Below are 1,083,449 nucleotides of genomic sequence, written 5' to 3' on the forward strand. Positions count from 1 at the left end.
TTATTTAATAATAATAATTATTATTATTTAGTACAGAACTTAGTATTATTCACTGGATATTTTTCCTATTGGATATGCAAATTGAATCTTTTGAGGATTCTGAAGTAGTTTTTGGTAACAATAACTTCACATTTCATGGAAAGCCCAACTACATCTGAAGAACCCCAGAGGCTTTATTCTTTATTCTAAAGCAGCGATTTTCAACCTTTTTCATCTCATGGCACATGTAAACTGATTACTAAAATTCTGTAGCACACCCAAAAATATACTGTTTACCAATCTCTCTCTCTCTCTCTCTCTCTCTCTCTCTCTCTCACACACACACAAAAATAACAGGTATAATTTTGATTCATTCACACCAACATCTACTGTTGTCTTGGTGGTTATCAATTTTTTATTTAACAGTCTAAGGGAAAAGAGGTCAGTGCCTTTGACTAAATAGTCAGATTTTGCATGTTTTAAAAATTCTTGTGGCACACTGATTGAAAATTGTTGTTCTAATGTATCAGGGTCATCTTAACTTTTCAGACTTTTATTTTTATAGCTATGAATATCAGAGAAAATTCATTATCTCGACTCTCCTTTTAAAGGAGGTGTATCAGGACATCAGTGGTTAGAGTAAAAAGCATTAAATTAACCTCAAATTGTTATGCATCTGACTAGACTCTAAGAGCTGGGAAGGCCTTGATTTTCCAAAGAATAGAACTTTGACTTTTGAGTTTTAAGGAGTCCCAAACTAATACCCTTTGACCTGAATGGCAGTAAAGAAATACACAACTCTTATGTTGCCCACACGAAGAGCTGACCCTCACAATTCCCCATTAAATCTTGATTATAAGCAAAGAGAATCTCTGAACATCTCCATAGAAGGAAGAGATTCGTTACTCCTATGCTCTCAAACCCATTATAGGCCTGAAATTTTGAGCCAGAACTATCCTCTATGGGTATACTATAGATTAAATTGTTCCTCCTTATGCCCTCTCCTTTCACACACATACGCCAAGTCCATATCTTGAAGCCCTAACCACCAATGTGATGGTATTTGAAGATGTGCTACAATCTCTGTAAAGCAGGCCAAACATTTGGAAAGGTAATACGGAGAGTAAGAAGCTAGGATCCAAAGCAGAAGCCCATGAGGACAGGTTGAAACCCATGTCAGCTTTGTCTTCTCTGACCCTAGTGGTGTGTGTATCCTGCATTGGTGGGCCTTTTGTCATGGGACTCAACACATATCTCAGGTCTAGGAGTTGGAGGGGCCAAGGGTTTCCCAGGAAGTTGCGGCAGCTGCAGCCCTGTCACTGACTAACTCCAAGGAAGTAAGTCAGCACATCAGTGACAATGTGTGTTAGCTACAAAGTGACAGTTGCTTCACTTTCCCTTTCAAAATCTCATGCCAAAGTCTGTCTTGTGGCCCATGTTAACCAGAAACATACAGGAAAAGGAATTCAGAGAAAGATATTTCACCCTAGGAAAGTCGACACAATATAAAGCCACCACAGTTCTTCCTTCATCAACTTTCAACCTATGCACATCTCCTTAAATGATGTTTAATCTCCAGGTTAAGACAATATTAACTTCATGCTTCCACTCAACACGATCCATCTATTCTACATACAACCCAAAGCATAACATCCCTTTGCCCAGAAGAGGATAAAATGTTCCCCTCCTTTTCTTAAATATTGGGGTGATGTTTTTCTTTTGCACTCCAGAAACATTTCTCCTGACCCCTATTGTATACTGGCTGTACCATTTCCCCTTAATGCTCAGGATCAATCACTCCAATGAGTTAAAGTAACAATCTTCTTTGCCTGTTGATTCAGTGGTATGAAGAGCTCCAAGTGGCCAGGTGGCAGACTCAGTTTCTAGGAGGAATCATTTTTGTGTCTTCTAGTAGAAGGATTATTCCCTCTGGAGCCAAGACTTTTAGACCGTCAGAGCCCCAGGCTGTTGGGTTAGGAAGGAAACATTATTCTAGTGGATCTCTGCAGTTGTGTGAGGAGTCCCTTTCAATTCCACCCCTCGATTCCCCCTCTCACAAATCCTGCATTCTGGAGGACATCTCTCCAGCCTTGCAAGATGTTGGCACCATAACTGAGTTTTTAAAAGGCCATTCCACTATTCTTGGGAGCTAATTGTTTCAGGATGATGGAGAACACAAGAAGACCGGGGAATTCTATGAGCCTGGGCCCTTTTCCACATTTCATTTACTGTGATATGCATTACTAGGTCAGAAGTGATACAGTGCAGTACCATGAAAGTGGAAAGTTATTCTGTAAAACCACAAAGAAGTATTCCAGGCAGGAAAGAAAAATCTATATTCAGAGTAACTGTCTCCTCCAGGAAAAACACTACACCCATTCACAGAAGAAGCAGTATAATTTAATCAAACTGCCACAGGTAGCTGACTGATCCTCTGGGGAATGCTGCCATACTGGAGGCTCAGTGCTGGTCTCTGCTGTTGGCAGACCGGGCACTCAGCAGTGGCTGTAGCCAGACTGACTTTGGTGAGTGGAAGTCTGTGTTGGTGAGTCTATGCATAACCTCCATCCCTGCTACCTTGGACTCTTTTACCATGACCCCATTGGACAATGTCAGGAGTGCTTGAATGATTGAATCTGACCATCAGGGGGAAATTGGTGTTTCTAGAAAAGCAATCTTTGTCATTAAAACCCATTAGAAAGAGGGGTTAAATGAAGGGGGGAAAAAAAAAGAAAGAAAGAGAAGAAACAAATTGGAAATCCCCAAATAAACACCATAGATTAGGAATATCAGAAATATTACATGGGGGAGAGCAATGGGGGAAACATGGGGCAACTGTAATTGAAAAACCAAAAAATAAAAGAGAGAAAAGAAATATTACAGCATAATATTTTGGGAGTAGTGAAGAATAAAAGCAAATTAGTGAATATATAAAAGGTTTAAGTGCTTAGTCTTATCTCTCAATCTTGTCTTTTCCTTTTTAAAAATTATTGTCACACCACAAAGAACATAAACTAGATGTGAGGCATGAGGGGGCATGGTTAAAATCAAGGAGTCCTCAGGGGGTTCTTGAGGGAACATGTGTGAGGGGACTGTGAACTAAGTAAATCGTTCTTGCTTTCTAAATCTGTACTTTCTGCCTCCCAATAGTCCCGTTTCCACTTCAAATCCTGTGTTACTGTTGCAATTTTCTTCTCTCCAGCGGATGGAAAATGCACTCTGGATTTTTATATTCCTTAGCAGAGCTATTTATTTTAGCTCACAGATGATATTAGTATTGGTATAGAAAAAAACGAAGATGTGGAAGCCAGCATTTGGTGGCCAATGTTTCATTATATTCAGGTCAATGTTACCTAGTAGATTACCGTGTATTTGTTATTGTGTCACTTGGGTGAGTTTGCCTCATTAATATTTTTGTGTCTGTCGCTGACTACATTTACACAATGGAGTATTATGCAGCTGTAAAAGAAGGAAATCTTACTTTTTGCGACAGCATGGGTGAACCTGAAGGTTATTATGCTAAGTGAAATAAGCCAGTCAGAGAAAGACAACTACCATATGATCTCACTTATATGTGAAATCTAATGAACAAAATAAATTGACAAACAAAATAGAAACAGAGGTATGTATATGTGAAACAAACTGACAGCTGTCAGAGGGGAGGGGCATGGGGAGAACTAGATGAAAGAAGGTGAAGGGATATGCCAAAGAACATACATGTATAACTCATAGACACAGACAACAGTGTGGTGATGGCCTGAGGTAAGGCGGGGGGCGGGGTAGGGGCACGCAAAGAGGGAAAACAGGAACATGTGTAATAATGTCAACAATAAAAATTTAAAAAAATGAAATAAAAAGATAAACTCAAAGTGCCAAGTTAACAAAATGGCATTATCCATCTTGAAATAATGTCCCAGAACAGAGAAAACTTTGACACAGAACAGAGAAAACTGAGAAAATACAGACCTAAAATACCTACTTTTAGACAGGTAGGAAAAGAAGTTTCAGCACTTAGGATTATATGTAGTACAATTTTACATAATCATATATAATGTAGGAATCAATTTTTATAAAAAGTTCCTCATGCTTTACAGCCTTGTTTCACAAAAAGTCATCTGATACCCGCAGCATCAGCATCACCTGGAAGCTTACTGGAAACTACAAGAAACAGTGAACCTCAGTCCTCACCTCAGATCTACTGAAAGCAGAAGGTTCATATGCTATGAAAGCATGAAAAACACTGTACCAACAAACAACCATAGTAATTGTACTATTATGGTCTCCTAGAACCCTGTTTGGTTTTAGATGTGACACAATAAATTTTAATTTTTTAAAGCCTCACAGGAGGATATTTTATTTTATTTTTAAAATATTTTATTTATTTATTTTCAGAGAGAGGGGAAGGGAGGAAAAAAGAGGGGGAGAGAAACATTGATGTGCAAAAGGAACATTGGTTGCATCTTGCATGTCCCCAACTGGGGACCTGGCCTACAACCCAGGCATGTGCAATGACTGAGAATTGAACTGGCAACTTTTTAGTCTGCAGGTGGGCACTCAATCCACTGAGCCATACCATGACCAATTTGGGTTAATTTCAGTTTAGTTTTATGTTTGAAAATAAATTTGTGGCCTTGGCTGGTGTAACTCAGTGGATTGAGTGCCAGCCTGCGAACCAAAGGGTTGCTGATTTGATTCCCAGTCAAGGCACATCCTGGGTTGCAGGTCAGGTCCCCATTTGGGGGCGTGTGAAAGGCAACCACACATTGATGTTTCTTTCTCTCTCTTTCTTCCTCCCTTCCCCTCTCTGTAAAAATAAATAAATAAAATAAAAAATAAAATAAAATAAATCTATGTATATTACCTATGTAATTTTCCTATCAAATTTGTTGAACTTGAATTTAATCATGAGGTAAATTACACAAATTTGAACCGAGAGACATTCTCCAAAATGTCCAATTGGCTTGGACTCTTCAAAAATGTCATTGTGATGAGAGAAAAAAATAGATAGGGAAATATTCCAGATGAAAGGAAATTAAATAAAAGTGACATCTAAATACTATGCAGTATCCTTGGCAGGATTCTCAATTTTTAAAAAGGGCTATAAAAGTCACTATTGACACCATTTAGGATATTTGGATATGAATTATATACTAGATAATATTATAAATTGATGTTAAATGTTCTTAATATATAATTGATTTGTAGGAGAATGTCTTTTTTAAGAGAAAGACAAAGTGAAATATTTAAAGCAAGTTGCCTTGATGTCAGCAACTAAATCTTGAATTGCTCAAATGGATTAGCCAAAGCCCAAAAGCATGTGTGTAGTACATAGATAGGAAAGTAAATGGCTAAAATACATATGAACAACTGGTTAATCCAGGTAAAGATACATGGAATTTGTACTGCTATGTGAAACTTTCCTTAAGGTTTAAAATTTTTCAAAATAAAAATTTGGGAATAATACATAGAAAAAATTAAAATACAATAAAAGCGATATATCAAAATATAAGTGATTATTAATGCGAGAGAAATTGACAGTGAAACCTAAGTGATAATGTTAAGTGGCTTTAAGAGAATACATAATGAAAGACATTCCTCAAAGAGAGGATTGGAAACATTGGTGGGCAGTTAGTAAGAAAGGTTTCCTGTGCTTTAAAAAAAAGAAAGGAGAAAATCATTATAATCACCACATGATAGAATAAAGGAGGAAATCATGTAATCATTAAAATATATATAAACACCCCTTGATAAAATTCATTGTTCTTTCATAAATACTCATAGCAAAGCAACAATTGAAGGGATTCCTCTCCTCGGCAGCCGTCCGTCTCGAGAGACGATGGTGTAGCTTCTTAAGAGTCTATCTGCACCACCGAGAATGGCTGTGCAGTCCGACTCGGGAGTGACACGGTATCTGTCTCCTCCCGTGTTGAATCGACATCTTGCGATGACGCTGGAGTGTCCTCTCCAGTGAAGCTGAAGCTACAGAGCCTGGGCAGGGTGATATGGAGGGTCTGCTGTTGCCCATGCAGCAGACCCCCCCTCTCTTCGCAGCTGAAGGATCCAAGGGAAAGACGGAGTCAATACAGCTTGGCTTCAGGTGCGCCGCAGGAGTTGCCGGTGTTGACTACAACGTCAAACCGCCTTAGGGACTCCGGCTCCGGATTTTCTGTCGGGGTTTACTCCCTTAGCCTTTCCCCTGAAGAGGTATGCCGCAAGGCAGCGGAGGTTTTTTGGAGTCAGAGTTTTCCTTCTCTGATGTGCCCTGACTGGAAGATCGAACCAGCGACACCCAGCTCGCAGGCCGACGCTCAATCCACTGAGCCAAACCAGCAGGCAATTGAAGGGATTATCCTTAATCTTATTAGATAGACACACACACACACACACACACACAATCTATAGCAAATATCATGCTTAGTGTTAAAATGTTTATGTTTTTCTTTTGAGACTGGAAACAAGACAAGGATTTTCACTATCACCAATTTTAGAGATAATTGTATTTAAATTCCTGGCCATTGAAGTAAAGCAAAAAGAAAAAATAAATATATAGAGATGACAAAAGCTTGAAAAGAATTGTCATTATTCTCAGATGATTTGATTATTTAGGTACAAATCCAAAGGAATTGATGGGATTTTTTTGTAATTTGCAAATGTTTAGTTTTTTGAATTCAAAATCAATTTTCAAAAATCAACTAAATTTCTAAACATCAAAAATAGTTAAAAATGAATTTTTAAAAAAAGATTCTATTTATAGTGGCACCAAAATATATCAAATATCTCTGAAAAAAACTAACAAAATCTAGATCCATCAAGGCATAGATTTCTATTTCAAACAATCAGGAGAAGGTCTTGAATTTTCATTCCTTCTATTTCATCTTGACATCTTACCTTGGAAAGAGCCCTTTTTCCCCCTTGCTCTACTGAGGAATACCCCTCTACCTCTGATTCACAAAGATCTGCTGGCCTACACTGCCGCCAAAGAGGTCTTCCCATGTATCAGGTGCGTGCCAAGCCTGGTTAGAAAGATCTTGGTAGGAAAACCTACTGCTCTTCACTCATTAAGTCTATTTGTGGTTGTTTCTCCAGTCCCTAAGTGTATAATTTGGATGGACACACTTGGCAGTTGGAGTAACCCCCACATGGAATTCTTGCTTGTGAGTAAGAGCTATCACCATGGAGAAGGCCACGTGGAAGCTTCTGAAACTGCTCTTCCACACACCTGCCTTATCTCTCTCTCCAGTCAAGATGATATATCAAAGACAATACGTATCACATTGTGGGCATTGATGGTGAACATTAGTGCCACTCTTAAAAAACCTAAAGGATGCAGGGGTGGCATTTCTATCATCTCTCCTCTTAATTAGCTGACTTGGCTGCTACAGAAACCAGATGACACCTGGGAACTTACGATACACTTGCAGGCTCAACCAGGAAGTAACCCCAATTGCAGCTGAAAAACTAGATGTGGTGGTGTTGCTAGAGCAAATTAATAAGGCTTCATGTACATGATATGTAGTCATTAATTTGGGGAATATGCTTCTCTTTAACCTAATCAGAAAAGAAAATCAGAAATGGTTTGTATTCTTATGGAGCAGACAACAATGTTCTTTATACTTTTGCTCCAGAGCTATGTTGACTCTCATGCCCTCTGTCATAATTTGGTCTGAAAAGATCTAGATCATCTGGGCATTTGAAAAATATCAGTTATCCATTACATAGATGACGTCATCCTGATCCTGTATGAAGAGAGGTGTCTACAATACTGGAGGCCTCTGTAAGGCATGTTTGCTCAGAAGGTTGGGAAGTAAACACTATCAAGAATCAGGGACTTATCATTTCAGGAAAGTAGATGATGGCCACATTACAGGTGCACTCAATGGCAGCCTTGAAATATAGTGACAAAGGAAAATCTCCCTAAGGTAGAATCTGAGTGGTGCAGCTGGTCATCCATTTTGTGTGGAAGGAGCAGTGAGGTTAGCATATATAAGAAATCAGGAGCACTGGTGAATAGCCTGGTTAGCTGGTCAAGAGCCTGAAAGAAGTATTGGAAGTTTTGTAACAAAGGATATATTGGGTAGAAGAACATTAATGGATATATGGAATAAATACCACATGTTAAGATTTTCTTTTTATCATATGTTAATGCCTACCACAGAAGAAGTGCTGAACAACCACGTAAACAAAATGACCTGGCTGGTTGACATTAGCCAACCTTTGACATTGGCCATCCCACAATAGGCATAATGGGCACATGAGTATAATGGCCACAGTAGCTGAGATGGAGGCAGTGTGTTGGTTATAGCATGGCCTTCCACTTACCAAAGAAATCTAGCTATTGTCCCCTTTGCACACCTACTCTGCCTGCAACAGAGACCAACAGTGAGTCCCTGATATAACACCATTCTTTGAGATCAGCTGGCTGCTTGGTGACAAGTTGACTACATTGGACCCTATCCATTCTGGAAGGGTCAGTGGTTTGCTTGCACAGGAATATGCATCTATTTGGGAGATGGGTTTGCCTTTACTTTTCCTACTAGCACAGAATGAGCCAGCACTACAATCTAGACCCACCAGCATGACACTTCACAAAACATATCTTCCAAAGGGGGAACACACTTCATAGTAAAGATGTGTAGGGTGGCCCATGGCCATGAATTGACTAGTTGTATTACAATCACACCCTCCAGAAGCTACCACTCTGATAGGGCACTGGGATACCATCCTGAATGAAGGCACAGCTGGAGCGCCAGCTCAGAAGTAGCATTGTGTTGGCCAAAAAGTTAATTTGTGTTTTTCTCTAAGATGGCTCTAGTAACACTTAGTTGTCTTTAACTTCGTTCAAAACAATTTTGTGAGATTGTATTGTGACAGTTGTCATATCAGTGTGTGGTTTAAAACAACTTATCAAAATTAGTGGATTTTGTGTAGCCATTTTAATATTGAAGATGGAAGAACATAAGCATGATTTTTGGCATATTACACTTTATTATTTCAAGAAAGGTGAAAATGCAACTGAAATGCAAAAGAAGATTTGTGCTGTGTATGGAGAAGGTGCTGTGACTGAACGTGTCAAAGTGGTTTGCAAAGTTTCGTGTCGGAGATTTCTCGCTGGCTGATACTCCATGGTTAGGTAGACCAGTTGAAGTTAATAGCAATCAAATTGAGAATTAATTGAGAACAAGCAATGTTCTACCATGTGGCAGATAACTGACATACTCAAAATATCCAAATCAATAAAGTTATTGGTAAAAATGAAAAAAAAAAAGTGTCTTATTTTAAGGAAAAATCCATACGGACTCTTCGGCCAACTCAATGCTCTGAAATGATGGGGTGGCATCCTTCAAATGTAGTACCTGCACCCACCATGGATCTCTGTAAGGCACTGTGTCCCCTCAGTAGGACCTTGGATCCCAGGGGTGAAAGCAGGAATGGCCCTATTTACAATCAATGACTCAGTGGAGAACTGTGTTCTTCCCATCCCTACAACTTTGGGCTCTGCAAGGTTGGAGGCCCTGGTTCCCAAATGGCTACACTTTTGCTAAGAGACAGAGCAAAAGTCCTGTTAAACTACAAGCTACCCCTGACACTTACCATATTGCACTCCTTGAGTCTAGGGAGCACTGGGTGGAGTCACTATGTTGGCAGTAGGGCTGCTGTTGCACAGTGGGGGAGGCAGTAATATATGTGGGACTCAGGTGACATGTTTTGGTGTCTCTTGGCACTCCTTGCTTAATTGTTACTGTGAAAGGCCAAGGGCTGCAGTCCTGGCCTGAGGAGGGCATGGTTTCCAGGGACTCACACTCCTTAGGAATGAGGGTTGAGTTGCACCACTTCTAGGAGGCCCAGAAGTAATAGCTGAGGGGAAGTGGAATTTTGATGGTGGAGGAGGGAGAAGAGAAGTACCAGTTGTAGTCCTGAGATTATTTGTAGTGACAGGAGTTATGGTTTGCTCCACTAATGTCACTCTTCTAAGTATCCCCTCAGGAAGAGAGACACATTGAGGAACCATTGAGGAGCTGCTCTCCCAAATGGGTGGGAAAGTGGATCTGTGTCACATCACCAGTGGGTTTAGCAGCCATGGGAGTGTGCTGCTCAGCTCTCCTTCAAGAGGAAAGCTGTGGTGAGGAGTGCTGCCCACTGACGGCCCCAGCTACAGTGTCTTCAATATCCACTACAGCCCTGGCTGGTGTGGCTCAGGGGATTGCATGCTGGCATAGAAGCCAAAGTGTTGCATGTTCAATTCCTCGTCAGTGCACATGCCTGGGTTGCGGGCCAGGTCCCCAGTTGGGGGTATGTAAGAGACAACCACACATTGATGTTTCTCTCCCTCTCTTTCTCCCCCTCTCCCCCTCTAAAAATAAATAAATAAATATAATCTTTATTTAAAAAAAAAAAAAAAAGATCCACTGCAGAGTTAAAGCTGGGTATACTGTCTCTGAGAGCCCCAGCCAGTGGAGAAGTCAGCAGAGATGGCAGGGCCTGGTCGTGCCTGCCCGGCACCGCTCCCGTTATGTGCTGTCTGTGCACTGGAGCTCCGCGTGCCCGCACAGACCGTCTCTGAGCTGCACCTCCACCTGAGGATCTTCTTACTCACTCCTCATTTCTAGCTCTTCTCCTGAAAGTCTCCCCCTGACTACTCCTATTTCCTTGTTCTGTTATCTTTTACAGTAGTTAGCTTTATCATTCTCTTGTACCTCTAACCATCTTTGTCTTAGATCCACCTGGGGACTCAAGAGAGTTCCCGAGGACCCCCCGTGACGCAGCTTCTCTTTTGAGGCCACACACATGAGGCAGCTAACCATGGCATCCCAAGCAGGTGCATTCAGAAAGGAGTCACTTATTTCTGCCTCTCAATTTCTTATTATAAAAACTTAATTTTTAGATAATGAAGAAGAGTGGAGTGTATTGGAGAATGAAGTCTTTGCTTTCTATTATTTTATATTTGGAAAACAAACACAGGTATGGGTTTCGTCCTTCCTCCCTTGAGCACCTATACCAGCTCTAGGAAGGGAGACAACATGCATTGCTAACAGGAGTTACCTTGTCATCAGCTGTTTACTAGAAGCAAACCACAGAGACCCGTACTCCCTTTCCTCTGCCAGCTTTGGGAACTAACGTCAGCATTACCCAGCCAGCATCCAGAATCAGTTATACTTTTAGGAGTAAAAAGTATTAATAATATTGCATTTTTGTAGTACTTTTATCTATGATGAACTCTGAAGGGAGGCTTTTTACAATTAACTTTCTTCCCAACATCCTCAGTTGTCATGAAATCGCCATAACAAGATTATTATCTCTATGCAACAAAAAACACAAAATTTAACAACTACTAGGAAGGCAATAAAATTCAAATTTCTTCCAGTTCGGTCCATTGCCTTCCAAGTTGATGTTTTGTGGCACCAGCGTGTAATGGAGAATCTCTTGAGGTTCCAGGTTTCCTCATGTCTGGTTACAAGTGTGGGGTGTGTGTGTGGGTGTGCATGACAAACTTGATAGTTCGGAAAGAAAGATGTTTGGTTCAAAGTTAATTTCTTACCTGACAGGTAAGGAACTTGCCAAGGTGACACAATCTGAGTAGACAAAGCTCAGTCTCCTAAATGTGGACACAGTGTTTTGGCTCCTGCTGCTCTTCCAGCTACCTGTTTAGAGTGTTTCTGGGTGTATTCCGTGTTCCCTGACCCCAGGATCATGATTAACTTAGTCCTAGCTCCCTGCCAGAGGTCTGGATTATTCATTCACTTTTAACATTTGCTGTATGTGACTTTTCCCCAAATGACTGACTTTACCACCCCAAATCTTAATATTCTCTACAAAAGAAGGATAAACACTTTGCTAGTAAAACATGTTTGGTTTACATTATCTTTTATTTTTTTATAGTCCATAAATGTATACAAAAGGAATCATTACAGAATTCATATTTTAAGGCACTAAGTTTCCTAACTTAAAGAACCTGTTGTACTTTACTCTCTTATTTCAAACATTGAAACATGAGAAGTAAAACTTCCCACATAATATTCAACTTAAAGCTTACATTTAGTAGAATAAATTAAGTACATTCAGAAAGTTCAAGTAAGGAATTAACAGGCTAAAGGCTGAACTAATAATCTTGACATGGTTTGATCATCACTTGGTTTATTCTTACAGTCATTTACCTTTTTTATTGACGAATCTATATGGAATGCAAATTCTATCTTTAGAGAGTGCAGAGAACTGTTAAGAAGACACTTCCATCCATTCATAACTTAGGGTATTTATCTTGCTTTAAAACACTAATCTCTCATGTCTTGAGTCTCTTACTGAGCAGTGAATGTTTATCCGTGCACAATCCATTTCTCTTTTGCCTGGGATTTTCTTTCTGGTCCGGGGCAACCTCACTGAGCAATTCCAAGGGTGCTTCCTTAGGCACCTGCAAGACAGGCACACAAACTCCACTGGACACTTCACCTAACCTGCTGAGCCTCCCAAAAACAGGTACACTGGTAGACAGACAAACACAGCACACAGGAGAATCCAACCCAACACTGCACAACCCCACACAACACTGGTTGTTCCTCCCTGATGCTGGTAAGTATCTTCCATAGACATTTGAATCTGGCACTCTGAGCCAACATTTCAGAAACGTGTGTTAACTTTGCTAACTCCAGAGTAGGATTTCTCACGGTGAGCCCATTTTATGGAAGCTCCTTTTCAATGCTTGCTCAGTTCTTAGACCTCCGATTCTGTCCTAGACAGAGAAGCTATTCTCAAAGAGCAGATAATCATTGGTTTCTAGAATCTGTTTGCCCTGTTCAGCAAATCATTTGCTCTCACTCAGTGCCTCATGTTTTTCAATGAGGAGAAGGACTCTGCTGACCACACTGAATGTGCAGGCAGTCTCAAGGCACCGATTGTGCCTTTATGCGGCAAAGTCATAAACAAATTATGCAACAAAGCCTCTCAAGTTTTTTGCCTTACTGTGTCCTGACCCGGGGAGCTCTCTCTCATACCCTGGGTAGCTCAGGGAGAGAATGGAAAGGCCCTCTGCTGGAAGTACATCAAATGCAGAAAGTAGGCCACTGGGTGCCAGATGGTTCCCAGGCTCCGGAGGCCATTTGAAGTTTTGACTTTAGTTCACTTCAGGATCAGACTCTGGCATTTTGGAGCCACACTGCTAATGCTTCTGTTGATTTTAAAGAATGGTGTGTGAGAATCTGAGGCAGTGTCAGGTGGTCTTCAGAGCAAACAAGAAGGCCTTTAGGATACATGTAATCATCTCTATAGTTTTGAAGGCCCTCTTTATGGGCCAGAGGGATTTTGGTTGTTATGGGAATGGTCCTATCAGAACAGTTCTTTGGCTTTATTCCTTTCAAGTGGGCTGGCACACACCTTGAAATTTAAGGATGCACCCAAAGTTGCAACAATAAGACAACCCTAGCAAAGGTGGGTTTTATTCTAAAGGTCATTGTACAATTTTTAAAAATTTGTATTCCTTTTTCATAAATTCCTCAAGTTTTCAACTTTTCTCCTAAAAATACAGTAGCTAGCTCTTACCTTTGTTCTGCAGGGTGTATTCTCAGAGATCACCACACTCTCAGTTTTGGCTCCGATGGCTTCTTCTAAAACTGTATTGAGGAGGGCACAATGGAGAAGATAGAACATAAAAATCTCAAAAAAACAAACAAACCAAAAACAAAAACCCTTTTGGCATCTGTAGAAATACCCTTAAGAATAGAGAGGTAAATGTTTGTTTTTTGTTTTTTTAAAGTGTCACTGTGCAAATTGCTGCTTTTAAGCTTTTAGTGCAGCATTTCATCACTATCACGTACAAGTGGCACTGGGCCTATGTCAGCTGTGCCGCCCTCACTTCATTCACAGGAAATGCTTTGGCCCGTCATTGGTAGCGATTAAGCTGCAAGGTGGCTTTTAAGTAATAGTGATGGACCTGCCCCAGCCTCTACTCTTCCCACAGCCTGGCCCTGCAAGGGGCCAGAGGACCATCAGGTGAGTGAGAAATGCTTGCAGGCTTGGGTGTCAGCATCGTCTTTGTCCAAAGGCAGTGACTTAGGACACATAACTTGGGCTGACTCTCAAGTTCCCAAACATTAATTATCTATTTCATATGCTATGTTTATTCTTGGCTTCTCAGCCCCGTCTTAACCCTAAAAGAGTGAGAAGGGAGAAGAGAAGTTAAATCTTAAAAATATAACTAAAGCAATAACAAAAATTCTAACATTTGACAGCATTTTATGTTTTCAACATGGTTTTATATTGCTAGTTTACTTTCTAATATCAATTTATGTTCATGACAGAAAAATAAATTAATCTAATTTTATAATACAAGTAAACATAAACAAAAGGTAAGTTCCTATGATAGGCTATAATTTTGAATGACAAATAGAAGTCCTCAAAAATTAAATTGTAATAGGTAAAATACACAAAATTGAATGACTCAGCGTATAACAAATAATCGTTAGCCTGTAGACTCCAATAATATTTCACATATTTTCACAGTACAATGTTGAAATACTATACACAGCAGAATTTGTAGTGCATGGTACAATGTCAGCATGCAATTTTTTAAAAAGTGAAAAAAAATGATAAAAATAGAACAGTGTGCTATTTCAGTAAAGCTTAGGCCTGGAGCTGTGTGAGTACAAACAGAAAATTTTAATTTAATTAAGAGTCCATAATGTAGTTATTACTTTCTAGCTATCTTTTCCTAGTTCTAAATAAAAAGTTAACATTCATTTCTGCCCTCCTTCATGTCTGTCATGAATAACAAGGCACAGTCATGTATGGTCAGGCTGCGGTTTGTGGTAGAGAACAGAAAGTCTGCGGGGCAAGGAGGCATCTTAAAAATCTGTGAACAGACCTGTTAGAATCCCATCAAGCTGGTCCACCAACAACTTTGCATCTTCTTCAGTGAAACACATAGGCGGTTTTATTTTAAGTACATTTCTGTGAGGTCCATCGGCACTGAGAAGCACTCGCTTTTCTTTCATCCTAATGAGGATGCAGGAAATACATGTGAGTCCATGCAAATAACAAGTAAGTTTCTTTAAGAATAATGTGAACATAGAACAGTTTCATTATCCACATGCTAGAAGCCCACATTTAAAAAATGCACATGTGTTAAACTTTCCTTATTTGGAGAGATGGTAGGAAGTAAAAGAAACTTTCATGAGGGTGGGCACCCTAGAACCTAGGCACCAAACAGGGTGGAAGTGTATTTACTTGTAGATAACGTGCTGAGCTTCAGCTGTGGCGGGGGTCCTTCTCTGATGGTCCTTCACTAAATCAATTCCGATAAAAAGGCCAATACCCCTGAGGGAAGAGAAAAAAGAAAACTTGACACACTTGACTGAATGCTGCATCACCACAAAAAATTAACACGGTCCCTAAACTTTAGTTGAATATGAGGCTGAATGTGATTCTCTTTAAGGGTAATTGTAATTGATTTGCACTAATCCAAGATACCAATCCACTGTTTATAGCTCTTTCTAGTTTTTGAAACAAATTGTTTTTGTCATCCAGTTTTTTTCTCCTTTCGCTTAATTGAAAAAACAAAAGGCTTAAAAACAACCTCTTCAGACTATGATGATAATGATATATGATGATAAATGTTATATATATATATATATATATATATATATATGTATAATATCAAATTTTTCTGGATATCAAATTTTAAATAATTTTTAATAAACAATTTACTTCAAGTTCCCTCTTTTCATCTTTTTGGTGCTGAAATTACCTCAGTTTCATCTTTAAAAATTTTTTAGAAGATATACACCCAAAAGTTAACAGTAGTGATGATATCTGGGTTCTAGATTAAGAATAAGTTCTGTTTTTTATGTTTTCAGTGTTTTCTAGATTTAGTTTTATGTACTTTATTTTAAATTTATCAGGTAAAATATAAATTACTTTAATTTGGAAGAATGAACAACTACATAATGGTGTCATGATAAACACACCTGATATCTCCTATCAAAGGGTGCTTAGCTTTCTGTTTATTCAGTAACTCAATAAGATAACTCCCCACTCTTGTGGCATTTCCTTGAAGGTCTTCATTTTCAATCACATCCAGGACAGCCAAACCAACAGCAGAAGATACTGGATTTCCACCATACTTCAGAAAAAAAAGATAGATGAGAAAAAATAATAATTAAATTAGTAGCATTGCTTCACCTATGAGAAATTTGTGTCATAATTTCAATAAAATTTTCTCTCGTGACATTAATTTCATAGATTTAGAATACAGCATGATTCTATTCATTAAGATTGAAAGAAAATTAAATCTAAATTATATTCTCCATGCTGCATAAGTAGTATGAAAGACTATCAGGAAATTTATTGGTTCATCCAAACAAAAAATAGACAATGTGTTGGGAATTAAAGATTTCAGAGTGTGGTTCAGTGAGGGGGATATGGGTTTCTTCCAATAATTTATGTCCTTAGATTTGAATCTTACTTGTAGCAATCACAAATAACAAATACTATTATACATACTGTACAAACTATAATATTTTTTCCCAGCTTAAAGCTTATTACTTTGGTGGGGGGATGGGTAAAACCAAAGAAATAAAATTTCCCAAAGCTAAAAATTTAGTATCTCCTATGTCAGCCATATGATATTTATAGTAGTGAATCATCTAAACAGAGATGTTTTAGAAATTTAAATATGATACAAAACAAAGAAATAATATCATCTGTTACTGAAATATTATAACCTCTAGAGTTTATCAGGGGAGACATCTATAAGTAGAATAATTAATAAGAACATTTGAGAAAGGGGAAAGACACAAAAGGAAAAATACAAGAAAAACTGTGTCAGATAGAATGAAGGATGGTTAGATTAAAGTTTGGCTAAGGTTCTGTGGTGTTTAGCTGGCAATATTGAGCTTTAATCTTTACTATATTAGCAAGAAGTATAAGAGCAAGCATTCTTTTCCCTTCTTAGCATTAGAGTCAGAGACCAAGATATACCGTATTGAAGTACTCCATTCCTGAGCTGCTGAAGGCTTCTGCAATTTCTTTGGTTGTTACCACGCATGCTACTGGGTGGCCATTGCCCATTGGTTTTCCCATGGTGACGATGTCTGGAACAAAGCCTTCGCCATGCATTTGGAAGCTCCAGAAATGTTTCCCAACTCGTCCAAAGCCAACCTGAACTTCATCAGCTATAAACACACCTCCTGCTCCGTGTACATATCTGAAAAACAAGAGGATAGTCTAATGCCTTCAGGTCGCTGAGCATCCCCATACCCACCCACCAAGATTTTTGAGAACTTAAGAAAAAATGTTGCTAACCTGAAGCCTAGAATCTTGTTAAAAATATTTCAGTGTTCAAAACCCCCAATGACATCTATGTTGTCATTGACTTTGAAATATAACCACATAATTTCCAGATTAGATCTATTCTGTATTTACTGGGAAGAGAAAGAAGTGAACAAGAAGCAGTGTTTAGCAGGGTTAATCTTCAAATCTTTAGTAATTGGTAAAGCTTAGGCACTGGCCAATCAGAAAGAATGCCAGGCCAGGGGCTGGGGCAGAGTCCTGCAGGCCCCCCTGCTAGACCATGTGTGAGCTCTTCATTTGCTGGGTCTTGGGAAGGTGGAGGAATTCTGGGAGTTCTGGGGTGTCAGGCACTCTGAATTGGCTATTTACCAGCTATTTTGGAAGTACTTCCATATTTTAACAACCAGTATGGCCCTACAGAATTGTCACAGTGGCCTCAGTTTGATCAAGGGTGCCCACATCAAGTACATACTCTGCCACTTTCTGGAAGTAGCCTGCTGGAGGAATTATTTGTCCGCCACAACTCTGCATGGACTCAGCAATAAAGGCAGCAATCTAGACAAGAGAAGATGAAGTCAAAGTCCATTAGGTCCCCCTCATACTACCTAAAGAAGAGGACTTTTAAAGAGCAGGTTTCTTTAAAAATGGCTGGGAATGGACCCACAGCACTTGGCAAATAGGCCATTTAATTAAAAAGAAAAAATGTCTGTGATGAAAAAGCAAGTGATCTGAAGCATCAGTTTCTGCAATTCTAGGGTACCAATTAAAATATCATGAGAAACAGAGGAAAGGGTGCTTTCCATTTCTTTACAATTAATTTAAATGCAATGTTTTCATTGGGACCAATTGAATGAAACTGATGTTTTGATCAGTCTTTATATGAAGATCTGAGAAATCACCCAGGTTCTAAATACATTACTGTGGTGCTCATTTCTCAGCTTGGGGAACTAGGACTGCCCAAGCTTGGAGTTTGCACTAATGAAATGGGAGGGTTATTTGAGACCACACACAAGTTATGTTCTGTATTTCTGATTCTTGTCCTGAACCAGGCTTAACTCAACAGAATTAGGCAATTCACACTAGGAACTACAGAGGAAGTATTCTTGAGGATAAGAAAGAAGTAGGAGATAGGTAACACTGAACTATGAAGAGATATTGAGATATGAAGTCAAAAGAACCAAGGTTCTAGTCCAGCCTACCTCCTAGTAACTGTATTACCTTAGCCTAAGTCTCTCATTTTAAAATATTTTATTTATTAGCTGTAAAATGAAATTGTTGGACTCAAAATAAATATTCTCTACAATTCTATGACTTTCTAAGCACATCTAATATTTCAAAGTATCCAATTCCATATTTGCTCATGGCTTTCAGAGTTGTTAACATGACAACATCAATTTAATAACTATTGAATGCTAAAGTGCTCAAAAGATTATTAAAATTCCTTTTGCAGCAAAAAGACCATATGATCTTGGTAATGTAAAATGTTTTTCCTGGAAGCAATGCTCACTGTTCAGTAAAGAGATAAAGGCTACATTTGAATAGGAAAAGTATATTAAGCTTAGGTCCACCTGCATAGGTATAACATAGGAAGATATGAAAATAGAATGGGTTGAAAAGAAAAAGAAGGAACAGTTAAGAAGTGAAAATGACTCTCCAGTCATCAAGACAAAATACCTAAATGGGAAAAGGCAAAGCCCTCATTTTCATTTCAGTTAAGATTTTTTTTTTCCATGTCGATGCCTAAACATGTTGAAGGCAAAGCATGTATAAAATCACATTAAAACATCACATTAGTAACCCTCAGATGGGCTGGGAATTAAACATTAAGCTGAAGACAGAAGGGTGAAGACTCCGAAAATAAAGTCTTTTTCCTACTCTGCAGGATTTTGGTTCTGTCGCAGAGGTCCAGGGCCACATCGGAAGAAACTTTTTCTGACATGACTTACCCAAGTTCTGCGGCTTCAGGAAAGCTGAACCAGTTCAAGGGACATGCCAAGGCTCCTTTGTGGGTCCTGGAGTCTGCACTGCTTCTGATGCTTCTGGGCCATCCTGCCTCTCCCCTTCCTGGCATCAGGCACTAGCCCCTGTGCTGCTCTGCAGTAGAATAATCCGTCCCTGCCCTATCCTATCACCTTCCTTAATTCTCTCTCCTCTATCCCTTTGGACCAGAGTCTGCATCCACTAGGAAGGTCAGAGTCAGGCAACCAGTTCTGGAATGGGCACAGTGATTGCCCTTCCAGGGTAAATAAAAATAGATAGTCTTAGAGGCATGACTATAATAACAGACTTTTTGAAATATAAACCAAGTGGAAATGTAACCAGAAAAGAAAGGGAAATGAGATCTAGTCCTTTACCACCTTTTTAATATATCACAATGATTTAAATCCACTTTATACAAGATGTTAAATGTTTTCAAAACTTTAAATACAAACCTTCCTTCCACTCTTATGAGATTCTTCAATAATTTTCTTCACTTCATCTGCATAAGCGCCAGCTGGGTCTGCATGGTCTTCTCTATATTTTCCTCTGTAAGTATCTGGAGTTGGTGCCTTAAATATATCAAATAATAGAGTTTCTTATGATTTGCCTCTTGGAAAAATAATCCTTTAAAATTTGGCATTTTCCCACAAAAGTATATTAGAAAGGTGACCATGTGGATTGAAGTGACTCTAGGTTCTTTCATGGTTTTTACATAACATTTCTAAATTCTGTGAGTAACTGAAATCTTTTCATTGGCGTGGGAGCTTGGATTAGGTCCTAGATCCTTGTAAGTCAAGATTGCATCCCTATATTCACACAGGGACCAAATTCAAATCAATAAGTATAATTATATTATCTGAAAATGTCAATGAATGGAAACTGTATTAACTATTCTAGATTGAAAATAAACTAATATTTACCAATTTTATAGCAAATTATAACCATTCAGAGAACTCAAGTGTCTTAGCACTGATCCCAGATCTTAAAATTTAAAAGAAGGTATTGACAATTCTCTTAAGAAAGTCTACTGATCCTCACTTAAACCAAATAAATCAGTTTTACGGTTTCAACAAGTTAATTGGTTTATTTTATTTGTTTATTTTACTTAATAAATCTATATAATAATTTAGCATAGAGCAACTTAAAGATAATCATACACACTTAATTTAACTCTGAATTTCAAGCTGATATCATTGATGGAAAAAATAATTAAAGACCAAGGGGCAAGAAAAATAAACAGCTGTGAAGAACAGATATCACTATCACTACACTAATTTGTTCGTTGTGTTATTCATCAATGGATTTTAAACCATATCCTGTCATTAACTAGCTTTTTGACTTTAGCAAGTCACATACTGCTCTAGAACTTAGTTTCTTTTTCATGGTTTCATTTCAATTAAAGGATTGGACTGGATTATCACTAGGCATTCTTCCAGTACTAACATTCTGATTCTTGGATCCTGAAATACTTACCACGTGCACAAATTCTTTCTTGACAGCTGTGCCCTGCCCAAATTTATATGGACTGATCTCAATTAAAGATGATAGGTGGCCATGGTAAGCACTGAAAAGAAAAGAAAAAAAAACAGTAAAAAAATTGCTTAAAGAAGGATGTTTTTGTAGCATACAAAAAATAGTGTTGCATATCATCCAAAGAGAAGCTCAATATCAGTGCCAGATTTAACAGTATGGGATCTAATTATCCATGGCAGGACTGGCCATTTAATTTGTCCAGTTCTGTATTCATGTAATAATAATAATAATAATAAAAGGAAAGCCAAATACATGTATCCTCATAAAAGTTTTATTTTCCACCAGAAAGAACTTAAATTCTTTAAATTAAATTATATCTGCTATGTTACCTAAATGTAAAAAGTATTATTTTCTATAGCCTCATGAAAAGTGCATTTGATAGTAACATTCTAGTGAATTTTAAAAATAACTTTCTATCATATAATGGGCTGTGTTTCTGTTTGGAATGGTTTCCAAAGGATATTCAGTTGCATATATCAGGCAAATATAACTATATAAAGCAAAGAACGAGCACTCTTGTTTAAGTCATAGATTAAACCATGCTATAGAACCATAGTAATACAATTAGTATGGCACTGGAGTAAGGACAAAGAGATGGTTAGGACAGAAGGTGGGCTCAGAGATATATCCACACATAAATGGTAACACGGGGGCTCCACAGGTGCATTCAATATGAGGAGTAATTATATAGGTAGTAGAAGAAAATAAAGAATATCTTTGAAATCTGTGGCTGGGAAAGAGATACTAACAAAACGTAGAAAACACAAACAATAAGATAAAATTTTATCTATTTGATTTGACAAAATTAAAGATTTGTGTTGAAGAATACCAATGACAAAGTTAAAAGACATATGATAGGAAATACATATTTGAGATGTTTCACATTTAAAGAGATTAATTCCCCAAATGGTAGTTTTTGATTCTGTCTGTATATTAGGACCTCTTGGGAAATTTAAAAATATATACTATTTCCTAGAATGCACCTCTAGTGAATCTCTTTCATGGGCCTGGCATGGAACCTGGCATTGGTATTAAAAAAAATTCCCCAGGTAATTCTAAAACACAATCAAGGTTGAAATCCTCTGATCTAGACTATATAAGCAACTGCAAACCAACAAGAAAAGGGTGGAATCCAAGTTTTAAAAGTGGGCAAAGAATATGAGCAGTAATTTTTATAAGAGAAATCACAAATGTATAATAAGTGTATGAGGAGATACTCAAACTCATAATTAGAAAATTGCAAATTAAAACGATATTGGTATCATTTTATACCTATTAGACTGACAAAAATTAGAAAAGATTAGAAAACAAGATACTGTTAGGTTTTGGTGAGGACTTGGAAAAATGGGAAATTTCATGCACTGTGTGGTGAGCATTGTAACCGTTTTGGAGGTGGATCTGGCCGTAGTTAGTCAAATTAACAATGTTTATAGTGCCCCTATGGCCTAGCAATCCTGTTTCTGGGTGCTTATCTCTAAGAAGTTCTCAGAAAGGTCTGTAAGGATACATGTGCAAGGATGCTCATTGCAGCGCTGTTTGTGGTGGCTGGGGGTAAAGGGCAGTCACAGTACCCACCACAGGGGCGGGGAGGGATGACATGCAATAGTTCTAGCTGTGTTGTTCCCTATGGCAGTCACTCCCCACGTTGTAGCTATTGAGAGCTTGAAATGCAGCAAGTCTGAACTGACATGTGCTCGAAGTGTAAGACACACATTGGACTTTAAGGACAATACAAAGAGAGAGAGAGAGAAAGCTCAATATCTCTTATAATGATTACATGTTGAAATGATATTTTGGATATAATGTATACTAGAAAATTATAAATTTCCTATTTGGCTCAAATTATATTTCGATCAGACAGCACTGAATTAGAAGAATAGATGTGCCCCCATCAACATAAAATCTTGAAACTGTACTGAGGGAAAAAAGTGAGAAACAGAAAGAGATCTATAGCAATACTTAAAAAATTAAAACATGCATATAAAATAATATACATTTTACAAAAATACTAAAATAAAAGACATACAGCAGATACATTAGAATAATTGTCTATATGTGGGAAGAATGAGAATAAAAGAGAACTGAAAAATCAACTGTGGTAGCCACCCCCCACCCCCAAGATGGCCACGTCCTAAACCTTGAATTTAAGAACATGTTACATGGCAAAGGGGACTTTGTAGCTATGACTGAATTAAGGATTGTGGGATGCAGAGATAATACTGGAGGGTCCGATGTAATCACAGGTCTCTAAATTGTTATCTTTTAAATTAAGTACAGTGCATAGTCACAATAGTTAAGTGATTGCTTGGATTTTTAAGACGCCAATTGTATTTTTATTTGGAAAAAGATGGAGTTACACATTGTAATGGCTAAATAAATAGTTAATGTGCGAAAAGTAAGCCCTGATTCATGCAAAGCACATGAGGCCATAACCACAGCACCCAATAGCGCTTCCCATGTTTGCAGGTACTTGCAAGGAATTAAGTATCCTGCAGGCCTAACCTGGCCTTGATACCCTAATACCAGTAAAAATCACTGTGCCATATATCCACCCTGCTCTACATGTGCTTATGGTATTACTATGGATAGAGTTAAGACGATTTTGTCTCTGAAGGAGCTTCTTGCTTAGAAATGTTGTGTTTAAGACTTACTGGTCAAGAGTGATCACATCTTGGTGGCCCCTGAACTGCCGAGCCAGGCGTAAGGCTAAGTCATTGGCTTCAGATCTATAAGATAATATATAGTGAACAATGTAACATAACTTATTTTAAAATATTTCAAAATTTTAATTACAGCAGTCCCCTCTTATCTGAGGGGCATACGTTCCAAGACTCCCAATGGATATGTGAAACTGTGGATAGTTCCAAACCCTATATATACCATTTTGTCCTATACATTCATACCTATGATAGTTTAATTTATAAATTAGGCACAGTAAGAGATTAACAATAATTAATAATCAAATTGAACAATTATAAACAATATACTGTAATGAAAGTTATGTGAATGTGATCTCTTTCTCTCAAATTATCTTATTGTACTGTACGCACCTTTACACTCCAAGGAAGCGATTTTTCAGTTTCTCTTCGGCACAGCTGAACTGTCAGCACCACTACCCTCTGTGCTTTGGGGCAATCATTCAGTAAAATCTGTTACCTGAACACAAGCACTGTGACACCCTGGGTGATCAGACAGTCGATCTGATCACTGAGAGGACTTCTAAGTGACTAATGGGTGGGGAGTGTGTACCGCGTGGATACGCAGGACAAAGGGGGTTCACATCCCAGATGGGTCAGAGCCAGGTGGTGCGAGATTTCATCACGCTATCAGAATGACCCACAATTTAAAACTTATAAACTGTTTATTTCTGGAATTTTCTGATTGCAATTGGCCATGGGTAACTAAAACTGCAGAAAGAGAAATCTAGAAAAAGGGGTGGGGAGCCCTGTACTCAGAAATGTATTAAGAAGTTGAACTCCTCTCCTTCACCTCCAATCTTGCCCACCCAGCAATCTCACTTCATCCTTCTAATACAAGATCCCCAGATGCCTGCAATAAAGAATGCAACGCACAGAAGAAACAATGCAAATGAAGGATATGCTGCTCATTTCAAACTTTAGTGGAGTTCAGCCACATCAGCAGGTTATTAACTTTGAGGACACTAAGAAGCCTGCCTTAAGCCTGACCTCCCTGGGAGGAATGAAAGCATGAGGAACTGTTAACTTGGCTACTAAACTCTGTTGTACTGACCCACTATTTAATTCACTTCTTATCTATAAAATGAAGATCATAGAGTCTAACTCTACTACTTGGATACAGGGGAAGACAATAATCATTTGTGGAATGTTTTCTATCTGCTAGACATCATGCTTAATGTTTTTGCTTGTATTTATTCTCATAACTATTCTCCTTTTTATGAATGAGGGAACAGCCTCGAAGAGGGTAAGTGACCAGAATAAGTTCTCATAGCTAATAAGAAGTAGAATCAGGTTTCAAACTGAAGCCTGTTTTAACTTCAATGTTATTCTTTGTACTATCCCAGGTTTTATCATCTCCAGTCTTTGGGGACAGCCTTCTTTGAGGACAGTGTTCTTTGGGGTTAACCATTCTCTGAGAGTATAGGATTCTTTAGCAGTGAAAATCAAATATTATAATATTTTATTTATTGAAAGCAAGAATGCTTTATAACAAATTATCTTAATTCTTTACAAAAATAAAGGTCTTCAGGTTAAAAATTTGTTTTCAAAATATCTCATTGATAAAAGTGAATTACAGAATCATATAATCAAACATTTAGAGAATTTCTAATAGCTAATTTTTAAACATATATACGTATATATCATTTAAAATATGATTTTATGCTGAATATGTAGGTTTCCTCCCAATATAACATTGTACTGTGAGCTTCTCACATGTTATTACGCATGCATATTCTTTTCTTTTTTTCCATACAGTAAAAATTTATTCCACAATAAAAAGAGATGAAGTGCTTATACATACCACAACATGGATACACCTTGGAAACATTACATGAAGTAAAAGAAGCCAGTCACACAAGACTGCTATTGTATGGTCCCAATTACATGAAATGTCCATAATAGGCAAAACCACAGACACAGAAAGTTGATTAGTGGTTGCCAGGAGTTGGAGAGATGGGGGAAGGGGAAATGACTTCTAATGTAGGTACAAGATTTCTTTTTGAGGTGATGAAAATGTTCTAAAGTTGACCCTGGTAATTGTTGCACATATGCTAAAAACCATTGAGTGGTATACTTTAAATAGATGACTTGTATGGCATGTAAATTACATCTCCATAAAGCTATTCTTAAAAAAAAAAAGCTTCACTTAGATCATTTTTAAAAAACAGCTGCGATCCATTCAGGCCAGCTCAATCAATGGAGGTTTCGCATACATAGCAATATGAAAAGAAATGTGGCACTTGAAGGGACAGAACCTCAGGATGATCTGGCCTCATGGAGGCTGGGCCTGGATCCTATGCTGCTCTTGAGGCCTCAGCAGCGGTAATTTGAATACTCACTCTTAGCCTCTCTTTTCATTCTTTCAGATTCAACTTCCAGTGCCTGCTGAGGCATGTATTTTCAAAACATACTTTTAAAAAATCTTCACCTGAGGACTTTTTTTTTTTTTTTCATTGCTTTTAGAGAGGGGTGGGGAGAGATAGACAGAGAGAAAGAAACGTTGATGTGAGAGAGAAACATCAGTTGGCTGCCTTCTCCTATACTCCCTTACTGGGGATCAAATCTGTAACCTACTTGGGTATGTGCCCCAACTGGGAATTGAACCCATGAACTTTCCATCTACAGAACAACATTCCAACCAGCTGAGCCACACCAGCCAGGGCTCAAAAAATACCTTTTAATGTCTGCACAATATTCCATAGAATGGATATATAATAATTTGAATTTATAAAATTTAAAAGTTGGAATGTTACCTATTTAATTTATTCCTCCTTTTTTAGTGTTTGTGTGATGGGAATATGTTCAAATCAATCAAAAATCTTACAGCAGTTATAGCTTGTTTAGTAGAGTTCTTTTTGTTTGCTAAATTTCCTCATTCATGTTTTGAAAAAACTATCTAAGCTATTGGATACTTTAGCTACTTACTCTACCACCAGAAGAGGTGAGCGTCTTTTGACTAGTTAGGTTTTCTCATGTGAACACAAGACTTGAATACCCTTTCAGGATACTTACGGGATGCCTTCCCCATCTTTGACCAAGGAAACCACGGTAATAAACAGTTGAATGGCTGTGCTCAAAAACCTTGGAACATGCTTTCTGGTTGTCCCATCTACAACAGGCTCATGGACTAAAAAGCACAGGAACCAGACTGGTCAGGTCCCCAGTGTATGGTCACTTAGTAAGTGGCAAGAATGTCAGGAAACCTTTTTAGACATCTGTGCTCCACCACAAATCAAAACGAAAAGGTATGTGTGAGAGAGTAAACAAAGAAGTTGTTGGGAATGGGAGAGTGGGAAACATAGACACATACCCTGAGTTTGTAAAGTAACAAACAGAGAGTTTTTCCGGCAGGGTTGCGGAAAGGCGCTTGGCGTACTCCACAATGTTGTCGTGGAGGAATCGAGAATTTGTATTTAGCAGCTCCATCTGCTTCAGGGCAGCTTTGACCACTTCTGGGTGACAGTGTCCCACTGAAATTTAGGAGACAAAAGCCAAGGAAATAAGTTAAGATACTAAATGCCTGGCAAGTGAGGGGGATTCTGAAGCAAGAAAACTAAAGTTGATCTTCTTTCTGTCCCATATTTTGCTGCAACTTTTCTCTGCTAAGACTACTGGTCCTGTTCAGCAAAGAAATTGCAGCCTCTGCAATTCCTGAGGCAAATATTAATGGTGCCAAGTCTGCCTTACTCATAAAGGTATCCCACAAGGCACAACGAGACAGGACAATTACCATGGGCGACGTTGTTGATGCAGTCCAAGTACTGTTCGCCTTTTTCATCAAAGAGGTACTGCCGCTGGGCTCGCACTATTTTAAGGGGATCCGCAGCGAAGAAGACTTTGCATGAGGGCCTAGAAATGAAAGGGGACACTCTGGTCTACTAGGACTGCTTGGTGTGTTTCCTTCTCAGCGAAGGTCACTGTAAGTGGAAAATTACAATTACATAAAGGAAAGGGAAAACACAACCTGGGTGACACATTAAAAAAAAAAATCATGTCAGCCTGGAAACTCTTATCTTAATCCCCCATTTGTGACACTCCTCACATTTCTTATTCCTGTTATATTAAATTCGCCATGATTTGACAACACTATGTAGAAGCACATGGATAAGCTCTGACAAATCTAATTACATGAACCAGTAACTAATTTTCTTTTGGGAAATTTCATCCTACCAGGAAAAACCAAACTTTTTCTTTAGAGGCTTACTATGTGTCAGAAACTGACAGCTATTACGAATATTATCTTACTTAATTCTCCCAACAATTATATGAAATAGGGATTATTATCATTCTTATTTTTATAGGTAAGCGAACTGGGGCACAGAAAAAATTAAGGAACTTGTTCAGGTTGTATAGCTGGTAAGTAAGAAATCCAGAATTTGAAAGTAGACTGTCTTATGTCATAGCCCAAAACAGTGTTTGCTTGGTTTCCCTCTTTCTCCTTCTGATTTATAAGGAATTAAATAGCACTAAAGGCTAAATACAAACAACTTAGTGTTAAATAGTATGAATAAGATTTTATGGGAGATCATTTTCATGTCTTTGCATGGTCCTCTGTATCCAATGGATTTTCCATTCTTAAATAGTAAAGTTCAATTATTCTTCTAACCCTTTAATCCACTCTTTTGAGCATAATAAAGTCACCTGTATTTTTCGTTACTTGAATGAATGTCTGCAGTATAAATATTAGCAACATAGAAACAAGATCTGATTTCTGATCTTGGCTCTATTGACACTTAGAAACTAAAAGTGAATATATTCTTTTTATTTTGGTCATTTTGTATACACACACAAAAATTGCCACGTGCATTAGAGGTAGTTTAGAGGGCTAATTAGATACTTATATATTAAATTGATATGTAACTGTTTAGAAAGTATTTTGATTATTATGAATAGGTTATCTGAAATTTAAAACTGCCTAAGATTTAAGCATCATCAGCTAAAATGAAACCAATATTTATGTGAATTTCTTATTGGTTCAAACTCAGCTGTTAGTTTGTACCTAAAAGTTAAAATCCAAAGAGACCTTTGTTATGAATGTGGGCTGAAAACTGCAGACTTCACCTTGCCTTGTTACAAAGTATTTTCCACCTTGCCCCTCAGACTTCAGGTAGAATTCTTCCAGTTAGTCCATGGCTACATTCCTCCTTTCACAGAATTTGTTCTGCTCACGTCAGAAATCATTAGGTTTTCACTGGAACCTAACTATATAGGAGTGAAAACTAACAGAAGGGAGTGGTGATTATTAACAGGGAAAGGGGCGACCGGGTAATGAGGAATCTATTTTGACCCAACAGCGGGGCTGAGAAAGCTCTAGCCAGCCTCCTAAACCTTCTTACGGTTTCTTACACCTCCCGGGGCTGCTTTCAGGAGCCTCAGTACGACAAACTGCGCAGCATTTCTCCGAAGGGGATCCTGATTCTTTCTTTCTCGCGCCCCCCAGGCCTCTCTAATGTCGCCCGCTGCAGCGCTTGCTAGTGACATATAAATACTGCAGACGCTTGATTTTACAAGGGCAAGGGGTCTGGAATGGCTGCAATCATCCTTCATTCTTACTTAAAACAAACAAACAAACCCAGATCACATTTATTAATTTCACTTGCTCATTCCTGTGAAGCAGAATTGTTATTCCTACTTCCTCAGAAGAGGAAATTAATTTGACAGAGGTCACACAGGTAACATGACACCCCACTAGGATTAGAGGCCAAGTCTGACTATGTTCAGTCCCTACGCTCACCAGTGTATTACCAAGTCATTTCCAGCACGGGCAAAACAAATGTAGGCTGGAGAGAACGCTGCGTTTTTAAACTTAAGTGAGGGGCACAGCTTGGGGGACACCAGTGCGGGTAAGTACCATCTTAACCCTTAGGATGGTGGTTTCAAAGTTTTTCTACTGGCTGGTTAATCCTTTACCTCTGAACTAAACATGCAATACGAAAAAGTTCACTTTAAACAAAAGACCTAATAATTTGTTTTTATAACCATCACCAAAAATATTCGAGTTCATAGTTTTGAAAACCTTTCAAGTTGGTGGGAGTGGCGGAGAGGTACCCTTCCTTCTCCCAGCACCCATCCCTGGAATAGTGTTTTCTGCGGCTTTCAACCCTCACGGGTCAACTCCCCTAACTGGCCCGCAGCCCCACTCCTCCCGGGACTAGAACCCAAACGGCGCTGGAGGGGCCTGGGAGGCGACCCTGCAAGAAGGGGCGCATGTGCGCAGGTGTGGTGGGACGCTCCGTGGGAGGGCGTGTTGGGGGCTGCCGGCGGCTAGCTGTGCAGGTGCGGCGGGCAGCGGCTCGCGCTCCACTGGCAGCCGCCTCAATGGAATCTTGGGGCGCCGTTCCTGGCTCACCCGCTTGCGGTCGGGCTTCAGCTCTCAGCCCACTGCACTCATTAGTTCCCTTCGGGGCTGGGGAGCCCTTACCCGATGTGCTTCCTCCTCAACGCCAGAGTGTCCTGCTTGCAGTACAGCTCGCACATGGTGGCGGGGCGACCGGGCGCCCCGAGGGGTTCGCGTCTCTGGTGCGCGCGCCTCCTCACGAGCCCGCGGACTGCCTCAGTGGCAAGCTTTTACTCCCTTTATCCCGCGTTGGGTCCCCTTGCCCTTTGCCTCAGAGGTAAACCGTGGCATCAACTAGCTAGGGCCATCTCCCTTTTAAGTCTTGCCCAGCCTTTAACCCTTCCCCAAGCCCCACCCTCCTCCAGCTTGTGCGGGCTTGGCAAGTCACTGAACTAGCCACTCATTCGCCACCCACCCGCGTCTAACTGGCTCCTGTTCCTGCCCTGCTGATGTTCACTTCCCCTCCCCGTCCCTGTTACTTCTGACTCGCCTTTTATTTTCCTAACTTTGTCTTCACCTTTCTTTTTCCTCTGCCAGGGAATTCCTACATTTTCACTTTCTTGTTCTCTCTCTCTCTCTCTCTCTCTCTCTCTCTCTCTCTCTCTCTCTCTCTGTGATTATTTTTTTGTAAACATGCAAAGATAGGCGCTCTCTGGAGATACCAGGACTGAACAGTTGTCTCCTTTCTCACACTGAGTATTCCATTACCATAACTCAAGAAAAGTAGTCCCATGACTTAAGGATAAATGATGACTGAGCTGGTATTTCTTGGAAGTGATAATGTATAGTGTTTCAAACTTCATTATACAATAACTGCACTTCTACGTTCTCTAGTACTATACAGATTACAAATCACTTACGTGCTTTATCTGGGTCAGCTGGAGAAACAACCCTGAGAGATGAGCATGAGAGCAGTCATCCCATTTTAGTTCCCTATTCCATGATTACCGTCTACATGGTGGTGAAGCTGGAATTCATTCCTAGGTTTCCTCACTTCCTTTAGGATGATCTCTGCACACTGATCAAGTTTAAAGTTCAATGTGTGGACAGAAGGAATCCTAATTAACAATAACATTAAAACATAAATTATTTTTAGAACTAGAGATAATCTGATTTAACCTTCTGTTCCGTAGATAAGAACAGTGAGGCAAAGGTATAGTCTTATTCAAGGTCACACAACTACTTAGTTATAGAATTTAGGTCATTTCCTTCTTTCTGTGTTTTGAAAGGCCACAGCAAAAGCCTAATTTACCTGTAACAACAGACTTGATAAATGTTTGTAAATGACCATCTTATTTATTTATGTATATTTTTCAATTACAGTTTACATTCATTGTTTGTGTTAGTTTCATGTGTACAGCATAGTGGTTCAACAATCATATACTTTACAAAGTGCACCCCCCCGGCTATTTCCAGTACCCATCTGACACCATACATAGTTATCACAGTATTATTGACTACACTCTCTATGCTGTACTTTACATCCCCATGACTATTTTGTACCTACCATTTTGTACTTCTTAATCCTTTTACCTTTTTCAACCATTCCCTGCAGCCCCTCTCCCATCTGGCAACCACCAGTTTATTCTCTGTGTATTAATCTGTTTCAATTTTGTTTGTTTATTTTGTTCTTCAGGGTCCCCATATAAATGAAATCATATGGTATTTGTCTTTCTCTGACTGACTTATTTCACTTAGCATAAGACCCTCTAGGTCTATCCATGCTGTTGCAAATGGTAAGATTTCCTTTTTTATGGCCAAATAATATTCCATGGTATATATATACATCACAATTTTTTTTATTTACTCAAATGAATTTTCTCTTGAATAAAGTTGTTAATTTACATTAAAAGACTGCAGGGGTAGTAGAATTGCATTGTCTGAGACAGTTTGAGAAATAGAGTCCTCTGAGGAGCAGCATGTTAAACATCGTGTTATAAATGAAAGGTGGAGGGTACTTAAGAAATTGCATGAAATTCCAATCATGTAATCTTGGTCTAGTTTCATGCCCAAAAGATGTTGCCAAATGTACATCTACTTTCAAACCACCTAGACCTCATGAAGTCATAGATAGTCATGCTCCCTCCATAAACCTCCAGTCGTCCTTAGTTATTCCTAATGCTTTATAATACGTTTTTTATATAATGCTGAACTACGAGTCTTGGGTTCTAGATCTGGTTCTTCAGAAACTATCTGGGCTTCTTGACCTCTGGAGGCCAAATTTCTTTGTATTTAAAACACACACACAGACACAAACATAAAGAATCTCTCTCTGATGCAAAGCATCACCAGTAGGATATAAAAGGGATTGTGGAATGTGCCAGGATTATTTTGATCTCAATGCTCTTTTTTTCTTGGTCCTTCTATTTTATTTTATTTTTTTACCTGACGTCTCAGCAGAGCTGACTACTCCTTTCTCCTTGAAACATTTTGTCTTGATTTCTTTTTTTTTTTTAAATGATTTAATGTGTTTTATTGATTAAATTATTACATTTGTGCCAATTTCCCTTCCCTCTGCTCCCCTCCACCCGGTGGCCCCCCTCCCTCCAGTTGTCCCCCCCTTTTAGATTATGTCCATTAGTTGTGCATACAGTTCCTCCCAACCTCTCTCCGTCTATTCCATTCCCTCCTACCTTGATCCCCAATTCCTATATCATCTCCCTCCCTTTCCCCATTCCCCCTCCCTGTTGACCTCCCCCCAATATGCTTCCCGTACCCACAGTTCCTCTTTCCCTCTCGTTGCCTATTTAGTTTGCCTTTGTTTCATCTCCCTAGCTTCTGTTTTTTTTTTTTTAAACCAGTCCCTTTAACATCTCATATAACAGTGGTTTGGATCTAATGAACTCTTTCAGTTTTATTTTGTCCTGGAAACACTTTCTCTGTCCTTCTATTCTGAATGACAATTTCGCTGGATAGAGTATTCGTGGTTGTAGGTTTTGGATTTTCATTACTTTGAATATTTCTTGCCAGTCTCTTCTTGCCTGTAGGGTTTCCCTTGAGAAGTCAGCTGATAGTCTAATTGGGACCCCTTTGTACATAATTCTTTTCTTCTCTCTTGCTGCTTTTAAGATTCTCTCTTTATCTTTAATTTTTGACATTTTGATTATAATGTGTCTTGGAGTGGTTCTCCCTGGGTCCAGTCTCTTGGGAACTCTCCTTGCTTCCTGGACCTGCAGGTCTATTCCCTTTCCCAAGTCTGGGAAGTTCTCCTTTATTATATTTTCACTCAATTTTTCAAGTTCTAGTTCATCTTCCTCATTCTCTGGCAAACCAATGATTCTTATGTTGGGCCTTTTATAGCTGTCCCAGAGGTTTCTGATCCTTTCGTTGTTGCTTCCCATTTCCTCTCTCTGCATTGGTTGACTGCTTGTTCCTTCTCCATATTCCAGTTTGTTGAAATGAACTCTGGATTTTATTTCCTTTCCTTCTATCTCGTATGCGGTTTTGTTCCTTTCGTTATGAAAGTTTTTCGCTTCTTTCATATCTTTTTCCTGCTCTTTTGTGAATTCTGTAAGCCACCTGATAACAATGGCCCAGAACTGAGCCTCTGACAGGTTTCTTATCTGTTCATCTGTCAGGTTCTCTATCTGCTGCCTGGTGAGTTGTGTTACCGGTATTTCTAAAGTTGCCTGCCTCATTTTGACAGATGCTTTTTGTTTTCTTGGGTTGGCTGTGGGGGCAGTGCCTGTGTACGCGTCACAAATTAGCGACCAGCGCCTGCTTGTCCGCGACCTATTTCGCAGCCCTGTGGTGCTTTCTTTGGGGGCGAGGGTCCAAGATGGATTCACACAGTTATTCAGCTAGGAGACCGGGATCCATCCTCCCGCCCCCCTGGGCCTCACTGTTCAAGGCGATGCGGCGGCCGCTCTCCCCAGCGCCGGGGTCGCGCACCGCCAGGGGCTTGGCCACCGGGACTCCTCGCCGGGGTCGCGCACCGCCAGGGGCTTGGCCACCGGGACTCCTCGCCGGGGTCGCGCACCGCCAGGGGCTTGGCCACTGGGACTCCTCGCCGCCCGCCGCTCCGGGTGCGACCGCAAACAGCACTGCCCACTTTAACTCTTACCTGCCCAAATGGCACTGTTGGTTTATAACTTAATATGTTGGACTTCCGTGTAGTTTTATTTTCTGGAATTTCTAGTTATCCTTTGTTTTGAAGTAGTTGTATTCCTCTATAGTTGTAGAGGGAGACCTAGCGTGTCCGTCTCTTGTCTTGATTTCTTGACGGCACCACTCTCATCCTGATTTTCCTCTTCTCTCACTCAATACTTAAATGTTGGTATCTCTGAAGATAGGGGTCTGGACCCTTTCATTTCTCTGCACTTTCCCAAGGTGATTCACAATGATTTTCTTGGATTCAGATCCCATCAAGGTGCCAAATTTCCACCTCCACCCAGATTTTTCTTCTCTGTCCTGGATTCTCCCATCCACTTCCTTTCTTGGCATCTCCACTTAGACACTTCATAAACATGTCAGACTGATTGAGTCCAAAATGAGAGCTTTGATCACCACCCCCAAAACTGTTGCCTCCAACAAGCCCTCCATCATCAGATATTTATTCACTCATTTAAAGCATATTGAATGCTCACTGAATGTTTCAATTAGTAGAGAAAAACAAGTGAACTAGGCTGAATAGACCTGCCTTCAGGGGTTCACACTGCAAATCTGCACTGTCAAGTAAATAATCACTAGCCATGAGTGATTCTTAAGGACTTGAAATGTGGCTAGTCTGAATTGAAATATGCTGTCAGAGTAAAATACACACCATATTTTGAAGACTTAGTATAGAAAAATGTTTTTAAAATCTTTTATTCATTTTATATTCATAATTTGTCAAAATAATTTTAATCCTCACCCAAAAATATGTTTTTATTGATTTTTGAGAGTTTTTAGAGAGAGAGAGGAGGAGAAGGAGACATTGATGTGAGAGAGAAACATCCATTGGTTGCCTTCTGTACACTCCCCAACTGGGGATTTAACCCACAACCTTTTGGTGTACGGGATGACACTCTAACCAACTGAGGCACACAGCCAGGGCCAAAATAATATTTCAGACATATTGGATTAAGTAAAATATATTATTAAAATTAATTTTACCTCTTTTTTAATGTGGCTACTAGCAAATTAAAAATTTATATATGTGATTTGCATTAGTTTTCTATTGGACAGCATTATTGTGGATGGACAGAATAAATAACTAAACAAACAAATAAATAAGGTAATGGCTTAAGTTGCTTTAATTGTGATAGGTGCCTTGAAGAAAATAAACTAAGGGAAATGATCCTGTCAGAAACCTAAGAGTCCTGGATAATTCCTATCTTTTCCTCAACTCCCTCCCCATGTCAGAGTGTTTATAAGCCCAGTGTACTCCACTTCAAAACACATCATAACTATATCCACTGCTACCCCATCTGCTATCACCCCATGTAAGTCTCCTGCCTCTCACCTGAGACTTATGCATGCTATAACTCATTACCTTGCTTCCCCTTTCTACCCTATGCAGCCTGATCAAGTCCTTTCTATCCATAAAACCCATTAGTGACCTCCAACTTTCTTCCCCAGGTCGTTTGGGCCTCTCCCCACCAACCCAGTCTGCACACACCACACTGCCCTCCTTGTTCTGAGTCACATCAAGGACTTTGCATTTGCTTCAGTTCCAATTTAAATGTCCCAGCCAGCCTCAGAGAGGTCATTCTTGACTACTCTGTCCCAATAGTTCTCAAAAACAAAAAACAAACAAACAAAAAAATCACCTAATTTCTACCCTGTTCCTCTGTCTTAATTCCCTCTTTGTTTGGTCTTTATCTGTCTTGTTCATCGATGTGCCCAGCACTTGGCATATGGTAGACTGATAAATATTTGTTGGCTGATTTACTGACTAACTGAAAGGGTAAACACATTTTAAGACTGAATACCTTGCTTTTTAATTTGCTAAATAAAATATATTTTATTTATTTTTAATAATGACTATTTTATTTATGGTTTATTGTATTTTTTCCATTACCACTTAGTCCTCTTATACTCCCCTCTCCCCCAATACGTTGTTTTGAAGCTAAAAGTTCTTATGAACCATATAACCCTTGAAACTGTTCTTCTTACTTGTGTGATGACTGCCAACTTACATTTTAATCATTTCTTTTGGAGAAAGATACTTGACTCATTCTGTTCCATGGGAAAGCAAGTTAATGTTGCATAAAAGATCATTTCCCCATTGGTTAACTTATTTCACAGTGTAGAACATACAATTTTAACTAAGTACCAAAGACTGCCTTTAAATAAAAAACAGACACACCATAGCATCAAAATAAAGATAGATAAAAATCAACAGGTCACCCTATAAAATTCTTTGTCAACAGCATAATCTAAGGCATTTTTTCATACATTTTCTCATGAAGCTCTCTATCCTATGACTATTTGGTAGGCATGGGCACTGGAGCTCCTTTTCTCCCCAGAAGCTGATGTTTGCTCAGTTTTGCTTCTGACAGTATTGATTGGCTCACCCTGCTGAGTTTGTTCAGGTCTGAAGTTCACAGATTTCTCAATTATTTGGGTTTGGCCAAACAAACCTTACTTGTGCATGACTGAAATGAAATGGCACACCCCTTATGAGCTTGGGACAATAAGTGTTCCACTCAGTAGTCCAATGAGAAGAGTCTGAATGGCAGTTTTAAATTTTCTTGTCAGTGATAAACATGCAAAAGTGAGTGAACTGTATGTCCCAACAATGGAGATTCTCTAGCTTATTTCTGTGGGATTCAGAACGAGCCACTCAAGATGAGCGTCTGTGGTATGCAGATAGTGTTGAGCTGAAGGCAACTTTAGTCATAGGCTCAGGAGCAACTTCTGTCCCCGACCTTTAATTGACTAGAAGAATTTGAATTAGAGGCCTTTCCCATAAGAGATTATCAGCAATAACATTTTGCCCCCACCTATATAGCAGGGAAAACTCTTATTTACTAAAGGTCTGCTCTTCTTTTTATCCTGGGGTGACCTTGGAAGTCCCCAAATGCACCTAAACTCTTCCCTATTGCAAGAGGTCTTAGGGTAGGACAAAAGTAGGTTTACAGTTGTGAATATATGAAACACAGAGTTTATTGTTGTATTATTACTTATTGTATTATTTTCCATACTCACAACTGTAAACCTCCTTTTGCTCCACACCCCCCCCCCGCCATTGCCCATGTTCCCTTTCTATCTCTGAACCTCTCTTGCATGTGGGTCTTCAATTCTTTTGTGTATGCTGGATTCCCATACATGTGTACGTATTTAACTCTGTCTCACGCCTATTTGATTATTAGACCAGCGAGAAGAACTTTGAGGACAGAGGAAGATTTCTTGCTCCCTACATTATACAATGCTCAAGACAGAATGGGCTAATTTGACTAGTTGCTATTTCCTGTTACTCTGACCCATCCTGCTCTACGCTACCTCTCACAGGGACTTGCCTTTTCTGAAAACCATGCACCATCTGGGACAAATGCTGGGTGTGATGCTCTGCTGACATGACACATGATAGCCAAAGAGGATCCCTCTTGTCCCTGACAGACCTGCCATGAGAGTGAAGATCACATGTCTTAACTTCCCCCAAACGTTTTCACTGATGTCAATGTGTGCGTATAACCCTTCACCCAGCTCCCAGTCCACTGCAGGAGGAGCCTGACAGGTCCTCCCATCCCTGGGAATCCAAAACCACTTTAAATGAGCCATTTGACTACATATGATATGTGGGCATGTGCGCCTTCTGTATACCAGTGAATGGCAGGCACATTAGGATCATATATACCTATTCCTCTCCTCCTGCTACCCTGTATTTCGCTCCCCAACTAAGGCCATGGGAGTCTTCCAGACTTGTGTTTGTGTGTGGTGGGGGATAGGAGTGGGGGGCTTCTTGGGGGAGAGGGAGTGGTTGTGGAATAAAGTTGTATTTTAAATACCCTAGGCTCATCCCAGTTCTTACTGGTAACTGTAGTCTTATTGAACACCACATAAAAACTCAAGAAGCCCACTACTGATGCTTGCCCTTTGTGATGCACAGATAGACAGGGATCTAGAATATGACTTCGGTTTCTTTCTAGTGAGGTTTTTTTCTTTTTTCTATTGTTGAAGGGGTCCTAAAAATTATTTTGAGCCACGGGCATTTGAGAATTCACAGATACAAAACTAGTCTTCCTCCCACCCCCAAACCTCCTATATTTGCCTAAAAACAGAGCCTACCAGAAGAACTCAACTGTCATAAATCCTCACACTCAGGGAAGATCAACTCTAATCACTGGGATAATCACCAGAACACTTACAAAACTATCATATCTGCCATCTATTCTCCTAAAGGCTCGTTTATCTTTCCTAAAAGTAGTTTTTTTTCCCCCTCATACATGCTCTTCCTCCCTTCATTTCCTCTAGGAAGATGTGTTAAAAACCAAAATCCAACAGAGTGAAATTGAATACCTAATTGGCTTCATTAAGCAATTCATGAATCAGGCAGCATTCCATCCAGCAACTAGAATGGTGCTCTCAGGAGTTTCAAAATGGAGGTTTTTATAGGGAGAGGTGTGGGGCAGGGGGGCTAGTCGGCAGCCGTCCGTCTTGAGAGACGATGGTGTAGCTTCTTAAGAGTCTATCTGCACCGCCGAGAATGGCTGTGCAGTCCGACTCGGGAGTGACACGGTATCTGTCTCCTCCCGTGTTAAATTGACATCTTGCGATGACGCTGGAGTGTCCTCTCCAGTGAAGCTGAAGCTACAGAGCCTGGGCAGGGTGATATGGAGGGTCTGCTGTTGCCCATGCAGCAGACCCCCCCTCTCTTCGCAGCTGAAGGGTCCAAGGGAAAGACGGAGTCAATACAGCTTGGCTTCAGGTGCGCCGCAGGAGTTGCCGGTGTTGACTACAACGTCAAACCGCCTTAGGGACTCCGGCTCCGGATTTTCTGTCGGGGTTTACTCCCTTAGCCTTTCCCCTGAAGAGGTATGCCACAAGGCAGCGGAGGTTTTTTGGAGTCAGAGTTTTCCTTCTCTGATGTGCCCTGACTGGAAGATCGAACCAGCGACACTTAGCTCGCAGGCCGATGCTCAATCCACTGAGCCAAACCAGCCAGGTGGGGGGGGGGGGGGGCTAGTAAGAATAAAAGAAAGGATTATTTTTAGACTAAGATATCTTGGTTGAGGGAAAGAGAACTATAATGGTTTAATCATGAAAATTGCCTCTTCTTTTTAGTTGGGGAGGGAAATGGAGAGGGCCCACATGACAGATTACTTAATTGATGTTTGACCAGAAAATTCCAGACTGGTTGATTAAGACTACATATTTGAAGAAGCTGAAATTGCAATTAGATAAGGTATTCAGTCCAGGTTTGGAAACACGTGCTTTGTTTTAGCACAAGTAACAACATTTTGATCCTGTTGTTTTCTCTTTAACAAATGGTAAAAAGCTACACATTCTATCTGATCCTTCGAGTAACGTTTTTCTGAATGAATAATTTTTGTCCTTTTTCCTGTTAATCTGTCTTTTGTCAAGTTTAATTTGCATGCCCACAAATTCCGAACCTAAGAGAGTAGAGGGAATGTTTTTCCTCACAGACAATGTCAGCTTTCTAGAAGAAAGATCAACAAACTAAGACCCATGCCAGCCCATCACTGTTTTTTATATAGCTCACCAGCTAAAATCATGAGAATGATTTTTACATTTTTAAATGGTTAAAAAAGTCAGAGAGCCTTGCATTTAGTTTCGGAGAAGATGGAGGCCTAGGCAAACATGCTGAGTCTCCCTCCACAACTAAGAAAGAATACAACTACCTCAAAACTATAGACAACCAGAAGTTCCAGAGAATCGAGCTGCATGAAATTCCAACAAACAAGATATAAAGAAGAAATACTCATCCAGACAGGTAGGAGGGGTGGAGAGGATGTGGTGTGGCGGCAGCAGCAGCAGCAGGCTAGTGGAAAGTGCAGTCACAGATTTAAAAAAGTGGGAGGGACACCTGGGGAGTGCTCCCAGCACCAGACCAGACTGCATAGCTCACAGTTCCAGTGCTGGGGAAAATAAAGCCTCATTGCTTCTAACTGTGAAAACCAGTGGGGGTTGGGGTGGTGGAAGAAACTGCCGGTCTTTCAGTAGGGTCCACTTGTTTAAAGGGCCCCCATGGTCCTGGAACATCCAAAGACCCACTCACTCTGGGAACGATGGCCAGAGCAACAGCTAAAGAGGCGCCAGTCCCATATGGAAGTGGGAGAAGTGTCTGGAATAGGGGCGACTGCTGAGCAAGCAGCATTGTTCCCTCTCAGACCCCTCCCTCCCACACAGCACGACAACTGGTGAAATGGGTTGCCCTATACTGACTAATACCTAAGGCTTCACTCCTTACAATATAACAAGTGCCGCAGCTCTACCTTTGACACAGAGGCAAACAAACACAGGAACCTGTCAAGATGAGGAGATAGAGAAGTATGACCCAAAAAAGGGAATGGATCAAGGTCCCAGGGGGAGAACTAAGCAAAGAGGAGATAGCCAAACTAACAGATGAGGAGATAGCCAACCTAACAGATGCAGAGTTCAAAACACTGGTGATAAAGACGCTCACAGGTTTGACAGATATGCTTGAGTATGGCAGATGCATAAGGGAAGAAATGAATGCTATGCTAAATGAAACGAAGAAAAATTCACATGATACTAATGGTGAAGGGAAGGAAACTGGGGCTCAAATAAATGATTTGGAACATAAGTAAGAAAAAAGCAGTCAATCAGTATAGAATGAGGAAATAAGAATTGAAAAAAAATGAGGAGAGGTTTAGGAACCTGAGGGACAACTTTAAACATACCGACATCCGAATCATAGGGGTGCTAGAAGGAGAAGAGAAAGAGCAAGAAATTGAAAGCTTATATGAAAACATAATGAAGGAAAACTTCCCAAATTTAGTGATGGAAATAGACATACAAGTCCAGGAAGCACAGAGAATCCCAAACAAGCTAGACCCAAGGAGGACCACATCAAGACACATCATGATTAAAATGTCAAAGGTGAAAGATAAAGAGAGAATCTTAAAAGCCGCAAGATAAAAGCAGAGTGTTACTTATAAAGGGGTGCCTATAAGACTTTCAGCTGATTTCTCAAAAGAAACTTTGCAGGCAAGAAGGGACTGGCAAGAAGTATTCAATGTGATGAAAAGCAAGAACCTACAATCAAGATTACTCCATTTAGCAAAGCTATCATTTAGAATGGAAGAGCAGATAAAGTGCTTCTCAGACAAGGTAAAGCTAAACCCTTATTATATGAAATGTCCAAGGACTCATTTAAGAAAAAGAAGATCAAAATTATGAACATTAAAATGACAACAAACTCACAACTATCAACAACTGAATCTAAAAAATAAAAACAAAATCCAACTAAGCAAACCAGAATAGAAACAGAATCATAGGTATGGGGATCATTTGGAGGGGAAAGGGGGAGAAATGGGGAAATGGTGCAGGGATTAAGAAGCATAATTGGTTGGTACAAAATAGAAAGGGGGAAGTTAAGAATAATATAGGAAAGGGTGAAGCCAAAAAACTATATGCACAACCCATGGACATGAACTAAGAGGGGTGGGATTATTGGAGGGAGGGGTGGTACCAGGCAGGGGGGAGCAAAGGGGAAAAAATTGGGACACTGTAACAACATAATCAATAAGATATACTTAAAAATCAAAGGAAGAATAATATTTCATAACATAAAAATTACACAAAATTCAGATTTCAGTGTCTAAGAGCTACCTCATACAATGTTCCTGAAGCTATCATTCAGCATTTGAAATGCAAATACCTGGTCTTCTTCAATAACTCTTGTCTAGGCCATCTTTTAAAATACACATTTTTGGAAAATAATTCTTATCAAAAGTAAGAAAACCTTAGCTATATCTGAACAAATCAATTTAATTTATTTCAGCTATTTCTTTCTAAAGTAGTATGTTCTGATAAAAAGTTATTGAATGTCTAGGTATTTTGAAATAACATGAAACACCGAAACATAGATTGCTAGACCTGCTTTTGGCTTTTTTATTATATAGAAGCTGTGGAATGGATTTGGAGCCATAGATAAATGTCTTGTGCTTTATTAGAGGTTGTTTCTTGAAAGTGAGAGTGTGTTTGACAATAGAGGAAACTATGTCTCTAAAGGTCACGAAATGTGTTTATAAAAGTTAATCTAGGGAACGCTGGTTGCTTAGTTTTTATCATTGGAAATTGAGGTTTCTAAAAGTTAAAAGTTCAAATTAAGTTTGAAAAAGTTTATATGGTTTTAGTAATAGAAAGCATGAAGCATGGAAATGAAATTTTGAAGGACAGGGATTGAAAGTGGGTTATTTTAAAGATGGTTACAGTATTCCCTCACTTATAGCGGGTATTACGTTTTTGCCTCCCCCCACCCAAATAGGTGAAAATTCGCAAAGTAGGAACCTTACATTTATTTTAGTATTTATATATATTTTAAGGCTTTATAAACTCTTCCCACACACTTATAAACTGTTCCCAGTCCCTTATTAATCTTTCCCACGCCCTTATTAACCTTTTCCACACTTTTATAAACACTACTTATGTTCTTAAACATATTCTGCAATCTTAAACCTATGTAACTTTAACAACATACGTATACAGTACTGCAAAATCCCGCGATATAGCAAAAAATCCGCGATAAATAATTAAATATAATATTTTTTAAAATCCCTTGATACAGTGAGGCTGAGATAAGTGAACCGCGATATAGAGAGGGACTACTGTATTTCTAAAGGGATAAGAAAGTTTGTGAAAGTTGCAGAAGTATATGTGAAGATTGTGAAAGTTTTAAACTTGTGAAAAAAGAAACCGCAAGCTTCAGTACCCTTTCCTCTACCTAACTTCTCTCTGGTGACATTCTTTGATGACTCTGGTGGCACCTGGATTAGCTTTCATTATACTTTCTCTTGCCCTCATCAGTATGGGGAAACCTACCTGTCAGCTGTGGAATAAATCCTTCATCAAAATGCATTTTGTCAATGGCTTAGGTAGAAAGTAAGGCTGCTCTCTGGACATGGAGTCACCCTACATGACTTTCCCCAGGTGACGCGTGGGACATGGGGTCCAGTGAGTCACGAACTGATATCCCTGATGTCTGAAGGGACCCATTCCTTCCCCTTTGTGCTCCGCTCTTTGGTAAGACCACCCTCAGGGCACAGGGTAAACACATCCATGGGCAGGTGTGGACTTGAGTCCCCTGTCTGAGTAGGGTAAATCCATTCCCAGAGCATCTGGCTGGTTATCTCATCACTGGTAAGGTCACCCTCAGGTACAGGGTAAATACACCTATCTCTTTGTATTTCTCTGCTGTTGTGGACTGTAACTCTAGTCCTCCATTTGGAGCATTTATTTTCTGTTACCAAGTTTATGACCTTTAAAGGGACAAAGCAGCCCCGCCCAGGCTCTTCCCTGCTGCTAGATCTATCCTTGGAGTCGAGACTGTATTTCCTCCACTTATTAACAGTCCTTAAAGCTTTTATTAAGAGTCTCAACAGGTCTTTTTGCCTGGTATTTAGGACCTTCCAACCCCCTTTTCAGTCTTCTTAAAAGTTGTCAAAAGCAAATGAGAAAAATTTTGTGCTTTCTCTACAAAAATTATGTGTATGGTCTTTATGTGTTCAGTCTTCATGTGTGTGGTCTTTACATGGTATGTGTTTGTGTGTTACATGTGGTGCGTTTTCTGCCTCTGGATAGCATAACTAAGGTGTAACATTTTATTGGCCTAAAATTTTATTTAAATTTTATAAATTAAGCAGGATCCCATGTTCTGGACAAAATATTTGATATTAAAACCGGTTGTAATTTGATTAATGTCTTTAGGGTTATTACAAAAAAAATGTGTTGTTTTACAAAAAGTTTATGATATGATCTTTTGGTTAAGTATATATGACAACCTCCCTAAAGTTTAAATTTTAAAAACTGAGAAATGACTTTGAGTTATTCCAATGGGCCCCTGTAATACCTCAAGGATTTGTTCTCTCCTTACAAAAGAGAAGTTTTTGAACTAATTAGGCCTATTTAATATGTTCAAAATTACATGGGAGGCTTTGCCAAATAAAACAATAATAGCCATTTTATTTGTATAGATATATTTTTATCAAAATAGACTTTCTAGAAATTCTAACCTGCCCCAGGGAGGAACTTGCGAAGATTCAGAATCAAGTTCAAGCTGGAATCTCTCATGGGTAACAGGTGTCCTGTCAATGACACTGGACAAGCCAAGGATGTTGGTTCCCTGTGGGGACATCAAGTAGTGGTACTCTGAGTATTTTTAATCACACTCTGAGACTTTATGAATTATTTCCAGTGCTCAATGCACACTTCAGATAAATCCTGTATAGTATTTAAAACCCTTACATACTGTTAGGTCTTTATATATATATTAAGATTGTGTGCTAAATTTAAAAATCTGAGCTTTATAGCATTCTTTTTTGTCATTTCATAGTAATTACACTTATCAAGAAATTATCTTGAAATATATTTTACAAAGAAGTGAAGTTCTTTATCAATTACATTTTAATTGAATCTACAACCATGTCATTTTAAATTTGGTCATTTATAAATAGCCACTGTTTTACTCTAATGAATTTGCAAATGTATCTTTGGATAGGTTCATGAAAAGGACTCTGACTTACTCTATATTACAGGTATCTAAGTAGGTAATATGTTTAAAGTAAATGAAGATTTATAGAACCCTAAGGGATAACTGGATTCATGGAAATACTGGCAAATAATCAAGACAAACCAAATTGGTTATATAGAGCTAAATGAACTAAAGATAATTGTTATTCTTATGACATTGTTCAAAATATTGCTAATTTTAACTCTTTGTTTTCCAGATATAAGAAAGCTTGTTTTTTCACTAGAACAATTTGTAAGTTATACCCTCATAAACAATATTAAAGCATTTATACTTTTCTCCCTACCTAACTTGTCCAGAACTCAGCAACTTTTAATAAGTAAGTATTTTTTTCAGGGCAATATGTTTGCATAAACCCAATAAGAATCTCTCCTGTTTATAAAAGCACCAATTTTCAAATATGGTTTTATTAACCAAGTCTTTGTCTGGAAAGTCATGATCGAAAGAGTCATACCTGGACTCTGGATGTTATCAGAAAGCCTTAAGGAATTAAGATAGACTTTTGAAGCCAATAAAAGCCACTTGGAGAAATGGCCTGGGACCTTGCTTTGTCATGTGGTTCATGGTGATCTTTCCAGGTAAAGAATGAAGGCTGTTTTCCTGAAAGATGGCAAGGAAGGAACCTAAAGACATTTTGAGGACCTCAGGAACTTTAGGAATGGATTCCTAAACTAACCAAACTAATAGGTATTTCAGGCAAATTAGATGGCAACTGTGTGACTTGGTTTCTTTGCCCTGAGAGACTGACTAAAGCTCAATCTGAAGGTTCCTTGTAAAATTCCAGCAAAGCACATTTGATAGTCTATATGACAAATTACTGTTCTTGCTATGTTCATGCAAAAAATCAGGCCAAATTGAAACTGGACTTTTATACAGTCTCTTTAATAAAATGAAGGTGATTTTAGGATGGGGGTAAATTGTGTTTCAATAGAAATCACAATGTGCAGTTGTCACCCACAAATTGATTGAATCCTAGTTTTTCTAGTTTCCTTCCAAGCTAATATTTCATTTTTTTCTTTCATTTTCTGACTTGGCATGACTGAGAACTACTGATGCAACGTCAGCCATACAGAATTTACCTACTACTCCGCCTCTCCCTTTCTGGGATTTTAAAACCAATATCAGGTCCTGGTGTTCCTGGCTAATTCCCTTCCTAGGACTTATAGCAGCCTTTCATTTATTCTTGTTTTTAGGTCGCGTCTACTCAAATATCTCATATCCTTCATTCAATGGAGCATCCAGGCTCTAGAAGATTCCCTCCACAAATGGCATCCTGCCACAGCTCTCACTTTTTTGGCTGCCCAATTCAACCATCCTCTCCTTAATGACCCATACCTGGGCCCATGGGCAGGTATAGCTCTACACTCCTAACCTTCCTGAAGTAGTTACAGAAGAAGAGATCTTTTTCTCTACTCCCCAAAACCAAAACCGGGCCAGGTCATTAAGAATAAATTCATTTTAAAACCAGAGGGGCCAAGATGAAGGCCTAGACTGACAAGCTTCATCTCCCTCCACAACTAAGAAGGAATACAACCACCGCAAAGCCAGAAATAACCAGAAGTTCCAGAAAATAAGTGGAAGTCCAACGTAGGAAATTATAAAGAAGTGGTGCTTGTCCAGACAGGTAGGAGGGGCGAAGTCAGGGGGGAGAGTTCAAGCTGTGCTGTCCATGGCAGCAGCAGCGATGGAGGCAGGACAGTGGTAAGCACAGACATCAGTATTTAGGGGGAGGCGAGAAGCTCCTGGGGATCACCCCTGGCTGCAGACCAGACCCATCAGCTTGCGATTCCAAAGCTGGGGAACGAGACCTCCATTGCCTTGGACTGTGAGACCTGGATGGTGTGGGGACAGAGGAAGAGGCTCCCAGTCTCTCAGTGGAGATTGAACGGCAGGACTCCATCTTGGACCCCCCACCCCCACAGAAAATGCCACAGCATGAGGAGACTGGCCGCCCAGTTGTGACGAGTGCACAGGGCTCCACCCCCTATAGTGTAAGAGGTATAACAGCCCTGCCCAGGAAGCAAAGGTAAACACAAAATGGTCAGGATTGCACAGATCACGATAGAGATCTCAGTGATGCAGCTGACTAGACAGCAAATATCTAATCTAATGGCTCAGTAGATAGGAAATCTTTCTGAGGCTCAGTTCATAGCTTTGGTTATAAAAATGCTTACAGACCTAACAGCAGATCTTAAACAAGATGGGGAAGGAATATAGGCTAGTCCTGCTGAAATGAACAAAAACACATACAAAACTAGTGGTGAGGGCAAGAAAACTAGGGATCATATCAACAAATCGGAACATAGGGAAGGAACAAACAGTTAACCACTGCAGAAAGAGGAGATGAGAAGTGAGGAAAATGAGGAGAGGTTCAGAAACTCACCAGACGGCTATAATCAGGCCAACATCCAAATGAGAGGGCTGCCAGAAGGTGAAGAAGAAGAACTAGAAATTTAAAAATTATGTGAAAAGATAATGAAGCAGAACTTCTCTAACTTGGGGAAGGAAATAGACTTACAGGTCCAGGAAGCACAGAGAGTTCCAAAAAAAACTGGACCCAAGGAGAACCATGCCAGGACATATTAGAATCAAAATGTCAAAAATTAAGGATAAAGAGAGAATCTTAAAAGCAGCAAGAGAAAAGAAGAGAATTATATACAAAGGGATCCCAGTTAGACTATCAACTGATTTCTCAAAGGAAACTCTGCAGGCAATAAATATTCAAAGGAATGAAAAGCAAAAACCTACAACCACAATTACTCTATCCAGTGAAGCTGTCATTCAGAATAGAAGGGCAGAGAAAGTGCTTCCAGGACAAAGTAAAACTGAAGGAGTTCATCAGATCCAAACCACTGTTACATGAGATGTTAAAGGGACTTGTTTAGGAGAAGGAGGATCAAAACTATGAACATTAAAATGAAAACTGTATCACAACAACCAACAACAGAAGCTAGGGAATCGAAACAAAGGCAGACTAAGTAGGCAATGAGAGTGGGAAAAGAATTATAGGTATGGGGAACATTTTGGGGGGACGTCAGTGGGGAGGGGGAAAGGGGAAAAGGGGGAAAGGGAGGGAGATGGTACAGGAACTAAGAAGCATAGTAGGAGGGAGTGGAGTAGACAGGAAGATGTTGAGAAGAACTATATGCACAACCAATGGGCATGGACTAAGTGGGGGGACAATTGGAGGGGGGGTCATTGGGTGGAGGGAAATAAAGGGAAAAGAAATTGGGACAACTAACAGCATAATCAATAAAGCATATTAAAAAAAAACAACAAAAAAACCAGAGGGGGGAATGAAAGGATAAAGTCAGTGTCATTTGCTATCACAGCACCATTTGCCTAGCAGGCCTATGACCTTGTTCAACATGACTGCCATTTTACTCTTCTGAGCTTATGTCCCCAATGGCAAGCAAGAACAGAACTAACTGCTCTCTACAGCCATGGGCAGAAGATAACATTGCAACAAACTGCAGCCTCGTGTTACAATGCCCCAACATCCCAGGGGCCACAGAAGAGCAACCACCTCCCCACCCTTTTAAAATCAAATTATAATCCAATAAAAGCTCAAATCCCCCACCCCTCAATGCTGGTATATCTTTCCACACCATGCCCCTCTCCTTTCTTGGAGAGTGAATAAAACTTTATTCTCTGTACTTTCTTCTCTTTGTGAATTCTTTCATAGCCTGCATCACCGGCCACCCTAATAGTTGTGGCCCACAAAGCTGAAAATATTTACTATCTGACCCTTTATAGAAAAAGTTTGTCCACCTCTGCTCTTCATTTTTGTTTACCTGTTTTGTCTGACCCCACAAGAATATAAGCTTCCCAAGGGCAGAGACCGTACAACCTTGTTTTCCATGGCCCAACACTTTAATCATAGCACCTTACAGGTAACACTTGCTCACTGTGAAGGAGTGGAAAGTAACAGAGAGCATTTACTGAACACTTCCTTTATGGCAGGTGCATGTATTAGGTCTTTTAACCCTGCTGGGTGGATATAATTTCTTATGGGCTGAATTGTGTCCCCCTAAATTTATGTGTTGAAATCCCAACCTCTGATACCTCAGAATGTGATTGTATTTGGGAATAGGGCTTTTAAAAAAGTAAAATAAGGTTGTTAGAGTGGACCATAATCCAAATGACTAATGTCCTTTTAAAAAGGGGAGGTTAGACATGGGTATGCACAGAGGAAAGACCATGTGAAGACACAGTGAGAAGACAGCCATCTGAAGAAGCCAACTGTTGCCAACACCTTGATCTCAGACTTCTAGCTTCTGGAATTATGAACAAATAGATTCCTGGGGTTCAAGCCATCCAATCTGTGGTACTTTGTTATGGAAGCCCTAGCAAACAAATATACCATTATTATTTCCTATTTCAAATGAGAAAACTGAAGGACAAAAAGATTAAATAGCTTCTCCAGTTAATAAGTAAAAGAGGCTGGAATTGAGCAGTGGGAGTTTGAGCCTCAGACCTGCTCTTTTAACTACCTGCCTCTCTGGATAAAATGATAGAGAGGATAACTGGATAGATAGACTACAAAAGGCTTTCTTCCTACTCCAACTGGATAATATTAAAAGAATTTTCCAAGGAGAGAATCCATTTCTGGAGATGCTGGCAGAGGATGAGGGCAAGTAACAAAGCCTCCAGATGAACAACTGACGGGCGGGAGAGGTGTCCCTGACTTTGCAGGTATTTCATAAAATGCAGAAGTCTGCTGGTGCTGCATTCCATTGCTCTCCATTCCAGCTGCTCTTGACAGTTTTCTCAGTCTTGGTGTGCCTGCTTCTTTTCTCCCTGACAGCTATACATCTATTAACATTCCAAAAAACTATTATTTCAAAGAACACACTTTTAAGAAAACACCAATTTAGATCACTTGAATGTTGGAAATGTTACAGCTGAACTTCTAAGTAGGAAAAGCATTATGTGAACTAGGTTAACGCCTGGATCCTTTGCTGGTTGGGGCCATGAGAAGCACAATCTCTAGGAGTACCATTTATTTTACAAGGGGAACAAAGGGATATTTCCCAGTGCACTCTGCAGGGTAGCACAGGACAAACTTGCCAATGAGAAGGATCACCGGCAAAGTGGTTTTAAAGACAGATTCCCAGACCCACCAAAATGGAATCTCTAGAGTGGGAGCCTGGGAACCTGTATTTTTAACAAACTTCATAGATCTCTATCATCAGCAAGTTTGAAAAACATTGTAATAGGGGGCTAGAGACACAGCACCATTTAAACATATCTACTATTCCTCTTTGAGACTGAACTATGCCAACAGCCTCTTAATTACGGCTCCAGGCTTTCTCTTGGGCCCTCTCTGGTGTCATCCTCAGAACAGCCATAGTGACACATTTACTGTGAAGCTGGATCATCCATTCTCCTGTGAACACTTCTTAATGGTTTCCCAGTCTTCTTAGGAATACAGTCCAGGATCCTGAACATGACCTGCAAGCTCTGAGTTCTCCAGCCCCACCTCTCGCTTTCTCCCCCTTTTGCTTGCTTATTCAGGCACATGGGCCCTCTGTAGGGCCTTATCCAGGACCACAGTGTGAAGCTCTCTGGTGCCCACCTTACACCCACCTCTCCCATTTTACTCCATTCAGTGATGCTTTCTCATGGTGGTCTCCCCACTTGCCTTGGGAAAACAACTCTCGCTAACATATCTTCATTTAGGATTTTTATAATATCCCATACTGTCCCTTAGTAGCATTTGTCAAATTGCAATTAATTAATAAATTCACTGTTATTATGTGTTTAAGGCCTAGTTTTCCTCCCTAGAAATTAAGTTCCATGGACCAAAAACTGGGTCTGTCCTTTTCCCACTCTATCCTTAGTGGTTGGTCCAGAGGCTGGCACATGATGGCTACTCAGTAAATATTTTAAAAATAAATATTGCAGCCCAAGTGTCCATAAGTAGATGAGTGGATAAAACAACTATGGAAAATTTACAGAATGGAATATCACTTGACTGTAAAAAGAAGAGTTTTACCCTTTGCAACAGTATGGATGGACCTGGAGAGCATTATGCTAAGTGAAATAGACCAGTCAGAGAAAGACAAATACCTCATGATTTCACTCATTTGTTGAATCTGATGAACAAACTGAGTTAATAAGCAAAATAGAGACAGACTCATAGCAAGAGAGCAGGATAACAGCTAAGCAGGGGGAGGGTAGAGAGTGGAGGGACTGAGCAAAAAGGCAAAAGGACTCATGGACGTGGACAATTGTGGGGTGATTGTAGGTTTAAGGGACTAAATGTTAATGGAAAAAATACAATAAAATCATTACAAAATAAAAATTAAGGGAAAAAGATTAAAAGAAGTAAAACTAAAAAACAAATGTTGGAAAAATAAAATAAAAATAAATTAAAAACTAAAAAGTAAATATCAAATGGAATAGCCAGTGTAGCTATCACAGCTACAGAGTTCCCCCCTCCTCATGTGGTTGGCATATGCTAGGTGCTTTGACTTAACATCTCTTCAATCTTTGTATCAGCAAGGTAGACATTGTTATCTCCACTTTCAGATTAGGAAATTGAGACTCAGAAGGTCGAATGATTTGTTCAAGGCCACACAGGTGCATTGGGGTAGAGTTGGGACAAGATCTAAAGTTCATGTCTCTTCTATTCTGCCCAGCACCTGGGCTACCTGCCATAGTTCTTACCCTCTTTTCAAATCTCCTTTCTTAGGAATTTTGTGTTTATTCTATTCTTCACACTGCCAAGCTTATCTCTGCTGACATAGGGTTAAAACAGCTCCTTGAAGGTTTGGCTGAGACTGAACCTCAGCTGCTTTTCCTAGAGAAAGTTTGAGGTTTCGCAGTCAAATAAACAAACAAACAAAAAAAGCCATCGATGCAGCAGTATTCAGCTGATATGTTAGCTCCCTTTTATGTGAAAAAGCCCAGAAATGTCCATCTCTTTAGGGGACTGAGTACAGAACTAATAGTGAGACTGCAAGAATAAACATGGAACACGGGAGTGCCAACGCCTCTAGGCAGTTCTCCAGGAAGCAGGCTTCCTGGGAACGGTCAGGCCTCAGGAGCCACATGGCTGCCTGGTGCTTGGCTAATGAGAGTTCTTTCTTTCTGGCTTGACCCTGAAGCTTCAGGATACAGAGGCAGGCCAGTAGCAGTCAAAGTTATATAATATGTATGATCAGCTTTTTAAAAAATGGAAGTAAAGCAATGTTTAATTTGACATTATGTTTGATATTATGAATGCTTAAAAAACTAACTATACTGAGTTTTTCATGACATTCTGGTTTAGTGGCCTTGAAATTTCTTCCAGCCCATCGTTTTCTGATAAACAGCTCTATGGCAGGTTCTGTGGCATGGGTGACTGCTACTCTAAAGCCAGCCAAGCCCCCTCTCAGAAGGAGTGCTACCTTGGAAAGCAAAACAACTTGAGAAGAGTTCTGAGTCTGAAAATGTAGACCTCAGAGCAGAGTCCTTGATAGAAAGGTTCATGATACTGAACTGCTCTGCCTGGAAAAAGGGAAGGAATTCTTGTTCTGGAGCTGAAGGGTTCAAGGAGAGGACAGGAAGAAGAGAGAGATGAGCATCAGAAGGAGTGAATGGGGCTAGTGTGAAAGAAAAGGTCGAGGAGGACTGGTCTGTCTGGGACATATCTGTGTTTATCTGAGACTGCTGTGGAAATCAGGGGAACAGGGCAGGATTGCATGACCGAGTCCACAGAGCAGAGTGGGGACTAGGATTCAGCAGAGGCAGGAGCCTGTGGTGGAGATAGCCCAAAGAAAATAGCTCCTTAACCACTCCTGGGACTTATTCTGCAGTCTACACAGGCATTTGTAGACACTGCTTCCCAGGTGCTGAGGGGCAGGAGAGCCCCAGCTGACATGAAGGATGGTCTGGAGAGTTAGCCTCCCTGTCTCTTGTCTTCAACTTTAGCATTTCTTTTTTTTATTATTATTATTCATTCATTTTATCTCTTTCTTAATTTATTTTTCCATTCTTTTAAAAAAATATATGTTTCAACTAAAACTCACATGCAATATTATATTAGTTTCAGGTGTACAACATACTGATTAGACATTTATTACATTACAAAGTGATCATCCCGGTAAGTCTAGCACCCATCTGACACTGTACATAGTTATTACACTATTATTGACTATATTCCCTGTGGCATCTCTTTCCTTTTAGGAAAATTGTGGTGGAAGAAATAGGGCTCTGGAGACTAATTGACCTGAAATTAAAACTGGGCTCTTTTCAACTGCTTAACCCATTTGCGCCACAATTTTCTTAGTCATACAAAGGAACTCGCAGGCCAGGAGTATGGGGAGGTTTAAGTTAAGAGGCATGTCATGCATGGGTTAGAGTTCAGGTCCTGGAAGTCAGACTGTTTGATTCAAGTCCTGGCCCCACTGTTTGCTGGCTGTATGATTTTGGGGTGTTATTCAACTTCCTCTTATGGAAAATAGAGCAAATAGTAGGTTGTTGGGAGGATCAAATGAGATAATAAGGTAAAGCACCTGTTGTAGCAAGTGTTTCATTAGTGTTAGCATTATTGTTGTTGTTAATATATATTAAATGTATATTCACATGTCTGGTCTTGGTAGCACTTTAATAACTTTTGCTGCTGAATTTTATAGAAATAAAGATCTGAGAATTCCCATGCTACCAATACCACTTTCTCCCAGAGAAATTAACTAAAAGAAAATCAATTGATCACATACATTACTTATAAAGGTTCATAGAAGCTTTAAACATCTTTCTCCTCACCTTTTCCTTTGTAAGGATGTCTGGCTAAAGGAATTTAAAATGTTACAGATACATAAGTATATTTTATTTGGGAAAAAAAGATGCTTTCAGTTCTAGGAAATTTACCCTATGTTTTTCTTTGAACTTCAACAACCTGTTTGTAATTTGAATAGCAAGTGTTCATGCTGTCCCTCTGGAGAGCACACACTGCTTTTTAATGTTTCTCAATATTCTCACATTTGAATTTATTTTTCTACTGTTGCTTTAAGAATTCAAATTCAGATTTTTGAATGTCATACTAAATAAAGAGGTTCTTAAAAGCAGATTCAGAATAGGAAGCAGCTTTCCAGCCCCTGCCTCTGTGGAGCAGAGCTCTTTAGTGCTGCAGCTGAGAGACACCCACGTGTGATGGAGTGTAGCCTCGTAATGGCACAGGGGCTGGGTTCAGGGCCTGGACTAGCTTATGACTGTGCCCTTGGTCAAACCATGCAATTTTTCTCTCTGGTTTCCTCTGGTAAAATAGGGTAACTGACCCTGGGGGGAGGGGGAGGGAAGGTAAATAAATTATCTATATAGTCCTAACACATGGTAAATGCTTGGTGAATGCTCGGTTAACTTGCTAGGTTACTTTGGTGAGTTAATAAACCAGACTTTCCCATCCCCCATTCAGAAAGTAATGAATTCTAGTAGTGTGGGAATTCCAGGAAGCGTTCACTGTTGGTGGTTGGTGGTATTCTGAGCCCTGAAAAGACACAAATAAGTACTCACTCCTAATCTAGAATTAAATTTCTTCTGAATCTACTGATAACATACTTATGGCTCCTTACTACCTGGCAGCTCTCTGGCTCTAGTGAGAGACCTTGTGAGACATCTGAAACCCCTCCTGCCCAGAGCTGGGCTCTAGTCCTGTTGGGAAAAACTTTCAGAGCTGAGAGACCAGAGGAAGAGGCTGACGATATCATTACCTAAAGAGTTTATTAAGGGAAGTTATATAGTCGGCATGTCCCTGACAGCCTCAAGATATCCTCCTCTTCACATGGCAGGCGCTAAAGGGTTACATAGAAGAAGGCAGAATGGATAGGCATACTGACCCAGATGAGGGCAAATGTCTCTCACGCCTGCTCAGGGCAAAGTAATGCCCTGTTGTGGGACCTGCACAAACCAGCAGGCTGTGGTGCATAGGGAAGATGTTGATTGGCCAGTGTCTGAGAGGATTTAGGGGAAGCCATCTCTGTCCTGCCCCGGATCTAACTGGCATGTCCTGCAATGCTCAGGCAGTGGTCACATTACAGAATCACCTTTGCTCTACAAGTCCCCATCCTCATTTTCTATGGGGCTCACAGCCAGATATTTCACTGTCCCAAGTCTGTTTTTATAGAGTTAGATGACATTGTAAACGTGAAAGAATTTTTAAATTAAGGAATGTTAGAAAAATACAGTAGTTTATGTTCTGTTGATAATAATGGTAATAGTAATAGCCTGCTTTTTTGTCCTTCAGTCATGATGCAGGTGATCTTAGGTATCACATTCTTTTTTTTCCCCTTACAATGACAGTAACATCTGAGCAGGTTCTATATAAAAAAACAATTGTAAGATACATAGTAGTCAAATTTTGATCATTATTAGGCATAGTAAATGATTTAAGGAGGAAGACAGATTGGGGGGGCAGTTATGTGGAGTTAAACTATCCATATGCGTTAAATTTGGACAACTTAAGAGAGTGTAAAAAGAGCTTATTTTAGGGCAATATATTATAGATCTTTGATTTAAAACTCAGAAATAAATGAAAATACACTTTATTTCTAAAAGTCTGCTCTTTTTGGAATCCTCTATTTACTTTTTCATTCGTGCCTCGGTGAACACACGGAGTCGTTAGCGGAGGTTGAGGGAGAAGTGCACCTGCTGTCCTCAGTCTCACAGCACTCTTTCCCTGAGCGTCCTGAGGGTCCTGAAGGTCGGGTCAGACTGTCAGCTGCCCCGTATGCCGGAACCCCCCTGTCCCACTCCTCTCACCTGGAGGTTTGCCACCGTTCAGAGCCACTCCCGCTGTCAGGAACCAGCCACAGCGCTCCAGTCCACTCCCCGACGTGTCCCTGCTCTGCCTGAACAGGGTCATCAGTAATATGTTTCTAGCTCTTTCTCGTATACATAAAACATATCAGTTATAAAAGGCTTATATGCAGAAACAAACTCATTTGCAAGTGTACCGGAACTTGTGCTAAACTCCAGTCTGAGAGTCCTCGCTTGCTGAGAAGAGCTTGATTCAGGGCTTTAAAAACCACGACAGTGATATAAGAGCACTTTTCTTTTCTTTTCTTTTAAGTATATTGTATTGATTATATTGTCACAGTAGTTCCAATTTTTCCCCCTTTGCTCCCCTCTGCCCAGTACCCCTGTTCCCTCCAGCAATCCCACCCCCCTTAGTTCATGCCCATGGGTCGTGCATATAAGTTCTTTGGCTTCACCCTTTCCTATATTCTTCTTAACCTCCCCCCGTCTATTTTGTACTAACTGATTATGCTTTTTAGTCCCTGCACCATTTGCCCATTTCTCCCCCTCCTCTCTCCCAGCTGATAATCCTCCAGATGATCCCCAGACCTATGATTCTCTTCCTATCTGGTTTGCTTAGTTGGATTTTGTTTTTATTTTTTAGATTCAGTTGTTGATAGTTTTGAGTTTGCTGCCATTTTAATGTTCATAGTTTTGATCTTCTTTTTCTTAAGTAAGTCCCTTTGGCATTTCATATAATAATGGCTTGGTGATGATGAACTCCTTTAGCTTCACCTTGTCTGGGAAGCACTTCATCTGCCCTTCCATTCCAAATGATAACTTTGCTGGATAGAGTAATCTTGGTTGTAGGTTGCTTTTCATTACATTGAATACTCCTTGGCAGTCCTTCCCTGCCTTCAAAGTGTCCTCTGAGAAATCAGCTGATAGTCCTACAGGCATCCCCCTATAAGCAACTCTGCCTCTCTCTTGCTGCCCCCAGGACTCTGTCTTTATCTTTCACCTTTGGCATCACAATCATGATGTGTCCTGGTGTGGCCCCTTCTAGGTCCAGCTCGCCTAGGACCCTCAGTGCTTCCTGGACCTGTATTTTCATCTCCTTAGGAAAATTTGGTAAGTTTTCCTCATTTTTTTCAATTCTCGCTTCCTCATCATGCACTGGTTGACTGTCTTTTTCTTCCTTATGTTCCAAATCATTGATTTGAACCCCGGTTTCCTTCCCTTCACCATTGGTTTTCTGTGGGTTTTCCTTCATTTTACTTAGCATAGCCTTCACTTCTTCTCTTATGTGCTTGCCATACTCAAGCATATCTGTCAAGCCTGTGACCATCTTTATCACCAGTGTTTTGAATTCTGCCTCTGTTAGGTTGGCTATCTCCTCATCTGTTAGGTTGGCTATCTCCTCGTCACTTAGTTCTCCCACTGGAACCTTGATCTGTTCCCCCTTTTGGGCCATACTTCTCTGTCTCCTCATTATGACAGGCTCCTGTGTTTGTCTTCCTCCACATCCCAGGTAGAGCTGTCTCTCCAGTCATGTTGTAAGGGGCAGAGCCTTAGGGATTAGTCAGTACAGGGCGACCTGTTTCACCACGTTGTGGTGCTGTATGTGGGAGAGGGGTCAGAGAGGGAACAATGCCGCCTGCCCAGCACTCGCCCCTTTACCAGGCATCTCTCCCACTTCTGCACTGGACTGGCACCCCTCTAGTTGCTGCCCTGGCCATTGTTCTCAGAGTGGGTGGGTCTGAGGATGTTCTAGGACCATGGGGGACCTTTAAACAAGCAGACTCTGTGGAGACCAGCTGTTTCTGCCTCCACCCCAATCCCCACTGGTCTGCACAGTCATAAGCAATGAGGCTTGATTTCCCCCGGTGCTGAGCCCATGAGCTGTGAAGTCTGGTGAGGAGCTGGGAACACTCCCCAGGTGTCCCTCCTGACTTTTTTAAACGTGTGACTGTGCTTTCTGCCTGCCTGCCACTGCTGCTGCTGCTGCCACCACCACACCATGTCCCCTCCGCCCTGGGTCCGCTCCTCCTACCTGTCTGGATGAGTATTTCTTCTTTATATCTTTGTTTGCTGGACTTCCATGCAGTTTGATTTCCTGGAACTTCTGGTTGTTTCTAGTTTTGAGGTAGTTGTATTCCTTCTTAGTTGTGGAGGGAGATGCAGCATGTCTGTCTATGCCTCCGTCTTGGCTGGAAGTCTCTGAAAGCACTTTTCTTCTCTTTCAGATTCGTGAGTTGGAGAACTGTTTCAGGATTTCTTCTTGGTGGTCCCCCCCCCCAACTCTTTCTTTGTGCTACCATTAAAGAAGTTATTTTATGCTCCCCAGGCATTCTAATGAGTTGATTTTGTTTATACAGATTGAAATACCTGAGGGCAGGAGCCTCTTTTTGTTATCTTCAGCTGGGGCTTTGTGTATGTTGTGCCCTAGAGTGTTTTTGACTTGAATAAAATAAAGGGGTGGGAAAATATTGAGAAAGAGAAAAATAATAAGCAAATTTCACATTTTGAATGTAATCAAATAATTTTATATTAATTGAATTTTTAGAACTTGTTATCAATTCAATAAAGGGGACTTTATAAAATGTAATATTGCTGTTTTTTAAAAAAGCACTTACATAATTTATTTGATTTTTAAAAATCAGAAATTCATGAGCACTCATTCAAATTCTTACTGTCAGTTTTCAAATAGGTGAGCCTCCTTGGGGCAAATATTTTGTTTGAAATATAGCTATGTTAATTAGCACTCAGATTACTGGATCTTATCAAACAGACATGTTTCCTTGGATTTACTGGAAAAACCTGCTAGCTGTACATATCTGGTTTTGTTCTCTCCTTTATGCTATTTGGATTTGGAACTTGTAGAAATACTTGGTTTGCTTATTTGTTGGCCTTTTGATACTGTTTTTTAAGACAAGAGGACATTACTTGAGAGATAAGATGTATGTGCAAAGGAAATACATTTCACATAAGTGAATTAGACTTGGGGCCACTAACATAACCAGAAGCACTTGCAGCTGTATTTCTTTATCCTATGTGAGCATTTAAGGAACTGGGCCCAAGGGCATTTAAGGACACATGACTTTTCTGGGCATTCAGGGTCTGCCCTCTATTGGTGAGATGTGCTATAAAAATCCTTTCTCCTTCAGAATTCTGCATTAGATTGAAATAAATATTATTGATTAGGCATAGTGTTCGGCATGAACAAGATAGAAAAATCCTTACATACTCAAAATCAGGTTATAATTTTTTGTTTGTTTAGGCCTTGTAGTTAATGAAGGAATACAGATTGGTGAAAAGGTAAAGAAAAATAGACACAGCTCAGGTTGGGTAGCTCAGTTGGTTAGAATGTGGTCCTGATATGCCAAAAAGTAACCAATGAATGCATGAATAACTGAAACTTAATGGGTTTTACCCATTGACATTTTCATAACTTAAAAACTATTTTAGGTGCATACCACTCAAAATTGCGAGTTAGACAGCTCTCTGTCCCAGTTTGACTTGTAGACTTCAGTGCAGTTTGAAGTATAAGTAAATTCCTGTCTTATCTACATAAAAATCTGTTTTTAATATGCACCCTCAAGGAATACCAAAACAAAAGTTTCTTTATTACAAAGCCTTCTCTTTTTAAAAGGTATCCAACAGAAACAAACAACATGTTAATGCCAAACCCTTTATTGCTGGAGTATCAGCATCGCTCCCAGAAAGTTACTCAAGTGTCACTGCAGGTTTCTGGGTACCATGGACAGCAAAGCTCCCAGGGTGGTTGATACCTGTCATACTTATATTCTACTCACTTTTTTCTTTTCTGCTCACCTATTATAGATTGAATTATGTCCCCCCATGCACCCCCACAAAGAGGTTGCAGTCCAAATCCCCAGTACCTTGTGGAAATGTGATTTTATTTTTGAAAACAGGGTCTTTGTAGATGATCAAGTTAAGACAAGGTCATTAAGGTGGACTCTAATCTAACATGACTGAGTTTTTATAAAAAGGGGAAAGATCACATGAAGACACAAGGAGAATGGCATCTACCAGCCAAGGAGCACCTGAGGAACTAGGAACCCCTTGAAACTGTCAAGATGCCCATATTTTGTTTATATGTTTACCTTATTGTTCCCTCTGTGCACCCCAACATAGATTTGTATCTTTTACCTCCCATTTCCTTACTTCTCTATGAGTCAGATTTTGGTTTTCTGAAAGCCTGAATGTTGCATTTCTTAGTGTCTTGGAATACACTGCAAATAATTCCTTCTTATATTTCATTGACACTATGCTACTTTCCTCCAGGAGAGGTCTGCTTGCTTAAATTTTATATGTGAAGGTGCCCTCCACACTTCAAAAGACAAGTTCAATATGAATTCAAAATATAATTATTCTTAGGAGATGCTATATAGAAAAGTGCTCTGAATCATGAAGTATGATTAAATGGAAGCTGTTATTATAATTACCAAGCTCATGTGATACACTGCAATTACATGTGTACTTGGTCCTCAGTCCCCCTTCACTGTGAAAGGCTGATTATTTGAGGAGATTTTTGGGTTATCTCACCATCAAATGTTCTAATTCAGAATATTTTATGAATTAAGTTTATTCTGGTTATCAGTTTTTCCTTAGGCATCCTTTTTCTTATCTGATTCACATCTGTCATTAGTGATTTTATTGTAAATGGTTTGATAGTCTCAGAGTGTACTGAATATAACAAAAGCAGCATCTCAATCATGTAATGAGACTTGCTCTTCATTTTTTCTATCTTAATTTTATCCTTGTAAATTTTGAAATATGGATTAGCCGCTTTAACACAACATAGGGTTGGTTCTTGTTGTGTTTTCTGCTGTCCTGAGACCCAGAAGCACAGAAATATATATTTAATGTAATTAATAATTTGTATGTAAATGCATATTTATATAAATATTTATGTGTATATTTACATATATGCATGCACTTGAAGTGTGGGTTCAGAGACGCATTTGAAGTTTCTGTCAGTGTAACCACTATACCTGGCTTCTCCCTGCTCTTAGATTTACTCAGGCAAAGAAATAGATTCTATTATATGATAAGAGAGATGCATTGGACTTTGGCTGGCTTTTGGAAATGGGAAGCTCAACAAGAGATAGTGACCCAATTTACCACAGGATTTGATATGTGTGATAGAGGGGACAAAAAACATTTTTAGCAAGTATCATGGTTCTTAATTTGGGTTCTCATCTTAGAGAGAAGGGGGAAGTTCACCATCCAGTTTCCATATGGGCTAGTTTCAGGTGCTGGCAACAGACATTTGAGAGACTTGGGTGGATCTGCAGCTTCCTCTCATGAATTCAGCCATGTTTCCTTTTAGCATTCTTGAGTTGTTGAGTGAGAAGTGGAGTTGGTTTGGCCTCCTTTGTGCCAAACTGTACCTTAACTCAAATTCTTGCTCTGCTGCTTTCTGGTTGTGTGAGCTTGGGGGAATTACTTAATCTTTCTGAGTTTCAGTTTTCTAATGTGTAAAATGACAAAAATCAAGTATGTAAATCACAGGTGGTTGTACAAATTCAAAGAGATAATATGTGTGATGGCTTAGCATAATGGTATGTGGTAAGCACTCATTAAATGACATGCATTACTAGTACCCTTTTACCTGTACAGGTCACAAATTCCTTTATGTCTCATTTTTACAGAGCTTGGCAGCTGACCTCTGAGGTTGTTGAGCTGAACTGATTGAATCGTTTGGTCACAGTGCCCATGGTATGTAGAGCCGAAGAACCCACTAGGATTGGATATGTTGGTGGATCACTTAAATTCATGCCACTGGCCTCACAGCACCTCAAACAAGAGCATTATCTTGCTTCATTGAAAAGCTATCACTAGTATTAGAAAAAAGCTCAAGCATGTGTGAGTGAGAGGCATCACCTCTGTAGAGGACTTTTCACTGTGCTTTGGCGTAAGTTTGATTTAGACCAAATTCAAATATCTTTAAGAGAACACAACCATACACTTAACTGCTAGGGAGTTATATGATAGAAGAGTTTGTAGTTATCTGTGATATTTTTATAAATTAACCTTTATTGAATGTCAGTAAAAGTCTGAACTATTGAACTTAACCAGAAAAAGACTAGTTTACAAAAAGCCCATTACCCTAATCTAGGTGTTAAGAATTCGTCTTTGTTAATATTATAATACGCCATGTTGTGCCTGGCTTGGAATACAAAAGTTCAAGGTTATATAAGTGTTCTGGCATGTGGAGATGCTTGAGAAAGATATTTGGAGTTCTATCTCATCAAGCAGTTTGACTAGACTGTGCAAACAACAGGGTAAAAATGTAGCAAAATGCCTGTTTCAATGCTTCTCAATTCCGCTGTGTTTAGATGGCCTTCCCTCTCATCATTCATTTCTGAGAGTCCCACATCTCTCCCTGTCAATAGTTAACTATCTTTACATGAGGACAATTTTAAGTGTCTTGGAAGATGGTGACATTCAGTATTTTTAACTCAAGTTATTAGAAGGAAACTACCTGCAGAATTATTTACAGTAGCCAACACATGGAAACACCATAAGTGCCTGTCAACAGAAGAATGGGTAAAGAAAATGTGATACACACACACACAAACAGACTCACAGTGGAATATTATTCAGCTACGAGAAAGAAGGAAACCCTGGCAGTTATGGAAATGTGAATGAGGTAACTGAAGCAGGCCAGACACAGAAAGACAAATACTATATGTCTTACTTACATGTGGGCACTAAAAAAGTCAAACTCATAAAAGCAGAGAGTAATATAGTGGTTTCAAGGGGTAGGGAGTAGGGAAGATGAGGAACTGTTGGTCAAGGGTACAAAGTTTCAGTTATGTAAGATGAATAAGTTTTGAAGTCTAATATACAGCATGGTAACTATAGTTAATATTATATTGTATGCATAAAATTTGCTAAGAGAGTAGGTCACACGGATGGGAATTGTGTAAGGTGCTGAAAATGATAATTAGCTTGATTGTGGTAATTATTTTTAATGTATACATATCAATGTATACTTTAAATATATATAGTTCTTGTATGTCAGTTTTACCTCAGTAAAGCTGGAGTGGGAGAAAAGAAGAAAGCAACTTATTCTTATTACCTTTTCTATCAGAACTGGTGCTTATGCCTAAATACAGTGTGAGATTAAAATAATCACTGAATTTAAAAAAAAAAAAAGAGAAGCATTTAGCTTTAAAGAACAAATGTCTTAGTTTCTTAATATAGAATGGAAATTTATCACTGTAAAGTTTACACTAAGATGATAGTTATGCAGGGCTTTTGTTCTGAAAAGAATAGTAGCTAGTGGTTTATTAAGTACTGACTCTGGGCCAGGCTCTGACCTAAGCCTATGTATGTATTCACTCACTGAATATAGGCATTAACTTACCACCGTGAGGTAGGTACTTATATCATTCCCATTTCACAGATTAGGAAATTGAGGCCCACTGAGGTTAGATATGAGGGAGTGCCCCCCAAAATCGGAGTTTACTTATCAAAAATTGTGTATTTGTTCTTACATGTTTAAACTTCAGTCACCTTCAATGTACTCTCCATTTGATGCAATACACCTATTGAGACTTCTTTTTTTTTCACTGCTCACAAGTTTTTGAACTCATTGATTCTGATGCCTTTTAGTGTTTCTGCCATTTTTTTGTTTCATCTCTTTCACATCAGCAAAACCCCTTTGAGGACTTTTTTCATCTGGGGAAACAGAAAAAAATTCTCTCAGAGCAAGATAGTGTGAAGAGGGAGAGTGGGGCACAGGGGTCATACCAGTTTTGGTCAAAAACTGCTGAACAGTCAGTGCGGTGTGGGCAGGTGCACTTGTATATCATGCATCATGAAATGGGAAAACGTGTTGAAAGTCTTCAAAAAAATTCACTGAAGCTAAAGACAGCTCCTCACAACACCCATCAACTGGTAACCTGATACAGATGGGTTCCTAGAACACTCACCTAATGGGGGAAGCCTGTATTACAAGGAGCCCACCCTCCAGAAGATAATTTCCTTTTCTGGGGGTGTCCCCCCTTGTATCTTGACTTTGTAAGTGGTCAAACAGAGATTCTAATTCAGGCCATTTAGCTCCAGCAGCCAAGTTCTTAAATACTAAATTACTTGTGTTTTGAACGACAAGAAAAATTTGCAAACATCAACTGAGGACATTCTAGAAATAATTTATTCCTAATATGACAAAAGAAGAAAAGAGCTTAACTCAGAGGAAGGTAATGAGACTTTAGACTAGATTTTTTTTCCCTGCCCAAAAATATCCTATGGAAAATGCATGTCAAATAGGCTTTTGGAACACTGGTTTTTGGGGTTTTCATGATCTATTTCTTGGTGACAGCACGATGTTCTAAGGGTGAGGAGGTTCTGGTTCTATATTCTGCTATTAAGAGCCATGTCATCTTGGCTATGCAACTCCTCCTTAATCTTTTTCCCAAATGAAAATATTAATACACTGTTATTCAACTTATATCATCATTGGGAGAATCAAATATAATTGATATGGAAATGGCTTACAAATACAAAATGCTATGGAAATATAAAGTTGCATTATTGTTGTTTATTGTCACTAGTCACACATGGAATCACATCCTCTCAGAATTGGGGGAAAAGGCAGCGATATCAAGTACCTGTCCAGAGGCAGAATAGTGGAGCTGTAAAGTGGTAGAGCTTCCAAAGCTGTGGCGATTGTCCTGCATTAAAATCCTCGCTTGGTCACTTATTTACTGAATGAACAGTGATCCAACTTTTCTGAGTCTCAGTTGTTTTATTTGTGAAAGAGGGAGAATAATATTTACTTTTCACTGGTATGAAGATTCAGTGAAATATTATGTAATAGTTGTATCCTGTTACATGCCCTCTCATGAAATCCTAAATAACTAAAAAAAATCCAAGAACATCTTTCCAGCTGAAATCAATAAAAACAACAAAAACCACACACCATAATATTTTGAAGATAAACAGAAGTCAAAAATATTTAAGTGTTAACATACCAAGATTTTCCAGTATTCTTACTAGTACAGCATATGAAAAGTATAATCTGGCCCTGGCTGGTGTGGCTCAGTGGATTGAGTGCCGGCCTGCGAACCAAAGAGTCACTGGTTTGATTCCTAGTCAGGGCATGTGCCTGGCTTATGGGCCAGGTCCCCAGTTGGGGGCGCACAAGATGCAACCACACATCAATTTGTCTCTCCCTCTCTTTCTCCCTCCCTTCCCTGTCTCTAAAAAAATAAACAAATAAAATATTTAAAAAGATATTCTTAAAAAAATGATATGAATAGTATTATTACTTTATCAAAAATATCCATGTTAGATTAACTAAATTTTTATATGCCACTACTACAAAATGATAATTTTATCTTCATTTGGTTTGTCTATATACACAAGTTATCTGTGAATAATAGAAGCGTGGGAGGAAGAATAATAACACCCAAAGATGTCCATCTCCAACCCCAGGAACCAGTGAATATATTATGCTACATGCCAAAAAGGAATAAAGATTGCAGAAAAATTGAGTTTCCTAATCAGCTGACCTTCAAATGCAAAGATCATCCAAGATTATCCTAGTGGTCCAGTGTAATCACAAGGATCCTTACAAGAGGAAGAGAGAGGCAGAAGAGGAAGAACCTGAGAGACAGTGGCATCAGAAGGGCTTGGCCTGATGTTGCTGGCTTTGGTGATGGAGGAAGGAGCCAGAGATGCAGGCAGCTGCTAGAAGCTGGAAATGGCAAGGACACAGATTCTCCCTTAAGGCTTCCGGAGAGTAATGCTTCCCTGCTAACCCCTGAATTTAGCCTTTTGGGGTCTTTTGAACTGTGAAAATATATGATAATAAATTTGTGTTGTTTCAAGACATTAAATTTTGGTAATTTGTTACAGCACCATAGAAAGATAATCCAGGCAGTTTTGTTTCTTTCTTTGCAACCCTTTTGCCTTATTTTTTCATTTCTAATTTCATTGACACAGACTTGTAATACAATACAGGGTAGGACAAAAGTACACTAACTGTTGTTTATATGGAAAATAATACAATAATTAATAAATAATAACATAAGAATAAACTCTGTTTTTCACATACTCAAACTATAAACTCACTTTTGCCCCATCCTGTATTTAACAGGAACAGTGATATTAAATATTCTTTTCTTGTTCTTGACTTTAAAGGGACCATTTCTAACTTTTTGCTGTTAAAAAAGATGTTTGTAGACTGTGGGGATGGTTTCACTGGTGTATGCTTATCTCCAAACTCAAGTTGCACACATTAAATACAGCTTTTTGTAAGTCAATTATACCTCAATAAAGTGGGTTACAAAGAAGAAAAATGTTTGCTATAGGTATTTTTAAAACCATTTACTTATTTTTTAACCTTTTACATTTTTAATTGTTTTTTCCATTACTATTTATACCCCTTATACCCTCTTTCACATCCACCCACCCACCATGCTGTAGATTTTTAACATATTCATAGCTATATCAGATTAAGGAAAAATTTTCCATTTCAGTTTTTATCAGGAATACTTAAATTTTATCAAATGCTGTATCTTAATTTCCCTTTTCTTATACTATATATTTAGTGTTTTTGTATCAAAAAATGTGATATAATTAGGCTTTCCCCCCTTTCTTATATATTTTTTAAATTTAAATTTAAATTTTAGAGAGGGGAAGGGAGAAAAAGAGGGAGAGAAACATTGACCGGTAGCCTTCCACATGTGCCCTAACTGGGGACCCAGCCAACCCAGGCATGTGCCCTGATTGGGAATCAAACTGGTGACATTTCACTTTTCAGGATGATGTCAAACCAACTGAGTCACACCAGCCAGGACCCTTTCTTATATTTTTGAGAAGGTGATGAGTTAGGGAGGAAAATACTCTTTCAAAATGAATGAATCCTTTAGCCTTAAGAATAGACAAGATCCCTTTACTGCTGTGGCATTCTCAGAGCAGCACCAAAATTGCTAGATGAATTTAAGAAGAGAATTGAGGGCCAGTTATGGACAGTAAGTTTAAAACAGTAAGTAGTATAAAATATGTGGCTAAAATCATTTCAGGATAAATTATCTTGTCAAATAGCTTAACTCAATTTTTTCATTATCACTTGCTTTTATTTGTTTTGATTTTCTGAAGACAGAACAGTCTAGGAAGCTCTGCAGTTATTCAAAATCTAAATGGCAAAGATATTTGATACTTTGTCCATCCACCAAACATTTTAGCCATAGGTGAAGTGAACAAATATTTTTCTACTGTCTTACCATCTCAGTATTCCTAGCTTCTCAGTGACTTGATAAACTGACTCAATAAAAATATGACTCACCTATTTCCTTGTTCTCATATTCCAGCCACCCCTTTAATTTTCAAGTCAACTCATAATTTTTGTAAGAAAAGTTTGTTTCTAGTTGGCTGCCTATCATGCACTGTGCTGAAAACATTTCCCAAATGGGACTTTATTACTCTTGGATCTTGTCATTGCGTTTGAATGATGGATTTGGGTCAGTACTAAAATCAGGCTCCAATTCAAGCTAAGACGTGAATATTTAAGATGGAGATATGAGGGGGATGTAGGGTAGTAATGGAGATGAAAAAGGGGAGTGGAAACAAGTGCCAAAAAGTGAGGTGTTACTAGTGAAGACAGCTTTGGATAGTCACTCCTTGGAACAACTCCTATAATAGGAATGTCAGCTGAGCAACAAACACACTGACTGCTGCATGCCTGAGCATGGGAACTAAAGGAAAGAGTAAGAGGGAGGCAGTGGTCAAATGCATCTACTGCAGCTGGTAAGAAAGAGAAAGATGAGGACTGAAAAGTTTTGCACTTTCAGTCAGGACTTGCAAATAATTGGTGACTTAAGTGGAGGCATTCAGACATTCATTATTCAATGCATTAAGTGATTACATTCTAATTGAATAATAATAACTGATTTGATGTGGGAGAAATAAATGCTAATGGAGTGTAAGGAAGTTTAATTTATCCAGATGGAGAATTCTGGAAGAATTGTGAGTTTGGAGGGGAAGCTCAGTTTGGAGGGGAAGCTCAGTCTGGAGGCATTATTATCTGATAAACAGAGAGTACAGGCACAAATATTTTTTAAAGAAAATCATCATGGCAGACTTCTGACCAAGGTGGAGGCATAAGTGGACACACTTCACCTCCTTGTGCAACCATAAGAAGGATCACAATTATACTCAAAACAAAAAACAACTCAGAACTGCCAGAAAGTCAAACTGTATGGAAGTCTTATTTAAAGAAGAAACATTTACTTAGACAGGTAGGAGGGGTCGAGATGGGGGGCCAGGGTGGAGAGGACACAGTATGACAGTGGCAAGGTGGTGGTGGCGAGGCAGCAGAGATGGCTGGTGGAATGAGCAGTTCCATATTCACATGTGGCAGATAAAAGCCAGAAGGGACACCTGGGGAGCCAGTGATCCCAGCCCCAGGCCAGACCACACAGCCCAGGTTTGCAGCACTGGGAAAACAAAGCCTCATAGCTTCTGGCTGTGAAAACCAGTGGGGTTGGGGTGGTAGAAGGAACTGCCCATTTCTCAGGAGAGTCCGTTCAGAGGGCCCCCATGGTCCTAGTATGCACGCAAATCCACCTACTCTGTAAACCACTACCAGGGCAATAGCTAGAGTGGCGCCAGTCATACTGAAAGTGGGTGAAGTGACTGGAAATGGGGTGACTACCAAGCAAGTGGCATTGTTCCCTCTCTGACCTCTTCCCCACACATACAGTGCCACAAACCAGTGAAACAGGTTGTTCCACACTGATAAATACTAAGACACCATCACTTACAAAGTAACAAGTGCATCCAGAGAGGGAGTCAAAGCAGCTCTACCTAATATACAGAAGCAAACACAGGGAAGTTGCCAAACTGCAGCAAAGAAATATGGCCCAAATGAAAGAACCAAAGAAAACCCCAGAGAAAGAACTAAATGAAATGGAGACAGCCAACCTATCAGATGAAGAGTTCAAAACACTGGTGATCAGGATGCTCAGAGAACTCATTGTGTATGGCCACAAAATAAAGGAAGAAATGAAGGATTCACAAGGTGACATAAAGAAAAATATACAGGGAACCGACAGTCATGCAAAGGAAGCTGGGATTCAAATAAATTATTTGGAACTAAAGAAAGAAATAAACATTCAACCAGAACGGAAGGAAGAAAGAAGAATGCAAAAAAAACAAGGAGAGAATAAGAAGTCTCTGGGATATCGTTTAAAATGCCAACATCTGAATCATAGGGATGCAAGAAGTAGAAGAGGAAGAGCAAGAAATTGAAAACTTGGGAGGGATATGATTGTGGGAGAGGGGGTGGGTTGGGTGGGGGAGAGAAATTAGGGGAAAAGGGGACAACTGTAATTGAAAAACCAAAATTAAAAAAAAAAAAAGAAATTGAAAACTTATTTGAAAAAACAATGAAAGAAAAATTCCCTAATTTTATGGAGGAAATAGACATATAACACCAGGAGGCAGAGAGTCCTAAACAAGCTGGACCCAAAGAGGACCACACCAAGACACATCATAATTAAAATGCCAAAGGTTAAAGATAAAGAGAATCTTAAAAACAGCAAGGGAAAAGAAGCGTTATCTACAAAGGAGTTCCCATAAGACTGTCAGCTGATTTCTCAAAAGAAACTCTGCAGGCAGAAGGGATTGGCAAGAAGTATTCAAAGTGATGAAAAGCAAGGTGCTTCCCAGAAAAGGTAAAGCTAAAGAAGTTCATGATCACCAAACCATTATTATATGAAATGTTAAAGAGACTTATTTAAGAAAAAGAAGATCAAAACTAAGAACAGTAAAATGACAACAAACTCACAACATCAACAACTGAATCTAAAGAACAAAAACAGATTAAGCAAACAGCCAGATCAGGAACAGAATCAGACATGGAGATTATATAGAGGTTATCAGCTGGAAGGGAGGAGGGGAAAAGTGGGGGAAAGGATAAGGGATTAACTATAACTGGTAGGTACAAAATATACAGGGGATGTTAAGAATAGTAAAGGAAATGGAGAAGCCAAATAGCTTAAATGCATGATTCATGGACATGAACTAAGTGGGGGTATTGCTGGAGGGAAGGGGGGGGTACTAGGTGGAGGAGGGGTAAAGAGAAAAAATTGGAACTGTAATAGCATAATCAATAAAATATACTTAATTAAAAATAAAACAGGGAAAGTGAGAGAAACCATCACAGCCAAGAGGAGCTTAAGAAATTGTGTGGGATCCTGGGACAAAAAGAGGACATTAGGGAAAAGCCAAGGAAATTTGAATAGAGTATAAATTTTAGTTAATAATGTGTCAATATTGGTTCATTAATTGTAAAAAAAAAAAGGACCATATTAATGTAAGATGTTAATAGTAGGAGGAATTGGGTATGGTTTTTTATAAGGCAACTCTCAGTACTTTGCTCAGAATTTTTCTGTAAATCTAACTATTCTAAACATAAAGCTCTTTAAAGTTAAAAAAAAAAAAAGAAAATCATCATGGCTAGGTATGTGCTCTATGGTGAATGGTGGTGTTGCAATACTGTAGGAAAGTAGAATAAAATTATTTATGGGTTATGTTTAAATCAGAGGAAACAGGCCAAGGTGTTCATGAACATCAATAAAGCTTTATAACAATACAATTCATTACCATTGTTTGGATTAATATTGTAATAATTACACACTTTTTACATTATGAAAATAAGTCATAAATAGTGTAAAAATAATTCTGAAGATCAACTTCTCACAAACTAAGAACCCTGTAAACAAGTTATAAAAGCAAATAAAGACAAATTAGAAACTGAAGACAATGCAAATATCTTCAAACCGCAAATTGAAAACCACAAGCATCGTTTGATTCAGCAATGTCAGCTGGAGAAATTAAAATGAAATTGAAATAAGAAATCAAACGGAGAATTCAATCTCTCAATTATTTACACTACTGAGAAAAACAGGTTTGAGCCATATTTACAGTGATAAGATACACACATTCTTAAAATAATCAATCACATGAGGCTGGCCCACAAAACATTAAGAAAAATATGCAGTGTAATGCTTGCCAAAATATTTTTTTGTGTGTGTTTTCCTCTTATTTTGTACTTATGTAATTTTTGGCAATATAAAAATAGCTGCACATAGAGATGAACTTCAAGATGTAAAAAATACAAATAAAAATATAATATTTTCTAAAGGAAAATCAGATACATACATCCTTTAAAAATGTTATTAAGTTGCATGAAACATTTACAACAGTATAAAGAATATTCACATAAATGCCAATAAGTTGTAATACATTCTTTTGTGAATCCAATTTACTAGTATTTCTGAGATATGTGAGAATATGAACTGCATTTTAAGAGATGATGGCACTTTATTAAGTTTTCAATAAATCATAACAGGTTAGGTTTAAAAAGTCTTCCTATTTCCAAAAGGACAGTTCTGTCAATAAGCAGCACAGGGAATCTTATCCATTTAAACACATTTTAAAAAATCAGACATGACATTAAAATGTTTCAGTATTGGATTAATGAACACAAAATCCACTAAAAAATTAAATTTAAAGGGTATTTCTGCTATGGTATATAGTAAACCTAGCCAATATGAAGATATTTCAACAAAAGTGGAAAAAGTAGGGACTGAAGGTCAGCAAATCATAACTGGTCATCCATGTTAATTCCACTAGGAATGAATAATTTTAACAGCCAGAATCAAACACATGATATTGTTCTTAATTGTTATTTATGAGAATATAAGAATATGTTCTATGGTCTTGACTTTCTAGAGATATCAGGAATTTTTTTCTTTTTTGGTAGAAGTTGAAAAAGTTCATTTTTTTGTAATATAATTATTAATATAACTTGATTATCAAGAAATAGAGAAAATATCAGTATTGGCATATTTTTATAATTACTCATTAGAATATATTAAAACACCACCAACTACTAAAAGCATAACTGACTTCTGAGCAAGATATTAAATAGGGGGGAAAAAAGATGAAAAGTGATGTTAACATTTTAGGCTACAATAGTAAGATTCAAAAAAATAAATCTTGCAAAATTAAGTATATTTCCTAAGTGATAATAATGTAGGATACCAACAATTTTCCATAGATGCTGATATGTTGATCTGACCATTGTCCAATATAGCAAAGGACATGTAGAATGAACTACTGGATGTGTAAGTTCTTACTGTCCCTTTAGAGCACCATGCATAAGGTGTAAATTCAAGAAGACTTTTTTGGAGATAGAAATTCAAGGTATTCTCATGTTTTCAATAAAATCAAATAGAAAAGAAAAATTCTCAAAGACTGCTTTTCATAGTGAAAATAAAAACTACAAGAAAACGTCGGCTTATTTGTATATCAGGTATACTATCAATGTATGCAGACTTGTCTAACTCTGGTTTTGTCACGCAATCTAATTCTGTAAGCTAAAAGGTGAGAATGAAAGCTGATAAAGGGCATATAGTATGTGAAAAGAACATGTAATAAGAGGATCCATGATCTATGTAAGGACACATCACCTACAGGTTCACTGTTTTGTTTTATGTTAACAAAGACTAGTTATTGACTGAACCATAAATACAGCAAATTCATGAACTTTAAAAATAAAATCACACACTAACAGTTTAGGAATGCTATTAAACAGAGAAAGAAATTACCCATAGTAAAGTTTCATTGTCCATAAAGAAAAATGAAAGAAACAGATCAGTACCAACACAAATGAAAAACAATTTTAAAGCTAAAACACATACCAATTTGGTATGTTTAAAGGTGTTTATCAGCAATAGAACATGACCTTGACTTACTTCCAATGTGTCTTTCATGTATATTTTCCTCAACCCTCTATCCAGTTTTATAAATTAAAAGAAAGAAACTTTAAAAAATATGTATCTGCCAACACATATATCAGCAGACATAATTTATTAGTTCACTTGGCAATTACTTAGGGATTTCCTATATTGATGACAAAATGGATGGTTGTAAATATTTTAGTAATCAAAAGTTTATGATTATCCATAGTGGTTATGAACTAGTAATTCCACTGAACAAAGAGGAGTACTATGATCCCTTTGTTTTTTCCCAAGGAAATAAGTGTAATGGAAGTTAATAATTTTATTCCTTTAATCATGGAATAAAAGTCAATGTTATCAAGTCAGAGCAGAAACCCAATATACAGAACAATATTCTTAAAGGGCTGTATTAAAAAACAATTTGTGCATAAAATGATTATCTTTTGAGGTATTATTCTCTTTAGAAGCTGTGCAAGTTTAAAATAGTGATCCAGCTTAATACCTGTTTCTACTAGAGGAGTAGAAGGAAAGATACATAGGATGAAATATAACCACCAGATTTTTCTCAAGACACTACTGTTTGTTTTCCTGAAGAGATTATAGTCTGATCTGCTTTAGTTCATTTTTCCAATCCATTTAAGACAAATTGTTTCAGACATTGAACAACAATACCTTATCCTAACCCTGTTTCACAAGAGATGGTTAGAAAAATGCCCTCTGTTGTTTTAAAAATGCCAAATTGGCTTCAGAGTGTGGAATGTTACTAGAAATGTGATCAAATAGCTTGATTTTAATAGTCTGAACATCTTTCCAATCTTGAAAACTCAATGTAAATAAAAAGAAGGCATTTTGTATAATTGAGCATTTGGTTATAAAACATGAAAGAACTCTTAAGGACCTTAGGATTCTTGTCTTATAATCATATCTTAACTATTGTCAGCAAAAGCCAATGATGAACTTATTTCCCCTCTGGCGGTGAAAACCTATGTATGAAACTAGAAATTTTCCCACAAAATGGCATCAAGTCAGGAGAAAAATTATATTGTCCCATGAGCTAAAAGTGACTACTCCTCATTGATGATGTTTCCTCTAAGGGAACTCTTCCATGTAGAACAAGCCATTTCAAAACATGCTACCAACACTTTACTGTGCAAAGAAATGCTCTGTCTAATCCAGTTAGGTAACTTCTGAGCAAGAAGATGAAAAAATACTCTCTTTTTGGCAATTATATGGCAACTATATTTCACAGCTTTCTGAGATCTCAGATTTGGTCTGTGCATAAGACAAACATTTAGAAATGTAAAAAGAAAAAAGATAAAGAGATCTAAATAGAACTACAAAAAGTAGAAAATAATACTATCAAATGTGATCAAATCTTGACTGGATCTTTACTGATAATCACTATGTATGTTATATTCATCATATGAAAAAAAAAGTCAAGAAGTACTGAAAAAATTGTTTAACTTTGATATTTACAATGACTGAAGTGAAAGTGGAGCATCTTATACATCCTCTTCAATTATTCAGAACAAGAAAGAAAGAAATTAATAAAAGGTCATCTTGACTGTTGGTTCCAAGTTATTAGGATTTGAAGACATTTTGTTAAAAAATTGTTCAAACAAATATGACAAAAACACTTCAGCTTAGTATTCCTTGGATTAAAAAAGAAAAGAATTTAAAAGCATTGGAAAAATTTTCAGTTTCTAGAACTTTGTAGAAAATGTTTGAAATGGGTTCCATCTTGGAGAGAAGAAAAGTTTTCACATCAGCTTCAATAGAGGTTGTGGAGGGAGGCACCTTCAGGACGTGTGAATTTCTCAGCAACCTGAGCTTCGGTGGGATGTACACACCCTTCATCCTCAGAAACAGAGGCTGCCATTCCAAGAATCTTCTACCTGAAAGAGGCGCTGTAAGTCTCTCTCATTTTCCAAAAGCACCCATACTAGCACCTGTTGAAATTCAGTTTATTAAAAAGAAGGTCTTCTGTTCTGGGTGCCTGCATTCGTAAACCTCTTTCCTACTTGGTTACACGAGAGACAGCGCAGGATGCTGAACCGGTCCTCTTTGCTGGTCTTCACTGCCAAGGGCAGCCCAAGGAAAATCGGCAGCACAACCAGCTCACCCCCTTGATATTTCAACCAAGGTGGCCACGTGAGCCCACAATACTGGAAGCTGTAGATTTGCAGTTGGGACTGCAACTCCCTCAAAATACAAGACCACTTGTATGTGTGCTCTCCACCACCTTATCTCTTTTTGGCAATAAGCCAAGGTGTAACCCCCTTGAGATGACAAAAGAAATAAAAGCTCAGATGTGATCAAAAGATTCATCAGGAGGCATGCTAGCATCTCAAGTTGCACAACAAGCAGGTTTGGCACAGTCATGCTTTTTTAGTCAGTTTCAATGGGTCGTGTGAACTCAACGCTGATAGTGAAGGTGAGTAGGGATGTGACAATAAACTCTAAAATCAGTCAGTATAGTATACTTTCATAGTTTTGAGTCCATATTTGGTCACAATTTTATGTAAACTATTTCATGGCACCTTTGTCCATGCAACGAATAAGCCCAAAGTAAGAAAATAGCAAGAACAATCATCCTCTATCACTGACATGTCCATATAAATACGTATCTTTACATAAGATAAAGAGATACTGATCTATATATTTTTGCATGCTTCTCACTAGTTTCACATGTTGCCCGGTTTTAGATGTAAGTGAAGAAAAGATGGGCATGTGTACTACTGCAAACAGGAAGAAGCAGCTATACGTAAACATATCTCAGACTTGTAAAATCTGCAATTCAGTTTTCAACTATAAATATAAAGAGTGGACCGTTATATACACAACTTCATGCTTGGGAGGTTAGATTCATCACTGCAGAAAAACAAACAACAAAAGAGACAAATATACAAGAATTAGTGGTCTAGGATAAAAATTCCAAATTAACGTTTATTTTAAGAAAACTGGTAGAACCCTGAATAGAGGGTTATTTTTTTAAATCAATGAGTCAATGAATGTGTGTCCTACACACTACTTTTCTAAAACTCCAGTGTGCAAAAATTTCCAATCTAGATTCAACCCACATTTCCCTTTTGCTGTGGAGAAGTTTCTGGTGAGTGTTTGTTTCTCAGTAACTATTCTGGGAAAGCAGAAAATTAGGATTTTTAGCATATACGTGCCATAAGTAAAATATATGTCCTATTTATAACTTCCATAATCTTCCCCAAGCATTAAAACACTCTGTAGAAAGGCTGAGGATTCTGACAACAGTGGCATGATATACTTCATAGACACCTGAATATAATACTTGACTGCTTGTATCCTTTTTCCTTTTGCTAGTCCTGCCTTGCTGTGGCTGATGTGCAAGGTAAACCTGCCTGCTATGAGGTCTTTAAGCTGTATTACAGGTTCCACTGGGATCTAAGCTACCATAAATCTCTGGTTCCTCATTTTGAACGGCCATGCTCATTAAGGCTTTCCTAAAACTAAAGTTAAATCAGAGAGAACTGAGGGGCAATCATCTTTAAGGTATAAACTTATAGAGTAGATCTTGGAGATGTTGATTTTTACTCAAAAATGAAAAGCAATGAGAAAAGTAAAATGTCCAATTCATTTACTAACAAGCATTTGTTTTCTCTCTCCAACACATTAGCTGTGTGCTTAAGAGGCTGGGAACTTCGTAATCTTCAGAGAGGAAGTTCACTCCAAGTTTATGCATGTTGTGTCCATGCTTGAGAAAGTGTCTACAGGAAGTATTCCTTTCTCCAAACTCTCACTTAGCTCAAACTTCAAACAGACGCATTTTTTGAGTACCAGTGTTTTGCAAATAATCTATAGAATTCAAAAAATTTCCTTCCAGCCCCTAGATTTTAAAACTTAGTTTAAAAAAATCTGTCACCTTGTTTTAGGTAGGTTCTGCTAAAAACCTGTCAGCTCTACCTGGAAAAATAAGGTTTAGTGAAACATTAAAAAATACAAAGGCTATAGGTATTTTTCCTATAAAATAGTTTTAAGCTCCAGATGAGGATGGATGACAATTTTAGTAGCCCATAAGTATTTTCTTAACCATAACTTCTGCCATTTACTCACTGTGTGAATTACACTGTAAACTGGTACATCATTATTTTTCAAAATTTAGAAAACTGAACTGTATCTAAAAAGAAAAGTAATCTGAACAAAGATCAAGTCATTTTGCATGAAAAAAATTATTATTAAGACTAGCCTGATCAAGGGGACGTGTTTGTTAATCACAATGATTGACGCAGCCACCACAATCTGGATCTTCTGTCAAACATTTACCACTATGCTCCAGAGGCCAATAAACAATAATGTTCAACACACAACACAGGATGAACTAAAAGGAATCTACTGACCTTCTTTTTAAAGCATTAAAAAAATAATTTGATTTAACTAACAGTGTTTCTGAGATAGCTAAGTTGACCACATAAGAGATTTTAGAACATGTTATTTTTCTAGTTGATTTTTTCCTCTTTTGGGGGAAGAGGGTTTTGGGAGAGGTTGATCACAACAATTTGACGTGTGTGTGTTGGGAGTGTGGTTAATATTGAAGTTTTATCACTGAGTTATTATTCTTTATATAAGAAGATGCTAGATTTAAGAAATCCTTGATCTTAAGTATACTTTGGTATCTAGTCTGTGGAAAAATGAGTACTTACCAGGGAAATTTCTGATTTTCTGATGCTACTCATATTACTACTAGGTTTGGCCTTTTCATAAACAAAAAGATTGAGGTCTTTGCTTGTTGCTATTATTGTGCCTTTACAAAAAGGAAATGATTTAGAAGTGGATGAAAATGATGTGAACCCAAGTTTTGAGTGGTATTAGAGGACTGATAAAGTCAGCCTTTCTTACATCTTCCTCTGTGTAAGATGTGCCAGTGGCTGTATTAAAAAACCATTATAGTATTAGATTACAGGTCAAAGGTTAAAGAGTAAGTGGTAATTGCAGCTTAGGCTGGTATTAAAAATTCTGAGAACAGGGTTTCTTAGGTGAAGAAGAATCTGATGATAGGCCCATCTTCCTGAGACCCACTTGACCTCAGATGTGATTGAGATAATGATCTGACAGGCTGAAAGTGGAGTTTGGGAAGCTACTAAATAAATGACACTGCTGAGAAAGAAGGAAGATGTCTCCTTCCCTGGTCAAGTCAGGTGAGAGTGGTTAAGCAAGAGAGTAAGTTATATAAGATCTCCCCAATGTAGTTGATGAGCTAAGACAAAACCAGGAGAGTCAAGTTACTCTTCATCTTTTTGCAGTCATACATAGTTTTGTATAATTTTGCTGATGAAACATGTCTGTGAAAAATTACTGAATAAACCACAAGGTCTGAGAGAATAAATTTCAAAATTATCAAAGGAGCACGTATCTTCCCTCTAGCTCATTTTTACATCAGTGGAATTTCTTTATCCTTCGGTAGCATATATGCACAGTTCTTTATAGGTTTACACCATTATTGTGTGAAGGTTTGGTATCTCCTTAGCAAAGCACAAAACATAACTCTTCCCTGCTTCAAATTCTGCCATTGCTTTCCATCATCTGCTTCTAGTTGTGCTATTTACTAGCTCTGTGCCTTGGAAGTTCCTTAATCTCTCTGAATTTCAGCTTCCTCATTGGAATCATTGAGGATAAACCCTATGGAGTTATTGTGAGGATTAAATAAAATGATACCCCTTATATGAAAGGGCTGATCACAGAGAAAGTTCTCTGTTAAGTTCCCTTCCCTACACAGTGGCCATGGGTAGCTGTATGACGAGGCTAGAATAAACTAATAAATCAAAGTATTATTGAAGAAAAAAGATCATGCTTACATTTTCTGCTTTCTCAGCTTTGTGACTAATATTGACAAGGTTCTACCATGTATTTGCATGTTTGCTTAAGTAATTGAGTATAAACAGAAAAAAATAACAATTAAGAATAGGTTTAGACAGGAGGACAAGGAGTTCACTGACAGACAAGCAAACCATTAAGAACATGCACTGCCTGCCCCCTTCCATCCAAAGAAAAGATTAGATAGGAAAGGTTCCAAATTACAATGTTTACTAAGAACTGTTTTCACTCCTCAGTTTAGGAAGAAATCAGTAGTAAATATAATAATCAAAATATATTCTGGAGATGGAAGCTTTTGCCTTTTAATATCCAAAATACTTTCAGCAATGTCAAATTCAAAAGCTCTGCTCTAAATGGAAAAGGCTAGGCCAGGAGAAGAGAAAGGTAGAGTGCTTCTTTTAGAAATAATTCCCTAAAGCCTACCTTTTGCCAACAGCCAGGCATGGGTAATCCATCTGGCCCCTGTTTTAAAGAGAAGAATAAGAATTCCTCAGGGTCCACAAAAGTGATCATACTTCTTAATTCACATGCTCAGAGACTTTTAAGAATGAATTTCTATTCACTACGTAGCTTTAGTCATAGGAATCTTTTTCTGATTATAACAACTCCCAATAGAATACCACATGAGTAAAATGAAGAAAATTCAAATGTTTTTCTTGAGAGTACACATTTTGAAAACCATAAAGAACAGAAAAAATATGCCTAATTTTGAAGAAATAATTTACAAAAGCACAGTGGTCTACTCAGTTCTATCTTTAGATCACAAATCTGTACTATTTCTCTTAATTTTAGTAAAACACATTTCACAATTATTTTTATTAAATAAACTGAAATAACTTCACTTCCTCGTCACTATGGTCTATGGTTGGATGCATAATAATGATAAATAATCAATGATGAACCATTTCTATCTGAAGTTTATAGCTCTTCACATGTTATTTTTCACTTTTCTATATTGAAAGCAGATATAGTCGAATATATTTAATCAATTTAATTAAAACATAGGCAGCCTATCTATATCTTTACAGTAAAATGGTATCCATACCATTCAATTTTTCTATTAAAATTCTTCAAAGGCCAGTCAACAAATTCTGAATAAACTAGGGATTCCTAAATGCCATAAAATTTATTTTTATTTAAAGTGTAAACACTCTTCAGATACAAATGATACAAATAAGCAGGGAGAGCTGGTATATGATGAGGCATGCTTGTACTTTCTCCCAACAAAATAATTGTAAAATATTATTTATTATCATTACCAAGCAAACAAAAGAGTGAACACTTCATATTGATATTTTCTAATTGTAATTATGAACTGAATAAATTTTTTTTATAAATACAATCTCTTAAAGAACTTGAGAAACATAAAAGTTATCTTTATAAAATCATGCTTAGCATTAAAAAATAATATAAGAACATGCAGATCAAGTATAACCATCAACGCAACCATAAAATGTTTTCTGTTATAACTCAGAATATATGAATATACTTTTTAAAAATATAAAAAAATACTTTGAAATAGCTTTATAAGATATTTGGGAAAAATTCGGTAATGCCAGATTGGTACAAGGAGAAGGATCACCCAGTAGAATTTTAGATTTTAGTATAGGGAGGATTTTGAGTTCATGCTAATGGAGATAAAGGAGTTCTGTCTATTTTAGGAAAGTGAGTTTCAAAAGGAGAGACCATTAAATTGAAAAGGTTATGTGACAAAGAAGAGGGTTTGGGCTGTAGACTATGATCATCTCTAGAAGTTCAAAGAAGCTTGGTTTACTTCCCAACAGTATCTTAACAGTATCCTCTATAAATGGCCAATTCTTGACCACAGAAGCTCAGCTCTGTAGGCTTGGTCTTATTTACAACCTGACAGAAATTTAGTGGAAGAGCGAAAATGCCTTTACTTTCTTTAGAGGAAAAGAAAAAAAGTTCAATTTAGGGGTAACACTCAAAGTTATGGTCTAGCTGTGCTTTTACATAGAAGCTTTTCATGTAATTTAATGTAATCTTTAAGTATTTATTGAATAAGTTAATATCTCCCACAAGGCAGACATGGCAGTCATGCTGGTTGTGAAAACAATGTTAGGAGATTAATTTGCAGTCACTGAGAGAAATGCATGCTTGCTCTCTTCACTCTGCAGAGTCGCTGAAGGAGCTATTCATGCACATGCATGTAGTGTGTTTATCATGTAAAGCTTGGTCCAGAAGCACCACTTTACACCAATAGAGATGAATATGTAATAAACAAAGGAACTGCATGCAGGGAGGTAGGAAAGAGAAATACTGTACCAATTGGCAAGGGGCATCGAGCCCATCCAGGCCAGGCTGGCCTGGCTCCCCTTTTTCCCCCTTAATGCCACGGAATCCCTGTTTGTAAAGATTAACTCATAACGTTACTAACAAGAAATCATTTACGCACAAATTCTGCTAAAGAAATAAACACAATAAGAAAAGGCTGGGAGAGGAGCAACTCTGAAGTGGAAAGTAACATACAGTGAGGTTGGACGAGGCTTCACGAACAACAAGGGTTTGCCTGGGAACCGTGCCTATCCTGAGAGGTACAGAATCATGTTGGTTCCTCTTCAGATCCTGCATTCACATTGGATCAATACTTGCATGTTAAGAAATCAGGCAGAGCTGGTGGTCAGAGACAAGGTGTGAACATTCCAGAATAACCTGGCTTGGATCCTTCTGGTACTTTGAAATCGATGTTAAATGACCCCAATTGGAACCCCTCTTGTTAAGGGTCCCTTCAGCGTACTCTTCTCCCAGCTTATTCTTTCACATGTGACATCTGGAGACAGAGTCCTATGAGTCAGACATACCAACGGGCAAGGTGCATCTAATCCAGGAGCACCCTGTTCTCCTTTCTCCCCTTTTGGCCCCTTTTTGCCTTTCTTTCCCTTTTCCCCCTGTGGATACAAGGGTTTAAATAAAAGACAGGTTTTATTGGAGAGGGAAATATGGTGATTCAAACATGATTTAGCCAATAAAAATCTGGAAGGACATTTACCACTGGTTTAGGTAAGGCATGATATAAAAATAACAGTGAGAATGGATTCTGGGCAACAACATGTGGCATTTTATTTAAGGTACCCATTAAGATGATAGAAGGAGACCTAAAAGGCCAACCCATCAGAAAGCAGTATGAGTGGTGACAGAGAGCCCAGCATAGTTGTCCTTTGGAATGAGGTGTTTCTGCCATGGATCTGGGGAGGGAGGTGCGTGTGTGTGTGTGTGTGTGTGTGTGTGTGTGTGTTGAATGAGGTGTTTCTGCCAGTGGCAGATGAAGTTCAGAGAAATAACGAATACTTTGACCAATTTTCAATACCTGTCAACTTCTCCCCGTCTCTCCTAATTTTGTAATGGATGAAAGCTACATTGAGCCAGAGGAAAAGAACATTAACAGCTTCCACCCACCATTTTTTATAGCTCTCATTAAAACATATTCAGTGTATTTAAATATGCTTTTATTTCTTTTAATGTTCTTTTTCAGGAAACTAATGAGCAAATATTTTCCTTATTAAGTCAGGTAAATAAATTTTAAAAGTGCTAATACTTCTCAGCAATACCAACTGGAGAAACAGACATCTTCTTTAATTCACTGTTATTAATCTCATGCCAGGTGTTCACAATGGTAAATGGGTTTCCAGTTTACTTACAAATGCAGGAAAAAAAAATTCTGTTTAGGAGGGAAAAAGCAGTTTGGACTCAGTTGAGCTAACACTAAAAATGAGGTAGGCGGGATAATTACATAGTGGGAATGTAGCCATGGAAATTAGTATTTAGGAATCAAGGTAAAGGTTGTGGAAATCTGCATGGATCAGAGGGATGGAGGAATTTAGGAAAGGAGGCAAAAGGAGGAGAAGGAAGGAATGCACCTCGGCTGTTTTACATTAACATAAATATCTGCATATTTATAGACAAGAAGTTGGTGAGTACAGAATACAAAATACAATACATATTAAATTAGCATATTCATTTTGCAATCAGGATGGCAGTTACGATAAAACTGAATAATTTCAGAGGCAAAACAACATGAATATTCAAAGTGAAAAGACATAGATGTAACAGAAATATATGAGATATGCATTCAAATTAATATATTCATTCTGACTGCATGAGCAAAAGCTCCTCCTTTATCTCCTCTGTGCCAAAAAGACTGCATTAGAAGGCTCAGACTCAGAAACACTTGGGTTTCTTTCATACTGGGGAAAGGGAAATTTTCTGTGGCTTAGTTGATCATGATTAAAGACAAAGACCTGCGAAGCCAGGGTGACATGAATGCAGGTGACAGGAGGTAAGCTGGGAGGAGCATTCAGGAGTAAATTGCTCACTCCTGCAAGATGAATAAACATTCTTCCTCAGCAAAAAACTTCAGGGCCATGGCATAAAATTGATTTAAACTTGTTTGTATGAGCTCTTTCCTCTCAGGAGGCAGTGGACTCTTCTTCACACAGGTGTGACTGATACTAGGTGTGTTAGGTGTTATTTAGAATTCACTTCATTGTTTGGTAAATCAACTCATATTAGTAATTCAACAGAAAAGTGTTGTCATATGAATGTTGACTGAACAGGTCATGGGAATAATTTTTCAGTAATATGTTGGTAAACTTCAAGCTTTATGGAAAATAGATAGTATTATACAAAGAATAATATATCAGTGTTATTATTAATCAACATAGTTTTGTAACAATTAGGGATTCCCTATGTAACACAAAACCACCTGTCCTTGTGGCTATGAGCACATAAAGGCTCCTACTAATATTTATCTCCCATGTCAAAGAATGATATACATACATAAAGTGTTAACATTTAGAATGTAATTTTCCTAAATATAAAACTTCTACACATGGAATCTGAAATACAGAAATATTTTGTAAGGGTGATTAACATTACTCCAAGGGTTAAGTTTGTAGCTTAATGTTTTCATAAGTTATAATACTGGTAATTTCTTCTTTGCTTAAAAGAGCATTACAATGAGTATCCTCCTTATGGTAACATACTTTTGAGTAAGGTTTTAGGCTCATACAATCCATTAGGTAAATGTAAAATCTATAATCTTTTAAGCACATATGCCTAGACCTAAAATACACAATTTACCTCAAAACATTTAGATTTTATAGTTAGAATTTATTATTCAGAATAAAAGAAGTATTTTTGCCTCGGTTTCCTTGTCTGTGTAATGGTTGGTGCACAAAATAGCACCAACCTCAGGGGGTTGTTAACAGGATTAAAAGATTTATCCATGTAATGTTAAGTACTCGGTAAGTGTAATGATATTGATAATGATGAAGGTGGTGGTGGTGCTTTTACATAATGGCTCACATGAGCTCTCTTACCAGTGGGAAGGTAAGTAATGTTTAAGGCTATGGGATAGATGGCAGTCTTCAGATGGTTCTTTCTTTGACACCGCTTCTTCAGCCTTGATTTCAACAGCTATGAACTTCACTCTTAATGATAATTTCTTTAACAATGAAGTTTTGAAAACTTCACTGTTGAAGAAAGCAGTGTGTTGTTAAGTAGATCAGGACATGAATTAATCTGAGAAATATAATTGTTTTAAATTTGAACTGTGAAAGTATAATTGCAGCCACTTTATGATTTTCACTATTCTATTGAGGTGCTCAATTTTTGTCTGCTTCTTTCGCTGTGTCCAGTGTAAAAAAATTACTCTTTAAAAATCGAAGCAAAGGGAAGACGAAAGAAAAAGTGATTTTGAAAACCCATAATCCAACTTTGACTTTCAGACATGAAACAAATTTGGCCTGATTTTGGCTCCTATGGACCCTGTAGCTGATGGTCCTGAGATAGAACCTAAACAGGACCTCATAAAACACACCGATATCTTCCTTTAAAAATATCTGCAGCATCTAACAGCAGCAAGTCCTAGTTCCTGCCTAATAGACTCACTGGGGCTTATTAGTCACGCTGCTTCTATTTTCTAATAAAAAAATCCAGATACAGAACATACCTTCTGTCTGCACTGGGAACGTTGTGTAGGTATTGTAACTGAGGTACGGGCTTTATCGTGTTAGACGAGCTCTGCCAGAAAACCACTACAGACTTGTGCTATTTCAGTTTACATTAATGAGCAATAAATGGTTTTCTTTCATTTTCAAGAATCCCTGAACATTACATCTTTCAACACATTGGTGTCAAATAGATGAGAAATTTTAGCTCAGCTATCTGGGGATTGAATGTTTTTCTTCTATACTAGACAGTGCTCTTATGTCTAGTGGTATAGCCTTCTTCATTCTCTGTGAAGGCCTGATTCCTTAGATCAAGCATCAGTGTGTTTTTGGAGCGCAGGATGGAGAGAGATTAAATGTAGGAAAGAACCACACAGGTTGAACAGCAAAGCAGACAGCATGAAAAAGATCAAGCAGGCACGTGCTGGGATGGAGAGGTCACCTTTTCTCCCTTTTCTCCTAGATCACCCTTCTCGCCTCGTGGACCAGGGAAGCCCTACAGGATAAAAAGCAAACCAAGGAGATCTACTGATGTAACTGTGGCAAAATCGAATTCAAAAAAATAAATTAAAAAGTTCACATTTCTGAATGTAGATATAAGGAAAAATGGCAAGCCCAACAGTCTCAAAACTGAGGTAAAATAGCACTTAGAAATAGTAGTTTACTAACATGTCAATTATCTATATACTACAGGGTTTTTGCCTTTTCTCCTTGGAAATGTTTGGTGGAGAGAATATCAGGATTCTAGTTTGAACCCTGGCAAGTTCACTGCTTTGTGTGGCTTTGTGCAATTCACTTACCTCAGCATTTTAGTGCCTTGCCCATTAATGGGGGCCAATGATATCTACACGGAACTGTTGGTGTGAGCATTAAATGTGATGATATAAAGTACCAGAATTACATCTGCACCTACCAGGTGCTCAATAAACAATAAGTACTATTGTTTTTGTTGTCGTTATTACTCACACAATACAGGACAAGCAGTGTTCATTTCAAGAGGCATTTACTTTTGAAAGTCTCTATATTTATAGAATTATAAGATATACAGGGACTTCATGCTAACGGAAAAAAATTGCATTAGAGCTTTGAGAATAGATATAATACACCATTATCTAAGGGTGGTGTGTGAAAGATACTTTAATTTTATGCATATCTCAAAATAAGTGGTTCAACTGCAAATGTTGAGAGTGTCCCTAATTTGGGAAGGAATTTGAAGTGGCAGTATCAACGGTCAGTTATGAATTTTCTACCAGATAATTATTTTTTTTCTTTTATGTTTATTTTATGCAAACACTTGTAGTGCATTTTATGTTGCTGTCTATATGCACAGCAACAGATGTTGTATGCATAACTATGTGCACAGAAACAATAAGTGTTCTTGCTGCTAATGATGATGGAGACCATCAGCATCTATTACAATAGGAAGATGTTCATTGCACATATTACTTACATCAAGACCAGGCTCTCCATCTTTCCCCTGCCAAAGAACCACAGTAGCTCCATTAGTGTTCTTAGGTTTCATGAATAGGTTATTGTTTTATTTAAGGCTGCCTAGACATGCAATACTAGTATTATATTAGAGCTACTTCAAAAATGTGAAAAAAGATTCTATTGATTAGTAATATATATTTCTTTCATGAAATCAAATGAAGTGACTGTCATGAGGCATGAAAAGTTTTTCTTATATATTGGGTTAAATAGTTTGTTATTTTGCTTAAGTTGAATTCTTGGTATCTAAGTTATCAATCCAGGAGTAAGATGAAAGGAAAAATAGTTTAGTTGATTTAAAAACACACCAGCACTAATAAAGTATGCAAATCAATGCTACTTTAATTTTATAACTTAATAGTTAGCTTGTAAATGAGTAAAAAATGTGGAAACTTTATTGTTAAATACAGTTTGAATTCGGCTAGATGTGCACCTTGTCTACAAATATTGAGGGAGTGAAGGCCACATTTTAAACACTGTTGTTAAGTAAGCTTTGCAAGTGAATGATCCCCAAATACAGGAGTCATAAGACTGTTGTGCAAGGACAATAAATGTACTCCCATGGTTCAGATTACCGGGGCAATGACCCTAACATGTCATACAATGGATCCACCCAAAGTTACTGAGAGGGTGCTTTAATTTTTTCAGCTGAAATCTATTTCAAAATCAGTCTTCACTTGAAATCTATTTTAAGATCAGCCTCTTTTAGCATTGAAGTGATCACGGTTTATTTTGTCAGTTCATAAAAACTGAAAGTACAATGTATATGGAAGGTACACAGGATTTAAACACCGTAATAGAGCATATGCTTCTATTGTGGTCCTTCCCTACCCCATGGAATCATCCATAAGTGTCCTGAAGATAATGTTCTGAGCAGGCCTGAGGCCTCAATTTGAAGTCTGTGTAATTGAGAATTTTTAGAAGACAGAACACTATCCACATTTGATGTTTCAAAGATCCACTATCATCACAGTAACTTAAAGGGATCAGAGGCATCAAAGTCATCATACACATCAATGTGAGAAATTACTTTTATTAGCGAGAGTAGTTTCAGTGAGTAAGCTATGAGCACAGATCAAGCCTGCAGGAAGTTGTTTTAAATAAAGTTTCTACAACCACTTTTGGTATAGCGACCTTCCAAAGAAAGTGCCAATTAGGGGTGACCTGTCAGATGGTATAGAGACAGTGTCATCAGACAGTGCGACTCCTGCCTTCAGGTTAAAACTGTTCATCTCATGACAAGCTCTGATCCTCTCACTCTGGTGAAGTGTGAGGGCATGTGTCTGCATGTGAGTGGGAGAATACGATATGAATATGACCTATCTCTGGGAGACGTGGTGACATGGGGGTTGCAGAGCATCAGTGGATTGCTCATTGCTCCTGTAACATAATTAGTTGGCCCTGCAAGGGAAGGGTTAACCGTGCCAGTGACAGGTGATCTGTGCAGTGAAGGGGGAGGTGCACAAAGACAGAGAACTCACAGGCAGACCGTAGGGTCCTCTGGGTCCGGGCTCCCCCACAGCTCCCTTTTCACCCTGAAAGGAAAGGCAGAAAGTTCAAATCATACCCAAACACCAATATTCACACAAGTGCCCTAAAGGTCTGTGTATAAAGCCTTTATTTGGAGTATCATGATATCAAAGTTCCAAAGATTCAGGGTCTTTCAGCATTGCTGCCGATGATATAGTAAAAGTCATCTACATTAGACTATTTTACTAAATCACCTTTGAAAGAGGGGCTGGTTGTACAAGAGAACCGGCATATCCAGGATGCTGTACTTGGGCTATTTTGGTACTAGTGTGACACATTTAGTTGTTACTAATTACTTTCAGTTACTATTTTTTCAAAACTGTAAGAATGAAATATCTTATATTTTCTGTCAAACGTTTTTTCCTCAGCAAGGCCTTCCTTGACTACCCAGGCCTCACGGAGCTCACACCTTATGGAGCTTATACCACACGCTCCAGAAGACACCCAGGTTACAACCTGTGTATTCGTCACGGAGCCTGTCACTGGAATATTCACATAGGGTGCTGGGGCCTCTGGCTTGTGCCCTGCTGCACCCCCAAGGCCTGCAATAGTGTCTGCAATATCAGTAAATATCTGTTAATTAATAAATCCAGTCACATTAATACAGCCATGTATCTGTTTTGTTTCCTTTCTGAAAGAGGGTTTAAAAACTTTTATGTCTTCCACTAAATGCCTGATAGCCTTTATTGCTCTCTCTCCACATACCTGTTTAAATAGAAAAGCATGCCTTGGCTTAAAAGATGATCTTGAATGCTTATAAAGAATAAGTATAATTGGAGGTGTCCCATGAATATGAAATATAATTGTGATGACAGAGAAAGAGGTGTTCTGTATTTCAAGTTGAGTCCCCCTCTACCACCATCTCCAAAATTAACGTGTTTGTCAGGATTTAGCATGAAAACTTCAGGAGTCACAATGATGTTTACATGAGTGGCCAAACAGAAATATTACCTTCTTCTATCACACCCCTGAAGAAATTTAAAGGTTAGCAAACATTTTTCATGGATAAAATGCCAAGTTCAGCTGATAACTGTGAATGCAGATCCAAGTATTTTGTTGTGTTTCTCTATATTCCAGATTCCCATTGGAGCAAATTTCAAGTCCCTGTTAACATTTCTCTTTAATCTAAATTTAGGGATTGGTGGCTTAATTAGCACTGTCACCTAGAAACACATAAAGAATAGGGAGATTACTGAAAATAAGTATGATAAATGCTTTTGAACTTCTACTCATTATTGCTTTATGTTTATTACTGAAAGAATAGCAATTGCATTCAGGAAAGTGTCTGAGCTTTGAAAACAACAGATTTAAATTTGAATTTCAATTCTGCCACTAACTGGCTGTGTGGCCTTAGGGAACTTTCTTAACTTTCCTGTGCCTGAATTTCATTGGCTATAAAATAAGGATACATATTCTACAAAACTTATTCTGAAGACAAATGTGATTGTAAAATATGAAATTTCTTGTTGCCAAATAATATGTCCCATAAATAGTAGCTATCATTATTATTATACAATTAGAGGTCTTATTTTTAATTAAAAGGGGCTTGGCAACTCAAAGAGCACTTAATTCAAAATACATTTATTTCATTTTGATCTGGCAGTGTTATTTATGATTTTTAAAATGGAGATGGTGGTTGTGTGCTTGTGTGGGTGTGCGTAGTGGGAGGTGGGATGTGAAAGGAGGGTTCACATAACCTGGAGTAGATTTAATTTAAAAAACTCAACAGAGTAGAGTAGATTTAATTTGAAAAATCTCCGCAGATGATTTTTATATACCTATTCCCTCCTTTGACCGAGCACTGCGGCTTCATTTTGTTCTAAAAATGAATATACCATGGCTTATTTGAATTAAGCCATCACTAAAACATTTGTCTGTGGAAGTTCTCTTATAATTACTTTAAGCTAAGAACGACCATTCCATTCCTGTCACCAGTGACTGCTTCAGAAGTGGGTGCGAGGCATGGGGGACGTGAGCTGGGAAGCTAGGTAAAGGGGTCCTCACTGGCGGCACAGGGGGAGAAGTAGGTCTCTGTGTTCTCCGTGCTGCCTTCCTGGAGGGGAGGTCTAGAACCACCGCGACCAACTGGCCAGCGGTCAGAAGACAAAGGCAGTATATGGGAAGGGCACAGAATCAAAGCTGTGAGTCCCTCCTTTGAACATTTTGCTATATAGAACAGTAACTGTCTTTACTGTTTGAGGCACTTTGAGTCGGGGCTGTCACTTAGAGCTAAGAGCATCGTAATGGTTCCAGCTTGAAAACGTTGAGGAGTGAAATATTGACATGGGGATTGGAATGTGCAACTTCTTTTCCTGGATTAAATAATTCCAAACGTCCTTTTGAACCTCTCAAATTTAACATCCTCTACAGAGTTCCTAAGCAATTATAAGGCCAGATGAAGAAAACTGAAGGCAGCAACCATCAGGTGCCCGAAGAGCTGAACACTAATGTTGTCAGGCCTGTGTCTGATCAGTTCTGAATAAAATTGCCTGTCAAATGCTTGGCTTCCTTTGAGCTGATCTAATTTTATTCAGGCTCTTTCATTTGCATGTCTACACTACGGAATTATTCTAGAATGGCCCCCTTTCCTGATTCCTCCCGCTTTAAAATTTGAAGCTTTTCGAGAGAGTCCAGATGGCACCTCAATCAATTAACACCGAGAATCACACTCCAGTTCAGCACTTCGGGTGAGGGGCACTTAGAGAGTGCTGATACGTGATCCAGTTCAGATAGTTAGCATGCTGAGTAAATACAAGTGTAACACTTTACACTGCACACCATCTGACTTAAACTATGCCTTCAAAAATTCTTAGAGATTTCATTTGCTCTCCTGGTTAATTCTGCCCCAGGGCGGTGACCTGATACTCTTGTGACACTGGGGAGCTATCGGAAGTAGCAGCTGATTTACCAAATGGTAAACCCTCTTGAGCCCCTGGGTCATTCTGCCAAAAGATTACTTGAGATTTGCTGCTCCATGTTTAGTACATGTACTGAATTTCTTGATACAATGCTTGAGTGGTTCAGCAGTGAAGACGCTTCGCTTTTAAATATTTTTAATGACCTTGATCTTCGTAAGTCATTGGTTTGATCTTAGAAATAAGATCAAATAAAGATCAGATTATTTATTCCTTTAAGACTCACCTCTTTCAAGAAGCATTCTTGGACAAAGCAGCCTTCCTTATTGCTGTATGTACAGCCTGTACCTATTTGTATTCACTTTGGCCTCATTATCTGATTATTTGTTGCAGATTTTTTCCCCTCTGCAATTAGGTTGTAAACTCTTTTAGATCAGGGAAAACAGCTGCTTCCTTTACAGTACTGAATAAATATATTTAGTATTCTTAGTCAAAGATTATAGGATGAGGAATTAATTATAATGGTATTCAATTCACTGGAGCAAAAGAGACTTGACATAAAAGGGAGGGAAGAGTTTCTATTTCACATTAGAAGTACACTCTGTATTGTACATTGTAACATGTGATAAATATTTACTGAACGAGTGAATTCAATTTATAGAACATGGAATTGGAGTGTACGCCAAAGAAATCACTAGGTGGGCTTTCTATTTTAAAGTCAATTATCCCAGAATGATGAAACTCCATCTAGCTTTGAAAGACCACAAACTTGCACAATGAATTATGCCAACATTTTGAAGGCCTCACTATTAGGATAGTTTCCTTACATCCCATCCTGGATGCTGGGGAAACTGACGACACAATTCCCCTCAGACACAAACACTTCTACGTCTTCCAAAGTGAGGAAAAGAAAAAGTGGGAGGAAAATGGAGAAAGAGGGAGAGAGGTTCCAGACAGATGACCAGCTGCTGGTACAGCAGCACATTTTTTTGTGTCAGATATTTATCTTCTGCTCTTTTTTTTTTTTTTTTTCCTCAAGGATATGGAAACATGGCCTAGAAATAGAGAGGTTAGTGAAAGGTTTTTCTTTTATAATGCACTGAAATTATTTCCGTATGGTTGAAGAGAGACAGGCTATTCTTTCTTTCTCTCTTTTGTAAACAGGAGCATGTGTAATTGTGTGGAGGAGAATACTTTGGTTTTGTCATTTTCTTTAAAAAAAATTATGACTTACTCTCAATGAATATGGTAGCTTTATATAAAAGATTATCGACCAGAATATGTAGTTCTGGAAATTTTAGCCTCATTGACTTCTATTTACTGGATTAAGGCCAAATAAAAATATCTTCCTTATGGATTCAGAAGGAATGGTCTGAGCTATTTATTTAGCTATGTAAATGTATGCATTGTTTTCTATTAAGGCAGCCATATTCCACATTAATACTCTGTTGTTCTCTTCTCTCAGTGTGATGACTCTAAAAGAATTTAAGATGATATCTATTTTCATTTAATATTAGATGGCCCTTTGTTTCTTCTGGGAAATGAACAGTTCAGTTCAAGTTCTATTGTCTTTAGGTCACAGCTTAGTAACCTCAGGAGCAACTTACTCTTTCTCCTTTGGGACCTGCAGGGCCATGGGGTCCCATAGGGCCATCTGTACCCTAAAAGAAAGATTAAAAATAAAATAATATGAGACATACCCCAAGGGCTATAAGAAAAGCAGTTGTAATATGTCCTGGACCTTTCCTGGCTGAATGATGTCTGAGAATGTCGGTAAGACAACCCATCTCCATGCAAAGTGCTTTGTACTTGATTCTTTCAGGCCAGTAGTTTTCAAGAAACTCATGCAAAAGAAATGAAATGTATAACTGCATATTTCAATGAAAGGCACACACAGAAAGCTGTGTATCATTTAATTATATATTTTCTCCCTGACTAAATGGAACCTCTTCACTTTGCCCCCATAATCTTAACAGTAATGGTTTTTCCTCCACATCACTGCTTGTTCACATTCATTTTCCACCCACTGCCGCCCGCTTTCCTTGGCCATGGATGATCTGAAGCCTTGCATTCAGCTGTTTAAGAGGTTTGAACAGTTACACAAGTGGGAAAATATTAAATAAATGAGAACAGCATTCAAACCAAACTTTCTTCAGCTTGTTGGGAGCAGCCGGGAACTTAGAGGGAAGGAATTATTCTCACAGATTCTGTTGTGGTGGCTGAAGTCACTAGGCTTACAAAGCACAAACCAGGCAGCTGACGATTTAACGGCATACTTGCCTCTGGCCTCCTACTTTAGGATTAGGATTTCTGAGGCAGATGAGACAGCATCTGAATGAATATAGGAACCCTGGGGTCCAGGAAAAACAAAGGCTGCCTGAAGAAGGTTTTTAGAATCCAAGAGCTGAAATTTCTTTCTGATTCTTTAAAATGTAGCAAGCACTTCAATATATTTGTTCATTTTCTGGAAGACTATGTGTAGATTTGCAAAGAATTTATTTTAAAATTTGCAAATGAAACTATTCAGTACAAGTTTTTACAGTGTTTTTATTTCTGTCCAGTTCTTGTTTATTCTATCAGAGCCTTGTGATATGAAATAATTCAGGGTTTTACATTAGTAATTCTAATGTAGGTGAATTCTCGTCATCTTAAACGGGTCTTTTACTGCCTGAACTCAAAGTTCATCTTCAGAAGACTTGTAAATACTGAGTTTCTGTGGCTGAAATTTAAGAGCTGGAGCTGTTAAGAGCCAAAGAAAAGAGACAAAATGACAGAAGACAGACAAGTCATCTGGATCAACAAAGATTTGAAAGTTAGTTCCAATGAAGAGGTTACATTTCTAATATAAACATAAACATAAAAGGAAAAGCAAGTTAAAAAAATTCACATTATTTAAATCCCTTCAGAGGGCCTCTCTCATGGAATTACAGGAAATATCCATTGATTATGGGAAAATCTGTTGGATCTAAGACAATGATGCCAATCAGACTGGTCATTCCTCTCACCTAGCAAGCAATCCAAACCTGAGCCCCGCTTCAAAAACACATTCTGTAGGCGAGGCTGTGCGTCAGGTAGGGCTGCAGCCCATGCCCTGTTCACCTCTCCTTTTTCTGCCACTATCTGTGTCCACCTTCTCGTTTCGCCCCAGTCCTACGCACCCTCATCTTCCAATGAGAGCACATGAGTGGAGGGTGTGTCCTGAAGCCCAGGACTCATAGCCACAAACGCGCTGCAGCAAGACGAGGCACTGACTCACCCGGGCTCCTGGCTTTCCGTCTAAGCCAGATGCTCCCTGTGTGATTTGGTTGGTGGCAGGGTTGGTGGGTGTGACACGAATGACAAGAACAGAGATTAGTATGAGATACCAATGAACAAGTGTAAAACTTCAAACAACATAATACCCAGTCACAGGGTTCTGGGATGAATATCACATTGCTACAAATTGTTAGTTAAAAAAAACAACAAAAAAACAGGACAATAAACAACCACCCCTCCCCCCCAAGACGATGGTATTTTAATGACATTTCCATTTGATAAATCCTTATTTGGAAATCAAGTTTATAAGGTTTATAGAGTGGACTTTAAAGCAGGTACCAGTAAGTCACAGGCTGCTAACATCCATATGAAATTCATTTTCTAAAGACTTTGCTATTCGCAATATTTTTCTTTAAGTTCTGAAGGAAAAATAACGGCCAGTCTCCTAAGAAAAGGCTCATTATAATAATCAATCAAGATTAGCATTTCAGAGGAGAAGAAAAGAGCTCTAGTTTTGCTCATTAAAATGGCATTGATGAATAACAAATGCAGAATTTGAACCTGCCAAATGACTCTGGATTTTACATGAACAATAGTCAATGTTTTCTGGTTTGTTCTTAACTGTGTTCACATTATTCACCACTAGATGGACTTCTAGGAACAAGAAAGAGCAGAAATATTTCTTGAGTCCACACAAAAAATAAACATACCAAACAAAATTGTTCCTCAATTCACTTCAAATAATCATGGCATCAAAGTCTGAAGGGAAAATGCTTTAAAAACTAATGTTCTCAGGTAATGCATGCTCTTCTTCACCCTGGACTCTAGACTATGCACAGTGCATGATTAAAAGATGACATTTTCAGTGCTTATTTCAATAATAACCACAATTACTTCTTTGATATGACCTTTGTAGCTCAAAATTTAAATATCTACTTATAGTTCTTTACACATATTGATTAGGTCAAGCAGTATTTAGGAATGACAATGCACTTGCCCTTTAAATGCTCTCTTGGCAGGGTTGCAGAACTATTCTCATTTTGTGCTTCAGATGTAATTAATAATATAATATGAAAGGGAAAAATCTATTCCAGCTGCACACCCCACCAACGATGCTGTACCATATATATTTTCAGTAATTTTAGATTTTATAATTCCTTCTTTATAATTCTGAGTCAGGCTATAACTACAAAACACATCTTTAGATAGCAATGATTAAAATGTTTGAAAACGGGGTTGTTCTTTGTTTAATGCTAGCACATGTAAAGATTTCTGCTAACTGTTGTATAAAAAGTAACACTAACCCTAAATCTGAAGTTAGGGCAAACTTAAAAAAAATCAGATTAAGGTTTTAAATGAAATAGAAATCCAAACTCTCTTTGCCTTTTGATTATTATTTTTTTCTCTAGAGTCACCATTATTATAATATTTAAAAATCAGTAGGGGGATGGTAAAACTTCTGTACTGATAATATATTTACCTGGAATGTGAATTAATGACTTACGTATGTTACAGAGGTTTGATGCCTGGTGTCCATTAATCTAATTGGTGTGGTTTAACCTGTACTCTAATACAAGGCTTATATCACTCATTTCATAAATTAATATATATTGAACATCTACTACATGGCTGATTTATGTAAAGCACTGGTTGGTTATAAAGTAGAATGCTTTAGTATCTAAGATACAGTACCCTAATAAAATAAGTGGCCATCAATTTTTATGTGTAAAATAGGTATAAAAACTATTTCCTATAAGCAATTTTGTCATATTTTCATAATGTAACCTATAATGTTCTTTACTGACTTTTATCAGCATTCACTGAATAGACATCATAGTAAAAGCTTGAATCTGAAACCTCATAGTTGATAACCATTTAAAAAAAAAAATCTCTTTTCAGTTGTTGTGGGAAGAATATGGGCATTTCTTCTGTCCTGTCCGCTATTGCCACAATAATCTCATGAGAGAGCATTTCCAAAACAAACAACATACAACATTTAGACCACAATGTGACTGATCCATGTAAGGAGCCACTGCACTGACCTCATGCCGTCAACAAGGGCCAATTGCATACCTGCCACTAACAAAGGACTACAGTTTGGGTATTGAAGGAGAAAAAGAATGGAAGAATAATTTAAAGCTGCACTAAATTATACAAATGTTTGGGAGAAATTATGAGATTATCAGCACAATACATTTTTAAAGAGGAAAGTGATGTGAGAAGAATTGGCACCTTTCAAAGAGGAAGGTTGGCATGTATGTAACTGAAAGACAGAACACTTATGGCATTGGGTGCAATGGGGTCTTCCTTGGACAGAGAGCAGACATTGGAAGACACACTGGCTGAGCTCTGCACCAACACAACATGTTCTCCAATTACAGAAATCTCAACTATGAGATCGTTGCTGAGTAAACCAGAGTTGGTAACTTAAGGTACAAAGGAAAGTCTGAGATTTGCGCTGAAATGGAAAATTTTCTTTACTTACTGGAAGACCAAGGGGTCCTCTGTCACCCTTTTGACCTGGTTCACCCTTCAATCCTTTAACACCATTTAACCCTGGTTCACCCTAAATGCAAAAGCAAATGCCAATTTTGGTTGCTATCATGGGCGTTTCAACTATGAGAGAAGAGAGCCAGTCTCTGAAATGGCTGCAGGTTCCAGTTTTAGGAAACAGCTGAGTCAGGATAGATTTGTCTTGTATCAGTTCAACATTAATTTTTAGAACAGTGAATAGTTAACAAACTGAAATTGACAAATAATATTCTGGAAAATCAAACTGCCTAGAAAGTGTGTTCTCTCCAATCAATATATATATATATATACATATAACTGAGTTTCTGAATTTTTCAAGGAAATTGGTGTTATGCTACATTGTCCTGACCAAGCAAATCAAAGACGATCGGAGTGGAGGATGCTGAAGGAGATTCAGCAGTAAAAAACCGACTCTACTGCAATGGAAAACTGGAATATGCAGGACAGTGTTATATACAGACATTTTAAGCCTTTAAGCATTTTGCCCAGGGGAATGAGCTAAAAATATAGCAGCTGATGTTTGAAGTAATGCCATTAAATGAGTCCTCATTCACTGACATTGCCAAGTCAGGTCCCTACATGGATTAATCAATAGAGTAGACAGCAAATAGCCAATCCCAGAAGAGAATATGAAGATCACAGAACTTACATGCAGTAATCTTGTCTGCCCAATGTTAGAATAAAGAAGGTTTGAATTTAGCTTTGGGTGACAGAACGAAAGCCAAGGGAAGTGATAAATTTTGTTGACTCCTTAAAAAAAATTTAAGAATACAGTACACCTATTTTCTATCAGCAGCAGCTGATAGAAATAGAGTTCTGACTGGTTCGCATGTTAACTTTTAAGTACAGACATTAAATTCATCAAGAAAATGTTGAAAGACTTGAAAGAAAGATGATTTCAGTCTCAAAGCCCTATAGAGTCTTGCTGAGTGGGGTGGGAGAGGGGAGAGATTGTGTCTACATGGCAGGAAGGTGGTATTTCCCCTACGTGTCTGATGATAAAATCAGTGTGGTGCTTGTTAAACACGAAGAGTCTAGGGCTCCACCTAGACTTTTGTAGCACAGGAAACATGTATTTTTAATAAGCCTTCCAGGTGATTCTTCTGATCAGGAAATTCTGGGAAATAGCTCATTCTTAGAACCATGTTACATATTTGAACTTTCAGAGGGGTCACAAAGTAATGAACACATGTGGGCACCACCTAGTGAAATTTTGGTATTCTAAAATTGGATAATCACAGTGCTGCCACTATAGGAAATCCAAATGTGCTATGGTTGGTGAAGTTTGATCCTGGGAATGTCACAGAGCTAGAGTTAATGTGAGGTTAAAACTAAGGCTCAATAGTCAACTTCAGTTAACTGATCTAAACTTGAGATACACGGCTTTTGTGTGTGTGTGGTCTTTCAGCAAGTAGTCTTGAGATGATGGATAGGCAGGAAAGAAAGCCTTGGGAGGCTGTGGAATTCTTTGGCAAGGAATGACTCATTGATAGCAATGGTCATTAATTGAGAAGGTGAATTTATAAACAAACTAATTCAGTGGCAAAAAGACCAAATTTCAATGCTGGACCTAAATTCCAATCCCAGATCTGTCATTTAGTTAGCAGTGTAATTTAGGGTAAATAGCCTAAATTTCCTGGGCCTATAGTTCATCATCTATACAATCAAAGAACTAGCACAGGTAATCTACGAGGTCTTTAAAACTTTATAAAAATTCTCTGAAGTCTGTAATTTAAGTACAATTAAAGTTAAATGTAGGCAAAAAAATCATTGCATTTTGGACATCAAGAGAATCTTGGGCATTTATTAATTTAATGGTAATGGGATATCTAAATCACTCATGAATTAAAAACACAGTCTTGATGGCTTTAGCCTGAGTTATTATGATTGGGTTGGTCTTTAGGGGTGCCTTACCATCCAAGGAGAAGCCAAGAGTGGGAAAAGAGGTTCAGAGAGGTTAGACAACTAATACTAAGATCACAAAGCTGATAGATGGGCTCTTTTGACCCCAAACTAGAACCCATGATTCTGAGACACTGTTACTCACTGGCCTTACCAGAAGGTAGGGTATTTTACAAAGAATAAAGAGGCATGAACTCTTGCCATACTTGGGTGTGTCACCTGCCTGACCTCTAAAAGGAAGCTCAGATTTCTAAAGTAAGACCAATATCTCTGCCACCCCTAAAGCTGGGTGAGCCAGAGGGAGTGTCCCAAGGAGAGGGTGGACTGTCTTTCTGATTCCTAATGCCAATATTGCATTGATGTATTCTTTCATCCCTCACCATTTAAATGTATCAAGTCACTACTGAGGAGCTTTCAAGAGTACTTGAACCTTCTGTCAAACAGCCTTGAGGACTAGCTGTATTTTTCTGTTCAGAACAAAGCATCAAATCACAAGATAACAAAACAACTGACATCTCTTGGGTACTCATCAACAATTGCACCAGATATTTTGCTATTAAATCATCACAACCCTGTGTGGTAAGTTACCTAGTTGAGTAACTGAAGGATCAGACAGTGTAAATAATCTGTCCAAGGTAGTGCACGGTGACAGGGGCAAAGCTGAGATTAGAATGTAGGTCCTCACCACAAATGTTCCCTGGGAGGAGACTGTCCTTCAGGGCTCACTTTAATCCTTCACGATGTCCTCTTGGTTTACATGAAGGCAGAGAACAGGTGGACACCATCTTCAAAATACAAGCTGCACTAACGCTGAAAAGGAGAGGCTATTTTCCATTGTTCTCTTGTTAAAATAGAGTATATGTTTGCGTCTCAGTGTATGTGATGCAGTCTCCTCAGTATAGCATACCCGATACACCTCGCTCCATTCTAGGCCAGTGACCTCCCAGTGAGTACAGAATTCAGACGCCGGATAGTCAAAGCCTTTAGATGCAGTACTGCCACTATATGACAAGCAAGAAGTATCAATAACATCTAAATGTACAACTAAAGAATAAGAAAGCACCCAGACTAGTCTGAGAATCTCATTAGATTTACTTCTAAATGGTTGATTTTGAGTATATTATGATTAGTGATTTAAGAAACTTACACAATGACAAGGAAAAAAGGCAAAATGAAGAATAATTCATCTCCAGGTGATATCACTTAAATTTGTTCTAAGTCATTCTGTGTTGTGAGAGTTAAACATCTGGATACTTAAAGGCTTAAAGATTATCAACATTCTTGACAAGTAAATAAGACAGGACAGACATGCTTCCGTCATGCTTCTCCATGATTAACAAGGAAACAGAAATCAAATAATCAAGGGATTTGTTAGATTACCTTTGGTCCAGGAAGTCCATGGGGTCCCTGAAAATGAAAAACACAGCTTTTAATTAAGAATTGATTCACTGTTTTCCAGCAGCAGTGATTATATAAAGTAACAAAAAAGATATAAAACAAGAATCTTTTTGTTTGTGTTATAGCTAGAAGCAGGCCAGTAGATGTTAATACCTAGTGGAAGTTCCTTCCAGTTTCTGGATTGCTCTGTCATAGGAAGTTTATTAACAGCAACTTTTTTCTACTAAGTACCCGTGAGAGGGAGGGAGGAATCTGAACGGGTTATATGAAAGAAAAAAATAAAAGACAAAAAAGGTTGTATTTAATTCACACTACTACTTCTCAAACCCCATTGAAAGAAATCTAGGTGGAAAATGTGAGATACCTTATGAATATATATAGAACAGTAGTGGTAAGCATTATTATTTAGAACATATTTATTTTTATAAAGATGCTTTCTTCCAGGTCCTTGCAGCAAATTTTCACCAACGGAACAGTCATAACACATGTATTTTGTGGAAAATCTAAATATAGAGACCAATTAGCTAACCTAAATTAATTAAAAGAATTGCTTTAAACGTTTCAAGTAATTTAAATAAACTTTTGGAGAGAAGAGTATTTAAATACTCATCAGTGAAATCACACAATAGTAAGAAAATTTTTTAACAAGCAAATTCATAGAAATTTGTTACATATGTCTACATTGGACCAATATTTTCTCTTTAGATACGTTGTGGATAAACATTTTCAGAAAATGTATGCTATTTATTAACTATTCTTATTTCAGTAATGATTTAAAGTTATTTTAAACTAATTAATTTTATAATACAAACAGGATACAGTGTTTTTAAATTTAATCTTTTAACTTAAAGGAGAGTATAAAAACCCCAAAGCTATGCCATCTGCTTAATTCTTAATATACTGTTTAGCTGTTAAGAAAATAAGGTTAATTATAATTGTTTTGTGTGTGAAATAGAAATAACAGTAAGAAATAGAGGGTTAGGTCTGGGGCTACACTCTGGGGCTCGGATCATTCCAATGATGCTCTTTCTTAGAGCACAGTAGGAGGAAAGTGAGACCCACTGTTTATTAAATCCATAGGATTGAAGGCATGGTTTATTGAGGCACCTCAGACATGAATGTGACCTTAGTGGCTGCTGGACTTGCTTTCATCCTGCCCCAGTCAAAAGCATTGGCAGCACTCTGCCTTCTTGTCCTCACACAGTGGTCATTAGATAGACATTTGGAGATAACTGTGGTTTAGTGGCTGCCTTCCTCACTGGACTTGAGTTCTACGAGGACAGGGGCATTGTCTATGTTGGTAACTGAGGGATATTTGCAGTAAATACTGTATCTATCAAGTACCATAAAAGTGCAATAAAATAGATCCAACAATATATGTCATCTGTGGAAGTGAGCTTCAATTTTTATCATATTATTTTATAAATATTCTTATTGAACATTTCATTAAAGGATCTTAATCTTCAAAGTTGGTTAGACGCTTCATTAATGGCTACAATTATTAATTTTGTTTTGCTACTAATGGCCTCGAGCAGTATTTAAAATGATTTTCTAATTCATGTTTTAGTGTTGAAGTAAAGCTTGAGGAATCTATCTGTTTGTCTTCAACTTTCCTATCACAAAAACTACTCTATCTCTTTCCAATGTGTTTGGGGGAGTGAAAGACAACACTGTAAAGTCAGTATATCTCAAAGCACCTCGTATTTTCCAGCCATTCCAAAGGGAGCAGTACGAAATACAAGCCAGTTGCTTGGAGGAATGTGCTCCTGTTTTCTCTAGTAGCATGCTCATAAATAAATGATTACATTTTGGAGAGAAGGGAGACTTACCATGGGGCCTGGCGGGCCATGGGGACCTGGTGGGCCTGGTGGGCCTATGATCTGTATGTCCGAAAAATAAACAGGGATTTGGTTACTTCATTTAGATAAGGCAGTTTGGCTTGAATCTTTTGCTAGGTGTCTGTTAAGGCCATTAATAGTTGCAGAGAAAGAAGGATACTGGGAAGAAATGATGTGTTTGATTCTCTAGGTATAGAAATTCCTTTATGAGAACAACAACCAAAAAAAAGACCCCTAAAAAAATACAGTTGTTTTACAAAAGCCAGAATAAATCAAAAAGTACACTAAAAGAAAAGGAAGCAACTGATTACCAAGAAATGCTATAATGCCACAACCACTACTAAATCCTCCAATATTTCACTAAGCAACAGCAGCGTTCTGGAAGGGAAAAAAAAAAAGGAAAAAAAAGAATGCATGTTCTATATTCACAAAGCATTACGCACAAACGTTGTGGGAAAATCATTGATTTTCCCCCCAGGATGAAGCAGTCCTCTGAAAAATTGCTTCTAACTGAGACCTCTGAAACATTTTGTCTCTTACTGTATACAAGGCCGACAGATATTTATTTTACAGTTTGACAAACCGAGAGGTTCATGGTCTTTCCACTGTTGATAAGCCATCTGGCATAGGGTGAACTGGATGAATAAGAGGCCCGTTTCTGAGTTTTTCAGGAGCCATGGAAGTTCTGCCACCACGGACTTACAGAAGGGCCCTGAGGACCTGGCAATCCAGAGTCTCCTTTTTCTCCTTTCATTCCATTGGCGCCCTATAAATAATCATTAGGAGAGTTGAGCTGGTCAAGTTATTTCTAAAGTGTAAGGAACAGCTGAATTTTCTCCCCAAATCCATCATCATCTTGAAATTTTTATATTATACACATGATATGTAGAAAAAGGATTTATCCCCTTGCATCTAGCCTCAAACAGCAAGCTTTCCCAAACCCCTAGACTGTGGGTGATTTGTAAAATAAAATATAAAGTAAATGCAATATAAACTAAGTTAGGCTTGATTGGTTAAACTTACACATTGCTGAATATATCATATTATAAATGTTATATTTTTTATGGTGGTGCTCACCTTAAAAGGCCAAGGTCAGTCTTTTAACTATGTTGTCATTGGCATTTACTTATAGATATTTTGCTTTAAAAAAATTGTGGGCAGTGAGGTTTTCTGCATTTTCCCCTACATTTGCCTACAATTTCCCCTCCCATTTCTAAGTAAAAATTATAGGAATAACCATAAAACATCATCTCATAGTATCATACACATAAAGAGAACAATTTCCAGAGTAATTCGTTTTTTAATTGTTTTTAATTTTTTGGTTTGTTTATTTTTAAAGTATAGTTTCTTTAAAAATGATCAGTTATCACTATCTTATGCATACTAAAGTAAAGTGATGAACTTCATTTAATTTACTATCTTTTAGTGAAAATAATTCAGGAAACATGAAAGTTTGTTTTATAATTCATTTGTTTAGATGCTTTAAAATTTGTTGAAGAGCTCCAGTTGTAGTAACTATCCAATAATACCCAAATATTTAACAATAATAATATTATATGAACTATTAGATGAGACTGTAGTTAATAATATAATTCTTTTCTGATTATGTATCTGAATAGGAACACATAAACATACCGGTAATCCAGGAAGTCCGATCCCTCCTTTTTCACCTGGCATACCCAGGTCCCCCATCTCGCCTTTTGAGCCTTTGAGTCCCTACAAATGATATGGTTTGCATGTAAGAATCATACTGACCCTTAATAGTTACATCCTAGAGAAAACAGAATTCCAGATCAATTTAGTCAATAGGTGGGTCCTATGTGAAGATGATTCTGAGTTCCATTTTTATGTAGAGGCATTTCTAGTAGCAATCTTCTACATTCAATCAACACTGTTTCCCTGTGTAATTGAAGGGAATAAATTCTATCATTTAGGCCACATAAGTATGAAAAACATGACCTTAGGTATTGACATCATATCTCCTGATATCATATTTTTACTTGGAAGCTAATTCTATATCACCAGTTCTGCAAACAGTTTAATGTATTTAACTCTCAACAGCACAATACACATTTGAACAAAAACTAGTGTTATAACAACAAAGGTCCAAAGAAATGTCTCGCATATCCCACCAGATGCCCTGTAGTCTCTTTAAATGCAGGCAGAAGTTCCAACCACCATCAGTTTTCAATGATCCAATGTATAGACAGGCAAATGATTCACTGCACACTAATGCTCAATCCATGTTTAGAATTACTTCAACTTATCCACAGTGTTCTTATTTTGTTATCATGAAATCTCTATGAGATGATCCAGGATGTTATTTTTATTCTCCTTTTATTACAAGGAAACAGATAAATGGATATTTTGAATGCTAACAACTCTGAATTAGTGATACTAATACTGAAATTAATTTATGCTGTTAAGCATTTTCATTGAAAGAAAATGCATAATTTCCTCTTTCCTCAAAACTGCATTCCTCAATGCAATATGACCAGGTGGCATATTCTTCAGTAGTGATAATCATAGTTATTATAATAAGGGGCTCTGAGGTTATACAACCTGATATCTTTTCTATACTAAAAGCTACCTGTGGACAGAAATGTCATGTCTTCTCTTATTACTTATACCTATTTTATAGCACCTACTTCGGAATCATCCATTAGGTGAGTGGGTAGGTACCTGAATCACTAAATAAATCTGGTTACTCAGACCCTGGTTGGTTTTGGGATTCTAGTGATATCAACAGAATAGCTAATCCACTAAATGTATTAGTAGAGGAAAACCTTGCAAAGCCTATGGGAAAAAAATCCAGCTATTGTTACATGTAGAGACCACATTGTTATGCATGTGAAGTTATTTATAATAACCAATAGTGGTAAAGAAATTATACAGCCAGATTTTAAAATTCTACTGTGATCTCTGATTGATATGACAAATCATCTAAAGTCTCTTTTTAACTACCACATTTATTTAATGTGACATCATATAACTTCAACATATAATTATGCTATTAAAATAACTCTTCTTTTAATTTCCCTATTTAATACTATCACCTGAGGAGTATATTTCACTAACTGTCTCAAAAACACCCTTGATTTCTTATGATCAACTTGATTTTAGCCATTTCCTGGGTAAATTATGGAAGCCCAGAGAACATCAGATAGCTTGAATCTAACCCTGTGATTTGAGTCTGAAATTTGAATCCTCTCCACAATCTCCTGGCCAGATTCTTTTTAGCTTATGGGCCAAATCCAGCCCAGGGCTTGTTTTTGTACAGGCTGAAGGTTTTAAAAAATTTTAAGGGGTGTTAAAAAAAAAAAATACACAGTAGAACTGTATGAGGCCTGCAAAACCTAAAACATTTACTATCTCGTCCTTTATAGAAAAACTTGGCCAACCTCTGTGTTAGAGGAATCCCTTAGAGAAACTGCCACACTGCAAAGCTACAACTGCCCTGTTTGTTTCTATCTTTTCTAATGATCTAGAAAATTAACTGTAATTTTTACTTGGGAAAAGAAAACACATATATCTAATTTTATGGAAACTATATCACTGATACTCATCTTGAATCATTTATATTCACTGACAAAAAGTAGGCTATTTTCCCTAAATAGGTAATAATTTTACAAGTCTATTAAAAATTCACAGAGTTATCACTGGTAGATTGATGAAAAGTATTAAGACAAAACTAAAGCATCATAGCTTGTATGTTTCTGAAGAGGAAACTGTCTAATTTAAAACCAGTTGCTCTAGAGTTAATATAGTCTCCAGAACAGATGGTTTTAGAAGAAAAAAAAAAGAGAGAGAGAGAGAGAGGGAATCATGTATCAACACACATGCCTTTCTTGGCTTCAAACATATAATAGAAGTAGTGATCAATAACAATGCTTTAAATGACAGTATGCATCTTTGAAACTGACCTGCTCTCCATCAACTCCTGGGATTCCTGGAGATCCTGGCTCTCCCTGTTAAGATAAAAATTGATGGCTTCCTTCGATTTATTATTGGTAGCATACTAAATTATATAAAAATGTTGTTAGTTGGTAATAGTACAATTTGGTTTTCAGCAAATGTATCATAACCCAAGAATACACTATTATATCATACCACATATCTAAACTAAGTGAAAGAGCATTTTCTTGAGTATCATGTATAACAACACTTACATGTAGCTATAATCTAGTGTTTTTATTTTTTCCTCAGGTGAGATGCAGGCTAAAAAGACTGGTGAAAAGAAACTGATAAAAGAACATTTGATGGCTGACCATATACTCTAGCAACAACCTGTATGCCTCAGTTAATTTTTTTCTCCTTAAAAAATCTGTATGATTTCTCTAATTTTCCAGTTTGAGAAAAAAGCAAAAATATGAGTTATCTTAAGAAAGAATAAAATGCAAAGTCTGTTAAGTTCACAATATTTTAACCGGCACTGTTTGAAGCATAGACAGAAATTTATAATGATTCTGAATGTGTTACTTTCAGATAAGCCTCTCTGAAGGCTATAATAAATCAAATAATATCTTAATCCACATAAAATTACTTTTGGATCAATTCAATTTCCTATACTATGCTAGGAATGCACTAAATTTCCTGTTTATATTGTGATTTATTAAAACTCTTGACAAACCCAAAATATATAGATTTATTTTTTGTTAACTGAAGATGTTCCCTTAAAAACAAATTTAAACAATGTGCTACAGATTTTTTTCAAACAACAAATGTTGGTCACCTTTCATCTGGAAAGGTACTGAACAAATTCTTTGAAAGGCAAGATATTATGTCAATGAATCATATATTTGGATTCTATTATAAATATCCCTTGTTTCCACATTGTGGAAACTTTGTAAAAACAGCTCTTTTGAGGGTCGAGTGGCCTGCCTCACAGATGGAAATCCAAGGGAGCTGCCTTGCGGCTGTTTCTAGAAAGGCTTGTTTGGTGATGTTATAAACCACAACACTGAAATGGCTGGAGCTCTCCCCACTTCCCAGGTAAAAACTTTAACAGCTATTGGCCTCAGCATGAAACACTGAGCTTTCCAATGTTTTAGAAGGCATGACAAACAAATGAAAAAAAGAAAGAAAGAAAGAAAGAAAGAAAGAAAGAAAGAAAGAAAGAAAGAAAGAAAGAAAGAAAGAAAGAAAGAAAGGAAGGAAGGAAGGAAGGAAGGAAGGAAGGAAGGAAGGAAGGAAGGAAGGAAGGAAGGAAGGAAGGAAGAAAGAAAGAAAGAAAGAAAGAAAGAAAGAAAGGAAGGAAGGAAGGAAGGAAGGAAGGAAGGAAGGAAGGAAGGAAGGAAGGAAGAAAGAAAGAAAGAAAGAAAGAAAGAAAGAAAGAAAGAAAGGGCTTTTCTTTTCCAGATTTCCTGCTTTTTGTGGTAGCAGCAAAGTTTATTTTGCCACAAACAAGCCTGCTGAGGTTGGATGCAACTGGCTAAGCCCTAGTCTCATTCAGTCTGAATGCCTGTCAGTACTCTGGGTCCAATAATGATTGCTTCACTAAACTTTTACCTTCAAAATGTGACCTACGAGTGTTTCAAAGAAAAACATAATTTGTGTTATTCATTTATCCCCCATCCATCAAATGTAGTTTGTAAAGAGTGATTTGATGTGTAAGAATTGCCACAATTCTTATTTGATTAGGGACGGAGCAATGCTGATCGAAAATGTTCCCATCCAGTCTGAGGTTGTGAGTCCTGAGTGAGAATGGGGTTTATACTGGACTCAGGCTGTATTTGCGGAGTCTAGGTTACAGGCCCATCTCACCCCAATTATCCCAACCTTCTCAAGGAGAGATCACGGAACACATAAGGGACTCCATCAACTGACCCAAGATCTCAATGACAAGATCTTTGTGAGGTGTGAGGGGTGGGGCAGAGTGGCAGCATATTGGGAAGAATGGCTGGGTGAGAGGCAAGAGAGTATGACTAATCGCCTCCCCCCACCCCACTTGTCTAGATTTTCATTTGGCCAATTTCCCCATCTCTCAGTTTCAGCTCAAAGTCATCCATGATTCCCAAGGCTGAGACAACCTTCTTTATTCGCATCTTAATCAGAGCACTTACCCTTATTTATGAATAGTTGTTCCTTGTCTATCTCCCTTACTATACTGTAGTATCATTACTAGATTTTAGTACTTGTCACAGAATAGAGGCTCAAAAATTACTTATTGACTAATTGAATTAATAAATAAACAGAAGTTGGATTATAAAACAAAGGGGATGCAGGTTTTAATAACATAGGCTTCTTGGTTAGGTGGCCCTTTTTGTCCCTGAGGGTCAGGGAAAGGCTAGCTTTCGGCTTCTGTAGGCATTTATGCTGCATAGAAGAGTAAAGTCCTACGAGTTGTGTAGCTTTGTAGGGAAGGAGGTGCATATTTAGCTCGGGGGACAATTTTTTTTCTGGAGACTCAGTCAAGTGAGGAGATGAAACAAGGAACTCAGACCTCATTGACTCTACACAGAGCAAAAAAGAATCTGCAGATTTCCTTCTAGGATGTCTAGTCCAGCTCACCATGATATTCAAGAATAAGAATCCAGGCCAACTTGTTCACTAGGAACAAAGACTATGTGTGACCAAAACGTGGTGGAGAAACAGAAAATTAAAAATCCCAAACCTTACACTGTTATATAGGAAATCTGTTTGAAATGAAGGGCTATGTTCAAATAGCCAACGACCTCAGAAATATTTTACTTTATATTTCCTTTTATAACAGAAAAATAACTGTTTCTATGTGCTAGCTCTCTGTTCTTAAGTATCTTGAAAGTGATGTGAACACAAAAGCTGATGTGTGTGTGTTTGTGTGTGTGTATGTATATGATGGACTTAGTAAATAAACTGCCTTAAGAAGCATAAACAAAAGATGGATTTCTAAACTACCTGAATTGCCTACAATAATCCAATGATGAAAGCCATATTTCAATGGATATAGCTTAGTTCTGAAAAGCCAGAGTAACTGGTCACATGTTAACTGATGAAATAACTAAGCTTTCGTTTAGGGGGAGAAAGCTAACAACAGCAACAAATTTTAGATATAATCAATTTTAGGTTTCTATTGTGCATAGTTGGTATGTTTCATTAGATAAGATTTAAATGACAGACTGTCTGAATATATATAATAACAGGATGTGTTATAAAAATGACTCGAAAATGATTCCTTAAAATTGTCATTGTGAGTACAACATACTAAAGCTTCCCTTATTCTTTTTATTATAAAATAATTGGAAGGAAGATCTTTTTTAGTGTCTGCATAAATTTTCCTGCAATCCTCCTCTATTTAAATATTTTCCTTCCTTCACGTACCACATTTAGTGTTTCTTTATATTTATAATTTCTGTAAAACTTGTTTTTCCCTTGTTTAATATTCTCTGTTTTTCTTCATGTCAGCCCCCTAAATTTAATACCATTCCTATTTCTCTACCTTCTTTCCTGTTTCCTTTTATTCCTGATCCCTCTTGCTTCAGCCCAAACCTCAATTTCTATTCTTACCTCCTTAAGCAATACTGCTGATCTCAGCTTCTCCAGCATTTTGTAAAATTGGTTTTCAAAGATACAAATATTTAATATAGAATTCTCTGTACCATATGTGGTAAATAGAAACTAGTAAAATAAAAAATAACCTTTAGCCCTTGTAGTCCTTGAGGTCCGGGTGGTCCAGGAGGACCCTAAATCCAAAAAAGACAAAGTTTTAAAAAGTAGCCAAGTCTGTCTTAAATTTTATGCATTAAATAATAAGTATACTACACACATTCCTAATTTCTATCATAATCAAATATCCCCCAATATTGATTTGTAATGAGGAAAAATTTTACCAGTTATAGAATTATTAAAACTACCCAAACTACATATATATGCATAAGCATCAACAAACACTTAGGCCAAAATAATAATGAAGTTGCTTTTGAGTTAACCTATTAAGACAATGTAAAATTGCTGCCATGGCTCCTATTCAGCTTCTTGGGTTGAATTAGCTTATTAATATTATCTGTGTTTCTAGACACATTTCTCCCCTCCCCACTAAAAGCTTTGATTTCCTGAACACTAAAGAAAAAAACTACATAATTAAGATAAAGCCAAAGACTTTTAAGAAAAACTTTAAAAAAAAAAAAACTTTTTTACTAAGCAGATAAAGTGATTCCACTGGGGCAAATGTGTCAAAGGTTATTAATATAAGAAAAACATAAATCTCAGATAAAAACAATGCTATATTAGTACCATTATGAGCAGCATGCAACAACATCAAATACAAAGCCCCAACACACAGAAATCATGCAATAGGAGTTACCGTGACAGTTAAAGTGGTGATCCTCTGTTGAGAAAATGTATTGATAAAGACAAAGTTACCTATTTTGTGTGCCAAAGTACAGTAATACATTCTGAGATAATCAACTTTTTGAATATGTTTTGGCAAGACTGATATCTCATAAGGAATTGGCAAGAATCTAAGAGTGTATTATCCTCTTCCAATGAATACAATATATTGTAAAAATTCTTTAAAAAATTACTTTTAGAATTTTATTTTTAACAAAACATATGGCTTAAAGAAGAAAATGTCAAAATTTTAATTCACCCAATTTTTAAAAATTATGTATAAAATATTGTATACTAGAGGTTTGTCAGTGTAACTGTGACCTGAGAAACTCCATCATTCCTAAGAGCTCTATTCTAGAGTACTTTGATTAGAGCAAACAAAACTATCTCATTGTGTAAGTGATATTTTTTCCTCTTTTAATCTGTAGTTTATGGTGTGCATGTGCATGCCACATCTAAAGATAGAAACTGACAAGGAATTTATCTAGTTTCTTAATGTAAAGTGCTACAGTGCTGTAACAAAACATATTCTCTGAAAATATGAATCTCCCAAATTCTTGATCCATGAATCAATTCTGTATTAATATTTTCTAGTTTGTCCTGTGCTGAATGTTCTAAAGAACCTATAACCAACTTATGCAATCATAGAGGGGAAAACATTTTCTGTTAGGGACTCCAGGCCCAATAGAGAAGCATTATCCAATTACATGTAAACTTGTGAATACTGGTTTAACACAATCCCTTTGTTTTTCACTACTCCATTCAATTTCTGATTTAGGCTGTTGTTGCTGATTTTTTTTTTTTATTGTTGTGAAAAATAATCTTAACGTTATCTATCATACTTCAAACACTTGAGTTTCTAGTGACATGGTGTCATTATTTCTTAGAAAATGATATTTTTATGCATGCATATAAATTTTGTACTCTATGACAAAAACTCAGTTATGGTCATTACAGCTTTAGAGAAAACATAAGAGAAAATCAACCAGTACTTCTAAGAGAAAGGCAATATTACCACAAATGGGGCAAGTTTACTAAAAAGATATCAAGGCCCAGACTTTTATAACATTATATCTGTGTAAATTAAGATACCATTTACTCTATTCTTATGGGATCCACCTAAAGCAAGAGTCAAATTTATGGTTATGAGAAAGCTACTTCTTCACTGCTATAGGTAGGAGAGTAATTTTTAAAAAGTTGTTAGAAAATTCGAGTAGAAATAATTTCTTTAGCATTGCCTTCCAATTACATATTGCAATTTTAACTACAAAGCAGAATCATATGACCTTAGAGAGGGAAGGGAGTTTAAAATTTGAGCTCTCAGAGGTTTTCCAACATGTGCCATATACAATTTATTCTTCACCTAAACACAAAACTAGTTTGTCTTTTTTTTTTAAGGATAATAGTATGTTTTATAATGAGGCACATAATGAAAAGCATTATTAATGGTAACCAAACTATCTAATAGATAGAATCTAAATGTTCTTGTTAAATAACCATATTTGTGAGACCCAAAAGTTATACAGGGCAGGTTCCTTCCAGTTAATAGAAGAATAAGTGACAGTAAACTAAGCTAATGTCTCCAAACTGAGTTTTTACTGTCATCCTGAAGCACCAGTGTGCAGACACATGGAGACATCTGAAAGATGTTTGCTCACATTGGACTTCTTGTGTCTGGTTATTTATTTATTTATTTATTTTTAATTTTTTTCTTTTTCTTTTATTGATTCTAGAGAGAGGGGAAGGGAGGGAGGAAGAGAGGGAGAGAAACATCGAAGTGAGAGAGAAACATTATTCGGTTGCCTCTTGCATGTACCCCAACTGGGGACTGAACCTGTAACCCAGGCTGTGACCTTTTGGTCTACAGAATGACACGCAACCAAATAAGCCACGCCTGCTAGGGCTCTGGTTCTTCTGAGTTAAAGCTATATAAACTTAGCAGGATTCTCTCTTGAAGTTCAGTAGTGATTTGAAGACCAGAATGTTGGTGGTGATGGAGAAAGACATGCCATTCTCTAGTGAGGCTGATGTGGAATGGGAGGCTGGTGTGACTCTAAACCAGTTGACAGCTGGCAGGCTGCTTTGTAATTTATTGCCTGAGATACTTATGTGAATTGCCTTGGAATTAAAGGTTATTCTGTTTCATTTCTAACAAAGATGCAAACTTTAAGTCACCCATGATTTACATTACAGAACAGGTTTTGTTTGAATGGTGTTGACGAATTTTAAAAGCTTGAGTAGGAAATGGAATGATTTTATTGCTAATTGTAGAAATGTAATCACCTTAAATAAAAGTAAAAATAAATGGCTTATGGCAAGTGTTCATGTAAATAATAACTTTCAATCAAAACAACAGTAAAATTTTATATTTGTAATATATTTCTATAACTATAATATACTCTTATTTATCTAATTATCTTAGACTTTTTTTTTTTTTGCAGATTCCTTTTTAGATGATGTAATAGTGAAAAGAAATTGGCAAAGCTGTGAAAATCCATCACTGGTTAGAGAATTAGAATAAATGTCTGCTACTTCCTCTCAATCTAATGGCTATTTATTTAATTTTATTTTATTAGGGACTCTTAATCCACTACAGTACATAATTAGGAGAGCAAATAAATAATTTTGAAATGAAAAAAATAAAACCCTATAAACTATTTTACAAGCACAACATAGCGTTGTCCTAACAAGCCCATAAGAATAATAAATCTTTACAGGTTGAGATATAAACACGAACTAGTTGATTATGATAAATTTTGACTTGTGTACAGTCATACAGAACTCAAGGTGAGATGAAGAAACTGAGCACAAATATCCTTTCATATCAGGATGCAGGTGTCAGGATTTTGCTAAAGTAGAGTGCATTTAGACACCCCAGCAAAAAGTGACCAGGAGCTCCTGAAAATAATCCTAAGCTTAATGCTAGATTTTATAGACTTTTAGAAAAGAATTTATTCCCACAAATCCTCATTTCACAGATGTGCTCAATGAAGTATAGATACATTGATTTCCCCTAAATGACTTAGCTAGTTAGTAATACAGAGGAGATCAAAAGAGAGATTTTGGTTTTAGGCTAAGTGGTTCCCTTTCTTAACTAACCAGTGTCTGTTAATGATACCATAAGTCTTTGAATTTCTTCAGATAGAAATTGCTCCATGCCAGGCCCTGGTCATGCATGGAATGCTTTGAAAGTACTCTTTCACAACTTTTTATAAAATTGCCAATAATACTGGAGCATTTCTTGGAAGGTAAGAGAATGGATACCTCTTAAAGATGGTAGTAAGAATTATGGTGCCTTTGGAGGCAGTTTAAGGGAAATTTATAGCACTGCTAATAAGTTAAGTTTAAAAAGTGTCCTTACATTTTATATGAACTTTGAAAACATAGTAGGTACACCTAAACTTCTTGTTCTGTTTCTCTCTTTCTTTACACATGCCAGTGACAGAACAAAAAGTAGGCTGAGCTGAACATAGATTCTGTAAAAATTATTTAATGCTTTACTAGTTAAAAATGGTAGTTGTAGCAAAAGACACACAGAAATGTATGCATATACAACGAGAGAATGTTAGTGAAGTCATGAGGATAGAAAAAAACCCCAAACAATAGCAAATATTTAAAACAACTGACTTGTTTTTCAAGCAAAAAAAAAAGGATTATAAACATGAACTAAGTATACTCACTCATTCAACCAATAAGTTTATTTAATATTTATGCCCAGACCTGTGTCAGGCACTTTGGGGGATACAGAGTAAGCATAAGACATGTTTCCTGCCACCAAGTAACTTCAATCAGGTAAGCAGCAACACTAAAATACTTTATATTATTTAAGAATAATTAAATGTTAAACTATTGGGCACTGACTGTTAATGTTTACAAGGATTAGGAGGAGGAATTTATCAGGGTGGTGACAGTGGACAGTGGGAAAGCATTTAGACAGATATAACAAAAGGAAAGAAGAATGGGATAAACCAGGTGAAAAGAGGGGATTTTTATGTATGTGATCAATATGATTGATTCAGGGAAAAATATTTTGCAGAGAAATAGACAATTCTGTACAGGAAAGGCAGGATTATGGAGCCTTAAAAGTCCAATGGAGAAGTTTGAGCTTCATAGAGTAGTTAAGGAGGTCCATTTAGGTTCCTGAGCACACTGAAGCCATCAAAATAGTGGAAATAAGGAAAGTTAGCCTTGGGTTGCTAACAGTATGAATTGGAAGAGCAAGGAGTCATTATAGCAGAGGAATTGGTTGAGGGCTTGTTGCAGTGCTAGACTTGAAATAAACAGAATTTGGACCCAGTTGGGAATGGATAGAATGGGGCAACCTCATCAGATAATTTGATAAAGGAAACCGTAGCATCTAGTGAGATATAATGGTTGAAGAAGTAAGAATAGTTTAAAAATAACTTTAAAGTCTCTATCTCAAGAAACTCAAAGACGTGTGGTACCATAAGCAGGAACTGGTTAGTTAAGAAAGGGAATCACTTGGTAGGCAGCAAAGGTAACCAGTTTAATTTTGTGTCTTGGTGGAAGTTAATAAGGCAATGGTATAACTATAGGGGAAATTTTTCTAGACAGCTGGAAGTACGTGCCAGGTCTGATCTGGCGATGAAAGATTTGGAAGCAGCCATACTGCAGAACATGGAGTGATTGTACCAAGAAATGGCCAGAGACGAAGATACCAAAAATTAAGGAGTGGACAGAGAAACTGGAAATACAAAAATAGAGTGGATCCATCGAAAAAGAAAACTGGGATAACTGAGAGTAGAGATCAGAAAAACCAGAAAGAAAAGCTTCAAAAGGAAGACGGTTTAGTATGAATGTCACAGAAAAGTCAAGAGTGGTAAGTACAATGTGCTTGACCTAGAGGTTATTAGTGACCTTTACAGGAGAAGCTCCAACAGAACAATGATACAGGCTAGAATGCAGAGTCTAGACATAAAAAGGATGACTAGGATGCAAAGTGATGGAGACAGGTCATGCAGTCTGTAGTTTTTACTTAATGGAAGAAATGGAATTGAATGGTAGCAGTAATAAGAATCAGCCATAGCAGACTTACTATGTACCAGGCATTTAGCCATTTATTGCTCACAACAACCCGATAAGGTAGATACTATGACTGTCCTTGTTTTAGAGAAAACTGAGTCAGAGAAGTAAATTAACTTGCCCTAGGTCATGCATGTAGTAAGCAAAAGAGTGAGATTTGAACCTAGGCACCTTCATCTCCAGTACAACAGGGCTCTTCCTTGCTATGGTAGGCTTGCTTTTCAGGCAAGGAGGCAAAGGTTGGCGAAACTAACACAAGGTTTAAACCAGGTAAGACTTAAGCCTACCTGAAGGTAGAAGGGGATGGAAAGATTGGAAAATGTGAGAAAATAAAGAGGCTAAACTGGGGCAGAAAGAAGGGTGCACGTTGATATTTACACACATCATGTGGTGTGCGTCAGTGCTACCGTCTGGGTCAGGGCAGGGGGTGGTCACTTGCCTGCAAGGCTTCGTGGAGGTTGCCATTATAATCTATGATCTCGGTGGCTCCTTGATCTCCTTTTTGACCAGGTGGACCCTATAAAAAAACAAGCAAGAAAAATCCAGGGGGTTAGGCTGCAATTTAGAGGGGACTATGGCAAAAGCAGAAGTAGCAGCTTGCAGCTCTCTTTGGCCACCAATCCCCCACTAAGGCACAACATGCACTTTAGAATACATAAATCACATTTGCATTTTGTCTTTATTTCAAAGGAGGCCAACCATTTCTAACTTCCTTGTCTGTAGTATGTGAAAGATATAAAATCTGAATAAAAAAGAGATATGATTCAATCTCTGAAATTGTTTTCTGAAAATTATAAAATGTAGGCTGATCTGATTTGACTGGCAAACATTTATTGGCTTTATCCATATTTATTAAAGCAACCTCTAACCTTTCTAGTCATCTACAACTCAAAGGTTGCTTTCTCATTCTTTAAGAAGATAGAACACTGTTCTTAGAAAAAGCCTGGTTTTCCCAACAGGAATAGAATTTTATTAAAATAAAACCAAATAGGGACCACAAAGGAGAATACATATATTTTTTAAAACTTCTTTCCTGCTCCTTATCTCTGCCACTGAATTTCCATTATTCATATCCAAATTTATTGTCTGTGTTTAAAGAAGGCTTTGAAAATACAGGTTATTGCTTTCTGTATAATTGGATTCATTGAAAAATGCAAAATTATACTAGCTGGGTGACTATGAGCTTGCTAGCATTCATTTAGCAGAGGAAAAGTAGATCCAGAGGGTTCTTTAGATCTTCTCCTCTTGAGCTTATTTCATGGTTAGAGTCTACACACTCATTGCTACCAGTGATTGAAATAAAAAATAATAGGAAAGGGGAGTAATCAGGAATAATGACAGTAGTCTATCTCCAGTGCTATTATTGGGTGTTATTAGTTCAAGTGCCTTGTGAAAAGACGCACAGACACATACTTCAAATCTGGGCTTGTAGTGGGGAAGGGGAAGGGCAAAAACTTAGATGAGAGACATACTCACCCTAGGTCCCAGGGTTCCAGAGTCTCCTTTGTCGCCACGGTCACCCTTTCATCAGTGAAAAGACAAAATCCTAATTAGTAGTCAGGCCAACAGTCTAGAAATATCTCAGATCTAAGGATGTATTTAGTACGATGTAGTGGCACCCTTAATACAAACTTCTGAAGTTGAAAATCACAACTAGGAAAACAATAACTACCAACAAGGCAAATGCTTCTTTAAGATAAGAGAGAATCTTGGAACAACAATATATATGTTAGCTCTCTTGCTAGGAATCTTCAAAAGCAAAGCAAATGGTTTCCATGACACCCACAGGACACTTTTACCTCTCAGACTGAACCACATTCTTGCCTTTATATGAAAAGATTTGGGGAGAGGGGAAAAAAGCCAACCACTTTGTCTTTCCTTTGAGAAGTAATGTGCAAAATAATCAAGACAGGGAAGGAATGGAGAGCTTATTTTAGGGAGAATCAGAAGGGAAATGTCACCAGGTAGGCCTTCCCCTGCTTATGGGGATTTAAGGGAAAGTTTTCCTGTAGGTACAGGGTTTTCCATACTCAGAAGGTGCTGCAGTGGACAGCAGCTAGCTGGGACTGGGGGGCAGGGCTGAAGGTCAGGGAAAGGGCAAAACCAGCTCTTCTTCAGTTAAAGATTTTATTTATTTATTTTTAGAGAGAGGGGCAGGGGAGGAACAAAGAGAGGGCAAGAAACATCAGTTGGTTGCCTCTCACACGCCCCCAACCTGGGACCCAACTGGCAATGCAGGCATGTGCCCTTACTGGGAATCAAACCAGAGACTTTTTGGTTTGCAGGCCAGCACTCAATCCATTGAACCACACCAGCCAGGGCTCGCCCTTTTTTTAAATGCAAAATGAAAATGTCTGAGGTTCCATTTATGTTGTTATTACCCCACCTGGGGAGACACCAGGAAGAGTCCAAGTCTCAAATAGCACACACATCACCCTAAGAACACTCAACATACTCAGAAGCCTAAGTAGAAATGTTGGAGAAGAGATTTGAACCTTTGTAGATTTGAAGGTTCTTTAAAACAGCCTTAAATTTATTCAGACCTTTCTCTAAATGGAATTAAAAGAATTTTGATATGCCTTTCCATATATTACTATAAACTGGGTCAGGACCAATGAAAAGCAGCAGGAAAAGCAGGAAAGGGGATTATAGTTTTCATCTATCCACACTGACCCATAATAACTAAATTTACTATGGATGGAGGAAATTCCTGCTGTTTTCTTCATTTTTGCACAATTTTTTCATGTTATTTATTAGCTAACAGCATCTTAACATGATTCTTCTAAGGGTGAATAGATAATTGCAAACATTATAAAGAACATGGTTAAGGAAAGAATTTCAATTGGTGGTGAAATTTTAATGCAATAAAGCAAGTCAACTAACTTAAAAAGCAAAGTATAATTTGAACATTTTTCACAAAGATAGCCAGGAAATAAAAAATAAAATTATGCCATACATAAGTTAAATTAAGTACAGAACTTAATTTTGCCAAAACTAGTCTCATGAAACAGAAAATACAACTTTCCTTAAAGAATGATCTGAAGCATAGGAACACGCAAAACAAACAGGATGGAACAAACCAATTGTTTTGCGATATCGTCATAGGGATGAAATTATTGCAATCCCAGTGTATGGAAGAGTTTAATTGAAAACATGATTCTCTGTGGAAGAGGGAAAAAGCACAGCTCTTGAAGGCCTCATGTTACATTAACATGATTGCCTTGTTACTGACCTTTGACCCCTTTGGGCCTCTAGCTCCTGATTCACCTTGTCTTCCCTATTATATGAGAATATGTAGAAGAAAAAGAAAAAAAGACAGAGAGATAAGAACAGAAAAAAGAAATGATCAGTGACTCATAAACATGGAAACACTTTATTTTAACTACCATAATATATGGCTTAATGTAATGTTGGCTATTAAAACACTGAAAACAAGTATCATCACAGTATCATTGGTTTTTCCCGGTCTCCCCTCAGCCTTCACTCCACTGTATGACAATTGCCCTCCCACCAGCGATGGGAAGAGCTATGTGATTAATTCTCATTAGTCCCAATAGTGTCTGCATAAATTTCCTTTTCATCGTTTCCTGTGTCTCTAGGTTGGGTTATTAAAATAAAGTGTTACCACATTAGTTTGCAGAAAGTTTAGAGAAATAGAGATTGAACAGTCAAGTAAATCCTCAGTGCTAATATTTTCAAGGTGTTACTATCATGTTACCATCGAAACTAACACAACACATAACATGTTCTCAGTAAGTTTTAACACCCAGTGAGTGATAATGTGTCAACAACAGTACCTCCCCCTTTACATTTAGATGTTTTCTCAAATTTGCTCATTGAAAACAAGAGAGAAAACTGGGAAAGTTGAATTACAAAATTCCTTTTGTAAAGAACCAATTGGTGTGGCTTTCAATAAATTATTTTTACATTTCAATAAATTATTAATGTCTGTTGAGAAATTTTTAGATTTTAGTTTTACGTTCTAAAGCAAGGGGCACATTTCCAAACTGAAGAATGTCATTTTCCAACGTAAGAATAACTGACCTTCGGTCCTGGGGTTCCAGGCTCCCCTCGCTCGCCTCTTCCAGGAGGCCCTGCTTCCCCGCGTTCACCCTGTCACAAATTGCAAAACCAGTAAATGGCAACCTCCCTCTCCAGCCCCCCACCCTCAGCTGGTCCCTGTAGATGAATAAGTAAGTTGAACAAAATTAAAGAAAGCAGAGAGTTGCCACTTATTTATCATGTACCCAGCCCTGAATTAATCTCAGCATGAATGATCTCATTTAATAAAATGATGGTTCAATCAATTGTATTATCATTTCCGTTTGATAGCTAAGGAAGTGAATTGATAAATGCCTGTCAGATACCTACACTAGCACATGCAAGACCTTTCAAAGGACTTGATAAGGGCCACCATAATAACTCAAAACAGAAATAGACATAGTTTTCATTCTGCAGCCACTGTCTAGGTACTACTGGGATGAAGCACGGCCAAGTGGCAAGGCTTTGTAATGGTTATAATTTTACAATGGCCAGGCTTCTTGTAATTCCACATCCTTGTCTTAACCCCGGCTCTGTTATTTATCAGTTCTGTGTTTTGGGGCAAGTCAGTTAAGTTCCAAAAGCCTCAGTTTCCTCTCTAAAATATAAAAAATTTTAGTACTGATCTTATAAATGTAAAGTGCTCAGCATGGTACAAGACACATAGGTATTACAGCTTTTACTCTGTTCACAGCTCTGGGAAGTGTGAACATGGTCATTACCCCCAGGAGCTAGTGATCCGGTTAGACAGACAAGATCTACCTAACAAAGTAGTTAAGAATGAAGGAGTCACTTAAGGCCACAGATGAGAGAAGAGGAAGCCCCATGGGGTTTTCAATGTTACACACTGGCTCCCTGAAGGTGAGACTTGAGCCATGTCCTGAAGAATGAGTAGGTTGTATTTTATAATTATTGCTGCTTATGATTGTGTTATTAATGAGTACAGGAACTGCACAAAAACACTTAACATGCATTACCCTATTTAATTCTTGGGGCAGATGAGAAAGGTGTTAGTATTTATTCATAGTCTATAGATGAGGCAAGCCCTGGCTGGTTTGGCTCAGTGGATTGAGCGTCGGCCTGCGAGCTAAGTGTCGCTGGTTCGATCTTCCAGTCAGGGCACATCAGAGAAGGAAAACTCTGACTCCAAAAAACCTCCGCTGCCTTGCAGCATACCTCTTCAGGGGAAAGGCTAAGGGAGTGAACCCCGACAGAAAATCCGGAGCCGGAGTCCCTAAGGCGGTTTGACGTTGTAGTCAACACCGGCAACTCCTGCGGCGCACCTGAAGCCAAGCTGTATTGACTCCGTCTTTCCCTTGGACCCTTCAGCTGCGAAGAGAGGGGGGGTCTGCTGCATGGGCAACAGCAGACCCTCCATATCACCCTGCCCAGGCTCTGTAGCTTCAGCTTCACTGGAGAGGACACTCCAGCGTCATCGCAAGATGTCGATTCAACACGGGAGGAGACAGATACCGTGTCACTCCCGAGTCGGACTGCACAACCATTCTCGGCGGTGCAGATAGACTCTTAAGAAGCTACACCATCGTCTCTCGAGACGGACGGCTGCCGACGATAGATGAGGCAACTGAAGCTCAGAGAGATTAAGTAATTTTCTCAAAGTCACAAAGCTTTTAAAAGGAAAAGGTGTAATTTAAAACTGCCTATGCTCCATCTTCAACTTCTGTATAAATGTTTTTGTATGTAATCCTTTGAACATCCCTAGTCATTTTCTTAGAGTAAATTTGTAGTTGGGGAATTGCTGTGTCAAAGAGTATGAACATTTTTAGAAATTTGCCAAATCACCCCCTGGGAAGACAGTGCTGTTTTATACTCTGTGAACAGAGAGTAGACTGTCTAGCTTCCTGCGTGATGGGTAGAATTTTAATAATCAAACAGGTTTTGAATTCAGTCTGGTGTTAGCATGTTTATGAATAAGAGAGGCATCCACCTCACTGAAGGAACTGATTTATCTTGGAAAGAAAAAGAAAATAGGATTGGATATGTGATGGGTGGTAGGGCTTTAAATCCTGAGATCTTAATTTGTGTCATTCCCATTCTGGGAAGCCTTTCTGGTTTTGCAGGGGAGGGGGGATGGAGCAGGGCAAGGATGAAAGGACACTCAGCAGGTTTCTCAGCATGAACCAAGGAGAGTGGGCAATGGAGAAGGTGGGAGAAAGGCAAGGGGCTTGACTGAATGCAGGAGATGGAGAAGATGCTCCAGAGGGCCCTTCCACGGATTAGAGACTGAAGCGCTTCTACTGATATGTGAAATTTTTACTTTAAGAAAGTACTGACTGTAATAGAAAGATAATAAATAAAAAGAAAGTACCGTATTTGGCATTTCTCTTAATATTTCATAGAAGAATTCTAAAATAGTAACTATAAGCTTATCTGAGGAAAAGACAAAAACCTTAGAAAACCATTTATCTATAATATACCACAGGGGGTAGAGTCAATATATCTTTTATTTAGAATCACTTTTAAAAAACCACAATGCCCTTAATTAGTTGCTTTTCATTTTATGGATTACATTATTTCTCTCTTCCCACCCTCCCTCACACATACAGAAATGTAAGCTTCAGGAGAACAGAGGTTGTTTTTACTGCATTTACTCTTCATTCTCAAAACTAGAAAAATGTCTGGCAAAAAATTGTTGAATTAATGAATAAACAGTATTACTCAAAGTATTCTAAATTATTGGGAATAATACTCCATCTCTTTAGACTGCTGCATGTCTCTCTCAGGACTGGGGTAGATACTAAGGATATAGCAATGCATAAATAGATTTTTAAATGGCATTATCCATCTTCCGTCATTATGATTTCTCTTCACTGTGCTGAGGGGTAAACATGCAGGGTTAATTTATTTTTAGTCTGAATTGGGTGGTACAAATCTAGACCACCTACACAACTGGAAAAAATCCAGTGTTTGGCTGCAAGAGATTTTTAAATAATCATGACTTTTCCGTTTTGATACCAAATTCATGAAAGACAAGCAATTTAGCTGAAAAACAGACTTCACAATATTGTTAATAAAATGGATTTCCTATCTACATCCCTTCTTGTGGAAATATAAAACAGGTACCTTACATTCTTTACTTTTATTGGGAGTTCAGAGTAGTATCTGTTATAAAAGTTTCTGGTCTGTAAAATCAGGCTGGGTTCTTCATAAATAGTAATTAATGTTGACTTCATGGCTCTACATCTAGATTTTTTTTTTTTGAAACCATGGAATAGCTTAAAATCAATGAACTAAAAAAGAGATATGTGGGAATAAACTCCACTCTCTACTGTCTGAAAACATTTAGAGATTAGTTGGTCTGCGCCTGGTTCTCTGAAGCACTGACCAGCTTTTGCTATACACGAGACCACCTTCCTTCTCGGAGGCTGCAAGCCCAGTAAGTACGATGGTTCTTATATGGACACAGAATGCTCATTATTCTCTTGCTCTCTCTTTATTCCAGAAAGTGTGTTTCTTGTGTGAATCTGTTCAGGCTAAAACACGCATTTCTCATATTTTGTTAATAAGCCTGACAGCTCATTATGTGAAAAAGAAATTGCTTGGGAAAAAAAACAACTTTGCATAAATTCAACCGAGTTTCAGTCCCCCTTGGGCCACACATAGTTTCCATTTTGTAGGATTAGAGTTATTTTCTCCTGACCAGAGGGAATGAGGACCCCTCTGTCGGAACAGACCATGAACACATTTCTCCAGCTCCTGGAAATCATCCTGGTTTATTTCTGGGGAATGCAATACACATTGAGGCAAAGATGGCTATGGTTTAAAATTTTTTTAAAAATGTAGTTTGATCTAATTTTGCCCCTCCTTTGATTCATGAGTCTGTCATGAGGAAAGTTCCATGCTCAGAGCTGTACCTTTTTATGTCTTACTGGGTAGATAAAAAGAGAACTAAAGGCCTGACTGTATCCGTAGCAACATAATTTTTTATTTGCAGGCATATAGACTGTGCTTTTAGGGCCCTCTCTAGGGTTGCCAAATGGAAGATCATGAGATGGTTTTCATTACAGAATGTTTCTGCAAACGTTTTTCAGGATGGATCCTTTTGGGATGAGGCACTTAGGATTCTATATGACATCAGTACTCCTTGAAACCTGGGGAGTGATGTGGGAATAATAATAACGTTGATTTACAAGTATGTCCTAAAATCAGTGATATGGGGCAGGAGTTAATGAGTTCTATCTCTCCTCCTCAGAATCCCCCCCTTTCCATATGGCCAGGAAGCTAACAGAACCACATCAATTTAGGAGCAATTCGGGGGACAACTGGAACACCTAATATATTCCACCTTTCTATTGTCTGGCCTAAGGCTAAAATTAACTTCCTGTTACTCTATTTAATATGGTATCCCCATTAGAAGTGTTAGAATGTGTGATAGGCTGCTTTAGTTCTCTATTAGGCTAAAATATATGGTCACCTAAATAACAAAGTTACCCCACATTTCTTTCAACCTAATGGACTAAAAACACATGACAGAAAAATTCAGAAAGAAAGGAAGGAAAAAAAGACTCTACTCACCTTTGTTCCTGGTAACCCTGGTAAGCCTGGCTCTCCCTGAGGACCAATGAAACCTGGTTCACCCTTTAAAAAGATGGGCATGTGAGATCATTTTCACTTGACAGCAAGTAAATTAAGTTAAACTGATTTCTTTCTCCTGGGATTTTACACCTTTGGTTGTATACAGCTTTCTTGCTGAGATCCAGCTACTGACAATAAAATTAAACAGAATAGGTTTTGATCACCAGAATACTTTGAGCAAAGCTTTGTAGAAGCTTTAGAAGGTGAAGTGGCAAACCAAACAGATAAATGTCTTTTATAATTTCCTTTCTCATCCGGTGTCCAGTGCTTCTTGCCATTTACCAAATCCAATTAACTATGTTTGGGTGACTATGATAGATAGTGTCTAAGGTAGGCATAAATGATCCCACCTCCTGGTATCATGTCTTTGTGTAATACCCTCTGCTTGAGTGCAGACTGGATTTAATGACTCATCTAATAAACAGAATTTGGCAGCAGAAATGGGATATCACTTCTGAGACTAAGTTATTAAAAGACTGTGGCTTCCATCTTGGGGGCCTTTCTTGTTCTCATCCACTTGGATCACTTGCTTTGGGGAAAGCAAGCTGCCATACTGCGAGCAGCCCTATGAAGAGGTGCACATGGTGAGGTTTGAGGTCGGCCAGCAACCACATGCGTGAGCTTGGGCCTGGATGCTCCACTCACGTGAGACCAGAGCCCTGCCTGACAGCTTGACTGCATCCTCATAGGAAGCACTGATCCGGAGGCACCCAGCTGAGCTGTGCGCAAACCCCTGTTTCACCAAAACTGTGAGATAATTGCTTTTTAGGTCACTCTGGTTTAAGGGGGTAATAATGATATGCAGCAATAGATACCTGAACAGTGAATGTGGCTAGGGAAGAGATTCAGGAATGTTCAGGATGAAAGAAAAAATACCTCTCTTTGACATACCTGCATAACCTCTTCTCTACTACCTGAAGGAAACCCAATTGTGGTATAATGAAAAATATATTTGGTCTTGTTCCTGGCTCCTTGCACAGAGCTCCTAAAACCCTCTGAATTTCCTGAGTGACAAGAGTGATAGGAACATCTTTTGTTATTCTTAACAAGCCCCTTCCAAACCTACCTGAGTTTTTAAGGTGACTTCAAGATGGGGGCTGTGACAAGAAGGTGGAAACTTTCAGCCCTTTCCCTTCTCTCACCATCTCCAGAGAGGGAAGAAAGGCTAGAGACTGAGTTTCAACCCCAGTGGCCAATAATTTAATCAATCATGCCTACAAATGGAACCTCCATAAAAACCCCATAAAAAACAAAGGGGACTGGAGAACTTCCAGGCTGGTGAACACATCCCTGTGCTGGTGGGATGATTCACCCCTAACTCCGTGGGGACAGAGGCTCCTGATATCATCCTATGTAGCTCTTTATTTGGCTGTTCATTTTTATCTTTTATAAAAAACTGCAGTATTAAGTATGGCCTTTCCTTGAGTTCTCTGCGTAGTTTTAGCAAATTATCAAACTTGAGTTGGGATATAAGTGGTGGTTATGAGTAACCTCAAATTTGTAGTTAAGTCAAATAGAAGTGCAGGTCACTGGAGGACCCCGTCCCTGTGATTCCCGTCTGAAAGCAGGGTGGTCTTGTGGGGCTGAGCCCTCGAACCTGCAGAGTCTGATGCTAACTCTGAGCAGGTAAGTGTCATGACAGGATTGAATTGTAAGGCACACAGTTGGTATCAGAGAAGCAGAGTTGACTAATCAGTGTTGGAAAAGATGCCACATATTTGGTGTTAGGAAACCCTGAGACAGTGTTCATATTTTTCTTGAATATCCATAAGTTTTTTAAAATGTGAGCTCAAATATAAGAGAGTCTAATTTCCTAATATCTATAAGGAAGTTTTAAAGCAAAAAAAAATAAATGTTCTCATATTTCCTTTCCTTCTTTCCTTCCTTCCTTCCCTTCTTCATTCCTTTCTTCCTTTCTTTCTTGTCTCCATTGGATTATTTCTAGAATAGTTGCTAATGTTGATACATTTGATTTTTGATAAGGTAGTGATATTTCAACATTTGTTTTTTGATACTTGGAGTTGAGTTTTTAGAAAACACTATATAAAATCTTGGATATTGAGTGAACAACAGACTGATATCACCACTACAAAATGCATCATAGAGATACAGAACTCAAACGGATTTATCTCTGGCTCTGATACTCATAGTACTTGTTTAAGAAAGAAACAAGGTGGAGATGAACTTACTCTTAGGTTTATTTTTTGTAAAATTTCTGTAACTCTATTCTACCTGTCCCCATACCTTTACACATATTGGAAAGGAGAATCTGAAAAAATAATTTTAGGTGGATACCCTAATGGTCTAAAATGAAAACAGCTATATTAAGAGAAATCATGATGACTATTCTATTTCTTGTAAAAGAGTTTAACTTGTTACTTTAAACTAAAAAAAAAAAAAAAAAAAAAATCAGAAGGAATATATTTATTTATAAGTATGTATTTCTCCCAATAAGAATATATAAATATTCCCTCTCCACCCTCAAGAAAAAATCTTGTAATAAGTCAATGTGTGGAAATATAATGCAAGTTAATAGGTTGAAAGTTTACATGTAGAGAAGACTCTTTCATAGCTTCAAGTAGAAACAAAATGATCTCATTCTTTAGCAAAGCAAATACAAGCACCATTAGAGCATACTGAAAAAAGAGAAGAAAAAAAGCAAATGTTGCAAAAATATTTCTTATTCATGTTAGTGCTTAGTTTATAAAAAGATGAAGCATGCAGTTTCATAGCTCACAAATAAATAAATAAGGTTTTGTGATCTCAGTGGTCAGAGAGAAGTGTTTTTCCTTCCTTTTTAAAAAACAGAATGCACATTAAATTCTCCTGAGTAAATGTATAAAAAGTTCCTTTAAACACAGTGGTCAGAGGAAAAAATGTAAGAAAGCATCTACCATATCCACACACTTATTTATTTTAATTTATTCAAGGGCAGAATAGCATACTTAACTTTAGGATCACAGACTTATGTTTATTTAATTCCAGAAGTTTCATTGACTTTAGAGACATTAGCACCACCCTCTCTATGGGGAGGAAATACTCATTGGTCTCTTCTTTGTCTCAGGCTTAAAGACTATTATTGAAGTAAAGAAGGTATAAGTATGTCTACTCATGGGCCTGATTGAGCTGGTTAGATTGTTTCTTACCTTCCTAAGCTTATAGCTTATTAGTGTACAGAGTAGGAAAAGTTCATTGATATGGTTTCAAATTCCACATGTCACTTGACCTTTAAAAAAACTACCACGTGTAGAGTTTGGGGTAGTATCAAAAAAGAATACTCATAATTTTATGAAAAGGCTTAATAAAATAATCTTCCCTTGTCCAATTATATATCTGTATAACATTGGTTTTCCTTGATATACTTTAACCATAACAACAAATTGCGACAGATAGAATGCAGAAGCAGATTTGAGAATCTGGCTGTTTTCTATGAAGCCAGACATTACAGAGATTTGTATAGAATAAAAAATAACAATATCACTTTTCTTTCTTTTTTTTAAGATTCAGTTATCGTTTATAAAATGTTATTTAATTAACACATAATCAGTTTTTTAAATTCCCGAGTTTTAATTTCCAATACAAAAATATAAAGACAAAACTTTCATAAACAAAAAACTCTTTCAATCCTAATTTGTAAGTGTGTAAAGGGGTTTTGAGACAAAAATGTTTGAGAGCTGTTGGTACAAAGTTACAGAATTGAGTTAAAGCCTGACTTTGCAAGCTGGAATCTTGACCTGCCAAATAACGAAAGATCCTGGCATCGTTAGGGGTGGCTGAGTTAAGACTTATTATAAGATAATACAAGAAAAGCATTTAGAACTAACTCTAGAATAAAGTAAGTGAACAAAAAATGTTTGTTATTATTGTTGCCTTTATCTATTGGCTCAAAATTTTAGCTATCATTACTAGTAGTAATAGTAATAGAAGTGTTCTACTCACTATCTCTTCAACTTCTTTCAAGAAGTAACTCTAAATTTTCCCATGTGAACCTATCATTTCATGACACGATATGAACATTTAGGATTGCAAAACCAAAAGTGTGTAAGGTAAAGTAACAGGTTTACATAAATGAGTTCTCATACTGTAGGGAAGAGAAAGAATAAAATGGTTATACCTATTGGATTTCTCTATATAAAATGTAATCCTGCAAAAAAAAAAAAAAAAAAAGAAACCTTGCTTCTTTGACAAGGATTGATGTAGAGTTTAAAGGTTCTAGAATCTCCTAAAATGTCTAGTAGAAAAGCTATGACAACTTACAGTTCTATAAATAATATGATAAAAAAGACCAAAAAGCAAGTGATTATTCTGCTGTAGTCACAATTCCAGTGAACCAGGACAGAGGAAGGAGACTGGCCAGGGGAAAGAAGGGGAAAGCAGCTGAGTTATGATCCAAACACAAAACACTTCAATGACATCATCTTTGGAGTAAAGTAGACTATACAAAAATGACGTTACGTCATTTTTTTTTCAGAGCAATAAACAGGAGAAGTAACTATTTATATTGGACTATAAAATGATTCTCAGACCTTTTTTAAAAACATATCTAATCTCATTTAGTCAATGGGAAATAGGAGATTGCTAAACTGAATATTATTCACATGTATTTGTCTAAGTAGACAGGCGGAAGTGAAACGCACTAGAGGAAACTGGCACTATAATGAAATTAGGCCCCTACATTACTTTTAATGAAGAAATAACTAAATCTAGAGGCCTTTTTTATTTTTCTTTTTTCCAGGCAATTACCTGAATTAGAAATCCAAGTTATAATTCCAAGGAGTCATTATAGGAATAACATGGGAGACTTAGGCAGAAACCCTTTGATGAGGCAGATGCTGGCCATGATGATTAGGGAAATGTGGCTTTACACAGGTAAACAGGAAGTAAAATAGCTTTACAATTAAAGTGGAAACAATTAAATATGACATTTTCTGAAAAATATTAATCTTTTCAGTTTATGATATGTTAGAGTTTTCTTAATGACAATAAAAAATGTCTAAGAAAAGTGAGAGAAAGGCAAAGGCTTTAAACATTGGTTTGTCATGAACACCAGGGTGTCCATGAAGAGCCTAAGTTAAGGAGAGTACTAATTATTTTATAGTTGCTTTAATCTGATTTTCTCTCAAGTTTCACATATATTTTTCCCCCTCAGTTCATATATTCTAATTTTTCATCCATCTCTCTATTCATTCACCCTCTCAAGTAGGTAGCATTTTAGGTTTTTACTTTTGTTATTGTTGAGAACAAAGTCAATTGGGATTTTATTCATACTGATGCTGCTGACGTTGTGTGCAAGGGAATTAAAAGAGTGAAGGCAACAAACTGACAAATCTTAAAATTTAACTGCTTGCAAAGTACCTAATCAGGGGGAGAGAAAAGTAATAAGAAGGAAGAGAGGAAGAGAAGAAGAAGAATGAAGGAAAGGAGGGAGGAGGCAGAAGTAAGATGGAGGAAGGCAAAGAGGTGAGAAGGAAAGGAGAAGAACAAGCATCTCAAAAGTTTTATTCCCCCACCATGGCTATAACAAATTGAATCCAGGTTTAATCTGCCCCCCACCCCCACTGGTTCTAAAAATGTCCAACTAGGTCTTCCCTTGGTGTTAAACAAAATAAGTAAAAAATATATTTAACTTTTAAAATAAATACAAGGCTATGATTTAACCAAAGCCTGGAGGTAAAATGTATACAGCACTATTGATCAAAACCCTTAATGCAATCCAAAATGTTAATCACTAAAACAGAATTAATAGCTGGCACCATATTTTGCTACCCAAGCCACATGCTCACCAGTGATTAAATGGTTGTCAGAGTAATAGAAACCTCAGCTCTTTTAGTGGTATTATAATATGGCATTAATGCAACATCAATTCCAAAATGAAGAAAAATTTGGTCTTATCCTGGATATTGCATCTGATTTCTTTCTCAGTTGTTTCATGAGTTTTGTCTTTTGTTTATCCTTAATATTAATTAATTAGCTCACCACCGAAGTTAATAACCCAGACATCAAAACCAAGACTGTAATACATTTCCCTGTGTTGAGCTGATAGGAAAGATGTGGTTTTGGCAACTAAACTGGGGTTCAGGCTGGCAGCAGAAATGCAACGAATTCAGAAGGAAGCACAGGATAAGCCTAGTAGTAAACTGCTGGAAGTGGCAGCAGCAGCAAGCAGACCCATCTGAAAAATCTCACATATGTTGCTAATTTGATGAAAGCTTTAAACATGGCACATAAAAGATGCAGAACTAAGCTATAGCTGAAATCAAAGGTGGATCTTCACCTGACTAATTTTGGCGGGCCTAATCATTTCACATTGATTTTTCTAACTATAACCATTTTGGCAGCCCCAACTTTAATCTTATAGTATGAAGCTCAATGAAAATAAGTCACAGTAACTAATATGTACTATATTTGAATAACTATCCTGTTTTCTCACCAAACAAAAAGTCCCCTTATTGATTAGTGTCAGTATTAGAGCTGTCTCTCTCTCTCTCCTTTATTTCATAAGTTAGCAATATTCACTCTATAAAATAAAATGAAGCTACCACCAAAATAAGATTTTGACTGAAGTCACTTTTGCTCAAGTCATTTGTTATTACTTTTTAAAAATTTAAACAGCTTATTGAGATAGCTTAAATTCTGTGTATTCTGGCCAGTAAAAAAAAAAAAAAAAACTGCAAAACAAAATAAAACCCCCAGAACAATGCAAACAATTACCATCTTTATAAATCAAGATGGCAACAAAACCCGGCCTTCTATATTACAAAAAGGCCAGTGAAGGCCATGAAATGCCTTAAGAATTTTACTTTAAGAACTCTAACAATGACCATCAAAGATCTCACTGAGTCTTAGAATTCCATAATAAAATCTGGACCAGGTTCTCTTCAAATCTATATTTATTAATAACAAGAAAGTATTTCAGATAATCTTACTTTATCTTTTAAATGGCTTTTTGGGACAGTTCAACTAACACTCTTTTGTCAAAACTTACGTAAAGTATGTCCTTCATACAGATGAGAAGAGTCAACAAATATGGAGATGGGATTATTAGTCAAGGTAAAAAAAGGAAGAGACAGCTTCACTCATACAGAAATGGCTCACCAGGTGTTTCCCTATAAACTTCCGGAACTTAACATCTGTTAAATAGAAGGTTGGCCAGAAAGTCCTAACTGATTAGCTCTTGCCCACAGAAAAATCTCTGGTTTTTCATTCATTACCATGTTTTATTTTTATAAGTCATTATCAATTAAAGAAGTAAAAGATATTTTTTAACCTGTCTTAAAATAATCCTTTCATACACCAGCTTAAACTAAATCATGTTTTCCATGATATTTATTACCCCCAAACAGATCCAATTTTAATTGTTCCCCCCAAAACAGTACAACAGGGCCCCAAAAATATGTGCTGATTTGCCTGGGTGCAAAAAGAATCACCAATAATTTTGATTAATGTGTCTTGACACTGAATGCATTAGCCATACAATATTCTTCTTGCTTAAAGGCTAATTAGAATTCAAGTCAGCATGATACTTACTTTTGAGGATTACAGCAAGAACATTTGTTGTAATAAGAACCTCCAGGCAGCCAGTTTTGGTAATGATTGATTTGTAAAATTATTGAGGGGAAAAAAATGAGAAAGTAGAATCTATCCCCAAAACACTTATTTTTCCTTAAGGATAAAATTTGAGTATAACTTAAAACATCTTGGTGGCTATGATAAAAATGAACTGCCATAGCAGGTTTATTTAAAACCCAGAAAACATATCTTTCTGATATTTTTTTCTTAACAGGATTACATCATGAAAGTACATTTGGTGTATTTACTGGAGGTTTTACTCTGGTTTTAAAAATCTCTGATTTCTGGTTGTATGAGTTTCCTAATTGGACTTTTAAATTATTCAACTGCCCATACACAGTTTGTGCAAGCAGGAAATAATTATAAAAAACAATAACACAATGTTATCCTTTTAACCAGCATTTCTTCTTCTTCTTTTTTTTTTTTTAAATTTTAGGAATTCATTTCATTTCCTATGCTACTTCCAAAAACTTTCCTCTGCTATTTTTAAGATGTGATTTGATGTTTCTGAGGATGGAAGCTCACCTCCAGTGGATTTAGAATAGAAATTCCGTTACATTACTGAACACTACACTTAATCCTAAAAATGCCAAAGTAAATGTTCCCACAACCTGTAAAAGTTAGTCTTTATATGATTTAGTGTCAGAGATGATTTCATATAATGTGGTATAAAGAGTTTGTTACTGTCTCATAATTTTCCAACCCTCAAGTTCTTTATCTAAAGGTAAATTTTTATTAATGGGGAAGCCAGAGCAAAAATATCAAGCTTTGAGGGAAAAATACTATAAAACTTTCTTTGCCATCTAAATAATTTGATATAGTTTTTACTGAGGTATGTATATCTACTGTATTAATTTTACTGTATTATATAACTTTTTCCAATGTATTTTCTCAAAATGAGATAAGCTGCTGGTCTATGTTGAAAGGAGAAAAGCAAGCACTGAAAATCAAAATTTGTAAAAAACATCTTGGGCTAGGCAACATCATGACTGAAATCTAAAGAACCTCTTCATTAAATTGTCAAGTTTTCCTTTTGTTTTTCATGTGAACAGCATTGGGAAGAACTTAGTGTCATGTCTTATGCTCAGAACATTGGGTCCCCTCATCCTTTGTTCCTGGGATGTACTTGGGTGACCAGAAAAGGGGAATAGTGTGACGCCATGTTTCAAGAGAACGTAGGTTATGTTATTGCTTTCAGAGATAACATTCACCCATCACTGAAAAGGAGTTTTCAGAATTTACATCTATTAACCTGGCTTTATGTTCTTTAGGTTAAAATTACTAATGTGAGGAAAGACTATATAGAACAGGTGTATAACCAATGTTTCTAATACTCTGAGCTGCTCTCAGAGAAAGGAATAACAATAGCTAAAATTTATACAGTGTTTAATACGTGGCAATATTTTAGGAGCTCCACATATATTCATTCACTAATCTTCTCAACAACCCTGTGAGTTCTGTACAATGATGACTTTCATTTTATAAGAAAATGTGATGGTACAGATTCATGAACTGGGGAGGAGCAGGATCAGGACCTGCACACCAGTGACGTGGATCTGCAGTCAGGGCCCTAGTTCCCTGCTCTGCACTCCTTAATTACCAGGGTCATGTAATTATATTAACAGGGCTAAGTAATGTATTTACAGTTTTCAAAGTAACTGTGGAGAGAAAATTTTTTTAAACAGGAACTTTGAATCTTACTCTCTTACGTGATATCAGAAAAGCTAGTTACAGTCCTGGTTGCTGTGGCTCAGTAGACTGAGCGTTGGCCTGTGAACCAAGTGTTGCTGGTTCGATTCCCAGTCAGGGCACATGACTAGGTTGCATGCCAGGTCCCCAGTTAGGGGTGCGAGTCAGAGGCAACCATACAGTGATGTTTCTCTCCCTCTCTCCTTTCCCCTCTCTGTAAAAAATAAATAAATAGATAGATAAATAAAATTGATAAAAATTTAAAAATTAATAAAAATAAAAATAAATTAAAAAAAGAAAAGCTAGTTACAAGTTTTGCCCTTGAAAAATACATTTGCATTTCTGAGCTCAAATCTTATTCCAGAAGATCAATGTCTGCATGGTACATTGTGCATAATTTAATTTTCCCAGTTGAACATCTTGACACTATATGAACCATGAATGCATGAAATAGGAATTCCAAATGTCTTCCACATGGTGAGAGGACTTTCCAATATTTGTGCAGGAAGCTCAAGAGTAATTTGAAATTAAGTTATGCTTGTACTTAGTGACTTTTATTATGTATGCCTAAGGTATTAGCACTTTTCCCTGAGTGAAACTCTGAGGTGATAGATAGATGAATCTGCTGTCTGTTTTTAGGCACTTTGCTCATTTCCTGCGAGCTGTGTGGAAGGCATTTGGATGCTCATTAAGTTTCCAACCATTCCCCGAGTACAACAGGTGGCAAATCAAAGCTTTCCTGGTATGTCACGGCTGGTTTCCTCAACGTCTTGGAAATAACGGATGGCATTTGCATGCTCTCTGTAGTACCAGCAGATAACAAGGAGGTGAGTAGCAACAGAAGCATTTCCAAAGCATAAACAAACACACAAGTTTACGGAGGTAATGACTAATGTTCTTGCTACCACACTTTCTATATGCATACATGGTGCTTTCATCTTTGAAATATTGTTACTCTTTCAAACTAGGAAATCATGATTAAATGTCCTGTGGTTAGCTACCTAATAAAAGCAGGTATATTAAAGGAATAAAAACATCCCAACTTAATGAAGCTATATCATAAAATTACAAACTTTCAACTCTACATTTATAAATATTCAGTGAGCACTAATGACTATGATGTGTTCTTAAATCATTTCTTTTACAAAATTACTTATGTATATTGAGAACCTGCTACATTATAAGGAAAGCATATCACTCATATCCTGAACTAGAGAAGAAAAAGCTTATTTGTCCAAAAATAGAATCTGTGATTTAAATAAAATATTAGTTACTCAACAGTACTTGGTAATTAAACAGAAAAGCTTTCTGTCATTATAATCTTATCACTATAATCAATATCAACATTAGAAAAACAAAGAAAAATATCAGTTATATGATCACGACAACATTTGTCTGGCAACTGCCTATGACCCTAGGAATTAGGAATGAAAGCATTTGTTGGAGGTGGCAAATCACCAACATCTTTCCCAATTTGAAAAAGTTTGAAACATTCAGCTTAGTCCACAGATGAAAAGAGAAATGACCTGGGATAGTTTTCATGTGTTGGAGGACATAAAATAACTAAAAGGTAATCATAATAAACAGTAACAATTGAAATTATTTATTTGTTAGTTTTAGAAAGAAAAACACTCAATACCATCACCCTATATAGTCTTCCTCAACAAGAAAGTGCCTCGTGCTCAGGAGAAGGGACAAGCGTATTTTAATGCAGCACTGCAGCTCCTGCCGTGGACCTGGGTTGGCAGCCCAGCCCTCTATCCTACAGGCAAGTGCTACTGGAAGCCCTGCCTGCATCCTGCCCAAATGCCCCTCCTTTTAAATGCCTTCCTCTATGTCTGATGCTACAAGGTTCTTTATAATTAATGCTGAATATGGCTTTTAAAAATATTTTGAAATTTATGATCTTCCAATCATTTTTTTTTAATCTTCTTTTTAAAAAATATGTGGGAATTAATAAGGACCTGCCATACATTAACTCTATAATATGAAATCACATATTAAGTTATTTTTGCTAATTAACAAATAATAAGGAAATAACTTTGGCTTTTTAGTGAACTATTGTCATATATTGGACTTTTTCACTGAAGAAGCCAAGGACTAATCATATAGTAAAAACATATCTCTGAACTTCTACCAACTAATCCGAAACCATCAAACAAAAAGCAGGACCAAAATTTCTGAGTGCCACCTAGGAGACATAGCTTTCATGTCTGTTGATTCTATTAGTTATATAAACTATACTCATAAAATATTATATATGATACCATATGATGTCTGGGAACCCAATAATTTGACATATTTATTCTAAAATTATATCATTCTATGTAACACACTTCAAATACAACCTTCACAAAACATTATACACAACCTTGATGCTGAAACTTGGAATATTAATTTTTGAATGGTCTAATGCATACTGGAGATTGATTCAAAACTCTGTAAGGTGAGAACAATGTAAGGAAAAGTCTACTTGCCTGGTATTACCCTATGAAACAGTTCTGGAATTTAAAAAAGAACTATAAAATAAGAATCTGATTTTAAAGAAGTAACTACAGCTAAAGCAGAACTTCTAAGCCTTTTCATTTGCCATGTGAAAAATTTTAATCAATTAAAAAATATTTCTTAACATTTTTAGATGGCTTAAAAGTATGTAAAACAATGTTTGAAACTAAGCTTTAAGCGATTATTTCAAAAGATACATAAAAAGTTTTTGGGACTAGTATATGGTTCAAAATAGTTTAGTAAAGTGATTTACGCTTTTCAGTGAGAATTACTGACAGGAAGTGGAAGCACAAACATTTTAGAGGGATTATTATAATGGGTGAATCAAAAACAGCTGCCCAAGTGTTAGATTTATGAGGATGTGAAGACTAATTCTGGTAAAAATCTGATAAGATATTAAGAATAACACTAAATGTTAAGGTAGACATTTTAGACTTAAAGAATTCCTATGACTTCAAATGAAGTGGCTTTTACATTTACTTTATTAAGGGGCATTTTAAGTTACATAACAGAATATACAGTCCAGATAGCAATAGAAAACTTTAAAAAATATCTGTGCTTAATTTTTAATTCAAAAATTTAATTGGTTGAGATGGCTGGTGAGTATTTAATAAACAGCACTATATTTTGAGTTTTCATTTTTCCCCCTTATCTTCCTGCAGTTTTGGTGACTCTCACAATTACAGTTCTATGAAGCCAAGACTGTCAGTGCAGTATTTACCTTTATCCCCGGAAGTCCAGGAAGCCCAGGAAGCCCTGGTTCACCCTACACAGGAAAATCACACAACATTATAGAACAATATTCACTCAGTCACAGTCTCTGGAGAAAAGTGTGGCAAATGTTCCTAGATGAATACTTGCCATCTATAAAGACACTGTCTCATTTCAAGAAGTTTGGTGAGATTATACAGCTCAGTCAACTCTTGATTCAGAAATTGGCTGACCATTTGGCATATTTTTCAGGATTTTCCCTTTTCCTGCCAGTTCACTGCTCATTGGCAACTCTACCAGAAGGCAAGAAGAAGTGAAAGGAGAATGAACCCCCCATATTTTATTACTTCCTGCTAAATGATTTGTTGGGGAGGCTAAAGCTCTTTGATGAAATGAGGATTATGTGTGCATCTCAATAATGCCTCCTCGTCCAGTGCTCTCTTCCCTTAGATAATCAAGAGTTGGCTGTGGGAACAGATGGTTACATCCAAACAATATACATTAAAAGTCGTGCTCACTGAAAAGTATAGTAAGATTTCTTTTCCATTCCTGAATGATGAGAAGATAAATGCGTGGTTAATATTATACTTAACTCCAGCCCATATTTCTGACAATTGTTGAGTCTGAGTAACCCTGCCTGGCAATTTAGGGCTAATGGTACCCTGCAGCTGTTCCTGAGTACAGGTTTGAGATTAAGTGGTCCATTCTGGGTGAGCACACTGGAGTCGTGATAAACCTTCTCATTTTCACAGAATGGTCTACATTATTTTAAGTACAAAGTATGGTGACAAGAGGTTACATTGCTTAGAAAATCTCCTGAATTCCACTAAAGAAGTATAATGAAATCGCTGGAGAAAATGAAAGTCCAACCTGTATTGGACTGAGGTGACTATTTGTTGAAGTAACATTGGAAGGTAAAAGGGTTACCCATCTTCATGATGGTCACTCAGTGGATAACTACACTGAAAGAGACAGGAGCATCAAACTAACCATGGGAGTGGTAGAGGGAGGCACTTCTTTTCATCGAAATGCTTTGACAACCTTCATGTCAAAGAAAATCAACTAAGGACAAACAGACGTTTCATTTTTTAATATTACTACTTCCAAATTATGAAGAGTCAGAGCTTGCTCTAGTATTAATTATCACTAAATGACTTCATATACTGTTCATTAAGCTATATGGTTAGACATAGAAAGGACAATGACTTTCCTGATAGTTTAGGTTAAAGGTGCTTCAGGAATGCAAAAGAAAAGCTATTCTGTCTGAAACTATAAATGAAAGTTTGCATTGTGAACAATAACACTAAGATGAGATTAAACCTGAGAAGAAAGAATGATCACTAAGAATTTGGTATTTCTTTTAAATAGTACTTGTCCAGGTAAATTAAACTTCATACAGACACAACATTATACATTTGATTTTCTCTTTTCTTCTCCCTTTTCCCTTCAATCAATACATTTAGGGAGATTTAGTAAAAAGGGCTTATATTTATATGTTACTGAAATTCTCTTTTACTTTTAAAAAGGTATAGGGCTCTGGAAAATATTAAATTGTAGTAGATATACAACCATAAAAAAAGTAAAAGTGTAGTTGTCAAATCTATGGTTTTGTATTGCTTTTAAAAAGTCCCCTAAAACTCAGAACATCCTAATTGAAACATAGGTTGTAATACTTCCCCAGCAGGAGTTCTCTCCACACCCTCCCATCCTACCAAAGTGAAAAGATCGGATGACTAATTTGAAGAAAGATATACGCATGCATATACAGACACACAGCCATGTTTTCTAACAATGAGAAAGATGTATAAAATATTATGGAATACTTCGTAATGTGAATACTTATAGAGACTTTGATCATTTATAATAGCTGTTCCCTACACTATACTACATGTAGGTATATATTATGTACGAATAGAGGTTATAAATGTATTTATTAATGAACAAATATTTCAGAAATTTATATTTTACAGTCTTATATTTTTATAAATTTGACATTTTCAAATTTATGTTTACTTAAAAGTTGATATAATAAAAGATTATAAAATATTTCATGTTACCTTTGTGGGACATCTATCTCCTAACATTTTTAGGAAGCTGTTTCTTCCCATATATAATTTCTATCTTTATATCATGAAGGCTTATCTTTCGATTAATAATAATTCAGTTAATTCCTCTTTCCTTGCCTAGTCCTTGGTTCAGGTGCTTCTCTGAGTTAAGTTTTTGGTCATACACAGCCCACGGTCAGATCTGGGTCATAATTAAGAATTAGTTTGTTATTCCATTTGAAGAATACTTGTTCAAGTAGATTAAACATCACGCAGATATATGATACTTTTGCTTTCCTTTCCTTTCATTCTTAACCCTCCATGATAAGAGACCTTTGTCTGCTGTCAAAGCCAGAGCTCTGCTTCCCTGTGATAATTCACTGTCCTTCTAGATAGAGTTCAGCTGTGAGGGTCCCTTCCAACAGGGACCAAATATTTTTACCCTTTAATATTAAAAGAATATCCTAAAATTTAAAATATTATTAAAAGATGTGGAGAAGTTAGAATGGGAAGAATTATGTGGTGAAAAACAATACCTTTAATCTACACACTTTACAAACATATATACACTCTAACTCATGTATTAATTATACACTCTACTGTTGAGTCTGTAAAAGAAAAAAAACTATAATGAAATCATTTCTACATTATGAATGGTACTCTAAAGAACAAGCTCTCACACTCCAAAATACCAGGCAGTGGAAATGAATCAATAAGGTTTTCATCCTCTCCTTTTCTGGGAATGTCCCTAATCTAAGAGTTTAAGTGCCAATGAACCCACAACACAGTTTTGCAGTGGCAAGAAAAGTGTTGTGAAAGATCTCTTGAACTGATTTTGTAGTCACTTTTGTTTGTCATTTTCTAATCTAAGTAAGCAAGCAGGCATAGAAATACTCTACTTTTAAGTCAGTGGTAAGTATTGCCAAATCCAGATATTAGACAAAGAAAGTCATAAGTATTGCGGACAAAGAAAGTCATAAGTATTGTGGACAAGATTACATCAAAAAGTAATCTGACCTAAATATTAATGAACAAGATGCTGCTCATTTCAGGGCATGGGTTTATTCAGACTGGTTGTAAGTTTTTCTCACTATAATTTAAAACAGGTATTTAATGAAATATGAAAGAAATCCAATGTTTCCATGTGTAAAACTATAAACTTCCAGAAATGAATCTAAAGTATATTTCTAAATAATCATGACAAGGCAATGTTTTATTAAGCAATTGAAAATCAGTTTGTATCCTCCATTCTAAAAACAGTGGAAACATGTGAGATTATAGCAGATTTTTTTTTTAAGACATGACATTCTTGAAGACATTTCTTTTAGCATATCACAGAACTGAAAAACAGCTTAAATTTAGCCTTTAATTTTTACTAAGAGACCTGAAATTAGATCATCTGAGAAGATTAGATGCTTTTTTCAAACCAAAGCATGTCGTGAATCTCTGTTAGGATGATATCACTTGTTTCAGGTTTTCAAGTAAAGAATTGGTAAGAAATCTTAGGAATTAAACAGCAAAATTTTTAGAGTTCTGCTGGGCTCTTTGGAAAAGTCTCAACTTTGCCTGAAACTGGTCCTGATGAATTGTTACTCTTAGATTCTTAGTTTCAAGAGGAAAATCTATTTTTAGAGAAATATTTAAAGAATGTGAAAGACCTCAAAAATTACTTTAATCCCAAGTGTTTAAAACAAAGCAGTGATCCTTCCAATGACTTCAAGAATGTGGGAACAATATTTTATCATGTTTCATGGTTCCAAACTACTTCAAGGGAATTGATTCTTTCTCTTCACACTGAGGTAAATTCTGTTTCTATTCATGTCCCCGCCCGCCCCCATCCCTCCAAAAAACACATCAGCTACTGCTGAACAAAGGCAGATTCATGATCTTCAGAGATTTAACCTAATGTGGAATTCACATTTACTTGTTAGCTACAATTACATCTGTTATCTCAAATCCTACCACACTGGGCATTGATATCCAGATGCTCCAGCGATAAACTGCTAACAGTTGTTTCCTGTCTCAAACTCAAATGAGAATACGAATCTAAACATATGCACTGTATGTCCCCTAATTTATCACAGAAGTGAAAGACAAATGATAAAAATTAATTTATATATATATATAAATTATCTATATCTATATATATATATATCTATAGATCAGTTAAAGTGGCTTGGCTAGTATCTGTAATTAAATTTCAGTTTATGAATAAACTTTTTTGTGTAACTAAACATTCACCACACAGATAGATACTATGCAAATAAAAATTATCAGTAGGAAAGTATGTGAAATGAAAGGAAAAGGAATATAACTTTAAAAGAACTGCCTATCCTTCCTTACTGAGACCATTTAGTAAATATTCATTTCTTCTCTTGAAAGATAGAAGCATGCAGAGTACCTTTAAACATGCAAGGTAAGTTGTTGCATTCCCATCCAACCGATCTTTGTTAGTCTCAAGCAGCTCAATATATGCAGACTTTAGTTCATTAAGCGTCCTTTTACATGTAGTGTTTTCACTTTGGTTATGGTCAGCATTGTCCCTTTTAAAATGCAAAACTATCAACAACACTCAGCATGCAAAGTGCGAAAACGACATCATTTTGCAGTAATTGTTTTCATATTACACAGGTGAACATGAGACAGACAAAGATCACACAAAATAAAGTTGTTACCTTTTGCCCTGGACGACCAGATTCTCCAGGTTCTCCCTGGTCAAAGAAAGCCAAGGATGAAAAGGACAGTCTTACAGGAATTTTCCCAAACCTTTAGGCCCCTGGACACTCACAGAGGTGGCCCAGGCCTGTGCTCACATATATTTTATTTATGTTTCTGTTACCCTATGTCTCACTAGACACGGCAATTTTTTTTTACTGTGAATATACCTAAACCTCACATAATCCATATTTCCATAAAAACCAATAAGAAAGGGAAGAGAAGGCAAGACCTCTTACTTAAGCCTTTATCAGATTTCCAGCAGACACTTCCTATTGTGTTTGGAAGCTGATTATTGCAAGAGAATAAGAAGAGTCATAGCCATCAAAGTTGGTACAAGGGAAGAGAAAGCAGAGGCTTATTAAAATCAAAACTGTATTTCCTAGGGTACAAACTCTTGCAAGGTTGAAGTTACCTTAATTCCAGCAGCAGATGATCCAGGGTCCCCCTAAAATGAAAGCCAGGAGAGATTATTCCACAAATTATGGAAATAGGAAACACACAAACACACAGAAAGCCATTATCGACAGGGGCACTCAAGAGGGACCCCCATGACTAATGGCTTGGCTAGGCTCTGTAAGACTGTGGATCAATCTGTCAGCTGTTAAGACGTGAACAATTTCCAAGATAAATAATGTACTTTCTAAAAAACATGGGTTTACTTTGAATGCAAAATACATAGGGACTATTATAGTCTTTGAAATAAATATGAATATATAAATATGGACCTTTCCCTTCATATACTGCTAAAATTGTATTCTAAAGCAATACATTATAATTTGGGAGTCTGGAATTGTGGTTTTTCTCTATTTCTGGAGTTTATTAATGTCAGTGGCTATCATTGAGTGGGAGTTCCCTGACCCTTTCACTCTTCAGAAAGTCAGGGTTCAACAGAAGAAGTCAAGGGTTAATGATGCTGAGCTGGAAAAAGCCACGCAGCAGGTCAGCTTGTCTTCCTCATGAAGCACTGTCACGGCCACGACCAGCACATTTTTTTGAGCTTTACACTTATTTCATTGTAACACAGTCACCGGAAAGTTACAGGATGATGAATGACTTGTGGGTGACGGGGATACATGTAAGCTCTGAGAGAAAATCTTGAGATAGAATCTGGTTTTCTAAAAGGCACTGTCTTCCATCCATATTTCAGAGGCTGACTACATTTCGAGAGCAAATATGTTACAAATGAGAAGATAGGAATGAATAAAGAAGTGTGGGATAGTTGAGAAGGCTGCTTTTTCTGAAATCAGGCCAGCAAAGGGCCAGCATTTTCAAGCTCCTCCCAGCTCTCCATCCCACGAACATAAAGGGAGAACACTTAGTTTTTTGAGACCATCAAGAAAATAGAAATAGCCATAAGGAGGAAGGTACCTTCTACTGGGATCTCTGCTGTCCTTTCTGTGCAAGTGCTGAAGGAGCTCCTGGGTCTGTTTTCTTGTTCTAGATTTAGGAAGCTGCTTATCCATCTCATTTAGAGAGAGATAAGGCCTCAGGCCTCCATATATGGAGTGCTTGTTCCCCTCCCTTGATTCTTTTCTCCTATCCCCTCTTCTTATAACTGGCACCTTCTCTTACTTTGGATCTTGGCTGAAGTTGCTTTGCCTCAAATAACCCTTCAACAACCAACCTAGACACATGCCCCCCTACACACACACACATTGCACTGTGCAGCATAGCTTACTTTGTAATTATGTGTTCATTTATGTTTTCTGCCTACTCTTTGTGTGTCCCTCCATGAAACAATCAGACTCAGTGTCTGTTTTGACTTAGTGCCCGGCCCATAGTATATGCTTGATACATATGTAGAAAGAACAAATCTCAAAAAGAATGTTTTAAGCAGGTCAGAAGTCAAGAATCAAAATTAAAAAAAGAAAAACTTTAGGAAGAAAAAAATCTTAAGAAGGAGAAGGAAATAATAAATTAGCTTATTGAAGAAACTGATGTATATGTGAGTCTCTTTGACATCTGTAATTATTATTATCCAAGGAAAAATTAAAATATGATGAATCATAAAGAAAAGGACTCCAAATATTGTATAATGCCACTTATTTCTTTTCCCAGTCATTCACAATTAATTGAGTTCCTCATGGAAAGTGAAATAAACGTGGCTAACAAAATAATACTTATATCTATGTCTACTAAATCAGGTCTGAAAGCCATCGACACAAATGAATCAGATTTGCAAGATTTTGCACAAGACCATTGTATTCATAAAAGCAATTTTGACTTGGATAAGTCCCTTCTTTCATCTCATTTATACCTCACAAAACTCCCAGGAGATAGGGCAGATATTACTATTTTCATCTAATAGATGAAGAAATTGAAGCAACTAGAGGCTAAGTGAATTTTGGACTGCCTAAATTCTTTTGCCATAAGAAAATAATTATTGGTTTATTTCATTTTTACAAAAGGACATAAAGGTTGTAAAGTAAGTTGCTTATATTAACTGTAGCTTAAAAATGTTTTTTCATTGTTTTAACAGAAAGTGGTTAGATAATCCACTAATGAGAATAAAGACTAGATTTAGTTCTCATAGAAAGTGGATGGAAAAACAAGTTTCCTGAAAGGCTGATTTATTTGTGCAAATTGGAACAGTTTCATTTGACAGACAACTATGAATGATGCTTTAATTCTCTTTAAAAAGAAATTAGAACTGTGACATCTCAAAGTATTCTTATAACTTTTAATGGGAAAGGCAACTGCTGGAAGATATTTGTAAGTTAAACATTTTAAAGGATAATGCTGCAAGTAGGGGAAATAAAAGTCAGTGTTTATAATCCTCATTCCGCAAACAGTGAAAATGAATACAGAATTGAAGTAGGAAAAAAATCACAGTGTCTGACGTACACTCTAGGTTTCATAAATCAGTTGGTTTGGAAATAAGTTTTCATGGGGTAAATCATAAATGGGAAAAATACTTTGAGAAGATACTTGAGGTAAAAGAATTTGATTTTACTATTTATCATTGAAACACAGAGAGCTCTGTTTTCAGTTGTAATTGTTTTTTTTTTAATGTATTTTATTGATTATATTGTTACAATAGTTCCAATTTTCTCCCCTTTACTCCCCTCCACCCAGCATCTCCCTCCACCAGCAATCCCCCCCACCCCCCGTAATTGTTCTTAAACACAAAACTTGGTCTATAATTATATGATGAGGTCTATCCAGAAAACGTCCAGCCGCTGTTAAAGGTTTGTGCAACATCGATGTAACCTGGCAGCCAAAGAGAGTGGACTGGAATGCATATGTGTGAACAATGATGACCTCACTGTATTAGTCAGTGGGGATGGTAGACACTGTATAGTGAGCATGTGTACTGTGCGGCCATTGCATTCAAAATGATTGAGCGAGTAGACCAATGAATCTGTATCAAATTTTATGTTAAGCTTGAACATTCTTCTGCAGAAACTATTTGGATGATTCAGAAGGTAACAGCTATAGGCAACTGGTGATTGGCAGCTTCATTGTGACAGCATACCTGCTCATGCATCACATCTCATGCAGTTCTTTTGTGAAACATCAAATCACCCAGGTGACTCAATACTCCTAAACCCAACATTTGGCACCCTGTGACTTCTGGCCTTTCCCAAAACTAAGATCACCTTTGAAAGGGAAGATATTTCAGACTGTCAATGTGATTCAGGAAAATACAATGGGGCAGCTAGCTGATGGCGATTGGGAGAACCGTGTGAGGTCTCAAGGTGCCTACCTTGCGGGGGACTGAGGCATCATTGTCCTATGTACAATATTTCTTGTTTCTTGTATCTTCTTCAGTAAAGATCTCTATTTTTCATAGTACATGGCTGGATACCTTCTGGACAAGCCTCATATGTGTGTGTTAATAAAGTCTATGTGGATATATAATGTGAATATGGCCATATTTCTATCATTCATTAATATATTCAGTAAGTATTTATTGAGCACCAGTCATGTGCCAGCCATATTCTGGATGCAGGGATACTAGGGGCTGGAAGACAATAGTAAACGACATGGCTACAACCCCCGGCCCTGTCCTGTGCATATGATAATCATTTCCTTATATATGTATACAAAAATATCACTTATTGAAAGCATGAAAGATAGTTTCTTTTTCATTAAAAAAACCTGGGATAGGAAGAGATTCTCATGTTTGGTAAATTCTGTGTCACTCTGTATACACAGAACACATAAGAAAATGCATGGTATAGGAAAAAGTTATACTGTTCAGTGGAAATAAGAAACAGTTGAAAGTAAAAAGAAAAAAATTAAAGATTGTTTATTCAATAAATATTTGTTATCTTCTAGGAACTTGGATTGCTGCTAGAAATAGAACAATCTGGTATCATATCATTTTGTGTGTGTTTTTTTTTTTCAGTGAGTTGGATGTCCAATTAAACAAAGAATTATAATGAAGTGTGATACAGGTTATGAAAGGGATCATGAGGAGGGCTTTGGGAGTACATAGTAGGTAATGTAATCAATTCAGAGGAGACTGAAAGGCTGTTCCAGGGAAATGACATAAATTCAGGTTTCAGTTCACTGAAGAATAGGATTAGAAGGTGGAGGTGGGCAGAGCAAGACTGTTCTAAGCTAAAGGAATACTATGTGCTGAGTTACAGAGGACCCTGCCTTGATTGGGGTGAAAGCGCCCACTGAGATAGCCCTTCATGTGTGAGTTTAAGAAAAGAAGACAATTTGTTTGGTGGTTCCAAATATAGGCGTGGCTTCTGCAAAGGCTCAGAGGATGTAAATCAGAGATGTTCTGTAGCCATAAACAAAGAAGGCAGTGTATTTATAGGAATGAAGATGGGGAGGGGGGCAGAGACAAGTAATACCAAGAAAGTGTAGGTGAAGCTTCTGAATCAACAGAGAAAATTGTAAACAAAAAAGCGGCATGTCCAAGGCATTGAGCATGCTGCACAAACATCTATTTTCAAGTAGGGGGAAACAGATAAGAAATCCATTTCTACCTTTGTTGGTAGGATCAGCACTCCAAAGAGCAGAACATAACCCTTCCACTGTCACTCCACACATGACTGAAACCAGTTTCCGGAAGGCCATTCTGAAGCCTAGAGAGCACCGTTCTCATCGGCCGTGGAGAAACCCAGCCCAGTGGATTTTACAGTTGCACAGCGTTTCCAGATGACCAGTCTGGAAAGGCTTAGATTGCTTTACCATTCAAAGGCACCGAGTTGGATCAAAAGGGAAAAAAGTCCTATTAAATTGACTTAGTCAATGATGTAAGTTTTATTGCATCAATGGCAGGAAAGAAGCATTTTTTGATTTTACATCTCAAACTTGGTAAATGATGAATTAGTTTCACATACTAAACCCAAAGGCCATGAGAAGAGTGTTTCCAACATGCTGGAAACAAATTATGTGGCAGAAGCAGGAAGTGTTTAAAAAAACACATCAAAAATTATATTCCAATTACAGCATTCTCAGGGATGAATGCTACAGGTCAGATTACATATTATATGTTACAGATTCCTATTTACAATTCCCTGTTTAGGCACATTGAAAGTTTATAGAAATGATTTCTGTTTTAACTGAAGCATTTCTTGTACTTAATTTCAGTTGACTAATAAAACTTTTTGATAAAAAAATGAAAACAACAAATCTAGTTGATTTCAATTTCCATGTGGTAAGAAAGCTAACATTTATTGAGAGTTTACTATGTGTGAGTCAGTACGATAAATGATTTGCATTAATATGAACAATAAGAACAGTATTCCTTTGAGATAAACTTGGTCTTGTAAAAGAAAAAAGTTGCTTTACTATTGGAAAATTACATTTTAAAAATGTGTGATTAAAGAAACTATTATTAGCCTACATCCCAAAAATGAAGCTTTAAAAATACATTTTCTGAAGCATAAAATTCTCTACATAAGTTCACACAGACATAGTTCAGACTTGGTTTATAAATATTTTTTTACTTGAAGGAACTGTTCTCAGTTTAGAACAGTTCCTTTCTTTAAGCAGAGGCTGGCAGCCACGGCCCAGGGGCCAACTCAGCTATCCATTGTTTCTGTGTTGCCCATGAGCTAAGAATGGCTTTTATATTTCACATGGTTAAAAAAACCCAACAATAATATTTCATGACACATGAAAATTACACAAAATTAAATCTCAGCACCCCAAATAAAGCCTTATAGCTCACAACCAAACTCACTTGTGTATGTATTGTCTCTGGGTGCTGTCACACTATGGCGACAGAGCCGAGTAGTTGGGACAGAGACCATATGGCCCACAAAGCATATATATATATATATATATATATATATATATATATATATATATATATATTTTTTTTTTTACCCTTTACAAGAAAAGTTTGTTAACTTCTGCTTCTAAGCAAAACATGAAAAGTTAAATACAACATCCAGGTTTATATATCTGGGGTTTGAAATTTCAACTTCGAGAATAATCGAGGTATATTTTTTTCATTAGTATTAAACTTATTCATGCCATATTTGATTGTAGTGTGATACTTAATTTTGAGAGGTAAACAGAGTGGGTCTACAGCAGTGGTTTTCAACTAGGGGTAATTTTTCTCTCGGAACATGTGGCACTATCTCGAGATGGGTTTGGTTATCACAACTCAAGGGTGCCATTGGCATGTAGTAGGCAGAGGCCAGGAGGATGCTAACCATCCAACAGTCCCAGCAATAATGATCTGGTCCTATGTGTCAGTAGTGCTGAGGTTGGGAAACCTGGTCTACAGGAAACTGACAGTCCACCCTAATTGCCCGACTGCTCCTTGAATACAAACACAGTTGCTACTTGGCAACATTAATTCATTCCTACCACTATGCCACATTTATATTAATATTTATAAGAACGAGAAAGATAAAATTTCTCTTTATTTTATGTGTATCTTTTTATGACTAACCATTATCCATCTGTACTGTAATAACTTTCAAAGTGGAATATCCTTATTCTGAACTATAAGTCTAAATGAATAATTCAGTTTCTTTCATTGCTCAATTAGTTAGGCTGACTTAAATTAAAATATGACTGACTATTCTATTCTGTTTCTTAAAAGATCTTTTTCTTCATTCTTAACAGATAGCACAAGTGAAATAAAATATCCTTCTTATGTCAGAGACGTCTGTAAGCATGAACCTAAGCAATAGCTCTCATGACAGATCTTGGGCAAAAAGAGAGGAGACAGGAAGAACAAAGGCTGGCAAAATATTCAGATTTAGTAGATTTCAAGTTGAGGCAAATCTTCAAGACTGTATTAGAGATTCTAATCAAGTGACATTTATTTTTAAACTTTTAAATCTCACCCCAATCCTCTGACGTGTTCTCTCCTAACATTGGGACAAACAGAATCACTTTAAAAATTCTATTTTTATATCTCTGCATATAAAGGGAGTGTCATATATACATGAATAAGTGTTTTTATTCCTTGAAAGGCATGTTACTGGAAGCTTCCCTACACATTTTCTAAAAATTTTACCATGCCATTTTATGTTTAAAATAGTTAAATTTGTAGCTAGAAGCTTGTGGAATAATCACCTTTTATAAATTAAATATTTAAATGCTTTTCCAACTTGCAGAATCATCTCTTTTCTAGTCAGACAAAGCTACTACCATTCACTTACTTCTCTCAAAAGCTCCCATTTTCATATCTACAAAACACTGTCTCTTGCTCACACACATATGCTTCCATATTTCGTAACACTGTACCTTTTCGCCTGTTTCACCTTTGGCACCACTCTCTCCAGCATCTCCCTAACAGAGGAGAAAAGAGATATGCGTAAAATATATTGGTGACATTATGCAAAGAGTATTTTCCATTATTTTAAGTTTTCTTTCGTAAGTTCTGAATATCAAAATCTGTTGCAAGTATTCTACAGAGCTAATGTTCTTTTACTTGACCAGCTGCTGGATATCATCTGTCCAAATACATTTTATTACAATGAACATGGCTGAACAGGTTTAAACTACTCTATGGTATTAATGGAAAGCAGCAATTTCTCTGATACCTAATAGCTTTTCCTGGCACTTAAAGCCTCCTCACCCCTACCTCTTTTCTCCTCTGCTCCGAGCTCCACTGTAACAAAGACTTTCTCCTGACCATGCCCTCAATATGCCACATTCTGTACCACCTCTGTGTCCCTTCCTGCCACCTGGACCCCTGACTTCTCCCTTCCCTTTGATGTGTATAAATCCTACTGGTGTCCTCAGGCCCATCCCAAATCTCCAGGATCTCAAAGTGCATGACCCAGCCCTGCATGTTTTGCATTTGTGCAATAAATGTCTTATATTTTATTAAAAAACTGCTTTTTAAAAATCATACATTAGGGAGTTTATGTTTCCTTGGTAATTTTTGAGATTTCTTATGCCTATTCCCTTAATAGCATCTCCTTTCTCCCACAAAGCAATGCATTAGAAAAGAAGTCATTTGTTTATTGCTCATGCTTTTCTTCCTTAAATTCTGAATTCTTTAAAGTCTCATAGCATGTTATGGTGGAAACATCATTGATTTGGAGCCAGAGAGTCCAAGCCCAGCTCCAGCACCTACTGGGCAAATGAAATTTTCTTTGCATCCTATTTTTCATGTGTAACGTAAAGGCCAGAATACTTTATGGGGTCATAAGAACTAAACAATATGCTGAGTGTAAAGCAGCTCGAACAGTACCTGACACATAAGCTGTTAATGATAGCTGTTAGCAACAAAAGTGCATTACCGTTCTTCTCTTCCCTGAGCTGCAATGCCCTTCGGTCTTGCTTCCTAAATGCTCACTTTTCTCTCACTTAACAATTTCCTTAAGATGAGAGAGAAACTATTAGTAACTGTTTCCCAGAGAGAAGGAGAAGGATGAGGGAGGAAGACATTCTCTTTTTTTCTATTTTCTTTTCTTGTTTCATAAGCATGAAGCTAACCCGCTCAGGCCTTTGTCTGGTGATGGACTCCCCACAGCAGCCCCGGGAGCCTGCGCTGCTTTACAGAGGAGCCCTAACGCTGCTGGCTCTGCCCTCTGCCCTCCTAGCGTCTACGCAAAGGACTCATCTGGTGACTAATTAATTTCAAGTTAATTACCATGAACTGATAGGATGCCAAGTAAAAGTACTGATAATCTGTTACGGGGGACCTTTGATGGGTAGCTGGCAGCACACTTCTTTTTGTAATTGCTTGGAAATTCATTTATTAAAAAGCGAAGTACCAACTTTCTCGTGTCCCACCTTATGCCAATTGTCTACCTGATATCATAGTGGTTCAGGAACAATATTTTTCTGTGGAGAGCTAGCATGATGTTATTAATCAACAACTATTCTATTGGTGAATTAAAAAAATAATAAAGCTTTAAAAAAACCAAGGAAATGAACTTTCTTGTTAGGAAAACTGGCTCAAAGTGGGGTCATGAAACAAAGGATTTGACTGCCCCTCTGGTTGTTCTCCTTCCATTTAAATAAATGTCTTTTTGCTTTTTGTTCTACAATGTCCAAAAATTACAGTCACATTCAATAAGTTTGCTAGATCTTTAGATGTACTTCTCTTGGGATTAGAGGTGATAACATCGACTTGTCAGAAAGATTGGATCCCTTATGAAGAGCATTATATAGTATCTTGGAAGTTTCCTATGCAGACAGCACATCTCTTAAACAATATTAAATAGCATGAGAATCAGAAAAATTAGCACTAACGTATGCACTGGAAGTCTAAAAATAATCAGGACATGTCCAAAGGTAGTAAGGAAGGATGGCTAAGAGAAATTTAACATATGGCTCTCTTCTCTTTTCGTTTCGCTTTTTGGTTTTTATGGGAATTCTTTGTGGGCAACTCTCAGTATATTCACTGCAGTAAACATCTGTATCCCTTTAACTTAGTGACCTAAGAAGCAGTCGAGAGACATGGATGCTTAGAAAAGTACTGGAGTGGCATTAGCAAGTAGGGAGAGCAGAAATTCTGCAGGCCAGGGATTTCTGAAAGCCATTTTAAATCCAGACACGGAATGTTTAAATTTGCTCCTTTTCTCTCCATTTCTTTAAACTTTTAAAAAACTTCTATCTATACATAAGAATCACACTATTTTCTCCTTCCACTACTTAAATTTAGAAAAAAAACAGTGGTCATTATATCTATATATCCATATGTAAATCTATCTATCTGTCCATACTTTATATATACAGTTCTGGGGTGGGGGATAAAAGATAAATGTAGGCAGAATAATTCTCACCTTTTCTCCGTGTTCTCCAGGCTCTCCCTGGGCAAAAGAACCAAGATTGGGTGACATATTAAATTATAAAAATCCTAATGGACCAATACCAAGCAAAATCAGATATTAAACATAGTAGATAAATCATGTGACTCTTTTTTGGAGGGGCAATATATAGTTGCTATATAAAACAAATGGTAAGATGAGTTTGAGTGTCCTGAAGAATTGGGGATGGATATCAATATCAAATATAATCATAATTCTTTGCTTTTAGGGGACTAAAGAAAGATATTTGAAATTATCATCCTTAAACTGGCTTTTGGGGCTCTAAGGAGAACAGCATGGTAGCAATTTAATGTCTCTGGCAGTTTCTTAGTCTAGGACTTTGTGCTCTGCCCCAACTCAGAATCAGTAAGGTGGGCGAGCACATCCTTCCATGAAGTCTTTATTCAAAACAGTCCTTGGTGCATGGGCTATTTCAGGGGTTCAGAGTCCCCATGTAGTTCCCCAATCTGTCTTCCCGTAACATGACCATAAACACAGTCCTGAACTTGGACCCCTTCACAAGGTCATGAACTCTCTTTAACCTTCTGGTAACCAGCAGGTTCCAAATCAGGTGTATTTTGGGGGGAATTGGTGCCTTCAGCAAAAAACACTAGAATGGCAGAATCAAAGTGAGTTTAGAAAACTGTCTTTACTCAAAATGATTACCCAGTCAGTATGAGGACTGAAATGAAAAATTGTGCTCTGAAGTGAATCTCACTTTCACTTTATCCAGGAACTAACAAAGGATAGAGTGGGAGAATTCTAAAGTAAATTATCCACATTATGATAATATTCCCTTTATAAAAAGCATGGGTAAGTGTTGCCATGAGATCAACTGCTTAAAAAATGGTTTAAGGTGATTATTGCATGTTTAAAAATTATAACCCACTCTAGAAATCAGCTTGAAGGCAAGACTCTTTTTATTCATTGGAAGTCAGCCTGACCCTTTGGCTTTCTAAATTTCTGGCTACCTTTTGGTGCTCAACATCCATCCAGAGGGTCGGTAGGCAACAAAAGAATAGGACTGAGAACATGCATTAAGCATTAACTCCTATCATTTGGATTTTTAGCACAGAACAGGAGAGGAAAAAGACAGGAGAATGACTGTAGTATCTGAAGGAATATTTTCTTTCCTCTCCTACAGGACAAAGGACAGGTCTACAAATTTTAGGTCCGTCCTAGGTGCCTGTCAATAGCAATGTGATCTGTACAATCAGCTGACAGGCATCTGTGGGTCTGGATAAATGCCAGCACAGCTGACAGGATTAGACGTTAGTTTTGTACTTCAAGGGATGTTCACTCATCAAAGGATTTGGGATATGTCTGCCTGTTTGGTTTAAACTAAACTGTCACCAATCTTTTTATATTTAACAGATTCATTTGTTCTTCAAGAAACAAAGAAAACTTGCAATCCAAAAAAACAAAATCAAACACACAAAACACAACAAACAGTCCTCATTATATTTTTTCTCTGTTGAGTAATTGACTACATCCATTTAAAAATTTTAAACATGCCATATCTTTATTCTGCTCTTTATTTGATTAACTGGTTATGTTGTATAAGTGCTAGAGGTAGCCAAATCTTGAGGAAAAACCATAGTGGCACTATGAACATCATCTTTACTAGGCTGTGTAAATATTATGCAAATTTTAGATAATATGGACATGGCCTACATTTTAATATGCTCATATTAAGTGGCAAGTGACAACAGTCATATCTGAAATAGGGGCTTTCTCATGTTAAGCATCTCATGTAAGTTTTAGACCATCATATCATGCAGTTGTAATGCTAACAAGAAACACAAACATAATTTATTCATTAGTCACAAAGTTCTGTACTGAAGCATATTATGCTATTGATAAAAATTGTACCCAGGTAATGTAAATGGGATATTTAAAAATTACAATAGCTATAATTTCATGAAAACTCATATCTCAAATAACTCTGCTTGGTTTTATTTGTACTAACCTTTGGACCTGGCATTCCATTCTGCCCCACTGCTCCAGGTACTCCAGGCTCCCCCTTAAAATAAAAAATAGATACAGCTAAATAAAATAGACAAAATCAGTACATTATGTAGATCATTAGAAGATACGGCCATCAGTAAGTCTCTAAAAGTAGATGAAAAGTAAGTGTCTACCAGTGTAAATACAAGTTAGCTTATTTGGTTCAAAATTCCACATGCTAGGCACCAAAGATAAAGCAGAGCTAATTTCCTTTGTCCTGTCTTTTCTCCATTGAGAAAGCTGAAGCAAATTATCAACATGAAATGAACATCTATCATGGTACTGAGCACACTGTAGGCAACAAATAAATATTTGTGGCATGAGTACAAGACATCTGAAAATATAAGACTCTTAGAAGTTCTTAGAGAACTTCTAAGTGATTCATTGACAGGAAAATGTCGGCAGCCGTCCGTCTCGAGAGACGATGGTGTAGCTTCTTAAGAGTCTATCTGCACCGCCGAGAATGGCTGTGCAGTCCGACTCGGGAGTGACACAGTATCTGTCTCCTCCCGTGTTGAATCGACATCTTGCGATGACGCTGGAGTGTCTTCTCCAGTGAAGCTGAAGCTACAGAGCCTGGGCAGGGTGATATGGAGGGTCTGCTGTTGCCCATGCAGCAGACCCCCCCTCTCTTCGCAGCTGAAGGGTCCAAGGGAAAGACGGAGTCAATACAGCTTGGCTTCAGGTGCGCCGCAGGAGTTGCCGGTGTTGACTACAACGTCAAACCGCCTTAGGGACTCCGGCTCCGGATTTTCTGTCGGGGTTTACTCCCTTAGCCTTTCCCCTGAAGAGGTATGCCGCAAGGCAGCGGAGGTTTTTTGGAATCAGAGTTTTCCTTCTCTGGACAGGAAAATATAGACTAAAGTATTATATTATTAAAATTAATCAAATAAGCATTTCAAATCTAAATCTTGAAGAACATGCACATCTACTTAATTCATTTAGACACATTTGACACAAAAGTAAAAATGGCTTTGCTTTCTCTTTCCAATTTCACTATAAAAATAATTACAATAAAACATTTAGACTTACGGCTCTTGTCACATTGAGTGACATGTATTTGGGAAAAATATCATGGCCATTATGTTAGAAAGTGTTCCATTTCAAAAAGATGATGATGCATACCAGTCTTTCTAGACTTTGAACCAGCAATTGTTTTCCAAGGAGGAGAAGTACCTTGAAGGGCCCAGAAGCAAAGGAGAGATACTCTGGCTCTCAATGCTTCCATATGGCTCCACCCTACAGCAACTAGAATTTCATTTTCATTTAAAAAGGTCCTCAAAGGCTTTTACGATGTGCCCCAGTATTGGACTTGCTTCTTCCACTGAAGGTAGTAAACTTGCTTCTTATTTGATTTAAAAAACCATATTTTATTATTAGATTAGTTTTAGGTTCACAGCAAATTTAGTTGATTTTTAAGCATTTTTTGTAAGTCACTTGGAAGTCAGGAATCATGCCATTTTAATAATTGTGCTCTCAGCAAAAATATACACAACCATCTATTTGTATAAAAATATGTGCATTAATAATAATAACATTTTAAGTGCCAGGGACTTTACATTCATTAACTCAATTATCACAAATTTCTATGAGGTATGTACTCTCTTTAGCTCTATTTAACAGATCAAGAAATTAAGGCATAGAAAGGTTAAAGAATTTTTCAGATTTATACAACTCTAGCCAAGATTTGAACTCATGATCTGGTGTAATAGGTTGTGCTCTTAACAATATAATGCATTTCTGAATGAATGAATGTATTAATATCTACAAACTGGGACAGAGTAGATGATGAGTATTTCTATCCTTATTAGCAATTGATTTATACTTCTCATTTATAAATGCTCTTTCAGAATGTACAGAAACTTGAATTAAATATTATGTATAAAGATGGTTTATGTACACCTATCAGGTAAATAAAGCAGTGTGAAACTCGTGGTGTCTTTCTACAATAGAAGGGTAAAAAATGTTTTACTATTATGGTGGGTTACTATAACTGTGAAAGTCTTAACTTCTTAGAAGAAATTCTGCTTCCTATATTGTTACACTATAATTTTAACTCTTGCCCTTTGTTTGGTAAAATGGTAAAATTGTTATCTTAGCAAAATGATGGCCATTATAGGAAATTTTTGAAAGGGTAAGAACTTGGAAATAAAATCCACCCTTAAAGAGGACCATCCTTTTACTGTGCAACCAGAAAAAGAGCTACCCAGTCTGCTTTCTTCTAAGATCCTAGAACAGGATGCACTAATGTCATAACTCATGGTAGAATGCAAACAGAGATGCTGTCAGGGAGTAATACAAACTCTGTTTAGATTTTCAAAAAATAACCACTGTAGCCAGAATAACAATAATCAAAATCTGGAACCAGACAAAATACATGCTGAGATTCTGAAGCAAGGAAGGGAAACACTGCTCCAGTATCTGCATAAAATCTCCCTTAATATATGAACATTGATGGACTAAAATTTGATCCCCTTTTTCTTTGATTTTATACATTGTTAAAACAATCTTTTAGCATAAAATGAAATAAAAAATTACGTCCATAACTATATCACTCTATAATTGTTTTCATTTTGTCCTGTTTCCTTCTAGTTTTTTTAATGTATGCTGACATATTTTCAAGCAATTGTAAACTGATTACATAGTTTGACATTCTGTTTTTCTGAATTATTTTATACCACACATTTGTTTTCACAGAGTATTCATGATTGTCTTATGAATAGTTTAATTATCATCTATCAAAGTTAGGTTTGGTTATTTGTTTAATCTGTTCCAAACTGCTGAACACTTAGTTCATTTCCAATAAACACTTCTGAAATATTTCTTAGTTGCTTTCCAAAAGGGGTCTGTATTTTATCTGCTTTTATAGGCACCAACTCATCAGCACTAAAGTATACAATCTTAATAATTTTTGTGGCTGTTTTAATAAGCATGAAAGAGAGTTTACTGTTGCTCAGTTTTACATTGATCACTTATAAGGTTAAATATTTTCATGTGTTTATAATTTAAATATGTATCTCATAAAATATTAAAGCTAAAAAGTGAATAAACTGTTTCCTGAATGAATCAAGGGATGATGGAGTCAAGAAGAAAAAATGACTCATAGAATTTTACCTTTCTAATAAATTATATCATGAAAATATATTTAAACTTACAGTAGAAGGTTATGGAGCATTCTGTTAATATCCAAGCTTAGTTCCCACATTGTGAGAAAGAAATATTAAAGATAAAGTGCTGGCACTTCTAGTCAAGATAGCGGCACAGGTAGACCCACTTCACCTCCTTGTATAAACATAGAAAGAATTACAACCAGATCTCAAAACCAAATAACAATCAGAACCATCAGAAAACTGAGCTATATGGAAGTCCAACAACCAAGTATTTAAAGAAGCTGGATTCATCCAGATGGGTAGGAGGGGCAGAGTTGTGGAGATGGGGCAGAGAGGCAGTGTAGCTTGGACAGGTGGTAACAGTGGTGGCAGTGGAATGGACAGTCCCACATTCATGTGTCATGGATAAAAATTGGGAAGGATACCCTGGGAGTGAGCGATTCCAGCCCCAGGCCAGACTGTACAGCTCTGGGTTCCAGCACTGGGATGATAAATGCCCATTACCTCTGGCTGTAAAAACCAGTAAGGGGTTGGCAGATGGAAGAAACTGCCAGATTTTCACCACTTAAAGGGCTTTCATGATCTTAGAACATATGCAAAGACCAGAACAGAAAATGTAAGGGCACCAATTGCATTTGGGAAGTGGGTGAAATGAGTGGGAATAGGGCAAGTACTGGGCAAATTGCCAGAATACAGGCAGCAGCATTGTCCCCTCTCTGAGTCCACCAAACAGAGCCACAAAGTGTTGAAGTAGGTGGCCCTGCTCTCACAATTACCTAAGGCTGCACCCCACACAATTTACAGGTGTCTTGCTACACAGGCCATTCTACTAAGACAGGGAGTGAAAGTAGTTCCACCTAATACTCAGAAACAAACACAGGGAGACTGTCATACAGGAGGCAAAAAAATATGGTCCAAATGAAAGAACAGAATAAACCCCAGAGAAAGAACTAAACAAAATGGAGATAGCCAACCTACAAGATGCAGAGTTCAAAACAATGGGGATTAGGATGCTCAGAGAACTCATTGTGTATGGCCACAAAATAAGGGAAGAAATGAAGGATTCACTAAGTGAAATAAAGAAAAATATACAGGGAACCAACAGTTATGGGAAGAAAGTTGTGATTCAAATCAATTATTTGGAACTATAGGTAGAAATAAACATTCAACCAGAACAGAAAGAAGAGACAAGAATGTAACAACAACAACAACAATACACATACAAAAAAACAAACAAACAAGGAGAGGCTTACAAATCTCCAAGACAACTTCAAACATGTGAACATCTGAATCACAGGGGTGCCAGAAGGAGGAGAGGAAGGCAAGAAATTGAAAACTTATTGGAAAAAATAATGAAAGAAAACTTCTCTAATTTAGCAAAGGGAATAGACATACCAATCTAGGAGGAACAGAGAGTCCAAAACAAGTTGGACCCAAAGAAGGCCACCTCAAGACATATCCTAATTAAAATGCCAAAGGTTAAAGATAAAGAGAGAATCTTAAAAGCAGCAAGAGAAAAGCAGGGAGTTACCGACAAAGGAGTTCCCAGAAGACTATCAGCTGATTTCGCAAAAGAAACTTTGCAGACAAGAAGGGATTTGGCAAGAAGTATTCAAAGTGATGAAAAGCAAAGACCTACAACCAAGATTACTCCATCCAGCAAAGCTTTCATTTAGAATGGAAGGGCGGAAAAAGTGCTTCCAAGACAAGGTAAAGCTAATGGAATTCATCATTCCCAAGCCATTATTACATGAAATGTTAAAGTGACTTATTAAAGAAAAAGAAGAACATCAAAACCATGAACATTAAAATGACAACAAACTTACTATCAACAACTGAATCTAAAAAACAAAAACAAAAATAAACTAAGCAAACAACCAGAACAGGAACAGAATCAGAGGTATGAAGATCATTTGGAGGGTTATCTGCTGTGAAGGGGAAGGGGGAGAATGGGAGAAGTGGTGTAGGGATTAAGAAGCATAATTGGTAGGAACAAAATAGACAGAGAGATGTAAGAATAGTATAGGAAAGGAAGAAGCCAGGAACATACATGCATGATCCATAGAAATGGACTAAGGGGGTGATTACTGAAGAAAAGGAGGGTGCCAGGCAGAGAGGAGCAAAGGGGAAAAATTGGGACAACTGTAACCTCATGATCAATAAAATACACTTAAAAAAAAATAAAGCTAAAATGCCATATAACTCTGAGTATCAAGGTAAAGCGATGGGATCCTGGAAGGCATTAATTTATTCAACTAACACTGAATTTAGAGAAAATTTATTATATGTCCTTCTCTGGACTATTCTATGGGATATAAAGATGAAATAGACATGAAAGATGTCTGTGCCTAAAAAGCTTATTTTTGAGGGAGAAAAAAAGATATATATGAAAATAACTTGAAGGCATCTAATTGAAGTTATAGAAATATTTTTTTAAGCAAAGTTTTCTTATACTTCATGACTTAAAGAGGCATAGTAAATAGAAATCATTGGTAAGTCTTAGTAAGGAATGAACCATATGTCATATATTCACATTTTCTGATATATAAGGACAAAATATAATCCTGAGGTCACTACAAATAAAGTTATAATAACATTATATTGCTACACAATGTAGTAAAAATGTACATATGCAGGAAAATATATCAGAAAAGAACAGACAAAAAAAAGGGGGGGCAGGACTAGGCTTTGTGTGTGTAGTGAGCTAGTCTCATTTGTTGAGGAATCTATCCTTCTATTTCTGAATGCATTTCACATTCACGAGTTCTGAAGAATAATCCAAAGTCAGAAAAAAAAAACAGTGGTTAACATCTTAACTACAGGTAGATTGCTGGGGTTTTCCCTACTATACCTTAAATTCAAAGGCTATTCTCAGTGTATTATTACCAAGTGACAATTTGCATATTCTAGCTAAAAATAAGTTGGGCTGACTTTCAAGAAGGATGACTTGCTCTTTTCCTTTCCTTTCTTTTCCTTTCCTCTCTTCTCCTCTCCTTCCCTTTCTTCCTTCTTTCCTTTAAGAAAAAAAAATCAAACACTCTTTAGAACTCTAATGTAAAGTATCACTCAGGGCTTTTACAATTATTTCAGGTGCTGCTATTCAGGAGCAACTTGAAAAAATTCTTAAAGATAGAAAGGAATGCAGTTTTCTTATGAAATTGAGTGCTTAAGGGAGTAGGTTATTTAGCAGTAACACGGCTCACCAACACTCAATCACAATTGCTTTTCCTTCTGCCAATGAAAATGAGTCAGAATTAAAAATTTTTAGTATAACAATTTTACATTCACTTGTCAAAAACAGCAGTGTGGTATTGAACATAACATGGCTTCAGCCTTAAGATGGTTCTCCCACAGACAGCTATGGCAGAGAGTAGCTGTCCCTCTAAGGCTTCAGGGCCTCGGGGACTTTGGCAGCAATTGGATAAATAACACTTGGTAGAGGAGGATTCTTTGAAAATGAGGCATCCAATAGGGATTTCAGATATAACTCTTTGGGGAAGAGTTAGGAAAATGGGGTTTCTTCTCTCCCTCTGATTGTCATTCCAGTTTTTCATTCTGGTCTAATGGCAAATGAGCATGAACATGAACTTGGGTGAAGGTGGGAGGTACGAAATAACCAACATTTTTTATCTTCAACTTTATAGAAATGTAGCTTTTTACCACAAAATAATACAAAACACAAATTCTCACCCCAACCTTCAAGTGTAATCAATGCTCTGGAAGAATCCTTGGTCTTTTTGCACTCCTGCCCACACCTCTGAACTCCCAGGGATACACACACCCAGCTTAGGAAGTTTGACTTAAGGGAGATTTTTGTGGACACGAATAACATACAGTTCAGCTCAACTACCTGTTTAATAAGTGTGTGCGGGTTGGCCTGCTGAACTATTTATCCTTGGAAACAGTGTCTTATATATGTTATTTATACATATTTTAAATCTAAAACACAGCTCACATGTTCATTGGAGGTATACAAATGTCCCCTTATTAAAGGGGTGGCCCCAGAACCTTCACTGCTGCTGCCACTCCCTGTGCCTATTGCTGTACTTTATTTTTTCTAGTGCATCAGGTACCACATAAGGCATATATTTTTTGTTTTCTTGTTTTCCTCACTATGACTGCCAGATTTGGGAAATAAAAATACAAAACACCCAGTTAAATTTGAATTTCAGATGCACAACAAATAGTTTTTTAGTTACGTACAATATATACCAAACATTAAAGGGGACATAGTCATATTAAAAACTATGGGTTGTTTATCTGAAGTTCAAATTTAATTGGGTAGTCTATATTTTATTTGGCGATTCTTTCCCATCTCCATCCCCTCACCACCACTAGAAAAGAAACCTTGTCAATTTTGTTCACTTTCTTTCCGTAGTGCCTAGCAACTATTCCCGACACATAATAATTGTTCAGGACATATATGTTGGAGGGAAGAGTAAATATAGGAGATGCAAATGCAGTGAACCCACATGGGGATATGACATGTTTATAACCCTTTCAATATTGGGAAACTGGAAAAGACATATAACCATGGTGGCAAGAGATGGCTCTTCGTCTCAGCTATAGGAGGACCCAGGAGAAGGATGGTAGAGATGTTAACCCCACAGTGACACCTCTAGTCATGCAGGTCCATCTGAAATATTAGGGTTGACAACAGAGGAAGAACATGGGGTAAGCAGCAATGGTGGATGTGTGGAGAGGAGACCCATTAAGGACAGGTTGCTAGGAATGAGCTTCCCAGCAAAGCCCCCAAGCCCCTCAGGATGCTGGCAAGGGAAGCGTGGCTTCCCAGAGGGACTAAAAGCTCCCACAATTCTGCCGGTGGGTGCAAAGACTGGGCCATTAAAAATATGTCCATTAATTTGATTATCTCCCACCTTTCATCTGCTCCTTCTCCCTCACCCTGTGTGCCTCAGGTGAAGGGTGAGTAGTAGCCAGGGCAATGTTGGTTATATAAATTATCATGTTAGCTAAAGTTCCCAAAAGGCCCTTTTTGAATTTACCCATGTCATCATTTACCTCATGAACTCATGCTAACATCTGCTTTTCCCTAAGCAGAAGCACTCGCAAAATAGTGAAATATTTTAGTTGAACGAAGCCAGCCATTCCTAACAGATGAAGAAACACATTCAGGAAGGGGAAGTAACTTCTCCAGAGGCAAATAGATGCAAAGAGAAAAATGTGAGTTTAGAACCTATGTCTTCTGATTCCCATTTCGTGTTTCTTCTATTTGAGCAACTTGTGTCAGAAAGAAAAAACAAAAACAAACAAACAAACAAAAAAACTCACTCACTTTTATGTTTCTCTTCCCTTTAATTTTAGCATAAAATAGGAAAGTGGCTTCAGGAAGCTTCCAGTCTAGTCTCATGTTTTCCACTTCTGGTCCTTGGACAAAGAGTAAATTTCTCGAGCTTTTGTGGGGTTAACCTTTCTTCTATGCAGTGTGTGGGGATAAGTTAAGTGTTTCCTTTCTCCCAGCTCTACAGGATTAAGATTTAGTTTTATTATTATTATTATTATTTGTTGTTGTTGGGCTAAAGATGTCACTGGTGGCTTCTTATTTTTCAGACATCTGATGAAACTTGGCTCAATTCCCAGTTTCACAGGTTGTGAAAGTCCAAGTCCTGCTCTCCAGGCCCCTCAGCTCGAGGTCCTGCATTTGTATGCGTCCCCTCTGCTTCACCCATACCAATTTAATGCATCCATGAGTCAGTTGCCTTGAGAACCCTGCTCTCCCCTGGCCTTTTGTGAGCTCAGGACTGAGTGCCTGGTGTTCTCAGGAAGGTGTCGCATCTCAGAGCGTGCAGTCCTTCATCTTGCTGGCTTCTCCCTTCTCCCCCTCCCACCTCAACTTCTTCCCTCCTTCTGTTCTTCCTAGACTACTGGGAATTCAGCGTCACACTCTCCTATGTGGAGCAATTCAGTAGTTTTGCAAAAGCTTCTACTTGCATACCTGATCCCTAATTCTTTTCCTGTTTCTTTGCTGGAGGCAGAGGCGGCTTTGTAACATGGTGAAAGAAAAACCAGCGCACCCATAGCCTGGGTGGTTGGGTTTAGTTATGTGTCGGAGTTCTGCCATCCCTTTAGAGGACTTGGTTTTGTTTCTCTAATCAGCCAACTCCAGCCCCAAAATTAGAATCTCTTTGTCTGTATTGGTAATAAGAATACTAATGAGTATAAAAGTAGACAGGTCTATCAGCAGGAATTTAATAAAATATTTTCTTTCAGATAATATACTGAAATGGGTCTACTCAAGCCTTCACTACGCTTTTTAAAAAATGTACAAATTCTAAAAATGTAAAATAAGAACACATGATAATTATATCAATAATATTACAATATGGACTATTTCAAAAAGAAGTCTGCTGGTTAGCTCTTTTTATTTTAGTTTTCTGTACTATTATTGTAGGCAGATACGTACAAAATATAATTTGAACAAAGAAATTCAAACACAAAGAGATAATAAGGATTTAGGGGTCACAGAAAGTAGCTAAGTTGAGTTTATTATGGTGAACTTTACACAGATGAGAGGAATTACATGCCTTGAGCACATCCTTAAAATTCAAATGTCTGGGGATAGGAGCACATGGATGATGCCCATCCCACCCCACAATGCTAACATCCTCCCTCTGCTTCCCAGCCCCAGCTCTCTCCTTCCCCAGGAAGATCCCTCAGGGTTGTGCGTGAACACCGCAGCCTAAGAGCTCTGCTGGCAGATTCCCACTGATCGCTGCTCCAAGGCCACCCATAGCTGGGCTGTGTGCTCCACCCTTGGGAATATGGACCTGGGGACAAGGCCAATACAGGCAGTGGAAGCAGACTCAGGACAGTTGAAGGAGTAATTCTTGTGTCTCAGGTACCTGGAATATGATCTAGAAATGGGGAGACTGGGCTGTGAGTAGGATGTTTCCTTGGCCTTACGGACTCCTCACTCATGGAGAGGAGGTTCCTGCTCCACAAGAGGCCAGACAGGGAGCACCACATGCCAGGGTCTGAGGGAACCACTATCCAGTACCTCCTTTTAAAATAACTTAAGAAAGGTACAAAAGTGGGCAAAAAGCAGCCAGAGAGGATGATGCCACAGAGGGCACTCTTTTCTGCATACAAAAAAAAACATTGTTCTCTGTGTGTACTCTCGTGGGGAAAAAAAAAAGGTGAAGAACACAGACATGTTTTAGAAAGACAAAATGTCAAAATGGATGAAGGTGGGTATGTGAAGTGGGAGAGTTTGCTATACCTGGGCTAAAACACACACAACATAGCACTTCAGCTCCCTGTGTTCTCTTCCAAATCAGACTGTGTTTGTTGCAACTTTCCACGGACTGCGGCTGCTAGAAAAGAAATTGCAATGGCAGTAGCTAATCACTATCTGACCTTCCACTAGCGAGAGAGGTGAGAAAGAGGCCATGGCCTATTTGTAACCAATTACAAAGGGACTCAAAAGTTTTGTTGGCTGGGGAAATTTTGTTGGCTGTTTGGGGAAAAGAGACTCATCACTCTCCGGAGAGAGATGGGAAAGAATGAAGCCTGTGGAGCGAATGACAGCCACCCAACAACCACGAGAGACGGCACTGGGATGGAGGCAGCAATGTGGAGACAGGGTGAGGAGATAAAAGCAGCAGTGTTTTTTGTGATGAGGTTTACTTGCCGGAGCAAAGTAAAGCTGAAGCCTTCTGCATCGGTGCTGAACTTTCAAGTCATTCTATGACTTGCAATATAATGCGCCCTTGATAATATGTCCATTTTTAAGTTTAAAAACCCAGGTCATTTCTTCTCTCCTGGAGTACAACTCTTAATAATAAAACTATGCATATTTTAGATAATAAATTATTCTTCTCTCCTGAGAAGAAAGTGTGTCTAATTATTAATTGAAATGTTAAATGTTATTTCCAACGGGAAAAATCTAAAAATCAGTGAAGAGAAGTAGAAAGAGATAACAGTTCTTATTAACATTTACTTACACACCCAGGAGGTTTCTGAGGTCATAGAGTTATTAATGTCTCCAATTTACAGAGAAAAACTAGCTTGTTTTTATGTAATAATATGTTTGAAAAAACAGTTATATTTATTACTGCCTTCATTTTTTCTGAATAAACTTTGTGGTAAATGTTATTCTTCTTATTTGACAAACAGAGAAACTAAGGCTCAGAGAATGTAAGTACCTTGCCCGAGGTCATAAAAACACTGACGAGCAGAGCTGAGATATTCTGAATTTAAAATCCTCACTCTTAAGTTTGGGGGCAGACCTCCTGGCCTTGAAGCTGAGTTCTATCACAAACACCTGGGTCACTGTGGGTGAAGTGTTTGTTCTTCCTGTGCCTCCATTTCCACAATGTAAAATAGAGATAATACTATACTCACGTCATGGGACTACTGTGAGGAGTGAGCTAATATGCATACAAGATTTAGGACAGTGCTTGAATAAATGTTAGTAATTATTATATACAGCACTCTTTTATCCTCTGTACTGGGCAGAGAAGACAGAGAAAAGAACCCTGGAAGAAATTCAGTTCTTCATAAATTAACCCCACTGATACTGTTTCACAATTGGATAATGGTTACTGTCCCCTTTGCAAGGTGGCCTGGTATCAAATGGATGGAACTGGGTAGATGTTAACCTGTTAAGAGTATCATAAGTTATTTCATTGCAGCCTGATTTTTAATACACATTACACAGTCAAGAGTATGATTTAGAGGTCAGATTTAATGATACAAAGACAGACTTTGTAGCTTATATTGACTTAATATTTTAGTGATCAAAAACTTGGCTAGAAGATAGTCTATGATGAAAATAAAAATCCTATAGTGGTTGCTGATTTGATGTTTCAGAAACAGAATTCTAAGACCAAGGTTGTCTGTGATTTAATTTGGAAGTACTGCAGCATAGTGATAATTTCTCTTCCCCTGGCCAAATGCTGTCAGTGGAAAGCACTAGGATGGAGAAAGTGAATCACTCTCTACCTGCTGTCCATTTTTTAAGTTTCCCCTAAAATCACCTCTTCGGGGAAGCATTCCTTGACCCTTTGCTCCAGGCCAGGCCGCCCTGGGCTTCTCCATCACAGGACTTGCCAGCACTGTAATTTAACAGACTTTAGTATGAATGCTCATTTAAGGTCCATATCCCCAATTAGGCTGGAAATTCCACAGGGGCAGAGACAGCTTTAATATCAGTGCTCAGATGGTGCCTGTGCATAGTAATTAGGGCTGAACAGATGATTAAAGACATCAATAAGTGAATCAATGGACACATTTAAGGGAACTTAAAAAAGTTTGAAAATTATGTATGCAATTTAATCAGATCTACTAAATTGGTACTTTTGGGATCCCTTCTTTAATATACAGTGTTTTTTCAATTAAAATGGAAAAAATAAGTGGACTCGATAATGTCATAATACATTCAGAAACATTTTCTTTGCTGTTTCTTTGTTTTGTGACAATCTATGCACAGCTTCCCTTCCCTTCATACCCCTCACCCCACCTAGCCCATGCCCGCAACTTTTTATTCTCCCCTCTCCCAATAATTTCATTTACCGGAATGACAACTGGTATTAAATTTTATAATAATATGCCTAAATAAAGTCAGAGGAAAAGGTTGTTTCTTTTTAAATCTCACTCTCATTGTTTTATTTCAAGCCAACATGAAATTATGTCTTTCAGCTAACTTTTTATTATTATTTAAAGGAACTAAGTTAATTACATAAAGAATAAGTAAAATTGAGTAAAAAGTCTCTTTAAGACTAAACTTGTATTATAAAAATGCTTCAGAATGTATGAATCACACTCAGGGATGAAGTGATTTAACAATATGAAATATCCTGTAATAGATAAAAAGTGTTTCCTTAAGAAGAGAGAATTCATTCTGTTGTTATGCATAGTTATGAGAGAAAAAAAGCCATGTATTCTTAGACTTCTAATGTACACAACTGCCAACTTTAAAAGATAGAAAAATGAATAAAAATAATTTAATTCTCAACTTTAACCTGTAAAAGAACTAAGTTGCTGTAAGATGCTTTCCCTGAACTATTTAATTAATCTGGAATCAGAAATCAATTACTTCGTCTAACTCTGAATATCTTTACTTAAAGTCTAAAATTGAAAAGTTCTAAGTAGTTTGGGTAGTAGATCACTGGGTAAATTCTGTTACAGGCAAGTTTTAAGCTAACCGGAAAACAAACCGAACTATAACATATTCAAATCCTGCAGGAATTTAATTTAGATTGTTTAATAATAGAGTCCAGGTAGCCAAAGAAAAGAGTGTATTTAGTGGTTACAGTAAGTAATTCAAGAATAAAATACATTGAGTTCATTGCATAGCCCACTGTACAGACTTGAATAAACAACTTGACCTTTGGAAGTCTGGGAGCTTCAATTTATCTGCTCTCTAAATATACTTACAATACAAATGCCATTAGAAGTACGCTGTGAAGGTGAATGTCAGTGAAGAACTAACTGTGAGACCCATGGATAAGAGATGAAAAGAAACTCTAAATACCACAAACTGATTAAAATTTAATGTGACTTAAAAATCTCATTGCTATTGGGGATTAGGTGACACATGAATAGCAATTTTTAATTTATATTTTATTTTGAAGTCTTAAAAATAATAAATTCTAGGAAACACTTGAAAAATACATGAAACAATATCACCTGATATTTCTCTTTGCTTTGGAAACAATCCCTATAATTCTGGGAGCTTAGAAAAATTCTAGCTTGATTGGACAAAAATAAATTGTTTTTAATTTTGAAAATATTTAATATTATGTTCATAGTAACACAGAAACAATGATGTGAACTAACAGATTCAGAAATTAGATTTGCACAGTACCCTATTTCCTTCTCTGGACCTTCTCTTCTATGACATTTGCACAGTCCTGGGCACTGATTGCTATTCAAACAAATTGGCATTATGATGATTTATTCTTACAAATTTCAATTAATGTGAAAATGTGGAAAGAGTAGAGAAATATAGGGCTCTAATTACAACTATTAAGGATTGAAATTTTAAAAGTTCTGACATACCAATTTTTTTGTCAAAGGATGCTTCAGTTTTTAAAAGGCCTACCACAAAATTATTTTTAAAAGCCCATATACTTCTCCAGTATATCTGTGCATGTGCGTGTGCATGTGTGTGTGAAAGAGACAGAGACAGAGAAAGACAGAGAGAGAGACAGACAGAGAGAGAGAGAGAGAAGGAATCATGGGGTATAAATAAAACATTAATTATACCTATGCCAACAAGATCTATTCATAAGATTTACAAAAAATTTTGTGTCCAATATAACAGAGAAGAGGACAACACTTCATATTTTTAAGGAAGATGGCATTAAATCTGCTCTGCTTCAGTTTTTTGTTAGAAACAAATCCAAATTATGGAAACAACTTTCAGAATTGGAAACAGAGATGCTAGAAGCAGTTGAATTGGACATGAGACATAGATGACCTTTTGTAGATACACAGTATCACTTAGGGCCTTAGAGATAAATTAGTACAGCCCCCACCTCTCATTTTACAAATGAAGCCACTTGACCCAGAGAGGAAAAGGGCCTTTCAAAGGTTGCACATGAAGTGACAGACCACAGAGTACCCTGACTCCAGGACAGCGCTCCTACATTACCCCATGCTGGTGCCTGAGCTTTCAGATAATATGAGACATGTCTTTCTCTTTCCCATATGAATAGTACTTACACCCCAACTACCTGCTATTGGGCATATGTGTACAGTGGGGGAGGGAGGAAGCCAGGGGACAGAGAAACATTTTATATTTATATTAGATATTATATGTATTTTATATATTATATTTATGTGTAATATTGAATATTCATTTTCTCCCTATCATGAAGTCAACTGGCTTCTGCTCTCTACTTGAGAGTAAGGCTAGGGCTCATTTGCTGAAACTATTGAAGTGTGATACTACTATTATAGATGATAACATTTATTGAGTACCTGTGATAGTATGTTCACTTTAGAGATGTCATCTAGTTAATACTGCAAGGTCTGTATTTGTACTGACATTCAAGCCTTAGAGACATTCCGTAACTTGCCCCATGGAGGACAAGGACTTGCAGCACTGTCTCTCTCTGCCTGCAGAGTTCACACCCTTCCCTCGCCCCACACAGCCTCCCGTTGCTCACAGAGGCTGCTTAGGAACCATCTGCAGATTGTGATACCAGAAAGAGCTAGAGTGGGATTGACTGCCATGTTACTGCTTGCGTAAGTCCTTTTTCCTAGCACAATCTGAAGAATGCAGAAGACCATTACAAATATAAGAAATGCTCCGATTAGCAATCAGGATGACCAAAATTTAAAGGAAAGTCGTAAAAAAAAAAAAAAGTAAAGTAAAAAACATGTCACCACCAAGTTGATTAGTCAAAGCCAATCACTGATTTTCTTAATCTGAATGAATGGAAAATGTTCTAGTAGAAAACAAACAAAATATTTTCTTAAAGTAGTCTACTTTTCTTGCTATTTTTATAGGAGGAAAATTATTTTACTTTCTAGTTATTATCTGCCATATTTTTGATGGCTTAGAAATCATATCCTTCCTTAACCATTGTCTGAAAACTATTTTCTAACCATTAAAAGTATATAGTCAGAAAAAGTAAAATTCTAATATGGAAAAAAAGGTTTTCTCAAGACAATTTAAGAATATAGAGGTGCATTTTAAAAAAATTATGTCATTGTAAGCTGTCTTCTCAGAGAAGCAAATTCTAGAGATCCAAGACATATTTCACATGCTTTGAGTGTAGAACAATTACTCTTTTTCCAACGTTGTTTTTACTATCTAAGTGATCCACTGTTTCAGTGAAGGGGACTTATTTTTTGCACTTTATTTTCGTAAAGAGGACATATCAAATATTACAAATGGTAGATAATGGCTAGGGTTAACAGAAACCCCATACCCAAAGTTTTAACTTCTAGAGTAGGAAAAACACTTTAAATTGCATTTTACTGATACCTTCATATATGTGTGAAATCATTTAGCTTCCCTAGGTTTTACAGAAAACACTTTAAAATGCCACAAAGATGTATAACAAGACATAAAACTGCAAATATTAACTACTTCCTTGAAATATAATTTAAAATTGGTGAGTAGGATAAGAAAATGTCACATTCCTTTCTCTTGCTAAGGAAATTGCATATTTCCTTTGCAAAAATAAAGAATATGCAGTCTTCATAAGTATATTTGTGACAGTTTTAAAGTTGTTTTGTTTCAGGTTAAGGGTTTCTATAAATTTTCATGATTGTCTCAAAGTTGAAAAAAGAAACGAAACAAAGAAGAAGGAAAACGCTAACCTTTAACATTGCTTTTCACCAATGTTAAAAACAATGTTTATGCCATATCCACATTTCGTCCCTTTTAAGTATCCTGAGTTATAATTTTCAAATCCATCTTCAAATGAACACACTTCTGAAGTTTTGGTTATGATCTGCAGTGTTCTAAATGGAAAGTTAATCTTTCCTTACCAGGATTTGTGAAACAAATGGTGACACATTTTCCTAAACGGAAAACAGAGCTGTGGTATGGACCGTTCACTACTGATGAGTGGGCAGTGTTTGGTTGGTGGACTACAGGATACCACGAGCCTTGGTTGAGAACATTAATTTCACTTGGGAACTCCGTAATTCTGGAAACAGAGAGCCTCTTTTCAAACACAGATCAATTAAATTTCCAGAATTTCACTAAAATGAAATGAAGGAAAAGTTTAATAGTTACATTACTGTCATAAGAGCTTTATGTCTGTTTACTCATTTAATTCCCACACTGACCCTACTGTGTATATATTACTATTGTTTTTGTTTGTTTGTTTGTTTGTTTGCACAGATGAGAAAACTGAGGCCAGGGAATTCAAAGACTTGGCCGAAATTCACACTGTCTCTAAGTGGTAGACTCATGCTCTGAGCCACTCAGTGGATTTTAAATTGTGATTGTTCATATATTATTAGAGAAGAAAAGATGGATTAGAGAAGGTCACAAGGAGATTTATTCTGTCTGTAAGAGTTGGGTTCCTTGTGATTTCAGAGTTTAATCCAGAGTACATGGATTTAAAATCTTCTGGGAAGACAAGCTGATGGATCGCAGGATTTCACAGAGCCAGTCCAAAACCTCTGAGGGAGACAGGGAAGTCCCTAGCTCAGCTCCCTGGCTCCCAGTACACTGGCTCAGCTAGTGGCTTTAGTAGCTGCTGCTATGGCTTCCCTGGTCTCTGTAGAGGTTCAAGATTGAAGAGCCAGTCGGACTGCTGGGGGTCACAGAATGCCAGACCGAGCTGTGGGATAAAGCTAGATGTTTTCCAACTAGTTAGTGTGCTGCAGGGATAAAAGTATACATGTGCACAGATATGTCTATGTAGAGCTTTGTGTGTATGTTTTTACTTTATTTCTGCCCCTCAATATTAACAGTACAATAAATGTGTACTACCAGAGCTTGACAAGTCTATTGAACTCCCAATTTTGCTTAACAGTAAAAAGCGCTTGTTTCTGGATTCAGATTTCAATAGATTTCTATTGTAAGAATAACTTGTTAATGAAAAATAATACATATTGATTTTGCAATGACAAGAATAACTAGAGTGCATTTTATTTATCACAATTTATGTTAAACATAGTATTGTCCCTATTCCACATATATTTACAAAAAAGATAATTGTATCTCATATAAATTATCAAAATAAAATAAAAAATTTTCTAAGAGTTTCTATTTAATACATCTTTAAAAATTAAACTAATGCAACCATTGGCGCCATAATTTTCCTATATTTCAAAAGTATTTATAGAGTTTCTATAAGCACATAAGCTTATTACTAAAATTACAGACTACAATAATATTGTGATTTTAGTCATCTCCAAATGATGAAAAATACTATACTCACCTTTTGCCCATTCATCCCTGGAATTCCATGTGCTCCAACAGAACCCTAAGGAGACACATGATTAGATTAAATTGATATCACAATCACAAAATAATTCTATTCTAAATTTATATTGTATTAGTTATGTCCACCATAACTTGACCCTGCTAAAACATATCTGGGAGGCTATGCTTTTCAATTCTTGTTCAAACATATGAAAATGTTCGCAGAAACTATGGAGTTAAATTTAACCATTTTGCTAAACATCCACTTAACTGTAGTAAGATTTTAAAGAAAGTCCCAGCATAAAACTGAGATCTATGGCTATCACAAGGCCATACGGCTCTAAATTTGGGTGCTCTTAGGAAACAAATAAGCTTAGTTCTACCTGGAAAAAGTTGAACAGTAGCAGTACTCTTGAGTTTCATGATTTTAAGTACCATAAAACAAAATATAATTAAAATAACCACTACTTGTTCCACAATTAGTCAAATAAGTGACCCATGTTGTAAACTCATTTGTTATTATCAGCGGCCTTTTGCCCCAGACTTTCAGGGAGTACATTTAAGCCACACAAGTGTGAATATGTCTTGCAAAGTAGACTAAAAAAGATGTTACAAATGTTAAGCACTAACTGGGAACAACACAACTTCTGTACGTATAATATTAAGTGTGTGTGCATGTGCACATGTGCTCAAACATGTGTGCACATGCACACCAGGGTGAATATCGATGGCTGGACGTAGGTGGAATGAACTGAGAATAAGCAAGCTGTCACCTGAGGAAAAGCTATGGCATTGAGCTAGATATAGTAACATTAGCAAATGTTTTCAAATAGTGATGTCATTTCCTTTCATACACTTCCCATTTAGGCTCTGGAGAAACCATTTTTAAAGAAAATGTGCTTATTCTTTACCTACCACTAGAAAACAGCTTTTTCTTAGTAGATACAGGATATTGAATTTCTTAATGGTGGAAAAAGGTAAAAAATAGTAATTATAAATCTACAACTGCCCTAAAAATAGGTCAATTAAAAATATGGTCATTATATGCAAAACAAATTGAGATGGCAAGTTCCTTAGTGCTTTTAGTGGTTATATTGAGTGGGTCATTAACGTACTTCCTGAAGCCTGAGGCAGTAATTTTATCCTGCTTGCATGTGGATTAGGGTAGCTTTACAATTTCACACCATGCTTAATAGAGACATTATTGTGAAGGACAAAGTGTTCCTCCTATACACAAGTCCTCTCACAACTCCCTGGCTTTTACTTGGCTGGCAGGATTATGTTTCAACAGATGCCACATGCCCAATGCTTAGGGATAAAAAGTCTCTATCTTTGATGGATTCCAAAGATAAAGATAATCACTTTTCCACCTGTTGTAATACAATTGTTTTCTTTAGCTTTTCTACAGGTTAAATATCCCCTTTTCCCCCTTGTGGGGTGGGAAGTGTAATGGATAATGGGGACTTACTAATACTTTGTTGGAAAAGGGCTATCTACTTGCTATTGATATAGTTATTACTGCAGTATTGATGTAATTTTAGAAATTCTAGACCCTCTCCATCAGAATATAATGGTCAATTCTGATGACTATGTATAACGTTGAAATGATAATCAGAAAGTCATTTTTCAGCTTACCTCAGCGAAGGAAGACTCTAGTGGGCCACTCAAATACAGTCACCAAGCAACAAGTGCATCCTTTATTCTGGTCAGTTCTATGGTCACTTGACAATAAGATATTTCAGGAAGGCCATGCATTTAATTTGCAATGTTGTATGACCCTTCACATTCTAAGTTTTGTCATATTTTATAAATATTTGAATTAAAAATTCAATAACCTACAAATTTGGCAGACAGCCTAAAAAGAGTTTGCTCTGGATTTATTGGATTTTCTATAATAGAATTGATTAGAAATTTAATGGCTTTCATGATATGATTGTATTTTTATAAAGCAGACTGCATAAACCAGATCACTTCAACATGGCTTACAATAGCTAATCACATTCACATCTCATGCTTAGTCATTAGGCAATGGAAGCATAATTATTGATACTTCCACATCATTGTTTATACTCTACCTTTTGTCCTGGAGGCCCCATAGGACCCTAAAAAGAAAAATCAATTTAATTAGCACATTACAAGGATTTAAACATAGATGACCAATTAAAACTGTGCTATTCTATAAGGTTCTCCTTGCTGTGTTGAAATATGCTCATGTTTTGTACATCAAGGAAAACTAAATTTTTCAGTTGGAAGAACAAATGAGATCGTCTTTCTTATTCTTGGTTGAAGAACATTAAGAATATGCAATAAGAGGCCCTGGTTGCTGTGGCTCAGTGGATTGAGTGTCGGCCTGCGAGCCAAGTGTCGCTGGTTCGATTCCCAGTCAGGGCACATGACTAGGTTGCACATCAGGTCCCCAGTTGGGGGCGCAAGTGAGAGGCAACCACACAGTGATGTTTCTCTGCCTGTCTTTCTCCTTTCCCCCTCTCTCTACAAATAAATAAACAAACAAATAAATAAATTATTAAAAAATAAAATAAAATAAAAATAAAACAAAAACCTAGACTGTAAGTGTGGTCCAAAATTACACTAAAATTTATCAGTGAAAATGGGTTAAAAAAAAAAAAAAAGAATATGCAATAAGGGACTTCCGGCCAAGATGGAGGCTTAGACAGACATGCTCGGTCTCCCTTTACAACTAGAAAGGAATACAACTACCTCAAAACAAAAGATAACCAGAAATTCCAGAAAATAAAACTACATGGAAGCCCAATGTATGAAGTTATAAACAAGCGGTGCTTGTCCGGACAGGTAGGAGGGGTGAAATCGGAACCGGAACGGAAAGGTCGGGTGGCGCTGTTTGTAGTAGCAGTGGGGATAGCGGCAGGGGGAGCAACCCCAGCTGCAATCGAGTCCCGGCAGCTCGTGACCCCAATGCTAGGGAAGGCAGTCCCTCATTGCCTCGGACGGAGAGGCCCAGAGGGTGGGGGGACGGATCCTGGTCTCCCAGTGGAGAATAATGGCAGGAATCCATCTTGGACCCCCACCCCCAAAGAAAGTGCCACAGCACATCGAAAAAGGTTGAGGACCGCCGCCGGTCGCCAGGTAGTGACGAGTACATGGGTCTCTGCCCCCCACAGCCTGCCCAGGAAGCAAAGCAAAACACAAATATGTCAAACTGAAGCAGACAATTGAAGTTCTGGTGACGCAGCTCACCAGGTAGCAGATGAGGAACCTGACAGATGAACAAATAGGGAACCTTTCAGAGGCTCAGTTCAGAGCTATAGTTATAAGGTAGCTTACAGAATTAACAAAAGATTTTGAACAGGACAGGGAAGGAAAGAAAGCCACTCATACTGAAATGAACAAAAACACATATGAGACAAGTGGTGAAGAAATAAAATCCAGAGATCAAATCAACAAACCGGAACACAGGGAAGGAACAAACAGTCAACCAGTGCAGAAAGAGGAAACAAAAAGGAAAGTGAGGAGAGGCTCAGAAACCTCTGGGACAGCTATAAGAGACCAAACATTCGGATTATAGGATTGCCAGAGGGCGAAGAAGAAGAACTAGAAATTGAAAAATTATGTGAAAAAATAATGAAGCAGAACTTCCCTAACTTGGGGAAGGAAATAGACTTACAGGTCCAGGAAGCACAGAGAGTTCCAGAAAAACTGGACCCAGGGAGAACCACTCCAAGACACATTATAATCAAATTGTCAAAATTTAAAGATAAAGAGAGAATCTTAAAAGCAGCAAGAGAGAAGAAAAGGATCATGTACTAAGGGGTCCCAATTAGACTATCAGCTGATTTCTCAAAGGAGACCCTGCAGGCAAGAAGGAACTGGCAAGAAATATTCAAAGTAATGAAAATCAAAAACCTACAGCCACAAATACTCTATCCAGTGAAATTGTCATTCAGAATAGAAGAGCAGAGAAAGTGCTTCCAGGACAAAGTAAAGCTGAAAGAGTTCATTAGATCCAAACCACTATTATATGAGATGTTAAAGGGGCTGGTTTAGAAGAAGGAGGATCAAAACTATGAACATTAAAATGAAAACTGCATCACAAGAACCAACAACAGAAGCTAGGGAATCAAAACAAAGGCAAACTAAATAGGCAACGAGAGTGGAAAAAGAACTATAGGTATGGGGAACATACTGGGGGGAGGTCAGCAGGGAAGGGGAAGTGGGGAGAGGGAGGGAGATGGTACAGGAAGTAAGAAGCATAGTAGGAGGGAATGGAGTAGACAGGAAGAGGTTGAGAAGAACTATATGCACAACCAATGGACATGGACTAAAAAGGGGGGGCAACTGGAGGGACGGGGGCCACCGGGTTGAGGGAGCAGAGGAAAGGGAAATTGGGACAACTGTAACAGCAAAATCAATAAAACATAAAAAGAAAATGCAATAAGATTCTGATTTCTTTCCTTTAAAAAAGAATCTTTGTTATCCCAGCACCTCTGTTTCTTCAAATACCTTCAAATTCACCACATCAGCCTCATTTGGAAAGCTCAAGATGTTGTGGCTAGAAGCCTTTAAAGTGCAATGCATGAGTCCTTTTTCTTTTTCTTTTCTCAACCCCTCCACCACCTCCCATCCCCTGGACATGGACAACAGCGTGGTGCTTTCTGGGAGGAGCGGGGGTAAAAGGAGACTAAATGGTAATAGAAAAAAATAAAATAAATATTAAATAAAGAAAAAATGCAATGCAGTTTTCCAGTAACTGGACATATGACTTCTGCATCTTCAAAATCTCAGTAAGCAGATTTGCAAAGAAAATAATTGAACAGCATTACAAATAAACATGTTATTCTATTCTTCCTCTTATGAAATGTGGCCAACTGACCTGCACAAACACTTGCTTACAAAGTAGGAGATGACAAGGTCACTTGTGGTACCTAGTGTGTATCATAAAAAAACAAGAGATGCTGTCAGCTGTTGCATAAGCTATGATACTAGGGAGGGAAGTGGGGGAGAGTAGAAGAAATATAATGTTTAGGAAGATGAATGGAAATATTTACATACTAAATAGAAATGTGGCTGTTCTGAGATTTAGCGTTTTTCAATCACAAAGTCAGGGCTGGGGGTTCTGGTGGCTTTACTCAGAATAATGGAAAAGAGCATGAAGAGATACAGCCATAATTTGACCATTCATATCTATTTTAATATTAAAATACTAAGCATTTTTTCTTCCAATATTTTCAAAAATACTTTGTTTTACTATATATTAACAGTTAAAGATACTCTATCATTTCACTTAATATTACACTTATCTAATGAATGGCTAGCTTACTTTCAATGTGTTACATTCAGTTAATCAGCATCTTATATTCATACTCCGCAATATGAAATTAGGCACTAGAGTAGTCATTAGAGGAAGAACTAGTCATACATAATTTTTTAAAATTAAAAGTAGACAACGTTTAGGAACATTGAAAGAATCTGTTCTCATACATTGTTTTGTAATCCTCACAGGAAGACTAACAATTTCCTCATATAATCAGCTTTAGATTATTGAAAGCACATGTACAATATCACCTTTATATATTCCTTTTAGATTTATTTAACCAACCAACTTCTTAATGAGTTTGCTGTCTGATATATCTGCGTGGTCAGACATCCTCCCCACCCAACTCACTTCTTCTATTGAAACTTCTCCCTGTTTAAGATTTTACAGAGAAATTAGAGGCTATCAGGGGTAAATTCCCTCAACATCATGTCTCAACGATTCTAACCCACTGGACCTGCTTCCTCCATCAGAGGAAAACAAGACCCTCCTCCTCTAAGGGGTGAATGCATCGGGTATGTGCTGCATCCTTGCCTTGCTGCCCTTGGGGACTTGAAAAAATCAATTATCCCTGCATCCATATAAGAGCCTCTTGCTTTCCACTAGTTCCTTCCCCTTAGCACATAAACATGTTTAATCATTTCCTCACAAGGGTAAATTGTTTGGGAAATGAATGTTAATGCTGAGTAAAGTCAGAATTTGAAAGTTGTAGTTACAGATCTGAGAGTGAAGGAAAGATTTGGGTTTTATCACTGTCCATGATTCCATTTTCCCAAGTGTCTCCAGAGTATTTTACTTCTTAAAATGTTGATGTTAGAAAGCAAACCATATAACAAAAAGCACATTAATTCAATGTTTAGACTGAGAATGTATATGTTCAATTCAAAAGGGTTTGTTTCTCATTATAAACCTAACTTTGCCACTTGAAAAAATATTGTCCACCAAAATTGAATATTTCATTACACTGATGTATAACCCTGAAGGGAATACTTCATATAAAAATAAGAGCAATTTTTAAATCAAGTGTTTTAACTAGAGACCAATATATCTGGTATTTTCTAATTTGGTCTCTGTTGTATGATCACATTAAATCAGATTTAGAAAGATTGCTTATAACTCTGAAATCCATAAAATTATATTAATTGTATGGTTTAGCACAATATTTAATGAAAGTCAAAGGATTGCTATAAAGAAAGTAAATATGTTGTTCTTCACTGTTAGGAAATTACTTCTGTTTTTGTTAAACTAAAAATATAAGCAGTTTTTAAGTATGACATTAATTTTGAATTGTGAGTACATGTCTTGTGGATTATTCATAACTATGTTGCCAAGGACATATTCTCAGATACCAAAAATGTGCATATTCTCCTTTCATCTCACTGGCAGGAAAAATGGTAGCAAGCCAAGGCCAGTCTCATCCGTTACTAGGAGGAGACTGAGTATGAAGCAGAGTTGAATGTAAGACACCATTTGTTTAAGTATAAGCACAAACACACACACACACACACCCCAAAAGTTATTTTACTGATGAAGACTTTGTTTTTATGTATGTGTTTTGAGTATCCTTAAATTAATAATTCTATTATATATCTGTGATATTGTGGTCATGAAATTTAAGTTTATAAATGAAGGCTTCACTGCTCAAAAAATCGATTCTGAAGTTAAGAGTACATTGCAACCAGTTAATTAAGATGTCTACATTTGATTAGTTTTGTGATTGCTAGTACAAACATAAACATAAAATAATGGGCAAATGCCATAAAACCTTTCACTAACATCTAATCTTTCTTCCTATTTATATTTTCAGCCTGCTTCAAAAGTCATTATGAATAATGACTTCGATGAAAATGTCCTAAATTCATTATTTACTAGTTAAACTAATGCTTATTATTCCTAAAATTAAAGCCATTTTTTCTAGTGTTCTAAGATTTCTAAAATAACTAGATTATTGTTATCTCCATGACTTAATAAGTTTGGATCCAATAGTTTTCCAAGCCAAAGAGTCAACCTTTTTAGTTCATTTTTATTAATCAATGAACTCTTTCTTTCTTAGGTATTTTCATGGTGGGCACCTTTATAGTTGTACATATATACCTCATATCCAACCAATTCAAATGAGAATAATCTGGCCTCTTTTATTTTTCAAAATAATTTCTTTGTATATGTCTCAAGATTAAAAACTGTGTAACATTTAGAGTCTCAACATATTAAACTATATTTCTTTAAGTTTAACTCCAGAAGTATTAAAATATAATTTGAACCTTGAAATATGCTCATTTATATACAGGTTCTGGGTGTTGTAAAATGTATAAACTTTTTTTTTTCATTTAAAGATATTGCATAATGGACATAACCTTATTCAAAAGATAAAAACAAATGAGCAATTGAAAAATTCACTTGTCTGCAGATGAACTTTTACACAAAGGTTTTCATGGTCTTTCAGAAAAGACCCGAAGAGATTTGCAAAGTCAAAACTTATAAACAAGTAATACATTTACACAGTACACTTGATTTTCTTTCCTATTTATCCCCAGCCCTGCTGGATTCTATTTCTAAAGATTATATAAAATATTAAGTAGACTATGGCGAGCAAGTGAGTTAAAGAAATATGTTAGTTCCCATTTAGTGATTGCCTTTACCAAAAGTGTGTTACCCAGGCCTGAAGGAGATCCTTTTACTCTTTGTGTTCCAAACCTACCAGGTACTTACTCAAGAATATACCTTTGGGGCATTGCTATGCTCTTGTTCAAACCTTCTTCCTCACCTACCTAATGGGACATCCACCCAAGGGCCAATCTGTTTTTAGTCTTCTTCAATTCTTTCTGCACAGGTATGCCTGAGTGAGCTTTCTCAAAGGCTAATAGATTCATACCTTTCCTCTGCTGAAAAAATCCTTCAGTGCCTTCCATAGCTTTTGAGACAAGTCCAAGCTTTTGTAACAGTTGAGTTCACCACGTAAGCTATGCTCTCACACCTCTACACCTCTGACTGCTGGTTTCTATAAGGGGCTTTTCATGTCTCTGGTCCTTTCTCTTCCACCCATTCCATAGTTCAGAGCTCAGTGAAGGCCTCAGTGTTAAAGTGACTCCTGGATGGAACTCTGAAAGAGGTCAAGCAGAAAGCCAAGCACATAGAAAGTGAAGAATCTTCCAGGCAAGGGCACAGCAAGAACAAAGGCCAAGGGGTTGGGGGTGGGGGACACCTGCTAAGTGTGTTCAAAGAACAGCAAGGAAGCTACAGATGTGTGTAGAGCATGCGACGTGGATAGGGGAAGGAGATCATGTCTGTACGGCCTTGCAGGTGCTTATAAGCACAATGGCATTTCCTTTGAATGTCATAAAACTTATAAAAATGAGTAAGTGAATAAAGTAAATCAACTTTTTTTACTTATACCTTAGACAATAGTGTCTCAAGATAGGAATGACGAGACTTCTCACCCTTGTATTCACCAGAGTCATTCTAACATTATGGGCCTGTTCTAATAGATCACTTCTACAGGCAAGAGTGAGCAGAGGAATTTAGTTCATGGCCTCTGTATTTAAACAGCAAAGGAAAAATCATCCTAGTTACATGATTTTATCAACATGTGGATGGGGATGTAAGTCTAAAGTCTCTAATGCACTTCAGAAAGCCATCATGCAAACAGTAAGTAGAATTATCAACCCAAGTTCATCTTCAAAGCAGGCAGTTAAGAAATGAATGTTTCTATAACCATTATGCATTTGCTTTACTTTCCAGTTCATAAAAATGAAAAAAAAAAGTTTTTTTTAATTAAAAAAGCCTTTTGCTTGATAGATCATGGAATGGGAAAAATAAATGATTTTTTTTCTGACCAAAGCTAAGTTAGCACAAGTTTGATTGAGGTATTAATTACTTAAACAGGATGCAGAGTTTCTAAATGATGTGCTTTAGGATGTCTCCCGGGAGGTGTTTGAAGGCAAGTTCAGGTTGTTTGCTATTAGGAAATAATGTTCTGTGTGAGCAGGGGCGGACACAGTTCCTGTTCTGTCCCTCATGGCTAACAGTAAAATTTGAAGTCTGAAAGCTGCTGGTCATTTCTAGATACAAGAATATACAACCAGCTTCTGTAATAAAAAACACAGAGAACAAAAAAGAGGCGTATTCATCTGTGAAGGGGAGGATAAAAGACCCAAACTTTAAGCATTAAAAAAAATTTTTTTTTGAGTTAAGAATTTTTTCATAATTTAATAAAATGAAGAAAATTCTTTTAAAAGTCTGGTTCCATGAGGAAGAGTGATAACACATATAACCTAACTTACGGAATCCTAAAATATTAGTATCGGACTTTCTCAAGGGCTTGGTGCAACAGACTTTAATTATAACTTTTTGCAAGATATCAACCAGGTCAAATGCAGCACAAGATCAGAAAATCTATAAACTTAGTTTATAAAGAATAGAAGGACATTAGAAATAAATAATGGAAATTTGTCTTAAGAAGGATTCACTTAAGATATACTTATATAAAATTCCATGTTCTACTTGAATGATTGATGAGGGAAGGTCAAGAAACATAAACTCTAGCCCCTTTTATATGTATGTCTGGAGTATAATTCAAGCGATGTTTTACAAGATTCAGATTTCATAGCTTAAGTGTGTGGAAGTGCCAAACTAGAAACTACTGGGAAATGTTTAGAATATGAGAGTGTGCTGAAATGTTTTCAGTGTGAAAGGCAATGATTTAGTTGACTGGGTATGAAGAAACTTCACATAAACAATGAAGAGCAGGACAGTGCTGAGCTGGGAGAGCCTCCTCTCTCTCATTTTGAGTCTTTCATGAACTGTCTTCCGTCACACTTAATCGTTTGTATTTTCCCAAGCAGTCTCCTATTAGTCTTCACATGAAGTTCTTAATCATTCTAGGTTCAGCAGTTGTAACTCACTTCCTTTGTGAGCCTTCTCCAATGCACCCAGACAGAGCTTGTTTTTGTGTAACTGCCTTCCTTTGTGAGCCTTCTCCAACACCACCAGAGTTTGTTTTTGTCCAGTGTTTCTCTAGTGCATTTTTACTGGCTGTATTTTAATATATTTACATATTTATAAAATGTACTTGACTAGGCAGCAAATTCTTCAGGCCATATATTTTACATTCTCAGCACCTAGGTCAGTGCCTAGCAAGTAAATAATTATTGACCAAACTGAAAGTGAATTAATAAACATAAAAATTACTAAATTTCATTTACCAGATTTCCTCCACTATTTTACTGCTCAAACTACCATGCTTATATCACTGGAAAGAGTTCCAGTTTTGAGGTACTCGTTTCTGTTTAAGCATCTGGGAGTTTTGTTTGGATAATATCACCCTATAATTTCTATTACTTGAAGAATTTCCTCTAAAACAGGTCTCATGTACATCCTATCAGGAAAATGGCATGTCATTATATTAATTCACAAATATCGGATGAAAAATGTTTCAAATGGAGTAATTATTTTTTGAAATAAATGATTTCTGACTTCTCTATCTCATGTGCTGACTTCTGGGGGAAAATATTAAACCAGGATAACTCATTTGTTGGTGTTTCTCAAAATCATGAAGCTGTGACCTCCGTAAGGGAGGTCTCTTAAAGCTCAGGAAATTAAAGAAGTAATACATTTTTCTCAACACTTGACAAAACCAGGGCCCAAGACTAAATACTGAGCATTAGCTACCACCAACAGATTAAAGACAGATCTGGGTATTTTAAAATCTACGTCCTGATTGGGCCCCAAAACAGAGACTGTGTCACCTCTCACCACATATTCTGGCCTGAAAATAACTTACTCCATTTTTTCTAAATATCCAATAAATTGTTTCTTGTTGCTTAACCCAAAATGGAAATGACCCGGAAAGAGAGAAAAATTAACAGGCTTCCTCTGCCCTCGATGATTAAGCATACTTCCCTAGTGTATCATAAAGGACACAAATTTATGGTTCACAAAGGCCTATCACCCTCACTGCTCTCAATAAAAAAATGTTTCTATTTGATTATGAAGAAGTGATTTCCTATTTTAAGTCAACAATGCTGAGAAACACCAGGTACAAAAATTTAAATATCCCATGATCAGCAGAAGGACTGAAATTTAAGAGTATGATATATACCCGGGTCTGTTTTCTATCTAGACCAGCACCGTACAGCAAACTTTCTGGAATGATGGAAATGGTCTATCTTGCTCTATCCACTTGGTAACCACTAACCACCTGTGACTACTGGACACTTGAAATGTAGCTAGTGCAATTTTTAGGGACTGGGTCTTAAATTTTATTTAATTTGAATTAATTTAAGTGTAAACAGCCACATGAGGCTAGTGGCTACCACACTGGAAAGTGCAGATCTAGCCGATCTGGACTGTAAAACATGCAAGACTACAACCAGGTGGACTGGATTCTAGCCTCGTTCTGCCACTGACTACTTTGTGACCTTGGTCAAGTTATTTATTCACTCTGATGTTGTTTCTTTATCTGTAAAGTGATAAACTAGATCATTCCTAAGATTTCTTCTATGTCTTTTGTGTCCTACTTTAAAAATAGCCACATAGTGTGACTAGAAGTTGATTCAAATGTCACTGTCCTCATGAGAATCAGTCTTTTCATTAAACAATGCACATTCATGAACACACATGTACTGCAAATATTCTATAATACATGAATGAATATAAGAAGACGCAGGAGAAATAGCAGTTTTGTAGTAATTCTGTTGGATTTATCCTGTCTAATCCTTCTCTTGACATGCAGTGGCACTCATTGGAAGAAAAATATAAATTTGATTTATTAATTCATTGATTTGTATCATTCAGTCATTCAGTTTACTGAATACCTGAAGTACCAAGCACAATTATTATAAGACGTGATAAATGCTGTGGCGGAGAAGAGAAGACAGCTTCTAACTTAGCTTGGGGGATTGTGACTATGTGTGAGTAAGTGAGTGTGTTTGAAGTTTTCTCAAAGGAGGTAACTAAAGCAGAAGTCTATTTTTTTTACTCCATTCAGACATACAGACTCTGTACTTCCCTTAGCCCTGGGCAAGAGGATTCTTGCTTTGGGGCCCATGCTTTATAGAGAGCTCTTTTCTGGCTCACTCCTCCTCATGTGGTGGCTCACCTCCAGACCTCAGACTGTGCTTTGGGTGCTAAGCACCCTGGAGCTCTCTACCCCAATGATTGGAGTTCACTTCAAAGACTGTGAGTTGCCTCCTTCTCAGGTCTGTTCTTCTGGAGGTGAACCATATCCCTGGTGCACGCACACAGGAAGAAGGGACAAAGCGGTGGGTATTTTGAGGTGTGTGGCTGGCGTTTGATCCTGTGTGCACCCCAGAATGTGTACATGTGAGAGCTCAAGTCTCATCAAGTTCAGGGATGGAGGGAGGTGTGGGAGAGAAAGGCAGCAGGCCAGGGCCAGGAGCTGGGGCTGGGTTCCAGCTCTCCTCATTCAGAAATTCATCACATTCTGGCTTGGCTCTCCAAGGAGGGCGATGGTTCTGCATTTGAACTTTCCAAGTCATTATGAGATTATATCATGAAGGTTAGAGGATATAGAACATACTTATTTAACAATTTATTGGTTTGATTTTTGCCAGTTTGATATTTAGACATATTGTATAAGGGTTTCTATGTATATGTTTGCCCTAAAATTTGTACATTTGCCCTTAATCTACAGATGTAAGACACAGGCCTTAAATGGACCCAACTTTATTTTGAAGTTTCTTCTCAATCTAATGATAAGATATGAGAATTTGGTAAAGGAGATTAATTATAATTTCATTAATATACTCATACAAGTGTGACATTGGATTGAATTCTAAAATTAAAATAAATAACTGGAGAAGTTGATTATAGGTTTGAAGAAGACAATTTTTAAGGCTTTCTTCCATTAAAACAATATATGACTGTTGTTCACTGTATTTCAGAATTCTGTGGGTATGCATATATAACATGAATAAATGACTACATAATGTGTGTCTGTGCATTAAAAATGAAAACATAGTAGGATGACAGGGCTTTAGAGCTTGAAGTGGATTCAGATATCATTTAGTCTCCCCACTTTTATAGATAAGGACACTAAGGCCTAAGTATCTTAATTTGCACATGAGAATAGAACTTTTAGACCTTTAACAGAAACAGTGCGAGATAGTTAAATATAGAGCTGATTCACAGTCTAGAGTTGTTAAGAAACACAAAATAAGCATGAGAAGAATACAGTTAGCTCTTCAGCCTTTTAGACTATCTTTTCATACTTAGGTTTCTTGCTGAATTCTTAAACCACTACTAAAAATGTTCCCCCCAAAGTTGACATTTTGTTTCTAGACATCCAAACCAGCTTTAAAGCCAAGTCAAATATTCCCATCTAGTACCACGCTATAGTGACCTTTTGACACCTTTACAGAAGTCCAGGCACACAGGAATCCACACAGAGTGAGTTCCCGTAAGCTGGACAACCGGATGGGGTAGTGGGATGGAACCAGAAGGAGAAGGCATTACTTATCTACCTTTTCTTAGTCCATTTGGAAAAGCAAGCATTACAGGTTTTGAATGAAGGCACCAAGGAGGTGGGAAGTAGTCTGCTGGTGTGGCGTTTACATGTACTTCATGGACGATCAGATTCAGTGAGGAAAATAAAGCATTAGAACAGCTGCTAAGTCATCCCAGTAGACAGTGTGCAAAAGTGAAGCAAAGATTTCACTGTGAACATCTAGTCTAATTACTAAACATGCTGGGATGATTTTGGTCACTTTTGTGATTTGTGATTTGAAGGTCTGGGGTTTTGCTTGCTTTGCCAGATTAATAGGGAGGGAAGCCTGCATCTGTCTCCGGCATCTGCCATCCTGCTGATCAGGATAGCTGGCAGAGAAAATACAGTTAAGTACAATGATGAGTCTTATCAGACCTGTGGGACCGCAATGCATTATAACCAAATATATTTAGAGCAAATCTTTCATATATTGGCTATTTCAACTTTATTTTAAATGAAGCAGAAGCAATTATTTATGGTTATGTTATTACCTAAAAAGCGGTACATATATTCATTTGACCAAAATTATTAAATGTGTTTGCAGGCAAAATTAAAACAAACTGAAAATATCTGTAACCGCTCTGACACAGTCCAAATTTCACTTTAAGGAAGAATAATAGCAACATTTTTCTGGGTTTGAATTCTCAGACACCATCAGGGCCCAATGAATGACATTTCAGGTACTCCTATAACTCAGGAAGAGATGACTAGACATGCTACAGAGTTTGCATATATTTGGGGTGAGGGAGAGGAATGAAGAAAGAGTTTCAATGTAGAGAAAGTAATTTGGTCTATGCAACTTTGGCTATCAACACCTTGGGTTGAAAGATAATTTCCAGGAAAATGAGACTAGTTGGTGCATGTGTGTGTGTGTGTGTGAGAGAGAGAGACACCATCTACTTTTTATGCTTTTGAGATTCCACTACATTTGTCATCAAAAAAACAAAAAACAGTGAAAATATCAAAAGGAAGATACCTTGAAAAAATACTATTTTAACAAGCATTTAAACATCTAAAGACCTGAAAAATAAAGATCACTCATGCTAGGGTTCAGAACTTTATCACTTCCGATTGTTGTCAGTCCTTGCCTTGACGTTGGGTTTAGTCTTACAAGCTAGAGCAGTTCCCTCTTCTTTAGATGGAGTCCAGTTTATTTTAGCTCAAGAGCCTGTCTTTTAAAATCTTATCCTGAACTTCTTGGAAAACCTGAAGGTAGGGTTTACAGAATAGATGCACAGCAGGATTAAATAAATGTGGAACTGCCTGAGCAGCAGGTCTTCTTTATTGTATCAGAGAAGCTGTTAATCTTCAGATGATTATTTTTATAATATAAAATATATATCCTGGATTAGAAAAAAAAACTCCCCACCTGACACACTCAGACACCTTTGAAAGAGCTAATTTTAGATTGTTTCTAGCTTTTTCATTTCATCATCAGGGACATTTAAATTTTTAAAGATTCTCCAATACTTCTCAAGACTCTCATTTAAGCAAACACTCCTACACAACACAAATCAAGAAATGGAATGGCTTTGGTGAAAAAGATGAGAGCAGTGGTATATATTATCCTTCCTTCTTTTAGCTAATGGCTGAACAGGGGAGTGCCACAAAAAGTTGATAATGCAAGATAATGATACACAGGAGAAAGGCCAAAAGCATAATGGCAACACACAGGGCCAAAAGGAATAACTTGCACTATCATCACAGTACCTGTAATTTCACAGATGGCTGTAGCCACACTGTTCTTAGCCCTTACATTTCTTTGAGTGGTCTTTCTGTATGTCAACTTGTATCACTGAATTTTTTTTTTTAGCTGCCAGTAATTCTCATTTATGGAACTCTGTAGTTCAGAAAGCGTTTTCATATTATTATTTTACTTGCTTCTCACCATAACCCAGTGAGAGGTAAAATGGGACTCAGTCCACATGTAATAGGTCAGTAAAAAGGATTATAGACTATAGTCATACACTTCTAAGTAGTTTTGAGGCCAGAAATCTGGTGCAATGTACTTTTCTGCCTTCCAGACTTTGAGTCAAAATACACACAAACACACACACATGCACATACTATTTCAAAGAAAAGAAAAACTTTCTAAGGAAATTTTTCTCCTCATGAAAACTGCTATTATATTTCTAGTATCTCTCTTCTCTCTTTGAGATTGGTTAATATATACAGGTGCTATTTAACTTAACAAACAAAGATAGCACTTTTAAGAAATGATTGATTTTTTAAATCATAGAAATATTTCACCTTAAGCAAATTTAAGACAGAAAAATTCAGTTTCCTAGGAAGAAGAATTAGGAGATTATATTGCTTTACAAAAAGACTCTGAACAGGATTGCTTTACATAGCAAAATTCCTCAGCACATTTAAGATATGTTGGTTTATGAAAATATGATTCATACAGAGCTTTACAGGAATGCATCTGTTATATAAATCCATGCTCACCTGTAATTTACTCTAGAGGAAACAACTGAGTGATAATAATAATAACATATTCATATACTTCTTCATTATACATTTTAAAGTGCTTTCCCCTAATTTATTGCATTTGTCTTTGGCAACCTGAAAAGAGAGGCACAGAGGGTATTATTATTCTTTCCTTACAGATGAGAAATTGAGAGGTTAAGTGACTTGCCCAAGGTCAGACAGACCATTCATTCATTCACTGCTATTTGAGTGATGTAGTTTTAACAGGGTACTCAAGGAAGTATGGTTCTTCCTCCTATTTTTCTTAACCAGCTGTGAAGGCTATTAAAACAGAAGTGGATGATCTCACAAATATAATGTTGAATGAAAGAAGCCAGACACAAAAGTGTACATACTGTACGATTCTATTAATGTAAAATTCAAATGCAGGCAAAATTAATCTGTGGAGACAGAATAGTGGTAAACTTGGGGAAGAGGGAGTAGTGACTAGAAGGTAAAGGGGGGTTTCTTGGATATGATAACATTCTCTTTCTTGAGCTGTGAAAACTCACTGAGAGCTAGACTTAAGATATGTCTACTTTTCCTTATATATAATATAGATATTTTCTTTTTTAAAAAAGTTTACATCTTGAAAAACAGTACAATACACTTCAGAAGATCATTACATTACACACATCTTTTGAACATTCGTGATTTAATTACGTTTCTTAGCTGCAACTTTAATAATGAGAATATAAACTAAATCTGAAGAGTTTAAAGACAGCAGAAAAAGTTTATAGAACAAATACCCAGGATTATCTTCATCTCAAAAATTACTAAAAGAAATGGGAAATTGGAGCACACTAACATGATAAGTCAAGGCCAGATACAAGATTTATATTTAATGACATTAAGCTAGGAATTACAGGGAAAAGGGATTAAATTGTTATTCACATTGTATGTTCTTGAGAGAATATATGGATTTAAGGAAGATAAGACTGTACTTTTTAAAAATATCCATTTTTATTTCAGAACTTTGTATATTAGTATACTGCACTGGACATTGGAGTAGAAAGTCAATGGTAATGATAGAAACCTCAGTAGGATATGCATACATGGAAACAAGGGCTTGTGAGAGTCCCAAGGAGTCTTCAGTGCAAGAATGTCTGGGAGAATTTTTGACCATTATCCAGGATAGAAATCACAGGTGCATTCAGTTGCCTAAAGCAATTTCAAATTTTATATTGTAGTTTTCCAAGAATCCCTCACCTCCTGTGACCTTATATCCCTGAACCCTAATGCTGCTCTTGTATGCAAAGTTACCACTGATTATAAATGTTTTGTTTAATTTTTATACATGGTCTTTTCTTGTTGTTTCATTCTGTTCTCTTTAAAAGGAATCCAATATAGTACCCCCTGTCATATTATCTGTGTCAAATATCTATATTGGTCATTATAGGTCAGGAACAGAGAATTTCCAGGCGAAGGGTCAGATTCAGCCCCAAGGTGCTTTCACTTCCCCAGGATGTTTCAAAGTCAGCTACGCTACAGCTATGACTACAATTTGGCGAGTTTTCCCCAGGAGGGCTATTGAAGGCATCCTGTGCAGGGATAAGACTTTGACCTTTAACCCAATTATACATTTGTTTTCATTATTGACCAACTGTCCCATTTTTGTGCCTCAGTTTCAGCAGGACTTAGCTAATTATTTTTTACAAATAAATTTTATACCTTGAACAGGTACCTGCATGCTGCATGTCACACATTCTGTAGAATGGACACGATCATGCTTATTGTGATCACTGCATCCAGGTCAATGCAGTGAGACATAGCCGTCCTGTGGCACTTGGGTTCTTAGATTGTCACCCGGTATTCCCCAATAGTGTTTATGGCATCCAATAGGTCAGAAAGAAGGCTCCAGTGACAGGGAAGAGAGACAGGGAGAAGCGGGTTGAAGGGCTTCTACTCTTCAGGGCTCAGCAAGCTGCCCCAACTCCTCTCGCTGGCAAAGGATAAATGGTCATGAGGAACTGACAGGCACATCTGCAGGTGAATCCACGTGAAATTATTTCATGATCTTTTTTGCTGACAGAGATCAAGAAGGCACAACTGTTTTACTCTGGGTGAAGCCCTTCAACAAAATACTCCTTTAATTACTGAGGAAGGTTTACTATACTAATTCACAACCAAGCCTTTCAAAACATTTTATTTATACTGTTAGGTGTATCCTTGAATTTAATTTCCCTTATAGCAGAGCTGCTTAAAGCAAATTCTCTCCTTTGCCCTTCCTAAGTCACTGCTCCCACATTGAACCTCCTTCTCTTTTTTCCCTGTCAATCCCATAGATGGATTGTGACCTTTGCCATGTGATAGGCCATGTTACTTTTAAACTTTTACTAATCTTCACTCTTTTTGTTATAGGTCACATGACAGGTGCATTTGTTACTTGTAATCTTGACAGGTTTTAAGTAACTTAGACTTCCATTATTTTTTATATAAATTTTATGACAATTTATAGAATTTAAAGTAAAGGATAAACTGAGATACTTGCCATTGAGCCTTGTTTTCCTGGATTCCCTGGTTCACCCTTAAAAAAAAGTGATAATTTTATTAATGGTATAAACATTAAAAAACAATTTCAATATATGTTTTTTCTTTTTCACAATACTCATTCAGGGGTATGAATATTAAATATACTTTTCAGGCTAAATAGAGAAATGCAAACATAATATAATAAAAAAAGCCAATATTCTTTCTTCAAATGCATTTTTTAAAAAAATTGTATGATTTAACAAAATGAGCCTAGATTATAGTAGAGATTTAAGATTATACCAAGAATATATTCTAAATAAAATGAGTATTATGTCATTAAATGGTCCTAGAAAAATATTTAATTGTAATTACAGTCATTCTCATTTATTATTGTCTTGTTTATGATGACATAAGATGATGACATGGTCCTCTTTATGAGCATTCAAACTTCCATATATATGCCAGAGAGAGAGACAATTGCTTTTAGTACAGAAATTAAATAAAAAAGAAGAGACTGATTTTGAATTTTAATTATCCTGGATTAATGATGCTTTACTAAAATTGACAGTGTATATTAAAATAAAATTTTCTGCCATATTATACCACTATCATAACTTTCTAATACTCAGATTCATACAGAATTCTTTATCATGTTTTATTATATTATTATAATGACAGTCAATGGTTACAGATATTTCTTTTCTGTAAAACATGATTTTAATGCATATGTATATATATATATATACACACACATATGCATATATATATATATATAGAGAGAGAGAGAGATGTTGTTGGACTTTAAAAATAAGCACTTCTCAGTTTATTTTTATAAAATCTATTTTTCAGTGGTTATGATAGTATGTAAAAATTAACTCTGAGACTTTAAATCCAGTTCAAATAATATCTGTGGAATTAAAAAAATGCTCTTACCTTTGTATAAAAAGCTCCATTTCTTACTTAGATGAAAAACTACATTCACTTCAAGGATGACCTAATGTTTTTGGATGGTTTACAATTTGGCATACCTTAACTTTATCTTGTTCTTTGAAAGTAATTTATACTTTAAATTTTCTGTAGAGTATACAATACTCAATGATCTGACTAATTCTGCACCATTAGCATGGTTTTTACAACTCTTCTTATTTGAGAGACACTGTATCTTTGTTGGAAACCAGCAAACAATTGGAGAGCTTTAAATATCCCTAACGCTGCAGCTTCTTCTATCTTCTGAGATATCCACCCAAGAAAAGGGGACACATTAGACAATTTTAGGCTGAAACCACTATCTTTGATGATTCAGTCCTAAATCATATGTGGTAAATTAATTCCTCATTTCATATGATAAATTAACAACAGCTTTCAGAAAGGGAAATGGGGCTTATAGAAGGTTGTCTAAGAAAAGTTTTAAAGCACCTTCTAGTCTTACAAACAGAATCATTCTTTGAGAAAATACATACCAGATGACTATAAAAATAAAATATACCAAAACAATGACTATGGCTGATTTCTATTTTTTTTTTTGGTGGTCTTTATTTTCAAGAATTTCTACATTATGGATAAGTATTCTCAATATTACTCTCATACTATGAAAACACTAATGAAAATAATTTAAGTTATAGCAATACATTAAATAAATAATTTAATTCATCAATAAACATGAATTCTAAATCCTAACTTCAGAATATAAGTGTAATTATTTTTACCTTTTCCATATATTTATTTAAATTGCTGGGTTGCCTCTACCAAATCAGACCCCTTATTTAGTGTCCTGTACTGTTATATATTGACACTTGACACTAAGTATTGAAATCGCTTATATTTTTATTTTTAAATTAAATTTATTGGGGTAACAGAGATCGCTTTTAAGTCATTTCTATTAATAAGCTTCATTTGCAAATGACAAATGATATTCAAACCTGGCCCACTGATGTTTTAACCATTAATTTTACTGTTTTATCAGCAATTCTTTTCGGTCAAATTATTTACAGGGGATAAATACTAGAAAGATTTAACTTCTTTACTTTCCATAAATTGTATGAGACTTGATTGTATCCGCTACTGATCTATCAGAAAATGTGGTTAATCCTCCACCTAGCTGTTCAGGCTGGCCTCGCACTTACACTAGAGGCACTGATGGACTGGATGGCGTCAGGACACAAGTGTCAGGCTTCTCCAGTCAGACTCCTGGAGGCTCACCTCGGATCCAGCTTCACTGCTGCGCCAGGCCTCTGGGCTTTGCATGGCATCCCCGGGGACTCAGTGGTAAAGCAGGATCCTGCTGGCAGGGCCCTCGCTGCTTGGGGACATCCCTAGCAACCTTCTTCCCTTAACCCACTCCACTCGCTTGGACCCCCTAATCGCACCCCATCCGGGGACCCCACTCCATCCCCATTCTCACCCCTTAAAACAAACAAACAAACAAACAAAACCTGTGAAAACAACTGATCTGAAAAACAACTCACGGGTTCTCCTGGCATTCCACGGGGGCCATCCTTTCCTGTGTCCCCAGGAGGCCCTCTTGGGCCTGGAGGGCCTGGTGGGCCCGGGGGCCCAGCTTGTCCTTGGTCACCCTACAGTAGAGAGGGGGACAGACCAACCATGACTACAGAGATAAAGACCCAGGTATTCTTTTCAACACTTTAAATCTGTATAATCTAATTCACATTTACACTATGAAAAAACCAGAGCAACCAGAAACATGAAGCCTGCAGTCAATTTCCCTGCCAGCAGGGATCAAATAAATATTCATGCTGGGTGAGCTGAGTGCAGCAATTAAAATCACAGCAGCCCAGGAACCAGCCCTCCTCTCAGCTCTTGGAAGCCCTCTGTCTGTTTTCACTATACTCTGAGCTGGTATAAAATCTTTGCGTAACTATTCGCAACAGTATTGCATCATTTGCATCCACCTTGTTTAATCAAATGACTGCATTTTAAGTTGGACAATGTGTTTTCCTTATCTTAATTTATAAAATTAAGCATACAAGGCTGTTGTCATGCTATATAATAATTTATACATTACCCAAGCTAGAGACATTAGAAACTGGGATATAACTTAAACTGTCTTTCTTTTTCTTAATTAAGAAAACATTAAACAGGCTCTCTATACCTGTTGTTTTGACACTTTCACATTTATTTCATACAAATTCAGCTCACTGAACATAATTTTGTTTTAAGATATTTTCAAATAAATATCCTCCCACTCCACCCCCACCCATGAGAGATAAGTGGCAAAGCAGCAGTATACAGAGTAATAACTGAATGCAAAGAAGAAATCAGACTTGAGCAAGAATAAGCACTACCTTAATCAGGCGGCGTTTAATGAGCTGCTGATCAGCAGAGAGAAACCCATGATTGATTTTAGGAAACACCATCTGATCAGTCAGGTGAGGTCAAAGGTTGAAGTTCAGAGATGAGAGAGTTGAAGAATAGACATCAGAAGGCCCCAAGAAAGAAATAAAGATATACACATTAGACTTATAATGGCCATTAAATAAAACAGAACTGGCACTTGTGTCTGATATCAGACCCTCTCGCTTTTCGTGAAAGAAATGTAACCCTGAAACAGGGTGGTGAGACCAGATTTTTAGTTAGAAATGAATGTTTTTTTGTTTTTTTGTTTTTTTATCCTGTCATTTTGCCTGGCTGTTGGGCCTTTCTCGTGTAGAATACTAAAGAAGCAGGTAAGCTTGAGTTACCTGCATTCGCACTCTGAGCAGAAGGTCCACAGACAAAGTGCCAGTTCAATTTCCGTCAGATCTGTCAACCAGCATAATGTGGCATGAACACGACTGCCATTTTATTGATGCCGAAGTCCAGAGTATACTTAGAATTATTTTGTAGACCGAAAAATATCACAGAGCTTTGCAATGCATGCACATTCAACCGCTGAGGCACGGCGCCGTCCTAGGTGGTTGTGCCTGCCTCTCTTCCCTGTCCTTGCTTAACTCCAATATCCTCCTCTCTTCAATGCTCAAGATTCTCCTTCTTTGTATCTGTTTGACCTCATAGATGTAGGTGAGGTCCCAGGAACCCAAGGACCTGATGTCTTATGCCAGGGAGCACAGAAGGACTCGGCAGGCCAATTAGTGGTTCTTGCTCACTCTTACGCTGGTTGCAGGCTCTGACGGAGGGCATGGGTGCCAACCACAAACCTTGATGGTGAGGATCTGATTACTGTGCAGGGCAGCAACTGTGGGGAAGCCTGGCAGACCCTACGGACAGGGCACAGCACCAAAACACGACACAAAACGTCACACAGACATTTCACTGGTGGACAAACAAAACAAGCATGTACCTAATAGCACCCTGTCCCATCTCTAAGTCTTGCCTTGTTTGACATACCGTAAACAATATCAGACCCACGGGGCACCCCAGTGAACCATTCCTTAAAGGGAATGGCCAGAATAAGAACTCCTTGTAATTGCTCCGTGCAGCAGGTATAATAGATTTGTGTATACACTCTTTACATGTCTGAAATCTTATGTACAAAATGGAGGTAACTATAGACACTGTTACGGAAACAACACTTGAATTTCCCTCTACTGATATTCTGTTTACTCTACCACTCAGGACATACAATATGTGTATTAATTCTTTTTTGGACAACTGTGAACAGAATTTTGCAGTCCAATCAGCAGTATTCCTCAGAATGGATGTAGTATGCCTTACAGAATAGTCTTACCACCCACATATCAAAATTTCTCTCTCCAATCATCTGGTGATTCTCAGGTCTCTCCTGTTTCAGGAATTCCTGCAGAGGTGGTGGATTGAAATCTGTCTCTAATAATATGTGTACTTCATGTCAGGGGGCGTTATGGTCGCACTCTGTAATGATTACTTCTGTCACATAACTTTTGTAAAAGAACTTGACAGTTCACACAACCCCTTGAAGCAGAAAAGTGGTTTCAAATTCCTTAAACAAGGAGCACCATGGAGAGATGGTTTAGAGCCTCGTACTTCACTAACTGTACTACCTTGTCCTGGCAGGCGTTATCGATTGGGTAGGTCTGCAGGGGAAATTTTGCCTTTGTTCTACTTTTTTTTTCTTCCAACAACACGCAATATTGGAGCCTTTTCCATTTTTTCACACAGAACATGTTCACCACACAAATAACATGAATGACAGCCACAGCAATACATGCTGCCTTCCCACATTCTCTTCCCCTCACTGTCTTCCTCCTCTTCCCACCCAAATCTATTTTGAGAATATTTTCAGGAAAGGCCGGAAAATGTTTAGTTTTTAAATTTTACTTGTTTGGGTACACTTTCTCCTTACCAGATATATTTTTTCTCTTTAACAAAACCAATGAAATGATGTTTGTAGTATGGGACTTTCTCTTCAGACCTAATGCTTTTGATTCTCATTGTTTAGACCTGGGGCTCCTCAGGAAGCCAAGCAGAAGAAATCACATCTCTTTGGTCAAATCCTTTCCGATAAGGCCGCTAAGTGGCTGCATAGCTTCAAGGCTGACCTGTTATCTGCTTTTTCTTCTCCCTAAGTAAAAGGCCTTTAAGCATAGACTCTACACAAATTCAGAAACGCTACAAGTTGGAAAACAGATGTGTACAATTTGCTTTTGTTTTACTATGGAATATGAGTTTAAAATGTTATTAAATGGTAATGTGCCAGCATCCTCCCATCTGTGACTCATTACCCCTATATTACACAGTCAGAATTTTATATATAAACCTCATATTTATGTAACAAAGAACAAAAACAGATACAAACAAGAAGTCTATAAGGAATCAGAATCCTGATTAGTGGCAATAAATCATAATGTCACTTTAAACTGGATTATCTAACAAAAATTAGAAACCTTTTAACAGCACACATGGTAGGGCTTAGAAATGTTTTGAAATTTGAATGTATAAATAAGTTACTTCTTGTACTTATATCTGAGCATGACCATCTTGCTGTTTGATCATATATTCTAAATGCTCAAAAAAAAAAAAAAAGAATTAAGTTTCAGATTTAAAGAGGAAGTGGACAGGCAATTCTCACCTCAGACAGATCCTTCTCCTCAAACAGGAAACCTCTGTGTGAGGAAGCTGATTTTATGTCCCTCTATCATCTTAACTGTGCACATGCTACCAATTAGGTGCTTAGAGATACATTTTAACAATTTCACTAGAACTAAGCAAAATGACTTCAAGAATTTGCATGTACTGAATAGCAAAGTAGAAAGGGCACATGGGGAGGAATTCTCTTAAGCTCTAAGAAAAAAAACCCCGTGGTCTGGGCTGCAATGTCCTAGGACCTTGTGCTTCACAAAGGGTGGGAATGCTTGAAGGTACATGCCAGTGTCCTGGGAGTGTATAAAAGCATAAATAAATATGGTGCATCTTCCTTAAGAGTCAACTTTAATTAATGGTAAATAATTTAATCTTTAATATTTATTGTACTGAATTTATTGGGGTAACATTGGTCAAAAAAATTATGAAAGGGACCCCCAAAACCCAGAATTTACTTATAAAAATGTGTGTTTATTCTTACATGTTTAAACTTTAGCACCTTCAAAGTACTCTTCATTTGATGCAATATACCTACCAAGACTTTTTTTCCACTGCTTAAAACAGTTTTTGAACTCATCCATTTTGATGCCTTTTAGTGCTCCTGCCATTTTTTGTTTCACCTAGTCCACATCAGCAAAATGTTTCCCTTTGAGGACTTTTTTCATCCAGGGAACCAAAAAGAAAAGTTGCTTGGAGTGAGATCAGGTGAACAGAAAGGGTAGGGAACGAGGGCCATTACGTTTCTGGTCAAAAACTGCTTAACACTTAGCATGGTGTGGGCAGCTACTCTTGTAAATCACCCATCATGAAATTGGCAAATGCGTTGAAAAGGTCTTCAAGAAAATTTCACTGAAGCTGAAGGCAGCCACTCACACCACCACCTAGAACACTGATAGAGACAGGTTCTAGAACACTCACCTAGAGGGGGAAGCCTGTACTACAAGGGGCCCGCCTTCCAGAAGATAATTCTGAATTTTTTGGGTTCCCCCTTGTATATAGATTCCCCCTTGTATATAGGTTCCAGATACAATTCTACAACACATTATCTATATATTGTATTGTGTGTTCACTACCCCAAGTCAAATCTCCTTTCATCACCATTTATTTTCCCTTTACCCTCTTCTACCTCCTCCCACCTCCCTTTCCCTCTGGTAGTCACCATACTGTTGTCTGTGTCTATCAGTTTATTAATTTTTTTTTCAATCCCTTCACCTTTTCACTCAGTTCCCCAAACCCTCTCCCCTCTGAGAGCTGTCAGTCAGTTTTCTGTATCCTTGAGTCTGTTTCTATTTTGCTTGTTAGTTTATTAGATTCAACAAATCAGTGAAATGATTTGGTAGTTGTCTTTCTCTGACAGGTTTATTTCACTTAGCATAATACTCTCCAGGTCCATCCATACTGATGCAAAAGGTAAGATTTCCTGCTTTTTTGTGGCTAAGTAGTATTCCATTGTATAAATGTACCAGTGCTTTTTTATCCACTCATCTATTGGTGGAACTTGAGCTGCTTCCAAATAAATCTTGGATATTGCAAATAATGCTGCAATGAATGTAGGCATGCCTATATTATTTCAAATAAATGTTTTAGGTTCCTTTGGATATATTCCCAGAAGTGGAATTGTTGGATCATAAGGTAGTTCCATTTTTAATTTTTTGGACTAACTACATACTGTTTTCCAGAGTGGCTGCACCAGTCTGCATTCCCACTATCAGTGCACGAGGGTTCTCTTTTCTCCACATCCTCACCAGCACTTGTTTGTTGATTTATTGATGATGGCCATTCTGACAGGTGTAAGGTAATCTTTCATTGTGGTTTTTAATTTGCATTTATCTGATGATTACTGAGATTGAGCATTTTTTCATACGTCTATGGGCCATCTGTATGTCTTCTTTGGAGAAGTTTCTATTCAGGTCCTTTGCTCATTTTTTAATTGGATTGTTTTTTTTTTTTTGGTGTTGGATTATACAAGGTCTTTATAAATTTTAGATATTAACCCCTTATCAGATGTAGAATTTTAAAAAAAGTTTGTAAGCAAACATTGACCTAATTTGGAGTAGAATGCAAAATTTGCACACATTTAAAAAATTTTGCTATTTGACAATGATAGGGAATATCTTCTCATTGGGGGTTATCTCCAGATTCACACCACAAAGACATGGAACTGACTCTACTTCCTGCAAGCGTACCGGTGCTGAATGATTATCTATAGGTCATGGCTTTGAGTGGCTATAACTGCTAGGCTTCCCTAGCCATTCACACAGCAGGTGTACTTTTTCATTAGCTATGCCATTTTTCAGAGTATCATTAGTCATAGATCTTTCTAAATAAATGAAATGGACATATTTTACTTGGCTTTACATCTTGGAAAACTTGCCTGGTACACAGATGGTTCAAGTGGGTGTGGGGAAAAAATGTGTCTCCAGAAAAACATGGAGAATGAGTCCAGGAATAAGCCAAAATACTGAAATAATTTCTGCAAATTTCATTTCCAAATATTTTGAGTTCTCCAGAAATTGGATATATAAGAGTATAAAACTATCTTATAGAGAACCTATTTTCCCTCTGAGAGCATAGAGACTTGGACTACATTATGCATCTTCTTGACGTGCTGTGAAGTAAGCAACCATCTGAGGACCAGTATTTTGACATCATTATAGAAGGAGTTCTCATTCCCTTTATTACTTTCTAGGTGGAGAGATGGCATGCCTACCCCAAAGGGATGTTGGACAAATAAATAGTTCATAAGAAATGCTTCTAACTACTTAGAAGCTGTAAATTCAAGATGCTCTACCCTTTTTTATCATGTACTCAATAATGATGAGTGTTATATAATTACACTACAGTGAGAAAACATTGTGATTTGTCAAAAGTATTCAGTAAGACAAAGACAGAGCCAGAAATTCCATCCAGTACTTGTAATTCCAGACTTCGTCATCATGTTATTTATGTGTTTATAATTTCTTTCTACTTTATTTATAGTTTAAACATAAGAAAGCTTGACTAACATTGCATAATACTTAAGGTGTATTTATTAAGTGCCTTCTGTGCAGCATTCACTATAACAGACCCTGGGGATTGAATGGTGAGCAAGACCCCAAGCTACAGGGTTTAAAATCTGGTGGGGAAATGGGGAAAAATAAGCAGGCAGTAATCATACAAATCACAAGTGTTTTGATGGAGAAGTAGAGGAGCTACAAAGGAAATAACACATGCACCTAATGCCAGGTTTGAGGAGCTATGGAAGACTTCCCAGCCAGGCGAGTGAGGGGATGGTGGCTAGCACAGAAAGAGGAAAGTGGAACACAGAGAGACTGCCTAGGAAAATATTACAATCATCTAGTTGAGGGACAGTGGTGTCCTAGAACCAAGGGAGAAACATATTGATGGGTTTGAGTGATATTAAAGAGGTAGAATTTGCAGGATTTGTAGCTTGGCTGAGAACATAAGTAAGATAGAGCAGAAAGTGGTTCTTGATTTATAACTTAAGGAATAGAGGATGTTATAGGGAACATTAGAAGAGACTGGATTTTCTCGGCAGGTAGGTGGTTACAGATGATGGATCCAGATAGGGACCTGCTGAATTTGAGGTGTGTATGGACAGCCAAGGAACAAAGTTTGGATATGCACATAAAATAGGAGACAAGTGGGAATCACAAGTCATATGGCTGTGCCAAGTCACATAGGAAGGCTGTAGACAGAACAGACTTAGGAAAGGACACTTGGAAAGACTTCAGTTTAAGGGATGAGCAGAGAAAGCGGCAACTACGAAAAGGATTAATAAAAGTGGTTGTAGAAGCAGGAGGAATGCTAACTTCCTGCTATACAGGCAAACGACTCAAAATGATAGGCACACATACTTGACTTCATTGTCCATTGCATCTTCAATTGCACTGTCCAAATGCACATAAATGACCCACAGTAAGAACAAGCTAACAATGACAAATGTCACTGACAGTGGTGCTTACTGCTAAGCACAGGGAGTATATATACCTGAGGTTGTAGAGGCATGGACGGAAAACAATTATTTTCATTGTAAAGGTCATTAAGGGCTCCAATACAAATCATATTGGAAGAAAAACATGTGTTATGTTGAGAAAAAAGAATCCCTATGTTTTTCCATAATGTAAACAGTATCATGATTCTGTTTGCCCAAAATATATCATGCATTACAACACAACCATTACAGTGGGTATGTGTGCAGCATAAATAAAGATAAATATTCCTAGAAGTTGATAAAATAATTTTTAGCTAAGAGAAACCAGATGGGGCAATATTATAATAGAATGCAAAAATATTTAGGTAAAAGAATAACTTTAACAGCAGGAAATGTTAGGAGGCTAAGTAAGGAAAGAAATTAAGAGGAAGAAATTTGCTGTTAAATCATTTGACATTGTAGTGGATGGTATAACCTGTCTGAATAGAAAAATCAACTATATGAGGCTCAAAATAGCTAACTGAATCCTTTGAAAAATTATAATGTGAGTATTTGGGCCTATGAAAATCAGAATTTATAACTGACTGGGAAAGATTGCCTTGTAGAAGTACTAATAATGAAAAGAACTACAGTATCTTCCTGTAGATCAGTGGTTCTCAACCTGTGGGTTGCGATCCCTTTGGGGGTTGAACGACCCTTTCACAGGGGTTGCCTAAGACCATCAGAATACACATATATAATTACATACTGTTTTTGTGATTAATCACTATGCTTTAGTTATGGTTGGGGGTCACTACAACATGAAGAACTGTATTAAAGGGTCGTGGCATTAGGAAGGTTGAGAACCACTGCTGTAGATGAATACAATACTGGCTCAGAAAGTTAATCTTTCATTTGTATAGACATTCTAAGTTCCATTCTACTGTGTTCTATTATAAATATTAACCCCAGTCACTCCAGGAATTACCTTTTTCTATGTAAATGACAAGTGTGAATTTATACATTTTTTAGAAGAGAACAATGCAATCTCTACATTGACAAATGTCATTAAATACTATAACTACTTAAATGCTACATAAAGACAATTGCAAAGGATCTGTGAATAAGCAGAAAGATGGCAGATAAACTTCAGTACTGGCAAGTGTAAAATGTAAGAAAAACTGCCTAAACCACACAAACTTAGAACGGCTCTAGCTGTTACATACAATCTAATAAGGGATCCCAGGGCAGTCAGCACAGTGCTTTCTAAGGACATAAGGCTAAGAAAGGCCAACAGAAAATGAGAAGGAGTTAAGATTCCTGAAGAAGCATGGTCCTGAGGGAACCAGAGCAGTGTAGATGCAGAATACGGGAAAAAAAATATAAAGCAGTCTGAGAGATTATGCAAAAATAAAATTGTATTGATTTTATTTATACAAACTTTGCTATCATTGGGTCATAGCTGTTCTCTCTGTTAGAACACCAAGAGAAAAGTCCTGTCTGAGGATTTCTTAGTAATAATAAAGATAGTAAAGAAAGAGGACAATGTTAATAATAGTGAGCAACATTCACAGGACACATACTATATGCCAGGTATTAATCTAAGAGTTTTACAAACATTAACTTTTTAAATTGTCACAATAACCATCTGACAGATGAAGAATTTGAGGCATGAAGAAGTTGAGGATTTTGGCCACCTAACCGTAAACAGGAAAGCGAAGGTTCACACCCTGGCCATCTTCTCCCAAGTCTACCCTCTTAGCCAACCCCTGGCTGGTTTGGCTCAGTGGATTGAGCGTCGGCCTGCGAGCTAAGTGTCGCTGGTTCGATCTTCCAGTCAGGGCACATCAGAGAAGGAAAACTCTGACTCCAAAAAACCTCCGCTGCCTTGCGGCATACCTCTTCAGGGGAAAGGCTAAGGGAGTAAACCCCGACAGAAAATCCGGAGCCGGAGTCCCTAAGGCGGTTTGACGTTGCAGTCAACACCGGCAACTCCTGCGGCGCACCTGAAGCCAAGCTGTATCGACTCCGTCTTTCCCTTGGACCCTTCAGCTGCGAAGAGAGGGGGCGTCTGCTGCATGGGCAACAGCAGACCCTCCATATCACCCTGCCCAGGCTCTGTAGCTTCAGCTTCACTGGAGAGGACACTCCAGCGTCATCGCAAGATGTCGATTCAACACGGGAGGAGACAGATACCGTGTCACTCCCGAGTCGGACTGCACAGCCATTCTCGGCGGTGCAGATAGACTCTTAAGAAGCTACATCATCGTCTCTCGAGACGGACGGCTGCCGACCCTCTTAGCCATATACTTTTCATAAATCCAGTCTCTGAATTTCATTTCCATTTATTCATTCATTTATTCAAGAAGAATCTAACAGGATCCTACCACAAACAAGACAATACTTGGACAATGTGACTGAGATCTCTTTTGATATATTTATCGATGCTTTTTTCTCTTATATTTTTCCAGTTTCTTTGCCCTCCATCAACCTTTTAGTTGGCCAGCTGGTATTGCCTTAGGAGAGATAGGAAAAGGCAGGGTAGGAAACAAAACTTATCTGCCAACATTTCTCGAAATCAAGAATATCTAGGAAGAGACTCCATCAAACTGGAAGAGAAGGAGGAGATCTGTGGTCTCCAGGAGCAGAGGGGGTCTTAGCCCAGCTTCCCAGAAGCACTTCCAGGAAGGCAGCAATACTGCAAAAAACAAAGTGCTATGTGTGTGTCCAGATGCACAGGAACACAGGAAAGCTTGCAAAAGATTCCACTGTCTGAAAGGTGGCAGAGACATAGCAGCAAGTTTCCTATGCCCCAAGTTGTGGCAATGATACACTACTCAAAGAGCCATGCAGGTCCTTCTCCGCAGTAAACTGTGTGATTGACAACTGAAGACCAGCTGCCTCTCTGTTTCCACCCCCAGATCTTTTGATACTATAACTCCCAGAAGTGTGGAACAGGCCCAACGGTGGAGGGAACTGTAGAGATCCCCAAAAGACTGATGTTTATTTTATATTTCTGTCAGCCCAGAAGAATGGAGACTCAGATTCAGAAATCAAATTTTTATAGAAAATTAAGTCTTACTGCTTTCTGACCTGTGTTTTGGATTGAGACTCACAATCCAAAAGTAAATATGACTATTAACAGAACAAAAGCTATGAGAATGCACAGAAAGGAAACCTAATCCAGGAGAGACTTTCCTAAGGAAGTTTTATTTAAGTTGAGACCTACAGAACGAAGTAGCCCCATGGATCCTCAGGCCTGGCCACTCCCAAAGGGGAGTGATGCCTTTGCTTCTTCATAGTAACATCAGGAAGAATTCTGGAACCAAAGATAAAATCTAGTTTCCTTTTGCAAAGTAATATTAAATCTATACTTGGAACACAGAGATTATCGTCTTCTTGGTACTGCGTTGAGATCTCCATCCAGTTCTCCATTTGGGGACATTTAGGATAAGGGCAATAGCAAAGACTACAGGGTGTGTGTTCCTTGTGGGTGATCAGATTGATGAGATTAAGAGAGACATTAACTAAAACATTCATTCCTTCATATAACAATGTCTTGAAAATACGGGCTTACACCCATTTCAGTGAAAAAAAGCTGTATGGGTTTAAGTCTAGCTGGGTAAGGAAGTTATTAGCACATGACTATTAATTCAAATGGAAAATATACTAAATTAGTGCTGTAATTAGAGAGCAGGCAGTATTCTATGTAAGCACATTCTGACCAGGGAATGCGTAAGGCTCCTACAAAGGTGAGATTCAAGACAGGAGAAGAAGGATGAATAGTTTGATAGTATCGAACATGACTTGCAGTCTTGGGGCAAGATACTTCAGTCTGAAGTGCAGTGAGAAAAGATGTGGAAGGTACCCTTTGGAGCTGCTGGTTAGTTGAGTTTGGTTGGGGTGAAACACATACTTTTTACAGAAGAACCTGGAAAAGTTAATAGGATATAACTTTTGAAAAGTCTTTAAAGAAGCTTAAAGAGGGAAGTAGTCGGAAGCCAAGATTTTTACACAATGAAGGTGCCATGCCATAAGTGGGTGTGAGGAAGACAACCCTAGCAAAATGATGAAGAACAGATTAAAAATAAAGATAGAGCCCTTGATTTCTTTTCTGTAATTCCAAAATCTAAAGTCCCCCAAAATAAAATGTTTTCACAAGTTTAAACTAAAGGTTTTCCAAGTTCATGGCAAACATTTGCTGGCAAAGACTGATTGGAACGGATGTGGGGCCATTTATGCTCACTAAGAACCCTTCTCAGTGTGATCACGCACGCATCTCACTGCAGACACTGAGGGTTTGAGCCCCAGGTTCTCAGAGGGGGCAAGACAATAAGCAGTGTACGAACAGCATTAACTTTCTAGTACCTAAAAACTTTAAATTCTGAAACACATTTGACTCTAAGGTTTTCAAGAAAGGACTGTGAGCTTGTTTCAAAGCTGACATCAAAGATCCTTTAACAGAACTAAAGATTATAGGAAGACTAGTAAGTTCTTAAGTTAAGGCATTTAATTCATTTTCAAATAATAAAACTTGTTAGTATAGGTTAGGCTAGCAAATGCCCTGTGTAGATGGCAATCTGAATTTACATTATAATTTATATCAGTTCATAGTAATGAAAAAAAAATCTACTTTTATAATTTCAATTTAATTTTTAATCAGAACTATCCTCATGAATTGTTATCTAGTACATGTCTTTTAATTAACTGCTTTAATGAATAAATAAGCTCATTATAATTAGCATATATTTTGCAAGTAAATGCAAAAACAGAACTGTGAAAATGTTCTTTTAGAAATTAAAAAAAGAACCACCTCCGGAAGGCTTGTTTAGAAGACCAATTTGATTACCAAACATTGCATAATAATTTCCTTAAAAAATAAAGAATGCAAAAGCAAACTTTAATTCTACCCCATCTAAATTTTATGTAATTTGCATTTGAAATACCAATGATGAATTATGGGGCCCAAACTAATAATCTTTTAATTCACAAGGACTCTTCCTTCTGAGATGGTACAGTATCATGGCAGTATGCGATACAATAATAATTTGCATCTACTGTTCCATTAAACCGAGGTTGCCAGGTCAAAGGCTTGCCTCAACTTGAATATACCCTATCCATTTCCTGAAAGGAAACAAGTCTACCTCTGGGAGAGGAGACACAGCAGGATTAGGAAAGAACAGTGCCAAGAAAACAAGGGATTTGCTAGCTGACAGGGCATTTTATATTGAAGGGAAAATAGGCATCTGTCCAGTAGCCTGTGAGAAAAATTCAACTTTTTTGCATCCTTCATTCTGGGAGAGAAAGCAAAAGTGTCCCGTTGTTCCCAGAAACTCTATTTAGAGTCTGGCTTCATGGGTATTTGCTAAGGTTCCTTTGTATGATATTAGATTGGGTTGACTCTAAAATTCCTTGGGCATGCTCCTGGATGGCAGCCTCTTTTCTTCTTCCAACAGAAGGGGTAGATGGCTGGAAGCCAATCTGTAAAGGAGCTGGTGAGAGTCCCACAGGGCTCCACTGGAACGGGTGCACAGTTCTTGTATTTCCTATGCCACCTCCAAAGTTCACCTTCCTCCATAAATCAACGCCAGCCCACAGCAAATATCTGATAGCCCTCTGAAATAGTGGAACTCTTCAAAAATGACCTTAGCAACACAGATAAAATGGAGTAGTTGGAAGAGTTCACTGGACAGTGTTACTTAGAGTAGAACTGCTCTAGGTACCTTCCTTCACTACTGAACCAGTTACATTCTCTAACACTGTACCCTTATTTGGTCTACACCCTAAATTTTTCTCAGGGTCAATGCTATTACACAAAACTAAAATAGTCTGTGGCTTGAAAACATCCCTGAAATTTGCATGTGTCCATACAGGACTAAAATTTTCATTGCAATTTAGGATAGTTTGAATGCTCTATAATTATCTTTATATTTGATGTCACTTGTGCATATGGGGTAAATTTAAAGGACCAGACAGATGGGCAATATATGGAAGCAATCTAGGTGTCCATCAATAGAGAAATGATTAAAGATGTGTTATGTATATACAATGGAATATTACTCAGCAATAAAAAGAATGAAATATTTCCATTTGTGACAACATAGATGGACCTAGAGGTATTATTCTAAGTGAAATAAGTCAGACAGAGAAAGACAAATGCTGTATGACTTTAATTATATGTGGAATCTAAAAAACAAAAACAAATGAACAAACAATATAAAACAGAAACAAGCTCACAGAAGGAACAAACTGATGGTTGCCAGAGTCTGAGAGAGTGGAAGGATGGGTGAAAGAGGTGAAGGGGAATAAAAGATGCAGACTTCCAGCTATAAAATAAAAATAAGTCAGGAGGACAGAATGTATAGCACAGGGTCAATGATATTGTAATAACTTTGCATGGTGACAGATAGTTAATAGACCTATCGTGGTGATGACATTGTAAGGTACATAAATATAGGATCACTATTTTGTACACCTGAAACTAATATAACATTGTGTGCCAACTATACTTTATTTAAAAAACATAATAAGTGAGGAAGTTTAAGACATAAATGCATGGAGAGATATGGCTGAACAGGAGCCACTCCAAGTCTAAGAGAAACAACAAGGACACAACTGATTGGGCCACAGGGGCAGCTGGCCCAGAGCTGCGACAGCTTCATGTGCTTTAAGAGAACCCAGCACTATGAGTTTCTTTTTAATACATGTTTCCAATTTTAAATGCTTGCTCCCAATTCAAATTTACTTTAAAACATTTCATAGTCCAAACAAAAATACACTTGCTGGGAGGATTTGGCCCACAGACCACCAGTACCATCTCTGATCCAGCACTTTTGAACATTGAATTAGAAACAAGGTGAGTGTAGAAGGGCCCTGCTTTATAACAGAAATAATTAGCCATTGAAAGAACTTTGTTGCTTCATTAGCTTTTGAAGAAAGGGTTACAAGTTCTCATTGCATCAATCACATGATGTAATTCAGAACCTTGGTTCTTAAATCATAAAAATGTCAAAATATGATTGTTATACAGGACCTCTAGGAGGAAGAACAGAACAGAGTGTAATTCCTCTTAGAAAAGGAAGTACTACATCCTATTGTGGTGGATTTGTTTGGGAGGAGCCCCATGATTTCAGCTACTAATGAAAAAGGCTGTTGTACTCTGTGAGAGAGTTATGGTTTATTTAGGAATCACAGAACAGAATTTCCCAACTTCTGTGAAATTAAGTCTAAACTTAATAATTACATGGATATTATAAATTATAATATGTTTATAATACTGGGTTCTAATTTTGTGGCTATGGTTGATGGTGACATTATTTAATGAAATGCAGTACATCTTTAATATTAAGATGTAACATGTTTATTATCTTTAATTTTTTAAAGTGATACTTATTTGCACATATAATTTACCTGTAATAACTACATTGATAATATTCAAATTTGTTTACCTCAAATTTCCTTTTACATCTCCCAGTTTCAAGTAATTAGATAATAATAAGCCAGTCAAAAATGTGAAGAGTAAAAATTAACTGGTCTGTGAAAGTTACTGAAAATAAGAGCTCAAATTAAGCCATAGCTGCAATTTCTGGAAAAGTCAATTTTTTATTTAAGTGTACATAATATTCTACTTATCAAAGGAAGTTGCTACATGTATCAGAAGCAATATTTTTCCCTATGATTATAAGAACTAATTTAAAATGTAACATGGTCTTTTAATATAGTAAACATTAAGTAAAATGCTTGCCTTATTTACTAGTAAAGAAAAAAAATAGTAATTACTTTTTGCATTTGAACACATGAAATGATGTAGATGAGGTCTGTCCAGAAGGTATCCAGCCATGTAATATGAAAAATAAAGACATTTATTGAAGAAGATAAAAGATACAAAGAACATTATACATAGGACAGTGATGCCTCAGTTCTCCTTAGGACCTCACACAGTTCTCCCAATCACCAGCAGATGCCCCTTCTTATTTTCCTGAATCTCATCAATGGTCTGAAATCTCTTCCCTTTCAAAGGCGATTTTAGTTTGGGGAAAAGCCAGAAGTTGCAGGGTGCCAAATCTGGACTCTTTGGGGGCTGAGTCACCTGGGTGATTTGTTGTTTTGCCAAAAGCTCTGCACAAGACATGATGCATGAGCTGACACATTGTCGTGACGAATCTGTCAATCACCATTGCCCATAGCTGCAGCTTTCTGAATTGTCTGAATAGTTTTCATGGAGGAATGTTCAAGCTTAATGCAAAATTTGATGTACATTTGTTGCTCTACTCACTCAGTCATTTTTGAATGTGATGGCCACACAGTACACATGCTCACTCAACGGTGTCTACCAGCCCCACTGACTTGTACAGCGAAGTTGTTATTGTTCACGCAAGTGCATTCCAGTCCACTCTCCTTGTCTGACGGTTTACATCAATGTCATGTAAACCATTCTTGTTATATTAACAATAGCTGGACCTTTTCTGGACAGACCTTGTACATACTATGTATGAAGACCAAGAGAAAAATATTTCTCTGATGTCTTAAAAGATCTAAAAGTAATAGCCCAGTTTCAAAAACAGGAACATACTTCATAGTTCTTATTTTCGTTTTCTCTAGTGGGTCTTCAATTTCATCACCCATAAGGAACAAAGCTTATGTTTTAAAAACCAGGTGGCATCTGGTGTACTCAGATAAGTAACCATTTTTACTACCTCATCAGCTACAACTTTTATGATTCCCATATGAGGCTAAAAAGTTATAAGATGTATACCTGTCATATCATCATTGAAATTGTATTACTGACACACAAGGCAATCTTTCTCATGGTGAGATATGGATATGAGCAATTATAAACACAAAAGTGAGGAACAATAATTGGTTATTTTTCAGCACCGGGATGAAGCTTCATAACATTACATACAGTTGAAAAGAAGCTTCACAAACATGGATAGTACAATTGTCTATGTTTCTTGACTTGTGAAATGTTTAGGGGAAATTATTAAACGTTAGGAAAATGGCATGGAACAAATGTAACTAAAAACATTATTTTTAAAGGAACTACCAGAGTCCACTTTTGTATAAGTCATATGTCATCCAATTTGTGAATTTTCAGACCCTCCCTTAATTTCTCTTCCACTCTTCTATTCTTTGTAGAATTTCCTTTGTTACAACTGTCATAATTAGATGTAAGGAAGGAAAAGAAAAAGGAAGTGAAAGTCAAACTAAGGCTTAATATGCCAGAGTGGCATGGGATAGTAAGATCTGTATCAGGAGCACTAAGGCCCCACTGGGTTTCGGGGATGATGCTAAGGGAAAAAGAGCATTTTCAGTTAGAAGAAGAATCAAAGAACAGGCCTTTTTTTTCCCCTTAGGTCAACTGAGAGTAAAATATTAATTGATAGAAGAAATCAATAGCAGCCAGTTCCTATTTAGCTTCTAGTTCTATCAAACAGAAAAATATGAATATTTGAATTAGATATTCATGCAAATATTGGTAGTATAAAAGGCCAAGAAAAAGAAACTATAAGTAAAAATTTGGGGAATCTAAACTAGCCTTAAGAAATGACTTTCAAAATACTGAACATGTGCAAAAAAATTAGCAAATCATTCAGATAATTTTTCAGAAAATATAGAAAGTAAAAGAACTAATAGAAAAAAACATAAGGAAGATGATAAATTCTGCAAATATAGACAGATTGGTAAAATTTTATTGATGAAAGTCAAGATGAGAATTAATAATTTAAGATTATTGGAGAACATCTGAAAAAAAGTGCTTTCAAATTCAATTTTTATTTCCTTTTAAAAAGGGTTATTAGAGGTAGATGGATCTATATAACTGAATTACAGCGAGAGGTATGTTAATGTTTCTTATATTCTCCTTAGATACCAAATGAAAGGACATAGACTGAAAACCAATAAAAACAATGGATTTATAACCAGTTGAACAATTTACCTAGGTAATACCACTTAACTGGTGACATAGTTCATGTTTTCAATCTTACTCCGCTCAACATTTGTATCCATCAATTAGTCTCCCCAATCTTTGGGTCTAGGAATGACTTCTCTCTATACCTGTGCATCTGTTTCTGTATCTATAGCTCAGATATGCAGATGTCAGATTTGTTGGATGGCAGAATTAGGCTCCAGAGAGGATCTCAACAGTATAGAGTACACTAATTATATGGGAATAAAAGTAAAAAACAGTGTTGGGGTCCAATAAACAAGCTGTATAAACACACAATTGGGGAGCTAAGGGTTAGTAACCTTGAAAAAAAAAGACTTTAGAATTTAAGTTGATAATAAACTCATACACCAATATATGATATGACTACCAAGGTTGTTTAAAGGTAATCTGATTTCAGGCTATGTTAACATAAACAGAACCATAAGCAGGTAGGTGATATTTCACTTGGGCAAGGCTGTACATGAATTAATGTGTTTGATTTCTAGGTATTACCCTTTAAGGAGGACATAGACATACAAGTATATGTGCAGAGAACAACCAGAAGAATAAGAAGACACAATGCTGTCACTTGAGGATTGGATAAAAGAGCTGGGGTTGGAGCAGAGAAGATGAGAGGAGATATGAGAGCAACTTTAAATAAGCTCAGAACTGCATGTAGAGCCTCACCACCATCATGACTGGTATATTCAGGCTCAGGCTGGGCCAGTTCTGGCTGAGGCTGAGGCATGTAGTGGATGAGGGCTTGGACTAGAAGGGCTCTGGGGTTCATTCTGATCTTGAGCTTCATTCAGTGTTTCCATAAAATTGCTTAAGGGTTGTCATGTAAAAGAGGAATTAGTTCTGAAGTCAGGACTAAAACTAAACACATAGGAATTGATTCAAAAGAAGGAACAATAAACATTTGTTGAATGAATGATGAAATGCTTTACAATATACAGAACTCTCTATAATCAGAATAGTCTGCTTTGTAAGAGAGTGATTTCCTTGCCACCAGAGGTGTCTGAATACAAATCAGGAACCATGAGCTCAGGCTGCTATATGTAACGTTTTTAGGCAATTGGCTGGCTGTGAAGTGGGTTTATTTTGCAGTTATGAGAGCAAATTAGAATTTCACAGCAGAAGTGAATTTGTCTTGCCCATATTATCTTCCCCTCACCGTCCTTTTAAAATAGGACAATGAAGATTATCTGGAAACCTTTTTTGTCATTGCCATAAAGGTTAATAATTCTAATAAAAAAGGCAATTTTTAATTCCTGTATTATCAAAGAGTTTAAAACACTGTAATACAAGTTTTAAATGCATACATCTCTATTCCATAAAAGGGAATACAATCTACATTGTAGAATCCTTTTTTTTGTGCCATCTTTTTTTAATCCTTTGGACCTCATCCTCAAATTCTGTATTTGTTGTACTCAGGCAAATTGGGTTTCAATTTATTTTTATCAAGGAGGAACACAGAAAAAAAAAGGATCAAATAATACTAACCCAAATTAGTTCTTTTTCTTAAGATCTGTAAGCAACTTCCAATATTCCACAAGAAGTAAAAAGATAAGATTTTATCTGAAATTGTCAGTATTAAAATGTTAGCAACTAATTTGTGAAAGCCAAATAAAATTTATCTACTGTCAGAGTCTGGTCCACTGGCTACCTACCACTTTGCAGCCTCTAATCGGGCTCATGGGAATTAATTCAAAACACAAAGGGAAGATTGCATAAAATAGTGTACGTATTTCAAAAATAAGAAAAAATAAAGACAACAGATTTCCTTACCTTGCTTCAACCAAGGCTGCTATGCCCCCCACTAAAAAGAAATCCCATGTAAGTTGTGACAGTTTCTCAGACTACAACCCTGCTGGCACAAGCCATTTCATTTGACACATTCTTAAAAACCTGAGTTATTATAACAGTTACTATATAAAATTGTGGGTAGATATCATGATTCAAATTTTGCATTCTTCTCTGACACATTTTATTACAACTACATGGCTCCAAAGTAGAAGTAATACCACAGACCAGTATAGAGTTACAGCTTTAACATTCAACATTATACTGGTGACATAGCAAGCTTTCTCTATTTCAATTTTGTTTGACTTTTCTGCCTGAAAGTGTAAAATGAAGGGTGAAGTTGTAAAGCTCTACATTAATTTTATGAACAGATCCAAAATGTCTAATAGATCTCCAGATATTCTCTCCTTCCTGTAACTCCTCAAAATTCATTTCCGTTTACACTATTACTGAATAATTGTGCATGACTACTAAACAAAGGGTTGTAAGACTGAAAAGTAATTTTGTACTGAGCAAAAAAGACAAAAAATAGAATGGCTTCATAATGCTATGTTCTAGAATATCCTGAACACAGAAGATTCTTTAGGAACTTTAGTTTGTCAAAGCAGAAATAATATATATTATTTTATGCCAGAAAATAAAAGTGGTGTGTGTAGAGGGTGAAGTTCCTAATTTAAACATAGTAGTTACCTATTTGGCAGAGAAATAATAACATATTAATAAAAGGTAAAATATTCCTTACTATTGTTTTCACTATCAAAATTATATTCATTGTTATATAGCTTATAAAGTCTTTAAACAACAGAGACATAATATCAAAGAAAATTAAAAAAATAGAAATGGTTAAATTGCAGCTAGCAGCTTTTGCCATATGATGGATATCAACCATTCTAATGAAGACAAAATAATTTTCAATTTTCAAAACATCTGATAAAACTATGCTAATGATACACAACCTTTCCAAAGTTTGCCTTCTCAAAAAACTGTTCCGTAGGGTAAAAATAAATTGAGAGTAAAGAAGAATCAAGACTGAAAAACAATGTGCTGCTATAACGTATGTTAATGCAAGCAATCCAAGTTTATGTTCCTAAAAGGAAATTCTGGTGCTGGCATTGCAGGAACTTCTGATTTCCTTGAATGCTAAGAAATAAAAAGAAACAAGATGGCTAAGAAATAGTAACTGAATTCTGAACTAAGTCTTAAACTTTTCTCTGATATTCCAGTCAAGGCAAGTATTTGTCCCTTAAGTGTCCCTTAAGGATTATTACAAAAAAAGCTCAGCCGATGGGCTCTACTGAAAGTCAGAGCCAATGTTTGATATGATAATCAAGAACTGTCACCAAGATTATGTCCATCTAACTTTGCAAACGAACATAAAAATGGTGTTCTTCACAGGCTAAGTGTGAAAGAGTAAAAATTAGGCATTAAATTATTAAAAGTTAATTTATATTCTCTTTAAGCAATTCTGAAAAGCCACACTGAGTAGAAAAATGCTTAAAAAAAAAAACAAAACAAAACAGTTAAGGACGATATATCAGTTTAATCCCAAAAAACTTTCCAGGTTGCTTTAAATATCTTCTCTTAACAGGAATTAGAGTATAAATAAAAGTAGGTTAGCATTTGTATGTGTTTAGATCTTGTGTATGTGAATAATAATTTATAATCATGGAGACCTCTGTTTCATAAAGGTAGTATAGGTAGGTAACTGCAATTTTTTATAAATATCCATATACACACAAACACAAATATCAACACACACACACACAATATCTCTATAATAGAATAATTCCTGTTAATAAGAATTGATATATGTACAGGCACCTACATACAGAATAATATACAGTATAATAATTTAAATGATTGGTTGTAGAAAAGGCAAGTGTTTGATAATTATTAATAGGAGAAACAACTTATAAACCTTGAAAAAAATAAGACAGTATATGCAATTGAGCACTGGGCATGTTTTGGCAGATTTTCTGGTGTGTCCTGGGTTTGGGCATAGCTCCCCCAGTCACATCCTTCATCCCCTACTTCCTACTTCACCAGCGGAAGGATTTCCCTTCTCCAGTCCCAGGAACCTCACACAGTAATGACCTCCTCTAAGTTATAGTGGAGTCAAGACTTGGTGAGATATTTCAAGGTTTGGCCAAAATTTTAATAGTTTAGATAAATAAATTAACACGGCTCCTAAAAATAAGCCTAATGAAGGCCCAAGGAGTGAGGATATTTTTAAAAAAACAATTAAGTGTTTTCTTAGTTAAAACTTTGATGATGTCTCCTTTACCTTTTCCCTCACCTGCCAATAAACTCGGAATGTTCAGGTTGACATGTTCTTTTGTAGACAGGGAAAAGGAGACAGTGATTACCACCTGTTTTCCCTTGAACATCCTACAGTTATGTCTAGTTCCTGCTATTTCCCAACACATCACGCTGGCTTCAAGCCAGAACAGCACTGACACTCTGCCCCACAAATTCCTCTCTCCTTTTGCTTACCCACCATCACTCTTCTGTTTAATACTAATGAATTCCTTCAATCCTGTAATTAACTAAAGTTCCTATCCTGGAAAGAATGTCCATTGTTATTAGTTCCTTGATATTCTGAATGTCACATTGGGGGTTTTCACATCATCTTTTCCATCACTAAGGCTCCTTTAGCAACAGATTCGAGATAGACTCACAAACCAATAGCATGATAAGAATGCTCAGAAGTTTTTCTTGGCATGTGGAACTATGAAAACAATAGTCTTACATCATTGCTATTATTATTATTACTATAACTATTACTTGTGTGTGGGTTCAATGATTCAAAAGTTTATTTGTGCTAATAAAAATCAATTGGGGTAAGTAAGGGTTTCTCTTAACATCAACAGTTTTCAAACAAAACTTAACTGACTTTTAAGAGATGAGAATCAAAGCCTCCTGACTCTCTCCAAAGTCGCTATAGAATTGCATTTGAAGTAAGATCTCACCACTAACATCCTTTCCCTACAAAACCAGTCCTGTTTGCCACTTGTGATTTACAGGCTGTGTCTGCTATGGGGAGCTGCTGGACACATTAGTGCAGGTATGCTTATGAAAGGACACTGCTGTCTGGCACTGAATGACTTTCCAGAGACCCATCTCATTCAGAACTCCAGGAACTATTCTTCCTAAACATGATCTGTCAATGTATAAGCCATTATTTTACCCATTCTAAAGGGAAGAACCAAAAATATAGTCTTGCATTCTAATCCCTTCTACAAATCCTGATGCACCATTAAAAATGTGCTGTTTCATACTTCCTTGATTTCTATTTGGTTAATTCACTTCGTAAACATTTTTTGTTGCAATGATAATTCTGCTTTTGGGAGCGATGGAAAAAGAATGATGGTATGTTGGATTCTGTTAGTGTAAATTACTTATAAATTGCTGTATTTCCTATTTACAATATGCTCATTATTCATAGAAATTATCAGCTATAGTATGTTCATATTTTGTCCTTTTCACATACAGATTTTGATATATTTATCTGAAAGCTTACTTTCTCTTCCTGATATAATATTGAAAGTCATCTACCCCAAATCTATATTTCCCTCCACATTTTATTGTATGCTTCATTTGTAAGCATTAATGCAAACAAAAGCTCCATATTATATGGGTTAACAAGTGTAAGACTTGTGTTTTTTTTTTAATGTTTTTTATTGATTATATTGTTACAACAGTTCCAATTTTCTCCCCCTTGCTCCCCTCCACCCAGCACCCCCCTCCCCCAGCAATCCCCCCCAAGTCCATACCCCTGGTTCGTAAAAATTAACTATCCCCCCCCTCTCAAATATTAGGACCCTTTGTAATCTTGTAAAGGACAATGGGCGAAGGTCTCATGCTCCTCTAGCTGCTTCAAGCTGGACATGGTCAAGACTTGTGTTTTAATTCAAGAAAGAATTAACTGGATTAAATGTGAGACAAAAAGAATAAAATCTTTTGTATAGTTTTGTGTTTAAGAGGTCATTAATGTATCAAAGGATTCTTTAAATTATTTAGAAGACATTTTACAGAGAGCACTACTTGTAAAAATTCAAACAAAAGAAATGTAAATGAATATTAAATATATATGCATTCATTCTCTTTCATCTAAAATCTTTCTTGCCACTCAGTTTCAAGAAAATTGCAAAATGGTGCACATGAGCCTGACAAGACTGTAAGGTGTAAGTCCAGATGTAGAAATCACGTAAAACAGCAAAAAGGAGAATGTTACAATTGATAGAAGTAAAAGAGTGGACAAGCGAAATCTGTTTTTTACTTTATAAAATTGAATAAATAGTTACTTTATTATAAAGATCACTGCAGTAAAAACCCCGAAAGAAAATTCAATGGCTGTTTTAGCTGGTTGGTATCATTCTCTCGAATTCCTTTTGAGAGCATGTGTTTAGGACTGGGATTTGGTTTTACTTTAATGCATCTGCAGTCATTAACAGACTTCTCAGCTGAGGGCTTGAATTTCAGGCTTTCCACTATTTTGTTGTGGAAAATGCTTATAAGTTGTTGTTTTAAGAAAAATGTTCACTTCTATTTCCAAATATTTCATATAAAAGTTTACCACGTTGGATTAGTATAAGTTTACTTACATAATCCTTTACATCAAACAAAATGTACAAGATTTAAAATTGTGTAAAACAGGTAGAATTATTATTCCTCAACTTTCCAAAATTCTCCTTTTGTTTTTCTCACTTGATGAACTCAGGTATACAACAACTGAGAGATAATTTACAACACTGAATTCCAAGGGAAATACTGTCTACATGTCAACAATTGTTTGCAAAGATAACATTTTTTAAATTGACCCACATTAGGACAAATTTATAAATGTTTCTGGGCTCAATTCAATATACCAGATCTTAAGAGGTTTGAAGTATGACAAGAGAACACTCAAAAGAGAACTCTGATTATAAAATATAACAAGAACGTTTGCAAATTTTAACAAGCTTGCTGTTTCCATGCCAACTTCTGAATCTGGAAAGCATTAAAATAATTTTCTCACAATTTATTTCTTTTTATTGTGTTATATCAATTCCCTTTTCACAGGCAATACATTCAGTACCAAATGAGTACGTTATTCATTAGGGCTTGAGAAAGGCAAGGGTTAAGTAAATAAGAACATCAAATTAATATCCAGACCTAAATGCTTTAGCAGAGCCAAAGAATCTGTTTAATCATTCAAGTCAACAAAGGTTAAGATAATAAAATAAACTTCTGAATTCTTTCCTTTTTGGAACTTAATCTGTCTTGCTGAAGATGTTTTTAAGATGCTATCAGTTTTGTGTAGTCCCAGCTGTTATGAAAATTTACTTGAACACACTGGGAAGAGAAAAGAATGTTATGAATATAGTTAAGCCGAGCTCCTGGGTGGCTTATTGAAACTGTGAGACCCCAGGACTCATTTAAAACCAGCTGTTGGATGATGATGTTGAGACCAATAACCACGAAGTCTTTTCTTTATCAGGGCTCTGTGTTATTTGGCAAGGTGATGGAAGCCAACTGATCAGAAGATTAATACATGATCAAAAGATAACTTCACAATGTTTGTTCATTTTATTGCCTAAGTTTGATTAATAAATTTGCCACAATTTCAGAACATAATACCATAACTTAAAAAGACAGTATCGACCCTTAAAATAGCTTTGCTTATTGTTAAGCCTATGTTTTTTGTTACTAAAATATAGAAAAGAAATATCAGCTATTAGTATCAAAGCCCTGGGTACCATTGTGTCTCCCAGGGCTGTGGTTCGTGATGAGGGCAGAGGACTTATGAACTGAGCAAGCAACAAGTCCTCTTTAATAATGAAGAGAGATAGCGCTAGTAGTAGTGGGTGCAGACAATGGGAAAGTCCTTGAAAGTCTTGAGTCTTTTACACTTGATATTCAGGTTCTGTTACTGAACAAGAGATATAATTCAATCTTTCAAAAAGAAATGCTCAGCTAAAAGCAGAATCAACAAAATACATTGCAAAACATGTAAACATAACATGACAAACAGCAGAAAATAGATGTCATTCATCTGGTTATCTTAAAGAAAAAAATTACTAATAGCAAATACAACAGGATCTGGATTGATACAATTTTCAAAATGGTGCCATTGGGTTCAGAAGAACAATTGTATTATAACAAGGTAACTGGGTATTCTGACCTCTCTCAGCGTTGTCCTTTCTCCCTAGACAGGTTCTCAAGAATTACTTTGTAGCATCTGTTCATTCATTTTGTTGTTTGTTTTTGTTTTGGAGGACAGTGCATGGTAAAGACTGAGATCATCATGATTAAACAACAGAAAGAAAAAAAAAAAGATGTATCTATTTGCATTTGTGTTCCCCAGCTTTTCAATCAAGTTAAAAAGATTCGAGCAGCCTATGGAGGTAGCTTAGCACTATGGAAAGAGAGCAAATCTTGAAATCTGGGTTTACATTCCAGCATTATCTTGGTAGATGTGTGTGAAAGAGTGCAGAAAAGTCTCTTAACTTGTTTGAACTGCATCCTTATGAGAAAAAAAGAAAGGTACGCTCATATCTGTGCTGCTAACTCAGTTACTTTTGAAGGTAAACGAGAAACTGCGTAAGAAATATAATCTGTGCCACTGACTGGCACTGTTATCTTGAAACAAAATATTCAGACTGTGTAAATCTTGGTTTCCTCATCTAGTAAATAGAAATAATAAAATTAAGTATTTTATAGGGCTATTGAAATAAGATAAGTCTTCATAGAGTGCTTGGCATATTTTAAGAAGAACTCAGTAAAGTTATTTATCATTATTACAGTTATTTCAGGCACAGATATTTCTGTATTGTTTCACATTGACTATCTCACTCATAGGAAAGTAGGCTGATCCATGGGGACAGCACAAACTAGAGACTGAAAGAGCTGAGCTTGAACCCCACTTCTACCACGTACGAGTTATGTGAACTTGGGCGAGTCACTTCATCCCAGATCTCTCCTGTGAAATATGGGGACAACAGTCAGCGATGACCTGTTGAGAACTTTATTATAGATTTTTTTATATGTTATTTTATTTAATCCTTATCATAACTACATAAACAGACAATGACGGAGTTAGAACTTGAGTCCTGTCCAGCCTAACCCCAGCCCATGTGGATATAATTGTTTCACTGTACACTGTACTGTATTCACTTTTCCTGTTTTTCTTCCATGATAACCTACCTTGCTGAAGTGAATAAGCCTTAGAGATGATGTGGACAACTTACCTAGAAAGGTGTTCAGCAAGTTGTAAGACTCTACACAATTAGCAGTTACAATTAATATGTGAGGCATTATTTCCTAGTCCAACGTTCATTCAGTCTAGGAATGCTCCTGCAACTCCCTTATAGCAGGTCTCCAATCTCTGCTTGAATACAAAGTCAAGTCATAGCCTCAAAGCTCTGTAATATAAAACTATGAGGAGAAAATTTTAAAAACTGAGCATGGGCATGGTGACTGACAGCACAGAAAAAGCACCGGACTGACCATATAGTCTAAAGCCACAAATGCTGAGGGACAACGTTTAACTGCAAAATGAGCTAAAGATTAATGGCAAATCCACAATGACGTCTCACCAAGAAGCAATGAGGGAAGTGCAATTCTAATGTCAGGATGCATTCGTATGTAGAAATCTAACATTCGGTGCCTTGTAGAATAAAACCAAATGATATCTGTGGTTGTTATTCATATATACCCTGGCTGGTTTGGCTCAGTGGATTGAGCGTCGGCCTGCGAGCTAAGTGTCGCTGGTTCGATCTTCCAGTCAGGGCACATCAGAGAAGGAAAACTCTGACTCCAAAAAACCTCCGCTGCCTTGCGGCATACCTCTTCAGGGGAAAGGCTAAGGGAGTAAACCCCGACAGAAAATCCGGAGCCGGAGTCCCTAAGGCGGTTTGACGTTGTAGTCAACACCGGCAACTCCTGCGGCGCACCTGAAGCCAAGCTGTATTGACTCCGTCTTTCCCTTGGACCCTTCAGCTGCGAAGAGAGGGGGCGTCTGCTGCATGGGCAACAGCAGACCCTCCATATCACCCTGCCCAGGCTCTGTAGCTTCAGCTTCACTGGAGAGGACACTCCAGCGTCATCGAAAGATGTCAATTCAACACAGGAGGAGACAGATACCGTGTCACTCCCGAGTCGGACTGCACAGCCATTCTCGGCGGTGCAGATAGACTCTTAAGAAGCTACACCATCGTCTCTCGAGACGGACGGCTGCCGACGATATTCATATATAGAACAGTAAGCTCAAAATTGGTTCAGTGACTACTGACAGAAAGCTTATGTCAAAAAAGGTTAGCCCACTGATTTCACATTAAATCACATGCCATCAACAAGATTAAAGATCGTCAACCACCTACCATTTACGTTTTAACTTCTTACAATATTGCACTTTCACTACTTAACAAAATGCACTCCCTTAATATCCCCATGACTCCAGAATGCCAAATCCAAAAGCTTTTTATAGATCTCATCCCCGTGGTTTTCCTTTAACTAAGATCATCCTCTCTACCCGCTTTTTATGTAGTTCTTCCTTAAGTGCTCCAACATGTCAGGGTCCTAGTTTCTCATTGAATGCTCACTTTCTTTAGCTGACACCCTTCCTTGTCCTACCACCTAAATGTGAATATTTCTAAAGTGGTTCTTGCTTCACTCTTTACCCGCCATTTTTTACTCCTACAGCTTCAATGCTCCCTGAGTGACAGTTCAGCTATGTAACCTTTACGTTCAGTTATGATACTGCCTTAGGTTTCTAATCTCCTGTTTCTAATGATTGCCTACATTAGTCAAGTAAAATAATCTAGAAAGTTTACAAATTCAACATAACCAAAATTCAAATTATGTATCCTCTTGACTTTCTTCTGACCAAGTTTATCAAGCTGAGCCAGAAACTTCAGACCTATATTTATCTTTTTTTTCAATTTCAGCCCTTACATTCAATTAGCTCCAAGACTTGTATTGAATTTTCACCTCAGTATCCTGCAGTTTTAAGCCCTGACTTCTCTTCTGTTAAAAAATAAACAAACAAACAAACAAACAAACCCTTAAAATGGCCACAATTCCACCCAGGGTGACAGACCTTGAATATAAACACCTATCAAATCCATCTTCTACCTTCTGCTCGAAGACTTCTCTCTTACCAATTTCTCCTCTCCTGGTGTCATGTCTGATTTCCCCTCTGTCTGTCCACATTTTTGTTTGGCACTTATGACAAATTCTATTATCATAACTTTCCTTTTCAACCCATTCTCCTTGACTCACTTCCAGCTTTGACCTTATTGTATGACATGGTCTGGCCAATGAGACATGAGCAGAAGTGTACTATAAAATTCATGGGGAAAAAAATGTTTTCTTGATATAGGCTCTTTTCCCTTTATCTTCCCTGCTGAGATAGATATAGATGTGATGGCTGGACTTAAAGTGGCCTTCTTTCAGTCATGACTGAGAGGCCAAGAGATTCGGAGACTTCCATAGTATTGATACAGAGAGATCTGATTAAGACCACTAGGGAGAAGTAGAAGGGGCCATAGGAGGAGTTTACCAAGGCAATGAAAACAATCTAGGACAGGATTGGCTGAGAAGCTGAATGCCTCCAGAGCCAATGGAGATAAAAAGAGGGCTGCCTCTCTGGCTCATGAGCTCTTCTGGCTCCTAAGCTAGCTCTCTCTCAGGCTCTTCTTTGAGGATGCCTGGATGATGGTGCTGCAGCTGCCTGCATTTCCCAATGGATGGTATTTTGAATGGGAAGGCACTCCAGGCAGAACCTAAGGTTGGGATGGCCTGCAGAGGGTGGCAGGTTTATTCTTTGGGTGTTCTAGAGGGTACAGGTTCTGAGGCAGAAGCCTGCCATTCTTCCATAATGTGTAGCTTTTCTGTATTACATTGTTTTAGTTTGTAAACTAACCCTGGGAAAAGATAGGAGAACCCAGGCATTACAGTTTAGCCTTAATTGATAGACTTAAGTAACTAAAGCTGTAACTTGGGAGACTTAAGTGACTGCTTTTGAATAAAGACTCCTTTCCTCTGGAATTTTGCCTGGAGAGTGGCAGCAGGCAGTGGGACCCCAACTTGCTGTTTGGTAACAGTATTATATAAATAACACCATCAACTGCTTTCTCTGAATCTCTCACTATGTGAGGAAAAAAAACTCATCCTAACTTCCATAGAAAACATGGATCTTTCTCCAATATTTTGGTGACTCCTTTGGGATTTTTTCTTTGGTAACAACTGAGCTCCTTCCCCACTGCTGAGCTTCTCATTCTGACACTGTACTTTCTGCTCAGTATTGCCCCTTATCTTCAATGACACCTGATGTTCCAAACTGAGCCAGCTCATCCTCTCTGCTCATCTTGCCACTGAGGGCTGAACATTATCCTTATAGCTCAGAGTCTTATGACCTTGTCCTGATGATTGACATGGTTTCCTGGTCTACTTGCTCTCCCTGCTTTCAGTCCCTTTCTGTTCCTTTTTGTACTGGACACTACCACCATGTGGACAAAAATGGGGTTCTGTAATAAATCTGCTAAGTCCAGTGACCAAAAGTAATCTCACAGGGTGATCCGATCATAAATTCCTAACTGGGAAAATCATGGCAGAGAGTCACACCTCCAGCCTATGAAAGGCTTGTCTTTGCTTTAAGTAAGCACTGTCCATTGTTCTTGTGCATCCAAGTGAACAAACCTTTTAAATGCCAGAGTAATTCTAATTTTTAGACCCCTTGGAGTGTAACCACACTCAAGGGAACACATAAATCTTGTTAACTGTTCTATAATACAATCATACAGATTTCCCTGTCTTTGCTTTCTCCAACCTTCATGTAATTATTCCAATGTTCCCTCCTTAATTCCAAATGAATGTATAAAAGGAGCCCTAAAGCTGTCATTCTGCAGAGTATTTGAGAATTTGATTCTGGTCCTGTTGTCAGTTTGGCTCAAATAAACTCATAAAAATTCTCTACAGGTTTGGACATTTCTTACACTGACAACCAAAAAGATTTTCATAAAGAACATTTGATAATAACACCAAATAGTCTAGTGGTAACATATATCAAATGATGTAATAAAAAATCTTCAATGGCTCCCTATTGCCTACCACACTAGACATACAAAATGCTCCTTAATATAACTTCAATAATATATATATATATAACTTCAATAAAAATTTCAGCATTATATGATACAATTTTTAATATTTAACCTATCTTCTTCGCAAATGGAATATTATTGTTTCTTAAATTAATCCTGTTGTTTCCTACTTGAATAATATTGTTTCTATTATTTCTTCTGGGAATGTGTAATGTCTTGCTCTTAATCTTATCTTCTAAAGATCATCCATTATGAGGTCCTAGCTCAAATGATAACTCTTCCATAGTCTCCAGTTATTATTTAAAATGGAATAATGTTCACTTTTCTAGCATCTCTTGGTACAGCTATTTAAAGCAAATAACATATAACCACATAGTTTTCTTATTCAGGCACCTATGAGATTATCATATCTTGGGAGTAGTAATAATGTAATAATATTTCATTCTAACATTCAACAAATATTTATCAAGCCCTTACTGTCCTAGGTGATAGTGATACGAACAAGTCAGACCAGGTACTTGGAGTTTATATTTCCAGGAGGGACATGTTTTACAGATAACAAGCAAATAAATAAATAAGCAAATATGATAATCTCAGATTTAGATTGGATAGTTAGGAAAGTCCTCCCTGAGGAGGCATTTAAGATGAAATCTCAATGATAAGAAGAACTCAATCACAAGAAGACCAGAAGAGAGCAAACAGAAAATCATCATCAAGTTAGGAGTGAGTGTGGTGTGTTTGAAGAACACAAGGAAGACAGTGTGGCTGGAGCATAGTGTGTAGAAGGGAGGACTAGTATAGGATGAGGTTATAGAAGTAGGCAAAGACTAAACCTTGAAAGTCTGTGGAGGCTAACCCAAGTGGTTTAGATTTCATTCTAATGTTTAAAACATGGAACAATATGATCTAATTTACAATGTAACATGATATCTTTGGCTGCTGTGTAGAAAATGGATTATACAAGCTTAAGAGTAGAAGCAAGATTAATTGGAATCTTGCTTACCATAGTAGTCAAGAAAATGAGATGACAGGTTGAACTTAGTGGTAGCAGAAGAGAGAGAAAAGTTGACACATTTATGGTATCTATAGTATTAAGCATGGTATCTTGAACACAGTAGATGCTTAATACACAAGCTAAATATACATCCAAGAATTTCAAGATATTATACTTCCACTTTATTAATTCTTTATTAATTTCTATATTATCTTTTTCCTGCTTTTATTCACATGTTATACCTTAATATATTCTTGTTTGACACTTGGGAAGCCAAAGAGAAAATAAAAGAACTTCATATTCAAGGAAACAGTATAGATCCCATAACAAAATGTCAACTAACAAAGAAATGAAATGAAGGAGGGTCCCATTGTTAAGTTAATTATGGAAAGAAATAAATTACTTGAAACAAATGGCAAAAAGTAGAATTCAGATCTTTGATAGGGTAGAAATGGTCCGGGTGTTCACATACAAAGATTTACATTTTATTTTTTTGTTTTTAATTTAATCTTTATTGTATTTTTTTCCCAAGGTATTTACATTTTAGAAAAAGAGACTGTCAATATCAGCTGGAATAGTGTACCTATAGAAGATGTGGGTGAAATTAGTTTTCATTAAATTGAAGACCTTTCCAGTTCTAACTTACTTTTATTTATCTGGAAATATAACACATTCATTTTATTATCTTGATATAATAAATTTCCTAATAAGAGCTAATACTATCTTACTAGGAAGGACTGTTTATAAAATCTAAGAGCACTGCATGTGATCTCACTTGTCTCTAAATTAAGAGTCTGAAACAAGACAGGCAATTCAGTAGGTTCTCATTCTCTTCCTTGTATACTTATAGAACATTTAGAGTTTTGCCCATGAAGATTTATCCTGCATTGTTAATTCAATCTAAATTCCTTTAGTACAACACAAAATTCAGGGGAAAATGGGATCATTTTTTGCCACTTTGCACCTGAAATGCTGAATGGTCCCTGAATTGTGTGTAACTTGGCCTCAATCAGTGTGAAAACTGGCTGAAATCTATATGAAAGGCAGTCTGGGTTCGTCAAAGTAGTTCGTGAACTTTGGCCAAACTTCCAAGAAACCTGGTCCAAGTCTTCGTTTGTACTGCAACATGAAACCAGGTGAATTTCACATGGTTTCAGGTTTCATCTTGAAAATTTGGCCTAGCTTTATAATCAATCATCACTTTTTAGAACGATGAAAGCCAATGCACCTTTTTGAAAATGAGGACTGCATGCATACTGATGACAGCTACACTGTGACCCACCCCTTCACTTCCTTTGCCAAAAGAAGATTTCTCAGAATGGAAACAGTCTCCCTCTTACCTGGAAAGGGCAAGTTGAGTGATTTTGATATTGTGTGTAGAAAGAAATGGTATTCAATACATGGAGACATGCCATGTGAAATAATCACCACATACAGAACAAGCAGCTATATGCTAATCATTTAAGGTTATGAGAATTTTAGTCCATTCACATCCATGACATATATCATGATGTCTAATTTCCTTGACCATAAAGTGAGCTTTTACCTTGAAGCCAGTCATCAGCTAGAATAACTGCCATGAGAAACGAAATGCTCCAAGGCATATTCATTTCTCTATGAAAAATAGCAAGGAAAGTAAATCATAGCATAACTTTCATCTAGTTCAATATGCATCAGGAGATAAGACTACAAACTTTGCAAATTTGCATTAACTGCATCTTGTGCAATAAAACCTCTTCTGTAGTATACATGAATTCAATAATTAAGTACAGTGACAAAAACTCTAACACAATTGTGTTTTCAACCTGCAAGATTTAAATGTGCTTTTTCACTGTAAAAAAAATGACTCTCTTCAACCAAATACTCACTTTTGTGCTTAGTGACATGAGAAAATTGAGAGGTATGTCTGTATGGAGCCACTACATCATTGGAACAGTATGTCTGAACATTTGGGTAATAAGGCACAGATGTGGAGCAGAGGACTTGGCACTACCAAGGTAACAACAATGCACTCACCATAGTGTTTAATGGTTAAAAGAGCCACATTTGAGAAGAATAAAAGAATGCCCCTCCTCCCTGAATGCTAAATTATATTACACCTTTTGTCTGCTTAAAAATTTATTAAAAATAAGAAATTCAAATAAGCATTATTCAAACATGGTGAAGAATAAAAATATAAAAAGCATTAATATTTTCATCTATAATATATCATATTTATGCAATAGCACATAAAGTATAACTGCAGAAAAAAAGCCAAATTCAATAGGAATTCACATGGTCTTTATGTTGCAAAACACTGCATGCAATGATAAAGGACCCAGCAGCCACTGGAAAGGTGGTGGTGTTGACTTTTACTAGCAATTCTGGCCCTTAATCAGTAGGGGTAACTACTGTAGAGTGTTTTGTTTATAGTTATCAAGTACAGATAATACAACAGTATATACACATTAGTTATTATTAAGGCTATTTCACCTATCAGTGGTACAGTATTTTTGCCAGCCATTACTAAGCTCTGTTATACAAAGGCACTTATGAAGCCAGGGCTACTTTCATTCAGTAAGTTTGGAGCTGAAAACTAATTTTCTGTTCAGGACTGGAAGAGTACAACTTACCCGAGGTCCCTGATCACCTTGTTCTCCCTGTAGAGTAGAAAATGAGATAATAGATAGTTTAAGCAATAAGTCTGTATGTGATGCTCATTTCCACTAACTTGTTTCTACTATTCATTTTCTTACCTTATCACCTTTTGGACCAGGAGGGCCCTGAAGAAAAAAAAAGAGAAAAAAAAACATAGTTTAAAAATAAGATTTTTAAATTATAGCTTGAAAGATGAGGAGGGTTAGTTGCAAGATTCATGCAAAGGGCAGAGAGATATAGCTGTCAATGAGGTTTTTCAAGGAATTCTGGTTCTTAGCTATAATTATAATATGGTTAGAATATAAAAATTATATATATATATGTGGTATGATGGTATATATATATATACACACAGAAAAGCATATGTCATAAGTGTATTATATACTAAATAAATTTTTACAAACTGAACACACCTATGCAAGTTGGACCAGCTAAAGAAACCAGAAACACCTATTGCGACATTTCCTCATTACTACTCTCAACCAACATTAACCACTATTTCTGAATAGGTTAGTTTAGGTACTTTATATAAATGGAATCATATACTATGTGTTTGGCCTTTTTTGCTCAATATGTATGAAATTCATGCATAATTTTCTGTGTGGTTGTAGATCATTTTTTGTTCTGCTTTATAATATCCCATTGTATGAATAAGCTGTAATTTATTTAGTTATCCTAAAGTTGATGCTCATTAGTTCCAGGAGTTTCTAGGTCCTGACTATTACAAATAGTGCTGTCATAAACATCCTTGTATGTATCTTTTGGTTAAAAATTGTATGTATTTTTTTCTTGTGTGTGTAGTAGCATTTTAGCAAGTGATATTCTTATGCATTTATTTTGGCTATATGAAGGTCTATCCAGAAAGTATCCATCCACATGCTATGAAGAATAGAGACATTTATTGAAGAAGATACAAGATACAAGAAATACTGTACATAGGACAATGAACACCTCAGTCCCCTTCAAAGTAGGCATGTTGGGACCTCACATAGTTCTCCCAATCACCAGTAGCTGCCCCTTCTTATTGTCCTGAATCTCATTGATGGTTTAAAATCTCTTCCCTCTCAAAAGTGATTTTAGTTTTGGGAAAAGCCAGAAGTCACAAAGCACCAAATCTGGCCTGTAAGGCAGCTGAGTCACTGGATGATTTGATGTTTCACCAAAAACTCTGAAGGAGACTTGATGCATAAGTGAGTGTGTTGTCATGATGAAGCTGCCAATCATCAGCCCATAGCTGTGGCCATTTTCATCATATTGCATCTCTCAACCAATAACATTGAGGTAGTACTCCTTATTCATTATTTGGCCTTGAGGGGTCAAACACCTTGACAGACAACAGCTTCCCAATCAAGCAACACAGTCAACATGGTCTTGAACTTGTTGCAACTTGGCCATGCCTTCTTCAGGCATGGAGAACCAGGCGACTTCCTTTGGGATAACTGGGCCTTTGTTTCTGGATGATAGCTATGGCCCCACGATTCATCTCTGGTTATGACCTTCTTGAGGAAATCTGGTTCATTTGTAATGGTTTGAATCAAGTCTTTAACAACTACAGTATAATGTTCCTTCTGCTCTGGTAGCAGAAGCTGAGGAACAAATTTTGCCATGACACACTTCATGCCAAGAGTCTGTGTCAATATCTCAGACACAGTAGTTTTTGGAATCCTCAGATCAGCATCGAATTCTTGCACTGTCAGTTGCCAATCTTGGTTGACTGCAGCCCATATGCGTTCAACATTCTCAGGTGTTTTCCTTGCGGGAGGCCTTCCAGAATGTGGATCACTTTCAACAGATTCTTGAATATCTTTGAAGTGTTTGTGCCACACTTTTATTTGCATCGTACTCAGTGCATCGTCCCCGAAAGCCTTCTGTATCATCTGAATAGTTTCTGCAGAGGAATGTTCAAGCTTAATGCAAAATTTGATGCAGATTCATTGCTCCATTCACTGTCATTTTGAATGCCATGGTCACACAGTACACATGCTTACTCAACGGCGTCTACCACCCCCACTGACTAGTACAGTAAAGTCATCATTGTTCACACATGCGCATTCCAGTCCACTCTTTTTGGCTGCCAGGTTACATTGATGTTGCGTAAACTGTTCTCATTTTATTAACAATGGCCAGACTTTTTCCAGACTTGGTATATCTGGGATTGGAATTGTTAAATTATAGAAAATACATATGTTCAGTTTTAGAAGATACTACCAAATAGTTTTCCAATGTGGTTCTAACATTTTACACTCCCAGCAGCAATGTATGAAAACTTGTTCTCCTATATTAACACCAATACTCGGTAATTTCCATATTTTTCACTTTAGGCTTTCTGGTGGAAGGTGCGGTAGTCTCCCTCTGCATTTTAATCTGTTTCCCCAGTGATTCAGTTGAACTTCTTCTCTTAATGTAGGTATTAATCATTTTCTATTCTCTTTCAGAAAGTGTTTATATCTTTTGCCTTTTTTCTATTATTATCCTATTGCTTTGTTAGAGTTCTCTATATATTATACTTTTTCTCTATATTATATATATTTATATGGAGATGGGGTAGGGGAGGGCGAGAGAGAAAGAGAGAGCAAGAGAGTGCAAATATGTTCTCCCACTCTGTACATTGTGTTTTTATTCTCTTACAGGTGTTTTTTGATGAACAGAAGTTCTTAATTTTAATAAAACTAAATTTAACACTTTATACTTACAGTTATCTCTTTTTGTGTTCAATTTAAGAAATCTTTGCCTACTCAGAGATCATGAAGAGGTTCTATGTTTTATACTAAAAGTCAAAAGCTGTATTATTTTGTCTTTTATTTTTCTATCTGAATTCACAGAGAATTGATATTGTGCATGATATGAGGTCAAGATCAAGAGTTTTTTTTCTTCCCATGTAGATATCAAATTAACCCAACACCATTTATTGAAAATGCATATTTTCCCCATTGCAGTACAGTATTACCTTTGGCATAAATTAGATGACCACATATATGTGGACCTTCTCAGGAATTTCTGCTTTGTTGTACAGCTGTCTATTCTTGAGACAAACTGAGATTTTCTTTACCTTTGAACAGAAATACTAGCAGGGAATACTCATTCTAGAGGCACTAATACTTTTTTTACCCCCAGCTCTTAAAAATAAAGTCATGTTTCAGGATTCAACCTGAGGAATCGGAGCATTTCAGAGTTACTCTCAATTTCTCACTTCTGCCTTCAGTAGGGCTGCAAGATAAGAAGCCTAGATGGAAGGTAAAGGCAAGGATCTAGCAAAGTACACTCCTTAGGTCCCAGTGGAGATTGCTGTCACTTCAGGTGGACAGGTGGGAATGCTCTGCCTATTAAAATATCTCCTGCTAAGTATTAGTGACAGAGGAACTGTACCAAATTCTCGTTCTCAGTTGTGGCACTTCTGGTAATAGTTGTGAGGTTATCATGAAATTAATAATAAAAATAACATCATGTCTTATATTTTGTATATGTTACCATCAACAAAGAACCTGTTGCAGCATTTAACCTTCTCCCAATCCAAAGAGGAAAGTATTATATTAATACTTTTATAGATGCCTAAGATTTTTAAAAATTATCAAGTGTAGGTCTCTTGTAAGTGAGTTTAAGCTACTCTTTTGAACTTTACATGCAGTGGTTTGGGAAGCCAAGTGTTGGGACACAGCTCTAGCACTAGATTCTCAGAAAGAATGATGATCATGTGCCTGCCTTCAACAGGTGCTTTCTGAAATGCCTCCCAACTGCATTTCCCACAGCATCAGGGACACTGACCCCAAGATCTCAAGTTCAAAATGAGGGAAAGAGGAATTACAGAGTGTCAGGGAGGGGGAAAGACAAAATCTTTTTATCATTTACCCAGAAAATAATTTTGCCATTAAAAAAGGGAGGCTAGGAAAATTAATTTTTAATGTTTTCAGTAAATTTTTAATGTTTTTATTAATGTTTACATTGAATCAAGCAGTGACTGATTAATACAGTCTGTGTTGTTTACCTCTGTAAAGTTAAATTTAAGGAATTTACATGGTCATAATAAACAAACACAAAGTGTTCACTAATACTCCACACATAGAATTTTATTTTTGGTGGGCCAAAGACAGCTCAAAGAAAAGGATGAGAGGACACCTACCATCAAGTTTAAGAACAACAATGGAGATTCTCATCTTGATTTAAGTAGAATGTTGTTTAACTTTATTTTGACCTTCATACACAGTTGTTAAATACCTATAGAGAGTTTGGCAGTGTTCTAAGTACTGATGGAAAATATGGTGGGAGCAGCTGTTTAGAAAAACTAAATAGTTTGTTCTGGAAGAGCTAAATAGTCTAGCATTAGCATTAGATATTAGAATTAAGAAAAAGCAGCCCCAGGAAATTCAGCTACTATAAGGTCACTTACAATTACTGTGGACCCCCCACCCACAGCTTTCACCCCTTCCCTTCCAAAAGCTTCTCCTCTTTAAAGTTCTATTTGCTTTTTATGGGTGAAATTTCAGAGGCCACATTTCTCACGGTACCAGTTCTCTAAAATTGCTTTTTGAGGTTATAGGGTGTGTTTGAGATCAAAGCTTTTCTGAAATAATTTTACAGTGGGGAATGGAGATGAGTCTTTTTCTCAAAATCTAATTACTAATCACCAATTACCAAAGTGACATGTAGCAACTAGAACCCTTTAGACTGCTTGATAATTTGCACTCACAATTTGCATTCATGTGCTACAAAAGAGGTGTTTCTGAGCAGACAGAATGGCGTCCTGGCACATGCCAACTCAAGACAGAACCAAAGCAGAGGTCAACCTCCATTCACAGCTGTGCTGGCTGCTTTGGACACTCCAGACCCCACTTGTGCTCTTGGGATTAATGGCAGGTGTTTTTCTTCTGCTCTGAAAGAAATCCCACTCTTCTTTCTGAATTGGACCCTCCTCACTGCAAATATGGGTTGAATTTTAAGAAAAAAATGTGGACTACCTTAGTAAACACAGATAGCATTTCAAAATTTGGGAGCCATGGCTCTTCTCTAAGTTAAAACATTACAAATAATTTCATTGATTACTAACTTTTAAAATTAAAGCTGGGTCATTATTTAAGTTATTTTTGTCTTTAGAATAAAAGAAAAAAATCACTGATATTAACTAAAAAACCAGAAGCAATATAAATCAATGAAGTATTTGAATTATAGAGTATTTTTCAATGACACTTTGTTGCTTCTAACGTATTTGTTGTTCAGGTATCAGAATCAGTGACAGTTAGTAAATATTTTAAGATAAAATTTTGTTGCCAAAACATGGTTGAGATCAATGGAAAGTAAATACAGTAAAATTACTGATCATGAAAAAGTAAACAGTGAATCACAGTTTTATATATGGCTTCTTTTGGGATTCCTGTCCTTCTTCTCTGGTGTGGTATGTTGGATCAGATATTTATAATGTCCATTTAAATAAATAAAAATATTTAAAATAATCCTTTTACTTAGTTTGATGTAATAAGCTCTACTTACATAAAATTAAAAGACATTAACAGAGTTTTTATTATTAGTGCTGTTAGTAGTGGGACATTTCTCTCAGAGTGCTGTTAGGGTATTATTAACTTACTGCCAAAGAATTTAAAAATTTCAGTTGCAAACTTCAAATTAGCCCCCATTCAAGTGATTTTATGGTAATAATCCTTTTATTTGTACCAAGCCTTTAATTTAAGTCTCCCAAAATTTATTTCTCTCCGAATAACTAAGTTTTCCATGCTCCATTATCTGTTTCAATTAAATGATAAAACCAAACTAAAAATACAGTGAGTAAGAGCACAACAAATGAGATTCAGGAATATATTGCATTTCAATCTACAGAAAAGTAATTGAAATATAGCTGGAAGACAGATATATTCATAGGGGTTGGATGTCCCAATAAAAGCTTTTCATTCACTGCAACTGCAAATTTTACCTACTTTGAACTGGCAAAAGCTGAAGAGGGAATAATTTTTAAAAGATGGCAATAATAAAAACAAAATTCAATTCTGCTAAAGGTAGAAAAAAAATAGAAAAGGAGCAATCCCTGGAAATTCTTGGCAGCTAGAGCTTCTGGAATAAGAATGAGGTTATGATTTCTATCCCATAAATTGTAGGCCATTTTTATTTTTGAAAAATAACAACCTTTTTTGATTAATCTTTTCATTACTATAGAGTTATGAGAACAAGCAAGTTTCATTTTCTAAGCATTTATGGCAAACTATTAGCCAGGCAATGTGGTCAGAGTCTGGAGGAGTGACGTGCAAATATAATTATGTAGTTGAATAAACACTGTGTTGTAGAAGTACAGAGAGGAAAGAAGGTAGGCAAACTGAAGTTAAATAGATGATATTGAAATTGGCTCTTGGAATTTAGCCAGAGATAAAGCGGACTGGGAAGAAGTGAAGCAGTTCAGGCAGAAGGGAAGAACATTCACAAGTGTGAAAGGACATCATGTTATCGAGAAAGATGAGAAGTTCAGAGTGGTAAGAACCTAAGTGGTGTGGGAGTGAAGATAGGGAATACTAAGAAAGAGAGACTTGGAAAGGCTGATTAACAGTACCCAGGTCCCTGGGCCAGATGCTGTTAACAATTTAACAAGGGAGCAAGAAGATCAAGTGTGATTCATGGAACTCTGAGAGCATGGAGTGCTATTCCTAGGAAGCTGTTGCCTTGGTAAACATCTGAATTAAGATTGTCACAGTGGGAACACAGGGACAGTTCTAGATTCAGAAGATATAGCTGAGGTAGAAACAATGAAATGAGTTAACTGATTAGATGTGGGGACCATGGGCAGATTATCAACATAGTTTAAGTTCCTTCTCATTTGAAATTTCACAATTTAGTGAATTTGCAGAAAATCATTGCCCTAAGCTGTTTCAACACAGCAGCTCCAGAGCCAAGACCATTCAGAGTTTTAAGACTGCTTTTGGGGGTGTATGTCAAATCCAAACAGATTGTTGGCAGCTTGGCTGACCTAATCAGAAATAGCTGTGAGAGAGAGGGAGAGAGAAGAGAGGAGAGAGAGAAAGATAATTCCTCATCATCTTTTTTGGGTAAAAGGAGCATGGATGATAATGATATATAGCAGCCACACTGTGTGGCCACCAGGCAAAGGCCATCCTTCTATATTAACTTAGGAATAAAGTGCACCTCTATTCCATTTCCCTTCCTCTCCTTTTTAGACTGCAAACTGAAAATGGGCTTACTCTATTTTATAAGCCATAATTGCCCTTGTCTTTGAAAGATCAAGCAGACAGAGTGTGCCACTTGGCCATTCCCTAGAAGACCAGCACATCCTCAACACCCCGACAAACATTACTTTATCAATGTTCAGTCTCCCAGGAAGAAAGAAAACAGGGAATATCCAGTGTTCCTTTGCTCCAGTAGAATAGAAACCTCAATTCTACTGATCGTAAGATATCTGCCTATTCCCTGTGTCCTCAAGACCATGGTACCAATAAGATAAACACTTGTATCAGACATTCATGAGGAAATTGAATTTGGTACCATGGTGTTAGCAGCTAACTGAAACTGCACAAAATCATACTGCAAATAGTAGTAACAATGAAAAAATCTAGTGTTTACTTGAAAAAATAGGGACTCTAGCTATTTAATGTGGATCAATCTACCTTACTTCTGAATAAAGTGGTTTGTGCAGCTAGCATAGCTTCACCTCTAACTAAATGTGAACATGTGTTCTTTCAAGTATATACCTCAACCTTAAATTCATATATATAGTTTTATGCTTTACTAGAATATAATTTTCAAGGACATTTCTTTCTCAAAGCACCAATTATTTTTGTTTCATAGACTTTCAACTTTACAAATAACTTCAGTGAGTAATATGTAAATTGTAAAATTTTAATGAAAAACCTGATGTGAAATGTAGAAGTTTCTATATATAAGTATAGATCAACGTGTGTGTGTGTGTGTGTGTGCGTGCGTGTATGTGTGTGTGTGTGTATGACTGTATATGGATTCTTTTTAAATGCTTCAGAAAAAGTAAAAAATAAAATGTAAAAGTGTAGTTTGGGGGAATTTGAAAATCAAGTATATATAAAATAAAGTATGTTGGTGGTTAAGTGCTCAAGCTTTGGAGTCAAACAGATCCAGGCTGAAATCCTGGTGGGACAACCTCTGTGAACCTCAGTTTCTTCTTCTGTAAAATGGGGAAAACAATGCTTACTGTTTGGCTAAAATGAAACACCATCCATGAAGCAATCTGTAGAATGCTTGATCTACCAATGGTAGTGATTATTAAGTACACACTCAATATTTTTAATAATTTTAATATTTTAATCCCAGTAAACAACAAATTTCTTTTTCAGATACTTGACCTAAAGATGAAGAAAGTAAATACATTGATTTCTTAGACTCAAAAGGCAATATGGTGAGAAATGTGTTAGGTGGGTGGCTGAAAACAATAGAGTATATGCACATTTAATATAATTTGCCTCCACGTTCAGAAACTTTTACCAAACAAAACAATGCATAAAAAGATATTTTATTGTAGTTTTAGCCTCATTATTCAATGACTAAACAAAACTAAACTTTAGGCCCTATAACTACCTAGTCACTTCCAGAATACAGTAAATGCTCAATCAATTTTTGGCAAATTAAAACACCAGAATGAAAAGAATGCAGTAAAACTCTCAGTATTCAAAATAGCAACACATAAAGAATTATACAAGAACCAGATTCAATGTTGCTGCAGAAGAACCATGTTCATTAAAGTCTCCAGCTTTGCTAAGACAGGGTAGGGAATTATAGCCATAAATAGATTTACAGCTTCAGACTTTACACCTTTCACTCTGCACTGAAGATTAAAAGAGACCAAGCAGAAAAAGAAGTAAATATAAACAGAAATTGAAAATACCCCAAATGGCCCCACTTATTGCAAAACAAATTTTTACAGCTATTATTTTCTGGGCATTTTCTGTGATGAGAGCGTAAGTATAAGTTCTTTTGTGGTGTCACTTTGAGTCCTGAACAAGGAACTATATGTGCCCATGACCAGTCTCAAATCATAAGCAGCTGCCGTAAGGAAACCATTAGTGGGGTCTAGCACTAAAAGAAAATTTAAAAAAACCAAACATTAAAAAAGGACTCTCAAAAGTAAGACTGATGGAGCTCAATGGAGTTCAGGGCTTATAAAACAGCAGGAATCGGGACGCTCGCTCTGGCTTTCTTTTCTAACACAATACAAATTAAACACAGCCAAATTGCCACTCCTGCCAATCAAAACCAAGGGGGCCCTTCTTCCCAGCATCATTCCTTGTCTCTAAATGTTTTAAGGGGTTGCTAACACTTTTGTGTTTAACTTTGCATTTTTAACTTATTTTTAAGAGGTCAAATAAAATGAACTCCACGGTGAAAGATTTGGAATCCTAAACATTCCTTTTGTTGAAAGAAAGTATCAACTTGCTCTATAAATGCCCACAGTAGCCCCTGTGATTTCACAGCTAATGGTGTAAACTATCCCACAATACTCTCAGTGTCCTCAATATAATTAAAATGTATTCAGAGGTACACATATCTTTAAACCTTCGGTTTAATTTATAGTTGCCTATTTCAGCATGTTTCCTAAATACTGGCCCCACATCATTTTGCCCAGGCTACCTAAGAAAGCTTGAATCAGAATGTCAGTTTGATTCTTTGCTTCACTTGCCATTTCTCATGGAGCAACGTTGATTTTGAGAAGGGCAGCTGAGCATAGCGCAAGGATAAAAGCAGGGCGTCTCTGAATCTAAGAAGATATGCAGAAGGAATGAAAAAGCACTGTCAGCAGAGGTTAGGACAGCCTGAATCCCAGGGTCTGCCTATGATTCTTAAGCTTCCAATGTAAATCAGAAGCCCAGTCTCCCTCATTTTCAGCTGATGGCTAAAATAATCAAAAGTTTTTGATGTAAGCTACAACAACTCCCAGATTCTCCAACTCCAGACTTTTCTGTGTCTTCACCCTCCTTTCTCTGTGGAGTGAAGACCATATTGTACCTGTCCTACCTCTTGCCTCCTCTCCCGTCTTGCCCTGCTGTTTATCGTTTCTTTCACTCATCTCTTCCACCATTACAGTTCCCTCAGACTCTTCCCCTTGGTCTCTACCCACATTCAGTCACCTTCTCCTAGTGCCAGGGGGAAGAAATGCTCCCTTTGCCCTCTATTTCTTCATTGTTAACTCCTAACCTTATTCTTACTATTTTCACCAAACTTCCTTATAGATTGGTCATAGAAAAAAAGGAAATTGAATTTGAGAAAAGAGAAAGGAGGTAGCCAAGCAGATGTCATGTTTTTAGTCTGATTCTGGGAAAGATAAAGTAACAAGAGCTGAAATGCATATTGGTGTTGGGGGTATTTCTTTCCTTTAGGATGAAGAAAGCTAAGCTGTGAGAAAAACTGCTGAGCCAGTCCCCAGGGCCAGGAAAGGAGTTACCCTGTGCGAAACTAAAACTAAATAAATGGGAGCTTTGGGGAGGAAGGGTTGACAAAGTTCATAAATGTCAAGACTGCCCAAATTTGTGTCTAAACTCTTTGTCTTTTCACTTTACTTCCTTCATCAGCTATCAAAGAGACCCTCAAGGCTTTTAACTATTACCTGACTTATGTCCTAAATTCTTTTCCAGGCTGCGGTCCTGCATTCCCAACTGCTCACCAGATGTCTGCGCCAACGTATGCCATCATCAGCTCCATTCAGCATTCTCAAACCATGCTTCTCAATTTCGGCTCCGAGCGTGACTCCTGACTTCCCTGTTTTTGTTAAACACACTCCTCCTCCTCCAGGCCTAAACACTCAGTGTTATATATGAGTCAGTAAATGGACTCAACTGCCAAGTGCTATAGATTTAATTCTTCACAAAATCCCTTGAATCTACTTTTCCATGTTTGTTGGCTGGCACCCTTGTTCCTGGAAAACAGGACTAGTCTACAAGCCTCTCCTGGCCTTCCCTAACTACTCGATCCTACACACTTTTGTCAAATTATAGTTTCTAAAACACATTTCTGAATATATTCCCCAGCTCAGAAAAAGTCAAGGACCCATTTCCAATCCACAGTGAAAAGGTTGTTATAGAAAATGACCCTCCGTGGTTGCAAAAGCTGTGAGGTGACAGGTTGTAGGGAATCCAACCTGTCCCACTTGACCTGCCGATCAACCAAAAACACTGTGTAATCTCTTGATACAGCGAATTAGAAAGTATAACACACCTTTATAAGAGTCTTCCTAAAAGCTGAACCAGAGTCTAATCAAACTTTTACATGAAACTCTTTGTTTACAAGAAATACCGAAGAAAGGGGAACAAGTTAAGCCTCACCATGAGGAAGTCATTAGACCAGTCGAGAATGTGAGGCATTCCATATATAGGACAAATGTCCTGGAAAAATTGATGACATGAACAAAATAAAAAGATGACAAGTATAGAGTAAAAGAAATTGAAGAGTTATAACAATTAAATGCCATGTGAGCTTTGTGTCTTGATTCAAATGAGTCATCTGTAAAGAGACATCTTTGAGACAATGGGAAAATTTGAATATGACTGAGTATAAAGATATGGAGGAATTACTGTTAATTTTATTAGGGTTGATACAAAATGATGCTTATGTTTTAAAAAGGCCCTATCAGTAAGAGATTCATACTTCAGCACTTGCAGATGAAATGACAAACAAAACAAAACAAAATAAGTAAAGGAAAAGGAGTCATAAAATAAAATCAGCCATTGATAATTCTTGAAGGTAGGTGATGGGTCTAGGGCACTTTATGGTAATATTTTCTCTACATTTTAAGAATGTTTAAAATTCCTCAAAGCAATAGTCATATCATTTAAAATTTTATTTTAGATGACCATTCAGATTCCTGCCAAATAATGTGTTAACTTCTACCTATGTGCAAAGTCTTCTAAATTTGCTAACTTTCTTTCTCTGCTTCATCCCCTCCTACCCCTGCCCCGGGTCCCCATGAGGATCCTCTCCTCCAGTGAGCCTTGAGTACCAGGTGCTCTCAGAATGCCCCTCACTTTTGTCACTCTACATATCTTTGCTTATCCCATCCTTTCTGCTAAATAAATATCAATTATCATTTTGCTTGGAATAATTACAGCACATTTTTCTTGAAACCTCTTACCTGGAAACCTGAGCTATGGAGCTACTTGGGGAAAAAAAATGAACAAAGTAGAAATTTGAGTTTCTGAAAGAAATGCCAGTCTTTGCATTTAAAAGACCCATCTCCACTTTGTCGAGAATCTCACTATCATTATAGCCAGTCCCTGGTGGCTCATCTCAGTGACCTTTCTTCTCAACTTTATCTGACCCTCTTTTGGATCATTTTCCCTATTTTAAAACTCCTCAGCACCTGTGACTTTTTTATAAAACTTAGCTCACCCAACTCGATATAAGATTTATGCTTCACACTAAACTGTCAGGGCCTGAATGGGCAGGAAGAGAACTATATGGGAAAATGTAGTTAACATGACTTTGGAGGTTTTAATATGTACTAGCACATGACCTTGGGAAGATCATTTAATCTCTCTGAGCCTCGGTTTCCACATCTGTAAGATGGAACATACAATAATCATCTCATATAGGAGTTGTAGGAGTAATTAAAAGAATATATGGTCTTCCATAAATATTATTTCCCTTCCTCTCTTCTCTAATTCAAATGTCTAGCCTTGTAGCATAGGCATGTTGACTATCCAATAAATATATTAGCAGATTTTATGCAACAGAGATCTCTAGCAAGACATTCAGAGCCAAAATTAGTATTCCCTGAACAGCCTGTTGACAATCAAGAAGTCACAGATATATGTCTATATGTCCAACCTGTTTTCAATTAATGCTTATGAGGATATATTTGATTTCAGCTAAAAACTGTGTCTTTGAGTTACTACAATTTCTCATTTGTTAACTCATGATTATAGTTCACAAGAGTTAAGTCTAACAGCAAAAGGAATAAAACAACTTCACACAGTCTCTCTTGAAGATGAAATGAATTCTAGCCAATGAAAGATTTTTTTCTCATCATATCTCAAACATGGGCAGATATTTTTGACTTTGGTCTCCCTTCAGCCTTTGACTTCAAATTTTTAAAGAGTATTACTCACTTTCACTTTTCACACATTTTCAATATTGATTCACTCCTAGAACCATGGCAATACTGCTTTGTAAACCACCAGGCTACTAAAGTTACTAATTGCAAGCCCATTGGTAATAGTTCACATGTCTGGCCACTCTTCCTTAAGCTACTCTGGCAGTGCCTTTTCCTGGGTCTTCTAATCTCTGATGGGCTTTCTTCCCCGACCCCTTCCTCTTCTGTACTTCGTAATGAACCCTTCCTCCATCCATGACTTATCTTTTCCGCTACACAATCTACACACTTTCCCTGAGAATCTCACTCATTGCCATAGTTTCAGCTACTATTAGTTTCTCTACTCCATATGCAGCTGTGACTTTTCTCCAGGACGTTGCTCCTGCCCACTCTACTTTTCATCCTGGACATCTTGTCCTCATGTCAGATCATGATGCCCACCACTTAGATTTGGGTTAGTTTTCTTTGTAGTAAATTGTACATGCTCCATTAAGGGTCCTGATGGTCCCAATTGAGACTTTGTATGAATTACATAAGTAGGTTCTCCTCCAGACAGATGTAGCCCAATGCCAGAGCTCAGAGCTTGGCAAGTGAAGCAGTAGCTGGATTTCGGACTTCACCTCCTACTTGGCTGATCAGCCTTGGGCAGTGTACAACCTGAGCTAATATAAATGGTGACCCTGAGTGTACTGCAAGAAGCAACATTTCTCAGAAACTCAAAATCCCACAGTGTTCATTTTTTTCCAAATAACTCTATAGCTCATCTTGCCAGGTAAGAGGTTGCAGGGAAGGTATGCCACAACTATTCTAAGCAAAATAATAATTGATGATAGTTATTTAACTATATCAATTGAGGATGCATCACCTTTTATTGATCAACTCCATTCATTTTTATAAAGAGCAGATATTTATTTATTCATTCATTCATTTGTTCTACCCATCCACTCCCTGCCCTCCCCTTGGGCACCCATCAACTTGTTCTCTGTATATATGGATCTGTTTCTGCTTGGCTTTGTTTGTTCAATTGTTTTGTTATTTTAGATTCCACATATAAGTGAAATCATATGGTATTTGTCTTTCTCTGTCTGACTTATTTCACTTAGCATAATACCCTCTAGGTCCATTTATGTTGTCACAGATGAAAAGATTTCATTCTTTTTTATTGCTGAGTTACATTCCATTGTATATGTATGTATGTATGTATGTGTGTGTGTGTGTGTGTGTGTATCACATCTTCTTTATTCATTCATTTATTGATTGATTAGGTTGCTTCTAGGTCTTGGCTATTGCAAATAATGCTGCAATGAACACAGAGGTGCATATATCTTTTTGAATTAGTGTTTTGGATTTCTTTAGATGAATAAATATTCATAAGTGGTATTGCTGGATTGTGTAGAAGCTCTATTTTATATTTTTGGAGGAATATCCACACTATTTTCCATAGTGGGTGCACCCATTTGTGATCCTACCAAGAGTTTACGGGGTTCTCTTTTTCCCACATTCTCACCAACAATTGTTATTTGTTCATCTTTTTTATGATAGCCACTTTCACAGGTGTGAGGATATTCACATATTATATATCTAATAAGGGGTTAATATTAAAATACATAAGGAACTCATACAAATCAACATTAAAAAAAACCTCACAAACAATCCAATTTTAAAATATGGGCAGGGCACCTGAATAAACATTTCTCCAAAGAGGTCTTGCAGATGGTCAACAGACATATGAAAAGATGCTCAACATCACTAATCAACAGGAAAATGCAAATCCATTCTGCATTTTTTAATAAAAAGAATATTTACTAAATGTGAACTACTGTGACCCATTCTGCCTAAGATCTTACGAGTAGTTAACACTTAACATAATGAACATCTGAAAAGATAAATCTTAAGTATAAAGTCTCACTTCAGATTTATTAGCTTAGGAATGCAGAAGAGTCTTCTACAGTCATTGTTATGTTTAAATATGGCCTATCCAAAGAGAGAAGATAGACTAAGATGTTTCTGGAGCTACTGTTTTACCTTATAGCATTTACCTTATTTTATCTTATAGCATTCCTCCATTTTAATCTCTACACAATCCAAGAAATATATTCTATATTAAAAATGTGGTATCAATTGAATATGACTAGAGATATTTAATGAGAAAATAAATTTAGCCCATTAAGAATTTTGGTTAGGATATCAGAATTATTAAACATATATGTGAAATTATATGTATTATACATTTGAGAAAATTTATTTAAAAAAATGTAAAGTTTAAAACATTTCAAACTAAATTAATTTTACTTCATTGAAAAATATTACTAACTATGGCTCTTTGCTATCTTTAGAAATAATTAGACACACTTACAAATGTACCTGTCTTTTAATAGAGTTCTATACAATAACTATATTTATCAGTGATAATCACTTTTCATTAATTTCTTGATTTTAAGATTGAACTACTTATCTTAAATCTCTACATGCTTTGAGGCCATTATTTGATTGGATGTTAATCCAGCAGATGAAGTGCCACTATAAAGGTAACGTCTTCATGGCTCTGTCTCTGTGTGAGTGCTTATATGAGAAGATATGTGCATAAGTAGGCCTTTAACAATAACTTATGTGTACCATACACTGTTCTACATGCTTCATTAAGTCATGTATTAAATCAAACCAGCCATCCTCATTTTACACTGAAAAACCAAAGGAGGAAAATGATAACTTGCCTATAGTTATACAGTTTGTAAGTGGCAGACGAGGATTTAAACCCCTGTCTGCCCATGGAGCCACTTCTTAACTTTATTCAATGTATTCCATATGTTACTTTTCAAAACAGATCGCTAAAAGCTGACTTCTTCAATTGCTTCACTCATTTCATCATCAAATGAATATAAAATTATATTTAAATTTGAATTATTAAATATATACATTGATTCAACAAAAATGTATTGTGCATTTTCTATATATCAACACTGAGATACAAAAATAAATAAGTTCAAGAAATAATAACAGCTTCAACATTACAAATCAATGTTGAATTAACTTAATTATTAATAGAAAGCTCTGTGTTATTCACCTTTATTCAGACAGAATTAAAAGGAATATATATAATAGAAAACAAGGCAAGAAGTTGGCAATAAATATCCTTCAGTTAATTTCAGTAGAAAAGAATTGAAAGCTTTGAGAATGAAGTTATACCATTTCGGTATACAAATTACCGTGTAAAAATAAAGAAGTATGGATTCTAATAAAATAAACAAGTTATTGAGCTATGTGTATCCTTAAATATATGAGCTATTTGTAGTATAATGGAGTCTTTTATATCCTATTAACCACTTAATATCTTTAAAATATCTAAGATGTTAAGGCTTTAATAATCATTCTTTATCATCTAACCACCACATAAAATATAAAGGGAAATGATAATACATTATCAAACCTAGCATGACTGATTAATGATTATTAGCTTAATATGATAGTTCTATTAATAGTAAGCAAAATAAAGACTTTCTATACACACACACGAATACACACATACAAGAACACACAGGCTCCTGCTTTCCAAAACTGGAGAATGTAGATGTCCTCTATCTGCCCTCAAGACAGACTACATGGATCGGAAAAAAGGCTGGACTGGAACACAAACATGAAATATGGGAACTGCTAAAGTGTTAGGTTAGAAGGAGCTTAGTATATAATTAAAAACATATGAATAGAAAGTTAAATACTGCCCCCAAAATATCAGTACTGATTCCTTACAAGACACACACAGCTTGATGTACGTAAATTTTAGTAAAATGTTTTAAAATGGTAATGACAATGTCAGAACAAAAAAGCAAAAAGGAATTTGAGGGAAAAAGGCAAAGTGAGTGAATCTTCCATTTCTTTTCAAGTGCATCTAAAAATATACAAATGGAAGCCACACACCTCTGTGTGCAGTTGTCTGATGGTTGCTTGTGGTTTTCTCCTACATTTTTTTCTCACTGAGTAATACAGAATTACAACATGCATGCTGCTTTAGTACTTCAAATTCCTAAGGGAATGGTATCTCCTTTACGTTCACATGGAACTCCAATGGAGAGCTGTGAGGGGGGCTTTTAAAGTCTAAACATTTTATGCAAAAGAAATGCTCTGGTATGGCAGGGGTAACTGTCATTTAATAAAATGCTTCCACTGTTTCACTATCCTCTAATATACTGATGGAGTAATGTTGTCTGAAAAAAAGGTTTAAGTATTTTTCTAAAGCATATGAGATGAAATTCTGAGAGGGTTTAAAAAAATTGTTTCTCTGATTTTTATCAAATTATTCATCAGTGAGAGATTATTGTTTGGCAATGTGGCATTACACACAACCACTCTGAATTATCTTCAGAGCAACTGAATAAACTGCCCAAGATCACAGAACTTATTAGTGGAAGAGCTAGGATTTGAATTATGATCTGTCTGTGTCCCTCTATTTTTTAAGTGCAAATTAATATAAAAAGCTGTGCAGATAAAGTGCTGTGGGGATTTAGCAATAAGGAGAAACTACATTCAGGTAAGGGAGCATACAGACATCCTGATGGAAGAAGTAGTGGGTAAATACGAAAGGTGATCATATTTGGATGTGTGGAAACTGAATGTACCTGGAGCAAAGAAGGGAGCAGTTCTGGAGATAATACTATATTCTAAGAAAAGACAATGAAGAAAAACAGATTTAAAGGGAAAAAAGGAAATGGTTTGATTTAGTTTGGATGAAAGCACAGTGTCCAAAGAGAGCATTAATGAAAAATTAGCAGGAGACTGGGCTGAAAACACAGGCCAAAACAAAAGATTTGAATAACAGGCAAGGAACTAGATTTTATTTTACTCTAAATGGTAATTACATTGAGACTCAAAGTGCTGGGGTAAGAAAAATGATATAATCAGAACCCTGATAGAGAACCTTTATCTGGCAGATATATGGGGTAATATAGGCTGATGCTACACTTAATCCCAATTCTCAATGTCATCACATTAGAGACAGGAAAATGCTAAATGCTCATATTCCTGATTCATTTCCCTTGCAGCAATGACTGCCCAGGCAAAAGGTATGTCTTCACAGTGTGCAGAATGGCAATGGGGAAGTCAGGGTCAAAAAAATGGAAATGTAAAATCCTGTCATGTGAGCAGTGAGCTTGAGGGATGTAATTGCTCTGGTGGCCATTAGTGAGGTTGCACAGAGCATTAGCACCATGAGTCTTAACAGCTGGTGGTAGAGAGAAAAGGAAAAGGAGGACATGGGATGAAGAGAGTAACGAAGAAAGGGGATATAGGGGTGGGGAGCCAGAAAAGGACTCTGTTACTGGAACAGGGGTGCTTGGATCTTGACAGAAACCAATGATAAGAAATAAAGCATGGCACCAGGACCACACTTAGAGTGATGACACTGATCCTCAGTCACCTGCATGTTGGAAAAAGGGCTCTTTAAGTGCCTCATGTTTAGTGTCCTGACTGAACCTGGGGATTTCCCAGGTGTGGAGATGCAGGGTGGGGGTTGCAGGTGCAGTTAAAGGCATCCTCACATGGTGGGTCTGTGAGAATTGACAGGACTTCCACACTCTGCTTGACTATTAATATTAAAAGAACTATCCAAAGAACAGAGATTGAGTCTGTCTTGTGCACTATGATTTCACAGCCTTATCACTGTGAAATGATAGTGCTAAATAAATACTTGAGTAATTGAATTGAATTACGTTAATATGAATTAGCAAAGAAGGATCAGTGAGATAATTTCAATAGATTTTGTTCCACCTCCAACTAATTATTACCTCTAGTTTGAAATATAAATTCTCATCTGTCTTTTTTTTCTAATTTCCTTTCCTTCTTTCTTCTCTTACATTCTGTTGTGACTTTTTGTCTGTTAACCAACCGTTTTTTCAAGTCTCTGTGATGTTACTTAATCTATCCCACCCTTTTTCCTAAGAATTTGATTTCCTTTGTTTCAGTGGATCCACAACAACATCCTCTCCATTCATTTCCCTGCCTCTTCTCCCATCTTAACCACGGCTGCTGGAATTGCCTTTTTTTCTTTCTAATACCCTTTCACCATCTCATTTCCCTTGTCAAGACCATTTTCTCACCCATTTAGGTAAGTGCAGAGAGTCACCTCCCTTCCCCAAGGCCTATTTTTGTATGCAATTTCATTCTATCACTGCAATAGGGTTCGCTGCCATTTAGTTCTCTAGTCTTCACAACTGTTTGAAAATCGAATTTAAATCTATCTAAGCTGTCTTTAACTTTAGGAAGAGGATCAGAAGAACTGTCTTCTGATATAATAGAAATGTTTCTTTTTTATCATTGGTCTACAAGATAAAACAATATTAATCTGAAAGTCCTTGCTAAAGCAGTGTGATATCAAAGAAGCAAAATTGAGTCTTACACTCTCTAAGGAAAAGTTTTTCACCCTATAATAAATAATACTGTGAATAAATGACGTGGGAATATTCACCCTATGCAAGAAAACTCTCACAGACATAAATATCTGCACATTAATAAGTTGCCAACTATAATTCTGCCCAAACCTTTTATAAACTTGAAAAAATGTGCAATTTCCCAACTCAAACATTTACAACTTTTTTGGAAGTTGGTTGTTTGGAAATCTGATTGTCTCCTCCCAGAAGAATCATAATATAGATGTAGTTTTCTTTCCCCAGCCCATTCCACAAAAGCCTATTCATAATATATCTAAAAAAATCTTATTATACAATAGAAATAGTATTGGAAGTACTCTTGATGAAAAAATCCATTGAAAGTTGGAATTGGGGTTTTAGAATTGTATCTTTCACAATCCTAACAAGTCACAGGGAATGTGGATTTACAGTGAAGTAGGTAGTGTAGCTAAGGGCCATCCCTGACATGGTTATGACTCAGGGCGGGGGTTTTGAGGACCAGTAAAGGGAACTTATTTGGCGAATGCTTGTTTACATGGCAAAAGGAGATGGAGTAAGAAGGTAAAGACAAAGTTTTGCAATGTTTGTGCCCTTCTCTTTCCCCACAGGTAACAATATGTGCCAGGAAGACACAGGGATGAGAGAGAAACAAGGTCAGCAGGGAAGAAATGTAGGTAAACTTGCTCTATTGAGTCATAAATATACATAACAAAAAATAAGCTATAAAGAATTTTAGCTCAGAAATCATAAAATCAGAGAAACTGAAAAAGTTGACATTTTAAGAAAAAAGTGGATATCTTTTTAAGTCACCAAAAAGATGTTGAAAAAAGGGAAGACATGCCCCAAATTAAAATGTACAATGTATGTGAACAAAATCATTTTTAGTGACCCAGATAACAAAACATAGACATTTTAAGAGATGTTTGATCAAATAAAAGAAAACTTTCAACCATTTAAGAACCCATTATCATTTCTTAATTTAGGTTTTAAATGTACAGTTTGCTTTTTTATATGTAACTTATAAATCTGTATGAAACAAATTAAATGTATAGTTTATATAAATTTATTCAAGGAAAAAGTGGATTTACAGTAAGGTGTTATTGTAAGATATAACTGTGCTGTATATATTGATAATCATTTTCAATAATAAGTATATAAATCCAAGCTGCAAAGCAAGTTGCTGGGGCAGATATATATATATATATATATATATATATATATATGGTTTGGCTGAACTAAGTGGCTGGGTTGGTGAAGAACGGGGTGGTCTGTGGGCTTCACTTTAAAACTGGTTTCTCTTTTCTATCCTAATGGCTTGGACAGAAAGAGCCCAGAGGCCTGAGAGGGGGGAAACCTAAAATATTTCCCTCAGTCCAAACTAAGTATAATGGGCAAAAGGGTTTTGGACAGGTGAGATGTACCTGGCATACCTTCCTCCAAAGAAGCCCTTCTTTTCCCTAATGTGGGACATTGAAAAATTAATACCTGTCTTTTGTCATCTAGTGGTTACGGATTGAATGATGTCCTTTAACCCTGTTGCCCCCAGAATACAACAAGGATGCCAGCCTGTTAACCAAGCACGCTGTTGTCCAGAGACAGCCAACCAACCTGGAGTCTACACGATCCTTCCCCATGTGGGAAGGCCACCCCAGCCACTTAGTTCACCAACCCAGCCACTTAGTTCAGCCAAACCATTGAGTCTCAGGAGGCAGCAATGCAGACAGGATTAAGTGAGGCCTATACCTACTGACAATCACTCAGATAATGAGATCATAGGCTTATGCCCTTTGAAAACAGAAAACACATGTTAATTTATGTAACATAACCCACATACATGTCTCTAAATCTGTAGGACTGTCTTATCGGAAGGAAAATCCTTGTCCTTCTAATATTCACTGAACTTGCATTTCCATTCTTTATATTTTCATTTTTTCCCCCCACTAAAAATTTTTTTTGTTTGTTTTTCCATTACAGTTGTCTCACTTTTTTTCCCCCCTCCTGCTTCCCTGCACCCTGCCTCCCCCCCCCCACATCCAGTCTCCACCCAGCTGTCCATGTCCATGGGTCATCCACACATGTTCTTTGACTAGACCTTTCCCCTTCCTACCCCTTCTCTCCCTCCCATCTCCCCCCCTGTCACCGTTAGTCTACTCCTTGTTCACATACCTCTGGTTCAATTTCGCTCATTTGTGTTGTTCATCAGTTTCCTGCAACAGGTGATAGCATAAGATAATTTTCTTTTGTTGCCTGGCTCATTTTGCCAAGCACAATTCTCTCCAGTTCCAATCATGTTGTTGCAAATGGCAGAAGTTCCTTCTTTCTTTCAGTACTTATTCATTGTCATTTTCCCCCTTTGTACTCGTGTCCTCTCTGTCTCTCTCTGTTTCTTCATCTTCTTAAAGCAGACCCTTTAGCATCTCTTGCAATGCTGGTTTGGTGGAGATGTATTCTTTTAGCCTTCTTTTGTCTTGGAAACTCCTTATTTCGCCTTCCATTTTGAATGAGAGCCTTGCTGGGTAGAGTATTCTTGGTTGTAGGCCTTTGTTTTTCATTGCTTGGAATATATTTTGCCATTCCCTTCTGGCTTGTAGTGTTTCTGCTGAGAAATCTGATGATAGCCTTATTGGAGCTCCCTTGTATGTTATTAGTTGTTTCTCTCTTGCTGCTTTTAGGATTCTCTCTTTGTCTTTGAATGTTGGCATTTTAATTATGATGTGTCTTGAAGTGGGCCTGTTGGGGTTCATCTTCATTGGGACCCTCTGTGCTTCCTGGATTTGCATGATTCTTTCTCTCCTCATGTGAGGGAAGTTTTCTGTCATTAGTTTTTCAAAGAGGTTTTCTATCCCTTGCTCTTCTTCTTCTCCTTCTGGAATTCCTATGAGACAGATATTATTACGTTTCATGTTGTCCTGCAACTGTCTTAGAGCCTCTTCAGTCTTGTTCAGTCTTTTTTCATTTCGTTGCACTGTCTGTGAGTTTTTGTCTACATTGTCCTCCAGCTCGCTGATCTGATCTTCTGCTTCCTCTAGCCTGCTTTTAATTCCTTCTACTGTGTTCTTCAATTCAGAGATCATATTCTTCATTTCCTCCTGGCTCTTATTGATAGCTTCCATGTCCTTTTTGATGCTGGTATAATTCTCAGTAAGTTCCTTATAGTTCTTCTGGAGTTCACTGTAGTTTTTCTGGAGTTCTTTGTAGTTTCCGCTGAGCTCATTCAGCTTCTCCATAATCCATGCTTTCAATTCCATATCTGATAGTTGGCTCCCCTCTATTTCATTTAGCACTCTTTCTGGGGACTCTACCTTTCCTTTCGATGGGGGGTTGTTTCTCTGTCTCCCCATTTTTGTGACTCCTATTGTTTGTTGGTGCTTCTTAGAATGATCTGCACTTCCTGGATCTGCCCCTGGTGGCGTCAGATCCTGTACCAGTCTGGGCCTAGGCAGCCTGTTGGAGACTTCCAGGGATCTACTGCCTTTGTCTGGCTTCTTTAGTTGTTAATCTATTCAATCTGTGATTAGCTGTCAGGCTTAAGGACGTGGGTGTGGCACCTTAATTCCTGTAGGCAGGGCCTTTGCTTCCCCTCAGGCTGAGGGCACTTGGCCGGGAATGGTCTGCCTGCAGCGCTGGGCATGAGTCAGCACTGGGACCCGGCCGGCCGCTTCCCCAGCTCTCCCCTCAAAGCCACCACACCAAACTCTCCCCAAGCATTTCCAGTCCTCTCTGTCTTCCCTCTGCTTATGCCCAGGGTAAGTGGGGGCAGAATATTTTCATATGTGATCCGCTTAAGAGCTCTTTTTCTCCAGCTGTTTCTCTCCGGATAGCAAGAAACCCTGTGGCTTTTCGCTTTTCTCAGCTGGATACTATTTTACTTTCCACTCTGTTGCTGTAGGCTGGGGAGCCCAGCTGGGGGTTTAGACCCTGCCCTTCTCAGGGGGAACCCCCGGCTGCTGAGCTGTTTCTCAGTCCCTTCAGCTGCCACCCTTGTGAGCCCAGCCAGCCCTTCTGTGTCTCCGCACTCCCTACCGGTCACGTTGTGATGTAGCGGCCTTTTCTGTCTCTCTGTGGTTGTAAGACTTCTCTCCAGCTAGTGTTTAGTTGGTTATTCCAGATGATTTCTCCAAAATTACATTGTAAATCCAGACTAGTTCTAGGAGGAAGTTAGTGTAGCTTCCACTTACTCCTCCGCCATCTTGTTTCGGGCTTTCTTTCTTTATTGTTCTTTTTCAAGTTCCTTTACGTGTGAAGTTAGATTGTTTTGTTGAGCTTTTTCTTTTCTTTTTCTTTTTTTCTTTTCGAGATAAGCCTGTAATGCTATGAATTTCCCTCTTAGGATTGCTTTCCCAGTGTCCCGCAGATTTTGGGTTGTTGTGGCCTTATTTTCTTTTGTTTAAAGGTATCTTTCGATTTCTTCTTTGATCTCATTGTTGTCCCATTCATTGTTTAATAACACATTATTTAGCTTTCATGTCTGTGTGTTTTTCAGTGTTCTTGTGATTGATTTCTAGTTTCATAACATTGTGGTCAGAGAAGATGCTTGAAATGATTTCAATCTTCTTAAATTTATTGAGACTTGTTTTGTGTTCTGGCATATGGTCTGTCCTAGAAAATGCTCCATGTGCACTTGAACGGTATGTATATTCTGCTGCTTTGGGATGAAATGCTCTGAAGGTATCAGTTAAATCCATTTGATCTAGTGTGTCGTTTAAAGCCTCTGTCTCCTTGTTGATTTTCTATCTGGAGGATCTATCCATTGAAGTCAATGGGGTATTAAAATCCTCAACTATGACTATGTTTATTTTGATATCTCTTTTATTTCTTTTGATATCTCCCTTTTGATATCACACTTTATGTCCCTCAAAATTTTCTTCACATATTTAGGTGCTCCTATGTTGGGTGCATAAATGTTTACTAGGGTTATATTCTCTTGTTGGATTGTTCCCTTTATCATTATGTAATGTCCTCCTTTGTCTCTTACTATAGCCTTGGTTTTTGAGTGTATTTTGTCAGATATAAGAACTGCTACCCTAGCTTTTTCCCCCCTTTCCATTTGCATGAAATATCTTTTTCCATGCCTTTACTTCTGACTCCAAAAAACCTCCGCTGCCTTGCGGCATACCTCTTCGGGGGAAAGGCTAAAGGGAGTAAACCCCGACAGAAAATCCGGAGCCAGAGTCCCTAAGGCGGTTTGACGTTGTAGTCAACACCGGCAACTCCTGCGGCGCACCTGAAGCCAAGCTGTATTGACTCCGTCTTTCCCTTGGGCCCTTCAGCTGTGAAGAGAGGGGGGGTCTGCTGCATGGGCAACAGCAGACCCTCCATATCACCCTGCCCAGGCTCTGTAGCTTCAGCTTCACTGGAGAGGACACTCCAGCGTCATCGCAAGATGTCGATTCAGCACGGGAGGAGACAGATACCGTGTCACTCCTGAGTCGGACTGCACAGCCATTCTCGGCAGTGCAGATAGACTCTTAAGAAGCTACACCATCGTCTCTCGAGACGGACGGCTGCCGACGATATATTGATAATCACATCTACTAGATAGGTCATTTCTAAGTATTTATATTTTTAGTTAGGTAAAATTTGTTATTGGAGTTAAAAGCCTATTTAAGGTCAACTCTTTGTTTAAAAAAAATCCCAAGAGTAGATTAGGAGCTGGGAAAATAATATAATAGGTAACAGGGAAAATAAAAATATAGTTGGAAAGGAGCCTATATATAAAAATTAATGTATAATTTATAAAAATCTCAGAGCAAAATTAATAATCAAGTACTAAGTAAAAAACTTCATTAATAATTATTTAATTTAAAACCTAGAAATGGAAGTTTCTTTTGAAATATAGGATAATGATGCAGATGTAAGGGGTAGGTCACAGGGGCATAGCAACAAAACTCTATTTTTCACACCTTAGACAATATAAGGATATTTCTCAGCTTTGCATTTCCCCTCTTCCCTCTACTTCCTGATTCCACTGTTTTCCTTCAGCTGTGATATGAAGAAGACATTTTGAACTAAAGGATCATGTGATCTGAGTGCCCACAGAAGGCAAACTGGTGGCCAAAATGGAGGAAAACCAGAGCAGGTCACCATTTGAAATGCCATTACTATCCCCCTCAAAAGTTTCCAAAAATTTCAAGTAGACTTTATTTTTCTGCAGAGTTATAGTAAATATAAGATGTGATGTAAAAATATTCTGAAATGCCATGATATAATTTTAAATCTTAGCTACAGTGGTCCAGAATGTTCCCAGTTCTGTCCATCCTTGGCTTTCTGTGCTGGTTCACCATCTTTCTTCTGCTCACTAACTGTAGCTGTACACTCATGATTTATTATGACCTTGTTATTTGTATAGTTATTCATTTTAACATCTCATTAACTTATATGCTTTTAATGCTGCCTTTTTATCCAGTTTCCCAATCTTTACATGCACATCTGAATTTCCCACCCTTCATTTCATTGATAGGGCTCTTGCCCTTAGGTGTTGTGGCAGGTGTAGGTGTCAGCCCATACCACGGTCTCCTCTGAGACAGTACAAGAATACAGGTCCCATATGTCCCTCAGGATTTCTGCATTCCTTCAGCAGCAGGGTCATACTAGGCCTCCTGAGCCAGGTCACAAGTCACAGGGAATTAACACCCAGGCACAACTCTCCACAGTGAAGGAAGGTAAATTAGTGGACAAATACATCAATTTCCCTGCCCCTCAGTGGGGTGAGTGTAAGGCAAGTTCTACACAAGCTCTCATAAATTCTTCATCAATAATCCCAATGGTCCACAGCAATAACCTGTTCATTAAGGCATCTGTTTTCTGGTTTTCTTGCTCTCCCTGTTGCACTCACTCACAATGCTTCCTGGGACCATCTCCAAAATAAATTATTTATGCTCAAATCCTTACCTTAAGAACTGCTTTGGGGTAGGGAAAGGTGAGGCAGGCTACCACAAAGATCCCTTTAAAATATGTTAAAGATTATAATCCTGTCTCAGAACTAACACTCTTAACTTCTCTTATCATCTGTTATCTCACCTTTTCTCTGGGGAGATACAGGACTAGGAGGGGTTTAGAGACAAACTTGACTTGCTCCCAGTTTTATGCTGTCATCCCAAGTGACTCATTTATCTCTTCTAATTTTATATATACAATACTTTCCAGAGCTGTTTTAAGCATAGAATAAAATAAAATAAAATAAAAACATAAAAGCACCTTTTACTTTCTCTTCATCCCATTATAATGTGGCAGTTTCAAACTTAGGGAAGAAGCTACAACTTTCTTTGATGAGTTTTCTCCTCCAATAATTACCCTGAACCAACTAAAAATATTAAAAGTGAAAATCACAAATATTGAGAGTATTCTTTGATAGGAATATAAGTTAATTACATGTCAAAGTTTTTCCCAAGAATGAGTGTGAAAAGAACTGCTCTACTCAGTTATGCAGAGTTTTTGTTTGTTGGATATCCTTAGCATACAGAGCTCATAAAAAACATACCTAATATTCTTTTGGTCTAATATGAAAATTAGCACACAAAGAATAATTTATGACATTGACAAAAAAAGATATCATGGAAATCATTTATTGATCAAACAATCTAGGACAGAAATGGCATTCTGAATGTTGAGGTGAAAGAGAAGTAAGAGAACCTTAAAAATTAGTTATGCTATTTTCAGGTGTTAAATTGTTAAGGGTAAAACATTAATCATGGCATTTACTTCTCTATAGCTTCCTACAGACTAACAATAAGTATTAATATTAAATTTGTTGTTTTTTACTGACTCTTCAATTCTGACAACTCCCCCCTTTTGTAGTTTCATCATTACCCACATTCCTCTCCCTCCTAAAATTTCCTCATTTTCTTCAATATGATTTAGGGCTCAAAAGATTTTCTGTTGATTGCATTCACATTTAATTATAAATCTTGTCTTCAGCAGTTGGTTTATATTGAAAATGGAGAACGAATTCAATATCTGTCTATAATGAATCAAAAGTAGCTGGTAGGATCACAGTCTACATAATCAGAGTCTGTGTGGATTTACAACAGTATTATTAGTACATGATTAATCAGTATCTAATGTGAACCAGTTCATACCTGACATCTACTAAGTCATTTTGCTTTACATTAAAGTCCTATGGCTCTGTTTCAGATCAGTTAAGAGTTTTGCTTTATATGATGGTACATTGTTAAACTTGCCATCTGGTCCAACAGCTGACATGGCTCATACAACCCTGAAGAGGCCCCGAAGCTTTACTCCTGGGAAATATTTGGTCTACTGTGTAGGGTCATGATCACTGGCTCACAGCTTTTTAATATCCTTTAGAAAGAATTGCAGAAAAATCTTCACACTGGAAAAATCCTAAACTGGAATTAATTTGTTAGAAAAGAGTTCACTTACCTGAGGACCAGCCTGACCCTGAAATTGAAAAAAAAAAAAAAAGGAAAAAGAGAAAATAGTTACAACTTTTTTTCTTAAGTGAATATTTTCACTCCTAAAACTCAAACTAGTTCGAAAATCTTTGCAAAATATTTCTGAAGATAACAGTACCCAACTACTGACAAACTTTACTTGATGGCTTTAAAATTATAGTTTATCTTATTTTTACTCTATGCTATTATCTAAAATTTTGATGTTATAGTCTATTACATGTAACTACAAAATGACTCAAGAGGTTTAATATCTCTAGAATTCAATTGGAGAAAGGCCACGGAGAAGTATACCTCACAGGATCACGATGCGTGAGTTAGTTAAAGGGAGCATCTGCTAGCACACACTATTTCTATGAGCTACATATTCAAAGATGGCACCGGGTTAAGAAAAAAAGAGGCAAATATCTTAGTTTTAGAACTCATCAAGTCTTTGAATTTCTCATTGTTTCAATAATATGTTAAGTCAATTTTAAAAACAAACATCTATTTCTTATTCTGCATAATCCAACCTAAGGGCATTTTGAAAGGATAGGAGAGGTTTGGGATCAATGAAGTGCATCATAGCTTCTCATACAGTCAATTGATTATTTAATATCTGGCCAATCTAATTCATTTTGAATGTCACTTTCTTGTGGTCTAAGCTGATATAAATTTCAAAGCAGTGTAATAGTAAATGCTTCTTACTAAGAGAAAATCAACTGTGAATAAAACCCTTGATTACACATCATCTTCTTAAAATCTCCAGTTAGCTTTTGTGTAAGATGAAAAGAAAGAAGTTCACACTGAGTTAAGGAATCTTAAAAAATAAATTAATAATGTACAATCTCATTATATCAGATATATATCACTGGATTTTACTCAGAAAAGCATGAAGCTATTTTAGTTCCCCAGAGAAGGAAAACTCTGACTCCAAAAAACCTCCGCTGCCTTGCGGCATACCTCTTCAGGGGAAAGGCTAAGGGAGTAAACCCCGACAGAAAATCCGGAGCCGGAGTCCCTAAGGCGGTTTGACGTTGTAGTCAACACCTGCAACTCCTGCGGCGCACCTGAAGCCAAGCTGTATTGACTCCGTCTTTCCCTTGGACCCTTCAGCTGCGAAGAGAGGGGGTGTCTGCTGCATGGGCAACAGCAGACCCTCCATATCACCCTGCCCAGGCTCTGTAGCTTCAGCTTCACTGGAGAGGACACTCCAGCGTCATCACAAGATGTCGATTCAACACGGGAGGAGACAGATACCGTGTCACTCCCGAGTCGGACTGCACAGCCATTCTCGGCGGTGCAGATAGACTCTTAAGAAGCTACACCATCGTCTCTCGAGACGGACGGCTGCCGACGATTTTAGTTCCCAGAGAAGGCTGTCTCTTTTAGCACCTCTTGAAGCTTAGAATTTTTTCAGGTACTTGTTGTCTGACTGGGATACAACAGATGATTTTCAGAAGCTTTGTCTGAAAGTGTGGTTGGCCAGGCTTTGTCTACTCAAACCAGAAGGGAGCTAAACGAAGCTGCTGTGGAGGTTACTCATTCCACTCCTGAACTCTTCAGTGGTGGAGTGTGAGAAAGAGAATAAAATTCATTAATTCCCTACTGAGTATCAGGCACTTTGGAATTTGTTATTCCATTTATTACTTATAACTGCCCTGCATTTTAGAAATGAAGAAACTGAGGCCCACAGAAATAAGTGAAAAATCACACAGCCTATAGGTGGAAAGCCGAAATTTAAACCAAGTCTGATTCTGAAGTTCATCCATTTTCCACCAGGTCATTCTGTCTTCCAGTATGGAAGTTTAGGAAAAAAGAGGTAGAGTCACTCAGATCAACAATGGTACCACAGCACTCTTCAAGTGAGTGGACTCGAACCCTCCCAACCACTCCCCGGCTCCCCAGTGTGAATCTCTGCTTCCAGATGTCAACTCAGACCAGCAGGCACCAGACCGTTAACTGACACCTGTACAGAAAGCAGGTCAGCAAAGGTTCTTGAGGGGAACTGAAAGGTTCTTGAGGAGAACAGACAGCCCTAATCTTAGCTCTAAACATGGAAAAACTACAAAAGCAGGCTCTCTGCTTACATGTAAGTATGGATCTCCCCACATCCATGTAATAGGTAAAATTGCAATATGTGCTCACTCTTGCCTGCACTTTAGATGTTTTAAGCTTCTAGATGGATCTTTTTGAAATGTATAACTACTACAAACTCAGAAATGTGAACATTTATAGAACCTTGGAATACATTAATTACATTTCTTGTATGTTTTTGTGAAAACTTAAATGTAGGATTCTCTAAATTAAAGAATTTCTCTAAAAGAATATATTCTAGCATTGTTGCTGATTTATTTATTTTTATTGCTATGGTTGTCCTACAAACAAGACTTTTCCTGTCTATTATTTAAATGTGGCATTTGTGTCCTTACAATGATCAAATTATTTTAGTATAATGTGTAGATATATTCATGTTATCATACACAAATAAACATTGTATTACAGATTTTATGTTAGTGATAGTGAGAACAAAAAGTAAATAATGGTAAATGAAAAAGTTGACTTCTACGTGAGCATTGAAAAGTATACAGCACCAGAAAACTCAGATTACTCTAACATGTGATATGAGTTTCAGTTGTGTATGATGTGTGTGTATGTGTGTGTGTGTGTGTCAGGTGAGGAACATGAAAAAGAGGGACGGAAGTGGGTTGGAAGAGAGGCTTCCCAGAAAAACAATACATGCAACATGACAAATTTGGTACCTCTCCCTAAAACACGGAATGCAGAATGCAAGCCTTATAAATCTTACTCAAAATTTTAGGACTGTCTGTATGTCTATGCTCAATGTGATATAACAAACTTCACTAGCAGGTACCTAGAATACGTGTCAGAAAACACTCTAGCAGTTGGAAGCTTATAATCAGAAAAGAACCATCTAAACAAATGCAGGAAGTGATCAGAGGGGAGCTGTCTGCAGGTGGGGCAGTGAGAGCCCCTGCGGGAGAGCAGAGCACACAGGGAGGAGACTGGAGCTCAAGGAGAAGCGGATCTCAGAAACTCCCCTTGAGTGAAGGCCCCGAGTGATAAAGCCTTCTTCACAAATAACCAAAAGAAATATCCCAGAAATTTTCATCTTGCTTCTGATAATTCATTGAGAAATACATGTATTTTCATTCATTACTGGTTATTTTTCTAGTCTACTGTTTCAGTCTAAAATACTCTTCAAATGGGTAGCTATAAATTATGATGAAGGCTCACAAAACACAACTTAACTGAATTTTTAAAAGTAACACTCCTGAAAAGGACGTTTTTTTTCCCCCAAATCACCAAACTGTTACTATAAATTAAAAAAAAAAAAAAGAAAGAAACCTGAATATGGTATAATATTCAAGGGAAATAGTTAAATCACAGAAATACTGACATTTGGAACAACCATAGACGTAAGGATGGAGACTGCAGAGCCGCTGATTTACTGAATGTCAACAGTTCCATGCAATGCCCTCAAGGCAGCTAAGTCATCAGCGTGAAGTAAAGAAACAGCAGGAAGAGAGTTGGCTTTAAAAAGTGGTAATCAGAACGGTGCGGCAAGAGAACAATCAGCCAGTAGCTGATGTCTGACCGGAAAGTGTTCAAAGCAAGTTGGAAGTTTTGCGAGGCAAGTAAACCACAACACAACATGAAAAATAAAATGACATATCATTGGAGTACATATTGTACATTGGGCAATTAACCATTCTTTGTTAGGCTGTTATAGCAATGATGGGTGCCAGAAAGTGCTAACACTTTTCTCAAATTACAAAGTCATTTAGATTTTGACTGAGGCAATTGGTTTCACTACATGATACTTTTTTATGGGTGGCAAATCTGTATTATTCTTTTTCAGATGGGACAAATTTTGTTTTTTCATTAACACATGCACAGGTAGGCACACAAAATTTGTACTTTGGAAGTACAATCTTACTTTGAAATACTGATTAGGATAACAGATCCACATAAATTCACTGTGATAATTGTCAATAGAAACACTCTCATTTACAAAAATATGAGGGAGTATTGGCACTGTTCGTGCAATTCTAAAGGTGCTACCTCAGCTTCAAGGTTATTCAAAAGAAATTATTTCAATAATTTAGCAACTGTTCATTAGGAAGCCCAAGTTTGACAACCAATTTTAGTAGCCTCAATTCAGATTTTTTTCATTTTCTTGAATTTTTAAGAAAATACTTCAAAACAATTATTTCTATATTTTGCATTTTGGAACCTACACTGACTAAAAAGATCATTTAAAGGTGATCACTATAATTTCATTGCTTCTGGAAAATGCTTAACTCCACACTTTCGGATGTCAAGCTTATTTTTCCTTCAGGCGAAAACAGCACCTGACATAGGCATTCAGGTAAAATTTTAGAACAACATCATAGGAACTCTGAGTGGCAACCAGATTGTCCTGGTGGCAGGAGATTACGGGGACCAATAGGAATCCTATCATAGGGATCATGTCAGTGGGATCCCTTAACCTTGAGAGCATCTCAGTTTGATGTAGAGTCCATGCCAGTAAGCAGAACAGATTCACTCTAGACCTGCAGCACCTAAAGCAGGAATCCTGCCTAGCCTCTGGCACCAGGGATTTTTTCACACTTAATCCCAATGTTTTAGTGCCCAAATTATAAGGTGCTTCTGGAAAAACTGTTGAATTGCTGAAAGGTGAGAATATTTTGACTGGCCCAAACATAGTTTACAATATCTTTATAGAACCATTAGAAAGTTTACTTTTCTTCCATTACGGGATTATATTTTCAAAATCTAGTTTCTTAATCCAATATTCCAGAAAGAATTCTCTTGGCTTCTCTTCACTGCAGAATAAACACATCCATGCCAAAGAGAAAGTGTCCCTGCTCAGTGGAAGCTTATTCAGATAATAGAGAGGGAACTGAGGCAGGCAAAGACTGCAGGGGCCTCACAGGATGATTCAGATCCTTCACACGTGGCCCAGAACAAAAACATGAGAGGTCTATCCTGAAGAAAAGTCTCTCCCTGGTTTGACTAAGCTTCCATATCTAATCAATGTGAGGCTGTTACATCAAATTACTTTGATACTTATAAAATGCTATGAAATTTAGCATGGCAATTTAAAGCAGGTCATATATCCAATACCAACAATTTACTCAACTAGTACAAATTTAGATTAAAAATCTATCAATTTAAAAATAAATTAATAGGCAAGTGGTATACTATAGAGAAAAACAATTGAAGAAGTAAAGCATTAAGGATTATGTGTATTAATTTTGAAAAGCTTTGCAAAGACTGCATAATCTCACAATGCCTCTAAATTGCTCATGCTTCTAAGGATGTTTACATGCTTGACTAAAATAAATATTATTCATAATTTATGTTGCCCAATGTTTTACACTAGAGGATATTAATAATCCTGACATTAGTCATAGTCATATAATTTTACTTAGATAAGAGCATATTAATTTAAGAATTTAAAAAAATAAAAACCTTAATCTTCAGTGGTTTTAATTCTGGGAAAAAGGAACCATATTCTACACTAGAGGAAAATAAAGAGCTAAGTCTCAAAATGGTGGATATATCTTTTTTAAAATTTGAGAAAGATAGAGAGTAAGAGTAAACATGAAGATAGTTTTGTTGGGTCCATGAAAAGAAAAAAAAAAACTGATTCAAAACTTGGAAGATTTCTTCCTTGTTTGCCTTTCACAGATAAATAACTGTATTTAAAGATTCAGTCTTATATTTGAATAGGTTAACATGTTCTTCCCACAATAATTTAAAAACATTATTATATTTTCTAACAATACCATATTTATCTTTTCCTTTTAAAATCATATATATATAAATATATCAGTTTCTAAAAAATTTATTGTGGTCACATTGGTTAATCAAATTACATAGGTTTCAAGTGTACGATTCTATAATGCATTATCTGTATATTGAATTATATGTTTATTACCCAAAGTCAAATTTTTTCCTATCACCATATATTTGACCCCCTTTACTCTTTACCATCCCTCCCACTCCCTTTTGCCTCTGGTAACCACCATACTGCTGTCTGTGCCTATGAGTTTTTATTTGTTTGTTTGTCTTGTTTGCTCATTTGTTGCTTTCAATTTTATATCCCACGTATGAGTGAAATCATACGGTTCTTGACTTTTTCTGTCTGGCTTATTTCACTTAGCACAATATTCTCAAGATTCACTCATGTTGTTCCAAATGGCAGTATTTAATCTTTTCTTATTGGCTGAGTAGTATTCTGTTGTATGTATGTACCATATCTTCTTTATCTAGCCATCTATCAAAGGACACTGGTTCCTTCCATGTCTTGATTATCATGAATAATGCTGCAGTGAACATGGGGGAGCATCTATTTTTGCAAATAAATGTTTACACATTTTTTGTTAGATATCCAGAAGTGGGATTGCTAGGTCATATGGTAACTCTATTCTTAATTTTTTGAGAAACCTCTGTATTGTTTTCCACAGTGGCTGTACCAGTTTACATTTCAACCAGCACTGCGCTGTTGTTTGTCACATATATATAAAAATTATATATATGTAAATGGGTCAAAGACCTAAATATAAGACCTGAAATAGTAAATTACATAGAAGAGAACTTAGATACGAAACTTATGGACCTTTGTCTTAGAGAAGATTTTATGAATTTCACCTCAAAGGCAAGGAAAATAAAAGCAAAAACAAATGAACGGGATCATATCAAACTAAAAAACTTCTGCACAGCAAAAGAAACCATCAACAAAACTAAAAGGCAACCAACCAAATGGGAGAAGATATTTGCAACAACACTTCCAACATGGGTTAATATCCAAAATATATTGTATAAAGAACTCATACAACAGAAGAAAAGAAAAACAAACAATCCAATTCAAAACATAGACAGAGGACCTGAACAGAAATTTCCCTCAAAAAGACATATAAATAATTAACAGATATATAAAAAGATGGTCAACTTCACTAGCTATTAGGAAGATGCTAATCAAAACCACTACGAGATACCACCTCATACCTATTAGAATGGCTATTATCAACAAGGCAAGTAGCAAGTGTTGGAGAAGTTGTGGAGAAAAAGGAATCCTTTCTTTCTTATAATTATATGTTCATAATGGAAACAAGAAAAGTAAAAAATTTTATGTGTGCATTTTCATCATTAAAAATAACACATACAGAACATAAAAGGACTTATTTATGCATTAATTTGCAACATTAAAATTTATTGAATGTCTAACTCTCCACTGAGCTTGCCTCAGATTCTGCTATTATAAATAATGTTTATATATTTCTTTATAAATATTTGGCTATATCCCTGATTATTTCCTTATATCCCTGATTATTTCATTATAATACAAAACTCAAAATGCAGTGTTATTACAATTATGAAATTTATATTTTTATTTCTTTATAGTTTAGTATATAAAATACAGATTACACATTTTCTAGGATATAATTTTACATGTGTATACATGTGCATTTATTGTGACACATTTGTAAATCTGTCTATAGGAAGAGAAGAAAGAAAAAAGAAAAAGAAAAAAGGAAAAAGGAGAGGAAGGAGAGAGAAAAGGAGGAAGAAAGGGAGGTAAAGCATACAAAATAGTGGTTATTTCTGGATGTTGGAATTATGGGTAATTATTACTATATTTAATTTTCCTATACTTCTCAAAATGTTACTAGTTCCATGTCTTGATTATAAAATATTTATCACATGATACCTAAGTTGCTGCAGAAAACTTTTAAACAAACCTTAATTAAGTTGTTAATTTTTTCCATACTAGATTCATTCACTCAAAGATCTAGGTCAGTGATTTTAAATTCCATTTTCCAATTTCTTCCCAGTCCAGGGTGTTTTAAATTACTTGGAATTATGTTGCAAAATTCATAAAACTATTCTCCAAAATTCAGTAAGTAAAGGTTTTAAATTCACTTTCTGCATGCTGCACTCCACCTTTGGGAGGACATTAGAAGCATAAAAAGGGGCAGAATTCTAGAATCAAGCATCAATGATAGGAGAGCATGGCTCCACTCAGACTCAGGATTCCTGCTAGGCTTTAGTGTTTTGCAAATCAAAATATTTGGGTTTTGAGATTTACATGTATTATCTTATGGAATCATTTAAAGACATAATAATTTTGGCTGTAAATGTGTATCAAACTCCTAAAACAAAACAGAGTAGTCCCCTCTTAGTTGCAGGGGATATGTTCCAAGACCCTCCTGAAACCACAGATAGTACAGAACCCTATATATACTGTGTTTTTTCCTTTACATATATACCTCTGATAAAGTTTATTTTATAAATAGGGCACATCAAGAGATTAAGAAATAACAATAAAATAGAACAATTATAATAATATACTATAATAAAAATTATGTGAATGTGGTCTCGCTTTTTCCCTCAAAATACCTTACTGTACTGTCCTCAGCCTTCTTCTTGTGATGATGTAAGACTATGTGATTAAGATGCAGTGAGGTGGAGATGCTGAAGAAAGGGATGATTCAGGTTGCAGGCAGGAGGGAGTGGGACAGCGCAAGATTTTATCATGCTCCTTAGAATGGTGGGCAATTTAAAACTTAGAAATTGTTTATTTCTGGAATGTTCCGCTTAATATTTTTGGACCAAAGTTGACCACTGGTAACTGAATCTGCAGAAAGGAAACCACAGATAAGGGGAGATTATTGTACATATCAAAGTGTATCCACCAATGGGCACAGAACCAGGGAAGACTATCACGGTATAAATAAGTGACTAGTTTTATAAACATACGTTAAGTAAGATATAATGAACATATGGAATAAATGTGAGGAGAGACACCTGCTCAGCTTCCATGGTTTTAAAAACACATGCCTTTAAAGAATGCAAAGGGAATTTGTACTGCCCTGCCAATTTTTATTACACCATAAATAATAAATAATTTGGTTTCTGCCATGTTTATTAACATCTTTAAGAAGTGTGCTATTTTATTGCTCCAGACAAATACTGGAAGCCAATTTATAAACATCTAAGTACCCAATTTCAACTTTCTAAATATTGTGTAAAACAGAAAACAGACCTGATCTCTCTTCAGCTGTCTGTCCTACATATTTTGCATTAATAAATGTGTGCTAGCAAAGTAAATAAATTATAATGCATTTAGTCACATAATGCTTATTGCTGTAATGACAGGACCTCTCAAAAGGAAACCTATTTTAAAATTGGGAGGAGCGGTTCTTCAAGCTGACAAGTTAATGTATTTTAGTGACCAAGATGTTGGGGGCTGTGCTGTGTGGAGAGCAGACAATGCTCTATAATACAGATGATGTATTATAGAATTACGCCCTCAAAACCTATATAATTTTATTAACCAATGTCACAACAAATTTAATTAAAAATAATAAGAAATAAAAATAAAAGCTACCACAAGTCACCAAGAACTTTACAAATGGCATCTCTATTACCCTAAATCTGTAAATTAGGAGTCATTTCCACCATTTTTTAGTTGAATAAACCAAGTTTCAAAGAGGTAAGTTAATGTTACCAGGGATACACAGCTTCTAAAAGGGGAAGCTGGAAGACAAACATGGATCTGTCTGGCTTGAACCCCTTTGTGCTCTCACTTGCATCATGGTGGTGGCTAAAACCATGGGTTAAGGAGAGATTGCCCAGGGGAAGCAAGTCAGAGTGATTCTCAACACTCTATTAAATTAGATAAAAGCTATAGCTGCTGTATTTCAAAATGTCCACACATGAAACACTTAAAATTCTGTATGTGTACATACATACACACACCTACACACCCTGAAGTCTATCCATAGATTCTCTAGTAAATCATTCACTTCAGTTTAAGATCTCCTGGGTAGAGAAATATAAACAACATAGGAAGAGTGTCCCAAAAAGGTAATTGAGAAGAGAAAGAATTAAAAGTAACAATAAACTTGAGTTAAAGAAACCAAGATTTTAGATAATTTCAAAAAGATAAGTTTAAATGATGACTACAAAGAGTCCTAAGAGGGAAGTTTATAGCTATATAAGCCTACTGAAATAATCAAGAAACATCCTTAATAAGCAATCTAACTTCACACCTAAAGGAACTAGAAAAAGAAGAACAAACAAAACCCAAAGTAATCAGAAGGAAGGAAATAGTTAAGATCTGAGAAGAAATAAACAAAATAGAAATCTTAAAAAATAGAGCAGATCAATAAAAATTCTAAATGAATTGAAGACTTAAATATTAGAGTCAAAAACATTAAAGTCTAGAAGAAAACATAGGCAGTAAAATCTCAGACATTGCTTGTAGCAATATTTTATCTGATATATCTCCCAGGGAAGGGATACAAAAGAAAAAATAAACAAATGGGACTACATCACACTAAAAAGGTTTTGCACAGAAAAGAAAACCATTGACAAAATAAAAAGACAACCCACAGATTGGGAGAACATATTTGCCAACATATGTGATAAGGTGTTAAGATCCAAAATTTACAAAGAACTTACAAAACTCAATGCCAAAAAACAAACAATCCAATTAAAAAAATGGGCAAAAGACCTGAATAGACACTTCTCCAATAGACATTTGAAAAAATGCCCAACATCAATAATCATCAGAGAGATGCAAATTAAAACCACAGTGAGAGACCATCTTACACCTGTCAGAACGGCTATCATCAATAAATCAACAAACAACAAGTGTTGTGAGGATGTGAAGAAGAAAAAAAAAAAGGACCCTTTTGCACTGTTGGAGGGAATGCAGACTGGTGCAACTACTGTGGAAAGCAGTATGGAGATACCTCAAAAAATTAGAAGTGGATCTGCCTTTTGACCCAGCAATCCCACTTCTGGGAATATATCCGAAGAAACCGCAAACACTAATTCAAAAGAACAAAAGCACCCCTGTGTTCATTGTAGCATTATTTACAATCACCAAGATATGGATACAGCCCAAGTGTCCATTAGTATATGAGTGGATAAAACAACTAAGGGACATTTACACAATGGAATACTACTCAGACATAAACAGAAAAAATTTTACCTTTGCAACAGTATGGATGGACCAGGAGAACATATGCTAAGTGAAACAGCAAGTCAGAGGAAGGCAAATACCATATGATTTCACTTAAACATGGAACCTAATGAACAAACTAAACTAACAAGCAAAAATAAACACAGACTCATAGATAGAGAGCAGGATGACAGCTATGGGGGTGGTAGGAGGTGGAGGGATCAAGCAAAAAGGAAAAAGGTCTTGTGGACGTGGACAATAGTGTAGTGACTGCAGGGGGTTAAATGGTATTGGAAAACATATAATAAAATTTTTTTAAAAAAGATCAATAAAAGAGCTGATTCTTTGAAAAGATAAATAAAATAGATAAACCTTTAGTCAAACTCATTAAGAAAAAAAAAAGAGATCCCAAAGAATAAAGTTATAAATAAAAGTTACAACAAACACCACAGAAATATGGAAAATCAATAAGAATACTATGAACAATTATATGCCAACAAATTTGACAATCTAAAAGAAGTGGATAAGTTTCTAGAAATATATAACCTTCTGAAACAGAACTAGAAAGAAATAAAAACATCTAAATAGATCAATTACCAGTAATAAAATTGAAGCAGTAATAAAAAAACTTCCAACTATTAAAAGTTCAGGACCATATAGTTTCAAAGGTGAATTCTACCAAATATTCAAAGAATTAATAGCTATCCTTCTTAAACTATTTCAAAAAAATTGTAGAGGAAGGAATGTTTCCAAACTCATTTTATAAAGACAGCATTACCCTGATACCAAAACCGGATAAAGACATTACAAAAAAGTTACAGGCCAATATCCTTTATAAACATAGATGCAAAAATTCTTGATAAAGTATTAGCAAATGATTCAACAGTACATTAAAAAATTATACACCATCACCAAGTGGGATTTATCCCAGGATGCAAGAATAGTTCAACATCTGTAAATCAATCAATGCAATACATCATACTAACAAAATAAAAGACAAACCATGTGATCATCTCAATAAATGCAAAAAAAGCATTCAAAAAAATTCAATATCCTTTTAAAATAAATACTCTCAACAAAGTGGGGAAATAAGGAACAAATCCCAATATAATAAAGGCCATATGTGACAAACACACAGCTAATATACTCAGTGGTGAAAGGTTGAAAGCCTTTCCTCTAAGATTAGGAACAAGACAAGGATGCCCATTCTCACCACTACCATTCAACATAGTATCAAAAGTCCTAGACACAGCAATCTGACAGGACAAAGAAATAAAAGGCATAGAAATTGGAAAAGAAGAAGTAAAACTCTTATTATTTGCAGATAGCATGACAGTATATATAGAAACACTAAAGAATCCACCAAAAAACTATTAGAACTAATAAATGACTTCAGTAAAGTTGCAGAACACAGTATCAATATACAAACAAATCTGTTGTGTTTCAAAACACCAATAATTAACAATCAGAAAAAGAAATTAAGGAAACAATCCCATTTATGATGCATCAAAAAGTATAAACTGGGACTTCCAGTCAAGATGGAAGCGTAGACAGACACACTGTGTCTCCCTCCACAACTAAGAAGAAATACAACTACCTCAAAACTAGAAACAACCAGAAATTCCAGAAAATCAAACTGCATGGAAGTCCAGCAAACAAAGATATAAAGAAGAAATACTCATCCAGACAGGTAGGAGGGGTGGAGCCGGGGCGGAGAGGATGTGGTGTGGTGGCAGCAGCAGTGGCAGGCTGGCAGAAAGCACAGCCCACTGTCCCAGCACTGGGGAAAATCAAGCCTCATTGCTTCTGACTGTGAACACCAGTGGGGGTTGGGGTGGAGGCAGAAACTGTGGGTCTCGGCAGAGTCCGCTTCTTTAAAGGGCCCCCATGGTCCTAGAACATCTGCAGACCCACCAAGTCTGGGAACGATGGCCAGGGGAGCTGCTAGAGGAGGCCAGTCCAGTGTGGGAGAGGTGCCTGGAAAAGGGGCAAGTGCTGGGCAGGAGGCATTGTTTCCTCTCATATCCTTCCCCCACATACAGCGCCACAATGTGGTGAAACAGGTCACCCTGAACTGATGAATTTCTAAGGCTCCGCCCCTTACAATGTAAGAGGAGCGACAGCTCTACCTGAGACATGGAGGCAAACAAACACAGACACCTGTCAGAATGAGGAGACAGAGAAGTATGGACCAAAAGGGGAAACAGATCAAGGTTCCAGTAGGAGAACTAAGCGATGACGAGATAGCCAGCCTAACAGACGAGGAGATAGACAACCTAACAGATGCAGAGTTCAAAACACTGGTGATTAGGATGCTCACTGACAGATATGTTTGAGTACGGCAAACATGTAAGAGAAGAAGTGAAGGCTATGCTAAGTGAAACAAAGGAAAATCCACACAAACCCAATGGTGAAGGGAAGGAAACCGGGGTTCAAATCAATATTTGGAACATAAGGAAGAAAAAAAGTCAACCAGTGCAGAATGAGAGGAAGCAAGAATTGAGAAAAATGAGAAACACTTCCCAAATTTTGCGAAGGAGATGAACATAGAGGTCCGGGAAGCATGGAGGGTCCCAGGCAAGCTGGACCCGGAGGGGACCACACCAGGATGCATCATGACTGAGATGCCAAAAGTGAAAGATAAAGACAGAGTCCTGGGGGCAGCAAGAGAGAGGTGGAGAGTTGCCTACAGGGGGGTGCCTATAGGACTGTTAGGTGATATCTCAGAGGACACTGTGAAGGCAGGAAGGGACTGGCAAACAGTAGTCAATCTGATGAAAAACAAGCTACAACCAAGATTATTCTATCCAACAAAGCTATCATTTGGAATGGAAAGGCAGATGAAATGCTTCCCAGACAAGGTGAAGCTAAAGGACCTCATCATCACCAAGCCATTATTATATGAAATGTCAAAGGGACTTCCTTAAGAAAAAGAAGATCAAAACTATTAACACTAAAATGACAACAAACTTACAACTATCAACAACTGAATCTAAAAAATAAAAACAAAATCCAACTAAGTGAACCAGAACAGGAACAGAATTATAGGTCTGGGGATCATTTGGAGGGTTATCAGCGGTGAGGGGGCAGGGGAGAAATGGGGAAATGGTGCAGGGACTGAGAAGCATAATAGATTGGTACAAAATAGAAAGGGGATGTTAAGAATAATATAGGAAGGGGTGAAGCCAAAGAACTTATATGCACAACCCATGGACATGAACTAAGGGGGGTGGGATTGTTGGAGGGAAGGGAGGTACTGGCAGAGGGGAGCAAAGGGGGAAATACTGGAACTACTTCAACAATATAATCGATAAAATATTCTTTAAAAAAAAAAAGTATAAACTACCTAGGAATAAATTTAACCAAAGAGGTGAAATACTTTTACTATGAAAACTATAAAACACTGAAGAAAGATACTGAATATGATACAAATAAATGGAAAAATATACCTTGCTCATAAATTGGAAAAAATAATATTTTTAAATGTTCTTACTATCTCAAGTTTTATATAGACTTAATGCAATCCCTATCAAATATCAATGGCATTCTTCTTAGAATTAGAAAAACTAATCCTAAAATTTATATGGAACCATATAAGACCCTGATTAGCCAAAGAACTCTTGAGAAAGAACAAAGTGGGAGGTTTCATACTCCTTGATATCAAATAATACTACAAAGCTACAACAATCAAAACAGTATAGGACTGGCATAAAATGGACATATAGATCAATGGAATAGAATAGAGAGCCCAGAAATAAATTCTAGAATATACAGTCAATTAACCTATGATAAAGGAGGCAAGGATACACCATGGGGTAAAGAAAGTCTCTTCAATAAATGGGGTTGGGAAAGTTGAACAGATAGATGCAAAGAATGAAATTGAACCACCTCCTTATACCATGTACAAAAATAAACTCAGAATGGATTAAGGACTTAAATGTTAGACCTGAAACCACAAAATCCCTAGAAGAAAAAATCTGTAGGAAACTTTTTGACACTGCTCTTAGTAATATCTTTTTGGACATAATCTCCTTCAGCAAGGGAAACAAAAAAATAAATAAATAAACACATGGGACTACATCAAAGTAAAAAGTTTGTGCACAGTGGACAAAACCATTCACAAAATGAAAAGACTGCCTACTAGATGGAAGAAGATATTCATAAATAATATATCCAATAAGGGATTAATATTCAAATATATGAAGAACTCACATAACCTAACACCCCTCCCCCCCAAAATCCAATTAGAAAATGGGCAGAGAACCTGAATAGACACTTCTCCCAAGAGAATATACAGATGGCCAACAGAAAAGGTACTCAATGTCACTAATCATCAGGGAAATACAAATTAAAATCAATGTCATCAATAAGTCAACAAATAACAAGTGCTGGAGAAGATGTGAGGAAACAGGAACCCTAGTACACTGTTGATGGGATTATAAATTAGTGCAGTCATTATGGGAAACAATATGAGGATTTCTCAATAAATTAAAAATAGAGTTGTCATATAATTCAGCAATTCCATTACTGGGAATTTATCCAAAGAAAACAAAAACACGAATTCAGAAAGATATATGCACTCTTATGTTCATTGCAGCATTACTAGTAATAGTCAAAATATGGAAGCAACTTAGATTTCCAACAATAGGTGAAATGATAAAGAAGATGAACCTAGAGGGAATTATGCTAAGTGAACTAAATCAGATGATCTAATACCATATGATCTAATTTTTATGTGAAATCTAAAAAATAAATAAATAAATAAACAGAACAGAAACAGACCTATTGATATACAAAACAAGCTAATGGTTGCCAAAGGGGAAGACAAGCAGGGATGGGAACTTTTAAAAAGCACTTTAGGATCCCTGACATAACCCTATAACACATCAACCCAGCATTAAAGGAAAAAAAAAAACCTCAAGCAAAAAATGCCAGGATTTCAGAGAACTTCAAAAAAAAAAAAAAAATTAAGTGAGGACTGCAAAGAATCTCCTCCATTTAACTAATAGGGAGTCAAACTTATTGTAACTGATTGAGCAGTGAGGTAAGTTAAGTCACAAATAAGCTCCATTTAAAAAATAAGCACCATAGATAGCAAGCAGTTGTCATCTGAAGTGCCAGCTGATTGGTTGGTAATGGCTGCCTGGAATAATGTGTTAAAAGAAGATTCCAAGGCTGGGTTATAGACTTTCGGAAAGGACACTGGGTTTCATCAGAAATGTCTACTAAGGGCAAACAGTGGAAACTCTGTGTACCAATTTGCCACTTTCAACAAACAATTCTGTGAGGAAAAGAAAAAAAACAGCGTAGTAACTAAAAGGGGTATTAGGGTTGAAGAAAAGTTTTCTGTTTGTTTTTTCAGAAAGGTGAGAAGGCTTTCAAAATGTTTGCAAACTGACAAAAAACTATTAGCTGAGAGAAAAGAAATGACCTGTAGAGCAAAATCAGTGTGTAAGAGAATACAAAAGGAAGTAGTGTCAGAGAACAGGGTCAGGAGACGGGCACCATTGTGTCTGTGAATAGGAGAAAGAAGTGAGGACACAGACATATCTGGATGTACTGTGGTGGAAAATAAAAGTATTCCATGCCCTTGAGCTCTGCGCACTCTGAAGTGGAAGTCGGCTGAGTGTGGGAACAGTAAAGTTTAGTTTTTTCATTCATACACTAGTGCTTGTTAAGCACCTCCAGTGTACCAGGCTTTCTTCAGAAACTAAGAATATAGTAAATAAAACAAAGTCCTTGCTATCACTCTTGTTAGGGGTGACAGACTTTAAGAGAATGTTTATAAATAAAGTGGCAGATGATTATAACAAAGAAGATGAAACATATACAAGGATAAGGAGGCTGGAGAGCAATTCAGTGGGAGGGTGCTATTTATAGGGTGGTCATGGAAGAACTCTCTGAACAGAGGAAAGGGAACAGCGGTGAAATGCCCTATCAGGCAGAGATAGGGTGTTCAAGTGACAGAGAGTGGGTCTGGATTGGAGAGAGTAAAGGGGTAAGGAGTGAAGTCATGGAGGTGGAGGGAGAGATCATGTAGAACTTTGTAAGTCATACTAAGAACTTGGCTTTTAACTGGGGAGAGAGGAGGTTTTGTATAGAGAAGTGACAATCTAAATTACATTTTTAAAAAAATTATGCTCATTGAATAGAAAAGGCTGTAAGAGGGCAGGGTTATGAGCATGGAGAGAAGTCAGGAGGCTTTTGTAACATCCAAGTAAAAGATAAGTGATGGATGTGCTAGGATATTAGTAGTGAAGGTAAAAAGTGGTTAGTCTCCATTTTGCCTATTAGTTCAGTTTGTTTGTTAGATTCCACATATGAGTGAAATCATATGGTATTTGTCTTTCTCTCACTGGCTTACATGCATAGATGGAGAGCAGGATGACCACTATATGGCAGGGAGATTAGGGAGTGGATGGGTGGAGCCAAAATGAAAAAGAACTTATGAACATGGGCAACAGTGCGGTGGGGGGGTGGGGGTGGGGCGGGGAGGAGAATGGGGCATGAGGGGGCTAAATGGTAATGGAAAAAAATACAATAAAATTTAAAAGAAATAATAAAAAAGTGGTTAGATTCGACATATACAGTGAACAAAGAGGTGCCAATTTGCATACTGAAGGATGTTAGAAAAAACAGGATCAGGAATGCATATTTGTACCTATAGTTGGCCAGACCAACCATAGGCACAAATATATCATTTACTGACATATGGAAGACTGAATTAGGAGCTGATTGGAGAGCAGACATGTGAGAGTTTGGTTCTGGACATGTTGAGTTTGAGGGATCTTTGAAACAGCCATGTGGAGCTGTTCAGTAGATAGGTAGATTTCACAAGTCCAGAGTTCATAGATGAAGTCCTGGCCTGAGATATAGATCTAAGAACCTTTGACATATAGATAATATTTAAAACCATGAAGATATATGAAATCACCTTGCAAGTGAATGTAAATAAGGACACCTTGCAAGTGAATGTAAATAAGGAAGACAAAAGGTCCAAGGACTGAGCCCAAGCATTCCAGCATTTAGAGACCATGAAGAAGAAAAAGAACAAGCCAGGCTGAGAAGGAGCTGCTAGTGAAGTAGAGGAGCTCCATGATATCAAGCAAGGAGATGAGCAAGAAAACGGTTTCAAGGAAAGGAGAGCAATCAGGTGTGTTGAAAATAGTCCAATCAAATTTGAACTGAACCTTGACGACTAAATCATGGTGAAGGTAACCAGTGACCGGACAAGAATGTTTCCAGCAACATGACAGAGATTCAAGAGAAAACAGTGTTTGATGATCGTGGACAACGTTTTCCAGGAGTTTTGCTGTTAAGGGCAGTGGGAGCGAACAAATACAACAGTGTCTGGGGAAAAATAGAGGTTCAACAAAGTTCTGTTTTTATTTTTTAAGAAGGAAGATATTATGGCTTCATTTTATGCTAATAGAATTATCCAAAGGAGAAAAATCAATGATATAGAAGGAAGATAATTGCAAGAGCAATGACCTTGAGCAAGGCTGAGGGGATTGGCTCAAATGCACAAGTAAAGGGACAGTTCATCCCTTTAATAGGGGTAAAGGACGGTGCAGATCTGAGTAAATGATCAGATTTGGTGGATCGAATGTATAGAAGTTATTCTGTGATTGCTTCAATTTTCTCAGGGAAATAAAAAACAAGGTTATCAACAAAGTTAAGTGGGAAGAAGATGCTGGAGGATTCAGGAGCGATGAAGGGTTTGAAATAGCTAAGAAACTATGAACATGGATTAGGGGTATGGGCAGCTCTATGGATCCTCTAGAGAACAGTGGTTGTAAATTTAAAGTGAAATCAGCTAACAGGGTTGTTTTTCTTCACCCAAACGAGCAATGTGGGTGCAAGTGTAGAGCAGAGGGTGACTTGTATTTAACTAGGTTTGGGGTTTCCCCAGGCCAGGATGGAGGGAGAGAGTGAGGCAGGTGTATGCAAGAGCATGATTATAATGATGGACCATGGCATCTAATGTGTTAAGGAGAGAAGTGACACAATGGGAGGTGTGTGTTGGGACAGTGTTTTACATTTCTTTATCAGGTATACTGTTATTGGTTCTGCATTATTTTTGTGATATACCCATCAAACTATATTTAATAGTTCAATTGTATCAATGCTTTATCGCTTAATAGAATGTCTGATGTGTTGTTTTTACCATTATTGTTTTACAGTTTTTTTTAACATGTTTTATATTTATTTTAGCTATTTTATGTTTCTATCTCTTTAGGCTTAATTGTATAAATATAATCTCAATAACTGAGTATAACAATAATGAAGATAATGCTATCTATGTTTTATTCAATGAAGACTCAAAAATCATGGGAAGTATGGAGTAATTTTACAAAATATGTTTCCCAAAACACTCTGAATTTCCTACAAATCTTACTGTCTTTAGACATCGTCCATAATGAACTACCACAGAATTTACATGAAGCACCCATTCCTACAGTTTCTGTAACAAGGCCATATACACTTTACCAAACAATTCTCTCTCTCTCCTCTCTCTCTCTCTCTCTCTCTCTCACACACACACACACACACACACAAACACACACACGCCTGCGCTTACCATGGATATGTAGCAAAGTGCTGCTAAAATGCCAGAGGAGGAAATATGGCCCTCAGAGGACTCAGGCAGTTCCAGCAGGATGGACCAACCAAATGTTCAAGTTTACTTTCACCCCATCAAATGTAACAGTATCTTATCTTAACCAAATCAAGGCTCAGTTACATTTGGTAGTCAAAACTCCTGGCTCAGCCTCTAGAGAGACCCTTAGCCCTTTATGACTTCCCTTCAATTGCTTCAGGCTTCTGACCCCTAGCACACGCTTGTTCCTGCTAAGGTGCCCATTTCACCTGTCAAAATCCCACACAAGCTCTAGGACTTTTCACCTCTTCCACAAAGATTTGCCGGTTTTTCTACAGCAGATGAGAACTTGATTTCTTCTGCATATCCAACAATTGTTTTAATTATTTTATGACATTTCATTCTGCCTAAAATTATACCTATTAATATCATATCTCTCCTACTAACTGGTATGTTCCTTGAACAGCTAACACTTAAGTGGTGCTGTTACAATATACCAGGCACTGTGCTGCTTGTTTTGTGGACACCACAGTTACCATTTTAAGCCTGTTTTACAGTAGTGGAAACTGAGACAGAGGTGACTTTCCCAAGATCAAACAACCAGTAAGTGGAAATGAGAAGATACAAATTCAGGTCTGTCAGATTCCAGAGCCTGCACTTTTAAACTATTTTGCAACACTGCACCTTGAATGGTAGAAGGTATACAATAAATACTTGATTTTTAAAAATTCATCCTAATATGAATTTTTATTCAGTTAACCTACTAAACTCCATGCACTGTGGTGGTGGTGGAGGAACAAGGGAAAATAAGGAACCTTTCTGCAGTGGAACCTGCAGTCACTAGCAACACCGAGAAGTTAACACATGCTCTGGTTCCTATACTTTTTGGGGCCTGTTCTTCCCAAGCAACTGGAAGACCCTTGACCAAAGGCTGAAATTGTGAAAATTAGTTAAAGCTCTCTCATCTCATTGCAATAAAATTGATTTTATTGAAATATTAATAAATGTCAAATAAAGCACATTTATTTTAACAGATAACATTATACAGTTAATGATACTGGGACTAAATTAGATACTGTAATGTAATCTTCAAAAGGGTACTGAATACATTTCATTTCTTCTTATATAATATGTGTTCTCAGTTGAGACAGGAGATATAACTTAGCATTTTAGAGACACTAGCTAAATTACCTCTATTGATGAGGCTCAGCAGGTTCTTTCTGAATGATTCAAATTAATTGCTGAGGGATAAAAGATAGTGTTCCATGGGCTGTAGCTGCAGCACGCCCAGAGCCTACCCGGGAGAGAATAAAGCACAAGCTCCCATTCATGAATGGCTCTATGTCCTGCCTGGAGCATGGTTGACTGACCATCCCTGAAATTGTATAAAAGAAAGGAAGTAGGCCAAGGTACACGTTTATATTAATTGGTGTGCATGAAGTGAATTAGTCTATCCCACCAGGTCCTTCCTAAAAGGGTGGAAAGGCAGTACAAACACACAGGAATAAAGTCTGCTAAAGCAATCTTTTCAAAGCTTTTGAAAAACTGCAAACCTCATTTATTTTTTCTCTCACTGAAAGGAGAGTTCAGGGAGAAGTCTCAGTTCAGTTCACACACATGCATATGCACACATGCACACAGAATGTATAGGTGTATGAAGCATGAACTAGGACATGAGAGTTATATAGCACTGTCTTTATTCACAAAGGAAGTCGAGGGACCTGGTTCTGACATTAAGGAGAGGCAGGAATTTTCACCAATGTCAGAGGGCAGGTGTAGTACAGTTCCAGGTTCCTTTAGCTCCTGTGTATATTCCCACATGAACAATCTGTATGGAGTATGGTGGAAGCTGGTCCCCCTATTTTTACAGCCACCTCGTGACTGTAGGCAGGAACCGCAAAAGGCAGTCCCAATCAGAAGAGAGAGGTCAATTCAACCAAATCATGAATCAGATTTTTTAATTTTTGAAGAAAATAATAAATTTGAAACCTCTTAGCTTTTTGATCTTAGAGAATAGAGTTTAACCTGCCTTTTTTTCTGTTGTAGAAATTTTCCAGTTTTCTAAATTCCTTTTTTAATGTTTTCCTTCCATAAAGATCCGACAGTAGGTAAAGAATGAGAAACAGTCAACGTATGGTGAAGTATGGGGTGGTCTGTGGGCTTCACTTTAAAACCGGTTTCTTTTTTCTATCCTAATGGCGTGGACAGAAAGGGCTCAGAGGCCTGAGTGGGGGGAAACCTAAAATATTCCCCGAGCCCAAACTAAGTATAGTGGGCAGAAGGGCTTTGGACAGGTGTGACGTGCCTTGCACACCTTCCTCCAAAGAAGTCTTTTTTTCCTAATGTGGGACATTGAAAAATTAATCCCTGCCTTTTGTCATCTAGTGGTTATGGGTTTAATGATGCCTTTTAACCATATTGCCAAATCTGTTGCCCCCCAGAACACAAAAAGGATGTCAGCCTGTTAAACTGAGCATGCCATTGTCCGGGGACAGCCAACTGACCTGGAGTCTGCAAGATCCTTCCCCATGTGGGAAGGCCAACCTCCCCTCCATATCCCCACTCTTATTAGGGATTTCTGGACCCAAGGGTAGGTAGGACGATGACCATGTCCAGCTTGAAGCAGCTAGAGAAGCACAAGACCTTCACCCATTGTCCTTTATAAGATTATAAAGGGTCTTAAGTCTGAGAGGGGGGAATTGTTACAGAGTGGCAGTCCCCCACCAAAATAAATAAATTAATTAATTTTTTAAAAAAGCATAATGGGTTGGTACAAAATAAACAGGGGGAAGTTAAGAGTAGTATAGGAATGGGTAAAGCCAAAGAACTCATATGCACGACCCATGGACATGAACCACAGGGTGTGGGATTGCTGGAGGAAAGGTGGGTACTGAGTAGAGGGGCGCAAAAGGAAAAGAAATTGGGACAACAGCATAATCAATAAAATATACTTTAAAAAAATTTAAAAAAGAAATCACCAACCCATTTGACAATGCTGTAGAATCAGTTTTATTTAAGCCTTTAAATTAAAAAAAAAAAAAAATTTGTTTATGCAGCAGGACCCTTTTCAATAAACATACATGTTATTCAATCTTACGTGACTTCTAAAAGAGCAATAAAATCAAAGTTTATAAATAATGCTAAATTATTCAACTATTTTAATTCAATTCAATAGTAAATAGACCTCTAAAGTTTTTTCTTAACTCTATTTACATTTAAATTAAGGTAAAAGTAAGCAATTAAAGATTACAAGGTTTTGAGGTTTAACTCAAGTAATTAAAGGACAACAGTACTTAAAAACAGGAAATAGATTTTCTTTATGATGTTATTCTATTTCTGAATCACACAAGTATTTAAAAAAAACAAAGTAAAACTTTATGGCTGATTGAAACCTGAAAGACATCTTCACCTAAAAGTGATTTCTCTTAAGAAACAAACTGCATGTGCAGAAAGAGAATACACATGGCTAATTCATCTCAAGCATCACTCAGAAATACACCTGATGTGGTCTGTGCCATGCTGATGAGAACACAATAAACTGCGAGAAATGTCATTTCTGAAAAATTTGTTGGCTATAGTTCAGCAAGAAACAAATATTTGCAGCAGATGTAACATGTCAACTTTGATGAATTAAACATTTTAAAATATGCAGCATTTAAAAATATGTTCCCTCAGAAATAAATCAATTTAGATAAAACATACTATACATATACCATTATTCATATGTCCATTTTCATCACTGCAGAATAGTTCTATCAGTGTGACAATGTCTTCCTTCAAATTGCTGTTTGGGCTCCACTTTTAGTTCATTAATTTAAAAAACAAAGAGAAAACCTGGACTCAATCTCTGATGTTGCCACCAACTAAAATTCTATACTTTTTGAATTTCATGTACTCTGAAGCTTTCCATGATCTGAAGATAAAATATCTCAGGAAAAGATCCTTCTTCTAAAAATAATTTTGTTTTCTACTTTGCAGAAAAGTTTGAGCTATAAGACATTCTGACTGAAAAGTCAATATCTTGGTCAACTGCTACAGATGCATCACTTCTAAATTTCTTAGAAAGAAATTACAAGCCTTTAAATGCCAATATTAGAACTTAGCACTCCACTCGGGGCTCTTAGTATTACATTACATATACAAGGTCTATCCAGAAAAAGTCCAACCACTGTTAATATAACAATGTTGTGGTTTGCACAACATCGATGTAACCTAGCAGCCAAGGACAGTGGACTGGAATGCACATGTGTGAACAATGACAACTTCACTGTATTAGTCAGTGGGGGCAGTAGATGCCCTTGAATGAACATGTGTACTGTGTGGCCATCACATTCAAAAGGACCAAGTGAGAAGAGCAACGAATCTTCATCAAATTTTGTTTTAAGCTTGAACATTCCTCTACAGAAACTATTTGGATGACTCAGAGGGCCACAGCCAAAGCTGGTGATTGGCAGCTTTATCACAACAATGCTCCAACTCATGCATTATGTCTCCTGTGGAGTTTTTTGGTGAGACAACAAACCCCCTAGGTGCCTCAGCGCCCCCTACAGCCCAGATTTGGTGCCCAGAAACTTCTGGCTTTTCCCAAAACTAAAATCGCCTTTGAAAGGGAAGAGATTTCAGGCCATTGATGAGATTCAGGAAAATATGATGGGGCAGCTGATGCTGACTGGGAGAACTGCCTGAGGTCTCAAGGTGGCCACTTTGAAGGGGACTGAGATGACATTGTCTTATGTACAATGTTTCTTGTATCTCGTATCTTCTTCAATAAATGTCCCTATTTTTCCTATTGCGTGGCTGGATACATTCTGGATAGACCTCATATATTTGGATGTTAGACAAGGTGCTAATATATATAAGCACATATATTTACGCCATTGGGCTTCATATGATGCCTTTAATGGATAAAACCAAATAATATTTACCTAATTTTGGTTTTAGTTTAAAAGTAAGAATTTTGAAGATCTGTAGTTTAAGAATATTATTTAGACACCATTCTTGATATGTTAATATATTTAAAATGCTAACCCACACAGAATGAGATAAGAACAGATATGTAACAAGAGATTTTCATTTCTAAGAGATTTATCATATTAATTGTAATAGTAACCCACCTGCTGAGCTACTGTTACAGAGCAGAAGCAAGACGTAGCCAGGAAACATTTCACACCTGAAGTGAGGCTGATTTCCAGTCCGCAAACAAAAAATATTCTAATATAAACCATCCCCTTTGTATCAAAACGCTCCCAAAAAGAATGCTTATATTGTCTGTGGAGTCTAATTTACTAATAATATAATAAGGGTATTATAAATCACTGAAAATACTAAAGTAGGTTACATCTTGGAAATCATTGTATTTTAGGGAAACAGACTTGAGTCCCTACTACCACAGAAAGAGAAGACAGATCAATTTTCAGTAATAATTTATATGATTGAAAGCTTTCTATTTAATTTATTTTTAACAGAACACAAGCCTAGAAAATGATCGCAGTTTTTTAGTTATTAGTTACTGGAAAGTTCTAGAAATGAATAGGAAAAAAAGAAACTCCTTACTCTTTAATGACACTTTTAATGACAAAATAAAAGCTTCCCATGCTCACAATAATGACTAGAAGGAGGTTTCCCAATCCAAACTCATTTGCCTTGTGGTTTTGATTATTTATATGCACATTATACGTGTGCACATAGGAAACCTCCTATTATAGGGAATATGCAATTTCTATAGTGAGTTTCTTACAAATTATGATACTTGATACAAGGTCAAGCAACTTCTCATTTTGTTCAAAATGTTCCAATAATCTGAAATTGCCATCAGTTTGTTTATGCTCTGTAGTTTCTCCTCCTAAACTCTACTAACATCACCAAACTAAAGGTAAAATAGGAAAGTTTTTCCCCTCTAAATAGGGCAGTTAATGCCTATGGGAAAATAAGATTCTTAACAAATAAAACCCAGGGGATCTAGCCAGGCAGAGGAATAAATCCTCATCTTTCAAACTGGTAAACAATACAAGAATTCAAAAATAGTTTCTTTTCAACTCATGCCATATAACATACAGAATAAGTTTGCATGTAATTGCAATGCCAGATCAACTTTCCAGACGTACACGAAGAATCAGTGATTAGAGGATTAACTTTAATATGCAAAGTAGAGAGCTGGGTGGACATGGAGAGGGGCACTGGCATAAATAACCCCCACAAGTGGAAGTGGAATTTCAGGTCATTTCCTGTCTGAGGATATATATAGGGCATATTGGGTAATGGTCAGAGTACCTGAAAGGAAACCACAAGCTGATTAGTTCCACTCCATGGGATGGATTTTAAAAACCTGCTCTTATTCTTCACCATTGATTAGAAGTCTCAATAGAAGGCTACATATGGTGAAAGATATATACATTCAGCCATTATAACCGAAGGGCGATAAATTATCCAGGGTGCCTGCAGAGAACTCTCTAATCCACTCTTTCAGTTTTCACTCTCACCTGTGAAAAGCCTGAAACTGTATGCCAATTGGTTGTTAATAATGTGCTCTGGAAGGGAACAAGTTGAAATTGTTCCCCAAACTGCAAACCAAGAGACAAAGTATGTGTGTCTACTACTGTTGAATGAAATTATATATCAGAACAAAAGACTGTGTCTGCAATACAGGCCTCAAGCATGCTTTCATGTATCCTATAAAATCCAAGGGTCTGGGCAGCACAAAGCTCTGGAGTGCTTGTATTTTTACTCCCAGAAGAATATCCTTACATAGATGTAGTGAACGGAAGCCGCCAAAAGGAAGTTTATGATATGAAATTTAAAATAATTGTTTTTAAATTTGTAGTTTCCAGATTGGGTTTCTACTGTGCCTGCCAAACATTCCCCTTCTTTTTCTGTGGGTTAGCTACACAAATATGGATTTCATTTGTTTATTAATAGAAGGAAGTGGTGATTCAGTCATTTTGTATAGATGCCCTAGTTTTGCTATTTCTATTTTCCCCTCACAGAATACTGTAAGATGTGACAGGTCAAAACTAGGAGGAAGGGAGAGTACAGTGGAGCTGTGATTAGGGAGCACAAGCCCCTTGCTTTTGGTCTGCAGCCCTTGGACCTCGTGACTTGAGCCCACCTCAGTCCCTGGTCAGCCCCTGCTGCTCCATTTTGGCATTTCTCTGAACATGGATATGGGCTCTGGGCAGCAGAAATGCTATTACTAAATGCCTTCTTTTACATACATTCCAAATTTTTCCTCAAGTGTGTTTCATCTCAGTTGTGGCAAGTAGGAGAGACTCTCTTGCTGTCTTTCTCTAAAATGTCTGCAGGACTCTGTTTATTTGCTACAGAAAGATCAAATATAAGCATTCTAGAGCTTAGTGTTGTCCACATGCACTTAGGAGCCACGTGCTCCAAGCCACATTTATAACTGGTGAATAAAGGAGAGCAATTCGGACTTGCAGCCAAGATGGAGGCCTAGACTGACACATTCCATCTCCCTCCACAACTAAGAAGGAATACATCTACCTCAAAACCAGAAATAACCAGAAGTTCCAGAAAATAAAGCTACATGGAAGTTCAACGTATGAAGTTATAAACAAGTGGTGCTCCTTTGGACAGATAGGAGGGGCGAAGCCAGGGCAGAGAGGTCAAACTGTGCTGGCAGTGGCAGCTGCAGCAATGGCTGCGCAACAGCGGTAAGCACAGACACCCATATTTAAAAAGAGGTGAGAAACACCTGGGAAGCACTCCTGGCTGCAGACCAGACCTGTCAGCTCATGATTCCAGCACCGGGGAAGGGAGATCCCCATTGCCTTGGACTGTGAAGGCTGGAGCAGGTGAGGATGGAGGAAGAAGTTCCCGGTCTCTCAGTGGAGAGTAAACAGCAAGAATCCACTTTGGACTCCTGCCCCCACACATAAAGTGCCACAGCATGGTGAGAAGGGTCACCCAGTAGTGACGAGTGCATGAGGCTCCACCTCCTCTAACGCAGGAGGTGCTACAGCTCCGCCCAAGAAGTAAAGGTAAACACAAAATTGCCAGGATGGCACAGATCATGATAGAGATCCCAGTGATGTAGCTGAGCAGCCAGCAAATATCTGATCTAATGGATCAGCACATAGGAAATCTTTCTGAGGCACAGTTCAGAGCTTTGGTTATAAGAATGCATACAGACCTGATAGCAGATCTTAAGCAAGACGGGGAAGGAATAAAGGCTAGTTCTGCTGAAATGAACAAAAACACATACAAAACAAGTGGTGAGGGAAAGAAAACCAGGGATCAAATCAACAAATTGGAACACAGAGAAGAAACAAACAGTCAACCAGTGCAGAAAGAGGAAACAAAAAGTGAGGAAAATGAGGAGAGGCTCAGAAACCTATGGGACAGCTATAAGCGAGCCAACATCTGAATCATAGGGTTGCCAGAAGGTGAAGAAGAAGAACTAGAAATTAAAAAATTATGTGAAAAAATGATGAAGCAGAACTTCCCTAACTTGGGGAAGGAAATAGACTTACAAGTTCAGGAAGCACAGAGAGTTTCAAAACAACTGGACCCAAGACACATTGTAATAAAAAATGTCAAAAATTAAGGATAAAGAGAGAATCTTAAAAGCTGCTTTTACATACAAAGGGGTCCCAGTTAGACTATCAGCTGATTTCTCAGAAGAAACTCTGCAGCCAAGAAGGGACTGGCAAGAAATATTCAAAGAAATGAAAAGCAAAAACCTACAACCACAGCTACTCTATCCAGAGAAGTGTCATTCAGAATAGAAGGGCAGAGAAAGTGCTTCCAGGACAATGTAAAACTGAAGGAGTTCATCAGATCCAAACCATTGTTATATGAAATGTTAAAGGGATTTGTTTAGAAGAAAGAGGATCAAAACTATGAACATTAAAATGAAAACTTTATCACAACAACCAATAACAGAAGGTAGGGAATCGAAACAAAGGCAAACTAAGGCAATGAGAGTGGGAAAAGAATTATAGGTATGGGGAACATATTGGGGGTAGGTCAGCGGGGAGGAGGAAGGGGGGAAAGGAAGGGAGATGGTACAGGAATTAAGAAGCATACTATGAGGAAGTAGAGTAGATAGGAAGATGTTGAGAAGAACTATATGCACAACTAATGGCCATGGACTAAGGGGCGGGGGATAACTGGAGGGAGGCAGGTCACTGGGTGGAGTGGAACAAAGGGAAAAGAAATTGGGACAACTGTAACAGCATAATCAATAAAGTATATTTAAAAAAAAAAAAAGGAAAGCAATCTTATCAGCCCTACCTACTTCACAGGGTTGTAGCATCAAATGATCTATATAAAAGGGCTTTAATCTTTAACTTCCAATTAAGTGTATTGCATAATTAAAGCATGCTATTAACTCAAGTGAGAAGTGTGTATTTACACATCGCAGCCAAAGTTATATCGCTAAGCACATGAAATATGAAAGCTGAATCAAGAAACGAATTGGAGGAAGTCGGGAGGATTTCCAGGGAAGAGAGAAGACAACAACAAAGGACACACATGAGGATGTACCTGTGCATGTTCAATAGGGATCTGAAAAAGTACAGCTCCAACAGCTGCTTATTTGAAAACATCATCAAGATGGTTTTGTTTCAACATGGCTAATCTATGGTTTCTGGTTATTTGGTCAAACACAGGTCGAGGTGTTGCTGCGGAGATATTTTATAAATGTGATTGACATTTACAATTAGTTGACTTTAAGCAAATTACCCTTGATAATGTGGGCTTTGTCCAATCAGTTGAAGGCCTGGACAACAAAAACTGAGGTTTCCCAGAGAAGAGTTTATTTTATCTCACACCAAAATGTAAAAACCCTGTCTCAGTTCCCAGCCTGCTGGCCTCCCCTACAAATTTTGGACTTACCAGCCTCTAAAATCACATAGGTTAATTCCCTAGAATAAATCTCTCTCTAAATAGATGTTCTATTACTTCTGTTTTTCTGGAGAATCCTGACTGATAAAAACATCAAGGTCATTTTTATTAGAAAACCCAGTGGATTCTTCTCAGTCTTCATCTCCTTGCCATTTTACAAGAATATCTATACTCCAACCATGCCAGCAATACAGGGTAGAGAAAATACAGCCCCAAGTGATCATTTCTGGTCACAAAGAGAAGAATTTGGTATCTTTCAAAGTCAATAAACATCTATATTTAGATATCTTACCAATAACTTAAAATATTCAACACTGAAATCTCTATCCCTCAAAAAAGTCTTTTTTAAAAAAAAATTGCTGCTCCTACAGTGCCCTATGATGTTTCACTTCCCCACTGGCTCATTCCTTTTATACATTCTACAATATAAATCCTAGAACTCTTCCTTGGCAACTCTCTCAGATGAAGCCCATCCTATGCATGCCTTTAACTCAGCTCAGACTGTTTTCAGGTGGCTTCCAGCAGCTTTCCTGAAAATTACTCTCAGACCAATCCCTCTAAATAGCCTTCCATTTATTGCTTACTAATTGCCTATAGTTTTGCTCTCTTGGAATTGAAAAATTAAACTGCTAAGTCTGGTATTCGAGGCTCTCCACAAGGGATCCTGAGCAACCCTCCCATGATAACATCTACAATTTCTCTCTCCACAAGAATCCTGAGCAACCCTCCCATGATAACCTCTTCTATTTCTACCAGACACCTTGACCTTCCCAATGGCTCATTACCACCTCTCAGGTCACCCTCTTCCTCCTCACTGATCCAGTTATTTCCCATCTTTCAAGCCTCAGCTCAAGTTCCAATTTTCCTAGCCATTCACATGCTTAATAAAACTTCCTTTTTCTGAACAAGTGCTCTATCTGGTCATTCACTTAGCATTTAAGCATAAAATGATTTGTATTATTAATAAATAGCAAATATAGGTGAAGGCTTTTCTTTTCAACCAGATAAAAAGCTGTCTGAGACAGACTACATTTTAAAAATAATTTATGGAATGGAAGAAGAAAGGGAGGGAGAAACTAAACAGGAGACCTCCCTTTGTGCTCTTAAGCTGTGAGGTGCAACTTGGCACCCTGTGTGGGTATCCTCCGTCCAACTGCTCTACAGTCTTATTTCACACTGTGGGAGCAACCAAGAGAGACATTGTAATAAAAGTCAGTTGTCCTGAGGGTACATGGATTTTCCAGCTGTGGTTGGTTTGCATTACAATACATTCATCTTACTCACCCTAGGTAATGAGGATGATAGGTATAAACCACAGTCAAAAAAACAAAGCAATGTTAATTAATGTGTGTGGGCATACTCTGAAAAGCAGCACCAAGGCCTTTTTTTTTTTAAACTTTTCAGGCCTTATCCTATCTGCCATTTTATTGTATCTGATACTATTTTACCATTCTTTGCATTTTGAGATTTTTTTCTTTGTGTGTCCCATGACTTAATTATACTTCCATCTCTTTACACACTCCATCTCAGTTTCCTTGAAGGGCTCCAATTTTTCCATCTATTTCTCTCTTTTTTTCCATCTATTTCTTAAATGATATATTCTTGAGGAGAGGGGGTCTCATTTTCATCAGTGGACCAGCCTAACCTGCTTCAATCATTTCAACAACCAGCTATACTTTTTTCCTAATGCTCTCACTCCAGCTCAGACCTCTCCCCCAAGGGAAAGACCAAAATAGCCAATTGGCTACTAGATGTTTCCATATGGATGTCCCATACATATCTAAAACTCAACAACTCCTCATTGAGCCTCAGCACCATGCCCTACCCTAAAACTGCTCTCCCTTCTTTATTCCATGTCCCAGGGGCCCACACTGTTACTCTCCAGAGCAAGAACTCAGAATTAGCCTAACTTCTTCCTCCTTCTCACTCCTACAGCTAAGTCACGCATTTCTGCCACTCTACCTCATCAATACCACCTGAATATATCCCATTCTCTACATTTCTCTAGGCCATTTTATTTCTAAATAACTGCAACAATGCCCTAATATCTTTCTTTTCCCTCTGTCCTCTTCTTGTCTTTTAGCAAGAGTTATCTTTCTGAAATGCTTGTCTGACCATGTCACTTTCCTTTTGAAATCCCTGTACTCTATACTTTTAGGATGATTGCTTAACAAGGCATGTAAGGTACTTCCCAGCCTCATCCGACTCTCATCTCTGCTCTATTTACAGCCTAATCTCCTCCTTGAACTTTACATTTCAACCTTATTTAATATGCAGTTTCCCAAAATGCCATCTTTCTTGTGTCTCAAAGGCTTTGAAAATGCTAGCCTCCCTGAAAACATTGCAGTACTTAGATATTTCACTTTGACAATGCCTTGACTTATTTCAGATCCAGAGGCATCCTTGGTCCCCTCCCCATCCAAATATGGATTATTTACCCCTCTATTGTTCTCCCATAATACCCTGACATATCCTGAGCATAATTCTCATATAATACTGCTTTGTTTTTGTTTTGTTTTGTTCTCAATAGACTCTAAGGTCCTTGAAGTCAGTGGTTACATCTTATTTGTTATTTTATCCCCATCATATATAGCAAATGATATGCAAATATTAGGCACTCATTATAAGCCTAATGAATAAGTCATTGAATAATGGGCACTATATTTTTAATAATGATATGATAAAAAGACACTTCTGACAATATATCCTATGATTCCATCTTTTATTTATTTCCTTGACCAAAAAGAAATGCCTTATAATATTCTGTAGAAATAAAAGCTAGAGACGTGTATATTTTTTTAGACTAAAAATATTAGCAACTAAGAAAACAAGAAAAAGTTTTATTTAACCCTAACAAGTTTTAAGAAAGCATGAGGACTTGTGAAAATAAAGAGTGCATGAAAATATCATTCATAGTTCTCATTGGCAGTGCTAACCAGAAAATGGACCCACCAAGCGACAAGAAGCAACTTGCTTAAAACGACTCAGGAAACCACCCAGCAAGTCACCCAAGGAACAAGGAAGAGCCTGGCTGGTCTGTCCACCCTAGTCCATGACACACCACCATATCACAAGTGACCTTGTCAGTTGCAGTTCTGAGCCAAGACCTGACTGCCACCCCTGCACTTGTTCTGCTCAGCCTCTCCCATAGGAATGCTGCGGCCTCTGGCAGGAAGGGCAGCAGTCCCCAGCCTCATGGGTACTGGCTAGAGGATGCTGGGCCACACAGCAAGAGCTTAACAGTCCTGCCTGCAGCCTGTAACCAACAGTGGGGCCCTGTGAGGTCCAGGCTCATGGTCTGTGGTTCATGACCAGAGTAGGTGGGGGCTACCCCAGCTTCCAGGGACTGTCACTGTGGATGCCCAAATGGCGTAACTAAGATAAGGTGAAAAAGTAAAAAATAAAGCCAACATTATACAAGCAAAGAAAAAAAAATCATTCATAATGACTTAAAAAACAACCCATAAAAATATTTAAGTAACTTGGGACACTTTAGATTCCATACCTTGATATCTCTTTAATTGCACCAAACCAAGAACTAAAAGTCATTTAATAACTAAAGGAGGGAGGCCTTCTGGTCAAGATGAAGATACAGGTAAACAAAGCAAGCTTTCTCACACAACCACATCAAATTACAACTAAAATATAAAACAACCATCACTCAGAACCATAAAAATTGAATTGAATGGAAATCTGACATCTACATGTCAGGGTAGTCCTGCTCTTGAGAAATCGCCCAGAGACTGCTGTGGGAACCGATAACTGGTTTATTGAGGGACCAAAGGAAGGGAGAAGGGGGCTAAGGGGAGAGGCAATTCTCCAGACTGACGCAAGGGCCCATAGAAGCAAGGGAAATGGTGCGGGGGGGTTGGGGGGGAGCAGCTCCCGTAGGAGCAAGGGAATAGGAGAAGGGTGATTCCCCGTCCTCCTCCTCGTGGGCCCGTAGGAATCGCCACCAGCACTTCTGCAGGCTTCTTTTTTTTATACACCTTTCAATAAGGGGTAGTTTGCTTATTGACATATTCAGTAGGTCATTTACATCTCATTGCTTCCCCCCTCCCACACCAGCTTAGTTAACATATTGGGCTAAGTCCATTAGCATTTCCTCTGGGAAAGTTTCAGGCCATCAACATATCTTTGGGGAACTGCAAAGTCCAGGGCCAGGTTGATTAGCATATACCAAAGTCCAGATGTCCATGATCTGACACTACAGAATTAAAGAAACCACATCCATCCAAATTGGTAGAGGCAGAGGCACAGAACACACTGGTCCCACATCAACATATAGTGGATAAAATTTAGGGAGGGGTATCTTGGGAGTGAGGAATCCCAGCCCCACAACAGGCTCCCCAGCCTGGGGTTCTAGTACCAGAAAGATAAGCCCTCATAACTTCTAGCTGGAAAACCCAGCAGGGACTGAGTCAGTTGAAAAAAACTTCTGGAATCCCAAGCATTTCCTCTTAAAGAACCCATACACAGACTTATTCAGACTCACTCCCTCTGAGGCATATAGGAAGGAACTGAAGTGTCTGGCCTCAAGGCGAGAGCTGCAGGACAGCTTTTTCTCAGAGAGAAAGGTGAGCAGAGGCCATTGTTCCTTTTCTGAACCTTCCTTCACCACAGCCACAGAGCTGGCAGGAGGGTGCCACATCTGAGACTCCAAAAACCATCAACCTCATTTAAACTGTTTGCCCCACCCTGGAGATCCCCTGAGGATCCATCCCACCCAAATTATGGGCTCCACCAAGGTGTTAACAGTGGCTTTTCCATATGAATGGACAGTCTTGGCTCATGCTTCACAACTTTCTAAATCCACTCAAACAAGAAACAGTTGGCCTCAATAGCCCCCAACCCCTGTAACTCTTGCTAAGTGACCCCAGACCTGGCACTAGCAGCAGCCAGTCTAGGTTCATAGCTTGGATTCACCTGAGAACCTCCAAGCCCAGCACAAGTAGCAGCCATCTCAGATTGCTTTATAGCTCAGGCAGGGTGGGTCCCAGGCAGAATACAGGCAGGGGATGACCTTGGCCTGCACCACCTGGGAAACCCCAGAGCCTGCACGCCCAGTGGATAGCAAAAGACCACGTCATAGCACATCCTCCCTGTCCCTGCACAGCTGATCATCCACAGAAGGCAGAGGTTGGTAGTCAAAAGGTCACAGACAGTCCTTAAAGCCAACTGGCCTGGGTAAACCCCTCCCATTGATCTGCCAACAACAGATCAATGCTGGATGGAGGGGGGCAAATGGGGAAAAATTGGGACAACTGTAATAGCATAGTCAAAATATAATTTAAAAATAACTAAAAGAGGGAATTCTTTCTATATTATAGTCCAGGGCCCAATTCAGAACAAACAGGCCCCTTAGTTAACTTAGGCCAAATGCAGGCCAACTTCATGGTGTTCACTGGTCAGAAGTTAAGCATGATCCACTCTTTGTATAAGAGAAAAATCATAGTGTTTTAAGTAGGTGGTTTGGAAGAATGGGGAATTGAGGCCTCCTCTAGAATCACATGCTATGAAAGGTTATTAAATGCTCAGCCATTCATTAGGAAACAATGATGTATCCTTACATCACTCATTTGACCTTGTTCATAATATCAACATTTAAAAATGTATCCAAACTAAAATAACAGCATGTTACATTAGAATGGCTCTGCTTAATCTGGCATTGAATCTGCAAAAACAAGGTCAGAGGAAGTGTTGAAACAAATTGCCACTGAACACAATTCCCTCTTCAAGCATGGTAGCTTAAACCACTCAAAACAGAAGACATGAAAGACACTGGGGAATCTATCTCGTGTAAGAATTATAGTTACAGTCTCTTTTTCTACCTTTTGTTCCAGGAGACAAACTGGTGTGCAGGATCCCAAAGCGAATTACCCGTCTGACAGCCTGAGGTCATTCTGCTATAACTCTGTCTCCAAACAGCCCTCCAACACAAATTAATTATCCAGATTTGTTTTGTTTGTTTCTTTGGTTTGGTTTGGTGACTACATCTGACTTTATGTAGCCATCCTGGTACTTTGTAGCAATACTGCTTACTACAAGATAAATGGTTTGCTTACTCCATCAACCGCAATACCCCATTATTACAGAAAAAAATGTTACTACACATTCAAAAGCACATTCTTTGAGTGCAACTAGAAATAAAACATTTTAATACTTAACCAGGAACATAATAATTTAAGCAATTAAAGGAAAATTTTCTGAAAAACATGATAATTTTATATTGTTTTCTTAGCTCAAGAGCCAAAGCTTACATCTCCACACAATTTACTTCCATTAGATGAGAGTTGGATGAGTTAAAAGAGCACATACAAGATCTAAGATCTATAGACAACTAAGAAATGAACTATAGATAATAGTTGGTAGGATAAGATACAACCAAAAAGATAGCTGCAAAGAGAGTGGTAACACAATTAAAGCTTATGTGTCTGAAAAAAATTTAGGGATGAGCTTGAAGAGAGATACATCTGGGTTCAAATTCTGGTTATGCCTCTTGCTAAACATGAGCCCATGGGCAGATTACTTAACTTACCCAACCCTCAGTTTCCTTCTGTGTAAAATGGGGACAACAAATCTCTAGTTCACAGAGCTGGTGTGGGAACTAGTGTGTAAAGTGTGTAGTTGCTATAAATTGTAGTTATTAGTATATCTAAAAAATATTTCCCATTGACTTAAAAGTCATATTTTTTCAATATGAAGTGAAGATAGTGGAGTTTCTCACTTAAAAGTTCTGCAAAGATTTCTTTTCCTAATTCATCTACCACATTGGCAGAAATAACATTGTAGGTTTAACTTGGCTCAGTCTGCTTCATGCATCTGTCTATAAGATTGTGAGCTTCAAATGCAGCTGACAGTTGTTGAAGCTGGATGGAACAGAACAGGCTGCACAACAGTGTCATATTCGAACCTCAGAGGGTTTATGCTACCAACAATAATATCATACCTCTGTCAATCAAGTACAATTATAAGGCTTGATAGACTGATAGAAATTTTAAAAAACCACTTAAAATTGGACTTCTAACTCTTTTCTGGCTGCAGTTACAGGGCTTGTTTGATCTGTTACCTGTGAATATTAGAATGGCTCCTCCTTTTTTGGACAAAAGGACAGAAAAACTACCTCCCCTATTAACTCTAAAAAGGTCAAAACTAGTGCAAAAGTTGCCACCTTTGAAAATCCCAGAATCATTTTGTAAATTTGATCATGTTCTTTGCTTCTTAAAGAAACATGAACCTATTTTACCCAAAATAGAAGGTACCATTTCATGCCATTTGGAGTCAGGTACCACAGTTGTCAGACAAATGCTTTTAGCAAATATGTTTGTGATATATGAGCTAGGTACTCAAAACACTTGAATGGATTCCTTTAGAACAGCTATTTTGCAACCGTCTTCATCTCATGGTGCACATAAGCTAATTACTAAAACTCTGTGGCACATCAAAAAGTATATTTTTTGCCAATCTGACAAAAACATAGGTGTAATTTTGATTCATTTACACCAAACAGCAATTGTTGGATTGGCTGCTGTCATTTTTTAATTTGACAATCTAAGGGAAAAGAGGTCAGTGCCGCTGACGAAATAGTCAGGTATCACATGTTTTAAAAATTCTTGGGGCACACCAGAGTGCCAGAACACAGTGGCTGAAAGTCACTGTTTTAGATCAATGTTTTATACATATTACTTATAGAAAAAAGCACCTGATATTAACATAATAGATTACACATATTATCATAAAATTACTCCTTTGTGACCTTTTAAAGCAATATCTTTTTGTCGAAATGGGCAAGGCTAAATAATAAACTGAACAGCTTCCTAAAGAGTAAGCTGATTGCAGGATCTTAATGAAGTTTTATTTCAACTTTTAAATTATAAATGATATCCTTATGCAAGAAATGGAAACAAAAGAAATGCTTTAGCCTCACATAATTCTAGTGTGATATAGCCAAACCTTCCAAACTGTATCAATGAAGATGTAAATGTAACTTTCCTAAATTAAATTTTACCATTAAGTTTTTTTAAAAAACCTTACTTGAGAGTATTACTTCAGGAGGCAATGAAAAAATTGATTCTCAAAGACAAAGAAATCTGCCATTGTCCCTCAGGCCAACCAATGTACCATTTGTTCGTTTGTTTATTAGCCAACATTAGAGTGCCCTAATGCTGTCTTTTGCACTATTGAGCACTACTGAAAGTGAATGACAAGAAACAACACATCAGGACCACCAAGTTATACTTCAGTACAAGCCATAGGACCACTAAAGCTCAGGCTAGAAGGAAGTTGAAGGCGTTTACCTGATTGCTTATCAGAAGCAAGATTAGCAAGACTTCTTAACTTCTCAAACTACCTTTGTGCTTTACATTTAATTTATAGAATGAAAGCATGGACAATTAGCATTATAATGGCAGCATAAGACTTAGTAGTCTATCCAAATTTATTTATGGAGATAGTTAAATATATTTTTTAAAATGAAAAACTAGGGAAATAAAATTTTCTACAAATGAAATTTCAAATTTCAGTTAATGAAGAAGTAGAAATAAAAATACACATAAAATTAAATGATGCTATATATAGGAAGCTGCAAGTTACAATTGTCATAACCGGATATTGCATCTAAATAAATATAAAATTGATCAATCTATTTCATCTTAATAAATGCCACTGTTAATTAATTTTATTAAGATGCAAGAAACATATAATGGAAATATTTTATAAAGCCACTTAGTCTAAAGCAAAATATGATAAAAAGTAAATATTTTAAAAAAATCATATAGGGAGGGTTTAGGAATTGGAGGTTAAAGGGGATTTCATCCATAGGGCTCCCCTGACATGGGGTCCCAAATACTATGGTAAGAATTCAATGTATTACCGATGATAGCATAATCAATATATATGTTTTTTCTCTTTTCTGCAATCAATGGTTTTTCATTTTGTCAAATGTGAGCAACCTGAATTACCTTTTAATCAGTATGAGAACTCATCAGTATACTTTATTTCCTGGATTTGATTCAATTTGCTAAACACTGTCGTCGGCAGCCGTCCGTCTCGAGAGACGATGGTGTAGCTTCTTAAGAGTCTATCTGCACCGCCGAGAATGGCTGTGCAGTCCGACTCGGGAGTGACACGGTATCTGTCTCCTCCCGTGTTGAATCGACATCTTGCGATGACGCTGGAGTGTCCTCTCCAGTGAAGCTGAAGCTACAGAGCCTGGGCAGGGTGATATGGAGGGTCTGCTGTTGCCCATGCAGCAGACCCCCCCTCTCTTCGCAGCTGAAGGGTCCAAGGGAAAGACGGAGTCAATACAGCTTGGCTTCAGGTGCGCCGCAGGAGTTGCCGGTGTTGACTACAACGTCAAACCGCCTTAGGGACTCCGGCTCCGGATTTTCTGTCGGGGTTTACTCCCTTAGCCTTTCCCCTGAAGAGGTATGCCGCAAGGCAGCGGAGGTTTTTTGGAGTCAGAGTTTTCCTTCTCTGATGTGCCCTGACTGGAAGATCGAACCAGCGACACTTAGCTCGCAGGCCGACGCTCAATCCACTGAGCCAAACCAGTCAAGGGCCTAAACACTGTATAACTTCTTTAAAATGCAATTGAGTTGGGGCAGTATTAATGCTTATCTAAAGATTAGCTTCCTACATGTTTTGGTCATGCTTTTATTTATGTAATTATTTATATCAAGGAATATCATTTGACACATGGTCTGCCAAACCTGTGTACCGATGATTCATGTTATAATACCCTTATAATTTGTAAGGAATTGGGATAGTGTGGTAAGCAGAAAACATTTCAAATCAGGCATAGCTAATTGAATTTCAGTTTTGCAAATCCTTTCTGGCTATTCAGTTGCAGCCTCAGTCTCCTCAGTAAACAATGGGAATGGTCGCATCAGAGTGTGGTTGTGAGACACAATGAAAGTACTAAGGGTTCAGTGCCTGGAACATGTCCTGCCATCTACTAAAGGCTTAAAACATATCAGTCCTCTTTTCTTTCTACCTAATAACAGAAGGAAAAATAATTGAAATCTTTAGATAGAGAACCTGGACCAACAGATAGCCCCAAGAAAGCAAGAGCTATGTGGTTGCTAAATTTAAGAAGGGCCAAAGAGGAAATACTGGAAATCTGGAAGTCACCATAAGGCAGAAATGAGATTTAACTACCTCTTGGCCTATCTAATATTTACATGCACAAAAGAAGCCTTGAACACTATTCTGGCTGTAATCTCCACAGTTTCCTCTGGGTACTAATGATTTGTTTCGAGTTTTAAAGACGGAGGCTTAAATAAGAGGCCAAAGCATCAGGCTCCTAGGACTGGGGTATGCCATCTGCCTAGCATTAAGCAAGAACTGGAAGTCAGTTACAGAACAGTCATTTCCGACATGATTTATGCTCCATCCTTGAATGTGGCAGGAAGACTGCAAAAGATATTTGGAAGCCAATGCTTCCTCTGAATAAAGTAAAGGAGTATAAGCTAAGCCCCCGTCCCTGGACAATGCCTGCCTATTAGATAAGTTGCCAATGTGGAGTCTGTGAACCCTGGAGCAAAGTGGCTATTCGGGATGAAATAATAGCTCAGGGCCAATGATCATCGCTACCATAAACACACAGCACACAGTACATACAGAGGTCAGACAGCAGATATCTAGGATATTACTCAAAAACACATCTAGCTCAAAGCTGACAAGATAATCTGTTCCTGTGGGTGCAAAGCAGACTGGAATGCTGCAGCTATGACCTACTCAAGGAAAGAAAAAAGAAAGTGCTACTCCCCAAGGGCTCTGTCTAGTGCTCTCCATGCAAGCGAAACTCCAGCGGACTTCAAACGATGTGATGCCTAATGGGGAGTGCTGGACCAAGCCCATGGGGGGTATCATTTCCCTGATCATGTTACCATCTACCTTTGGTGGACTGGCAAATGCAAATACTTCAGATACAAGTTTAAACAGATGAAAAAAGAAGTGTGAAAGAGCTTGGGGATTGCTTGCAGAAAACCCCTCAGAATTGCAGGAAAAGCATTTACTATCAGGAACTTCATAAGTTATTTCAACAGTCCCAAGAGAGTAATTGGTTTGTGATGAAATTAATAAAAGTCTGTTTGTTTTTTAGTTGACACATAGGGCACTCCAACATATCACATGATCACAAAATCGTATACTTTAAAAATAATTTCCCAAAGTTAAGTACTCTTAAGTACCATTTTTCTAATTAAAATATAGACTGAGGTTTTAATCAAGTTTTAACATACGTGAACCTGATTAATGTAGAAGAGCCAAAATGCAGCAAAGGTACTTACAGGAGGACCTAGATGGAGACGGGTGGGTGGGGAAGGTAAGAAAAAGGGAGAGATGAATTAGCGAATATGCAAAACATTAAGATTAAATAAAAGATGAAAGCATCATCATAATCATCAGCACCATACAAGGGACTTAGAAGCCAGTGACTCTTAATCTTTTTTTCAGAACATGAACCCTCTGACACCATATCAGAAAAATCCATTTCGGTCTATGTGCATACAAAATTTATCATAAAATTTCAAGGAATATTCAGATTCCCTGAGGTCTGTTTATGAATTACTGAGATGTTCATATATTTTAAGCAAATACTGTCTAATTTATATACCTAAAAATTTAGATAAAATATGAATCAGGAGGATCTTTGATCATTTATGATAAACCAATTATAGAGAATTGATATGTAAACTTTCTAAATTGGAAATGCACTCATTATTTATTCTAAGAATTTTTTCATTCAATGGTATTATCAATATATAAAGGAATAAGCCCTGATGGTTATGTAAGTATCTTTAAAACCATGTATTCTCATCAAAACACCAACAAATTCTAAGAAAATTTCAACAGTACACACACCACATGATCAATTAAAACATCAGTTCTAAGAAGCCAGAAAGTTGAGAATTAATTTTTATATTCTACAAAACTCTGTATAAGCCCAAATTTTTCACTTTTTCCCTCCTCAATCCTCTTTCTTTTGACACAAAGATCAATTCAGTGATTATCAATTCAGATCAATTCAAACTCCACCAATGTTTTGTCATTTCTTTTTCCTTAAAACAAATTTATGAAGCATCCCCCATTATGAGACTGCACTCTGTGAAGGGAATGTCTACACAAGTTTCCAATTATTTAGATTCAGTGAGGTTTAAAGACAACTTTTGAGACTACTCTTAAAATATGTAAGCAACTACACTATTAAAATTCTTGAATTTTCACAAACCCTTTCTACTTTGACATCTTTTTTCCAAAAGAAAGAGGAAATGAGACAAAATAAAATCAATCCGCTCTCTGCTCTTTTTGATAGATTAGTATTTCTACTATTTCAACCCTTAGTAATTGATTGTTTTCAATACTGAGAAATACTTATTAAAAATAACATTTATCATACACCAGAATTAAGCCTTACATTACCTTCCTCTTACTTGCAAGTAAGAATAGGCCTCAAATAGTCATTTACATTTTTGGAGTCTTAGACTTTATAAACAAGTAAAATGGAAGTGAACTCACTTGCGTATCTTGGCTTCAAAAAACAATAGTTTTTATTTGACTCTTCTGTTTTATTTTGCATATAGGGATTTGGCCTGAAAGCAAAAACTCACTTAAGTGGGCATTAGGACAACTGGTTGTGTTTCAAGTTCTGCTCATAAAACTCACATGGCCCTGGCCGGGTCACTTCACCACTTCAGGCCTCCGTTTCCTTAAATAAAAAATGAAAATGCTGGACTGGTTTCTAAGGCTTCTGTCATCACTAAAACTGTATGGTTATACAAGAGGAATAAAAATTCTCAAATGTTGAAATTAATAAGAGTAAAGCATGACAAAATTATAGCAGTTGGAGAAAATAATAATATAACTTTCCTAGACGTGTGGCCTGGTGTCCCAAAGCAGAGGCTTTCACAGAGAATCTGTGTGGATGGACTAACCACCTATGAAGATGGAGGCATGGGTGATGTCGCCACACTGTGTGCAGCTAAGAAACCCTCACTATACATTGAAAGGATGGACTTAATCAATAAAGAAGCCAAAATTGGATTACCAATAATATTTTGCAAACTTCTCCTTTGATGGAAATAAGAAGGGTCTAGCAGAGATTGAAACACATGCACACATGTATGCACACACACACGTATATGCACAACCTCCAATAAGACATATAATCATTAATTAGGAGGAACAGATGCAGGAACCTAAGCAGAACATGAATGACACAGAGCAGCTGAAAGGGAGACTTACCAGATTCTCCTCTTCGGCCCCTTTTACCTCGTTTCCCCGGAGGACCTGAAATACAAAGATGGATTTTTTTTTTTAAAGTTTGGTTCTGAAATGGCTAGTAAATAATTGCTATATATTTTATTAATGTTTTTAACTAACAATGTCAAAAAAAGGAACCAGATATTCATAAAGGTCAGCACTGTCTCTGGTATTTCAACATAACACTTCAGCTTCATTTAGCTATAAAAGTTGCACTAGACCTCTCACCACCCAGTGCTACATAGGAACACTAAAAAATTGATATTTTTGTTCATCCTGCCCAAATGTCATCAATAAAGACTTTGCTAAGCAAATTGGTGGTGTTAAGTTTCATATTTCTTAGGAAAATTTATATTCTGAAGTTTCTGGTATAATTAATGATTAAAAGTACTAAGTATAAATGACTGGTTTTTCTTTGGTAAGTTCCATCATGAGTCTCTTGAAAATATTTTGTTGGCAGTTAGTTAAATGCATATATTAGTAATGAAAATAACCTGACAAATATTTCTATTTTATTACATGTGAATTTTGATATATTAGAATTTCTCTAGTTGAGAACCAGCTGAGTTAAAATCACAACCCTTTTAATTAGAAAGTGTTTAGGTAGTAACTATAGGTCTCATTTTATTAAGGGACTAGCTCATTATTGTATTCAATAAATATTTAGTCTTTATAATGATCCCATTTTAAAAGTAGAGAAAAAACTTTTCTTTTTTTCAGTGAGTTGCCTATGAAGACCACCAAGCTAGTATGTAGCAGACTTAGCATAAGAGTCTAGACATTCATGGCTTTCAAACCATTTTTCTCAATTATATAATTTCTCCCCTCATTTCCTTGGGTAGGACTAGTTCCCATTGAATTATGGTTCCAGCAAATAGAAGAGAATAATTAGCCCGCAATGAGAATTGAGGTCTTGTAATATTTGCTGGAAGAAAGAGGCCAAGGAAAATACAGGACTCCCTGGTTTTAAAGAATGAGCTGCTAAGTTGGACTGATGACTTCCAAGTTCTACAGAGTTCAAGACACAAGCAGCACAAGCTTAGCATCCAGCAGACTCTAAATGGGATCCTGAGCTACTGACTTCCACATGGAAACACTATCATGAGAAATAAAAACATCAGTGGGTCAGTATAGTTTCCTCTCAAGCCTGTACACAGAGTAAGTCTGACCAACTGTGTTTTTTAAGAGGTTAAAAACAATCAAGCAATAAAATCAATGGAAAATATTAGGAGAAGCAGCTTTGTAAGAAAGTACAAAATGGTCTGTATTCTGAAATAAAAGAGGTTTTAATCATATTGAGGATATTCTTGGCCTGTTTGGAAGCAGAAAGAGTATCATGTAAACAGGCAAATAAACCCAGGGGGACCCTAACAAGTATGAAAAATATACACCTATACACACACTCAAATACACATATACACAGATGTATACTGGGGTGGGCAAAAGGAGATTTATAGTTGTTCATGCAGTTTATGATTATTACAATAGCTTTATTAACTCTGTTTCATGTACTCACAACTATAAACTTACATTTGCAACCCCCTTTACTGACATATTCTGATATATAAAATGTCCTTAAGATGAAAGATCAAATTTAATAATAGATTTTTCTATTACAAAATCAGATTAAGAAATTTTTAGCAACTATAATATTTAGCCCCTTCTTTTGCTTTATTTATATTTTTTGTATTTAGTCATAAGGGATCATAACATATTTGAGTATTCAATAAGAAATGCTGGATATGTATGTGAATAAAAGTGAATGTGAGAGATTAACATTACCATCTAATTGTAATATTCAAAGAGGCAATTTAATAATGGAAAGAACATGGCACAAAGAGTTAAAAGGTTTTCACTAACATGGAAATTGAGCTCACTTCCAATCAACCTCTGATTTTAGTACGTTAAAAGATCTGGTAAGTAGCACCAACTCTACCACATTTATGTGATTATTGTGAAGATAAAAGCTGTAAAATACCATAAACATACATTAGTAGAATGTTTCCTTTATTTTTACTAATTACTGCAAAGCTTATTAACTATATCCATGCTATATTACTGTACCTTTGTCAATAAAAATAGTAAGACTTCTAAACAATTTGACACAACTTAATAAAAAGCTGAAACTTCTTACAAGTTTCATCTCCAGAGGTACAGAGATTCTTTAAGGACATCAAAGAAAATACCATCAAGTACCCCAAACACAGTATATACTCCAGAAAGTAAAAACTCCTATCCAGAATTCTGAAGGCAAAGGAAAGCAGGAGGCTGAGCTTGTGGTCAGGGAGGTAAAGAGTGAGTCGGAAGCAACTAGTGGAGAAGTGCCAGGGGCAGATGCATGCGGAGGTAAGGAGGCCTTAGGGAGAAATGTGTGCACACCCAGCATGATCTCTCCACCCCAGTGGATCCCAGGAATAGGTCTCCAACAGCTGCAGATGGCTCTAGGGAGGGGGGAACCTGTCTGGGCATGGAGGAGACACGGATCATCCTTTCTGAACCATCCTCCCTGTCCTCCAACTACTTTCAGAAGCCTAAACCAGGTTTACCTTCAGATCTGCTGGATTAACCTTACAAGTAGGCACAGATTAATTTCAGAGCCTTCCCCCAAATCCCCGCACCTGCTTGCTTGCTGAGTGCCTGAAATTCTTTCAATATAGACCAGAGCCTTTCATTCCACAATTAGAGGCAAAAGCTATATAGCCAATAACTGGTAGAACTAGAATATTAGCCAAAATTTATTTTATCCATACTCACAAAATGTCTGTACTACAACATATCCGGGACATGATAAGAGGCCAAAGGTTTTCACCCTTGCTTCACACTGAACCATCAGAGCTGCTCCAATTTGTCATACTGAATTACAACCATTTGCAGGAAAAGTTTATTCACTAAAAACAAGTTTATAAATCAACAACCTGCTGAAGGTCCCACACAGCAAACGCTCAGTGCTCTCTGACTTCCCATCTTGCCTCTGCTTTTTGAACTCACACTCCATAGACTGAGACTGGACACAATCAGCACAGACTTTCCAAACAGCTTCATTTTGTCAAGAGCCTGTCACATATTTTTATGACATGACTACTTGGGCAGATGTATTATTATTGACTGTTATTGTCTCGCACTGGACTGGGAGCTTTTGAGGGTAGGAATTCTCTTGTTCATCCCTGTATCTCTAGCAACTGGCAAAGGGTTTACCACTTGATGAACCGTTAAAGAAATACCCTATGGGCTGTTTGAAGCATGCCAACATCATTTCATATCATGCTAGTTTTTAAAAGAAATAACTTTTTGTATTCAAGAGATTTATTCCCCAAGATATTTTTAAATTGTTTTTCTATTACAGTTGTCCCATTTTTTTCCCCATGTCTCTACCCTGCCCCGCCCACCTCCCCCCTCTCCCAGCGTCAATCCCCATCCAGTTGTCCATGTCCATGGGTCATTTATACTAGTTCCTTGACTAGACCCTCCCCCTTCTTTCCTCCCTTTTCCCCCCTCCCCTCTGGTCACTGTCAGTCTGTTCCTTGTTTACATGCCTCTGTTTCTATTTTGCTCATTTGTTTGTTTTGTTCATTAGGTTCCTGTATTAGGCAGATCCAATGGTATTTGTCTTTTGCCGCCTGGCTTATTTAAGCATAATAACCTCCAGTTCCATCCATGTTGTCACAAAAGATAGGTGTTTCTTCTTTCTTTCTGCTGTATAGTATTCCATTCCAATTAACAAATAGGCAGGACCTGAACAGACACTTCTCCAAGGAGGACATACAGAGGGCCCATAGACATACCAAAGCATGCTCAACATCACTAGCCATCAGACAGATGCAAATTAAAATCACAAAGAGATACTACCTCATACTGGTCAGAATGGCCATGATCAACAAATCAACAAACAATAAGTCCTAGTGAGGATGTGGAGAAAAGGGAATCCTGGTGCACTGTTGGTGGGAATGCAGACTGGTGCAGCCACTATGGAAAACACTATGGAATTTCCTCAAAAAACTAAAAATGGAACTGCCATTTGATTGAGCAATTCCACTGCTAGAATTGTACCCAAAGAATCCTGAAACACCAATTCGAAAGAACCTATGCACCCCTGTGTTCATAGCAGTGCTATTTACAAGAGCCAAGTGCTGGAAACAGCCTAAGTGCCCGTCAGTGGATGAGTGGATCAAAAAACTGTGGTCCCAAGATATTTTAAATCAATAGGTACTCCACTATATGTGACACAGGCTGGCTTGTTTTAAATATCTTTTATGTGTGTGTTTTAAATCTCTTTGTTTCTAATCTCCACAGAATGTCAGTTTATAAAAAAAAAAAAGTTTACCATAATAAATATTAGGTATTAATTTTACAATAGCCAAGCTCCAAAATTCTCACTAGAGAGTAGTTATCAGATACACAGTTAAAGACAATGAGTTCAACTGAGAAGTTATGAAAGTGTTTTTCTCTCTTTTTAACAACACAAGAGATATACTAATGTTTCAGAAATTCTACTTACATGTTATTTGAATAATAAAAAATAAAAACAGCTTGTTAGAAAAATAATTCATTACTACTTTAGTTATAAACAACAAAAATAAAGTTGCTGAGTTTTTATTTTCATGCTCTAACCAGGTCATATCATAACTTAATTCAGGCTATACATGTCTATAAGGTACTGGCTCCCTAATAAGAGTAATTAGTTATTATGTCAAATTTCTAAAGGGGATTTTAAAAATCAAATAAAAAACCATATCTTTAAATTTACTTTATGAATATTCTTTTAATAAATATGCTTATTTTCTAGCTTTTATAAGTTTTTTGAAAATTTTGAATAAAACTTATGAAACATAAAGTATATGTAGATATTGTGCTCAATAAATGGGAATAAAACAATGTGACTCATGGAAGGTATTTTTAAACACTCCCTTCAGTAGCTAAAACATGAGTGTATTATCAGTGTACACCTTAGGTCACCTACGCCAATGGGATGGATATGTATGCGTGCACTGGTTTAAATGCAAAATGTGGTTTGAAATTAACTGGTTTATGAGGAACTGGACTAGTTATTTCAAAATACGATTCTCGTTAGGAGAGTACTTAAGTGACAAGGCATGCCCTTCTGGCAAAGTATGTTTTCATGTTTCTCGTAAAATACACAGTTCTCATGAAATACTGTTATCTATTTATATGTTTTCCCAAACTTGACAATTTCTATGAAATTTTTTAAATAAGTAAACACAAGTAACTTACATCAGAATTGATTAATCTATTTCTCATTACTTGACCATTAAGAGTTATTTTTAACTGGTTCAGTTTCTAGTCCTTGTAGAAAAAGCCAAAGGGCAAACACTGCCTTGTAACCCTTCTTCCCAGTTATCTCAATGTACGTTCCATTCCAGCTGGTGCTAAGTTTAAATAAAGCATTTCAAGTTTACCCAAGTATTAATTGATATTTGTAAATTTTTATAACTATAAAAAAATGACCATATTTACAAGACAATTGGACACTATCACAAGAACATACTGGAAAACTACTACACTTAAACAATAAAAGAAATAGACTTCCCAACCAAGTGTAAAGAAATATTTCTGGGCTTTATGTAGATGCTTTGTTTCCAAAAATGGAATTCTAGCAAAAGAGGGATTGTCGTTTTTGCTGTTTTCAATATTTAGACAATAAATTTAGTAGAATATTCAACAGAAACTGTTTAAGTTACACAGAGCTCAGTGTTGCAGTGCAGTGACTTTAACAAGATCTGATGTGCACGGTTGTTATTTCTATCATTCTTTTCCCACACATGAAGTGTTTCATTATTATGGTACTAGAATGTTTTATCCTGTGATCCTACAGGAGATTTGTCATGACAGCTTTCTTTTTTATTTCTATTTGCAGGGGAGGGGGCTGCAAGATGTTAGAGAGCAGGGGCTGAGATATAGGGAAGATATAATTTTTTTGTGAGATTATATGCTATAACAATAGGGATTATTATACATACAATGTAATATATTAACCTTAAAAAAATTTAGTTCCCAAGCTTGCAGAAAATTTTTAATGAGCTCTCTGGATTCCATGTTTCTAGGAGAAGGTAGTGGTAAAACGATCATTTAAAGATAAACAGAATTTTTAAAGTAACAGAAAAAATAAGATAATGGTTGAATATAGTTTGTTGCATGCTCAATATATTAAATAATATTAATTCTTAATTTATCAAAGATTGAGACAATCTTTCTTATGGAAAATGGAACAAACCGTGGGCTAGTGGAAACTGGGATTTGTTTTCATTAATGGCTTTGCAATGTCACAAGCTTTTGCCAAATTGCTGATGGATGAATTGTTCACGGTAGCAGCACATGTACCACTTACACATGTAAACGACCCTCATTTCTTTAAGCTAGTGTTAAGTGAGTTACTAAATATGTTTATTGCCAAAATTAGTCATCAATAGGAAAAATAATCGTAATAGAAGTGGTTTAACACTGAAAATTAGTGATGGAGACTGAGTAAACAAAAAGTCCAGATGAACACCAGAATAGGAGAAGGAATGCTTCAGAGGGAAAGGGCAGCATGGAAGTCTAGACGTGATGAACAAGCATGAAGGCATGAGTGTACTAAAGCAATCAGAGCAGGAGCAATAGAACAAGGCTGTCCATGGAAGCCAGCGACCCTGATGACCACATAGCATCAGGGGCCAAAAATAAAAATGGATGTAATAAAAGGAACAAAGACGAGAGTTAATATTTATGAGTGTTCAACACCCGTCTGGCATTCAGTAAGCACTGTCCATGCATTGTTTCACTATTTATACTAGGTGTGTGATCACAGAACAATTTTGGAAGGTGATGATATAGAAAGGTTAAGGTACTTGCTCACCATCACACATCTAGAGAGTGATGAGTTAGGGATTTATACCCAGACAGCCTGACTCCTCAATTGTGAATTATACAACTAAAGACTTACTATTTACTGAGCATACTATGGATCACTATAGTTTCTAATACAATACACAGTGCTGCCATTAAGGAAAATAGGAGTTTTACATAAACTTAGAAATGGGTTCCTGAGCATTTCTGAAGGGCTCTGTTTACAGTTCTAGTTTATAGGCTTATCTTAAGCTTTTAATTTTCAATGTAAAGTTATCATGAGAAATTTTTGACCAAAGGTTAAACTTTTATTTTATAAAGCTAAAAATGAACTATTCTTTCCCTACCTACTGAAAATACTCATGGTTAATCCAGAAGAATGTGATTAGCACATATTTATGTACGTGCTTAGATAATATACTCTTATGCCATGCATGCCTTTTAAAAATTTTATTGTTGATACAGACATTTGGCATGAGATCTATTCTCTTAATGACATTTTAATTGTACAATACAGTGATGTTAACTATAGCATACACACGCCAGTTTTAACAAGTCTGTTTCATATGTTTAGAATGAGACAAATAAAAATATTCATCTTTTATAACTAAGGAATAGTGTCTGTTTTGTTTACTCTTACATTCTCAGTGCCTGGCACATAATTGAATGTTAAATGAATGACTTTTTTTTTAAACAACTGAAACAATACTACTTGCAGTATATCTTCTGATTAGAAAACAAAAAGACAGCAGAGTACAATTTTCAAAATCAGCCATATGGACATATGTTTGAACCTGATTCTTCAATTACTAGCTGTGTGACTTTGGGCAGATTAACCTTTACAGCCTGTTTCTTCATCTATAAAATGTAGGTAATCCCTACCTCAGATAATTTAGGTCTTTTCTCTTCAGTTCTGAATTCTTACTGCTCTCTCTCAAATGCATCTGCATACAACTACTGGGGTGATCATTTTAATATATTTTCATCATGCAATTCCCATGATCAATAAGCTCCCATTAAATATGGGAAGAAGTACGTACAAGACCAGATTTTCCCATGAGGAAATCCTAGTCCCAGCATTTCTCAACCCCAAGTGTCCATGTTAGGTAAGTCTCGTTTGCCTAATTCCTGGTTTTTCATCATTCTTGTCCTCCCCTTACTTAAATTTAATTTCAAAAAGATATAATATAGAAGGGACAATCCTTTCTCCCTTGCCATGTATTTGGCCCATTTTACTCCTCCAAACTTTTTTCCAACACACCCATGAATTGATATAGATTCTGCCTTCTTGCAGTATCACTACAAGTTTAATAAAAATTTAATAGAGTTGTTAAGTAAAAACACTAATCTTTAACCATTATTCTTGGTTTCCTGAATAGTAGTATGAATGGTACTTCATACTTCAAACCACTGTTTAAGGAGGAGCTGCCATGCTATTTGCCTATATACGGAACTAATTTGTTCAATGCTATGATGTATTTGAAACGTCCATATATATAAAAAGTGCACTACAAAATGTCAAATTATCTTGTTAAACTAACTAGAACAAACTACAGTTCAGGTTAGGGTAACTGTTGGCCTCTCATAGAAATGCTAACATGGGTGATCTTTACCAGAAAATCAAGTCCCATTTGGCAATTTAAAAAGATACTTGAAATCTAACCATCCCATAGAATTTCAGTGCCTCCTTCAAAATGCACACAGTTGCTTCCTTACAGTTAAATCTCAGATTCATCCTGACAGGAAAATTCCCTAGAATACAAAACATTATGAATAGAATTCTATGGATAAAATGCTTTCCCATATGATTTCAAAATAACTCTGGCACTTTACTGTTGCTATGTACATCATACAGCAAGCAAACATTTTCCAATCAAATTGCAGAAGGAGTCATCCAAGACATACAATTTTAACTTTGGGGTTGAGGTTCTTTTCTTTGTTGTATAGGAACTAATAAAAAGTAAAAAAAAAAAAAAAAAAAAAAAAAGAAAGGCTTTTATTTTAGTAGATGTACATTCTTAGAGCTTTAAATAATAAAGGAAACATACACCAAAACCTTGGCTTTTTATCAGACATCCTTTGTTTTAATAAAGATGGGAACCTCAAAGCATGCCAAGGTTGGGTGTGTGTCAGAGGCCGACGACTAATATGTCTAAGGCCCAATGATAAATACCAATCATCCTTAAAGGATTTATGGAAGACCCCTGATAAAGCAGACCAGGAACTCTGGAACTAATGATCAGGGGTGAAAGTTCATGAGTTGTGCAACTTTAGGTTATGATAGAGAGAGGGTAATTTCAAAGTAGAATTTGAACTCTTTTATTTTGCAACTTGTTCTCATAAGAGTTTTTTTGAAATAGAATAGTTTAAAATATGGCATTTTATTATGATACCAGGTAACATTAGAAGGATAACATTCAAAGAAAATATAAACTGCAGTAAATATAGAAGGAACAGTGATGCTCAGAAATGGAATTGGTTCTGTGAAATATATTTTATGCTCCTTAGTAAAATGACTCATATTTTTAATGTACCCATAAATGGCCTCATTAGGTATCTTTTGAAATACAAAAGATGTTTCAAAATTTTTATTTATTTATTTTTAGAGAGAGGGGAAGGGAGGAGAAAGAGAGGCAGAGAAACATCAATGTGTGGTTGCCTCTTCTGTGCCCCAAACTGGGGACCTTGCCCACAACCCAGGCATGTGCCCCAACTGGGAATTGAACCAATGATCCTTTGGTTCATAGGCTGACACTCAATCCACTGAGCCACAGCAGCCAGGGCCCAAAAGAAGGTGTTTTGAATAAGACAAATTTACAATATAAGTAAAATATTTTCCTGCCCAAAGAGCTTTATGTAAAATATACTCATTTATGTAAAATGTTCAATAGAATAAATTTTCATTTATAGCAAATCTCCATATCTTTATACAAATGTGAACAAAAATGAGGAATTCAGGATCTTAGTCCATTTTGATACTACCTATATTCCATCATATTTATGTGCATGTATGATTTTCTCAGGTCATACGGTATTCATCATCCTCGTTTGTCTCTTAGGTCAGGAGTTGGCCAGGTACCAAGTATTCACGGCAGTAAACTCTTACTAATATTCACATAGCAGGCGCTGCCTTCTGTATATCAGAAAGCTAAATCCTTCCTTGTCTGTCTCAGCAGACTAAGATTTTCTCCAAGGCAGGTCAGTTTTGTCAGCTAGTTTACTATGGTCCTTTAGTAATAATTAATAAATGTCATTGTAGTTTTCATGGTATTTCTGAAATAACTAATACTTAAACTTGCTGTGTAAAAGAAAAACTTAACTGTTAAATCAAGTCCCCTAAAACATGATAGTTACATACTATTAACAGTTCTCTTCTTCCCACACACATATCACTAATAAAATTGTCTTTGAACTGATACTCAAATGGTATATCTACTAATTCTATGTTTTCAAATATGTAATTGGTCATTGTAAGAGATCAGATAATTTTAACTAATATGAATGTAGTTGAAAATTATATACATAGGCTCATTTATGTTCATATATTCCATTTGTGTAATAGCATCTTCTACTTTCTTCACATGTTCTAGAGAATAGGATTTTTATTCTTTTAAAACTATGCCTAATATGTAAACAATAAATTAAAATACCCACACACACACACACACAAAAGAAATTCTCAAATTCTACTGGCAGCTTTGAAGTTGGTTGTTAATATTCAGTAAAAAAATTATTCCTATAAGTAAAATAAATTCCCTAGATACTTGATCGAACTTGATTGTTCTCTGAATAGTTTATGCTGAGATAAAGGTGGGCATATCTAAAAGAGCTGTCGAATTTGAAAATATTTTAATTTAAAGAATATGCAAAAATGCCTTATGCTATCAACACTGTGTATGTATGGTTTCTTCCTGAAAAGATCTTATGATCTTGTTAGAGATACAAGCCCTAAAACAAAAACAATTAAAGAACAATGTTAGCCAGTATGTAATACAGTTCTATACTGTATGTGGTTTTTATTATAGCCCAGAAGCTCAGAGAACAAAACTTGGAGAAGCTGCTCAGAGAGGTGAACCATTAGCTTAACTTTAAGAAGTAAATATAAAGAAGATAAGGCAAGATACACTGCAGCTAACCATGAGACACCTTCACTGAAATTTAAACTTCTGCTTGAAACAAGGTTGGATGAGTAAGATGGATCTAGATTATAGAGGACCTTAATGATAGAAGTCAGGAAACTCTCCAGTAGGTAATAAGAAGCCATAACAGATGGAGTGGTAATATAATGACATGAAGAAAGTGGTATTTTGGGAGGACTAACCTGACAGGAGTTAGTCAATTGTGAGTCTCTTAACAAAGTTAGAGCATAAAGTGATAAAAAGTATAGTGACAATGGGGACAAAAATTAGATAGTAAAAGTAATTTTGATAAAAAAAAGAACCAAACTTGGATGCTTAACTGGACGTAGGGAATGAATAGAAGAGGTTGAAAGTCAAGGGTGGCTCCAAGGAGTAGAGCTTTATAGAATAAAAAATTGGTGGTACTATTTGTACATGTTGGGGAGATAAAACAAAATGTCCCTTTATCATCAGCACATTAGGCAGATGTCAACCTTGGGCCTTGATAACAGCATTAGAATACTGGTATGTTACAATGAATTAAATTCATTGCAGGGTCTTTATTTTCTTCTTTCAAGATGTCATCCATAGACCTTTACAATTGAAGGTACAAGCCCTAAAACTTGGAAAACATCAGTCTTGTAAATTTGAACATCTATAGCATTCAGGGTCAGTTTCACAGACATAATTACAATGTCCCACCCAGGTAAAATGGATAAGAATGTGATGATGATATTAAAGAATCTACAACAACAAATCACAAAACTGAGGCCAAACCTATTAGGGTTATTTGTATCTTTCTACTGATTCCCCTTAAAAGTCTGTGAAATTCTTTCCAATATTTCCACTCTCATACAATGAGTTAATTCTGGATTTCCATCATTGGGATATTGATTTGAATTATCCCTAAAATAAGGAGAGAGTAGGATTAATGGCTTAAGAACCAGAAACCTCCTACCCCTCATTGTCATTGTTTTTGCAGAATCTTTGTCTTACCTGTAACATGAAAAGACTATACTAGAGCTCCTTCCAACAATACGCTTTAATGAGAAACAAAAGAACTCATTTCCTAACTAATAGTCACACCTGCTCTATCTACAAAAGTAGTAATTCTAGGTCCCCCAAAGTAAAAGCAAGAATGCCAGTTTAGTCCACTGATTTCACATCAAACATGCAGATATATCATCACGTGGGTATGATAGCAGCCACTACCGTATTTTTGGTATCAAGTGTGGAGGGCCTGCCTTGAGAAGGTAAAAGATAGAGGTGGAGGGAAGCTTTATCAAATGCAATGGTAGGAGAGTCAGCCAGAGCCCATAATTCATTGACTTTTCAGAACTGTGTCAAGAACTAGGCAGCAGTAATGAATGAGAGCAATGTGGTCTGCTTCTTTCAGGCACATCTAACCCCAGGACTGATGGCTGCAGCTGAGAAATTCCACAGGGATCGAGGACGGGAAGTGCCCAGGGCATGATGCAGGCAAACAAATCCCTCTGGAGTCCTAACCATTCTGCCTGAGTACACACAGCCCTGAAGCACAGTTGTTTGATCTTGCTACACACCCTGCCTCCCTCCTGAAGAAATGTTCGGAAGTAGGATCACTTCCATTCAATTGCATCACACGCTGTAATAAATCAGCAGCCAGTCTTTGTTCACCTTTGTCAATTATAATCTAACCAGATAAAGCTCTACATTCCAGAAAAATATAAAAAACTCTTTTCTACAAGTACCTGACAGGGACATTTTGTTGTATGTTTTGTGCTATAAAATATTAATGCAGTAACCCAAAGAATGCCAAAAGTTGATACTTTTTTTGCATGCTTTATAGATATACATGTGTGTTTAAAGAATAACATACACATATTTTGTGTGTTTGTTCTTAATTTTATTCCACTGAATGAAATAACCAAAAATAGCTAATATTAATTTAGAGGAAATCATATAAAGATAACTACTAAATAACCTCTATTTTTATTTATCTCCAGTTTGGTCACTTAGTCTATATTTTTTGAGCCAAGATTCGCAAGCCCTTCTTTATGACAACAGATTAAAGTATTCACTATATGGCAAGGTTTTTCATTTCACTGCAGCAACCAATGATGAAATGCAATATGGTCAGATTAAAGGTAGTGCATAACTATCCTTTTGTAACGGTAATATCTTTGGTGAACCCACACATGCTATCAGTCATTTAAATCCAGAACTTCAAGCTGAGCAGAGTCTCATCAAAGTTTCACATGTCCCACCTGCCCGAGGGTGATACATGTATCATTTGAAGCAAAGCTTAGTGACAGCTGCAGAAATATACTCAATGAATTTAAAATAGCAATCTAGAATAATACCAATGGAAACGTCTGAACACTCATTTTTAAATAAATTGTAACACTCCAAATGCAGAGCTGATTTGCAGCTGGTACACATCAGTACTACCACACTGGTTGTTAGTTAGCCAAGTTTGTAGTCCACCCCCCTACCCACCACCACCAAGTACCTCTCTTCTTAATACCTTGACTATCCAGGCTCCTACCTTGAAGCTTCCTGAATCTCCATACTAAAGGAGGAAAGACCTGGCTACGCAGGTGATATCTCAAACTCTATTCCAGCATTGAGGCTGGTATCTAATCTGATTTTTTGGAGCCTGTACCATACTGCTTGATCAATATTTTTAATACCACCTCACCCACCTCCATCATCATTATAGCTGTACAAGGCAGCTTCCATGTACTATTCTCAAGCACCTGAGGACAGAAGATCAGTCTGATTTATCTTTGAGCCCCAGTGCCTTGGAGAACGATATAATATTAATAGATGTTTGGTGACTCTCTGAATGAATGAGCTATAAAAGTCAAACTTCATCATGTCACTTTGAGAGTATAACATTTACAAATACAATTATTTTCCTCATACAGCATTTGTGATTTCTTAAAAGGATTTTCCTATAGACACATGTGACCTTTAAATTTTCTTTGGCTTTCATATAGATAGTAATGATGATCCAAAAATCCTAAGAGATAACTCTTTTGAGTTAGTTGTGCTTTTTATCTTACTACTGTAACTTTCCAGGAAGTGTAATAGGGTGTATGAGACCATCCTACGAGTACAGAAGTATACAAAATTTAAAATCCTCTTTCCTCTGACTTACTATAGAAATCATCTTTAGAACTTATGTTCTTCAAATATCTATATTTTCTGAATGTGGATGATTCCTGAGAGACTCCATAGAGACCCCAGACCCACCTCCTCCACTTGAATGGGCAGCCTCATTATGTACACACAGTGCAACTCTTTGACTCTCAGGAAAATAAATACTGAAAATGTTTTTAATCTTCACAGCATTTTAAAATTAGAGTCACAGAATGTTGTTTTAATGCTTTGGTGCCAAATGGTAACTTAAATTTTGTCTCATAACATTGGGGACCATTTAGGATATCAGAAAGCACAGTGGAAAAATCTCTTTACAGAAGAATATATTCTCCATCTCTTGGTGAATAATTTTTGTTTTCTTTTCCAAAGAGTAGTTTATGTACTATGTTTAGGCCACACATGAAAGTAATGTTTCCCTCATGAGACTGTCTTTGGCTTATGCTGATTTTTTGAGGCCAAGATTATGGTAATGATTTAAGGAGGGAAAGAAGCAAAATGGAATAGGAGGAAAGGTTGGAAGAAAAGGGATCAGAGAGGTGAAATTTTTCCCATTTAACTCAAAGTATGTCTTAAAAATAGAGAGGAGAGTCAGATCTCAAATAAAACCAAAGACACTGAGAGAGAGTCCTCATCAGGTAAACAATATTGAATATTTTATCCTAATGCATCAAAACAATGTCACAGGGTCCAACAATAATCTAAAACTGAAAATTTGTCTTCTAAGTTTAGGCCCTATTCTATAAGATACCCAGAAGTCTACTGGGGCATGTGCTGCAGCTTGCAGTGGCTTTTCAAGGCCAGCTGTGCATATCCCCAGTAGCTTGGAAGCTGGCCAGTGTGGTGAGCCCCATGCTGGACTTGGAAAACTAATCCCCTCTATTATTGCTTTTTCACAGGTGGGATACATGCCCTTTTCTTTTACCAAGGTCTTCTTAATGACATATTATAGGTCCCCCCAAACTCAGCACAACATCTAGATCATTATATTTGAATGAAGAAAAAAATAAAAGCGATGAAGAAACACTAGTAAAGGGTAAATAGGATATTTAGTCTAAGGGCCCGGTGCACATGCAACAGATTTATCATTTTTGACAGTAAAAGGGAAGAGAGAGGAGAGAGGGAGGGATAGAGGAAGAGAGGGAGGGAGGATGGACAAGAGCACTTTGTGCAAAACAAAACAAGCACACTCTCTGGGCTCTGTGTAAGTGAAAAACTCATATCTACCTATGACTCTGTTTTCTTGGGGGGGGGGACAGTGAAGAGAACTGCAATTGTCTAGAAGATATGGAAGATGCTGGCTTTTAAATACTTTAAAACTCACTTTATTTATTTATAAACTAGGCATACTGCTACTTACTGTAGATATGTAAATTTTAAAAGATGCAAATTTTAGAAGTAGAAGCAGGATAACTATATAACAGAAAATTTAGAAAATGAAGAAAGCAACTTTTTCTTCTAGTCAAGGTGGTGGCATAGGTAAACATGACTTGCCTCCTTGCCCCACCACATCAAAATTACAACTAAACTATGGAACAACCATCACTCAGAACCAATAGAAATTGAGTCGAATAAAAGTCTAACAACTACAGAATTAAAGAAACTATATCCATCCAGACTTGTAGGATGTGTGGATACACAGAATGGTCTGTTCCCACATCCATGTGTGATAGATAAAAATTCGGGCAGGATATTTCAGGATCAAGGAGGCCCAGTCACACACCAGGCTGCCCAGATCAGGGTTCCAGTGCCAGGAAGATAAGTACCCATAACTTATGGCTGCAAAAACCAGTGGGGATTGAATTGGTGGAAAAAACTGCTGGAGCCCAAAGCAGTTCCTTTTAAAGAACCCATACACAGACTTACTAACAGTCACTCCCTTTGAGCTCCAGCACTGGGGTTGTAGCTTGAAAGGCACCACTGGCATACAGGGAGGAGCTGAAGTGCCTGGCATCAAGGCGAGAGCTGGAGGACAGCTTTCTCTCAGAGACAAAGGTGAGAAGAGGCCACTGTTCCTTTTCTGAATCCTCCTCCCACATAGACACAGAGCTGGCAGGAGGGTGCCATACCTGAGACTCCATCAACCTGGCTAACACTCTATGACCCACCCTGGAGATCCCCTGAGACTCCACCCCACCCAACTTATGGGCCCACCCAAGCTGTTAATAGAACTTTTATATAGATGGCTGGTCTTGGCTCATGCTTCACAACTTCCTAAATCCTCTCAAACAAGCAACAGCTGGCCTCAGTGAGCCCCAGGCCCAGGACCTCTGGCTAAATGTCCCTAAGGTAGCACTAGCAGCAGCCAACCTAGATACACAGCATGGCATTGCCTGGGAATCTCCAAGCGCAGCACAAGTAGCAGACATCTCAGATTGCTTTATAGCTCAGGTAGGGTGGCCCCGGGCAAAATACAGGTGAGGGAAGACCTTGGCCTGCACTACACTGGAAACCCCAGAGTGGGCACACCCAGTGGACAGTTACAGACCACATCAGAACACCACCACCCCGCCTCTGCACAGCGGATCCCCCATGGAGGGCAGAGGTTGGTGGTCAGTGGTCACAGCCAGTCCCTGCAGTGGACTGGTCTGGGTAAATCCCTCCCATTGACCTGCCAAAAGCAATTAAACCTCACAAACCTCAACTAGAAGATGAGGGTCTACTCATGAAGCATGGAACTCGACTACTCAGCTCGAAGGCTGTGCTACTGAACCCTACAGGACAACTACTACATAAGGCCATGTTCCCAAGTCAGGGAATCAGGTCAGCTCTACCTAATACATAGAAACAAACACAGGGAGGCTGCCAAAATGAGGAGACAAAGAAACATGGCCCAAATGAAAGAACAGATCAAAACTCCTGAAAAAGAACCAAACAAAAGGGAGATAAACCATCTGTCATATGCAGAGTTCAAAACACTGGTTTTAAGGATTCTCAAGGAACTTAGTGAAGACCTCAACAGCATAAAAAAGATCATGTCAGAAATGAAGGATTTACTAATTGAAATAAAGAACAATTTACAGGGAAACAACACTACAGTGGATAAAGCTGAGAATCAAATCAATGATTTGGAAGATAAGAAAGCAAAAAACAACCAATCAGAACAAGAAGAAAAAAGAATCCAAAAGAACGAGGATAGTATAATCAGCCTCTAGAACAACTTCAAGAGGTTCAACATTTGCATCATAGAAGTGCCAGAAGGAGAAGAGAAAGAGCAAGAAATTGGAAATTGATTTGAAAAAATAATGAAAGAAAACTTCTCTAATTTGGTGAAGGAAATAGACATGCAAGTCCAGGAAGCAGAGGGAGTCCGAAGCAAGATGGATGCGAAGAGGCCCACTCTAAGGCACATCATAATTAAAATGCCAAAGGTTAAAGATAAAAAGGGAATCTTAAAAGCAGTAAGAGAAAAGTAGTTACCTACAGGGGAGTTCCCATGAGATGTTCAGCTGATTTCTCCAAAGAAACTTTGCAGACTAGAAGGGATTGGCAAGAAATATTCAAAGTCATGAGAAGCAGGGACCTACAACCAAGATTGTTCTACCCAGCAAAGCTATTATTTAGATTTGAAAGGCAGATAATGAGCTTCCCAGACAAGAAAAGACTAAAGGAGTTCATTATTCTATGAAATATTAAAAAGACTTAACAAAAAGAAGAAGATCAAAACTATGAACAATAAATAAAATGGCAATAAATACATGTCTATCAACAATTGAATCTAAAAAACAAACTAAGCCAATAAGAAGAACAAAGACAGAATCATAGATATAGAGAGCATTTTTATGTTTGCCAGATGGGAGGGGTGTAGGGGAAAGGTGAAGAGGTGAGCGGATTAAGAAGCACAAATAGGCAGATACAGCATAGCCATGAGGATGTAAAGTACAGTATAGGAAATAGAACAGCTGAAGAGCTTATACATATGATCCATGGACGTGAACAATGGTGGGAGGGAGTGGGCATAGCTGGGTGGAGGAGTACAAAGGGGAAAAATGGGACAACTGCAATAGCATAATCAATAAAATATAATTTAACAAAAAAAGAAAAGAAAATTTTTAAAACATCCTCACTTCCCTAACACTGCTACTGTTTCACTTTCATGTATTTGATATGATTGTTTTATGTACATAACATTTTAAAATCTTTTCTACCTAATATTACATGATAAGCATTTTCCATATTGTATCACTCTTTATAATCATGATCTTCAATCATATTTTTTAAGAATATGTTTCATATTAAAGTAAATGGAATAATCCTTGATACTGTGTAATACTTGGTTTCCCACACATTTTGACTACGATTTATTATATCATATGAATATCTTTGTGCATATGGTTTTCCAGGCCTGAATGTTTGTATCTCCATGAAATGCATATGTTGAAATCCTCACTGGCAAGGTGATCATATTAGGACATGGGGACCTCCAGAGGTGATTAGGTCATGAGGCAAGAGTCTTCATGAATGAGATTACCACCTTTATAAAGGAGGCTGCGCGGAGATCTCTCACCCCTTCTACCACATGAGGACATAGTGAGGGAGGAATCAGCAGTGTGATCTGGAGGAGGGCCTTCATCAGAACCTGACCACGTCAGTGCCATGACATTGGACTTCCAGTCTCAGAAGAGTGAAAAATAAACTTTTGATGCATATAAACTACCCAGTCTGTGGTATTTTGCTTTCCTTAACACAGATTATTTCCTTGTAATGGAGTTTCAGCAATGAGACTCCTGAGCTAACAGAGGCAAAGATTTTTTTATGGAAATTGACTAGAAGTATATGATAGTTCCAGTGTCCATAGCTTGGCCCATACTGAATGATCTCATTAATTTGGAAATTTATAAGTTAATAAATGAAAGATATTAACTCAATTTAACTCACATTTCTTTCTTTACTAATTAGGGTGAACATTTTGTATTTACTAGTTACAGTTCCTCGTTTATAAGCTCAGTTTATGTCTTTGTAAGGGTGAGTTTTGAGAATGAAACAATGAGAATTCATTTTGCTATTCTGAAAATTGTTATTTGAGGTTATTATGACTAAAGTTTTATTTGTAGTTTAAAGCATAACCCAGTCACATTACAAGGACCCTGAATTTTGGAACTTTGCTTCTCCTACAATTATAGAATCACTCAGGGTCTCTGAAATCTGGTGTTTGATAGTGATTTCACCATTTCTGTCCTTCCTAAAGCCTATAATACAGATCCACCCACATTCTCAGCTTACAAAACTCTCTGCAAGTTTTCTGTCTTCTCTCTGAAACCTTTTGATTACTCTGAAATGACAGGCACCATGACCACTGCAGATCCCCAACCTCACCAAGACATCTTATTTCTCAATAACAAATGTTGCAATCAGCACTATAGCTGCCAAGCTATTCCTTACCCAGATGTGCTAAATCAGTTACATAACTCTATAGGGGGCCCACATAAAACTTTATACTGCTCAACACCACCCTATTCCCATCACCAACATGAGCTGCCCTGACTCTGCAACATAGTATAGGATTTAATGGCGTCTTCCATTCCTCCTCTGTGTCCTGGTCTGGTACCTGCAGAGGTACCAGACCGATTTACCACTCATTATTTACTACATGTCCAGCTGGGGATCACTATACTGTTACACACAATCTGGACTCTCTCAGAGAAGGGCTGTGTGTTTTGTAGGAAGGAGATAAGCCAAGACCGGAGCCTCTTACATCAGAATAAACAAAACACCTTAAACATCTCTTAACTCCTGAACATCATTTCTGCTGCTAATCTTCTATTAAAATCCCCCTAGGGTTTGGAGCTGACTCTAGAGAAGACCCCCATTCGTGAGGTCACTGAGAGCGAATGAACCAGAGGTTTCAAAAGGACAAAACTCATTTTCACCCTTTGAGCTTGTTCTTTCAGCTGGTGTGTATTTATTCAAAAAGAACACAGAGATTCTTTAGTAAGTGTCACCTGAATTCTGGCTTCATAATATAACATTTCACTGTTGATTGCTGGATATCTAAGGTTTAGCTGTGAACCACAACACAATATATCCTTTGGAATATTACAGCTTTATCTGTTTTTGCGGTCCGCTGATAATCAGTGTTTTTCTACTTATTCTATTTTAACATTAACTTACATACTGTCATATCTTTCCCTGTTGCTTTCCATCAAGGTTAGCAACACTCAATTCTTCAATATACTCTCACAGATCATATCTTCAAGCCTCTATCATTTTGCTACTCATTCCTGTATTCTAAATTTTCAGTGTCATTTCCATGACACAATAGCCACAACTAAAAATAGTAGTTTAACATATAAAAAGAAGGAAAAAATGTCCTGTTGCCCAGACCATAATCATTCAATGCACAAAAAAGTAAGATGTAGATATCTAGTCAGGGTCAACAGTCAATACTTATGTGGCTGTTTGAAATAGCTGAGAAAAGCATCAAAGTAGCATCAGAGAATATGACAAATTCTAGACCCCTCTCCCAGTACACACACAGTAGTACTTTGCTTTGAAGATGAGATAAGCAACTCTTCCTAAAAATCCTATGCTGTCACAGAAAACAAAGCCTATGACACAAATGTGCAAAATTATACAAAATATTAAACAGGGTTAACTAATGTGAAAAATCCGAAGTGTTCTCCTAAGCTACTTAACCTGCATCCAAATTTAATTTATAGGCAAATGAATTCCTGATGATGTGACTTAGTTTAAGTAATGAAACTAACATTAGATCCAAAGGGAGTTCTGTGTATTGTTCTCATTAATTATGAGAATATGATTAAACAATTCACACTACAATAGTGCCATCACTTAGGCATTCAATGAAACCTTATAGTTCAAGAAAATCACAGATGTTTCATTTAAGAAAACTAAGCTTGTTTCAGCCTGTTTTCACAAAGTTACTTATCATGCCATTGATATTAACTCAGGCCCTAGTAAATGAAGCACAGAGTTGCTTTCTTAACAAGACTGAAAGGACCACACACATGCTTTAAAATTTGGTGAACCCCTACTCATACATTTTTACCCAAAATAGTTTCCCTAAAACAAAATGCTAAAGTAGGAGACCTTTTTCTTATCAACAGTCCTAACAAAAAAGCAAGTAGATAAAGAAATGTAATTTCACCAAAATAGGTGATCGAGTTTCTCAGTAATGGATAGACAGGTCCACTAAAGGCTAGAAACATTCCCCGGATGACAGCATCACCTCATGGTTTTATTATGGGAACATGATGGTCACATATCAATTCAAAATCCAGAAAACACCAACCTTTACTTGAGCTGCTAGTATCTAGGGTGGCAGTTTCAATAACCAGACAGAATATCATTATTAGTTTCAGTATTTCTTTAGAATTTAATTTCAAGTGATTTATAGGCACTTTCTATCCCATTGTAATAAATACTTAATCGTTAGACTAGTTGTCTCTATGTACTTTAAAAGAGGAAACATTTAAGAACTAGGCATAAATACTAACAAATAAAGAAGAAATGTTAAGTTGTTCTATAAATCTGAGACTAAAGTCAAGACATTCGAAAGGGGTTGAAAAGAATTGGACATAACAATTGGTATTATGTGATCTGAAAAAGATAGAATGAGAAAATGGACAAAAGAGAAAAGCGTATTCCCTGGCTAGGTAGCTCGGGTAGAGCATTGTGCCTATAGGCCATGGTTGCAGGTTCGTTCCCTGTCAGGGCACATACAGGAATCAATCAATGAATGAACAAGTGAAACAACAAAAACGACCTCTCTCTGTACCTTTTCCTACCTAAAATCAATTTAAAAAATTTGTTTAAGATGAAAGTGTACTAAACCCTCATTTTTCACATATTAGATCTCATAAAATTGTAGAACACACATGTTTTATTATATTTTCCCTTAGACTTCCATTAGGAAATATAACCCCAAAGGAAAAATAGTTAACACAATGTGTAAAACAAATACATTAAGAATTTTATGGTCTGTTTTTCTTCCTATGTATATATTTTGCTCCACATAATCTATTCAGATTTAGTCAAATCACAATCTTCATAATCTTAAATGTTCACTTGAAAGCCCATATAAATGCCAAAACATCACACTTCCCTGGGAGTTCTGACAATGGAAATTTAAATGCTTAAAGAGTCACAATAAATATATATTCTAAGCATTTAGCAGAATTCTCTATGTGGAAGGGACACGTAGATATGCTTTTCAGGTGTCCTATACTAGGTAAGTAATACCTGCTTTGTAGTTTGCAGTAAAATTATAACTTAAGTAAAACTTGCTCCCTTGCCTCACTGTCAACTTTTATTAACCACAGTAACTTATTCATTTATTAAGCAAGTTAGCATGGTTGAGTGCTGATTACATGCCTCATCTTGGTGTTCTGTAGAGGCCTAACTGAGAAAAAGGACAGAAATTTGCAAGTCGTTCCTGATAATATTTGTTGTGATAATAACCAGAGCAGAGGGTCCTGACATGATCACTATTACTACGCTTAAAGCAAATCATCAGGTAAACTCATTGGTACACTACTGCACCCTAAGTGAACAGTTTGACAAGTAAACATAGGCTAAACAAAAATGGAAAACCAAATTTATTTAATTAAGCATTAATTAAGTTATATAAAGGAAAATATTTTCAACTATAAAATTTTTAGAACAGAAATCTGGTAGAGAATAGGAGACTGTAGAAATGATATGGCAGTACTTAAACACAAGGCCACACCACTGCTCTAGGGAACATGGGATAAACTTTCAGCTTGTGGAATTTCTTTCCAGACCTGTATTTCCATAATTCCATCATAAACAAAACTAGCTTCCAACCTCTTGCCTCTTCCCCCACCTCCCACCAAGGAGCAAAAGTGGCAACAGTATCTTTAAACAATTAAAGCTAAACCACTGACAGTCACTATTATGTCTAGCAGGCTAGGCAGCCAGAGGATTTTCAAAAGCCATAGGCCCATGTTAGGCCACTGAGCACCAGCCTCAAGCACTTCAGCCCCAGAACAATGGGCAGCCATTGATACATGATGTCAACTGTCTGCAGGGTAAGAATGAAGCCATTTAAAAACGGAAACAGACAAAAGGCAAACTCCCTCAAGCATTTTCAAACTAAATCATAATCAATGGTGTTGAAAGCTGTACTAAGATCAAGTGCTGAAGGAAGGAGTAGAGGAGAAAGCAAAATCTGCAATGTAAGGAAGTCATTTATAACTCTGACAAGGTCATCTACCCACTCACTGTGTTTTAGGTGACTGAAATTTTCACATACATCTCACTATACATTTAACTCTCTGGCCATCACCCACGGAGGATGATTCTGGGAGGCAGAGAGGATGGATGAGGTCTCTCTTAGCATAATGCTGGTGGGAATTTTTCTTGTTTTTTTCTTCTTGGCTGATCCTGGAAGGTCACCTACTGGGGCTATCTGCAGAGCCTCTTAATTTGTCTCTTAAGAAGCTTTTTGCAATGTTTGAGTTTCTCTATTAAACTAAGTTTCTACAAATTTTCCTATACCTTCCACAACTCAAAGAAACATCAGAATAATATCACCCATAACTAATTTCCTAGAATGATATGGAAGTTTTTATTTTACTTGGCTTTTTAAAAAAGAATCAAGGATCTTAGTACTATTTAAAAGTAGCCACTGATACTAAGATACTCCTTTAGAGCATTCATCACAGGACAATTAAATCCATCAAGCTGGTTTGGGGAATGTTAGCATTACTTTATTTACTTAACACATATTGCCAGACACTCTAAAAACCTGCATTTTTTTTAACTGAATAAAAGACATGAAGCATTTATTTGCATCATCAGAACTGTCAAGCAAGCTTTTCTCAAAAAATAAAGCACGTTTTTAAATAGTACTTATTGTAAAGCTTTTTCACAGTTTTCTAGCATCAGATTAAACATTCACACTTATTGAACAAGTAGATGAAGGTTCAAGTGGATTGCTGGAAAAAGGACAGTTTTCCATAAGCATATTCAAATGCGTAAGTAGGGCGAATATCATGTAGGACAGTTATTTCTAGGTGAGATGTTCAAACCCATAGGGGCAAATACTAGAAGATTCACAAGGCAGGAGAATAGCATGTACTATGTTGTGATGGAAGTGGTAACACTGTTGAGTGCCCACAACACTGCTGAGTACTGCAACTCAGCCCCACAGGTCACTTTGTGCCAGAACCCTGCGCTGAAATCCTGGGGGGTTCTTCCTGCTTGCCCCTGTCCCAAATCCTAACGGCTTCCTTGGTCCGGTCAGCGGCTGAAGCACACTGGCTCCTTGTGGCAGAGTGTTGGGGGAAGAGAAGCCAACAGAGCTTTTGGAGCCTGATTTGTTTCCGCTGACTATGTGGCACCTTAAATACAAAAGGCAAGAAGAACAACATGCATGTTTTTCGTTGGCAAGCTTACAGAGCCTTGTGGTCAGAGGAATCTTACTATTTCTGCTGACACTCCAGGAAACAGACTGATGATCTAGGTTACTGTGGGGTTTTTGTTGTTGTTGTCGTTGGTTTTTAGGAAGTGAATGAAAGAATGGTATTAAATAAGACAGATCATTCTGAAGTAGTTTCTTAAGAATCCAAAACTCGGGCTGAACTAAAGCAAAGTTTCACAATCATTTAGGTGGAATTTCTTCTACCTAAGATTTTCATGTGTTTTCATTTTTTCTTGGTGTCCAGTTTCCCCTGCTAGTCAGTTGAATGCTGCCATTGTTCTACTGAAGAATATTCACCATTATTATTTAGTATTGACCCACTTTAACTAGGTAAGATAGTTTATTATAACTGAAAACTTCCTTTATAATTATTTGGGCAATTTTTTTGGATTGATTCATACATTCATTCATTCATTCAACAACAACAAAATAATGTTGGCCCTTTCTGGGGTAGATACTTGCTAAGCACTGGGGATGAAAAGCAGAAAAATAATACATTGCCCTTATCTGTAGGTGGATTCCAGAATGCAGAGGGAGGTGTACAAACAACTAAGAGGATACGATGACGATAACAGCCATAGATATTCAAGGTCAGAGAGCTAAATAGTACACACAATAAAAGCAGTTAATTCTCTCTTACAAGCAGTGTCTGGGAAAAATGTATGTCCTTTCACTGCAAAAAAATAAGACAAAATTTTTGTTTATTTACAATAGAGTTTTCTGCATTTTAGAATTGACACATTAATTTTTGTATTCCATACTTCCAATCCTCCTGGGAAAAAAAAAGTCTTAGTTTACATTTTGAAGAGTTGAAGTGAGTTAAAGCTGGTAGTTTTGAGAATGTTATCACATCTAATGAAATAACTAGAAACAACTGAGCAATGTAGAACAGGAATCAATGATACAGAATTCAAAGTCAAATCACAATTAGTCCTTGATAAAAATAGAAAGGGAGGCCAGTGGCTCTCTGTCCAGTAAACACAGAGCTGTTTACCCTCACTGCAGGTGACTGCTTGCGTTATTCAAAACCACTGGACTGCACCAGCTTCTGTTTGCACATCAGCACCACTAAATCGTGTTGTCATTATCATCACCTCACCGCCGCAACAACAACTCACACATACGCGGCAAAGCCACCATGCTGGGCACTGTTATTACAAATGCAGTATTAACTCATTTGATCCTCACCTCAACTACACAACTTAGGCACTACAGTTATTCCCATTTTACTGATAAGAAAAGTGAGGTATCGGGAAGTTAGGTAACTTTAACTACTTAGCAAAAAGTAGAGTTAGGGAATGGAACCAAGCAGTCTGGCTCCGGAGTCTTAGGTCTTAACCACTATACTAAACTGTGTCTCTTCAGATTTTTAAAATGCAATAAAGATTAATACACTAATATAATACTTACCTAAGAGAGTGAATACTTATAGGAAAAAATATGAAGTTTATACACAGGAATCAAGGGATGAATCACCTCTAGGATTCCACAACTCTGTGATACCCTTATACAGATATGTCCCACTGCAAAAACTTGACCAGCTCTTTTCCAAAAACTCTTCTATTTTTCTCACCTAAATAAACACAACTTCTAGAATTTTTAAATATGTAATCCATTAAATTTACCCTAAGAGCAGTAACCATTAGATGTGAACCCAGGGTTCCAATGAGTATCAAGTAGGATTCCTACATATTTTATATTCTTCAGGTGTCTCAGATTCAAACTGCTTCCTATTTATTACTATTCTTTCACACCTGTACACCTATTAGATTTTATCTCTTAAATGTTATGAATATTTCCTAAATATATACCTTCCTTCCCATCTTCAGTGAAAATGTCCTACTTTCAGCTTTTACTTGAATTACTGCAATCAACTCCCTTGAATTACTGAGCTCCTGCTACTCTATGTCATTCATTGTGCTAGAGGCATGATGTATTTCTCTCAGTTAATCCTCATAAATGTTGTAAGCAGAGTAGTAGTATCCACAGTGAACAGGTAAGGAAAACTTTCAGAGATTAAGTAACTTGCCCAAGGTCACACTGCCAGAGAACTTAAAGCCATTTCGTGTATGTTCCATATCTTTCCCAAGATACCATCTTAATTTACTGTGCATCTTCTCTGTCTCACAGATATGCATTAATTAATGCATGTCTGGTGTATAACAGTAAAAATGCCAAGATCTTTCCAGTCTACCAAATCTATGGTTTAGCTTTGAATAATCTATTACCCACCAGAACTGTATTGCATCATATCAAATAAATATGTTCTAGATCATCTAGTCAGTGAAAAAGGAGAGAAATATATAAAAATACTGAGTAAATGGCTCTAGGTGTAAAAGGCTGCGAGAAAATAAATTCCATTTGTTTTCACTTCTTCCTGTTAGCATATTTTGTAAGCATTAGTAATGAACCCAAAATGATCTAATTGTGCCCTGTTGCAGGATTAATATTTTCAACAAAATGTTTTTCCTTAGAAAAAAAATTTCTCATGGAACATTACTGGATGAGAAATACAGTACAATTGATGAAAGAAGAAAATGTATAAAAACTGCAGTAAATCAAACAAATCTAATGCAGCCATTTCTAAAATAAAGCTTTCTAAAGGAAACAAGCAGCTTTAAAACTCTGATATTGTCATGAAAACTTAATAGGACTTCTAAACAAAGAAGCATTCATCTATTTCAGGGTCTTTTGAGAAAAAAACATTCACATATTTGCTTAAGAAGTCTAGTCTAAGAATTTTTATATTGCTAACTCCATAATAGTCAGATACTTGATTTACTGATATAAATTAGCTTGTTTAGTTATGGCTTCTAAAAGTCAAAAATGTTATTGTGTCAAGTTAAAAAAGAAAGTCCAAAATTTGAAAACAACTTCTAAAAAGAAGTATAATGATTTGTAGTATTCCATACATCCAGAATGCTTTGTTTCTTCTTTATATATTTAGTACAACCAAAATACAACACTAATAATTTTCTTATTAAAATAAAATACTTTCATTTAGAGTAGACAGGTTTCTGTGATAGTCTGGCACAAAAAAAGATAAAATATGATTATTCATATAGATTTCCCTTCTATCTTCTCACCATTGTCTATTCTTTTAAGTTCAGCAATAGAAAAACTATTTAAATTAAAGCAAAAAAAAAAAATGCATGGACTTCATTTTCAAAGAGAAAATAATCCATCTATCCATATTTTAAGACTCATCTTAAGCGTCACCGACTTTCCGGGTTTTTTCCTGATGACCCTGCCCTCAAATAGAACTTAAGAGTTCCCTTGTTTTATGTCCTGTTGAAATCACATACACTTGTCTTAGAGGCTACAAGAGATTATTGCATTCTTTGGTTTTATCTGTCTCCACTATGGGTCTGGAAGTTTCTTAAGAGTAAGGGGTATATACGTCTTATTCACCTTTGATTCCCTAGAGCCTGGTACAGAGTTTGGAAGAGACTTCATTAACAAATGTTAGTTTAAAGAAAAAAATAATAAGTGAAAATAAAAATGAATGAATTATAAGTATACCTTTCCCTAATTAAGGCCACAGTATTAACATTATTCTTGCAAAGCTGAAATTTAAAAACCAAAACTGTAATAAAGTAGGTTACTTACAAATTACTTCTTGAAAAGAAAAGAAAAAGTCAACAATATAAAGTATAAAAAACACATTTTCCACTGCCAATATTCAAGATATGATCATTCCTGGTGACCCAGATGGTTGAAGCATGTTTATTTTCACATCACACACTTAATCTCTCTCATGCTACAGGGGAGCCTAAACCACTTTTTATGTTAAATTGAATTCTTTGAGAATTTGTTCTGGTATGTTATTATAGAAGCAATGCAATACCAAGAACCACATACCAGGTTTTTATGCCCACTATCCAAGCCCCTATTCCATTATGTTCTGTGGGCCCAGCATGATTACTTATAATGCAATACCAACCTCTTACTTGGTATAAATCAACAGCTTTTACATCTGAGAGCTACCTGGTTGGATTTCAGATTGTTTAATTTCATTTGACTTTGTTTTGTTTTCTGGGACATGATGTTTAGTGCTCCTCTGTTTTCTCAAATAGCAATCACAAGAATATTTTTACATATGCCTTATTCTTGCCTGCATTTTTATTTTTATCCCTACAGTTCTAAAAGAGCTCTTTCAAAATTTACCAATAACATTCCAAATTCAATTTTTCTATTTTCAGTCCCCAACCTTAACTTCACAGCAGCATGTGGTATTTCTCCTCTTTTCACGTCTGTAACTCCTTATTATCCTGTTTTTCATTCCACTCCCCTCTGGACACTGCTTCTCAATCCTCTTTGATATCAGTGTGCCTTATCCACGTCTTTGTCCTTGTCCCATTATCTCCTCTGTCTACTCTCTTATCTACTTAACCCAGCCCTGCAGTGACACACCAGTCCTGGGCCCTATGCGAGATGCACGCCTGCCTTTCTAATTCTCCTGTGTGTCCACCTAGATAACCTTCAAACTCCTCAAATACAAAATTGTTGAAACAAAACTTACCTTCCCCTCAGATGTACCCTTGGATCTCATTTCTTTTTTTAAAACTTTCTCTGTTCACTTTTTTTTTTCTATTACCATTTAGTCCCCTTATACCATGCCCCCTGCAATCACCACACTGTTGCTCATGTCCATGAGTTGGACCTCATTTTTGTTGACAGCCGTACTATACTACTGTCTCTTAGGTTCCAAGCTCATAAACTGATTACTCTCTTTCTGCCTTGTCTATTCTGCAATACATTTTGCGCTCATTCTTTCTTCTGATTCTACTTACTCCACCTCAGTTTAGGTCTTCAATTGCATTCACCTGGATAACTGTAAAATTCCAAATGAATGCTTAGCTTCCAGTCTTTTTCTTCTTCAATACAACAAACATATTGCTCTTAAAATAACCTTCCTTAAGGACATCTCTGAATATATATTTCCACTGTGCAAATAGCCATCAAGGGATAGAAAGCAAAAACTTTAGTCTCGTAGTCAGGGTCCTCTGCAACATCTACCACTTTCCAACCTTACCTCCCTCGGCTCCCTTTGGACACTTGGCATTTTGGCAAAATTGACTTACTAAATATTTGTGAGTGCTCCAAATGAGTATGTTCATCAGTGCACTACTGGCACCAAGAACACTGCCTACCACGTGAAAATGCCCAATAAATATTTGTAAAGAAAATAAGTGATAGCATGTAAGAGCCTTCTACCCTGAAAACATATCCAGTATATTTTGCAAGGATAACGAAGAAGATACCGTAAACTTGACTAACTGCAGAGTAAGCCAAAGAAGTAATGGGAGTTTAAGCTACTAGGGAAGCCCCAGGAGGACCCTCCCTCTAAAAGTATTATTAGCTCTGCTGCAAAGCACATGAGTTTTCTAGACGTAAGTAAAGGGGCAAATGGTAACTTGCCAAAGAATCTCCCAGTACTTACACAATTTTTAGAAGAGATTCACTTCCTGCTGTTCCTTTTTACTTAAAAATGAATGTGACCTATCAGAGCATTTGTAAAGGACTGAACAGTTGCAGCATAACAAATTTAAACCTTTCACTATGAGTAATGCATAATTAATATACTAGTCCAAGGATACTGAGTGTTTGACTCAGAAACATTCTGGTACCAAAAGAAAAAAGGAATCTTACTTGATAAATCAAAACATATGTTGCATGTTTGACTTCAACACCCATAAAACTGAAGAAATAGATGCCAATTTGTCTAATAATAATGATAAAGTGGGAAGAAGAGTGGAAAAAACAAACCCTGAAATGACTCTATTACAGATAATCTCTCTCATCTTTGCTTTGAGATACGTTTTGTGATGAGATCTTTATAATGGACTTTGAACCATGAAACATTTAAATACACAGATCTTAATTTTTCTCACACACATGCAGGCAGACAGCATTTTTTCCCCTCCCCTATCACATCCATCCAAACCTCAGGGATGTGCATAACAAGCTGGTGTAATAAAAATGAAATTTTTTTCAAAAATACATAGAGAAGCTGTGAGGGCTGTTTCTTAACTGGTTCTCTTAATTCTGTCATTATAATAAGTTAGAGCTCTTAAGGATTCTAAATTAGAAATCAGTGTTATATCCTGTCCTATGCTTGACTGTTAGAATTACTTCTTGACTCTTAATAAATACTTACCACCTGTACCTGACAAGTCAAATAAAATTCTTGTTAACTCTTTTAGGAAGAGTCCTTCCTTGCTCAGAGGAGCTGAGGAGAGCTGCTTCTTTTCAGTGCATTTGGCTCCCTTTTCACACCATTAAAGGAGTTATTGATGACTCTTGAAAGTACCCAGAGCATTATCAAAATACCAAAAATATGGAGAATCCAAACAAACAACACTTCATCCGTTGATTAAGGTCAACATGAACAGTCATAAATCACGTAGCTATTAAGTACCCTTGATATCCATAACCCCCGTCTAACTATGAAAAAATTCCCAATTAAAGCACATTGTACAAAACATCTGGCCAGTAGGTCATCATCAAAATAGTCAAGTTATCAAAAGCAAGGAATTCTGAGAAATTGTCACAGACAAAAGGAACCGAATGAGGCCTGAAGACTAAATGTAATATAGTACCATGGACCGGGTCCTGAACAGGAAAGGGACAGGACATTAGATGAAAAACAAGGAAATGTGAGTGAATTTACTGTAATTAATATTCCTCTAGTTAATATTATAGTGTAAATATTAGTTCATTGACTATAACAAGCGTGCAATACTATTAATAAGATGTTACGATGGGAAAAAGTGTGGAGTGGGGATGAAGTATATGGAAACTATACTATAGCTCAATTATTCTGTAAATCTAAAACTGTTCTAAACAATAAACCATATTAATTAAATTAAAATATCACAAATAAGTTCCCTGGTGGGACCTCTGACACAGGGTGCTCTATTATATGGTTTAGCAGAATGGGGTGGGGGAAGAGAGGGAGACAAGACCATGGTCTAACAAACAGTGAATAACGAGACACCTGCTGTCACCTAGTCTGTGTGGAATCCTATCCAGAGTGTATTACTAGGGCTGAATATGACCTGCCTATCAACCCCCTAGTGTGTGGGCAAAATGTTGCAAGAATCTAGTGGAAAAATAACATTCAAGCAATTCAAAAGCCATGGCTGAATGCCAGTCTTAATACTGCTACTGTCATATTCATGCTGTGGCATTATTTTTATTTTAGTAAAAACAAGCAAACAGGAAAAAAAAAAACCTATCCTTGAGGGAAACAGCATAGACAGGATGATTAAGGCCAACATCAGCAGTAAAAAATCATGTAGACAGTAAATACCTTAGACTCCTCAGCATTACATATACCTTTGGACTGGACAGAGTAATAAAGAGGTGTTCTGCGTCTGTAACACAGAAATTGAACCACACTGCCTACCCCCAAACCCTCCCTCCTGACTGCCCACCCCAACACACTGAAATGGCACCAGGAAAAGAAACACTACTATCTAACCTATGCCTTGAAGCCTGATGGTCTTCTCTGAAGTGACCCATATATGACCCTTATCTGAAAGATAGGCATGGACTCTAACTTATGTGCACACCCCATGAAATAGACTCATCACTCATTTACAATGTGCAAGATCCTCATTTCACATTCTGCGGCCCTCTACTCTTTTTGACCACTCCAGATTTATTAAAATCATTTTATAAATTACTAATTGAGCTGTTTGCTACACCGCTAAAAGGCATATTACTTTTATTTTATCTTCATTATTTTAATAAGCTCTGTTATTAAATACAGACATTCAAATATATACATTAGGATATATTACTTATAAATTTATTGCTCTCTGCATATTATGTCTCAGCTGTACATTTTTTTGAATAATGAGAATTCCCATAATAATTAAATATTGGGTCAGGTAGCTGCAGTGGGCTGAGATACACACTGTTCTCTGATTATTATTTAAGCCTTATTCTATATACTATTCATATCATTATATTTTAAAAACAACACACAACTTGACTAGAATCCAGAAAGTTAGTACAGGAGTTATTTAATACTCTGAAGCATCTATGGTAATGAATAGACTCTAAGTTTCTTTTTTTAATTGAAAACACATTATTTAAAAAAGCTTATTTAAAACTTAAAAAATATTTTAAAAATAATTGACATACAAGAAAAGGCATATTTTATGCTTCTCATCTTATGTATTAGATAAGTGCTTTGTAAGTTTTAATCTTATTTGATACTTGAGAATGTTAGTTAACATGGTTGAGGGGCTGTCTCAGTTGAGTTTAATTTCTGAAAAGCATCTTATATATGCAGTAACTGCCCAGTGTTCACCAAAATATTATTCTTCAGATACAAAGAAAAGAGGATTTATAAACTAGAAAATATACCTTTAAAATAAAACCTTTGCCTTAGATACTAATTCATAAAAACATCTACTAAAAGCTATTTGGGGCAATGATATACATCATTAAATTTAGCAAAAGCATCAGAGATATTTTATGTAATCCATAATTATTGAAGTTAGTGGTAGAATCTATGAGTTTGTTTCATAGATTTTGTGACCTCATCATTCTAAAAGTTTCAAAATTAGGCAAAAGATATACATTGTTAATTTTTTCCCCCTAATCTGCCTAGGTATAAATTCCATTTGAAGGTCTCAAATGAGAAAGAAATGTAAGCAAGAGTAAACTAAAAACATCTTTTATTTTCTCAACTTCATGAATCTCCCTTTCTACTATCATTAGATAACAAAAGTAATTCTGAACTCATTAAGAACTGGAATAATTATAGCTTTCAGTGATAGTCAGCCATTGGGGAACAATTTCAGGTTCTGATTCTGAGCTCTTAACCACATACAAGCTGTAAGAACAGCTCAAAATTTAAAAATCCACATGAAAGAATGAATTGTCAAAACTTACTAGTAGATAGAGGGCTGGATTATTTTCAATCCACATATATAAGATAATTCCCAAACAGCTAGTAAGGATTTCACTCAAAACATTCATAATGATTATATGGTACTACAATTTTAACGACCTCATACTTTATATGCAGAAATTATTAAAAAGACCAAATTTTACTTTTCCAATTTTATTGACCCAAAAATATAGCATTCAATATACATAAATGAGAAAAACTTACATTGTCATATTCTATGGGGAGGATGAAAATGAAAGGCATACATGATGAGGAATTTTGCCATTTCATGAAAACACTGCTATCTTTAGTACAATTTATAATAGCTCATACCTACTGTTCATAATGTTCCAGGCAATGTGCTAAGTTTCATATTCATTATTTACAGAGGTCACAAAACCTGTGCCAACTCATTCTCCCCTACCCACTAGAAACAAAAATAATAATGAATCTAACGATAAGGAAGTATTAAGGTACATTTTAAGGGTATGACTTATTTTTTAAATACCTCATTTTAACTTTGACATAATCACACATATTAAGACAAAGTATCTTATCCCCATGCTAAAGAAGATGAGTAAATACTTCTAGATAGATTAACTTATCACTTTAGAACTTGGGGGCAAATCAGGACTAGAATCCAGTGTTCATTTCTCTCTCTCTCTCTCTCTCTCTCTCTCCCCCCCACCCCCTCCTTTCCTCCCTCCCAATCTCTCTCTCTCTCTAAAGTCAATTTAAGAAAACACATTTATTACTTCATGATCAGAAGTTCAGAAACAGTTGAACAGGGTCTAAGAATCTGACAATCAAAGTGTCCACTAGGATTGTGGTCCCATTTGAGGTTCTCCTCAAAGTTCACTTGGATGTTGGCAGAATTTATTTCTTTGCATTTATAGAACTTATCATGATTTGCAATACCAGCAGGAGAGAGAAAGGCTCTAACTTCTTCCATCTCTGTTCTTTAGATCCTCTTTCATAGGGCTCACCGATTAGATAAGATCCAACCAGCAAAACTGCCTTTTGATATACTTAGAGTCAACTGATTAGAGATCTTAATTGTGTCTGAGAAATCTCTTCACCTTTGTCATATAATTTAATATCACCAAAGGAGTGACATTCTATCAACTTTGCCATATCCTATTGGTAAGAAAAATAGTTAAAAGTCTTGCCCAAAGTAAAAAATTGTACAAAATATGGGTATTCCCAAAGCACTTACTACATATCTCCATCATGACACTACAAATATGACAATTGTTACTGTGCAATAGTTCTCAGTTTCTTAGGGTGTTGACATTTGTCTTTAATTAATTGTTGTTTCCTGCCTAATAATATTCCTGACTTATAAGATTTCAATAATAAATTAATAGGTATATTAATACTCAAAATATGTAAAATATTAGATAGTTATCTTTTATCCAAATTGCACTGAAAATGTGAAAATGAAGTCTACTATAAAAACAAAAGTGATTATCAATAGGTCTTTTTTAAAAACTTCTCTGGATATCCAAGAAATAGATTTGAGATGTTTGTCCTTTCAGTAAACCCACTGGGTACTTCTACCATCACAAGAGTTACACTGTTCTAAAATGGTTGATTTATCTGTCTACCTTCCCCATAAATCTGTAAACTTCTGGAGAACAGGGACCTTGTTCCATTCAACTTGGTCTTGTGAAACTTAACAATTCGTTATTAATAAAATATTTCAAGGAGGACTGAAACGGAGCTGCACCTGTACATGGCTGGCACCTGAAGAAATGGGCTAGACACACACAGTAGGGAATTTGGAAGCAGTGGTCCAAGGAAACCTTAAAGAAAACATGTGAATTGAAAAGGTCATTACATCCCAGGAAAAGCTGATGGAGAACAATTCAATTAGAGATCTAACCTTAAAAAGTTACAGATAAAGAATCATTTAAGTATCCTATCAGAAAAATTAGGTCATTTCTAAGAGATAAAAAATATCAGAGTGACTCACTGTTCTCTATGGCAAAATTCAATAGTAGAAGTTAACATAAAAAACCCAGAAGAGAAACATTCTTCCAATGCAATGACTTTAATCCATTTTGTGTAGATCAGTTCTGTTTCTGATCTTTAATTTCTTCACTAGAATGCCTACAGCACAGGATGTGGGAAAGGTGCATGGCAACATCTCTTTTTAATAAATATTAGCTTCTCTTGCTGTCTACAAAATGTAGAACTCAAGAAGTGCTTGGAAATGTTTTATATCCATTTGTACTGATTTTATTTATTCAGTTCTTTCATTAAGAAATGAAAAGGTAAACTACACTTTAGTTCTTATTTGAATGATTATTTATAATGAGATCAGATCTACTTGAGACATTTAGGACAATTACATCCTCCATGTGACTTATTTGAATATATTTTAGAACTGTAATAATTGTTGAATAGGTAAAATATTTTCAAAGATTCATTTGAAGTGACATAAATCTGAAACACTATATTCTGCACAAAGTTCGAGCTTACAAATTTATTATATATAAATGTAAAACATTTCTATTTCACATTAAATATATAAATATTAAACATTTCTATTTCAGAATATATCAGTCATTTTTAAAACAAACTGCTTTTTCTTTCAAGTTCAAATTAGTACATTTGAACTATAAAAAGCATAGGGAGCTGATAACTTTACATAATTCCTTTTACAAAAACCTTTGATAATTTTTATCCATGAAAGCTTAATCTGAGTCTTTGTCTTCTATTATTTCCTTGTTAACAGGTTTTCTTTATTTTTCTTCCATATTCTATCTTCACATAGTAATTTTCTCTATTGTTAAATGACTTTACATCTCAGTTAAACATGGAGAAAGTTATCTGTCATCAATCATTTCATTACATTTATCAAAAATTCAAGAGCTATTAGGAAACTGAAGTCTTCAGAAATTAAATTTAAAATATACAGTGATAGAATTTATAGTAACCAGAACTAAACAAATCGCTTGCAAGTGCTGAAAGGCAGTCATGCTATGTCTAAATGTCTTATTAAAGATAATATACTTATAAGTAAGTGGTATTTTTAAAGAAAGCAAAAGCAAACCTTTACTCCTTAGCTTTCATACAGTTACTCTTGGTCAGAATGCCAAGTAGAACATATCAGTTTTAAATTCCACTTGCAAGTTTATTTTCTGAATTAACATCATTGAGAACTACAGTGGGTCCATATGATATGAGTAACAACAGAGCCATCTGTCTTTAGGACTCAACTTAGTGACTGACATCTTTACAGGATGAATGCACATCACCAAAGTTAAACTGAGGTTGCTAATATTTACAGTCTGGATAAAACAAAGAGATTTTTTCTTTTTTTTTTTCAATAAAAAAGTCTGAGGGAGGTCCTTTCTTCAGCAAGGCTTATATATTGTATGTACAGGAATAGAATCTAAATTTTCTGGGTTCCTTCTTTTTTCCCACCACACTGTTAAGGACAAAATACAAACTTGGCAACACCCTCTAAAAGACAAAGAATCACAGAAATAGTTGAATAGGAAGTTAGTGGAAACATTTTTTGAAATGCTTTAGGATAAAGTTCAGTCCTTAGCCTGGCTTCTATAAACTGGCCTTAATTTCTACTTAGGTTGCTTTAATTCTCTTCCCTGTAATCTCTTAACTAAAGTTGGACACATTTTTCTTTCACTTTTTCCCCTCCATGGTTTTGCTCATGAATACCACTCTCTTCTTTGTCCCTTCAAATCCCATCACACTGTAGGATGTGGCTCAAACTCATTTCACAAAGGTAGTCTTCCTCAGTGCCAAGTACTCCCTCTGTCCTCAAAACCCTAAAGCAATTGTCTATCAGTTTAATTCTCAATCATCACACATATCCTTCTGAAATGTCCTATATTGTTGCTTAAAGTTATTTTAACCCAAATTGTCTTTGCATGTGTATGTGTGTCTGTCCTATGCTTTTATACATATCCATAACACTTAACACAGAATTCACAATAGAGTGCTCAAGAGCATATATCATTTCCTGAGAGCTTTTTTCAGAAGGCAGCCAAAGCATTTCCAGGACAATTCTTCGCTTTCCTGCATAGTGGCTCACATGTTTGACTAATAACTCTTAAGGTGAAAAGAGCCCTGTGCAATACTGTTGTCCTTAACACTAGACTCAGAGGGAATCCATTTTAATCTGAAATAGGCCAGAACATATCACCACTTATTTGAAGAGTCTGGCTGCTCTGCCTGAACACACAAGTGCAGAAGCAAGTTTTCCAAGATTCATTGAGATGTGAGCCCATGCTGTATACCTCAGATTAGAACAAAGCCCAGAGCTGAAAGAGCTGCAGACTCTTAAAACATTTACGACATGTTGGTCAGGGGCAATGGATAACAGCCCAAGGAAACAGTAATGTGATACTGAGCTTTTCACCTTGAGGTGACTAGTTAAAACTCAGCTTGGGATCACAAAAAATTTATAGCCCTCTAATGCAATACAGAAAGCTATTTGTGACCCAGGGAGAGTGACCATAAGACAAGGGCCACTACTGCTGGCCCACAATAAGATCTGAGACAACAGTGAAAATACACATATGCACACATGCCTGCACACACATACCAGATCACACCACATACACACACACACACACACACCGGAATAAACATTGCTTTCAGAAAAGAACAGAGAGCAGACTGACAGGCCTGGGAGCACTGTGGGTGGAGGGATTGAACAAAGAAGAAAAAAGAGAAGGAACTTCCAGACACTAACAACAGCATGGTGATTGCCATGGGAAGTGGGTGGGTGGAGGTGGAAGATATGGGGGGGAGATTAATTTTAAAGAAATCATAATTTCTGGGAAATAAATAAATAAGTAAAAAAGAATAGACTTGCTTTGGGGCAATCCTCAAGATTCATTCCTGTACCACCTTATTCTTTCAGAAACTGCCTTAGATTTTCAGATACTTATACTAAATAATGGATGAAACAAAGCTGTTAAAATTTGTTGCCCTTACTGTTAATCAAAAACAGAAGTGTGAATAACTGTATAGGTAAACAACAATGTTCACAGGATCACTCTAGTGTCTCTCATATGCATAGCACTTTTTATTAGCTCCCAAGATTTCTTGGGCGTACCTAAGTTGTACTGAAAAAGAGCACACAAAGCCTGGCACAGGAAGCTCCAGCTTGAGTCCCAGCCCAGCTGAAGTGGCATGCCCTGGAGCAGCTCCCTCACACTGTGTGAGCCCCAGACTCTCATTTATAGAATGGAGATGACAATAACTTAGATCATAGAAGGATCAGAGGACTGGAGGTTAAATAAAGTGTTGTTAGAAAAAAAAGATTATAATTTTGACAACCACTTTACAAATTAATATAAAATTACAGTCACTTTTGTACCTCACTGGGGAAGGTTACGATGAATACTGGTCAAATTTGTACTCTGGGTCTGAACAAAACAAGAAATCTTACACTTATGTGATCTTCTAAACACATGTAGAGCTTGAATGATAAATTAAAAGGAAACCTCGAGACATGACTTATAATAATAGTGTAAAAGACAAACTAAAATTAAAAAATCATAGCCCCATACCCCCCATTAGTCTAAAATGTAGTGCCCAACCCTTTTGTGGGTTACAACCAAAAGTCCTTTGACATCTCAAGTAATTTAATCCTTTCTCTTAAAAAATACTCACAGCCAAAGGTTAGGTTTAAAAACAAAATGCTGTGTTCCAAGGACGGTTTTCTAAGAATAATTTCCAGAACTAATGACAATCCTATAAAATAATCTGAGGCAAGGCATATTGGGACCAAAAATTTCAATAGTATGTTTTTGCATTATTAATATAATCTAGATGATAATATTTGGGTTACTTCAAAATTTTCATCAAAAGACTTCAGCTTTTTCTAAATCCATAGCAACTTCTATTGATTTCTTTCAGTATTTCTCATAAGAAAACTGTTTTTAACGACTTAAGAAATTTTAGTTGTAAAATATCCACAGCAGATCAAAGAAGCCATAATTTTAAAGGCCTTATTTTTTTATAGTATGTATCTAGTCAAATACAGTACAATGCTTGGAAGTGTTTAAATAAATGAAACAATAAATAAAAGATATAGTGAATAAGTGAATGAATAATGACTAAAGTTTGTCTTTAGGGTTCTGTAATCATTTCTATATACATAAAGTATCCTTCCAGTGGGGGACAGTGACCTCTTCCTTTCTCCATTGACGGTTGCATAAAAATACAAAGGAAATCCATCCAAACCACAGGCACATGTTGGATGAGAGATAATAATTAGGACTTACTAGTCAAACAAGTCCTCATTCAGATTCTGCCAAAAGAACTGAGGTTTCACAAGGCAAACTTAAATTTAATTCTTCTCATTTCTATTACATTTCCTTGGCACAGACACTGAACTCCATCAGGAGAGAACTATTAAATACATCACCATAAGCCTCCTAAACATTAAGTTCACTTTGTAACATGATTATTTTTCTTTCCTTCCTTTTTTAAAAGTTTTAAAATTATTCCTCAAAAATAACATGTGTCTTTATATTAACCTACTTAGGAATCTTCTACTCCTTTACTTGGCACAACTTTCTTTTAGACTTAGCTTGATTGATATTCATACCTAGTATTTGACATTAGGTTCTTATGTTTGGTAGCTAACCGTCAACTTAATCAAACCATTTATATCACACAGCATTAAATACTACATTTCTGCAATACACTTCATGCCACATGTCTGAAGACTTTAGGATTTCAGACATTTATCCGTGGAAATGTGCATTGTTGATTAGTTTCCAAATCCTCCTTGAAAGTCAAAATAAGACTTCTTTAAGTCATCTGATGAGTTACAAAGACTACCTTTGAAAAGTGGCTTTTCAAAAACTATAGAAAGTAAAACAAGCTTTCTAAAATTAGACAAAAATAAATGAGTTTAAATATATACTAATCATGCATTTGAGTCACCAGTTCAGTTTTTTCTTTTTCTTTTTAACTATTTTAAATCTTTATTGTATTTTTTTCCATTACCCTTTAGCCTCCTTATACCCTCCAACCCCCAGAAGACACCACCCTAGTGTCCAGGTCCATGAGTCTTTTTTCCTTTTTGCTCAATCTTTCCATCCCTTTACCACCCCCCTCCACCAGCCGTCATCCTGCTCTCCATCTATGAGTCTGTCCCCATTTTCCTTGTTAGCGCATTTTGCTCATTAGATCCCACATATGAGTTAATCATATGGTATTTGTCTTTCTCTGACTGGCTTTTTTCACTTAGCATAATGTTTTCCAGGTCCATCTATACTGTCACAAAGGATAAAATTTTCTTCTTTTTTATGGCCAAGAAGTATTCCATTGTGTACATGTCCTATAGTTGTTTTATCCAATCATCTACTGATGGACACTCAGGCTGCTTCCATATCTTAGTGATTATAAATAACACTGCAATGAACATAGGAATGCTTATGTTCTTTATGAGTGTTTTTGGTTCCATCAAATATATTCCAAGAAATGGGATTGCTGGGTCAAAAGGTTAGGTTCATTTTTAATTCTTTGAGGTAACCCTATACTGCTTTCCACAGTGGCTGAACCAATCTGCATTCCCACCAAAGGAGTTCCCCTTTCTCCACATCCTCATCAGCACTTGTTTATTGATTTATTGATGATAGCTATTTGACAGGTGTGAGATGGTCTCTCATTGTGGATTTCATTTGCATTTTTCTGATGATTAGTTCTTGAGCATCTTTCCAAATATCTATTGGCCATCTGTATGTCCTCTTTAGAGAAGTGTTTGTTCAGGTCCTTTGTCCATTTTTTATGGGTTCTTTGTTTTTGTGGTTTTGAGTTTTGTAAGTATTTTATAAATTTTGGATATTAACCCCTTATCTAATGTATTATATATTGGTGAATATGTTCTCCCATTCTGTGGGTTATATCTTTATTTTGTTGAAGATTTACTTTGCTGTGCAAAAACTTTTTAGAATGAAGTAGTCCATTTATTTATTTTTTCATTTGTTTCCTTTGACTGGGGAGATATGTCTGATAAAAAATTGCTATGAGCAATGCCTAAGTTTTCTTCTAGGGTTTTTATGGTTTTGGATCTAACATCTAAGTCTTTGGTCCATTTTGAATTTATCCTTGTGTGTGGTGTAAGAAGGTAGTCTAGTTTTGTTTTTCTGCATGTATCTGTCTAATTTTCCCAATAACATTTACTGAATAAACTTTCTTTAGCCCATTGTATATGCTCGCTTCCTCTGTCAAATATTAATTGACTATGAAGATGTAGGTTTATTTCTGGGACCTCTATTTTGTTCCATTGATCTATGTATCTGTTTTTATGCCAATATCATGCTATTTTGATTACTATGACTTTATAGTAGAGTTTCATATTAGATAGTGTGATTCCTCCAACTTTGTTCTTCTTTCTCAGGACTGTCATTGCTATGTGGGGCCTTTTGTGGTTCCATATAAATTATTGAAATATTTGTTCTAGTTCTGTAAAATATATCATTGAAATCTTGATAGGAATTTTGCTGAATCTGTAGATTGCTTTGGGTAGTATGGACATCTTAATGATGTTAGTTTTTCCCACCCATGAACACAGTATGTGCTTCCACTTATTTGTATCTTCTTTAATTTCTTTCTCCAATATCTTATAATTTTCGGAGCACAGATCCTTGGTTAGGTTTATCCTAGGTATTTATTATTTTTGAAGCAATTGTGAATGGGATTGTTTTCTTACTTTCCCTCTCTGTTAGTTTGTTATTGGAATATAAAAATCCAACTGATTTCTGGATATTAACTTTGTATCCTGCTACTTTGCTGAATTCACTTATCAGTTCTAGTAGTTTCTTGGTGGAATCTTTTGGGTTCTCTATGTACAGTATCATGTCATCTGTAATTATAGACAGTTTTAATTCCTCTTTTCCAATTTGGATGCCTTTTATTTCTTCTTCTTGTCTGATTGCTGTGGCTAGAACTTCCAGTACTATGTTGCATAAGAGAAGTGAAAGCAGACATCCTTGTCTTGTTCCCAATCTTAAGAGGAACATTTGTAGTTTTTGCCCACTGAGTATAATGCTAGCAATGGGTTTATCATATGTGACCATTATTATGTTTAGGTCTGTTCTCTCTATTCCCTCTTTGCTGAGAGTTTTTATCATAAACGGGTGCTAGATTTGATCAAATTCTTTTTCTGCATCTTTTGAGAGGATCATGTAGTTTTTATCCTTCATTTTGTTTATGTGGTGTACCTCATTTATTGATTTGCAGATTTTGTATGAACCTTGTATTCCTGGAATAAATCTCACTTGATTATGGTGTATGATCTTTTTGATGCATTGCTGTATTAGGTTTGCTGATATTTTGTTGAGGATTTTAGCAACTATGTTCATCAGGGATATAGGCATATGCTTTTCTTTCTTTGTAGTGTCTTTATCTCATTTTGGAATTAGGATAATGCCGGCCTGTTAAAATCAGTTTGGGAGTTTTACCCCCTCTTAAATTTTATAAAATATAAATGATAATTCGAGGAGTGGTGGTAGTTGTTGAAATGTTTGGTAAAATTCCTCTGTGAAGGAATCTGGACCAGGGCTTTTGTTTGTTGTGAGATTTTTTTTATTGCTGATTCAATTTCATTAGGTATAATCCATCTATTCAGATACTCTGATTCTTCCTGATTTCGTTTTGGAAGGTTGTATGTTTCTAGGAATTCACCATTTCACCCAGGTTGTCCATCATATAGTTGTTCATAATATTTTCTTACAATCTTTTGTATTTCTTTGGTGTCAGTTGTTATTTCTCCTCTTTCATTTCTGATTTTATTTATTTGGGTCCTTTCTCTGTTTTTCTTGATGAATTTGGCTAAAGGTTTGTCAGTCTTGTTTATCAGAGACCAGCTCTTAGATTCATTGATCTTCTGTATTTTTTTGGGGGGGGGAGCTCTATTTCATTTATTTCTGCTCTGATCTTTATTATTTCCTTCCTTCTACTCACTTTGAGCTTTGTTTGTTGTTATTGTTTTTTTCAAGTTCCTTTAAATTGAGCTTTTTGTTGTTGTTATGATATAGGCCTATAATGTTATGAATGTCCGTCGTAGGATTGTTTTCCCAGTGTCCCACAGATTTTGGATTGTTGTGGTCTCATTTTCATTTGTTTCATAGTATCTTTTGATTTCTTCCTTGATCTTGTTGTTCACACATTCATTGTTTAACAGCATGTTATTTAGCTTCCATGTCTTTGCACATTTTTCAGTGTTCTTGTGATTTATTTCTAATTTCATAGCATTGTGGTCAAAGAAAATGCTTGATATGATTTCAATCTTCTTAAATTCACTGAGACTTGTTTTGTGTCCTAACATGTGGTATATCCTAGAAAATGTTCCATGTGTACTTGAAAAGTATGTATGTTCTGCTGCTTTGGGATGAAATGCTCTGAAGACATCAATTAAATCCATTTGACCTAGTGTGTTGTTTAAGGCAGCTATCTCCTTGTTGATTTTCTGCCTGGAATATCTATCCATTGAAGTTAATGGGGTGTTAAAAATCCCCAACTATGACTGTATTTCTGCTGATCTCTCACTTTATGTCCATCAAGATATGCTTCACATATTTAGGTGCTCATATATTGGTTGTATCACCTTGAATATTTCATACCATTCCCTTCTGGCCTGAAATGTTTCTGTTGAGTAATCAGATGCCAGTCTAATTGCTGCTCCCTTGTAAGTAACTACCTGCTTTTCTCTTGCAGCTTTTAGAATTCTCCACTTGTCATTTCAATTATGATGTGTCTTGGTGTAGGCCTCTTTGGGTCCAACTTTTTTGGCACTCTCTGAGCTCCTTGAAATTGTGTGTTTTTTTTCTTCACCAGATTAGGAGAGTTTTCAGTCATTATTTCTTCAAATAGTCTCGATCTCTTGCTCACTCTCTTCTCCTGGTATTCCCATGATGCGCATATTGTTCCTCCTCATGTTGTCCAAAATGGTTCTTAAACCCTCCTCATTTTTTAAAATTCTCTCTTCTTTTTGCTGCTCTGCTTGGGTGTTTTTTTCCACCTTGTCTTTCAAATCACTGATGTGATCCTCTGCTTCATCTAACCTATTGTTTATTCCTTCCAGTATATCATTTATTTCAGATATTGCATTCTTTATTTATGACTGGTCCTTTTTTATGGTTTCTATGTCTTTCTAAATGCTTTTGAGTATCCTTATAATCATTACTCTAAACTCAGTATCTGAAAAATTGCTTGCCTACATTTCATCTAGTTCTTTTGGAGAGTTCTCTTGTTCTTTCATTTGGGATGTTTCTTTGTCCTCACATTTTGGCTGTTGCTTTTCCCCCTTAGTTGTTAAACTAATCAGTGATTAAACTGATCAGTTGTTAAAATAATCAAGCTGTGATCAGTAGCCAAGCTTAAGATCCATAGGGTGAGGTATAATAATTCTTGTGAGCAAGGCTCTTGCTTTCCCTCAGGCTGATGCCACTTGGAAAGGAGTGCTCTGCCTGAGCAAGATGGCTTCTGCAATTTGAGGAATGACTCAGTACTGAGATCCTGTCAGCTGTTCCTTCAGTTCCCTTCCCAGAGCCACCATCCCCAGACTCTCCTCAAGCATGTCTAGTCCACTCTGCCTTCTCTCTGCCAGACTTGTTTTGCATACAAGCATCTCTGAACCAGAGGAAGGCTCTAGCTAACTTGATGCAGGATATTGATGGTTAAGCAGAGATGCTCCAAAACACAGGGAGGCCAGAGACTGAGAATCCATACCTCTGGACCAGCAGATGTTTGTACTGGTGATACCAGCACATGCTTTAGATAAGAAGCCCCATAGTCCATACAGGTCCAAGGCTTTGGATAAGATGATAAGGCTATCTATCTTACTAAGTAGTAGTTAATAGTCCCATGTGGTAGATGCAGTTCATTTTAAGGATAAGTCAAATATCTTTGATATTATGAATCATTTTCATTCTCTGCGTGATAAACATTTTTATTCTCTGAAAAAAAAAAAACTTCCATCTTACATCATTAAAGTTTCATAAGTCTTCTTTATCTAGATTAGTTTCCTTTACCAATTTAAACAACTTCACTGTCTAAGTCAGATCATTTCACCCAATAGTAAGAAAAATAATTCATCAAAAAGATAAAAAACAACATGACCCTAGCTTCTCAACCTCAAGCACAGATTTATATTATCATTGGTAACTGTGAAATTTGAGACATTAGAAAATCAAATGAAATAATTTTGAGGACATATTAGGTAGTAACTAAAAGTATAAATTTTGAAATCATACTGTCTTGACTCATTTCTGGTTTCTTCACTTACCAGTTTTGTGAGCTTGGAGAGGTTACCCAATCTGAAAACTCAGTCTCCTTCCTTATCTGTAAATGGTTATAACATAAACTACTTTAAAGGAGGTAGCAATGTGAAAGCAAAGGAAGAAGGAAGAAGTTTTACTAAATGAAACTACATATGATATGCACCAATTTTTGAAAGAAAAGAAAACCTGGAAACACAGACTCACAAGTTAATTAGCAGCTCTCTTTGGGCAACTGAAATAAGGGAAATGGCTATTTTCTATTGGTTAATCTCGTTCATATTATCAAAATTTTTACCATAAAAAGGAAATATAGATACACATATTTGCCCCATGGCATCTCTAAACCTAAAGAATAAAAAGAGTTGTAAAAAAAATCTAACATCTTTAACACCAAATTTATCTTCTCCAGAGAATAATGTTAACCTCTAAAATTATTGCTTATCAATTATTTCCATACAAATAACCTTGGAAAGATGTTTTCATAGGGTTCAGAGTTTGGGACAGAATCCTGGAGAAAAATGTCATATTTCATGCAGTCCCAGAAACAGTGAATTACTCCCAATTCCAACTGCCTCATAGACTTCAGAACTGAATGTAGAAGACCACACAGTGACATCTATGAGAAGGTTAACTCACTCTCAGGTTGTTTTTCTTTGACAATTTAATACAAGTTTATTAGTACCTATCTCTAGTTTCAGAATTCTGAAGTGAGAATATCAGGGAAATTAAAAAATGGCTACTTCAAAGGGGCTTAAATGAAGATCTAAATGGAATAAAAGAAGAATAGGAGAACTCATAACTTCTCTTTTAAAGCATGGTAAGAGTATATTGTTCGTGTCACAGAATTGCCCCCATTTTTTAAAGACTTCAAATTAGGTTTGGAAGGGAGAGTTAGGAAGAACCACAGATATTCAACATCACTTGTCAAACACTATGTGATTTAGCCACATTCATGATTAGAAAGGTAGAGGTTGAGAAGGAATGAGCAGGTAAAGCTGAACTCTCAGTGATAACAGGTAAGAGAAAGGTTGGATTAGTGAATGAGTTGCAGTTGGTAGCAGCAAAGTTTGCTAAATAAACTACAGTAAATCGTTCTTCATGCCCCAATCCCAAATGTATGTGGCCTCTTGGAAGATAAATTTGAAAAGAAATTGTTTGTAAAGGAACAATGTGATTTGGAGAGCATATTGCTTAAAATAGAGATTTCAAAATAAATAAAATGTAAAATTAAATTAAAACAGTAAAAACGTAAAATGTGTGCAAAAGAAAAATACCCATACAGGCTAAGACAAACCTCCTGTTTTCCATAATAGTCATCAATTACCTTTCTCCAGAAACAAGTCTAGGTGTCTCATCTGTTCTCTCCTCCAATTGCCTTTCCTGGTAATTTATTCCATATGTTTATTATCCCTTTCATGACATTCTCTATCCAGCATGGAGAGAAGAAAGGGGTTAGCTTTCAGGCTGACATCTGGCTGTCTCCTTCACAAAGCTGAGACCTTTTCAATGCTTCTCTTAGGTTTCCCCTTCACACACGCTGAACTGATTGAGCTACTGTTGAAATGTTCTTCCTCATCCCCTAAGAAAATTCACAACCAAGAAGAGTTCAGTGAACTTCATTCTATAAATAAATTACCCATTATCCAGGCTATTATCTTTGTAAGAAGCTTAAAGAGTAACATGAAACGCATTGCGTTAATTTTTTTTGTAATATTACATTCCCATTGGGAATTAAATTCCCTATGCAGAGCACTTCCCATCATACCAAGCCACAGCATGATTATCCTGTTTGTCCTATAGAAATGAATCAGTTACATTCAACTATTCTAATTCCATTCATTTCAAATAAACTCAAGCACATGTGAAACTTTCAACATTAAATGCATGTACATGTATATTTATTTGTAAAATGTGATATATAAAATTATAAATGTGTAATCATTTACACAGGTCATAAACATATATTTAATTATTTTGTGGTTTTCTTTTCCTCAACCTTTGTATGATTTAGTAATGCGTTGTCTAATTTTCAGTTATCTATTTTAAAATTGATTCCTGATTTAATTCCATTATGGTCAAAGAATATATTCTGTATGATTTCAATATTCTTAAATTTATTAAACTTTGTTTAATGGTTCAGAATATAGACTAGTGATAAATGTACATTGGATAATGTTCTGCTGTTGGGTGGAATGTTCTAGAAATATCAATAAAATTAAGTCAGTTGATAGTATTTTTCAGGTTTTCTATTTCCTTTCTTGTTTTATCAATTTCTGAGGAGTATTGAATTCTTTAATTAAAATTGTAGAATTTTTCTATTTTCTATTTTCCCTTTGTACTTCTATCAATTTTTGCTTCATATATTTAGAAGTTGTTACTAGTTGTATAGACTTTTAGGATTGCTGTGTTCTTTTGATGAATTGACCTCTTATCATTAAATATCCTTCTGTATCCCTAGTAATTGTTCTTGAAGATCTACTTTGCCTGATATTAATAGAGCCAGACTCTAGCTTTCTTTATACTTATAGAAAATTTCTGAACATACATATGGTTGAATCTTGCTACTTATCCAGTATGATAATATCTGCCTTTTAAGTGCAGGTGTTGGACTAGTTACATTTAATATAATTATCATTATGTTTGGGTTTAAGTCTATCATTTTTGCTATGTATTTAAGTAAATACTTACAAGTCATGTAAATACTGAACTCATCTCATTGATTTGGTAACAGAACTACCATTTAAAATTCCTCAAAACAAAAATCTTTAATTAAGGGCCATAGGAATACACTGAGTACATAGAAATACACAGAAACACCCATCCTTGTCCCCATAGGGTGCTACAAAGAGATCTAATTCCATGAACTTCAGTTGAATTCATATTTCACTATGAAAAACAGAGACCATGATCAAAATATTTGTTTTCACAGAAAGTTCATCCTTTTTCTTAGCACCCAATTATACTTTTTAAATTATGGTTTCACAAAGGGCTCAGGAACCACCTTGGATGAAAGGCAGGGTAATTTAAGCACTGATAAGGATAATTCTGTAAAGTACTGACACATTAAATTTATGTGAAAAAGGAATACTAAAATTTAAAAATTCACTTATTTTTTTAACACCTCATGAATTAATGGTCCAGTCAATGTTTGTCAAAGTCAGATAATGAGAGAAATATAAAGCAAAAAATCAGATATTATTTATCTAACCAGAAGCCCAAAACTTCCATTATGACATAGTCTTGCCGTAACACAAACTTAATTCTGATCAAACCTCTAGCTCTAACTACTAATTTGAAGGAAATATAGGGAACATAGGGACACATTAAAAGACACCCTTGGAATACAGCAGCAAAATCCAAACTGTGGGAAACTACAGGACAAATTATCTAATTTCTTCAACAGCAACAACAATAACAAGAGGTAGAGAAGCAACCCATAAATGAAAAGAAAATTTAAGGGACATATCAACCAATTGTAAGAAGTTTGAACCTTGATTCAAACAAAAGAAATGCTAAAAATTTACAATACTGTGTGGATATTTGGTCATATTAATAAATTATTGTTACTTATTGGGTATGATAATGGTATTGTGATTATGGTAAAGAAAGACTCCTAAACTTTTAGAAACAAATACTGAAATATATGCATATGAAATAGCATTTTATATTAAATTTTCTTCAAAATAATCTTGGCATTGGGCGGAATAGGTAGGAATAGAGGCCATATGTTGATCATTATTCAGGCTGGTCAAAGATAAATTACTTTCATTAAGATATTCTAAATACATTTATATTTGTTTGTATTTGTCTATGATAAAAATTCTTTTAAATTTCCATTCTTTGCTTTATTTAAACTAAATGGTAAAAAATTGGAAGAAACTCATTACATAATTTTTATTTTGGGTAATTTCATAATATGTAACAGAAAGATAAATGGAGAGCTATGGAAGGGTGAAATGAGGAGCTCTGAAAATATCTCCACTACTTGGAAACATGCCATTTTCCTCATTTTAAGGAGTGTAAAATTACCCTAGAAAGTGATTCTGTCCTTAAGGCAGGTTCTCTTAAGGAAACAGAAGGTAAAGATATTAAATAAAACCCCCAATCCTCTTCAGCAAACTTTAATCTACCAAGCATCAGCTTTTCCTCTTAAATACACTTCAACTTCCTTCATAACTTCTTATCAATTTCACTTTCATTTATAAATATGCTTAATTCTAGAAGCTGTAAAATCATCTATCAAAATTATTTTGCTCTATAACAATCCTAATTACAAATTTTACACAAATATATTATTACTAAGGATGTCCGACATGATCTACTATTGCACTTAATGAATGAACTACTGTGCCTTGTACATTTGTAGTATGGGTAGTATCACTCACACAATTGGGATGAGAACATAGGAGAAGGAACATTCTTACTCGCCATATAAAAACATAGATTTTTTTAATGTAGCAATGAATTATATAATATTATCTTTCATCTCTGTCTCCTCAGTCTATCTCAGAATTTCTTATTAAAGATTACTGTTACAGTGACATATGACATTTATTTTAAAATTTGAGATGATGAGCAGTGAAATTCTACTTTAATTCCTCTTCATTCTTCAACTTTGCACAAACGACACCTATGTAAAATTGACAGTAACATGTACTTTGAGAGTGCAAAGCATGTTTTCTTTACCTGAAAATTTGTCCAAAAAATAAAAAGAAAATCTAGGAAATTTTTAAACTGTATATTTTATAAGAGAGACTGGCTAGACTGGCTATAAAAAGTAATGCTTTTTCCTCAGTTACTTTATAGTATTGTGCATGGCATGAATACCTTGATGAGGTATTAAGTTATATCAGAAGTCACAGAAATTAGTAAATAAAAGAATTATGTATAAAAGCATTCATCCCTGTTCATTAACAGTTGACAGAATATATTAGATATAAGAGTAGGAATGAAAAGTTCTCATCGAAATGCAGCAAAATTTCAGCCCAACAATTGGGACTATATGCATGGATGATTCCCAATATCCATTTAAAATTTAATAAGTGCCCCCTCCAACAAAAGTTTTTTAAATTTTATTTTAGTATAAGTCCTAGTGATAAATTTAGTATCCACCATAATTCCCAATGAAAAAAAATTAGACAAAAAGTGATATTCAAGTAAATAAGGCAATTATTAAAAACACTTTTCTACCATGATTCCATGAAATTCCCAAGAAAAAGATTTTTTCCTAGATTTCTAATTGAACCTCAGAAGGTACATTTTCAAGAGTTATTTTTCGCAGTCTACATTTACAGATTTTCCCCCTATTTCATCCTCAAAAATGACTAGATATCTTAAAACTTAGACCTTAATGTATCACTTTAGAAGTAATATGTATTACAGTTCCCTTGAACAAATATAAAATTTTTCATGTATTTATAATGAGAAAATAAAACAAATCATTTGTCATTTAGTAAGCTAATAAAAGATTTTTCAGTGTTGGCAAGTGAAAAAATGAAAATGTTGGTGTGGGGAGAAGAAAAGATCAGAGGGAAACAGAAGAGATGAGGGTCAGGTATCCCTGCCCTTTCATCACTTGACTTCACCTAAAATAAATGAAGATAACAGAGGGATACCAGCCCCGATGTAGAGAATACAGTAATACTGACAAATCTAAAGTCATTCCAACAAATATCAGTAATTGACAGATTTCACACAAAAGAGGGCCAGCAACATGACTACTAATTACTTTTTGTAAAGACATACTTAAAAATAAATCTAAGCTCTTTTTTTCTCACTGTGGGTGTCCAAATATATACATATTCATAAATTTTAGAAAGACAAATATATACATATAAGTATTAAATATTTCAAAAAAGTATTTCTGATATAGACACACTGGTAGACCCAGAATAGTCACAGGGATGAAAAGCACAGCACAGGAAATAGAGTCAATAATATCATAATAACTATGCATGGTGCCAGGTGGGTACATGAAATATTGGGAGCAACACTTTGTAAAGTATATGATTGTCTAACCACTAAGCTGTGCACCTGAAACTAATACAAAATAATATTGAATGTAAACTGCAATTGAAAAAAACTTTAAATAATAATAATGAAATTTTAAAAGGAGAGAGAGAGATTCAAGTGGGCACCCAGGACATATTTCCCCTTCTCTATTCTTGCCAACCTATTGTAGCTACTTGCTACTTACTTTCTGTTGACGAAAAACTATGAGCACCATTCACTTTGGACATTTCTGTTACATCTCTCCTTTCCTTTAACCCTCATTAAGGTAGTTTTTAAGATGATTAAAAAAACAAATTAAAATAGTACTCATTGTTTTTTCTCTTTATATTAACTAGTGTCCATGCTTTTTAACATTCTTCAATCATAAGGCCGGAGGTAACCAGCCAGGTATTCCCCAAAAGGTATCGAATTAGTGACTGTAATTGCTCCCCCAGGCTTGACACTCAGCTAGCCCCCATCCAGGAAGCCTCGCTTCCTCTCTGTAGTGCTTATTTTTTGCAGTCTCATTGAAACGTCTTTATTCTTGGTGTCTGTAATCTAGTTCTGTCATTTAGAGGCTCCACCTTTTTCTCAAAGTTCACATTCTTTACACTCTTCTCCATTAACTGTTTCTCTTGCAGAACTTTACCTGCCTCTGTGACTCAGCCTAAATATTCATGCCTTGCAAATATATAACTTTAATTCACATTCCATTTCTGATGTCCAGGTCAAGATTACCAATTTCACATGGGCAAATTCTCCAAATGCCTCAAATGTAATTAGCACAACACTGAGTTTTTCAGATTATTCCTTCACTCCTCCCAATTCCTATCCCCAAACCAATACTACTCCAATTTAGCCTGCTCCTATTCATCCTCTAACTTCAATCAAGAGTAGTGATACCACTATCTACCAAGAACTTGGAGATTTAATTTTGACCTTTGGTGTCACCTCATACATTTAATGTCTCCCAAAACTTTAGATCAAGTCTAGACTACATAATTTCCCTTCTCCCTTTCCATGTTGCTACCACTGTCTTAGTTTAGTCCTTCATCTGCTTTTCTCCACGTTCTTGCAGTAGTACCCCACCTTGTCTCCATGACTCCAATCCTATGTCCCTGAAATTTACCTCTAAACCAGTTCTAGAGTGAGCTTTCTAAAATTCAAGGCTGATAACATTTATCTTCCAAGGATCTCTCATTTATAGAGTGAGTAAAAATTTCTATGTGGCACACTAAACTTTTCAAAATCTTTCCCTGACCACTATTCCATAATTATTTCCAACCTTTCCTTGTACACTTACACGTGGAGTCTTTCTTCAGGCATAAATTGTGTTTCCTCAATGTACTGTGTTTTTTTGTTTGTTTTTGTTTTTGTTTTTTGCAACTACTGTTCATTCTGGGTGGACTGTCTTCCCTTCCACGTCTCTGCATCCAGCAGGAACTGACAGCTTTATGACAAGTGTGAGAGTCAGAATGCAGTCCAGGAACATGTTTCCTAGACTGGCTCTATTTCAGAGTCACTCCTTAGTAGTCCCTAGCCTGCTCTAAATTTGAAATGCCCACATACTCTCCTGGCTTCCCTTTTATATTTAGTCCTCTCTGCATGGCTGGTTCCTTGCTTTACAAATTCCTCAGCAAACACCCACCACTTTCACCTCCTATGCTCCAGCTTGCGTATGTTGTTTCTTGGCCTAGTGCAAATAACCAGTAATGTGTCCTCTCCATCTTGACTTTAGAATCTCTCCTCTGGTACTTCTCCAGACCAGATTTGGCCCCAGTCAGTTGGGTAATGGCCACATCTACTGGAAAAACTATTCTCATCCTTTAAGTTTCAACTCAAACATAACACTCTTTTCTGAAGCCTCCCCTGACCCTAATGCCCTAAACTCTTGGGCTTTGAATAAATTCTATTATAAAGCTTTTATATTGTTACAATTAAGTTTTCATTTTTTCCCCATTAGGCAATATGCTCTTCAAAGAACGAATGCATCATTTATTTATTTTATATCAACAATACCAAATAATATCAAGAATATAGGAGATGCTTAATTGCATAACAATTGAAAAAAACCTTTTACACTGTTATTTTTCTGTGGTGGATATTCCTTTAAGACTAAAGAAATTTTCTTTTGTTGCTTGGCTTATTTTGCTAAGCATAATTCTCTCTAGTTCCATCCATGTTGATATCATTTAATATAGGAAACTGATGAACAACACAAACAAATGAGGAAAATTAAACCAAAGGCATGTAAACAAGGAGCAAACTGACAGTGACTGGGGGGGGGGGGGCAGGGGGAAAGAAGAAGAAGGGGTTAGTCAAGGAACTAGTATAAATGACCCATGGACATGGACAACAGGGAGGGGGGTGATCAATGGGGGAAAAAGTGAGACAACTGTAATAGAAAAACAATAAATACATAAATAAGTAAAAAAGACTGAAGAATTTCATGTTATAATACTTTGGAAGACTCTCATATATAATCTTTGAGATTAAGACTCTGGTTCCCCCAGGCTTCTGGTTATTCTCTCCAGTTTCTGTTCACCTGTTTTCCTCTTAGTCCTTTTGCTTTACCTTCTTGTTTTTATTCACACTAAATAAATATTTATTGAGTGAGTTAAAGAAATAGTAAATGAATGACTTTATTGATTTAGTAGTACAAATTAAATTATGTCACTATATTTCCATTTTTTTATGAATAAATGGCCAATAAACTCACTGGTTATGGAAGATCTCAGGATATTTACATGAGGCCTGAGCTCCTCCCCACTCCCCACTCCGCACTCCCACTCTGTAGTGATTTACTCCTTCTCAAGAGAAGTATATGGGAGTAAAGATGATGACTAGGGCCTATTTTTCTTAACATACATCAAGATACATATGTCCTTTCCAAGCTACAGCTTATATGTCTATGATAAATATGGTGAATTACAGAGTGAAAAATTTTTTACACCAAATTCCTTTTTGTTTGAAAATCATGCTTGTTTGTTTTTTAGAATATATAATTTTACAAAAGATTAGAGAAAACTGCATTAGAATCAAACTTTTCATAGCAAGGTAGCTATAAGCATGGACTAAGAAGAAACAGACTTCCCTGGGTTTGAATTTTAGGCCACAAGTCATTAACTGTGTATGGCAGACATAACTGGGCACCTCCCAACAGGCATACCCCCTTACCCCATTTTATTCACTTAAAAATCCTATTTTGTTCACTTTCCTCTAAGAGTCTATTTCTCAGAGAAGCTATGCCCATTGGATTAGGCGGATCTGGTGGTAGTTTTACTCTTTTCGGTGATTGGTTAAGCTGAGCATATGATGTCCAATAGAACATCAGTAGAAGACTGCCTGAGGAGTTTCTGGAAGGGATTCCTCTTTCTAAAAAGAGATCTAAAAAAAGCATTTTTCCCCGTTTTCTGTCTAGTGACAAAGTTTTCCACCTATGATGCCTGAAAGTATGGAAACATTCTTAGAGGGCGGCTGGTTTGGGAAGACAAAACAATTTATTAAAAACAGCAAAGTAAAAACATGGAAAACAATGTGTCTTTGATGATATAAAATTAATCAACCCTAGGGTAGCTCTATGTCTAAACTTTCAGTTAGGTAGGACAGCAAATACCCTTACTGTTTTATTTTACTTGTTATCAAAAGCCTACTAATTAAAATTCTATGTGACCTTAGGAAAGTTTCTTAACTTGTCTGTGCCTTGTTTTCCTCTTTTGTAAAAGGTAAATAATAAATTAATCCTTAAAAGATTCTTGTGAATATTAAATAAACCAATGTATGTAAAACACTGAAAACAGTTCCTATTTATAAATATTAAACAAATGCTCAATAATATTAATTATTTTGTAAGTTATCATTAATAAATTTAATTATGAAACTTTAATAATTATTTTCCCTGATGCTTTTAAAATTATATCTAAATGGATGAATAAATCATAAAAGCCATTATTTCTATTTTTCTGTTGTCTATAAAAAGTGCTTTTATTTTTTATCCTTGAATGTCTCCTCATAGTGTATGTTAAAATTTTAAAGTAAAATAAATATTTCCAAATTAAGAAAATTTATCAATGATAAAAGGAAAGAAAAATGAGTCATTTCAAGAAAAATAAATTTTATGTTTACTACAATCTGAAAAATTCATATCATTACAAAGGAAAAAAAGTAAGTAGGTATATGATATAAACTCCTTTATCACATTTCCACAAAGGTTTTCCTATTCTCGATGTATTTGTTTTATTCCTCTCCCAGATCTTTTAAAGCTGGAATCTTGCCAAGAATGTAAAAGTCTGTTGAACTGTGTAGCAGTTTTACAAAACTGGCAAATGTCCACAAAGACTTGAAGAAGGACCACCAAATTCATCTGAGCTTTGAACTAAAGACAGTCAAGTTAAAATCTGATCAATATGGGAAAATCGAAGAACGGACTCAGCAGTGGTAGCAGTGCATAGGAGTAGTTCTTCAATTTTTTTTGACAAGAGGAGAATCAGAAAGGTTTCTATACTAGAGAGAAAAAACAAACAACTGTTTTAGTAGCACTGGGGCAAATGTAAATAATCTCCTCTTCTGATGTATTTCCCTGATCTCTTACTGGGAAAAAAAAGCCTTCTCTCAACAGCACAGGAAGAAAACTGTTTCTTTAACCCCCTAATGACAGAAACAAATTGTTTCACAGCTCTGGGAAGAGATCTGTCACAAATGTGCAAACCAGACCCTGTATCCTGGACACTGTGCAGAACTTCAGTATCACATTTTTAGGAAATTCCAAAATGATGCTTTAATAACACAAGATTATATTTAAAACAAAGCTGTGCCTTGATGATATAGATGTATGAATTTTGTGTGTGTGATATCAAATGTAATTTTGATTTTAGTTTAAGTGTTATTATTAATTTGCTGTAAGTCTCAAAGTAACTAGGATACTTTATTTGTATTCAATATAGTTTTTGAAAAAGCTCACTCTGTTGTTCTTTAATGGATATACTTAAACACAAACATTATTTAAAACAAAATAGCTATCCATGGTAAATTGAGCAATAAAGAAGAGCTGGTAACTGAACTTCAATGCTATTTCCATGAAAAATGTTCCTACAATAACTTTCTGTAAGCACTTATTATGCATCTAAATAATTATAATATGTGCAACACAAAAAGTATAAGCTATAAAAAACAGATAGACCTGGAATTCAAATGCTGGCTCTGATACCTTAGCAAATACGAAATTGAGCAAATTATTTAACATCTCTTAGTGTCTAGTTCCTCCATTATATAATGAAGATGATAAAAAGCAATCTTAAATGATTATCATAAGCGTTAAATGAGAAGACATACCAAGCACCTAGCAGAAGGTTCGGCATACAATAGTTGATCAATAATCGCCAATGTCCATCCCTCACACACAAAAATACTAACAACAATGATAATAGTTCTACGATAAGATCAAAATGTATTAAGAAGTAAAAATGTCCCTCCTACAAGATCTATGAGTAACTCAATATAACAGTAAGCTCTGCATATATCATCTGCAGAAAAACCAGAATGAAGACTCAAATAAGAATCTACAAGCAAGGCTGCCATCAGTTTATTAAACATTACTGGCCATCTACTATGTGCTGGTGATATAGAAATAAATGGCACAGTTCCTAAGATCAACAGGCTCACAATTTAGGACAAAGATTTACAAAGCTGTATACTTGCAAAGACAACAATTTTATGTAAGTATGAAGAATGTAGGATAGACAGTCAATCCAGACTTGAAAGAGAGGGCAGAATCAAAAAAGGCTTTCCAAAGGATATGGCATGTGAGCTGAGTTTCAAAACGTAAGGAGTTATACAGGTGTAGAAGGTGATGGAAAGTAGGGTAGAGGGGTGGAGTGTGATATGTAGGCTAAGGCAGCAGTGTGGGAAAGTCATGAAGACCTAAGAAAGGGGTCTGTATCCTGAAAATTCAAAATACTTCAGGAGAGCATAGGACTCAAACTCACTTACCAAGGCTATCAATATGACACAGGGAGATTTCATTTGGGGCAGACACTAAAGTGTGAGGTTGCCAGTGCTAGATAATAGGGTATTTTCTTTATGCAAGGCATGTGCAGTACTGGTAAAAAATGAAAGTGGCACTCTGGATGCTAAAATTACCCTTGGATTTAAATTATGGTAGTACTATATCATCAGGACCACCCAATTTTTTTGGTCTTCTGAGAGAATGGCCATAGATTTAAAGGCGTAACAAAATTGCCAGCATAGCAGAGAATACCTTCAATATAATGTTTGTTCAGGCAAAATCAAACTGCATCAAATTAGACAGCTAGACCACTAATTTCCAGAACAGTAGGAAGCAGGATATTATTTAAAATGTATGAGTATAGGCATCCAATAAAATATTTGTAAAATAGAAATAAAATACATTGAAATGATTTTGGTACAAAATAAAATTGACCTGTTTAAATAAGAGTCATAACATTCTTGTAATTACTTAGAATCATAAAATCATACACATCAGAAGTAATTCTCATAAGTCATCTTATCTAGCAGATTTTAAACAACAAATGAAAGAATACTCTTACCCTCAGTTCTAGGGGGTTTGCTTGAATAGAAAAAAAAAACAGATCTCCTAATTATTCTTCGTTCCATTTCCAGAGATTATTGTTGGTGACACCTTAACTTAGAATTTGAGATGGCATAAACTAAACAGAAGTACAATTTTCAAAACCATGCCATGAGAGCCAGGGAGCAGCCATGAAGTGGCAATTAATCCATAAGCCTATTATTTTTAATAGACCATGCTAATGGACCCATTCCTTATGCAATATTGACCTCTGAGTGCAAAATAGTTGTAGAGGGTTGTTGGCATGAAAATCTACAGGTTCAGTCATAAATCTACAGGTTCATTTGTTCAGTATGGATCTCTACTGCTCTTCAGTAAAAATCACCTTTATATTTAGGGAGGGTGTCTGTGTGTGTGAATGTGTGTGCGTGCATGTGTGTTTGATCCAATAGTTGTCCACTTGACTCTCATGAAGAATAAAGGAGCTGAGAAATACTAGGAGAGAGGCCTAAAAGAGATCCAGAATTGAAGTAGAAAACCCACCTACACCCCTCTGCTTGGAGATTCACTATTTCATGTCATATTTCCCCTCCCATATTAAACTGAACCATTTCAGAGTGTAGAAACTGTTATATGATTCATGCATTTTAAACTTTCTTGTGTGGAAAGGAAGATTAATTCTAAAAGGAACAAACCATATTGGGTGGGATCTGGTGGAGGCAGATACAATGTCAAAATGTAGGTTTTTGAAGAGTTCTGTCTAAAGTCTAAGGGTCAAATCAAAGCTAGAAAATGAAGTAGGTGGAGCTTAAATGTTTTAGCTCTTTTCACTTGAACTAGAGAGACAGTCACAACATCAATTTATATCTATTGTCTTCTCTATTCTAACTTCCGTCAATCACCCACATTCCTTGGGTAAAGTTATTGAATATTGTAAAAGTTGTGTGGAGATGAGGGGCAGGGGGCAGCCCAGCAGGAGGAAGGTTAAGGTATTAGACAAGAAAAAAGAATTGTGGCTTTTGTTACATAATCCCGCACCTAAAACCAGGGTAAGGATAATTGTATCAAAGAGTTAATAGTTTGAGAATTCTAGCTTCTTATGTATCAATGTGAGAAATAACTCCAGCAGCACATCAATCTGCCAAAGGATCATGAGAAACGGAGAAGCAGGAATGACATGTCAAGAGCGCAGATGAAATACCCCCTCTATTTCCAGCTCTCTTAGAGAAGGTGACCTTTGGGCTACATATAAAACAGATAAGGGATATTTGACCTGATTAAAGTTGGGACAAATTCCAGTTACATAATTCAATTGTAGACTCAGTGTCCACACATGCAACAATGGAGGTGTCACATTTTAAGACAGATGAAGAAAAAAAAAAAAAAGGAATTTCAACAGTAGAAAGGGATCATAGAAAAACTTATGAAAGTGTAGAGATATGTATGGTTGTACATTAGAAAGCATTTATTGAGAATCAACTATATGGGAAGAATTGTGATAGTTATATAAGAAATATAAAAAGATGAATTTGACATAACTTGTGCTTTCAAGAAACATAAGTAACTTCCAGTTTCCAGTCCATCATATAAGGAGCTTAGAAGTCACCACTCTGGTCTAACAACAGGTAAGAAATTGAACAAATTGAAAAATCAACAACTCTAAAATCTTTCAGAGAAGTGAGGTTACAGCGTAAATGCCTGCTCCCAATATTGGAGAAATAGGCAGGCGGATACGGAGAATCACAGCTTTCACAATTGACTGGAGCAGAAACCACCACCAGAATTATTGCTGGGGTAGGGAAGTCTAAATTATAATTGATAAAATACTGAAGGCTTGATGTGAGTAAGTCCTTGGAATGGGGACTGGCCAGGTGGAGGGACTGAGCAAAAAAGAAAAAAAAAGAGAAAGAACTCACAGACACAGACAGTAGTGTGGTGAATGAGGGGGAGGGGGGTGGTATGGAGGGTGGAGGCCATGAGGGTATTAGGGAATAACTGGTAATGGAAAAAAATACAATAAAAAACAAACTATTAAAAAATAAATAAATAAGTTAAAATACAATAAAAACTACAGGAGAACTCAGCCATACAGGGAGACCCCACACTTCTGTGAGTTTTACTGCTACAGAGTGGGGTTCCCAAAATTCTCCAGAGCCTGTGGTTAGAGGATGGGGGAAGGGGACAGCTTTCAAGATGCCTTTGCACGTCTATGGCTGGTAGTTAGCGTCTCAGTCACACAAATGGCTTTGGTTCTTCCAAGGCCCCTAGGGGTTTTGACCATAGAATGGTGAGGAAAGAACATACAGGGCCTGAGCAAGGTTCTGTGAATGGTCAGAACGGGTTACCATGCCCACTGCATCACAGGCCACAGGCCACAGTCAGGGATTTAAAAATAAGGTGGCAGCCAATCTAGAGAGAGAGATCCATGCAGCTTTGAAAGGGCAGAGAGAGAACCATGCATGATCCAGTGCAACATGGTGCATGTTTTCCTGGACTGTTATATGGAGGCTGATGACATAGTACCCCAGTTCCTGAAGGAGACAGCTGATAGATAAGGGATGGGGAACTTCTGGGTATGTTTTTGGCTTAAAGCCTTTTGGGGAGCTAGGGAAGTGCTGGGTCCTATGGGAGAACAGGGCTCTGAGCAGGAATGCTCACAGCCCTCCCCAGGTTGGAGTATTGTAAATAAAGATCTGTTTTCCTCAACACTAGTTGTTGAGTTTTACACCAAGGTGCCACATGAAAGAACCCCCTTTCGCTCTGTAACATTAGCTCCAGGTTTACAGTGAATACTTACAGCAGGGAAAGGGAGAAAGGAACCATATTGAAATATACTAGAACATTCTGTTCTTCTTAACAAGGCCTAGCCTCAGAAGAAATAATTTTACCACAGTAAAACCTGCTGGGGTTATATCAGAGCCTAATTGACCTGGGGGAAAGGAAATACTCAACTTCAGCCCCCTCTAACTAATCCGTCCCACGTAAGAAGGGGAAAGAACTGAGAAGCACTGGTTCGGGGCACTTGCTCACCAAAAGACTGAGACTTAATCATAGAAACTATTGGATGCTTTCCCTCCCCCATACCTTACCACTACATTATTAAAGGTCTATTTATCATACTTTCTTTCCCCAGTACATCATGTCCATCTTTCAACAAAAAGTTACAAGGCACACTAAAATGCAAAATACACAGCTTAAAGAGAATGAACTAGCATCAGAGCCACGTCAGAAATGGCAGAAATGTTAGAATTATCAGACCAGGAATTTTTTAAAAGCTATGTTTACTATGCTAAGGGTGTTAATTTAAAAAAATACAATAATACAAGAACAGATGGACAAGGGAAGCAGAGAGAGAGAGAAATTCTAAGGAAAAAATAAAAAGAAATGCTAGAGATCAAAACACTGCACCAGAAATGAAGAATTCTTTTGATGGGCTCATTAGAAGAGTGGATATGGCTGAGGGGAAAAAAAATCTCTGACCTTGAGAATATGACAATAGAAATTTTCAGAACTGAAAAGCAAAGCAAAAAAAAAAAAAAAAAGAATTAAAACAGAAAACAGAACAGAATATCCAGGCACTATGGGAAGTTACAAAAGGTGTAACGTGTGCCTAATGGGAATACTAGGAGAAAAGAGAAAGGAAAAGAAGCCATGTTTAAAGTAATAAACTAATGGAGAAAGTTGAGAATTTCCTCAAATTAATGTCAGACACCAAACCAGAGATACAGGAAGTTCAAAGACCACCAAATGGATAAATGAAAGCAAAAAACAACAATAGTAACAACAACAAAACTATACCAAAGCATATTACATTCAAACTTCAAACAATTAAATATAAATAAAAGACCTTGAAAAAGACAAGGGGGCGGTAAGAGTGATGGAAATATCTTACTCATAGAGGAGCAAAGATAAGAATTACATCCAACTTCTCAGAAACTATGCAAGTAAGAAGAAAGTAGAGTGAAATATTTAAACTTTTGAGAAATCTGTACTCTGAAATTTTCCTTCAAAATTGAATTCACCAACAAAGAATACTGTACCCTGTGGTGACAGAGAAATAAAGACTATCTCAAACAAGCAAAAATTGAGCGAATTTATTGCCAGTAGACCTGCCACACAAAAAATGGTAACAGAAGTTCTATAGAGAAAATGAAAATTAAATAGTTCAGAAACTTGGGTCTACATAAAGAAAGGAAGAACATCAGAGAAGGAATAAGTGAAGTTAAATTAAAAACATTTATTTTTCTTACTCTTTTTTTATTTTAATATTTCATTTATTTGTTTTTAGAGAGAGGGGAAAGGAGAAAGAGAGGAAGAGAAACATCAGTGTGTGGTTGCCTCTCACACGGGCCCCAACTCGAGACCTGGCGTGCAACCTCGTCATGTGCCCTGACTGAGAATTGAACCATCGATACTTGGTTCACAGGCCGATGCTCAATCCACTGACCCACAGCAGCCAGGGCTTTATTTTTCTTATTCTTAATTGATCTACTAGTTAACAATTTCTTCAAAGTAATAACAATGTATTCAGTTATGTATGATTATGTATAAGTGAAATGAATGACAGCAAAGATGTAAGAGATGGGAGAAAAGAATTTAAATTATTTTGTTATTGTTATTCACAGTACCCATGAAATAATAGTGTTTTTTTGAAATTAGACTTACATTAGTTGTGAATGTATTGTGAATTCTAGAACCACTAAAAAAATGTTTTAAAAATGTAATTGATAGGCTAAGAAAGGAGAGAAAATTGAATGAAAAAATGCTCAATTAAAACAAAAAAAAGCAGAAAAAGTATGAAAGACAAATATAAGAACAAAAAACAAGGGGAACAAATATTGTAGATATTAATCCACCCAATAGCCATTTTAAGTTCAAAGGTATAAATACACCAATTAAAGACAGAGATTGGATTGAAAACAGAGTGGATTATAAAACAAGGCTCGACTAAGACTCATCGATAAGAAACCATTTTTAATAAAGACACACAGACTAAAAGTAAATGGGTGAAAAAAGATGTCTTGCTACTGTGAAACAGAAGTATAAATATTAATTTCAGCCAGAGTAGACTTCAGAGCAAGAAATATTATCAGGAACAAAGAGGGGCATTACACAATAATAAAGGAGTAAATAGTCCAATATTGGTTCATCAGTTACAACAACTGTACCACTCTGGTGGGGATGCTGATAATGGAGAGACTATGCATGAGTGGAGACAGAAGGTATATGGAAAATCTCTGTACCCTCCCTTCAATTTTGCTATGAACTCAGAACTTCTCTAAAAACATTCTAATTTTTAAAAAATGCTTCTTAATAACACATGGGTCAAAGACAAAATTGCAAGAAAAATTAAGAATTAGCTGAAATAAAGTATAACATTAAAATTTGAGGAATGGAGCAAAAGCAGTGTTTAGAGGGAAATTTGTAGCATTAAATGTGTATGTTAAAAAAGAAGAAAGATCTGAAATAAAAAATCTAAGCTTCCACCTTAAAAATCTAAAAACAGAAGAGCAAATTTAATCCAAAGTAATCAGAAGAAAAAAATTAGAATAGATATCAACAAAACTAAAAATAAGAAGTCAATAGAGAAAAATCAACAAAACCGAAAGTTCGTACTTTAAAAAGATCAATAAAATTGATAAGCCTCTAACCAGGCTAAGAAAAAAGGAAGATATAAATTAATATCAGAAATGAGATAGGGGATATCATTACAGATCCCATGGACACTAAAAGTTTAATAAAGAAGCCCTGACCACATAGCTCAGTTGGTTAGAGAATTGTGCCAATATGCCAATGTTGCAGGTTCGACCCCTGGTTGGGGCACATAATAAGCAATTAATAGCAAAGTTGGAGGACACAAGATTAATATATATATATATATAAGTCAATCATTTTATTATATATATATAATAAATGAACAAATTTATTGTATATAAACTTATACACAAATGTAGCAAAATGGGCAAATATAGGTTTACAGTTGTTCGTATGGAAAATAATATAATAATAAATAATAATACAATAAACTGTTTTGCATACTCACAACTGTAAACCTACTTTGCCACACCCTGTATAAGCAATGAACAAATGGAATTTGAAATTAAAAACACATTACTATTTAGATTTGCACCTAAAAAATTGAAATACTTCGGTATAAATTTAACAAAATATTTACAAGTCTATGTAAGCAAAGCTACAAAAACTGTCATGAAAGATATCAAAGAACTAAATAAATGGAGAGATAACCCATGTTCATTTATAAATAGATTCACTATTGTTAAGATATCAGTTTCTCCCAACTCGATCAATACATTCGAAACAATCCCAATCAAGATCCCAGCAATATTCTGTGGACATCAACACACTGGTTCTAAAGACCAGAGAGTCAAAAGACCCAGAATAGCCCATTTAGTATTATAGAAGAACAAAGACGATTTTTGAAGTTATAGTAAGTATTAAAGTTGACACTCCCTAACTTCAATTCTTACTATAAAGCTATATTAGTCATGTTAGTATTCGTGAAAGAAGAGACGAATAGATCAAGGGGACAGAATGCAGAGTCCAAAAATAGACCCAAATAAATATAACCAACTGATCTTTGACAAAGGAGCAAAGGCAACACAATGGAGCAAAGACAGTTTTTTCAACAAATGGTGCTAGAAAAACTAGACGTCTACATGCAAACAAAAAAGTGACCTTACATACCTCACAAAAATTAACTCATGATGGATCATAGATTTATATGTGAAATGCAAAACTATAAAACCGCTAGAAGATAACATAGGAGGAAACCTAGATGACCTTGGATATGATGAAGACATTTTGGATGCAACACCAAAGGCATAAGCCATGAAAGAAAGAACTGATAAGCAGGACTTTGTTAAAATTAAAAGTTCCTGTACTGCAAAAGATAACGTCAAATGTATGAGAAAACAAGTCACAGCCTGGGAGAAGATATCTGCAAAAGACAAATCTGATAAGGGATTATTATTTGAAATATACAAAGATCTCTTAAAACCAATATTAAGAAAATAAAAACCTGACTTCTGGGCAAGATGGAGACCTAGACTGACACGCTCTGTCTCCCTCCACAACTAAGAAGGAATACAACTACTGCAAAACCAGAAATAACCAAAAGTTCCAGAAAACAAAGCTCCATGGAAGTCCAACATATGAAGTTATAAACAAGCGGTGCTCATCCGGACGGGTAGAAGGGGTGAAGCCAGGGCAGAGAGGTCAAGCTGTGCTGGTGGCAGCAGCTGTGGTGATGGGCAGCAGAACTGCAGTAAGCACAGATGCCCGTATTTAAGGAGAGGCGAGAAACGCCCAGGAGTACCCCTAGCTGCAGACCAAACCCGTCAACTCATGATTCCAACACCAGGGAAGGCAGACCCCCATTGCCTTGGACTGTGAGGCCCAGAGGTCGTGAGGATGGAGGAGGAGGCCCCCAGTCTCTCAGCGGAGAGAGAACAGCAGGAATCCATCTTGGACCCCTGCCCCTACACAAAGCACCACAGTGTGGTGAGAAGGGTCGCCAGGTAGTGACGGTAGTGACACGTGCATGGGGCTCCGCCCCCTATAGTGTAGGAGGTGTGACAGCCCCACCCAGGAAACAAAAAACTGCCAGGATTGTAGGAATAATGATAGAGATTCCAATCATGAAGCTGACCAGAAAGCAAATACATAAATTAACTAATGAACAGATAAGATAACCTTTCTGAGGCTCAGTTCAGAGCTATAGTTATAAGACAGCTTACAGAAATAACAGTGGGACTTAATCAAGACGAGGAAGGAGTGAAGACTAGTCCTGCTGAAATGAATGAAAACACATACGAAAAAAGTGGTGAAGGAAGAAAAACCAGGGATCAAATCAACAAATCGGAACATAGGGAGGGAACAGTCAACCAGTGCAGAAAGAGGAAGCAAAAAGTGAGGAAAATGAGGAGAAGCTTAGAAACCTCTGGGAAAACAATAAGAGAGCAAACATCCAAATTATAGGGTCGCCAGAAGGTGAAGAAGAAGAACTAGAAATTGAAAAATTATGTGAAAAAAATAATGAAGCAGAACTTGCCTAACTTGGGGAAGGAAATAGACTTACAGGTCCAGGAAGCACAAAGAGTTCCAAATAAACTGGACCCAGGGAGAACCACACCAAGACAGATTATAATCAAAATGTCAAAAATTAAGGATAAAGAGAGAATCTTAAAAGCAGCAAGAGAGAAGAAGAGAATTATGTACAAAGGAGTCCCAGTTAAGACTGTCAACTGATTTCTCAAAGGAGACTCTGCAGGAAAGAAGGGACTGGCAAGGAATAGTCAAAGTAATGAAAAGCAAAAACCTACAGCCATGATTACTCTATCCAGCAAAGCTGTCATTCAGAATAGAAGGGCAGAGAAAATGCTTCCAGAACAAAGTAAAACTGAAGGAGTTCATCAGATCCAAAACACTGTTATATGAGATGTTAAAGGGATTTGTTTAGAAGAACGAGGATCAAAACTATGAACATTAAAATGAAAACTGTATCACAACAACCAACAACAGAAGCTAGGGAATTGAAACAAAGGCAAACTAAGTGGGCAATGAGAGTGGAAAAAGAATTGTAGGTATGGGGAACATATAAGGGGGAAGTCAGTGGGGAGGGGGAAGCGGGGAAAGGGAGGGAAATGATGCAGGAACTAAGAAGCATAGTAGGAGGGAGTGGAGTGACAGGAAGATGTTGAGAAGAGCTATATGCACAACCAATGGGCATAGACTAAGTGGGGGGACAACTGGATGGGGGGGGTCACTGGGTGGAAGGGAGCAGAGGGAAAAGAAATTGGGACAACTGTAACAACATAATAAAACCTATTAAAAAAAAAAAAAGAAAACCCAATTAAAAAATGAGCCAAAGACCTGAATGTACGTCACCAAAAATACACAAATGGAAAATAAGCATATGAAATCATGTGTCAGTAAGCAGCTGCAAATTAAAACAACAATGAGACACTACTAAACTACCTGTTAGAGTGGCCAAAATCTAAAACATTGACAACAGTAATGCTGGGGAAGACGCAGAGCAACAGCAAGTCTCACTCACTGCTGATGGCAATGCAAAATGGCACAGCCACTTTGGAAAAAAGTTTGGAAGTTTCTTACAAAACTAAACATACTCTTTGCCATATGGCCCAGCAATCATGCTCTTTGGGGTTTACCCAAATGAACTGAATGTGTCCTTATATCCACACAAAAGCCTGCACATAGATGTTTATAGTCATTTTATTCAAAACTGTCAAAATTTGGAAACATCCAAGATGTTCTTCAGTAGGTAAATGGATAAAGTGTGGTACAACCAAATGGAATATTATTCAGGGTTAAAAAGAAATAAGTTATTGAGTCATGAATAGACATGGAGAAAACTTAAATGCATACTACTAAGTATAAGAAGCCAATCTGAAAAGGCCACATATTGTACGGTTCCAACTATATGACTTGGGATAAGGCTAACTATGGAGAAAGTGAAAAGATTAGTGGTTGCTATGGGTTAGGAGAGAGGGAGGAATGAATAGGCAGAGCACAGTAGGTAAATGAAACTATTCTATATGATACTACGGTGATGGATACATGTCATTATATATGTGTCAAAACTCATAGGATGCACAACACCAAGAATGAGCCCTAATGTCAACTATGGACTTTCGGTGATAATGTTGTATCAACTTAGGCTCATCAGTTGCAACAAATGAACCACTCTGGTGCAGGATGTCCAGAACTGGGGAAGTTGTGTATATTGGGAGCTAGGGGGTAGAAAGGAGGTATATGGGAAATCTGAATCCCCTACTCAATTTTGCTGTGAACCTAAAACTGTTTTCATTGGGCAGGGGGTAGGAGATTAAGGGGTGGAGGGATTGAGCAAAAAGGATAAAGGACTCATGGACATGGACAACAGTGTGGTGATTGCAGTGGGGGAGGCTTTGGGGCTTCAAGGGGACTAAACGGTAACGGAAAAAAATACAATAAATATTTTAAAAGTTAAAAAAAAAAGAAACATAAACCCAGCAGCAAAAGTAGACAGAATATGAAATGTGCTCAAGTGCCCTCAAAGAAAATGTTATGGGAATTACGAAAGGAATACATTATATATACAACTTATAGTACAACTTCAGAGAAGGAAAACTCTGATTCCAAAAAAAACCTCCGCTGCCTTGTGGCATACCTCTTCAGGGGAAAGGCTAGGGGAGTAAACCCCGACAGAAAATCCGGAGCCGGAGTCCCTAAGGCGGTTTGACGTTGTAGTCAACACCGGCAACTCCTGCGGCGCACCTGAAGCCAAGCTGTATCGACTCCGTCTTTCCCTTGGACCCTTCAGCTGCGAAGAGAGGGGGGGGTCTGCTGCATGGGCAACAGCAGACCCTCCATATCACCCTGCCCAGGCTCTGTAGCTTCAGCTTCACTGGAGAGGACACTCCAGCATCATCGTAAGATGTCGATTCAACACGGGAGGACACAGATACCGTGTCACTCCCGAGTTGGACTGCACAGCCATTCTCGGTGGTGCAGATAGACTCTTAAGAAGCTACACCATCGTCTCTCGAGACGGACGGCTGCCGATGATGGAGTACAACTTACAGTAACTTTGATTATGGGTCTTTGAAGTGAAGAATTACAATGAAATTTCTGATGAAAATTATTCATCATTCTAAATGAGAGACCTTTTGTGCTATGAGAGTATCAAGGAAAAGAAAATATATATATGTGATTTTTAGATATATCAAAAAGTATACTTGATACTAAATCTACTGAGCAATGACTCATATGAAAAACATATGAATGATGAACACGGAGAAATATACTTGAGTTATTCACATACTTTGACAGTCTTCAAAAATCTGGCAATTCCAAGGAAAGAGGGTAGAGTAGGAAAGTGTAAAAACAGCAAAGACTTCTGAAGATTTCACCATGTCTGTTCATCACTACTCAGATACATCATCCTCAGGTCATATAGTTAGTGATCTGCAATAGCTTATTTAATAAAAGAAGCTCAAATATAACCATTGCAGACTGTCTAAGGCTACACAAGAGGAATCAAGATTCCCAAAGATCCCAACAATATATACAGGGTGGGGCAAAAGTAGGTCTACAGTTGTTAATGTGAAAAGTAATACAATAATTAATAAGTAATGCAAGAATAAACTGTATTTTGCATACTCACAACTATAAACTTACTTTTACTTCACCCTGTACTTGTTACCTTCAAGTGTAGAACAGAGTATAATGACTGATGTGTGGGGTATTTAACCAACTTTGCTCTGTTAATGGGAACATTAATAAGAATGTCTTACATGATAAAAAATTTTAATATCAGCTAAAAATATAAGGATCCAGTGTTAATGATTCCAGATTTATTGCCTCGAATCACAGACTTTTTCTTTTAATTTAACTCTACAGATCTTCGCTTAATAAAGCAAAATCACATCATCTTATTAACTATGTGCTTCTAAATGAAAACTTATTTTTCATTATTTTCACAATCTGATCTGTATTAAATCAATAAATAAGTTCCTAGCCCATACTAACAATGTTTGTTAAATGGCTAAATGATTGAGTTGCTATGATTAAATTAAGGCAAAAATAGGGCTTAGGTAAGTCAATAAATATATGGACACACAAACTAAGTATATACAACTTCTCACTAACAAAATATAGGTAGTAATATATTTATATTTATTTTTGACTAAAGATTAAGAATAAGACTTTCACAATAACAAAAAATATTCTGTTGATATTGGAATTAAAAAGGAAATTATTTCCACATTTGTGTAAAGTACCACGATATACTTATAATTATTGTCAGCTATTTGATGAAACTAGCTGCTGGTCTTGGACAGGTGTCTGGCCCTAAAGCCACAAATTGCTGTCTCCCTAGGATTTCTCCTTCATCTTGAAAACTCCTGCATCTCCTTATCTTTGCTCACTGCCTCTGACACACACATGCAAACAAACAGCAAGGTGAGTTTGTACAAGCTGACTCGTCGTCGGCAGCCGTCCGTCTCAAGAGACGATGGTGTAGCTTCTTAAGAGTCTATCTGCACCGCCGAGAATGGCTGTGCAGTCCGACTCGGGAGTGACACGGTATCTGTCTCCTCCCGTGTTGAATCGACATCTTGTGATGACGCTGGAGTGTCCTCTCCAGTGAAGCTGAAGCTACAGAGCCTGGGCAGGGTGATATGGAGGGTCTGCTGTTGCCCAAGCAGCAGACCACCCCTCTCTTCTCAGCTGAAGGGTTCAAGGGAAAGATGGAGTCAATACAGCTTGGCTTCAGGTGCGCCGCAGGAGTTGCCGGTGTTGACTACAACGTCAAACCGCCTTAGGGACTCCGGCTCCGGATTTTCTGTCGGGGTTTACTCCCTTAGCCTTTCCCCTGAAGAGGTATGCCGCAAGGCAGCGGAGGTTTTTTGGAGTCAGAGTTTTCCTTCTCTGATGTGCCCTGACTGGAAGATCGAACCAGCGACACTTAGCTCGCAGGCCGACGCTCAATCCACTGAGCCAAACCAGCCAGGGTAAGTAGACAAAGTCGTCGGCGCACCTGAAGCCGAGCTGTATTGACTCCGTCTTTCCCTTGGATCCTTCAGCTGCGAAGAGAGGGGGGGTCTGCTGCATGGGCAACAGCAGACCCTCCATATCACCCTGCCCAGGCTCTGTAGCTTCAGCTCCACTGGAGAGGACACTCCAGTGTCATCACAAGATGTCGATTCAACACGGGAGGAGACAGATACCGTGTCACTCCCTAGTCGGACTGCACAGCCATTCTCGGCGGTGCAGATAGACTCTTAAGAAGCTACACCATCGTCTCTCGAGACGGACGGCTGCCAACGACGACGACAAGCTGACTACAGATACATAAAACCTACATGCCACTTCAACCCCTTGCCCAGGCCCAGATTTTACACTGATGACTTTACATAAGTAAGTATGAGTCATGAAGAAAAAGAAATTCACAAAATGTAAAACTAGAAATACATGAGAGCAAACAGTGCTTTCTATGGTCATTTTTATCAAGCTGTTCCAGGTGCTGACATTGACTATAAAACATATCAAACCAGCATTTTATTTTTGGTATTTTTTTGACAATCTCTGCTCTCTGTGTAATCAATGTTTAATTTTATACAGCAAGATAGTTATTCAACTTCTCCTCCCCCATGTATTTCTCAACATTTTACATTGACTTACATTGAAGTTTTTAATTAATGTCCTAACATGTAAAGTTAAGTTACACCATGCAATTATGTGGGCAAACCACTCAGTGGAAGCTAGACATCATTAGTTATATAATCATCCTCTAAAATAAAAATCTAAATTATATGATTTTGTGAAATTTTCCATTCTGGCTACAACCTCTCCTTAACGATACAGAAACTTTTAATTTTATTTTTCTGTTCTAAAAAAATTGTTTTAAAGAGAATATCACTAGAAAGCATGAACTCACAAAGAAAGATGATAAAATTGAAATATTTTATTTTCCCTCCAAAGTCTAATTTTTTATTGCTAGTGGAGGATGAGTAATTGCCATACCCTATGAAAATAAGGTGTATTAGCAGTTGAAAAGTAATAGTTTCCTTTCTACAGCAGATGTCAAACAATAAATGCAAAATGATCCACCACAACTTGAAATGTCCAATTCCTACAGAGATTTCTACCCTAAATGGAAGAAGCAAAACACAGACTTATACAAAGAATTCAGTTCTACTAATGTGTTATCTTCTTTGAATAGGAAAACACAGCAAAAGATAATGAATATTATTTTTATTCCCCCTTTTACTATATAACTGGGAATTTCTCAATGAATACATTTAACTGTGCTTGATACTTGGATGAGTGTCCTGGAAGCCTGAAGTGGCCTATTTATTTATCATGTCTGCTCAATACTTAGAGAATTTTTAGACAAAGAAAACCTCAAATTTTCCCCTAGAATAACAATAACAACAAATTAAGCAGAAGTTTTCTGAGATGTAATTCCACCTAACAAGACCCTACTCTCCAAAAGAACCTATGCCCACAGATGGGAAACTGCTTTCCTAAGTGCTATCAAAGAGATGTTTAAACTTAAACTTTATTCACAATGAATGTGTGGAGGGAAGGCAGAGAGAAGACTGCTACCATTTAGGGAGCAAATCATGATGGTATTACATCACTATTGATAACAAAATTTTTAAGGCAGTTGTATAATCTAGGTAGTCTAATTAATATAAAGATTTATCCCCACTGAAAAGGGAAAATAGCTTTCTCCAGAAGCAACACATCTAAATTATAGAAAATTTGTGCTAAGTACAGCAGGCAGGGTGCTGAACACACAATTTCTTTTAATGGGTATACTTTCATGCTCTCTAAAACTACCCTAAATGAACTGTCAAAAATTGAGACTAAAATAGATAAGTTCAATACTTTTTTTTCATTAAAAAAAAAAAAGTTATTGTTGTTCAATTACAGTTGTCCCAATTTCTTAAACAAAGTATTTCTGGAGTATAAACTCAATATGTCATTTCATTTCTCTATGAAATTATTAACCTAAAGGTTTTGGTACCAATGATCATTGGCTGAGAAGGCTAGTAGTTGTTAGAAAAGATGTTTTAACATCATTATTACTGAAACCATCATCAATTTTCAGTACTTAGAATCAGTAATCTACCTCCATTAAAGAGGAAACTGGAGACAAAATAACTCTGGTATGAAACACAGGACAGTTGTACCACTTCTGTAGCCCCAGAGGGCTAATAAGATGAAAGTTGCAATTGATAGCAGATACAAACACAGACAGAATGAGTAATTGAACATGATTTCAACATCAAATTAAAAACTAAATTGCTATCTTTCTGGTAAGATTAAGTAAGAAATATTTTGTAACTTTAAAAATACTACTTTATATTCCAGCACAAAGTTTTGTTCTCATTCACCAAGCTCTGTAGTTATTTCCTGTGTGCTTCATTGTGGAAGAAAATATGTGGGGAAAATCTCATTATTTAGCTAATTGAAATGAAAAGAGGTTTTAAAAAATCCAAAATTTTTCATAATTTGTGGTAAACAAGAAAAACACAAATGAAAATCATACTTTCTTGGTAAATGTTGACATTCATTCTAAAACAAGAAAAATTGAATCATTAAAGGTGAATTTCCTTATTTTATATACACATCTTGTTAATCAAGAATTTCAAGGAATCAGAATACATTTGTCAACAATGAGATCCACATTTTAAGTTCATCTCTGGAAACAAGAAGGTAGAACAAAGCTTCCTATCCTGATCTGCTCTTATTTGAGAAAAAAATTCCAAAATATTTAATTACCATATCACCATGTCCTGTTCTAACATTTAAAGACAAAACAGAATAATGATGTTAGAGTAATAGATACTCAACCCAATGCAGTTTTAAAATATCCCAAAGTACAGCATATTTTCATGTTTTAAGGACAAAAATTAAATCATACCAGATATCTACTACAGTCTAACACAATGTCTACAACACTTATTCCAAATGTAAAAGATGACCTGATAGCTTTCATCTTAAAAGTTATGGGTACTACCTCATAGCATACTTTTCTTTTCACTTCCTTTTACATTCTCACTTTCCAATTCATTTTTTCATTCATTAAAGAATTAGATGAGAGCAAAATAAGAAATGAAGAAAAAGATAAGAGTTCAACATACTAAATAAGAATTACTCATGATCAGGCAGAACATCACACTGGTACTGCATATTGCTTCCTAGCCATAAAACATTCTAAAATACTCTAATTTGAGTATTAGAATCATGCTTTCATCCCTTAGTATGCGTTGTTCCAACGAAACACTTACAAGGCATAATGAAACTTCAACATTTCTTGATTATAATTTGGTCTATTATCCTTTCCAATATTCAAAGAAATCACTAGTTACTGATGCATAAGTAAATTCTAGTTGCAACAGTATACTAAACTAGAAAAATCATTGATTTTGGATTCAGACACATGACACATAAACACAGCTCCACCATTTATTAGTTGGGTGACCTCAGATAAATTACTGTCTCAACCTTAGGATCTTCATTGGTAAAAGAAAAAAATCAACCTTAGTTGGGGGAGACAGTAGGAAGACTGAATGGTCTAAGACTCACTTAGCACTTAAACAGTAAATATTAGTTTTGTTTATTTGCCATATTGTGTCTTTGTTATATATCTATGTACAATGTGGATCTAACTAGTAAAGAAGCATTATTGAATGTGATGGTGGTGTGGTAACCATAAACAGAATTTGAGAGGAGAATGGTGTATAATATTGATCCTATACACACACAGCTTAAACTCAACTTCTAGACACCTGTGTAAATAAAAGAGTAGCTATGGCAATACTCAAACTTCATGCATTCAGTCTAAGTAATTTTAAATCTTGTACAAAAGATATGCATAGAATTGAAATTGTCAAATAATGATTAAGAAATGACAAAATTATTCCATGACATGCTTCCTGTGGTATATAAAGATATGCTATATTCTGTTACAGCAACTGAGTCCCCACCTCTCCAAGAATGTCTCTGCTCTAAGTCATGGTAGGGACTTACCCGCAGTCAGCTCTAGCCTAAACGGTGTTTGGCTTCTCTGTACCCAAAAAGTACTTGAATACTACAGGTAAGTGTTTGACCTTCGCACAGGAACATCCACCCTAGCTCAAGTTATAATCTTGGGAGCTGACCATGAGTAGGCGGTCCCCTTGCCATGCATCCTGAAACAGGTCTGTGCAAAACTAAAACAAGGGCCCATGATAAACTGGAAGAAATCTTCCTCATAATGGTGATTTCAAGGGATTGCCTACTATCTAATTGCTAAAATTTCCTTTGGAGAAAAGACAATCAGAGAAGTTAGTATCTAAGGTCTCTTGGGGCTTGTCTGCCCTGCCCCAGACTAGTATTACTTTTAGAACATGTAAGAAGCAGGCTGTACTCTAACAATATATGAAACCAGGAGCAGGGAGAGCAGAGGGTTTTCAAACTGGAGAGATTATAAAACACATACTCTAATTTAATAGTCTAAGAGGAAGCTGGAGATGTTCATTTGATAAAAGCTCTTCAGGTGATTCTGTGTAAAATCACATTTGGGAATAAGTGAAGTAAGGCATGTTTTTTATTTAGTTGTATCTTATTTTGTCAAATTATTTTTTTTAATTTTCTGTAATTTTTCACTCAAATCCTCATTGCTGTGCTCAAATCTAACATATAAAATAATTTCTCATTTTCTTCAAAACTAAATAAAAATTAAGTGTTATAGAATATCACAAAAATATTCACAGGACAATTTATGATTAACATAAGCAAAATATGAGTTAAACAGTGATTATATAATGAGATTACACAAAGCCTGGGCCAAGCTAGACTTAAATTTATGATATGTCCCATTCCCTTGACAGATGTCAAATATGATCTTTTCACCTACATAATGCAACAGCATTTCTGCTAATAAACCACACCGTATTTCATACTAAAATAACAAGTAATGGGAGATTATGTAGAGTTGGACAAGTTTATTAAGCCATTCAAGGAAAATCTCACAGTTGTGCCCCTCTCTCGCAAAGATAAAGTTGTTAAGAAGAAAAGAATTATGGAATTCTGAGATGAGATAACAGAAAATTCCTTGGCTTCACAAAGCAATTAATTATTCTTTAAACCCATCTTTCTACAGAACATACACACATTAATCAATAATATCCCTCTAGATCAGAGAGACTAAGATAGACCATACTGATGAGGATGATAAGAGTATTAAAAACAAAAACAACAAGAAAAAGCAGTATTTAAATCTTAACGCTGTTTCAGCTAGGGCTTATTTACATGATATCATGTAGCTGTATATACTGTAATAAATACTAAAAGGTCACACAAAGACATACAAAGTTCTTTCTTTGAAAATATTAAAGTTGAGAAAACAGTATACACATAAAAAAGGACAAATAATAAAGGTAGTCTATAACTAGATGTCACAATAAATGACAAAAAAAATAATATAAGAATTCAGACCAGAAAGTCAGAAATATAGGATGGAGTGATCATTCAGAGAAGGTTTCCAAGAGTTAAAAATTGTGCTGAATCCTGAAAGATACTTTTACAACTGAAAAGATGAAGGAGAAAAACAAACAAGAAACTATATTTGAGCAAAATCACATATTTAACAAGGGAATATATTGGGTTCAAACAAACAAGTTGAGAAGGAGAATGTGGCTTTTGCTGGTGACCTTAATTTAGAGGAACCACGGGGTAAAGCACTGATGGCTTCAACAGGGTTAATATATGGGCAAGAGGGGAGGACTTTAAAACCTAACCTGAAGTGTTTGGACTTTGTCCTGGTAGCCGGAGGTCATCACACATTTTTAATCATGTACCCCTTTCAATTTTGAATGTATACTCATAATATATTTATTTATAGTTACTAAACCATTAGTTTATAATCCATATACAAAAGTAGAAATTTTAAAAGAATGATATAAAATAAAAATAATTTTAAATATCTTGCTAATCATAATAATTTTATACCATAATTCATATCTCAAGGTACAATATCTACTAGAAAGGAGTTTCGGCATAATGGCAGTGAATGAAAGTTCATATTTCTAACAATATTTGGCTTATTTCAGGTTACAGTATCCCCTCACTTATCGCAGGTATTATGTTCTAGACCCCACTGCGATAGGTGAAAATCCACGAAGTAGGAACCTTACATTTATTTTAGTATTTGTATATATTTTAAGGCTTCATAAACCCTTCTCAAACACTTATAAACCATTCCCAGTCCCTTATTAACCTTTCCCACTCCCTTATTAACCTTTTCCACACTTTTATAAACACTACTTATGTTCTTAAACATATTCTACACTCTTAAACCTACGTAACTTTAACAACATAGATATACAGTACCACAAAATCTCACGAAATAGCAAAAAACCTGTGATAAATAATTAAATATAATCTTTTTTAAAATCCCGCGATACAGTGAGGCCACAATAAGTGAACTGTGATATAGAGAGGGACTACTGTATTTGGCAATAAGATCCAATTATACAATAACGTGCAACTTTACGAGAAAATAAAGAGATGGCCCCATCATTTTTGAAGACTTAGTAAGTAATTTTTCTGTTGAAGAATATTTTGGATACATCGGATTAAATAAAATATATTATTAAAATTAATTTCAGCCAGAAAAAGAAAGATACCATATGATCTCATGTATAAGTGGAATCTAATGAACAAAATAAACTGATGAACAAAATAGAAACACAGGCTTGTGCACATGGAACAGACTGACAGCTGTCAGAGGGGAGGAGGGTGAGGGGGATGGATGAAAGAAGGTGAAGAGATTAGTCAAAGAACATATATGGCTAAGTCATAGACACAGACAAAAGTGTGGTGATGGCTGGAAGAGGGCAAAAGGGGTAGAAATGGAGATATCTGTAATAGTGTCAACAATAAAAAAAAGGAGAATATCTTTATGACTTCAAAAAAATTAATTTCATCTGTTCCTTTTACTTTTTTAAGTGTACCTATTAGAAAATTTTAAATTGAATATGTGGTTCGCATTGTATTTCTATTGGCTAGTCAGTGCTGCTATAAACACCAAAGAGGTTGTGAGCCCTGGCTGCTGTGGCTCAGTGGATTGAGCATCGACCTGCAAGCCAAGTGTAGCTGGTTCGATTTCCGGTCAGGGCACATGACTTCATTGAATGTCAGGTCCCCAGTTGGGGGCGCGAGTGAGAGGCAACCACACAGTGATGTTTCTCTCCCTCTCTTTCTCCTTTCCCCTCTCTCTAAAAATAAATAAATAAACAAACAAATAAATAAATTATTTTTTTTTAATACCAAAGAGGTTGAAAAGTAAAACATGATTTAGAGCAAGATTATTTCAAATAAAGTTTTGAGCATATTGCTGTATTGCTGCCTGGCTTAATCAGATGATCTTTGATAGGGTATCAATTTTGCATTTTTAAGACCACATATTTTACAGATATTTAACGGGAACATAAAAAGAAAAAAAGATGAGGGTGGTTCATGAATATGGTACAGGAAGATGAAAGATATGTGATCAAGATATTGTTAACCAGGGCAGTGAGATTCTCTTTTATACATCATTATCCAGGGCAAATAGAAAGGGCACCATCCTTTGATGGAGATAATGGTTGCTAATGAAGTTCATCATAACTAGATTTGGAGATTCATGATGCTGAAAAGTGCCAATAAGTTTTTTTAATTAAAAATAATATATTTGAATGGGAGTAGAGAGAGGAACAGGTAGTCCCAAATTCATCAACAAATAGTGTCACACAGAGGAAAGAGGGGTTGGTGTTCATTCAACCACCAGTATCACCAGGAGGGAAAGCCATTACATTTTAAATAGTCTTACATTCAAATTCTTAAGCAAGTTTTTGAAGAGGCTAATTCCAACACCCTTTGAAGGACTTACTTTTCTTGGAACACTATACTGTCAGATCCACCATGATTGGCAGATGTAAAATAAGGGTCTTATATCAGATTTGCTTTTTCCCACTTTTATTATTGATGATAGATAAAAGAATTTTAATTTAAATAAAATCTCAAAGCATTATCTAGTAATCTAATCCAATAACCACATTTAAATAAATTATATCACATTAACAAAACAGTATTTTAAAGTCAAAGGAGCATTAGTAAAATTTCCATTAGTTATTAATAAAATCTATTGAACTAAAAGAGGGATTTTGATATACTGGAATGCACTTTCTGATATTATGCATTATTCTTTGAAAATAAGGAATTAAAACTACAGATTTTATCATGTTTAGGGAAGACAGAAATGAAAGGATAACTTTTAAAGCCTCTTCTAGTAATATAATTATTTAAGCCTTCCAGGGTCAGACCTTACTTTGTAGAAATTTTTTGTTTTGATTTTTCCTCTAACACATAGTAGTATTTTGAACTGTGGGGATTACTTCATGGTGATATACCATAGCACAAAAGTAGGAGTATTAGTTTTACATATTCATTTACAATTCTCTAGTGAAATACATGATTTGTGGACTCTTTTCCTCCTGAAAATGACAATATTCATTATTATTTAGAAATACAACTTTTAATATAGAGCCCATTTATACATTAATTAGAACAGCATTTACTACTGTTTCCCCTGGCTGGTTTGGCTCAGTGGATTGAGCGTCGGCCTGTGAGCTAAGTGTCGCTGGTTCGATCTTCCAGTCAGGGCACATCAGAGAAGGAAAACTCTGACTCCAAAAAACCCTCCGCTGCCTTGCGGCATACCTCTTCAGGGGAAAGGCTAAGGGAGTAAACCCCGACAGAAAATCCGGAGCCGGAGTCCCTAAGGTGGTTTGACGTTGTAGTCAACACCGGCAACTCCTGCGGCGCACCTGAAGCCAAGCTGTATTGACTCCGTCTTTCCCTTGGACCCTTCAGCTGCGAAGAGAGGGGGGGTCTGCTGCATGGGCAACAGCAGACCCTCCATATCACCCTGCCCAGGCTCTGTAGCTTCAGCTTCACTGGAGAGGACACTCCAGCGTCATCGTAAGATGTCGATTTAACACGGGAGGAGACAGATACCGTGTCACTCCCGAGTCGGACTGCACAGCCATTCTCGGCGGTGCAGATAGACTCTTAAGAAGCTACACCATCGTCTCTCGAGACGGACGGCTGCCGACGAGGATTTACTACTGTTAGACTAGAGCTATGGACCTATCAACAGGCCTATTCTACACTCTTACTTTCAAAAATAAGGTATAATTTGTCTCTGTCCTTTTGTCCAAAAAAGGAGGAGCCATTCTAATATTCACAGGTAACAGATCAAACAAGCCCTGTAACTGCAGCCAGAAAAGAGTTAGAAGTCCAATTTTAAGTGGTTTTTTAAAATTTCTATCAGTCTATCAAGCCTTATAATTGTACTTGATTGACAGAGGTATGATATTATTGTTGGTAGCATAAACCCTTTGAGGTTCGAATATGACACTGTTGTGCAGCCTGTTCTGTTCCATCCAGCTTCAACAATTGTCAGCTGCATTTGAAGCTCACAATCTTATAGACAGATGCATGAAGCAGACTGAGCCAAGTTAAACCTACAATGCTATTTCTGCCAATGTGGTAGATGAATTAGGAAAAGAAATCTTTGCAGAACTTTTAAGTGAGAAACTCCACTATCTTCACTTCATATTGAAAAAATATGACTTTTAAGTCAATGGGAAATCTTTTTTAGATATACTAATAACTACAATTTATAGCAACTACACACTTTACACACTAGTTCCCACACCAGCTCTGTGAACTAGAGATTTGTTGTCCCCATTTTACACAAAAGGAAACTGAGGGTTGGGTAAGTTAAGTAATCTGCCTATGGGCTCACATTTAGCAGGAGGCAGAACCAGAATTTGAACCCAGATGTATCTCTCTTCACGCTCATTTCCCCCTAAATTTTTTTCAGACACATAAGCTTTAATTGTCTGGCCTATTTCGCTAAGCATAATTCTCTCTAGTTCCATCCATGTTGTCGCAAATAGCAGGAGTTCCTTCTTTCTTTCTGCTGCATAGAATTCCATTGTGTAAATGTACCACAGTTTTTTAATCCACTCATTTATTGATGGTTGTTTCCAGCAATTGGCTATTGTAAACAGCGCTGCTATAAACATAGGGGTGCATAAGTTCTTTTGAATGGTGTTTCAGGATTTTCGGGTATAATCCTAGCAGTGGAATTTCTGGTTCAAAAGGTAGTTCCATTTTTAGTTTTTTGAGGTAATTCCATACTGTTTTTCATAGTAGCTGCACCAGTCTGCATTCCCAACAGTATACTAGGGTTCCCATTTCTCCACATCTTCACCAGCACTTGTTGTTTGATGATTTGTTGATCATGGTCATTCTGACTGGTATAAAGTGGTATCACGATGTGGTTTTAATTTGCATCTCTCTGATGGCTAGTGATGTTGAGCATCTTTCATATGACTATGGACCCTCTGTATATCCTCCTTGGAGAAGTGTTTGTTCAGGTCCTTTGCCCATTTTTTAATTGGGTTGTCTGTCTTCTTGGTGTTGAGATGTGTAAGTTCTTTATATATTTTGGAGATCAATCCCTTGTCTGAGTTATCATTGGCAAATATGTTTGACCATATGGTTGGTTCCCTTTTCATCTTGCTGATGTTTTCTTTTGCTGAGCAGAAACTCTTTAGTTTGATGTAGTCCCATTTGTTTATTCTTTCCTTTATATCTCTTGCTTTAGGAGATGTATCAGTGAAAATATTGTTATGTGGGATATCTGAAATTATCCTGCCTATGTTTTCCTCTAAGACTTTTATGGTGTCACATCTTACATTTAAGCCTTTGATTCATCTTGAGTTTATTCTGGTGTGTGGTGTAAGTTGGTGGTCTAGTTTCATTTTTTTTTTTTTTTTTTTGCACGTCCCTGTCCAGTTCTCCTAACACCATTTATTGAAGAGACTCTTTTCACTTCATTTTATGTTCCTTCTCTCTTTGTCAAATATTAGTTGACCATACAGACCTGGATTTATTTCTGGACTCTCTTTTTTGTTTCATTGATCTATATGTCTGTTCTTATGCCAGTACCAGGCTGTTTTGATTACAGTGGCCTTGTAGTATAGTTTGATGTCAGGTATTGTGATTCCTCCTGCTGTGTTCTTCTCTCTCAAGATTGCTGTGGCTATTTGAGGTCTTTTTTGGTTCCACATAAATTTTTGAAGTATTTGTTCTAAGTCTATGAAATACATCACTGGTATTTTAATAGGAATTGCATTGAATCTATAAATTGCTTTGGGTAATATGGACATTTTAATGATGTTGCTTCTTCCAATCCATGAACATGGTATATGCTTCCATTTATTTGTATCTTTCTTAATTTCTTTCTTCAGTGTTATGTAGTTTTCGAGTACAGGTCTTTTATCTCTTTGGTTAAATTTATTCCTAGGTACTTTATTTTTCTTGTTGCTATAGTAAAGGGGATATTTTTTCTAGTTTCTATCTCTGATATTTTATTGCTTGTGTACAGAAACACCTTTGATATCTGAATATTGACTTTGTACCCTGCTATTTTGCCAAATTCACTTATTAGGTTGAGTAGTTTTTTCAAGGAGTCTATAGGGTTTTCTATGTACACTATCATGTCATCTGCAAATAATGACAGTTTTACTTCCTCTTTTCCAATTTGGATGCCTTTTATTTCTTTTTCTTGTCTGACTGCTGTGGCTACAATTTCCAATACTATGATGAATAGAATTGGGGAGAGTGGACATCCTTGTCTTGTTCCTGGTCTCAAGGGGAATGCTTTCAGTTTTTGTCCATTGAGTATGATGTTGGCTTTGGGTTTCTCATATATGGCCTTTATTATGTTGAGGTATGCTCCTTCTATTCCCATTTTGCTGAGTGTTTTCATCATAAATGAATGTTGTACTTTATCAAATGCCTTTTCAGCATCTATTGATATGATCATGTGGGTTTTGTTTTTCATTTTGTTTATGTGGTGTATTACATTTATTGGTTTGTGAGTATTAAACCATCCCTGCATCCCTGGGATGAATCCCACATAATTGTTGCATATGATCTTTTAATGTGTTGCTGGATCCAGTTTGCCAATATTTTGTTGAGGATTTTAGCATCTATGTTGATATTGGTCTGTAGTTTTCTTTCTTTGTTGTTTCTTAACCTGGTTTTAGGATTAGGGTAATACTGGCTTCATAGGAAGAGATTGGGGTCTTCCCTCTTCTTAGATTTTTTTCGAATAGTTTGAGAAGTGTAGGCATTAGTTCTTCCCTAAATGTTTTGTAAAATTCGCCTGTGAAGCCATCCAGTCCATGGCTTTTGTGTGCCGGGAGTTTTTTGATTAGTGTTTCAATTTCATTCTTTGTTATTGGTCTGTTCAGGCTTTTTGCTTCCTCTTTATTCAGTTTTGGAAGATTATATGTTTCTAGGAATTGGTAAGGTTCATCTAGGTTGTCAGGTTTCTTGTCATATAGTTGTTTGCAGTATTTTCTTACAATCCTTCATATTTCTGTGATATCAGTTGTGATTGCTCCTCTTTTGTTTCTGATTTTGTTTATTTGGGTCCTCTCCCTTTTTTCCTTGATGAGCCTGGCTAAAGGCATGTGGATTTTGTTTATCTTTTCAAGAACCAGCTCCTTCTTCTGTTGATCTTTTGAATTCTTTGTTTAGTCTGTATGTCATTTAATTCTGCTCTGATCTTGATGATTTTCTTCCTCCTACTTGCTCTGGGCTTTGTTTGTTGTTGTTCCTCTAGTTATTGTAGCTATAGGGTTAGATTTTTTATTTGATATTCTTTTATTCTTTTTAGGTAGGCCTATCTTGCTATAAACTTTCCTCTCAGGACTGCTTTTGCTGTGTCTCATAGGTTTTAGGCAGTTGTGTGCTCATTATCATTTGTTTCCAGAAACTTCTTGATTTCTTCCTTGATGTCATTCTTAACCCATTCATTATTTAATATCATTTATTCATTCTCCATGAGTTTGAATGTCTTTGAGTTTTTTCCTTGATATTGATTTCTAGTTTCAAGGCATTGTGATCTGAGAAGATGCTTGATATAATTTCAATTTCCTTGAATTTGTTGAGGCTTGTTTTGTGTCCGACCATGTGGTCTATCTTTGAAAATGTTCCATGTGTACTTGAAAAGAATGTATATTTTGCTTCTTTGGTGTGAAAAGTTGTATATATAATATCAACTAAGTCCATTTGATCTAGAGTGTGTTCAATGCCTCAATATCTTTGGTGTTTCTTTGCTTCAAAGACCTGTCCATTGTTGACAATGGGGTGTTAAAGTCTCCTACTATGAGTGTGTTGCTGTTGATATCCTTCTTGTAGTCCTCCAAGATTTTCCTTATATATTTGGGTGCACCTATGTTGGGTGCATATATTTTTACCAAGGTTATATCATCTTGATGGATTGTTCCCTTAAGTATTATAAAATGTCCTTCTTTGTCTCTTCTTATGGCCTTTGATGTGAAATCTGTTTTGTCTTTTTGTCTGGTGTAAGTATTGCTACCCCAGATTCTTTTTCATATCCATTCGCTTGGAATACTTTTTTCCATCCCTTCACTTTCAGTCTGTATAAATCTTGTTTTGAGGTATGTCTCTCGTAGACAGCATATGTGGAAGTCATGTTTTCATATCCATTCTGCTACCCTATGTCTTTTGATTGGAGCATTTAATCCATTTAAATTTAAGGTTATTATTGACAGGTATTTATTCATATCCTTTTGTACCTGTGTTCCTCTCCCTCTCTCTTTTTCTTCCTTTTCCTACATCATTCTGTTTTCCATCTCTTGCAATGCTGGTTTGGTGGAGATGTATTCTTTTAGTCTTCCTTTATCCGGGAAACTCCTTATTTCACCTTCTATTTTGAAAGAGAACCTTGCTGGGTAGTGGGTAGTCTTGGTTGTAGGCCTTCGTTTTTCATTGTTTGAAATATTTTTTGCCATCCCATTCTGGTGTGTAGTGTTTCTGTTGCGAAATCAGTTGTTAGACTTATCAGAGCTCCCTTGTATGCTATTTGCTGTTTTTCTCTTGCTGTGTTTAGAATTCTCTCTTTGCCTTTGAATGCTGCCATTTTAATTATTATGTGCTTTGGAGTGGGCCTTTTTGGGTTCATCTTCATCAAGACCCTCTGTGCTTCCTGGACTTACATGACTTTTTCTCTCATCAACTTAGGAAATATTTCTGTCATTAATTTTTCAATAAGGTTTTCTATCCCATGCTCCTCTTCTTCTCTTTCTTTTATCCCTATAATATGGATATTGTTTCATTTCATGTTGTTCTGCAGTTATCTTGAACCTTCTTCATTCTTTTTAAGTCTTTTTTCATTTTGTTGCATTGTTTGGGAATTTTTTTCTACATTGTCCTCTAACTCACTGATCCAATCCTCTGCTTCGGTTAGCCTGCTTTTGATTGATCCTACTGTGTTCTTCAGTTCAGAAACTGTATTCTTCATTTCTTCCTGGTTCTTATGATAGTTTCTACGTCCTTTTTTATGCTGGTATAGTTCTCAGTAAGTTACTTGTAGCTTCCCTGGAGTTCTTTGTAGTTCCTCTGGAGTTGGTTGTAGTTTTCTTTGAGTTTGTCAAGTTCATTGAGCTTCCTCATTACTATTGTTTTGAATTCCATGTCTGATACTTTGCTTGCTTCTATTTCATCTATTGCCGCTTCTGGAAATTCCTCCTTTCCTTTTGGTAGGGTGTTGTTTCTGTTTGGTGGGTGTTATTCTGCCTCCCCATTTTGGGCACTGGTTTTGTTTCTGCTTCTTAGATTGATCTGCTTTTATTTTCTGCCTTTGTGGTGTGACCTTCTTGTATACAGTTGTTGAGTTGCTGCCTCCAGCTGACGCCACTTGGAGGGGAGCAGTCTGCTTAAGTGATTTCTCCCATAGCACTGGAGATGATACTGTACTGGGACCTCATCCGCTGCTCTCCCAGCTCTCTCTCAAGAGCCAGCACCCAAAACTTATTACAAAGTGCCTCTAGTTCACTTCTCCATCCTTTGGCCTCAGCTAGGGGCGAGTGCACTCCCTCGCGCAGACCAGGGGCGGGTTGAGCCATTGTGCACCAGGGCAGGCAGGTCCAAGGTGGACTGGTTGCTCGCCTGTTCTGGGGGAGGGGGAGGCCTCTGCGCGTAAGTAGGTGGGTTTGTTGTGCACCTGTTGGGGTGGGCCCGGGGGAGCCTGGGCACGGTGGCCAGCGGTTTTGTTTCGTGCCTACTATGGCTAGCCAGGGGTGCCTGGGCATGCTGGCCAGTGGATTGGTTTCTTGCCTGTTGGGGTGGGGCTGGGGGCACCTGGGTGTGCTGGCAGGCAGGTTGGTTGCGTGCCTGGGCAGGCAGACTGGGGCACTTCCATGTGCACGCTATCGTGACCCAGGGGGAGAGTTGGGAAGTGGGCAAGTGTGCTTCTGTGCCTGCGTTCCTCAAGAATCTCATCTCACACCTAGCCTCTCCTCCCCTCTCCGCAAAAAACAAAAGAGAAAAAGAAAAAGGAAAAACACATTCATACACACCCAACAGTATGCTGTTTCTTGCCTCTCAGAGCCAGATACCACTTGGCCCACTACTGGCTCTGCCAGTGGACAGAGCCTCACTCTCCTCCCAACACCTCTCTGGGGAAACCTAGGGTCACTGAAAAATCTTTGCACACTGCCAGCTGCAGCTCTGGGAGCCAAGCCAATCAGAAATTCCGTCTCGTCCCTTTCTCCTCCGCTATCCTCACCAGACCGGTCACTTCCAGACGGTCTTCTCTGATCCAGCAGTGCCAAGGCTCAACTCCTGCCAGTATCCAGATGTTAACTGAGAAGTTCTGTCAGCAATTAGCCTAAACTATAGACAGGTCTCATGAGCAAGCAAGCGCAGCCCCCCCTCACTCCTCTGTCTTCTTCTTGATTGTTGTTGATCATTTTGAACATATTTTATGCATCTTAGTATTCATTTAGCCATTATTCAACAAATATTAATAGGTATCTAGTATTGTGGCAGGCAGAAGCCCTAGTGTCAGGGATACAATTTATAGTTGGTAGAAAAGGCACACAATAAAAAAGCAATAATCTTAAAATCTGATACACTCTAAAACTGAAAAAGGAGCAAGAGTTCTTATTCTAATTAAGGAATTGAGAGAGAATAGTTAGAAATTTTCTTCCTGAGGAAATAATATTTAGCTGAAATCTACAGGGCACATGTAAGTTAGTCAAGTGAAGAGGAGACATTCTGAAGGCAAGAGAGCATGGAACATTTCAGGAACAGAAATAAGTTTGATTTGTGTGCAGTTTGGTGTGAATGAAAACCTAGCAAGGCATGAGATGGGAGATTTGGGTACTGGGGTCCAGATAATGTAAGCCATATGTGGTAGGAAGCCTCTGAGAAAAACACAGAGACACCCCCCACACATACCGGTGTAGCCTTCAGCCCTTGAGTGTGGGCTGGATTATTGCTTCACTTCTAACAAACAGTAAACAAGAAAAATAATGGGCTGTAAAGTCCAAGATTAGTTATAGAACAACTGTAACTATCGCTTCTTCTTGGGTGCTCCTCCTACCAGTGGATTACTCATCAATCTCTCACTCTGCGGGAAACTTTGTGCCATGACATGAGGCAGTCTTTGGGAGAGACTCCCATGTCTTTTGTGATTCATGTGCATGAGCCTGGAAGCAGATGCTCCCCAGGTTGCACCTTGATATGACAGCAGCCCTGGCTGAGACCTTGATTGCTACTCTTTGACAGACTGAGTCAGCACTGCCCACTCTTGGACTCCTGACCCACAGAATCTGTGAGATGATAAAGGTGTGTTGTTTCCCACCACTAAATTTTGGGGTAATTTGCTAACACAGCAAGAAATAGCTAATATACCATATTAAGGAACTGAATTTAGCATTAACTTAAATTAATGATAATTAATGACAGGATTTTTAAGCAGGAAAGAATATTAACTATGTCCCTATTTGCAGTTTTAGATATTCAGTAAAATTGTCACAGTAAGCTTAAAAGAATAATCTAGAACTATCAATGAAAATAAACATTTAAACAAATAATTTCTACTACACTCTCCTACACAAAACATCCACCTTACTCCTCAAATTAATCAGCCAACAATCAACCTGATTAATTTCTTAAAAACTGTAGAACACCCCCCCTTCCTATCCAGATTCACTGGTTCACTGCCTTAACTTAGGCCTTAATCATCTCCAGCCAAGGCCATTGGCAATAGCCTCCTAATCACTGCCTCACCTAGAGTCGGGTGCCCTTCCCAAACCACCACCAGAAAAAAAGGGGGGGGAGGTGAGGGGAGGTAGGCTAAAGGGATCATAAAAGAGAAGGATATTCACGTTATGCTTCATCAAAATATAGGAAATGACTCAAGCTGCTATGCAAGTCACACATACACTCCAGTGACATGACTCCTGCCTCTTCTCTATCATGTCTCAAATCCCAACTTGGTGCAACATCCCAAATTTGTTAGACTCTGAAAAAATCTGCAAGGGCTTAGTACAGTTTTTCAATAATTTCAAAGAACTGAACTCATTATTCAATAAGTACATGCATTGTCCTACATGAATCGCAAAAAGGAGCCACAATGTTGAAGCACTACTCTAAAAAATACACTCCAATTTAGAGAAGTTAAAATGCTATGGGGAAAGAAGCAATTTCATTCTTTTCCATCGGTGAGGCCAAACACATTTTAGACTTACGTCTCATCAGAAAACTATTCCAGCTACCAGCTTGACACCTCTGCGTAGCACTTCACAACACAGATTAAGTCCATGGCCCATTAGGGGAGACACAATTTTGTAAGTATCAGAAACAAGACAAGATTAGTACCTCAGGAGCCATTATCATTTCCAAAGGAATTATATGAATTATTCCTGTGTGAGACATTTAAATGAAAAAAGGAAACTCATAATTAATTCACAGTTATTTGAACTACCCTATTGTTTCGAGTAACATAGGTGTCATAAAACCCTTTAACCAAGTAACAAACTATTAAATTAATATGGAAAATTCCAATAATCAAGAAAGGAGCCTTGGCTGGCGTGGCTCACCGGACTGAGCACAGGCCTGCAAACCAAAGGGTCACCAGTTCCATTCCCAGTCAGGGCACAAGCCTGGGTTGTGGGCCAGGTCCCCAACTGGGGGTGTGTGAGAGGCAACCACACATTGATGTTTCTCTCCCTCTCTCCCTCCCTTCTCCTCTCTCTAAAAATAAATAAATAAATAAATAAATAAATAAATAAATAAATAAATAAAATCCTTTTATAAAAAAAGAAAGATCTCTTCCCCTCTAAAATCCAATACCCTATCTATGCAGAAGTTTTTGACTAAAAATCTTAGCTTTTATTTATCTAAATGAAGTAGCTATATTCTATGAAGTTTAAAAATTACACACAATCATTTAGCCTTATTAATTGCCTTTCATTGAGAAAAATTTTAATTCTCTACTTCATTCCTGTTATAACTTTGACAAGGTTAGTACTGAGTTCAATGGTATCATCAAGATAGAAAATAAAAAATACTTTCTTTTTAACCATTCTGATACCTCTCCAAATATAAAATAACTCTCCATGCTACAGTGATGTTTATTAGTCTGTAAGGTAATTCTGCAAGTTGAAACCCATTTTTTTCCAATTTAAGTGTGTAAGTCAAAATTAATGTCAAAAACATCTTCTATAACTTCTGCAAGTTTAAACAGTCAAATAAAGTCTTCATTAACATTCTGAAATTTTAGGATCAAAAGGAAATGTTCACCTCACTGTAAGTTCAGTTTAGAATGACTTTTTAAAAAATCTTTTGAGTTTTGTTTTCCTGATCAGGATTAGAATAACAATGATGAAGAAGGTAAGAAAACTGTTAAGTAAACATATTTTCTAAAATTTTAAGAAACACATTAAATAATAACACCCCTATGAATACTACCTAACAAGAAAAGTCCATTTATGTCTTATTTGCAATTTACACTTCACTTAGACAGTTCAGAATCATAAAAGCATCCATGGAGAGAGATTTAAAAATCATTATTCAACAATATTTGTATAATAGAAAGTGATGGCTTAAATGTTACAATATGTTTCTTGAATAGCTTCACATTAAATAGTAATTGAACAAAAAAGCCCCCTGGTTCTGCTCAAGGGCAAGTCCCACAAAGCTCCTCATTATTGGAATTTCCAACTTGGAAGCCAAACTAAATAACAAGGAGTAATTTGCCAATTAGAACTTCCTGCTCTTTTCTCTTTATTCCTTAAACACCATTCAGGGGCTGAACCGGTCAAACACTTTTAGCTTCAAAAAAGCAACTGAAAGGATTTAATTTGTGTCTCTCCCAGGTGAACCTGTCAAGAGGCAGCGGTGATGTAGTCCATGTCTGCTGCAGCAATTTCCCTTAAAGACAGAGAAGTGGATTTCCACTCTTGCAGAATATGGGGTTTCCTTTTCTCATTTCCCATTATTTCACTTCAATTAATGACCTCCAAATTTTATATTGCATAACTACTGGGCTTAAGAATGTTGAGTCAATGTGTCTCTGGAATCTGCCAATGTCTTCAGACCAAACCTGAATACGTAGTGGAAGGAAATCAATACCTCACAGGGCCCTGATACACAGACTGGAACAAAAACCACAAAAACTGTGCAAAATGCTAAACTGTGAGGACCTAGGGAGAATCCTAGTATTTTATTAGTGCCAGCTATGGCAAGAGAAGAGGTCAAATAACCCTTGACAACAATAGCATTTCTTACCTGAATTTCCCTCATTATAGTCCGAGCTCACATCTCAGTTTGTTTTTCAATTTAAAATGCCCAATGACTCACAGAATTTAGAGGCAGACTTCTAAACTGCAAAATATTCACAGATTAACACTAAACCAATGAAATCCAGTCATGTTTTCCAACCTAAAGGAGACTTGACATGAGATTCTGGGTTTCCCCATGAGAGACCCATGATCATCAGAAAAAGAAGCTTCACTTTGCTCTCTGTGAGCCTATGCATGACCCCCAAAGAACTGCTCACCCTCTGACCCCCAGGCCAGAAAAATTGGTTAAGGAGAAACTACTTTTCAAATGTTTACTGGCAGAAAATATTTGTAATCAGGATATTTTTTTTTAATTCTTATTTTGAGATATGATTGAAAATACAGTGGAACATACATATCTACTTGTATATTTAAAAATTAACCTTAAAATGAGAACATGTTGCGTCTCTCGATGAGTTACTTGAAAGGTTACCCAGGCTGAAAGAAGAAATTGTCTTTACCATAGAAGATAGACATTAGTGGATCAGGATCTTTGTACCAAGAGATGACAAAGATTCTCTCTGTAACCTAACTTCAGTCAGGCTCTCCAGAGCGCTTTTTCGGCCTGGCCTCCACTTTTGCGCTTCTGTGTTCATTTTTGCATTGTCCGATTCCAGCAAGATTCCTGAGAAGCTGGTTTAGTGAGAAGTGCCCATCCTCTGTACCTGATCACCCTCAATGACCTGATCACATTCCTCATGTCCTAGATGATAGCTGAGCACTCTGGCCTGCTGTTAGCACGAATCCTGTTAGGCTGGTTTAGTCAGAACTTCCCTTAAACATGAGGTTTCCTCTCAGTCATTTACCATCCACTGACCACGCCCCTGCTCTTGGCTATATATCCCTACTTTTCCATATTGTATTTGCAGTTCAGTGCAATCTCTCTTCCTCACAGCAAAACCCTATTGCTTGCTCCCTACACCCCTAGGGACAGTCCTCCGGAATAAAGTCAGCCTCATTGTTAACAGTGTTATGAATAATTTATTTAATGGAGGTAGGGGGTGACTCGTCGTCGGCAGCCGTCCGTCTCGAGAGACGATGGTGTAGGTTCTTAAGAGTCTATCTGCACCGCCGAGAATGGTTGTGCAGTCCGACTCGGGAGTGACACGGTATCTGTCTCCTCCCGTGTTGAATCGACATCTTGCGATGACGCTGGAGTGTCCTCTTCAGTGAAGCTGAAGCTACAGAGCCTGGGCAGGGTGATATGGAGGGTCTGCTGTTGCCCATGCAGCAGACCCCCCCTCTCTTCGCAGCTGAAGGGTCCAAGGGAAAGACGGAGTCAATACAGCTTGGCTTCAGGTGCGCCGCAGGAGTTGCCGGTGTTGACTACAACGTCAAACCACCTTAGGGACTCCGGCTCCGGATTTTCTGTCGGGGTTTACTCCCTTAGCCTTTCCCCTGAAGAGGTATGCCGCAAGGCAGCGGAGGTTTTTTGGAGTCAGAGTTTTCCTTCTCTGATGTGCCCTGACTGGAATCCTTCCAAAACTCACTGTCAGGACAAGCTTCCTCACTTCCTCCGCAGTTTTTAAAGGGCCCAAGAACTATACATTAAAGTGAAAATAAACGCTGTATGTGTCAAAAATCAGTAAGCATAAAGAGCTTAAGCATCATTACCAATGTCTTATTATTACTGTTCTATTTTGGGAGTGTTTCAGTTCAAACAGACAAAATCAACAGAAATTTATAGTCACAGAATTTAGAACTTAAGCAAACCTTAATGATGGTTCAATTTTTTTTTCAATTACATTTTACAATAATATTATTGAATGTTATTTTGTATTAGTTTTAGGTGTACAGCTTAGTGGTTAGACAATCATACTTTACAAAGTTTTTCCCCTGATATTTCCAGTCTCCACCTGATATCATACATAGTTATTACAATATTACTGACTATATTCCCTATGTTGTACTTTAGCTCCCTGTGACCATTCCATAACTACCAATTTGTACTTCTTAGTCCCTTCAGCTTTTTTACACAATCCCCCAAATCCCCTCACCTCTAACAACCATCAGTCTCTTTTCCGTGTATATAAGTCTGTTTAAATTTGTTTTGTTAATTTATTTTGTACCCTAGATTCCACATGTAAATAAAATCATATGATTTTTGTCTTTCTCTGACTTACTTCACTTTGCAGAATGCCCTCTAGATCTATTCATGCTGTCACGAATGGTAAGGTTTTGTTCTTTTTTATGGCCAAGTAATATTCCATTGTATATATGTACCACAATTTTTATCCACTCGTTTATTTTTTAAGTATATTTTATTATGTTGTTACAGTAGTTCCAATTTTCTTCCCCTTTGCTCCCTTCTTCCCAGTACCCCCCTTCCCTCCAGCAATCCCAACCCCTCTTAGTTCATGTCCATGGGTCATGCATATAAGTTCTTTGGCTTCACCCTTTCCTATATTATTCTTAACATTTCCCTGTGTGTTTTGTACCAACCAATTATGCTTCTTAGTCCCTGCACCATTTCCCCATTTCTCCTCCTCCCCCCTCCCAGCTGATAACCCTCCAAATGATCCCCAGACCTATGATTCTGTTCCTATTCTGGTTTGCTTAGTTGGACTTTGTTTTTATTTTTTAGGTTCAGTTGTTGATAGTTGTGAGTCTGTTGTCATTTTAATGTTCATAGTTTTGATCTCCTTTTTCTTAAGTAAGTCTCTTTGACATTTCATATAATAATGGCTTAGTGATGATGAACTCCTTTAGCTTTACCTTGTCAGGGAAGCATTTCATCTGCCCTTCCATTTCAAATGATGGCCTTGCTGGATAGAGTAATCCTGGTTGCAGGTTGCTTTTCATCACATTGAATACTGCTTGCCAGTCCCTTCCTGCCTTCAAAGTGTCCTCTGAGAAATCAGCTGATAGCCCTATAGGCAGCCCCCTGTAGGCAACTCTCCATCTCTCTCTTGCAGCCACCAGGACTCTGTCTTTATGTTTCACCTTTGGCATCTTAATCATGATGTGTCCTGGTGTGGTCCCCTCTGGGTCCAGTTCACCCGGGACACTCCGTGCTTCCTGGACCTGTATGTCCGTCTCCTTCGCAAAATTTGGGAAGTTTTCCTCATTTTTCTCAATTCTTGCTTCCTCATTCTGCACTGGTTGACTGTTTTTTCCTTTCTTATGTTCCAAATCATTGATTTGAACCCTGGTTTCACTTCCCTTCACCATTGGTTTTGTGTGGATTTTCCTTCATTTCACTTAGCATAGCCTTTACTTCTCTTATGCATTTGCCATACTCAAGCATATCTGTCAAGCCTGTGAACATCTTTATCACCAGTATTTTGAATTCTGCATTTGTTAGGTTGACTACCTCCTCATCACTTAGTTCTCCCACTGGAACCTTGATCCGTTTCCCCTTTTGGACCATACTTCTCTGTCTCCTCATTCTGACAGGCTCCTGTGTTTGTTTGCCTCCACGTCCCAGGTAGAGCTGTTGCTCCTATTACGTTGTAAGGAGGGGAGCCTTAGGGATTTGTCAGTACAGGGCGACCTGTTTCGCCATGTTGTGGTGCTGTATGTGGAGGAGGGGTCCGAGAAGGAACAATGTCACCTGCCCAGCACTCGCCCCTTTTTCAGGCACCTCTCCCACTTCCACACTGGACTGGCGCCCCTCTAGCTGCTGCCCTGGCCATTGTTCCCAGAGTGGGTGGGTCTGTGAATGTTCTAGGACCGTGGGGGCACTTTAAACAAGTGTACTCTGTTGAGATCAGCAGTTTTTGCCTTCACCCCAACCCCCACTGGTCTGCACAGTCACAAGCAATGAGGTTTGATTTTCCCCAGTGCTGGGACCATGGGCTGCAAGCTCCGGTGAGGAGCTGGGAATGCTCCCTAGGTGTGACTCCTGACTTTTTAAAATGTGTGACTGCGCTTTCTGCCAGCCTGCCACTGCTGCTGCCACCACACTGCGTCCTCTCCGCCCCGGCTCCGCCCCTTCTCCCTGTCTGGATGAGTATTTCTTCTTTATATCTTTGTTTGCTGGACTTCCATGCAGTTTGATTTTATGGAACTTCTGGTTGTTTCTAGTTTTGAGGTAATTGTATTTCTTGTTAGTTGTGGAGGGAGACACAGTTGTCTGTCTATGCCTCCATCTTGGCAGGAAGTCCACTCATTTATTTGTTTAATGCCACTCAATTTTCCAGATAAAAATTAAACATACAGGAATTAGATTTTAATAACAATATTTTAAGACACTAACAGAAGTTGATTTTCTTATACATATTTTGCAATTAATTCCAAGTATCAGTTAACAAGTGATATACTTGAAAACAATAGCTTGTTACTACCTTTTAAAAAGAATTTCAGAATTAATTTATCCAAAACAAATATCCATTCTACCATCTCACCAGGTTCCGAAATTAGAAAAACTGAAACTCCCTTGGATGCCTGTGCATACATCACCACTCACAGAACGTCTCTGAGAGTCAACTGCTCTCCATTACACAGCCCCTGCTCTTTCCCCAGAAATCCTTATCTATCTCCCTGCCACTAGTCTTGCTCGGTTCCAATGCGTCCTCCGTGCGGTTGCAATAATTATTTCTCATTACAGTTTTGATACCGTCGCTCCCTTACTTTCCAAGTTCTGGTGGCTCACACTCCAGCTTTAACCTCTAACCAGTTTCTCCTGCTGCCCCTCCTCCACCCACAATGCAGAGTGTAGCTGCAAAGTCTTCTCACCATTTCACAAAGCTCATGCTTCCATGTTTTGGCTTATGCTTCTTATTCTTTTTGGAATAAACCGATTGCTCTTCCTCCACAGTTTATTATCACAGCACACTTTATTTGTATTGTCATATCTGCCTCTCTGAAATATCATCAACCTCAACTTCCACATAAGCCCCCAAAATTTTGAGATGCTTGTTTATTTTTGTAGCCCTACTTTATATTCTCTCAATGTTTGTACAATAGAATAACTTTGGTAACGAATCCATGACTTGCCAATAGATAATGATCAAGAGCTATTTCAGAAATGATTTCTCATTGGAGCAGTTACCATTATTAAAGAAAAGTTGAACAACATATTGAATATAATTTAATATATATTAAGTTTCAGCAATATTAAAATATATGAAAAACCACACTATTCTTGAATGTTCATCAGTGAATATTGATTGAGCCTATTAAGGTGCGTGACAATGCTGTTCACTGAGGTGAGTTTTACATAATATTAATAAAATATAATCTCTGTGAATTTATAATCTAAAAATTATGACATTGGCAACATACGTAGTATGACTGAAAGTCATAAGGATAATAAATGTTTCATTGCAGTTAGGAGTTGATAAATATAAATGAGTCTACAAAACACAGGAATCAGATAACTTAATAGATATTGAATTGAAATTATTGTGAAATATTTTGTTCAGTGTTACCTGTATTTTATTTTCTTTGCAACTTCTTCCTTAAATAATTAGGATTTTCTAAATGAAAGTATAGAGATGTAAAGCATGTACATATAATAGCTGGTTGTTCTACAGGATTAGATGAACACATATAAATGATCAAGAGGCCATTTCTGGTTTTCATGGTTAACGGAGGTTTCTGGATTAATAGTCTTCTAGAAATAATTTTATATGAATGTGTAGGAACATAATGTAAACAGACACATACAGAGTCTCTAATTTACATAAGCTACTTCAAACAAATTGGTTGCTATTACTCTGAGATCCAGAAAGTAAAGCCACACATAGGTATAGCAATACTGTGAATTACCACATTCTAATCTATTTCCCTGTGATTTTTCTAAAAACTGTCTAGCCTCCATTGTGATTCTTAAGAAGAGAATCTATTAGGCTTCTTAAGTTTCTAAGGTCTTTGGCAGTTCTCTCCTGTCTAGTTAATCAAGTAATACCTCCTGCGGTACCTATGAGATGAGTAAAAACTGTGATCATAATTCCTATACTGTCAAGAAATGGCATTTATACTTTGGATAAACCTCAGGGATATTACATAGAGAGAAGTTCTATTTTAGTCTGGGAAGAAAAAGGAGAAATATAGAAATGTGATGAAAAGTTTCTTGCAGCTATCTAATTTATTTTAACAGCATGTTTCAAAAATAATTATTAATATAATCAACAGTTATATAAGAGGAAAATTGCATTTAGAGTTAAAGTAGGAAAAACAACTGTTTTGTTAGTATTAAACTTGATATTGGGACTTATGTCTAGTGAAAAATTTGAACACTGGAATATATTATATATGCATTTATATTTTTTACCATTGTGCCATCTGAATGATCAGTATTAGATCTCAAGATTATCTACACACCAAACTATCACTGAATTCCTGTGAAGGAAACTATTTACTCTTGAGATTATATTCCATGCCTGAAGCTTTGAAAAAGTTAATTATGTTCTCTATTAATTTGTTAATCTAATATTTCCAACGACATTAGCTCTGCAAATGAGAAGGAAAAATAATTATTAGATATCAACCCCTATTTTCCTGACTTCTATTTTGATTGGTTGAAAGGTAATTAGATATGACCTGCAAAAACAGAAATCTGAAATATTTTTGAAATGTCTTTAACTTGGCAACAGTAGTTTCTAATAACACCATAAATCTTAGTATTATTAAGCACTTAGTAAAAATTAATATGCAGTTTTCATTATCTGGTGAATGTACAAAATACCAGTAAACTGTATGCTTTAAAATGGTTAATTTGATCTTATGTGAATCTCACCTCAATTTAAAAAATATATAAATGTTGCTAGAGACCATTTCTATCCTGCTCAAATTTACCTACAAATTGTGAAATGTTCTAATGAATAATGTCTTCTTAACTATAAAAACCCTTCTAGAATTGATGATCATTAAACGTGTTATTTTTATTTATTTTTAGAGAGAAGGGAAGGGAGAAAAAGACGGAGAGAAACATCAACATGCAAGAGTAATATCAATTGGTTACCTCTGGCATGTGCCCCAACCAGGGACCAGACCGATAACCCAGGCATGTACCCTGACCAGGAATTGAACCAGTGACCCTAAGCTTTGTGGAGCAGTCCCCAACTAATTGAGTCACATGGGTCAGGACTAGAATTGATAACCATCTAGTGTCTCTTCTAATACATGCTGGATTTATCTGGCATTCTCCTCATCAACTCTCCCGTCATATTATAATGAACATTAACTACAGAATAGTCACAGTACTTTATGTCTTTTAGAGTTTCAGCATTATGGTTTTATTATAATTCATTGGTAAGGAAATAATTTATGTAAGATATTTACATATTTATTTATTTCCAGTAATTAATTTTTTCTTAATTCTTGATTTTCCTAAAAAACAAAATAAGACTCATCACCAACACCAAAAATTCTTTAGTTAATGTCAATTGTCTCCTCAGAGCCCTCCAAGTTACTGCTAGGAATCCTAGAAATATTGGAAATAAAATCTCACATTGTTGGGTTACATGAACCACCATTTTCTTTTTTTTTCAATTACTCCAAAGCTAGGTAATCTCTCATTGATTCTTTAAAATAAGATCTTTTTGGTTTCTAAAGATTCTCTGAATATATGACTAAACTTTTATCTGATATGATTATACCAAGACTAAAGAAATGGTTATTGACCAGTGAATAAAGTTATCTTAGCCTGCTTTATAAAAAGGTATTTGTTACAATAAATTGTCTGTACTGAAAACCCTAAGAATTCTAGGTTATCTGCTAAACTTCCACTTAGTTGGATGAGTGACTAGATCTAGTCCAGTATTCCTAATGATGTTCCCGGATGGTATATTTGTGTTAGAAGAGCTGCAATTTCAAATTTATCAACTCTCTGTATGAACAGATAATTTTCAAGAGAGAGCATGACTTTTTAACCAAAAGGAAGTGGAATAAACCCCATACTTAAAAAAAAAAAAAAAGAAAGAAAGAATTCTTAATTTCAAGTGTATTGCTATAAAAAAAAAATAAAACTCCTCAATAATAAATCCAAGAGAAGATTAATCATCCTTAATATTTATTCTAATAAAACTCCAATGGAGCAAAATTTAACTTAATAAAACAAATTAGTCGAATTTAAAAACTATACTTGCATTCTGGTGGGTTTACATTACACCGACCCATCAGCATTTGTTTAATTATAGCTGGTCAGGGAAAATTCAATCATTGCAACTATGAAAAATAAACTACTCTGCACTTCAAAGTATTTAAGATTACTCAGCACATTTTTTCTTACATTTTTTTTCCTCCCCTGTTACTATTTGATGTAAAAGCACCAGTATTTCCACGGTACTGGTATTATACATTTCTGTCATATTGCAAAGTATAAATGGTGCCTAATTATGCAATTAAAAAGCAAAACAAACACCAGCATTATTTAAAATAGCCCAAAATAGAAACAACCCAAATGTCCAATGGATGAATCAATAAACAAAGTGTGGTGTATCCATTCAATAGACTATTATTCAGCCTTAAAAAGGAAGGGAAGTCTAACATATACTGCAACACTGATGAACTCTGAAGTCATGCAAGGTGTAATAAGCCAGTTGCAAAAGGATAAACACTGTATGATTCCACTTACATGAGATATCTAGAGTAGTCAAATGCATAGAGACAGAAGACAGAATGCTGATTGTCAGGGGCCAGAGCAGCAGCTGTGGAAGATGAAAAGGTTCTGGAAATGGATGATGGGGTGATGGCCGCACAACAAAGTGAATAAACTTAAGGCTGCAGAACTACACACCTAAAAATGATTAAATGGTAAATATGTATATTTTACCACAATAAAACTACCCTATACATGTTTTTTAAGACAAATAAAGAAAGAAGGAAAAAAAAAAACAAAGAATAAGAGCACTTGTGTAGCTAGGTTCTAAGCCAAAGGGAAACACTGCCCCAAAGCTAGGTGGCTCTACTCCCTTTACCACAGAATGCTATGCCTCCAAAGAATAACCACATATTGTACTACTCATCTGAACAAAACTTAGTTGTCACCAAAAACATGCTCCTTGGGTGATTGTTATGAAGACATAATATTTGAAAATACTAGAAAAAGGAGTTCAGTATTAGTTCAGTAGAATTTATGCATATTTAATTATCAGTTATAATTATTCAATTTGTATATTTCCATTGACTGTCTTTTATATGCTCATCAAGATTGTAGGCTCTAAGTGCCCTATTGTGTACCATCACCATGCATTAATGTTACAACCACCCTTTGAGGTCAGTGCTGTTATGCCTCTTTGATGATGAAGCTGAAACACAGGGATTCAGCACCTTGCTGGGAAGCACATACAGTATCTGAGGAAGGCCTACCTGAATCCGCTCTGCCAACACATGGCCCTGTCCATAGGCAAGTAGAAACAATGGACTTGAATGATGAAAATTTAGAGCAGTGTAAGAAAATGTTTTAAATAATCTATTTGCAATCTAGGAATATTGCAGGGATTTTGATAATCATCACGATGGTAAATCAAACCTAAGTTAAATATATTTTATGTGTGGGTGGCAATGAAAGGCTACCCACATAGGAATCTTTAAGAATACAGCACAGGCAGAAACAACTATCTGTCTTATAGAGTTTATGTAAAGTATTACTGAAGATCAGTTCTTGAGGTCCTTCACCACTCAAGAAAGAACTCTCTCTAGATTTCTATTAATCATGTGGGTGCTTTCAGTGGAATCACAACCCTAACCCAACTGCTGTGGTTTATCCAGTTTGTTTCTCAAAATCAATCTCTTTCTTCCCCTCCCCCCTTCTCCCTACCCCTCCCCTCTCCACCTCCCCCGTTCACCTCCTCTGTCCCTCCCCCTTCTCTGTCTCTCTGCCTCTGTCTCCACTTACCTCCCCCACCATGCACCTGCACATGTGTTGTTTCCAAAGCCCAGAAAGATAAGTTACTGTTGAGGACGGTGGGTCTGAGCAAGGTAAGGGCATATGTAGGTCTGGCTGTGGGGTAGTGATTGTGGTGCATATGAGGACTTAATGGAGACATTGGCAGGGCAGTTGTTCATCTCCATACCTGAGGTGGTTACTTCATCAGCAATAACACAAAAACACTTTTAAGCATAAGTGGGAAAGAAAACATTCAGGATCATCATCAATAAGCAGATGCAAATAAGCAATGGGAAATTGAAATCACCAGCAGAAAATAAAAAACATCTTCCCTGAGGCATTAAAACCCTAAGTTGTCTCTACTGAAGCAAGGTATATAGAAAGTTTCTCTTCTAATTTAACTGTTCCACTCTTGAGATTTCAGTCAGGAGAAATTCTTTCTAATGTTTAAATACCCGGTCTTCTTTCTTTAATGGACAGGGGAGAAGGGTCTGGCAGATGTATCTTTAACAAAAGGGGAAAAAGATGATCCTGTTATACCCTCTCTTAGTCTCTATTTTTCCCCCCATATGCTTAGATCTTTCTGAGCACAACATCAGCTCTCATATCACTCAAAGTATTTCAAAGCAAGGCTGAGAAGATGTTTATGGTATTAAGTATAATCATAATGTTAAATTTTCCCTTTTTAAGCAACTCTGGTCAAGGGAGCATAATGCTAATCAAGCTTTATGGTACTTAATGGTAAGAGTCACTTGGCACTCTTTCTTCCACTGTTCAGAAACAATCCTGCTCCTTCTTCTGCAAGATCACTACAGAGCCCAAGAAAGAGAAACAGACTTAAGTTATCTGACCTCCCCTGTTATCCCTCAGGCTGTTGGAATATAGAAACACATACTTTGGTCTCCAATTTATCATTCTTATTTTCACAGTCATAAATTACTTCTCAGGCTTTAAAACAACTGGATTCTAAAAGGACACTGTAAGGTGGTTAAATTCCAGTAACTGATCTCAGATGTATGAGACAATTTAAACTCTGTAAAATCTTCCTCTTTTAAAATTATTCAAAGAGGAATCCTAGAAAATCTGTGTTCCAAAATGCTATAGGAATAAGGTTAAAATTAATCCACTAAACATATATCTTTAAAAGTCTTGGTACATGATAGATAATCAATGAATTGATAAATCTTTTGAAGGTGTCTTAGCTCCCATCCTTTCATTGCTAATCAGTAAATTTTGGTTGTGATGATATTCAGTATAAATTATCACCACCTAATCTCCTATTATTATCTTCACCAACAGACCAATAGAACAATGCAGGTGTTTAAAGTTCAATTTTGTTCACTCAAGCAGAAGAAATTTTCCTAAGAGGTTAATAAAAGTTAAGCCAGGCACCATTGTGTAAGTATACTAGATATGATGATATATAAACAAGAGAGTCAGGAAATGCTTTTGAACAAGCTGAATCATGGCACACAAAAGGCAAAGCAAAGGGAACAAAGCAGAAATAAGAGGGAAAACTATGGTTTTGGCACTGATCCAGAAGAAAAACAAAAAATGTCTATTAGGTGCACAGTCAAAGTAGGACCATTTGTCAAAAGTCTGTAGGAACAAACTCTAAGTGGCTGTCTTACATCTCTCAAGAGGCAGAATTGAGCTGATGCTGTCAACTACCAATGCTGTAGCTCTAGTCGCAGGAGCTCTAATTTAACCCTCATGAGAAAGAATCCCAATTAGAAACCCATAAAGGAAGCCAGTTAGACATGGTGCTTTGGGACAAGTCTGACCTAGCGTGTCAATGTCAACTGAAACAAAAAACTAAAGGAACTTTCCCAAGCACGTTGTCTGTTCTAGATAAAAGCTAAGGACCTTTGAGACCCAGTTTTTGAAGTAGGCCTCCCTGAACTAGAATGAGGACAACTAAAATATTGAAAGCTGACTTGTTTTTTTCCATGCCTGCTGCTGTGCTTTGTGAAAGCCGAGGAGTACCATGGAAAGTTATATGTCATATTCTAGCAAAATTAGCTAGTTAAAAATGTTTAATTCATAGTGGTCAAATAGCAAGCAATGAAAAGTATTCATCTGTAAGTGATTTAAAATCTGGCTTCCTATCTAAATTTGTCATCACTGACAATTCCTTTTGGAATTTCCACAAATACATACTGTGTTGGTATTACATCAACTACAAAGCAAAGTGATCTGTTGAGATACAAAAACTAGAGCCTGGTTGGAGATTAAAGAGGGTAAGGGTATGGGAAAAAAGGATAATGTAGGATTTAAACTGTATATCACAGAGAACCAAGAAAATAGAATGAAACAAAACAAAACTTCACTCATTTCATCCAGTTCTTATTGCCAGTGAACCACAGATCAAAAGTCCTTCCTTGCACTCCAGTGAGTCTTTCAGTCTTCTAAAATTATATGCAAAAAGTTTTGCATATGTACGTACTTTTTTCCTGTGTATAAATACCATAGCTTTCACTAGATGGTCAAAAAGAGTCTGTGACCTCACAAAAATTAAGAGCCACTGTTCTAATTTTACGTGAATCTGTATGTGGATTCTAACTACCTGTGATAATACCTGGGGCACCTCTTTCATTTGTAACTTAAGTTTGACAAAAACATAAGCACAAGCACTGTAGCAAACAAGTGCACAAGACCTAGGGCAAAACTATACACCTAGTTTTTAGCTGATAGTTAAATGCCTTACACAGAGCTTCTGAATCTGAAGTACTTAAAAGGCATTCCCAGGAAGGATCAAGTGATCAGAACAGTGGAGCTGTGTATTATGCATATGCACAGTTGGTGAAGAAGTTGAGATAAAAGTGCACAAAATGATTTTGAAGCAACAAAAATTACTGGGATTTTTAAAAAATCTCCTATCTTCAAGATCAAATCTCAATTTAGGAACATGAGTTAAGACAACTAAAATCCAAAGAGCATGCTCCAGTAAGACCATAACAATTTTCAATTAACTCAGCACAGGAAACCATCCTTGGCAAATGACCTCCAGAGTATAGTGCAGAGAGTCAAGTTGTTCCATAATTCAGTCGACAAAATAAGTTCTGCTGCTTCCTGTGGGGGTTCCCCAGTACATTCACCTGTACTATTTCGTAACTCCTCAAGGGAACCTTGAAGACAACATGTACAATGTGTTTTAACTTCCCTAAAGAAAGATGGCAATAAATTCAAAGCATTTTAATACTCTTGCAACTCTTGATGTATGTCCTTAGTTATAATCAGCTGAAGGAAAATAAAACCACTGCTGTAATTTTATTTCATATTTATTTTAAGATCATCAATCCTATAAGAATTTTGAAGGCTCTTGGTAACAAAATAACTATCTCGTATATTAAAAAGTACATCTTTTACAAGTACAGCAGCCTGTTCTTGTACATGAGGAGCAGCAGCAACCGGCAACAGAAATCAGCCTGTTGGCACCAAGCACACGGCCCCACAGCACTGCTGCTGAGCACTGCGTGGAGAGCCATGCCTGACACCCAAGCACATATGATCAGAAGCATACACATAACTGACATGCCATCATCTGCCATACTAAAGCCTCTGAAGACTTCTATATAAAATTACATGGATGTTGATAAACCACCTGTTGGACTCAAGAAAAATATTAATTAAATTGTGCACCACTTTCCCCTGTATGCTCCTATAAACTTTGTTCTTTCAATGTATATATTCTCTTTTAAATGCTTTGCCGTATCTAGCCTATGTAAAGTCATAATCATTTAAATTTTTTAAAAAATCAAGAAAAGTATCTTGACATTTTAGCTTATTGAAATGCTTTAAAGTTGGTTTCAGGGGAGGGGAAGGAGGGGCAGAGGGAACTATCCTTGTTATTAACCAATCTGTGTGCTTTCCTATGAATGGCAATATTTTAAAGTTAATTTTTTAAAAACACACACATAAAGCATTTTCTCTTGATGCCCCCAATTAAAAGTTTCTAGGAAACACTATCAAAAAGTTGCACTCTGCAATAATGAATAGTGTTTTTTTCAGAATAAGTTGAATACACAGCACAATAATAACAAGGCCAGGTAGAAATAAACATAGAAGTCAAACAAGAAGTTTATTCACTCATTAAACAAATACCTATTTAAGCGTTTACAGTATCCTAGAAGCAAATCTGAGTCCCAGGGATGAAAAGAAGAATGAGTCACAAACCTTCCCTCAAAATGATCTATAAAGGGGACAGAGATATAGGCAATTACTGGAATTAAATGTAATCAGTGGATGAATAGAGTATGGTGTTGTGCTTCAGTGATTTATGGAAGGATTTACAGGGAACAGTCTTCAGAATTCTAAAAAGAATACTCTAAGTTCTGAAGTTTTAACACTATTTTTAAATAGGTAATATAGTCATGTGGTTCAAAATTTAAACGGAATAAATGGCTGTACGGTGAAAAGTTTTCTTGCCATACCTGTCCCTAGTGACATAACCACTCTCCCTATAAACATCCAATATAAGAGAAATTTCTCTTATAATACCCAAATACTGCTTCAATGATAAACAAAACTTTGCCTACCAATGACACTTGAATGAATCTACTATATTTTATTATGTACTGATGTATTATGCATTTTATTATATGATTAAAAGCAACTCTGTAGTTGGTTGTATTAATTAACTAAACAGAAGAAATTCTTTCACAAGGTATATATATATACAGGGTGTCTCCAAAAAAATGTAAACACACTTTAGGTAATTATAAAGTCGGTGTTTATTAAAATACATTTCATTTTCAAAATGTAATAGAATATACAGACAGAATTCAGAATTAATTTTCACATCTTTAATAAGTTAAAAATTAATATATTAGATTTTATTTTAATAAAAATTTAAATTAAAAAACATTAAAATAGAAATGTAAAAAATCTAAAAATTAAAAATATTTAAATTTTAGATGTTTTCTGAAATTGAAAAATTTCTTAATCTATTTATGATTCCTATAATTACTTATTTTCAAGACCAAAAGTTATTTGAATAACCTTGGGAAGCCACAGAGAATTTGGCCTGTTTAATAAGAAACAGTTATGACTATCACTCAAGAATATCTCAGAAGAAATGGTGGAGTATATTAAATATATTTGTAATGGGCCTGTTGCTGTCTTATTAAACATTTCCAGTAATTCCATAGAGAAATTTTGCAAGTTACAAAAGTTTCAGAAAACATTAGACTTAAATCACTACCATATTCAATCAAATGCTTGAAAATTTTATGAATTACCTAGCTGCTAACAATTAATTATCCAGACTTGATCTACCTAGAGAAATTGACAAAAGGAAGAGGAACAGATTTACATAGCAAAATATTAGATTGACCTAACACGAACATCTTTTCTGTTTCCAGAGTGTAGTCATTGTAGATAAAATATATCAAAAATGTAAATATACACACAAAAACGGAAACCTCAGTCATTAGAAATCAAGAACAGCAGACCATGAATTGAATAATTTAAAACAATTAAATAATGTCTGAAGATTCTATTACATTTTGAAAATGAAATGTATTTTAATAAACACCAACTTTATAATTATTTAAAGTGTGTATACATTTTTGGGGGACACCCTGTATATATAAAATCATCATTAGTGTACACTTTAAATATCTCACAATTTTATTTGTCAATTATTTCTCAATAAAGCTGAAAAAAAAACTGTAGTAAGTATAACAATCCATAAAAACAGACTTTCAATGTTACTAAATATCAAGTAAAAATGTCTCTATATTAGTTCATGATAAAATTTCTCATTGTAGTCCAAAATACAGAAGATCATGAACAGGAACAAATAAAAGTAAATATTGGGTTGGCCAAAGAGTCTGCTTAGTTTTTTCCATAAAATAAAAGGCACATTTTTATATTCACCAATAACTATTGATTTGGCTATTATGAGTATGTTGGCTATCTCCTGCATGGTAGGCCACTGATTGTTCTCAATTAATGTCTCAATTTAATTGCTATCAAGTTTAATTGCTACCTGACTATGGCACATCGTCCAGTGAGAAATCTCCAGCACACAACTTTGTAAACCACTTTTGACCCATTCCATCAGTCACAGCATCTTCTCTATACACTGCACAAACCTCTTGTGTTTCAGTTGTGTTTTTACCTTTCTTGAAATAATAAAGCACAATATGCCAAAAACAGTGCCTATTTTCTTCCATCTTCAATATTAAAATGGCTACACAAAAATTCACCAATTTTGATGCTTTTTTAATGCACGCTGATATGACAGCTGTTACAATACAGTCCGACAAAATTGTTTTGAATGAAGTTAAAGACAACTAAGCACTACTAGAGCTATCTTATGGAAAAAACCAAACCAACTTGTTGGCCAACCCAAAACAAAATAAATTATGGATGAAAAAAGAAATGACATGAATATCATAAAAAGTATTCTCCAGTACATAAGGCTTTAATCAAATCTAAAGTTCCTGTCACGGGTTCAGTTGAACATTACTCAAGTGGCTCTTACTAGAACCTAACCAAATATTCCCAATGCTAATAGTAGCAATTCCTGTGACTTTTTTTAAGGAAATAAAAACGTACTTTATACAGGTCAGTTCTCACTCTTCCTCGTAACAGAGACCTGCAAGAGGACACAAGTTGGACAGACTCCTCTGCTCCCACTCCTCTCACCCTCAACAGCATCCTGTCGTCCTTTGCTAGGTCTATGTCTCCACTGCATGGCTCCCCCTCTCAGGCTTTCTCCCAAATAACTACATTGGTTAACAGATAAGTGATTGCATAGTATGTAACAGGACATGAGTACAGAATAGATGATTAAATGAGAAAGAGGTATGGAAAGCATTCATTGTGAAGAAAACAATCAGCAAAGGCCCCAATCTTAAAGAATCTAACCTCACAAGGCAGGGTTCTGGATTTGGGGTGAGAATTTCAGGTTTGGTGTATTTTTAGCATTGGGAATGGCTCCTACCACTTTGGAAATGGCAGAGAGGAATCCTCAGGCACAGAAGAAATATTCATGAACTAATTAAGAGGGTCAAAAATATGCAAGTAATGCCCTGACAAGTGTGGCTCAGTTGGTAACCGAAAGGTAGCAGATTTGATTCCCAGTCAGGGCACATATCTAGGTTGCAGGTTCGATCCCAAATCTGACTGCCGATCCCCAGTCTGGGCACACAAGGGAGGCAACAATTGATGTTTTTCTCTTACATCAATGTTTCTCTCTCTCCCTTCCTCTCACTCTTGCACCCTCTCTAAAAGGAATGAAAAAAATGTCCTCAGCTAAGGATTAAACAAATATATATACAAGTAAGTAGGCTTATAGGCATCTGAAACAAACAGAATAATCTCATAAAATAACAAGGCAATCAGAACACAGAGATTGGTAGCAAGATAGGAAATAAAACTGATTACCAAAATATAAACCAAAAATAAAGTTTACAATTATGTACTTTCAAAGAGGTCAAAGTATAAAGTAAGAAAAATTTAAGTTAATTACTGGCTTTTATTACTTCACATATTCTAAGAGAAATTGGTTATAAAAATGTAAGCAATTTCTGTTAAAATCCGTAAATAGAAAACTATAAAAGGCATCATGTTTAAGTAGGAATGGGGTAATAAAATCATGACTACAGTTTAAACATGAGTAGCAAAATTCACGTTGTTTTTTTTTAACTTACGTTATATTACAAAAATTTATATTTCTTTGCTTTATTTATAGTCAAGATGCATCCATGAACAGTAAAGATCTAAGAAAAATATAATTCCACTGCTCATATCAGAGCTCCCTAAAAACTGAGCATTAAAATTAAAGAGAGGAAAAAACCATCTTTTGGGTACATTTTTAGTAATGTTTTAATTAGCAAAATGAAGTCAAACAAAAATTTTAAGGTATATTTATAAACAAAGCAAACTGTTAGGAGAAAGTAAAATTGTCTTGGAAATTAGCCATAATTAACCCAAAATAATAAATATTATGACAACTTTGTTATTCAATTTTAAGGATATAGAAGCCAAACTGTCTTTAAATTGAAGGTAAAGAAAAATAAAGGAGACTTTTACACAATATTTTTATATCTAAGTTTGCCCTTATCATGAGAAAACTACTATCACCTAAAAGTTCCCCTGTGACCAACTTCTATCCATCTGCACAATTTAGCACATTTGCTCTAGTTACTAGAAGAGTGGTTTATTGTTGGTCCAACAGAGAGTCAGTGAGCTGGAGGTCAACAGGAAGAGCTGTGTGACCCAACCACTGACCCCAAGAGACAACCAGTGACCTGTTGACCTGACCTGTAAGTGAAGAAAGAACTAAAAATTCTCATTAAAATTCACTGTTTTTTGAACTTAAAAAATAAAGTTTTAAATAAGTAAACCCCCAAATCCCTATACCATCTTACATATTCTATAATTGGCATATTACATTTCGTTGCAATATAAAATTTTCTCTTATAAATTTGAATATTGTTAAGACTCTTGAAATTTTATACAAGAAATATCTATAATATTTTACATATTTCAACTTCTTTACATGAATTTCAACTTGGGCATGTTCTAGTTCAGTGGTTCTCAACAAGGGTAATCTTGACCCCGAATACATTTGAAAATCTCTGGAAATATGATTCTCATGACTAGAGAGTTCTACTGGCACCTGGTTGGTGAAGGCCAAGGACTCTGCTAAGTGTCATACTGTGCACAGGACAACCCTCCAAGACAAAGAATTATCAATAGTGTCAACATTTTTCTAGCTGATAGAAAATTAAATTAGGGCTTCTAACTGATTTGCCTTATAACCTAGTAAATCAATTATTTTTTACCCCTAAATACCTCCATCAAGTAATACTATATTATACCTATTATAGAATTATCTGCATTGATTGTTTAAATATTAGCTTACTGAACTCTTGACACTGAATCTCAATCTGGGGGGAAGAGATGAGGGAATTTATATTTCTATCCAGACATAATACTTTTCCTGCACTCTAAATTTTGAAAGCCAAATTTTTTCTTTGCTTTATATAAGAAAGTATTTGTTTTGCACACTTAAATTCTAGAAGTTATGGTCTATTTCCTTAAACAATTCAGAAAAACACGAAACAAATACAATATTTTAGTTACTATTGATACATAAATATTAATATTTTATAGTAAACTAAGTCTGGAAAAGATGTTGGAGTTCATTTATAAAACTCTCATTTACATTTTTTATTTGTTAGTTTATTTGTTCATTAGATTCCACATATAAGGGAAATCATATAGTACTTGTCTTCCTCTGACTGGCTAATTTTACTTAACATAATATTCTCCAGGTCCACCCATGCTGTTGCAAAAGGTAAGATTTCACCTTTTTTTATAGCTGAGTAGTATTCTATTGCATAAATGTACCATTGTTTTTTATCCAGTCATCTACTGATGGGAACTTGTGCTTCTTCCAAATCTTGACTATTGCAAATAACACTGCAATGAATATAGGGGTGCATATATTCTTTCAAATTAGTGTTTTAGGTTTCTTCTGATATATTCCCAGAAGTGGAATTTCTGGGTCACAAGGCAGATCCACTTTTAATTTTTTAAAAAATTTTTATTGATTGATTTTAGAGAGGGGGGGGAGAGAAAGAAAAAGAGAGAGAACACAGGGGTAATACCGTTTTTAGTCAAAAACTGCTGAGCAGTCAGTGCAGTGTGGGCAGGTGTGCTCATAAGTCACCCATCATGAAATGGGCAAATATGTTGAGTTTTCAAAAAAATTTCAATGAAGTTGAACACAGCCTCTCACAACACTACCAGCTGGTACACTGATAGAGATGGGTTTCTAGAACACTCACCTAGAGGGGGACACCTGTACTACAAGGGGCCCACCCTCTAGAAGATAATTCAGGTTTTCTTTGGGTGCCCCCTCCATATGTTCTCCCAGTCAATGGACTGTCTTTTCATTTTGTTGATGGTTTCATTTGCTGTTCAAAATTTTTTAGTTTGATGTTGGCTCATTTGTTTATTTTTTCTTTTGTTTCCCTTGCCCAAGGAGATATATTAGAAAAAAAAAATTCTATATGAAATGTCTGAGATTTTACTGTCTATGTTTTCTTCTGGAATTTTTATGGTTTTGAGTCTAATATTTAAGTTTTTAATCCATTTTGAGTTTATTCTTGTGTATGGTATAAGAAGGTGATCTAGTTTTATTTATTTTTTTGCATGTATCTGTCCAATTTCCCCATAACCATGTAGGTTATGGAAAATATTAATTGACCATAAAGGTATGAGTTTATTTCTGGGCACCCTATGCTGTCCCATTTATCTATACCTGTAACTTGCAACCTTTTTCATCTAATGGCACACATAAACTAATTGCTAAAATTCTATGGTACCCAACAAATACTGTATATTGTTTGCCAATCTGACAAAAAAAAAATAGGTATAATTTAGATTTACTCACACTGGACAGCTATTGTGTTGGCTATTGTCATTTTGTATTTGACAGTCTAAGAGAAAAGAGGTCAGTGCCCCTCACTAAACAGTTACCTATTGAGTACACATTTTAAAAATTCTTATGGCACACCATTTGAAAATCGCTGATCTCAACAGCTGTTGTTAGGCCAGCTGTTTTGACTACTATGGCCTTATAGTGTAGTTTGATATCGGGTAGCATGATTTGTCCAACTTTGTTTTTCTTTCTCAATATTGCTCTAGCTATTTGGGGTCTTCTGTGCTTCCATATAAATTTTTGCAATATTTGTTCTAGTTCTGTGAAATATGCATTTGTATCTTGAGAGGAATTGTGTAGAATCTATAGATTACATTGGATAATGTTAATTCTTTCTGTCCATGAACACAATATATGTTTCCACTTATTTATATCTTCTTCAGTTTCTTTCTTCAGTGTCTTACAATTATGCAAGTACAGGTATTTTTACATCCTTGATTAAATTTATTCCTAGGTATTTAATTCTTTTTGAAGCAATTGTGAATGGGGTTGTTTTCTTAGTTTCCCTTTATAATTGTTCATTATTAGTGTATAAAATGCAGCTGATTTCTGGATATTTATTTTGTATCCTGCTAATTTAATGAATTCATTTATCAGCTCTAGTAGTTTTTTGGTGAAACCTTTTGGGTTCTTGATATATTATAACATGTCATCTGTAGATAATAACAGTTTTACTTCTTCCTTTCCAATTTGGATGTCTTTTATTTCTTCTTCTTGTCTGAATCTGTGGCTAGGACTTCCATCACTATGCTGAATAAGAGTGGTGAAAGTGGATATCCCTGTCTTACTCCCAATCTGAAGGGAAACACGTGTAGCTTTTGCCCATTAAGTGCCAAGTTGTATGGATTCTCGAAACACCTCCAATTACTAAACATTACTCTGCTTTTTTTCCTATACAGCACTACTGCTCCCCAAAATTACCATATTTGTTTACTTGACTTTTGTTTGTCTCCCCAAACAAAATGTAAATTCAATGCACTTAGCATTTGGATTGCAACGAGGAATGCCTGGAGTCAAGGCACTGGTATAGAAATCAGACTAGGTACGGCTAAAAGGAATAGGATGGAAAGAATCAAAGTTACTGGCCTCAAGTTTATGTGTTCTACCTTCACCACTATTCAAGCATTGCTTTCTGGCCAGAGCAGCCTCAGCAGCAGCAGTTCCTGAGGTACTGGAGCCAGACCACTACCACAGCAGCCTATGCCTTGAGAGGCGCTGTCTGAGACACTGACTGGACTAGACTGGGAAACTGGAATTGTGGCAACCTCTTGGAGATGCAAGTGACAGCCTTAAAGGGCAGAGGAGTTAGTACCCTCCTTGCTGGGGTAGGAGGGAGGTGAATTTTGACTCAAAAGAATTTCAACTAATTTTAACAGGAGAGAGACAGTGGGTAAATTCGTCTCTTTTCCTCTCCCTGAGAGGTTATGCTGACACGAAGTAGTTCATGTCGCCTCTGATGTCGTCCTGTGAAACTGAGCAAACTTTGGGGAGCTTTGTAACAGAAAGCTCTAGTCATGTTGGAAGTGGACCACCTTGTATTTACTCACCACACCTATCTTCCATTCTCCCTGCCTTGTTTCTCTTTCCCCTCACCTCTGCTTCTCAGGGTTTGCACTCCCCAGTAAAGTCCTGACATGTAAAATTCTCACTTAGGCATCCCAGGCTAAGACAAAAGCTATCCTACTTAGTAAATTAAATGCAACCCAGAACTAAGCTATATCTGGATTTGTGAGCAAGTTTAGAAATGTGTACAATGTTATTCAGTGGGTGGCATAGACTTAAGTGGCCAGTTCATGAGCCCAAAATTGTTTCCACAGACTGGACTTTGCTGCAGCCATGTACCAATCAATTCTCCAGAGTTTTTGTCTTATACGATGAGAGGATATGCAAGATGGGATATTAAGGAACTGAGGGTGAAAAAGAGGTGAGCTAGCAACACACAGAAGAGAAGCAGTGGGGAAATTGAAGCAGACTAATTGCAGAAGATCAACAATTTCCCCTCAGCAGGAAATTCTGCTAAGAGTGTTACACAGGAGCCTTTGGAAGCCTGAACAGCATAAACGACTGAAGGTGTTTTCTGATGAATGAGGCTTTCTTTCTCTGGCAGGTAACTAAGTCTGACTTTGGGAACAAGAACACCTGGACACCAGCTCAGCTCTTGAACTGCTCCAAATTCCTCATATCGGGTTCATTATGAGAAGCCACCTGTGTCTCTGCTCATCAAATCCTGCCAGTTTCTGGTTCTGATCTATTGCAATACACCAGAGTCATTTCTAATTATAGAAGTAAAATAAATAATTCATGGGGATTTCCTTCAGTTTAGAGCCCATGTGAAACTGGTCTATGTTGATGATCATAGAATTGCAAATTGCTTCAACACTTCTGCTAAGTAATTACCTAATCCAAGTAGTAAAACCTAAGTAATATAGATTACGAGTGGCATGGCTCGGTTTTAATTAGTGAAAACGATGAAATAAAAAATGCTTTCTCAGGAAATGCTTCTGAAAGAGAATGCTATGTATTCACTAAACTGTTCCCTATTTTCTTGGACGCACAATGGAATGTGGGCAGAAGTAACCTGGACAGCTCTTAGCCTTCCATGCATCCCTGTGATTTTTTTTTCTTTCCCTACCCACTGGTTTTTGGGTTTTGGGGTTTTTTTTTAGTATACAGTTGTCCCAATTTTTCCCTTTCCCTCCCTCTACTCAGTACCCCCCTCCCTACAGCAATCCCCCCTCTTAGTTCACATCCATGGGTTTGCATATAAGTTCTTTGGCTTCTCCATTTCCTATACTGTTCTTAATATCCCCCTGTCTATTTTGTACCTACCAATTATGCTTCTAATGCCTGCACCTTTTCCCCCATTCTCCCCCTTCACCCTCCCAGCTGATAACCCTCCATATGATTCCCATACCTATGATTCTGTTCCTGTTCTGGTTGTTCACTTAGTTTGTTTCTGTTTTTGTTTTTGTTTTCTAGATTCAGTTGTTGATAGTTATGAGTCTGTTGTCGTTTTTATATCCATAGTTTTGATCTTCTTCTTTTTCTTAAGTAAGTCCCTTTAACATTTCATGTAATAATGGCTTGGTGATATTGAATTCCCTTAGCTTCAAATCAATGATTTGGAACAAAAGGAAAAAATAAACATTAAACCAGAACAGAAAGAAGAAACAAGATATCAAAAAATAATAATAATAAAAGTCAAGGCTTAATAACCTCTGGGACAACTTTAAACATGCCAACATTTGAATCATAGGGATGCCATAAAAAGAAGAGGAAGAGCAAGAAATTGAAAACTTATTTGAAAAAATAATGAAAGAAAACATCCCTAATTTGGCAAAGGAAATAGACATACAAGTCCAAGAAGCCCAGAGAGTACCAAACAAGTTGGACCCAAAGAGGAACACAACAAGACACATCATAATTAAAATGCCAAAGGCTAAAGATAAAGAGAGAATCTTAAAAGCAGCAAGAGAAAAGCAGAGAATTACCTACAAAGGAGTTCCCATAAGACTACTAGCTGATTTCTCAAAAGAAACTTTGCAGGCAAGAAGGGACTGGCAAGAAGTATTCAAAGTGATGAAAAGCAAGGACCTACAACCAAGATTACTCTATCCAGCAAAGCTATCATTTAGAATGGAAGGGCAGAGAAAGTGCTACCGACCAAGGTAAAGCTAAAGGAATCTCTATTGACTGTTGATAAGAAAGGAAGACAAGGCCCTAAAGAGATGTTAGCCCAGAAACTCAATGAAAGGACCCTGGATTCATGAGTGAATGCATTGAGCAGAGACAACGCCTTCACCCACAACTCCATCTCCACACTGGATGTGATGGCAACAAGAAATACACACTGGATTTTGGGGAATTGCTGGTTAAAACAGTGAGCCTATCCTGACTAATGCAGTACAATTTCAAATTCATAACTCAAATGAGGTTAACAACATTCATTTAATTATTTACATGTCAGGATTATTTACCTCATTTATTTACTATTCAGTAGATCTTTAGTGATCATCTTTTAATGAATGGACAAGGTTAAATAAAATTATGCAAATCAACTTATTATGCAAATCTTTGAACAGTTCTAAGTTAAATGCAGATGATTTCTGTTCTATTAAATATTTTAAGCATTTCAGTCTTTTTTTTTTGTTTTTACATTTGGGTTTATTTATTTTTTATTGATTATGCTGTTATAGTTGTCCCAATTTCTTTCCCCCCTGCTCCCCACCTCCTCCAGTTGTCCCCCCTGTTAGTCCATGTCAATTGGTTGTGCACATAGTTCTTCTCAACATCTTCCTGTCTACTCCACTCCCTCCTACTATGCTTAATTCCTGTACCTTCTCCCTCCCTTTCCCCACTTCCCCCTCTCAGCTGACCTCCCCCCATAATGTTCCCCATACCTATATTTCTTTTTCCCCTCTCATTGCCTACTTAGTCTGCCTTTGTTTCAATTCCCTAGCTTCTGCTGTTGGTTGTTGTGATACAGTTTTCATTTTAATGTTCATAGTTTTGATCCTCCTTCTTCTAAACAAGTTCCTTTAACATCTCGTATAACAGTGGTTTGGATCTAACAAACTCCTTCAGTTTTACTTTGTCCTGGAAACACTTTCTCTGCCCTTCTATCCTGAATGACAGCTTCACTGGGTAGAGTAATCGTGGTTGTAGGTTTTTGATTTTGATTACTTTGAATTATTTCTTGCCAGTCCCTTCTTGCCTGCAGAATCTCCTTTGATAAATCTGCTGATAGTCTAATTGGGACCCTTTTGTACATAATTCTTCTCTTCTCTCTTGCTGCTTTTAAGATTCTCTCTTTATCTTTAATTTTTGACATTTTGATGATAATGTGTCTTGGTGTGGTCCTCCCTAGGTCAGCCTATCTGGAACTCTCTGTTCTTCCTGGGCCTGTAAGTTCATTTCCTTCCCCAAGTTAGGGAAGTTCTGCTTCATTATTTTTTCACATAATTTTTCAATTTCTAGTTCTTCTTCACCCTCTGGCAATCCTATAATTCGAATGTTCACTCGCTTATAACTGTCCCAGAGGTTTCTGAGCCTCTCTTCATATTTCTCACTTTTTGTTTCCTCTTTCTGCACTGGTTGACTGTTTGTTCCTTCCCTATGTTCCAATTTGTTGATTTGGTCCATGGCTTTCCCTTCCTCACCACTTGTCTTGTATGTATTTTTATTCATTTCAGCAGGACTAGCCTTCATTTCTTCCCTGTCTTGATTCAGCCTTGCTGTTAGGTCTGTAACCTGCCTAATGACTACAGCTCTGAACTGAGCCTCAGAAAGATTTGCTATTTGTTCATTGGTCAAGGCCTTTGTTTTTTCGTTAGCTTTATGATTGGTATTTCAATCATTAATTCTGCCATTCTGACCATTTTGTTTATTTTTCCTCCTTGGGCGGGGCACTGTCCTACTCTATATTGGGTGGAGCCCCATGTGCTTGTCACAACCCGGTGACCTTTCTCACCACACTGTGGCAGTTTGCATGGGGGCAGGGGTCCAAGATGGATTCCTGCTGTTACTCTCTGCTGAGGAACAGGGCACCTCCTTCCAATGGGGTCTGCCTTCCCCGGCGTGGGAATCACAAGCCGATGGATCTGGTCTGCAGCCCGGGCTGGCTCCCAGGCGCTTCTCTCCTCCCCCCAAATACAGGTGTCTGCTCACCAGGCAGGTCCCACTTTTCGCTGCTGTGGCTCCTACTTCCAGCACAGTTCGATCTTTCTCAGCCACAGGTTCGCACTTCTTACCTGTCTGGACGAGCACCACTTGTTTATGACTTCATACCTTGGACTTCCATGTAGATTTATTTTCTGGAACTTGTTATTATTTTTGGTTTTGCGGTAGTTGTAATCCTTCTTAGTTGTAGAGGGAGACAGAGTGTGTCAATCTATGACTCCATCTTGACCGGAAGTCTCTCAGTCATTTATTAATTAGCAATATGAAACTTCAGCCAAGTCTTTATCTGAATACTCACAATTACATCTAGATTGATACACCTTCATCTTTCTATTTGTTAATAATTTGCTTATTACTAAGCCTGGTTATTCAGAGAAATGCCATCTCTGAACCATCTAAGTCCACTTCATTCTGTGGTTTCAGATTCCATACCTGAACACAGAGAGCCATCTTTCAAATGTTTGCAGCAAAAGACATTACCTCCAAACAGAAAAACAACATGTTATGGTATGTTGATATGATGACAGCCATGTAACAGCATCTGCTCATAGAACAAGACTATGTATTCTCTGAGGCAACAAAAAAATAATTCAAGTATATACATTAACATAGGTTTAGGCTTTAACCTCAATAGTTAATGAAAAAGAAAAGACAATTTTTTAATTTTTGAAATAAAGTTTTATAATTTTCAAGAAGAATACATGATCTCAAAGTCCCTATGCATCAGGCTGAGGAAGAAACTTTAACTTTACTTAAACAGTCAATACCCAAAATGAGTTATTGAGGTCATCTCTAATAATTTCCAACCATCAACATGAAAAAAGAAAATGAAGAAAATGTGGAGAAAAATTACAATTAGTGTATATAAGTAAATTTTAAAGATCTTTAAAGGGAATTGTGGACACTCCACATTCGTCGTCGTCGTTGGCAGCCGTCCGTCTCGAGAGACGATGGTGTAGCTTCCTAAGAGTCTATCTGCACCGCCGAGAATGGCTGTGCAGTCCGACTCGGGAGTGACATGGTATCTGTCTCCTCCCGTGTTGAATCGACATCTTGCGATGACGCTGAAGCTACAGAGCCTGGGCAGGGTAATATGGAGGGTCTGCTGTTGCCCATGCAGCAGACCCCCCCTCTCTTCGCAGCTGAAGGGTCCAAGGGAAAGACGGAGTCGATACAGCTTGGGTTCAGGTGCGCCGCAGGAGTTGCCGGTGTTGACTACAACGTCAAACCGCCTTAGGGACTCCGGCTCCGGATTTTCTGTCGGGGTTTACTCCCTTAGCCTTTCCCCTGAAGAGGTATGCCGCAAGGCAGCGGAGGTTTTTTGGAGTCAGAGTTTTCCTTCTCTGATGTACCCTGACTGGAAGATCGAACCAGCGACACTTAGCTCGCAGGCCGACGCTCAATCCACTGAGCTAAACCAGCCAGGGCATACACTCCACATTAAGCTTACACTATTTCAATGATATTAGGAACTTTATAAATAAAGTAATATAAATATGTGTTAACATAGGGTTTGTTTCTAGAATAGTACTTGTATGTATATAAAGAGGTGTTCAATGTAATGTTTCCTGAGCTGAAGCATCTTCAGTATCAGAGAGCACCTGAAATTTCCACATTAAAGTTTCTGGTTTTTTGAGCCCTTGCTTTATAAAGTGGACTTATTTTTAGGTTAGATTCCAGTTTTACTTTTTCAAAAACTTGCACAAAGTGTGAGATTAGTTCAAATGTTGTATTTAACAAGAGTCATACATGTAGTACCTGAATTTCAAATCAGTGCATTTCATATAAATGCAGGTTATCTATGAGTGTTTAAAGTGGGTATTTATAGTTACAATTTATAAGATGAGCTAAAGGTATTCAGTAGCATATTCCAGATTCCCCACTGAACAACAAATGTATTTCATTTGGCATGTCTGTTAGATCAATTATTCCAATCTCCTTCTTCCCATTACTGCTTATGCTTAAAAAACCATAAAGCTTTCTTTTAAATACAGCTGGGACTCATTAGCTCTTCACTGCCAATCTAGCTATTATTCTGTCACTTTTCCTCTTTCCCCTCATGTCCTCAACCTAATAAGTGTCACTTTCCTGCTTTCTTTTTTGGCTGGGAATTCAACTGAATCAGCTTTCCAACAAATATGGTGTGTAGAATTTTAAGCTTCCCTAATACTTTCGGTTAATAAATAAAAACAATTAAGCTATCTCCTAGTAGTGCAGTGACTGCTATTTATTTGGGTTCTGCATGCAGAGTTGGAACAGGTGCTATTTTTTACTAGGGCCTAACCATCAAAATATTTGTGAATTGGGCTTTGCACTCTACTGAGCAATGTCAGTTCATAGTTACAGTGAACATATTTACAACAAAAAGATTTTCTGGCACTGTGAGAGCGCAAGTCTTATTAAGGTTCTAAATGTTGCACTTTGCTATTGCTTTTGTTTCTGGAAAGCAATGCCAAACAATGGACTCATTGAATGTGAACCAAATATGCAAATTATAGCTAGTGACGAATGACTTTTCAAAGAAGTCTGAATTTCTTTTATTTTTTAGCTGAGTGATGAGAAATTTCTACTGAATCTGCTCTGACAGTTTTCTTCTTTTCAGTGACTGCAAAACCTACTGTAAAAAAAAGTTATTTGTAAGCGGTAGAAAAGTATCTCGTAAATAATGTGCCCCTCAAATTAGAAAATTAATCAAATTTCTAGAAGATAGATTTGCTAAATGAAGTCTTTGTTCATAATTTTTTAACACATGCGATCCTCTTAAGTTTCATAAAATGGAAGGGAAATGAGAACTCTGCCCTGTTAGACAAAAGTTTGTAAGGGGGAGAAAAACCCTATAGGAATTTGTATAACATCTTAAGTAGGTTTAAATAATCCTTGAAATTGAACCAGAAGTACATTTTATAAAACTCATCTTTCTCTCTCAAGAGTCCCATTCAGGATAACATGTGTGCAAATCCTAGGCAATATATGGCTGCAAAGTGAGGCAAGGGACACATCAAGAATTGAGCCAAGTTCTTTCTGAGTTATGCCCATAACTCCTCTATATTTTCAATCACTAATTTACCTACAAATGTAATAAAGTCTTTCTGTCTATGGCTTACCGAATGGATGAAAAGCAAGTCTGAGAATAGTCAAGAAAAATAAATATTTATTGTGCCAGCCACTGTTCTTAAAATGTATCATTATAATATTTTTCACATTCTAAGAATAGTGGCAGTATTACATTTGTCACCCTAATTGAAGTGATGAGATTTTACCATTTTGTATTCTCAAAGAACAGCTTCCCTTCTTTTCTCTCTCCCTCCCCTTCTTTTGAGACATATTTAATGGGCATTGGCATGGAGCTGGTCACTGTGTTAATCTCTGGATATACTTATCAACAAGATGGATATAGTCTCTGACATAGAAGTCTCTTCTAGTAGAAGAGACCATTATTGAACAGGTAAAAATGAAAGAAAAGTTACAGGTGTTATGCAATAAATAACAGGAGGAAATCATCTATAGTGAAACAGCAACTTAGCAATGATGTGGGTAGAAGGCTGATGAATGATTTTTGGAACTAGAGAAACAATTAGACAAAGTTGTTCACCTTGGTCTCTCATATTATATCCTTAATTCATTAATGCAGTAAGTGAGGGCAGAGAGAGACTGGATAACAGTAACTAGCTTAGCTTTTAGGGTGCCATTTTGGAGGATCCTAAGAAAAAATGATGAACTTAGAATTGAGAACACAACTCTCCCATAATGGCTCATTGTTTCTTCTGAAAGAGGTTCTGCATCTTGATGAAAAATTAAATGAATTAGGACAGTCCCCTGGCTAGAACTGTTTTCAAGATACATGTGAAATTTCAGTGATATTCCTATGAACTCTTCCTCTACATTCTTGCTTTCTGTTCTGATGAAGAATTTAAGTCAACTTACTACAGCAACCTTACCATCATGGACTGAAGAAATACCACCAAATAAATTTAAAAGATCAAAAGCAAGTACCAGCAACAAAGTGGGAGTTTTTGCTAGTTCACTTTAGAAATGCACCACATTTCTTTTGCTTTATAGCTTCTCCATAAGTTATGGTTCTTTCTTTTACTGACATATAGGAAAAGATAATTATTGTATCATGCCAATGCACTTCACTGCATGTATGTTACATGCAAATATACACATAAACAATGCTCAGTCATAAAATATTCACAAATTTATATTATTACTTATGGTATAGTCTTTACTAAACTCAAAATATTCCTATGAAGTTCTAGGTCCTGTTGACATATATGACTCTCAGGAGCCGTCACAGATCATGTTAAAGTCTCCTTGCCGGGATACTTCCAGAGCTGTGCCAAAACTTTAATCTGGAACCAGACAAAACTAAACCAAGCTGTGAGTCAAACTACTGATACTACAAAATTTGACTTAGAAAGTATCACAAACTTATAAAACAAAATATTAACCACCCTAGAAAGAATCAAATATTTTTAACTAAATTTCTTTAAAATCTCTTTATAATCTCTTGATGAGAATTCACTGGAATATCCAGATTTTCCCTTCTCCATCCCCTCATCTAGTGTCTTGGCCTCCCTCTTGGAGTCTCTTGCCTGCACTACTTCATGTGTCTCCAGTCTACTCTCACACCTTCTCCCTCCTCCACACCGTTCTGAAAATTACCTTGTTAAAAATCTGATAATGTCATCCTCCTGTTTAAAAGCCTCCACATACTCCCCACTCTCCACATGTTAATTCTTTAACTTGGCATAAATATCCTTATACAAATTCATTCCCAAGCTACCTCTCCAGCCTCAGCTGTTATTCCACTTCATTCACTCAGTATGTCCAGCCATATGCAACACCTCGCTCTTCCCTCATTGTGCTCCTTAGTGAATCCTGTCTTGTACATACTGTTTACTTTGCTTACAACTTTGTTACCTTTCATATTCTGCCTGAGAACCTTTATAACTCAGCCTTCTCTAAATTTAGCCAAGAATGGTTGGGAACATTGTCACTGTAATTTGTTCACCTCTGTTATGACACTCATATTGGTCTATGTTTCCTTCTCCTTCACTTACTGTAGCCTTCATACTCTTTGGATGTAAAGACCATGTCTTCATTATCTTCATATGTGTACCTATATATCTATATCTGTATCTATAGCTAGCTAGCTATCACCTCTGTGATGCTTAATATAAGCGCTCAATGACAGCTGAATAAACGAATTTTCTAAATGCATATTTAGACTGAGTTGAACTATTTTGGCTAAGTTGCTCAGATTCCATCACAGCTCTAGAGACTTTAAGACTAATTAGTATAAATTAATCTATATAACAACTTACTTACATCATAATATAATAGTGTACCTTTCCTTCAAGTGATTTATTTGGATTTATATATTAACATTTACCTAAGGTCATACAAATATTTGTTTTTTTTTTCCAAAAAGGAAAGGAACAAAAGAGATGAATCAAAACATTTTATATTTTCTTATTACACAGCATATATCTTTGCAACCTATAGTTATATCAGTATTTCTAATTAACAACAAGTTACATAATTCAATATTTAAAATTCTGTGACTTATTTGAAAACTGTTATTTCATGTATTCATTTTATAACTAAGTTATGTAATAGATGAATTAACCTCTATATTAATTGTACAAATCAATAAATATTAAAATCAATGATTCAGAATTTCTAGCTATAAACAATAGTTCAAAGGAAAATAAATATTCCATGAAAGTAATCTGAATTGAAGATCTACACCATAAAGTTTTGTGAATTAATACTTTATTTTCCATAAGGAAAAAAAATCAAGAAAATAATTTAAAAGTATCCTATATATTTCTCCTGGTATTTTATTTATTAGGGGCAAGAGACAATTCCCTAATAGAAAAGATGAAAATTACAGATAAAATTTTGTTTATATACTAAAAAGAGCAGTTCTTGAAACAGGAAATCTGTACCTGTTCCTTCTAAAGAGATTCTATAATAAGCAGCTTTCACACACTCTTCTGTTTAATTCAAGTAAAGAGCTAAACTTACTACACTTCAATGTAGACTACGCATGTCATTCATATCCACTGAGAATTCTTGCTGTTCCCAGGGGCTGCAGGGAAGGGGAAATGGGGTGATGGTGGTCAAAGTGTACAAAGTTTAATTATGCAAGATGAATATTTTCTGGAGATCTAATATACAGCATGGTGATGATAATTAATGACACTATGTTGTATCCTTGTAATGTACTAAGAGGATAGATAACAAAATGGTGATTATTTAGAGGTAATGAAAATAGTTTCCCATAAAGGGATTAGGGCCTGACATAATAGCTCCAGACATTTTAAGGCCTGATATGGCCTTCTCCTGAACCACCAGCTCTTGAAGCCTGAGACCATGTAGGAGCAATTTGCTTACTGACCTACCTCACTGAGAACATTCTCTGGTATTTAAGCCTCCCTTTGCTTCTCCCTCCATCCGCTGTTGAGCAAATATTTATGTACAAGGCACTGTGATAAGGAATGAGAATAAAACAGTAAACTATACTACAATTATGGTCTTTGCCCTCATAAAGCTCACTGTCTAGCAGGGGAAACACCTTTAAACAAGCATATAGAATAAAATGTGATAGAATAGAGGAAGAATAAGGCACTTGGTGTTGGTATGGTGGTAAATAGGCATCCCTGAGGCAGTGATGTCTAAGCTGGGAGCTGAAGATGAATTTAATTGATTTAAAGCTTTCTGTAAATCCACGTCCTGACCACAATCTGATCCTTCTTGCCTCCTGCCTGCAGGATCATAATCCATCTTGATTATAATCCATCTTGATTACACCACTTTGCCACAAACTACTCAACTAATGACTGGACTAGTTTTTGTTCTATTAGGACACTAAAATCCCTCTCTGAAGCCTAAATTCGAAAATTTCTTTAATGCAGTTCAGTTGAGTAAACAGCACCCTAGAGTCTTTCGAGGCTGAGAGTAGCAATACAATGTTTTGGAGGCCTTTACACCAGCCACACTTCCTCTGGTCAAGCACTCACTGTATCTAAATTGAACAGGAAAATAAATCAAATCTATATCACAGAAATATCACTATGGGATGAAGTAAGAGTAAACATGGTTGACTGGTCAACAATCTACAAATCTAAGACATTATACAAATATTTAAAATGTTATACTTAAGCACTTAAAATATCTTAGGGTAGACGAACATTCTATCTAGTAGCTTTCAATGTGAGAAAGCTTGATCCTTAAAAAGGTACTGATAGAAGTTGCTGAGGTTCTTGATGTTGAACATGGTCAAAATGATGCAGTGAGATGTAAGACTATACACACACATGTACACACATACACATATACATACAAATATGTATGTATGTATGTAAAATGTCTTTCAGTTACAGTTCTAACTAATTATTATGGAAAATATTATTAATAAATTGCATTAAGGAAGTAAATCACTACACTGCATATGAGAGCATGTAGTTACATTCTTTCTTAGTAAGAAACACAAAGTAATAGCTTCTCCATGAGCTCTACGAGCATTTCTTCTCTCTGAGCAACCAAATGCCAAGTCTGAGCTGCAAAAATACCAATGTAAAGAAAGTCAATTATGAGGACTTCCAGCCAAGATAGAGGCCTAGACAGACATGCTAGGTCTCCCTTCACAACTAAGAAGAAATACAACTATCTCAAAACTAGACACAAACAGAAGTTCCAGAAAATCAAGATGCATGGAAGTCCAACAAACAAAGATATAAAGAAAAATACCCATCCAGACAGGTAGAATGGGTGGAGCCCAGGCTGAGAGGACAAGGTGCAGTGGCAGCAGCGGCAGCAGCCACAGGCAGTCAGAAAGCACAGTCACACGTTTTAAAAATGGGGAGGGACACCTGGGGAGTGTTCCCAGCTCCTGATGAGAATGCACAGCTCGGGGTCCCAGCACCAGGGAAAATCAAGCCTCATTGCTTCTGACTGTGCAAAACAGTGGAGGTTGGGGCAGAGGAAGAAACTACAGGTCTCTCAGCAGAGTCTGCTTGTTTAAAGGGCCCCCACAGTCCTAGAACATCCACAGACCCACCCACTCTGGGAACAACAGCCAGGACAACAACTAGAGAGGTGTCAGATGATACAAAAGTGGGAGAAGTGCCTGGAAAAGGGGCAAGTGTTGAGCAAGCAGCATTGTTCCCTCTTTGACTCCTCCCCCACATACAGCACCAAAACATGGTGAAACAGGTCACCCTGTACTAACAAATACCTAAGGCTCTGACCCTTAAAACATAACAGGAGCAACAGTTCTACCTAAGACACAGAGGCAAACAAACACAGGAACCTGTCAAGATGAGGAGACAGAGAAGTATGGCCATGGCCCAAAAGGCGGAATGGATCAAGGTACCAGTGGGAGAACTAAGTCACAAGGAGATAGCCAACCTAACAGATGCAGAATTCAAAAAACTGTTGATAAAGATGCTCATAGGCTTGACAGATATGCTTGAGTATGGCAAACGCAGAAGGGAAGAAGTGAAGGCTATGCTAAGTGAAATGAAAAAAAATCCACACAAAATCAATGGTGAAGGGAAAGAAACCAGGGTTCAAATAAATAATTTGGAATATAAGGAAGAAAAAAAACAGTCAACCAGTGCAAAATGAGGAAACAAGAATTGAAAAAAATGAAAGGCTTAGGAACCTCTGGGACAACTTTAAACGTGCCAACATCCAAATCATACGGGTGCCAGAAGAAGAAGAGGAGGAGCAAGAAATTGAAAGCTTATGTGAAAAAATAATGAAAGAAAACTTCCCAAATTTGGCAAAGGAAATAAACATACAAGTCCAGAAAGCACAGAAGAGTCCCAAACAAGCTAGACCCAACGAGGACCACACCAAGACATATCATAATTAAAATGCCAAAGGTGAACGATAAAGAGGGAATCTTAAAAGCAGCAAGAGAAAAGCAGAGAGTTACCTACAAAGGGGTGCCTATAAGACTACCAGCTGATTTCTCAAAAGAAACTTTGCAAGGAAGAAGGGACTGGCAAGAAGTATTCAAAGTAATGAAAAGCAAGGACCTACAACCAAAATTACTCTATCCAGCAAAGCTATCATTTAGAATGGAAGGACAGATGAAGTGCTTCCTAGACAAGGTAAAGCTAAAAGAGTTCATTATCATCAAGCCATTATTTTAAGGACTGTTAAAGGGACTTATTTAAGAAAAAGAAGATCAAAACTATGAACACTGAAATGACAACAAACTCACAAATATCAACAACTGAATCTAAAAAATAAAAACAAAATCCAACTAAGCAAACCAGAATAGGAACAGAATCATAGGTTTGGGGATCATTTGGAGGGTTATCAGCTGCGAGGGGGAAGGGGGAGAAATGGGGAAATGGTGCAGGGATTAAGAAGCATAATTGGTTGGTACAAAATAGATGAGGGGAAGTTAAGAATAGTATAGGAAAGGGTGAAGCCAAAGAACTTATATGCACAACCCATGGACATGAACTAAGGGGAGTGGGATGCTGGGGGAAGGGGGGTACTGGGCAGAGGGGAGCAAAGGGGAAAAAAATTAGGACTACTGTAACAACATGATCAATAAATATACTTTAAAAAAAGTAAATTACAGAAATTCTCACAGAGCAAAAACAGAGTTTTGTTACAAAATATGTCACAATTGCAGTAAGTTTAAAATACATCATCCATAAACTCAAAAACATAATTATTGTCAGATATAATTCTTACATCCTCAGTGTTGCTATATTTTCAGATTTTATAAGGAATAAAAGCTAAATGCTGAGAGAAGTAGTAGAACATGCAAAATATAACCTTTAAGCCACTTCCTAAATTTTGTCTATAGACTACAAGTAAAAATTTATCACCTCTGAGTCTCTGATATTTATGCCAAATGAATACATCTCTATACCCCAAAACATTAAAAGCTGTGAATCACAAATAACAAGTGAGGTTCAAGTGCAAAAATTAAGGACCAATATCATGTGCTGCCTTGACATTTGGTGAAACCAGGAAGGACTGGAATAGCCTAACTACAGGTTTCCCTCTCCACTCTGCTCCCACAGATAGAGTCCCTTTCCAAACCAACCTTTTTATCAAGGGGAACAGGCACCGTTCCTGCTCATCCCTGAGCAGCAGGTTTCATTTCCCTGTAAGCCCATGAATTTCATCCTCCCAGGTGATGCAGGGGCACTCTATCCTCTTAATACTAGGAAGCCTGCCCCTCACAGCCCTTAGTTATGCAACCCTCTTGTGCCCCTGCACGATATGTGGTGTCCTCCTCCTCCAGCCATAAGAATATGTGGCAAGTAAATTGCTGTCGAGCTCATCTGTCCAGTGTCAGGTGTTATGTGTTCAGCCATCCCTATAACGGTAGGGCAGGAATCCTTCCTTCACTGAAGGGCCAAAAGGAGACAACTAAAACAGCAAGCTTATTGTTCTAGTGCAAAACCACCGATTTACCATTCATTCACACATGCCATCATTTTAGTGTTAAGCATTATTGCCAGAAAAGAATATGGAAGTTCCAGGGGCTTCTATTCATGGTCACAGTCTTCAAAAATGATACCAAGTTTCTAGCATCACAAAGCAAATAGTTTGTACCCAATCCAAACCTGGGTTTTTATGCTGCTAAATATATTTTAATTTGAAAATTAGGTGCTGAGAATGAATCTTTACCACTCAATGAATATTCCCTGAAGTAATCATTATTAACCCACTTTAACTAGTTTATATTAGTGTAAGTTCAGGAGAATCTTGTCTAACTGAATCACAAGATTGGTGAACTATACAGCATTCCGGTAAGACTTATCTATATGAAACCTACTATTGTGATTATATTTTAAAAACATGTGACTTTTTCTCTCACATTTTTTAAGATTAAATAGTTCCTTACTTGTACATAGTCAATCAACCCATGTATTCACAAAACAAGAGGTTTTATTTATTATTTATCCCAAGATATTAATTTTTTTTTGCACATAATTAGTCTCAATTTTTCTGAGAATAGAATACTTCCATATCTATTGAACTTGCAGCCATTCAATAGGTATAGCTAAGGCCACACAAAATGCCATGATAGAACTAAAAATACAGGTCAAATCCAGTCTAATGAGGACCTACGATGTTCAGCTGCACTAATAAATCTTATTCTATATCCTTTAGGGGGCCCATGGTATCAGTATTTTATAACTCATTTTAAATCATGCTTAGCTTATATTCCATGATCTGCCAAATGTCTTCCCCAGTAAGAGTCAATCCCTATATTGAAGATGTTGCATTAGAAAATAGTATAGGATCACAAATGTTGGAAAGTTCTAATTGTCATACAGCCAATCATCGATTCAACAACCATTTATCAGATACCTCCCAGGGCCATCCACAGAAGCTGCAAAGATAACTTATACAATCCCTATCCTCAAGGAATTAACACATAATCTAGACAAGGGATTTGAACTGATAAGAACAGAGGCCTCAGGGGAAATGCTGATAATTAAGGTTTCTCCCAGAGACTAGAAAGGGGAAATGAACATAGATTGAAATGGGAAAAAAAAGTGAACATGACCAAGTTCCTATGAAGAAAATAAAGCACTATGTAAATTAAGACAGCCTAAGAATGGTACAGTAGGTTCAACTGTAGTCCCCGAACGATATGTCTAAGTCCTAAAGCCAGTACCTGAGAATAAGGCTGGGTTGAGAAAAAAAATATTTGCAGATACAACTAACGAAGGGTCTCCAGATGAGATCATGCTGGATTAACCAGGTGGGCCCTGAGTCCAATGACAAATGTCAATACAATAAGAGGAGGAGACACAGACAGAAGAGGAGAAACAAAGAGAAGAAGGTCATATCAAGAGGAAGAAAGAGAAGAGGCAAGGCCGGATTTTCCCCTCAGGTTCGCAGGGAACCTGACAACACCTTGGTTTTGGATTGCTGGCCTCCAGAACTATGAGAGAATAAATGTTTGTTTTAAGTTATCAAGTTTGTGATAATTTATGACAACAGCCCTAGGAAACTATTACAGGTGGAGTATCTGTATACAAATTCCCTTGTCTATGGACAAAGAGCAGAAACAAACATGGAGACAAACAAAATCAAGTTTCTAAATTGAAAAATAAACTTCTGTGATGACAAGAGATAGAATGTAGAAAAGTCTTAGTGGCCTAGACCAGAAGTCTCATCTGTCGCCACCTGGCTGTGTCACTTGAACACATCCCTCTCAGAGATTCAACTTCATTGTCTGTAGAGTGAATGAGACTGAGGAAAAAAATGTTAAGGCTAAAAAATGTAGTGTAAACAAAACCTTGCCAACAGCCCACAGAGCCACCCACCCATCACTGCACTTGGGGATTGTAGGTAAAAATCTATACTCGAAAGCATTAAGTGGAGAATCTTGTCTTATCCCAGGACCAAAGTGGACTGTAAAACTTATATTCCCACAGGTTTCCTCCTAGAACTCACCCCCATGCCCAGACCCTATTCCTCCATTTTGATGCCGAACCTTTAGGCCAAAGGCAGTGGGCACCATCTGCTCAGGACAGCGCTCTTCCCAGCCAAGATGAGTACCGGGCCCAGTTTATCTTGTGAGTTGACAAGAGGTGACAAGCCTGGCAGGACACAAATTCTCCTCGCATGATTGACTCAGCCCAGCTGCCCAGCTCCATGCTAATGAGGATATATCAGAACTCACAACAAAAACATTGTTGAACAGTTTAAAACTTTAGAACATGATTTGCCATATAATGTGATTCAGTGTGGGTGTCTCTACAGCACACACCAGCCATGACAAAACTGCCTGTTACCAAAATTAACTATATAAATAACATGAAAGAACAGAGACAATGAAGGTAAAGCTGGCCTAAATGGTCAGGGGCTGCTGCTTTGTAAGAATTGAGTAGTATTTCACATGCAGTACTTTAAAATTTATAAGTATTTAAACACAACTAAAATATTCTCATCCATTGTAGTAGGCTTCAGTGCAGATTGATACAATTTCTGGGGAACTGACTTTAATTTCTTTGCCTATTTCAGTTACTTATTTAAATAAGTTTCTTTTTACCATTCTGGTAGTTTAGGTTCCATCCTATATACATCCCATGTCAGTGATTCAAATGAAGTTTAAAACATTCAAATATCTGAAACATTCCCTAAAAGAGAATTGTCAAGTATCTATCTTCTAAGGAATGGTAGCTCAAAAACTTTCTCAACAGTGTTAACTAAGAGTTTAACTGTTGGCCCAGAAGTTTGGTTTTCTTTTTAAATATAAAATGGTCCTTTCACCTGAATATTAAGGAGTAAAAGGAAGAAAAACAATAACCAGAGTTTACCATCTAGACAGAGCCTAGTAGAATAGAAAGGGCGCTGAACTAAATGTGGAACCAAATGATTAGATTTACATTTGACCTTGCATTAGTTGGCTAGGATGAGGCCAAGGAAAAACAAAAATCTCTAAGCTTTGGTTTCTTCATCTGAAAAAATAGATTTTATGATATCTAGCCAATTTTTGAGCTTTAAATCAAATGGAATACTGTAACACAGAGTTTTACTGTGACAACAGGCCTTAAGGAGATGGTAGGACACTAAGCATTCACGCAGGTAACATTAAGAAATATACTCATTTAAGCAATATTAGACTTCCATTTAAAACAGGGGGGAGGGGATAAGTTGTCCTAAAATGTTTTTCCCAGTTCATCTGCCACCAAGTACAAGAATTCAGGAGACCATGTCCTCACTTCCTAAAGTCACAGCAAATCATTAGCCACTAATGACAGAAGGACCTTCAAGGTGACAGTTGCCACCTGTGTCCCACTCTGTTAAATCAACACCTCTGAGATTCTTCCAAACTGGCAAAAGCACCACATCCTCTATGGAGTCAGAGACACCCTCCCAGCAACCTGCCTTAACTGTCCTTACCTCCCCCCACTGCACCTGACACAACAGCTGTTGGGACGCCTCCCGTAAAAGCTGCTGATTTCAAAGCCCTGCACAGTTCGGCTATGCGTGTGCATCCCACCCCGTGAACCACAGGCATCTGAGACTTCCGATGTGCATTCATGATCCTCAACATTTGCTCCTCACTTCAATTTCTTTAAATTTCAGAAACCAAATTCCCTGTTAGAAACCTTGCATAACAGAGTAAAAAAAGGTAGCTTCCATGTGAATATGTAATAACTTACCTCAGTTTGCTTTACGAATCTTATTATTTAAAATCACCAGTCACAGAAGCACTTAACAAACACCTGCTTACTGGTTACTATCTGTGCTATAAACCTAAATATATTTTTTCAGAACCAGATATGAAGTTTTTGAAGTTGTATTTTTGTAATGCAGTCTTCTGTAGAGTTTGGACACTTGGGAATTCACTAGAACAGTTTATAAGAATGCTGCTTTATTTTTAAATAGAAGTTTAGAAAGTTCTGTGTATGTTTCTTGTTATTTAATCAACAATGATTAAAACTTAATGACAAAATGATTCACATCTGAAGTCAATAGGGATTTTCCATGAGCAATGACTATAAAATTAGCCTATTATGAAGAGATTTGCATATTTTAATTATTATGGCTTTTGTCAAATAGATGCTGCAATGCATTAAGTACCATACAGTTTAGGTATAATGTTAACTCAGTATATAGTTAGATGTATAAATATGCTAAGATAGGAATATGTCTTGTTAGATTAATGCCTTCATTACTTTAATGAGAATGTTTAATATCTTTATCTCAGAAGTTATTTAAATAATGGGAAATTTAGAAAGATTAAAATGTAAATAAATTGCTTGTAGATCTCAAGTTAAAACACACAAATCACTATAACATAAGACCTTTGGCAACATTGCCAAAGTGGCCTCAAAATACAAAGCTAAGATCTGAAATAATCTTGACTTTGAAGCCAGATTAGGACTCAAATGCATAAGTATTCAAACTCTTTTTTTCTTTTCTTTTTTTTATCATTTTTATTGTTATTCTATTACAGTTGTCCCAATTTTCCTCCCTTTTCCATCCTCCACCCATCCAATCCCCTGGCTCCTATAGTCGATTCCCACACTGTTGTCCATGGCCATGAGTCATTCATTCATACATGTTCTTCGTCTAGTCCCTTCCCTGTCTCTCCACCATTATCTCCTTCCCTCTCCCCCTCTGGTCACTGTCAGTCTGTTAATACTTCAGTTCTGACAAATAGATATAAAGAAAAACCAGGATAGTGATATTTAACCATTCATTTATTCACTTATTTAAATATTAAAGAGAACATAGAACATGAACAAGTTACTTAACCTCTCTTTGCTTCAGTTTTCTGATCTGTAAAGTGGGGCTAATAGTATTATCTACTGCACAGAATTCTTATAATAATTAAATTAATACATAAACAGTACTTAGAACTGTGCTTGGCACAGATGGCAACAGTGATGATTATATATAGCTATGGGGCTTTCAGGATTCAAAGATTTTTTTAAAACCTTATATTGAGGTGTCCACTAAGAAGTTTCCAAAATAAGCTTTAACTCTATATTTCTGAAGTATAAATATTCTTTTGAAATAATATCATAAAGGATTACAATTTTAGAAAATGAAAGTTTCTTCAAGTTACTTAGATTTTCAATATAATAAAATATTGGTTGTTTAATTTTTAAATATTTGTAAAACATGCTAGTAAAATAATATGTTTGTAAAATTTCTAGAAGTATCTTTTTCAGAAGAAAAGAGAATTGAGCATATAATGACATAATTCCTAGCACTAACATCACCTGCACAATGAAAATTCTTGTGGAGGCTTTTCAGAGGGCCTGTATTGAAAGAAGTGACCTCTAACACCAGGAACACTTCCTCACTGAGATCCAGGCCATTAAATCACACACAGCAATCTTGGAAATAAACCCTCAAATTATTTTATCAGCTCACCAAGTTTTTGCCAGTCCCTTCTACTTTATATTAATCCTCTGATTCTTGAATTTTATATGTGTTTAGGGAGGAGAGTGAGGAACAGAACCCTCTCCCCAGAAAATTCACATATACATATATCATTTTATATAAATTTCAGGGGTTTCACAGACCAGAGGTCCATCCATAGAACTCCCTACTCCAAGTGGTATCTACTGGATTTCACCCTGAAATTAAATTTAGTATTTCAGTAAGACATCATTCACCCATATGAAACATGGGTGAAATTAATTACAGAGTTAATTTCTATGCACAGATATGAATTATATTATTTGTATTAAAGATACTGCTAGCTATCTTTTGAAAGTAGAGACCAATTGCTAAATGTCCAAACAGCCTATACTGTACAATTTTCAAGGCTGTTCATTATTGTTTTTGGCTTTTTATTTTTTTAATTAATTTTTTTCCATCACCATTTATCCCCCCATGTTTGTATAAAGTACAGAGCAAGAAGTATGGGCAAGTTTTGTTAAATGCTAAATGAAAGGAACACAAAAAGATAAATTATAGTATGATTATATTGATTCCAACAACTATATATAATAGTGTTTGATTAATATAATCGTCATTTTAAAAATCAGTCTGTTTAAACGTAAAATAATTGACAAACACGGTAAAAGTTTTGGGGGGGCAATTTTTGTAGTGAAGAGATTCTTGGCATTTCCCAACAGTTCTAACAGAGTACTAAAACACTAAAATGCCCAAGTAATAGCTGAAAAACAGAAGTGATTTAGATAGCACTACATAAAATTTATAAAACTTTTCCTGTTAAACGAAGCTGGAATTATAGACATTCAGAGTTCCCTCACTGTAAGAGCAAGTGAAAAGGCTATTAGAATCAGAGACTGATTCAGTCCTGGTGCCTGCCCCAGCAGGTGTTAGGATAAATGGCAGACTTGCGGCCTCAGAAATTTTTGTGTTATAATATAGAAAAGGTTTCCTATTAGCCCTTCAACTTCAGACTGCTTTTCTGAGAACAGCAGAAATCACACTTCACTGCTTATTATACTGCGACCTTTTTACCTGGTGTCAGGAATATTTAAAACAAGGTTGGCCTACTTATTTTCAATGCACGCAGTTATTAAAATCTTCATGTGTTAATCTTTTAGGATCATTAACCTAAATAATATGAAGACAGAGAGAGAAGTCCCTCACCACTCCAGGCCTACAAACATAATGAATAAGGTTTAAAACAAATTAACATAACCAGGTTGTTCTACATTTCCACCAGCATCCTGATCATACAACATCAAGGACTCTGATCCTTTGCTCTCATACCATCTGCCACAGTCTTAAAAGAACAAAAAGAAAAGAGAGTGAAAGGCAAGAGTGAGAGAGAAACTGATGATGAAAAGTCTGTTCCCATACCAAATGGTGAACAAAAATTCAAGTTCATAGGTTTCATTCATCAACCATATCTCAAGCCCCAGAAACAAAGAACAAGCACTTTTTTTGTAATTAGTGAGAGAAATGCAAGGACTTTTATTTCATTTTACAAACCTCACTTTTCTGTGCTTTTCTCTTTCTTTTACCCCTACCCCAAGTGATTTCAAATATAAAACATCATTTTAAAGATGATTTGGAGGTAGAGCAAGCAGTTTTTTTATCTTTACATTGACCAAATACTATAATGAGGTATTTCAGATTCTCAAGGGTATCTTGAAAACATGTGAAACACTAATGCAAAATAAAAAAGGCTATGTACTTTAAAGCATTTTTTGTCATTAGAAATGAAGGCAAAACCTAAAGGCAAAACTTTCAAGGAGGGCACAACATATATGCCTGTATGTATATTTCCCTTGCTAGATTTTAATTAGGCAGCTAGAATATTCAAAATAGCATTATGATTTATAGTGTCCAAGTTTAAAGGGTAAAGAATAAATTGATTTTTAAACATAAAGTATTTATGAAGCCTATATTACTAAAACCTTTAAAATACACAGCAGCTTTAAAAAATGATTGAGCTCCAGAAACTCTTCCAGAAGTTCTTTCACAAGTCTCCTCTGAAGCCTTTTTCATGAAGAAAATGCTGCTGTCTAAAATTCTTCAGCTTAGAGAACACAATGTTATTATTGTCTTGCACTTCAGAGCCAGGAAAATCATATATTAATTTTCCTGGCTCTAAGTTTCCATAACTGAAAAAGCATATGGCTTTGTTCCAAGTAGAAGTTTTCAAGAAATTTTGCTTACGAGGAAGTGTTAACCCAGGTATTTTAATTAATATTCATATTTACTTTGTTGTTGAAGGAAGCTAAGGATTCTATTGGCATGAATTAACCCTCACTCCCATAAATCCAAAACTCTCTAGAGGCTCTGGGAAGAGAGTGAGATGCATTAACACTCCATTAATATCTTCCTTGGAAAACGTTCTTTTTAACATTTATCTCTTCATCATTTCCTGAATCTGTAATGAAATGCTTGTGCTGGCATCTAACAAAAGAAGCATGTCCAGAGCCTAATGAAGTGTTAGACACCAAGGTAAGAAGCAAGTCTGCTGCCCTGGCTCCTGCAGTCGGATACACAATGGTACTTTCTAGACTATATTTAGCTCCAAAGTCATGGTGAGTAGCCCTAAGACTTAAGGCACAATCTGAAAGAACTTCAAGTTCCAGGGCTGCCTGAACAGGCCAATCAGAGTTCTATTTTCTAAGTTATAAGCCAGACACTGAGGTAATTTCCACTTGCGCATCCTTTTCTAAATCTGGAGACTTCCTGAAAGTGACATTCTGTAATCACAGAATTTCAGGGTGGAAGAGATCTTGGAGGTCACATATAGCGGCTTCCTGTTTTGTTTTGTTTTGTTTTTTTGAAACCCTCCCGCAACATTTTTGCCTGGTGGTCCCAGAGCAGAGATGAGGAACTCACCACCCTCATGAGAAAACTCATTCCTAATACAGATGGCTGAAACTGTTCTACGGTTCTTTCTTTAGCTGAGGTTAAACCTTTTTCCTGGGAAATCCCTTCTCTTGGTTCTGATTCTGCCCTCTGGGGCCCCCAGAACTAGATCAGTCAGTGGAAAATCTTCACTGGTATAAACTGGTTTGATATTTTGAAATTCAAAGCTTTGTACAGAAAAAGGAAGTTTAACAATCAAGAATCTTGTTAAAGAAAGTCATTTTTAAGACCATTTACTAAATAAAAAAAAATGCATACATAGCTTTGTTTCTTCTAAGGTTATTCATATATAAGACAGCCAAAGACTCAGAAATATTTGCTTATGACAGCTTTACTTGGACAAGGCAAATGGAGTCCTTAGGCTATACTGAATCTATGGGCTAGTAATAGTAATAGCCACTTCCATTTACTGAGCTCTTAACCACGTGAACAATATCGTGCTAGGTGCTTTACAATAGTGCTGAAGCATTATCATCCCTATTTTACAAAGGAGAAAACTAAGGCTCAGAAAGATAAAATAACTTATTAATAGTCACAAAGGTTCTAAGTAGAGGAGCCACAGGTTCAGATTCAAATCTATCTGATTCCAAACCTAAGGATTTTCTTGCTTATACAAACCTCTCTTGCCCATTTTTGGGGGATAAAGACTAACAGGATTAGTGTCCTTATAAGAAGAGACAGCAGAAAGCTTACTCTCTCTCTTCATCATGTGAGGACAAAACAAGAAGGTGGCCATCTGCAAACAAGAAAGAGACTGTGCACCAGAAACCAGCCCTCCCAGACCTTGATATGGAACTTCTGACCTCCGGAAATGTGAGAAAATAAATTTCTGTTGTTTAAGCCACCCAGTCAGTGATATTTTGTTATGGCAGCCTGGGCAGACAAATGTAAAGGTCATCCTGGCATTTGCCACCATTTACCTAATATACAAGAGAACAATAACAATAAGGCATTTCTCTCACCAGTATCTTGTGTTATTGTCCCAATATTCAAGTAACTGTGACCTGGTGGAACAAATGAGAACCACACTGAAGTCTCTCCTCAGCCCACATGCTGACTGAGTCACCTTAGAGAAATTGCTTCAATCCTTTGTGATTGCCTTCTCAGATAAAGACAAAATTTACTCTTATCTATATTTATTTCCTGATGATTTTTGCATACGTTTCCCTCTTTTCTCAGATATTTGTTACTTCTTTGGATTTTTCAAAGCAAAAATTTGAAGAAACACTTGATATAAATGGTAGAAATTTTGAGGGAAAAAAAACACTCTAGTTTCAAAGTTAATTTTGTTTGTAACTGCATCCTAGACCACATCCTTTATTTTATTGTATGATTCCTATAAAAACATCCCGACACATTTTTTTCAAAAAAGTATCCCAAGAATGTTATAGTAGATTCAGGGATTCTTGAAAATGCAAACAAACTCATGAAAGACACTGGAAGTCCATCTGTGACAGTCCTTTCAAGTTGTCCCTTCCAGAGGGGGCAGCTCATTCCATAGTGTGGCAAGTGAGACATGGTTACTACACTCAGGAGACAATAATATGTAGACTTAATCATCTGGGGATAATTCTGAGTCCCTACAAAGAGATGTGCGGAGAAGAAGCATTACATAATGCTTGCTTTCCAGATGTAAATAATCTGCTCCCGGGAGCTGATTTGATTAGAGAATGATTCTGAGGAGATCTGAAGCCATGAATTCAACATCAGTGTATGATTTGCTCTTCTGTGGACAAAAACTAGACTCAAAAGTGTGTTCATCTCACAAATTCAAACTATTAATGATCTATGAAAAGTGGTATAAAAAATAAAGAATATACTAATGCACTTTTATCATTGCTATAGGAAAAAAAACCTCTTAATGGTATAATACTGGAAAATTATTGGTGTTATTTCTTTTTTTAATTTTTTAAGATTTTATTTATTTATTTTTAGAGAAAGGGTAAGAAAGGGGAAAAAAGAGGGAGAGAAGCATTGATATGAGAGAGAAACATTGATCAGTTGATTCTCACATGTGCCCCAACTGGGAACTAAACCCACAACCGAGGAATGTGCCCTGACCAGGAATCAAACCAGTGACCTTTTGCTTTATGGAATGACACCCAACCAACTGAGCCCACACCAGTCAGGGCAGTGTTATTTCTTATATATCAAAAAAGGCAATATTTTTATAATTACTTTCAAAATACTTGAAAAAAAGAGAATCTATAGAAATAACTATAGGATACTATCATTTTTATTTTTAATTGAATTTATTAGGGTGGCATTGGTTCACAAAACCATCCAGATTTCAAGTGTACAGTTCAACAAAACATCATCTGCACACTGCATTGTGACTTGCTGCCCCAAGCAGTTTCTTTCTATCCCCATTTGTCCCCTTTGCCCACTTCCACCTAACTCCACACCCCTTTCCTTCTGGCTATCACCACACTGTGGTCTGTATCTATGTGATGCATATATTTTTGGCTAATCCCTTTACCTTCTCTCATTCAATCCCCCGACCTCACTCCCCTCTGACAGTTGTCAGTCTGTTCCATGGATAGTACCATTTTTAATACTAATGTATAGAGTTGTGTGTTTCTGTGTGTATATATTCTCTCTGTGGTCATTTTGCTAAAATCTCTCTGTAGATCAACATGAATGTAGATGTAGAAATAGACATTTAACAATCATTTCCATCTTTTACTCTCCTCAGTGTAAAATTTCTGCAGTTTACTTGTATTTAAATTAATGACATACAAAAATATATGAATTTGAGATTTTAGGATAAAAAGTTCAGTCATTTGGCTTCTGGTTATCTAACATGATGATTAAAAGCATGGAATATGGCCCTGGCTGGGCAGTTCAGTTGGAGCATGGTCCCATGCACCAAAAGATTACAGGTTTGATCCCGTCAGGGCACATACCTAGGTTGCACGTTCCTTCCCTAGTCAGGGTGCATATGGGAGGCAATTGATCAATGTTTCTATCTTATATGGATGCTTCTCTCTTTTTCTTCCTTCCTCTCTCTAAAATCAATAAACATATTTCTTGGGTGAGGCTTTAAAATAAATATGGAGAGTATTATGCTTAGTGAAATAAGCCAGGCAGCAAAAGACAAATATCGTATGATCTCACCTAATACACGAAACTAATGAACAACACAAACAAATGAGCAAAAATAGAACGAGAGGCATGGAAACAAGGAACAGACTGACAGAGAACAGAGGGGAAGGGGAAAAGGCAGAAGGTGGGAAAGAAGGGTAAGGGTCTAATCAAGGAATTAGTATAAATGATCCATGGACATGGACAACAGGGTGGGGATTGACTGTGAGAGTGGGAGGGGAGCAGTGGAGAGCAATGGGGGAAAAACTGGGATAACTGTAATAGAACAATAGTAAAAAAGAAATTTAAAAAATGAAATAAGATTAAATAAATAAATAAAATCATTTTTCCTTCTTCCTACTTAAAATCTTATTTTGTCAACATTTTCTAACTTCATGATAAAGTACCTATGGAGACACATTCCCAAAAGGAGAGAAGTCACATAATAAAACATAAGAGTAATGAGAGACCTATGACAAGAATCTGAAATAATTACAAAGCCAATGAAACTAATCAGGTGTCACAATCCATAGATCATAACTGCATTCTCAATTCTAATGTAGGACTATAGAGCCCATGTTCCTCTTTACCATCTCTTCTTTGGTTTATAAACACAAGGGCTACAACCAGCTACCATTTCTCCTGGCTGCTTCTCAAGATAGCTAGAGTACTGCCCTATTCTGCTCTCTCCCCAATAACTCTCCTTCCATAGTGACTGAACTAGAAATAATTGAGCAACAACACTGGGAACAAGAGGCCAGGGACAGGTGGTGGTACACTGTGTCCTATAGGTGAGATGGACACAGGAAGCCCTCTGAAAGCAAGGTGCTCAATATTGTAATTTTTCAGTATTCCATTTTTTTGCAGTGTCAGAGAAATATGGGATGGGGACAAGTGAAGAAAAGAAAATGCCAGACCAGCTGAGCTATACTAGACAAAAGCCAATTAGATGTGAAAAACTGAGCAAGAAGATATATCAAACTTCCAGGGAGTTGTAGATTTGAGAATGAAATCACGCCCAAGTGTTGCGAGAACGGAGCCAAAGGCAACTCATTGCCAATCATCAATCACAGGCTGATCTCTCATCTCAAGACTGAGTAAAGAAAAATCAAATGTGTAACCTAAGGAAAAAGGTACTGCAAAAAAAGGAGGGAGATCACCAATCTGATGAATAAGAAGACATCTAAATATTATTTACCAAAAGAAATCCTCCATAGGTTGTAAGGCAACATGCCTTCCACAAAAGAAGAGAAATTCAGGAGAAGAGAACAGGCTGTGAGTAAAAGACCATAGGTGAACTGACTAGTAATGAAAGACCAAGCCATGATTAGAAGCTTGGAATTGTCAGCTCTACCCCCACATCCTCCAGAGAGGCGAGAGGGAATGGAAGTAGTTAATGATTAATCACGCCTATGTGAGGAAGCCTCCATAAAAATCCCAATAGTATGAGGTTCAGTGTGTTTCCAGGCTGGTGACCACATCCATGCCAGGAGGGTGACCGACTCCAGCCTGACAGGGACAAATCTTCCTGTGCCACGGACCCTTCCAGAAACCTCTCTTCATCTGGCTGTTCATCTATGTCCTTTATCATACCTTTTAATTAACTGGTAAATGGGTTTCCCTGAGTTCTGTGAGCACCTCTAACACATTAATTGAACGCAAGGAGAAGGTGGTGAGAACCCAGATTCATAGATGATGGGTCAGAAGCACAGAAGCCAATCTAGATTTGTGATTGGCATCTTAGTAGGCGGGGCAGTCCTGTGGGACAGAACCCTTCACCTGCAAGATCTGACTCTATCCAAGTAGTGTCACAATTGAATTAAATTGTAGGAAACCCAAGTAGTGTTGCAGAGCATTACGTGATAGGGGAAAAGAACCCACACATTTGGTGGCCAGAACTGTCAGAAGTGAAGTGTCCTGTGCAAGTAGTAAAGGAGACTCACAGGAGGGAGGCCTAGGTTTTTCCCTAAACAGGTGCTGATATTCTTTTCAGTTGAAAGAGCTTTTTTAAACATTAATTTTATAAACCTTTAATACTGGTGGGAGTGTCACCCACCAGATATTTGTTTTCTTGCCTTTCATTATATTTGTAGCATTTATTAAAATAACTGGTGTTTTAAATTTTCACATTACTACAAAACTAACAAAGCAGGGATAAAATATATCAAGCATAAAGGCAATAAAAAGCAAAATTTATGCTTTATAAAACTTAATGAATGATATGAAAGAAAAACATGATACATTCCCTATTAATGGAAAAGCAAACAAGCAAATACAAAATTAAAGAGACGACATGTTTGCAAAGAATTGAGAGACAGTCAATTATTGTGGTATTTCACCACAGCAATTGGAATGGAAACAATAATAAAAGATTAAACCAAAGAAAAACTTCCTTAAAGTGAAACAAATCATAGATATTCAAATGAAATGGACTCATCTTTTAGACAAAATCTATAGGAAGAGACCAATACCAAGAAGCATTGACAATTTTTTTTAATCACAAGAATAAGGACTATCAACTAAGCATTCAACTAGAGAATAAAGGGGAGCAGGGAGGGAGAAAAAGGAGGGAGGAAGGAAGGGAAGAAAAGAAGATGCATAGAATACAGCACAAATACATATCCACACTTTTAAGATCTAAACAATTCCACTGCATAGGAAAATGTATTCACCAATATTACATCTGATAAGGGGTTAGTCTCCAAAATTTATGAAGAAATTATATAACTCAACACCAAACAAAAACAATCCAATTAAAGAATGGGCGGAGTAACAGAATAGACACTTTTCTGAAGAGAACATACAGATGGCAAATAGTCATAGGAAAAGATATTTAACATCACTAATAATCAGAGAAATGCAAATTAAAACCACAATGAAATATCACCTCACATATATCAGAACGACTACCATCAATAAATTCAACAAACAAGTGTTGGCAAGGATGTAGAGAGAAGGGAGCCCTCATGCACTGCTGGTGGGAATATAGATTGATGCAGGCACTGTGGGAAACAGTATGGAGTTTCCTCAACAAATTAAAAATGGAACTGCCTATGACCCTGCAATTCCACTTCTGGAAGTATAGCCAAAGAAGCCCAAAATACTAATTCAAAAGAATATACGCGCCCCTATGTTCGCTGCAGCATTATTTACAATCACCAAGATTTGGAAGCAGCCTAAGTGCTCATCAGTAGATGAGGGGATAAAAAAGCAGTGGTACATTTACACAATGGAATACTACACGGCCATTAAAAAAAAGGAAATCTTACCTTTCAAGACAGCCTGGATGGACCTGCGAGTATTATGCTAAGTGAATAAGTCAGTCAGAGAAAGACAAATACCATATGATTTCACTTATATGTGGAATCTAATAAACAAAATAAACTAACCAGAAAAACAGAAACAGACTCATAGACACAGAGAACAGATGGATAGTTGTCAGAGGGAAGGGAGGCTGTAGGGCTGGGCAAAAAAGGTGAAAAGAATAAGCAAAATAACAAAAAACAAAAACCTCATAGAAACAGGAAACAGTACGGTGATTACCAGAGGGAAAGGGGAGGCAGGGGGGAGTAGAAGAGGGCAAAGGGGAGATAAGTGGTGACAGAAAAGGACTTGATTTGGGTTGATAAACACGCAATACAATATACAGATGATATGTTTTAGAATTATACACCTGAAACCTATATAATTTTATTAACCAATGTAACCCTAATAAGTTCAATAAAAATAAAATTTAAAGACATAGTTTTAATAAGAAATTAAAAATAAAACAATTCCAATGTGGAAATCAACTGATTTTATCTGGAACATAAACAATGTAGCTGTTGCAGGAGCAAGGGAGAGACTGAAGTTGTAAGTAGCAGAGTAGGTTGGTCAATGACTAGGAGAAAGTCACGTGTGATATTATGGAACTTGGTATGAGTAGGCCTAATGAAAAATTTTTAAGTAACTAAGTTTTACAGGCCTAAAATTACCTGATCAGCTGATTCAATTTCTTCTTGAAGAAAATATGGAGTAGATAAACATAGTAAGAATTGATCAGTTATTTAGGAAAGCCTAAGTATTCTAAACCTTGCAATTTCATTTCTGTTTTATAATCCACATCTCCTTTTCTTCTTATTAGCTTGTAGTTTTTAAAACTAAGTAATAAAATTGGGTACATACATCACATCAAACCTGACATTTAGTGCTGCAGAGAGGTATCTTTCATCTGCTGTTTCACATAAAGGAGAAAATGATAATCAAAAATAAGAGTTTGATAATGGCCTTAATTTGTGAGTTCTGAAATTATTTTATATCTGTTGCATGACGCATATCATCCTTCTAGGCTATGGCAGTGTTACTCCTAAGGGAAGATGGCAAATTACTTCAGCATTTTCCCACAAGGTCGCTAATACACAGACCACTATCTCAAAGCAGACAGCTCAGTGGAATAGTTCACAGAAAACAGTTTTTTCAATAAGCCACAAACCATGCTTCTTGTTTTTGTTTACATTTGTTCCACACATTAGGAAAACAATTGGTTTCATAGTCAATTCAGTGATGAAATAAATCATGCATTTGTCCATCAGGTTGGGGAAAATACATTCTGGTGGGAAATCAAGGACAATGCAAAAGGGAGGAGAGAATTTGTACTATTTGACCAGGGTGACAAATTCAAACAGCTGAGGCCATGAACCCCAAACTCTCATTTTCATTCCCTTGCATGCCTTGGAGGTTTGGTACTTGTCACCCACAAGAAAGAGAGACACAAAACACACGGAGTTTAGCAGCTGCTCCAAAAGATTGAGGGCTTAGTAGTCCTCTTGCATTCAGCCACGTTCCTGAAAGCCTCTCACTAGGTCCAACTACCTTCAGCTTTGAGGATTCCTCTGGTTTCCATAAACAATACATTCAGCCTTATGAGTCTCTGCATATTTAGGGCTAGGAGATCCAATATTTAGTGTTTAAAAATGGATATTATAGTTTAAATCATTTATTTAATGTTCATAACAATATGAACTATGAGAAACAATTATGTACATGTGCAAAAATACTCTCCTTTTTAAAAAATCATACCACAAATTATTGAATCTCTAAATAAAATATTATAGGAAAAGCATCTGAGTTTATATTCTACCAATGCTATGAAAGTACTGTGGGAAACACAAGATTTAATCTCTATGCTAAAGGAATTTGTACACTGGTACCACAGATAAGAGTCACATAAACTACCAATAATCAAAGAAGACTGTGGGAACTTCTCTAAGAGAATTAAGGTTAAGTACAACAGGAGTAGTAGTCAAAGAGAAATTCATCCCAACCAAGAGCAGCCACTTCAGCTGAGTCTTGAATGGCAAACAGGATTAGAAATAGAGGACATCAAAGGGAAATGCAATAATTTAGTTAGACTAGACCAGAGGTTATGTTGAGGAGCAGTGGCAGCCAAACCTGGAAAGGCAGATGTGGTCCCCATGGTGGATGCCTGTCAATGTCCAGTTAAGAGTGAACAAGGTGTTGCTGATCTAAATAAATAAATAAATAAATAAATAAATAAATAAATAAATAAATAAAACTTCTTCAATTAATCCAGTGATTGTGTGTAGTGAAGTGGTGAAAAAAATAAAGGCAGGAAATCTGGGGGTGGGGTGGGATAGTAGAACAGACTTTGCAATAGCCAAGACAACAAATAATAAGTTACCAGGGGAAAGGCCAGTGTTATGGGATGTTTTGCATCCAATCAAGATTCATACGGAGAAGTCCTAACCCTGATACTTCACAATGTCATTACCTTTGGAAATAGAGTCTTTAAAGAGGTAATTAAGATAAAATGAAGTCATGAGGGTGAGTCCTAATCCAATATGACTGGTACCTTTATAAAAGGAAGAAATCTAGAAGCAGACACACACACAGAGGGATGACCATGTGAGGACACAGGGAGAAGACAGCCATCCTCAAGCCAAGGAGAGAGGACTCAAGAGGAACCAATCCTCACAATATCTGATCTTGGACTTCTAGCCTGCAGAATTGTGAAAAAAAATTAATTTCTATTGCATAAGCCACCAAATCTATGATACTTTATTATGGCAGTCTTAGAAAACTAATATAGAAAGGAATAGACAGATATGAAACATTGGGGGAAGAACTAATTCAGAAAAATGGAGAACAGCTAGAAGGAAGACGGAGAGGAGTAAAAGGTGACAAGACGTGAGTTCAGGCAGCGAGGAGATAAGTAGTAAAAATTCAGAAACCTGGAAGAAGCTGGTTTGAGTAAAAATGATAACTCAGTTTGAAAAATATTCAGTTTGAATTCTGACAAGACATCCTTACAAAGGTATAAATTAAGGCATGCAAATATAGCAAAGGAGCCAGGAAAGAGCTAAATTTGGGAGTCATCCCAATGAGAGTGGACATTGATGCTGTAAGAATAGAAAGGTTGCTCAGGAAGACTATGAAAAATACAGGAAATTGAAGACACAACTCGGAAGAGAACCTAAATCTTATAGACAAAATGAAGAGACAGAGTCTGAGAGAAGGGAACAATCACAGAAGTCAACTGGTTTTATGGCATCAAAATAGATGCCATACTTCATACTTTGTGTTCCTGATGTACAAACTTCTGTCAGTGACCTGTAACATTTCCACACCTTTTTCTGCCTGTTACTGAAGAACGGGATGTTGAGCAGGAGTTCCCTGTTGCTCTGGACCAGACTCATATTGAGGGCCAAGAGGCACCAAGCATGCCACACCATACAGTCACCACAACAAGCAAGATGTCTCCCCTGGATCTGAGTCAGAAGCTTTAGAACCAGCCCTGCTATATATACACCCACAGACCCCTCCAACATACACCTCCTACTTATAAAAACTGAAAACTGGAACTGAAGAGAAGAAGGGGTTTGAAAGAGCTGAGCCAGCTACCCTGTTAGGGAGTACATACAGAGTGTGTAGTGAAGGGAATGAAGACACTTCCCTGCCCATCTCCATTCATGTGTTATAGGAGGAGGTTGGGGTTATGCTCTCCAATTAGATACTCACTTAGGTAGTGGATGTCACCATCTTCCTCACTTGTGCCTGTCCAAACAGGATTGGAAAGACCTAGAGTGAGGCAGCTGACCCTGAACATCTGGGATGGAGAGAAAGTGAGTTACATATGGTCTAGTGGACACTGCAAATTGGCGCTGGGCTTGAGCCACCTTGCTGGTTCCCTTCTGAGAGACCTACATACTGATGGAGGGGACTCATCCCTTGTTCCCTTTTTATTTTGCATATAAATTTATTAACCACTTATTATATCCTTAACACTCTGCAAGCTTTCTGGGACACAGCTAATAGAGATATGGAACACTGTGCTTGGCATACAAGGATTTGCATGAAAAAAATAGTTTATTCGGGAATCACCACTTTGTGGGAGTACCAACATAAAACATGGGGGCCTAACATCAAGGAGCTATGATAGTGAGAACTTGCAAAGAATGCAAGAGGTTGACTTATTTAGATCCCTCACATCAAGATGGGGTGGTGAGATAAACTCAGACCTGTCCCCAGATGACGACCAACATCTGAACCCTTGCCACATGGGCAGCATCAAACATCGGTCAGGCTTGGTCAGAAAAACAGTGACACTAACAAAGTGAAGATGAGAGCTGTGCATGCCCCTGAGGAGGAGTGGAGCTGTGAGGTTCAGCCCATACCCTCCCACCACCACCCCTAGATGAAGAAGTGTGATAAGAAGTAAATTGCAGATGGCAGCCCCCTTCCCCTTCACATCCTGAGAGTGACAAGTCAAGTCAGCCACAGGCAGAGGAGAGAGGATGAGATTGAAATCATCTTTGAGATTTAAGTTCTACACTAGATTGGATTTTGAATAAATTGATGTCACCAGAAAATTATAGTATCTCTTCAAGTTATTGAAAAAAGAGAAAAGGAAATTCAACAGAAGGTAGTGATTGGAAAATTTTAAGTTTCATGTTGGTACTTCCATGAAGCTGTGATGCCCCATTAAACTAATCATATATGCAAACCCTTGTATGCCAAGCACTGTGTTCTATACATCTGTTTATTTCAGAAAGCTTGCATAGTGTTGAGGACATAAGTGGTTAATGAGTTTATATGCGGAAGGAAAACCAATCCAAGAGATAGTAATATTTGGCCATGACTATAAAGATGCAGGGGATGACACACCATAAGAAAAGGCTTTGGGTTAGGAACTTCAGTGAGCAGTAGCAGAAGTGAGGTCAGAATCTGTGAGATAAAGGTAGAAGAGGAGATGGAATCTAAGGAATTAGAAACAGCCTATAAATATAAATCATGCCTTTAAGAAATCGGGCAATGGAAAGAAGAGAGATGAGATGGCCCTAGAAAGTCAGAAGATCAAAGGCTTAGGATATAATCAACTTCAGCTTGTTAGATCTAAAGAAAGAAACCACTGAAAAGGAAAGAGGAAAATCTTGAAAAACAGTATTAATTGATGATACCACTTTGATACCACTTATTGTCATACTTTTTCTTTAAAATTAGACCATTTGTGTCAAATGACCAAGTTGTTTTAAGCACTAACTGTTAAAGTATTATAGCTGTATCTAGTTAATTATCAGACATCTTAATGAGAAGATCTCAAATTTGGGGCAAGAAGGAATGATTTTGCCACAACTCTGTAAACTGCCACATTTCTGTAAACTGTAAAGAGAGAATTGTGATGAAAAAAAATGCGAATATTTGAACATGTCTCTTATCTTCTGTCTTTGAGGCCAGAAGTTATGCCTTTTACAAAGTCATATTCCACACAGTGCTAATCACAGAGCATTATGTACTGTAAGTGCTCGATAAAAGTAAGCACTCGATAAAAGTTACAAATAAATTAATTTGGAAACTACAAACAATCCCATTTAAAATTTCATCAAAAGGATAAAATACCTAACAATACCTAACCAAGAAAGTGAAAAATCTGTACAGTGAAACTATATGACATTGATAAAAGAAATTGAAAAGACACAAATAAATGTAAAGATATTCTGTGCCATGGATTTGAATTAATATTGTTAAAATATCCATACTATCCAAAGCAATCTATAGATCCAGTGCAATCCTTATCAATATTCCAATTGTATTTTTCACAAAAATAGAAAAAAAATCCTAAAATTTGCATGGAACCACAAATATCTCTGAATAGGCAAAGCAATCTTGAGAAAGAAAAACAAAGCTGAAGGCATCATACTTGCTGCATTTATACTACATTACAAAGCTACAGTAATCAAAACAGTGTGACATTTCCTTAAAAAGTAAACACATAGATCAATGGAACAGAAAAGAGCCCAGAAATAAATGCACACATACAGGATCAAATAATTTACAACAAAAATATCAACAATATATAATGAGAAAAGAAGAGCCTCAAATAAATGGTGTTGGAAAAAACTGGACAGCCACATGCAAAAGACATAAGCAGACCCCTATCATACACCATACACAAAAAAACAACCCAACCCAAACTGAAGCAATAAACTCCTAGAAGAAAACATTATTGCCTTAACATTGGTCTTGGCAATAATTTTTTGGATTTGATACCAAAAGCAAGGCCATGAAAGCAAAAATAATCAAGTGGGAATACATCAAACTGAAAAGCTTCTGAACAGCAAAGGAAACCATCAACAAATGAAAAGGCAAACCACCAAATGGAAGAAAATATCTGTAAATTACATATCTAATAAGGAGTTAAAACCTAAGATATAAAGAACTCATATAGCTCAATCACAAGAAAAAGAAAAAGAAACAATTAAAAAAATGAGCAGAGGATTTGAATGGACATTTTTCCAAAGAAAACATACAGATAGATAGCCAACAGACATATGGAAAGATGTTCAACATCACTAATCATCAGGGAAATGTAAGTGAAAACCACAATAAGCTATCACCTCACACATGTTAGAATGACTATTATCAAAAAGACAAGGAACACCAAGTGTTAGGATGTGGAGAAAAAGGGGATCCTTGGGTATTGTTGATAGGAATGTAAAGGGTGTGTCACTATGGTAAACAGTGGGTATTAATCCAAAGGAAACAAAATCATACCTTGAAAAGATATCTGCAATCGCACATTCACTGCAGCATTATTTGAAATAGCCAAGACATGGAAGCAACCTAAGTAACCCTTGATGAATGAATGGATAATGAAAACACAGCATACATATTCAATGGAACATTATTCAGCCATAAAAAATAAAGATAGCCCTGGCTAGTGTGACTCAGTAGATTGAGCACCGGCCTGTGAACCAAAGGGTTGCTGGTTCCATTCCCGGTCAGGGTTCATGCCTGGGTTGTGGGCCAGGTCCCCAGCTGGTGGCATGCAAGAGGCAACCACATACTTATGTTTTTCTCCCTCTCTTTCTCCCTCCCTTCCCCTCTCTCTAAATAAATTAAATCTTTTATTTTTTTTTTAAGAAAGATATCCTGCCACTTGAGACAACATGGTTGGATTTTCAGGCATTATGTTAAGTGAAATAAGACAGAGAAAGACAAATACTGTGTAATCTCACTTTTATATAGAATCTAAAAAAAAAAAAGTGAACTCAGAGAACAAATTGGTAGTTTCCAGAATCTGGGAGTGGGTGATATGGGTGAAAGTCATCAAAAAGTACAAACTTCCAGTTGTAAGATACAGTCACACTTCGGTACTTGCTTGTCAAACCCTCTACTCATTGCATTTTGACAAAAAAAACAAATGTTTCAGCACTAAGTGCTTGCTTGGGACCCACTGCACTTGCTAAAACTTGTATGAGTCACTACACCACCCTGCAAGAGAAAATGCTTCATTGTTTGGTACTTGTCATGAGTCCCAGAATGAATTACCAAGTAGCAAGGTACCACTGTAAATAAATTCTAGGGATGTAAGGTAAGGTGTGATAATTATAGTTAACAACATTGTATTGTATATTTGAAAGTTGCTAAGAGTAGATCTTAAAAGTTCTCATCACAAGGAAAAATATTTGTAATGATGCATGATAACAGATGTTAACTTATTGTGATAATCATTTTGCAATATATACAGATATCAAATCATCACGATGTACACTTAAAACTGATACAATGTTATATGTCAATTATATCTCAATTAAAAATCAATTAATCTGTTATCTCAATTGATTTGGGGAAAAGCCTAGCTTTAGATAAAGTTCACTGATTTATTATAATAATATATGTTGAGTTTTTATAACAAGAACTATTCTGGAAATAAAATGATGTATAAAGAAAAGGTCACTCTTACTTCATGGAGTATATAGGGGAAGCGAGAGGAGAAAAAAGATATATAATCAAACCATTATATATCCAATCAAGCAATAGGTTGAGATGAACTGCTTCCTTTGATTCCATCAAGAGTATGAAAATAAGTAATAACACTTATGATAGATTCTATTAATGGCACAATTTCTCCACATTGCAAATCCTTCAGTAAAGAGAATGAGAATATTTCTCTTTTCCTTGACTTTGAATTTATCCATGTGACATGCTTTCAAAAGCCAGATCACTAATGTGCATAATATGACACCACCCCTCAACCATTTAAAACATTGATGGTGATTGAGCTTGCCCTCTTGGACTTCCACCATTGACACAGGAATATGCAAAGCCTAACCCAGCATCCCAAGAGGAAAAAGACAGACATATGAAGCAGAGGAGCCCCAGCCAGCTCCCCTAGATAAGCCCAGCCTAGATCTGCTGGCCTCCATTTGACCCATAAACATATGAGCTTAATAAATGCTATTTGTTTTATGTCACAGAGAGAGTGTGGGTGCTTGTTATACAACATTATTGTAGCAATAACTGACTAATACAACTTTATATATACTTATCTTAATAGATCCTAATGTTCTGCTCATCTGCAGAATAGAATAAACACTTTACATGGAGTAAAAAAAATGTAGTAGGATGTGCCTAGACTTATAATTAGGTGTTCCAGTCTGAACAGTAAGAAACCAAAACCCAGTTATATAAACTGCATAAATGAAAGAATCAAGTGGAATACCAGTCCAGTTCTTGTTAGCAGACTTCTTATTCTGACCAAAGTAAAGTTCATGACTTAGCACTAAGACTTTGCTAAAATTTACTATTTCCCAGACTGTCATACTGAACAGACCATGACATACAGAAGCCAAGGAAAATAGATGAAATTCATGTTTTACTGGGTCCCACATGCTGTGGTGTTTTCAAACCCACATGCATTCACCAAGAAGCACTTAGAATGTTTTATTCTGAAAACAAATCATAACAAGAATAGAGTACAGAACAAAAATCAACTCAACAAGTCACCCCATATGTTTTTCATTTTCTTGTATTCTATAAAGGAAGTGAATGTGGCATAGTATACTTGGCTTCCAGAATAGAGATTTCCAGCTATTCTTCTTAATTGCATATTTACAGAGAGTTGTGTGTTACTATTACCCTCTGTACTGCCTCAGAAATAGCAACAGAAGGAAAGGAAATAATCCACCGAGGAATAAATGTTATATCATTCCTAGTGTAATGAGTTTGGACTCATGCTCCATGCTTAACACAAAGATGTTCTCTGTGTATTGTACACAGGTTGCTGAGTTCTGCTGGAGAGAAGATAATATACCTCCATTACAGGGAGATGAGACAAACCACTATTGCAATGTTGAAAGGAAACTCATTCAAACAGCCTTCTTTATTATTTAAGTTAAAAGTAACATTTAAAGATAAATACACGAAGGCCTAGTCAAGGAACTAATATGAATGATCCATGGACATGGACAACTAAATGGTGCCGGACTGTAGGAGAGAGGGAAGGTGGGTGGAGCAAGGGAAAGAAAAGGGAGAAAAATGGGACAACTGTAATAGAAAAACAATAAAAAATAAATTAAATAAATAAAGATAAGTACACAGTATGGGATGCCTATTTAAAGTTAGCTATCTAAACAACAACAAAAAAGATAAATTTCTGTCATAGTTTGGAGTATATAGAAATATAAAAACATCATATGTAGTATAATATGTGCATATATGCATATGTGTAATTGTGTGTGTATATACATTATATGCATAATTTTTATATGTTAAATGTGTTTATCCTAATATGGCTGGCTGTACATACAAACACAAATCATGTATCTTCAAATGCACCTCTACCAGGATTCTACACAATAAATATGATAATACTCTCCACTTTAAATCTTTTAGAAGAAGGTTGTCTTTTTTTTAATTGTCCACGGAAATATAAAATCTGTCATTTATAGAAATTTAGTGCAGCTCGTGAGTAAAGTGAAGCCATTTCTAAGCATTCTTCTGTGCATACAGAAGAACAGAAAAATGTACTCCATATTACATATATTACACATCAAATTACTACCTCTGTAGTGAATTTAACAAGAAAGCAATGGTTCTCCTAAGCAACACAGAAAATCAGTCCATTGTGGAGAAATTTTGATTATCAATGTGTAAATACTAGTAGGTGCCAGAGTTATTTTAGAGAGGTTAGTCTTTGACATAATTATGATGTAATGTTAAAATTCAAAGACTTTTAAAGAGTATTGCTATTCCTTATTACTCATGGTCCATTTAAAATTTATTAACTAGATATATATAAATCCCACAGACATATGTAGTAAACTATATGCTTGAATATTAAATGTGGAAAGTCATACAACAATATTTTTAAATTCCATATTAAAATTTGAAAGCACCCATTAGAAAATATCTAAAATCAAAGCCAATATCCTATTTTCATAAAACTAATAATACGCAGGCTATTTCTAAACCTTTATTCCTTTTAAAATACAAGGCCAACACCTAATCCAAAATATCTGAAATCAACTAATTTCTAAGACTTAATACTCCTGACCATATGCTGAGCACTAATGCAGGTTCAAGGCAACTGATTCAACAGATAAATAAGCTATTTGTCTGTGAAAATATTTTATATTCCATGAAATAAAATAATTATCAAGTATCAGTTGAATTTCATAATAATATAAACTAAGATTATTCATAATACATATGAAACTTTAATATGTTCCTAGTGGCATATGCATTCAATGTATTTTCTCATTAATAAAAAATCTATTTTGAGACTTCCGGCCAAGATGGAGGCGTAGACACACATGCTATGTCTTCCTCCACAACTAAGAAGGAATACAACTACCTCAAAACTAGAAACAACCAGAAGTTCCAGAAAATCAAACTGCAGGGAAGTCCAGCAAACAAGGAAATAAAGAAGCAACACTCAACCAGACAGGTAGGAGGGGCAGAGCCCGGGCGGAGAGGACTGGAGTGGTGGTGGCAGCAGTGGAGGCAGCAGCAGGCCAAAGAAAGCACAGTCACACATTTTAAAGTCAAGAGAGATACCTGGGGAGCATTCCCAGCTCCTCACTGGACCTCGCAGCTCACAGTCCCAGCACTGGGGAAAATCAAGCCTCATTGCTTCTGACTGTGCAAACCAGTGGGCTTTGGGGCAGAGGCAGAAACTACAGGTCTCTCAGCAGAGTCCACTTGTTTAAAGGGGCCCCATGGTCCTAGAATGTCCGCAGATCCACCCACTCTGGGAACAACAGCCAGGGCAGCAGCTAGAGGGGCACCAGTCTGGTGTGAAAGTGGGAGAGGTGCCTGGAAAAGGGGCGAGTGTTGGGCAGGCGGCAATGTTCCCTCCTGGACCCCTTCCCCACATACAGCACCACAACGTGGTGAAACAGGTCACCCTGTACTGATGAATCCCTAAGGCTCCGCCCCTTATAGGAACGACAGCTCTACCTGGGATGTGGAGGCAAACACAGAAGCCTGTCAGAATGAGGAGACAGAGAAGTATGGCCCCAAAGGGGAAATGGACCAACGTTCCAGTGGGAGAACTAAGCGACCTTAACAGATGAGGAGATAGACAATCTAACAGGTGCAGAATTCAAAACACTGGTGATTGAGATGCTCACAGGCTTGACAGATATGCTTGAGTATGGCAAACGCATAGAAGTGAAGGTTATGCTAAGTGAAACGAAGGAAAATCCACACAAAACCAATGGTGAAGAGAAGAAAACTGGGGTTCAAATCAATGAGTTGGAACATAAGGAAGGAAGAAACAGTCAACCAGTGCAGAATGAGGAAACAAGAATTGAAAGAAATGAGGAAAACTTCCCAAATTTTGTGAAGAAGATGGACATATAGGTCTGGAAAGCATGGAGTGTCCTGGGCGAGCTGGAACCGGAGGGGACCACACCAGGACGCATCATGACTGAGATGCCAAAGGTGAAAGATAAAGACAGAGTCCTGGGGGCAGAAAGAGAGAGGCAGAGAGTTGCCTATGGGGGGGGGGGGTGCCTATAGGACTATCAGCTGATTTCTCAGAGGACACTTTGCAGGCAGAAAGGGACTGGCAAGCAGTATTCAATGTGATGAAAGGCAACCTGTAACCAGGATTACTCTATCCAGCAAAGCTATCATTTGGAATGGAAGGGCAGATGAAGTGCTTCCCAGACAAGGTAAGGCTTAAGGAGTTCATCATCACCAAGCCATTATTATATGAAATGTCAAAGGGACTTAAGAAAAAGAAGATCAAAACTACGAACACTAAAATGACAACAAACTCCCAACTATCAATAACTGAATCTAAAAAATAAAAACAAAATCCAACTAAGCAAACCAAAATAGGAACAGAATCATAGGTATGGGGATCATTTGGAGGGTTATCAGCTGGGTTGGGGAAGGGGGAGAAATGGGGATATGGTGCAGGGATTAGGAAGCATAATAGATTGGTACAAAATAGACAGGGGGAATTAATAATATTTGAAAGGGTGAAGCCAAAGAACTTATATGCATGACCCATGGGCATGAACTAAGGGGGGTGGGATTGCTGGAGGGAAGGGGGTTACTGGGCACAGGGGAACAAAGGGGGAAAAATTGGAACTACTGTAACAACATAATCAATAAAGTATACTTTAAAAAAAATCTATTTTGAACATGTTCTGATCCTTGATAACAAGACTTTATTTTCTTGGATTGTATATATCTTAAAATTCAGAGAAGGAAAACTCTGACTCCAAAAAACCTCCGCTGCCTTGCGGCATACCTCTTCAGGGGAAAGGCTAAGGGAGTAAACCCCAACAGAAAATCCGGAGCCAGAGTCCCTAAGGCGGTTTGACGTTGTAGTCAACACCGGCAACTCCTGCGGCGCACCTGAAGCCAAGCTGTATTGACTCTGTCTTTCTCTTGGACCCTTCAGCTGCGAAGAGAGGGGGGGTCTGCTGCATGGGCAACAGCAGACCCTCCATATCACCCTGCCCAGGCTCTGTAGCTTCAGCTTCACTGGAGAGGACACTCCAGCGTCATCGCAAGATGTCGATTCAACACGGGAGGAGACAGATACCGTGTCACTCCCAAGTCAGACTGCACAGCCATTCTCGGCAGTGCAGATAGACTCTTAAGAAGCTACACCATCGTCTCTCGAGACGGATGGCTGCCGACGATATATCTTAAAATTAATTCTTTTTCATCAACTGTTTGCTTTTGCCTTGAACATTTTCTATTTCATTTTACCCCAGCTTTTTCAGAGATGAGTGTGGGGCTCTGACCAATACTTATTTCTTTTGTAGACTCTTGACCCAACACAACATGGCCAGGAAGGCCCTCTTCAGAAATAACTCATCTCTTCACACCTCCAAAACAGTAAAGTCAACCTATCAACCATGTCAAATTCTATACTTATTCACACACAAAAAAAATTCATGTGTAGCTATTAATACTACGCACTTAATGAGGATAAAGACTCATTACATCTTCTCTCTCTGGCAGGCTTGTTGGCATCTGATAATTACTTTTTTCAAGTGTTCCAAGGGAACTTTATTAGTACTTCAGAGAAAGATTCCTTTGACCCCTTAATTTCATTGATAACTGGGTAAAACTCACTATAAACAATCAAGTTCTCTAGAGAGACCCTTGAAAGGTTGTAGTGCACATCAAGGAACTGGATGTCACCCAGCAGAAACCTGATTGCTATGCTATCACTGAAGCCTCCCTTTTTAACAGACACAGAAAAGTGTTACAGATAAATCTGTTCAGCTGCAATGAAAAAAAGTTTCAAAATCCATAAAATTACTATCCTTACCATGCCCACACAGAATGCTTTATAAGTTAAAACCTGAATATTGCCACAAATCTCTAAGATGCTTCCCTGAAGACTTCTAATATGTACGTTTGTGAATAATCTGTCAGATTCATGAGATGATGCTGGTACTTGAAACCAGGATAATAAAGTAGAGTTCTTGCTTTGAACACTAAACACTTCTCTGTACAGCATTTATAAACTGCAACTGGGAACTGAATCCATGTTAAACCAAACGTACATGTACAAAGACAGAAAATGTATCCTGTTGGGAGCACAGGAAATATTTTAAACTGTGACTGTACAGTTAGAGAGAACTGAACTGTTAGCCTGAGAATTTTATCAGCATGGCCAAGTTTAGAGTTTTGTTTCATCTTCTATTTTCTTGCATTATAGCACTTGACATTGTTTAAAAGAATTAGCTAGAATTTTTAAAGAATGAATAGGGCCTTTAGTCAACTAGTTCTAAAAAAGAAAAGTTTATTAATTTTATTTAACAAATTTCATTATTTTTAACTTTAATTTTAAAGTGATAATTGGTAAAATCCATATTCCTTTTATGTTTCTACCGTCATGGTACATAGCTGGAATTACATTTCCAAAAATGGCACTACAAATGTAAATGAGCTATAACTCAATCATATCTTCCCCTATGAAGGAAAATTGTAATAAAAGATTACTTTCCTGAAGAAAAATCTAATGTCCAACTTTTTATAGGAGTAAACATAAATGTTAGATTTTTGATAACTATAATTCAGTATAGTATACATGTAAGTATAGTCCTTATAGTAGCAATTTGGGATGTTTACAAATACTGTCTGATTAGCTCTCCTTCCTGAATGTGTAAAGATTGTACTGGCTCCCTTCACACAACAATCAAATAAGCAAAGCTTTGCTGCTGCTGAGATACCTCCTTTAACTTTGCTGTGCCTTCAAGCTAACTCCTCTCTCTTCTGCACTGTCAACACTTCTGAAAGTGTAGTCTATGATCACTGCCTCCATGTTCTATTTCACCTTAATTTTGGCTTCTACTTATGCCTTATACTTTTTAAGGAAAAAATTCTATCAATAAATGTCTAATTATCAAATCCATGGCTTTTTCTTGGTCTACATCTTTTCAATTTTTGGTTCATATCTAATGTGATTACCATCCCTGATCCTTGCCACTCATTCTCTTACTTCTGTGATATTATATCATTCCCAAGGAATACTTACAGATCTTTCACCTCTTTTCTATCCCTTCCTTATCAATATCATCCACTTGTACAGTTTCAACTGTGATTAATATATAGATAATTCCCAAAGCTATCTTCAATTTGTTTCCTGCTATTCTATTACTTGATACTTATTTCCTCCTGGCCACACCACTAGAACCACAAAAATAAATATTTTTAATATCTTCACAATCCATGAAAGAAAATATTGATAAACTGGACTTCATTAAAATTAAAAACTTGCTCTTCAAAAGACACTGTTAAGAGAATGAAAAGACTGGGAACAAATATTTGTAAAACACATTATCTCTCTATCCATACCCATATCTTTACCTGTAAGTGTGCATACATACAGAGACAGATATCTATATGTAGATGTAGATATAGATATCTATGCCCATATATCATATGTATACATATCTATATATATCATATACATGATATATAAATATATATGATCTATATAAATGGGTATGAGTGTATATATACATGCATATATGTATATGTACATATATATGAGGGAGAGAGAGAGATAAGGAAAATGAGAGAAAGAATGAGAAAGAATAGTGGCAGTAGAAAGGGAGGGATACTCAAAGAAATAACACTCCTTGCCCCCAAATTCCAGAACTGAAAGAAATAATAGATTGAAGAGTGCCTTCCCCAAGTACCCACATTAATGATTGAATAAGATCCACACAAAAGCATATCATATTGAAATCTCACAAAACTGCAGGTAAAGGAAAATTTTCAGATATATTAATAAAAACTAGAGACAAAATGCAGCCATGTCTTCAACATGAGCTAAAATTATTCTAAACTTAGAATTCTTTAGTAACTAAACCAAAAATCAAATGTAACAACTGAATAAACACATCTTTGGACATGAAACTTCTCAAAAAGTTACTTCCCATATAACCTGTCTCAGGAATGAACAGTGATGTGGTCCATCACACTCAGAGACTCACCCGAGGAGAGTGAGGAAGCGTGGGCTAAGCATAGGATGATGCTGAAGAGAGGCTTCTGGACAAGCTTCCCAGGCCTAGAGAACACCAGTCCTGAATGCAAGAAAACTGAGAGCCCTAAGAAGTAGGCCAACAAGCAAACAAACCAAAAGAATCCTATAGAAAGGTTGTCAAAGTTTTTTGGTTTTTTGTCTTATTTTTTACCATAGTGAAGTGAATATAATAGCTTTGGCAAAGGGTCTTATGATGAAGTTAGCAGTGAAAAGTACAAAGAAAAGTAAACACAAATAAAGCAATGTTTACTTCCAAGGGGAAAATGTAAACATAGAATACTACATGACTCAGCCATGTCAAACTTCTATATAGTCATAATACAATAATTATTGAATAATGATTGAATCACAAATAATAAAAGAGCGATGTTGAAAGGGTGGGGGCAAGATGTTGTGGGGAAACAGTTGTAGGCATAGTAGAGTATATGGAAAACAGTATGGAGTTTTCTCAAAAAATTAAAAATAGATCTGCCTTATGACCCAGTGAATCTACTTCAGGGGATTTACCTGAAGTACCACAAAACACTAATTCAGAAGAATATATGCCCCACTATGTTCAGTGACACGTTATTTACAATAGCCAAACTATGAAAGCAACACATGTACCCATTCATAGATGAGTGAATAAGCTGTGGGACATATACATGTATACAATGGAATATTACTTGGCCACATAAAAGAACAAAATCTTACCACTTGTGACAACATAGATGAACCTAGACAATATTACACTCAGTAAAATAGGTCAGTCAGAGAAAGACAAATACCATATAATTTCACTTATTCATGGAATCAAAAGAACAAAATAAATGAACAAACAAAATTAAAACAGATTCATAGATACAGAGAGAGAACTAGTGGTTGCCAAAGGGGAATTGGGGTTGGGGCACTGGGTGGAAGAGGTGAAGGGACTAGGAAGCGAAAATTGGTACTTACAAACAGTCATGGGGAAGTAAGTATAGCACAGGAAATATAGTCAATAATACTGCAATAACTGTGTATGGTGCTTGGAAATATCAAATATCATATCATGTAAAATATGATTGTCTAACCATTAAGCTGTACACCTGAAACCAATACATAATAAAAATTTTTTTAAATGTTAATCACAAAAAAGCCAGATATCAATAGAAAATATGTGCAGACTTAAAATAAAAAAAGTCCTGTAAGCATATTACTTAGACATTGTGAGATCAATAACAAAACAACAGCTAAATAGTTTCAAGCAGTTGCTTGAAAATGGTCTATCAAATACACTGTTTTACCATGACCAGAAAAGCAAAATACAGTAACAACAATAAAACAAAAACAACTACCATCAGCAATAGAATATTTAGATAGTTTAAATATTAAGGTTAGATCATCAGTTATGAAACTTAAAGAAACTGAAACCATAGGAAACTCTTGTTTTACAGAAAGATGAGTTGCTTATAGACAAGCATGACTACTACTCTTTTGACAACATCAAATAGAAGTGATCTGATATTTTCATCAGTTTTATCCTGTGAATGAAGACATTTTGTAAGGTAAGTTGAAAGAAATTTACTTTTAAAAGGCGTTGCAATACCTACAAAATAAGAGACAGAAAAAGGAAAATACATTTCTCCACCCTTAAGCCCCACTCCTGGTTTTCTGTCCCAAAGAAACTTGTTCATTGCCTTATCTTGCAGCCAATTAGTACTTCTGATTCTGCCATGACTAGTAAATTAGATTTTGTAATGTAGAGTAGATAAGTAAACAAATTCTTTATACTTCCTCCAAATTTAACTTTCTTAGTGTGTGTGTTTGTATGTGTGTGTATGGGCACACTTACAAAATTTCTTTATCAGAATATGATTACTCCAATGCAAAGTATTACGAAGCATGGCAAAAAAATGAACTTCATTTGCTCTTTTGATATCAGAAATACATAATGCATTATCCTAATGATTTAGCTATATCATGAGTCTTAATTGATTTAAGGAACATAAATCAAAGAACATGTGTTCATCAGCAATATTGTCTAGAAAGTAAACATGTATTCTTCAGCAATTATGTCTAGAAGTATGTTGGGTATCACTTAGTGCTAAAATAATCTTAAAGTTGGTAGATTTTAAAAGTCTAAAAATTTGCCATAATATGTTTCTATGTCAGAGACTGCTGGTTCTCCCTCAATATCCATTCTCCCCTTCTGCTTTAGTAATCATCTCCTTGCATTTTAGCTGGGCACATGGCTAAAGACTACTGCACATCCTGGCCTCTCCTGAAGCTAGATGTGTCCATGGGCCTAAGTTTTGGCCAATGAATTGGGATCAGGCAAGAATATGCAGGACTTCTGGTTTGTGTATCCAGAAGTTAGGAGCAGGTTTCCCACTGTGCCCTTCACCACCACCCCCCCTCCAGACTTCCTGGAATACTCACATGATAAGGGAAGATTGGGACAGTCATTTCAGATCATAAAATGGCTTGTATTAAATATAGAAGATAGTAGGGTTCTGGGTTCCTGTTACTATCAAGCTGCCAGGCCACTGTGACCAATGCCCAGACTTACAAGAGAAGATAAATACTTCTATTTTGATGGTGACTGTATTTTTAGATTCTCTGTTGCCTTAGAAAAACCTGTATCTTATCTGATAAAGTTCCACCTAATACTTCCCTCAAATATAATCCAGGGGCTCTTGACAACATATTTAATTTACCAAACACCTTTTTCTAAAGAGTTCAATTCACTTTCCACAATTTTTCATCCTTTTCTTCACAGCATCTCTGATGTAATATAATAACAATGCTTTAAATTTGGCTCAAACCCCAGATCCCATGACCAAGGTGTTCATGTCAGGCTGTTTTCTGCCCTGGAAAATAACATCTGGTTCTGCTTCACTACCACTAGGCAGGCTATATTTCCAGTGTTCAAGAACCAAAAACAAGATTATTTTAACCCATTTTTCAGACAAATTTGTTTTCATTCTTAAGTCCTTTCAGTTCTCCAAAAACGGACTAAATATATAGGGAAAGTGATTTAAATGATAGCAACTTATGTTTTTCCCTAAAGTTATCTTACGGCACAAAATGGTTAACATCCTTTTATTGTACACAACTCACCCATCATAAACACTTTCTCATGTAATAACAATAGGTGTAGATATTTATAGAGTATTTTCACCTCTTTGGAAAGAAAAATACTACAAAACATAAACATTCTGTGGCTCTCTAGTTCCCTTGGCTTCCCAATTCTTAATATAGAAATGGGGATAATTATGCCTGCCACAAACTATTTCATGCTGATGGTATGAAGATAAATGAGATAACCTTTATATGAAAGCATTTTGTGCTCTTAGGAAGAATAAATGCACCTAAATCCAAGATGGTATAATTCTTTATAATGTTTTCCAGGGACCTGCTGAACAGCTCCAGAGAAGTCATTACCCACAACAAACTTCTGGCACTGAAGGACCACCTTTCTAAAGAAGTTTCATCCCCTGCACCTGACAACACTTTTCCATTAATTGGGGGTAAGTCCAGATGCTGTTCTGTTCGGTCATCTCCAGTGCTCTAAAAGGATCCAGATTTCTCACTTCAATTTCTTGCACCAATGAAATGAACAAAAAGCTCTCTAAATCACAGGGGTTTTGGTTGACAGGTTAACAGTGAGACGCATTTCAATCAACTTCAAATGCAAAGCAGATTTGGCAAGAACCAAGGAGGGGATAAGTGGGAAAAGGAAAGCCCCAGTGGCAGGCTGACAACTCCCTCATGTCTACTGTCTGCTGCAATACATCAGCGAACCCCAAGGACACATCCAATCAGCTTACTTGGCCTCAGACTCGACCAAATAGGGTTCTTTTAGTTGACATTCCTTAGTTGTGTACAGAAATCTGTTTAGATACCTAATTTCTGCAGAGAATTTAGGGGGGAAAAAAATGATTGCAAACAAAAAAGTCAGAATTATATCAACCCAGCCCATAAATCACATACCTTAACATGATAACCAACATATCCTGTTTACCCTCATGCTGGGGTTAACTTAGCAGACTTGCTCACTTTTCAGTGAAGTGCCAAGTGTTTGTGCATGCCCGGTGCTGTTTTAGGAAGTTGCCAAACAAAGAAATCAGCGATGAGAATGCTAGCTTCCTTTGGACCTCACTGTGAGTGTATATGTGATACAGCTGAGTCAACGGCATCCCCTACCAGATCATCAATTAGCTCTGGGGGTAAAGGGGGAAACTTTAACATCTTGGCAGTCTTCCTGGAGCATAGTTACAGTGATGTAAGGTAATATCAGTCTGAGTGAATTGTGAAAGGAGCATTCCAGGCCCTCAGCACAGGGCTATTTCACTCCTGATGGACTGTCCCTGAAGCTTCTATCACTGACAAAACACTGAGGATATAGCTCAGGGGTTGAATGTCACTTTTCATTGAAATTTCTCAAATGCTAATTTTCTATTGCATAGTTTTTCCTTAAACAGATGTTAGTGAGAAAAGAGCAGCTAATCTGTTTAGATAATGTAGGAGAAAACAGAAATAACAGGCTAACTATTGTTTTGAAATAAGCACTAAACATTGCCCCATAATTCAAGATTTGTCCTAATTTAATTCACAATGAGTCAGTGATTCCTAGCCATACTCACTACTGCTCATTAAAGAATATTCAGGATATATAAAAAGTTAGAAACAAAAGAAAGTGAATATTTAATGTACAACTTATTCAAATGTAGTTATTTTTTTTCATATCAGTCCTAACTACACAGTGCTACCAATAACAGTAGTGCACTCTGTTAAAGAATTGCTCTTCAATGTGACACCATTTGCTAAGACAACCTTAAACTCCTTCCAAAATCATTGAAAGTCCTTGCCTATTTCTAAAGCTGGCCCACTGTAATCAACACTGTTCTCAGTGATCATAAATTAGATGTTTCACAGCTTAAAAGAATCCTATAAAAGACATACGCATGCACATCCTTTCTATGTGCTCTCAGCTTATCACAGTATAACATGCAATCGCATGAAAATCATACTACTGGAATAGATAAAATATAACAACTCTGAAGTGAACCTTTTATCTACAATGCATTGGTCTGGGCAAAACTGCTTTGACTGAGGAACTGGGTTCCTCCAGCTCTTATTGGCTAGCTCTTATGTTTCTGAACACGGGCAACCCGTATGCCAAAAATGATGAGATCACTTAGCATACTATTTCTTTTTGTCTACATGAATTCATTCAACAAACATATACTAAGGCATTTCCTTTTAGCGGCCTTTATCTCACTCTACCCAGCAGAACTTGCAGGCAAATTTTTTTCTTCCAAGACAGAGTAGTCAATAAGAAAAACTTACATTTTTAGTTCTCATTCATGCAGTTTATTTTTTTAACATTTGTTTATTAGAGAGAGGGGGAAAGGGAGGGAGAAAGATAGGGAGAGAAATTCCCATATGAGAGAGAAACATTGATCGGTTGCCTCTCACACACATCCTGACCAGGAGCTGAACCTGCAACCCAGGTGGGTATCCTGACTAGGAACTGAACCAGTGTCCTTTGCTTTGCAGGATGATGCCCAACCAATTGAGTCACACGAGCTGGGCACATCCATGTAATTTAAAAACAGGACTTTTTCTCAAAAGATAATTAACATAGTGATTTTAGGATTTTAAAAAATTCTAATATTCTGTTTTATAAAAAATCTACTTAATTGCAGACACTACAAAGATTAATATTATGAAGGAAAGTAATAACTCAAATATTTTTGTTTCCATTTTAAAGAGAAAGAGGCACACATATACTGCATGGCTTTTCTTCATCATACAACATTGGATTTCCTCAATACTAAGCTGCATTACATGACAGAACCATCTCACATGGGACACAAGGTGCCCTGAGCAGGACCATTTCCCTCTCAATCTTTCCTGTTTTCGTTTATGCACACAAACACAAACCAGACTATTTCTTACACTTATCTACCTCATTTCTTAGCAGTGTCCTGTGAAAATAGGTGGCATAAAATAAATAGTTAACAGAATGAAATATTTTATTATTGCACTGTTGGTTATATTCAGTCAATATAGCTTCCATTCTTATGATAAAGAATGTTAATTGAGTCATCTTTTTGCAGATTCTCTTCCACTAGATATCTGTTGTTAAAGCAAAGTGAATTTTTGTTAATATTTTCAAGAAATTTAACTGCTTATGAGAGTTCTATGAATCAAGAAAAAAAATGGCCAGAAAACAACAGGTGTGTGCTGCTCCATACATATTCAGAATAAACTAGCATCTAGGTCTGTTTCCAAAAACAGGTGAACTAATCATATAACAACAGTGAATGGTAAAGACTTTATTTTTATTATACCAAACAGCTAATAGCCAATCACACCAAGGGAAAAAAAGAAAAGAAAGGTCCTGATATGTTCATATTTGTTTAGATAACATAGTGAATTCTTTCAGAGATAAAAATCTCATCCTACCTCCGCTGCCTTGCGGCATACCTCTTCAGGGGAAAGGCTAAGGGAGTAAACCCCGACAGAAAATCCGGAGCCAGAGTCCCTAAGGTGGTTTGACGTTGTAGTCAACACCGGCAACTCCTGCGGCGCACCTGAAGCCAAGCTGTATTGACTCCGTCTTTCCCTTGGATCCTTCAGCTGCGAAGAGAGGGGGGGTCTGCTGCATGGGCAACAGCAGACCCTCCATATCACCCTGCCCAGGCTCTGTAGCTTCAGCTTCACTGGAGAGGACACTCCAGCGTCATCGCAAGATGTCGATTCAACACAGGAGGAGACACTGTGTCACTCCCGAGTCGGACTGCACAGCCATTCTCGGCGGTGCAGATAGACTCTTAAGAAGCTACACCATCGTCTCTCGAGACGGACGGCTGCCGACGACGAAAAATCTCATCCAAATCAACAAGAGTATTTTACTCAATAAAAATAAAGGCAACATTAACATGTAAAATAAAACAGAAAAGATTAACTGATAAGCTCTATTTCTTTCCAGATATGTGGCAGTAAATTGTACATGTCTTTGGGGAAAATATTTCATTTACAAATAAATAAAAAGGATAACAAATCTTATCAGTAATAACATTAGTAAATTTGCTTTCTTTCAACAATATTTGCTAAATAAAACTCAATTATTATCTTTGCAATACAAACTAAGAGCATTTTTATTTCATGTATCTATTTCTTAAAAGATTATACCATGTTCCCACTCTTTACTAAAACATCAGTTTAAGAGCTAAAAGGCTCCTAATAGTATAATCATCAAAAAAAAAAAAAAAAAAAAAAAAACCCTGCAAGTCACATAATATGGGTGTTAGAAAACTCCATTTCATAGTAAGTGGCCATATTTTATACTGAAATTTTCATAATTTTTTAAAAAAGGTGTACAGTCTTGCTCTGACCAGTGTGGCTCAGTTGGTTGGGCGTCATTCCACAAAGTGAAAAGTCATGGGTTCAATTCCTGGTCAGGGCACATGAGCCTCAGTTGCAGGTTCATCCCCCAGTCAGGGTATGTATTAGAGGCAACTGATGGATGTTCCTCTCTCACATAAAAGTTTCTCTCCCTCTCTTTCTCCCTCCTTTCTCCTCTCCCTAAAAACAAATAAATGCAACTTTTTTAAAAAAGATATACAATCTCATTGAGTGTCTCTGTTCTTTACACTAAGAAGCCTTCATTCACTTAAAATTTTTGGATTCCCGGGACTTCCGGCCAAGATGGAGGTGTAGGCAGACACGCTGTGTCTCCCTCCACAACTAAGAAGGAATACAACTACCTCAAAACTAGAAACAACCAGAAGTTCCAGAAAATCAAACTGCAGGGAAGTCCAGCACACAAAAATATAAAGAAGAAATACTCTACCAGACAGGTAGGAGGGGTGGAGCCAGGGTGGAGAGGACATGGTGTGGTGGCAGCGGCAGTGATGGCAGGCTGGCAGGAAGTGCAGTCACATGTTTTAAAAAGTCAGGAGGGACACCTGGGGAGCATTCCCAGCTCCTCACCAGACCTTGAAGCCCACAGTCCCAGCACCGGGGAAAATCAAGCCTCATTGCCTCTGACTGTGCATACCAGTGGGCTTTGGGGTGGAGGCAGAAAGTGCCCATCTCAGTAGAGTCCGCTTGTTTAAAGGGCCCCCATGGTCCTAGAACATCCGCAGACCCACCCACTCTGGGAATGACATCCAGGGCAGCAGCTAGAGGGGTGCCAGTCCGGTGCAGAAGTGAGAGAGGTGCCTGGAGAGGGGGCAAGTGCTGGGCAGGTGGCAATGTTCCCTCTCAGATCTCTCCCCCACATACAGCACCACAAAGTGGTGAAACAGGTCGCCCTGTACTGACAAATCCCTAAGGCTCCGCCCCTTACAATGTAACAGAAGCGACAGCTCTACCTAAGACACAGAGGCAAACAAACACAGGATCCTGTCAGAATGAGGAGAAAGAGAAGTATGGCCCAAAAGTGGAACGAATCAAGGTCCCAGTGGGAGAACTAAGCAACAAGGAGATAGCCAATCTAACAGATGAGGAGATAGACAACCTAACAGACATAGAATTCAAAACACTGGTGATATAGATGCTCATAGGCTTGACAGATATGCTTGAGTATGGCAAATGCATAGAAGTGAAGGCTATGCTAAGTGAAACGAAGGAAAGTCCACAAAAAAACCAATGGTGAAGAGAAGAAAACTGGAGTTCAAATAAATGATTTGGAACATAAGGAAGGAAGAAACAGTCAACCAGCACAGAATGAGGAAGCAAGAATTGAAAAAGATGAGGAAATCTTCCCAAATTTTGCGAAGGAGATGAACATACAGGTCCGGGAAGCACGGAGGGTCCTGGGCAAGCTGGACCCAGAGGGGACCACACCAGGACGCATCATGACTGAGATGCCAAAGGTGAAAGATAAAGACAGAGTCCTGGGGGCAGAAAGAGAGAGGCAGAGAGTTGCCTATGGGGGGGGGGGGGTGCCTATAGGACTATCAGCTGATTTCTCAGAGGACACTTTGCAGGCAGAAAGGGACTGGCAAGCAGTATTCAATGTGATGAAAAGCAACCTACAACCAAGATTACTCTATCCAGCAAAGCTATCATTTGGAATGCAAGGGCAGATAAAGTGCTTCCCTGACGAGGGGAAGCTAAAGGAGTTCATCATTACCAAGCCATTATTATATGAAATGTCAAAGGGACTTACTTAAGAAAAAGAAGATCAAAACTATGAACACTAAAATGACAACAAACTCACAACTATCAACAACTGAATCTAAAAAACAAAAACAAAATCCAACTAAGTGAACCAAAATAGGAACAGAATTATAGTTCTGGGGATCATTTGGAAGTTATCAGCTGGGAGGGGGGAGGGGAAGAAATGGGGAAATGGTGCAGGGACCAAGAAGCATAATCAGTTGGTACAAAATAGACAAGGGGATGTTAAGAATAGTATAGGGAAGGGTGAAGCCAGAGAACATATATGCTGGACCCATGGACATGAGCTAAGGGGGGTGGGATTGCTGTAGGGAAGAGGGGTACTGGGCAGAGGGGTGCAAAGGGGGAAGAATTGGAACTACTGTTACAACATAATCAATAAAATATACTTAAAAAAATAAAAAATAAAAAATTTTTAGATTTCCTTAATTCCAAAAGTGATCATAATCTAACCATGTTCAAAATAGTAGCTCTCTTTTAGGTTTCTGCTAAGCCTACAAAGCGCTGCACAATGTATCTAGCTGCATGATACCTTAGATGGCAAGCAAGTTGAACCAGCATAATTCAACAGGTAAAAACTGCAATATAAGTTTATTTTGTCTTCCACTGTCTCTTTAGAATTTACACAATAGGACAAGTTCTTCTTCTGCCATGAACAGAAACACAGACAATCATGACTTTTTTAATGACTCTCAAATGACAAAAATGGCTACATTTTCTCTAAGCTGAAAATATCTCAATCTGATACCTACTAAGTCAATCCCACATTTTAAATAAGGCTGCCAACATCACACCATATTCCAGCTATTTACCTACCCCTATATAAAGCTACCACCTAGGAAGTGGATGAGTGAGACTTCTCTCTTTCTAGATCACCTCCTATCCTACTTTCTAGCTGCTCATTCTGACCCCTCCAGAATGGGGGTTTGAGCTGGAGATGAGTGACCAAAACTGCGGAGAAAGAAGAGGTATGGAGAGCAGAATATTATTTAATTGGCATTGTCATAGCTTGCTCTGTGGCCAACTCCATAAACCTAGAAGATGTGTAAAGATCTTTCTTTTACAGGGTGCTTATGGGAGTTTTTGGAGACACTCCCATTCCTGGGGTCAGGAGGACCCATGACCCTGCCAAATACATTTCCAATCTGACTGTTTTACCTCTTGCCAAGTCCTAAGGAACCCAACAATCCAACTGGAGTGTCTACCTGCTACGGTCTGTTTAACATCCCAGGCAACAATGTTGAATAATACCTAATGTTATTTCACAATGGCATGCAATCTGACCCGCGGAATGTTATAGGGAAAAAAAAAAAAAAAAATGTGGGCTTTCATAGCCAAAGGACCTGCATTTTCAATTCCAGGTCCTTTGTATCTTGATTGTTTGCCCTTAAAGTGATTAATTAACCTCTCTGAGGCTGTTTCCTTACCTATAAAGTAATAGACAAATTTTAATGTTTTTAATGAAAATTCTCTAGTCATGACTCACAGTAAAGCATTAATAGTTGGGGGACCTATTTAGAGAATAAGAATGATTTTCTGGTTATCTGTTGCCTCAAACAAACCAACTATAAACTTAGAGACTTCAAATAATAATTTGAAGGCTCAGCTGAGTGGTTCTCTTATGCAGCTTAGACTATAGTCATTTGAAGGCTTGACTGGGCTGGACATCTAGGATTCTTTACTCACTTGGATTGTAGCTAAAGCTGCCTATCAGCTGAGTGTTCAGCTGGGCTGACAACTGGCACATCTACACACAGACTCTCTACATGGCTTGGCATTCCCACACATGAAGGCTGAGTCCCAGAAGGGAGTATTCCAAGAGCCAATATTTTAAAAGGCCTTAGGAAAGCTTCAGCCTTCATAGAATCTAGCCTCAGAAGTCCCACAACACTGCTTGTGCCACCTTCTGTTGGATCAAGGCCAGCCCACATTAAAGTAGGGGAGAGGGTGATTAGACTCCACTTCCTGAAATGAAGAGCAGAATTCTCATACTGGGAAAAAGGAATTGTTTGTAACTGTCTGCCAAATGAATAAAGAGGGAAGTGGAAAACCAAAGAAAGAGGAAAAACTGGTACTCTAGATTTCCCTACAGTGAGGTGCACAGACCCAGGAACATGAGGATAAAATATTATAACTCCTTAAATTTTTATCTTTTCTACTTTTTAATCCTTACCCAAGGATATGTTTTTATTGGTTTAGAAAAAGAGGAAAGGCAAGACAGAGAGAGAGAGAGGGAAGCATCAACTGGTTGCCTCCTGTACACACCCTGACTGGGGATCAAACATGCAACCTATGCATGTGCCCTGACCAAGAATCGAACCTACAGCCTTTTGGTGTACAGGACAATGCTCCAACCAACTGAGCTACCCAGCCAGGGCTTTAATTTCTATTTTTAATACAGTAAATAAATTATTTATACTCTGGTGCATGAATGATTCATGCTTAAAATTTTCATTAACAGACATACAGGCAAGGAATGATCTGTCCTCTGCTACGGGAATTACATAGAATGAGAATTATTGACATGTCTCTGCTTAGCATTCTCCACCATATAAATAAAAGAAATATTTCCTTTTCTACAAAGAATAAGAGAAATGTATAACCAAAAACCTTTTGAGACCACTGACAAAGTGTGGCAATTTCTACCCAGAAGAGGTGATGACTTCAAGTTTACTATAGGGGATTTATGTGCTGGTATGTACCTAGAAACAAACAAAAAAATACTAGAAAAGGTAGAGTGGATTTCTAGAATGCTAACTATCAAATCATGGTATCTGTTGACTTCACTCTATTGTTCTGGGGTATTACTGACAGATTCTAAGATTACTGAAGTGCCCAAGTGCCTATAGTTTTGCTGACAATGATAGTCTTCTCTACTCACTATAAGAAATGTTTATGGTAGATTATCAACAGCTGCAAATTATTTGACATATTTCCTGTCAAGGTGTGATGCCTATATTCCCTTCCCTTTAAACCTAAGAGGGCTCTGTGACTAATTGGCCAATAAAATATGGCGCAAGAGATACTGAGCCAATTTCCAGAGCCATGCCTGGAGTTGCTATTTCTTGTCTTCTCGAAAACTTGCTCTTGGAATTTGGCTGCCATGCTCTTGAGAAAGCCCAAACAGCCCAATGGAGAGCCCCATGTGGAAAGAAACTGAGATCCCTGATCACAGACCTAGTTTAATTCCCAGCCAACCAACAATGAGCACCAACTTGCCAGCCATGTGAGTCATCTTAGAAATATATCCTGAAGCCCAGCTGAGTCACCCCAGTTGACTCCACATAGAACAAAGATAAGCTCAGTCCAAACTGCAGATTTGTGAGCAAATTAAATGATTGTTACTATTTTGGGGGGTGGTTTAATGTACAAAAATAAATCAACATAATATCCTAACCTTAGCTGTCCAAATTGTAAACTTACTTTAATATTGCCTTTGTTCCTCAATAAATTAAAGATAATGAGCTTCATCTAACATGAGAACCCATTTTATTTTATGATAAGTAATGCAACAGAATTCTGCTATGACATTCTATCACATAAATAAGAAAATAATGTCCTCTACACAATAACTTCATCCCTGAAAGTGACCCGACTATCAAACATCAGAAGCTGGTGTCCCACAGTCATGATGGATTAGATTCAAGCCATCCTCACCCTTGTGCCTGGATTCTCTCTCTGTAATCAACGGCATGTTAGTGAGATTACTGATCTGTGATTAAAGGGACAATATGCAGCCATAAAAGAGGATAAAACTTCAGATTCGCAATTACTAAATCTGTTTTGTGGGCCTCATGAATGGTCCATTTTAATCAAACCAATCCCAAGCAAAAAAGAAAAAAAAAGTAACAGCAAAATATATTGAAAATTTCATCATATCAATTGGGCTGGTTCATCCAATAGCATTAAGATGAGATTCTATTGTAATAAATCAAAAAATTTCAAGAGGAAATATAGGTAGTATAATACCCTAAGTTAATAATTAATATTTTATACATATATTCTATAGGAAACAGGGAGTGGTCACAAAATCAATCAACACTATTTGTGTATAAAACAAATAAGACTAAGAAAAGTCCTAGAATACCAACTTAGCTTTAAAAACTAATTAACAGTAGTTTTACAATTATTAAAATACATATATTTTATTTCCAAACGAGACTTTGACAGTCTCAGCTTGAATATTAAAAAAAATCTGTAAAACAGGTTACACGTTGGAAAAGGGCCAAGTAGAAAAAAAAAGTATCCGCATGAGATAAAACATACCACAAAAGGGAAGCAAGGATGCAACTGTCCTCGGCTTCAGTAAACCTTGAGAGCATCAGAAGTGGTCATACTTTGTCTATCAAAAGTGGCAAATAGAAACTGTACTAAGCGCTTAGTGATTGCCAAGGCTACCCTTCATTCTCAGCATGGTGGCTACAGCTCTGGTAAATGAGATCTTATCAGGTTCCACTCTGGTTTAATCTGGTTTTCAGACTAGTAACAGATGCATTCCATAATTTTTGTTTTAACATGATATACAAGGAAATCTAAATGTGCAATTTGCCTGTACGTCTGGAGATTTTTTCCTTAGCTTGATGCATTGCCTTTTGATGAACATTTAGCTCAGCAAATTTTATTTCTGTAGACTAAGGAATTTTATGGTTTTAAAAGAGCTTTTAAATCCTTTGGCAGAGATTCATTCATCTTAGTAAAACAATAGCTGGCAGATATACACAATCTACAGGAAACCAGGGTAACAACTTGAGTCATTTTTTAGGTGAGCTATTCAGCAAACTTTGATTTGTCCTCTACAAATGGAAGATTTGTTTTCTTAAATGAAAGTACATGATTTCTTCTTATTTTATATTCCAAAAGTCAATAAACAAATCATCAAATATGGTTCATACCAGCTTTCATAATTTACATCTGGACTATGTAGCTCACAATACTATTTCCCACCATAATATTTCTGTAAAAATAACCCTAAAACATATTAAACCAAGGAAAACAATATACAGCCATCAACATTCATATTAAAAATTTTCTTAGCTCCCTGCAGTTCTGATACATGATCTTTATGATTAGCTATGAGTATTTAGAAAACGTCTTTTAAACAACTAACAAAATTATATTTAATTCATTTGCCGAGAGTTCAGTAGGAAATATATACATAAAGTCAGATTCAAATCTACTCTTCCCCATATGCCAACTAGCAACTGGCTATCCAAGAGTAGTTTCCGCATTACATCAAAATTTTGAGAGAAAGCCCCATAGTGTGTTGTTCCATGAAGGCAGAAGCTGCCTTTTTCTTGCTTACCATTTTGCATCCACTGCACCTAGCAAAGTTCTTGGCATATGAAATACATTTAGCACATATTAGTTGAATGACTATATCAAGACTACTCCTCAAAGCAATCTTATTCTACCTTCTAAAATCAAATCTATATTTGCACTACTCCTCTGACTTAAGGAATTATTTCTAGAAAGATCTTTTTAATATATTACATCAGTGAGTCAGCATACTGGGTCACTGATAAACATCAAGAGGTTTAGATGTATTTGTTTAGCAGCACAGATAGCTCGCACCAATCATCCTGCCTGAAATATAGCTCCCACACACATGCCATGCCTATCTACCCCCCATCCCTTGATCCTCTTTCTATGCCTTATTTATATTGTAACAATTATTATCAAAGATGTTTTATATAGCTAATGTCTTTATTGCCTATCAACTCCTAATGAAATATAAGTGCATGAGGCAGAGGTTTTATTTCATTGTACCCTGTACTCCCAGTGTCTACAACAGTGCCTGGCACCTAGCAGATTTTATAGGATGGATGGATGAATGGATGGATGGATAGATAGATGGAAGGAACAACAAGATCCAATGACAACAGAAAGTAAGAAACTCAGTGGGCCACCACAGAACACTTTGGAAATTAAAGAGAACACATGGGTGTTATGCGTTGAATTGTGTCCTAAAAAAAGAAATGTTCAAGTCCTAATCACTGATAATTGTGAAGGTGACCTTATTTGGAAATGAGGTGTTTGAAATATATCCAAGTTAAGATGAGTTCAAAGAGGATTAGAGTGAACCCTAATCCAAATGACTGTTGTCTTTATAAAAAGAAGAGACACAAACACACAGAGAGGGAAAACAGCCCTGTATATACAGAGGTAGAAATTGGAGTTAAACTTCCATAAGCAAAAGAACACCTCTTTCAAATCCATTGAGGGTATTTGGCTAAAAGAACTTTAATCAGTTAAATAAAATCCAATATAATATAGTAGTTCCAAGATATTGCTAAGGAAGCAGGCGGGGAAATGCAAATCTTATTTTATTTAGATTTTTCACTGATATCTCTGATAAAAAGAAACTTAACTTATCTTCACATTTCATTATGATTTACTTCAAGTCCACCCAAAATCTGAATACCTGATGGAAACTTTGTCAATAACATTAGTATGCCATTACACCAGCATTAAAAGTTAACTTAAAGATTATAGTTGATTCTACGATGTTGGTAAGCCTAAAAGACAAAGAGGTGGACCTGGCTGGTGTGGCTCAGTGAATTGAGTGCCACCTGCCAACCAAAGGGTCACCGGTTCGATTCCCAGTCAGGGCACATGCCTGGGTTGCAGGCCAGGTCCCCAGTTGAGAGCATGTGAGAGACAACCACACATTGATGTTTCTCTCCTTCTCTTTCTCCCTCCCTTTCCCTCTCTCTAAAAACAAACAAAATCTTATTTAAAAAAGAAAAAGACAGTGGTGGAAAGCTCAGAGACTACAAAGATGACATGAACATTTTGGCAAGTGAGTCAATCAAACAGATGTGGCTTGTTTTATAGCTTGTGCTGAACCTAGATAAGACAATGTCTCATAAAAATAAAATTCTGGGAATAATAGTAAATATGTAATTCAAGCATATGGGGATTTACAGAAAGGAAATGAAGAATTTCTTTATGTAAGTTTTATTTCTCTTTTGAAAATTATACTTAATTTTTAAGTGAATTGTCCTCTGAAACTCATGAAAGTTTTCCCGATCTCTCTCAACTTTTTTTAAAGTATATTTTATTGATTATATTGTTACAGTTGTCCCAATTTCTTTTCCCTTTGCTCCCCTCTGTCCAGTACACCCTGACCTTCCAGCAATCTGATCTGACCCCCCCCTTAGTTAATGTCCATGGCTCACACACATAAGTTCTTTGGTTTCATGCTTTCTTATATTATTCTTAACTTCCCCCTGTCTATTTTGTACCAATCAATTACACTTCTTAATCTCTGCACTATTTACCCTTTGTTCCCCCTACCCCTCCCAGCTGATAACCCTCCAGATGATCCCCATACCTTTGATTCTGTTCCTATTCTGGTTTGCTTAGTTGGATTGTTTTATTTTTTAGCTTCAGTTGTTAATAGTTGTGTTTCGTTGTCATTTTAATGTTCATAGTTTTGATCTTCTTTTTCTTAAGTAAGTCTCTTTGACATTTCATATAATAATGGCTTGGTGATGATGAACTCCTTTAGCTTCACTTTGTCAGGGAAGCACTTTATCTGCCTTCCCATTCTAATCGAAAGCTTTGCTGAATAGATAATCTTGGTTGTAGGTCCTTGCTTTTCATCACATTAAATATTTCTGGCCAGTCCCTTCTTGTCTGCAAAGTTTCTTTTGAGAAATCAGCTGATAGTCTTATAGGCACCCCTTTGTAAGTAACTCTCTGCTTTTCTCTTGCTGCTTTTAAAATTCTCTCTTTATCTTTAACCTTTGGCATTTTAATTATGATGTGTCTTAGTGTGGTTCTTTTTGGGTCTCCCTTGTTTGGGACTCTCTGTGCTTTCTGAACTTGTATGTCTATTTCCTTCGCTAAATTTGGGAAGTTTTCCTTCATTATTTTTTCACATAAGCTTTCAATTTCTTGCTCTTCCTCTTCTCCTTCTGGCACCCCTATGATTTGGATGTTGGCACATTTAAAGTTGTACCAGATGTTCCTAAGCCTCACCTCACTTTTTTCAATTCTTGTTTCCTCATTCTGTACTGGATAACTTTTTTTTCTTCCTTATGTTCCAAATCATCTATTTCAACCCCAGTCTCCTTCCCTTTACCATTGGTTTTGTGTGAATTTTCCTTTTTTCATTTAGCATAGCCTTCACTTCTTCCCTTCAGCGTTTGTGGTACTTAAGCATATCTGTTAAGTCAGGGAGCATCCTTGTCATCAGTGTTTTGAACTCTTCATCTGTTAGGGTGACTATCTCCTCATCTGTTAGGCTAGCTATTTCTCGTCACTTAGTTCTCCCACTGGAACTTTGATCCATTCCCTCTTTTGGGCCATACTTCTCTGTCTCCTCATCTTGATAGGCTCCTGTGTTTGCTTCTGTGTCTTAGGTAAAGCTTCTGCACCATTAAATTTTAAGGGGCAGAGTCTTAGGTGTTCATCAGTACGGGGCAACACTGTTTCACCACATTGTGGCACTGTATGTGGGGGAGGGGTCTTAGCGGAAACAATGCCACTTACTCAGCACTTGCCCCTTTTCCAGTCACTTCTCCCACTTCTGTATGGGACTGGTGCCTCTCTAGCTGTTGCCCTGGCCATCGTTCCCAGAGTGCGTGGGTCTGCAGATGTTCTAGGACTGTGGGGGCCTCTAAACAAATGGACTCTGCTGAGAGACCAGCAGTTTCTTCCTCCACCCCAAACCTCATTGGTTTGCACAGTCAGAAGCAATGAGGTTTTATTTTCCCCAGCTCTGGAACCGTAGCTGTGCAGTCTGGTCTGGGGCTGAGAGTACTCCCCAGATAGCCCTCCCTACTTTTTAAAACGTGTGACTGTGCTTTCCACCAGCCTACTGCTGCTGCCACACTGCTTCCTCTCTGTCCCAGCTCCGCCCCTCCTACCTGTCTGGATGAGTATTTCTTCTTTATATCTTTGTTTGTTGGACTTCCATGCAGCTCGGTTTTACAGACTTCTGGTAGTCTCTAGTTTTGAGATAGGTGTATTCCTTGTCAGTTGTGGAGGGAGACTCAGCGTGTCTATCTAGGCCTCCATCTTGGCAGGAAGTCTAAAACACTCTCAAAGTTTTTAATATTAGAATTATTCCATATGTCTCTTTAGTTATACAATATTTATCATTCTGGCTACTAAAAACATCTGTTGGTTTTTATTTTAATGGTAGTATATTTTAAGTGTTTATTGTTCACTGGAGAGGACTGTTTATATTTTTTGTTTTACAAAATCCAACAATTCAATGATGGAATCCTAAACAAGCAAATATCTTACCCTTTATGTTAATTCTTCAATTAAAAAATTTTGGAACTTTTAGAGTAAGGTTAGGATACAATTTATGTAACAGAGATATTAGTCGAAAAAACAAGAGTACTCTAGGGGAAAAGGTTAAAGGTAAAGATAAAAGATTCGAGAATTCAAAGTAACAAAAAGTATACTGCTTCAAATTAATATGATAACTGGAAATTTTAAGTTATTTTGCCACATATGAATTAAAGAACTAGATATTTTAAAAATTTGTAATTCAAATCCTTTTTTTGTTTGCTAGCCACAAACAACTTTCATTCAGATTAATATTCTTCCTCTGAGTGTACTATATAAGTAGTACTTAAATAGAAGGTTAATTTAGCAGTGTACTACAAGAAGAACAAAGTTTATTTGACTTAAGGAAATTTAAAAAATTAGTTTCAGCTAAACTGCCAATTATAATGATTTACAACTGAATAAAAAGAAAAGACTTTATTATAAAACGTCTTTAAGAAAAATCACAGCCCTGGCTGCTGTGGCTCAGTAGATTGAGTGTCAGCCTGCGAGCCAAGTGTCGCAGGTTCTATTCCCAGTCAGGGCACATGACTAGGTTGCACATCAGGTCCCCAGTTGGGGATGCAAGTGAGAGGCAACCACACAGTGATGTTTCTCTCCCTCTCTTTCTCCTTTCCCCTCTCTCTAAAAATAAATAAATAAATAAACAAATAAACAAATAAATTATTGGGGGAAAAAAAGAAAAATCACACTCAGTTTTCTATTCAACTGAAACAAATTAATTGAAGTCTAGATTTTTGAAAGATATTTTTTAAAAGATACCAAGACTGTTCAATGGAAAAAAGACAGTCATTTCAATAAATAGTGCTGAGACAACTGGATATCCACAGGCAAAAACAGTTTATGGAACTAAATGTAAAAGCTAAAATTATAAAATTCTTAGAAGACAAAAAAACAAAAGAAATCTTCATGACCTTGGATTAGGCAATGTGTTTTAAAATATAACACCAAAAGCACACAAAATAGATAAGTTAGATATCATCAAAATCTGCAAATCATGCATCTGATAAGGGACTTGCAACTAAAATTAAAAAATAATCCAATTTTCAGATGGGCAAAGGATTTGAATAGTTATTTCTCCAAAGACATACAGATAGCCAGTAAGTAAAGGAAAAGATGCCCACTACCAAAAGAAGTCTGTTTTCTTTCAAGCAATGTAATTACAATTGATGTGGTGTTCTTTCTTATGCATGGAAGCAATATTCCTTGCCATCATGACTTTTTAAAAAGTAATACCTAGTATGGCTTGTACATAATATGATTGTAACAATTAGTCCTCTTTACATTTCTTTCAAACAAGGTTTAGATTTTCATTGGCCATATTTTAATACTAATTCTGTTTATTCCTTTGACTATCTAACCATTAATGTTTATTTGAAATATACATTCAATAGCTAATATTTTAAAGAGATTATTATATGTTACACACATTTGTAAGCCCTTTTCTTAAAAGAGATTTAGTATTTTAAAAAATATTTTATTTACTTACTTTTAGAGAGAGAGTAGAAGGGAGGGAGAAAGAGAGGGAGAGACATCAATGTGCAGTTGACTACCACTCCTACTTGGGGACCTGGCCTGAAACCCAGGCATGTGCCCTGACTGGGAATCGAACCAGTAACCCTTTGGTTTGCAGGCCAGGGCTCAATCCAATGAGCACTACCAGCCAGGGCTATAAACCCTTTTTTGTGGATTAGTCTTTAAAGCCTCAAAGCAACCCTAAGAGGAAGATACCATTACTATTCTAATTTAGCTAACAGAAACACTGAAGCTTTGAAATATGTAATACAGTGCGTCTCAAGAATATCTACTTGGCTATAAGTGGGATCTGATAAGCCAGAAATTTTATAACATCAAAACTCAAGTGTAATCTGTCTATAGTCTCATAGCTAGTAAATGATGGAGTCAGCTTTGTACTCAGGTGGCCTGGCTCCAGAGCCTATGACCTTTGCACTATTCTCTATTCATGTCTTCTTTTCTTGTAGGTATGTGTTTTTCTCCAAATAGGCTTACTCATATAAATAACTGACAGTAGTGTCATAGATTAACTAAAAATTATGCAGTAAAATTATTTCTCAGTTGTCAATCGTGATAATGATGATCACTTTTAGGATAAATCCTGTAATATGGGTTGTTCTGTTTAACAAAATGTGACTTGAGGCTCCACAATACCATGTAGACTAGGAGACATGATTTATTATTGCACTATAGTGGGAAGTGTTACTAAATACTAAAGTTCTGCAGATCAATTGCTACCTTTTTGGAGGGGTGGTGCTGAACTAAACAGTCTTCTTCATAGCAGATAAACAAGGGAAACTCCATGAATGTAAACTGCATTCACACTTAAGACAATCCAGCCTCTGTCTAGATTTTGCCTCCACCCATTACAGATTTTGATATAACTTGTCACTCTGCCATGTCCTTATTCAAATCATTCAGTCTATTCTCCTAACTTCAGGAAAACGTTGGGTACATATTCTTACCCAATGAACTGCTTTTGAACTTTGTTGATTTGAACCTTATATATGCATCACTAATTTGCATCTTATTCATCTCAAGAAAAAAAAATTTAAACATACATTCCTGAATGTGTTAAGTCCTATTTGTACTCATCTAGCAAGAATGACCAAATTCTTAACCACCATATTCATAGAATTTTTTTATCTAATGAGATTATTTTGATCTCCAAAATTTAAATCAAATATATATTTGGATTTAAGACCCACATTATCATTCTTCCTCCTTTACAATATCTGCTACCAAAGTAGGAACATAGGTAGAATATCTCTACAAGACTCTAGATGTCTCACAACACTTCTGTAATCTAATGGGTCTCCATCAGATTGTAAACCTTGTTATAGGGGAAATCTGACTAGCCACTTATAAATTCTATATAATTCAGTAGGGGCAAACAAACTTAAACTTACATTAATTAATTAATGTCAACTTTTCTTGGGCAAATTATCTAAGACTGTCAGTTGGAATTCTGCAAGTAGAAAAGCAAGTGAGCCAGCCCAGAAGCCTTATTTATAGAATTATCAAATTGCAATAAGATAGAACTAGTAAGAGCTGTATAGATAAGCTATAAAGTCATTGATTAACAGGTGATAAAATTGAGGCCACAGAATACTTTAATTTACACATGACTAGATTTCTGGATTCTTTTAGTTCAAGTGTGCTATCTACTAAATTATACTGATTCTCAATTCTCAGAAGACTGTCCAGTTGACCCTTGAACCACATAGGTTTGAACTGTGTGGAATCACATAAATGCAGATTTCTTCCAATAAATACTCTAAATGTATTTTCTCTTCCTTATGATTTTCTTTTTAACATTTTTTCTAGCTTACTTTATTGTAAGAATACAGTATATACTACATATAACATACAAAATATTTGTTGACTGTTTATGTTATTGGTAAGGCTTTCAGTTAACAGTAGGCTAAGACACAACAAAAAGAACTAAAAACAAATCATTTATGCTATTTAATTACCAATTTTTAACCTCAACCTCCATTCTAGATTACATGCCTCTTCCCCCCATTCTCCCTCCTTGCCCATGCCCCAGCTTCTCACACCAGTGCTATGTCATCCCCCGCAACAATCATAAACCTTGGTATGAGTTTTAGTTACTTTTTACCTCTCCTATGCCATGCCTTTATTTTCATTAATACCTGCCTGTCATTCTCAAAGAGTTTAAGGAAAAATTATCTTCAATGCATCCTAGTAAAAGCAACCTTTATGACTTTGCATAGTTTATTTTTAGGCTGAAGGAAAACGCTAATACATCCTTGATGTCAAAATTATAGCTATAATTTTAGTTTCTTCTTGAGATTACCTTCTTTATGATATAAAATTACAAACTGTCAATTTAGCATCCAATAAATCAACTTCTTTTGGTACCCTTACACTAACCAAAAAGTCGTGTTAGGAAAAAAGTGATGGTATATTTATTGTTTCTATTCTATTATAATCTCCTGAAATACACATCATGGTTTTTTGTATCTATATTCAAAATGTGATGGGAAATCTACATGTATTATTTGTTTTCTAATTTGAAAATAGGCTAGATGGTACCATATGAATTTTTATAGCCTTACTTTTAATCTAATGAAAGCAACAGACCTATAGCATACTCACCAATTGTTTTAACTTCTTAATTGAGTCTTTGTAATGTCTATAAGGGAAAAAATTCATCAAAATCATACTATGAGAAAATCTGTTTTCTGGAAGAGATTTAGTATGATGTCAGCCACTTGAACTGTAGTTCTTTTATTGGTTCATTACATTTTATTTTAAAGATTAACTGATTTTGCTCTCCAGTGAACCCATATTTCTGAACCTGAAGATTCCTTGAGATTAAGCAGACATCCAGTTCACTTTAGGTACTTGTGGTTTATCTCAACTGATGAGATATTCAGAAATAACTCTACATAACAGACTTTTATGAACAAAGGCAACTTAAACTAGACACGTACTATTTAAAAGGTTTTTCATCAGGCAACCTGTGGTTCCCCCAATGGAATGCATAATTTCTACTATTATTTTTTAGTGAAGATTTGAAGACTAAATAAATTGCACCATGTATCAAGTATGGTAGTATTTCAATATCATATACATAATACTATCTATATTAAGTAGAATTTTTTCATCAGTATATAGAAATGTGTTTTGCTATTAAGAACAAATCAAACCTCACTAGAATAGTGTCATTAACATTATAATAATAGAAAAAGTTCAAAAGTACTTTATTGACATTTAAATTCTGGAAACTAAATTCAAATTCCTTAGAGTACATGGAAATAATTTTCTTTCTAGTAACTGAATATGGTATGATTTATATTCTGGTATATTGTTATTTCACTCTTTTCAATATTATGTTGTTTATGAGGCTTCTGCATTTATAATTCTTCTGAAAGGGATATAAAATAGACAAATATTTTATTTGTAGATAAGAAAATTTTATTAGTGAAATGTAGACCCAAAACTGAATAATGTGCCAACTGAATGTAAGGTAGATCTTTAGAGCCAAAAATTCCTAGGAAGCAAGAGTTACCCCAACTAGCACAATGACTTATCCATATCAGGTACTAAATAATTTGGTGTAATTGATAAAACTCTACAGGGGGGTTGGGGGGGCTGTATTACCCTTTCTGTGTATTAATTTTCACTGACAACTGAGACAATTTCAAAATTTTAAGGTTTGCCTAATCTACATTAAATTAGAATGAAAATTCACGTAAATTTCTCTGACAAGTTCTAAAAGTATCAACCAGGCTTTTAAAATATGTACCTATAGAGATCACATCAAATTGTTAAACTTGTTTGAAATAGTAATGGATGAAATCACAGGTAATGTTTGCAAGAGTATGGAGAAATTATTGGAACCCAGCTGGCTTCCTTGAAATACATTATATAAGTGCTTCAGTTTTAGTAGTTAAAAACATATTCATACCTCTTACAACAAGAAAGTGGAGTTAGAAGGAAAATATAAAATAACCTTTTCAACACGTCTATTATTTTAAGCAATATTGGTTTTGAGGATCAGATTGAGGGCGCTGCAATATTGTTAAAAAGTTAGAAGATCCAATTCAAACCTTCTGTGTAAAGGGATACAAGCCTGAACACCAGCTGCCTTGGCCTTCCTTTCACTGGTCAGCCTACTAAATCTCAGGATCATAACTCAATTGTAAAGACTTTATTATTCAATAATTATATCTTAATATTTATGTTAGTCTTCAGTGTTATAAATTTTAAGAACTTTGTATGCCAATATTCTTTTAATATCTTCAGGAGGACACAGTCCATCACCAATGATGCTGCTATTATAACCCCTTTAAGAAGGGGAAATAAAGTGGAATCTCAGCAAATCTCAGCATAATAGACTTAAGTTCATGTAATTATATTTATTATCATGCTTTATAGTTCAAGCATAGTATTATAAATAACTCCTTATTCTCTAAACTCAATTGTAATACTTCTCAGCATTTAAAGCAAATATAATTGTTTTTTTTTTAATTTTTAATAATTTTTTATTTTTCAATTAGTTAACATACATATTATATTAGCTTTAGATGCACATCATAGTGATTAGAAATTTATATAACTTATGAAGCAATCCCCAATAAATCTGTACCCATTTGACACCCAGTATTATTACAATATTATTGACTATATCCCATATGCCATACTTCACATGTCCATGAATATTTAGTAACTACCAATCTGTATTTCTTAATTCCTTCCACTTTTTCACCCATAACCCCAAAGCTCCTCCCTCCTTCCCTGTATCTATGAGTCTGTTTCTGTTCTGCTTGTTTACTGTTTTTCTTAGGTTCTACATATAAGTGAAAACATCTGACATTTGTCTTTCTCTGACTTATTTCACTTAGCATAAGGTTCATCCATGTTATTGCAGATGGCAAGGTTTCATTTTTTCTTACAGCTGAGTCATATTCCATTGTATACAATATGTACCATTTCTTCTTTATCCATTCATCGGTTGGTAAACACTTAAGTTGTTTCCATACCTTGGCTATTGTAAATACTGCTGCAATAAATATATAGGTGCATATTTCTTTTAGAATTAGTGTTTGGGGCTTCTTCAGATAAATACCCTTAAGTAGAGCTGCTGGGTCCTTCTTGTTGCTATAGCCTTTGTGTTAAAATCTATTTTGTTTGGTATAAGTGTTGCTACATTTTTTGTTTGGTTCCATTTTCACAACTTTTTCCATCCCTTTAGTTTCATTCTTATCTGTCTTTCTATGTGAAGTGAAAGTCATGTAGGCAGCATATGTAAGGGCCTTGTTTTCTTTATCCCTCTGTGTGTTTTGATTGGAGCATTTAATCTATTTACATTTAAAATAATTGTTGAAATATATGCTATTGTCATTTTATTTTTCATACTTTTGATTTTTCTTTAGTTTTTTAAATTTATTGATTTTTAGAGAGAGAAGTGAAAAGACAGAGAGAAAGTGAAACATCTATTTGTTGTTCCATTTGTTTAATCATTCATTTGTTTCTTCTTGTATGCCCTGACCAGGGAATCAAACCCACAACCTTGGTGTATCAGGACAATACTTTAGCCAACTGAGCACCTGGCCAGGGCTGATTTTTCTTTTTCTTCTTAAAAAAGTCCCTTAAAAATTTCTAGTAATACTGGTTTGGTGGTGATAAACTGTAACTTTTTTTTCCCTCTGGGAAAGTCCTAAATAATAGCTGTTATGGGTAGAGTACTCTTTGGTTGTAAATCCTTGCTTTTCATCCCTTTAAATATTTTGTGCCAATCCCTCTGGCCTACAAAGTTTCTGTTGAGAAATCAGCAGACAGTCTTATGAGAGCTCCCTTGTAGGTAACTGTCTTTCTCTTGTTGCTTTTAAGATGACTTATCTTTAACCTTTGGCATTTTAATAATGATGTGTCTTGGTATGGGCCTCTTTGGGTTCATCTTGTTTGGATCTCTGCACTTCCTGGGCATTATGTCTATTTTCTTAACCAGGTTGGGAAAGTTTTCTGTCATGATTTTTTCAAATAGGTTTTCAATTCCTTGCTCTCTCTCTCCTTCTGGTACCCCCATGATGCAAGTGTTGGGACACTTGATGTTGCCCGAGAAGCACCTTAAACTATTCTCATTTCTTTCATTTATTTTTTCTTTTTTCCTTTTCTTTTTAATATGCTTGAGTATGCTGTTACAGTTGTCCCAATTTCTTTCCCTTTGTTCCCCTCCACCCAGTGACATCACTCCATCCAGTTGCCCCCTCCTTAGTCCATGCCCATTGGTTGTGCATATAGTTCTTCTCAACATCTTCCTATCTACTTCACTCCATCCTACTATGCTTCTTAATTCCTGTACCATCTCCCTCCCTTTCCCCCCTTCCCCCTCCCAGCTGAGCTCCCCCCATAATGTTCCCCATACCTATAATTCTTTTCCCACTCTGTTGCCTACTTAGTTTGCCTTTCTTTTGGTTCCCTAGCTTCTGTTGTTGGTTGTTGTGATACAGTTTTCATGTTAATGTTCATAGTTTTGATACTCTTTCTCCTAAACAAGTCGCTTTAACATCTCATATAACAGTGGTTTGGATCTGATGAACTCCTTCAGTTTTACTTTATCCTGAAAGCACTTTCTCTGCCCTTCTATTCTGAATGACAGCTTTGCTGGATACAGTAATCGTGGTTGTAGGTTTTTGCTTTTCATTACTTTGAATATTTCTTGCCAGTCCCTTCTTGCCTGCAGAATTTCTTTTGAGAAATCAGCTGAAAGTCTTATTGGGACCCCTTGGTACGTAATTCTCTTCTTCTCTCTTGCTACTTTTAAGATTCTCTCTTTATCCTTAATTTTTGACATTTTGATTATAATGTGTCTTGGTGTGGTTCTCTCTGGGTCCAGTTTTTTTGGAACTCTCTGTGCTTTCTGGACCTGTGAGTCTATTTCCTTCCCCAAGTTAGGGAAGTTCTGCTTCATTATTTTTTCACATAATTTTTCCATTTCTAGTTCTTCACTTTCTGGCAACCCTATGATTCTGATGTTGACCCGTTTATAGCTGTCCGATAAGTTTCTGAGCCTCTCCTCATTTTCCTCATTTCTCATTTCCTCCTTCTGCACTGGTTGACTGTTTGTTCCTTCCCTATGTTCTGATTTGTTGATTTGATCCCTGGTATTCTTTCCCTCACCACTAGTTTCGTATGTGTTTTTGTTCATTTCAGCAGAACTAGCCTTCATTCCTTCCCTGTCTTGTTTAAGATCTGCTGTTAGGTCTGTAAGCACTTTCATAAGCAAAGCTCTGAACTGTGCATCAGAAAGATTTCCTATCTGCTGCTTAGTTAGATTAGAAATTTGCTGTCTGGTCAGCTGCATCACTGGGATCTCTATCATGATCGGTGCCATCCTGACAGTTTTGTGTTTACCTTTGCTTCCTGGGCAGGGCTGTCACACCTCCTATGCTATAGGAGGTGGAGCCCTGTGCACTTGTCACAACTGGGCATTTTCTGCGGAGTGGGGGTCCAAAATGGATTTCTGCCATTAAATCTCCGCTGAGAGACCAGGAGCCTCCTCCTCCATCCCCACCCCCACCGGGCCTCACAGTTCAAGGCAATGGGGGTCTGCCTGCTCTGGCTTTGGAATCGCAAGCTGACAGGTCTGGTCTGCAGCTGGGGGTGCTCCCCAGGCACTTCTTGCCTCCCCTTAAATATGGGTGTCTGTGCTTACCGCTGTCCTGCTGCCATCACTGCTGCTGCCGCAGACAGCACAGTTTCACTACTCCTCCCTGGCTTCACCCCTCCTACCTGTCCAGATGAGCACCATTCCTTTATAACTTCATACATTGAACTTCCATTTATTTTCTGGAACTTCTGGTTATTGCTGGTTTTCTGGTAACTGTATTCCTTCTTAGTTGTGGAGGGAGACAGAGTGTCAGTCTAGGCCTCCATCTTGGCCAGAAGTCTCCTGTGTTTGTTTGTTTCCATTTCCCAGGCAGAGCTGTCACTCCTACTATGTTGTAAGGGGCAGAGCGTTAGGTATTCATCAGTAATGGGCGACCTGTTTCACCATGATGTGGCACTATATGCAGGGGAGGAGTCTGAGAAGGAACAATGCCACTTGCCCAGCACTCGCTCCTTCTCCAGCACTTCTCCCACTTCCGCACTGGACTGGCACCCCTCTAGCTGTTGCCCTGGCTGTTGTTCCCAGAGTGGGTGGGTCTGCGGATGTTCTAGGTCTGTGGGGGTCCTTTAAACAAGCAGACTCTGCTGAGAGAGTGGCGGTTTCTGCCTCTGTCTCAACCCCCACTGGTCTGCACAGTCAGAAGCAATGAGGCTTGATTTTTTCCAGAGCTGGGACAGTGAGCTGCTCTGGTGAGGAGCTGGTAATGCTCCCCAGGTGTTCTTCCTGACTTTTTAAAACGTGTAAGTGCACTTTCCGCTGGCCTGCTGCTGTTGCCACTGCTGCCACCACCACACTGTGTTCTCTCCACCCAGGCTCCGCCCTCCTCCCTGTCTGGATGAGTATTTCTACTTTGTATCTTTGTTGGACTTCCATGCAGTTTGATTTTCTGGAACTTATGGTTGTTTCTAGTTTTGAGGTAGTTGTATTCCTTCTTAGTTGTGGAGGGAGACGCAGCATGTCTGTCTACGCCTCCATCTTGGCCGGAAGTCTCTTTTTTCTTTTTTGCTGTTCTGATTGAGTATTTCCTGCTTCCTTACCTTCCAAATTTCTAACTTGATTCTCTGTTTCATCTACTCCACTACTGATTCCTTGTAATGTATTCTTCATTTCTGACTGGTTCTTTTGTATGTTTTCCATCTCCATTTGTATGTTTCCCATCTCTTCATTGAAATTCTAACTGAGATCATTTAGCATCTATATTATTAGCCTTTTGAACTCTGTGTCTGGTAGACTACTTGTCTCCATTTTGTTTAGTCCTTTTTCTATAATTTTGTTCTGTTCTTTCATTTGGGATACATTTCTTTGTCTCCTCATTTTGGCAGCCTCCTTGTGCTTGTTGCTATGTATTAAGTAGAGCTGCTATGTCTCCCAGTCTTGGTAGAGTGGCCTAATGTAGGTGTCCTGTGGGGCCCAGTGGTGCAGTCTCCCCAGTCACCTGAGTTGCATGCTCCAGGTGTGCCCCTTGTATGGGTTGCATATGCCCTCCTGTTGTAGTTGAGCCTTGATTGCTGTTGGCACGTTAATGAGAGGAACTGACCCTCAGGCTGGTTGATTATGAGGACTGGCCATGGTTGGGTGGTGCTCTGGTGTGGTCTGCAGCTGGCTATCTAGTGTATTGGTTCTTGGACCTCTTAGGAGGGACTCTGGTATAGACCAAGGTCCGCTATGGCATGTGCCTGCCCAGGGCCACTTGGTATAAGCTACAAAGTGATCTGCAGATGGTTGTTACTTATGCTTGTCTTGGAAGTGACTGGAAGAGGGCAACTTGTACACTGAGGCCGGCTATTTCTAGTGTCCAGTGTAGGGCTGCTTAGCAAGAGGTTCAGGGCATGCTGAGGCCAGATGCTGATTATCTGGGGTGTGTGTACCTTTGAAAGATTTTATAAAAGTCCACAGCCTAAGCCAAGATATGTGGTTTGTATGAAAAAGCCACTGGAAGTGGATTGGAGGGGCCCACAAATTTGGTGGGATAGGGTCTCAGGCAATCACCAAAGCAGGTTGAGCGGGATTAGCAAGGTTATGGGAGATTCAGATATGGCTCTCATTCATGTCTGGGGCGGGGTGGAGGGGTGGTCAGCAGAGGAAAATGGCTTCTGCCAGCACTTCCGTCTGGAAGAAAGCTACCTCTCCAGCCCTCACCTTGAAGCCAGACAATTCAATTCCTCCCCATATGATGGTTGTTCTGTTGTTTAGTTGTGGGAGGAAGCAAGCATAGCATTTACCTACTTCGTTCGCTTGACCTAACAATTATATTTTTTAAACTCTGGTTTCCAGAGAAACTTTATAAACTAAAAACTCATCTTTATAAGCTTCTTATCCTCTTAAGCATTTAAAAGAATTTATGTTCTCAATAATTAATATTAAGCTATTTAATTAATTAAATAGTTGCTATAGAAACATTTTAATATTAACTTATAAATCCCATTTCTCTTTACATTAATGTTAACTGTTGAACTTAGAATCCTTACTTCACACATCTAGTCAACTATTTCCTCAGTGACCCCAGAAAGTTTTAAAAATTCATTTTATCTTTGCAGCTATAAACCAGACACATTCCCAAAGGAGACTGTCAGTTCTGGGCTCAAGATAAAGTAAATCTATATTGCTGAATTGGAAAGCTGCATTGTTATTTTTGGTTTTTGTTTTGCATTGTTTTAAATAATTCCCTGTATAAACAGATTCTCTATAAACCCACTTTATTGTTTCAATGACTGGTATACATTTGGAAAGATATGTGGTTAGTTTCATTAATTAAATACAAATCATTAAATAAAAACTATTAGAGCTAATAAATTTGAAGATAAGTGTTTGTGAATATATGTGTATTGTATTCAGAGAACTAAATAGGGACCGTAGAAGCTGATCCTCTTGCCTTCAGTTGATATTATACATAAACCAATTCAAATAGACCAAGAATTAATTCTTGAGGAGTGATATTTCCCTCTCTTTCTTAAGATGCTTTAAGTCCATACACTATTAGGAAATACCTCTTTATTCCCAGCCTAAATTTTCTCATGCTATAATTTTTAATTTTCTGTCATCTGTAGAAATAAAAATTTAAATATTAAATTGTTGTAGATATTTGCATCTTTCCAATCCATATCAGCCTATTAATCAGGTCCCCATTGTGAACCTTACCTAAAAATAAATATTACTCTTCTTCACATATCAGTTGTAACCAGGTAGGCCTCAATCATACTCTTAAATTTTCCCTTAGAAATTTGGGGTGCATTTTTATGTGAGAATATTAGACATTATTAATATAGTTCAAGTTCATTAAGAAAACTACAGTAATGATGATTCTGGGTTCTAAATACTGACTTTAAAGCCCTAAATCCCCAAAGTTTAAGAGGGTGGGAAATTGGTTAGTGGGAACTTGTAGCAGCTGGTGGCACCTAAAACCAAGGTAAGGAAGAGTTTTTAGAGAAAGGGAATGGGCCACATTTCTCCCACCCCTATCTTGAATTTTTTTTTTTCCTTTTAGGATTCCATTCATTTATTTGTAGAGAGATGGGAAGGGAGGGAGAAAGAGAAGTAGAGAAACATTAATGAGAGAGAGAGAAACATCAGTTGGTTGCCTCTCATATGACACTGACTGGGACCAAATCCACAACCCAGGCATGTACCCCACCTAGGAATAGAACTGGCCACCTTTTGGTTTGTGAGACAATGCCCAACTAACTTAGTCACACTAGTCAGGGTGTTACAGAAACAGGGGAGTCCAAAAACAAACCCCAGAGTTTGCGGCTGGGAGATAGGGAGCAGGAAGCAGCTTTCAGAATGCCCTTGCATGCCTGGAGCTAGTGGCTGGATACATTGTTGCAAAGATCCGCTTTACTTCCAAGACTCAGGAAGATGGGAGGGATCTTGGACTGTGGGCTGGTCTGGAAGAAGCAGACAGAGCCTACGTAGGGTTCTGTGAATGGTCAGAACGGTTTGCAACACCCACTGCATGAGAGGACGCAGGGGGAGAGAGGAGGCAGGGAGGAAGAGAGAAGCAGCTGCGGACATTTTGGGCTGGCTCTGGCTCTAGGAGGCTCTCTCTCTCAGGCTCTCCCTGGCCCTCACACCCTCACTCTCTGGCTCTTGTGGGTTCCCTCCATCTGGCTTGGAGAAGGGATCTCCAGGCTGCTTTAAGAAGGGGCTCTTGCCAGGCTGCTTTGAGAAGGAGAGGAGATCCATGCGGTTTGCAGGAAGAAGGCAGTTTACAAGGAGGCTGAGAATCCAGGCGGTCCTGCATTGAGAGCTGGAGGGCACCACAGCACAGAAAGGACCTCCCCAATCAGAACTGAGTGATTGGCAGCTACTGGTAAAGCTGAACTGTGCCTAGGAAGTAGGGAAACGGTGTTTCTGACTTTCCTAAGACTGGCCAGGTCTGGGAGGCAGAGGCAGGACTTTGTGTAAAGAAACAATTCTTTTTCTTTTCACCAAACTCTGGTACTCAGAGTTATGATTCTGGTGGCGGGCAATTGGGCCCCTAACTAAACAGCCCGTGGGTTCTGTTTCAATCGGAGCAGCCCAGGGGTTCTGTTACAAGGGCAACCTCCACCTTGATCTTACAGGAAAATTAAATTGTATCTCTATCAGGGAAAGGATGTTAATTCCCTTCATATAATACTATAAGCTACTTAGTAAACTCAAAACTGTACAGGACACAGAAAACTGTGTCATTGCTACTCTATTTACTTGTTAAGACATTAATCAGTCTATTGCTTAACAAAATGTCTTGTATCTCACATCAGTAGTGGTATTAATAATAAAGTTTTCCGTGTTTATTACTAAATGTGTTTTACAGCCACGTATAGCATACAAACTGGCATGTGACTAGTGCTGTTTTTAAAATGTCAATATTATTGAAGATATATGAAGTGTGTATCTAGTATCTAGGAAGTATACCTATATGTACTGCTTTTGAAATATACATCTCAGAATTTATGTCATCCTCCGAGTAAACACCTTAAAGTGCTATATTGGTATTTATTTCATTGTTCTAAACATATTCTGAATTCTCGTTTTGGAATTTTTAATATTTTTAATATCCTCAAGCGTTTCTTTTATCCTTCAAGAGTGCATATGACTTCTAGAATCAGTCACAATTCTTCTCAGTCAGGACTATGATAACAGTGATGAACCTGATAGATAATATCATTTGTGTTTTTTTTAAAAAAAGGAGGAAGGAAGAGGAGGAAAAAAGTAATCAGACTCATTTGAGTGTGCTATTGATCAGGTTCTGAAAAAGTCTGAAAGGAAATATCAAAAGAAGTAATTGAAATTGCCCACTCAAGTACACTTGCAACCTCTTAAGGACATATGGTAAAATCCCACATAATGGGCCCTTGAGTGATTACATGAAGAGATACAAGACTATATTTCTAAGTTTGGCATTATGTTTTAATGTCAGTGAACTTATTTCAAAATCCCACTCTGTACATATATATATATAATGGAATATCACTCAGCCATAAAAAATAAGGAAATCTTACCATTTGTGACAACATGGATGGATCTAGAAGGTATTATGCTAAGTGAAATATGTCAGATAGAGAAAGACAAATAACATACAATTTTACTTATACGTGGAATCAAAAAATAAAAACAAAATAAATGAACAAACAAAATAGAAACAAACTCATAGATACAGAGAACAAACTGATGGTTGCCAGATGAGCAGGCCATTGGGTGGCTGGGTGAAGAAGGTGAAGGAATTAAGAAGTATAAACTGATCATTACAAAGTGGTCACAGGGATGTAAAGTACAGCATAGGGAATATTGTCAGTAATATTGTAATAACTATGTATGAGGCCAGGGGAGTGCTAGACTTATTGGGTGGATCATGTCTTACATTATACAAATGTCTAATCACTGTGCTATACACCTGAAACTAATATAATATTAAATATCAAGTGTAATTAAAAATTGTAAATAGATAAAATAAAAATATCCGGTCCTGAAGTTGATTTGTATTTCACTACTACATTTACTTAATTTTGGATGGATACACACACACACACACACACAGTCTATATATAGAGACTGCCCAGGGTATGTTTGTATGTATATATACATATATTTTAAGCTAATATGTTTAATATTAATCAAGCCTTATCTCCTATCGAACCCAAGCAAAAATCTTCCTTAGACCATTAGAGCCTGTAAAAGTGAAGTCTACCAAAGTTTTTACTATAATGTGAGAACTTGCTATCACACCTTAAAGATCCATTTCTTAACCAGATACTCCATATGGTAAGACCATCACCCACTACATAGAGGGTCCACTAAAGTTTTTGGCATTGGCCTTCTTAATAATTCAGTGGTTGAGTAAGATGTAGAAAAGATATTTTTGGCTCTTTGTTTATAAATAGTCTATCTTCAGGTTACTTGCATCATTCTTTAAACAAAATCTTTTTTTTAAAGGCCCAATTGTATAACTAGCTAAAATATCACTTTTATAAAAATATAGATAAATAAGTAGTAAAATTTGAAAGTGAGAATGAATAAAATTGCACAATAATAATAATAATATCTTAAGAAAAATCCCAGGAGAGGCATAGCAAAAAATTAGATAACTTTAAGTTGTAGGGTTGCCCCCTTTCTGTAAGAAAAATTGATTTCTAAATAGCTACATTTGAAAAGTCTTCATAATTATTTTGGAGGCATTTTGTTGTGACTCTAACTATAGTATATTCTTTTTATTTGCAGCAGTTAGGTTCTATAAAGTCACTACAAACACTAAATCAGTGAATATTGAACCATTACTCTTAAGGGAAATGTAGGGTTAGGTTTCTGTGAGCTTCTAATCACACATTTTCATCAACTATTCAATACATAACCTCGTTTTATGTGTTTCTTTTTAAAGATACCTTATTTAATAGGTATTCTGATTCATTAACATTGAACACATGAGCAACAGCACTATTATTATTCATGACTGAACAAAGCTTGTTCAACACATAATTTCTCCATAAGGCACATCATAGCCCTCCAAACACTAGACAGCCCTTCAACACCATTTCTGGGGGCTGTATTAAATAGTGAAACAACCAACAAAAAGCATAAAAAGACAAAACCGTGAAGCAAGAAAGCTGAGCATTGCCTTGTTGGACCTTGTTGAACATGTGAGCATTGGGCAACTCAAATCTTTCATCACTCTGTGCATGTCCACAAATAACTGAAAGTGCCACAGGTATTAATTTGGGGGTTACCAATAAATGTTTGCAAGTAGGTGAATTGCAAATATGAAATCTATGAATAATAAGGGTCTACTGTATTTTCACTTAGGTTTGATAAAACAGCAGCATTTTTTAAGGTCCTTTTTCAATGAAGTAATACTGCAATGAAATATATTATTGTACCATAAATACTGTTACTTTAACATTTTTAAAAATTTATCTTTCCTGCCTCAGGACAATCAACAGCTGTTGCATTTCATCAAAAATTTCTAATGTAGTCTAATTATATGTGTGTTTTAACACTGTAAGTGTTTAAATGCCCAGAATATACTACAAAATTTACCAACAATATGTTAATAGACATACAGGCTGCTTAAATTGTTCAAAGGTGGAGCATCTTTGCCACTGTCAATATGCCATCCAAAGGTTCTATTTCAAAAGCATTTAATCAATAAAACTTAACAGATGAAAAAAGGTGTTTTCAAACAGACTACTTAAATCAGTAGCACAGAGAAGAAATGCAGGTTAGTTGACACTGAAATATATTCCTAGTACCAAAAATATAAACTCAAAAATGCTGATTAAAAATTTTAAATTGTTAATTCGGCAAACCAAAATGTTCCCTCAACATAGTATAGGTGTTATGCTTTTTGTTGACAACGGACTATTATTCATCTATTAATGTTTGGAAAATAAACCTGGAATCTTAAGAAAGTCAAGAAATTAAAAGTTAATGAGTGAAATTATTTATAGCCAGTGAGAGTTTTCAACATACTATTATTACATACTGATTATATTTCAGTATTCAAAAACCACTGAATACTCATAGTCAAGTCTCATATTATGTGAAAAACTAATCTATACACCTTGGAATTTTACAGTTTAGAATTTCCAAGATTTACCTATTATTTAGTTCAACTTCCTCTTTTTATGTATAAAATGTTAGTAATGATCAGCTCAGCTTAAGTCAGTCTTAAGCTGCACCACATTATTGTTTGTGGTATATGATATTACATATCAAAGAGGGCAAAAATTCACACAGAAATTCAGGGAAGACAACTGCAGGGAGACAGTGGCTCTTTAGACATGACATGAGGTGTGTGGTGAGAGATGCAATAAAAAGTTTATTTGGATGTAGCTCTGCTCACTTTATTTTTTTAACCTGCTTAAATATATCCTCATCACCAAATTAAATGATATTTTCTAAAAATGTTTATTCCTGTTTAGAGAGAGAGATTTTTTTTTAATTGCTGAGAGCAACAAAACAGAATGGAAAGCCTGGCTTACAATTCAGACAGACTTGGTTTAAACTTCAGCTCTTCCACTAAATGTGCAAGCTTCAGCAAGTTAGAAACTTGCAGAGCTTTTTTCCTCACATGCAAAATCATGAAATTAAATCCTTACACCAAATGACTGTATTTTGAAAACTAAGGTTAAAGTATAAACAGCATCTAACATAGAATTTAGTTATACAATATATATTTGTTTTGGCACAGGATAATGTCAAATAATTCTGAAAATATCGCCTCAATTTCTTAGGTTAATTCAGATATTACCAAAATTCCAAATATAATTGCTGTTAATTTCAGAATTCACTATATACAAATAAGTTGTAGAGCAGATGGGTAAAAAGAGGAAAATGTGCCTTCCACTCATAACTACAAACATCAATACTTTGTCAATAAGCCACACCATGAGCAAGACAACATATAATTCATGCTGGCAATTTTCCTCTGGGCCTTTGGCACATTTACTCAGAAATCATCACAGCAATTGATTTTTCTAACATGGCACACAGAAAAAGGAGTTAGTTAAGTATTATTGTTTCAGTCAATAAAAATTACAAGTTGACTTTAGATATTGAATCAAAAGTGTGCATGCTAAGCAACACTCCTGTAATTTTGGCTAAAATTTTGATTCACTTTTTGAACATACAGAGTCAATAAAACTTGTCTTCTACAGAAAGACTTTCAGACTGAATTACCTAAATAGCTGCCATCATTTCAATGCACTTGTGTTAACTGTCAAGAAAAACATCAAGTCCCTAAGCCCATAATAATTCCCTAATGGAAGACTGCATGCTCCTTTACCACAAAAAAAAAAAAAAAAAAAAAAAAGTCCATTCAATTGTTCTGCAGTTATAGCTATAGAATTTTTTTTTCTGAGAGATATTCATAGATAACCTCTGTGAAAAATCACATAATTTGGCCTAGACCAGAGGAACAATACATTATAAATCAGTGTCTCATTTTACTATAATCGCCTCCTTAAAATAGCTGCCAAGGATCAATGTCTCAGATTCTGTCTTATTATACATGCATTCTTAAAAGCATCAATGACAAAATGCTAACTGACTAAGGCAGAAGAGCAGCTGGTTCCAAGGCTCCATGAAAAGAATGTTCTGAAAACAGTTCAAGAATGTCTGATGTACTTCACAAGGATTCTGTTCTAAAATTTCAAAGCTACATTAAAAAGTGATAATTGCTATCTGCAGTGGAAAAGAGGAAGTCCAAAATGGTTGGAATTAGATCAAATGTTAGCAACAACTATCTTTTGTGTATGTAATAAATTTTTCCTTCTTTCTTCCTACCAAATATGGCTTTAACCCACATAATATAAATTGAAGGACCTGAGGTTGTTTTTTATTTCTTTAAAAGTAACACAATATTTTAAAACTAATCCACTATCTAGCATTCCAGTTCACTGAGCAAGACAGAGAAATATGCTCCCTAATGAAAATGTAATCACTCTCTTAATTAAACACTTAATAAATGTATTATTTAGCATTTTATTTTGAGACTGCTAAATCCATGTTCTGTTGCTCTTGTTCTTTCTTTATACCTACATGTTAATTACAGTTGGGTTATTTCTATAGAACCTTCACTTCCACATTCATTCTGATTCCACTAGGCAAAACTACTTCACCTGTATACAGCAGAAAACAGAGGATATTAAAAGACAGCATTTGGATTTTTCTCTTCTTCTGACTATTGGAAATCATATGTAAGTCTATTTGCTGAAGGAAGCTCATGGTATGGGCCTTGAACAGTGGAAGAACTGATTCAAAACTTATTAAATATAAGCTATGTGTCTGATCTTTTGTAATGTGATTCATGTGAAAGACAGGTAATGATTATAAAAACAGTGATACACTTTACAAAGATATTGTGAAGAATGAACTTCTGGCCAAGATGGAGGCCTAGACAAACACGCTGCATCTCCTTCCATAACTAAAAAGGAATACAACTACCTCAAAACTAGAGACAACCAGAATTTCCAGAAAATCAAGTTGCATGGAAGTCCAAAAAACAAAAATATAAAGAAGAAATACTCATCCAGACAGGTGGGGGGGTGGAGCCAGGGCGAAGAGGACGTGGGGTGGTAGCAGCAGTGGTGGCGGCAGCAGCATTGGCAGCAGGCAAGCAGAAAGTGCAGTCATACGTTTTAAAAAGTAAGAAGGGACACCTGGGGAGCACTCCCAGCAATAGACCAGACCACACAGCTCATGGTTCCAGTGCCAGGGACAATAAAGTCTGGTTGTGCAAACCAGTGGGGGTTGGGGCAGAGGCAGAAACTGCCAGTCTCTCATCAGAGTCCACTTGTTTGAAGGGTGCCCACCGTCCTAGAACATCCACAGACCAACCCGCTCTGGGAAAGATGGTCAGGTCAACAGCTAGAGAGGTGCCAGTCCCATATGGAAGTGGGAGAAGTGCCTGGAAAAGGGGCAAGTGCTGAGCAATTGGTATTGTTCCCTCTCAGACACCTCCCCCCAACACAGCGCCACAATGTGGCAAAATGGGTTGCCCTGTACTGATGAATCCCTAAGGCTCCGCCCCTTACAATGTAACAGGTGCAAAAGCTCTACCTAAGCCACAGAGGCAAACAAACACAGGAGCCTATAAAGATGAGGAGACAGAGAAGTATGACCCAAAAGGGGGAATGGATCAAGAATCCAGTGGGAGAACTAAGCGATGAGGAGATAGCCAACCTAACATATGAGGAGATAGTCAACCTAACAGAAGTAGAGTTCAAAACACTGGTGATAAAGATGCTCACAGGCTTGACAGATATGCTTAAGTATGGCAAATGTGTAAGGGAAAAAGTGGAGGCTATGCTAAATGAAACAAAGGAAAACCCACACAAAACCAATGATGAAGGGAAGAAAACCAGAGTTCAAATCAATGATTTCGAACATAAGGAAAAAAAAAACAGTCAACCAGTACAAAATGAGAAAACAGGAATTGAAAAAAATGAGGAGAGGCTTAGGAACCTCTGCTACAACTTTACACATGCATCATCTGAACCATAGAAGTGCCAGAAAGAGAAGAGGAAGAGCAAGAAATTGAAAGCTTATGTGAAAAAATAATGAAGGAGAACTCCCCAAATTTGGCAAGGGAAATAGACATACAAGTCCAGGAAGCACAGAGAGTCCCAAACAAGCAAGACCCAATGAGGACCACACCAAGACATATAATTAAAATGCCGAGGGTTAAAGATAAAGAGAGAATCTTAAAAGCAACAAGAAAAAAGCAGACAGTTACCTTCTAAGAGGTGCCTATAAGACTATCAGCTGATTTCTCAAAAGAAACTTTGCAGGCAAGAAGGGGCTGGCAAGAAGTATTCAAGGTGATGAAAAGCAAGAACTTAAACCAAGATTACTCTATCTAGGCAACTATCACTTAGGACGGAAGGGCCGATAAAGTGCTTCCCAGAGAAGATAAAGTTAAAGGAGTTCATCATCACCAAGCTATTATTATATAAAATATCAAAGGAACTTACTTAAGAAAAAGAAGATCAAAACTATGAACACTAAAATGACAACAAACTCACAACTATCAACAACTGAATCTAAAAAATAAAAACAAAATCCAACTAAGCGAACCAGAATAAGAACAGAATAAGAGGTATGGGGATTATTTGAAGTGTTTTCAGCTGGTAGGGGGAAGAGGGAGAAATGGGGAAATAGTGCAGGAATTAAGAAGCATAATTGGTTGGTACAAAGTAGACAGGGGAAAGAAGAATAATATAGGAAAGGGTGAAGCCAAAGAACTTCTATAGGCAAGACCCATGGACATAAACTAAGGGTGGTGGGATTGCTGGAGGGTAGGGGAGTACTGCGCAGAGGGGAGCAAAGGGGGAAAAAATGGGACCACTGTAACAACATAATCAATAAAATATACTTAAAAGATAAAGTAAAATAAAATAAAAAATAAGAAACATATTCTGAAGAATGACTAATAAATGAGACAGCTATTAATACAGACCAAGAAGCTCCATTATTGCAATGTTCTGCAGTGGGTAATTACAAGCTTCTAGGAGCCAAAGAACAAAATGTACCATGCTTAATACACTGATAGTTACAACTCTGTCACCCTTTGCCAGCTACTGACTAATTTCATGTTCTGTAGATCATGTTACTGCTTCCAAACATAACAAGCACTCTTAAAAGGTCTCCAACTTGAGTAACAGAAATGCAGTAGAATACTTCTCAGCTTCAAATATATTCTGACTTCCTACCTACACTTACTCCTTACAACCTTTTTCTCAATGGTCCATCCATTGTCCCACACATGAAAGTCTTACTGTATAGCAAAAAAGAAAAAGTGGGTAGAAGCCTATATAGACTATTATTTTTAATTTTTTCATGATATGATCAAAATAAATATTCTTCCCATATCAAAATGTATCTTTCCATAAATAAAGATGAAGGCAAGAACCAAAGACAAGACTTGGGCAAGAATGCCAGTCTTCCCTTTCTGAGATGCTTTTCTCCTTTAAAACCATGGCTTTCGTTTATCTAAAATTATTCTCCAGAAGTAACCTTATTGGTAGCGTAGCTGACTCTCCGACATGCATTTCATATCCAAATGTTTAAATCAAGCCAACTATGATAATTTCCTCCCCCTAAAGCAACTAGCATTAGTTTTAGGGAAAAGTTGGCGTGGATCAATTTGATTTGCTCAGAGAAGCTAGTGCATCTCCCTTCCCCACTCCCCTTCCTCTCTACCTCCCTCACTTCCTCTATCCTAAATGCCCCTTAATGAGAATTTGAAAATATGTCATCCTAGTTGCTGCTAGCAGCCATTTTAGATCACGAGAGAAACTTCCCTCAAAATAAAGGGAGATTTACTGGTTCAAGTTTTTTTAAGGAAACCTCTGGCCAATCATTAGCTCACTTGAGCAGAGACTTTGGCGACAATATATGACAAAGAATACAGACCTTACAGGATTCATTTGCTAAAATTAAATAAACAATAAGGTACAGGTAAGCCCTGGCTGGTGTGGCTCAGTTGGCTGGAGCAAGATCCTGTAAACCGAAAGATCATGGGTTCGATTCCCAGTCAGGACACATACCTGAGTTGTGGGTTTGGTCCTCAGTCATGGCATGTGCAAGAGTAAATTGATCAATGTTTCACTCTCACACTGATGCTTCTTTACCTTTCTCTCTCCCTCCCTTCCCCTCTCCCTAGAATTGACAAGCATGTCCTCTGATGAGGATTAAAAAGAAAAAGAAAAAGAAAAAAATAAGGTACCGGTGAAACACAATTGGTAGCACAGATTATACAATTAGGTCTTAGTGTGACTTCTGTGTAGCAGAGATTTTATACATGGATTCAGGTAGGGGCAATCCTCTACAGCAAAGGTATTTATTATGTATTTATGTCAAAGTTATTTCTAAGTATAACCTCCTTCTTGACACAGATTGAGCTTTTAGCTCCAGGTATAACCTCTGTGGCACAACCTGTGCATCCTACAGTGATTGGGTACAGAACTGAATACATTGGCTTTGCTTATTATGAAACACTGATTTCTTATATATCGCTTATACTTTGTAGTTACTCCATTTGTATTCTTCATAAAATTATTTGAAGATAAAAAAGTTATATCCTATTGTAAACTAATAACTGCTCAAAAATATCACCAAGGTACAAAATTGGGATTTATATATATAACTTTGGATAAATGTTTCATTTTGTCAAAGACTTCTTCACTTTCATAATATTGCTTAAATTAAAAGTTCCAATGTATGTGTAAAATATCTAATTTATAAAATATTATTACACAAAATTTTCCAAGAATTTTTTCAATAAAGCATGATACAGTTAATAAAAAACTAAGACAGGTTTTCTCTAAATATTGTTAAGAGCTATTTTGAATTTTCTGGTTTGTGAGGCATCAGAAGCCATAGAATCTGGCAGAGAATATTATTCCTGAATTTGATGAAACCCAAAGCCATTCCCCAAACACCTGTAACTTTTCCGGCTCACTCTTAAAAGCTCTCATAAAACTTGTGGGTACAACCATAAATGGCCACTTTCCCCACTCAATATTTCAGGAAATGAATAAATCATGTTCAGTATACAAGCCTATCACAAAATATAGTTGATTACTAAATAGTGTTTATATTGAAAAAGCTATCCCAATCCAAAAAAAAGGCATTTAACTCTGATTCTCCTCCAAATAACTGATTTCTAGAAATGACTTGCTATTCAATGTCCTATAATACTTTAAAATAAGCTTATTATGTTTTTTGCAGCAAGCTGTTACAGAAGCAGCATGCACCCAGAGTACCAAGAAAGCACTGCTTCTACTATATTAAAGAAAACTGAGGCTTAGACAATTTGTGATATGCTCAAACCAACTCGAAGAAATACCATAGACAGAATATAAACATGGATCAATATAATTCTAAAGTTTGTAGATTTTCTTTGTAATACCTGGTTTTACTGCCCTAGGTCACAGCGTGGCCTCTCCCATGCATCTCTGGGCCCAGCTGCCAACCACAAATATCTTTGTATCTCCTACCACATGGCCCTGGGGCCAGGCCCAGGCAGCTGCTGACTTCAACCTGCCCTGGAATCCCACACTAGAGACCCAGAATCAACACACCTGATAGCCAGCCTCAGACCACAACTAGTACTACCCACTTAACTACACAAATGGCACATCCAAAGGGTGTTCTGGGTGACACAAGAGCCCAGCTGGGGCAAATCCCACCTCATGGAGCTAGCACCCCCTGTAGTTATGGCCAGTCCTTACAGCAGTCAGCCTGAGAGTCAATCCCACCTACTGGTGAGTAAACAGTAATTAAGGTTTAACTACATTCGGAGAGCACATACATTCCATATAAGGGACATTTCTAGGGCACCCAGCTCTAGGAAATTATGCCACTGGGCCCCACAGGACCCTCATTACATAAGGCCACCCAGCCAAGACTGAGAGGTACAGTAGATCTGCCTAAGAAATAAAAACAATAAAAGAAAGGCAGCCAAAATAAGTAGACAAAGAAATATGTCACAAATGAAGGAACAGAACAAAACTAAAAAAAAAACAAAACAAAAAAAAAAAAAAACCTGAACTTAAAGAAGACAAGCAATCTACCAGATAGAGTTTGAAACACTGGTTATAATAATGTTCAAGAAACTTAGAAGAACAGATCAACCTTGAGAACTTCGACAAAGAGATAGTAAACATCAAAAAAGACATACAATCCATAAAAAGAACCAGTCATTAATGAAGAACATAATAACTGAAATGAAGAATACACTAGAAGTAATCACCAGAAGATTAGATGGAGCAGAGGATCAAATTAGCAATTTGAAGGACAAGGTAGCAGAAAATACCCAATCAGAACAGGAAAAAAAAAAAAATCAAAGGAAACCAAAACAATTTAAGGGACCTCTAGAATAATATTAAGCATACCATCATTTACATCATAAAACTACCAGAAGAAAAAGAGAGAGAGCAAGAAATTGAAAATAATAAAATAATGACTGACTCTGCCCTGGCTCGTGTGGCTCAAGTGGATTGAGCGCTGGCCTGCTAATCAAAGGGTCACTAGTTGGATTCGCAGTCAGGGCACATGCCTGGGTTGCAGGCCAGGCCCCCAGTTGGGGGCACCAGAGAGGCAACCACACATCCAGGTTTCTCTCCCTCTCTCTTCCTCTCTTCCTCTCTCTCTCTAAAAATAAATTAAATAATATTTCCTTTGTAATAAATAAATTAAATAATGAGTGAAAAATTCCCTAACCTGGTGAATGAAATAGTCACAAAAGTTCTAGAAACACAGAGAGTCTCAAACAAGATGAATGCAAAGAGGCCCATACAAAGAAAATTCATAATTAAAGTGCTAAACATTAAAGACGAAAAGAGAATCTTAAAAGCAGCAAGAAAAAAATAGTAACTATAAGGAAAGTCCCATGAGACTATGAGCTGATTTTACAACAGAAAATTGCAAGCCAGAAGACATTAGCACAAAATATTCAAGGTGATGAAAAACGACCTACAACCAAGGTGATGCTACCAAGCTACACTATCATTTAAAATCAAAGGATAGATAATAAGCTTCCCATACAGGAAAAAAATAAATTCATCACCACCAAACTGGTATTACCTGAAATGTGAAAGAGACTTATATTTTTTAACTTTATTTTTATTGAATTTTTTGGGGCACATTGGTTAAATGAACATAAATATGAATAATAAAAGGACAATAATTACGTACCTATCAATAATCACTTTAAATGTAAATGAATTAAATGCTCCAAAAACACACACTGGATGGCTGAAGGATAAGAAAACAAGACCCACATATATACTGTCTGTAAGAGACCCACCTCAGAACAAAAGACACACCCAGATTAAAAGCAAAGGGATGGAAAAGATACTTCATGTAAATAGACATGACAAAAAATGTGGGCTAGCAATAGTTATATCAGACAAAATGGACTTTAAAACAAAGGCTATAACAAAAGACACAGAAGGACAATACATAATGATAAAATGATCATTTATACACTCAAAGTAGAAGCAACTAAATTCACATAGCAAATGTTAATGAATATGAAGGCAAAGATCAACAATAATACAATAATGGTTGAGTACTTTAACACCTCATGACATAAATGAATAAAACACACAGAAAATCAACAAGAAAGCAGTAGCCCTAAATGACACAGTAAACTAGGTGAATTTAATTGATATTTTTGGAGCATTTCACCTCAAACCAGCAGAATATACATTCTTTTCCAGCACAAACAGAACATTTTCCAGAATAGACATGTTAGGCCACAAAACAAGTCTCAATAAATTTAAGAAGACTGAAATCATATCCAGCATCTTCTCTAATATGGTATGAAATCAGAAATCAGTTACAAGAAGAAAACTGAAAAACACATGAACATATGGAGGAGAAATAATATACTATTAACAAACAAGTGAGTTAACAAAATCAAGGGTGGAAAATCAAAAGATATTTTGAGACAAATGAAAATAAAAACATGACAACACAAAATGTATGGACACAGCAAAAACAGTTCTAAGAGGAAATTCATAGCAATATAAGCTTACATCAAGAAGCAAGAAAAATCTCAAATACACTACCTAACCTTTCACCTAAAGGGAAGAATCTAGTTAAGAAACTAGCATAAATGACACGTCAATATGGACAATGGTGTGGGGACTGATTGTGAGAGAAGGGCGGGAGGGGCAATGGCGAAAAACAGGACAACTGTAATAGAAAAACAATTAAAAATTAAAAAATGTTTAAAAAGAAACTAGAGAATAACAACAAAGCCCAAAGTAAGTAGAAGGAAGGAACTAATAAAAATCAGAGTAGGAATTAATAAAATAAAGTATAAAAAATAGAAAGAAATCAATAAAGCCATAAGCTGGTTCATTGAAAAGATAAACAAAATTTATAAACTTTTAATCAGACTCATCAAGGGAAAAAAGGAGAGGATCCATATAAATAAAATCAGAAATAAAAGAGGAGATGTCATCCAAAGAAATATTAAAAATATACGAGAAAATACTACAAAGAAATATATGATAACAAATTGGGCAATCTAGAGTAAGTAAATACCTTGAAATATATAAACTGCCAGAATATGTCAACAGAAACAAAAAATCTGAAGAGACCAAAAACTACTAACAAAATCAAAGCTGTAATCAAAAAACTCCCAACAAATCAAAGTTCTGGACCAGATGGCTTCACAGTTCATTTTTACCAGGTATTTAAAGAAGAATTAACACCTATCCTTCTCAAACTATTCCAAAAAATTCAAGAGAAGGGAAGATTCCCAAGCTCATTTTACACAGCAAGAATTATCCTGATTCCAAAACCAAAAATATACTACAAGAAAAGAAAATTATAGGCCAATATTCCTGATGAACATAGATGCTAAAATCCTCAACCAAATATTAGCAAACCAAGTCAAGCAATACATTAAAAAAATCATACACCATGATCAGGTGTGATTTATTAGTGGGATGCAAAGTTGGCACAATATCAGCAAATCAATTAACATGATACACCACATTAGAAAATGAAGGATAAAAATCATATGATTATGTCAGTAAATGCAGAAAATGCTTTTGACAAAACCCAGCATTCATTCACGGTAAAATTCTCAGCAAGTGGGAAGGGGGAACATACCTCAACATAACAAAAGGTCAAAATGAAAAACACACAATAATATCATACTATATGAAAAGCCAGACAGACAGATTTTCCATAAGATCAAGAACAAGACAAAGATTTTCACTACTTTTATTCACTGTAGTATTGGAAGTCCTAGCCACAGCAATCGACAAAAAAAAGAATAAACTGAAGAGAAATAAAACTATCACTAATAGTCAATGACATGATACCATATATAAAGAAGCTTAATGATTAAAAATATATATATGTGTGTGTGTGTGTGTGTGTGTATATATATATATATATATATATATGTTATATATACTAGAACTGATAAATGAATCCAGAACATAGCAGGATACAAAATTAATGTTCAGAAATTGACTGCATTTTTATACACCAATAACAAACTATCTAAAAGAGAAACTAAAAAGACAACCACATTTACAATTGCATTAAAAAGAAACCCTAGGAATAAATTTAATCAAGGTGGTAAAGGTCTTGTACTTTGAAAATTATAAGACAATAAAAAAAGAAACTGAAGAAGATACAAATAAATAGAAGCATATACCATGTTCATGGATAGGAGAAATTAACATCATTAAAATGTTCATACTACCCAAATGCTAATGGCATTTTCCACAGAATGAGAGAAAATAACTCTAAATTTTATAGAGAACCACAAATGACCACCAATAGTCAAAGCAATTTTGAGAAAAACAAACAAAGTTGAAGGTATTATGCTACCTGACAGCAAACTATACTACAAGGCTATAGTAATCAAAATGTCATGGTACTGGCATAAAAACAGAGCCCAGAAATAAACCCACGCCTATATAGTCAATTAATCTATGACATAGGAAGCAAGAATATATAAAGGAGTAAAAACAATGTATTCAAAAAAAGGTGTTGGGAAAACTAGACAGACACATGCAAAAAAAAAAAAAAAAAAATGAAACTAGACCACCTTCTTAAACCATACACAAGAATAAACTCACAATAGATTAAAAACTTATTTGTAAATTTCAAAACCATAAAACTCCTAGAAGAAAACATAAGCAGTAAACTTTCTGACATTGCTCCTAGGAATTTTTTTTTCTAATGTAATTCCTCAGGCAAGGGAAACAAAAGAAAAAATAAACAAATGGGACTACATCAAACTAAAAAGTTTTTGCACAGCAAAGGTAACCATTAACAACAACAAAAACAACCTACCAATTGGAAGAAAATTTGCCAATGATACATCCAATTTTTGGTTAATAACCAAAAATTATAAAGAACTCATACAACTTAATACCAAAAAAATCTAATTTAAAAATGGGCACAGAACCTTAACAAACATTTCTCCAAAGAGGATATACAGATGGCCAACAGACATATGAAAAGATGCTCAACATCACTAATCATCAGAGAAATGCAAATTACAACCACAATGAGATATCACCTCACCCTGTCAGAATGGCTATCATCAATAAATCAACAAACAATAACTGTTGGCAAAGATGTGGGGAAAAGGGAACCATTCTGTATTTTTGGAGGGACTGCAAATTGGTGCAGCCACTGTGGAAAACATTATGGAGGTTCCTCAAAAAATTAAAAATAGAGCTAACTTATGACCCAGCATTTCCACTTCTGGGTATTTATCCAAAGAAATCCAAAACACTACTTCAAAAGAACATGTGCACCCCTATGTTCACTGAAGCATTATTTACAATAGCCAAAATCTGGAGGCAACTTAAGTGCACATCAACAAGCAAGTGAAGAGAGGTGGTACATATATGCAATGGAATATTACTAGACCACAATAAATAAAATCTTAACATTTGCAACAACATGGATGGACCTAGAAGGTATTATACTAAGTGCAATAAGTCAGTCAGAAAAAGGCAAATACCATATGATTTCACTTATATGTGGAATCTAAAGAACAATATAAAGGAACAAACAGAAAAGAAACAGAGTCATAAATGCAGAGAACAAACTGATGGTTGCCATATGGGAAGGGGGTTGGGGAGCTGGGTGAAAAGGTGAAGAGAGTAGAAAGTACAAATTGGTAGTTACAAAATAGTCACAGGGATGTAAAGTACAATATAGGGAATATAGTCAATAATATTGTAATAACTATGTATTGCGCCAGGTGTGTACCATACTTATTGGGGGGATCACTTGGTAAATTATATAAATGTTTAACCACTTTGCCATATACCTGGAACTAATATAAAGTAATATTGAATGTCAACTGTAATTGAAAAAAAATGTAACGCAAATAACTAAAAAAAATTTAATTTTTTGTTTTTAGAACATTCTTTGATTTAATATTTTCTCTAATCATTTACATTTTCTAAATATCAATTTATGAACCATGTTAAAAGCTATGAATATTAAATATTGGATATTAATCCTTTTTACAGTATTTGGTTCTCAACAGGAATTGATATGGAAGATAACCAGACTGCAGTGGGTTCTTTTTGTTCATCTAAAAAAATCTTTTAACTGTAAAAGGAAAAACTTCTAGAAACATTGTTATATAGTTATTTTTAACTATATTTTTATTTTTTTAATACTCAGCCAAGGATATGTTTAGTGATTTAGACAGTGAGAAGATGAGAGAGAGAGAGAGAGAGAGAGAGAGAAAGAGAGAGAGAGAGAGAGAGAGAGAGAGAGAGAGAGAGAGAGAGAAACATTGATGCAAGAGAGGAACATCTATCAGTTGCCTCCCTTATGCTCCTTGACTGGAGATCAAAGCCACAATCTAGGTATGTGCTCTGACCAGGAATCGAATCTGCAGCCTTTTGGTGTACAGGACAATGCTCCAACGAACTGAACCACGTAGCCAGGGCTAATTTTAGTTTTCAATTGGTTTACATTCAATAATATTTTCTATTAGCTTCAGGTGTACAGCATAGTGGTTAGACAATCATGTACTTTAAAAAGTATTCCCCCTGATATTTCCAGCACCCAAATGGCACCATACATAGTTATTATAATATTATTGACTATTTCCTATGTTGTACTTCATATCCCCATCATGAAATTATGTAAAATGATTACCAAAAATGAGGAAAAGGCTTCAAAGTGCTTTAGAAACATATAAAGTTAAAATCTAATAAATATTGGTCAGCTGAACATGCTCTGTGCCCTAGTTCATAAAACTGCTAGATATTATCATAGCATCCTAGTAGCAGCTCTTTGCTCTCCTTCGTGGATATCAGAATAGAAATATAAAAACATGTCTAATATGACCTACACATTATAAAAACTAAGTGTTGAGACATGACTGCTCAAATAAATGGCACAACTAGGGAAACAAAAAGCAAGGGTAACTCATGCATCAGTGGAGATGAATAAAGTATCTCATGCCTAAGGCGTTAAGAAAAATTCTCATTCAGAACTCAACATATTTTTGGAGGAAAATTAGGATTTACCCTGATGGAATCTTTCAAGTGCAAAATTTATAAAAGTATAAGCCTTCATTGGGACAGGAAAAAATAAACATTATACAAATGAACAAGGGAATTATCCTGAGAATTATTTAAAGCCAAAATAGGCAAAATTTTATTCCTATTAATGCACAGAATGTACATGGGTAATGAAATGTTTAAATGGCCAGCTTTGAACCAACTATTCTGGAACTTACCCCAACATTGCTAAAAGAAAATATGGCATCTTTAAACTTTAGGAACGTATTTCTCATTACTATCTGACTAAAATCCACCAGCTATCAAAAGCCATTACCAGGGCTACCATCTCCAAGAGACCTACTTCCAACCTTGTCACCCACCTTGCCCCAAGTGATTTTCTCCAACTTTTGAATTCCACATATAAGCCATATACCTTTCTTACACTACATTAGTAGTTTGCCTTGTATAATCAGAGGCACAGTGATGTCACAGTTCTGAACAGACTCTGAAGACAGACAGACCCTATTCAAACCATTCCACTGTCACTTGAGCTAGTGATTTAATCTTTCTGTGCTTCAGTTTCCTAAGCTATAAAATAGGGAGAATAGCAATAGTACCTTATAAGATCACTGTGAGAATTAAATGAGGTAATACATTTGTCTGCTTGGTAGTTTGGCAGTCCTTTAAGTCCAACCGCTGCCACTACTGTGACCATTTATACATGTTTTTAGCCCATATTAAATTGTAAGTCCTTTCTGAAACAGCACAGAGTACAAATAATCCCTTGAGATTACTTATTTACTTCTCCTAAAATCAATTTATTATTGTTCATTTGAATGAAGATTAATTCTTCCAAATAACTACATGATGTTTCCCATATTTATTTGTTCAATCACTGTTCACTATCTTAGTATTCACCCTACCAATCTTTCAGTGGAAGAATACAAAGTCAAAAGAAAGACCTTTCTGCATCTTAGGGGTTTTGGGGGGGTTGATTTTAATATATAAATTTCAAAGATTGAGCTACGCAATCTCTAAGATGTCTTTCAATTCTCACATTCTAAAAACCTGTAATACCATTAAAGCTGAGTCTTTCTTGCTCTATGCTGAGCTACTCCTTTTTAGCTTTGCCATCAGTCCTTGTCTTCTCACTTAAATGCCCTCTTTCTTTCAAAATGCCATTTATATGGTTTGTATGTTTCTTCACTTTCACCTTGTTTGTCCAGTCCTTAAAGCAACAGATACCTTGTAGTAATCATCAAAATCTAGTGTTAAAACGCTAATTAAGTCATATATACACACCAGGGAGGGTGGCCTTCTTTTGTAGATGGCTTTTGAATACAAACATCATTAAATCACCTGATAGCCACTTTTGAGGAAGCAGGTCATGTGCTAATTCAAATCTATGAAATATTTGCTTAGCAAAAACATATCTGGCCCAAAGAATAAATGACTCAGATAAACACCACCAGTTTTCACCTTGGCACTCCTTTAGTTCCCAAGTCATTGTGAGCTTACAGATGGTTTTAATTAAAACAAGTAGTTTCTAATTTACAACACAGGAAACATTTTGAATTTGTTGTTGAAGTAGAGTTAGTGAAACCTAGTAACCCCAATCTCACCCCCAGATAACTACCTCTGTGACTTCAACTCATTTGTACAGATTCCTGATGTGTTCATACATCTTTTTTATTACAAGTATAATACAGTTCTATTGAACTTAAAAAAAAAGAAGTGACAGAAAGACAGCATATCAAGTCTTGATTTTTTTCTACCTTATGTCTTTAAATTGTGTCAAGTTTGCAGTGGGAGCTGAAGACAAAGACCAAGAGGCCTGGGTCTGGAATATTAATGGTCAGTGAGCTTCACCTTTTAGATCAGCCACATTCCCTAACTGTGACATCAGTGCCCTGAGCCTTTATAAAGTGGAATACTGCTTCCTCTGCATATGCCTGCACTCTTGTCATCCAGTTTTTCCCACAAACACTCCAATACCTGCTGTCTTTCACAGTCACGTTTCCTCAGCTTTGTATCATTTGTATAACAAGAAGTCAATTCAACCAACAATTTTTCTAATAGTCTATTCTCCTTGAAAGTCTTTGGCCTCATTTTTAAAGGCAAACCCTGCCCTTGAAATAATGAATGTCAAATCCATATGCATTCCACTTCACTCTCTATCATAATCACACACACCAACACATAATTTGTCAAATTTTTTCAAGAGTTAAGGGGGTGGGGTTGAAGGTCAAATTAAGAATGGTAGTTTTATGGTCTGGGAGACTAGCCAATATTAGAGTTCATAAGATGGACCTGGAACTGGACAACGCTATGGTAGAATCCCAGTAGACCAGAAGTGAAACACTTCCATATTAAAACTTACATTCTATGTAAAAGGTACCTTGATATCGACAAATTCACACTTTTATGAAAACAAAAGAAAGTGATTGGCTTTTCTTTTTTAATCATATTTTATTGATTATGCTATTACAGTTGTCTCCATTTTTCCCCCTTTGCCCCTCCTCCTCCCTCAGGCAATCCCCCCACCTTGTCCACAGGTCAAGCATATAAATTCTTTGGCTACTCCATTTCCTATACTATACTTTACATCCCAATGGCTAGTCTGTAACTGCCTATTTGTAATTCTTTTTTTTTTTTTTTAGATCAAATGGATTTAATTGACATTTAAAGAATGTTTCATTCCAAAACAACAGAATAAACATTCTTCTCAAATGTACATGGATCATTCTCAAAGGTAGATCACATAGTAGAACACAAAGTCAGTCCTTTTTTTAGATTTTATTTATTTATTTATTTTTTTTTTCAGATTTAATGTGTTTTATTGATTAAAATATTACATTTGTGCCAATTTCCCTTCCCTCTGCTCCCCTCCACCCGGTGGCCCCCCTCCCTCCAGTTGTCCCCCCCTTTTAGATTATGTCCATTAGTTGTGCATACAGTTCCTCCCAACCTCTCTCCGTCTATTCCATTCCCTCCTACCATGATCCCCAATTCCTATATCATCTCCCTCCCTCTCCCCACTCCCCCTCCCTGTTGACCTCCCCCCAATATGCTTCCCGTACCCACAGTTCCTTTTCCACTCTCGTTGCCTGTTTCGTTTGCCTTTGTTTCATCTCCCTAGCTTCTGTTTTTTAAACCAGTCCCTTTAACATCTCATATAACAGTGGTTTGGATCTAATGAACTCTTTCAGTTTTATTTTGTCCTGGAAACACTTTCTCTGTCCTTCTATTCTGAATGACAATTTCGCTGGATAGAGTATTCGTGGTTGTAGGTTTTGGATTTTCATTACTTTGAATATTTCTTGCCAGTCCCTTCTTGCTTGTAGGGTCTCCCTTGAGAAGTCAGCTGATAGTCTAATTGGGACCCCTTTGTACATAATTCTTTTCTTCTCTCTTGCTGCTTTTAAGATTCTCTCTTTATCTTTAATTTTTGACATTTTGATTATAATGTGTCTTGGAGTGGTTCTCCCTGGGTCCAGTCTCTTGGGAACTCTCCTTGCTTCCTGGACCTGCAAGTCTATTCCCTTCCCCAAGTCTGGGAAGTTCTCCTTTATTATATTTTCACTCAATTTTTCAAGTTCTAGTTCATCTTCCTCACTCTCTGGCAAACCAATGATTCTTATGTTGGGCCTTTTATAGCTGTCCCAGAGGTTTCTGATCCTCTCATTGTTGCTTCCCATTTCCTCTCGCTGCATTGGTTGACTGCTTGTTCCTTCTCCATATTCCAGTTTGTTGAAATGAACTCTGGATTTTTTTTCCTCACCATCTGTCTCGTATGTGGTTTTGTTCCTTTCGTTATGAATGTTTTTCGCTTCTTTCTTATCTTTTTCCTGCTCTTTTGTGAATTCTGTAAGCCACCTGATAACAATGGCCCAGAACTGAGCCTCTGACAGGTTTCTTATCTGTTCATCAGTCAGGCTCTCTATCTGTTGCCTGGTGAGTTGTGTCACCGGGATTTCTATAGTTGTCTGCCTCATTTTGACAGATGCGTTTTGTTTTCTTGGGCCGGCTGTCCGGGGCGGTGCCTGTGTACGCGTCACAAATCAGCGACCGGCGCCTGTCCGCGACCTATTTCGCAGCTCTGTGGTGCTTTCTTTGGGGGCGGGGGTCCAAGATGGATTCACACAGTTATTCAGCTAGGAGACCGGGATCCGTCCTCCCGCCCCCCTGGGCCTCACTGTTCAAGGCGATGCGGTGGCTGCTTTCCCCAGTGCTGGGGTCGCGCACCGCCAGGGGCTTGATTGCCGCCGGGATTTTTCGCCGCCCCGCCGCTGTCTCAGGTGCGACCGCAAACAGCACTGCCCTCTTTAACTCTTACCTGCCCAAATGGCACCGCTGGTTTATAACTTCATATGTTGGGCTTCCGTGTAGTTTTATTTTCTGGAATTTCTAGTTATCCTTTGTTTTGAAGTAGTTGTATTCCTCTCTAGTTGTAGAGGGAGACCTAGCGTGTCCGTCTAAGCCTCCATCTTGGCCGGAAGTCCCCTATTTGTAATTCTTAATCCCCTCACCTCTTCATCCATTGCCCTGCACACCCCTCCCATCTGGCAACCATCAAAACTGTCTCCTAATCCATGATTCTGTCTCAGTTCTTATTTGCTTACTTTGCTTTTTAGATTCAATTATTGATATATATGTATTTACTGTTCTTTTATTCATAGTTTTAATCTTCTTAAGTAAGTCCCTTTTACATTTGATATAATAATGGTTAGGTGGTGATGAACTCCTTTTGTTTTTTTTGGTCTGAGAAGCACTTTATCTGCCCTTCAATTCTAAATGGTATCTTTGTTGGGTAGAGCAATAATGGCTGTAGGTCCCTGCTTTTCATGACTTTGCATATTTCTTGCCAGTCCCTTCTACCCTGCAAAGTTTCTTTTGAGAAATAGGCTGACAGTCTTATGGGAACTCCCTTGTAGGTAACTCCCAGCATTTCTCTTGCTGCTTTTAAGATTTTCTCTTTAACCCTGGCTGGTGTGGCTCAGTGGATTGAGTATCAGCCTGCGAACCAAGTGTCGCTGGCTTGATTCCCAGTCAGAGCACATAACTAGGTTGCATGTCAGGTCCCCAATTGGGGGCGTGCGTGAGAGGCAACCACACAGTGATGTTTCTCTCCCTCTCTTTCTCCTTTCCCCCCTCTCTAAAAATAAATAAATAAACAAACAAATTAAAAAAAAAACTTAAAAAAAAAGATTTTCTCTTTATCTTGACCTTTGGCATTTTAATGATGATGTGTCTTGGAGTGGACCTCTTTGCATCCATCTTTTTTTTTTTTTTTTTTGGTGTTCTCTGTGCTTCCTAGACCTGCATACCTATTTCCTTCACCAAATTAGGAAAGTTTTTCTTTTTATTATTTTTTTAAATGGATTTCTAATTTCTTGCTCTTTCTCTTCTCCTTTTGCCACCCCTATGATGAGAACGTTAGAATGCTCAAAGTTGTCCCAGAGGCTGCTTATACTCTCTTTTTTGGATTCTTTTTCCTTCTTGTTGTTAGGATTGGTTGTTTTTTGCTTCCTTATGTTTCAACTCATTAACTTGATTCTCAGCTTGGTCTAATTTACTATTGTCCTCCTGTAAATTGTTCTTTATTTCAGTTAGTGTATTTTTCATTTCCAATGGATCTTTTTTATGCTGCTGAGATCCTAAATTCCTTGAGCATCCTTATAACCAGTGTTTTGAACTTTGCATCTAATAGATTGCTTTTTCAATTTTGTTTAGTTCTTTTTCTGGAGTTTTGATGTGTTCTCTCATTTGGGCCATGTTTCTTTGTCTCCCCATTTTGGGAGCCTCCTTGTGTTTGTTTCTATGTATTAGGTAGAGCTGTTCTGACTCCCAGTCTTAGTAGTGTGGCCAAATGTAATAGGTGTCCTGTAGGGTCAAGTGGCACATCCTCCCCTCTCACCAAAGCTGGGTACTCAAGGAGTGGCTTTGGTGTGGGCTGAGTACACCCTCCTCTTGTAGTTGAGCCTTGGTTGCTGTTGGCAGGTCAATGGGAGGAATTTACCTGGGCCAGTCAACTGCAAGGACCGGTTATAACCACTGAACACCAACTTCCGCCCTCCATGGAGGATCAACTGTGCAAGGACAGGGTGATGGTGCTCCAATATGGTCTGGAGCTTTCCATTGGATGTTCAAGCCCTATGGCTTCCCAGGTGGTGCAGGCCAAGGTTAGCCCCCACCTGTATTCTACCTGGGACCACCTTGCATAACCTATAAAGCAATCTTAGATGGCTACCAGTTGCACTTGGCTTGGAGATTCCAAGATGAGGCTAAGCTGTGAATACAGGCTGGCTGCTGCTAGTGCTGGGCCTGGATCACTTAGCCAGAGGTACAGGGGTTGGGGACTCTTGAGACCAGCTGTTGCTTTTTGATAGGATTTAGAAAGTTGTGAAGCATGAGCCAAGACCGACCACTCATATGGAAAATTCGTGGTTAACAGTTTGGGTGGGCCCACAAGTTGGCTGGGACAGAGTCTCAGGAGATCTCCAGGGTGAAGTAAACAGTGTTAGCCAGGTTGATGAAGTCTCAGATATGGCATTGGTCTGCTGGCTCTGAATGAGGAGGGCTCAGTAAAGGGACAATGGCCTCTGCCCACCTTTCTGAGAGAAAGCTGTCCCCTAGCTCCCATCTTGATGCCAGACACTTCAGTTCTCCCTATATGCCACTGATGTTTTTCAAGTTGTTACTCTGGTGCTAGAGGAAGTGAGTCTGAGTAAGTCTGTGTGTGAGTTCTTTAAGAGCGGCTGCTTGGGGCTCCAGAAGTTTCTTCCACTGACTCAATCCCCACTGGTTTTTGCAGCCAGAAGTTATGGGGATTTCTCTTCCTGGCACTAGAACCGTGGGCTGTGGGGCCTGGTGTTTGGCTGGGACTCCTCACTCCTGAGATATCCCTCCTGAATTTTTATCTACCACAGGTGGATGTGACCCCAGCCTATTCCACATATCCGCCCACCCCCCACCCCCACCAGTATGGGTAGATGTAGTTTATTTAATTTCATGGTTGTCAGACTTCCATTCAACTTGATTTCTGACAATTCTAAGTGATGGTTGTTCTATATTTTATTTTTAAGTTTGATGTGGTTGTGCAAGGAGGCAAGTCATGTTTACATATGCCACCATCTTCACCAGAAGTTGGCTTTTTTTATTTTACTAAAGCTTTCTTAATTCTTTACTTGTGTAGTTTGAAAATTTGTTTACACAAAATAATTATTCATTTCTGAAATTTCTCAAAATTAACTATCCCGCTTAAAATATTCTTTTAACTAATAGTTATATTTATAAACTAAATAAAAATTTTCAATGTAAGAGGGGAGAAAATAGGAGCTTAGAAGGAGTATCACCTTAAAATTAAGCCTTCATCTCTTTTTGACCTCATGAGTTGTGAGGTCATCAACACATGTGGAAGAAATTGCTCTGTGAACATGGACAGGAAAGGTCTAGGAACCAAGTTTGCTTCAGGGATGAAAGAGGTTGCTGGGTGCAGCTGTAATTCTGCCAAATCTCTGTAGGACCAGATAGTTATGCTTTATTCTAAAAGAACCAGTTTTTTTAAAAACCTGTACCCAATTTGTAGGGTTCAAATTTAACTCTACTAAAGTGGAGAAGAGCCACAAAGATGATTAAAGGGTTGGAAAGTAATATCTATGGGGAAAGATTAAAGGAACTGAGATTATTGTGCCTGGTGAAGGGAAGACTGATGGATGATTTAATAACATTCTTATGGTATTTGATCAGTTATTCTAGTGACCAGCTGTTCTCTATCTACAATGAGGATAGAACCAAAGGAAATAGCCTTAAATTCCAATATAAAGGACTTGGGCTAGATCTAAGAAAGATTTCTCAGAGAGGAGGTTATTTAATATTGGAATGGTCTATTCTTTCTTAAAGTCTTCAAGTTGGATCTAGATGACCATCTTCCTGGGGTTGGAGTTGTGGTCCTTAACAGAAGGTAGAGGGATAAATCCTCTCCTGTCCCTTCTATACCTATGAAATCTATTATTTGAGTCAGGCTCTCTTACTTCTATTTTAATACACAATTACTTAGATAAAAAAGTACTGGAGGCAGTGAAGTTAGAAGTTAGTGTCAAAATAAGTCTGATAGATAGGGGCTCTTTCCTATACCAAGGATTCTCAGACCTTACACAAAGCAGTCCTAGACTACAGTAGACCCATCTTTGTTGGTCTTACAGTCATAGAAGAACACTCTCCTCTTTTCCTATCCTGGAATAGGCAGATGGATATAAAAAGGAAAGAAACAGAAGCAGATTTTTTTTTAACTCATCATTAAATATAGCCCAGACATAGACATTTAATTCCCTAAGTCAAGGTGAGTTAGGCATGCACAATGGGAATGCATAGTGTTTATACTGTGGGTTATGTTTTTCATTTTCTCAATATCTTAGAGTCCATCAAAATGTTAGGAATAGCAAATAATATCTCTAAAGTTCACAGAATTTATCAGAAAAAGTACTGTGTCACTTTGTAGGCATTACAATGATTATGTTTCATTTAAATGTACTCACGAGATCCCACTGTTCCCTTTCTATTGCAGTAATTTGCAACAATTTTAGGGTACTTCACAAAGTGAATAAAAATGGAGTTGAAGCATCTGCAATTCAAGGCATTTAAGCCTTACCTACAGACAGCAGCCCGAAGAGTATTTACCAGGGCCTAGTCATTTTCTGCTACATTGCACATAAAAGGCATGCTATCTTTTTTTAAAAAATACCCCGAGATCCTCTATTTTTAGAATTGTTATCCTCCCTCACTTGAGTGATTCAATAACTATAGCACTTGCTATACGGTCCCCAAAAGAGCTTACATAACTAAGCATATACAATATAGGCATTCAAAATCAAGTGTCTTAGGCAGTGCGTTGCTTCACAGAATATTTGATGAAGGGCATGAGAATTCTTAAAACTATGATACATACACAATAAATGTGCAAACCTTGAGAAAAATATTTTGTGTCATGATGTGTCCATTTGATATTTTTATATTTTATAATCTCTATTCAAATAGCTATAATCTCAAAATCACTTAACCTAGATAACCTTATGTGGTCTGATTTTTTAAAAAGTAAACATCAGATTTTCTCAATATGACACTAAAATTGACCCAGATAAGACAAAATTTAAAGTTCAGTTACTGTCATATCTTAGGAAGATGTTAGGTGATCAATCATATTATACAATATAATCTAATATCCCAACCGAGGTACTTTTGAAAGTGAAGGGGTTCTATTAATGAAAACAAACCAAAACAGCAGGCAAAAATCAGTACCATCCTAGGCAAACCTGAAAATATGGACACCCCTATTATAGAGCAACATAATCCAGTTTGTTATGGCCAAACATAGAAGCCTGCATGGTCTCCAGGGACTTGACCCTCTAGTTTGAGACTGGTATGCAGGAGATAATTAACTGGTAAAAGAAGTGGAAAGTTTATTTTGAAGGTCAAAGATTCTCGCAGAAGGGCATTCCGACAATGACAGAGGCCCAACATGAAATAACAGAGGTGTCCTACCATCTGTGTGGAGCATAGTGATAGGCAAAGAAAAGGCAGGAAAAATTCAGACAAGCAGGGAACACAATCAGCAAGCAGGTTTGACTAAATTCAAGAGCTGGATCCAATCATTGTACAAATATTAAATGAACACCTACTATGTTGGCTACAGGGACTGAGGAGCACAGTGGTAGTTACCAGCACGGTGTACCAAGTAAAAACAGAGTAGATGATAATTTACCAAAACTATAGCACAAAGTAAGAATCAAATCTAAAAAAGATAAATAAGTCTATGTTAAGAACTATGACCACAGGAAAGGTTGTTATGCAGAAGCTGCTCCTAAGAGCTACATCTAAAAATTTTTTCATAATTTATTCATTTTCCAGTTTAGTAAATGAAAACTTCTTAGTCTTTTTTTTATTTTTAATTTTATTTTTCCATTACCATTTATCCCCCTATACTCTCTTCCACCTCCACACACCCCCACCCATAACATCTGACAAACAGATGATCGTCTGCAAGGATTGAGAGGAGAAACAGCCAGCAGTTGGGAAGTGACTGGTATTCTAGATTGGCACTCATTGCATGGGTGGAGAACAATGGATGCTAATTTTCAAGCCAGATACTCGGATAGGGAGATGCGGATAACTGTTGTGTGGAACAGCTCTGAAATGCTGTATTCATGAAGGAAGCAGAGTGCAGAGCCTAACAGTGATGCTGGAAGTAGTAGGTCTCACGCTCTACCACATGCTTACTATATGACTTAACATTTGCATTTACTATCTGCTTAATTTTAATAAGAGATGAGTGTTTGCATGCATTATCTTAAGGAAAATCTGAATGTTGATCATTATAAACATCACTGTTTTAAGATGTTGCTTCTGAGCAAACTTAGGGAATTTGAAATACCTACTTACAAGAGTGTCTAACTTCCTGCTTAAAAATTATTTCGTGCTATTTTGGATACCCTTGTTGCTGTTAGTATTTTCATTTTGTATATACTTATGTTTTTTCAGCAAAATATTTGTTATTTAATAAAATACAACTAGAAGGTCATCTATTAAAAAAAAGGTTCCCAAATGCTGGCTATGCCTCCTCTCATTCCTTGCAGACAATCATCTGTTTGTCAGATGTCAATCTAGCTCGCTGGAGAACAGCTGATTAGTGAGGGGTGTGTGAAATAGCCACCAAGCAGCTGCGCCACTTTTCAGGCACAAAGCATGATGGTTTATGTTCATGAGAAGATGAATGTAGGGAAACTAAGCAGTTAAAGCCCTCGATAAATGCAGAGGCATTGATGCAGTCAGCAGTTGGGCAAAAATTTTCCAGTTACTTTTCTCACACCCTTCATACAAGGAAAACAGTTGGCTAGTGGTATACAATTAACTGTTAAGTTCATGCACTTATTCAGCATACATTTACTGAGCACCTACTAAGTGCCAGACACTGTGGTAAGAACTAGATCTTTTAATTACTCACCTTAACTAATTCATACCCATGGTAGAAAGAAGTATCTTTCTTTTGCTCAAATCCAGACTGGACTCTGAGAGCCCATATCAAATGCCACCTAATTTAGGAAGGTTTCCTCATATCTCCCAGCAAAAGTAACAAATCTTTTCTCTAAATTCTCACAGCACTCTACTTAGACCTCTTTTATAGAACATGGTATCCCCCACTCTAATTAATTATATGTGCCATCTCATAATAGACTATAAGTAACTTGAAGCCGAGTCATATCTTAATATTCCCTTAATTTTCATATTCCTCGGGGTATAATGCAGTTTCTTGCCTAATGAATATAGTAATGAGCTACCTGCTATCCATCTTGGCTCAATACAGACTAGATGTCTGGGAAGAAAACTGTCTTTTTCTCTACAGCAAGAAGAAAAATCTTAAAATCTAGAGGGAGAGACACAAAAAATAAAAGTCATATATATATATGTGTGTATATATATATATATGTGTGTGTATATATATATATACACACATACATAGTGCAATATAGTAATAATCGTAATTCCATTGCCAATAGTATTGAATCTATTACACTTTGATCAAGATAAGTGTTAATTTTGCCTTTGTAACTATTAAAGAAAGGATTTATGAAAAAGAAAAAACATTAGTAAATATGCATGACCTACTTAAAATTTCTAGGTGAATTGTTTTTGAGTATTTTAGAACATTAGTTACACTTGAGTCTTACAAGTTCATTAAAGCAGGTCCAATAAGATTTCTGCTCTCCTCTATCAACAAAATGTCAGCAAGGAAACTGGGTTACTGTATGTACTTTAGTTTTTTAAATTTATGCTTACTCAAAAATAATCCATAATTCATATAGTTTGCTAATTTATGCATGCTTCTTTTAAAAGTTCTAATTTAGTGAGACAAGGCTGATGTTTGGAGATATACCAAAGCACTGGTTACACTAAGTAAATGGGAGGTAGGAATTAAAACCCACTTTCTTTCTCAAGGAGCTGGGCATCCAGTAGCAGATGGGTGTGGTAGAGCAGAAAGAATAATGTGTTACAAGTTTGGAGACCTGGATTCTACAAGGTGCTATATATTAAACAGGTGTTTACATGTTTATATGCACACATGTGAATGTTTGTATATATTATATTGAATATATGCCCCCCATATGCACCAACCTTGAATTATAAACTTGTAACACAGGAACAACGTACTCATCTTTCAATCATCTACAATATCCATATAAGTGTCTTGTGTGTAGTACATAAGTAAAATTTGGATAAATTGAGCTCAGTTGAATGAAATTCCTTTAAAAAGCTTGCCTCTTACTACATTTTGATCAATATGCTTGAAAATGAGATACACTGCCCACTAGAGGTATTTTTCTAATTTTTATACAAGGTTTCCAAACTAATAAATACAAGGGTGGGCAAATGTAGGTTTATACTTCTGAGCATGTGAAACAGTTTATTCTTATATTATTATTTTTAATTATTGTATTATTTTCCCTAAGAACTGTAAGCCTACTTTGCACAACCCCGCATATTAATTCCTTAAAATAAATACTGTACATCTCTTGATATCTCTTGAGAAGGAAAAAAAGAGAGAAAAGAAAATTAGCATTTCTTGAGTTTCTACCATGTACCAGGCATTGCACTAAGTGTTTTCACAGAATTCTCTTAGTTTCAAAATGCACTAATGCAAATACAAGGCTTATAAATTCTCATCTGTTTGGGATGAATTGGAATCACTGGGCAAAGAAATGCTATCTTTTTCTATAAGGTAAAATCTGGTGGTTGAAATCTTTAAAAAAATAAGTATCCTGTCTGAGTGTAAAAAAGGCCTCTTTTCATCGAAATTTTTATTTTCTGGGAGAGCTCTGTCATGTGGAACAACAACCCTATGACTGCTATAATTTTTCAAGAATTCTGACCTTAGCCATAATGAAAAATTATTTTACTCATAAATAGTATCCTTGTAAGATTTAAACTCATATATTTCAAGAGTAACTTCATATTATATTACAATTTAATTTAAAAATAAAACTTAAATCATCAAACCAAAAATGTGCCACATTGCTAAAATAAACCCAGACTCCACTGACATTGAAAATTTGGTGCACAGCTCACAGACCTCATGTTTGAGTGCTTTCCAAATGTACTTTAACTCACTGCTCCAAAGCCATGGTTCTCCTCCAGGATGGAGAATCTCAGAATGGGAAAGAGGGTGAATATTTGTGGTGGGGAAGGCTACCTAATTCTTATGTGCAGCCCCTTCCCTCCCCTCAACTGTGTCCTCTCCCAAAGAACAACCACTGCTCACTTATTCATTCAAATAATCTTTATTATTATGTACTACATTGTTTAAAAAACCTTTACCTTCTTTCTGGTTTTCTTCTAAACCAGGAAAGTACAAATGAAAAGCTGATGAAAAATCAAAATAGCAATAGCAAATAAATTTCTCTCATTAAAAACACTAACTTCCAAATATTGATACTTTCTGACAATCTCATATATGAGGTCTGTCCAAAAAAAAGTCCAGCCATTCTTAATATAAGAGAATGGTTTGTATGACATCAATGTAAACTCACAGACAAGGAGAGTGGACTGGAATGTGCATGCGTGAACAATGATGACTTCACTGTGCTAGTCAGGGGGCCATTGAGTGAGAATGTGTACTGTGTGGCTGTCACATTCAAAATGAATGAGTGAGTAGAGCAATGAATCTGCATCAAATTTTGGGTTAAGCTTGAACATTCCTCTGTGGAAACTATTCACATGATTCAGAAGGCCACAGCTATGGGTGGCTGGTGACTGGCAGCTTCATCATGACGACATGCCCTCTTGTGCATCACATCTCATGTATCAGGTCTAGTGCAGAGTTTTTTGGCAAAACATCAAATCACCCAGGTGACTCAGCCCCCCTCCACTCCAGATTTTGTGCCCTGTGACTTCTGGCTTTTCCTAAAACTAAAATCTCCTTTAAAAGGGAAGAGATTTCAGTCCGTCGATGAGATTCAAGAAAATACAATGAGGCAGCTGATGGCAACTGGGAGAACTATGTGAGGTCCCAGGGTGCCTACTTGGTAGGGGACTGAGGCATCATTGCCCTTTGTACAATGTGGCTTGTATCTTCTTCAATAAATATCTGTATTTTTCATATTACATGGCTGGATACCTTCTGAAAAGACCTTATATATTTACCACACAATAACTATTGCATCTGTTATACACTCTAATAAAACTTGCTTTGAGCTTTGGACACATCGAAGTTTCTATTCCATTTTTCTCTTGTATCATCTTTACTTAGTTAAGTAAAAAGAGCATTTTACAGAGTTCAAGAGACAGTCCAAAAGTCACAACTGGGCTTTAGAACAGAGCATACCTATTTCTCACATTATCTGTTCATCATTGCTAATCTCCTCTCCTCTCACATGAACCTGAAACCTTTTGGAAAGGAGCCACATAGAGAAACTATAAACAGATATAAACATTGTAAGCATCGTTGTGTGTGTGTGCATGTGTGTGTGTGTTTTAGTACAGATTTAACCTAGGCAGGAAAGCAAAAGAGTTTACCATATAGTTTTAAAGTAGCTGGCTTTCTAGTGCTCTATTTACAATAATTTTCAAAATAAAATAAAATTTGATCAACAGTTAAATGGTAAGATATTTTTATTCAGAAAATAATGGGCAGTTATTTTTTTTCAGATCAAATTTCCCTTGGGTGAATGTGAACTAGCTTGGGCATAATCAACCTTTTTGGCATCTTCTCAAACTGGAGCCTACATCCCCTAGTGGAATGTGAGTGCACAGGGTACCAATATGGCGCATACCTGTGAAGCATCCATTTCATGTGAATATTGAAATAAAACTGAACTTTTGTGATCTTATAAATCTTTAAATTTATTTTTTTTTAAATATGGAATTGAAAAAGTGATTAGAAATAATGATTAAAGAAGTGTTAGTCCCAAGTCTTATTATTTTTCACAAGAAACTTCATTTTGAGGCCAGGGTTTGGTTGAAATAATGTTTAAATGCTCATGAGGTTTTATGGCAAAATGCTAAGAATCCAGGAAATTAAGAGACCTAACTTTGATCTCTTGACACTATCATTATGGGGAGTCTTGGGCTGATCTCTTCCAATCTTTAGGCCTCAGTTTCTTTCTCTCTAAAACAAAGTGGTTGTACTAGGTCACACCTAAAACCTCTTCTTCATTCTAATATTATTTTTAATATTTTATAACTTTAATATATTACTCTTGAAATTTTTAAGTCACAAAATTTAATTGAATAAAGAAAAATTCTTCCGTGGGTCATTTCCAAATCCCTAACAAAAACTTAGCTAACTTGACCACTTTGACTAGTTACCCATAGCAGATATCATCTCGGCTCATGTATCTACAAAACAAGGTGCTTCCTATCAGTCTGTTGAATCAAATGAAATTCCTATTCTAATTCCTACACAAAAGATCAATCATTGTATCATTCATAACATCTATACAAATAAAATGCCTAGATATGTAAGGGGTTTAAAATTTTTTATATTTCACATATTGTGTTCCCACAGTTTGTCTTCATACTGCACTTAAGAATTCAATTTGAAGATAAATTTTCACACCCAGTCTAAAATATAATTTCACATAAAAATGTTTGTTATTTTATCTCTTTGTAGTTCTTAGAGTATTAACTTATGCCATGTTTAAAACTGAAAGACAATCACTGTGCTATTTATCCAAGAAAGATGGTAATGTACACTTTAACATCTGGCAAGCAAAAGAAAATCATGGCTATTTCTCTCAATGCAGGAAGAGTCTTCATCAGGGAAGCAATTTAAACCAAAGGGAAATATCTGAATAGGAGAAAATGTAACAAAAAAGAGGAAATAAAACTTGCTAAGGGACTACTGTGTTTTGAGACTTTTCCCTAGACTCATTTAGTGCTCATAATAATTCCATAAGATAGGTATCATTCCCATTTATAACTGAGCAAACTAAGATCAAAGACACAGCACTCCACAGCTAATCATGTGTAGTTGGGTTTGAGGCCCAGCTTTCTCCCTCTATGAGGTTACCTGTCTCCAGATTAAAGGTAACTGAACAGCATTCACTCTCTATAATGTGCCAAGTGGGCCTGTAAAAGAAAAACAAACGAGCTCCAGATTGAGACTTTGAAGGCTGTGCACTACAGAAATAACGCTGAATGAGGAATTAGGTAAAGGAAAACCAAGATTTAAAAATAGTCACCAACATAAAAAAGGAAAGAGAATTTCAAAAGAAGGTTTGTCGAAATGTTAAGCATTCTGAGGTGGGTTAAATATGAGGACAGACTGACTACCTATTAATATCACCATTAACCTAAGTAAAACACTCGTAAATCACCACTGACACCCTCTCCCCCACCAATTAGTAACAGAGCCCAAGCAAATGTTCCTTTCTGGCCCTTCCTTTCCAGTCTTCCTGCCCACACCCAATATCAGACCCTTACAATCTCACAGTGGAAAACGGCAGCAGCTTGGTCGCATACCTTCCAGTCCGTGTAATACATGTAAAACACTTTGAAAAAGTGGCTGCACTTTTCAATAAGTGCTCAATAAATACTAACAATATCATTTTATTGTACTATTAATAATAAACTTGTGATAAAATTATTGGCATAATTACCTTTTTGGACAAATATTATACAATACCGCAACATAAGTCTTGCTAACCTGCATGTAATCTGACTCTAGAGTTAAGCTTTAACCACTAAATTATAATGCCAAGAACTGACCCAATTACTGACTCTAAACTGTTAACTTCAAGTCAAATTATTGACTTCTTCAAATATGATCATTAAAAATCTAGTCTAATTATGATAGTTTCAAAACATCTTCTCTGAGCTTTCCAGTCAAAATTAGTTATGGTCTACCAATTTTGAATTTTATTTGCACTTTATTTTTTTGTGAAACATTAATTCATTGTTACTAAAATTTTAAGTTATACTTATAAGCAATAATATTTTCATATTACTTTAAAGTTTATAAATCACTTTCAGATACTTCAGTTCTTGTGTTTCATTTCCATGACTTAGGCCCTTGAGGGCAGAGACAAGGACTTACACTCATGAGCATACCCTAGTACAGTGCCTTCCAAAGAGAAGATCCCATAGATACCTGAGTGGAGGTCAGTGGTTATGACTGTGCAAGCAGTTTCAATAAAGTGACTGAAAAAGAAACCAAAGTAATTTTCATAATGATAAAAATTAACCAAGGTGTTTTGATACTAAATTATGTTTAACAAAAAACTTTCCAAATTCAAAAAAAAATAATTTTCATTTAAAAAGTCTCTTTCTGTGGCATGAAATGACACACCAGATCAGATGGGTTTAACTAATATCTTCAGAGCATCTCACCTCAAAATAGCAAAATATACAAGTGCACATGGAACATTTTCTAGGATAGACTACATGTTAGGAGAAAAAAATGTCTTAATAAATTTAAGAAGATTGAAATCATATCAAGCATCTTCTCTGCCATGAAATTAGAAATCAATTACAAGAAGAACACTGAAAATAGACAAAGACATGGAAGCTAAATAACATATTATTAAACAATGAATAGGTCAACAGGAGATCAATGAAGAAATCAAAAGATACCTGAAAACAATAGAAAATGAGAACAACCCAAAATCTCTGGTACACTGGGAAAGCAATCCTAAGAGGGAAATTAATAGCATTACAGACCTATCTCAAAAAACAAAACAAAGCCCCAATAAACAATCTAACTCTATTCTTAAAAGAACTTGAAAAAAGAAAAACAAACAAAGCCGAAAGTGAGTTGGAGGAAGGAATAATAAAGACCAGAGCAGAAATAAACAAAATGGACTCTAAAAATATGACACAAAAGATCAATGAATCCAAGAGCTGGTTCTTTGAAAAGATAAACAAGATTGACAAACCTTTAACCAGACTCACCAAAAAAAGGAGGAAGGATCCAAATAAATAAAATAAGAAATGAAAGAGGAGAAATGACAACTAACACCACAGAAACACAAAAGATTGTAAGAAAATATTATGAACAACTATATGCCAACAAATTGGACAACCTGGAAGAAATAAATAAATTCCTAGAAACATACAATCTTCCAAAAATAAATCAGGAAGACTCAGAGAGTCTGAATAGACAGATTGCACCTAGTGAAACAGAAGCTGTAATCAAAAAACTCCCAACAAACAAAAGACCTGGACCAGATGGTTTCACAGGTGAATTTTGCCAAACATTCTGGGAAGAACCAACACATCTCTTTCTCAAACTGTTTCAAAAAAATGCAAGAGGAGGAAAGACTCCCAAGCTCATTTTATGAGGTCAGCATTATTCTAATTCCAAAACCAGATAAAGATGTTACAAAAAAATTATAGGCTAATATCCCAGATGAACATACATGCTAAAATCCTCAATAAAATATTAGAAAACTGAATACAGCAATACATCAAAAAGATCATACACCATGACAAGTGGGATTCATTCCAGGAACCAAGGTTGGTACAACATTTGCAAATCAATAAATGTAATACACCACATAAACAAAACAAAGGATAAAAGCCACATGATCATATCAATAGATGTAAAAAAGGCATCTGATAAAATCCAGCACCCATTTATGATAAAAACTCTCAGCAAAGTGGGAATAGAGGGAATATACTTAAGCACAATAAAGGCCATATAGGAAAAATCTATTGCCAACATTATATTCAATGGGCAAAAACTACAAGTGTTCTCCTTAAGATTGGGAACAAGACAGGAATGTTCATTTTCACCTTTCTTATTTAATATAGTACTGGAAATCCTAGCCATATGAGACAAGAAGAAAAAAATAAAAGGCATCCAAATTGAAAAAGAATAAGTAAAACTGTCTTTATTTGCAGATGAAATTATTCTGTATATAGCGAACCCTAAATATTTCACCAAGAAACTACTAGAATTGTTAAGTGCATTCAGCAAAGTAGCTGGATACAAAATTAATATCCGGAAATCAGTTGCATTTTTATATGTCAATAATGAACTATCAGAAAAGGAAACTGAGGAAACAATCCCATTCACAATTACTTCAAAAAGAATCAAGAACCTAGAAATAAATCTAACCAAGGATATAAAAAAAAACAACAACTGTACTCAGAAAACTATAAGACACTGAAGAAAGAAACTAAAGAAGATACAAATAAGTGGAAGCACATATGATGTTCATGGACAGAAATAAGTAACATCATTAAAATGTCTATACTACCCTAAGCAATCCATAGATTCAATGCAATTCCTATCAAGATTCCAATGTTGTATTTCACAAAACTAGAACAAGTATTTCAAAAATGTATATGGAACCACAAAAGGCCACATATAGCAACAGTAATCCTGAGATAAAAGAACAAAGTTGGAGGAATCACTCTACCTAATATCAAACTATACTATATAAAAGGCCATAGTAGTCAACACAGCATGGTACTGTCATAAAAACAGAGACGTAGATCCATGGAACAGAATAAAGAGCCCAGAAATAAAGCTTTATAGTCAATTAATATTTGACAGAGGAAGCAAGCACATACAGTGAGCTAAAGATAGTTTAGTCAAGGACTTCTGGCCAAGATGGAGGCCTAGACTGACATGCTCCATCTCCCTCCACAACTAAGAAGGAATACAACTACTGCAAAACCAGAAATAACCAGAAGTTCCAGAAAATAAATGGAAGTTCAATGTATGAATTTATTAAAAAAGTCGTGCTTGTCCAGACAGGTAGGAGGGGTGAAGCTGGGGCAGAGAGGTCAAGCTGTGCTGGCGGAGACAGCAGCAGTGATGGCGGTGGGATGGCACTAAGCACAGACACCTGTATTTAAGGGGAGGTGAGAAGCACCTGGGGAGTACCCCAGCTGCAGACCAGACGTGTCATATTGCGATTCCAATGCCAGGGATGGCAGACCCCCCATTGCCTTGGACCGCGAGGCCCAGAGGGGATAGGGATGAAGGAGGAGGCTCCTGGTCTCTCAGTGGAGAGTGAATGGCAGGAATCCATCTTGGACCCCCACTTCCACACAAAACACCACAATGTGGTGAGAAGGGTCACCCGGTAGTGACGACTGCATGGGGCTCTGTCACCTACAGCGTAGGAGGTGTGACAGCCCTGCCCAGGAAGCAAAGGTAAACACAAAACTGTCAGGATGGCACAGATCATGATAGAAATCCCGGTAACACAGCTGACCAGACAGCAAATATCTAATCTAACGAAGCAGCAGATAGGAAATCTTTCTGAGGTACAGTTCAGAGCTTTGGTTATAAGAATGCTTACAGACCTAACAGCAGATCTTAAACAAGACAGGGAAGGAATGAAGGCTAGTCCTGCTGAAATGAACAAAAACACATATGAAACTAGTGGGACGGAAAAGAAAACCAGGGATCAAATCAACAAATCAGAACATAGGGAAGGAACAGTCAACCAGTACAAAAAGAGAAAACGATAAGTGAGGAAAATTAGGAGAAACTCAGAAACCTCTGAGACAACTATAAGAGAGTGAACATCCGAATTATAGGGTTGCCAGACAGTGAAGAAGAAGAAGTAGAAATTTAAAAATTATGTGAAAAAAATAATGAAGCAGAACTTCCCTAACTTGGGGAAGGAAATAGAATTACACGTCCAGGAAGCACAGAGAGTTCCAAAAAACTGGACCTAGGGAGAACCACACCAAGACACATTATCATCAAAATGTCAAAAATTAAGGATAAAGAGAGAATCTTAAAAACAGCAAGAGAGAAGAAGAGAATTATGTACAAGGGGTCCCAATTAAACTATTAGCTGATTTCTCAAAGGAGACTCTGCAGGCAAGAAGGGACTGGCAAGAAATATTCAAAGGAATGAAAAGCATAAACCTATAACCACGATTACTCTATCCAATCAAGTTGTCATTCAGAATAGAAGGGCAGAGAAAGTGCTTCCAGGACAAAGTAACACTGAAGGAGTTCGTTAGATCCAAATCACTGTTATATGAAATGTTAAAGGGACTTGTTTAGGAGAAAGAGGATCAAAATTATGAACATTAAAATGAAAACTGTATCACAACAACCAACAGCAGAAGCTAGGGAACCGAAACAAAGGCAAACTAAGAAGGCAACGAGAGTGGGAAAAGAATTATAGGTATGGGAAACATTTTGGGGGGAGGTCTTCTGGGAGGGGGAAGTGGGGAAAGGGCAGCAGATGGTACAGGAATTAAGAAGCATAGTAGGAGGAAGTGGAGTAGACAGGAAGATGTAGAGAAGAACTATATGCACAACCAATGGGCATGGACTAAGTGGGGGGGGACAACTGGAGGAAGGGGTGTCACTGGGTGGAGGGGAACAGAGGCAAAAGAAATTGGGACAACTGTAACAGCATAATCAATAAAGCATATTTTTTATAAAAGATAGTTTATTCAATAAATGGTGGAAAAGTGGATATGTGCAGAAAAATGAAACTAGACCACCTTCTTACATCACACATGAATAAATTCAAAATGGATTAAAGACTTAAATGTTAGACCCCAAACCATAAAAATCATAGAAGAAAACATAGGCAGTAAAAACCTGACATTGCTCATAGTAATACTTTATCTGATATATCTCCCCAGGCAAGGGAAACAAACAAAAAAATGGAACTACATCAAACTAAAAAGTTTTTGCACATCAAAGGAAACCAACAACAAAATAGAAAGACAACCTACAAACTGGGAGATCATATTCACCAATATATATGATAAAGGGTTAATGTCAGAACTTTATGAAGAACTTATAAAACTCAACACCAAAAAAAAACAAAAAAAAACAATCCATCTGAAAATGGGCAAAGTTTCTGAATAGACACTTCTCCAAAGAGGACATAGAAATGGCTAATAGACATGATAAGATGCTCAACATCACTAATCATCAGAGAAATGCGAATTAAAACCACAATGAGATATCACCTCACACTTGTCAAAATGGCTATCCTCAATAAATCAACAAACAAAAAATACTGGCAAGCATTTTGTACTGTTTAGGAATGCAGACTGGTGCAGCCACAGTGGAAAGCAGTACGGAGATACCTCAAAAAATAAAATTTGTATCTGCCTTTCAACCCAGGTATCCCACTTCTTGGAATAGATCTGAAGGAACCCAAAACACTAATTCAAAAGAACATAAGCACCCCTATGTTCATTGCAGTGTTATTTACAGTCACCAACATATGGAAGTAGCCCAAGTGTCCATCAATAGATGAGTGGATAAAACAACCATGGGACATTTATACAATGAAATACTAGTCAGCCATAAAGAAAAAAAAAAAAAAAAGAAAATTTTATCTTTTGCGACAGCATGGATGGACCTGGAAAACATTAAGCCAAGTGAAATAAGCCAGTCAGAGAAAATCAAATAACATGATTTCACTCATATGTGGAATCTAGTGAACAAACTGAACAAGGAAAATGGGGACAGACTCAGATGGAGAGCAGGGTGACAGCGAGTGGAGGGGGTGGTAAGGGGAATGGAGGGATTGAGCGAAAAGGAAAAAAGACTCACAGACATGACCAATGGTTTAAGATTGTGGGGGGCAATAGGGTATAAGGGGGCTAAATGGTAATGGGAAAATAAAATAAATAAAAAAAAAGAAATAAAAGAAAAAGTATTGGAAGTACAGCTTGGGCCAATTTCTCAAGTATCCAGTTTGGACAGTGACCACCATTCATGGAGAGAAGTCCAGAGGGACGAGCAAATCAAGTGAAGAAAGTGGAATGATAGATTCCGTCTGAGTGCTTTTGACTTTAAGATCCCAACTAGAATCAGCCCTGATGATCAAATGCCTCTCAGGAGATTTCAAATGATATCCAGCAACATGTGGTATTATTGACAATACCAGGTTGACAAACATCTTTAGCAAACCCACTCAGCCACACTAATGAATTCTGACTTCTGTTATTTTGGACCATTTAGTTTTTGCCACTGATACTGGGTAATTAATTAATTTTATTATACTTAGAGAGACCAACATCAGCTTTGTTGAAAGAAGTAAATGTTTTGCAACTCACAAACACAGTCTTGCTAAAAGACAGGTTAATACACCATAATTTCTAGTTAATCTACTTATAATGCTTTTTTTTTTTAAATAAAGTAGTTTGAAAGCAAGTTTGAGTCCATGAATCATGCTCTTATTCAGACATTTTTGACATTTCCAATTTTAACCATGTCACTAAAATGGAAAAAGTCATGATTTAGTAACATGAGCAAAGCTCACTGGTCATCCAGTATTTAATTATAAAATCCTCAAGTTCTCAGGGCAAACTATAAGCTACATTGGTTCAACTGTTCTACTCTAATCTATTAATCTATCTATTAAAGTTTGAGAATTGAGACACTGCAAAGTATGGGCTAAAATCTTTGGACTAATGATCAATCTGCAATAAATACTCTGAGCTGAATGCCAAGGGACAATTTAAACAGCACCGTTTTCTTTGAACAAATTGACTATACTTTCTCGTATTTCTTTTCAATTAATGTGAAATTTTCCTTATACTTTTTTCATTAAAATGAACTTATAATTAGGGCAATAAATACCTATTCTTGCACATATCCTCTTGATGTAATAACAGTATATACTAAAGGGAGCAAGATATGTTTTTGTTTTTATGCCATTTGAACCACATAAAGAATGAAAAATTTAACAATTTCAGAATGCCAATGTCAGGATTCTTCTCCAAGATTGTCACTGCTGTGGCCCTATGCTAAAGACTCCCATAGACCTTCCTAAATTTAACTTTCGGAATATTTGATCTGCTTTTTCTGGTTATCTACCTGTTAAATGGCTATTAAAAACAAGCAATATGAAGCAGCTAGAGGAGCACAAGACCTTCACCAGTTGTCCTTTATAAGATTATAAATGGTCTTAAGTCTAAGAGGAAGGGATTGTTACAGAGTGGGGTTCCCCACCAATAAATAAATAAATAAATAAACAAACAAACAAATAAATAAATAAATAAATAAAACAAGCAATATTACAAGGATAAACACTCAGTCAATCTAAAAATGAAGAAAATAATTAAGTAATGTAACAGATTTTACTGGTATTCCTGTTTAAATCAACAGAAACTATAATCAAGCCACATCAGGGAATAAAACCCTTTCTCTGGGTTCCTCTCATAATGATGGAATGCTTTTTCACAATCTTTCTTGTCTCCTGAGTAATTTTCTACTTCCTACCCATCCTTCCTGCTAATACTAACTTCTAACATTTTCTTTGCTAAAAAAATTTAATTGGGTCTTCTCTTCAGAAAAATAGGTATAATCATTAAGAGCTAAGAGCTTGAACTCTGAAATAAGACAGAGCTAACCTCCACTTTAAAAGTTACATGATCTGGGAAAGTTATTTAACCTCTTTGGGGCTCAAGTATCCTACCTATAAAAGTGGGTGAATTAAGTGAAATTTTCAATTAATTTCAACAGTGAATTTTCATTATTATTGCAAGGATTAATTGAGATAATACATGAAAAAGACTTAAAACAATGTGTGGTACTCAGTATCATGAGTATCAGCTATTATTTTTATTATTCATTTGGAAGGCTATGGATAAGCAGCTGAGGAGTTGGACAAGCTACAATTACTTTATGAAAAACAATGAGGTGAAGATGAATGACCTTCAGAAATTCTCACACAGCAATGGGGTGGTTTGAAGAAAGAATGCCAAGATCAAACTCATGTCTTAAGCAGTGTAACTTTTAGTATCCCAAAATGGCTCATTGACCCCAAAATACACTTTATATATTGTTTATGTTGTTGGCATTAAACTTACCAAGATATAGAGGCCAGGGGAAAATGCACTGATAATCTAGGACTGGCCCTCATAAATAAATGGTTGCCTCCTGACCAGTCGGCATGACCTTCTCAGACTATAATGTTTACACCCACTACTTTCATCTAAAAAAGTATTCATTGTGGGAGAAGAGGATAAAGATTATTCCCAACCTTAGGGGAAAATGACATAAAAATGTGGATACAAATCTTTTTCTATATGGTTGAATTATATGTTCCTTTCAAGCAAAAACCAAGTAGCAATTATAATTTTAAAGTCAACCCATGACTTCTGTACTGTCAGCCTTTTGGGAGTCCTCTGAGAGCCTTCACTATTGCACTCCAAGCTTATTCTGCACTATGCCCTAATTAGATTAAACTGCATACTTGAAGCTGAGATCATCATAAATTACATGGTATAGAAGCTAATGAACCCAAATGCTGAGATACAGCCCTTAAAAACCAGATTGGAAAAGTCTACAGAGCTTTTTCTGTGTGTGTGTTGGGGGGGGGGGGGGGGCGGTTAAAAATGGTCAGTTTAGTTTGAGAACCTTTTCCAAATATACTACTAGAAACCCCTATTCATTTAGTATAACTGGTAACAAATCCTCATTTCTATAACTAGCAAAATATAAGAAGGCCTAATAAACCAAGCTCAGAGTAAACAAAAAAATTTTCATATTCAAAATATTAAATGTTCTTTCCTTTTCAGGGATCTAAGAATAAAAATAATAATAAAAGAAACTAGAAAATAACCCAATTAAAAGAAAATGTTTCATGTCCCTCATCAAACTAAACAAAATTCCATTGTAAGTTTTGTGCAGAATAATCAAACAAGAAATTTTAACTCCACTTTTTAAAATTTTTAGTCAGTATGGCTTTGTAGATCTTCCTATGGATAACAGTATAAACAGCCTAAAAGACCTTTAGTCAAATCTGATTTTACCTGAGGTTTGGATTTAGCCCATATTACTTTCTCTTACTTATGATATCCATTTATCAAGATTATTTCACTAGTATGAAAGAAATGTGCACCGTGGGAGAGATTATTTGGGGAGGAAATCTAAAACTTTAAAATGCTAAATTTAATTTACCATAAAAATCTGGATGCAAGTAAATTATCAAACTGATTGACACTTACCTCTGAACATTTGTTTAAAAGGAAGGTGTGAATATCTGCAATATATTACAATATATTATCTCCTAACCAACTGACCAATTAATTTGTTATCATTTAGTGATAAAATGTGAATCTAATTCCCTGAATCTTATCAATTGGGAAAGGGATCCTGAAAAGCATTATCTGGGTGATGTAAACTAATGCTTTAGTTGTATCTGCCTAACAGAAAGAAACCAGACTTGGAGATTATTTGATAAAAAATAAAGTAAGAAATCTGGGCATTTATTATATTACCCAAAGTGGATTTTATTTTTAATGAGCCATTTGTGCTCTTTATTTACCCTAAATTAAACAAATAATGTTTAATCTACATCTCCCATAAAGCTTGAATGTGCTCAGACTTCACTGTCTGAATATTTGAGGGAAAGTTGTTTCTGTCTTAAACCATCTGCATAATTCCCTTGTTTGTGTACTTCACACTGGGGTGGTAGACCACCTGAGAGGCATTTTATCCCATAATCTCCTTTCCAACATAGGAATTCAACAAGAATAAGGAGCTAGTCATATCATCAGCACTTATAAAGTGACGTGGGAAATCTAGTACTGTTTAACATGTAAACACTTCAAATGCAGCCATGGAAATTTTTTAAAAGAAAACTGAATTGGAAAAAGTAAGCCATACATTCCTTTATTTTGTTCCTTCAGTACAAGTATTAAAGATGTGCACAAACTGCTCATGATGATGGACACAAAAGTGAGTGGGATACAGCCTTTGCCTTGAAACACTTCATGCTCTAGCACAAAAGACATAGATAAGCTAAACATCAATCCTTGTAGATGTTGATCATGATCATATGTACATAAAAATGCCCATAGCTTTAAGAGCAGAATTGAAGATCACTAAAGTACTCTGGGCAAGGGATGGTTGAGGGGAGCTAAATTTGAGTAGAAGAATGGGGAAAGATTTCAGAAGATTTATGGCATGATAAAGAAGCTGTATAATTAACCTTGGGGCTTTTACAGTAGTGATTATAGAGGGCTGTCAGTTTTGTGTTGACATAACTAATTCATATTTTAAAAGGGAAGGTACACACAAAATGACTTAAGGACAGCCTTGAACCTGAGGGGTGTTTAAACACAGTAATTTTACCCTTTTAATATTTAAAGCCTAAGTAAGCCTTGCTATGTGTCAAGCTTCTGTGTTTATGAATCTCCCAAGGTTGTTTATATTAAACACCTTATTTTTGAAAAAGCTGATACTCTCCTATATTTAAGTCGCTCAGCCTCTAAAGAGCTTTTTCCCTTTACATATTAGCTTTTTACATTTCTTTGCTCCCTGAGGTTAATAATGAGTCAATATGAAGCCTTCACAAAACACATTAAATTGCTCTAGAAATGGAAGTCCCAATTATTGTGATTAAATAACCCCTCTACAGAAAAATGGAGGATAATTTGGGCCTGCTAACAAATTTAAGCAGAACAATGTCCCAAAACATAGTTTTCTCTTTTTTAAAGATTTTATGTATTTATTTATTTATTTATTTTTACATGGAGGGGAAGGAAGGGAGAAAGAGAGGGAGAGAAAGATAAATGTGTGAGAGAAACATCAATTGGTTGCCTCTTGCACACCCCAAATGGGAACCAGCCCACAGCCTAGGCATATGCCCTGACCAGGAATCAAACCAGCAACCTTTCAGTTTGCAAAATGAAGCCCAACCCACTGAACCACATCAATGAGGGTGGGATATATAGCTTTCAATGTATATATTTATAAATAGATATCTATTTATATGTATAAAGTATATGTACTATATATCTTATATTGTATATATCTATCATATATTTATATGCACACATTTATACATTATATGAATCTATTATATATACATATATACCATACATATACATATGTGTGTTGCCCTGGCTGGTTTAGCTCAGTGGATTGAGCGTCGGCCTGCGAGCTAAGTGTCGCTGGTTCGATCTTCCAGTCAGGGTACATCAGAGAAGGAAAACTCTGACTCCAAAAAACCTCCGCTGCCTTGCGGCATACCTCTTCAGGGGAAAGGCTAAGGGAGTAAACCCCGACAGAAAATCCGGAGCCGGAGTCCCTAAGGCGGTTTGACGTTGTAGTCAACACCGGCAACTCCTGCGGCGCACCTGAAGCCAAGCTGTATTGACTCCGTCTTTCCCTTGGATCCTTCAGCTGCGAAGAGAGGGGGGGTCTGCTGCATGGGCAACAGCAGACCCTCCATATTACCCTGCCCAGGCTCTGTAGCTTCAGCGTCATCACAAGATGTCGATTCAACACGGGAGGAGACAGATACCATGTCACTCCCGAGTCGGACTGCACAGCCATTCTCGGCGGTGCAGATAGACTCTTAAGAAGCTACACCATCGTCTCTCGAGACGGACGGCTGCCGACGACGATTACAAAGAGAACACTTTTTTAAACAAAGCACAATTATTTTCACCACAGATAATAGCATATGCATTAAGACATTTGGGAAACCAAATGATATCTGCAATTACTGGAGCATTTTCCTTTTATCTTTGTCTTGTTTTCTTTTCAATGGACTACTATACTTAGATAAAGTATTCATACTTATTTTATGCTATAAATTACTGCTGTTGTGAAGTCAGAAAGTGGTGACCATTGTCCAAGTTTATAAAGTACATGGACCATATATACTTGCACAGAACATCTCTGGAAAGAACGTTACCTATGATTTCTTCCTACCAGATGAGCAGTTTTGCTTGGGAATGGGGTAGGAAAAAAAGACTTTTGTCTTTTTTATTCTTGTACAACGAAACTGTGTAACCTATTCAAAAATAACAAAATATCCTAAAAATGAAATATTTGGAGCCAAAGACATCCATAGCCTTTTTGATTATGATACAAAAAGATTAGAGGCCAATCATGATAGCTAATATGTATGAATCATAAAGGACATTTGCTAAACAAAACTACTTCTACTGTTCAGGAAGACAAATCTAGATGCCCTGAGGCTCAGCAAAGCGCTGGCTCTACAATGTGAGTTGGCTCAACAAAAGGAAACACTCCTCAGCTTCTGAGATCCAAAGGCTCCCCTCTTTAAGGAGACCTCCTCCTCAACAGCCTTCCCTTATTCCCCTTTTTCACAGTTACCTCGCTGTTCCTGCCCCTCCACCCATTCTATAAATATGTAAATCTTGAGAGGCATGTCCCTCCCCTGGAAGATGGAGTCCAGCACTGCTACATGACAGCCAGAGGGATTTTAGGCCACTTCTCCACTCTTGAGTTTTTCCTCAACTACCCCTGTTACATAGGAGGTCTGTCAGGAAAAACTCCAGCCATTGTTAATATAATGAGAATGGTTTGCATTGATGCAAACTGGCATCCAAAGAGAGTGGAATGGAATGCATATGCATAAACAATGATGACTTCACTGTACTAGTTAGTGGGCGCAGTAGACGCCATTGAATGAATATGTGCACTGTGTGGCTGTCACATGCAAAAAGACTGAGCAAGTAGAGCAACAAATCTGCATCAAATTTTGCATTAAGCTTGAACATTCCTCCACAGAAACTATTCAGATGATTCAGAAGGCTGCAGCTATGGGCAAATGGTGATTGGCAGCTTCATCATGACAAATGCCTGCTCATGCACCATGTCTTGTGCAGAGTGTTTTGGCAAAACACCAAATCATCCAGGTGACTCAGACCCCTTTACAACCCAGATTTGGCACCCTGAGACTTCCATCTTTTCCCAAACTAAAATCACCTTTGAAAGGGAAGTGATTTCAGACCATCAGTGAAATTCAGGATAATACAACAAGGTTGCTGATGGCAATTTGCAGAGCTGTGTGAGGTCCCAAGGTGCCTACTTTGGAGAAAACTAGGCATCATTGCCCTATGTACAATGTTTCTTCTACCTTGTATCTTCTTTAGTAAATGTCTCTATTTTTTATATTACATGGCTGGACACTTTCTGGGCAGACCTCATATTTATGCTACATGACACTAATGGTCTATGTGACCAAGTCCTTTAGAACAACATTATACTAGTTCATTTATTCAGTATATATATTTATCAAGACTCTTCCATGTGTCAGGCCCTGCATTAGGCACTAAAAAAATCTATAGCATATAATTCTTTCAATAAAAATTAAAAATTGACTTCCAGTCAAGATAGAGGTGTAGGTAGACATGCTTCACCTCCTCGTGCAACTGTAAAAAGAATTACAACCAGAACTCAAAAATAAATAAATAAATAAATAAATAACACCCAGAACCATCAGAAAATCAAGTTGTATGTAAGTCCAACAACCAAGGATTTAAAGCAGCAGCATTCATCCAGATGGGGGGAGGCGCAGAGTTGCAGGGACAGGGTGGGGAGGTAGAGTTGCAGGGAGGCAGCAGCAGTGGCAACAGAATGGATAGTTCCACATTCATATGTGATGGATGAAAATTGGGAGGGATACCTTGGGAGCGAGATCCCAGCCCCAGGCCAGACTACGCAGCCCAAGTTTCCAGAGCCAGAAAGATAAAGCCTCATTACTTCTAGATGTAAAAAAAACAGTAGTAGTTGGGACAGCTGAAGAAACTGCCAGATTTTTGCCACTTAAAGAGCCATATGGGCTTAGAACATACACAAACCACATGGCAGTAGCTGGAAGAGCACCAATCACATATAGGAGGTGGGTGAGGTGAATGGAAGTGGGGCCAGTGCTGGGTAGGCCTCCAGAAGTCAGGCAGTGGCACTGTCCTCTCTCCAAGCTGCAGCCCCCCACCGCCACACACACACACAGAGCCACAAAGTGGTAAAGTAGGTGGCCCCGGCTCTGGTAATTACCTAAGGCTCTGCTCCACACCATTTACAGGTACCTTTTCTACACAGGCCGTGGTACTAGCACAGGGAGTAAAAGCAGCTCTACCTACTACACAGAAAAAAACACAGGTAGGCCACCAAATTGAGGAAGCAAAGAAATATGGCCCAAATGAAAACAGAACAGAACCCCAAAAAAGAATTAAATGAAATGGAGATAATCAACATATCAGATACAAAATTCAGAACACTGACGATCAGGATGCTCAGAGAACTCCCTAAGTATAACCACAAAATAAAGAAAGAAATGAAGAATACACTACGTGAAATAAGAAAAATAGCCCTGGCTGGTGTGGCTGACTGGATTGAGTGCTAGCCTGTAAACCAAAGGGTCACTGGTTCAATGCTTAGTAAGGGCACATACCTGGGTTGCAGGCCAGGTCCCCAGCTGGGGCCATGCGGAGGTAATCACACATTGACATTTGTCTTCCTCTCTATCCCCCACCCTTCCACTCTATCTAAAAATAAATAAATAAAATGTCTAAAAAGAAAGAGAAATATATAGGGAACAATGAAGGGAGGCCAGGATTCAAATCAACCACTTGGAACAAAAAGATAAAATAAACATTCGACCAGAACAGAAAGAAGAAACAAGAATTCAAAAAAACTAAAAGAGGCTTAGGAACCCCTGGGATAATTTTAAACATACCAATATCTGAATCATAGGGGTGCAAGAAGGAGAAAAAAAAGAGCAAGAAATTGAAAACTTATTTGAAGAAATAATGAAAGAAAACTTCCCAAATTTTGTGAAGGAAACAGACATATAAGTCCAGGAAGCACAGAGTCCCAAACAAGTTGGACCCAAAAAGGAACACACCAAGACACACCATAATTAAATGCCAAAGGTTAAAGATAAAGAATCTTAAAAGCAGCAAGAGAAAAGCAGAGAGCTACCTACAAAGGAGTTCCCATAAAACTATCAGCTGATTCCTCAAAAGAAACTTTGCAGGTTAGAAGAAACTGGCAAGAAGTATTCAAAGTGATGAAAAGCAAGGACCTAAAACCAAGACTACTCTATCCAGCAAAGTTATCATTTAGGATGGAAGGGCAGACGAAGTGCTACCCAGACAAAATAAAACTAAAGAGTTCATCATTACGAAGCCATTATTGCATGAAATGTTAAAGGGACTTATTTAAGAAAAAGAAGACCATTGAAACTATGAACATTAAAATGACAAATCACAACTACTAACAACTGAATCTAAAAAACAAAAAGAACTAAGCAAACTAGAACAGGAACAGAATCATAGATATGCAGATCATTTGAAGGGTTATCAGCTAGAAGGAGAAATGGGGAGATGGGAAAAAGGTGCAGGGATTAAGAAGCATAATCAGTTGGTACAAAATAGACACAGGGATGTTAAGAATAGTATAGGAAATGGAAAAGCCAAAGAACTTGTATGCACGACCCTTGGGCATGAACTAAGGGGGGCAATTCCTGGAGGGAAGGGGAGTAGCAGGTGGAGAAGGGCAAAAGGGGGAAAATTGGGACAACTGTAATAGCATAATCAACAAAATAAACTAAAACAACACTTAAAAATCATAATTATTTAGGACTTAGCCAGAACAATCAGTATATTCCGTTTATTGAATACCCTCCTATGTGCCAGCATTATGTTAGCTGCATACCATACGTTGTTTCTAATTCTTAATAGACATTAATATTTCTGCTTTATAAATGAGGAAACTCAGGCTGGAAGGATTTAAGAAATTTGCCCAAGGCCAAACAATTGGTAACAGCTTAGCCAGAATTAGGGCTAGTTCTATCTGGTTCCAAAGCCTGAGCACTTCCTGCTGGCTGAACCACTGCTGCCTTAGTAGAAAATAACCAATATTCTTTTTTTGTATTAATTTATAAATGCTATTTTTCTTCTTTATTATTATTACTCAAAAACACTTCAATGCAAAATTCCTAATAACACAGAAAAACAAAGATAAAATGTAAATTTAATGGAGGCAAATAAAATAATGTCGACTGTTCAAGCAAATTGGTAGAGAAAATGCCAAATTTTATAGTGTACTCAATTCAATTTTACCTAGCTGAAAATATCACTTTTTCTGGCCTTCTCTTTTTGGTTTCAAATAAGTGGCATTAAAGAGAATAGTATTTCCCTTGCTAAAATAAGTTAGGTGAATATAGCTCTTTCATTTAATGATGAAGCACCCCCAAGAGACTATGTCAACTTCTACCTTGTCTTCACAGTAATGTGAAAATCCCATCTACCATCTTGGATTTGGTCTTTGGAGGCCTAAATTTTCAAAGCCTCTGTAATTCATTACATTAAATATTACAAGCTATGAACTATGCAGAAGAGAAATCTGACCAGCACCTTTCAAGGGAGTTCTTTATATAAAAAAATGTCAGCTCCAGACACCATAGTTATTTTTCATACTAATGAGTTACTTTTAACTTAAAATTTTAAGATAGGGTTAAGAATCTGGGGGGAAAGTATATACCTTTTACAGTACTCATGCTAAACTTTTTAAAAGAATTAGCAGCGGGGGAAATCCCAAATCCTCTCAAAATTCTATCAATGTCTTCATTGTAAATGCTTTTTCAGGAAATTCTCAACTTAGCATGCAGTATATTTTTGTAAATTTTTGAAAAGTTAAGTATCAAGGAGTCTCTTTCTAGCTATATCACAATGAAAAGTATGGGGGGGGATGAAGGTTTTTATTATTGTGTGCAACAGTGTGCAAATGAAATACCACTTTCTTCATGCTATTATTAAAATTAACTGAATTGTTACTGCTTTTACATGGCCAAATTTTAAAGCAAGAATATATTTGGAAATTGTTTAATCCAATTCCATTTTTTTACAGAATGTAGAAATAGAATTGTGAGAGCATTATTCAGAATTAACCAAGTAATCTTTGTAACATGAATTCACAGATGTTTGTATTTGTTTCCCAATTCTTCATAAAGTTATTTGAAAGCAGAAGTTTTCTGCCCTGGCTATGTGGCTCAGTTGGCTGGAGCATTGTCCCATACACCAAAAAGGTTGCAGATTCATTCCCTGGTCAAGGCACATACCTAGGTTGTGGGTTCGATCTCCAGCAGGGATGCATTTAGGAGGCAACCAATCGATGTTTCTCTCTGATATCAATGTTTCTTTCTCTCTCTCTCTCTCCCTTCTTCTCTCTCTCAAAAGTCAATAAACATATCCTCAGGTAAGGATTTTTTTAAAAAAAAGAAAAAGAGAGTGGAAGGAAGGAAGGAAGAAAGGAAGGAAGGAAGGAAGGAAGGAAGGAGAAAGGAAGGAAGGAAGGAAGGAAGGAAGGAAGGAAGGAAGGAAGGAAGGAAGGAGAAAGGAAGGAAGGAAGGAAGGAAGGAAGGAAGAAAATAGAAAGAAAGAAAAAGGAAGGAAGAAAGGAAGAAAGGTTTTCCATCAAATGCCTATTGAGTATGTACTATAAGGGAGGCACTGTGTAGGATAGGCAGATCCAGAAATAAATAATTGAGATGCCAAGAGTTATTACCATGAGCGTGATATATCAAATCCTCATGGAACTTCTAAATATTTTATAGCATTTTAAAGAATGGTTAAGCATTCACTGAGCAGAGAATGAAAGTGGAGAGTGTCAAGTGGGTTCCATCCCCACAGCAATGGGAATGATTTAAGCATTTAAGCATAAGATTTGCATTTTACAAATGAACAAACGAAACAAGCAAACTCATAGATACAGAGTACAAATTGATGGTCGCCAGATTGGAGGGGTTTGGGAGATGGGTGAAAAAGTGAAAGTATTAAGTATAAATTGGCAGTGATAAAAATAGTCACAGGGATGTAAAGTACAGCACAGGGCATATAGTCAATAATATTTTATTAACTATGTATGGTGTCAGGTGGGTACTAGACTTATAGGGATGATTACTTTGCAAGTTATATAAATGTCTAACCATTATGTTGTACAGCTGAAACTAATATAATATTGTATGTCAACTGCAATTGGAAAATAATTTTTTTTTACAGACAGGGGCAGATATTGGCCTCAGATAGGAATAGAGACCTGTTGTCCATGATAACAGAAGGAAAGGAGAAAAAAAACAGATAAAACTGCAGATAATGTTGATAAATTGAGGGAAGTGGACTGTCTAATGGCTGCTATTTTCTCAGTGAGGCAGGAGGCAAGGTTATCTGCTGACAATGGAGGGAGGCAGAGCTGTGAGGATCATGCATTTGTCAAATCTCAGCAAAAATATTTAAGATTTGTACATGTCATTATATGTAAATTTTACATCAAAAGGAAGAAACTATAAATATTGAACTCTAGTTCTAACACATGCATGTACCTATTTAACCCAAATTTTTATCAAGACATAGACTGTTATCATTACCGGGGCTCTTAAAACTGTTCTACTTATATCAACTGTTTTTTTAAGATTTTTATTTATTTGATTTTAGAAGAAGGGAAGGGAGGGAGAAAGAGAGGGAGAGAAACATGGATGTGAAAGAGAAACATTGAACAATTGCCTCTTGTACGCTCCCTGACCAGGGACCAAACCCACAATCCTGGCATGTGTCCTGACTGGGAATCAAATTGGCAACCTTTTGGTTTATGCGTTTACACCCAACCAACTGAGCCACACCAGTCAGGGCTCATATGTTTATCTTATTCACTGTTGTATCTCACTACTTATACCAATGCATGGCACATAGCAGGTAAATAAATTAACATGTGATATGGTTTTTTAATTTGCATATATCCCAATATATGCCCAACTGCAGAAGTGGAGACAGGAGAGGAGAAAGGATATCTGAACTATGAAAAAGAGGATGAAGAGAGACCAGATGCCATTTGTAGGATTATTTCCTCTGTAACCGCTCCCCACCCCAATACTTATCAGAACACTAAAATACCTCATACTTACCAGATTCTCAATTTATACAAGAACCAAGATTATAGCAATTGTCTGATTTACTAGGCAAAAGTCTTCCAATTAAAGGTAATGAGATTTTTTAATTAAAAATGAATTCATTATATAAGAAATAAACTCCATTTTTTATTAAACTAGATACTTATAATTGAAGTTCTTAATTTACCTCAAATTAGCTAAGCACCACCCAGGGCCTTAGCTATATAGTCCTCTGGAAGGACCAAACTGGCACCAAAATACATCAGCAAACTGGGTCATCGAATCATCATTAATATACAGAAAATTAATGTAAGCCTTTCACCTATTGCTTGCCAAAAGACAATAAAATGCCAAGTTTTCAAAATAATGTTTTCATATGATTGTTACTTCTGAATAGATATAATTAGTTGATTAAGAGCAATTGTTTGACCCAATGGTTTCCAGTATTATCAAAAATTCTAAAGACCATCTTTCTCAGTGTATCAGCAATTCTATTTTAAGGAAATAATCACTCTGTGCATCAGCAGAAGACCCATCCAAATAATTAAAAAACTAAAAGCCAACACTTGTTTCTTGGGTAAGAGGCACTGCCTCTGAGTCTCAGGTTTTTCTATATGCAAATTGTGTGGTAATGCCTGTCATATCTTCTGTCCAGGTTGCTACAAAGATCAAATCACATAATCAATTTAATACCCATTATAAACTGTAAAAAATTATAAAAATAAAGCATGTTTAAAAGGCATTTCTTCTTTACGTGGCAAAAGGCAGATTACCTAACAAGGCATGAATCCCCTTTCCTATGAATTCATAGCATGTACAGTCAAATATCTCTCACTTTAAAAGTCAATCATGTATTATATTGGGTTTTTTTTTTGTATATACATGATCCCAAATTTTTCAAAGCATCTTTTATTGTCCTGTCAATCAAATGTTCTAGTTATTTTTTATTTTAAAAATTTTGATATTCAAAACCCAATTCAAAAATCTACTTTTCTGACTCATTATTAAAAATACCTTAACTTGCTGTGCACAGATTACTTTCATTTCAAATTTCCAATTTTGGATGTAAAAAAAAAAGAAATAAAAAGAAATTTAATAAGATTGTAGTAAATTAACAGCTACTCTTCTTTCTTTTAGACTGATTTAAAAAGGGAGACATCGTTTCCACAGATTAGTTTACAACAATGAAAAGCATGTTATTGTCTTCACTATCATATATATATAATAAAGATCCTTTTGTTTAATATTTCATATTAACATTGTTGAATATGTGGGAAATATGCCAAAATATCCTAGGGGAAAGAGGCAAGCACTTAAAATGCTAAAAATTATCTCATCACTTAATTTTTGTTAAAACAAATAATTTAAGAATTCAGAGAAATAAACCACTTTTAAAAGTTGATTTTTTATTTAAAATTTAAAAACAAGTACGACTTGAAAATATTAATGGAAAAATAATATTCTATATATAACTGGAAAATACTAAATTCAACAAGTAAAACTGGTATAATGAATACTTAAGTAGCTTGGTGCAGAACATATGGTTGTAATACTTACAAATTGTATGGGGACATTATACTGTGTATCTTCTTATATAATGCACAAATGATTCATTTTCTCTATGAAAATTTTCAGTATGTTAGTACAGTAAAACCACTGATTATCTGATACCACAAATAATTGAGACCCAGAGTTATCAGTTGTTGAACTTCTCTTTGTGTTTAAAATACAAAATTAGTTTTTACACAGAAGATACATGTATACACAATGGCTCTCTTTATGGAGCCAATGTTTTACTAAATCTCCTTTTTGTCACTATACAAAAGGGCAGTCTTAGCTTACCAACAAAACAGCTGAAAAGAACAGTAGCAACAAGTAAATGTGCCCCCCACTGGGTGTATAAAAAGTGTATGTTGCCATATGAAGAAGGCTTGCATGCAGCATGGTAGGGAAGCAAGTCCTGAATCTATTGTGTGTTGTGCATGATCTCAAGTGGAGAAAACCACCTGTCCTTTTGCCCTGTAAAAGGACCCCTGTGAGCCTTTTCTCATACCCCATTATAGTTCCCTTCAACCATGATTCTACATAGGCTTTGAACTAATGGCTGTCTGTCACAAAAAGTTCATCTCAGGCCACTTTTCCCCAGAGGTTTCAGAGGGGTTAGTCTGAGGTGACCAACCATGGCCTAACAAAAAGATGAGTGTGTCTAGGGCACAAAGCAAGACAGAAATGTGAGAAACTCTCTTTGTAGCATCTTGCCACACACAGAATGTAGCCAATTATAGAATGTGCAGAGGCGCCTGAGGGAGAAGCAAGGATTGGAGAGGAAATCTGTCTTCCTTAGAAACAAGTGCTCTTTAATGCCAACAGGCATTTCCCCAAAGTTTTCATGATTCTGTTTCCTTGATTCTTTATACAACACATATTAATAGAAATGACAATTTCTATTTAACCCCAGGCAAAATTAAGAATAGAGTGCAATGTTAGGTTTCTCTCTGTAAAGATTTTCAAGGGGCAATCACTTGGTGAGGTTGTAGAATTATAAGAGGCCCTCGGGGTTATGTACCCAACCACCTTAGTGCAAAGTGGCAAAAGCCTTTCCACAAAATCTTTGACAGGAAGTTATGCGAGCTATTTTCCTTCCTCCTTCCACTGGACAAACACCTACACATTGCTAATGTTAAAGACAATAGCTTCTTTAAAGTCTTCCCTAGCTCACTCTTCTCCATATATACTGCTCTCATAGAACTGATAACATTTAATTATACATATTACATGCGCGTCTCCTCTTACTGGATGATACGCATTCAAGGATAAAGATTTGTACACCTAACAGAGTGCTTGACATATAGTAGGTACTTAACTATTTGTCTTGTAATTCTTGAACTCTTCCACTGATGGAGAGCTTCCACATGAAAAGGAAAACATTTTTAACTAATCTTCTCTGGATCCAAGTACTGCCCTGTAGTGCTCAGTAGAAATGGTCCACCACACACATGAAGACAACCATCCACTTTCCTTTAACATCATCACCACAATCTCTGGCTCTTGTCTTTTTCTAGCTAAATATTCCCATTTTCTGCTGCTATTAGTACTCCAATATAAATATTAGATGCTCTGTTCTTCAACCTTATTGCTGTCTTCTAAAACATCTTTAGTTTGTCAATTTTTCCTTTAAAACTAAAGGAAAATACTGCATGCATGGTTCAACCTGTGCATCACACAGCAGAACTACTACCTAACTTTGTTATGGACACAATAATTTTATTAGTGCAGCATTACATGTTTCCCCTGAGCCTTCTCCTTGGTATCCCTTTATCCAAACTTCTGAAAGAGCTGATAGAGAACTTCAATGGAATTAGGACCTTTGTTTTCTCAATGGCCAATGTATTTAATCAGACAGGAAACCCCTGTCCATCGTCATCCACACATTCATACCAATACAGAGCTTTTCTTAAAAGTCCAAGACTATAAACAGTTGCCTCAAGTAATTAGCCTAATTGAAAGATAGGCAGGGACTTCTGGCCAAGATAGAGGCATAGACAGACATGCTGCGTCTCCCTCCACAACTAAGAAGGAATACAACTACCTCAAAACTAGAAACAACCAGAAGTTCCAGAAAATCAAACTGCATGGAAGTCCAACAAACAAAGATATAAAAAAGAAATACTCATCCAGACAGGGAGAAGGGATGGAGCCAGGGTGGAGAGGACATGGCATGGTGGTGGCAGCAGCAGTCCAGCAGAAAGCACAGTTAAACATTTTAAAAAGTTAGGAGGGACACTTGGGGAACGCTCCAGCTCCTCACCAGACCATGCAGCTCATGGTCCCAGCACCGGGGAAAATTAAGCCTCATTGCTTTTGATTGTGCAAACCAGTGGGGATTGGGGCAGAGGCAGAAACTGCTGATCTCTCAGCAGAATCCACTTGTTTAAAGGGCCCCCACAGTTCTAGAATGTCCACAGACCCACCCACTCTGGGAACGACAGCCAGGGCAACAGCTAGAGAGGCACCAGTCCCATATGGAAGTGGAAGAAGTGCCTGGAAAAGGGGTGAGTGCTATGCAAGTGGCATTGTTTCTTCTCAGACCTCTACCCCACATACAGGGCCACAACATGGTGAAACAGGTCTCCCTGTACTGACGAACCCCTAAGGCTCTGCCCCTTACAACATAACAGGAGCAAACAGTTCTACCTAAGACACAAAGGCAAACACTCACAGGAGACTTCCGGCCAAGATGGAGGCCTAGACTGACACGCTCCATCTCCCTCCATGATTAAGAAGAAATACAACTACTGCAAAACCAGCAATAACCAGAAGTTCCAGAAAATAAATGGAATTCCAACCTATGAAGTTATAAAGCATTGGTGCTCGTCTGGATGAGTAGGAGGGGAGAAGCTGGGGTGGAGACATTAAGCTGTGCTGGTGGCAGCAGCAGTGGCGGCAGCAGCAGCAGTGACAGTAGTGGGATGGCGGTAAGCACAGACACCTGTATTTAACAGGAGGCAAGAAGCACCTGGGGAGCACCCCAGCTGCAGACCAGACCTGTAAGCTTGTGATCCCAATGCCAGGGAAGGCAGACCCCCATTCCCTTGGACTGTGAGGCCTGGAGGGGGTGCAGATGAAGGAGGAGGCTACCAGACTCTCAGCAGAGAGCAAACAGCCAGGATCCATCTTGGATCCCCGCCCCCACATAAAACGCCACAGCGTGGTGAGAAAAATCTCCAAGCTGTGATGAATGCATGGGGCTCTTCCCCCCTACAGTGTAGGAGGTGTGACAGCCCCGCCCAGGAAGCAAAGGTAAACACAAAACTGTTCAGGATGGCATTGATCATGATAGAGATCCCAATCACACAGCTGACCAGACAGCAAATATATGATCTATCAAATGAGCAGATAGGAAATCTTTCTGAGGCACAATTCAGAGCCCTGGTTATAAGAAAGCTTACACACCTAACAGTGGATCTTAAACAAGACAGGGAAAGAATAAAAACTAGTCCTGCAGAAATGACTGAAAACACATATGAAACAAGTGGTGAGGGAAGAAAAACCAGGGATCAAATCAACAAATTGGAACATAGGGAAGGAACAAACAGTCAACCAGTGCAGAAAGAGGAAACGAGAAGTGAGGAAAATGTGGCTCGGAAACTTATCGGACAGTTATAAGTGGGCCAACATCCAAATCATAGGGTTGCCAGAAGATGAAGAAGAACAACTAGAAATTGAAAAATTATGTGAAAAAATAATGAAGCAGAACTTTCCTAACTTGGGGAAGGAAATAGACTCACAGGTCCAGGAAGCACAGAGAGTTCCAAAAAAACTGGACCCAGAGAGAACCATACCAAGACATATTATAATCAAAATGTCAAAAATTAAGGATAAAGAGAGAATCTTAAAAGCAGCAAGAGAGAAGAAAATTACATACAAAGGGGTCTCAATAAAACTATCAGCTGATTTCTCAAAAGAAACTCTGCAGGCAAGAAGAGACTGGCAAGAAATATTCAAAGTAATGAAAAGCAAAAACCTACAACCACGATTACTCTATCCAGTGAAGCTTTCACTCAGAATAGAAGGGCAGAGAAAGTGCTTCCAGGACAAAGTAAAACTGAAGGAGTTCATCGGATCCAAACCACTGTTATATGAAACATTAAAGGGACTTGTTTAGGAAAAAGAGGAACAAAACTATGAACATTAAAATGAAAACTGTATCACAACCAACAACAGAAGCTATGGAATCAAAACAAAGGCAAACTAAGCAGGCAATGAGAGTGGGAAAAGAATCATAGGTATGGGAACATATTGGGGCAGAGGTCAGTAGGAAGGGGAAGGGGGGAAAGGGAGGGAGATGGTACAGGAATTAAGAAGCATAGTAGGAGGGAGTGGAGGAGACAAGAACATGTTGAGAAGAACTATATGCACAACCAATGGGCATGGACTAAGCGAGGGGGTGGGCAACTGGAGGGAGGGGCATCACTGGGTGGAGGGGAACAAAGGGAAAAGAAATTGTGACAACTGTAACAGCATAATCAATAAAGCATATTTTTTAAAAAAGAAGAAGAAAGACAGGCAGGAGTGAGGCAAGGGAAGGGGGAGAATCTTACTGATTTCTTCAGTTTTGAAACTGAATTTTTAAAAAGTTCTTTTTTCAAAGTATCTAGCAACTAATATGGCATTTTCCTGCATGTAAGTATCAGAACACTATCCCAAGAAAACCTGTGTTTTCATAGACTTGAAACAACAAATAATAGTCTTTGTTGAAAATATTAACACATAGACCTGACAGGTGTGGCTCAGTTGGTTGGGCACCGTATTGCAAAGCAAAAGGTCACCAGTTCGATTCCTGGTCAGGGCACATGCTTGGGTTGCAGGTTCTGTCCCTGGCTGGGACACATACAAGAGGCAACCAATCAATGTTTCTCTCTCTTTCTCCCTCCCTTCCCTTCTCTCTAAAAGTAAATAAAAATATTTTTTAAAAGAAAATATTAACAGAGATCACAGAGAAATTTCACTCAATAATAAATACCTTGAGAGTCTTTCAGATAACTTAGATTACACATCATTTCTATGTATCTGGTTCTGTTCTACAGTCCAATATTTAGAGTTTTCTGGCCCAATTTTAATATTATTAGCTTTATGTTACAGCATGTCTTGCATGTGAATATTATTTCTCATTTCTAAAACTGCTATATGTGCTATTATTTTAGTGAACTGGAGTTTAATTAATACATCAATTCAGGCTACCTCTCTGCAGCATGATAATAGAACCCGATATATATAATTTCAAACATTGTAGAATCTACTGGTCAGACAACATGAAACTTTGTAGCTTTATAAATGTATAATGATTATACCCTCTGTCCAGGATTCTTTTTTCTTATGTGTTGAGATAGTATACTAAAATAAGAAATATTTGGCAGTTTCAACAAAGAGGCTGGATGCCGTAGCCTATTTTTTATTGAATTTAGTTCTATAATTCCTTGGGAAATATTTTATATGTTTTTCCTGTGAAAGTTATATCTGTAGAGCTGAATGGCCATTTACCAGCTCTTACAGTATTCTGGGAACTAAATATATTGCCAAATATAAAAGAAATGCATTTCTTATAAAAATTTATAATACACTATACTGAGGACTTCAGTTTGGCTAATTGTGAGAAATTATCTTCTGTTAATGATGTAGTTAAAATGAGAACAGGATCCCCATGGAACAGTTTCCAGCTTCAATTTTGTTCAAGAAGAATTTGATGACTTGGACCTGATGTTTAGTTCCATTGAAGAGTTCTCTCTTGACAAATACTTTTTTTAAGAAAGTAAATTAATCCTCCAATTTGTTATAACTGTTATAATAATCAATTTCAAATTCTGCCTTAATTATAGATATAAGATTTTCACAGTCAAGTACCAAAAAGTGCAACTGACTTAGAGTTTAGGCATAAAGAAGGTAACTTCATGATTTTTTAAAAAATATACCTCTCCCATGATCAAAAACAAACTGAGTTCTTTAAAAGTGAAATGTGGATAAAAGTAAATAGCCTAACATAAAAGGTATTTTATAAACCATGTTTTCTGCAGGCCAAATTTTGCAAATCCTTAAATTAAGAGTACAAATATGAAATTTCAATCTCTATGGGTATTGAAAGATAGTGCAGGTTCTAGGATATAGCAAAGGATTAATATCATCTTATGAGAAAATTATGTTTACTAGAGCTCTTCCCCAAGCTGATCCGCACCCCCAGTTTCAGAATAAGCACTGACAAATACCTAAGGCTCTGCCTTTTACAACATAACAGGTGCAACAGCTCTACCAATGGCACAGAGGCAAACACAGGACTCTGTCAAGATGTGGAGAAAGAGAAGTATGGCCCAAAAGAGGGAGCAGATCAAGGTTCCAGTGGGAGAACTAAGTGACAAGGAGATAGCCAGCCTAATAGATGCAGAGTTCAAAACGCTTGTGATAAAGATGCTCACAGACTTAACAGACTTGCTTGAGAACAGCAAACACATAAGGGAAGAAGTGAAGACTATTCTAAGTGAAACAAACAAACAAACAAAAATCCACACAAAACCAATGGTGAAGGAAAGGAAGCTGGGGTTCAAATCAATAACCTGAAACATAAGGAAGAAATAAACAGTCAGCCAGTACAGAATGAAGAAACAAGAATTGAAAAAAAATGAGTAGAAACTTAGGAACCTATGGGACAACTTTAAACATACCAACATCCAAATCATAGGGGTGCCAGGAGAAGAGTAAAACCAAGAAATTGAAAATTTATGTGAAAATATAATGAAAGAAAACTTCCCTAATATTGGTGAAGGAAATAGACATACAACTCCAGGAAACACAGAGTCCCAAACAAACTAGACCCAAAGAGGACCACACCAAGGCACATAATAATTAAAATGTCAAAGGTTAAAAAGGTAAAGAGATAATCTTAAAAGCAGCAAGAGAAAAGCAGAGAGTTACCTACAAAGGGGTTCCTATAAGAATATCCGCTGATTTCTCAAAAAAAATTTGGCAGGCAAAACAGACTAGCAAGAAATATTCTAAGTGATGAAAAGCAAGGACCTACAACCTAGATTACTCTATCCAGCAAAGTTATCATATAGAATGGAAGGACAGATAAAGTGCTTCCCAGACAAGGTTTAGCTAAAGGAGTTCATCATCACCAAACCCTTATTATATGAAATGTTAAAGGGATTTATTTAAGAAAAAGAGATTCAAAACCATGAACATTAAAGTGACAAAAACTTGCAACTATCAACAACTGAATCTAAAAAATAAAAACAAAAACAAACTATACAAACAACCAGAACAGGAACAGAATCATAGGTATGGGGATCATTTGGAGGGGTATCAGCTGAGAGGGGAAAGTGGGAGAAATGGGGAAATTGTGCAGGGATTAAGAAGCATAATTTGTAGATATAAAATGGACAGGGGGTTGTTAAGAATAGCATAGGAAAGGGTGAAGCCAAAGAACTTACATGCATGACCCATAGACATGAACTAAGAGGTGTGGGATTGCTGGAGGGAAGGGGGGTACTGGGCAGAGGGAAAACATATACTTTTTTAAAGAGTTAGCCAATTTAAAAAAAAAAAAAAAAGGAAAAAGCCTTGACTGGTGTGGCTCAGTTGGTTGAGTATCATCCCAGAAAGCGAAAGGTCACCAGTTTGATTCCTGGTCACAGCACATGCTGGAGTTGCAGGTACAAGAGGCAACTGATTGATGTTTGTCCCTCCCCCTTTCTCCCTCCCTTCCCCTCTCTCTAAAAATAAATAAATAAAACTTTTTTTTTTATTCGGGAAAGAAAATTTTCTATCTTGAAAGGAACTGAAGAAACATAGCAACTAAACACAATGCATAGATCTTGCTTGATTTTGGTTAGAGGAAAATACGTTAGCTACAAAAGACATTCTCATTGTGAAACGTTTATCATGGCAATATCTATAAGGAGAAAAACTGGAATTGATCTAAACACACAATAATAAGAAAATATTTAAAAGAATAATAGTACTTTCATAACATTAACTATTTACTAATAATAATCATAATAACAACTAGCTTTTAAAACCTAGAATAATGTAGTTTAGGATAAATGGTACTTTTACAATATTAATAGAAAAGGATGAGTATAATTTTGTATATAAAATACAGGCCTAATATACAATATAAGAGTCTATCTGGATTATGTGCTGTGTTTTTTCTTTCTTTTTCTCCATTTCTGAAGATTTTTGTTTAATGGAAGGACACTATTTTTATAATTTTTTTTAAAAACAATATTATTTTTAAACAAGAAAGTTTGACTCCCAAAAGACATTTCTCAAGAAAATTGGAGGTTCAAATATAATATATGGCTATTAGATGACATTAGAAAATTATTAATTTTCTTAGGTATGACAACAGTATTATTTATTCTTAGAAAAGGTATGTTAAAATATTTAGTAATGAAGTATCATGTCTACATATTACATTCTAATGGTTCAACAAAGCACATACATATAATTATAGAGATATATAAATGTAAATACATAGATAAAGAAAACACATATAGAAAAATACTAGACTTGGATATTAAAGAGAAAAAATTAATTAAGACAGTACAAAAAACATTTTACAGTATTTATATGTAAGAAAATAAGTTCCACTTTTATCAAAATGGTGAACAGAAAGGCTTTTCTAAATAAATAGAGTTGACTAAATTATTACATACTAGTCGACATTCACTAGTTTTCAAAGAATAACATTACAATTAAAACTAAAAATGTTAATTAACTTGATTGTAATAGTTACAATATTATTGTAATAATTGTATATATTAAATCGTAATGCTGTTCACCTTTAAAAATCACTTTGTGCAATTTAAATATACAATTTTTTATCAATAAAGCTAAAAAACTAAAACTTTACAGAATATAGCTTATTTTCTTTGGTTATTAAGAATGAATCAAGCAACTATAGAATATAGGAGGTTATGTGTTGACTTTGTGTCATGCTATAAAAATTTCTGTCTTGAACACATCCCTGACAGCAGTTTGCTTTATTTTTAAAATTCCTCTCCTATTCCAAAAAAGGTTTTAACCTGAGATTCTGGCCCTGGCTGGTGTGGATCAGTGGGTTGAGCACTGAACTGTGGACCAAAAGTTTGCCAGTTCAATTCCCAGTCAGGGCACATGCCTGGGTGTTGCAAGCCAGGTCCCCAGTTGGGGGCATGAGAGACACAACCCATTGCTGTTTTTTTCTAGCACATCATGTTTCTCTCCATCTCTTTCTCCCTCCCTTTCCCTCTCTCTAAAAATAAATAAAATATATATTTTTTAAAACCAAGATCCCAAATAAGTATTTCAGAAAATGGGTGGTACAGGAAGAGCAGTTATTTTGACATTTTAGGTTCCTTTTTAATCAAACAGGAGAAATTCTAATTTTACAAAGGACTAGCACTCCACCTCTCAAACTGATTTTAGATACTGGGATATGAGATGGTTGTGGCCTAAAGGTACAACTTAATATATTGTTTATTACTACTAATAATTTACACAAAACCATATTTTACATGCAGGAAATGCAATAGCATTGAAGAACAGGAAAAGCCACTTCCAAGTTCTTAAATTGTCATCCCCCTGCCTCCCCAAAAAAGTGATTTAAAAGATCACACCCAGCTAGTTAATAAAGACAACAATAAAGCAAAAGAACTACTTTAAGAGAAGGTATTTTCTCTTAAAGACCATAGCTTTATTTTACAGTAATAAAAGCAATTTTGCTAGTTACCCTACTCTAACTTTCTTCCTTGCAAACACTTCACTTCCTTGAAAACCCCTAGAACAGTGACTATTCTTTCCAAGTTACAGTAAAACACACTGTCATTAATATAAGTATAAATTCTGCTAGCTGAGCTTATGGGGTATGCCAAGGTACCATCCTGCAGACAGCAGAAAACCAACCTAATGAGGAAACTGATGAGTCATACTCAGTTAAATTATATTTTTGCTTCAAGTTGATTTTTAAAACGAGCTTATCTCTCAATTAAATCATGTTTTTATATTAACACTAAAGTTCTTACTAAGCAATTCTTCAACTACTCCAAAAAATACAGTAGAATGTTGATGGATTTCTGGCTGGGTTTTAAAGCAGCTTCTTAAAGAATAAGAGCAACAGAAATCAGTTTCTACAAAGCCTTCAGGACAAAACTTCAAGAATAGCAAAAGTGCTTCAAGAATGATTATTATAATTAGAATAGTCCATTGTACTTAAGAGAGTTCAATATTTTTTCCTTTTATAGCACAAAAATTGAACCAGAACCCAGAAGTGGAAAAGAACTAAAGTTGTTACATTAAATAAGAAGAAAAAATATATATGTATATATAGTATAACAACTATGCACAACAAAAATATTGATTTGAGCTAAAGGGTGAACAAAATCAACACACTTTGGAAGAAATTCTGAGAAAATTTCACTTAACTATTTATAGAATCAAGAACAATTAAAATATTCACAGATGTCATTTGTTAATTTCTTATACTACAGTTTGATCACCTTCTTTGAGTTCCCTACAATGCCAGTGAGAGTACCAGGAGATAGCATTTTCATTCACTTTTTCTTTTTTAATATCTTGTTTATTTATATTTAAAGAGAGGGAAAAGGAGGGAGAAAGAGAGGGAGAGAAACATCAATGTGAGAAAGAAACATGGATTCACTGCCTCTCTAGGCTCCCGACCAGGAACCTGGCCTGCAACGCAGGCATGTGCCCTGACTGGGAATCAAATTAGTGACCTTTCAGGTCACAGAGCAGCGCTCAATCCACTGAGCCACACCAGCCAGAGCAATTCACTTTCTAATATGTGATTTAACCATATGCATTAGAAGCTGCACAAACATTCGTAAAGTTTTTTTCTCCCAGGGGAGAGCGCGAACGCAGTCCCCCACTACCACAAATTATGCAGCCGAATTTCCCACATTTGGGGGAATTGCAGGGGTTGGCACATCCAGAGTGCAATGGAAAAGCCTCGCCCTGGGAAAACCACCTTCATGATTAGGGTATCTCCCCGCCGGGTAAGTATGTTGTTCATAAAGCTTGAATCACCAATTGCACTTATAGGTAATTTTTAGAGAGTGATGCACACACAGACATGTCACATTATTCAAACTTATTTATAAAAGCATTGAAAATAATCTAAAGGTATAAAAAGAGAATTGTCAAATTATGGGCAATCCATATGAATATCATACAGAGATCTAGCATGGTTTTACATTGAGTGTATACTACCATTATAAGAAAGTATTTTTTCTACTCTTATAAGAAAAAATTATTTAAGTTTGCTTTGGTCTAGACATACCTTTGAAGTCTTAAGACCATTCATTTGAGCTATATATTATTAGGTTACTTGATTCAAATTCTACATAATAGGCTTTGATATAACTTAAATGTTTATTGTACCTAATTATGTCTGATTACTATATAAGTTCTATTATTGTTGCTGAACTCATGCTGGAGCATGGAATAAACAAAGGATGATGATAATCACACTTTCAAGGAAAGCAAAATATTATAATATTTTAATCAACATAAGAACAGTCTGCATACCCTGAAATGTTCCCAAAGAAAACTAAACAACATTAGGGAGGATTATGGCACTAAAAAGGAAGAATTTTATATAAAACATAAGTTATTCAATTTTTTCCAAAAATGAAAATATAGCTGAATTAGGTAGCTGCTATCACAAAGTTCAGCCTGCAAACCAGACTAAATAACACCCAAAGATTGGCTTTATTTGGCAGAATGCTTTAAAAAATTATTTGAATGTTTTTAAGTGGACTTCACACTCTCATCTGATGACAGGATACCCTAGCCAAATAAACATCATACATTACTTGCCTGGTATTTGAGTTTACCTTCTGCCTTTAGACTTAAGTCCTACCTGAAGAATCCCCACTTACCCTATATTTGGTTCTCTTTTTTCTCCTCCTTCTCGTTTTTTTTTTATAATTACATTTTATTGATTATGCTATTACAGTTGTCCCAATTTTTCCCCTTTGCCCCCCTCTACCCACAATCATCCCCCAATTCTCAGGGAATATGTTCCAACTCCCTAATGACTGCCTGAAACCACAAATAGTACCAAACCTGATATACTGTTTCTCTATACATATGATAAAGGGCAATTTATAAAAAAGGCAAAGTAAGAGATGAATAGTAATAATAAAGTAGTCATATACATATATATGTACATACATATTGTAATAAAAGTTATATGAATGGCTTTGGGCCATTATTAAGTAAAATAACTTACTTGAACACAAGTACGGCAATACAGAGACAGTCTATCTGATAACCAAGATGGCTACTAAGTAGCTAACAGGAGGTGAGCATCTACAGTGTGGAGATGCTGGACAAAGGGATGGTTCACATCCAGGTGGGATTTACAAGATTTCATCATGCTACTCAGAATGGCATGCAATTTAAAACAATGAATTGTTTATTTCTGAAATTTTCTATTTAATATTTTTGGACTGTGGTTGAGCATGGGTAACTGAAACTGTGGAAAGTGAAACCATGGATAAGGGAGGGGAGATACTCTACATCCTGATTATTTTGACAGTCCTCCACTTCCTGCTCTCCTAGGGCAGCCTTCACAAAGTTGATATTCCTGCCTTCTTTAGTCACTGGGCATTATTAAAAGGAAAAAAAAAAAAAAAAAAAAAAAGCTCTCAGTGGGGAGCAATTTTGATCCCTAGAAGACATTTACCAATTCTGTGGTAGAAATTGAGGTTACAACTGGCAACTAGTCAGCGGAGGACAAGGATGCTGCTAAGCATCCTACAATGCACAGGATAGCCTCCCATGAACAAAGAGTTATCCATCCCCAAATGTCAATAATGACAAAGTCGAGAATTCCCTGCACCATCATTACTTAAGGTCACCTGAGTGGATCTCTATTTTTTACAACCCAAGACAGTCTAGCGATGTCTTCACTGGAAAATATGGCCAGAGGATTTGAATTGATGTTTAAGAGACCCTCCGAGGCTCCTTAAAAATAATTGCCACAGAAGGTAGCCTGGGGGGGCGTGTTAAAAATGTTACACTTGACCTAACAACTGACAGAGATCATTTTTCTTCAGAAATGCCATCCAAGTGATATGTCAACAGCATTTCTGCAAAGTATCACAATACTCATTAGAGGACTTTTCCATTTTCTTAGGAAAAAGGTAAAAAATTCAAACGCCAACTTCTCTAGTTATATGTTACTATTTTTGAAATCATAAAAAGTAAATGAACTGAAAATATGAGTTCAAATATCAATTATCATTGTAGTTTTAAATCCATTTGAATTGGATACAGCTGGCTACAGGCTATAGTTTTATAGCTTTTACTTCTCTTGCAGTCTTTGGTCTGCATATCTGACACCACTATTCCTTCACAAGAGCTTAGAAACCTCCTTATTTCTTTAAATAGTAACGCATGTGGGACAGGGTCTCATCCATAGTAAATCACAATACATGTTTTATTAGTTAATTGAATGAAAATATTTTTTAAAGACTACTATACACATGACTCTTTAACTTTTGCCAGTTGAGATAGGTAAAACCAGAGGTCAGTTACCACCTTCAGTATATAATTTTTAGATACTAATGTTCCAATTTTTAATATTTATAATGAACTCTCTCCTCTACCTAGTAATATAAGGCTACCAGAAAATAAGCTGCTTTGCATGAAGGTAAATATTTCCCTGCAAAAACCACCCATCACTGTGCAATTTCAATGTATCCTCACCCATCCCAAGCCCCATTTCGACACATTCTCTTCCTAGGATATATAGGCAGGGCCATTATCTAGCTTCAGCCATTCATCTTCTAAAACCTGAAGGGACTCAGCCAAAAGGTGGGAACAACTAAAATGCGCAGGAGCAGAGAAGAGCATCCATATACCTGGACAGCGGAGGACTGAGCTGATTGAGGTGCTAGTTAAGTGAACATTGTGCACAACTAACAGCAGAGGTAGAGATCAAACAAGGCAGGAGCCACCGGGAGAGATAACTGGCCAAGAATAGACAAATAAATCTTAGAAGTTATCACTAAGATCAAGAAGTCAGAAGTATGAATGAACATAACGGGAATTGGGTGAAAGTGTCCAAGGAAAAGCCAAACTAGTAGATAAGATATCTGAAGACAAACCAGGGTCACCAAAATAGCAGCACAAAATCCCAGAGGCAAACACATGCTCATACCAGGCTAATGTGGCCTATTTAAATAATGTGTAATTGCTTGGAGATAGTATCAAAAACACAAGGGGACCCCAACTGGTGTGGTTCAGTTAGTTGGGCATCATCCTACCAAGCTAAAGGTCACCGGTTCAACTGCCAGTCAGGGTGCATGACAGGGTTGTGTGTTTGGCCCCCAGTCGGGGTGCATACAGAAGGCAGCCATCAATGTTTCCCTCTCATGTCAATGTCTCTCTCCCTCTCCTTCTCCCTCCCTTTCCATCTCTCTATAAATAAATAAATAAATCTTTTTTAAGAAAACACGAGGGCAAGGTCAGCAACGCTTTAGCATTAGTGTACTACTCATTGATATCAAAACATAGGAAGCTGAGTCTTTCAAAGTAGTCTCTACTTTAAACAAAATTTTAGTATTATAATTTTAAAGGCCACTTATGTAAATCATGCCAGTAATACATAGGCATACCAATCACACTACCCCCACAGAACATTGAAGGAGATAGAATAATAACCATTGCTATACTAAAGAGTAAAAACAAATTTTTTTTCCTTACCTAAAAAATACAATACCAGGGGAAATGTGTGTCCCAATGGAAAACTATGCATTGTCTAGAACACATCTTTCCCGCTTATCTGATTCTAATTCTTTGGGAGCTATTTTAAAACTCTGTAGATATATTAACATTCAAATTATTTCTGACTGAGTGAAAGTGACTTCCCTCCCTCACTGTAGATAAGTTTAGTTATGCCCCCATTGTTATACTGATTTCAATATTTTGTAATGATGAACATGTATGTCTTTAAATTCTTAATTAACATCTTACCAGTTACTTCTTTAATGATTTAGTAAAATCTTTAACACACATTCACTTGATATCTGCATGATAGTCATAATTTTACTTTTTTGAGAATTATCTTTTAATAGTAATTTTTGAGAAAAGTCACTTTTTGAAATTTGGGAGAAATATTGATATTTATCATTATGGCGTTTTTTTGGTTATGCTGCTGATTTAATCATAAGTATAGCTGTTGCCCTGCACAGGCCTAGAGTTTGGGGGAAATCAAAGACAAACAGATTGAGTGTCATCACTACAATGAAGGCAAGAGAGAGTTTCTATTTCCACTACAGAAGGGGAGGGAGAATAGAAAGGAGAATGAGCTGACTAGAATGAATGTTCTTCTTTACGAGTATAGAACTTCTGTTTTAGTAGTTTCATAAATCCATGTCTGCATCCCCAAAACAATCCTGTTCACTCTGTTCACCAGTACTAGATCACGGTAAGGCAATACTTGTTAATTGCAAGCCTGACAGAGCATCATTTCTCTGCCTGTGGATGTGCTTACTGTGTTCACTCTTGGTTTTCAAAAGTTTAATAAACATTATTAGTTTCATCACATCCTATAAATGTGAATGACATGTCAATATTCAAAATGCTAATGGCGGACTTCTGGGCAAGATGGTAGTGTACGTCAATGGAGGTACTTGCCTCCTCCCAAAAGCACATCAAAATTACAACTGAACTACAGAATAGCGATCATTCAGAACTGCCTGAAATCTAGCTGAATGGAAGTCCTACAAGGGATTTAAAGAAGAAACCACACGGAGATTGGTAGGAGGGAAGGAGATGTGGAACAGGCTGGTCCCAACCCAGGTGAGACAGATAAAAATTAGGAGAGATAACTAGGCTGTAAAGGTACCCCCCGAAGGAGGGAGTGATCCCAGCCCCACATCAGGTCCCCCATCCTAGGGTTCTAGTGTCAAGAAGAGAAGTTCCCATAACTCCTGGCTATAAAAACCAGCAGGAATTGAGGCTGAGGGAGATGAGGGCTGATGGAGTCCCAGGCAGTTCCTCTTAAAGGGCCCACACACAGACTTACTCAGATTCATACCCTCTGATCTCCAGCACTGGGACAGCAGCTCAAAAGGCACCACAGACATAAGGGGAGGAAATGAATTACACAGCATCAGGGACAGAGCTGAAGGGCCAGCTTTCTCCCAGACAGAAGTGCTAAAAAAAAGGCCTTTGTTCCCTTGATGAGCCCTCCCCTGACAGAGCCAGCAGATGGGCACCATATCTGAGACTCCATCAACTTGGCTCACACTGTTTGTCCCACCCTGGTGATTCCCTGAGCCCCACCTCACCCAACTTTCAGGCCCACCCAAGCTGTGTTTAATGACTTTTCTATATAATGGCCTGCCTGTCTTGGCTCATGTTTCAGATTTTCCAAATCTCTCAAACAAGCAGCACCTGGCCTCAGCATGCCTCAAGGCCCAAGCCCTGGCACTAGTAGCAACTGGCAATGGTTTCACAGCTTGGCCTCACCTTGGCACCCACAAGCCCAGCACAAGTAGCAGCCATCTGCAGATCACTTTGTAGCTCATGCCAGGTGGCTCTGGGCTGAACACAAGCAGTGGCTGACCTTGGCCTGTGCCTGTTAGGCGGCCCCAGAGCCAGTACACCAAGTGGACAGCTTCAGACCACATCAAAGCATCACCACCCAACCACCTTCACAAGTGACACATTCAAGGGGCAGACTCAGTGGGCACCAGAGCCACGCTGAAGTAAGCCCTGCTATGTGGGGTGGGTCCCTGCACAGCTGGTCCTCCACAGTAGTCAGAGATCAGTGGTTGGTGGTCACAGCCAGTCCTTGTGAGTGATTGGCCTGGGGGTAAATCATTCCCATTGAGGTGCCAAAAGCAATCAAGACTCAACCACATACAGCCCAGAGAAGGGGTACACCTCAAGTGCCCAGATTGGGTGGTCGAGGAGGGTGTGCCACTGGACTCTATAGAACATTTTCTACATTAGGGCACTCTACCAAGCCTGAGAGATATAGAAGCTCTACTTAATATACAGACACAAAGACAGGGAGGCTGCCAACATGAGGGGACAAAAAAACATGATCCAAATGAAAGAACAGAACAAAACTCCAGAAAAAAGAAATAAACAAAATGGAGACAAGCAATCTACTAGATACAGGGTTCAAAACACTGGTTATAGGGATGCTCAAGGAACATATTGAGAACTTCAACATCATAAGAAAAGACCAATCAGAAATGAAGAACACACTAACTGAAATGAAAAATAATTTATAAGAAATCAATGGTAGAGTACATGAAGCAGAAAATCAAATCAGTGATTTGGAATATAAGAAAGCAAAAAATAATCAATGCAAACAGCAAGAAGAAAAAGGCATCCAAAAAAATTAGGATAGTATAAGGAGCCTCTGGGACAACTACAAGTATACCAACAGTTGCATCATGGGCATGTCAGAAGGAGAAGAGAGACAGAGCAAGAAACTGAAAACCTACTTGAAAAAATAATGACAGGAAACTTCCCTAACTTGGTAAAGTAAATAGACATACAAGTCTAGGTAGCACAGAAGGGTCCCCCCAAAAAGTTGAACCCGAAGGGCTCATACCAAGACACGACACAAAATGCAAAAGGTCTAAGATAAAGAGTGAATCTTAAAGGCAGCAAGAGAAAGGCAGTTAGTTACCTACAAGGGAGCTTCCATAAGATTGTCAGCTAATTTCTCAATAGAAACTTTGCAGGTCTGAAGGGATTGACAAGAAATATTCCAAATGATGAAAAGCAAGGACCTACAACCAAGATTACTCTACCCAGCAAAGCTATCATTTAGAATTGAAGGGAAGATAAAGAGCTTCCCAGACAAGGGAAAGCTAAAGAAGTTCATCTCCAACAAACCAGCATTTTATGAAATGTTAAAGCGTCTTCTTTAACAAAAAGAAGGAAAAAAAGATCAAGAAATATAAAAAAGAAAATGGCAGTAAATATATATCTATCAACAATTGAATTTAAAAACAAAATAAACAAATAAGCAGAACAGAAACAAACTCATACATACAGAGAACACTTTGACAGTTGCCAGATGTGAGGGGGGTTGGGAGAAAAGGTGAAAAAGGTGAAGCGATTAAGAAGTACATATTAGTAGTTACAGAATAGTCATGGGGATGTAAAGTACAGCATAGGGAATATAGTCAATAGTATTTTAATAATCATGTATGGTATCAGATGGGTGCAAGATTTATTGGGATGGTCATCACTTAGTAAGTTATGAAATGTGTAATCACTGGGATGTACACCTGAAACTAATATAATAATGTATGTCAGTGTAATTAAAAAATAAAAATAATTTAGAAATGAAAAACCGAAATGCTAGTGGTATATGACTAAAATTAAACAAAAGTAAAGACTTGTAAAAGATTGAAAATGTGGAAAAAATGATGTATGATATTTATATATACGTACGGGATAAATATAACTGATTATTAAATTTTTCTACCTGGACTTTCTTCTTGAAGATTTTCTTCTTGATGCTGGATACAAGGGTTTTATGTCAAGCAGATAAAGGCATAAAAGAATAAAACACATTCTGAGTCTAATGTGTCCTGGGCTCACACATAGAGAAGAGAAAGTATACCTCAGACCTTTCTGCCATAAAAATAAATTATTCTAATATTTCAGAAATGATAACATACATTTTACCATCGACACATAGCATTCCTCATACAAAAGTTCATTGTGAACAAACCAATATTCAGGAAAGTATCCTTAGAAGTAGCTAAACTGTAGAGCATTAAATAACTTTGCACAGAAGGAAACTATATCCAAGAACATAAAAGCCCTGGTTTCTTTACAGATGTAATCTCTCAATGTTAGAGATTTTCTTTTATTAAAAACTTCCACGTGCATAAATGTATAGTAGTACTAAGCCATACAACCAGGCTTGCTACTTAAACTCCTAGGAAGTTGACAGCATGTATGGGGGGTTTGGGAAGTAAATACAGGGGATACAGTTTGCTTGGCTAAACCTCTCTTTTGCAGCTTGCAATAGCTTTGGCTGGCACACATGACCTTTCCAGCCTTCACTGCTTAGTCAGCATTCCTGTCCTTTGCTGCTTTACTGACAACTGTCTTCTCAAAAGGCAAAGTAACTGAAGTAGTTTTTAAAGTCATTTTCCTCTTCCAGTCTTCCTGAAAGTCCACAGATTGAGACTGTGCATTAAGGAGAAAATAAATTGCTCAACAAAGCTCAATAGCTTTTACAGATGCTATGTCATTCTATTATCGGTCCAATAAGGCAATTGAGGAAGGTGTTGCACTCAGCAATAACTACTGTCCACTACTAGCTACTCAGACAGTAAATACCATTGCTGATGACGGTAGACATTTGTTTGAATGGAAGATAAGAGTATCAACACAAACAAACGAACTAAATAGGCAAAGACTAGAATAGTAGTCAGTAGGGGGTAGGGGGGAGGGAAAGAAGGGGGATAAGTAAGGGAAGGGTCAGGTCAAGGAACGTATATGAATACTCATGGACATGGACAACGGGGAGGGATATAATTGTGGGAGAAGGGATGGGCTGGGAGGGGGGAGCAATGGGGGAAAAATGGGACAACTGTAATTGAATAACAAAAAATAAAATTAAAAAAAAAAAAAAAGAGTATTGTCTTCCAAGTTTCTGTTTGCAGTACTTGTTTCAATATGATTGTATCTAAATTCACACTTGTCTGGTTTTTTATATATATATAAAATTCAATAGGGGATAAAATGTTAATTCCTGAAGATTTTTCCTATTATTATTTAAACATAGATGCACAATTCATATATTCTCGTTGTACAATTTAAATTTCAATAAATAAATATCATCAGCTTAGCACAAATAATCAAATGAAGTAAGAAAGTCTCAAAGATCTTAGAAACATCTTTAATAACAACTTTCTCACAATATAAATTTTCTCTAAATAATATAACTTTGGAGATAGATGTTTTTCATATACTACTTTGCAATCTAAGTATTAGATTATTAAGTATTGACTATTAATTATTAGTCTAAAAATCAATTGCTTTAAATAAATAATTTTAAAGGCAATGGATTACTGCAACTTGGTAATAAAGCCCCATAATAATATCTAGAATTAGAGAATAAGTAAAAAGAAAAAAATTTTAAAAACAGAAAACTGTCATAAAAAAACAAGAACTATATTGTGACTTGAAGGCTTAAACAAATACGTAACTAAGAAAAAGCCTGAAGATGATTTCCTGATGAACAGTACCATGCTCAGTTACATGGTACATTTTCCCAGCTTTCTGGTGCTACTATTATTATTACATCTCCTTTGCTAGACTACTATAACCCATTATAAAAAATATTACATTAGAGTCATTTCAGGATTATACTCAGTTTAACAAATAATTTTGCTTTCATCATGGCTAGTAATGCTTTTAGTTACAGAATTTTGGAGATAAGTTCAGTGTTGACAAGTATATGGTATCTCTAGATACGAGAGCTGGGATCATGCTGGGAACTGAACTTTCATTATTTTCTAACAGTATCCTAATTTTCTGACAGAGTCCTAGGATTCTCTGGAGATACTTCAGAGGTCATCAAGGGGAAGGGGGATGGGCAGCAGAAAGAAAGAGCTTAAAGGGTTTCCGGCCTCTGTCCCCTCTGACCTCCAAGGTCAATCAGTGTGTAGCTAACATTGCATCTGATTTCATATACTGAGTTTTCTCATAAGATTTTTTTTCTTTACAAAGCTCAGCCTCTTTAAGAAATGTTGGGAAAAAAAACCTGAACTACTTAATCTCCAAGATTTATATTAGCTTTAACATGTTTTGGCTCACAAAGTCCTCAGTGAAAATGTTAAAAGGGGCGGGGGACATGTGGATAAGAATATTGGTGTATGTAAAAAGATAAACCACAATAAAAATCCTCAACCAAGTCACATTGACAGATCCTCATTACAATCATCATGAACTTTTATAGAGGACTCTAATAAGCCCTAGAGATATACAGATATAAACCAGAAACCCAGCGGTGGAGCACATAAATGAGATTGGTAGAATGGACTCCTAATGCACTCCCTCAGGAAGTGGAATACAATTATACTGTACCATGAAAACTCTTAGCAGCTAATATCAGGATCTGCCCACCAGAGTCTCCTGATCCTTGACCCACTTAACTTACTTGATCCCCAACCAGGTTGATAACCATCCTCAAAAGGCAGTTATCTCAGCAGCTTGTTTCCATTCAAACTTTTTCAGCTCTGACCTTGAGCCCTTAATTTTTTTAGTTAAAAAAAAAAAAAAGAATTTGTAGCATTCTAAAGTTCACTGGCAAAGTCCTAAAATTTGCCAGTATTTCTAACATGACTTTCAAGTCAAAAAGTTGTTTTTTGTACATGATTTGTGGAAATGTGTTATCATTTTACCATGTTCATCTAAAAACAATGTCAGCTGGATTGTGGAGCCCCTGAGACATAAATTGGACTTTCATATTTCCTAGAAGGATAATACAATCATCTTACCTTTCACAATTGCCAGAACTGACCTAAGAAACAGGAACATTGGAAAAGACTGTGTCAATTTTCCAGGCATATTTAATACTAGTATCTTAACAATCAAAAATAAGAACACTACTCTTGCCCGTAAGTAGACTTCAAGGAGAGACTCCTATGAGATTTTTTTTCTCCCATTAGCTGCTACAAGAGCAAAAGAGGCTGCTGAAGACAGAGCTACAATGGAGAATTCCCACCACTCAAACCACTGCCCAGATTTACGTTATAACAGGAACTCTAATAAAACACCAGGCATGCCAAATATGATGGTGAAGAGATATGATTCCCAGAGACTGGGGGATGTGGTAGTTTCTTCCTCCTGCTTTTACTCTCCTTGCATGTGACCTCTTTGGTCAAGAATGGAAAAATAGGCTCTATCCCTAAAAGGACCAGGCTACTTCCAGTTAGACATGTTCTTACTCTCAATATTATCATAATGCACAAACTAGAACTGGCTACAATTCTTATTTACTTAGCCACTTAGCCTAAATGTGAAAATTTTATTCAAATATGTGCTGACCATATTTCAAATATAAGAATATAAACTTTGTGTACATAATCCAGACGTCTAGACTTAGGAATCTAGAGCTCCTAAAATATAAATTGTTCATATCTAAATGAACACAGTTTTTGGCATTCTTGGCTAATCAGACTAAGGAACACAATGAGAAAAATAAAGAATGTATTCCAACTATCATATTATGTGGTGACTAAAGTTGAAATGGGGACTCCAAATGAAATCATGTCAAAAGCATGAGAGTGACTACAAATGACTGTTGATTTTGAGAAGTTATAAAACATAAGCACGAAATCCTTAATTGGTAAATTCAATTACAGTTACTTCATTAATTCTAGCTATTGGACTACTACCTTCATGTTCATATCTGTGAACTAAATAACTAAACTTCTTGACTAGTGCAAATGTGAAATTTACTAGATTGTTTTAAATACCTTAGAGCTGATAGGTAGGACATTCTAATCTTCATATACAGAAGGAATTACTTGCTTCCTCTATAAATCTTTTCCATGGCAAACAGAAGTCAAGAGATAGAAGACAGCTAGGAATTTAGTTGATAAGGAGCTAGAAGAACAGAGGAAGTTCTACTATGCAGCTCAGTTCCTCTTCCTAGTCATCACAAAGGGAAGGTGCCTGCCATCTGATAGCATTTCTTCAGGGAATCCTATTATTTAAATGATGTAGAGAATAGTCATTTGAAGGAATATATGATGCCAATGAAAAGAGCTCAATTTTATTTTGCAGGTGAATTCACTTACTTCTACTTCCCACTCTTGTGCATTTCCTCCTTTAAAAAAGTCAATTTTAAAATATTTTCTAATTGCAAGATTGCTAAACACATCCCAATGAAACAGTAACTATGCATGCCTGAGAAATCAGTATGTGGGTATGTCACAGTCGTTTCTAACACAAATTGAAAAAAAGAGTGTTAAATGTCATGGTGTATTAACCCACTGCATGGAACTTCACCCCTTTTGGCAAACCAGGGAGTGTGGAACAGCTTCTGTGTTTAGCAGAACACTGGGCTACTGCCTGCAACCCAGGCTGACTCATACATTGTTTTCAGTTCTCAGCTTCCAACAAAACACCAAGTAATGTTTATCAAGTGGAAGGATGGAATAAAAGCACTTTTTCATAATAGGTTTTGGATGGTTTCCACTGAAGATAACAGAGTGATGTTATTTTGATGAGTGTCTTGTGAGGTTCCCCTGCAACAGGAAATGCCCCTGGACTGTAAAACAGTCCTGATTCTGACATGTTTTCCCCATAAGCCCTACATTTACCTAATCCCAATGACTGATTCTTTACCTCATGTAACTGAAAATCTACAGTTATGCCCTGACTAGATGCACTCTTTCCATTCAGTATGCTGCTGGTTGGAAAACAAATGTACAGTATAGTGAAAAACCATATTAGGAGGAAATACAAGTTTTACACGAGTAATTTATGTTGGCAAGGTAAGCTAAAGGTCTTTTCATATGATGGGAAAGGGTGTACAACTTAAAATTACGGTTAACATTTCCACCCTAGATTGATGTCACAAAGCTAGCCACCAGAGGCTATATCGCTCACATTTATAAATCAAAGGGAGTTTAATTGCCTACATTTGTTGTTATTTTGTATACAATAATTTTCATTGGCTTGGAGGGTGTATAGGGACGTTAGAAGTTATATGGTACATATTTTTTATCTCTAGCTAAGTTCTCCAAGCAGATGACTAGCTGTGCTACATTTCATCATTGTCAGTGAAGGTCGAAGGTCCAGGACCTGGTCAGTATCACCAGGCAGAAATTTTTGACTCTTAGTCAACATCAGTCTCACTGTTTTCAGGAGAAATGTAGAAGAATAAATTGCCATCCTATCTACCACTAATGTTTATATGTTAAGCCACCTTTTGTTTCAGTGGGTATCAGTGTAGGCAAACCAGATGTCTGTGTATCTTCACCTGACCATAAATTCTTGAAAAGCCAGCAGCCAGGTAAAGGTATGCCAATCGGCTTTTTATCCATTGCTACAGCTTTATCTATAATCAGAAACTAGATTTTCTCATATTATGATTTTATCCTATGGTGAATTTCTGGGTTTTCCTCAGAGAAAAATTTTAAAATTATCCTTAGTGTTTACAACATGGAAAAACTTTTGGTCACGTGTTTCAAAGCACACTGTTATTTTTCTTGGTTGCACCTGTAAATTCATGCCAACTTTAAATAAATATCTGTCATCCTCATTGAAATGTAAGCTCTATAAGGGCAGATTCCAAGTCTGCCTGTTCATCAACTTATTCCAACTATCTAGCATGATATTTAGCACACAGAAGGCTCTTTATACCTAGAAATTGACAAATGCCCTTCAAAATCATTCTAGTCCAACACTCCCTTTGAGAGGATATAAAAATTACTCCTATAGAAGTCATTCTTAAAAATGACTTGCCCAGATTGTATAACATGTTCATGTCAAAGCCAGGATTAGGATGCTAGATTCTTGATTGCCCATTCACATTCTTGGTCCATTACACCACAGAGGTTCTTATACATAATACCCTGGGAAGGCAACACTACTGTTGAGTAAGGCACAGAAACCTTTGTGATCTAAACATCATTTGGTCGGCTGCCTGGTTCCCAATGTTCTTTATCAATTAGAACATAGAAACCCTCCCATAATATTCCTGGTTTATACATACTTTTATGTAAAACTCCAAGAATAAAGCCCCAAACTAAACTCTACAGCCAGAGCAAAAAGCCAATTTATTCGCAAATATGAGAGTCAAGTTTTACAGAGGCCAAGCCACAAATGGCAGCTGAATTTCAATAGTTCAGCTACTGCTGAATCAAATATTCTGCTAAACAGAGCTCCAATTTGTATGGGTTTTTATTTTATTTTATTTTGGGGTTTCTTTATTGCAAATATTTTAAAATAGAGCTACTGAGCACATGAAAAAAGTAAATGTGAATTTTCAGAAGTGATGAAGGTGATCTAAAATTGGATTGTGGTGATGATTGCCCAACTCCATAATTTTTAAAAATCTTTTAATACACTTAAAATGAGTAATTATTATAAATTGTAATTCTATAAACCTGTTAAAAATAAATGTGAAGATGAGTCAGAAAGTTAACGTATTTCTTTTTGTAAACATCTGGTATAAAATAATAAAGACATTTTAAAATATCTCCATACTCTTTTAAGCCCAAGTTATATCTACTTCAGCCATGGTTTACCTAAAAATTCAAAAGTTTTTCCTTCAATTTGGGTAAAAATAATTTAGTAGACTAATATAAATATCTTGGTGTGGCACTAAAATACTGAGTTATTTGATTGATTATCTGCATGAATGATCTATACATATTTGTGTTTAATTAAGCATAGTGTTCTAGTCCAAAACCTGTCATTAGCCATTGGATTTTCAGCAAGTTGCCCAACTCCAGGCCTCAGTTTCCCCACCTCTATCATGTGTCCCTATGGACCAGGTTAGAGTTAAATAGCATATAATATAGTAAAAGAAGAGTAATAGCTATTATCTAATGAATAGCCACCAATATGCCAGACTGTTTAAGTTATCATCCTATGAGGAAGGTATTATTATTATTAGCTACTTTTCTGCAAATGAGGAAACAGGAATTCATTAGTTTGACCAAGGCTACACAGTTACTTAGTAGCAGACCCAGGATTTCAAACCAGAGCTGTCCAGCTCCAGAACCTGTACTCATTCTCTATTCCTCACTAAACTTTGGACTTTTGATTCTACCAGATATAGGCATGAATCCTGACCTTGCCTTTACTATGTTAAGTTAGTCACCTTCTAAGTCCTGTTTCCTAATCCATAAAATGAGATCATTAATATTTAACTCTCAGGGTTGTTATGAAGATTAAATGAGAGAGTACCTCATTTATAATTAGAAACTACTCAATAATATTCTTTCTCATCCCTCTCCCACACAAGCTCCTTCTTGTGGTTAAAAAAATCTATTAAAAAAATCAATAAATTCTATGACTTCCTTGTAGCCTACCTGGATAGACCCCACCAAGAGTGAGTTCTATCAAAAGCACTTAAAGTGAACACAAACAACACAGCATTAATCCTTTGCTATCAATCCTTGGCTCTGTGATGGAGACTGTCAACAAGGGTGTCAACTTCAAGGGACAGGCATCTGTCCACAGGAACTGAGCAAGCTGAGGTCACAGACTTGTCTCACTCTGCCCTACAAACAGATGTCTGGGTGACAACATTTAGTCACTGCAAAAGAGGGTTAGAGCCAAACCAGGTGGGAAGTGCTGTATCTCCTTTCTAATCCTCTTGGCCAGCCCATTCATTCCATAAAGCAGTAACTCCCTGACCAAAAGTCAAAATAACTAGTTTTCCCCCAGAATACTACTTTGAATGTTACTATTTTGATGATATCTAATTATTCCACAAGCAGAAGAGAGTTTCTAAAATAGGGATTTGTCGGCAAGAAACCTGTTTGATTCTGTGCATTGAAATGTGCACCTTCAAACATTTATCTCTCAAGTAAGCTTGTGAAAACTGATGTAATGTGGAGCTCTAGTGGTGGCAAGAAAGTAAAGCAGCCATTAGTGAGGGCCAACAAAAGGGCCAAGGAAATCACCATTTCTTATTTTTTTGTTTGTTATTGTGAAATCACTATTATTCAATTAATATGTTAAGAAGAAAAATGATGTTCCAAGGTAACGTAAGATAAACTAAATATATTTTTCTTCCAGATTATATATTGGACCTCAACAACTAGCTTATATCAAACATGATGAAGGCGTTAAATTCACAAAAACACAGAGAACAGTGATATGGTTGTCATTCTTCTATTTTTCTACCCAGTTCACCAAGAATCCTATTAACTAAACACTAGTTATTTCTCACACAGCTAGCAAGAGTACTGAATAGAGAAAATGCTGGCCTCTAAGTGGTATGACTAATGAAGTCCTATACCAACTGTTTTGGGAATTTAAGTAACCCTTCCAAGTTGATAAGGTTTTCGCAAGTTAATTCCTGCACTAAAAATTGCTTTCCTTGAATTTCTGACTTCTGAGGTCTTTTCCAACTTAAAACAACCAAGAATGAAACCCACAATGTCAAAACAAACATTAACTTATCTCCCTGTTACCTAATGTATATGTCTTCTCAATTGAAAGTGCTTACTTTACAAAAAATACAGCTCCATTATGGTCAAAAATGTAGCAGAACATAAATAGAAAAATTTTATGATGTACAACTGGGAGTTAACATTTAAAATTTCTAAACATTTAGCTGGTTTAGCTGTGTTATTATGAGATAAAACAAGTTATCATGAGGGGAAAAAAATCAGAATCTGAAAAATGCAGGAAGTTGCCTTTCCATATATTAGTATTTAAGCATCGTGTTACTGAACATTACAGAAAATATGAGACTCACTCTTCCATAAGTGATGGTTAAACAAACAGAATATTCATAAGTGCATTAACAACGTTTATCTGAAAAAAAAATCTCAGCTCATGGGAGTCTTCCATGGCTTTTATCAGTTGAATCCGCTAGATGTTTTCCAAGAGACATATTCCAAGGGCTTCTAAATTGTTAGGTCTACAGACGCCTGACTCCCTAGCCTCAGAGGTCTAGAAAGGAAGATTTAAAGATTACCTAGAGGTTTCATGCACTGATATCTCTTTTCTATCCTTCTGCTAATATGCTGTCATTAATATAGTCCCCTAAAGCTGCACAGAAGAGAAAATGGTAAAAATATAAGAGCCTTTTCTGAGAGGTCATTGAGAATGCAGTAGTTTGCAATGGGAAACTCAAAATAAAAAACTAATTTCCTTCAGCTATAGGAGAGGGGAACCTTTTTGATAGACAAGAATAAAAGCAGGAGAGGAAGTTAAGGTCATTTACTCACATAATCATGTCAAAAAGAGCAAACTGAAACCTGTACTAATCCAATATTCACCACTGGGGAATTCATAATCTAACTTGTTCTGCAGTCCTTTTTGCTATAGACAGTAAAATTGAATAAAACTGAGCAATATTTTTCAATCTGTGACTCTGTGAATTTCATTTTTGTACATCATATTGCCATATTTTCTTGGTGATTATCACTGTCCTTTGCCCTCCATAACACCTTGATATGCTGCTTAAAATAATATTTTGGGCTTTATTTGCCATTCTTTTGACTGAGACATGTTGACTTTATTCAAGTAAGTTAGGTCTGCATTCTTTCTTCACTATTATTACAGGTAGACTCAACAGACACAGGACTTTTATTTTAAAATGCTCTGCTATGGAGGCAACCTCATTAAGCAAGTTCCATTTTACCTGCTGGGCAGTTGCATTCTGAAGGCGCTTCTCTTGCAATTCTTATTTTAGCCATATGTTCATAGGATTTCTGCAGGGGGCAAAAAAAGAGGTATTAAGAGTCATCAGTAGCATGGTACAGAAATGGATTCTTTAGGAATTCTCTGGCCATATGCTTGATTCACCAGCATTTGAGAGCCTGCATAACTAAAGTTTACATACATACTTGGACTTCAGTCGAAAGGTAATGGTACCCAAGCCCTAGGAAAAGAAAATGATCATTGACATGATATCAAGACTGCTGGACTTGTATAATGTCTTTTTCCGTTGCTCAACTATCACCACTCCCTCCCTCAGCTCAAACATGTGCAGTCAATCCAAAAACCTGGCACTGACATGTTGCAGTTCTAGGTAAGTTAAGTGTTTTAAAACAGCCCATATTTTATACATGAAGGTCAACTGCTTATCATGTTGTACTGCAACTACTGCCAAACAGACTGTGTTGGAAAAGCAAGTTTCAGAAAACCTCCTAACTCTCATCTAAAGCTGCCCTTGATTTTGATATATAATATACATTATTTTGAACTCTCAAGTCAAATGGCACTGCATCTTTTACAAAAAAAAATAAAAGCTACTATTTTTTTAATATTTGAGAATATTCAGTGTATGATATGACTGATTTGAAATCACATTTAGGGTTATATCACTTTCAAGAGTGATTGCCATTTGTATATTAATAACACCTATGGTTCTAACCTCCTTAGAACATATCGAGAACATAACATGTTATCTCTGTGAGGAATATTTTCCACAAAATTGGGAAAGATTCAGATGAGACTTTGGAACACTAAAAGAAGATTAAATGCCACCCTTCCGTCTTTCAGAGCTCCATATATGTTGATCGTGCAAGCATTCAGAAGAGTAAGGGAAGGTGATACACATAGAGAGGGTCACATCAAAGGATGTGCACACACAAATGTATGCTACAATGAGATGGTCGCCTAGCATATGCACACACAGCCACACCAAGTATGCAGACAGTAATGGTAGAGGTTGGTCATATACGCATAATTACGCCTGTGCTAGATGTTATCCACGTGCAAAATACCCCAACCTTTCACACCTGAGCCAGAAGTCGCTCCACTTTCTCTTGCACCATTGCTTTCAGCTGATCCACGCAGTCAGGAAGCAGACGGATGGAAGGATCCCCTTTGGCAGATTCGAGAGCGGCAATCCTCGCCTGGAGGTCGCTGGTTTTCACCCCCAGGTATAGACAAGACATCACGGCCACCACTGACAGGAGGGCCGCCAGGACCGCGAACGAGGGTACGGTCGTGGCACAACGCTGCCCAGCGGGGCTTGGGTCCTCCGAACCCGGCTCCTGGACCCCTCCCTTCCCTGCAGGCTTCTTCAGCAGCATCGTGACAGGGTCGGCTTCTCCCACCCTATACCACTTCCAATAATCTTAAAAGGAAAGAAAAAGGACGATTCCTCCACAGTTCAATCCGCGTGGCTATACAACTAGTTGGCGGACTGGAAGCGGGGGAGCGCGAAGGTGGACCCCCGCTATCCTCAGCGCGAGACCAGCAGTCGTGAACCGTCCGTCCTTCGCCTTCTTCTCCCCTCCTAGCTGGGGCAGAAGAGCACCCTCAGTATAGGGACTGGTCGCAACAAGGTAAAGACCGGAATGAGACCTACCCCGATGGCCCTGCTGGTCCCCTAAAGGACAGTCACCTCTTCCGAGGTCCGGAGACAGTGGGCGAGGGATGCAACGCCCGCCGCCGCTCCCCTCGCCCCGCAACACGGACCTGTTGCGTTCTGTTAGTTCGCCTTATTTCTACCTAGTCGATGTTTTTCCCGCACGCCAACTGTTTCCCACCTGGACTCTGGTCCAGGCAAAATATGCTGAGAGCGGGGGGAGGGGGAGGGAGCGCAGCGCAAAAAGGGTAGCCAAGGGGCAAAGAAGAGAGTAAACGAAATAACCCAGGAGCAAAAGCGAACGGCGAAGCCCAAGTCCCGGCTACCCCAAGGATCTCCGCAGCCTCGCGCGTGCGAGCCTTAAATACACTTCGGGATGCTCGTGTGTGAGAGTGCGCGCGCGCCGGGAGCAGACGTCCCGCCCCCGCCCCCGCCCCTTCTTGGAGCTGCCAGGGTCCTCGGCTCCAAGGCAGCGCGCGCCCCCTCCCGTGCCTTGCAGAAGCCCGCCTCATTATCCTAATATATTCACCTTCGCCTGGCCTTCAAGGGCCCCTGACACAACAGGGGGCGGGGGAGCTGAGAGGAGGTCAATTAGCATAATATATGCAAATCTTGGAGCGGCCGCAGTGATTGGAGAGGAGCTTGACGACCCCACCCCCTCCGCCGAGTAACTTTGGAATCCCAAGGGCCACTTCTCTTGCCTAGACCAGGGGCCGACGCGGGGTCTGCTGCGGGCCAGGCGACAACAGTGGCTTAGTCTGCGCCTAGTGCCCCCTTTTAGAGAAATGGCCTCCTGGCGGGAAGAAGTGGAGCAGAAAGTCTAACTCACCAGATCTTCACTCAAAAGCAGCGGCGGAAGCTCTTGGGATCTCGCTCTAGGCAGCCTTTCTTCCTCCTCCCCCACTTTCCTACATGCCCGGAGGCAAAGTGTCTGGCTGACGCCTGAGGTACATTTCCCCACTTCCCCTCTCTTCCCACGGCCCTGCAGATTCTCCCTCCACCTAGGAAAGTTTTTTTCCCCTCCCCCAGTTTCCTTCTGTCTTGACAGGGCTGAGTCGCCTCCCTGCTCTGTGTTCCTAGTCTGTGCAAGGATGCTAATGCGTTTTCCTGATTCCCTGGTTTGTGGGATTGAAAAAGGCAGCTTTGAGGTACACATTTCTCAGCATTTAGGAAAGGACTGAAGAATGAGGTCAGTTTTTCCTCTTACCTGGCTCTACTCATACTGCTCCCTCTGGATAAAGTTACAAGTACTTTAATGGGATTTTTGAAAGTAGCAAATAGCATTCTACATCTAACTGACTTTGAAAACAAATAAATCCCACCCCTTATTCCAACGACTTTCTTATCTCCTCCCCACAAAAAATTACCAAAAATTTTTCCTATCCTTATTCAAGCTATGTAAGCAATCAACAACATAGTGCACTAAGCTGATCTTTCACATACATAAACGAATATTGCTAGGTACAAAGGCAGGCAAAGATGTTTCAGAAACATCTGTTGATGGAAGGTATAGGAATGAAAAAAAGGTTAGTGGATGAAACATTGGAGTAAACAGTGAGTTTTGCTATAAAATCAAAAGCATAATGCCTTACATTTGTTTTACATAGTAGTTCTCAAAGTGTGGTCCCAAGACCAGCAATATCAGCATCATCAGAGAATTTATGCAAAATTCAAATTCTGGGTCCCACACCACATCTACTAAATCTAAAACCACTGCTATTACTAAATCAGAAACAGTAATATGTGTCTTTGCCACATCATCTAATTATTTTGATGTGCAATAATGTATCACTGGTGTAACACTTTATTTTCAAATACATTTTTTTCACCTGAACCTCAAAACCCTGTGATGCAAGTAAGAAATTATTGGCCCCATTTTATATATAAGAAAATAATTTCAAGTTAAATTTATTGTGATTAAACATGTTTCTAATAATAGCACTCAAGGAATGGGTACAAATTTTTTAATATATCAGTTCTTTCTGACTTACCAATTACCTCTCTAACCTTTCTTTAGGCTCCTTTGCAGGATTTTCCTCTACCTGTCCTCTAAATGTTGATGCTCCTCAGGTCTCTATCTTATGCCATTTTTCTCTTTTAACTTTGTACTATCTCTGGTAATGTTCTTAATTATCATCCTTACAGTAATGCGTCATAAATTCGTATTGCAGGTCTAAATCTCTCCTGAGCCTAAGACCCATATAGCCAATTGCCTGTCTGCCACTTCCACTTCTATGTTCCATAAGCAATTTCAGCTTAATCTGTATCTTACCTATGAACACTGCTCTTCTTTTGTTTCCCACCACAGTAAATGGAGCCTCTCTACATCCAGTGTCCCCAGGACAAAATACCCAGTGATAACCCTGGATTTCTCCCTAGCCCTCCTCATCTACCCAGAGTCCTTGGATATGCCTATGGTCCTTAGGGTGGAATTGTATACCTTGCAAATTACCACATGGTGTCTGTCATCTGTCCTTCCTCCTTGTTCATCTTTCTCCCATGTACTCCATGCCAGTTTCTCTAATCAAAGTATGGAGACAAAGAGAATGAAGAAGTTGTGGGGTGAGGCAAGGTATCTCTTAAAATTTCAGTAGAAAGGCCTTTCTTTTCCTGTGCTGGCTGATGCTGACAGTAAGTCACACATTTTATTTGATGATGCAATGTTTTCATATTATGCTTTGTGGAAATTGGCATGAGCAGGTAGGCTGACAACTCCTACAAGTTCTCAGAACTGTCAGATGTTAGTGGAGATACAGAGTTGGAATTTTGTGGATTCAAGATTTTTAGCCAGAGGATTAATTTTAAGTTATATGGTTAGTAGGCACAATACCTAAGAGATTTCAAAATCCAGTAGATTCTCTGCATCAAGTACAGAGAATGCATGGATCAAGAAGGCTCTGGGGATTTGAACTCATGTTGATCTATAGATTCATCAGACAACAGTTGTTCTTATATGAAGTAAAAATAGCACTAAAAATGGTACAGTACAGCTGACTTCAATTTACCTAAGACTGATATCAAAAGTAGTAAAAGGCAGCAGCTGGCCGTAGAACAGTTTGTGATTGGAAGAATGGACCCCCAAAGATATTCACATTCTAATCCCCAAAACCTATAAATGAGGGATGTTATCTTACATCCTCAGGTGTGATATGTGAAGGATTTTGAGATGGGGAGATTTTCTTCAATTATGTAGGTGGGTCCAGTGTAACCACAGGGTCCTTATAAGAGTCTCATAGTCCCAAAGAGATGTAATGACATATCTCTGAGGTCAGTATGATATGAATATTGGCTTTGAAGATGGAAGCCAAAGAGTAGGAGCAGAGTAGAAGCTGACAAAGTCAAGGAACAAATTCTCCCTTAGAGCCTCCAGAAGGAATACAGCCTTACCAACCGTTTGATTTTAGGACTTCTGATCATCAGAATTGTAATTGATGTTTGTGTGGTTTAAGACGCTGAGTTTTTAGTACTTCCTTATAAGAGCAATGGGAAACTAATAAAATCACACTCACAAGAAATCAGTTTTCATCTGGACAGCATCGTAAGCTGTATTTTAACCACCATAACGCCTTATAACTCCAGCAGGCTCTGTCATAATAATCCCTGTCTCTCAAATGTTTATGCATTCCTTTTTTACTGACGTGCCCAGTGGGAAAGAATTGGAAAGATATGCCTTCTCCCATGTCATGTAAAATTAGGATACCCTCTACTGAGGCATATTAAACTGAATAAAATATATTCTATTTCTTTGATGTCTCCCATTGGTGCAACTCAAAAACAATAAACCAGTCAAACAGTACAGCCTCTCTCATCTCTCCCCCTAAGAATGCTAACCCAGCCACGATGCTGACCTGAGACTCAGCATTACTGCTAGCACTACTGTGACCAATCTCCAGGACCCAGGAAAAGGGAAATAAACAAAGACATCTGACAGAGACATGGCAAGAAGTTAAGTGAGAAAGAAGGTGATGAGGAGAAAAACAAGACAGAGAAAAAATGAAGAAGGTAGAAGAAAAGAGCTTTTTAAGTAGGTAGAAGTGATCACTTTTTTTAAAGGCACAGTTCACTGTTGTATGTCTCGTAAGGGGCTGATCGATATAGCATAGAGGTAAACTAACACATACTTAACATTTTGATGTCATATGTATATTTACAAAGATTTTCCGACCAAAATAACTGGGATAATCATATTATGCTGTTTTTAGATATTAATTACATGACAGAAAAAAAGTAGTTCAGTTTGGTTAGAAAATATCATTTAGTACCATCAATTTTTTTAGGGTAATTAGTTTCCTAACACCACAGTTTCAACCAATATTCACCATCAAAGTTATCAAACAGAAAAAAAAAATGTCTGAGGGCATTTGTAGCTATCTTTGTACACACAACCAGCTGCTGTGTCCACTAAGTACCTTAAATAAAGAAAATAATGGCCCTGGCTTGGTGGTTACATTGGTTGGAGCATCATCCCCCACACCAAAGGACTGAGGGGTTGATTCCCGCTCTGGACACATGCCTAGGTTGCTGGTTTGATCCTTGGTCCAGGCGCATATGCAAGGCAACTGATCAATGTTTCTCTCTTTCTTTTCTTCTCTCTCTAAAATCAATAAATATATCCTTGGGTGAAGATTAAAAAATAAAAATATAAAATAAAACAAAATTTAAAAAAATAAAATAATAATTGTGTGCTTTATTGAGCATGCTATTTTATAAATTTCAGATGAAAATGTGCTCTCAAGAGAAACAGCTTTTAAGAAGATGAAGTTTCCCAAATAGAATGAAGTAGGCAGTGAAATGAACTGAAAAGATGCAGTTCTCCCACAGGCAGGCAAATTTCAATAAATCACAAAAAAATTATAAATATCTTTAGGAGCAGGAGAGAAGGATTTGGCTCTTAGTGACAGGCTGAAAAATTCTCTTTCAAACAGATCAAGGACCTGATCCCATTTACACAAGCCTGGTTAAGCAAGAGGCTTACAGCTCTATGAATCCAATAATCTCGATAATATAAATCCTCCAAACCCCACTCCTCTCTGCAGAGTCAGTTTTATGTGTTTGTTGTTTTGTTTCTGTTTTTGTTTTCTTTTATTTGGAGGGAAGAAGTGAATTTTTCTCAAATCTTAAATAACAAGATAATAATTCCACTTAGATTTCCCCCCAAATTTGCCAATTATATTGCTAATTCTAACAAGAAGCTACTTTTTATTGAACTTACCAAATCAACCTTTTGCTGGAATGCTGTGTAGACAGAACATGTCTGTAGCATTGATTCAGACTATAGTTACAAGCTCCAAAGCCAGACTGCCTGTATTAATAATCCAGTTCTGCTATTTAGTAGCTGTGTGACTGTGTAAATAAGTTAACTTCTCTGTGCCTCTGTTTCTTCATCTATCATCGTCGGCGGCGGCGGCAGCCGTCCATCTCAAGAGACGATGGTGTAGCTTCTTAAGAGTCTATCTGCACCGCCGAGAATGGTTGTGCAGTCCGACTCGGGAGTGACACGGTATCTGTCTCCTCCCGTGTTGAATCGACATCTTGCGATGATGCTGGAGTGTCCTCTCCAGTGAAGCTGAAGCTACAGAGCCCGGGCAGGGTGATATGGAGGGTCTGCTGTTGCCCATGCAGCAGACCCCCCCCTCTCTTCGCAGCTGAAGGATCCAAGGGAAAGACGGAGTCAATACAGCTTGGCTTCAGGTGCGCCGCAGGAGTTGCCGGTGTTGACTACAACCTCAAACCGCCTTAGGGACTCCGGCTCCGGATTTTCTGTCGGGGTTTACTCCCTTAGCCTTTCCCTGAAGAGGTATGCCGCAAGGCAGCGGAGGTTTTTTGGAATCGGAGTTTTCCTTCTCTGATGTGCCCTGATGGGAAGATCGAACCAGCGACACTTAGCTCGCAGGCCGACGCTCAATCCACTGAGCCAAACCAGCCAGGGTTTTCTTCATCTATAAAACAAAGATAATACCCATGAAGTCTTTTGTGGTGAATGAATGAAATGATATACGTAAAGCATTTCAATGCCTGGTAGATATTAAGTGCAAGATAAATTGTAGCTATTCGTCGGCGGCGGCGGCGGCGGCGGCGGCAGCCGTCCGTCTCGAGAGACGATGGTGTAGCTTCTTAAGAGTCTATCTGCACCGCCGAGAATGGCTGTGCAGTCCGACTCGGGAGTGACACGGTATCTGTCTCCTCCCGTGTTGAATCGACATCTTGCGATGACGCTGGAGTGTCCTCTCCAGTGGAGCTGAAGCTACAGAGCCTGGGCAGGGTGATATGGAGGGTCTGCTGTTGCCCATGCAGCAGACACCCCCTCTCTTCGCAGCTGAAGGGTCCAAGGGAAAGACGGAGTCAATACAGCTTGGGTTCAGGTGCGCCGCAGGAGTTGCCGGTGTTGACTACAACGTCAAACCGCCTTAGGGACTCCGGCTCCGGATTTTCTGTCGGGGTTTACTCCCTTAGCCTTTCCCCTGAAGAGGTATCCCGCAAGGCAGCGGAGGTTTTTTGGAGTCAGAGTTTTCCTTCTCTGATGTGCCCTGACTGGAAGATCGAACCAGTGACACTTAGCTATTACATGTGCTATTATTATCATTTTACAGCTATCAATTTATTGATCCATAGACATTGAAGGGCAAGAAAATTTCCATTCTTATACTTTAGGGTGACTGTATATACTAATCATGATTTTAGTCCTATCTCAATTTATGAGAATAAAATAGCATCAGGGCCACCTTTCAGTTATTAGACTTGAAGAAACCCCTACCCCAGGCAACCATTGATGGGTTTTATGTCATTTTAGTTTAGTTTTGCCTGTTCTAGAACTTCATATAAATAGCTGCATATAGCATGTATTCTTGTGAATCTGGCTTCCTTTGCTCAAATATTTCTGAGACTTATGCACATTGTTGTATATAACACTATTTTTTTCTTTTTATTGCAGAATAATATTCCATTGTATACCACAACTTCTTTATGTGTTCACTTATTGGTGGACATTTGAATCATTTCCAGTTTTTTGCTATGCAGATAAAGCTTCTATAAATACTTATACACAAGTTTTTTATTTTGTTTATTTAGGAAACCATAATTTTTTTTCATTCAAAGATGGCTAAGATACTTTTTATGAAGAAAAACTAAAAGAAAATTTGGGTCTATCAGATACCAAAATATATTATGAAGGTGTAGTAATCAACAGTTTGAGATTGCTGCAGGGACAGAAATTATATCAAAGAAATAGAATAAAGAGACCAGAAACAAACCCACACATAGGCATTAAAATGAGGAAGAAATTAGAAAGAGCAGTGAGAAAAGGATGAACTTTCAATCAATTATGCTGGGACAATTATATATTTACAAAGAAGAAAAACTGAAATTGAATCCTTTCTTCATAGAATAAACAAAAATTAAAAGAGGATTTATAAACCTAAATATAAAAGGTAATAACATAATATATTGAGAAGATAATGTTGGAGAATATTTTTATAACCTTAGACCAAGGCAGGGTATTTAAAATACTATATGTAAAGCACTAACCAGAGAGAAAATTATTTAGTAATCGGAATACATTAAATTAAGAACTTCCATTTATTAAAAAAGAACAAACATCTTAAAATGAGTAAAAAGATAAGCCACAGAATGGGAAAAGATATTGGAAATCTGTAGGACTGAAAAAGACACTATTTAGTCTATATAAGAATGCCCTCAAATCAATGGGGAAAATCCACAACCCAATAGAAAACTGACAAATGTTTTAAGAAACACTTCGACAAAAGGAAAACTAAAAATAACCAATAAACATGTATAAATGGTATTCAACCCATAAATGATAAGAATGGGCAAGGAAACCACCATATTATACCAGTGCTCATCTACAAGAGCAGCAAAATGGAAGAAGACAAGACGATAGCAAATGTATTAAATGTGAAGCAACTGGAACTCACACACTGTTGGTTGGAATGTGAATTTGCACAAGCCTATTGTAAAATTGCTTGGCACCATCTGTAAAACTGAATATATGCAAACCTTTTGTCAGAGGAATTTGAAGAGAATAACAGTGAAAGTCTGAGAGCCTAGAAAGCTCTGTTAGTAGATGCCAAATGGCCTTCCAGGAGACTTCAGATGAGGCCTTTAAGGAAAGTGAGGAAAATGTCACTTGAAACTATAAGAAAATAGATTCTTACTATGTAGTGGCAGACATTGCAACACTATTGCCTGTGCTAGCATGAAAAGTAGAAAACTGCACTTAATAAACTGTGTGACCAAGCCAAGAAGACTCCATTCAAAGCACTGATGGTGCCAACAGGTTTTTTCTTATTGTGTAGTAAAGTGTAAAGGGAGACAGATAAGATAAAAGAGTGACTTTTAAACCAAAAGAGGCCGGAAATTGTTGAGATTGAAAATTCCCATTCTCTCCAGATGACAACTGATATTTATACTAAGAAATGACTTTGGGATAAGATCAAATCCAGGGACTCCCAGAAAAACAGAAAAGCTGAAAGTATGACTATAAAATATCTGAAGTGATACCTCACGGAACTGTTTAATAAAACAATAGAGCATGTAAGAAGTTTAAGAATACTACCCCTCAGTAGTCTCAACAGAAAAACTAAGTGAAGTATGGCTTATCTCAGTGGAATGAACCCCAGTAATATTTATGAGAGACTAAATGGATTCCTGAACCCCAGTTTCCATGGAGGTAGGGGAGGGTTCACCATACCAAAAAACAATTCTAAGACACCATCAGGGTGTCCAAGAATTCAGCTCAATTCTAACAGCACCTGGAGATAACATCAGATTCACAAGTTAAGGGTTCAGTCCCAAAAACTGCCCCCATGCCACCACACACACAATGCATTTCAAACACCAGCCGCAAGTCCAGGCATTTACTTGCACATCTGACCAACAGGCTGTAGATTAAAAGTTCCAACAACGCCCCTCCCTCTCAGAAGGCTTAAGTGGGGCAGGAGGATTTATTATATCCACATGCTTGGCAGTTTGGTGCTGGTTCTTGACAGGAAGCTTCAGTTCCTCCCCACATGGGTTTCTTCTTAGACTGTTTGAATGTCTTCATGACATGTTGACTCGCTTTCCTCAGAGAGCATTCCAAGAGGGAGAAACATATACCCATCCTCTCCCAAAGCCTCCAAATTCTCATCATATAACAGCATCAGCTTTAAGTCAAGGCTCTCATTATCTAAATCAGATCCAGGTGTGAAGGAGGCTTTTCAGCTGTGGCTCCTTGATTAGGAACCTCAAGTTCTTCTCTTCAAGAATACTTCCCCTCCCTGTGAACTAAAGGGACAAGTTAATAGCCCCAAATCTACCGAACATACAGTAGTGGGACAGGCATAGGATAACTGCTGTAGTCATTACTGTTTAATTAAAGGTGAGGGAAACAATATCATCAGAAGTCACTAGTCTATAGAGCTTCTGAAATTTAGCTAGGCCAAATTTGGAAGTTCTTTGGTTAGAACTAAGGTTGATTTATTCCTGGGAATAAATCTCTGTGACTCTTGGCTCTATCTTCTGGCCCTTTGGTTCTGTGCTTTAAGTTACTTTTTCTTTTCCATGAAAGACATCCCGTGTGTTTGCACCTCCAATTTTCTTACCCTGCTTCTTGACTGTATAGGTTTTAGAGTCCAAAGGCCTCTTTTTCTTTTGTACTGTCTCTCTTTTTTCAGTTCAAGATGATGTTTTAGCTAATATAATTTTTTTCAATTGAAATTTACATTCCACATTATTCTGTATTAGTTTCAGGTATACAGAATAGTAGTTAGATAACCATATACTTTATAAAGTGTTATTACCCCCAATATTTCAAGTACTCACATGGCCCCATATATACTTATTGCAATATTGTTGACTATATTCCCTATGCTTTTTTACATCCCTGTGACAATTCTATAATTACCAATTTATACTTCTTAATCCATTTACCTTTTTCACCCAACCCCTAAGATCCCCTCCCCTCTGGCACCATCAGTCTGTTCCTTGTAGATGTTGAGTCTGTTCCTGTTTCGTTTGTTGGCTTATTTTGCTCTTTAGATTCCACAGATAAATGAAATCATATGGTATTTGTCTTCCTCTGACTTATTTCACTTAGCATAATACCCTTTAGGCTCATATATGCTGTCACAAAAGGTAAGATTGTAAGATTTCATTTTCTATGGCCAACTAATAGTCCATTGGATATGTACCACATCTTTATCCACTCATCTATTGATGGGCATTTGAATTGCTTCTATGTTTTGGCTATTGTAAATAATTCTGCAATGGACATAGGGGTACATATATTCTTTTGAATTAGTGTTTTGGGTTTCTTTGGATATATACCCAAAAGTGGAATTGCTGGGGCATAAGGCATTTCCATCTTAATTTTCTGAGGTAACTCCATATCGTTTTCCATAGCAGTAGCACCAGTCTGCATTCCCACCAACAGTGCACTAGGGTTCTGTTTTCTCCACATCCTTGCGAACGCTTGTTGTTTGTTACTTTGTTGATGACAGCCATTCTGACAGATGTGAGGTGATATCTGATTGTGTTTTTGGTGTTTATTTTTCTGATAATTAGGGATGTGGAACAACTTTATACATGTCTATTGGCCATTTATCTGTCCTCTAGAGAAGTATCTAATCAGGTCTTCTGCCCACTTTTTAATTAGATTGTTTGTTTTTCTGGTGTTGAGTTGACTGAGTTCTTATAAATTTTGAATATTAACCCTTCATGGAATGTGTCATTGACAAATAGCTTCTTCCACTTAGTAAGCTGTCTTTTCATTTTGTTCATGGTTTTCCTTGCTTTGCAAAAACTTTTTTTGATCCAATCTCATTTGTTTGTTTTTCTCTTGTTTCCCTTGCTTGAGGAGGTATGTCAGAAAAAATATTGCTAAGAAAAATGTCAGATTTTACTGCCTGTGTTTTTTTAGGAGTTTTATGGTTTCAGGTCTTACATTTATATCTTAATCTATTTTGAGTTTATTCTTATATATGTTGTAACAAGGTGGTCTAGTGTAATTTTTTTTTTTTTTTGCACATATCTGTCCCAGTTTTCCTAACACCATTTATTGAATAGGTTTTCTTTACTCCATTGTATGTTCCTGCTTCTTTTGTTGTAGCTTAATTTACCATATAGAATGTGATTTTATTCCTGGACTCTCTACTGGGTTCCATAAATTCATGTGTCTGTTTTTATGCCAGTATCATACTGTTTTGATTACTACTAGCCTTGTAGTATAGTTTGATATCAGGTCAAGTGTTACCTCCCATTTTGTTCTTTTTCAAGATTGCTATCACTATTCAGGGTCTTTTGTGGCTCCATATAAATTTTTGGATTATTTGTTCTAGTTCTGTGAAATACACCATTGACATTTTCATAAGAATTGCATTAACTGTGCATATTCTGGTACTGTTCAAGTCTGCTTCAGCCTTCTTGAGAGCTCCTCAGTAAGGGCTGCACTGTGTGTCTGGCTGGTGTCCATAACAGAAACCTCTCCACTGGGAGCTTTCCCTGGGGCCTCTAGGAGTCAGCAGAGAGGGGCTATTGTCACTCCCTAGGCTGATGTTGTATGGAGGGGGATGCTCCACACAGAAAAAATGGCATCTTTGGGTGCTGTGGGAGAGGGACACAGGACAGAGATGCTTGCTGCTATCACTCCAGTCTTCTCCCTGAAGCCATACCATCAATTTCTCCTTTTATGACTCCAGCCCACTCCACTACCAGCTGCCAACCCACTGCTAGAACCCAGGGTGAGTGATGTAACTGAGATTGTGTGCACTGGGCCTTCAGGAGAGCCACCCCTCTTCTTGCCTGCATGGGTGTCATTCCCACTGATTTTCACCACCACAGATTGTGTGGGCTCCTCTTCCCAGATCTGATGCTCTGTGTTAGGGAGCCTGGCTTGGAGCTAAGGCCCCTTGTTCTTGGGGAGAGCAGTGGGTGAGGAAGTGCAGCAGAACCTCCTGTGAGGAAGTGCAGCAGAACCTCCTCAGCTGCTCTATCACTCTGGACTCTTTCCCACCACAGTGAGACTGTTACAGAACCCCTGGGCTGCTCCAGTTGAAAACAAACCCACGGGCTCTTTGGTTAGGGGCCCGATTGCCCGCCGCCAAAATTATAACTCTCAATACCAGAGTTTGGTGAAAAGAAAAAGAATTGTTTATTTAACAGTTATATAGATTTAGTTATTTGTGGATTTCTGTTATTAAGTCTTATGCTCTTTAAAATACCCACAAACACATATCCTTGCCTCCCCCCCCTTCCAAACCAGGCTAGTTTTAGGGAAGTCAGAGAAACCGTTTCCCTACTTTCCCAACACAGTTCAGCTTTACCAGCAGCTGCCAATCATTCAATCTGATTGGGGAGGTCCTTTCTGTGCTGTGGTGCCCTCCAGCTCTCAATGCAGAACCACCTGGATTCTCAGCCTCCTTGCAAACTGCCTTCTTCCTGAAAACTGCGTGGATCTTCTCTCCTTCTCAGAACTGCATGGCGAGAGCCTCAACGCAGCCTGGAGACCCCTTCTTCAAGCCACATGGAGAAGGCCCCTTCACCAAGCCACGTGGAGGGAGCACACGAGAGAGCGAGAGAGCGAGAGCGAGCGCGCGAGTGAGAGAGAGTCAGAGCGCCAGAGCCAGAGCGCGAGTGAGAACCCGAGTCAGAGAGCAAGAGTGTCTCAGAGTGAGAGCACGAGCGAGAGCCAGAGAGAGTCTCAGAGAGTCTGAGAGCGAGAGTCTGAGAGAGTCTCTGAGTGAGAGCCCGAGCCTGCCAGAGAGAGTCCCTGCTAAAATGTCTGCAGCTGCTTATATATCCCTGACTGCGTCATCTGACGCAGTGGGCGTTGCAAACAGTTCTGACCATTCACAGGTCCTTACGCAGGCTCTGTGTGCTTTCTCCATACTGTCCCCTGGTTCAAGACTCCTCCCATCTGCCTGAGGCTTTGGATGCATTAAAGCCATTTGCATAAGAAAGACAGTAGCCACCAGCCTCAGGCATGTGGAAGCATTTGAAAAGCTGCTTACTTCTCCCCATCCCCCAGCAGCAAACTCTGGGGATTTTTGGAACACCCCTGTTTCTGTAACAAGACCAGCCCTTTTTATAGCTCTGCCCTTCCTTCTGGTCTCAGTGGGAGATCCTCTGTAAATCCATAGTTAAAAGACTTTCATTCAGCTAGCCTTTAGATGATTATTCAGGTTGATTGTTCTGTACTTCAGCAACTATTCTGGTATGGTCCTGAGATGAGGTGAGTGTAACTTCCACCTACTTCACTGCCATCTTGAACCCACTCACATCAGTCACCAATATAAATTTAAGTTTGTTGGTCTCTAAGATTTATAACAGCCTTGGTCTTCATCCACAGGTCCTCTCCACAGTTCCTGGCTCAGTTTCCCAAACCTTGGAATCTCCTAAATGGTTAGTGTCTTTTATTATGTTAATGAGGTGACTTAAACCCCACACAAGGGTCGGGCTGGTCTCCTGAAGAACTAACCTTGGGATTAAAGGGTTGGAGCTTTCAGTCCTACATCCAGCCTTGGGGTAGGGAGAGGGGCTGGAGGTTGAATCAGTCACCAGTGGTCCGTGAGTTAATTCATCATGCTTATATAATGAAGCCTCCATAAAAGCCCAAGAAAGTGGGGTTCAGAGGGCTTCCAGTTTGGTGAGCATGTGGAGATGTGGGGAAAGTGGTGAGCCTGGAAAGGGCATGGAGGCATCTCTTCCATCTGGCTGTTCCTAAGTTATATCTTCTTATAATAAATCAGTGATCTAGTATGTAATATATTCTCTGAATTCTATGAGACATCCTAACTGTTGACTGAAAAATATCAACTCTAGGTGTTTAGTCACCAAAAAGGATTTGTTTGGGAAAAGAAAAAGGGTTGCAGCCCAGTGCAGGCTGTCTGGCAAGCCACACACACACTGGCCTATGTGCCAACATGGAGGGGCACTCATAGAAGGGGAAAGGAAGAAAAGGGAAGGAGGAGTTAGAACCATAGAGCTTTACTATCAGCATGGAGCTCTTCCAGTAGGGTTCTCCAGTACAGGGTTCTCATGATAATGTTACAGAACCCCTGGGCTACTCCAGTTGAAAACAAACCCACGGGCTCTTTAGTTAGGGGCCCGATTGCCCGCCGCCAAAATTATAACTCTCAATACCAGAGTTTAGCAAAAAGAAAAAGAATTGTTTATTTAACAGTTATATAGATTTAGTTATTTGCGGATTTCTGTTGTTAAGTCTTATGCTCTTTAAAATACCCACAAACACATATCCTTGCCTCCCCCCTTCCAAACCAGGCTAGTTTTAGGAAAGTCACAGAAACCGTTTCCCTACTTTCCCAACACAGTTCAGCTTTACCAGCAGCTGCCAATCATTCAATCTGATTGGGGAGGTCCTTTCTGTGCTGTGGTGCCCTCCAGCTCTCAATGCAGAACCACCTGGATTCTCAGCCTCCTTGCAAACTGCCTTCTTCCTGCAAACCACGTGGATCTTCTCTCCTTCTCAAAACTGCATGGCGAGAGTCTCTTAAAGCAGCCTGGAGACCCCTTCTCCAAGCCACATGGAGAAGGCCCCTTCACCAAGCCATGTGGAGGGAGCACACGAGAGAGCGAGAGCGAGCGCGCAAGCGCGCCAGAGAGAGAGTCAGAGCGCCAGAGCCAGAGCGCGAGTGAGAGCCCGAGCGCCAGAGCCAGAGTGCCAGTGAGAGCCAGAGCCGGAACGAGAGCTTGAGAGACCCCGCTAAAATGTCTGCAGCTGCTTATATATCCCTGACTGCGTCATCTGACGCAGTGGGCGTTGCAAACAGTTCTGACTATTCACAGAACCTTACGTAGGCTCTGTGTGCTTTCCATACCGTCCCCTGGTTCAAGACTCCTCCCATCTGCCTGAGGCTTTGGATGCATTAAAGCCATTTGCATAAGAAAGACAGTAGCCACCAGCCTCAGGCGTGTGGAGGCATTCTGAAAGCTGCTTCCTTCTTCCCATCCTCCAGCAGCAAACTCTGGGGATTTTTGGACTCCCCTGTTTCTGTAACAATAATGTAGAGTATGAGAGCTTTCGTAAATCATAGCTCCTCCCATACTCTTCCAACTGATTATGTTTGCTTAAAGTTGCAGTTAGTTTTTATCATAGCAAATTAGTCAAACCTTATAAGAGGGGGTTGTGGGAACCTCTGACTTATAGCCAGTTGGTCAGATGTACAGGTAACAACCTGGAAATGGGATTGGTGTTCTGAGGAAAAGTATTGCAGAAAGTGAGACAGGCTAAGACCCTGTAGGGGGTGTACACTCAGTGTGTCTGAAGAAAACCAGGAGACTGATGTAGCAGGATAGAGAAGTTAGAATGATGTTAGAGGTGTGGACAAGAAACAGGCCACATACTAAACCTAACAAGCTCAGGGAGGCCTACATGGTGGGACTTACAAACTCAGAGACCAAAAGTGACCACATCGTCGTCGGCAGCCGTCCGTCTCGAGAGACGATGGTGTAGCTTCTTAAGAGTCTATCTGCACCGCCGAGAATGGCTGTGCAGTCCGACCCGGGAGTGACACGGTATCTGTCTCCTCCCGTATTGAATCGACATCTTGCGATGACGCTGGAGTGTCCTCTCCAGTGGAGCTGAAGCTACAGAGCCTGGGCAGGGTGATATTGTTACAGAACCCCTGGGCTGCTCCAGTTGAAAACAAACCCACGGACTCTTTAGTTAGGGGCCCGATTGCCCGCCGCCAAAATTATAACTCTCAATACCAGAGTTTGGTGAAAAGAAAAAGAATTGTTTATTTAACAGTTATATAGATTTAGTTATTTGCGGATTTCTGTTGTTAAGTCTTATGCTCTTTAAAATACCCACAAACACATATCCTTGCCTCCCCCCCTTCCAAACCAGGCTAGTTTTAGGAAAGTCAGAGAAACTGTTTCCCTACTTTCCAAACACAGTTCAGCTTTACCAGCAGCTGCCAATCATTCAATCTGATTGGGGAGGTCCTTTCTGTGCTGTGGTGCCCTCCAGCTCTCAATGCAGAACCACCTGGATTCTCAGCCTCCTTGCAAACTGCCTCCTTCCTGCAAACCGCGTGGATCTTCTCTCCTTCTCAAAACTGCATGGCAAGAGCCTCTTAAAGCAGCCTGGAGACCCCTTCTCCAAGCCACATGGAGAAGGCCCCTTCACCAAGCCACGTGGAGGGAGCACACGAGAGAGCGAGAGCGAGAGAGCAAGCGCGCGAGCGCGCCAGAGAGTCAGAGCACCAGAGCCAGAGCACGAGTGAGAACCCGAGTCAGAGAGCGAGAGTGTCTCAGAGTGAGAGCACGAGCGAGAGCCAGAGCGAGAGCCAGAGCCTGAACGAGAGCTTGAGAGAGTCTGAGCTAAAATGTCTGCAGCTGCTTATATATCCCTGACTGCGTCATCTGACACAGTGGGCGTTGCAAACAGTTCTGACTATTCACAGAACCTTACGTAGGCTCTGTGTGCTTTCCATACCGTCCCCTGGTTCAAGACTCCTCCCATCTGCCTGAGGCTTCGGATGCATTAAAGCCATTTGCATAAGAAAGACAGTAGCTACCAGCCTCAGGCATGTGGAAGCATTTGAAAAGCTGCTTACTTCTCCCCATCCCCCAGCAGCAAACTCTGGGGATTTTTGGAACACCCCTGTTTCTGTAACAATATGGAGGGTCTGCTGTTGCCCATGCAGCAGACCACCCCTCTCTTTGCAGCTGAAGGGTCCAAGGGAAAGACGGAGTCGATACAGCTTGGCTTCAGGTGCGCCGCAGGAGTTGCCGGTGTTGACTACAACGTCAAACCGCCTTAGGGACTCCGGCTCCGGATTTTCTGTCGGGGTTTACTCCCTTAGCCTTTCCCCTGAAGAGGTATGCCGCAAGGCAGCAGAGGTTTTTTGGAGTCAGAGTTTCCCTTCTCTGATGTGCCCTGACTGGAAGATCGAACCAGCGACACTTAGCTCGCAGGCCGACGCTCAATCCACTGAGCCAAACCAGCCAGGGTAAAAAAGTGACCACATAGGACCAAAATAAATGGATGAACAAAATAAAAATAGAGGCATGGATACATAGAAGAGACTGACAGCTGTCAGAGGGGAGAGGGTAGGGGGACTGGATGGAAAAAGGTGAACAAATTAGCTAAAGGACATGTATGTATAACCCATGGACACAGACAACAGTGTAGTGATGGCAGAGGGAAGGGGATGCAGGGGCTGGAAGGAGGTGAGCAAAGGGGAAATGGGGACATCTGCAAGAGTGTCAATGATAAAGGAAAACAATAACCACATAGAATGATCTGAACATAAAAATTCCTATCTAATGGGGGGTCATGGCAGGCAGTTAAGTCCTAGGCCTGTAGCTTTCTTCACAAAGGTCAATCTTTACCTTAAGTGAGACTGTCTATAGTCTTTTTTTGCATCTAAGATAGCACTCCTCTGAAATGTCAGAGTAATCTTTTCCAGACTCCTCAAGGTGCACCCACACACCAGGGCACCAGACCACAGAACCCCTCATTGTTATTCCCTGAATACCATCTCTATATGCTGTAAATGTTAATTATTAACTATCCTGTACCCTTCAATGTAAAAGTTATGTTTCTCTATTTTGCCTTTTTATCCAGTCCCTGAGATTTTCCACTGTCATTTGAGTCCCTTGGTTCTACTACATGTTTCCTCTGGGCCTCTACCTCTCCATTCAGCCTCTTTCACATGGTCTCTCCCCAGAATAGCTGAGCTTTTTAAAAGAAGTAATACGTAATACTTTAAAGCTCCCCACCTAATTCTAATTGAGGACCTTGGAGGCAAATGGCTGAGGTAAGCTGTACAACAAGATCACTGGATTAAATTAAAAACTGAGACCCAAGAGTATTGGAATAATCATCTGCATGGACATTGAAATCGTGAAAACAAATTTTTGAAGGAAGTAGTGATAGAGAGTGGTGAGCCCAGGTTTAGAGTATCCAAGGAAAGAGGATGAATAGCTCCAGGTTTCTAGTTTGTGGAAGAGTGATGGAGAAAATATGGCAGAAAAACTTATTTGTAGGGGAAAACCTCTATTTTTAGAAAATAATATTATGAAAATATAGTATGATTTGGACAACTGGATATCCACATGCAAAAGAACAAAACTGGATTCTACTTCATACCATAGTACAAAAATTAGCCTAAAGTAATTAAAGACCTATATCTATAAAATCCTTAGAAGAAACAGATAAATTTATTACCTTAGTTTGGGCAATGATTACTTAGCTACAATATAATAACACAGCAACAAAAGGAAAAAATAGGTAAATTGGGTTTCATCAAATTGAAACCTTTTGTGTTTCAAAAATCAAGAATGTGAAAAGACAATTTACAAAGTAGGAAAAAATATTTGCAAATGGTATATCTGATAAGGGACTTGCACTTACAAAATACAAAGAGCTCTTACACCTCAATAATAAAAAGAGGAATAATACAATTCAAAAATAGGCAAAGTCAGCATGGTGATTGAGGGAGGATGCAAGGAATAAAGGGGCTAAAAAATATAATTTAAAAAAAATTTTAAATAGGCACACAGCCCTGGCTGGTATGGCTCAGTGAATTGAGTGCCAGCCTATGAATCAAAAAAGGTCACCAGTTTGATTCCCGGTCAAGTCACATGCCTGGGTTACAGACCAGGTCCCCAGTTGAGGGCATTCAAGAAGCAAATGGTCAGTGTTTCTCTCACACATCGATGTTTCTCTTCCTCTCTTTCTTGCCCACCCCCTTTTAAACATAAAAAAATTAAATATTTTTTTAAATAGGCAAAGGATCTGAATTGACATTTTCCAAAGAAGATATACAAATGGCCAAAAGGCACATGAAATAATGCACATCATTAGCCATCAAGGAAATGGAAACCAAAACTGCAACAAGGTACCACTTCACATTCACTAAGATGACTATAATTAAAAAGACACATAACAAATGTTATCAAGAATGTGGAGAAATTGGAGTTTTTACACACTGCTGATTGGAATGCAAAATATTACAGCCACTTTGGGAGTTCTTTTAAAAGTTAAATATAAAATTACCCTATGAAACAGCAATTTTACTCCCAGGTATATCCCTAAGAGAATTGAAAACATAGGTTTACATTAAAACTTGTCGTCGGCAGCCGTCCGTCTCGAGAGACGATGGTGTAGCTTCTTAAGAGTCTATCTGCACCGCCGAGAATGGCTGTGCAGTCCGACTCGGGAGTGACACGGTATCTGTCTCCTCCCGTGTTGAATCGACATCTTGCGATGACGCTGGAGTGTCCTCTCCAGTGGAGCTGAAGCTACAGAGCCTGGGCAGGGTGATATGGAGGGTCTGCTGTTGCCCATGCAGCAGACACCCCCTCTCTTCGCAGCTGAAGGGTCCAAGGGAAAGACGGAGTCAATACAGCTTGGGTTCAGGTGCGCCGCAGGAGTTGCCGGTGTTGACTACAACGTCAAACCGCCTTAGGGACTCCGGCTCCGGATTTTCTGTCGGGGTTTACTCCCTTAGCCTTTCCCCTGAAGAGGTATGCCGCAAGGCAGCGGAGGTTTTTTGGAGTCAGAGTTTTCCTTCTAAAACTTGTACACATATGTATATAGCAGCATTATTCTTAATAGCCAATACGTAGAACAACCCAGATGCTGATGAATAAATAAAATATGGCATATCCATACAATGAAATATTATTCAGCCATAAAAGTATTTCTTGATACATGCTACCATGTGGATGAACCTTGAAATCATTATGCTAAGTGAAAGAAGCCAGTCACAAAAGACCACACAATGTATGGCTCCATTTACAAAAAAATGTACAGAATAGACAAATCTGTGTATAGAGAAAGTAGATTAGTGATTGTCTAGGTTTAGGGGTAATGGAGGGGATGGGAGTTGACTGCAAAAGAGTACAAATTTTCTTTTGAGGGTGACAAAAATGTTTTAAAATTGTAGTAATGGTTGTACAATGCTTTTAATATACTAAAAACCATTGAATAGTAACACTTTGCCTAGGTAAAACTTATGGCATGTGAATTATATCTCAACAAAGCTGTTAAAAGATATACTATGTTGTTTAAAATTCAAAGGTAATCAGAGTATCCAAAACTTGGTTATATTTTTGGCAATTCCCCAAAAAGTTAAATATAAAATTACCATATAACACAGCAACTTCACTCCTAGGTATATACCCAAGAAAATGAAAACACATCCACACAGAAACTTGTACATGCATGTTTAATGCGTATTCATAAGAGCCAAAAAGTAGAAATGATCCAAATGCCTGTCAATCAATGAATGAACAAATGGTGATATATACATACAATCGAATATTACTCCACCATAAAAAGGAACAGATTACTGATAAATGCTACAACTTGGATGAAGCTAAAAAACATTATGCTGCCCTGGCTACTGTGGCTCAGTGGATTGAGCATCGGCCTGCGAGCCAAGTGTTGCTGGTTCAATTCCCAGTCAGGGCACATGACTAGGTTGCACATCAGGTCCCCAGTTGGGGGCGCAAGTGAGAGGCAACCACACAGTGATGTTTCTCTCCCTCTCTTTCTCCTTTCCCCTCTCTCTAAAAATAAAATTAAAAAAACAAATAAATAAATTATTTAAAAGAAAAAAAGAAACCACATCAATTACTTAAAAAAAAAATGCTAAGTGAAAGAAGTCAGACACAAGGTCACATATTACATGACTCCTTTTATATGATATATCCAGAATGGGCAATTCCATAGAGACCAAAAGCAAATTAGTAGTTACCAGGATATGGGGGAGGGGAAATGTGAGTGATTACTTAATGGGTGAACAGGTTTCTTCCTGGGTGATGAAAAGGTTTTAAAAATAGAGCTGTGGTTGTACAACATTATTAATGCACTGAATGACACTGAATTGTACACTTGAAAATGGTTAATTTTATGTTTTGAAATTTTACCTCAATTTAAAAAAACTTGGATATGAAACCACTTTTTTCATTAAAACAAGTATTCAACAGAATGAGAACATCTAAAAAAGCAAAATTTAGCATCTCATTCATACAACATATCTATCACAGATATGTATAAAAACTGAAGTAGAATAGAATAGAGTTTACAGTGTTTTAGAAGAAAAATATATATATAACAAATTTTATTCAGTTCTCCCACCATGATGTATTTGGCATGTTGTTCCAGCATTCCTAAATAATCATTATTGAAGACAAAAGAGCTTGTTTGTAAAAAGCATATAATTTTTCTGGAGCATGTTAGCATCACAAGGAATATTTGAGGTCTCACTTTTTGAGATGTCATTTACCATAATTTAACTCATTGCTAACATGATGTGAATGTTCTTACTCATCACTAATATGTCTAGATCTAAGATGTGATTAAGTAAATTCCTAGATAGTATTAGAAGTTTTTGCAAGTGGGTAGAGTGTGGCATCAAAAGGGGCCTGGCTGTGGGGGTCTGGCAGTGGGCTATGAGCAAAGATCCAAGCAGGCTATATATTTTAATCACCTCATTTGTTAAGTTTTCCACGCTATCTATTATATAAGCACCTATTTTATAAGTACCTGAATAAAAACTTTCTCTGATTTGGGAATCTAAGTCTTACAACAAGACTGATGTTAAGTACAATTTTGTCAGCATGAGTTGACTACTCTCATGTTATCACAACAGTAAGTCCAGTTCAGGGAATCTTACACCTCAGCTTCACCTAGAAGTTTCCTAGAATGATTGTTTCTTTTCCGTAAACTGTAATTAAACACCATGTGGGATCTTGAGGGCCCCCACCCCCCACTCATTGTAACCACGTAGCATGGGGTTTGGCTGCTTGTCACCCTACTACATGATCCAAAGATTTATGTTGAGGGGAGTCGGTTTTTATTAATAGTGTTCCAATTCTGGGAGGGCTGAGAGTACTGCTCTCAGCCCCTCCCTCCCATGAGACTCAGAACTTCTCTTGCTCCCCAAAAGATGACAAGCCAAAACCATGCCCAGAAGTTCCCCATTTCCTTATCTGTCCTTTTTGGAGCTTAAGGCGGTCATGCAACCAGATCTTCATCCTCTCTGGGTTTCAGAGTCTCCATCCTCTCGTGGCAGCTCTCTCTTTCAGGACATGGGGTGCGCTGCTTTCAGTCTCCAGGTAGCAGTCAGGGCCCACATGTCATGCTGCACTGCATCATAGTCCCAGAGGCTGGAGCCCAGTGAATAACGCATCCCAGTGTAGGACCCTGCCTCCAGGAGTGCACTTCCAACCATGCAGGGCCTAAGCCCTAGCACTGGCCAGTCCCATGAGTGCTCCCATCCATTCAGGGAGCAAAGGCCAGAGACCCAGAGTGTCTAAGTGAACCTGCAACCAAAAGTCGCAAGCCAAAGTGCCACTAGCCAAGAGCCAAGAGAGAGCCAAGTGCTTACACCCATCGCCAAATGCCTGAGAGCTTCTCCCCACCTCCTGTTAGAGACATCCTCTCTCCCAGAATCCCATGTGCTTCTAGAAGCTAGTAGGAGTGTCCAGCTTTTTAATCAATGGCCATATTTGTCTTTGCTCTTTGTGGGGGGGTGGGGGGATGTGGGGGAGCTGAAGTCTCCAGTCACTCTGGGTAGGGCATCCAGCCCCCTCGCCCCTCCGCCCACCGCCACAGCTCACACAAGTGTTGTGTAGCCTGTTTCAGGAGCTAGTAGCCCGGTTGGTGTGGGCTATTAAGCCCCAGCTCTGGTTTCAATTCCAGGAGCTCCTTGCCCCTCCTCCTGCTAACTGCACTATGTTTTTACTAGCCTTCTGCCTTGGGCATTTCCCCTTTTACAGGGTATCTCTCCCTTTGCAGAAGGTAGGATGTTTTAATCTGACCTTAGGCACCCCTCCTACTTCCCTACCTTTCCTAGCAAGAGGAGTAGCAGTCTCTGTGCTGGATTTGGGGGTGCTCTGCCCAAATTGGGGTCCCTTGCTTTTCAGCAACCTCTAGTCTGATCTGTTACACTACAATCTCCCCCTTGGTTCCCCATTGGACCTAGAGATGCCCATCCCAGGGGCAAAGCATTCCCTTTGGTGGAGAGGCCAGAGAAAGAAGCCTGTGGAGGCCTGGGTGATGGGCTTTGGCACCATTTGGTAAGGAATGCTGCTGTTTAGTACCCTGAGCATGGTCAGAGATGGGGACAGAGTAAGAACCAGCACTGGATGAGCACATGCCTTTGGCCTAGTAGACCCTTCAATCTGTGGGTTGGGAACTAGCAGCAGGAGGAACCAAACAGGGGTACCGAGAAGGAGAGATCCAGAAGTAAGAGTGGCACTGCCTCAGGCTCATGTTCAGTATACTCTGTGGAGCTTTAATAGTTCCACTGACCAGCAATTCAAGAATAATTTGACTTAGAATTAGCCTTATCAGAATGAGTTACAAGAAAAAGAAGCTGAATGGGGAGAGTCAAGTCACCAACCTGTCCCAGGACAAAAGTTTTATTACATGAGGTTTCTGAGCTTCTGCTCTTGTCCCTCAAAAGCCCAAAGCACTGTTCATCTTTTTCCCCAGGAAGATCACAAATTGAATATTAGGTGTAGGGAAGGTGAGGACTTGGGGCAGGTCCCAGCCAAGAGGCAGTATGAGTCTCCAAGGTACTCATCTTGTTCTCCTGTCCTAGACCACTTGTGATCTCTTGCTCCTCCTCTCTGTCACCTCCAATGTGTGGCAAATGGCTCAGAATGAGACCTATCAGTACACCAGCGTATGCTCTTACACTTTGTGTCTTCTCTCAAAACAATTTCTCACCATCTTGTTAGGTCTTTGATGCTGTTAATAAGATGTTTTCTATATTTTGTCCAGATATTGTCATTTAACTGGCAAGAAGTTAGGCTGAATTATAGTCAACTATTACTGGAAGTAGAAATCCTAAAATGGATTTTAGATATTTATTTTTTGGAAAATTGTGTTTCAGTGAATGCACCACAAGTAGAACTTCAAGTTTCCTGTGACTAGTTTTGAAAAGGCATTATTCAATCAATATGTATTTTACCAGCACTTACTGAGTGTTGCACTATTTAAAACAGCAGAGTAAACCCTGAAGAAGATACAAAATTGAAAAAGATGTAGTTGTACCATCAAAAGAATATATAATCTTGAGGGGCCCTCAGACATGTTTGTAAATAATAAAGAATCAAAGACAGAAAGTGAAGTACAGAAAATGAATTGAGGCTAGAAGAAACACGCTGAGATTACAAATTGGAACAGAATGTCATGTTTTGTGAGGACTATAAATCAGAGGTCTCGCAATGGTAGGTCATACACTGAATTCAGCCCACAAACATGTTTGGTTTGGCCCACACAGTGTTTTAAAAATAGGAGATTTCCCATTTTAAAAAGTCTGAATTTCCATCTTTTGAAAACTCAGAAGATCTGGCAACTGTCTTCATTGCCAACTGGCAACCATCAGCCGGAGCTAAGTTGAAGCTGCCTCCGCAGGGAGAGCTTAATTTCTTCAGCTCACCACATTTCCCATCAGTCCTCCATCGTCATCCTTCACACCCTGCATGCTTCCCCTTTTCAATCTAATGAAAGCACTGTTTAAATGCAACTTTCAGCCCTTCTCTTGGAATCAGGCCCTCAAATTGTAGACCCTCAAATCGTCACCCCCTACACAAGCATTCACACACACACATATTTTAACCCTATTTTTCTTTATAAAAAATCTATACGATAAGGCCTCACCACCATCACTTTTGGTCATTTATCTATCCTTCTGTAGGTATTTGAGCTTATGATCTTTATATGTTTATCCTGTCCCCAAAGAGATGAAGACATGTATTTGAAATCTCACCACGCTGGTTCTCCCAAAAATAAGATTTAAAAAACAGAAAACATTGGGCTTTACTTTTCATAGGCTGTTAGTGAAAGAAGAGCAGTTTGCCTTGAGGAGTGATAAATAGGAAACTGAACCCTTGCATGTAGGAGTGGAGAGGTGCTTTCATAATTAATAAGAAGGGCTTAACAGGGTGTGAGGATGGCTTTCTCTTTTGGATAAGGGCTGAGCTAAGGGAGACTTACAGGTACATTCACTGAGATTTCAAAGCATTTTTTTGTGTGGTGGTTAAATAGGGTTGACACGAGGAAACAGCATAATGTGAAGTCAGACTAACCTGGCCTTGAACCCTAACACTGCCCCTCATCACCATGCACATTTTCCTCCAAGTTTCAGGGTAGTAGTGAGGATTAAATAAGACAATATATGTAAAGTGCTGAAGACAGTGCCTAGTACACAAGTACTCACTAATAGTTTTTGTTATTGATTCACTTTAAATAGGATCCATAAGTCAGTATTTTATTTTGGATTTTTGCAAGCCTTAATTCTACTGCTGCATTGATGAGACTGGGAATTAAATGAATAGATAAAAGCTGCTGTACTTGTTACATCATATTTTACATGTAGAAGTCAGAGCATAGTTTAAAAAATGGGGAAATTTACAAGTACAGGGCATGACTATATGAGTAACTGATTTATAAATAAAATGACTAGCCATGTTTTGTTCTCTAGCCTTCTGTATAAATCATACAAAGTTGCCAAGACCACTTGGAAGAGAACTTGAAACCCAAGCAGGGTTTGGCAGGCCATTCCAAGCTATTATGTGATACACTGCTCATATCTCAATAGTTATGCTCTCTGGACTCCAGCATTCCAGCCTGCCCCTGCCTCTGGCTCATACTTGTGTCTATTCTGACTCAAGTTTGTATTTCCTGAGATATTGGACTATTAATGGTCAGCTGTATTCTTATTTATAATTTTGTTCTAAGTGATTACAGACTGAGTGCATGGATTATAACACCCTCCCAACTTTTCTTCTTGTTTGTAGCTCTACATCACCCTTTCTTCCTAAAGTTCTTCCCAGATGGCTTGAGTTCCCAAGCTCTCACAGGACCTAAATTTATTTGAGGAGGAAGGCAAACTTATTATTGAAGATTAACATACATGCAAAAATAGGAACTGGACAATTTATAGTGTACAGGTACATAAAGTTTCACAAAATGAACATCTCTGGGTAACCTGTGCCCAGATTAAGAAATAGTCACAACTCCCTCTGCCATTCTCCATTAGAAAACTACAATCTAGACATAGTTCAGATTCACCTGCTTCTTTTTATCTTTCTAGAAATGGGATCAAACAATACAAAGTTGTCTTCCCCTGACTTCTTTGCCTAATTCTGTGTTTGTGAGAGTCATTCATATAGCTGCATATGGTGTGCATATTTATTCCTATTACCTAATGTATTCCCTTGCTTGAACATAACACAGTTAGTTATCTATTTTACTATTGATGGATTTGGGGGATGGATCCAATTTTCGGCTATTACAGATATTGTTGGTAAAACGTTCTTGCTCTCATCTTTTGGTGAATGTCCATACATTTCTTCTGCATATATACTTAGAAGATGGCTGGTTCATATGATTTGCAAATGTTCAGCTTTAATAGATACTGCTAAAGAGTTTCCTAAATAGTCACAATATTTTAAACTCCCATCAGTTGTAAATGAAAGTTCCAGTTGCTCTGTATCCTCCCTACACTTGGTATTGCAGATGCCTTTTTCATTGCCTTTCCACTTCTGCTGCACTGCTCACCTGTCTCTCATTCTGTTGAGACAGTTTTCATGTTCCCATTCCATCCTGTACTCCTACACTCCTGGCAGCCCCATCTCAGCAGCATCACTGGACTAATTAGTATTTACATTAAAACTAAATTCATGATTGCCCAGTCAGGACACAAAACTAGGTTGCATGTCAGCTCCCTAGTTGGGGGCGTGAGTGAGAGACAACCACACAGTGATGTTTCTCTCCCTCTCTTTCTCCTTTCCCCTCTCTCTAAAAATAAATAAATAAATAAACAAATAAATAAATTACTTTTTAAAAAACCAAAAAACTAAATTCACCTTTCTGGTTCAGATACTATCTTATATGCACCATCAGTAAAGAAATGGCATTGCACATTATATAGCCTTCTTAGACTTCCCATATTTAACTTTTTCTAGCTTAGAGTAAGTTGATATTAAGTCATAGACATGTGTTACCCCTAGTGCTAGTGAATGTGCAAATTTTATAAACCTTCTATTTCAAAAATACCACTCCATTAGATCCTCAAATATAAAGAACCCTTTAAAGTGATTAGAAATAAATTGAATGAGGAAGGAATAGCAATATTAGAGACAATACTTTACAGCAAGAAGTATGACTTCAGTGCCATAATATTGGAGCTATCATAAAGTGAAGGATTAAAGTTTAATGCAAGTATATAATATCAAGTCTTCTAAGATCCCTCTAAGATCTGCTTCTTATTAAACTCAGCCAAAGGAGAATTCACTCACATTCTTCTTCCTAAATGTAGTTCCTTTTACTAGAATAGAGATCATATAAATTCTTATGTATTTAATTTCCTTCTAAAGCATTTCTCAATGCTAAATTCAACTTTTTCCAAAAGGATAGGATAAATGAGACAGTTCAAAAAAACACTTTATATAAGACATGGTTGTTCCTTAAATCCACCTTCACGTTCATGCATTCTTTTTTACTTAAATGTTTGGACACCTATTTAATACACATAGAATTATGTGGAGTAGAGGATTACAACACGCCTGATTTGAAATAACTTATGGCTTACAAGACATAAGTAATAAATACTCATAAAGAAAACATTTATTGTAACCCCCAACTTTTTCCAATAGAGAAAAACATCCTTAGTTTTCTCTCTCTTCTGGATAAAGGAACTTTATTGTTCACTTGAACTAAAGCAAAGTAATCTCAAATTGTTCTTCCAGAAACAATTTTGATAAAAAGATTTCTATCTACCATTTGGTGTACAATTAGGCATTTTTTAAAAATCTAGGTTGATTATGCTCCTTTTTTGTAAGTAATCAAATGGTTACTCTCTCCTCTCCTCTCTTCTTTCTGACTGTGAAGGCTAGGGAAAATGGGCAGTGGATTTGAATTCCTTATATAACTCAACATTCCAATTTGAATGCAAATTATAAATCTTTCACAAGGGGTCAATTTACTATCTGGAGTGCATAACTATATCCCTAAACTTTAAGCAGTGATTTTGAGAATAAATTTGAGCTTATTTTCCCTTTGCCATTTTCATAACTTTTGTCTTTAGCAAAAGAAAAATGCACTATTCCACTGATTAAAATTAAACATCTCTCTTGCAGATATCTATAAGCCTATTAGACTCCTAAACTACCATTTGTGGTTTTTAATTGACTTTTCTTAGACTTCATTTAAGCACATATACACAAGTCGTCACTCTATTCTCCCCTTGAGTCATGCATTTAGGTCCTATTAACACTAATGGAATTTATATGCATGCACGCTGAGGGAGCATAAGCCCCTTAAACACCTTTTTAATGGAACAGTTTTGTTTCTTTCCATTTCTCTTCACACACCTCTGTTTGGACTTTCTCTTACTAGTACGTGCTTCCAAATAATGTAGTTCTGATTTCTTTTTCAGCTCTTATACTTTATTCTTTATTGAACTCCAGTGCTCAAAGTAGGACTTGACTTCGTCTGTTTTATTGATCATTCCTGGAAAAAGCAGCATGACTTAATCAGTACTACCGTATTGGATTTTCTGGTTTCAGAGTGCAGTTCAGATGTTTCTTTCATTCCAGTCCTGTAGTTTCCAGCAAATATATTTAACCCACAGTCTATTTTTTATCCTCCTGAAGACTTGACTAGCCAAAAGTCAGTTAATATAATGAATATTTACCCAGGAGGCTAAAGATTTTTCCACCTTAACATGAAAATAAATAGGCATGTTTCAGACTCTCCCACTTCATAATGTTTTTATTTGTTTACACTTTAGGGAGGTTTTCTTTTTTCTTTCATTTTTTGAGTACCTATGACATAAGACTTCAGCAACATGTTCAAATTTAGAACATAAAAGTAACAGGAAAATAAATCGTACCATAGGAATCATAAATCCACAGGAAATAAAACTATACCTCCAAAGCATATATTAACAATCATATTTTTGCTTAGCTCTTAAAAATGTATTATTCTTTATTGTTCATGTAATAGCTTTATCAATGGACTTTAAAAGCCAGCTTTGTTTTTCTTTCTCATTTGTAAAGCGAGGGGCTGGGTAAGACTATTATGACTGAGGGTCTGGTAGAGTGCCAGACACAGCCATCATTTGAATCACATGAAATCGCCATTTTGGAAGATCAAAAATCAAATGAAAATGGTTGGAAAATACCTGTTGAAACTTCTGTTAAAAAGATGAATGAATGAAATCTCTTTTGATTCTCCATTTTAATTCTTACTCTTTTTTCAAAAATTAAAAATATAGAGTACTTACTCTAAGAAAGAAAAACATACATCAAGCATGGATTTTTTTGAATCATTTAGTGGAATGAAACTCCTAAACTGACTAGTCTTTGTTGATTACTCATTCATTTTCTTTTTGATAACCTTGGAATAGTTAAAGGTTTTTTTTAAAACACTTTATTGATTATGCTATTACAGTTGCCCTGATTTTTCCTCCTTTGCACCTGTAACCCAGCACCCCCCACTACCTCAAGCAATCCCCCCACCATTGTTCATGTCTATGGGTCATTCATATAAGTTCTTTGGCTACGTCATTTCCTGATTTTTTTCTTTTTTATATCCCCATAACTAATCTGTAACTACCTATTTGTACTACTTAAGCCCCTCAACTCTTCACTCATTCTCCCATACCCCCATCAAATCTGGCAACCATCAAAACATTCTCTGTATCCATGACTCTGTCTCTGTTCTACTTGCTTGCTTAGTTTGTTTTTTAGACTCAATTGTTGATAGATATGTATTTTTGCCATTTTATTGTTCATAGTTTTGATCTTCTGTTTCTTTTTTTTAAGTATATTTTATTGATTATATTGTTACAATAGTTCCATTCTTTTTCTTAAATAAGTCCCTTTAACATATCATATATTATAATAATGATTTGGTGATGATGAACTCCTTTAGTTTTTTCTTGTCTGGGAAGCTCTATTGGCCCTTTAATTCTAAATGATAGCTTTGATAGGTAGAGGAATCTTGGCAGAGATCCCTGCTTTTCATGACTTTGAGTATTTCTTGCTAATCCTTTCTAGCTGGCAAAGTGTCTTCTGAGAAATCAGCTGACAGGCTTATGGGAACTCCCATGTAGGTAACTAACTGCTTTTCTTTTGCTGCTTTTAAGATTCTCTCTTTATCTTTAATCTTTGGCATTTCAATTACATGTCTTGCAGTGGGCCTCTTTGCATCCATCTTACTTGGAACTCTCTGTGCTTCCTGGACTTGCATGTCTATTTCCTTCACCAAATTAGGAAACTTTTCTTTTAATATTTTTTAAAATAGATTTCTAATTTCTTGCTCTTTCTCTTCTCCTTCTGGCACCCCTATGATCTAAATGTTGGAATGTTTGAAGTTGTCCCAGAGGTTCCTTATACTGTCCTCTTTTTTGGGGGGGTGGGGGGGAATTCTTATTTCTTCTTGTTCCAATTGTTTGTTTTTTGCTTCCTTATGTTCCAAATCATTGATTTGATTCTTGGCTTCATCCACTTTACTGTTGTTTCCCTGCAATTGTTGTTTTATTTCAGTTAGTGTATCCTTCATTTCTGACTGGATCTTTTTTATGCTGTTGAGGTCCTCACTAAGTTTCTTAAATAGCCGTATAACCAATGTTTTGAACTCTGCATCTCATAGATTGCTTATCCCCATTTCATTTAGCTATTTTCCTGGGGTTTTGATATGTTCTTTCTTTCAGGCCATGTTTCTATGTATTAAGTAGAATCGTTTTGATTCTGTGTCTTGGTAGTGTGGACTAATGTAGTAGGTGTCCTATAGGGTCCAGCCTCCCCCATCACACGTGCTGGCTACTCAAGGTGCATCCTTTGTGTGAGCCTTGGTTGCTGTTAGAAGATCGATGGGAGATATTTACCCAGGCCAGTCAGCTGCAAGGACTGGCTGTGACCACTGACAACCAGCCTCTGCCTTCTGTGGAGGAAGAGCTGTGCAGGGGTACAGTGGTGGTGTTTCGATGTGGTCTGTAGCTGTCCACTAGGTGCACTGACCTTGGGGTTTCCTGAGTGGTGCAGGCCAAGGTCAGCCCTGACCTGTGTTTTGCCCATTGCACCCTGCCTGAGCTATCAAGCAATCTAAGCTGGCTGCTACTAGTGCCAGGCCTGTGGCTTACTGAAGCCTGCTGTTGCTTGTTTGAGAGGATTTAGGAAGTATTAAGCATGAGCCAAAACCAGCCATTCATATGGAAGAGAAGCTTCCATGGGCTCATAAGTTGGGTGGGGCAGAGTCTCTAGAGATTTCCAAGGAAAGTCAAACAGTGTTAGCCAGGTTGATGGAGTCTCAGATATGGCACCAGCTTGCTAGCTCTGTGGCCAGAGGATTTAGAAAATAGACAATTGCCTCTGTTTGTCTTTATGCCAGACACTTTGGTTTCTCCCTTTGTACCACTAATGCCTTTCAAAGCTGCTACCCCAGTGCTGGAGATCAGAGGGAGTGAGTCTGAGTAGGTAAGTCTGTGTGTGGGATCTTTAAGAGGAACTGCTTGGGGCTCCAGCAGTTTCTTCCACCAACTCAATCCCCACTGGTTTTTGCAGCCAGAAATTGTGGGGACTTATCTTCTTAGCACTGGAACCATGATCTGGGGGCTGGTGTGGGGCTGGGACCCTTCACTCCCATAATATCCCTCTTGAATTCTTATCCACCACATGTCGGTATGGGATCAGCCTGTTCCATTTCTGCACCACTCCTACCAGGCTCGATGAATGTAATTTCGTTAATTTCATAGTTGTCAGACTTCCATTCTACTTGATTTCTGACTGTTCTGAGTAATGGTTGTTCTATATTTTAGTTGTAAGTTTGATGTGGTTATGCAAAAAGGTGAGCCATGTCTGCCTGTGCCACATCTTGACTGGAAGTCCCTTTTTTATTTTTTTTTAAATATAACACCAGAGTACAGCAAACCTGGTGTTAATTAATTGCCTCTCTGAAGCTAAGCTTAAACTTTACATTATAAGGAGATGATATTCTGATATATTTGAGCCTTTGGGAAAATAAAATTTATATATGATATATCTGATGGTTCGTGTGGAAAGATTTGAGGATAAACATCTGAAAAACTAAAAGTTTATTTAAATATTATGCAAGAAAGGAACCAAAATCATACTATTCACTATTCGGTGAATAATATTCAGATATCACAATAACATAATGCTGTTGATTTATCCTAAAATATTGTCTAAAAAAATAAATGACAGTACCAGCAGTAACAGCTCAAAATGTTGGAGGAGATTATGTCTGGGAATTCAAACTAGAAGTACAGGAGATCAAGGAGAGAACTGCTGCTTTTAGTCATGAATTGTGGAGCTACTGGGAAACCCATTGCTGATGCATCCCACAATCACATGAATTCCAAAATAATTGAATAAACTGGTGATTTATTCCTATGTTCTGTACTAGAGTCACCCTAATTACTTGTTAACTTCACAATACTGCAATCTCAAATTATATCCAATTGAAATTTTTGGACTCAGTATAGAGTGTTATGTGGGATTTTCTATCATTTGCATTTTACATATGTTAAACTGATAAAAATAAAAGTTAATTTAGAAAAACTTGAATTTCATATTGAACTTACCCAAATTGTATGCTTTTAAGAACACTATTCCAAGTTGAAAGATGAGAGATTATTGTGAGAAAAGAGAATCCAGGCTCCTCCTAGGTGACTTTAATATGACTTCCTAATCTTACCTTTTTTTCTCCAATTCCTCACTACTTCCAGCCTCCTTCTTCTCTCAGCTGACTAGCAGGGTGGGTTAGGGCTCTTTAAGTGGTATGGCCTGAATGAATGAAGAAGAAAAGCAGTCCAGTTTTTTAGTTTTCCTTCTGTAAGTTTCAACATCATTATTTTGACATTAAATTTTGCATTAATGCAATGAAATAACTTTTATTACATTATAGTGATATAAAAAGTGTTAGAGGGTAATAGAGTTCATGAAAATTATGACAATGTATATTCTGATTTTCAATGTTGGAAAACTTTAACTCTGCAAATGTTTCTACACATTTTTTCATTTATATATTCTCTTTCATGTCTAATTTATTATGGAAGTAAGTCTTTATTAGACTAATTAATCATATCAAATCATTTTTGGCACATTCTGGATCTGTGATGTCTCTAGTCCTTGCACACAAAGGTAAGCATTATGCATGAAATATGGGACTTCATACTTATTTAATCAGAAAAACTTTTAAGTTCAGTCTTAGAGTTAAAGAAAAAATATACTTAAATGATGGCTATAACATAAACCCTTGATAAGCCAAAAGAGAAAGATAAAGAAGAGCCCAGATAGTGGGGGCCAGAGCAGAAGCAAAATAATTCAAAAAGGGAAAAATACAAATTAGGTAATATTTAAAAAGAGACACCCTCAATGGATCCATGTCTAAGAATGTCTTTTCTGTTGGTCAGAGTAGCAGCCCACCATCCCAGCTCTCCTGAGAGTCCTCTGAGATGAATACCTACAGCAGTTCCCAGAATAACTGTGCACCCAAATTCCAGCTGGAGTTCAGAAGTGCTGTCACCTGGCATCTTCCTACTACATAACTGATCCTTTGAGACCACTGCTCTACTAGCTCATTTAAAAACCCTTTTCCTGTACATCTCACAGCATCTCTGTGTAACCATTTTCTCAGAAAAGAAGCAAAACATAGTGTGATTAGGATTAATAACTCATGAGTTATACCATGGCTTTAAACTTCAGTGTCTCTCTTTCCTGGTTGTGTGACATAGGCAAATTTCTTAACCTCTCTGGGTCTCAATTTCCTCACCTGTAAAATGAAGGTAACAGTAGTACCTGTTTCATAGAGTTGCTATATGTAATACTCATTTCAATAAGCAGTATTTGTGTGAAACAGATATGCATTATATAATGCCAACCATTGTTAAACAGCATCTCTCTCAAAAGCACACATAAAGACACACACACATACACACTGTCCCCTTAAAGCCACCCTAAGAATTTTTTTCTTAATATTCCTTGGATGAAATTATGATCTGGTCCTATAACTTTTCCATAATTTTCTTGGTGATTCAATCATTCTCTGTCCCAATAAGTTATATTTGAGTAATTTAAAAATCCAGTAGTGATTTCCAGTCAAGATGGAGGCATAGGTAAACACACTTCACCTCCTCACACAACTACAGCAAAAATTATTAGACTACAAAACAAATATCACCCAGATTTGTCAGAAAATTGAGCTGTATGGAAGTGCAACAACCAAGGATTTAAAAAAGCCACATTCATCCAGACAGGTAGGAGGAACAGAGATTTGAAGATGTGTGGAGAGGCACAGAGACTTGGAACAGGTGATCCAACACTCATGTGTGGTGGCTAAAAATCAGGAGGATTGCCTCAGGAGAAGGGATCCCAGCCCCAGACCAGACTGCAAAGCCCAGGATTCCAAGATCAGAAAGATAAGTCCCCATAACTTTTGGCTGTAAAAACCAGTGGTGGTTAGGGCATAGGAAGAAACTGTGGGTTTCTCAGAAGCCTCCTTTTAAAGGGCTCATAACAGACTTAGAACTTACACAGACTCACCGTCTCTGGGATTCAGCACCAGGGCAATACTGGAAGGGCACCAGTGGAAGATTGAAGTAACTGGTAACAGGGCAGGTGCCAGGAGACAGCTTCCTCCTGAGCAAAACTCCAGAGGTTAGGCAGCAGCACTGTGCCCTCTCTGAGCCTTCCCCCTTCACAGAGTCACAGAATGGTAGTATGGGTTGCCCTGCCCTGACAATTAACTAAGGCTCTGTCCCATACAACCTACAGGTGTGCTTTTCTACAACAGGCCACAGTACTGTACTAAGACAGGGAGTCAAAGCAGCTCTACCTCATCCACAGAAACAAACACAAGGAGGCTGCCAAATTGAGGAGACAAAAAGAATATGGCCCGAATGAAAATACAGAACAAACTCCAGAAGAACTAAGTGAAATGGAGATAAGCAACCCATCAAATGCACAATTCAAAACACTGGTTATGCCCTGGCTGATGTGGCTCAGTGGATTGAGCACCAACCTGCCAATCAGAAGTTCACTGGTTCAATCCCCTGTCAGGGCACATGCCTCAGTTGCCCAGTTGAAGGCAATGGATCAGTGCTTCTCTCCCTCTCTTTCTCTCACCCTTCCCCTTGCTCTAAAATAAATAAATAAATAAAATCCTAAAAACAAACAAACAGAAACACTGGTTATTAGGATCCTCCAGGAACACATTGGGTACTCCAACAGCATAAAAAAGACCCAGGCAGAAGTGGAAGTGACATTAAGTGAAATAAAGAAAAATCTACAGAGAACCAATAGTGGAGGGGATGAAGCCAAGAATCAAATCAACAATTTGGAATACAAGGAAGGAAAAAGCATTCAATCGTAACAGCAACAAGAAAAAAGAATTCAAAAAAATGAGGATAGACTAAGGAACCTCCAGGGAAACCTTAAACGTACCAACATCCAAATCATAGAGGTGCCAGAAGGAGAAGTGCAAGAGCAAGAAATTGAAAACTTATTTGAAAAAAATAATGAAAGACAGCTTTCCTAATTTGGTGAAGGGAATAGACATGCAAGTCCAGGAAGCACAGAGAGTCCCAAACAAGATGGACCCAAGGAGGACCACACCAAGACACATCAAAATTAAAATGCCAAAGGTTAAAGACAAACAGAGAATCCTAAAAGCATCAAGGAAAAGCAGAGAGAGCCTACAAAGGAGTTCCCATATGATTATCAGTTAATTTCTCAAAAGAACCTTTGCAGGCAAGCAGGGACTGGCAAGAAACATTCAAAGTGATGAAAAGTAAAGACCTACAACCAAGATTACTCTATCCAGCAAAGCTATCATTTAGAATGGAAGGGCAGATAAAGTGCTTTTCAGACAAGGTAAAGCTAAAGGAGTTCATCATCATCAAACTATTATCATATGAAATGTTAAAGTAAAGGGAATTATATAAGAAAAAGGAAATCAAAACTATGAACATTAAAATGGCAATAAATTCACAACTATCAACAATTGAATCTAAAAAACAAACTAAGCAAAGAAGCAGAACAGGAACAGAATCAGAGGTATGGAGATTATTTGGAGGGCTATCAGATGGGAGAAGGAAGAGGGAGAATGGGGGAAAAGGTGCAGGGATTAAGAAGTACAAATTGTAGGTACAAAGTAGGGGAATGTTAAGAACAGTATAGGAAATGGAGTAGCCATGACTCATGGACATGAACTAGTGGGGTGGGATTGCTGGGGGGAATGCTGGGTGCCAGGTGGAGGAGGGCAAGGAGGGCAAGGAGGGAGGGAATTGGGACAACTGTAATAGCATCATCAATAAATATATTTCAAATATAATAAAAATCCAAAAGTAAGGAATCATCAACCTTTCCAACTTTTATCTAACAGAGATTTCCCTCTACCCTTGAGACCTGGAAGGATTTGTGTGTTAGACAGACTGGGAGGGAATATAAAGGTCAGCTTCTGCTCTCCACCCAAACTTTAGCTCCTTTTCTCCCTCTTGTGAAAGGACTGGTTACTAACACTACAAGCCACCCCCAAGGATTCTTCCCTCCCAGTTTCTCTGAACTCCATCACGCAGCATATCCTGACAGAGGGATCTAGCACCTCCCTTGGTGTAAGTGGCGTTTCAGTCTTAGCTTTTGGAACTACAGACAAAGCTGTAATTGGAAATGTCCTATCTTACATTGTGTCACACTTTTTTCTATAACCTCAAGCCACTCTCCACATTCCCTGGGGTGTTTAAGGGCTGAATCAGTCTTCTGCATCCTGATGCTTCATCCAGTAGAGAGATTTATTGGGTTAGCCAAAAAGTCCATTTATTTTTTTCTGTAAAATAAGAGACACATTTTTCATTTTCACCAATAACTTTATTGATTTGACTATTTTGAGTATGTCGGCTATGCCCCGCTTAGTAGAATGTGGATTGTTCTCAATTTATGTCTTGATTTGACCACCATCAACTTCAACTGGTCTACCTAACCATGGAGCATTGTCCAGCAAGAAATCTGCAGCATGAAACTTCTCAAACCACTTTTGACACATTCAATCAGTCACAGCACCTTCTCCATACACTGCATAAATCTTTGTTTGCATTTTAGTTGCCTATTTACCTTTCTTGAAATAAAAAAGCATAATATGCTGAAAATGTCACTTATTTTCTTCCATCTTCAATGTGAAAATGACTACACAGAAATTCACAAATTTTGATTTTTTTTTTAAATGCACGCTTATATGACAACTCTCACAAATACAGTCTAATTGTTTCAAATGAAGTTAAATACAACTAAGCACTACTAGAACCATCCTACGGGAAAAAAAAATAAATGAACTTTTTGGCCAACCCAATGATATGTGAATTTAATTACACTCATATGCCCGTGGAGTGAGGGATGGGAGTAGTGAAAAGATAAATAACAATTTAAACAATGCCTGTAGTTCTATGGCCATTTCTCTCAATGAATTTATAACCCTATGTAAGCTCAAACTGGAGTGAGATCTACTGTTCCCTAGGACATATTCAGTTTCTTACACTTTCTCATACTACAAGCATCTCATCTTCTTGAGCATGAGTCGATTATTTAAAGATATGTTTTTCATACAATGGCCCCTAAATGCAAGCCAATTATTGCATATGATTCTTAATGGTGAAAAACTGATCTTTTCTAAAGATGGAGGGAAAACTGAAAATTAACTTGTGTAAAATAGAGAGAGAGAGAGAGAGAGAGAGAGAGAGAACAGGATTAGGATGAACAACTCATCCTGTCTGCTCAGGACTAAACTGGTTTTAGCACGAAAATATTCTTGTGCAGGGAAGCTTCACCATCCCAGGCAAACTGGAATGGTCACTCATCCCACCAGTAAAGTCAAGGCATTAGAAAGAACAGAGTTTCTTGGAAGAGCATGAGGCTGTGTCCAAGCACACTCCAGCCCAGGCTCCAAGTCTCCTCAATGTCACTCCTCCCAGTTCTCCTCCTGCCTTTCCATAGGGTGGGTGAGAGAAAGAAAAGTAAGTCTTAACTGAGTCTTAACTTAAACCAGAGGACTAGAAAGTTGGGTTACTAATATTTTTTGCAGTTTTTTAAGGGGATTTTTAGAACTTTTCACTGTGTATTTCTCAGACTTTTATTCCATGAGGAGGAAAAGGAAATGAACCACAGATAGCAAGTGGTCTGCCTTCAGCCACACAATAATTATTGGGAATTTTTACAGTTTCCTGTTTGTGGCCTGGCCTACTAAGCCATTTTGTCCTGGTAAGTTACTGAACCCTATCTGGACCTTAGTTTTATTTTGTTCCTTTTATAATCTCGAACCTTTTTAAAGAGAGATCATCTATTCCCTAGTTAACCCACTGAGTGATGGTGTGGATCAAAGAAGGAAAACAGGATAATTCATGTGAAAAATCCCTACTTAGACCTCTTTTCTCCAACTCTCCAGGCCATTCACACTGCCAGCTCACTATGGCCTGGCATTATGTTTATTTTCTATTTTCCAAACATTAAACTTGCTTGTCCAAGATTCCTTAGCATTTGTTTCATTCTGCATGCCAAAAGAAAAAGAAAGCCAATCCTTGGCTAATGGGAAAAGGCAAATAGGTCTTACTCTCCTTCTAGTTTACATCACGAGATTCGTCCTACATTTTTTCTGGTTCAGACGAATGGTATCTAATGATGGGAATACCACATCAAGTAGAAGGTGGTGGCAAAAAAAAAAAAAAAAAAAAATAGATGGAAGAACTATTTAAGGACAGAGAGAATTGTGGAGAATTTTCTGAAATGGCACTCTCATCCATCACTGAAGTGACAGAAAGAGGCTTCAGAGCTAGAAACCCAACCGACTGATTCTAATAGTCAAGTTGAGGAAATCATATGAGTTTTGTTCTACATTTAAAAAATATATATACTAGCATGAGTGTTTCTAAAATTATGGCCATTTCCAGGGACAAGTATAGCCAAACTCTGAACAAAAGTAAATAACAAATTCTGAAATTAAGAATAATGTATCTGTAATTTTCAGTTGAAAGGCTAAACAGCAGCCAGGTTGGGAAAATTAGCACATAATATTGATGTCAGCAAGCATCAGTTAGTGAGAATGACTGAGATATGATCTTTGTATAATACATTGGGCTGGTTATTCTTCGTTTACCTTACAGATCTATTCTGTAATGGGAAGGACTGCCAGGAAATCAGAGAGAAGTAGAAAAGGGAAAAATTGAGAATACATTCCACTTCCCTTCCTACCCAACTCCCTCTTTTCTCTAACAGCTCTAGTTCAGCTTCATTACTCTATAAGGTCACAGCTCCCATTGAGTGGTCCTTGTGCCATGGCTACAGCTCTCACCAGCTTCTAGTAAAACAACTTCCTCCAGGGTTCTGACAGCTAGTCCCAGGGTAGTCACCTTTCCTGTGGGCTCTCTTGACTATACTACATTCATCTGCTGGTGGTTGCCATAACAAAATTCAAGTGACTGAGTGGTTTAAACAATAAAATTATTTTCTCAGAATTCTGGAGGCTGGAAGTCTAAAACCAAGGTCCAGTAGGATTTGGTTTCTGTTAAGGGCTCTCCCCTTGAGCTACTGAGGGCCACAATCCTGCTGTGTGCTCATATAACCTCTTTTTTTCATTTGGTTGGGGGGCAAGGAGAATGAAAGAGTTCTCTGGTGTCTCTAATAAGGACACTAATCCTATAAGATCAGGGCTTCACCCTTATGATCTCATTTAACCTTTATTACCTCTTTATAGGCCTTATCTACAAATTCTGGAAATAAGAATTTCAACATATGGACTGGGAATTGGGGGAGGCACAAACATTCCATCCATAACACATACCCATGCCTCTGTAAATAGTCTCTTCATTAAACTTTCTTTAATTCACACCTTTGAGTGTGCAATCTACTTCCTGCCAGGACATTGACTATTATCTGTACAAATGATAAAATGGTCAATTGAGGTAACCTCTAGATTACACAGGTTTAAAAAAAGAAAAAGAACCCTTTATTTGAAATTTTCATGTAATTAAAGTACCTTAATTCTTATTTCTTTTCAGTGTAGACAATGCAAAAATTAATTCCTTTTAAAACAGTTGTTTCATTTTTTTCCAGCTTTTTTTTATAAAGGCTCTTAAAAATATCTTAATTATAATATTGTATTAAATTTTAACTATCCTCCAACAGATTATTTTCACCTCTAGAAGGCATTGTAAAATATTTCATTTTGGTATAATGCCAAAAGAGAAAATTACATTAAAAAAATTTTTTTAGCTAAAATGAATATAAAGTCACTCTGACCAATGTGGCTCAGTAGGTTGAGTGTCCTTCCACAAAGCAAAAGGTTGCCAGTTCGATTCCCAATCAGGGTACATGCCTGGGTTGCAGGTTCGGTCCCTGTCAGGGTGCATATGAGAGGTAACCAATTGATGTTTCTCCTTTGTATCAATGTTTCTCTCCCTCTCTATCTCCCTCCCTTCTGCTCTCTCTAAAAATATTTTTTTTAATCTTTAAATAAAATAAAATTAAATTAAATATATGAAGTCATCTGGCTCTCCAATTTTCAAAGCACATCAAAGAAGATGAGCCTAAATTCAGGGATATTGGAGTTGCTGAAGAAACCTAATAAAAACCCTAGGCTCTAAAAAACAAACAAAAAATCACTACAATAGATAACTGAAGACCATTAGACAGTAGATTGAATACCAACGAGAAGCAGCTATAATTCAACTATATTTAATAACATGTTTTTAGCAGGTTAGAAAATATTTTTAACTAAAACCAAACTCCCCCCCTCAAAAAAAAGATCAAACATGTAGTTACCAGAGACAGAGGGTGACAGGGAGATAGAATTGAAGGAAGGTGGTTAAAAAGTACAAACTTCCAGTTATAAGATAAATAAGAACTAGGTATGTAATGTAGAGCACCATGACTATAGTTAACACTGCTGTAGGAAATTTAGGAAAGTTCAGAGTAAATCGTAAGAGTTCTCGAGGAGAAAATTTTTCTTTTTTGTTTTTCCTTTTCTTTTTATTATATATATATATTTATTTATATGAAAATGAATGTTAGCTGGACCTATTGCAGTAATCATTTCACAATATGTGTACATAAGTCAAACTCTCATACTGCAGGCCTTAAACTTATACAGTGGTGCATGTCAATTATTTTTCAGTAAAATTGGGAGTAAGAAATAAAATATTTTTACATATGTGGAAGCTTGCTAATTGCTTCCTAAGTGCATTTCTCCTTTCTTACCTTGGAAATAAAACCATAAATCTGGGATTTAGCTGAGCGTGTAGTCACTAACAGACTATATTTCCCAGCCTCCTTTGCAGTTAGATATAAATATGTAACTTAGTTCTGGTAAGTAAGTTGTAAGGTAAATGTGAAACTACAGAAAGTCTCCTTAAGATGAGGCAGATGTGTCCTTCCTCCCTTTCCATTCTTTCTGTTATCTGGAATGAAGGCAGGATTCTTGGACCTTGGACCAGCTGTCTTGGACCACGAGCAGCAGGCTAGGATGACAGATCTGCCATACAGAGAAGCCTGGGTCACACTGATGACTATGGAGTTGTCACCAGCCTGGAGCCAGCTACCTCCAGGCTCTGTTCATGGGAGGGAGAAATGAATTTCCAGCCTGCTTAAATCAATGTTAATTGTATTTTTTAACTCATATGAAGCTGATCATAATCCGAAACTAATTCTCTAATTGTAAGCTAAATTATAAATCATATGAGGACAGACCATGTCTTTCTTCACTGCTGTATCCTCACAGAGGCTGGCACAGATTAGGCAGGCACACAAGAAAACACTTTTCTAATTAAGTGAATGAATGAATAAGCCATAATAAAAAAATAAAAAATAAATCTAAGAAACATGTAATATAAATGGAGCCACTTTAAAATGGAGCTTGAGCTGCCATCCCAGGCCTTGCATATCTTATGCCTCAAACCTTTAGAATATTGAAACAGGGCAAAATAACGTTTGGACTGGCTTAAGCAACTTTGTGCCTCAAAGAACCCTTTACAAAGATAATTTAAAAATCACATTATGACTACCAGACTAATGGATAACAAACTGAAAATTTAAAACACTTTTAGAATTAGTGTCACTATGTTAGTTTATCTGCATCAATAGAAATGCCTTCTTTTTATGGATATAATTGTTCCCCTTTTCTTTCTCATAAATATCCTTTGCCTCTGTCTCCTAATTGGAACAGTATTTGGGCTTCTGACCTGATCAGTGCTTCTCAAATAGCTTTTTTAAAGAAAATTTCAAATAAATTCTTATTGCCTCTCACTTTGAAAGGCCTTTTACTTTCAGGTTGGCAAGTCTCTTTAAAAAAAAAAAATTATCAAGTGCGTAATGTTTCCCAAAAAGAAGCAGCACATCATTGTGTGATAAATGTCTGGGCTCTGGAACCACTATGCCCAGGTCCAGTCCCTGCTCTGATACTTACCAGCTGTGGAGTGAGAGAATTCAATTCTCTCTGTAATATGTAAAATAGAGAAAATATTAATATTTACCTTGAAGAGCTTTTATGAGACTTAAATAAGTTAATAATTTTTTTATTGATTTTTTTTTAGAGAGAGAAAACATCGATTTGTTGATCCACTTATTTATGCATCTATTGGTTGATTCTTGTATGTGCCCTGACCAGGGATCCAACCTGTAACCTTGGCATATTGGGATGACGCTCCAACCCACTGAGCTACCTGACCAGGGCCTAAGTTAATACAATACACTTTAAAAACTTAAAATAGTTACTGTCATTAGCAAGCACTCAACAAATAATAAATAATATTAAACATGTATGTAGTTGATCTTCATTATTCCTGGATTCCATATTTTCAAATTCACCTGCTCATTAAAATTCATTTGTAACCCCAAAATCAGTATTTGCTGGCTTCTACCGTTATTCGCAGACCAGCAGAGTGGAGGAAATTTTGAGTCTCCTGATGCACACATTCCCTGCTGCGTCAAATAAAGTGACACTCTGACTTAACGTTTTGGCTCTCAAGCCATAAATAAGTGTCCCTCTCTCAGTCTACTTAATTTTTTCACATCTTTGTGCTTTTTCTCGGTGATTTTGCTGTTTAAAATGGTCCCAAAGCATAATGACTAAGTGCCGTCTAGTGTTCCCAAATGCAAGCAGGCTTGTTATGGGCCCTACAGAGAAAATGCATGTACAGTAGTCCTTGTCTATATCGTGGTTCACTTATCACGGCCTCACTGTATTGGGGGATTTTTTAAAATATTATATTTAATTATTTATCGCAGATTTTTCGCTATATCGTGGGAATCCGCGGTGCTATATATTGTATGTTGCTAAAGTTACGTAGTTTTAAGAGTGTAGAATATGTTTAAGAACATAAGTAGTGTTTATAAAAGTGTATAAAAGGTTAATAAGGGAATGGGAAAGGTTAATAAGGGACTGGGAATGGTTTATAAGTGCATGGGAAGAGTTTATAAAGCCTTAAAATATATATAAATACTAAAATAAATGTAAGGTTCCTGCTTTGCAGATTTTCACCTATCGCAGGGGGAGAGGGGTCTAGAACATAGTACCCATGATAAGTGAGGAAATACTGTATTAGATAAACTTTATTGAGGCATGAATTACAGTGATGTTGGTCATGAGCTCAATGTTAGTGAGTCAATTATATGTTAAATAAAGTGTCTTCAATCAGAAAAACACATAATACAAGGTAATGTTTTAATTAGTTGATGAAATGTTGTGACCAGAGGCTCACAGGAACCTAACCCTATATTTCCCCAGGTTCAGTATTCACTAATTCAGTATTTGTGGTAACTTTATAAAACATAACTACCACAAATAATGAGAACTGACTCTGAGTGTATGTGTGTGTGTACATATACATAAAACAATAAGAATTCTTTTTTACTAGAACCAATTTGTAACTGCCTTCAATTTATATAATTTGCGCCATGACTTTTAAGAAGAGGATGGGGTAATCCTTTGTGTGGTAAGAACACTTTCTAGAGGATCACACAGAGAGTTGGCACATAGAGGATGAAATTGCAAAAGCCGAAGGATCTTTAGTGAAAATAAAAATCAACAGGTAACTGATCCAGAGGAATAGCTGATGAACTGAAGTAACAACCAGAATTTATGGATGAAAGTGATGTTTTTGCATATGTTCTGTTTTAAACTTCTGTCAAGTTACTCAACTAACATAAAACTCCTTGCAAAGTACATTAACTGTGCATTGTCTGCACCTAGCAATGTAGTAAATAGTAGTCAAGTTCTAGAACTGGCAGTAAGGACGGGAGGCAGAATGAGTGGAGTTGACCTCTGGAAAGAGAAGACAGAGCAGGACTGTGAACACAGACTTGCTGTCAAAATTATAAGTCTAATAAATTTTTAATAAATTCAGGACCCTGGCCAGGCAGCTCAGTTTGTAAGGATGTTGTCCTGATATGCCAAGTTTGCAGCTTAGTCCCAAGTTAGGGCACGTACAAGAATCAACTGATGAATGCATAAATAAGTGGAACAAATAGATCTCTATCTCCCCCCCCCGACCCGCCTCCGACTCCCCACCTCTCTTCCTCTTTCTGTAAAATCAATAAATAAAAAACATTTAATTAAATAAACTTAGTAGGTAATTCCTCAAAATTAAAGAATGGATGTTGTTACTTTCCAGCATTAGCACTGGGATCAACACACCCAGGTTTGAAGCCACAGCTCAACAATTTCTTAACTTAGGAGTTCCAGGCAAGCCATCCAATCTTCGTTTCCTTATCAGTAAAATCAGAAACTAATACCTACCTCAAAATATCATGTATGTATTTAAAAGAATATAATCTGTGTGGAGCAAATAACACACTGCTAGGCCCAGAGTTAATTCTCAGTACATGGCAGCCATTACATATACTCCCTAGCTTTGTCTCCCTCTTCAATAAAAAGCAATTTGGTAAATATGTAAACTAAGATATAGTTATTTCAGCAAATATTTTAATATACTTTAAAAATAACAAGTATTTGTTGGTGAGTTTTATTTCAATTTTAAGAATATTAATATTCAATCCCTGAGCCTGAATATTAAAATCATAGGAATGTGGTGAAGAAAACGAAAATAACTTATTTTAAGTTTCTACTTATAGGCATTTGGAAACTAGCTCAGAGCAACTTCTTCTAGCGAACTTTGAGGAGAGCATAATTTATCACCAAGGCAATGTGGGAGACAGGCAGGCATGGTTTGAAAGACTTTGACGACCGCTCTGTGGAGCCGCCAAAAAATGAGAACTTAGGTCTTAACCAGCAGGTTTCTTATCTTTCATGCTTGTTCTGAATCCTACCCTCTGGGGGATTTTAAAGATAGAATAGAAATACAAAGGGGCTTTTAAGGAAATGGGAACCTGCTCTGTTTTTCTCTGTATAGCCTCAAATCCTTGTCAGTAAAATGTGAAGAACAGAACGATTAAGTAAGAGGAAATTTTTTTGACCTTGTGTAAAATACCTGGGCATTTCAACCTTGTATTGATCTGCATTTCCCTTTCCCTCCCTATCATTTGGGGAAGGGCTGCATGTTTTCCTTATGCATTTCCGTGTGGAAAGTAGATAAAAACCCTGGCTAATAAAGAAATGGGGGCAATTTTCCTCAAAGAAAACCCCCTCCTTTCCTTCCTCAGATGGTGAGTGTCTGAGTAGTTTCTTCATCCATTCCGAGAGACCCAGAGTCTCTTACAAGGCAATGGTGATATTTAGACTTTAGAAATTTAAAACAGAATGGACTCACGTATTCATTTATTCATTCATGCCTTCAATTATCACTTATTGAGCATTTACCATGGGCCAGGTCTTGTCCTCCACCCTGAGTATTTAGTTATAAGCAACACAGATCTGAGCCCTGCCTGTGGTCTTGTGGTCTTGTGGGGAGGAGAGGAATAAAAAAGCAAAAAACAATTACACAAACAGCTGAACAATTATGAATGTAATTCACCCCAAGAAGTATTGACACCTGAAAACATGTAATCCACTCTCAGCCATGCTGCAAAAAAAAAGTAGTCCAGGAACTAACAGGTAATTCCATCATAAAACAGGAAGGAAATACTTATCCTCATCAACACTTCCACAAATTGTCTCCTCTGTCACTGGCCTCACTCCTTGGAGCCACAAACTGGCTCATCCCCTATCCTAAGGCCACATCAGTCACTTTACTCCTACTTGTTCTTCATTTCCCACTCCTGGTTTCTTCCCCACCCCCACTTTTGCCCACAGTATCTCAAAATTCTCCTTGAAGGTGGGAGAGTGGAATGTAGCACATTCTAGCAGTTAAGAAGGAAGAGGCCAGGATCATCCTATGATAGAAATGTTCATTTCTCACAGAAGGATAAATTTAATGGAAGTGTTCAATTGGAAGACTTAACCAGTCTGGTAAAATGGAGAAAAAATCCATGGGAAAATAACATTTAAGTTGAGACTGGAAAGAGAAGGGATTAACCAAGAGAGGGAAGAAATCAGACATCATGAATGAGAAAAAAGAGTGCAGTATTGGGGGAACAAAGAGAAAGCCAACGTGGTTAGCACAGAGCAAGGGGAGAGATTCATGAGATGAGGCTGGATGGACAGGGAGTGGACAGATCATACAGGATTTTTCTCCCAAAACAACAGGAGGCCACTGAAGAGTATTAATTTTATATTTGTGAATGTAAATATTTATATTTTTCAGATCAAATTTTATTAGTATTTTTGGTGGTATTATTTTTTAAAGCCAAGATCTAAGATTTTGTACCCTGAACCTCTCTTATCTGCTGTCGTAACAGTCACCAAAGTTGGTTTTTTGTTTTTTTTTTATTTTGGAATGAGAATGATCTGTATCCATTCATTTTTTTAATTCATTTTTATTAAGAAAAATCACATGGGAAAAATGAATATATCATACACCTATGCACAAACTTATCCCAGTTTGAATTGCTATATAGATTGTGGGCTGAAACAAACACCCAGCTAAGAGTGTTCCAGAAAATATAGCATAATTATAGCTCAAAATGTAGCACTCCTTGACTGTGGCATGAAACTCAGACTGGATTTGTGACACAGGTTAGTTTTCCAACATTACCATACACACATTTTTATCTTCCTCTATGCTTGTAGCAAAGGTTCTTGTAATTCTCATAAAAAATCTTGTAACAAAGATTCCTTTTCTCTGTGTTCACAGTGAATGGTTGTGTTCAGCAGGAAAGAAACCAGTCTCTCATACCATTCTTTTCCTAAACACCTGGTTGTTCAGTTTTAATAAGGTGACTGGTTTCCACCATAACTCAGCTATTTTTCCACCAGGTTGGGTCCCCCTGGACCTTAAAGTAAAACTCTGTGTAACATTAGCTTTCCTACTAACACAATGTGGGGTTTTCCACCTACACCATGCCATTAATTTATGAGTAATTCTTTGAATAATGCATATGGGGATTCCTTCCCCTGCTCTTTCATTTACACTTCTGTAAGACAAACCAAGAGGCAATATTATTCAGATCTCTTTGGTTCTGTGTTCTATCTCAACTTGTATTTCTCTGATTTCTAAGCACAGGTAGAACTTTTGCATCTGTGACTAGTTCCTTCCATAGTTTATTGTGTATTTGAAGTAACATAAGATGAAAGTCCTTTCCAAGTTCCTTTATTTATAGGATTAGAATAATGTCTGCCATTTACCTTTCAGACCAGAGTCCTGTCAAACATAACTAACTACAAGGATATCATTCCACATTTGCAGTCACTCCAAAGGCTGCAGAAATGCAGGGGGAGAATGATTTCCATGTTGAACCACTGGGTTTCATATTTTATGTGCAGCAGTAAAGAGCTTGCCTTATCCTCAATGAAATCATTTCTGGTTTGACAGCAGATGGGTCATAAACACCAGGTAAATAATTACTGGCTTTAACCATTCTTAATTAAATGGAGAACTTAGAAGTTAACCACAAAGTCTTCTCCCTCTCTGGCCATAGTGGGAACAGTATTATATGCTTTGAGATTTGAAAGAAAAGCATTGTCCTTAATAGACCCAGCCCTTGTCCTGAACTCTGTGCTACTGAGCACCCCACTCGGACCCCCTCCAGCCTTACTCTTCCCCATGTTGAGAGGCAAGGGGATGTGCCCTCTCAGGGCCTGAGCTTTCCCTTTGGGACCACAGAATGCCTTGCCCCAGTAATCCTCAACCTGCTTCCTAAGGGTGGCCAAGGGACAGATATCTGCAAGGGGGTGTGGATGGAACCTGGCTATGTGAGCTGGGGTGTCCACACGTATGTGCATAAAACCCTGTGCAGTGTGGGACAGAACTAGTGAAGGGAGAGGATGGGTCCCTGTCACATCTCCATGCTCCGATAGGAAACACCAGGTTAGGAGAAAGAACATCTCCTTCTTAACCGTTTACTAATTTGACTTATAATTTAGAAATATGTAGATATATGATGTGGAAACTTCTATTTATATTCTTGCCCCAGATCTCACAAATGTGAGGGATGGGCTTTAGAAGAACCCATAGAGTTCATGGAAATCATTGACTAACGATAAAGTGGGACACTTTACCTTCTTTTCTAAACATAAAGCACTAGGCTTATAATACAAAAGATGTGAGGGGGGCAAGGGGGAGTAAAGCTCTACCATTTAGATCAAACAGTAGCTTCAATCTCTTAAGTTGGGTTCTTTGTTCATAAAACATGGAGAGCCAGAGAGAACATTCTTCTCTCTGCCACAAGAATTCCATCTGTACAACAGTGGCTCCCAGGCTGCCAGCTGCTCTTCACTCCTCTGTTGTAAGAATGCAGCTGAGGTTGAAAACTTGTCACCAAGTTGGAACCAATATTCACCTGTCCCTCTTGTCAGTCTCTTTCTGTAAAGTCTCTCTGGGATTTAAAATCTAAAGCCATAAAAATGGAATTTGCCTTGACTCTTTCTAGAACTGCTGTATACCATGCATGCATCATATGTCCCAGGATGACAGTGTCCCTTTAAAACTGTGATATTTAAATAAAATAACAGCTGTGCAGTACTATGAACAGCCCTTACATATATTCTTAGGAATTGTTTTCTTACTCAGTTCATTGGGTGTAGATTTTGCTTTTCAAATAATCACCCCCTGCCCCCAAAAATGATACAAGGAGTGAGATGTTCCCAGATATAACTTATACAAGCAACATATCAGTAAATTAAGTCAATAAATTAAGTCTACATCTCATAAAAAGTGAATATTTATCATTACATATATCATGAATACAGTCTATTTTTTCTTTTACAGTAGGAAAAAAACATTTTTGTATTATTTGATTATTAACATACCATTACTTTAATACCAAATATATTTTGAAAATATATAAATCCTTAGTGGATTTTGTTTCAATTTTTAAATTATATTTGAAAGCATGTCTTTCTTTTCTTCATATCATTACTAGAAAGAAATCATTATGACATACACAAAAAAATGTTAAACTCTTTGGAAGAAAAGTACTATATAAAGATACATTATATAACCTGAAACCTTGTATCTAAAATTGAAGAGTGGCCCTCACCTGGTAGTTCAGTTGGATAGAGTGTCATCCTGATACGCCAAAGTTGTGGGTTAAATCCCTGGTCAGGGCACATACAGGAGTCAACCTGTGGGTGCATGGGTGCATGGATGGATAGAACAATAATTCCCTCTCTCTCTTTGTCTCTCTCTCTCTCTCTCTCTCTCTCTCTCTCTCTCTCTCTCAAAAAATCGATAAAATAAATAAAAGTGAAGAGTGGATTTACCTGAACTCATAAGGTACATTTCCTTTGAGGTCTGAAGAGTGTCAATGGGAAGTGAAGAATCAGCCTAGTTCCAGCTGTGGATCAACATGCAATGCCACTGTGCAGAGCTGGAACAGGGCAATCTGAGTTTCAGTTGGGTCATTCTCACATTTTGGAGTACTTTACTTGTTCTGTGGCTGTCCCTCTTTCCAACAAATGCTGCTGCTGCTGCTGTTTAAAACAGTTTTGCAAAAACAGTCATGTGATCAAACCATTTCAATGGGGAATTCATGAAAGAAAAAAAAAGATGACTTCTATACTTCCCAGCACCATATGGCTCTTATTTAGAAACCAAAAGGGGTCATCAACTTAGGTATTATGGATGCTAACTTTATTAATTTTGAGATCATACGTAAATGGATTCCCAAAAGGATGTCCTTTTCACAGCTCCTAACAATGCTCAGGTCCAAGCTATGTAAAATAAGGACCATATACCTTGCCATTGGAATAATTAAAACACAAAAGAACAAGAAGAGCCGGATTAATGCAAGACATATTACACATACTAACACAGAATTAATATAGCCCAGAGTTGTGGGGAACTTAGCAGAGCTTGGTTTGAGCTCCTCCTTTAGAGTAAATCTTTAAAGATGATATACAGTTAACAGATTTTGACTGAGCTCTACAGAATGACTAAATAATTATATTTATCCTATCAGGGTATACATTGATCTTTGAATATCTTTCTAATTTTTAAGAAAGGAAACTTATATTTCTATATTTGAGAGGCTAAAAGTGGGTATGCCTTGAAGAAAACATACTGCAGACTTACAGAGCCTCTTTTTGCTCTGTTGACACTGAGATCAGAAAGTAATAAAGGAAAGCAATTACATTCATTGATTCTGTGTGGCTTAGCTCTTTCTGCAAAGCTTATCAATGAGAAATTGACTCAGAAAAGCCTCTTTCAGTTTTCAACATTTCAATCAGAAAATGATGCAAATGTCACAGGCTGTGACTTTTCAAACTCATTAATTTGTTTTCCCTTATGTATAACCACTGTTTCCTTTGGAGAGGAAGTAGCAACTGGAAGCCAGCAGCTGAGGGGTTAAGTCCCTTTCAGTTATTCCCCTCCCTTCATACTCCTCACCTCTCACTTTTCACTCTTATCTGTTGTCACCTATCACTTCCCCACTGCCTTCACCTGGAATGCCAGGAAACTCTAACACATGCTCAAAAGCCAGTAAGAACTTTGTGGTAGAGCACAGATTTAACAAAACCTAAACCTGTTCTATTCCTTCCTGAATCACAACATGTAATTCCACCTGGCAAGGAATTGTATTGACTTTTAAATTATACACTGTGCCCAGACACAATTGAGCAGTCAGTGCCACACATACATGTTAAATAGTAATACCTGAAACATTTGCTCACCATAACCTCTGAGTATGTTCAAATATACAGGCTACTAAAATTTCACCACACACGGACTTTTCTACCAACTCTATTGCACAGAAAGCTCATTCAAGTTTAAGTCTTAGGAACATTGGAATGTGTTTACTTATAAGATTATTTTCCAGTTTGGATGGCGAGCCAAATTATACACTTCCAATAATTTCAATAAATAGACTGTATCCTTCCTGTCATAGACTTCATTGTAAATCTATTTTTATATACAGCAATACTATTTTATTAACATTGACCATGTGTGTGTTTGGGTAAATTGATACAGATATAGATGTAGGTGCAGATAGCTACCATTCACTAAATACTTAATATATGCCATGCAACATGCTAATCACTTTACTCATTCATTTAACAAATACTTGTTGAATACATCTGATATGTCAGGCACTAAGTTAGGTACTAGTAGGCAGGAGCTGAAGAGTCGAACATGGCTCTAGTCCTCATGAAGCTTATAGTCTAGTGGAGAAGACAAACATTTAATAAAAGCATTATAGCAAGCCATCTAACCAGAAGATCTGCCTCAATTACAAAGCAGCATTTAAGCTGAGACCTGAAGAATAATTCAACAGGTGAAAGGAAGGGGCAGAATGATCCCGTCAGGTGGAAAAAAAAGTGAGAATGCAAAGTGAGCTTGAGAAGGTAAAAAGAGCTCAAGGGGAAGGACAGTGATTAGTGGTGATGCTGGAGGAATGGACAGTGACCAGGTCTGGAGGGACTTTTTACAGCAAATTAAGGAACTTAGGCTTTAGCCTGAAGGCAATGGGAAGGCACGTAAGGAATTAAAGCAAGCTAGTGTCAAGATCATAGTTTCATTGTATAAGATTACTCTTGCCTCAGTGTGGAGCAAGGATTAAAGACAGAGAGACCAATGAGAAGCCTTTTGCAGGAACCCAGCCTGGAGATAACAATGACCTGAACTAAAAGATATTGGTTTGATACTGTCCTCAGGACTTGGGGATAGATTGAACTGTGGGGGTGGAGAATAGAGAAGATATGTAGAAGAGAGAGGAATCAAAGTCTCAACAATTGCCTCAGGTAAAATTGTGGTAGAGAGCCAAACCAGATTATTCCATTCAGAACATATTTTGTGTCTCAATTACCTCAGTTCTCTATTTGGATGACAAATACTCCTATTGTTACAGAACCCCTGGGCTGCTCCAGTTGAAAACAAACCCACGGGCTCTTTAGTTAGGGGCCCGATTGCCCGCCGCCAAAATTATAACTCTCAATACCAGAGTTTAGTGAAGAGAAAAAGAATTGTTTATTTAATAGTTATACAGATTTAGTTATTTGCGGATTTCTGTTGTTAAGTCTTATGCTCTTTAAAACACCCACAAACACATATCCTTGCCTCCCCACTACCAAACCAGGCTAGTTTTAGGAAAGTCACAGAAACCGTTTCCCTACTTTCCAAACACAGTTCAGCTTTACCAGCAGCTGCCAATCATTCAATCCTGATTGGGGAGGTCCTTTCTGTGCTGTGGCGCCCTCCAGCTCTCAATGCAGAACCACCTGGATTCTCAGCCTCCTTGCAAACTGCCTTCTTCCTGCAAACCGCATGGATCTTCTCTCTTTCTCAAAACTGCATGGCGAGAGCCTCTTAAAGCAGCCTGGAGACCCCTTCTCCAAGCCACATGGAGAAGGCCCCTTCACCAAGCCATGTGGAGGGAGCACACGAGAGAGCGAGAGCGAGCGCGCTTGCGCGCCAGAGAGAGAGTCAGAGCGCCAGAGCCAGAGCGTGAGTGAGAACCCGAGTCAGAGAGCGAGAGAGAGTCAGAGTGAGAGCACAAGCGAGAGCCAGAGAAAGTCCGAGCTAAAATGTCTGCAGCTGCTTATATATCCCTAACTGCGTCATCTGACGCAGTGGGCGTTGCAAACAGTTCTGACCATTCACAGAACCTTACGTAGGCTCTGTGTGCTTTCCATACCGTCCCCTGGTTCAAGACTCCTCCCATCTGCCTGAGGCTTTGGATGCATTAAAGCCATTTGCATAAGAAAGACAGTAGCCACCAGCCTCAGGCATGTGGAAGCATTTGAAAAGCTGCTTACTTCTCCCCATCCCCCAGCAGCAAACTCTGGGGATTTTTGGACTCCCCTGTTTCTGTAACACTATGGTACCTACAATGGGGAAGACACAACACATTTTTCAGTTAATAGGCATGCACTCTCTTCATTTCACACTTTATAAAAAAAGGATTATTTGTACTTTCTTTGGCCTCATCTGAACCTTTGTGAAGGCATGAATAGAAATTAAGATCCACCCTCCAAATGAGTATGTTTTCCTAACATTTTTCTTCATCATTAAAATCATCTTGTTTTGCTTCTCAGTCACTCTGGTTCTAATGTTAGTTTGAAGAGTTACCAGGAACCATAGAAACATGCCATTTTGAAAGTCCAATGAGCAGACTCTGAAAAACTATTTAGTTGCTCAGTGATCATGCTCACAGTGCCATAAAAGCTAAAAGTGATGAGAAGCCAGCAGAGCCTATTCCAAAATTCAGCATAAATCTATTTCAATAACTTCTTGTAAGCTTTAAAAACTTGACAATTAGCCCTACAAGACCAGAAAGGGATTGATGTGAAGGGAAAGATTGAAAGTGCCCCCACAAAGTACAAGCATTAATAGGATAAAGTGTCATTTCATCTGAGCATGGATAGAAGTCCTATAGATCAGGTGTGGGGGTAAAGAAAATAAAGTAAAAGAATGACATCTGGCACATTGAGAACCCCATTTGCTCTAAAAACATACAAGAAGTCATTGTTATAATGGCTTCATGATGTCTTATGTCAATTCTAGTGATTTCATTTAAAGAATCAGCTTATTTGTGAGAACCCCCCAGAATAGAGTTCAAATTCCTGTCTTATACGACAAGAAAAAGACAAATACATATGGAGTGGGACACCCAGTGAATGCTTTTTCTTATTCTACAAATAATTCCTCCAAATAGTTCAATTCTGGTTCATCAATTATTTATAGAGTGAAACAAGGAAGAATTAAAACTTAAAACAATATCGTCCAAATGGCACACACAGGAAAAAGAAACAAGCCAAGTAATTAAAGTGTTGTACCAAGAGTACAATGTATAAAGCTGACTAAATGGGCAAAGACAGATATTGTTCATGTAGAAAAATATGGAATTAGTAAGGTTCAATAACTGGCAGAAACATAACAGATACAAATGGCTATGTGCTCTGACGGTTATGAAACTCGACAGAATTAACTTGTTTTTGTCTTACTTTTTAACAAAAATGTTTAACTTTTTGTACTTATGTTATTCCTTTACAAATGTGGAAATATATGGGTTATTCTGGGAACCAACTCAAAAGATTGTCCTTGGTGAATTTTATGTGTGTGGAAAAGAGCTGGTGTCAGAAGAGTGGTGTCAAAAGAACAGAGATTGCTGACCCCATCAACAAGGATGAGAGAGGGTAACAAATCTGCTCCCTGGGGAAAACCACAAAACCTCTTTCTCTTCCCTGAAAAAACTGATACAGAGATGTTCTTTCCCAGGACAAGTATCTTAAGCCAAACTTCCAAAATGTTATTAACCTTGATGAATAAGCTCACCAAGGGCTCAATATAACTTTAGTGCTGGCAGAAAAGGTCATGATGTCAATAATTCAACAGGAGAAAGAGGTGGATGGGGAAAGGGAAAGAGAGGAGGGGAGGGAAGGAGAGAAAGGATAAGAGGAAAGGAGGGAGGAGAGAGGGAGGAAGGAAGGAGGGAAAGAAGGAAGGAAGGAAGGAGGGAAGGAAGGAAGGAAACAAGGAAGGAAGGAAGGAAGGAAAGAAAGAAGGCAGGCTATATTTCTTACTCGTTTTTGCTGCCAGGAGTCCATGTTATCATTCAAGCCAATGAGACAAAAGCAGTTTTGAATTCCTGGCATTTAAATACAAAAAAACACATTTTTTTCCATCATTTCCTCCTTCTGGTAAGAAATGGATATGATGCTGGAGGCCATGAGATGGCAAATAGAAGGATGAAAGTTCCATGTCCAGGATGGTGATGATGATAAGGAACAGTAGAGGAGCCTGCATGTCATGATGTGGAATGCTGCTCCAGCCCTGAACCACCTGCCTTGAGGCTTTTTGTTATGTGAAGACTATAAACCTGCTTTGGCCTATGTCACTGATGCAGGAGAACTTACACATACATATATGGATAGAATCTGGAAAGCTGCCAGTCACCAGAACAGCCCCAGAAACTGGCTGCTCTCTTCACCTCACCCCCTCTCCCAATTGCTACATGGTCTGTTTCCCACGGTGTATTTTTTTCCCTGAATATTTATTTATTTTCCTTTCTCTAGTTTCTTTCTTATCTGATCACTATACCTGTTCTCTAGGCCAAACCTACTTACTAGTAATTTTTGCTATCATAACTTTAGTTTACCCACAATGCACCAAGGCATTTCCATCATATCTTTATATCATAACTTTTAATTTTCAATTTCCATGAAAATGGTCTGGGAAGAAGGAATATGATTGTCCTATTTTGTTTGGGCCACAGGCAAACCTATTGACTAGCCAGCCCTGTGTCTGTGTCCACCTCTAACCCAAGTGGTTATGATTTGGGGGATGGATGAGTTTAGGAATAGGTAGGAAAGCTGGCCCTCCAAGGTCCTTCTTCAAAGCAGCAGTGGGAAGTTAGTGCTGGCAGAAGGGATATAACAAACATCATGGAGAACTTTAGGTCTGATATATTGTGCCAACATAAATCATAGCTACCTTTGACAGCCAAAGCCAATCAAAGTCTCATTTTAAATTATTCACATTTCAGACTTCCAGTCAAGATAGAGGTGTAGGTAAACACTCCTCACCGCCACACACAACTATCACAAAAAAAAAACGAATAGATTACAAAATAAATATCAGAATAGTCAGAAAGTTGAGCTGTATGGAAGTCTGACAGCCAAGGATTTGAAGAAGCTACATTCGTCCAGACTGGTACAAGGGGCAGAGACACAAAGAGGCATGGAGATGGGAACAGGCAGTCCCACATCCATGTGTGGTGGATAAAAACAGGAGCAAGGGATCCCAACCCCAGTCCAGACCACCCAACCCAGGGTTTCAGCAGCAGGAAAATAAGTCCCCACAACTTCTAGCAATAAACACCAGTGGAGAATGGGCAACAGAAGAAACTGTGGGATTCTCAAGAGACTTCTCTTAAAGGGCCCATAATGGACTTATGACTCATACAGAGACACCCCCTCTGGGATTCAGCACCAAGGCAACAGCTGGAAGGGCACCAGTGGCATATAGGGAGAAAGTGAAGTGACTGGCAACAGGCCAAGTTCTGGGAACAGCTTCCTACCAGGCAAAACTCCAGAGGTTAGGCAGAGGCACTGTCTCTTCTTAAACTCTCACCCACACAAAGCAACAGAGGAGTGACACAGATTGCCCTGCCCTGGTGATTACCTAAGGCTCTGTCCCATACAACTTAACAGGTGTGCTTTTCTATAATTGGCCACACTATTAAGACAGGGAGTCAAAGCAGCTCTGCCTAATACACAGAAACAAATACAGGGAGGCTGCCAAAATGAAGAGACAAAGAAATGTGGCCCAAATGAAAGGACAGAACAAAACTCCAGAAAAAGAACTAAATGAAATGGAGATAAGCAACTTATCAGATGCACAGTTCAAAACACTGGTTATCAGGATGCCCCAGGAACTCACTGGGTACCTCAACAGCATTAAAAAAAAAAAAAAAAAGGCATAAATAAAGGTTAAGTTAAGTGAAATTTTAAAAAACCTGTAGAGAACCAACAGTGGAGGGGATGAATCTGAGAATCAAATCAATGATTTGGCACACAAGGAAGAAAAAAGCATTCAATCAGAACAACAGGAAGAAAAAAGAATTCAAAATAATGAGGATAGACTTAGGAACCTCTGGAACATCTTTAAATATACCAACATCTGAATCACAAGGGTGAAAGGAGAAGAGGAAGAGCAAGAAATTGAAAACTTATTTGAAAAAATAATGAATGTAAACTCCCCAAATTTGATGAAGGAAATAGACATACAAGTCCAGGAAGCACAGAGAGTTCAAAACAAGATGGACCCAAAGAGGACCACACAAAGACACATCATAATTAAAATGCCAAAGGTTCAAGATAAAGAGAGAATCTTAAAAGCAGCAAGAGAAAAGCAGAGAGTTGCCTACAAATGAGATCCCATAAGAATGTCATCTGTTTTCTCAAACTTTGCAGGCAAGAAGAGACTGGGAAGAAGCATTCAAAGTGATGAAAAGCAAGGACCTACAACCTAAATTACTCTATCCAGCAAAGCTATCACTTAGATAGCTTTCTAGACAAGGTAAAACTAAAGGAGTTCATCACCACCAAACCATTTTTATATAAAATATTAAAGGGAATTATATAATAAAAAGAAGATAAAAGCTATTAACATTAAAATAGCAATAAATTCACAACTATCAACAAATGAATCTAAAAAACAAACTAAGTAAACAAGCGGAACAGGAACAAAATCATAGATATGTAAATCACTTTGAGGGTTATCAGTTGGGAGGGAGAGGGGGGGAAATAGGGGGTAAGATGCAGGAATTAAGAAGTACAAATTGTGCTTGGCTGCTGTGGTCAGTGGATTGAGCATCAGCCTGCGAACCAAGTGTCGCTGGTTTGATTCCCAGTCAGGGCACATGACTAGGTTGCACATCAGGTCCCCAGTTGGGGGCACCAGTGAAAGGCAACCACACAGTGATGTTTCTCTCCTTCTCTTTCTCCTTTCCCCTCTCTCTAAAAATAAATAAACAAACAAATAAATAAATTTTAAAAATATTTTGAAAAAAAAGAAAGAAGCACAAATTGGTAGGTACAAAATAGACAGGGGTATGTTAAGAACAGGATAGGTAATGGAGAAGCCAAAGAACTTACCTGCATGACCCATGTACATGAACTAAGGGGAGTATATTGCTAGAGGGAATGGGGGTACTGGGTGGAGTGGGGCAAAGAGGGAAAATTGGGGCAACTATAAGAGCATAATCAATAAAATATATTTTTTAAATTATTCACATTTCTGAAACTATAATCTTATAAACCATTTAGGCTGGGAAATTCCAGGACTCAAGTCTTAATCCCAGTTTTTCTATTAACACACTATGTTAAAGTTTGAAGATCTCATTGTGCCTTACTTTCTTCATCTGTAAAAATAAGGAACTCATATCAATTACCTCTTGAGGTTGCAGAGAGGAACAATAAAATTGATTTGCACAGTGTTTTATTGTCATAAAGTGCTATGTTGAAAATGGCCTGTATTTAAATAGCCTGATTTGTTGTAGCATGCAATAAGAAGAGCTTTTTTTTTTTTTTTTTTTTAGATTTTTATTTATTTGTAAAGAGAAGGGAAGGGAGGGAGAAAGCAAGGGAGAGAAACATCAATGTGCAAGAGATACATCAATTGGTTGCCTATTGCACAACTCCAACTGGGAACCTGGCCTGCGACCCAAGCATGTGCCCTGACCAGTTATTGAACCTGTGACCTTTGGGTTCACAGTCTGGTGCTCAGTCCACTGAGTCACACTAGGCAGGGCTAAGGAGAGCTATTTAAAGAATTTTTTAAATAATATTTTTTAAACCCTGGCTGGTGTAGCTCAGTGGATTGAGCATTGGCCTGTGAACGAAGTGTCGCCAGTTCAATTCCCAGTTAGGGCAAATTACTAGGTTGCATGTCAGGTCCCCAGTTGGGGGCGTGAGTGAGAGGCAACCACACAGTGAAAAAAATATATATATTTTTTTAATAAACACATCTTTAAGTTTTGTTTCTTTTTTGTGAAAGTCATAAAATCAAGGAAAATATATCAGATGCTAATTAAAGTCTTGAATCACTCTAAATTTGTTCTTACCCAAAAGATAATATTCTACCCCTATATCCTCAGTTTACTCTCTCATGATTCTTTCAGCAAACATGAAGTCCTGGAATTTATGCTTAAATGTGTAGAATCAAAGTTGATGGGCTGAGCAAGTCATCATTTTTAATGATGGCATGTTGGTACCTTTAAGTTGACCATGATGGGAATATTCCCATCACAAAAATAAGCAAATCCTATAGAAGAGGTCTTCCTTTTTTCCCCTAGATTTTTGGTTGCAAAACATTTACCAGCACACAGCTGGAATTGAGGTATCTAGAACTGAAACACACACACTCATCATCATCATCATCATCATCATCATCAATAACAACCGCTAAATAGGGTAAATAGGTGTAATAAGCATCAAACAAAGATTAATTTTTAAAAGGATGTATTGTCTTCTTTTAAAAAATGTTTCCATGGAAATTTATATGAACACTTTGAATATTTGAAGTAAGTGGAGGCAGACATTTTCTTAGCCTAAAGCAGTCATTTTCAAACACTAACATGCCGTCAGAATCATCCAGAGGGCTTACCAGAACCAATTGCTGAGCTCCAGCTCTGGAGCTGCTGATTCAGTAGGTTTGGGATGGGCCCCCTAATTTGCAATTTTAACAAGTTCCCAGGTGATGCTGGTGCTATTGGATTAAAGATATGTGGAAGAGGGCTCTGGCCAGGCATCTCAGTTTGTTAGCACATTGTCCTGATATACCAAGGTTGTGGGTTTGATCTCTGGTGAGGGCACATACAAGAATCAGCCAGTGAATGCATAAATAAGTGGAACAACAAATCAATGTTTCTCTCTCTGTCTCTCTCTCTCCCTTGTTCTCTTTCTCTCTTTCAAATCAATAAAAATAACTTTTAAAAAAGATATGTGGGAGAGTATACAACAAAATAAAAAAATAACTAGAAAAATATAAGAGAATGACACTAAAAAATATGAGTTGGACCAGCACAAATTTAGTGAAACATACAGAATTTTAATGAGTATATTATGTCTGAAACCATATAGAAAGTCAGTTTAGGATGCTGGCTACCCAAGGTGTTCTTTGTTTCTAGGCCTCCTCATAGTGATTGAGGTTACTAGCAATTGATTTTGACAGATTTAAAATGTTAATTTGGAGGCAGGGTGTTCTCCTCACTAAAAACTCACTCTGCTTTACCAGGTCTCAGGTTCCTTATCTGTTAAAAGTGAGAATTTAATTCCTTGTTCACATCTCAGTGTTAATTAGCTTTAAAGTGGAAAAGAATTCATCACAAGATTCCTTAATTAATAAAGGTTTGTTGTAAAATAATAACAATAATAATACACCCAGAAATTAAAAAACAAAATCTTAGACCCCCAAAGACCTAGACAAAGAGGACTTAGAGCAGAGCCAGCTTTCAGAGGCAAAGTTTGGAAACTAGGTGGTCCTTAAAAATCCAATGCAGCTTTTACAAACCAGTTACCTTGCCGCTATTTCATGAGCAGGCTTCTAGGATGTCAATTCTAGAGTCTTAACATTGCCATGACTCTGCCAGTCTCTGTCTCTACTTCTGTCTTAACTTCTCTCACTGAAAATGGGCATAAATCTCTTTCTCCTGTGGCTTCTACATTTCTGTGACATGTTCATTGTGTATCTTCCAGTTTTTGCCTCCATCTCATGCTTTCCAGCTCTATAAATGTTGCATTCAAAGTCTAATAAAGGATAAATTTAAATCTACTTGGTTCATGGCTACATTCACTATGCCTAGCATAGTGGTTGACACATTGTAGAACCACAAGTATTCTTAAATGAATAAATGTGTTAATTAATTAATTAATTAATTGATCCCTCATTTAGGTCAACTCATACATGGACTGGTCCATGCTAGATCTATCTATATATGTGTAGCCAAGAAGGCAAGGTTGGGCTTCTGGCCAAGATGGAGGCCTAGACTGACATCCTCTGTCTCCCTCCACAACTACGAAGGACTACAACTACTGCAAAACCAGAAACAACCAGAAGTTCCAGAAAATAAAGCTACATGGAAATCCAGTATATGAAGTTATAAACAAGTGGTGCTCATCCAGACAGGTAGGAGGGGTGAAGCCGAGGCAGAGAGATCAAGCTGTGCTGGTGGTGGCAGCTACAGTGACAGGCGGCAGGACTGCACTAAGCACAGACACCCGTATTTAAGGAGAGGCAAGAGGCACCCGGGAGCACCCCTAGCTGCAGACCAAACCCGTCAGCTCACGATTCCAATGCTGGGGAAGGCAGACCCCCATTGCTTCCAACTGTGAGGCCCAGTGGGTGTGGGGAGGAAGGAGAAGGCTCCTGGTCTCTCAGCAGAGAAAAAACGGCAGGAATCCATCTTGGACCCCAACCCCCACACAAAGCACCACAGTGTGGTGAGAAGGGTCGCCCAGTAGTGACCGGTGCACGGGGCTCCGCCCCCTATAGTGTAGGAGGTGTGACAGCCCCGCCATAGAAGGAAAGGTAAACAAACCTGTCAGGATGGCAAGGATCATGATAGAGATCCCAATCATGCTGCTGACCAGACAACAAATACATGATTTAACAGACCAGCAAACAGATAATCTTTCTGAGGCTCAGTTCAGAGCTATAGTTATAAGACAGCTTACAGAACTAACAGCAGATCTTAATAAAGACAGGGAAGGAATGAAGGCTAGTCCTGCTGAAAAGAATGAAAACACATACTAAACAAGTGGTGAGGGAAGGAAAACCAGGGATCAAATCAATAAATCAGAACACAGGGAAGGAACAAACAGTCAACCAGTGCAGAAAGAGGAAATAAAGGTGAGCAAAAGGAGGAGAGGCTCAGAAGCCTCCAGCACAGCTATAAGCAAGCCATCATCCGAATTACAGTGTTGCCAGAAGGTGAAGAAGAAGAACTAGAAATTGAAAAATTATGTGAAAAAATAATGAAGCAGAACTTCCCTAACCTTGGGAAGGAAATAGAATTACAAGTCCAGGAAGCACAGAGAGTTTCAAAACAACTGGACCCAGGGAGAACCACACCAAGACACATTATAATCAAAATGTTGAAAATTAAGGATAAAGAGAGAATCTTAAGAGAAGCGAGAGAGAAGAGAATTATGTACAAAGAGGTCTCAATTAGACTATCAGCTGATTTCTCAAAGGAGACTCTGCAGGCAAGAATGGACTGACAAGAAATATTCAAAGTAATGAAAAGCAAAAAACTACAGTCACGATTACTCTATCCAGCGAAGCTGTCATTCATAATAGAAGGGCAGAGAAAGCACTTCCAGGACAATGTAAAACTGAAGGAGTTCATTAGATCCAAGCCACTGTTATATGAGATGTTAAAGGGACTTGTTTAGGAGAAGGAGGATCAAAACTATGAACATTAAAATGAAAACTATATCACAACAACCAACAACAGAAGCTAGGGAATTAAAACGAAGGCAAACTAAGTAGGCAACGAGAGTGGAAAAAGAATCATAGGTGTGGGGAACATATTGGGGGGAGGTCAGCTGAGAGGGGGAAGTGGAGAAAGGGAAGGAGATGGTACAGGAATTAAGAAGCATAGTAGGAGGGAGTGGAGTAGACAGGAAGAGGTTGAGAACTATATGTACAACCAATGGTCATGGACTAAGGGGGTGGGCAACTGGAGGGAAAGTCACTGCATGGAGGGGAGCAGAGGGAAAAGAAATTGGGACAACCGTAACAGTGTAATCAATAAAACATATCTTCAAAAAAGAAGGCAAGGTTACATGGTATAAAACTTGACATATTATGTGTAAAAAGCTTGAAAATATCCTTCATTCAGCAGGAGTCTGTGGGATAGTCCTCAGAACATGAATATTTATCTATGGACATTTACTTGTAGAAATTTCTTACACTGTTTGGGTCAAGCAAAGGAAGCAAACTGGATTAAGGAGAGTTAGTGGGTGAAGAAGGGTTAATACAGTTACTGTCAACTTTCTAAGGTCACCTAAAATCTTCCACCAGTTAACTACCCTATAGAACTCTGTTGAGTCAAGTCTCAGAGTTCTCTCACTGGAAGAGTGAAGGAAAGCCTTCAGGCCATCAGAATTCAGCCAAAATGGCTACTGTAATGGTAAGGTAAAGAGGAACTGGGCCAGGCACTGACAGTGGTTGTTATAGACTCTCTTCCATCTTATTATAATGCCTGAAAATTTCACTGCACTCAGAATATCAGAATCCTATAAGTAAGTATAACCCTGTTTTGTTTCTTATTTCTCTGACCTTCAACGCCCATTCCCAGCAATGACTCCATCAGTCACAAGTCCCCTTCCTCCAGAAATTTTGGTAGTTATACAGCTACCAAGTGCCTGCACCCAAAATGTAAATATAGAAAATAAAAAATCATTAAAGCAATTGCCACATGCTAATGCAGTTTTATGCTTACTTGCTCTCCATCCAAACTTTCCCCTTTTCCCCACACCCACACCCACGCTATGAGCTCAGTGAGAGAAAGGTGTCTTTGTTACTCATGCTTAAATCTCCAACATCTAGAAGAGTATTAGGAGGGTAGTTGGCACCCAAATGTTTCTTGAATGAATTAACTAAATCGACAAGCCTAGCTTGGATCCATGGACTTAACAAAGTCTAGCTTCAGAATCCCACACATGCTATTCTGGCCATTTAGTTCCAAAAAAGAGCAAGTCCACTGCATGACTGGGACTGACTGCTTTGCCAAATTCAAGCATCATTCCTGATACTTGAGAATATTGCTGCTTTCGGTCAAAGCTGTGTTGCATGCTTCATAAATTAGGAACTATGGAACCATGGTATTGCATTTACCACTTTCAGGACAAGAGACAAAAATACTAAGAAGACTTTTATTTCCTGAACACCTCATACTATGTGTTACTAGTGCCCTTGACACAGGAGTAACAACACATCTATTCTTAAGGACACCAAGTACACTAGCTGAGTTTTGTTTTGTCTGTTATATTTACAGGTACCTGTCTGCATTTTTTCCAGTTCTCTCATTAAGTCATGAACCCCACCAAGGATTTACAATTTAAATTGTGTCTTCTGTTCTGTTGTAATTCTCCAAAGTACTGGTGGAGTGCCGCACATAAAGGACCATTAATAAACCATGGCTGATGGATAGAATTGTATGCGTAGGTGGAACAACCCTAGGCAAGCATTACTCACTAGAATTTCTTGAGTCATGAAAGTAGTCAGTGTCTGAAACTCGGCAATCAGGCCACTCTGACCACATCAGTACTCAGGAATAGCTCAACATTTCATTTCTGCAGTCACTGAGGTTTTTTTTTCAAAGTCATCTTCAAAAGCAAGTAAACATACAGTGACCTTAATCCTTCATAATAATAATAAACTGTAATCACCACAAAGTAGGCTCAATGCTTAATAATAGATGGCATAAGGGAATTTATTCTAAAGGTAGGGGCTAAGAGATGAGCTGTGGAAAATATAACTGACTTCTGTGAACACCTATTAATTAGCATAACTGAGGTTTTTGTGGAGACTTTTGCCTTCGAACTCCTGAAATATTAATCTCTTTGCTTTTCAGGACTTCTTTTGGTTACTATAAATGAGTAAAATCCAAAGCAAATGTGTGAAGAAAATAAAAATTAGGAATTCTAATTCCATAAGAGTAACTCCTGCACTGTGATTTGATAGGATCAGGCGCTAGAAGGAAGGATTCAATTTTCAGCAGCTCTGCTCTGTCCCTGCAGTCTGCCATGTGTTCCCTTGATCTGCAGCCATCCCTATTTACTGTGTGACAGACAGCTGTTCCCTCCCAGCTCTCTGCCATCATTCCTGCACCTCTCACACCATCCCTGTGCAAAATGAGGCACTTGTGGAAACTGTAGCCCAACCTCAGCAGTAATGTTTGTCTGGAAGCCTCAATGTGGCACCAGAACTGATCATCAGCAGGTCTCCCAAGGGACAGTTAACAAGGCAAGCAGAAAATTCCCTACTACATAATACTACCAGGAAATAACTTACTTACTTGTACTTTTTATCATATCTGACTCTAGTTTCAGCTGTTACAGCTTTCCCTTCACCTGCTGGGCTCTTTTTGAAACAGACACCAGGAGAGGGAGCTCAGTGTAGATCATGATTGAGAGCTCCTTGCAAGAGCATGCAAATCACACCTGAGGACTGGGACGCTGTTGTGTCTAGCACACGTCTGCCACGTGTAAATGCCCATTACTCATTATCAGGCTCGGCAGTCTCAACATCAATTTTTGTGTAATGTTTCAAACATTCTTTACAAAAATAATTTGAGGTAGCCTGAAATAAAGTATAAGAACATGTGTGTGTGTGTGTGTGTGTGTGTGTGTGTGTGTGTGTGATTCTTCATTGGTATATATGTGTATGTGTGTGTATTCTTTATTGGAATATGTGTGCATGCCATTAGAATAAAGAATAAAAATTAATGCAATAGAAAGAAAAGAAAACCTCATGTCTTCTTTCAATTTTATAGATATATTAGATATTTTGCTACATAGTATTATTTGCTTTTGGTTTATGTTTTCTATTTCTGGGTGACAATGATTAAAATGAGTGGGAGGGATTGTGGAGCCCCAGATACAGAAATTCATCTTTTTCCTTAGAATGATTTATTTTATCACTTTGAATGACAAAAACTCTGGTTGACCATCTGAAAGAGGGACTGTGGAGGGAATGCCTGCTGCAACTGGGAGGCTGGGCCCATGACTCTCCTGTTCCTCCCAAATTAGCAAGTCTATGATCACGTGCTGGGAAAATTGTTCTTAAAATGTTCTGCTAAGAAAATTGTCAAACTCAAAAGCAGCTGACTCATACAGATAATCGCTATTACTGTTGGTATCTTTTCTGTTCAAACAGGAAGTGAAAAGTAGGCAGGAGCAATTCAATGGTACTTGAAAGCAGAGAAATCAATTCAGGTAGTGACTGAATTTGTATCGACTTCACATTTGCAATACTACTGTTACAGGGTTGAGTTGCAGTATCCATTATAGGTCCTGTGTTCAGATCCCTGTATTTATGCCTAACTTGACATTACAAACTTTAACCAGGAAGAAATATTCCTAGGAAAGACTATAAAATTTATTTTACCAATTTGCTTTAGAGATGAGAAAACTAATAGAAAAACAAAAAGAGGAGAGATGATTTAAAATTTCAAGAAATCTCTTATGTTGGCTGGGTAGCTCAGTTGGTTAGAGCAGCATCTATATATACTAAGGTTATGGGTTTGATACCCAGTCAGGGCACATATGAGAATCAACCAATGAGTGAGTAAATAAGTGAAACAACATATCAGTTGTTTTTTTTTTCTCTCTCTCTGTCTTTAAAATAAATAAATAAATAAAATATCTTTACCATGTCTATTTTCATTAGCATATCATGGGCATTTGAGTCATATTTTCAATTAGAAAAGGAAAACATAAATACAGCAATACACACCCAAAGGGAATGCAGAACAAGTTCTACTATAAGAACCCCCATCCCAAAATATTTTTATGCCAGTAAAACCAGATGAAAATTAAAATCTGGGCAGTTTTGAAGAATGAAAGAAGTTTTATTTCTCTTAATGCAACTAACTCACAAGCAAAGTGGATGAAGGAGGGTAATGCTGTTGCTAACTGTTAGCCCCAAGCCTGGGGCAAAGCAAGTTTAAAGGTAACTGTATGGACTGTTTATGACTGCCTCGGATTATTTTTAGCACCAGCTAGTAAAATCAGCTTCCTTACCCTATTATGATGCTTCTTAGTACCTATCATAGCACAAGGCTTGGGCAATTACCTAGTTGAAAATAATCATGATTGAGCACCTTTACCACATCAAACACTTTAAAAGAAATTTTCTGGCATCCTAAAGAGTAAGTCTTACATACCAGAGAGTCAAATAATTGATGTTTTTTTCTCTCATTACACAAATGAGGAATCTAAAGCTCAGAGAGATTATTCAACTTGCCCAAGCAATACTCCTAGTATTGGCTGCTGTAAAATTTGAAACTCCATTTGACTGACTAAAACTCATGCTTTTCCCACTACACCAGACTGACTGCCTTTCAACCATTTCTCCCTGTTGAAGTGAGAGCTCTGTGTAAAACTTTTGTCACTAATAAGAAGAGTGTATTCTATTGGAGTGCATTTATTCTTAAATTAAAACAACTAGTGGAGGCTCCATTTTCTATTAGAAAACAATAACTATAATGTAAAAATCTAAACATCAGAAATTAATGTATTGAAATAGCTGTTCACTTAGCTATGGAAGCATTTCTATGGGCAGAATGAATGTTTTGAGACACTTGAGTGTGTGTATATGAAGTCTGTCTGGAAAAGGTCTAGCCATTGTTAACATAACGAGAACAGTTTGTGCAACATCATGTAACCTTGCAGCCAAGGAGGGTGAAATGGAATGAGCATGTGTGAACAATGATGACTTCACTGTACTAGTCAGTGGGGGCAGTAGACGCTGCTGAGTGAGCATATGTACTATGTGGCCATCACATTCAAAATGACTGAGTGAGTAGGGCAACGGATCCATGTCAAATTTTACATTAAGTTTGAGCATTCCTCTGCGGAAACCATTCGGATGGTTCAGAAGGCCACAGCTATGGACAACTTGTGATTGGCAGCTTCATCATGTCTTGTGCAGGGCTTTTTGGTGAAACATCAAATTGCTGCCCAGGTGACTGAGCTCCACTATAGTCCAGATTTGGCACCCAGCAAGGTCTGTCTTTCCCCAAAACTAAAATCATCTTTGAAAGGGAAGACATTTCAGACCATTGATGAGATTCAGGAAAATACAGCGGGGCCACTGATGGTGATTGGGAGAACTGTGTGAGGTCCCAAGGTGCCTACTTTGAAAGGGACTAAGGTGTCATTGTCTTATATACAATGTTTCTTGTATCTTATATCTTCTTAAATAAATGTCACTATTTTTCATATTACATGGCTGAATACCTTCTGGACAGACCTCCTATACAGTTGATGCTTGAACATGATAGAAGTTAGAGGCACTGACAACCTCCCCCACATCCCCCACCCCAAAGCAGTAGAATGTCCAGATATAACTTTTGACTCCCCCAAAAGTTTAACTACAATTGTCCCTGAACATCCATAGGTTCAATCAGCTGGTGATTGAAAACAGTATTTTCTACCTGAAGTTGGGAATCCTGGCTGGGGATCAACTTTCAGGAATAGAAAAATACTGTTTTGTATCCATGGTTGCTTGAATATGCAGATGTAAAACCTGCAAATACAAAGGGCCAATTGTATTTATTGAAAAATATTTGAGTATAGAGCTAGAGATAAAAATGATAAAGATAGATGTGTATGGGTATATAAAGAGAGAATGTTACAAAAACAAATGGTACATATACAAATATCAAATCATTATGTTGTACACCTGAAACTAATATAATGTTGTATGTTGATTATAAATCAACAAAAAGAAAAAAGAAAACAAAAGAAAAAATTAAAAATGTTTTTGAATGGGACAAAATATTAAGTATTGGTAAATTGGAGCAACAGGTATATGATAGCTCCTCATACTATTTTTGTAGCTTTTCTGTAAATTTATACTTATTTTAAAACAAAGGCACAAAAAGTGGCTCTGTAAAAACATGTTATAAAATATGCTATTAGCTATCACGTGGGTAAAGATCTCCTGTTTTATATACCAAACAATGAATCATCCCAACATACATCCTTCCTTCTGTGAATAATATCTTCCTGGTCCTTCCCTCCACTTCCTTTAGCCTTGACTCTGAGTACCGTATCCCTTATTCCAACCATGTGATGGCTACCCTGTCCCTGCCCCATGGCTAATAACTGATGGGCCCATGTGTAAGCATTTGACCCAAGATAGGCCATTCTAAGAATTTCTTCATAATTTTCCTGGGTCACAAAGGAAACCTAAGTCAGTTACTCTTTGGTGGTTGCCTCAGTTTGGATTTCACCCCAACCCCCCCCCCCCCCAAAATAAGTTCTGAAACAAGGATTTAGGTACAAGTAGTTTCTTTGGGAGATGATCTCTGGGAACAAGGTAAGAGAGTTGGCTGTAAGAGAGGGAAAGGAAGAACATAGTAATAAAAGGTGTTGAGTCCTGCTGGGGACCCTCTATGTGGCCTATGAAACAAAACTCATAATTATCCCCCCAAAGAATGAGGAAGTGAAGTATTTATTCACCAGTTCCTATCCCTTTTTGGCTGAAGGTTACTCCTGGGAACATTAACCACTTGGTGCTTTGGCCTGCCCCTACCTGCTATCCCAGCTCACTTCCCTAGCCGTCCTCAGGCTGGAAGATGCAGGTTCTTAAGGTAGGAAGCCCGGGATAGATAAGAGAACATAAGAGAACAATTCCCCAGCTGTAGGAGACATCACAGATGGACCAAGCAGATATGTCCAGGGCAGCAGCAGCATCTGATACAGAGGTGAATGATGGAAATTACTCCCTAGAGTAATAGTTTCAATCATTATATAAAATTTTCAGTATATAATGTATACCTTAAAAGTAATACTTGTGGATATTAACAGTTTAAACAAGCTCTCTTTTATAACATATTTTTCCTTTTTCCTTTTTAATTTTCATCTTATCTATCTCATTGTACCTGTATTCATATTTTGTATAAACATAAAAATGAGAATTTGCTTGAATTTGAAAATTGAAAATAGCCTTGCTAAATATCAAAGCAATTATCTGAATATTTTTTTTTGAAAGGCAACTCAAAAGCAGGATGTTTTCCTGAATTATCTAGATAACTCTCAATATTGTAATTCATTGTGTTGGAATAGAAATTACCTGAATATAATTTTTACTATGTCATTTTTTGAATGATGAATGATAAAAATTAATGCCTACCTCTTCCTTATAGACAACCAATGCAAACATAATTTTCATTTATTTTATATTCCATTCCCTGGTGGCAAGACACCTAGATCTCTCTTTTGGAAAACAGTATAATATGCTATTAAACATGAAAGTTCTAGAATTACAATGAATCAGTTACTTAATCTCTATGTACTTCAGTTTCTGCATCTGTAAAAATGGGATATTAACAGTACCTGATTCATAAAGTTGTAGTAAAGATCAAATGAGACAAATCTAGTAAAACACTTAGAAAGTAATTGAAAGCATGTGTCTTGAAGAGGTATCTGTACGCCCATGGTCATAGCAGCATTGTTCACAATAGCCAAAAGGCAGAGGCAGTTCAAATGTCCATAGATGGAAGAACAGATAAACAAAATGTGGTATATGCATACAGTGGTATATTTTTCAGTTTTTAAAAAAATGAAATTCTGACACATGCTAAAACACAGATGAACCTTGAGGACATTTTGCTAAATGAAATAAGCCAGTCACAAAAAAGACAAACACTATCTAATTTCACTTACATGAGCTAGACTCATAGAAACAAAGTAGAATGGTGATTGCCAGGGCCTGGGAGGAGAGGGGAATAGGGATTTGAGGTTTAATGGCTATAGAATTTCAGTTTTGCACAATGAAAATGTTCTGGGGATCAATTGTACAATAATGTGCATGTACTTCACACTATTGAACTGTACGCTCAAAATGTTTAAGGTGGTAAATTTTATGTGTATTTTACCACAGCTTTTTAAAATAAAAAAATAAATTGAAAAGAACTTTATTTTAAATAAAATATTGTATTTTACTTTAAAAAAACAGAAAGTGCATGGCATAGAGAAATTTAATAGAAAGAGGATATTGTCTTTGATTTTCCTCTTTAAAAAATTTTCTGTTTATGTTCTGTGGTCTCACTTAGGTATTTAATTAATATAGGAACAATTCTCTGGGTTCAAATGGAAACACGCAATTCAGTTTTTTCTGTGGTCTTTCAGGGGGCCCTGGGTGAGGACAAGCCCTGTGAGGAAGGAAGTGCTTGCAATCAGATATCCAAGCAAGGATTCAGAAGCACAAGTGGTGAGCTCTCTGTGAGGTGACACTTAAAAAGCTGGCAGCCAACCAGTTAGCTGTTGATGTAAATGAAGAAGAGCTATTACAGATTCTCATCCTCGGTCTAGCAGTGGGTCACTACAGGCCATAAAAGGAGACTAAGAGGTGGTCAATTCAAGCACAAGAAGAATAAATAATCCCCCCCAGACCTAAGGCATTCAGAGCTCCCATCAACCACTCTGACAGCAGCGGACCTGCCTGCCGGGAGCTGAGGGATGCTGAGTGATAGAATACTACACGAAGTTGAAAGAGCACAATGAAGTAATCTAATCATCAGGGAAGGGGTCATAAATTCCAAATACCTTGGAGTACACTTAACAAGAAATTTGCAGTACCAACCGACATAAAGAAAAATACAAAATTTTACTGAGGAATATAAAAGTGCTCCTAAATAAATAGAGTAAAATACCTTGTTCTTAGATGAGAAGACTTAATATTATAAAATTTCAAATCTCCTACATTTCATTATAACTACCATGTAACTTCATTTAAAGTTTCCATTCCAAATTATACAACAAAAGCATAAAGAATGGAATTAAAACTCTATTTTAAATAATTTATTTATTAAATTTTAGAGAGAGGGGAAGGGAAGGAGAAAGAGAGGAGGAGAAACATCGATGTGAGAAACATAGATTGGTTTCCTTGCACCCCTACCAGGGTCTGAATCCACAACCCAGGTGGGTGCTCTGACCTGGAATCAAACTGGCAACCTTTCACTTAGTGGGACAATGCTTAACCAACTGAGCCACACATGTCAGAGTAGAATTAAAACTCTTAAGCAAAATAACTAAGTGTAATTCTGGCACAAGCCCTGGCTGGTTTGGCTCAGTGGATTGAGTGTCAGCCTGCGAGCTAAGTGTCGCTGGTTCGATCTTCCAGTCAGGGCACATCAGAGAAGGAGAACTCTGACTCCAAAAAACCTCCGCTGCCTTGCGGCATACCTCTTCAGGGGAAAGGCTAAGGGAGTAAACCCCGACAGAAAATCCGGAGCCGGAGTCCCTAAGGCAGTTTGACGTTGTAGTCAACACCGGCAACTCCTGCGGCGCACCTGAAGCCAAGCTGTATTGACTCCGTCTTTCCCTTGGACCCTTCAGCTGCGAAGAGAGGGGGGGTCTGCTGCTTGGGCAACAGCAGACCCTCCATATCACCCTGCCCAGGCTCTGTAGCTTCAGCTTCACTGGAGAGGACACTCCAGCGTCATCGCAAGATGTCGATTCAACACGGGAGGAGACAGATACCGTGTCACTCCCGAGTCGGACTGCACAACCATTCTCGGCGGTGCAGATAGACTCTTAAGAAGCTACACCATCGTCTCTCGAGACGGACGGCTGCCGATGAATTCTGGCACAATACTAGACAGATAAGTCAGTAAAACAGATTGTAAAGTCTGTGATAACAACAATACTTAAAGATTTAGAATTAGTGAAGCACTTTTAGAATCAATACAAAAAGAGAAGATTTTAAATAAATGGTTGCTTTAAAATTGTGTTAAGCTGTAAAAATACAGTTAGAGCCCTTACCTAACATCATATATTAACATGTATTTGTATACTGCAATATACTTTAAATCATATATCCTAAAAATGCAATCAATGTATTACTTATATAATTGAAAAAAAACAAACGAAAGATTAAAAAAGAACTAAGAAGATCAATATAACTTTTAAAAAGTGTTCAAAAACATTACAGTTTGGAATGTGCAAATAAAATAATGAGATGTGAATTTGGCTTATCAAATTGGAATTAAAAAAGTGATAGTACAATTGCCAATGAGAGTTCAAGAAAAGGGGCATTTCCACAACCTGCAGGTGAAAATGTGAATTGGTTCATCTTTCAAGGAACAGTTTGGCCATCTGCTTCCAAAGTGTTAAGGAAACATTTAGACCTTTTTTACCAAGCTTCCACATCCAGAAAAATGTTAAGAAGTATCCCTGGTTGGTGTGGCTCAGTGGATTGAGCACCAGCCTCTGAACCAAAAGGTCACTGGTTTGATTCCCACTCAGGGCACATATGCCTGGTCCCCAGTTAGTGGGTGTGCAAGAAGCAACCGATTAATGTTTCTTTCTCTCCCTCTCTTTCTCTCTCCATTACCGTCTCTCTAAAAGTAAATAAATAAAATCTATTTCTTAAAGAAATAATGAGAACTTCACTATCTACAAATACTATGAGCTATGATATGAAATATCTTCCTGTTGCAAAACACCCAGAAATGTTGGATTTAAAATAACTTTTTCAAATGTGGTGGGAAAGAATGGGGAGAGGGAAGAAGGACTGGGGGAGACTATAAAACAAAACAAATTTCCTTATGAGCTAAGATTTCAGCAGTCCCACAAGGGTTCATTAGTATCAGTAATTGGTTGTGTTGTTGTTGTTTTTTTGTTTGTTTTTTGTTTATTTCGGGGTGGGGGAGTTCAGCTTTTGTCATTAGAATTTGACAATTTCAAACATTGTGTTGGTGGGACCATCATCATACAAAATTCCACCTAGCAAAGTTTTAGGTGACCAGTGACTTTGTCAATTAGGTTTGCTGGTCCCAGTTCCTAGGACAGTTGAGAGCTTAGTGCAATCTGAGTATATGGAGCATCTTGTATTAAATTCACAGCCATTCCCAGCATTTTCACGTGGGTCAATAATTAAATCAGAGTTTCTTTATCTGAGGCTTTGACCACCACCTCGGGCTCCCCACAGTATTCCCATTGTTTGAGCAAGTCAGGGTTCCTCATTTGAATTTGCTTGTAGGCAGAAAGAGAAGCATGAGGACACTGGGCAGCCACTTCCCCTTTTCCCATCTTTAAAGTCATTTCGAACCACAAGACTTATTTTGTACTCCCTGCCCTCTCCTGAGTTGATTGCTTCAGTCCTGATCTCTGTGTCTGTCCCACTCACTGAGCCCAGGTATGTGCCACAAGCTACTCTGTCTGGCAGCCAAGCGGAATGCACCAGGATGAACCAAATATTCCATAACCAAGGATTTGGAGACCATCTAGAGCACCTCTCCTCCTCCTCACTCAGATCTTTATGTTCTTCCTGTCTGAGTAGTGAACACAATTCTCAAGAGGCTTTTTTTTTTTTTTTTTTTTTAAGAATATAAGAATCATTGGTTGCTTTTTGTATGTGCCCTGAGCAGGGATGGAACTCTCAACCTTGGTGTATCGGGACCACACTCTAACTGAGCTACCTGGCCACGGAGCCAAGAGGGTTCTTTTAAACATAGGAAATACATCCAAATGATTCAAAATTCAAGTGGTAAAAATAGGTAGGAAAGACTTATTCCCAAACCTTTCCTCAAGCCACTCCCCAGAGGCAAAAGCAATTTCTTGTGGGCCCTTCCACACAATCTGATTTATTGAGGCAAATATTCATTTGTAGACTTATTTTTAATCCATAGGGTAGCATGCTATACACCCTGTTTTGTACCTTGGCTTTTTTCACTTCAGATTAATTTATTTCATTCCTACTTATGAGGGGTGACCTCCCCCCCCCAAAAAATGGAATTATCTTCTGGAAGGTAAGCCCTTTGTAATACAGGCTTCCCCTGCTAGGTGACTTTTCCAAGAACCCATCTGAATCAGTGCACCAGCTGGTGTCATTGTGAAAAGCTGTGGTCAGCTTCAGTGAATTTTTTTTGAAACCATTCAATGTGTTTGCCCATTTTATGATGGGTGATTTATGAGCACACCTGCCCACACCATGCTGAGTGTTCAGCAGTGTTTGACCAAAAACGACATGAGCCCTGTGCCCCAACCTCCCTGTTCACCCTATCTCACCCTGAGTGACATTATTTTGTTTCCCTAGATGAAAAAAGTCTTCAAAGGGCAACATTATGCCAACGTGGAAGAGGTGGAACAAAAAATGGCAGAAGTACTTAAAGGCATCAAAATCAACAAGCTCAAGAACTGTTTTGAGCAGTGGGAAAAAAGTCTCAATAGGTATATTGCATCAAATAGAGAGTACTTTGAAGGTGACTGAAGTTTAAACATGTAACAATAAATATACACAATTTTTTTTAAATAAATTCCATTTTTGGGTCCCTCCCCATATAATGAACTTTCTCATTCTGTTTTACCAGTTTCACCAATATCCTATGGCCAAGCATTTAGACTATGGCCAGTCTTTACTACAAATAAAACTTTAATGAATAACACTGAACATGGGTCATTTTGTACTTACACTAGTACGTCTGTAGAAGAAAATTCCAAGAAGTAGAATAGCTATGTAGAAGGATAGAGCAATCAGATACACATTGTCAAGGTATCCTTCCTATCCATTGCATCAGTCCATACGCTGACGATCTATGGGGAAACTACCTATTTCCCCAAACTCAGGCCAATGTAGTGTTTTATGAAATGTGTGGACATTTGCTCATTAAAGAGTGGAAAAATAGTGTCAGTAGTGCTTTAATTTGAATGTATATTTTTATGAGTGGTGCTGAGTATCTTTTCTTAGGTTTAAGAAGCAACTATAGTTTCTTTTTCATGAATTGCTCATATCTTTTATTCACTTTTCAGTTGCATTTTTTGGTCTTTTTCTTATAGATTTTGTGAAGATTTTTATATTAAAAGTAAGTCCTTTGCTTATTATTTAAAGGTACTTTTTCAGTTTTCATTCATCTCTGACTTTTTTAACAGCTTGATATATAATTGGCTTATAATAAACTACTGATAAAGTGTACAACTTGAAACGTTTTTAACAGCTTTATGTATTGGAGTTCAACTGACATGCAATAGACTGTATCATATTTAAAATATATAGTTTGGTGAGTTTTTACCTGAGTTAACCCTCATGAAATTATCACCACAATCAAAATAATGAACGTATTCATCACCCCCAAAAGTTCCGTGCTCCTCTCAGTCTCCGCCCCACCCCCCAGACAACAGATCTGCTTTCTGTCACTACTGATTGGTTTGCCTTTTCCATAGTTTAATGTAAATGGGAACGTTCGGTATTTACTTTTTTTTGTCTGCTTCTTTCACTCTGCATAATTATTATGAGATTCATTTAATGTGTGTATCAATAGTTTTTTTTATTGTTGAGTAGTATTCCACAATTATCTCAAATGATTTCCAAATGGATTCAGAAAAGATACATGCATACACATACATATATATGTATATTCAAAGAGAGAAAACACTGAGCCCAGCACAGCGACAACCTCCTGGAACCCTTTCTGCTTCTGTGCAAAGAGCAATTCCCCTGCATAGACTGACTGGTGCCAGTGGGAAGAATGTGAGCACGGTGGCTCAGATACATGCAGCTCGCCAGACCATCTCCAAAGCCCTGGTATCCTAGTACCAGAAATATGTGGGTGAGAATTCAAGAAAGAGATCACAGACATTTTCATCTAGCATGACCACACCCTGCTAGTAGCTCACCCCTGTCACTGCAAATCCAAGAAGTTTGGAGGTCCTGGTGTGCACTCTGGCTGCCGATAGGCCCACTGTGATGAACAAGGTTTATCTTTACATTAAGCAATGATTATAGGGTTTTAAGATTAATAATGGGGGTTGGAGGATTCTTACAGTCTAAGGTGATGTGAACACACAAGTTTATTTTTCTCTGTCCCAAAACCCCATGAAAGTATAATAAGTAAGTTTTTTGAATATGTAAATTTACAAATGTGGGCAAAACAGTAGAGCAAACAATAGCATCAAAAATTTGGAAGTTGAAAAGGCTATTATTGATGTGTGATAACTGCTTTAGCATCCCCAAGAAATCCAGCTTCCAAACTGGCAGGGAAGGAAAGTTCAAAATCAATATAATTTGCATCACAGCTTCAAAAAGATCAGAAATTGGCAACACCAGAAAAATTAGATTGTGAAACAGATTGTGAAAGAGAGTTCCTAAATAAAGAAGTGTGGGTAAAAGCTGTTTGAGTAACAATAAGATCACGGGTCCTTACTCCAACCTAGATAAAAGGGGAGGGATGTATGAGACCCCATGTCTAGCTAATCGCTGAAGGCAGACATCCCTGACCTTCTTCCCCAACACAACTCCAAACCTGCTGGCCAGATATTTGCCCTCCAGAAAATAAACTAGAAAACTTTTGTGTGCTGGTGTGGTTCAGTGGATTGAGTGCTGGCCTGCAAACCAAGGGTCACAAGTTCAATTCCCAGTCAGGGCACATGCCTGCAGTGCGGACCAGGTTCCCCATAGGGGAAGAGACAACCACACATTGATGTTTCTTTCTCTCCCTCTCTTTCTCCTTCCCTACCCCTCTCTAAAAATAAATAAATAAAACCTAAGAAAAAATAAAAAATAAAACTTTCCCCCAAAATCTGACCTGCTTAAAGCAAGACCTAAAGGCAGTGACCTTAGAGGTTCCCATATAAAAAGCACTCCCAGATTCCAATTCCATGAAGCTCAAGGTCGAAAAGTCCTTCCCATTGGCTTAGTGTGTAATTCTGTTGTTTTTAGTGTTTTCCTTAATCACGAGCAGAGAGCCAAGGATTAAAAGCCCAGTGAAGAAAACATCTACCACAGTGAATGAAACCAAAATAATCAAACAGAAAAAAAAAAGACAACCTGGGAGAGAAAAAAACTTCAAAAATGTATCATTCTGTTATTTAAAAAAAAATAGAAAGAGAATATATAAGCATTGCATCTGTTAAACAAAAACAAGACACTATAAAAAAGACAAACAAACAAAAAACAGAGAACATAGAAAAGAGCTTGACATTAAAAATACAATAGCAGTTACATTCCCAGAACTAGGATCGCTGGGTCAAAATGCAGATCTATTTTTAATTTTTTGAGGTATCTCTGTACTGCTTTCCACAGCGGCTGCACCAGTCTGCATTTCCACCAACAGGGCAAAAGGGTGCTCCTTGCTCCACACCCTCACCAGCACTTGTTTTTTGCTGATTTATTGATGATAGCCATTCTGACAGGTGTGAGATGGTATCTCATTGTGGTTTTAATTGCATTTCTCTGATTATTAATGACATTGAGCATCTTTTCATATGTCTATCTGTATGTCCTCTTTGGAGAAGCATCTATTTCAGGTCCTTTGCCCATTTTTTAATTAGGTTGTTTGGTTTTTTGTTATTGAGTTTTGTAAGTACCTTACAAATTTTGGATATTAACTCCCTATCAGATGTATCAGGGAATATGTTCTCCCATTCTGTGGATTGTCTTTTTATTTTGTTAATAATTTCCTTTGCTGTGCAAAAACTTCTTAGTTTGATATAGTCCTATTTTTTATTTGTTCTTTTGTTTCCCTTGCCTGGGGAGATATATCTGATAAAAAAATTACTGTGAGCAATGTCCAAGATTTTGCTGCCTATGTTTTCTTTTAGGATTTTTATAGTTTTGGGTCTAACATTTAAGTCTTTGATCCATTTTGAATGTATTCTTGTGTGTGGTGTAAGAAGGTGGTCTAGTTTCATTTTTCTGCATATATCTGTCCAATTTTCCCAACACCATTTATTGAATAAACTATCTTTAGCCCATTGCATGTACTTGCTTCCTCTCTCAACTATTAATTGACTATAAAGGTGTAGGTATATTTCTGGGCTCTCTATTCTGTTCCATTGATCTATGTGGCTGTTTTTCATTCCAGCACCATGCTGTTTGATTACTATGGCCTTATAGTATAAACGCTAATTTGAAAGAACATAAGCACCCCTGTGTTCATTGCAGCATTATTTACAGTGGCCAAGATATGGAAGCAGCTCAGGTATCCCACAATAGATGAGTGGATAAAACAACTATGGGGCATCTATACAATGGAATACTACATGGCCATAAGAAAGAAGAAAAATTTACCCTTTGTGACAGTATAGATGGACCTGGAGAACATTATGCTAAGTGAAATGAGCCAGTCAGAAGAAAACAAATATTATATGATTTCACTCATATGTGGAATCTAATGAACAAACTGAACTAACAAGGAAAATGGGGACAGACTCATAGATGAAGAACAGATGACAGGACTCGGGCTGGGGGAGGTGAGGGGGTGGAAGGATTAAGCAGAAAGGAAAAAGAACTCAAGGACAAGGACAACAGTGTGGTGATTGCCGTGGGGCAGGGGGTATAAGGGGACTAAATGGTAATGAAAAAAATACAATAAAGATTAAATCAAAAAATACAATAGCAGACATAAAAACTTTGACAGGTATTAGGAAAGTAAAGTTGAAAAAATCTTTCAGAAAGCACAACAAAAAATTAGAGATGAAAAACAGAAAGAAAGGTTAGAGCACCATTCAAAGAGGTTCAGCAATTAAGTAATGAGGCAAAAAAAATTATCAATGAAACAATTCAAGAGCATTTCTTGGGACTGAAAAACATGATTACAGACAGAAAGGGCCCACAGAAACAGACCCAATGAGGATATCATTATCAAATTTCAAGACTCTAGAAAGAAAAGTAGTTTCCTAAAAACTTTCAGAGACAATAAAATAAATTACATATAAAGGATGAGATATATGAGCCTTTATCTCTTTTAGAGATAAATACTGAATATTCACAAATGAAATAATAGGATGTCTAAATTTTGATTCAAAATATTTGGAAGTTGGATAGCAAGTGGGGGCGGGCTACAGATGCAATGTGATTAGCTATGAATTGATCATTGTGGAAGCAAAGGGGCAGCCATGTGGGGATTTATTGTATTATTCTTTCTTTGTAGATATTTAAATTTTTTTAAAATGCAGAAATTTTTTAAGAGAATGATAAGAATGGTTTGGATTTCTCAGCAACACTGAAAACAAAAAGGCAATGTGAGCAATGCCTTCAAAATTCTAAACGAAAATTGTTTCCAAACTAGAATTCCATATTTAAACTATAAATCAAGTGCAAGGGAAGTGCCCCAGTAGATAGACTGGCCTTACATGAATCAATGACAATCTATGCACTGTAAGAAGTAAGTCAGAGAATTTGGTTGTAGATAACAGGTAGGTTGGTTTATTTGCTAATGTAAATAAGAGCTACTTCTATTCAGATTGTTTCTGTCTCCTTTACTTTAAGGAGCTCATAGTTGAGTGGCAGATACGGATAATAAGCAGATAATGTTTATACATACTAATGTAAAATAAGTTATGTAATAGAGCTATGCATAATATCTTAGAGGACCCCAGGCTTATGGCTCAGGAAAGTCTCTATGGGGTAGGTGAAGCCTGACGTGAGTCTTAGAGAACGAGTAGTGGTTACCCCAATGAAGAAGGAAGGGGGAAAAATTCAAGGTCCAAAGACTGCCATTAACAAAGACACACCCTGGCGGGTGTGGTTCAGTGGATTGAGCACTGGCCTGTGAACTGAAAAGTCACTGGTTTGATTCCTAGTCAGGGCACATGCCTGGTTGCAGGCCAGGTTCCCAGCTGGGTGTGTGTGAGAGGCAACCAATGTTTCTCTCGCACATTGATGTTTCTCTCCTTCTCTCCCTCTCTCTTAAACTAAAAAATCTTTAAAAAGACACAAAAGAGTAAAGCACCATGGTGTATAGAATATAGCACAGAATGAAGCACAAGAAAGCATTCAGTACTTACTGGCATTAATTAAATCATTGGTGTTTTCAAGGACTTGACATATCTAGTGTGACTGGAGGACAGAGATGAAGCCCTAAAGTACTGTGCAGCTGTCCATTATCCAAGAGTTAGGTTAATCACTATGAAACAGCAGAATCAAGAAACAAGGTGCTGAAACTGTATTCTGAGAGAGGTATTAAGCATCTGTAAAATTTAGGAAACAACCAAGATGGTCAATTCCTTAGCATCTTGAATGTTTCTCCTACTGATAGATTACTGCACTTAGTTTTAGGAATATTCTGGCTGTCTCACAGTGTTACAGAACCCCTGGGCTGCTCCAATTGAAAACAAACCCATGGACTCTTTAGTTAGGGGCCCGATTACCCGCCACCAAAATTATAACTCTCAATACCAGAATTTGGTGAAAAGAAAAAGAACTGTTCGTTTAACAGTTATATAGATTTAGTTATTTGCGGATTTCTGTTGTTAAGTCTTATGCTCTTTAAAACACCCACAAACACATATCCTTGCCTCCCCCCCTACCAAACCAGGCTAGTTTTAGGAAAGTTAGAGAAACCATTTCCCTACTTTCCAAACACAGTTCAGCTTTACCAGCAGCTGCCAATCATTCAGTTCTGATTGGGGAGGTCCTTTCTGTGCTGTGGTGCCCTCCAGCTCTCAATGCAGGACCGCCTGGATTCTCAGCCTCCTTGCAAACTGCCTTCTTCCTGCAAACCGCATGGATCTCCTCTCCTCAAAACCGCATGGCGAGAGCCTCTTAAAGCAGCCTGGAGACCCCTTCTCCAAGCCACATGGAGGGAGCACACGAGAGAGCGTGAGAGCGAGAGCCCCAGAGCGAGCGAGCGCGCGCGCGTGAGAGAGAGAGAGAGAGAGAGAGAGAGAGAGAAACATCGACTTGTTCCACTTATTTATATTCATTGGTTGATTCTTGTATGTGCCCTAATCAGGGATCTAACCGACAACCTTGGTGTATAGGACAACACTCAAATCAACTGTGCACCCAGAGCCAGGGCTGGAAACTAATGTTAAAAAAGGTATATTCCACATTGTTTCAACTTTGCCCTTCTATAACCATTGTGGCGACTATACTGATAAAAGGCAAAATCTTAGCCTCCTGGCCTTCGTGAACTCTCTTGTGTATTGTCATAACCAACAACACCACTGAACTTTCAATATGTCAGTCCTAAAAGGTAAATGAAATCATGATTCATAAAATTTACAGCTTCTACTTGATGTTTTGGCAAGTATTGTTTTTCTGTAAGTCTGAAGATAAAAAGAATAGAGCTTGAATTTTGAACCAGAATTAAAATTGTTTTTTTCTTTTTTTCAAGATTTAGATTGATTGTTACAGAATTTTACCAAATTTTCAGATTAATAATTATTACATTAATCAAAGTTTTTTAATATTGTGGAAAGCATAGCATTATCAAATGTTTATTGTGTACTTTATCTTTGATGTTTTTGCATTCCTTAAATATTCTATTTTTATATATTCCTTTGGTTTTTTTATTAAAAAATATAAATTAGTATCGATTTTTTAGCTTTTCTCCTAAGGCATTTTTCTTTCCATTATATGAAACAAAAGTTGCAAATGACAGTGTCTTCAAAATTATATAGAAATAAGTTATGTACCACTTATTTTCTTATTTCTTTCTGATAAAAATTACTTAAGCAATTATGATGATGAATATGTGGGTAGAATTAATGTTAGTTTTTAAGCTCTTTTGGCTAATTCAGTGTACAGCAGCAACACCTAGTGGACATTTTTGTACTCTTCAGGGAAGAATCATTTCACTGCCATTCAAAATATGAAATTGTCTTGTGTTAAGGAATGGAAAGTATATGGATATTACTTATGATTATATGTCTTAATATTACTCTGGTGAGTAAAAGTGTGCATTTACAGCATTCTTGTAACATAGAGAATGGTGATCCACCTCAGTTATTGACTATTTAAAGCAAGGAGTATTTAAAATAAGTGTAAATATATACTCTGTGCTTCCAATTTAGTATATCATATTAATTATTTTCTAAAATAGAAATTTTAAGAGAAGCAAAGCCAATGCCTGAGTTGTCAATAATAAAATTTCTCAGAGTTAAGCCATTCGTTCTCACTTTCATTCTCATATACCAATGGCAAGATACCAAATAGGGATGATTGATGCTGTTACGATAAAACCAAGGCACAAAGGGGAAAAAAGAAGTATGTTATTCCAGGAGCTGGTATGTAAATGCAGTGAGCAAGGGAAAAAAGCTATGTTAATACCACTATTCTCATTTTCTTTGCTACAATAAGTTTGGATCTGTCAGACATTCATTTAAAATCAGTGTGGGAGAGACAATCTTACACATTCATGGAAAAACATAAATAGGTCCTTTCTAAATGTAATAATACAGTGTTTAATATTGTTCTAATACTCTCACCACAGAGACCAGACCAGAATATCTTTTTTCCTGTTATTTCACAATATGTGACCGAGATATATGTTGCCTGCAAAACCTAAAATAGTGACTGTCTAGCCTTTTACAGTAAAAGTTTGCTGATGCTTGCTATGTAGAGAGAATTAACCCTAAAATAAATTAGAGTCTAGAAAGGAAACTAAAACAATAAAAATAAGAAACACAATACCATCCTTTCGACCATTTCCTGTGTGATAAGCACAGAGTTGAGTGTATTACATTCATTGTCTCATTTAATCTTCATCAGAAAAACCTATGAGGAAATTATAATTATCAATTTACCAAGGAAGATCCCAACACTTTAAAAGGTTAATCACCAAAATTACATTAATGACCAGATCTGAGGTTCAAATCCAGGCCAGCTGACCCAGAGCATTTAAGCAGTCATTTCAGGTACACAGCAAGAATGACAAAAGATAGAAAGTGGTAGGTATTTCAAGGGACATAAAAACACAACATGCTCTGGACAAAACAGAGGTAGCAGATAACACTTCCAGAAGGATGTTCAGGGAAGATTTAATAAACAAAGCAGCTTTTAAAGTGAGCCTTGACAGATGGGGATGATTTTTTTTTTTTTTTTTTTTTTTTAGGGTTCTGTTTATTTACTTTTAGAAAAAGGGAAAGGGGATGAGAAAGAGAAGGAGAGAAACATATGGAAACGTGAGAGATAAATCAGTTGGTTGCCCCTCACACGCCCCCAGCTGAGGACCTGTCGTATAACCCAGGCATGTGCCCTGACTGGGAACCAAACTGGCGACCCTTCGATTCACAGGCCGGCATTCAATCCACTGAGCCACACCAGCCAGGCAAAGATGGGGATGATTTAGATACATGACGTTGCTGTGTAGGACAACCACCTATAGGACAGTCTGGAGGCAGAAGCATGTGAGGGGTACTGGGGAGCAGTGAATCCCATTTAACAGAAAGGAGACCAGTGGGAAACGTAGATCAGAGGGAGATCCTAGATGGGACTGAATATTGAACTAAGGGAAGAAAAGGAACTTATATAAATGAGTATATGTGTATGACTAAACAATTGGCACAATCAGTCCAATGTTCTGGGGAGATTACTCTGACGGGGACATGTTGAATGAATGAGAAGAAGGAGAAATAGAGGCAGAAAATCAAATCAGGAGACTATTAACAGTAATCCAGATCCAAGACTAGTGGGGAAACAACCCAATGGGAGAGAGAGATGTAAGGAGTGTTGTTAAGGTCTCTATCTACATTTTTTCCAAGGTCACTAAGTAATATGAGAGAGAAGTGTAAATGGCCTGGCAATGACCCCCTCTCAGGCTTAATTGTGCTTTTTCATGACATTATCACTCTGATTCTTCTCCAGCCTTGTGCCAACACACACAAACACACACACACCAGTTTTACTAATTAAAGGTCCTGGTTTTGGTTCTCTTGATGAAAGTCATTACTTGATATTTGTTTTCATGGAATTTTACCTGAGTAAAAATGTCAGTGGTTTGGGGTTAGCTGGGGAGATGCAGAGAATTATGCCCACACGGGGTGATTTACCAAGTCTGTGAACCACAGAGATTGTCCTCTAAAGGGCAGTGACTCTGTAACAGATCAACAGCTCACACTACCTGACTTGGAAGTCAAAACATGAGTTTTAACTGAATTTTGAAGCGCATATGCCAGACCTCCTTTGCTATTGTTGACTCATCTGGTCCAGCAAACTTGGGCTCCTTTCCACCCTATTGTGCCTTTGGACACCAAGTCCCATTGCCTTCAATGCATGAATCACCAAGGAGCCCAGGAGGAAAGACTCCAGTAGAGGAAGCAAGCAAGATTGCTAGAGGAGCTGTTCTGGGGCCTTCTAGTTATTCACTGGACGCTGCTTATTTCACTTTGTGATTTACACTGCAGCAGCTGTGTTTCTGTTTCTCTTGTGACGCTAGCTGCAGAGAGCTATCACTAATTAAAATGGACAAAAAGAGACCACAAATTACTTTACCAGTTACCACCAAGTTGACAGTCTATAGATTACAACTAAATCTTGGTCAATTGTATCATGCTGTAGCTCTTCAGTGTCTATTTGAAGACCTAAAGCAGGTGATATTTTCGGCGCAGATCCAAAGCTTAAAACTTGTGCTATATAATGTAAGCCTACCTACAGTTTTATGAGAATTTCTGTTAAGTTTTGGGGGTTTGGCCAGTATGCTGTCATATTTCATTTTCAAAGAATACATTTTTTTTTTTGTAGTGATGTTTCCTATATATATTTCCCATTGTCGGCAACATCCACCCTGAGCTATTCATAAACTGCTGCCAAACTCTCAAAACTTTTTGACTTACACCAGACTGAAGTTGATTTTTTTCCCCCTCTCTTTCTCACTGTGGATGGAGAAACAGATGATCACAAAGCTTTGAGAGGCCCTGGATGGGTCTGTGTGGTAGGAGGGAGCTTGTGGGAAAAGAAAGGAGAAACTGGAGAGCTGAGAAATAAAAACAGTTTCTGGCGAAATGGCTGTGCACAGGAGTCAGTGCACCGTAGGACGAGAGGGCTGGCAGCGTGCCACACCACAGGGTGGGTCACTGAGAAAGAGTGATGGTTCCTGAAAACTGGCATAGGACTTTGTCTTGCCTCTTCAATATGCTGTCAAGGCACTTATTTGCCAATGAAGGCATCCTTGGGCCACTGAAAAAGAAGCAAATCCACATGTACTCCTTCAGGTAAGAGGCAGAGAAAAAAGGTTTCCTTTCCTCTTTATCTAGGAGACCTGGGTTCTAGCTCTGATCTTAACTAGCAACTAGATGTGTGGCCCAGGGTAAAATCACTTAGCAGCTATGAGTTCCAGTTATGTTTTATGAATAAAGAAGAGATCTGAGTTAAAAACTCCCCCTGGCCTTAAAATTCCCTGGGTCTATAATCTATCATTGTAATTGGTAGCAACGATAGACTTGGAAGTCTGGCACAGTGGTTCTTCTAAGGTTTCTCTGGTCTAGTCATGTCTATAATCAGGCCAAGTCTTGTAGTTTGTGGTATTAACACGAGGCACAAAATAACTGTGTGTCATCAGAAACAGTTTGGAAAAGACATTTCCCCTAACTAAATTAAATTTCACTGCTCAAAAATAATAAAATGCTATAGAAAGAAAGTATCAATGCTGCCACAAATCAGCATCGAAGGAACAGCTCTAGAAAACATCTGGAAAATAGCCTTAAGTTAACAAACCGCTAAATAAAATGTCTGATTTCCCAGTCACTGATGCCACTAACTGGAAAAGCAGTTAAAAGTCTTATGAGTAATGATATCTTGGCCCTGGATGAACAGTAAGAAAGCCAGCTGTTTGCACTTGCTGTATAACAAGTGCCAATGTACATACTGTAATCCACGCTGTCTGCGGAGGATGGACTGGCAAAGTGGACAATGTGATGAAAAGCCCTGACTGAGCAGGAGTGATCAGACTTCTGGGACTAAGTAATAAGCAAATGCCTCTTTTGTACAACAACACCTCACTTCCGGGGCAAATTCCTTGTGAAATGTTTTTTCTTGCTATATATGCATTCATTTGCTTTTACTAGCAATTTATAGCACGACCTGGAAAGAACATCTATTTTCAGGCAAGAGTTCCTCTATACCATAACAGATGCTGGGAACCCTCTGAGATCAACCTAAAGAGAAAAGAAAGAGGGGGTAACAGCAAGGGCTCTGTTAGTAAGACAGAAAAGGGACACGCCCTTAGGTGAGTGGACAGGAAGAGAGATAAGCTGATAAGCACAGCAAAGCAAGATAATGTGAAGCCTTCAAGAACCAGAGGATTATATCAATCCTGCAACTAATATTTTGAAAGAAACTAAGGTAAAATTGCTAGCAAGGGGAAAGGAGGGAGTGTTCAGACATGAAGACAATATGCTTATTTGCAACACTACTTGGGTGCTCATTGAAATCAGCACTTCTTTGGCTTTTAAAAGGAGAAATCTGATCAATTTTGCCATCATTCATTCAATGGTTATTTGTCAGGCTCCTTAGTATGTATCCAAGTTAGCTTTTAAGTGCTGGTGAGGGAAATAATGATAAACAAACAGACGTGGTCTGCATGAAAGACACATTATTCAGATAATCTCATGAAAAATGAATTAATCACCACCTACAGTAAGTATGATGAAAACAAAATAATACGTGGAGAAATGACTGCTTCTTTTATTTATATACCAACAAAGATAAATAAAAATAAAATAACCACAAAAATAAATAAAAATTGCAATTCTAATGAGTGCTACAAGGAGAGGTAAATAGTTCTCTGAAAGAATAATTAGAAGATTTGATTGTCAGAGGTAAGAGATGGCTTCCTGGAAGAAGGGGTATTTGAGCTTAATCAAAAGGATGAATGGAGTTTAACTGGGTGAAGGAGGAGCTAGGATGGAATAGGGGAAGAGTCCTCTAGGAAAAGGTCAGAAGAAAATGAGTGATCAAAGAGCTGCAAGGTCAGTGTTCAGGAATGGAGAGTGCTCATACAGAGCACACTGCATATGGAAACCCGAAAAAAAAATTTAAGAGCAAAGTTTGTAGGAATGTATAGGTAATATTAGGAGTTTGGTTTTTATTCTCAAAGCATTAAAGGGTTTTTATTTGGAGATAACATGATCAGATTTGGTATTGAGAAGTTCACTGTGGCTGCAGCGAGTAGAATGGATTACAAGGACAAGAATGGCTGCCGATAGACTCGTCAGTAGACTATTTCAGTAGTCCAAGTGATGGAAGATGGTAGAGTGTATCTGAGTGGGAGTGATATGGAGGAGATGGAGTTTCAGCTAGACTCAAAGCCTGTACAAGGTGAGAATTTTATGTTAAGATTGGGTGGAAGGAGGTGCTGACAGTTCCAAGGTTCCAAGAAGCCACACTTTTCATTCAAATAAGAATTTTCTTTGAAGGTGAAATGCAGAAAGGCAGCGATAGCACTCTAAGGAACAATCAAGGAACACTACCATGTCCTTTCTTATTCATGTAGCTTCCTGGTACTAATCAGTCACTTAAGCTGAAAATAATGACATAGAAGGAGGGGAAAATATATGGGGACCCATAGTTCCCTCTCCTTTTGGTCCATCCTTATTCATGAGGAGAGAGTATTCATAGGAAGTACATATATAAATAAGTGAAAAATAAAGTTGAAAAAAAGTTGAATTAGTTTTGTGGAGTATTTTCACATTTATATTATGAACAAAATGTATATACATGTATGAGCTAAAAAGTACAAACTGTAACTTTGGTGATTCCTCAAGTTAAATGCTCTTAGTATTTCATTTAAACTAGTATTGTACAATATGAAGATAAATGGTAACATTTATGCTAATAATTAAGTTTTTTAATTTTTTGTTTATTTAGCATGATGTTAAATTGAAAAACAGACACTACAGCAAGTTAAAAGAGACCATGGAAGAAAAGGAAAAAAATTTAGTACCTTTAGTAACAATTTTTCCTTGACCTTTTGAACCAGGCATTTTGCATTTTTATTTTGTACTGAGTCCCCAAAATTATGTAGCAGGCCCTACATAATACATTTCTTACTAGTTCGTAATTGGCTATTTACCTGCTTAATTCCTACGAGATTGCTCCACTGCTGAATACATGGTAGGTGGGAAGGAAATGTCAAATAAAAAACAAATCTGGACATAGGTAATGAGAGATTTTACTTAAGAGGAATGTTGCAATAGGAGGAGAGGGACTATTGCAACCGAGAGGATGATTTGACCATACAATCCGCAGGTGTCTCAGTGGTCTTTATAAAAAGAGGACTTTGGACACAGACATGTGTGCAAAGTGGAAAGATCACAGAAAGACACAGAAAGAAGGTGCAATCTGTAAGCCAATGAACAAGGCCTCAAAAGAAACCAAATCTGCCAATATTTTGATCTGGGACTTCTAGTCTCCAGAACTGTGTGAAAATTAATTTCTGTTTCTTAAGCCTTGAACTCTGTAGCATTTTATTATGGCAGCCTTAGTAGGCTAAGAAAATCTTGTTATTTTTGAGATACTTCGTGTATACAAGTCCTTTATCAGGTATATATATATATATATATTTTTTTTTTTTTCTACTCAACTGACTTCCCTTTTTATTTTCTTTCTTTTTTATTTACATACTCTTTTAAAAAGATTTTATTTATTTATTTTTAGAGAGGGGGAAGAGAGGGAGAAAGAGAGGGAGAGAAACATCCATCAGTTGCCTCTCGTACACACCCGACCGGGGACTGAACCTGCAATCTAGGTTTGTCCCCTGACCAGGAATTACACCAGTGACATTTTGCTTTGGGGGATGACGCCCAACAAAAGAGCCACACTGGTCAGGGGCATTTTCATTTTCTTAATGGTGACTTTCAAAGAACAGAAGTCATTAATTTTCACAAAGTCCAATTATGTAATTCTTCTATGTTATGATTTGTGCTTTTTGTAGTCATTCCAACACCTCCCTCTGCTTCATTATATCAGCCAAGGTGCAACCAGGAAACAAAAACCACATCAGTTAATTTAAACAGAAAAGGGTAATATAAACTATAGTTAAGTAGTAAAATGTGGTGAACCCGTAAAAGAGATAAAGAAGGATTGTAAGAGTTATACAGATAGCCACTACTACCTCTAAAGCCGATAGAGATTGAATAAGGAAGGACAATTTGAAATCAGAAGAGGCATCTCCACACTGAGACTGATGTTTCAGACCTCCAAGGAGAAGGGTGGCTACCACAGGAAACTTCAGCCTGCTGGTGAAAATGGAACTGCTAGAGGACACAAGCCACAGCAGTCCACTGCTGGGGACAGAGAAATGTGGCAGAGGGCTCTGACCTCAGCTCAGGTCTCAAGATTTGTGCTTGTTAGTTAACACACTCCTAGCAAGGGATGCTCTGATTAGTGTGGCTCAGTGTGTTGGGCATCGTCCCACAAACCAGAAGGTCACTGGTTCGATTCCCAGTCAGGACACATGCTTGGGTTGCTGGTCAGATCTCTGGTTGCGGGCGTGCAAGAGGCAACCATACATGTATGTTTCTCTCCCACTCTTTCTCCCTCTCTTCCCCTCTCTCTAAAAATAAATAAATAAAATCTTCCAAAACTAAAAATGAAAACCACTCCTACCAAGGCAGTGTGGAAAGAAGGGAAGGGAATTCAGGACCAATAAGACAGAAAGAGCCAAACAGGTAGGAGTTAAAACAGAAAAGTAAAGTAACAGTATCTGAGTGTTAATGTCTAATGGCACTAAGAGAACTGCCTTGGTACTAGTTTTTTACAAAATATTTGCAGTTTCCTCTTGAGATTTTTTTCTTCTAGCCCATATTTATCTAATCCTATTTAACCTTTATTATATTTTTCAATATCGATTTAGCTATTCCTCTTCTGGATGCTTCTCACATCTGCCGCCTTCCAGCCCCTGCACCCAACACATGGTTCGGGGTTCCTCTGATGGCTAGATGTACTTGCACTTACCCTTGTGATAAAACCTTAGCTTCTTAAAGTAAGAGATTATGGTTTGTTCTACACCGTGTCTCCAGATCATAACACACTTCTCAGAATGCTGTTAGCATTTCAGCATTTGATAGTTGTTGTTTTTTCAATCTAAGTAAATTGCTACCTTTTCTCTTTTTTAAACCACTTTTTTCATGTTTCTGTCATGAAATTTACTACTTATTATTATTATTATTTTTGTGTGTTGTTTCTTCTCCCCCCAAAACTATTAGCTCTTATCAATCTTTGCATTCCTATGGTTGACAAGTACTATGCAATGCACCGAGTAAGAATTTTTTGAATATTTGCTATATTAAAGGCCATCAAACTCATAACAGGTGGCTATGTAGTATAACTGATTTTGGCTTATGAACTGGTTCCAAAGACATTTCCTTTGTAACTGTGTCAGAAGGCATGCAAGAACCTTGGGGATACTGGTTTAAACTCATTTGACTGCAAAAAACAAGTTAGCTTAAATAGAAAACAGGAGAGATTCTTACTTGAAGGAGTAGGACTGCTGTTGGAACTCTGAAATGGGTTAGACTCAGGCACTCAGTCTCTTGCAGGAACATCCTTTGTCGCTCCACTGCTTCCTCTTTGCTTCCGTCCTCCTACTCAACATGATCTTCCATTCTTTCCTTCATCCTTTTCCTTCTTTTCCTCACTGATAACAGTGATGGCATTACAAGGCAGAGGAGGGAAATGCTGTTGATATGCATTCCCTAAGCTTGAAGATGGCCTCCTACAGCTCTGGAATATGCAGCTCCTCCATTCAAAAGAGATTCCACCTGAAATTTGACTATGTTATTCAGGCCCAAATTGAGAGTGAAGGAACTCTGATTTATCCAGTTTGTGTCAAGTGCCTGCTCCTTGTTCAGTCAACTAGAGGGTCATGCAGCAAAAGCATAGCTAAGAGTTATCTCTGTAAGATGGGGGTGGGGAGCAGGGACTAGAGGTTAGGAAGGAAAGGAAACTGAATGGAACTAGACAGAAGGAAGCTAATACATTATCCAGTACACCAAACCACTCAGGAGGAAACCAGGTTAATGGAGGCAGTCAAGGAAGTGGGAAGGGTGGGAATCCTACACAATTATAGGGCTGGCCCTAAATTTAATAGTCAGTAATACAGTGTAGGAAGGGAAGTATCAGGTTTGATGTGACTTGTCAGGCATGAAGGGCCTAGAACCCATCCCTAATCACATCAGATATGGCCATTTATGGGTCTGGGCTCATTTGGTGGCCTCAGTCTTGCTCAGTGGTAGCTTATCAGTGGGTGAAGTTTGGCCAGCAGGTGAAGGCATTGGGGCTGGGGACAAATGGAGGCTCGTGATTTCTCATGTGTTTCAGCAGTATATCATCACCCAAATCGACTGCTTTGAAAGGCAGCATTTATTTATGTAGCTAAATACGTTTTGGTACCAAAAAAATTAATTGCATTATATTTTGTCACAGCTCATACCACTTGAGATATATGTATTATAGGAGAAGATGACATTGAGCAAGCTGTATATTTAATGTCTTATTTGCTTTACTAATGGAAAAATGACAAAGGAAATTAACAACAACAACAACAAAAAAAAAACCCTAAATTTTCTGATCTACCCTGTTGCCTATTTTCAATTGTTAACTACCTTTCTAGAATCATGTGGACTTTTATAATCTGAACTCAACTCATTGACCAGAAGAGGTCCCATGGCTGACCTAACCATGTGCTGAAAGTCAGAGTGTTAGGACTGCTTAGTGACCAGCACTATCGACTACTTGTCTTCTGCCACACCTGTTCCCCAACCACAACTCCGCCTCAACACTTTAAGGATGTGTTATATCCATAGGGTATTTTGAAATTAAAGCAACTAGGACAATCTTATCAGAAAAAGGAGACTCATAATGTTGAAATTTTATGTGTAAGACAGTGGGATTATAGAAATAAAAACGGATATAGATAGAGAACTTCTTGTCCTCTCAAATGAGAACGTTAGATAAACATCTTTATTTAAGTGGGCACATTGTGCTGGAATTCTTTATGAAGTGTTATGTATTATGGAATGTGGACAAGAAACGGGGTTCTATGGAAAGTAACCTCACAGGGAAATGGGATCATAAATTCCTAACTGGGCAGGTCATAGAGGGTAGTCACGCCCCAGGCATACAAGTTCTTCACGAAAAGGCTTGTCTTCGCCTTAAGCACACTCTGTCCACTGTTTCTGTGTATCTAGGTTAAAAAAACTTTGAAATTCCCCCTTTCAGATCCCTTAAGAGAGCTCATAATCTTAAATATCCTGTAATCCCATCCTCATGCTGCTTCCTCCCACCTTCATGGAATCTTTCTTACATTCCCTTCCTAATCTTAAATGCATAAAAGAAGCTGCACAACTGTTATTTTCCAGAGCATGAGATCTTATCTCCTGCCATATTCAGTCAGCTTGGCTCAAATTAACTTTTATAAAAATTTTCTACACGTCTGGATACTTCTTGTGTCAACAGGGGTGTAAAGTTGAAGGATTCCAGCAAAATTAGTTAAGAAATATTTTAATTCCTTTGGTTCCATATTATCCTAGTTTGCAATATAACACCTAAAAGTTTTTCCCCTTTCTAATTACCAAGAAATAAACTATTGTTTATCCATTTCATTTTAAATTCCCATGCGTTCCTTTCAGATTAATTGCACAACTATAAAACTCTTCCTAAGCACACTCCTCTCCATGCCCGATAATCCTCCCAAGTCCAAGAACAGCTATGGTCCACAAGATGGCAGTGAGAGCCCACTGACCCCTCATGCCACAAAGTAGGAGAAAAATTAGTCAAGGGAGATGGGGGAGGTGGGACTTTCTAATCTGTGGCTGTTATATTTTAGTCTCAGATATAGAGCTTTTTTAAAAGCCCAATTAAAAAATATTTTTAAAAGACATGTTAATGACAAAGTGTTTTTTAGTAATCTAACTAATTACATTTTCTGGTGATTGCCCCCACCCCCGCCCCAATTTATAAGAGAAAGTTTATTTAGAGTATTACGGAGGTTAGTATAATAGAAGTAAGCCAGCTGGGCTGCATAGGCTCAGGAAACAAGTTACAGAAGCAGAAAAAAGGGCCCTTGGAGCTTAGGAGAGAGAAAGGCAGAGGAAACACTCCTGAAGAGAAAGGGGGGGGGGAGCCATGGGGTGAGGGAGAGCGAGGCACTTTGTTGATTTTTTTAATGAAAGAAAATGGTTTTGAACACCACTGTGTTTGTACAGTTTGCTAAGATATTTTTAAAAGAAGTTCTCAGAAGCTTCTTGGCTGGGGAGTGAATAGAAAGTGAAATTCCTCAATATGCTTAAAAGTCTATACTTTTTCATACCCAACTAAGGCATACAAGAGAAAGTCCTCTCACCGGACAGCATCAGCTGCTGGACTGGGTCAGCTTTCTACCTTTGCACCTGGATTCTGGACTTTTGCAGTCAAACCTCTCTTCCTCTCTGACCTCCCCCATTTCTCATCCCACTCACTGAATTATTGAAACAACTGTGATCTTAATCTCTTTGAGTTTCAGATTTCTCATCCATACATTTTTAAAATTTCTATTATTTTATGGAAATAATGTATTAACATACCTAAAACAATGCCTGGCACATAATAGGTGTCCAAAATGACAACAATTATTATTTTTACCTCCAACTTTTACTTTATTTGAAAGTGAATATGTGGTTGAATTATATTGATTTGTGTACCATTTCATCATTTGTGCCTAATCATCATGGAACAAAATTATACCTATGCCTATTGTTTATATACATGCAGATTAACTATCAAAATTTCTATGTTTTATGTCTATAAAAATCTCGTGTAATTGCAGCCATTACAATTTTTGTTGCTCTAGCCTGGTTGGCTGATTAAAACATAATACACACATACTATACACACACACACGCACACACGCACACACACACACAAATGCTGCCTAAGCCCATGGTGTGTCTGAAAGCACATATTTTTCCAAACTTCGGTTGAGGGGGAAATGAAGAGATACCAGACCTGCTGACTTTTTCTGCCCTTTGTTATGGAGAAAGTACATTGATTATACCTCATTTTACCTATACAACTTATAGCTCCATTGGAGTTCCATGGAAAACAAACTAAGAACTCCTTTTGTCTTGGAAAATAGACAAGAAATCCCTACTTCACTCATATATCATAAACCTAAAGCTAGGAAATAAGAGCGAGGCCTAGAAATGCCTTCTGAATTAAGTTTGTACAAATAATCACTGGGCATCATGTGATTCAGTGTCTGTGGGAGCCTCACTCAAAGATAATGAGACTAAAAATAAACAAAATCAGAAATGAAAGAGCGGGAATTACAATGGACACCAGAGAAATACACAGGATTATACAAAAATATTTGAAAAGCTATATGACACCAAATGTGATAATCTGGAAGCAATAGACAAATTCTTAGAAATATATACTTCTTCTAGACTGAATCATCAAGAAATGGAAAACTTAAATAGATCAATCAATAGTAGGAAATTGAAACAGCAACCAAAAACCTCCCAAAAAATAAAAGTCCTGGACCAGATGGCTTCTCTGGTGAATTCTACCAAACATTCAAAGGAGACAATATCACAAACTCTTCAAAAATAGTGGAACCTCACTTGAATTTAATTCATTCTGGAAGGCTGTTCAAGAAGTGACTTGTTTGAAAACCAAATTACACCTGAGAGACATGTGACTGATCATACAGGTATCAGCATGAAAGGGTTGTCGAATCAAGAAGTGAAGTTTTGTTCTAGGTCCAAGACATTTTTTCTGTGAACAGCTTGGTTGACAATTGAATTGTTCGATATGGGAGACATTCAAGAACCAAGGTTTGACTGTGAAATGAAGAAGAGGAATTACTGCTTAAATCATTTTACAAGATTATCCTGATACTAAAACCTGGCAAGGACAGCATTAAAAAAATTAAAATTACAGACCAATATATCTGATGAACATGGATGCAGAAATTCTCAACAAAATACTAGCAAACATACACAGCAACTGTGTGCAGGAATCTATTTGATATATCTACTTTTCATTAGTGAAGAAGGAAGTTGTTACAAGGAAAAAATCTCTTTGAAATAGATTATAAACCAAAAAAATCTACTTTAATCCTTCTATAAAATATAGAGGAAAGTAAAGATCTCACAGGAAGGGCAATTTATTAGTGTACTGGGGCTGCCATAACCAAATACCACAGACTGGGTAGCTTAAACAATAGAAATTTATTTTCTCAGTTATAGAGACTAGAAGTCCAAGATTAAGATTTCATCAAGTTCGGTTTCTTCTGAGGCTTCCCTTCTTGTCTTACAGATGGCTGCCTTCTCACTGTGTCCTCACATGGCCTTCCTTGTGTGTACACGTCTGTGTCCTAATACCCTCTTCTTAAAAGGACAGCAGCCATATTGGATTAGGGTCCACTCGTTTCGTTTCATTTTACCTTAATTACCTCTTTAAACCTTATCTCTAAATATAGCCACATTATGAAGTATCAGGGATTAGGCCTTTCACATATGAATTATAAGGGGACACAATTCAGCCCATAAGAGAGACAATTATATTGGGATTATAGTTGGATATACCTTTGAAGACTTTAAGGATATTAATAGAAGATTTTGTAATTACTGAAACTATTGACCTACATAAAATCCAAATGGCAAACAGAATGACAGGTTATGGAATCTAGAATTGGGAGAAAGCTTAGAGTACTGGAAGTTGAATTTCCTTCTCAATGTGGGGGTACCTTTTCCAGGATTCCCAGCTTCCTTTGTTTGAACATAATTCTTGTATCAAAATCCAGTCACTGGCCCTTGTTCTGCCATCTGAAGCAACATACTTACCACTCTTCAGAGAACATTTTTCAAATATTTTAGGAAGTTTATCATTTTCCCATGACCTTATCTTCTGCAGTCCAGCTTCCCCTGACAATGCCTTGACATTTTTTATATGACAAGATATTTAAACATCTTGACATCACAGTAGTTTTTAAAAAGTGTATCCTCTCTAACTGAATTTGTTTTTTCAATATGTTTTTGATCTGGAATTTTTTGAAAAGAGAATTGTGTGAAACACAATTGATTTTTTCCATGTACTCAAAGGTTATCCTCAACTAGTAAAAAATAAAAAAAATAACAAAATTATCTGTAGTACAGAAACACTCCATTCTTAGGATATTTTAACTTACATAGTTTCATAAACAAAAATAAATGGCATATGAATCAACAGTGTATAAACTGTGCCTGCTTCTAATAGATGGCACTGAAGATTGTACATAGAAATTTTAGTGTAAATTAGTGATTTCCAGCCCCTTCATGCCATAGCACAGCTACAAAATGAGAGTATTTTTTGTGGGGTAAATAAACAACGTTGTGGAGGCCGAAGAAGACTAGCCTGGGAGTCACCCAAAGGGCACCCCTGGCTGTCCCAAGGTCTGAGGAGGATTGATATTTTTCTTTATTTTTAGTATATTTTATTAATTATGTTGTTAACAATTGTCCCAATTACTTTTCCCTTTGCTCCCTTCTGGCCAGTACCCCCCTTCCCTCCAGCAATTCCAACCCCTCCCCCACCTTAGTTCATGTCCATGGGTCTTGCGGATAAGCTCTTTAGCTTCACCCTTTCCTATATTATTCTTAACTTCCCCTTGTCTATTTTGTATCAACCAATTGTGCTTCTTAATCCCTGCACCATTTCCCCTTTTCTCCCCCTTCCCACATTCAGCTGATAATCCTCCAGATGATACCATACCTATGATTCTATACTATTCTGGGTTGCTTAGTTTGTTTTTGTTTTTTTATTTTTTAGAATCTGTTGTCAATAGTTGTGAGTTTGTTGTCATTTTATTGTTCATAGTTTTGATCTTCTTTTTGTTGAATAAGTCCCTTTAATATTTCATATAATAATGACTTGGTGATGATAAATTCCTTTAGCTTTCCCTTGCTTAGGAAGCATTTTGCCTGCCTTTCCATTTTAAATGATAGCTTTGCTGGATAGAGTAATTTAGGTTGTAGGTCCTTGCTTTTCATCACTTTGAACACTTCTTGCCAGTCCCTTCCTGCCTGCACAGTTTCTGTTGAGAAATCAGCTCATAGCGTTATAGGAACCCTTTTGTAGGTAACTCTCTGCTTTTCTCTTGCTTTTTTAAAGATTCTCTCTTTATTTTTATCCTTTGACATTTTAATTATGATGTGTTTTGGTGTGGTCCTCTTTGGGTCTAGCATGTTTGGGACTCTGTGCTTCCTGGACTTGTATGTCTATTTCCTTCACCAAATTTGGGAAGTTTTCCTTCACTATTTTTTCACATGTTTTCGATTTCTTGCTCTTCCTCTTCTCCTTCTGCCACCACTATAATTTGGATGTTGGCATGTTTAAAGTTGTCCCAGGGGTTTCTAAGCCTTTTCTCATTTTTCAATTCTTGTTTCCTCATTCTATTCTGGTTGACTATTTCTTTTCTACCTTATATTCCAAATCATTGATTTGAACCCCATTTCCTTCCCTTCACCAGTGGTTTTGTGTGGATTTTCCTTAATTTCACTTAGTGGAGCTTTTACTTCTTCCCTTCTGCATTTGCCATACTCAAGCATATCTGACAAGTCTGTCGGCATCTTTATCACCTGTGTTTTGAACTCTGTGTCTGTTAGGTTGGCTATCTCCTCATCTGTTAGGTTGGCTATCTCTTCCTCACTTAGTTCTATCACTGGAACCTTGATCTGTTCCTTCTTTTGGACTATACTTCTGTGTCTCCTCATCTTGACAGGCTCCTGTGTCTTAGGTAGAACTGTCACACCTGTTACATTGTAAGGGGCAGAGCCTTAAGTATTTATGAGTGCCGGGCGACCATTCACCAAGTTTGGCGCTGTATGTGAGGGAGGGGTCTGTGAGGGAACAATGCCACTTGCTCAGCACTCACCCCTTTTCTAGGCACTTTTCCCACTTCCCGTATGGAACTGGAACTCCTCTAGCTGTTGCTCTGGCCATCATTCCCAGAGTGGGTGGGTCTGTGGACGATCTAGGACCATGGAGGCCCTTTTAACAAGCGGACTCTGCTGAGAGACAAACAGTTTCTTCCTCCACCTCAACTCCCACTGGTTTTCACAGCCAGAAACAATGTGGCTTTATTTTCCCTGGTGCTGGAACTGTAAGCTTCATAGTCTGGTCTGGTGCTGGGAGTGCTCCCCAGGTGTCCCTCCCTACTTTTTAAAATGTGTTACTCTGCTTTCTGCCAGCCTGCTGCTGCTGCCACCACCATACTGCTTCCTGCCCTGGATCAGCCCCTTCTACCTGTGTGGATAAGTATTTCTTCTTTTTATCTTTGTTTGTTGGACTTCCATGCAGCTTGATCTTCCGGAACTTCTGGTTCTCTCCAGTTTTTAGATAGTTGTACTCTTTCTTAGTTGTGGAGGGAGACACAGCATGTCCACCTATGGCTCCATCTTGGCCGGAAGTCTAGGATTGATATTTCGACACATATTTTAAAGCATTTCTGCCCACAGTGTGCCTTAATATTTTGGTTAGGAAGTTTTGATATAGGTTATATTTTTATTAATTTGCAACCTATAATGGGTTTACATTTTTATAATGGATTTTTTTCGTTTCTTTTTTAAAGATTTTATTTATTTACTTTTAGAGAGAGGGGAAGGGAGGGAGAAAGAGAAGGAAAGAAACATCAATATATGAGAGATATATCTTTTGGTTGCCTCTCACATGCACCCAACCAGGGACCTGGCCCACAACCCAGGCATATGCCCCAAATATGAATCAAACTGGCAACCTTTCGGTTTGCAGGCCAGCACTCAATCCACTGAAGCATATCAGCCAGGGCTTTAAAATGTCTTTGTAATATTAATCCCAACATTTATGTTCATGAGAGAACACTAAGAATTTTGAAGATATTTTAAGTAAGAAGAAGGACCCGAAGATGATGATGATTTAAAAATGGAAACTCATAATTAAATATACAGTGAAATGGGACAAAACATTTGAAAGTATGAGCAATTCTAAAGGGTAAAAAATAAATCATGTCATTGAGAAAATGCCATTTACTATGGATTGAAATGTGTTACCCTCAAATTCATATTTTGAAGTTCTAATTCCCCATCTGACTGTATTGGAGATGAGGACTTTAAGAAGGTAATTGAAGTTAAATGAGGTTATAAGGGCAGGGCCCTGATCTGATAGATCTTTTAAGAACAGATACCAGAGAGAGATATCACTCCCTACCATGTGATGACAGAGTGAGAAGGTGGTGGGTGGTCTGGAAGACAGGAAGACAGCTCACACCAGAACCTGACCATGCTGGCACTCTGATCTTGAACTTCCAGTATCCACAACTGTGAGAAATAAATGTTATTTAAGCCACCCTGTCTGTGGTATTTTGTTATGGTCGCCCAAACTAAAATACAATTTTTCTACAACAAACAATAATCAGTAAAAGTAATTCACAAAATGGAAACATTATTAAATGCGTGTCAAGATTATCAGTGTCAATATCCAGCTCCCATTAACACATTAGGAGGTGGTTTGGAATCTTAAAGACCTAAGAAAGTTCTGCTACTGTAGAAAGCTAGGGAAATGCCAGGCCCATTTTAACCTGCATCACATCAACATGAGTGGTAGCAGGTCAGGAAATACACTGCAGCCACTATGAGGCTCCCTTATGATCATCAAGTAGGGACATTTCTTTTTCAATAGGCTTTCATAAATAAATAAAAATATGCCCTTGGGGCCCTTGCTACCAGAGTTTGGTCCATGGGCCAGGAGCAGCAGCATTACCTGGGAACTTATTAGACATGCAGACTCTCGGGCCTTTCCAAACCTACAATATCAGAATCTGTATTTTAACAAGATACTCAAGTGATTCATGTGTACATTAAAGTTTGAGAGGCACTCCTTTACAACTTATATAAGCAAAACAACAACAACAATAACAAAAAGAGTAAGCTTGGTTTTAAAGCTGCAGAGAACTGGTTCACCTTTCTGTTTGGTGGAAATGCAGATGTGGCCTAGGAATGTAACCTCTTTAACTTACTCTAGGCTTGTGAGTATTGGGACTTGTAAACAACAGAGCTTTTTAAACCTAAACTATTCATATATAAGAGTGTCTAAGGTTCTAAAAATAGGTTGCACAGCCCTGCTGTCTTCTGAAAACAGACTACAGTGGATAATTTAGTTCCTCTTTGTAACTGAGGGCCAAAGCTATGAATATTCGTCTATTGTTTGTGTGAAAAACAATACAATAATTAATAATAAAACAAGAATAAACTCTGTGTTTTGCTTACTCACAACTATAAATCTACTTTTGCTACCCCTGTAATTGGTGCTCAGTAAATATGCATTCCTTTCACTCAATTCCCTTCAAATGCCAGGTTAGAAACTCCTATGGCAGAGACTTGTGGGCTGTTTACCATATTCCCAGTGGAATACATAGGTTTCTTCAACTTAATTGATTGCTTCAGACTGCTGTGCATTTTCAGTTCTTCTATTTTTCCAATTTTCTTTTCTTTCATGTACTTATTCTGCCAACTAATAGTGATTGTGGTTCTCAATGTGTTTATATCAACAGCATTTTCTTCCCCTGCTGTTGTGATTTATTTCTAAACTGCTGTGGGTTATGTAAGTGGATGACTAAGGAAATTACAGTATATTTAAAATAGCCAAATACTGTGAGTACTCTAGATAATATCCTGTAAGTGCATGCACTATTGTGCATAGGTGGGCTATGCTGTAATTATTTGCCTAATAATCCCATCCTTTCTTTTTCCTTTTAGTGTATTAGTTGTGTAATAGATAATTGAGACTTAAGTAATAGTTAAATGATATCAACATAAGTGATCAAATTATTTCTTCCCCTCATAATATGGTGAAACTCAACTTAGAATGCTTAGTGAAAAATCAAAAATTCACAAGGAATAGGAAAAAATAAATAAAATAGTAAGTTTGTAGGGGGAAATAATTAAGAAATACAAATATAAGAAAGTTGTAGAGATGTATCCTCACAGGATCTCTGAGGATAGATTATCTTATTTATTTATTTATTTATTTATTTATTTATTTATTTTTATTATTCAAGGAGAGTTTAATGAAGGGAGTAAAAATAAAGGTATAAATTGGGTTTAGGAAAGCAGTAAGGTATACATAATGCAGCACCTAGAAGCGACTAGCAGAGTCATCCCTGATGGCAAGGGGAGGGGTTGGTCCCTGGAACTGGTGAAACAGAAGGCTGTGTGGAGAGAACCAGGACCTGAGTGCTTTTGTTACAGAACCCCTGGGCTGCTCCAGTTGAAAACAAACCCTCGGGCTCTTTAGTTAGGGGCCCGATTGCCCGCCGCCAAAATTATAACTCTCAATACCAGAGTTTGGTGAAAAGAAAAAGAATTGTTTATTTAACAGTTATATAGATTTAGTTATTTGCAGATTTCTGTTGTTAAGTCTTATGCTCTTTAAAATACCCACAAACACATATCCTTGCCTCCCCCCTTCCAAACCAGGCTAGTTTTAGGAAAGTCAGAGAAACCGTTTCCCTACTTTCCAAACACAGTTCAGCTTTACCAGCAGCTGCCAATCATTCAATCTGATTGGGGAGGTCCTTTCTGTGCTGTGGTGCCCTCCAGCTCTCAATGCAGAACCACCTGGATTCTCAGCCTCCTTGCAAACTGCCTTCTTCCTGCAAACCACGTGGATCTTCTCTCCTTCTCAAAACTGCATGGCGAGAGTCTCTTAAAGCAGCCTGGAGACCCCTTCTCCAAGCCACATGGAGAAGGCCCCTTCACCAAGCCATGTGGAGGGAGCACACGAGAGAGCGAGAGCGAGCGCGCAAGCGCGCCAGAGAGAGAGTCAGAGCGCCAGAGCCAGAGCGCGAGTGAGAGCCCGAGCGTGCCAGAGAGAGTCAGAGCACCAGAGTCAGAGCACAAGTGAGAGCCCGAGTCAGAGAGCGAGAGTCTCAGAGTGAGAGCACGAGCGAGAGCCAGAGAGAGTCCCAGAGTGAGAGCACGAGTGAGAACCCGAGTCAGAGAGCCAGAGAGAGTCAGAGAGCACGAGCGAGAGCCAGAGAGAGTCCGAGAGCGAGCATCTATCTTATTTATTTTTGTAACCCTAATACCCGGCCTACTAAAAATGCGATGTGTAAATAGATCATATAAAGGAGAATAAATAAGAAAATTATTCCTTCTTATTAGGAGAGGGACACCTAACAGGGAATGCCAATATTGTAAAGGTGTGTGGTTCAACACAGGTCAACTGTGCAGGCCCTGCTCTGCTCCCTCAGTGGTGGTCGAGGCCGACAGGTGTGCACTGGCATACGTGCCCCTAGTGTCTCAGCCCACAACCTGGCTGTCAGGTGCTGAGAGAGAGAGAGAGAAAGAGAGAGAGAGTGAGAGAGAGAACCACCCACCGTCATCTCTCAACGCGTGGCCTCCTGAGAAAGCGCCTGTCTAGTCAATGCTCAAGTGTTGAAGCAAAAAATTACCCGGCAGTAATACACATTGCGCAGGAATAAGAATGTTTGCCTTGGAGTGGAACGCTGAAGTCCGGTCAGGTTAGAGCAGACACGTGAAGCACTGGGTGACACAGGTATCATTATGGATAGCAGCAACCAGTTCCTCCTACCGCCGAGTCCCCTCTGAGCCAGGGGTGCTTTCAGGTAGGAGGTCCTGGGTGACTGGGTATCTGCTCACCCTCCGTGCGCTGACTACCTGCTCTGGGCCTCTGGTTTAATGTCTCTCTGCTTCTGAGCCCTCTGCTGAAATCATGCTCTGCAGATCCCCGGTCAGGCCAAGAAGCATCCAAGCTCAGTCCCTCTCTTCGTATTTATTGGAGTTGGTGGTACTGGGGCAGTGCTCTACGTCTTGCGCCTGGCATTGTTCAATCCAGATGTTTGTTGAGGCAGAAAGAAGAAAACAAAACCGTGGAACAAACTGGGTCCCAATGATCAATACAAGTTCTACTCAGTGAATGTAGGTTACAGCAAACTGAAGAGAGAAGGTCCAGACTTTTAAATGAAATGTTTCACTATCAAGCTGCTTGGAATGAAGGTCTTCCAGAAGCCATTTGCACAATTTTCCACTTAACCAGGATACATTTCCCCTCCAATGCATGAAATCATGTTGGTTATTATATTGGGGTTTACACCAATTAATATTTTGAACTTTAAAAAAAGGTTGAATGTGACTTAAAAACTAGATAATTTAAAAACTGGCTGACAAAGACATGAAGCAAGGTTACAATAGAATAAGAACTGGACTCTCATTTTTTTAAAAGATTTTATTTATTTATTTTTAGAGAGAGGGAGAGGAAGGGAGAAAGAGAGGGAGAGAAACATCAATGTGTGGTAGGCTCATGCAACCCCAGCTGGGGACCTGGCCTGCAACCCAAGCATTCCTGACTGGGAATTGAACCACTGCTCCTTTGGATCACAGGCCAGTACTCAATCCACTGAGCCACACCAGCCAGGGTTTGGTTCTCATTTTTTGAGATAGAGATAGGTGTGCAATTGTCTAAGGCTCCACAACTTATGTTATAGAGAATGTGTACTAAGTTGGGGGTGACAAATTGTGGCATGTTGTCACAATTTGACACAGAAAAATGTTCCTCCTGCACTCTTTCCCTTGAACACAGACTTAGCCTTGGCATTTGCCTCAACACTGCCTTTCAATCAGAATTGACCCAGGAACTACCATATTTGGCATTCCTGGCACTTTAATCACACATCTACAAACTATCACTTTTAATGATTGGCAAAAGATTGGATATCCTAAAGAAAAGGACAGTCATGTCCCAGTGTGTGTGTGTGTGTATATTAAATGAATCAAGTGAGCTTAACTTTGTTATTCAAAAGCAATGGCTCTCAAATTTTCCTGTGTATCATAATCCTCTGGAGAGCTTGCTGTTGCGTCCCACCTCTAATGTTCAATAGATCTGGGTTGACACCTGAGAATTTGCATTTCAAGCACTCTGAGGTCCACCATTCTAAAGAATACTGGACCATATTCTAACTATGTAAAACTGAAAATCCTTTGAAGCAAAATAGTACATCATGGTTAGCATAGCTTTATGAAGATGTAAATTAACCCATTATGGTTTATAGTGAATAGAGCAAAGGTTTTGGAGCTAAATAGACCTTGGTTTTGATCTCTGGTTCTACTATTACAGGTTCATGATTTTTACTAAGATTATTTGCACTCTATAAGCCTTAGTTTCCTCCCTGGCAAAATGGAGATAAAAAAAAAAAAAATCCCAGAGTTATTGTGAGGACTAAATGGGAAAAAAAATACCTAAAGTTACTAGCACAGTGCCTGGTACATGGTAAGCATTCAGTCCTTCATCCTTTTCCTCCTTCTCTTCACTAATGGTAGTCATGGAATGTAGAACAATAGAGTGAAATAACATTTTCATAAAGGTTGTGGGATCTGTCATGCAAAGGATTTTTATAAACATGTTAGAAAAATATTAGGGCCAACTAGTGGACTAGTGGAAGCAGTTAAGGTAATAAAGATTGTGGGGAAGATCTGTTAAAGCATACTGTCTCAGTCCTTCTCTTTAGGAGTCTGTCCAAGAGATGGGGTCACCTTCCCTCCACATACCCCAGAATAAAATGGGTTTCTTACACCCAGGAGGATACATTCCAAGGGCAGAAAGCAATTGTTGTGTCAGGGTGACCGTTGCCAGGATCCTCGCCTCCACACACATGTATTTTCATTTGCCTAGGTCATCCTTATCTAAGAGCTTTCTGCATAAGCATTACACAGCTCAGATTGGCCACATACCACCTTTGTTAGCTTCATGTAGATATATGAGCCCCAGGTGTTCAGGCCACCTGGATGGTTTTGGCTCCCACGGCTCCCTATGTCCTTGCCTGCCACCGCAGTACAGGACTGAAGGCAGATGATCCTTTGGCCCCTGTTCTCACTCACCACCATAAAAATTGAAAGGCAAATTGGTTGCTGTTCTCGCCCCCTGCCACGAGGACTTGGTATGAATTCCCTCCCCAACACTCCACTGTCGTTTTTTGGTCTCATGGAATCCAAAGTAAACCTGGCTGGAGTTGAACTCCTGTGCTGCTACACCATTTGTCTAGTTACTTCGTTATGTACATAATTGTAGCCCTTAATCCAGAGCTTACTTTTTCTGAACCGTTTTTTTTTAAAGGACTCCTCGTAAGTGTTAGAATGTGTAATTCTGTAATCTTGATGAAGCAGAGTGTGATCTTTGACTCAGGCAGGCTTACATTTCTATGAATCTGGAAAGCCTGTGGGAAAGGGCTTGCCTTTTTGGTGTATGGACATGATGCAGTGCTGAAATCCTAAAACTCAGCCAAAGGGAAGCTTTACATTATGCTAAAATGACCAACACACTTGTGTTTTTGCATAATCATTCAGTAAATTAGACTTATCATTCCAGAAGTATCATTTTGCTAGATCCCATTCTGAATTCGATGTTTCTGAGCAATCTCATTTCTAATACAGAATAATGGCGGCACACTCTTAAGATTCCAAGACTGCAAAACCACTTGGGTAATGTATGTAGTCCGGGGCTTGCTTGCCAGTTAGCACGCGGGACTGGCCAGATATTCAAGGATTTCACTAGTGTAGACAAAGCAAGCAGAGTCCTGGCTTTAGATTTTACATCTTCTGAACACCAACCGGATGAGCCAACCCTTGACAAAAATCATAAAGAAGATAAAAGTTTGTCTTCTACTTCTTACTCCATTTTCCCTTCCCTAGATTTAAGTCAGTGGGAAAAGTTTTGAATTATGCTGTTCTTATTGAGATTTGTGTTCATAAAACCTACGGCAGTTCTTTGGAGAAAGGGTGGGTGCGGTCCGTCCGGTCTGGGCTCCGGATGTGACCCCGCAGCCAGCCTCCGCCCCCGGATATAGCTGCCCCAAGTGTGCTGGTCCTACCGAGCTCCATCCCTCGGCCCGGGGCTGGCTGGGAGGCCCAGGCCCCGCCCTACCTTGGGTGTGGGCTCCCCGGCTCCAGCCTGCAGGGGGCGTGGCAGCGACGGGGAAAGGGCTGAGCCCACTGGGAGCCACCGGGGTGAGAGCCTGGCAACTTGGGGCTCGGGCCAGGCGTAGTGGGCCAGGGTCCCCCGCGCCCACAGTGGCTAGCTGATATTGACGGCAGAGCGCCGACCCCCAGCCTTGGTCCAGGGTGACTCTCTCGGTGACGCTGACACGTTCCTTCCTCTTCCTCTCGTCTCTCCGGTCCCGCCTTCCTTTCCCTCCGCCCACTTCCCCGCAGCTGAGCCGCCGCAGCCGCTGCCAGCAGCGCCGTCATGTCGGTCCCTGCCGGGTCCCCTCATCCAGTCGCCAGCGCCCGCATCCAGCCCAAGCCTGGGGGAGCCGCCCCCTCAGGAGCCGCCGCGGGCCCGACTGCGGGCCTGGCGACGCACCAGCAAAACGGTGAGGCAGGTGGTCCTGCGGAGCGCGGGGCCTAGGACGGATGGGCGGCCTGCGCGCCGGATCTAGCGCGCGGGGCTGGGTGGGCCGGGGGCATCTGGTTGGGGCTGCGGGTCCGGGACACCGGGTCAGGACCAGAGGGGGAGGGGTGCCCTGAATTGGGGGAGGGGCCTCCCTGGAAAGCCATGGCCAGGACTGTTTACGTAATGTGACCCTAGGCCCGAAACCGCCGGGGGCCCGGAGTTGCCTGGTGCGGGCCACCATTCCTTGGATTCCCTCTTGGGCGCAGCGAGTTGTTCAGAGCGACCCTTGTCCGTAGAGACATGGCCTGGAGTCGAGGCCTCCGAATGCGCGTCTGGGGAATGCTAGGGTAGGCACGGAGCTCAGGGGGACCGTGCCTTTCCCGACTCAGGAAAACTGATTTCTGCGGCCTGGCGAGCACGCTGCCGTGAAAGCAGCTGCAGTTAGCGCTCAAGTTTGTGGACAAAAGGTTGTAAATATGCAACCTAAGTAACTGTAACCCTGGCCCAATTTGGCCTCTAGATCAGTCATTGTTGCTGCGGTTGCTGCTCCAGAGGTTGGAGTTCGCGTGTCATCGTGCTTGAAACGGAGCAGGTGTCAAACGGGTTTAAACGAATGCCTTTAGATGAGTCGGGGATTGTGCCCCCACCCCCACCCCGCCAGGTTCACTTTCAGAAATACAAAAACAAGCCGGAGTTGGCCCCGCTTTGAGGCCAGGCCTTCTTGCAAGCAGCAGCCAATGCAACGTGAAAGCCGCTTTCACAGTGAGGTCGTAGGTGGTGAGTATGCAGGAGTTTCAAGGGAAGGATGGTCAGTCTAGGATATCCATTCTCTGGTCTTGAGATGTGGAATGTTCGTGGGTGGGGCAGGGGAAGGTGGGACTCTCCATAGACTTGGTAATACTTCAGAAGAGAAGCCTCCAAAGCAATTGACTGAAAACTTCAGAAAGATATCTGTCATGTGTTTGTAAGAGAACAAAGCTCCACTGGCACTCTTCAAAGAATTGTCGGTCTGACTGACCTGTTTTACCCAAGTTAGTGAAAATTTGCTGGGCTTTATAAATCAGTTCAACCAACATTAATTTTTACAACAGATGCTTTTCAAACATGAACTTTATCGTTTTCCTGGGAGTTAGAGGTTGAATTTCTTTTTACATAAGTCAAAAATGATGGCTTAGCTTTAATATCTTTTGGATCAGACATACTTATAAATATTGCATGCTTTACCTCTATTATTTGCTGTTTAATGGGTTTGAATGTGAATAGTGGTGTAGGTTTTGTACTGCTGTTTGGAACATGCATAAAGATGTTTGTGAGCATTTTTTTCTTCTTGTAAACTTAATATAAATTCTTGTTTTGTTTTTAAAATAGCTTTGTGTATGAAGGAACTGGAACATGATAATTTAAGAAGAGATCCTAAGTCTTTTAGAATATTGTAAACCTATGTGGTCCAAGGATTGTCTTTTCTTGATTTTCTGAATATACGTTATTGTCTTAATGAACAATTTGAAAATTTTTATTGAATTTATTGGGGTGACATTGGCTAACAATTAATGAACAATTTTTTAAGTGGCAAATAAATATCTTAGCCTTCAAATTTTGTGAATGCTCAGTGATGCCAGAATATTCATTGTAATGGGGATGTTACTCTGTGAGAACAAATAAGTTACTATATTTCAAAGTCAAATATAGATGATGCTTGATTTCTACTGTTCATAGAATCATCCCATTCAGGTAATCAACCCATTTCAACATTTTTGCCTATTTACCAGTTGGGAACTCAAGATTAGCCTAGTAGGTAGGACAATCTCTGCCTCTCTCCTAAATTGACCTGTATTTTGGTGACAGTTGAGTCAGTTATGACCTTGAGGGATTTGATGGGTAGGGGTAGGAGGGCAGTGTTATCTCCACAGAGAGGTTACAGCATGAACAAAAGTCTAAATACAAAAGCACAAAGCATGTTTAGAAACTAAGCATTCAAGAAGTGAAAAAGGTGCTGGGTGGTAGGGAAAACCCAAGGCGCTGGAGTTTAAAGGAATACTTTAAAGAGGCCAGAATGCAAAAAGACCTTAAATGTCATTCTCCAGAATTCAAAATTAGGATAAAGAGCTAGGGTCAATTTTTTGTTGTCTTTCTTTGGAAGAAAGTAGCTCAGGCAGAGAAATAACCAGATCAAATCTGTTTTTGTTTTGTTTTCTAATCTTAGAAAAAAATAGTTTTTGCCACTTGGTATTAGCATCTATTGATAGCAATTACACAGTTACTTGTATTTGTGATTTCTTCTTCACCATACATAAACTACTTTGCCTTTTCATATATATCTCTGTGGAATTCCAGACTTTGTGAAAAACAAATAGGTTAGAAGTTTGAGTATGAAACATCATAGAAAAAATTGTAAACCTGGAATGGTACCTAGAGAGCACTTCACTGGTTATCAAACCTTTTAAAACAGATGTGTTTTCCCAAAGGAATTGTGTGTAGATCCTTGACCGAGAAAGCAATAAAAAACAGAGCTGTTGTGGTTAAGATAGAGGTGGAAAGTCCAGGTACTTTTGGAATGCAATCTGAAAAACACCTAGTTCACTTGCCTAATTTTACAGATTAAAATCATGACTCAGAAAAGTTAGTGTGTGTTTTTCCTGTGTAAGCTGCATGAGGGTAGCAGCTTTGTCTGTCTCTTGTTCACTGCTGTATATTCAGGGCCTTGAACAAATTTTAGGTGTCCATTAAACATTTGTTTTATGAAGTCTAATTTTCATCTTTGTTCCAAGTCCATATCTCTTTCTCCCCTTAGTTTCCTTTAAAACTTTGACATCGGAAATGTAGGAATAGAGAGTCAGAAAACTGAGACTTCATTATAACTTTTACTTCTTTTCCAGGTTTAACTGTTAAACATGCTTTTCCCACTTATTTGAAGATAAAAGGTGACTTCTTTGAATCTATGAAATATTTCTGTTAAACTTTCTTCCTTGAAGTTGTATTTCTATACTTTAGTTTTTCATTGAGCAGAATATGGGCTTTTAGAATTATTTGCATTTCCATATGAAGTATTAAGTGAATATTGTTTTGAACTTTTACTCTTGCTGTGCCTTTTGAGAGTTCTTCCAAAACCAAATTCTCAAACAAGGGAAGAATGAGTGAAATAATATCCTAGTAATGATGATGTAACTCCAAAATTTCTTCCAATTGACTTGAATTGAAAGGAGTCTTTAAAATTTAGGAATGGACACCCTGAATGGTGTGGCTCAGTGGATTGAGTGCTGGCTTGCAAACTGAAAGGTCCCAGTTCCGTTCCCAGTCAGAGCACATGCCAGGGTTTCAGGCCAGGTCCCCAGTTGGTAGCGTGTGAGAGGCAACTGATTGATGTATCCTTGCACATCAATGTTTCTCTCTCTCTCTTCCTCCTTTCCTCTCTCTAAAAAATAAATAAATAAAATCTTAAAAAATAATAAAAATAAAATGAAATTTGGGGGTGGAGGTGGAACAACCAGATTTAACAATAAACCACTGTTTAATTCTACTTTTAGGAAGCAAATAGTGCTCATTTCTTCCTTCTGAATCCCTTTTCTAAGAATGTTTTATCATTTTAATTGTCAGTAATGAAAAAGATGAGATAGTAATGGGAATTATTTGAATTCATTATGGAAGATATAAATAAACATCCCATTCGCTCAGCAATACTGTCTGGTCAGTTATAGGAAACCCTTCAACTTTGAGATCCCATGCAAAATTTAAAATGATATAAATCTCCCTAGTGTGTCTGAGGTAAGTTCCTTTTGTCAGAGAGACATCTATGTGTGTCTCAGGTTTCTACTCATCCTTTATAGTTAACAAGAGCATTGGATCCCCTCTTGAAGATACTGCCATGGTATTATGTAACTATCTGGATACATAATTTCCTTCTAAGTTGATTAATAGATAGATATCTCAGGGATCTTTAAAAATGTTCGTTCCTGATATAAACAAGTGTCTTTTGTTAGATTTAAACTTTTTTTTGTCTGTTGTTATACATATTTGCAGTGTCTTTTCATTCTCACCTCATCTCCAGTAGATTTCTGAGATTATATCTGTAATAGTTTTGGTAAACCACATTGGTTGCCACTGAGCCCAGCATTTCAGCTAGCTTTATCTTTCTAATTTCAACTATGAATCCTGAAGTGTGAGATTCTGAAAGTATTGAAATAGAAGAGATTTTGAGCCAGGCTTCAGTGGACTTCCCTAGAAATGAGAACCATCTTCAGTCAGTACTGTTTGTTAGAACAAATCATGTTATATTCAGCCCTGGGGAAGCCATTGTTGCTAGGCATATTCAGAATTGTCAGCATGTGTGGGCTGGTGAAAAGGTTGTAGGCTTTGATTCAGCCTGGAGAAAAATATTTAATGTCTCTGAGCTTTCTTATTGGGTTGAGGGGATTACATTAAATGAGATACTATTTTAGAGTACCTGGTGCTTAGCAAATGAGAGTCCTTTCATTCAGTTTCCTTCAGAACACCAGGTTATAAATTCTTCAGATGGCAGAGACTGTGTGAGTTTTCCTCATCAGATTCCCAGTGGAAGCATGCAGTAGGCCATCAATTGAGCAAGTGAACTTGGCTTTGTATTTATTACTGCTTTTGAAAACTGGTCATTGAAAGAATGTGTGTATGGCCACCTCTCCCTACCTCTTTCTTGTACTGATCACTCAATCACTATTTTAGTCTTTTTACTATTTTCTTACACTGTCCAGCCCTCCTTTCCTCCCACTAAATCTACTCTTGGGAGGTTTCCTTTAAATAGGCCATCTGCCTCAGCTAGCTCGCTTGCTGGAAATTTTCTAAAGTAGTGTGCTAAACACTGCTTATATTAGGAACTGGGCAAAAGCAGAATGTAGTAAGGAGGGGAGAGGGTGTAGTAAAATGCTTAGCCAGTGGCCAAGTCTTAACTCGCTTGTCTTTTCTAGTATTTCTGAGAAACAGGTGTTGTGAAATGAGCTTTGGAACATGCAGAACGACTTCTTCTCTACTTACCAGCCTTTTGAATTTGCATGAATTAGTGAGCTTTCTTGCCCCTGTTTATTTGTCTCTAAAATTACAGTAGTGATACTTTGCAGGACTGTTGTAAGAATTATATAACGTGATATATAGAAAAGCAACTAGTATTGTCCCTGGTATGTAGTATTGCAGGAAAAACTACTTAATGCAGTGAGATTTCATCCAAATAGTTGCATAGGCTGTCTGTAGTGTCTGTCTGCCAGCAGTGATTGCGACAGTTACCTTTGTAACTATCAGCCTTCCATTAGAAAGAATAATCCGAGGTATCCAGATATGATTGGGATCCGCCATTTTTTAAAATCACTAGGGTTTCTAATTGCAGATTTTATTCATTGTGTGTATGTATGAGTGTGTACATATTTTTTATGCTTTAAAAAATATTTTAGCAGTATTATTGATACTTTACTGGCAAGTGTAGTATATTTCAAAATATTCAGTAATCAGTACCACATCTACTGAACGCTGAATGGATACCAGCCTTGACACTAGAGCAGGATTCTGTAAGCCTGTAATATTGCAAGCATTAATTAGTCCTTTAGTTGCTGGATCTTGAGGAGGAGGTCTTAGGGGTCTGGGGCAAGGGGCATAACAGAGAAGCTGGGTCAGTCAGGGCTGACTGTTTATCAACTGGTTCAGAAGTATTTTAATATTTTATCAGAGATGATCATTAAAATGTATACTGGTTAAATAATTGACCTACTTATTCATAGTTCAGTGATGAATGAATTATAGAGTTGTCAAGAAAGTCCCATTTATATTTTTTTGTAAAATAAAAGACACATTTTTTATTTTCACCAGTAGTTTTATTGACTTGGATATTTTGAGTATGTTGGCTGTCTCCCACTGTTGGTTTCTAGTGGTTAGAGGTTAGAGGTAGGGGTGCTGCTAAACATCTTCCAATGCATAAGACAGCCCCACAGCAAAGAATTATTTGTCCGAAATGTCAGTGGTACCAAGAAACTTTGCAAACCACTTTTGACACATTCGATCAGTTGCATATTTTCTTCCATCTTCAATATTAAAATGGCTGCACAAAAATTCACCAATTTTGATAAGTTTTTTAATGCACACTGATATGACAGTTGTCACAATACAATTTAACAAAATTGTTTAGAATGAAGTTAAAGACAACTAAGCACTACAGGAGCCATTGTGCATGAAAAAACTAAATGAACTTTTTGGCTGACTCAATACATTCTTAGATCTGATTCTGCCTCTACAAATACAGGATAGAGGAGCTTATACTTTGCTGACCTTGATATTCTTTCAAAGATAATGAAAAGCCTTAATCTGACTTTTTAAAAAGTATTGAAATTTGATTCAGAAAAAAGCTAATGAAACAAATATTCTTGACATTTAAAATGTTGCATCTCTGTTAAGTGGCAGTGGGAGTGAGGAAACTCATTTATTTAAAGAAAGCCTATGATTAATTTTTTGTGCAGTGCCTAAATGTTCCATAAAATATTTGCTTTGCAAATTTTGATATTCATGTCAAGTTGGCTTAAAGCAGGAGTAGAATCAGTTTTCTTTGATAGCAATCCAGTCTGAAAGGAGATTATGCCACTGAGGCAGATATAACTTTGGGTAGGTCTTGTGATAATTTTAGTCTCGCCAACCAGCTCCATTGAAAAGGTATATAGATTATTTGTTAAACTTTTTTTTTTTTTTACTTCTCAGGTCAGATTGGTACCAATGAGAAGATTTGTTAGAATAATCTACTTCACTCTTTTATACAGACATACTTCACTTGAAAATGAAGAATTTAAAATTCCTTCAGAGAGGGAATTTTTCTGTTTTTCAGCGATTTATTTGTGAGGCACTGTGTTAGGCTGTTCAGATGCAATGATTAAATTACTTCAATGATTCGGAGACTTTCTTTTCACATTTTTACCTGTGAAATTGTGGTGCATCTTAGAATTGATTCATTTTTAAAGTTGGTTTCACTGAAGTGGAAGTCATAATACAGTTATGTGAAAACTTGCCATTGACACATGGTGTGATAGACTGAATAACACACACAACAACACACACACACACACACCCCAACCACCGCCACCCTCCCCCCCCAAACATGAACATGTTCCCATTCTAATCTCTGAAACCTTTGCAGCTGTGATTTTGAGCTGGGAGATTATCCCAGATCTGGTTGGGCCTGATAAAATCACAACAGCCTTTTCATACTCGCAGCTACTGTAGTGCTAACATTTTTGGTGGCTACCTTGAAGGAATTAAACTTTGAACTCTTGTATTTTAAAAAAATCAAGTTTTAGAGAAGTATCATATATTGACCGACCCCGTTAGAAGCCTTCACGTGGCAACTTAACTATATTTTGCCCTAACCAACCTCTTAGATCGCCTCTTGAGGCAGAGCTCTAGCATACACCCTTACCTAACATTGTGCTGTGGCTTCTTTGCGCTTTTTGTGTGTGTGGCAAGTTATCCCTCCTCCTACCAGGTCAGCATTCTGTCACTTTACCATAACAATAGGCATCCTAAGTTGTAGCAAAATTACATTTCATTTATTGATCACACTTTGGTAGACTCATGTGAAGGCTTTGCAGTAGCCAGTATATTAAGGCATACCTGTTGAAATCTTTGTGAGAAGGAGTGGGGAGCAATGAAGCAGGAGAGGTAAGAAGGGGTCAGATCCTGAAGGGCCCTTGCGTTTGTTTTCTCCTTTCAGCTGTAACAAATTACAACAAATTGGTGGCTTAAAACAACATGAGTTCATCCTCTGTGGGTTAGAAATCCAACTGGGCTACCTGAAGTCAAGGCGTCAGTAGGCCGCATTCCCTTCTAGAAACTCTAGGACAGGACCCATTTCTTTGCCTTTTCCAGCTTTTAGAGGCTGCCCACTGTTTTCATCTTCAGAGCCAGCAACATTACATCTCTTAATCATCTTCTGCCACACCTCCATCTTCCACTTGTAAGGACTCTTGTGATTACGTTGAGCTCACCTGGATAACTGAGACTAATTTCCCTATTTTAAGGTTAGCTGATTAACAGCCCTAATACTGTCTGCAACCTTAACTCCCCTGTGCCATGTAACCTAATATATCCGCAGGTTCTGGGGATTAGGATATGGCCATATGGGGTGGAGGAGAGATTAGTGCCTTCCACTGTCTTATAGGCCATGCTAAAGAATTTAACTTTTTCTTGATGGCAAGATAAACCACTAGAAAACTTTATAAACAAGGAACTAAAAATCAGATTCACTTTTTAGGAAAATCACTCCGGCTATGTTTGGTGTAGTCATTCATCTGAAAAACTGTATTATACAATCAATTTAGTACTTAATTTCCAGCTCTTTTCTGGTGTTTTAAAAACTTAAGTTGCAGTAATTTTAGATTTGCAGAAGTGATGCAAATATAGTACAGAAAATGCAATACCCTCACTGAGCTTCCTTTTAGTCTTATATCTTACTCTCCTGTCTTTCTCCTTAGTCTGCTCTGGTCTGTGACAGTTTCTTAGTCTTTTTCTGTTGTTGAGTTTTAGGACCTGACAGGAGTGGTTAGTCATTTTGTACACAGTCCCTCACTTTGGCTTGCTGATTCTTTATGATGATTAGACTGGCTTTATGAATTTTTAGGAAGAATACGTACCACAGAAGTTAAGTGTCTTTCTTATCATATCATATATCAGGGGTTACATGACATCTCCTTGTTTTATTATTAGTCATGTTAACCATGGGCACTTGATTGAGGGGATAGCCTAGTCAACTTGGGCTACTATGACAAAATACCATAGATTGGGTGGCCTATACCACAGACATTTTGGGAGACTGGAAGTCCAAGGTCAGGATGCCAGCATGGCTGGGTTCTGATGAAGACCCTTTTCCTGGCTTGCAGATGACTCTTTTCTCTGTGTGCTCATATTATGGCTTTTCCTGGGTTCATGCATGTGGGGAAAGAGATCTCTTTCTCTTTTATGAGGACACTAACTCCATCATGAGGATCCTACCCTAAAGAACTAATTAAAGCCCTAACCTCCAATTTGATGGTGTTAAGAGGTAGGGCCTTGGGAGGGGGTAATAAGGTTTTAACAAAGGAAATTGAGATGGCACATTCAGTCCATAATTGGGACTGACAGCCAGGTTCCCCTACTGTAAAGTTACGATTTAATTCTTTTCCTATTGCATTTGATGGGAATAGTTCACTTAACTCCAGTCTACATTTAACAGAAAAGGAATTAAGTTCCAACTCCTAGAGTAGAGTGTATCAAATAATTTGTGAGCATATGTTAAAATCATCACAGTTATTAATAAATATTCTTGGGGAGACACTTTGAAGTTACTATCCTATTCTTAAATTTTTACTCAATTTTACCATTTTTCAGTGGTTCTTGTCTGCAGTAATTATCAGTGTGGAATTCTAATGGTGATTTTTTTCCCCCCTCATTCCTTCTACATTTATTATTTGGAAGATTAATCCCTTTTCTCCCATTTTAAAATTTATTCCATCATTTATTTATATTATTATGGACTCATGGATATTTTTATTCTTTAGGTTATAATCTGATACTATCATTATTTTATTTGTTGCTTGAATTGTTAACAGCTATGACCATTTGGAGCTTTATCAGGGTGGCTGCTGTGTACTCCTGCCCCCATCCTTTTGGTTTTTAAATACTAATTCTTTTCTGGCACAAAGATTCTCATCTTGTATTTGCCCTTGCCCTACTACATTAGCACTAGAATCAGCTCTTTGTCTAAGAAGTCCTACTTTCTTTTGTTAGGACATGGCATTTAGAAACCAAGAACTGTGCCCTGGATGCGCTCATTGCTATGTGGTATCACTGCTTCTAGGCTCTCTAGGCAGACAGCTAGGAGATACGTGTATGTATATATACTAACTCATATATGTAAACATGTCTAATTATATCTGTGCCTTACATCTGTATGCATTTTACCTAAGTATCTTTCAGGTAGGTTATCATACTGATTTGTCACAGTCTGCAATCCATCCTAGATTTTCTTGAAATCCTGGTTGATTTATTTATTAATTTTTTTAAAAGATTTTATTTAATTTTATAGAGAGGGGAAGGGAGGGTGAAAGAGAGGGAGAGAAATTTCGATGTGTGAGAGGTATATCAATTGGTTGCCTCTCGCACACCTCCAGCTGGGGACCGGGCCTGCAACCCAGGCATGTGCTCTGACTGGGAATCAAACCGGAGACCTTTCAGTTTGCAGGCCGGCACTCCATCCATTGAGCCACACCAGCCATGGTGTGGTTGATTTTTTAATAAAAATTTGCATATAAAAATTTGCATTTATTCTTTGTAGTATACAGGTATATGGGTTTTTGCAAATGCATGCATTCAAGCATCCACTACTCTAGTACTGTATAGGACGGTTTCTTCTAGGGCAAGGGAAATAAAGGAAAGAATAAACACATGGGACTACATCAAACTAAAGAGTTTCTCCTCAGTGAACGAAAAGATCAGCAAGATGAAAAGGGAACCAACCGTATAGGAAAACATATTTGCCAATGATACCTTGGACAAGGAGACAGACAGTCCAGTTAAAAAATGGGCAAAGGACCTGAACAAACACTTCTCCAAGGAGGACATACAGAGGGCCCATAGGCATATGAAAGGATGCTCAACATCACTAGCCATCAGAGAGATGCAAATAAAAACCACAATGAGATACCACTTCACACTGGTCAGAATGGCCATCATTAACAAATCAACGAACAAGTGCTGGCGAGGATGTGGAGAAACGGGAACCCTACTGCACTGTTGGTGGGAATGCAGACTGGTGCAGCCACTATGGAAAACAGTATGGAATTTCCTCAAAAAACTGAAAATAGATTTCTGGCCAAGATGGAGGTGTAGACAGACACGCTGCGTCTCCCTCCACAGCTAAGAAGGAATACAACTACCTCAAAACTAGAAACAACCAGAAGTTCCAGAAAATCAAACTGCATGGAAGTCCAGCAAACAAAGATATGAAGAAGAAATACTCATCCAGAGAGGTAGGAGGGGCAGAGCCGGGATAGAGAGGACATGGTGTGGTGGTAGCAGTGGCAGTGCCAGGCTGGCGGAAAGCGCAATCACACATTTTAAAAAGTCAGGAAGGACACCCGGGGAGCGTTCCCAGGTCCTCACCAGACCGTGCAACTCATGGTCCCAGCACCAGGGAAAATCAAGCCTCATTGCTTCTGACTGTGCAGACCAGTGGGGGCTGGGGTGGAGGCAGAAACTGCCAGTGTCTCAGCAGAGTCTGCTTGTTTAAAGGGCCCCCATGGTCTAAGAACGTCTGCAGATTCACCCACTCTGGGAACGTTGGCCAGGGAAGAAGCTAGAGGGGCGCCAGTCTGGTGCGGAAGTGGGAGAAGTGCCTGGAAAAGGGGTGAGTGCTGGGCAGGCGGCATTGTTCCCTCTCAGATCCCTCTCCCATATACAGTGTCACAACGTGGTGAAACAGGTCACCCTGTAGTGACGAATCCTTAAGGCTCTGCCCCTTACAACATAACAGGGGTGACAGCTCTACCTGGGACGCAGAGGCAAACAAACAGGAGCCTATCAAGATGAGACAGAGAAGTATGGCCCAAAAGAGGGAATGGATCAAGGTTCCAGTGGGAGAACTAAGCAATGAGGAGATAGCTAACCTAACAAATGAGGAGATAGCCAACCTAACAGATGAAGAATTCAAAACACTGGTGATAAAGATGCTCCCAGGCTTGACAGATATGTTTGAGTATGGCAAACACATAAAAGAAGAAGTGAAGGCTATGCTAAGTGAAATGAAGGAAAATCCACACAAAACCAATGGTGAAGGGAAGGAAACCGGGGTTCAAATCAATGATTTGGAATATGAGGAAGAAAAAAACAGTCAACTAGTGCAGAATGAGGAAGCAAGAATTGAAAAAAAAGAGGAAACATCCCAAATTTTGCGAAGGAGATGGACATACAGGTTCAGGAAGCATGGAGGGTCCCAGACGAGCTTGACCCAGAGAGGACCACACCAGGATGCATCATGACTGAGATGCCAAAGGTGAAAGATAAAAAGAAAGTCCTAGTGGCAGCAAGAGAGAAGCGAAGAGTTGCTTACATGGGGGTGCCTATAGGACTATCAGCTGATTTCTCAGAGGACACTTTGCAGGCAGAAAGGGACTGGCAAGCAGTATTTAATGTGATGAAAGGCAACCTGCTACCGGGATTACTCTACCCAGCAAAGCTATCGTTTAGAATGGAAGGACAGATGAAGTGCTTTCTAGAGAAGGTAAAGCTAAAGGAGTTCATCATCGCCAAGCCATTATTATATGAAATGTCAAAGGGACTTACTTAAGAAAAAGAAGATCAAAACTATGAACACTAAAATGACAACAAACTCACAACTATCAACAACTGAATCTAAAAAATAAAAACGAAATCCAACTAATCAAACCAGAATAGGAACAGAGTCATAGGTATGGGGATCATTTGGAGGGTTATCAGCTGAGGGGATGGAGGGGGAGAAATGGGGAAATGGAGCAGGGATTAAGAAGCATAATAGGTTGGTACAAAATAGAGGGAAGTTAAGAATAATATAGGAAAGGATGAAGCCAAAAAATTTATATGCATGACCCATGGACATGAACTAAGGGGGGTGGGATTGCTGGAAGGAAGGGAGCTCCTGGGTGGAGGGGAGCAAAGGGGAAAACATTGGAACTACTGTAACAATGTAATCAATAAAATATACTTATAAATAGATAAATAATAAATCACTGTAAATGGAACTGCCTTTTGATCCAGAGATTCCATTGCTAAAATTATACCCAAAGAATCCTGAAACACCAATTCAAAAGAACCTATGCACCCTGTATTCATAGCAGCGCTATTTACAATAGCCAAGTGCTGGAAACAGCATAAGTGCCCATCAGTAAATGAATGAATCAGAAAACTGTGGTACATTTACACGATGGAATACTATGCAGCAGAAACAAAGAAGGAACTCCTACCTTTCATGACAGCATGGATGGAACTGGAAAGTATTATGCTAAGTGAAATAAGCCAGGCGGCAAAAGACAAATACCATATGATCTCACCTAATACAGGAATCTAAGGAACAAAACAAACAAATGAGCAAAATAGAACCAGAGTCATGGAAACAAGGAACAGACTGTCAGTGACCAGAAGGGAGGGAGAAGGGGGAAACATTGTGGGGAAAAAGGAAAGGGTCTAATTAAGGAACTAGTATGAATGACCCATGGACATGAACAACGGGGCGGGGATTGACTGTGGGAGAAGAGGGGATGTGCCGGATGGGGAGAGCAACAGGAAAAATGGGACAACTGTAATAGAACAACAGTTTAAGAAAATAAAAGCACAACCTTGGAACCTCCAGTTGACCTCATAGATATAACTTAGTTCACTCCCTGAAATAAATATGCATCAGTGGGGATTTAGTAAATAATGTTATGTATCTACAATGAAATGCTATATAGATTTTTTAGGAGAATAATGAAAATTTATTTATGCTAACACAGAATGATATCTAGGATATGTTAAGTTAAAAACAGGTTGCAGAACTGCAGTATGAAAAGTGTGTTAAAAATGAGTTTGTTTATAATATACATTGTATATTACATATACTTAGGTAGGCATGCAAAGGATGCACAAGCAACCATTAGCTGTAGCTACAACTGGGAAGTAAGATATCAGGCATCAGGGAAAGAAGAGGACTTGGACTTTTCACTTTATAGTAGTCATTGTTTGAATTTTCTTTTACACTGGGTATACTATTTTATAATTTTTTTTAAAGCTAATAAAAAACGGTTTGAACTTCTTCCATGCTGGGTATGTTAGTTTAATTGCTGCATAACAATATACCCCAAAACTTAGCAACTTAAAACAACAAGTATTTACTTTCATAGTTTCTGAGGGATATGAACTTGGAAACGGCCTAGCTGGGTGGCTCTGGCTGAGGGTCTCATGATTGTAGTCAAGCTGTCAACTGGGCCTGTAGCTGTCTCTAGACTTCTAGGTAGGAAGGATCTTCTTCCAAGCTTATTCATGCGGTTGTTGGCAGGCCTCAGTTTCTCTTTGGCTGTTGGCCAGAGTTTAGTTCCTTACTGCACAGACTTCTCTTTAGGGCTCTTCACAATTTGGCAGGTTTGTTCTACCACACTGAGTAAACTAAGAGAGAGCCAACACCCAAGGCTGGGCAAACCTTGGAAGTGTTGTATTATTACCTTTGCTTTATGCCAGGCCTTAGAGCAGGAGGTGACCAGTGGGGATAGCTTCGCCTGCTCGCCTTACCGCCTGAGCACCACTTCGTATCTCCTCTGCCTCCTGTCTCCCCTCCCACACCCCCCTGCTGGTCTGGGGAAACCAGCCCCTGGTGCCAAAAAAGTTGGGGACTGCTGCTATATGCTATTGGTCACATAGACCAATTCTGGTACATTGGGAGTGTGTGAATACCAGGATGTAGGGGTCATTGGAGGCTCTCTTGGAGGTCAGCTACCACATTGGGTCTATAACATTATATTATCTCTTGTAATAATTCGTGATTATGGAGAAGTACATTAATTAGGCAATATTTAGGTAGGAACTGTGCTTTAAAATTATCTCCTTATCAATTTTTATTTGCTTTTCTTTTTCAGGTCCAGCACAGAATCAAATGCAGGTTCCATCTGGATATGGGTTGTATCCTCAGAACTATAGTGCTCCCTCAGGACATCACTCTCAAGGACCTGAGAAAATGACCTCATTGCCATCGGATGGCCAGTGTGGCGAATACTACTCTGGTCTCTATACAATACCATCACAAAATGTGGTGGCTTCTAAAACAACAAACCAACAAGCAGGAGCCCAGCAGATATATGGCAGGGGTCCTTCTGCCCCTCACAGTGTGGGGTCCACTCCAGAATATTTCCAAGGTGCCACATCATCAGCATCTCATTTGCATACGAGTGCCTCCCAGACATACTCCTCTTTTGTGAATCACTACAATAGTCCAGCCATGTACTCTGCCAGCTCTTCTGCTGTTTCTCAGGGATTTCCCTCTACTTGTGGTCACTATGCTGTGTCAACTGTTTCTAATGCTGCGTATCCTAGTGTTTCATACCCCTCTCTGCCTGCTGGTGATCCATATGGACAACAAATGTTTACCTCACAGAATGCTTCAACTATCCGGCCAGTTAGAGATAATTCATTTTCTGGTCAAAATACCACTCTTAGCCGTCCATCACCACTTCCACCTCCACCATCACAACAGTACCACCAGCAGCAGAGCCTTTTAGGATACAATACTGTCTCATGGTCAGGTTCAGGCCTTCCATCAGCTCAAGACAATCTCATCCGAAACCACACCGGCTCCCTGGCTACAGCCAACAACAACCCAACAGATACTGGTAGGTTAAATGAAAAGTTCACCAAAGCATGGCTGAAAATCAGTGCATTTCTATTCGGGTTTTTATTTGCGTGAAAGTTAAATATGATATTGCCTAATAGAAAAATTGGAAATAAGCTCACCTATGTAGTTAATTTGCTTTATTTCTGATGGTATTTTACACATCTCCCTGGCCCTTCCCTTCTACCTAGTCATACTTAGCCAACCAACCGTCTGTATTGTGCAGCCTGATTCCTTGCCATGATTGGGATTTCATCAATATTTACTGATTCTCTTTTTTATACCTCTGCAGTAGTTATCTTTAATGTGAGTTAGATATAGGGGAAATGAAAGGGTCCATTTGGAGATATGCTTTGTTAGCCACTACTTTTTTTTAAACACTAGTTCAGCTTTGGTATAGTTAACTCTCCTAGCCAGAGCCCAACTCACTATAGAAAAGTTGATGGGGGAGAGAGGGAGGCTGTCCGTGAACAGTCTATCATTATTCCAAGGGTCCTTGGGCATCACAGTGCTTCTCAGTAGTGACATGGTCAAATGTGAGTTTTAGACTGTTCTCTCTGACTGCCTACACTAGATTTGGGGTAAAGGGGAAAAGAAAACTCCGTTGGTTAAACATTTTCTTTGAGCTTGATTTGAAATACATTTAGGGAACCATACAAGAAAATCAGAAAACACTATGCAAATATTAGTTATTTCCATAATAATACAGTCAAAAACACGGTCAGAGAGGTTTTCTCTGCAGCTGGGATACAGCTCTGCCTCCAAGTTTGCAGACTTGGGGGCTTGAAGGAAACTTTGCAGTCTCCTGTGCTCTAACACGATTCCTTTCCCCAAAGGCCCAGGAGGGCAGCCAGGATGGTGAGCACGCACCCATCGGAAGGCCCCGAGAGGGCAGCACAAGGGCAGCATGGGAAAGTCACACATCAGGCACCCAGAGACCCTGCTGTTAGGGGCTGAATGCAGAACAGCCTCAGATGCCCGGTTTCAGAGCCGGAGGACAAGGCTGACCTGCAGACTATATAGCACCTGCTTCAACACCTCCAGGTCAGGCAACTCACCACATAATTATTTTTAAAAAAAGAAAAGTTGATGGCCTGTAATACATAGCACTGGTTTCTCTGAGTTAGCTCCTACAGAGGTCTATTTCCACATTAAAGCTGATGTTCTTTTATTTCCAAATTGGTAAGTTAGGATGAAGGATGAGGAAAGAGGGGGAGAGGTGCATGAAGAATACCCTTGTAGTTAGTCCTTCTGACCTTCCTAAACCAAGATGTAGTTAAGTTTATTAGTTTAAAAATTATGAATGTAAGTATGTAGTCTTTTTAGTGTGGGGTTTCCATAGGGTATACTTTCCTTAATTCAACTTGTGAACTTAACAGATATTGCTCTTGGACTAAATGAAAATGTATGGAAAGAATGGAAATTGATAAAGCTGTAGTTTTCTGAATGATGTCTTCAGATTGTACATCAAAGTCTGGATAGCCATATGTCAGGGCTGTTGTAGAAGAATATTCTTTCTGGGCAATTAAGTTATTTAAAATCAGAACTTTAGAATATTAGATCAGAAGTGTATGTTTGAGATCATCTGGTCTTTCATTGCTATATCATTTAGAAACACTTTTCAGCTTCAAGCAACTAGAAGTGGTTTAAGCAAAGAAGGTGGTGGTATTTTTCTCACCTAACAGTCAGTCTAGAGGAATCCAGTAGATCCAGCTCTCCTCCGTGTCTCTCTCTTGTCTTTGCACTCCGCCATTCTTGACATGTTTGTACGTGAACAAGATAACTTCTCTACATGTAGACACCTAATCAGAGTTAAAAGCAGTGACTGAATCTTGCATAAGTCAACTTAAAGCATCGTCACAGTTCCCAGACCTGGCTGTGCACCAGAATCACTTGCACAGATTGTGATCTTCAACCCCAGCCAGCTGAGCTAGACCAGAATCTCCAGGGTAGTTAGTCTCAGGAATCTGTATCTCTGACTTGATCTTAAGGAAAGCCTAGTAACATCCAAATTCTACTGGAGTCCTTTCCTTTTGTTTTACAGATAAGGAGAGCTGCCCAAGTTGGGTGGTCATTAATGTTAGAAACAGAGCTTGTCCTGGAGCTCAGTTTCTTCTGACTCTTCATCTGTCCTTCTCAGAACCAGGGCTTTCTGTCCCCTAGAAATTCTTTCTCTTTTTTTTTAGCAGTCTTTTACAAATCAGCTTGTCCTAAGATCCCTCTGACTTACGGATTTGTGGCTTTTGTGACAAATAAGAAATACAGGCAGTTCCTGTCTTATTTCTGAGATGGAAATGGGATCCTGGGTGGAACCAATTTATGCTGACATGTAGGATCAGGGAAATATGGGGCCACTTGGCTAATGAGCAGAATACCTAAATGGAAAGAGCTTATTATTGAAAGAAATATTGAATAAAGAATAGGCATAATTACAAAATTACATTCTCTTTGAATAACTGTTCTTTAGGTAAAGAGATATATTTTCACTCTTTTAATCCCAGTACTGTACCGTGAAAGCCATGATAAATATAATTTTAGAAGCTAATTTGTGCTGTTTGTATTTTTTTTAACCTTTAGATTGTTATATTACTTTTAAATATAGTTTAGAGGTTGAGAAATATGTCTCAGGTTAACATGATACTTGCACTTAACCATTTCAAAGGAAATAAAAACATTTCTTAAAATCTCCTTTAAAATTAAATATTACAGAAGTTCCCAAATTTCCTCAGCTGATGAAGCTCATTTTTTTAATGGTATGCCAAGCAACATAGTAGTAGTAATTCATAAGGTAGTTGACAGATGGCACTGTGTTTCTATTGAACATTTAAAACTTCCCATCAAACTCTGATTTTGTTGCAGGGGTAACTTGAGTGCCTAAATACAAAGTTTGGGAACCATAGGAATATTGATTTTAATTTTCTGGAAAGACAGGCAACTTAATTGCCTTGGAACTCTTAAATTACATTGCCATTAAAATTATAATCTTAGGTATTAAAAACATAGTTTAGTGTGAAGTTTAACCTTTGAGTAATTGACAAAATGATTGCATTTTTTAATTACTTGATTATACTAGTCTCATTTTCAAGTACAGTAAAACTTCTTAAGCCCTGGCCAGCTAGCTCAGTTAGAGCATTGTCCCGATGAAGTAAGGTTGCAGGTTCTATCCCTGGTTTGGGCACATACAAGAATCATCCAATGAATGCATAAATAAGTGGAACAACATATCCATATTTCTCTCTCTCCAAATCTCTTCCTCTCCCTGTCTCTCAAAATCAATTAAAAACAAAAAATTTCTTATTTTTATGAAGGGTTGAGATCCAAAATCATAGACCTGTGATAAGCGATTATCAAAAACAAGGCATTATTTTTTAGTCAATTGATGAATTCATATTCAGAAACATGGAATAAAAAGACCTTTAGATGTTCTCATTTGCCTTTTTATTTTAGAAAAGCATATTAGCACTAGAGCTTCAGGTTATTTTGTGAAAATGTATCCCAAATATGTAGGTTTGGGGTGCTATGTTTGGTTATTAACTTAGGGTGAAATTTTGGCTAGTGTTTAGAAGGCATCATTTCATTAGGCCATTTAAAAAATTTTAAAACTTCATTATAGTTCTCTCAAGGTTCAGAAGCTCTTTTTAAATTTTAGTTGAAGTTGGTTGAGTATGTGACTTTGGAATATAAATGTACCCATATTTGATTGCAAGATGAGTATTGAAACTCTGTAGATTAATTTAAAGCCATTTTTAGTTGTACAACTTAGTGCTTAGACATTTATAAAATTTACTAAGTAGTACCCACCTGGCACCATACATTGTTATTACAATATTATTGTCTGTATTCCCTGTGCTGTTCTTTACATACTCACAATTGTTGTAACTATCAATTTGTACTTTTTAATCTCTTCACCTTCTACACCTAGCCCTGAAACCTTCCTCACATCTGGCCACCATCAGTTTGTTCTCTGTATCTAAATCTGTTTCTGTATCTGTTTCTGTTTTTCATTTAGTTTGTTCTTTAGTCTCCAAGGTACTTCTTTTTCTCGTCTGACTTAATTCACTTAGCAAAATAACTTCTAAGTCAATCCATGTTGTTGCAGATAAGATTTCATTTTTTTAGATGGCTGAGTTATATTCCATTGTGTTTCTTATGTACCACATTTTCTTTAATCATCTATTGATGGGCACTTAGGCTGTCTATTGTAAATAGTGCTGCAGTGAACATAGGGGTGTATATATCTTTTCAAATTACTGCTTTGGATTTCTTTGCATAAATGCCCAGAAGTGGAATTAATGTGCCATAATGTGGTTCAATTTTTAATTTTTTGAGGAACCTCCATACTGTTTCCCAGAGTGATTGCACCAATTTACAGTTTCACCAACAATGCACAAGGGTTCCCTTTTCTCCATATCCTCTCCAACACTTACTGTTCGTTGATTTATTGATGGTAGCCATTCTGATAGGTGTGCGGTGATATTTGATGGTAGTTTTTAATTTGCATTTCTGATGGTTACTGACATTGAGCATCTTTTCATATGTCTATTGGCCATCTGTATGACCTCTTTGGAGAAATGTCTTTTCAGGTCTTCTGCCCATTTTTAAACTGGATTGTTTATTTTTCAGTGGTAAGTTGTATGAGTTCCTTATAAATTTTGGATATTAACCCCTTATTGGTTGTATCATTGGTGAATATCTTCTCAGGAGGCAATTATTGCATTTTGTTGATGGTTTCCTTTGCTGTGAAAATATTCTTTAGTTTGATGTAGTTCCATTTGTTTATTTTTCTTTTGTTTCCCTTGCCCAAGGAGATATATCAGAAAAAAAAAATTACTAACAATAATGTCAGAGTTTACTGCTTATGCTTTCTTCTGGAAGTTGAATAGTTTGAGGCCTTACATTTAAGTCTTTAATTTGTTTTTTACTTTAGTCTTGTATATGGTATAAGAAAGTGGTCTAGTTCTTTTTTTTACTTTTATTTTTCTTTCATTTTTTTCTTTTTGCATGTATCTGTTCAGTTTCCTAACGCCAGTTTATTTAATAGACTGTCCCATTGTACATTCTGACCTCCTTTGTCATAGGTTAATTGACTGTATAGCCTCGGGTTTATTTCAAGGCTCCCTCTTCTGTTCCATTGCCATTTTAATTACTATAGCCTTAAGCTTATCAGGTAGCATGATACCTCCAACTTTGTTCTTCTTTCTCAGGATTGCTGTGGCAATTAGTGGGTCTTTCATGGTTGCCTATAAATTTTAGAATTATTTGTTTTATTTGTGTGAAAAATGCCGTTGGTATTTTGATAGGGATTGCATTAAATCTATAGATTGCTTTGGGTAGAGTGGACATTTTAATGGTGTTAATTTTTCCTGTCTATGAACATGGTATATGAAAAGCATGTAATTTTAAAAATTAGCAAGATAAATCTTGTTGACAAGAGGTAGAATTTTGCCAGATAAAAATATATTTATTAAAATTATTTTTACTAATTATTGCTTAATAAGGATCACATTGATAGCATATCACAGAATAGTACTGTGATTAATGTACATTTTTATTTTTATTTTTTTAAATTTATGATTTATTTATTTTTATAGGAGGGGGAGGAGAGGGAGAAAGATGGAAAGAAACATTGATGCAAGAGAGAAACATCAGTTGGTTGCCTCTCGTATGCTCCCCAACCAGGAACAAAACAGGCGACCTTTCATTGTGTGGGATGATGCCCAACCAACTGGGTCACACCAGTCAGGGCTAACAATTTTATAAAACAAGGAGCCACTCATATAAAAATAATAATGATAAACATATAATCATTACATAAAAATCTACACCATACCTGAAACTAGGATATAATCACTGATAAGTTAATATTTATATCTGTTTTCTCAGGGTGGTAATGTGCCTGAGGAAAAGCAAAATAAATACCCTATAAGGAGTTGTTTTCTGGACAAAGAAATCCAAGTCAGAAATAAATTAGAAAACTGCATTGGAGATATAAATAGTAAAGAGAATATTTTCAGCTTTGAAAACTTGTGAGGTTGCAGAGTTACAACCTGGGGATAACAATTTTGTCCCTTACACTCTTCTTCAGTTTTTCCAAAGCTACTCTTAAACCTTATAATCTTTCCTTAACTTTGTATCTACCATTTATAAATTTTCCTACTTTTCCTCCTTCTCTCAGCTCAGAAGATGAGATGATTATCTTCGTGAACACTTCCTTCAGACCTTGGCTTTTTCAGTTATCTCTTTTCCACTGTGTCAGTTTCCCAGGTTCTAGTGGGTGTACCATTACAAGGGTGAGAGGAACTGATGAGGAAAAACATAAGCTTGGTTTTATATGGTCCAGCAGCCATAAACAGTTTTAAGCAAGGTAGTGACACTCTTGGATTTATGTTACAAAACTTTCATCTCTGAGCAGTGTGGCAGATAGACTGGAGAAGGAAGAACTTGGAGACAGACAAGTGAAGAAAGAATTATTAAAATTATCTAAATGAAGGGTGACTTGTGCTGGGACTCCTCTCCTTTAGGCATAAGACAGATGACAGAGGATGATTTTAAGGACTTATTGTAGTTTATGAAGAAAATGGAAGAATAAAAGATGCCTTTAAAATTTTCTAGGTTGAATAACTTGAATGGGCAATATTAGCTGAGAATTATGTACTCTTCCTAGTTTTGAAAGAATTGTATGCACAATTATTAAGGGGTTACAAGAACTAACTAGGGAACTACCTTAATACCCCCTCCAAAATAAAATTTATTCTTGAATCATGAGCTGTCTCTAAACATTCCATACACTTAACAGTAGTATTATAGTTCATTTTTTGTAGTGCCAGTTATACATGTTATTTTTTCTGTCAAATTCTGTTGTGAAAGGGATGGTTTCTTTTTGACTGGCATGCTTCTATGGTCCTTAATGTTTGTAGAACTTTTCTCCATTTGACAAATATTTGAAAGCCAACTATCTGACATGCATTGTTTTAATGCTGGCTGGGAGATAAAATAGTGAGTACAAACACTTGATTCTTATCCTCGTGAATTTTGCACATCTATGTGAGGAAGCAGACATACAAATAAACTACAGGTGGATGTAAAATTGCTGTTATTATTTAAGTATTGTGAAGCAGAGACATATGGTGCTTAGCATACTTTAGCTATATCTGGCCTACTAGTCATGAAGCTTAGGGAAAATTTCCCTCATATTTGACATTTGAGCTGCAGTCTGAGGGATGAATTCCCCACATGTAAAATAAATTGCATGTAAAATAAATATTGAAATGCAAAAAGGCAGCACTTCAAAATATAGGAAGCTACCTCCTGAACTTTAGAGTACGGAAGGATTTCTTAACAACACAGAATGCTAGCTATAAAGTGAAGCATGATAAGCTTGACTAATTCCTAAGTAAGAACTTTTCATCATTGAAAGATAATATAAAGCAAACAAAAAGGCAGACTTATTAGCCGGAAGGGAAAACACAATATTTATCCAGAATACACAAATACCATATACAAATTAATAAGGAAAAGACTAACAACCCTGGGTAAAAATACATGAGCATGAAATATACTCAATCTCATCAATAGAGAAAAACAAATTAAAACTAGAAAGGGATATCTTCTTATACCTAGCATCAGAATGGTAGAAGACTAAAAATCTTAACTATACCAAGGGACGGTAACAGGAGACTCTTAGACACACTGTTTGTAGAAGGATTTATTGCTTCAGTATTTTAGGAGAATTTGGCATTAGTGTAATTGAAGGTAACCACACCCTAAAATGCAGCTATCCCATTTCTATATACTCTAACTTTGTGCATGAGTTACCTGGGATCTTGTTAAAATGCTAGTTCTGATTCACCAGGTCTAGTACAGCCTGGCCTAAGATGCTACATTTTTATCAAGTTTCTGCATGAGGTGTTGCTGGCTGGTAGACTACACTTTAATACGAAAGCCCAGGAGCACCCTTTCCTGTTTTAGATATGTAGCACAGCAAATGATGACATCTGTTTGGGACATGGGACTGAGACTAGCCTGCCCTATAGGTCATCGAGCTCATTTCCCACAGGCTGCTGCAGGGCTAAAAGGATTGCTTAACCTGTCGCTCACACCTACACCCATTTGAGCTGCGTGTGGCACACACATTGAGAAGCTCTTCCCTAGAGAAACTCACCCATTTGCACCAGGAACACGTTCATGAATATTCATAGCAGTACTGCTGGTGAAAACAAAAAATTGGAAACCCAAGTCCATTTACAGTAGAATGGATAAATAAAGTATGTTCTTCCACCGGACTTCTGAACAGCAGTGAAAATGATGAAAGGAAACTCTGGAAATGTAACATAAGAAGTCATGGAAGAATACATGCAGTGTGCTATTTTTTAAAGTGAAAAAAAAAAAGCAAGCAGAAATTATGCTTAGGGATACTTATATATGTGGTAAACTTTAAAAACAAAAGCAAGGGAATACTAAACAATTTAGGAGGGAGGCAGGAGAATGCCTCTGTGAAGAGTATATCAAGAGCTTTAACAATGTTGGAAATATGGGTGCTGAGTTCTTGAGTATTTTATTTGTTGTGCTTTTATATATGTTTATATACATATGTTCATACACACATATGTATCACATAAACTTATTTTTATTATTTTATTCAAGAAAACAGTTTGTAATATCAAAGGAGAGTTTTAAAATTATAGTCCCCTTTAATAGGAAGGAGCATGGCAAACTCAGGGACTGAAAAAAGACCAGTGAAGCTAGAGGAGAAGCACAGGTGGACGAGCTAGGGATTTAGGATGATTCAGGGCCTTGTCAATCATGTCTAGAAGTTTTATCTTCACCCTCAAGCACTGGCAGAATATTGCAGGATTATAAACTAGAAAATGCCATGTATCAGGTTGGAGACTACGTAGAATGTGCCACCACCGAGAAAGGGCTCTGTTCAGAACTGATCTTATCTTTGACTTTGTACTTGGGATTGTTTTGGAAAGATCGCTCATAGGAATAATTTGGGGCCTAGGATGATAGAATTGTTCCTCAAAAAGGTTTTCTGTTTCCTCTACCAGATGCTTTCAGGTACTACTAGATGTGATCACATTAATCCAAGTCCAAAACTCTAGATTTACTGGACTGTGCCTGTGTTCTTAACCAAAGCTGCTGGCATTTGTAGGGATTAGTTTCCTAGTTTATCCTTATCCTAACGTTAATAACCCTTCACAGTACTATCTTAGGGGTACCCTATCTTTGGTGTATCTAGCAAGGTATCTTCTGTTTGCCATGCCATGCAAGGGCACACCGTGGATCAGGTTTGCATCTGATATCCACAGAGAGAAAGCACCTTTGAGTGTTGGGCTTAATTCTCTGAGTTTTCAGTATAGATTTTGGCCCAAATATTTGTTAATATCATGTGTGATTTTTGGTGATTTTAAAAAGATATTTTTAAGTATAGTTTTTAAAGTTATCTTTGATAGAGGTTTAGTCCCACTTACTAGCCAATTATTACCTAAGGCAGAAATACTCTATTATCTTTTCTCTTTTTTTTGTTATTATTATTTTTCAGTTACAGTTATCCCATTTTTCCCCCTTTGCTCCCCACCACCCAGCCTACCCCTTCTCCCAAAGTCATATCACCCCCCCGCCATTGTCCATGTCCATTAGTCATTTGTACATGTTCTTTGACTAAACCCTTCTCTTACTTATCCCCCTTCTCTCCCTCCCCCCGCCCCCCTGATAACTGTTATTCTCTTCTTGTTCAGTTTAGTTCATTTGTTTGTGTTGTTCCTTAGTCTCCTGTGTTAGGTGATATCATGTGATATTTTTCTTTCATTGCCTGGCTTATTTCACTAAGCATGATTCTCTGTAGTTCCATCCATGTTGTCACAAATAGCAGGAGTTTCTTCTTTCTATCTGCTGCTTAGTATTCCATTGTGTAAATGTACTACAGTTTTTTAATCCACTCATCTACAGATGGGCACTTAGGCTGTTTGCAGCACTTGGCTATTGTAAACAGCGCTGCTATGAACATAGGGGTGCATAAGTTCTTTCAAATTGGGGTTTCAGGATTTTTCGGGTATAATCCTAGCAGTGGAATCGCTGGTTCAAAAGGCAGTTCCATTTTTAGTTTTTTGAGGTAATTCCATACTGTTTTCATAGTGGCTACACCAGTCTGCATTCCCACCAAACAGTGCACTAGGGTTCCCGTTTCTCCACATCCTCGCCAGCACTTGTTTGTTGATTTGTAGATGATGGCCATTCTGACAGGTGTAAATTGGTATCTCATTGTGATTTTTATTTGTGTCTCTCTGATGGTTAGTGATGCTGAGCATCTTTCATGTGTCTGTGGACCTTCTGTGTATCCTCCTTGGAGAAGTGTCTGCTCAGGTCCTTTGCCCATTTTTAAATTGGGTTGTCCGTCTTCTTGGTGTTGAGATGTGTAAGTTCCTTATATATTTTGGAGATCAATCCCTTGACTGAGGTATCATTGGCAAATATGTTTTCCCATATGGTTGGTTCCCTTTTCATCTTGCTGATGTTTTCTTTTGCTGAGCAGAAACTCGTTAGTTTGATGTAGTCCCAGTTTATTTTTTCCTTTATTTCTCTTGCCTTAGGAGATGTATTGGTGAAAATATTGCTACGTGGGATATCTGAAATTATCCTGCCTATGTTTTCCTCTAGGACTTTTATGGTGTCACAGCTTACATTTAAGTCTTTGATCCATCTTGAGTTTATTCTCGTGTGTGGTGTAACTTGGTGGTCTAGTTTTATTTTTTTGCACATCCCTGTCCAGTTCCCTCAGCACCATTTGTTGAAGAGGCTCTTCTCACTCCATTTTATGTTCCTTCTCTTTCTGTCAAATATTAGTTGACCATATATACCTGGGTTTATTTCTGGTTCTCTATTCTGTTCCATTGATCCAAATGTCTGTTCTTATGCCAGTACCAGACTATTTTGATCACAGTGGCTTTGTAGTATAGTTTGATGTCTGGTATTATGATTCCTTCTGCTGTGTTCTTCTGTCTCAAGGTTGTTCTGGCTATTTGGGGTCTTTTTTGGTTTCATATAAATTTTTGAAGTATTTGTTCTATGTCTGTGAAATATGTCATTGGTATTTTAATAGGGATTGCATTGAATCTGTAAATTGCTTTGGGTAGTATGGACATTTTAATGATGTTGATTCTTCCCATCCAAGAACATGGTATTTGCTTCCATTTATTTGTATCTTCCTTAATTTCTTTCTTCAGTGTTATGTAGTTTTCCAAGTACAGGTCTTTTATCTCTTTGGTTAAGTTTATTCCTAGGTACTTCATTCTTCTTGTTGCTGTAGTAAATGGTATTTTCTTTTTTGTCTCTGTTTCTGATATTTTATTGTTGGTGTACAGAAATGCCTTAGATTTCTGGACATTTATTTTGTACCCTGCAATTTTACCAGATTCACTTATTATATCAAGTAGTCTCTTAGTGGAGTCTATAGGGTTTTCTATGTATACTGTCATGTCATCTGCATATAATGATAGTTTTACTTCTTCTTTCCAATTTGGATGCCTTTTATTTCTTTTTCTTGTCTGATTGCTGTGGCTAGGACTTCCAACACTGTGTTGAATAGGAGTGTAGGGAGTGGGCATCCTTGTCTTGTTCCTGATCTCAGGAGGAATGCGTTCAGTTTTTGTCCATTGAGTATGATGTTGGCTTCAGGGTCCTCATATATAGCCTTAATTATGTTAAGGTATGCTCCCTCTGTTCCCATTTTGCTGAGTGTTTTCATCATAAATGGGTGTTGTATTTTATCAAATGCTTTTTCTGCATCTGTTGATATGATCATGTGATATTTGTCTTTCATTTTGTTTAGGTGATGTATTATATTTATTGATTGGCAAATATTAAACCATCCTTGCATCCCTGGGATGAATCCCACTTGATCGTGGTGTATGATCTTTTTAATGTATTGCTGGATCCTGTTTGCCAATATTTTATTGAGGATTTTAGCATCTATGTTCATCAGTGATATTGGCCTGTAGTTTTCTTTCTTCGTTGTGTCTTGACCTGGTTTTGGAATTAGGGTAATACTGGCTTCATAGAATGACTTTGGGATATTTCCCTCTCTTTCAATTTTGTAAAATTCGCCCGTGAAGCCTTCCGGTCCAGGGCTTTTGTGTGCCGGGAGATTTTTGATTACTATTTCAATTTCCTTCTTTGATGTCGGTCTGTTGAGACTTTCTCCTTCTTCTTGCTTCAGTTTTGGAAGATTATACGTTTCTAGAAATTTGTCCATTTCTTCTAGGTTGTCAAATTTCTTGCTGTACAGTTGTTTGTAGTAATTTCTTACAATTGTTTGTATTTCTGTGGTATCAGTCGTGATTTCTCCTCTTTCATTTCTGATTTTGTTTATTTGGGTCCTTTCCCTTTTTTTCTTGATGAGCCTGGCTAAAGGCTTGTCGATTTTGTTTATTTTTTCAAAGAACCAGCTCCTAGTTTCGTTGATCTTTTGAATTGCTTGTTTGGTCTCTGTGTCATTTAATTCTGCTCTGATCTTGATGATTTCCTTCCTTCTACTCGCCCTGGGCTTTGTTTGTTGTTGTTGTTCTAGTTCTTGTACCTGTAGGGTTAGATTTTTTATTTGAGATTCTTCTATCCTTTTCAGGTAGGCCTGTATTGCTATGAACTTTCTTCTCAGGACTGCTTTTGCTGTGTCCCGTAGGTTTTGGGCTGTTGTTTGTTCATTATCATTAATTTCCAGAAACCTCTTGATTTCTTCTTTGATGTCATTGTTAAGCCATTCATTATTTAATATCAATGTTATTCATGCTCCATGAGTTTGGATGTTATTGATTTTTTTTCTTGAGGTTGATTTCTAGTTTCAGGGTGTTGTGGTCTGAAAAGATCCTTGATATAATTTCAGTTTCTTGAATTTGTTTAGGCTTGTTTTGTGTCCTATCACGTGGTCAGTCTATCTTTGAGAATGTCCCATGTGCATTTGAAAATAATGTATATTTTGCTTCTTTGGGGTGAAAAGTTCTATATATATCAGTTAAGTCCATGTGGTTTAGTGTGTTGTTCAATGCCTGTATATCCTTGGTGTTTCTGTGCTTCGAAGATCTGTCTGTTGTTGATAATGGAGTGTTGAAGTCCCCTACTATGAGTGTGTTTCTGTTGATATCCTTCTTGTGGTCTTTTAGTATTTTCCTTATATATATGGGTGCTCCTATATTGGGTGCATATATGTTTGCCAGGGTTACATCTTCTTGATGGATTGTTCCCTGAAGTATTATGAAGTGTCCTTCTTTGTCTCTTTTTATGGCCCTTTATGTGAAATCCGTTTTGTCTGATATAAGTATTGCTACCCCAGTTTTTTTTTTTTTTCATGTCCATTTGCTTGGAATACTTTTTTTCATGCCTTCACTAGAAATACTCTATTTTCACGAAGAGTCTTTTAATTTCTGTTGTAAGCAAAGGTCAAATTAGTATATATTTCTCTTCCACCCCCTCATTTTTCTTTCACCCAATTTTATCTTTTGGGTTTTTTTAAGTATATTTCATTGATTATGCTTTTACAGTTGTCCCAATTTCTTTGCCCTTTGCTCCCCTCCGCCCAGTACCTCCTTCGTTCTAGCAGTCCCATCCCCTTTAGTTGTTGTCCATGGATCATGCATATAAGTTCTTTGGCTTCATCCTTTCTTATATTATTATTAACTACCCCCTGTCTATTTTGTACCAAGTAATTATGCTTCTTAATCCCTGCACCATTTTCCCATTTTTCTCCCTTCTCCCTCCTAGCTGATAACCCTCCGAATGATCCCCATACCTATGATTCTGTTCCTATTCTGGTTGTTTGCTTAGTTTGTTTCCTTTTTTAGAGTCAATTGTTTATAGTGGTGAATTTGTTGCCCTTTTAATGCTCATAGTTTTGATCTTCTTTTTCTTAAATAAGTCCCTTTAACATTTCATGTAGTAATAGCTTGGTAATAATGAATTCCTTTAGCTTTACCTTGTCTGGGAAGCACTTTATCTGCCCTTCCATTCTAAATGATAGATTTGCTGGATAGAGTAATCTTAGGTGTAGGTCCTTGCTTTCCATCACTTTGAGTACTTCTTGCCACTCCCTTCTAGCCTGCAAAAGTTTCTTTTGAGAAATCTGCTGATAGTCTTATGGGAACTCCTCTGTAGGTAACTCACTTCTCTTTCTGCTTTTAAGATTCTTTCTTTATATTTAACCGTTGACATTTTAATTAGGATGTGTCTTGGTGTGTTCCTCTTTGAGTCCAACTTATTTGGGACTCTCTGTGCTTCCTGGACTTATGTGTCTATTTCCTTTGCCAAAATAGGGAATTTTTCTTTTATTATTTTTTCAATTAAGTTTTCAATTTCTTGCTCTTTCTCTTCTCCTTTTGGTACCTGTGTGATTTCGGTGTTGGCACGTTTAAAGTTCTCCCAGAGGTTCCTAAGCCTATCCTCATTGTTTTTAATTCTTTTTTCTTTCTGCTGTTCTGATTGAATGCTTTTTCCTTCATTGTAGTCCAAATTGTTGATTTGATTCTCAGCTTCATCCTCTCCATTGTTGATTTTTGTAGATTTTTCTTTATTTCACTTAGTGTAACCTTCATTTATTCCCTTATGTTTTTGCTGTACTCGATGAATTCTTTGAACATCCTCATCCCCCTGGTGTTTTGAACTCTGCATTTGATAGGTTGGCTATCTGTTTCATTTAATTCTTTTTCTGGGGTTTTGTTCTATTCTTTCATTTGGGCCATATTTCTTTGTCTCCTTAATTTGGCAGCCTTTCTATGTTTGTTTCTGTGTATTAGATAGAGCTGCTTCTATTCCCTGTCTTAAAAAAGGCACTAGGAAATTGTGTGGGTTGGAGCCTTAGGTAATCACCAGGGAAGGACAACCTGCTTCATGGCTTTGTGGCTCTGTGTACGGGAAGGGCTCAAAGAGGGGACAGTGCTGCTGCCTGGCCTTTGGATGTTTGCCTGGCACTTGCCCCATTTCCAGTCACTTCACCCACTTCCCATATGCGACTGGCACCCTTCCAGCTGTTGCCCTGGTGGTGTATATGAGAGTGGGTGGGTTTACGTATGTTCTGAGTCTGCATGCCCTTTAAACAGACTCTCCTGAAAATCCAGCAGTTTCTTCAGTCAGCCCCAAGCACCACTGGATTTATAGCCTGAAGTTATGGGGATTTATCTTCCCAGCGTAGGAACCCTGGGCTGTGCGGTCTAGCCTGGAGCTGCAATCCTGTACTCCCAAGGGATTCCTCCCAACTTTTATCCGCCACACAAGTGTGGGGCTGTCTGTTCTGCCACTGCCACCTCTCAGCACCATGCCATGTCTCCGCCTCTCTCTTCAACTCCGCCCATCCGACCCATCTGGATGAATGTGGTTACTTTAAATCCTTGGTTGTCAGACTTCCATACAGTTTGATTTTCTGACAGTTCTGGTTGTTATTTGTTTTGAGATATAGTTGTAATTCAATGGTTGTGCAAGGAGGGGAAGCATGTCTACCTATGCCTCCATCTTGACCAGAAGTTCTCATTTTTTCAAATAGATTTTTAATTTTTTACTCTTTTTCTTCTCCTTCTGCAACCCATATGATGCAAATGTTGGAACACTTGAAGTTGTGCCATAGGCTGCTTACACTATCCTTGATTTTTTTAAATTATTATTATTTTTTCTTCTTGTTCTGATTGGTTGTTTTTTGCTTCCTTATGTTCCAAGTCATTCATCTGATACTACGGTTCATCCACTCTACTGTTGTTTCCCTGTAAATTGTTCTTTATTTCAATTAGTGTATCCTTCATTTCTGACTGGATCTTTTTTTTTTTTTTTTTTTTTTTTTTTTTTGCTTTAATTTATATTTATTTAACTGTAACGTGTTGTTTTCTCTTTTTCTGTATAATAGCTTTTGTTTTCTTTAATTGCATATTCATGATTTCTCCTATTTTTCTCTTTTTTTTTTTCAGATTTAATGTGTTTTATTGATTAAAATATTACATTTGTGCCAATTTCCCTTCCCTCTGCTCCCCTCCACCCGGTGGCCCCCCTCCCTCCAGTTGTCCCCCCCTTTTAGATTATGTCCATTATTTGTGCATACAGTTCCTCCCAATCTCTCTCCATCTATTCCATTCCCTCCTACCATGATCCCCAATTCCTATATCATCTCCCTCCCTCTCCCCACTCCCCCTCCCTGTTGACCTCCCCCCACTATGCTTCCCTTACCCACAGTTCCTTTTCCACTCTCGTTGCCTGTTTCGTTTGCCTTTGTTTCATCTCCCTAGCTTCTGTTTTTTAAACCAGTCCCTTTAACATCTCATATAACAGTGGTTTGGATCTAATGAACTCTTTCAGTTTTATTTTGTCCTGGAAACACTTTCTCTGTCCTTCTATTCTGAATGACAATTTCGCTGGATAGAGTATTCGTGGTTGTAGGTTTTGGATTTTCATTACTTTGAATATTTCTTGCCAGTCCCTTCTTGCCTGTAGTGTTTCCCTTGAGAAGTCAGCTGATAGTCTAATTGGGACCCCTTTGTACATAATTCTTTTCTTCTCTCTTGCTGCTTTTAAGATTCTCTCTTTATCCTTAATTTTTGACATTTTGATTATAATGTGTCTTGGAGTGGTTCTCCCTGGGTCCAGTCTCTTGGGAACTCTCCTTGCTTCCTGGACCTGCATGTCTATTCCCTTCCCCAAGTCTGGGAAGTTCTCCTTTATTATATTTTCACTCAATTTTTCAAGTTCTAGTTCATCTTCCTCATTCTCTGGCAAACCAATGATTCTTATGTTGGGCCTTTTATAGCTGTCCCAGAGGTTTCTGATCCTCTCATTGTTGCTTCCCATTTCCTCTCGCTGCATTGGTTGACTGCTTGTTCCTTCTCCATATTCCAGTTTGTTGAAATGAACTCTGGATTCCTCACCATCTGTCTCGTATGTGGTTTTGTTCCTTTCGTTATGAGAGTTTTTCGCTTCTTTCATATCTTTTTCCTGCTCTTTTGTGAATTCTGTAAGCCACCTGATAACAATGGCCCAGAACTGAGCCTCTGACAGGTTTCTTATCTGTTCATCTGTCAGGTTCTCTATCTGCTGTCTGGTGAGTTGTGCCACCGGGATCTCTATATTTGTCTGCCACATTTTGACAGATGCGTTTTGTTTTCCTGGGCCGGCTGTCGGGGGCAGTGCCTGTGTACGCGTCACAAATCAGCGACCGGCCGGCGCCTGCCTGTCCGCGACCTATTTCGCAGCCCTGTGGTGCTTTCTGTGGGGACGGGGGTCCAAGATGGATTCACACAGTTATTCAGCTAGGAGACCGGGATCCGTCCTCCCGCCCCCCTGGGCCTCACTGTTCAAGGCGATGCTGCGGCTGCTCTCCCCAGCGCAGTCCGCACGCCAGGGGCTTGATTGGAGTCGCGCCCGCCAGGGGCTTGATTGCCTCTGGGATTTTTCGCCGCCCCGGTTTATAACTTCATATGTTGGGCTTCCGTGTAGTTTTATTTTCTGGAATTTCTAGTTATCCTTTGTTTTGAAGTAGTTGTATTCCTCTATAGTTGTAGAGGAAGACCTAGCGTGTCCGTCTAAGCCTCCATCTTGGCCGGAAGTCTGACTGGATCTTTTTTATGCTGCTGAGGTTCTTACTAAGTTCCTTGAGCATCCTTATAACCAGTGATTTGAACTCTGCATCCGATAGATTGCTATCTCCTTTTTGTTTAGTTCTTTTTCTGGAGTTTTGATCTGCTCTTTCATTTGGGCCATGTTTTTTTGTCTCCTCATTTTGGCAACCTCCCTGTGTTTGTTTCTATGTTTTAGATAGAGCGGCTCTGACTCCTAGCCTTGGTAACATGGCCTAATGTAGCAGATGTCCTGTAGGATCCAGTGGCACAGCGTCCCTGTCAGCCATGCTGGGTACTCAGGTGCGCCATTTGTGTGGTCTGAGTATACTCTGCTCTAATAGTTGAGCCTTGATTGCTGTTAGCAGGTCAGTGGGAGGGATTTACCCAGGCCATTCAGCTGCAAGGGCTGTCTGCGACCCCTGACCGCCAACCTCTGCCCTCTGTGGATGATCATCTGTGCAGGGGCAGGGTGGTAGTGCTCCGATGTGCTCTATAGCTGTCCACTGGGTGCACAGGCTCTAGGGTTTCCCAGGTGATGCAGGCCAAGGTTAGCCCAACCTGTGTTGCCTTGGGCTACCCTGCCTGTGCTAAAAAGCAATCTGAGGTGGCTGCTACTTATGCTGGACTTGGAGATTCCCAGGCTAAGCCACGCTGTGTACCTAGGCTGGCTACTGCTAATGCTACTTCCAGGGCCACTTAGCAAGATGTATGGGGGTTAGGGGCTCACTGAGGCCAGTTGTTGCTTGTTTGAGAGAACTTAGAAAGGTGTGATGCATGAGCCAAGACCAGCCGTTCATATGGAAAAGTCTGTTAACAGCTTGGGTGGGCCCATAAGTTGGGTGGGACAGACTTTGGGGATCTCCAGGGCCAGGCAAACTATGTTAGCCAGGTTGATGGAGTCTAAGATATGGCACCGGCCTGACAGCTCTGTGGCTCTGTGGGCCTTTGCCCACCTTTCTGTCTGAGAGGAAGCTGTTTGCCTGCTCTCACCTTGATGCCAGACACACTTGACTCCCTCCTCGTATGCCACTGGTACCTTTCAAGCTGCTACCCCAGTGCTGGAGCTCAGAGGTAGTGAGTCTAGGTATGTCTGTGTGCAGGTTCTTTCAGAGGAACTGCTTGGCAGTCCAGAAGTTTCTTCCACCAATGAGTCCCCACTGGTTTTTGCAGCTAGAAGTTATGGGGATTTATCTTACTGTCACTGGGACCCTGGGCTAAGGGGCCTAGTATGGGGCTGGGACTTCTTGCTCCTGAGGTATCACTCCTAAATTTTTATCTACCCATGTGGATGTGCAACCAGCCCATTCTCTGTCTCCACCTCCCCTGCCAGTCTGGATGGATGTGGTTTCATTAATTCCATAGTTATCAGACTTCCATTCAAGTTGATTTTTGAGGCTCTGAGTGAAAGCTGTTCTATAATTCAGTTGTAATTTTGATGTGGTTGTGCAACGAGGTGAGCTGTGTTTACCTATGTCATCATCTTGACCTGAAGTCTGAAATAGATTCTTATCTTCAGTTGCAGATTTGTTATCCTGCCCTGTTATGCAAAATGTTCAACCTCCCAAGTCCAGCTCAGTGGTACCCACTGTTGTGTCAGGATCCTCGACGGTGAGAACTGCTCCTGCTGCAGACCACCTCGCGGAGCCTGTGGCCTCAGTCACACGGCCGTCAGAGCTGTCACAACAGAAAGGTATTGGAGAAACTCATTATGTATGAAGGACACATACATGCATGCACACCTACACACTGATTCAAATAGATGATTTTTAAAAGTCAAATTGTATAACCATAATTTTTAGAAAATATGAAAAAGTAATTTATAATCTCAATTCAAATACAACTGTTTTGTTTTTCATATATTAACTTTGTATATGAATTTATATTTTACATAATTGCAATCGTAGTTGAAATACTATTTCATATTTTGCTTTTATATTTACTAAGTTATTCACAGTTCTTTAGATAGTCTTTGTAGTCATTTTTCTGGCTAATAATTCATTGAGTCATTGTATTATAATTTACTAATCCATTTCTCTATTATGGAACATTTATTTCCTATTTTTTAAAGGTTATTATAGTTTCTTTTATAAGAAAGTACCCACAATTTCCTTATTTAGTGTATTTCATATTCTATTTGATTTCTGTGCTTTGTTATTATTATTAATGGAAAGTATCTTTAGACCCAATTTGATGAATGAGAGGAGTAAAAATTAAATTCTGTCTCACATTTGGAGCATTGACAAACAATATAGTTTGTGTGCTTGTTTAATATTCTCACTGTGTTAAATAAGTGACAAGCAACTAAAATGTGTTGTTTTGACCCTGTTTTCCCACATTTTCTCCTCTTTTGAAAGTATTTATGATTATTTTCTTTCTGGCTAAAATTCCAAATCTATTGGCATTTCAGGTTAATGTATTTTTCATTTGATGAGAGATAACCAAATTTTTCTTAGAAATTTTCAATTTGTATTTTTGGAGCAATCATTAGTAATATTTTTAGGGACTGTCTTCATTGTGTAATGATAGCTCCTGACTTTGCATATGAAGAACTCTCATGTTCTGAAACTCAGACAAAAAGCATCATAAATCCTTAGACTAATTTCACTGCCTGTATGTGCTGTGTATTTATGTGGTCTACAGTACCTTTCTATCATTTGATCAGATTATACATTGTAAGATTTTTTATTTGGTTTTGTAGGAAAACCAACTCCAGCACCAAGGAGTGTTCATTGATTCTCAACCAGCCAATGTGTATATTAGGAACAGAGTCTAGTTTTTTTAAGTGTTTGCCTTCAAAGTGAAGGACCGGTAGGAGAGTTTTGTTTGTCATGAGTGGAGAGTTTTGTTTGTCATGAGTAAGGGTAGGTTGAAAAGCCCGAACAAATGAATTCTGTCTTTTTTGTGTTTTTCCTCTGCATTTTTTTTCTGTTTTTGTTTTTCAATTACAGTTGTCCCATTTTTCCCCCTTTGCTACCCCCCCCACCCAACCCACCCCTTCTCCCACAATCATATCCCTCCCCGTTGTCCATGAGTCATTTTTACACGTTCCTTGACTAAACCCTTCCTGTACTTATCCCCCTTCTCTACCTGCCCCCTATTGACTGCTATTCTGCTCCTTGTCCTATTTAGTTCATTTGTTTATGTTGTTCCTTAGTTTCCTGTATTAGGTGATATCATATGGTATTTTTCTTTCATTGCCTGGCTTATTTCACTAAGCATAATTCTCTCTAATTCCATCCATGTTGTTGCAAATGGCAGGAGTTCTTTCTTTCTCTGCTGCATAGTATTCCATTGCGTAAATGTACCACCGTTTTTTGATCCACTCATCTACAGATGGGCACTTAGGCTGTTTCCAGCACTTAGCTATTGTAAACAGGGCTGCTATGAACATAGGGGTGCATAAGTTCTTTTGAATTCGGGTTTTAGGATTTTTCAGGTATAATCCTAGCAGTGGAATCGCTGGTTCAAAAGGCAGTTCCATTTTTAGTTTTTTGAGGTAATTCCATACTGTTTTCCATAATGGCTGCACCAGTCTGCATTCCCACCAACAGTGCAGTAGGGTTCCCGTTTCTCCACATCCTCGCCAGCATTTGTTGTTTGTTGATTTGTTGATGATGGCCATTCTGACTGGTGTGAAGTGATATCTCACTGTGGTTTTTATTTGCATCTCTGATAGCTAGTGATGTTGAGCATTTTTTCATGTGTCTGTGGACCTTCTGTGTGTCCTCTTTGGAGAAGTGTTTGTTCAGGTCCTTTGCCCATTTTTTTTTTTTTTTTTTTTTTCTGTGTGGTTGCCTCTCACTCGTGCCCCCAACTGGGGACCTGACATGCAACCTAGTAATGTACCCTGACTGGGAATCGAACCAGCGACACTTGGCTCGCAGGCCGATGCTCAATCCACTGAGCCACAGCAGCCAGGGCCCCTTTGCCCATTTTTTAATTGGGTTGTTTGTTTTCTTGATGTTGAGTCATATAACCTCTTTATATATTTTGGAGATCAGTCCCCTGTCTGAGATATCATTGGCGAATATGTTTTCCCATATGGTTGGTTTCCTTTTCATCTTGCTGATGTTTTCTTTTGCTGAGCAGAAACTCGTTAGTTTGATGTAGTCCCATTTGTTTATTTTTTCCTTTATTTTTCTTGCCTTAGGAGATGTATCCGTGAAAATATTGTTACGTGGGATATCTGAAATTATCCTGCCTATGTTTTCCTCTAGGACTTTTATGTTGTCACGGCTTACATTTAAGTCTTGGATCCATCTTGAGTTTATTCTGGTGTGTGGTGTAAGTTGGTGGTCTAGTTTCATTTTTTTTGCAGGTCCCTATCCAGTTCCCTCAGCACCATTTGTTGAAGAGGCTCTTCTCACTCCATTTTATGTTCCTTCTCTTTCTGTCAAATATTAGTTGACCATATATACCTGGGTTTATTTCTGGGCTCTCTATTCTGTTCCACTGAACTATATGTCTGTTCTTATGCCACTATTAGACTGTTTTGATCACAGTGGCTTTGTAGTATTATTTGATATCTGGTATTGTGATTCCTCCTGCTGCGTTCTTCTGTCTCAGGATTGCTTTTGCTATTCGGGGTCTTTTTTGGTTCTATATGAATTTTTGGAGTATTTGTTCTAGGTCTGTGAAATATGTCATTGGTATTTTAATAGGGATTTCATTGAATCTGTCAATTGCTTTGGGTAGTATGGCCATTTTGATGATGTTGATTCTTCCCATTCAAGAACATGGTATTTGCATCCATTTATTTGTATCTTCCTTAATTTCTTTCTTCAGTGTTATGTAATTTTCTAAGTACAGGTCTTTTATCTCTTTGGTTAAGTTTATTCCTAGGTACTTTATTTCTCTTGTTGCTGTAGTAAATGGTATTTTCTTTTTTGTCTCTGTCCCTGATATTTTATTGTTGGTGTACAGAAATGCCTTAGATTTCTGGACATTTACTTTGTACCCTGCTATTTTGCGAAATTCACTTATTATATCAAGTAATCTTTTAGTGGAGTCTATAGGGTTTTCTATGTATATACTATCATGTCATCTGCATATAATGATAGTTTTACTTCTTTCCAATTTGGATGCCTTTTATTTCTTTTTCTTGTCTGATTGCTGTGGCTAGGACTTCCAACACTATGTTGAATAGGAGTGGAGAGAGTGGGCACCCTTGTCTTGTTCCTGATCTCAGGGGGAATGCTTTCAGTTTTTGTCCATTGAGTATGATGTTGGCTTCAGGGTCCTCATATATAGCCTTAATTATGTTAAGGTATGCTCCCTCTGTTCCCATTTTGCTGAGTGTTTTCATCATAAATGGGTGTTGTATTTTATCAAATGCTTTTTCTGCATCTGTTGATATGATCATGTGATATTTGTCTTTCATTTTGTTTAGGTGATGTATTATATTTATTGATTGGCAAATATTAAACCATCCTTGCATCCCTGGGATGAATCCCACTTGATCGTGGTGTATGATCTTTTTAATGTATTGCTGGATCCTGTTTGCCAATATTTTATTGAGCATTTTAGCATTTATGTTCATAGTGATATTGGCCTGTAGTTTTCTTTCTTCGTTGTGTCTTGACCTGGTTTTGGAATTAGGGTAATACTGGCTTCATAGAAAGAGTTTGGGATTTTTTTCCTCTTCTTGTTGTTTTTGGAATAGTTTGAGAAGGCTAGAAGTTAGTTCTTCCCTAAATGTTTTGTAAAATTCGCCTGTGAAGCCATCCAGTACAGGGCTTTTGTGTGCCGGGAGATTTTTGATTACTGTTTCAATATTCTTCTTTGTTATTGGTCTGTTGAGACTTTCTACTTCTTGATTCAGTTTTGGAAGGTTATATGTTTCTAGAAATTTGTCCATTTCTTCTAGGTTGTCAAATTTCTTGCCAAACAGTTGTTTGTAGTAATTTCTTAAAATCCTTTGTATTTCTGTGGTATCGGTCGTGATTTCTCCTCTTTCATTTCTGATTTTGTTTATTTGGGTCCTTTCCCTTTTTTTCTTGATGAGCCTGGCTAAAGGCTTGTCGATTTTGTTTATTTTTTCAAAGAACCAGCTCCTAGTTTCATTGATCTTTTGAATTGCTTATTTGGTCTCTGTGTCATTTAATTCTGCTCTGATCTTGATGATTTCCTTCCTTCTTCTTGCCCTAGACTTTTTTTGTTGTTGTTCTAGTTCTTGTAGCTGTAGGGTAGATTTTTTATTTGAGATTCATCTATCCTTTTCAGATATGCCTGTATTGCTATGAACTTCCCTCTCAGGACTGCTTTTGCTGTTTTCCATAGGTTTTGGGCTGTTGTTTGTTCATTATCATTAGTTTCCAGAAAGTTCTTGATTTCTTCCTTGATGTCATTGTTAAGCCATTCATTATTTAATATCAATGTTATTCATGCTCCATGAGTTTGGATGTTATTGATTTTTTTTCTTGAGATTGATTTCTAGTTTCAGGGTGTTGTGGTCTGAAAAGATCCTTGATATAATTTCAGTTTCTTGAATTTGTTTAGGCTTGTTTTGTGTCCTATCACGTGGTCAGTCTATCTTTGAGAATGTCCCATGTGCATTTGAAAATAATGTATATTTTGCTTCTTTGGGGTGAAAAGTTCTATATATATCAGTTAAGTCCATGTGGTTTAGTGTGTTGTTCAATGCCTGTATATCCTTGGTGTTTCTGTGCTTCGAAGATCTGTCTGTTGTTGATAATGGAGTGTTAAAGTCCCCTACTATGAGTGTGTTTCTGTTGATATCCTTCTTGTGGTCTTTTAGTATTTTCCTTATATATATGGGTGCTCCTATATTGGGTGCATATATGTTTGCCAGGGTTACATCTTCTTGATGGATTGTTCCCTTAAGTATTATGAAATGTCCTTCTTTGTCTCTTTTTATGGCCCTTGCTTTGGAATCTGTTTTGTCTGATATGAGGACTGCTACCCCAGCTTTTTTTTCATGTCCGTTTGCTTGGAATACTTTTTATATCCTTTTACTTTCAGTCTGTGTAAATCTTTTGTTTTTTGAGGTGTGTTTTTTTGTAGACAGCAAATATGTGGGTCCTGTTTTCTTATCCATTCTTTTACCCTATGTCTTTTGCATTTAATCCATTTACATTTATGGTTATTGAAATGTATTTATTCATTTCCCTTTGTACCTGTGTTCGTCTCTCTTTTTTTTCTTAAAACATTTTCTTTAGTATCTATTGCAATGCTGGTTTGGTGGAGATGTATTCTTTTAGTCTTCCTTTGTCTGGGAAACTCCTTATTTCACCTTACATTTTGAATGAGAGCCTCACTGGGTAGAGTATTCTTGGCTGTAGGCCTTTGTTTTTCATTGCTTGAAATTTTTTGACCATTCCCTTCTGGCTTGTAGTGTTTCTGTTGAGAAATCGGTCGATAGCCTTATTGGAGCTCTCGTGTTATGTTATTTGCTGTTTTTCTCTTGCTGCTTTTAGTATTCTCTGTCTTTGAATGTTGCCATTTTAATTGTGATGTGCCTTGGAGTGGGTTTTTTGAGGTTCTTTTTTATTGGGACTCTCTGTGCTTCTTGAACTTGAATAACTTTTCCTCTCATCAGGTTGGGAATATTTTCTGTCAATACTTCTCCTGTTAGCTTTTCTATTCCACGTTCCTCTTCTTCTCCCTCTCTTATTCCGATGATCCTGATATTATTTCTTCTCATGCTATCCTGTAATTCCTTTACATCTTGTTCATATTTTTTCAATCTTTTTTCATTTTGTTTTATCGTCTGGGAATTTTTTTCTACATTATCCTCTAGCTCACTGATTTGATCCTCTGCTTCGTTTAGTCTGCTTTTGACTGATTCTACTGTGTTTTTCAGTTCAGAGATTGAATTCTTCATTTCTTCCTGATTCTTGTTAATAGTTTCTATGTCCTTTTTTATGCTGGTGCAGTTCTCTGCAAGTTCCCTGTAACTTTCTTGGAGCTCATGATAACTTCCTTGAAGCTTGTCGTAGTTGTTTTTGAGGTTGTCGAGTATATTGAGCTTCTTCACCACCATTGTTTTGAATTCCGTGTCTGACATTTGGGCTATGTCTATTCCACCTACCTCTCTTTTCTAGGGATTCCTCTTTACTTTTCATTGAGAGGTTGTTTCTGTGTCTTACCATGTTGGATTCTTCTTGTTTGTTTTTGTTTTTTGGATTTGTCTGCTTTGACTTCCCACCTTTGTGATATGATATTCTTTATAGGAGATCTGGGGGTTTCAGTGGTGCAGTCTCTTTGATCTCCTGAGCCTGATGTTCTTGGAATACCCTTTATGTCGTTTGTTTATGCTGTCTGGTTATATTTCAGATGCTCTTTGGTAGGATCTTCCCTCTGGCTAGTTGATTGAAAGTCACTCTGTCCACTTTGTCTTGAGTTCTTTTCTGGAAATACTGTTAAAAACATAAACACACAGCCCAGGCAGGAAACCCACACTCTCAAAAATATCTCCCACCCTCTATCCCGCTATCGTCAGCCAATGAGCTCGTATTGATATAAATGCAGAGAGGTTAGGGCTTTTATACTATAGGAAGAATAGATAAGAGTTGTTTTCAAAGAGGAAAAATATGATTTTTGAGAGAGGGGATGATAGGTTAATAATAGTAGCAAGTAGTGTCGAGACCATGCAGGACAGTAGGTAATATTTACATTGTATGTTAATAATAATAAAAGAAAAAGAGGAAAGAATGCAGAGTATAGTAAGAAAGTGGAATTGTATAGTATTAGATTTATATAGTAGTTATATTCTATTTATTTAGTGTGAAAGGGAGGCTAAACTAGACAGACAAACAAATAAACCAAAATTGAAGAGGAAGGAGAGATGGTATGAAACAAATTAAAGAGATCTTTTTTTAAGAAAAAAAACTTTTTTTAAGTAAAAATTAAAATTAAAATTAAAGATCAGAAATTTTAAAAAATTAAAATCAAATAAGATAGAAATAAAAAAACTAAAATAGAAATAAAAATTAAAAAATATATAAAAGGAAAGTTTTTAATCAGTTCAGCCTTTGTGTGTCATCTTCTTTTTCTGGATCCACAGCTGGTCTATTGAGGCGGGCCAAAGTTTCCTGTTCTGTTCCTTGCAGCAACGGTGTGTGCCCGCTGTGGCCGGCGTTCCTTTGGCGCCTGTTGGAGCCGGCCGGGGTGCTTGTGGCCTTCATGCTAGCCTCAGGCCTGCTGAGCCGCACCCTGAGAGTTGGTCTCTCACCCCTTGGGACAGGCCCGGACCCTTGTGCACAATGGAAGTGAGCGTCTGTGAGTCACTGCCGCCCGCTGTTCCTGTGCCCCCGCAGCCGCCCACAGTTCCCACACCCGCCTGGGCGGGCACGAGCAGAGCCCACGCAAATGGTCTGCGCTCCAGCCTAGCGCCCACGGTAGCTGGCCAGGGGTGTCTGTGCGCGGTCTTCTGCGTGCCCAGCGGGACCTCCCTGTGCCCGTTGGGGTACTGATCTTATTTCTCTTTGGGTGTGTCCGAGGGGCACCTGGACACGCGGCCCTGCGCACCTGGGCCAGTGAATGAGGGCACTTCCCTGTGGGCGCCTGCGCAACCCAAGGGGAGGGTTGAGGAGTGGGCAAGCGCACATCCGCGCCTGTGCTCCTCAAGAATGTCCTATCACCCCCGACCTTTCCTCCCCTCTCCGCAGTTCACAAGAGAAAAATTTAAAAGAAAATCACATTCTCGCATGCACAGCAGTACGCTGTTTCTTGTCTTTCAGCGCCAGATGCCACCTGGCCCAATCCTGTGTCTGCCAGCGGGCAGAGACCCGCTCTCCTCCCGATTCCTCTCTGGGGAAGCCTGTGGTCACTAAAAAGCCTTTGTGTGCTTCCCGCCACAGCTCGGGCAGCCGCCCCAGTCAGTAATCCCGTCTCGTCCCTTTTTCCTCTGCTATCCTCACCAAACAGGTTGTTCCCAGATGGTTTTCTCTACTCCAGCAGTGCCTTGGCTCGACTCCTGCCAGTGTCCAGCTGCTCACTGAGATGTTCTGTCTGCAATTAGCCCAAACTGCAGACGGGTCTCGGAAGCCAGAAAGCGCAGCCTCCCCTCACTCCTCTGCCATCTTCCTCCTCTTTCCTCTGCATTGATGACTCATTCCATTTCTTAACTATCTTGCTTGTTTTGACCTTTTAAAGTACCCCTGCTAATTTTTATCCTGTCATATTTTCCTTTTGATCATTTTACTTTAAATTCCATGTTGGTATCTTACTGTATCATTTTGTAAACCACTTTCCTACTAAATAAGCACAATTATGTTTCCTTTTTTCTTATTAAGTAGGTTTTAAAAGAGAAGGAGCTACCATTTATTGAACGCTTAAGAGTATGCCAATTACTTTATATATATTATTTCATTTAATCCACATATCAATCCTGTGATGTAGATATTGCTTGTTTTACAGATGAGAAAAGTGAGATTCACAAAAATTAGGTAAGCTGCACAAGTTATAAATTTAAGTAGAATAGTGAAAGATTTCTGATTCACACCTTTCTATCATTATGCTCTTTCTATAAAATGAAGCTGAATTTTTTTGTTTTTGGTTGTTAAACTCTTGATATACCTAAGAAAGCTCCTGGCTTGACTAAGTAACGGAAAAGATAATACTGGAGACATTTGAATTGTAGCTTTTAATATTCCTTTTCTAGATTGGCTTCTTAGTGGCCTCTGCCTTTGGATAGTCTGGGGTACACAGCTGATTGTTGGCGTGAGTTAGGACTACCGTTTTTGTTGTGCAAGTTGTAGTTTGCGTGGATGGTGCCTCTTGTAGTTGTGTAGTGCACGGCTTGCGTGGGGCCTGGTGTGGGTCTGCTAAGACTACTAAAATAGCACTATTCTTAAAAGAGCTGTCTTTTTTTCTCCCGGCTTCAAATACACCCTTGCTTAGTTATTCTTTCAAGGACTCAGCAATTTTTACTGGTGTTTAGAGGAGAGGCTTCAGATTTTTGCTCCTAAAAAAAATTTTTTTTAACTCTGTAACTACTTAAACATTTCTCAGATTGCCTTGTAAAATTTTTCACCAAAATTTTAAATAGTTGCAGTTATGTAATTTTCAACATATTGCATATGTTGACTTTTAAAACAAAGATGTTACATTATTCTTTGTATCCACCGGAATGTACTTACCTTTATTCTTTAACAAGTACCCAAACAAGCCCGTTTTTTTAAATTTGGAAAGTTTACATTTTTCCTTTTTCTCCTTTATGTCATATCCTCTCCTCTGAATGTAATAATATAGTATATTCTTAAGCTAGAAACTCTTTTATCCCTCTATGTTATACTTCTCTGCCACAATGATACTGCCTATATAAATTGAAATTTTTAAATTTGTTTTATTGTCTGTGCCCGTAAGTCTAAGCATTAACATTTTTTCTTCTGGATTAAATAAGTAGTTAAATTATTATTAGTAAATAGTTGGTCAAAATAAACATCATGACTTTTGGTATTTTTTAATGTAATATGCATTTTTATTGAAAAAATATATTTTATTGAGCTGAATCCCTCTCCCTCCTCCCCAGCTTAGCTTTGTGTATCTGAATTGTATATGATTCATTGTTAGAATAAGATAAACTTCAGCTAGATATTATTTGTTTCTATTTTTATACATATAATAGAAACTTTGTTCATGTAATATAGATGGGAATGATATGCGAAGGGTTTTAGTAAAGCAACCTTGTTATTTCGAGTTTTTAACCTTCTGAGTTACATGTCAGAAATTTTTGTTGTTGTTTATTGGATTTTATTTTCTAGATAATCACTGACATTATTGTTACTTTAATGTAGCGGTTTACAGTTTTAAGATAACTCACTTTTATCTGTCACTGGATTATCATGTGAAGCAGGCATATCATATTTCTTTTTCCTTTTACAGATAAGGAAATTTTGGTTTAGAGAGGTACATCTCTTACCCAAAGATACACAGACTACCAAGGAGGGAGTAAGACCCAGTGCAGATCTTCTGCCTTCAAACCCAGTGCTCATTTTACTGATTCAGCAGTTGCTCAAAATAGTGTGAATTTCAGTATACCATGCCAGTATCTTATCCTTTCATCATATTTTTATCAAAACTTCAAGCTGTGCTGTAGGTCATTTATTTTAAGGATGGTATCTCTACATACCCTAATTGGTAAAGGCAGTCCTCATTTTGAAACCTGTGAGACAAATTTTATTCTTTGTGAGAAAGTCTGATTTAATTTTTCTAATCCAAGGAAATGTTTTCTTAGAATTTCAATGGATATCCTAAACTCCACTGAGAAATAAATTGCAGCATGTATCTTTTAAGCCAAGTTACTGTATGCGGTCAAATTTAAATGTCAAAGATCTAATATAATTAATTTTTTATAATAGGCTATAAAAGCTAGGCAGTGAGCAAATATACAGTTTCTAATTACCAAATTTGAAATAAAGCAGTATAATATGTACCTAATATCAGGTTATTTATGAAGCAAGGATTATCTTGAAAAGCACTGTATTCTGGTGGTAAATAATTTGTATTGTGTGTATTAAACTCTGGTATTTGACTTTTTAAAAATATTAACATTAGGGATCAAGTATAAATATCAGAAATAACTTTAATTTCATCAGGCATTATGATTTAAAAAAAGGATGTTACCATGCATTTAATAAAAAGAAAAATATACATTACTAAGTTCTAATGGGTTTGTCTGCTAATAAATATTTTTTTGTTAAAAGGAGGTAGAAAAAATTAAATGTATAAAACATGAGGTGGGAAATGATAATAATCATTATAAATATGTTGTGATAAAATAGATTATAAAGTACTTTATTGATCTCATTTGACTTTGAAAGAAATCATATAGAATTTTTATCATGAATTTTATCCATTGTATCTCGAAAAGGTCAGTAGTCCTAGAAAACATTCTACTTGTTTTTAAAAGAATGAGCATTATTAGGGGTACTACTCAGGTTGGTGGAAGTTTCTTTTTTCTAGCTAATGACTTGCCCTAAGGAATAAGTATTAAGAATAGATGCAAATAATTGCTTTTAATTAAATACACACAAAACAAGTTTTTAAATAATAGTTAATATTTACATAGTATTTAGTATATTTCAGGCACCATTCTAAGCTTTGAACTATATATATTAATTCATTTAATTCTAAAAACACTATTTGAGGTGGTTATTACCTCACAGATGATGTAATGAAGAACAGAAAGGTTAGTAACTTGCTCAGGGACACACAACTAGCAAACTAGTGAGGGGTAGACCTAGAATTGAACCCAGAGTCCCCATCTTTATCCACCATGTCCTGCTGCTTGTCAGTCAGTATTTCTTACTGTTTTTGCTTTGTTCTCATAGGACTCTCAAAAGCAGTGAGTTGTTTGACAGTAGTGCTTGGGGACCACATACATGCAGAATTATTAAATAAATTCATCACTCTACTTTTCAATATTTCTGATTTAAGAATATTCCAAGGAGAACCAACCCTATTTTTAACATGTTTCATCTTTAACTGTAACATGTATGGCAAGGTAAAAGAAAGTCTGTAGATTTAGGATGTGTTGATTAATCATTTAAGGAAGGAGGACATTTTCCCTTTAGCCTGAGATTTTTATATCTCATGGCGATGTGTTATAGTAAGATTTAGGATAAATTAAGAATAAGTGTTCCTTTGTAAAGTGAGAGAAACACTGTTGTTAACACAGGCACTTTCTTAAGTAGGTTAAGTTCTAGGAAAGAGGGTACTATGGAAATTGATTCCTTTAAAACCATTCTTTTATGAGAACCCTTGGAAATTTTTCTAGTGTGTGTACCTAGTTTGAAGACCAACTTAGGAAAGATAACACTTGCTCAAAAGTCTGAACACTTGAATTTTAAAAAGCTACCCTCCACAACAGATTTGTTCTCTCGAGACTAGTTTTATTTATTTCCAATGTAGCTATATCTGGGGAAGAGGGAAGAAACCTTTTATTAAGCAGCCTTAAGGATATGGTCTCCTGGAGAGTTTTGCCTGAAGGTACTTTAAACCAAATGCCCTTTCTAAATATTGGAGCTCTGTTAGTTACACAACTCTTTATAATGTCAAATTCTATCTACTATGGTTTCTTGCGTTTTGACTTAATAGAGTCATACCTTTGAAGTTCTGATTAAGACAGAATAAGTTAGGATATAGCATTTGCTCCCCATTTGGTGGTGTTTGTTGTGATTGGGATAGAAGGTACTCCATGTACAGTTTTGCAGTGGGTTTTGGATTGAACTCTGGAAGACACATCATATTCTGCCACCTTACAAATGCAGTCTATTTATATCATACATAGGTTCTGGCTATTGAAGAGGGTCTGAGTAAAGGTGTTCTGGAAGTTCTCATAACCATTCACATATAGCAGAGCACCAACTTGGCTGAAAGCTCCTTTCTGGCTGTAACGCCGCATTTGTTGCAGTTTGTATGTACCGGACCCAGTCTAGAACAGGGCACTTAAATCTGGATTGATTGTTATTCTGGAGCTCTTACTGTTCCTCTGTGCATTAACTAAAATGTCATATTCTTGTGCCATTAGTATTACCAAAGTTTACTTTAATAAGCAAAGGAATGCTAAATTCTGAGCATATTAAGTCATGTTTGAGGAAGGGCTTACATCTTGATACTTTTATCTCCAGTACTTCTTTAAAAGAATTGCATCTTTTTTCAGGAAAATAAAGTTTTGAGTATGTTGGGTCACGTTCTGTTAATATAGTACATTGGCAACTGTAGTATAATCTAAAATGATATTATAATAAATATTAATATTACTCTATGTTGTATTATTCATAGACTTCTTCCAGTGCATTAAGTTGTTCTATAAATCTTTCTATCATTGTATAGCTATCTCATTTGCTTCCAGTTAAACATTGGATATTATTCTGATCAGTGAAATCCTTTTTTATTCATGAAATCTGGAAAAAGAAAGGAAAATCTTATAATACATGGTTTGCCCTGTACTTTGGTTCCTTTGATTAGTCATAGAGTCAACAATCTGCATATTCATTCAGTTGTGAAAGGAATGGACTCTATTCTGATTTTTTCCCTCATTATTGGCTTCTGTCAGTTCAACACAGTAAATGGAATTTCTTCTTGTTTCTTTCTACTACATATACATACTCGTACAGGGTGAGGCACAAGTAGGTTTACAGTTGTGAGTACATGAAATGCAGAGTTTATTTTTGTATTATTTTTTATCATTTTTTATTTTCCAATTACAGTTGACACACAATATTATATTAGTTTCAGGTATATACCCTAGTGATAAGACATATAACATACTAAGTGATCATCCCGATAAATCTGGTACCAATCTAACACCACACATAGTTATTAGAATATTATTGATTCTATACTCTGTGCTGTGCTTTATGTCCTCATGACTATTCTGTAACAACCAATTTGTACTTCAATCCCTTCACCTTTTTCACCCATCCCCAACTCCTCTCCCATCTGGCGACCATCAAAATGTTCTCTGTATCTATGAGTCTGTTTGTTCTGCATGTTCATTAATTTTATTTTTTTTAATTCATATGTTGACAAGTATGTATTTACTTCCATTTTATTGTTTATATTTTTTATCTTTTTTTCTTCCTTCTTCTTAAAGAAGACCCTTTAAACTTTCGTGTAATACTGGTGTGGTGGTGATGATGAACTTCTTTAGCTTTACTTTGGGAAGCTCTTGAGCTCTACTTCAATTCTAAATGATAGCTTTGCTTGGGAGAAGAATTTTGGTTGTAGGTTCTTGCTTTTCATCTCTTTGAATATTTCTTGCCAGCCCCTTCTTGCCTGCAAAGTTTCTTTTTAAGATATCAGCTGGCAATCTTATGGGGCTACCTTGTAGGTAACTCTCTGCTTTTCTCTTGCTGCTTTTAATATTCTCTTTTTGTCTTTAACCTTTTGCATTTTAATTATGATATGTTTGGTACGGGCCTCTTTGGGTTCATCTTCTTTGGGACTCTGTGCTTCCTGGACTTGTATGTCTATTTTCTTCACGAAATTAGAAAAGTTTTGTCATTATTTTTTCAGATAGGTTTTCAAGTTCTTGCTCTGCCTCTTCTCTCTCTGGCACCCTAATGATGAGAATGTTGGTACACTTGAAGTTGTCCCAGGGGCTCCTTACACTGTCTTAATTATTATTTTTTAATTCTTTTTTTCTTCTTGCTGTTTTCATTGGGTGTTTTTTGTTTCTTCATAGTTCAAATTACTAATTTGATTCTCAGCTTCATCTTCTCTACTTGTTGATTCCCTATAAATTATTGTTAATTTCAATTAGTGTATCCTTCATTTCCAACTGGTACTTTGCTATGGTTTCTATATCCTTTTTCATGCTTTCGTTATAACTATTGTTTTGAACTGTATTTGGCAGTTCGCATGCCACCATTTCATTTCGTTCTTTTTCTGGAGATTTTCTCTTGTTCTTTCACTTGAGACCTGTTTCTTTGTCTTCACATTTTGTCTGCTTCCCTGTGTTTCCTTCTATGTATTAGATTAGAGCTGCTATGTCTCCTTCACTTGGTAGAGTGGTCTTGCGTAGTAGATGTCTTGTAGGGCCCAGTGGTGCAGCCTCCCCAGTCACCTGCGTTGTGTGCTCCCAGTACACCCCTCTGTGGGCTGTGTGCACTGTCCTGCTGTAGTTGAGCCTTGATTGCTGTTGGCAGCACTGGGAGGGATTAACCCCCAGGCCAGTTGGCTGGGAGGACTGGCTACAACTACATTGGAGGAGCTGCTGTCAACCCTACGAAGCTGGACTTCCTACAATGAGGCTTTGATTCTCACCGAGTCCACCCCTTGAGTCTGTGGTTCGTGGTTGTGGTAGGGTTGTAATCCAGCATGGTCTGTAGCTATCCACTAGGTGCGCTGGCTCTGGTGCCGCCCGGGGAATATAAGGTCAGCCACTGCCTGTGTGCTGCCTGGGGCCTTCTGGTGCAGACTAGAGTGATTTGCAGATGACTGCTACTTTTACTGAGCTTGGAGGTGCCCACAAGAGGTCAAGCTGCTATACAAGACTGGCTGCCACTAGTGTCGGGCCTGGAGCCACTTCACAAGAGGTATAGGTTACTCAGAGGCCAGATGCTACTTGTTAGAGAGATTTTAGGAAAGTCTGAAGCATGAGCAAAGACAGGCCATTTGTATGGAAAAGCCATTGGAAATAGCTTGTATGAGCCTGAAATGTTGGTGAGGAAGGGTCTCAGGAAATCACCAGCTCAGTGCAAACAGTGATAGCCAGGTTGATGGAGACTCAGATATCACACCCACCTGTCATCTCTGTGGGGGGAGGACTCATCAAAGGAATAGTGGCTTCTGCCAGCATTTTTGTCTTGGAGAAAGCTGCCCTCCCCCTCACCGCCTGCAAGCTCTCAGTGATGCCCAGCAATTCAGTTCTTCTCCGTATGCCCTTGGTGCCTTTGTGGCTTTTGAGCTGCTGCCCCAGCACTAAAGCTCAGACGGAGTGAATCCAAGTAAGTCTGTGCACAGACCCTTTAAGAGGAACTGCCTGGGACCCCAGAAGTACTACATTTCAGCCATCATCTCTGCTGATTTGTACAGCTGAAGTTATGGGGACTTATCTTACTGGAACTGGAACCCTAGGCTTTGGGGCCTGGTGTGGGGCTGGGACCCCTCGCTCCTCAGGGAGGACCTCCACAGCTGAGATATTTCTCTCAATATTTATCCTACACTCACAGGTACAGAACCAGCCCATTCCATTTCTCCACCTCTCTTACCAGTCTGTGTCACTTCCTTAATTCCCTTGTTGTAGACTTCATTCAGCCAGATTTCAAATGGTTCTGCATGATGGTTCTTCTGTAGTTTAGTTGTAATTTTGATGTGGTTGTGGAAGGATGTGAATACCACGTTTACCTATGCTGCCATCTTGACCCGAAGTTATTATGTATTAATTATTGTATTTTCCATATTAAGAATTATAAACCTACTTTTTACCCATTCTGTATGTGTACTTTTTAAAGTACAATGCTAATTGCATTTTAAGAAAGTACTTCATTTTTAAGGAAGTCCTTAAATTGAACAATTTCTTTTCTATAAAATCTTTGTACTGTACACCTACGTTTAATTGTAAACTTCTTAGTATATTTAACCTAAAGCCTAATATTAGTCAAATATTCATTTTAACTAGGCTTTCATTAGAGGAACATGGCCCTCTGAATTTGGTCTTTCAAGATATCAAGTTTATTTCTTGTCTTTTCTGAAATTATTTAAATTGATTTTATTTTCTCAGATGAATTTGTAGTAACTGCCACTTTATATTTAGATGATGTTTCAGTGAAGCTAGCAGATTTTTTCATGACTTTTTTAGTCAGAGTGTGGAGATCACAGCTTTATTCCTATGCAGTTTAAACTTTCTTGCCTTATAAGCTCAAATTTTACTCTTGAATAGCTTTTTTCTCCTATAGACATAATTATGTTTATCCATGCTAACTTAAAAGATCACCTGAAAGAACAATGAGGAGTGCATCATGGGACTACCATGTGATTTTGGTGAGGCTGGGCTTCATTGTGCTTCCAGTATTGTGAAATGTTCTTGAAAACTCACACTATGTTTCTGGGTTTTTCTTTTTTAAAGCTAAGCTATAAGACTTTCTTTACAGGTGGTTTATTCTTATTTATAAAGTGTTTTTATCAAGATTATTTTCCCTCTTAAGATTTCTGTGCATGTTAATTTTTTAAGTCTTGATTTTACCACATTGATTAAATAATAAAAATGCCCAATCAGATTTATGAAGGGAAGTATTACACAGTTACCAACTGCTGTGCCTTTTCTGCAAAGCCTGCCTTCTCCTGGTGTAGCTCACAGAGGACCACTCATTCACCTACTTCAGACTCACATGCAGGCAACAGATTGAAGCTGGGATGATTGGCCATCTCAGAAATACACTTTTCTGTGATTGCCACACTTGTAGGGCCACAGTTAATAACCCCCGTCCTTTTTTGGAACATCTACTGTGAGCAGAGAACTATGCTGAATACAGTTCTTTCCTTTAACTGTCATTCTTTTTCCGTTATGAGAACTGAGTTACCATCAAGGTGGCATTAGCAGAAGGAAGGTATCAAATATCTATATACCTGTGTTGTATGCTGTATCAATTCATTTCAGTAGAATGATCACTGCTCAGCAAGAATGCACAGTCCCAAGGGAAGTATACTACACTGGCCCTGAGGTTAAAGAAGGTAAACGTGTACTATCAAACTCAGGAAGATTTTCAGAGATATCATTGCAGTTTCCTGTGTATTATCAGTGTAATTACATGGTACTTTCTTTACACTTAAATCAGCTAGTTCGTATTAAAGCTACTTTTACTAAACTGCTTTTAGAGATTTTCTAACAGTTTCAGTTTTGATAATAAATTTGCTAATATTAATATGCATGCTGGGATTCTCTGGAATGTCAGAGTTCTTTCTCACTTTTAATGCAATGTCAAATTTTATTTCTCATCTTTCCTGTTGGTTTGACTCTTGTGTTTGTGCTTTCCACTTTACAGGCATGCAGTATGGTGAATATGTTAATAATCAAGCTAGCTCCGCACCAACTCCCTTGTCATCAACTTCCGATGATGAGGAAGAGGAGGAGGAGGATGAGGAAGCAGGTCTGCTTTAGCTTTACACCAGTTCTTAATCTTTTCCTACTCAAGGTTTTTTTTGTTTGTTTTTTGTTTTTTTTAATGTCCACAGTCTTACTAGTCTCTTAAAAAAAGTACCTTTGCAGATTTAGCTAAATGAACGTGCTTGGTTTAGGTTATAGAAGGTTGGGGTCACTTGAAATGAGGGGTTTTGCTTGTTCATTTGTTTTGTTTTTCCTCCTTTGGACATTTTACCATTTTTGTTTAATAACAGTACATCTTTCATGGTGGTAGAGTGCTTTCTTCTTTTAGAAATGCATTTCCTCTCATCTTATGCACAAGAATGAATATTGACTGAAGTTTTTGACTGTTGATTGCTCTAACACCCTTTTAGGGTAGTGTTTTATTTTCTGTTTTGCATGCTACTTTAGTCTGATCAAAATGAACCATTTGGATTTTATAACAGTTGTAGAGAAGTAGGGCAATGTCTCTTTGAGGTCCTTTTGGCACATATTATATATTTAGAAAGCCCCAAATTTGTAGTTATTTTCATGCTTCATGTAGTAGTTCACATCTTGCTAGTTGAGGCAATTGTGTATATGATTGTGTGTTGCAGCCTGTTTAATTTTTTTCTGCCTTTAACAGAACAGTGCTGAATGTTAAGCAGTTCAGTTCCTCCATTAATTCTTATAGTTTAAGACTGAACCAATAAGTAATGACCTTTTCAAGTTATTATATATGTGACCATGATTCTCCTTCTGTTACCTTTATTATTAAATGGAAAGATTTGCTCTGTAAGCAGTCCATTTAACTAAAAGTTTCTATTTCTTCTGCATTTTTTAAATTTTCAAAGCCTTACACATGATTTTAGGGGATGGGTGAAAATAGAGGGTTCCAGATGAGGAATAATTTTTCTTACTCTAAATAAATAAATACCCATCTATCTGAATTTTTTGTAGTTTTTATCTTGTACAACTTCCTTACAGAAGAGTTGGAAAAAGAGTAAATCAAACTCCCACATACATTTTACCCAGACATTTTTGTCCTATTTATTTTATAAAATTCTATCTACACAGTGTTTCCTACATCATTTGGAAGTAAGTTGGAAATTTCGTGAACCTTTGCCCCTAAAAACTTCATGTATTTCCTAAATGTAAAAACAATGTTTTGGTTTTTTTTAATTGTTGTAGTTTTTTACGGAATAAAAACATTTATTTGACCAATAAGAACTGCAGCCTGGGAGAGACAGATCAGGTTGCAACCTAATTTGTACTCCAAAGGGGAGAGGTCACCTCTTATAGAGAATTTTCCTGTCCATGGTTCCCAATTTGATCCATTCCATGTAAATGAGGTTTCCAAATTGTGCAGTTCTAACTCGTTTAAATCATGCGGTTCTGATTGGTCAGTATAAATGCAAATGAGGATATAATTTGCGTAGTTGTGATTGGACAGGGCTTGTCTCAGTCCCTTGGTCAAAAGATGAACCAGGACTTCCCTGCAGTAGTTGACAACAAGCTGGGCATAGTGTGGGAAGCTGAAAGGCCAATCTGAGGTTCTTACGGGTGTACAGAGTACACAAGGAACCCGTCAGCAGATAGCTAATGCATTTTTATTATTCATTAAATTCGGGCCCTTGGTTGACCATAGGGGGAGTCCCCTGTAAATTACTTCACAGGGTTAGATAATGTCTTATATAACATAAACACAATACAGCTATCAGGAAATTGAACACTGATACAGTAATGTCTGCTACACAGACCATAGTCAAATTTCATCAGTTGTTTCAAGAAGATCTTTTATATCTGTTTTCATGGGCAAAGGATTCACTCCAAGGTCATGCATTGAATTTAGTATTCATTTCTGTTTAGACTATAAGGGAATAGTTCTTAACCTTTCGTTTCTTTTCTTCACTTTGATATTTTTGAAGAATATAGGAAAGTTATTTTGTACAGTGTTCCTCAGTTTGGATTTATCATGTGTTTTGGGCAGGATCTCCACTGAAGTAATGTACTGAGTGCATTCTGTCTAAGGCGCATGGTGTCAATTTGTTCCCATGTTAATGATGTTAATTTTGATCTATTGATTAAGGTAGTATCTGCTTGGGTTCTTCAATTTGTCCTACTTTTCACTCTTGAAATTAATAAGTAATTTGATACTATGTAAATATCCTGCTCTTTATTAAACCATTACTAGTTTTAGCATTCATTGATGATTTTCTAATTCCAGCATTCTTTCTATATTTATGAGTTAAGGTTTCATTATGAAGAACTTTTCCTTCTCCCTTATTGATTTCTTTGGGTTCATATTGACTTCTGGATTCTTATTTTACACAGTGGGTAATAATTCATTACTATCATTAGTTATTTTGAGAGCACCTTGTCCTAGAATTGGCCAGTGGCAAGTCCTTGAAACTGTTTTCAAATGATCCCATGAGTCTCTAAGCACTTACTTTAAGTACCTTAGGCCTTAATAAGGTGTGCCCAGCTAATCTTGTACTTGAACTGCTACAACCCTGGAATGAGACATTTCTCCAAGCAGTCCTGGTTCCTTTAGCGGAGAAAGGTATTTTAGAAACCAAGATTTGAATGTTAATGTGAGATCATTACTACCACTGGCCCTGGGAAAAGATCACATTATCTGTTTATTCTTCTCTACAATCTTACAAGGCAGAGGTAATTGGCTCCATTTTACAGATGAGTTGACTGATCTGTTCTATGTAACATTTGTCTGGTGGTACAACTACTAAGTAGCACAGGGGTCATGCAGACTGAGTCTCTGTCTCCAAAAATGTCTGAAAAGAAAGGCTTTTCCATCTGCGAGTGAGAACACAGCACTGGAGTAGGAGGGAACTGAAGGACACGTGGCAGTATGTAGTCACTGTAGTATATTTGCATGTTATCTTCCTCCTGTGCCTTTATTATGCAGCAAAATAATAAGAGTGTACTGCAGACATTTTTGCTAGAATCCTGGTGTTCCGTATTCATGGTTTCTAAAAAAAATCATTTTTATTGATTGCAAAATGAAAAGATGTTCTGAGTGAGGGGAACAAAAAATGGAAAGAAAAGCTAGCTTTAAAATGAAAGTTAGTCTTTTTTTTAAACCCCTACTCAGTTAAAATAATTTTTGATATGTAAGTATTTCTACAAAGCAGAGAATTGGAGTGCTCTAATTTTAAACATTTCAGTGGTAATTAATTTTCTCTATTCATGAGATATTTGTATATTTAGGTTATGTGGAATTTTTCTCCAATTTTGAAAAAAATTATTGAACTGTAATGAAATATCAACTAGCAGGTTTGGAAATCAGTAACAGAGTTACTGCAGAGTTAAAGTAACTATGTAATTATTATAGCTTTTCACTTATTAAAACTTGTGGTTTCTGTGAGAGCAAGTCTATCCAGCAGTCAAGTACAGGAATATTTATTTTAAACTTTGTGTTTTAAAAGAAAACTATTTGATTTCAGTTCTGATTTTATATTAATAAATACCGTCTAATTATATATTTTAAATTTTGTGCTGCAGATAAGGCTTCCTTTTTAAACTTTCCTAATTAAATTCATATTTGGAAGCTAAAATAGGATTTTGTACTAGGGACGGTTATATTTTGTTGGAAATGTCTAAAAACTCAGAATTGTTGGAAAATAAATTTAAAATTAAAGATAATCGTTTTATCTTAAATTATTCTCTCATTTTTTAACTTATTCAGTCCACAAGTCATTACTCCTTCAGTTAGAGCTAGAGTAGAACTTTCATTAGTTTTAGGTACAGTAATGCAGATAAATACCCTCATAATAGTAGGAAATACTAACTAACTTGAAGATGGGAGTGAAAGAAAAATTGAGACGTGAAATAAAGTAAAAGGGGGGTGGGGGCAAAGTGTGATTCAGGCTCCAGGCTGTGCTCAGCCCTGGTCCCCTGAGCAGCTAGTGTTCTGTGCCCTGCTGTGCACACTCCCAGTTGCCTTTCCTCTGGGAAATGTTCAGGATGAGGAGAGGCCAAACAACAGGAAGCGCTCTCTTATGGCTCTGGGAATGCTCTTATTTTGTTCGATTTTGACACAAGCTAATAGTAATTATTCAGGGCCAAGCACTATGTTTATGGTTTGATATGTTATGTTAAAAGACAATGTAGTTTGATTCAGAACAAGTTAGGTCAAATCCTATGGATAGCAAGACAATATTGGCCTACTTAGCTCTAACTTCCAAAGAGAATTCTTACTTTTTTAAAAGTAATATAGTATTATTAACTATAATCGCCATGCTGGAAATTAGATTCGCCCAGACTTACTCATCCTTTTTTTTAATACTTTTTAATGTTTTTTATTGATGTTTTAAAAAGTTGTTTCTATTTCATTGCCCACAATAATTAATGTATCATTGAAAGATGACTTACATTATATTTAAAGATTTTATTTATTTATTTATTTTTAGAGAGCGGGGAAGGGAGGGAGGAAGAGAAGGAAAGAAACATCAATGTGTGTTTGCCTCTCGCATGTCCCCAAGGGGGGACCTGGCCTGCAACCCAGGTATCTGCCCTGACTGGCAGTTGATTGACCCAACGACCCTTTGGTTCGCAGACTGGCACTCAATCCACTGAGCCACCCCAGCCAGCACTGATTTTCTTTTTTTTTTTTGAGAGAGAAAGAAACATCAATTTTTTTCTTCCACTTATTTATGCATTCATTGGTTGATTTTCTTCTTTGTGCCCTGACCAGGGATCAAACCTGCAACTTTTGCATACTGGGAAAACACACTAACCAACTGAGCTACCTGGCCAGGGCCCAAACTTACTCATCTTATGACTGGAAGACTGTAGTCTTTGACCAACATCTCCCCTTTCTGCCCCACCAAGAGAATTTTTAAAAAGGCTCAAACCTATCTTTCCTTTTAATGGATGTACTATTTTATTATTTAAATAAGCAAACATCTTTGAATTGAATTCAATGCATATTTAATATATTTTTTAAATTAAAAAAATTTAAGCCAGGTCCTGGGTCTGTGAAGGATATAAAAGGATATCCATGCCATCAAGAAAAGTATTAGTTTGAGGGTTTTTGGTATTCATCTACATTAAACAGAAAATGTGGTAATGTATTTGCAGATAGTACCTGTTACACAAACATCCAGTTTGCAAACATCCTGTATATATGATTGCTCTAGCTAGTTGGGAGCTCCGTCTTTCTGTACAGTGAGAGCAGGCAGAGCATTGGGGCTAGAATGGAAGGGAATTTGGTACCAGTGTCTAGAGTAGAATTCAAAAGGTACTTTCAAACAGAGATGGTGTTCAAGTGGTGATTGGATGTCTAGGCTAGCCCTAAATCGAATTTACTGAAATACTAAACACTTGCAAATGCTTTATTGTTGCCAGCCTGCTGCGGATATATAGTATTTAATCAGTAATATGGATTTTGGGTTTATGGAATGTAAAACAAAACTACAGCAAGTCCTGTTAATCGTAGTGTTTTAAAGGAATACGTAGAATCTGGACCCAGATGTAGAAAGGTCTCTTGCAAAAGAATTCACTAGGTCATATTGAAGCTGGAGGCTCTTAGATTAATCTGGTAGGAAAAATGAGTCCTTAGGCTAAAGTAGAAGGAAGATTGAAGGGAGAGTATAGCATAGCATTACCAAAAGAAGGCAATCATTTTACAAATCAAAAGTAATTCGATTAGCAGTGATAAGTGTTACGGAATATTTGGTTGAAGCCTGAGAAAAAACAATTGACTTTATCAATCAGAAGGTTCATGTCTTGTTTTTTCTTTTTCCCTTATTTGTAGCACTATTTGAAGGGGGAAGGAGGAGGGAAAAGGAAAAAATGAAGAACATTTCCTGAGTCTGGCCAGTATCTGTTTAATATTTACAATAGCCCTGTGGAGTGTGTGTTAGTTTATAATCTGTTGTTAAAAATAAGAAGTAGCTCAGAGATGTAAGGTGTCTTGTCCATTTCCTCTCAACTGATAAGGGGTGGAGATGAAAATTTGACTTACACATTTTCCATGTCTTATCCAAGTTATGAGGAAATAAAATTTCAAATTATCTGGTTAAAGTTGAGCAATACTAGTAAGTACATTGGACATCCTTGACCCATGTTGCTTGTCTTTTAGAGAGGAAACAGCTTAAGTCTATTTTAATTATTTTATTTTTAATTTATTGATTTTAGAGAGGGAGAGGGAGAGAGACATCAATTTGTTGTTCCACTTAAATTTATGCATTCATTGGATGGTATTCTTGTATGTGCCCTGACTGGGGATGGAACCTGCAGCCTTGACGTATCGAACCAACTGAGCTCCCCCGCCAGGGCCTAAGTCTTGGCTTAAAAGCATCCTGATACCTTCCCCCAACTTCAAGAATTCTGAGCTGTTCCTATGATCTGTTGTTCCCCTTCCTCAGATTTCAGTCCTTCCTGTCTTCCTCCTCCTCCTCCTCTTCCAATACGTGACATAGAGGCAGTAAAAGAGAAAATTCTTCCCAGGTGCTCCATTCAAACTCCCACTTGTTCTCAGAGTATTTGTTATCACTAATGGTAGTGTGAAGTGACTGAGGTGAATTGGGCCTGTGTAAGGTTTAAGAGTGAGGACAAGTACCAAAGCTGTGTGTTCACTGAAACCAGCTGGTACGGAGAAAGCAGTATTTTGCCCATTATAATGGTTCTAAGGTCAGTACTCTCTTCTTTATTCTAAGAGTTTTGTAGTTTTAGTGCTTAAATTTTGGTCTTTAATCCACTTTAGTGTAAAGCGTAAGGAAGGGTTCTAACTTTATTGTTCTGCATGTGGATATCTGGTTGTTCCAGCACATTTGTTATTTTGTCTTGGGGTAAAATTCACATAATAATAAAAATAACCACTTTAAAGTGTACAATTCTTTGCCATTAAGTACATTCATAGTGTTGTGCAACCAGCTTTATCTAATTGTATTATTCTGGTTTTTCTGCAATTACCACTTCTGTCTAGTTCTAACTTTGTAAGTGTACTAACTAAACATTTCATTATCCCAAAGGAAAACTCTGTAACCATTAAGTAGCAACTTCCCATTTCCTCTCCTCTCAGCTTCTGGAAACCATCAATTTCCTTTCTATCTATAGATTGACCAATTCTGGATATTTCATATAAATGAAATCATGTAATGTGTGACCTTTTGTGTACTTCCACTTTGCATGTTCCAAGGATTATTCACATTGTAGCATGTATTTGTACTTCATTCTTTTTTATATATGAATAGCAAAACTGTGTTTATCCATTCGTCTGTTGACGAAAATGAATATTTGGGTGTAGGTACATTGTTTTTTAATACTGTTACTTTCATGTTTTGACCTTATTCTTTAGTTAAAAATTTACAAGTATCAAGAACAAAAAGGAAGAGCCATTACTGCCCATTCTTAATTAGGAGCAGTGACGTATGTACACCATTTTTCTAGTTTATCACAAAGAAAGCGCTTTGTGTCTTCCCCTCATTGCTTTGTGGTCCTCATAAAACCTGTCTGGGTTGCTTCGTACTCAGTGTCTCATCCAAGCCTCACAAGAACATTTAAAAAGGCACATAGGGTGTTCTTAAAATTGTTCTCATTTTACAGAAGAGAGTAATAATGATTGTCATTTACCCAAAGTTATATAGCAAGTAAATGACAGAATCTAATGCACCTATAGTCTTTTGCTCCAAGTCATGTTCTTTGATGGTAGTAAAATCATCCTGCACAAGAAGCTTTAGCTATTATGCCCTGAGTCAACATACCTAATTCACATGGCTTTCCAAAAGTATTTAGTAAGATAATTATGCACAGCTATACTTTTTATATCACTGTTGAAAATTAACTTAAAATGTAGCTTAAACCCAATTTATAATATTGTTGTTAAGAGCTAGGGATCACCTCTGTACCACAGAATTTTGTCTTATGGTGAAAAAAACCAAGATCTCTAACACAAGAGAGGGACCACATGCATTTTTTGTTTTATTCATCACTATATGCTCTAGCATATTTACCTAGGATAACTGTAGGCTCTCAATAAAATATTTGTTGGGTATTGAGTGAAAAGTATATTGTATGTTCTATTGTCTGTGTGACCTGTAACTAAATTTCATCATGAATTGCTACTGAACATTTCTGTTAATCTTGCCGGTTTTGACTGAACACACATAATAAAAATTCTTAGTCTAACATTGATTAGTGTACCTTTCATATTTATTACCTTATTAAATATGGCAGGCACTATATAATCTCCATTCTGCAGATGAATAAACTGATGCATAGATAAGTGTAGTAACAGGCCAGGTAGCAACCCAAGCCATAAGGGTTTTATACAACTGTGCTACTAGAAAAGTCATTGAAATTTAATTATCTTAAAATATCCTAATACTGATAAAATATATTTAATAGCTTGCAGTTTGGTAGCTGCAATTTTTGAAATGTAACTGTATTAACATTTCTATCAATCTAAAACTTGTATTTGTTTGAGTATTTTGACATCTGCTCTCTAAGGTGTTACCATGTGTTTGATCAAATTTTATTCTACTCATCAGTTCTGTATTCTCCCTATTTATTCCATATCCTTATATCAGAAATGTATGTGTTTTTATTAATGTCTTTAAACATCAGTCATTTTACATTTTCACTAGAGTCAGCAAAGCTGCTTCTTTAAAAGTGCCAGAGGCTTCTCTAAGAGACACTGTCACTGTAAATTTAATAGACATTTTGGTTTTGCTTTCAGGTGTTGACAGCTCTTCTACCACCAGCAGTGCTTCTCCACTGCCCAACAGCTATGACGCCCTAGAAGGAGGCAGCTACCCAGGTAATTGGTTTTGCGCTATTTAAAGTTTGTCAGAAAAGTTACTGTTGCTTTCGAACATGAACATATATTATACATAATTAGCAAGGTATATTTTTAACAGAAAAAAGGGACATTTTCCTGGTATTTCTCAGCCTTAATAGTGTTAATTGTTCTATAACTATGAATGTTGTTTCTGGGAGGCCTAAGGAAATTTATTATTTTATTTTTGTTATCATGTTCTTTATCTTTTTCCTCCTTCTAAAAGTCTTTTAATGGTGAATAATTTCTCTCTTTTCCCTTTTTTTAATGCTAATAACTCCTTAAATAAATTTTATATTTCTGTTCTCATGCTTAGGTCCTTGAATTCCTTCCAACTAGCCTCTGAATATAAGTAGCCTTTGACTCTTTACTCCCCCTATGGCTCCTGGCTGCCTCCACCAGGTAAATAGATTAACCGACTTGGATGTAGTTTTTGGAGGCATTACTTTTAACCATATCTGGAAATAACTTTGGTTATTACATGGAAATAAGAGTAGTGGATGGTATTGAAAGAAAAAAAATACAAACTTAACTTTTACAATTAATAGTCATTTTTATTATAATATCTTGTACGGTGATTTTCCTGATTGGCCTGTCTCCTGTCACCTGACCACACAACCTGCCCTCCCTTTTTTCTCTTTCTCATGAGTAAAATTTAGGACTAACAGAATAGGTACTTTTGCTCTTCTCTTTATTTCTTATCTCTGGGAATAATTTAGTATTAAAAAAGTTGGAGTATGCTGTACTTAACTAAACATACTATCTTGCTGTCATTTTCCTGTGAATCCAGAAACTTTAATCTTTTCAGCTTAGTATAGAATTCTCTTTTAATATTTCAAGAATAATTAAATAAGCTACTTAGTCTTTTGTGGTTAACAGATATTTTCCCCTAGGAAACACTGTGCGTATGTGTGTAAGAAGTTGTGGACCATTCCAAAAGCAATTGCTATCATCAAAATATTGTAGAAGAGTTACTTCATTCACTAAAAAATGAATACTCTATAACTGTATAGTATTCATGAGCTTCAAAGTAACCTGAAGTGAAATGTACAGTGTGGTGTAGTTAAAAGAGCATGGCCTTGGAGCTAGACCTTGGTTTGTTTGTATTCATTTATCAAAAGATCTTAATCTTATTATGAACTGTGCTTTGACAGTGAGTGACCTACAGCACGTTTTCTAGCTATTTAAATTGCACTAATATTAAGGAAAAATGTGAGCAGCTGTAGGAGTAAGGTTAAGTGAGTTGAAAGTGTACTATATGTAAGGTCCGAGGATAGATTTTAGAACTGTAGAAATATATGAAATGTTGTCCATTTCTTAACGAAGGGGATAAGTTTTAGACTTCCTTGTTTATGACTCTAGTTATTTATTTCTTATGCTGATGTCATGTCAAGAGTCTTTTCTACTTATAGTCCTATCACCATGAGGGGGGACAAGCAGGAGATGTAAGGAAGATACTATATTAACAGTTGTCCTTTTAAGAGGTCTGAGAGGTTACTGGAAAGCCTGTAAGCCAAGCCTTGCCTAATTAGCACATGATGAATGTCTAGGAATGAATCTTCAAAATTAGAACCAACAATCAATAGAAAGATGTGATTCCTCAAGAAACTTTAAAAAAATAAATTTTATTTAGTCAGATGTTTTTGAGAACATCTTTTTGGCAGTCTTATTACTGGTGGAGAATATAACTTTTTATCTAAAAGATAGATTTAAATACATCTATATTATAGATTTGACTTAAAAAAAAATAACAGGCCCTGGTCAGGTAGCTCTGTTGATTTTTTTGAGCATTGTCCTGATACAAAAAGATTGCAGGTTCAATCCCTGGTCAGGGCGCATACAAGAATCAACCAATGACTGCATGAATAAGTGGATTAAATCCATGTTTCTTTCTCTGGTGTTTCTCTCTCTCTCTCTCTCTCTCTCTCTCTCTCTCTCTCTCTCTCTCTCTCTCTCTCTCTGTCTCTCTCTCCCACTACCCCCCCCCCCACACACATCTATTTAAAAAAAAACAACTAGCAGTCAATATACCAGAATGTTAGTAATGGTTATGTACAGTAATATTTAGGGTTTCTTCTTCTTACTATTCTTGTATATGATGATTAAATTGTCTACTGTTTGAATTTTCACAGTTTTAATCAAATTTTTGTTTTAAATTTAAATAAAGGCACAATTTAATTTAATTAATTCATTAAATTTTGTTGGCATCTATTACACACCAGACATTGTTTTAGGAACTGGACAGTATTCTAAATACTGTCTTTCATACTTTCACAATTTTACCTCTACAAATAATGCAGATTTTTAGGGATTATAGAAATATGCCACTCCTTTCATGGATGATTTTTAGAAATGGCAGGGTCAAGTAAAAAAGCAAGTTACAGTAAAAAGTAGTTTACACCCTTTTTACTGCTTTGCTTTTTTTCTGTTTTTTTAGCCCATTCTTGCTGAGAGAGTAAAAGGAAAAACAACTATTTTATATGTATACTATAAATATAAAGGCCTTATCTATTAGAAATAACAATGAAATATTAGTCATGAAATGGTATGAAATGAGGTTTATTTGTAAATAACTTCTGTAAGAAATAAAAGATGGGGTGGGAACATATAAAACAGGATTAGCAAATATTGATGATTATTAAGGCTGAGTGATAAGTATCTGGGGTTTATTATTATTCCATTCTCCCTACTTTTGTGTGTGGTCACAATTTCTCATACTAAAAAGTTAAAAAAGAAAAAGGGAAATGCCAAAGATTATGGTTCTCCCAGGAGCCAAGTCTTTATACAGTTGTGTTTTCAGGTGTTAACACCGTGTTTTTCCCTTTGTTAGATATGCTTTCCTCATCAGCAAGCAGCCCTGCTCCTGATCCTGCTCCCGAACCTGATCCTATTCCAGCTCAAGTGCCCGCTGCCCCTCAGCCTTCAAAAATGGCTAAACCATTTGGATACGGTTACCCTTCTCTTCAGCCTGGTTATCAGAATGCTGCACCACTGAGTCCTGGAGGACAGCCCAGTAGCCCAGTGTATTCTGGATTCCAGCAGTATCCTCAAGTATGTACTTAGTCATAGAAACACATTGCCTTTCTAAAAATTGTGAAGCTATTATCAATTCTAACAAATCCCTGGTGATCCAAATGGATCGTGATACAAATACAGATAAGCCTGGATCAAACAGATAGAAATGGATTCCAATTTTTATGTTCATACATAGAAAAAGATAAAAGGAAATATAAATACTAAGTTTTTAAAGAGGTTTAATATGGATCAAGATATTAGGTATGACTTTTCTTCATTGTACTTTTTTTCAGTCTCTAGTAATGTTCATTGTATTAATTTTATAATCAGGAAATAAAAGTAAACATTAAGCTTTTTTAAAACTTTGTACTTCTAAGCTGGTTTCCTCCTCAAAAAAACATGATATGTTATAAATATGGTTTGCAATTTTCATTCCAACTCTTAACTATAACATATAACTGGTGAGAGCCTCTCCGTACGTAAGTGCTTGCCAGTGCTTCATTAACTAGCACTGGGACCCATTCTGACGTGATCTTGTTTAGATTCATCTCTTAAATGCTATCTCAATTGCATACAGAACAGTAAATATTTTACATTTATATTTATTGAGAAAAATATATAAGGAAATGATTGAAATGGCAAAAGCATTCCACTTATAATTTTTAAAAAACTGCTCTTAGTAGATTAACCTTATAGAAATTTCATCTTATGGTGAAGTAAGAATAAAATTAGAGAGAAATAGGAAAATCATTTGTTGCTCGAATGGAATCTTAGAATTAAGGCTCAGAAGGAAGCTGAAAACTGGGAGAGGTACTGGAGAAATATAGTTGGTTAGTATAGACTTCCCTGACTTCCATTTTGTTAGATTTTCTTTACGGCTTTATTGGTCCAGATGAAGCACTTTTTTTAGTCATTCTAGTCTGACTTGTGCACTTTAGGCAAATTGCTATTGGGTTCATAATATGTCATTTATTTGTACATTTTAATGAGAAGAAAACCAAGTAAAAATGAAAGAATCTGGCTCTTGGAGGAAATGTTGAACAAGGGAAAAATATTGTTCTGAAATAGTAAGTGGTCTTCCGTAATGACATAGGAAAATGTTCTTTAGCCAAATCTGGCATGCTGCCTACTTCAGTAAATAAACTTTTTTTAAAAAATGTATTACCTATGGCAACTTCTGTACTGCAGTGGTAGAGGTGAGTAGTTGCAAAAGAGACCATGTGGCTCTTAAATTTTAAAATATTTATTATCTGAGCCCCAACCGACAAAGTTTACCTTTAACATAAGAGAGTGGGAAATATTCTTATCCTGTTGTTTTTGGGTGGTTATTTTGGAAAGGTTAAGAGATTGTCTTTGGAATAAAAGTAAAAATTAATATACTGAATTTTAAAATAAACCTCATTCTATTCTGTAATCACAATCCTTTTAATACTTTAGCTTTAGATAAGAGGAGTTTGGATAAAGGGGACAAAGACGGACTGAAAAATAACTTGAGTTATTAATCACAGTTGAAATGAGCATGCTAAAAAGCCAAAGCTTTAAAAATAGGCTGTTAAAAATCATCCTACTCCCAACTTCTAATTTTTTAAACTTTTTATGAAATGTAAACCATCTTATGTAAAGTATATAAATTAACAACCTGCAGCTTGATACATTTCTGCAAATTGTGCACACTCGTGTAACCAACACCAGAGGCCTAGCATGCCTTTTCTAGTCACTAACCCTCCAATGAGAATTTACAACTGTCTTGACTTCTAATAAACAGATTAGTTTTACTTGCTTTTAACTTTATATAAGTGGAATCATATCCTCTTAGCTACACTTTTTTGCTCAGCATTATGCTTGTTGCACACTTATAATTCATCATGTCATCATTATATAGTACTCCATTATGTAAATATGCCACAACTTTTTAATTTGTTTTCTTGTTGAGGGGAATTAGGGTACATTTACAATTGGGGGCTATTGTGAATAGTACTGTTGTAAATATTTCTGTTCCTATCTTTTGAGTGAATATGTATATATCTAGAAGTGGAATCCAGAGAAGGAAAACTCTGACTCCAAAAAACCTCCGCTGCCTTGCGGCATACCTCTTCAGGGGAAAGGCTAAGGGAGTAAACCCCGACAGAAAATCCGGAGCCGGAGTCCCTAAGGCGGTTTGACGTTGTAGTCAACACCGGCAACTCCTGCGGCGCACCTGAACCCAAGCTGTATCGACTCCGTCTTTCCCTTGGACCCTTCAGCTGCGAAGAGAGGGGGAGTCTGCTGCATGGGCAACAGCAGACCCTCCGTATTACCCCGCCCAGGCTCTGTAGCTTCAGCGTCATCGCAAGATGTCGATTCAACACGGGAGGAGACAGATACTACCATGTCACTCCCGAGTCGGACTGCACAGCCATTCTCGGCGGTGCAGATAGACTCTTAAGAAGCTACACCATCGTCTCTCGAGACGGACGGCTGCCGACGACGCCGACGAGAAGTGGAATCACTGGGTCATGGGGTTTCCATATGATCAACCTCAGCGGTTACCACCCAACAGTTTCCCAAATTAGATGTTCAAATTTATGCCTTCATCAGCAGTGTGTGGGAGTTTCAGTTACTTTATATCATTGGCAACACTTGGAATTTTGATGTTTTTATATTAGACAGTCACCTTCTTTCATCATTTAAGTGAAGAAATGGAGAGTCAGATAAGTGAAATCATTTGTCCAAGACCAAGTTTAGTTCTGAGAATACAGAAGTCCTTGCAGTTCAGAATTAAACACTTCTTTTCCTTTTCAGTACCACCAGCCTCCCAACATATCGCCCCCCCCCACACACACACACCTTTTCTTGCTGAGGATTTAAAAGCTAATCTTGGGCGTGGGGTTGGTGGAGATGGAAAGAGAGCATTCTGGCATAACCACACCATCATATTTAACAAAATTTGCCATAATTTCTAAATATTTAAAATTTAGTTCATTTTCAGATTTGCTAAGTTGTTTCAGATTTGATTTTTTATAGTTGGTTTGTTCAAATCAGAATCCAAACAAGATTTATCAATTGTATTTACGTCTCTAATTTTTTAAATCTTAAAACAAACCTCCACCTCATTTTTTTATGCTGTTGATCTTTTGAAAAAACTGGGTGTGTTTTCCTGTAGAATGTCCCCACATTCTGAATTTTGCTGATTACTTCTTGTGTTATTTAACTTCTTCCTCTGTTCCTTTTTCTATAGACTGGATATTAGATCTACTGCTTGATTATATTTGATTTATTCATTTATCTATTTACATAAGCCAGTATATTATGTATTTTGGTTCTGCTTACCTCATAATAATATCTGGTTGTCTCATTTTTAGTGGTGCTCGGATTGATTAGTGGGTTTGTGTTGTGACAGCCTGATCCCTTCATTGTGTAGTTCCTCATTAAGCTTTTACGTACTGACTTTATGGTCTGTGGATGTCTGCTTATCATCTGTCCTGATGACCATTACCCGAATCGTTTATTTTGGTATGGATTCTAAAATTGTGACTTTCCTGAATTTATTATTTGTGCTTATTAGGTGGAATTCTGTGCTACATTCATATAACGGAGTGCTCAGTAACTATAAAAAAGGGTGTGGAGAATCTCTTATGTACAGAGTTATTGCTCCACTTTTTATTTTAAGGTAAAAATGGGATTATATTTAGAGCAGTGTATATATTAGTTTATATTTGTAAATAGAAACAATGGAAAGATGAAACCAAAAACTAATACACATAGTTAACTATATATAGGTGGAGAGATCAAGGTGAAACAAGATATTTTTGAATATATTGTGAAGTTTTGACATGAGAATTGCAGAAATGTTATATTTACTCAAAAAACATTTAAGTCAAAAAAGATAAAATGCAATCCTTATAATTAAAAGAAAACAAAATTGACCTTGTTTATCAAATTGATACACTCTGATACTTACAAAAGCATTATTTTGGTTAATCTTAAAACTTTGTATTTTGTGTGTTCTCAGTGAGATATAATCTAAGGACCAAAAAAAAAAAACTACAAAGAAATCTTACATTTAATTTAATAGCTTTACATTTGTGATAACATAGATGTTATTTTGAGACTATTTTAGTATATTAGGATAAAACAAATAAGTAATGATGTTACAATGAAGAATAAGATTTTCCACAAAAGAGAAGAGAGATACAGGTATAAAATGAAAGACTTTAAATTAAAATATCAGCATCTTAAATTTGAATAGAAAATGTCAGTGTGAACTTAACTATTTTTGCCCCTATTTAAAAATGTATGTTTTGCATCTATTATAAAAGTTGGAAGGAATAAACAGCTCACTAGCAGTGAACACCCTTATTTCCCAGATGTCACCTCTATTTAAAAACAACCAAGATTCCTTTTTGTATAAATGATTAATTTGAAGTCTGAAGGAGGAATAGTAGAAAATGTTATGCCAGAAAGCAAGGAATCTAACCAAGATTAATAGGTTCGTATCAAATGGACATAGGTCCAGCTCTCACTTGCCACAGAGAAATAATAAAAAGCCATGAATTCCTAATAGTACTAAAAATATAATGAAAGTAATACAGAAATATAAGCAAAGCAAAACTCATTGAACATCATTGCATATTTCCATGACAATGAGCTCATTATCCTGAAAAATGGTAATTGAAAAAACTTGAAAACATAAGCGTTATGCTGCCTTCTCAGTAGGAACTGTGTTCAAAGAAAACAGATTATTGATGTTGAAAGTGTTGTTGCTGAAATTTTGTTTCATGATGTTTAACCATGCTAATTAGATTTTAATTTATTTAGTGTTTTTACTTTGAGGGTTTTTCCAAGAATGTTTAAATTGATTACTGCCCTATTAAGTCATTCTTCTCTTACCAAGCCAGGTTTAAATTTTCTTTTTTTCCCCATATATTATAATCCTTTCTATAGGATAATAAATTTTATTCATGTTTGTCGTATTGTTCTTTTGTTTTGTTTTGGATTGATCTCTCAGCAGTATCCTGACATGAACCAGCTGTCTGCCGGCCTGGGAGGACTGAGTCTTCAGAGTTCCATACAACCAGAAAGCCTACGACCTGTAAACCTCACTCAGGAGAGGAACATTTTACCTATGACTCCTGTTTGGGCTCCTGTACCCAACTTGAATTTAGACCTCAAAAAATTAAACTGTAGCCCAGAGTAAGTATTTATTTTATAATCTTTAGTAAGTAATATACTTTGTCAAAAAGATTGTATGTCTCTTAAAAATAACAAAATAATATGATATTAATTCCTTGACTGGAAGTTTTGTTAATGTGAACACTTCTATTTTAGTTTGAGTAGATGTTCCGGATATAAAATTCAGCTAAGGTTGTCTGTTCGTGTTCTAGAATGTGAAGTCCATTATCTCCAGGCTTACTATCCAGCCTGAATTTAGATTTGGATTTCCTTTTATGGAGAATTTCCTCACCTCATGGGGAAGTTCAGCTGGCAGCCTTGCTTCTCTGGTGGCCAAGCCCTGTATAGCCTGTGGGTGACTGAGCTCCGTTACTGACCTCACAGTGCCTCCAAGACAAAAAGTTCTCTCTTCTTGCATGCTTTCAGTACTTCTGTGTCTTACAGCGTATTTATTCCTCTGCTCCTGAAATCTCTCCTCAAAAAGTAAACTCTGATTCACAGAGCAATATTACCTTCTTCCTTGTATTAAGAGAGTTACTATTCTTCTTTAGAGCCAATACTTTTCCTTTTAAGGCAATAGATTTCTGTCTCTTAAAAAGAAAACTATAATAAACTTCTCTTTTTTCAACCAGAATCTTACATAGTTTCCAATACAGAAAACAGAACATGGAGCTGCTCTGCAGGTCCTCCTCCCCCTCTCTGCCACACTCAACCACCAATCCTCCATCAGTTGCCAAGGCCATTTTTATAAAGATGTACTTAGTTATGTGTTTTCTGTGAAAATATCTGTCATCAAAATAGAAAAGCAGAGTAATTGAATACAGGCTTTAGAGTTGGACATACCGTGGTTCCACTTATAAGGAGCTATGAGACTTTATGCCAATTACATAACCTCTCAAATTCTTAGCATTGTCAGCTCTAAAACAAGAATAATTATTCCCACATATTAAGATCATTTGTTCAATAATTATTTACTGAATGCTTTCTCAGTTAAGCGCCAGGCACTTTCTGGTGCTGGGAATGAAGCAGTAAACAGAAGAGTTTCTAATCTCACAAACTAATAAGTGTATAATGAAATGCCAGAGTATTACTATGAAGTAGGAAGTAGTAAAAGTGGACAGTGACTATTTTTAACTGAGGAGTCAGTTCAGGTTTTCCCAAGGACTTAACATTTGAGTGGAGATCTGAATGAAGTGAGAGAGCAAGCTATGTACCTCTCCAGGAAGTGTGTGCCAAGCTGCCTGAACAGTAATGCAGAGGTCCGAGAGCAGGAACCAACCTGATGTGTTCAAGGAGCACCACCAGTCTGGACCAGGATGTATCTGGCTATCTCTACATACTGTCAACCACTCTATTAAAATTCCTTTCCTGGTTTCCCATACTTCTGCTTTTTATATCATTGGTTCTGTGTCTACTGACCGTAACCTGTAACTTAGAAAGTTATAAGCACTTACCATATGAGAGGAATAGTGCTACAATGACACAGGACAAAATGATCTCTGATCTTAAGTAGAAAAGACAGACAAGGTACACAACCAACTAAAGCCAATCAGGCTAACTGATACCATAGAAGCATAAAGAGACCTCAGAGCACAGAGGGAGAATTCATTCCTTATGACTTGTTATCAGGGGTGAGGGTGGTTTCAAAAGAAGTGGTAATTTGGATGAGCCTCAGAGTAATTCAACAGGTAACGGAGGAACCACAGTATTAAAGTTGCTGAGGTGTGCCTTTTCACTTAAGTTTTCTACTCCCTCCTATTTGTGCCTTACATGCTAGTAATGTGGAGTAAGCAGCTGTCTATATCAGGATGTTTTTTATTTCCTGATAGCTAATTTAGTCCATGTTGTGTATATTTTTTGCAGTTCGTTTCGGTGCACTTTGACAAATATTCCACAGACACAGGTTTTACTGAATAAAGCGAAGCTTCCTTTAGGATTGTTGTTACATCCCTTCAGAGACCTAACGGTAAAGTAATATATTTTAGAATATATGTGCATACTGACATGTGTTTTTATGTGCAAGGTATTTAGATTTTATATTTTCTTAGAATTTTTTCATCTTTTATTTGAAGTTATAAATATTTCTGTCAACTTCAATTCAGCAAACATTTTCTGAGCACCTGCTTTGTGACAAGCCCTAAACTAAACAGTGATAAATATATAGATGGTTACGTCATTGCCCTTGCCCCTAAGAAATTCTTCTCTCTAACGGGGAACAAAGATGTAAGAACAAATAATTACATCTAGGATAAATAATGCATGCAACTAATCAAATTCTATAAGGTATTTAGGGAGTGAGTACAGTATGGGAAGTAATTCCTCTGGGTACAGTAGCAGAAGTTTTCTGTGAGTGATGAGATCTGAACTGAATTTTGAAAGGTTAGTTTTGGAAAAGGAAAGGCCTTAGAGGATAGATGAACTTGAGGAGCCCCTTAGTATAAACATAAAGGAAGCACCAGCAATGATGTGCAGTCAGGGAAGAAAACTGTGAATGTTCCTAACTGTATTATAAACAAATAACCTTCGTAAAAATAAAGTCCAGACACTTCAAGTCTATTGAATTAAAACACGACTTGTTTAAGTTTCCAGTTTTTTTGGTTTAACACCTAGCTTGCTGGACTTTTACACATACTTCTCGTATTTCATGCAAATATGTTGTATTTAAACTAAAATTTCTAAACTTCAGAAATAAAATTTATCCAGATACATTTTATTTATACTTTACAAGCTGCATTTCCCCCTCACACTTTTTACACCTGTGGCTTTCTGCCCCTCTTATTGCTACTGAGTTTCTTTTGCTCTCATTCATCCACAAAACATCGATTTGCCTGCCTATCATGCTATGTACTGAGGATACAAAGGTCAGTAAGCCTCCTCGTGGAGCTTACTTTATACTAAGATGTACAGAAAGGAGAAAAGTGAATAGAAAATAAAATAAATATGTCATGTAATAAGGATCTTTAATTCATTCCGAAAATACTATTTGATATCATGTAATATTGTTACAACCTTAATCTCTGAACCAATGTAGTTAATTTCCCATATACACAGGTGAGAATTCTTATCTAAATACAGATTCTAAATGTAATACCTTCTGGAAATATATATACTAAATTGGCAATAGTGGCTTTCTCTGGGATATAGAATTCTGAGTAGTTTAAAATTTTTTAATTTTAATTAATTGTATTTCTTAATTTATTCAAAAGTGACATGTAGTTATATAACAAAAATTGTATATGTGAAAAAATACAAAGATATATTGTTTATGTATAGACAAAAACAAAGAAATATACTAAGATGTTATCAGAAGTTAATTCAAGGAGATAGAATAATATGTAATTTAAAAAATCTTTTTTTCATGTTTTCTAAGTTTATTTAATTGACTATAAAGTTTTTTTCTCAAACTAAGCGTAAAGAGATTTTTTTAAAAAAAAGATTTTACTTATTTTTAAAGAGAGGGAAAGGTGGGGGGAGAAAGAGAGAAAGCGAAACATCAATGTGTGGTTGCCTCTCATGTGCCCCCAACTGAGAACTTGGCCCGCAACCCAGGCATGTGCCCTGACTGGGACTCAAAAACTGGCAACCATTTGGTTTGCAGGCCGGCGCTCAATCCACTGAGGCACACCAGCCAGGGCGAGCTGTATTTTTTAAAAGGCACATTGTGTTTGTTTTTTGTGGTCTTGGTTCCCATCAGAATTTTTGTGCTGACTAATGAGTAGTGCCTGATAGCATCAGATGCAAAGACAAAGGTGTTTTCATATGGCATGTGTTTCTTTCTCATTGTTATTTCTTGAGTCTAGCTGATGAGCTCCAAGTTACATTATTTTCTTAACCAACCAGGCTTTTTTTGGTCAGCCAGTTTTTATTGCATTTGGTTTGACTTTATTTTGGTGTTATTTTATATAAAGTTTATGACAGAAGAGGGAGAAAACTTAGTAGTTGCTTGTGTTACTCAGCACATCACTGGATTTTACTGAAATGATTCAATTTGAAAACACAATTATGGCTTTGTTCTGAATATGAGCACAGCAGCATGTATTCCATTTTCTCCTGGGGTATTTTTCTGCTACAACATCTTTATTTTACTTCTTAGCAATTACCAGTGATAACATCAAATACCATTGTGAGGTGCCGATCTTGTCGAACATATATCAACCCTTTCGTATCCTTCATTGATCAACGGAGATGGAAATGCAATTTGTGCTATAGAGTCAATGATGGTAAGTTTCAGGGTTTTCTTAATTTATTGATTTTTAGAGAGAAAGGGAGAAACATCAGTTTGGTGTTCCACTTATTTATGTATTCATTGGTTGATTTTATATGTCCCTGACTGGGGATCTTAACTCGCAACCTTGACACATCAGGACAATGCTCTAACCAACTAAGCAACCCAGCCAGGTCAGTATCCTTAAAATAAGTGTGTGTGTTTAATATAATTTTAAACATTTTGACATTGTTGTCATTATCTGGTTGCTCTTCACTGCTTTCAAAACTTTAATACCACTTTTATTGCAGAGAATATAGGCTAGTGACACTTTATTTTGGCTAGTCAAAGAGATAATTGCTAATGAGGAGAAATGAGAGTGAGGTCAAACTAAAAAGCACTCATAAAACAAGTAGTGAAGGTTATGTAGGTGAGGTCATGCAGACTAATTATGCTTGACCCTGACAAGTTAAAATTGTATTTTGTTGATACATTACGTTCATTCAACTCAGTGCACGTGTGTGTCTATTTGCCCCTTTAGTCATTTGTTAGGACATCTTACTATGATTGCTTTCAGATTTGTGTTTCTGTCTGATTTTTTTTCATATCATGACATGTAACAAATAGAACCCAAACCTAAAAAGCAAGGTCATTTATGTTCTGGTTTCCTAACCTGATTTTGGAAAAAAAGTTTTTTAATCCTTCTGATATATATTTTTTAAAGTGAGGTTAAAGAATTAGTTTTTACCATTAGATGTTCACAGAACTACTTGTAAACCTTACATAAATACTGATGATAGAAGTGTTTATTTCTAGGAGTTTATATATGTGTTTAGTTACAGATTGTGTTACTAAATTTGTACTGGATTCCTAATTCTTATCTAGTTCCTGAAGAATTTATGTATAACCCCCTTACCCGATCTTATGGGGAGCCTCATAAACGACCGGAAGTTCAAAATTCAACCGTGGAGTTCATTGCTTCTTCCGACTACATGGTAACTTTATTTATTGTTAAAGTTAGTCGTGGGATATATATTGGTCATTTGTAATTTGCTGTTAATTGAATTCTTGTCCAACTTCTGAAAGTTTAAAAGTGAATTTTTTAAAATAATGCTGAACGTTTATTCTTAATGTTAGTAATGTTTTTTGATGAGCACTAACATCTACAATTTGTTGCCATTATGATTATATTACTTACATGGAATGAATATAAATATTCCTTTACCATTTAATATTTAAGACCCTCTAACAGAAAAACTCATGTTTTTGCCAAAAACTGCAGTTTTCAATCTCATAAAGATACACTCTTACTGCTTCACCTAGTACAGACATAAAAAGAAATGGATACTGACTTCACAATAATTTTTCTCTTTCCATCAATTCATCATAAAATTCTACCTGTTTAAGCCCTCATTCTAATTTTCCACTTACAAAAACAAGTTTTTGACCTAAATTCTACTCATTTATCATATCTATTCATTTTAAATATATTTATTATAACTTGTTTCCTCCATATCCTTATATTTAATTTTTGTTGTCTGCAAAATGTAAAGTGGTGAAGAGGAACAACTAATGTGTATTAAATTCCTAGTGAGTGACCCGTTACTTTATTTTTATAATATTTATGGTTCTTTTTTGTCCAACATAGCATCTGCCCACTTAACTACTATTTTTTTGCCTGTTTTTATATTAACTATAGTAAACTTTCTCTTGGTCACTATTACTCTCAACACCTTACCTTCTTTACAATTTATTATGTTCCCAACTTTGTTCTAGCTCTTTAGGAATCTTAATCTGATAGAGTGGCATAGCAAAATAATGATCTTTAATCTTTCCCATATGACCCATATGATCCCTGGTTGATACTTTTTTTTGTTATTTTTTATTTTTAAGATTTTATTTCCTTATTTTTAGAGAGAGGGGAAGGGAGGGAGAAAGAGAGGGAGAGAAACATTGACATGAGAGAGAAACATTGACCAGTTAGTTGCCTCTTGTATGCGCCCCAACTGGGGACTAAACCCACAACCCAGTCATGTGCCCTCACCAGGAATCAAACCCATGACTTTTCGCTTTGTGGGCCGACATCCAACCACTGAGCCACACCAGTCAGAGCCATGGTTGATTTTTTTTTTTTTAAGACTATATATCCTTTAATTTTAACTTTCTGTAACAGTAGTTTTCAAGCAAACTTCAAAGAAGAAAAAAATAGTATAATGAGCCATCATTTACCCATTAGCAAGCTTCAATAATTATTAACATTGTACTGTATACATTTCATCTTTCCCCAGTCTACTGCAGTCCCTACTCCCCTCACACACCCTGGACTTTATTAAATGCTAATCCTACATTTATTTTATTTTATTTAATCCTCACCTGAGGAATTTTTTTTTTTTTTTTTTATGATTTTAGAGAAAGAGGAAGGGAGAGAGAGAGAGAAACATCGATGTGAAAGAGAAACATCAGTCGATCAGTTGCCTCCCAAACGTGTCCCAACCGGGGACCAAACCTTCAACCCAGGTATGTGCCCTGACCTGGAATCAGACCCGCAACCTTTTGGTATACGGGATGATGCTCCAACCAACTGAGCCACCCAGCCAGGGCACTAATCCCACATTTAACCCATTAATACTTAAGTATACGGTGTATCTCTAGCAGAGAGGAACTAAACTTATTTGGAATGCCATCACAAGGACTTCACACTTAGCACTTAACCCTTGGGATGTGACCATCACCAGGTGACCCAGTAGATAATACTAAGGGTTATTGAGGTAAAGAAAATAAATGTTAAAAATATTTTTAGGAGTAGGGAAGGAATATAGAGGTTGATATTAAATAATAAGTTTAATTTTTCTTTGAAAGTTAGGCAAGAATCTATCAGAAAAATATTTAGCCCATCTGTTTAACCATTACTGTGTAATGGCTGCCTTATGCTTAATCCACAACCAAATTTTAAGATAAAAAAAGTTAGAGGAATATCTATTTAATTTAATTTATGGTTTTATCCTCACTGAGGACATTTTTAAAATTGTTTTTAGAGAGGTGGGGAGGGAGAGAAAGAGAAACATTGATGTGAGAGAGAAACATTGATCAGTTTCCTTGTACATACCCTGACTGGGGACCAGACCCACAATCTAGACATGTGTCCTGACCAGAGAATGGACCCACAACCTTTTGGTCTATGGGACGATGCTCCAACCAACTGAGCCACACCAGTTTGGGCTGCGGAATGTAACTTTCATTAGCACATAAGATCATACAAAACATCCTATTTGTGTTTTTTTTTGTTTGTTTGTTTCTTTTTTAATAATATGCTCCATAAATATAGTATTATGGTGATATAAAAAGAATGAACTGTACCTACTGAATAAATTACATTATTTTTATTTCTTTCAGCTTCGTCCTCCTCAACCTGCAGTTTACTTGTTTGTTTTAGATGTGTCTCATAATGCAGTGGAAGCTGGGTATTTGACAATTTTGTGCCAGTCACTGTTAGAAAATTTAGACAAGTAAGAACTGTTTTTACTCATAATATGTGTGTATACATATAGAAATGTTGTGTTTGCTAGCACTTCATGGTGTTGGTTTTTATTGAGTTTGATTTTCTCTATAACTAAGAGTACTTCCTGTCCACCTTAGAATATGGATCGTGCTACTTGGATTATTATGACTTATAAATTGGTGTCTGAATCATAAAATCATAAAAGTTGTAATACTTACTTTGGAATTTAGATCTCATCTAACTATCTCTGTGACTTAGCACATCTGGCCAGAGAACTTGACTTGGCCAAGGGTGCAAGGAATCTGGATGAGGGAAATCTAGTTGTAATTTATGTCTGAGCAAGAAGTTTTTCATAAAGTAGTTTTTATTGATTTTAGAGAGAGGGAGAGGGAAAGAGAGGAACATCGATTTGTTTTTCTACTTACTTATGCATTCATTGGTTGCTTCCTGTATGTGTCCTAACCAGGGATGTAACCCACAACCTTGGCATATAGGGACAATGCTCTAACCAACTGAGCTACCCAGCCAGGGCTTCATAAGGTAATTTTAAATGTGCTAATAAGAGAATGAGCCAGATAAAGGGAAAAAGGGCATTGATTTTCTGCTGAATATTTTCCTGGGAGCCAGAAACTGAGCTCTTCATTTTGGCATATTAGTAATAAATTGTATTGTCAAGGGGAAACAGTAATGCATAGATTGCTTATACCTGGCTCTATTTCCTTTCTATGTGTCTACAAATAGTAGTCATGAAGGAGACTCTCAACTAGCTTTCATAATGAACCTTCCAAATCTCAGGAAAAAAAAGCTGTTTGTATGTTTTTTTTTCTACTCCCAACACCCACAAGAGATAAGACCTAAGATTGTTGGTAAGAGTGGTTCAAGACTGCAGTGGTTTTGCATATGTGTGAAAGTGTAGATGGGTATGTATGAGTACATTGTCAGATGTACTCTTGGTGATCCCAGAAGGTTCTCCCTAGTCTTCATTGAGTTTGTTGAGAGTCCTTGCTCTGTTGAGTGCTAGCTCCAGTAATCATAGTCTGTGTGTCACTGATCTTGGCCTGTGAATAAAACTGATAATATTGAGACCTTCAAGATAAAAAATCCAGAGATATTAAGCGATTTGCTTTTAGTTTCATAGTAATTAGTTTTCATATTTTTCTCCTTGATTGAAGCATTTGCCCTATTTTTAGTCACAAGGGCTTACTTCAGATACAGCTTTAGCAGTGAGTGGCTGTGGAAGATCCTCTGCAAAGAACTCATTTTAAAGACTGAAGAGTTAGCTTACTGGACAAGTATGAGGATATATAGCCCTAGAAATAGGAACCATTGCAACAAAGACGAGTGACTTTACAAATTATATAGACTATGCAAAAGGATAAAATTGGGAATGGAAAATAGTTTTACATATCGGCAGCCGTCCGTCTCGAGAGACGATGGTGTAGCTTCTTAAGAGTCTATCTGCACCACCGAGAATGGCTGTGCAGTCCAACTCGGGAGTGACACGGTATCTGTCTCCTCCCGTGTTGAATCGACATCTTGCGATGACGCTGGAGTGTCCTCTCCAGTGAAGCTGAAGCTACAGAGCCTGGGCAGGGTGATATGGAGGGTCTGCTGTTGCCCATGCAGCAGACGCCCCCTCTCTTCGCAGCTGAAGGGTCCAAGGGAAAGACAGAGTCAATACAGCTTGGCTTCAGGTGCGCCGCAGGAGTTGCCGGTGTTGACTACAACGTCAAACCGCCTTAGGGACTCCGGCTCCGGATTTTCTGTCGGGGTTTACTCCCTTAGCCTTTCCCCTGAAGAGGTATGCCGCAAGGCAGCGGAGGTTTTTTGGAGTCAGAGTTTTCCTTCTCTGATGTGCCCTGACTGGAAGATCGAACCAGCGACACTTAGCTCGCAGGCCGATGCTCAATCCACTGAGCCAAACCAGCCAGGGACAGTTTTACATATATATATATATATATAAAGGCAATAGGATAGCAACAATATAGTAAAATCTTTTTGGAAAGGGTGATGGAAGAATTTGATACTGGAGCAGTTGCAGCTCAATTGTGTTTTGAGTTTGGTGTAGAGCAGGTAATAGTCTCTGTTCTGATTGGTAACAAACAACCCTAATATTCAGTGACCTTAGAAACCTCAAAGAGATGATGATTAGTCTGCAGAAACATTATAAATCTTGACCGGTATTGGTCATCTAAACATCGCATAACTTGTTGCATTCTGTTCAATGGAATATTTGTGGACATTGCTTGCAGACTGTATCTGAGTGGCCTAACCGATCATCCATAGTGGTAATAATTCTTGCTTTCAGGCACACTGTTTTGACATTGTGTAATATTAAAAAATATTTTAAAAGCTTTACTAAAACAATAAATTACATAACAGTAGTTGACATAGTTGGTGATACTTAGAAATACACTTCTATAAGATTCAGCATTTATCTTATAAGAAAAGCTTGATGGACAATGAAGTGTTAATTTATTCTTTTATGCTGTGGCAGTGGCTTGAATATACTGAATTCTGGCAAAAAATTTTTAAAAGATGATAAATAAAATGTTTTGATCTTAAATGTGGTTTTTATTTTAAACTTTACACATTAAAATCTGATATGCATTACATTCAATCTTTTCTAGGCCAGTACTTGTCATTCTGCCTTTAAAATATTTAAACAAGATATACTGTTTTTGTAATATTGGAATTGAAAATATGAGTGATTTTTCACTTTAAAAGAATGCTTCAAAGCAAAGTTAGCAAGAAATCTTTTTTTTTTTAATTATGTCATTTTTACGTTTGGTTTATTATTTGAATATAGTTCAGTTTTCTGACTTATGAACTCAAAACGTGTCAATGTTTCATCAGAAGATGAAGTGTTTCATCCTGGCTCTTCTCTGACTGTTTAGATAGAGAAGACTTTTCTGTCCTCCATGAAAAAGCCTATGTAATTAGTCTTAGACTTAGTTTATTATTTCATTATTTACTTAAAGTGTGTTGCAGAGAACTTAAAATTTTAAATTGTCATTTTTATCTTTAGGCTTCCTGGAGATTCACGAACAAGAATAGGATTTGTGACCTTTGATAGCACTATCCATTTCTACAATTTACAAGAAGGATTATCGCAACCTCAGATGTTGATTGTGTCTGATATAGATGGTAAGCAGTGAATAAAATAAAAATCTTTTTAACTACAAAATTTAGAGTGATGCTACTTTATTTTACAATACTTATCATAATGCTGTAAGGATAATTTGGTGCACTTAGATATTTGTTTGAAAATAATTGTTTCCTGGAAAATACTTGATTCTACGTTTTTTGAACCCATGTATGTGTACTTTTACATGTGTATAATACATATAAAGGATATATATTTAATAAAGCAGTATTATAGTATACATTACATGGATGGCCTAATGAAAACTAAGATTTTTTTATATTATAATCTTTAGACTTGATTTATCTCTTGATTAAAATATGTTTTCCCTATAGATGTTTTTCTCCCTACTCCGGATAGCTTACTTGTGAACCTACATGAAAGTAAAGAGGTGAGGTTAATTTTTTTCCTTAAAGTATTAAAATATTTTTGTTATTTCAACTGTTTACTGAAATGTTTAACATTTAGTTGGCGTATTAACATTTCAGTAGACAATGTGGACAGTTTACAGTCTCCCAAAGTGGTACATAGTATGCTCTGGGATGTTTTGAAGAATATTGCCTTGGCTTCTCAGTAATTCAACTTTTAATCTTTGTTTTCCCAGCTTATAAAAGACTTATTGAATGCATTACCAAATATGTTCACCAGTACAAGAGAAACACACAGTGCCCTTGGTCCTGCGCTTCAGGCTGCATTTAAATTAATGTCTCCAACAGGTGGCCGTGTATCTGTATTTCAGACACAGTTACCTTCCTTGGGTGCAGGACTTCTGCAGTCCAGAGAAGATCCTAATCAGAGATCAAGCACAAAGGTATTTTATGTTTTGTTTCTCTGTCATATTCAGGATGCTGTTTTCTGCCTCTAGAGACTGTGTATTTATTATTCATTCTGCTTTTCTACTTCACTAATACTAATGGTAAAAATGTGACTTGATATTCTGATTCCCTGTACTCTTTTCTGTTAAGTAATACATTTACCAAATCTGAGATATTATAATGTAACATGCTTATACTAATAGACTTACAATTTTGAAGGTAATACAAATCATTGTATAAAACTTGGAAAGTGGAAACTATAAATCAGTAATCTCACTATCAAGATATACAAATGCATACAAATAAACATAAGTGAATATCATACATATATCCTATATTTCTTAATTGACCTTTTATTCAGAGAGTATATTGGGAGCATTTTCTGAGGCCCCTAAAAATTCTCTTAATTTAAGAAATGTTTTTTAGTAAATGTGAAAGTACTAGATTTGTCATTGCCTCCTAGCTTTTGAAAAGTTGTCTGCAGTATTTTAACTATTAAAAATACATTTGTCATGCTGAATATTATATGAAGATTTTATCAGAATATTTTAATCCCCATTTTAAATAATAAAATAACTATAACAATTTTTTGTTCTGTACGTAAGTTTTGTCTGGCTTCAATTTATATATGAGAAAATGCCATTACAACTAATTCTGAGTATGAATCAAACAGTTTTAATAGTGTCATAAATATTAGGTGATATGTTCAGTTTTTCCTTAGGATAAATTCCTAGAAGTAAAATTATTGGGTCAAAGAGTATAAACTTTATTTAAGTTATTAATGTATTTTACTTATTGGGCTTTTTATTTATTTTTTTAAGATTTTATTTATTTTTAGAGAGAGGGGAAGGGAGGGAGACAGAAAGGGAGAGAAACATTGATGTAAGAGAGAACATCAAATTATTGCCTCTTGTATGCTCCCCGACTGGGGAGCCAAACCCATGACCCAGGCATGTGTCCTGACTGAGAATCAAATCTACATCCTTTCACTTTGCAAAGCGGCGCCCAACCAACTGAGTTGCACTGGCCAGGGCTACTTACTGGGCTGTTTATTAACCTGTACTCTTAATGGCTCTGATTTTCTAGCCAATATTAAGTATTTTTGCTTCTTTAGTTTTTACCAATTTGCTAGAGAGAAATAGCACCATATTTTACTCTTTTTTAAAATTTATTTTAGAGAGAGGGAGAGAGAAACATACATAGATTTGTTGTTCCATTTATTTATGCATTGATTGGTTGATTCTTATATGTATCCTGACTAGGGATCGAACCCGTAACCTTGACATATCCAGATGACTAAACCAATTGAGCTATCTGACCAGGGTCCATTTTTTACTTTTTAAAGAACTTGTGTTTTTTAATTACTTTTGAGAAAGAAGCTAATTTTAAAATAAATTGAGTCACATTTTTAAGCTCATCAACAAATACAGCTAGCATTGAGTTAATTGTTCCATTGCAGCCTATTATAGAATACTGAGGTGTTTTGAATGTAGGAAGTTGTTACGTTATTTGACACAGTTTTGTTTTTTCTCATTTAACTTTTAGAAATATTATTCATTGCCTGAGACTCAAAAGATTTATAATTTATTTTTATTTTTATTTTTTAGAAAGAGGGGAAGGGGGGGAGAAAAATGAAGAGAAACATGGATCAGTTGCCTCTTACATGCCCCCAACTGGGGACCTGTCCTACAGCCCAGGCATGTATGTGCCCAGACAGGAAATCTAACCAGCGACCTTTTGGTTCACTGGCTGGCACTCAACCCACTGATCCCCAGGAGCCAGGGCAAAAGCTTTAAATACCTACTCTGGTTTACATATTCCTTCACATCTGAATAAACTAATGCAATAACCATACACTACATGTGATTGAGAGGTTTGAAACATTTGGTTAGGCTGTGTAACATAGTAATGTAAGAATTTAGAGCCTGGCTCTGGCACTTCTAACTCTTTCTCCAGTGCCACTTCAGCTCAGGGGTCCTACTACCAATAGGAAAAACCTTCCTTAATCTGGTATGCTCTCTTGTTGTTATGTACCACTGTGTAATAACGGCACTCAATCTGGAGCCCAGACTTCTTGGGTTTATGTTCCAGCATCTACTACTCAATAATTATGTACTTGGTCAAGTTACTTAATCATATTTTTGCCTCAGTTTTTTTCATCTGTGAAATGTAGATAACCCTATGAAATATATGTTATTATAAGGGTTAAAAATTTATATAAACTATCTGAAGCAGTGCTGGCATATAAATGCTTTATAAATGTTAGCAATTACTAGTCTTACAGGAAATCTGTGCCAACTGCATGGACATTTGTTAAAAACTCTTTAGTTTGCTGGGGGTGTGGGGAAAGGATATCCTCTGACTTATTGTAAGAGAGACATAGAAATATGTGCATAATTCAAGGTTTCTGGCTCTTACTTTATGATCTGTTGACTTAGGTTGTACAGCATCTTGGCCCTGCAACTGATTTTTATAAGAAACTTGCTTTAGATTGCTCAGGGCAGCAGACTGCAGTGGATCTGTTCCTTTTAAGTTCACAGTATTCTGATCTTTCTTCTCTAGGTAAGGAGAAATTATTGTGTTTATCTGTTTACATAAACAGTTTTTGCATATAAATTAAATCTGAACTCTTCAGTAAGAGTTCTCAATATTTTGGAGAGAGAGACATGTGAATTAGATAGATGAGACCTATGAAAATTACCAGTAAACTTTGAAGCACTTTACAAGTATAAAATGCTGTTAATATTTTATTTTTAAAATACACTTGCTTTACCATTTTGCTCAACAATATAATATGTTATATGTTACAAATGTTTGTGTTTTCTCAGATTTATACATCATCCTTATTTTGACAGCTTTGGTATTCCCATTATGACTTAGATTTCTTAATAATATAGGATCTGGATTACTGTTGGACAGTTAGGATATTATTGTTTCTGTAGTTAATACTTTTTATATTTCTCTTTAAAGCTTGCATGTCCAAGTATTCAGCAGGATGCATCTATTATTATCCATCTTTCCACTATACTCACAATCCTTCACAAGCAGAAAAGTTACAGAAAGAACTAAAACGTTATCTCACAAGAAAAATTGGCTTTGAAGCTGTTATGAGAATAAGGTGTACTAAAGGTATGAAGTTATAAAAACTATGTTTTATTAAATTAATAAGCATTTACATATTGACTACTTATGACTACTCGTAAAGGTTATTCATCATAAAAAGGTTTATGCTTGATCCAGTTAGTTGTACTCTTGTTTTTTATATATAGTTATTTATGTTATGGTGCATTAGCGAGAATGGAGAGTCTGAGACAATTTGAATTTCAAATTGTGGCGTTTATTTTAGCTGACCAGCGACTGTCCACCCGTCCACAAGCCAGACTTAGGTGAACAGCCCCGACCCAAGGGATTGGGGTCTTATAAAGCATTTCAGGTGCATTCCTGTTCCTGCAAGTGCAGGAACTTGGACAGAAAAACAGCTTGTATAAACAAAAAATTTTCTACTATTCCCCAGGTCACTGCTCAAAGGAATAACAGTTAGGTTAAGTCCCTTGTTCTGCTTGGTCAGAGCATGCAACCGCGGGGGTCTGGTTCCCGGGACCCAAGTTCAGCTGATTACCCTACTGGCTGGACATCTGAAAAATACCTTCTAACATTTTATATAGTTATTGAATAATCATTGTCCAATTTTTAAAATTATTTGAATAAATGGACAAAAGTAATGTTTTGCTTCATTAGGAAGAACTTAAGAGAAAGCCCATATTGGGGAGAGTTTAGAAGGAGAATTAGAGAAATAGGTAAGCTCTTAAGTGAAAATGGTCAAATTTATGATCTTTCCCTTGATAATCATTCAAATAGTCTTCAATTTGCATTATCTTGCTTTTATGTGAATGTTTGGAGGAGGGATTTTGATTCCTTATTTTAATTCTTAAATGAATTTTACAGTAATCCTCACTTCTAAAATTTTATACATTAGATCTTTTATATAACCTACATTGATTCTTTGAATTGATGTTTTAGAACTCTACCAACACTTCAATCCTACACCATAGTTATCCTTTTGATTCAAAATCAGAGACTTTTTATTTTACTTTATGAGGCGGCTTTAGTCTGAGATAAAGATACTACTGTTACTTCATCTTTTATAACAACTTTTCTCTTCTCTAGGTCTTTCAATGCACACTTTTCATGGAAACTTCTTTGTTCGTTCCACTGATTTGTTATCCCTTGCCAACATCAACCCTGATGCTGGATTTGCAGTACAACTGTCAATTGAGGAAAGTTTGACAGATACTTCCTTAGTGTGCTTTCAAACAGCCTTATTATATACATCTAGCAAAGGTAATATTAAAAGAGATGAAATATAAACTGCAGCAGTAATTCTTCCCTCCTTCCACATGCTAGGGAAAATGGGAAGGAAGAATGGACATATAGTGGAAAATAATGGGATTTCAATCAGTTAATCAAATATATGTTCTGTTCTTTTCTGAATCTTTAAATGATATCTTTTTTGACTTGTAGAAGACTTGTATTCCAAGAATCATAGTATCTGGTAAACAATTCATGCTAAATTCAGCCATTGCCATTTTTAGCATTGTTTCTTGTCTTATAAAATTAAAAATTCTGCCTCGCACTTAAGGCCTACATTTGTTAATTGACAGTCTAATAAGTTTTCTGACATTTTACTATTTTGGATATAATGTAGAATGTGTTATATTAAAATAAAAACTAAAACCTAATAATCAACTATATTCAAAATACAGTATGTGTTCATAGTATGAGTATATCTTTAGATTTAGAGAGTGTTTAATTTTCTTTAAAATATGTTCACTGTAAAACTTTGTTTTTACATCTCAGTATGCTGTTGGTGGTTTAATACAATCAAAACAATAACTTGAATAATATTTTGACCTGTTCTCTTTGTTTCTTTGTTGGTCTAATGTGTTTTGCAATGACATTTGCAATGTTCATCACTTTGTTTAGGTGAGCGGAGAATTAGAGTGCATACACTCTGTTTGCCTGTGGTAAGTTCACTAGCAGATGTGTATGCAGGAGTGGATGTGCAAGCTGCCATCTGCCTTCTGGCAAACATGGGTGAGTAAAAACGTGGGGGAAATGCATTTTTTCATCCTAAAAACTGAAGCTTGGGCGTTTTTTTTAACCCTAGATATCCCTTATTTTAAAAGTGTATGTTTCACATTTTCATTTACAGCCATGTGAAGTGGACTGTTACCATATTTCTTATTAATTCTTTGGTTTAAAAATCTTTTAGGGGATTCATAATCAGTAAAAGTTGGTAACAACCCAGGTTTCCTTCAGCTAGTGAATGTATGAACAAACTAGGATACATTCATGCAGTGGACGGACTACAACTCAGCAATAAAAAGGGAAGAACTTTTGGTACCTGAACAGACATGGATGATGCTCATAGGCTTTATGCTAAGCGAAAGAAATTAGACTCAGAACACTTCCTGCATATGATTCCATTTATATGACATTCTAGTGAAAGAAAAATCATAAGGATGAAGAATAGATCAGTGATTCTCAGGGTTGGGGGCAGAGGGACCATTTTCCTACAAAGGGTGATGGCACTATTGTGTATCTTGATTGTGGCAGTGATTACATCGTTATGTGTTCAACATATAATCACCATGGAACTATACTTGAAAAAGTAAATTCTACTGTATGTAAGTTTGAAAAAATCCTTTAGGGAATTAATATAACATTGAGTGTTTTGTTTTTAATGAATTTATCTTTTAGCTGAATTTAGACATGAAATGAACCTAGTTATTGCCCATGATTATAATTGTATTTTTGATACTTGTACATATGTGTAGATTATCTCTATTTTAATAAAATATGTATTTGGAGTTTCATGTTACTATCTGGCTTTTCAATATCTGCATAAGGACCTATGTCCAGTTTGTTCTCTTTTTTTGTTGACCTGGGAATGCTTTGACAAACATTTTAGAAGATCACAGGATAACTCAGATTGTAGAATATACGTTGTTTTTTTTTTTTTTTTTTTTTTCTTTTTTTTCCTTTTTTATTAGAACTTAACATTGTTTGTCCAGGAAAACAAAATACTTTATACATGTGAATTCTATTTGAGTAATGGAAATATTCCCAGACCTTTCTTAAAAGTAGATGGATGATACATATTTAAGTATTTTTATAAAAGAGAGTAAAACAAAAAGTCAAAAACAATCTAGATTTGTTCTCATTGTCACATTTAGTTCAGAAAAATTCTGTAATGAGCAGATACTTTTAAAATGAGGATGCAGGTGAAATGTATATTTGTATACTAGAAACGGAATTTTTGTTTGTTTCTTAAATAATGCATGTAAATCTTATCTCTTGCAGCATCCATTGGAATCTAATGGTTAAATACCTTTTCCTTTTGGTTGCTTTCTAGCTGTGGATCGATCCGTTTCATCAAGTCTATCAGATGCAAGAGATGCCTTAGTGAATGCTGTGGTGGATTCATTGTCTGCTTATGGCTCCACTGTCTCAAATCTACAGCACTCTGGGTTGATCGCACCCAGTTCCCTCAAGTTGTTTCCTCTCTATGTTTTAGCCCTTCTCAAGCAGGTACGCCTTTATACACTGTTCAGTAAAGTCTTAAAATTCTTGATACGTATCCAGTGTGGACACCTGCAGGAAGTCACCCTCCCTGGGCCCTGTCCAGGTGGCTTGGGGGAGCTGAGGGCTCTGCCCCGTGGCATACAGGCCCTTTCTGCAGGCTGGAAAGAAAGCGAGCCTTGAGTCTGTGACCGCATGTTCCTACAGCTTCTCAGAGCCCCCTGGACAGTGACTGAGGAGACAAACCGTACAGGAAACACCTAAAAGAGAAATAAAAATAAAATAAAATTTTGATACATAGGTGAGGAAATGAAATCTAGGTTTTCTGGATTTTTTTAACAAAAGTACTTAATTATTAAGATTATGCCGTTAAGCATTTGGAAAGTTTTGAAGAACAGGCAAAGATGAGTGGAAAACATAAGCATACAAATACTTGACTTGTAAAAGCCTATGCCCTCACGTTTTACTGTCTGAGAGCGGCTTGTATAATGGTGTGGTTATAGCACACTCTGCATATGCTTCTGGAAAGGGACTAAGGAAAGGATTATTATTTATTGAACATCTTTCCATGCCTTGGTCACCATGATGGTCATATGCACATCATCTGAATTAACTCTTACAGCAACCGAGAGAGCTGAGTATTTTCCCTGTTTTTCTCATGATGACAATATAGCTTTGAAAAGCTAAGTAAGTTGCTCACATATCTAATAAATGTCAGAGCTGAGAATTGAATCTTGGTCAGTGTGATTTGGGGGCCTTGCTTTTTCCATGATAATAGTATATATTTGTTCTAATATTTATTCACTGTTTTTATCCTTTACGTGAAATTTTTCTGGTTTTCTTTTCTTTTTAATGTAGAAAGCATTTAGAACCGGCACAAGCACGCGCCTGGATGATCGTGTGTATGCCATGTGTCAGATAAAGTGTCAGCCACTTGTTCATCTAATGAAAATGATTCACCCCAACTTATACCGAATAGACAGACTGATAAATGAGGTATGATTTCTTCCAGCGCACTTGAAATTTTTTAATTTAAATATATTTGAATGTCTTGATTCTGTAGGTAAGGTAGCAATGTATTTATTAACAATGTTCTAATTCATTTTTCCCTGTGGTATTAATACATTAAGTGTGGACACTAGGACTATCAGATACTATCTGTGGTTATGGAGTTTTCAAAAATAGTTAAATGTGGGGAGTAATTTGCCTTGTGGGTTTGCTTATAATATTTATTACAAAGTTAAGTTGTAGAGTGGGCATTCCCATCTATAAACAGATATTGACTGTTTCTGATATGATCAAAGTGCAGTTTTCATCATACTGTAAACTGGATCTGCTGTCCATCAGTGTTTTTAATATGCAAATATATAGTTATGTTTTCTTTCTTGCATTAAAACTTTACTTTTTGGAGTCTGCTCTGTATAATGTTCATAGAGAAATGTAAAAAAGTAACTTGCTTTACAGCAGATTTAACAGTCATACTTTTAATATACCCAGATTCCCAAAAGGGAAGGATATGGACAGATTGTTTTACATATTTGTGTTTTTATCTTTTTAATTCAAATACCTCTGAGTGTCTTGATTCTATAGCCAAAGTCATAATGTATTATCAATAATTTTTTGCATCCTACAAGATCCTCAGGTATTATTTTTCTGTTTTTCATAAAGAGCTAGTGGCCATTAGCTTCCAAACTTGTGACAGCAATGTGAGTTCATTCACATTCCATCTGTTTTTGTTTCAGGGTGCAATACATGTTAATGACAGGGTTGTACCTCAGCCGCCGCTTCAAAAATTATCTGCAGAGAAGCTGACAAGAGAAGGTGCTTTCCTTATGGACTGTGGCTCTGTAAGCACGTTCTACTGACAAAGCCTAACACTGATCCAACAAAAGGAGAAACACTTACAGGGCCCCGCTCTGTTGTCACAGATCAGTCAGTGAAAGGTGGATTAGGAGCTGAGAGGCAGTGCTTTGGTAACTGGCACAAGAGGTTAATTCATTTTAGATTCTTCTAGTTGGCTGTTACTTTATTATCATAGATTAATACATTTTATTAACATGGATTATTTACTGCCCTAGATTATGTCTGCTTGATAAAGAGAAAAATTCCTGTCTTTAAGGATTTTATCATGTAGAATCATAAAATTCAAAGGGACCGTGAGTTTATCTAGTTCAGCTTATATCCATTGTCAGAAATGCCATTGATGATCAGTTCAGGGGAAGTCACTGGGCAGGGTGGTGGTGAGGGTGCTGGTCAAGGTGGCTTCATAAATGATATCTTATGAGTAAGAAAAGAATTCCACTAGTCACGGGGGGGAGCACATTCGTGAAAACAATAGAGACAGCATTGAAATAATGGATAGGAAATAGTGTGAGTCCATTTTCCTGGTTAAAACATTACATTCCCACTGGGGAAAAAGGAAGAAGGTAAAATATACTTTATGGGAAGTCTTGAAATTTAAGCAAAGAAGATAGGAAGCACTGTAGATTCCTGGATGTAGATTGTAAGTGTGCCAATTACATTTCCTTTTTACTTTTATGTTCTTTCTTTATTTGAAATAGTACAGTTTCTCTCTTTTATGCTTGATAATTGTGAGAAAATAAACTGCAATGGGTTTCTGATGAAGGTATTTTAATATATTGTTTTTTTGTGTGTGTGTCTAGGATTTTTACATTTGGGTTGGAAAAAACTGTGACAGCACCTTCATAGAGGATGTACTTGGGTACCCTAATTTTGCATCGGTGCCACAGAAAATGGTCAGTGGGTTTTTATACAGTTTTAACTTTTTGTGTGCTTGTTTTAAATTTTTATTGAAATAAAATTCACTTAAGAGTCACAGTTTTAACTATTTTAAAGTGTACAGTTCATTAGTTTTTAGCATATTCATTGTGTTATACAACTAACACCAGTATCTCATTTCAGAGACCCCCCCCCCAAAAAAACCCATATCTCCCAATTCTCCCCTGCCCCTTTCCCAGGCAATCACTGATCTCCACTCTTCATCTGTGGATTTGCCAGTCTGGGACATTTCATGTAAATGGAATCATACAATATGTGGCCTTTTGTGTTTCACTTCTCACGTTTTCAAGGTTCATCCCTGTGGTAGCATGCATCAGTATTTCATTCTTTTTATGACTAAATAATACTCCATTGTTTGGATATATACCACATTTTGTATATCCAATAATTTGTTCATGGACATTTGGGTTGTTTCCACTTTGAGACTATTGTGAATAGTGTTACCGTGAACAATTTCTGTACAAGTGTTTATGTGAACGTGTTTTTGGTTCTCTTGGGTATATAACCTAGGGTTGGAGTTACTGGATCATATAGTAAACTCTGTGTTTAACTTCTTGAGGAACTGCCACACTGTTTTCCAACAACTTTACCTTCTGATTTAAATTATTTTGCTGATTCGCTGGCCAGGTAGTTCAGTGGGTTAGAGTGTCATCTTCTATGCCAAGATTGCAGGTTCAATCCCCAGTTAGGGTACACACAAGAAGCAACCAATGAACACATGAATAAGTGGAACAACAAATTGATGTTCCTCTCTCTCTCTCTCTCTCTCTCTCTCTCTCTCTCTCTCTCTCTCTCTCTCTCTGCCTTCTTCTCTCTCTCTAAAATGAACAAACAAAAAACTTTTTACATTGATTTGCTGATAATAAATATAAATTTTTCAGTTGGCTTTTACTGTATATATATTAACCAATACCAAAGAAATATGATTACAAAGGCAGTTCTTTATATTTAATTAATTGGAAAATGTCTACATTATTTTTGGATATTGTTTGTAAACATGTCATTTCTCCTGAAATTAATGTCAGTGTAATTTTTATTACACTGCTATTGTGTGACTCAATGAATGAGGATAATAATTAAAAGTTTTAAAAAAGAATAACAATGAAGGGGAACAGCATATGGAAAATAAATCCTACTAAATAGAATAGTAAACTTTATTTTAAAGCTGTAGTTTATTAAGCAATATGATACTAGCACAATAAACATATCTGTAAAACAGAACAGAATTTAGACATGGTTCTTATTCCTGAAAAATAGAATGTGGTAAAGGTTACATTTTAAATCATTGGGGAAAAATGGAATATTAGAAAAAGAATATTGTATTAAAATGGGCAAGGCCTTTGTTTTAAGTTAGTGATGGAAAAGATTAATATATCTGAGAGCATAAAAATAAAACATTTCTATCTGGTAAAATAAGTAAATAAAGACAAAACAAAATTGGAAAATTATTTGTAACTCATATGACTTAAAAAGGAGTGGTTTCTCTAGTATATACAGTTCTCTTACAATCCTTTAAGAAGAAACCTGTCTCCTAAAAACAAATGGAAAGTTTAAAAATGGGTAAAGGGTTTGAACAGCCAATTCATAGAAATATTTTCTGTTATTTTACTTTTTAAATGATGACATAAATTATAAATATAACTAACCCAAACATTTCTATTTAAATTTTTTACAAACTATATACTTTGAATTATTTAGTTCACTATTAAGTTGGCTTTGGAAGGAGAAAACCTATATATATACAGTATTCCCTCACTTATCACGGATATTAATGTTCTAGACCCCCCTGCGATAGGTAAAAATGCGCAAAGTAGGAACCTTACATTTATTTTAGTATTTATATATATTTTAAGGCTTTATATACCTTTCCCACACACTTATAAACCATTTCCAGTCCCTTATTAACCTTTCCCACTCCCTTATTAACTTTTCCTGCACTTTTATAAACACTACTTATGTTCTTAAACATATTCTACATTCTTAAACCTACGTAACTTTAACAACATACTTATACAGTACCGCAAAATCCCGCGATACAGTGAAAAATCCTGCGATACAGTGAGGCCGCGATAAGTGAACCACGATATAGAGAGGGACTACTGTATATATAAGAATAGACTTTGGGTTCTTAACATACACACAAAATGTCAGTGACATATTTACCATTAAATGAGTTTTATTGACTTATCTAGAAAAATACAAACAGACTTACCAAGAATTTAAATTTTATTTGTTCAGTTGCTGCTATTGAGACTGGGGATAGTTGGTGGTAGTGGAAATCATGATTTAGTTCTAATAGTACTAAAGTCTATGAGACAGAAAATAACTTCTTAATATATCTCTTTTAACCAGGCACATCTTCCAGAGCTAGATACACTTTCATCAGAAAGAACTAGATCCTTTATAACTTGGCTTAGAGACAGCAGACCGTTAAGCCCAGTTCTTCATGTGGTCAAGTACGTACTTCTACAACTTAATTATAAAACTGTTTTATCCTGTACAGTCTGTAAAATTTCTTATCTTCAAAGCAAATTTAAAGTTATTATTACCAATATATTCTAGTGATAGAATGCTGTTATTTGAATAATATACTCTATGTTCCATTTTCCTAAAGTTCCCATATATCGTACATTATTAAAATGTGTAATTATTTTTGTTAATAATATTAATTTTTAGGTGAATACCCTTTTCTCTTTTTCAGGGATGAAAGTCCTGCCAAAACGGAGTTTTTTCAACATTTAATTGAAGACCGGACAGAAGCTGCATTCTCTTACTATGAATTTTTGCTTCACATTCAGCAGCAGATCTGTAAGTGAAGTGGAATAACGTTAAATCTAAGAAAAAGGCCTAGGTAAAGCATAATCTGTCCAAGAAGCACATTGGAAATTTGAACGAAGGCATTTGTTGTTACAAGACACAGATGCATAGCATAGCTCCCTGTCTGAGGCAAAAGGTGAAGAGGAAGAAAGAACTTGACAGATTTTCTCCAGACTAAATTAATGGTAACAGTGATGCTGTTTCACCAAGTATATTTTGAATTGGTTTCTATACATTTCCAGTAGTGCAGCAGTACAGTGCAAGCCAGCAAATTTATGTAGCTAATGTGGAATGATGTGTAATGTAAAATTAGATGAATTCTTTCTTCTTATAGTTAATACGACATTTCTGGACTAGAACCCTGACAGGAGATGCCAGAAGGCAGTGGGTACCATGTTATTTATAAGAATTACTTTTTAACAAGGAGTGATTCGTATTCATTAAATGAATTCAATATTTCCCCTGTAAAAACAATAGAGTTTCAGTACATGAACTATAGAAAAAATATACATAATGTACATAAAGTTACATTTGTAAAGAAAATGTAAAAATGTAACTACAGAATATGAATTGCTTAAACTGTGCTGCATTGTTGGATGACAACAACTCTTTGTTGCCGTTAGAGAATAAGGTTGACTAATGCGTATTATGAATTGAGTCCACAGAAGAAACAAAAAACTCTTTGTAATTCTGTTAAATCTTTTATGTGGATTTATTTATGATCAGCCTACTAATTAAAAATATTTTGCTTGACAATGTGGTTTGGTGTTTTTTTGTGAGGTGGACAGGAGTTGATGGGTTTTTAGGTGGGGTTTGTTTGTTGTTTTTACATAGAATGTACTGGATTTGCATGATTATTGACTAAGTATAATCTTAATTTGTCTTTCTCATTTAGGCATTTTTCTGCACATACATATCAAGAAAATTTTCATAACATATGTGACTGTCCTATTTAATTGACTTTAAGATTGCCATTTTGAATTTTGAGATTTTATTCTGATGAGAAAAATCTATTTTACTAATAGCGTATTTGCTATAAAACCATTAATGATCCATTAGATTTGGGAGGGAATTTTATTTTATACACTATGAAAGTCCCATTGATGAACTTTGGAAGGAAAAATGCTGTTGATGTGTGTGATGATTTTTATGGGTTTTATGCTTAGTGCATCTCTTTTTCTTTGGGTACAAATAAAAGTACTCTCTTACATTCCCTGGTAGAACCGAGAGGTTACGTGACTCACCCTAAATGACATTACTAATTAGTGACAGAGCTAAGAGTAAAAGCCAAATGTTCTACCCACTCACTGCCTACTGCCCCTACCCCCATGCCCCCCACTGTACTTGTTCCTGTACCATGCTGCCTCTAGCAAGAGGAATCTTACTGAACATTAGGAGAAACTATAGCACTCTAAGGGCAACAAAATACTGTAACTTTAAATGAAAAGTATTGTGTTTCTGCTTTAAGAAAGAACAGTCTTTTGTCTCTATATTTTGTTTTTTATTCAATAAATATTCATAAGCACTTAACACCTGTCTATTGTTCTAGGCATAAAAGAGACAAAATCCTGCTTTCACGGTGCTTGTACTCTAGAGCGAGAGTGGGAAGACTAGGGGAAGGACCATGCATTTGTGTATGTCAGGTGTGGTAAATGCTGTGAAGGAAAGCTGGATAAAGGGATTAAGATGCTTCTTTTGGATACCCAGAGAAGGCCCTCTGAAAAGGTGACAGTTGAGCAAAAGAGCAAAGCCACATGGATATTTGGAAGAGCCATCCAAGTAGGGGAACTTTGTGGTAGTTACCTTCTGGCTGCCCTTGTTTTCTCTGTGAGAGAAGCAGAGTTATCCACTGAGAAAGGGGAAGGACTGCGAGAGGTTTCATGAAATATCCTCCTAGGAAAGGGAGATATTGAACTAACTAGTGGCGTGTATTAGGATTGTCCAGCAGCACTGAGGGCCCATCTTGGGATATGAGTCGTGAACTTAAAAGTGAAACCAGTTAAGCCCTGGCTGCTGTGGCTCAGTGGATTGAGTGTCTGCCTGTAAGCCTAGTGTCGCTGGTTCAATTCCCAGTCAGGGCACATGACTAGGTTGCACGTCAGGTCCCCAGTTGGGGGCGCGAGTGAGAGGCAACCACTCTCTCCCTCTCTTTCTCCTTTCCCTTCTCTCTAAAAATAAGTAAACAGATTATTTTTAAAAAATAACAACGCAAAAACTCTACAATTAATAGAGTATCAAAATTTTAAATAAAGAAAAATTTGACCCTGCACATCAAGGACTCCCTCACTTCACCTTACCCTAAATTCTAGGTGAGCTACAGGAAGTAGGTGATGGCAGAAGAGGTAGGCAAGGTCCCACCAGCCAGGCCCCATGACCTGGCTCCGGCTCCCTATTTGCTCACTGGGATGCAGCTGCTGGAGCAGGGGGGTGGGGCGAGGGGTGTGAGGCAGAAGGGGATGCAAACGAGCTTGCGGGCGCAGAAAGGCTGCTTGCCAGTGCCAACACCACCTCGGTTGGGAACCTATGAGGCAGCGTCCTGCCCTCAGGCAGTGGGACCCAGCGCGAGATGACTGGGCCATGCTCATCATTTTGGGGACACTGCTGATAACAACACTGCTGAAGGCCATGTGGATCCCGAGGACTGGGCGGGATCTTCAAACGGAAAGCCTTCCATGCTTCTCAGAACCACTCCTAATAACAGAGTACACCCCACATGTGCCTTTCAGCCATACAAGTGGATCTTTCAAAAACACTGTGAAACATATACAACTCCAGTTCCCTTAGTGACAGGCACCACAACAAACCCATCAACAACTCCAGCTTCCTCACCATCAAAAAATGTCACAGTCACCACTGTGAAACCCAAAGCAACATCTAAAATGACAATACCAGGGGTCTCAACAAATAAGATTCTACCACCTTAAAGTCTACACCCAAAATAACAAGTATTTTACAAAACACATTCCAGATGTCAACATCCACAGTGACCACAACCCACAATAGTTCAGTGACATCTATTTCTTCATCAGTAACAATCACATCAACTATAAATTCTAAAGAAAATAATGAAAATTTTATATTGGCAGCTTTGATAGTGGTATTGCATTAATGCTGGGAATTTTATTTATTCACATTGGATGCAAAATGCATTCATGAAGAGGCATTTGATCTAGAACAGTGGTTCTCAACCTTCCTAATGCCGCAACCCTCTAATACAGTTTCTCATGTTGTGGTGGCCCCCAACCATAACTAAAGCATAGTGATTAATCACAGAAATAATATGTAATTATATATGTGTTTTCCGATGGACTTAGGTGATCCTGTGAAAGGGTCGTTCGACCCCCAAAGGGATCGAAACCCACACGTTGAGAACAGCTGGTCTAGAACCATTGTTGAACGTGCTATCATTTAAGGAAATCCAAGGACCAGTAAAAAGAAAATTGATGCAAATCTATCAATTTGTGACAGGATTCTCTTTTTGAAAATAGTATAAATAGGCCATGCATATAATGTGCAGTTACATAAATACATAAAAATTCCTCATTCTTACTAAAAGTGAGAAGGGTTTGGTATGGGTTTTTAATGAGCATTTGGAACATACAGTTAATGCAATAGTTATATTCACTTTTAGAAAATATAAAGCATGTCCCATTTTCTTGTGGCATTGGTCCCAGGGTCAATAAGTGGAAGACCTCACTGCTGAGGGGCACAATGTCATCTGGGCATACAAATAATTATTGAAGCTAGCCGCAGCGCTCAGTGGTTGATTGTTTTTGTTGCTCACACAAAGAACTTCAGTGCTATTCAATGCTGGATATATCCTACTTACTAATGCCATGCAGCAGAACTTTTATGAGTAAACCAGGTCTTTGTTTTATTTTGTTCTTGTTTTTTTGAGAATTTTGAGTTTTTGTGATCCAAACTGATGACACAGGCAGAGCAACAAGATCTCAGATGCTTCAAATCAGGTCTTAAGTACAGTTTTAGTTTACATGTCTCTTCAGAACGCATTAGTATTTTATGTTTTAAAGCTTACTCGGTTTAGAAACAAAACACATGCCAAAAGAAAAACAAAACTAAAACTAGAAATAATACCTGGGCTTAGCCCTGTTTGAGAACCACTGGAGAGCCTGGGTTTTGTCAAAAACTTCTTCCAGACTTTCAATGGCAGTTGATATAATTATCTGTTTTCTCTGTAATTTCAGTAAATTTCAATGTTTTACATGATAATATTTTAGACTTAGTTGTTAGTAATAAGTTATTTTATTTGCTAGATTATTTGCTACTGTTAGAATATGGTTACCACTGGAAATTGCTTTATTGCATATTCAGCTCTTTATATATTTAGTGAATTTTTAAGGAGATGTAGAGCTGCTTTTGTATCTATGGATGTTTAATGAAATGAAAATGTACCTAACTTGAAAAAAAAAATACCTTATATGATTTCCAAAACAATATTTAGAACTCTATGTAGGGGGACTACCAGTCAAGATGGCAGCGTAGGTAAACAGAGCTCACCTCCTCACACAACCACATCAAAATTACAACTAAAATATAGAACAACCATCACTCAGAACCATCAGAAATCAAGTTTAATGGAAGACTGACAACTACAGAATTAAAGAAACCACATCCATTCAGAGTTGTAGGAGGGGTGGAGACAGAATGGGCTGGGTATCTCAGGAAGGATATCTCTGAGCAAGGAGTCCCAGGCCCTCATCAGGCCCCCCTAGACCAGGATTCCATTACCAGGGATATATCCCCATAACTTCTGGCTGCAAAAACCAGCAGGGATTGAGTTGGTGGAAGAAACTTCTGGAGTTCCAAGCAGTTCCTCTTAAAGAACCCACACACGGACTTACTCAGACTCACTCCCTCAGAGCTCCAGCACTGGGGTAGCAGCTTGAAAGGCACTAATAACATACAGGGAGGAAGGGAATTGGCTCTTATCAAGGCAAGAGCTGGGGACAGAAAGATGGGCCGAGGCCATTGTCCCTTCTCTGAACCCTCCTCTCACTGAGTTCAGAGTCACAAAGCCACAGAGCTGGCAGGCTGATGTCATACCTGAGACTCCATCAACCTGGCTAACACTGTTTGTCCCACCCAGGAGACCCCCAGAGACTGTCCCACCTAACTTATACACCCACCAACACTGGTATTGGCTCATGCTTCACAACTTCCTAAATCCTCTCAAACAACAGACAGCATCAATGAGTCCCCAGCCCCTGTACCTCTTGCCAAGTGGCCACAGGCCTGGCTCTAGCAAGAACCAGCCTAGATTTATAGCTTGGCTTTGCCTGGGAATCTCCAAGCCCAGCCCAAGTAGCACCCATCTGAGATTGCTTTATAGCTCAGGCATGCTGGCCCCAGGCAAACACAGGTGGGGGATGACCTTGGCCTCCACCTCCCAGGAAACCCCAGAGCCTATGCAACCAGTGGACAGCTACAGACCAAACTGGAGCACTACCACCCTGCCCCCGCACTGCTGATCCTCCACAAAAGGTGGAGGTTGGTGGTCAGTGGTCACAGCCAGTCCTTGCAGCTGAATGGCCCTGTAAATCCCTCCCATTGACCTGCCAATAGCAATAAAGTCTCAACTACAAGAGGAGGGTGTACACAGCCCATACAAACAGTGCACTACAAGTACCCAGCTTGGGTGATAGGGGAGGCTGTGCCACTGGACCCTACAGGACACCTACTACATTAGGCCACAGTAACAAGACAAGGAGTCATAGCAGCTCTACCCAATACATAGAAACAAACACAGGGAGGCTGCCAAAATGAGCAAAGAAACATGGCCCAAATGAAAGAACTGATCAAACTCCAGAAAAAGAATTAAACAAAATGGAGATAAGCAATCTATCAGTTGCAGAATTCAAATCACTGGTTATAAGGATGCTCAAGGAACTTAGTGAGAACCTTGACAGCATAAAAAAAAAGATCCAGTCAGAAATGAAGGATACAGTAATTGAAATAGACAATAACTTACAGGTAATTAACAGTAGAGTGGATGAAGCCGAGAATCAAATCAATGACTTGGAACACAAGGAAGCAAAAAAACAACCAGTCTGAATAAGAAGAAATAAGAACCCTCCAAAAAACAGAATAGTGTAAGCAACCTCTGGGACAACTTTAAGTGTTCCAACATTCACATCATAGGGGTGCCAGAAGGAGAAGAGAAAGAGCAAGAAATTGGAAATCTATTTGAAAAAATAATGAAAGAAAATTTCCCTAATTTGGTGAAGGAAATAGACATGCAAGTCCAGGAAGCACAGAGAGTCCCAAACAAGATGGATGTGAAGAGGCCAATGACAAGACACATCACAATTAAAATGCCAAAATTTAAAGATAAAGAGAGAATCTTAAAAGCAGCAAAAGAAAAACAGTTAGTTACCTAAAGGGGAGTTTCCATATGACTGTCTGTTGATTTCTCAAAAGAAACTTGGCAAGAAAGATTCAAAGTCATGAAAATCAGAAACCTACAGTTAAGATTGTTCTACCCAACAAAGATATCACTTAGTATTGAAGGACAGATAAAAGAGTTTCCCAGACAAGAGGAAACAGAAGGAGTCCATCATCTCCAAATCATTATTATATAAAATGTTAAAGAGCTTATTTAAGAAAAAGAAGATCAAAACTATGAACAATAAAATGTCAATAAATACATATCTATCAACAATTAAATATAAAAAACAAACTAAACAGACAAGAAGAACAGAAACAGAATCATGGATATGGAGAGCATTTTGATGGTTGCCAGATTGGGGGGGTGGGGGGGTGGCTGGGTGAAGAAGTGAGAGGATTAGAAAATACAAATGGGTAGTTATAGAATAGTTGTGAGGATGCAAAGTACAGTATAGGATATGAAGTAGCCAAAGAACCTATGCATGAGCCATGGACATGAACGATGCTGTGGGGATTTACTTGTGGGAGTGGGGGTTGCTGGGTGGAAGGGGGAAAAGGGGGAAAAATTGGGACAACCATAATAGCATAATCAATAAAATATGATTAAAGTAAAAAAAAAAAGAACTCTATGTAGTCAGAACTAGACTAATGCTCTGTTTATCAAGCCCAGGATTGTGAAACTCCCCTCAAGCTCCTAAACCTACAAGATGAAAGTGCTGTATTTTTCTGCACTGTTGATTTTACTCAAAAATTAGGGGAAACATCATTTTTACACTAAAACACTAATGTATTTTGGGATAAATTCTTATTAAGTTTTAAAACAGGAATTAAGAACAGGAAACTTCCTGCTTCCTTAATTGGGTATTCTTCAGACTACTACTGTTCCTCCCCTGCTGAAGGGGAGGCATCTTCTGATGTATGATGTTAATAGAGAGAAAAAGCACGATATTATAGGTACAACAATATTAGCCAACATATTTTGGAGTGTTTTCAGTTTTACAGTTTATATTCCAGCACTCAGAAGTAAGGGTCAAGTTTTGACAAAAGGAGTATTTGGTCATGCTAAATATTAAGACAACGTTTCTATCTTAGATTAGTCAAAGTAAATCACACCAATTTCTCATAGTCTAAAAATAGGCCAAGATGTCCTGATAAACATGCACCTACATTTAGTAGAAATTAAATGTAACTTTTGTGGCCAGCATTTGATTTACAGAAAATATTATACATCAACAATTTTTATATAAAACAATCATTTGTGCATTATGGCCAATTGATGTGATGAATATGGATAATAAAAATTATCCATAATATGGATATGACAGGATGTATGTGACACATGCAGTGTAGAGAAAAATTATGAAACATACATGTTTAAAGTAGTTTGAGAAAAGATGGGAGATGATAGTTAAGTTGTCAATTACTAACTTAGCCATACCTGGTCTTTCAACTACTGCTTTCATAGCTCTGTGAAATATACTTTAAGATATTTTATAGTAATGGGGGCCTTTTACATTTAAGTTGTTTTGTCCTCTGCATTCTTGGTATTTCGTTATTTCAGCTCAGTCAGAACTTTATAAAGAGGCCTGAAATTTTGTTGAATACTTGTTTCTATAGCATTTTGAAGATATGAAACCACTTTTTAAGTACTAATTGTCATTATATGCCTTTAAAGTTTCCTGTCCTTTGGGTTTGAAGTAATTTATTATGTCTTTTCTGTGTATGTAGTTCATAATTTATACCTTTATATACCACTACATCAATATAGTCAGTTTTTTTTTTTGTGGGCTTTTTTGTTTGTTTTGGTTGGGTGCAGAAAATTGATGGAAACAGGGATGCTAAGCAGTGTTTTGCTTTAGCGCACATTTCCTAAGCATAAATATATCTTTCTAATTAAGCTTACTTAAGCAAATGTCCAACTGCTTATCTTATCCCTAGAGAATTCATTTACTTGAAATAAAAACAGTCCAGATGTTTATTTATATTAGGTAGAATCCAATCAATGATTTAAAATATTCTTTGGATAAGCCATAAAATAAAAAATTCAAATACAGATAAATGAAAGTAGGCAGTATATTACAGTGATAATTTTATATTTTTCAGAAAAAAATTAAAGCAAATGTCTCTTTTTTTTCTGTTTATTATTATGACCAACTTTTGGTACTTCATTGCTACTGAGATCTGTTTTAGAATAAAATATTGTTGTTCAAGGAAAAAGAAAGAAGAGAAAGGCAATGTAAAGTAAAGGCTAAAACCTTGGCATCATAGTTAAATAACTCCAGGCTTGAGTTCTGACTAAATGATCTTAGATAAGTTACTTAACCTACTTACATACAGCTTTTTCATCTTTAATAGAGAACTAATAATATAAGATTTTTGTAATGATTAAACAAGATAACACAAACAAGGTATTTATGTCTGACTCCTAGAGGAAGGTCCAGGTTTTATGGAGCCTGACACTTAATTATTTGGGGTACCTTTTTAAGAAAAAATAAATAATTAAGAACACAAGATTAGCATGGCAACTATACTGATTTAGAATGAGAAATAAGTCAACACGTTTTATAAAAGCACAAACCCATAAAAATAAAATATTTTAAAGAATTGGTTGCCCCTACATATCATTGTGATACTTTTTTTCTGACAGTTTTTTTTAAATAGTTTATTTTTTATTGTATTTTCTCCCCTTATCACTTATCCCCCTTATATCCTCTTCCAGATCAACCCACCCGCTCTCCTCCACAATCACCACACTGTTGTCTGTGTCCGTTAGTCCTTTTTCTTTTTTGTTTTATCCGCTACCCCCATCTCTCCCTCCAGAGCTGTCATCCTGCTCTCCATCTATTAGTCTGTCTCTGTTTTGCTTGTTAATTCAGTTTGTTCATTAGATTTCACATACGAATGAAACCATATGATATTTGTCTTTCTCTGTCTGGCTTATTTCACTTAGCATAATGTTCTCCAGGTCCATTCATGCCTTCAAAGGTAAAATTTTCTTTTTCTACAGCTGATTAATAGTGTTACCTACTGCATAGGATTCTTATAATAATTAAATGAATTAATACATGAACAGTACTTAAAACTATGCCTGACACAGATGGCAACAGTGATGATTATAAGAGGTCTGGAAAAAGTCCAAACATTGTTAATATAATGAGAACAGTTTGTGTGACATTGATATACCCTGGCAGCCAAGGAGAGTGGACTGGAATGAGCATGTGTGAACAATAATGATTTCACTGTACTCGTCAGTGGGGACAGGGGGAGACGCTTTGAGTGAGCATGTGTACTATGTGGCCGTAACATTCAAAATGACTGAGTAAACAGAGCAAAGAATCTGCATCATATTGTCCATTAAGCGTGAACATTCCTCCACGGGAACTATTCAGATGATTCAGAATGCTGTAGCTATGGGCAACTGGTGATTGGCAGCTTCATTACCACAACGGGCCTGCTTTTGCATCATGTCTGTGCAGAGCTTTGTTGAAACATCAAATCACCCAGGTGACTCAGACCCGCAACAGCCCAGATTTGGTGCCCTGTGACTTCTGGCTTTTCCCCAAACTAAAATCACTTTTGAAAGGGAAGATATTTCAGACTGTTGATGAGATTCAGGAAAAAATGATGGGACAGCTGATGGTGATGGGGAGAACCGTGTGTTCCTAAGGTGTCAACTCTGAAGGGCATTGAGGCATCATTGTCCTATGTACAATGTTTCTTATATTTTGTATCTTCTTCAATAAATGCCTCTTTTGAATTCTTGTTTCATGTTTGTTTGGATGAATTCCCAGAAGTTGTATTGCTGGATCAACAGAGAGTTTCATTTTTAATTTTTTGAGGAAACTCCACACTGTTTTCCACAGTGGCTGAACTAATCTGCATTCCCACCAACAGTGCAATGGGTTCCACTTTCTCCACATCCTCGCCAGCACTTGTTTGTTGATTTATTGATGATAGCCATTCTAAATGCTGTGAGGTGATATCTCCTTATGGTTTTAATTTGCATTTCTCTGATGATTAGTGATGTTGAGCATCTTTTCATATGTCTATTGGCCATTTGTATGTCCTCTTTGGAGAAGTGTAAATTCAGACCCTTTGTGCTTTTTCAAATTGGATTGTTTGGTTTATTTGTTTTGTTTTGTTTTGTTTTTTGGTGTTGAGTTTTATAATTTCTTTATAAATTTTGAATATTGTCCTTTATCAGACGTATTGATGAATATGTTATCCCATTTAGTGAGTTGTCTTTTCATTTTGTTAATCATTTCCTTTGCTGTGCAAAAATGTTTTAGTTTGACATAGTCCCCTTTTTTTTCCCCTCTTATTTCTCTTGCCTGAGGAGATGTACCTGAAAAATATTTTTATGAACAATGTCCAAGGTTTTATTGCCTGTGTTTTCTTCCAGAGTTTTTATAGTTTTGGGTCTAACATTTAAGTCTTTCATCCATTTTGAATTTATTCTTGCATGTGACATAAGACGGTGGTCTTGTTTTATTTTTTTGCATGTATTTGTCCAATTTTCCCAACACCATTTATTGAATAAACTATCTTTAGCCATTGTTTATTTTTGCCTCCTCTGTCAAGTATTAACTGACTATAAAGATGTGGGTTTATTTCTGGGCTCTCTATTCTGTTCCATTGATCTATGTATCTGTTTTTATTCCAGTACCATGTGTTTTGATTACCATGGCCTTATAGTATAGTTTGATGTTAGGTTGCATGATTCCTCCAACTTTGTTCTTCCTTCTCAGATTCACTGTTGCTATGTGGGGCCTTTTGTGGTTCCATGTAAATTTTTAGAATATTTGTTCTAGTTCTGTGAAATATATCATTGGTATCTTGATAGGAATTTCATTTAATCTATAGGTTGCTTTGGGTAGTATGGGCATTTTAATGATGTTAATTCTTCCTATCCATGAGCATGGTATATGCTTCCATTTATTTGTGTCTTCTTCAATCTCTTTCTTCACTGTCTTATAATTTTCTGGGTACATGTTTTCTACACTGTTGCTTAAACTTATTCCTAGGTATTTTATTCTTTTTGAAGCAATTGTGAACGGGATATTTCTCTTAATTTTCCTTTCTGATAGTTCATTATTGGCGTATAAAAATGCAACTGACTTCTGGACATTTATTTCGTATCCTACTACTTTACTAGATTAATTTACCAGTTCTAGTAGTGGTTTGCTAACTAAAAGTTTTTTGGTTTGTTTTAGTTTGTTTATTTTCACAAGTCTCCACATCCTAAGCTACCCAATCTCATTTTATTGACAAGTTTTCAAGGGTAGTCACCGCTTGGGCTGACTGGTGAGCTCCTTGTTCTTTGAAAAAAGTGAGAGATTTTGCTCTGTATTTTGAATGAAGTTGTGAGATATACAAAGGAAGGAAAATTAGATTTAAATTTAGGTGACATGGCCACACATGACTAAGTAATGAAATCATGTTTTCAGAACAAAATGCAAGGGGAGACTGAGAAAAATTTTATGTGTAATATTTTATGGCAGTTTGACTTTTATGTTTCTAGTTTAATAGCTCATTTGTCCAATTAAATTGATTTGCTTTATTATAGTTTATTTCTTTTTTGGATATATAATCCTGTGTGAAATCCAACCAGGCTCTGTGTTTTAAAAAATTCTATATAATTTGTCAGATATTGCTTTACAAAAGATTACTTGAGGAACAAATACTTATGTGGCAATCCTAAAATCATTAGAAGGACGCCCTACTATAAAATAAGGATTAGGAAATTGGGTGGTATTTGTGATAAATGTTTACCACACCACATGTAATTTACATAATCTTATTTTGGAAGATAAAGTTGGCTCATAGTCCAGCCAACTACATATTATAATATAGAGAATGGGGATGAGTTGTTTTAAGATGGCAGAACTGAGCATTGAACATGAGATGATAGGAACATTTTAATCAACATGACAGGAGAATTCTCTGAGCTCTTTAGCAGAATATGTAGGGCTTCAGTGGCCCGAGGAAAGTACCAAAGATCAGTGTGTGCACATGACTAGTTCTTAGGATGCTCTGTGCCAAAGGCTCTATCTACTTTTAGTATGGAAACTTGTAGCCAAGCTTTGGGTACTAACCTTAGAGATTCATATTCTTTACCCTTTCCCCTAGTTTCCAAATTCACTAAATTTATATTCAGAGAGGATTGGCGTGAGTGGTAGGTCTTGCTTAGCAGTGTGATCATGCAAAACTTCTGAGTTCCATTTTATGCCAGTTCTCAGAAAATCAGACTTAGAGTCTATTCCTTTCATGGGACAGACAAATGATGTGGCATCAGAATAAAGCTCATAAGTTCACAGTGTGGATTTTGTTCTCTATTTCAACTAAATGCAAATCTTCTGTACTTATTAAAATTGAAGCTCTTTCTCCCTCTTTAATCAAATAGTCTTAGCTATTCTCTCTGCTTGGAGTCTTAAAAAACACGTTAATTTCTCAGCTCATTTGCTTCTTAAAGCATTTTGAGTGTATGTTTTTTAAAAAACAAATACTATATTATCATTGAGTAATTAACAATAGGTTGATGAAGGATTTAAAAAAAGATTTCTCACTAAAGATATATATATGTATATATATATATATATATACATATATATATTCATGTTTAGCCCTGGCTGGTTTAGCTCAGTGGATTGAGCGTTGGCCTGCGAGCTAAGTGTTGCTGGTTCGATCTTCCAGTCAGGGTACATCAGAGAAGGAAAACTCTGACTCCAAAAAACCTCCGCTGCCTTGCGGCGTACCTCTTCAGGGGAAAGGCTAAAGGAGTAAACCCCGACAGAAAATCCGGAGCCGGAGTCCCTAAGGCGGTTTGATGTTGTGGTCAACACCGGCAACTCCTGCGGCGCACCTGAACCCAAGCTATATCGACTCCGTCTTTCCCTTGGACCCTTCAGCTGCGAAGAGAGGGGGGGTCTGCTGCATGGGCAACAGCAGACCCTCCATATTACCCTGCCCAGGCTCTGTAGCTTCAGCGTCATCGCAAGATGTCGATTCAACACGGGAGGAGACAGATACCATGTCACTCCCAAGTCGGACTGCACAGCCATTCTCGGCGGTGCAGATGGACTCTTAAGAAGCTACACCATCGTCTCTCGAGACAGACGGCTGCCGACGAGTATTTTTTGGTGGATTCATTAGGGTTCTCTATGTATAAAATCATGTCATCTCCAAATAATGACAGTTTACTTCTTCCCAATTTGGATGCCTTTTATTTCTTCTTGTCTAATTGCTGTGGCTAGGACTTCTAGTACTATGTTCAATAAAAGAGGTTAAAATGGACATTTCTATATTGTTCCTGATCTCAAGGGGGATAGTTGTAGTTTTTGCCCATTGAGTATAATGATGGCAGTGAGTTTATCATACATGGCTTTTACTACATTTAAGTATGTTCCTTGTAGTCCCACTTTGCTGAGCATTTTCATCATAAATGGGTGTTGGATTTTATTAAATGCTTTTTCTGCATCTCTTGATATGATCATGTGGTTTTTATCCATCATTTTGTTTATGTAGTGTATCACATTTATTAATTTGCAAGTATTATACCAGCCTTGCATCCCTGAAATAAATCCCACTTGAACATGGTATACAATCTTTTTGATGTATTTCTGTGCTTGGTTTGCTAATGTTTTTTTGAGGATTTTAGTATCTATGTTCATCAAGGATATTGGCCTATAATTTTCTTTCTTTTTAGTGTGTTTATCTGGTTTTAGAATTAGAATAATGCTGGCCTCATAAAATAAACTTGGGAGTCTTTCCTCTTTCTAAAGTTTTTGGAACAGTCTGAGAAGAGGTGTTCATTCTTTTTGGAATGAAGGCATGCAGTCCAGGGCATTTTTGTTGTTTTGGGGAGTTTTTGATTACTGCTTCAATTTCACTAGCTGTTCAGATTCTCTGATTCTCCCTGATTAGTTTTGGAATATTGTATGTTTCTAGGAATTTATCCATTTTGTCCAGTTTGTTGGCATATAGTTAATCATAATGTTTTCTTACAATCCTTTGTATTTCTTTGGTGTCAGTTGTTATTTATCCTCTTTCGTTTCTGATTTTATTTACTTGGCCCCTCTCTCTTTTTATCTTGGTAAGTCTGGTTAAAGGTTTGTCTATCCTGTTTATCTCTTCAAAGGATCAGCTATTGGATTAATTTATTCTTTTTTAAGATTTTATTTATTTATTTTTAATTAGAGGGGATGGGAGGGAGACAGAGAGGGAGAGGAACATTGATCAGCTGTTTCTCTCATACCCTCAACTGGGGACCTGGCCAACAACCCAGACACATGCCCCAGCTGGGAATTGAACCTTTTGGTCTGCAAGACAGTGCCCAACCCATTGAGCCACACAAGTCAGGGAGGATTCATTGTTTTGTATCATTTTTTAGACTCTATTTAATTTACTTCTACTCTGATCTTTATTATTTCCTTCCTTCTACTTACTTTGGGCTTTGTTTGTTGTTCTTTTTCAAGTTCCTTTAAGTGTCAGTTAGATTGTTTGAGCTTTCCTTTTAGAATTGCTTTCCCAGTGTCCCATACATTTTGGACTGTTTTGTCCTCATTTTCATTTGTTTCAAGGAATCTTCTGATTTTTTCCTTGATCTCGTCGTTGATCATTCATTGTTTCATTACATATGATTTAGCTTCCATGTCTTTGCATGTTTTTCAGTGTTCTTCTTGTGATTGATTTCTAGTTTCATAGCATGTGGTCAGAGAAAATGCTTGATGTGATTTCAATCTTCTTAAATTTTTTAAGACTTGTTTTGTTTCCTAACATGCAGTCTATCCTAGAAAATGTTCCATGTGCACATGAAAAGAATGTATAATCTGCTACTTTGGGAAAAAGTGCTCTGAAGATATCAATTAAATCTATATGAGCTAGTGCGTCATTTAAGGCCTCCATCTCCTTGTTGACTTTCTGTCTGGAAGATATAGCCATTGAAGTCAAAGGGGTGTTAAACTCCCCTACTATGACTGTATTTCTGTCAACCTCTCCCTTTATTTCCATCAAGATTGCTTCACATATTTAGGTGCTCCTAAACTGAGTCATAAATGTTTACTAGGGTTATATCCTCTTGTTGGATTGTTCTCTTTATCATGTAGTGTCCTTCTTTATCTCTTAAAAGTCTATTTTGTCAGATATAAATACTGCTACCCCAGATTTTTTTCTCCTTTCCATTTGCATGAAATATCTTTTTCCAACCTTTACTTTTAGTCTGTGTGTATCTTTTGTTTTGAGGTGTGTCTCTTGAAGACAGCATATATATGGGTCTTGTTTTCTTATCCATTCAGCTACCCTATGTCTTTTCGTTGGAGCATTTAAGCCATTTACATTTAAAGTGATTATTGATAGACATGTACTTATTGCCATATATTAACTATTTTCCTCTTTTTCTTCTCTTAAAACAAGTCCTTTAACATGTGTTACAGTACTGGTTTTGTGGTAACAAACACTTTTAGCTTTTTCTTGTTTGGGAAGTTCTTCATTTCTCCTTCTATCTTAAGTAATGGTCTTGCTGGGTAATGTAGCCTTTGTTACAGGTTCTTTCTTTTCATCAGCTTGAATATTTCACATCAATCACTTCTGGCCTTAAATGTTTCTGTTGAGAAATCAGGTGACAGTAATATGGGAGCTTCCTTTTAGGTAAACAACTGCTTTTCTCTTGTGACTTTTAAGATTCTCTCCTTGTCCTTAAGCTTTACATTTTAATTACGATTTATTTTAGTGCAGGCCTCTTTGGGTCCATCTTGTTGGAACTCTCTGAGCTTCCTGGACTTGTGTATCTTTTTCTTCACCAGGTTAGGGAAGCTTTTGGTCATTATTTCTTCAAATAGGTTCTCAATACCTTGCTCTCTCTCATCTCCTTCTGGTGTCTCTATGATGTGAATGTTGTTATTCTTCATGTTGTCTTTAAAGTTCCTTAAACTATCCTCATTTTTTAAAAATCTTTTTTTCTTTCTACTGCTCTGATTTTTTATTTTTTTTCTATCTGGTCTTTCAAATTGCTGATTTGATCCTCTGCTTCATCTAACCTACTGTTTATTCCTTCCAGTGTATTATTTCAGATATTGCATTCTTTATTTCTGACTGGTCCCTTTTATGGTTTCTGTGTCTTCTTTTATGCTGTTGAGCATCCTTATAATCATTACTTTGAATTCTATATCTGATAAATTGTTTGCCTTCATTTCATTTAGCTCGTCTTCTGGAGAATTTGCCTGTTCTTTCATTTAGGGCCTGTTCCTTTGTCTTCCCACTTTGGTTGCCTTTTTTGTTGTTGTTTCTATGTGTTATGTAGATCTGCAAAGACTCTCGTGCAAAGCTATGTCAGATGCTGTCTGTGACCAGCCCTAGTCAACCTGTTTGGAAATATCAGCCATCCACAGCTTGCAGCTCCCTTTCCTGGGACTGGATTTATGCTGAAAGGCCAGCACCAGGCCTGGCAGAAGGCTAGCTAAAGTTTTAGAGCACCCAGAGATCCACCTTTATCTGCAAGCTTTCTCTTAGGCTTAATCACTGTACGGGCCTCCAGCTACACTTCTCAGCAGGTTTAAGCTCCATAGGGTGGGGGAAGAGAGGTTTTGCAAATGTGGCTATTGCTTCCTCCAGGCTAATGCCACATGGAGGGGAGTGTTCTGCCTGAGAAAGGTGGGCTCTGCAGTATGGAGAATGACTGAGCACAGGGATCCTGGAGGCTGACCCTCCAGCTCTCTCCCCAGACCCACCAGCCCCAGACTCTCCTCACATGGCTCTAGTCTGCTCTGCCGTCCCTCTGCCAGAGCCCATGGTAAATGGCTGAAAACAAAATTTTATTTGTTGGCCCTTTAAGAGTGTATCTTTGTTTCTAGCTGTCTCTCCCTAGTGGATAGAAATTCCACTGCTTTTCACAGCTGGATATAATGCAGGTTCCTTTCCCAGTTTTGGTGCTGTAGGTTGGGGAGACCAGTTTGGGGTTTAGACCTCATACTTCTCAGAGGGACCCCCCCCCCCACACACACACACACAACTGCTGAGATATACCTCCAGAACTTCAGCTGCCACCCATGGGAGCCCAGGTAGCCCTCTTGTGCCTCTGCACTTCCTACCAGTCTTAATGTGGTTAAGTGGTTTCTTCTGTAAGTCCTTGGTTATAATACTTCTCTACAGCTAGTCTTAAGTTGGTTACTCTGCATGATTAAAAAAAATAATTTAGTTGTAATTCCAGTAGTGGTCCTGTGAGGAGGTCAGTGTAGCTTCCACCTACTCACCACCATCTTGGATCTCACTGACAGTTTTCTTGGCTACACTCCTTTCAACTGCCTTTTCATAGGACAATAATTTTGTAATAGTGTCTACAGAAAAAATAGAAGAGATAATTGTCTTTTCTTTAGTAATTGATCTGTTTTGTATCATTGATAGTTTAGGAAAGTATCTCTAAGCTTTATGACTTGGTATTGGTAATGCCATGTCAATTATTATGATTGTTCTTAAACTGGAGAAAACTTCCATTAAGTGTTTTTCATATATGAGTTGTAATATTTGGAAGAATACTCTGCAGACTATAGTTTCTGGGTCCATTCACTTCAAATGTCATTTCTTTTTCACTAGCCACATAGTTCTGGTAACTTGGGGATCTCCAAACTGCTGCAGGAGAACTCTGGCCACCACAGATGGAAAGGGCTTACTTGGAACACTCTGCCCACACAGTGGCCCAGCACATGTATGTCTTTTGGTGCACAGCAATTTCACCACAATTAATGGGAACCTTGTTGGTGAGACACAATTAACCAACATGAGCTACTTCATAAATACAACTTACATATTGTACATTTGTAATGTGCACATATTATACATACGTACAGCCTTTGCACATTTGAATCTCTGTTCTCACTTTTCAGGAAAAAAATTTAAACAACTTTCTTGAAGTATAATTTACACACCATAAACTTCACTTATTTAAAGTATATACTAAAATGATTTTTAGCAAATTTACAGACTTCTGCAACAATCACCACAATCCAATTTAGAACATTTCCATCACCCCCAAAAGATTCCTCATGCTAATTTGTTGCGCACTCAATTCCACCTCTAACCCCAGGTAATTACCAATTACTTTTCATCTCTATAGAGTTGCCTTTTCTGGACATCTTCTTTTTTTTTTTAAGTCCTCACCCAAGGGTATGTTTATTAATTTTAGAGAGAAGGGAAGGGATTGAAAGAGAGAGAAAAACACATCAATGTGAGAGAGAAACATTGACCAGTTGTCTCCCAGATACACCCTGAGTGGGAGCAAACCTGTAACCTCTTGGTGTGTAGAACCATGCTCTAACCAACTGAGCTACCCAGCCAGGGCTGGACATCATATAAGTAGAGTCACACTAGTTGTTTTAAAGGCCCTTCCTGTATGTATTTTGTGTATCTCTTTAATCCTGAGGTCTCTGATGCTTGCCCTAGAGCACTTGGCACAAACACTTCTGGTCTTTGCACATTATATTCCTTCCTGTCTGTTGTACCCAGAGCTCTTAGATAACTCTTTCTCAGTCATATCTGCTTTAAGTTGTTCTTTCACTATCTCTTCCTTCTGGTAGCATAATTTCATTTACTGATTGTTGACTGAGTCTCTAATTTAAAGCAGGTACGTACTATGCTAGGCACTCTGACATAAAAATTAATAAAGCCAAGCACCTGCCCTTCATTTATAATCTAGCTGGAGAGCCAGACATGAGTGCAATAAACAAAATGTGACACATGCTACAAAATAGCCAGGTACTAAGTGCAATGGAAAGGTTTGGAGTAATAATAATAGCATTTATTGGGGAATTATGTGTCAGCAAAGTTGATTTAGCTTAAGCTTCAGGGTTCTTTGCACAAGCCTCTTCCAAGGCAATTGGAAGGGGTGTTCCTAGCATTGTGTTCAGTTGGTGATATGTTTTTGTAATATTTCTAAAATTAAGATATTTTAACTGAAACCAATTAAGACCACATTCTCTTTCCTATGCAACCACCTCTCTGGCAAACCCACCCCATGTATCAGTTTGTTGAGTGGTCATGGCCATTTTCAAGATCCAGCAGAAGTTGAGTCAGAAATACATTTAGTTTGAGTTTAATGGGGTATATTATGAAGCTTACCATCATTTTCATGTATTATCAAATTATTAGTAGCCATGTCCACGTAGGAATGGCTTCCAAGAATACTCCTATTACCTACTGGACCAATTTACCAGTGTTGTCACCCAAGAGTGCAGGGCCAGAGATTGTACTGCAATATGAATGTAACATACAGTGCCAAGTTATCAGAAGTATGTGGCTAGTGAAAAAGTAATGACATCTGCCCTGGCCAGTGTGGCTCAGTTTGTTGGTCATTGCCCCGCAAACTGAAAGTTTGCTGGTTTGATTTCCAGTCAGGGCACATGCCTGGGTTGCGGGTTTGGTCCCTGGTTGGGGTGTGTAGGGAAGGCAACTAATCGATGTTTCTCATTCACATTGATGTTTCTCTCCCTCTCTTTCTCCCTCCCTTCCGCTTTCTTTCAAATATTATTGTTCATATATGAAAAACACTTGATGGAAGTTTTCCCAAATTTAAGAACGATTGCCAGAATTGACACAACATTACCAATAATGAGTTATAAAACTTAACAACACTTTTCTAAACTATCAATGACATAAAACAAATCAACATTCTGGAGAAAAGACAGTCATCTTTTCTATTCCCTCTATAGAAAGTATTACAAAATTGTTGTCCTATGAAAAGGCAATTAAAGGGAATGTAGCAAAACAAACAAAAAAAAGTATCACAGTGATTGTAGGGGTAGATTCTGTGCTTCAAAATGGACATTTTCTCTTCTTCTTCTTCATTTCCTTCCTAAAAAAATGCTTTTCTTTCTTTTTTTTTTCTTGCCCCCTCAGCTCTATTGAAGTATACTTGACAAATAAAAAGTGTATTGATACCTTGATATGATAGTTAGATAGTGAATAATTACCACAACTAAGTTAACACTTTTATCAGCTCACATAGCTTTTTTGAGAGAGTGTAATAAGTACAGTTTAAATATACTCTCAGCACATTTTAAATATATTTTACAGTCGTCATCGGCAGCCGTCCGTCTCGAGAGACGATGGTGTAGCTTCTTAAGAGTCTATCTGCACCGCCGAGAATGGCTGTGCAGTCCGACTCGGGAGTGACACGGTATCTGTCTCCTCCCGTGTTGAATCGACATCTTGCGATGACGCTGGAGTGTCCTCTCCAGTGAAGCTGAAGCTACAGAGCCTGGGCAGGGTGATATGGAGGGTCTGCTGTTGCCCATGCAGCAGACGCCCCCTCTCTTCGCAGCTGAAGGGTCCAAGGGAAAGACGGAGTCAATACAGCTTGGCTTCAGGTGCGCCGCAGGAGTTGCCGGTGTTGACTACAACGTCAAACCGCCTTAGGGACTCCGGCTCCGGATTTTCTGTCAGGGTTTACTCCCTTAGCCTTTCCCATGAAGAGGTATGCCTCAAGGCAGCGGAGGTTTTTTGGAATCAGAGTTTTCCTTCTCTGATGTGCCCTGACTGGAAGATCGTACCAGCGACACTTAGCTCGCAGGCCGACGCTCAATCCACTGAGCCAAACCAGCCAGGGTTAATTTTACAGTATAATTAACTATAGTCACAGTGCTTTACATTCATTCCCCAGAATTTATTCATCTTACAACTGAAAGTTTGTATCCTTTGACCAAACTTTCCCCATTTTTCTCACCTCCCAGCCTCTGGCAACCACTGCTCTACTCTCTGGTTCTAAGAGTTTGACTTATTTAGGTTCCATATAAAAGTGAGATCATAGTATTTGTCTCTCTCTGTTTGATTTATTTCACTTAGCATACTGACATCCAGGTTCACCCATGTTATCACAAATGGCAGGATTTCCTTTTTATGGCTGAATATTATTCCATGGCATATATGCATATATAATAGCATGTAATATGATAATAGAGAATATATAACATAATAGATATATGGTTATATCTATTTTCTTTATCCATTTTCTTTATCCATTTTTCTTGATGGACACTTAGGTCGTTTCCGTATCTTGGCTATTAAGAGAAAAGGGAACCTTGTACACTGTTAGTGGGAATGTAAATTATTGCAGCCATATGGAAAACACTATGGAGGCTCTTCAAAAAATTAAAAATAGATCTACCATAGATCCAGCAATCCCACTACTGGGTACATATCCAAAGGAAATGAAATCAGTATCTCATAAATATATCTGTACTTTCACTGTTCATTGCAGAATTATTCACAATAGCCAACATAAAATTCATTTCTTTCATTTGGAGCACTAGCTAAAATAGAAGGATAGTACTCAGGTAAATTACCTTCCCATGTGGACTTAATATTACTGTGTCACTATCTGCCTAGGGCAATTGTATTTTGAAATGCAAATGTTAGTTAGCACATGTGACTTTGTCTTTGAGTTGACAAAGTTTTTGCTGTCATAGAAACCTCCATCTTTTTTCAATAAAGAAAAGAGGTTATCATCAGGAGAGATTTGCTACTTGTTGCAGTGTTTGCCAGCTTTGAATGACAAATAAACAATAAATAATTCAGTGTAAGTATATCTTAAAAATATTTCGTATTTTTTTTAGTAAAGGATAAGTGTGACCCATGCAATATTTGGGAGATACACGAAAAATATTATTATTAGTTGTTGATCTGAAATTAAAATGAAACCAGGCCTCCTGTGTTTTACCTGACAACTTGCTGTAAGTAAGTTATGTGATAGCTTGGATTAGGTTGCTCTTAAATGGTTATTTGTTTTTATAAACAAAGTATTTCCAAGATGCCCTTGCCAAGTCGCTCTGTTGGTTGGAGCTTCCTCCCCTATAGTCACTCTCTCTCTTTTTCTCTCTCCCCCCACTCTCTAAAATCAATAGAAACATATCTTAAGGTGAGGATTTAAAAAAAGTCTCCAAGACAAAGCATTACATTTCCCAGGTGTTGGGAAGACTAAATTCCAGTTCATTACCAATTTAAAGCTTGCTTCCAAGAGAAGCCAATTAGGTTGAGGGACTGTCCCAAAGAGCTCGGAGTGGGCCACCACCTGGTGAGTAGCAGACCTCAGGCCAGGCGGAGACGGGCCTGGGGCTTGCAGTCGGATGGACCCCGCGCTCACCAGCAGCAGAGATCAGCCCCGGGCCCAGCTTCCAGACAGATTTCTGCTGCCCCGCCCTTTTTCTCTATTAAATTTTTTAAAATTACTTATTGATTTGAGAAAGAGAGAGAGAGAGATCAAATTGTTCGATTTGGCCCCGACGGAGGACGCTCAAACCAACTGAGCTCAGTGGCCAGGGCTGAAAGGCCGCTCTGGGAGCACCAAGTTAACAGCGGGCTCCAGCAAATACGAAGAGCTCTGCCGCTCGCCAGGTGCGGGTGGCCGTCTGTCACTGACTTCTGCAGGCGCTCCCGCGGGAGGACGGGAGGCTGCAGGGCAGCACGCTGCCCTCGAAACCTTCGGTGCGCAGGGCGCTTCGCTATCGCGCTCTTTCTCCCCTCACCCCGCCTTTCTTTTTCTTTTCGGTCGGAGGAGAGAAAACAGTCTCGCGCTGGGTGTGTGCACGGACAAGAAGTGGAAGAGGGGCACACCCTCCTCCAGCCCGCCCAGCCCGCGCCGGGCGGGGGGCGGGAGGCGGGAGGCGGGCGCGGCGGAACGAGGCAGGGCGCCCACGGCGAGCTGGTGCAGCCCCCAAGCTGACAAGGCCCGCGGATTTGGAGGGAGCCCCGCGCTGGCAGGATGATGCTCCTGAGGGGCTCCGGGTCCTGGCGCCTGCGGAGGCAGCCGACGCCCCAGGTAAGACAGCCGGCTCCCGGGCGGGGACCTTGGGCACAGGGGCGACGGCTGGAAAAGTTTGTGGGGGGCACTTATGTGGAATGGAAGCCTAGCGGCTGGGAAGTTGACTTCGTTTCCGCGCGCAGGAGGACCCGACAGTGGTCTTGGGTCAACAGATGCAAAAGGTCGGGGTCGCACATGGGGCGGGTGGCAGGAAAAGGCCAGGACAGGGAGGCGCGCGGGCCATCACGCCGGCCTGGCTGGGGTGGTGGGACCCCGGGGCTGCGGCCCGGGAACGGCAAAATTGCGCGGGAGGCTGTTTCTTCGCTTCCTGACCTCGAGTTAAGTTTCAGAGCCGCTGAGCCCCGGCTCGGTGGTCGGTGCCCGAGGGGGCTAATGATGAAGCCCAGCGGACTGACTGCCCGAGTGTGCACTGTCGGAGTGACATTTCCATCCTGAGAACCGAGAGCCCCTCCCCTCCCTCGAGGAGAGAAGAATAACAAGCGTTTTGTTCCGAAAGCCGAGCCGGGTGAATCATGAGCGTGTGCTGTGGGTAACAGTTGGCCTGACCCAATGGCCCCGCGGAGTGCGTGGACCATTGCTCGGAGGAGGGAGGAGAGTGGATGCGCACTGAAAAAGACACAGGAAGCAGGGGACAGTGCTGCGTGTTACTGGGGCTGTGATATGCAGCCCGACCTCAATCCGCTAAGTAAAGGCCGCCTTTTAAAAAAAGCCTTCCACATGTGTGGTTCCGAATGGCATAGTTTCTGAGTTGTAGTTTGTCGTCCCCCCCCCCGCCATTAGATTAGTTTCAGATTGTTAAAGAGAAGATATTTTTTATCTTTTAGCTGTGCAGTTTGAAAGAAAAGCAGAAAGAAAGCAATGCCATTATCTTGTCACTTTCACTTCCTGTTTATTTTATTTTTTCCCCTGCAACTATCTCAAGGCCTCAGAGGTTGGGTTGATGCAGAAAATATTTAAATTCATTTTTAAAACGCCTTTCAAGAATGTTTGAAAAAGAATGAGGAAGGGTATTATGTAACTAATACCTGGGAAGAGGGGCTAACACCTTAAAATGTAAAATGGTAGATTTAATAGAGTAGTTGGAGAGATAGGCTTTTCCACTTTGTAAATTGTACTTTTATAAGTGTAGAACTTTACAGTCAAAGACATACCAAACAGTAAAACTGAAACCAGAAAAGTGGACATCATGCTGCCTGTCACCTACCAGACCCAACAAGCAGAGACAGGGGTTTGATTTTTAGGGGCGCTTTATTCAGATGGTCAGCAATCTGAGAAGACAGCGGGTTTGTACCCTAACTGACCGTCTTAAATTCCATTATAAATGGACCCTTTTCATAAGGAAAAGAAACGTGTAGGTAAGGGGTTTGGAATTCAAGGGAAAAGGTTAATCAGATAAAAGTTGCAGCATTCTTTCCTCTGTGTCCTGGGGTGGTCTTCTCACCCTGGAGCACAATGGCTCAGATACCATTTTGATTGCTTGCAGTCCTCTTGAGGCACAAAGGTGGGACTGCTTATGGTATCTCTCCTGGAGTCAAGGTAGGTCATACCTTCAGCCCATGAAACAAAGCTTTTTACATACATTGATTACTAAGCTTATTAGCCGTTACTTGAAACTAATTTCCAACATTTGAATCCCCCATCAAAACAACACAAGGAACACCCTTGACCAGTTTTTTTTTTTTTTTTTTTTATTAAATCTAAACTTTGAGTAACATTTTCATGGAACCCAAAACTGATTGCCCTTTCTCAAATGATCAACTCTAAGCCTTTTTTTCCAGAGAGCCCACCCAATGCTATATCTAGGGCAGTGCCATTGCACACCCCAGCAGGGGAAAAAAGACCAGTGATGTTTGCAACCTGACAGCTTGCAATGATTTTTCATTAATAGTATCTCAACTGAATAATCCCAATTATATTTGGCCTTTTCTAAAATTATGAATGTTCCTTATAGGAATTTATTAACTTTGAAAAATACACAATTTTCATTCACCAGTGTTTTGGGAGGGGCGGAGTTTGAAATTTATTTGTTAGTGTAGCAAGATTGCTTTTTAAAGAATACGTTGATGTCTGGCAGGTGCGCTGGGTGGAGCCCAGGCGCTCCCAGCTTGCAGCCCCTGAGCTCTCTGCCCAGCAACTAGGGCCCAGATGGAATGAGCAGGGTTTGTTCTGAAGGGATGACACTGTGTCCCTTAATGGTTCGTGGACCCAAGCCCCAATTTAATGTCTCACAAGGGGAAATGGTTGTAAAGATAAACAGGACTTGAGCCTTTTAAACATCAAAACTGAGTACCAGTGGCCCTGGGCCACCACCTTAGGGCTCTTTGCTTCTCCCAGATCAGCTTTCAGTCCACTGCTTTGTCACAGCCCAGCACAGGAGCACCACCTCCTGCTACTTTCTTTGCTGGAGTAAGGGGGTTGGGGAAGGGGTTGATTAGGGAAAATGGGGCAAGGACAATAAGCCAGGCCTGGGATCAGTGTCAGATCTGCAGGTCCTCTTGTTTACTCAGAGGCCCAGGGCAGCAGAGTGGGGCCAGGCAGGTGTTTGAAGAAAGCATCCCTCTTCTTCAATTTTTTTCAAATAGTTTGAGAAGGATGGGTGTTCATTCTTCTTTGAACATTTGGTGGAGTTCACCCATGAGGCCATCCGGTCTAGGGCTTTCGTTGGTTGGGAGTTTTTTGATTACTGCCTCAATTTCATTGTTAGTAATAGGTCTGATCAGATTTTCTGGTTCAGTTTCAGAAGGCTGTATGTTTTTAGAAATTTATCTGTTTTTTCTAGGTTGTCCAATTTGTCTGCATATAATTGTCCATAGTATTCTTTAATGATCCTTTGTTTTTCTGTCATGTCTTTTGGAATCTTTTGTTTCTGATTTTGTGTATTTGGGTTCTCTTTTAAAAAATAGCATGAGAGCGGGAACATGTTATATTACTTTTGCTGAGGGCTGGCCTAGTGTCCATGGTCACAATTTGGTGGCGGTATCTCTGCTTGTGAGCACAGTTGTCAGGGCAATCTGTGGCTCCTGCTGGCCTCTGCATACTACTCCAGGACTCAGCTTTGAGTGACTATGGTACCTGGTGAATGGTCTCTGACAGAAAGCCCTGGCCTAACTGCGCCTTTCTTAATTTTAGTTTTTTGCTGTTTAGTTTGAAAACCTCCCTGATACTATTTCAAGCACCCCATATAGCATTTGAATCCCTACATAAGCTATGTTTAAAAAATAATCAAGTGTACTTTGCAGAGAAGTTTAAGTATTGAGTGTGCCTTTTTAAACTTTCAGAAACAAATCATGTACCATTTTAAATCCCATCACCAAATCTTAATTTAGAAATTGTTTTTATCTTTTGAATTTTATAAACATGACATTCTTCTTGACACTTTCCTACCATTCTATCTAATGTTTGTAATTGGCACATTTTATTCTCTCTCCTGAGAAGAGTGATTGGTTGTATGTTTGTTACGGAGCCAAGGGGGGCTCGTTCAAGTGGCGCCTTGGTGTAAGACCCAACAATTAGTGTTGAAAAAAAGAGGTCTTTTATTTACAATATTCCCACCTGGAGGGGTCTGAGAGCACTGCAGCCCAGAGCCCTGTTCTCCCACGAGACTCAGCACTTCCCTTGCTCCCCATAAGGCTATAAGCCAACCCCAAGCCTAATAGCTCCCCATTCCTTATCTGTCAGCTCTCTCCTTCAGGATCTTGGGTACGATGTCAGCAGCCTCCATATAATAGTCCAGGAAAGCATGCGCCGTGTTACACTGGATCATGGTGAAGACCAGGAAGGGTACAAGTCCTAAGAGAGTGTCCTCCCTGTATGTCCCGAGTTCCAAGAGTCCAGACAGAGTCTGGGTCTGCTAGGTGGAGTCCGTGGTGGCTTCCGAGTCAGCTGGGAGATGGCACGGTCAAAGCAGCAGTATGCCTGCTTTCTTACTAGCCCAGGCCGCAAGGCTGGATCCTGACTACAAACTGCATAGCTGTTTCTTCCTTCTCACCTTGGACCAGCTTCACTACAAAGCTACCTAGCTGCTACATCATGGCTCTCTTCCTACATACAAGACCTCATGGCTGACTGGTAGGGTCCCTCTGCAGTCTTTCAAACTGCATGGCCCAGTGCGCCAAATGGCTGCTGCCTTTCATTCTGGTTCTCTCCTTTCCTTCACCAAAGGCTCAGCTATCCCTTTATCATTGATATGCAAAGTATCTTAAACAGTATCATCAGCCCTGTTAGAGCCCTAGGTATCAGCCTGCCATAGATATGCAAAGTACCTTAAAAGCTGTATTGTTTCCTTTCCCTAACCCCAAAACCATGGGCTGTGGGGACTTTGGGGGACCCGCTGTTACATGTTGGTGATTGTACTTACAATATAGAAAAGACATTGATGCTCTGGTAGGTCTCAAAGTAATTCCAGACAGGTTTGTCTTTTAAATATTAAACATTACCATCCTTCCAACACTTAAGTATTAGTACTAGATTTTTTGTTTTGTTTCAGGTTTTACTATTGATTGCAGTATCAGCGCTGTTTTGCAGCAAAATCTAAGCTTAAGAAAACATTTGAATCTTGGCAGAAAAGTATTTGTTGAATGAGATACCTATGAAACTAAGGTAAAAAATCTGAAGCTAACATTAGATGATGTAATAGCTATTTAAACAAAATGTGTTTACATCATAAAAGAGAAATGAGCGTCTAAGTTAGTTGGTGTTAGTCTAATTGGGACACCCAAGTTCCAAACTAGCCCTGCCACCACTTAGCTCTGTGAACTTAGCCAAGGCATTCAGTTTATTTGGGCCTGTTTTGAAAACAAAGGGGCCTGATTAAAATGACAACTAAAGTACAGAACTGTCATTCAGAACTGCCTGAAATGTAGCTGAACAGAAAGCCTACAACTAAGCATATAAAGAAGCCACATCAAGATTGGTAGGAGGGATGAAGATTCGGAATGGGCCTGTCCCACACCCACATGTGGTAAATAAGAATTGGAAGGGATATCTCAGCTGGGGAGATCCTCCTTGAGGAGCAAGGGGTTCCAGCCAAACAACAGGCTCCCCAGCACAGGGTTCCAGTGCCAGGAAGAGAAGTCCCCATAACTTCCAGCTGTAAAAACCAGCAGGGACTGTGGCTGATTGAGATGGAGGCCTTCTAGAGTCCCAGGCAGTTTACGTTAAAGGGCCTGTACATGGATTTACTCAGAATCACTCTGAACATCAGTACTAGACTAGCAGCTCAAAAAGCACCAGGGACACATGGGGAAGAAATGAAGTGTCTACCACCAGGGTAAGAGCAGGAGGGGCAGCTTTCTCCCAGACAGGAGTGCTGGAAGAGGCCATTGTTCATTTTCTGAGCCCTTGCCCCTCAGAGCTGGCAGGTGCACACTCTGTCTGAGTCCCCGTCTACCTGGCTATCACTGTTTGCTCTAAGCTGGTGATTCCCTGAGAACCCATCCCACCAACTTTCAGGCCCACCCAACATGTTTCCAGTAGTTTTTCCATACGAATAGCCCATCTTGGCTCATGCTTCAGACTTTTCTAAAATCTCTCAAACAAGCAACATCTAGCCTTGTCATGCCCCATACCACTCACTAAGTGGCCCCAGGCCCGGCTCTAGCAGCAGCCAGCCTTGGTTCACAGTTTGGCCTCACTTGGGCACCAGCAAGCCCAGTATGAAATATTCAATGTGTTGAAAAGGAAGAACCTACAATCAAAATTATTCTACCCAGCAAAGCTATTGTTTAGACTTGAAGAACACATAAAGAGCTTCCCAGACAAGGAAAAGTTAAAGGAGTTCATCATCACCAAACCAGTGTTAAATGAAAAGTTAAAGGGTCTTCTTTAAGAAGAAGAAAAGAAAAGAAAACCTAAAATATGAACAATAAAATGGCAAGAAATATATATCAACAATTGAATCTAAAAAAACAAGATAAATGAACAAGCAGAACAGAAAGAGACTCATGGATACAAAGAACATTTTGATGGTTGCCATATGGGAGGGGTTTGCGGGGTTGGGTGAAAAAGGTGAAGGGATTAAGGAGTATACATTTTTAGTAACAGAACAGTTATGGGGATGTAAAGGACAGCATAGGGAATACAGTCAATAATATTCCAGTAACTGTATGGTGTAAGATGGGTACGAGATTTATTGGGATGATCACTTAGTATGTTACATAATATCTAATCACTGGAACTAATACAATATTGTATGTCAAGTGTAATTGAACAATAAAAAAATGATTTAAAAAAGAGGGAAAGAAAAGCACTTGTCTAATTGGTCTTAAAAGCCCTTTCCGTGTCTAAAATTATTACTTTGTTATTTTACCAGGTGATGTAAGTATACTGTTGAATAAAATATTGTCAGTGTTAGATTGGTTCTCTTAATGGCTGCAAAATCCTCTCTTTTATGATCTTAGATGGTCAGTAGAGGGGCAGTTTTACCTAGTGGTTGTAATAACTTTCTTTTTAAAAGAAATAAAAATTTATTAGATGGGTGAGCATGGCATAATAAAATAGATTAAGTTTTGCTCTAATACTTCCTTCTGTCATTATCAGTGTTTTCATCTGTGAAATGTAGCTTATTCAAGAGTATCTAGCATTAGAACCCTAAAACCATTATGTAATAGACACGTTGAGCTAACCTACAGGTTGTATACCAATGTACAATAAAACAGCATTATATAAGACACATTCTAGAACTTCTTTCTTGATCCTGTTTAACTTACCACAGTATTACTTTTCCTGGGTTTCAAAACATACCAGCCCCCGGTTCTCTGAGATGTGTATTTAGACTGTGTAGTATTGGGCCCCCACCCAGATATTTTCACTGAATTTTCCACATTGGCGTCCCATCTGAGAAACAGCCCTATGAAACGTGGTCAGTCAAAAGGTGTCCTTTAAAAGGACTCATGGGACAAATTGCTGTCTAGTATTAGAATTGTTGAGTTTCTCCTGAGAGAACGCAGGTCTTATTGTCCAGACGGTGAAGTGTATAGGCAATGATGTTCTCTCTCTGCACTTGCTGCCAAAAAGCTTAGGGGTCAAATTTTAGACGCACCTTCTAAAAAATGTGCAAGGCCTTATGATATGCATTTAACGTATTTGCCATATTCCTGGTTTCATCTACTCTACCTTAATTTTTTTTCTTCCATTTGTGTCATCATCCATTTTTCTGTGATCATGTTTTAATGGAGGAAAGTGATAAATAAGATTGTAAGACATTTTAAAAATCAGCTCTTTGGTGTTTGAACAGATATATTCTAAGTTGTTACAGGTCAAAGTGTGGAAAACCAATCTCTTGTTCAAGTAGTTTCCTTGGTGTTTTGCCCATAGGAAGTGCCCAATATTGATCGCATTGGATTGAATTGCTGTAAGAATTTAATGTTGATGCTGTCTCTCTAAGGGAGAAGTGGTGGTACTGAAGTGGGTCACTCCCCTCTCACCCTCCTTTTTTTCTTCTTACTGCCCTTCCCTGCCCCAAATCTTCCTGTTACTATGATCCCCACCTGAGTTAAAATACAGTTTGGGACAACTGTCAAGGCCTGTAAATCTCTTTATTCTGAGTTTCCTACAATATTTTATTAACTCATAAATGGTGTTATTTGATTTAAAAAATTTTTTTACCTTAGTCACAGATCTAAGCTTTAGATTGGTAGCACTTTGGGGAACAGATAATTAGGTTTTTGTCTGGGATCTAGAATATTGGTAGGAAATGATATATGAAATCTGCACTATAAACACGGTCCACTGAAGAGAATTTCTCTGACTAGATTTGAGGGTAAGAAATAGAGAACAGTAAAAAGAAAGACAAGATGTGGAACCATAGTTAAAGTATCCATACCTGTGAGCAGGAACACAAAGTGACATAAAACATTAAATCTCATATCAAGAAACTGACAGGTGTACAAATTGTAGGGAGGGAAGTCTTCAAGATTGGCAAGGGTCAGCCCACAGTGTGAGTTTTAAGATATTAAATATTGAGTAGGTGGTTTGGTTTATACAACTGCTGTAGACATGGGATAATCCTATTATATTCAACTGTACTGAGATCTCTCAACTATTGTTGAGAGTTGTGGTAGGAATATTTTTATAATAAATGCACTGCTCAAATCAGTTCTGGGACCTGAAGATGAATTAGCTTATTTTCAACCTCTTCGGAATGACGGTAAATAATAAATGCCGTCAACCTGACTGGAGGTAGGAGGAAGGTATCATTCTTTTTGACAGATCCCTGTTGTTTTTTTGATGCTTTGTGTGTGGGTATGTTTGTGTGATCATGTTCATATTTTGCTGTCTTTTGTGCTAAACATTTTGTTTGTCATTGGTATAGCATTTTCCTCATAGGCTGAGTAAGGTATTTAAAGAGGGGATTTTAAAAGGTGTTGATAAATAACTGCTCTTTCTGCTGGTGATGCAGCTAGAATACAAGCATGCATTTTTATTAGAGACTGACAGTAATGTGACCATAAACCTGGAGAAAAATTACTTTCAGAAAATGTTTTACAAACAGATCAGCATGGCTTTGGCTGGCGAAGGCCTTGCTTGAGGATATTTGTTGTAACATTTTATAGTCTGATAATTCATTTCTGTAACTCTGCTTTCGGAATGTTTCAGGTAATGTATAACAAAGCAATGTTTACTTTTCAGGAGAAAGTATGGTTTCTTTTGATCTTGTACATAGCCTGTTATAGGTTTGTTATTAGTGAAACCAAGGTGAACAAGCTACAGTTGATTCATAAATCATGTTCTGGCTTCCTCCCTCCAGTCACACTTCCTGTCCCATGCCTTACGCAGCCCTAGTCAGTCATGCCGGACTAATACCTCTTCCTGTGGCTAATCATGTATTTTCACCCCTTCCATTTAGTGTTTATGACGTTCCCAGGTGGCGTTGTCTCCCTTCAGCCACCCTCTTGAGTTTGGTTCTTGCTCCAACGCTGAGTTCCAATGTCCACTCACCCTCATCCCACCCCACACCAGGTTTTGATGAGGTCTCTGTAGGTTTCTGCTAGCAGAACGAATTATACCCTCCTTCTCACTCCCACAGCACTTCCAGGACTTACCTCATTCGACCATGCAATATAGTTAGTCGTGCATCTGTGATTTTCCCACCTGGATTCTCCCATCACTCTGGTCAGAACTATTTCTCCTCTTCTCTGATGGCCTCTGCCCTGCATCAGTAGGTGCATAATAAATGCTTGTTGGGTAGAGGAATGAATGCATGGATGATGAAGAACCAAATATTATATAGCCTTCCTTAATAGGGTGTTCTCTTCAGGTCTTACCTTCTCAATTTCCTCTTTTCCACTTAATCTAGCCAGGGGAATCACCTGAAGCCTTTTAATCTACTCTTAATGATATGAGCCTTGAATAGTTGGAGATTTTTTAAAAAGTTAACCAAAATAATCTTTATATGTATTGTATTTTTTATTAAAAGAAAGCAGTAGTCTTAAATCATATATTGGTTAATTGCTTTATTTCCACATCAGGATTTTTGAAAGACAAAATTGACATAATTTAATGAAACAAATGCTGTAAGAACAGCCTGTTGGATGAATATCTTCTTGCCGGTTTTATTTTTCTTAAAGATTTTATTTATTTTTAGAGAGGAAGGGAGGGAGAAAGAGAGAGAGAAACATCGAGATGCCTGAGAAACATCCATCAGTTGCCTCTCTCAGGCCCCCAACTGGGGACCTGGCCCACGTCTCAGGCATGTGCCCTGACTGGGAATCGAACCTGTGACCTTTCGGTCTGCAGGCTGGTGCTCAATTCACTGAGCCACACCAGCCAGTGTTGCCTGCTTTAAAGTGTGTTGATTTAGGATGATTACATGGAAAGGCAACACTTGTCTCCACAGACAAGGGCTTCTCTAAATGGGATTATCAGAGTATTAGATCATATTGGTTTTAGATTTGTGAAGTGCTGTTTTGTGATTGCCAAAAATTCTCCGTTAGTACTAAAAGCCTAATCATTAACTTAAATAATTTAGAGCATTTAAAAAATCAATTATAAAAATACTTATTTGCAAGATACAACTTCAACTTCTGGGCAAAATATAAAGTTAACTGTTTGTAAAATCAACCTCTCAAAAGGGATATAAATTTTGATTAGGAAACATGCAGGTCTTTTCCTGTAATAATGCTCTATTACTGCTCAGAAGCAGAGCATGCTCTCCTTTGGAGCGTGGAGTCGCCATCAGTGAAATTATCACCCATTGATCCTTCAGTGCTTGGGAATGACTGAGAGAGGCCCTTAAGGAGGATATACAGCAAAATTTGTTGAATACTGTTGAATGTTCAAATACTGGATAGGTAACCCTGTATAGAGGTTGTCATTTATTTGTTACTTTTACAGCCTAAAATCTGAGGCCTTTCGATGTGAATAGGGACTTTTAAAAAATCTATAAGGTTCATGCAGGAACTGTGGCCATTCTGCCAATATTTCAGGTTTTGGGGGCAAAATGGATAAGCAGGATGGTAATGGAGGTTCCAGCTGCTGCCTGAGCCTTTGCTACTCCTTGTGCTGCTACCACCCTAACCAAGTCCAAGAGCTGGTTCTGGCTTGATTCCTAAAAATGGTTTAACTGAAAGTTTGTCTCCTCTTTCCCTCATCCTGATTAGGTTGGTCTGCTTTGACATGTGGATGCCACATCTCATGCTTTTGGTTTTTCACAGCTAAGTCCTAGTCTGTGACATTTTAATTACCCAAATTTTTCTTGCTCCAAGCGTGGATTTTGCCTTTTTATTTTTTTATTAAGAGGAAGTTTATTTAAAAAGTCACAGAGAAGTGAGCCATAAAAGAAATGGGCTTAGGAAACAAGTCACAGAGACAAAAGAAGGGCTCTTAGAGCTTAGGAAAGAGAGAGGCAAGGAAACCGCACCTGGGGGAAGGGTTGGGGAAAGGGGGCATGCTCCAAAGAGAGCCATGCTGGGTCCTCCATTTTGAGGGTACATATTTATCTGGAGATCTCAGGGGAGGATCCCAATAGAATATTCATCAGCTTTCCAGGTGTGTCCTTTCAGGGTTGTGGTCTCTACTGATTGGTCGGCACCAGGGCAGGGGCTCATTAGTCAGTGCAGCTGGTTCTGATGCCAGCCATGATATCTCTTGTCTGGTTCTGCTGCTTTTCTGGGCCTGGAGGTGGGGTTTTGCCTTTTATCTAATCCCTGGGGTTTCAGTGGAGGAATTGCAGTAGTTCATACTAAGACTGAAAGCTTCTTTCAAGTTGGCTCATGAGGATCAAATGAATATCAGAGACAATAAATACTAAAAGGATTCAGAGAAAGAACATTTTTATAAATTGAAGAGCTGAGAAGAGGTGAGATTTCAGCTAAGCTCTGAGAGTAAACTAAAGGTTTAGCAGACATATTTGAGTGGGAAAATTGGACATAAGCACAAAGAGTAGAGCCTGAAAGAATTTTGGGGGTCAGGTAAGAACTCTGATAAGTCTGGTCGGGATGCAGGGAGTATTCCCTGTGAAGTATGGTCCTTGATCTGACTTGGAGTAGAATTTTAGATTGACATCATCTTAAAATCTTAGAGGAGTTATGTTTAGTGAATTACTCTCTCTCACAAACTATTATCCTACAAAGCATTGTTTCCAGAAAAAAAAAAATTCTTTGTTCTTACTAGTTTAAATAATTCTGGGCTAAGCCACGCCAAATTAAATGGATTTCTTTACTACAAACTTCTGGGAACTTTACTTTGCTAATGGGCATTGGAACACTCTGAGAATGTGAGAAAGAGGTTGATCACAGACCTCTTCTATTCTAGAGCATTCCTAATAAGTTTACCCAGAAAAATGGTTCACAGAATAGAATTTGGGAGATGTTTCATTAACAAATTACATTGGGGATGGATAATGTTGTAAGATACATGAAATTCTGTTACGTCCTAGCCTTACTTTCTCAGGCATAACTAATATTGCCAGTCTGGCTCTAGTGTATTGGACCAATCCTATATGCTACATTCTTCAGCAGCCAGCATGTGACCAAGTTCTGGATATCCTACACAACATGGAAGTGCAACCTTTAGTTCACATCCTTAATTAGGAAGCTAATTTCTCCCTTCTACCCTTTTCTCCGTCCCATGGCTGGAATACATATGTGGAAGAAGTGAGCCAGCTGGACCCTGCGGGGGCATTCAACCCTTTAGGTGATGGTGGAACAACTAGATAGAAGGGCCCTGGATTCCTGGATAACCTTCATGTCATCTTACTTGCCCTCAACTGCCTACCTATTAGAAAAGCACACACGTCTCTTATTTGAGTCCCATGTATTTTTAGGTCTGTTTTTTTTTTTAAGATTTTATTTATTTATTTTTAGAGAGAGGAGAAGGGAGGGAGAAAGAGCTGCAAGGATTGGTTGTAACAACTGACCACCAACCTCTGCCCTTTGTGGAGGATCAGCTGTGCGAGAACAGGGTGATGGTGCTCCAACGTGGTCTGTAGCTGTCCACTGGGTGTGCAGGCCCTGGGGTTTCCCTGCTGGTGCAGGCCAAAGTCAGCACCCACTATGTTCTCCCTGGGGCCACCCTACATGAGCTATAAAGTAATCCGAGATGGTTGCTACTTGTACTGGGCCTGGAGATTTCCAGGCAAAGCCATGCTGTGAATCTAGGTTGGCTGCTGCTAATGGAGGCCCTGGGTCCACTTAGCAAAATGTACAGAGCTTTGTTGTTCATTAAGGCTGGCTGTTGCTTGTTTGAGAGGATTTAGGAAGATGTGAAGCATGAGCCAAGGGCAGCCATTCGTATGGAAAAGTCACTGTTAACAGCTTGGATGGCCAATAAGTTGGGTGGAAAGAAGCCTCAGGGGTCTCCAGGGTGGGGCAGATAGTGTTAGCAGGGTCTCAGTTATGGTACCCGCCTGCTGGCTCAGTGGCTCTGTGGGGGGAGGGTTCAGGAAAGGGCCAGTGGCCTCTGCCTGCCTTTATATCTGGCAGAAAGCTGTTGCCTAGCTCTCATCTTGATGCCAGACACTTCACTTCCTCCCTGTATGGCACTGGTGCTGTTCAAGCTGCTACCCTGGTGCTGGAGCTCAGAGGGAGTGAGTCTGAATAAGTCCATGTGTGGGTTCTTTAAGAGGAACTTATTGGGACTCCAGAAATTTCTTCCACTGACTTAATCTCCGCTGGTTTTTGCAGCCAGAAGTTGTGGGTGCTTATCTTCCTGGCACTGGAAACTTAGGATGGGGGGACTGGTATATGGCTGGGACTCCTTGCTCCTGAGATATCCCTCCTGTATTTTTAGCCACCACATGTGGATGTGGGACCAGACTGTTCCATGTCTGTACCCTTCTTAACAGTCTGGATAGATGTGGTTTCTTTAATTCTGTAGTTGTCAGACTTCCATTGAACTCAATTTATGACAGTTCTGAGTGATGGGTGTTCTATATTTTAGTTGCAATTTTAATGTGGTTGCGTGAGGAGGTGAGCCATGTTTACCTATGATACTATCTTGATGGGAAGTCTTCTTTGTGTTTCTTATTCTGCCAGTATAGCTACTTATAGTGGTGCTAAATGATGAGGTATAAGAAGGTAGCTGCCACCATCTTTATAAGCAATGAGGTTGGTCTAGACCAAATGCTGGTAAACGTCTCCCATAAAAGTCCAAATAGTAAACATGTTAGGTTTTTCAGGCTATGGTCTCTATCACAACTACTCACCTATGCCAATGTAGTGTTACAGACAATTACAGACTACACAGAAATGAATGGGCATGTCTGTGTTTAAAAAATCTTAATATGCAAAACTGTCAGCAGGTCAAATTTGGCCCATAGGCCATAGTTTTTCCAACCCCTAGTCTGTAGACTCTGCACCAAGATTTTGACAGTACTAGTGGATTCTGTTCTAGAAGATGAATCTGGATCTCACAATCACATATATGTAGAAGGGGATGAGAAGTGAGTATATTAATAAAGACAATCATGAAGTCATGGTTACTGTGCATGAAGCTTGAATAACAAGAGCTGGTACAATGGAAACACAAGAGGAAGAATGTAAACATATTTCAAGATTTCAGCAGAACAGGGTATAACGATGGGGCCACAGTGCTTGGCAGATATGAAAGTAGGAAGAGAATGGGAAGGCTGAGACTAAGATAATGAGTTGCTGTTCAAAGACAGAAGGAGAATCAGAATCTACTGGTGAGTTCTAACTACTATGGGACAAGTGACATGGTGGGTGTAAAGGCAAAGACTTGGGGAAGGAATGTTTGAGGGGCAGTGCCCTAGCACAAGCATTTAGTTCGGTAGGTTTATTAATCTTTGGAATTACCATTAAACCAAGGTACGAGCTGTCTTTCATGTGATCCCAGCATTAGAAGTATATACATAATGTATTTATTATGTATATGTTTTTCCTCCCTTTTCCTTTCCCAAACCTTTTATTTTTTTTAAAAAATTTCTGTTATTTCTGTTGGTTAGAGTAAACCAGGTTTCTGAAACAAAACACCCAATAATTAAACTTCTATGTTCTTTAAAGCCAGTTTTTTCTTGCTCGGAAGGTATTCTGAGATGAACTTTTCAGGTCAGAAATAACTCTGCTTTACACAGTCATTCAGGGGCCTAAGATATATATATATATATATATATATATATTTAGGCTTGCCGGGTATTATGGGCTAGGCCTGGAAGTGTCACATAGCACGTGCTAAAGTTCCATTGACTATTTCATTGAATCTGTCAGATAGCCACACTTACTACAAGGGGGCTAAGAGATGTTGTCCTAGTTGGGAGCCACATTCCAGACAAAACTTGATTTCTATAGAAGAGGGGAGAATGGATTTTTAGTGGACTTCAGCTGTTTCTGCCTCAGTCACTTTGGCCAGAAAACAGGACAGATCTGTCTTTTTGTGGGCACTTAATTTCCAAGGCTCCATTGAGCTTCATTTATATGTGTTCCATACCAACAGATATTGGGAAACAAGGGAACTTCATTTCTTTCTGGAAAACTTAAAAAGAAAATGGTGAAAGTGTGGCATTTTTAATTTGAGCTGGAATTGGAACATTTGACACCTTGTTGGGCTCATTATGGGCTGCCCTCTGGGCTGTAACTTAATAGGAAAGGGTGTAGTCTCGCTTGTACACTCTAAGCTATGGAAGAGAGAGAAATACATTCTAATGCTTCAAATTCTATTTTATGCAACTTTATGCAATGACACCCGATAAGGAGGAAAAGAAATATTATTTAAAAAAGATGCTGATGATAGGGTTTTAGGAGAGGACTTCCTAGAGGAATTGTAGTGATTAACAGATAAAGGAGCAAAGTAGACGTTAAAAAAGTATCATACATATCTAGTATATGAATTTAGTGGCATTTTGTAGGCTAGCTTGCTCTAAATATGGTCTTAAAAGGAAATCTCAAATTGATATTTAGGGTGCTTAACAAATGCTAACTGTGTTTTAGGAAAGATGTGCCTTAATCGTATCCTTTTGGTTTATACACAGGTTTTTAAATTATAATTTGTTAGGCTTGGATATCACTGTTGATCAGCCTTAAATGCATAACTTTGATTGACTTTGAGATATTAGAAATTTTTTCCTTTCTAATGCTTTTCATGTACTTCAGTATAATTATTGTTTTATATAATGAAATGATTAGATTACCATAAATATATTCCTTGAACTTGGATGCTATATGCAATTATCTATGAAACATAAATAAAACTTTAATAAAAGAGTAGTAATATATAAAATATGCATACAGTCATACCTCGGTACTCATTGGCTTAACTCATCAAACCTTGTACTCGTCACATTTTGACAAGAAAAAAATGTTGCAGCCCTTGGAGCTTGCTCGGGACTTGTCCCACTTGCTAGAACTTGTATGAGTCACGCTGCTGCCCTGCAAGAGAAAATGCTTCATCATATGGTATTTGTTGGTTTCAACACTCGTCACGAGTTCTGGAACAAATTAATGATGAGTACTGAGGTACCACTGTAATAGGAAATATATATAACTGGAAATATATAATATTATCACTAATATGAGTGTATTATGATATTAGAAACTGTGCCTGTGGATGGCCTGGCAAGGTCAAAGCAAGTAAGATCACGCTAGGTCCTGTGGAACTGTCTTTTTCTGGAGGCTTATTATGCTCATTCTGTACTGTAGCCGATCAGCCTGGCCTTGGCAAGCTTCTGTCACCATTGATGTAAGAGCAGTAAAAGAAAATCAATTGAGCAGTGCTACAGAAAGAGTTTCTCTCTCTCTCTCTTTTTTAATCCTCACCTAAGAATATGTTTATTGATTTGAGAAAGAGAGAGAGAAAAAGAAACAGAAACATCGATCAATTGCCTTCTGTAGGTGCCCTGACCAGGTATTGCACCTGAAACCCAGGTATGTGTCCTGACTGGGAATCAGACCCACAACCTTCTGGTGCATCGGACAACCCTCCAGCCAACTTAGCCACCCAGCCAGGGCAAAAGCTTTTCATAATGAAGAAAAAAGCAGGATGAGTAAATCCTAGCTTGAAAGTTAGTTGTGTGCAAAGAATCTAGCAGTTTCTGTTGATCCACAAGCCACCACCTATGAACGCTGAATTTCCAGAACACCAGTGTGGCTCCTGACTGACTGAGGGAGGTGTGGCATCCTGATCACAGCCCGTGACAGTCCCATTACCTGCATCAGGGTTGTTCTGTTTGTTACTGGGGAAGTACTTGAGAAGGAACTCTGACAAGCTAGTGGTGGGGGAGGTGCATCCAGAAGGCAATTAAGATGTTGAGTATTTATATTGGCGATGATTAAAGTGACAGGATATATTTTTAAAGCAATTCTTTTTTTTTATTTATTGATTTTAGAGAGAGAGAGGAAGGGAGCGAGAGAAAGAGAGAGAAAGATTGTTGTTCCACTTCTTTATGAATTCATTAGTTAATTCTTGTATGTGCCCTGACTGGAGGTCCAACTCATAACCTTGGTGTACTGGGATGTTTCTCTAACTAACTAAACTACTTGGCCAGGGCAATGGCAGGATATTTTTTAATCTGGTGAAAAGAAAGCAATGGAGAAGCAAAATAATTGTTTTTGAATATCCGAGAAGCTATTATGTAAAAGAAAGTTGTCATTCTGTGTTGCTTTAGATCAAGGATGTCACTCCTAAGAGTGGACAGAATTGAGCTCTATTTAAGAAACTATTTGTATATATTCTGGCCGTTCACCAATGGATAGACTACTACTAAAAATACAGGACTCTCAAGTTACTAGAACTCAGGCAGAGGCTACAGAAGCACTGGGGAAGCCTCCCGCGCTGCAGGGGCTTGCTCAGTGAACACACCAGAACACACCAGAACACTCCTTCAGTGTCTCTTTAGTGCCAACCAGAAAAGGAAAAATATTCAAAGAGCCCAGATCTGTTTTCACAGAGAAGTCAAGAAGGGTGAATTTGGCGCTTACAGGCAGTAAATTGATAACCATCGCAGGAAGGCTGAGGCAGCACCTGTGCATTACTTGCAAATGGTGGCTGCGCTCATAAGCATGGCCAACCTGGACAGGCCATGGTGGGATGGGAGACACAGGCCACACCGTGGCTGGGGCGCTGATGGAGGAGTGGTAATTTTGTTACAGTGCTATAGTCTAGACCAGAAATCAGGGAAACAACACTTGAATGTTCCAGGAGCAGAGAATCCAACCCAAGGGGGAAGGAGCTAAGTCAGAGAGATCTGGAAAAAAAAAAAAAAAAAGACATGAGACTTACATGCGGAAGTTAGAATGAATAGATAGGAAGATAACGGGATGGATTACTGAGAAGCCAAGAAGTGGGCTGAAGTAGGGTTGCAGGGACCTTGGTCAGGCCCAGATCAAAAGTGGGAGGTCAGCTGGGGTGACCTAAGGCTCCTTTCATCACTTAATGTTCTGTGAGGGCTCTTAGGTACACAGTCTTTAATCTGTCACCGAGTCAGACACTGCTGAAGTGTGGAGATGGGTGAACTCAGATTAGCTAGCTAAAAACTAGTCAACTGCTATACATCCCTTTCTGCCCACTTCTTACTGTCTGCCTCCCCCACTTAGAAAAAGTTTTGAATTATTTATAACATAACTACTTAAATAGGATGTATTGTGTTGTAATATTATTTATGTGATGTTATTCTTTCTATAAAGGTTTGGGTTTAGAACGTTTGCTGTGAGGCTTTGTCTGGAAGTGGCATAGGCATGCTATGTATAACTCTCGTTCATTTGAGCTTAAGCACATGTTCGCCACGTATGATATTCACTTTATAATGACTCCAGGCCGTTTCATTTGTTTATTCTGTTTAGTGGGAGTGCACCATCATTTATTTAGTGAAGTCTGACTTTGTGCCAGTGACTAAGCATTGTAATCAACAGTTGTTATGCTTACAATTAATGTGAAAATATCAAAGTGTAACCTCCCTTGGACAAGAATTATATTACTTTAATGGGTCTTAAAGACTGCTTTAGGATGAATATTTATAATATTTATAGTTATCCTGCTTATTTAAAACTATTAGACATTAGAAAAAGGTCTTTCATAGGCACAAGAGTGGCCATTACAACTATTACTATTATATTTCCACAGAGTAATATTCTTGGTTTTAAAACTTTAGAAAACACCTTTGTGGTCTCTGTTAGTCATCTTGCTTTTTTTTGATAACTTATCTACTCTCAAACACATGGTTCCAGCAAAATTGGCTATTTTAATGAGACATGACCTTCATCAGCTGTCCACCTGACCTAGGAATTTGGAATTGAGTTCAGGATTGCCATCTCTCTTGGCTGTTCTTTTGAATAGTGGGGTTGTGTACTTGGAGCTGTTCAGTAATTATCATTTTCTACCATGTGGATCAGGAAGCAATGCCAGTCATGTACAGTGAAAAAGCAGAAGAAAACTAACATGTCGAGAAAGGAGAAATGAAACACAAATCAAGAGGACTTCCCACCCTCCACACCACACTTCATTCCCTAGTTCTAGCCCATTCCTGAGGCTTCATTAATTCTTCCATTTAGGCTCCATGAGAGACACTCCTATCCGAGTAAATTCTGATTCTTGTTTAAACTAAGTCAAATAGCAGTTTGTTCCTTTCATCCATATAACAGATATATGCGAAGATCATTCAAACTCATAAGAAAAACACTAAGATCTTGGCAGAAAGATGGGCAAACAATATAAACAATTCTCAGAAAAGGAAATTAAAAATGCCTAATAAACACATGAAAAATAGTATCACTGATAGTCAAAGATATGCAAAAACAACAGTGCAATAGATATCACTATCATTTTTTAACCTATCAAATTTACAAAGAAAAATGAAGATAATAAATATTCAAAACATAAAGCATGTCATGATGTGAGAGCTCTTGTGGACTGCTAGTGAGAGTGAAAGTGATTATATAATTCAGAGTCCTAACAGGAAACAGACGGGTTACTCAGATGAGAGGAGAGTTTATATATAAAGGAGTGTTCACAGAGGCACGGGTGCAGGGGAACCACAGGGATGGTGCAGGAACACCGGGCTCAGTTGGGGTTAGGGTGGGTGGGGGGATAATGGGCCACCTTGAGGGGAGGGCCCAGCCAGATAGTCACTCAGAAATCATTTCCTATCGTTCCTTTAAACATTCACATTCATTAAAACTAAAATTGCAGAATTCTCACTCAGTCTTACTGATTCAGGTTAAGACTTCAGGTACTATATTAAATAATTTATAATGAAGAAGCTAATTTTTTAAAAATCAAACCTCTCAGTATTATTTTCCTTTTTATATCAGCAGCTATTGAAGTCTGCCCTCCTTTTGTTTAATATACATAATGATAGCTAATAATACAGACATAGCATGCTGGACACCGACTTCAGCTCTTCCCATGAGTTCTGTCACTCAGTGTCTGTAATAAGGAAAAACTCAGTTTTCCACGTTCATATGTTGAGAAATACCCAGTACTTCCCTACTGTTTCTTCACTGTGGTCTTCTTTACTACTACTTACACTCACTTCTGATACTACTGGTCACTAGATGTGTGGTTTTTTCCCCCACAGACACAATTAAGTCTCCACTGCCAGCTGGGTGTCCAGTTCCGACACTAACCAGAGACAGCATCAGATCTCACAGGTTAAGGGCTAAGTCCCGCAAGACTGCCGGCCACCACCCCCTACACATACACTTCAGATGCCTGTTGCAATCCCAGGTTATCACACGTGCTTCTGAACAACTGGCTATAGATCAAAGATTTCAAGGACACCCACCTCAAGTTTGATTCATTTGCTAGAGCCACTCATAGAACTCAGGAAAACAGCTACTTATATATTTACCAGTTTATTAAAGTATATGATAAAGGATACAAATGAGCAGCCAGTTGAAGAGAGACATTGAGAAGGTCCCAAGCACAGGAGTTTCTGACCCCATGAAGTTCAGTGTGTCAGCCTCCTGGTGTGCATGTGTTCACCAGCCTGGAAGCTCTCTGAACCCCGTACTTCTGGGATTTTTTAGAGGCTTCCCTTCACCTAGGTACAATCAGTTATTAACTCAAGTTTTCTTCCACTTTACCCTCTCTGGGGGATGGGGAAAGGTAGGACTGAAAATTCTAAGCTTCTAACCATGGCTTGGTCTTTCTGGTGACCAGCCCCCACCCAGGAGGCCCCCAGAGTTACCTCATTAGAACAAGAGATGCTCCTGGTGCTCTTATCACTTAGGAAATGATAAGGGTTTTAGGTGCTCTGTGCAGCAACCAGAGGCAGAGACATTTTATATAGACATTTTATATATATGTGCATATATATATATATATATATATATATATATTTTTTTTTTTTTTTCCCCTGTTATCTTACAGCCTCCTCACTGACGCCCAGGGAGATAGGTGCCCACATTACCCATTTACTGATCAGCTGATGAAGCAGCAAAGGCTCAAACCAGGCCTATCGCCTCTAAGGCCTGCACTCCCAACAGCTCTGCTTTATGGTTGATGTGTCTTCTTTCTTACTTTGGGGGGGGGGGGGGGATATATATATAAATATATATATATATATATAAAACAATATCTTTTCAGGCTTTGATTATGCTGATTCAGTTGAAAAAGAGCTTTGAGCACACTTGATTGTTTCAGTCATTAAAATGAATACTTAAATTCTGTAAGAGCTATGAAATTAAATTTTAAAGTGTACCACAAAGATGACCTAGCCATACTAGTTTCATGTGGAAACTTGTTTATGATGTTAAAGTATAGTTTCCTAAAACCTTTTTGAAACATTTCCAAATAAATAAATGGCTGAATAAAGGGCCAAATAAACTGCCTTATTTCTTTTCCTTCAAAAGATGCAATGGACTTTCAAAGAGGAAATTAAGTTAATTAACATCAATTAATTGAAGGAGACTTTAATTCTTTGCAGAGTCAGTGATTTCAGATAATCCCAAAATATTGGGCAAGGAACTTCAAAAGACAATTTGGGCCAGCATCATATTTTGGAGGAAGGTTATAGCAAAATTGTAGTCAAACTAGTGCATGGCTTCCCCCACCACCCAAAGAAAATAGTCCCGTGTCTTAAATTTTTAAGCTATTCTTTTATACTTAAAATAATCCATTTTAAAAGAAATTTGAATTTCAAGATGGTTGTTGTATCAAAATTTGATAACTCACTAAGAATAATTTATTACCTAAAAGTTTAAAAAGTACTTTGTATACACTTGAACTCATGTAGTTTCTGTACAGCCTTGTCATGTGGCTATTACTTACAAATGGGAACACTGAGGCCCAGGAAGGTTAAATAAATTATTTACAAAGTTAATGGTAGAACCAGGACTTAAATCCTGGTCTTTTGCTGATGCATCCCATACTTTCAGTTAGCTGCACTAACCCAGTCTTGTCTCTCTTTGGAGCGCAAAAATAATAAACTAGATTTGGGCAAACCCATGATTAATCCTAAAAAGGAAATTTTCTTAATTTTGGAGTGGAGAAAGTGAACAAGTATTATATTATATAGCAAAGAGAAAGCAGCTGGATGTTTGAGGGTACCCTGATTTTCATATCCCAGTTTCCCTCCACTTGCACATCTTAACTGCTTCCCAATGGCATCCCACCTCCAACATTTTTAACAGCTCTGTTCCCTTTCATACATTTTAGTTTTTGTTAGTAGAGTGCCAATTAACACTTGATTCCACTGGGTTTATTGTCATTGATTGTATTACACAGAGCCTTGATTTTCCCCATGATTTGTACTTATTAATTTTGTGGACCCTGAGAAAGAAGATACCTACCAAGAAGGGCCCCTGGCAGCTAACTGGGCTCATATTTAAAAACCAGGGTTTAGCAGCCATTTCCTCACAAGCCTCTCACGCAAACTACACTTCAGGGAGAAGCCTACACTGAACTGCTTGCCTGCACTGTGTTTCTGCCAACTGAGCCAGTCCTTATAAAGAAGTTCCTGAAATCCTATTTCAACAAATAGGACCGAGGCTTCCCCATCCAATTAAAGCTGCACAGCTACATCTCCATCAGCTTCTTCACTGACCAATCAAAATGGCTCCATTCTGACCAATCAGGACAGTGCCTTTTAGACCAGTCAAACTGTGAGGATTTGGAGTCTTCATTTGCATGAGGACAAACCAATCAGGGACCAAGAGTGGAAGCTTCTGTCTGTTTAAGTCAGCTCTCTTCTATCTCTGAGAGCCCGCTTTCTTTCCACTAAAGACTATGTCTCCCTGGCTGGAACTGCAACACTGAAGAAGCAGAGTGGAGCAGACCAGGACAGGGCAAACCAGACCAAAACAGAGCTGTCCAGCAGGAGAGGGGCCTAACCCCAAGGCTGACTCCCCCAGAGCCACCTCGTAGTCATGCTGTGCCACAGCTATGCTGCTTCATAATTGAGTTGTAACACTATTGAGCTGTTCCACAGCCATGCTGGTCTCACAGCCATGCTACATCACAGCTGAGCTGTTTGCACTGAAAGAAGTTTCCATCTTCACCACACGAGATTGGGGATTCCTGTTGTTGTTGACTTAACACCGACAACCATTGGTTGACAGTTTGATTAGATTAGACATTCTCTGAGGTCAAGGACTATGTGTGACACTTTTGTACTTTGAAATACATAGTTCTGGATTAGAAACATAAAGTAAGTGGTTGATTGAGTTCTACTTTTCCTCCATAAGCATATTTTAGTTGTTGGGTCTCTGATTAAACCTTGCATTTAAGGCAAAGCAGGATCATCATGTAGAGTTTTGCAAGCTTTGTACATTCAAGGATGCTACATCTAAGAGGTGGCATTTATACTGTAGACATTATGGATAGGTAAATTTATGACGAATGTATCTAAGGACAGGGAGCTGACTTTTAAATTTCTCAGAGGCAACAATGATCAGTGCAAAATTCCAGATCATAGCCACATAGAAGAGATTTATGTGTTATATTCGATTTTAAACTTATTTGGAAATTGTCAGAATAAAATAATAAAGACTGACTGAAATTGGCAGATCAGAGAAGAAATAATGAACCAAATCCCAATAAAGACACATCAACTTTTAAAAAATTACTTTTACAACAGCTTGAAACAAAAGTTCATGGGAAAAGAGAGTATTCTCTTTAAAGATATAGTTCTAGATTTTAATAAGAAACGGTGATTAAGTGACTAATTTATAAAGTTATGTTTTGAGTGTTGCATAATTAGAGATCGTACTCAAGTTTTCTATGAAATGAGCACATATAAAAATAATAGATATAAGCCTATGCTAGAAATTTTGTAAGTGAATTAAATTCAGAAGTATTTCCTTTTTCAGATGTTATAAGTAGTAATTCTGCTTTTTAAAAAATTGTACTGAAAAAATTATCCCAGTATAAATGAAAATTTGTTATCTATTTCAGTTTATAGATTAGAAATAATTAAAGAAAAATCCTAAGTGGTTAATGGCTGTAATATGATCTAATATGTGAAAACTTGTAAAGAGTTACGAAGAGTCCCCCGAGGGGACAGATCTAAAAAGTTCACTTGTTCGTCATTGAAGGAGTTGGTTTTTAAAAACTAGTTTAGCAGTAACCTTCACCTAACAGTTGTAGAAGCCAAATCACAATTTTGTGATGGCCCCTTCCCCTTAATCTCTCAACTGTAGGGCAGGGTGGCATTGTGGCTGAACTGGCAAGAATACATTTTTAAAAATGTATCATTTATTTCTCATCTTTAAATATATTCTTGCTAAGGGATGATGCATCAAAGTGAGGGTGAACTTTTGCAGCCAACAGACCTGTTTCTCATTTTTGCTGTAGTCTTACAAACTGTCAGGTAACTCGTTCTGTTTACTTGAACAGCAGCCAACAGGTTGCTGTGGACTGCGATGAGAGGGGGCTCGGTGTTAGAGTCACTGAGCTCAGATGTGTTTTACTCTGTCAGCTAAATGGACATTTCTCTGTTTTCTGTTGAGCTTTTCATATTTGCACTCTGATGCTAAAATTATCAGCTTTTAGCAAAGTTTGATATTGGAAATGGCCAAGTGAAAGAAAATCTGTTTTTACCCCCATCTCCCCAAATTGAAGATTCCATCTGCTATTTTTACCCCCTACGAAGGGTTACATTTCTTATTTCAGTTCTAACAAATTTCTCTCCTGAGAAAACGAAGCCTTTCTGCTAGGTAATAAGTGCAAAGTAAGTCATCCTGACCTATTTTCCTGTTACACCTATCAGAGAAGACAGGGCCAAGTTTTATGCCTCACTATGTAGCTTTGCAAAGCCCATGCCACCAATTTCCTGGCTTCTATTTTTTTAACACCTGTTTTAAATTGTGTCGTTTTTGGTAACTCCATATTTCTGTGGAAATTGAAAGGGATATAAAGAATGCTTGATAAATAAATCTATAATGTCAGTGCAATAACATTTTTCATGGAACCTGATAAACTAATTTTGAAGTTTATTTGGATGGAATAGTCAAAATTTTGAAAAAGAACAATAAGGGACTTGTCCTAATTAAGACACTGTAGTATTGAGTCAGGAACATATAAATAGATCAAGGAATAGAAGAATGAGTAGAGAAATAGACTATATGTTGATGGGAATTTAGTATATTATGAAAGTGGCATTTCAGACCAGTAAGAAAGGGGTAGGTTATTTGGTCAATGATTTGGGATGATTGTTAACCATTTGGAAAAATAAAGAAGTGTGAGTTTATACTTCATACATTCACAAAAATTAATTTCATGTGACTTAAAGAACTCAATATGAAAAACTTTGTAAGTACTAGAAAAAAGAATATTCTAGTCTTGAATAAGAGATATCACAAAAGTATTGATGTTTCATATTGAACTAATTATACCAAAGTCATCAAAGTTTTAAAAAGATTTGTGCAATTATTAGTATATTACTAAAACTCTTAATAAACATAATTTGTAATGGTTGCATAGTATTCCATAAGGCAGTGGTACCATTGTTTACATAACAATTTTCAGTTACATTTCAGGTTCTCACATAAAATTCCTTAAATCCTTGGGTGGACTTATGTTTTCTAAAAGATGATACTCTGAACTGGTTTGGAATTATCTAGGAAAAACATTAAATTATTCCCTCTTGATTTAGATAATTTTCTTTCTTGGAATTTCACATTTGATAATCTGATTATTTTAAGAAATGCCCTTTTACATTTGTTCTTTTTAAAAAGTGACATTTTTGAAGTTGCATTCTGACACTGCACTTTAAAAAAATATATATGTTATTGGTTATGCTTTTACATTTGTCCTAACTTTTTCCCCTTTGTTCCTCTCTGCCCGGTACCTCCCTTCCCTCCAGCAATGCCCCCACCTTAGTTCAAGTCCATGGGTCATGCATATAAGTTCTTTGGCTTCTCCATTTCCTATAATATTCTTAATGTCCCCCTGTTTATTTTGTACCTACCAGTTATGCTTCTTGATCCCTGAACCTTTTCCCCTTTCTCCCCTTGCCCCCTCCCCACTGACAACCCTCCATATGATCTCCATATTTGTGGTTCTGTTTTTGTTTTAGTTGTTTGCTTAGTTTCTTTTTTGAGATTCATTTGTTGATAGTTATGAGTTTGTTGTCATTCTGTTCATAATTATTTTGTGTGTGTGTGTGTGTGTGTGTGTATCATGTTCCTTCTTATATGTATCAAAACTCATATTGAACAATGAGTTCTGGGTTGCAAAAGAGGATTTATTTTTCGCACCTATGTGTAGTCTTTGCCCACAAATTGTTCATAGTTTTGATCTTTTCTTCTTAAATGTGTCCTTTTAACATTTCATGTAATAATGGCTTCATGATGATGAACTCCTTTAGCTTTACCTTGTCTAGGAAGCACTTTATCTGCCCTTTCATTCTAAATCATAGCTTTGCTGGATAGAGTAATGTTGGTTTTAGGCCCTTGCTTTTCATCACTTTGAATGCTTCTTGCCAGTCCCTTCTTGCCTGAAAAGGTTCTTTTGAGAAATCAGCTGATAGTCTTATAGCGACCCCCTTGTAGGTAACTCTCTTCTTTTCTCTTGCTGCTTTTAAGATTCTGTCTTTATCTTTAACCTGTGGCATTTTAATTATGATGTGTCTTGGTATGGTCCTTTTTGGGTCTAGCTTGTTTGGGACTCTCTGTGCTTCCTGGACTTGTATGTCTATTTCCTTCACCAAATTAGGGAAGTTTTCCTTCATTATTTTTTCACATAAGTTTTCAATTTCTTGCCCTTCCTTTTCTGGCACCCCTATGGTTGGAATATTGGTATGTGTAAAGTTGTCCCAGAGGTTCCTAAGCCTCTCCTTGTTTTTTGAATTACTGTTTCTTCATTCTGTACTGGTTGACTATTTACATCTTCCTTATGTTTCAAATTATTGATTTGATCCCTGGCTTCCTTCCCTTCACCATTGGTTTCATGTGGGTTTTTCTTCATTTCATTTAGAATAGCCTTCACTTCTTCCCTTATGCGTTTACTATACTTAATCATGCCTGTCAAGTCTGTGAGCATCATTATCACCCGTATTTTGAACTCTGCATCTGTTAGGTTGGCTATCTCCTCATTACTTAGTTCTCCCTTTGGAGCCTTTATATGCTCCCTCTTTTGGGCCATACTTCTCTGTCTCCTCAACTTGACAGCCCCCTTTGTTTGCCTCTGTGACTTAGGTAGAGCTGTTATGTTGTAAGGGGCAGAGCCTTAGGTATTAGTCAGTATGATGCTGTATGTGGGGGAGGGGTCTGAGAAGGAACAATGCTCAGCACTTGCCCCTTTTCCTATCACTTTACCCGCTTCCCATATGCGACTGGAACCTCTCCAGCTGTTCCCTGGTTGTGGTTCCCAGAGTGCGTGAGTCTGCAGACATTCTAGGACCATGGGGGCCTCTAAACAGACTCTCATGAGAGACAGGCAGTTTCTTCCACCATCCCAACCCCCACTTGTTTTCATAACCAGAAGCAATGAGGCTTTATTTTCCCATTGCTGGAACCATAAGCTGTGCTGTCAGGCTTGGGACTGGGATCACTCCCCACGTGTCCCTTGGCTTTTATAATCTGTGACTGTTCTTTCTGCTGGCTGGCTACAGCCACCAAGCTGCCACCCTGTGTCCTCTCCTCCCCAGCTCTGACCGCTTTTCCTATCTGGATGAATATTGCTTCTTTATATCTTTGTTTGTTGGACTTCCACGCAGTTTGATTTTCTGGTGGTTCTGGTTGTTCTTTCTTTTGAGGTAGATGTAATCATTCTTATGGTTCTGGAAGGAGGCAAAGTGTGTCTATAGAACACTGCTCTTTTAAAGTTGGGTGGTTTTCTAAATTATTATTAATTTATTTCCTCTCCAGTTTTACTTGTGACTATGGTGGTAAACCATCAGGAATCTAACAAGATATAAACAACTGAGAATTAAAATATTTTCAGATTTAAGTAGTAGAATCTTGTTTTCAAGGGCTATGTTTAGATCAAACCCAAAATATAAAACAGATAGAACGGACACTTGCAGAAAAGGCACTCGGGTCCAGACTCTGATCTTCCCCTCTGGCTGTCCTCTCCAGCTTTGTGGGGGCACTTCTACAGGTTTCTTGGAAAATGCTTTGAAAACATTGATTAATAGTAGTAACAATGCTTGAGTGAAAAAGCAGAAAGGTGCCACTGCACTAGAGAGAATAGACCTAGTGAGGTTTCCAGACTTTAGGTGGTAATCTTCTTTAAAGTGAATAAATTGTGTTTTTGAAGTTACTTTTGTGTGCATAAACATTATAGCATTCTTTTAATAGTCCTCCAAATGACAGCTACTGATGCCCTCATGAATTTATTTTCAAGGTGCAGACTAAAGTGTAAGGTTTTTACCTACCTTTTTGCTTCAAAGTGAAGGCTGTGTCTGCCCAACAAGTTCCTTCTCCTGTGAATAAGTAGTTTGATGTCGTTCAGGGAGAACATGTCAGAAGGTGGGGCAGAGCTGGTTTAATGCCTTATCTATTCACTGGCATTTATCTTCCCTCTAGGAACAACTTTTCAAGGGAGTCTATCTGCAGAAGAACACTTGGTTCACTCTAATCCAGGAAGTTCTTGGAGCTTCAGTAAGTGCTTTCCCTCTGCTCTCAGATAGGAATCCTGAGCTGGTTGCCTCGGCTTTCCCTCCCCAACCCCCCACTTGCTTTAGTTTAAAGTAGTAGAGAAAGCTCTTAGGTTTAGTTATCTTGGGCAGAGTTCTACAAATAACCTTTATTTTAGTCAGGTGTTGCATGTTTTAAAAATTCTTGTGCACATTAGTGTGCCATGGCACACCAGTTGAAAATTGCTGGTATATTGCATTGTGTGCTCACCACTCAAAGCCAAATCATCTTCTGTCACCGTATATTTGGCCCACTTTACCCTTTACTACCTCCGTATCCCCCTTCCCTCTGTTAACAGCCACTGAGTCTATGAGTTTCAGTTTTATGTCCCACATATGTGTGAGATCATATGGTTCTTAGCATTTTGTAACTGACTTATTTCACTTAGCATAACATTCTCAAGGTTCATCCCTATTGTCACAAATGTCAGTATTTCATCTTTTCTTGGCTGAGTAGTATTCCATTGTATGTATGCACCATATCTTCTTTATCTAGTCATCTATCAAAGGACACTTTGGTTGCTCCATGTCTTGGCCACCATGAATAATACTGCAGTGAACATAGGGGTGTATATATCTTTGTGAATAAATGTTTTCAAATTTAATTGCATTTTGGGGATAGATACCCAAAAGAGGGGTTGCTGGGTCATATGGTGACTCTATTCTCAAAATTTTGAGTAACTGCCATACTCTTTTCCATAGTGGCTATAGCAGTTTGCATTCATCCAGCAGTGAATGAGGGTTTCTTTTTCTCTACAACCTATCCAATGCTTGTTATTACTTGTCTTGTTGATAACAGCCATTCTGATATGTGTGAGGTGGTATCTCATTATAGTTTTGATTTGTATTTCCCTAAGAATTAGTAAAGTTGAACATCTTTTCATAGATCTGTTAGCCATTTGTATCTCTTCTTGGGAGAAGTGTCTGTTTAGGTCCTCTGCCCATTTTTTAATTGGATTGCTTGTTTGGTGTTGAGTTGTATGAATTCTTTATATATTTTAAATATTAACCCCTTCTCAGAGCTGTTGTTTGCAAATATCTTCTCCCACTCATTTGGTTGCCTTTTTGTTTTGTCAGCAGTTTCTTTTGCTGTGCAGAAGCTATTTAGTTTGCTATAGTCCCATTCATTTATCTTTGCCTTTATTTCCTTTGCCTTTGGGGTCAAGTTCATAAAATCATCTTTAGGACCAAGGTTCATAAGATTAGTGCCTATGTTTCCTTCTATACAATTTATTGTTTCAGATCTTATATTTAGCTCTTTAATCCATTTTGAATTAATTTTTGTACATGGGGACAAACTATAGTCTAGTTTCATTCTTTTGCATGTGACTTTCTACTTTTCCCAGCCATATTTATTAAAAAGGCTTTCTTTCTTTCATTGTTTTTTTTTTATTTTTTTTGGGGGGGGCTGCTTTGTCAAAAATTATTTGCCCATATACATGTAGTTTTATTTCTGGGCTCTCAATTCTGTTCCATTAGTTAAAATGTCCATATTACCCAAAGCAGTATACAGATTTAATGCAATCCCCATCAAAATTCCAATGATATTATTTAAAGAAATACAGTAGAACAAAAAATTTATCAGAGTTGTATGGAACCATAAAAGATTTCAAATAGTCAAAGCAATCCTGAGAAAAAAGAAAGAAGCTGGAGGTATCATACTACCTAACTTCAAATTATATGCTATAGGGCAATGGTAATCAAAACAGCATGGTATTGGCAGAAAAATAGACACAGACCAATGGAAGTATTTCATGATCAGTAAAGTGCTTGCAGCTTTGTTGCTCTATAATTGGTTTCCTTTTCACTTTTGTTTGCTTGTAGTTTAAGTCCTTTCTAATCCAGTTTTAAATAGTTTGATTAGAACCAAGAAAACTACATCTGGTGTAGTTTCCATCTTATCTAGCTGTTTTATTGGATTTAAAAATTGAGCTTCTTCTTTTTTACTGGGAAGGCCAAATAAAAAGATTAAAGAAAAAATCAACTGAGTTTTTAAAATTTAGTATTTATTTTTATTGGGTTAGTATGTACATACATTTTTAATCAATAGCTGTAAAAATTGCTATGAAAAGCAGGCTTCAGTCACTTCCAAAGCAAGCACTACTCTTTTAGCTGATACATTTTGTTTACCTTCATGGCTCTGAATGATTTACTTATATTGCTATCACTCGGTATTTCAGTTTTAGCATTTTGTGTTGATCTCTATGAAAGATGAGTAGTTAGCTCTCTTCATTCCTGCCCCATACTTGTCTCCTCCCCATTCTCTCTATAAAGTTAGTCTTAGCTCAGTATACAGGGTTTACCTTTCTGTGAACACAGGGATGCTAGAAAACTATGATTACTTCTTTTCTGTGTAAGATTTATCTGGCTTGAAGTTAAAAATTGTTGGTGTATGTACAAGTGTGTGTCCAGATGCTTGCACTTTGTTTTCTTTGTACCACTCGGTAATTCAGTCTCCATCTTCCATTCAGTTGTATAAATCTCTTAGTGCATTGAAACTCATTACAAATCCTTTCAGTTGCATCACCTTGAGGAAGTCTTTTCTGGGGCCGCTGCCTGCCCTATCTGCTGCACAGCTAGCATCTTGTGATCTTTCTCCTGTTGGATCCTGATACCTGGAGAGCTTTCTTGGTTTATTCACTCAGTTTGGTAGAACACCTCTTCCAATAGATTGTGGGGAAGTGTATTACATATACGAATGACGTGTTTTAAACATGTTGCATTGGGTAGTTTGGTTACATTGGCTGCAGATTGGACTCTAAATAGGAAAATATATTCCTTGCAATTTTGGAGCCATTTCTCTATTATATTTTAGCTTCCATTGTGAAGTCCAATGCCATTTTGATTCTTGGTCCTCGGTATGAAAACTTTTATTTTTAGTAAGTTTGGAAGTTTGTAGGACTTTTCCTTTGCCCTACAAAGAAATTTGGAGTTCATAAATTTCATAAAGATGTCTTTATCATGGTGGTGACTGCTTGATACAGTAGCTTTTAGCTCTGGGGATTTTGTGTTGTTTAATTGATTTTTTTCCACTCTTTTTTTCTGTGACTGAGCTTTTTAGAACTGCTATTTATTTAGATATTGGACCTTGATGATTGATCCTTTATTTTGCTGTTCTAATTTTTTCTCTCTCAATTAAAAATTATTTTTGTTGACTTTGAGAGAGAGAAAGAGAGAGAGAGAGGGAGAGAGAGATTGATGTGAGAGAGAAACATTGATAGCCACCGCCAGTACATGCCCAGACCAGGGTTGGAACTCACAATCCAGGCACATGCCCAAACTGGGAATCAAACCCACAGTCCTTTTGGTATATGGGACAGTGATTTAATTAAATAAGCTACCCAGCCAGGGCTCACAAATTCTTATTTTATTAACTGTGTTATAATCTCTTACTGTCATTATTTACTGTGATGCTAAATTTGTCCTAGATTTGGTGGGGTAGGGAGGAGCCCCTCCACTCTGACTTTTGCATTGTTTTGATGTCTTCTCTATTAGTCTTTGAGCACTTCCTTACTTTATGGCACAAGATATTTCAGGCTCATTTTGGTTTTTTTCCGCCTTAACCTTTGAATTTACTTTTTCTTCAAAAAGCCAAGATTTCTTTTAGTAGATAATAGTATTTATAAACCAAGATCTTGTGGCTAGGTGTGCTCCTTACTACCAACTGTAGCATTCTCAGATGACCAACCTAGTAAGAAGAAAAAAATACATACACACACACACACACACACACATATATATACAGGGTGGGACAAAACTAGGTTTACAGTTGTTTGTATGGAAGATAATACAATAATTAATAAATAATAATACAAAAATAAACTTTTGTGTACTCACAACTGTAAACCTACTTTTGTTCCACTCTATATATATTATTATTTTTGTATATTTTATAACACATTGATTATATTTTATATAACACATATGTCATGCATTCATATTTGATACCAACTATATTTCAATCCAACACTAAAGATTACATTTTAATAAGGAAACTGTGCATTATTTCAATACATTTAATCAATTGCTCAAGCCTAGGATACACAGAAAATAGTTTTACCATGTGGTCCAGCTTGGTATGTTTCACTGTGGGTTCCTCGGCAGTGTCGCAGCAGCTTACATGGGGTTGTGTTTGCATGAGATTCCTAAGCTTTCCAGGAGAACTGTGGGAGGCACTGTGGGCATATTGTCAGGTTACTAGCCACGGGCATTAAAGAGAGGGAGGGAAAGGCAGCCCCCTGACTAGTCCCTGAAGAGAATGCTTCAGGAAGACCACAGCTCAGCCTGAAGTGAGGGTGGAAGGGGCGCCCAGGAGGCAGGTGTCCCAGATTGGGACAAAGGACAGGTGGCTGGAGGAGGACTGCTACTGAAGTAAATATGAGAGTCTGCCAGAGTGAGTTTAATTCTCAGGAAAATTGGGTAAATTCTCTTTTAATTATGATCTGGGCCTTCGATTTTCCATATTGCCAGTGAGGCCTGATATAAAAGATTTGCTTGAGAACTTCAAATTGACACTTCTCTCATTGAATTCCTTTTACTTTTAAAATACATATATGCAGTTTTCTTTCTATAACCAAGTGGTTAATTTTATTTTGTTCTCTGAATTGGCATTAAAAGCAAGAATTGTGAAAGTATTTCAATAAATGAATATATATCCAGTTGTTCAGAATATAGTCAGTCAGCTCTTCTGTATCAGCCAAAAGTTGTGTCAGAATAAATAGGCTGGGCACTTATCATCTCTGAAGAATGCTTAAATTTTAACTTTTGGATGAAAAAGCATTGAATGTCCTTGACATTTAATATGTTTTCCACCAAAAAAAAAAAAAAAAAAAAGAAGAAGAAGAAGAAGAACTCAGCTATCACTTCATTTGGGGGAAAAATGTGAAAGTGGAGAAGGTTGAAGGTACTCTTAATGATGGATATTTAATCAATTTCTGTGGTCCAAGAACAGAATTGGAATTTGAAGCTTTACTTAAGTGCTGAGCTTTGCTTGGGATTGAATATTTAATCAGCTGAAACTTGTTTTACATAATTTCATTCAGAATCCCATCATCACCCCCAGCTTGGTTTGATCCTCTTCAGCCTCGTTGGCTCTATGTCTTATGTGATAGGAAAATCTTGGGAGTTATGGAAAACACCTGAACTATAGGGAACAACTTTGTGTATTTTACTCTTTTTCTCTGAAGTATTGTGAGCCCTGAAATATGTGTTTTTAGAATATCTAAGGTCTTATATGTTAGTAGTGTTGAGGGAATGCTGTCTAGAAGGGCCTTACAGGTGGCGCTACCTTAGCATGTTCTCCTCTAGAGAATCCTGGATGTAGGATTAAAAATCTTAACTTTGTCAGCTCACTGGGCTGGGCTGGCCCCAGGGAGACCTGAGCTGTTCTGGCCAAACTTATACCTCTTATTAAAACCATGTTAACATTAATTTACAGTTGGCAATGTATGTCATGCACGGAGCAGTGTTTTCCTGGCGTGGCGGTACCTTGTAGATGCACATTGGGCCAGGATTTAGGAATGTATTATCTAGGCTATGATGAACAGCCCATTTCCCCTATAGGAAATGCAGAGTTTTGGTGATTAAGTAGCAAAGTTGCTTTATTGTGATTTAAGGGATCTGGATTCTTGATCTAGTTCTGCCACTTGCCTGTGTCACCTTAGCAGTTCTTTCACTTTTGGGGGCCCTGGGACCCTCACCTGAAAAAGTAGGGATACAATTAGGTGACTTAGAGTCTGAGCCTTTGTACCTCCTGCAGCCTTTTCCTTTCCTCACTAGTGCTCAGAGGCTGTGATGAATCCCAGTCCTCATCCAGATGCCATGAGCCCACATTTTTCACTTTCTACATTTGTGCTATTGCAGTAAAACCGTAGTTTCATAGATTAAAAGCTATTTTAGAGATCATTCCAACACAGTCATCTATCTGATGCTTGGGGGAGCCCACACTGACTTAAAAGTGATTAGCTTTTTGGGGATGAAATATTGTGTTAAGTCCCTGGACATCCCTGGGTCCCTATCAGCTAGTGGTAGGAGCAGGTCTGAGAGGGGCTGAGACAAACCCCCATTCCTGATCTTAGCTTTGAGATCAAGATCTAGTTAGGATGGGCTGGAACTGAGAGTCCATGGCCCTTCTATAGGGGAACTTTGGGAGTTTTGAGACATGTTTTCATTGTACCTTTTAATCTCCTGATCCCATATGCATCTCTCACCTCTGAGGAGATTATTTTTCTGTAAGACTAAAACGTATTGAGGTCTCATTTGCTTCCTAGTGGATGTTCTCTTTCTAACTTGCTTGTTTGCTCTTATGTCTTCAGTTCTCTGCTATTTGTCAAGAACTATGAAGGGTTTGAGATGTTCTCCTACTTGTACAATTATATGCTTACAGGCATATGTTGGCAATATTGCGGATTTGGTTCCACAATCAAGTGAATTGTGATCTTTTTGCTGGTGGAGGGTCTTGCCTGCAATTTGTGTGTGGGGGGGGAATGCAACATCTGTGAAGCACAGAAAACAAAGCATGGTAAAATGAGATATGCCTGTGTGTGTAGATGAAAATTGTAGAAAGATACGGCATCTGGGTAAGGGAAAAGGGTACTTTATCGATAACAATGAGAGCAACAGTTGTAGTTCCATTGCAGCACTGTCCCCATAACTGGACCCACAAGCAATGCAAAGAGGTCTCATGGAATTTTTTTGTGCAGGTGTCAGGTTTTACCCCATAGACGAGAGACAGAGAATGATGTATTTTCTCCATTTGTATGCAGAAGAGAGTCAATTGCTCCCCTCTCCTCCTAAAGGAGGGAGAAAAGCCTTTGCTCCTTTGAGATAGGATGGAAAGGATCCTGGGCTCTTACTGTAACCTTTTGGAATGCAAGTGTGTCTTTCTTAGGCCAGATAAACATCCCTGTCTTCAAGTTTTATTGCTTAGGAGATGTCTCCAAGCTCTGGACTTCCGGAACTACCTAGGGAGGTAGCCATAGTTATGTGGAATGGCTCTTCAGCCTTCCCAGCTCTTTATGAACTTAGTGTAGAGGTCCAAGAGAAGGTTTCTCATCCCTTCCTGATCACACCAATAAGCTAGACAAATGGCTGTAGATCTAACCCTCAGGCATGTGAAGAGTAAAAGGCACCTAGGGGAATTGAAAGCAAACATTCTTCATCTTTATATCTGTGTCATGTATTTCCATGTCTCAGGAGGCCAGGGATTTTTACAGGAGCACTGAGAAATCCAGGGAAGTTTTAGTTCCCCATATCACCGAAGATGCTGACACCATTCTGACCTTATCTCTCACTTTTATTTATTTATTTTTTTAAAGCAGTGACTTAATAGAGAAGCAACAGGGGTAATGTAGTTGCTTATATATCTTGTGAGTGAGCATTTCTTGAAATTGAGGCTAAACCTCACTGTGATTCAACTGAAACTCACAGTCTAGGCATTTACTAATTTTTTTTCTCTGTTAAAAACCGGCTGATGGTTGGAAGGCTACTTCTTTTTATTGGTATTGCTCATGCTGGTGAAAACGAAGCAGATGGCAAACTGGGGCGTTTTAAATTCTGCTGCTAGCTAAAACTGTAAGAAAAAAAATAAAGCCCTGTGATTATGCTACATTGATCAAGTGATTAAAATGAAAAGGGTGCATTTTGTAACAGACTTTCTCCTGATCTCTTTGACTAGACTCATGATGTGAAATTTTTAGAATAGAATTACTATCCTTTAAAATAGACTGTTCATTAATTTTTTTTCTCATTAATTTTGTTGGCCTTGTGCTATTTAGTCTTTTATGGTTGCTGTAACAAAATACCATAAATTGAGTGGTTTAAACAACAGACATTTATTTCTCATAGTTCTGCATGCTGGGGAGTCCAAGATCACGGAGCTGGCAGATTTGGTTCCTGGTGTGAACCTGCTTCCTGGCTTTCAGAAAGCTGCCTTCTCTCCATATCCTCACATTGCAGGGAGAGAGAGAGCTCTGGTGTCTCTTCCTCTTCTCATTAGGGCACTAATCCCATTATGGGGCTCTACCATCATGACCTTCCAAAGGCCCCACCTCCTTATAGCATCACATTGGGGGGTCAAGGCTTCAATGTATGGACTGGAGGTGGGGCACAATCATTTAGTCTGTATAAGCGGAAGATTTGAGGCTGACTTCCAGTAAAAGATAGAAGGTTCAACAAATGTATATGGTTCTCTTCCTGAAACTCTTAAAACAAGAACACGGGAAGACAAAGAGAGATAAGCCCACAAGAATAGAGAAATTGGAAAAAGAGACACCAGCAACAAAATGTTGGAGTTAGGAAATAGGGACAAATAACCTGTCCACACAGTTTCCCAGGGTCAGGGATCCAGGCTGCTTCAGAACTTCTCCAGGCTGAAGTCATGGTTGTTGACTGGAGCTGTAGTTGTGTCTCAGGTTTCCAAGCTCACGTAGTGTTTTCTTTTTCTTAGCAGGAATCAGTTTCTCACTGGGGAATGGTCTTTGGACTTCATTTCTGCCTGGCTAATGGCTAGAGGAAGCCCTTGCCACGTGGGCTGCTTCTGACATGGCAGCTGGCTTCATCAGTGCGCACTAGCTGAGCGGCTGCAGAGCCAATCCAGCAGACAGAAGTTACAGTCTTTGGAACCTAACCATGGACGTGATATCCCATCACTTTTACCGTATTTCATTTATTGCAAACAAGTCACTGGGTCTTGTTCACAGGTTCTACAAGAGTAGAAATGCGAGGAACAGGATCACAGAGGGTCATCTTTTTTCTTTGTCATTGAAATATTGAGGTAATTGCAGAGTCACAGGTAGTTCGTAAGGAATAATACAGAGAGATCTGATGTACACTTTACCCATTTTCCCCTGAAGGTAATATTTTGCAAAACTAGTGTAATAGTATAACTGGAATGTTGATATTAACATTATATCAATGTTATATCAATGATGGATTATATCACGTCAGCCTAATTCATATGTACCATCTCTACTTGTAGTCATTTGTGTGGCTATATGTGTGTGTTTAGTTCTATATGAATTTGTACAATTTCATCACATGTAGGTTTGTATTTACCACCATAATCGAGGCTTCCTTGTGTTGGAGGACTGAATTTAAAGTCACATACAACAGTCCACTGCTGGTGCTCTGCCTCAAACTCACTTATGCCCAGTCTTTCTGCGTTCTGCTCCAATATGTTCTCAGCAGCACAGGAGCGAGGGAGTTTGCTGAGCCTGTGCACCAGGTGCAGCCAGGCAAGAAGGGCAGTGAAGGTAATGCACCTCCCCCTACTCCCAGGGGTGACTTTCAACCAGGCTGAATAAATGCTGTAGCCTCCTGTCTTTCAGATGGACAGCTCTGGACGATATTCTGAATGCTTCTGTCTAGAGTGGTGAACTCAGTAATCCTCTTAGATTAACTTTTCTTCCTTCCCTGTCTCATGCCTCCCATTCTCTCAGTCTGTAGAATCACCTCCAAAATAAATGACTGCACCCAGATCCTTGTCCTTGGCTATACTTTCTGAGAAACGCAAACTAAGACTGATGTAATAACTGACTTTTTTGGTTACTATGTTTCTTATTAAATTCAGACTCACTTTTACCTAAATAAATAGCAAGTGAAAAAATTGCCTGGTAACAAATTATTATTAGCAAAGATACAAATCCACTGAGTCAAAGTTAAGTAGGAACTGAAGCAGAAATAAAATGTCAAATGACCTGCCTGAGGGTGTGATTTCTCTAGTAAACACCATTAGTCTTTAAATAATTGCATTGTTTTAAAATGTACTTAAAATAATGGTATTTTTCCATGCACACTTTCTTGCTGATGACTTACATGCAGCAAAGAAAATTGCCAACTTAATAATAAGCTTCTAAAAGAACCCACTTATTACCCTCCCAAACTGATTTCAGATACACCAGCAATCCCAGTTGTTTTCAAATCCATTACTGAAAATTAGATCTTTTTCTGTGTTATGTTGTTCTTCCTGAAACTTTTATCAAAGCTTTTAGATTATCACTGGAGTTAGATTGTGATTGTGTTTGGGGCCATGTCACTTCTGCCTGAGAAATGACAATAATCATAATGGTAGAGTAATAGTGATGCTGTTGCACTTACTGAGCGCTAAGGTACTTCATATGCTTAATCATCTTTAATGCTTATGTCAATTTGTGAGTTAGGTACTCTCCTGTGAGTTTGTCTCCATTGTATAGATGAAGACACTTAAGGTTGTAAGTTAATATACCTAGATCACATAGGCGTTGAGTGAAGTTTTGATGCCCATTCCTGTCTGTCTAAGTTAGCTGTGCCTTCAAATACTCATACTTTATTTCTCATCAGATATTTTCTGAGTCCCTTAGGGATGACATGATGTCCCCGAGGTCAGTGTTAGAGGCACTGCAGGGTAAATTCATGGCCAGCTACCAAGCATTATGTTCCTTTTTAAAATTATTATTGATTTTAGAGAGAAAGAGGAAGGGGGAGAAGCATCGATTTGTTGTTCCACTTATTTATGCATTCAGACATAAATTGACCTGGGATTGAACTCGCAACCTTGGTGTATCGGGACAATGCTCCAATCAACTAAGCTACCCAGCCAGGGCTCTTAAGCATTCTGTTCCTTTATTTTTTAAAATTTAATCCCCACCCAAGGACACTTTTTTTCTCTCCACTTTTTAGAGAGAGAGAGAAAAACATCGATGTGAGAGAGAAACACCGATTGGTTGCCTCCTGTACATGCCTGGAATGAGAAGATACGTTCTAGGACTAGGGAACAGATCCTCAACTGAGATATGTGCCCTCACGGGGATCTGAACCCACAACCCTTTGGTTATGGGACAATGCTCCTACCAGATGAGCCACACTGGCAAGGACTGTTCCTTTACTTTTTGTTCATCTGTCCTTCAAGTGCCAGACAAATGCCTTGATTACCTCTAACACCAATATAAATTTAAATTCTAGAAACCCACAGGAGAGGTTTACAGAACGATTCCTCTGGCTCATCAACCCCAGTAGTAGGTCGAGAGTGTGGCCTGCCCAAGCCAATATCCCTGATTAACAGATGCCAAATTTTATCAACAAAATATCAGCAAACCAAATTCAGCAATATGTTACAAAGGTCATTTACCATGATCAAGTGGGATTTATTCCAGGAATGCAAGGCTGGTCCAACATTCGCAAACCAATAAGTGTGATTCACCACATAAACAAAATGAAGGATAAAAATTATATGATCATATCAATAGATGCAGAAAAAGCATTTGATAAAATACAGCACCCATTTATGATGAAAATATCAGCAAAGTGGGATTAGAGGGGATATACCTAAACATAATAAAGGTCATATTTGACAAACCCACTGCTAGCATCATACTCAATGGGCAAAAACTACAAGCGTTTCCCTTAAGATCGGGAACAAGACAGGAATGTCCACTTTCACCTCGCTTATTTAACATAGTACTGGAATTCCTAGCCACAACAATCAGACAAGAAGAAAAGATAAAAGGCATCCAAATTGGAAAGGAAGAAGTGAAACTGCCCCTATATGCAGATGACATGGTACTGTACATAGAGAACCCTAAAGATTCCACCAAGAAACCACTAGAACTGATAAATGCATTCAGCAAAGTAGCAAGATACAAAATTAATATCCAGAAATCAGTTGCATTTTTATATGCCAATAACAAACTAACAGAAAGGGAAATTAGGAAAATAATCCCATTCGCAATTGCTGCAAAAAGAGTAAAATACCTAGGAATAAAAACTAACCAAGGATGTAAAAGACCTGTACTCAGAAATTATAAAACACTGAAGAAGAAATTGAAGAAGATAGAAGTAAGTGGAAACACATACCATGTTCATGGACAGGAAGAATTAACATTGTTAAAATGTCCATACTACCCAAAGCAATCTATAGATTCAGCGCAATTCTTATCAAGATTCCAATGACGGATTTCACAGAACTAGAATAAATATTTCAAAAACTTATATGGAACCACAAAAGACACCACATAATGATCCTGAGAAAGAAGAAGTTGGAGGAATCAAACTACCCAATATCAAACTATACTATAAGGCCATAATAATCAAACCAGTCTGATACTGGCATAAAAACAGACACATAGATCAATGGAACAGAATAGAGAGCCCAGAAATAAACCCACACCTTTATAGTCAATTAATATTTGACAGGGGAAACAAGCACATACAGTGGGCTAAAGATAATTTATTCAATAAGTGGTATTGGGAAAATTGGACATATATATACAGAAAAAATGAAACTAGATCACTTTCTTGCACCACGCACAAGAATAAATTCAATATGGATCCAAGATTTAAATTTTGGACATGAAACCATACAAACCCTAGTAAAAAACAGGCAGCAAAATCTTGGACATTGCTTGTAGCAATATTTTATCAGATATATCTCTCCAGGGAAGGGAAACAAAAGAAAAATAAACAAATGGGACTACCTACAGCAAACTAACAAGTTTTTGCACAGCAAAGGAAATCATCAACAAAATAAAAAGACAACCCACAGAATGGGAGAACATATTCACCGATACATATGATAATGGGTTAATATCCAAAATTTATAAAGTACTTACAAAACTCAAACAAACAACCCAATTAAAAAATGGGCAAAGGATCTGAATAGACACTTTTCCATGAGGACATAGAGATAGTTAATCCTCGTCGGCAGCCGTCCGTCTCGAGAGACGATGGTGTAGCTTCTTAAGAGTCTATCTGCACCGCCGAGAATGGCTGTGCAGTCCGACTCGGGAGTGACACGGTATCTGTCTCCTCCCGTGTTGAATCGACATCTTGCGATGACGCTGGAGTGTCCTCTCCAGTGAAGCTGAAGCTACAGAGCCTGGGCAGGGTGATATGGAGGGTCTGCTGTTGCCCATGCAGCAGACCCCCCCTCTCTTCGCAGCTGAAGGGTCCAAGGGAAAGACGGAGTCAATACAGCTTGGCTTCAGGTGCGCCGCAGGAGTTGCCGGTGTTGACTACAACGTCAAACCGCCTTAGGGACTCCGGCTCCGGATTTTCTGTCGGGGTTTACTCCCCTAGCCTTTCCCCTGAAGAGGTATGCCGCAAGGCAGCGGAGGTTTTTTGGAATCAGAGTTTTCCTTCTCTGATGTGCCCTGACTGGAAGATCGAACCAGCGACACTTAGCTCGCAGGCTGACGCTCAATCCACTGAGCCAAACCAGCCAGGGTAAGAGATAGTTAATAGACATATGAAAAGATGCTCAATGTCACTAGTCATAGAGAAAAGCAAATTAAAACCCCAATGAGATATCATCTCACACCTGCCAGAATGGCTATCCTCAATACAAGCAACAACAAACAGCAACAAACAAATGCTGGCAAGGATGCAGAGAAAGGGGAAACCCTAGTGCACTGTTGGTGGGAATGCACACTGGTGCCGCCACTGTGGAAAGCAGTGTGGAACTTGCTCAGAAAACTAAAAATGGATCTGCCTTTTGACTCAGTGATCCCACTTCTGGGAATATATCCATAGGAACCCAAAACACTAATTTTAAAGAACATAAGCACCCCTACGTCTGTTGCAGCATTATTTACAATTGCCAATATACAGAAATAGCCCATTATGGGGCATTTACAGAATGGAATACCACTTGGCCATAAAAAAGAAGGAAATTTTACCTTTTGTGACTGTATGGATGGACTTGGAGAACATTATGCTGAGTGATATAAACCAGTCAGAGAAATATAAATACCATATGATTTCACTCATATGTGGAATGTAATGAACAAACTGAACTAACAAGGAAAATGGGGACAGATTCATAGATGGAGAGCAGGATGACAGCTGGCGGGGGGAGGTTAGGGGGTGGAGGGAGTGAGCAAAAAGGAAAAAGGACTCACAGATGACATTATGGTGATTGCTGCGGGAGGAGGGTTTAAGGGGCCTAAATAGTAACGAAAAATATGCAATAAAAAATACCAATGGCATTTCACACAACTAGAACAAATAATCCAAAAATTTGTATGGAACCACAAAAAACCCGGAATAGCTGCAGTATTACTTGAGAAAGAACAAAGTTGGAGGTATCATACTACCTGATATCATACTACCACAAGGCTAATACACCATGCAGAAATGTTGCAAGAAAGATGGAATGAAGGCTTTAAAGCACTTGTAATTGCTTAGGAGCAAAAGTACTTGAATTTAAATTGGCAGTATTGAATTATAATACCATAAAAGAAAGGAACATAATGTTCTATAGTAGCTGTATACAGAAGAAATAAAACAAAGTTTATTCCTCCAGATTTTACAGTAAGTACTATACTAAAATAAGGCGCAGAGTACATAAATAGAGCATTATCAATTTATACTTGTTTCTGCTTTATGCCAAGTCACCACATTAATCATGTCACTACCAGAGTTAAATCACAATGAAATGACGTTAGTGTACTTGTCCCTCTGTAGTTGATTCATAGAAAACATAACATAAAAAAGTGTAGAATTTATAGCATTATTAATAAATATGTTTCTTGGTTACAAAAGGAGTATATGCTTATTTGTAAACAAATTAAAGGATTGTGAGACAAAAATCCATCCTCTATGTTTTCCCTCCTTTCCCTCACCCAGTGGTAACATATAATCATACAAAAAATAAGAAGAAATTTAAAAGCTAATGTTTCTGAAATTTGGAATAAAATGTGTAAAATAACCAAATTATTTATTGGCAAAAAGTTTTGAAAGGATGAAAACTAAAAAGTTAAGAAAAACATACTAAGAGTAAAGATCTTAAAGGAACTTTAGGATTTTGAAAAGCAATTTGTGATTTAAAGGATGTTTCTTATTTTAAAGATTTTATTTATTTATTTTTAGAGAGAGGGGAAAGGAGAGAGGGAGGGAGAAAAACATCTACGGGAGAGAGAAACATCATTGCCTCTCGCACACACCCCAACTGGTGAACAAACAACCCAGGCACATACCCTGACTGGGAATCGAACCAGTGACTATGTGCTTTGCGGGACAATCCCCAACTGAGCCATACCAGTCAGGGCAAGGATGTTTCATTTTTAATAGAAATGTCAGTATGATTTAAAATTGAGAATTGTCTGAGGCATTTAGAAAAAGTTTTTTTATTTTGTGAAAATGTGCTTCAGTTACTTCAAGATTAAGTCCTGTATATGTCTCTGTGGATAGACTCACAGCACCCTAAACTTAATTTAGCATAGACCTTATTACCCAGTATTACAATTGTTTATTTACCCATCTGACTCACAGAGTAGGGGTTGTAGCTTGTTTACCAATATATTTCCAGGGTCTGATACATTATATTGCAAATGTAATAAATGCTCAGTGAATGGTTTTGGGAAAAAGTCAGAAAGAACACAGTGAGATAGTGCTCTCATTCTGAATGGAATGCGACTTTTCCATTGCATAATAGTCAGAAAAAATCTTTGTTTAGGTTCTTTTCTAATCTTTTCCTTCATGAATTTTTCAGAATGCATTGGTTGTCATAAGCTTTGAAGGAATTGAATTTAACCTTTTTCTACTGTTTCAGTTACAACTGAATGTCCTAAATTAGACTTCCTATTGGACAGTGTCTTCCATTTTGAAGTAAGAGCCCAAATGAAATTTAGATGTTTTAGTACTGACTTGCCACAATGCTTACATTTAGCACTGGATTATATCCTACATTACTATCTTCTTGACTAATTGCACAGTTCACACTAATCTCAAATTCCTTTTAGAAATTTCTTAGAAAAAATGTGCAAGACAAAAATTCTCATCACAATTTTCTTCTCCAGTAATAACTTAACAATTTTAAAAAGAGCACAAAGGGTTTATAGAAGAAATTTAGTAAATTTAATATTCAGAAATCATGGCTCTATTACATAAGTGATATATCAGTTGCAACACAGATAAGTAATTATTATTCTGAATATGCAGACTTGTGAAAAGTTCTTTGAAAGCCAGGAGTTTTCCTCTTTTTTTCCCACCTTTCTCTTTTACTTTTTCTTCTTCACAAGCCCTTTACCATTTGTTGCAGTACTGGTTTGGTGTTAACAAATTCCTTTAGCATTTTCTTGTCTGGGAAGCTCCTTATGTCTCCTTCGATTTAAAATGATAGCCTTGTGGATAAAGTAGCCTTGGTTGTGGGTCTTTGTGAAGTGTTGAATATGGTCGGGGACGCTGAGATAATTCCAGCAAGCAGGATGAGTGGCCAGTACGCACGGAGGACTGTGGCTCGCTCAGACCATCAGCGGAGAGTGGGAAGCCTCATCATCCTTTTATTAGGATTTCAAAAGTTACTAAAAATAGAACAGGCGGTGTGAGCTTTACAGCCAACAATAAAAGAATTTTTACAAGTGAAAGAATTCTTACAAAGTATCATTAATACATAAAATACAGCCAGGGTAACTTCTGACTTTGATAACATCTATCAGGGAAACAAAGCAGATCCACTAATCATCAAGGCCAGCCCCAATTTAAGACTTTATCTTCAAGGAGGCAGATGGAGTACTCAACAGACCTCTTGGTCCTCAGGATTCCATGACCCAGTGGCCTGAACAGCCTAAAGCCGCAGGCGGAGACAAGATTAGCTCATCTCCTGAGTCACAGGACACCTGGGCGGAGGGGCATGGGAATGCCCCTAACCGGAGATCTGTGTTCCTGCAACATCTTTGCTTTTCATCACCTGGAATATTTCATGCTACTTCCTTCTGGCCTGAAAAGTTTCTGTTGAGAAATCAGTTGACAGTCTAATTGGTGGTGCTTCCTTGTAGGTAATACCTGCTTTTCTCTTGCGGCTTTCAGGATTCTCTTCTGGTTTTTAATTATGATGTCATTTTAATTCTGATGTGTCTCTATGTAATCCTCTCTGGGTCCAACTTGTTTGGGACCCTGAGCTTCCTGGACGTGTGTGTCTTTTTCCTTTACCAGATTAGGAAAGTTTTCAGACATTATTTTTCAAATAGGTTCTTGATCTCTTGCTCACTCTTCTCCTGGTATTCCCATGATGCGGATGTTGTTATGCTTCCTGTTGTCCAAAATGTTTCTTATTCTCTCCTCATTTTGTAAAATTCTTTTTTCTTTTTGCTGCTCTGACTGAATCTTCAGCTGATACTCGTGGGATCCTAGCCAGCCCTCTTATGCCTCCTCATCACTTCGTACCAGTCACATTGTGGTGAAGTGGCTTCTTCTGTCTGTCCTTGGTTATAAGGCTTCTCTCCAGCTAGTGTTAAGTTTGCTATTCAGGATGATTTATCTACAATTCAGTAGTAATTCCAGATTGGTCCTGGGAAGAGGTTAGTGTAGCTTCCACTTTCTCCTCCACCATCTTGGATCTGAAAGCCAGGAGTTTTAAAAAATAAAAATAATAATACTAAAGGCAATGTGGCCCTGGTGATTTTGAAGTCAGACAGAGCCCCTGTGTGATTCCTTAACTTTGGAGCGTCATTAGGGAAATAGGAAGAAAAACGCCTACCTCCTGTGGTTTACTTGAGAATTATGTCATGTAACACAGGCAAAATGCTGCTATATAAATTTTCAATAGGCTTCTTTTTCAACTGTAATATTATAGTTAAAGCAGTACAACATATTTGTATTATCAATACCTTTTCTGTACTAATTAAAATTCATTTTGTTGAAAACAACTGAATCCAACTCTGACCATCTCAAACAACAAGACATCTACTGGAAGTACATTTTAGCAGCTTCTAGAATGACTGCTGAATGCCTGTCTTCAGGAGGGACAGGAACTAAAGCAACACTTAGGTGAATTCAGCAGCAGGGATTAATCTCTCAAGGGCACCACTGTAAAATGATTCAGCAAACTCAGTCACTTCCTACTTGTTCAGGAGAAGTTGATGGGCCCAGCTTGGGTTTGTCAGCTTCGGCCACATAAAAATGCTGAAGAGAGTTACCACTGGGAAATCACTCTAGACAGGACAGCTGCCCAATGTGTGTATCTCTTCTATATAACATTTAAAGTTTGTTTTTTTCATTTTAACTTATAAAAACTTTGGTTTTTGAAGGAGCAAAAGCATGTATTCACTCATTCAACAAGTATATTTTGAATATGTACTATGTACTTGATTGCACAAGTAAGGATTATGTGCCTGACGTATGCAATTAATGGCAGTCTGATTATTCTGCAATTTACTTCAGAGATAGCATTAGAGTAACTTTTAAGTTTGATGGCAGATAGGCTCCCAACATAATTTGTTCTTTACTCCCCTCACCATCCCAATTTTCTTATAGGAACTCCATATCTCCTTTTAAAATAAGTGATGGTTTTACTTATTTACAATTGTGTTTTTTGCATCTATTTGTATTATAGTAATTATTTGGGATTTTTCACAAGGACAGAATTTCAAAGATGATAATCATCTTAGAAATCACTTTGCTCCATTTAGTCTTTTTCAGATAAATAAATTAAGGCCTAAAGTGATCTGGTAGCTCATCAAAGTCATACATTTTGCCTCAGAATCAAGATTGGTAATTGAGTTGTTATTCATTAAAGTCCAGTCACTTTTGAAATTCAACCTTTCCTCTTTCATGTATGAAAAAATTTAAATAGTTTGGGATAAAGATATGTGGAGCATGAGTGAAAGACTTATGAAATAGGAAGCTAAGCAGATATTAAATTTCTTTGGAAAAATGCTTATATCATACCTACCTACTATCATTACATGGTGACCTCATTTTTAAAACTAATTTAAGCTTTGACCTTTGATATTTTCTTTAAGAAATCATGACTGTAATACATGTAAGTGACCTGACATTACAGGTGTGTAGTTATTAGATCAAGTACTCAGACTTAACTGTGCTCTCAATGTGGTGTCTTAGTGCTTACTTAATTTATTTTCATTTTATAAGCTAAAGTTTGGGTTTTAAAGAAAAGGCAGATGCTGTTGTTTATAGCTCTTGGAAGTTAAAGCTGGATTTTAACATAAAGTTAAATGGAAGCTGGCAGAAGTGTTAGGAATTTTCTGTTAATTATTTGTGTTTCTAAGAAAAATTCTAGTTTGAGGAAGCCTGGGTCACATTTATACTTGCGAAAGTTTACTTGCATTTGCTGTATTTTATTGTCTTGATTAAAACAGGTGTTTTTTTTCCCTCCACCACAAAATAAAATTTTTATTTTGGGATATTTGTTAAACATTAAAGGGTAAAGATGAAAAAACAATGAAGAACCATTAAGATTAATATGTGAAAAACAATGCTAATAGTACATTTTGGAGTAATGGATGAATTATTCTGTTATGCACTTTACTAGGGAGATTAGTTTGTAAAAAAATTTTAATAAAATTAACAGTTTAAGATGCACCGCAGCTTTCAGTCATAATCTCTGATCATTATTTCCATTTCTAAATTTAGCTTTTTGAGATTTTAAAAAATTTCTTTAAAAGATACAAAGTTTACTCCCAAATCGTGATTCTTCAAGTTTTCTGTAACTGATAGATGACCAGTATATACTAGCATGTATCTAGAAGAATTTTGGAACATATGACTAAAGAAGTTTAATTTTTCTTTGAAATATTTAGACATAACTAACAAAGCCTGAGGGTGTTGAGGAAGAATTAAATTCATCTCAGTAATTTTTTAAGTACAAGGTGATAATGCTGTGTGATTGAAGGAATTAAAGAGTTTAGATTTTGCCTCCTTAAATGGAATCCACCAAATGAATAGCTTTTGATGGGGTTTGTTGACCCCAAGAAAGAAAATATCTGCCAAGAAGGACTCCTTGTGGTTAATCAGGTCCAAATTCATAAGTGGAGTCAAGCAGCCAGTGTTTGCAGAGGCCTCTCATGGACATTGTGTATTAGGGAAAAGCCACAGGCTGAGCTGTCAGCCTGTGCACTGTGCACCTGATGCCTAAACCAATCCTTAAAGAGAGCTCCTAGAATTGTATTTCAATCAATAGAACTGAGACTTTCCCCATCCATTGAGAGTGAGCAGCTATGTTCTTATTAGCATCTGCACCTGTCAATCAGAGTGGCTCCATTCTGACCAATCAGGACAGTGCTTTTTGGAGCAATCAAACTGAGGATTTGGAGTCCTCATTTGCATGAGAACAGAAAGACAAATCAGCGACTGGGGGTGGGCACTTTTCTGTATATAAGCCAACATCACCTCTGCCTCACCAGAGCACACTTCCCCTTTCTACTCATACTGCATTACCCCAGCTAGAGCTGTAACACTGAAGTTGTCTCTCTGGAGCAGGGTGGGGTGGAATGCACAAGAGCCTTCTGGAGCTGTGTAGCAGGAGAGGGCTCAAGCTGCAACACTGGGACAGAGCTGCCTCACCCAGGGCTGCCTTGACGGGGCTGTTCCACAGCCAAGCTGTCTCACAGTTGAGCTGTTTACACTGAATAAAGTATCTTTCTCTTCACTGAACCCAAAATTGGGGATTCCCATTGGTATTGAATTGGCTTTAACAACCTTAGGTTGACAGGTTTAGGACATACTACCCCCAAGATGTGACACCTTGGCATATGAAGTATCTTAAACTGAAGAAATTTTTTTTTAACGGCAGAAGCCGGAAGGTCATACTGACTCCCTCCCTTTTCCCCTTTTCTCTGAGATGAGTCATAAAACTCCCATGTGTAAGGTACCTTCCCTGTACAGAAGGAGAGAAGACATTCTCATCAGCAGAGACTGAGGATTTGAAGGCAAGAAGTCTGTTCAAACAAACCTTGTTGAACTCATCCTTATCTTCCTAGTTTCTCCTTCACCCCATCCCAAACCCCTTTGCCTTGTCAATCCTCTAAGTTTTTTGTTTCTTCGTCTAAAAGATATAAAACTTCCTGCTCTGGTCACTTCTTTGGGTCTTCATTCTCTGTGAAAAATTTAATAAAATTCATATGCTTTTCTCTTGTTAGTCTGTCTTTGTCAGTTTAACATTCAGACCGAACCAGGGGCCCTAAGTGGATGAGGAAAGCCTTTTCCACCCCCATGCTTTCTTCTTGTGCCCCCACAGCATTTATTCATAACTTGGTTAGAACAGCTGTCACATTGTATGGTAGTTTATAAAAATCATTCATTCATTCAACAGATATTTTCAAGAGTGCCAGCCATGTACCAGGCCTGGTCCCTGGTGCTGGAGGTAAAGTGGTGAACACAAGAGAACGCAGAGTCAAGATCCCTGCTCTCTTGATGCTTTAGTGCTGAGAGGCCAGTGAATACATGGTGTGATCTCCCTCTCTGGAGCATGCCTGCGTCTTCCCCTCCCCCTACTTCTTTCCCCCAGGGGTGTTACCTTTTCTCTTCTCTCTCCTAGGCTCCAAGGTCCCTTTTTTTGCTTCTGTAACTTGTTTCCTCCTCCTATACAGTCCAGCTGGCTCATTTCTATTATACTACCTCCGTAATATTCTAAATAAACTTTCTCAAAAAAAAAGGAATACATAAATAACTGACTTAATTGCAGATGAAGATAAGAACCAGGAAGAAGAACTTGAAGGAATATGGGGCAGTCCCGTGGCAAGAACAGTGTGGTGATGGGGAAGACCTTCTTGGGGAGGCAACATTTGATGATGAGTCTGCAGTGCAAGGCTCCATGGAAGGGTCTGTGGCATGTCCGGAGCCCCGGAGCAGGAATGAGATTGACGCGCTACTTCAGGAACAGAGAGGAGGTTCTTGTGCCTAGAAAGAGGACGGAGTGAAGGAAAGAGGATGAAATTTGAGGGGTAGGAAGAGGCCAGACAAGGGAGGAACTTAAATTTATTCTAAGTGCAATAGTAGGCTGCAAAGGTGTAGCAGGGGAGTAACAAAATCTGTTTTATGCTTTTAGAAAGATCACTTTGGCTCTTGCATAGAGAGTAGATTGTAGAAGGCAGGAGGAGAAGCCAGGAAAAAGGGTAGGAGGTACTAAGAGCGGCGAGGGAGAGATGTTGGTGGCGTGAAGGGTGGTGACGGTGGAGAGTTTGACCCACTTGGCATTTGTTTGGAAGCAGAGCTGATAGCGCTTGCTGAGGGAGCATATATACACTGGCACAGAACTAAGTTTATAGTTGTAAGTACCTGAAACAGAGTTTATTCTTGCATTATTATTTATTATTGTATTATTTTACATACAAACAACTGTAAACCTTTTTGCTTACCCCTGCATGAAAAGAAAGAAGGAAATAAAGAGAGACTCCTTGGTTTTGACTTGAACAGCTGAGTGGATGGTGGGACCGTTTACTGAGAGGGGGAGGAGCGAGAAGAGGCAGGAGAGGCTGATATGGAGGGGAGATGATTTCTGCTCTTCTGCTAAGTCGTTTTCCTTCAGTAGTGCTAAGAACCTAGGCAAGGGTCCTGCAGATAGAAGCAGGGCTCAAATTCAGGCAGCCTGGCTCTAACCGCTGCACCCTTATTGGGCTTCGTGGCTAGAATTTTAACAGGATAAAGTCTAAGAAGAGGGCATTCAAGGCAAAACAAACTGAGGGCAAAGGCACAGAGCCAACAAAGTGCGAAACACTTGGAGCAATGGTTTGGAACTTGTTGCGGAGGATTATTTGTGGATCCTGTTTGGTAGAGTCTCAGAGAAACTTGGATCCAGCTTTTTCTTGATCTCCTCCCCCCAAATTAAAATTTACCCTCTTGAGAACCTTTTTAAAAATCCTCACCCGAGTATATTTTTTTAATTATTCATTTTAGAGAGAGGATGGGGGAGGGGAGAGACAGAAAGAGGAACATTGATCAACCGGTTGCCTCTGGTACATGCCCCAACTGGGGATAGAACCCACAACCTTGATATGTGCCCTCACCAGGAATCGAACCCGAAATCATTTTGGTGTACAGGATTACATTCCAACCAACTCAGCCATCCTCCAGGGCTTGAGACCTTTTAAAAGTTTAAGCTAGAGCTTTTCTCCAATTTAGACTAGATATTTGATTTGGGCAACATAGCTTTGTTTTTTATTTTATCAGATTAAAAAAGACTCTTCTAAAAGCTTTCTTCTTAAGGGTTATTTTCAGTTAGAAGATATAATTCTGAGCTGCAAACATTGTTCCCTCTTTCTCTGCATTATATGAGCTGCCGTCCCTGGACTCTTCTGTTTCATGAGCTAACTTGTTTTTTTGAAGAGTTACCAAGCTTCGCCATTTCACAGATTTTAGAACACATAGAATTTTAAAAATTATTTACATAATAGTTTGTTCTCTTATCTTTTCTGCTTAAATATTCAACCTCTGGGTAGAGGTTGGTGGCATCACAGATGGGACTAAGCTGGTGTAATTTACCATAAAGAATATTCTTTCAGTGGAAGCATACTGAATAGATAATTTCTGCTAAGTAACTGAAAACCCATCCAGTCTATACAGCTGTGTCAGGTGTTGTGTTTACCACTACACTATACATAGTTAGGCATGTGATTTGTGGCTTTTGATGATGAATAATACTTTTCTAGTTTGTATTACCCAATCTTTTATGCTTTGGGACTTAAGAATTTGTTTTTCATCTATCACAATTCCTTTTTTGTTTTTTTCCAACATTGGATAACTAGATAGGAATGTGTAACTCCAACTTACTATAGGTCCGTTTTCACTCAGAAAATGTTATATAATAGAATAAAATTGAATGTGGCATGTGTACTAAATATAGTGATAAATATTGAATATCATCATATACTTTGGACATAACACATGTTTACATGTTTTTCCTTGAAAAAATGCAGGACAAAATGGATGAGAAAGAAAGAGGACGTATAGTTTCAGTTGTTGTCCATTTGTTATATCTCAGCTCCAACCTACCCTTCTTTGCTCCGTGATACTGGGGTTGGATCTTGTAAACACGTCCCTTTTGCCAGCTGGTGCAATGTTAGTCTTTGTCTTAGAGGAACAGGGGAGACACTGCCAGGTGGTAGCAGCAGGAAGTACCTTTCCCACTTCCCGTTCTCCTTTCTCCAGCACAAGAGCCCAGTGGTCCTTACACACCAGCCCAGCACTCTCAGGCCTTCCTCTCTGCACCTGCCAGCTCTTTCTGAAGGGACTTCAGCGGTGTCCTTGTCCGAATTCTTCCCTCTGAGAGAGCTGTTCTCCAGATTGTTCACACCCTTGCCAAACAGTAGGCCCATCTACAGCCCAGCTCTGGCCGGGGCTCTCTTGCTAGTTCCTGTGCCACCAGCAGCTGCATGTTTTTCATGTGACCAAGAGCCACACTCAGCAAAAGTGCCTGAATTTCATTCTTTGGGGGGACAAGCCTCTAAGTCCTCCACTCTTTCTCAGCCTACATAAATGTTATCAAAGGACAAACTTGAAACAACACCTCCCCCCATTATAGGGGTTTGTTTACACCAGAGGTCAGCACACTTTTAACAACCTTTTAAAAATGTGAAAGAGAAACAGTCTTAGATCCTGAGTTGTAGTTTGGTGACCCCTAGACTTAGAGTATAAATAAAGTAAATTCTTAAAGTTAGAGCCTGATGTTCACTTTGCTACCACACCCTGACACCTATCAAGATAGCATTGATCAGAAATTGGCAATGACAAAGACTCGAAGGGGATAAAAAATAAAAACCAACTAGAAAAAAAACATCACTACTGCCCTTGTCCATGTGGCTGAGTGGGCTGAGCGCCAGACTGCGAACCAAAAAGTCACCAGTTTGATTCCCAGTAATGGTACATGCCTGGGTTGCAGGCCAGGTCCCCAGTTGGGGGCGTGCAAGAGGCAGCTGATCGATGTTTCTCTCACATGTTGGTGTTTCTTTCTCTCTCTACCTCTTTTGCTCTCTCTCTCAAAATAAATTTAAAAAAAATTTTTTTTAAGAAAAAGAAAAAATCACCACTTAAGTCACTTTTGAAAATAACTATATAGTAGAACACATTTTATGGTAAGATACTTTTTCTGGTCTACTGGCATCCAACAGCCACACAATATATACATGCTCACTCAATGGGCATCTACTGCCTCCACTGACTAGTACAGTGAAGTTGTCTTTGTTCACACATGCCCTGAGCAGATGCCAGAACCTGCAACCCAAGCATGTGCCCTGACCTGGAATTGAGCCGGCACTTTCACTTTGTAGTACACTGCCCAACCAACTGAGCCACATGAGTCAGGGCTATGAGTGCCCTCTCAGAACAAAACCTTAGAATGAAGAGGTTTTATGTGTTCTAAGGAGAAAACATAAAATTAAATCTGTACCTGACATACTATAGCGAAAACTGTAGAACCCCAGAAACAGAAAAATGGGAGAAAATCTTTAAATTTATAGAAGATGTGTTAATAAAGGCCAAAAGGCATAGGCATGCCTTCAAGGTTCTGAGTGGAAATAACAATCAGTCAGGATCTGTATATCCAGTAAACTATTATTCCAGCAAAATAAAGCCTGAGAGACTTAAGAGTCTTATTGAGAGTTCTCTGGAAGAATGAAATTGAACACATTAAAAAAGTAGGATGTAAGAAGGAATGGAAAGCAAATTAGAAATCCTAAAGATGAATCTAAGAAATAGCAACTATATAAAACAATAGCCATGATCACAATTTGGGCGTTCTAAAAATAACGTAGAAATAATTTTTTCTTTATTGAGATTGATGCAGTCTTAAGATCCTCGTCATTGTTCAAGTAGTAGAACAGAGAAATTAACTTTACACCCTAAGCCAAGTAAGAATGTCTCAGAATGTATAAGGCCAACCTTAAAAGGACAGGTAAATACACATATACTTCCAAATTAAAAGAGAAGGTAAAAAAAGTATAAAACAATTAGTTAAATTATTAGAAGACAAAAAAGAAGAGAGAAGCAAAGAAAAATCAGGATAAATAGAAAATAAAATAAAATAAAATAAAATGGAAGATATTGAAATTTATCTGAAATAATAAATGCACATAGATTAAACTCAACAGTGAAAATGACAGAAATTGTTGAATTTATTAACATAGATTAATGTTTTACTACCTGAGAGAGACTGGGTCCCTCGGAGTGGATGAAGAAACTACTCAGACACTCTCCATCTGAGGAAGGAAGGGAGGGGGTTTTCTCTAGTGGAAAATCGCCCCTGTTTCTTTATTAGCCAGGGTTTTTATCCACTTTCCACATGTGGAAATACATAGGAAAGTATGCAGACCTTCCCCAAACGGTAGGGAGTGAAAGGGAAATGCAGATCAATACAGGGTTGAAACATCCAGGTATTTTACACAAGGTCAAAAACACTTCCCCTTACTTAATCTGTTCTTCACATTTTACGGACAAGGATTTGAGGCTTTACAGAGAAAAACAGAGCAGGTTCCCTTTTCCTTAAAAGCCACTTTGTATTTCTACTCTATCTTTAAAATCCCCAGGAGGGTTGGATTCAGAGCAGGCCTGGAAGACAACCTGCCAGCTAAGGGCCCAGCGGGGGGCGGCTCCGCACAGTGGTCAGAGTCTTTTAAACCAAGCCTGTCTGCTTCCCACATCTCCCCATGTCTGTGTGTTCCCCACAACTACCCGTACATAGGCTGTCATTGAAAGCACTATTCAAAGCTGCAACAAGCAAAATTTAACAGGGCAGGAATGAATGCAGAAGAAATATTGAAGAAGGAAATGGGTAAAATATAAGCATAAAGAATGAACAAAAACTTATTCACTTTAAACCCTGTTTTATGTAGGACCTAATGTGGAGTTCTTCTATGGAATGTGTGAACCAAGCAAGTAAACCCCCTTGGTTAGATTATTGTTCTGCTTTGAAGCTTGTTCTTGTGCTCATTAGTTTTCCACCCTGTGGTGTGTCATGAGCTTTTAGAGAACCTCATACTGAGCTTCAAGCTTTTATAATTTATTTTACTTCTCTGTTAAAAAAAAAAAAAAACCCAAACTGCTCTATTGTAGCTCTCTGATGAACTTCTCGAACTTCCCATTTATTAATTATAAATAATGTATTTTAAGCCAATATACTCTAATATTTCAATGTTTTGTAATAAGCAAATTAGTCTAATATCTTCTCTCTGGATTGTGTATCTTCATTATTTGCTCTCAAAAGCATTTCTTTGTTGAAATTAAAATGAGAAGCAGGGGAGAAGGAAAAGCAGGATGAAAGAAATATTTATAAGAATATAATTTCAGGGGTCCTGCTGAGGTTAGTTTCCAGAGAATGGGGGAATGACTGGCTTCAATGCCGAGGGCTCAGAAGAAGTGTGAAAGGGGCCTGGCTGAGACACCGCACTCACTGGGGAAGTAATTGTTGGTTACTGTTCAGATGCTATATGCATTTACTTTTGTTGCTGTTCTGTTTTAATCATGTGGATTAACTACTCTTCTTGAACTGCCTGATCTCAAAAAGATTTAGTAGTGATGAGTCATGTAGTGCCTGAGAGAGACTAAAGTATTAATTAAGGTAACCACCCAGTGTGTGCTACAAAGTACAATTTTGTTGGGCAGATTTAAAATATAGATCTAGAAGTCAGAAGAGTTCATCAGAAGGGAACTAATACATAGAATTCTATGGGTTTTATGGTGGGAAGATGAGAGAATTCAGAGAAAGAGTTGCCGGTGCAATGTAGGTACACTGGGTGGGGCTTCCCAGGCAAGGCTGGGAATCAGTACAAAGCCAAGGAAGCATGCAATGATGTGCCATATTCAAGAAACTGCAGCATGTTTCACACCTCTGGAATGAGTACAGGATTGGCAGGTAGGTGGTCCCATGGATAAGGTGAGGCTAGAGAAGTAGACAGAATCAACTCATGAGAAGTTTTATTTGGAATTGGTTCTCTTTGCAAGGGAGAACAAATAGAGGTCTTCAAACCTAGAAATAGTTCGATTTATGTGATTTTAGAAGAGTGGAATAGATCTTAATCTGAAATTGATTGGTGGGAGAAGCCAGTTAGGAAGCTGTTACAGTGATGCAGGGGAGATGGTAAGGATCTGAGTTAGGGCAGTAGAGGTGGAGCTAAAAAAAGAGGTTGGATTTGAGAGCTCTGTGTGAAATATTAGAATCAGTAGGCCTCAGTGACAGTTCAGTTGTATCTAGTGATCTACCAGTTCATCAACATAAGGAATGAAGGAGAGACTCAGGAACAAGAAAGTTCAGCTCAAGAGGTGTTAAGCTGATACACCTGTGGCCTGTCTGGGGCCGAACCTCCAGGAGGAAGTTTGTCCACCCAGCAAAGCCCAGATGCATCTTATTGTTTGATTCTGAACCTTGTGAAGATCTGTTTGTTTGGGTTCAGACTTGTAACCAGGGGAACAATGGGCAGCTGGCCGCTTGTCCCAGGCTAATCCCCTGAACCTGTCCCCAAGGCCCCCTTTTCTCTGACTTCCCAGTGAGCTAAGGCAGCGCAGCCTAGGCTCTTCTTTTGCTTTTTCTACTCTAGCCCTTCCTGTTTCACTGTCTCCAACTTTAATAAATGTACTCTTGTTCGGTAAAATTTTTCTTGCATGAAGTCAAGAACTCACACACTAGGCAGACCTTTTCAGGGCCAGGTACCCTGTCTGGTGACAACTGTGACATCCCAGGACAAAGACCTTAAGGTGTCAACCAGTTCTGGGCTTGGGCCACAGGAGCCCAGCTGGAGGCAATATAAAATTACTAACCAAAAGGGGTACATACAGAATGAAAGATAAACTCCTACTTACAGTCTGCAATTTAAAATTGTAATATACAAGAAATTAAATGCTAAGAAGAAACCAACAAATATATTTTGAAGTTTAATTCCATTTAGGGGAGATAAAAATAAGAGAGTCATCCAAGACTGAACTTAACATAGGTTATTCCTAGGGTCTTCAAAGAGATAAAAGGGAGAATATGCTTCTTGGAGATAAACAAGAAATTATGATACTAAAACTGATCGAAGTGGAACAAAATGATCAACTAATTAGCATTCCTGGAAATGAAAACATCTATGTGCACATAAAAACCCAGCTTCGATAAATTCTAGACTGGATGAAATAAACAGAAAATGAATTTAATTAGACAATATTTCACCCAGGTTACATCGATGTTGTTCAAACTGTCTTCATTATGTTAACAATGCTGGACTTTTTCTGGACAGACCTCATACATTTCCTTTATACTAATGGCTGCCTTCATTTGACCTGGAGGCTCAGATCTCTTGCATATTGATAGTTTTCCTCTTGTAGTTTTAACTGCGGCCCTGGCTCCCTGCCCCTTCCCCCCACCCCCCACCAAACCTGTTCCCTTCTTTTTCTCACAACCCATTTCTTCTGAACCTTCTGGCTGTCAAAGACCACAGTAGCTGGTGTAGCTCGAAGATGGGATTCCAAATTGGTTCTGACCGCAAAGCCTGTGTGCTCTTTCCAGTAGACCTTCATGACCATCAGGAAGAGGAAATGGCATTTGAGCTGAACCTTGAGGGAGTGACACAATTTATTAGGCAGAAGTGGATAAAGAAAGCACTTTAATGACACAAAGCTTGTTTGCCTAGGGCCCAAGTTCCTGCTGCAGGGAATAGAAAGTGATAAGGCTGTGGAGCTGAGTTAGGCCATAGGCATGTGTTGTGCCTTACACTTGCTTAATGCTTTAATCTTCACATCAGCTTTACAAGATAGATGTTGTTATCCTCACCTAACCCCTGAGAAAACTGAAGTCATCCCTCCTATGACTTGCCTGGGATCTCTCAGCTGTTAAATGGCTGAATTACATTTAGAATCCCCTTCTTTCTAACTCTAGGGTCTTTGTTCTTTCTATCTCACATAAGGCTAAGGGGTTTTAAGCAGAAATGTGAAGTGATTAGAAGTGTTTAGGAAAGACAGTGATAAAAGAGTAGCCTGCCTCATCTTTTTGCCCAGATACTGAGTATCGTTTGATGGCTGTAACCCTTGACCCAGCACTAAAATTTGGAATTAAAAACGGTTCTATGCAGAAATTTAAGTGCCTTTTAAGTGGTACTTATAATGTGGTCCTCACACATGCAACGTCATTATAACCCTGGGGTTTATTGAAAATGCAAATTTTCACACCCCTACCTCAGACTCACTAGAACAAACTCTCTGAGGTGGAGTCCAGGAATCTGTGTTTTTTTAAAAATTTTACTTACTTATTTATTCATTCATTTATTTATTTTTAGAGAGAGGGGGAAGGAGAGAGAGGGAGAGAAGCATCACTGTCTGGTTGCCTCTCACGGACCCCCAACAGGGACCTGACGTGCAACCTAGTTATGTGCCCTGACTGGAAATCGAACCAGCGACACTTGGTTCACAGGCCAATGCTCAATCCACTGAGCCACAGCAGCCAGGTCAGGAATCGGAATCTGTGTTTTATGTAGGCTCTCCAGGTGACTGTTAGTCACACAAATACTTGAAAATGCCCTGATCGTTTTCAAACCCTCTCTCAGCTTTTCCTGGTTGTCTAGAAGGTGCATCCTAAAATGATTCCTTGATAGTAGACCAGAAACTTCATCTGCTCATTAAATGATAAGTACTTTATGGTGAGGAATTACCATTATTGATATCTAGGAACCTGACTCACTAACTGTCTTTAGCATTATACAGACTCTAGCATATAATTTAACTCATATATAAAAGTGGTAATGGATAGAAAAACATCTGGAAGTATATACATCAAGCCATTGATAAAGAAGAAGTTATTTGGCCATGGCCAGGCAGCTTAGTTGGTTAGAGCATCATCCTGATATGCTAAGGTTGCAGGTTTGATCCCCAGTCAGGGCACATACAAGAAGCAACCAATGAATGCATAAATAAGTGGAACAACAAATTGATGTCTCGCGCTCTCTTTTCTCTAAAATCAATAAATAAAATTTAAAAGAAGAAGTTATTCATGACTTGTTAAAGAGTGGGAGGGTAGACTTTATTCAAAGGGACCACAACATTGGGATTTTGCAATGGGAGAGAGAGATTGGGCTCAACTCCAAATTCAAGAAACAGTGAGGGTTTATATCTGAGGAGCTGAGGGGGTTGGTGAATGGAAAATTACTACAAGGACAGACAGGGTAATTCTTTGCTAAACTGACCTAACAGGATTCTTGCTGAAAGCAGACTAGGGTGATCAGATAATACTTGGCGGATGGTAAAGGATGACGAATTTGATTGGATATTGAGAGTGGGGGATTCTAGCTAAACCAGCTTGACACAGGATTCTTGCTAAAACTGAGCTCTTGTAGAACATGCCCAAGAATGGCACTTAGTGAGGCTCACAGGAACCTGACTAAAGTTTGGTCAAGAAGAGAGTCTCAATCACCACAAACAGTGACTGCTCTGGGGAAAGTTATGGGATTGTGGAGAAGTAAAGGGAGGGGCTTTAACTTTTACCCCCTACATTTCATATTTGGCCTTTATACATGGAGAATAATTTATATCATTAAATATTTTTTAAAATGTATTTTGGTAGAGAATTCTGATGTGTTTTCAAATGGAAACATTTTTTTCTCAGTTTTATGTAGTTTTTTTTTTTTTTTTTTTAAGATTTTATTTCTTTTTTAGAGAGAGGGGATCGGAGGGAGAAAGAAAGGGAGAGAAACATCACTGTGTGGTTGCCTCTCACACACCCCCAACCAGAGACCTGGCTTGCAACCCAGGCATGTGCCCTGACTCGGAACTGAACCGGTGACACTTTGGTTCACAGATCGGCGCTCAATCCACTGAGCCGCACCAGCCAGGACTACTAAAATAATAAATAGTATTGTAATATCCATTACCAAACTTGGAGAACTCCTACATAAATTTATTTATTAAGAATCGCAACTATTTTTAAAAAGTAATCAACGTTTTTCTTCTCATCTAGTAGTGAGTTATATTCTTAGAAATAAAATTCCAATGAATAGCCTTAATGTGACAGATGATATTTTTTGAAACTAATTGTCTAGGTGTGTTTAGTACTAGAAATATGTATTTAAATGTTTTATTTTATTTATCGATGGGATTGTTTTGATTTTGAGCATAATGGAACATTTTTCGAGTCAGTGTCACTATTTCATTTTTATAGCAGTGAACACAGCTACCATGTTGTGACTGAAACCAGAAAGGTTGGTATTTGTGCTGCCTGTCACCACCAGAACCAATAAGTAGAGATGAAGATGGAATTTATATGGGCATTTTATTCAGATGGCCTATGAACTGAGAAAACCATGGGTTATGTACCTCAAAAACCATCTTAACATCTCATTTCCAGCTGACCTTTTTATAAGGGTAGGTAAGGAGTTTGGTAAAAAAAGGTTCATTGAATAAAAATTGCAGTCCAGCAGTGATATTTTCCTTTTTTATCTGTTGATCAACAGTTCTTTATCTGCATCACCTGCGTTCCCTCCCTGGAACACAGTGGCTTCATGGCGTGCAGACTCTCTGGGGCACAAAGATTGAACTGCTTATCAACCTCCTGGAATCACATAGTCATGCATTCCAGTCCCTGGAGTAACAGCCTTCCACTTGCATTAGTCACTTAAGCCTATCAAATATAGCAAACGCTAAAATCTTTTACTCTTGAGTTCCTCTTTTGTGACATTGGAACTAATTCCTTTGGCACCAGTTATTTTGAGTTCCAAATGCCTATGAGCCAGTTCCTCAATGCTGTTTCTTTCTGCTACCATAGTACTATCATTGTTCACATACTGTACTATGATGTCATTTGGTCTTTGTTAAGCACCGGTATAGCTGTAAACACAAACACCACTGGAAATCCTAAAAACATGTTCCATAGTTAGGTAGCCATTCTGATGCTATAGACCCAGCAGTGGATTCCTGGAACATGTGAAGATCCTTTTATGCTCAGGATAATGGAAAACTTGAGACTGTTAAAAAAATTATAATTAAGTCTGTGTGTATTGAATATTTAAACATGTAAAGGAAACCACTCAATTTGTGGTTTCTAAAGTGGTAGAAAAGAAGAAAGAATAGAAACCAGAGGACTGGCTAGCCGTGCTTTCTGTGATGATGGAAATGTTCTCTTTCTGTGCTGTCCAGTATGGTAGCCACTCTGCACAAAGAGCTATGGAGCACTTGAAACTGAATTATTACCGAGAAACTGAATTTTTAATGTTAACTAATTTTAATTAACTTAAATGGCCACTGTGTCTAGTGACTACCATATTGGACAATACAGACCTACCTAGATCAGAGTTTATCAGAGTCTAATGTGTATGAGAATCACCTGGGGATCTTGTTAAAATGCAGATTCTAATCCAGTCAGTCTGGGCTGGGTCTGTGACTCTGCATTTCTAATCAGCTCCTAGGGCATGGTCCTGTTTCTGGCTCAAGGGCCATACTTTGAGAAGCCAATATCTAGAATATACTTCTATCCATTTACTTTGGATGGTCTCCTAAAAGGAAGAAGCAAATTTTAGAACTGTCGCAGAAAAAAAAAAAAATCTCACAGAACTCTAGGATTTTCAGCTGTTCTCACACTCCGATGTGTATAGCTAGAAAGGTTTAGTGAGCATCTCTAGCGGCTTACCCAGGGACCTGTGGGAAGCTGGATTTTTTACTATGCTTGCCATATAAAGTATTTCTAAAGTTAAAAGGAATCTTCTGGTAAAGACACCTATTTCAATCTTTCCCACCTTTTCTAAAAAAATAATAATAATCTTCCTTACAGATTTTGTGTACGAAGCTGTGTGGAAATCGGAAATACTGTCAATCACATCTTCACAGTGCAGTGGTGCCACCAGATGGTAAGCTTTCTTAGCACTTCTGTGATTCCTATGCTAATTTATTTCCATTCTTTCAAATAAAGACAAAAATGTGAGTTTCGAGCAAGACAGATTTTTCTTGCCTTCCCCTACCCCATGCCACCCTACAGCTGGCTCTGTTCATTTCCTCCCTGTTCTGTTCCCCTAATATCTCTGATGTCTTTTGGCAAATTCCCCCCCAGCAATCAGAACAATCATAGATGAATGAGAAGCAGTTTCTGCCCTCAGACTCTAAGATCATTATAACAAAGTGTGACTAAGCTATGATAAAATGGCATAGAATGGTAGGGAAATCTGTAAACTGTCGTCGGCAGCTGTCCGTCTCGAGAGACGATGGTGTAGCTTCTCAAGAGTCTATCTGCACCGCCGAGAATGGTTGTGCAGTCCGACTCGGGAGTGACACGGTATCTGTCTCCTCCCGTGTTGAATCGACATCTTGCGATGACGCTGGAGTGTCCTCTCCAGTGGAGCTGAAGCTACAGAGCCTGGGCAGGGTGATATGGAGGGTCTGCTGTTGCCCATGCAGCAGACCCCCCCTCTCTTCGCAGCTGAAGGGTCCAAGGGAAAGACGGAGTCAATACAGCTTGGCTTCAGGTGCGCCGCAGGAGTTGCCGGTGTTGACTACAACGTCGAACCGCCTTAGGGACTCCGGCTCCGGATTTTCTGTCGGGGTTTACTCCCTTAGCCTTTCCCCTGAAGAGGTATGCCGCAAGGCAGCGGAGGTTTTTTGGAGTCAGAGTTTTCCTTCTCTGATGTGCCCTGACTGGAAGATCGAACCAGCGACACTTAGCTCGCAGGCCGACGCTCAATCCACTGAGCCAAACCAGCCAGGGTGTAAACTGTAGAATGATGAAAACTCTATAGGAACCAAGCAAATGATTACAGGGTTTCAGGCACTTATGAATTACATGTTTCAGCATTCCTTTTAGAATTTATGTATTTTAAAGTTATTTTTATTAAAAGTAAATTTATGTATTTCTATATTGTCTTTCTTTTTTTCTTTCTTTCTTTCTTTCTTTTTTTAACAGAAATAACAGTTAATTATAGATACGGCCTTCCTTTGATAACACTTACTTTGCCGTCCAGAAAAGAGCGCTGTCAGTTTGTGGTCAAACCAATGTTAACAACAGTTGGTTCATTTCTTCAGGACATACAAAATGAAGATAAAGGTGTCAAAAATGCAGCCATTCTCTCAGCAGGTATATATATTTTTTTTTTTTCAATTTCATCTTTTTCTCTTTTTCTAAGCCTTTGTTTTGCTTCTTTACTTTTTAAGAAAGAAGTTGATTTTTATAACGCTTTATATAATAAATGGTTGGTCTTCATTGAAACTTAATTTTTATACTCAGTAATATTAAAAACATTATTGAATAAAAATTAATGAAGTGAACTTAGTGCAAGTTTCAGTTATTTCATAAACTTAGCCTTGAGAAAAAAATATTTTTAAATATTTATTTATTTATTTAGAGAGAGGGGAAGGGAGGGAGAAAGGGAGAGAAACATTGATTGATTGCCTCTCACACATGCTCTTATCAGGAATCAAACCAGTGACCTTTAGCTTTGCAGGATGACACTGAACCAACTGAGCCACACTGGCCAGGGTGCTGAGAAAATTTAAATGACATAGTCATTAGCATGTCATTTTCAGCAAAATTTGGATAATTAAAAAACAAAATGTAATTTCAATGATTAAAATATTCAGTGAACAATTAAAATATATAAGTAATTCATCTTTCTTTGTTATTAAGCAATTTCAGTATAGTATGTTTTATGACAGAATTGGGTCTCAGGAAGAATATACATTTTTTTAAATATCAGCATTTTAAATTTAAAATGTAGCTTTTATGTCCTTGTGACCTGACATGGCCTTAGACCTACTGCCCCTAAAATGGACTAAGAAGTGTTCATCCCAGCCCAACATACAGAAGCTACACATATAGATAAATGAATAAATTTGCATTGTTATTTTGTGTTAGTATTACATGATTAGAATAAACTTATTTAAAGGTTGAACACTGTTGTAGTTTTAAAAAGGAAATAAACATTCTTCTTCCCTATCCAAGTTCAGAACTAATGAAGGATAGATGTAGAAGTCAGAAAAATGGAGATTAAAGAATTTATTCACTCAACAAATATTTATAGCATGCCTAACATGTATCAGGCACTGTTCTAGATGTTAGAGGTAGAGCAAAGAAAAACTCCTGCTCTTATAGAGCTTACATTTTAAATGGAGAAAGAAACAAAGTAAAGACATAAAATATATATATATTATTAGATAATAAGTGCTATGGAGGAAAAATAAAACAGAGTGGTGTGGGGTGAGTGTGTATGTCGGCAAGGTGGGAGGTGCTTGCTAAGGTCACATTTGAAGAGGCCCTGGCAGAGATGAGAGAGCTCTGTAGATGGGAGAAGAGCTCTCCAGGCAGAGACCCTGAGGTGGGAGCCACCTCCTCTGTGGCTGCAAAGGAGGGAACTGGATGGAAGTAGGAGAGGAAGGACCGAAGGGGGAAAGCCTTGTTGTAGGTTATTGTGAGGTCTTTGGATTTAACTGGAAGGGAAGCTTTTTCCCTGGTAAAACCAAAATCAGAGAATAGGGTTTTAGTCCAATGGCCACAATGGCCTAATACTCCATCCCTGAATTAGACAGACATAACCCCAGGCACAGGAATGCTGAACACCCGTGGACCTTCCCCACGGGGCCAGGACCTGCCTTTAAAGCTTCTAAGAGCAGACAGATGCAGACCTCAGGTTCATTGCTTGTCTGGTAGGTAGTAAGTATTCAATAAGTGCTTGTTAAATGAATGAAATAAGAGAAGTTAAAGCAATGATGGATGTATACCCTGCTTTTTTCTAAAGATAATTTGAGTAGCTTTGAAACATAAAGCACAAAGAAAAAGACTAGAAATCTTAGAGAAAGGGGGCTTTTGGACTGAGTCAAAACACTTTATTGGGATTTAAATCAATACTTGCTCAAGAATAGGTGAAAAATTTCAACACTTAATCATTAGCTCTTTCAAAGTATTCCACATTCATCTTCTGCTGTTCCTACCTTAGTATAAAGGATACTCCATGAAGTAGTACTTCAACTGAGAAATCACACACAGTTGATTTCTTTTTGTAGTAATATTTTAAGGAGTTCATTTGAAGTCATTTAAATGTAAATTTTGTTTTGTTTTGTTTTATAGATTTTATTTATTTAGAGAGAGAGGGGGAGGGAAAGAGAAAGAGAGGGAGAGAAATATTGGTCATTTGCCTCTTGCACACTCCCAACCGGGGGCCTGGCCCACAACCCAGGCATGTGCCCTGACCGAAAATCGAACCTGCAACCTTTTGGTTCTCAGGTCAGCACTCAATCCACTGAGCCACACCAGCCAGGACTAAATGTAAATTTTAAATGACACTTTCAATGCCAGATAAAATGATTGGTGTATTGTTAATCTTTTTAAAAGAGGCCTGTGGGTACAATTGGCTGCATTTAATTAGGGCATGAAAAGAGTGTTCTAAGCTTGTCACTGTTCTGCCCATGGTGTGGGTTGAATTATTTGGTAATTCCTTAGAAAACGATCTCACCCCAACTGATGAACAGGAACCCAAACAGCCAAATTCTAGGAACAGACCCAGGTGCAGACTTGACGAAAGAACTACAGAGCCAGACAGGAGGCAGGCACCAGGGTGTTCGCTAGCAGTATTACTGACATCACACACATTCATGTAGCTGAAGTAGCTCCAGTTGATTGTAACCAAGCAAATGGCCAGGAAAAAAAAAACAAAAAAAACTCATCCTAGACTTTATATATCACGTAATTAAAAGTGCATTCTTCTGAAGGAGTAATGATAAAAAGAGAAACTCCTACAGTACTAGCTTTTTGTTTACTATTCAGTGAGTTCGCCTTCTTCACACCTGGGTTACATTAAAGTATAGTTCAAAAGTATAATAACACAAACTAGGCCATATGAGAAGCTGTGTAAAGCACACTGAGGTTAAAATTTTCCAAGAGACGTTCTTCCTGAAATGTTCCCAGGATATTTGTAATTACTGTTAGAATCTCCTACCCCTCTCCATCTCCACGAAACAAACCATAGAAATGCAGATTTACTCCTTAGGTTTAACTATGTTTATTACTATCCCTGCCACCCCCACCTTTCCTTTCGCAGCTTCACCTCCTTTCGTCTTTGCCGGTCTAGAAAGGGAGAGAGTCCTGCGTGTGGTGGTTTGTGGCTCTGTTTGCCTGCCAAGTTTTAACTAATACAATCACCTATAGTAATTAAAAATAAGAGAAAGGCAGGCTTTAAAAAAAATAATAGAGGAAGGAAGAGAGAGAGTGAGAGAGAGAAACGTCAATTTGTTATTCCATTTACACTTTCATTACTTGCTCTTTGTATGTTCCCTGACCGGAGATGGAACCTGCAACCTTGGAGCAACCTTGCCAGGGCAGAAAGGCAGGTTTCATATATGGTACTACCTGCCCTGGCCTGCATGGCTCAGGTTTTGGGCACATGCAGGAGCCAACCGACCTACGTGTACCATTTGGACTTGACTGTAAGCAGCAAAGTGGACTCTGGTGAGGAGTGCATCAGCAGACTCTGAGATTGGGATTGCCAGAAAGCCAGGCCCAGAAGAGGGCAGGAACCGAGGGAGGACACAGCAGAGATCATGTTAGCCCAGGACCAGCCTGATGAGCTCTGCTGTCACATCCCCAGCCCAGCACTGACACCTCAACTGCTCTGGCCTTGCTGTGAAGAGTTCTCACCAACCCTGAATCTTTGCCTGACTGTTTACAGATACAGTCTTGCCAGGGACGTCAGTCTGGATCCCATCCCAGCTCTGACAGTGTGTGAGAGGAAGCACCTGCCTGCTCTGCTTGGTCCAGTGGAATGGACGGTAGAGCAAGAAGGGAGGATTCCTCCCGATGGAAACAGAGTTGGGTATAGGGAGCCCTTCAAAAGGCAGATGTCCACTACTGTATTGTAAAGACCTGGATTAGTCAGTATTTGTCTATATGGTAAGAGATTCTTACTGTTCTAAAACAAGGATATCTTTTTCCATTATATTTTCTCTTTCAGATGGCAGTAAGATTGCAACTTCAACCTTGATGGAAATTTTGCTCATGAATGATTTTAAACTTGTCATTAATAAAATAACATATGATGTTCAGTGCCCCAAGAAAGGTAAGAAACACAGCTATGCAGCTATCTTCACATTTCCCTTTAGCTATGGGATTTGTACAGGGAGCAAGCTGACTTTATGAATCTTTTAAAAATAACCAAATGACCATATTTAAGTTTTTCTAGCAGTGGTATAAACGATCAGTAGACGTTGCCTAGCAGGACTTTTAGTCCCATGTACACTTTTTAGACTTTAAAATGTCACTGTAGGAACCTGAATGCTTAATCTGACACTGGATTAAGAAGTAGATCTGAAAATCATGAACTCAAGTCTGTGTTGTTGTACAGCTCTTAACTAGTTTTTCTAAAATAGATTTTATTTTTTAGAGCAGTTTTAGGTTCATAGCAAGATTGAATAGACAGTAGAGTTCCTACATACACTGCCCACCTCTCCTACAGGCTTCCCTACTATCAAGCACCAGAGGGTCCATTTGTTACAGTCCATGAACCTGCATTGACATATCATCGTCTTGTAAATTCCATAGTAGACATTACGGCTCACTTTTTTTTCCCCCTCATCCAAGGATATGCCTGTTGATCTTAGAGAGAGGACCGGGGAAGGAGAAAGAGAGGGGGAGAAGCATCAGTGTGAGAGAGAAACACATCAGTTGCCTCTTGAATGCAACTGGGGATCAAACCCACAACCTAGGCTTGTACCCCATCCAGGAATTGAACCTGCAACCTTTCAGTTTACAGGACAATGCTCCAACCAACTGAGCCACATGGGCCAGGGCTGGGACTCACTTCTGATACACATTTATTGGGCTTTGAAAAATGTACAATGACATATATCCACTATTGTAGTACCATACAGAATAGTTGCACTGCCTGAAAAATCCTCCATGCTTTGCCTATTTATCGCCCCACCCCACCCCTAAACAATGGCAACCATTGGTCTTTTTTACTGTCTCCATAGTTTTGCCTTTTCCAGCATGGCAATACAGTTGGAATCATATAATATGCAGCCTTTTCAGATTGGCCTTCCTAAATTAGTACCATGCATATAACTTTTCTCCATGTATTTTCATGGCTTGATAGCTTATTTTTATTTAGCGCCGGATGGTATTCCATTGTCTGAATGTATCACAGTTCATTTATCCATTCTCCTACTGAAGGGCATCTTGGATATTTCCAAGTTTTGATAATTATGGTGGCTATAAACATCTGTGTGCAGGTCTCTGTGTGGACAGAAATTTTCAGTTCATTTTGGTAAATACCAGGGAGCATGATTCCTGGATCTTATGGTAACAGTATGTTTAGTTTTGTGAGAAACTGGCAAACTTTCTTCTGAAGTGACTGTACTATTTAGCATTCCCATAAACAGTGAATAAAAGTTACTGTTGCTATAAATTCTGGTCAACACTTAGTGTTGTCGGTGTTTTGGATGTTGCCCATTCTAATTGGTAGTATAGTCATATTTCATTGTTGTTTTAATTAATGATCGCCTATTGACCTATGATTTCAAATGCTTGCTTGCTATTTGTGTATCTTCTTTGGTGGGGTGTGTGAGTCTTTGGCCCATTTTGGATTACAATTCATTAACAGATCTCTCTTTATTTTCTCCCAATGTGTGGCTTTTCTTCTCATTCTCTTAGCATTGTTTTTCAGAGCCCAGGTTCTTAATTTTAATGAAGTCCAGCTTCTCAATTCTTGTTTTTTGTGGATTGTGCCTTCGTATTGTATCTAAAAAGTCATTCAGGTTCTCTCCTGTGTTCTCTTATAGGAGTTGTATAGTTTTGTGTTTTATTGGGTTAGCCAAAAATGTCCATATTTTTTTCCATAAAATAAAAGACATCTTTCATTTTCACCAATAACTTTATTGATTTGGATATTTTGAATATGTTGGTTGTCTCCCACATGGCATAATATTGATTGTTCTCAGTTAATGTCTCAGTTTGATCACTATCAACTTCAACTGGTCTGCTCAACCATGGAGCATCATCCAGCGAGAAATCTCCAGCACAAAACTTCACAAACTGCTTTTGACGTGTTTGATTATTAACAGCACCTTCTCCATGCACTGCACAAATCTTTTTATGCCTTTCAATTGCATTTTTACCTTTCTTGAAGTAATAAAGCATAATATGCTGAAAATGTTGAATATTTCCTTCTGACTTCAATATTAAAATGGCTACACAAAAATTCATGAACTTTGATTTATTTTTAAATGCACAGATATGACAGCTGTCATAATACAGTCTAACAAAAACGTTTCGAATGAAGTTGAAGACAACTAAGCACTACTAGAGCCATCTTATGGAAAAAAATGAAAAGACTTTGGCCAACCCTATATGTTTAATTCTGTGGTTTATTTTAAATTAATTTTTGTGACAAGTGTAAGGTCTGAGTCTAGATTCATACTTTTGCAAGTGGAGGTACAATTTCTCTCGCATCATTTGTTGAAAAGACTGTCTTTGTTCCATTTTGTTTTTGCCCCATTGTCAAAGATCAGTTGACTCTATGTCGGTCTTTTTCTGGGTTTTCTGTTCTGTTATATTGGTCTATTTTTGTTTTTTACCAATACTACACTGTCTTGACTACTATAACTTTATAGTAAGCCTTAAAGTTGGGTAACATCAATCCTCTGACTTTATGCTTCTTCAGTACTGAGTTGGCTGTGCCAGGTGTTTTGACTGTTCATGTAAACTTTAGAATAAGTTTGTTGATGTCCATAAAATAACTTGCTAGAGTTGATTGGGATTGTGTTGGATTATAAATAAATCTACGAAGAACTAATTTCTTGACAATATTGACTCTTTGCATGAACATGAAATATCTCTTCATTTATTTAGTTCTTTGATATCTTTTGTTAGACTTCTGTCATATAGATACGGTACATATTTTGTTAGACTTATACCTACTTTCAATTTTTAGGTGAAAATATGAATGGCAATGTATTTTTTATTTCAAATTCTATTTGTTTATTGCTTGTATATAATAAAGTGGTTTACTTTTATAAATTAAGTTTGTTTTCTGCAACCTTGTAATAATTGCTTATTAGTTCCAGGAGGGTTTCTTTTTGTTTTTGATTTTTTTTTTTTCAGATTTTCTACATAAGCAATCATCTGCAAAGGCAAGTGATCAACCTGATAAGTCTAGTATGCATCTGACACCATATGTAGTTATTACACTATTATTGAATATATTCCCTATTCTGTAGTTTACATCCCTGTGACTTTTTATAACTGGAAATTTATCCTTCTTAATCCCATCCCCTTTTTTACCATCTTCCAATACCCCTTGCATCTGGCAACCATAAAAATGTTCCTTGTATCTATGAGTTTGTTTCTGTTTTGTTTATTTTGTTTTTTAGATTTCACATATAAGTGAAATCATATGGCATTTGTCTTTATCTGACTTATTTCGCTTAGCATAGTAATACCTTCTAGGTTCATCTATGTTGTAGCAAATGGCAAGATTCCATTCTTTTTTATGGCTGAATAATATTCTGTTGTATATATGTACCACTTCTTCTTTACCCATTTGTCCATCAATGGACACTTAGGCAGCTTCCATATTTTGGGTATTGTAACTGTGCTACAATGATCACAGGGGTGCTCATGTCTTTTCAAATTAGTGCTTTAGATTTCTTTGGATAAATACCCAGCTGTGGAATCTCTGGGTTATAACATAATTCTATTTTTAACTTTTTGAGGAACCTCTGTACTCTTTTCCATAGTGGCTGCACCAAGTTACAATCCTACCAAGAATTTATTTACAAGGGTTCCCCTTTCTCCATATCATTAACAACACTTGCTGTCTCTTCATTTCTTAAATTTCATCATTTTAAAGTATATTTTGTTGATTATGCTGTTACAGTGTCCCAATTTCTTTTTCCTTTGCTCCCTTCTGCCCAGTACCCCCTTCCCTTCAGCAATCCCACCACCCTTAGTTCATGTCCATGGGTCATGCATATAAGTACTTTGGCTTTACCCTTTCCTCTATTATTAACAACCCCCTGTCTATTTTGTACCTAACAATTATGCTTCTTAATCCTTGTACCATTTCTCCATTTTTCCCCTTCCCCCTCCTAGCTGATAACCCTCCAAATGATCCCCATACCTATGATTCTGTTCTTATTCTGGTTGTTCGCTTAGTTTGTTTTTGTTTTTATATTTTAGATTCTGTTGTTGATAATTGTTTGTTGTCATTTTATGTTTGTTCATTTATTGATAGCCATTCTGACAGTTGTGAGGTGATATCTCATTATGGTTTTAATTTGAATTTTCCTAATGATTAGTGATTTTGATAATCTTTTTATATGTCTATTGGCCATCTGTATGTCCTCTTTGGAGAAACATCTATTTAGGGTCTCTGCTAACATTTTAAATTGATTTGTATGTGTGTGTATGTTAAGCTGTATGAGTTCCTTATATATTTTGGATATTAACCCCTTATCAGATGTATCATTAACAAATATCTTCTCTCATTCAGTGGGTTATTCTTTCATTTTATTGATGGTTTCCTTCACTGTACAAAAACTATTTTGTATGATATAGTCACATTTGTTACTTTTTCTTTTGTTTCCCTTGCCCAAGGAGATATAGCCAAAAAATATTACTAACAGCAATGACAAAGAGTTTACTCCCAATGTTACCTTTTCGGCATTTTATGGTTTTGGATTATACATTTAAGTCTATTCATTTTGAGTTTATTTTAGTATACAGTAAAAGAAAGTTACCCAATTTTATTCTTTTCAATGTGTCTTTCTGGTTTTTCCCAACACTATTATTGAAGAGACTTTACTCCATTGTGTATTCTTACCATTTTTTTCATAGATTAATTAACCGTATATGTGTGTATTATTCCTGGGCTCTCTATTCTGCTCCAACAATGTATGTGTCTGTTTTTATGCCAGTATGACCCTGTTTTGATTTCTATAGCCTTGTAATATAGTGTGAGATCATGTAGCATGATACTTCCAACTTTGTTCTTCTTTCTCAAAATTGCTTTGGCTGTTTGGGATCTTTTGTGATTTCATGTAAATTTTAGGTGTATATTTTTTATTTCTGTAAAAAAATTTATTAGTATTTTGATAGGAATTTCATTGAAGCTACATATTGCTTTGGGTAATATGGACATTTTAATTATGTTAATTATTTTTATCCATGAGCATGGTATATTTCTTTTACTTATATTTTCCTCAGTTTTTTTTCTTTAGTGTTTTACAGGCTTTTATTGGTTAAATTTATTCCTAGTTATTTTTGGGGAGAGGTTCAATTGTAAATGGGATTGTTGTTGTAATTTCTGTTTCTGATAGTTCATAGTTCATTTATAAAAATACAACTGATTCCTGAATATTAATTTTGTATTCTGCTACTTTACTGAATTAATTTATCACTTCAAATAGGTTTCTTTTGGTGGAGTCCTTAGGGTTCTCTATATATAGTATATCATCTGCACATAATGCCAGTTTTACTACTTCTTTTCCAATTGGATGGATTTCATTCTTTTTCTTGTCTGATTCCTGTGGCTAGGACTTCCAATACTATGTTAAATAAAAGTGGTGACAGTGGACATTTTGGTCTTTTTCCTAATCTTAAAGAGAATGCTTTTAGCATTTCACTGTTGACTATGATGTTAATTGGGGGTTTGTCATGTATGGCCTTTATTATGTTGAAGTATCTTCTCTCTATTCCCACTTTGCTGAGAGCTTTTTTTTCTAATCACAAATGGATGCTTGATTTTGTCACATGCTTTTTCTGCATTTAGTAATGTCATATGATTGTTATACTTCATTTTGTTTATGTGGTGTATCATGTTAATTGTTTTGAGAATATTGTACCAACCTTGGATCCCAGGAAAAAAATCCAATGTACCATGGTGTATGAGCTTTTTAATATTACTGAATCCAGTCTGCTAAAACTTTGTTGAGGATTTTTTTTCATCTGTGTTCATCAAGACATTGGTCTATAATTTTCTTTGTCTGGTTTTGGAATCAGGGTAATGCTGGCTTCCCTCACAAAATGATCTTGAGAGCATTCCCTTCTCTTAAATTTTTTGGAATAGTTTGAGAAGGAAGATTAACTCTTCTTTGAATGCTTGGTAAGAATTTACCTGTGAAGCCATCTGGTGCAGGACTTTTTGTTTTGGGGAGTTTTTTTTAATCACTGATTTGATTTTGTTAGTCTTTTCAGAAGATTGTATGTTTCTAGGAACAGGTTGTCCAGTTTGTTGACACATTATTGTTCATAACATTTTCTTATATTCCTTTATATCTCTGTAGTATCAGTTTGTCACTTCACATTTATTTCTTTGATTTTATTTGTTTGGATCTCCCTCTCTCTTTTTCCAATTCTAAGGATATTTATTATTTTAAAGTGTCTCCAGAGCAAAGTAGTTCAGAGAAACACCCCTCCCCTCAAGCCTTTGTGCAGTTTCTCTCAAAGAAAGATGAGCTCTTGATAACAAAACAGCTTGCACAGAGCAAGGACAGTGCATTCTAGAGGCTTCTGTCACACCACCAGAAATAGAGATGCATCTTTGCCTGCTCTGTTGGCAGCAATTCAACACCAGTAGGAATCCCCAGTTTGGGGTGAGTGAAGAAGGCATTTGTTGAAAAACAGTTCAATTATGATACAGCACAGCTGTGAAAACAGCATGGATGTGAGGCAGCCCTGGGGCCAGGCCCTCTCTCTCTTTTTGATGAGTTTGTTTAAAGGGTTAAGGTATGTCAATCTTGTTTATCTTTTCAAAGAACCAACACCTGGCTTCATTGATCTTTTAATACTCTATTTAATTTATGTCTGCTCTGTTCTCTATTATCTTTCCTTCTACTCACTTTGGGCTTGTTTGTTTTTCTTTTTTAGTTCCATTTGATTATTTACGTGAGCTGTTTTTGGTTTGGGGAGTAGGCTTGTATGGCTATGAATTTCCCTATTGGGACTGTTTTTGCTGTCTTCCATAGGTTTTGGTTCATTTTGTTTTCATTTTCATTTGTCTAAAGGTATCTTCTGATTTCTTTCTTCCCTCATTGTTAAACCATTCATTGTTTAGTAGCATGTTATTTAGCCTTCATGTGTATGTATGTTTTTCCATATTTTTCTTATAATTGATTTCTAATTTTATACCATTGTGGTTGGAGAAGATGCTTGATATGATTTCAGTCTTCTTAAGTTCACTGAGACTTGTTTAGTGGCCTAAACTTGGTTTACCCTGGAAAGTGTTGCATGTGCACTTGAAAAGAATGTATATTCCCCAAAAATATTTAAAAAGAAAGAAAGAAAGAAAAGGAAGGAAGGAAGGAAGGAAGGAAGGAAGAGAAAGAAAGAAAGAAGAAAGAAAATGTATAATCTGCTACTTTAGCGTGAACTTTCTAAAATTATCAATTAAATCCATCTGGTCTAGTGTCTCATTTAAGGCTGCTGTTTCCTTGGTGATTTTCTGTCTGGATGATCCTCCATTGATACCCATGGGGGGCTGAATTCCCCTGCTATAACATATTACTGTTGATCTCTCCCTTTCTATCTGCCAATATTTGCTTTGTATATTAAGGTGCTCCTACATTGAACATGTAAATGTATACAAGGGTTATATTCTCTTGTTGAACCAATCCCTTTGTAATTATTAAATGCCCTTCTTTGTCTCTCATTATAGCTTTTATTTTAATGTCTATTCTGTCTTATATAAGTATTGCTAACCCAGAATTTTTAAATTTCTATTTGCATGAAATATCTTTTACTATCCCTTTAATTTCAGTCTGTGAGTGTCTTTTGATGCAAAGTAGGTCTCTTTTAGGCAGTATATTTATGAGTCTTGTTTTTTTAATCCATTCTGACACCTTTTTTTTTTTATTGGAGCATTTAATACATTTCCATTAATTATTGACAAAAATTTTTTTTACCAGAATGCTAATTGTCATGTTACAGTACAACATGCATAACAATACAGTGTCTTTAAACAGAAGTTCCTTCTTCTCCAATTCAGGAGAAAGAGCATAAATATTGTATATGTAACTTTAGAAACTGATTCCCTTTGGAAAGTAGATTTTGAATTCTTTTGCGGAGTGGAAGTTACTGATATTTCTGGCATTCTTGCTTAAAAAGGTCAGTATATGTATATAACATAGGTATAAAAGTCTTTTCCACCTCTGTGTTTGGTAGCATTTGCTACATAAAGAAGTGTTTCTTATCTGTAGGAATAGGACCAAGTTCATTTCTGCTCTGAAGTCAAAGTTCTAGAAATGATTAGAGTTCCTATTCTAGATTGGTCTTTCTTCAGGAAGGATCACAATCTCTTTCTTTCACTCTTATCAAGTAACTGTCATGAGAAAGCTTTAGCTCCAATGGTTAACTATATCTTCTTCCACAGTTCATGTTGACAATGCCGGGAGGCACTGCTTGGGCCGAGAAACACCAAGAGGGTTATAGGAACAAACATGTCAAAAGCAGTCATTTTAAATCCTACTTAATATAGAGTTTTCTTGGCATATAATTCATAACAGCTGCTATCTTGGACAGCAAGTTTCAAAAACTTGGTTGGGGTTTGATCACCCATTATGCTTGAGGATTGACACGATGTACATCCAAAATGTAAGCATCTGGATCCAAGCAATGCTGTCCTGTATTTCCTCCAATTTCATATAACCTTTGGTTCTGAATTTTAATGCATTCTGAAGAACCATGATTGTTCTCATATTGAAATTTTGCCTGTATGTCTTTGGCTGTGGTTTGATTCTTGAGTTGCATGGCCATGGACAGACCTTTGAGAGAAGTGGAGCATGGACTCTTATGACTCCTTCCAGCACATCAGACATTCTTCTTAAAGAGAGTGATTTTTGTAGTACCTTTGAAGTCGTAGGGCTTGTAACCTCTTGTTCTGTGGTTTTCCTCCTCAGCAACTTTTTGACACTTGGGAGCTGCTTCTTTAATAACATGGTAGCTTCATTCATTCTTCTGACTTTAATGATTAAGAAAGATGGGATCTTCCACAGAATTTTCTGGTAGTTAAGCATTAAGCAGATGATGTGGGCTGCAGTGTTTTCCAGCCGTAATTCTTCATAATCAGAATGCTTGCTTCTACTGAAGAAAAGGTTTGGGGCCATTACAGTTGAAATGTTCCACATCCTCATTCAGTTTTTTGATTCATTGGCAATCACTTTATTAAAGAACGTCATGAAGGCCTGGGCTGTGTCCCTTTTGGCATCAGGCAGTGCCATGACCATGAGGTGTAAGACTTAAAACTGTACTTTGATATGAGACCCTCTTTCCATTAATAATGAGTGGTCATTGCTATTTTATTATTCATATTTATTTTTCTTCTTCTTAAAGAAGTCCCTTGAACATTTCTTGTAATATTGGTTTGGCAGTGATAAACTCCTTTAGCTTTTTCTTGCCTGGGAAGCTCTTTATATCTCTTTGATTCTAAATGATAGCCTTGCTGGGTAGAGTAATCCTGGTTGTAGGTCCTTGATTTTCATCACTTTGAATGTTTAGTGTCAATCCCTTCTTCTCTGCAAAGTTTCCATTGAGAAATCAGCTGACAGTCTTATGGGAGCATCCCTGAAGGTAACTAAATAATTTTCTCGTGCTGCTTTTAAGATTCTCTTTGTCTTTAACTGTTGGCATTTTAATTATGATGTATCTTGGTGGTGGGTCTCTTTGAGTTTATCTTCTTTGGAAGTCTACATTTCCTGGACTTGTATGTTTATTTCCTTTACCAGTTTAGGGAAGTTTCCAGTCGTTTTTTTCCTCAAATAAGTTTTCAGTCCCCTGCTCTCTCCCTTCTTCTTCTGGTACCCCTTGATACAAATGTTGTTACACTTAACTGATGCTGTCCCAGAGGTCTCTGGAAGTATCCTCATTTTTCAAAACAAAATTTTTTTTGCTGTTCCAGTTGGGTATTTTCTGCTATGTTGCCTTTCAGATTGCCAGTTCGGTCCTTTACTGCATCTCATCTGTTGTTGAGTTTATCTAATGTATTCTTCATTTCAATTTTTGTAGTCTTCTGATTTATTTTTTTTATGATTTCTGCATCTTTGTTTAAGTTCTCACTGAGTTCATCTACACTCCCCATAATTTCATGGAACAGCCTTATAACCAGTGTTTTGAACTCTATTTCTCGTAGATTGCTTGTCTTCAGTCTTTTTAGGGTTTTGTTTTGTTTTTTTTCTTAAGTTTTGTCCTTTTCTTTCATTTCGGACATGTTTCTTTGTCTCCCCATTTTGGCTGCCTCCCTCTGTTTCTATGTATTAGATAGAGCTGCTACATCTCCCAGTCTTGGCAGGGTGGCCCTATGTAGTAGATGTCATATGGAATCCAGTGGTGTAATCTCCCTGTTTACCTGAGCTAGGTGCTCCAGGGGTGTCTCTTGTGTCAGTTGTGTGTGTCCTCCTGTTTAAGTTAAAACTTGATTGATTAGTAGATGCCAATTTGCCCTCAGGCTGACTGGCTGTGAGGACTGGCATGATTACAGCGAATGAGCTGTTATATTGTGGCTGGTTCCACAGAGTGGGATTCACTTTAGGAGGGCTCTAGTGCATGCCAGTCCACCCTTTGGGTGTGTTATTTCTGGAGCTAATTAGGTGGTACTCTGGTGTGGTCCGAAGCTAGCCATGGGGTGTGTTGGTTCTGGGACCTCTTGGGAAGGGCTTCAGGGCAGGCTCAGGCTAGCAGCTGCCTGTGCCTGGCCTGGCGCCACCTGGCAGGAGCTTCAAAGCTGTCTCTTGTTTGGTAGCTGCCTGTGCTGGACTTAGAGGCACTTGAGAGAGGCTATGCTATTAACTGTGGCTGACTGCCACTAGGGCTCAGCTTGGTGCCACTTAGCAAGTGGTACAAGGCCAGCTGCTGCTTGTTTGGAGTTTGTAGACCTTTGAGAGATTTTAGGAAAGTCTGCAGCACAGGCTGAGGCTGGCCACTTGTGAAGAATAACAGCTGAAAGAGGCTGCAGCTGTTTTCAATTTAAGTGTGGTGGGCCTCAGGGTGGGGTGAGTGGTGTTAGCCAAATTGATGAAGACTCAGATTTAGCACCCTCCTGTGCCTGCAGGCTGGGTCTGGGGAGGGCTCAATAATGAACAGAGTTTCACTGAAGTCCTGAAAAGAAGACTTCTGGCCAAGATGGAGGCCTAGACTGACATGCTCCATCTTCCTCCACAACTAAGAAGGAATACAACTACCGCAAAACCAGAAATAACCAAAAGTTCCAGACAATAAATGGAAATCCAACATATGAAGTTATAAAGAAGTCATGCTCGTCTGTACAAGTAGGAGGGGTGAAGCCAGCATGGAGAGGTCAAGCTGTGCGGACGGCGGTAAGCACAGACACCCGTATTTAAGGGGAGGCGAGAAGCACCTGGGGAGCACCCCCGGCTGCAGAACAGACCCGTCAGCTTGCAATTCCAACGCCAGGGAAAGCAGATCCCCATTGCCTTCGACTGTGAGACCCGGACAGGGTCAGGATGGAGGAGGAGGTTCCCGGTCTCTCAGCGGAGAGTGAACAGCAAGAATCCATCTTGGACCCCCACCCCCACAGGAAATGCCACAGCGTGGTGAGAAGGGTCGCTCAGTTGTGACGAGTGCACGGGGCTCCACCCCCTATAGCGAAGGAGGTGTGACAGCCCCACCCAGGAAGCAAAGGTAAACTCAGAACTGTCAGGATGGCACAGATCATGATAGAGATCCCAGTGACGTAGCTGACCAGCCAGCAAATATCTAATCTAATGAAGCAGCAGATAGGAAATCTTTTTGAGGCACAGTTCAGAGCTTCGGTTATAAAAATGCTTACAGACCTAACAGCAGATCTTAAACAAGACAGGGAAGGAATGAAGGCTAGTCCCGCTGAAATGAACAAAAATACATATGACACTAGTAGTGAGGGAAAGAAAACCAAGGATCAATTCAACAAATCAGAACATAGGGGAGGAACAGTCAACGAGTGCAGAAAGAGGAAATGAAAAGTGAGGAAAATGAGGAGAGGCTCAGAAACTTCTGGGACAGCTATAAGTGGGCCAACATCCAAATCGCCAGAAGGTGAAGAAGAAGAACTAAAAATTGAAAATTTATATGAAAAAATAATGAAGAACTTCCCTAACCTGGGGAAGGAAATAGACTTACAGGTCCAGGAAGCACAGAGAGTTCCACAAAATCTGGACCCAGGGAGACCACACCAAGACACATTACAATCAAAATGTCAAAATTAAGGATAAAAAGAATCTTAAAAGCAAGAGAGAAGAAGAGAATTACGTACAAAGGGTCCCAATGAGAATATCAGCTGATTTCTCAAAGGAGACCCTGTAGGCAAGAAGGGACTGGCAAGAAATATTCAAAGGAATGAAAAGCAAAAACCTACCACCAGGATTACTCTATCCAGCAAAGCTGTCATTCAGAATAGAAGGGCAGAGAAAGTGCTTCCAGGACAAAGTAAAACTGAAGAAGTTCATCAGATCCAAACCACTGTTATATGAAATGTTAAAGCGACTTGTTTAGGAGAAAGAGGATCAAAACTATGGACATTAAAATGGAAACTGTATCACAACAACCAACAACAGAAGCTAGGGAACCAAAACAAAGGTAAACTAAGTAGGCAACGAGAGTGCGAAAAGAATTATAAGTATGGGGAACATTATGGGGAGAGGTCAGCAGGGAGGGAGAAGGGGGGAAAGGGAAGGAAATGGTACAGGAATTAAGAAGCATAGTAGGAGGGAGTGGAGTAGACAAGAAGATGTTGAGAAAAACTATATGCACAACCAATGGGCATGGACTAAGGTGGGGGGGACAACTTGAGGGAGGAGGGTCACTGGGTGGAGGGAAAAGAAATTGGGACAACTGTAACAGCATAATTAATAAAGCATATTAAAAAAAAAATCCTGAAAAGAGCTGCCCCTCCAGCCCTTCCCTTAAACTAGACAGTACAGTTCCTTCTAGTAAGTCACTGGCTGGACACTAAAGGAGCTTAGGGTGAGTGTTTGTGAGTGAGTCTTTGCTCTGGCCCTTTAAGAAGACATTGGTCTATAGCAGCCCTCTGTCTCACCTGGACAGAATATCTGCTAATTTTCACAGCTGGATGTTGTGGGGACTGTGCTAAGGGCTGGGGAGCCCAGTGTGGGGCTGGGACCCCTCATTTCTCCAGGGGTACCTCTGCAGCCAAGACAGCCATCCCAAATCTTAACCACCACATGTGGGTGTGGGACCAGCCCATGTGGGTCTCCGTCCCTTCCACCAGTCTCCAAATGGCTTCTTTAAATCCTTAGTTATAGTTCTGTTCAGCCTGTCATCCGGTGGTTTCAAGGGTGGTTGTCCTATAATTTAGTTTTAATGTTGATACGGTCAGGAGAGGAGGCGAGCACAGCCTTTACCTACTCCGCCTTCTTAGAGCCCAAAAGTCTCAGATGCTGTCAGCCTCTGCTTCACCAGTACTCACCTTATTCTGTTTGTCTTTCTTTTCCTTTTCTTATTTTATTTTATTAGCTAGGAAATGCAGTATGATTTTAAAAAGAATGGTGAGAGGAGACACCTTGTTCTTTTCCTGGTTTTAGTAGGAAAACTTTGAGTTTCTCACCACTAAATATTATCTTAGTTCAGGAAGATCCCCTGTATTCCTTGTTTGCTGATTTTTCAAATGCTTTTCTGCATCTGTTGATATGATCATGTGCTTTTTCTTCTTTAGCCTGTGGATGTGATGGATCACATTAATTGGTTTTCAAATGTCGAGCCAGTCTTTCAGACCTGCAATAAATTCCACTTGGCATGGTGTAATTCTTTTTATACATTATTGGATTCAACTTGCTACTATATTGTTGAGGATTTTCATTACTGTTTTGTATTTGTTGTCATTGTTCTTTGTTTCTAGTTTTGTCTTTCACTCATTCTCTGCTTTCTGTGATGTTAATTGAACATTTTGTATGGTTCCATTTTCTTTTCTTAGCATATCAGTGAAGCTTCTTTGTAAAATATTTTTAGTGGGTGCCCAAGGCTTTCCAATATACATTTATAAGTAATCCAAGTCTACTTTCAAATAACACTATATATACTGTTTCACAAGCATTGCAAGTATGTTATAATAGCCATTTATTTCCATTCTTGGTCATTCGTTTTACTTATATATAAGCTGTAATTATTGAAGACATTTTGCTATCATTATTTTGAGCGAACTGTTCCATTATATCAATTAAGAATAAAGAAAAAGAAAAATAAGTGTTGATTTTGTCTTCCCTTATTCTTTCTTTAATGTATAATTTCTTTATGTAGATTTGAGTCTCTGATCTGTATATTTTCCTTCCCTTAAGATTTTTTAACATTTCTTGCAAAGCAGGTGTACTAGTAATGAATTCCCTCTATTTCTGTTTATCTGAGAGTCTTCATTTCTCCTTCACATTTGAAGGATACAGAATTCTATGTTCATGAGTTTTTTCTCTAAACACTCTAAATATTTCACTCTACTTTTTTCCCCTGCTTTTACAGTTTCGTAGAAGTCAGTTGTAACTTTTATCTTTGCTTTACTGTAGGTAGAGTATTTTTTCCTCTATCTTCTTTCAAGATTTTTTCCTTTATCTTTGATTTTATTTAGTTTTTGTATGATGTGCCTGGGTTTAGGGAGATTGGGGGCATTTATCCTCCTGATATTCTCTAAACTTCCTGGATCTGTTTATGGTTTGTTGTCTGACATTATTGCTTCAAATATCCTCTTTTCTTTCCGTCCTTTCTCCCTCACTCCCTCCCTTTCTGCCTGCCTGCCTTCCTTCTTTCCTTTTTTCCCTCCTTCCTTCTTTCTTTCCTTTCTTCTTGTAGTCCTATTACATGTATATTATACCTTTTGTAGTTTACCAGAGTTCTTTGATATCCTGCTCTGTTTTGTTCAATGTCCTCTCTCTCTCTCTCTCTTTTATTTTTTGGTTTGGGAAATCTCTATTGACATCCTCAATCTTAGAAATTCTTTTCTTAGCCACGTCCTATCTACTAATAAGCCTGTCAAGGGCATTCTTCATTTCTGATAGTGTTTTTAATCACTAGCATTTCATTTTGATTCTTTCTTAGAGTTTATTCTTCTGTTTTTTTGTTTTTTTGTTTTTTAACCCTGGCTGGTTTGGCTCAGTGGATTGAGCGTCGGCCTGCGAGCTAAGTGTCGCTGGTTCGATCTTCCAGTCAGGGCACATCAGAGAAGGAAAACTCTGACTCCAAAAAACCTCCGCTGCCTTGCGGCATACCTCTTCAGGGGAAAGGCTAAGGGAGTAAACCCCGACAGAAAATCCGGAGCCGGAGTCCCTAAGGCGGTTTGACGTTGTAGTCAACACCGGCAACTCCTGCGGCGCACCTGAAGCCAAGCTGTATCGACTCCGTCTTTCCCTTGGACCCTTCAGCTGCGAAGAGAGGGGGGGTCTGCTGCATGGGCAACAGCAGACCCTCCATGTCACCCTGCCCAGGCTCTGTAGCTTCAGCTTCACTGGAGAGGACACCCCAGTGTCATCGCAAGATGTCGATTCAACACGGGAGGAGACAGATACCGTGTCACTCCCGAGTCGGACTGCACAGCCATTCTCGGCGGTGCAGATAGACTCTTAAGAAGCTACACCATCGTCTCTCGAGACGGACGGCTGCCGACGACGACGATTCTTCTGTTTTTATTACTCTTCTGTTCTTGCATGTCATCTACTTTTTTCAGTAGAGTCCTTATCATGTTAATTATGATTATTTCAAATTGCTAGTCTTCTCTTCCTTTCTCTATTCTCCATCTAGTATTCCCATTCTGCATGTTATAATTACCTTTTGTAATTGTACTGCCGTTCTTGGATATTCTGTTCCTTTATTCCGATTCTCCTTTTTCTTTGGTAAATTTTTATAGACATAGCCTCATGCTCACTGACTATTTCCTCCCCTTGTCTAGTTTACTGTTGAGCCTATCAAAGGCATTCTCCATTTCTGTTATGGCATTTTTGGCTTCTGGCAATTATTTCTGATTTTTAAAAAAATCCTTGCCTAAGGATATTTTTATTGATTTTAGAGAGAGAGGAAGATGGCAGGGGTGGGGAAGATGAGAGAGAGGAACATCAATGTGAGAGAGAAACATTGATTGGTTGCCTTCCATAGGTACTCTGGGGATCCAACCCACAACAACATTTTGGTGTACTGGACGATGCTCCAACCAACTGAGCCACCAGCCAGGGCTGTTCTTTTTATTAGCGTTTCCATCTTTCTGTTTACAGTACTCATTGGTTCTTACACATGTTGTCCACTTTTTCCATCACAGCCCTTACTATATTAATCATATCTGTCTTAATTTCCTGGTCTGATAATCCCAAAATCTCTGTCATATCAGATTCTGGTTCTGATTTTTGTTTTGTCTCTTCATACTGTTTTGTTCTTGCCTTTTACCTTGCCTTGTAATTTTTTGTTGAAAGCTGTATATGATGTATTGGGTAACAGGAACTGAAGCAGGTAAGTTTTAATGGATAGGAGTGAGGCCTGTGCTGCAGACAGGAGGCCCCATGAGTCCAGGTTTCACTGTCCTCGGGGTATGAGGTGCTTCCCTGAACGTTGGCTCAGTCTTGTGCAGCCTCACAATGTAGATAAAATTCGCAGGGCACACACAGTAGGCTTGGTTGGAGGAAAAATGACATAGGCATTCTATTACGTTAATGGAAAATGAAGTTTATAAAATAATAAATTTGCAGTTTTTAAAAAATGTACTTAAACTCTATTTCTTTCCTAAAGCATTGTCAAATTTGGATTTGAAAGTTCAGGATATGAAAGTAAAATCTACATTGAAGGTGCATATAAAAGGAATAAACAGCTTCTGAAGAAGTAATTCTTTCCCATTTTGGCTTTTGTTAGGACATACCAGAGACAAATGTTTAAATTGGTAATACAACATACGAATTCTGCAGTGCCCACACTTCTAAAAGAGTATAGCCAAAGTTTCTGACATTGAGCTCAGATAACCATTTTTGTGTCACTTGACTAAGACTATCTTCTTGACCAAACTTTAGTCAGGCTTATCTGAGCCCTCTTCCTAACTAGGCCTCACCTTGCCTTATAAAACTGTGGACTCTCAGCATAATTAATTTTGTTTACACCACACTCCCTCCATACACACTAAATGACTCAGATAAACACCAGCATAGTTTCTAACAGCTCAAGGCCATACTCCTAGTATAATGACTTCTGGCCCCTTAAAATGCTTGCCTGAGAAACTTTAACACTGCCAGGGGAATTTACTGTTTGCTCCAGTGAAAACCTGGTGATAGGCAGATAAATCTGAGCTATCTCTCAGAACAGTTGCTTTAGAAAGCTTGCAATTATAAATCCTGTCTTTATTCCTTTGGAACGTAAATCTACTACGACCCGGAGCTGGCTGCTCTTTGAAATGCAGACTTTCAAAGGAGTAACTCTTGCTCTCACTCCCAGCCTAGTGGGCCCCTTGCTCTGTAGTCGTTTATTTCTCTTTGGGCAAAGCCAGTTCTCAAATCAAAATGGCCTAGTCATATTAAGCAACCTCCATTCTCACCTTTTGTAAATTTCCACTCCCCTGACTCTATCTAAGCCCCTGATGTTCCCCTCCCACCCTTACAATGCCCCGCCACCTCTGGACAAGCTGAGTTCAGTTCATGCTGCATCCCCTTCCCTGTTGCAAGAGTTACTGAATAAAATCTGTCTTGACCATTTTGACTAGTGTCTGGCTTTGTTGCTCTTTGATGCAGTCCGCAGCTTTTGACAGAATTGTGCCCCATCTATACCTTTCTTCTGTATGGAGACCTTTTAAATGTCACTGTATATATTTCATCAAAACCTCTGACTGTTTTGCAAATATCGAAGCCGAGAAGGGAACATCTGGTTTTCACCTCTTTGAGGCAGCTTTAATTTAGAATGTGGAAGGGATGAAAGACCACAGTAAAGTCTTGAAGAAGTAGGTGGAGATGGAGGAGAAATAAGTTCAGAACTGCTGGCAAAACCTGGAAAATCACTGGGGTAATACTGACTCCAGGATCATAAATCTGTCTGCAGTTGTTTGCTGCTGCTTGGCGGGAAGGTCCATCTTCTGTTCCCTTTCCTCAAGTTCTCTTCCACGGGTGGGGAACAGGTGTAACTCTCGGTAAGGTATCATGACAGCCCAATGTCATGTGACTTCATAGATCCACAGAGGTGAAAGGATGAGAGAAATCCATAAGCAAAAAACTCTTATGTGAAGGACTCATAAATGGTGACTCCCTATCTTGTCCATCTGAACCTCCTTTCAGATCTGTACCTTGTAAAGAACTTCCACTTGAATTGCTTTTCTTTTTTTTTTTTTTTTGATTTTTTTTAATTGCTTTTCAAATGTATATTATACCTTTGTTTACATGCTTGTACACCAGCCCCCACTCCCACCCCCATGGATCCTTAAATAATTTTGGGATAGATGGTTGGAGAGTGGGGAGAGGGGTCTTGGGTTGAACTCAGGTATAAAAGTGAGATCACAAACTAATGTGTTACAAACTAAGGTGAGGTAGTCACTTGGGCTCTGGTAGATGGATATTCCCCTTACTCTTTCTGTATGAAGGTTTTTAAAGTAACAGCAAAAGTCATATTACAAAGAAAAAAGACAAAACCATAATAATTTTAAACCTATTGTCTGGTATTTATTGTTCCAGATTGTCTCTATGTGAGAGAGACTAAGGGAATCACCTAAGACCGGAAGAAAGGCCCATACCAAATGCATCCCTAGGAGCAGGGAGGGCTAACGGGCCAGCCCCAGGGAATCAGATTGGTTCCCTGGACTTACAGACTGGAGGGAAAAAATGTGGTGACTGCCTTATGTTTCCCTTGTGTCTGTTCTCAGAAAAACTGAGTAGTGAGCACACTACTGAAATGGAAAACATGAAATCCTTGGTTCAAAGACTGTTTACAGCCTTGCATTTAGAAGAATTTCAGAAAAAAAGAGAGCACCATTTGCTGGAGAAAATTGACCACCTGAAAGGACAGCTGCAGCCCCTGGAACAGGTTAGGAAGTATCACAGTTGAGTCTGAAAATAATACCCAATTATTATTCAGTGCTGTCCATGTGAGCATTTTTTTTGCATGTTTTACCTATACACATTTTCTCCTTTAATCCTGAGAGTGAGCCATGAATTTGGTACTGTTATCTTTCTTATTCTTCAGATGCGGAAACTAAGACAGCAAATGTATAAAGCTAATAGTTGGTAGAGCCAGAACTTGAACTCCAGTGGTCTGACTCTAGAGCTGCCATCTTAAACTGTGCTCTGCTTCCTCTCCATGGGTGGGCCGTAATGGTTCTGTAAATGAGGATATGAGCTGGGATGCCCAAGATGCATTATTGCCACTGTTTTGCTTTTAGAGAATAGCCCCACAGCCCCAGCTCTGCCTAGCAGAATTGGAACTGAAAAGTTAGTGATGGCTTCCTAACATCTGAAGTTTATCAATGACAGAGAAAAGAAAAAAATAATTTTGGTGGGGAGAAGGTGGTGGGGTCTGCTTGTTTTAAGGGAAAAAACTGCATTTTTTAAACCCGTGATTCCACTTGGGATTTTTAAGTATAGGTGGCTGTCTATGTAATTTTATATATGAATAGAAAGTTTCTAGAGAGAAAAGAAACTTTTAATAGTAATTAATTCTTAGGATATTTAGGGGATGGCAGAAAGAGGGGCTTCTTTATATTATTTGTTGGATTGTGTACTTACATTTTTTTTTTTACTTTTTAAAAAGTTTGTGATATATTTAATAAGATTTTAAAAAATTAAAAAGTGTCCAATGAATAGTTTTTCTCCCACTGTCTTCCCGGTACCATAGCCTTAAACCTGTGAACCATTTCAGATTTTATGTACAAATACAAATATATTATTATTTCTTTCCTTTTCCAGAAAAGAATATGAGCTATCATATACTGTTCTCACCTTTTTTCACTAACAGTGTACTGGCATACCTCATTTTATTTATTTCCGCTTTATTGTGCTTCATAGATATTGTACTTTTTCTAAGTTGAACGTAAAACCCTCTACCAACAAAAAGATAATGATTCGCTGAAGGCTTAAATGATGGTTAGCATTTTGAGCAGTATTTTTACATTAAGGTATATATGTTGCTTTTTTTAGATATAATGCTCTTGCACACTTAATAGATTACAGTATAGTAATCTAAACATAACTTTTACCTGCCCTGGGAAACCAGAAAGTTCGTATGACTCACTTTATTGCAGTAGTCACTTCACTGGGGTGGTCTGCAATCAAACCCGCAATATGCATGAGGTCTGCCTGTATCCTGGAAAGGTCTCCATATGGGTGCATAGAGGGCTTTTTTATTATAGCTGCATAATGGCTTGATGGACATATGGACAATTTTTGGCCTTTTACTCTTAATGAATCTATCATGAATCACATGTGTGCAAGAGCACCTACAGGATGAATTCCTAGAAGTGAAATTGCTGGGTTGAAGAAAATCAGCATGTAATTTTAGGTAGGTCTCAGAGGGTGGCTTCTGAGTTTTTCATTGTGAATCATCTATTTAAATATTTTTTCATAAGAAGGGGTTACCTTTATCATTTAAAAATGATTTATTAATTAACTGATTTGGAAATAGGTGATCACTCATTTATGAAAATGTTTTTAAAATTGTTTCTTCATAAATCAACCTCTTTTAAGTAATGCAGATGTGCATTATTGTTGTTCCTTTTCTTCTTGTAAACTGAACTAAGAATCTTTTTTTCCTCAGATGAAAGCTAGAATTGAAGCTCGCTCACAAGCAAAAACCGGTGGACTCCTGTGGGCTGGGTTAGCGCTGCTGTCCCTTCAGGGTGGGGCGCTGGCCTGGCTCACTTGGTGGGTGTACTCCTGGGACATCATGGAACCGGTGACATACTTCATCACATTTGCAAATTCCATGGTCTTTTTTGCATACTTTATAGTCACTCGACAGGTGAGTAGTTTGTTAGGAAAATAGTAAGCTAGAATATCTTCTGCAAATATTTCCTTATTCAAGTCAAGTAATAAGCAATAAAGCTTTTTTATTTACTGAATCGCTGCTTTCTGGGCTTTTATAAGCCAATAAATTTGTTGTTCTTTTTCAAGAGGGTGGAGATTTATATACAGCCTAGAGAAACTATATGTAACTTCTATAGAGAAATAAATATTACAACTCGGAGATTCCTCCATTGAGATCAACATATCAAATTTACATTTTTTTGTTCCCTCATTTATCAATAAAATTGAATTTGTATTGCAAAACACCCAGTAACTTGAACTTTATCTGTGATTATTTTGCCGAAAATCTCCATTTCCCCCTTTCTTCCTTCTATCCCAGTGTGTGACTTCTCTTCCCAGCTTGTTTTCTTTGGAAAGGAGCAGCTGATCTCAGATGAGACTAAATGTTTTCCTTGTGTTGCCTTATGCTTGTTCTGGCAGCTACTGCAAATATTTTACTCATCTGCCTTTGCTTTGGTGTTGCTGAGGCAAGTATCTTTCTTGTGGAGGCACTATGTTCATTTAAAACATGTTTTTTTTTTTTTTTTTTTTTTAGGATTATACTTACTCAGCTGTTAAAAGTAGGCAGTTTCTTCACTTCTTTCATAAGAAATCAAAGCAACAGCATTTTGATGTGGTGCAATACAACAAGTTAAAAGAAGATCTTGCTAAGGTACTTTATTGCAAACACAACATCTTATAGATGACCTCCCAGTGGACTCATTAGCTTGTTCATGTGGTGACTTCTCAATATGTAACTAGATCTTTAATTTTTCTTAGTAATTTTGTAAGAAAAAAGTTCTGGTAAAAATATCTTCCATTGCTCAATGTATACTCATTTATTAGTTAGTAATCACCATATCTTTTGATACCTGTATCTTCTCAACTACCCATTACTCAGTTAAAAATAAAAGATATTACTAAAATTAAATTTGTAATCCAAAAATTGGAGTTAAAGAGATTTAGAAGATTTCTTTTAATTTCATGTACTCAGTACTTAGGAGAAATACGATGATATGTTTTTAAAAAATTTAGGGGATACTCTTCTATTTGAATGATCCAATCCAAGAAGGCTAAGAAATGTTCTTCCAACTAGTTTATAGCACTGGGTATTTAAGACTTAAAGTAGCACTCTGTCAAGTATTGTTTTTCTTAAGGTAATAACGTTGAAAAAAAAGGGGAAGTTGAAAAAAAAGGGGAAGCTGACAGGTCATAGCATGGGGTTTCTTAATTTGAACTGGAAAGACTATTATAAAGGGTGAAACTAACATAACAAGAACTATAAGGATGCATTAGAAACCTTAAACTAGCCTTTTAAAAAAGGATCCATTAAATTGAAACATTGGAGGCATTTGTCACTACTGGTATAAAATACCTATTGATCTGTGGAGACATTTTCTCTCCAGCAGTCATGCTGATATGTCTCCTCTGTTTTCTGATCAGAGACTTTTTCTTTCTCTCGTTGACAGGCCAAAGAATCCCTGAACCAGTTACGTCGTGCTCTCTATTTGCCAACGCAAGTAGAGGAACTCAACAAAAAGAATTAATCTTACATTTTAAATGTCATTGAACTTTTCCATTATGTGTTGATTTTGCAACTTAGAAACTGAAACTCTCTGAGTCTCATAGTTCATTTGAATTTGACAGTTTCAGTATCTTTTGTTAATTAAAAAAAATGCTTGCCAAAAACAGATATTCTTGGGAGTTTTCACTTGAGATTTTTGGTTTGTGGATTTTCCCTACTTGTGGAGGTTTAATGCTGGAAGGAGCTTCACTGCGTCCATCAAAATCAAAGCAGCTGCCGGTGCAGTTTGGCACTTAGGCTAAGAATCCTCGTCAACCTGCCTTGTGTTCACTGCCTGTGGGGAAAGGAAATGGTCACTGTGCCTGGCATTCACTTTCATTCCTGGGCTTCCTTTACAATCATCTTGTCATTAATTTCCTTTTAAAAGTTTACTTTTATTTTAGTTGCAACACAATATTACACTAGTTTCGGTGTACAACATAGTATTTCAATGTTCATATACCTTATGAAGGGATCACAGTAAGTCTAATAATGAGCTGTCATTGTACATTCTTTTTAAATACATGGTAGTTGGAAGATTTTTATCATTGAATATACATAAAATTATTATAAAATGTCATTTGAAATGTTTCATCTTAACTAATATGTATTTCTGAAGATAGATACTATTTATCACATGTTGTCAAATTCTGTACTAGGTGCTTTACATATATATTACTTATAACCCTATGAGGCAACTATTTAAAAAAAAAAAGATTGTATTTATTTTTAGAGAGTGGGGAAGGGAGGAAGAAAGAGAGGGAGAGAAACACCAATGACTGAGGAAAACATTGATTGGTTGCCTCTCATATGCACCCTGACCAGGGACCGAAACCCGCAACCCAGGCATGTCCCCTGACTAGGAATCAAACCTGCGACCTTTCGCCTTATGGAATCACACCCAACCAACTGAGCCACACCAGTCAAGGCTAAGGTAACTTTTTTTTTTCTCACTGTGTAGTTGCCTCTCACTTACGCCCCCAACTGGGGACCTGACGTGCAACCGAGTCATGTGCCCTGACTGGGAATCGAACCAGCAACACTTGGTTCGCAAGCCGATGCTCAATCCACTGAGCCACAGAAGCCAGGTTGAGGTAACTATTTTCAATCCCAATTTAATCATAAGGAAACTGAGGCTTAGAAAGGTTAATTTGCCCAAGTGCACATACTGGAAGATTTAAGCATCAACTCATAGTAGCTGGCCATAAATCTTTGTAAATTTACAACTAATGGTATTAAATATATTATCCAAGATTTCACTGCGTCAGTATTTGACAAGGGTAATGATGACATTCCTGATATCAGAGATGTGCTTAAAACAAACAAAAAGACTTTCAGCCAAGATGGAGGCATAGGTAGACACACTTCACCACCCTCCACAACAATAAGAAGAAATACAACTACATTAAAACTAAAAACAACCAGAACTACCAGAAAAACGAACTGCATAGAAGTCCAGCAAACAAAGATATAAAGAACAATACTCATCCAAACAGGTAGGAAGGGCAGAGAAGGGGCAGAGAGGATGTGGTGTCGCTGCAGTGGCTGCAGCAGTAGCAAGGGAGTAGCTGTGGCCAGCCAGTGAAAAGAGCAGTCACACATTATAAAAGTTGGGAGGGACACATAGGGAGCAATCCCGGACCCAGACCAGGCTGCCCAGCTCACAGCTCCAGCGCTGGGGAAAATAAGGCTGTGTTGCCTCTGACCAGTGGGGGTTGGGGCAGCAGAAGACCTGAGAGTCTCTCAGCAGAGTCCCTTTGGTTACTAACCAAGGCTCCCATAGTCCTAGAATGTCCGCAAACCCACCAACTCTAGGCAGCATTACCAGGGCAACAGCTAGAGGGGTGCCAGTCCGATACGGGAAGCAGGAGAAGTGCCTGGAAAAGGGATGAATGCTGAGCAAGCCTCATTGTTCCTTCTCAGACCCCTCCCCCACATACAGTGCCACAATGTGGTGAAAGGGGTTGCCCCGCAGTGATAAATACCTAAGGCTTGACCTCTTACAAACTAAGAGGTGCAACAGCCCTACCTAAGACACAGGGAAATGCAGGAGGCTGTCAAGTTGAGACAGAGAAGAATGGCCCAAAAGAGAGAGCAGATCAAGGTTCCAGTGGGAGAACTAAGCAATGAGGAGATAGCCAACCTAACACATGAATAATTCAAAATACAGGTGATAATAATGCTCACAGACTTGACAGACAAGATTAAGTATGACAAACAAACAAGGGAAGAAGTGAAGGCTATGCTAAGTGAAATGAAGGGAAATCCACACGAAATCAATGGTGAAGGGAAGGAAATGGGCCCAAAATCAATGATTTGGAAATTAAGGAAGAAATAAACAGTCAACCAGTACAGAATGAGGAAACAAGAATTGAAAAAAATGAGAGGCTTAGGAACCTCTGGAACAACTTTAAATGTGCCAACATCTGAATCATAGGGGTGCCAGAAGGAGAAGAGGAAGAGCAAGAAATTGAGAACTTATGTGAAAAAATAATGAAGGAAAACTTACCTAATTTGGCAAAGGAAATAGACATACAAGTCCAGGAAGCACAGAGTCCCAAACAGGCTGGACTCAAAGAGGACCAAACCAAGACACATCATAATTAAAATATCAAAGGTTAAAAAGATAAAGAGAGAATCTTAAAAGCAGCAAGAGAAAAGCAGAGAGTTACCTACAAAGGGGTGCCTATAAGGCTATCAGCTGATTTCTCAAAAGAAACTTTGCAAGCAAGAAGGGACTGGCAAGAAGTATTCAAAGTGATGAAAAGCAAGGACCTACAACCAAGATTACTCTATCCAGCAAAGCTATCATTTAGAATAGAAGGGCAGATAAAGTGCTTCCCAGTCAAGGTAAAGCTAAAGAAGCTCATCCTCACCAAGCCATTCTATGAAATGTCAAAGGGACTTATTTAAGGAAAAGATCAAAACTATGAACATTAAAATGACAACTAACAGAGAGAATCTAAAAAAATAAAAGCAAACTAAGCAAAAAACCAGAATAAGAACAAAATCACGGAATGGGGATCATTTGGAGGTCATCAGCTGGGAGGGGGAAAGGGGAGGAATGGGGAAATAGTGCAGGGATTAAGAAGCATAATTGGTTGGTACAAAATAGGGCAAAGTTAAAAATAACATAGGAAAGGATGAAGCCAAAGAACTTACATGCACAACCCATGGACATGAACTAAGAGGGGTTGGATTGCTGGAGGGAAGGGTATGGGCAGAGGAGAGCAAAGGGGAAAAAAACTGGAACTACTGTAACAACATAATCAAAATATACCTAAAAAAATGACAACTAACACAACTACTGACAACAGAATCTAAAGAATAAAAACAAAAACTAAGCAAACAACCAGAATAAGAACAGAATCATAGGTATGGGGGTCATTTGGAGGTCATCAGCTGGGAGGGGGAAGGGGAGAAATGGGGAAATGTGCAGGGACTAAGAAGCATAATTGGTAGGTACAAAATAGGGGGGTGTTAAGAATAATATAGGAAAGGGTGAGGCCAAAGAACATACATGCATGACCCATGGACATGAACTAAGTGGGGTGGGGCTGCTGGAGGGAAGGGGGGCACTGGGCAGAATAGAGCAAAGGGAGAAAGGATTGGGACTACAGTAATAGCATAATCAATAAAGTCTACTTTAAAAAATTAAGGTGACTTCCGGCCAAGATGGAGGCTTAGACGGACACGCTAGGTCTCCCTCTACAACTATAGAGGAATACAACTACTTCAAAACAAAGGATAACTAGAAATTCCAGAAAATAAAACTACACGGAAGCCCAACATATGAAGTTATAAACCAGCGGTGCCATTTGGGCAGGTAAGAGTTAAAGTGGGCAGTGCTGTTTGCAGTCGCACCCGGAGCAGCAGGCGGCGAGGAATCCCCGCGGCCAAGCCCCTGGCGGTGCGCGACCCCGGCGCTGGGGGGAGCGGCCGCCGCATCGCCTTGAACAGTGAAGCCCAAGGGGGCGGGAGGACGGATCCCGGTCTCCTAGCTGAATAACTGTGTGAATCCATCTTGGACCCCCGCCCCCAAAGAAAGCACCACAGGGCGGCGAAATAGGTCGCGGACAGGCAGGCGCCGGTCGCTAATTTGTGACGCGTACACAGGCACTGCCCCCGACAGCCAGCCCAAGAAAACAAAACGCATCTGTCGAAATGAGGCAGGCAACTTTAGAAATACCGGTAACACAACTCACCAGGCAGCAGATAGAGAACCTGACAGATGAACAGGTAAGAAACCTGTCAGAGGCTCAGTTCTGGGCCATTGTTATCAGGTGGCTTACAGAATTCACAAAAGAGCAGGAAAAAGATATGAAAGAAGCGAAAAACTTTCATAACGAAAGGAACAAAACCGCATACGAGACAGAAGGAAAGGAAATAAAATCCAGAGTTCATTTCAACAAACTGGAATATGGAGAAGGAACAAGCAGTCAACCAATGCAGCGAGAGGAAATGGGAAGCAACAATGAAAGGATCAGAAACCTCTGGGACAGCTATAAAAGGCCCAACATAAGAATCATTGGTTTGCCAGAGAATGAGGAAGATGAACTAGAACTTGAAAAATTGAGTGAAAATATAATAAAGGAGAACTTCCCAGACTTGGGGAAGGGAATAGACTTGCAGGTCCAGGAAGCAAGGAGAGTTCCCAAGAGACTGGACCCAGGGAGAACCACTCCAAGACACATTATAATCAAAATGTCAAAAATTAAAGATAAAGAGAGAATCTTAAAAGCAGCAAGAGAGAAGAAAAGAATTATGTACAAAGGGGTCCCAATTAGACTATCAGCTGACTTCTCAAGGGAAACCCTACAGGCAAGAAGAGACTGGCAAGAAATATTCAAAGTAATGAAAATCCAAAACCTACAACCACGAATACTCTATCCAGCGAAATTGTCATTCAGAATAGAAGGACAGAGAAAGTGTTTCCAGGACAAAATAAAACTGAAAGAGTTCATTAGATCCAAACCACTGTTATATGAGATGTTAAAGGGACTGGTTTTAAAAAAAAAAAAAACAGAAGCTAGGGAGATGAAACAAAGGCAAACTAAATAGGCAACGAGAGTGGAAGAGGAACTGTGGGTACGGGAAGCATATTGGGGGGAGGTCAACAGGGAGGGGGAATGGGGAAAGGGAGGGAGATGATATAGGAATTGGGGATCAAGGTAGGAGGGAATGGAATAGACGGAGAGAGGTTGGGAGGAACTGTATGCACAACTAATGGACATAATCTAAAAGGGGGGGACAACTGGAGGGAGGGGGGCCACCAGGTGGAGGGGAACAGAGGGAAGGGAAATTGGCACAAATGTAATAATTTAATCAATAAAATACATTAAATCTGAAAAAAAAAATTAAGGTGAAAAATAACAAAAGGCCCACCATGTTTTCAGGGTATGTCTTTCAGTCAAATCAGATTCAGACTTCCTATACCTTAACTACAACACAGTGATCACTTGCTCTTTGTATTAGTATATCAGAATATGGAGATTCTGAATGAGCAATATATTACTGTTTTATTACCAAGCTAAGAATATGCACTAATATGCTTCTATAATGAATATCCCAGGTTAAGCATTATGAGAACGGAAAAGAGCCCCCCGTTTCAGTGTGTGTGCACGCAGCTCCCCACTCCAAAAACTCTCCAACACAAGCGGGGTGTGGGAGAATTCAACTCAATTCTGACACAGTCTCCCTCCAGATAGAATGTGACTCCAGAGTAACAAGGGCTGAGTCCCACAAGACTGCCCTCCACTAGGATGCCAGTTGCAAGCCCAGATGGTCACCTGTGCTTCTGACCAACGAGCTCTAAATCAGAAGTTCCAGCAAACCCCCCCTCTGGTTATACTAATTTGCTAGAGCAGCTCACACAGCTCAGGAAAACCAAATTACTCACTAAGTTACTGATTTATTAAAAAGAATATTAAAGCATACAAATCAGCAGCCAGATGAAGAGACACATGAGTTGAAATCCAAACCAAGAGCTATGTCCTCATGGCACTTGGGGCTCAACATGGTGATGAGACAGGTCAGTAAGCCAAGACAAGTGGAATAGGGAACTGAGGCAGGTAGTTAAATGGCCAAGCAGTTCACAGCCATCTAGTAAATCACAAAATTTTATCTTCCCTAACCAAGGACACTTAAAAGGAAATAGTTTCAGCTACTTATCAGAGGGTAAATAGCTTAAATCACCTTACTCAGGGAGATAGCAGAAATTCAATTAGTGCCATTTGTGCCAACCACACCCTAGGACGGATGAAGTCTAGGGAATAAATCTGGTGAATATCCTATTGAGATCTTCTAAAATTCTCTCCTCTAGAAAACAGATAAGAACACTCAAGCACTACATATCTTGAGAGCATGCCCGTGCCTTTCTTCCCTCTCAGGGGTGCATCTTTACTTTTCTCTCCTAAACTCTGAAGGACCCCACAAGGCTGTGATTAGGGGAGCAATGGGCAGTGGCAGCTCATCCCAGGCTTACCCCTTGAATCTGTCTCCAGTACCACCTGTTATCTGACTACAATGAGCTAACAGCAGCCCCACATTGGCTCAGTCCTTTCCTAGAACATTCCTTGAGAGCCAAAGTAGTGCACTGCCTAAGCTCTTCTGTTGCTTCTTCTACCCTAAGCCCTCCCTTGCTTCCTTGTTCCCAGCTTTAATAAATGTACTCTCAAAATCACCTGGACTTGCTCTGGCTGGTGTGGCTCAGTGGATTGAGCACCAGCCTATGAACCAGGGAGTCGCTAGTTCAATTCCCAGTCAAGGCACATGCCTGGGTCTTGGGCCAGGTTCCCAGCTGGGGGCATGCGAGAGGCAACCACACATTGATGTTTCTCTCTCTCTCTCTCTCTCTCTCTCTCTCTCTCTTCTTCTTCTTCTTCTTCTTCTTCTTCTTCTTCTTCTCTCCTTTCCCCTCTCTCTCAAAAGAAATTTAAAAAATATTCTTTAAAAAATTACTCACTTGGACCTGGACTTGTGTTTTGACATCTTTCCTGCAGGAAGTCAAGGACCCGCTCTGGGCTAAGTCCCTTTCCAGTGAAAGTGGCACACAGAAGCCTTCTGGTTCTCCAGCATGAAAGCTCCCCCCCTGCCTCCATCCCCCACCACGGACAACTATAGTTGTCCTCTGGGGCTTTTTTTTTTCTTAAGTATATTTTATTGATTATGTTGTTACAGCAGTTCCAATTTTTTCCCCCTTTGCTCCCCTCTGCCCAGTACCCTGCTTCCCTCCAGCAATCCCACTCCACTTAGTTCATGTCTATTGGCTGTGCAACTACACAGTGCCAAGAATAATACTTGGTTCATACTAGGTACCTAGGAAAGATGGGGAAAAAGCCTGTGGCACTTGTAGGTACAGTGCCAGGGATAGTCTAGAGCACGGAAGGCATGGCTACTGAATTCTCACACACAGTCTAAGGGAAAATCTGGGGACTTCTGGTCAAGACGGTGACATAGGCATATATGGCTCGCTTTTTCGCACAACCACATCAAAATTATAACTAAAATATAGAACAACTGTCACTCAGAACAGTCAGAAACCGAGTTGAATGGAAGTCCGACAACTATGGAATTAAACCACATCCATCTCAACTGGTAGGAGCGCAGATGTGGAACAGGCTGGTCCCACACCCATGTGTGGTAGATACAAATTTGGGAGGGACATCTCAGGAGCGAGGAGTCTTATCCCCATACCAGGCCCCCAGCCCAGGGTTCCAGTGTCAGGAAGATAAGTCCCCACAACTTCTGGCTCCAAAAACCAGCAGGATTGAGTCTGTGGAAAAAACTGCGGGAGCCCAAGCAGTTCCTCTTAAAGAACCCACACATGGACTTACCTACACAGACTAACTCCCTCTGAGCTCCAGAATTTGGGTACCAGCTGCTTAAAAAGCACCAGTAGCATTTGAGGAGAAACTGAAGTGGCTGGCATCAAGGTGAGCAGAGGCCACTGTCCCTCTTTTGAACCCTCCCTCCACAAAGCCACAAAGCCAGCAAGCTGGTGCCAAGTTTGACCCATCTTAGAGATCCCCATACACTCTGCCCCACCCAACTTACAGGCCCATCCAAGCTGGCTGGTCTGGGCTCATGCTTCACAACTTCCTAAATCCTATCTAACAAGCAGCAGATGGCCTCAGTGTGCCTCAGGCCAGGCACTAGCACCAGCCAGCTTAGATTCACAGCTTGGCTTCACTGGAGAATCTCCAAGCCATGCACAACTAGTAGCCATCTCAAATTGATTTAGAGCTCAGGCACGGTGGCCCTGAGTAAAACACAGGTAAGAGCTGACGTTGCCCTGCACCACCCAGGAAACACCAGGGCCAGAAAACCCAGTAGACGGCTACAAACCACATCAGAGCACTACCACCTGCTCCCACACAGCTGATCCTCCACGGAAGGTGGAGGTTGGTGGTCAGATGTCACAGCCATCCTTGCAGCTGACTGGCCTGGGTAAATCCTTCCCATTGACCTGCCAACAGCAATCAAGGCTCAACTACAAGAGGAAGGTGTACTCAGCCCACACAAAGGGCGTTCCTTGAGTACCCAGTTAGGGTGATACGGAAAGCTGGGTCACTGGACCCTATATAAGAACACCTACTACATTAGGCCACACTACCAAGACACGGAGTCAAAGCATCTCTACCTAAAACAGAAACAAAGGGAGGCAGACAAAATGAGGAGATAAAGAAACATGGCCCATGAAAGAACAGATAAAAACTCCAGAAAAAGAGCTAAATAAAATGGAGATAAGCAATCTATGAGATTCAGAGTTCAAAACACTGGTTATAAGGATGCTCAAGGTATTGAGTGAGCACCTCAATATAAAAAGATCCAGTCAGAAACAAAGGATACACTAATTGATGTAAAGAACAATTTACAAGGAAACAACAGTAAAGTGGATGAAGTCGAAAATCAAATCAATGATTTGGAACATAAGGAAGCAAAACAAAGAAAAACAAAATAAAAAACCAATTAGAACAAAAAGAAAAAAGAATTTTAAAAAATGAATATAGTAAAAGCAGCCTCTGGGGCAACTTCAAGAGGTTCAACATACGCATCATAGGGGTGCCAAAAGGAAAAGAGAAAGTGCAAGAAATTGGAAATCTAATGAAAAAATAAAAAAAACTTCTCTAATTTGGTGAAGGAAATAGACATGCGAGTCCAAGAAGCACAATCCCAAATAAGATGGATGCAAAGAGGCCCACTCCAAGACACATCATAATTAAAATGCCAAAGGTTAAAGATAGAGAATCTTAAAAGCAGCAAAAGAAGAGCAGTTAGCCACCCACATGGGAGTTCTCATAAGACTGTCAGCTGATTTCTCAAAAGAAACTTTGCAGGTAAGAAGGGACTGGCAAGAAATATTCAAGGTGATGAAAAGCAACGACTTAAACCAAGATGACTCTATCCAGCAAAGCTGCACTGGAAGTGCAGTTAAAAGTGCTTCCCAGACAAGAAAAAAGCTAAGGGAGTTCATTATCACCAAACCATTATTATATGAAATGTTAAAGGGACTTATTTAAGAAAAGGAAGATCAAAAGTATGAACATTAAAATGGCATTAAATACATATCAACAATTAAATCTAAAAAACAAACTAAACAAATAAGAACAGAGAATTGTGGATACAGAAAAGGCTTTGACGGTGAAGAGGTGAGGGGACTGAGAAGTACAAATAGGTAGTTATAGAATAGCCGTGGGGATGTAAAGTACTTTATAAGAAATGGAGTAGCCAAAGAACTTATATGCATGACCCATGGGACATGAACAGCGGTGAGGTATTGCCTGAGGGAGTGGTGGGTAATGGGTGGAGTGGGCCAAAGGAGAAAAATTGGGAGAACTGGAATAGCATAATCAATAAAATATAATTTAAAAAATAAAATAAAAAAATAAAGGAAAATCTGGGAAGATGGCATGAACTAGAGCACGGGCTGGCAAACTATTACTGGTGCTATTTTTGTAAATAAGATTTTATTGAAACACAATGATGCTCAGTTAAGTATTGACTATGGCTGCTTTCACACTATAGCAGCAGAGCTGACTAGCTGTAATAGAGGCAGTGTACCCTCCAGGCCTAAGATGTTTACTGTCCCACTTTAGTTATGTGAAAAATGAATTATTCGTAAAGATAGCTTCCTTTGATTTGTATCTTCCCACCTGACAACTTAAAATAAAAAGTTTAATTCTTATTCTTCAGAGAAGGAGCTATGTGTGTGTCATTTATACTTTATGATAAACTGATTTCTGAGCACTGAGAGGACAACAGCTCAGTGACAATAGGCAGGATATTCTGATCTTTTTAAGATTTAAAATGTAGTTTCTTCAAATGGCACATGTCATTTATTTTAAAACTTTAGAGATCAGTTATTTTAAAACAAACAACATATGATCTTTCTACTCATGTTCCAAGCTGTAAGTCCAAATGGATTGAAACCAGAATTAAAGAAATCCAAACACGTTACATGTTAATTTTATTAAAAAAGGATTGTACCATTCTGAAACAACAATTTTATGCAGGATTCAACTGTGTCCCCATTGGTTCTACAGTTTCAGATTTAATGGCATTTTGGTGCCTAGATTTATAGACACCAAGGTCACTACATCTAAATAAGAGGATTTTATTCAAATAAACCCTTTGACCGCATTCAAGGAAAAACAATTGTTTTAGAGCTTTTTAACAACATCAGGTAATTTCTCTTAGGTAACCAGAATTGTATCATCTTTGCCTCCAAGGCCAGGCCAATGTTCATAAGTTCAACATGAGTGCTTTTGTGGTTATTACTTCTTGAAAGTAGAAACATGACAATGGCTACCTCTGCGTTGAGTTAAAGGAAAGTAAAATGTTCAACTGATAGTGAAGTCCCTGTATGACCACAAAAAAGGGTATGAATGGATCACTAACCACAGCACTTCTGGAATGCTTTGTGAACTACAGCTCACAAGTTTCAGTTACCAAAGGCCCAAGCATTTAACCATCTTCAGCCTCTGGCAGGTTAGTAACAAAACAATATTACTCAAATTTTTGATATCAGATTTTAAGAACTAACCTTAAAAGTAGCATCTACTTTTCCATTAATATGACGGTCTGTGAGTGAGAGTGACTACTTGGCTATGAATAGTAACTTGAACATGAAGATATGGACAGAATCAAATTTTGCAAGTGTTTCGCCTATATGGACTAAGAATTAACTTTATATTTCTTCCTCAGAATGCAATAGTTCTTAGAGGCTGATTTTTTTAAGTGAGAGTTAGTCATATGAAAAGTGATAATTCACATGTAGATCAATTTATATGACAAACTAAAACAAGTCTGTAAATCACATAAATGAATAAAAATGGGAATTAGAAAAATTTTATAAAACATAAATTATAAAGGGAAAACTAATTCTTGTTTAAAAAACTTTTACTAAACAAACCCCACAAAGTACAAGTTAAATCAGCTAGATATTTTGAGTTATCTTGCAACTTACAAAAAATCAAGTATTAAAATGCTTATGGATTTTTATTTATAGAAATTCCCTGAGGATTGTTTCTACACCTACCTACCCTTTCACCATGTCCAATATGAACTATTTTTTAAAAAGTTCTCTCAATATACATTAAAACATTTTAAATTGCTATCCCATGAGCTTTAATCTAGTGAAACTTATTTATTTTTAAAAAGGGAAATCTATTTTGAATACAAATACAAAAAACAAAATAGCCTTATTCTGATTTTGGAAAGAAATGTAGCTTTTTAGTTAGCATGGAGGCAAAGCAGGGGACCTGCTTCTTTCCGATTGCACTTAGGTCCTGGCAAAAATCCACTCTGCGCTGAGAAACTTTCCTGTTCACTAATGTGAGGAGTTCTGTGAACTCTAAGGAGGAGCCGAATTTTCTCAGCATCTCACACAAATCTTGAATGTACCAAGAACCATTCACAGTTTCCCGATGCGAATAATAACCTAAAAAAGATAGAAAAGGACACTGAAGTTTTCTGGTTTTCAGTTACTGTGACTAAAAAACTTATATAATTCACGGTTACATATGTATAAATTCTCAAAGAACCTTGGAGAAGACTAAGATGTGTCCATGATACAGTTTTTACATTTTTCTCTTTTGACTGTTCTCATGGGAAAAGGGATTAATTCTATATCGTCTAATTAAAGTGGAGTTATTTTTATTTGATTTTCTCTATTACTTAGAAGTTTCCAAGATAACAGTAGCCAGATAATGATTTTGAGAGATAAGATTAGAAAGAATGAAAACATAAAATTATTTACTGCAAAAAAAGAGAACAACCATCATCAAATATTTTTCTACAAAGCTTCCCATGAATATGACCATGATGACACTACCTCCATCGGTAATTCACAGCAGGCTGCTAATATTCAATACAGTTAGGCTTGTAGCTTTTAAACTTTCAGTTCTCAGGGATGATTTTTCTATAAGGTATTTTTACATGTCCATGTTTCACTCTGTGCTGTGTGATCAAAGGAATCTATCCTAAGCCTGTGAGCTTCAGGACCAAATCACCATGTCCCAGTAGAAAGACCCCGATCCAAGTTGCCAAGGAAAGCCAATTCCATGTTTGCATTAGACACCCACACACCTTCTGCCACAGAGTAGCACATGAGGAAGTCTGCTCCAGCAGGCAGTGTGTAAACTGAGGCCGCATCCACCTCAGTGACGTTGGCCTCCAGCTTGTCAGTCTTATGATCCACGACATCCAAAGGAATGACTGGCACATCATGCTGGTTTCCCCGACATGCCTAGGAGACAGGAAGGAAAACCACCTCCTTTATTTACGTACTCTTTTCTTCCTGATGCTCAATACTCAATGCTTACAGCAGATGTATAAGTCAGTACACCTTTGTGTTAACGTCAACAGAAGCCACTTTATCAGCAATTTTTTAAAAAAGCATTCAGGTTTAGAGCAGACTCGAGCTGACAGATTTTTCCCTACTTACATTTTCTTTCAATGTTTTAAAAATATTGGCATCTTCAATTGTACACTAAATTCTGTTGATTGAAAGGTACACTATAGAGAACAAAGTATCTGTGGTTTAAATATTCTGTATAGATAAACCATATCACAGCACCAAGATTGCCTCTTTCTTTATCTAATCAGATATGCTCCCAGATTGGGTTTTCCTTGACTAACTGCTGCCATAACTGATAAGGGTCAAAATGACAACACTTGACCTGAGAAGACAGATATTAATGTGCCTTCTTCCTTTTGCTCCTACTTGAAAGTGAGGTCTCAAATTCTTATCCACTAATTCTGACTCACACAAAGGCTAGTATCAATCTTGTCCGTCCCTTTCCAAAATTCTTATGATGAAGTCCTAATACCCAGCACCTCAAATATGATTGTATTTGGAGATTGGTGTTTAAAGACAAAATTGAGTAAAATGAGATCATCAGGGTGGCCCCTAATCCACTATGACTGGTGTCCTTATAAGAAGAGGTTAGGAACAGACACACACACAGGAAAGGCCACGAGAAGACAGAAGGATAAGACAGTTATCTTTGAGCCACGGAGAGAGGCCTAAATAGAAATCAGTCCTGCTGACACCATGACCTCAGATGTCTTCAAAACTTGTAAGAAAATAAATTTCTGTTGGTTAAGCCACCCAGTCTGTGTACTTTGTTCTGCAGCCCTAGTAAACTGAATACAGCGACCTCACAGATTGTCTTAGCATTATAAACGCATCCAAAAATTATGAAATGGTTAAAGAATGATAAGCTTTAAAAGGAACAAAAAAAGTCCTGAGTGATTTCAAGGTCATCAGATAAACAGAAGGCCCCTACAATCTATTTTTACAGGGAGATTTTAATCTCATTTATAATTATCAGACTTCTGGTCAAGATGGAGGCGTAAGCAGACATGCTCTGCCTTCTCATGCAACCACAGAGAGAATTACAACTAAACCTCAGAACAAATGACACCCAGAACTGTCAGAAAATCAAACTGTATGTAAGCCTGACAACTAAGGATTTAAAGAAGCCACATTCATCCAGACGGGCAGGAGGGGTGGAGATGTGAGAACAGGCGGAGAGGTGAGGAGAAGCGGTGTGGCCTGGAGAGGCAGCGGCAGAATGGGCATAGGTGGCCCCACCTTCACGTGTGGTGGATAAAATCAGGAGGGACACCTTGGGAGCGAGGGATCCCAGCCCCTGGTCAGACTGCACAGCCCAGGGTTTCAGCTCAGGGAAGATAAATCCTCATAACCTCTGGCTATAAAAACCAGTTGGGGCTGGGGTGGCAGAAGAACCTGCCAGATTTTCAGAAGATTCTGCTTAAAGGGCCTGTATGGTTTTAGAACATATGCAGACTCAGCCCCTCTGGAATTCAGCACCAGAGCAACAGCTGGAAGGACACTATTCGCATACAGAGGGTGGATGAAGTGAATGGAAACGGGGCAAGTGCTGGGCAAACCTCCAGATGCCAGGCAGCAGCATCGTCCCCTCTCTGAGCCTTCCCCCCACACAGAGTCACAAAGCCATGAAGTGGGTTGCCCTGTCCTGGTGATTACCTAAGGCTCCATCCCACACAATTTACAGGTGGTTTTTTGACAACAGGACACACTACTAAGACCAGGGAGCCAAAACAGCCCTAACTAATGCACAGAAACAAATACAGGGAGGCTGCCAATTGAGGAGACAAAGAAATATGGCCCAAATGAAAGAACAGAATAAAACCCCAGGAAAAAAAACTAAACAAAACAGAGACAGCCAACCTATCAGATGCAGAGTTCGAAACACTTGTGATCAGGATGTTCAAAGAACTTATTGAGTATGGCAACAACATAAAGGAAGAAATGAAGTTTATACAAGTGAAATAAAGAAAAATCTACAGGGAACCAACAGGGAAGGGGAGGAAGTCAGGATTCAAACCAATGATTTGGAACTTAAGGAAGAAAAAAAGCATTCAACCAGAAAAGCAAGACGGGAGAGAAAGGGGAAAAGGTGCAGGGATGAATAAGCATAATCGGTAGGTACAAAGTAGACAGGGGGATGTTAAGAACAGTATAGGAAATGGACAAGCCAAAGAACTTATATATATGCATGGCCCCTGGATGTGAACTAAGAGGGGGATTGCTGCAGCAAAGGAGGAAAAATTTGGGCAACTTTAATACCATAATCAATTTTAAAAAAATTTTTTTAATGGAATTATCAGGCCTATTTTCACACCTAATTTTCTACGTAGATCACCTGCAACTTGATGCTGTCATCTGCCAAAGCATTTGAATAAGAATAAGAGCCAGCTTTTAAGTGAGGGCTTGCCATGTGCTAGGCACTGCTTTAAGTGGTTTTCATTTGTTTGGCCAGTTCATTTATGCTCACAACCACTCCATGAGGCAGGGCTGTTTTATCCCCATTTCATAGGTGAAGAATTGGAGGCAGAGAAATAACTTAGCAAAACATTTTCCTCCTTTGTGGCTGTCATCCCATAGGGGCTCATTAGTACTTTCCAATTCTCTGTCTTTGACAGTGTTGGCCCCTCCCCTTTTCATGAGGCAATCATGTCATTTTTCTACTTCTCTGGGCCACCCTCCTCAGCTCCTTTCCTCTGCTCATTCCTTACTGGTGTCCCTTAGTTCTGTTTTACACTCACTGTGGGTAAACCCATTTGCTCCCATGGCTTCTGTTACCATCCATCTCCTCATTACTCCCAAATTACTCTTCCATCCCAGGCTGCCCCTCATAGGTCCCAGACCTGTCCCTCCAACAGCATGTCCCACAGACACCCCAATGTAGTTGTCCAAATAAGAAACCAGGGAATTATCTGCAACTTTTCTTATAGACCTCCACTCCCTCCCCTTAATGTTCTATGGCAGCAATGTGGTCTCAGTGCTCTATGCCATTCATGGAAATAAAAAATTCCAGCAGTGGAACATCAGGAATTTTCTTTCTTGTTCAGAATTCTTATTGATGTACTAAGTGATGTTATTTAGACCTAAAAATATTTTTATCCCAATACCAATTTGGCAGGGGGAAACAGCAGCTGTGTTTAAGGGAGGATGTGAAATGATGAAGCAAGCTAGGAACAGAACTCTCCACGGCTGCATCCTCCCCACTGGCTGACGCGCTCCCCAGCTCCCAGAGAACCCACTCCGGTCTGAGCCAGCTGCCCTGCACTACACTGTCCAGTTGGCAGGTACTTTCTGTGGTGGCTCCACTCTGACACCAGGCTGGGCCCATGCAGTAGCACACTGGTACAATAATTTTGAGTCATTTCAAATGTCAATTTTGGCAATAAAGACACCAAAGGTCTTTATTTATTCTCTATGTTAAGAAAGAATTAACACTAATTAATTCAAATTGCAACTCTGGCTGGACATCAAAAAGGGTTTTTCTAGTACTAGAGAAAGTTACTTTTGAAATTAGATTTAGTTGTTAATCACATGTGTAGACCCTGGACTTTATAATTAAGATTATAACATGATCAGTCTTACCTGAATGATAAATATCTTGGGTTTTCCAACCAGGCTCTGACACTTGTCTCCTTTGAACAAGCCAGTCAATGTCTGAATTTCAATTTTGGCATCATATGCGTAAATGTGATTGCCTTCGCCGTGACTCAGGAAAACACATAAAAAGCAATCGGCATCTACATGGCTAGAGGTTGATGCTATAAAGGACCCCCAAATTAATACAGAAATGAAAATAAGATGCTTATTAAATACCTATTAAAATTCAATTGACTTATACTAAAATTATATACATATCACTGAGGGAGGGAGAAAACTTGTTATTCTTATAGTAAATGTAAAATATCTGTAATGAAACACAACTTATTTTATCAAATAACTTATACCATACTGTATCTGATTTTTAAAAATCAAAATTATTAAAGTTCAAAGTAATAAGAGTTTGAATAGATTTCATTAGTTTTTCTAAAATACAGAAAAATGACGTGTAAAACATAAAGGGGTATTCTGGGGAACCCTCTTCAATGTCCAAGTCATTCTGGCAATGAAAGTTTTCTGAATCAGCAGAGAGCTTCTTAGAGCAGACTGGAGAGACCCAGGAACTGCTACATAACAATTCCGTGTGTTGTTGCACCTCCAGTGAATGCAGCACCTTTAATATACATATACAGCACTTAGAGCTTCCAAAAGAGTATTAAGACATGAGATTGATGTCCTCCAAAGCTTATGAGCAGGCAAAATAGAAAACTTGGTAAACAACCAGTTAAAATTAAAATGATATACAGATTAAAAGAGTGCTGGTGTGGAGGTTCCTCAAAAAATTAAAAACAGAACTACCATATCATCTAGCAATTCCACATATGAGTATTTATCCAAAGAAAATCAAAATACAAACTTGAAAAAAAAAATAAAGCTCCCCTATGTTCATGCAGCATTAGTTATAACAACTTAAGATCTGTAAACCTAATTGTCCATTGATGAATGGATAAAGAAATTCTGGTGTGTATATATGCAATGGAATATTATTCAATGATAAAAAGATAATAAAATCTTGCCATTGTAATAACATGTATGGAGCTATAGTATTATGATAAGTGAAATAAATCAAAGGAAGACAAATATCACATGATTTCACTTCTAAAAAAAATCCAACCAATCAACCAATCAAACAAAAAACCAAGCTCACAGACATGAAGAACAGATTGGTAGTTGCCAGAGGATATGGGGGGTGGAGAGGAGTGGGCAAAGTGGGTAAAGTGGGTCAAAGGTACAAACTTCCAGATATAAAATAAGTCATGGGGATATAATGTACATCATGGGAACTATAGTTAATACTGTATTGCATACTTGAAAATTGCTAAGAGTAAATTCTTTTTCAGGATTACATTTTTTAGAAAAAAGCCTTCATCACAAGAAAAATAATTTTGGTACCTATGTATAGTAAAGGATGGATGGTAACTAGACTTATTAGGAACTAGACATTTTGCAATGTATATATGTATTGAATCATTATGTTGTATACCTGAAACTAATATAATGTTATATATCAATTATACCTAAAAAAATAAAAGAGCTCCAAAGAAAGTTTAAATTATATAAATATTATAATGGTTCATCAGCAAGTGACATGAAAATCCATGGCATGCAGTGATTATTATGATAAACATAAATTGTTAAAATACCTACTGCATACTGATATAGAAATTAAGAGATAATGTATGTAATCAACAGTATTTTGAAGTCAGTAAAAGACTTCGGTATGGAAGGAGTCAATTAAAAAAATGACTGCCCAACATATGTACTGTTTGCATTTTAGACTTTTAATAGTCAAATGAAAAGGTCATTTCATTCATTTCTAGAATAACAGGCTAAAAGTAGAGGTCTGCTAAATATAAACTTTGGAGGCATAATACTTTGCAAGGGTCTCTAAATCTGGTGGCTAATAAGCAGATAGGCACAACCAAAAACCTACAACCTATACCAAATTATCTGATAAGACTTTTTACAACAGTTAATTATTTACATATAGGATAATTAAAATACGCAATCCCATCAGAGGAAGATGAATAGGAAAACTACTTACCCTCATGAATTTTGAGCAATAGTTCTTCTGCTTTAAGATCATTAAAGCATTTCACTTCAAATCCCAAATCTGACAGCCTGGTGATAGATTACATTGGAAATTAGCTTATGCACTACTCAAAGTTGTCACATACCCTACTTGAGGAATTTATATACATTTTATCACACATATATTGTCTTCTCTTTAGGGGGAAAGAAAAAAAATCAAATATGACAATGATGGTTTTCCTGGGTCACCCATGATAAGAAAGGATTTACTAGTAATGATGCCTGATTCAAGTTAGAATATTGTGTCTGCTATGCAAATACAGGTGAACCTTGAATAACAAGGGTTTGTGCTGTAAGAATGCAGTTTTACGTAATTTTTTTCAATAAATATCTGTACTGTTTTTGATTTGAGGTAGAGAGTCTATGGGTGTAGAGGGCTAATTATAGGTATTGATCTATGCCATTTTATACAAGGGACTTGAGCATCTGTACATTTTGGTACCCACAGGGGACCTAAAACCAATCCCCTGTGGATACTGAGGGACAACTTAGTTTTAGAGGAGTCAAAAGTTAGATGTAGATCTGTGACTTGTGTGGGCAGTCAGCACTCCTAACCCCTGAGTTTTCAAGAATCAACTGTATATTTGTAACAATACAGAGCCTGTTAACATTTAATGGAACAGGGATAGGAAGAAAACTCAGGCAAGTTCTTAAGGGGAGCTGTGCCCAACTGAGGCTCATCCTCAAATACTCTTGCTCTGTTATTTCTTCAGTGCGGACAAGTTTCCATAAGTAGTTATCACTTAAATACCTCATCACCCTGACCTGTAGATAAAACTACTACCTGCGCATAAGATTGTCTCTGTCTGCGTTGGTGCCCCGCCTCTCTGGCAGTGTTAAGTGCCAGAAGAACCTCTCATGATTGAAGATTAACGCAAGTCCTCTCCTCTTGTGGTCCATTTTGTACTTTTCTGCTGGATCAAACATTTCACTGTTAATGAAAAATTTAAAAAAACAATCATTTTTAGGTCATATTAAATAATGAGCTCCTCACAACCCAAAGTCCATATGTAGGGTAGAGAGAGGCCTGCTGCTTCCTCCTCCTGCCAGGCTGACACGCCACTGGTGTGCACCAGGAAAGCCTCACAGCCAGGCTAGTAAGGACAGCCCTGAAATATGTCTGGACCAACTGGTGATCGGCAGCCACGGTGAGCACCCACCCGTAATCTGCCTATAGTGGCATCTCTCCCCTAGGAACCCAGGATCCAGCAACCAAGGACAACGGCCTGCCCGGGGCCCATCTCTAGCCCTAGGGCCCACACTACACCAACTCTTAAATATTCTGAACAACACTCTAGGCCCTTTCACAACCAGGGCAGGAAATAACCTGTTATTATCTTCAAATGGACTCTCCAAATGCTAAAACCTGACATACTCATTTCTACCTTCCAGTTTCCAAGTCCCTTGCTCGCTTTGATTTTTTATAATCTGATCATGATCACCACAGGAAGAGAACTTTATTAGAAAAGAGCATATTTTTACCTCTTATAGAAGGCATCTGTTTCTGTTATATTTTGTTCCTCACCTATTAAAAAAAAGTTAATTTTTGTTAATTAATTTACTTTTTGACTTACAGTAGTGAAACACAGCAGGGACTCCCATCTGGATGCCTAAACGCTGCTCTGGTATATAAAAACAGGGTAAGGGAAGAGGAAGGGAAACTGCTTAATAAACAAATGAACTAAAAAGTAATAGCGTAATTCCTTTTCACCCCCAACTCTTACCTGCAAAATAGCAAAGAATATTCTATAGAGAAATGGAGGAAATATTATGCAAATGCATTCACTGCAAAATAAGCCTAGAGTAAGTTTTTTGGTTATGGAACTCAGATAAAAATGTTTTTGTAAATGTTCCCTGAAACAGAAGAAATTAAGTCATTCAGGAGAACCAAAACACACTGTGTGGTTACTACGGGAAGAGGTCAAAGTTTGGGTGGAGGAAGGGAAGGGGCAGGGCAAAGGCTTAGAGTTTGGATCTTCTGAATGATACATTTGCCCTTATACCTTATAACGGGGAACCCCAGCTCCCAACTCATGATCAGACTTCTCACCTTCTGGACCACCGTTCAGGGAAATCCCTCCCCATCCCCTAGAACGGTGCTGTGCAACAGGACTTGCTGTGGTGATGGGATTGTTCTGTAACTGCACTGTCCCATATGGCAGCCACTGGCCACACGTGGCTCTTGAGCACCTGAAATGTGGCTACTGCAACTGAGAAACTAAATTTTTAATTTTATTTAATTTCAATTAATTTAAAAAAAAATTTTTTTAAGATTGTATTTATTTTTAGAGAGAGGGGAAAGGAGAAAGAGAGGAAGCGAAACATCAATGTGTGGTTGCCTCTCATGTGCCCCCAACTGGGGACCTGGCGTGCAACCCAGGCAGGCGCCTGACAGGGAATCGAACCGGCGACCCTCTGGTTCACAGGCTGGTGCCCGATCCACTGAGCCACACCACCAGGGCTAATTTCAATTTAAATAACCACACATGGCTCGTGGCTTCTGTACTGGATAGCACAGTAAGTCTAGTGTCTTCTACCATAAGGACCCACATACCCATAATTTGTTTTCACCCGATCAACTTAACAGCTTAGAGGGGAGAGAGAAAGTAATGTATAAACAAACATACTAAGTACAGCAGGATGCACTTCTCAGTTGAGGTCTTTCAGGAAGGACGGACCCTAAAGTATAGACTCCTACCCATCACCTTCTAGCCAAGAGGACCATGTTCCTTCCTCTCCATAGTCTCTCCCTGACTCCTGATTGTTCTAACCTCTCCTCTCCTCACTGACAAAAACCCACCTTGGTAGTGGGCGTGAGGTGGGGAATCCAACCCAGGTGTCCATTCTTCCTGGAGTTCACCCAGCATTCAGAGCCAACCAAGACCCCACTAAGGCATCTTCCTCTCTCATAGCCCCTAAGTCAGTTTTTCTCCACCTCTGCATCAATTCCTGGCCTCAGTGCTAAATGCAGATTCCTGGATCCTAACCCAGACTTAGAGAATGAGAGTTCTGGGAGAGGTGACAATCTGTATTTTTAACAAGGTAATTTTTACACAAACCACAGACTAGGAGTCAGCAGCAGCCTCTCTAATCTCCCAATGCATCCTCTCCATCTCCCAAGGTGTCCTTCCTCCTCCACACACTGCTGTACTGAAATGCTTCCTACTCTATGCCCTGTTCTACCAGGATACTTCCTATTCCACACACACCACTCCATGGGAGGTATTTCCTACTCTGTACTTGGCTCTACTGGGATACTTTCTACTCCACACACTACTCTTTTAGGAGACTTCCTACTAAGACAATGCTCTACCTGGAGGTATTTCCATACAGCACATACCCTTCTATCGGGATAGTTCATACTAGTCGGTGCTCTACCCAAGGATACTTCTTGACTGCACACACTACTCTGTATGAATTCTTCCCACTAGACACTGCTCTATCAGGAGACATTTTCCTTTCGCACACACTGCTATGCCAAGGATACTTCCCACCTTCCATACTGCTCTGTCTACCTCTGTACATACACTGCAGACCCAGGATTCTTCCCAATTCACACGACTTGCCTCATACATCCTACTGTCCTACTCCATCCACAAACTGCTCTACCCAGAATTCTTCCTACTTCTTTCTCCACACACTGCTCTACTAAGACTCTCTACCCCACATACTGCCCTACCAGGATGCTTTCTAATCCACAATTTGCTCTATGGGGGATACTTCTTACTTCCTACAGTGCTCTACCAATATACTTCCTACTTCACACATCACTCTACCAATATACTTCTTACACTCTCTACTCTATATAAACTGTTCTATCCAGAATACTTACCACTTCACGCATTGGCCTACCTGCATACAGCCCTCTCCTCACTGCTCTTACCAGGATACTACACGTTCCACACAGTGCTTACCAGGGACATGTCCTCTTCCACACATTGCTCTATGAGTAATACTTCCTACTACACACTCTGTACTTCAGGGATACTTTCATTCCACACTCTACTACATACATCCTACCCCCACACTGCTCTGCTATGGATACTTAAGGTCCACATACTACTCTACTATGGATACAGAGCACACACTGCTCTAATGGGATACTTCCTGCTCCACTCACTGGAACACATTCTACTGCAAACAGTGCTCTACATAGATATTTCCTATCTACTTCCTGCTCCACACCATGGTCCACCAGGATACTTCTTGCTCCACTCACTGCTCTATCAGGAACACATCCTACTCTAAACACCACTCTACATATATACTTCTTGTCTACCAGGATACTTCCTATTCCACACCACGGTCTACCCTGGATACTTCCTACTCCACACACTGATCCATCAGGATACTTCTTTCTCCACATACTGCACTACCAGGTTACTTCCTACTCTATATACTGCTGTACCCAGGACACCTCTTTAATCCATAAACTCGCCTACCCGGCATACTTCCTGCCCCACACACTATTCTATGGGGTTACTTCCTACTCCCTATACTGTTCTACTGAGGCAGCACAGCGATGTTCTCTTTCCATTTTCAAAGACATTCCACAATCTACCTCCATTTAATAACCTCATCTCCTTATCTTTAAAGATATTATAAAGAAACAGAATAACTTAAACACATGAAATCCTTGTCTGCAAGCCAATCACCTCCTTCACCCCTCAAATGCCAGCATAATTTGGAAAGCATTGAGTCTCTTTTATGGTACACAAAGTATGTATTAGCAGACCCAGCAGCTTACCTCTCCTAGCTTTTGCACCATATTGGCTAGTAAGCCTAAGGCAGCTTTAAGTGAGCCTGTCAGCAGCTATGACAAACAGCCCTTCACCAAACTAAATCAAATCTTTGAGCATGAAAGCATTGGAGATGTACACTCAACTGGGTCTTTAAAGTTTGTTTCTTATGGCCATGAAAGGATCTTCACAGTTCCTCCTAGCAAGGTGTAATTTGACATGTGCATTTGGGTTGTCAGCAGATATTGCCCTATGCTTATCAAGACCTATAGATTCAGGAATGAGAGCTAGTTTTAAGTCGTTCAAGATAATCTGCTTAAAGTGACACTCATTTTCAAAGTTTACAGATAAGGCATTCTCAGTGAGGGATTTCTTAAGTATTTTGCTGTTATTGTTAATGCTATAGGCTCTAAAAAACTTTGGTTCTGATCCGTGCCAGCTCCAACCTTCCCTCTAATATAAATGTATACCCTGCATCCTGCAATAACAATAAATGACCAGGTCCAGCTGCCATTCTAGTCTAGCAGTCTGTTGAATCAGAACAGAAAGCCATGAAGATAGACATTAGAACCTAAGTTCCAATACTTGCCTGGAGTTGATAAACTTTACCCAGGTCTCAGATATAAAACATTTTGACTCTGTCGGTCATTCTAAGCTGTATGTACCAAGCAGACAACCTTTCTGGAAGGCTGTGTTAGAGTGCGAGTCTCCAAAAATCCCCAGAGCCTGCAGGTTGGGGGATGGGGAAAAGGGAACAGCTTATAAGATGCCTTCACATGACTATGACTAGTAGCTTAGTGTCTCAGTTATGCAAATGACTTTGGTTCTTCCAAGGCCCCAAGAAGATGGGAGGGGTTTGACCATGGAATGGTGCAGAGGAGCACACAGAGCCTGCTCAAGGTTCTGTGAATGGTCAGAACTCGTTACCATGCCCACTGCGTCACAGGACGCAGTCAGGGATTTAAAAATAGGTGGCAGACATTTTAGTGGGAGAATACTATGAGGCTTTGAAAGGAAAGGGAGAACTCTATGCGGTTTACAAGGAGGCTGGTAACTCCACTCCGTTCTGCATTAAGAGCTGGAGCGCGCCACAACACAGGCAAAACCTCCCCAATCAGGATCGAATGATTGGGAGCTGCCAGTAAAGCTAAACTGTGTCTGGGAAGTAAAAAGACTGTATCTCTGACTTTTCTAAAACTAGCCTGGTTTGGTAGGGGGAGGCAGAACTATATGTTTGTGGGTGTTTTAAAGAAAATAAAACTTAAAGGCAGAAATCCGCAAATAATCTAAATCTATGTAACTATTCAATAAAGTTCTTTTTGTTTTCACTAAATTCTGGTATTGAGAGTTAAGCTTCTGGCGGTGGGCAATCGGGCCCCTAATAACTGAACAGCCCGTGGGTTCTATTTCCATCGGGGCAGCCCGTTACAGTTGCACTTTAACAAGGATCATACCGCATGAACACAAATAAATTGGTCAAAAGGGTAAATGGCTTTCTTGACATGGAGAAAATAAATTTTAATAAAGAAGATAACCTATATTTCTAGAGTCCTATTATTTGCAACCTGTTTATCAAAAACAGGTCTGTCACTAAACATGACTCTTCACTCCTCATACTTCTTTGCTCCTTAAACTAGTTTAATTTTTACAAAACAAATCTCTCCTTTTTTCCCTTCACCTTTGAGATTTCTCCAAATAATTCTACACCTTTCACTTGTTGATGGCCTGGCACTTTAGATGCTTTCTGTCACTGGGCTCCACAGCTCCCTGAAGCCTGAGAAAGTGCAGTGGAGTTGGGATTGAAAGCCAGGTCCACCTGTGGAATCCCGTGCAGCACTATGTCAGCATGTTAAACCCTCTCCCACCAGAGAGAGGCCAGTCCAACCTTTCTAACCTAAGTGTTCATGTCTCCAAACTTCTGCATCTATAGTCATACTGATACTTAAGAAAATTTACCCATACTTCCTATCAACAAATAATCCTATAATGAGTAACCCTGGTCATTCATAGAACAAACTGGAAAAGGGGTGGGGTGGACCAAAAAAAAAAAAAAAGAAAAGAAAAGAAAAGGTAGAAAAAGGAATATAATCAAAATAATGGAAGAGGAGGTGCCCTGCCTATTGGTCGGGCATCCCGGATCCCTGCTCTTGTTTTCCACCCCCACCCCACCCCCACCCCTTAGGTTCCGAGTTGGAAATGGCCACTAGACCCCTGCACTGCCTGCCAAGGGCAAGACCCCTCCCTGAGTGACCTTATTATGACTTTCTACAGCTTGTCTCTGGGGCAAGGCTTGTTCAGTGCAGCTAGAATACTAGCACTCGGAATGAACTGCTAGTACAACAACCTTAAAATAAACTGGCCAGGCTCAGAATTTCTCAACCTTATCAGTAATTTAATTAATAAGTGACAGGGAAGAACGTTCTAAAGTACACGTTTAGCAGTTGATTACTTTGTAGAGAAAAGCTGCTGGTTTCCTGGATGTAGGAGAGCGTTCTGATCCTTGGCTCACACCCGCGGAGGCCTGGCTTTGTCTCCAGAGTAGTCCAGGCACGCACAACGGGGGCTGGCCGGTCAGGCTTCCACTACTACTGCGGGCAACCACTTCTTTAACTTTTCCTTACAAGTGAGTAAACAAAACCAGATCCAATTTCCAGAAGTTAACTTTTCGTGACCAGGAGCGGGGGAGCCAGGGCCGCCGGGCCAGTCTGTTAACGCTTACGTGGCTGGCGCCCAGGAAGGGCTCGCCTCTGTAGGACAAAAGAGGCGGGGCCGCCCAGCAAAGAGGGGTGGCGAGATCCCGAGTTGTTTTCCAGGACAAAGAACCACATTGCCACGTTGCACCCACCGTAGCTGAGCGCCTCCCCCCAGGGCCCGCAAACTTCCTCGGGCCGCCCAGCACAGCCGGGAAAGCTGGCGACCTAGGGAACCCCTACCTGCAAGGCCAGCCTCTCGGGGCCCAGGTCCCAAGCTCATTGTGGCTCCAGCGCAGCGTCCACAACCGGGAGGTCTCGGCTTCCTAGAGCCGGACCGCAGCACCGCCCCTTCCTCCACCCTCTCCTCGCCAGCGGTGCCTCCGCAGGGTTAAAGTTTCTTCCCTCCCTCCAGAGTCCGCAGGGCTCAGAGCGCCGCGGGGCGGGGCCACGCAGTCTAGGCTGCCTGGGGCCAGGAGAGACCGACTTTTCCTACCAGCCAGTACCTGTGGGACCTAGGGCAGCCCAGGTAGAAAGCCCCAGGCGACCTTAGATCACCTGCGATGAGCTGAGGCTCCCTCAACCCCACCCCAAACGTTTGCTTTTCCAGACCCGCATAAAGGTGAAGGATGTTGTGTGTCATCGTGTTTCAGGTTGTGAACCCTGAGGACTAAGAAGGACTCCTGATGGCTAACTGGGCTCACACAAACAAAAAAAAAACAAACAGATATAGTGAGCCACGTGCACACACTGAACTGGACCATGATGGAGAAGGAACTTAGAAAGGGAAGAGAAAGTTAAGGGGAGGGGCTATTATATCCAGAGAGCTCTGTTATGAAGAGTTCTTCCTGTATGGTTCTGAGATGAGAGTATACAACTCCTCCCGTAAGCCCTAGCTCCTCCCACAAACCCTTCTGATTGTGTCTGGCTAAGTCTCTGTCATAATTTTTATCAAAGCTTATTAGGGAAGGAATCATGCAGAAACCGGGAGCCAGGACTTTGGGGGACCTATAGATTAGAGTTTGTCTTGAGTCAAAGCATGTTGTCCTCACTCATAAAATGCTGCTCTGTGTGCAAATCAGTGTGATGGGGCACTTAAATATTGCATTTAATTCAGCACCCCCTTGCGTGACTAGCTATTGTATAATTTGCTTCAATTACAACTTTTGTTTAAAATTGTTGTTCTCAAATACAACTCTCTAAGACTGAATGAAAAGTGGCCTTATCTTTTGTTAAATTCTTTGGGCTTTGTCATTTAAAAGTGACCAACTTCATACTGGGGAAAAAATATGTTAAGGCACCATTTCTAATACTGTACGTTAAAATTAACTATAAGGGATATTTAAGAAATAAGGAAGGGGTTGATCGGTCTTCTATAAATGTTATCCTAATATTAGAAAGAGAAAAAAATCTAACTTGATAATTTTTCCTACATGTTCTTGTGGTTCAAAGATCATGCTTGGTCATTAAATAGAATATGAAATCAAAGAAGGGTTTTACTCACCCCATACTATTTACTGTTGATTTCATTGAAAGCATAAAATATTTCCAGAAATTCCCCTGGCCGGGTGACTAAATTGGGTAGAGCATTGTCCCATACACCAAAAGAGGTTTCAGGTTCCTTCCCTGGTCAGGGCACATACCTGGGTTGCGGGTCTGATCCCAGGCCAGGACACGTATGGGAAGCAACTGATCGATGTTTCTTATATTGATATGTTTCTCTCTCTTCCTTCCTCTGTCTATAAAATCAATAAACATATCCTTATATGAGAATTTTAAATTTTTTTTCCAGAAATCAGAGTTACAATTCTTTAGTTAAGCAGAATATCAATATCTCCCTCATATGGTTGTTGTGACAATTGAGTTAAATGACTTTACTTAGAACAATGCCTGGCTTGTAGAGAGCTCAATAAATTATTTTTATTACTATCTTCCTCTAATTGAAAGCAGGATTTGCCTTCTTTTGGTTTCCCTATTACCAAGCCCAGTTGCCTAGCATATAGGAGGTACTAAATAAATATTTATCCATTGTATGAGATTCAGTTTTTCAGCATTCACACTCAGGACTTCATTCAGTTTGAATGTGTTATCTGACCACCAGAGCCTCCTGTCCTTTTGCCTAATCTCCTCTGCTTGAGTCCTGAAAACGCCCCCTCTATAGGAGCTGAACTCCAATTGATTGACCTTCCACTTAGCTGGAAGTAGCAGATGAAAGGAATTCATTTTCCCCCCTAAATATCTTGTTACCTCAGAATATTGTATTGCTTTTGTAGCATATGTGGTTATACAGGTTATACTTTAAAATATACAGGGGTGGGCAAAAGTAGGCTTACAGTTGTGAGTACACAAAACCTGGAGTTCATTCTTGTATTATTATTTATTAATTATTGTATTATTTTCCATCAAACTGTAAACCTACAGTTGCCCACCCTTGTATATTTTAAAGCAAGATTTTATTTTGTCTACCTTAAGATATATACATACAAAGCATTTTGGAATACTTGTTTCAGAATCATAAATGTCATGTCAACCTTTTAAAGCAATTGCTATCCTGCCAGTGAAATGAGTAAGTGTCTGGGATTGGGAAACAGGCTGCCTAAATTCCAACCCTGGCTCCACCATTTTATTAGCTGTGAGACATTGGACAAGCAATGCAATTTAACCACTCCCAGCTTCAAATTCTTCTCTGTAAAATAGGGGTCAACCTTACTCAATTCTTGACACAGTACTACTGCAAAACTCCTGGAGGCTCACAGTAAGCTTTGCAGTATGTTATTTTTAGCTACTAAAGATTACCTAGACCAGTTTTCAAACTATGGTCTCTGAACCAATAGTATCAACATCATCTGGGAACTTATTAGAAATGCAAACTCTGGAAACCTACAGAATCAGACCCTAGTGAATGAGAAAGTAGGGGTGGAGGTTCTGGCAGCACATTTTAACAAGACTTCCAGTGATTCTGCTGCATGTTCATGTTTGAGAACCACTGAAATAATTAGTTAGAATCCTACCAAGCTCTCTTCCTTCCCCAAGAAGAAAAAACCCAAATATCCATATTATTGAAATAATTAAGATTACTAAAATTGAAGTGTCAACCGATGATTGTTGCACCAATTCAACACCAACAGAAATCCACAATCTGGGGTGCAGTGAAGAAGGAAACTTTATTCAGTGCAAGACAACTCACTGAGATATAGCACAGCTGTGAAAACGGCATGGCTGTGAGGCAGACCTGGGGCCAGGCCTCTCTCTGGCTAGACACTTCTGCTCCTGAAAAGTGTGTGGTGCTCTGCTTTGGGCAGGTTTGTTTTATTCTCTGCTGGTCTGTTCCACTTTGCACTGGTGAGATATCTTTGGTGTTTCAGCTCAGTTAGGGAGACAGTCTTCAGTCCTGGGTGGGAAGGGAAAGTGCACTCTCACAGCCAGAGGGGAGCTAATGGGCAGACATCCCGGCCACTGGCCCGATTGGTCCGTGCTCATGCAAATGAGACTCCAAATCATTACAGTTTGATTGCTCCAAAAGGCACTGTTCTGATTTGTTAGAATGGAGCCACTTTTATTGGTCAGTGAGGGAGCTGATGGGGTGCAAGGGGAAAAGATACAGACACACAACTCTAATTGGATGGGGAAAGCTTCAGTCCTATTGGTTGAAATAGGATTCCAGGAACTCCTTTATAAGGACTGGCTCAGATGGCACACAATGCAGGCAGGCAGTTCAGTGCAGGCTTCTCCCTGAACTGGTTTGCCTGAAAGACCCCTTTGTAGAAACGGCTGCTAGGCTGTTATTACTAATATATTTTTTTAAATTTGAGCCCAGTTAGCTGCCAGGAGCCATTTTAATAGGTATTGTTTTTCTCAGGGTTCATGAAAATTAACTGACAGGACAGTTTGATTCTTCCTATAATATGAATAATCAATTTTATGGAATTTACTGAAACTGAAGGCCACCTGTCATCTATTTTAGGAATGAAATCTGTGGAGTAAAATTAAATTCAGAAATAACTTTAAAACTTTAAATTTTGGTCTTTTTTAAAAATGTTTTCCCCACTAAACCTTCTGCTTTTTCCTATATAAATTATGGAAATATTAAATTTCTATGATTCTGATCCCTACACTTAAGAAAACTTGAAAGCCAACAAATAAATGTTTGAAAGTTGTCAGCAAGAAGACTTTGAAAGTTTTTGGGAAACCTAATAAGCCTGTGACAAACAAACAACTGTGGCTTGTCTGCAAAAAATGATATTGATCCAGTTTTAGTTATTTTTATTAAAAATTATTGTTTTCATATACTTATAGCACTGGTTCATTCTTGCATTTTTATTTATGATTTGGGCAGGTGGCTGGTTTTGTAAGGTTAAGCAGAGAGATAAAACAGCAAATTAAGGGACTACTTCAAGTATAGGCAGTCATTATACAAGCTTGAGTAAATATATAACAGGTAATATCTGAATTTTGAACAATGCAATATGTGTAGAAGGATCTTACTTTATAGACTTCATTCTACTCCCCAAAGTTACTAAAATCAGTCTACTAAACAGATTGTTTTTTTATAGAAAGACTCCATTGTCTTCATTTTGTTAACTGTTATTCTTGTTTTGTACCAGGATAAAATAATGACCCTATAATCTTATACTTCTATAAATACTGACAGAAAAACCACTTGTACTTAATTAGGGAGAATTAGTTGTAAGTTGACAAAACAACTTTTTAATTAGTATTACTAGTCTAGTCTAGGGCTTCAGTGAAGGAAAGACCCTTCCATAAGATGTGTTTAATTTACTCTTGACCTCGTAATGAAAGGAACACAGCCATATTTGTTCCTGGAAGAAGTGTGTCAAAAGATTTGGAAGAGACATGAATTATTTGAAAGCAATACAGTTTTATTATTTTAAAATATCAATATCATTTTTCTTGCAAAGAGATGCTAAAACTAGTTTTGGGGTTGGTTTTAAAATTTTTTTGGCTTTTGCCCTGGCTGGTGTGACTCAGTGGATTCAGCACTGGCCTGCAAAATGAAAGGTCACCAGTTTAAGTCCCAGTCAGGACACATGCCTGGGTTGTGGGCCAGGTCACCAGTTGGAACCATGCCAGAGGCAACTCATCAATGTTTTTCTCACACATCAATATTTCTCTTCCCCTCGTCCTCCCTCCCTTCTTTTCTGTCTGAAAATAAATAAAATCTTTAAAAAATATTTGTTTTTGCTTTTTTAAAATAAATTTATTCTGTGGATAGGGAAATACCATCCTTAAAATCTAAATATATACCCCGTGGTACAGGATTCAAGTGAAAACACCAATATAAACTCAAATATATGTATATTTATGTATACACAGATAATTTTAGATATGTACATGTCAACATACATATAGGGAGGGGCAAAAGTAGGTTTACAGTGTGATCTACCTTAACCAAGTATTTAGAGTTAACACAACATCAACTATATAGTTTTCAAACTACTCATATGATTTGATGAGAACCCTTCACCTCTCTGATTTTCTTCCTAAAAATCCATAACCCAGTCCAATCATAAGGAAAACATTAGACAAACCCAAATTGAGGGACATTCTACAAAACACTTGACGCGTGCTTTTCAAAGCTATCAAGTTTATAAAAAACAAGGGAAGACTGAGGAACCATCACAGACCAGAGGTTAATTAGACGTGGTGACTAAATTCAGTGTGGTATTCTAGATTGGATCCTGAAAAAGAAAAGTGACATTAGTGGAACAATTAGCACAATCCAAATAAAGTTGAATTTAACTGGTAGCAATTACCAATGTTCGTTTCTTAACAAATGTTTCATGGTTATGTTAAAATGTTAACATTAGGGGTAGGAAATATAGAGGAAGTCTTTATATTATTTTTTGCAACTTTTTTTGTAAATCTAAAATTATTCCAAGATAACAAGTTTAAAAAAACCTGAACATATAAAAACAGCTTCTACTGATTTTTGTATATAATTTATGACCATGAATTAAATATTCAAAAAGACATCCTGAGTTTATCTTCTTGAGAAAGCCAATGCTGCCAAGAAAGTCCATGAATTTATTATAAGTTTCAAGTTACTTGGTAAAGTATTTCAACAGTAAATATTAATAAAGATTAAATATTGATAATGGCTTATAAAACTGCACCTTTAAAAAAGTCTGAAAAGTATCAATTAAGAGTTCCAAACATCAAGTTTCCAGCTAGTTCACTTAGCCACGAGGGCTACACTTGCCTTGTCTAATTGAGGGACACATCTCTTAGCAGAATCGCTGCTGCCATCTCAGTTTGGGTAGCTATTAGGTTCCCAGCAATGACATATATAGTTAAGTCCTCACTTTACACTGTCAACAGGTTCTACGACTTTAAGTGAAACTTCATATAACAAAACCAGTTTTACCACAGGCTAATTGATATAAACAAGAGTTAAGTTTCTACATCATCTCATCAATGATGTTGAGGACCTGTTGTACTCAATTAGGGATGTGACCTTTTATTTTTCTTTCTTCCAAATTCTGCCTGTAATGACTTTTAAAAATCCACTTCTGCTGGTGGTGTATTTTTCTGACTTTCCAAGTAGTTTATCTTAATAACTTTGACCGCAGGTTACACAAAAGGTACATATGGCTTGGGATTCTGGGCTCAGGAAAAAAAACAGCCAGTGGTAAGCAGAGGAGTAGTTGGGGAATACAATTGAGTTTTCTAAGGGGTTGAAAAACTTTCAACATTCACATTTTCAGAGGCAGTTGAGGTTGTGGGATTTGCTTTTAAACATCCGTTAATAATCTTTCATGTGAGAGATTTATAGAAGATAGTTCTTTGTATCTTGCTTTGCCTTCCCTTTTGACCCCACAGTTAAGACTTAAAAAAAAACACCCAACAATATCAAGAACAATTTTTATTAAGTCCACTTAATAAAAATATCCCAGAATCTACTATGAGGAGCCAGCTAGGGAATAAGCACCAAAGCATAACAGAATAAAATGCTCTGATGTGTATGTTAAACAACTTTTCATTTGTCCCATCAAATCCATCTTTTCTCCAATTTAGGCAATGATTATATCAAAATATGACACTTGTCATAGGAGTGGTTCATAAAACGGGAAAGGCTATGCTTCTGAATTTTGTTCATAGCACTTTCTAGGCACATTACATAATACCTACATACCCTAGTTTTGCTCCCTAAGAGGTCACCAGTGAATGATTCCAAATTTACAGGAGAAGCAGACATGGAAAACCTTGTCCTAGTAATTAGCCCTGTCATTAACGGAAGTGTCACTTCTCCAAATGCTCCATGGGCTACAGAAAAACAGCATATTTTGTATTAATTAAAATAGAGAAAAAATAAAGTCAGGTCCTTCCAGGCATAAATGTATATTTAAAATTTTATAGTAAACAAATACAAGTTCTGACTGATGTCTCCCCATATTTCCAAATAAGATAACGTTGAACATACATTATAATGAATTTTACATGACTTTTTCTTTTTTGTAAATATGGTTGTGAAAATGAAGTTACAGACTCTTTCTTCCAAAAATCTCACCCCCTAACATGCAACTCTCTCTAACCTGGCACGCTAAGGCAGCAACTTATCCAGGAACATAACCTCCCTGAGTTTTTCTTTAGTTTGAAGTTTTGTTCTTTTTCTAGTTTGAAGATTTAATGTCAAAATAAAGTCTTACAATAATCCTCTCACATGAATAAGGCAGCTTTATGCTGTAAGAACCATTAGTTCTTTGTCAAAGGTTATGTTCTTTCATCCTCATCCGCTCTCACCACCTGTCAGCATCTTCTTTAAAGATCAGTTTTTTCTTCGTAGCGACACCTACATGCGGCTCGTTGGCTGTCCAGGTATGGTTTACAGCCTAAATGTATAACACTGTCAAACAAGAGCTCCACTGCTGTTTCACATGCTGCAAAGTAAGAAAAGTGCCATTACTGTGGGGAAATTTCAAAGTGTCGCTCTCTTTTCACACACATTACATGTTCCAGTACAATATCAAGTACATCCTTCATGGGCACTTGAATGTATGCTGGTGAAAAGTCCTCACAAACCAGGAACATATATCCATATACACAAAGACTTTGTTTCAGCCTCTTTAACAGGTTTCTACTTTTTCTTTGCATGCAACATTCAATGCAATTTTTGTACTAGACAAACGAGTCTCCCTAAATAGCACTGATCAACCAATTCATCACTGTTGATTTTCCTCTTATCTGAAAAATTTCACTGTTAGAGATGCCTGATAACACTCTTCAGTTTGCATTGCAAGGGAAAATTTTTAGGTGCATAAAAAATAAACGTTAAAAACAGAGGAACATCAAAACATTTAATTCTGGCCAATGGCTTCTAAGAACTGATCACACATCATTTGAGATCCTTAAAGTAAATGGACCCAAGTCTCTTTCTTTGTCCAATATCCAAATTTAGCTTGGAATGGGAGATAGGAATCAAAGTGTTTTCCCTCTGGTAGGGTTTAAAAAAATTTTTTTAAGATGATAAAAAAAGATAATGGATTTACTTTGGAGCACCCAGGTGAAATTATCTTAATACACTATACTTGTAAAGACATAGCACACAGTGGCTTTTAGTTGGCCAAATACTTCCAGTTTGAAATATTCATGTTAAGAAACTTTTCATCACAGAATCATCACATTGTCAAAGTTTCCCAAAAGGCCGTGCCGTTAAGGAACACCACCAATCACAGATGTGTAAAGGCTGTGATTATTAAATAAAAGATTGCAAGGAATTCAGTTTCACCATTTAGTCACATTAATATGACCTTAGATCAGAAAGCAGGAAATACATGCCCCTATGCTTCAGCTGTACAAGTTTACATTGGCCAAAAGCATGCAAGGGGATTCAGAGGTGGTGAGTTCAAGTTTCACCTGGAGTAGAGATTTCTTCCTTGACAGTTATTAGTAGGGTTTCAGAGTCAGACCTATGAGACTATTTAAGGAATATGTAGTAGACAGAACACAAGTTTTAGAGTCAGAGTATGTCAGTTGGGGCAAGTTATTTCTTTCTGAACTTCAATTTCCTTCCTTGAAAAATAGGTATAATGGCACCTACTTCTTTGGACTTTTGTAAACATCAATAAAAACACGTCTAAAGTACAGTGTGTTATGCAAAGTACTTACAAATGTTAGTTTCCTTTTGCACCCCTTCTCACTGCCTTTCCTCTTCTGTTTTCAGTGTGTGGTACATTCTTGGCTTGACAGTAAAGAAATCTTGTAACTGATAGTAATTGTACAGTGATGTGTATGTCCACAAACATCTCATTTTACCCTTTTGGCTCTCTGAGATGGGTGTCCCCACTTTCATTTACAAATGAGACAGGGAAACGCCCCTTCCCTTCACTGATTTTCGCCTTGTGTCCTTTCACTGTGATAATTACTACTGTGACTAGGACTGTATGCCAAGTCCTGAATTCTCCTAGCACACCACTGAACCTGGGGGTGGTTTGGGGGACCCTCCTGACACATACATATGAAAACACAGAGTTAAGACTCAAATTTGCTAGAACTTCACACTCTAAATCCAATATGCTCTACTCTTAACTCATTGGACCCAGGGTTTCCAAGAACTTGCATGAATTCTCTGCCTCACATACCCTCTTCCCACGGTCTCCTAACGCTCTTTGCTTCTACAACTATAAATCATTTCAGATTATAAAATCATCGTGTCCTCATTCAGAAAATTGAAGGGGCTGTGTTACAATGGATAGTGTAATGCAGAGTGAAAGTTTTCTATTGGTAAACCCCATATTAAAACATAAAGCATTCACCAAAACTTGGTAAACTGTGCTCATCTCCATCCTGCAGGAGCATCCTCACCCTGAACATGCTGAGCTAGTCCTAGCGTTTTCTGCACCTCTCGGCAGATCTTGGAGAGGCAGTACTGGAACTCCTCATCGCAGTCATTCTTGCTTTGGCCACAGGTCTCATAGCACCTGTCGTGGTGGTTGCAGCACTTTGTCAGGGAAGGGATGCCGATGTTAAGCTGAAAGAGGCATTTGGATGGATTATTGTTGATGAGATCAAACCTCCTCTGCTGAAGTTCTGCATTCAAATATCAGCGAGAACTCAATGACAATAACTGCTGTGTAATCTCTAAAATCCATTTCTGCCTACAAATCTTCTCCATCTTATATATCCCTCCATGACCGTCCTTGCACCCACTTACTCTGTGATCTCCCTCCTAGCCATGCCTTAAAGCTCCCTATCTGGCAACGGTAGAATACTTAGTTGCCTGCTGGTAACAAACACAACTTCTAGTTGTCCAAAGCGCAAAACAGGTTTAAAAACAGAAAGGTAAGTCTAAGAGCATTTAAAGAGTTCTCCAGGATCGAGGCAAGTATGATTTTTGGATACTCCAAAGTATTTTGTACCTCATCCCCAATAAAATATACTTTATATGAAATGTCACTGAAAATTTTTAAGCTCCTACAACTAAAATTTTGTTTGTTGTTTTGAAGTTTAATCTTTTAAGTATTCCTCCAATCCCTAAAGATACTGTTCCTTTGGATCTGTAATTTATCTTTAGCTAACTTAAATAAATTTATATGTAAAACCCTTGCATCTTAAGAATCACTCTCATAAATATTTTCCCCCATACTTGGCTTAGATCCACCTCCCCTACCACAAACACACAGCTATCCTACTTAGCTTAGTTTTAATACATAAAATATTATGCCTTATCTATACTTTTCATCTTAAGTAGCATTTCTTCTATAATTAACCACATTTGTGGCATGAGGAAATATCACTTAAATGGTATTAACATCTACAAGATTAAAAAATCAAACATGAATTTTACTACATTTAGTTCTGTTAGGACTTGTTTTTTAGTTATAAAAGAATATAATAAACCTGATCACTATTACAAGTAAAATTATTTGTGAACCTGAGAACACATTGATAGTTTTTCATTATCAATAGTATTACACAGCCCAACTATCATAAAACTTATCAAATAAAAAATAATATTTACATGAACACCAAATAGTGGCGAGCCGCATCCATTCGGCGGGGAGGGTTTAAAACCATAACGTGGGAAAGGCTTAGATCCTATAAAATATAAATGGTGTTATAATTAATTTTCAAATATGATAGAAAATACATATGCAAAAAGGTCTACAATGTGCTAGACTAGCCTTGGAAACACTTAATATTTGGATGCTGATGTAAGTGACTATGTCTTTATTCTGATGAACATTAAGAATGCTAATTTGGAGACTTCCAGTCAAGATGAAGGTGTAGACAGACATGCTGTGTCTCCCTCTACAGCTAAGAAGGAATACAACTACCTCAAAACTATAAACAACCAGAAGTTCCAGATATCAAACTGCATGGAAGTCCAACAAACAAAGATATAAAGAAGAAATACTCATCCAGACAAGTAGAAGGGGCAGAGCCAGGGCAGAGAGGATGCGGTGTGGTGGTGGCAGCAGCGACGGCAGTGGCAGGCCGGCAGAAAGCAATCATATGTTTTAAAAAGTCAGCAGGGACAGCTGGGGAGCATTCCCAGCTCCTCACCACACCGCGCAGCTCACAGTCCCAGCACTAGGGAAAATCAAGCCTCATTGCTTCTGACTGCGCAAAGAAAGCAGTGGCGATTGGGGCAGAGGAAGAAACTGCCAGTCTCTCAGCAGAGTCTGCTTGTTTAAAGGGCCCCCACGGTCCTAGAACGTTCGCAGACCCATCCACTCTGGGAAAGACAGCCAGGACAACAGCTAGAGAGGCACCAATCCCATATAGAAGTGGGAAAAGTGCCTGGAAAAGGGGCGAGTGCTGGGCAAGTGGCATTGTTTCCTCCCTCACACACAGTGCCGCACCGTGGTGAAAGAGGTCACCCGGTACTGACGAATCCCTAAGGCTCTGCCCCTTACAACATAACAGGAGTGACAGCTCTACCTAAGACACAGAGGCAAACAAACACAGGAGCGTGTCAAGATGAGGAGACAGAGAAGTACAGCCCAAAAGAGGGAACGGATCAATGTTCCAGTAGGAGAACTAAGTGACGAGGAGATAGCCAACCTAACAGAAACAGAATTCAAAACACTGGTGCTAAAGATGCTCACAGGCTTGACAGATATGCTTGAGTACGGCAAACGCATAAGAGAAGAAGTGAAGGCTATGCTAAGTGAAACGAAGGAAAATCCACACAAAACCAATGGTGAAGGGAAGAAAACCGGGGTTTAAATCAATGATTTGGAACATAAGGAAGAAAAAAACAGTCAACCAGTACAGAATGAGGAAACAAGAATTGAAAAAAATGAGGAGAGGCTTAGGAACCTCTGGGACAACTTTAAACGTGCCAACATCTGAACCATAGGGGTGCCACAAGGAGAAGAGGAAGAGCAAGAAATTGAAAACTTATGTGAAAAAATGGAGGGGAACTTCTCAAATTTTGTGAAGGAAATAGACATACAAGTCCAGGAAGCACAGAGAGTCCCGGGCGAGCTGGACCCAGAGGGGACCACACCAAGACACATCATAATTAAAATGCCAAAGGTTCAAGATAAAGAGAGAATCCTAAAAGCAGCAAGAGAGAAGCGGAGAGTTGCCTACAAAGGGGTGCCTATAAGACTATCAGCTGTTTTCTCAAAAGACAATTTGCAGGCAAGATGGAACTGGCAAGCAGTATTCAATGTAATGAAAAGCAAGGACCTACAACCAAGATTACTCTATCCAGCAAAGCTATCATTTAGAATGGAAGGGCAGATGAAGTGCTTCCCAGAAAAGGTAAAGCTAAAAGAGTTCATCATCACCAAGCCATTATTATATGAAATGTCAAAGGGACTTACTTAAGAAAAAGATCAAAACTATGAACACGAAAATGACAACAAACTGACAACTATCAACAACTGAATCTAAAAAATAAAAACAAAACCCAACTAAGCAAACCAGAATAGGAACAGTATCATAGGTACGGGAATCATCTGGAGGATTATCAGCTGGGAGGGGGAAAGGGGAGAAATGGGGAAATGGTGCAGGGATTAAGAAGCATAATCAGTTGGTACAAAATAGACAGGGGGAAGTTAAGAATAATATAGGAAAGTGTGAAGCCAAAGAACTTTAATGCACAACCCATGGACATGAACTAAGGTGGGTGCGATTGCTGGAGGGAAGAGGGGTACTGGGCAGAGAGGAGCAAAGGGGAAAAGAAAGTTGGAACTATAACAACATAATAAAATATACTTTTAAAAGAATGCTAATTTATCTACCTTATTATTTTTATTTCTCCTGAAATATGTATACATGTATATACAGTAGTCCCTCTCAAAATCGCGGTTCACTTATCGTGGTCTCACTGTATCGCAGGATTTTAAAAAATATTATATTTAATTATTTATCGCGGATTTTTCGCTATATTGTGGGATTTTGCGGTACTATACATATGTGGTTAAAGTTACATAGGTTTAAGAGTGCAGAATATGTTTAAGAACATAAGTAGTGTTTATAAAAGTGTGGAAAAATTAATAAAGGAACGGGAAAGGTTAATAAGGGACTGGGAATGGTTTATAAGTGTGTGGGAAGGGTTTATAAAGCCTTAAAAATATATATAAATACTAAAATAAATGTAAGATTCCTACTTCGCGGATTTTCATCTATCGCGGGGTGCAGGGGGGTCTAGAACATAATACCTGCGATAAATGAGGGAATACTGTATACACATTTGTGGTGGTTCATAAAATGTAATTATATTTGTAAACCTACACCATACAAAACATACAAAAGCTTATTCTGGACTTCTGGAGATTTCAGAGGTTATATGCCAGATTGGGTCCATATGCATGAAAGAAATCCATCCTGTCTTCCTGTACATTCTAACACTTACATTTTTACATTAAAACTTATAGGGAAAGAATTGTATCTTCCTATCCTTTTGCCAATGCTCCATTTCACACAAATCTCAATAACGATTAACTAGTTATGAAGCTGGAGCTTAAAATTAAGGAAGACATGGTCATTTAATGATCATTTAATTACAGTAGTCTTTATCCAGTGGATGCCTGAAACCACAGATAATAGTGAATCTTATATATGCTGTTTTTTCCCTATGCACATGTGTAATAAAGTTTAATTTATAAATTATATACAGTAAGAGGTTAACAGTAACTAACAATAAAGTAGGACGATTATAACAATATGCCGTAAATAAAAGTTATGTGAATATAGTCTCTCAAAATACCTTACTTTGCTGTACTCATCCTTCTTGCAATGATGGAAGATGATACAATGCCTATGTGATGAGATGAAGTGAGTTTTCAGAATGGTGTGCAACTTAAAACTTATAAATTGTTTATTTCTGGAATTTTCCATTAATATTTCCACACACAGGTTGATTGAGGGTAACTGAAATGCAGAAAGCAAAACTGCAGAGAAGGGGAGTCTTCTCTACCTTAATATAAAAGCTTTATACTGTTTTAAGACCTTACAGGACTACACGTTCTAGCCTAGACTCCAGCCAATCATTTCCCAAATACACTCATTTGCCAGCTAAGGAAAAAAGTCAGGAATAAACTTGGTGAACTATATTACTCCAGTTATACTCTCCCTAATAGCACCTATGGTTTAGTAACAAAGTGAAAAATGACATTATCATCAATCTTAAATGCTGAAAGATACTTGAGAAATATCTCTCCTCATGTAAAACAGAAATCACTTTGATAAACCATCCCACTATCATCCTGCTCCAGGCCACCTTAGATTACTGCCATGGCCTCCTACCTAGTCTTCCTCCTTTGGTGTCCCCACCCCGTCCCACCTCCAGCTATGGCCCAATAGCAACATGGAACCTGAGTGATTCTATTACAGTATGTCAGATGGGATTTTTCCTCTGGACAAACCGCATCAATGGCTTCTCATCATATTCAGAATAAAAGCCAAAGTCCTTTTAATGCCTATAAGCCCTCCGTAAATCTGCCCCCCACACCTTGACTTCTCTGTCCTCATCTCCTTACTATTCTCCTTCCTCTTCCTTTCTTCCTCACTCCGTTCCATCCTATCTGACCTCCACTGTTGCACAGGCACTCCAGGGGCCACAGTGCCACTGACCCTGCTGTTCCTCTACATGGACGCTCTTCCTCCTGATACCTAGTTACTCCTTCACCTTCTCAGCGAGGCTTTCTCTGACCACAGCATCTGTAGCACATTATGACCTCCTAACATACTATGTCACTAACCTACTAAATTTGTTTATTATCTGTCTCCAATACTAAAATAGAAACTCATTGAGGGCAGGAATTTTTGTTTTGTTTTGTATCCCCAATGTCTAGAACAGTGCCTGGCACATGGTTAGGTTCTCAATAACTATTTCTTTGATGAATGAATGAATGAGCAGAAGACTTGAAAGGCTAATTCCCACAGCAATTATAATACCCATTATAAACAGATAAACTGGGAGACTTCTGGCCAAGATGGAAGCCTAGGCTGACACACTCTGTCTCCTTCCACAACTAAGGACTACAACTACCACAACACCAGAAATAACCAGAAGTTACAGAAAACAAAGCTACATGGAAGTCCAACGTATGAAGTTATCAGCAAGTGGTGCTCGTCCAGATGGGTAGGAGGGGCAAAGCCGGGGAGGAGAGGTCATGCTGTGCTGGAGGCAGAACTGTGGTAAGCACAGATGCCCACACTTAAGAGGAGGCGAGAAGCGCCTGGGAGCACCCCTAGCTGCAGACCAAAGCTGTCAGCTCACAATTCCAACACTGGGGAAGGCAGACCCCCATTGCTTCGGATTGTGAGGCCCAAAGGGCATGGGGACTGAGGAGGGGCTCCCAGTCTCTCAGCGGAGAGAGAACGGCAGGAATCCATCTTGGACCCCCGCCCCCACACAAAGCGCCACAGTGTGGTGAGAAGGGCCACCCGGTAGTGATGAGTGCAAGGGGCTCCACCCCCTATAGCATAGGAGTTGTGACAGCCCCACACAGGAAGCAAAAAACTGCCAGGATGGCAGGAATAATGACAAAGATCCCAATCACGCAGCTGACCAGAAAGCAAATACATGAATTAACAGACGAACAGATAGATAACCTTTCTGAGGCTCAGTTCAGAGCTTTGGTTATAAGACGGCTTACAGAATAACAGTAGGACTTAATCAAGACAGGGAAGGAATGAAGGCTAGTCCTGCTGAAATGAACAAAAACACATATGAAACAAGTGGTGAGGGAAGGAAAACCAGGGATCAAATCAACAAATCGGAACATAGGGAAGGAACAAATAGTCAACCAGTGCAGAAAGAGGAAACATAAGGTGAGGAAAATGAGAAGAAGCTCAGAAACCTCTGGGACAACTATAAGAGGGTGAACATCTGAATTATAGGGTTGCCGGAAGGTGAAGAAGAACTAGAAATTGAAAAATTGTGTGAAAAAATAATGAAGCAGAACTTCCCTAACTTGGGGAAGAAAATAGACTTACAGGTCCAGGAAGCACAGAGAGTTCCAAAAAAACTGGACCCAGGGAGAACCACACCAAGACACATTACAATCAAAATGTCAAAAATTAAAGATCAAGAGAGAATCTTAAACACAGCAGGAGAGAAGAAAAGAATCATGTACAAAGGGGTCCCAATTAGACTATCAGCTGATTTCTCAAAGGAGACCCTGCAGGCAAGAAGGGACTGGCAAGAAATATTCAAAGGAATGAAAATCAAAAACCTACAGCCACGAATACTCTATCCAGCAAAGCTGTCATGCTTCCAGGACAAAGTAAAACTGAAGGAGTTCACCAGATCCAAACCACTATTATACGAGATGTTAAAAGGACTTGTTTAGAAGCAGGAGGATCAAAACTATGAACATTAAAATGAAAACTGTATCACAACAACCAACAGCAGAAGCTAGGGAATCAAAAAAAAGGCAAACTAAGTAGGCAACAAGAGTGGAAAAAGAATTGTAAGTATGGGTAAGATATAGGAGGGAGGTCAGCTGGGAGAGGGAAGGGGGAAAAGGGAGGGAGATGATGCAGCAATTAAGAAGCATGGTAGGAGGGAGTGGAGTAGACAGGAAGATGTTGAGAAGAACTATATGCACAACCAATGGACATGGACTAAGGTGGGGGGCAACTGGAGGGAGGGGGATCACTGGGTGGAGGGGAGCAGAGGGAAAAGAAATTGGGACAACTAACAGCATAATCAATAAAACATATTTTAAAAAAACAGATAAACTGGTACTACTGTTCATTCTTCAGTCTCTTTTGAGTTTGGTGACCTCATCAGCCTCCAAAGACCAATCACTTCTAGTTTGTCACACCTTTAAAATGATAAATTGAACACCATTAAGTATGGACCTATTTTGAGCTGGATAAAGTACTTGCATTAGGACAGTTAGCATAGGTTTCAGATGTAAATTAAGTCAGGGGGGGAAAAAACCCAACCACAGCCACTATGAGAGAAACAGAGATAGTTCAGGGAAGATTAGCTGGCAAAAATGAGAATGAAGGGACAAAGATGGAGGGGGAAGTTGTCTCAAACAGGGCTGGTGCTTAAAACTGTATCCATTCAACTTCAGAGCTATTTTAAATATATCAATACATAAACTCTAGAACCTTTGACTAATACATAATAAATTTATGAATACTACTCCTTCCAAGTTTTCCTATCTCTAAATGGCAACTACACCCTTCCTCTGGCTCAGGCCAAAACCTTCAGTCTTCAGTCATCCTTGACTGGCCTTTCTCTTCAGGTCCTTTACACCTGCTGCTCCTCCGCCTGGAGTGTTCTTGCCACAGATCATCACCTTCTCCACTTTCCAGTTTCTTCTCAAATATTATCTTATCAGTGAGGAGTTCCCTGAACAACCAATATAAAAGAGTAAAACTCCCATCATTGCCACTGCTGTTTTCTCTGCTTTATCCTTCTCGAAGCACTTCATACCTACATCACCGCACATTTGGCTTATTTTACTTATTCATTAGTTTATTGACCATCTCTCCCCACTACAACGTAAGCTACATGGACAGAAATGTAGTCTGTTTTGTTTAATGCCGAATCTCCAACTGGTAGAACACCTAACACAAAACAGGCACTCAAATATTTGTATAATTAACTGGGATGAGGATGACTAAGTGAAACTGTACTAATTGCCTGAGGAAAGGCAACCATTTAATCTTCAAATTACTCACTTATTCCTCCAAACAAGCTCTACAAAGGACAATAGCATCTTTCCTGATTGCATACTGGTAATATTTGGTCAAATTTAGGAAGAAATGAAACATCTACAACTTCTTATATAAGCTATAGCTCATTCTTTAACTCCATTAACATAAAAGAAGGAAATATTTTGAGAATTACAGGCAGCAGGTGGTATCAGAATTTTACATGATACAAGTTCCTTTCAAATTCACCTACATACGTTCTGGTTTCCCCTTCAGTCATTGAGCTCCCTATACTTTTGAGCTGCCCGGCATTAATAGGACAGACCTTCTACTCTTACTGGAAACATGATCTCCTCCAAAGTGTTATTTTAGCATTTTTAATATCCAAAGAGAAGCCCAAGTACTTCATCTGAACTATTACAAGAAAGATCTCTGCCTGAAACACCAAACAAGTTCTCAGATTCAAACATAAATTTAAAAACTATGAAAACATAAAGCAAAACAATTACATTAACTATATTAACCAACGAGGAGGAGGCATCACTGATATCCAAGGAAAGAATTACTGTCAAGTCTTGATATACTAATTTTACCTAAGAGTTATCGGAACTCTTTCTCAACAACAGAGTACACCAAAAGTCTGTACAAAGGTCTCAATGCATTTTCTGTAGCTTTGCAGAAAAAAAAATCTGATTTTTGAGAAAGTTAAACCATCATGACATTAAAATTCTCAGTATGTTTTGCATGTTCAGCTGACTTATTTAAGGTGCTAAAATACAGAGCTAAAATCAGTGTGTTCCACTCCATTCCCATGATGCGCACGTCACCAAGTTCTTAGGCAACCTTGTGAAACAGCAAACAAAAAAAGTCAGAAGCGATGAAAACAGAGCTGAGAGTGCATACTTAGGCGATGTGTCACATTCTAAAAATAGAGGTCCGATTTGTAACCAGGTGGGACAACGGCAAGAATGGCAAGATTCTAGCAGCGGTTAGGTGCTCGCACGGCCAGGGGACAGCGTCAAGGTCTGCCTCGCATTTTACACTCCACGCCCTCCGTCCCCCCCCGCAGCCCTGGAAGCGCGGGCCTCGCAGTGCAGGGTTCCTCACCGTCACTGCACTTATACTGGCAGAGCCCATCCTCGCCTCCCAGGAGGTCCAAGGCGGCGTTCAAGTACGTGTCGATCTTGTGAACGCCGTTCCGGATGGTCTTCAGGGTGGCTCTCCAGTCGGTGGGCTCGGCCTGCTCCTGGCACCTGAGCGCGTCGGCGAGGACGAGGAGGTGGAGAGCGAGCGCGGGCCATGGAAGCAGGGCCATCCGCGCAACGCCCAGCCGCGTCCGTACCCACTAGTCCCTGGCGCCGCACGCCGCGCCCCCCCACAGAGCCCCCGAGGCGCCCTGGGCAGCGGCACGCGCCCGCGCTCCCCTGCCAAGACCAGTCACGAGCCCACGCCTCCTTCCTGGCTGGGAGGCGGGCCCTTGACGGCCGTCCTTGCGCTCCCTTGGAACGTGGCGCGCCTGAGCGCCTGCGCCGGAGCAAGGGGCAGCGGAGAGGCGGGGGCGGCGCGAACGCTGAGTCGCGGCGGCCTCCACTCCCAAGTGGTCGTGGGGCAAGTCCCGGAGACCCTGCGCCCGGCTGTCAGTGCCGCATGAGCGGGTCGTATTAACTAAATAAGCATGTGGGACCCCTCCCACTCTCCCGGAGGCTGATTGATTGAGTTCCAGGAGGCAATGGGCATCGGTATTTTTTAAAAGTTCCTCAGGTGGTTGTAAGGGTGCCTCCCTATGGAGAACCCGGGTGAACTGATCTGACCTGCTGGGGTTCAGTCCAGCTACCCCGAGGGAGGAGTTTATCTGGGTGTGGACAACGTCAGAGAACTGAGCGCCCGTGGCCCTTTAGAGATCGCTGTGGGGGGTCCAGCTGAGTTTCGGATTTAAAAGATGTGATTCTGCGTGGGGGTCGTGGGCAGAGCCCGGACTTCGCGGGTCTTTGCCGGTTCTCCTGCCCGGGCAGCCGCGGTCGCGGGAGCGGAGAGCCTAAACTCGTCACCAAGGCCGAGGCGGTGCCTGACTCACGAGGGCGATGGCGAGCTAGGTGCTGGCTTAGAAATTCTGGGAAAAAAAGTGGTTTGGCAATTAAAACCATAACTTTTCTAACCCCGGGTAAGGAGGAAGCATTTTTAACACTTTAATGCAGTTTTTAAAAAGTCTTATGGAAATTACTGTTTTCCTACTGAAGATATTTTGTAACTTGATAGGGCCAGTGACATTTCTCTGTATTTTTTCCTAGTGCTGTGCAGTATCCGTAAATAACAATTGCAATAATTTTTACCAGAGCTATTAATACCCGGTTATCTTAGTATCCTGGCAGTTTCCAGGAATTTTACAGTAAGACCTAGGGCAGTATTGCAAGTGTAGGGAATAGCCGCGGCCTTTCTATAAGAATTACAGATAAATTCTAGGTTGGTGTTTTGTGTCTGTAACAAGCTTCATGAGTTTAATAATTGTGCAGTGCAGACTTCTTAAGAATTATATCTTTCTGTATTTAGAGCTTGCTCTGTGCCATGCACTTCACATAAGCGATCTCACATTTATTAGAATGCAGTCTTTGGGCCAGGTAGAAAAAGGCACCCCTCTCTGCATACGGATGTAGCCCAATCCCAGGCCCCAGCTTTACTCAGACCTTCAGCAGGGTGCTCTTGGGCTGTGATCAGCTGGCACCGTAGGAGGAAGAGAAATGAGTCTGGATGGTATTATCCTTTTTCAGTGAAGGAATGGAGGTGTGAAGGAGTCGCATGACAGCATCCCGTCAAACGTCAAACCAAGTCCTCTTTCTACCATCATAAGTGCCAAAGATTATTTTGCCTAACTTTGGACAGCACATTTCAACACATTTGGAAATGGGAACATTTGTAGAATTATTTTCTTTAGCTTTCTGGAGTATTGGTTTTCTCTCTTCTGAAATGTGGATATTGTACTGGATTACTTCTGAGGTCAGAGAAGGAAAACTCTGACTCCAAAAAACCTCCGCTGCCTTGCGGCATACCTCTTCAGGGGAAAGGCTAAGGGAGTAAACCCCGACGGAAAATCCGGAGCCAGAGTCCCTAAGGCGGTTTGACATTGTAGTCAACACCGGCAACTCCTGCGGCGCACCTGAAGCCAAGCTGTATTGACTCCGTCTTTCCCTTGGACCCTTCAACTGCGAAGAGAGGGGGGGTCTGCTGCATGGGCAACAGCAGACCCTCCATATCACCCTGCCCAGGCTCTGTAGCTTCAGCTTCACTGGAGAGGACACTCCAGCGTCATTGCAAGATGTCGATTTAACACGGGAGGAGACAGATACCATGTCACTCCCGAGTCGGACTGCACAGCCATTCTCGGCGGTGCAGATAGACTCTTAAGAAGCTACACCATCGTCTCTCGAGACGGACGGCTGCCGACGACTTCTGAGGTCCCTCCTAGCACCACTATCAGAACCCTTAAACTAGGCTCGGTTCTTCCCAGTCTTCAGAGAAACTGTTTGGTGATAAATAAGTCTCCCAAAGTGAAGGAAAGAATATAGTAAGATAATCTCACCCCCAGCCCTCAGTTATAGAAGGCCTCCCTTTTTTTCTTTTCTCTATGTATTTGCTCCTTGATGATATCATCTAATTTCTTGTATCTTAATTACAGCCTCTGTTTCAAGGATTCAGACTTAGTCTCTCTGTCCCATCTCTCTTTAGGGATTAAATTCTCAAATTCTCATTCCCTGGGCTCATAGCGCTGTTCCCTTTTTTTCTCAAACAGATGTTTTCCACTGTGTTTTACATGGGAATAACACAATCTTTACAGAAAACAAGATTCAAAGTTTTATTTTCAGAATTTTTAAGGTTCATTTTTAATTTTGTTAAAAGATTTTATTTATTTATTTTTAGAGAGACTGGAAGGGAGGGAGAAAGGGAGAAAAACATCAATGCATGAGAGATGCATTCATAGGTTGCCTCTCACATGCCCCCAACAGGGGACCTGGCCTGCAACCCAGGCATGTGCCCTGACTGGGAATCCAACCGGCAACCTTTTGGGTGTGCAGGCCAGCACTCAATCCACTGAGCCACACCAGCCAGCGCCACATTTTTTTTTTTTCATATTCAATCATTAGATATTTGTTATGCAATTAATTCCAAAATTTGCTTTTCCTTCTTAATTCCTGCTGTCAGATACCAGAGTTCAGCATTGAGCATTGAGGCCTTTGTTAAAAAATTATGAATGTGAAGATGATGACAGGAGAGTGTTAAAGCAAGTGTGGAAGGCTTCTGAGTTCAGGGCCATGTGCATCGCTGCAGGAAGCCCGCCCTGATTGACCAAATCATATACCGTCCTCTAGATGGTCCACCTCCATCATTTTAATTTTTTTCCATTTTTTCCCATCTTTTCTTGTTAGCATAAAATGTTCGAAAAGAGCTTCCTTTACAGGGACTTTCATCTAATCAGCAAAACCTGTTTTTATTGTGACAGACTATTGGTAGCTGTCTTCCAGATCTTTCCTGTTAGCACATGGCTAGTTTGTCTATAAATGCTTTGACTGTGAATGGCAGGAGCTGCCCAGGAAGCCAGTTAGGAAGGACATTATTATGGTTTGGCCCAGGGAGGTAGCAGTGTAAGTGTGAAAGTGGTCACATTCTAAATATGATGTCATGGTAGAGACAATAGGATTTACTAATGGATTGAATATGGTATATGGAGAAAGAGGAATCAAGGATGAGGATTCCAGAGATTACAGGGAAAATTTAGGAAATTAATTTCAGATATGTTTGAGAAGCTTATTCTAAATCTGTAAGTTCAGAGCTGGGATAAGGGCTGGAAATAAATTTGGAAGTCATCAGCGTAGAAATGGCTTTTAAGGTCATGGATCTAGGTGCAGTGCTCTAAAAAGTGGGTGTATAAAGAGAAGCAGAACAAAGTCTAAGTTGTTGGAGGTCAGGAAACTATGAACTGGTGAAGGAGACTGAGCAGGAGTGGTCAGTGCTGCAGGAGAGGGCTGGGTTCCAGTATGTCTAAGAAAGACAGCCATCAATTCAGCTGACATGGAGGTAGAGGAGGACTGGATATTGATCACTGGTTTTAGTAACATGGAGGTTATTGGTGAACTTCTCAAGACAAGTTTCAGTAGACTACTGGGGACAAAACATAACTGTAGTCAGGAATTGGGAAATGCAATTGTAGTCAATATTATGAAAATAAAATTATGAAGATGTAAAATATTTTCATAATATTTTATATTTTGAAATATTCATGCTGATTCTTGTCTAAATGAGAGCCTTGGAATGTGATCTTCTGGATCATTGAGACTAGGCTTTGTTTTCTATACAATGTAGTTATGAGAATCAGCTACCCTTTCTAGAAGCCGCTAATGTTCCCTTCATTGGACATGGATCATCAGGGAACATGGTTGTAGTAATGAAGAAAAAATGAAAAATTTATTGGATTTCATGTAAAATATTAACTCAGAATACTTGGAAACTAGAATATTATGTAATCCTTTATGTTATTTGAAATCACACAAAGTCATCAAAATACAAATTATCAAGGGCCGTTTCTGTCTTTTAGTCTTTTCCAGTGTCTCATTAAATTATTTCAACAGTGTTGTGATGAAAGTAAATGCCACATAGTGACACAATTCAAGTCATAACAATCAATCTTTGCCCAGTGCGAAGACTGGAAGGTTAGTTTCTAAAACACGCTCTGATTAAGGGGAAATAAATGCTAGCTGGTTCCAGCTTCTGTCTGAAAAACTCAATGGCATGAATAACTTCCAAGCTGGGGTGGAAGTGAAGGACAAGAGATGTCCGTACCCCATCTGTGAGCATGGGTTGGTTTCATGGTCTCTTGAAGATAATGGCTGTCTACCTGGGAATGTCTGCCATTAGGGAAATTGGATCAGTCTTAGTCCATTTAGGATTCTGTGACAAAATACACAGACTGAGTAGCTTATAAACAACAGAAGTTTATTCCTCACAGTTCTGGAGGCTAGAAATTCAAGATCAGGGTGCCAGCATGGTTGATTTCTGGGGAGGGCCCTCTTCCAGGTTGAAGACTACTGACATCTTGCTGTGTCCCCAGTCTCTGGGATCTCTTTTATGAAGACACTATTTCCATTCATGAGGGATTCACCCTTAAGACCTAAGACCTCACTTCCTAATACTATCACAGCGGGTGTTAGGATTTCAACAGCTGAGTTTGGGAGGGACACAAACATTCAGACTGTAGCAACCAGGAGGAGAGGTTTTAAGTGATGTTTATGGGTAGAATGTGAGACTACTTCACAAACAGAGGAAGTACTGGAGAAGATGGAAAGGAACCCACTTAGGTGAGATTGCAGGGTTTTAGACTATTAGGATAAATTTCCATGTGTGGTTATTCTAGAGAGGGTTTCTGAATACTTCCAAAACTCTGGTTGATTTTCAGAGTCATATTTCTACTGTATATAATGATACATCTTCCATGGGTTTCCAGAGACACCATAGCTTCAAAATACCCCTAACTAGCTAAACCTATTTTTATTTCTCTCTTACTTTTATTTCTGCAGTGGCAACACCAATGACATCTTTATCCAAGAGAAAACCTGGGAGTTATCCTAGACTCATTCTCTCCCTAGTACCTCATCGTCTCTTCTGTCCCCAGTGCCACCTATTTCACTCCTTAACATATCTAGAATCAGTGCCACTTTCTTGAAAAGTACCCTGCTTTAAGAGGTACTTTAAGAAGTACCCCACAGAGTCACAGAGCCAGCAGGCAGGTGGGAGCCATTGCTGAGACTCCTTCAACCTGGCTAACACTGTTTGCCCCACACTGGCGATCCCCTGAGGCCCTGTCCCACCCAACTTACTGGCCACCCAAGCTGTTAACAGTGACTTTTCCATGTGAATGGCTGGTCTCAGTTCATGCTTCACAACTTCCTAAATCCTCTCAAACAAGCAACAGCTGGCCTCAGTGAGCCCCCAGCCTCCATACCTCTTGCTAAGTGTTTCCAGGTCTGGCACTAGCAGCAGCCAACCTATGTTCACAGCTTGGTTTCACCTGGGAACCTCCATGCCCAGTACAGGTAGCAGCCACCTGAAGATGGCTTTGTAACTCATGCAGGGTGGCCCAGGACAGAACACAGGTGGGGGCTGACCTTGGCAGGCAACACCCAGGAAACCCCAGAGCCTGCGTACCCAGTGGATGGCTACAGACCACACTGGAGCACAACCACCCTGCTCCTGCACAGCTGATCCTACGTGGAAGGAGGAGGTTGGTGGTCACTGTTCACAACCAGTTGTTGCAGCTGACCACCCTGGGTAAATCCCTCCCATTGATCTGGCAACAGCAAGCAAGGCTCAACTATGAGAGGAGGATTTACTAAGGCCACACAAAGGGTGCACCTTGAGTACCCAACTTGAGTGATAGAGAAGGCTGGGTCACTGGACCCTATAGGACACCTACATTCAGCCATGCTACCAAAACAGGCAGCCATACCAGCTCTATCTAAAACATATAAACAAACACAGGGAGGCTTCCAAAATGAGGAGACAAAGAAACATGTCCGAAGTGAAAGAACAGATCAAAACTCCAGAAAAAGAACTAAATAAAATGGTGATAAGCAATCTATCAGATGCAGAGTTAAAAACACTGGTTATACGGATGCTCAAGGAACTTAGTGAGGACCTCAGCAGCATAAAAAAGATCCAGTCAGAAACAAAGGATACACCAACTGAAATAAAGAACAATTTATAGGGAAACAACAGTAGAGTTGATGAACCGCAGTATCAAAGGAATGATTTGGAACATAAGGAGAGAAAAACAACCAACCAATCAGAGCAACAAGAAGAAAAAGAATCCAAAGAAATGAGGATAGGGTAAGCAGCCTCTGGGACAACTTCAAGCATTCCAACATTCGCATCATAGGGGTGCCAGAAGAAGAAGAGAAAGAGCAAGAAATTGGAAATGTATTTGAAAAAATAATGAAAGAAAACTTCCCTAACTTGGTGAAGGAAATAGACATGCAAGTCCAGGAAGCACAGAGTCCCAAACAAGATTAATGCAAAGAGGCCCACTCTAAGGCATATCATAGTTAAAATGTCAAAGGTTAAAGATAAAGAGAGAATTTTTAAAGCAGTAAGAGAAGAGCAGTTAGTCACCTAGAGGGGAGTTCCCGTAAGACTCTCATCTGATTTTTCAAAAGGAACTTTGCAGGCAAGAAGGGGCTAGCAAGAAGTATTCGAAGTGATGAAAAGCAAGGACCTACAACCAAGATGGCTCTACCCAGCCAAGCTATCATTTAGTATCTAAGGGCAGATAAAGAGCTTCCCAGACAACTAAAGGAGTTTGTCATCACCAAGCCATTATTATATGAAATATTTAAGACCTTATTTAAGAAAATGATTGCCAGATGGGAGGAGGGTGTAGGGGAATGGGTGAAGAGGTAAGGGGATTAGGAAGTACAAATTGGTAGTTACGTAATAGCCATTGGAATATAAAATACACCATAGGGAATAGAGTAGACAAAGAACTTATAAATATGACCCATGGACATAAACAATGGTGTGGGGATTGCCTGAGGGAGTAGGGTTTCTGGGTGGAGGGGCACAAAAAGGGAAAAATTGGGACAACTATAATAGCATGGTCAATAAAATATAATTTTTATAAAAGGAAAAATAAAAGTACCTTGCTTTAATTTCTACCTTCATCATTTTCCATTTAGATTAGTCCTATAGTCTCTTGATTCTCTTCCATATTCCACCTCTCTCCCCTCCAGTCCATCTTCCTCAATGCCTCCAACATGAACTGAGGGCCAAGCAGCAGTGTCCAGTGCCCAGCCTCTGCAGTACAATCTAAACCTGGCACCAGGGACCCAAGCTAGTGGCAGTGGGAGTCTGATGAGCAGTCCTACAGCAGTCTTTGAGCATTATTCTCAGATGAACTGCCTCTAACTCTTTGGCTTGCCTGAAGATTCTGTGAACTGCATAATATCTTTAAATAAACCAAGTTTTTTATGAAACTAATGAGATGGGCTTCTGTTTGTCTGCAACTTGGAGCCCTCACACAGACATCTAAACTGAAAGAACCCTGGAGCCAGGTCATCCCACTCCTGCTAGTTTCTGCCACATGTAGTCACTGCAGAGAAGTTGGCTCTTCACTTCGGGCCTCTATCCAGTCCACTCTGCTGCTAAGACTCCAGGTCCCAGGTCACTGTGCAGACTGGCTTGGTCCTTCAAGGCACCATAATGACCCTCCTTCCTAGATCAGCTGAGGGTGCCCCATATGATGGGTTTCCCAGCTTGCAGCTCTTAGTACTTCTGTCTTTCTGTTTCATACACAGCTATCTTCTAAAGTACCACATGTTCCAGGTTTCCTGGAGCAAGACAAGGTGGTGGTTTTAAAACATGCCACAAATGCTTTGGTACCCCTCCCATCAAGAGATGAATTGCATCTCCTCCCTCTGCACCTGGTCAAGTCTTTGTGATGGAAGGCTGTATGACTTACAAGGCTAGGTTTAGAAAGGCTGTGCAGGTTCTGTAGATACTCCTGGGACATTTGTCAAGTGCGGTAAAAGAAATCAGTCAACTCTAGATAACCATGTTGATAGCCCATGTGGAGAGACCACATAGAGAAAGAGGTCTGAAAACCCCCAGCTGAGTCCTCCCAGCCCGGACAACCAGACACATGAGTGAAGCAGCCTTAGCGATGACCCTTGCCCCAGCTCTGACAGCAGCTGCAGGAGAGAATAGAAGAACCGCCCAGCTGTGCTAGGTCAATCCCCAGATGCATGAGCAAAATAATGAATCACTGTTATGTAAATGACTGTTTTAGGGTTCTTTCTTACACAGCTATAGACAACCAAACACTCCCCTACATTCAATAACAAAAGGAATTAAAAATCTGGGCAGCATGAAAGGGGAGGAGTTACTGTTTAAAGGCACAGAGTTTCACTTTGGAAAGGTAAAAAATTTCTGGAGATGGAGAACCTTGCACAACAATGTGGATGTACTTAATGCCACTGACTATATACTTCAAAATGATTAAAATGGTAAAAATTTTATCTATATTTTACCAAAATTTTTAAAAAGAAAAAGTTTTGGACAGTAACTGATTTTGGAATATATGTAGATATAGACACTTCTATTATCAAAAATCTGGGCTCTATCCAGGAATGGACCCCAGGAGTTGAAGGTACTACTCATGTAAAAAATATACATCTGCCTTCAGGATGATGATAGCTGTGCTTTAAAAAAATAATAGTAGGCCGTGGCCACATAGCTTAATTGGTTAGAGCACCGTCCCCATACCCCAAGGTTGTGGGTTCAATCCCCAGTCAGGGTAAATACAAGAATCAACCAATGAATGCATAAATAAGAGCATAACAAATCGATGTCTCTCTCCCTCTCTCTTTCTCTCTCTGCCCTTCCCTCTCTCTAAAAATCGGTAAATAAAATGGGTATGGACTTGGGGGGGGATGCTGGGGGAGGGAGATACTGGGTGGAGGGGAGTAAAGGGGAAAAAATTGGAACTACTGTAACAGCATAATCAATAAAATATACTTTAAAAAAAATAAATAAATAAAAATCGGTAAATAAAAAAGTAATAAAAGCAGCTAATATTTATTCACTGAGTACATTCTATGAACCAAGTGATAGGGATGCAGACAGAAGGAACACAGACAGTCTCTCTTCTCACTTGTCTTACAGCATGAAAGGGGAGGAGTTACTGTTTAAAGGGAAGAGGTAGAGATAAAAACAATATGTTGGGTGATGAAAAGTGCTATAGCAGGGTCATGTGATAGAGCCTGGGTGCCTACTATACGTTGGCTCCACAGGGGACCTCTGAGTCAATGTTGGTGCCATTTACTGAGGAGGGAGGAATAGGTTTAAGAAGGCACAGAGATTTGGGGTGGCCATGTTTCTTTTGGAATGCTATAAAACAGGTGATGTTAAGTCTGGAGTTCTAGGCAAGGTCATGGCTGGAGATAATGGATTTGTGAGTCATTGGACTGTGGGTGGGATTTAAAGCTGAGTTTAGATGAGGCCACCATGGGAAGTACAGAAAGAGAGAAGTGACAGAAGGAAGAGGCTGGGGAGGAGGCTGAAACCAGCAGCCAGGGAGGCAGCAGGCCAGGTGCCCTGAGGGGTTGGCTGTGAGCTTTGACAACTGAGGAGGTCAGTGGTTGTGATGTGTTGTCTATGGAGAGGTTTAAAGAAAGGGTCAAGGAGAACTTGTGAAATAAGGAACTAGAGATAAACTTTTCAGGACCTTTTAATTCTTAAAGAAGAGAAATGAGACAGACTGTGAGGTCAGTTATTTCCCTGTGACAGGTACTATGCCAAATATTTTATTTCATTATGTAGTTTTATTTCCTCAAAATTCCAGTTTTAATTTTAAAGATGGAAAATGAGACACAAAGTAGAGAATATATTTCCCAGGTTCAAGTAATTAGTAACTGGTGGAATTAGGGTTTGAAAGTAGGCATATGTGACTCCTAAGTCGTTCAACTAGCTACACCTTTAGTAATGTCAATATATCACTCCTCTGTGAAGAGATAATTTAATCACATTTCCAATAAAACATGTATGGTTGACTAAAACATTTATTTAAGAATTATATAGAAAAATTCAAATATAATATAAACTTTGTATTGACCTTTAAAATCGTCCAATAAAATTTGCTTAATTTTTTTTCTTGAGACGTACAAATTATGCAGCATCATTTCAATTAAAATGGAGCTCTTGAGAGAAAAAAAGAGGTCACAGTTTTATACATTGTGCTGAGAAATAAGAGACCTTCCCACATGATGGCTAATCCAATCAAAGTAATTGGCCACTTTGGTGTAAACCCCTGGGAAGTCTGGTTGTCCACAGTTTTCACCCCAGCTCACAACACCCCAAACATAAGTCACGTTGTTGGCATCCTTACAGACTAAGGGGCCTCCAGAGTCCCCTTTACAGGCATCAATAGAACCATCATCTGTACCTGAGAAAGACAAAGGAAAAAGGAAATCACACATTTACTTACATTTGTCGAGGCCACAGTGCGGCCTTCCTGCCTTTTCCACCAATGAGTGTAATGGCTTCGCCTTTTCATCCTTTCCCAATGGGAAGTAACACCTGCTTTCCCTTGCAGGCCCCTGCTGGACCCCTGGAGTTGTAGTGATGCAAGTTGGAAAATACTTTGTCTTCTACTCATTCTCTAAATTTAGCAAATACTCTCCTTGCTTTCTCTGCTTTATGTAGGTATACACTGTGATGAGATAGCATTCTGAGAGTAGCATCAAATGCTTAGTGGGAAAGTATTAGGAATACCTCATGCTTATTGAGTGCTTATATATATTAGCCATTCATTGCTTTAATCCTCACCACAACCCTATGAGGTAAATATCATTATGAGACAAATAAGGCATAGAGAGATTATAAATATTAACCTCTTGCCTAAGACCATACAGCTACTAAGTGGCAGAGCCTGGACTTAGGCAGCCAGACCTCAGAGCTCGTCCTCTTAACTGTGATATTGCCTCCTGATAGATTTTGTGTTATTCTTCCCTTTCGTTTCTATAATCTTGAACTCCATTTTAAGATGAGAGGGCACAGGAAATGGTCTATTTACTTCTCACTCTTATGACTTTCTAAATCACTATATCCAAGCACTTACAGGATGTCAATAACTCTTTTTCTGTAATACACTACTTATAGGACATTTCAATGAAGCATCATCAATGTACTACCTGACTGGTACCCTGCCTTTGGGTCACCACCAAAAGTAGGATCTGCTGTATTGTATTAGGTAGGGATGCTGGCATCACTATGATATCCAAGGAGACAGTGGCAGGTATTGTAAGAAGTGCAATGGGATTTCCGAGAAGAGAGAATTTAATCCCAACTGGATGCATTTGCAATGAGATCATTCGAATTTTTATTTAGAAGTTTGGGTTTTGATCCTGTATATACCACTTGTCTGTAAGACTTGGGGCAAATTAGGTAACTCTCTGCATCTCAGCGTCCTCATCTATTAAGATTCCCAATTCTGCAGATAAAGAAATTTGCTCAAGGTTACATCAGTATTAATGGGTAAAAACAGGGATATAAACCCAGGCAGTCTGACTCCAGAGTCTGTGCTGTTAGTCACCTTGCTATACTGCTCTATAATAGCTTAAGGAAGACTTTTCCTCTTAGTATTAGAATGAAGAACTTGAACTAAAGAGAAGGGATTGAAGGAGTTTGATAATGCAACAGCCAGAAGGCCAAGTGAAAGAGTTCGGGGCCCAGAGCAAGGCAGCTAATTTGCTGGAGTGGAGGAGATATGTTTGTTAGGGAGTATGTATAAAAATATATCAGAGCCCTGGCTGGTGTGGCTCAGTGAATTGAGTGCCAGTCTGCTAACCGAGGGATCACCAGTTCAAGTCCCAGTCTGGTCACATGCCTGTATTGTAGGCCAGGTCCCCATTTCGGGGTGTGTAAGAGGCAGCCAATCGATTATTCTCTTACATATCAATGTTTCTCTCTCTCTCTTTCTCCCTCCCTTTCTCTCTCTCTAAAAAATAAATATTTAAAAAAACCTTAAAAATTAAGAATAAAAATATATCAGAGAAATCACTTAGTACTTACCTGCACATTCCATTTCTTTTTCAAAGTACCGACCTGGGTAAAACTTAGAGCAGTTACCTATTAGGTGAACTTCACCCCATTGAAGTGAGTAGACTTTTAGGTTATCTAAACAAAGTGAGAAAACAAATAGACATTTAGAAATCACAAATGAGAAATCTAAATAAATACTTAGTCTCATAGTTTAGTAAGCCATTAGGCAGATATAAGAATATATATATTCTTAAATACATGTATAAACTTTTGAGGATAATTCATTAGCATATTTAATCATATATTGCTCATATCCCCAGTTTCAAGGGCACTCTGAAGTCATACTTGTTTAAGCAACAGCTGAGGTAAATGAGATACAGTATTCCCTCATTTATCACAGGTATTACATTCTAGACCCCTACGTGGTAGGTGAAAATCCACGAAGTAGGAACCTTACATATATTTTAAGGCTTTATAAACCCTTCCCACACACTTATAAACTGTTCCCAGTCCCTTATTAACCTTTTCCACATTTTTATAAATACTACTTATGTTCTTTTTTTTTTTTTTTTAATTTTGGTTTTTCAATTACAGTTGTCCCCTTTTCCCCTAATTTCTCTCCCCCACCCAACCCACCCCCTCTCCCGCAATCATATCCCTCCCCGTTGTCCATGTCCATGAGTCTTTTATACAGGCTCTTTAATTAAACCCTTCCCTTACTTATCCCCCTTCTCTCCCTCTCCCCTCCCCCCATCGACTGCTATTCTGCTCTTTGTTCTATTTAGTTCCTTTGTTTGTGTTGTTCTTTAGTTTCCTGTATTAGGTGATATCATATGGTATTTTTCTTTCTTTGCCTGGCTTATTTCACTAAGCATAATTCTCTCTAGTTCCATCCATGTTGTTGCAAATGGCAGGAGTTCCTTCTTTCTTTCTGCTACATAGTCAGTTTTTTGATCCACTCATCTACAGATGGGCACTTAGGTTGTTTCCAGCACTACTTATGTTCTTAAACATATTTTGCACTCTTAAACCTACATAACTTTAACAACATACGTTTACAGTACCACAAAATCCCATGATATAGCAAAAAATCCGTGATAAATAAATATAATATTTTTAAAAATCCCGTGATGCAGTGAGGCCATGATAAGTGAACCGCAATATAGAGAGGGACTACTGTAAGTTTCTTCCCCTCTGATTGCCTAGTTCAGTGGGGAAGTTGGGTAGGAATCAGGGATCAGGGTCTTCTAATGGAACTAGCTCCTATTTTCTTATAGCTCCTTATTTTCTTTTAAAAAAGTGCTTGTTAGAGTGAAAACAGCTTTTTAATGTAAGAAGTTAAAGGAAATACATACAAAGCTATCAACATGCGTATGTTTTTGTGTGCTTGTGATGAACTCCATCTCCTAAGTGATCTGAAAGTGATTGATTGAAAGGGGCTTTAGGATTTCCTTTACATTTAAGTTAGAGATTTGGGACCTTACATTTTGTGTGCCAGGAAAGAGAAGGACCAGGTACTGTTGCTGACTGAGAGTCCAGAGAAGATGAGAGAAATCTAAGAATACAGGGGAGGAAGTCTCAGGGATAACAAGTGAATCTTTGCCCGTCTCCCCTACTCCTATTTCCCAGCTCGCAGCAGCTGGAATGCTCTAGGAGGGCCGTGCCATCTTACAGCAAAAACCAAACAAACTTTTTCACCAACCCAATAGTTAACTGTAGGATAATATTCTCTTCTGGGAAGCAGAAGGAGACAAAAATCCACCAAAGTATATGGCAGATCTGGAAAGAGTTTCTTTTTTTCTCTTTCAAGTCCTACTTCAAGTTTAAAAATTAGTAATTTATTGTTTCCCCTCAGTCAAGAGAAGCCCTTAAAATTGTGAAATTTATATATCATGTGAGACGTTTTTAAGGACTCACAAGATTGCTCCCTCCTCTGAACTCTTGTTTTGTATAGCTCTTCAGGCACTTGTCACATTCTGCTGTCTGATGGTAGCATTCCTGACTGATGGCCCCCAAAGAGGGGGAGAGGAATCCATTGAGAGCTGTAAGTCCCTTTAGAGGTGCCCTTTGTTTTTCAATCTTGTTGCCTCTGTACCTCCTATTTTTTGACTGGGTCCATATTTTTAATTAGTAAAATCCTAGCACTTTTGCATTCTTGCACTTATAGTATGAACTCAATAAAAGTGTTAAAACATATTTGATTAATAAACAAACCAATGCATAAGAACATATCTACCATTTATAGAAAATACATGGAATAGAAGAACATGTTAAATGCCACAATCAGCCAAATTCAAGGTGTGGAAATTCTAAAATAAGAATGACCCAGTTTCTTTAATGAATACATTTAAATAGAAGAAAGGAGTAACTGTTCTAGATTAAAAGAAATTTAAGAAAAATAGCCACCAACTACAATATGTGGACTTTGTTTAGATCCCAATGGACATAACCTGATTGTAAAAATATATTGTAAATAATTGAGGAATACTAAACAAAGGCTGGTTTATTAGATGACATTGCCAAATTACTTGCATTTTTTTGAGTATGAAATGTAGTAGATTTTTGTTTTGTTTTGTTTTTAAGTCCTTACCTGGTAAAGATATTTACTAGAGATTTCATAGGTGAAATTTTATGATATCTTGGATTAGATTTAATATATTTCAGGAGAAAAAAAAAATAGTATGCGTTGGGAATGTGTTGAATCATTCCTGATTGTCCTGCAGAACCATTCTCCACTCTTCAATACCCTGCTCCCCACCCTAAAAGCCTGACTTCAAGGTAGGAGATACTTTAGTAGAAATCCCTTAGCCTCTGGTTTCCAGCAGGTTTCCAACAGAAGACTCCAGCAGAAGGGAGGGAGGGAAGGAGAGAAGCTAGCAAGATTGGGGCTAGCTATAATCTTCAACTCAGCGCCATTGCTTCTCTCAAGGCAGCCTCCTACCCTTAAGGCTCTCTCTCCTTCTGGTAGCTTCTTCTTCCCTTTACATGTCATATCTAGGAGAGGTCTCAGTACTGGTACTGTTAATCCTGCCTTTCTGCACAGCCCTTGTGGTTCCCCAGCCCCATATCCACATCTTTGTAATTAACCCCTTTATAAATAAACTTTCCTAATTATCCTATTGAAACAGTGATTCAGAGAGATAAAACTAGAATGGTAGAATGTTGAATACAGTGGAAACTGGGTGATGAATAAGTAGGTTTATTATACTTTTACTTCTACTTTTGTGTATATTTGCAAATGTACATTAAAGTTGTTTTTTTTTTAATATAAGGACAGAATGCTTTCTGGATGAATTAATTACTAATACAATTTAGTATTTTGTAAGTCTTGGTTATTCAAACATACCACAAATCCAGGTGAATTCATACATATATTTTATACTTTTCAGTGTGGCAAACATAAAGGATGTATTGGATATGAGTCTATAAGACCAATGCAATGGAGTTATTTACAAAGGGAGTTTAAGAGGTTAGAAGGAAGCTAAGTTTCAAGGCTAACTCTTCAAGATGAAATAAAAGCATTGGCTAATTTAATTCTAATCTAACCTCTCATTTAGCAGGTCTTTCTAATAATTTGTTCCTAAGTGTCCACATCTCTTATTCCTATGGGTGTTCATCTCAGATCTTAGAGGCTCAAAGAATGAATTCTTTATGTTGTCTTTTTCTTTGTGAGATGTGGGGGTGTCAGGCGTGGAGAGAAGGGGAAGAGAGGGGGAAAGAAGAAGGGTTGTGGGATCACTGACCCAGTGTGTGCTGTGACTGTCCCTTCGAAAACCTGTTATCTTCCATCCAGATCTCTCTAACAAATCTCAAAGCTATGCTTTATGTCCCTGTCACTATACTTTTTCTTGGTAAATGGTTACCCCTCAATGTATGCTTTAGGATCACAGAATATAAGTGTCCTTTGAATAGCTGGATCAAGATTGGCTACATAATTTGTGAAGGCCATTGAAAAATGAAAACATGAGGTGGGCTTCCTGAAAAATTATTAAGAATTTCATAATGAAGACAGCAGAGCAGTAAACCAAGCACGGGCCCTTCAGAGCTGAGCATGCTGGGCAGCTGCACAGGTACCACACCTAGAAAGCTGTCTGGCTGGATATTCACTTTCCTAGATTTGATGCTATGTTCTCTCTAAGCATGAGGAGCTTATCTCCTGTGCATTTATATTACCGCTTGTTTTCAGCCCCTGGGTTCTGATTAACAAATTGTAAAACATATACCTTTTTCTCGACCCCAGCCAGAAATGATGCATTTATCATTAGGTTGGAATAAATATGGAGACCAGGGAACACAGGCAGGGATGGTACCAGGCAGCACACAGTCACTATGCCTTGGGCGTTTTTTCATTTCAATCAAAGCTATGTCATTTTGGTAGGTGGTTCCACTGTAGTTTTCATGGATAATAATTCTATTAACCTTCTGAACAGCTGTCTCACTGTTAGGCTTTATCCAGTCTATTAATGATACCCATATTTGGTAACGGTGAACTCTGCTGGCTCTATAATAGAAAAAGGGGAAAGAGAAATAAAATATGTTGAGAAAGAAAAACCAACAACTATAAACATGAACTTCTGACACTTCATATTATTTTAATTGTTATTCTATTACAATTGTCCCAATATTTCCCCCTTTGCCCACCTCCACCCAACCTGCCCCCTACTCCTACAACTTGATAGTTTCACTTCTAAAGAACATTTTTCACTTTCCCAGATTTTTTTAATCCTGGCTGTCATAAAGCAGTGTGATTAAGTTTACTTAGGACAGTGTTAAAGTCAGTGGGTAAATGAAGAAAGAAATAATTCATCTGAATGCTCAATATCAGGGACATAAAGAATTCTCTAACAATCCGAGGTGTCCACAGGTGGAATGAGTTGGCTGCCTGTGGAGTGAGAGCTCCATCACTGAATGTGTTTGCAAAGACCAGACAGTATCTAGTCAGAAATGGGGAGTCTGAATACACACTCTCATTACTCTGCTAACCCTAGAGGTTCTCAGAGAGAAGACCACAGCAGCTGTTATCCTGACCTTTAAATTTCATCCTCACTTTGCATTATATTTATTTGCTCATAAGCTTGAAGGCAAAAATGGGGTCTTATTAATCTATGATAGATGTCTATGCCTAGTATTATACATGGAATGTAGTAGCTGTTTAAAAATCTGGTTGAAATGGTGAATGACTTCTGATCAAGATGGCAGCATGGGTAAGCATGGCTTACCTCCTCATACAACCACGCCAAAATTACAACTAAACTTTATAACAACCATCATTCAGAATGCCAGATTTCAAGCTGAATGGAAGTCTGACAACTACAGAATTAAAGAAACTACATCCAGACTGGTAAGAGGGGCAGAGATGTGCAACAGGCTGGACCTACACCCAAGTGTGGTGGATGAAAATCAAGAGGGATATCTCAGGAGGAAAGGGTCTAAGCCTCATACCTGGCCCCCGAGTCCAGGGTTCCAGCACTAGCAAGAGAAGTTACCATAACTTCTGGCTATAAACACCAGCAAGGATTGAGGCTGTGGGAGACAGAAATTGCTGGACTCTCAGGCAGTTCCACTTAAGGGCCCATGCACAGACTTATTCAGACTCACTCTCTCTGAGCTCCAGTGTGGGGGCAGCAGATTGAAAGGCATCAGGGACATAAAGGGAGGAACTAATTGTCTGGCATCAGGGTGAGAGCTGGGAGGTAGCTTTCTCCCAGACAGGAGTGCTGGCAGAGGCCACTGTTCCTTTTCTGAGCCCTTTCCTGAACCATAACTGAGACTCCATCAAACTGGCTCACACTGTTTTCCCCACCCTGGTGATTCCCTGAGGCCTTGCCTCACCCAACTTTCAAGTCCACCCAAGCTGTTTCCATTGGATTTTCCACATGAAAGGCTGGCCTTCACCTATGCTTCAGATTTTTCTAAATTTTCTCAAACAAACAACATATGGCTTCAGCGAGCCCCATACCTCTCACTAACTTTTCCCAGGCCTGTCACAAGCAGCAGCTGGCTATACCTGGGCACCTCCAAGCCCAGCAAAAGTAGCAGCCATCTGCAGATCACTTTATAGTTTATGCTGTGTGATCCTAGATAGAAGAGTTGGTGGCTGAACTTTGATGTGCCAACAACAATCAAGACTCAAAAATAACAGTAGGGTGTACACAGTCCACACAGTGGGCACACCTCCAGTATCTAGCTTGGGTAATAAGAGAGGCTGTGACATTGGACCCTACATGACTCCTACTACATTAGGCCTCTTGACCAAGCCTAGGAGACATAGCAACTCTACTTAACACATTATATACTGGGGTATTTAAATGCCTTTTAGAAATGATGAGAATTCTTGCCACCCATACGCAATGTGTTAATACACAGAAACAAATACAGGGAGGCTACTACAATGAGGAGACAAAGGAACATGGCCCAAATGAAAGAACAGAAGAACAAGACTCCATGAAAATAACGAAAAAGAAAAAAGAGAGAGAGAGACAATATACTAGATTCAGAGTTCAAAACACTGTTTATAAGGATGCTCAAGATACTTAGTGAAAACCTCAACAGCATAAAAAAAATCAAGGCAAAACTGAAAGATACACTAATTAAAATAAACAATTTACAGAGAATCAACTGTAAAATAAATGAGCCGAGAATCAAAGCTGTGATTTGGAATATAAGGAAGCAAAGATCAACCAATCAGAACAGCAAGAAGAAAACAGAATCCAAAAAAAATGAGGATAGTGTAAGGAGCCTCTAAAACAACTTTAAGCTTACCAACATTCGCATCATGGGGGTGCCAAAAGAAAATGAGAGAGAGCAAGAAATTGGAAACTTATTTGAAAAAATAGTGACAGAAAACTTCCCTAACTTGGTGAAGAAAATAGACATGCAAGTCCAGGAAGTAGAGTCCAAAACAAGATAAACCCAAAGAGGCTCACACCAAGGCATATAATCATTAAAATGTCAAAGGTTAAAGGCAAAACGGGAACTTAAAAGCAGCAAGAGAAAGCAGTTAGTTACCCAGAAAGGAGCCCTCATAAGACTGTCAACTGATTTCTCAAGAAGCTTTGTGAGCTATAAGGGATTGGCAAGAAATATTCAAAGTGATGAAAGGCAAGGATCTACAACAAGATTACTCTATCCAGCAAAGCTATTTTTTAGAATCAAAGGACAGATAAAGAGGTTCCCAAACAAGAGAAAGCTAAAGGAGTTCATCACTACCAAATAAGCAACAATAAAATGTTAAAGGGTGTTCTTTAATTAGAAGAAGAAAAAGATATAAAATATGAACAGTAAGAGAGGATCCAGTCAAGATGGCAACATAGGCAGACATGGCTCACCTCTTTGCACAACCACATCAAAATTACAACTAAAATATAGAATAATCATCAGTCAAAACTGTCAGAAATCGAGTTGAACAAAAGTCTGAAAACTATGGAATTAAAGATACTGCATCCATTGAGATGGGTAGGAGGGGCATAGATGTGGAAAGGGCTGGTCTCTCACCTGTGTATGGTAGATAAAAATTTGGGATGGATATCTCAGGAGCGAGGAGTCCCAGCCCCACACCAGGCCACCCATCCCAGGGCTCCAGTGCTAGAAAAATATGTCCCCAAACTTCTAGATGCAAAAGCCAGCAGGGATCGAGTTGGTGAAAAAAACTACTGGAGCCCTAAGCAGTTCCTCATAAAGAACCCACACACGGGACTTCCAGCCAAGAAGGAGGCGTAGACAGATACCTGCGTCTCCCTCCACAACTAAGAAGGAATACAACTAACTCAAAACTAGAAACAACCAGAAGTTCCAGAAAATCAAACTGCATGGAAGTCCAACAAAGAAAGATATAAAGAAGAAATACTCATCCAGACAGGTAGGAGGGGTGGAGCCCAGGTGAAGAGGACTCAGTGTGGTGGTGGCAGCAATGGCAGCAGCAGAGGTGGCAGTGGTAGGCCGGCAGAAAGAGCACTCACATGTTTTAAAAAGTCAGGAGGGACACCTGAGGAGCGTTCCCAGCTAGCTCCTCACTGGATCTCACAGCCCATGGTCCCAGCACTGGGGAAAACCAAGCCTCATTGGTTCTGATTGTGCAGACCAGTGGGGGTTGGAGCGGAGAAAGAAATTGCTGGTCTCTCAGCAGAATCCGCTTATTTAAAGGGCCTCTAGGGTCCTAGAATGTCCACAGACCCACCCACTCTGGGAACGATGGCCAGGGCAGCAGCTAAAGGGGTGCCAGTCCAGTGCGGAAGTGGGAGAGATGCCTAGAAAAAGGGCAAGTGCTAGGTAGGCTGCATTGTTCCCTCTCGAACCCCTCCCTCACATAGAGCGCCACAATGTGGTGAAACAGGTCACCCTATACTGACAAATCTCTAAGGCTCTGCCCCTTACAACATAACAGGAGTGGCAACTCTACCTGGGATGTGGAGGCAAATAAACACAGGAGCCTGTCAGAATGAGGAGACAGAGAAGTATGGCCCAAAAGGGGGAATGGATCAAGGTTCCAGCGACAAGGAGATAGCCAACCTAACAGATGCAGAATTCAAAACACTGATGATAAAAATGCTCACAGGCTTGACCCATATGCTTGATATGGCAAACGCAGAAGAGAAGAAGCGAAGGCTATGTTAAGTGAAATGAAGAAAAATCCACACAAAACCAATGGTGAAGGGAAGGAAATCAGGGTTCAAATCAGTGATTTGGAACATAAGAAAGAAAAAAAAAAAGTCAACCAGTGCAGAATGAGGAAGCAACAATTGAAAAAAATGAGGAAAACTTCCCAAATTTTGTGAAGGAGATGGACATACAGGTCCAGGAAGCATGAAAGGACCACACCAGGATGCATCTTGACTAAGTTGCCAAAGGTGAAAGATAAAGAGAGAGTCCTGAGGGCAGCAATAGAGAGGTGGAGAGTTTCCTACAGGGTGGTGCCTATAGGACTATCAGCTGATTTCTCAGAGGACACTCTGCAAGCAGGAAGGGACTGGCAAGCAGTATTCAATGTCATGAAAAGCAACCTACAACCAAGATTACTCTATCCAGCAAAGCTATCATTTGGAATGGAAGGGCAGATGAAGTGCTTCCCAGACAAGGTGAAGCTAAAGGAGTTCATCATCGCCAAGCCATTATTATATGAAATGTCAAAGGTTCTTACTTAAGAAAAAGAAGATCAAAACTATGAACACTAAAATGACAACAAACTCACAACTATCAACAACTGAATCTAAAAAATAAAAACAAAATCCAACTAAGCAAACCAGAATAGGAACAGAATCTTAGGTATGGGGATCATTTGGGGGGTTATTAGCTGAGAGGGGGGAGGGGGAGAAATGGGGAAATGGTGCAGGGATTAAGAAGCATAATTGGTAGGTACAAAATAGATAGAGGGATGTTAAGAATAATATAGGGAAGGATGAAACCAAAGGACTTATATGCATGACCCATAGACATGAACTGAGGGGGGTGTAATTGCTGGAGGAAAGCGCAGTACTGGGCAAAGGGGAGCAAAGGGGAAAAAATTGGAACTACTATAACTACATAATCAATAAAATATACTTTAAAGAAAAGAAAAAAAGAACCCACACACGGACTCACCTACTCAGACTCACCTTCTCTGAGTTCCAGCACTGGGGTAGCAGCTTGGAAGTCACAAGTGGTATAGAAGGAGAAACTGAAGTATCTGGTACCAAGGTCAGCAGGGGCCATTGTCACTTTTCTAAACCCTCCCCCCAAAGAGCCAGCAAGCTGGAGCCATATTTGAGACTCCATCAACCTGGCTAAAACTGTTTGACCTGCCTTGGAGACCCCCAGAGACTCCATTTCACCCAACCTTGGGGCGCACCCAAGCTGCTTTTCCGTATGAATCACTGGTCTTGGCACATGCTTTACAACTTCCTAAATCCTATCAAACAAGCAATAGTTGGCCTCAGTGAGCTCCAGGCCTTGCACTACCAGCCTACAGCTTTGATTCACAGCTTGGCTTCACCTGGGAATCTCGAAGCCCAGGATGAGTAGCAGTCATCTCAGATTGCTCTATAGCTCAGGCAGGGTGGCCCCAGGCAAACCACAGGTGGGGGCTGACCTTGGCCTTCACCATCCTGGAAACCCCAGGAGCAATGCACTCAGTGGACAGTTACAGACCATGTGAGAGTGCTACCACCCTGCTCCTGCACAGCTGGTCCTCCACAGAGGGTGGAGGGTGGAGGTTGGTGGTCAGTGGTCAGAGCCAAGTCTTTGTAGCTGACTGGCCTGGGTAAATCCCTGCCATTAATCTGCCAACAGCAACCAAGGCTCAACTATAAGAGGAGGGTGTCCTCAGCACACCTGAGGGGCACACCTCAAGTACCCAGTTTAGATTATAGGGGAGACTGTGCCACTGGACCCTACAGGACACCTTCTACATTAGGTCATACTACAAGGCATGGAGTCAAAGAAGCTCTAACTAAACAGAGAAACAAACACAGGGAGGCTGTCAATTGAGGAGACAAGGAAATATGGCTCAAATGAAAGCACAGAACAAAATCCCAGAAAAAGAAAACTAGACAAAACAGAGATAACCAACCTATCAGATGCAGAGTTCAAAACACTGGTGATTAGGATGCTCATAGAAGTGACTGGGTATGGCCACAAAATAAAGGAAGAAGTGAAGGTTATATAAAATTAAATAAAGAAAACTATAAAGGGAACCAACGGTAATTTAGAGGAAGCTGGATTCAAATCAATGATGTGGAACAAAAGAAAGAAAAAAACATTCTCCTGAAACAGAAAGAAGAAACAAGAATTGAAAAAAATGAGGAGAAGTTTAGGAACCTCTGGGACAACCTTAAACATACCAACATCTGAATCATAAGGGTGCCAGAAGGAGAAGAGGAAGAGCAAGAAATTGAAAACTTATCTGAAGAAATAATGAAAGAAAACTGCCCAAATTTGGTGAAGGAAATAGAAATACAAGTCCAGGAAGCATAGAGTCCCAAACGAGTTGGACTTAAAGAGGACCAAACCAAGACACAGCATAATTAAAATGCCAAAAGTTAAAGATAAACAGAGAATCTTAAAAGCAGCAAGAGAAAGCAGAGAGTTACCTACAAAGAAATTTTCATAATACTATTAGCTGATTTTTCAAAAGAAACTTTGTAGGCAAGAAGGAACTGGCAAGAAGTATTCAAAGTAATGAAAAGCAAGGACCTCCAACCACAATTACTCTATCCAGTAAAGCTATCATTTAGAATAGAAGGGCAGGTAAAGTTCTTCCCAGACAAGGTGAATCTAAAGAGTTCATCATCACCAAGCCATTATTATATGAAATGTCAAAGGGATTTACTTAAGAAAAAGAATATTAAAACTATGCACACTAAAATGACAACAAACTGACACCTATCAACAACTGAATCTAAAAATTAAAAACAAACCAACCGAACAACCAGAACAGGAACAGAATCATAGGTATGGGGATTATTTGGAGGGTTATCAGTTGTAACAGCATAATCAATAAAATATACTTAAAAATACAAAGAATAAAATGGCAATAAATACATATCTATCAACAATTGAATCTAAAAAACAAAGTAAAAACAAGCAGAACAGAAACAGAATCAGATAGAGATTGTTTTGATGGTTGTCAGATGGGAGAGGGGTCAGAATATGGGTGTAAAAGGTGAAGGAATTAAGAAGTACAAATAGGTAATTACAGAGTAGTCACAGACATTTAAAGTACAGCTTAGGAAATAGAGTAGCCAAAGAACATACATGCATGACACATGGACATTGACAACAATGGGGATTGCCTGATAAAGTTGGGGTGTGTGTGTGGCTGGGTGAAGTGGTGCAAAGGAGACAAAATTGGGAAAACTATAATAGCATAATCAATAAAATATAATTTAAAATAAAATAAAACAAAAAAGTAAATCCAAATATCAAGGAAAGGAAGAAAGAATAAAGAAAGAAAGAAAGAAAGAAAGAAAGAAAGAAAGAAAGAAAGAAAGAAAGGAAGACAAAGAAAGAAAGAAAGAGAAAGGAAGAGAGAGAGAAAGAAAGAGAGAAAGAAAGGAAGAAAGAAAGGGTGGGGGGAGGGAGGAAGAAAAAAAGTAGTGAGTGAGCTAAGTGGTGAATGAGCCTATTCTTATACCTCACTCCATTTTGTACCAATTTTTATCTCTTGGTTTCCAGAAAATTAGGCATCTACCATCATTTTCCCAGGTAATCTAAACAGTGATGTCCTACAGCTAATGAGGTGTTCAGGATGCTTTTATTTAATATTTAGTGTTCCAAGAATGCTGTTCCTCATATTAATTTTGGTTGTTTTTCAGGATCAGACTATTGTTGAAAGGTTAACCCTATTCATGCATTCAATTTAGTAAACAATACTTAGTGTGCACCTACTGCTTACCAGGTACTGTGGCAGCCTTTGGAATAGAGAAATGAGCAAAATCAGAAATAGTTTCTGTTTTCATGGAGCTCAGGGTTCAGGGAAAGATGTAGCATTAAATAATCACAGTAATGAAAATATGTATTTTATTGTGAAAGTTGAGAGGAACAAAAGCACATGGATTCTTAGAACTTACCAAGAGGACTTCTTTGATGTGAGGAAGTCAGGGAAGGTTCTCTGAGGAAGGTGGAGCAGAGAGCAGGAGGTGAAGCTGTGGGGCAAGGTGAGCTTAACTAAGGTAAGTAGGGCTCAGGTTATATGGGGCCTAATGGGCCATTCTGTATTTTTTGTTTAGTTTTCTTTATCCTAAAAGGAATGCAAGGCCATTGAATTTCATGCAATAAATGATCAAAACGAGGTATGAAAATATTGCTCTTTCTGCATAGAGAGTGAATAGACAGGGGAGGAGGTGGGCAGAGCGAATGTAGGTAGCCAATTAGGAGGCAGTTGATATAGTCTAGATGAGAGGTGAAAGCAGGGTAACCATGGAGATAGAAAGTTTTGAGATTAAATAATTAGACATAAAAAATGCCACTTAGGGTTGATATATTGCCTGGGCTGTGTAGGGTTGAAGGCATGAAATGTGATGATGTTTAGATTTCTGTCTTGTGTAACTAGGTGAATGGTGTTATCATTTACTGAGATAGGAAACACTGGGACAGAACCATATTTGAGGCAGGGGGCATATCATGAGCTCAGTCTCAGAGATTTGGAATTTGATGTCCTTTTGATATAGCCAAGTATTAATGGACTGTAGATGGTCAGTGGTTGGAGGAGAGGTCCAGGCTGGAGATGTCATTGTGTCAGCTTATAGCATTTTTTCATCTTATAAAGAACAGTTAACTTTAAGGAGAGAAGTAAGGAGAAAAAGGGAAACCAGGCTAAATATTGAAGAACCCCAGAATTTCACTTGAGCCATAATGCTCAAGTCATGTGAAGGGGAAGCTGCAAAAAAACTCAGGAAAGGTGTGGCCTCTATAGAGGATGGTAGAAAACCAGGAGAGTGTCTCACAGAAGCCTAGAGAAAAGGGTCATTCAGGATGTGGGAATTATAATACTTTTGGCTCATTGCTCTAATCCATGAAGATCATTATGGTTATCACATAATCTTTCAACATGTTTCCCATCCCCCTCAACTTTGGGTCATCTTCAGAGTTAAGTAGACCTTCACTTAAGTTACTGTCAGATATGTTGAACTGGATTTTATTCTGGCTCTACTACTGACTAGTAGTGCAGCTTCAGCCAAGTCATGTGAGCTTTCAGTCTCAGTCTGCTTATCTATATAATGGGAAGAATAATATTCATCTCTTAGAACTGTGAGCATATATGAAAGTGCCAGGCACAGTATTTGGTCTGTTAGAGGTGCTTAATAAATATTTCATTCATTCTAATGATCAGAACTGAGGCCAGAATCCTAATTTTTGTCCTCCTGTAAGATGACCTTTACTCATTATCAACATCTTTTAGGTATTTCCCTGCAGTCACTGTTATGGACTCAATTGTGTCCTCCTAAAATTCACATGTTGAAGCCCTAATCCCAAAGGTGACTAGCTGTGTTTGGAGAGAGGGCCTTTAAAGAGGTTTAACTAAGATTAAATGAGGTCATAGGACTAAAGCCTTAATCCAATACGACTGGACTCCTTATAAAACCAAAAGAGACATCAGGAATGCAGGCATGCAGAGAAAAGGCCATGTGAAGACACAGCAAGAAGGCAGCTGTCTGCAAGTCAAAGAGAAACCACCCCTATCAATATCTTGATCTTGAACTTCCAGACTCCAGACTGTGAGAAAATAGGTTTCTGTTGTTTGAGCCCTGCCTCACTCCCCCCCACCATGGTATTTAGTTATGGCAGCCCTCGCAAATGAATAGAGACACCTATTTACTTGCCTTGTTGGCCCTGAATCAAAATTATATTTCCCATCTGCAAGTAAATATGAGGCATCTTTTGTCTCATGCTAATGTTGAATACAGACACACTATGCCTACCCCGCTTCTCTGACCTGAGAATCTCAAAACCCTGTCAAAGGAGGAGATAAATGTAGGTAGTATCAACTTACTCTCTCACCATGCAACTGAGCCAAGTGAAGTAACTTGGTGTACGGGACTGCCCTGCATGATTTTGGGAATTGTAGTCCAGCCACAAGCTAGGCGCCCCCAGGAGGCCTGTAAGTCTTGACTGGAAGAACAGGAAGGCTGGAGATGGACATGACCCAAAAGCCCATTCAAGGGGTTCCCATGGGAATTGGATTTAAAGAATGAATATTCTGCTTTGAAGTTTGCTCTGTTTTTCTCATCTTTTAAGTTGGCTATAGACTCTGTGTAACATTAAGTACCTGGAAAGTGTACACACTTGATGTCCATATAGTGACAGGATGCTTAGTGGACTGTGACCTAGAATGCTCACTGTGTTTTTTACATTGTTATTAGTAACCAGTGATTGTTAACAGTAATCCAAGCATTTGATTACTTGCATTTAATGATTTGTGTATCCTGACTCTGTATCCCCTGGATACCCTTCTCAATAAAAGGAGCTTGGAAGGCTTGATCGGGGCTTTTCTCCCCTAGAGAGATCAGCCACCTTTCCTGCTCCCAGATAAAATACAGTGTTAGGGTTACTTATTGTCTCTCATCTATGATTCTGAGACCACTGCTGGACAGTGAGTTTCCACTGAGCTGAGGGCACTGGGGGCACCCCACCTCAACTTGGTACCAACAAATATGATCTGCCCTTGCCAGCTGGGTTCAACAGTTTGGTCTGGGGGAGCACAGTAGGTTCTGGATGATTGACCTCTGAGGTCCCTATTGTGACTATCTGTGGGTATTTAGCAGTTAGTAGAGTGGAACTTGTCAATGACTTTTCTCAGATTTTTTGTTTGTCATCTATCACAATCTCTATTACTCATTTTCATTGTTTCAGGAAATCCAGAATCTACTGGAGACCTTTTTTACCTGACACAATGTGCAGCAGTCAGGACCCAACAGCCACCAATATAAATTCCTCCACAGGTGATTTTTTCATCTTCCTTAAGTGCCACCTGCCATGGGAAGTCTCCCTGTAAAGACATTTGGGTGGTCACCGCTATTCTACAAATAGGTGGCTTTAAGGAATTTCCATTGCAAGACCCCAGGTCTCTTATAATTACATATGCCCCCCCTCCCCTATTTCCGCTGAGAGTCAGGCTGTTGCTAGGAAGTAAGAGGGTATTTTTCATGCAGGTTTACCACTTCTGCTGGTGTTCCTCCGACGACTCGTTTCCTTCGAGAGGGTGTGCTGTTTTTAACTCCACAGGATAGTTTAGGGAGCAATGACTTTATCCGTTTCCTTTCTTCAAGAAGAGATTGTATCATAATTGTTTTAAAAGATTTTGTTTGTTTGTTTGTTTAGTTATTGAGAGAAGGGAATGGAGGGAGGAAGAGATGGAGAGAAACACTGCTTGGTTGCCTCTCACATGCCCCTAACTGGGGACCTGGCCTGCAACCTAGGCTTGTGCCCTGACTGGGAATCGAACCAGCGACCCTTTGGTTTGTAAGACAATGCTTGGTCCACTGAACCACACCAGCTAGGTCTCATGATTTTGAACCCATTATCTTGTGGGCAGAGACTTCTTGATTTATGTATGCCACAAAAAAAGCGGAGTAACAGCTAATATGAAAGAGGCCAAATTCATTAGTGAATAACTCTGGATACTAAACTGTCCTTTCCATTTTTAAACATTCTGGCTTAATATTAAAATTGGCTTGATTATCTCAAAATCTTCCTAAAGGTAGCCTAGTAGCAGAAAGAGGCTGGCTGCAGAGTTAAGCATTACTGCCGAGTCGGCTTAGAGTGGCAATCTCAGGGTGGAAAACTCTTGTCTTCTCACTTTCATAGGTTTTACTTTTTAGAGGCTATTTATATGGAAATATTTGGAGTAATATTAATATTAACATAATTGATAATGATGTTAATATTAAGTACTTTCTATGTGTCAGACCCCATGCTAAATATTTTGTCTATGGTTATCTCAGTTAATCATCACATTAACCCCCAGAGATAATGTGCTGGGAACCCACAGACAATCCTGGGTCAGTTGGCCAGGAGAGGGAGTATGTGTTTAGTCATTCGACATGCAATGATGTTTCCTCCCTCTGTGAGCATTCAGATGTGGCACATTTGTTACTGGGAAAAAAACATGGTAGTGTTAGGCTAAAAACATGAATTTGCAAGACAATTCATGACAAAGGAAGAAAGTAGCAGCATAAGATGCTCTCCATATTCTCTCTGTATATTTTATCATCTCATGAAAATTTTTGCAGAGCCAAATGAGAAAGGAAAATGAATATCACTGTCAGTTGCTTTGAGCATATAAGGAGGTAGGTCTTCAAGGGAGAGAAGTTGTGAATAAATGTGGGTTATTTTTTGAGGGGGCTCCCACCCTACCTAAGGTTGGAGGGAGTGTGATGGAAAGTTTTAAATTTCTGCTTGGGCCTTTGAAAGAAGAGAGATCTTATTCATTGAGGGCTGTGAAACCAGCTTGGGTATTACCTGAAAATTAATATTACCTTGAGTAGAACACAAAGGGCCTTTGTTGGAAATCTCTTCTGAGTAGCTGTGGCTTTCAAATCTAAATTTTTAACTCATTGCCTGATTTTTTAAAAATGTTAATTAATTTTGGGGCCTGGCAATTAGAAGGGAGTCTTGCATGTACTTCAGTTTAAAATACCCATAAAATAGGGAGGTATTTTATTCCCAGTTTGTAGTTGAGGTTAAGTTACTCATCTAAAGTTACATAGCTAATAAATAACTAAGTCAAGATTTAATGCAGGTCAATCTGACCTCAAAGCTCTTATCAATTACTGTATTCTCAGAAACTTAATACTTAAATTTAATTTAGCTTTTAGTGTACAATGGCTGGAGTACAGATTTTCACAGATGTTCTATTATCATGGTTTAAAACATTGCAAAAGAACAAGTTAATGCAATTAAATCCATTATTTTTCTATCTCAAAATGTATGTCCTGCAGGGGTCATGTTTGAAATTTTGTTGTTTTTTACAAAACTGACCTGACAAAGCTCATAACAAGAAGAAAAACTTTATGTAGGGCTAGAGTATTGTTTTCACTTAAAATTAGTCAAATGCATTAATCCACTTTTAAAGCAGTTCTCAAGAAACATTTATGCTTGTTTTACTTAAAAGTGACAAGGAGAAGAGTAATGTTATGTTTTTCTGTTTAAATCAATATCAAAGGTAATTGTTGCATGAATCAATTAAATTACGTACACATATACATACAGACACACATTAAAATGCAAACTAAACTAGTGACCCACTAGTAAAAAAGAATAAGGTTAACTCACCTGCATCCATATTAGAAGTCAACATTTCTGTTTCTTCTATAATAAAACAAATTTCCAATGTTTGAAGTTGTGTTAATAATAAAAATCAAATCATTAAAATCAGTTAAACTTTAATAATAATTTTTTGTCTTAAAACTTGTCCTCCCTTTAAAAAGTACAGTATAAAAATCCCTAAAGTGCATCATCTGATTTTCTTTTTTTAGCTAGGTAATTGTGAAATCTCAAAACGAACTACGTAGAATTTTGCAAGCATAAACTAGAGATGTCTGTTGGTACACTTGAATGGTGAGGCTCATTTTGAGCAGGCAAAATGCCTGTATTAAAGAAGAAAAGTTTCCCTTTCAACTCTGCATTCACAAGGTCCTTAGGTAAGGTAGGGAGCAGTGACGAACTCTGATCAATAGAGTCCTGAGCTGATATTACAAAGGCTCTTCCCCTTTTGTGCATAATAAGGCATTTCTTTCAGGAGTTGTGCAAACAAAGATATCTCATTGATTTCAGTATCAGGCATGGTTAGTATTAGACATCTGGGATACAGAAGTCAAAGGCAAAAAGTAAAACAAACAAACAAAAAAGATTCTTCTTTCTCTCTTTCTTAGCTTTTGCTGAAAGTTATACAGAATGGTGTTCATCTCTCCTCTGCTCCCCTAGAACATTTCAGTTATGCTCAGGATCCTAATTTATTTGACCTGGGGATCCAAAGGTGGATTCTCACCAACCTGTGCCTCTGTCTTGGATGAGGTTGCTGTCTAGAGGGTAATGTTACTTTGTGCAGCAATCCTGAGTCTTAGCCCTGGATTTCCCGAGTTCTTTTTAGAAGAGACATACATGATCTGTTATGTCACACATGTAGGTTATTTTCTGGGCTGAGAGAGGCTCTCTTCAGAGCTTTCACCAAAGCATCTGCATGAATCAAAGAAAAGTCTCAAAATTCATACTAAATGCTTTACAAAGGAAGATGGGGAAAGTCCAGTGTAGCTAAGGTGTACTAGATATTAAAAGAACAGCACAAAGCTCGGACGACACTAACCATAAGAAAAACAATCAATGACTTTGATTATATAAAGATTAAAGATTATATTCAGCAAGTTTCACATGGATAAGGTAAATAGATGACAGAATGGGAAAAGATACATGCAATGTCTTAAACTGAAAATGGATTAATATCTAGAATGCAAGCCAACAAGAAAGAAGACTGAAATCCAAACCTGAAATGAGGCAAAAGATGTCAACTGGTGGAAGCAAAGATAAAAGAATAAGAAGAAAAAACCTCAAAAGGCTAACTTGCATATAAAGAGATTCAAAATCATTAGTTATTACAAAAATTCAAATTAATAAACAATGCCATATCATTGGACAGTATGAGACCAGCAAAATTAGAAAGCTGGATAATACTAAATGTTGGTGTGGTTGAGGAGAACCCTCAGGCGTGGTTGGTAGAGGAAAGGACAGGATGGCTCTGCCAAAGAACACACAGGCACTTCTTAGTCAAATTAAGTAGGTGTGTACCCCCGAAGCCAACAATTCCTGGCTAGCTAGATGTCTCAGAGAAGTTCTCCTACACAGCCCTAAGAAGAGGATATTCGTTACAGTGTGACTGGGGGATGAGAGCCCATTACTGTGAAAGCAGAGAGTAAATTGTGAAAGATGAACACCACAGAGTATTTTACATAGCAGTTAGAAGCAATAGATTAAATGGCCACATAGCAACATGAACAGATCTTTAAAATGTAATGCTTTGTGAAAAGATAAAAGGAAATAAAACATCTACAAAAAAATACTATGTGAATTAAAAATGTATGATTCAGACTTCCGGTCAAGATGGAGGTGTAGGTAGACATGCTTCACTTCCTTGCACAACCATAAGAAAGATCACAATTAACCTCAAAACAAAAAACACCTAGAGCTACCAGGAAATTGAACTGTATGGAAGCTCAACAGCCAGGGATTTAAAGAAGTCATAATCATCTAGATAAGTAGGAGGGGTGGAGATGGGGAGCTGGGGTGGAGAGCATGTGGTATGGTGGCAGCAAGGCAGTGGCAGCGAGGCGGTGGCAGCGGTGGTCGGTAGAACGGGCAGTCCTACATTCATGTGTGGTGGATAAAAATCAGGAGGGGCACCTTGGGAGTGAATGATTCTAGATCTAGATCTAGGCAGACCCCAGGGTTCCACCACTGGGAAAGTAAAGCCCCATATCTTCTGGCTGTAAAAACAAGTGGGGGTTGGGGTGGCAAAAGAAACTGCTGGTCTCTCAGCAGAATCCATTTAAAGAGCACACATGGTCCTAGAATGTATGCAAACCCACCCACTCTGGGAACAGCCATCAAGAACAGCTAGAAGGGCACCAGTCAAATACGAGAAGAGGGTGAAGTGACTGGAAATGGGACAAGTGCTGAGCAAGCCTCCAGCAGCCAGGCAGCAGATTTGTCCCCTCTCTGACCCCTCTACCACATACAGAGCCACAAAGCAGTGAAGCAGTTTGCCCCAACCTGGCAAATACCTAAGGCTTCACCCCTTCCAACTTAACAGGTATGCTAAGACAGGGAGTCAAAGCAGTTCTACCTAATACACAGAAACAAACATAGGGAGGCTGCCAAATTGGGGAGAGAAAGAAGTATGACCCAAATGAAAGAACAGAACAAAACCCCCAAAAAGAACTAAATGAAATGGAGATAGGCAATCTATTAGATACAGAGGTCAAAACACCGGTGAGAAAGATTCTCAGAGAATGTACTGAGTATGGTGAGGGAAGAAATGAAGGCCACACTAAGTGAAATAAAGGAATATCCACAGGGAACCAACAGTGAAGGGGAGGAAGCCAGGATTCACATCAATGATTTGTAACAAAAGGAAGAAATAAACATTCACCCAGAACAGAATGAAGAAAAAAGAATTCAAAAAAAAAAAAAATGAGGAGAGAATAAGAAGACTCAGACACCTCTAAAACTCCCAACATCCGAATTATAGGGGTGCCAGAAGGAGAAGAGGAAGAGTGAGAAACTGAAAACTTATTTGAAAAAATAATGATAGGAAACATCCCTAATTTGGCAAAGGAAATAGACATACAAGTCTGGGAAGCACAGAGAGCCCTAAACAAGCTAGACCCAAAGAGGACCACACCAAGACACATCATAATTAAAATGCCAAAGGTTAAAGATAAAGAGAGAATTTTAAAAGCAGCAAGAAAAAAGAAGAGAGTTACCTACAAAGGAGTTCTCATAAGACTATCAACTAATTTCTCAAAAGAAACTTTGTAGGCAAGAAGGGAATGGCAAGAAATATTTAAAGTGATGAAAAGCAAGGAACTACAATCAAGATTATTCTATCCAGCAAAGCTAGCATTTAGAATGGAAGGGCAGATAAAGTGCTTCTCAGACAAGATAAAACTAAAAGAGTTCATCATCACCAAACCCTTATACAAAATATTAAAGGGACTTATTTAAGAAGAAGAAGATCAAAACTATGAACATTAAAATGACAACAAACTCACAACTATCAACAACTGAACCTAAAAAACAAAAACGAACTAAGCAAACAACTAGAATAGGAACAGAATCATAGATATGGAGATCATAGGAGGGTTATCAGTGGGGAGGGGAGAGGGGGAGAATAGGGGAAAAGGTGCAGAGATTAAGAAGTATAAATTGGTAGGTACAAAATAGACAGGGGGATATTAAGAATAGCATAGGAAATGGAGAAACCAAAGAACTTATATGCACGATCCTTGGACTAAGGGGTGGGGATTGCTGGAGGGAAGGGGGGTACAGGGCAGAAGAGGGAAGAGGGGAAAAATTGGGGCAACTGTAATAGCATAATCAATAAAATATACTTTAAAAATAAATTAAAATGTATGATTACAAAATAACACACTTTGGATGAGAATGCATGCAAACAAAAAGACATACACATTAAATCACATGAAAATGGTTGCTGTTGGGGTTGGGAGGAAGGAATGGGGATAAAAAAGAATAAATAAAACGAGACTGGGGCCTTGCCTGGACCAGGGGTGATCATGTTCAATGAGCTGAGGAGTATCATTAACTCATATCTGGGCCCCTGAGGTCTGAAACTAGGAAGGAAGGAAGGAAGAAAAAGAGGGAGGAAGGGGGAAAAGAAATAATGAAGGCTGCTGGTTGTGGTGAAAACAACAGCAATCTTGGAGGGCAAGATGACAAGAGAAGGAGAATACAAAGAAATAATTGAGATTAGTCACTCAGGGGTGATCTTGAGCATATAAAAGTCCCCCAGAAATCCTAAGAAACCCTGAGGGAGAACTGTGACCTTCTGGTAGTCATTTAATATGAATGAGAAAGAAAAGGGTGGTCCTAAAGAGCCAGATTTGGGAACTTCCAGCTTACAGAATAAATAAGAAAATACCTATCATGCAAGGATGTAGCTTTTACCTGGTGGCAGTTTGGTCAGGAACTGCCTTGGTTTAGAGGGAAAAGGAGAAGGGTACTTGGCAAAGGTGGAATGTGCAGGAGATGGCCCACTTTGGATGGTTTTAGTTCGCAGGCTGTGGATGGGGACTTGGAAAAAGAATGCAAGTTTATCACACTGTGAACAAAGGCCTCTGTGCCTAAACTCATGCTAAAGCTGGTGAGTGGTAAGTAACACATGGTCATCTCCTTCTCAGTTAACAGTTACATTAAATATACCTTTGCTTTGTTTCAATTCTGTAACATCTCAAGAATTTAATAAATTTTTTTACTTTGAGCCAAACGTAAAAAGCTTGAAAAAATAAAAAATAAAAAATTTACCACAGCAAAGGATACTTTTTATTTGAGAAAAATTCACACTGAATCAATATATTGTATATATATCTTAAAAGTCATAACACTTTATTCTTATTTTCAATTCTGTAATATAAATTTTATATTATAAAAATACATTTACCTTTAAATTTTGGATTTCCAGCTCCTAAAAACAAAACAAAAAACTCACTGTAGCAAAGAGATAATTTTCACTTACATAACATATAGACAAATCATTATTATCTTAGACATCGTATAACAACTTAAATTAATATTTACAAGAACATAAAAGGGAACAACAGTATGCCATCTTCCTGATTTAAAGAAATTATTTTTTCTTTCATTGATTCTAGAGAGGGGAAGGAAGGGAGAGAAATATTGATCGGTTGCCTCTTGCACGTGATCCAACTGGGGGCTGAACCTGAAATTCAGGCATGTGCCCTGACAGGGAATCAAACCCAAGACCTTTTGGTTTGCAGGACGACACCCAACCAACTGAGGCACACCAACCAGGGCTCTTCCTTTGATTTTTAACACTGCATAACAAATATTTCATCTTCCATTTAAACACCCTAGTTTCACCACAGCAAGGAAATCATTTTAATTTGAGATTTAAAAAGAGATTTGTATTTTAGATATATTTGAAGCCATGCCCAACAGCAAACTTACTGTACAGTTATTCAATATCTATAGCTCTTGAACGTATATTAATAAAAGCTAGGCTTATGAAGGATAGATGAAATCAAGATATACCCCAAACCTCCCTTTGTTTAGTGATTCTGATCTGTCCACTGAAAGGAGAGATCAATGAATATACTAATACACATATAGTTTACATATCTACTCTCACTTGCTCTTTCTTAGAGGAGGAAAAATTAGACCCATTACAGAAATAGAAGGGTAAATTGAAGTAACAATGACAGTTGACTAAATATATTTTTATATCGATTTGAGAAATTGATAAGAAAAGTAATCTTTATGTTGTAGTTACTCCCTTGCAATAGAAGGTATTTTTTCCTGATGAACAAATTGTGTTGTTTGACCATAAACTTTGACGTTTTTAATTAGGAGAAGGAGGAAAGAGAAGGAGTGGGGAAAAAAGAGGGAGAGGAGAAACCCAAAATATTATACTGAAGAAGTGAAATCAAACTGTATATAGTTTCTGAGAAAGACAAATACTGTGTGATCTCATTTACACCTCGAAATCTAAACACACCAAACTCACATTCACAGAGATCCTATTGGTTACCAGAGGCAGGGCATAGGTGAGGGGGAATTGGGTGAAGGTTGTCAAAAGGTACCAGATAGTTATACCTATTTATAATCAGTTATAAGATAAAGAAGTACTGGGGATATAATGGCGACAAAAGCTAACACTGCTGAATGGCATATTTGAAAGTTGCTAAGAGAGTAAATCCTAAAATTTCTCATCACAAGGAAAAAAACCTTTTTTCTAACTATGTGAGGCGATAGATGCTAATTGAAACTTACAATCATCTCACAATATATGTGTGTCTCATCATTATGCTGTACACCTTAAACTTATACAGTTCTGTGTGTCAATTATATCTCAATACAACTAGGAGGAAAACTGTCAAGTTTCACTGGCAAAAGTCATAGTTTACTGTCCTCCTCCCTGAAAAATTTGTTGAATTTTCTTTCTCTTCTCTCTTTACAAAAACTTAACTACATTTAATGAACATAACAGTATTTTGCTCAAGTGCTTATACAGCCTTCAAAAGAAATGATATTTGAAATCCTATAACGTGTTTTTTTAAATTTAAAAAGTGATACCAATGGAAAATCAAACAAAATTTCAGTGAAGTCAAATACTTGGCATACCAAGTAATGACAAAATAGAATTAGAATTGATACATTTATCCATACGTATCTCCAACACTTATTTCATGCTTATGTGTAAGGTTCTTTACCTAGGACATTCGGAATATTAAAATAATGAGATAGATTCTGTTTTCAAAGTGTTTACAATCGAGAAGGGAAGGTGAGACAAAAATGACAATAAACAACTCCCGGTCCTACAGTAGTGTCCTGACATGGGCTGACGCCGCCACTGCACGAGAAGCTCTTGTGTTACTTCCTAGCTTTTGTCCTGTGGCATCATGTGAACAGCTTGAAATCACCCATTGTGGGAGCATTTACACCACAGAAATCAGCAATGGCTACAACTCAGGGCTTCCCTCTCCCTCTCAAAGCCAGTTGTTAAACATTGACCAGCACGCCAGTGGGTAAGTCCCATCCATGAGGTGGATCTAAGCACAGCCACCTCTCTCGAAGCCTTTCCTGCCTGTGCTGAAAGTAGCTCCAGCCTTTCAATTCTCAGGCCCCAACCCCCAGACTCATTCCTGACTGCTGATTTGTTCTCACACCCCCATCTCATCTGTCAGCAAATCTTTTTGGCTCCAGCTTCAAAATAGTTCCAGAATCTGACTGCTTCTCATCGTTTTCCTTCCTACCCACTTGTCTCAGTCACCATCGCCTCTTCCGTGGATTGGTGCTGCGGCTTCCTCACGGGTCTCTCTGCATCTCCTCTCACCCTTGTACAGACTACTTCCCACTCAATCACCAGGCTGACCTACGTTTAAGGTGAGAGTCAGATCGTGTAGCTCCTCTGCTTCAAGTCCCCATTTCACTCACTAACAGGCCCTGGTTTCCTCCATCCCATCCACCTCTCCAGCCTCTTCTACTGCCTGTCCTTTAATCTCTCACTACCACCCCCTGCAGCAACTGCCCCACTAGCTTCCTGGCTGCTTGATCCTCCAACATGCCGAATGTCCCTGTCTTAGGAACAGTGCCCTTGTCATTGTCTCTGCCTAGAACATTCTTCCACAGATATCTGCACAGTGGGCTACATCTTCTTTCTTTTTTTTAATTTTATTTTTAAATTACAGTTTGCATTCAATAATTAATAATACAAAATAATAATTACCATATTATTTTGTATTAATTTCAGTTGTACAGCATAGTGGTTAGACAATCATATGCTTTACAAAGTGTTCTGCTGGATATTTCCAGTGCCCACTTGGTATCTTACATAGTTATTACGTCCATCATTTTTTCTGCTCATTACTTAAAAGTTACCTCAGTGAGTGAGCCTTCCCAGGCCACCTCATCGAAAATCTTAGAACTTGCCCTTGGCATTTTATATTCTTGTTCTTTGCTTTATTTTTCTTCTTAGTATCTTTTTAAATAGGATATTTTATTTTTTTCTCTTTTCTATTGTCTTCCTCACCCACTAGAATATAAAATCTATGAAGGGGCAGTGATTTAAAAAATTCATTATTGTAACCCCAGCACCTAGAACAGAGCCTGGCACACATAACATAGTAAGAACTTAATACATATTCATTGAGTAAATGAATGAATGTAATAACTTACAGAGCTTTCCCCCTCAGAAACATGGGTGGGAGCAAGAAGTCAGTCTGTGTGACAGAGTAGGTACCAAGCAAATATTTTTCACATTGAAGGTTTTCAATGAGCATCAAAAATGTGAAACCATCAACTCATTGCTTTGAAACACTTGGTAAGTAAGGGAAAGAATTAAACACGATTTGCCTTTTTATAATGAACTGCATTTCATGGAAACAGAATAGTCAATGCAGAAAGATCTCTATAAAAGTTAATAAGTGAAGAAGGAATACTGAATTAGACATCACCATTTTATAGTCCCCATTGACAAGTTGGATCTAGGCAACAATTACAAAGGCTGCTGAAAACCATTAAGGTGAAAGGTTGTGGGCAAACTGTTTGAAAGGAACCATCAGCACCACCCATCAGCAATCCTTGCCTAAACATTGAACATTGCATCTAATCAAGTCTCCATAAACCCAGAGTCAGGAATATCCTGTAGGCAAATAACCCAGTTTGTCTAGAAAATCAATGGCATGAAAAAAATTGGGGAGAGATGGATGGGTAACTCTTAAAGAACAAGGGAGACTGCAAAAACTTAATAATGTGTATTCTGATTCAAACACATTGATTCTAAATGGACATTTTTGAAACAGTTGGGAAAATTTGAACATGGGCTGTTACTAAACAGTGTTAGGAATTATTATTTTTAGGTGTACTAATTAGATGATGGTTATATATAAATATGTTGCTATCATCAGAGAGATATATAGATGAATTATGTGATATATAAAATTCGCCTTAAAATACTCAAATGAAAATGCTGAACAAGACTGGCAAAATATTAATAATTATTGAAGCTGGGAGATGCATACATAAGTGTTGATTCCAGTAGTCTTTGTTATGTGGGAAATTTCTAATAAAAAGTTCTGAAATAATGAATATTTAGTAAATAAAAGCATGAGAGAAGAACATTCCATAGTTCTTCAAATGCTTACTCAGTAGTACTCTTAGTGCTACATCCTCCTTTGGTCACTTAAGATTACAATTTGCCTTAAAAAAAAAAAAAAAAAAGTTTTGAAGCCCCTGGATCGAATAATGAGAGAACATAACCACAAAATTTAAATTACCTTCACAATCAACTTCATCTTCTCCTGAAAGGCAGTCCACCTCACCATTGCACTTAGACCGTTTTGGAATACAAACACCTGATTTACAATGGAAACTTTTGCCTTGGCACCCTATGCAAACATAAATAGAAGAATTTTGGTGTGGGTTTTTTTTTTTTTTTTTAATTCTTAAAATGGAATGAGATGGAGTCTTAAATTCAATGGCAAAGTTGATTCTACTTTTGAGTCAGAAGGATGCATTTGAGGGATTCAAAGGCTAGCTTTAGCTCTACCTTGACAGCATAGCTCATCGCTTTGGTCTCCACAGTCATTGACACCGTCACAGGCCTTCCCCTGAGGAATGTGTTTCCCATTTACACATTGAAAGGAGTCATTTCTTGGAGAAACTGCAAAGTAGGAGTTATCTTTGTGAATTTCATCGTAGAGCTGTGGGTAACATCTTAATCCAATTTGTGGGAGAATGGAGACATTACGATAAAGTCAGGCATCAAGTAAAAATTGTTATAAAACATATTGGTAGGACTTCCGGCCAAGATGGAGGCTTAGACGGACACGCTAGGTCTCCCTCTACAACCAGAGAGGAATACAACTACTTCAAAACAAAGGATAACTAGAAATTCCAGAAAATAAAGCTACACGGAAGCCCAACATATGAAGTTATAAACCAGCGGTGCCATTTGGGCAGTAAATAAATAAAATCTTTTAAAAAAAACACACTAAAAACAAAAACACCTGTACCAAAGGTATACGCTAAGATTGCGGCATTGTTTGTAACAACAAAAGCGGAAATCACGTGCATGCCCAGCAGTACTATGGGATACCAAATGGCAATTAAAGAATGAAATTGAACTCTAAAAAAAAAAAAAATAACATATTGGTAGCATCAACATAGTAAACGTTGTTAATAAGGAAAATACACGCCAACACTGGCTTATGAAGGTCCTGTCATTGTCTCTGAAAACCAGTATTTACTGTGGAGGTCTGTGCTTGCTGAGACCGGGGGATGGGTGTAGGAATCAGGAGCACTTGAAGACACTGGCAAACACTGGTGTGCACACCCTTTCTTTTCAGGCTACTTCATTCATCCCCATCCCCATCCAAGACTTAGTTGGGCAATACCATTTACATTTTCATGGTACATTTTTTTTAGCACCATAAAAGGCTTTGGCCTTTAACACCATACATGTGGCTAAAATATTCCAATGTCAGGATGAAGGAGAAAAAGTGGCCTGGAAACTGAAACCCAGATGTGGTCATTTAAATATATTAAAGGACTGTGTACAGGCTGGACATCTCAAAGGAGACACCGAGGTTTCTTCTGATGTTTGATTGACTTGTGTTTGCTCTATTAACTAATCCAGATGTTCTAGGAAGCAAAAGGAAGTCAAGCAACTTTGCTTCCCACATAGGAACCTGGACAGAATTAATATTTGAGTGGCAAAAAACCACATAGGGAAGGAACACCAATTTAGGCTCTAAAACCCAAAACATGATTTTGCCTCTGTGACTGGCAACTGGGTATTCATCACTGTTTGTTTATTACAGACTTGGTTTGAAGTAAACAACCTTGAAGGAAGGGGAAATATCAGGCAAACACTCTACCAACCTGCATTCTGTGTGTAACACACCACTCTAGCTGAACCCCAGTGAGGTTTAGTTGTTCTCTTGGTAAAAGTGCATTCGGCCAAACTGGACTCGAATCCTTTACAATGCACCTGCAGACATTCAGTGAAATTTACTGGGAGATCTTCAGGAGAATGAAAACTTCCTTGAGTATCATGAGCACCTCTACAAATAGAATAAATAAAACATTAGGGGAGAATAACAAATACTTTGCATTTATATCCTTACTGTAGAGGAAAATAAATAATTTCCTTTTGTTTTCTACTTATGAGTGATAGATTGGGCAAGATGCTTAAAATCTCTGAGTCTCCGTATCTTCACCTGTAAAAGGGAGCATAACTACCTCACTATGTTTTGTGAAGATTAACTATAATAATCAATTTAAACCAACTAGAGAGAGATCGAAATGTGGTAAACACTTGGCGTATGTTGGTTTCCTCGCCTCTATTTCCTGTTAAGGAGGATTGCTTCTTCTCCTCACTCCTGATGTTTCCTTCCAACCTGAGATGTGCCACTCTTGGCCTTTCTCCCCAGAAAATGGAATGTATTAATTTGATCCGAAAATTTTGGAAATATAAATCAAGCAATATCAGTCCAGCTTTCCCATTTTTGGCTGAGGTGGGGAGGGGACTGGTGAATGCTGTGGACCTCTTTTGCCTACCCCATGCTGTAAGGCTTACCACATTGGCCCCATTGTTGCCTAGCATTTGAGAGGGTAAGTTGGTTTAAATTTAGCAGGTCCATTTTGCTTTTACACTAAGCTATATTCTCAATTCATCCTTAGCAGTATTAAAGTGATATTTTGACATCTGTATATGATTGCTTGGTCTTCTCAATTTGTTTAGTTTGTGTAAGAGGCTACCTCAATGACTCAATATTGTAAAGGTTATGATTTACAGTGAACTACTCTTCCAGGACATTCAATAGCTCCCTGGTTCTCTTTAGAAGCAAATGAGAAAAAGGGGTTAAAAAATAAAAAGTTGAGCAAAGGCACATCAGGCAAATATTAAGAGAAATAAAGGAGTAATGGCAATGTAAATATAAGATAAACTGGAATTAGAATCAAAGACAAAACAAAGGGAACAAAGAGGGTATTTTAAATCATTTCAGATCCATAATGAGGATATAGTAGTCATGAAACTGTGCCAAACAGCATCAAAATTTGAGCACACACGAGAGCCATTTGCAGTAATCTGACAGGTGAATAATATGAAAAAGCTCTCAACCTAAAACTATCCAAAAATACTAGATAAAATATAATAAATGCCCACAATGAGCTCTTAAGGAAGTAAGGGAAGTACCCACTGGCTCAAATCAGAGAAGTCTGTTCATGAGCTTATGCAAAATATGAGAAGAACAAAATACTGAGAGATCAGAGACTGAGAGAGTTTACCATCAGGTTGAATCAGAGGTTGTAGGTCACCAACTGCCAGAAATCATAAACACCCTGTGGCTAAATTCAATCATTGGAGACTCTCACTAATGAACTACTTACTAGCACATATGGTTTAGGAAGAAGAAAATTGAATCAAGAATTGAATCAAGAAGTTGATAAACATCAAGTAAACCTGAGTAAGTATTGACTGAACAACAGTAATAATAATTGCTTATTATATAGTGATAGCAATTAACTTTGATGTTAAAATAAGGCAGGACTAAATACTGGAAACTTGATAGGGTAATGATATTATTTGTATTATTCCTGAAGAGGGTGATTACTTGCTAAGTCAAGGATTCAAAGTGTGAATGTAAAGATAGACACTAAAGAAATAGAAATAGAATTTCCAAACCACATAGAGGAAGAAAAGGGGAAATTAAAAACAATAATAACAACAACAACTTTATTAACCTAATAGAAGTTAGAAAAGGAGGACACAAGAGCACAGAAAAAGCAGGGTAAGTAATAAGCCCAAAATAAGATAGGAAAAACTAAATTTAACAATGAAAATAATCACAACACTGTAAATGGTCTACATACTTCAAACAGTGATTGTCATATTAGATTTTTTTAAAATATCAAGATATATGCTGTTTATAAGGGACACACTTAGAAGATAAAGACATAGAAAATTTATAAGTAAATAAGTGGGAAAAGATTTGAGCAAGGCAGTTAACAAATTTGTTTATTCTAATGAATAACATATTGATTATATAGAACCCTGCACATGAACTATTTAAAATATACTCAGCACAAAGCAAGCCTCTACAAATATTTAAACAATTATTATTGTATAGAGATATTCTCTGGCTACAATGCAATTAAATTGAAAATCAATAATGAAAAGTTAATTAAAATTAAACTAATATATTGATTAGGAAAGAAAGAAACTTCTAAATTACATATGGGTCAGAGAATAAATCACATTGAAAATTAGAAACTATTTTGAACTCCACAATAAATAAAACCACTTACGGAGGCTAATGGCATGCAGAGGAAGCATTAGCTAGGGGGAAATTTGTACCTTAAATGCTTACCTTAGAAAAAAAGAAAAATAAAAAATTGATGAGGTAAGCATTTAACTCAAGGAATTAGAAAAACTACAATACAAAAAAAGAGAGAGCCAGACATAACAGCAAAGGTTAATGAAGTTGAAAATAAAGAAACAGGAGAAACAAGATGGCGGAGGAGTAAGTGGAAGCTACACTAACCTCCTCCCAGAACTAGTCTGGATTTACGATTTAATTTTGGAGAGATCATCTGGAATAACCAACTGAACACTAACTGGAGAAAAGTCTTATAACCACGGAGAGACAGAAAAGGCCGCTACATCACAACATGACCAGTAGGGAGTGCGGAGACATGGAAGGGCTGGCTGGGCTCACACGGGTGGCAGCTGAAGGGACTGAGAAACAGCTCAGCAGCCGGGGATTCCCCCTGAGAAGGGCAGGGTCTAAACCCCCAGCTGAACTTCCCAGCCTACAGCAACAGAGTGGAAAGTAAAATAGTATCCAGCTGTGAAAAGTGAAAAGCCACAGGGTTTCTTGCTAGCCGGAGAGAAACAGCTGGAGAAAAAGAGCTCTTAAACGGATCACATATGAAGATATTTTACCCCTACTTACCCTGGGCTCAAGCAGAGGGAAGGCAGAGAGGACTGGAGACGCTTGGGGAGAGTTTGGTGTGGTGCCTTTGAGGGGAGAGCCGGGGAAGTGGCTGGCAGGGTCCCAGTGCTGACTCATCCCCAGTACTGCAGGCAGACCATTCCTCCCCCCTCCAAGTGGCATCAGCCTGAGGGGCAGGCAGACCATTTTCCCCCCTCCAAGTGACGTCAGCCTGAGGGAAACAAAAGCCCTGCCTACAGGAATTAAGCTGCCACACCCACGGTCTTAAACCTGACTGCTAATCATGGATTGAATAGATTAACAACTAAAGAAGACAGACAAAGGAGTAGATCCCTGGAAGTCTCCAACAGGCTGCTTAGGCCCAGAATGATACAGGATCTGACGCCACCAGGGGCAGATCCATGAAGTGCAGATCATTCTAAGAAGCACCAACAAACAATAGGAGTCACAAAAATGGGGAGACAGAGAAACAACCCCCCATCGAAAGGGAAGGTAGAATCCCCAGAAAGAGTGCTAGATGAAATAGAGGAGCGCAAGCTATCAGATATGGAATTCAAAACATGGATTATGAAGAAGCTCAATGAGCTCAGTGGAAACTACAAAGAACTCCAGAAAAACTACAAGGAACTTACTGAAAATTACACCAGCATGAAAAATGACATGGGAGCTAGCAATAAGAGCCAGGAGGTAATGAAGAATACGATCTCTGAATTGAAGGAATTAAAAGCAGGCTAGAGGAAGCAGAAGATCGGATCAGCGAGCTGGAGGACAACTTAGACAAAAACTCCCAGACAGTGCAACAAAATGAAAAAAGATTGAAAAAGATTGAAGAGGTTCTAAGACAGCTGCAGGACAACATGAAACGTAATAATATCCGTATCATAGGAATTCCAGAAGGAGAAGAAGAAGAGCAAGAGATAGAAAACCTCTTTGAAAAACTAATGACAGAAAACTTCCCTAACATGAGAAGAGAAAGAGTCACGCAAGTCCAGGAAGCACAGAGGGTGCCAATGAAGATGAACCCAAACAGGCCCACCTCAAGACACATCGTATTTAAAATGGCAGCATTCAAAGACAAAGAGAGAATCCTAAAAGCAGCAAGAGAGAAATAACTAATAACATACAAGGGAGCTCCAATAAGGCTATCAACAGATTTCTCAGCAGAAACACTACAAGCCAGAAGGGAATGGCAAAAAATATTCCAAGCAATGAAAAACAAAGGCCTACAACTAAGAATACTCTACCCAGCAAGGCTCTCATTCAAAATGGAAGGTGAAATAAGGAGTTTCCAAGACAAAAGAAGGCTAAAAGAATACATCTCCACAAAACCAGCATTGCAAGAGATGCTAAAGGGTCTGCTTTAAGAAGATGAAGAAACAGAGAGAGACAGAGAGGAACACCAGTACAAAGGGGGGAAATGACAATAAATAAGTGCTGAAAGAAAGAAGGAACTTCTATCATTTGCAGCAACATGGATGGAACTAGAGAGAATTATGCTTAGTGAAATAAGCCAGGCAATGAAAGAAAAATAACTTATGCTATCACCTATTATGGGAAACTAATGAACAACACAAACAAATGAGCAAAATTGAACCAGAGGTATGTAAACAAGGAATAAACTAACAGTAACAGAGGGGGAGATGGGAGGGAGAGAAGGGGGTAAGAAGGGGAAGGTTCTAGTCAAAGAACATGTAAAAATGACCCATGGACACGGATAACTGGGTGGGGACTGAATGTGGGAGAAGGGTGGGGCAGGGATCAGGGAAGCAAGAGGGGGAAAAAAGGCGAGAAAACTGTAATAAAAAAACAAAAAAAATTTTAGTGGGGGAAAAAATGAAAATATAAAGAATAGAAATGCAAGTTCAGTGAATATTAAAAGGACAAGGATTTTCCTTCACACTATATATTTTTCTCCCTATCTGATCCCTCCAGAGTTTGGCATTGTAAAGAAGTAAGTAATGACATAAGTTTCTTTGCAGAAAACTAATAAGACCAGTTGTTAATAGAGGTTTTTTTTTTTTTTTAACTAAGACTTTGACTGGAATTTCATGACTAAAGGAGACATGCTTGGGCTTTGGTTGTTACCAAAAAGCTCTGAGGAACTGGGATTGACTTTCAAAGGTAATAAAAGTCCACGAGATAAAAGGTCCATACCTTGGATGGATGTGCGGTCCATGGCAATCTTTCCAGGGAAGGAATGAAGGTTGTTTTCCTGAAAGATGGCTAGATGAGACCTTAAGGCACAATGGAAATCCAGAAGGACTTGGAAAAGACAGGTGTTTACAGGCAAGGCTGAATGCCAGGTATGTGGTTCTGCTTCTGTGCCTTGAAGGGCAGACTGAAGGTCACCCTAAATGTTCCTTGCATAAGTTCCAGCAAAGCGGAACTAAAGATCATAAGTGATCATTTTCTGCTCTTGTTGTGTTTATGCAAATGAACAGGATAGATTAAAAATGGACTTAATGCAGTCCCTTTAATGACAAGGAGGGTAATCTTAGGGAGAAAAAAAACACGATTCAAGGAAAATCACAATGCACAGTGGTAGACTATAAAGTAGTGTAGCTAACCATCTTTAAAGTTTCTTTTCATTTAAAATTTGTTTTCATTTGAAAGTTAAACTATGTCTGTGGCATTATCAAGGATGTTTAATTTACAGACAAGAAGAATGTTAAATGCCTTGCAACTGGATGTCTTTCCAATAAGACAGTCCTACAGATCTAGAGACTTGTATGTGGGTTATGTTACATAAATTAACATGTGTTTTCTGTTTTCAAAGGTCATAAGCCTACGATCTCATTACCTGAGTGATTGTCTGTATATATAGGCCTCACTTAATCCTGTCTGCATTGCTGCCTCCTGAGACTCAATGGTTTGCCTGAACTAAGTGGCTGGGTTGGTGAAGAATGGGGTGGTCTGTGGGCTTCACTTTCAAACTGGTTTCTCTTTTCTGTCCTAAAGGCTTGGACAGAAACAGCCCAGAGGTCTGAGAAGGGGGAAACCTAAAATATTTCCCTCAGTCCAAACTAAGTATAATGGGCAAAAGGGTTTTGGACAGGTGAGATGTACCTGGCACACCTTCCTCCAAAGAAGCCCTTCTTTTCCCTAATGTGGGACATTGAAAAATTAATACCTGTCTTTTGTCATCTAGTGGTTATGGATTGAATGATGTCCTTTAACCCTGTTGCCAAATCTGTTGCCTCCAGAATACAACAAGAGTGCCAGCCTGTTAAATCAAGCACACCATTGTCCGGGGACAGCCAACTAACCTGGAGTCTGCACGATCCTTCCCCATGTGGGAAGGCCACCCTCCCCTCCACACTCCCACTCTTATTAAGGATTTCTGGACCCAAGGGTAGGTAGGATGACGTCCATGTCGAGCTTGAAGCAGCTAGAGGAGCTCGAGACCTTCGCCCATTGTCCTTTATAAGATTATAAAGGGTCTTAAGTCTCAGAGGGAGGGATTGTTATTTTTTATTTTTAAAATAATTAATTAATTATTTTTAAAAAAAGAAGAAGAAGAATATATGAAAGGGTGAGGCAGGAGAGCTTGTATGTATGACCCATGGGCATAAATTTGGGGGAGGGATTGTTGGGGAGGGGGGTGCTGGGCAGAGGGGAGCAAAGGGGAAAATATTGGAACTATTGTAACAATATAATAAATAAAATATACTTTAAAAAAATAAAGAAACAAAAGACAATTTAGAAGTATAAAAATTAAAAAGACTAATCAAGTAGACAAATCTATGCAAGTTTGACCAAGAAAAAAAGAAAGAAGACATAAATAAATAATGTTAGGCATGAAAAAGTGGACATAATTATAGATGAGTAGAGACAGATAGTAATGAATCTATTTGCAACTCTGAATCAGCAGAGAATTTGTATCCAGATACTTTAACAAACTTTCAGTTGCTTTTTGCTCAGCTCTGCTCCAAGTGCTAGTCAATCATGAGCACATTTAATCCTCATAACAATGCTGGATTGAGGCAAGCAGTTAATATTCTTAGGTTACTTATGAGGAAATTGAACCACAGAAAGGTTAGGCAATCAAAAAGCAAATAGTTTTAATGAGAAAATCAATCCTGAGAAAATACCCTGATAAAGGAACTCACTGTTGAAATCCAAGGTCAAGGCAGGCTACATTGGCCTGTGTTATGGTCCAGGTGTTATTACATATGAACATTTTATTATCTTGGTCCGCAAGTTTTACTTCAATAATCCCCTCTGAATCACTATTGCCATCCTTCAAGATAACTTTAAATTGTCCTAAAATAAACCAAAAGAATGAGCAACATTTAGGCATTCACTCTTCTAATAAAATATAGAATTTCAAATTAAACATCATGAAGATTTTAACAAGTCAGTGACTGTGCTACCCAGTTGTAAAGAATATCACAAAATCCTTATATCAACCCAGTGAAGATTAGACTGATCTTCACCCCCATTTTTACACACAAGGAATCTACGTTCCTCCATTTTTATACATGAGGTTAAGTTACTTGCTCAAGTGATGAAGCCAGCAATCTGAATTTACTATATCAATCTCACTCTGAAGTCTATGCTCTTAAAAGTACACCAAACAAATAATGAAAATGTAAGCAAGGTCTGTGTATCTCACATATTTAAGGCATTTAACATCTCAAGAGAACAAAAGTCTGACACTGACAAAATAATCTCCACTCTTGCTTTTCTCCTCTCCAACAAGGGGCTCAAATAGGGAGCTTTTTTTCTCCTTTTCCACAGTACCTCAGCATCTGAACTCAGCACCACAGATATATTTAGGCTACTGTGAGCTGGTATATATGTATCATGATGCTTTTAAGAAGACTATTTTAAACATTCCTCTTTAAATTCATTGAGTGCCTGTGATAATTGATATCAGAACACGATAAGCCTGTCATAGCTGAAATTTCATGTGCACTTTCTCTGTGCCAACACTGTGTGAAGAGCTTTACACACATCATTTTATTTAATTTCCACAAGTCTTATGAGTTAGGAATTACTATTATTCATGTCCTGCAAATGTGGAAAATGGGGCCCAGAGAGGTCATACAGCTTGTCAATAATCAAATCAGGGCTTGGAGAGGCTTGCAGTTAAATCTGACTGACATTGAGATCCCTAATCTTAATCACTCCACTTACCCATATGTTAGCATCCCCGCCTTCTCGCTACATTGGGCACCTGGATAGAGTGCAGACAGGCTCTCTGAAGTGCCAAGTTTGCTATGTCGGAGTATATCCTAGGTCAGCAGTGGCCTGAGCTCCCCCTGGCTGGGGAGAAGAGTGGGGCTGGTGGGGTAAATGCTGGAAGAAATTATTTGGTCCGGAGGTCCAGAGCAGGGCTCCATATCAGTACCAACATCACGTGAAGACTTTTTCACAGGGTTCTGAACCAAGCCAATGACCCATTAGCTAAGTAAAAGTGTGGGTGGGGGCAATTCTGAAGGGCTGAGCAGCAAAACACTACACGTGCATAGAGGGGAGGTCTGGCCTGAAGTCTTCAGGCCCTGGACCCAAGGGCTGGCTGGCTTCATTCTGATCTCTTTAGTTATCACCCCAATTGCTATTGAGACTGGAGAGAATTTTGAATTGCCATCATAACATTTCATAGGAGAAGTATTTTCTAATAGAGTGTATGATAGACAATTTTATTCTTAAAGAATAAACTAGGCTTTTCCTACCTTCAGTTGTACATGTTCCATTTTTTAAAAACTTTGCCTCTGGACGAAGACATTCTAAACTCTTTTGCTGACAGTAAGTCGGGTAGCTTTTCCCATTAGTTGAACACACTGGGGTACCATTCTTTGGGCACTGATAAGGGAGTTTACAAATGCAGGTCCCATCGATGCATCTCTGCCATGGTTGGCAGAAGACTTTGTGGCAGGAGAGGTGTGTGTATTTTTCAGTTAAGCACTTTTTATCCACCAGATCCTTCTGAGATGTGTTTGATGTCTAAGTTACATACAAAACACAAATAAAAATTAAGTTAGCAACAAATCAAAATCTTCTTTTTGAAAATGAATAAATGAAGGAAAGGAACAAAACAAACTCCCCTACCCCACAATACAGATGAGGAGGATATGGTTTGGTTCTTTGTAGAATTAGATAAACCTGGCTTCTAGTCCCAGCTTGAGCACTTACAGTTCCTTGTATATGATCTTGACAAGTTACCCTCATGAATGTAAGCTTCCTCATCTGTACAATGGGAATGAGCTCTTCTAATTTGCAAGGTTATAATGTGGATATGATGCTTGACAAGTAGTAGGCATGAAATCAATGGGAGCTATTATTATCGTAAAGCCAGCATAAAATTCTGCTTTTGAAGAAATCAATGAGTCTCATCAGTCATGCTAAGGAGTAACAATTTGATGCCAAATATAGTCTTATGAAGTGAATTGATGAATGAAATTGACTAATTCTACTAATAAAAGCAAACCTATTTGTGAAACTCCTACTGTGTGCAAAATTTTTCTAAGATGAACATGGCATGGGCTTTGTCTTCTAAGGTCCTGGTATCTAGATGATAAGATAGAAACACACATGATAACTGGGGTAAAAGGTAGACTGTGGTAAGTGATGTAACAGTGGTACCAATATGCACAGTGCTCCTGGAGTGAAAGAGAGTATGTCTTTTGAGGGGGATTTTAAAAGGCCTGATGGAGGTGGTAGCAATTGAGCAAGGGGAGGAAGGACAGGTGCTTGTAGAGGGCTGATGCTAGCGAAGCCCAGGAGGGATGGCGCAGACTATATCTAGGGAACTGTGAACAGGGATGTGTGTGTGTGTGCGCGTGCGCTTCCAATGGTGTGGTCATTGGTAGGAAACTAGGGAGGAAAAGGTAGCAGGAATGAGCATGATAAAGGTTGGGAAAGGCATTCGAGAAGCAAAAGCAATGGAGTTGGACAATTTATTCCACATAGGGGTTGAGGGTGGATCCTAGGTTTTGAAGTTGAGTGATAGTAAGGATATGTAATGGCATTAATAAAAATAGATATTAAGTTATGTTAGAGTGTTGTGAATTTGGTTTGAGAATGAGGTGCCTGATAGACACGTATCAGGAGATATTATGTAGGGAGGGGAAATGTGTGCCTGAAGCTTGGAAGCCAGGTCATTAGCTCATTTATCAGTTAATTCAATAAAGGAGTTAGTAAGCACCATCTGTGCCTCTGGCCAGAGGAGTGAACATTCCTGTCCTAGAGAGCACACTAACCTGAAAGGAGGAGATAGGCAAGCCTGGCTGACCAGTCTCTGATCCACATGGGCCAGGCTGCAGTTAGGTCAGTGTCTGGGCCCCTGACTGACTAGGAGACTTGGAACATCTGCAATTGCTGATGTCTGGGCTGAGTACTGAGGGTGCTGTGGAGGAGGCTGCTGGCAGAGGGGTGGTGGGTGGGTGCGCCAGGCAGAATCGTGAGAAAGAACAGTGTGTTTGTGGCTGGAGAATGGTAAGAGGTGGTGGAAGTTAAAGGAGCAGGTCCTGAGGGAACCACTGAGGGACTCTAAGCTGGGAAGCAAATTTGCATTTGAGGAAGATCTTTCTGGAGATGGATCAGACAGAGAAAAAAAGCCAATTAGACCTGCAGGAATGCAAAGAAATATGATAAGGGCAGGAACAGGCCAACTGGGTCAAAAGTCAGCAGTGGAAAGCCAGTGTCTTCTCTCTTCGTCCTAGGTGCCCCCTCTGGAGGATGGGCGCTCCACCCTCTCACGTCTCCAGCCCCAGTAATGAGAGCCCCTCTCTTCCAGTGCCTCCCGCAGTGTCAAGAGCAAGCTGGGGCAGAAACAAATCAGCCCATTTTTAGGTGCTGTTATGAAGACAAATAAAAAAACCAGTTAATTAAAGCCCTGCAAAAGTTTGCAAAAGGTGTGAAAGTCATCTTATCCAATGTACTCTTCAATAAACTTTTATTAACTAGCCATAGAAACAAGAAAATGGGGCAAATTGGTCATTTGCTACACTGGCTTTTGACACACTGATCTAGAATGAAATCTACCAATTACATGCTTTTCATGGCCCCTTTTACCACTTAGTAGAGTTGAAATTTTTATAATTCCTTAGCCCCTATGTAAATGTCCTGACAGCAGAAACTATCACCATTTTATGTATCACCCTTATATTTTAATTGGGTGCAAAGAGAAAACAATTTGATTCCCACCTTTAATCCCTTTTAGTCTTTCTGAAGTCTCATTTTCCTTTGATTTTTGGCTAGAAACTTGGGCAAGTGTCATAACTTTTTAGTCACCCTTAGGTTAGAGCAAAAATAAATGTTAAAAGACTCTTAGTCCCAGGAACAATCATATAACAACAATCCTAATGTCCAGCCTGTGTAATCATTGAAACTCGATACTTCATTTTAGTTGGAAGCTTCTCTTTTCTCCTAGTTGAGACTCACTTCAGAGGCCTGGTGGGCCTGGTATTCATGGAGTGAATGGTGAAAAATAAAAACAAAACAAAGACAAAACATGGAGGGAAATTTACATTTAAGGAGCTGAAGATGTGGAGAAAGCCAAAGACACTTCATTTCCCTTGCTCAGTGTGTCTAATGCTGCAGAGAGCTTCAGGGGATGAAGACTAAAAAAAGACCCCTGAAAATGATGAGCAAAGGTCATTGGAATCCTTCAAGGAAAGAGCTTTAGCTGACTGGTGGAGGCAGAAACCAGACCTCAGTGAGCTGAGGACAGAATGGGGAATGAAGAAATGGAAGCAGAATATAGGTTAAGCCTTTCGTTGGGCCTGTGTCTTAGACATGGGAGACTGAACACAGGCTTAAAAAAAAAAATCTCTGCAAGTACAAACAAAATGAAAGTAAAAAATTAAACACACACACACACACACACACACACACACACACACACTAAAGCCAAAGAGAATGGAAAGGGGACTATAGACTTCAGATGTCATCAAAATGTTGGAGCAACAAGGATGCCAGCCTGTTAAACCAAGCACACCATTGTCCGGGGACAGCCAACTGATTGGAGTCTGCACGATCCTTCCCCATGTGGGAAGGCCACCCTTTTCTGGACCCAAGGGTAGGTAAAACGACGACCATGTCCAGCCTGAAGCAGCTAGAGGAGCTCAAGACCTTCACCCATTGTCCTTTATAAGATTATAAAGGGTCTTAAGTCTGAGAGGGAGGGATTGTTATTTTTTATTGTTAAATTAATTAATTAATTATTTTAAAAAAAGAAGAATATATGAAAGGGTGAAGCAGGAGATCTTGTATGTATGACCTATGGGCATGGACTTGGGGGGGGTATTGTTGGGGGAGGGGAGTGCTGGGCAGAGGGGAGCAAAGGGGAAAAAATTGGAGCTATTGTAACAATATAATCAATAAAATATACTTAAAAAATATTGGAGGATGGAAAGCAGATGGGCTAGTGGTAAAGGATTTAGCAGAGCAGAGGGAACTAGAGTCCAAACACAATAATGGAAGGCAAAAATATAAAGCAAAAAAATAAAGCAAATTCACCCCAGAAAAGCTTAGGAACTGGGGTAGCTAGTACCTCTGAAGAAGATGGGATTGGTTAAAAGAAATGATTGTGTGAATATGTTATTAAGGACTCTGGTGTAAATAGTAAAAGAAACAGCAAAGATTTGAAAGTGGTTGTAACTGGACAGAGAACCAGGAGTGAGCAGGGGTGTGGTAGGGGTACTGTATGCTATAAGCAAGGCTAATTGGTTGGTGATCTTATCTGACTTGTCAGTATCTATGCCCAACCAATTGTTAAACATTTTCAACATCACCATGATTTTAAGCTGTATGGTATTATTTACCTTTGTAATCTATATACATGAATTAATTTGAGAAGAATAATTAAATAAAAAAGAATGTTATACTTTCAGTAGAGAAAAGATTAAGTGTTATGCTTTGAAGGAGAAAAAAATAGATGACATACAGAGTAAAGAGATTTTTGTTGTTAGGATAGAAGAGATTTCATCATGATTATAGGCTAAAGTTGGAAATTTAACAAAATGTGAAAGATTGAAGCTTTAAGAAGAGGGAGCAAAATTGTTGAAATAAGGTTGAGGGGATATGAAGAGATGTAATCAGAGCAATTAAGAGAGCATTGCCTTAGAAATTAATCAATTGTGTTCCTATAATTTCTTATTGTATGTTGGAATCTATTTTATAATAATATTATCATTTTAAACTTCAGTTTGATAGTAATGACTAACACCACCTCTGGAACAACTTTAAATGTGCCAACATCCGAATCATGGGGGTACCAGAAGGAGAAGAGGAAGAGCAAGGAATGTATAACTTATGTGAAAAAATAATGAAGGAAAACTTACCTAATTTGGCAAAGGAAATAGACATACAAGTCCAGGAAGCACAGAGTCTCAAACAGGCTGGACTCAAAGAGGACCAAACCAAGACAATCATAATTAAAATGTCAAAGGTTATAAAGATAAAGAGAGAATCTTAAAAGCAGCAAGAGAAAAGCAGAGAGTTACCTTCAAAGGGGTGCCTATAAGGCTATCAGCTGATTTCTCAAAAGAAACTTTGCAAGCAAGCAGGGACTGGCAAGAAGTATTTAAAGAGATGAAAAGCAAGGACCTACAACCAAGATTACTCTATCCAGCAAAGCTATCATTCAAAATGGAAGGGCAGATGAAGTGCTTCCCAGACAAGGTAAAAGCTAAAGGAGTTCATCATCACCAAGCCATTATTATATGAAATGTCAAAGGGACTTCTTTAAGAAAAAGATCAAAACTATGAATTTTAAAATGACAACTAACAGACAGAATCTAAGAAATAAAAACAAACTAAAAAAACAACCATAATAAGAACAAAATCATAGGTATGGGGATCATTTGCAGGTCATCAGCTGGGAGGGGGAAGGGGGAGAAATGGGGAAATGATGCAGGGATTAAGAAGCATAATTGGTTGGTACAAAATAGATAGGGCGAAGTTAAAAATAATATGGGAGAAGGTGAAGCCAAAGAACTTACATGCACGACCCATGGACGTGAACTAAGAGGAGTGGGATTGCTTGAGGGAAAGGGGTTACTGAGCAGAGGAGAGCAAAGGGAAAAAAACTAGAAATACTGTAACAACATAATCAATAAAATATACCTAAAAAAATGAAAACTACCACAACTACTGACAACAGAATCTAAAAAATAAAAACAAAAACTAAGCAAACAACCAGAATAAGAATGGAACAGAATCATAGGTATGGGGGTCATTTGGAGGTCATCAGCTGGGAGGGGGAAGGGGAAGAAATGGGGAAATGTGCAGGGACTAAGAAGCATAATTGGTAGGTACAAAATAGGGGGATGTTAAGAATAATATAGGAAAGGGAGAAGCCAAAGAACATACATGCATGACCCATGGACATGAACTAAGTGGGGTGGGGCTGCTGGAGGGAAGGGGAGCACTGGGCAGAGTAGAGCAAGGAGAAAGAATTGGGACAACTGTAACAGCATAATCAATAAAGTCTACTTTTAAAAAATTAAGGTGAAAAATAACAAAAGGCCCACCATCTTTTCAGGGTATGTCTTTCAGTCAAATTGGATTCAGACTTCCTATACCTTAACTACAACACAGTGATCACTTGCTCTTTGTATTAGTATATCAGAATATGGAGATTCTGAATGAGCAATATATTACTGTTTTATTACCAAGCTAAGAATATGCACTAATATGCTTCTATAATGAATATCCCAGGTTAAGCATTATGAGAATGGAAAAGAGCCCCCAGACCCCTGTTTCAGTGTGTGTGCACGCAGCTCCCCACACCAAAAACTCTCCAACACAAGCCAGGTGTGGGAGAATTCAACTCAATTCTGACACGGTCTCCCTCCAGATAGAATGTGACTCCAGAGTAACAAGGGCTGAGTCCCACAAGACTGCCCTCCACTAGGATGCCAGTTGCAAGCCCAGATGGTCACCTGTGCTTCTGACCAACGAGCTCTAAATCAGAAGTTCCAGCAAACCCCTCCTCTGGTTATACTAATTTGCTAGAGCAGCTCACACAGCTCAGGAAAACCAAATTACTCACTAAGTTACTGATTTATTAAAAAGAATATTAAAGCATACAAATCAGCAGCCAGATGAAGAGACACATGAGTTGAAATCCAAACCAAGAGCTATGTCCTCATGGCACTTGGGGCTCAACATGGTGATGAGACAGGTCAGTAAGCCAAGACAAGTGGAATAGGGAACTGAGGCAGGTAGTTAAATGGCCAAGCAGTTCACAGCCATCTAGTAAATCACAAAATTTTATCTTCCCTAACCAAGGACACTTAAAAGGAAATAGTTTCAGCTACTTGTCAGAGGGTAAATAGCTTAAATCACCTTACTCAGGGAGATAGCAGAAATTCAATTAGTGCCATTTGTGCCAACCACACCCTAGGATGGATGAAGTCTAGGGAATAAATCTGGTGAATATCCTATTGAGATCTTCTAAAATTCCCTCCTCTAGAAAACAGATAAGAACACTCAAGCACTACATATCTTGAGAGCATGCCCGTGCCTTTCTTCCCTCTCAGGGGTGCATCTTTACTTTTCTCTCCTAAACTCTGAAGGACCCCACAAGGCTGTGACTAGGGGAGCAATGGGCAGTGGCAGCTCATCCCAGGCTTACCCCTTGAATCTGTCTCCAGTACCACCTGTTATCTGACTACAATGAGCTAACAGCAGCCCCACATTGGCTCAGTCCTTTCCTAGAACATTCCTTGAGAGCCAAAGCAGTGCACTTCCTAAGCTCTTCTGTTGCTTCTTCTACCCTAAGCCCTCCCTTGCTTCCTTGTCCCCAGCTTTAATAAATGTACTCTCAAAATCACCTGGACTTGCTCTGGCTGGTGTGGCTCAGTGGATTGAGCGCTGGTCTATGAACCAGGGGGTCACTAGTTCAATTCCCAGTCAAGGCACATGCCTGGGTCTTGGGCCAGGTTCCCAGCTGGGGGCGTGTGAGAGGCAACCACACATTGATGTTTCTTTCTCTCTTTCTTTCTCTTTCTTCTTCTTCTTCTTCTTCTTCTTCTTCTTCTTCTTCTTCTTCTTCTTCTTCTTCTCCTTCTCCTTCTCCTTCTCCTTCTCCTTCTCCTTCTCCTTCTCCTTCTCCTTCTTCTTCTTCTTCTTCTTCTTCTTCTTCTTCTTCTTCTTCTCTCTCCTTTCCCCTCTCTCTCAAAAGAAATTTTAAAAATATTCTTTAAAAAATCACTCACTTGGACCTGGACTTGTGTTTTGACATCTTTCCTGCAGGAAGTCAACGACCCGCTCTGGGCTAAGTCCCTTTCCAGTGAAAGTGGCACACAGAAGCCTTCTGGTTCTCCAGCATGAAAACTCTCCCCCCCTCCCGCCTCCATACCCCACCGCAGACAACTATAGTTGTCCTCTGGGGTTTTTTTTCTTAAGTATATTTTATTGATTATGTTGTTATAGTAGTTCCAATTTTTTTCCCCCTTTCTCCCCTCTGCCCAGTACCCTGCTTCCCTCCAGCAATCCCACCCCCCTTAGTTCATGTCTATTGGCTGTGCAACTACACAGTGCCAAGAATAAAACTTGGTTCATACTAGGTACCCAAGAAAGATGGGGAAAAAGCCTGTGGCACCCGTAGGTACAGTGCCAGGGGTAGTCTAGAGCATGGAAAGCATGGCTACTGAATTCTCACACACAGTCTAAGGGAAAATCTGGGGACTTCTGGTCAAGATGGTGACATAGGCACATATGGCTCGCTTTTTTGCACAACCACATCAAAATTATAACTAAAATATAGAACAACTGTCACTCAGAACAGTCAGAAATCGAGTTGAATGGAAGTCCGACAACTATGGAATTAAACCACATCCATCTCAACTGGTAGGAGCGCAGATGTGGAACAGGCTGGTCCCACACCCATGTGTGGTAGATACAAATTTGGGAGGGACATCTCAGGAGCGAGGAGTCTCAGCCCCACACCAGGCCCCGCAGCCCAGGGTTCCAGTGCCTGGAAGATAAGTCCCCACAACTTCTGGCTCCCAAAACCAGCAGGATTGAGTCTGTGGAAAGAACTGCTGGAACCCCAAGCAGTTCCTCTTAAAGAACCCACACATGGCCCTGGCTGGTGTGGCTCAGTGGATTGAGTGTCGGCCTGCGAGCCAAATGTCGCTGGTTTGATTCCCAGTCAGGGACATGACTAGGTTCACGTCAGGTCCCCAGTTGGGGGCGCAAGTGAGAGGCAACCACACAGTGATGTTTCTCTCCCTCTCTTTTTCCTTTCCCCTCTCTCTAAAAATAAATAAACAAACAAATAAATAAATAAATGACTTAAAAAAAAAAAGAACCCACACATGGACTTACCTACTCAGACTAACTCCTTCTGAGCTCCAGCATTTCGGTACCAGCTGCTTAAAAAGCACCAGTAGCATTTGGGGAGAAACTGAAGTGGCTGGCATCAAGGTGAGCAGAGGCCACTGTCCCTCTTTTGAACCCTCCCTCCACAAAGCCACAAAGCCAGCAAGCTGGTGCCAAGTTTGACCCATCTTAGAGATCCCCAGACACTCTGTCCCACCGAATTTACAGGATCATCCAAGCTGCTTTCCATATGAATGGCTGGTCTGGGCTCATGCTTCACAACTTCCTAAATCCTATCTAACAAGCAGCAGATGGCCTCAGTGTGCCTCAGGCCAGGCACTAGCACCAGCCAGCTTAGATTCACAGCTTGGCTTCACTGGAGAATCTCCAAGTCATGCACAACTAGTAGCCATCTCAAATTGATTTAGAGCTCAGGCACGGTGGCCCTGAGTAAAACACAGGTAAGAGCTGACATTGCCCTGCACCACCTAGGAAACACCAGGGCCAGAAAACCCAGTAGATGGCTACAGACCACATCAGAGCACCACCACCTGCTCCCACATAGCTGATCCTCCATGGAAGGTGGAGGTTGGTGGTCAGAGGTCACAGCCATCCTTGCAGCTGACTGGCCTGGGTAAATCCTTCCAATTGACCTGCCAACAGCAATCAAGGTTCAACTACAAGAGGAAGGTATACTCAGCCCATACAAAGGGCGTTCCTTGAGTACCCAGTTAGGGTGACTGGGAAAGCTCGGTCACTAGACCCTATAGAACACTTACTATATTAGGCTATACTACCAAGACACGGAGTCAAAGCAGCTCTACCTAATACATAGAAACAAATAAAGGGAGGCTGCCAAAATGAGGAGACAAAAAACAAAAACAAACAAACAAACAAAAAACATAGCCCTAATGAATGAACACATCAAAACTTCAGAAAAAGAGCTAAACAAAATGGAGATAAACAATCTATGAGATGCAGAGTTCAAAACACTGGTTATAAGGATGCTCAAGGAACTGAGTGAGGACCTCAACAGCATAAAAAAGATCCAGTCAGAAACGAAGGATACATTAGTTTCAATAAAGAACAATTTACAGAAAAACAACAGTAGAGTGGATGAAGCTAAGAATCAAGTCACTGATTTGGAACAAAAGGAACCAAAAAACAACCAATCAGAACAAGAACAAGGAAAAAAAAAATCCAAAAACACAAGCATAGTGTAAACAGCCTCTAGGACAACTTTAAGAGATTCAAAGTTTGCATCACAGGGGGGTTAGAAGGTAAAGAGAAAAAGAAAGAAATTGGAAATCTATTTGAAAAAATAGTGGAAGAAAACTTCTCTAATTTGGTGAAGGAAATAAGACATGCAAGTCTAGGAAGCACAGAGAGTCCCAAACAAGATGGATGCAAGGAAGCCCACTCCAAGACACATAGTAATCGAAATGCCAAAGGTTTACGATAAACATAGAATCTTAAAATCATCAAGGGGAAAGCAGGTAGTTACCTGCAGGGAAGTTCCCATAAGACTTTCAGATGATTTCTCAAAAGGAACTTTGCAGGCTAGAAAGGATTAACAAGAAATATTCAAAGTCATGGAAAGCAGGGACCTACAGTCAAGATTGCTCTACCCAGAAAACTATCATTTAGAATCGAAGGGCAGATAAAGAGCTTCCCACACAAGAGAAAACTAAAGAACTTCATCATCACCAAACCGTTATTATATGAAATGTTGAAGGGACTTATTTAAGGAAATGAAGAAGAACAAAACTATGAGCAATAAAATAGCAAAAAAGTACATAGCTATCAACAACTGAATCTAAAAAACAAACTAAGCAAACAAGAAGAACAGAGATAGAACCATGGGAGAAAGATGGAGGGAGAATGGATAAAGAGGTGAGGGGATTAAGAAGTACAAATAGGTAGTCACAGAGTAGTCATGGAGATATAAAGTACAGTATAGGAAATGGAGTAGCCAAAGAACTTACATGCACGACTCATGGGACATGAACAATGGTGTGAGGATTGCCTGAGGGAGTGGGGGCTGCTGCATGGAGGGGGGCAAAGGGCAAAAACTGGGACAACTGTAATAACATAATCAATAAATATCATTAAAAAATAAAAAGTAAAGTACACAGTACAGTACAAATAAGGATAAAAGTAGTAGATGAACCTTTTTAATTATATTAATGTATTTAATAAAAAAGAGAGAAATTATACCTGTATATGGGTCTGTTGCAATAATGAATAGTAATTTTACAGTTTAACAATGATTAAATACATTAAGAAAAAAGAATAATAAATTTTATTTTAAAGATATTATTCTCCTAGCTTTGGATTTAGTTTGCTCTTCTCTTTCTAGTTCTTTATAGTGTAAAGGTAAATTATTGATTTGAGGTCTTTGTTTTTATTGCAGGCATTTACTGCTATGAATTGCTACATTCCATATATATTGGTATGTTATAATTTTGTTTTGATTCATCTCTAAGTTTTCCTAATTTCCCTGGCCATTAGTTGTTTAAGATTATGTTGTTTCACTTCCACATATTTGTGAACTTTTTAGTTTTCCTATTACTGATTTCTAGCTTTATTCCATTGTCTTTAGAGCAACTACTTCATATGATTTCAATATTTTAAAATTTACTGTGGCTGTTTTGTGGCCTAATATATGGAATATTCTGGAGAATGTCTCATGTAAACTTGAGAAAAGTGTGTATCCTGCTGTTGTTGGGTGGAGTGCTCTATGTATGTCTAGTTGTCAGATAAGTTTGACTTAGAGTGCTCTTAAAGTCCTCTACTTTCTTATTAATCTTCCATCTAGATTTTCTATCTATTATGGAAAATGATATATTGAAGTCTCCAACTGTTATTGCAGAATTGTCTCTTCCTTTCTTCAATTATGTCAATGTTTGAATCAAATATTTTATGTGCTCTATTGTTTAGTGTGTGTATGTTTATAATTATTATATATTTTAATATACTGACTTTTATCATATCTAATGTCCTTCTTTGTCTCTTGTAACAATATACAAAGTCAATTTTGTCTTATATTAGTGCAGACACTCCAGCTCTTTTTTGGTTACTATTTTCACAACATACCATTTTTCAGTGTTTTACTTTCAAATTATTTATGTCTTTGGATTTAAAGTGGGTCTCTTGTAGACAGCATATGGTTGGATCATGGTTTTTTAAAAAATAAATTCTACAATCTCTTCCTATTTTTTGGAGAATTTAATACACTTGCATTTAAATTAATTGTTGATAAGGAAGGCCTTATTTCTGTGTCTTGTTATTTTTTTCTCTATGTCCTGTACCTTTTTGTTCTTTAGGTCCTCCATTACTGCCTTATTTTATGTTGACATTTTCTGTAGTGAACTGTCTTGATTCTCTTCTCATTTCCTTTTTTAAAAGATATTTTCTTTGTGATTATCATGGAGATTATACTTAAAATCTTAAGTTTATAGCAATTTTGTTTCATTAATACAAATCTAGCTTCAAGAGCATATAAAAACTTTGCTCCTATACAATTCCATACCCTCTTTTCTGTTATTGTCACAAATTACATCTTTATACATTGTGTGACTATTAACATTGATTTATGATTATTTTATACAATTGTCTTTTAAATCACTTAGGGAATAAAAAGAGGAAATACAAACTAAAAATAAAATAACATTGGTCTTTGTATTTACCTACATAAATACAAAAAATTTACCTTTACAGGGGTTTTTATTTCTTCATATGGCTTCAATTTACTGTATAGTATCCTTTTGTTCAGCCTGAAGCACGCCTTTCTTGTAGGACATTTCTTGTAGAGCAGGTCTACTAGCAACTAAACCATCTGAGAATGTCTTAAAATTTCTCCATTTTTTGTTTTTAAAATACGTTGTATGGTAAAAATAGTAGCAAAAAAGTATTTTTTGTTCAAAGAGGAAAATGATATACTGGTATGACTGCAGTTCTAAGGATGATTTAAGTAATCTCTGACTTCTCAACTGTGCCTCACAGTATAGGCAGACTTCAACCGTGGCTTCTCCAGGCTCAGTCATTTATCAAAACTAAAATCATACTCGTCGGCGGCGGCAGCCGTCCGTCTCGAGAGACGATGGTGTAGCTTCTTAAGAGTCTATCTGCACCGCCGAGAATGGCTGTGCAGTCCGACTCGGGAGTGACACGGTATCTGTCTCCTCCCGTGTTGAATCGACATCTTGCGATGACGCTGGAGTGTCCTGTCCAGTGAAGCTGAAGCTACAGAGCCTGGGCAGGGTGATATGGAGGGTCTGCTGTTGCCCATGCAGCAGACCCCCCCTCTCTTCGCAGCTGAAGGGTCCAAGGGAAAGACGGAGTCAATACAGCTTGGCTTCAGGTGCGCCGCAGGAGTTGTCAGTGTTGACTACAACGTCAAACCGCCTTAGGGACTCCGGCTCTGGATTTTCTGTCGGGGTTTACTCCCTTAGCCTTTCCCCTGAAGAGGTATGCCGCAAGGCAGCGGAGGTTTTTTGGAGTCAGAGTTTTCCTTCTCTGATGTGCCCTGACTGGAAGATCGAACCAGCGACACTTAGCTCGCAGGCCGACGCTCAATCCACTGAGCCAAACCAGCCAGAAAATCATACTATAGTGTTACATAAAGAAACAGAGCAAGTGGAAATCAAGCTTGATCATGGCTCCTTTCATGTGTGACTCAGCTGCCTTCAATTATGTATTTCCATTGGATCAAATATTCCCATGTTACCACTTGGCACCATAATGAACTGATATGTTTTCCAAGTGGCAAAAGCAAACTGAGAAGGAAGATGAACCAGTGCAATGAAACAAGCATTAATTCAGTGACAATGGTATGACCAATCTGATAGTTCTGAAATTACCCACTTGTTTAATTTCAAGCGACATAATCTAACATTAATTTAATCGCATTCTAAATCAGACAATGTAATTCTGAAGTATACTGAGAGGAGATGAGTGCAACAGTTGAGGAGAGAGAAGATGAACATCACTGCCTCCCTCCTCCTCCCCTTCCACAGCTGTTCCTTCCATCAAACTGGCCCTGGTGCCCCTTTATTTCTTCATTTTAAAGGAAAGCTTCATTGGATATAGGATTCTTTGTTGATGGTTCTTTTCTTTCAGCATATTAAAAATGTCATCCCACTATCTTCCTGCTTTTGGGGTTTCTGCTGAGAGAGATGCTAATCTTATTGAGAATTCTTTGTCCATGATGAATTGCTTTCCTCTTGCTGTTTCAATAGTTTCTCTTTTGGTCCTTGGCGTCTAACAGTAACAGTATCATTGTTTTGGTGTAAATTTCTTTGTGTTATTTTCTTTGGGATAAGTAAGCTCCACGAATCTGTAATTTCATATAGTTCTCAAATTTGGGAAAATTTTTGGTTATTATTTCTTCAGAAATTCTCTTTTCGTCTTTCTTATTTTTCTCAGGTTCTCATTATGGATGTATTGGTGTGCTTGATGGTGTCTTATAGGTCTCTTAGGCTCTTGTAATTTTTTTTTTTCATTCTTTTTTCTTTCTGTTTCTGAGACTGGCTAATTTAACTGACTGGTCTTAAAGTTTATTTGTTCTTCTGGCTGCTCATCTGTTATTAAAACCCTCTAGTGAGTCTTTCATTTTCATTATTACACTTTTCAGCTTCAGAATTTGTCTGGTTACTTTTTATAATTTTTATTTCTATAAAACTGCTCTATTTGTTCATATATCCTCCCCTTTGAATGTATTAAAGATATTGATTTAAAGTCTTCGTCTGTTAAGTCCACAGTCTGCTCTTTCTCAGGGACCATATCTGTTAATTTCTCCTGTGAATAAGCCGTGTTTTCTTATTTTCATTGTATGCTTCATAATCTTTTGTTAAAGACTGGACATTTTGAATATTATAATAGTAATTCTTGAAATCAGATTCTTGCTTCTTCTCAGGGTTTGTTCTTCTTGCTTGTTGTAGACGATAACTATTTGTTTAGTGATTTTTCTAAACTTTTTATGAATTTTGTTTTTTCTCATGAGTGGTCTCTAAAGCCTCTGTTCATTTACCTTGTATTCAACTAGTGTTTAGACAAAGATTTCGTTGAACACAAGGAGCTGGAGAGAAAGAGAATATAAGTGAGAGAAAGATAAATAGAAAGAGAGAGGAGAAAAAAAAAAGAAAGAAAGAGAAAGAAGGAAGAAAGGGAGGGAAGGAGGAACTAATTGCTGAAATCAACAACATAAACCTCTCCTGGACTTTGCAAATTGGCTCTGTGCTGGGGTACACCCTCAAGGTTTAGCCAGGCCATTTGCAATTCTCTTTTAGCCTTCACTTCATGCTAGTAATGAGCTTAAATTTAGGGTCTTATTAGATCTGTTCTGAGTTTGCATCCTGCTCTGGTTATGTGTGTTGCTTTCTAAATTCCTGAGTATACACAGGTGCCATTGAATGCTCTAATTTCCCAGGGATACTTTTTCCCTAACTTTTCCTCCCAAGCTTTAGCACTCTGCTGTATATCTCAGCTGTCATCTTTTGTCCCAGATGGCTGCAGGTTGTTTGTTTGCCTTATAATGCTTTTGAGGAATGCCTGCTACCTTTCCACTTCGAGTGAGCTCTGAGTTAGGTAAAATAAAGATGAGTACATTGTGTCAGGCTTTCAAGTAGCCCCAAGGAAGGTTAGAGCCCACAAACAATTATTTTAAAATCAAGTCTGCTCTGCTCCTTCTAGAGTTAAGGACTAGAGTTCCACACTGGGAAAGTGGATTGTCACCTTCAAGACTGCCACTGAGCTGGGGACATGGTGGGGCAAGGGCAGCAGAGCTGTCACAAAGCTTTCCTACTGTTTTAACGTTGCCTTGTCTTTCATTCAGATTTCACTTGGGTGCTGGTGGCCTTTGACTGATAACCAGAGTTCTGACTAAGCTAGTTCAGACAGCCTGCTCGATTTTTCTATTTTTTTGTGAAATGACAGATATTGGCATTTGCCTACTCTGCCATTTTGCTGCCCTCACTCTCTGCATTGCATGTCGCCTCCTGTGTGTATTCTCTTTGCTACTCCGCTGAACACCACCCTTGTTCTTTCTGAAATACTACCCATGTAAACCTAGGTTTATAATAAACTTTCAGAATAAAATAAAAACTTAAGATTTCAGTGAGGGATTATATCACAGCACAGTATCATCATGATAGACAACCATATTGACTTCCCTGTTCTTCAAGATGCCTTGGTTATTCATACAGCAGCCACTCTCTCTGTGCTCTGGAGTTTTCTGCCATTTTTTCCTGAGTCTCCTCACCTCTTTGCCTGGGCAGGTTCAATAAAACCAAACTTCTCATTTCACTATTCAGAACAATTTAACTCTACCCCACTAACAACCACCTCTGTCATTGACGTAATGCACATCCAAATCAGTTCATCAGAATGTTTTAATATAAAACATTTATTACCTAGAAGAAAATCTGCTCCCAGCTTTCAAAATAACAAAAATTTCATCCAGCTGTATATATTTTATTTCATTCTGACAATGTAGATACATTTTAAAACTTCTTTGAACACATTTATGTTGTCTCCATGGTAACCTCCATTTAAAAGTAGTTATTTTTCAGATTTCATTCTTTTATAAACTAATATTTTAAGAAGTTCTGAAATTTTCACAAACATGACATTAATTTCTGTCAAAATGCTATTTGTTAAATGAATAAAGACAACTTTGTTTTTTTTTTTTAAGTACATTTTATTGGTTTTGTTGTTACAGTAGTTCCAATGTTTTCCCCTTTGCTCCCCTCTGCCCAGTACCCCACTTCCCTCCAACAATCCCACCCCCTCAGTTCATGTCCATGGTTCATACACATAAGTTCTTTGGCTTCACCCTTTCCTATATTATTCTTAACATCCCTCTATCTATTTTGTACCTACCAATTACACTTCTTAGTCCCTGCACCATTTCCCCATTTCTCCCCCTTCCCCCTCACAGCTGATAACCCTCCAAATGATCCCCATACCTATGATTCTGTTCCTATTCTGGTTTGCTTAGTTGGATTTTGTTTTTATTTTTTAGATTCAGTTGTTCATAGTTGTGAGTTTGTTGTCATTTTAGTGTTCATAGTTTTGATCTTCTTTTTCTTAAGTAAGAACCTTTGACATTTCATATAATAATGGCTTGGTGATGATGAACTCCTTTAGCTTTACCTTGTCTGGGAAGCACTTCATCTGCCCTTCCATTCCAAATGATAGCTTTGCTGGATAGAGTAATCTTGGTTGTAGGTTGCATTTCATCACATTGAATACTGCTTGCCAGTCCCTTGCTGCCTGCAAAGTGTCCTCTGAGAAATCAGCTTATAGTCCTATAGGCACCCCCCTGTAGGAAACTCTCTGCCTTCCTCTAGCTGCCCCCAGGACTCTGTCTTTATCTTTCACCTTTGGTATCTCAGTCATGATGCATCCTGGTGTGGTCCCTTCTGGGTCCAGCTTCCCAGTCCTGTATGTCCATCTCCTTCACAAAATTTGGGAAGCTTTCCTCATTTTTTTCAATTCTTGCTTCTTCGTTCTGCACTGATTGACTTCTTTTTTCTTCCTTATGTTCCAAATCATTGATTTGAACCCTGGTTTCCTTCCCTTCACCATTGATTTTGTGTGGATTTTTCTTCGTTTCACTTAGCATAGCCTTCACTTCTTCTCTTATACATTTGCATACTCAAGCATATCTGCCAAGCCTGTGAGCATCTTTATCACCAGAGTTTTGAATTCTGCATCTGTTAGGTTGTCTATCTCCTCATCTGTTATGTTGGTTATCTTCTCCCACTGGAACCTTGATCTCTTCCCCCTTTTGGGCCATACTTCTCTGTCTACTCATCTGACAGACTCCTGCATCCCAGGTAAAGCTGTTGCTCCTGTTACGTTGTAAGGGGCGGAGCCTTAGGGATTTGTCAGTACGGGGCGACCTGTTTCACCACGTTGTGGCACTGTATGTGGGTAAGGGGTCCGAGAGGGAACAATGCCACCTGCCCAGCACTCGCCCCTTTTCCAGGCACCTCTCCCACTTCCTAACTGGACTGGCGCCTCTCTAGCTGTTGCCCTGGCTGTGGTTCCCAGAGTGGGTGGGTCTGCAGATGTTCTGGGACCCTGGAGGCCCTTTAAACAAGTGGACTCTGCTGAGATCTGCAGTTTCTGCCTCCACCCAACCCCCACTGGTCTGCACAGTCAGAAGCAATGAGGCTTGCTTTTCCTTAGTGCTGGGACCATGGGCTGGGAGGTCTGGTGAGGAGCTGGGAATGCTCCCCAGGTGTCCCTCCTGAGTTTTTAAAACGTGTGACTGCTCTTTATTTCAGCCTGCCACTGCCGCTGCTGCCGCCACCACACCGCATCCTCTCCACCCTGGCTGTGCCCCTCCTACCTGTCTGGATGATTATTTCTTCTTTATATCTGTTTGCTGGCCTTCCATGCAGGTTGATTTTCTGGAACTTCTGGTTGTTTCTAGTTTTGAAGTAGTTGTATTCCTTCTTAGTTTTGGAGGGAGATGCAGTGTGTCTGTCTACGCCTCCATCTTGGCTGGAAGTCCAAGACAACTTTATTAATAAATGATTGTTCAGTTAAAAAAAAAAAGTGAGGTTCTTTTTCTTATAAGGGAAAGGTACTATTTTCAACTTTTTTTTATTCTATTTTTGTTCCAGGAACTGAAAAGTTGTTGAAATGTCTTTTTTACTTTTTTTTCTTTGTATTTTTAAAAGTATATTTTATTGATTATGTTGTTACAGTAGTCCCAATTTTTTTCCACTTTGCTCCCCTCTGCCTAGTACCTCCTTCCTCCCAGCAATCCCATCTGCCTTAATTCATGTCCATGGGTCATGCATATATGTTCATTGGCTTCACCTTTCCCTATATTATTAACTTCCTCGTGTCTATTTTGTACCAACCAATTATGCTTCTTAGTCCCTGCACCGTATCCCCATTTCTCCCCTACCTCATCCCAGCTGATAACCCTAAAAATGATCCCTATACCTATGATTCTGTTCCTATTCTGGTTTGCTTAGTTGGATATTGTTTTTATTTTTTAGATTCAGTTGTTGATAGTTGTGAGTTGGTTGTCATTTTAGTGTTCATAGTTTTGATCTTTTTCTTAAATAAGTCCCTTTGACATTTCATATAATAATGGCTCGGTGATGATGAACTTCTTTAGTTTCACTTTGTCTGGGAAGCACTTCATCTGCCCTTCCATTCTAAATGATAGCTTTGCTGGGTAGAGTGATCTAGGTTGTAGGTCCTTGCTTTTCATCACATTGAGTACTTCTTACCAAGTCCTTCTTGCCTGCAAAATTTCTTTTGAGAAATCAACTGACAGTTTTATAGGCACCCCTTTGTAGGTAATGCTCTGCTTTTCTCTTGCTGCTTTTAAGATTCTCTCTTTATCTTTAATTTTGGGCATTTTAATTATGAGGTGTCTTGGTGTGGTCCTTGTTGGGTCTAGCTTGTTTGGGACTCTCTGTGCTTCCTGGACTTGTGTGTCTATTTCCTTTGTCAAACTTGGGAAGTTTTCTTTCATATTTTTTCACATGAACTTTCAATTTCTTGCTCTTTCTCTTTTCCTTCTGGCACCCATATGATTCAGATATTGGCACGTTTAAAGTTGTCCCAGAGGTTCTTAAGCCTCTCCTCATTTTTTTCTATTCTTGTTTTCTCATTCTGTACTAGTTAACTGTTTTTTTCTTTCTTGTGTTCCAAATCATTGATTTGAACCCCGGTGTCCTTCCCTTCACCATTGATTTTGTGTGGATTTCCCTTAGTTTCACCTAGCATAGCCTTCACTTCTTCCCTTACGAGTTTGCTGTACTCAAGCATATCTGTCAAGCCTGTGAGCATCTTTATCACCAGTGTTTTGAATGCTGCATCAGTTAATTTGGCTGTCTTCTCGTCTGTGAGGTTGGCTATCTCCTTGTCACTTAGTTCTTCCACTGGAACCTTGATCTGTTCCCTCTTTTGGGTTATACTTCTCTGTCTCCTCATCTTCACAGGCTCCTGTGTTTGTTCGCCTCTGTCTTAGGTAGAGCTGTCGCTCCTGTTATGTTGTAGGGGGTGGAGCCTTAGGTATTCATTATAAAGGGCGACCCGTTTCACCATGTTGTGGCGCTGTATGTGGGAGATGAGTCAGAGAGGGAACAATGCCACTTACCCAACACTCACCCCTTTTCAAGGCACTTCTCCCACTTTCGTATGTGACTGGCGCCTCTCTAGCTGTTGCCCTGGCTGTTGTTCCCAGGGTGGGTGGTTCTGTGGACTTTGTAGGACCATGGGGGCCTTTTAAACAAGTGGACTCTGATGAGAGATGGCAGTTTCTTCCTCCGCCCCAACCCCCCACTAGTTTGCACAGTCAGAAGCAATGAGGCTTGATTTTTCCCTGACACTGGGACTGTGAGCTGCGTGGTCTGGTCAGGAGCTAGGAACGCTCCCCAGGTGTCCCTCTCCATTTTTAAAAACATGTGACTGAGCTTTCTACTGGCCTGCTGCTGCCACTGCCACTGCCACTGCCGCCGCCACCGCCACCACACCACGTCCTCTCTGTCTGGATGAGTATTTCGTCTTTATATCTTGTTTCTTGGACTTCCATGCAGGTTGATTTTCTGGAACTTCTGGTGTCTCTAGTTTTGAGGTAGTTGTATTCCTTCTTAGTTGTGGAGGGAGATGCAGCGTGTCTGTCTAGGCCTCCATATTGGCCCGAAGTCTTTATTTTTTTCCAAAAAACAATTTTTATTATCATAAACCAACACACATTTATTTGGTATTTAAGAAAGAAAAGTGAAGAATGAGTGAAATGGAGAACTTCTGAATTCTGAAAACTTATAAATGTATAAAACAGAAAATAAAAGTCAACAGTAATCCCATCAGTCAGAGATACCACTTGTCATCTGTTTGATATATACCCCCCAACTACTTCTAAATTGCCATTTATATAAGCAGCTACATGTGTGCATGCGTGTGTGTGCATTATGTGTGCATACACAAGTATTTGTGTATGTATATTTTTTATTTAACACAAGGTTTTAGTAAGGTGTTTTTTAAGTCAATATAGAATGTATTATTTTAATGGGTACATGATAGTTCATTTATGGATGTACAATAATTAAATCAGTTTCTTATCAATGAGTGCTCAGTTTATTCCCTTTTGTTCTCTGTTATAAACATTACATATATATTTTAGAAGTTATAGGAAACCTAAAGTATGTAATTCTGATTTCTTAGGTAGTTGTATTTAAATGTTTGCTTCTATAAACTGGCATTAAGACAAAAACAGATTTTGGAATCCTGTTTCAAAATGCTTTGGTGACAAAAATACGCAATTCTTAATAAATATCTGAAACGTCGTAAACATTTCTGGCCTTAATAGATAACCTTCCAACCTGGCTACAATCTGTCATTTTAGCTTTAACTCCCTGAACTTCCCACAGAGTGCCCACTTTGATCAAATTGTTTTATTCATCTGAAGGAGCATTTGCTATCCTTCTGCCAGAGCACTTGCTGCTTCTCCAGGCTAGAAAGGCTAGAAAGGCTGGAAAGGCTGGAAAAGCTGGAAATCACTTTCTCTCTCTCTTCACTAATCAAATTTAATCCAGAATTATAGATCTAGCTCAAATTTCACTTGGTCCATAAACTCTTCCTGACCTCCTATCAGGAAGGAATTTTTCCTTCCATTCAAGTCCCCTGGCACATGATATTTGCACCATTTTTTGGCAATTAAATATATACTGTCTTGTAACAGTTCCTTTCTTGTGTTTTCAGGTGTTATTTAAATATTTCTTTTTATTTCGTTGTTGGAATATTTATATTATCCTGCTACAACTGTACTGAAAGACTACTGAAGGAAGAGATCAGCCTTGTCATTTGCTCAGTACTATAGTTTGCACATAGAAGGAGCTTAGTAAATATTTGTTTCATATGATTACTATAAATTACAGATCTATATTACTAAAGTTCTTCTTCAGTTTAATTTCTAGGCACAGATAAAATCATACAGAAAAACAATTTCTTAAAGCTGTTTTATCAAGATAATAACAAAAATCACTGTTACTAATATATTGCTGTTGTTGGTAACTGAACTATGTAATTTTAAAATCAAAATAATGTCTCAATATTTTAATGTTTTTATAATATTTAAAATATTTTTCTTAAAGTAGTTTGCATATATATTGAACCACTTACCTTGAAAAAACTTAAGTAGAAGCATAAAAGTAGCAGAACACCATGAGTAAGCTTCATGTTGGAGACCTTCAGGGCCTGCGTCTCTATTGTGGACGCTTTTCCACCCCAGAAAATTTTTTCAAATTTAATATTTAACCTCTGAAACAATATTTAAAAAGAGCAAGCCTCCTAAAGAGCTTTGTACTTTTGAACTTGGAGAGAATTTGGCTACAATCCAAAGAGTTTACCGTAAGTGAAACAAAAAGAAAGGCCTTCCCAGCCAATAGCTGACAGAGGCAACAATAGGGACTACATTTTCTCCAGAGGAAACTGATCCCCCCCCCCCCACCTTGTTACTGAGTAGAATCTCCATTCTCTTTTCTAAGAAACACAGAAGCTACACTGGAAGACAATTTCTTATGCTGTTGGTAAAATATTTAAAATTATAACATTTCCCTCAATTTTGAAGATTAGGCAATGGCAAGAAGTAATAGCAGGTCAGACTGAAGGCTATGCTGAATACATTAAAAATCCTCAACAAAACAGTTCCCTTACCATGCATTGGCTGTGCTGTGATCAAGCCATATACTCTGAGTTCAAAAAATAAAAATAAAAACAAACACACCAAAAAATGAACACACACACACACACACACACCCCTTTTTACAATGAGTATTCTTTTCCTGGCACCAAATATAGTGCAGGATTCATTTGTATTTGTAAAACAAATCTGTGACAGCAGAAATTCCATCACAGTTTGGGTTCTCCTGAAGCAGACACGAGACAGAGTTTGGGGGGTGGGTGCAAGATACTTAATAGGAATCACCTCCAGTGTAAGGAGCAGGAATGAGCAGAGAGATAAGTTGGACTGCAGTGAACATTTGTCACAGCTTCGGCCACCCTGTGGGGAGCTCTGGAGTGAGTGTGGCCTGTTGCAGTGTCCCTGGGTCAAGCAAGAGTGCCTGGACCATGAAACGCTGCCATGCTCAGTCACCTGCTATAGGTTGTCCAGGAAAGACATGCCCTGAGGTGAGGCAGTTTTCTGTAGCTGAGGCAGACCCCGAAGGAATTGGCATTTAGATTTGGTCAGTAGTAGGTGTCTGCTGACCACACTCTTTACAGTGAGATAGCAAAACCTTCCCTGAAGGAGGGATCTGGGAAACCATTTCCACCATTTCCCCATTTTACACCACTGATACCTTTTAGATCTTGCCTTATGTGCTCCGAGAGTAGCTCCTTCAAAACTGCAATGGGCCTCTCTTTCTGAGGGAAAATTTAGAAGAAAGGGTAATGGGAAAAACTGCAGCCCCTGCCCTTGTCATTGATCTTGGGGCTGCAGTTGGTATATGTCTTATTCAGTGTAGATTCCCTTCACCCTGACCTTCTGCCTCGGCCTGCTCTAGTGGCTTACCTGAGGCACGGCCCAGAGCCTCTCCCAGCAGTGGTTCCACTCCATTCCAGTTGCTGCTTCCATCCCTTTCCTGTGACAGAAGGCACCGAAGTAGCTCATACGGTCTCATTTGTATCATATAACAGCAGTACTACTTCCTCTGAACGATCAGGGCCAGTTACCCCTGTGAAGGTGGTGACTCCTCTTCTTCACTGCTGGTCTCTAGACCCCAAGAGCCCAATGTGCAGCAGGCAGAAGGCTTAGCTTATGATTCAGTGTGATTCTTGCTGTGCCCTTTTGGAAAGGTGTGCTTCCTATGGGGAACAAGACCTCTCACCCTGCAGGGTCCACAGTTGTGGGACCAGGAAGCAAAATATACCCAATTGGCCATTGGGAAGAGATAGAATTGGGAAGTTGCCATTGTGCAGACAGTATATAATATAGTCTAGGAAGTAAGAACAAAAGCGGAAGTGCTTTGGGAAACCTCCTAAATTTACATATCTGTTAGTGGAGACTGAGAAGTAACTGCCAAGAAAGGAAAAGGCAAACCAGGAGACTTTCATCAAGGTGATGGTAAGTGTGGTTGTTCCTGATTCTATTCCATGGGCTCCCATACCTGTGTCTTCCTTTTCTTGGGGATACAATGTTATATGACGGTCTTTGATTCAATGCATGTATTATTTCCAGGAGGATAGTACCCATTCTTCACAGAGTATTGCCTTTCAGTAGCACATCAGCTCTGCCTTGAGCAGGCTGTGCCAATGCTCCCTAAGGCTTCCAGAACCTGAGCAGTGCTGCATGTGATGGCAGTGAAGCATGGTCACAGGTCCACTTCACATCTTCTCTGCTGTAAAGTGGGTCCCCTTGTCTGACAGGATGTCATATGGGATCCAGTTGAAAGATTAAATACTTTGTAATCCTTTCGATCAGGATCCCAGCTGCGGCCCTGCAGACAGGAAAGGGACATGCTAATCTGTGATATAAATCTATTCTGTAAGAATGTACCACTGGATCTTTTAAGATTGAAAGGGCAGACTGTGTGAATTTACCACCAAGTGGCTACTTGACATCCTTGATGAATTGTGTCATCTTGGGGTGCTCTGCACTGGTCTCTGTGGCTGTCAGACTGAATGTTTGTTAAAAAGAGCAATAATAATAGAAGAGCGAAATAAAAATTAAAAATTATAATGGAAAGTTCTTTATTTCAACTTATAATTGCAGAAAAAATGGTAAAATTAGCATATTACTAGGTGATGATCATCAATAGCTGCTAAAACAAGAAACAATTTTATTTATTTTTTAAATTTATTTTAAAGATCTTATTCATTTTTAGAGAGGGAGGAAGGGAGGGAGAAAGAGAGGGAGAGAAACATCAATCAGTTGCCTTTTAAATGCACCCTGACTGGGGCCAGACCCACGACACAGGCATGTGCACTGACCGGGAATCAAACTGGCTGGCAACCTTTCGCTTTGTGGGATGATGCCCAACCAACTGAGCCACACTGGTCAGGGCACTATTTTTTTTTTTTTTTTTTTTACAGTGAAAAAATTTTTACATTTATAATTAGCCAGCTGAACTCAGTTTAGGGGACCCAAATTTGGTTGGCAACATCCAACGCATCATAGTTGGAAGCCAGTCGAACATATGCCTTCTTCTCTCCATCAGGCCTTATCAGGGTGTTGACCTTGGCCATGTTAATGTCATATAGCTTCTTCACAGCCTGTTTGATGTGGTGCTTGTTGGCCTTGACATCCACAATGAACACAAGGGGATAGTTGTCTTCTATCTTCTTCATGGCTGACTCAGCAGTCAGGGGGAGCTTGATGATGGCGTAATGATAAAGCTTGTTTCTTCTGGGGGTGCTCTTCCCAGCCTATTTGGGCTGCCTCTGGAGCCACAGTGTCATGGGCGGTAGGAAGGTGGGTGACCAGTGGTGATTCTTCTTCTTCTCTTTCTTCTCCCCCTCTGTCTCCTCCCCCACCTCCTCTTCCTCCTTCTCCTTCTCATCCTTCTTTTGGTTCTGGATGCCTTTCAGCACTTTCTTTGCCTTCAAAGCCTTTGCTTTTTTTACTTGCCTTTGGCTTTAGGAGGGGTAGAAGCTTCCTTCTTCACTTTCAGTGCCATCTTTGTGAAAAAAAAAAGTGCGAACTTTCTAATAGATGAACCAGGCTGATACTGATCCCACCGATCAATCCTAACATCGCTGAGACACAACCGTAGATCACGAGCCTCCTCATGTGATGCTATAAGAAAAATTTGGAAAAAGCAAAAAAAAGTTGAACCTGAACATAATCGATTCTCTAGATCTCACCACCAGAGGATAGAGAAACATGGTTTATATCACCATGAAGGTAGGAAATTCTACCAGATAAAAGACAGTTTCTTCAACAAATAAATGCCATGAAAAACACAGGGAGAGGACACTGTTAAAGAATAAAAGACACTTAAGAGACATATCAATCAAATGTAATACATGGGCATAGTTTGGATCTTCACTTGATCAAACCAACTATTAAGACATTTTGAAATAATTTCAGAAAATTCTACGTGAACTGTTATGAACTAATCGTCGTCGTCGGCAGCCGTCCGTCTCGAGAGACGATGGCGTAGCTTCTTGAGAGTCTATCTGCACCACCGAGAATGGCTGTGCAGTCCGACTCGGGAGTGACAATCCCTGCCACACTTGTTACAGGTGAAGGCAGATGGCCGTTGTTGCTGCTGTTGACGCTGCTTCCGCCTCGATCTTTTCTGGACCGCTTCCTCGTTGGGCACAGCCTCTGCACGTGACGTACCTTGCCTGACCGCGAGCCTCCAGGCTAGGCGGTCGTCTGCTTGAACTTCCCATGTGTTGAGATTGATGGAGCATTGTGTCATGTCCTTTTTGCAGATGTCTTTGAACCGCAGTTTTGGGCGCCCTGTCATCCTCTTGCCTTCTGCTAGCTCGCCGTAGAGGAGGTCTTTGGGGATACGGCCTGCATCCATTCTTTTGACATGGCCGAGCCACCTGAGGCGTCTCTCGCTAAGAACTGCATGCAAACTGCTCATATTGGCTCGCTTCAGCACCTCGGTGTTGGGGACCTTATCCTGCCAGGCGACATGCAGGACGCGTCGCAGGCACCTCATGTGGAAGCTGTTGAGTTTCCTTTCGTGCCTTGCGTAGGTGGTCCACGTCTCGCTGCCATAGAGGAGAGTGCTGAGTACGCAGGCTTGGTAGATGCGCAGTCTGGTTTTCTCAGTGAGGCTGGAATTGTTCCACGCTCGCCGGTTCAGTCTGGCCATAACTGTGGCTGCCCTGGCGATTCTCCGGTTGACCTCCAAGTCGACTGACAGAGAGCTCGAGATGGTGGACCCGAGGTAAGTGAAGTCGTTGACAACCTCCAGGGTGTACCTGTCGATGGTGATGCATGGGGGAGTCCCCGTGCCTTGAGCCATAACATTCGTCTTCGTCAGGCTGATGGCTAGTCCGAACTCCTTGCATGCGTGGGAAAGGCAAGTGACTAGCTGCTGGAGTCCCTCTTCGGAGTGTGATGTCAAAGCTGCGTCGTCGGCGAAGAGCATCTCACGGATGAGCACCTCTTTGACTTTGTTCTTGGCTCGTAGACGGGCCAGGTTGTAGAGCTTGCCATCGGATCTGGTGTGAATGAAGACACCCTCGCTGCAGTCCTTAAAGGCGTATTGGAGGAGCATGGAGAAGAAGATTCCGAACAGCGTAGGTGCGAGGACGCAGCCCTGTTTTACTCCGCTGCTGACTGGGAAGGCCTCAGAGGTTGCGCCGTTGTAGGACACCGTGCTGTGCATGTTGTCGTGAAAGGACATGACCACAGCAAGCAGATGTGGTGGACAGCCAATCTTCCGTAGCAAGCTGAAGAGTCCGCTTCGACTGACCAGATCAAACGCCTTCGTGAGGTCGATGAAGGCGAGGTAGAGTGGTTTATGCTGCTCGTGACACTTCTCCTGCAGCTGGCGTAGGGAGAAGATCATGTCCACTGTTGATCGGCCAGCTCTGAAGCCACACTGGGACTCTGGGTAGACGCGGGAAGCAAGGGTCTGCAGGCGGGCAAGAGCGACCCGGGCGAATACTTTGCCGACGACGCTGAGGAGAGAGATGCCCCGGTAGTTGTTGCAGTCGCTGCGGTCTCCTTTGTTCTTGTACATGGTGATAATGTTGGCATCTCTCATATCCTGGGGGATATAACCCTCCTTCCAGCAGCGACAGAGTAGATGGTGGAGCGGCTGTAGCAGGACTGGTTTCCCGCTCTTTAGGATTTCTGGAGGGATTCCGTCGCTTCCTGGTGCTTTCCCGCAAGCGAGGCGGTCGATGGCTTTGCTGAGCTCTGCCGCAGTAGGTGGGGTGTCTAGCTCCTCCATGACTGGTAGGTCTGGGATGGCGTTAAGAGCAGTGTCTATTACGGTGTTCTTCGTTGCGTACAGCTCGAGGTAGTGCTAATACTAAGGAATTATTACTCTTGTTAGTGATAATGGTATGGTTCTTGTGTTTAAAAAGTTCTCTGCTGGAGATTTATGAATTAAATGCTATCTGGGGCTTACTCAAAATACATTAGCAAAAAATATATGTACTCTAAAAATATAGGGGTCTGCAGATGGAGCAAGATCTGCAAAAATCTGGTAATTATTGAAGCTGGATTATGGGTACACAGAGGTTCATTATAATGCTCTCTCAACTTCTGGCTATGTTTGAAATTTTAATAAAATTTTTTCCAATTGTTTCCAATTTAATGGCAACTTGGCTAAGTGCTTTTAAAATTTTGTTCCAATATGAAGTTTTAAGCCCTTTCTCTTCTCTGTCGATTTACAAAGTCTCCTTACCAAGTATTTTAATTAGATTTCCTAACTTTTCTGTAACACAATTGGATGTATGCTTTCTTCAATCTTGGATTTCACAATTCAAATGTACTTATATCCTTTTTCTCCCCACCCATCTTTATTATAATCTCTTTATTGATCATTCTATAGTCATTGGTTGACAGATAGAATCTTAATGGATGGGCAGAAAATCAAAGTAAGTACTTAGGATACCAAAACATTTAAGATTTAGTTCCCACTCTTCAGGAGTTTATAGTCTAGTGCAGATTTCTTAATTGGGGCCCGCAGATGGCAGGTGTTCTGTGAGAGGTTGCTGGGGGTTTCAGAGAAGACTGGAAAGAATATTTTTTTATCTTCATCTGAGGATATATTTTTATTGATGATGGAGAGAGAAAGAGAGATGAGAGAGAAACATTGATCAGCTGCCTCTCTTATGCACCCTGACCAGGAATCGAATCCTCAACCTAGGTATGTGCCCTAAGTAGTGATCAAACATGTATTCCAACCAGGGCCTGAATTAAAAAGAAAAACAAACAAATAAAAAACCTTCTCTGTGCAATGCCAGCACTTGCAGGGATGACTAGATCGAGCAGCTCTGTTAGTGATTTTGTTAGAAATTGTTCACCTATATGGCAGTGCTCTGCATGACTATGTTCTCTTGGTTGAGCTTGTTCTAAGTTTTTGATGTAAGGAAAGGAAGGAAGGCTGTTGCTAATTGGCGAGTACTGAATTGTACTGAGAGAGGGATGATAGGTTGATGGTATCAGCCTCTCCCCCTTGAACTCTGTCTCCTATCTTCCCTGCACCTCCCTTACCCACAGCCAGCTGAGAGCAAACAAGGTTTCCTGATATACGAAATCAAAGGGGTAAATTTTAATTCTAAGGAAAGATTTAGTAAACACTATGAGTCAGATAGTTTTCTGTTGCAGTCAAGTTGTAAATATTGCAAAACATGGAGCTTGTAGGCTAATAGTGAATTGTATTTTTAAAGATTCCATTTTTCTTTTGTAATCCCTTTGTTTCGTTTGCTTGTTCTACACTTTATTAGCACCTATTTTGCAAACATGACTTAGGGTCCAAGGTGGTGATTTTTTTTTAAGTATTTTATTTATTTTTAGAGAGAGAGGACAGGAGAAAAACATCATTGTGAGAGAGAAACATTGATCCCTATGTGCCCTAGCTGGGACCTAACCTGCAACCCAGGCATGTGCCCTGACCAGGAACCAAACTTTGCTGTGCAGAACAACACCCAACCACTTGAGCACGCCGGTCAGGGTCCAATGTGGTGATTTTTGAAGATGAAGTGGGAGATGGAAGAGAATTCTAGGCGTAGGTAATTCTGGTAAATAATGAAGAACTTATAAATGCAGCAATGGTTCCAGCAAAATTGAGAAGACACTTAACTACAAATCATATTAAAGGAGCAAATAATTTTAAGTGGTCTTTGAAATCCCAGAGTAAAATCTGTTAAAAAGTCAGTTACCTTCAGTAAGGTCCAAAAAAACAAGTTATTAAGTAGAAGAACTTTCTGATTAACAAAGGAAAAGCCCCACAGTTGGTAAGAACCTCACAATTCTTTTTTCACACTGTAAAGGACTATACTCAAACTCAGTATCTGGCAGCTAAAAGTTCCCTAGATTTGCAGAGATATCCTGCAGTTTTCTTAAGCTTAGACCTTGCAAACACCTGTCATGCAGCAATGACCTGAATGTTTAGACATATACCATTTTACAAACAAAGCACATCACCTTAAGAGCATACCTAACCCACCATTTTGCCCACTTCAAAGACGGTAGCATTACATGCAGCGTCTTTAAAGATGGCGGCACCCATAAGTGCCACCCACAAGATGGTGGCAAACCCAAGTGACTCTACCACCATAGTGGAGCACTCACGTGGCTTACCCAAAATGGCAGTATACCTATGAGGCTTAGTGTCCAATTCACAACCTTCATGCAGGCTCTGGAGGGAGAGACCCATTTCTCCTCCTGCAGGGGTGGAGTCATTGGCTTTGCAGTCACTTCAGAGGCCAGAACCAAAAAGGGTGGTACGAGAAAAGTCCCTTGAGTTTGCAAAGGGGTGAGCACTCCGGAAGCCACTCCCACCTGTGGAGTGGGTGGTGTGGTGGAAGCCGCCTCCACCTGGGGAGAGGGCAGTGCCGCAGAAACCACCTCTACCTGGGGAGAGGCAAGGACCAGAAAACATATATACCACTTAGGCATCCCCCGTCTCAGTTTTTTTCTTTTCACTCTCCAGGCGTATTTAGGCGGTCGGCGCCCTCAGAAGATGACTTCCAAGGGGGTCGGCCTGCCATGGGCAATTTACTAATGTCCCATCTGGGTCGCCAAATTGTTACAGAACCCCTGAGCTGCTCCAATTGAAAACAAACCCACGGGCTCTTTAGTTAGGGGTCCGATTGCCCACCGCCAAAATTACAACTCTGAACATTATATTTGAGTGAAAAGAAAAATTGTTTATTTAACAGTTACACATATCCTTGCCTCCCCTCTACCAAACCTAACCAGTTTTAGGGGGGTCAGAAACACCGTTTCCCTACTTCCTAGGCACAGTTCAGCTTTACCAGCAGCTGCCAATCACTCAATCTGATTGGGGAGGTCCTTTCTGTGCTGTGGTGCCCTCCAGCTCTCAATGCAGGACCACCCGGATTCTCAGCCTCGTTGCGAACTGTCTTCTTTCTGTAAACTGCGTGGATCTCCTCTCCTTCTCCAGAGCACCTCTGCGAACACTCACCAGTGAGGGAGACAGCCCCAGAGCGTGCCTCCCGAGCGTTCCCCCCCCTAAAGTGTTCACAGCTGCATATATATCCCTGACTGCGTCCTCTGACGCAGTGGGTGTTGCCAATAGTTCTGACCATTGGCAGAACCCCACGTAGGCTCTGTGTGCTTTCCATACCATCACCTGGTTCAAGACTCCTCCCATCCACCTGATGCGTTGGATGCATTAAAGCAATTTACATAATGAAAGACACAGGCCATCAGCCTCAGGCATGTGGAGGCATTCTGAAAGCTGCTTCCTTCTCCCCATCCCCCAGCCACAAACTCCGGGGATTTTTGGACTCCCCTGTTTCTGTAACAACAGTATTTTGCCTCCCTTTCAACACAGTATGTCTCAACGAGGGCTGCTTTCTCTGAGTCTTTTTTCAGCCTGAGAATTTGACTTTGAGAAAAGGGAAGGAACTTTGTGAGTTGATGATTATAAGATGGAATTTACTGATTTGTACTTGCACAAGTTGCAAGTTCTGGATTTCTGTGAGAGAAGAGTGTTGTGCCATTTATAGGGAAGTAATACACATTTTACTGTACTTTTTAAGTTCTTGTGTGAGCAAGCTTTAAAAAAAAAAATCTAACGAGAATTAAGAACAAAGACAGAAATCACCTCATTTTGGTTGTATGCCAGTCTTAAGATCAACTCAGAACTGAGAATACACAGAGCAAAAGGCAAGCAGAGATTTCTTACTAAAGGTAAATTTCATTATTCCTAGTTTCAAAAATAACAATTTCATGCATATGTAGGCCTATAAAAAGATTAACACTCACTAAAATAATTTTGCAACCCTTACTAAATTAAAAGAAAAATTGAAGTTTCCTCTCCCACTTAATTTATATCAGAATTGATATCATTTGTGAGGAGGGGGAAACTACAGAGTAGGCTAATAAATGGAACAAAAATGAACAATTCACGGAAAAATTCTTTTACTTTTAAAACATTTTTTAATTGAATTTATTGGGGTAACATTGGTTAATAAAATTACATAGGTTTCAGGTATACAATTCTACAATCTCTGCTCAAAAAAGCACTGCTTTGCACAATGTGAACCCCTGAACTATACACTTAAGAACAGTCATACGGTAAAGTCTATGTTACATTTACTTTATCAGTTAAAAAAAGCACTGACAATTATTAGTCATTATATCTATAACTTGCTAATTAGGTTTATATATATGTATGTATTATTTTTTTGCACAGGTTTGAAACTTGAAAATTATTTCAAGGACTCCTCCAGGGGAAAAAGACAGAAAAAGGCTTGTCTACTGAATGGGAAATGGAGCTTTTCCAAGCAGGAAGTGTTCAACAACAGCAGAGAAAGAGAAACAAGGCAATATTGTTGGCATGATGGGACAGGGGGAAGCTGTACAGCACAGGAGGAAAATAAAATTAATTATATCGAAGGCCTAATTAATAAATTTTACTTTAGATTTGTTGCTAAAGGAAATGGGGAGATATTTGGGGTCCTGAGGATGGCTATGGTATGATATGTTTTAGTAAGGTCAGTATGTCAGCACATGCAGTACATATAGAAGAAAGAAAAGTTAAGCCTGGAAGTATTTCTTCTGAGGAAACAAAGATGCTTAGAATGTGAGAGATTGTGGTAGTTCACTGCTATGATTTCTGTACTTTTGAATTCTTGTAGGTCATATTAAGTTTTAGGATAAGAATAACACAATAAAGTGTGGTAGTGACAATAGAAGGCCTGTAATAACGGTACAAAAAGCTACCTTATAAGGCAGGGTTCCCCAACCTCTGGGCTGCAGACAGGTGCTGGTCTGGGCCTGTTATGAACTGTTGGCACAGCAGGAGGTGAGCTTGAATGTAATGGACTCGAATCATCCCCAAACCATCCCACCATCCCCCATCCGTGGAAAAACTGTCTTCCACGAAACTGGTTTCTTGTGCCAAAAAGGCTGAGGACCACTGTTTTAAGGAATTGATAGAAATTGGTAGCTTTGCATAAAAGAGAGCAACCAAGGCTGGGAAAGGATGTTGATAATGATGATAGAGAAGTAGGAGTGCTCAGAGGTCTGAGCCCAAAGATTCAGAAACCAAGAGTATGGTGCTACCATGAGGACAAACAGAGAACCGGAATGATGAACAACGTGGCAAGTGGAAGAGGAGGAGGCCAGAAAAGGACTGAGGACTGTGAGTCCAAAGTTGTGGGTTGTCCCTCTAATTAGCTGGGGCTTCCACTTCTCTTGAGGGTCCCATAAAAGTTCCATGGTCCCAACACACTGAGTTGGAGATAATAAGTGGAACACCAAATGGAGAAACACTGAATGTAAATATTAAATGACACAAAGCAAAACAGAGCAGGTGAATTATGAACGGTTCTATCTCTGTATGATGTATAAAATTTAAAGTAAGTTTATCAAATTTTTTATATGTAGGACAGTTAGGTGCTTCCTCAAGCAGCTCATGCTTTAGTGTAGAAGGCATAGTCGTCGTCGTCGGCAGCCGTCCGTCTCGAGAGACGATGGTGTAGCTTCTTCAGAGTCTATCTGCACCGCCAAGAATGGCTGTGCAGTCCGACTCGGGAGTGACATGGTATCTGTCTCCTCCCGTGTTGAATCGACATCTTGCGATGACGCTGAAGCTACAGAGCCTGGGCAGGGTAATATGGAGGGTCTGCTGTTGCCCATGCAGCAGACCCCCCCTCTCTTCGCAGCTGAAGGGTCCAAGGGAAAGACGGAGTCGATACAGCTTGGGTTCAGGTGCGCCGCAGGAGTTGCCGGTGTTGACTACAACGTCAAACCGCCTTAGGGACTCCGGCTCCGGATTTTCTGTCGGGGTTTACTCCCTTAGCCTTTCCCCTGAAGAGGTATGCCGCAAGGCAGCGGAGGTTTTTTGGAGTCAGAGTTTTCCTTCTCTGATGTACCCTGACTGGAAGATCGAACCAGCGACACTAGTTTTCCATAGTGAAGTTTACACAGTTCTTTCAAAATCAAAATAACTCTCTAATAGGTATCAACCCTCATCCTCGTTCGGTGGAGGTCAGCTGTGTCAAATATCAAGGTAACGTCTCAGAAGATTCGGGTGTAAGAGGCAAACCAAAGACAGTAAGACACTAGTGGAAGCCGAAAGCAGATATCAAGGGCTTAAAGGAAGAAAGGGAGAGGGGCTTATAGAATAGACGGTGTACAGCCTGGCGGTGCTCAAAACGTACCTGACAAACGAATAAACTGGCTGGCACAAGAGATAAAAATATGATTTGGCTTTCTACCAGTAACAGTTTCTTTAAAAATACACAGACATCTTTTTCTTCTAGTGAAAGCACAGAACAAAAGTATGGCCACAGTTGAACCACCATCGTGCGTACTTCAAAAGACCTGGAAGAAAAAACAACTTGAGAACGCAGACAAGCCCTGGGGTCCCGAGGCGGTCAGACCCACCTCCGGGCAGAGCGCGGCTCAGGGTTCCTCAGAAATGTCCGTTACACTTGGCAACGAACTGATGAGCCCAAAAAGCAAGGGCTAAGCGAGACAGCTGGCACACACTGAAGCCCCACCAGGCCGCTGGAATAGAAGCCCAGGATCTAAACCCAGACGTCGCTCAGAGCAACACCAAGGAAACACTCCGGCAAGTCATGATGCAATGGACGCCGCTACTATGCGTCACTTCCTTGGCTCGCCGGTAAGCAAGTTAACTGTCGTAAAACAGCGGTGGAAGTAAAACAGTATTTATGCTACTTTTCCTGAGCTGAAGGCTATTTTGGGAAGTTGACAGTGTCGTTGGTTCTGCCGGTGAGTTTTGTTTGTTTTTTGTAACCCAGGTATTCGAGTTTCTGGACTCCCGCCTCCATTTTGTGCCGGTACAGTGGCCGAGGAGGCTCGCGTGCGCCGGAAGTAGCGGGCGGGTGGGTGTGCGCATCTGAGCCAGAGGTGCACGTGGGTCTGGTGAGTGGGTCTAGGGCGCCGGAGAATCAGAGAATTCTAGGCTCGGAACCCGGCGGAGGGAGGGAGGGAGGAGGGAAAGAAGGGACAGGGGCGTGAAGACCTTGCTGCTTGCGCAGGGAGGAGGTACTGAGAGCGACGAGGCCGGCGCTCACGGGACTATGGGGAGGCGACGCTGCTCACCCCTCGGGTTTGTCACTGGCGGCTTGACCGTGGGTTTAGTGGAAGAGTTGCTGTTACTACTGCCCCCTTTTATGGTGTTCTAGCCGAGGCTCAGAAGGGTGGGGTGTTGTACCCAGAGGCCACAGTGACCAAAAGGCACGCACTACTTTTCTCAACAGACAGGAGTGAGCATGTCTTTTCGAGGCGGAGGACGTGGGGGCTTTAACCGAGGCGGTGGAGGTGGCGGCTTCAGTCGTGGCGGCAGCAACAACCACTTCCGAGGTGGAGGTGGCGGTAATTTCAGAGGTGGCGGCGGCGGCAATTTCAGAGGTGGCGGCGGCGGCAATTTCAGAGGTGGCGGCGGCAGAGGAGGATTTGGACGTGGGGGTGGCCGCGGAGGCTTTAACAAAGGCCAAGACCAAGGACCTCCAGAACATGTAGTTTGTATGTCGGTTTCAAAGCTTAGCCTGCTTGGGGGCGGGGGGGATGGGGTGAGGAGGTTGTGGGTTTTGTATTATTAGTAAGTTTGCCTGGGAGTCAGATAATATCTATCCGGCAGCTCACGGAGGTTGCTGCTTGGAGTGAAATCTGTGGAGATGTTGTGAACTGACTTGTAATCATGCTCTAGCATGTAAGGGGGAGATTAGGAAAGCTGAAGGACGCCTAGAATGCATCATGGAGGTGGAACTTGAGCTTGGGCTGAAAGGGAGATATTAAATAGGTAATATTTCATGTTTATCTCTATTGTCCCATTTTATAGGTAAGAAAACTGTGATTTATAGTTAGGTTTCTTTGCTAGGTTCATAGTGAAGAATAAGTGATCAATCAGTAAAGTGATTATCTGAGATACAAAGCAAGTTTTCCGACTCCAAAGCCCAGACTTTATCTTACTCATAAGCAAGTGAGAAAAAAAAATCTTTGGAAGGGAAACTACAGAAAGGAAGTCAAGAAAAGACCTAATTAGAGCAGTTTTGGAGTAATTTATCAATGACATAGGATGGAAGTCATAGAAAGTGGGACAGAGATTTGACAGTAGAAGCACGTATCAAAGAGGAGAAAGGATGAACACAGTCTAATATAAAGAATAGGTTTGAAGAGGGTAATAGCTAGAGTCAAAGGTGCTAGCCCAGAGCCATTTCAGCAGTCCATGCATGAGGGAAACAGTGAGCGCCTCCTGGAAGTGAGAAGAAAAAGGACGGGGTGGATGAGAGAGATATTTCAGTGGAAATAAACTCGGTGGAACTTGACTTAATAATGTACTGGGAAATGTTAAAAGGTTCCAGATTTTGAGCCTGAGTGATAGGGTTGGAGAATTGGTTTTGCAGCAGTGTGCTGAATATTTTAGTTCGGGGTGACAGTCAATTAGAAATGAAGGTAAACCAAGGACTCTTCAATCTTTTCCATAAAATTGTGGAATCCAAAATAACTACCTTCATTTCTAATTGACTGTCACCCCGAACTAAAATATTCAGCACACTGCTGCAAAACCAATTCTCCAACCCTATCACTCAGGCTCAAAATCTGGAACCTTTTAACATTTCCCAGTACATTATTAAGTCAAGTTCCACCGAGTTTATTTCCACTGAAATATCTAAGAGTCCTTGGTGAAGAGTAGGAAGGTATAAAAGGGAAGGAAAAAAAGATGGGAACAACCAAGACTGATTTTACTGTTAGGGATAGGGGAGAAGGAAGAATAGACATAAAAATGCAACATAGTGTTTAATCAAATAATAATAGTTATTAATGTAATAAAATCACCGTTCCAGGTTGAGTAGCCTCAGTGTGCCAGGCACTTTTCTAAGCACTAGACATAATAGTGCACTTAATAGTCACAATACAGTATGTTAGGTGTTGGAACTGTTATTCGCCTGTATTAAAGATGAGGACACTGAAGCAGAGAAATGAGACCCTTACCGTGTGTCACAAAGCTAATATGTTGTGGACTGGTAAACCAACTCGAAGACTTTTGTTCCCCAGGAAGACAGATACGGTGAAATCACAGGTAGCCAAGAAGAAAGCTTCCAGGAGAGATTGGTCAATATCATTTGAAATTGTTTTATATTTTAATGTCTTCTTGTTCTATTTCAGTATTAGGAGAGTTCCTGCATCCCTGTGAAGATGACATAGTTTGTAAATGTACCACAGATGAAAATAAGGTGCCTTATTTTAATGCTCCAGTTTATTTAGAAAACAAAGAACAAATTGGAAAAGTGGATGAAATATTTGGACAGCTTAGAGATTTTGTATCCTTTTTAATCGGAAGATGTGATCTCATTAAAAGGTTACTGTGCTTTTTCTGGAATTAAGTATTAATTAAATTAAACTCATTGCTTCGTGACAGTATTGCTAAAATTGGACCATAAAGAAACGTCAAGAGAGAATATATTTTCATATATACAGGGGTGGACAAAAGTAGGCTTACAGTTGTTTGTATGGAAAATATAATAATAAGTAATAATATATGAATAAACTTTTGCACTCATAACTGTAAACCTACTTTTGTCCAACTATATTGTAGATAGGTCCTTTTGGGCAGGTTTTAGGAATGATTGCCATTTGAATTAGTGCTACAGGATAGAGGTGCTTTGCTTTGGATATGATGGTGCCACTGGGATAGTATGGTGGAACTGGAAGTTTTAAAAACAAAGTACTTATTTCGTCTGGGAAACTCATTTCTTACTTTTTCTAAACATTCCCATATATTCTAATCTTGTTTTTAAAATTACACATAAATTCAGATAGTTACCTTTTTTTAAATCTTAATTGCTTTTTCCTTAATAAAATTAATAGTATTTTTCAGTTAAATTGTCAGAAAACATGAAAGCATCATCCTTTAAAAAACTACAGAAGGTGAGTCAAGCTCATGATATCTAGGATTCTTGATTTTATGAGTGAATGACCTACTCCATGGCTGTCCTGCTGAGGGCACTTGGAGATTCCCTCAATATATCACCAGTGAAGGTCTTCAATTGATATTTTCTGTACTTCAAACATTGAACTTAATTATCTTTAAGAGTAATTTATTTAATGCAGGCTTTCAGAAAATATTCCTTGTTCATGTTAGCAAATTCTATAAATGCTAGAGTATGTTTTTTAATTGATGCAAACTTGTCCTGTTGAAAAGCTGTGCATGACCAAACATTGTAAATAAAACATTAAATTATAAAACTCATTTGGGAGAAGTCAGATATTAAATGATTTCAGAAATATTTCAATAACATTCAAGTATATGCTGTGAAAGAGAAATATAAGTAGCTATGAAAATGTTAGTAGTGGGACCAAATTTAGTACGGGTGTTTTGAGGCATGTAGCTTGAAGCTGAGACCTGAAAGGTGACCAGCAGTTATTGCCAAACCAGGCTTCATGTCAGAATTATCTGGGGGACTTTTAAGAAGATGTATTTCTGGGTTGCACTCCTAGAAATTTGACCCAGAAGGTCTTAGGTGGGGGCCGAGAGTCAGTTCTTAAAAGGAAGGCTCCCAGATACCTTTGATGTAGTTGGCTTCACTAGTGATAGGGGAGAAGGAAGTGCATTACAAGAAGAAAAAAACAGTGTGTGCAAGTCTGAGTCAGTAAGCCCCTTGAAGGATCTGAAAAAGGCAGAGGTGTAGCCTGGACATAGAATATTTAGGAATGAGAAACTTGTGAAATAAGGCTAGAGGTAGGCAGGGGCTAAATTACTTAAGGCCTTCAGGTCATGGGAAAGAGGTTAGACTTGGGAAAAATATGGTTAAATTTATACTTAAGAGCACAGGAAGAAGAAAGGAGAACCCTGGGAAGGGGTCAGTATGCTCTGTGAAGATGCCAGGTTGGAGGCTACTGCATTAATCCTGCAAGAGAGATTTTGGTCTAGGGCAGTGACGGTGTAAGTGGAGAAAAATGGATGGATTTATGAGAGGTATAGGAAGTAGAATTGATAGGTCTCAGTCATTGAAGAGCTGTTGAAATTGAAGTAAAAAAGTGCTACCATCTTTCAGGTGTCTGCTTTCAACATCTTTGTGGATGTTGCCACCAGTCACTGAAATGGCAACACTGGAGAAAAAGGGAATTGGAAGAGAATGGGTTCAGTTTTGGACAATAAGTTTGAAGCATTTGTGAGGTATTCACATTAGGTGCTGAAAGGAAAAGTGGGCTAGAGGTAGAATTGGGAAGTTGTTATTGTATGGGCAGTGGATGGTAGAGTCTAGGAAGAAACCCTGAGAGGAAAAAGCTTTGGGGCACCTCCCAAATTTATGTATCTGTAAGTCTAGTCTGAGAAGTAACTGCCAAGAAAATAAGGCAGACCGGGAGAGTTTCATAAAAGTGGTACACAAATGTCAAAGAGAACAAAATTTTTCTGAGAGGAAGTGTTCAGTTACGGTAAAATGCTGTTGCAAAGTGTTCATTGGAAATAGCAACATGGAGAGATCAACAAGTCATGGAGCCAATGGAGCGTTGGTTCGGAAGCCAGCTGGGAATAGGAGATGAGGTGGGGACGGTGCCTTGTTGGTAACATATGGCATCTGGCTGTGGAAGCCCTGACAGGTATACACTGGGAAGTTGCACTGCTTTGGGTGGGCCTAAGAGTCAGGCTTCTTATTTGAAAAAAAAAGACTTTGCCTGTAATAGCCATTTAAATTTGATCGGTATACCTGCCTTTTCTCATAGCATTCTTTCTTTGAGGATTTATATAGTGTTTTTATAATCACAGATGTTAAATGAGTACACTTGTCCTCTCCCATTTCTAGATTCACAGTTCAGGTTCAAGCCCTCCTTACCCAGCCTACATGTCTCTCGACCAAAGCTGTCCAGTCAGATTTTCTGTGATGATGGAAATTCCTGCAGTACAGAAGCCACTAGCCATTTGTAGTTTTGAGCATCTGAAATGTGGCATGTGACTCAGGAACTGGAATTTTAATTTTTAATTAAATTGGAGTAGCCACATGTGGCTAGTGGTTGCCATATTGGACAGTGCAGACCTAGACAATATTTTTGAGAGGATGGGCTTTGAAGGGAAGAAAAGGATAAGGTGATACCTAAAGAGGGATTCAGATATTTTGTTACCTTAATAAGTTTTGAAGCCCTTATGTGTTCTGTGTAAAATTGTGAAATGTACCCCATTATATTCTGTTGTGAAAAAAACATTTTTTTAACCACAAATATTGGATGGATTTTGTTTCTACAAATCTTCTTTTACTTAATATGTTCATTAAAAAGTTATTGACTCTTTATTAAAAAAGTCTTGAAATAGCTAGTACACATACTAGACAAATGTTTTATTTTAGATTTTAATTTTAATGCTAAATTTTTAAGTTTCATTTTTCTTATAGCAATTCTGTTGAGGTAAAATTAAGTTAATTTTTGCAAGGCATTATCTATTTCTAAGGAGAAATGAGATTGAATTGGTCTTGCTTTCTATTTATATGAGTGTTATACTTATTATGTGCCAAAGTTTAAGTGCTTATGTACATTACTCTTGATCTTCACAAGGACTGTGTGAGGTAGGTATTGGCTTGGTCAAAAAGTTCATTTAGCTTTTTACATAAAAGACACATTTTTATTTTCACCAGTAATTTTATTGATTTGGGTGTTTTAAGTATGTCGGCTATCTCCCCCATGGTATAACATTGATTATTCTCAATTAATGTCTCAATTTGATTGCTGTCAACTTCAACTGGTCTACCCGATTGTGGAGCATCATCCACAGAGAAATCTCCGGCACGAAACCTCACAAACCACTTTTGACACGTTCAGTCAGTCATAGCACCTTCTCAATACGCTGTACAAATCTTGTTTTGTGCTTCAGTTGTGGTTTTACCTTTCTTGAAATAATAAAGCATAATATGCCGAAAATGTTGCTTATTTTCTTCCATCTTTGATATTAAAATGGCTACACAAAAATTCACCAGTTTTGATTTTTTTAAAGAAATATGCGCTGATACAACAGTTGTCATGATACAGTCTAACAAAATGGTTTCAAATGAAGTTAAAGACAGTTAACTAAGCGCTACTAAGAGTCATCTTGTGGAAAAAAACCAAATGAACGATTTGGCTATTCCAATACTTTATTATCTTGATTTTACAGATCTGAAAACTTAAGGCACAAAAAAACTTAAGTTCTTCTCCAGGGCTATACAGTAGTATATAGTAGAGTTGAGATTTGGACCCTGGTATTTTGTAGTCTAGGTTCTTAATGATTATACTATACTAGCTCCAAGTCTTTATACTAATTGTTTCTATTTTACTTCCAGTTTTATATAGACCCGTATAAACTGTTGCCACTACAGAGGTTTTTACCTCAACCTCCAGGTGAGAAGGGACCACCAAGAGGTGGTGGCAGGGGCGGTCGAGGAGGAGCACGAGGAGGAGGACGAGGAGGAGGTGGCCGAGGTGGTAGAGGTGGTAAGTTACTTGGAGATTTCTAATGAGATTTCAAAGTTGCAGCCAATTCATATAGTACAATTAAATTTTGTACCTACGCAAACCTCACTAATGTTTATTTTTTTACTTAAGTTTTCTTCAAATCTTGGCAAAGTGCCATAGTAATAATGCTTAGTTTCAATGACTTATTTAAAAAGAAAGTACAATTTTGAGGGATTTCATCTCTTGAGTTACTCATGTTTTGTTGGGGATTTTATAAAGTATAAGACTATCATAACTAAATTTTAATTAATGTCACTGAGTGTTGATTGTATGCTGGGAGCAGGTCATGTAGTCTATTAGTAGCTTTGTATATTCTTTTAATATTCAGCAAAATGTTGCAAGTTAGGTGATAACTTTATTTTTTGGATAAGGAAATGGAGGCTTACAAAAGTTAATTTGTCCTAATCAAATAATTGGCAGCCCAGGAATAAAATCTATATCTTCTGATGTCATGTCAAAAACCATTATCAATAAATTAATTGCTTTGGGTTGAGTATTTTGACATGTATTTCCTCAAAGCTTTGGTACATTCATTATTACGGACAACAAGATGATGAGCAGGGTTGGGGGTGAGCTGGGGTGCGGCATAGGGTTTGCCTAGATCTGTGAATGTTGTGGTAGAGGGATGGCTGGAGGACAGGCAGGGCCAAAGGGGAAGGAAGAGGAGCTGAAATGGGGTTGGAAAGCTTCTGTTACTGGATCAGAAGAGAGACAACTCTGTTTTCACCTTTGCTTCTCTCAATTTATTATTTCACTCTGTAAATGTACTTTCAGGGTCTAGATAGCTAGGAGGTAATTTCTTGAGAGAGCATTTCTTTTAAAAATTTTTTGGGAGTGCATCTTTGCATATTTGATGGAGAGAGATCCCCTTATATCTATTCTATATTTAATCTCATGTACAACATTAAGGAAACTTCACAACTCTGTTTTTTAAAAAACTTTATATTTTCATACCTGTATTTGGAAATATGTATTTGTTTTTTCTTTTAATACTTTCTCTTAAAAATTTTTTTTTATTTGTCAATTGCAGTTGACATTAAGTATTATTTTATATTAGTTTCAGCTCTGCAGCATAGTGGTTAGACATTTATGTAATTTATGTGATCCCTGGATAAGTCTGTTACCCACCTGACATAGTTATCACAATATCATCAACTATATTTCCTATGCTATACTTTACATCCCTGTGACTTTTTTAACTACCAATTTGTGCTTTTTAATCCTTTCACCTTTTTTACCCAGTTACCCAACCCCCTACCATCTGGCAATCCTCAGTTTATTCTCTTTGAGTCTGTTTCTGTTTTGTTTGTTCTTTTATTTTTTCTTTAGATTCCATATATAAGGAACTCATATAGTATTTGTCTTTCTGTCTGACTCATTTCACTTAGCACAATACCTTCTTGGTCCAACCATGTTGTCATAAATGGTAAGATTTCATTCTTTTTATGGCCAAGTAACATCCTATTGTATATATAACATGTACCACATTTTCCTTATCCAATCATTTATTGATGGCTACTTAGATTTCTTCCATATCTTGGTTATTGTAAATGATGCTGTAGTGAACATAGGGGTGCGTATATCTTTTATAATTAGTATTTTGGCTTTCTTCAGATAAATACTAAGAAGTGGAATTGATGGGTCATAAGGTAGTTCTGCTTTTAATTTTTTGAGGAACCTCCATAAGGGCTGATTTTCCATAGTGGCTGCACCTATTTGCAATTGTGCCAACAATGTACAAGGGTTCCCTTTTCCACATCCTCACCAACTTGTATGATTTATTGGTATAGCCATTCTTGCAGGTGTGAGGTGGTATCTCATTGTGGTTTTTAATTTGCATATCTCTGGTGATTAGTGACATTGAGCATCTTTTCATATGTCAATTAGCCATTGTCCTCTTTGGATAACTGACTATTCAGGTCCTCTGCCCATTTTTAAATTGGATTGTTTGACTTTCTTTTAATGTTGAGTTGTATACATTCTTTATAAATTTTGGATATTAACCCCATTATCGGTTGTATCATTGGCGAATATTTTCTCTCAGTGAGTTGTCCTTGTGTTTTATTAGTGGATTCCCTTGCTATGCAAAAACGTTTATTTTCTTAAAAGTAATTTTTATTCTTGTGTATTCTGTTACAGTTGTCCCAATTTCCCCTCCTTTGCCCTCTTCTGTCCCACTCCAACCTCTGCTTCCACAGTCCATCCTCACACTGTTATTTATCCATGTCTATGGGTCATTCATACATTTTCTTCGACTAATCCCTTCCACTTCTTTCCACCATTTCTTACCTCCCTTTCCTCTGGCAGGTGTCAGTCTGTTCCTTGTTTCCATGCCTCTGGTTCTGTTTTGCTCATTAGTTTATTTTGTTCATTAGATTCCTCTTATAAGTGAGATCATATAATATTTGTCTTTCATCAACTGGCTTATTTCACTTAGTATAATAGTCTCCAGTTTCATCTGTGCCGTCACAACGGGTGGGAATTCCTTCTTTCTTTCTGCTACATAGTATTCCATTGTGTAGATGTACCATAGGTTTTTAATCCATTCATCTACTGATAAGCACTTAGGCTGTTTCCAGCACGTGGCTATTGTCAATAGCGCTGCTATGAACCTAGGGGTGCATAGGTTCTTTTGAATTGGCATTTCATATTCCCTGCAGTGAAATCACTGGGTCATAAGGCAATTCCATTTTTAATTTTTTGAGGAAATTCCATACTGTTTTCTAGAGTGACTGCACCAGTCTGCATTCCCACCGACAGTGCACTAGGGTTCCCTTTTCTCCACATCCTCGCCAGCACTTGTTTGTTGGTTTGTTAATGATGGCCTTTCTGAGCAGTGTGAGGTGGTATCTCATAGTGGCTTTAATTTGCATCTTTCTGATTACCAGTGATGTTGAGCACTTTTTCATATACCTATAGGCCCTCTGTATGTCCTCCTTGGAGAAATGTCTGTTCAGATCCTCGGCCCATTTTTTTGGATTGTTTGTCTTCTTGCTGTTGAGGTGTATGGGTTCTTTATATATTTTGGAGATTAAACCCTTGTCTGATGTATCATTGACAAATATGTTTTCCCATACAGTTGGTTTCCTTTTCATTTCGATGATGATTTTTTTGCCATGCAACAGCTTTTTAATGTTGACATAGTCTCATTTGTTTATTTTTTCCTTGCTGTAGGAGATATGGTGTCGAAATATTGCTACGTGGGATATCTGAACTTTTACTGCCTATGTTTTCCTCTAGGATGTTTATGGTATCATGACTTAATGTTTAAGTCTTTTATCCATTTTGAGTTTAGTCTGGTATATGGTATAAGTTGGTGTCCTAGTTTCATTGTTTTGCATGTACCTGTCTTAATTCTTCCAACACCATTTATTGAAGAGACTATTTTTACTCCACTGTATGCTTGTGCCCCCTTTGTCAAATACTAATTGACCACAGAGACATGGGTTCATTTCTGGGCTGTCATTTCTGTTCCATTAACCTATGTCTTTTTATGCCAGTACCAGACTGTTTTGATTATAGTGGGTTTGTAGTATAGTTCGGTATTAGGTATTGTAATCCCTCCAACTTGTTCTCCTTTCTCAAGATTACTGTGGCTCTTTGGGATCTTTTTTGGTTCCATATACATTTTTGAAGTTTTGTTCTAGATGTGTGAAATATGCTATTGGTATTTTAATAGGAATTGCATTAAATCTATAAATTGCTTTGGGTGCTGTGAACATTTTAATGATGTTAATTCTTCCAGTGCATGAATAGGATATATGCTTACATGTATTTGTAGCTTCTTCAATTTCTTTCTTCAGTGTTCTATAGTTTTCAGAGTACAAATCTTTTACCTCATTGGTTAAATTTATTCCTAGGTACTTTTTTGTTGTTGTTGCTACTATAGTAAATGGCATTTTTTCCTTAGTTTCTCTTTCTGATAGTTCATTGTTGGTGTACAAAAATGCCATCGATTTCTGAATATTTATTTTGTATCCCACTACTTTTCCGAATTCACTTATTAGGTTGAATAGTTTTTTGGTGGAGCTTATAGCGTGTTCTATGTACACTATCATATCGTCTGCAAGTAATGAGTTTTACTTCCTCTTTTCCAATTTGGATGCCTTTTATTTCTTATCTGATTGCTGTGGCTAGGATTTCCAGTACTATGTTGAGTAAGAGTGGTGAAAACGAATACCCTTGTCTGGTTCCTGACCTTAAGGGAAATGCTTTTATTTTTTGCCCATTAAACATGATATTGGCAGTAGGTTTTTTCATTATGGCTTTTATTCTGTTGAGGTATGCTCCCTCTGTTCCCACTTTGCTGAGTGTTTTTATCATAAATGAGTGCTGGATTTATCAAATACTTTTTCTGCATCTGTTGATATGATCATGTGATTTTTGGCTTTCATTTTGTTTATGTGTTGTATTATGTTTATTGATTTGCGAATATTGTACCATCTTTGCATCCTTGGAATAAATACCACTTGATCATGGTGTATGATCTTTTTAATGTATTGGTGGATCTGTTTTGCTAGTATTTTGTTGAGGATTTTCACATCTATGTTCATCAGAATTATTGGCCTATAGCTTCCTGGTCTGGGGATTAGGATAATACTGGTCTTGTAAAAATAGTCTGGGAGTCTTCCCTCTTTTTGAATTTTCTGTAATAGTTTGTGTAGGATAGGTGTTAGTTCCTCTTTGAATGTTTGGTAAAATTTGCTTGTGAAGACATCCAGTCCAGGGCTTTTGTGTGTTGGCACTTTTTTGATGATTGCTTCAATTTTGCTAGTAGTTATCAGTCTATTCAAGTTTTCTGCTTCTTCTGATTCAGTTTTAGAAGATTGTATGTTTTGAGAAATTTATGCATTTTGTTCAGGTTGTCCAATTTCTTGCTGTATAGTTGTTCATAGTAATTTCTTACAATCCTTTGTATTTCTGTTGTATCAGTTGTTACTTCTCTTTCATTTCTGATTTTGTTTATTTGGGTCCTCTTTTTTCTTTAATTGATGAGTCTGTTAATTTGATATAGTCCCATATGTTTATTTTTTCTTTTGTTTCCCTTGCCTGAGGAGATGTATCAGGAAAAAATATTACTATGACCAATGTCAGGATTTGCTGCCTGTGTTTTCTAGGTGTTTCTGTGGTATTAGATCTTATATTTTAAGTCTTTAATCCATTCTTGGATATGGTGTAAGAAGGTGGTCTAGTTTCGTTTTTTTCTGCATGTATCTGTCCAGTTTTCCCAATGCCATTTATTGAATAGACTTTTTACCACATTGTATATTTTTGCCTCCTTTGTCATAGATTAATTGACCATATAGGTGTAAGTTTATCTCTAGGCTCTCTATTCTGTATTCTCCATTGATCATTGTGTCTGTTTTTATGTCATTACTGTGCTGTTTGGATTACTATAGCTATCTCTGACTTTGTTCTTTCTCAAGATGGCTTTGACTATATGAGATCTTCGATGGTTCCATATAAATTTTAGGATCATTTGTTCTAGTTCTGTAAAAAATGCCATTGGTATTTTGATAGGAATCGCATTGCATCTATAGATTGATTTGGGTAGTATGGACATTTTAATGATGTTAATTCTTCTTGTCCATGAGTGGTATATGCTTTCATTTATTTGTATCTTTTTAAATTTTATTTTTTCAACATCTTATAATTTTTTGAGTATAAATCTTTTACCTTCTTGATTAAATTTATTCCTAAGTATTTTTTTAAATGCAATTGTAAATGAAATTGTTTTCTTAATTTCTCTTCCTTGCAGTTCATTACTAGTGTATAAAAATGCAACTGATTTCTGAATATTGATTTTGTATCCTGCTACTTTACTGAATTCATTTAACAGTTTTAATAGTTTTTTTTTTTTTTTTTTGGTGGACTCTTTAGGCTTCTCTCCATATAATGCCATCTGCAAATAATGACAGTTTTACTTCTTCCTTTCCAATTTGAATGCACTTTATTTTTTCCTAATTGTTGTGGCTAGGACTTCCTATAATATTTTTTAATTCATCATTTCTTAAAAAGTAAGCCCCCAAATAAGTAAAAAGGAAGACTGAAATAGGAACACAGTATGTGTTGGATAATAGAAAACTGCTGAGCAAATTTAAAATTTCAAGGTTCATCAACATGTCAGTATCAGTATTAACTGAGTATAGTTCAGTTAATCTTAAAGGATGTGTTTATTGTAGCATGCTTAGATGAAAACCACTCATTATCTGCTTTTCTTTGTTCTTAGGATAGAAAGCCTTTGTTCAGTCAAAAAAGTATTTACCATAACCAAAAGTTAAGATGCTCATACAATTAACGATAGGGCTAAATCCAACTTTGTAGTAACAAACTTTTCTAATTCATTAAAACAAAATACTTGTTGCAGAAGTGAGGAGAACCAGGTTTGCTAAAGTAACGATGGTGAGAAAAATCCATTAGCCTCAGAAGCTACTGAGGTGGCCCATCTCTCCTAGCACAGTGTAAAAAAAACAAAACAAAACAGAATATTTGTTTAAAAAGTTGTAATCTAGGGTTTTAGCCTGCTTCTCAATTGGGAAACTTCTGCATTATTTCCATTTTTATCTTTTAAAAAATTCTACAAGATACATTTGTGAATCTATATTTATTTTTCTTTGTAATTGTATTGATATTTGTAGGTTTATCAGAATATGATAGGCTACGGTTATTTAATAAATGTATCCTTTATTTTTAGGTGGTTTTAGAGGTGGAAGAGGAGGAAGTAGAGGTGGAGGCTTCAGAGGAGGAAGAGGAGGGAGTGGTGGTTTCAGAGGTAAATGAAAAATCTTTAAATGACTGAATTTCTGGATTTGGTATTGCCTACCATTTACATTTTTTATTTAGTTTTGTTTGTCAGCAGGTTTGTAGATTACCACAGTGTCCTTTGATTTATCTTAATTATTAGCTTCATTTTATGTCGCTGTTTCTTGCTTTTTCCTTTTGAATTTTTTCACTTCTAATTTATTTTGCTGTATTTTTAATTGGAAAAATAAAAAGGTGTAATGTGAATGACAGTTAAGTTTGGTAAAGTAGGCTCGCTAAACATTACAAGAACTAATGCTGACTTTGAACTTGAGATTTGGTAATAGTACAACTAAAAATTCATTTCTATACCTTTGATACTTTTCTTTTAATCAGGTAGAGGACATTAAGTGTAACAGTTGACAAAGGAAATTTACCAGTTGATTTCTGCATTAACCTGCACGACCTACTTCTGTGGATCAGAAATTTGTTTCTCAAGCAAGTCTTGAAGTCCTGGGGATAATATGACAGTAGCATTCAGATGTCAACGTGATTCAAACAAGAGTGCAACAGAACAGGCATTTATGCTGTAAAGGAGTCTGAACAAGTGTGTTAATGTTTTGTATTATGCTTGGAATTGTGGTTGCTTAATAATTGGACAGTTTTCATATGAAGCATATTTGAAATTTTACAATAAACTCTTTTTATTCCTTTAAGTTATTTAGAGCTGTGTTCATTAAGCCAGAGCTATTTTTGAAGTTAAAATGAACAACTAAAGCTTAAACCCAGTGTTTTTCATGTAGAGGAAATGATTTGTTTACATATATAACAACCGTTGAAAATTAGGCTAGTGAAGCAATGCTTTAACATTATGTGTAAACTAACAACCCTTTCATATACAAGAACATCAGCACCCTTTATTGTAATTTCCTTTTGTGTGTGGGTAAAGCAGTTTCTCTAATTGTAATGATTAATTGATCAGAATATTTTAGTGTGGATTATGAATATTTAAGTTGGAACAGCTCTGTTCAAAGTGAGAACTAAATTTCTGAAGAAATGTTTAATTTTTCTCATTCAATACAGATTGAATGTTGAAAGTTTTGCTGATTGTTCTCATTTTACTTTTTTAAGGGGACCCTAAAAGTTTTAAGATGTTACTCACGGAAGCAGATATTTGACTTCCTGCTCCACATCCAGGTTACTGGGTAGAGACACTACAAATGAAATTGATTTTGGTCCCTATTGGCGCTGTATCAGGTAGTCATGAAAGCAATTTAGAATACTGTGACACAGGACCATTTTCCCTCTCACTGTTTCTCCACCAAAGTTATTTTTTTCTCAGTGATTTTGCCATATCTTTTGTAAGTTTTTCTAACAGTACTCCTGTGAGTAGCATATTGTATTGCCTATGTAAGTATTGTGGGTTTTACTTATCTTTTTTGATGAATGGAATTGTGGCCAAATTAGTAAATTATGTAGGTTGTAAATATATATAATGAACAAATATGTTGAAAATTGCTGTCTCACAGGGAGAAGCAGTTGTGCTTTTACAACACGGGGAAGAGGCTATTTGAATTAGAATTGTGGGGTTGAAATTTTTAGAGGGCCAGGGTTTCTATTCTCGGTTTATAAAAGACATGGTGAGCACTGCAGGGGCTGTGGCATTGTCCCAAGGACAGATAATAACATTCCCACACTTTTTTTTTTTTTTTTTTTTAATATCTAAAAAAATGCCTTAAGATGGCTATGGTGGAAGTAGTGTATATGTCGATAGACAAACCACTTAGGTTTTACCTTTTACTTAGGTGTATCTTTTGGTCATTGGTCATCTTTAATCTTTTATTTTCACATCTTTTTTTTTTTTCTTTTTCTTATGTAGTTCTTTCTGGGTTTCCCTCGGGGCATTTAGTTTTAAATCAAGTTTGCATATTTAGGGAACTTAACATGAATGAATATGGTATCACTGAGTTCCATTGTAAAAGATATTGTGATGATTATTCACATATGAAATTGTTTGAGTTAACTGAATAACATTCTGATTGCTTGCATCGTGTTAAAATGCACTTGTTGTCAAAGCAATTAAACAATTTACTGGAATATAATCCATGTTTTCCCATATTCCTGAAAATTGGGAAGAGTTATGAAAGGAGGATGGACTTTGGGCAATTGAAGTTTATAAAAGTAAAGAATGGTGAGCTATGTAAACATTTTGATATGAAAGTTATATTTCTTAATATTCTAAGCCTCATCACAATATAGCTTTTCTGCTTCATAAAGTATGAAAAAGTACTCTGAATACAACTATCTACAGCAGATAGGTGGCAGCTTTGGAATTATTCAATTTTTATAAATAAAAGTAATTCTGGGAAATTTAAGTGGATGCAACAGCTAGGTATAATCCATCACAGAAAAGGAAAGGACTAAACATACCCAAAATTTTTTTTTTGTTTTCTGCATACTGAATGTGAAAAAAGGGAGAGTTCCACTTAAAATTTATATTCATTATTTTAGTGTTGCCCTGGCTGGTTTAGCTCAGTGGATGGAGCGTCGGCCTGCGAGCTAAGTGTCGCTGGTTCGATCTTCCAGTCAGGGTACATCAGAGAAGGAAAACTCTGACACCAAAAAACCTCCGCTGCCTTGCGGCATACCTCTTCAGGGGAAAGGCTAAGGGAGTAAACCCCGACAGAAAATCCGGAGCCGGAGTCCCTAAGGCGGTTTGACGTTGTAGTCAACACTGACAACTCCTGCGGCGCACCTGAAGCCAAGCTGTATTGACTCCGTCTTTCCCTTGGACCCTTCAGCTGCGAAGAGGGGGGGGGGGTCTGCTGCATGGGCAACAGCAGACCCTCCGTATTACCCTGCCCAGGCTCTGTAGCTTCAGCTTCACGGGAGAGGACACTCCAGCGTCATCGCAAGATGTCGATTCAACACGGGAGGAGACAGATACCGTGTCACTCCCGAGTCGGACTGCACAGCCATTCTCGGAGGTGCAGATAGACTCTTAAGAAGCTACACCATCGTCTCTCGAGACGAACGGCTGCCGACGAGATTTTAGTGTTATTTGAAAATATTGGAATACTGTTCAAATTTACTCTGGAGTATTTACATATATTAAAATTTTGAGTTCTGGTGGCTATAAGATCTGGGATAGATCACCCAACCCAGTTTAACTGCTTCAGTTTATAAATAGCTGAGAGAATTGAGGCAAAGATTCTCTTGGGCCCTTCTCTCTTAAGCCATGCTGAAGTATGTAAGATAAATTAAATAGGGAAGTACAGCCCTCTAGTGGTCAACATGCTTACACTGTTAACTTCAGTGCATCTCGCATTTTCAGATTTTTCCCATTTCCATTTTAGTCCCTTTATACCCACAGCCCCCCAGCAATCACCACACTGTTGTCCATGAGTCCTTTTTCCTTTTTGCTCGATTCCTCCACCACCACCCCCAGTAGCTGTCATCCTGCTCTCCATCAGAGTCCGTCTCTATTTTGCTTGTTCAGTTTATTCATTAGATTCCACATATGAGTGAAATCATATGGTATTTTTCTCTGACTGGCTTACTTTACTTCACATAATGTTCTCCAGGTCCATCCATACTGTTGCAAAGGGTAAGATTTTCTTTTTTCTTTTCTTTTTCTTTTTTTTTTTCTTTTTTTACAGCTGAGTAGTATTCTGTTATGTAAATGTCCCATCTTTGTTTTATCCTCTCATCTACTGATGGAACTTGGGCTGCTTCCATATCTTGGTGAATGTAAGTAATGCTGCAAGCAGCTAGCATTTTTCTAAAGTTAACTGATTTTAAGAAATTCATTGTTGAGAGGGATCAGATTTTAGTAATATTACATGGCATAAAAACATGGGGAAAATGGTGTTGGGGATATCATAGTCTAACAATAAATATTCAGGTTAGGTTGTAACCACTTAAGTAACGTACTTTTTGAGTTATAACAAGATAGTTCAGAATATTTGAATTGTTCTGTACTTTACAAGATGAATGGTTGAATCCAGGTACTTGGCTGGTACATGCTGTGATTATTATTATCAGATAATTCCTTTTGCATATTAAAGTATAGGATAAATTAACTGAGGTAGATTGTAAAGTAGATCATGCTATATTCATGCTGTGAAATATATAGCTATTAATAAGTTAGACTTAGGACTAACTGGAATTTATGATATGGATTTAGAGGAAAATGTTACAGAATGATTTTATATATACATATCTCCCCATTTTTGCTCAAAAGGAAATGGGTTAGACCTCAAACCCTTGTATGAACATGTTCGTGTAAGCAAAGAAAACCAGAAAGGATATAAACCAATATTATTACTTTTAAGGGCATGAGATTTGGAAACATGGAGACAGATTATTTGTTTATTTGTCTCTTAAGTTGTTATAGGAAAACTTTGAAAACAGGGACTTTAAATGTTAATAGTTCTAGAGGACTAAGTCTGGCTCTTAATTTCAGAACTGATTTCCAGCAGAGAACAGTTAAGTCAGCTCCTGAACTGATTTTCCGAGTTTGTTTATTGTTTAACTGGGATGTTCACACTTGGTAATCTACTTAGATGTATAAGGCTGATGCCCAAATTGGTTAAAATGTGTGGCTTGGTATTTCTCTTTATTTTGCTAATAAGCTTTTCCCTTGCTCTGGGAATTAAATTCTTTTCCTCTTTAGCCCAATCACATTTGTTAAGGGAGGGCCCTTATGAAAAGGCTATTCTTTAAGGGCTTGAAGTGGAAATGATTGGTTCTGAAATTTCTTTCTTCAGTGGCATTTATAACATTTTATAATTATTGAAGGCTTATTATAAAGGCTGTCTTAATATCTTCCTTCCAAAATGCTAAGGAATGATTTAGGCAACAGTTCAGGCTCTAAAAATGAAGATGGCTCGGTCTTTTCACAGACTGAACACAATATTGTTGCAGCTTACTTGATTATGGCAGGTATGGATGTTTACTCCATTAACAGTATTTTTGCTATCGAGTGGGTGAAGAAAAGCAGAGGTTTTCAGCATAAGGCAGTAGAAAAAGCATGGGTTCAGAGATAATGTTTCAAGTTCCATATTGTTGGCTAACCTGAAGTGGCTTATCCTTTGAGTTGGGGTGCTCAAGGAATTATGGGTGATGATACTTGCTCTGTTTTCTGGCTGTAAAGGTCAAATAAGAATGTAGGTGAGAATAAATGAAAGCATTGTTAATGGTGGTTAATGTCACAAGTTACTTGGACTCAACACACAATGTGAGAGCACTGAAGCAGAGCCGAGAAAAGTTTTCTATAAAATTAATTCTTTTATAATTCATATATTTGCTTATTACATTGTTAAATTAAGTTTTTATTGGGGAAGACTGCACCATGGCAAAAATGTATTTTTATGTCATTTACTATTCTCAGGCTTACTTTTTGTGGTTTTGTCCTTGTTGGTGGAATCTAGTTAAGACTAAAAGATCCTGGAAAGAAAATTAGTCATAAAAAGAGGGAGCAGAGTGTATTGGCAGTCACTGAGGACGGAGTTTGAAAATTCAACTCCTTCCAGAATGCTGTACTGAAAAGGTCTCGAGTTTTGTATTTCATCTTTTAGTATCTCTGCAACAGTGAGCGACTTCTTTCACCTTTTTGTTCTTTCATTTTCTTATCTGTAAAAAGGGCATAAGAGTAAGCTACTTGTCATGATTCTTGTGAAGAGTGAAATTTAATGGCACATAAATACACTTAAATGACATACAGTAGGTGTTGGACAAATATGTGTTCTTCCCACATGCACACACTGATTGATTCATGTAGTGGATTAAGATAAAGCCTTGTTTGCCAAAAAGAAGGGATGGGGGAAATGACAATAGTTCTTATCTCCTTTATGTATAGGTTGAATTGTGGTATAAGTTTTATGTTGACCAGTCATCATATTTCCAACTATGCTCAGTAATGCATTGTAGAAGTAACTTATTTTGGGATTTATACAAATTTTCAAATATATTCACAAACAGAATGAAAAGTAAAGCAAATCATACTGTAGCTAGTTTATTCTTTATAATGCTTAGTTTCCCCAGAATTCACAGAGTATTACTTCTGTGCTAGAAATTGTGGTTCCTAAATTAATTTTTGTAAATTTTAATGACATGCTAACTTATTCATTTGAATACTTCTGTATGATAAGTACTGGACAACTTCTATTTTCAATTTTTTTTGTGTGTGGCAACTGTATGAAGAAACAATATGCTACTTAAAGAGAAATATTTTGTATACAAATTTCTGATTTAGTTTTTTGTAGATGACCAAGAAAAGCTGTCATTTTCAATCTAGTTGTAGAAAGTGTGCAAAGATAATTTCCTATTAAGAAAATGTTCTTCATGGTTCTTACCTCTGTAGATTTAATAGTAATGCTACTGCTATGACTCCGATGACTACTACCACTACCATTGCCCTACTGCTGTTACTACTAATGCCATTATTTGAATAGTTGGCATATACCAAGCACTGTTCTAAATACTTACAGATACAGAATAACTCATCCATATACTAATTCAGTGAGTGAATATGTTTTATATCCCCATTGATACAGATGAAGAGTTTAGGTAACTTGCCCAACACACACATCTACTAAGTAAGATCAGGATTTGAACTCAGACGTTTTATTTCTAGAGCCCTCACATATAACCACAAGGGCGTGTGTTATCAAGGAATACCATGAATGTGTGTTTGTGATTTCGGTAGATGAACTGAAGGGAGCACATCTAACCTTTAAGCTTTTGTTTAAACATTTATTTATTATTAAGTTTTTTTAATTTTCACCTTTAACAAAACACTTTAACTTCCCAATCAAATCTAAAATTATGAGAAAAGAATTAAGTTAGAGCATTTTCTCATTTGTTACTTTTACTAAGCTTATTTAGATTTTTTATTTTAAATTTAATTTTAATTTTAATTTTTCAGATTTAAGCTTTTATAAACTTACCAACTTAAGCAATATCTCTTTCTACAGTTAAGGCTGGGAGGTGTGAAAGCATGGTGAATTGAGGATCTGAAATTCATTATGAATTCAGCCAATTCTGGGACACCAGTGACATTGAATTTCTGCACCTATGAGGCAAAGAGCCAGATCTCAGACTGGAACCTTGACTAGGGTGATCTGACCATGAGGCTTCTCAGTGTACTTGAAAGTCAGCCCTGCTCTTTCTCTGGATAGCCAGACTTTGCTGTGTGTGGGTGTTGGGTGAAGAATTCAGTTTTGGACATGTTGAGTTTCGAGTAATATTGGAACAGTCATATGATTTTACACATGTAGATACCTCATAAATGTTGAATGACATTTAGTTGAATGAAAAGGGATATGGAACTGGAGCTTGACTTGAGGCTGAAAAGTGACAGAAGAGCTTGTAGGATGATAGGGTACGAGGCCTGTCCAAAAAGTATCCAGCCATGTAATATGAAAAATGAGACATTTATTGAAGAAGATACAAGGTACAACGAACATTATACATAGGACAATGATACCTCAGTCCCCTTCAAGGTAGGCACCTTGGAACCTCACACAGTTCTCCCAGTTGCCATCAGTTGCCCTGTTGTATTTTCCTGGATCTCATTGACGGTCTGAAATCTCTTCCCTTTCAAAGGTGATTTTAGTTTTGCAAAAAGCCAGACGTCACAGGGTGCCAAATCTGAGCTGTAGGGGGGCTTAGTCACCTAGGTGATTTGATGTTTTGCAAAAAATCTACAAGAGGTGATGCATGAGTGGGTGCATAATTGTGAGGAAGCTGCCAATCGCCAGTTGCCCATAGCTGTGGCCTTCTGAATCTGAATAGTTTCTGCAGAGGACTATTCAAGCTTGACAAAATTATATGCAGGTTTGTTGCTCTACTTGCTCCATCATTTTGAATGCGAAGGCCACACAGTACACATGCTCACTCAACAGCATCAACCACTCCCACTAACTAGCATAGTGAAGTCATCATTGTTCACGCATGCGCGTTCCAGTCCTCTCTCCTGGGCTGCCAAGTTACATCAATATTGTGCAAACTGTCCTCATTATATTAACAATGGTGGGACTTTTTCCAGACACACCCTGTATTACAGCTGAGGCTTGAGAAAGGATACTCTATGGAAAGACTCAGGCCTCAGAAAGGAGGAGGAGGAAGTTAAACTGCCAAAAGAAATGATAGAATCTTACGTATATCCCCAAATCAGCAGGGCTGGTATCATAAAAGGCAAGGGAAAAATTTAAAAGGACCGTGGTTAATAGTGATGACCTTACAACCAGTCTTCCCCTGGCCAGATGACTCAATTGGTTGGAAACGGTGTCCTGTACATCAAGTTTGTAGGTTCAATCTCTGATCAGGGCATATACCTAGGTTGCAGGTTTGATCCTTGGGGCACGTATGGGAGGCAACCAATGATTGATGTTTCTCTTTCTCCCTTTCTGTCTCTCAAGTCACTAAACATATCCTTGGGTGAGGATTAAAAAAATAACAACCAGTCTTCAGTGCTGGTTTATGCAATTGGAAGATTCTTTATGTTTTAATTTTCTTATTTCTATTTTATAGAAGAGCTGTGAAGATATGAAACTAGTTTTAAAAACAGCTAGAGCTCTTCAAATCAATGGATTAAAATGGATTTGCTATGGTTTTAAAATTATTTTTGTTTTATTTAATATTTTAACATTTTATTTACTTATTTCCACTCTTTCCTGTGCAAAAAATTTGACATAGTTAAAACCATACTGTATACATGTCATATATGCTTCTTTTTACATTTGATTTTGTATCATAAGTATTCCCCTGTTAGACAATGCTATGAAAAAAATACTTTTAATCAGTATAAGATTCCATTATATGGCTATATCACAATTTATTTAACCTCTCCAATCTTGAGCATTTATTTCTTTAATATTAATAGGGCTGTGATGAATGTCAGTGAAAAAAAACTTTATTTTTAGGATTACTAAGTAATTATTTATTGTAAGTTACTCAAACATTACAGAACTATATTATTTAGCACAGTATTTTTAAAATAGTGGGTTGAGCAATGTACTTGGAATATATTTGGAAGAAACTGGCATTTTGATGTTTTACTTTTTATTGCAAAAAATACCAAACAAAGAAAAGTAGGGGAAATAGTGTCAAGAATTACCACATACTCATCACCTGGATGTATATTTTTTTGCTTTTTATTCACTTCTAAAATTTACATGAACTAAAATTCATCCTTTCTGGTGTGTCCCATGTGTTTAGACAAAGACATAGTCATGTTACCACCACCACCATCAGCTGACATTCAATTCCCTCCCCCCAAATTTCCTCATTCTTCTTGTTGTCAATACTTTTCCCACCCCAATCCTTGGCAATCATTCATCTGCTTTTTTTTTCTTTTCTGTTTTTGCCTTTTCAAGAATGTCATATAAACAAAATCATCTGGCCCAGGACTAGTGTGAGGCATGTGATGTGCCTATGGCGCAAAAAACAAGGATGTACCGCTCTCAGGTTCTGACCCTGCGCTGGCACCACTCTGACTACAGACCTTGCCTTATTCGACCCCACCCCCAGCCCTAGGAATCAGTATGCAGCATTTTGAGTGTGGCTTCTTTAACGTAACAATGCATTAGAGAGTAACACATGCTGTTAACATTTAATAATGGTTTATTGCTTTTTATTACTGAATGTTATTCTTTATACCCCCTTTTTCAAATGCACTTGTCAGTTGACAGACATTTCGGTTATTTCTACTTGTTGGCTCTCATGAATAGAACTGGTGTGAACATTCATGCGCACTATCAAATCTTTGTATGGGTGCTTTTTTTTTTTTTACTCAGTTATTTTTTTATTGTATGTTTCCATTACCATTTAAGCTGCTTATATCCCCCTACCCCCTGCAATCACCATATGGTTGTCCATGTCCACAAGTCCTTTTTCCTTTTTGCTGAATCTCTTCATCCCCTAATCTGCCCCCCCACCACTAGCCGTCATCCTGCTCTCCATCTATGAGTCTGTCTCTATTTTGCTTGTTTGTTCAGTTCGTTCATTATATTCCACATATAAGTAAAATCATATGGTATTTGTCTTTCTTTGACTAGCCTATTTTACTTAGCATATTGTCCTCCAGGTCCCTCCATGCCATTGCAAAGGGTAAAATTTTCTTCCTTTTTATAGCCAAGTAGTATTCCATTGTCTACATGTCCCATAATTGTTTTATCCACTCATCTACTGATGGACACTTAGGCTGCTTCCATATCTTGGTAACTGTAAAAAGTGTCAAGTACTCAGTATTTCCAGGTGGTCTCCCATCTAAGCACTAACCAGGACCGACCCTACTTAGCTTCCAAGATCAGACAAGGTCTGGCATGTTCAGGTTAGTAAAGCCTTACATTCATTTGAGTGTATACCTAGGAGTGGGATTGTTGGGTCATATGGTAAGGATATGCTTAACTTTATAGGAAACTGCCAAAGTGTTTTCCAGAGTGGTTGTACCAGTTGGTATTTCTACCAGAAGTATATGAGAGTTTCAATTACTCTGCATCCTCAGGAGCTCTTGGTATGGCTAACTTTTAAAAAATCCACTTAGCAAGTGTGTCCATCACTTAAATTTAACAATCCATTTGAAGTATTAATATTTTAAAGTAAATTATCATGTCATCCAGCTTTTAAAAATTTCAGTATATATCTCTAAAATATAAGAATATTTCCCTATGCAGCCATGATATCATTATTACACAATAAAGACAACAATAATTTCTTAATGTCATCTAAAACCCAATCATATTCAAATTTCCCTGATTGTCACTAAATGTATCAATGTAGTCAGCATGAAAACATAAACTGGGGTATGCTTCCTATAGAAAGGGAAGCACTGTTTCACGGAAAATTGTTTGCATGGGTTTTTTTAAAACAATTTTTTATTTTTCAATTTCATTTAACATACAATATTATATTAGTTTCCGGCATACAATATATTGATCAGACCTATAACTTAGAAAGTGATAACTCTGATAAATCTAGTACCCATCTGACACTACATAGCTATTACAATATTATTGACCATATTCCCCATGATGTATTTTACATCCTCATGAATATTCTGTAACTACTAATTTGTACTTCTTAATCCCTTCCCCTTTTTCATTCATCCTCCAAACCCCCTTCCCTATGGTAACCATCAAAATGTTCTCTGTATCTATGAGTTTGTTTCTGTTCTGTTCATTTTTTTTTTAGATTCTTCGTAATAAGTAAAATCATGTGGTATTTGTCTTTGACTTATTTCACTTAGCATAATACTCTGTAGGTCCATCCATGTTGTTGAAATGGTAAGATTTCATTTTTTTATGGCTGATTCCTATTCATATTCTGTTGTATATATGCATCACTTCTTATTTATCCAATCACCTTCCATATCTTGGCTGTTGTAAATAGTGCTGCAATGAACATATGTATGCATAAAAGGGGCTTAAATGTTTAATTTTGTCACTACTTTTAAACATTTAAAATAAAATATGTAATATTTTTGTGTATGTTCTCAGGTATGATAAGTATTCTCAGCAACATTATAGTTCTGAGCATCTTCATTAAGTACAAGGAACTTCGGACACCCACAAATGCCATCATCATTAACCTGGCAGTTACCGATATAGGGGTCAGTAGCATTGGGTATCCCATGTCTGCTGCTTCAGATCTGTATGGAAGTTGGAAATTTGGACATGCAGGATGTCAGGTATTGGAGATCTTTGAAATGAAAGCTAAATAAAGTAGGTTAAAGAGATATAAATTTAAATGTCTAAAAAAATCCCAATAGTTTCAATCAAATAACATCATATAAGATAATAGCCATCTTTATATTTTTAAAAATTTCCCCATAGGGTTACTGGTTCAATTCCCAGTCAGGGCACATACCTGAATTTTGGGCTAGGTCCCCAGTTGGGAGCATGTGACAGGCAACCACATATTGATATTTCTCTCCTCTTCTTTTTCTCTTCCTTCCCCTCTCTCTAAAAATAAAATCTAAAAATATTTAAAAAAATAAAAAATAAAATAATAAAATTTGTATCATTTAATAGGTGTATAATGTCTATTGTTATTTTTCACTTCTTTGAATATCTAATGTGGCATACATATTTTTTTTATGTCATAAACATTCTGGTTTCCTCTTTTTCTGGTTGTCTTTTCCCATTATTAAGTTGTCTACCTTCTGAATACTAATCTTTGTTTGGGTATATGTGGTGTACCTAAGTCATGGTTTGTTTTTGTATTCTAGAGTACATTGTATAGAAGTTTTACTTTTAAGTCTTTAAATTAAAAAACAAGTTTATTTTAATTAATGAAGTCTCAAAACACTCTTCATAAACACCCCTTTTAAACCAGTTACAATTGACAATGGAAGATATATTTTTAAATTAGCACAATAAAAAACATTTAATATATTTAAAGTATATTCTAGCAATGGGATAAAAATGTAAATGTCTCTTGGAAGATGTGTAGAGTGGTGGATTCTTTACAATTTTGACTTTCAGATTTACGCTGGCTTGAATATCTTTTTTGGAATGGCAAGTATTGGATTACTCATGGTTGTGGCCATGGATCGATACCTGACTATTTGCCAACCTAATGCAGGTACAGCCTTTTCCCCAGCTTTCTCAATGAATCCATTTCTTGCCCAAATACCACTTGACACACATCCACTTTAAACTGTAAATGCAATGGGCTGCAATCATGGTCAGCTTCATTTCTCCAACAATCTTTGTTCATAAGTTTAAATGACGTCCTATTACACTTAGAATAAAATCCAAATTTCATAAAAACGTCCAAAGCCCTGCTACTTGTTCTAGCTTTGGCTTAGTCCCTCTCACTTTGCAGCCCTGGCCACCCCTTTCCAAATTTTGGGTCTTTGTAGAGGCTGTTTCATTAGGTCTGGAAAGTGCTTCTCTCAGCTTAGCCTCTGGGTGATCGATTTATCCATGCACATAGGCTTTGAGTGAGCTAAAGTGTTCTATAAACAATCTACTTGATAACAATTTTAAATCAGTTAAAGTAAAGTGAAGATATGAATTCTATTATTGGCAAATGATGCTTCTATTTCATATGTTAACAGGAAGAAGGATGACCACCAACACTTATATCAGCATGATTCTGGGGGCCTGGATCAATGGCCTCTTTTGGGCTTTGATGCCTATCATAGGGTGGGCTAGTTATGCCCCCGATCCTACTGGTGCTACCTGTACCATAAACTGGCGGAAAAATGATGTGTAAGAGACACGTTTATTCTTGATAATCAAATGCTTCTAATGTAGACATTTTCTCACTATTTCAAATTTAAGCTCAGATCACATGTTTTCGGTACAGGGTGGTGAAGGGCTTCCTTGGTAGGGGCAATGTGATTCCAGCACCGAATTATGCTTGTTTGCAAGTAAAGGCCATCCAGCTCCCCTTGCCCTGCTTACCCTGTCCCTTCCTCTCTCTGGCAGCAAAGGGGATATAGAGGACATTTGGGTATTTGTACCTCAGAGGGAGATAGCATGCAGTTCTAGCGAAAGCCAAGGCTGGCTCCTTCCCATGTTCTCAAAATGATCTGGTGATAAATCACCTTCTGAGAATTATGCAGCAAATGCACCATCCCTGCAAGCATTTGCTTGCTAGTTAGTGATGTTTTCCTGTATTTACCAGGGAAAAGAGGATAATTTAGTTTGTTAAAGAACATGAAAGATTACTCAGAAAAACAAAGAGATAATTTCTAACTTTCAAACTACAGTATTCCCTCACTTATCGCGGGTATTACATTCTAGACCCCCGCAATAGGTGAAAATCTGCAAAGTAGGAACCTTACATTTATTTTAGTACAGTGTGCAGTATTTTATTTCAATTTAATATTCTTCTAATGTTAGAATCATTTATTGTATATTTTTATATATTTTTTGAAAAATTTTAGGCAAAAATCATTAAAATCATAAATACTACACATTTAAATACATATACAGTACCACAAAATCTCGTGATATAGCGAAAAATCCGTGATAAATAATTAAATATAATATTTTTAAAAATTCCCAATAAAGTGAGGCTGTGATAAGTGAACCGTGATATAGAGAGGGACTACTGTAAATCTAAAACCTTCTGTCTAAAGGGCTGGCAAGTATGTACATATTTTAAGTCTTTACAGGCAAAACTGTCTCTGTTACAACATTCAGCTCCACCTGTGAAAGCAGCCACGGACAGTATCTAAATGAATGCAGGTCCAACAAAACTGTATTTACAAGGATAGATGACAAGCTACATTTTGGCCCAAAGGCCATAGTTTGCCAATCCTTAGTCTAAAGGGACTATAAATTAAATATACTTATTAAGCCATTTAATAGTATAATGACTGCTGGACAGTGTCAGTATTATTTATAATATCCTTTTTCCCTTCCTCGATGTAGTGCATTAAAAAGTAGTGATTTAATGATTCCCTTTTCTTACTTTCAGATCTTTTGTTTCTTTCACGATGACAGTTATTGCTATAAATTTTATTGTGCCCTTGACAGTGATGTTTTACTGCTATTACCATGTCACTCGATCCATTATATGTCATACTGCTGGTGACTGCACTAAGTACCTCAACAGAGATTGGTCAGATCAGGTAGATGTAACAAAGGTAAGTCATTAAGATCCTTTAAGTACTTCTGCAATAAAGCTTTTACTCGTATGTGGTCCCCTGGCCCCTGCAGTCACCTCTCCCCACGCCTTAGAGTCTTACTCTCTGGCTCTCTTGTCTGGTGTTTGATGCTGTATTTCTAAACAGTGTGCTTATTGCTGTTTTGGACATTTTCATTTGCCATTACCTCTTGATTTCTTACTGCGGACAATGAGAATATATTTCTCTTATGCCACCAATTTTCTATTCCTCCTCACCAGCCTTTTTCTCTCCTCATCTTGTTTGGTTAGATGAAAAGTCCATTTTACATTATTGTGATTACCTAAATTTTATTTATTGCAGATTTCTATAGGAGTCGACGATTTGTATTTCATTTTTAATTATTTTTATTTTTCAATTGCAGTTGATGTACAGTCTTATATTAGTTTCAGGTGTACAAAATCCAGTGATGAGATGCTTATATAACTTATGAAGTGATCACCCTGATTCATTTTTTATAAAATTTTTTTTCCGTGGAGCTAATCATTTGTTTATTTTTCTTTCTTTCTCTTCCTCCCTTCTTCTCACTCCTCCTTTGTTCCCCTCTCCCTCCAGAGCTCTCTCTCATTGTTGTAGTTTCATTTGCTTACTGTTCTGTGTACCATCACTAATTCATCTCTAATCTCACCACCAGCATCATCAATTTCCACTCAGTACTTTCAAGTGCATTGGAGACTTTCTCCTTTTCTTAGGACTTTGCTTTCTGGAAAAAGTCCTAAGGAGGGCCTCTTGCTCTGCTCTACACTGGCTGTTTTCTAAAACCACAGTCCAGAAAGCCGGCATCCTCGCCTCGGTCTCTCTCTTGGGTTGGATCATCTGCTTTCTGGGTTGCATGTCTGCCTTTTTCTTGGTTACTCCCTTTCATTTGGTGGAGCATATTCTCAAGATGATTCCTGTGAAAATTATCATGATGTAAATTTTTTAAGATTTTGCATGCTTGAAAATGTCTTAAATGCTACCATCATATTGGACTAATTGTTTGCCTGGCATAACATTCTAAGAAGACAACTGCTTTTCCAAGAAGTTTGAAGTCATGCCTTATAGCCTCCTCACTTCTGGTGTTGTGCTTGAGAAGGCTGACAGCATTCTGGTGACTGACCCTTTGTAGCAATCTGTGCGTTATCTCTGGAAGCTACAGAATCATCTCTGTGTCTCTGGTTTTCTGGACGTTTCATACCGATGTGCCTTGGTGCGGCTCTTCAGTCACCATAGGCTGGCCTTTGGTGAGGGCCTGTGATGTGGAGACCCAGGGCCTCGCCTTTGGGAGAGTTCTCGTATTGTTTCTCTGATGATCTCCCACCCCACTTTGCTTTTTCTGTTCTCTTTTCCTGCTCCTTTTATTTGGATATTTAATCTCCTGGATTTATCTTTGAATTTAAACAGTTTTTCTCTTTTATGTTGGCCCTGTTTTGAGTTTGTTTGCTTGAGTGTTTGTTGGTTTTTATTTCTGCTTTCTGAGAGATTTCCTTAGCCTTGTCCAGGTCTGAGATCAGGTGAGGAGAGTGAGGCTTGAGCCTTTGGTACAAAATTTAAGTGGCACCGAAAAACTCAGTAATTAAAAAAAAGAAGCAGTTAGTGCATATTTTTAAAAATCAAAGTTAATGCAAGACCCCATATTGAACATAATCTAAAATTTTAAATAAAGACAGGATCTGACCCTGCACTTGCACAGCTCACCTCATTTACCTTACCCTTTGCATTGCGTTTTAAAATTCTGCTCTCATATGTGGGCTAAAAGCCATTGTTATAGATAAAAGAATTATTTTTTACTCTATACTCCTTTTCAATAGCCTCATCTTCCTGTTTTATATCTTCTGTATATTCATCACATGTTGTTTGTTCCTCTCAAGTTCCTGAACTGCTTTGGTCTTTGCCTGTCAGCCTGCGTGTTTCCTCAGTGTCTGGTGGTCAGTGACAGTCCTTGAGCATTGAATGCGATGCACTAAAAAGCTGATCGTAAGCTTCAGATGGGCTCTTTTGGGGGATGTTTCTTTGGGGGGCTTTCTGACAATCTGTATCTCCAGGTATTTTCTTCTGGCCTGGTCAGTTTCCAAGGAGAAGGTTGTTGCATGTGCCTGGGCGGGAGGTTCCAGTCTGTCTGCCTGTCTGCTATGGCTCAGAGCAGGGAGGAGGCTGCACGCAGCACCCCTCTTTCCAGTACAGTGCTCTGGCTCTCAGCTGAGCCCAGTATCCCCCAGTCCTGAGCTTCTCTGCTTTCCCCTCTTACCCTGACCTTCTTGGTGCTTCTGGGAAGAGGACAGGGGCAGCTGCCTTGCTGAAAGCAGAGGGAATTCAGAAGTTGAACTGTTCTTTTTGCAGATTTCAGCGAGTTCTGTTTTAAGTTCCATGGGCAGCCCCACATTCCGAGCTAGGTGTCGCCTCTAGTTCCTGAGGCTTTCTGAGTGCTGTGCAGTGGATTCATCTGTGTATGCCAGGAGTCCATAGTGCACCATCTAGAAATGGGTTAGGAGTAAGTGTATGTCTGCTTTTGTATTCCTCCCTAGCGCACCGAAAGAGAGGAGGCATTCTTTACACCATGTCACGTTGTATCCGTTTCAGAAGCTCTTGCTATCATAGATGACTTCTTTCTTTGCACATAAGCAAAGAACAAGGAGGGGTAAAATTCAGTTTTTCCTTTATGTAGTCAACAATATAAACTTATTTAAATTCCAACCTAGATCATTTTTTATGCTATTTTAGATATATTTTTTATTGAGGTATTGGGTTTGGCAAATACTGATTTCTTTTACAGATGTCTGTGATAATGATATTCGTGTTTCTGGTGGCATGGTCCCCTTATTCAATCGTGTGCTTATGGGCTTCTTTTGGTGACCCAAAGAGGATTCCTCCCTCAATGGCCATCATTGCGCCACTGTTTGCAAAATCTTCTACATTCTACAATCCCTGTATTTATGTGCTTGCTAATAAAAAGTAAGTAATATCTAAAACGCTTCTGAACAAAATAGATACAGAAGGAATGTTTCAAAAAACCACAAAAAATGTTCTAAGACTTCTGCAGAGATAAGTGACAGAAATTCACTTTGAACTTGTTTGTAAATGTTATTTGACTCATGTAACTGGAGAACTTTAAATGCCTAGAGCTCCAGTTCTGTGATAGGTTCTTCCCACATGGAGGCAAGATGATCACAGGCAACCTAAAACCCAAGTTCTGCCAGCTAAGCGGCCCTGAATTCACGTTTCATCTCAGATGGCACTCTGGCAGAAAAGCTGCTGCAAGGTGGTTGGGAGGCTCAATTTAGTTCTCACGGTTACTGCACCCAGAATACATGAAATTGGTATTTCAAAGAAAAGAGTAGTTCTATTACCAGATAATGGACAAGGCAAGGCAATGTTGGGCTCCCCAAGTGGGCAGCATAGTTGTATATTTACTAGATAGAAAAGGTGCCGCTCAAATGCAAGAGAAAAAGCCAGGGCCTCAGGAGATGGTAGTCATATAGGATGACAGCAAAAGAACCTTACCCCCTTTTAGGACTCTAAGTAAGGATTTCTTTTCTGCCTCCTCAGTGAAGCTTAGATTATTTCATTTTCTTTTGCTACTGAAATATGGAATGAACCAACCAACTGTGCTTAAATCTTAGTAGATATCAAGTAATTTGATCCTGGAATGTCAATGCTGCTTCTGTTAAACCTCTGCATTTATGCAGATGTTTGGGAGAGCAGCTTTAGTTATAGATATGTGCAGAAATACAAAAACTTTTAAGACCAAACAGACTGCATACGAAGAATAAGAAACATATTTTAAATTCAGAGTCTATTGGTAGTTCTTTTGAAAAAGTAAATCATTCTCAAACTCCCCTTAATTTCAACTGGCCTTTGCTCAGAAGAACAGAGGCATGCAATGCATATCCTTAGTTCAAATAAATACATATTGTAGCTGACATTGGAAGTGTCACTTAAGCACGTAATTATTGATTTTTATTAAATGTCTCCAATGTTTAAAATCAATGACAAAAAATTGGTCTTCAACCACACCATATACTTTCTATATTTGTAAAGGTTCTCAACAGGTGATGTTAAAGTTGGAGACCAAAGTTTATCTGGAAATGTCAATTAGCAGAAGTGACATCTTAGCCATATTTGAAAATGTTTCAAAATTTCAAGTCATTATTGGATAATGCCAGATTTTCTCTTTTTATTGTAGGTTTCGGAAGGCAATGTTTGCCATGTTCAAATGTCAAACTCATCAAGCTATGCCTGTGACAAGTTTTTTACCAATGGAGGTACCTCAAAACCCACTGACTCCTGGAAGAATCTGAAAAAAGAGGAAAGCACAAGTTATCAAAACATTTTATTTACTTTTTTTTTGCAATGTTTTAATTGTATTTAAAATATGAGCCCATTTAGATCAAATGCAGAGATAGATTATTATCCTAATGGACTGAATTCCTCAAGTGTAGTTTATAATTCTTCTGTTTGTGCATTGGCTAGTGCAGAGAATGTTTCTTTGTTTCTTTATATGTAAACTTATTGTTTATCTCCTTTGATGAATCCAGACACATGAGATTAAGGCCTCTTCTCTTTCTCTTTGTCATGGCATGCATTACAGCTGTATCGATGACCTGGTATCTTGCCTGGGCAGGATGTAACTATAATAATAATAATAATAATATTAATAGTTAATAAATAATTACTGAAATGAGTTGTTGGATGTTCCTAGTGAGGTACTGGACTCTGTCTACTTTGTCTTTGGAGAATGCTAATACGTGGCAATATTGATAAACCTATTCTAAATCAATTTTATATCATGTGCTTCTATCTTTAAAGCTAAATTTTGTAAGACTGATTTTTATGCCTGCTGGTAAAAAGCAAATGCACAAAATAAAATTTATAATGTTATAACATAAATAGTCTGAAGTTATTTTCTAGTATCTGCTAAGACATTGAATTATTTTTAACATTAAGTATAGCTTCAAAGTGTAGTAACAATTACACCCGTAGGGAAAGAATTTACTATGCACTTCCTGGCAAATCTAGATACAGGCAACTATTGAAATTTTCTTGACATGTGTTTGATTTTCATTTTCCTTAGAATGTGTTACTTTGCTGAAACCATATTCAAAGGCTAGGAAGATTGATCCCCTGCAAGATACACTTGAAGGTTAAGTAACTACAGATCTCAGCTAATCCTGTATAATCTGCTCTTACTAAATGGCTGTTTGCATTCCAGGCACACCAGTTTCTGAATGCTTAGGATTTGGTTTTTATCTTCTGTTCACATAACTTCTAAAAGGAGCAATGCATCTCTTAGCATGTCTGGGCATTGTGCTTAGCATTTTGGAAGAAGTGAGCTGTTCGTGCCCTTCACAGTGCACCTGCGACCATCACAGCAAGAGCGACAGCACAGGATCAAGGTATGCTCCTGTCCGTGCTACTTGGTGTTCTACCGATTCTGAGAGAAAGCACTCCGCCATTAGTTTTATTTTGAAAGCAAACTGTGGATCAGAAATCAGAGGAGAGAAGGTTTAACTGATGTAAGATTTAACTTAATTATATTAATACTGGTTGTCAACTCCATTGTTTTCCTCTTGAGCAATTCAGTTCTTAAAAGCACCTCAAATTATTTGAGACTCTCAAACACATTCTGTGTTACAAAAATGTTTGTTGCCCTTATATTCACAAAATGTTCCTTTTAGGGTGTCGAATTGAAGTGTGTGTGGCTAGCTCAGCCTGAGGATAGAAATCAGGACCTGCCAGCAGGTGCCGGACATGCCCCGACCATTTGCTTCCCAGGTTTTCCATTTCATTTTGAAGGCTATTCATGGCAACTGGATAGGCCTCAGAAAGTAGGAAGGAAGATCACAAGAGTGAAATTACAGACATTCATAATTAGAATTTTTTGTTTCAAGATATTGGAACTTACAAAGAAAAGAGGTTTGAAAGATATGGATCAGCCCTGTCATTGCAGAGACTGTAGGGCCTCACAGAAGTTATTGCAACCTCACGGTTGCTTTCACATCTACCTGTGGAGAGAGAATAATTGCATGCTTATAATATGCATGAGTCCTTCGAGATAGAAGTTAAATGCAAAAAGGAACTTTTGTTAGCTAAACATGAGTCAGGCCAGGGTACTTTTGAGAAACAATCACAGAAAAGTTTCCTTCTCCATGGTGGCCCCATTATTGATGGATTTTATGAAAGTCATAGAGTATTATTCTTGGCAAGAACTCTAGAAATAATCTAGTTCTACTGCTATTAATTTATAAATGAAGAAATGAAACCATACAGAGGCTAAATGGCTTGTTCGAGGTCATAGCACTGAGTTGATACAGTGATTGGTTGATAAAGACACTGGGTCTTTCAAGCTTTTTTTCATTACCCTGGAATGCTGACTTAATGAGTAGAAACTGGATCATTCTGGTCTAAAGTAGCACTGAAATTTGTGATAGAGAATAGAGATGAAGAGTAGGAGGTGTCCTGAGAAACCCGATGCTTCCGCACAATCTTCTCCTGACGTTAGACAGGAGATGCTAGCAATAGAGCTGCTTCATGCTGCTTTTGCCTCTCTTTACATTATAGGTTGGCTTTTTGTTTATATATATAATAATTAATTAATTAGTTAATTAATTAATTTTTAAACAAGGTTACTTTATTTTTTTTTAATTTTAATTTTATTTTATTTATCTGTTTTTAGAGAGAGGGGAAAGGAGAAAGAGAGGGAGAGAAACATCAATGTGCAGTTGCCTCTCACATGCCCCCAACTGGGGGAACCTGGCGTGCAACCTAGTCATGTGCCCTGACTGGGAATAGAACCAGCGACACTTGGTATAGGCTGGCTTTTAAATTTCACCTATTTAATGTAATATGTTTCGCTGAATGGCTGTTTTGTTGTTACTGTTTACTACATATATAAATGTATTATAACTTAGAGCATGCTTTGCAAAATGTTTCATTGTACCATTTCCGCAGTCCATTGGGAATGAGTATACAATGTGAGATAAATTTATTTTTTCCAAGTTATAAGGCATCTAAATTCTCTGATTCTTCATACTTTACACTCACATGGGACAGGCTTGTTTTACTGTGGCTGTTTCACATGTGCCACTAAGCAAGATCACAGTGTGACTTACTCAAGATCACTTAAGTTAGAGAGTGGTAAAGGAAAATACTTGCAGTATCTGGTTTATTCCTTGGCTGGAAACATTGCACAAGTCACATTGCTAAATTAGAGCTCATCTTCAAGCATCTAGTATGAATCCTTGCTCCTTCCTTCCTTAAAAAGGATCAATTTATAACTTCAACAGGGGTTCTTTTAAAATGGGCCATTTTGTAAGGAGACTAAGTGTGCGCTTTGGAGTTGAACAGATGTGGGCTTGGAAGGTGGCTGTGTAAACCACTGGCTCTGTGATCTTGGGACGTTACCTAATGATGGTAGACCTCAGTTATATTAGCTGTAAAAATGGCCATTTCATATGGTCAACCTAGAAGAAGATGATGATGACAGATTATTAATGAATAGGTCAGCCAGACTGAACAGATATTTTGTGAAAACCAGTAAGGAATGAAAAAAACAGATGCATGTTTCAAATAAGTACTGTTTTTTCAAATGGGTCTCAGAAAGCAGGTTTCCTTTCACTGTTCTTGTTGTAACACTAGGTCAGTGCTGTGTAATGACCTGGATATGAACGAGGTCCCTACTAACGTCCCCGTGAACACCGTGAAGCTTCGCATAGAGAAGACCGTCGTCCGCAGAATCCCTGCTGAGGCCTTCTACTACCTGGTGGAGCTCCAGTACCTCTGGGTGACTTACAATTCCATCACCAGCCTTGAGGCCAGCAGCTTTTACAACCTCAAGCAGCTGCATGAGTTGCGCCTGGATGGCAATTCTCTGGATGCTTTCCCTTGGGTGTCTCTGGGGGATATGCCCCGTCTAAGGACCCTGGATTTGCACAATAACAGAATAACCAGTGTGCCAAACGAGGCGGTCAGGTACCTGAAGAACCTCACCTACTTGGATTTATCAAGCAACAGACTAACCACACTGCCGCCAGAATTCCTGGACAGCTGGCTCCACGTGTTTACAGCATCGTCCAGGAGCCTGGACCTTTCACGGAGGAGAGTTATTCTTGGTGAGCTCACAAGCCTCTGTGTTTCGCAGGTCCAGATAATTTGCTCAGCATGACTTCAGTTGCCCAGCCTTTTCATATTTATTGAATTTGCTTTCTTCCTCTATACTTGTAATGTTGTTGGAATAGTACTTTATCAGTGGACATAGGTCAATTTACCCATCTGTCCTGTGTAGGATATAATGGTTCTGTGTGTGTGTGTGTGTGTGTGTGTGTGTGTGTTGATGGAAAGATGAGAGCTGGCCTCCTAAACTGAGAGATTAATGCTGCTGTTAGAGAGCCTGAAGATGAGTGACAAAATCTACCAACCTGGCTTGGTTCTTCTGAGCACTACAATGCTCTGCACTCCGCCACATTCCACCTACTGTTCTGGGCTCTTAAGGAGGGGGAGGGGGACTGGCATTTTCATGAGGTTGTGGTGGTTTAATCAGTTAGGGAGGATAGCTGCCAAATTTTATTAATTTAGAAATAAATGTTGAAGACACCAGTTATTTTACTGGCCCCAAATAGGTCTCATAATGGATTTGGTCCCAGTTTAGCTGTGATTAGTTTTGTATATTTCAATTTTGACTTTGTTTAGGTTCTATGGGTATTTGTCTTGGGTTCTTAAAATGTAAATTCTCTACAGTAAAGTCTACCTCTTCTTTTTTTGGTGTCCTCTAACAGTTCTTTGCATGGTGCTTTGCAGACGGTGAATGTCCAGGAAATGTGGTTGCCCTATTGGAATCAGTGAACTGAGACCCTTTTCAGGGGTATCCTATGTGTGAGACACAAGCCTGAGGCTTCGATCCATCAGTTTGAGTTCCTAAAATTGTGTTCACCCATTAAGGCTGTGTTGTCAGTTCATAAGTTATATCCATCAGGGCTGCAGAAGAGGTTGTACTTCTAAGAAGGGTGAAAGAACCAATGGGTGTTTGGCCAGTGAAATGAACTACAAGTCCTTTGGATAGAGAAGCAACTAGATGCTAAATTTGTGCCAGGAATCCCTAGTGACCATATCAAATATTTGCTGAAGACAGGCATAAAGGAAAGATAAATTTGAGATTTTTTGATAAAAAAGAAAATGCTGTGACAGCATTTTCATGGTTTAAGCATTGCTTTTGTTGAAAGTCAACGCTTTTTGGTGCTTATGAAACTAAAAATGTGAGTAATAAGAACAAGATGCAAAGAGGAAAAATCATGTAAGCTTTTCTCATATCACTATTTTGTGTTTTGCCCACTGCTTATCTAGTCCTTCAGACATTTTTATTAGAGAATAAAAGAAGTATTACAGGATGGGTTAGAGAAAAAGATATTACAGTAATTTAATTTAAAAATAATTGTGAAATCCTTATTATTACACTGTGATAGGCAGCATGTAAACCTATACTGTAGTACTGATTTATTTTAGCCACTAACTTCTCCTTATAAGTAAGTTTAATAGCTAGAAATTGTTTTACGCATTGAGATTCTATTTCTCTACAATATTTTTATGTTACTTTGGAAACAATTCTTGCTTCTAGCAGAATTAGCCAGTGGAGATATAAAGTAGAAAATAAAATCAAAATAATACATTGTTATTATTAGCTCCCTAAAAATTAGTTACTAACAATACTATGAAGAAGTAATTTATAGAACATGAGGTGGACAGCCTCTGAGGCTATGATTTTAGATCAACAATAACCCACAGCAGCTGTGACGGAGGTGGCAGTGTGTTATAAAGAAAGACTTTTCTACTTTGGCTTTTTTGTTGTTATTTTAATTGTATTTGAGTGTTCAAATTTCATCATTAAAATCTGGTGATGAGAACCAGTTCTAGATTTTCTAGAGCTCAGTGTTTAACCATAGCAATTAATCATTCCAGGTGCCCTAGAGAATTTACTCATGCATGTACTGTTATGGCAAGATGCATTCTGCCTTTATTTCATTTTTCTTGTCCTATGTTTAGTATTGTGAGCAGGTAGAGCTTCTATTTGTAATAATAATTGCAATGGCTAATACTGATGGAGTGCTGACTCAGGGCCAACCTTAGTTCTTATACTTTATGGGTATATCTTCTTCCAGTCTCATCTGAACCCTGTTGTGAAGGTCATTTCCTCCCCATTTTGTAGATGAGGAAAGGAGACACAAGTAAGCCACTGGCCCAAATAGTGATGGAGCTGGGCTGAGTCCAGACTGCTTGGCAGCAGAACCCATGCTCTTCCTCACTCCTGTGTAATAATACCAGACTTACTTTCTTCCCATATGCATTTCTTTACTGAATTCTTTCTAACATTTATTTATTTAATAAAAAGTTAGGGAGGGACTTTTCTGTTACTCTTTCTCTCTTCTACATGAGTAAAAATATCAACTTAGTAAAATTGTCCTTTGATACATCCATAAAACACAGTGTTTTGTAAGTAAACATTTAAATGAACTGAAACTAGATTAGATTTTTGATTTACATACAGGTAAGTTTCCATGGCCTCTTTCTCAAGAACAAGCAAATATTTACACAGGCAATCTCCATAAGGCCTAACATTGTTTATTTGGAGAAAAAAGCCTGCAGTAAAAGAGGTCATAAAATGCCTTTTAGGGTGTTTTTTCCTGGTGCCCAAGTTGTGTAATTGTAAAAAGGTGCTCTTCTATTCAGAATGGAGTTCGCCTGAAGGGACACAGTAGCCTGAGTACTTCCACAGAATTTCCGAAAATGGCATTAATTTAATTCAACAAGCGCTCCTCAAGCCCTGTGGCTATGCCTGCCCTTTGCTGGGCATGGAGGAGACAGGCTCCACATAGCTAAGGCTCTCTCCTGGTCAGGAGTTCTTCTGAGGACAGCCTTCTGGAGAACCCCATGAGGTGGGTCCGTAATCCTCACGACCCTCTTTTTACAGCTGAGAATGAGGCACAGTCAAGCTTCCGATTTACTCAGAGACATCACTCTTCTATTTGTTTTTAAAAAATTTATTGATTGAAAAGAGAGAGAGAGAAACATCTATTTGTTGTTCCACTTACTTTTGCATTCATTGGCTGTTTCTTGTATGTGTCTTAACCGGGGCTCATTGAGATGATGCTCCAACCAACTGAGCTCCCGGGCCAGGGCCTCATTCTTTTTTCATTTTTAAAAATGTTTATCTTTTATTTTCAGAGAGAGGGGAAGGGAGGGAGAAAGAAAGGGAGAGGAACATTGATGTGCGAGAAATATATCATTTGGTTGCCTATCACATGCTCCCAACTGGGGACCTGGCCCACAACCCAAGCATGTACCCTACTGGGAATCTTAACTGGCAACCTTTTAGGTCACAGGCCGGCAGTAAATCCACTGAACCACTGCAGCCAGGGCAGGGCCTCGTTCTTTTATTCTTTAAATATTTATTTATTTATTTATTTATTTATTTATTTATTTATTTATTTATTTAACTTTGTATTGAATTTATTGGGATGACATTGGTTAATAAAATTATATAAGTTTCAGGGGTACAATTTTATAATACATCATCCATACAAGGTCTGTCCAGAAAGTATCCACCCATGTAATATGAAAAACAGAGACATTTATTGAAGAAGATATAAGATACAAGAAACATTGTACATAGGACAGTGACGCCTTAGTCCCCTTCAAATAACCACCTGCCGTCACCTGTGCCATCATATTTTCCTGAATCTCATCAACTGTCTGAAATCTCTTCCCTTTCAAAGGTGATTTTAGTTTTGGGAAAAGCTAGAAGTCACAGAGTGCCAAATCTGGGCTGTAGTGGGGCTGAGTCACCTGGATGATTTGATGCTTTGCCAAAAAACTCTGCACAAGGTATGATACATGAGTGGACATGTTGTGATGAAGCTGCCCATAGTTGCAGCATTCTGAGTCATCCCAGTGGTTCCCACAGATTTGTTGCTCTACTTGCTCAGTTGTTTTGAATGCGATGACCACACAGTACACACGCTCACTCAACGGCATCTACTACCCCCACTGACTAGGACGGTGAAGTCATCATTCCAGTCCACTCTCCTTGGCTGCCAGGTTACACTGATGTCACACAAACTGTTCATGTTATATTAACAATGGCTGGACTTTTTCACCACCCCAAGTCAAGTCTCTTTCCATCATCATTTATCTACTATTGCCTCTTCCACCTCCCCCAACCCTATTTCCCTCCGAAATACTCTTATTGTGTCTATGAGTGTTTTGGGTGTTTTGCTTAATTTCTTCACCTTTTTCACGCAGGCCCAAAACCCCTCCCCTCTGACAGCTGTCATTCTGTTGTTCCCTATATCTATGAGTCTGTTTCTATTTTGTTTCTTAGTTTATTTTGTTCATTAGATCCCACATATGAGTGAAATCATATGGTATTTTCTTTCTCTTGACTGGCTTATTTCACTTAAGCATAATGCTCTCCAGGTCCATCCATGCTGTTGCAAAGGGTAAGATTTCCTTTTTTTTTTTTTTACAGCCAAGTAGGAAACTTTTTTTTTTAATTTTGAGGACTTACATTATTTGCATACAGTGAATCTTAAGTGTATAATTTGGTAAATGATGATGAATGCGCACTCCCACAAATTCCTCCTCCCTCATCAAGATACAAAATAATTCATCACCCAGGAAGTTCCCTGTGCCCCTTCTCAGTAAATCTGCTCCCGCCCCAGGTAACACTATTTTTCTATCTATCCCAAAAGGTTAATTTGTCTGCCCTAGAATTTCATAGAAATGAAATCATATAAGAGGCACTCTTGTGCCTGGCTTCTTTCCCTCAGCATTATATTTTTGAGATCCGTCCATGTATGGCTAGGTCCTCATGGTGGAGTCACATTCAGTTTTATGAAGGTATCTGTTCATTCTTTCTCCTGTTGTTGGACACAAGGCTGTTTCCAGTTTTTAGCTTTTATGAGTTAAACTGCTATTTACATTCTTGTGCAAAGCTTTTTGTAGCATTTATTTTCATGTCTCTTGGACAAATTCATAGGATTGAAATTGCTAGGTCATAGAATAACTATAAATAACTTTTAAAGAAACTGCTCATTTTTTGAAAAAGGAAGCTGCTAGTTTTTAAAAAGGCTGTGTCGTTTTACACTCTTGCCAGCACTGCTGAACAGTCTGCTTGCTCCATAGCCTCAGCAATACGAATGTCTTTTCTCTCACAGCTATTTGGGCGTGGCATGGGTGGGGGGAGCAGCATCACACTGCAACTTAATTTACATTTCCCTGATGACTACAGACTGTCCTAGACTTATGATGGTCTGACATACAGTGATTCAGCTTATGTTTTTTCAACTTTACCGTGGTGCAAAAGTGATCTAAATTCAATAGAAACTGTACTTCAAATTTTGGATTTTGATCATTTCCAAAGCTAGTGACATGTGTTATGATACTCCCTTAGTATGCCAGGCAGTGACAGCAGCCTCAGCTCCCAGTTAGCCACAGGTTCAACCACAGACACTCTAGAGTGGACTGTGCTGCCAGTGTTTTTTTGGATATTTTGTTTTATGTTTTTGCATCCATCATGTCTACAAGAAGCCCCTCTGTGTCTCCTGCTTCTGGTGATAAGAAGAAGAGGAAGGCGATTACTCTTAGGATGAAAGTTAATACAAGTGACTGTAGGCTAACATAAGTATTCTGAGCCCATTTAAGGGAGGCTAGGCTAAGCTGTGATGTTTGGTAGGTTAGGCATAGTAAGTGCATTTTCGACTTGGAATATTTTCACCCTATAATGGGTTTATCAGGATGTCACCCCATTGTAAGTTGAAGAACATCTATAATGATGTTGACCATGTTTCATTTGCTACTTGGTCATGGGATATTCCTTTATAATTTTTTAAGATTGTTTATCTTTTTATTGTTGACTATCAGTCTATTGTACATTATATGCATTATGAATATTGTCCTCAAGGCTGTGGCTTGCCTGTTCATTTCCTTCATGATATATTTGGTAAGAAAGTTATAAATTGTGATGACATCTGCTTTATCCATTTTTTTCTTTTATAGTTACTGCTTTCTGTGTCCCATGTAAGAAATATTTGCCTACCTACAGATCACAGAGATATTTTACTTCCTTTATAGTTTTAACTATTAAGTTTTATTCTTATTTTTATGATTATTACTGTGATCTATCTCAACATGGTTTTGAGTATAGTGTGAAGCCGGGGTTGAAGTTTCTTTTTTTCCAAGCAAACGTACGGTGTTCCAGCACCATTTGCAGAAAGATTTTCTTTCCCCTCTTGAACTGTTAAAAACCACTGCCTCCCAAAGCTGACTAAGGCATGGTCTTTGCCTTCGAGAGCTTTAGTTTGCGGAATAACTTGTACAGGAATTTATTGCTGACTGCTCACAAAAAAAGTTAGCCCTCTTAATCCAACTACTGTGATGCATGGAAAACATTTCCCTTTTAGAAAAAGGATAAAGCAAAGTTCATCTGGCCCTCACTAAGAATAGTCATATAAAATAAATTAATCAATGCAAATTACTGTGATTGTGGTTGGTATGTTGCTTTGAAGGAATGCAGTACAAGTAACACTTTAACTTCAGAGAGTTCTTGTACCTTTGTCCCCAGAAGGAAAAACAGTAGATGAACGTGTTCAGTACTTAAGTTACTGTTATTCAGGTTTTTAAAGTTGTACCTTTGGCCTTAGATATTTCGAAGCTGGAATAAATGCTTATTTTATTTTTGAAGGATTTAAAAATGTTTTCCCATTTTATGTAACTTTTAGATATAACAAGTTGGATTAATTTTTAAAAGATTTTTGTTTCATTGTTAACACATTTTTATAACAGTTTCAAAGCCTGAATGAAACTATTAATGTGATATTGTAGCTTTGGACCTTTCCCTGTAAGACGTTTGTGCTCCAGATACCACTGCTTTGACGTTTGTTATTTGTTGATAACAGCACTTAAGCTGCCACCTGTTGCTCTAGATGTTTTTAGGTGATGAAGAAATGAGTTATGGTAGAAGGAGTATTAGATTAGGAGGCTACAACACATGGGATTTAGGACTACTCACAAAATCGAGACAGTAATCTCTTAGTGCTTTAATGTCCTTTGGTGTGAAGTTGGAAAAATCATACTAGCTTCCTGGGGTCAGTATAAGACATATACATGGGGGTAGAGAATGAGAGCTTTAAGATCAGGACGGTGAGGATCAAATCCTGATGGCATCTACTTGTGTGACCTTGGCAGATCCCTTAACTTCCTAAGCCTTTGTTTTCTACTTTTTAAAGTGAAGATGATACTAATATACTCCATACAAGAGCTGCAGAGGTATGTCTCCCTTCAGAGTGAAGAGTAAGCATGCTTACTGTCCAGTGTAATAAAGATAATGTCTCCCTCCAGAACTGTGAGTAATAAACTCTCCTTCCTCTATGATCAGGAGTCTTGTGTCTTCTGCTAACATCTATAAAATTAGCAAACTGGGATGAGTTGTTCACCCTAGAGCAGGGTAAAACTCAAAGCAATTCTTGACAAGTACAGTCTTTGCAACATAGGCAATAAATAACTCTCAACTTGTATTGTTACTACCTCACAAAGAAAAAATCTGGAATAACAAATGCTTTGAAAGTGTAAAATATTCTACACATATTAATTATTACAGAATGAATTTGATGTTTGTTGGCAGGTTGGATAGAATTCAAATCAATATTAGGGAACTGGCCATGGATTTCTTGTAAGATGAAGAAGTCTAAGGTAATTCATCATGAAAGAAAAGGAATTTCTAAGATGGAAGATTTAAAGAAAAAGTAAACTTTTACCAATACTGGCAGAATATATGAACCAGTCATGAAGTGCTATTATAATAAAAATAGGCCTAAATAGAATTCTAGAATTTAAGATGAACAGTCAAATCTTCCACCGTGGTTAGAATTTTTTTAAATTGCATTTCTGTCTTTTCTCCTTAGGCATCATTGTATAATCCACTCCATTAGTAAAAAGCCACAAAATAACCACAGGTCTTTCTGAAGTAAATCCTTTCAACCTTGGAATTTATGGAAAGCTGCTATGGGTCAGCACCCTATGTTCCTCAGAGAGACTTTTTTCTGACTAAAAGTTCTGAAGCACTATCTTAGATCCTTCTGAGATCTTAGCAAATGCTTTTATAGTCCTGGCCACACTAGATTCGATTTTCCCTCTGAAGCTCTTTCTTAATTTGAGAATTTTGGGGAGGCTTGGAGTAAAAAAACAAAAGTTTTATTACTTTTTTATTTTTCAATTATAGTTCACATTCAACATTTTTTGTATTAGTTTCAGGTGTACAGTGTAGTGGTTAGACAATCATGTATTTTACAAAGTGGTCCCCCAATATTTCAAGTACCCACCTGGCACCGTACACAGTTATTACAGTGTTATTGACTATATTCGTTATGCTGTAGTTTACATCCCCATAACTATTTTGTGATTATTGATTTGTACTTCTTAATCACTTCATCTTTTTCATCCAGCCCCTCACCTCTGGCAACCATCAGTCTGATCTCTGTACCTCTGTATCTATGTGTCTGTTTCTATTTTGTTTATTTTGCTCTTCAGATTTCACATATAAGTGAAATCATATGGTACTTGTCTTTCTCTGTATGACGTATTTCACTTAGCATAATACCCTCTAGGTCCATTCATGCTGTTGCAAATGGTAAGATTTCATTCTTTTTTATGGTATATACATATATATTCTACAGCTTTTTTCTTTTTTAATTCTCACCCAAGGACATTTCTTTATTACTGATTTTAGAGAAAGAGGAAGGTGGAGAGAGAGAGAGAGAGAGAGAGAGAGAGAGAGAGAGAGAGAGAGAGAGAGAGAGAATCTATGTGAGAGAGAAACATCGATCAGTTGCCTCCTGTATGTGTCCCAACCAGAGATCTAACCCACAATCTTTCTGGAGTACAAGATGATGCTCCAACAAACTAAACCACCCAGCCAAGGCTGTACCTCAGCTTTTTTATCCACTGGTCTATTAATGTACACTTGGGTTGCTTCCATATCTTGGCTCTTATAAATAATTCTGCAATGACTGCAGGTGTACATATATTCTTTTGAATTAGTGTTTTAGGTTTCTTCAGATATATTCCCAGGAGTGGAAACTCTGGGTCATAAGGCATTTCCATTTTTAATTTTTTGAGGAACCTTCATACTGAAGCAGTTTCATTCCTGAACCCTGCAGGTTTTGGCTCTTTTATATTTATATTAACTCTTTTCTTTAAAATCCCGGGAGGGTGGGATTCAGAGCAGGCCTGGAAGACAACCTGCTGGCTAAGGGCCCAGCGGGGGGCGGCTCTGCACAGCGGTCAGAGTCTTTTAAACCAAGCCTGTCTGCTTCCCACATCTCCCCATGCCTATCTGTCCCCCACATTTTAATATAAAAATATTTTATATTTATATTTTATATCTTTCTTTAGCGGTTGACTGTCCTTTCCATTTTATTATGAGCAGCAAGAAGAGATCAGATAGCAGTTCCGTACTCTGTGGAAATATCCTTAGCTAAAATATTTATCTTGTTGAGTATGTGTTTTACTTTCCATATTAAGCACAGGTGTCAGTGTTGCTAAACTTTCTGCCACTCCATAACAAGGGTCCCCTTTCCTCTAGTGTTCAGTAGCATTTTCCTCACTTTCCTTGAAGCTCACACTAGGCCAAAACATTTTGGCTAATAACTTTGAAAGATGAGGCAGCTTCTAAAAGCACTTGCAACTGGAGGCTGTCAGCAAGCTGCATTCCTGGCTGCTGATGCGCCCTTGAGGGGAGAGTTGAACAATGCACCTCCATGGTTAGCTACTAGGTATGACATTCATGCTAACCCATGTTCCAGCCGCTGCCAATCATTTCAATCTTATCTACTCATATTACCACATTTCACTCAATGCTTTTGCTACACAGAACTTATACTACCTCAATATGTCTTCAGATCACACAAGACCATGACACAGTGCAGGCTGGGCTAGGTCCCTCTCAGTACCCATAATACCTATAATAATATAGGGTCTTTCATAGCACCCTAGGTATATCTCTAGCACTGTACTTATGGCATTCTGAGGTACCTGGATTTGAGTGTTGGCTCTGACACTAATTACTATGTGACTTTGGTCAAATTATTTGGTTTCTCTGTGTCTTAACTTCTTTTCTTTTAACAGCGACATAGCCCAGGCCAGGTGGCTCAGTTGGTTGGAATGTGGTCCCCGACACCAAAAAGTTGTGGGTTCAATCCCCAGACAGGGCACATACTTAGGTTGTGGGTTGGAACCCTGTTGGGTTGCAAATGAGAGGCAAGCCATTTTTCTCTCTCACATTGATGTTTCTCTCTCTCTTCCTCTCTAAAATCACCAAGGATATTTTAGGCTGAGGATTTTTAAAAAGTGGGAGAATAATAATGCTCAACTCCTCATAGGGTTGTTGGGATTAAATGAGATAATATAGGTAAGCGCTTAGAACAAAGCACAGAGTAAATGCTCAGTGACTGTTATCTGTGATCATACATGATATGAACTGACAGGATTTGTTCATTCAGGGGGCTGAATTGCAGGCCAAAATTGATAGAGGGGTGACTCCATTTCATTCCTGAGAATACTTATTTTTCAGGAGATAATGCAGACATCTGCTTCTCCAAGAGGCCATAATGTAAACTGAAGCCATCAGGATAAATTTATCAATCTTTCCTCCCTCTGGTTTAGGTCTGCAAGACAACCCTTGGTTCTGTGACTGTCACATTTCCAAAATGATGGAAATGTCCAAAGTTGCTGACCCTGCAATAGTACTTCTTGACCCACTGATGGTCTGCAGTGGGCCTGAGCACCTGGCAGGGATTTTATTTCAGCGGGCTGCGTTGGATCAGTGTCTGAAGCCATCGGTGATGGCCTCGGCCACGAAAATCACGTCTGCTCTGGGCAGCAATGTCCTGCTGCGGTGTGATGCCAGGGGCTACCCCACCCCACAGCTCACGTGGACCAGCCCTGACAGCTCTCCAGTTAATTACACAGGTATTTTCTCAATTCAGGCCTATGTTGAAACAAGGAGTTTTCAAAGATCTGTATTTAATTTCATGGATTAGGGAGATTTGCAATAGGCTAATTAATTCTATCAAAATATGCCAAGATTGTCAGGTGAAAGGGATTTGAAAGGTTCATTTTATTTGGTTAATATTTTCCTCAGTTTATCTGACTGACTACGTAGATGAAATTAGAGAATCTGATTTTTTGCTTAGAAAACATGATCCAGTACCTGAATGGTTGCAGATAAGGCCTTTGTCTTGCAGTGTCTTCTTGGGTACAATTCACTTTATATAACTATTACGATTTCCTCAAAAGGGATTTTCATACTAGTTTCTCACTTTAAAATGATTCTCTAAATAATTATATGCACACATTATTATGAAGCAAAAAGTATAATTCTTAGGAATGTTGGTTTCATAGACTGTTCAGATCCTACTATGACCAAGCCAATGCTTTGGCCTCGGTTTCAATAGTGATATTTTGATGATTAAAGAAATATATTCTTAAAACTCTTTAAAATTAAATTAAATCAAAGTTCAAGTAATGAAATCTGGTGTAATAAAAAAAACCAAGGCCTAATGTTCTTACAAATAGATGATAAATTCTTCATACTTTGAGGTAGTGAGTTAAATTTGGGGTGACTAGGACACTGCTTTGTGTGCTATTATTCTTCAAAAAACTTCAGAAATTGAGACAGAATGGACATATATTAGGTTTTGGTGTTTAGGAAAGTAAAATTCCAATTTTTAATATATTTTTTTGCAAATAAAAATCCATGGTTTACTAATTCATATAAAATAAATATAAAATGGAAGATTGGAAATACAAATTATGATCCCTCCATGCCAGAAAATGATTTGCTGTGCCTTTTATAGATAGATAGCATTTTATTACAAAGGAGAAATATTTGGGGAAATATTAAATCAAGGTCTTGTGATAAACATTTTATAGGACCGCAGTGAATTAAAATTAGAAGGGATCATTGAGATCACTGAGTGGACAAAAGTTCACTAAAATAAAGTCTCCGAATTCAGAGCTCCATGTCTTTTAAAAATACCATTCCCCATATAGACCTCATGGAACACGGCATGACGTAGACCTTCATGTAGGTGATTTACTGAACCATGGGCCACCATCAGGGACTTGCACTGTTTCATTTCCTTCTCGGCTTATGGGAAAGGGGTGCATGTAGATCCAAATAGTTGCTTATTTTTCAGATGGCATGTTGCTTTTTCCTCCCCCCTCACAGAGTTATATATATTTTTCTTCCAGTAATTCAGGAATCTCCAGGGGAAGGAGTCAGATGGTCCATAATAAGCTTCACAGGCATTTCTTACAAGGATGCCGGGGATTATAAGTGCCAGGCCAAAAATTTGGCTGGGATGTCAGAAGCTGTGGTTACTGTGACAGTGGTTGGTGTGGTCACAACCCCTGTAGCATCAGACACTGCTAAAAGAAGAACTGGGGATCACCCTGAGCCAGAAGTCCAGCCAGGATCTAGAAGATCAACAACCATACCTGGTTCACCGCCATCTCCCCGGCTTTCTTCCTCCCCTTCTTTCTCTCCCTCCTCTTCAACTTTTTTTTCTACTTCCACTTCATCTCCTTCTTCTGCTGCTTCCTTCTCCTTATTGCCTTTCTCCTTCTCCATGGTTTCTTCAGCCACAACTCGAAGTACTAGAATTTCAACAGGCACAACTATGGCCAGCCGGCAGTCACTCCAGCTCCATCCAGATGGGAAAAGAAATTTAAAGGTGGAGACTAGGGGGAGGAAGCTCCCCCAAGCTAGTGCAAGTAAAAAAGAAGAGTTGACATTGTTGAATCGAGCAATGCCTATGGAGACGAATGCCAAAATCGAAAATCTCAGGGCAGTCAGTGAAACCAACGAGAGTGTGACCTTGATGTGGAACACTGTTAACATCACGCATAACTCTGAGGTGACTGTGTTGTATTCCAAGCATGGTGAGGAGGACCTGCTACTGCTGAATGCAGACTCCAGCAAGAACCAAGTAACCATAGAGGGCTTGGAGCCCGGTGGGCACTACGTAGCATGTGTCTGTCCAAAAGGAGTGCCTCCCCAGAATGACCAGTGTATCACTTTTTCCACTGACAGAGTTGAAGAAGGTCATTTTCAAGGGCCTTTCCTTGTTGTGGTGAGCAGTACTGCTTGTGTTGTTGTCTTGCCATTGATTTTCTTCCTGTTGTACAAAGTCTGCAAACTGCAATTTAAATCAGAATCCTTCTGGGAAGGTGATTTGGCAAAAGAGACTTATATCCAGTTTGAAACCCTGTCCCCAAGGTCTCAAAGTATAGGGGAGCTTTGGACACGAAGGCACAGAGGTGATTCAGAAAAATTGCTGCTTTGTTCTGGGTCAAGTGTGGAATCTCAGATGACTTTTAAAAGTGAGGGTGCTAGATCAGAGCATTATTGCTAAGGTTTCATAGCTCAGGCACACAAGAACCCACAAAATTTCCTCCAAAAAATGAAGACTCTGAGGGTATATTTGACTCTTCATTTAGATGACTTTTAGACACTTTCACATCACATGGAGTGATTTTGTGTTTTAAAAACTACCATCAGGCCTCTGAACTAAACAGGCAGATGATCTTGATTTTTGTTTTGTGGAAGATGTACAAAGAAATATTTTTAGAGCAGTGCTTAATAAGTTAGAAATGTGTTGTAGGTTAATGTTTTAGTTCTTAAAAATAAATTTATGTGAAAATAGTTGTGAAAAAAGTGAAGTCTGAATTTTTAAAAGGTAGATTTGGGAGCAGTAAAGAAAGGTTAGTATAACCAACTAAGCCTTGATGTTCATTCATGTTCGAAGTGCTTTATGGCATTTGCTGTGTCCATTGCCTAGCAGGCGAGAGTGAATAGTAGAATTTTGCATTGACTAAGGTTAAATCTAACCCAAGGGGAGAAAGAGCTCCAGCTCTTGGTACCACTATGCAATACTATAATATATAGTTCTATCCAATATTTCCCTTGTCCTTAGAAATAGTTATTAGCAAAAAATAAGTTTAAAAAGAGGACATGATAAATAGTAAGGCCATTTCAAAAAAATATAAGTAACTGTTACACTCTAATACATTTGCTAACATACTGTGTGGGTCTTTTTAAGTGTTCATTTTAAAACCATTTCTTTATTATTTTGATATTTACTCTTATTTCCTCACTCCCTCTCTTTTCTCCCTGCTCTTTCCTTCTTTTTCTTCCTTCTGCTTTGTTTGAAGACATTCAGGTAGTCAAAGAACCACATGTAAGCTGTTTACATTTTGCCATGTTATATTTTGACTTTCTGGATAAAAGAAAGGACTTTGAAAGTCTTTTTTAGATCCAATAAAGGATGCGTAACATTTTGAAAGAGCAGCTTCAGTGGATTCATCACATGACTAGACAGGAAAGGGGCTTTAAGAGACAAATACCATATGATCTCACTTATATGTGGAATTTAATAAACAAAATAAACTGATGAACAAAATAGAAACATGGAAAAGACTGACAGCTCTCAGAGGGAAGGGGGGGTTGGGGCACTGGATATAAGAAGGCGAAAGGATTAACACCCCAACCCCAAATATATGTCACATAAACACAGACAACAGTGTGGTGACAACTAGCAGGAAAGGTGAGTGGGGGTAGGTAGAGGTGGGCAAAGGAGGGCGAATGGGGATGGAAAGAGACTGCGCTTTTGGTGACTGGCACATGATTCAATGCACAGATGATATTTTATTAAGTTGTACACTTGAAACTTACGTATGGTTTTATGAACCAATGTCACCCCCATAAATCACTTAAAAATAAAAATAAAATTTAGGTTTTTAAAAAAGTTTTCACCACATTTACTAAAAATTATATTCCCTTTACATTGAAGGTTTTGGAGTATAGGACCGATCTATGAAGGTGTGTCAGGAACCCTTAAATGTTCTGAGAAGCAAGTTCTAAGTAAAAATTATATTTTTTAAAGAAATTGATTGGCTTTAATGTAACACACTCTGGAAATTATAATACAAGCAACTGGACAATGAAAAAAATGTTCGTTTCAAATGGCTCTTCATTAAACAGAAAAATAAAAATCTAGTTTGGCCATAATATGCATATTAGAAGACTGGCATGGATGGATGGCCTACTTGGAACTCCTACATTTCCCTTTTTTGTATGATTTCCTTTCCTTTCTTTTCCAGCCTGTTTGTCCTTGGGACTTTCATCACTGAGTGTGTTGTCTAATGATCTAATAGTTTTTAATTCAGATTTGTTAGAAAAATACCTTTTGCAGGCAATTTTTTATTTAGCTTCAAGTTATGTTCAACTTATTTTAAAGATCACAAAAACTTGTGTTCCTTTACTCTAAAGGCATTGTGAAACCTCACTGCGATATTTAAAAAGCTCGTATAGAGACTGCCAAAATATTAGCACATTTTAAATAATATCTATGACTGAGCCAAATGGCACCCAAAGTCTACAAAGGCAGATTGTTTGTCAAGAAAGATGACTTGGACCATCCTGATGTGATGAATTACTGACTGCCCTCATAATTCAAGTCATGTAATGCTTGATTAGTTTTGACCAATGAGGAAAAGCAAGTTGGGAGAAAGCACCTTTGTCTTCTTTAAGTTGTCTTGGCCCATGAAGTGAGTTGCAGGCCATTTGTTACTAATAGTGAAAGAAGTAATATTGTAAATCATCTGTTTTCTAAAAATACATACATTTGAATGTAGTGAAGGTTGTCCTGATGATATCATTGCTCTTATGTTTTTTCAATCAGCAGCTTGTCTATGAATGCCACCATATCAATATGGCGATCAATCATAACTGACACATGGTCGATACAGGTAGCCACTAAATGTGATTACAATGTTTTACTTGCAGACAAAATATTCTTGAGGTTTGTAAAACTTGGGGTACATGTGAGGGTGTGTCACATGGGAGACTATCATCAGAGAGGTGCTATGATGTAAAAAATTGTTGAGAACTCCAAGCTAATAGTTTATGTTGGCGAGAAAGCAAACCCTGGACTTTGGGAAACTTTTATAAAAAGTTCAAAGGAAAAAAGGTCTTGACCCATGGACTTGAGTCTCAAAAAGGGATTATGGATAACAAAGGGAGAATAAAAAAAAAACAACAACAAAACTTCTAGTTGAATAATTGCAAAATAATTCAAATGAAATGGGAGACAGCCCAGGTAAGTTGAATGGCTGTCTAGCACTAAATCTAAAATTTTATATGTATGTATAAAAAATATAAAGAAGGGAAAATAACCAAGGATGAACGTAAAAATGTAAATCTATTTATAAAAGTGTCATAAATTAAGGTTCCCAATAAATTAAGGATAAAAAATGATAAAGTTGACAAAGGAACTGTAAGGCATGTGTTTTTTTTTTTAGTTAAAGAGAACAAGGAAATAATAAGTCTACTGCTTAGAGATGATAACAGAAAGCATATTAGAGAAGTAGCAGAATCATTCAACTCCTGTTTTTTTTTCCTTCTCTTTTCTAGATGTGTTTTTAAACTGAATATAGAGAAGAAACCATGAAGAGTGGGAATTTTCAACCCAAAATAGATGAGAAATTAGTAAACTAACACCAAGATGTTTAAACTGAGGCCAGATGAATTACATACCAGGGGGTAACAGAATTTTCATCCATAATCTCAGAGCTACTGTTTAGTAGTCTTTGAAAAGTCATGGCATGTAAGAGAGATACCACAAGACCAGAGATTGGTAACTCATCTTTATTTTTGAAGAGCATAATAGTATGGATTCTGGAAATTATAGACAACTTGATTCAGGTTTGCAGATTTGACAACAGATTGTTAAAAGGCTTGTTTTTGAGCATGCAAAACTGAATGTTACAGTCATTAGGAGCCAACAAATGACAACTAAGATGAAGCTTTGATAAACCAAGATTTTTTAAAATGAGGTTATTAGGCAAATAGATTTAAAAAACTGCTTAAAAATCAAATAGCAGCCAATAATTGTTATTCGTCTTGACCTGATGGAGTAAAATGGGTTACCTCCTCTCATTATGTCTTGTAATGGTTTTAAATGACATGAGAAAGTGTCTAGTAAGATGTTTTTTACCCTATTTTATTTAGTGTTTTTATAAATAAATGAATGAATATATGCTTTCCAACTCTGCAGATGACATGAAAACAGAGTATCTTGTATCAGTGCTTCTCAAACTTCCCCCCCAAATATTCTGAATGGAAGGGGGAAGTAAACATTTACATCTGGAGAAACCAGGGCAATTGTCCTAAGTGGCTGCCAGAAGAGAGACATTTCCCTGAATTATTTTGTCTTAATTAAAATCCATGTGAATTTCCATTTTATGCCATGATTTTTAAAAATATAAGATGATCCTCTCTCTAATCAATCTCATTTCTTTAGGTAAAATCGGCATTTCTGTACCTTTGACTGTCTTGGCACACATTCCCCGAGAGGTGTTTTGCTTATCTCCACTCAAGTCCGTTGTAAAAACCTCAAATAGAATAAGGGACAGAGTGGCCTGTGGCTCTCTATCAGTGACTATTTCATGCTATAGAAAGCCAACAATAGACACATTTATATTCTAGGCGAGGAAGCTAAATTTTGAAAATTATCTTAATAAGATGGCATATTAACAGAATTAAATCTAACAAGGATAGCTATAAAATTTGTCTTTTGGTTTACCACAAATATGAATGTTCAAGTGAAAAAAAATCTGTGACTTTTGTGGATTAGAAGCACTCCATGAACTAAGAGAGCTATGTAATTGCTAAAAATGCAGGCATTAAGTCACTTTAACATAAGGAGTAGTTATATCAAAGAAGATATGAGTCCTTCTATGCTCTGGACATCAAAATTAAATAGGGACCTTGATTAACTATGGAGTTTTCATAGGAAGGCAAGTAAGATCAGCTAGCATCTAGAAAACTTAATTATGTAAGAAAGGGTTAAGAATCCGGAGCACAGACTCTGGGGAGACCAGATCAGCTCTGTGCAGCACACAACACTAATTGTTGCCCTTGAATACTGTGCTTAGGAGCATCTGTTTGGGTTGTTAAAACAGAGACTTCTGGGTTCTACAGGTAGAAATTTGGATTCAGCAGCCTGGGGTCTTTGAAACTGTATTTTAAAACTCCACCCAGGAGAATGAAGCAGGTGATGTAAAGACTTTGAGAAACACTGTCCTATGCAATGTATGTAAAGGCAATATTGAAATCACAAATAAGCAGAATGAATCCACATTTTAAAAGACCAACAACATATTTTTGGGTACAGAATTAGAAAATTGGAGTAAGCCATGTTGTAATAATATTACTCTGTATGAGTTTGTTTCTGTTTTGTTTGTTTATTTTGGTTTTTAGATTCCACATACAAGTGCAACCATATGACATCTGTCTTTCTCTGACTAATCTGTTTCACTTTTGCCAGCACTAACATTGACCTTTCCAGTCCCCCCGACTTCCTTCATTTTGTGCTTGTATTCCTTTCACTGTTTTCCTCAGCATGTGACTAAAAGGGTACCAAACCCACAACCTGGTCATGTCCCCTGACCTGGAATTAAACCCATGACCTCATAGTTTACAGGACAACTCTTCAACCAACTGAGTCACACTGGCCAGGGCAAGGTCATCTTCTTTTCATACAGGTCATTTCCTGCAAGTCCATGGTCAGGTTCATTTTCTAACCATAATCCAAGGAATCATAAATCAGACCATAGCCAGTTGTCATGCCACCACCAGAGTGGGCTCTGAATCCAAATACAAAGATGACATCTGGTATGGTCTTATACATTTTGGCTAGTTTTTGCCCAAATTTCTGTCTTAGGTATTTTTGTTTTCCCAGGATGAAGGAAATCAATGAACATTTTTTTTTCCCACTGAAGTAGTCTGTTATGTTTTAAAACATTGCATTTTGTGCTTATTTGATGGGGAGGAATTTGGAAAGGGCTCAACTGGGTTATTCATTTCTGATCATATGTTATCATCTGGGAGGATATGCTTTCAAGTGATTTCTCTAGTCACATGTCCGGTGCCTTGGTGGTGACAGTGGAAGTTTGGGTTTAGTTGGATTCCTCCCCTTCTCTGTCTCATTTCAGGGCCTCTGTACATGGTCTCTCTAGCCAAATTGTCAGACTCCTACATCGTGTTTCTGAGACTCAAAAGAACAAAGCAAAAACTGACAGTTATTATTATTATTATTTTTGGATTTTCAATTACAGTTGTCCCATTTCCCCCCCATTTATCTCCCCCACCCAGCCCACCCCTTCTCCCACAGTCATATCCCTCCCCGTTGTCCATGTCCATGAGTCATTTTGACAGTTATTTTAAGATACAACCAGAACAACATATTCTATTGATCTAAGTAGTTACAGGCCAGTCCAGAAATAAGTGGAAAGGTGAATAAACCCCACCTATCAATGGAGGTGTGTAAAAAATGTATGACTATCTTTAATCCACCAAGTAGAACCTCCCACCTAGAAGTTAAAAAAATAACATTTTTTCCTCCATTAAACAACATCTGGATAAAAGCTAAAATATAGCAGAAATTTTGGAATTTTTGAAAAACAGCAATAACTTAAAATTCTCTATGTAAAAATTAATGAGACCTTGAAACCAATATAAAATAATATTGGCCCTGGCCAGTGTGGCTCAGTTGGTTGGGCATTTGTTCTGCAAACTGAAAAGTTTTCAGTTCAATGCCTGGTCAAGGCACATGTCTGGGTTGCGGGTTCAGTCCCAAGTTGGGGTGCGTGCAAGAGGCAATCCGCTGATATTTCTCTCCCTCTTTTTCTCCCTCTCTTCCCTTCTCTCTAGAGTCAATAAAAGAAAAAAATAAAATAAAACAATACTGAATGTCAACTGTAATTGAAAGGTAAAAAATAAAATAAAATTTAAAAAATTAATGAGGTACTTTTAAAGCAGTGGGCAGCAGAAAATTCATGGTGGCATAAACATCTTAATAAAATAAAAATGAATAAAAATAAAACTTACTGAATCAAATTTTAAAAGCCCAAACCTAGAAAAAGAACAAGAAAATAAAAAGAAAACTCAAGGAAGTAAATAATGAAGATAGAAGCAGACACTAATGAGGCAAAACATAAAAAAATATAGCAAATAAAACAAAATCCTGTGTTTTAAAAAAATCAACAAGGGAGCTGAACTACTAACAAACTTAATTTTAAAAAGAAAAAATAATACAAATGTACTACTTAAAATGACAAGAGAGGAATAAATATTAACATATTGAAAATATTTTTAAATCATAGAAGACTACTTTACATACCTTTATGTAAATAAGTTAGGAAATCTAGATGAAATGCATCATTTCATAGGAAAACACAATTTACCAGAATGTGCACAAGTGTTGTTAGAAAGCATAAGCAGAGCAGTTGTAACAGAATTAAAGGAAGTTATCAAGGAACTAGCCCACAAAAGGCACTGGGTCTGAATGATGTCACAGGGGAATTCTACAGAAGAGACAGCTAGTCTTAGTGCTACTTAAATTGCTTCAGAGAAAATGAAGGACAATTTCCAAATTCTTTTTATGAAGCAAGTATAGCACTAATATCTAAAGACCACTATAACACTAATATGCTAAAGACAGTTAAAAAGATTATTTCACATTAATATCATTTATGAATATTGATGCAAAAAATTCAATATAAAATTTAACTGAACAGACTTCATTAAGAAAACTTTTTTTTTTAAAGAAAACTTTATGACCAAGAAGGTTTATAAAAAAATTCAAGATAGTTCAATATTAGGAAATGTATTAAAATAAAACACTACAGTTGACCCTGAATAACATGGGGGTTAGGGGTGCCAAGCCCATGCATGGTCAAAAATCTGCTTAAAACTTTTGACTCTCTCAAAACTACTAATATCCTACTGTTAACTGAAAGTCTTGCCAATAACCTAAATAGTCATTAAGACATGTTTTGCATGTTATATGTATTATATACTGTATTCTTACAACAAAATAGAGAAAAGAAAATGTTATTAAGAAAACCATAAGAGAAAATACATTTACAGTACTGTACAGTATTTGTTGAGACTATGTCTGTTTTAGGCTAAGTGGCTATCTGTAAGTTTTTCTAAATTGTTAGTTGAAAAACTGCATATAAATGGACCTGCAGACTTCAAATACATTTTGTTTAAAGGTCAGCTGTATATTAATATATTAGTAGTTCTAAAAAAGGCTTTGAAGAAATTCAACACTAATTCCTAATAAAAACTCAAGAAAATAAAAATGAGTGAGTACTTCTTTTGTGGGTATAACATTTATATATCACAAATCATTGGTTATTATATTGATATATCAAAAATGTTTATGATTATGCTTGATATATATTCACACATATATTGATTTGAATGCATATATACAAAAAGAAAAGCCAGGGAACTTACTCACTATCATGTTGTCCTTTGGGTCTTGAGGTCTCTGACTGTCTGTCTGCTCTCCATTTTTTAGGGCCTTCTTATGTTTGTTTTACACAGCAAATCCAAGGTTTTTAGTTGTACTGAGCAGAAGGAATAAATAAAAGCATGTCTATTCCATCTTAGTAGAAGTGGAAGTTTCTTCCAAATAACTTTGGAATACAGTCCTTTTATAATACTATATTTCTCAGTCTAATGGAAAAAAGAAGTCACAAACAAATATTGAACTTTTGGGGGGTAGATTTTAAAAATTATTATAGGTGTAACAATTCTAAAACTATTTTCTCTGTATTGTAGGAATAAGTAAGAACAAATGGGTTGATAATCTTAGAAAGCAGGATATTTACTGTGAAGAAAGACACAAATACAAGATTGGAAAGGGCAAGGAAAAATGCTGTGGGGTTGACTGGATTTTAGAATTGAAGGTGTATACTGATTATTTCATGTCTCTGTTTCTCTGCCCCTGTCTCGGTCTCTGTCTCTCTCTCATCTATCTACACATCATTTATCTATCAGCTGTCTTATCATCTAACTATCTACATATGTTTCTATTATACTCCAAACGTACTGAGCATAACTAGCACCCAAATATTGCTTTCTAAATAGTATTCCCCACTAAAAGAAACCAGGATTCCTTGAAGAAATAGCTGATTTCAAGACTGTGTTAGGGACTGTAAGAGTTGAATCTGAAACATCTTATTGTGACAGAATATTAAGGAAGTGCTCAAAAAAGTAATGGGGTAAGGTCAAAGCCCCTGTGAAACCAGTTTGGAGGTTCTCCTCCTGGCTAAATCTGGGACAATTTGAGCATAAAAATAAGTAAAAACAGTAATGAGTTATAATCCACTGAAAAAAATAGAAATTCATGCCTTATTACTGGCAATATATAGTAGACAGGTTAGGTAGGTAGATAGGTAGGTAGGTAAGACAGGTAGATAGATAGATAACAAGTAAGAGCTTTTTTTAAATAACGAAACTTATTGATATATCAGGAGGGAGAAGAATTGGAAAATCACCAGTAACCGTCATAGTAAAGATTGGTTTGGGCAAGTATCACTAGTGGATGACAAATCTAGGGGGAAATGTTTGAGGAAGATCAAGATATTTGGATGGTTTTCCAAATGTCTCCCCACAGATTGCTCATTGTATTATAGCAACAGGGAAAAGTAGTAACCGTACAGTGGATAATCAGAAAGACCCTTTGGCTGGGAAAACAAAACTAACATCACTGATAAGGGGATAAAAGACATAATAACCTGCCTCTATGTGAGATGTCCTGAGAAGGCCACAATATCACATAATATTCTGCTGTGGATGTAATAATCTGAATCTAGTCATGAGAAAAAAATAAACAAACCCAAATTGAGAAACATTTACCTCATGAGAGATCCAAGATGTAGTAGAGTAGGTGGATGTTACACTCACCTCCTCACAGGATCAAACTGAAAAAATTTTCTTTCATGATGATAAAAATAATTTTTTAAGATTTAAATGTAAAACTCAAACCATAAAAATCCTGGAAGAAAACATAGGCAGTAAAATCTCCGACATTTCTTGCAGCAATATTTTTTCTGATACATCTTCTCAGGCAAGAGAAACAAAACAAAAAATAAACAAATGGAACTACATCAAACTAAAAAGATTTTGCACAATAAAGAAACAATCAGCAAAAAGAAAAGAGAACCTTCTGAAAGGGAGAAGATTTTTGCCAATGATATATTTGATAAGGAATTAATATCCAAAATTTATAAAGAACTTACACAACTCAACACCAAAAATTCAATTCAAACAATCCAATTAAAAAATAGGCAAAGGAACTGAATAGAAACCTTTCCGAAAAGTACATATGGATGGCCCATATACATATAAAATGTGCTCAATGTCACTAATCATCAGATAAATACAAGTTAAAGCCATAATGAGATATCACCTTGTACCTGTCAGAATGACTATCATCAATAAATCAACAAACAACAAATGTTGCAAGGATGTGGAGAAAAGGGAACCCCCATGCACCACTGAGAATACATTTGGTGCAGTATGGAGTTTCACCAAAAATTAAAAATGGAACTGTCTTATGATCCAGTGATTCCACTTCTGAGAATATATCCAAAGAACTCAAAACACTGAGTTGAAAGAATTGATACACCCCTATATTTATTGCAGTGTTATTTACAATCGCTAAGATTTGGAAGCTGACCAAGTGCCCATCGGTAGGAGTGGGTAAAAAATCTGTGGTACTTTTCACAGTGGAATACTACTTCACCTTTAAAAAAATGGAAATCTTACCTTTTGTGACAGCGTGGATGGACCTGGAGAGTTATCCTTGGTGAGATAAGCCAGTCAGAGAAACACAAATACCATATTATTTTACTCATATGTGGCATCTAATCAACAAACTGAACTAGCAAAGAAAATGAGGACAGAGTCATAGATAGAGAGCAGGATGACAGCTAGTGGTGGGGTGGGAGGAGATAAGGAGGTGAAGGGATTAAGCAAAAAGGAAAAAAGACTCATGGACGTGGATAACAGTGTGGTGATTGCTTGGGGGAAGTGGGTGTAAGGAGACTAAATGGTATTGGAAAAAATACAATAAAGATTAAATAAAAATTAAAAATAAAAAAATAAGTAAACAAAAGAAAATAAATTCAATATCTGTGTTCCTAAGAGATGTACATGTAATACTGAGGAATGAAGGAATGGGATGCATTATGATGTATGTATGCAACCTATACTTCAATATGTATCTGGAGAGAGCAAGAAACTGATAATACAAAACTGGCAAAATGTCAACAACAGGTAATCTGGATAAAGGATATTTTAGCGTTCCCTTGCAACTTTTTTGTGATTTTAAAGTTTCCAAGTAAAGTAAGAAAAAGCAAAAACAACAACAATTAAACTATATATATATGATTATAGGTTAAAAAAATAAGTGATGGCAGGACATGGAAACCCCGTAAAAGCTCCATCTTTGAATTATAGCTAGAAATCTGTAATGAAAGTATTTTCATTCAGGTTGGCAGAGCTTATGATTATAACCATTTTTCACATGTTCAACATGCACTGAAAGGAACACCAGAACTTCAGTGAACAAGAGTGATTAGATCAGGTTCCTCAGCTAGTGAAAAATTAAAAAATTCAGAAGTAGGGAAAGTTTAAAAATTCAAAATGACTTTGATATTAATGCAATTAAGGTATATCTTTAGATAAAATTCAATGGTACATATGTATTATTAGACTATGACTGCTCTAGGCAGGCGTTTTTGGTATTTGTTTAAACATAATCTAAGCCGTACATCCAACATACCATTTATATAGCCAGTGCCCAAACACAGCAGCTGATTCTTTTTCTTTGGGACAAATGGAATAGTTCCCTTAGCCCAGGGAAACACTTACAACCTCAACATTCATTACATTCTCTTTCCTTAGGACTCCTTCCCAACCCCCACCCCAACCCTGCCTCCTTCCCACACAACCTGCTGATGCTGTTATCCTTTTTCCCTTATCAGAGTAATATTTCACTTTTGTAGTTTGCACATTTGTAAAATTGGACACCTAAGGTTTTAATTTTCAAAGCATTTAGCATTACTGAAGGGGTGTTTCCTAGCTTCTTCAAATATGCGTGTGCTTCTGTGTGTGTGTATTTATGGGCATGCAGCCTGCTCCTTGGTAAACTGATCCTCTAGTACACTCTTGGAATTCAAATACAGTTCTTGATGTACAGCTACAAGTTTATTAACTGTAGTCATGTTTTAGAGGCCAAATTCTCAGAAGGAAGGGGCCATGTCTGTCAATTTGCCAGATATCACACATGGTTATTTAATAAATGTCATCATGATGATCAAGGGAATTCTTTGGATATAGTTTTATGGCTCTGATATTCAATAATATAATTAACAAGTCTGAGCTAAGTTATTAACTTTTTACTTGATGGCAGAAAAAATTCTACATGTTACAAAGGATAATAAAAGATTAAAATGGAGATACACATATAATATTGGGGAGTAAAGGCTCATGATGTATTATGATGTATGCAACCTATTCTTCAACATATATTTGGAGAGTAAGAGATTGATGTTGCAAATGTGGCAAAATATTGACAAGTGATGAATCTGGACAAAGGTTATTTTGGAGTTATTTCTCCACCAAAAGAATCAAGTCATTCTTATTGTCTCATACATGGCCAAACATTTCTTTACTATTTCAATATTTTTCTTACTGTGATTGAACCTCTACCTATATATATTTTGATTGTTTATGCTTTTTCATGAATAGCTTAGTTTTAGACTTTTCACATTTTTCTATTGTATTGGTGGTCTTTGTCTTTTTAATTTGTAAGAATATTTAAATATTAAGTATATTAACTATACATCTATATATATTGCAAATATTCCTTCCTTGCTTTCTATATGTCTTTTAGCTTTATTTATTGTGTTATGCATAGAAAAGTTTTACAGTTTAACCACATTGTTGTGTAGTTAAATCAGTTCACATTCACACTTCTGGTTTCTGGCCTTATTACTATACTTAAAAAGGCCTCCCCATCCCAAAATTGCATACATATTCTCCAAATCTTCTGCACCTTAAAAATTTTTTATTTATTTATTTTTTAGAGCAAGGAAAAAGGAGAAAAAGAGGGAGAGAAACATTGCTTGGTCACCTTGTACACACTCCAAATGAAGACCAAGCCCGCAATCTGCGAATGTGCCCTGACCCGGAATCGAAATGGTGACCTTTTGCTTTGCGGGCTTGTGCCCAACCAACTGAGCCACACTGGTCAGGGCTATTTTGCACTTTTTATAGCTGTATTTTACTTTGAAGTTTTTAACTTACATGCAATTTTAATTTATGTATGATGTCAACTAGAGAGAAAATATATGGTGGGGGCTGTCCAGAAAGTGTCCAGTCATGCAGTGTGGAAAAATAGACATTTATTGAAGAAGATACAGGAAACACTGTACTTAGGACAATGACAACTCAGTCCCCTTCAAAGGATGCACCCTGGGACCTCACATATTTCTCCCAGCCGCAGCACCATGTTTCTCCTGCTCTGGTAGCAGAAGCCGTGGAACAAACTTGCCATGACACATTTCACGCCAAGATCCTGTGTCAACATCTCAGACACAGAAGTGTCTGGAATGCCCAGGTCACCTTCTAGTTCTCGCACTGTCAGTTGCCGCTCTTTGTTGATTGCAGCCCATACACATTCAACTTTCTCAGGTGTTCTTCTTGTTGCAGGCCTTCCAGAATGTGGATCACTTTCAACAGATTCTTGACCATCGTTGAAGCATTTGTGCCACACTTTTATTTGCACTGCACTAATTGCATTGTCCCCGAAAGTCTTCTGAGTCACCTGAACAGTTTCTGCAGAGGAATGTTCAAGCTAAATGCAAAATTTGATGCAGATCTGTACAGATACTCAACGGTGTCTACCACCCCCACTGACTAGTACAGTGAAGTCATCATTGTTCACACATGTGCATTCCAGTCCACTCACTTTGGCTGCCAGGTTACATTGATGTCACACAAACCATTTGCATTATATTAACAATGGCTGGACTTTTTCCAGCCAGACCTCGTAGTACACATTTTGGTGAATTAAAATTGACTTAGCTTTATACACTTAAAAATATTTATTGCAACTTTACAATGGAAGACTCAGATTAAGTATGTTGGAAAAATAATATTTATAATAAAATTAGGAAAACAATACAACTGGAAATAAAAAAACACAGCTTGTCTATGGTTATCTGTAATCTACATTGTGGGACAAGTGTATGACATGTTTTGGCCCTCATGGTGAAGGGCATTCTATACATTTTAGGCATTATTAAGGTTGGGGGTGCAATATTTTTCCCCCAGAGCAGGGTTCTCAACTTGAACGTACATTGGAATCACCTGCTTTTAAAAATGCTGCTGCTAGACCTTGGATATTGTGATTTAATTATTCTGGGTCTAATTATCTGGTATTTTAAAGCTCCCCAGGTGACTATATAATGCACAGATGAGGTTGAGACCACTACCTTTGAGCTTCTCAGTAGTCCCTCTCTATATCGCGGTTCACTTATCGTGGCCTCATTGTAACGCAAGATTTTTAAAAATATTATATTTAATTATTTATCGTGGATTTTTCACTATATCGTGGGATTTTGCGGTACTGTATACGTATGTTGTTAAAGTTACGTAGGTTTAAGAGTATAGAGTAAATGTAAGGTTCCTACTTCATGGGGGAGGGGTGGGAGGTCTAGAATGTAATACCCGCGATAAGTGAGGGAATACTGTAATGCCTGATATTATTTGCCAGAAGCTTAGCTATGATTCAAGTAAAGTTATGTTTCTAAGTTTTAGTTTTAAAGCCCTCCCACCTTTGAGGTATAAGCAATTTAGACGATAACCTAGACAAACCTTGTCTTTGGATTGGATATAATCTTCACCTCCTTCTAGGTGCATTGTGTAGACAATGGATTTAAGAGATTTAAATAAGTGATGTTGTCTAAAAATTTTTCATAATAATTTCCCACAGGAGAGCAAATTTACCTCCGAAGTATAATTTTCTGCTATAATTTCTTTGCAAATTCAAAATCAAGAACTTTTGTAAGAGCTTTGTAAAGTGAAACTTCAGACAGGTGTGGCCATTTTTTATTCTTCTCTTTTGTAAAGTAACATAACAATATACCAATTGTGGATTTTAAAGTAAATTTTAGTTTCTGTATTTGTAAAGTTTTTTTTATAGTAACGACATATTACTCTTATCAGAAAATATACATGTTATTTCTAAATTAAAATTTACACATATATCTACAACTCTAAAAAAATACATTTGTTATTAGCTATTGCCAATTACTTTCCTGTTCCTGTGTTTTTAGATTTTCTAAGTTTTATGGCATAATCACATATTAAATTACTTCTGTAAAAGAAAAAGATATTTAAAAATTCATAATAGGCTCATTAAAATCACCCATATATTCTTAATAGCTTTCATTTTATAAAACCAATACAACCATTTAAGTACTATTCTATTTAAAAGAATCTTATTTTATATTTTATATTTGATTTAAATTTTCAAAATTCAAATAATTATTTCATTCTCAAGGTGGGGGAAAATCTGTTTTTCTATCTTGATATATTTGTGCCAGGAAGTATTATGGTGAATTCTCTTGGTGTTTTTTATTTCTTTCCTCTTTCCCCTACTTCAAGCCTCTTCTTCAAAGGAAGAGGAGCTGCTAAGTGACTGGTGAAAGTCAGGGGTTAAGTGGATCCTGGTCCTGGGCAGCAGCCTCACAAACCTGAAGTCATTCCCCAAATCCTAACCCTCACTGCTGCCTCCTGGATTGGTGGGGATCGGATGTCTTCTGTGGTGTCTGGTCTTATATGATGCACAAGCAAACTAAGAGAGGAAACGAGCCCACCTCTCTACACTGTGGTTGCCTGGGTGACTGCCTAGCCAGCTTGTGGTCCTTTGTATGCTTAGTCTCCTTATTGACCCATTTTTGTCCTGGTGGCTTAATCCTCATTTTGCCCTGATCCCCAACCATATTTGTTAAGCTACCTTCACCAGGGCATCCTGTATGCTGACATTCACTTCTCCTCCAGTAATAAGGCTGCCCCTGTGCTATCCGTGTAGGTATCAGTGGTTTGCGTTTGTGGGAAAAATCTGAAAGGGGAATAGAACATGGAGCAGAGGAAGGGTCAATTGTTGGTTGACTCCCACTTCATACATTCTCCTAGAAGTTCTGCATGCAGTGACATCCTGCAAACATTCATGGCTTGTCTACCATGTGTAAACCACTCTGGAGAGGACGAAGTGCTCAAAGAGTTCACAATCTAAAGTGTGGATATATGCCTGTGGGGGTGAGCATGTGTGCATGTCTGTGCATATGTGTTGTTCAAACCTGCACCCAACTAAATACAAAGCACTGTGGTAAGTGCTAGAAAGGATATTAGCAAAGAGCAAGGAGAGCTGAGAGAAAGGAGCTCTTGACTCCCTCCTCTACTCCTCAGCTGATGTCAGACTTCCATTTTCAGTAGGAAATTTGACAACTGTGCTTGGGAGCATGTTTTGAAGAAGTACCTGTCAACACGCCAAGGGATTTGGGTACCAGCCTGTTTTGCTACTAACTAGCTGGGACACCCTTTTTTTTTTTGTGGGCCTCATTTCCCTTTTTTTGGTAGCAGAGGGTATTGGAATCAGCTCTCCCTAGGTCTGTCTGAAATGCTGTGTGTCTTCCCTCCAGTAGTGGACAATGAATTGTAATTGGCAGTCTCATGCGTTACCATTTACAGCACATACTATCTTTGAGTCAAAAGACACCTTAGAAGTCATCTGGTACAACTCTTAATTTATAGAGAAGGAAACCATCATTCAGAAGGATAAATGTTTTATCCAAGGTCAGGGCCATTATTGACAACTAGTTTTCCTCACTTTTGTGAAGGTGAATTACTTGAAGGCAAATGTCGTGCCAGGAGGAGAGAATTCGGTTAAAAGTTGTTGGATTAAATGCCCAATAGAATTTGACTCAACATAATCAGCATACAGCAAATGCAGGCAGTCCAAGGGGATCTCAGGTGAGATAATATCCTTGAGCAATAAACTGGACATTCTTGGCACCAGGTTGGAAATGTGATTGGGAAAATAGCTGTGCCCCATTCTTTCTGTGCCCCAGAAATGTCACCTTTCTCAGGAATGCGATTAGCCAGGTGTTCAGAAACATTGGAAAGAGTATGAAATAGACTACTAGGTGCTGAGACTTTTCCTTTGTTTCTGAATAAACAGCATGCTAATATCACTATTTGAGCTTGGTGTTCTATAACTCTTGACATGTTTCTTGATTTTATCAGTAACTTCCAGGTGAAAGTTATCGTCGTCGTCGGCAGCCGTCCGTCTCGAGAGACGATGGTGTAGCTTCTTAAGTGTCTATCTGCACCGCCGAGAATGGCTGTGCAGTCCGACTCGGGAGTGACACGGCATCTGTCTCCTCCCGTGTTGAATCGACATCTTGCGATGACGCTGGAGTGTCCTCTCCAGTGGAGCTGAAGCTACAGAGCCTGGGCAGGGTGATATGGAGGGTCTGCTGTTGCCCATGCAGCAGACCCCCCCTCTCTTCGCAGCTGAAGGGTCCAAGGGAAAGACGGAGTCGATACAGCTTGGCTTCAGGTGCGCCGCAGGAGTTGCCGGTGTTGACTACAACGTCAAACCGCCTTAGGGACTCCGGCTCTGGATTTTCTGTCGGGGTTTACTCCCTTAGCCTTTCCCCAGAAGAGGTATGCCGCAAGGCAGCGGAGGTTTTTTGGAGTCAGAGTTTTCCTTCTCTGATGTACCCTGACTGGAAGATCGAACCAGCGACACTTAGCTCGCAGGCCGACGCTCAATCCACTGAGCTAAACCAGCCAGGGTTATCCAAGGTGAAAGTTATACATAAGGGCAATAAATGTGAACTGCTCCAAGCCATGGGGCATGCTGGAAAAAATAGGAACAGAGCCATCAAATGAAGTTCTAGTTTAAAATGGATTAATTCTAGCAAAGAACAATCTGTTCAAATATTAAGCGAATCCAGGCACCAAATTCACTCTTGTGCCCTCCGACTTTGTTCTCAGTTGGCCTCTTCCTTGTCCCCATCCAAGAACGGCATGGACAGCTGTGGTAATAAACAGGGTGTGACTTTGGCTATGGGGCTCAGATGCCACACACTAGATTCTCTCTCATGGTGGCATTTGAGGTTGAGATTCACACATTGGCTTTGCTCCTGGGCAGCTGAGAGGTTGTGTGGGGTCACAGGGCTTCTCACATGGTGCCTTGCTTTCTCTTCGCAGTGGTCTCATTTCCTTTTAGGGTAGAGGTGATGCATCTCCCTTGTCTCTGGGGATTTCTCAGAATTTTCCAAATGACCAGATGGGATTTTCCCTTGGATTGATGCAGCATTTTGGGGGTGATTTCTGTGGGGAAATGTCCACCATCAGCTTCATGGAAGATATTTCTATTATTGGGTAGATTTTTTGAGTCTATATCTGTGTGTTTAGGTGCACGTGCGCACACACACACACTGCAAGATATTTTCCACTGCTTCTTTTTACTTTTAACCTAACAGTCATTTATTTCTTCACCTGACAGAGAAATACTTAGTGCCTGCTCTGTGCCAGGCACTACCTCTGCATTGACAAGATGTGTGGTTGGTCATGTGACTTAGGAATCTGGTAGCAGCACTTTGGAGTAGTTCCCTCTGAGATAATTAACTTTCAATAAAAACAAGCCAGTAATCAAGTAGTCATGATTTTAGACAGTCATGAAAGGAAATGAAAAATGTGTAATATCCAGGTACTATTGTCAGCACAAGCTTCCTTAGTTATGTGATCATGCGTTAATTAATGCAGCTGATTGCTTCCTCAGAGGAGAGGAATTTTTTGGCTTACGAAGAAGAATCTAATCCGTGTGATACCAAGAGGACAATTCAGACTATACGAATTCCTTCAGATAAATACCAGGCCTGCTGTAAATATTTTTCAAACCCAGCAAATCCTGTAATTTTCCTACTTGAGTTATCATTAATAGATTAAAAAATAATTTGTTTCTATGCTTTGGGTACGCCTCTTAGCAAATGTGGGAGATAAAAAATTGTTTTTCCTATAGATGCAAAAATCTCCAATTTGCATTCAACGCAAAGCCCTGACTCTGTCATTAAATCCCTCAGCCAGTATAATCCAGATTTGATTACCCTCCCTGGGGGAATGTTTTCTCCTCTAGGTACTTTGTTTTTCCTCAAAGAATGGTGAATCAAGAGAGCAACTGTTGTCGATGAACACTCAGATGTGGATCAAGGTTATTGTATATCTACTCCTTGTAACACATGAAACACCTCACATGGAAATTTGTTTTAAAAAGTCATAATCATATTACATTATTACTCTAACACTTACTTAAAGAAAAGAGAAGCACTTAATGCTATTAAACAGACAAGCTTGATAGAAGTGCCACCTTGAAGAGACACAGAGATGGACCAACTCCAAATATTGTCAAAGGGAATTTTGAAGAAAATGTTTTAGTAAATCTGTACATATATATCAAAAAATAGATGACATGGACATGGACAATGGGGAGGGATATGATTGCGGGAGAGGGGGTGGGTTGGGTGGGGGAGAGAAATTAGGGGAAAAGGGGACAACTGTAATTGAAAAACCAAAAAAAAAAAAAAAAAATAGATGGAAGGGAAACTAGTTAAGTAAGGTATAAATATAAAATTATCATATAAAACAGTGCTGATTAAGCACATGTTCTCACCCTCTCACCAAGTTTTAATAATTATGTCAAGTAAACATCTACTTTCTTAGTAATTGTCAGAAAAAACTGTCTTGCTGAGGCTCTGTGCTTCTCTTCCTATGCTGGAAATATGTAATATGTTGGATGGAAATCAATTTGCTAGCAATGGGCAAGACAGAGATTTGAAATTGTAAACTAGCCGCCGTTGGCAAATCATTTTGTCTCTATTTTTCAACAGTGTGTGTTTTGGACTCCCAGTGTTCTTCACATGAACTACTGAGACTAGGTTATAGAATCCTTACCAGTGAGGACTTTGATTCACAATGGAATTTTGAGTAAAGTATGGCTCTGCTGATAGCAGGGAACCATTCTAAAGGAATTACATTCTGAAAGTAATTTTCCTTTTAATAGTTGAGGCAACCAGAAGGACAGTGGTCTCTGAGGCATCAAATCAGAGGGCAGGGTTTTTAGGTTATACAAGAACTGAACATAGTGCTCTTCATCTGAAGGTCAGTGAACGGATATCTTACTAAGTCTTCTATAAAATTAAAACTTTAAACAATACATTTTAAACTAAAAAGGAAGTAAAATGCATACTCTCACTGCCTATTCAAATAAACTATTTTCAATTTTATGGGTTTATTTGTTATACAAAAATAATAAATGTAATCATAAGAGTTCGTATTTTTTCTAGTAATACCATGGTAAACACTTCTTTTTAAAGATTATATTATATTCTCATAATTTCTTAACTATTTCTGTTATTGGAAATAAAACCTGCTTTCAATTTTTGCTACCATGAGTAATATTACAATACTTATTTGTATGAGTATAACTTCTTTTTTTAGTGGAGAGATTATTCCTTTAGGGAAAAATTGCCAGGAGAGAGATTACATGGTCAACGCCTATGAATATTTTTGTGGCTCTGAAATATGTTGCCAAGTCGCTTGCTAAGATTGTACCAAATGCAAGCTGGCTCTTAATTAAAGGTCAGATTTATTTTGATACAAGATCAACATATGTGTTACATTAAACTAGCCACTTATTAACTGGTGAGAAACAAAACCTATCACTTCTTAACATATAAAATAAGAACATAATCCAGGACTCATGCCCAAATCTGTCATACTGTGAATGGGCAAGGCAATCACAAATCTCACTTTTCATTTTGGTCATAGTCACAAAGTAGATCCCTTTTTCCGGAAGTTACATTTTGGACAACCTGTGGCCTAAGGCCCAGTTATGAAATTTCAATATATATTTTTGTATATACACATGGTGAGCTTGATTTTATTTTGTGTCATTTGAGGTAATTAAGAATGAAGAATATAGCTGGTTTCCAAACTCCAGGCAGTCAGATTCTGATGTATAGTTTAAAAATACTGCACACAAAGGGTTTCTTCTGCAAAATGCCAGAGTTGCATAATTTTGTTATTCTTGGTTTAACAGACACATTTCATGAAAGGGCTAAAGTGAATACGTGAAAGCACTCAGGGAAACTGGAGCCACAGGTGACCTATGGGAGAATGGATTCCTTTCAAGACATGGATTTAATTCAGCTGAGCTATCACAGGATCTGAGATTTAGTGTTTTAAAAGTTGTTCCAGGATGTCTTGGTCTCAGCAAAGGTGACTAAATCTCTTCCTCTCTTCTTTCTCCAATATTTTACATTCATTCTTGGGGTTGTTTTCTCATACTTGACTTCCCTGTGCTCAATACTGCTTTAAACTTCCTTGAAGATCAGGACATCTATTTTTCTAATATAATGACTACCTCTTTTTCTTATAATCTCCAGACACATCTTTATGGAGCATTAAAAAAGACTGCTTCATTTCTCAAATGATTCACCTTGTGGCATTCACTGCAGCCAGAGAGACCTTATCAGGTGGAATTTTAAATGTTGGGGAGATACCAAAGAAGTTGAACAGGAGGATGGATGTGATAACCCATATTTTCTTGTTGGTGTTCCGGTGTACAGGAGCCAGCATGGGGTAATAGATGCTCACCTTAGCATTATTAGTGAAATAAGAGGCTCTAGAGAGCAGTGGTTTTGGCATGTGCTCTAGAGTCAGAAAGACATGGAGTTTGCGTCCATCTCCGTCACTTAAAAACTCTGAGTCTTTGGGCACAATCTTTAACGTCTCTAACCTTAGATTTACCTTCCAAAAAACCTCCGCTGCC

The 1,083,449-nt window shown here is 37.8% G+C and overlaps 10 protein-coding genes, 3 non-coding genes and 3 pseudogenes across 24 annotated transcripts; 7 read left to right on the plus strand and 9 right to left on the minus strand.

Moving 5' to 3' along the window:
- Positions 1 to 11,824: 11,824 nt before the first annotated feature.
- ETNPPL (ethanolamine-phosphate phospho-lyase) lies at positions 11,825 to 30,115 on the minus strand. Its single transcript, XM_090266400.1, has 13 exons — positions 29,890 to 30,115; positions 27,199 to 27,317; positions 26,779 to 26,938; positions 23,421 to 23,495; positions 20,710 to 20,800; positions 19,689 to 19,805; positions 17,729 to 17,811; positions 16,945 to 17,170; positions 15,933 to 16,087; positions 15,193 to 15,282; positions 14,831 to 14,961; positions 13,510 to 13,580; positions 11,825 to 12,385 (listed from the first exon to the last, which is right to left on the minus strand). The coding sequence occupies exons 1-13, from the start codon at positions 29,943 to 29,945 to the stop codon at positions 12,257 to 12,259; spliced, it is 1,503 nt and encodes a 500-aa protein (XP_090122526.1). The 5' UTR covers positions 29,946 to 30,115; the 3' UTR covers positions 11,825 to 12,256.
- Positions 30,116 to 84,091: 53,976 nt separating this feature from the next.
- COL25A1 (collagen type XXV alpha 1 chain) lies at positions 84,092 to 569,878 on the minus strand. The gene is given in 34 exon segments (XM_090267359.1): positions 84,092 to 84,198; positions 84,201 to 84,276; positions 86,750 to 86,803; positions 91,261 to 91,314; positions 92,910 to 92,945; positions 95,394 to 95,474; positions 98,723 to 98,749; positions 100,570 to 100,620; positions 101,282 to 101,344; positions 102,214 to 102,294; positions 104,502 to 104,546; positions 108,195 to 108,239; positions 114,368 to 114,445; positions 115,405 to 115,449; positions 117,973 to 118,041; positions 122,506 to 122,568; positions 135,050 to 135,094; positions 139,760 to 139,795; positions 140,215 to 140,247; positions 147,474 to 147,518; positions 149,969 to 149,995; positions 151,962 to 152,015; positions 169,983 to 170,027; positions 172,042 to 172,068; positions 188,720 to 188,755; positions 191,166 to 191,273; positions 192,855 to 192,914; positions 225,053 to 225,079; positions 225,176 to 225,202; positions 252,915 to 252,932; positions 293,676 to 293,683; positions 295,630 to 295,674; positions 568,447 to 568,516; positions 569,549 to 569,878. Coding segments are annotated over 34 exon segments (1,983 nt in total). The 5' UTR covers positions 569,846 to 569,878.
- Positions 550,950 to 551,112, minus strand: LOC150019428 (U1 spliceosomal RNA). The gene has a single exon (XR_016509478.1). It is a non-coding gene; the product is annotated as a U1 spliceosomal RNA (small nuclear RNA).
- Positions 569,879 to 643,570: 73,692 nt separating the features above from the next.
- Positions 643,571 to 644,070, minus strand: LOC150019429 (peptidyl-tRNA hydrolase 2, mitochondrial-like; annotated as a pseudogene).
- A 32,424-nt stretch (positions 644,071 to 676,494) lies between these two features.
- Positions 676,495 to 771,092, plus strand: SEC24B (SEC24 homolog B, COPII component). 6 transcript variants are annotated; one of them, XM_090266401.1, is made up of 24 exons: positions 676,495 to 676,884; positions 691,520 to 692,269; positions 711,367 to 711,540; positions 729,305 to 729,409; positions 738,083 to 738,163; positions 741,012 to 741,232; positions 746,184 to 746,368; positions 748,211 to 748,313; positions 750,441 to 750,567; positions 751,437 to 751,546; positions 753,945 to 754,057; positions 757,079 to 757,197; positions 757,531 to 757,586; positions 757,800 to 758,006; positions 760,449 to 760,572; positions 760,981 to 761,139; positions 762,178 to 762,351; positions 762,994 to 763,104; positions 764,426 to 764,601; positions 765,451 to 765,588; positions 766,335 to 766,439; positions 767,256 to 767,348; positions 769,744 to 769,847; positions 770,093 to 771,092. In XM_090266401.1, the coding sequence occupies exons 1-24, from the start codon at positions 676,758 to 676,760 to the stop codon at positions 770,205 to 770,207; spliced, it is 3,777 nt and encodes a 1,258-aa protein (XP_090122527.1). In that variant the 5' UTR covers positions 676,495 to 676,757; the 3' UTR covers positions 770,208 to 771,092. The 6 variants fall into 6 exon arrangements, with proteins under 6 accessions (XP_090122527.1, XP_090122528.1, XP_090122529.1 ...); XM_090266402.1 differs by having other exon boundaries at positions 746,187 to 746,368; XM_090266403.1 differs by lacking the exon at positions 729,305 to 729,409 and having other exon boundaries at positions 676,496 to 676,884; positions 770,093 to 771,089.
- LOC150019431 (small nucleolar RNA SNORA73 family) lies at positions 764,652 to 764,854 on the plus strand. The gene has a single exon (XR_016509462.1). It is a non-coding gene; the product is annotated as a small nucleolar RNA SNORA73 family (small nucleolar RNA).
- A 21,989-nt stretch (positions 771,093 to 793,081) lies between the features above and the next one.
- MCUB (mitochondrial calcium uniporter dominant negative subunit beta) lies at positions 793,082 to 883,141 on the plus strand. 2 transcript variants are annotated; one of them, XM_090266407.1, is made up of 9 exons: positions 793,350 to 793,414; positions 853,705 to 853,907; positions 855,310 to 855,385; positions 856,432 to 856,602; positions 860,468 to 860,572; positions 879,317 to 879,477; positions 881,203 to 881,406; positions 882,007 to 882,123; positions 882,920 to 883,141. In XM_090266407.1, exons 2-9 carry the CDS (start codon positions 853,824 to 853,826, stop codon positions 882,995 to 882,997), a joined length of 996 nt encoding a protein of 331 aa, XP_090122533.1. In that variant the 5' UTR covers positions 793,350 to 793,414; positions 853,705 to 853,823; the 3' UTR covers positions 882,998 to 883,141. The 2 variants fall into 2 exon arrangements, with proteins under 2 accessions (XP_090122534.1, XP_090122533.1); XM_090266408.1 differs by lacking the exon at positions 853,705 to 853,907 and having other exon boundaries at positions 793,082 to 793,414.
- LOC150019433 (small nucleolar RNA SNORA40) lies at positions 819,424 to 819,560 on the minus strand (annotated as a pseudogene).
- A 10,324-nt stretch (positions 883,142 to 893,465) lies between the features above and the next one.
- CASP6 (caspase 6) lies at positions 893,466 to 910,760 on the minus strand. 2 transcript variants are annotated; one of them, XM_090266409.1, is made up of 7 exons: positions 910,631 to 910,760; positions 903,041 to 903,083; positions 902,343 to 902,489; positions 901,512 to 901,588; positions 899,453 to 899,628; positions 895,603 to 895,762; positions 893,466 to 894,955 (listed from the first exon to the last, which is right to left on the minus strand). In XM_090266409.1, the coding sequence occupies exons 1-7, from the start codon at positions 910,743 to 910,745 to the stop codon at positions 894,717 to 894,719; spliced, it is 957 nt and encodes a 318-aa protein (XP_090122535.1). In that variant the 5' UTR covers positions 910,746 to 910,760; the 3' UTR covers positions 893,466 to 894,716. The 2 variants fall into 2 exon arrangements, with proteins under 2 accessions (XP_090122535.1, XP_090122536.1); XM_090266410.1 differs by lacking the exon at positions 910,631 to 910,760 and adding an exon at positions 909,231 to 909,391.
- A 3,526-nt stretch (positions 910,761 to 914,286) lies between these two features.
- Positions 914,287 to 928,527, minus strand: PLA2G12A (phospholipase A2 group XIIA). 3 transcript variants are annotated; one of them, XM_090266412.1, is made up of 5 exons: positions 928,188 to 928,527; positions 919,966 to 920,042; positions 918,810 to 918,975; positions 918,114 to 918,186; positions 916,824 to 916,885 (listed from the first exon to the last, which is right to left on the minus strand). In XM_090266412.1, exons 1-4 carry the CDS (start codon positions 928,393 to 928,395, stop codon positions 918,119 to 918,121), a joined length of 519 nt encoding a protein of 172 aa, XP_090122538.1. In that variant the 5' UTR covers positions 928,396 to 928,527; the 3' UTR covers positions 916,824 to 916,885; positions 918,114 to 918,118. The 3 variants fall into 3 exon arrangements, with proteins under 3 accessions (XP_090122537.1, XP_090122538.1, XP_090122539.1); XM_090266411.1 differs by lacking the exon at positions 918,114 to 918,186 and having other exon boundaries at positions 914,287 to 916,885; positions 928,188 to 928,522; XM_090266413.1 differs by lacking the exon at positions 918,114 to 918,186 and having other exon boundaries at positions 916,833 to 916,885; positions 918,761 to 918,975.
- Positions 928,528 to 938,661: 10,134 nt separating this feature from the next.
- CFI (complement factor I) lies at positions 938,662 to 999,892 on the minus strand. The gene is made up of 13 exons (XM_090266414.1): positions 999,770 to 999,892; positions 978,016 to 978,286; positions 976,447 to 976,600; positions 969,261 to 969,442; positions 967,927 to 968,040; positions 967,655 to 967,765; positions 963,301 to 963,324; positions 958,404 to 958,439; positions 956,288 to 956,391; positions 956,015 to 956,118; positions 944,882 to 945,159; positions 940,689 to 940,793; positions 938,662 to 939,060 (listed from the first exon to the last, which is right to left on the minus strand). Exons 1-13 carry the CDS (start codon positions 999,824 to 999,826, stop codon positions 938,843 to 938,845), a joined length of 1,758 nt encoding a protein of 585 aa, XP_090122540.1. The 5' UTR covers positions 999,827 to 999,892; the 3' UTR covers positions 938,662 to 938,842.
- Positions 991,224 to 991,605, minus strand: LOC150019437 (protein cornichon homolog 4 pseudogene; annotated as a pseudogene).
- A 12,521-nt stretch (positions 999,893 to 1,012,413) lies between the features above and the next one.
- On the plus strand, positions 1,012,414 to 1,026,670 carry GAR1 (GAR1 ribonucleoprotein). 3 transcript variants are annotated; one of them, XM_090267988.1, is made up of 7 exons: positions 1,012,414 to 1,012,499; positions 1,012,991 to 1,013,255; positions 1,014,900 to 1,015,054; positions 1,015,602 to 1,015,661; positions 1,019,042 to 1,019,192; positions 1,025,908 to 1,025,985; positions 1,026,351 to 1,026,670. In XM_090267988.1, exons 2-7 carry the CDS (start codon positions 1,013,003 to 1,013,005, stop codon positions 1,026,362 to 1,026,364), a joined length of 711 nt encoding a protein of 236 aa, XP_090124114.1. In that variant the 5' UTR covers positions 1,012,414 to 1,012,499; positions 1,012,991 to 1,013,002; the 3' UTR covers positions 1,026,365 to 1,026,670. The 3 variants fall into 3 exon arrangements, with proteins under 3 accessions (XP_090124114.1, XP_090124112.1, XP_090124113.1); XM_090267986.1 differs by lacking the exon at positions 1,012,414 to 1,012,499 and adding an exon at positions 1,012,590 to 1,012,652; XM_090267987.1 differs by lacking the exon at positions 1,012,414 to 1,012,499 and adding an exon at positions 1,012,782 to 1,012,839.
- Positions 1,025,538 to 1,025,675, plus strand: LOC150019439 (small nucleolar RNA SNORA66). The gene has a single exon (XR_016509487.1). It is a non-coding gene; the product is annotated as a small nucleolar RNA SNORA66 (small nucleolar RNA).
- Positions 1,026,671 to 1,030,654: 3,984 nt separating the features above from the next.
- Positions 1,030,655 to 1,044,897, plus strand: RRH (retinal pigment epithelium-derived rhodopsin homolog). Its single transcript, XM_090267989.1, has 7 exons — positions 1,030,655 to 1,030,898; positions 1,037,456 to 1,037,646; positions 1,038,443 to 1,038,542; positions 1,039,021 to 1,039,174; positions 1,040,391 to 1,040,559; positions 1,043,351 to 1,043,529; positions 1,044,761 to 1,044,897. The coding sequence occupies exons 1-7, from the start codon at positions 1,030,793 to 1,030,795 to the stop codon at positions 1,044,873 to 1,044,875; spliced, it is 1,014 nt and encodes a 337-aa protein (XP_090124115.1). The 5' UTR covers positions 1,030,655 to 1,030,792; the 3' UTR covers positions 1,044,876 to 1,044,897.
- Positions 1,044,898 to 1,045,854: 957 nt separating this feature from the next.
- On the plus strand, positions 1,045,855 to 1,062,035 carry LRIT3 (leucine rich repeat, Ig-like and transmembrane domains 3). The gene is made up of 4 exons (XM_090267990.1): positions 1,045,855 to 1,045,970; positions 1,048,213 to 1,048,685; positions 1,059,283 to 1,059,588; positions 1,060,873 to 1,062,035. The coding sequence occupies exons 1-4, from the start codon at positions 1,045,855 to 1,045,857 to the stop codon at positions 1,062,033 to 1,062,035; spliced, it is 2,058 nt and encodes a 685-aa protein (XP_090124116.1).
- The last annotated feature ends 21,414 nt before the right edge of the window (positions 1,062,036 to 1,083,449 follow it).

The sequence above is a fragment of the Furipterus horrens genome, unplaced genomic scaffold (assembly GCF_987537825.1).
Source record: "Furipterus horrens unplaced genomic scaffold, mFurHor1.1.pri manual_scaffold_2, whole genome shotgun sequence".
In the NCBI taxonomy this organism is placed as follows: domain Eukaryota; kingdom Metazoa; phylum Chordata; class Mammalia; order Chiroptera; family Furipteridae; genus Furipterus; species Furipterus horrens.

What these genes read in the sequence shown, in the direction of transcription:
- ETNPPL (XM_090266400.1), bottom strand. Translation starts at nt 29,945, where the DNA reads ATGTGCGAGCTGTACTGCAAGCAGGACACTCTGGCGTTGAGGAGGAAG. An exon ending in GCTTGATGGGATTCTAACAG is followed by an intron (nt 13,581 to 14,830) that starts GTCTGTTCACAG and finishes TCCTCAATACAG; the next exon opens with TTTTAGAAGAAGCCATCGGA. An exon ending in ATACACCCTGCAGAACAAAG is followed by an intron (nt 12,386 to 13,509) that starts GTAAGAGCTAGC and finishes CCTGTCTTGCAG; the next exon opens with GTGCCTAAGGAAGCACCCTT.
- CFI (XM_090266414.1), bottom strand. Translation starts at nt 999,826, where the DNA reads ATGAAGCTTACTCATGGTGTTCTGCTACTTTTATGCTTCTACTTAAGT. An exon ending in GTGTTACACACAGAATGCAG is followed by an intron (nt 968,041 to 969,260) that starts GTTGGTAGAGTG and finishes CCTACTTTGCAG; the next exon opens with TTTCTCCAAGAAATGACTCC. An exon ending in GACTTCTAATATGGATGCAG is followed by an intron (nt 956,392 to 958,403) that starts GTGAGTTAACCT and finishes CTCTTCTTGAAG; the next exon opens with AAAGGAAACGGATAAAGTCA.
- RRH (XM_090267989.1), top strand. Translation starts at nt 1,030,793, where the DNA reads ATGCTAAGGAATGATTTAGGCAACAGTTCAGGCTCTAAAAATGAAGAT. An exon ending in AGCTTACTTGATTATGGCAG is followed by an intron (nt 1,030,899 to 1,037,455) that starts GTATGGATGTTT and finishes GTATGTTCTCAG; the next exon opens with GTATGATAAGTATTCTCAGC. An exon ending in TATTTGCCAACCTAATGCAG is followed by an intron (nt 1,038,543 to 1,039,020) that starts GTACAGCCTTTT and finishes ATATGTTAACAG; the next exon opens with GAAGAAGGATGACCACCAAC.
- GAR1 (XM_090267988.1), top strand. Translation starts at nt 1,013,003, where the DNA reads ATGTCTTTTCGAGGCGGAGGACGTGGGGGCTTTAACCGAGGCGGTGGA. An exon ending in TTGGACAGCTTAGAGATTTT is followed by an intron (nt 1,015,055 to 1,015,601) that starts GTATCCTTTTTA and finishes TAAAATTAATAG; the next exon opens with TATTTTTCAGTTAAATTGTC. An exon ending in TGGCCGAGGTGGTAGAGGTG is followed by an intron (nt 1,019,193 to 1,025,907) that starts GTAAGTTACTTG and finishes CTTTATTTTTAG; the next exon opens with GTGGTTTTAGAGGTGGAAGA.
- LRIT3 (XM_090267990.1), top strand. Translation starts at nt 1,045,855, where the DNA reads ATGCATCTCTTAGCATGTCTGGGCATTGTGCTTAGCATTTTGGAAGAA. An exon ending in ACGGAGGAGAGTTATTCTTG is followed by an intron (nt 1,048,686 to 1,059,282) that starts GTGAGCTCACAA and finishes CCTCTGGTTTAG; the next exon opens with GTCTGCAAGACAACCCTTGG. An exon ending in CTCTCCAGTTAATTACACAG is followed by an intron (nt 1,059,589 to 1,060,872) that starts GTATTTTCTCAA and finishes TTTTTCTTCCAG; the next exon opens with TAATTCAGGAATCTCCAGGG.
- CASP6 (XM_090266409.1), bottom strand. Translation starts at nt 910,745, where the DNA reads ATGTTTATTGATTTTATAGACAGAGGAAGGAAGAGAGAGAAACATATC. An exon ending in ACAGATGCCTTCTATAAGAG is followed by an intron (nt 902,490 to 903,040) that starts GTAAAAATATGC and finishes TTTCATTAACAG; the next exon opens with TGAAATGTTTGATCCAGCAG. An exon ending in CCAAGATATTTATCATTCAG is followed by an intron (nt 895,763 to 899,452) that starts GTAAGACTGATC and finishes CCTGTCTCCTAG; the next exon opens with GCATGTCGGGGAAACCAGCA.
- SEC24B (XM_090266401.1), top strand. Translation starts at nt 676,758, where the DNA reads ATGTCGGTCCCTGCCGGGTCCCCTCATCCAGTCGCCAGCGCCCGCATC. An exon ending in GATTCCAGCAGTATCCTCAA is followed by an intron (nt 741,233 to 746,183) that starts GTATGTACTTAG and finishes TTGATCTCTCAG; the next exon opens with CAGTATCCTGACATGAACCA. An exon ending in CATCGGTGCCACAGAAAATG is followed by an intron (nt 767,349 to 769,743) that starts GTCAGTGGGTTT and finishes TCTTTTAACCAG; the next exon opens with GCACATCTTCCAGAGCTAGA.
- PLA2G12A (XM_090266411.1), bottom strand. Translation starts at nt 928,395, where the DNA reads ATGGCCCTGCTTCCATGGCCCGCGCTCGCTCTCCACCTCCTCGTCCTC. An exon ending in CCAGTATAAGTGCAGTGACG is followed by an intron (nt 920,043 to 928,187) that starts GTGAGGAACCCT and finishes TATATTTTATAG; the next exon opens with GATCTAAGCCTTTCCCACGT. An exon ending in CGCCACTATTTGGTGTTCAT is followed by an intron (nt 918,976 to 919,965) that starts GTAAATATTATT and finishes TGCCTCTTTCAG; the next exon opens with CTTAACATCGGCATCCCTTC.
- MCUB (XM_090266407.1), top strand. Translation starts at nt 853,824, where the DNA reads ATGGCCTATGAACTGAGAAAACCATGGGTTATGTACCTCAAAAACCAT. An exon ending in CAGCTGACCTTTTTATAAGG is followed by an intron (nt 853,908 to 855,309) that starts GTAGGTAAGGAG and finishes TCTTCCTTACAG; the next exon opens with ATTTTGTGTACGAAGCTGTG. An exon ending in ACTTTATAGTCACTCGACAG is followed by an intron (nt 881,407 to 882,006) that starts GTGAGTAGTTTG and finishes TTTTTTTTTTAG; the next exon opens with GATTATACTTACTCAGCTGT.